General features: G+C 38.8%; 6 protein-coding genes across 12 annotated transcripts; 2 read left to right on the top strand and 4 right to left on the bottom strand.

Annotated features, from left to right (window-relative positions):
• The first annotated feature begins 22078 nt into the window (after positions 1-22078).
• Positions 22079-37533, top strand: PMPCB (peptidase, mitochondrial processing subunit beta). The gene is made up of 13 exons (XM_055300764.1): positions 22079-22503; positions 23024-23164; positions 24078-24164; positions 24753-24882; positions 30325-30523; positions 30915-30994; positions 33549-33661; positions 34670-34813; positions 35766-35926; positions 36795-36880; positions 36961-37049; positions 37211-37286; positions 37369-37533. Exons 1-13 carry the CDS (start codon positions 22099-22101, stop codon positions 37431-37433), a joined length of 1776 nt encoding a protein of 591 aa, XP_055156739.1. The 5' UTR covers positions 22079-22098; the 3' UTR covers positions 37434-37533.
• An 84-nt stretch (positions 37534-37617) lies between these two features.
• On the bottom strand, positions 37618-76125 carry DNAJC2 (DnaJ heat shock protein family (Hsp40) member C2). 3 transcript variants are annotated; one of them, XM_055300761.1, is made up of 18 exons: positions 75722-76125; positions 71456-71915; positions 69181-69371; positions 64230-64305; positions 52460-52558; positions 51236-51377; positions 49496-49576; positions 48509-48574; positions 48146-48237; positions 47945-48066; positions 47095-47244; positions 43565-43653; positions 43426-43495; positions 41600-41784; positions 40417-40517; positions 40211-40318; positions 38001-38155; positions 37618-37765 (listed from the first exon to the last, which is right to left on the bottom strand). In XM_055300761.1, the coding sequence occupies exons 2-18, from the start codon at positions 71517-71519 to the stop codon at positions 37691-37693; spliced, it is 1866 nt and encodes a 621-aa protein (XP_055156736.1). In that variant the 5' UTR covers positions 71520-71915; positions 75722-76125; the 3' UTR covers positions 37618-37690. The 3 variants fall into 3 exon arrangements, with proteins under 3 accessions (XP_055156736.1, XP_055156737.1, XP_055156738.1); XM_055300762.1 differs by having other exon boundaries at positions 75872-76125; XM_055300763.1 differs by having other exon boundaries at positions 69181-69282; positions 75722-76124.
• Positions 76126-76167: 42 nt separating this feature from the next.
• On the top strand, positions 76168-90559 carry PSMC2 (proteasome 26S subunit, ATPase 2). The gene is made up of 12 exons (XM_055300765.1): positions 76168-76324; positions 77894-77931; positions 78502-78583; positions 79344-79443; positions 84816-84947; positions 85396-85468; positions 85862-85957; positions 86592-86756; positions 87788-87875; positions 89804-90006; positions 90111-90207; positions 90296-90559. The coding sequence occupies exons 1-12, from the start codon at positions 76255-76257 to the stop codon at positions 90451-90453; spliced, it is 1302 nt and encodes a 433-aa protein (XP_055156740.1). The 5' UTR covers positions 76168-76254; the 3' UTR covers positions 90454-90559.
• A 2125-nt stretch (positions 90560-92684) lies between these two features.
• On the bottom strand, positions 92685-147706 carry SLC26A5 (solute carrier family 26 member 5). The gene is made up of 19 exons (XM_055301285.1): positions 147626-147706; positions 126255-126459; positions 124251-124390; positions 118589-118699; positions 117291-117457; positions 116614-116778; positions 113053-113205; positions 111818-111900; positions 107094-107241; positions 105137-105250; positions 103874-103951; positions 103102-103197; positions 102568-102674; positions 101468-101537; positions 100445-100537; positions 99255-99362; positions 98409-98609; positions 97769-97823; positions 92685-96330 (listed from the first exon to the last, which is right to left on the bottom strand). The coding sequence occupies exons 2-19, from the start codon at positions 126404-126406 to the stop codon at positions 96137-96139; spliced, it is 2235 nt and encodes a 744-aa protein (XP_055157260.1). The 5' UTR covers positions 126407-126459; positions 147626-147706; the 3' UTR covers positions 92685-96136.
• A 15143-nt stretch (positions 147707-162849) lies between these two features.
• RELN (reelin) lies at positions 162850-642106 on the bottom strand. 2 transcript variants are annotated; one of them, XM_055301120.1, is made up of 64 exons: positions 641818-642106; positions 576440-576550; positions 506652-506787; positions 445355-445425; positions 426366-426398; positions 423398-423476; positions 406552-406648; positions 401441-401492; positions 377500-377596; positions 374556-374796; positions 357944-358089; positions 340638-340789; positions 330846-330958; positions 329107-329315; positions 328110-328238; positions 326893-327002; positions 322462-322528; positions 318277-318510; positions 317451-317612; positions 312603-312839; positions 296723-296915; positions 295710-295822; positions 289244-289381; positions 288182-288368; positions 281844-282049; positions 276957-277128; positions 276250-276450; positions 271225-271457; positions 263242-263399; positions 261779-261986; positions 260055-260131; positions 252554-252712; positions 252179-252367; positions 251394-251667; positions 248596-248736; positions 248314-248491; positions 244619-244703; positions 243596-243778; positions 241179-241350; positions 240976-241078; positions 238773-239002; positions 233506-233726; positions 231415-231562; positions 228852-229110; positions 227744-227993; positions 223957-224125; positions 210518-210658; positions 209113-209290; positions 206916-207109; positions 200610-200866; positions 197699-197853; positions 196452-196666; positions 193713-193890; positions 190632-190807; positions 190376-190482; positions 188767-189009; positions 187628-187803; positions 180912-180985; positions 179946-180107; positions 179051-179208; positions 176369-176588; positions 174125-174322; positions 173376-173474; positions 162850-163960 (listed from the first exon to the last, which is right to left on the bottom strand). In XM_055301120.1, the coding sequence occupies exons 1-64, from the start codon at positions 642104-642106 to the stop codon at positions 163864-163866; spliced, it is 10440 nt and encodes a 3479-aa protein (XP_055157095.1). In that variant the 3' UTR covers positions 162850-163863. The 2 variants fall into 2 exon arrangements, with proteins under 2 accessions (XP_055157095.1, XP_055157096.1); XM_055301121.1 differs by lacking the exons at positions 340638-340789; positions 357944-358089; positions 374556-374796; ... (7 more) ...; positions 576440-576550; positions 641818-642106 and adding an exon at positions 340300-340372.
• A 105056-nt stretch (positions 642107-747162) lies between these two features.
• On the bottom strand, positions 747163-827695 carry ORC5 (origin recognition complex subunit 5). 4 transcript variants are annotated; one of them, XM_055300953.1, is made up of 14 exons: positions 827557-827695; positions 823031-823123; positions 821656-821856; positions 813634-813708; positions 809948-810059; positions 804301-804431; positions 796361-796409; positions 796181-796271; positions 791590-791642; positions 789720-789832; positions 788694-788741; positions 784329-784439; positions 757650-757762; positions 747163-747931 (listed from the first exon to the last, which is right to left on the bottom strand). In XM_055300953.1, exons 1-14 carry the CDS (start codon positions 827626-827628, stop codon positions 747886-747888), a joined length of 1308 nt encoding a protein of 435 aa, XP_055156928.1. In that variant the 5' UTR covers positions 827629-827695; the 3' UTR covers positions 747163-747885. The 4 variants fall into 4 exon arrangements, with proteins under 4 accessions (XP_055156928.1, XP_055156930.1, XP_055156929.1 ...); XM_055300955.1 differs by lacking the exon at positions 757650-757762; XM_055300954.1 differs by lacking the exon at positions 784329-784439.
• Between the last annotated feature and the right edge of the window lie 85357 nt (positions 827696-913052).

The following is a 913052-nucleotide window of genomic DNA, read 5'->3' as shown; positions in this document are numbered from 1 at the left end:
TCCTCATCATCTCAGCACGAAGAGGTAAGCACTGCTGACATTTTAAGCTACAGGAATGAAAGCAAACAAGATAACTTCACATGTGTTTATTAGGAAACAGTATTTGGAGGGGAAAAAAGCAATAGACGCGACTGCCTCTCTACTAAGTGCTTTAATACTTATCATCTTATTTAATTATCCCAAGAGCCCTGTGGGGTAAACAAAAGCAGTTTCAAGCCAGGCAGCCTGCCTGGAGCAGGTGTTCTAACCCAACAGAACGCGCGAAGACAAAAACAGGGGCTACTCCTATTCCTAGGACTCCGAGGACCAATTTCGAATGTTACATTTTAAGAAACTGATTTTGAAATTCATCAGAAGAGACACCTCTGGTGGTTTAGGGAACCGCAGCGATGTCAAGTACAAAGCATCAGCGTGGGTAACGGGACACGGTCTCTCGCAGGCAGGATGCTGGCCTAACTCACCTGGTCGGCTCCCTCGCTTCTTCCTGCAGCACCTGTGGGCCCGAGCAGCGACCGACCGACCGGAGGAAGGACAGGAACGTAGAGGAGCGCGCCTGACCTGGGGCGCAGGTGAGCTCCCCGCCCTAAGGCCACCTCCTCGCCCAGCGCAGCCTTCCCTGCAGGGCCGTAGGGGCCGCAGGGGGTGCAGGGGCCGCAGAGGGTGCAGGGCCATAGGGGGTGCAGGGGCCGCAGGGGGCCGCAGGGGGTGCAGGGGCGCGGGGGGCAGCTTGTGGCTCTAGCAGCGCCCACTCCGGCTTCTCTGCAGAACAGACACAGCGGCCTCGTTACACATCCAGCTGGGCCTGCTACCTCTTGGGGTGCCAAACCCCTTATCTGCCCCCCTGACCCTGTGGGCCTCCTCCCGACTGCACACGCTGGCTCCCCGTGACCCCGCCACCCCGTCCCTCCGGCAGCGGCTCTCGAGCCCTCCGCCTGGTCACGGCCACAAGCTGCTTCTCCTGCCTGCACTCGGAGGCCCCCCCGGAGGAGGCGGCTTTCCAGACCCGCCGCAGAGGCCAGCTCCCTCCGGTGGGTTGGGCACCATCCCCCCTCCTTCCCAGCGCAGCCCACAGTTCCAGTTTGACACTGGATATCGGTCTCCTTATCTGGAGCATCAACCTCGAGAGAACAGGCTCCATGTCAGCAAGAGCTCCCAGGGCTGGAGGAGGCCCCTGTAGGCTCCCCCCAGCAGTAGACTCCCCCATAATGAGTGAAGGGGGCCCGCCTGGCTCAATCAGGAGGGCTTAGGACTCCTGATTCCCCAGGTTGTGACCTTGACCTCCACACTGGGTATAGAGATTATTTGGGAAGAAATTTTTTTTTTACTGGAAAGTTTACTAGCTGTTAGTTTTAAAGTAAGTTGCTTATGTGAATTACTGCATCATTAACGTGGTAGGAAACTGAGCATTAAGCTGATTTTTAATGTCCAGCAAAGGCTAGAAAGCCAATTCCACAGAGAGGGCTTCAGCTCTATGGGATGGAGCCTTAAGGAACCAGGTGTTCCAGGCTTTAAAACCACTTCCAGGGGATCCCTGGGTGGCGCAGCGGTTTGGCGCCTGCCTTTGGCCCAGGGCGCAATCCTGGAGACCCTGGATCGAATCCCATGTCGGGCTCCCAGTGCATGGAGCCTGCTTCTCCCTCTGCCTATGTCTCTGCCTCTCTCTGTGTGACTATCATAAATAAAAAAAAAAATTAAAAAAAAAGAAAAAATAAATAAAACCACTTCCACAAACAGTCCACAGGCTGAGGGGTCCTAACCGGTGGGACGCAGCGGCAGAGCTAAGTCACAGACTGCTGCTAACTGACATTTCACCGTCAGGGTGCTTCGCTTACTGGCCCTCGCAAGTATTCCAAGAAAAAAGTATTCTATTTCTTTCTTCTGGAGTCCTGACTGCTACCTTGACTTTTCTCGTGCCTTCCACAGCTCAGACTTCTGCAGATCCTTTTTTTTTGGCTTCTGCAGATCCTTGCAGGGAGAAGTCCTCAAGGAAGATGGGGAATTCTTTTACCTGGTAGGACATTGGGCTGCGTTCACCTGTAAAACGAGGCCAAGGTTCTCTTCCTCAAAAGTTTCTTCTGCAAGATGAAGAGGACTCAAGGGAGATAGTGGATCATATTCTTAGTAGAGACCACTTAGATTTTATTGAGAATGCTGTCCGTGATTTAAATGATAAACTTGGGGGGATTCCTGGGTGGCTCAGTGGTTTGGCACCTGCCTTCAGCAGGTGAATAAATAAATAAAATCTTTTAAAAATAATTTTAAAAAATGATAAAATTGGTTTTACTTGAAGACTAGCATACCAAGCCCCACTAAGTGGTGCTATGCTCCTAAAGACTATTCCCTTTTCTTTATTGATTTTCTAAATTAGAACAGGAAAGGTCTTTTATGGAAAAGCTCCATAAACAAGTTTTTCTTTATTATTTTTAAATGAAATGATGCCTTCAGTACCATAAAATTCAAAGCTAAGGTCGTTTGGAGAGATTCCTTAGACATTTCATGAAAGTGAAGAGTTAGGATGGCAGGGGCGTCCATAGAACATCGAATTTGGTCAGAGATCTGGGTTTTTTCAGCATCACACCATGATTTCTTTTAAGATTTTTTTTTATTTATTTATTTATGATAGTCACACAGAGAGAGAGAGGCAGAGACACAGGCAGAGGGAGAAGCAGGCTCCACGCACCGGGAGCCCGACATGGGATTCGATCCCGGGTCTCCAGGATCACGCCCCGGGCCAAAGGCAGGCGCCAAACCGCTGCGCCACCCAGGGATCCCCACACCATGATTTCTTAGAAGCTATGTGATCTCAGAGCCTCTTCTGTAAACTGGCTGTGATAGTATCAGCTGCTCACCACCTTATTGCAAAGACCAGCATTTTATGGGAAATGGTCAATTCCCATACATACTGAGTAACTCTTACTTGTATCTATAAAAATAGCACTTTTATAAAAATAGCTAGGCCTAGTTCTCCACAGAAACCCACATTGCCTCCACCATTGTCAGCAAGTAGATCCTGTGGGCCTGATAAAGCTCAATGTACTTAACTGTTAGGGGACCCGAAACACCAATGTAAAAGATGACCACATGACCATAGGAGGTTGAAAACCATAATACTGGCATATTTTTCCAAGAAGATATCCAATCTCTAGTCACCCAGGAAGAAGTACATCAGTATTATACATGAATACAGTGTCCCCATCTATTAAAATTGAAGGCATCATATTGTTGCTAGCCTAAATGAAAACAGTGAGAATATATATGTAAGATTTGGTGGGAAATAAGCACAAGTTAAGAGTCTAAAAACAGACTTATTAAATTTAATCCCATATGAATACTGGCTTTAAAAGAAAGTCAACATAGACTTGATAAAGCATCTGCATTCTCTGTCTCTGTAGGTACATATGAACATATATGTGCATACAGTATATATACACAGACATACAGATGGACTGTTCTCCCCAAAGCATTTTTCATTTATTTGCACAAATAAATGAATCGTTTTGTCATTCCCCTCATCCATTTTTAGAGTGGGGAAAGGACTTCATGAATCATTCAAAGTATTTTTTTTATGCCTGAGAAAGTTCTAGCTCTCTTAGAGGCAGGCTGATTTGAGACAAAATGACAGGCCTACTTTTTGTGGGTCTCTTAAAATGCTGGGTAGCTGACATCTACCAGTAAAATCTGTGTGTGAAGACTGTGCAGCCTGATCCTCCCTGAAGGAAAATCCTAATCACCAATTTCAAAAGCCTGAGCTTCGCTAACGAGCAACAATGCAATCTGCAGCCATTATGTTTTACTTGAAACCAGATATCCATCCAACTCCAAGTACAAAGAATCAATCTTAATGCCCAGAAGACTCTTCAGGCTATTGCTCAGTGATTAATCATGGGAAAAAACCCTATTTTCAGTTTAATTGGTTGGAGGGCAATCCATAGATATAAAAAATGCAATTCACAGCCCACTAATGAACAGCTATTCAAGAAATGCACATGTTGAAAACACTATTTATATACGTTATAGGGAACACATAAAGCCGAATACTGCTTCATTCACTCAATCTTGTTGGTCTTATTTGCTTGTTCTATTTTTTTTTAGTTCCTATCTGCTGCTTCAGTAAGTGAAAAGAACCTCTAGGCAGGAGCCATTGAAACACTCTTTATGTGCATATTTTTATTAAACACTCCAGGCTGAATCACAAGTGCTGATGCTGGCCAAGTAGTTACAGGAGAACAAGGGCGACTTTGTGTCTGTGTGTACGTGTGTGCGCGCGCATGCGCTTGGTCTTTTCAACACTTCTTTATTATTATGAAGCTTTGGGGGATCAGTGAGGGTTTGACCACCTGTGTAGCCAGCTCATTTTGTTGGATTTCAAAAACAGCCAGAAAATCCTCCATCAAGACTTACGGTGGTTGAGTCTCAGGGTCGGAAGGGACCCTTTATCAGTGAGGGTTTTGGCAGAAAGGCAGCATTGCAGGCAGAGGGTGTACCTGAAGGTCACTTCACGGCCAGGTGAGATGTAGGGATGTGGGCAGCATTGAGGGATCCAAAAAGTGTTGAGGAAGCACCCAGGGCTCACCGTGGAGCTGTTACCACCTGGGCCTTGAAGGGAGAATGCAGAAGATGGTTCTGAGAACCAGGAGAGCTGGAGCCATGGAGGGATCTGTAGTCCCACCCAGAGGAAGACACCATCGCTGTTGGAACTTTAGCTGCTGAGGCTGGGAAGTAGCAGGAAAGGCCTCCCACCTTCCCTCTCTCCCAGTCTCCATCCCTTGGCAGTGTCTCGCAGTGGATGAGCCGAGGGAAAGCAGACGCAGGCATGCTGAGAAGGCCCAGCTCCTGCCTGGGGGAACAGACCAGGGTGGAGAAGGCCAGAGGATGGAGTAACCCAAGAGACCCCTAAAGATCTGTGAGCCTAGTGGTTCTCAGACGTGTGCAGGTGGCCAAGCACACGGGGTCAGCTTATTTCCTGTACAATACATTTAGTGCCATCAACTTTAACTGCCTGCCCACCGTGTGCTCGACCCCGCTAAAAGCAGGTAAATTCAGAGCTGCATAAAGCATCATTCCCAGCCCCAGAAGGACCTCCAGCCTAGGCCAGGACAGACTAGTGAGGAGATCATTCAGGTTTCACAGACATGTGCAAACCGATGCCTCTTTGCATTCATCTACTACAGTGGGGTTTGTAACAGCAAGAATTAGAAATAAATTTCTGCCAGTTGGGGATTGGTTAAATAAATGGGACCTCAATTCGGTGGAATCCTCTGTAGTTGTGTATTTATTTATTTAAAGATTTTATTTATTTATTCATGAGAGACACAGAGAGAGAAAGAGAGGCAGAGACACAGGCAGAGGGAGAAGCCGGCTCCACGCTGGGAGCCCGACTGGGGACTCGATCCCAGGTCCCTAGCATATGTGCTGCCGAAGTGAGCACAGATCCCAGGTCCCTACGATCATGCCCTGGGCCAAAGGTGGTTATAAACCGCTGAGCTACCTGGGCTGCCCTGTAGTTGTGTATTTAAAACAAAGATCTTAAAAAAATAAAAAATAAAAATAAATAAAACAAAGATCTTTATATAGTGCTATAGAGAGATCATGGAGTTCTATGGTTTAAAAATCAGGAGCTGAAGGGGCACCGGGCTGTCTTAGTTGGTAAAAGCAGAAGACTCTTGATCTCAGGGTTGTAAGGTCAAGCCTTCCATTGGGTGTAGGGATTACTTAAAAAAATAAAAGCTCAGGGACGCCTGGGTGGCTCAGTGTTTGAACGTCTGCCTTCGGCCCGGGGCGTGATCCCGAGAGGTCCTCGGATCGAGTCCTGCATCAGGCTCCCCAGAGAGCCAGCCTCTCCCTCTGCCTATGCCTCTGCTTCTCGGTCTCTCATGAATAAATAAAATCTTTGAAAAAAAATGAAAGTTCATATGAAAAAATAAACATAGGAGCTGAAAGTTGTAAATGATATGCTGCCGTTTGTCTAAAAGGAAGGGAGGGGGGAAAAAGAACAGTTGTATGTTGCTTTTGTACACTGGTCAAGGTCTCAAAGGAGTAATGAGAAAGGGGGACACAGGTGGTCTCTGTGGAAGGGAGACGTGGCCAGGACACAGGGTAAAGTGGAGGCACAGTATTTACTTCCTTTTGAATTTTGATCCATGTGCAAGTATTAAAACAATAAATGAATGAAAATTAAAAACTTTAAGTCCGGGCAGCCCAGGTGGCTCAGCGGATTAGCGCTGCCTTCAGCCTGGGGCTGATCCTGGAGATGCAGGATCGAGTCCCACATTGGGCTCTCCGCATGGAGCCTGCTTCTCCCTCTGCCTGTCTCTCTCTCTCTCTCTCTCTCTCTCTCTCTCTCTCTCTCTCTCTCTGTCTCTCATGAATAAATAAATCTTTAAAAAAAAACAAACCTGTCATCTTTGCTTGCTGTTGGTTCACGCATTTTGACAGGTTTTTTTTTTTTTAATTTTTATTTATTTATGATAGGCACACAGTGAGAGAGAGAGAGGCAGAGACATAGGCAGAGGGAGAAGCAGGCTCCATGCACCGGGAGCCCGACGTGGGACTCGATCCCGGGTCTCCAGGATCGCGCCCTGGGCCAAAGGCAGGCGCCAAACCACTGCGCCACCCAGGGATCCCCCAACATTTTGACAGGTTTAAGAAGAGAGTTCCTAGAAATAACTGAAGTAGAGAACATTCTACCAAATAGCTTACCAGGATGGGAGAAGACACTCACGTCGATGCAGGGGCAGAGCACCTGGTCAACACAGCACTACTTTTCTGAGGGGCACAGGGTGAGAAGCACAGCTCTCCTCCAACCCACAGCCCAGTGCCACCAAACCTGACCAACTCAGAGGAGCTGCTGGGGGAGGGACCATCGGACCCCAGAACATACCTCCAACCCTCCACCCAGTCCACAGAGGAGTAAAGGATCCCAGCATTTAAAGTTAACAGCTTGAGGGATCCCTGGGTGGCGCAGCGGTTTGGCGCCTGCCTTTGGCCCAGGGCGCGATCCTGGAGACCCGGGATCGAATCCCACATCGGGCTCCCGGTGCATGGAGCCTGCTTCTCCCTCTGCCTGTGTCTCTGCCTCTCTGTCTCTCTCTGTGTGACTATCATGAATAAATAAATAAAATCTTTTTTTAAAAAAAATAAAATAAAGTAAAGTTAACAGCTTGGGATGCCTGGGTGGCCCAGCAGTTGAGCACCTCCCTTAGGCCCAGGGTGTGATCCTGGGGTGCCAGGATCGAGTCCCACATCGGGCTCCCTGCATGGGGCCTGCTTCTCCCTCTGCCTGTGTCTCTGCCTCTCTCTCTCTCTCTCTCTCTCTTTCTCATGAATAAATAAATAAAATCTAAAAAAAAAGTTACAGCTTTAGTTTCTGGTCACAGATTACTTCCTCATTTATTATAGGAGTTAGGCAAGCACTTAGAGCTCTGGTTTCCACATCTATAAAATGGGGATATTTATACCTGCCTTGCCGATTTCACTGATATTGCCAGAAGAAACTGAAAAACGGTTTGTGAATGTGCTCCAAGAAAAATAAATGATGAGTTAATAAAAATCCACTGATGACCATCCCAGACACAAAGCAGACTTGTCAAGCTCATCAGCCTGGACTTATTGAGCATTCAATTACAACCAGAAATAAGGAAACAAAATCTCCAATTAATTTCCCCATTAGTCATGGGGAGACCCATGCTCCACATATTATAGACGTTCAGTAAAATAACAGATCGACCAACGGTAGTTCACAGGACTAACCAGATCCCAGGACTTCTATCTAGTTTTGACATTAACTCAAACAAAGGTGTCTCCTTAAGCCTTTTACTTAGATGTACTTCAAGGTCATTTAATCAGTAGCTTGAAAGGAAATGAGGTAGGAAAGAAAGACAGGTGTGTTAGAGGCCGAAAGCCCTGGAATCCGTTCACAAAGCAGACTGTCCCTTGTTCTGTGTCCTGAGTGAGTGGCCTCGTGGCCCCAAACATCAGTTTTCTCAACACTCCCAGGGGAAGAAACAAACACTACCACTTGACTATCCTATTTTCTCCTTTTCTTCCTCCTCCTCCTCCTCCCTCTTCACATGAGGCAAGAATCCAAGTTAATGAAGACTGGTCTTCTAAGTGCTTCCACTTATAAACACGTAACTTGCCAGTCATGGTCCAAGACACAACGTGAGCCTTACATCCACCGCCGGTCATGCTCATCTTGAGAGAAAAACCCCAGAGTCACCCCCTCATTCATCCATTCGACTTATTAGCTCCCCCAGGATACAGGGGTCAGGTGCCACTGCTGGGGATACAGAGGTGAACGAAACAGGCAGGTCCCCCCACCGGCCACTCATGGGGCTCACGGCTAAAAGGGACACAAAATGAATAAACCCACAAACAAATATAAAGTTACTATTCTTATATAGGGCGATGAAGGCAAAGAGGGTCTATGTAGGTGGTCATGGAGAAGGCCATTTCCATTGGGGGCTTCTTAGAGCAGGTTCTCTAGAAGCAGAGTCAGGGGGTGGGGATGCTTGTGCAAGTCATTCATTGAGGGAGTGCTCTCGGGAGAAGCCTGAGAGTGCAAGGGGAGAATCTGGTTAATTGGGGGTTTCAGGAGAACTCCAGCCTCAGTCTGGTGTCACTGAGAGCTCTGGGCGATTAACGGCAGGACCAACCCTGTTCTACTCACAGGCAAGGGGGCTGAAGGATTTTACCCCCTATCAATTGATAGTTGGCCCAGGTTGCCCTCTGGGGCCAGAATAGCCTCCCAGGCATCTCCCAGGAGGCGGTGCCCTCAGGCCAAGGCTCTGCTCTGGGGCAGGGGCAGGTGTGCAGCGGCTGAGGCCTGGGAGCACGGACAGGTGCAGGTGAGCTGGGCAGGCCCGGGAGCATCTGCAACAGAGCGTCTGGGGAGGCTCCTCCAAAGTCATTTCTGAGCCAAGACTCGGAAGAGGGGTCGGAGTTAGCCAGCAAGAGACTCCAGGCTGCAGAGACCGCAGGAGCATGAAGGGAAACAGAAGATCTCCAGGGCGGGAGAGTTGTGAGGGGAGAGAAAGTGGATCGTGGTTACTTGAGGGAGAGCCTAGATTATTTTGGATTTTATCCTATTTTATCCTAAGGACCACAGGAAACTACCAAAGGGTTTTAAGAAGTGAAGGGATGGGGCACCTGGGTGGCTCAGTCGGTTGAGCGTCCAACTCAGGATTTCGTCTCAGGTCATGATCTCAGGATTGTGAGAAGGAGCCCTGCCTTGAGCTCTGGGCTGGGTGTGGAACCTGTTTAAGATTCTCTCTCTCCCTCTGTCCCGCCCCCACCCTTGCATGTTCTCTCAAAAAACAAGAGACACAATCCTCCCCATATATTTTTTTTTAATTTTATGTATTCATGAGAAACACACAGAGAGAGAGGCAGAGACACAGGCAGAGGGAGAAGCAGGTTCCATGCAGGGAGCCCGACGTGGGACTCGATCCCAGGACCCCAGGATCATGACCTGAGCCGAAGGCAGCGCTAAACCATGAGCCGGGGAAGATGCTAGGGGCCGTGCAAGAGGCTGGTTTGTGGTTGTCTGGGCTGTGATGGTGGCTTGGGGGGGACGGAAAGGAAAAGAGGGCTCAGGATGATTTCAGAGGTAGAATCAACAGGACTTGGTAGTGAATGGCCTGTGGTGAGGGAAGTTCTATATCTTGATGGGAGATAGAGGTAGAAATTTTTGTTTATAAAATTTTCCCTCTTTTTATCTCTTATATGCAAAACACAGGCCTCTGTTTTGTTTCTGTTAGCCGGTAAGGCATCCTGAAAAAAACGGACAATGGAAGTAAGGCCACAAAGCAGCAAGCTCTGGAGATTAAAAGCCACATTTGCTTAATACTGCTGCAGCGCACACGCACACGCGCGCACACACACACATACACTCAGCGGCTTACTTCACGCATGTGGCCTCCCAGCTTCCTGGGCGTGGAGCTGAGCCAGGCTTAGCTGGGTTTTCCTCTCCAGGGTCTCACAAGGCTGTCACCACAGCGTCAGGCAGGGCTGGGGTCTCACGGCAGACTTGGGGGGTTTCTTCCAAGTTCACACGGTTGTCGAAAGACTTCACGTCTTTGGGTGGCTTGCTACTCCAGGCCCAGCAGGAGAATCTCTTCTAGACCCTTGAAAGGGCTCACCTGACTACGTAACCCCCGCCCCCCCCCAGGACTGTTTGATTAACTTAAACTCAGCTGATTAGGTATTTTTACTCCACATGAAAGATCCCTTTACCGTGGCCCTATGATGAGACCTAATCACAGGAATGAGATTCCATGGGAAGGCATTATATGGGGGTACGGGTCACTGGGGGTCATCTTAGAATTCCAGCTACCACATGTGGAAAATCAAAAGAGATCAATTATAGAAGAACGTTTCATGCCAGCTTAGGGATTTGTAGGAATTTTTTTTTAAAGATTTTATTTATTTATTCATGAGAGAGAGAGAGACAGAGGCAGAGACACAGACACAGGCAGAGGGAAAAGCAGGCCCCATGCAGGGAGCCCAATGCGGGACTCCATCCCAGGACTCCAGGATCACACCCGGGCTGAAGGCAGGTGCTAAACCGCTGAGCCACCCAGGGATCCCAATTTGTAGGAATTAAAAAAAAAAAAATACCTTTATCATTAAATTTCTACTTCAAGATCTCTACCCATATTTGGTGAAATCAGCCAAGGGTAAGAAGCAGGGGTGCACACAGGAGATTCGGGTAGGTAGGTAATCAAGCTGACTTGACTATCTTGTGTCCCTGGAAATCTAAGGGTTTTTGTTTTGTTTTAAAGATTTTTATTTATTTATCCATGAGAGACACAGAGACATAGGAAGAGGGAGAAGCAGGGTCCCTGCAGGGAGCCTGGTGTGGGACTCGATCCCAGGGCCCCGAGATCACGACCGGAGTCAAAGGCAGATGCTCAACCGCTGAGCCACCTGGCTGCCCCTGGAGATCTAGGTCAACTGGCAAGTCATCATCCCTACAGCTTCTGACTCTCGTCTTTTCTCAGATACCAGGAAACCGAGAAGATATAAATAGGTTTGACCTACTTTTGCATGAATCGTATACCCAGACCTGAAGCAGCACATCTTGGGGCCCAGGTGCTTTAGATATTTGATATTCTTGCAAATTTGTTTTGAGATCGTCATTGAAGCTCTTCCCACATTAAATTAGAACCTAGACTGTGTCTTCCTCTTTCCCTCTTTGTCAACCCCCTTGGACTCTTGAAGATTTAGTGAGTTTAAGTCTATCCTATGGGTGCCACGGGAGACATCTGGAGCAAAACCTGTGTCCAGAAGGCACTGTCGGTCTCCACTACAGGAAGCACAGAGCCCCTAGAAGGTTGTGGAATGCTTAGAAACCAGGGGCAGGGGATCCCTGGGTGGTGCAGCGGTTTGGCGCCTGCCTTTGGCCCAGGGCGTGATCCTAGAGACCCGGGATCGAATCCCACGTCGGGCTCCCAGTGCATGGAGCCTGCTTCTCCCTCTGCCTATGTCTCTGCCTCTCTCTCTCTGTGTGACTATCATAAATAAATAAAAATTAAAAAAAAAGAAACCAGGGGCAGAAACATTCAATATACATCAATCTGCTGTGAATCAAGGAGCACAAAATGAATGAACAAAGAAAAGAACAAAACATGCGGGCAATTCCTGATTAGAAGTGATCCCAGGAAGACCCCTGGGTGTGGAAAACCCCTCATAATTTGAGGTCATCTAGGCCAAGAGGAAATGCAAGTGAGAAAGATAGAAAATCAGAGTTTGCTGGCCACCTAACTGCTGGACTCCGTTCATGGGAAGAGAGAAGGTGGCCTGGGTGGGCGTAGGTGGGAGTTCAGATTTTGCAGAAATAACTTTTCTTTTCCTCCACTCCAGTAGAATTGATTCCTAGCTAAGAAGCAGTAACCGGTCATTTGAAGGATGTGAAGCTGCTTGCCTAAGGCGCCCTGCGTTACCTCCTGCCTCGTCCTCAAGGACCCACCAGCTGCCCTTGCGCCTTGGTACACAGGCCCACAAACCCACACTCCATTCAGGAACATTCGGTTCGCAGGGAAGTGCAGGAGCCAAGCCCCACACTGACAATAGACACCAATAGACACGCGGGGGCTGCACTGCGGCCTCAGTTCCCACGGTGATGATGCCTCTCGGGCCTACTGCCCCTCGGCACAGCCTCCTTAGAGACTAGGAACAAGAAGAAACAAAGCCCAGACACCTCCCTGCATCCAGATGCAGGGGGCTCCCCCAAACTGTGCCCCCCGCAGCTCGCTAATTGCTCACTCCGCACCAGGGGGCCCCTGCAGGACAGGCCGCAGTGGGAACCAGCAAAGATGTTTTTGCTCCAATTCATTTGCGGTTCCTTTTATTACTTTGTTAGTTATGGCCGGATGAACAATGCGGAATCTCCCTGCCTATTTCAGTCTGTACAGGAAACCGTGTGACCGTGCGTGTGTGCGTGTGTGCACCTGTGCAAGCCATGACCCTGGCTGCTGCTCAGTCAAAGGCCACACTCTTCCCACGCCGGTCCTCTCTCCTAACAAAAGCATTTTTTTAGAATTGTAACTTCACGTTTTCTTTTGACCCGACTTTTTTTTTTTTAAGATTTTATTTATTTATTCATGACAGACACACAGAGAGAGAGGCAGAGACACGGGCAGAGGGAGAAGCAGGCTCTCTAAAGAGAGCCGGAGGTGGGACTTGATCCTAGGACCCCGGGGTCACGACCTGAGCCGAAGCAGATGTTCAACCGCTGAGCCACCCAGGTGCCCCTGATTCAACTTATTTTGAGATCATTGTAGGTTCACATGTGGTTGTTAGAAATAATCCAGACATCTCATGAACCCTCCATCTATTTTGACCCAATGGTACCACCTTGCCTGACTACACCCCAACCAGGAGACTGACATGGACATAACTCCTGTAACTCGCCCTCTCATTTTGCCAGTTTACATGCATTCATTAGTGTGTATCCTGTGAAATTGTATCACGTGTGGAGATTCGTGCCACCCTCACCATATTCAAGACAGAGAATAGTTTCAGCACCTCCAAGGTGGCTCACGCTACCCTTTAATGGCCATGCTTACCTCACTCTTGTCTCCACCCTCCTTCCCTCCCTACCTCACACCATGGCAATCACTAATCTCTTCTCCATCTCTATAATTTTGTCTGTTCAAGAAGGTTACATAAATGGAATCAAATAGTATATAACTTTTAAAATTGGCATAATCCTTTTGAGGTCCCTGCATGTTGTTGTGTTTATCAAGAATTTATTTCTTGGGGCACCTGGGTGGCTCAGTCGGTTAAGCCTCTGCCTTCAGCTCAGGGAGCCCCACATTGGGCTCCTTGCTCAGGCGGCGGGGGGGGGGGGAGTCTGCTTCTCCATCTCCCTTTGCTGCTACCCTCATTCATGTTCTCTCTCAAATAAATAAAATCTTTTTTTTTAAAGTTCATTTCTTTTTAGTGCTGAGTAATATTTCATAGTATGGGTGCACTTTTGTTTAACCATTTAATGATTTAACCATTTACCTGTTGAAGGACATCTGGGTTCTTTCCAGTTTTTGGTTATCGCGATTCAAGCTGCTATTAATAACTACATAGATGTTTTCATCTCTCTGGGATAAATGCCCAAGAGTGCAATTGCTGGGTTGTTGGGTAAACATATATTTAATTTTATTTAAAAAAAAACCTGCTGAGCTATTTTTCATAATGACTGTACCACTCTGGAATTTTACATTTCCACCAGGACTGTAGGAGAAATCTCGTTTCTCTGCATCTCACCAACAAGATGGTGTTAAGGCTATTTTTTAATTGAGCCTTTCAACTATATGTGTAGTGATCTATTATGATTTTAATTCAGATTTCTCTAATGGCTAATGATGTTGATCATTTCATGTGCTTATTTGCCATCTGTATTTCTTTGTCAGTGAAATATCTGTTCATGTCTCCTGCCCATTCTTAATTGGATTGGTTTTTTTGTTTAAAAAAAAATTTTTTTTTTTTACTATTTTGAGGGTAATTTATATATCATAGACATGAGTCATTTGTTGCATGTATGGCTTGCAATTATTTTCTCTGTCTATAGCTTGTCTTTTCATCCTCTAGCAGTGTCTTTTGCAGAGCAAAAGTTCTTAATTTTTTTTTTTAAGATTTTATTTATTTATTCGTGAGAGACACAGAGAGAGAGACAGGGTCAGAGACCCAGGCAGAGGGAGAAGCAGGCTCCATGCAGGGACCTGACGTGGGACCCGATCCCAGGTCTCCAGGATCATGCCCTGGGCTGAAGGCAGTGCTAAACCGCTGAGCCACCCGGGCTGCCCCAAGTTCTTACTTCTGATGAAATTCCGTTTATCAGTTTTTCCTTTTATGGATTATGCTTTTGGTGCCAAGCCTAAAATCTCTTTCTTTAGCCTTCCATCCCAAAGATTTTATCCTATGCATTTTTCTAAAAATTTTATAGTTTTATATTTAAGTCTCTGACTCATTTTGAATTAATTTTTATAGAGAGTGTGAAGCTTAGGTTGAGGTTTGTTTTGGAAAGAAGGGGGCCGAGGAGTATTCAATTGCTTCAGCACTATTTGTGGATAGGCTATCCTATAGCCATTGCATTACTTGTGTGTCTTTGCAAAAAATTAGTTGGGCAGATAAATTATTTTTCAGGTATAAAAAAGTTGCATGCTCCACTGACTGGGTGAGCTAGGTGCCCTCATATTTCAATTTAAACAATAGCTTCTGGGATGCCTGGGTGGCTCAATGGTTGAGCATCTGCCTTTGGCTCAGGTCGTGATCCCATGGTCCGGGATCGAGTCCCACACCTGGCTCCCCACAGGGAGTCTGCTTCTTCCTCTGCCTATGTCTCTGCCTCTCCTCTGTGTCTCTCATGAATAAATAAGTAAAATATTTAAAAAAATAAACTATAGCTCCTGACCTCTAAAGAGGTAGCTTTTGGGGAATAATGTCTCTTGTGGTGAATAAATCTTTGATGTTCAATGATTCCTTCAATTTCATTTTAGCTTTTGTTTTCTTCTATTAAATTAAAATTAGGGATCCCTGGGTGGCGCAGGGGTTTGGCGCCTGCCTTTGGCCCAGGGCGTGATCCTGGAGACCCGGGATCGAATCCCACATCGGGCTTCCGGTGCATGGAGCCTGCTTCTTCCTCTGCCTATGTCTCTGCCTCTCTCTCTCTCTATCATAAATAAATTTTTTTTTAAAAATAAAATAAATTAAAATTAAATACTGACAAATTATAGTGCTATGAAATCAATTGGCATCCTATTACTACTCATTCACACTAATACTGATTAACACAAATTTAAAACTTTCAACCAGTCTCATTTCCAGCTTATCCAAGTGGGTTTAATTTGAAGAAAGTTTAACAAGGAGGCTTTTTACAAGGTAGGGATGGTGTTTAGAGAAACCAACAAGGGGAAGTGCAGTATTCCAGAACTAGCCTTAGTAGAGACCTGTCCCCATTTAGCCTCCAAGGTACAAGAAGAAGAAAAGACTACTAGAGTGCAGAGGATGGCTGGAGAAGAGGCTGTTCCCTTGGCAGACAGATGCGTGGAGTCCCAGGGAGGAACCTGAGGGATGAACCTCACTTCTCCAGGCTTTTGTATCCTGCTGTGACTTTCATTGGCTAACCCCACCTGAAAAAACCACCTGAAAACCCGATGATTCAAGCAGTCTGTAGGCTGGCTCCCTAAAGAATAGAGTGGGAAAGGATGGGGAGTGGGGATGAAAGGAAGATACCCAGATACTAGTAATAAACATAGCATTAACAAATATATTTTATCCCATTCTTTTAAACACTATTGATTGAGAATTCCATCACCACAGCTATGTACTCATCCATCCACCCATCCATGCATCCATCCATCTGTCTAACCCTCCTACCTTTCTAGTTACACATACACATAAAAAGTTATCTAGAATGTTATACCCTAATGTTATTGGTGATATTTTTTGAATGGCAGGATTTGGGGCATTTTTTTAAAATTGAGATATAATTTATGTACTATAGTATTTACCCTTTGAAAATGAAATATTCAATGGATTTTAGTATATTCATAAAGTCTCTACAACCATCACCATTAACTATTTCCAGAAAATTTTCATCATCCCTCATGAAACCCATAACCATTAGCAGTCATTCCTCATTCCTCCTTGCCCCTGACCCCTAGTGAACACTAATCTACTTTCTGTTTCTTTGGATTTCCTATTCTGGACATTTCATACAAATGAAACATATAATATGTGGCCTTTTATGGCTAGCTTCCCTCATAGCATACATGATATTGTAACATGTGTCAGTACTTCACTCTCTCTCTTTTTTTCTTAAAGTAAGCTCTACGCCCAATGTGGGGATTGAACTCATGTCCCTTCTACTGATTGAGCCAGCCAGATGTCCCAATACTTCATTCCTTTTTGTCACTGCATAATATTCCATTTGTACAGATATACCACATTGTGTTTATCCGTTCATCAGTTAATGGACATTTGAATTGCTTTCACTTTTAGGCTATTATGAATAATGCCATACGGACATTTCTGTATGATTTTTTGTGTGGACTCATGTTTTCATTTCTGGGGTATATACCTAGGAGTGGAATTAACTCTATGTTTAACTTTTTGAAGAATGGCGCAACTGTTTTCCATAGTGGTTGTACCATTTCACATTCCATTTCACATTCCTCAACCAGCAATGTTGAGGGCTGCAGTTTCTCCATATCCTCATCAACACTTGTTACTGTCTTTTTCATTATAACCATCTTGGTGTGTATGAAACAGAAGCTTATTAGAGCTTTGATATACATTTTTTTGATGGCATCTTCATGCGCTTATTGTCTGTTTGTATATCTTTTTTTGGAAAAATATCTGTTCAAATCCGTTGTCCAATATTTGGTAATAGTTTTACTGAGATATAATTTCACACATCATATAATTCACCCACTTAAAGTTTATAGTTCAATGGCTCTCAGTATACTCATAGAGTTGTGCCACTAATTGTAAAGATGTATTTATTTTGAGAGAGAGAGAGAGAGCATGAGCATGAGGGGCAGGGGTGGGTAGGAAGACCCAGGCAGACTCTGTGCTGAACCCAGAGCCAGCATGGGGCTTGATCTCAGGACCCTGAGATCATGACCTGAGTTCAAGCCAAGAATCTGACACTTAACTGACTGTGCCACGCAGGTGCCCCTAATTCCATGATATTTTAATCACCTCAAAAAAGAAACCCTATACCCATTAGCTGCCAACCTCCAGTCTTCCCATTAATCCCAACCCTCAACAAACACTAATGTACTTTATTTCTCTATAGATTTGCCTATTCTAGGCATTTCATAGACAATGTGGCCTTTCATATAATCATTGAATATACTGATTCTTTCACTTAACGTAGTGTTCTTGAGGTTCATCCATGTGATAGTGTGTATGAGTCCTTGGAGTAGAATTTCTGGGTTAGATGGTAACTCTGTTTAATTTTTTGAGCAACCACCAGATTGTTTTCCAAAGTGGCTGTACCATTTTTCATCCCCAATAGCAGTGCCTAGGGATTCCAGTTTCTCTACATCCTCACCAGCACTTTTTATTGTCTTTTTAATTTTAGCCATCCTGGTAGAGGTAAAAGGGGATCTCCTTGGTGTTTTGATGTTGACTTTGACTTTCAAGGGAGAGCAGGGGTAGTGAAGAAAAGAGGTACAGCAAAAGTAACCCTAAGACCCTAAGAATATTGGAAGCACCATGCTCCCAGTGATGGCAGTGCCTTTGACATCCTGGCCTTTTTTGGTTCCTGCTCATTTTCCAAGCTTGCTTCTCCAGTCCCTCCATTGATTCTTTGAAGCACAAAAGTTTTTAATTTGTTGAAGTCCAATTTATGATTTTTTCTTGGCTGCTTGGGTGTTAGATGTCATGTCTAAAAAAACTTTCTCTGTCCTTTCCTTCTGGGACTCCTGGTATGTGTATGTTGGTAGGCTTGAGGGTCCGACAGCATTCTGAGACTTTGTTCATTTTGCTCAATTCTTTTTTAATTCTTCAGACTGATAATCTCAGTTGACCTATCTTCAATTCTCTGATTCTTTCTTCCATCAGTTCACACCTCCTGTTGAATCCTTCTGGTAAATTTTTCATTTCAGTTACTGTATTTTTTAATTCCAGAACTGTGATGTTTTTTGAAGATTTTATTTATTCATGAGAGACAGAGAGAGAGAGAGAGAGAGAGAGAGAGAGAGAAGCATAGACACAGGCAGAGGGAGAAGCAGGCCCCGTGCAGGGAGCCCGATGCAGGACTTGATTGCGGGACTCCAGGATCACGCTCTGGGTGGAAGGCAGGTGCTAAACCTCTGAGTCATCCAGGGATCCCAAGAACTGTGATTAAAAAAAAAAAACTATTTCTTTATTAATATTTTATATTTGGTAAGCCGTCATCCTCCTACTTTCCTTTAGTTGTTTTTTTTTTTTTTCATTATTTCCTTTAGTTCTGTGAACATTTTTTTGGTGAACATTTTTATTTTTATTTATTTATTTTTAAAGATTTTATTATTTATTTATTTATTTATTCATGAGAGACACACAGAGACAGAGGCAGAGACAAAGGCAGAGGGAGAAGCAGGCTCCCTGCAGGGAGCTGAACATGGGACTTGATCCCGGGACTCCAGGATCACGCCCTGGGCCTAAGGCAGGCACTAAACCACTGAGCCACCCAGGGATCCCCTGAAAGTTTTTAAATAGCCTTTCTTTTTTCTTTCTTTCTTTCTTTCTTTCTTTCTTTCTTTCTTTCTTTCTTTCATTTATTTATTCATCAGAGACACACAGAGAGAGGTAGAAACATAGGCAGCTAGAGAAGTAGGCTCCCTGCAGGGAGCCTGATGCACAACTTTATCCCAGGACCCTGGGATCATGACCTGAGTTGCAGGCAAACACTCAACCACTGAGCCACCCAGATGTCCTTAAATAGCTTATTTTAAAAGTCTTTGTTAAGTCCAATGTCTAGCCTTCCTTGGGGACACTTTTTTTTTGTATATATATTTTTAAAGATTTATTTATTTATTTATCATAGACAGAGAGAGAGAGAGAGAGGCAGAGACACAGGAGGAGGGAGAAGCAGGCTCCATGCCGGGAGCCTGACGTGGGACCCGATTCCGGGACTCCAGGATCGCTCACCACGCCCTGGGCCAAAGGCAGGCGCCAAACCGCTGAGCCACCCAGGGTTCCCTTTTTGTATATTTTTTATTGGAGTTTGATTTGCCAACATATAGTATAATATCCAGTGCTCATCCTGTCAAGTGTCGCCCTCAGTGCCCGTCACCCAGTCACCCCATCCCCCCGCCCACCTCCCCTTCCCCTACCCCTTGTTCATTTCTTGGGGACACTTTATTTATTTATTTATTTTAAAGATTTATTTATTTATTCATGAGAGACAGAGAGAGAGAGAGAGAGAGAGAGAGAGAGAGAGGGAGGCAGAGGCAGAGACACAGGCAGAGGGAGAAGCAGGCTCCATGCAGGGAGCCCAACTTCAGCCAGGGAGGAGAGTGTAGGGCCTTCTCAGGTCTTACCCAGGCAGGCGCACAGCCCTGGGGCTGCATATAGTTATACACATGTGTATGGTCGTGAAGAGTTTCCAGTATGTGTCTGAGTTTTTCAAAGCCTCTATAGGCCCCTCAGGCCTTACCTTTCCGTTTTAGGCTTTTTCTTTTAGCTATTGTTCGCCTCTGCGGTTTTTTTTTTTTTTTTTTTTTTTTTTTTTTTTTACCACCTCCAGGTAGCCACAAAGTGAAATAACAAATAACTACCTCTACATATTTTCACCCACACCTCCAGAAAAAGACTTTTTGCTTTGAGTCAGGTCAAACAAAGTCAAACTTGGAGTGAGGTCTTCAAAAGAACCACAGGATAGGTCAAATAATTTCAGTTCTCTGGGCTTGGGGCTTTGAAGGAGCTTCAACCCAATTCTGCTTTCTCTGGTGGCTGCTGGGTGTAGGACGTGGTTTTTTTCTTTCCTTTTTTTTTTTTTTTTTTTTGAGACAGAGAATGTGAGCACACAATTGTGCGCATGCACACAAGGGAAGGGGACTGAGGTGAAGAGAAGGGGGGAGGGACAGAGGAAGGGCAAGAATCTTAAGCAGGCTCCCGCCCAAGGGTTGGGGGCTTGATCTCTCTGCCTGAGGTCAAGACCTGAGCCAAAATCTGGAGAGTGGCAGGGATGCTAAACTGGCTGAGCCCCTGAGGAGCTCTGAGATGTGGATTTTTTTTTTTTTGAGATGTGGATTTTTAATAATACCGTGAAATTAGGGGAAGGGGATTCCAGATAAAATAAATTAAAGCACTATGAAGCTACTCTTCTTGAGGTTTAGCTGTTTTTAGTAAATGAAAGCTCCCTAGATTACCAAAAGCTTTTAGTTTCCAGAGTTCTGAAAATGTTGCTTCTGGCCATTTTTTTCTTTCTGGCCATTTTTTAATTAAAATTTTTACTTAAATTCAATTCAAGTAATCTATACTGCATTATTAGTTTCAGAGGTAGAATTTAGTGATTCATCAGTTGTATATAACACCCAGTGCTCATCACATCGAGTTCCCTCCTAAATGCCCATCACCCAGTTACCGCATCCCCCACTCCCTTCTCCTCCAGCAATCCTCAGTTTGTTTCCAGAGTAAAATTTCTGGCCATTCTAGAAACTGGTTTTCTCATTTCCTCTATGACAAAAAGAGGTCATTCTGTCATTTTCCTTGGCATTCCAAATTAATTTTGAGTGAAAATGGGCTTAAATTTCCCAGGTGCTTCCTGTGATTATACCTAAATATTTTTGTATATATATTTGTATGTTTGCATTTCTTTATTAACAGTTAACAGACATTTGTTTTGGAAACATGAAGGAATAACCTTGGCTGTCCTTATTATGTAACAGAGCCTGTGGGCTGAATCTGTGAATCACAGCATGGAGGGGAGGTGGAGAGAGAGGAGTCCAGAAACATAAGTGGGAGTCAGATCATGAAGGGCCCTATCTGCCATACGAAGGAGCCTCCACTTTGTCCTGACCACGGAGTTACTGGAGGAGTTCTCATAACAGGACTGTCGTGCTAAAAGTTGCATTCTAAAAAGATCCCTTGGACAACAATCTGAAAAACTGTGACCACTGGGCTGGAACAGATTCAAGAGGCAGGAGAGGGTTGAGTCAGTTGGATGCAGAGAGGAGAAAAGAGGCGGTAAAGCTCGGATCCAGGTTTTTGGTGTGGATGTCTGCGTGATCGGAAGTCTCCTTGGCTGTTTTGCATTGGACATAGAGGAACTGCAGTTTGGACAAATTGATCTTGAGCTGCCAGTAGGGAAGTCAGGTGCAGTTTTCTAATCATTGAATGCTGAGGTGGGCCTGGCGCTCAGGGGAAAGGCCTCCGGATAGACCGGGAAGTCCTGTGGGAGTAGAAACTGTTGGGGAGAGTGTGCGGAAGAGGCCCAGGTCCGTCAGGCTGCAGAACACCAACTTTCAGGGCAAAGTGTTCAGGATTTAATAGCACAGGCTTTGCAGCCGGACCGCCTCTTGTTGGCATGGTGACCTCAGGCCATTTACTTTACCTTAATTTCCACATCTGTAAAATGAGCATAAGAATAGCAGCTAGGAGAGTGCTTACTTTATTTTTTTTTAAACTTTCATTCATTCATTCATTCATCATTCATAAGAGACACAGAGAGAGGCAGAGACACAGGCAGAGGGAGAAGGAGGCCCCATGCAGGGAGCCCGATGCGGGACTCGATCCCAAGATCTGGGATCATGACCTGGGCCAAAGGCATAAGCCACCCAGGTGCCCCAGCGCTTATTACTTTAGTTTCATTAAGTGATCTGTGAGTAAAGAACTGCCTGAGAAAGTAAAGAAGAAGGAACTATGAAAAGGAGGAGGAAAATTTCAGATCTACGACCATTAGGGCCGTGAGACAAGGTCCGTGAAGCCTCCACGGCGAAGCAAGCAGTGGCCTCAGCAAGAGCAATCTCTGTGGCACGAAGTGAACCAGACTAAAAGGCTGAAGAGGGAGTAGGTCGACGACCCACCGTCCCGCCGCGACCACCGTGTCTCTTCCTTAGGGACAGAGTCTGGGGTCGGTTGCCCTGGGCTTAACCAAGTCCACGGCCGATGGGACAACGGGTCGCAGCGGCGACCTTGAGCTGCTCCGCCCCGGAGCCTCCCGCGCCACAGGGGCTCCGCACGCCCGCTAACCCGCACGGCTCGGACCGGGAGCCCAGCCGCAGGCCCCGCTCCGCGGCTTCCCGGGCGCTCCAGGGCGCGTCATTTCCGCCGCGGCCGGAAGGCGGGGCGCGGCCTCGGCCGCGAGCCTCGGGTCACGACCCCGGAAGTACATCCCCCTGGCGGTCCCGAGCGGAGATGGCGGCGGCGGTGGCGGCGGCGGCCCGGGGGCGGCTGTTCTCCGCCGCGCGGCGGCGGCCCTGGACCTTCGCGGAGAGGCGCGCGGTCGGAGGCGCCGCCGGGAGGGCGAGCCGCCCTCCGCGTGTGTGGGTGCCGCCCGCGCGCGGCCTGCCGGTGAGGGGCCCGGTCGGGCGGGAGCCGGCCCTGAAGGCTGGGTGGTGGCACGGGGCCGCCTTTCAGAGCCGGAGCGGGGTTCTGAGCCCGAGGCTGAGCTCCCGCCGCCGCGGGGCCTCCGCTCGCTCCCCCAGGGCCGCGGGCGGCCGCCTCGCTTCCCCTCGTGCGTGTACAGGGCGCCCCGCTTGCCCGGAACCGCGCCCGCGCCGCGCGTAGCGACCCCCCCCCTCCCGGCCCCGCCGCGGCCCCGCAGCGCCTCCTTGGCTTCCTCTCCGAATAGTAAGGTTTCTGGGGGAGGCGCTGAAATAAAAGGCGATTTCCTCCGCGTGAGGGTCCTTTCTGGTTTCCCCCTACGGGGAGGGCAGGAGGGGCGCCAGGTGCGGGCTGCAGGAGTGCGGAGCGAGGCCCCGAGGCGGCGGGGGTGGAGGAGAGACGAGGGCCCCCGGGGCGGACTTGGCGCTGGGAGCGGCGCGCGGGGTCGGGCCAGTGACGGCCTCGCCTCCTCCCCCCCCCCGACCAGTCGCTGTGTTTAGGAGGGAGTCGCTGGAGAAGTACACAGGCTGCTCCCCAGGTGGTTCTGAATGTTCCCGAGACTCGAGTAACGCGTCTGGACAATGGACTCCGAGTGGCCTCCGAGGACTCTGGGCTCTCGACGTGCACGGTACGTGATGACGGCGACCCCTCCTCTGGGGACAGCAGGTAGATTCCTTTTGTAAGATTTTATTTATTGATTCATGAGAGACGCAGAGAGAGAGAGGTAGAGACACAGGCTGAGGGAGAAGGAGGCTCCTGCAGGGAGCCCGACGCGGGACTCGATCCCGGGTCTCCAGGATCAGGCCCCGGGCTGAAGGCAGGTGCTCAAGCACTGAGCCAGCCAGGCGTCCCAAGAAACACATTATTTTATTACTGTTATTTTTTAAGATTTTATTTATTCATGAGAGAGACAAAGAGGCAGAGACACAGGCAGAGGGAGGAGGCTCCTGCAGGGAGCCCGTCGCGGGACTCGATCCCAGGACCCCGGGATCACGCCCTGGGCTGAAAGCGGCATGGTCCACCCGGGCTGCCCAAGAAGCAGGTCCTTTAGGCTGCTCTGTGCCAGCTGTTCTTACATAGATTGTCCTGTTTGATCTTCAGTCCTTTGTAGTAGGCACCATCACACCCAATTGAGGGGCAAGTTCAGCAAAGTTAAATGGTTTTTTCCAAGGTCACAGAGCTAAGACATGACCGAGCCAGGATTTGAACCTAGATTTCCTGACAGTCTCTGATGTTCTTTATAACTGTAGTTGTCCGTTGGCTGTATAACAAGTTGGGCTACAAATCTGGGTCCTCAGTAAAACTGGCAAGTGGATAACTTTAGCTTCCAGCAAAAGCCCAAAGACCAACATTTTTAAATCTCATCGTCCACTGGAATGTGTTGTCAATCCACTGAAGTAAAAAAATCTTTAGTGTTAGGACTGGAAAGCATTTGCCAATAAAAGGAAGGAGCCTGCCCTCTCTCTCCACTTCCATCCCGCCCCCCCCCCCCCCAGTAAAGAAAATGATGTTTTATTTAATTTTTCCTTGACTGCGTTAAGGTTGGGCTCTGGATTGACGCCGGAAGTCGATATGAAAATGAGAAGAATAATGGCACTGCTCACTTTTTGGAGCATATGGCTTTCAAGGCAAGTTGTAAGATTTTATGAATTTTCTTTAAGAGGCATCAAGCACAAAATCTCATTCTGAGGCAAAGAGAACTACTTCAGTAGCCTGGTATGTATACATATGTATTTTTTTTTAGATTTATTTGAGAGGGAGAATGCACGTGTGCACCTGGGGTCAGGAGGGGCAAAGGGAGAGAATCTCCAGCAGACTCCCTGCTGAGCGCAGAGCCCTACACAGGGCTTGATCTCATGACCCTGAAATAGTGACCTGAACTGAAATGAAGTCGGATGCTCAATGGACTGAGCCACCCAAGCACCCCTAATAGTATAGTATATTTTTTGTATTTAATCTTTTTTTTTTCCAGGATTATTACCTGAAATAATTACTGAAATTTGCTCTGTAGAGTTGAAACAAGGATTTTCTCTTGGCATGTAAGGGTTATCTGAAAATATACCATTGTTTTTGAGACCCGATGCGTTTTAGGAATCAAATTCAGTCCTTGCATGAAACTGACGATGCTTATGTCCTCAAATTAGTTGTCTGAAGTGCTTAGAATAGGTGAGAAAGAAAGGAAGGTATCATAATTTTCGTTGTCTTCTTTGTTTCAGGGCACTAAAAAGAGATCCCAGTTAGATCTGGAACTTGAGATTGAAAACATGGGTGCTCATCTCAATGCCTATACTTCCAGAGAGCAGACTGTGTATTATGCCAAAGCATTCTCTAAGGATTTGCCAAGAGGTATGGTCACTATGTATACTGCAGATAGGTAATTTCCACAGGTTCAAAAATAATCTAGTACTGTTTTTACTATGTCTGTTGTGAAAGAGTAACCCTTAGAAATGTGAAAAGAAATTAATCAAATTCTGGGTGAGGGGGCACCTATTTTTTATTTTTATTCTCTATGACAAATGATATCAAATAGTTGTAAGTTGCAAGACTCGTACAAACCAGGCTCTAGCACTTGATTCAAAAATATTTTTTCCAGATCCTTATGTGTGTAGTGAAACAGTTTTAATGCTTTTGCAGTTTGTTGATGATTTCCTTTGCTGTGGAGAAGTTTTTTAGTGTGATGTAGTCCCACTTGTTTATTTTGTTGTCAGTTTCAAAAAAAAAAAAAAAAGGATCGCTAAGACTGTCAAGGTACTTTACAGCCTATGTTTTCTTCTAGCAGTTATAGGGTTTCAGATCTTAATGTTCAAGCCTTTAACCCATTTTTAGTTAGTTTTTGTATAGTGTGTTAGATAATGATAGTTTCATTCTTTTGGATGTGGCTCTCCAGTTTCCCAACAGCATTTATTGAAGAAACTGTCCTTTTCCTGTGCATATTCTTGATTCCATTGTTGTAAATTAATTGACCATACATGTGTGGGTTTATTTCTGGGTTCTCTGTTCTGTTATATTCTTCTGTGTATCTATTTCTATGCCAATATATACTGTTTTGATTACTGTAGCTTTGTAATAGAGTTTGAAGGGAAGGGAGTATGATGTCTCCAGCTTTGTTCTTTCTCAAATTAGCTTTGGCTCTTTGGGACGTTTTGTGGTTTGATACAAATTTTAGGATTCTTTGTTTAAATCCTGTGAAAAGTGCCACTGGAATTTTGGTAGGGATTGCGTTGAATCTGTAGATTGCTTGGGTTAGTGATGGGCATTTGAATATTCTCCCAATCCCAATGGAAGAGCTTTCCATTTACTTGTGTCATCTTCAGTTTCTTTCCTTAATGTCTTGTAATATTCAGAGTTTAGGTCTCTTACCTCCTTTATAAGTTTAATCCTAGGTATTGCTTTTGGATGCAGTTGTAAATGAGATAGTTTTCTTATTAGTTTTTCTTTCTGCTAATTCGTTATTAATTGTATAGAAATGCAACAGGTGGGGCAGCCCTGGTGGCGCAGCGGTTTAGCGCCGCCTGCAGCCCGGGGTGTGATCTTGGAGACCCGGGATCAAGTCCCACATCGGGCTTCCTGCGTGGAGCCTGCTTTTCCCTTTGCCTGTGTCTCTGCCTCTCTCTTGCTCTCTCTGACTGAATAAATAAATAAATCTTAAAAAAAAAAAAAAAGAAATGGCAATAGGTTTTTATACTTTGATTTTGCATCCTGCAACTTTACTGGATTTATTAATTCTAAAGTTTTTTTTTTTTTTGATGGAATCTTTAGGATTTTCTTATTTTTTTTAATTTTTTATTTTATTATTATTATTTTAAAATTTTTTTTAATAAATTTATTTTTTATTGGTGTTCAATTTACCAACATACAGAATAACACCCAGTGCTCATCCCGTCAAGTGTCCCCCTCAGTGCCCGTCACCCATTCACCCCCACCCCCCGCCCTCCTCCCCTTCCACCACCCCTAGTTCGTTTCCCAAAGTTAGGAGTCTTTATGTTCTGTCTCCCTTTCTGATATTTCCCACACATTTCTTCTCCCTTCCCTTCTATTCCCATTCACTATTATTTATATTCCCCAAATGAATGAGAACATATGTTTGTCCTTCTCCGATTGACTTACTTCACTCAGCATAATACCCTCCAGCTCCATCCACGTCGAAGCAAATGGTGGGTATTTGTCGTTTCTAATGGCTGAGGAATATTCCATTGTATACATAAACCACATCTTCTCTATCCATTCATCTTTCGATGGACACCGAGGCTCCTTCCACAGTTTGGCTATTGTGGACATTGGTGCTATAAACATCGGGGTGCAGGTGTCCCGGCGTTTCATTGCATCTGTATCTTTGGGGTAAATCCCCAACAGTGCAATTGCTGGGTCATAGGGCAGGTCTATTTTTAACTCTTTGAGGAACCTCCACACAGTTTTCCAGAGTGGCTGCACCAGTTCACATTCCCACCAACAATGTAAGAGGGTTCCCTTTTCTCCGCATCCTCTCCAACATTTGTGGTTTCCTGCCTTGTTAATTTTTCCCATTCTCACTGGTGTGAGGTGGTATCTCATTGTGGTTTTGATTTGTATTTCCCTGATGGCAAGTGATGCAGAGCATTTTCTCATGTGCGTGTTGGCCATGTCTGTGTCTTCCTCTGTGAGATTTCTCTTCATGTCTTTTGCCCATTTCATGATTGGATTGTTTGTTTCTTTGGTGTTGAGTTGAAGAAGTTCTTTATAGATCTTGGAAACTAGCCCTTTATCTGATACGTCATTTGCAAATATCTTCTCCCATTCTGTAGGTTGTCTTTTAGTTTTGTTGACTGTATCCTTTGCTGTGCAAAAGCTTCTTATCTTGATGAAGTCCCAATAGTTCATTTTTGCTTTTGTTTCTTTTGCCTTAGTGGATGTATCTTGCAAGAAGTTACTGTGGCTGAGTTCAAAAAGGGTGTTGCCTGTGTTCTCCTCTAGGATTTTGATGGAATCTTGTCTCACATTTAGATCTTTCCTCCATTTTGAGTTTATCTTGTGTATGGTGAAAGACTGTCTAGTTTCATTCTTCTGCATGTGGATGTCCAATTTTCCCAGCACCATTTATTGAAGAGACTGTCTTTCTTCCAGTGGATAGTCTTTCCTCCTTTATCGAATATTAGTTGACCATAAAGTTGAGGTTCCACTTCTGGATTCTCTATTCTCTATTCTTGTTCTATTCTCTGTTCTCTATTTTGATCTATTTGTCTGTTTTTGTGCCAGTACCACACTGTCTTCATGACCACAGCTTTGTAGTACAACCTGAAATCTGGCATTGTGATGCCCCCAGCTATGGTTTTCTTTTTTAAAATTCCCCTGGCTATTTGGGGTCTTTTCTGATTCCACACAAATCTTAAAATAATTTGTTCTAACTCTCTGAAGAAAGTCCATGGTATTTTGATAGGGATTGCATTAAACGTGTAAATTGCCCTGGGTAACATTGATATTTTCACAATATTAATTCTGCCAATCCATGAACATGGAATATTTTTCCATCTCTTTGTGTCTTCCTCAATTTCTTTCAGAAGTGTTCTATAGTTTTTAGGGTATAGATCCTTTACCTCCTTGGTTAGGTTTATTCCTAGGTATCTTAGGCTTTTGGGTGCAATTGTAAATGGGATTGACTCCTGAATTTCTCTTTCTTCAGTCTCATTGTTAGTGTATAGATATGCCACTGATTTCTGGGCATTGATTTTGTATCCTGCCACGCTACCAAATTGCTGTATGAGTTCTAGCAATCTTGGGGTGGAGGCTTTTGGGTTTTCTATGTAGAGTATCATGTCATCGGTGAAGAGGGAGAGTTTGACTTCTTCTTTGCCAATTTGAATGCCTTTAATGTCTTTTTGTTGCCTGATTGCTGAGGCTAGGACTTCTAGTACTATGTTGAATAGCAGTGGTGAGAGTGGACATCCCTGTCTTGTTCCTGATCTTAGGGGAAAGGCTCCCAGTGCTTCCCCATTGAGGATGATATTTGCTGTGGGCTTTTCATAGATGGCTTTTAAGATGTTGAGGAATGTTCCCTCTATCTCTTTAGGGTTTTCTATGTATGTTATGACAGCTTTGCTTGTTTCTAATTTGGATACCTTTTATTTCATTTTCTTGCCTAATTGCTCTGGTTATTAGGAGCATTTTTAAAAAAAATATTTATTTATTTACTTATGATAGACAGAGAGAGAGAGAGAGAGAGAGAGAGAGAGAGAGAGAGAGAGAGAGAGGCAGGCAGAGGCAGAGACACAGGAGGAGGGAGAAGCGGGTCCATGCCAGGAGCCTGACGTGGGACTCGATCCTGGGGCTCCAGGATCGCGCCCTGGGCCAAAGGCAGGCGCCAAACCGCTGAGCCACCCAGGGATCCCCTGGAGCATTTTTTTTTTTAAATTTCCCTGTTCTATACAAAAATAAACTACCACCTGCAAGTAAATAAAATAAAAATTTTATAACATGGTAGTCTAACTTGCATTATAATCAATTAAAATGACAATAGTGGGGAGCATGTGTTGGTTTGACTTGTAAAAAATTGGTAAGGTTCTTAATGATTTCCTCAGAAATGTTTTACTCCAGGACTAGTTAGGGATTAACAACAGAGGGTAGACCAGGCTGCTCTAAAGGGTTGTTTATTCTAGCTCATCCCTCTCTTTTTACACAGGAAACAGCAGGGAAAGCAAAAAAAAAAGGGCTAGAGAGAGGACAAGACAAGGGAGAAACCACTTTTTTCCTCCTGGCTTTCGGTTGGGAAGGACAGAGCCCCTGCCAGTGCAGTGGAAAAGCGAGGAACCTTCTTGATCGGAAGTGGTCTCTGAAGTAGCTCTTTCAGGGGGTTTGCTTACGGTTTTTATCCCCTCTGTTGGGTGAAGCCTGGTGTATGAGGTCATAACAAGATATTCAGACTAAGGCTCTCCCAAATGTCCATGATCACCCATCCTTGTCGGTAAGAGATTTGGTTGTATGTCAGGATAGGTATATTTACAAGTTAAATACATGTACTAAACACATAGAATATTAAACATATGTTAAAAAGATTCTGATTAAAACAAATTCCAGGGAATTTGAACTCCCACTTGAACAAATACCAGTCCAGACTACCAATCCTACATAAAATAGAGTCTTCACACAGGATTCCTTGTCCTCCCATGTCTTTGGGCTCTTGGGCACCCATCATGGCCTCTGGTTCTCGTCTGGACAGATGGTTTTTATTTGATTTTTGCAGATAATTTTTTCCCTTTGGTCATGATTTCTGCCCCAACATACTTTGGTATGGCAGTCTTTTTTCCTCATGGGCAAAATGAGGGCAGTCTAGAGGTAACTAATGATAGTTGGAATGTAACCTAATTGCTTCTGAGACAAGGCCCCTTAAAGTGAACTTAAAAGGAACAAAAGTTTGCAGTAAAGAAATTTAAAAAAATTTTTTAAAGATTTTATTTAATTATTAATGAGAGACACAGAGAGGGAGAGAGTGAGAGAGTCAGAGACACAGGCAGAGGGAGAAGCAGGCTCCATGCAGGGAGCCCGACGTGGAACTTGATCCCGGGTCTCCAGGATCACGCCCTGGGCTGAAGGCGGCGCTAAACTGCTGAGCCACCCGGGCTGCCCTATGTTTTATATTTTTAATTTTAATAGTGTCTTTTTAGGTATATTGAATGTATAGAAAAATTTGTTTCTTTGTGGTTTAATTATTTAGTCAGAATCGAAGGATGATCAGTGTTGTGGTTTCTGATGCTAGTTTAATAGATCTTAATATTGAAAATTAAGATTCTTAGTGTTTCTTGTTTTATTTTCAATTAGCTGTAGAAATTCTTGCTGATATAATACAAAACAGCACATTGGGAGAAGCAGAGATTGAACGTGAACGTGGAGTAATCCTTAGAGAGATGCAGGAGGTTGAAACCAATTTACAGGAAGTTGTTTTTGATTATCTTCATGCTACAGCTTATCAAAATACTGCACTTGGACGGACAATTTTGGGACCAACTGAAAATATCAAGTAGGTATAATTCTCAGGATTTTTTTTTTTTTTGGAGAAAAATTTGAGTTTTGAAAATGGACATTCAGAAACATTCAAAAAGTGTGTTTCAAAATGTACTTTTTTCTTCCCTGATACTCCAGATGAAACTGTAGTTAGCTATATTTTAGCCCCACCTAACTCTCAGGTATCAGGGGCTCATGGTTACTACTGATATAACAAGTGATGGTATTGGATTTTTTTTTTTTTTGATATAAAAAAGTTGAACTTGTACTGATACTTGTTACCTTTATCTCATTTATGACTGCATTTCACTTAGAGGCTTTAAGGGCCAATTTAATGTGAGGTGTATTATGTGAAGATCTGTGCCTTTTAGTTTCCTTTTATATTGCTATTCTTACTCCATTTACAGATCTATAAATCGTAAGGACTTGGTGGATTATATAACCACACATTATAAGGGGCCAAGAATAGTACTTGCTGCTGCTGGAGGTTAGTTGATTTAAATTTCTGTATGTTTTATTTTATTTCTTATTGTTTTAAAGATTTATTCATGAGAGACAGAGAGAGAGAGAGGGGCAGAGACACAAGCAGAGGGAGAAGCAGGCTCCTTACAGGGAGCCCAACGCGGCACTCGATCCCGCAGCCTGGGATCATGACCTGAGCCAAAGGCAGGCACCCAACCGCTGAGCCACCCAGGCGTCCCTCTTTCTGTTTGAAACACAATCATAGAGTGATGTGCTTATTACTTGGATCCTGTTGGGATATGTCTTGGGATTTTTTATTTACCGAGCAAATTATTTGATATGCTGTTGAAATGTGGAGCACTGGAAATCAACTTTTCCTGTCTTCTCTTCAGTAGAAGTTTTTTAATAGAAAAATTTACGTAGGTGTACACACAGAATGGAATTTACTTGCAAGGAAAGGGGCAAATGAACAAACTGGGAGTTAATGGCATTTGCAAGAAGGTGTGTTACAGTTTGGGAATCTCTTGAGATTTTAAATTATTGAGAACCAACTTCATCCTTGGTCAGGCATGAAATGGGTATGTTGTTCATCCTTTGATTTGTTCATTCACTCAGTAGATGTAATTACTGAGAAAGGGAAGTTTATAGGGAACCATGAGAGTGTTTAATGGGAACCCAAACATGCAAACGGCATTAGGACAAGGCTTCCTTGGGGATGTGTTTTGAAGCCAGTGGATGGAAGAAAATTCCTGTTAGATTCTGCTGGATTTCCTGGCAGTCTGAATTTAGGCAAACAGTATATTTTATTGGTTTCCAGTTTATTTACTCTTGGTCTTTTTAGGGTAAGACAAAGATAGATGGTGTTCTTTTGTGTACATTTAATTTCTCTTTTAGAAATGATAGTAAATTAAAATTCTAGTTGCCTTGGATAGATTTCTGTGCTAATTACTTGAGAATAATAGAGAAAATGAAAATGATGGTTAAGTATATCTCTAACATGTTATTTATTGGCCTCTGAAACTAAATCATGTGACCTTTGTAATAGTAGGGAGTTCCCTCTATCTCAAGAGAATTTAAGAGAATCTCAAGAGAATTCTAAAATGGCTGGTGCTGAGTGGGGGCGTGGGGGTGGAGCCCACAGTTGAAACTGCCTGAGAAACAGGAAGACAGAGGAAGCCTCAACCACTGTGCTGTTTGGAATGCCTCTGCCATTGTTGGTGGCATATGGACATAGCGGGTTTTATCATAGTTCATGGGTTCATTTTGACATTGCTAGAGTTGGGATATCTTATAGTTAATGGCCTGTCCTATGTGAATTATCAGCATTCTATCTTCTTGGTACATAAATGATGAACCTTATAAACAACTGCGTCTTAAATTCAATGAAAAAGACCAGAACTAGCTTTGTTAAAAAAAAAAATTACTGGCTCCCTGCGTTATGGATAAGGAAACGCAGAGGTTTTGGAGCAGGAACTGAGTACCTGAAATGTCCAATCAGGAGGACTGTAGGTGAACTTAGTAAAACAGTGGAAGTTTGTGTCGTCAGGTGCTGAGAACTGTGCGCACGTCCATGGTTTTTCACTCTCTGCTTGTCATTCTTGGGACACCGGGGTCTTCCTGTTGTTTCATCACCCTCTGGATTGATAGCCAGGGTGGCTCCCCTACACAGTGCTTCTGAAAACATGGAATCAATCATACATGGTCTTGTTTTGTACCAGATTTGTTTGGGAAATATGGGTGTAAGTTGTGCTTTTACATTCTAAAGGAATGTTTCCTATGAAGAACCCTTGGAGGAATATTTTTTAAAGCACTTGCTGCATACCTAAATTCGTTTTCTAAATCTGTCTTTGTGTTTAAGAATCCTTCACTGACTGTGTTTGGGTCATGAGTTTGAATAGTCATGTATATAGAACCTATTCTTCTCAAGTTTTGGATGGCCAACAGTGAATATTTGGAGAGCTATGGATTTATTCAGAAATTTAGATGCAATTATTTTATTCCTGAATTCTGATAGAGCTCAGAGAACACTCATATTTATATTCTTTTCCACTTAAAAAAAAATGTACTGAGGGATCCCTGGGTGGCTCAGCGGTTTAGTGCCTGCCTTTGGCCCAGGGCGCGATCCTGGAGCCCCGGGATCGAGTCCCGCGTCAGGCTCGTAGCACGGAGCCTGCTTCTCCCTCTGCCTGTGTCTGTCTTTCTCTCTCTTCTCTCTGTGTGTCTATCATGAATGAATGAATGAATGAATGAATAAATAAATCTTAAAAAAATACTGAAAAGTGTTTTTGTTATTTTGCATTCTGGGACTTTCAGTAACTTAACATGATTTTGTATGGAATGTCGTATTTACCATCTTTAGCTGTGAATTTATGTTGATGAAAACCGTTAATTATTCTACAGACTGAGAAAGCTGTGCAACCCCTAACTGTATAATAGCAAGGAAAGTGTGCTGTGAGCTTACTCTTTAATGGCTTTAACCACATTATACCACCTTGAGCTTACTAACAAAGCTTGGCAGTTAGTTGTCTGCTTTAGGTTGTGTTGCTACTAGATATATGAAATATTTTCCTTCAATTTAGGAGTTTCCCATGATGAACTGCTTGAGTTAGCAAACTTTCATTTTGGTGATTCTTTGTCCACACACAAAGGAGAAATACCAGCTCTGCCTCCCTGCAAATTCACAGGAAGTGAGGTAGGGTGAGCCTCCTTAGCTAGTATTTATATTTAGCCCTTTGGGTTTCTTGTGTTGTATTTATGAATGAGTATACAAAATGTGCTTGTTTCTAACAGGAGTAAAATGGAGGAAACCAGAGGCTTAAAAAGGGAAGAAAGGTTGTATTCACGTGCTTATATTCCGTATTATTAACCACCTCTCTTTCCTAAGGAAGCACGGTTTTGAGAGAAATGTTATAATTTGCTCTTTTTGTGCTTTGACACTATGCCCATTTATATATTGTGAGGTATAAAAATGTTTTTAAAATGCCCCAGATTTTGACTTAATCTCGGGTTTACTTCTGGTTAAGTTCTGCCCACAGTATATTTCTGTGAGTAGTTGGGAGACACAGAACTCGCAGAGAATTGGCTACTTGTCAGCTGTAGCCTGAAGCTCATCAGAGGCCTCCTTTGCCACATTAGGGATGATACTGAAAGTACATGGAGAGGTCTGATGTTGGCAGAGGCACAGGGCTGTGTAGCATCAGTGGCACAAAAATAAGCCTGTTATGTCAGTATTAGAATACTGCTGATTTCTACCAGTGAAATAACCTAATACTTTTTGACCATCAATGTCTGTGTTTGGGTCATGAGTTTGAATAGTCATGTATATAGAACCTATTCTTCTCAAGTTTTGGATGGCCAACAGTCAATATTTGGAGAGCTATGGATTTATTCAGAAATTTAGATGCAATTATTTTATTCCTGAATTCTGATAGCAGAGCTCAGAGAACACTCATATTCTTTTCCACTTAAAAAAAAATGTACTGAGGTATCCCTGGGTACAGAGGGCATCAGTCCTCTGGTGGCTGGCTGTAGTATTTCATTTGGAGACCTTTTGGTGAGGTGTTCTTTCCAGAACCCAATAAATTTTTCCAGATTAGATTGTTCAATGTAACATGGTGGTGGCATGATTAAATCCTCTTTCTCATTAAGCCTATTACACAGTGGCAGGCTTAACTAGAGTTTTGTTTCGTTTGCTAACTAGATTCGAGTGAGGGACGACAAGATGCCTTTGGCACATCTTGCAGTAGCTGTTGAGGCCGTTGGTTGGGCACATCCAGATACAATCTGTCTCATGGTTGCAAACACACTCATTGGCAACTGGGACCGTTCTTTTGGGGGAGGAATGGTAAGTTATTTTAAAAATGATTTTCCATAATAAATGACAAGGTGGAACTTTACTGTGACTAGACTTGTAAAATATAAACTGATCCTGAGTATCAGAAAGGGAGACAGAACATAAAGACTCCTAACTCTGGGAAATGAACTAGTGGTGGGGGTGATTGGGTGGCAGACACTGAAGGGGGGGCATTTGACGGGATGAGCACTGGGTGTTATTCTGTATGTTGGCAAATTGAACACCAATACAAAATATATTATTAAAAAAAATAAAATAAACTGATCCTGGATTGTATTCTGGGCCAGAAAAATTTTTTTGTGTGTATATAATAAAGTTTGTAAGTTGGATTAGTAAAATTTGAATAAGGATAGAATTCACTAATAGTATCATATCAATGTTAATATTCTGTATGGAGGCTAATTTCCTTGTTTTTCAGATGTGTATACAAAACATTTAAGGGTAAAAAATCAGATCTCTGTATTCTCAAACAGCTGAGAAAATTTGTTCATGATAAACATGGTGAAGTAACAGTTCTTAGGGAATTTGGATAAAGGGAATTTCTTGTACTATTTTTGTAACTCTTCTAAAATTCAAAATACAAAGTATGTTTGTACTGAAGATTTCAGCAGAAAATATTTCATATAAATATCTTAGGCTTCACATGTAATAGATTTTCAAATCTTTAAGCATACACAGCCAAGAGCCCTGCAAATTGGGTTGATAACAGCAGTGAATTACGTTAGAAGTGGTGGGGCTACTATGTTAATTACAAGATTTCACTGCTTTTACATCGTGAATTTCTGAGGACTTAGTCTCCTTGAATTTTAAGTTCTTGTTGAGATATTGCTAGATAAACTCAGTCTCTGGGGGGCATTCACTATTTGCCATAGGACTCATTTTTCTTTCTGGTAATTTGGGCACATATACCTATAGATGTCTTGGACAATTTTTTTCCTTACAGAATCTGTCTAGCAAGCTGGCCCAACTCACCTGTCATGGCAACCTCTGTCATAGCTTCCAATCCTTCAACACTTCCTACACAGATACAGGATTATGGGGAATCTATATGGTTTGTGAACCAGCCACCATTGCGGACATGCTACATGTTGTTCAAAAAGAATGGTGAGAAAATGAATCTTGCTTAGAATTCACACTTTTAAACTAGTTTCTGCCTCACACGGTTGGTGATTGGTTTTGATGATGTCAGCATTTAATCAAGAGAATAAGACTGAAGAATAGCAGTGTTTGCCATGTTTTTAAAGATCTAAGTCTCATGTGTAGCAGACTTCTTAACTAGAGGAAATTCTTAATCCTTAACAGATTACTTAAGAAAGGAGATCCTAAAAGTTTGTTTGGAAAGTATGTCTAAAAAAAAAAAAAAAGGAAAGTATGTCTATTAAGTTATCTGTCTATTAAGTTATCTGTCTTGGAAAGGTGGTGTTATGCAAATGAATCCAAAGTTGTCATTGCTAAAAGAAAAATGTATTGTTTTACTTTGAACTAGTGCCTTGAGACAGAGACAGAAAGTCTGATGTTGCTTGGAAAATTTTTTCTTGGCTCTGGTTCCTCTCCTCCACCGTTCTGAAATGGCTTACAGGTCTCTAAATCTCATCAACTGGGTAATTGTTAGATTCAGCTGGATTCTTTTGAGAAACTAATGGCCTCCAGACCCATCCTCTAGCATGTCAGATCCTAGCATGGGGATTGGGGAAGTCTCAAAATGATCGTAACATTTCTCAAAATGTGGTCAGCCTATTTTCATGTTATATTGAAATGCTATCTGTAATTATACTACTTTTGAGAGATTAATGATCCTGGGAAAAGAATCCATGATATTTTAGCTTGTGTGTAGCTACTGAGTTGAAGTCCTAATCACTTCTATGTCTTGGTATAGGATGTGGACTACAGCATCATATCTTAAGTCATTAATTCAAAAAGCACGTAACATTTTCAAACTACTTGACATTCTGATTTTTCCGAATGGTTTTAGGATGCGACTCTGTACAAGTATAACTGAAAGTGAAGTTGCACGAGCCAAAAACCTTCTGAAAACAAACATGTTGTTGCAGCTTGATGGTAAGAATAAAGACCTAATTCTGTTCTCATATGGTTGATCTGTATTCCAATATTTAGTTTTTCCTTCTGTTTTTAAACAGGTTCCACTCCAATCTGTGAAGATATTGGTAGGCAAATGTTATGCTATAACAGAAGAATTCCCATCCCTGAGCTTGAAGCAAGAATTGATGTGAGTAGTCTCTAGATACTATAGGGGCTTGTAGAAAAGTTCCTTGTTACAAAAGCTGAAAAGTATGTATCTTAAATCCCTGCTTTAGTTCTAAAAAGTTCCAGGTATAGACTTTGTCTTACCATAAAAAACTCTGAATGCCGGTATCTTCTCTATTTCAGGCTGTAAATGCTGAGACAATTCAAGAAGTGTGCACCAAATATATTTATGATAAGAGTCCAGCTCTTGCTGCTGTCGGTAAGCCCGGCTCCTGTTCTCTCCGCACAGAGTGCCTAAGTACTGGTCTTTTATTCACTTTCTGTCTTCTTTTAATCCTTAGGTCCCATTGAACAACTGCCAGACTTTAACCAGATTCGCAGGAACATGTGCTGGCTTCGTGATTAAAATGCTCCTACTCAAAATATTTTGGACATGTATATTTATAAAGCTAACTGATCTGCAAGTTTTTAAAGAAAAAAATAAAAACATGTACTTGGAAATTTGAGTGAACAACTACTGCATCATACTTTGGAAGGATAAGACCACCACAGTGAGTGGTACATCACGCTTTCAAATCATCACTATAATCTTAAGAATGAAAATTTGTACAATATTTTCAGTTTTTATTATAAAAATGCACACACAACAAAGATTGTCATAAGTCATTTCTTGGCTCTACTTGCATTCAGCACTTGCTCTTGAGCAGCTTTCTTTGCTTTTACCATCTCGACAAGTTCCTAAGAGGGGAGAAAGGTGTTAGTTTAAGACGTTGTCAGAATTTGCATACTTTCCTAATATTTGCTTTGGTACAATTATGTAAAACATTCTCATTGGGTAAATCTGTAATTAAGACACCAATGAAAAGGCTTATTTTTAACTGCCAGAGCTAGAAAGCTTCAAGGTTGTCATTTCTTTGGAATATAATTTAAATGGTAATGGAATTGAATCCATAAGCTCTGAAAAGTCGATCACCTTATATCGCTTCATGCAGTCCTTCTTTGTCCTGCCAGGCACTGCTTCTGCTATTTTTTCCCATCTTTCAGGTGTATTTACTGGGTACGTTTTTAAAGCCTGTTCCAAAAGCTTCTGTTCTTCCGTTGTCCAGGGGGTGAAATCTGTGCACGGGCCTGTTCAAGAAAAATTTGTTTATTTATTTATTAATTAATTATTTTTTTTAAAGAAAGTGGTACAGAGAAGCCAGTCCAATTACTTAAAAAAAATTTTTTTTTTAAAGATTTATTTATGATAGACATAGAAAGGGAGAGAGAGGCAGAGACACCGGAGGAGGGAGAAGCAGGCTCCATGCCAGGAGCTAGACGCGGGACTGGATCCCGGGACTCCAGGATCGCGCCCTGTGCCAAAGGCAGGCGCTAAACCGCTGAGCCACTCAGGGATCTCCTGAAACCTCTTATTTTGATAGAAAATTCTGTTGTAGCACCTTCCCAGGGGAGTCTTCTGGTGCCAGGTATCTATTCAAATCTGTGGTAATTCTGAAGAAACTTTTAGGATAGCTCACATTCCCTAAAATATCTCAAATATCTGCCTTATGTTCCTGGTCTCTTACAACCTAATATCCTACCAGACTGGTTCAAAAACAGTTCAAAAACAAAAGCACAAGTCATACAAGAGCTTCCCCAAACTTTAGGTGGGTGAGACCCTGAAAAACATTCTCTTTTTATACTGGAGGAAAGAGCCTAGCAAAATTAATCTAAACGCCCAAGGCTTCAGTGCTCCAGGGCATTAGATTCTGTGTTCAGTGTGGCATTTTCAACACATCCATCCACCAAGTTCTTTCGGAGCTAATGCTAATAAACACCTCTACTAAACTAACCTCTTTGTGCTTGACAAGACCTACAGGTATCAGAAAATGTAGGTCTTCCTAAGGATGTATTACATACCACATTTCTGTAGGAAAATGAAAATGCTAAATTGTTAAAAAGCTGAAGTCAGCTTTTAAATTCCAGGAAGCCCTTTGTGGAATTTCTTTTCATTGGTCTCAGGCCCACATTTAACACCACAGATTGAACTCATTTCCTCTCTCGGAACAAAGACTAGAGGACACAAGGAGCAGGAAAACCCCCTTTAGAGTGCCCTCCACGTGTTCTGGAACTTCCCTTTGTGACTTCCCTTAAAACCGCCTAAATAATGCCCAGCCTACACCAAAAAAAAAAAAACCCGAAAAACACTGATTTTTGCAATCACTGTGATTTTTTTTCTTTAATACAAAATATGCCTCTTTAATACTGAAATTTTGGGATAGTACCAGATTAAGAATACAGGAAAAGTGGAACTTAGGGGACAAGGATAGGTTATCACATAGAGTTAGTTAATGCTGAAACATATTTGGAACTGACCTGGAAAGCATATCCCAAGATTAGTTTAGGGGGGAGAAGAGATTAGTGACTCACAAATGTAGCAAGTGAAATAGAACTTTCTACAACATTTTTGTTACTACTCACAGAAAAGAGTCCCACACCCTAAATGCACATGTAAAACATGGACAAAAGTTTTACAAATAATGCCCACTTTTTAAAATAAGGTCTAATGAATGCACTCTGGTATTTGCTATTTGTGACCCACCTATGGGCCATAATTTACAGTTTGAAGCACACTAGTCCAAGGTAATCAAATTAGCTATAAGAACCGAGACGTCAGCACCCTAACAGGTTTTAACTAAGTTTAATTTTGAAATAATCCCTGTACATGTTCAGATTCCCCAAATCTGAACATATCTTTACCATGCTTGTTTTTCTATATTAACAGATGTAATTTATTCTGAACCATGTTAAGTTGTAGACATGATGCCCTTTACTCCCTCATTTTTCCTTAAAAACAAGAACATTTCCTTAATTATAGGGTATTTTTCAAAGTCTGGAAATTAACCTTGATAAAATACTATTATCTAGTCTGTAGACCTTATTCAAATTTCAGCTGGCCCCCTAAATATCCTTTAATACTGATTAGCAAAATTTGTTAGACGAACCCAGCCCCTCCGCTAACGCATCTGAAATGGAAGAACTGCAGTTCACAGTGGTGTTGGGTGAAGTCAATCTGTGAATGTCCTAGATATGCTTGCTTTCCATGTTCTAGTCTTCAAAACACTTTATTTTCTAGGTATTCCTAGGTCTTGTCCTAGCACAGTGTGAGCACATGGCTAGCATTTTCTAAAGAAAAACCATTACCTTCAAATCGTTCTGAAGGTGTTGCATTGTCGGCTTGAGGCACCACTCCATGCTCTTTTTTAAATTTATCAAAAGCCTTTTTGTTTATGTCATCTTTTTGATGAGGGTCTGAAACATGACAATTACAGTTCTCATTTAGTCTTTCATTAAATTGCATAGATTTTAAAAATATGTATTATAGGTAGCAAAGAAATTGATTCGCTCACCAAGTTTTTGAAGACTCTTTGCTTTGCCAATAACATCTTTGGCAGTTCTCTTGACTCCAGAAGAAGAGTGTATGTTCATATAATTAGCGATAACTTCCCATCTAGAGACATCAATACAGTAAGTTAAAGGGTAAAAATGCCCAAATAAAATTTAGAATGACCCAGATATCTAATACAGAATTAGCTTTAAACTGGTGGTCTCATTATTACCATCTGGACTATAATACCTTTTGCTTTTCATATGTTTAAACCAATTGCATATAATCTTGGGTTCAAGTCTATAAAAAAACCTTATTGATACCTGTGTACAAACCAAGAGAAACGAAATCCTACATTTGTGTGTACTGCCATTTGGACACAAATTCTGTGAACAGTCTGTTTCCTCATCTACAGAAAGAGGGAGGCTGGATCTCAAAGGCTTCTTTTGAGTTTTTTTTTTTTTTAATGAATATTTTATTTATTCATGAGAGAGAGGCAGAGACACAGGCAGAGGGAGAAGCAGGCTCCATGCAGGGAGCTGGATGCAGGACTCGATCCCAGGACCCCAGGATCACACCCTGGGCTGAAGGCAGATGCTCAACTGCTGAGCCACCCAGGCATCCCTTCTTTTGAGTTCTAAACTCAGACTTTGCAGTAAGTTCCAGTTTGAGGTGGGAAGCAAGAAAGAAGGATTAAGACTAACTTTGGAACACAACCTAGTCCCCAGTTTAGCCATGGTGGAGTAAGCCAATGTGAGAGTCAAGGTTTATGTCTCATAATCTTTAATTTCCTGAGAAATTGGTGATGTAAACTGCAAAAACTTGCAGGTTCAAAATGTACTCTGCTTTTCACACTTTTTACTATGGCACTGAATTCAGTGGACCATGGTCTGTCTAGACTCAAGCATAGCCCTGGAAGTTTCTGCTGTAACCAATGTTATTTGGGTGTTTGTCTGCATTTCCCCCAGGCTCCAGTTTGTGCTCAAGAGAAGTGTCAACAGGGGCACCTGGGTGGCTCAGCCGGTTAAACATCTGCTTTCAGCTCAGGTCATGTTCCCAGGGTTCCAGGATTGAGCCCTGTGTGGGCTCCCTGCTGATGGAGGCCTGTGGGAGTCTGCTTCTCCCTCTGCCCCTCCTGCTTGTGCGTTCTCTCTCATGAATAAATAAAATCACTTAAGAAAAAGAAGTTTCATTAAGACCAGTACCTTGAATTTGTTCCAGCAGGGAAGAGGTTCACAGCTTTAATTAGTAATTGCAAATCATCTTCTGACCAGTTTTTACTGCCATTTCCACTTCCACCAGTTGATTTCTCTGCATTCTTGGATGCTTGTCGCATTCGAGCCTCAGCTTCCTCTTTCTCTTTTCTAATCTGCTCATTTATTTCTTCTATCTACACAAATACCACAGGTAAGTCAGGGACTTAAAACATCTTGCTAGGCTCTGGTTCTCACTTCTCAGTACCCTCCTAACAACGTCCTACATGCCTCCCAAGCCAACCCCGGGACGGGCCATCAGCTTCTCACTCGAGCTTGCCCACGGGCTGCATAGCTCTGCTTGAGGAACCAAGGACCACCCTCAACTTGACCTGTCTTGTGTTTGTGTTGTGTGACTTCTACTTGCGTTGGACACTACTTGTCAAGTATACAGTCACTGGGTTATTCACCCATAAGGGTTATTTCAAAGCTCTCTTTAAGCTCATATCCATTGTTTCAGAAGATAACCTCATTTATTCTCTACGAAAAGGTAATGACATAGAAAGTGGCCTGTTTTATCTTGACGTTTCACCCGCTACATTGTTACGTCCAGGCAACCTTTAAACATGTGCACAAGTAATAAAACCTTTAATGGGCCTTGTTGCCTCTGTCCACAGGTCTCTTGGGGTCATCTGTGACTCATTTCCCCCGTCCATTCCTCAGAACCAGTCACCCAGTGCCAGTGGCTCCAGACTCTCCTCACCTCTCACAGCCCAAGTCCTAGTGAGAGTCTTTTAACTAGTCACACTTGTCTGGCACATCTTGCCAGCAAATACCAGATTCATATCACATTAACCCTTTGCTACTCAAGTATCTCCAGTAATGGAAAACAGTTACCATGGTATTAAAAACCTTAACTGGGCTCTACTTTTCCTCACCATCTTTATCTCTCACTTCTCCTTCCTGCTCCGCCCTATATGGTACGGTTCATGCTTCCCTCTGACCTTCATCTTAGCACTGTCTTTCCTTCAAGACGGGATCAATGGGACGCCTGGGTAGCTCAGAGGTTGAGTGTCTGCCTTCAGCTCATGGCGTGGTCCCAACGTCCTGGGATCGAGTCCCACATCGGGCTCCATGTGGGGAGCCTGCTTCTCCCTCTGCCTGTGTGTCTACCTCTCTCTGTGTCTCTCATGACTGAATAAATAAAATCTTAAAAAAAAAAAAAAAAAGGCCAGGCTCCAGCCCTTCACCGAGCCTTGCCTGACCACTCTGCCCTGCACTGGGCACTTCCTGTCTAGCCTACAGCATTTACTGCAGACCCTCCATCTTCTGGTCCTCAGGCCTTTTCTCTTCAGTGTAACTTCCTAAACTCCTCTGGAGCAGCAACAGCACTAGAGGCTTTCCTCCAAACAACCTACACATAGTGCTGTATATTGTAGGTACTAATACTTGTTACACTGAATTGAATTTCTGAGCCTTTTTCCCCATCTGTAAAATAAAATGTGAACACGAGGCAGAACAAAGATTTCTTTTGGTCCTAAATGTTACTGTCCTACAAAGATGTTCAAGGAGAAATCAAAACATTATTTTTTCTAACAATGACTGAAAAAACTATAATGTGCTAGATACCACAAATCCAACACCATCCATGGTAACAACTCCTAGCTAAATCCAGTTAAAGTAACAAGAGCACTTACTGGAAGCAAAACATACTGGGGGACGCAAAAGATTCTTTGCTGTTATTCGTAATTTATATGTTAGGTGGGGAAATAAGGCGAAAGCAACACTATGAACAGAATTAAACGCTAAATAAAGATAGAAGTGATGTGTTCTATTACCTGTTTTTCCAGAGCAGCCTTTCCTACTTCCTTTGTAGATGATGTGAGTGTTTCATTCAAGCACTGTAAGCTAAAGGAAAAAAGGGGATGAAACTGTGTCCTAAGCCCACGGCAAGACTTCAGCAGCACTTAGTTATACCTTGCTAGTTCAAGCCGATCACAAAGTTTTTCCACTTCTTCCATCATTTTAACCCGCTCTGCCTCATTGTCAGAGAAGTGATTCCAGGCCTAGAGGCACAAACACAAACATTTTCATCTTTTATCTACTGGCACTGAAGCACATATCCATAAACACAAATGCAGAGCATGACGTTCTCAAGAGATTCCTAGGTGGATGAAATGCATGGCCTTCTGACCATTACCAACCACACTCCTGGGGCTCTCCCGGTCTGCCCGCAACACAGAGCTGTTACCAAGACGGGGGAGGGCAAAACAAAAAAGGTGATGGCGTGGAAGATCTCTGGATGGTATAAGTCAGGATGATTCCTCAGAGAACCACTTACGAAATTTTGTATGACGACTCAAAATTCTGTTAGGCTGCCTCCTCTTCTTTTTTTTTTTATTATATTTATTTATGATAGGCACACAGTGAGAGAGAGAGAGAGAGAGAGAGAGAGGCAGAGACATAGGCAGAGGGAGAAGCAGGCTCCATGCACCGGGAGCCCGATGTGGGATTTGATCCCGGGTCTCCAGGATCGCGCCCTGGGCCAAAGGCAGGCGCTAAACCGCTGTGCTACCCAGGGATCCCTAGGCTGCCTCTTTTATCTTTGTGCTGAACTGTAAAATTTTAAATGTGAAATTAAAAAAAATTCTAATCCCTCCTATTCCTTAACACATTACATTATCTTTTTATCATTGATAGACATGAGAGAGAGAGAGAGAGAGAGAGGCAGAGACACAGGCAGAGGGAGAGGCAGGCTCCACGCAGGGAGCCTGACGGGGGACTCGATCCTAGATCTCCAAGATCATGCCCTGGGCCAAAGGCGGCGCTAAACCACTGAGCCACCCAGGGATCCCATATTAGAAAAAGTTTAAGATTGTGCTCAATGTCTCCCATTCCTCACTTTTCCATGTTTCCTTAATCCACACAGTCTGGCTTTCACGAAGATCCCAATGCTGCTTTTACTGCTGACCCGTCTCTAGTGTCCAGAAGCACTACTGATTTTCTTCCTACCTGCCTGGTCACTGCTTCCCTGGCTCCTCTTCCTTTATCAGTATTTTATTTTATTATTTTTTAAATATTTTATTTATTTATTCATGAGAGAAAGAGAGAGGCAGAGATGCTGGCAGTGGGAGAAGCAGGCTCCCTGCAGGGAGCCTGATGTGGGACTTGATCCCGCGACCCCGGAATCACACCCCAGGCCGAAGGTGGTGCCAAACCACTGGGACACCAGGGCTGCCTGTTTATCAGTATTTTGAGTAGTGTGTTTGCATCCTCCATCCTCCTCCCTCTTAATCCTTTTTCTCGGTGATCTCACATGGTTCCTAGTGGCATGGAGATAAAGACTGTTCGAGATCCCACTCAAACTCCAGGCTTGTACGCCCAACCACCTACTCATAATTACTACCCGAGCATCTCAATGCGCTCAACGTGTTCTAAAGTCAACTGGTACAGGTGGAAATGGCAGGAGACTGAACTCATTTCCTTTCAGCTTTTTCCTTTGTTTCCTATTTCATTCAATTACATCATCATCCACCTAGTGCTCCACGCAGGAAACCAGGACTATGTAAATCCTCCTTTACTAACCACCTCCAAAATATGATCAATGGCACACAGGCAGCAGCCACGTCTATCTCCTAAATACTCATTCATTTCCTCCTTTTCTATTCCGACCCTCTCAGCTGAAGGCACCATACTCGGGATACCTGGATTACCTGTTAAATCCTTCAAGACCTGGCTCCTTACCTCTTCGGCTGCCTCTTGTCTGGGTGCTTCCTGAATCTCTGCATTCTTTCTGTGTTCCCTGACATCTCTTATCTCTGATCTCATACATATACTGCTTCAATTGGTTAAATCCTACCAGATCCAAAAGCCTGCCTTGACTACCATTCTTGTGGTACTTTCTCATCCTAGTGCTCATCATAATGTGTTTGGTTTTAATTCTCCATCATTAACCAGATTTCTAGAAGGCAAAGACCATATCATCATTATATGTACATCAATTTTAAGTGCTTGGCACATAATAAGTGCTCACCAGCTATCTGATGAATCCATGAACTCCTGCTAGAAAGGAGCAATAGAAGAGTTACCTAATGCCAGAACACTTACCCTCATTTATGCATCATCTCTAGGTACTATTCACACTTTCTATTTTCTAATTAGCCTTTTTAAGTTTTTACAGATTTCTCATATGCCAAATGTGCTAAATACTGCATGTGAATAATCTCATCTAAACTTCACAACTCTACTACTAGGTACTGTTTCAGCTACTGTATAGATGAGGAAATTGAGGCACAAAGGCTGAAGGGCCCGCAGACAGTAAGTGTCTGGTGGAGAATGACTTCAAACCCAGGTAGTTTGCTCTCACACATACTCTATCACTATGATCCAATGCATCCTTCTCAAAACAATTTCCTGGGTGAAATCCAAGGAAAATACTTCTTTTTTTTTTTTTTTTTCTATTTTATTTCCTCTTGCTGACCAAAAGCCTGAAGAGGCCACTTGTGCTTTTATTTTGACTAAACTGTTTTCAAAGCTTACTGATGGGGCAGGTTAATTTCAATTACATTATTAAGTGAAGATTCAGGATGGTATAAATTAAAATATATATCCAATATCTAGGGCCTCTGGACGGTGACATGGAAGAGAATGTTTCCACACACAGTAAGCACTTACACACTCGCTGAAGTTAACTCCGTGGAATAGTACACAATACAGTATGGCAATCTCTCCCTATAGCTTGGCAGTTCATTAATTTATTCATTCAGTGCTATTCGATAAAAAATAATACCAGTCTCTAACTTTACCAGTTTAAAATGTAAGAACAGCTCTTGGGCAAAACTACATTTGAAAACTTCTGGGATTTTTTGGTCAGTTTTTAGTGAAAACTATCTGAATGCAAAATACTAGTATTCTCCCAAACAAGATCTATTTTGATAAAAATGAAATCTTTCAGCTCCTTAAAAAGAACTCAAGATTAACTTCTAAAAACTTTTTCTAAGATAAAAATAGACTTAACTCCAATAAGGAAGCAACCAGCCAAAACCAAAGTCCGGGACATTAGCAGAACAAATGATCTGGTTTTTCGACAAATGAACGGAAATGAGAAACAGGAAGAGAGGTGGTGATGGTGGGGGGACCTGTCACAGACACAACTGAAGCCTCTGTAATGATCCTCTTTAGATCCTAATTTGAATAAATCAACCACACAAAGACATTACTGGAATAATCAAAGACATAAATACAGACTATTAGAATAATCGAACAAGATTATTTTAGGTTTGAAAATAAACACGATGTTATGTAAAAAAAACCCCAATTACCACAGTTGCCTACTGAAATATGCACATGTGAAGTTTTTAAAAAGTGAATTTAAAGTTATTTAAGAAGTTTAAATAAGATAAAATGTGTCAGTTTATGTTTGCACAGTGGAAGAAAAGAAAAATTCTTAAGTCTACTCAGCAATTGGATTTGTTACCTAGTGTTGGTTCAGTCACAATCTGACGTACCTTGCAGGAGTTTCGAAGTTTTTGCCTTTCCTTCTTAATGGCTTTTTTCTGGATATCTTTTTCCTTCTTCGCCAATAATGCCTGTTGTCTAACTTCCTCCTCTTCTTTCTCTTTAGCTAACCGAGCAGCTTCTAACTCAGCTTGTCTTTGCTTTAATAATGGAAAATAAAATCATTTTAATAAGAAACTTAGAATTTCTAAATATCTATAATCGTATTAAAAAATCAACCTTAAAATAAATTAGGAAAAAAGGTGACATGTCAAGTTATGGAAGACTGAAGGTTGAACTGAGAAAAGTAGCTGGTACAGTTCTACATTTATTAGAAATGTAAAATAGGCCCATTAGAAATAAGCATAGTATTTTTAAAAAAATTTTATTTATTTATTCATGAGAGATCCATATAGGAGCCTGATGCAGGACTCAATCCCGGAACTCCAGGATCATGTCCTGAGCCAAAGGCAGACGCCCAACCGCTGAGCCACCCAGGTGTCCCTAGAAATAAGCATAGTATCAGAGGATATATACGACATGCTTCTGCTTAGTAAGAATTTGCTGGTAAGGAATATCCCTGTAATTATCAATGGTAACAACTTATTAAGATTTATTCACACAACACCTAATTCTCTACTTCAAGATTATAGTTGTTTTTAAAATAGGCTCCACACCCAGCATGGAGCCCAACACAGGGCTTAACTCATGACCCTGAGATCAAGATTTGGACACTTAACCGACTGAGCGACCCAGGCACCCCTCAAAATTATAGCTTTTTACATAGATCTGAAGATTGAAGATTTTATGAATGCTTAAAGCCCAACTTCATCATCTTAGTTTCATAAGATGTCCTCTTACTTTTTCTTTAGCTTCTTGCTCCTTCCGTTTTGCTTCTGCTTTTGCTTTCTTTTCTGCTTCTTTCTTGGCTTTTTCTTCTTCCTTAAATTTTTTAATTCTTGGATCACAGCTATATGCATTGTCTACCAGAGAAAAAGGTTAACTTTTTCAATTTCTAGTATCTGATTAAAGAACCTTTTAAAAAATATCAATTATACTTACCAACTAATGTTCTTATTCTGTTCATCTCTTCTTTTTTTCTTTGTGCCCTTGTTGCTCTGTTCTGCTTTTCAATCCATCTCCTCTCATCACGACTAAAAAACAAAATGTTGCAAACAAATTACTGAGGTTAAAATGCCATGTCACTATTAACATTAGTTAAAGGGTGTCCTACTTAATTTTGGTTGATTTTTGGGGGAATATTCATGTCAAAAGTATTTAACTTGTGAGATGGGGTCTCAAAATACTACTAAAAAACTAAAAAATGGATACACAGAGAAAATTATTTAAGAAAATATATGTAGTATATTTATTCATCATCACAAGAACCAAATATCTTCCTTTATTAGCACCTTACATACATACCATTCTGCTTTTTCTTTTTCTTCTTCATCTAAATAAGAAAATTCTCTCCAAGAATCAAAATTATACCTAATATAAAAACAAAATAAAATTAAGCCAAAACAAACGAAAAAAATTTTCCTTTTAAAATTAAATTAGATGCATGTAATTCTAAGAAACTTTAATAGCAAATGGATGAGTTCGTCTTAGTAGATCCCACCCATCCTTGGCGGAACTAACACTATGCTCAAGTCATCTTCTGTTTCATCTTTCTGAAATGACTGTTATTTGGTATCAAAATCTAAAAGTACACTCATCACCCATAAATTAAAATTACAACTCCCTGCCATCTCCATTAGCTTTCTCTCTTGCCTGGGACTTGTTACAGTTCTCCCTATCTCACCTGTCCTAATCTGTCAAGTCTTAGGATAACCCTCAAAGTGGTTACTGTATCTCTGATTTGTAATCCTCTGAAGGGAAAAGAGACTATAACTGTTAGAGCTAAATTTGGTCACTTTTGTTTCACAATAATTTTATGTTTTCATTTTCTGTATGCTTAATGAGAAAATATAGCACATGTATTCTAAATTGGCCATGAATACTATCAAACATTAGTGAATCAGTTACAAAGAAGCACTGCCTTCCACATGTATTAAAGTATTTTTTAAAATAAGACAAATGAAATGTATTTATTTTTTTATTTTTTTGAAATGTATTTATTTTTATTGAAATCCAGTGGCTCCTTATTTTTCATTACCACTATAGTATGCTTGATATTTAGGGATCTGATTATTAGAAAACAGATTTAAAAAATCATAAAAGCTTAAACGTCACATAGGAGATAATATAGCATTTTGTGAAAACCTTTTATGATTATTTCTGCATAAAGTGCTTTTGTTCAGGAAAGGTTCTGTGATCCTCTTATCCTTCAATTAGGTTATGAACCAAGTATTTACTGAATTCTTAGCCTTTTAAATATGACAGCATCATAGAAATAGTGTATTCATTTACCAGAAAGAATAAAACGCATCTACATCTTCAAATGATGAATTCATATCACCAAGTTTAGGGACATTTTTTTTATTTGACCACCTGAAACATTAAAAGAGAAAAATTCAGTTTAAAATTTTGTAAAGGTCAAGAAACTAATTTATTAAAAAAGCACTTTTGGGACGTCTAGGTGGTTCAGTGGTTGGGCATGTGCCTTCAGCCCAGGGTGTGATCCTGGCGTCCCAGGCTCGAGTCCCACATCGGGCTCCTTGCATGGAGCCTGCTTCTCCTGTCTCTGCCTCTCATGAATAAGTAAATAAAAATATTAAAAAATAAAAGTTTTTTTACTAATCCCCTATAATCTCCCTCCCCTGTGACTAAGAGATGGAGCTGGAAGATGAGCAGTGGGGTGTTGAACAATGCAGGTGTAATGAGAGAGGACAAAGGTACACAGGGTTGGAGAGGAAACAATGAAACCATGTTCTCATCATCAAGTTGTCTTCAGCTCTACAAATTAGCAGCTGTCACACTGCCTATGTAAAACAGGTTTGGAAAAACCCCTTTCCTGAGCATACTTACTCCTGCCTCTAAACAGGCAGTACAAAAGCAAGGTGAAGGCCCAAATTAAAAAAATAATGTTAATAGAGAGATGATTCCCACCTCATCATCACCATAACCATTCCCCTAAGAGTCAGACTTCTCAGTTCAGCACCTCACTCATCATCTCTGAAAGGATCCCGAAGCTGTCACTGACCTATGTTTTCTACTCTATGAAACCATTCCACAACAAAATATATTACACTACTTTGTTTTTACCACCTTCAACATGATTACAAAACAAAAATGAGGAGAGTGGAGAAAATATTAAGCTGCACTAAACCAATAAGGTGGGTCTCAAACCTGACTGCACATTAGAATCACCTGGGAGTATTCAGATACCCAACAGGCATCCCAAACTCATTAAGTCGAAATCACAATTAAATCACAAGCTCTCCAGGCGGAACACAGCCATCAGTTTTTCAAGCTCTTCAGGTGATTCCAATGTGCAGCCAAGCTGTGATCTAAGGAAATCTTCCAGTGCAGATGGAATTAAAAAAAAAAAAAAAAAAAGTAGAATAGTGATATACATCACTTAAAAACGGACTTTAGGGGCACCTGGGTGAATCAGTCAGTCAAGGGTCTGCCTTCGGCTCAGGTCATGATCCCAGGGTCCTGGAATCGAGTCCTGCATCAGCAGGGAACCTGCTCCTCCCACCCCTGCTTATGTGCACTCTCTCTAATAAGTAAATAAAGTCTTGAACAAACAAACCTGACTTTAATGAAATAAATTATATATACACTAACATTAAAGATCTATCATCCTTTGTTAGAGACCCTTATGATAATGAAATGCTCCAAGAAATAGCTCAGAAAGAACAAAAACTTTATCAAATGATAAGGGGCTAAACTGAGTACATGCACATCAGTAAAGGGCGAGCAAAAGAATGGGAAGTTACTGTCACCTGAGTAATAATATTGCATTACATAAAGTCAGCTATTGCTCTTTCCCACAAAGGAAATCAGAAAGAAAAACATCCCCTGAGGTGTAAAGGAATTTCGCCATGGAGACGCAGAACTTCTGTTCAGAGAGCAAAATAAGAGCAGTATGTTCACCAGCGGGGCTCAATTCTGTAAGAGGAGGAGGAGGGAAGAGAGCAAAACTCTTACCAGAGGAAACAAGCCAATACAGCATTATGGTCACAAGGAGATCCCTTAACTCACCTAGAATTCCTTTCAAACACTGGGGAGAACACTTCGAAGAAATTGTCCTTGGCTTCACTTTTAGAAGGAACTGAGTTATCAAAAGTAGGATCTACACTGTTGAATGCCCGTCTTTTCACTGGATCAGATAACATTTCATAAGCTGAGGAGAAAATGGTAAGGTCACATCACCATGACTCTACATTTTTTTTCCTATGAAACCACTCATAGGTGAGAAAAAAAATTCCCTTCCTTAAAAAAAAGTTATTTTTCATATTTAAAAATTTTGTGTGCTTGTGGGAAGGAAAAGATGGGACTCTAACTACTGACACCTCCAGCACTTATGGGATCTAATCTCACTTCACAACTTCTTTCAGTACCTCTTCTGGAAGGCACGTAACAAAAACAATGGTTAAATACTCATCCCTTAAGAACGCATGACTCTGAGGAAAAACAAATAGAAAATTAGCTGCTAGATTCCAAGGATGTAAAAAAATCAAAGAATCTTTAGCATCTTGAGCACTGTGTAAAAATGGGCCAAAAAGTTAAGTTTGAAACATATGTACACAATTTAAAAAATTTAGCATCTAAATGTAAAATCAGGGGCTCCTGGGTGGCTCAGTCAGTTAAGCACCCAATTCTTGATCTCAGCTCAGATCTTGACCTCGGGGTTGTGCGTTCAAGCCCCATATTGGGAGTAAAATCACATTTAAGGACACATTTAGAAATGGCAACAACCTATATTAATTTGCTGAATGAAGATATGGTTACATAAACAGCAATAAACAGTCGTAGGGTCCAAAGGAGAATATAATCAATTTTTGGATTTAAATTAGCAAAACATCCGAGGAATAATTTAGTCCTACTAAGTAGCTGAAATGGAGAAACTAGTATTCTTGTTAGACCTAACACTTAGGATGAATTAACTCTAAGATGAGCTTCTTTAACAATCACCAGATGATCTTGTTAAAATGCAGTTTGTGTCAGTAGATCTGGGGTGGGGCCCAAGCTTCTGCATTCCTGATAAGCAGTCAGGTACTGCTGATGCTGCTGGTTGGGAGAACCTCACTTTGTTGTAGTGAGGCTCTGGGGCAGATTATCAGAAACAACCAGATATAACTGAAAATGTTTTGAAATGTCATGGTGTAGTTAAATTAACTACAGAATATATACTAGGAATCCAATCCCAGCACTTAATAAACATCACTACTATTAGAAATTCCGGACTCTAAAGTATTTTCTTACCTTTAGTTATGCAAGTGAAGTAGTCATTATCTCCTTCTTTTATTGGTTCACCAGCTGCTTTCCGTTTGTCTGGGTGATGTTTTAAAACCATTGCTTTATCTGTAAAACAAGCCAGATTTAGACAATTTGTCACTTCATGCATCAAAGCTAAAAATAAAGATGAAGAGCTTGGGAAGATGGCGGCGTAGGAGGATCCTGAGCTCATCTCCTCCCACGAACCCATCAAGACTGCAACTCACTCTGAAAAGGACCTGAAGACCCAACAGAACAGCTTTTTCATAGCTAAAGATGTAAAGAAAAAGCCACATTGACAGGGGAAGAGGGGAAGAGATGCTATCCAGAACCAAACCCCCATGTGGCAGGAAGGATATTTCAGGTACAGAGGTCCTCCCTGAGGAATGAGGGGATCAAGTGCCCACTGGGCTCCCTTGCCCTGGAGTTTCATACAGAGAAGAGGAGGCCCCATAACATCTAGCTTTAAAATCGGTGGGGCTTAATTCCAGGAGCTAGAAGGCTATACTAAGACTCTGCTTTTACAGGGCCAGTTCACTACATCACTCACCCTGAAACTCAGCAGAGGCAGCAATCTTTTTTTTTTTTTTTTTTAACAGAGGCAGCAATCTTAATAGTACATGGGTTGTATGTGACAGAGGTTTACTAACTACAGGGCAAATGCCAGACAGACAGGGACCTGGAGGCACTTTTTGCAGAAGGAAAAGTGCTAGCAGTTGCCATTTTCCTTGCCCTTCTCCAGCCTTGCTGTTCTGATGTTGGTGGGAGCTGGTTGTGACATTCTCCATTTACCTTGCTAACACTAGTTGCCCCACTCCATGCTCCCCTCAGAACCACTCCTCCCAAAGGCACTCACCCTAAATGACTCCTGACCCACCACACCTGGTAGGTAGGTAGGTAGCCTGGGTCATCCCCATTCACCTTAAACAATTGTAATCTGACCTCCAAACCAGCTGTGCTAGGAGCAAGCCTGGCCTCCACTGCATCCACAGTAGTCTTGGACCAGTCACAGGAGGGGGCATGCAGTCCCCACACTAAACATTTCTGGAGGGCCTAGTTCTGGTGATGAGGGTGGGGAATGCACTACTGGGCACCACAGGACACTTCTAACATAAGGCCACTACTTTCAAGAACAAGAGAGGGAGAGGACTGACCTAACACACAGACACACAGAGTAATAAACCAAGGAGATAGGAATATGATCCAAATGGAAGAGCAAAACAAGAGCCAAGAAAAAAGAGCTATTAAGCAAAATGGAAATAAGCAATCAACCTGATTAAAGGCTCAAAGTAATGGTCATAAAGATATTCATTGGGTTGGAGGGAAGAGTGGATGATTCAGTGAGTACTTTAACAAAGAGACACAAATACAAAAAACAAACTAGAGAGAATCAATGCCAGATTAGAGAATGCAGAAGAATGATCAGCGATTAGGAGGACAGGGTAATGGAAAACAATGAACAGCAAAAAAGAATTTAAAAAATGAGGTTATGTTTAAGGGACCTCTGCAACAACATCAAGTATGATAACATCTGGATAAAGAGGTCAGAAGGACAGAGATAGGGACAGAAGATTTATTTGAAGAAATAATGGTTGAAAATGTCCCTAACCTGTAAAAGGAAACAGATATCCAGTTTCAGAACACAAAGGAAGCCCATAAAGGAGATGGAAACCCAGAAGGTCTACCCCAACACATAATAATTAATTGGCAAAAATTAAAGAAAAACACAGAATCTTAAAGCAGTAAGAGAAAAGGAAACAGGAACCCGATAAGGTTGATTTTTCAGCAGAAACTTTGCAGGCCAGAAGAGAGTGGCATGATATATTCAAAGTGCTAGGGGAAAAGAATCTAAAACCAAGAATATTATACCCAGCAAGGTTACCATTCAGAATGAAAGGAAAAAGAGTTTGCAAGATAAAAGTTGAAGGAGTCCATTACTCTAAACCAGCCTTACAAGAAATGTTAAAGGGAATTCTTTAAGTGAAAAGAATAGGCCATAAACAGAAGAAAATAGTGAAAGGAAAACTTCATTGGTAAAAGCAAAGATACAGTGAAGATAGATCACCTATAAAGCTAGGATAAAGGTAAAAATACAAAAGTCGTAAAATCAATTGTATCAAAAAAATCAGTCAAAAAATACACAAAATAAAAAGATGTAAAATATGACAACATATACATAAAGCATGTGGGGGAGTAAAAAAGTAGTGTTTTTATTTTTAAAATTTATTTATTCATGAGAGAGAGAGAGAGAGAGAGAGAGAGAGAGGCAGAGACACAGGCAGAGGGAAAAGCAGGGAGCCTGACATGGGACTTGATCCCGAGTCCCCAGGATCACACCCTGGGCTGAAGGTGGCGCTAAACCACTGCGTCACCGGGGCTGCCCCAAATAAGAATTTTTTTTAATTTAAAATTTTTTTAATTTATGATAGTCACAGAGAGAGAGAGAGAGAGAGAGAGAGAGAGAGAGAGAGAGAGAGAGGCAGAGACACAGGCAGAGGGAGAAGCAGGCTCCATGCACTGGGAGCCCGACGTGGGATTCGATCCCGGGTCGCCAGGATCGCGCACTGGGCCAAAGGCAGGCGCCAAACCGCTGCGCCACCCAGGGATCCCCCCAAATAAGAATTTTAGTACAAATGGAACACACTGTCCAGTGTCCTAGAACCACTTGCGATATTACTTGCTACAATACTAAGTGAAAGAAAAACCAGCACTAAACTGCTGAGCCACCCAGGGATCCCTCCTTCAAAAAATTTTAATCATTATTTAGTAAAGTACTTCAAGTAGATTTATCATAATTTGACTATTCACTTTTGGATAGATTGCTTCCAATTTTCCACTGCTATAAATAAATGCCAATTTTAATAATTTTGTAGAGACGTATTTGCACATATTCTGGATTCTTTGTCCTTAGGATATATTTACAGAGGTGAAATTAGTGAGTGAAAATATAGAACAAGTTCCTTTCTAAACAATGGACCACTTCATACTTCTATGTGAACATGTATTTTACTGCAGCCTCACAAGCACAGGGTATTAATCATTTAAACCTCTATTATTGAGGAGCAACAATTTTTCTTGTTTCTAACTTTCATCCTTCATCTATGGAGGAAGGAAAAGTTCTTTTAGTTTCTCAGTCTATATGACTGGCTAGCTACAATAACATATAGCTAGCTGTCAATATCTATTGAGCATTTAATATGTACTAGGCACCATTTATTAATCTTCTCAATAACCCTATGAAGAAAGTGTTATTATTTTCTTCATTTTACAGAACAGGAAATTGAGGCAAAATAGTTAAGTAACCATGACCACTGCAACCCATCATCCACAGTCCCTGGCAAATCAAGCTTCAACCCAGGCAGCCTGATTCTTCAGGTTGTGCTTGTATACTGCGTCTCTCAATCCATAATGCTTGACACTAATGCTTTTTCCATCTGCTTTGATTACCTTCTGTATTTTTTCAACATTTAAAATTTTTGCTTATTTATTTATTAGAAGATCACAAGAGGGCTGGAGAGTGGTGGGGGGGGGGAGAGAGAGAATCTTATGCAGGCTCCACCCCCAGTATGATGCTCAACCTGGAGCTTGATCTCACAGATGCTGAGATCACGACTTGAGTTGAAATCAAGAGTTGGGGCGCCTGGGTGGCTCAGTCGGTTAAGCATCTGTGTTCTCTCAGGTTATGGTCCCAGGGTCCTGGGATGGAGCCCCATGTGGTGCTCCTTGCTCAGTGGTGAGCCTGATTCTCCTCCCTCTGCCTGCGGCTCTGCCTATTTGCTCCGTCAAATAAACAAACAGAAATCTTAAAAAAAAAAAAAAATCAAGAATCAGACACTTAACTGGCTGAGGCACCCAGGTGCCCCTGATGACACTTATGTTTTAAAAAAGCATTTTTTCCCCTTTGGTTAAGTTTCCTCTCTATATATCCCCCATGAGAATCACAAGCTATTTATGTATTTTTTAAAGATTTTATTTATTTATTCATGAGAGAGAGAGAGAGAGAGAGAGAGAGAGAGAGAGACAGAGACATAGGCAGAGGGAGAAGCAGGCTCCATGCAGGGAGCCCGATGCAGGGTTCAATCCCGGGACTCCAGGATCTCGCCCTGGGCCAAAGGCAGGTGCTAAACCATTGAGCTACCCAGGGATCCCTTACAAGCTATTTATTACTTACTGTTGTATCAGATAAAGGTTTTAAGTAATACGTGATTTAACACGTATTTTATTATTTTTTAAGATTTACTTATTATTATGATAGACATAGAGAGAGAGGCAGAGACACAGGAAGAAGCAGCTCCATGCCGGGAGCCTGAAGTGGGACTCGATCCCAGGACTCCAGGATGGCACCCTGGGCCAAAGGCAGGCGCTAAATTGCTGAGCCACCCAGGGATCCCCTAAAACAAAAGTTATTTTAAAACAAGTGATCACTTCCTTTAAACTCTTAAGTTCTATTAATAAACTTTTTGGCAAATGTAAAGTGCTCAGTTACTAATTCAGAGAAAGATGCTTTAAGAGTGATCAACAGATTCTTTAAAAATATTCCTTGCCTGAACTGTTCACTGTACAAGGACCTTAGCTCAATTATTTTGTCACTGTGCCCTGTTAACTCTTACTCATTTGCTTGGAATTACCTCCTGTCTTCATTCACCTAGACTAAATTCATCCATCTTTCAAAGTCATTTTTTACTTATGTCTTCCATGAACATTTTCCTGAATATGGAAATGACTTCTAGATTTTCTACAGTAATTTGGGCTGTAAAATGGCTTATGAGGAATTAATGTAGAATTTTAGAACTAGAAGGGATGCTTTATCTAGTCACACTTTATTTTTATTTTTTATTTTTTTAAATTTTTATTTATTTATGATAGTCACAGAGAGAGAGGAGAGAGAGAGCAGAGACACAGGCAGAGGGAGAAGCAGGCTCCATGCACCGGGAGCCCGATGTGGGATTCGATCCCGGGTCTCCAGAATCGCGCCCTGGGCCAAAGGCAGGCGCCAAACCACTGCGCCACCCAGGGATCCCTCTAGTCACACTTTAAATTTTACAGTGAAAAGGGCAGCCCTGGTAGCCCAGTGGTTTAGAGCCACCTTCAGCCCAGGGTGTGATCCTGGGGACCTGGGATCAAGTCCCACGCAGGGAACCCGCTTCTCCCTCTGCCTGTGTCTTGCCTCTCCGCCCCCCTCTCTGTGTCTGTCATGAATAATAAATCTTTAAAAAAATAATTTTTACAGTGAAAAAACTGAGACCCGCAAACTCCTTACTGTTCTATTCCTGCTCAGTAAAGCTCAATTTTCTTACTACCTCAGCCTTAATTTAAAAATTATGTACTATATGTTTTTTTTTTTTAATTTATTTTTATTTTTTTTATTTATGATAGTCCCACACAGAGAGAGAGAGAGAGAGAGAGAGAGAGAGAGAGAGAGAGGCAGAGACACAGGCAGAGGGAGAAGCAGGCTCCATGCACTGGGAGCCCGACGTGGGATTCGATCCCGGGTCTCCAGGATCGCGCCCTGGGCCAAAGGCAGGCGCGAAACCGCTGCGCCACCCAGGGATCCCCTACTGTATGTTTCTAAAATGCCTTTTTTTTTTTTTTTAAAGATTTTTAAAATTTGTTTATTCATGATAGAGAGAGAAAGAAAGGCAGAGACACAGGCAGAGGAAGAAGCAGGCTCCACTCTGGGAGCCCGACGTGGGACTCGATCCCGGGACCCCAGGATCACGCCCTGGGCCAAAGGCAGACGCTGAATCGCTGAGCCACTCAGGGATCCCTAAAATGCTTTTTCTATGAATATTGTCATTTTGTGATATACATCATACATTCTACATATATCATAACATATATACATTATTTATACGTATGCAAAACTTTTACTTTTTGAGATGGGGGACTTTCACAGCTAAGTACCTAATGGGAACTCTATATGATGGCACAAAATCCTCAAAATAGAAGTTTTACATGTATAATAATAACATATATGCATATGTCATATGTATGTAAAGTCACACACATTTGTATACCATATATATCATTTTCATTTATGATTACTGATCATTTCCTTTATAATTTTTTTCAGTACTGATAAACTTATAAAGTACTTTATTCTCAACAATTTTAATATTTTGTAGTTTCATTATTTTCTATGGTTAGAACTGAAAAAATTTTTAAATTTTAGAATTTTAACATATTCAAGTAAATATCTAAAGCTTTTTTTTTTTAAGTTCTAATAACATCTAATAATCCTTCCCTTCTCCAATGACGTATGCCTCCTTTATCATAGTAAATTTAATCATGGTTTGTTTCTAGTTACCTATTCTTGCCCTGGGATCATCTTTAAAATGATTATGCCCTCCTAACAAATTTTTTTTTAATTTTTATTTATGATAGTCACAGAGAGAGAGAGAGAGAGAGAGAGAGAGAGAGAGGCAGAGACACAGGCAGAGCGAGAAGCAGGCTCCATGCACTGGGAGCCCGACGGGGGGATTCGATCCCGGTGCTCCAGGATCGCGCCCTGGGCCAAAGGCAGGCGCTAAACCGCTGCGCCACCAGGGATCCCCCTCCTAACAAATTTGATGGAAACTTCCAAAAACTATTATTTCTGCATATTTCTCCTGCATTTAGCCATTTGACTCAACCCCTTTTGGTTTTCTAGATAGATCCCGTATTACCTACAAATAATGTTTCTTTTCTGCTTTCTGATTGTTCTTATGTAGTATCTTAATTCACTAAATCACACTCCTAAAATAGCATAAACAATAATAGGCAGGTTAGCTTCTCCCATGCATTTATTTTTAAAGATTTATTTATTTGAAAGAGAGCATATGCGCAGAGGGAAGAGGTGGGGTGGGGTAGGGGGAGAAGCAGGCTCCTTGCTCAGCAGGGAACCTAATGTGGGGGCTCAATTACAAGGGCAGATGCCTAATGGACTGAGCCACCCAGGCACCCCCCTCCCATGGATTTTAATGGTAATTATCATTAACACCACATGATTAAGTTTGTTGGTTGTGGGGCAGCCCAGGTGGCTCAGCGGTTTAGCGCCACCTTCCTCCCAGGGCCTGATCTTGGAGATCTGGGATGGAGTCCCACGTTGGGCTCCCTGCATGGAGCCTGCTTCTCCCTCTGCCTCTGTTTCTGCCTCTCTCTCTCTCTCATGAATAAATAAAATCTTAAAAAAAAAAAAAAAGTTTGTTGGTTGGGTGTGACTTACCAAAGTAGGAAATTAACTGTGTTTGCAAAGTTCTATTTATCAAAAAGGAATGTCTATTAAATTGCATTCTATATTTTCACTAATTAGGAAATCACGTATTACTAACCTATAAACAAACTTAGGTTATATTAATATATTTCCTAAGTTAGATTCCTGAGAGAAATCCTACCTGTTCGTGGGTATCATTCCTTTAATGTGCTGTTGAATTGTATTTGCTATTATTATTTTTAAAAGTTTATTTTAGTAATCTCTACACTTACTGTGAGGCTTGAACTCACAACCTCAAGATCAAGGATTGCATGCTCTGCTGAGCCAGCCAGGCTCCCCTAAAAACTCTTTTTTTCAGGAGGTTAACACTTTTATGACTTTTCAGATTTCTTCCTACTTACTGATGCCTGAGTGGCTCAGTTGGTTAAACATCTGACTCTTGGTTTGGGCTCAGGTCATGATCTTGGGGTTGTGAGATCAAGCTCCATGTCAGGCTCCAAGCTCAGTGCAGAGTCTGCTGGAGATTCTTCTCTCCCTATGCACTCCCCATTCATGTATATGCTCTAAAATAAATAAAATCTTTAAAACATCTGCCTTTAAAATTTCTTCCCGATTGTTTTTTTTAAAGATTTATTCATGAGAGACACACAGAGAGAGAGGCAGAGACATAGGCAGAGGGAGAAGCAGGCTCCCTGCAGGGAGGCCGACGTGGGACTCAATCCCTGGACTCCAGGATCAAGCCCCAAACCGAAGGCAGATGCTCAAACACTGAGCCACCCAGGTGTCCCCCTTCCCCAATTTCAAGAAAGTTAATAAAAAATTTTGAATCTATATTACATTTAATAGTGGTCTCAATCAAAAATATCTTCTGTAATGGTTTTCTTTTTGTATTTCACTATTTTTTTTTCTTCTTATAAAATCCATTTTGGGATATTGTTTTATCTCTTCCATTTTTCTCTCCATGTTCCATAGTGCTATTCTTTTAAACATATGAATTGGATACCCATTTTATTTTTCCCTCTTTTTAAAAAGTAACCGTAGTTTATTATTTTTTTTTTACTTTTTATTTTTTTTTAGTAACAGTAGTTTAAATCAATGAACTTATGGTACAGCTTTAATCACCATTCCTTAAGTTTTGATAGGCAATGACTTTACTCCTACACAAAAGGAATCCCTTAACACAATTTTTGTATATTTCTAGGCTGCAAAGTGTAAACGATTTCCCGAGTAATTGTTATTTTGCTTTGTTTAATTACATCTGCTAAATTAAAATTTACATTGAGTTTTGACAATTGTATACACCCCTGTAACTACCACCAAAGAAAATACAGACCATTTCTTTTTTTATTTTAAAAAATATTTATTATTTATTCATGAGATACACACAGAGAGAGAGGCAGAGACACAGGCAGAGAGAGAAGCAGGCTCCATGCAGAGAGCCAGAAGTGGGACTCGATCCCAGGACTCCAGGATCACACCCTGAGCCAAAGGCGGACGCTTAACCACTGAGCCACCCACGTATCCCAATACAGACCATTCTATTACCGAGTTTCCCTTTACCCTTTCTAGTCAACTCGCATACGCTACCCACCTGATTTCCTTCACCACAGACAACTTTTTGCATGCTCTTGAACTTCATGTAAACGGAATTAAGAGTTTTTTGTATTTGATTTCCTCTCAAGCTAATGTTTTGTTATTCATCACCATTCTTGCATGTCTTAGTTATCTGTTTTTTTCAAGATTTTATTCATTCATTCATTCATTCATTCATTCATTCATTCATTCATTCATCAAAGAGACTCAGAGAAGCAGAGACACAGGCAGAGGGAGAAGCAGGCTCCATGCAGGGAGCCTGACGTGGAACTCGATCCCAGGTCTCCAGGATCACGCCCCGGGCAGAAGGCAGAGCTAAACCACTGAGCCACCTGGCGGGGCTGCCCCTGTTTTTCTAACTGTAGGTTCTGCTCTTCTGTTTTCAGTGTCCATGCAATTCTTCTTAGTTTCCCCTAGTCTTTTTCTGCAATGCCTACACCACCTCCCAAAGCAGTGTCTTCATATTTTATTGACATGGGAAGATAGTTAAATCTTCTTTTGAACCTTATGATAGAAGTCTGAGCCGTGATGTCTCAATTTTTTGTTGGATAGTCTCCTCTTAGGCTGCACAGGTTTTTTCTTCATTGAATTCTCTGCCTAATCTTTACTCATGCATGTACGCTAGAGTCCTGAGACTGTCCTATACCGTTTCTTGTGGAGGGGGCAAAAGATATTTCTCAATATTGAAAATAAAGGAGCCAAAGAACAACTGAAAAAGAAACAAGGGTACTTTGGGAACAGCAGTTGATTACTGAAATCTCAAAGATACCCCCTGCTCCTCCCACTGAATACAGTTTCTAGGATGTTCTGAGAGAACCGTAGCAAAAAGGCTTATTGTACATTCATATTGCTACTATTATAAGATGTCTCTGAATAGGACTTTTAATTTTTAAGAAGCATAATGAAAAGCTTCAGTTTAAAATGCCAGAAGTATTTTAAACTAAATTATTAAATTTAGAAAATCCAAGTCACCAAAGACTTTATTTCCATGCAAAGAATATCAGACCTACATGCATCATTTGCCAGTGTAGCTATTTTACTTCAAAACAAAATTATGTAAGCAACTGAAATACCACTTTTAGTATTCAAGTACTTTCTCTTAACCTGTCCTTCAACTTTTCTAATGACTTATTCTTTTTAGAGAAGGAAAAAAAAAGACCACTTACTTTATTCACCCTTAACTGGCTAATTTTCATTACAGCAATTCAAATTACATTAAAAAGAAAACTCTTTTATGTGTACAACAGGATGTAAGAATTTGAAAGATTGCAAACGCAGTTAAGACTTTTTATTAGGCTTCTCTGTGCTAACAGTAACGATTTATAAACACTAACTTTGCATTTTTACTTTTGGACTAAATGTCAGAAAGCAGTAAAGCAGCAGACCAGCATATTTTATAATGGATAGCAGGTAAGAGGAATGACTGTTGCCTTTTGAATAAATACTGAAAATACCTACATAGTGGCAGAGAGTGAATTATAATTTTACTTAATGTCAGTAATCTGTGTACCAAGGTTGCAAAGCTTCTGGCTATAGAGTATTCAAAATTTAATTTCTATTATGCCAATTTAAGTGATTGGAATTAGAAACAAATGAATGTTTCTTTTAGAGCTTATTGTACGTTTTTTATCTTTAGAGAAAAATACAATTCCTTCACCTTAAAACATCAACTATTTTCACAGTTCTAAATCACTTCTAATTCTTTCACAAATTTATATGTACCAAGACTCATTTGGTATTTGTATGCTGTTCTTTCACATAGCAAGACTTTGCAAGTATTTTCCCATGGCAAATGAATTTCCCTGGCATTCACGTATTTTGCAATGACTCTTCATATACATTAACATATGCTTAGTCTAAAACTATGCCAGCTTTTTAAGAAACCAAATAATAGATCTAAAATAATCTCATAAATTCCATTTCCTTGATAAAAGTATTTCCTGTGTTTTTCCTAAATATAGGCATTAATGAAGAAAACTTTGAGTTTATCTACTACACTGAATATCAACTAGTATTTTTCAACATGAGACGGGTGTCATTCAGCCATCTTCACCCAAGTACTATACTTTCTCCTCTTGACTGGCCTTAACTCCCTAACTCCTTTTTCATATGGTCACAATCTTACCTCCTCTGACCTCAATATCCATTCTCTAGAGTGGAGGGTAGAACATTCTCTTAAAACACAGAAAACTAATCACCTTCATCTTGTTCATCAAACTTTACTAACCAGATGAACCGAATGGTGTGAAGGGCACTAAGGGGCTGGTGTTTTATAAGGCATGTGAAGACGAGGTTTCCAACAACTCCCTCCCAATTTTTAATCTTGTTAGTGAAGAGGATAGTAAAACATAATTCTTCCTTGGGCAGAACAGACAGGGTGGTATCAATAAAAATGTAACCTAAACTACAAAATAACATCAAAAAACCTAAGTAACAAGTCAGCTCCCACTAAATACAGCTGGCCATACTTCTAGAGAGAAATGAAACATTTTTTAAAAGCTTGGGTTGGAAAAATGTTTTTTATCTTGGTCACAAACACACCCACCCATGCACCCTCTGATTTCTTATCCCAGTGAGAAAGTCCATGCATGAGATTTTTTTTTTTCTGTTCTGAAGGTAAAAAGAGTATGGTTATGCATCATTATGACAACATAACAAATGCTGCTGAATCTAGATTTATCACTATAGACTATGATTGCGCATACCTTCTCAAAAGGGTAACAGTTCCTATACCAGATACTGCATTATTTCAAAACAACTAAGTGGGATCCCTGGGTGGCGCAGCGGTTTGGCGCCTGCCTTTGGCCCAGGGCGCGATCCTGGAGACCCCGGATCGAATCCCACGTCGGGCTCCCAGTGCATGGAGCCTGCTTCTCCCTCTGCCTGTGTCTCTGTCTCTCTCTCTCTGTGTGACTATCATAAATAAATAAAAATTTTAAAAAAATAAAGAAATCAAAACAACTAAGTACTTACGAGCTGCTTTGATCTGTCTCTGTGTAGCCTTGTATCTTACATGTCCAAGTCCAAGTACTGCATAATGATCTTGGTTCTGATAAAGACACGAAAGATAGTCAAATGTGAAATGGAGCAACATATCTTATCCCTTGTGCTCGTATCCTAAAATAGTGCTTCCCATACTAGGAGTCCAATGAGACGGTGCATATAAATGGATTCTGTTCTAAGTCTAGGAAATGTGGACAGTGATACAGCCTTCATGATTTTAATGTACATAAACCTAATAAAGGCTCTGAGAAGTCCTACAATTAAAAAAAAAAAAAAAACACCAAGCAAACAGAAACCTATAAAACCCAGCATTTTCTAAACTTACTTGAGGAAATCCTTGGGTGGCTCAGCGGTTTAGCACCTGCCTTCGGCCCAGGGCATGATCCTGGAGTCCCGGGGTTGAGTCCCAGTCAGGCTCCCTGCATGGAGCCTGCTTCTCCCTCTGCCTGTGTCTCTGGCCCTCTCTCTGTGTCTTTCATGAATAAATAAATAAAATCTCAAATAAATAAATAAATAAATAAATAAACAAACAAACAAACAAACTTACTTAACCACTGAGCCTTTTTTTCTCTTAACACCTACTAATATCTTCTGGTCACCCTAAATCAAAGTATAGCCAGAAAGATTTTAGAACAAAGGGAAGCATTATTACAGCCCCACAGGTTTGGGCCACGGCAATGACAGGACTAGGAGTCCTGTAGAGCAAAGAAGGTAGGTTGGATGGAAATTTTGAGAAAGTGAGGGATGAGGATTCTCTGGAAAGGAAATACCTACTTTCGTTTCTGCTTTGGTTAACGACCTCGTGAACTTTCAAATTGAAGGAGTAACTGCAATCTCCCTACAAAACTCAAAGGGTGTATCTAGTATTGGAGAAGTGAATGGGGAGGAAAGGAAGTCAAGGGCATGAAACATGGGACAAAAAAGTCAGTTGGGCTGACTGGTTTCCCCTAAATTCAGGACTGCAAAATTCATATGGATGGCCTTCTTCATTATGCCTGGCAATCGTACTTGGTTCTAGTTGGTTTACCTTTCCACTCCCTAAGGTTCCTATTTCTCTGGTCTCCTCAAACCTCACAGATCCTTCTCTACCTTATCAACAGCCCTGCCTCCTGCTTAACTAAAAATGTAAATCATCCCACTCAAATTCCTACTCAATCTTTCTACCACCTGACTTGCATCCATGTATCTTTTCCCTCCCCCCCCACTAAAAATTGAAAAAACCTGTTCTACCAAAATAAGCTACTCCATCCTTCCCGTTGGTTCTGAATACTGTCTTCTCTAAGTCTCCTCAAAACACTAGCATCTTCTATTTTCTAAATTTCAATTGGATTATCTTCATCTGTATAAAAGATGATCTGTTAGCTTTTTTTTTTTAAAGAAAGATTTGATCGATTTGAGAGAGAGAGAGAGACAGAACCCCTGAGCAGGGGGAGGGATAGAGGAAGAAGGAGAAGCAGGCTCTCTGCTGAGCAGGGAGCCCAATGGTTCTATCCCAGGACCCCGGGATCATTACCTGAGCCAAAGACATCAACCACTGAGTCACCCAGGTGCCCCCGTTAGCCCTCATCCTTAAAAACACTTCCATGATTTCCCTTTCCAGCTGCTGCTCTGCTCTCTCCCTATTTCTCTGCTGTCAATGAAAAACTTCTTGAAAAACCCATTCCCATGTTTTACCCCCCAAACCACTGCACTTTGGTTCTGCTCCATCCGCTCCCACCGCAGGTGTGGTGAGGCTGCTCTCTTCAGTATGAATTTCCAGAGACTAAATCCAAGTTCACTCATCTGCCCTCACTTGACTTCAGCTCTAAGTGGCAGCACAGCAGACTCCTTCCTTGAAATATTACCCTCCTCTAGTGTTTCTGTGATTCACTGTTTTCCTCCCACCTTCCAGTACCTTCTTTCAGCCGCTCTGGCTTCTCCAAGACCTACAAAGCTCAGTTCTGGGGTTTCTCTTGTCTATAATTTAGTTCTTGGTGACATGAGCCAGTGCCAGGCCTAGAATACAGGCCTGTGTATGCTTATGACTCCTCAGTTGACTTGAGCACAGACCTTTCCTCTGAGCCCCAAATGCACAGAGCACCTCTAACTCTCGTTATTGCGGGCCTCTTACTCTCTAGTGTTGCAGTTCACCACAGATGTCAAGCTCTTTCTCCTCACGTGCCGTTCTCCCCACCTGGCACATCTCCCTCTCTCCATGTGGCTGCCATCTTCTCATCCTTCAGCTTGAATGTTATCACCACCTTATTTAAAATAAACAACCTTCTCTCCCCATCTCTGTTCCTTCGTGTTCCCTCTAGGGTACTTAAAAATTGTCATTGCTTCAAACTCTCCAATGGCTTTCCAGTGACTATTGTTCCTTACCTCCTCACCATGCCCTTATACACTGTTCCACCCATTTGCCTTCTTTAGTTCCTGGCACACTTCAAACTTCTTTCTGCCCCTGCACAAGCTCTCTGCCTGGAATCCACTCACCCTGAGTTTTGTGTGTCATTCAGGTTTGATCTTAAATGTACTCCACCAGCCTTCTCCACCCACTCAGTCTAAGCAGTCACCTGGACACTCTACCCAGCACCCTATTCTACTTCTTTGCCTAGCATCTGGTGACCATGTCCTTGATGGTTTGCTTATCATCCATCTCCTATATAAGCTACGTGGAAGCAGTGACACTGTCTTGTTCATCAGACTCCTCAGCTCCCAGAACAGTGTCTGACACGAACCAGATGCTTGATCCCTGTTTGTTGAAAGAAACAATTAACTGAACCAATGTATGGACCTTGCTACCTTGTTTTGACATCATCTACTCTTTTCTGTATCAAAGATTTTCTCCATCATTCTTTTTCCCTTGTAGACCTCAATGGTCCCAATTCTATCTTCTCCTGACCCTGCTTTTCTCTCAAGTTAGTATTTTCTCTACAACCCATCTTTAAAAGCATATTTCGGACTGTCTCCACTTCATCACCTTCTAATCACTCAACCCAATGTAACCGCTTGCCATCTCAACCGTTTTTACTGGAACTGCTTTCAATGTGGCCACCTGATGTTCATTTGCCAAACCCGTTGGCTTTTATTATTATTCATGTTACGTGATGACTGACCTCTCCAAAGCAGTGACACTGGTGACTGTTTTGTCCTTCTTGAGACTTACCCCTCTCTTAGTTTCTGCAAGAGTCTAGTGCCTGATGTTTAATACACCTTTGTTGAACTAACAAATGTCTTTTTGTTTTCTTTCTACCTCTTTCACCCTTCTTAGTATCTTTTACTGCTTTTCCTCCTCTGCCCACCCCTTAAAATATGCAGGCTCCTCAATGTTCAGTCCTTTTCTTTTAAAATTGATACGGACAGTATGTGAATCAGCTAATGTTTTGAGTACTTATCTACTTTTCTAAGCGCTTTACACATACACCTCATTTAATCCTCACAAGCTAGGAGATAAGAACTCACTATCCACTATCTGTTCAGTATGTATCATGTGTCAAGTACTACATTAAGTGCTTTATATGCATCACTGCATTAATCTTTGCTATATTCCTTTGAGCTGTTAGCAATCTCTCTTTTTTAAAAGATTTTATTTATTCATGAGAGACAGAGAAAGAGAGGCAGAGACACTGGCAGAGGGCGAAGCAGACTCCATGCAGGGAGCCCGATGCGGAACTCGATCCCAGAACTCTGGGATCACACCTTGAGCCAAAGGCAGATGCTCAACTGCTGAACCACCCAGGCGTCCCAAGCTGTTAGCAATCTCATTGCACAAAACAGATTTGTCAACTCTCCCAAGGTCCCAGTGCACTAATGGGCAGAACAAGATTTGAATTTTGACACTCTTAGTTCTACAGTATATATACTGCATACTGTATACTTAAAACTGTATGCTACCTACCTGTCTATATTCTTCTCCTCAGCTGATGTCACTCAATTCCCCCAGTTTCAACTACCACCTACGACTTGCCAAAGCCTTGCAAATGTTTTTGGCTTTATCCTCCTTTCGGAATCACAGACCAATTTTTAACCATCTACTAGAAGATTTCACCAGTATTTTTACTAGAACATCAATTTTGACAGAGCCAAACTTGAACACAAACACCACATTCCCCACAAACTCCCTTTTTCCTACATCCCAATTTGGTGGCTGGCATCACATTCCAGCAGGTCATTCAAACTGGAATGCTCAGAGGTCTTCTGAGTACATCTTCTCTAGTGCCACACAGCCAAGGTCAACAAGCTCTATCAAGTCTACCTCCAAAAAAAGCACATGTTCCCTCTTCCTCAAAACCCGGGCATAAATTTAGCTCAAGTATGCATTCGCAGGCTTGGATTATCGCACTAGCCCTGGAACAGCAAACAATTCACTTCCCCTCCAGCCCTGCTCTCCCTTTTCAAGCAATTTTCTGTACTGCTAGGAGAATTACTTTGCTAAAATTAGCTTAGAAACTTTTGATGACTTCCTACTGCCCTGAAAAATCAAATCTGAGTTTCTTCCTTAGCATGGCATAAAAAGGCCACTACAACTACAATCTGGTCTAGAGTCTTGTTTTAGGACTAATTTCTCACAACCACCATTCAAGCACCCTACCCACTCTACTCTTCACTAGTCCCCAAAGAGGCGGTATACATTCTTTACTCCTGTGTTTGCAGATCTATTCCTTCTACCCAGAACATCCTTTCTCCCTTCTCTGCTTAACAAACTGCCTCTCATCCTTTTAAGGCCAGCTCAAACATTATGTTTCTGTGAAAACTTCCAGGATTTTTCCAGCAGAGACAGTATCCCATGATGAGTGCTATCCTACTCTGAGCTTAACAGTAAATGGGTGCTCAATTATGGTGCTCTTGTTGAGCATCTTAACTTAGTGTCAGAAAACTTATGGGAAAACCTCCTACACTTAACAAAGCATCTGACTAAACAAAAGATTCAAATATTAAATACCTTCCAGTCTTTGGGATCAAGTGTTTTCAACATGGGAAACTCTTCTAATTGCAATTCTTCATCTTCTGATTCCTCTGATAACTCTTTCTTATCCTCCAGTTCCTGAAAAGAGGCAGAAGCATTTCTGTTTCTCCTCTTAACAAAAGCTTCAAACCATCTTCCCACAGGTTCAACTTGACAGAGTGTTGAGGCTGTGATTGAAAGCGTTAAGAGAGGCTTCAATGTATTGCATGGAATAAATCTATTTCAAGGCAATATAAGATTAAAACAGAGACAGCATGAGAATATAATTTAAAGACCATCAACTAAGCAAATAATTACACTACAGGGATACCTGGGATAGTGCAGGTTTGGTTCCAGACCACCACAAAAATGCAAATACTGCAAAAAAGAAAGGTGAATCTAATATATTTTTTGGTTTCCCAGTGCATACAAAAAATTATGTTTTACACTAGACTGAGGTCTATTAAGAGTCCAATAGTATTACGTGTAAAGAAAACAACGTATATACCTTAATTTTAAAATACTTCATTGCTAAATAACGGTAACCACCATCTGAGCTGTCAGGGAGTCATAATCACTGATCTCAGATCACCACAACAGTGTTGAAAAAATTTAAAAACCTCTATTACCAAAATGTGACAGAGACACAGAGTAAGCAAACACTGCTGGAAAAGTTGTGCGGATAGACTTGCTCCACACAGGACCGCCACAAACCTTCAATTTGTTTAAAAAAAAAAAAAAAAAAAAAAAAAAAGGCAGTATCACCCAAGCACAATAAAGTGCCATAAAACAAGGAATGCCTGCAATCCAGTTAACATGAGGGCTAGCAATAATCATTTCTTAGTATTTACAGAATCAACCTCTTCCAGTTATCCGACAAATATCCAGCAATATCAACAATGAATCAAAACTTTCCTGAGAATAGAAGAGGAAGGTGAGGAACAGGGAAGAAACGCTGCCAACTGCTTTACATTCAAACCAATAATTGTAAAAAAAAAAAAAAAAAACCAAATGATAAACTGTCCTAAAAACACTATAAAAAAAAAACAAGTTTTCTGAAAACAAGTCAAAATATCTTAATTAAAACCTCGAATTCAGGTAGCTTTTGAAAATGTTAAGAATTTGCTAGCGATGGTTTGTCCTGGAAGACAGCTCTCCAGGCAGCTCATGAGGATCTACTGAGACAGCGACGCTACAGGGAAACTCGCTCTAGATGTGGAGCGAGCAGCTCTGGATTTCGTCTAGGTCTGACACTCGGGGGCTGTGGAGAACGAGCCAGAGATGTACTGCAAAACCAGAACGATATCTATCTTGCACGGTTCCGTGTTAGACTGAGGGGCAAACCGCACTTTGAAAACCACAGCGTCCAATCAGAGTAAGGCGTCATCGTCATTCCTGAGAAGCAGGGATAAATCACTGCACGTGCGTGTATCAGCAGTTCAAAAAAAAAAAGGGTAATCTGAGTCAGGAAAGGAAAACCACCCCTCAACAACGCTTTGATTTCATGGGTCCGTATGACTGCAAAAAGCTTCCCTGTGTCCAGCAGTCAGCAACTCCGGTCCAAGTCTCCCCTTGTACCCGATGCCCACACCTTTCTAAAAATAAAAATTACTGATTCTTTCTTGCTTTAGTTGCTTGGAAAATTAAGCGTTCCTGTACCCTACGGAGGAGGATTCAACAGAGTTCCAGGAGCGCTGGCTGCGCAGCACGCGCGCGGGGCTCTGAGAGCCTCCTCTCCGGGGCTTTCCCTTCGGGCGGACGCCGCGCACACCCCGCCCCGGGGCCGGCTGTCTGCGCCGCGCGGGTCACTACGGGGCCGCGGGAGGCCGCCACGCACGGACCCAGCGGCTCCCGCAGCAGCGCGGCCGCGACCTGTCCACGCCGAGGGGCTGCGGGGGGCGGCGCCCGAGTCCTGACACTTGGGGGAACAAAGCGGCCGCGAGCGCGGGGCCGGAGCACGGTGCGCAGCGGCCGAGCAGCGGGGGCCGCGGGCAGCCTGCCGCCCCGGCGCCGACACGCTCTGGGCCTCCTTGGGGGCCGCGGGCTCCGCTGCCGACCCGGGAGTCGGCAGCCGCCACGCGGGGACGACGTCCCCTCCCTCCCTCCCTCCCTCCCTCCGTTCAGCCGGGGCAGGATTTCTCCACGGCCCGCAGCGAAGAGGCCCCGGCGTCCCGGCCCCACGCGCCGGCCGCTCGTCGCCGGGGCCGCGCAGGCGGAGGACGGCGGCAAGGGCGGCCGCGGCGGGACGGAGCGGGGCTGGGCGGGCACGTACCCGAGGTCAGAGCGTGGCTGATGGCGGTGCCCTGGCCGTCCGCAGCGCTCGGCAGGAGCAGCATGATGGCGCCGCGGCCCGGGCGCAGGGCGCTTGGCGTCCTCTCCGGCTCTACCTCTCCGTCCGAGCCTCGCGCCCTGGCTCCGCGACGCCCGGGAGCCGGCGCATGGAGACGACCGACAACTACTTCCGGGATGGACCTTTCGCGGTGCGGCGGCCGAAGCCACCCCCGCACGCCGCGCCAACGTGGGCGGCAGCCCGGTTCGGCCGCTGCCTCGGTCCGGCTGGGGACCAACGCTCACAAAACAAAGGTTCCTAGACGCCTCCGTTCCGCGGCGAAAAGGAGTCTTCTCCTCCACCAGGGTATATTGAAGCAGGACTTTCCCAAGCAGCTCTTAAAATATTATTTTTAAATCACTCAGCCCGAACCTAACCGCTGATTTTTCCAGTAGCTCTACTCCTAGGAATAGAAAACGAAAGGATATGTACAAATTAGTGTTGAGAATTATCGTACTCTATATACATCTGTGGAGAATTCTGTACCTACATCTGTATTTGCATCTACCCAAATAATGTCACCTAAGGACGCCTGGGTGGCCCAGTGGTTGAGCATATGCCTTCGTGATGCCCAGGGCGTGACCCCAGGGTCCTGGGATCGAGTCCCAGGTCGGGTTCCCCACAGGGAGCCTGCTTCTCTGCCTGTGTCTCTGCCTCTCTCTGTCTCGTGAGTAAATAAATAAAATCTTAAAAAAAAGTCAACTAATGTTTGTTGCGACATTACTAAGTTATTTGCCTGTGTTGTCTCATCTAAACCTCATAACATTCAGTGAAAATCACCTCCTCACTGTTAAGATTCTATTCTAAAGCCGGCAATCTTTTTTACTCAGCTTTATTTTTATTATCATTTTTTTTTACTCTGCTTTAAAAGCAGGAAGTTTTTTGTTTTTCCCAAGATATTACCAATTACAGGGCCCTGGGACTTAGTTGTTTAATGTAAAAATAATTTGTACTCCTACTATAATTCCTTCTGGGATTGAGGTCAAACACGGGAACTAGCAAAAGGGAACCAGAAGATGAAGAGTCACCCCTCTCTCCACCGCCACCAGCCACGCAGCAATATCTGGAATAGGTTGAGCAAAATGAGAGAATCCATGTGTTACAGAATACCAAATGTTAGAGCTTTATTCTCTAGGAATGATATTTTCACTGTTAAATAAGTCAAATTGGACTGCTATCTACCACATGACGAAAATGTCACTTCAAATTCGACATTTTAAAAAAAGATTTTATTTATTCATGAGAGACACACACACACACACACAGAGAGAGAGAGAGAGAGAGAGAGAGAGAGAGAGAGAGAGGCAGAGACACAGAGGGAGAAGCAGGCTCCATGCAGGGGGCCCAACGTGGGGCTCGATCCCGGGTCTCCAAGATCACACCCTGCGCGGAAGGCAGACACCAAAATTGCTGAGCAACCCAGGCTGCCCCAAAATCAACATTTTGAAAAGTAAGTTAATTATCTCCCCCTAAACCACCTCCTGACCCTTTATTTTATTTTTATTTATTTATTTTATTTATGGTAGTCACAGAGAGAGAGAGAGAGAGAGAGGCAGAGACACAGGCAGAGGGAGAAGCAGGCTCCATGCACCGGGAGCCCGACGTGGGATTCGATTCTGGGTCTCCAGGATCATGCCCTGGGCCAAAGGCAGGCACCAAACCGCTGCGCCACCCAGGGATCCCCCCTTTTCTTTATTAATATAACCGCTTATGAAAAAAATCTTTAAGGGGCACCTGGGTGGCTCAGTTGGTTAAGCATCTGCCTATCGCTCAGGTCATTATCTTAGGGTCCTGGGACCCGGCCCCGGGTTGGGCTCAATGCTCAGTGGGGAGTGTACTTCTCCCTCCTGCCTCTCCTTCCCTTGCTCATGCTCTGTCAAATAAAATCTTAAAAAAAAAAAAAAAAAAGTAAAACAGGAAATAGCCTGACTCCACTTTTTTTCTCACTCCTACCCCATCCATTCTTTTTTTTTTTTTTTCTTCACACCTACACATCCGTTCTTACAGTTTCTCTAAGGTCATACTACGGGATTTTTCAAAATTGTGGTAAAATACATATAGCATGAAATTCACATCCTAACCATTTTTTAGTGTACAGTTTAGCATCAAATACATTCATTTTGTTGTGCAACCAATTGTCAGAATTCTTTTCATCTTGCAAAACAAACTCTAGACCCATTAAATAACAACTCTCCATTTTGGCCTCCCTGCAGACTCTGGCAACTACCATTTTAACTTGTCTCTAAGAATTGTTTTAAGTATTGTATTTATTGAGAGAGCACAGGCGCACACAAGCAGACACAAGCGGGGCGAGGGGCAGAGGAGGCAGCAGCAGACTCCCCGCTGAGCTGGGAGCAGGGCGCAGGGCGAGGGCTCAATCCTGGGACCTTGAGATCATGACCTGAGCCAAAGGCAGCCACCCAGGTGCCCTTCTCTAAGAATCTGATTACTCTAGGTACCTCATAGAAGTGGAATCACTTGCAAGACGCTCTGTCTTTTCGTGACTGGCTAATTATCTGGCATAATATCTTTACAATTGTACTATGTGTCCGAATTTCTTTCATTTTTAAGGCCAAATACTATCTCACGGTATGTACACTTTCCTTACCCGTTCATCTGCCTATTGGGTTGCTTTCACATTTTGGCTATTGTAATGCTGCTACGAACATGGAGATATAAATTATTTTTTTTTGAGACCTGGCTTTTGGTTCTTTGGAGTATATCCAGAGCTGAAATTGCTAGATCATAGGGTAATTTATATTTTTAATTTTTTTTTTTTTGAGGAACTGCCATACTATTTTCCAGTTAGATCTCCTTTTATTCTCACCAACAGTAGGGAGGGGTTTCTTTTCTTCACATCCTCCCCAACACTTATTTCCTTTCTCCTCACCCCCCCCCCCTTTTTTCGTAGTAGCCATTCTATTGGGTGTAAGGCGGTATCTCCCGGTTTGGATTTGCATTTCCCGGTGGCTAGTGCTGTTGAGTATCTTTTTCACGTGCTTGCTGGCTATTGTATTTTTTTTTTAAGATTTTATTTATTCATAACAGAGGGAGACAGAGGTAAGAGACACAGGCCGAGGGAGAAGCTGGCTCCCTGCAGGGGGCCCTACACAGGACTTGATCCTAGGTCTCCAGGATCACACCCCGGGCTGAAAGCGGCGCTAAACCGCTGGGCCACCCAGGCTGCCCTGTATTTTTTTTTTTTTTAAGATTTATTTATTCATGAGAGAGACACAGAGAGGGAGAGACACAGGCAGAGGGAGAAGCAGGCTCCCTACGGGGAGCTGGACGTGGGGCCGGATCCGGGGACCCCAGGGTCACGCCCTGGGCCGAAGGCAGGCGCCAAACCGCTGAGCCACTCAGGGATCCCCTATTGTATATCTTCTTTGGAGAGAGGTTTATTGGAGTCCATTGCCCATTTCTAGTTTACGTATTTGAGAGCGAGCAGGGGAGGAGCAGCGGGAGACAAGGCGATTTCATGCTGAGTGCATAGCTCAAGCGAGACCCCACCCCGGGGCCCTGAGAACATAACCTAAGCCAAAATCCAGAGTCCAAGACTCAACCCGCGGGGCCACCCAGGCGCCCCCAACGCCCATTTTTAAAAATGGGGCTGTCTCGGGATCCCTGGGTAGCTCAGCGGTTTAGCGCCGCCTTCTGCCCAGGGCGTGATCCAGGAGACCTGGAATCGAGTCCCGCGTCGGGCTCCCTGCATGGAGCCTGCTCCTCCCTCTGCCTCTCTCTCTCTATCATGAATAAATAAATAAAATCCTTTTAAAAAATGGGGCTGTCTGTTGTTGAGTTGGTTTTTCATATATCCAAGATATTAATCCCTTATGGGATTTATGACGTGCGGATACTTCCTCTCACCTGCAGGTCACAGTTTCACTCTATTCGCTGTCAGGCTTTTCATTTCCAAACTTACAGTTGTTTCCTGACTACTCACTTCTGTTCATCACCTGATTTTTTTTTAAAGAAAATTGTATCACTTATTACTTGTCATTCATTCATTCATTCACTCATTCCTGAGAGACACGGAGAGGCAGAGACCCAGGCAGGGGGAGGAGCAGACCCCCGCGGGGAGCCCGACGTGGGGCCCGATCCCGGGACCCCGGGGCCCCAACCCGAGCCGCGGGCAGGCGCTCGACCGCTGAGGCCCCCGGCGCCCCTAACTTCCTTCCAACGCTGCGCTCTGCCGCAGCTGCCCTGTACCTGAGGACGGTCCTCCCCGCTCCTGACAGGACGTCCAAAATTCCAGACTGTTCACCGCCCGCCCCCGCGGACAGCGAACTAACGAAAGCTTCCGCTCTCCTCGCGGCTCTGCCACTCGCTGCGCAGCCCGCGCGCCACAGGCTGAGTTACGGTAACGTCCCCGCGACGGAGTGAGGTAAGGGCGGCCCGGGGCGCGGAGCGGTCACCCCAGGCGCCCCGCAAAGCAACGGCTAGACGCGGCGTTGAACGCGGGGACGCGGCCGGGCGGGTCTCGGAAGCTGGAGCCCGGGCCCGCGCCGCTCGAGGCCAGGGCCCACCCGCGTGCCCCACACCGAGCAGTCTCCCCACGGCGCCCACACGCGCAGGACGCGGGCGCCTGGCGTCCGGCCACCCGCTTCCGGTTGTCGTGCGCAGACCAAAACGGTCCCCCGAGCCCGGCTTACTTCCGGTCCGGAAGGGAAGGAGCGGCGCCACCGGAAGCGGCCGAGGTGCTGTGTAATCCCCGCGGAGCCCAGGCCCTCGGAGCTCCGAAAATGCCGGATTACCTCGGTGCGGATCAGCGCAAAACCAAAGAGGACGAGAAGGACGACAAGCCCATCCGAGGTCAGTGGACACAGGCCGGCGCCCGCGGGCCCGGGAGGGGGGCGCGTGCCGGGCGGGCGCTGCGTCCCTGCGGCCGCCGCCCCAGCCCGCCTGCCTCCCGCGCGCCCCCCGTGCGGCCCCGCGTTGCGCTCCGCCCCGCCGCCGGGGCCTTGAGGGCCTTGGGGGCCTCGCGGGCCTCGCTTCCCCGCTGGCGGCGCTGGGTCCCCGCGTCCCCGCCCCCCCGCCCCAGGGCACCGCGCGCCGCCCCGGCGCAGCCCGGACCCTGACACGTTGTTTTCTTAAAACCAAAACAGAACCGTCCTTTGACCGGCTCGTATTCAAACAGGTCAAAACACTTAAGGCGTGAAACGCAGAACACTGAGAAGTGCCTCGTCCTCGGCCAACCATTACTCACGGAGGCAACCGGTGCTGCCATTTTGCGTAGATCTCCCTAGACCTTGTCTGTGCGTCTACAAGCGCTTCTTTTATTTATTTTTACATACATGTAGCGTACTGTACGTCTTGCTCCCCCCCCCATCTTAGGGCGTCTTAGGGATAAGCTCCTACCGTTATAAAGTCCGTGATGTCTGCCTGCCTGCATCTGCATACTTTCCCACTTAATTGGGTGAGCAGTAGAATAGATCTGATTAGTCCTCTCGGGGCGCCAGGGTGGCTCGGCTCAGTCTGTTAAGCATCTGCCTTCGCCCCGGGTCCTGATCTCAGGCTCCCCGGATCCAGGCCCCTGTCACACTCCCTGCTCCGTGGGGAGCCGGCCTCTCCCTCGGCTTGCGAGCGCGCTCTCCTTCTGTCTAAATAAAATCCTTAAAAAAAAAAACACAACCGCTTGTTGATGCACATGTAGATTTCTTCCACTATGATGGCCATTCCAGAGCAATGAGTAACTTTGTTCCTATAACTTTTTTAAAAAAGATTTTATTTATTTATTCATGAGAGAGAGGCAGAGACACAGGCAGAGGGAGGAGCAGGCTCCATGCAGGGAGCTCGACGTGGGACTCCATCTGGGTCTCCAGGGTCACGCCCTGGGCTGAAGGCAGGCGGTAAACCGCTGAGCCACGGGGGCTGCCCTGTTCCTATAACTTTTACCGCAGGCACAAACAGAAGCTGTGGAGTAGATTTTAGAGGTGGAGTTGTCATTTTGATATTGGGAAATTACTCTCTGGCACTTCTGCCCACAGTGCAGGAGATCATGCACACCAAGCCCCCCCCCCCCCCCCCCCCCGATTTCTTCCCCTTTTAGTCTCTGATTGATTTTATTCATTCATGAGAGACACAGGGAGAGGCAGAGTCACAGGTAGAGGGAGAAGCAGGCTCCATGCAGGGAGCCCGATGCAGGATTCCATCCCACTGAGCCACCCCGGCATCCCTATGTTACACACTTTGTAAAAATCTGCCTTGACTAAATTAGGTAAAGGTTCCTTGAGTCCACAAACTTTTTGTTGGTTTTATTTAAATTGTTACAACTTTGCATACTTTTTGTCACTCAATAAATGCAATTTAAATTGAACAGAAAATAACTGTCAGCTTTAATTTCCTCTTTTTGAAACTAATATATTCATTCTCTTATTTTAGCTCTGGATGAGGGGGATATTGCCTTGCTGAAAACTTACGTAAGTCCTTTCAATGTCTACCAAATATAGATGTTTTATGTTGAAATAAGAACTGTTGTTGATATTATCCTTCCAAGATAATTCAAGGACAGTGTTTAGCAGATTATAATAATCCTTCCTGAAAGAAGTTAGGTATCACACTTTCTCTCTAGATTAGATCAGAGAGTAAATATTCCTGCATGTTAAAGCTTGTACATGTGGTAATATATTGAAGAATATTTGAAATAGTTTTCACAAGTGTTTGCTACATTTAAAATGTATATAACTGAACTAGATCTGAAATGGAAAGTTTTAATGCATAGAAGTGGGCTTGTAGTTGTGGTTAATTTCAGGCATGATTTTCATTTGTTATTTTGCATAATAATGGAGTGTTGTGTGGGGGGAAAATACTGGTTTAGAAATACCTATGAAAGATAAGCTCAAAAAAATAGAAAGATAAGCTTTCTCTACTTCCAGCTTCACAAGGGTTAGGTCAATAATAGCTATTAAAATTGTAACTTAAAAGTTTTTGTCTGCAGAGTAGTAAATTGTTGTCTTAATGTTCTAATTAAAGTGATCTTTATTTCCTAGGGTCAAAGTACTTACTCTAGGCAGATAAAGCAAGTTGAAGATGACATTCAACAGCTTCTCAAGAAAATTAATGAGCTCACTGGTATGTATTTCTTTATTCTCATCTCCTCTCTTTAAATGTCATGTGTTAATTATATCAAAATAGTTTAAATACAAATGTTACTCTTTCATGAATTACAAATTTAAAAAATTATTATCCTTCCTCTCTGTTAAGAAAGTAGATCTCCTTTAATAATTTTTCACTACCTCTTAAAACCAAATTCAGTGTTTAAGTAGTTAAGCAACATCATCCTTTATCTATCTATCTATTTATTTATTTTCCAACATCACCCTTTAAACAAGTAATGTTTCTGTTGGTCAGAACCAGGTTTGGTAAACTAATAAACAAGTAAAAATTTCTTAGTGAATAAAAATGTGGTCTTACATGGTATTGCTTGAAGTAAGTGGGCTGTTGCTTAGCCGTTGGAAATTTTTCTACTTAGTAATTTGAGTGGTGAAGTTATATAGTTGACCTGCACGAATTTTTCAGATACGGTGTTGAATTTTGGCTTGTTGCTACTTTAGGGTGGTGGTTTTCAAATGGGGTGATTTTGTCGAGTGCCAAGCTTCCTTCAGGACATTTGGCAATGCTAGAGATACTCTTGATTCTCATGACTTGAAGGGGAGGTGGTGCTGGTGGTATCTGGTGGCTAGCGGCCAGGGATGTTCCTATATGAAAATGCACAGGACAATTCCCACAACAAATTATTCAGTTCAAAATGTCAGTAGTGCTGAGGTTAAGAAAGCTTGCTTGCAGGTGATGCATTATGTTCTGGTGAATTTTGTTACCCTTTTTTATGTAGGTATTAAAGAATCTGATACTGGCCTGGCCCCACCGGCACTCTGGGATTTGGCTGCAGATAAGCAAACACTGCAGAGTGAACAGCCTTTGCAGGTTGCGAGGTATGGATAGCATGCTGGACATTTATTTTTATCTATACTTCCAAGCACTTTTTAGATCTAGAATATAAAGCAATAGTTCGTAAAAACGTTTTATTCCAAATTCTAACTACATAAAGATTTTTACAGAATTATCAGGGATTAAATTTTATGTCTTCAGCAATTATTCAAGAAGTAGGTGAAGGCATAATCATATGAAAGATTCAGATGGTACAAAAAGATGAGATGAAAATAGCTAAACCTCCCTTCGCATTTCCACTGTCCTATTGCCCTTTCCTCAGCTGTAACTGGAAATAGTTTGGTCCTCTTAGTCCTTCTGTGTATCTTCATATGTATATTTACGTGCAAAGGAGCATATCTTGATATTTTTTTTAAGGACTTCTTTTTCTTGTTTCTCTTGTTTTTAAAAAATTACTCATCTGTAGATTTTGATTTTCAGTTTGTTACTTTACATGGTGCTACCTGAATGTTTATGTTAAATATTTCTCTGTGTGTGCATATACTTCTGTAGTGTAGCTTATTAGCAGTGGAATTGTGAGATCAAAGGCATTTACGGTTTTGAAAATCTGGAAAGAGGTGGTTTGACCAGTTTACACTCCTTAATATGAGGTTTTGAGGCAAATGCCTGTTTGCCTGATTAGTATAAGATACGTGATTTTCTGGGGATCCCTGGGTGGCTCAGCGGGTTAGCGCCTGCCTTTGGCCCAGGGCATGATCATGGAATCCCGGGATCGAGTCCCACATCGGGCTCCTGGCATGGAGCCTGCTTCTCCCTCAGCCTGTGTCTCTGCCTCTCTCTCTCTCTCTCTCTCTATGTCTATCATGAATGAATAAATAAAATCTTAAACAAAAAAAAAAAAAAAGATACGTGATTTTCTGTTTTTATGCTTTTACCATTTGGGGGTAAAGAAATCTCATTTTAATTTGCATCTTCTGATTGCTAGTGTGACAGCTTCTTATACTTACTAAACATTTGTATTTCTGTGTCCGTTCATGTTTTGTTCTATTGGGTTGTTTCTTGTGAATTTTTAGGAGCACTTTTATATATTGTACATATTAATCTTTTTTCAATATGTTACAAATATCTTTTCCCATTCTATCACTTGACTTTTCACTTCTCAGTACCTTTTGTTGTATTAATGTTTAAAATAGGGATCCCTGGGTGGCGCAGTGGTTTGGCGCCTGCCGTTGGCCCAGGGCACGATCCTGGAGACCCAGGATCGAATCCCACGTCAGGCTCCCGGTGCATGGAGCCTGCTTCTCCCTCTGCCTATGTCTCTGCCTCTCTCTCTCTCTCCCTGTGTGACTATCATAAATAAATAAAAATTTTAAAAAAATGTTTAAAATATTTAGGAGGTTAATAAAATACATGAATATTTTCATTATTAATTTTGGGTTTGATTGTTGTTCAAGAAGGCTTAATTAGCCCGATCCAAGATTATATTCTCCTGTGTTTTATTCTAATCATTGAAAATTTTGTCTCAGTTTTACGTCTTTACTATAGCTAAAAATTAGTTTTCCTTTCCTCTTTTCCTTCTATCCTCACTCCCTTTTTTCTGTCTCTCCTTTCCACTTACTGGTTTATTTTTAAGTTTCATCGTGGTTTTAAAAAATTAAATAATTCTAGGACAGTAGCTGTCTTTCCCAATTCCTTTTCCCGGAAGACACCTATTTTCAAAATTTTTAACTGGTTATTTGGTTTCTAACTTCATGGTTCTTACAGACACAATTCTTGTATATTGTAGCTTACATCTTTTTTTCTTTTTAATTTTAGGTATTTTCTGTTGGCTTGAGGATTTTGTTTTGTTTCCTCTGCCTTCCTCCCAAAGACATACCTTTCCCATCCCTACATCCTCCTAATATAATTACATTAAAATTTTGTTTAGAGCAGTAGTCATTGTTTTTGTTGTAACTGTGGCTAAGTAATGCTGTTCACAAAGAGGCAAGTAGTAAGCTGTGATTACTTTTTCTTTCTTGTACCACTTTCTGTTTTCCTTGTCATAATTGTCTTATTTTCTCGTATGTAAAAACTATTGGGTTGTTTTCTATGTATGTAAAAACTCAATCCTCCAGTTTTTCCTGATTGTCTAAATTGCTCTTCAGATGCGTTAGGTCCATCAGATTTTTTCTCATGTATGCTTCAGGTGCATCAGCTGTGCCACAGGTTCTTTCAGGTCCATCTTCCTGAAGAAGTCTTTCCCAGCACCTGCCGACCCACTTCGGTTTGCATTGTGGCCTATTGCACCTGCTACATCACAACCATCCTGGAGCTTTCTTTGCCTCTCTCCTGTTGCTTGCATAGGAGTTTCTCTTTTTGGTTTACTTACACTCGCATTAGGTGAGCTCTATTCTTTGGAGCTCCCTGAAAGAGGTGAGTTGGGAGGCAGTATTTTGAGACCACATAGGTCTGAAAATATCTCAGCTGGTATAAAGTTCCTTCTTCTTCAGAACTTTGAAGACATCATTGAATTGTCTTCCACCTCCCGGTGTTTTTGGTCTGAAGCTGTTCTGATTCCCATTTCTCTATATGTGACTTGTGCTTCATCTGAAAGTTGTAACGTCTCCTTGCTCTCATTCTGAAACTTCATGATGACATGCCTCAGTATTGGTCTATTTTCATCCAGGGTACTGGGCTTCAGTGTCCTTCACTGTGGCAGGTTTTTGGGAAATTATTTAATTATTTCTTTCCATTTTCTTGTTTCTCTATCCCAGACTTACAAGCTTTTGGGCCCTTTTGATATCTCTGCTAGTATGCTAATCTTTTCCTCTGTGTGTGTGTGTGTGTGTGTGTGTGTGTGTGTGTGTTTTCTCTTTTTGTCTTACTGTTTGTGAGATTTTCTTAACTTTAAGTCCTCTTTTTTTTCCTTCCTGTATTTCTTCCCAAGTTTTTAATTTCTAAGAGCTCTTTATTCTTTCAATACATGTGTTTTGTTGTTTTTCTGAATGTCCTCTATTTTTGAATCATGGTTATAATATGTTCTCATCTCTAAGGAAATTTATTTATTTATTTATTTATTTATTTATTTATTTATTTATTTATAGTCACACAGAGAGAGAGAGAGGCAGAGACACAGGCAGAGGGAGAAGCAGGCTCCATGCACCGGGAGCCTGACGTGGGATTCGATCCTGGGTCTCCAGGATCACGCCCTGGGCCAAAGGCAGGCGCTAAACCGCTGCGCCACACAGGGATCCCCATCTTTAAGGAAATTAATGATAACTGCAAAGTTTCTGCTTCATCCAAGATGCTTTTTTCCCCTTTGCTTGTTTGATGTCCATCTTTTGTGCTAGATCTGGTAATCGTACATTGGGATTTGATTTTAGTGGGAGACTTAAAAGCTGAGAGAAACTAGATTCCTTAGTGAGGCATGTCAGTCGTAAGCTTTCACTATAGCTTATGTGATTGGATATTTACTTGGGGAGCCTTCAGTGTCAGTATCTTTAGATCTTTTCATTTGGATGGTCATTTTTCCCAGAGAAGGTTTCAGTCTCCTATAGTATCTAATCTTTAATGTTTGGGAAGAACAGTGAACTAGAGGGCTAGTGAATTTTGGCAACGGGTTCACTTATACTCACCCTTGCCCTCTCCTCTCCCCACTCTCCTTATTTTCAGTAGTTACACCACCACCATCCCACCCGACACCAGCATTGTTTGATACTTTTGTTTTACTCTCTTCAGATCATTTTCATCACCCACAAAAGAAACCCCATACCCATTAGCCATCCCTATTCCCCTCTCCCTTCACCCCTGGTAACTATGAATATCCTGTCTGTCTATGGGTTTGCCTATCTTGAACATTTCATGTAAATGGAGTCATACAGTATATGACCTTTTGTTTCTGGATTCTTCCACATAGCATAATGTTTTAGGATTCATGCTATAGCATGTATCAGGACGTAATTTCTTTTTAAAGCCATAAATATATGAGCCAAACTTTCCTATTTCAATGTCTCATAATTTTTTGATGGAAACTAGACATTTTAAATAATATAATATGTCAGCTCTGGAAATTAGATTTCTGTTTTCCCCAGGGTGTGTTATTGTTGTTGTTTTTCCTTTGAATTTTTTTGGTCAGCCTCTTAATAGCCACAACTGGTAATGCCACCTCACAGTTTGGATATTAAACAATTGTCACTGATAGTCACTAACAAATGCCCTGTTGGTAGGGGTGTTCACACAGGGTGAGCTCTGAGTCAGGCAATAAACAGAAGTCCTGAGAATGGAGCTCTTTGGTTAGCTGCCAGACAGGTCAAATAGTGACATGTCCCTTGTGCTTGGGCTTTTGGGGAACCCCAAACCCATTCAGGTATCCCCATCCCCACCCTATCAGTAGCTGCTAGGTTACTGTTTTTCACGATTACCATGGTTGCAAGGCTGTTGGCTTTCAAGTCTATTGCAGAGCTGGGGAAAGAAGACGAGATACAGGCAAGCTGGAACACAGCTAGGCTCACTGTTCTTAAAGGGATGCAGCCATTTTTCTTGAATGCACACTCTTTGGATTGTTACCAGACTCTCATTAATTTCCAGAGTTCTGAAAATGATGACCTTGACTGTTTTCACATTATTCTCTTTGCTTTTACAGATGAACAGATTTTCGAAGGTCTAAATTACTTCATTCTGGAAATTGAGCTCCTTATAAATGTATATACTTTCTCAGCTTTGGATTAAAAAAATCCTTATTTGTGGACAGTTTTGACAAGGGTTTGTCAGAGAAAATAGTGATAGGTACTTCCAGAGTCCTGTCACACAGTTACACTGCAGGGACAAAGCATTCTTGAGTTTCCTTTGGGTTCCACCTGTCTGTACGCTCCAGATTATTTTGTATTTCCCCATATTCTTGTACAGCTTAGGACTTCTTCCTAAAGTCAGTTCTGTTTCTTGTTTTTCTTCTGTAAACAGAAGGGAAAGACAGTAGATTACCTTTTATTGTGATGTAGATGGTATTACAAATTTGCCTACATATCACACAGAAAAAGAATACATTTAAGTTAAAAAAAAGCAACCATGATGTAAAACATGGATTTGGAGAATAAACTCAGGAAAGAATGAAAACGTGTTACTTAACTTGATGTAATAAGACAAGATGACTATCTTCTTGGAAAATAAAATGCAGAGTAACTTAAGATACAGAGGAGTACTATCCTAGGAGAGGAATACAGTTATGAAAATCAAGAAATTAGAGAACTGTCTTAATGATGAAATATGTGGTTTAACTTAATTTTTTATAGAAAAGGATTTTTAGCAGTGACCTAATTTCTGCAGTTCTGGTTTGTACCTGCTCGTTAGTATCCTGCTTGCCCAGGAGAGAATCTAGTTATTTGAATTCATTATTAGTGTTTTAGTTTCCTGACTCTAATCAAGCCTTCTGTTGTGTTAGGTGTACAAAGATAATCAATGCTGATTCCGAGGACCCAAAGTACATTATCAACGTGAAGCAGTTTGCCAAGTTTGTGGTGGACCTCAGTGATCAAGTAGCACCGACGGACATTGAAGAAGGGATGAGAGTGGGGTGAGATTCTATTAGCAGTAAATACTTTCCTTTCATTGAAGATATGAAGTCACAACACATCCTTGGCTTTCTTTTGAATGAATGAACTGGGTGCTGCAGAGTACCAAGAAGTACTCTTGTAGAGCATTACTACTGAACATCCTTTCTTCTGCATCTGCTGCTTTACCCTAACCCCACTAGGGCTTTTTGTTAATGGTTTTAATTTTTTTTAAGATTTTATTTTTTTAATTTTCAATTTGTGAATGGCTTTAAATGTCATATTCAAGTGTAGGACTTTAGAGTTCAGTTTGGCAGTCTATTTAAGGTAACGTGGTATAAGCAGATGAAACATTTGCTCTGGGATAGTTAGGATTAAATTAAATAAGTTAATGTATATACAATACATGATAATTAGCCTAGTAAAGTTTTTGAGTACTTTGAGTGAGGATCTTTTTTATTACCTCCTTAGTGTGGACAGAAATAAGTATCAGATTCATATTCCGCTGCCTCCTAAGATTGACCCAACAGTTACCATGATGCAGGTAAGAAAAGAAAATATGGGAGGGAAAAGGATTGACATGACTATCAATACAGTTGCATCCATCTCAAAGAGTTTTAAAACTTTGACTAGTAAACTGTCAATATGTGGGCCTATACTGAAGAGTTACAAAAATGTTTTGAACAATATTTCAATGAGAAAGTTTTTAATCAATCCTTTTTTTTTAACTGGTTTTTCTTTCACTTAGTGTTGTAACAGGTAATATTGCAAGTGGTTCTAGGACACTGGTCAGTGTGTTCCATTTTTACTAAAATTCTTATTTGCCATGAGTCTGATTTTTCATTTAGCGTATTGGGTCTGCTTTACTGCATAGAACATTTGAACTAGTATTCAAAAGCCTGTGGCTGTGTATTACACATTTTCATCTTTATCTTAGGTGGAGGAAAAACCTGATGTCACATATAGTGATGTGGGTGGCTGTAAGGAACAGATTGAGAAACTTCGAGAAGTAGTTGAAACCCCATTACTTCATGTAAGTAGCTAAGTCCATGCATTAAATTGCCTGTTATTTGATAGCTTTAAAAATTTTATGTTTAGTGAAAATTTTTCAGGGGGTACAGGATAGAGACGTGGTGAGCTGGTACATTCCAGAAGAGAGAAAGCAGAAGGATTGAGTGATCTGACCTATTCAGCAACAGAAAGATCTGCTATTTTGAGGGACAGAGGAGGTTGAGGTGGAACCTTTAGCAATATGCTAACTCTGTTATAAGTTATTATAGAAGAAACCATGTGTTTTAATGATACCAAGAGCAAATAGGCTTAAATTGAGTCAAATTCAGCTTGGGAGGATAATGGAAAACTAGGATATTAAACACCAGATAATACTTTTGTTTATTAAAACACTGTAATTTGTTTAAATTGGGGGGAAAATGTTTTGTTAAGCCTGGATTGGAGAAATACCTTTAAAAGCTGTTCAGCATTGTGTATTGATAGGAGTCTAGTTTAGATCTCATGTCTTAGAATAAGTAAAATTCTTACTTAGAACAAGTATATAGGTTGTGGACTTAATTTTTATTTAAATATAATATTTATAGATATGATACAGAAGTAATTCTGTGTTTATTATACAGAAGTGATGACTGTAAAAATAATGTTTCCCATCACAGCCAGAGAGGTTTGTTAACCTTGGCATTGAGCCTCCCAAGGGTGTGCTGCTTTTTGGTCCGCCGGGTACAGGCAAGACACTCTGTGCTCGAGCAGTTGCTAACAGGACTGACGCTTGCTTCATTCGAGTTATTGGATCTGAACTTGTACAGAAGTACGTCGGTGAGGTAAAGTAAATTGACCAGAATCGAAGAATATGTAACCCTGTGAAAGATTTATCATGTGGAATAGCAGTTCCTCATTGAAGGATGGAGACAGGATTGGTGGATTGTGAGGAGTAGTTCAGAAGCCACCAGCCTTCCCTTGGTCATTGGAAACAACTGCCTGAAACTTTTAACCAGTATGCTCCTTCTTCAGAAAGATGACCTTTTCTACAGATTTGGTTTCTAAGACCCCAGAAATGTGGTGAATACATTCAAAAGTATACTTCCATTTCAGGGGCAGCATTTCATATTCTACTGAGAGAGAACATAATCGTCTTTATATGTGCGAGGGTACATACACATCCATACACGTATACATACATATTTTTTTGTTAGGTTAAGTCTAGGACTATATCGCATCTGAAACATTAACGATTAATATACTTAGAATAAGAATTAGTAAAAGAGCTGCATACTTCTATTCCTTGATCAAAACATACAAAGCAAATAGGTGATTAGAAATGCCAAGTGAGGGATCCCTGGGTGGCGCAGCGGTTTGGCGCCTGCCTTTGGCCCAGGGCGCGATCCTGGAGACCCTGGATCGAATCCCACATCGGGCTCCCGGTGCGTGGAGCCTGCTTCTCCCTCTGCCTGTGTCTCTGCCTCTCTCTCTCACTGTGTGCCTATCGTAAATAAATAAAAAAATTCAAAAAAAAATATTAAAAAAAAACATTTTAGAAAAGAAATGCCAAGTGGTAAAATCAGATGCTTTCATTCATTTCAGGTTTAACTGAAGTGACTTTATTCGACAGTATTCATTTGACCTCTTCAGGTCTTGAGGTATTGGCTATTTAATAGGTACAGAATCATGAAATTAATCCTGTTTTTGAAGGTAGCGAGATTCTTTTGATGGAATAGGTAACAAACTTGTTTCTTTTGAAAAAGTTTAGGTAATAATTGAGAATATTGTTAGGAACATTGAAAAGTTTGAAGCATAGCTTCTTACCATATTTAAAAAATGTTTTAAACCAACTCTGAATTATTTTTCTCATTAGGGGGCTCGAATGGTTCGTGAGCTCTTTGAAATGGCCAGGACCAAAAAAGCCTGTCTTATCTTCTTTGATGAAATCGATGCTATTGGAGGTATGAGTGGTATTTTAGAGAACTGCTTTAGGATTGGTTTTTGTGAGCATTCTAAAGTAACACATGTAGAGTTCTCTTGATAATCTTGTATAAAATTTTAATTCCAACTCTTCTATGGGCTTTGGCATGTCTGAGCTACAGATCTAATAAACGAGATACACTGTAAAGGAAAAAAATATAGAGCATTGCTATTTCTCAAAGTCTTTATACTTTCCTAATTTCATTCACATGACAACATTTTTAACAACTCCTAACTTGGGATATAGCTCACATTTTAACAACTCCTAACTTGGAATATAGCTTCATTTACTATGTCATAAGAAAGCACTGGGGCGGGCATAACTTAGTTGATGGATTTTCATAAAGTATACATAAATGTCATTGTTGGCTTCATAGATTTGATGAAATACAGTATTAGCAGTGAGATCTAGACAGGTTATTCTAACTAACTATGAGCCACTGTTCACTTGTCTTATAAAGAGAACAGTCCCTGCCTTGTTTATTTCATGGGTTTTTGAGGGGTTTAAAGTAATAGGGGCACCTGGGTGGCTCAGTTGGTTAAGCATCCAACTCTTGATCTCAGCTCAGGTCTTGATCTCAGGGTTATGAGTTCAAGCCTTGCATTGGGTTCCATGCTGGGTATGGAGCTTACTTAAAAAAAAAAAAATTGAGAGACTTTGAAAATTAAAGTGTTCTGTTCTGTAAAGGCCTAGTAATAGTTTGAGAGTGATCTTTTTTTTTTTTTTTTTAGGAGGGGAGGGGCAGAGGGAGAAGGAAGAGAATCTCAAGCAGGCTCCATGCCCAGCACTGAGTGTAATGCAGGGCTCAATCTCATGACCCTCGTGATTTAAGCCAAAATCAAGAGTTGGACACTTAACTGTGACTGAGCTACCCAGGTCCTGAGAGTAATAATTCTTAATAACTCGAGAGCTATCATATGTTCAGTTATTTAACGAACAAAAATGACTTGAAAACATGGTGTACCCTGTAAGGCTCTTTGAGGACTGCAGTTAGGTTACCTAGGGTCTTGTCTTTACAATGAATGGGTATTGTTGGGTTTGGAAATCTGTGATTAATGTCTCAGAGGGGCATAACGTGACCACAGTGTATCAGTTGTATGTTGTGACTCTGAAGTTATTTATATAGTATTTTTGGAATAAGCCTTCTGATGTCAGGATGCTCTGAAGCTGTGGTTTCCAAAGTAAATTGTGTATAAAGTAGTATTAGGGGCAACCCGGGTGGCTCAGCGGTTTAGCGCCACCTTCAGCCCAGGGAGTGATCCTGGAGACCGGGGATCGAGTCCCACATCAGGCTCCCTGCATGGAGCCTGCTTCTCCCTCTGCCTGTGTCTCTGCCTCTCTCTCTCTCTCTCTGTGTGTGTCTCTCACGAATAAATAAAATCTTTTAAAAAAAAAAAAGTAGTATTAGGGTACAGGAGGGAAACCTAGAATTTTTCTTTATATTTTTAATCTCATTTAAAAATTGTTTTTGTTTTATAATGTATGCAATACATTAATTACAATCATATGTAGTTATGCAACCTAAAAATGAAATATATATTTGGAGGCCTTTTGTTTTTTGCTGTTTTGGTTGAAATGAGAGATTGACATTAATGCTAATGTATTTATTCTGTTGCCTTGTCCAGGTGTATATATCATGCTGAAAGTAGAAGTGTTCTTGAGTGATTTAAAAAAATTCCTAAAAGAGGTTTAAAAAAAAAAACTTTAAAGGAGCCTCTGTTAAATAAATCTATGATGAGTCCTTTTGGAAGATGGACTTTCTAATTAGTTTTGTGTATAGTAGGCTGTTCTTACAGGATGTGCTTCAGAGTGAGCTGTTCCTGATGTGAGCTGAGGTGTACAGTACTTTGGAGTCCCACATAGCGCTCCTCCTGAGTGGACATGAAGAGCTTCTTTCCGTCTTCTCAGGGGCTCGTTTTGATGATGGTGCTGGAGGAGACAATGAAGTACAGAGGACGATGCTGGAACTGATCAATCAGCTGGATGGTTTTGATCCTCGAGGTAACATTAAAGTGCTGATGGCCACTAACAGACCTGATACTTTAGATCCTGCACTGATGAGGCCAGGGAGATTGGACAGGAAGATTGAATTTAGCTTACCTGATCTAGAGGTAAGAAAAGCATTTCATTTTAGAGAATTCAAGAATCCCTTCTCTTGACATTTTTTCTTCCAATGATATTTTTCCACTTTAATATTTATCAATTCCACTTTTAGGGTCGGACTCACATTTTTAAGATTCATGCTCGTTCAATGAGTGTTGAAAGAGATATCAGATTTGAATTGTTAGCACGGCTGTGTCCAAATAGCACTGGTAGGTGAAAAGGTCTTGCTTGTTATATTTGCTGGTATGTCTATTCAGGCTGCTTTAATAAGCCTGTTGTTTTCTTTTTGTTTGAAAGGTGCTGAGATTAGAAGTGTCTGCACAGAAGCTGGTATGTTTGCCATCAGAGCACGGCGAAAAATTGCTACCGAGAAGGATTTCTTGGAGGCTGTAAATAAGGTCATTAAGTCTTATGCCAAATTCAGTGCTACTCCCCGCTATATGACATACAACTGAGCCCTGAAGGCTTTCATGAAAACACTTTTCATTAGAATCCTAACTTAATTAAATAGACTTGTTAATAACCATTACACACACAAAAATAAAGTGTTTCAAAACTGGATGCTTTCTTCAGATGTCTTTTCTTTGTAGTACAATAGAAGGTGTTATCTGGTGTCGCTAGGGAGAAAAGCTTATTACGATGTATGCGGTGTTTTGATCCACTACCATTTAAGAGTCCCATATCATGAAGTGCTTGTTCAGACCACGTACATTCTAGGCATCTGCTGGCTGAGTGCCGATTGTATCTTCCCATCTGCCTGGTGAGGTGGACCTAATGCATCTTGGTAGAAGGCACACAAAAACTTTCCTACTTCTCACACTTGTAGCAGAGCTGGGATTCAAGTCCCAGTCTGTCAGCTCCACTCCTGTGTTCCTCACCTTCATGTTCTTCCGCCCCTCCCCCCCCATCAAAACAGCCCATCTAGGCACAGGACCACGTGTGTCGATGCTTTTTAAAATTTTTTTCTTACCACATTTAAAGTGGAAGAAGCATCTGATATATTAGGTTTTACTATGTCATTTGAGTTGATTTCAAATTAATCAAGAAGAATTAGTGACTTTAATGACCAGCAAAGTAGTAAAGCATAAAGAAAAATATATACACATAATCTAATTTAGAAAATACAGAATTGGTTTCATATAGGAAAGTACTTATTTTCATTTTATAAATTAATGGTTTAAAATTTTGGTAAAGCTGTTAGACTTCTGGTGAAGCAAAGTATTTGTAAAACTAAAGTTGTATTGGATCCTCAGCAGATCTAAAATTATTTCTTGTGCAGCCATCACCAAATCCCCTCCCATCTTTCATCACAGTTAGCCTCCCTGCCCAAATACTGAGACCCAAGCACAATAAGGAATGTTTTTATTGCAGTTCAGTATTCATAAATAAGTAGCAAGAGCTGGATACATTTTAATTTACAGGAAAAAGTTGACAACAGAAAATGCTTTAAATGTTGTATTGAAATATTTAAAACATGAACGTTTTCAAAGAGAAAAACAAAAGCTTTTCATTCATAAAATCCAATCAGCATTCTTTTCTCTTTTTTCTTTTTTGTGAAATGGATCAGAAAATTTTTTCTAAGCCTGCCCTGGTGTTCCATGAGGTACGAAACAGAGCAAGCCACTTCTAGGTGTTATAGAAGGCTTATAATAAAATATACTCCAGTAAATGACTGATGTATGTTTTTGTAATGTTTTAATAAACATAAGCATTTACATCACACTCAGAAGTCTTACCAATTTTTCAGGTATCAGATGCACCAATGTGGGATAACTCAAACTGGCTATGTTGAGCTCACTCAGGCCTAACATGTTACAGGCTCTGAAAAATCTTCATCTGTTACATGATGAAAATCTAACTGGCCACACATTAAACTGACAATTATTTGAAAAATTTGGGTGTTTCTGCCCAATACCATTAACCCTATCTAGATTAGCATCTTTGTACTCCAGTTTACAAGATAAAATGAACACACATTTCACCAGTAACCCCCTCCACCTAATCTATATGTGTGTACATATATACATGTGTATACGGAGGTGTATGGACACATGTTTTACATTCATCAGGGAGCTGATAAAATACAAAGAGTTGACTAGAAAAATACTGATGACTACAAATTACTTTCTAATAAGCATTTTAAAAATGTGATTGGATTTATAAAACTTTAATTTCCACAAAGCTCAGGTTTATGTTACATAAGGTGAAATGAAAAGGCTCGTAATGCTTTTTTTTCAAAGGCAAGATAGGTTTTTGAGATGCTCAAACTTGATTAAATTCAAGTCAGTCGGGAGGTTACCTGCTACAATGCTGAGCTTTTGAACATTCTATTGTTGGGATCTGAGGGGTTTCAAAGCCATTGCATGCACTTTGGTTGGCTATATGGAGAATTAAGGTAGTACTTTGATCAGTTTTCAAACAACTTTTATCAGCACTCAAACCACAATATCAAGAATCTAAACATACTGAATCCTAAAAGCATTCCTGAAAGCTACACTAAAAAGAACCAACAGCATTTTTGCACTCAAACCACACAGGCTCACACCAAGGACATTTTTGAATTTAAAATTTGATTTACTATCTTTAAAGGGGCAGATATAATAGATAAAACCTTCCCTTCCACGTGCCCTATATTCCCTCTCCCTGACCTCACTCAAGGGCATACACGACCCCCCCCCCCCCGCCCCAAAACAGAAAAACACACCTACCCATTCCATGGCAGATTCTTTGGGTTTGTTACCTTTGCCTTTATCCACACATGAGGGCAAACTCATTTCCTCAAAATGTACCTTTGGAGGCAGGCACCTCCTTTATCTGTTGAACAGGTAAGAATACAGGATCAAACCACATGGAATTGATATTTTAGATGTCACCTGAAAACTATAAAATGAGCTACTCACAGGGCTTGCAGAGGATTCATATCTTTCTTTTTTCTCTGAGTCCCACTGCAGATGAGACTGACCATTTCAATCCTACTCTAAGCTGTCCTATAATTATACAAAGTCAATGTCTGTGACAAGAATTGTTTCCTCGGTCCTGGTTCGCAATTATTTTCAAACGTATTCCGTCTATCCATGAGGCAGAAATCAACCACTATCATATTGTGTAGTATTTGAGAAAAACAAAGGACTTCTCTATGTGGGACCCTCCCTGAACACAGGGCTTTCCCCTATTGCCATAGAAGACTTGCCAAGTCCCAATATCTATCATTGTGGATTATGCCCATTTTGGCAGTGCAGTAAGACTGAGTTTGAACCAGGGCTGAGAAACAGGAAGCATACGCTAGCAGCTAGCTAGTAAGGTCCAGAAAGAAGAACATAAAGGCATACTTAAAAAAAAGGTCAGGAAAATTTCCCCTATATTAAATAATTTTACGTAAAGCATTCCAACATATTTACATACAGATAAAACATTTTGAAATGCACTCTTAAATTCTTAGAGGCATGTTGAAAATAAAACAGATTTCCCTTCAGTAAAACTAAGGTGCTTTTTATGTACATGGTAAAATTCCACTCACAACAGGTTGAACATTAAAGAACAAAAGTTAAATACAAATCTGTTAGATACTGGTAAATACGGTTTTTGTACACTACGTTCAATCTACCAACTACTAGGACGTGAATATCTACTGTGTGTGAAGCATTTGCTGAAAACAGGTGTTAAAGTATATGGGGTGAAGTATTGTAGACTTGTTTAAAATCCGAAGTTCTGCTTTAATGGCTGAAATGGTGCTGGTCCTTTGACAAAAGCTTCCGCTAAAGCAGAGGTTCTACAAATAAGTGCTCTTTCAGAAGGCAGTCTGTATCAGAATGCAGATGTATCTGCTCTTGCGTGTGGTGATTGCAAGGGAGTAACTGGTTGGGAACCTAGTTTCACTCAAGATCTACATGAAGTACTGATTAGAAAGGAGGGGGTCTACTTTAAGTTAAATTAGTAAAGTCACTGAGCAACCCCATAGTTAAAGCAAACCAACCACAGGGTTTGGTTGGAGTAGACCCATGCTAACCGTTCTTTCTTGGGATCTGACCACACCACTTTTCCCCTGGCAGTGTTTTCTTCAGGAAAACTAAAACAAGAATCAATAAGAAAACATTTTAATAACTGTTAGGGGCATCTGGGTGGCTCGGTTAAGTGTCTGCCTTTGGCTCAGGTCATGATCCTGGGGTCCTGGGATCAGGTTCCCTACTCAGCAGGGGAGCGCCTGCTTCTCCCTCTCCCTCTGCTTCTTCCCCTCCTGCTCTCACTTTCTCTCTCAAATAAATAAATAAATAAAATATTAAAAAAGAACCACAAACTATTAGCAGGAAATCTCAGCAGAGGAGGCTTTAGGCAGGTTGGCTAAAACTTGTCCTTTGATCTGGAAGAAGGAGGTAGTTGGAACTACAAGAAGACCTTTTGATGACAAATTGGCTTGAAGTTCTCCCCAACTCCTTTTGGACAACTATAAAGAGTGCCTCAAATAGGCATTTAACTTAATCATAGGCTTAACTCTGGGTTTGATGAAGAATTAACTGATAACTCTTACGGACTTCCAAGATATTAAATTATACGTAAGAGTCAGCTTTCTTAATACACGGCCTTTAAGGTTACCTTACTATCAGCAACAACAAAACTTGTGGTCACAGTTGTGACAATTTGAACAGCAAAAAAGAACAATTATAATGGACTGAAGAACACTCAAACTATAAAAATTCATGAGCCTATAATATGCCAAAAAAAAGAGAGATGTAAAAGAACCTAATTTGTCATGTTAAACTAACTCCTTACTTTGAAGTTGATAATTAAACGGAAAAAACATCTAACCTGCCTTTTCCAGTAAGAGATGTATTTAAGGATGACCAGACAGCTGAAGTGGAGGAGGAATAGTTGTAGTTTACAAAGAAACACCAACTGATAAATGCTGAAAATCATTTCTTCAATTATTAGAATTAGAAAAAAAATCACAAACAATAAAATTATTGATTTGGGCAAGGATTATCACCAGATGTTAAAACCCCTGGGTGAATGGCTAATGGGAAACCGGGTATTCGTTCAATGCCAAAGGAATACCATAAAGTAACTCACTAGTCACAAAGGGAAAACCTAAATGGGGTATCAGGCTGTCCTGTCAATCCAGGGATCTACTTCCGCATTGTTAATTGTAGGTCAACTAGATGTTATGTGTTTTCTGATGTGATGAGATTTGAAGCATATGTCTCATCTATGATATATTCTAGCAAAAAAAGGTTTTATTTAAATCCATGAAACTTTTAGATAGAACTTTTAGATTACAGGTAGTTCAGGAAATAAAGGGACAAGAGAAATAACACTTTGAAAAAACCAGATGGGATTCTAAGGACAACTGCCCCAATCTAACTCACGGTCATAAAAGGGATGATGCTGGATTAAGATAGACTTAAGGGACTTGAAAAGACATGACCAGCTGTAGTGTTAGGTCACAGAATGAATACTAGTTTGGACAGACCAACTACAAATTTGAGGATGACGGGAAATTTGAATATAGTCTGAGGTGAATCAACACTATGTTGAATATGACCTTACTTTGGTTAAAAGATAAAAATATATATGCACGGAAAAAGATGTGGAAAGAGACGCGTTCAAGTGTTACTGATAATCTTTGGGTGGTAGCAATATAATGTTTTTCTTCTATTTTTTTCTAATCTTTTGATTGTTCTTTGATAATAAAAGGTAATTTTAAAAGAACTTCTAAAAAATTGTGGGTTCGCTCCTTCTGTTAGATAACTCTGATTACAAAAATCCTGTAAATCAACAATTTCAAGAGCAAGGAGCCACTAACCATCTGAGGACAGCATATCTGATCTGTAGGTGAAGTTACTTAAAGGAAATAACTTCTTAAATGCTCAGTTTATGAAGTTAATACTAAAGAGTAACAGAAATGTCACTGCACAATAGATGCAGCTGAGAGGACAATTTATCTTGGAAATAGTCCATTAAAAATAAAAACACAAGTAAGATACATCTTGCTACGCATCATTCACCCTCCAAATCAAGCCTTGACTGCTAGGAAAGAAATCTAATGTTACCCTTAGAAAACCAATCTAATGTCTAGTACTTAAAATATGTAACAATGAGCAATTTCATGAGAGGCCCGTAGCCCATCCCAGCTGAGTTCCTCATCTACGCTTCGGGAGTGGTGGGAGTGGCGTTGGGCTCGGAGTCCTCCTGGGGAGGAAGAGCCGAGGCTTCTTGTTCAGCCAGCGCTTCCCGAAGTTGGCTGCCTAAGACTGCATCGTGGATGCTGTGGAACAGCAGCTCCTTTATCGCAGGGTTTTCAAAAAATCGATTTTGAGTGAGGTCGTTTACAACTTGTGCTATAAAAGAAGGAAGGAAAATCAGTCCACATTCTGGGTACCAGTCTTGAACATTAAAAAAATTCACACTCATATAGTTTCAATACCACAGTGATATACTAAAAAAGTGTCACTCCAATCCTATCCCCATGATATCACACACCAGTAGCAGGAAACTTTCTTTTTTTTAATTTCAATTTTTTATTCAAGTTTTTGTTTAAATTTATGGTTAAAATTTATGGCAAAATTGGTTTCTAGAGTAGAATTTAGTGATTCATCATTTACATATAACACCCATGCTCATCCCAACAAGTGCCCTCCGTAATGTTCATCACCCACTTACCCTATCCCCCTACTCCCCTCCCCTCCAGCAACAGTTTGTTGTCTATAGTTCAGGATGTCTTATGGTCCGCCTCCCTCTCCGTTTTATCTTATTTTATTTTTCCCTTCCTTTCCCCTATGTTCATCTATATTGTTCTTCAAGTCCACGACTGAAATCCTATGGTATTTGTCTTTCTCTGACTTATTTCACTGAGCATAATACCCTCTAGTGTCATCCACATCATTGCAAATGGCAAGATTTCATTCTTTTGATGGCTGAGTAATATTCCATTGTGTGTGTATACACATATCTGTATACATATCACATTTTTTTAATTTTAGAAACTATTATTCTTTTTGTATTTATACAAATAATACAAATCTATATTATTTTTCCTTTTTTCTTACCCAAAAGTATTTCTTTGACATTATATAAAATATTATACATACATAAGACATGATAATACATAGTATACGTATAATAGAAATTATATATTATATATATATTTTCTGGATTTTTTTCACTTAATTTTTTTTTTAAACACTGCATGATATTCTATTATGTAGATGTACCCTAGTTGAAGGCTGTTCCATTTTGCATTCCTGCCAGCAGTGTCTGGGAGTACCTGTTGCCCCGCGGTGTGCCTACAGAGCGTGTTGTCAGACACTTTTCTTTTCAGCCATTCTGGCAGGTGAAAAGGATGCCTTTAGGTAGGTTTCATTTTCAGGCACTGTTTCAACCCAAAGTTTATTATAAAGCAAAAATAGCAGGTGTTGTATGGAAAAACCTAAATAATTTTACAGAACTATGTTTAAAGCAGCCCTTAATTACTAAAAAATGGACCAGCCCAGAACAACGGTTTATAAGCTCCTTCTATCCAGTACAGGGCAGGAAGACCTGCCATAATCGCCTGGCGCGGGGGGTTGCCCATGAGTGACTAATTTCAAAGCTAGCTTTAGAGTGATTTTCAGAAGAACATTTCTCATCTTTTTCCTTCCCCACCTCTGAATAATTTTCATTTTGGCCAAAAACTGAAATTAAGGGAAAAGTATTTCCAAACTTTTAAAAAGTTATTTAAAAAAAAGAGAAATGAAACTAAAGTGTTAAAACTTCTCCCCATTCTGGAAGTGTACTCACCGCTGCATCCTGCTAAATACACATAAATACCGACATCTCCATATTCTTTTACAATCTGTAATAATGTTGAAATAAAGTTTAGTTTCTCTCGACTCCGTGCCAGATGCAAGTCTCTTTCTACCAGTATGTAGTCAGTGATACAAGACACTAGTTCATTCACCTGAGCTACTTATGCATTTTTGAGCTAACCATTTAAAACTATTTTTGTATTTAATTTTTATATGGACAGTGATAATGAGGGCTAGCAAAGAATTCTTGTTAAATTTTATGTAGGTGTAATAAAGGTATAATGGTACTGATTGGTAAAAGAATCTTCTCCTTGTAGAGCTATATCCTGAAATAGTCACGAAAAGGCGGTGACTGGGATGTGCTTTAGAGTCAGAGAAGTGCAAAGTGGGTTGGGGGGGGGTGAACCAAACAAGACTGCCCACAAACTGATGAGCTGTAGCAGCAGAGTGGGAGTCCTGCGGGGCTTCATGACACTGTGCTCTTTATTCTCATACAGTTTGGAAATTTTCCACAACCAAGAGTTGAAAACAACAACAAAGAATTTTAAGAGTTGAAAAAGGACCCTAGATCAACTCTCTGATCTTACTGATGGCACAGAGATATGAAACGACTCATTTAAGAGGATGCTTACCCCAGCCAGGGTTTTGACACCAACGGAATCGATAAAATTGACTTGGGTAAAATCCAGAATGACGGTGTGGATGGTATCCCCAGGGGGCATAAATCTTTGCAGTTCTTCAGGGAAAGTGCTCTTGATGACTATTGGGGGATATTTTACTTCATCATCCTCTTGTTCGGGTTTCGTGGCATCTTCTCCATCCACTTCTGCATCCTGTCAACACATAAACCAAACCAGAAGTCTATGAACACCTCGCATGTTGGTTCAGAGAAAGATTCATAAGGGAAAACTAGTTGCCATACTGTCAGGCTCCTGACTCCACCAGACCTCTTCTAAGATATTTGTTGTATCCCATACTTACAATGTGACGGAAAAAGGATGTGTACATAATATGCAGTTTTAGCTCAGTTTCTTTTCTTCTCTTCTCCTTTTGTTGTTGTCCAATGAAATCCACTCTCCTTAGTCATCATATCCAATCTCTCCTCATCTCTAAAATGGTTCCATTAACTTCAGCACAACCACAAGTTACCATAAGCTTGAACAACAAAATCTAGCCTTTGAGGTTTTTTTGTTTTTGTTACTATCAGGTGAATGAATCTATGACAAAGTAGCTATGGTAAAATTTATTAAGATACTACTGTGTGATTTTTTTTTAAACAATATTTTCCGGGTTCATATCCCTACTTTTTTCATAATTGGCCTTATCATGTGTCTTTAATAGATAAAGGATACTGAAATGGTTTTGAAGCTTTCCTATCTTAGGGGCTTCCTGCTGTGTTAAGACCTCAATCATGAATGAAGGTGGGGCGTGGTGCAGATTAAGAGAGAAGGGAAAGTTACAGGGAAGAGACCACTCACCACTTTGACAACAGCTGCATTGGCCACATTTGCATTTCCAACTTCCTTGGCATACTTCTTCATAGCCTTTCTTCTTGCTCCCATTATGACTGCTGGGTTCACTCCAGTCTTTGCAGAAGAGCGATACATGCAAAATCATTTGTTGGCACCCAGGAACCCACGCAAATGCAATACATCTTCAAGTCCCCCCCCCCATCTATTTTCTATGCCAAGTTATCACTCCACCTCTTGCTCTACCATTCCCTCAGGCAACCTGAACTGAGTTATTCCCTTAATAAAGGAACATGAGTAACTCTCCTTATTCTTATGTGCATTTAGCAGGATGCGGCAGTGAGTACACTAAAGTATCAAGGGGAATTTTTAAAGTAGTGTTTTTCAAATTCACTCTCAGATTCTCATATTTAAGAGACTCTGGGGTTGACTGAGAGATTTTCTTATATACTGGGCAATGTGGGGTCAAGTTCTAAATACCACCAAAGGAACCCACATGATCTAAAGAGTGAAAAACCTAAATTTATTTTTTCACTTTTTTTTAAGATTTTATTTATTTATTCAGGAGAGACACACAGAGGAGAGGCAGAGACACAGGCAGAGGGAGAAGCAGGCTCCCTGCAGGGGAGCCTGATGCAGAACTCGATCCCAGGACCCTGGGATCATGCCCTGGGCCAAAGGCAGACAGATGCTCAACTACTGAACCACCTAGGCATCCCTCACTTTTTTTCTTAAAAATTTTTTGAAAAGGTAATATGTGCACAAGAGAAGAGAATGACTAGTGGTGTTGGCTGCATAACAGTGTGAATATAAATTCCATCTGCTGAATGATAAATTTACTGAAGATGGTAAAGTTTATGTATATTTTACTGAGAGCGAGTGAGAGAGAGGGAGGAAGGGAGAGAATGGAACAGTATAAAAGGTATATCAAGACATTTAAAGGTCCCTTACATTCCTGTCAATCCACAGGTCCACTCAAAAATAATCAATTTCTTGGGGCACCTGGGTGGCTCAGTAGGGTAAGCGTCTGTCTTCAGCTCAGGTCATGATCTCAGGGTCCCAGGATCAAGCGAGCCCCTATTGGGCTCCCTCTCAGCCTCTCCCTCACCCTCTTTCTCTCTGTGCCTTTCCTCTCTTTCACACTCTCTCAAGCAAATAAATAAAAAATCTTTAAAAAAAATCAATTTCTTGTGACTCACCTTTCTTTTCAAAGCATTGCTATACAAGTCGCTATTTGCATAATAAATTGGAGCATTTATTTGGAATATTTTTATTCCAGGAATTTCTTTCACCTGAAATAAAATGTTAGTGAATTTAACACAGGGAAATATTTCAGAGTCAAAACTGCACCTGCTTCCCTCCTCCAACCTGAAAATCTACACAGAAGTCGCTCAAGGCCCTCTCTTATAGGGTTTAGATAAAATGGTCACTGTGTCCTACTTACTCGTGTCCTGGACAAAGGAGTTCTGAGAAGAGAGCCTTTAATACACACATCTTCACATTTCTCCTAAGTCTTTGTTTCATATTCACCATAAAACACAAAGAAGGAACCAAAAACTATTAAAAACAGAGAAAAGGAAACAGATAAGAGAAGGGAGGCTGGCACTGAGACCCTGAGGAATAAGCAGAAGGAGAGGTTATGTTGGTGACTCCGGGAATGCAGACAGGGGCTGAAACAGACCCAAGAGCAACAGAGAACCCAGAAGCCTCTAGAATGCAGTTTAGAAATGAGAAATCCAGCACATAATTCTTTAGAAGGAGGGAAAATGAGCAATCCTCAAAGCAGTCTCTTCTCCCAGTATCTTATAGTGGGTCTGAGAATGTCTTCCCAAACATAAAACAAATCAAAGAGAACTAATTTTAAGAGGTTCTGTAAAAGTCTTTGAGACACTCTGTCAGGATACTAAAAATCAAGGGAATTTTAAGGCATAATTTTAACATACAAAGCATCCTCTCAGTATTTTGTAAATATATACTTTAATTCCAAGAATATATACTTATCATTACAGAAAAGGGAAAAATAAATATTAGGAGGTTGAGTAATTATAGTACAAACTCTAAAACTGAATCCAGATAATAAATCCCAGTTCATGCTTTTCATTCTGACCACTATACCTCCCTACTTTTCAGCCCCACTTTTTGTCCTGTGTAAAAATAATATTTAGTCTGCCCATCACATGACATGCTTACAACCATCTAAAATGACAGGAAAAAGGTCCTACCTCCTCATAGGCATCTATATCAATGTACACATCCGTGTCGGGAAGCTGTCCAAGGACTTTGTAGCTGGGACTAAAGATACAGGGACAGTGTGTTACAATACTATTGTGTTGAGGCCCAGTATGTGATTTAAACATGAGGCTTCCCATGTTCACATGTCATGTATGGACTTGCTAATGAACTCAGGAATACATGATCCTTATATGGTTACCTTTGCAAAGGGCTTCACATGGATCACATTCTCAGGGCCATTCCCAGCATGCCCCCACACCCTGCCCCCAAGGTACAGGACACACTCACCCTACACACACACTCACACACACATCCCTCACACATCACACAATCGGGCATTTAAAGACGGAGGCTAAAGTCATTAAAGTGAACTGTGCAGAGTTCAAGTCATGCCAGGGAATGTGTAACTCAAGTTCTCATCCACTCAATAGAATTGTCTTTCTACTCTCAGTCTAAAGCAGGAGAGGAGTTTTTCTTTTTGTTTCTAATAAAAGGCTCTGACTCATGGGAGTGCTTGTCAACTGAGGGTATGGGAAGAAAACAAAAAACAACCCTCAAAGTAGCATGGAAGTTTTTTTAAGTTTGGCTTGAATAGATTTTAAACATTGTTTCTGGAGAGCCCTCCTCTTTTTATAGGACAATCTGGCTCAAACTGGATACTGTAATGATGACAGATACTACTGCTTGAGCACCTCATATTACCTTATCATATCCTGCATACTAGACTTATTTGGTCTTATTTGGTGTTGGTCATTGTCAGAGGGACTGGCAAAGATAAAGCATGGCTCAAGGTCTTGATTTGACATTCCATGGACTTGCTACAATGCCCTGGTGCTTCTTAGCAGGTATGCACAAGTGCTTTGTGTATTACAATATATAATATGAATGTGAGCTGTTTTTTCTGGGTGGAGTCTCTCAGTAAGCTTTCAGAAAATATACACTATATGCCCGGGACTGGACTCTGGGAATATCGCCTCCACAATCAAGATGCTCACACTCTAGTGGGGTCTGTTGATAATTATAATAGAATTAAAGTCAATACTGCAATTTCAGGCAGGACAATCACGTCCATCTCAATCTGTACACTTACCTCTGTGTTCTGTAAATCACAGTTAGCAGAGCAATGATCACAGCTGTAATCAGACCATAGTCCAGCCCCAGGAACAAGGAGGAAACAAAAGTGGTAAGCCAGATGGTCTGCACAAAAGACAGAAAACTTTATGTGAGATCACGCTAAAAATTTTCTAAGAGTCTGTCATGCAAACACACACACACACACACACACAGTACCTAAAGTTGCCTAACTAGATGCTACACATAACAAATGACTGCATTAGCTTATTTTTCTCACATTTTAAAAAGATTTTATTTATTCATGAGAGAGAGAGTGAGGAAGAGAGACGTGAGAGCACACAAGCAGGGGGAGGGCCAGAGGGAGAAGCAGACTCCTCCTCACAGGGAGCCTGACGTGGGGCTCCATCCTAAGACCCCAGGATCATTACCTGAGCCAAAGGCAGATGCCTAACTGACTGAGCCACCCAGGCCCCCCTCTTTCTTACATTTTTAGCAGCACATCCATGTGTTGCAATGACATATTAACCTAACACTCATCTTTGTTACTTACCAGTTCTATTTTGCTTGTTCTCCAGAAAAAGGGGAGATCAGAGAATTGCATAAACATTCCTTTCAGGTTGACAATCACAATGGCCGACAGCACAGCCTGAAACAGAGCACATCCCGCATGCCTCTCCTTTTGTGTCCACAGAGTCTCCTTTGCTGGCTCCTCACTGTCCTCCTGCTGCCCTCCCCATGTCTTCTCCCCACTCACTTCCCATGTAGCAGCGATGGTACGTTTGGAGCCATGGACACCTGGATTTTCAGGACTTGGTTAGCTAAAATGGGTCTTGGAAAACCCATTGGACAGGCTTATATCCTAGTAGCAAACCTGCATGGCGGTCAAGAGGTTCAGAGTTTAACTTGGTACTCCAGGAATGATTTGACCCATGGTCTTCCTACATTGTGATTTTCTCCACTCTATATTGTCCCTCATCTCTACTAGATTAAACAGATCAGCAAACAAACATTTTAGGAGTGGAGGCCATCTCAGAGTTTTAATGGAAGTGCAAGGTCACAGAAGATCAAAGAGAGAAGGGACCTTGGAGATTAATCAGTCCAAACTCTCACTTGCAGATAAGGAAACGGAGGCCCAAAGATGTTGAGATGGCTTTCCCAGGGGCAGGACTATAGAGCGGGATCTTGATCCCAGCCTTGCTCATTCTTATACCACTCTGCTAGAGTTATAGTAAAAAGGCACGAGATGGCCACAAAAATATAAACAAATAAATAGCAAAATCTCTACACATGGTAACACCTCACACCAAGTTCAAGCTACGCACCTGGGGTAACGATTCGAAGAGGAATCCGGTGGCTAATATGACCAGCAGAATCATTAGTGAGGCCAAACAACCTGCAAGCTGAATGAGAAAGGATCCACGGAAGGGGCTTTTAGGAGATATGAGTAAGAGGCAAGGCAGAGGGTGATCTCAGTCTTTTTAAAAAAATTTTATTTATTTATGAGAGACAGAGAAAGAGAGAGAGTGAGGCAGAGACACAGGCAGAGGGAGAAGCAGACTCCTCCTAACAGGGAGCCCGACGTGGGACTCGATCCCGGGTCTCCAGGATCACACCCTGGGCTGACGGTGGCGCTAAACCGCTGACCCACCCAGGCTGCCCTGATCTTAGTCTTTTGATAATCACTGAAGGAAGATCAAGAAAATATGGATTCAAACAAGTCATCAAAACCAGTGCATAAACCTGTAACTCCTTCACACTCCCTTTCTGAAGTTTTAGTTTCTCTTATAGCTTTTAAATAGAGGCTGAGGGGCGCCTGGGTGGCTCAGTCAGTGAAGCACCTGCCTTCGGCTCAGTTCAGGATCCTGGGGTCCTGGGATCGAGCCCCAGGTCAGGCTTCCTGTTCAGCAGGGAGTCTGCTTCTCCCCCTCCTTCTGTGCTCTCTTTCTCAAATAAACAAACAAAATCTTTAAAAATAAATAGAGGTTGAAATGATTAAAAACCCTGACTGAAATGCCCTCGCCAGGGGTGAGGGAAAGGAGATAATGACCTAAGCAAGATCCACAAGGGCCAGGAGAATCAAATGGGATCCTTCTGTCCAATGACCACTAGCCACATGCAGTTATTATATTTTTAAAATTAAAATTAAATACAACTAAAAATTCTGGTCTCGGTTGCATTTCCCACATTTCAACTGCTCAAGGGCCCCATGTGGCTAAGAGCTGTCATACTGGACAGTGAAAATAGTGAACTTTTCCATCATTGCAGGAAGTTCTACTGGACGTGCTGCCATCTTGACCATACTAGGTCTCAGACTTTCATAGCAACATCCTATGTCTGGACTGTAAGGTTTACTGGCAGCAGAGACTGTTGTATAATTTTCAATTTAACTGGAAAATATACCTCTTTCCTATATATTCAGTTCCTGTGTTTTGCTCCGACCATTCATGCCCTTCTCTGATTCACTGCATAGCTCAATGGAGCGTCAATCTTCAGATGGAGCAGCTTTGTTTGGGTTCAGAATAGAATCAAGGGATTAAAGTTTACCACCCCAAATCACCGTCCTGAGAGGCCGGTTGTATACACACCTGTGTCTTGCCTCCGGTTCCCTCCTGAACAAGGCTTCGAGACAAGGAGCACGAAATGGAGAAAGTCTGGAAGAGTGAGCCAATGGAATTGCACAGTCCCAGGGCGATGAGCTCCTTTTCCATGTGGAAACAAAGCACACCAGAGGTCAGTCATTCTTCAGAAAAAAAGGCAAGATGGCCCATTTTAGACACATTTTCCGCAGTGTAGGGTGTCTCTTTATTCTCTTTCCAAGTATAAAAGTTTCCTTAGCACGAGTTTAAAATAGACATTCTTAAGATGAGAGAAAAGCGACAATGTTCGCAAGAGATAAAAGCTGCACTCACTACTTAGTCCCCTCTTTCCCAGACACACTTTCTTATACAAATAATTTTTTTTAAAGAAAACTGCAGCAAAAAGGGAGAATATTTTTGTTGTAAGTTATTGGTATAGAATTGTTGGCATCTTCTAAATGCCTCGACTCTTGCCCTTCAATGAGTACATGACATTGTCCTCTTGGGACCAGTGAGTGAGACCTGCTTTCAGGGCTACTTCTGGTCTTTCTAGTTGAATCATCGTGTCCTTGGGATTGTGGAGCATTTAACATTCTCCTAGAAACACACAGTGTGTTAAAGTAGACACTGTCATGCCAAAATTATGCCTAATGGTATTCAGCTTATCTATTGATAGGTTATAAAAGGAGGTGGCGGGGCATCTGGGAGGCCCAGCCATTTAGCGACTCTTGATTTTGGCTCAGGTCATCTTGATCTTATGGTCATGAGTTCGAGCCCCACATTGGGCTCCATGCTGGGTGTGGAGTCTGCTTGAAGATTCTCTCTCTTCCTCTCCCTTTGTCCCTCCCCTCATCCTCTCTAAAAAACAAAAAAATTTAAAAAGGAGGTGGCAGTTCTCCAGAGTGGCTGTACCAGTTCACATTCCCATCAACTGTGTGGAGGTTCCTCAAAGAGTTAAAAATAGATCTGCCCTATGACCCAGCAATTGCACTGTTGGGGATTTACCCCAAAGATACAGATGCAGTGAAACGCTGGAACACCTGCACCCCGATGTTTATAGCAGCAATGTCCACAATAGCCAAACTGTGGGAGGAGCCTCGGTGTCCATCGAAAGATGAATGGATAAAGAAGATGTGGTTTATGTATACAAGGGAATATTCCTCAGCCATTAGAAATGACAAATACCCACCATTTGCTTTGACGTGGATGGAACCGGAGGGTATTATGCTGGGTGAAGTAAGTCAATCGGAGAAGGACAAACATTATATGTTCTCATTCATTTGGGGAATATAAAAAATAGTGAAAGGGAATAAAGGGGAAAGGAGAAAGAATGAGTGGGAAATATCAGAAGGGGAGACAGAACATGAGAGACTCATAACTCTGGGAAATGAACTAGGGGTGGTGGAAGGGGAGGTGGGCGCGGGGTGGGGGTGACTGGGTGATGGGCACTGAGGTTGGCACTTGACGGATGAGCACTGGGTATTATTCTATATATTGGCAAATTGAACACCAATAAAAAATAAATTTATAAAAAAAAGGAGGTGGCAAAGAATATAATGTGGAGTTTGAGTGATGAATCATATATTCCAAGTTCAATGAACAAGGAAATGTCTTCCCAGAAATGGTTCTAGATAAACATTTACTTCTCAGGCTGTGAGCTTTGAAAAATAGGGATAACATCTGTTGGAGTATGGCAAACTGAAAGCCTCACATCCAAAGGTTACATCTTCCTAGCAGGACCCCTACCTGTGACACGAGGTAGGACTGTATCTCAGTGCTCTGATGATCTAATGCACATAATGAAAAAAAAACTGTAGTGTTGAATAAGTACATGTTTCCAATACCTCCATCATCAAACTAGAAGTTTTTCTACTGAGACAGAGAAATTCCAATCATTTGCCTTCCATAGCACAGCAGGATGATTATACCATAATGAAACATCTGGAGGGAATTAATGATTTCCTACCTGATTGCCATCAACCTGGTAGCCATGTTTATTTGCCAGGGTCTTGGCCATTGATATGGTCACTGAAAATCCAACAATGGCTATGGCGATGGCATCCACGTACACAAGGTGGAAGAGGCTGGTGTCCGGGTTGGCTGGAGGTAGTAGCCTGAAAGGTCAAGCTGACTTTAACCCAAGCATTGTGGCCATGGGGGAAAAACCATGCAACTAGAGGGGAGCATTTCAGGACAGCATCATCTGCAAATGAGGTGATCAATGCTTGGATACCTGTGTGCTCTGGTTTGTCAAAAAGAAACACCCTCTTTGACACACAAAGGTTCTTTTTAGGCTCCAACCCTATTATTACTAGCTTTCTACCTGAATGGGTTATCAGCAGACATCAGATGCGGTTTTATTTAGAAAAGGAGTAACCTCATACCTCATGACACCCTGTATGGCAGGTGTAAGTAAGACACCGAACAGGAAGAAGAGAGGGTCAGCAAAGTGCTCAGATGGCACAAGACATTTGAACCAAAGTCTGAGGGCAGGAAGTCTATCTTAGAGGAGAACTACTATCAAGACTGTTTCCTTTTGTTATTTCGAGTAAAGACTGTTTTCCAGGATCCCTTTAAGTGAATTTCCAACACGGGAAAGGAGCCACAGGTTATCCACTTTGGGTCTCACCTGGTAGTACTGGGAATCTAGAGGGACCAATGGGGAATCCAGTTTTTGTGGTCCATGCTTATAGTTTGGAACCGAACCCTTGTCCTAAAGGAACAGAATAGGGATTTCCTGGAATGGTATGGGATAAGGGGCAATAGAGGTTTTTCAAAGGCATCTGATTCAATACAAGGCATTGGGCTAGATAATAATACTAACCAGTTTAGGTACCATATAATTCTTTTTTACATTAACAACCATTTATTAGGTGCTTCCCCTGTGCCAGGTTCTGTGCTTATTTATCTCAGACAGCCCAGTGAGCTAGGAACCACTATATTCCTCAGTTTACAGATGATGAGGCATAGTGAGACTAAGCAAATTGTCTAAGGTCAAATGGCTCATGTACACATCACCACCAGTACAACAAAAACCATGAAGAACTGGCCTCCCTGTGCCTATTTCTCTTACTGTGTCGTATCACGGTGATAAAGGGGGTGTCTCAGGTTCTGGGGTAAGGGAAAGGGAAGGGGAGAAGGAAAAAAAAATTGAACATATAGTGAGCCTACATTTTGTGCTGTATGCCTGACATACGTCATCTCATCTGTCCTCATAGCAATCCTATTAGATGGGTGCCATTAATATCCTAATTTATAGGTAAAACAAATGGATACCTGCAGATGTTATTTGTCCAAGATGGAGCAAGGAGTTAAACCCAGGAGGTCCCACTGCAAAACTTATTGTCTTTCCCTTGCATTTTGCTATAGAAGCATTTGCCATGAGGGAAGCCCTAGCAGCAGACTTGGGACTGCAGAATAAAAGAATGTATTTTTGAATGAGTTAAGGAAAGTAGACTAAGAAACAGGGTATATTGCCATGATTGGGATCTTTAAGAGTCAGCTGTCACTTTCTGGACACTGTGCTATGTGTGTATTTGTGGGTGTGTATAGATGCATAGTTTGCTTTCAAATATGGTTGCCAACAGTTCCTCCCATACTTGTATGTGCTGCTTGTCCCCTGAGGCTGGGAGGATCTGTTTCTCCTCTGGTGAGTCTGGGCTGGTCTTGTGATTTGATTGAGCCAACTGAATGTGGTGCAAGTGATGCTGTATGAGTGCTTTTAGAAGCCTGGCACCTCCTATTTTTTCTATCTTGTTTCCTTGAGTCACCATATAACAGTCTGGCTATCCAGCCAGAGTCACCAGGTGGGGAGAAGATGCCAGCCAGTCATCACCCATTCCAGCCCTCCACTTGAGGTATCAGACACATGAGTGAAGTCCTCCTGGATCCTCCAGCACCAGGCACACCTTCAGACATGAAAGACCCCAAGTGACACCAGGAGATCACCCAGCTCCCTACCTAGGTTGTGAATTGTGAGCAAATAAATGGCTGTTGTTTTGAGATGTTTTGGAGCTGTTACTCAGCAGTAAGACTCATAGATAACTGAAACAGTATGATTATATGTAGATATGTAAATAGGTAAGCATTACTTATTTCCTGCTTAGTTTTGGGCAAAGTTCCAGAAAGTGTAGCCAGGTTATAGAAGGGTAAAAAAATTTTTTTTAAAGTATGGCTCTCACATACGGAGGAAAAGCAACATATTTCGGTACAAAGCAACAGGAAAAGGAAGGTATTGGGTAGAAACGGTGGTGAACTGCATGTAAATTTTTAAAAGGAGAAATCTAACCGTAAGAATTCACATTTAACCAAATTATTTGTGATCAGTTATTGAATAGAATTGTCTACTGGATCTAGTCAAAGACTAATGTGTAGCACACGATTAATTATGTTAGGGACCCAGGTGTGAGGTAATGGAAACCGCGAACAACTGAGCATCGGAAGACTGTATTCTGGGTCCAGGCTGGGACTCACCTGTGAGCCACTAAACCTCATCCACATCTCTCAAATGTCACCTTCTCTAATAGCCTACTTAACACAGCAGCCCAGCCCCTTCTATCCCTTAGCAGGCCTCCCTTTTCTGCATAGCACTTCTCACTACTTTTTCTCCACCCACCCCTCCCTCCACCACTGGAGAATATAAACTTCAAGGCAGCAGACACTTTTTTGCTTGCATGGCTGCTTTTGTTTTTAACTGCTGTGTCTCTGGTACACAGTAGGCACTTAATAAACATATGCCAAATAAATGAACTTCTTTACCTTGTAAAATGTATGTACGTCAATAGTGTTATTGTGAGCACCCACTGAGATGGCAGTTATAAAAGTATTTTATAAATCTTAAGTCCAAACAGAAAAATAGGTGTTATTACTGTGTTTTAGGCCTACACTGAATCATAAGTAACATGTTCATGACAGCAACCCATTATTTTGAAGGGGAGTGCATGCTTCCTCCTTCAACACTTGCTCTGGGGTAGGGGTGGGCGTTGGGGGTGATCTCTGGCTTCCTGAGCAACTCCTGCCCTTGCGCTTCCCAGGAAATTCTCAGATGGAACCAGAGGCAAGGCTTGATGCAGTATGCCAGGTTCATCAGTGGCCAACATCTGGGCAAACATCTGATTCTGCTCATCTGGGAAGAGAGAAGAAGGCAAGAGAAAGAGACAGTACAAGAGACAGAGACACAGAGAGCAATATAGAGACAGCCAGAGCGTGTCAGAGAGGAACAGAATGAGATGAGAAGAGAGGCTCAAAGTTATGCTAGCTCCTTCAAATATATATATATATATTTTTATGATAGTCACACAGAGAGAGAGAGAGGCAGAGACACAGGCAGAGGGAGAAGCAGGCTCCATGCACCGGGAGCCCGACGTGGGATTCGATCCCGGGTCTCCAGGATCACGCCCTGGGCCAAAGGCAGGCGCTAAACCGCTGCACCACCCAGGGATCCCTAGCTCCTTCAAATATAAAAAGAAGAGTAAAAACATTTGAAAGGTAGAGTTAAAGAAGATCGACAAAGCATATATGACTTGAAACTAGAAAATCTGTTGAAAAAAATGAGCCACAGAACTTCCAATTAGCATGTCTTCAAGGCTTCGAGGTACACGCTAGGTGGTGCTTTATGTGCACTATCTCCAGTGGCCTCACCATTACCCTTGACACAGGACTTGATTACCATGCTACCCTAGCAGGGGAGGAGGCTGGGGCTTTAAGAGGGTCAGTGACCTGCCCAAAGTCACACAGTTAGTAAGCGTCAGGCTAGATTTAGGTATTTTTGCTCTTAATTCTGATGCCCTCTCTTGAAGAGAGATTTTAAAAACCAGTAAGTGCTAAACAATATGAAACAAAATACTACGTACCACTGTTGGTGGGACTTTAAAATGGTGTGATCACTACAGAAGATAGTATGCAAGTTCCTCAAAAAGTTTAAAATTGAACTATCACATGATCCAGCAATCCCACTTCTGGGACTATATCCAGAAGACCCACAAGTAGGAGCCTGAGGACATATTTGCACATCCATGTTCACAGCAGTAACATTCACAATCGCTAAGAGGTGGAAGCAACCCAAATGTCCATTGTTGGGTGAACAGATAAATGTGATTGACATATATATATATATATATTGTATACATATATATACACACACACAGTGAAATTTTATTCAGCTTTAAAAAGGAAGGACACTGTCACTTGCTACAACATAGATGAATTCTGGGGATTTTATGCTGAATGAAATAAGCTAGTCGCAAAAAGGCAAATAGAATTCCACTTATATAAGTTATCAAGAGTAGTTAATTTGTACAGAGAAAAAGAATGGTGGTTTCCAGGGGCTGGGAGGAAGGGAGAATAGGGAATTATTGTTTAATTATTGTTTAATTATTGTTGGGTATAGTTTCAGATTTGCAAGATGAGAAAGTTCTGCAGATCTGTTTCACGACAATGTGAATATACTTAACATACTGAAGTGTATGCATCCAAAGGATTAAGATGGTAAATTTTCTGTTATATGTTTTTTTAACCACAATTTAAAAAAAAAGGGGGCTAAAACTCAAAAAACCCAAAGCCTCAGCTATTTGATACATAGGAAAAAAAAAAAAGATGTTGGATTGTAAGCATACTAAAGCAGGAGTTAGAAACAATAATAGATCTATTGATTATTCAAGTTGCACTGTCACTTAAAATAAAACTTCCTACCCCAGCGGAAGTGTCCCGACGACATCCACGTTGTATGACTCTTTCAAGTTAAACCCAGCTGAAATGCCAGTTCCCATCACCACCTAAAACAGACACAAATCCAAATGCGCCTTCATAGATGAAAATTCAACTGCCACAAAAGTAAGGTTCAAACAGTTTGTCAGTCAGGCCAAAACCTACTTTCACTTTTAACTCAAAACCTTTTAGGAGTTGCCTTTGCCTTTGGCAGTCGAAAGAGTCTCTGGCTAAGATGGCATCAACAAAGGATGTTGAGAAGTGTATTGTGAGGGTGGTACACTGACAGGGAGTCCGTACAGAACCTATGTTTGGACCTATGTTTGTGTCCATGGCACAGCACCAACTGTGGTTACAGGCCTCTGCTGTTACAGGCACACCCACCTCAGCTACAGTCAGGGTCACAGAGTTCCATTGTGTGTAAGCCCTCCTGGACAGTCAGGGCAACGTAGAACGAGCTGGTGTGTCAAGGGCAACCCTTACTGAAGTGCAATGGAAAAATAACAGAAGGAGACGAAATACTTTTCATCTTGAAGAACTATTGCTCTAGAACTTTCTGAGTGGGTCATCCAGGAGAGAGTTAGGGCTGGTCAGGGTAGGGAGCCAGGGCCTCACAGTAGTGGCCGCTGCGGGAAACCAGTAATAAGGTAATGTTATAATGAAACAGTTGTGGTCATTTAAGAACATAATAGAGTATATAGCAGGTTCATTGCATGTGCACTGTTTCTACAATGGTTCCTAAATTGTTAGATGTAAGTATGTATTACGATGTAAATATGTATTAACTACTAATACATGGAACTGTTGGGTATTTCTTTTGGCCTGGGAGTGCCGGGAACCAAGAAAAATCTGGGAACCTTTGGTCTCTTGCTCTTTTCAAAAATGGAAACAGCTTAATTTTTTCAGGTTATTAAAGTTGTAGGTGTTCATTATAACACAATCAGATGATAAAAATTTGAGGAAGAAAAATATTCCATAGTCTCATCACTCAGAGATGATTCATATTAAAATTTTTATGGATGGCCTCCACCTATATTTTAAAAATCATCCCTGTCTCTAATAGATTTCCTTTTCTTTCAGCATATTTGTGGAAGTTCCCCTTGACAAATTCTAACCTTCCCTTTGGCAGACCTGGGAGAAAAATGGTAGAACTTCCTATTCCTCTTCTGTCCAGATCCCTCTCCAGAATAGCTACGTGTGTGTGGCCAAAGTTGACTTACCGCAAAGAATTCTAAAGGAATGGGTGCCGGCAATTTCTCTTTAAATCTCTCATTAAACTCCTTGCCACCCAACAGCAAACCAAAAACCATCAGCCCGACGCCTAGAGAACACACGTTGAGGTTTTTAACATTCTGCAACACAGCAACTGTACTCTGTAACACAGTGAACGCTGGATGTTTACATCAAGCAACAGCCCCTGAACAGAGACACTAGTGCACTAATTCACACCAGCCATCCCATCACCATGCAATTCTAGTTAAAAGAAAGCTCTCAGACTGAGAGTTCTCTCTCCTACCAGTAGGAGGCATTTTTACCCAGTCATATAACTTTATAGTTTCTTTTTCTTTTTCTTTTTGAGAGACAGCACAGGTGAGCAGGGGAGAGGGAGGGAGAGAATCCCAAGCAGTCTCCACACTGGGCTCAATCTCACATAGGGCTCTATCTCATGACCCTGAGACCATGATAGGGCCAAAATCAAGTTGGATGCTTAATTTACTGAGCCACGCAGATGCCCCCATAGTTACAGTTCTTAACCAATTTTATACAATAGCGTTCTTTGATTTGGTAATGGCTCAATGTAGTATCAAATTCAGAAAAGTACCCCTTAAATTAAGTCCTGAGCATTAGAAAAAAATAGAGGTGTTATCAGCAAAATAATGCAAAGATAAATGCACAGAAAAGTTTTTAAGAAGATTTTATTTATTTTTTTGAGAGAGCGCCAGAGCCCAAGCTGGGTGAGGGGCAGAGGGAGACTCCCTGCTGAACAGGGAGCCCAATGTGGGGCTCTGGGGCTCAATCTCAGGATGCTGGGATCATGACCTGAGCTAAAGACAGAGACCCAAGCAACTGAGCCACCCACGTGCCCCCACAGAAAAGTTTTTGGGAGGTCAAAGGGGGAGAAAGAAGTCATGGGTAGCAGATGAGAGGGATCAGGTGCATTTCAAAGGCGAGAGAGTGCTGAAGTTTGGAAGAAGCCCAGGAGAGTTAGAAAGGAAAGTCTCCTATTTGTATCCTAGGGTTGCAGCCTCAGCACCCCAAATATGGTCAGTACTCATCCTGGACCCCGGAAGAGTGGGTCATGCTGAGCCCAGGCTACACACCATGCCTGCCAATGTCTAGAGTGCACTCAGGTGCTGATCTGCTTCCTCTGTGGCAAGGCACTGAGAGAACTCTCAGAGTAGGAAGCATGGCCTCAGCAACTATGAGAAATGAAGGATTTATTTATTTAAGGGATGTTCCCACAGTTTGATACCATTCTAATCAATCGAGGACTCAATTTAAAATGTCACTTCCAGGGGAATCCCTGGATGGCTCAGTGGTTTAGCGCCTGCCTTTGGCCCAGGACGCGAACCTGGAGTCCCGGGATCAAGTCCCAAGTCAGGCTCTTGGCATGGAGCCTGCTTCTTCCTCCTCCTGTGTCTCTGCCTCTCTCTCTATCATTAAAATAAAATAAAATAAAATAAAATAAAATAAAATAAAATATAAAATAAAATAAAATAAAATAAAATAAAATAAAATAAAATAAAATAAAATAAAAAAAATAAAAAAAATAAAAAAAAAAAAAAAAAAAAAAATAAAATAAAAAAATAAAATAAAATAAAATAAAATAAAATAAAATAAAATAAAATAAAATAAAATAAAATAAAATAAAATAAAAAATAAAATAAAATAAAATAAAATAAAATAAAATAAAATAAAATATCACTTCCTGGGGATCCCTGGGTGGCTCAGTGGTTGAGTGCCTGCCTTTGGCCCAAGGTGTGATCCTGGAGACCCGGGGTTGAGTCCCACGTCGGGCTCCCTGCATGGAGCCTGCTTCTCCTGCTACCTGTGTCTCTGCCTCTCTCTCTCTCTCATGAATAAATAAAATCTTTAAAAATAAAATAAAATAAAATGTCACTTCCTTAGAGTGATTTTCTTAGACCTCGAATCAAAAGGTGTTCCCATTCAACTTTTGGAGCAGTGTGTACCTTTCCTCCATAGCATGTAACACGGTTTGTAATTCATTACCTATTTTTGCAATTCGTAGTTTACCATCTGTCTTCCCATTGGACTGTGGGCTCCAAGAGGCAAGGGCCGTATCTGCCCACTCACTGCTGTGTCTGGCATTGTGAATGGCACCTAAACACCTGCAAAGGCCATTGGTCCTTCTGTCCAAGATTAGCTTTAGCAGCATTTGACCGTCATTTGGTTTTAATTATTTCATAATTTCCTCTTTATCCAGGGACTAACCAGAAGAAGGTTTATTGTTTTCCAAATGTATGGGGGTTTTAAAGGTATATTTAGTTATCAGTTGCTGCACTGTGTGAGAAAATACTGAATTTTTAGAACTTGTGATCAGTTTCAACATGACCAGTTCTTCCCATTGTTCCCTCTGTGCCTGCAAATAATTTATATTTTCTTGGAGCTAGAGTCAAAGGTCTACATATATTTTATTATATTCAGTGGGTAATTGTGTGAGTTAAATCTTTTATAGATTTACTTAAATTTTTTTTTGCCTGTTTGAGTAAGCAGTTTCTGAGAGAGATGTGTTCTTCCACGATGCCTTTAAATTATGTTAGTTCCCAAAGTGAACACAATTTGGTTTTACTTTTATTTTATTATTTTTTTTAACTATTTATCTATTTATTTATTCATTTATTTATTTATTTATGAATGATAGAGAGAGAGAGAGAGGCAGAGACACAGGAGGAGGGAGAAGCAGGCTCCATGCCGAGAGCCCGATGCGGGACTCGATCCTGGGACTCCAGGATCGCGCCCTGGCCGAAGGCAGGTGCTAAACCGCTGAGCCACCCAGGGATCCCCCACAATTTTTTTAAAGTATTTTTTTTTTTATTTTTATTTATTTATGATAGTTACACACACACACACACACACAGAGAGAGAGAGAGAGAGAGAGACAGAGAGAGGCAGAGACACAGGCAGAGGGAGAAGCAGGCTCCATGCACCGGGAGCCCGATGTGGGATTCGATCCTGGGTCTCCAGGATTGCGCCCTGGGCCAAAGGCAGGCGCCAAACCACTGCGCCACCCAGGGATCCCCCCCACAATTTGATTTTAAGAAAAAGTGGTCTCTTCTGCTGATTAGGGTGAAGGTGCAGTCACCAAAATAAAGGCCTAATAAAAAAATTCCTTGTGAGGCATCACATGTTAATAAAATGGGACTGTAAAGTTTAATTCCCCTTGTAGGGTTCTCAGAAAAGTCTTAGAATAATGAGATCTTCTCCATTTTATTTTATTTTTTAAAAAGATTTTTATATATTTGAGAGAGAACAGACTAGAAAGAAAGAGTGAGAGCACAAGCTGGGGGGAGGGTGCACAGGGAGAGGGAGAAGCAGTCTCCTCACTGGGCAGGGAGCCTGACATGGGGCTTGATCCCAGGACCCCAAGATCATGACCTGAGCCGAAGGCATATTTCATTGACTGAGCCACTCAGGTGCCCCTTTTTCCATTTATTTTAATTCTTGGAAAAGTGAGCCTTGGTGAGAGAGATATAGAAGAGAAGAGGAGAAAATAAAGGAGGAAAAACAAGTACCCATAAGTCAGCAAATAGCTTACTTACATACACCACTGAAAAGATCCCACTGTACCGCTTTGTTTTCACTCCAAACAAGTATTTTAACATGGAGGTAAAGACATGCACAGCTGCTGCAGTGGTAAACCCACGGACCAGGGGCTCTGTGAGATATATGGCCACAAATCCAAACCTACAGACACCTAGGCAAAACTATTTTTTTTAATGACAAAGAAACAAATAAGTCACTTGATAGATCAGGAAGTAAAAACCAACAGAAAACAAAACAAAAGTTCCTTCTGGACTACTTTCTAACACTACACTCCTGCATCTGCAGTGGTCAGAACAGTGGAAGGTTTGGAGAGGCTTGGAGCCCCATGGAGCACTGGGCACACTCACCCTTTCCCTGTCCTTCAGAACTGGGGGCACATTTAGTCAATGTCACTTCCTGCTCCTTCCAAGCAGACAAGAGATGTCTTCTTTCCATTACTAATTGTTCCTGCTTTAAACTTTCCTTGCTTTTGGAATCTCTGAAGTACCCAACTGAAGCTTGCTCGTTCCTAATAAATACCAACTTAGGTAAGGCATGCAGTGGGACTGGTGATCCTGAGTGCTCTGAATTTTGCTAGCTGGACCCTACCCACCACGCAGACCAGCCACGAAGACTCAATAGATATTTATGAAGTGAACAAATAAGAGCCAATTTTTCCATCTATGAATATTACCTGGATGATTCCTGAAAGTAAGGTCACAGACATGGCGACTTTCACTCTCAAGGCATCTCTTGCTTCTGTGCCATTGGTCGCATTTACTCCTCCTGGAATGACTATATCATCAGGGACTAATCGAACAGCCACACCGCCAATCATCAGGCTAATCACAGCAAATGGACCTGAAATAGTGAGGCATTATATTAAGGAAACCATTTTCAGCGCATCTCATGTGGTTGCTGGGTCTCAAGGAGACATGGGTGAGGTCAATTAAAAAGCATCACTGATGTGAAATTGCACTGCCCTCCTCTTCAGACTTCCTCCCCTGGGTTATGAGTAAGCTGTGTATGTATAGATCATATTTTCAAAAAATAAACACGATGATATCTTCCCTCCGATGGACTCTTCTGGAACCTGGACATCTGCCCATTAGGAGGTAGTCAAATTCCTCTCTCCTTGAATCTGGGTGCACTTGCGACATGTTAATCACCACAAGAATGCAGGAAAAGTGATACTGTGTGGCTTTGAAGGCTAGGTAACAGAAGGTGATGCTGCTTCCAACTGACAGCTATACTACTTGTTTATGCTGGGGCCCTGAGTGTGAGCAAGCTCAGTTAGGATCATGGGGAGAGAAGGATAGAGGGTGGGGAGGGTGGGAAGAGTGAGTAGCTGCTCCAGCTCCTCCTCTGATTCTCAGCTGCTGACAGACTCTTGAGCCAGACCTGCTCAAGAGGAGTGCTTCCTAAATCCTGACCCATAGCAACTGTGCAAGATAATCGAGTAAGTATTTTAATCTGCTATATTTGGGGTATTTGTTACCCAGCACCAGATATCGGAAACATCATGTGTGGACTTGCTGGTGGCAGTCTCATGCAGCACCAACACTGTTATGAAGTCCATGTAAATCTTATGCTATAAACTGGGAAAAATCATGTATAATTCAGAGCCTAAAAGAGGATGAAAAGCAATACATGCATAAGTAATCAGGAACATGCAATAACGCCAATAAAATAAAATAAGAAAAACCAGGTATAAGCAAATTGTATTATGAACGAAGGTACTTACTTCCCAGATTTCAACAATTGCTCTTTTTACACAAGAAAATGGTCTTTTTTTTTCTTGTCATGCCAAGATTATAAGAAAGTTATCAGTTCTAGAAATCTGGGGGGGGGGTGTATTTATATAAAGCACCTACTGGGTATGCGGTAACAAACATTACCATTTAACGGATGTTCTGATAACAAACATGCTCTTTCTTTGGCACACTGCAAATCTTGGAAATCCAAACTAAAATATCAACTCTAAGCTTTTACCTATGGATATGTGTCTGGAAGTTCCAAGAAAACAATACATGATAACAGGGTAAAATGAAGAGTACAGGCCAAACACGGGAGGCACAGCAGCCAGCATTGCAAAGGCTAACCCTGTGGGATTGAAACCAAACAGAAACGGAGAGATCATTAGAAAGCAGAGGGTCATGTGTATTTGTCGCCTGGCTCTCTATGATGAAGAGGCGAAAGCCACATTAATTTCAGCAGCTGTGTCTTCACCTGCCCACCCCCATACATCCCAATCCTACACCTAGCCTGAGACCATTTTCCTGGTGATCTCCTCTTTGCCAAGGGGCCGGTTTTTCTGTTTTATTCTTTCCCAACCTAAGTAAGGGTGGAAAGTCTTACTTGATTGGTGGAGCTATGATCTGCATTGATGGCCAAATGCTGGCTGTTTCTCTAATGGGGTGTTTTTGTGGATTTTTTGCAGATCCCTTTTCAATAAGGAACTCCCAGGTGCCAGTTCTTACACCTCTTCCAGGTCCTCTCTGCTGGCATATGCTCCTCTGTAGGCAGTCTTCTTGGGCAGGTACCTTTCAAATGAGCCAAGCCTTGTTACCTTCCAGAGCACCTACTTATCCAGTGGGAAAGCTTGGCAACTTTATGCCAAGACACTTCAGAAGTGCAAGCCATGACCACTGGAGGGCTCTCCATTCCGCTTACATGGGTGGTTTACACCTTTTTTTTAACCTGTAGATTTTTTTCTTGCAAGAATTAGGCAACAATCCCCCAAAACTACAGGGGACACATGTCCAGCGCTCTGAGTGGTTCTCTTGCAGTCCCTCGTACCTAGATTTTACATGGGGGAGAAATATATAGTACTTTTACCTAGAAAGCACTAGAAAATTCTAGAAATTCTAGAAAATTCTCATTCCAAATCTATTATCATATACCTGGTCCCCAAATATATCCTGTTGAAGTGATGCACTAAAGAGTCTGGTGTCATTCACTCATAGTTTTTGCATCAGTGGTCTGGTATCTTTTTCAGGATATGGAGACAATAAACACCCTTGTTCTCAGCTTAGGGGGCTTAGGCAAATATCTGGGACAACCAGAAAATTCACTTAGTACACTGTCTTGTTGTGAAGAGAAAAAAAATTTTTAGCAAAGAGGAATAGGGGAAGCATCCCTAACCCACATATAATATTATTATCATTTTAATGTCGTCCTTTTTAAAAACAAATTCTACTTTTAATTAAAAAAATAAAATTTGAAAATTTTATTTCAAAGATATGCATGCTCATAGTTTAAAAAGCCAGTACTAAAAGGCTCTAAAGAAAAGCCTCATCTCCAGGTTCTGCTCTCCAGAGGCACTCATTTCCAATTTGTTTAGCTTTTTTTCTACCATTTATCTCATTTCTCTGAATCAGTCGTTCTCAACTGAGAGGATTTTGCGCCCCAGGGGACATCTGACAAGGTCAGGAGACATATTTTATTATTGTCACTGAGAGGGTGGGGCTGCTCCTGGCATGGTGTGGGTGGAGAAACTTTGTTCTAAATAATGTTACTACTGTTATCCTTAGTTTTTTAGTTTCAGATGTTAACTACTATTTTTTTCAGCTTCCACTTAGTTATATCCTAATTACATGACTTTTTTCCCCCCTAAGAAGCTTTGAAATCTTCTATTTATCCCTGATATTCTGAGTTTATTATGCTCTGCCTCGTTTGTTTGTTGTTTATTTATTCCCTCCCTCATTCTGCTGGGTACTTGGTGGTTTCTTGCAGTCTGAAAACTCATGTATTTCAATTCTGAAAATGTTCCTTGATAGTCTCTTCCCCTCTGTTTATCCTCTTCTTTCTGGAATTGCCAGTGGATGACAGAACACCAGGATTGATCCTCTGGTATTTTTATCTTGTATTTCTTATTGTGCTTGTATTCATCTTTTTCTTTGACTTCCAGATTTCCTCTATCTTCAAACCCTTTGAATATTTTATTCCACTTATCATATCTTTTTAAAAAGATATTATTTATTTATTCATGAGAGACACACAGAGAGAGGCAGAAACACAGGCAGAGGGAGAAGCAGGTTCCCTCTGGGGAGCCTGACACGGGACTCGATCCCAGGACCCCAGGATCACGACCTGAGCCGAAGGCAGACACTCAACCACTGAGCCACTCAAGTGCCCCTTCCAGCTATCATATTTTTAATTTCTATGAGCACTCTCTTGTTCTCTGAAGGTTCTTTTTAAAAGTCACATCCTAGGGTGCCTGGGCGGCTCAGCTGGTTAAGTATCCAACTCTTCAGCTCAGGTCATGGTCTCAGGGTCCTGAGATGAAGCCATGTGCAGGCTCTGTGCTTAGCATGGAATCTGCTTGATATTCTCTCTCTCCTCTGCATCTGCCCCTTCCCCTGATCATGCTCTCTCTCAAAATAAATAAAATTAAAAAAATCACATTGTGTTATGTCATGGATTCAATATGTTTTCAGATCTTGCTGAGGATATTACAGAGCAAATGTTTTATTTTGCCCTCTCCACTAGTTATGTGCCCAATGAGCTTTCTGTTTGTTTTCTTCTTTGAAGCTTTGTGCGCATTGGCTCCCTTTGTCTACTGATCAGCTTTACTGTATGGCAACTGGGGGCACCAGCCAGCATCTTGGCCAGAGAACCTCCAGTTGGCACTATAGCTTTTTCTTTCTGGGGGTGGTTCATTGTTTGCCTTGGGCTGTAGGTTCTGACAGGCTCTTTGGAGCTGCAAAGGACAAGGAAGAGCCTTTGTCAGCCCATAGGTCAATGTGTAGACTTCATTCTTTCAACATCTTTCAGTGTTTTCACCCTCCTATTCACTGCACAGTACCGGGGTGGGGACCTGGGTGTCCATGTGCTCACAACTTAGGATAAAGACTTCAAACAATCCTCTTGCTTCTAGCCATCTGCCTGACTCTCACCTTTGACAATCATTGGAGCTGCCAATTTCCCAATGTTCTCCAAGGCAGACCCCAGGATCTTTCTCAGCTCTGATTAATTCAGCTTCCTCAGCTCTGATAATTCAGTTCTCACTTGTCTATAACTTGCCATTTTTTTTTTTTCTGCTCCATGGTGTCAGCTTTCCCTTTGTGGGAAAAGTGGTGGCCCATTCCCTTTGTCCTTGCTAGTTTACACCATTTCCCTGTCCTTTACCATCATTTTACATGAATTAGAAGGATCTTAAATGAATTAGAGAAGCACGTATTGTTTCAATTTGATTCAATTAATGAATCAATTCAACACTTAACAAAGTCTTTTTACTGACAATTAACCAACCACGAGAAATTAACTTACTATATCTTGTATCTCTGTGTTTGCTACATTTTGTTCTTCCTATTTACCTATCTTCACTGACTAGTGATGGGCAGAAAAACACCTTTTCCATACAAATTTGATTGTGGGATGATTTACAACTCTTAGTGTTCAACCTACTGGGTCATTCCTTCTTCCTTTCTGTAATACCAAAGGCTCATGGTTCTCCTTCCCCTTTCCAGATGCTTTGTTCTTTTTCAGTTTCTTCTGCTGATTCTTCCTTTTTTGTTTGGCCTTTAATGTTGGATAAAGTTTGATCCTGCCTCTCTTGTCTTTCACTCCACTTTCTCTTCTTGGGTGACCTTGTCTATTGCTATGGTTTAAATGTCCTGTGTATGTCAAAGATCCCCAAACTGACATCTATAATCCACAGCTCTCTTTTTAGCTCATCTTTTTTTCATATTTTAAATATAAGCATATAAACGTTTGTCTATCTCACAAGCGTTTCAAATTTAACGTGTTCAAACTTACCCTTCAAATCCATTCCTCCTGCAGTCTTTACTATAACTGCAATTGGCACCTCCAACCCTCAGATGTTAGATCCAGAAACCTGAGAGTCACTCTTGACCATCCTTCTTCTTCTATGTACCCACATGCAACTCATCAACCCAGACACCTTAAAGTAATTCTTGACATGCTTTGCTTCCCCATTCTCCTACCAATCAATCCAACAGCTAGTCTGGCTGGCTTTACCATAAAATATAGCATGTATCTTGAAAATTCTTTTCATTTTATAGCCACCACCCTAGTTCAAGATGGAAGACAGCTAACAGGTCAAAAACAAATTTGTGGAATGCCATTTTAGTGAAAACTCAAATAGGCACAATCCTGAAGATTTCTCTTAAGTATTAATTGACATGGGTTCACTGCAGTCACTTCCTGTAGCTTTATCTGTCCCACGTTACTGAATGTTAGTTTCACTTGTTTCCCATTTCAGATACTGAGCCTTTGTGCGCTCTGCTCCCGCCCCTATCTCTGCCTTTGATCTTGTCCCCTTCTCTGCCCTTGGGGTGTTGGTACCAAATGCATGGAAAAACCATCCTAAACCTGCTGTAAGGATTTCGTTAAAAAGATTTGGTAAATCAGTCACTTGGAAAATTAAAAATGCAGCTAACTGGGGGAAGGGGAAGGGTTTTTGTATGTTTGTGTTTTTTTGTGTGTGTGTGTGTTTTTTTTAATAAGTTGATCATTTGGTAATTAATTTTGGGGAAACTGGAGAAGGGAATAGATTCTTGGCCAACTGACCTAGAGGCTATTCAAGCCATTTTCACCTTTTGCCTACACTAAGTCACTGTAACCCCTAATTGGTCTCCTCATTTTCATTCTGGTGCCTCTCCCACCGACCAAAGCCATTCCTTCCCTGCGAACAGCAGACCTCTTAGAAAGAGACCCCAAGTGAAAGCATGGTGATAGCTTTCAGTGCACTCACTCAGAGTGGAATCCAAGAAGGGCTAACAAGGCTCTGCAGACCTGCCACTGCCTCCACATCTCTCTTCTTCACACCCTACACTCCTAGCAAACTGCTTTTCTGTTAGTTCTTCAAACTGAGTCTTCACTCAGTTCTTTTCCTGTTATGTGTCTTCACACATGCTTCCTTACGCCACAAATGCACTTCCTCTCATTCTTTACCTGCCTCCTGCTCACCCTTCAGGGCTCAGCTCAAATCTCTCTTAAAGGGTGCCTGGGTGGCTCAGTGGTTGAGCGTCTGCGTTTGGCTTGGGTCATGGTCCTGGGGTCCCGGGATCGAGTCCCACACTGGGCTCCCTACAAGGAGCCTTCTTCACCCTCTGCCTATGTCTCTGCCTCTGTCTCTCATGAATAAATACGTTTTTAAAAATCTAAAAAAAAATCTCTCTTAAAGAAGTTTCTGTGACTTACCTAGTTAAGTTCCCCTGTTATTATCTTCTGGTACCCTGTATATTCCTTCATTGTGTTAACATCATTTGTAATCAAACATTGTAATTAAACATTTATATGTGCTTTTATTTACTTCCTGCCTTTCTGCCTAATTGGACATTAGAATGTGGACTTACAAGCCAAGAACCTTAACAATGACAACTCCATCAGCACATTCATTGGGTGACTGATGAACTTAGCAAGAAGTAAGGCCATGTCCAGCCAGTTCCTATAAATATACTGATCTGCAAAACTAGTATCACCATATGCTATTACCACTGTCTTTGGCCATTTATGGGTTAAATGTTTATGAAGAATTCCTTTAGACAGGTAAAGGTTACTAGAATGATACAGTTAAAAACCATGAATTCCCAATCATGATGAAATTAAACAGAAGACAAGGTCAACAATTGTTGGAAGAGATGGTGGCAAGGGAAGCAACAAAAAAGAAATAAACATAGCTACTAACCTTGAGGAAGCTGAAGTACCCCTGTGCTTATGCCTGAGACCAAGTCACCCAACACATACTCTTTGAACTTGTATGCTGGCAACCACTTAGTTATGGGCAGGAACATATAAATGATATTTCGTATCTTCTTAGGAGTACACCTGGGAGGGCAAAAACAAAAAACCAAAAAACGAGATAAAATGAGGAACATTTCTGTGAAATTCACACCAAGGTATTGTCCCTTTCTTATATTCTGGAGGAATAAGGAAAAATTTACATTTAATGTAAAGAATGACCTTTCCACTCTGCAGAGATCAGAAACCAAATGAGCTTCATGCAACTTTTTTATTTTTTAAATAGGAACATCTGAATTGGCTCTATAATAATGCTCTACAACTTACCATGAAAAATAAGAAAAATTTAGTTTCAAAACAATTGAGATACTCTGGAAACTATGATTTTAATAGATGAAATCCTAAATGTACCTTCTGTGTTGGTGTAAAAACAAAGTAAGGGGAAAAAAAGTAGGGGAATTATTTACTGATTGAGTAAATTTTTGAATGTGGAACCACTGATCAGCAGGCCCATTTAGTTTCCCTCCCCTGTCCTTACACAATGAAGGAAATTTACTCAAGTACTATGAACTTCATGAATATATTTTCAATGCTTTAGGGTCTTTGATCAGATAAACTCAAAGAAACACCATTTGTCACTGGAGTGTGTATTAACAGATTCTATGTCTGGCTGTCTTGATTAAGTGGAACATCATGCTGATAAAATCAAGGCCTTGTATTTAATCCCTATATAGTTCAATTGATTTTGAAACATAGACTATGTTCTGGGGCATGGCCAGTCCTTTTGCCAGTCTATGCCAATAACCAAAGACATCACCAAATAAAAGCATGGACAAACAAATTCCATCACCACTATGACAGTCCCAAGTCCTCCTGGTGACAAGGAAGCAATTTATTCCATTCAAAAGACAGTGCATTCTTGCAGCATGCATGGTACTTTATATAATGTCTTCAGTGGCCAAAAGTATCTGATCATCAGGTGAAGGAAGATATTAGAAGCAAATTTGGGGCATCTGTGGCAAGAGCCATGAATGTGAGTGAAACTAGATTAGATGCCAGTCATCTTGTTTAATAGCTACATTTATGTTTAATAATAATAGCTACATTTATGTAGTGCTTGCCATGTGCCTTGTACTTTGCAAATATGCACATGGAAGCACTATATAAGTGCTAGTAACTCTATGAGTATTATTATTATTATTATAGTAACCTCTAATAACTATGAGCTTAAGTATTATTATTATCCCCATTTTACAGAGCTGGAAACTCAAGCACACAGCGGGTACATGGTTGGGTCTAGAATTAAAACTCAGACAGTCTGACTCCAGTGATTACATTTTAAAACTCTCCTGATGATCATACCTAGAGCTGAGGGTCCCTGTGAAGTTTACATGAACATAGAGCACAGATCTGTGGTCCCAAGGGCCCAGAACGCAGCAATCAAACCTAAACCTGGGAGCGATCAGGAGACACATGTCTCAAGCACACATGTACTAGCATTCCCAGGTCTGCAACACAGCTGTGTAAGCGTCTCCAAAGTGAAGAGTCCTAGGACACTGAGTGTCCTTGACAGCCGGGGTTGGCACTTAGATTCAGGATGTTGCCAAGTAGAAGTCAGGGTGGACAAAATGACAGAGTGGTTGGAACATTCCTGAGAGACAAGGGGAAGAGGTGGAATCTTGAAGGTGGTGAAGTACGGGAAAGCAGGGTGTTTCGAGGAGCTGTTAAACAGATGCAAGTGTAATCAGAATTTAATATATAACATAATTATATGTTGAAGCTGGGGTTCAATCAAATACTTATCTCTGAGCGAACCATGTGGACAGTTCTGCAAATCCTAAGTGCTCACCATTTTTTTTTCTCGCCACACCAGATTTTCTTGATACATTTGACCTTGCTTCTGTCATAACTGGATGCCAGGATAAAGGAAATAGGTTAAAACACAACCTACATGAATGCCTGTTTCAGCTTATCCCCGATGGAATCCGAAATCTTGTCTTTCTTGTGCAGTCTTTCCTGGAGGACCGGGTGACTAAAGATAGGTCTTTCCACATAGTACCTCTGGCTTGCTGTGAGGATTTCATTTTCTTCAGCATGATCCATAGTCCTCTGAGATTATGCATCAACAGCAGGAGACAAGCATTGCCTGAGCGTCACTAAGGGAGAAAATAAAGAGCCTATTTCAGATGCCAAAATCCGACCAATGACTGTCCTAAGCATTTCTTCCTTGTGGGATTGTGAGTTCTTCAGAGGACTTCTTCATCTTTGGACCTCAGAGCACCTACCACAGGGCTCAGTACCTAGCAGCCACTAATAAACCAAATGAAGTAAAAAATCAATTAAGAAAAAATCCCACACGTGACGTATTTCCTCCCAGGGCAATACATGGTAATGTGCATACTTTCAATAAGAGCTTGTATTAAATTCAGTGACTAAATACTGCAGTCAGCTGGTTCTAGGTTCCTATGGGAGAAATAGTGACTCAGGCTGACTCTGACCACTTACATGTCAAGGAAACAGGATAAGGGGCAAGATCAGTCCTTAAATTGATCCCAAGTTTCTTTCTTTTTTTTTTTTAGACATTTTATTTATTTATTCATGAGAAACCCAGAGAGAGAGTCAGAGACATAGGCATAGGGAGAAGCAGGCTCCATGCAGGGAGCCCAATGTGGGACTTGATCCCAGGACGCCAGGATCACACCCTGGGCCTAAGGCAGATGCTCAACCACTGAGCCACCCAGGCATTCCTGATCCCAAGTGTCTTGAAGGTATATCACCCTCCTCTTCAATTCTGTACTCACATTTGATTACTCCTTAAATTTTCCCATGGTTCAGAATTGAGGTTTATACATCTCCATGAGGGAAATTCCTGGTGACTAGTGAGAAGTTACAAGTTGAAAATATCAGTGCAATATTATGATATTGTTTTAAAGGTGATGATATTGTCATGTTTGAGACAATTAGGATGATTTATACATAAATATACATGTGTTATATATATTTAGCATACAGTGCATATATATATATGCTATAAAATGAATGCTATTAATATGAGTAAAATAAATGATTAAGGAATAAAACCCCAATATATTTGTGCAAATGAAAATGTGTGCAAGGATGTTAACTACAGCTTTATTATATTGAAAAATTGGGGGGAAAAACCCTCAAATGTCCTACCTGTACAAAATAAAAAATAAATCTTGGTATAGTGATATGTTGCATGCTATAAAGTAGTTCTAAAAACTGAACTAAATCTATTTGTGTCATCAATAAATCTCAAAAACTTAATTTTCAATAAAAATGCAAGGCACAGATAGATACTTCAAGGATGCAGTAATCTAAACAAAGTTTAAAAATGTATAAAGCAATATTATATGTTGTTTATGGACACATATATGTAATAAATGTATAAAACCATGAATGATAATGAGAAACACTAGGATCAGGGTGGTGGTTCCTTCAGAGAGAAGGGGAATCAGACTCAGGGGAGACAGAGTTTTAACTTACTGTATCTACAATGCTTTAGTTTATAAAAACAATTGGTGCAAACAGAGCAAAATGTTCAGATTTGATTAAGCCTTGCAGTCAGTAAATGGGTGTCACATGATTCTTAGTATTTGTCTGTATATTTGAACTATAAACCTTATAATAAAAATTGAATGCACAACAACTAAAGCCAGTGTTCCCAAATGAAGGAAGTTGACAGCAGAGGTGATAGGGTTAGCATGAGTTAATGGTTAGTGTCTATGCGGTGACCATAGGAGTGTGGGGGATTACTGATGTGGCTTAACACCATTCCTGCCTGATGAAAAGTCAACTTTTCACCAACCTGAAATTACATTCACACTGAACTCAGGTTTGTGTGATCAACCACAAAACATCACACACAGAAAAATGCCTATGTCCAAGGAGGTTAAAAATTCCAGAGTCTAGAATAAAAAGGAAGTCTAACAGCGAATGCAGGCAAGTACCGAATAAGGATGGAGAACGAGGATTTTGCAGCAGATCTGACAAATATCATGTGTCTTTTGTTTTAGGCTAGCAAGGCTGGTTGGCCATCTCTCAGCTAACTTTTTATGGCCACTCTAGGAATGCATCATAATAGCCAAAGAACAACAGTGCTGATGTATGTGAGTGGAGTCTGACACGGGGCAACGCAACCACTCTGCTTTCCACCTGCCCCAACTCCTCCAGAACCTTAGATGAAAAAGCATTGTAGAGCCATCTGTAATTCAGGCAACATATACCATGCTGGTTTACGCCACTGTGCCCACACATACAGTTCCATCCACTCTGAAAAGAAATGCGATTTCCCCCCTCACTCTCCTTCCATTGTCCCTACACCCTAATCATTGTATCTTTCAAAAGCCTGGTTTTGTCTTGTTTCTCTTTAGTCTTCCCTTACCACTAATCCCCTGTGGACTGGGTCTATACTTATTAATATAATTTTCCAGTTTTCTTCCACTGATTATAATTAACGGTCTCTCTAGATTGTAATGCCTGAGGCCATATCATTCCCTGAGTTCCAAGGGCCTAGCTCAGTCCCAGTCTCTTAGCAGGTGCTGAGTATTTGACGAATGCACGGTATCTTTGGATTGGTGCTCATGACTGTTGATTATGTAGGTCATGCTTCCTCTCTGTTATAGAAGATTAAACCTGCTTTAAAATGTATTATTATTAATTTTTCTATACACCTCCATGGTCATCTTCTGTTCCATTTGAGATATAGCTTCCTTCATAAAGCCACTCCAAGAGAAAAAGACAAGGTCGATCTGAGGGAGGTCTAAAAATTAGAGTCAGACTTTTTTTCCCCCTGTTGCAAAGACCCTGTTTTACCATTGATTTTACTGTTCCTCAACATAAATTCACCCAGATGTCAATGGGATGGGTTGTGAGAAACATTGTCTAAGGATGTTGTAAAATCTATACTCAGTGGAACCAAACCTGGCCCCTTGCCACAGTGGTCTGGGGAAGATTTAAAGTACTGATGCCAGGGCTTCACTTTGAACCTCCTGAAATAGGATTTCCAGGGTTAGAACCTGGACAGTGGATATTCACTCTGCGTGGGAACAGGCATGCATTGCTGTATATACCCATGTGTGACAGACTTCTCCAAAGATTTCAGAGCAGCAGAATAGGTTTGCACTGAAACATAGTAGAGGAAATAAAATATTTATTTATTTATTTTATTTTTTAAGATTTATTTATTTATGAGAGAGAGAGAGAGAGAGAGAGAGAGAGAGAGAGAGAGAGAGAGAGGCAGAGACACAGGAGGAGGGAGAAGCAGGCTCCATGCTCGGGAGCCTGACTTGGGACTCGATCCCAGGACTCCAGGATCACGCCCTGGGCCAAAGGCAGGCGCCAAACTGCTGAGCCACCCAGGGATCCCCAATATTTCTTATTTTATTTATTTGAGAGAGAGAGCAGGATCAGGGGAGGAGCAGAGGAGAGAGAGAGAGAAGCAGACTCCCTACAGAGCATGAAGCTGAACATGGGGCTTGATCCCAGGACTCTGACACCATGACCTGAGCCAAAGTCAGATGCTTAACCTACTGAGCCACCAGGTGTCCTGAAAATATAATATTTCTGAAGTATTAGACATTCTTATCCTTATTCTCAAAAGTCCTTTGGCTATTCTTGACAGGATTCCTCATTTACATCCATTATTCTGAAGGTCATTTGCCAATACCTCATTTCTCCTCCTCTTTTTTTTTTTAAATTTATGATAGTCAGAGAGAGAGAGAGAGAGAGAGAGAGAGAGAGAGAGAGAGAGAGGCGCAGAGACACAGGCAGAGGGAGAAGCAGGCTCCATGCACCGGGAGCCTGACGTGGGACTCGATCCCGGGTCTCCAGGATCGTGCCCTGGGCCAAAGGCAGGCGCCAAACTGCTGCGCCACCCAGGGATCCCTCTCCTCCTCTTTGAACCTCAAAATTCCTTCTAATTTATTAAGCAGGGCAATCACATGTGTTTTATTTTTATTTTTTTAATTTTTAAAAAAGATTTTATTTATTTATTCATGAGACACACACACAGAGAGGCAGAGACACAAGCAGAGGGAGAAGCAGGCCCCACAGGGAGCCTGATGCGGGACTCGATCCCAGGACCCCAGGATCACGCCCTGAGCTGAAGGCAGACGCTCTACCGCTGAGCCACCTAGGCGTCCCTCCATGTGTGTTTTAAAAGTTACCTAGGAGATGCTGGCTCTTGTGTATAAGCAGGACCTGCCCTCGGGAGGACAAGGACAGCACATCCCCATCCACTGTGGGAAGACAGAGCATCTGGATACAAATGTGCTTAGGCTGCTAGATCTGGTGCTAGAAAGGTGCGTTGTTTCTCTTCTATGAACTGTATTGAAAGTGAGAAGGACGGCAGCTGAGTGGCTCAGTCGGTTGAGTGTCAAACACTTGATTTTAGCTCAGGTCATGGTCTCAGGGGTGCTTAGTGGAGAGTCTGCTTGAGATTGTCTCCCTCTCCCTCAGCCCTCCCCACTGCTCTCAGAAATAAATAAATCTTAAAAAAAAATAAGAAAGAAGGAAAGAGAGGCTGTTGGAGGTCTGAGGAAAGAGAAATTAGACCAGAGATGGACAAGGTATTGCTAGGTAGGAATGGGTCTACTTCTTCTAACTAGAAGAAGTTAGAAGAAACTAATAAATACACAAATGTGTTTTCTTCCACTAAAAAAATAATAAAAATAAAAAAAATATTTTTAAAAGATTTTGTTTATTTATTCATGAGAGACATAGAGAGAGAGAGAGAGAAGAGAGAGAGAGAGAGAGAGAGAGAGAGAGAGAGAGAGAGATAGGCAGAGGGAGAAACAGGCTCCATGCAGGGAGCCCGACACAGGGACTCAATCTCAGGATCCCGGGATCACAACCTGAGCCAAAGGAAATGCTCAACTGCTGAGCCACCCAGGCGCCCCCCCCCCCAAAAAAATAATTTTAAAAAAGTTCCCCAGGAGATTCAGATGATCAGCTAAATAAGTATTTGACATATTAAAAAAACACTGGCTTTTTAACTCTGCCTAAACTCAATCTCCTCAGGTGCTTTTAAAAACAAGAAATCCAGGTGACTGGGTGATGGGCACCGAGGGGAACACTTGACAGGATGAGCACTGGGTATTATACTATATGTTGGCAAATTGAACTCCAATAAAAAAATATACAAAAAAAAAACCAAAACAAGAAATCCTAGACCCTATACCAGACCAATTAGGGCACAACCTCCAGGAGGGGAGCTCAGGCATTTTCTTTAAAAAGCATCCTAAGAGGATTTTAATGAGTAAAGAACCACTGATTTAAAACCTAAGAGAGACAGAGGAATACATATTAAAAAGATATAAGAAAACCACAAGTAACTTGTAACGATTTTGAAGATGAATTTGAAATATAAGGACAGGGGATCCCTGGGTGGCGCAGCGGTTTGGCGCCTGCCTTTGGCCCAGGGAGCGATCCTGGAGACCCGGGATCGAATCCCACATCGGGCTCCCGGTGCGTGGAGTCTGTTTCTCCCTCTGCCTGTGTCTCTGCCTCTCTCTCTCTGTGACTATCATAAAAAAAAAAGAAAAGAAATATAAGGACACCATTTAGCAGTAAAAATATTTCTTTGAATTTGCCATTTTCATTTAGGGAAGAGGTTCTCAGCCCCGGCTGCTCACTGGAATCACCCGGGCAGCTACTGATGTCTGACTCTATTGCCAGGGATTCTGATTTAATTGGTCTGGGAGGCAGGCAGGGGCTGAGAATTTAAAAAGCTGTCCAGGGGATGATAACTCACAGCTAAAGTTCAAAATCACTGACTTAGTGACTTAGGGAATGGCAATATAAACACCCTCCACATCCAAACAAAAAAGGAAAAACTGGATAGGATGTAAATAAATTGTGTGCAATGCATTATATCGCCATCTTTGATTCTGTGTGTCTTTGAAATATTTAATAAAAAATTACAAAAAATATGTAGCTAAAGTTTTTCAAGCAAAGTTTTCTTTCTATTCTTATATTCTCAAAACAAGAGGGGGCTGTGTGTAGGTGGGCAGTGCAACACCCGCTAAAGTTTATGCAAATATAGTCGCAGTCGTTACAAACATTTCATCTTGGGTTGAAATTAGGAGTAAGTCTCAAAGTTAGATCTCAAAACATTAGATGGATTTAGGAAAGCATTAGGGTATGTACATTCTGTAGGGTTGCCAAATAAAACATAGGATGTCGAATTAATTTTCAATGCTAGACAAGCACCAAATAATTTTTTAGGGTAGGTATGTTCCAAATATTGCATACAGCATACTTATATTAAAATCCTTTGGGACGCCTGGGTGGCTCAGCGGTTGAGCATCTGCCTTCGGCTCAGGGCGTGATCCCAGAGTACTGGGATTGAGTTCCACATCGGGCTCCCTACTCTTCCCTCTGTCTCTCTCTGTGTCTCTCATGAATAAATAAAATCTTCAAAAAACTTTTTATCCTTTATCTCAACTTAAAAAGAAAAGGCTTTATTTGTGTGTGAGAGAGAGACAGCGATACTGACAGGAAGAGCAGGGAGGAGAGGGCAAAGTAGGCTCCCCACTGAGCAGGGAGCCGGACTCAGAGCTTGATCCTAGGACCCTGGATCAGGACCAGAGCTGAAGACAGATACTTAACTAAGTGAGCCACCCAAGGTGCCTCTCCGTATCTCAACTGTAACTGGTATCTTATATCTTTGCTAAATGCGGCAACCATAACACTTTATAGGTTAGGAAGAGACAGAGAAAAGAGGGGATTCTCAAATATTTTTGAGGTGTTAGGACCCTGGCTATAGTCTATGTCTCCTTGAGACATCTGTTTGGCAGTGTCTTCTTACCTGGGAAAGGAAAGGAATGCTGGAAAGGGTAAGAATAGGACAGAAAAGAGGGTGTTATAAAGGCAGGCTGTCCTTTGGGGGAACTCTTAATGCTCATCAATAATGGTTAAATAATTAAAGCCATGAAGGCTATCAATAACCACCTTATCAGAAGAAGAATGGCAAAGAAACCAAGGGACCAACACGAGCAGATCAAATGACCAGGCTCTTATCTGACAGATACTGAGGTTCCAGTGTGCTGATTGAAATATAAATCACCAATTGTAAAACTACACAAACTCTCACATGAGAAAAGTCACTTTCAAGTTGGTCTAAAGGGACAAATCTTCTGACAGGTCTTCCAACAAAAATACTAGTGACAGAAAAAAGAGATGACCTACAGGTTCAAATCCTGTTTTCCATAGCTATGACAGAAGGAATTTAAAAACTATTTAGAACATCTTTCATCATAGATTTCTAGATCTGAAAGTAATCTTGAAGATGATCCAATTCAACCCCCTCCCTTTACAAGTGAGAAGATCCATCTACTCTCATGTGGGGGCTAAGTGACTTCTCCAAAAATATTCACAAAAAAACAAACCTTATTTCTTATTCAAAGTAATCATCAAGTTGAACAGGCACAAATGTTTATAAAAAAAAAACTACAACAAAATGGTGGGAGTTTTTAACTTCAAACTCAAAGCAAGAATTAGTTGCTTGCCGATAATGGAGATTCACCATGGTTTTGTGGGAGATGCTCCAAAGTGGAGGTCATGGTCAAGGTCCATCCAGGCCTACTTCTGCATTTCAAGTGTCTGAGCCATTCAATACTATTATGGCAGGGCCAACTAGACCAGGGCTTTCCATACTTGAAAGCATGTCTGAATCACTTAGGGAGCTTGAAACGACAGATTTCCAGGTCCTTTAGAGATTGTGATTTAGTAATTCTGGAATCTGCATTGTTTAAAACTCATGGAGGGAGACTGATGAACAACCTGTTGGGAAACTTGACTGTGAGCAGAAACCCAATGCTGTGGATTTCTGTTCAGAGATGGTTATTTAGAACTCCAAAATGCTTGTTGAATGAATATAGGAAAACAACTTTCCTCTTTTGAGTCTTAGTGTTGTATTCATCTCTAAATGATATTTCTAGTGAGAACATTCTGAGAACTGTGTTTGGCAAGTTTGTTCAAAATGCCAATTAAATCTGTGGATTTAGCCAGAATGGATTCAGTTGTCTGAAACTAAGACACCCCACCCCATCATCATATACACATCAGTTCAATAAATCCTTTTAAGTTGGAAAGTAAACATTCTTCACTGTGGACTGGAGGTATCCGAAGAGACACACTCAGGGCATCCATCCATCTATTCAAAGTAATCAACTTACCTATCTATAGCTCTAATTATAATTATATAATTAATTAATTAGTCTTAATGCCTGTGTTGACCTTTTCATTCCAAGCATGCAAGCACTTGCCCAAACTTACTATAATCTTTCAAATAATTTCTCTATGGGCAATTTCTCTATGAACAACTAACAAAAATAAATGTTATTTAATGGGGCACCTGGATGGTTCAGTCAGGCATCTAGGTTACGATCTCAGGGTCCTGGGATCAAGCTCTGCATCGGGGTCCCTGCTTAGTGGGGAGCCTGCTTCTCCCTCTCCCCCGCCCCTCCTTTCTCTCTTTCTCCCTCTCCTCCTCCCTCTGTGGATCTCTCCCTCAAATAAATAAAGTGCAAAAAAATGTTATTTATTATGAAAATTTTCTACACTTCCCAGGGCATAAACTTTACTATAATGGACATAGCATATAGAAAAGGCTCATGACTTAGAATACAGAAAAAAAAATGTTTACTTATGACTTTATCAGCCTTTTCCTGAAAGCAATTTGAAAAAAAAAAAAACTGCTTCCTTTTCTCTATTCTTTTGGGACTCTTCATATATTATCTGCTTTTTCATATTAACATCATTGCTTAACTGCGGTGGCCAATATGTACAAAGAGCCAAAGGCCCTAAAATCTATGCGAGCTGCTCCTGAATGTGGGCAAGTAGGCTCTGTGAGGCCAGGCCCACTGTCTCTGTGACACAGCACACACTCCAGCATGCAGCAGGCTCCCAGACATTTGGTATTTGCATGGTAGGGGCTAACGGTGCCAGAGTACCTAGCTTGGGTTCTACCCAACATTTCCTTCTTCTATTTATCATCCTTTTCTTAAATTCCTCTGCTTTGGGACACCTGGGTAGCTCAACAGTTGAGTGTCAGCCTTTGGCTTGTTTGTGATCCCAGAGTCTGTGGATCAAGTTCCACATCAGGCTCCCTGCTTCTTCCTCTGCCTGTGTCTCTGCCTCTCTGTGTGTCTCATGAATAAATAAATAAAATCTAAAAAAAGAAAAAAAAAGATTTCTATCCAGAGATGCAGCATCATAATGTAGGCGTTGGGTTCAGAAGGACTATGTTTAGATGATGGAACTGGAGCTTAATAGCTATATGTTTTTTGCGAAGTACGTAAGTTTTCTGTCCCTTCATTTGCTCACCTGTAAATGGCAGTTGGGCACATAGGCTGTGGAGTCACACAGACCACGGTTCTGATTCTGCCATTAGGAAAGGACATCTGGCACATTATTTGACTTCTCTAAGTAGAGTGACTGTAAGCCCTGGCCTATGCTTGCTGTCGCAAAGTAATTATTACTTTCCAAAGTGTCCTAGATGGGAAAATAAATTCTGTTTCCTTTAGATTCTTCAGCTGTAACACTAAAAAAAAAAAAAATTTCAATATAGATCCATGAGGAATTAGAGAATGTTTCTAAAGTACTTATCAAGGGGCCTGTCACATAGTAGATGCTCAATAAGTGACTATTATTATTACTACTGTAGGCAGGGTACCTAATTTCCTTCAATCTCAGGTTGCTTATACATAAATGGGAATAATGATTTTCTTCTGTTTTTATTTAATTATCTTTCTGAATTACTACTTTATTCACATAGCTCAAAAATTCACATATAAAAAGAATTAAAGTGCAATCTCACTTCCATATCACAATAAGAGTACTCATTTTTTACAGATTTATTTATTCACTTGAGAGAGGGGGGAGAGTGCAAGAGTGCATGTGGTGGAGGGGAAAAGGGAGAGAGAATCTCAAGCAGATTCCTCGCTAAGCATGGAGCTGGATCTCATGACCCTGAAATCATGACCCAAACTGAAACCAAGAGTCAATACCCAACCGACTGAACTACCCAGGCACCTCCCTCATTGTTCTGTTTTTTAAACAGCTGCAAAGCATGCCATTATGTGGATGCTCATAATTTGTCTAGCTAGTCCCAACAGTGCTGCACTGGGGATTAACATAAGAATTATAAAGCACTTAGAATAAAGGGACTCAAGAGACACCTATGATTACCTTTTAAATCAATCTCACCTTTATTTCCTTTCACCTGCTCCATTTCTCAATGCCTTGGGTCTCTATTCATTCATTCAATATGATTCTCCACCTCCAGTTTGGCTGTCACATCCAAGTTTGTGTAGAGATCAATAAGCCATAGTTTACATGCCCTCAGGAACCTTGTCATCTAATGTTTTTGCAGCATTCTACATCCTTTTAAGGATTCTTTTTGAAGATTTTATTTATTCATGTGTGATAGAGAATGAGAGAGAGAGAGAGAGAGAGAGAGAGAGAGAGAGAGAGGCAGAGGGAGAAGCAGGCTCCATGCAGGGAGCCTGATGTGAGACTCGATCCCAGGACCCCGGGATCAGACCCTGAGCTGAAGGCAGACGCTCAACCGCTGAGCCACCCAGGCGTCCCCTTTTAAGGATATTTTTTTCTCTTAAGGATTTTTTTTTCTTTTAAGGATTTCTTACAGGTGGGTAGAAGCATATGAAATGATAGAGCATATAGGGGAATAAAGAAAGTTCTGGGGATGGGAGTAAGAGATTGTCAGCAAGGAAATATCATTTAGGAAATGAGACTGAGGGCATTTGATATATAAATTATGGGTTTTTTTCCTCATTATAAAATAAATGAGCACTGCAGAAATTTGGAAATTTTCCATTTTTTCTCATGCATAAAAAATACATATTGAATCCGAATACATATATTTGTACATATATATTTACATGGCTGGATATTATCTTAATAGTTTTGCAGTAAAAAAATTTTTTTAAAGATTTTCTTTATTTACTTGAGGAAGAGGGAGAGGGGGTCAATCTGAAATAGATTCCATGCTAAGCATGGAGCCAGACACAGGGCTCTATATCATGATCCTGATACCATGACCTGAGTTGAAATCAAGAGTCAACGTCCAACTGACTGAACCACCCAGGTGCCCCTGCATTAAAATTTTTTCACTTAATGTGATATCATAAACATTTTTCCATGTTAATAAGCAGCTTCAGAAGCATAATTTTTAATGGTTGTGTAATATTTTCTAAAATACACATCTATGCCTTAGTTAACCACCGTCCTTATTATTGGACACTTTGGCTACTTTAAGTAAGCTCTACACCCAACGTGGGGCTTGAAACCACAACCCTGAGATCAAGAATCACATGATCTACACACTGAGACAGTCAGGCAACCCCCAATTTTTCGTATTACAAGTAGAATTCTGGCTATGGTCTGTGTGAGTTCACATGCGATAGTAAAAAAAAAAAAAAAAAAAAAACAACAACAAAAAAAGTTCACCTGTAAACAATGTTAATACTCATTTCAAGTATTGGGTAATTACAAAGTGAGTACATAAAAACTTACAAGTGGACTTAATATGAATGGTAGACATTTATGTGAGCTGCTTCTTTATGCACAATAGTTAAACATAATTATAGCAGCTAACATTTACCGAGACTGTGATTACAGAATCACAGCATCCATGAGAGGAAAGAATTATCCACATTTTTCAGATGATATATTTGTGGCTCTGGTGGAACAGGGATGGGATTCAGGTGTTTTGATTTCAGAAACCCTATATGTATGTAAGGCTGCCTCATTAACCGTGTGTCAGACTGGTCATGCCAGAATGTTTAACTAATTTTATCTAAATTATGCTAATTAGAGGCATGTATTCTCACTTGTGATTTGAGGTAATGAGGTATGGTGGTTTTAAGCACATTACAAGTGAGAGCAGAGGTCAAGGAAGGCTTCAGAGAGGATACTGGATTTGAATTTTGGGTAGAAGGCAGAAGACAGGGCACGTGATTCTGCATAGAGAAGTGAGAGGTAAAAATTAATACAAAATGTTCATAGAATACCAAAAGCACTGTAGAGAAATTGTGTTTTAAGTGGTTACAGAAAATGAAACTGGAGAGGTTGATCAGAGCCAGGTGTTATAGGACGGTAAGGGGCCGGCTCTAGGCTTCAAATGAGTCCATATGCTCTAGTTATTTGACTCTATTCACATTCTGCTTTGTTCTAAGTAGAACTACTTACTGATCAGGATGCCCGGGTGGCTCAGCAATTGAGCGTCTGCCTTTGGCTCAGGGCATGATCCCGGTTCTGAGATCGAGTCCCACATCGGGCTCCTTATAAGGAGCTGCTTATTAGGAGCTGCTTCTCCCTCTGCCTGTGTCTCTGCCTCTGTGTATCTCTCATGAATAAATAAAGTCTTAAAAAAAAAAAGGAACTACTATCAAAACCACTCTGCCATGGAAAAATTATTTAATTTCATTACAAAAATGAAGCCCCCTCCTCCAGCACTAATTTGCTATGACTCCGTAAGTTGATAAATTCTAAGATTTACTTTTCAACTGGAACACCTGAAAGATCATTAATACTCACAAGATATGCTTCCAGATCATCTTTGGGGTAAAAAGCTCAGCAATTGAAATTGATGCTTAGGTTTGAGTGACAGATACTGTAATAAGAAAAAGTTCTGAACTTTATGTAAAAATGGAAGAAGAATCTACTGGTTTACCAGTCATTGCTTTTTCTGAAATGGTAACTTTAGTCAAAACACTACAGACATGATAAAGCTGCAAGTATTATGGGAGGGCTAGTCATGAAAAGCAACAGTTTTCCACCCCTCTTCTCCCCAAGTCTAGCCCAACTTCTTGGAACTATTTTCTTAAAATTATTGTTTTTGGTTCCTCTGGTGGGTTTATTTTGAACTCTACGTCAGTATTTCTCAAAAAGAGTGCTGTTAGTATTCCAGGGGGACTTGTGTGGAACTCCCCTGCGTATTTAGCGCTTTTTTTTTTTTTTTACGATAGTCATACAGAGAGAGAGAGAGAGAGAGAGGCAGAGACACAGGCAGAGAGAGAAGCAGGCTCCATGCAGGGAGCCTGATGTGGGACTCCATCCTGGGACTCCAGGACCACGCCCTGGGCCGAAGGCAGGCACTAAACCGCTGAGCCACCCAGGGATCCCCTTTGCTAGGTTTTATTACTATTTTATTTTGTTTACTTATGGAACAAATACAGGCGAATTCAGTCTCTTACCCCCTTCTAGAATTTCTATTAGACATTGATTGGAACTTCTTGTATCATTGCGTTTTTTTAACCTCTGACATTTCTCATCTTTTTACCTCAACGAGCTGATTCCAGATAACTTTTCTCAGATTTGGCTTCCAATTCACTAATCTACCTTTGGCTCCAATATGTTATTTAGCTAGAATATTAATTTAAAAAATCAATGTTTGTATTTTTATTTCTATATCTTCTTTTTGAAATATGCTGGTCTTTTTCAGTCACTTTTTTTCATAGTGTACTATTTTCCCTTTAGTCTTATATTCATCTCTTTAACAGTTTTTTTTTTAATTTTTTTAAATTTTTATTTATTTATGATAGTCACAGAGAGAGAGAGGCGCAGAGACATAGGCAGAGGGAGAAACAGGCTCCATGCACCGGGAGCCCGACGTGGGATTCAATCCCGGGTCTCCAGGATCACGCCCTGGGCCAAAGGCAGGCGCCAAACCGCTGCGCCACCCAGGGATCCCTCTTTAACAGTTTTTAACACACTTTTTTGTCCATATATTTCCATTATCTTCTATTCTTGAGAATCTAACTCTTCTATTTGTTTTCTTTGTTGATACTCCCTTATGGTTGTTGGCAGGTTTTTAAAATAATGAGCTCATATTAAATGGGAGGAGGGGTGGTTCCTTATCTCTTTAGGCCTGAGGCCATGTCTTCCTTCCAGGTCTGAATGTGTGACCCCATCCCTACACCCTAGGATCCAGATCCCACAGAGAGATGCCTATGGGTTGTGCTGAGCATGAGATTGCACTTACTGCTCTTTAAAAACATTTTTCTGCATTCTTCTGGTAGTCTTTAAAATTCACTATATATTTAAACATTTAATTGTGTTTTAGCCTTTGTTTTTGTGAGTCTGTACCGAGGGGAGGTCCATAAAACTCAGCTTAATACTTCATGTTGCCAGAAGTTCCATTATTATAATTGTGTGCAAACTCCCCATCACTGGTTCTATCTATTGAATGGAAGTCAAGTCATTCTTCTTGGAGCTCACTGATTATTTGACCTAATTTGTATTAATTTCTTTCTAAGTCTGGTTCGTATATTTCAGTCCAGGATTTATTTTAATTGCACTTGGGGAGTTACAGTTTTAACTCTCATTTTGCTGGAGCACATCCTTATGTAATTGATTCAGGAAGTATACATCTAAGTAAAGGGTGAGAACCTTTGAATGTCTGAAATGTCTTCATTTCATGGATAATTTCACTGGCAATAGAATTTTAAGTTCAAAATAATTTTTCCTCATATTTTTATTTTTGAGAGAGAGAGTGTGTGTGACCAAGGGTAGGAGCAGAGTGAGAGAGAATCTTAAGCTGGCTTCATGCTCAGCACAGAGCCCAATGTGGGGCTTGATCTCACGACCCTGAGATCATGACCTGAGCTGAAATCAAGAGTCTGACGCTTAATGCAATGAGCCACCCAGGTGCCCTTTCCATCATAATTTCAAAGGCATGGCTTTATTACATTTTAGTATCCAGTTCATTAATGAGAAATTTTATGTCAATCTTAAGTGACTTTATATTCCCTTTTAGATACTAATTTTAGGAGCCTCTCTATATTCTTGGACTCTGAAATTTTATAACAATTGTATGTTTGTATGGATGTTTTGTTCCCAATCACTTGATAGATCCTTTTTGTCATACTTCTCAAGTACACGGATTTTTTTTCCCTAGTATTTCTTTGTCAATCTCTCTCTCCATCTTTAAAAATTTTTTTCTTTCTAGAGCTCCAATAGGTTGATATTGGACTTACTGGTCTGTTCCTCATATGTTTTTTTTTTTTTTTTAATCTTTTCTAGCATATATATTCTCTGTCTCTTTAGTCCTGACATTTAGTCCTACCTTTCAGGAGATTTCTTAAACTTTTTTTTTTTTTTAAACTCTGGTATAGTTAATATTACTATGTTATATACTAGATTCCTTAAACTTTATCTTTTAGTCCTTCTAATTATTTTTATCATAGCAATCTTTTTTTTTAAAAAAAAAGATTTTTTTTGGTCTGTTTATTTTCCTTCTAAAAGAATTCTGTCTTTGTGCATGGAAGTATCTTCTTAATCACTCTGAGGTTACTCAGATTTTTAAAAAACTATTTTGAATGACTTCCCTGAATGATCTCCCCTCTGGCATTAGTAACTGTCTTTTTAAATACTCCATCATATGTCAGGTTATTCGTAGTTACATATTTATATTTACAAATCAAAGACTTCGTTGACTTTTGTGGTTTTCCTCCATTATCATGTATTAAGTGTTTCCAGCATAGGACCCTTCCCTGAATGAAATGGTGATCAGGAGGCTATTGCACCAGAGTTGGCTCTGCTGAGTGCTTGTTTGACTTGAGGGTTTTTTAGGCAAGAACTGGCCTGTAGGCTAGGGCCCACCCTCTTTCCAAGAGCTAGGAAGAAAAAGGATTTATCTATAATACCAAACTCATATTAGAAGCACTGTTTCATTTTATTTAATGCACAAGAATTTCCATTAATCTCTCTGCTTTAATGCCTCTGCTCATCCCTGCTCTGTCCTTGCTGACTCCATGCCCAGAGCTTCTTTCTAGAAGATCATGCTCATTCCCACCGCGGTCCTTCTTGCACTAATCTTTAGTTTTGTTTCACAGTTACTTTCCTCCAACCGTTTGTCTATCTCATTCTCTTCAGAGTTCTATTTTTTGCATAATTTATAGCCTTTTAAAAAGAGTTACAGGATAAAGAGGAGGCAATTGCTTGTGCTTAATCCTTCACTTACTTTTTTTCATTTTGAAAATTGAGGTGTGTGCTAAGTTTATCAATCAAATGTATTTTTAATATAAAACGCATAGAAGTATGAGAAGGATTTGAGAGCATTTACTACCAAATTGTAAACAGAGGTTACGTCTGGGTGGTGGAATAGTGGGTAACTTTATTTTTATTTTACTTTCTAGGATTCCCATAGTACACACTATTATTTTTGTGACAAATGTAACAAAAGCAAGTTGTAAGTGCTGATAGGAGTAAAAGGGACTTTTCTGTATCCTCTCAGGGGAGGTGTTTGCAAACACAGGAGACCCTTGGTGGAAGGGTGAAAGTCATGTCCAGAGGCCTCTCAGAACCCTAAGTTTGAGAATAGCACTGAGAGATGGATGTGGATATATATGCTGATTGACCAATCTAAGCTATCAGGTCTGTTTTCATACTTCACTTATAACCCTGGAGGCAGGTACTATTTTTTCTGCTGCCAATTACACATACCAGGCCCTCTACAGATTCGCTCACCCCTGATAGCTGAAACCAAAACCACTGAGAGTCTGCTGTGGGAATCACACAGGGGGGGCCAGTAACGACAATGACTGAGGTGAATCAAGTGAGTCTGTGCCAATCTAGAGAGTGCATGCCAACCCAGCCCCTGCTGCATACTGGCTTCCATTTAAACATTTTCTTTATATTTAGGTTCAGTTTACATAGAGCAAACTGCACAAGTCAGTGTATTGTTTAATGAGTGCCACCATACATTTCAGACTATTATGAATAGAACCTTTCTGTCACCCAGAAATTTTCCTCATGCTCTTACCTAGTCAATCCCTAGTACATCCCTAAAATCATCAAAGATTAGTTTTGCCTAGTCTACAACTTTATATAAAGATTTATTTGAGAGCAAGTGAGCATGCATGCATGCAAACTGGGTGAGGGGGAGTGGGAGAGAGAGAAACTTAAGCAGGCTCTGTGCTGACTGTGAAGTCCAAAGTGGGGCTCGATCTCAGGACCCTGAGATCATGACCTGAGTGGAAACCAGGAATCAGATGCTTACCTAGCTGTGCCACCCAAGTGCCCCATTCTAACACTTTATTTAATAGAACACCTAATTTTTAAAGAGAACTTGAAACTATGCTTTAATAAAACTTTATCAACTTTTAAATGTCAGAAGCCAACACAGGAATTTATAAAACAATGTGCAGACCCAACAAAACACACAGGCTAAATTCAGCCTACCAGCAATGCGGCCCCTTTCTGCCTGGCCTACCGTATAAAGCAAGATATATTTTGCACAAACTTCTTAATTTTGCTCATGATTGTTGGCTTTGATACTCTACCCTACACTTTTTATTCTTTAGCAACTAATAGTGCGTTCTTTACGAAGGAAGGGAGACAGGGCGTCTGGGTGGCTCAGTCGGGCATCTGCCTTTGGCTTAGGTTATGATCCCAGGATCTAGGGATCAAGCCTGGTCTGGGGCTGTGTGCTCAGCAGGAGCTCCTGTTTTTTTCCTCTCCCTCTGCTCCTCCTCCTGCTTGTGCTCCCACCCCTATCCAATCAATAAATCAATAAATCAATCTTAAAAAAAAAAGGGAGAGCCTCATCTGCAGGGTAGCAAGGAAGCAAGGGGAAGGAATGGGAGACTCAATCCTACTCCATAGCCACCTTGGGAAGAAAGGAATCCCAAGGGAAGGAATGGGTAGAGGCTGATTGGTGAGGAAAAGAAAGCTGGAGACCACCCTGAGGGCGGGCGTAAGAAAGAAGAAACAGATTGCAAAGCTGCCAGGATGTTGACAAAACAGTAAGAAGCCTCATCTTCCCATCACTTCGTAAGCATCCCACCTGAAAAGGCCTCAAAAGACCCCTAAAGATGACTTTAGCCTCTCCCAAGCTCCTGCCCCACACCCCCCACTCTCACAGATGGCCTGTCCTTCCCCTTCCCACCTTGTCACTCTGCTCTAGCCACCTACCTCCCTGCTGTGCTGTGTGTGCCAGGCACGCGCCTGCCTCAGGCTCCTGTCCCAGAGCTGCTCAGAACCTTCTCCTTCACCACCTTCAGGGCTGGGCGCACCATCATTTTCACCGATGGAGCTTTCCCTAACTAACTACCTGATTTTAAAAACTGCCCAGCCAGCTCCTCCACTGCCTTCTCCCGGCTTTATTTTCATCCAGAGCACACATCACCCTCTCACCCACGCTGTATGTCATTTCATTGTCTGTCTTTGAGAATGAAAGCTATGTAAGGACAGGTACATAATAGGAATTCACGGGACATTTATTGAATGAATGGGTGAAATCAAGGAGGGAGGGAAGAAAGAAATGAAAACCCCTGCTAGCTTTGGAGACTTGTTAAGTGTTCAATCAGACAGGGACCAGTTAAGAAAATTTTATCTTTTCTAATTGTCTTGCAACATTTCCACTGGATATTCTTTTCTAATTATCTTTCAACATTTAATTGTTTTGAGGGAGTAAAGATTTAAAAAGCAAACCAGTAAGAATCCTAGGGACCAGACCAACCCTAAAAATACTTATTAACTTCAAAAATTAAGTTTGTGGGAGGAAAAAATGCTTAAGCACACAACTGAGCATTTGAGTTTAGTAATAATTTTTTTACTTAAAGTTTTAAGTTAAAGTTTTAAGTTAAAGTTATAAGGACAAACCCATCTTTTCATAGTACATTTACTCCTGTCTCTTTTAAAAAAGATTTTTAGGGCAGCCCAGGTGGCTCAGGGGTTTGGTGCCGCCTTCAGCCCAGGGCCTAATCCTGGAGACCTAGGATCAAGTCCCACGTTGGGCTCCCTGCTGGAGCCTGCTTCTCCCTCTGCCTGTGTGTCTGCTGCTCTGTGTCTCTCATTAATAAATAGATAAAATATTTTAAAAAAATAAAAAATAAAAAAGATTTTTAAGTAATCTCTACACCTAACATGGGGCTCAAACTCATAACCTTCAGATCAAGAGTCACATGCTCCACTGTCTGAGCCAACCAGGTGCCCCACATTTACTCTACCTTAATTTAAGAAGAAGGTAAAGAATAAATTATGAAATAACAAAATAGCATGTGCCTAATATTACTAAATATTTGAGAATAATGACAGCAATAAGCATATGAAAATTAATACAAGACTTTTTTTTTAATGGCAGGGATCCGGCTCAAGATAGATGGAGAGGTGGGAGCTAGCTGGTTCTGTTGGTCTGCATTAGGTCTTGGATACCAGGTAAGGGCAGTTCCTCTAAAACACAAAGGTAGGGATCCCTGGGTGGCGCAGCAGTTTAGCACCTGCCTTTGGCCCAGGGCGCAATCCTGGAGCACCGGGATCGAATCCCACGTCAGGCTCCCTATATGGAGCCTGCTTCTCCCTCTGCCTATGTGTCTGCCTCTCTCTCTCTCTCTGTGTGACTATCATGAATAAATAAATAAAATCTTAAAAAAAAATAAAACATGAAGGTAAAGAACTCTGGTGTCAGTAGCTTTCCTAGGTTAAGAAAAAAAAATATTCCTCAACCCAAGACATCATTTAGAATTAACTCAGGCCCTGGGATCGGTCAGTGCTGGATTAGACCAAGTGTGTTCAGGCTGCCAATTCACCTGTAGAGACACCCCTCCATCCACCATGATTGGAAGATGGCAGGGAACATGCTGGAATCATGGGCACAAGTCCATATTTTCCAACACATAGCAGGTGAAATACAATGATTTGCCTACGTTTTAGAAAGCCTGAGAATGAATCTGGAGCAGCTATAAGGCCAGCAGCAGAGAGAAGAGAAAGAAATTAAGGGCAGCTCCCTTGCAATCCATGGGCCCTCTTACCCTTGTTCTACGTCTCCTCCTTAATGCCTTTCCACCTTTTGTCAACTCATGTCCGTTTCTCTTTTACTAATCTGACAGTCACACATACATAGTTTTTTTTTCGTCTTCTAGGTGTTTTGGGATGTGAAGGGCAATAGGAGAAAAAAAGAGTAGGATAAACAGAAATGAATTTCATGGATTACAATTTAATAAGTTACATCTTTAAATCTGAGAATAATTTTCAAAGTGTTAACATCTACAGAATTAACAACATAATGGCAACAAGACCGGGTCCCAACGAATGACTAAGGTAAACAATATGCTCTTTTTTTTCCTATCCCAGTTCTTGTAACTGGATAGTCTACAACTACCTGAGAAGGTGCGAGGATCACCTTTTTTATCTTAGTTTGGACACAGAAGCTCACATTTCAGCAACGATCAAGGTCATCATCTTTATCCCTTGCTGACACTTTTCTCCCATACCCCTACCAGTCACAGATCACCTCTAGGAAAAAATTTCAACAGGCTATTGAACACTGGCATGGATACCCAGAGGAGAGAGACAATCGTCTCTGGGGACACTGAGGAACAGCTAGTCATCCTGGATGGGCAAAGTTACACCGAGTTCAGTCCATCAAACGCACTGGGAACTAAGGACTCGCAAAGCACTGTGGGAATACTGAAGCAGTGAGAAGGCACAGCACCTTCCCTGAATGAACTGAAACGGCCCGGTGCAGACTGCTTCTTAGGAAGGCATATTTAGGCTTGGTTACCACTGAGTGTATGGAATCCTGGGCCAGGCTATGGAGACCAGGGATTTTGTGGGCCTGCTTTCTATCTTCAGGTGACATGATCTTAGAATCAGTTCTTGGTGAGTATTTAACCCAGTGATTCTCAATCTTGGCAAGACATTAGTGTTTCCTGGTTGCGGGGGGGGGGGGGGGGGGGGGTTGCGGGGCGGCTGCTTTTAAAAAACAGAGATGTCTGGGCCTGCCCTAGTCCAATTTAAATCAGAATCTCTGATCCAGTTGCCTTTTTTTTTTTTTAATAAACTTTTCCTGTGATTCAAATGCATAGAATTATACTTGGTAGACAACTACTGATCCCATATGACACAGAAAAACAAATTAATAAAAAAATTAATCTCTAAAGAACTTAACTGACTTGTTACTTGTCCAAGATCAGACACCTAGTTACAGATACACCTTGGATTAAAACCATGGTCTCCACCAATTTACTCATCCAATTAACATCTATCAATGGCATTGTAAGGTTGAGACCAACCACCTAGCTGTCACTCAAGAATAAGGTAAGTCAAAGCTGCTTCATATCTAAGGATCAGTTAGGCTGGTCCTGATCTAAGTTAAAAGGAGAGGGTAAGCTGTGCTGCTTCTGGCAATCTCTCTCTTACCCTTTCCTTCCAAATAGTGGTGTACGATTCAGGACTCTGGAAATGTTAAGAAATCCTGTGCTCTGCATAAAATCTATCACTACCCATGACCTGCTTTCCCATTTTATTAGTTCTAGGGGGCCCTCTACCTACCCAAATCCAATGTGCAGCACAAAGGGCAGGGGACAGGTCCCCAGATGAGAGATCTGGTATAGTTCAGTGAAACCTTGATTAGTAGGGCTGAGAGCTGGAAAACGGAGAGCTCGCTCCTCGGCCCTAGGACAGAAGAAAGAGAAGGTAAGCCAGTGGTTGCTGGTTTGTTCTTTGAAGGAAATGATGCCCAAAATGTTTCTTAATGTGGTCCATTCATTCCTAACGCCAACCAACTCACTCCCAAGACACTACGCTATTGAAGTGGTTTATACGGAATATGGTAGTTATGTAATACAAAATATACACACACAAACACACATATACATGTGCTTCCCAAAGGTGAACACTGGTGTGTGTGTGTGTGTGTGTGTGTGTGTGAGAAGGCAAGTTCAAATTCTGAATTCAACCATTCCCATCCTGAGTAATTCATGGTTACAAAAGTATGTGAGAAACTGCTCTGAGTAGGGCATTGGTACCAGGAGAAGAATCTCAGAAGCACTTTTCTTGAGAAGAACAAGAAAAAAAAATGAGATTCATGATGTTCAAGATAGAGGCTGATATTGATCATAAAAAATTAACAGGGCAACTCTTTCATCTTTTACAAATAATACAATTATTACTTTCTTTATTTATTATTATTTATTTATTTATTTATGATAGTCAGAGAGAGAGAGAGAAGAGAGGCAGAGACACAGGCAGAGGGAGAAGCAGGCTCCATGCACTGGGAGCCCGACGTGGGATTCGATCCGGGTCTCCAGGATCGCGCCCTGGGCCAAAGGCAGGCGCCAAACCGCTGCGCCACCCAGGGATCCCCAATTATTACTTTCTATTTACAGAGCACTTACTCAAAAGGCCAAGTATTTATTCCATTCCAAAGTAAATGAAGTTGTATCCACTCTGTGGATTTACCCATATCTTTGCTTCATTTCCATTTCCCTCTGACTGAATCACTGCCCCCGTCAAGGGAGGTCTTATTCCCTTGAAAGATATACAGCATTTTGTGTGTGTTTTTAAAGATTTTATTTATTTATTTGAGAGACAGAGTGAGCAAGGGAGAGAGCACATGAGCAGGGGCAGAGGGAGAAGCAGACCCCTGCTGAACAGGAAGCCCAACACTGGGCTCAATCCCAGGACCCCAGGGATCAGGACCTGAGACGAAGGCAGATGCTTCACTGAGTCACCCAAGCACCCCAGATATGCAACATTTTGAATAGTGTATGTATTTTCTAGGGATAAAGTCCTTAGCTTTGACAATATTAAAAAAAAATCTGTCTCCTCCCCCAACCCCATTCCCTAATACAATTGTTTATGAGGGTGAAGCTAAAGAGAAGATGATGTAGTTGATGATTGCTGGTATCTACACTGAGTTTCTGAAATTGGAGATTTTCTGGAAGTGTCTTCCAAAAGAACTGAAGGATGTCATGAAATTGGATCTATCCTCCAAAAGGATGAACTTAGATAAAATATAATTTGGGAAGCACCAGAGGATTACATTTATCCATGCTGACTTTGTCTTCTTTTGTGCACAGTTGTACTAGTTTGAAACCAAAGGAAAATCATCTCCTAACTTTGTTGATTTTGACTTTATTAACTCGATGATAATGCAAACACTAGGGAAGATGGACATATCTTCTTATTTAGTTATATCTCCTAGAAAATCTTTTATTTGGAATAAAATGCTAGAAAAACTACAAAATGATTAGGATATTAGGGGGACACAAATGGCATTTAGGAGGAGATAAAAACTCAACTTGTTTTTCCCAAATTTCAAGCTACACTACAAAGCTGCAGACATCAGAACAATATGGTATTGGCTGAAAAACAGATATACATATCAACAGAACAGAGAGAGCCTGGAAACAAACCCGCACATACGTGATCAGTTAATCTACAACAAAGGAGGCAAGAATATATAATGGGGGAAAAGACAGTCTCTTCAATAAATGATGCTGGGAAAACTGAGCAGCTACATGCAGAAGAATGAAACCGGACCACTGTCTCACACCACACACAACAATAAAACTCAAAATTAAGGACCTAGATGTGTGGCCTGAAACCACAAGATTCCCAGGAGAAAACACATTAGGCCTGGAAAACTCAATTTTTAAAAAAGATTTTATTTATTTATTCATGAGAGACACACAGAGAGAGGCAGATACATAGCAGAGAGAGAAGCTGGTTCCCTGCAGGGAGTCCGATGTGGGACAGGGACTCTAGGGTCACGCCCTGGGCGGAAGGCTGAGGCTCAAGCGCTGAGCCACCCAGGTGTCCCTCAACTGGTTTTGATTTAAATTGAAGACGCAGCACAAACCTGCGTCTACACCTGACAGGTGAGTCCACTGTTGTTGCTGTGGTTTTAATTGGAAAATTATTCTATCTTCCATTCTTCTGCAGCGTTTAGCAAAGCGTCCCATACAGGGAAGGTGCTCGAATACTTGCTGGATTGAGGCAATTCTTTGGTATCGCTCATAAATTAATGAGCAACTTGTAACTCTGTATAGTTTCAGAGTAGTTAAAGAGAAAAAAAAAGAAATGCTACGTCACAGGATTGGGCCTTGAGGTGTTCCCTAACAGGCCAGAAGGCTTTCCAGCAGTGCACTTAAGATAGCAGGCAGAGCAACCTTACCTAGGCGGTCTACACTCGGAGCTTTTTTCTAATGCAAATTAGTCTGACTTTCTCTCCCGGGCCTCTGGCCTCCCACCTGAGTCTTCTGAACAAGAAATGCTACAGTCATTAGACGGTCTGCCCGGCAAAAAAAACGATTCCAAGTTTCATTTCAAATAGGCCTCTGCTTCCTGGGGCATACATACTTCAGCTTGCCCTCTATTTCCAAGCTTAACTTAAATTCTGGATATTATGTGCATTTTTAAAAATTTTATTTACTTATTCGAGAGAGAGAGAGAAAGGCCGAGACATAGGCAGAGGGAGGAGCAGGATTCCTGCAGGGAGCCCGACGTGGGGCTCGAGCCCAGGTCTCCAGGATCACGCCCTGGGTCGAAGGCAGGCGCTTAACCGCTGGGCCACCAGGGCTGCCCTATTATGTGCGTTTTTAAAAAAAGATTTTATTTATTTATTCATGAGAGACACAGAGAGAGAGAGAGGCAGAGGGCGGAGCAGGCTCTCTGCAGGGAGCCCGACGCGGGGCTCGATCCCGGGGCTGGATCCCAGCCCCCCCCCCCCATCCCGCCCTGGGCCGACGGCGGCGCTGAGCCGGGGAGCCCCCGGGGTCCCTACACACTCGGCGCGCTTCTGGCTAAGGCACAGGCCTCCGGGGTCTCGGAGGGGAAACAGCTGAACCTCGGTGCTCTGCAGCCCCAACTACCATTTTTGCTACGAGCGCTCCCATCCACGGGGGACCAGCGCCAGACCCCGAAGCCACAACCCGACGGCTCCCATCCACGGGGGACCAGCGCCAGACCCCGGCGGCCCTCCCTCCGCCCGCTCCCCCCGCTGCGCGCCCGCGACTCCCAGCGCGGCTCCTTCCCGGCGTGTAAGGGGGCGCGGGGGGGGGCAGGGGGGCGGTCGGGGGCGTCAACGAGGAAAGCCGCGGACTGTATCCGCTCGGGCGCAGACACCGCCGGGGCGGCGGCCACTCGGTCGCCTCTTCAGCTTTAGGGAGACTGAGGCCCGCGGACAGACGGCGCGCCCCGCGGCCGGGCCCCCGCCGCCCCTCCTCCCGGCCCGCGCCCCCGCGCTCGGACGCCGCGCCCCTCGCGCGCACTCACCGGCCGGCGCTGCCCGGGGGAGCCCAGGGCCCAGCCGCCTCGACCCGCGCCTCAGCCTCCGCGCGCGGCTCTCGGAGGAGGCGCCGACCTGCTGTGCGGCCAGAACGCCCCGCGCGCCGCCCGCAGCCCGAGCCCGCCCCCTCCGCCCGGGGGACCCCGCCCCCTCCCGGGGACCCCGCCCCCTCCGCCCGGGCCCCGCCCCCTCCGCCCGGGGACCCCGCCCCCTCCCGGGGCCCCGCCCCCTCCCCTCAGATCGGGACCCCGCGAGCCCGACGGCTCCCGGCCGACGGCTGGAACTTCGGGGCGGGGCGTGCCTGGCGCTAGAAGCCGGGCTGTGGGCTCCCGCTGTTCCGGAGCCGCCGCCCCGCCTCCGCCTCCGCCTCCGCCCCCGCCTCCCGCTGGCCGCGCCCCCGCGGGGCCTCGTGCAGCCCAGGGCGGCCCGGGGTCGGGCGAGACGCCGCTTAGTCGTACCGACGGGGCAGCGAGGTCCCCGCGCGGCCACCCCGGCGGCCCTGCGGACTCACGGCCGGGGGCCGCGGAGACGCAGCGGGACCGGCTCCCTCCCTAAGGCTCCGTGGCCGCAGGAGGGCACAGGTCCGTTCTTGAGCCATTCGAGTTAGAATGTACAAAACATCTTTAAAAAAAAAATAAGTAAAAAAGAAGCAAAGCAGGCGCGCCTTCCACTCGGGAGAAAGGCAGACACCGGGGGGCGGCGGCGGCGAACCGGTCTCGTGTCCCGGGCCGGAGCCGGCGGCCGAGCGCTGCGTGCTAGACGGCGCGGCCCGGGCGCCCCGCCCCGCCCCGCCCCCCGGGAGCGTGCTCCTGCCTCTCCGTGGGGACCAGGCCCCGCTGCTCCCGCGGCGTCCCCCCGCCGCAGCCTCGGGCGCCTCTGCTTAGGCCGTCGGCTCGCTGCCCGGGGCGCAGGGGCGCCGCAGCCCCCGCCCCAGCGGAGCACCCCCCCCCCCGCAGGGGCCGACCCTCCTCTGCGCCCCGCTCCGCGCGGGGGCCCCGTCTTCACCGAGACCCGAATCCCGGGCCGAGGACCGACCGCGGGCCCCTGTCCTCACAGAAGGGCGTCCGCAGGGGGCACTGGGTTCCTGCGACAGGGCTGCTGGTGTTCCTTACACATTTGACACTTGGCCTTGCCCATCGTAGCAGGTCCTCCTGTCACCCGCGTGTCTGGGAGCCCAGGACTTAAGTTATGAGGCCGATTCCAGTCACCTGGGGATCTTGTTAAAAAAGCAGATTCTGGGATCCCTGGGTGGCTCAGCGGTTGAGCGCCTGCCTTGGGTCCAGGGCGTGATCCTGGATCCTGGAGCACCGGGCTCCCTGCGTGGAGCCTGCTTCTCCCTCTGCCTGGGTCTCTGCCTCTCTCTCTCTCTCTCTGTGTGTCTCTCATGAATAAATAAATAAAATATTAAAAAAAAAACCCGGATTCTAATTCAGTGGGCCTGGAACGGGGGCTGACATAAGCCCTAGGTCGTGCTGATTATTTATTTATTTATTTATTTATTTATTTATTTATTTGCTGATGTATTTAAAATTTTTTGAATTTAAAAAGAGCACAAGCGTGGGGAGGGGCAGGGGCAGAGAGAGACGGAGAGACAGAAGCTCAAGCAGACTCCCAGGTGAGCACCCAGCCCTGGCGGGGGGCTCCATCTCACCATCCTGAGACCATGACCTGAGCCAGAATGAAGGGTAGGACATTCGCCCCCTGAGCCCCCCAGCGCCCCCACTGTGCTTTGGGAAATAGCACCGGGTTACCTGCTGTCACAACGCTTGTCTTAGATACTATGTGGCCGACCCTGGGAGCAAGGAGCACTTTGCTCTCTCCTAGAGTTTACAGCCTAGCAGGAGAGGAGACACTTTGCTCAATCACGTTAAGAAAAGTGTAACTGCAAACTTGGAAACTCTCAAGACGAGCAGAGCAAAGCCAGACGCGTGACCACAGGTCAATACAGAATCCAATCCAGATCCGGATGGTGCGGATTGTCCCCGAAACAGGCAGAGGTGACACGGGGAGGAGCTGGCAGGTGCCGGGGACCTGTAGGTGTGAGCAGCGCAGCTCCAGGGGGGAGGAGCAGGGGTGGGGGTGCAGAGGGCCGTGGAGCTGGCCACTGTGGGTGGAGCTCCCAGAGCAGGGGAGCACGAGGTAAAGCTGGAGAGGAAGGCGCAGCCAGACTTGTGAGCCCTGGTGGGTCAGATGCTGAGTTTAGGTTTGGGGAACCCTTTGAAGAGTTGGAGCAGGAGGGGTCATGATCATAGGTGCACGCTGAAAAAGGATCAATCCAGTCACTGCTTGAAGAATGGGTTGCAAGGGACCAAAACGGACGCAGAGGACGGTCGGGTGCTGGTTACTGTAATAATCCAAGTGGAAGGGGATCCCTGGGTGGTGCAGCGGTTTGGCTCCTGCCTTTGGCCCAGGGCACGATCCTGGAGACCCGGGATCGAATCCCAGTCGGGCTCCCAGTGCATGGAGCCTGCTTCTCCCTCTGCCTGTTTCTCTGCCTCTCTCTCTCTCTCTCTGTGTGACTATCATAAATAAATAAAAAAATTAAAAAAATAATCCAAGTGGAAGAGGCCTAGTCTGTCAAGGAGACCAGGATAACACAGAACAGTAAGAGGAAACCTAGAAGGAGAGGCCAAGACCACGGCCAGATCCTAGAAGAACTGGAGAGATTACGGCCTCCCTGGGGGGTCTTGTGTCTTCTTTCAGCATCTGTGCAACAGTGGGAAGCTGACCCGGGCGGGGGCTTGCAAACAGGGTAAAGTCTCAGACTCTTCCCAGTTCCTGCCAGTAAGTTTTCTGAGAAGGCAGGATGGGATTGAACTCAGAGCAGTAGGGGAGAATTTGTCTTAGATTGGGAACAGAAGAGGGGCACCTGGGGGGCTTGGCGGTTGAGCATCTGCCTTTGGCTCAGTATGTGATCCTGGGGTCCTGGGATCGAAGTCCTGCATCGGGCTCCCCGCAGGGAGCCTGCTTCTCCCTCTGCCTGTGTCTTTGCCTCTCTCTGTGTGTCTCTCATGAAGGAAAAAAAAAAATTGGGACTGGGACAATGATTAAGGTTTTTCTCTTTATCAGCAGTTTTTTTTAAAAATAAAGATTTTATTTATTCATGAGAGACACAGAGAGAAGGGGAGGCAGAGACACAAGCAGAGGGAGAAGCAGGCTTCATGCAGGGAGCCTGATGTGGGACTCGATCCCAGGTCTCCAGGGTCATGCCCTGGGCTGAAGGCGGCACTAAACTGCTGTCCTTTATCAGCAGTTTAAAAAAAACTTTTTTTTAGAGATTTTATTTATTTGGTAGAGAGAGCACAAGCAAGGAGAGTGCAGAGGGAGATGGGGAAGCAGGACTCCATCCCAGGACCACAGGATCATGACGTGAGCCCAAGGCAGATGCTTGAGCAGCTGAGCCTCAGAGGTGCCCCGTACTAGCAGTTTTTATCCATTTAATTATGTATGATATGCAGCAGAGCTCTTTTCTTTGTACTTACCCTGTTTAAAGTTTGCTGTGCCTTTTGGATCTAGAGATTGATAGATTTTGTCAAATTTAGAAGCATTTTAGTTATTAGCTCTTCATATGGATAGTTCATTTCTGTGTGAAGGTGCCTGGTTTCTGTATCTTACTGTATTGGATGACAGATTGGTGTTTCTGACCCGTCTTACTGAAGTCTGGCAGTTCCAGATAATGTCTATGATGTTTCTCAGCTTTCAAAACTGTGTACATTTGGAATGTGTTGTGATTCATTTTCCTTTTCTAAATAAATATATAAATATAATGGTGCCTAATTTTGCATTTATAACTTTGAGTTCATTCTTTAGGATTATTTATTTATTTGAGATCAAGAGAGAGAGCTCAGAGGGAGAGGCTGAGGGAGAAGCAGACCCCTTGCTGAGTGGGGAGCCCGATATGGGGCTCAATCCCAGGACCCTGAGATCATAACCTGAGCCGAAGGCAGATGCTGACCCGACTGAGCCACCCAGGTGCCCCTTGAGTTCCTTCTCTTAAACAGAGGTACATCAAATTGTATAAGCTTCAGGCCCATAAAACCTAGCCCTGCCCGGGTCACTAGCAGCATGGAGGTAATAAGGACTTGAGAAGAAAGTGACCTCCAAGGATTAGAGATAATGTATTGATATAATTGTCTATTTCTTTCTTTTTTTATTTTAATTTTAATTTCAAAAAAATTTTTTTGTCTATTTCTGGCTTACACGGTGCTTGAACATCTCTTTACTTGAGGATCAGGTTCATTTTCTTGATCATAAAAGCTCTTGATTATAAGAGGCAAGGGAGGGAAGCTACTCCACTGGAGGTAGTTAAAGTATCAAAAAGCAAGTGTTTGTATGAACTAAGGGTTTGGAATGGGTCCAGCGGACTGGCCTGTAGGTCCGGGCTTACAGGCTGCCCACTCCATCAGAGTGGAAGACTTTAAGGGCATTTTTGCCAAAACATCGACCTCGGTCACCTGAACAAATAACCTGAAATTTCACCACTGAAGCACTCCTTCTTTTGGCTCTTGAAGCTTTTCTTTTCTTTCTGAACAGAATTTGTTGTGTGACTTACCACGAAATGTCTGCTTTCCCTGATGGTAACGTCCATCCGGTGCTAACTTCCACTTAAGTTAGTTTACTGGCCCTATTACGAGGCAGTATTTCCTGCACACAGTTCTGTGCCTTTTTATTATTCACACATATATCCATATATTATTCTTCTAGTACTCTTTCCATAAAAAAGTTATGTTTTCAAACGCAGCTTCCTCTTTCTCTGCTGCACCGACATGATTTCTAGACAGTGGGTGCAGACCCCGAGATCGCATAATGAGGCCCCCAGGCAGTGGCCGACTTCCCCACCACTGCGTACTCTCCGTGTCTATAGAGAGAGCATCAATCTCCATCAGGTTGCATTAAAAAAACTGTAAAAATTCATTCCTAATAAGTACCCAAAGGACTAAATGGGAGATGCAGTAAGATGACAAAGCCCTCGCACCTCTGAACTGGAAGTCTTTTCTGAATTTTCCGAATTTTAATAATTCTTTCCCTGCACGATAAATAAACTCATGGTTGCTTTTGCATTCACTACTGTATTTTGTAGGTGAGGTAGTTACTCTGGAGAACCATGAATCCTTAGTACAGTTCTTTTCAGATGATTTAAAATTAGACCTCAGCTGTTGTCCCAGATCTACCCAGGAATTCTAGTGTCCCAGCTTCCTTTGTCAACTGACTCCGACCGCTCTCCATCCCCTGGTCAGGATGGATTTATCCAAAGGTCATGTGCCCAGAGCCCCCAGCAGCTTCCTGGTGCCTTCAAATTATTATTATTATTTTTAATAAATTAATTTTTTATTGGTGTTCAATTTACCAACATACAGAATAACACCCAGTGCTCATCCCGTCAAGTGCCCCCCTCAGTGCCCGTCACCCATTCACCCCCACCCCCCGCCCTCCTCCCCCTCCACCACCCCTAGTTCGTTTCCCAGAGTTAGGAGTCTTTATGTTCTGTCTCCCTTTCTGATATTTCCCACATATTTCTTCTCCCTTCCCTTATATTCCCTTTCACTATTATTTATATTCCCCAAATGAATGAGAACATACACTGTCCTTCTCCGATTGACTTACTTCACTCAGCATAATACCCTCCAGTTCCATCCACGTGGAAGCAAATGGTGGGTATTTGTCGTTTCTAATGGCTGAGTAATATTCCATTGTATACATAGACCACATCTTCTTGATCCATTCATCTTTCGATGGACACTGAGGCTCCTTCCACAGTTTGGCTATTGTGGTGCCTTCGAATTAAAGCTGAAGTTCGTTGGTGTGAGAAATTGCTTCCCCTCCCTGGCTCCTGGCTCTCCCCCCACCCCTCACCAAGCACTAGCCTCCCTCACTCTCTCTGGGTTGCTCCCCAGATGCCCCCTCCACAAATTCAAGAGAGCTGAGACCCCCCCCCCCCCGAAGGATCCAGGCTCGTTTCTACCTTTGTATTTCCTGCACACATTGCTCATTCCTAGAATAGGCCTCCCCAGTGAATCTGCCTGACAAACCCTATTGATTCTTTATTGTTCTTGCTGTAACACTCGGGTCTTCCCATGAAAATGGAGAATAAGACAAAAAATACTTTTGTATGCACACAACTCTTTCACAGCTGAATATTTTGCTCTATCTTATTCTGACTTTTAAAAAAAGAAAGAAAACATTTTAGAGTTGATGTCTTCCACATGCCCCTCTCTGATCTTATTCCCCTGCCTGGGGAAACCACTGTCATGAATTTGTATTTAACCAGTTCCTGGGAGGAACCTTCACAGACCAGCATCACATCGAGAAGCTGAACGATGGAAGCAGCAGGAGAACCACAGACCAAGTCCACTCGTGTCACCACCGCACCCCCCTGATGCAGGCAGGCCGCCTGGGACTCCAAAGCAGACAGCCTGCCCAGCACTCCATCTCCTCCGGGCCAGCAGGTCAGCAGAACTGATGCCCATCAGAGTCCCAAATCCAGACCTGGTTCCCTCTGAGGCCATCTCTTAAAGTGACCCACTCCCTGCCTGATGTGGTGCAGGCCAATGACAAGTTTTGATCATGGGCTGTACTGGAGGCCAGGGGTCTGGCTGGAGCAGGGTCTGAGGGCCTTGGAAGGGATCTGGGGATGGGTACTCGGAAGATCGGGATCAGGGACACCAAAGGGGTATTGTATTTACTATTCCCACACATGCTCTTGCATTTTTGCTGCATATGCATGTATTTCGTAAGCAGCAAGTAGTACAGTTGACCCTTGAACAACATGGGGATGGGGGGTATCAACCCCAGTGGAGCTGAAAATCTGAGTATAACTTTTGGCTCCCCCCCCAAACTTAACTACTACTAGCCTACTGTTACTGCCTTACCCATAACTTAACCAATCGATTAACACGTTTTGTATGTTTTAGATCTTATATATTGTATTTTTATAATAAAGTAAGCCAGAGAAAAGAACATGTAATTAAGATCATCATAAGGAGGAGAAAATACAGTAACGTACTGTATTTACCCAAAAAAATCTACACGTAAGTGGACCCATGCAGTTGAAACCCATGTTGTTCAAGGGTCAACTATATTTGTTTGCAAAGTTGAAAAATCGGATAAATGGCATCGTGCTATATAATTCTGCAGCTTGTTTTGTTGTTATTGTTAATGGGCATGTTCATTTTAACACCATAAAGTATTATATAAATAAACCACAATTTATCCATTTTCTTGTTGATGGACACTTGGCTTTTGATTATTTGCAAATACAAGCAATGCTGCTGCGAACATTCTTGCACACATCTCTCTGTGTATACATGTGAGAGTTTCCCTGTGATAAATATCTAGAAGTAGCTGCATTTGCTGCATATACGTTCAACCTCACTGATATCGTAACATATTCAGTGTTACTGATATCACACTGCTCTCCACAGAGATTTGTATTAGCTATATTTTCTTCTTCTCTTTTTTAATATTTTATTTTTTTAAGTAATCTCTACACCCAATATAGGGCTCGAACTTACAACCGGAGATCAAGAGTCACATGCTCTACTGACTGAGCCCGCCTAGTGCCTCCTTATTTTCTATATATATATTTTTTATTATTATTTTTTAAATTTACTTATGATAGTCACGGAGAGAGAGAGAGAGAGGCAAAGACACAGGCAGAGGGAGAAGAAGCAGGCTCCATGCACTGGGAGCCCGACGTGGGATTCGATCCCAGGTCTCCAGGATCGCGCCCTGGGCCAAAGGCAGGCGCTAAACCGCTGCGCCACCCAGGGATCCCTATTTTCTATATTCTTGATGCCCTCACATCTGCAGCCTTACTGAGACTGCCCCTCCCAGGGCTAGCAAACAACTCTCCAAGGATTACCCCTTTCACATGCCAATGAACCAATGGACTGCCCTTCCTTGAAATGCTTCCTTCTGCTAGATCTTAAATTTCAGGAGGCAATATTCCTCTGCCCTAATTATCCCAGGGCCTTAGAAACAGTCCCTAACCCCCAGAGCCTGCAGAAGTGATTCTAAATAGCCAATTGTGAGTGTGCTTACCTTGCCTTGCCTTCCTCTCCCAGGGAGACACAATAGAGGCTCAAGCCCATGCTTTCCCCTCATCCTTTCTGCCTCTTTGCCGACCCTAGTGATGCCCCGTGACCACTGTGTGGTCCCGCATGCCCACTCCTCTTGGGAACTGTGTGAAACAAACTATCTTTTCAATGGCAATTGTATCCTGACCTGCTTGTCTCACCAGACGTGGAAAATAATAAAACCTACATTTTATTTTATTTATTTATTTTTTAATTTTTATTTATTTATGATAGTCACACAGAGAGAGAGAGAGAGAGAGGCAGAGACATAGGCAGAGGGAAAAGCAGGCTCCATGCACCGGGAACCTGACGTGGGATTCGATCCCGGGTCTCCAGGATCGCGCCCTGGGCCAAAGGCAGGCGCTAAACAGCTGCACCACCCAGGGATCCCTAAAACCTACATTTTAAAAACAAGGTTGTACCAATGTAAACCAGCAAGGTATGAGAGTTCCTTCCAGCACCACTATGTTTGGGTTGATTTTGCCTCCTTTGTTAGGTATGGCACCATTGTTGTTTTAAATGATGTTTCCACGGTTGTTAGTGAGATTGAACACCTTAATCTTTTGCCATTTCAGTTTTTTCCTTCAGTGAATTTTCATCCCTATTCTTTGTGATTTAAAGAAAATTACATTATTACCTTTTAAAAAAAAAGATTTTATCATTTTTTTAAAGTAATCTCTATGCCCAGCGTGGGGCTTGAACTCACAACCTTGAGATCGGGGGTGCATGCTCCACCAACTGAGCCAGATGGATGCTCCCCAAATTATATCATTACCTTCCATTATCTATTTGTGTGGGTTCTTTATATTTTCTAGAGTCCAGTCCTTTATTGATTGCATATTGTGGCTTTATCTTCTCCTATTCAGTGGCTGGTTTTTAAACTTTGTGGTCTCTTCTGTTATGCAGAAGCTCGACAAATGAATCCAGTCAAACTACAGACCAATTACCCTATAATCTTTTCTTATGGTTTGTCTGTTTTATGCCATGTTTAAGAAAATCCATTCTTCTCATGATCCCACATGATATTCTCTTCTAAAAGTTGTAAAGTTTCAAGGCAGATGCTCAACCACTGCGCTACCCAGGTGCCTTAAGGGGGTTTATTTTTGTGTAATGATATGTCTAGGGATCTAGTTTTGTTTTTTCACTTGAAAAACAAATTGTCTTAGTACCACTTGTTGACGAGGCCATCCTTTCTCCGCTTCTGACAATCAAAGCTACTATGAGTAAGAAAGGCTGATGGGAGCTAATTGCGTGAGCAAGCTGATCTTGGCTGGTTCATTACAGAATTCCTCAAAATTCAGTCCATATGTCTTTTTTCAAGAGAAGAATCCTTCAGTGTTCTGTCTGGATGATAGAGGCCCGATTCCAGGATTTGGGGAGTTGAAAGATGAAAGAGTGGTGTGGTGAGGGAGAGAAGGTCTTGCCCTTCAACTGCTAGGCTTTTGCTTAATACCTTAAAAAATACTAGACTTATCCTACTTCCCGAAATCTCTACATCTTTTCAACCTCTCTGATTCAAGATATCCAAAAAATAAACCTGTCCCTTGCCAGGATGGGAAAGATAGTTTCCTGTTGATGTTGGGATGAAAGAAATCGTTCCTTATTCAGAATTTTAACCACGACCCTTATTTTTATCCTCTTGCCTATTCCTTGCTTCCAGAGGCAGTTTTCTCTCCAGTTTCTATATCGTCTGTGTTCTGTGATGTAACTCCCTTCTCTGTAGACAGTTGAGTGTTAGCTTCTTACAGTATGATTAGTTACTGCTGGTCCATTCACACTTTTCATTTTCTAAAAGTTTGTTGGCATCATTTATGTTTGTCTCCATCCTATAGTTTCTTTGTCCTTTTATGGTTTTATATCATTTAAAATTTTCTAATCATTAATTTGGATATTGGGACTTAGTCTATTTCCTTTTGTTTTTTTTTTACTCCATTGGTGGTTTATTATTTTTTTTCTATTTGGTTATACATTATGTTTAGAAATGCTGTTCATTTTTATATATTGATCTTGTTTCTAGCAACTTCAACTTATTAATTTCCATGCTTTTATCTTCAGAGTTCCTTGGGCTTCTGATGAAGATAAGTTTATCAACTGCATCTAAGGAGAGTTTTATCTCCTCTTTTTAAAGTCTTGTATTTCTTATTTCTTCTTCTTGTTTTATTGCCATTGCTATAGCTTCCAATATTAGTTAAGCACGCTTCAAGTCCTACTCTAACTGCCTACATTTTCAAATTAAATAAGCCAATTACATGTTAAGTCCCCACTTACACTATTAAAACTTTGAGAGGGGATCCCTGGGTGGCGCAGCGGTTTGGCGCCCCCCTTTGGCCCAGGGCGCGATCCTGGAGACCCGGGATCGAATTCCACGTCGGGCTCCCGGTGCATGGAGCCTGCTTCTCCCTCTGCCTATGTCTCTGCCTCTCTCTCTGTGTGACTATCATAAATAAAAAAAAAAAAATTAAAAAATTAAAACTTCGAGGAGATGGACTGGTAGGGAGTTCAACCCTGTTCTGATGGTAGGAAGACAGGTGGAGGGGAGCACTATAAAATATCTTAGCCCTAGTCGCCTGGTAGCTCTATGGCACACACCCAAGACTTGGAAAGACAGGCTTTGAGAAAAATTCAACCCTTTCTACCAACTAGAAAATGAACCAAATATGCCATCAAATGGTAAACCAGCAGCAGACAATTTGTGAACCAAGAAAAGAGAATCAACAATTAAGATACAATGGTTACAAACATTCGTGGGCCAAGTACTGCAATTAATTACAAAATATATAATATGTTAAATTAGGCAGACAAAAGAAGGCCTTGTATCTCCAAAGCAATCATTCACAATGGATTTGATACTAACTCAAAATACATTTTAGCTCAACTTCTCAGAGGGATCATCCTTAATCCTTTTCCTGTTCAATGAGAATTACTACTGCCTTCTATTATTCTATTATGCAGATATTTTATCCTCTGGGAAATCACACATTCAACAGTATTGATATACTTTTTATTTTGTAGACATTAGAAGCAGGGAAAAATGCCTCAATTGCCATTTTTATTGTCAACACGTAACACAGTGCTTGTCACATAGCAAGCAATCAACAAATACTTGCTGAATGAATGCATGCGTTCTTACTATGAGGCAGGCATTATGTTAGCAGCTAACGAAATTCTCAGGAATTCAATAATTTTCAGAATTCTTTATTGACTTTTCTTGGTGTAATTACAGAGTGATTAATAGAAAAAGCTGAACGAAAGAAACATAGCTACATTGAGAGTGTGGCTTCATAATTGTTATTAACAATGACGAAACAACACAGTGAATATATTTGACACCTTCCTTTCCCAAACTGATTAGGCTTACAAATCCTACACAAGATTTAATTAAAAATGAATAAAGACAAATGAGTCTCAAATGGCTTATGGACATAATTTTTATTTAAGCATGGGCTTTTAGCTTGGTTCACCCTAGAGTACAACCTTTCGGTTAGGTTAAAGAAGAGTTCAGGGCTACAGGGCCATTATACTGTTGCTGGTGTTGGCACAACTTCTTCAGAAGGAATGAGTATGACCCACAGGAAAAACAGTCCACGAAGAGAACACAATGAGAACATCCACTGTTTTACAAATCACTCTGTTACCACAGACACGAAATGGCAGTTACTGTTAGTAAATCAGCCACAGAACACTTTAAAAAACCCTTAGACAAGGAGATGGGAACTTTGTGGGAGATAGGGTTTTTATCCACAATTTTTAAGTAGAAAATATTTCAAGGTCAAGCATTTTTCTTATCCACAAAACAACGCTAAACCAACATACATTTTAAGGAGTATATTAAAGGAGATACAATATCTTTACAACTATCTTCTTGAGTAGGTATCTCGATGAATTTTCTGCAGAATAGAAGTAGCCCGAAATTCAGCAGCAAAATATTGCAACAAAACAAGTAAATACAGTGTCAATGTTTTATACTGTAGAAGAGAATACATAAAAGAACAAACAATGATAATTTAATCATATAAAACATGATACAGAGCTGAAATACAGTCCACTTAAATAGCTTTGTGACCAAGAAAGTGAAATTCTGTACTAAATGCCATTTTAAACATAAAATCTCTTAAATTTTTGTGCTTAAACTTTTTTTTCTGTTAAACTATTTCTTATTTTCCATATTGCCACTGTAACTGATATTACAACAGATCACAATTTTCACGGACACAGCAACATAAAGACATTTACTTATGAGAAAATAAGTCACTTGTCATTAGTTCACAGTGTGGGAAAGTGGTATACACTCGGTCTTGAGAAGGGCTTCCAGTTAGTCACCAAGTCCTTCATAGAATTTTCCTGATACCAGATGCAGTGCGCGATTTAAAAGAACGGGAAGCAACACATCACATGTTGGAAGGAAAAATAAAATTTTTGATTCTTCAGGGGTATCGTCTAAGTGACCTTCGTCTTCTGTTGTAGAAGTGCCTGAGCCCATGTTGTCGTGAAAAATTCATCATGTAATTTTGTTTGCGAGTGCTGTTGGGATCAGAAAGGATAGAGGTGGGGAGGCAAAGGAGAAAGAGCATGTAAGTCCCATCATTGAAAGTGCAATCTCGTCTACATTCTAAGTTACCCTGATAGTTACTGGAAAATTTTCATGGTTAATAGGTCATGCTAACATTGCTACCCCAGGACAGAATAACTCAAGGTTGACACCTGTCTTCACTGCCTTTGGCCTTGAGGAAATCCCCTTCTTTTCAGTAGTGATCTCCAACCAGAAAAAAAAAAAAAAAAGGTAAGTTCTCTTGATCCACAGTGGAAGTAGATGGGAATTATTTTGGCTCTTTGAATTATATTCTTGAACTTTTACATTTACTTGGGTGGATTTCATTTGAGAGGAAGTGTGTGCTATACCCGTTACCTTATTTAGACAAGTCTCTAACAAGTAGGAAACATCATTTGATTCCTTTAGCAAACATTCTCATTTAAAGCTTAAAAGGCAAAAACAAAGTTGTTAGCTGAACCAGGCTGCCCTTCCTGTTTCATTAGACTTGGGCAAAATAAAGTAAGTTTTTCTCATGGCCTTCTACAAACAGTAAGCATCTGGGGCCTATAAACACGGTCTCATGGAAAAGACACTCCACTGGAGAAATTATCACAAAATACTAAGAAGATGTAATTAATTGTATAATTGTGTGCATGTCGTATATATTTCCTCCACATATGTACATACATATGCATACACACATACTATATGTGAAGCTGATAAAAGTACTGAAAATAGATTTTCAGAGTCTGTAGGAAGTTGCATAATATTGATAGAGATAGCTGTTAAAGGTTTTGGTATGGAAAACATACTTTAAAAAGGATCATTAGCTATAACATCACTGAAAAGAATCATACTGCTTTCACACACTGACGCCCGAGTGACAACATATCTATATAAGGCATCAAAATGTGGTTTATAAGTATGAGCCTATCAATATTTTTCAAATTCACTGAGTCTCATAAATGCTGTCTAGACACAAAATATTTTCCTCCTTAATTTCATGGAAACATAAAATGTATCTGGAGTGAGATGATGTCATGTGATGTGATTTCATCATGGAAGGTCAATAGGACATGAACTTGAGTCAGGGTAAAGAGGAGGGAATGGGTAATTTTGCACTGAGCAGCATATTCTGAGTTATGATCAATATACTAGGCAAGGTGTAAAATGGTACTGTTTTACCTAGTATATTAGGTATTATATTTAAGCACATTATGCTAACATTTATAAAAACACACAAAAACCTTTAAAATGAGGGTCTTATAGTTGTCTGATCATTAGAAAAGAAAATTTATAATAAAATGTCTCAAAGGCAAATACATAAAGTGAATGTCATCAGATATGCTTTGTCAAAAAGCAACAGCATCTATACTGAAACCTGATAAAAAGACTCACATTGAAATATATTTTATAAAATAAAATGAAGTGCTAATAACTTTCTACTCTAGGTGGTTTCTATTTTATGAAAAGACTAGAAACTATAGAATGGAAGGTAGAGTACACTCTGAAGACACTGTAGAGAAAAACACCAAACAATTAGGTTTATCTTCAGTAGCTTCACTAGCCCTCCTTCTTCCCCTGATGTGACAGTGTTACATACAGCATCGAAGTTCTCAGTTCCAATTTCATAGTTGAAGGATGAAATGAATTTATCCATGACATATTATTTGATGTAAATACTAATTGCTGCCTATGTAAAGTCCAATTACAAAAAAAGGGCAATGACCTTTTAGTCTGGATCTAATTACTCATGAACTAATCAAGTGTCAGGAGAAAGAATCTACCTCTTTGGTCACAAAATACAGGGCCTGGCACTAGCCATCTTCCTCGCAGCATGGCAGATCACCTTGTAGCCTTTTCCTTGGGTTATTACAGTGGCCCTCTAAACTAGCCTCCTCATTCTCTCTCCTTATGAAAAAAACACCCCTAAAGAGAAACCATGAGATCCCATACATGGCATGTACGTGTGTGCCTATCTTCCCACATACATACAGTGTATCTGGCACTCCAGTCCCAGTAAACTTTCCCTCAAATGCTGGCTTTACCTTTTAATAAGCCACTTACAATCAATCCTCTTGTCCATGAAGCCACATCTTAAGCCAATTTAGCCATATACTTTGAGTCCTCTCTGCATTTAATCTTATTCTGTCAAGGACTTTCTTCCACTACATTCCCATGTAGACCACTCTATTCAAACTCACCCTGAACCTCTTCCACCTATCTCACTTGACCAATATCATTTCTTCAATGTCTACCTTTTTTTCCCAAGTATCATATTTTATTTATTGCTCACTGAAGGGATTTCCTGGGGACTTTGAATCCTCATTGTGCTCATTTTCTGCTTTGAATGGAGATGAATTGTGTTCTATTGGTGGAGTGGCCTTTCCCCATCCCCCCACCCCCATACCACAGCACTGAGCCTCCTGCCTCACCCGTGGGTGGTCAAGGCAAGTTTGTTGACCTTTTGGTGACTTACTGATTGGATTCCTGTTGTAAATCATTACTCTTTAACTATAAAGAATAATTGCAAGGTTAAAGCAATGAAAATTATTCTGTTGAAAACATCTTTAAAGATATAAGGTACTCAAAGAGAATTGAAAATAGTTAAAATATTTGACATAGGAAAAAAAAACACCTCAGAACACCCAAGATATTTAGTTATCCCAGTGCAACCTAGATTGACACAAAAGTGATCTCAAAATATGGGAACAAAGGAACATTCAATTTTTAACAAAAATTGATGTGCATGTTTAATGGCTTTAAAGCAACTTCTCTATAGAACTATTTACTCATTATTCTCCATCTTTATATATAAGAAAATAAATATTAACAGATTGCAGATCTGTAATACCATGACAGTCAGTCCAGCATGGAAGCTTACATGTCATTTAGAAGGCATTTTGATTCATTGGATACCCTTTAATTTTGAATACATTTATAAATCAGCGGCATATCTTTGGATCCCTGAGAATGTTGATCCAAAAATCATGTTTGCTATAGATGCCTCATGTTTATCTAGTCACATTAAAAATGGCCACCTTTTCAAAGCATCCTTGAAACTAACTAGTAATTTCATATGTAAAATATAAATATTTCTGGAGCCTGTTAGGTCAGAATCTAACAAAGCAGGTTTTTCCAGTTCATAAGCTTTTTAAAATCAAGCACTATGGGAAGCTATACTAAAATGGTGTCTGCCTCTTGGACAATTTAATAAACTGATGTGGTCATTGAACAGTTATTTGTGGCTTCTAAAATGTCTAACTTACAGGATTGGGCAATCTTAAGTTGAAAGATCTCATGTTTACTTATTTTTTGGAGTCTGTTCTTGTTTCTGATACATGTAGATATATAGCTATAGATGAACTTATAACCAAAGTAATAATAGATGGAATTAAGATGTGTTTCTCCACTGTAATTACAGGGAAAGTAATTTTTTAAAATTATAAGTCCAATGAAGGCAGGTAATGCTCATCCCAGGACATATCAACTACACTATCTGACCTATCGATTTGCTTTGGCTGTGCACAGAACTTGGTCCATTTTAAAATTCTCCTCTTGTAAGTCATTAAAAGAAGGCAGAATGAACATCAGTGGCTCTTGGAAATGCTGACTTAAATGTTCACTAACGCTGAGTGAGTTTAGGGACTTAGATGGTATGGAGATATAAGATATTTCTCTGTATCTGCATAGGAAATGCGGATATTGCAAGAATTTTCAAGACTGACTATGCTTTTTTGAATTGTCACTCCTCACGGGAGCCACTGTCTTAGCTCATTAATTATTACAGAAAAAATTCAATTGATTTTTTAATGGATTCTAATGGAAATTCTTCTAACGGAAGATAGAGACTTGGTAGAAGGAATTTGAGCTCATAGAAATGTAGGTATTTTTACTGATCCATAATTTATATATTACCAAAACATATGATACAATAAATAACACCTCATATGAAGAAATAAGAATTCAGCGGACTGACGCATCTTCCAGAGAAATATTGGTGAGTGTACGATGAGAAGCTGCTGTTCAAACTAATCAATGAAACTCCCCCTGCATAGAGGAGGCTAGATATTTTACTTTTAAGACCATGCATTTTCAGGAAGGCTACACAGAAATAAGTGTAGGCTCATATATTTCACAAATATTGAAGATTTGATATTTATTTTCTCTGCTAAGTAGGAAGGAGAATAATATTTGGTAACGTGTACCTCAGGGGGTTTTGTGGATTAAATGAAAACTCCCAGCATAATATGCAAGTGATTAATAAATGATAATAATTTTAACTTCTTTCCTAAGTCTTAAAGTATCTCCATTAGAGGACAAATGCAACTATATATTAAAGAAGGCAAATCTTACCTAAAGATACGATCTAGAACTCACAAATATTATGAATAAGTCCACCAAGCTCTGCCAATTCACTTATTAACTTAGAATAGAATTAAAAAGGCAAGTTACCCTCATGCATCTCCAGCACAAGAGATCTTTTGAAAGAATTTACATTTAGTCAGAGCCCCTAGGTCTTTTGCACACATTTCTAGTTTTAACTTCCCCTTACAACAAGCTTTTGAACTACGAACACTTCAAAAGCACCTAATACAGTCCCAGGCACAGAGCCAAATTTGCTACCTAATGAAGCAATGCTGATTAGTATTCTCTCTATGTTGTTGTACCCAATATTGCATATACATTAGAGAATCACCACAGTGTTGCTGAACTCTTGAGTTTACATGACATAGGTTTCAAATGTCCTGGTATATCTCATTATCATACATAACTTTGTTTTTACAGATTTCTTTTTTAATTGCAAATGTCTTTGACAACATTTCTGTTAACGTAGGTAACACTGATGAGACTATTAGTCAACAGTTACCCAGAATTAGTAAGAGGACTTACCTTACTCTAGTGGAAAACCAATGACAGCAAATAATGAAATATAACACAAGTTAAAAAATGCCTTTCAATGCATGCAGCACTGTGATTAGTCATAAAAGTCTGATCAGGTTTAGATGCAATATAGGATTTTTCATCTCTTTTGAAAATAAAAATTAAAGAAGTTATTTCTTATTCTTCTATACCTAATATATACATATATTTAACTTTTTAATGTAATGCAACATGCAATATTTGCTCATAACCATATGTCAAGGTACATGTAGCTTAGTACTACATTTGGCATAAATGTTGCATGTAAAGTATAAATATGAAAGTAGTCATTAATAATTAACATTAATTTTACTATCTGTTTTTTAAATTGTTTATGTTTTAGAAAATACTTATTTCTGAGTATATTAAAGAATGGGCTTTAAAAAATACAGAAGTCCTCTACATCAGGTAATACAGTCAAATTAATAAAGGATAAATATGCTTTGCAACAAATGTACTATGCTTATTTCCATAAATCATTTGTGCCAAAAATGACAGTATTTTGATAATGAATAGCATGAGGGGATGGTCATGATGGTACTCATATTATTAAAATCTGATAAATGCATTTAAGACCATAGTTGGCAACATATTGGTTTTCATTCTCTCATTAAATGTGGTAATAATTCACTTTTAAGTAAATCAATTCACAAAGGCTCTTTACTGAGCAATTTGCTTTCAAGGTACACATGCAAAAATTGGCCCACTTCATTATACACATGACAGGTTGTGACTTAGACACGTACACAAAAAAATGTGATGTGTGAATGAAATGCATAGTTGGGTGAGGGAGATTCTTAGGATAGAAGGGTGAGTGCCCACCAGAAAAGATTAAGACCAATAATTTTCTTTTATCCTAAGAAGAACCCCACCAGCATGGATCTTGTGAGGGGTCTGCCCAAGTGTGTTCATAAACATTTACTGAAAAATGTTCTATACTAGTAAGTGAATTCAGAAAGTTAGGTTTCTGACATGACTGTCAGTGACCGTGTTATGCTACATCACTCAGACTTTATAGAATAAGGCCTTTTGGTAAGCTAGTGAGGCTGGATGAAAGTCATCTGTCAATTCAGTCCATCTATTTTATGCCAGAATAGCAGGAGCCAATCATCATGAAGTGCTTTTCATGGGCAGGTTTTATTGAAAAACATCACCAGAATGAAAAGATTTCACTCTCAAACAAGCATAAAGCATAAGCAACTTTGCTTGTTCAATGCTAAATGGTGCTTTTTATCTTTATGGTGTGGGGTCTGTCATTCTGTACATCCATATTTATGAAACGCAAATCATTCCACATGGGGATTATTTGAGAATTAAACCACTAAATTACACATTTATTATGTATGTTGTCAATTTAGTATGCAGTCCTAAACCCTGAAATATTTTCAAAAGTGCTGAATTTGTTCTCATCAAACTCATTTCTCTTCTTAGTTAATATGGGCAGTAGTGAGGTTAAACTCAAGATACCATGCGTGACCACACTTTTTCTTTCTAGGGATTTTTAGCATGTGTCCTTAGTGCACATGCACAGAAGCAAAACTATGGTAATAAAGCTAGATTAAGGCCAGTCTGCACTAGAAAAGAAAATACATTTTAAAAAATGTAATGGTTTTCCAACCATTAGTTGCAAAAACATATTAGCAGCCCTCTTTGCAGTAATCAGTTAGGTAGGGCTTGAATCTCTTTAGATTTGCAACCCAGTCTTCTCTCCCATCCACACTTGAGAAGTTAGTCAGACTAGTTTACGTAGCTAAATGTTATCATATAAAAGTATAGTGAATTCGAGCATAGTTTAAATTATTAGGGATATATGGGAGTATTCTATTTCTAAATATATATCGGCTCTAGCAAAATTATAATTAGTAATATTTGTGAATCATGAAATTAACTGGTTAGTTTCTTTGTGCCTCATTTGGTTGAAAGGCCCTCTGGAAAATTGTTTTATTTTTCTGAATTCTCTGGAACTTTTTCATTTTAAGTTTATCAAATGAATAACCTAAAGTAATTATTCTGCAGAGCTATCAAGGGCATATTAATCAGTGAGTGCCTTAAAACTTTTGACTCTTCTGAAAAGAAGTACTTTAAAAGGGTACAGCGGTATAGAAATGTTAAATCCTAAGACAAGAGTAAAATATCAAAAAGATAGTTCTGAAAATATAATTTCTCTGTGTTGGTATTTTTCTCAAAAAAAAAAAAAAGAAAAAAGAAAGAGAGAAAAGGAAAGAAAACCAAATAACTCCTTTAATTTGAACAAAATTTTAATGTCATTAAAGAGATAGCATTTGCTTTATTTATTTTTTTAGCATCTGCTTTAAAAATTATCTGTGTAATATATAAAACTAAAATTATATGGTGATAAGTGTGAAGCTAAAATTTTTAAATTATTCACTGAAATTATTCACGTGTGGCGATGCTCTTTTCTCACTCAAAACGTTTTAGTGCCCTGAAAGTCTGAGAGTATAATGCATACTAAGAGCAGACAGGTGCCTGGTAAGTGATAAATTCTTCAAAGTACTAAAATTCTGGAGATGGAATAAAAGTGGAGTCTTTAAAAATACACATTGTTTCTCCAGAAAAACACCAGAAACAATAGGTATGATTGATATGATAGACTTCAGATAATCTGAACTTAATTCTTATAGTAAAATCATGATGCTAGTGACTGCTTATAAAAATTAATACCAACATCAGGTATTCTAGAAAGTCCCTTGGGAGCTACATGGTAAGGCTTCCTGCTGATGCTCTGAGAGTCTCTGAGGCAGCAAGTCAACAGGGAACAAAGAGCAGAGTATTATGGTGATGATGTGTCTCTGAAATCCAAAATTGTTAACTGAAATTGCTTGGCTGGGTGGCAGGAGAAGAAATATCTACTCGCACACATGATACATAAGAATTATCATGTCTACCCCAGGGCAGTATTAGCTGCCTTCTTTTGAGGACTGTCAAGCTTTGAAGTTTCCATAGGAGTTGGTAATGCTTTGTCAGGCACAGGAAGCCCCATTAATGTAAACTGACTCGGCAAGACACTTGAAAGATAAAAAGTGTTTATCGACTCTAAATCTGAGTCTCAACCAGTTTATTAGAAATCACCTGAGGTGCCTTTAAAAAAGACTGACACTCAGGTCCCACTGCAGATCAATTTAAATCAAATCATCTGTAGGGATGCTCCTTCCAAAATCTTCTAAGTGATTCTGATGTTCAATCAGACTGGGAAGCGCTGCTTTGAAGGGTAAGTATTTAGGGCAGAAAGGCTCTAGGGGTGGTTTTTGGTCTATTTCGACATCTCTCTCTGGCCTTACTATGTATATACGTATATGTATTCGTTTTAGAGCCCAGGTGATTCTATTCACCTGGAATAGTGTATTCTAAGGAAATGAATATCTAAGTAAACCATCAGCCTCATATATAGATCCAAATAGTTTGGACTGTTATTTTAAACTTCGACTTCGTCTTGTGGGGGCAGAGCCCAGCAAGTTGTCCAAAGCAGCAGAGCGCACAGTGGGGGCTTGTGTAGGGACCAGGTTGCTCTTGGATTTGGAGGTTGATATGGATGCCATGCAAGCAGGTGCCTCAGTGAAAACTAAGACGAGGGCTAACTCAAGACTGAAAAATTCAGCTCATGGCTATGATTGAAAGAAAACAAATCTGGTAGTTTTCCTACCAATTAATCATTTAAGTTTGCTTTCAAAATGCCTGAAATCAGCCAAAGGGCTGATTTCATTTTTGATTTGGTAAACAGAATGAACGTTTGAACCTATCTACCGAGAAGATTCGCCTCTCCTTGCCAACCACTTGGAGCCATCAGTCCGAACCCGTCGAGACATAAGCATTCCAGTTCTACAGGGACTAGATCGTTAGAGAAAAAGCAAGTCATCTCTCTGCGGAACAGTCAACCCGGCGAGGTGAGAGTGGTGCCAACTTTATTACATGGGAGAAACCATGGGGGAACACCCTCAACCTGCTAGGTGCTGGGACTGGTTGGGGGGAATCTGAAACCACAAACTCCATGCTCTAGTTGCAATCGAGTCATTAAACCAAAGAATGCCTCAGGCACCTGGGGCTCAGACAGGTGTTTGTAACGGGGCGTACTAAAGCTAGAAATACTCTGTACCCCGGCCAGTAGGGATCCGTTCTCTTTTAAGGACGTCATGCCATTTTATAAGGCAACCTGGATGTGGCAAAGACAGAGTTTCCCATTTACCTTGAGACTTCCGTTTCATCCAATTTAACTAACATGGTCAAATCCACAGGTAAATCTTTTGCTTATTGAAGTTTTCTAAGGCATATTAAATGGCTTTTGGGACTTTGCTATCTCAGGTTGGCTTGAGCTACAGATTGCAGTTGCCAAAGAGCGTAGGGCAAAGTCTCATGGGAGCTTCTCATCAAGAACAGTTGTTACTGAATTAAGGAGCATGCCATATCAAAAGAATTTCAAACCTTCCTGAAATGGACAGGGGATGCTACTATGTATCAGATACTCACAGGACGACCTCCACATGGTCCAAAGCCCATTGATCATGACCTGTTCCATTGTGGCGTGGTTGCCACCAGCGCAATAAAACTCCTTTCATCCGTGCCTCCCTGGGTCACAGAAGGACAAAGAGGTTATGTGCTAGAAAACAAAACTTTCTGGCATGCGATTTCCAGACTTCAAAGAGCATAGGACAATTCCAATCAACAAAACTTAAGGTATGGAATTCAGATTTGCCTAGGTGACAGTGCTCTCTAAGGAGCATTACATTTTATTGGCTACTCAAGGACTTGTCATACCTTTCCATCTCCCTCCCTGCTTTCCCTCGCTCCAGCAGGACCTGGAGAGCACAGCATTTGGTCAACATACACACCATGCCCTCCATGTGACAGGCGCTGTGCTAGAAGCTGGGAGTAGGATGCTAAACACAAGTGACATAGTTGCCTATCCTCGGAAAACTTTCAAATGAGTGCATCTAGAAAATTAGACATGTTCTTTTCTTAAGGACTAGACGTATCGGTTAGAGAAAGGGAGAGATGCCCAAAGTGCTCCTGCATGGAGTTGTTCCGTTCTGTTCCCTCCTGCACCCACTCCTGGCCCAACAGAACACTGCCACACAACTTGGGAGAGCTGGCTTAGTCGTGCTCCTGCCCGCCCCTACTTTTGCATTGTTGCTCCAGTAACCTCACACTTCCAGCTCCACCTCTGTGATTCTAAGGGAGCACGGGCGACACCCTGCCTTTCCGTTCAGGCCACTTACAGGGGGACGTTGTAAGACACCCTCTGAGCCTGCGTGAAGTCCTTGGGCTGGTGCTGCGCGATGACGTGCCAGGTGATCCCGTTGTTGACGCTGTACTGCAGCAGCACCGCCTTGTCTACGGCGTGCGGGCCACTCACGTCACTGTTGCAACTGTCCGTCTGCGATGTGCTTCCAATTTGCAAAACAAACATGATTTTGCTGAAAATACAGGGAAATGAGCATTAGATAGTTATTAAAAGAATTGTACCTTCTAAGTTTTTTCCTTACCTTTCCTGATCCTAAGGTCCATAATTTTTGATGTCAGAGAGTAGAAACAGAAGTCTTATAACCAAATCATGTTAACAAAAAAATGTATTTGGGATGCCTGGGTGGCTCACTGGTTGAGCCTCTGCCCAAATTTAGCTCAGGTCGTGATCCTGGGGTTCTGAGATTGAGTCCTGCATCAGGCTCCCTGCAGGGGGCCGTGGCTCTGCCTCTCTCATTTATAAATAAATAAAATCCTTAAAAAATATGTTTATATTAACCTTCACCTCATACATATGAGAAATAATCTCAGAAGACTGAGTTTCTACACAAAGAAAACAATTTGGACTTTCAAGGACCCGTGTTCTTGTCTTGTTAGAGTTTCACCTGATATACCTTCTGTTCTCTGGAAGGTAATATGGGCCAAACAGGCATGAGGACATAGGACAAACTATAAAACCACAGTATTTATATTACATACTTTTTTGTTTTAACAAATAGCTCCAAGCTGAACAGCATGTGCACAAGGATAAATCATCATGGCTATTTTAGGAGAGGATGTCTGGAGATCAGAGAAGAGGGAAAACCGAGTTGGATATGCAGGCTCTGGACCATGTCTGCTATTCTGTTTGAAGTGTCTTCTTGCTCTTCACAGGCATTCTTGCCCTTAGAAGATACAGTTTTTAAACATATGAAATCTATCCTAATGGGAGTCCTAGTGCTTAACAGAGCAGTCCCATTTATGGAAGCTGGTGAAATAAAGCAGTAGACTTAGAACTTGTAAATGCCTAAATTAACTTAAAACAAACTTGCTTGCACAACATGGTGAGCAATTGTTAATTGACAGCTGGTTGTAGCTGTCTATGGGGTCAAGGAAAACATCATGCTGTTCACAGATTAAGTCCATCCTTTTGGTAGGAAAAAAACAGGACGGGTGAGCACAGCTTTTGGCACCTCCATAGTTACCATATAGCACTTAATTGTATTTTCATTGTTTATTATACTAAAAGGCTGTAAACTTGCCTTTCTGCCTCTGAAAAATACATCACTAATAGTTTCCAAAGTCAAATGCCTTAAGTAAATGCCTTAAGTAAATGCCCATTTATGTTAACCAAGCATCTAACTGTCAAGTATACTTGAAGCTACTGAACATTGGCACTCATCAGTGAATACTTTAGTCCTGGACTTTGCAATCTTCATAAAGTCTTGGAATATATATATATATATATATATATATATATATATATATATATATTTTAGTTACACAGGCGAAAAAGTCATGTTTGCACTGGATGAGATGGGAGAGCTGCGAAGAGCAGGTGCAGAAGGAAATCCACCCTTCCTGGGGTCCCTTTTTCTCTTTTACTTCCCTGGTCTATTTGCACAGTCTCTGTCCACTCTATTCTGCATTAATAAGCAGCTCCTAGAGCATGTGAATTTTAAAAGTTCTTATCCATCCATCCATCTACTGATCTTCCATTCTGTTTACTGTAACTACATATGCTAAATATAGGTATATGTTTGCCTGACTACAAACCTAATTCACGTGTACATTTATATTCACATACTTGCAAAGAGTCAACATTAAATTATCTATATTTATCCACAGCCAATTTAAATTTTTTTGTTATTTTTTTCAACTTTATTGAGACACAATTGACACAAAACATTGTGTAGGTTTAAGGTATACATCATGTTGATTTGATCTGCTGCTGATTTTTTCTATTTGGCCATTTCTCTTGGTTTATGCCTATATCACCACCACTCAGCCAGCATACGTGAAGAAAAACAAGGTGATTCTACAATAAATTTAGGCACAGTATAATTCTGAGTCATGAAAACAAACAATGTTTCTTCATATCAAATTCAAGCAGCATTTAGGTCTCCCCTGTTTCATGACACACAGGCCATGAAGTTCATGGTTATATTTAATAGACCGCAGAAAGTGACCAGTCTCATGACCAATGCCAGGTCTGAACTACAACACATGCGTTTTGTTACCTTGCTCGAGTGAGATCCAGAGGCTTGGTGGCCGCCTGCCTTATCTGACAGCCATTAAAATAGAGGGAGTCTCCATGGGCATAGGGTGCCAGCTGCCCACAGCCACTTCCTATTACCCCGCCTTGAATGGTCTCCCAGTTTGCTTCTGTGACTCTTGCTGACTCAAAATTATCTTTAATATAACTGGGAAGATCATGACTGAAAACAGAGCAATCATCACCTAGAGGGAAGGGAATAATTGCAAAAGTTAGCTAGGAGAAGCAGAATCATTAAAGATGCAAGTATTTGATTTTAGGTTTAATCTATCCTTGTTACTATAACAATGACAACGTACTAAGCAGATGCAGACTCCCAGAAATAAATGTTTCTCTGGTATTTTAGCAATTATTGGCTTACGTTCTTGAAAAAAAAAATCCCATAATCTTTGAATCAATCTGTTCCATGTGTGTAGGTGCTAATGTGCTTAGTGCTCACATAAATCTATTGCTTAAATACCACAGCATCTGGCTGGGCCTGCATGTTTAGCAATGATGGGACTTCATGGAGAGCTCTCACCCTGGCATGGGAGGCCCACAGAATTTCTTTCTCTCTAGCATGATCTATATCAGAATATAGGGTAAATCATGTTCTTGTTCTTCTCCCAGCTGTATACTTGATTCTTGATAGCAGAGTCTGCATTTTATTCATTGTTGGATTCTACAGCACCTAACACAACACTTCGCACATATAAGATATGCAATAACAAGGGGAGATAAATAAATGAACAGTAAACAGGCTGGCAGGATGAGACCACTGAGCTGAAATACTGGCATTTTAGACGGAGCATCAGCAAATGTGTATGTGTTTGCATTTGCCCTTGAACAGCACAACTTCTCTAAACATCTATAATAGTTCTAGATCAAAGGGTTATAGTTCTGTTGTAATAGGGGAGAGGGCAGATTCCAGACACCTGGGACACCTCGGGAAACGTCTAATGTGTTCATTTGCCTAAAGTTCAAATGCTCCAGCTAACATATGGATAGATCCAGCTGGTCTCAGAGGTAATGAGATCAGAGGAAGGGATGATGGTTAAGTAATTTCTGGCATGAGAGATGTTCAGCCGTCTATATTAATTGCACTCATTTCATTTGGAGGCCAGGAAATAGCATCAACTGAGAAATCTAAATATATTCTACTCCAAAAGTCAAATATGTGGATTTTTACGTTGTAAAAACTTCTCCCTGGGGGAAGTTGTAGAATTCTCCTCTTTGGATAAATCTCTCAGTTATGAGAGACAGCAAAGTTGATTGGAAAGAACAACCGAGTAACGGTCTTCTTTCTGATATTGACTAGCTGTGTCATCTTAGGCAAGTCACTTAAGTTCCCTGAGTCTCAGTTTCTTTACCTGTAAAGTGGGAATAATTATATTAACCATAGCTAACTTATGGGGACATCATAAGTACTGAATGACTGTGCTGAATAAATTGTGGACACTGTGGAAATAGTAAGTATGAGGCAATGTAAGAATTCATTCAAAAAAGATTTACTGAGTGCTGCAACCTGCCAAGTGTTAGGCTCTGGGGATATAATGGTAATTATGTGGACTTTGTTACAACAGAAACCCCTTAGAAACATTATGTCAAAGGAAAACAGGCTGCAGGCCTTCTATCAGGCCAATGGAGCAATCTCCTATGATGTCAGGAGTTGAGAAGATACTCCGTCCCAAATCATATATACTCAGCTTCTACAAGCATAAGCAGTAATATATATATATATATATATATTTTTTTTTTTTTTGAGTCATGGGTGTGTGTGTGTGTGACAAAATGACTTGGAAAACAATATCTTTTTTTTTTTTTTTTTTTGGAAAACAATATCTTGAATCGTCAGCTATGTCTTGGGAGGTAGGTCAGTGGCACTGCTATTGGAGAGACCGAGAAAGAAGGAATATTGGCAGAGTATCCAGGGATGGACAGCTAGGCCAGGAAGGAGAGAGGCCCAGAAATGAAAATGAAGTGTGGGGGTTTGGGGCAGGGAGTTATGTGGAGGATGGGGAATGTGAAATGATATAGAATTCTGCATTTTATTTTATTTTAAAAAAGATTTTATTGATTGATAGAGAAAGTGCATGAGCAGGGGGAGGGCAGAAAGAGAGGGAGAGAGAGAATCTTAAGCTGCATGTGGAGCCTGATGTGGGGCTTGTTTTCATGATCCTGAAATCACGACCTGAGCCAAAATCAAGAGTCAGCTGTCTAACTGACTGAGCCACCCAGGTGCCCTAGAATGCTGCTTTTTAAAAAACACTTCAAGGAACATGGCAGAGGGGCAGCCTGGGTGGCTCAGTGGTTTAGCGCTGCCTTCAGCCCAGAGCCTGACCCTGGAGACCCAGGATTGAGTCCCGCATTGGGCTCCCTGCATGGAGCCTGCTTTTCTCCCTCTGCCTGTGCCTCTCTCTCTCTTTCTCTGTGTGTCTCTCATGAATAAATAAATAAAATCTAAAAAAAAAAAAAAGGAACATGGCAGAAAATTATCCTTGCTGCTTCATTCCAGAGATAAATAACTGTGTAATCAAGAGTGTGTCATCCATCTCAAATCCCTCAGGCCTGGAGTTTTTCTTTCTTTCCTAGTGGCCTTTGTATACATGTTGAAATGAGGAGAACTTTGTGATCTTCTATATTAAAAATGACAGTCTGGGCTTCAGACCTTGGAAACTCTCATCACAGATGCAGACGGCGCCAGTGGTGCAGTATCCATGCCCACTGCAGAGCTTGGGGCAAGCCTCTCCGATGTACACATGGTCAATCGCCCAGCTCTGCTTCTCAGTTTCTTCTCCCTTCTGGATCCAGCGGAACTGTGTTGCACTGAAAGTCCCAGAGAGAGCAGAAGGGATTCAATAGGCTGTTATTTCCCATGGCTGTGTCCAGCCCTCGGAATGGGGACTGTTTCTGAAAAAAGGACTTCCCCAGGCTTCTCCTTAAAGTGCCTAAGTAGAGATGAATGAACTTGTACCACTCAGACTCTGGGAATATATCCCAAAGTGCCACTCTGGAAGCTTCTATCTTCCCTGAGTTTTATTGAATTTCCTATTCTATTCCATAATAAATTTGTGTCCATGTTTCTTATAGAGGTACATCATTTTCTGAATCTTTGAGTAAAGTGAATGCTGCTCTAGGAGGATTGTACTCTACTATGTTTATTCGGTGGCTCTGTGTAACCCAACCAACCCTGCACACTCCAGATGTTATCTGTATAGGGAATGAGCATACAGCTTTTGGGAATCACAGAGCACTGGAGCAGATAGGGTGCCAACTCCAGGTCTTTGAATGTCTGGGATTTGGGGCGTGTGATTTGAGTTTAGCATGTGCTGTGGTATTTCATCAAAGGCAAATTTGAGATGTGCAGCATTTCCACAAAAGAGCCTATATCACTTATTTTTTTCCTTGGGACATGGAATTGGCATTTGGGGCATGGGTTGGTAAAAGGAGGGTGGGTATTACAGCTGTAATGAATTCTCTGGCCTTAGTTGTTTCAGCTCACTGCATGAGCTCTGAGGGACTGCCAGATAATTCCACAAAGTTTACCTTAGTACACAATTTACCTGGAGGAGACATGGTCAGGCAGCTGAATGGTGATTCTCTTCCAGCTTGAGCTGTTGACAGCATTGTAGATGGTGGCTTCATGGAACTGGAAGGGGGAGCAGCCAATGCTATTTGAAGAGGAAGGAAGGCACTGGGTCTGAACGAGCTGCCAGGAATCAGACCTGCAGAAACCACAGAGGCTGTGTTAGACAACTCTTAGGAGAAATAGATGACCTGACTAATGTCAACATAACACTTTGGGGGTGAGTTACACTGATGTATTTTTATGTAAATTTTCTATTTCCTATATATATTTATACAGACAATGAAAATAAAAATTGAAAATAATTTCACACAAGATATACTCTTACTCTTTACAAGCATAAGAATATATTTACAGATAACAGAATAAAATAGTAGCATGCATGGTGCTGCATTCAAGTGGCTTTCTCTTGCTGATATGTTACCAGAAGTATACTTGGAGTCGATTGACAAAATTCTCTGTGTACCCAAACTTAACTCCCCATAGTCCATTTTCAAATGTGGTAGTGGGAGACAGGCTATCAATATCCCAATAAAATAATGGCACCGTGTCAGACTTTTATTATGCTTTAGGACATGTGACTCTGACTGAAGCATATTTAGATCTTTTGTTGATTTAAATTCTCATTAAGGTTGGTTGAAAATGAGCAACATGAATAACAAAGAATTCTACTTTGAAGACTGACACAGTTTCTTATTTTAAAAGAAAAAAGTTTTTTGGCTTGCAGCCAGCCTAGTATGAAAAGTGATTTTTCTTGGTTTGAAGGAAACATTTGAAAATAAGATATACATGTAAATTTTATATAAATGAAGTTAATACATGTGAAATAAACATAAACTGTACTTTTAATATAAAAGGTTCCTCCTCTGTAGTTGCTTTGAAAATAGACAACCGTTTGAAGTTATATTCAAGTTTGGAAGAATGTAAAAAATTATTTACAAACCTTGCATCCTTAGTGTACTCCAACATTACAGAATGAAGGTCACCACAAGAAGTGGCTTCGCAACCCACAACAATCTAAAACAAACATAAACAACAAATATATGTAGGGAAGATTAAATACCTATCATTAATTAGAAATTCCCTCTCTCTAAATTATCACTCTTATAAGTAATCAACAAATATTCAGAGAAGCTTTTACAGAGAAGCCTGACAGAGCACCAACAATATATTTTTTTGAATTCTGTTAAAAACCTGCAACTTTGTGTGAGGACGAGAATTGAAATTTAAAAAAGTACTAAGATTTATTTATTTATTCGAGAGAGAGAGAAAGAAAGAGAGAGAGCACATGTGAGTAGGGGGAGGGGCAGAGGGAGAGAATATTCAAGAAGACTCTCTGCTAAGCGTGGAACCCAATGTGGGGCTCAATCCCACAACCCATGAGACCACAACCTGAGCCAAACCAAGATTTGGACACTTAACTGACTGAGCCGCCCAGGTGCCCCAGTCAATACTCTTTTTTTTTTTTTAAAGGCTATTTATTTATTTATTTATGATAGACACACACACAGAGAGAGAGAGAGAGAGAGGCAGAGATACAGGCAGAGGGAGAAGCAGGCTCCATGCCAGGAGCCCGACGCGGGACTAGATCCTGGGACTCCAGGATCGCACCTTGGGCCAAAGGCAGGCGTAAAACCACCGAGCCACCCAGGGATCCCCAATACTCTTTTTTTTTTTTTTTTAAAAAAAAAGGTTTTATTTTTAAGTAATTTCTACAACCACCATGGGGCTTGAACTCACAACCCTGAGATCAACCCTGAGAACTCACAACCCTGAGTTGCATGTTCCATTGACTGAGCCAACAAGGATGAACATAGCTGCAGAAATCCTCAACAAAATATTAGCAAACGGAATTCAACAATACACTAAAAAAATCATTCACCATAATCAAGTGGGATTTATTCCAGAAATGCAAGGATGGTTCAAAATTTGCAAATCAAATGATACATAACATTAACAAGAGAAATGATAAAAACTTTATGATTATCACAATAAATGCAGAAAAATATTTGACAAAATTCAACATCTGTTCATGATAAAGACTCTCAACAAAGTGGATTTAGAGGAAACATATCTCAACATATTAAAGGCCATATATTAAAAACCCACAGTTAACATCATACTCAATGGTGAAAAACTGAGAGCTTTCTGTATAAAATCAGGAACAAGACAAGCATGTCCTCTCTTACCACTTTTACTTAACACAGTATTGGAAGTTCTAGCTGCAGCAATCAGACAAGAAAAGGAAATGAAAGGTGTCCAAATTGGAAAGAAAAAGTAAAGCTGCAGCTCTTTGCAGATGACACACTATATATAAGAAAACTCTAAAGACTCCACCAAAAAACTAGTAGTTCTGATAAATGAATTCAGTGAAGATAAAGGATAAAAAATTAATACATTGCATTTCTCTATGTTAATAACAAAGTAGCAGAAACAGAAATGAAGAAAATAATCCCATTTACAATCATCTCCCCAAAATATCTAGGAGTAAATTTAATCAAGGAGGTAAAAAACCTATACTCTGAAAACTATAAGACACTGATGCATGAAACTGAAGACAGCATAAACAAATGGAAAGATACCATGTTCATGGATTAGAAGAATTAATATTGTTAAAATGTCCATACTACAATCACAGATTCAATATAATACCAATCAAAATACCAAAAGTACTTTTCACAGAACTAGAACAAATAATCCCAAAATATGTATGGAACTATGAAACACCCCAAACAGCCAAAGCATTCTTGAGAAAAAATGCACAAAGCCAGAGGTATCACAATTTCAGATTTCAAGATATACTACAAAGCTGTAGTAATCAATACAGTATGATACTGGCACAAAAATAAACATATAAATTGGTGGAACAGGTCAAAGAGCCAAGAAATAAGACCACACTTATATGGTCAACTAACCTATGACAAAGGAGGCAAGAATACACAATGGGGAAAAGATAGTGTCTTCAACAAATGATGTGAAAATTGGACAGCTATGCAAAAGAGTGAAACTGGACTACTTTCATATACCACATACAAAAATAAATTCAAAATGGATTAAAGCCCTATATGTAAGACTGAATTCTTAAAAAAAACCCCAAAAACATGGGAAGTAATCTCTTGGACATCAACCTTAAAAACATATTTACAGATATGTCTCCTCAGGCAAGGGAAAAGGCAAAAATAAATTATTGAGACTACACCAAAATAAAAAGTTTTTGCACAATGAAGGAAACCATCAGCAAAGCAAAAAGGCAACCTACTGAATGAGAGAAAATATTTGCAAATGATGTATCTTATAAGGGGTTAATACCCAAGATATATAAAGAACTTATGCAATCAAAACCAAAAAAATATAATAAAATAAAAACGAAACCAAACTCTGATTAAAAAATGGGCAGAGAACTTGAACAGACATGTTTCCAAAGAAGACATATAGATGGCCAATAGACAACATGAAAAGATGCTCAATGTTACTAATCACCAGGGAAATGCAAATCAAAACCACAGTGAGGTATTACCTCACACAAGTTAGAATGGCTGGTATCAAAAGATAAGAAATAACAAGTGTTCCAAAGGATGTGGAGAAAAGGGAACTCTTGTGCACAGTTGGGAATGTAAATTGGTGCAGCCACTGTGGAAAACAGTATGGAGGTTCCTCAAAAAATTAAAAATAGAAATACCAAATGATTTAGTAATTCCACTGCTAAGTCTTTATCAAAGAAAAGGAAAACACTAACTCAAAAAGATATATGCACCTCTATGTTTATTGCAGCATTATTTACGACAGCCAAGATATGGAAGTAGCCCAAGTGTCCATGAATAGATGAATGGATAAAGATAAGGGGTATATATACAATGGAATATCACTTAGGCATAAAAAAGAATAAGATTTTGCCATTTGTGACAACATGGATGGACCTCGGGGTATTATCCTAAGTGAAATAAGTCAGAGGAATATAAATACCATTTGATTTCACTTACTTGTGTATCTAAAAAATAAAACAAATGAACAAACAGAAATAGACTGATAAATACAGAGAATGAACTGTTGATTGCCAGAGGGGTGGAAGGTGGGGAGAATGGAGGAAATAGGTGAAAATACTGTAATAACATTGTTAAGGTGACAGATAGTGACTATTCTTATCATGGTGAGCATTGAGTGATGTATATAAATGTTGAATTGCTATGTCATACACCTGAAACTAATATAAAATTTCAATAATAAAAACAAAAAAAGTTAAAAAATCAAGCTTTTAACCTTTGAGAAGTTTTTTCTTAAAGAATAAAAGTTTTTTTTTACAGAAATGACCAGGCCCAAATTTTATGTCTCTCTACCTACCTATCTAATTTTAGTATTTCTGAATTTAGCTATTGTTCTCCAGTTTTTCTACCTGCCAAATTGACCATTTTGGTAAGACAGTCAGATGCTTCTCCAAACCAAAACACGTTTCATACCAATCAGAGCTCGCTGCAAACAGAATGATACCCATGGCTAAGTAGTAAAACAAACAAAAAAAGTACTATTTCTGTTTACTTAATTAATATAAGAACATATTAATCATGAATTTGGGGAAGATAATTTGGCCAAAAGGAAAGTAACATTTGGAAAATTAATACAAAGAAACTCAAAGTATCATTGGTTCAAAGCATTTTCATTGATATCCTAACTTCATGATGCTACTATTGAATTTCTATTTATAACTAAAAATAGCAATTTTTAATTATTTAATACTCATTCTCAGAGTTTTTCCATTTCCATATGAATAAAAGCTTTCCATGTTATATGCAGTTAAATGTTTGAGTCATTAATAATGCATAAGTACTATAAACCTTTGGTGATTTAAATTTAAGTCCTAATCATCTACTTAATTAACATGTTCTATTTTAGTGCTGATACTGGGAAAGGTTATTGCTAAAAGTTTCAGGCCATACACTCATGAATAAAACAACCCTGGCTTCAGAGAGAGAATAAGAAGCATATTCCAATAATGGAAATGGAAATTTAAAAGATATAACTAAAATGCTATGGTGCTTCATAAGAGGGAGAGATTGTATTTGATTAAATGGATTAGAAAATAATTCATCAGAAGTGGAAGATGTTATATTCCAACCCCAAGAAAGAAATGATAATTATGTGACATGATAGAGGTGCTATCACTATAATGGCAATCATATTACAAAATACATATGTACCAAATCAACACACTGTACAACTTAAATCTGCACAAAGATGTAAGATGTAAAATATACTCCAGTTAAAAAAAAGAACAGAAGAGAATTCATCAAGTAGGGTGCATGTGAGCTGCCTCTAGAGAATGGGAAGAGTCTGAGTGGTGGAGATAGGAGAAACACGCTTAGTTAGAAATAGTGTGAGCAAAGACACATACGTGCGAAGGCACTGTGGCATGTCTACAGCAGAGCATGTGGTATGTTTTGGTCCAGGTGTAGAATGTGTAGACTATTGGGAGAGGAGGTGAGAGAGATTAGTTGAGTTTGGTAGGCCATGAACTGTAGTCTGTGGCTTTTGACTCTAATTTGATAGGCAACAGGGAGCCATTAAAGGTTTATGAGCAATGGAATGATGTGCTCAGAGCTGTGCTCTATAAAGATCAGTCTGACTGCATTGTTGAAGACAAGTGGGAGCAGAAAGAAAGACTAGTAACTGGACTACTGATTTAATGAGGGCCAGATTGCAGGTGGTATTAGTGCAAACAGAGAAGATGGGATGGGTGTGAGGCACACTGGAAATTAGAATCAAAAGGCTGTAGTCACTGATTAGATGTGAAAAGTGAAAAATCGAAGACTACTTCAACCTTTAAAGCTGATGAACAGGTCAAAGGTATGCCATCGATAGAAACAGGAGCATCAGAAAGAGGAGCTGGTAAGGAGAGGGAAGATATGAAGTTCACCGTTTGATGTGGTGAGTTGAGATGCCGGTACGATGAAGGCAGACAAATGTACACAGAAAGATAAATGTATTGAATTAATTGTTGGTGAGCCAGTCAAGATTGGAAAGGCAGATCTGGGAGCTGGTCTTAAAGACAGACCAGAAGCCAAAGGATGGATGGAATTCCCAGTGGTGAGAGTATCTAAGAGAGAAGAGAGCGGAGAAGTACTGCAAAATGCTGACATTTAGGGCATTGCAGGGAGAAGAAGAGCCAAAAAGGAGGCAGAAGAAGATTCCAGGGAGGTAAGAGGAGAACTGGCAGAGAACCCAGAGCCAAGGGGCAAGAGCATGGCACCAGCTGGAGAGGCGAAGACAAGGGTTCAGTGGTACAGATCAGAAAGGAAAGGTAAGAAACGGGTGAAATTTAGAAAGTCTGTGGTGACTTGCAACATGCAGTTTTGGTGATACTTTAAGTATTACATTTTTGGGGAAAAACTTTGTTCTTCTTTTTTTTTAATGACTTCGCTAGAGAAGAAAATGTCCATCTCTTCAGTTCTGGGTTGACAGAGGCAGCTAGACAGGAGGCTCCAATCAACTCAATCAAATATGAGGACTTTGATAGTGGCCCAGTGTGGGCCTGCCAGAGGGAAAAATCTTCACTCTTAAAGGAGGTGACTTGGAATTAGGGGTGGTGTAACACCGGATATGACCTTAAGCATCCTTCATGCAACTAAGTTAAGGACAGTCCTAGGGAGTGGTAGCATTTGGGGAGATTGCCTCACCCTGTAGTCTCTGAAGGAAGGTTTAACATAAAGCTGAGCAAACAGTAAATACCCCTAACACCTCTCTTTTTTGGAAAAGATCTGAACTTTTAAATCTTGCAAAACTGAAGCTCTATACCCATTAGACAACAGCTCCCCATTTTTCTCCCCTACTAGCTGTGAATACATTTTTATCTCTCCTAGAAAGGATTCTTACTATTAACCATCATTGCAGGACATCTTTTTAAAACCTTTAAATAAATATTTAAAAATAAACAACCAACGTTTGTCTTTAAAATGATCTAATAACAAAGTATATTATTTCTGTAATGCCCTTTTTTTTTTAAAAAAGTGTTTTATCATGAGAAAGACATCAAGTGATATTGCTTTATCTTTCTCCTGATTATCTGACTATTAATGATCTCCTATGGCTTCCCTTTTACCCTCCTGTATGAATAAAATATGCATGCGAAAGATCTGAGAGTTCTTTTAAATGTGAGGATTTGGAGGAATTCCAACTGGGCTACTGTACTTGTTTGTGTTTGGAAGTCAGAGGCAAAAAAGTAAATTGGAAGACATGATGGAAAAGGATAGGTAAAGAAGCAAAGTGGCTTGATATATGAAATCAGTGTAGAGTAAGAGAAAGAGGTACAGAAACTGTGGGGAGAGAGAGAAAGAGGGAAAGAAAGAGAAATAGGCAGAGTAGACAGGGGTACCTAGATTAGCTTTTCATTTCCATGGTTTGGGAAACTGAGCTCAAGATTATATATATGAAATACAATACAGTTACATTTCTTGCTATGTCCCAAAATACGAATTGATTTTATCTGTGCCCAAATAATCCTGTCTGATACAGGCCCTTGCTAAAGATGACTTCTTTTATTCATAAGGTAAAGTGTCATTAATGAATGAAATCAATCATACCCTTACAGTTGTTCAAATAAGCATTCTCTCCACCCTCTAACCCCAAATGTAATACCATATTCTGTTTTGAAGAGCTACTTCCCCTTACTTTAAACTGCATCATATATCCTGGCTGTATAATGAGTTCTCTGGAGGAGAGAGCATTGTGGGTCTTGTCCTTCTTTTTATTCGGCCAGTAGAGGTGGAAGGATGGATTGCCACAGAATCCTGCTGTCCTCACTGCATTAGGGTAAAAACTCCAATTTTCTTCATGGGAAGTACCTTCTGTTGGGGTAAATTGGAAGCAATATGGCATGTCACTCTCTTGAACTGATTGGTTTACTGTTGAATTACTTAGATGTCTACGCTCTGCCTTTTTGCTTACCCTTTAAAATTGATTTTTATTTAACTGGTATAATAAATAAATCCAAGATGATCAATCAAATTTAGAAAATATTATTTAATGCTAGCATAATGAATACCCAACTTTAAAAAAAAAAGTGTAATTGCCAGTCTGCTTGACTTGCACCATTACAAAACTTTTGACACACTTTTATTTTATTTTATTTTTTTATAATAAATTTATTTTTTATTGGTGTTCAATTTACCAACATACAAAATAACACCCAGTGCTCATCCCGTCAAGTGCCCCCCTCAGTGCCCATCACCCATTCACCCCCACCCCCCGCCCTCCTCCCCTTCCACCACCCCTAGTTCGTTTCCCAGAGTTAGGAGTCTTTATGTTCTGTCTCCCTTTCTGATATTTCCCACACATTTCTTCTCCCTTCCCTTATATTCCCTTTCACTATTATTTATATTCCCCAAATGAATGAGAACATATGTTTGTCCTTCTCCGATTGACTTACTTCACTCAGCATAATACCCTCCAGTTCCATCCACGTTGAAGCAAATGGTGGGTATTTCTGACACACTTTTAAAACAATGCAATGTGTATCTCTGCAGTGCAGAGATTCCTAAAGACACTAAAATTATTTTGGATGTTGAAATTTCAAATTATACTTAGAGCTAGACATCTTATCTTTAACAGAATTTATTAAACTCTCAGCTGACATTTCAACAGTTAATTTTGAAGACTTATAAACCCCTGGGTAGAGTAATAGCTAACGCTCATTGAGCAGTGAATATGTGCCAGGTACTCTTCTGAATGCTTTTCACATAGTAACTCATCTAAAGACATGAGCAGACAAAAGGCTCACAAAAAAGACAGTGGAATGTCTTGTTTCTTACCATCATCAAAAGTATCGACCAGTTGACTAGGATTGATTTCTGCTCCTCCAATCAGTATGTTGTCTAGAGCCCACTGGGCACGCTCTACCCCAGAGACCACAAGTCCATTGCTGATCACAAAAGGTTGCCACCAGCGAAGTCGAGTTGTGTTGGTGAGGGCGTCCTCAGGAAGAAGTATGTAGTCATGTCTAACAGAAATGTATTTCTGGTAGTCCATCTCATGGAGCAAAGTCCAAGTAATTCCTATAGTAACAAATACACCAATGTAGTAACATATCTGGAAAAAATGCCATAAAGCAACAGTATACTGCAGCTACCTAAGCTTCCCAAAGAAATCTTCAACAAGGAAATGAGAATTGATTTCATTGACTTTAATATAAGTGTTCACCACTGTTTCAAAACCAGACTAATGGTAATGAGGGGATGGGTAGTTAAAAATATTTGGCCAAGAATAAAGACACTGAAGCAAAAATTACATATTTTCTGCTCTTAGAATTTTGTTCTAGATTGGTATGTGCATTATTTTTGTAAAGAATAAGATATCCACTCATTCATTTGGGGAATATGAATAATAGTGAAAGGGAATATAAGGGAAGGGAGAAGAAATGTGTGGGAAATATCAGAAAGGGACACAGAACATAAAGACTCCTAACTCTGGGAAACGAACTAGGGGTGGTGGAGGGGAGGAGGGTGGGGGGTGGGGGTGAATGGGTGACGGGCACTGAGGGGGACACTTGACGGGATGTGCACTGGGTGTTATTCTGTATGTTGGTAAATTGAACACCAATAAAAATTAATTTATTAAAAAAAGAATAAGATATCCATGTTTTGCATGTTTCTGGACAGGAACTCCTAGTAATTCAAAATTTTAATTTAGCTATTTTAATTCTACACAGTTTTTATTTGTTGGACTGATAAGAAGTTTCCCTCTTATCAGTTGACAAGACTGTAGGTGGGATGTTTAATTACTTAAGGAGATACTTTTGAATACTCTAAAATATTTTAAGTTCATCTATTTTTCTGCTAGTTATTAAAATGGTACCTGCTAAACTGTTTTCTAAGGACTTCATGGTATTTTTGGTCTGGTTTTAGCTACTTCAAAATAATGTAACAGAATTTTATTGAAATCTTCTCTGAAAGGGTCATGAATTCAGACTATATTCTTTCACAGTAAAGTTTTCTTAGAGAGTTATTACATACTTGCTCACATAAAAGCTTTTAAAAATACTTTAAAATGTTTTAAAAATGATCTTACTTGGAAAACCACATAAAATTTATTTCTTAATTGTATCATTTATTGTCAAGTTTCAGTTAAACACACAGATTTTTTCTTCATTCATTCATTCTTTCAAGTTTGGAGCTTTTTTTTTTTTTTTTTGAGCTTATTTTGTAATGTGATTTTTCTTTTATCCCCTTGTGGGTAGATTCTGTGTAACACACAAGTTGCCTGTATGGAAGTTTAATGTGTTTAAGATCTATAGCTTTTTCTTTGTGACTTTCCCTATTTTCACTGCAAAGTCAGCAAAGCTTTGCAAAAATTTTTCTGAGGAGCATTGGATGTAAATCGGGAAATCTGGTCTAAGGTGTGGCTTTCACCCCTGAAACGTGCCTCCATCGGTAGAGTAGTCCAACAGCACGCCTTCCTTCCGGCAGATGGGCCGATGGCAGGAGGTCATGTTGTTTTCACTCCCGATGCGCCCCCAGTATTGTAGGAATCTGAACGCAAGCACATATTATCCATCAGAATTGTTAATTAGAACAAATAGTCTACTCAAGTCCTGGATAATAACTTCTTCCATAAATGTGTTCCTTACTTTGGTGCCAATTTGCTATGATGTGATAAAAATAACAAAAAAATGACTTACTTTGCCCCTCTGAGATCCAGATCTTGAGTAATAGCTTGTCTCACAGTGGATCCCCCAAAATAGAGTGCAGTGTCCTCAGCAAGAATCCCACACTCAGTACAAGTACTTCCACCTTCTAAGGACATCCATAAATCAGGCTTGATTTCTTCACTATCAAAGCGTTCCTTCAGGAAAGTCTGGGAAAAAATAAGTGGGACGTGGTTAAAAATAACAATTTCAGATAATGATTACGGAATAGTTTAGACAACATAGGTTCATCTTGGTCTTTAAAAAAATACAACTTATTTCAAATGTATCTCTATAAAACATCTCTACAACGTTCTTTTCCATCATATATTAAGAACATCTAAAGTGATTAAAGAATGTTTAATCACTGGAATTTGAAGTTTAGAAAAAATTTTAAAATAAAACAATTGCAAAAAAAAAACAAAAAAAAAATAAAACAATTGCAAGTTGGCTATTGTAACACTCCTATTTGTGAAGCTACTTAAGCATATATTCTGCTCTAAATATGTATATTTATTTATATTGTGTATAAAAGTACAATTATGATATGAAACATGCACAAAAAATGAAAATTTAAATGAATAAGATAGAATAAAACAGATGTTCTAGCACTTTTTTCCCTAATATTTTTCAGTGGATTGTTTTGTTTTTCCCCAGGAGTGTGTGCCCCTCACTCTGGAGACTACTTTAAGCAACCAGGGCCCTTTAGCTTCTAGGACAGTGTGAACTTGGAATGTCTGTATGGTCAGGCAGGGACATTTGAAAGCAAAGCTTTTTGTATGAATTCAGAGGAAAATCAACCTTGGAAGTCAGTTTTTACAAGTTTATCAGGGTGAAGATTCCAGACACTAAGTATTCAAAATATAGAACATTTTCCCTGGGTCTCTAGTTTATCCTTCCAACTAAGACTGACCAACAAACAGGAATAGTCTATTTTCTAAAGAGGGAGATAAATAAAATTCTAGGCTTCATTATGGCTACATTTTATGCAAAATTATTTCATCCCCTCTCATTATAGTAAACATTTTGATTTTTCTATTAATTTTGTCCATAATACATTATTTTGTCCATAATAGTTTTGCACTGTTGAGGCATAATTCTTTTGTTTTTTGTTTTTTAAATGGTAGAAATCATATATCATGAAAACAATTTGTTACAGTAGCAAATTGCAGTAACCATATACAGAAAAACTGTACTTTTTCATTTTTTTAGATGAAGTGTCTAGTTGGTATCTTACTGTGTAGTTAAAATGGTTTAAATGGACCCTCTTCAAACACAGAACATAATCATCTCTATAGTCAAGCACATGTAGTCATGTGTCAATCTTACCTTACCTCACTGATTTTAGTAAATAAATGCAATATTTTTTTAGAGTAGGCTCCATGCTCAGCCTGGAGCCCAACACAGGGCTTGAACTCATGCCCCTGAGATCAAGACCTAAACTGTGATCAAGAGTCAGATGCTTAACCAACTGAGCCACCCAGGCACCTCAGCAAATAAATGTAATTTTAAAAATGGAGATTTACACCTAAGAAACATAAGAGTCAGAAGACATGCACTATTAACCATGTAAAATCTCATTGGAAAGGCGTAATCAGAGTTCATAATATACATTTATATAATTTCTTATCCAACTGAGGAATACTAATGAAATTTGAATGCTAATGAAAGAAACTAGAGGTGTGTGTGTGTTTTTTAAAGATTTTATTTATTTATTCATGATAGACATAGAGAGAGAGAGAGAGGCAGAGACACAGGCAGAGGGAGAAGCAGGCTCCATGCCAGGAGCCCAACGTGGACTCGATCCCGGGTCTCCAGGATCACGCCCTGGGCCAAAGGCAGGCACCAAACCACTGAGCCTCCCAGGAATCCCCTAGAGGTTTTTTTAAGTTAATTCATTATCTACAGCTCAATTTCTCATGTTATAATCTCATTTGATAGCAAATAGACCAACAGCTTCAGACACAAGTGTTATTGTTCCAATGTTATTTTTTTAATTTATTAACTCCAAAGTTGTCAGTGTACTATATAAAAAAATGACAGAACAGGTTTTGTTTATAGTTTGCCACTTAAATGTTTGATTTCAGCCATTTGTGCTTTTTGTAGCTTAGTCATTTTTCTGTTATTACAGTGATGAATGCACTATATTTGTTCACAGAAATAGAATACATATATGGCAAATGTGTTGGGCAAGTGTATTTACTTTGCACATTAAATAATGATGTAACAGCTAAAGTTTCCAAGAATGACCTCTATATTCTTAACATACAACCACATTGTAGCAGTCAGCACATCAGAACACTGTATTTTCTGAGCAGAAATTCTGGTAATGATAATATGGTGATAATGTTATATGGTGACATAATGGAAACTACACTTATCGTGGTGAGCACTGAGTAATGTATAGAAGTGTCCAATCACTATGTTGCATACCTGAACTAAAATAACACTGTATGCCAATTATAATTCAATAAAAAGTTGAGGAACTGTTTAGTCATTTTTGAAAGCTTGTTTCTTTGTGATAATGAATCTAGGTTATTTGCTTCATAACATCAGCATCTTCCTTCAAAAGTACATCTACTGAAAAAGTGAAGTAGAGAGGACTTAATATTGATTTCAAATTTAGAGTCTGTTTTTTAAAAAGCAGAGTACATATGTTCTTTAATCAATAGAGTCTGGTTTATTTTATTATTTATTATTATTTTAAAAAAGGTTTTCTTTATTTATTTGACACAGAGAAAGAGAGTATGAGCACAGGGGAGGGGCAGAGGGAGAGGGAGAAGGAGAAACAGACTCCTCACTGAGTAATGAGCCAGACGCAGGGCTTAATCCCAGGACCCTGAGATCATGACCTAAGCCAAAGTCAGATGCTTAACTTACTGAGCCATACAGGTGCCCCTGGTTTATTTTTAAACTGAGTAAATTATACCAGACTTGATCCAAATATTCCTGTATCTATGGAACCTAAGACATATTATTTTGCCAATCCAAAGGATTTATTTACTGGGGCCCCCAAAGAGTGCTGTGATACAGTAGTAGTGTGAGTAAATGCTTCCTTTGGGGCTTTAACATTACCTTCAGAGTGTGAGTCAAGTAGCAGTTAGGCCCAGAGTATCCCGGATCACAGATGCACTGTTCCTTTAAGCAATCTCCGTGGCCCCTACAGTTGTCCACGCATCCAGGGCCCAGGTAGAAATTATCGATTGCCCACTGCATATCTGAGTACTTCTGATAGAACCTTAATCTTACTGGACTGTTGACAACAAAAAAAGCAAAGGAGTGAGAACAAAAGTTAACTTTATTCAGGTCCATTTTCCTATGTGTACATTCAGTACTCAAGGGAAAAAAAAACATTTAAGACACTCTGGCAGGATGCAATGGATAAATAAAAAATATCTTCTGACCATAATTATCTATTCCTAATAATGGAACTTTAAAGCCAGTTTCATTTAAATTTTATGATATGTGAACAAATTTGTAAAACAAAATGAAAATTCAGTGGAATCTCTATTTCAAGCAAAAGGAACATTTTCTTTTCTTTTTTAGATTTTATTTATTTATTCATGAGAGACAAAGAGAGAGAGAGGCAGAGACACAGGCAGAGGGAGAATGAGGCTCCCTATGGGAAGCCGGATGCGGGGACTTGATTACAGGACCCCAGGATTACAACCTGAGCCGAAGGCAGATGCTCAACCACTGAGCCACCCAGGTGTCCCAAAAGGAACATTTCAAAACACAAATCTGTAACTATCATAAATGGAGCTGCTTATGAACTGGAGTCCAATGGCTGTGTCACATTTAGACCCATTAACTGCATTTCTGAAATTGCACAGAAGGTGAGCAAATCCTTTGACAGAGACTTGTCAGCACAGCACTCAGGTGACAGGAAACAGCAACTTCTGAATCCCCAAAGATAATCAATATTCTCAGAACAACTCTGCTAATTAGAAAACAATTTTGAAAGAGTTTTTTAAAGGGCAATTTCACCGAGATTTTGATTTCATCATTGCTCTTCTCTGTCTTCAGGGGAAAATACAAACCTCATAATTAACCTTATATAAAAATATCCTGCGCTGTTTTGGTATAAAGAGTTCAAAGTTCATGAGGAAACTTTCTGGGGTGATGTAAATGTTCTGTATCTTCTTTCACGTGGTGGTTACATGGGTTACACAATGATAAGAACTCACAATTAAGATGTGTGCATCTTCCTGAATGTAAGTTATATCTCATTATTAAAAAAAAAAAGAGAGAGCATGGAAAGGGTAAAATGAAGCAATGACATTGTGGTGGCTACCCAGCATCCATTTCACCCCAGGTGAGTCATACGAATAATATAACTCGCCTAGCTATTGGTTGAGTCAGGGATGGGCATTCTTTTGAAAATTTTTTTAAAAAAAGATTTTATATATCCATTTGAGACAGGGAGAGAGAGAGAGAGAGAGAGAGAGAGAGAGAGAGAGAGAGCATGAGCAGGGGAAGAGGAAGAGGAAGGAGAAGTAGACTCTCCAGTGAGCTAGGAACCTGACATGGGGCTTGATTCCCAGGTCCCCTAGATCATGACCTGAACCAAAGGCAGACACTTAACAATCTGAGCCACCCAGGTGTCCCAGGGATGGGCATTCTTGAGCTAATTTATACCGATGGGATGCAAGGAGGTAGTTGCTCTGACTCTGAAAGAAAAGCAGCTCTCTTTCTCTTCCAAGAGAAAGATGCATTCTCCTCCAGTCTTCTGGAAGCCATCTATGTTCACGAGGGCTGAATGTGACACTGATGTGTGGACAGTGCAGTAAGAATCAGACTAAAAGAGAAAGAAGTAACAATGTCTTGGAAGACATTTTTGAGCTTGTGAAATCAACCAATCCTAGAGTCCACTAATCTTTGGATTTTTTTTCTTATAGATATAATACATTTCATTTTTAATTGAGTCCATTTGAATTGGGTTTTCTGTTACCTACAGCGTATCCTGATCTTATTTCCTAGCACGTTAATTGACTAAGCCCTTTAGATTCATTCCAGGAAATAGTGAGTGATCACGTAGTAAATGCTATTCACGGCACACTGGAAAAGCCGAGTGCAAGCACCTTATTTAAAGCCTCTATATGTCCTAGTCATGTACCATAATTCTGTTTCATAAGAAGGTTTGCATTTAGGCAGTCTCTATGGTGGAGGTATGCCTGTCATTTTCTTCAGTGGGTCTTTTCTCCTAATTTTACAGTTAAAGGGAAATCTTTTGAAATTGCTTTAAATTAACTTATCTACAGACTTCTCAGGGAGCAGTTTAATCATCTTGGCTCACCACTGCTCCAGGCTAATTACTTTTCACTGCAGGTGCGGAATGTAATGCTTTGGTAAGAGAAAAATGAAATCTACAAACCACACTTACACAGAAAACATGAAGAATTAGGATTTGTACAAAGAGCATGACCAGTTAGTATTTGCTCCTGGCACCATCTACGGATTGACAAGGCAGTAATATGGAAAGCATGTGATGCATGGTGGACCACAGTCTACAAGGTCCATATGGTAACATAACTTTTCATGTGGCTCTAAGACCATCTCTATTGCTCTGTCCCCATGTTCAGAGACTAAAGCTTGGGAAATGGAAGGGTCTGCTAAGGCCCAAGTCTAAGGATTAAAACTTGAGGGCTCCTCAAGTTAGCTCATCTTGGAAGTCATCAGAGAACCTTTAGAGATGGGGGGGGGGTTGGGAAGAGAGCATTTTACCCATAATCACACATAACTTCAGGCTTGACAAATGTCCCTGGTGAACTTCTGGATGCTTGAAACCAGGCTTTATTTTAACTTTTTACTTACTTCCCCACTAAGCTTTCAGGGAGTGGGTAGGTGATCCTTTTCCACCCTTTGGTTGGAAAGAATACAGATGGCTGAGAAACACTTCCAGAACATTTTGGGTCTGCAGGTAAGCACTGGGGGACCAGATAATTCCAGCTCACACCAAAGTCAGTAGAATACTGCACATGAATTTGATTCTGGGCAACTTTTTCAGATACTTTACATCCAACAGAGATCTAAATAAACAGAAAAGAAAGATTGTTAAAGCATTAAAACCATATTACACGTTTCTGCTGCAAGGACTTGGCAACAAGAAAGTTGCTGATCAGCTGATAGATGCTGTACCACATCCATCCCGTATTTTCAGGTTCATTATTTGTCCTGCTGATGGACGGGGGAGTTGACGTGGTTGCCCAAGGTGACAAATTACAGAAAGTGCCAAATATATTGTGCAGGGAGTTTGGAGAGAAGAAGAAACCTGTACTGCTGCCATGGCTGGCCGACTGCCTTGGAAGGCCTGGGCCCACTCTTACAAATTGTTGTTTGTTGTGCTAATGGCCTGGCACTCTATTTGGCAGAATGCTCGACCAAGAAGGATTGCTAATAGCTTTTCCAAGTTTACTATTTTGTTGTACAATTTATGACTCTCCATAAATCACTTTCAAATACAAGTAAGATGCAATGAAGTGATAAAAGAAGGTATTTTTAATAAGGCAAAGCATCCTTTGTTGACGTAGATAGGCATAGTGCAACATTTGTTGTTAATATGGTGGGAGTGAGGCAGACAATAAAATAGTTGACATAAAATAAATTGGTTGACATAAAATCTTGGTCAAAATTGATGTTGGCATTAAGGCTAATAATGCCTTCGTTTTCTAGAATTTTCTTTCTCTAGAAACATTAAAATGCTCTTATAAAAAAAAAGTAGTTATAACCATAATAGCTTTAATTTTCTCTAAAACGAAGAAATTGGCTAAATCATATAACGATTTAGATTTATATGATGATTAGTATCCTATATTTTGCTATTTAATCCTGAGCTGAAACAAATTTACTCTTATGAAAGTTTTACCTTGGCATCGTTCAGAAGTAAAATCATTTTAATCACTTCTAATCATTAAGATGTCTGTTACCTAAACATTTCATTTTATTTTTCAAAGTATATATTAAGTCAATGGAATGTTGTATGATCTTTGTCTTTACAATTTTTAAAATTTTTATATTCCTAATGTATAGTTATTTATGTAATCAAGATCATAACATTTCACCTTGAATTGCATGATCCAGCCTTCAGTGGGAGTCAGGTCATGGGTCACTGCATACACTTCTCTTCCATCATGGCTACCACAAATCATGACACCATCAGGGGAGTCACAGAATCTTTCTACTGTGCAATCATCATGGAATAGCCAATGCTCATTCACTTAAGCAAACAAAAATTATGGCAAAGTTACTTGAAGCAAATTTTCACTTTAAGCAAGATCTCTATTATTTTCAGTTAAAATCTCTCTTACATTACACATAATCCACAGGCAAAAAACATTATTTTAGGAATATGGATACTAGGACATTGAGATATACCTACTATTCAATATTGGGAAGTTTACATTTAGAAAAAAGTGTATTGTATGTGTTATAAATGAAAAACAAAGAAACATGTAGATCAATTTTTTAAAAAATTATTTGTTTAGTTTTAGTAATCTCTGTACCTAACATGGGACTCAAACTTATGACTCCAAGATCAAGATTCACATACTTTTCCAACTGAGCCAGCGAAGTGCCCCTATACCAATTCTTTTCTGATAGATATTTAAGGTTTTAGGCAGGATTTAAAGAGGATAGGGATTTTTAGTAATACAATAGGGAAGTGACTTAGCTACTTTTACTCAAAATTCTGGTGGTGTTATCTGGGTAATTAAAAAAATTGTAATAGTGAAACTCATAGAACCAGAGAGTAGAATAGCAGTTACTAGGGGCTGGAGAAAGGGAGACATGAAGGGATGTCAGTCAAAGGGCATGAAGTTTCAGGAATACAAGGCAAATAATTACAGAGGTCTGCTGTGTGACAGAGGGCCTATAGTTACCAATACTGTACTGTATTAAAAATTTGCTAAGAAGGTTAAAAAAAAGGTGGTGGTGGTGGTGGTGGCTGTGCAAGGAGGAGAATGATAAATTAATGACCTTGATTGTGGTGATGGTTTCACGGGTGTATACTCCTCTCCAAACTTATCAAGTTGTATACATTAGAGTCAATAGCTTTTTGTATGTCAATTTTACCTCAATGAAGTGACTAAAAACAAGCTTGTGAGAGTCTAAGGAAAACTTAGGCAGCAAGACTGTGACTTGATCAGCAAAGAGTAGTTCCTATTGTCTCTCCTATTTCTTAATCACGCACATTTGAGTGCATGCATGTACATACGCACATGTTGCCCACGATGTCCTTTCTTTTCTGAAAGAGGTGTTTTTAACATTATGATTTTATTCCAGAAAGTTTAGGAATGGAACATATCTGTAAGTTGCATCTAATTCATGATATACTTTGATTTTATAGGCCCAGCTTTTCTATGGAAGTTTCCTGGTTAGCTCCAGCATTTAATTGGCAATGAATGGGTAAAGAGAGGCTTGGGGCCACTGTGAGAATCACAGGGGTGGATGGCCTCAGGGGAGTCAGAGGAGACACCAAACAATGCAATTGAAACTCAGCCTTCACCTGTGTTGTGTCCTTTGGCACATCATCATCATTAACATATATAACAGAACAAGCAGTTTATGTCTGGATTCAGATGGCAACCACAATACCATTACATGTTAATTTTAATTCCAATCCCTTCCTGATTCATGGGTTTTGGAGCTACATTTAATCCTGCATCTAGTACCCAAGAGTCAAAGTATATAGAAATTTGAATTCCATTAAGAATACCCCATGCCAGTTTATTCCGGGGCACATATTTTATGCTAGAACTCTGCAATCAACTACCTCATCATTCTCTTCTGAAATATCAGAATATCAGAAATATCTATTTCTGTAAGTAGTTATTATGGTTTCTAGAAAACCAGTTTTATAATTCTTCAACTGTACATCACCAATCAAGCCTAAAGTAAAAATTGGTATTTTAGGTACTTGAAAAAAATAATCTTATTTGCTTTTATTCATCCAGAAGCAGTGCTTCAATTATTCTCTGACCATAAACTAACTTACGTAAATTGTTACACACAGGGAAAAATAAATTAATAATTTAACAAAGTCGTGAACCAGATCTGTGTAAGTAAATCTTCTTAATAACCTTCAGAAGATGATTTTCAGATAATTATCTCAGATAACACTGAAACAGTTGGTACGAGGTATGTAATTAAACATCACTACTTTGCCTGGGGATACCATGTTTTACGTAGTATAACCAGGGATGTGGCATGACAAAGCCACAAACTTGACATAAGACACTGCTTTTAAAAAAGGTGATCAGAATAGTTGCATGAAAAATTAAAATAAAAATTAAAAATGAGGATAGCATGGAGAGATCTTTTCTGGTTCACCAGGGTCACTGCTCTACTTTTAGAAAGAATGAAGAGTAACAAGCAGGACCTTTGGATACTCTCTAAAACATGAAATGCCATCACAAAGGCATGTGACATGTAGCAAAACAAGACACTTGTATTTGGATATTAAAACAAATGACCACTAAATGCTGGCTTTCTACCCAAAGGAGAAAATAGGAAACATAGAAATGAATAGTTTCTTTTTCTTTTCTTTTTTTTTTTTTTAGAAATGAATAGTTTCTAACAACAACAAAAGGTATTATTATAGAATGCTATTTATTAAAACATTCTTGCTGCTTGAATGAAAGAAAAGATTTAGTTACAATGTTAACCAGAAGTTTGAGAGAAACGAAAGGGTGAAAGCCATTTTCAAAGTCTCTATGCCATTTAAGAATCTGTAAGAGGCTCCAGCTCCACATTCTCCTCTTTAGAAAAGACTTTTTTCTTAAACAGTTTGTTTATTCGTGAAAGACACACAGAGAGAGGAGGAGCCCGATGGGGGACTTGATCCCAGGACCCCAGGATCATGACCTGAGCCAAAAGCAGATGCTCAACCAATGAGCCACCCAGGGGCCCCTGATAAGACTGAAATCTAAACTACATTTCTGTTGGGTTTTTATTTCACATTAGTGAAAAATGTACCTGACGTCTTATCCTCCATAAACATGTCAAAGGCAATTCTCCCGACAGGCCCAGCGTCTGCGGGGGAGCGCTCATGCTGGGGCACAGGGGCGCTGCTGAAGGTGTCCAGCATGACAGTCCTCTGGTCGGCAGAGCCCGAGATGAGGACATTGTCGATGGCCCAATCGTTCTGATCCAGGCCGTCATGCCTTGGCTGCCACCAGCGGAAGCGAGTAGCAATCTCTTTTGCATCAGGAGGGAGAAGGATATTTACGAATCTACAAGAAAATGATGGGAGAGGAGGAAATCATGTCAAATGTCTCATGTGAGTAAAAGATTTACAACAAGAAGTAAGATGTTACAAGTCACATGATGGGTGGGGGAGGACAGGAGAGACAGCTAAACATTTTTAAAATTTAATTAAAAATTGGTTTAAAAATTTAATTTTTAAAAACCATAATAAACTGGCTAGAGTTTATGAAGGCCCAGGAGCCCCTAAATTGGGGAAATGGAATATGAACAAATTCAAGAATTCTGGAACTACTTACTTATACTAACTGGCCCTGGGCAGGCCTTAAAGGAACTTTACAATTTTCTGTTTGCCCAGCTGCATCTCTGGATCTGTAGGCCTAGGGATATGCACTGTGGTAGACATAAAAGCCAAGACTGACTTTTCTTTCTGTCTCCTACAGAGACAAGGTTGTTTTCATCTCTTCCCTTACCCTGGTACCTCAATTTCATTCTATTCCCATGAGTATCAGCAAATCGCTTAGAATTTGGACACTGGATTGTAGAAGGACATTTGGGCTCTTAGCTACCCGGTTTTTTGTAATTACTTTATCAGTTGTCTGTGGTTTGACATTGACTTTGTCTTTATCGACCAATCAAGATCGATTCAAATGGATGGATGATAGGGTGCTTTTGGTTGGATTTTCAGTACTTGAATTTTAGATACTTTTTTGGTCTATGTCCATCATTTTGTGTACCCTAAGACCAAGATGCAATCTGTGTACCAAAGGGTATACAAGGAAAGTTATACTGTGAATCCTAGAACCTTACCTCGATAGGTACTAGCACTTTGGAGACCATCAATGCTTTGGCAAATCATCTTTTCCAAGGTTTATTTCCTCATGCATTTCAATTTCAAAGCTCATCTACATCTCTCCTTGCCCCCTTTTTGTAAGATCTTTATAGAACTTATCTGTATTGATTTGGCATGTTTAACATTTTAAAGTGTATTGAGTAATATCAGAAATCTATCTGCTCCTAGAGGGACATCCAATCATACTTCTTTACCCAGAGCAAGGATCTTTATTATTTTTTCTTTCCTAAGTTAGTTTCCTTTCTCTGATAAATCCTTGACCACATTTTACAAACCTTTGGAGTGGAAATTTATCTAAGGCTATTGGAAGTTTAAATAAATTATGACTGCTGTTCCTACTTTGGTCAATTTGTTTCTCCTTCAGAGAACTGAAGTCGATCAGACTTATATCCTAGCTTCCTTCTCTCTGTATAGTATGCTTAAGTGTTCAGGAACTCATACCGGAGAGTCTTTATAACTTCCCCCATAAAGACTGAGGAAATGGTTTACTTGGTATATCTTTGATCTCCTATTAAGAGATGAGCACTTTTTTGCACTATTGTACCACTGTGTTCTTCTTAGCTTCTCTGTGGATTCCTTTATTGATGTCCAACTTTAATACAAGCATAGGATTTAAAATGTTTGCTTGTGGCTAGCATTTCCCCAACTGCTATTTTCCTTTTCTTCCTTCATAATAGGAGCCCATCTTTTTGGCGAGGGGAACAGTCACCCAGAGTAAAGACGGGATGTCCAGACTCCCTTGCATTTGGGTGTGTGTGTTTCTGTGATGAAGTTCTGGTTACTGGAATGTGAATGGAAGTATGGGCAACGTTAGGAGAGAGAGAAGAGAGAGAGCTCACACCTTCTTTGCCCACCCTCTCTCCTGCTGGCAGGAATGTGGGAGACCTAGAGTCGCCCGTTTAGTCAGGTGCTGAACGTGACAAAAGTATTAGGTAGGTAGAAGGAACCTGGGTCTCTAATGCTTGTGGAGCCACTGTAGCAGCCCTGGGCTATTTTCTTCTGGATCTAATTTATAATAAGAGAGAGAGAGAGAGAGAGAGAGAGAGCGAGCGAACCTTTTGTTTAAATTGCTTGGGGTTTTCTATCATTCACAACTGAACATCTTCTTAACCGATACACTTAATTTAAATGACCATTTACAAGATTTTTAAATCGTTTTTATTTTTAAAGGTTTTATTTATTTATTTGAGAAAGAGAGAGCGAGAGAGAGAGAGAGAGAGAGAGAGAGAGAGAGAGAGAGAGAGCAATTAGGTGGAGAGGCAGAGGGAGAAGCAGATTCCTCACTGAATACGGAGCCTGATGCGGGCAAACTTAGGACCCTGAGACCACGATCTGAGCCAAAGATGCTTAACTGACTGAGCCACCCAGGCATCCCAGTTGTTTTAATTTTACCTAATTTTTAGCCTGTGCCTGGTTTGCCATGCACCAAGGGATTATCTATGCTTCGTCTTCCTCTTTGGGTGCTTTTAATTATTCTATGTTTCTTGGTTGGGCTGTTTTCATTCCTCCTTTCCCCTCTCCTCCCATCCCCTCCGCTCTGCTCTCTCCTCTCCTCCAACTTTTTCTTTCTCTCTCTCTCTCACTCTCCTCTTCTCTCTTCTCCTCCTTCCACTATAACAAATATGCTCTTTTACTTTTAGAAACATTTTAAACTTTTCTCATTGGTCACATTGATTGCTTTCTGCCCTTTGAGAATATATAAATTTTAAATGACTCATACATTATGTTTATTAAATCCACTGTGAGGGTTTTCAGAGAAGCAATTAAAAAATAGACTCTAGGCTTCTTAAGGATATTTACATTTTCTTGTGTTTATTTCTAAGTCCTCAATTCCCTAAAACGGCATGAACACTATATAAATGAATGAATGAATAAATAAATACATTGCCTTCCTGTTTCTATTTTCCCAAAATGTTGTTTAAATTAATTACCATTTATTCATTAATTCACGTGGGGTTTTGCACTGGGTTTATTCATGCCTGGCATTGTGATAGCATATTTTTATCTTATTCTGGCATTCAAAAACTAGTTGTTCTTAAATTAAAAACTCAAACCAGCTGTTTACCCAGCTCACAAACCTTATCTTTACGTCAGTCTCAGAAGCATCTCTACCAGCGGGTACGTCCAGGTGCCCCGCAGTCCCTGTGACTGAAGCTGTCAGACCTCACCAAGCATCTTTGCTCAACATACTCATTATTAAAGATATTATTAAAGATAAGATAGGATACAAACCGGCAAGATGGCGGAAGAGCAGGGTCCCCAAATCACCTGTCCCCACCAAATTACCTAGATAACCTTCAAACCATCCTGAAAATCTACGAATTCGGCCTGAGATGTAAAGAGAGACCAGCTGGAACGCTACAGTGAGAAGAGTCCGCGCTTCTATCAAGGTAGGAAGACGGGGAAAAGAGAAATAAAGGAACAAAAGGCCTCCGAGGGGGAGGGGCCCCGCGAGGAGCCGGGCTGAGGCCGGGGCGAGTGTCCCCAGGACAGGAGAGCCCCGTCCCGGAGGAGCAGGAGCTGCACCAACCTTCCCGGGCGGCAAGGGGCTCGCAGGGAGTTGGAGCAGGACCCAGGAGGGCGGGGATGCCCTCGGGCTCCCGGGGACACTAACAGACACCTGCGAGCGCAGGAGAGTGCTCCGAGCTCCCTAAGGGCTGCAGCGCGCACGGCGGGACCGACCGGAGCAGCTCGGAGGGGCTCGGGCGGCGGCTCCAGGGAGGGAGCTGCAGGGCGGGAGCGCGAATCCCACAGCGCAGGCCCCGGAGCACAGGGCGCCGGGACACAGCCCAGGATCCGGCCTCCCCCGGGACAGGCAGAGGCCGGGAGGGCCCAGGACAGCAAGGACGCTCCTGCCCCGAGCTGAGCAGATCAGCGGCCCCGCCCCGGAGCCTCCAGGCCCTGCAGACGGAGAACCGAGAGCTCCGAGCCCCAAGCCCCGTAGTTCCTGCGGAGGCTGAATCCAGGCTTCCAGAGTTGCCATAGCAACTGCTGCTGTTCCTCCTGGGGCCCCACGGGGTAAACAACCCCCGCTGAGCCCTGCAGCAGGCAGGGGCAGAGCAGCTCCCCCAAGTGCTAACACCTGAAAATCAGCACAGCAGGCCCCTCCCCCAGAAAACCAGCTGGATGGACCAGTGATACTCCCCCGTGTTCCAATACAACTTGTTTTTGGCCACTCTGCACTGAGCAAAATGACTAGAAGGAAAACCTCACCTCAAAAGAAAGAATCAGAAACAGCCCTCTCTCCCACAGAGTTACAAAATCTGGATTACACTTCAATGTCAGAAAGCCAATTCAGAAGCACTATTCTACAGCTACTGGTGGCTCTAGAAAAAAGCATTAAGGCCTCACGAGACTTCATGACTGCAGAATTTAGATCCAATCAGGCAGAAATTAAAAATCAATTGAATGAGATGCAATCCAAACTAGAAGTCCTAACGACGAGGGTTAACGAGGTGGAAGAACGAGTGAGTGACATAGAAGACAAGTTAATGGCAAAGAGGGAAACTGAGGAAAAAAGAGACAATCAATTAAGGGACCATGAAGACAGATTAAGGCAAATAAATGACAGTCTGAGGAAGAAAAACCTACGTTTAATTGGGGTTCCCGAGGGCGCCGAAAGGGACAGAGGGCCAGAATATGTATTTGAACAAATCCTAGCTGAAAACTTTCCCAATCTGGGAAGGGAAACAGGCATTCAGATCCAGGAAATAGAGAGATCCCCCCCTAAAATCAATAAAAACCGTTCAACACCTCGACATCTAATAGTGAAGCTTGCAAATTCCAAAGATAAAGAGAAGATCCTTAAAGCAGCAAGAGACAAGAAGTCCCTGACTTTCATGGGGAGGAATATTAGGGTAACAGCAGACCTCTCCACAGAGACCTGGCAGGCCAGAAAGGGCTGGCAGGATATATTCAGGGTCCTAAATGAGAAGAACATGCAACCAAGAATACTTTATCCAGCAAGGCTCTCATTCAAAATGGAAGGAGAGATAAAGAGCTTCCAAGACAGGCAGGAACTGAAAGAATATGTGACCTCCAAACCAGCTCTGCAAGAAATTTTAAGGGGGACTCTTAAAACTCCCCTTTAAGAAGAAGTTCAAGTAACTCTGAACGTGAATGGACTTAATGACCCCATCAAAAGGCGCAGAGTTTCAGACTGGATAAAAAAACAGGACCCATCTATTTGCTGTCTACAAGAGACTCATTTTAGACAGAAGGACACCTACAACCTGAAAATAAAAGGTTGGAGAACCATTTACCATTCAAATGGTTCTCAAAATATACCCTAAAAACTACAGAACACTTCTGAAAGAAATTGAGGAAGACACAAAGAGATGGAAAAATATTCCATGCTCATGGATTGGCAGAATTAATATTGTGAAAATGTCAATGTTACCCAGGGCAATTTACACGTATAATGCAATCCCTATCAAAATACCATGGACTTTCTTCAGAGACTTAGAACAAATTATTTTAAGATTTGTGTGGAATCAGAAAAGACCCCAAACAGCCAGGGGAATTTTAAAAAAAGAAAACCATATCTGGGGGCATCACAATGCCAGATTTCAGGTTGTACTACAAAGCTGTGTTCATCAAGACAGTGTGGTACTGGCACAAAAACAGACATATAGATCAATGGAACAGAACAGAGAACCCAGAAGTGGACCCTGAACTTTATGCTCAACTAATATACGATAAAGGAGGAAAGACGATCCACTGGAAGAAAGACAGTCTCTTCAATAAATGGTGCTGGGAAAATTGGACATCCACATGCAGAAGAATGAAACTGGACCACTCTTGCACCATACACAAAGATAAACTCAAAATAGATGAAAGATCTAAATGTGAGACAAGATTCCATCAAAATCCCAGAGGAGAACTCAGGCAACACCCTTTTTGAACTTGGCCACAGTAACCGGAGAAGGACAAACAGTGTATGTTCTCATTCATTTGGGGAATATGAATAATAGCGAAAGGGAATATAAGGGAAGGGAGAAGAAATGTGTGAGAAATATCAGAAAGGGAGACAGAACATAAAGACTTCTAACTCTGGGAAATGAACTAGGGGTGGTGGAGGGGGAGGAGGGTGGGGGTGGGGGTGAATGGGTGATGGGCACTGAGGGGTACACTTGACGGGATGAGCACTGGGTGTTATTCTGTATGTTGGTAAATTGAACACCAATAAAAATTAATTTATAAAAAAAAAAAGATAGGATACAAACCCAGGTTTACTGTACTGATCATAGAAAATTTCCATTAGCAGGTTCCAGGTAATGCCTCCGTTGACAGAATATTCCAGGAGAACACCTTGGTTGCGGTTGTTGGGTGTAATCAGGCATCCGTACATGAAGTAAAATTGGATAAACTCAGCATTAGTGAGGTTCAGATCCACCGTGACCAACAGTCGGCTGCAGCCCTAAGGGAGCAAAGCAGAATCCAACACAACAGTGATAAGCATAATTGCTGGTTCAAGGTTTTCTCTGCCTTCCATCCTTTTCACGTTTCTTTTATAATACAAGTCACACGGTCTTGCAATGCTGGTGTCCTTATCATCTCTCCTGTCATCCTCACTCCCAGCACGGCCTCTGGCACATAGTAGGTACTCAGCAAATATTTGCTAAACCTTGAAATTTCATCATTAGAAACAACTTATGAAGGATGGTGTATTCTAAGGAGATTCCCTTCTGTTTTGGCAACATAAGAGCCAAAATTAAAGTAGCTGTTCTTTGTCCTTATTATAATATTTCCAGTTATTCACAGGCATTTTTAGATTTTTTAAAAGATAGTAGCTATTAAAAAAGTAGCATGTTGAGATGACTATTTTAATATGCAATTTAAAAATGACTACATCTAAGGATTTCATACACTTTAATTATTTAGAGGCAATAGTTGTTATGATTTTTATTTAAACTTTTATAGCTGATTTTAGTGTCATCTATATGAATTTATTAGTGTAGATACGCAGATATTTCTTAGTTGAATACATGCAGAAAACCAGGCCTCTTGGAGTTCTAGCTAAGCTAGGAAGAGTATTGTAAACACTTCATTCTTAGCGTTGAGGGTTATAGAAATCCTATATTGTTACTGTCGGCTAAAATATGGATTATAAATAATATACTTTATTGGCACAAATGCAAATTCTAAGGTAGGGAATGGTAGAGAAATAAAGACCTGACAGTGAATTTGTAATTTTTTAAGAATTAAATTACTTATGAAGGGTATTTAATTATGGTATTGACGAAATTCTATTTTTATTTTTTATTTTTTATTTTTTTTAAATTTTTTTTAAATTTTTTATGATAGTCACAGAGAGAGAGAGAGAGAGAGAGAGAGAGAGGCAGAGACACAGGCAGAGGGAGAAGCAGGCTCCATGCACCAGGAGCCTGACGTGGGACTCGATTCCGGGTCTCCAGGATCGCGCCCTGGGCCAAAGGCAAGCGCCAAACCGCAGCGCCACCCAGGGATCCCTATTTTTATTTTTTAAAGATTTTATTTATTTATTCACAAGAGACACACACACAGAGAGAGAGGCAGAGGGAGAAGCAGGCTCCATGCAAGGAGCCCAACGTGGGACTTGACCCCGGGTCTCCAGGATCACACCCTGGGCTGAAGGCGGTGCTAAACTGCTGAGTCACCCGGACTGCCTGAAATTCTATTTCTACACACTTATCTTTGGCAGCAATTAGAATGACCATAACATTTCTCAAAGAAATTAAAAAAAATATTTTATTTATTTACTTGAGACACACAGAGAGAGAGAGCATGCACAGAGGGAGAGGAAAAGCAGACTTCCCGCTGAGCAGAGAGCGCTATGTGTGACTCCATCCCAGGATCCTGAGATTATGACCTGAGCTGAAGCCAGACACTTAACTGACTGAGCCACCAGGTGCTCCCATCAAAGACATTTTCTAACAGTGCTGTTGTCATATACAAAATAATTTGCTATAAATAAAAATGTCTAGTCATTATTGACAATTATTCTTTCTTTGAAAATTTACAGAAGGAATTAAGTTCAGGAAACACCAAAGCTCACTTTCCTGATTTTTGGTTTCTTAAATCCCAAATCTGTTGCAAGCTCACGAGTTTTCCATTAGAGTATCATCCATACGGAAGACCCTCACACCCTGGCAAGTCTTCTCTCTCAGGATGAAAATTCATTTAAGTCTCTTTCAAATCTATATGACGTGTGCTGACACTACTTTGCACAATGAAATGGTCTCAACTGATTTGTGATGGGAAAATGTTGGAAATAATTAGTATTTTCTGATTTGTATAAAGTTGCAAGCTCACATCAGAATTGTGCATTTAGAGCGTCTAATTCTGCATTTGAATTTGCCAATTAAACTCTGAAAGAGACTCCACTCTTTTGGGGGAAACTCAGAGGAGACAGAAAAGAATAACCAGCTGCCACAGACTCACCCCGCTGAAATGCAGAGCCATTCCTGAAGCCACAGCGCCGCACACGGTACTGAGTTTCCCTCCGTTCACGGTCAACCAGTTCTGGTTGGATGGCGCTCTATTAAAGTTGTCTTTGAGTTGGGTTGGAAGGGAGATCTCAGGCTCATCACAGTAGAGGCCACCCCACTGCTCATCACAGCTAGGAAAAAGAAAGGAAAAGCCAACATTAAACAAAACCTCCACAATTGTGTTCTCAAATTAGTGAAGCCAGCTACTCTTCCTTGTCCAGGATGAGGAAAGCTTCCTTATCTTCACAGAGCTCTGCAGCATTCGCCTGCTTTCCTTAACAGTGCTTTAGGTTAGAAGCAATCTGTGAAGTAACTGCCTCTAGGCATCCCTAATGTATGACTTGGGCTTATAGGGAAAGAAGTAACTTCAAAGACTTTACTAGAACCTTGTCTCCACATGACGCAGCTCTAAAAAGCTGAGAAGTAAAAGCTGCCCAACTGAACTGGTAGGTCCTAAAAACTTATGAAACTAAGTCTTTTTAAAGGGGCTTTGGGCCAATTAGGAGTCCAAGATGCCATGTTCCAGACAGCAGTGGGTACTTTGGATAACATCTCCCACCCTGACTGAACGACTGACCTCTCTGTTCAACACAGGAGGAGATATGAATATAGGACTGGAGGCTTTGAGGTCTCAGAGGTCATTCTGGATATGGGCTAGAATCAATAACCAAAGGAGAGACCTCCTGGGCATGCGGAGATTAGTGGAGAAGGGGGTAGGAATTCTCTATCGGCATCTTCATTCATACTACCTCATCAAACAGCAAAATCTTTGAAACTAAAGCACATAGTCCTGTAGTACATAAGATACACACACACACACATTTTATTTAAATCCTTCCAAAGATGCTAAGGTTCTCTAAGTAAAATACTAGGCCTTTCCATGGATGGTAAATTAAGCAGGGATTTAAAAACTTTCTTATGCAAACCACACGGGATACCAATCCAACCACAAGTAATACGCATCTATTACATATACTCAGACCTAAATGAGAGAAATGCTTGTGACATATTATTTTTGGTGAGAATATATTGAACTCCCGAACCTCTTCTACTGTCCTTTTCTGGGCTCAGGTGTATCACCAGAACACAGAAGGAAATAAACACAGTTGATGACAGTTCACCTTTCTTTTGACAAGGCAGCTATTGTTTAGTTCCCAATCTCTGTGCAAGAAGGAAGATATGCTATCCATAAATGCTATGGATATAGCTATCCACAGTTAGCTTAATGTCAGATTTCAAGAAAAACGTGTAACTGAAGGCAGCTTTGGAGTGATTACAAATCCGGTTTCTGAAAAATCTCCTGGCTGGAATGGGAGTCAGAAACTTCCTGTGGAAGGAAGAAAAAACAATGTACTTACACACAGCTTCCTTGGATGCACCGTCCATGGCCACTGCACATATCTATACAGCCGTCCCCGATGTAGACGTTATCTATTGCCCACGTCTGTTGCTTGTCAAAAGGAGCTGGTTGATGCCAACGGAAACGAGTTGCTTGGGACCTTTGGAGAAAAAGAGAATTATAATGAAGGATGTGGTGGAAAAGAAAATGTGTTCCGGTATATTTGAACAAGTGCACGGAAGGCTGTAACAAAAATGCAGGCACATCCCCAACTCGTGTTCTGCGAAAGCATTCATTTTTGCGATTGCCTATATAAAACTTTGAGTAACATCACCAGACCAAACTACACTGCAATAGCTTGAGAATATATTTTTGGGCTGATGATCGTTCTGAGCCTTGTAAAAACAGACTAACACAGAAACTCAAAATAATCTTAGCCAGTAGCCTAGCCTCAGGGGAAAAGCAAGCCCTGAATTTTGTGTGGAAATGTTGTGGAGTGACACCACATAGAGCTGCTAAGCTCTATTTGCAAATTAGGGAAAGATGCCTATCTTTGAGCTGCCCCAACCCATCTGCATTTGACTTGGAAAGCAGGATATGGGCTCAATTTCAACTCCTATGCGCTCCTGAAGACTAGACACTTTTGTGCAGTGGGCATACTGGTCCACCTCATATGGCGTTCATAAGGAATTCTCACAATGAAAGTCTTAAGAAGACAGTAAGAGTGTAAATCAGAAGGATCAATGAAACCACAGATAGTTGGATGGAGAGAAGAGAGAGGGTAATGGGACCAGACTTATTTTATATTAACTCAAATGCAATACAGATAAAATCAAAACAGAGATTCTCCCTTCCAGAAGCAGAAATATATTTGCTAATTTGTACAGTTTTGGGAAGTGTCTTGTTCAGAAACACAAACAAACTTACATTTTCAGAGACACTAGATGGCAGTAAATCCAAACAGTGCCCAAGGCTCAAGTGATTGTGAACATTCAGACACCGGTAGACAAAATAATTAGCCAAAGCAACTTTTGTTTTATGGATTCATATACTTCAGTCATTAAGAGACTATTAGTCACGTGACTGAGAGATACTTGTTTTGAGCAGGACGAAAGTCCAAACAACAGCAAGGGTTGTATGCTTTCTAATTGAACACATGTGTTACGTTTAGAAAACAGAAAAGAAATAGACAGAACTAAAATCTCTGTTCTGAAAATGCATAGTTCAGTTTGCTATTTGCTTACTGAGCATCTATGCATTGGTTTTTCCATAACACTTCTTCCTCCTCAACTCCCAGCAGACTACCTAACATCCACCTATCACTTCCTGAGGCATTTGACTTCAACCCCAAACTCCTCCTGGATTCCATCCCCCAGCCCAGCGTCCTGGCTATCCAGTCTGGAGCACTGCTCCTCCTCCCAGTTCCCAAAGCTCATAACACTCTTTGGCATTTTCTGCCTGCATATCCTTCCTCTCTCAGCCTGGTTACCCCTTAGGTGTCCTTCAGGTCTCAGAGGCAGCGTCAGGTCCTCATAGAGAAATCTTCTTTGGGTCCCTCTAAAAACCGCGTTTATTCTGAGCAAACTGTTCTTTTCCTTTTATAGTATTTATCACAATTGTAGTCATATTTATTTGCATATGTATTTCTTAAATGTCTGCCTCATCCTCTGAAGAAGTTATGAGGGAACAGCATTAATCTCTTTTTCTCAACATTATACCCTCATTGTCCAGTGCCTAGCACTTAGTAGGTGCTCTATAGATGCAGGCAGTTAGGGATGCCTAGGTGGCTCAGTCAGTTGGGTGTCTGACTCTAGCTTTTGGCTCAGGTCATGATCTTGGGGTCATGAGATCGAGCTCTGTGTCCAGCTCTGCACTTAGTGCAGAGACTGCTTGAGATTCTTTCCTCCTCCCTCCTTCTCTGCTCCTACCCCTGCTTGCCTGCTCTCTCTAACAAATAAAATCTTTAAAAAAAAAAAAAAGGTGCAGGGAATTGGTATCCAGAGGCCACCATTCTCACAGTCAGCAGTGGGAAAATGCTCCCCTGGGGTTGTGCAAGTCAGTGGCTGTGCTGTTAATGTTAAGGTTGATTTATTTATTTTAGAGAGAGAGTGCACAAGTGTGAGCAGGGGAGGGAAGGGGAAGGGTATAGGGGAAGGGAGAAGGACAAGCAGACTCTGCTCCCTGAGCTCAGAGCCAACCTGGGGCTCCATCTCATGCCCTTGAGATCATGACCTGAGCTGATATCAAGAGTCAGATGCTTAACTGACTGAGCCACCCAGGTGCCCCTGTTCAGTTAATTCTTAACGATGAAATTTTATTGTTACGCCTGTTTACATGCAGCTACATCTTATAAATAATATATTGGAATACCCTATTTCCATAGCACATGATTACTTGGATTCTAATAACAAGTCAACACTTATATTATTCTTTCTTTGAGTCTATGAACTTCTGAAGGGCAGGAAATATTTTTATTCCTTCAGGGAATATTGTTTTGTATCTCCAGTGCTTAAAGAGGGTAGGCCAGTGATCTTTGTCCCTCTAACGTTTTATAATGCTCCATCAAAATATCATTTTTTATTCAGAGGGCTTATTTATGTACAATTTCCTCTGTTGGATTAGTCTCCTTACTTATTTGATTGTGGTGACACCTATACATTGGACTTCATACACATTTACTGAAAGAACAGTAAGTTGACAGCAATAAAGATGGCCAGGAAGCATCAAACAAGAGATGTCTTGTAGGGTGGGTGGGCAGGGACTGGAGGTCAGCGCTGGAGGGGGCAGTGATGTGATGGTTGTCAAAGGAGAAGAACAACTGCCAGCAATTGAGAGGTGGCATGAGCTGCCCAGCAGGTGGTGGCTTTCTGAATGTTGGTTGTGTTTAATCACAGTCTGGGCAGCCACTTAACAGAGTTTGTAGAGAAGATTTAAGAGCCAGACGCATTGTTGGGGTTGATAGCTTTTATGGGGACTTCCAACCATGACACGTTCAGTTTGTACAACTGTGGCATTCCACAGAAAAGGAAACAGTGGGAGACCATGTGTAGAATGTACTCAAATATCAAACCAGAGTTGGCCACTAAGAGTAAAGATATCTAAGGGCGCTAATCTGTCCTCTGGCACTAGTAAGTGCTATGTCCGTGGTGAATAACTTAACATAAATAATGAGGGGGTTAATTTAGGGGACTTCTAGGGCCTTGTCTCAAATGTGAGGATTTTATAGTCCTGGGAATAACTACATTTATTATAATTACGTACCCATAAAACAGGGGTAAATACATTATCCAATATTATTTTAGAGAAAAAAGAGATGCTTCCACTAAGGGGATGAATTGGAACAGAAGTTAAAAATGAAGGTCTGGAAGTTGAATTTCCAGGACTTCTTATTCCCAGCCTGTCACAACTTCACTATGTATAAGGGCCAAATCATTTATGTTTATGTGCTGACACTTCCCCATCTGTAAAACTAGGAGTGTGCTACTTCCCACCTCACAAGGGTGTTGTGAAAATTAATTAGCTCATGTTTACCAAGACCTATGAGTGTCTTGGTGAAGTCCCTTGGCAGGTATCATCATTTATCCTGAAGCTTCCTTATAATGACGGCCACTACCAGCTGCTGATTCTTGGAGTTGGGGGAAAGATGGCCCCAGAGCATATTTCTCCTCTTCCACATCCTTGAAGTGTCTCCCCTTGCTTCTTTTCTGAATTTATATCATTTCCTGTCCATCAAGTGCACATAGTAAGTGCTCCATAAGTGTTGTTTAATAATTGAAGATCCACTGCTATGAAGTTAAAAAATGTTACTGTCACTAGTATGGTTTCCATCACTGCTCTCTCCAGGAACCTTTCCCCACACTGTCTCCAAACCTTTTAATGGGTTTATATACACATTTCAGAGTCTTTGTATGTACACTTTTTTTCAGGACTACTTTGTCTACCTACGAACTCATCATTGTCATTACCATCATCAGGAGAAAAAGATCTTTGATAAGAACCAGGCAGAATTTTTAAAGAACCCCTACACTCTTCCTTGATGTTTTCTTTACTCTCAGAAACACATAAAATATTCAGGACTAGTAAATATAGCCAACTCTCTTACTCCCTATGAAGACGTTGAAGCCCAGTGTCCTAAGTCACCTTGATTCACTCACACAACTGAGAGAAGGCAAAAATCTCTTGGTTTGTTACTACAATATATTCTCAATGAGTAAACCCTTCAAAAAAACTATCTCAACCTTTACAAAATCATCCTATCCCTACTGTAACTCCTAAGTATGAGCAGTTGTTTAGCTATGGGAGACTGTATGCATCACTGCTGTGTGTACACACGAGTCTATCTATCTTGACTTCCACAAGTGAATGTCACAGCTGAAGCCCTTGGCCCTCTGTATTTAGTTAGAGGCTCTGCAATGCACCTAGCTTCAAAGTGTGTCCTATATTTCCCCTGGTAGCAAAGGCCCTGCCTTTATATTAGAAAAAAATTTCCTCCATGAGCCTATTTTTCTGTTAGACAAAAATAGAGAATATTCCAATGGAGAGGCATAAATGGCTGATAAGTGGATGAAAAGATGTTCATTATCATTAGTTATTAGAAAAATGGAAATCAAAACCAAAATGAGATGCAACTTCATACCTACTAGTGGCTATAATAGTAACAAAAAGAGATAGCAATAACAGTGTTGGCAAGGATGTGGAGAAATCTGAACCTTCATATACTGCTGGTGGGAATGTAAACTGGTATGGCTGCTGTTAACAGGTTGTTTGTTTTTCAAAATGTTGAACACAGAGTCACCATAGAACCCAGCAATCCCACTCATATGTGTGTACCTGGGAGGAAGCATAGATCAGCTCACCTGAACAGAGTGGACCCATGGGTCACAGCCCATGACCTACAGATAAGAGCTAGAGAAAAAGTGGGCTCTAGAGAGGAGGCCTGAGCATTGGTACCAGGTGCGTGAATGATTTACGTAAGGCGAGGGGCTCTACAGGGATGAGCCATCTGCCAGCGGACACAAAGACCCTCTCCCAGGGGAGATCCTCATGAAGAAGACACTGAACTATGAACAAAAGAAGGAAGTTGAATTTTGGGGTGAAATGAGAGGATGACTCTTAGAAACTGCTTTGTACAACTGACTCATTTCATAGGAGTAAGGATTGCCATTCAAGGAGAGGGGCCTCTATAGATTCTTAGTTTAGAACTGGTTTTCAAACAATTATCTCCTGCTGGAGCTGATGTGTTACTGAGAACTTTGGTCATCTTGAATGGCAGGTAAAGGCTGAAAGACTATTGATCTGGCAGCTAGTTGGGGGTACTTAATTTAGGCATCCCAAATCTTTTGGTAGAAAATTCCCTTAGTGATTATAATTAACACTAGGGATTTGTAGGACACTAAACGACTGTAACATTTTGGGATTTTTAGGTAACATTAATCTGTCCACTAAAGAATATATATATATAATATCATTCAATTATCCTTTCTTCTAAATTTCTTACAAAACATTGGGGTTTGAATACTGGAATGAGAGAAGAAAGCATTTGGACCATAGGTTATGACCCCCAAACAAATGTGATAAAGGTAAGGTATCCTTAGAAGGTGACCTAGATCCTTCATGATACCTCTCTGGAACTAGAGTGGAAAGCACAGTACAGAGTTAGCAATAGAAGAGTTTAAACAAGCCACCCACATGACCTTTATTCCTTCCTTGATAGAGAACAAATGGAGAACTTTTGTACAATCCTGCTTCAGCCACCAACAGTGTGCCTGTGGGGAAAATCATAAAACTTCTCTGTGTCTAAGTCCTCATCTGAAAAGGTAAACAGGGAGACCTCATGGTTACAGAAGACTTAAGAAAGATGTCAACCAATTATATTGATTTGTATCCTAATATGAAAAGAATGGTAAAATGTTTTATGAAACAAACAGGGATATTTGAATACTGAATGCTAAGTAAATATTGAATAAGAAAATATTAAATAAGAAATTTCCATTACTTTTTAGATGGGATCACAATTATGTTTTATAAAGTCCTCTTTTAGAGACGCCTGGGTGGCTCAGGGGTTGAGCATTTGCCTTTGGCTCAGAGCGTGATCCTGGAGACCTGGGATCGAGTCCCATGTCGGGCTCCCTGCATGGAGCCTGCTTCTCCCTCTGCCTGTGTCTCTGCCTCTCTCTCTCTCTGTGTCTCTCATGAATGAATAAATAAAATCTTAAAAAAAATAAAGTCCTCTTTTAGAGATACATACTAAGTATTTATAGTTGAAATGCCTGGGAATTGCTTCAGAATAGGGGGTCCAGAGTGAGTGGTGCTATTGAAGAAATAGAGTTGGTCATGAATCAACAATAGTTGAAGCTGGGTGATGATCATGTTGAAATACAGTTTGCTATTTTCTTAAATTTTGTACATTTGGATTTTAAATAGATAAATGTGAGCCAAAAATAATCTGTGGTCCCTTCAAACTTGTAGTAAAATTTTAATTTGAGGATTACAAAGAAAAGAAAATGGTTATCCTTGTTTTGGTAAAATAAGGATTTACTATTTTTGCTGATAATTACAATTAGTAATGATAATAAAAAAAAACTACAGTGCTCCAAGTAGGCCTACTGAGAGCATCAAATACATTGGGCCATCCTTCAAATAAAAGGAATTTCCTATAATTTTAAAAATGTCTTCTCAATGGAGAATGACCTATATTTAATTGTTAAAGCAATCTTAAGAATCCATACATAGCAATGTGTACAAAGGACAGCCAAATCTCAAGTTCTCTAATAAAACTTTGGCAACAAGGTTGACAACTGAGAAAGCTTAGTTGGAATGCAGAATTGTGAGTAGTTTTATTTTCCAGTGTAGTGAAAATGGAAATAGATTTTATGTGTCTTAATATAATGCGAAAGTATTAATATATTTAGTACGTGAAAATCCATAGTACCATGGTTTACACCAGACAAAATTATTTTATGTTCTGTTGTCCTGAAAGACCAACATGAATTTAGTAAAGTAATAGCAATGATGTTCAAAGTATCAAAATGACGCATGAGGAAATGGTAATGTAAGAGAAGTCCAAGGCTTCCTTGACCTGATTGAAAATTTTTAATAAGATATTCAGTAATATAAATGCTTGCAAAAAGTCTTTTAAAAGATACTGGAAAACTGGAAGTAACAGTGGAGATAAATAGTACCAAAGCAAGTTTTCATCAGGATTTCTCCTTTAAAAAATGAACTAGCAATTCCTTGAATATCCCTCCATGACAAACCCAATAAATACTGCATCTATTCAGTTTCCTTAGCATCGGATCTTTCGTTTGCAGTTATAGTGGGGATCATTATGGAAGCATATCCTGTCTCCCTAAATCTGTTTACCTGCAAAAAGGTAAACCCAATCCCATTCCAATATCCCAATCCTTCCACAATCTTTTTGCGCTTTCTTGTGCTTATCACTTTTCCTGTAAACTTCCTGTAAACGTGAAGTAGCGTCCATGCTGTGGCTAAAACCACCTGGCTTCCAGAATGTAGTTAATTTTTAAAGATGTGGTATCAGCCAAGTCATTAGGGCTGGTAGGAGGGAATGGATCATCTTCAAACTGTGACTTAAAATAGCCAAGTCACACCTGAGCCTTCCAGGGGCAGCACCGGTCTCCCCCTTTCTCAGTGGATTTGAGTTACCTGCCCTTCCGTTGACTCACCCTGGTTCTCAGGTGACATTTCAAGAACCCAGGCTACTTGAGCCACCTGTTATTTTTAGATCTGGGGTTAGTGAGTAGGAGGAGGCAGATTCAGATTAGGGGCAATGAAATTGATTTTGGCATCTTTGTATTTTTTTCAGCCTTTCTTAAGATCTCTTGCATTCCCCCTTCCTCTTTCTTCCAGGACCATATCTCTTCGGCAAGCGATAAAAATGTAGGACTAATATAGTGGTTAAGCCCATGGGTTCTGGGGCTGGACAAGCTGTATTTATTTCCAGTATCTTACTGAAACTGTTCTTTTGAAGGTCACTATCTCCTTACTGAAAAATCTAGTGAATTTGTTGCAAAACTTTTTTCTTCGTCCGTCTCAGCCTATGTCACTGATGGCCACCTCTTCCTGCCTGACACTCTAGTCTTACTTGGTTTTGGATACCATGTTCTTCTGATTCTCCTTCTTCCTCCCTGATTGCATCCTCACTGTTTCTTCAATAATTATTTCCACTCATTCTTTTATTAGATTTAAGGATCCAGTCTTTTCTTTGTAAGTGCCCTCCACAGGAGAGTTTTACAGTGCTGACAGTTTTACAGCATTGCCTCTCACCTCTATGCTCATGCCTCCAAAGTCAATCATCTCTCCCAGGGCTCTGACCTTCACATCTCTGTCATATGGATGCCCTCATTTGTATTTCCAGTCATCACACTGAATTCAGCATCATCTGGTTGAGTTTGCCACATTGTCCCTCCTGGAGTCAACGGTTACTTTCCTTCCCACTCTCTTGGGCTTCAAACTTTAGAGTCATCTCTTCATGTGTGCAGTGGAGAAGAAACTAGTGAGTTTAACCAATTCTCTCATGGAAATGTCCTGTAATATATGTCTTATCCCCTCCTTGTTAGCTGTAGTCCAGACCCTTGTCACTTCACCTAAGGTCATTAGCACAACGCCTTTGCCAGTTTCTCTTACTTGAGCCTCTCTGTTCTCTCAATTGTTTTTCCTGGAAGAATATTCTCAGTTCAAAATCCACCACAGTTCATCTTTCCAACAAGTCTAAACTCTCTGCCTTGCTCCAGTGCTACGAAAAGCTGAGCCAACTCCACCAACAAGCAACTTCCCCTAGCTTCCAGCTAGGAGCCCTCTGTCTTCATCAGCAACTCCTGGGCTCTTCCCAGGTTCTTGGGTCCTGTTCACACCATCTCCCTAATTTATTTATTTATATTTTTATAAAAATGATTTTGTTTATTTATTTATGAGAGAAAGAGAAAGAGAGAGAGAGAGAGAGAGAGGCAGAGACATAGGCAGAAGGAGACACAGGCTCCCCATGGGGAGCCTGATGCCATTCTCAATCCCAGGGCCCCAGAATCATGACCTGAGCCAAAGGCAGATGCTGAACTGCTAAACCACCCAGATGCCCCCTGTCTCCCTACTTTAGAATGTTTATCTCCTTATCTAACTAATTCCTAGCTATCCTATGAGTCAACCAGGGCCCATCTTTTCCATGAAATTCTAACTCTGGCATTCAACACTGTCTCCCAGTACCTGTGGCAATTTCTAACCTATTCCTCATTGAAGATCTCAATTACATACAGGATATTTTATTTTTATGTTGCTTATTCTTCCCCAACCAGATGGTAACCTCCTCCAGGGCAGGAGCTTAAGACAGTGTCCTACCATTACCATGGGCTTGCTCTTGTTAAGCAAGCTTAGGAAGACTTCTTAGCTTGCCTCAAGATGAAGTGTGATAATCACAAGTGGGATGATGCTGTTAACTCATAAATGTAAAAATGATTTACATGTTATAAAAGTTCACAGGGTCCCAAGCTCTTCCATGCACACTTACTAGATTTTTTTATATGGCAAAAAGTCTTGTTTTTCACATGTGGACTCTGCAGCTTTGAGACACAGAATGACTTGCTTCAGAGTTCACAGGATTTAAAAGCTAGAACTCTCCACGAAACCACAATGATTTCCATTCATTAAAAAAAATTTCCAGTAAGATTGAACTGAATCAGCTAATTAGGTTCTAATGTAGAAATGTCTGGAGCACAGTGTGATGTCTTTTGTGTTCAGCTTCAGTGTGTCCCTGCCCAGTGAAATGCACGAGCATCCATTCAGTTCTTCAATTCCTCAGAAACCAGAATCATCTTCAGCATTGCCCCTTCCTCACCTTCCTTTGTCCATTTCGCCATTAAACCCAATTTTATTGCTGCCATTTCTCTTGAATTTCTCTACTTCTCTTCATGTCTCCTGCAGCTTAGTCCAAGCTACCAGCTCTCACTGCCTCTTTGAGTCTCCTTCCAGCTACTCTTATCCTCCCCAATTTGTTTTCCAGTTAGAATAAGCTTTTCTGATGCAAATCTGAGCATGTCCCCCAATTCCTGAGCACTTTAGCAGGTGCCAAAGTACTTATATGATGTATCCCCAAATATTAAAATTTTTTTTAAAGATTTTATTTATTTGAGAGAGAGAGAGAGAGAGAGAGAGAGATTGAATACACACAGAGGGAGAGGAACAGAGTACAAAGGGAGAGGGAGAAGAGGACTCCCAAGGATGCAGGGCTCTCAAGGGGCTGGGGGGCTCACATGGGGCTCAATCCCAGGACCTCAGGATCATAACTTGAGCCAAAGCAGAAGCTTAACTGACTGAGCCACCCAGACACCTCAACATATACCCAAATTTTCAGTACAACCTACAATATTCTTCATGGTCTGACTCCAACTCACTCTACTTTCTAAGTCAGATCTATTCTTTCAGTATCTCAGATTTACCTGCTACCTCATACAATAGGCTGTTTTCCTTGCCTGGAACACAATTCCCCCTACTTTTACCCTACTTAACTCCTAACCATCCTTTATTTCTTACTTCAATTGTGCTTTCCTCCAGAAAGTGCTCCTTGATTTCCTTGATCGAGACAGATTTTCCCAGGACATGTAATGTGTTGACATCATGCAACTGTCCTTCCATCACTTACCACAGTCAACTTTTTTATTTACTTATGCGATTACTGGTGATTTCTGGTTAATAGCTCTCTCCCCCACTGCACTGAAAGTCTGTTGAGGCAAGGATAAGTTCAGCCCTTCACACAGACCTAGCATATAATTAAAGATTTTAAAAATGTTTGTTTAATGGATGACCAAATGAAGGAATAATCTCTACTGATAATTACTGGCCATTTTAGTTTGGGTAATGGTTTGATATGAGTTTGAAGATAATCGACCTCAGCTGACTCTTACTAGCACTGTGCCAACAATACTGAGATCCTAGCCTTGTGGTCCTATGATAAGTGAATGAGTGGACAAATCTACCATTGGCACATCATCACAGTCACTACTCACCTCTACTTAGCACATGGTTTTAAGTCATCAACTTCATGTTTGTTTATAGTGAAGAACTACAAACAAATTCTCAATCTTAGTGGACAGAATATCTCAATACTTTGCAGATGTTGAGGCTGAGAGTTCAACTCAAAGAAGGAAATGCCATATTTAAAAAGTAATTGGACATAAGAGCAGATACTGTATAGATATGTTAACTTGTGTTTTAGACAGAATGCTCTGAGTCTGGCACATTGTTCTCATGATCTCTGACGTATGGCAGAGCACAATAAGAGGTAGGTCTGGCTTGCACTCCATCGTGTGCATTTCTTTTCTGAATTATCCAGAGGGCCTTATTATAGGGCAGCGTCACCTTTAAGACCATTGTGTAACATGGGCTTTGGGGGTAGTACAATGAACAAACTGCATATTTTCAATATAACGAGAAGAAATGGATGCTCATCAGATTTTTCAAATGTCATTTGAAAGGGTCAAAATTCTTATGGGTATGCACCAAAGACAATTAAAAGATAGATTAAAAGATGAAGAATAATTACCTTTCTTGAATAGAAGACTCAAGGGTATAATGACTAGCTGGAATAAATCTTAGGTGTCATTTATTTGCAAAATGCTACCAAGTAGCTGGATAATAATTCACAGAATTCATAAAGCCTTAAAAGACTACTGCCTTAATGGAGTTTTTTTCTATTTTACTTATTAAGATAGCCTTAATAATTCATGCATGGCAATACCTTTAACGAGCAACAAAATCTCACGTATCTCATTTAAACTTGGCAACTCTACTGACAGTTAATATAGTCTTGTACCTCTGAGACAGCAATTGTAGAGGAGCCCTAGGCTGTTAGTAACTGAAACCATCCCATTTATGATAATCCCAAGAAAAGTTATATCCTAGATGAATAGTTGAATTTTATGATTATTTGCTAGGAAGATTTATTCATTCTTCATTTGTGGGGAGGCAAGTGAACAATAATGAGCCCAAACTATAACTTCTGTTCCACATGGTTGCACTGGTTGCTTTGCTTCTCTCTTAACGGCAACAACTGATTACCATTTCTTTCTTTCTTTCTTTTTTTTTTTTTTTTGAGGGAACGGGAATTCCCATCAAGATTTTAAAGCTTTCCTATGATTACCATCTACTTAGTGAAAAGAGAGAGGGTCATTAACCCCACCCATCAGGCAAGGTGAATTCTCTGTTTTACTCAAATAAAGCATTTACCAGATAATTTTATTAAGCCACCATGATTTCCTATAGGCACAATGAATGATTCATTCATAATTGTTTTTCATATAAAAGAATGCTCCAGGTGATAATTCTCAAGATACTATTTGAAATAAAATTTCAAAAGCAGACAATAATTTTAATACACATTTATCTGCTATATCTATTGATATGACACCACTCAGTGCTATAACTACAGTAGTCTGACTGAATATAAAGTAGATTCTGCTTAAATCTATTCTTCATCCAATGTGCCTGTTTTATTTTTTTAATTAATTAATTAATTTATTTATTTACAGTAGTCATACAGAGAGAGAGAGAGGCAGAGACACAGGCAGAGGGAGAAGCAGGCTCCACGCACCGGGAGCCCGACGTGGGATTCGATCCCGGGTCTCCAGGATCGCGCCCTGGGCCAAAGGCAGGCGCCAAACCACTGCGCCACCCAGGGATCCCCAATGTGCCTGTTTTAAATTTAAGTGAATCAAGTTGGAGAATCTCACTGATTCAGCCATTGTTTTCTTGCATACACCATTCTTTCAAAATATTAGCTCTAAATCAAAGTCAGGATAGGCCTGGCTTTTGGGAAAACACAGAAAAATGTCACCACAAAAACTGGTTTCTACTTTGCCTTTTTCTAAAAATAATTTTTAAAATTATTTATTTATTTAAGTAATCTCTACATCCAACATGGGACTCAAAACTCCTGACCCCAAGATCAAGAGTTGCATGCTCTCCAACCAAGCCAGCCAGAGGCCTTGTATTTTGTTTTGTTTTTTGTTTGTTTGTTTGTTTGTTTTTTTAAAGAAAGCTCTATGCCCAGTGTGGGGCTAGGACTCATGACCCTGAGATTAAAAGGTGCATACTCCACTGACTGAGCCAGCCAGGTACCTCCTATCTTGCTTATTTTTTTAAAAAGTAAACTCTATGCCTAAAGTAGGGCTCAAACTCACAACCCTGAGATCAAGATCACATGCTTTACTGACTAAGCCAGCCAGGTGCCCTGTTCTGCTTATTAAGAGCACCTTAGTAACTCATGCCTGGCAATATCATCAACAGGTAACAAAATAGCATGGATCTCATTTAAACTTGTCCTAAAATCCAAATTATAATGCCAAATTATATCAATATAAGATATTGATATATATTGAATTGAATTGGTGTTGAATATAAAATGCCAAAGTATATCAAATTCGGGTTCACTACATGCAGAAGCATCCATACCTGGTATAATGAGGGAGAGGCAGGGTGATTCTGGTCCATTTGTTGAAGGTGTCTGACACCAGGATCCGCTGCAGGTGATATCGACTGCATTCAACATTGGTAGGTAGACAGTCCCTTACCAATGGGTGCCATGATAATCCAAGATCTACTGAGTATTCCAATTCAATAGCTGAAACAGGAAACATTCTGATTAGCAATACATGTTTGTAGACCCAGGAACCATAATTACTTATGTTTTTTTATGTTTCAATTCAAACATCAATTTGATTTTTCCTTCCTATTTATGTTTCCTATTTTGAAATGTTTCTTGGTTTGATTTTTCCTTCTGCACAATACTAGTTATTATTTTTCACTTATTACTTACTTTCCATATTAAAATAATTTTTCTTTTGAGGGGCTATGATCAAGTGAAACATAAAGTAAATTCTCCTGAGTCACTCTGTATACTGAGAAACAATATATGATTTTGGAACAATCGTAACAAAACCATTGTTCATATGGGGTTAAAGCAATAGTAATAATAGTTATAATATATATTTATTGTTTAATAGTTACACTATATTATAAAATTATGCAAATTATATATATTCCTATATATGTACTATAATAAATATACTATTTATTTATTTTAAATATACTATTTATTTCATGGTTAACATGCAAACACAAACATCATGACCATATATTTTAATGATTACTTTTTAGTTTTAAAAAATTGAGTAACTTTCTAAAAATTTGACCATTCTACAGGGATCCTGACCAACAATGCCAATTTTACTCCTGCTATAGGCAAATATTCTTAAAAATGGCAAAATCTCTTTTCTCACATATCCTGCTCTACTGTGTTGTGGAATATACTGGGGAGTCAGAGAGGTATGAGGAGGTAGCTGAAGTCCATGCAATTTGTGCCAAAGCGTGCATCAGGCTATGGGTCTGCAAAAAGATATTTTTTTCTTTTGCTTCTTCTGAAAAATCCAACTTACAACCTAGGTTTCATATTCCTCTTTATTTCCTGCTTAAGTCTTTATAAACTGCTTGGGGCCCAAGAAATTGAAATTGCTTTCTCTAAAGTCGTGATTCTCAATCTTGGCTATACACTGACATCACCTGGGTACCTTTAGAAACCACTCATGCCAGGGTCCCACCTCCAGGGATTGTGATTTCACTCTTCTGGGGCACAGCCAAGGCATTTTGAGCTTTACTGCTCCCCAGGTGATTCTCATGCACAGCCAGCGTGGGACCACTCACTGCAGTATGGTTCCCAGCAACCCTTTCTAGTTAAATACTGCGGTCCATCTCTGTCTTCATTGTTCTTGTCCTTCCTACAGCACTGGACATTATTGATTATTCCCTGATTCTTGAAACTTTCTTTTCTTTTGGAGGACATTATTCTGAATCTTCTGTCTTACTTTTCCTCTGACTCCTGTGCTAACTAACCCAGCTATGGGCATTTGTCCAAACTCCCTTTCTGGCCTTCTATTCTATGTGTATACTCCTTGGGCTTCAACTATTATCTCTGTGCCCAGATCTGCCAATTTTATGTCTCCAATTAATTTCCTTAATTCAATAAATGTTTACTCAGCCTGGCATGGCACCGGATGTTGGCATATTGTGATGCATAGTTTAGACAAAGTTCCTGCTTTTTATATTGTAAATCCTCCTCCCTCAAGAGTATCTCCACTTAAAGCTGCTTCCACCCAAACTAAAGAACAACTCGCCATTTTCCCTCATAAATAAACATCTCTTCTTAACTACCAAACTCTATCAATGGCAAGACTTTTGCACTGGTTTTCTGGGTTCAAAATTCAGAAAATATTTTAGAAATTTTACTCTTCTCTCTTCTTTACTCTCAATGTTCAAACTGTCACCTGGTTTTGAGATTTGCTGCTTCTTTTTGCTTGCACTGTCTCATATCAGTTTTATTGTTCCTGTTTCTCTTCACACCACATAGGTGACTTTATTACCTTCTACAGAGATTACCACCGAGGCTTCTTTATTTGGATTCTTCCCTACCCATCTTCATCTGCTCCTGGCCAAATCTCCCTAAAACATACCATGTCACTCCCCTGCACTTGTACCCTTTTATTCATGTCCTTGTCAAGCACAGATTCTTGTGTGTGCCTTGTAAGGCTCTCCTTCCTTAGTTGCCAACTCTGCTTATCCACTTTCTTCTCTGATCCTTCAGTTCAATCTTTCTCAAGAGGTTGCACCAGGCTGCAGTAGAAAGTACACAGGACTGGGCTTATGAGGGCAGAGTGGCAGTACTGGTGCTACTGTAGGCCTACCGTGTCATAACTTATCTCCTTGGGTTCTCATCACTTTCCTATGCTACTGAGGAAATAGGTACCTAGGACCCAAACTATTTTCAAAATCAGCACTCTTCTCTACCAGATGCAAATATTCCCTGTTGAGGCTGGTTTGCTCATGGTTTTCCTTATGGACTAGGAGGTCCCCACCTCTGCTTCTTTGCTTATGCTGTGAGCCTAGCTTGGGATGTCCTTTCTTTTCCATTCACTCTTCAAATGCATTTCAATCATCATTTAAGACTAAGCTTCTTTGTGAAATCTTCCCCAAATCCTTGGATTGGCCATCCATTGGTCATCTCACTCTCTCTGGAGCTTTCATTACATTTCACATCAGTACCAATCCATAGAGCACTTGATTTAGTCATTTATTGGACTCTAACTTTTTGAAGTATCCCCTTAACTAGACCCATTGAGGACAGATATGTACTTTATATTTTTCCAAGTTTCACCCCTACTGACTAGTTTAGTGTTGACTGATTGAATCTGAGGTAGATTCCCCCAAAGATATGTCCATTAAATTCAAACTAATGGAAATATGAAAAATCTGGATTTTTCCAAGACCTTTGAAGTAACCACATTCATCAAACGTTGGCCCCCTGTGGCACTTGACGGAATGAGCACTGGGTGTTATACTATATGTTGGCAAATTGAACTCCAATAAAAAATATACAAAAAAAATGTTGGCCCCCTACAGTCTAAGACAGAACAAGGTCCTTGTGAACATTCTAGTTTGGATCTCTTGGATGAGAATGATATGGGGTGGTAAAGGACCAGAAGATCCTCAGAATCCTGACAGGCTTGCAAGTTAGAGTGAAGGATCCAAGTATGCAGTGATGTCAGTTTTTTTTTTTTAATCTCCCCAGATAGGTGTGTCTATGTTCGTGTGTGTATGTGTGTGTGTACATGTGTGCCTGCAAGGTATATGTGAGTATGTGTGTCCAAAACCTAGAGGATGCAAATTGGTCACAATAAGAGTAGCCTAGAATATGCTATCACCAGAATGGCAAAAAGTATAAGGCAACATGGGAACAACAAAATTTCATGATTCCTAGGGGACTGGAAAGAAGACAGTAACTGGACTAATATAAAGCCCTATGAATTAAAACCCATGTCTATGAAAATTTAAGTGTAAACTTGCCTATTGCCTATGCCTAATGCTTACTCTGGCATTCTCTATGTGATGAGAGCCCCTAATTCTGCAAATCTGATAGTAAACAAAAATCTGGACTTTTCAAAAAGAGATAAATTAGGGGTTATTATTCATATGTAAAAAAGTCTTCATTGTACATATACTTAAAAATAAGCTCACATTCTGATGCTTTAAAAAAACGACTTCTAAAATTTAATGTATCCAACAACATTTTCAAGAATGTGATTATGGTTTGACTCATGCGCACTTTTGTTTCACTTACAGACTTGTCAGAGGTGCCATAGATGCCCATTTACACATCTGTCCCTCTACCTGAACATAGAATATTTACCATAACAGGAGTCGGTGACCGAGCAGGAGGCAGCAAAATCTATCTGTAGAAATGAATCCTCATTCACAGCAATGTCTGTGGTGACCACATAGCGGGTACTGGCCTTTTCAATGAAGACCAGGGCATCACCAGTAGAGCCACACACAGGCATCTTAGTGCCTCCTGGGTGAAGTAGCCATTTCCTACTGTCCAGGGTTGTGAAATCATCCTCCAAGACTGTATTGCCAGAAATGTTTCCTCCAATAAGAATCTGAAATGTATTTTTAAGAAAACAAATTTTCGATATGGTTTCAAAATCTGAGAGAGTTCAGTCTTTCTGTTTGTTTTTGGCTGTCAGATTGCTCAAAACTGGCGTCACATGGCAAGCATACTGTTTGGGGCCTTTCAGAATGTTTTTGTTTATGTGGTCTGCTTGCCCATCTGGCAAGAAGCTACAGAAAACAAATCGAAGTATTGACAAAACCATTCACAGCCTTCATGGGCCAAATTGTGCCTTTGGGAACTACATGCGCCCAAGCTGGGAAAGCAAAATTTGGCTTACATGTGATTATTTTCCATGTGAAATTTCTATTTAAGGACAGTTGTATCCTAAGGCATTTCAGTTCCAGTTCTTTTGCATGGATTCTACCGTTTGTTAACAGGTTCTTTGAGTTCTATTTGATACGCATTTTATTATGTATGAAGATCCTTTAGAACTGTCCATAAGGATATTAGGAAGATTTATTTATTTCTTCTTCAAAGGCTAGGAAAGAGGATTTGGAAGCTACTGCATGTGGTACCAATGCTAATTTGCACATTTCCTTTTCAGAGAATTATAACCTCGCATCACGCTTGAAAAAGTCCCTCTACCCATATGGCCGATTTCTCTATGAGCAGGACCTGGGCCTTCTGTTGTGTCGTTTGTTTTTATAGGCTCAGGCAATTGAAGGAAAAGAGAAGGAAAGGAAGCTAAATGCCATATCTAATCTAGCTGTGTGCCTTTGGGCAAGTCATTCAATCGTGGGTGCTGGGCTTCCTCTCCTGAGAGAGAGGGCCGGACTGAACGCTAGCTAGGCCGCACGCAGCGCCAGTGCCAAAACTTGTAATAGTTAATCCCGAATGGACTGACCTGGTCGATTACCCAGGGACTGTAGAAGTGCCCATTTTCAGATGGTTGCCACCAGCGGAGGCGAGTAGAAGCCGAACGCGCTTTCAAGGGTATCTCCAGGGCAATGTACCTGCCCACGTTGCTCGAGTTGCTGAAAAGGAACTCTTGAAGGAGACTCCATGAGAGGCCACCATTGAGCGAATACTGTAGAAGCACAGGCTGGCTCCTGGGGTCGGGAACACCCTTACCACATCCTAGTCTCATGAAGAACTGCACAAATCTGCCATGAGTAAGATTTATTGTAGACTTTTTTTTTTTTAACTTCAGTGAGAAATTCATGCTATTCTCAAAAGGGTCAGGGGAGGAATGCATGGCTTTCAGGAATATGATGACTTAATGAATATCCAAAGCAATCATTTCAAAGCCCAATTTTCCTTTTTTAATGTAAGGGAGTTAATAAAATGTGAAGTCTGAAAAAAGGCAATTCTGTACCCATTTTCACATTTTGTACCCCTCCACACGGGAGAGTCTGAGGGAATTGAGTGTCCACTGTACTCCTTGGCTATTCTAGAAGAAGAGAAGGGTCCAAAGACTCTCCAAGTTTGGGAGTGTGTATTGTCATCTATCTATTTAAGATGAATTTGCCCTTTAGTATCTGCAACTGGGAAAATGTTATGAATACAGCTTATGCCATTAATTGGCAAAATCGTCCATTCCCAGGTTTTACCAGTAGTTTTTCAGATCTCGTATTACTGGTTTTGGGAGACACATTGAGATTCTGCAGTAGTAGCACCTCTTTGTGAAAGGCCAGGAATCTTTTGGAAGAGGTGTGTCAAGCCTGGGCCTCTTTTCTGGTTTTCGTGCCAGGGGCAGGGAAGCATGAGTGTGGAGTGGTGGTGGTGGTGGGCTGTGCCAGCCTCTGACTATTGCTGGGTCTGGGATGGATGATACGGGCCATCGAGAACTGTGGCGGTCAGCCAGTGGCAGCCTTCCCAGCTGGCAGCGATGTGGACAGAGTGGCAGCAACCAGCTGGGGTGCCAATGAAAACTAGCTCACATGTTATCTTTGGCAGGCAAGCTGCTGGTGCCTGGTCTGGCCGTTGTGCTTGCTGGTAATGTGGAATAAATTTCATGTGTAACCCAGCACATACACCCAATTATGTATGTGTGTCAAACATAGGGAGCATATTGGGACTTATAATAAAAGTTATCACTTCCGTATATAAAACCATGCATTCTTCATGGGTTCCTCCCCTCCCCCATCTCCATTAACTAGGCATTCATTTATCTTATAACCCCGAGAAAATTGGGATTTTACATGGAGCATTTTGAGGTCAATATATGCAAATCCTACACAGCATGGTACTGAGATGAGATAAATAATGGAGCTTTTAACATTGGATTAATGAAAAAAATACATAGTGCCTAGTGATGTTGATATGTATACAAACAATAACCATTTACGGAAAAAATCTTTTAGCCTATTGTCTACTTGTATTGGGAAATGTTTATATAACTTAGTTATGGATAAATCCACATCAGAAATCCACATCTATTTATAAATCCACATCTATTTATATTTAGAAAAACCCAATAATTTCTAAATTAGAGAACTCAGCTGCCAATGATAAATCTGAAATAAAGAGCACCAAATTAAACCATGTGCATTAAAATAGGATGAGGAAAAATAAAATTTTGCTTTCTATAACTATAAAATTATTATCTCACATAATTGTATTTTTACAAAGCATGGTCAAATTTATAATTCAATAAATGAAAGATTTAGGTGAAAGAGGAGGATAAATATGTTAAGATATATCTTGAGATACTCTGAAATGTTTCAAAAAAACAGAGACACCCCTTCTTTGTTCACTTGCAAAAATAGGTCAAGGTTCCATTTTACACATGTTAAGTTGTCTTCTTTATTTTCCTGGATAAGTTTTTGGCTCGTCAAATGATCAAGAGATACACATCCTGACAGGACATAATCCTCTGAGCCAGTTTAAAATGTTTGTTTCTCAGAGGCTGTGCTCAAATCAGAAAATGAGTACCTAGAAAGCATGAGCAAATCATTGGAACGAAATGTTTATGAAGAATAAGGCTACATTTCAAATATTTTTAACTTAAATTGCTAATGGATATAAAATTAATGGTGGGTAGTTTGAGGACGTATTGTATTTCAATTAAACTTTTACTAAGCATGGTAATTTTCTACATAGTCCAAGTGCTCATGAAAAATATACTCTAGAAGGTGTATAAAAAAGATGTAACATTAGTTTCTTGAAGTGAAAGGAAGTTAAATGTTGTCATTTTCTAGTCACCATCTTGTAAGTATCACTGATCTTGATACTAATTTTTGTCTCTTTAGCTGTTTCATTTCTGATCTAGTTTATTTCACAAAGCTCTTTTGGTTTTAGAATGAAATTAGAATGGAAATTGTGTCTTAAGGGAGTCTTAGATAAGGGAAGCTCAGCCCTTCCAACAGAAGGCCTTGTCCTTGAGATGTCTGCTTCCTTCTGATTTGATTATGTTCTGTTACTGCACATCACGACGTGGTTTCTCAACAGCATCTAAAAATGTTTACCTAGCATGTGATAAATCTAGATCGCGTGTCATCAACATGCGTAAGCCATCTTCATTGAAAAAGAGGTTGTTTCCACTGGAAAGGATTCCACACTTCCGAGATGGCTTTCCACCACTCATTAATAAGAATCTATCGGATTCTAGTTGACCTGAAAAAAAAGTGGTAAATGTCATTTATCTAGGACCCCAAATAGAGTCATGTTCTTTTAAAAAGGAATATGGTAAGTGCTTCATGCAGTTTTAAAATACAAAGTTACGAATACTGGAGTCATGGGTTTTGGAATAAGAGGTCTCTTCAACAGTTTAGCTTGTTTGAATGGTTTAACCTTGGCTGTAGAAATTTTTTTAAAAAAGATTTTATTTATTTATTCATGACAGACAGAGAGAGAGAGAGAGAGAGAGGTAGAGACACAGGCAGAGGGAGAGAAGCAGGCTCCATGCAGGGAGCCCGACGTGGGACTCGATCCTGGGTCTCCAGGATCATACCCCGGGTTGAAGATGGTGCCAAACCGCTGGGCCACCGGGGCTGCCCTTGGCTGTAGAATTTAATGGTTCATACGACAGAAGGGAGGTGGGGCTTTTCCCAAGTAGCTATGGTCCAGCTAGATGGATCCTTTCTTTGTGCTCCTACACTGCAGAAAATGACACCTGCTAGCCAGAGAGTGATTCCAGCCAAAAGTGAGAGAGCGTAATGTAGCTCTTCTACTGGCCTCTGAATTGTGTCTTTGCTACTCTCAGGACCATGTCAGGCAAGTATTTATAAAGTATTTTTTAAAACACAGTTTTAATGGAAGAAGTTACAGCATAATTTAATATTTTCTATTAAATATGTCTTTCAAGGGCAGCCAGGGTGGCTCAGTGGTTTAGTGCCGCCTTCAGCCCAGGGTGTGATCCTGGAGACCCAGGGTCGAGTCCCACATCGGGCTCCCTGCATGGAGCCTGCTTCTCCCTCTGCCTGTGTCTCTGCCTCTCTCTGTCTCTGTTTCTCATGAATAGATAAATAAAATAAAAAAAATGTCTTTCAAAACCAGCTCACAAATCTCTCCAGATACTTATCTTAGATCTAGGATTTTTTTGGATTGTGGTAAAATGCACACAACATAAAATTGATCACTTTCAACATTTTAAAGTGAACAACTCAGTGGTATTTAGTACATTCACATTCTTGTTGTGCAACCATCACCACTACCTACTTCCAGAACTTTCTTGTCACCCTTGAGGGAAACCTTATACCCATTAAGCAGTCACTCTCCCTCCCCCAGCCCCTGGCAGCCACAAATCTGCCTTCTATCTCTGTGGTTTTGCCTATTTTGGATGTTTCATAGAATCATATGATACATATAGCCTTCTGTGTCTGACTCCTTTAGCTTGGCATTAAGTTTTCTAGGTTCATCACATGTTGTAGTATGAATCAGCATTTCATTCCTTTTTATGGCCGCATCATACTCCGTTGTATTGATATACCTAAATTTAATATTAAATTGTACCTTAAAATCATAGATACATTATTATTACAATTTTATGGACAACTTGGGAAAAAGAAAGCAATTTTTTGATCTCACTATCTTAACATATATAGCTATTACATTTAAGACTTTCTCTTAGAATATTTTTCCATTGTTTTATCAGACTACATATCCAAGTACATTTTTCTATAACATTATTGTCATACACGATGATGTTAGATTCTAGGTACACAACTGAGGTACAGAAAGTGATGAGAGGCTGCTTAATGAGTTGATGATAAACAATGACAGGAATTTATATTTTTGGAAACTTGTTCTCTCTACCTAACATTAACCCTCTAGAGACAGTTTCTAAAATTTTTATTAATCAGAAATTACATGTGTTAGAAAAGCAGTGAAAATAGCTTTAGTTTTCTCAACAATGGCCTTGCTCATTATCATTGACCCTTGGTTCAAAAATGGAATCCTATACAATTCAGAACTACACGAAGGAATGGGTGGTCCTAACAGTAAGGATAAATAATGAAATGTTAGAATAGAACTTCACGATTACTTTTATATTACAAATTACAGTAAGTATGTAAGTTCCTTCACAAAGCTACATAGGATTTATTTTAAAAGATTACCTTCAAAATCATCCTTGAGAAAGTCAGGATTTTTGGTGCTTATTTTACAGGTTGGACCTGAGTAGCCAGGGTCACATATACACTTGGTTCCATTGATACAACTCCCATGTCCGTTACACATCTCTTCACATTGGGGACCGATATAGACATTATCAATGGCCCATGTCACTGGCTGAGAGCCAGCAGGGTAAAATCCTTGGTACCATCTGAAACGCACAGATCTGGAAAAGTGGTACATCACTTTAAAAATCCAATCAACAGAACAACACAGCTTCAATGTAAGCATATCTGATCAATGAGCAGTGGGCAGTTACTACCTCTGCACCATGCTCAAGAAGTAGAAAATACGATTTGACATTCCAAGAACACACTCCATTCCTCAGTCTCCAGGATTTTGCCAATTATGATCTGCTTCCTGTAAGCCTTTCCCAATCCCATCACCAGGTCAAATTCTACCTGACCCTCCACTTTTTTCAAGATCAACTCCTTTGGGGACACTTTCTCTATTCTGACTATCTACACTCTGTATAGCTACTCCTTTTCTTCATAAATTGAGGTAAAATTCATATAACATAAAAGTAATCAGTAGCCATTTAAAGAGTACAACTGGGTGGCAGCGCATTCACAGTGTTTGCTAACCACTGCCTCTATCAAGTTCTAAGACATTTTCATCATCCCAAAAGAAAACCTTGTGTCTATTAAGCAGTTACTCCCCATAGCATCCTACTTCCAGCCCCTGACAACCATTCATCAGCTGTTTGCCACAAGGGTTTTTCTATATTAGATATCTCACATAAATGAAATACAATATATGACATCTGGTGTCTGGCTTTGTTCTTGTAACATAATGCTACCAAGGTTCACCCTGGGGGTTGCAAGTATCAGGATTTCATTCCTTTTTATGACTGAATAATAGTTCATTATATGGGTATACCAACTTTATTTGTCCAGTCATCAGTTGATGGACACTTTTTGTTTCTACCTTTTGGCTTTTGTGAACTATGCTTCTCTAAACATGCATGTACAAGTATTTGCTTGAATACATGTTTTCAATTCTTTGGGGGTAGAATGGTAGTGGAATTGCTGGGTCATATGGGAAATAACTAGTTCCTTCCTTTCTTTCTCTCTCTCTTCCATATTTTTGATAGGATTTCTATTATTATAATTATCACAGGTGGAGATATTTAAAAGTGTACCTATTTCCCCTACTGGTTATGAGCTCCTAGAGGCCAGTGTCTATGCCTCTTTCTTCTTTGACCCTTTCATGGTGCCTGGCACAGTGTAACATATACAGTAGATGCTCAATAAATGTTGTATGTCATTTGTTGTGAAGAGCTTTAAGACCAGATTAAGGTTTTGTTTTGTTTTGATATTGTCCTATTGGCAACAGAGAGCCCCACAAGAGTATTTTAAAGAGAGGAGGGACAAAATCACATTTGTTTCAGTTAGATGTCTCTTATTTATTAATCTCTTTTTAATCAAAGACAGTTTTCCCTTTTATTTATAATTAAATTGTCCTATCATATTGTTGATGATAGCTTCTTGGAAATAATCTACTTAATTAGGTAGTAGTCCAAAATAGTTTTGTATTATTTTATTATATTCCAAACTCAATTCAAATTTATTTGAATTTGAATTGGATTTATTTTTGAGGGGATGAATATAGAGATGGCATGTGCACTCGTTTTTGTACCCTATGAATTTGTCCCATTTTCAGTTATCATAGGAACCAAATTCAGAATAATTTATTAATTTGAGAAACAGAAATTAGAAGTCAATTTTAGAAGTATTTATTAGGCTCCTAAAGTTTAGTAGATAGTAAAAGCAGATGGAGTCAAGTTCCCACATATAATTTTAACCCTAACTTCATTGTTTATATCAAGACTCCAACTATACTGAGCTGCTCCCAAAATGCCAGTTCATAATTACATTTTATTTTCAAATACTTGTCAAAGTTTAGTCTTGGCAAGAAGCACTTTCTACCCTTTGAACTTTCAGACTGCTGAGCTGAGGGAAATGGCTAGAGTTTTCCTTTGAACAAAAGCCTACATGGATTTTTTTGAACTTCTTATTTATTCAAATGTTCTGCATACAAATGAACCACCTTGGTTGGATATTTATTATTGTTCACCTGCCTTGACTCAGAAACTGCAAGAACTATGATAAATGGGCTGAAGGGTCTGGTTTCACTGTGGTTCCCTTCTGCTGAAATCTTATTTTGAAAATTTCTCACTGCCACCCTCCCTGGTGAATGTCTGTTCTCCCAAGCCAGTGGTATTCAAAAGGATCTGTTTTTTAAACAAAAACTTAAAATTTCAGGCACATAACAGTGCTTTCATTAAACAGGGGTTTTGGTTGACTCATTATGAAACTGTATAAAGCAAAAGCAATTAGGAAGTTTTAAAGACAAAAAGACTACAGATGAAAAGGACACAAAGGTAATGTGAGTAAAACTCTATGGAAACTCAATAGTTCATGCTTCAAATGTGAATGGACTATAGGTTGGGGCAAAAATGGTCATTTCTGCAGCTGAAGACATTTCATATGCTTTTTTGGTACCTGGTGTCCAGTAAGTACACAAAAAAGGGTAATTTAAATTTGGGTTATATATATTTTTTAGCATCTAGCTTGTAGTGTCACTGTGGACCATGTTGAATACAAACCAAGCAATGGTTCACTGAGTTGGAGAAAATTTAACTTTTGCCTTCCAGCAATTCATGCCTGTGTGGGTTTTAAGAAGGGTGCTAATTCTTTTCCTGAAACAAGGACCAGACAACACTATTAAGGCAAATTCTTCTTTTCACAGAAATGGTTGAAGGCAATCTGAAAGGTAGGTTTACACTGTTCCGAGAGTGGGCAGGTCTCTTCAACAGATTTCTTTTCTTTTTATAGAAATAAAAAGGATACGGAATACAAATAACATGATGTTCTAGGTTCTGTACTTTCATCATTGGAGGAGGTATATTTTAAACTGACACCCAATAGCAGTAGGTGAAAATATATAAATTCCTAATGTTCAAATTATATTGCTTTATAATTTCTCTTGTTCAGATTTCCAAATTGTATTTCTTTATGTGTAAGCACAGCCCTGTGGACATCACCAACTCTTTCTAAGTGAGGTGGTTTCCATGACACCAGAGCAACTGTCCTGCAACCTTATTTCCTATTTCTTTAAATAGGATTGTTTCCATGTGGGAACTTGCTGAAGCAAGTCTCAGTTGTTAAAGTGATGTAAACTTGTGGCCTACAACCTATCTTTGGGGTTGCTTCCTAGTGAATCCAATTCTTAGTTGAGCAAGAGGAGGATGAGAAGTCCATTAAAAACAAAACCTGGATGCTTTTCAACAATACCATTAATGGTCACGATCTTGGTCATAAACGCCTATGTGATTGGCCAGTAGGCCTTCTCCCTGTCTACACTGCCCATAAGCATGGATTTTTGGCAGCTAGGCTTTTGTTGCGTAGCTCAGCTTTCTGGCTATAGCTGACTGATTCAGATCTTTTCTAGAAATGTGGAATTAAGAGTTCCTGGTACATGAGAGCTGTAGTTTGCTGAGTGATGTGAAAGTCATGATAAAAATGAGGGTCACACTTCTGTTGCTGGGGTCCTCACACTTTCTGAGTGGGGTCCATGAAATTCCCCAGTATGCTTCCAGTATGTTCTTCCACTTTTTGGTAAGCCCCTTTTATTTCCTGCAAGATATGATTTTAAATACTACAATTGATCTTGGATAAAAAGTTTTTCCTGAGCTCTTTCTCCCTGCCCTATTCTTCTATAGATAATCCTCCTCACCTCCAGGAATAACAGCTTTCTAGTTATGCCGACTGAATTTTCAGCTCTATCTCCTAGAGAATCGGGAGGACATCCTGCTTAGTAATGCTTTTTGTTTTTAATAGTTGGATTTTCCATTGGGATAATATCATGGTGTAATAGCAAGAATTAATAAATGACATACTTGACAGATCAAAATATTCAAGTCCTTAGCAATCAAATTATAAAAATTATGCTGATGATATGATGAGAAGCAAATGGATTTATGTTCAAAGAGAATGCAGACTTGTGAAAATTCACGTTCACCCTTTTGGAAAAATACTAGGTATTCATAGTTTTGCTTGAAGACCCAAGACTTCTAATTATGCTGTTTCACGTTGGGAATGTAAATCTATTTCCATCTTGAAAGTATATTAGTACTTTCTTCTTTTCTTGACATACCCTGAAAGAATAAGTTCTTTCTTCTCAGAGAAAAGACAAATTTTGAGGCAAGCTGCTTTGTTGATTTCCTCTTTTTGTTCACTTATATTATTAGTTTTAGTTTTTGAACTATTCATTTCATTTCTATTAGAATTGAAGTTACTTTATCTCCAGATAGCTTTTCAATAGAAGAGTCAAATATATGTAGCAAGAATGCTGAGAGAGGTTGAAAAAAAACGCCTGGGTGGCAGGGAATGTGGAACAATTTTTTTATGAGGCACCTAGAATATTCTTCCTACCTCCGGCTGTGCCCTCTCCATACACAAGAGACTCAGTAGGTGTCTACAAGTTGTAAAATTCTTTTTTGCTTTTTTAGATTTTTATTTATTTATGAGAGACACAGATTGAGAAGCAGAGACACAGGCAGAGGGAGAAGCACTCCCTGCGGGGAGCCCGATGCAGAACTCGATCCCGGATCCTGAGATCACGACCTGAGCCACAGGCAGACGCTCAACCGTTGAGCCACCCAGGCATCCCCAAGTGTAAAATTCTAACTGCATTTATATTGGGAGGTGGGAGCAGGCGAGAGGGGAGTGGATTACAACATTAGGAGAAAACCATATTTCTGTTGCTTCCTAATTGATCTAATAAAGACCCCTGGGGCATATGAGCCCACTACAGGGTACAGCCCATGGTGTACTCTCTTAAATCTATTTTCAAACTAGGGATGCCTGGGTGGCTCAGTGGTTGGGCATTTGCCTTTGGCTCAGGTTCTGATCCTGGGGTCCTGGGATCAAGTCCCTCATCAAGCTCCCTGTGGGGAGCCTGCTTCTCCCTCTGCCTATGTCTCTGTTTCATGAATAAAATAAATTTATTAAGAAAAGAAATCTATCTTCAAACTAAAAGTGAGTCATGTGTCATCTATGTCCTATGCCTTGGAATATTCACTGATCTGCTGAAGCCAAGAACTGAGAAAGAAACAGAGCGTAGAAGTTGGCCCCAGGAAAGTGTCACATCCATGATGACATCATGGAAAAAATGGTCAAATGAGAAAAATGCTGGCAGTTCCTCTCACCCGCAAAGGTGCAACTTCCCAAAGTGCACGACTTCCCTTCTCCAGCCCTGGGTGGTCCCTGGGTAGTAGGCGCTGCTTGGGTGGTGCTCAGTGGAGCACAGGGAGCTGATGTGGCTGCTGCTGTGGTAGCAGAGGGGGAGCAGCAGGTGCCAAGTGGCCCCGAAGTCCCTTGAAAACTCAAGTTTGACCGGATCAGTAGATGAGCTATCAGTGGAGCATCCAACATTGATCTTGGGGAAGAAGAAAAAAAAAAAACCGATACAAATTACTGCAGAGCAACAAGCCTTGAAATGATTCACCACTTCATTATTTTCTCAAGAGTCCATTTTCCTGGGAACTGTCTTGCTGAAATATTTAACAAGATAAAATTCTGTTTTGCCTAACTGAGTAATATCATATATTACCTTCAAAGAATAATTTTTTCATAAAGAACCTCAAAGGGCCTCATAAAAAATTTATTTCCCCTCATTTTACAAAAAGCTAGGAAGTGGATAAGGCAGGGGCTGGCATGGATTCCAAATTTTACCTCTGGCCTACTTTCATAGCCAAACCAAGCAAATCGTAACAAAGACTATTTCCTTACTTCTAACCATTAGTTTCGTTTTGTTTTGTTTTCCCAGTCCTTCTGTTAGGAATAAAGACTTCTGTTTTCCTTCTTGTGAGACCTTCCAAATAATCCCCAAAGTTTTGCACGTGAAAAAACTTCAGTATGTATTCAATATGAAGACAAAAACAAATACACTTATTGTCAAAAACAAAAACAATTATTGTTACTATTTCCATGGCACAGGGAGAGCATTCTCAGACTTTCTTAACCAGGTCATCAGGGAAATAACTACTTCATTCCTTTTCCCATACTTTCAGGTAAATAAACTAAAACTTAAATACATGCAAGTAATTCTTTCCAAGTAATTTTCCCCTCTTGCAGTTGAGATTAACATTTTCTTGCTGTTGCAGTAACCAGACATATTTATATTTATAATTTTTGTGGTTGAACTTACACCTTGTACCTTTTGATGAGTAATCTATCAGCATTAGATAAACTTTTCAACTACAGGCATTTGTTTCTACCTAGATCTTTCTGATAACAGAATAAACCACAGGTATTATTTTTTAAAATTAACATTTAAAGCATACATTTAGAAAATATAATAGAAAGTTATTTAAGTAACTTAAAATAAAATTAGAAAATATAACAGAAATATTAGAAAATAGATACAGAATAATTTCTCTATGAAAGCATTGTTTGGTCTCTGACTTTTTTTTAAAGATTTTATTTATTTATTTGAGAGAGAGAGAGGGAGTGAGCAAGAGAGCTCGAGCGAGGGGTAGGGGCAGAGGGAGTGGGAGGAGCAGATTCCCTACTGAACAGGGAGCCCAATGTAGGGCTCAACCCAGGACCCTGAGATCATGACCTGAGCAGAAGGCAGACAATTCATCAACGCACCCCTGGTCTCTGACTTTTGAGATGGAAGAGACAACTCTAATTTAGAGGCTACAGGAGAGTTAATCTAAAACAAATATTCTGAATTTTGTTGATGCAGTTAGGCACTATTGTAAGCTTTCTCAAAAGTAGATACAGACCACAGCTATGAAACAAGTGTTTTTGAAAATTAATACTACTGAATGCTGGCTCAATGCACCCTTGGTTCTGATTGATTTTATCTAAGTTTTCAAAATACATAAAAAGGTTTTCTTTTATACATTATTAATTAGCTCTCTTCAAAATTATAAGAAGTCATGAATATTAATGAAATAAACAAAAATAATAGAAAGTAGTGTCGTGTTATTTTATCTGTAAACTTCATAGCACCATAATAAATATCATATAAATGTGCTGGCGTGGTATAACAGTAGTTACATTGACTGGGTCTTAAGTAACACATAAAAATTGTGACAACAATAATACTAGAATAGTATGGTCCTTTTTGTTTTTATAATGTTTAAAATAATTTATGTCAACAACTTCCCATTATTGTAGGTAGGGAGATTATGTCATAAATAAAGGACAAAGATTCAGAAATAAACCTTAGTAGGACAATTGGTTCTGCTAATAAAAATGAATTATGATGTAAAACCTCTTTTGTCCTTGGACAAAAATGGAAAGTCATAATGCATGAAATTATCTGATATTTTCCTTCTCTTTCCTGGCTTTTGTTCAAGATAAAATTTAAAGCATTTCTGATAGAATAAAGTCAAGTACCTCAAATTGTATGATGGTGTTCTCATTCACATCCAGGTCACGAGTGGTAATGGAATGCTCACCAACTTCATTTGAAACAAATACCATAGCAGAATCTTCCTCGCTGTTATGTAAGAAAACAACAAGAAATTCATTGGGCAAAAAGTTCATTGTGATTTGTATAGAGCAATGGTTTTGCTTTAGTGCCTCAATTAAATACTTACGGTGCTCCTTTTGAAGAATATGGGCAATAAAGACCAATGTTACCACCAGGATAGAAAAACCAATTGTCTTCTCTGGGTCCAAAGTCAAATGTATCCAGTAGCATCAGAGGGTTGTTTAGATTATTCCCATCAATAATGAAGTCATCAATAATCCAGATTTCTTCTTTCTTACCTAAGGCATTTGGGGATTAAAAAAAGTTTTTCCACTGGTGAAAATTGGAGAGACATTTCTGCTTGTTACAAGAAGGTATTTTGTAGACAAAGAAACACAGACTATACAATAGGGTATTTGTAGCAATTAAAGTATGAAAAAATTAAGCTGTCAATTGTATTAAATTGACAGAGCAGGGAGCAGCCTCACTGATTTCAGAAAGCTGAAATGGTTTATAAAAGTGACTGCCCTTCCAGGAACAGTGGTGCAGTGCTAGAGACTTCCACTGCCAAGAATGGGATTTGAGTTATGTTGTCATGGTTTAGGGGAATCTGTAAGATATTTGAATCTGGAGCATAGGCGGACAAGCCTGTGGATTTAAAACTCAGGTACGCTAGTTGATTTGAGGAGCAACTAATGACATTTTTAAAATTTTATTTATTTATCTTATTTTATTTTTTCATGAGAGACATACACAGAGAGGTAGAGATATAGGCAGAGAGAGAAGCAGGCTCCCTGTGGGGAACATGATACAGGACTCCATTCCAGAACCCTGGGATTAGTATCTGAGCCAAAGGCTCAACCACTGAGCCACCCAGGTGCCCCAACTCATGACCTTTTAGAGTCAACTCATCATTTGGCCTCATGCTATGGTCAGGCCAAAGGACTGTGGTAATTCAAACACTGGCTTGATGCATAATTTTATTTATTTATTTATTTATTTATTTATTTATTTATTTTTTATTTATTATTTTATTTATTTATTCATGAAAGAGAGGGGGGGGGCAGAGACAGAAGCAGGCTCCATGCAGGGAGCCCGATGCAGAACTTGATCCCAGTACCCCAGGATCATGCCCTGGGTCGAAGGCAGGAGCTAAACTACTGACCCACCCAGGGATGCCCGCATAATTTTATTTAATTGTTAAAACTACAGAGAAGAAAATACTGTTATATACTTTTTAAAATGCTTTTCAAATTTTTTATGTTTATTTGGAGATACAAAGGAGTTTCTAGAAAACTAGTAAAATCACTCCTTAGGCTGTCATAGAATTTGATTCAGCAACACAGGCTGGGTGTTTAAGGAAGATATCTACTGAGTAGGTAAGAAGAGCAAATGCAGGCTGCCTTTGCAAAGCACTGTTTGGACTCAAGGAAACAAGGAGATAAGACCATCCCAGGCAGAAACATAAAAATTCTCCAAGGTTGCTTCTTCACTGACTATAATTCTTACCAAAAAAAAAAAAAAAAAGAATCTGTAAACAGGAACCTGTAGAAATAACCTGATGATTTAAATGAAGTCATATATGTATGTGTGTCTTTCTCTAATCCTATCACTATTCTAATTCTAATAGCTGTATTCTCTTTTCTTGTTTTGGAAGCAGTTGGTGAAAACAGTAAAGAAAAATCAGGTAAGCATTCCAATCATAACATGAAGACAATGATCCTCTGGATTGTGAAACTTGGTCGCATTTATTTATTTACTTTTATTTGGTGGTTATAAGAGGTTATTTCTGTCTGTTAATAATAAGTTTTGGTTTATTAGTTATAAAATAAATATTCAGGTTAAATTTTTGAGAGAGCAGTACATTTTTCTTATTCATTTCCGTGCTACCTCTGCAAAGAATCTGCTTAATGGAATATCTCCATGCTTACTCAGGCCATTAAATGCATGATTTGGTAGAGTCTGGTCCTTTATAATCAGCAGTTAATAGAAATATTGGAAGCAATAAAACATTACAAATTTGTAAAATCATTTTCTGTAACCATCTGAAAATGCTATTAAATTATACATTCACTTTAACTTATGACTGAAGCGAGTGTATGTGATAAGAATATTTTATCTAAGGCACTACCTGGTTGGTGTAGGTTGCTGTCACTTTGTCATGGTATTTTGCTGCAATGTTGTTCTGTCTCACTAATGAAACGCCATACTCAGGAGAACTATTTATTCCTAAATGAATTCAGCAAGAATGTAGCTACAATTGATGAATGACTGATGATAATGCTGAATATTTTTTACAAACCTTAGCTCTGTAAGAGACTTTAGCTATATTTACATCATCAAGAGAACTTAGGAGTCAAGTACAAAGAGACAATAAAGATACATAAAGTTAAATATTCACTGAGACTCCTCGAAAGTGAAGCATGTAAAATACGTTATGGATAGCTAAACCACTCCGCTGACAAACATTTCCACCACATCTTAGAAAAACATGGTACAATGGCACAGTCAGTTTTGAACACAGGAGAATGTGTGCACTCTTACCGTTATTATAAGGTTGCCAGAGTCTGAACCTTGTAGCGTTGGTCTGGGCAGTATATGGCAAGGGAACATTAATGAAAAGTATGTTGGTTGTTTGAGGGAAGTAAAATTCGTCCATCAGGTGCCAAGTGATTCCCCCATTGATGGAGAATTGTAATAGAATAGAGTGAGACCTCTCTGGGGTACCTAGAAGGAAGACACCACAGGCATAAAACACATTGTGAAAAGAGTGGGGAAGTGGTAATATTCTAAGACTATTCTTTTGGCATCGATGCATAAGCTGACTTAGCTTCACAGAGAGGCTTTGGAGGCAGCTTAAAGCAATGTCAGGTGGGGCTTACTGTATGATTGTATCTCTAAATGCACACCAGATCTCAGATTTCACAAAGTAGTATCTCCCCTTCTTCATCAGATATGAACACATATCTTTCTGTATTTCGTTTAGGAAATACTACATCAGAAAAATTTGCTTCTATGAGCATCACAATTTTATAAATGGTCAAACATTTAAATTTCAGGAATACAAGCAAAAATCTGTTTGAAAGTTTATTATATCCAAAGGGCATTATTTGTCAAGGAAATTATTTAGTTAACCTTAAAGGTCATAATGGCAAAGAGCTGTCATTCGGGGGTTCACATCTGTAAAAGGAAATCCAAAATGTCCATAAGTTAAATTTTTAAAATGCAAAATTCTTATACCTAGGAAGTAGCAGTGGAAAAAAGACTCAGGGGCATGAGGATAAATTTAACTAACACAGAACAAGTATGATTATTACAGGTATATGAAATTATTGCAAAGTCAGTAGTTATCTTACTCTTATATTAAGATAAATATTAGTATTATAGATTGTAGTATTACAGAAACACATATGTGAACATTTACTCAAATTTATGTTAGCTCTTCCATGTAGCAGAATTTATGGGCCTCAAATCCATTATTTCTTTGTGGGGGAGGAACTGTGTAAGGCAAGGGGGAGTTCTCTTGAAGGGATATAATGAATTCTACTCATAGAAGAAAAGACTTACCTTTTGCTATAAATCTAAGTGAAAACTGGACATACATAGTATTGGTACAGTCTAGATCTCTTGAAATAAGCATCCTTAGTCCTTCCTGAAAACAAAAAAATGTAAGTTAAGCAACCTTATTTCAGTTGTAAAATTATTTTATACACCTAACTTGCATTAGCTAGGTAACAGATACATACAAGTAATGATCCAGAAGCAATGTTTGGTCCAGTTTAAAAGGAAAAATTAATCACTTCCCCTTTCTTAAGGCTTTCATTTCTCATGACTACACAATTTCATTGTCTCAAGTCTAAATCACACTTTGCTGTGACTTTTATAAAAAGCAGAGCATAAAGGACGTTACATATCTGCAGGCCTTTTTAAAAAGTAGCCTCCTTTGACCACAGCACGCCACGAGAGGGGTAATGAGGAAACAGATGGAAATTCTCTGCCAAGCGCTCCTGCTGGAATCTGGGATCTAATAGGTAACTTTTTCAGTGCTCCAAGGAGTTGCAGGGACTTACTACTCCTTTGTGCACTCCGACAGCCCTGGGAGGCTCTCATTCAGGCTGACACAACACCCTCCAGTTGGTCAAGTTAAATAAGGCATAACTAAGCAAGTCCCCATGCCTCGGCTGTAACTGTTCACGCAGAGAAGCCAAAGAAGGAAGAAAGCGATCACATTAGCTTTGGTAATTTTTTCTGCTAATTAAGTATTTCTGGTTGCCTGGGATTGACAGCTCCATAGCTTGTTTTCTCCGTGTGTACACAGGACGGCAGTGACAGCCAGTAAAATAGAATTTCACTATGCAAATGTCCTAAGGTACAAATAGGCCTTTTAAGCTTCTTAGCTATGATTTCTGAATAAAATGACTCTTTGGTGGTATAGGACTGTGTGATACTGGGTGAACACTGGATTTCTCTTTCTTTCTTTCTTTCTTTCTTTCTTTCTTTCTTTCTTTCTTTCTTTCTTCTCTCCTTTCTTTCCTTCCTTCCTTTCATTTTTTAAAGATTTATTTATTTATTTGAGAGAGAAAGAGAGAGAGAGAGAGGGAGAGAATGAGCAGAAGGGGCAGATGGAGAGAGAATCTGAAGCAGATACCCTGCTGAATGTGGAACCAGACATGAGCGAAAGTTCGACTAAGCTATACTAAAGGGGCTCGATCCCAGGACCCTGAGATCATGACCTAGCTGAAACTAAGAGCTGCATGCTTAACCAACTGGGCCACTCAGGTGCCCCTAGATTTCTTAATTGTCAACTAATGAACACTGGACATAATTTTAACTAGAAAGCAAATTCTTCCTGTTTTTCTTATTACATGGCACAAAATCCTCAATAGCTAAAAAATTGAAAATAGAACTAATTTTGTAATAGCAACCATGTTATTGAGTGTATTATATGCTAGGTTCTAAAATAGATGCTTTTCCCCTTTAAAGGACATAGCACTTGTAAGGGCAAGATATTATTATCTTTATGATGCAGAGGGGGAAACTCGAGACAGAGCAATACAGTAACTTGCTCAAGATCGCACAGCTAAAAAGTGTTGATGGTAGAATTCGAACCCAGATATGTCAGAATGTGAAACTTATCTTCCATCCTTCATAGGATGCTAGTGTTTTGTTTATTAAATCATCTTTTGGTTTTGGGAGAAGAAATCCAGATAATATGAAATTTAGAGTTTGGGAATTATTTAATACTGTCATGAAAAAGTAACGACATGTATAACTGACCCTGAACTTCACAAAGCATCGACTCAAACTTCCAGGATTGCAGGTTGCCCTGTAAAAGCCTTATATTTCCAGTCTTTGCTTTTCTTTTACTGTCATAACTCACTGCCCTGCTCAGTCTGTGACACCTAGTCAATGCCTGTTCTTCATGTCTCGCTGTTGAGAGACACTCTCTGCCCCATACCCTGACAGGCACAAAGCCCTGATGGCTTTACGGCTTGGTGCCACGTGGAGGTTGAGGTGTTGAGGAAAAGTGGCTTCTTTAACTTGGTAATGGAAAAGCTTTGAGGTGGGTAGTTGATAGATCTGGCTAATAAATAGCCCTTGCTAACATCAAGTTAAAGGAATACCATGATTTCTTCCCCTTTGATTATGGAACTTAAGTATAAATTTGTTCCCACAGGAAAATATAAATCAGCCCTAATGGTTCTTTTCCATTTCACATTGCATCTTGTAGGAACAATTATGTTGAAAGTGGGCACGATGTGTATGAAAGTATCTTTCATGTTGTAGTATTTGCTTGTAGTTCAGCGCTTGATATTAATTACATGAGGGAACTGTCAAGTCCTGCTTCTGTGTACATTCTAGCTCACACGTATAGGTTTCTTTTCTCATCCTTTTTGCAGATTCATTAATCCATTTGTGCTAAATGCGGGAGTTCTTTGGCATCCAACAAGCCATTCTAATAACTGATAGTACTCCGAAATCTATAAAGAGGCACTATCATTTCCTTTTTTCTGAAAGAATGCCTTTCTAGGTCAACCTGCACCCTACTGAATGGCCACGCTGAGCCCTCTCTACAGCTTGCAGAGCTGATGGATAATATGTCTAATACATATAATGCTTGGCTGCTCTTGCATTTGGATGGCTAAAGGGAAAATAGAAAACACTGTGTATCTTCCTCCTTTATAGGATCTAGGGACCAAGTTAATCCTACTGCTTAAAAATTTATCAGGTAAAGACATTTAAATCATGAAAAGTCACAGGGCCCCTGCTTTTTGGTCTTGTCAATGCTGCAAGCAGATGGGAAGTGAGCGAGCGGTAATCAGAGCTAATGCCTCCAACGACTGAGAAAATACATGCAAAAACCAGTAGTTCCCATCCTCAAACATCCTACCTCAATTTCTTTGGCCTCTCAAAGCTCTTAGGGACTTATAAATCTCTCAGACCCTTAAGTGTTTTTTTCTCTCTCAGCCAAACTTGAGAAGAATTCGGGATTCGAACAAGGATCGAATCTATAACTATAACTATATATCGGCTATAACTGAAAAAGTTCCAGGCTGTCTAATTTTCTAAGTGTTAGGTGTTTTAGTCATTAAGGTTGTTTGTACAGAAACCCATGGAGATTTTTGTTAAAGATTTCATCTGCACACGTATATAGCCGATTTCCCCATGCTGGGAGAGATGGGACATAACAAGTATTCACGTAGGAAAATGTGCCAACTAGCCTAGTGTTTTACACAACAACTTAACATCTCTTTCACCAGATATCTAGGTTGAAATACAAAATATACTGACAGTGTCTGAGAATGCTATTTCACTTGACTCAAATGTTTGGTTTTCTTAAAGTCACCAAAGGGTTCTATTGGCAGGAGGAAAAGGAAAAAAAAAAAAAAAGAAAGGAAAAAACAAAGACCATTGTTTATAATTCCACAAGTCATATATTTCAATAACACATAAAATGCTACATTCTAGAAGATTCTAGAAATTGCATATGCACAATCTGTGTGTGTGTGCATATATATTTCTGCTGCAATTTTTAAAAGTAACACAGATCTGATCACCAAAGCAGAGGAAAGATTTTATGTCTAAGTGATCTCAAAGAATGATTATGCTGAATGGAGAAGGAAACATGGTTCGGGTAGGAAGACAACTGCTATGTAAAAAATAATGCACCATCTGAGCAGGTTCAGAAACACAATTGTGTGGAGCAGTGAGGGAAGGTGGGAATCCCAGTAGCAGTGTAGAGAAGCAGAATCTCATCTGACCCCTTTAAAAATAAGCGATGTTCCAGATTTGATGGTTTCACCATTCAGATTCCCCCTCTCAGCACCATACACTTCAGGCCAAAGATCGGGATGTAGGTTCCCATTGAAATCATCCTTAAGAATGGAGGGCAGAGGAACAACTGGCACACAGTAGGCTCCACCAAAGCCCCGGTCACACCTAAGGAAAAAAGGAGTGGAAGAAAGGCATTATTTGTCGTGAGTCTGAAAGCCGCTTACGTTTTTGTATTGTCAAGAAAGCAGCTGCTGGTTTTGTTGACTTACACACAGCGTCCGTCATCGCAAATCCCTCGTCCTGAGCACAGCCAGGGGCACCCCGAGGCCAGCAGAACATTATCAATAGCCCAGGAGTCGGCCCCCATGGTGTAGTTGGACTGAATCCATCGGAAGCGGGTCCTGGGAGATCTAGCCAAAAACAAACAAACAAACAAAAACCCCACACTTGGTTAGACAAGCACCCTCGAAAGTAGAACATTCATTTTAATTCCTCTTTCACTCTCAAGAGCCCACCTCTATTCCAGTTCCCACTTACTTGAGACAGTTCTCACACCGAGCATTGGATGCTCTTTCCCGCTGAACCCCAAAACAAGAGAGTAGAAAACATGCTTTTTAAATATTTCATCTTTTATTCTTTCTTTTCTTTTCTTTTTTAAAGATTTTATTTTATTCATGAGAGACACAGAGAGAGGTAGAGACATAGGCAGAGGGAGAAGCAGGCTCACTGCGGGGAGCCTGATGCAGGACTCGATCCCAGGACCCTGGGATCACGACCTGAGCCAAAGGCAGATGCTCAACTACTGAACCACCCAGGTGCTCCTCACCCTTTCTTTCATGCAAGTGTCTTCTAGCACATGTGGGATGGGAAAGTTATCTCCAAGGATCAACTTATTCTGTGGTTGAACCACGTGCAAATTTCTGTGTTTTGCTTTCAGGCTTTTCCTGCCGTTGAGGACAAGGAAAGAGAGGGAAGGCATGATAAACATGAGGAAAAGCTGGAATCTCAGGACGTTCTCATCATGAGGTTCCTGTTCTGCTGTCCCTAAATGGTTTCTGAGGCAGTAAATGGAAGCCCCATGGAAGTTCTGTCTCCCTGCTGGGCCTGAGGTTCTGGATCCCTAAAGGTGAGGGCCAGAACGATGCGATGCACTCCTGCATTTTCTATTCGTTTTGCAATCTGCTTTTGGAACGTGCTGTCGGAAGATGACCTTGTCAAGGAATATACCAGCCTTAGCCCAACAGCGGAAGCGGTCCCTCACTTGGGAGCAGACTGCACCGCAGAAGTCTGTGACTCACTTATTTGGAATGTGGAACACAGCCTACTTGAAGTAGAATTTTAATAGTGACATTTCGAGTGCTATTGTTTCCCTATACAAGTTCTCCCTCAGTCCACACAGCTGCCAGTGTGGGGACTTAAAAATGGAGATCTGATCACATCACCACTCCACTTAACACCCTTCTGATGGCTCCCCAAGGAATGGAATGTCAAGGCCAAGCTGCATGACACCCTCCCTACCCCCCAACAAGGCCTCTCCACCTAGACAAGCTCTACCTCCTTACTCAGTTTAGAGATTGGCGCCTCCAGGAAGCTCGCTCAGATGCCCCTACCCTCAGGTAGTACGCCTGTGTTTCAATAACATCCCCCAGTATTAGCAGTATCATCATTTTATATCATAAATAACTGCTGAGATGTCCACTATAATACATATGAGTCCTGGTATCCGCTATTCCTTTTGCATTAGAGCTCTACAATTAGAGTTCTACAGCAGATATTCAATGAATGTTTGTTGAATAAAAGTACAGTGAATAACTGAGCTACTGGGGTCCACAGGAAACCATTTTTGGCTAAATGCTGAAATGCTTTGGTTTCCTGCATTTGTTTTCTTCCTGCCACTTTGTTGTCCATCTCTGAATCAGAATCAAATCAGCAAAATGGAAACCACTGTATTTAATATAGAGAGCATTTAATACAGGGAACTGGAGATACAGTTGGTGCCAGACAGAGCTGAGAAGCCAACAGGGGCAAGTGAGGAAACCAGAGTTGAGCAAAGTGGGGAAGCCACCACAAGTCCAAAGCCGTAGGGCTACCAGTAGGAGACACTGTTGCTGGTGCCCAGGGGCCAGGGTCACATGGAGGGCCTTCTCCCGGGAGCTGAGTCACTGAGGTTGGCCAAGATGCACTTGAGACACAAAGGGAAGGAGGGATACACTGTATTATCTCTGTTTCCACTCTGATTATCTTGCCAGGCTCTGCCCCTAAATCTCTAAGGAAGCCAGCAGATGCAGGAGGCTGGTATGCAGGCTGCAGAGTCTGCCTTGCGCGTAAATCAGCACAGAGCAGTGTCAGGAAGGGGCAGGGATTTGAGGGGGTGACATCCCAGGACGGCACAACCTCTAACCAGCCACCACAGGACACAGCAGTTCCTCAACAGATCCCCAGATTATCCCAATGCCTAAACCACAAACCTGGGAGCTTGCTGTAATTATGCCCAATGCAACTCTTGAATGTGATCTGAAATCCCAGGGAGGGGAGGAACGATGTAAAAACAATATGAACATTCTGAAGGAACCAAATTTTTACTCTCAGTGTGGTACTGAGAATAAAAAGAAGGAAAGGAGGAAAGGAAGGAAGGAAGGAAGGAAGGAAGGAAGGAAGGAAGAAAGAAGAAGAAAGAAAGAAAGAAAGGAAAATGAAGGCTACTATTCTTCCGTGTGTGATGATTCCACATACTGCTCAGTGTGAACAAATAGCACTCTGGTTATTGGGTAGATACTAATTTTTACAACAGAACAGAACTTATTTTTAAAACTGGATCCGGTGGGCAGGCTTCATGTTGCCAAAGAACAGGGAGTTCAGGCCTGTAAAACTTCTAGAACTCACTAAGCCCGTTAAAAAATCGCAACCCAAAGCACCTGGTACTTTCCGCAACCGCCCACCCCGCCAGCACGCTCCATGCATAATGATCATGAGGGAGTAATAGCATTGGCAAGTGGAGTCACAATTATTTTCCAATTAGGTGACAGAAACCCAAAGCTCTGACATGAAGCCAAACGACAATTCTCACATGGTGGAGAGTGGAAGGTAGACGGTGATCCGCTTCCAATTCTGGAATCGTTCGGAGGTGTAAGTTGAACTTTCCGTGTAGTGCAGGCAGCCAATGGTTGGAGGCACACACTCTTCAGTGACCAGGTGCCAGTCCCTGCCATTGTTTAGAGAATACTGGAGCTGTACACTGTGGGAGTCGCTGAAGGGCTTGCTGCAGCCCATGCTCATTTCAAACTGCAAGAAGGTTGATGCTGACACATGAAAATCCCAGGTCTCTGCATAACGAGGTTTTCCTACAAAAAAGGAAAAGTTTAACAGTAGCCTATAACTGTTCTCTCCTTGCTTATTTTGCATTTGTGCTTTGTAACGAACACTTTCGGTGGCAAACAAAAAATCATGTCTTATCTGAAGTGACTTTTCGTCTCGCAATAATAGCTTTTATTTGGTTAGCATAGACTTGGACACATGGAAGGCTGCTAGTTTGAAAAGCATTACCATCTTGAGGCATCTTATATCTGCAATTCTGCAAATTATGAAACACGGGGAGGTGTTCAAAGAGAGATTTTACGGCTCTGCTTTGAAGACACCTGAGTTAGACCACACGAAGGACAGTTCTAATGTAAGCTGCCACTGGACCTAACAAGTTATCTTGGAGGTCAACCCAACTCTTTTTTTTTTTCCAGAGTCTCCCTCAGCACAGGCAGTTATGTATACATTTTTGTATTAGAGTCTCCTCTTGGGTTTTAGTTCATTTAGTCCTCTAGTTAATTAAATATTCTCCCTTTATCTGGTGAAAATATATACCTATGTTTTCAGTGAATATGAGAGCGGTGTCCATAGAGAGACAGTCAATACCAACTTGACCTCCCTGGATTCGGTACCAGCTGGCTTGCAAATCAATGGAGCCATCAAATTTGTCTTGAAACCCAGTTTGAGAGCTGTCATTCATTCCTATAAGGACATCATCCAAGGCCCACTGGGCTGAATGTTTCCCTGAAATCAGATGAATAAAGGTGATTAGAGAGTGTTCGTTATAGAGCCTATCAGCATCTTTATGACTGTGATTTTAAATCAAATTATCCAGGAAACTGAAAGCAAATTAAGATGCATATGGTACAATGTGGCTTTAACTGCATGCTCTCAAGGCCACCAGGAAGGATGGCATGAGCAGTAACTTGCCATGTTGGGGCTGCCACCATCGAAAAGCTGTAGCGGGGGTTTTCGCCTCCCGTGGTAGGTCAATGGAAATGATCTGTGGCTCCAGAAATGACATGAAGTCCAACTCTCGAAGCAAATGCCAGAGTATCCCGTTGTCATTTGAATACTGAACAATAAGCCCTGAGTTAAAAGACATAAATCCAGTTACTTGGACAGCTTTCCTAGAGGCAAGAAAGGCAAGGAACAGTATTTTTAAAATGGCAAGACTGCAGCAGAAACTTCAAATTGCATCTCATAGAACGAGGGCACATTCATCTAACGTCCAAGGAATGAATTAGCAGACCTGAAGTCTCATCAATTCCTTGACAGTTTCTAGGGCACCAACTCCCAGGAAAGGGAAGAAGTTGAAAAAAAAAAAAAAAAAAAAACAAACCCGTAAGTTCTTTTAAAGACTACTCAGCTTTGTATGAATGATGAGTAGTTTGGTAAAGGGGACATAAAAAATCCACTCCAGATCATGTATTTGAATTTTAGATTGTGTCCTGAACATTCCCAAGTCTCATATATCATTATTAGACACTCAGAAGAAACGTCTCAATCTCCTCAGCACAAAATCAAGTGGTGCTCTTTTTTTGCTGAAGCGCCAGACAGGAAGCATGGCCCAATCTGAAATTCTATTACACAGAAGAAAATCCTTTCACTGGCACTTCATACTGTATCAGACTTTGGTTACTGAAGACAGAATGAAGTCAAATTACTAAATAGCAAAGCAGAAAATTCACTCCCCTTCAATATTAGTTCTACTTTCCTTTCCGTGTCGCCCTTTCCCTCTTTACCCACTCCCCTTACCCAATGTCCCTCCACCTATTACCAGAGTGACATGATTTAGGGACCTGCCCATTAAAGTTATAGGACCATATATGCTGCCCTTGCTACGTCTCCTGGAAACTTTTTTTATTTATTTATTAATTTTTTTAAGAAGGCTCCATGCCCAGGGTGGTCCCAGTGCCGGGCTTGAACTCACAACTCCCAAGATCACAACTTGAGCTGAGATTAAGAGTCAGATGCTTAGCTGACTGAATGACCCAGGTGCCCAGACACTTTTTTATGCTAAAAGAGGACAGGGAAAGGGTAAGCATGAATGCAAAAAAAAAAAACAAAAAAAAAATTTTGAGAATCAACAGGATATCTATGTATGTATCTATGTGTCTGTCTATATATCTATTTATGCATCATCTATTCATGTATGTATGTATGTATGTATCTATCTATCTATCTGTTGCTATTGATGGGAGGGGCAGAAGGCTTTCTTGGCATCTAATTACCTATTCCATAACTGTTCCCAAGACTGGTACTGCATACTCATAATTATGACTGGTGATACTGATGTACTTTCTGAGTATTCACAGAAATTATGTTCAGTAAAGGTGTATTTGCTATACTAATTTTGTTATATCTTAACCTTTTTGGAGAATTTTAAATCATTCATGGTACATACAATAACTTTTTGATTTTCCCCATCTTTGGCTGATGGGAATATCTCAATCCTTTTATCATGCTGGGTAACTAAGAGTTTACTAAAATTAAGTTTCAGGAACTATTAGGATAAAATATAGAAGCAAAAGAATGCCTTTTAAGGCTAGTTGTTAGCACATGGAATTATTGTTACCACATCTGACAAGGGAGGATGCCAGGAACAACAATGACTAATACACAAAAAATCAGAACTCTCAGGAAAATTAATCTTACCAGATTTAAAATAGAAGAAATCATCATTTATAATGAGAAGATAAAGATAGCTCAAAGAATAGGAACTCTTTAGGGAGAGAGCATGATGCATAGAGGTGTAGAGATTGGCAGTTAAAGCTTCAGTGGGTGGCTACAGATCCATGTGTTGGAGGAAGAGAGTTACAGTAAAGTTCATGAAGAAAATGGAAGGTAGTCTGTTTCTCGTCTTTATTCTAGTTAAGTTGAGGAACTTCTGGCAAAAATCCAGTCCCCAACCTTTAATGTTTGTTCAAAATATGTCCTATTTGCTTTTAATGTGATTTTGGGTGGCTGAGAGAGCAGACACTTCAAAATTTAGTTTTTCTTGTGACTATTTGTGTTGATATGGTTTACATTTAATAAGATGAGAGAGAGAATAGTTTAGGTAGTTATCTATCTGGGGTGTGTGTGTGTGTGTGTTCGTGTATGTGTGACCTATTCAGAAGGTAGATTACAGAACCAGAAAGGAACCATCATGAGAAAAAAAAAAGTCTCACTGGCTAGTCCTTTCTAGTACCTTCTACTCAAAGTATGGTCCAAGAACCAGCACCACATCACCTGGGAACAGGACCTACCTGTGGTGGTTTTAAAACCTGTCCACAAATTCTTTGACACTCTTCCTTTCAAAAAGTGGAGCTTGGGGCACCTAGGTGGCTCAGTGGTTGAATGTTTGCCTTTAGCTCGGGTTGTGATCCTGGGGTCCTGGGATTGAGTCCTGCACTGGGCTCCCAGCAGGGAGCCTGCTTCTCTCTCTGCCTATGTCTCTGCCTTTATCTGTCATGAGTAAATAAATAAAATCTTTTTTTTTTTTAAGTGGAGCTTAATCCCCCCATCTTTCTTTTTTTGAGTGTCACTGGACTTAGTAGCTTGCATGCAATATATAGAATAGGATAAGAATGACAGTGTGTGATTTTTGAGACCAGGCCATGAAAGGCTTTGCACTTTCTTCCTGTTTTCTCTCATGGTCCTCTTGCTTGAGCAAAGCTGGGTGACAGGTGGTAAGGATGCTCAAGCAGCCTACAGATAGATTCACTAGGAAGAAACAGAGGCCTCTTGCCAACAGCCATGAAAGAGAGCATATTAGAAATAGATCCTCCAGCCCTGCTTGGGTCTTTAGATGCCTGCCCACCTCCTGGCTTTTATCTTGCACGCAACCTTATGAAAGATTCTGAGCCAGAACCACCCAGCTAAGTTGCTTCTGAATCCCAACTCACAGAAACAAGAAGATAACTAACATTTGTTGTGTTAAGCCACCCAGTTTTGGAGTAATTTGTTCTACAGCAAAGCACCCCAGTCTGGCTGAATCAGAATCTGCCTTTTATTTTTATTTTTTATTTATGATAGTCAGAGAGAGAGAGAGGCAGAGACACAGGCAGAGGGAGAAGCAGGCTCCATGCACCGGGAGCCCGATGTGGGATTCGATCCCGGGTCTTCAGGATCGCGCCCTGGGCCAAAGGCAGGCGCCAAACCACTGCGCCACCCAGGGATCCCAGAATCTGCCTTTTAAAGCTTCCTACGAGTTTCTGCCTGCAGGCCTCATTAGCCTTTTTAAGAGTATCACAACAAGGTCTGCTGAGATTAGGGCCCAATCCCAAACAACAATAAAGGAGGGCCTCCCAACAATGAAACAAGGGAAGAATGCAAGAAAGGGAAACAGCAGTCTCCATATTTTATATAAATTGCTGAGCCCCATTAGCTGTGTCATCTGACACACTGCACATCTGAGAAAAAAAACCAAGCCATTTTAGCTCATCTACTGAGAGTTTTGGGCATGTACATTTCTCTCTCTAAATTACAACTCCATCTGCATGCTGCCCCGTCTTATTGAAAATAGCCTAATTTTGATTTTAATTCCAAATATGTAAATTAATGCTTCAGCTTGAGCAAGTAAAAAATCTTTACTTTCATCAACTGGAAGAGATTGGTTTAAGGATTTAGGCAGATTTACATTTTAACAACCAGTTTTCAATAAAAGGCTGAGAAATGCCTGTGAGATGTGAATTACGTGGCTAGCAAGGAGTTCAATAGCTCAAGAGTAGTTGAGAAAAAGTTACTTGTTCCTAAGGGAATTTGCCCGGTAGGGCCAACTTCATTTTTCTTTTCTTTTCTTTTCTTTTCTTTTTCTTTTCTTTTCTTTTCTTTTTTTCTTTTCTTTTCTTTTCTTTCTTTTCTTTCCTTTCCTTTTTTTTCCTTTTTTCTCTCTTTATCTCCTTTCCTTTTCTTTTCTCTCTTTCTCTTTCTTCTCTCTTTCTCTCTTTTTTAAGATTTTATTTATTCATGAGAGAGAGAGAGAAAGACAGAGAGACAGAGGGAGAAGCAGGCCCACTTCATTTCTTTCTTTCTTTCTTTCTTTCTTTCTTTCTTTCTTTCTTTCTTTCTTTCTCTTTCTTTCTTTCAGATTTTATTTATTCATGAGAGAGAGAGAGAGAGAGAGAAAGACAGAGAGACAGAGACACAGGCAGAGGGAGAAGCAGGCCCCATGCAGGAAGCCTGACATGGGACTTGATCCTGGGACTCCAGGATGATGTCCTGGGCCGAAGGCAGGCGCTAAACCACTGAGCCATCCAGGGATTTCCCCCAACTTCACTTCTATATCAAGTAGATGCTTCCCAGTATACTCTGGTCAGTTTTTTTTTTTAAAGGTTATATCCACAGAACTGTAATTTTCAGAAGAGTCATGTACACAATTGCTATATTGTTCCAACCACCAAGTATTTTATAGTAATTTTATGACAAAGGTTAAAGAAATGTTAAAATGTTCTACGTCTCCAATCAGAAAATAAGGTCTTGATGCCAAGGACCCTGTCTTCTGTATATACCTCAACGCTCCTGCCTCTGCATGGGCAGAGTACATGTTCTATAAATATTTATGTGTTTTGAACTACTTATTATTTCTGTAGGGTGAACTTGTAAAAATTTAAATCAGATTATGTCATCGCCTGGGCTAAAAAGCCTTCTGTTGGCGTCCATGACACACAGACTGAGACCCCATCTCCCTACCATGGCTAGCAACGCCCTGAATGCCTGGGCTCCTGCCCGCATTTCAACGATTCCCTAGCCACACTAGCCTTATTTCTGTTCTCCAACATCACAATTCTTTTCTACTTCATGGCCTCTGATGTTTCTTCTGACTGGAAAACTTTCCCTGAGCTCATCATGTTGCTGGCTCCTTTTCATCCTTTAGATTCCAATTTAAATGTTTCTTCCTCAGTGAGCCCCCTCCCAGACCACTTTATCTAAATCAAATCACCCAATCAGCAGCTGTCATCTCATCAGCTTATGTATTTCCATCTAGCCCGTCAATCTAACCTCTCAGTTATCTGTTTTCTGACTCCCTTCCCCAGAATGGAGGTGCCCTTCCGGGAAAGGGGTTTTGTCTGCTATGGTCATGAGTGTCACTCTGGTTCCCCCCCTTCTGGCACATGGTGGTTTGGACTTCTTGTCCCCTTCACCATCCTCTCTCTTTCCCCCTGCCACATGGCTAGCAACATCCAGAATCTACCCAGCAGCTGCTTCACTATTCTGGGTGCTGGAATAAGGACCTCAGATGAGCCTCGATTAAAGTGTAGCACAAAGGACAAATCTTTTCTGTTTTACCCATTGAGATTTATTTATTTTTTTAAATTTAAATTTAATTAATTAACATATAATACGTTATTGGTTTCAGACGTAGAGATCAGAGATTCATCAGTCTTATATAACACCCAGTGCTCATTATATCACGTGCTCTCCTTAATGTCCATCACCCAGTTACCTCATCCCCTCACCTGCCTCCCCTCCAGCAACCCTCAGTTTGTTTCGTATGATTAAGAGTCTCTTATGCCTTGTCTCCTCTTGTTGTCTTATTTTATTTTTGCCTCCCTTTGCTTATGATCCCGTTTTGTTTCTTAAATTCCACATATGAATGAGATCATATGATAATGGTCTTTCTCTGATTGACTTATTTCGCTTAACACAATACCCTCTAGTTCCAACCATGTCACTGCAAATGGCAAGATCTCATTTTTTAAAAATTTAATCCACTGAGATTTAGAGATTGTTCATTGTAGCAGCATAACCTAGCTCATCATGACTGATGTGTCAGACATTTGGTGACATTATCTGTAGCCTAGAACATGTTTGGCTTAGAGCAGATTCTTTATTTTTTTTTTAAGATTTTCTTTATTTATTCATGAGAGAAGCAGAGACAGAGGCAGAGACACAGGCAGAGGGAGAAGCAGGCTCTATGTAGGGAGCCCAGCGTGGGATTCAATCCCGGGTCTCCAGGGTCACGCCCTGGGCTGAAGGCGGCACTAAACTGCTGAGGCACCCAGGCTGCCTTAGAGTAGATTCTTAAATAAACATTTGTTGAAGAGATTTAGGGAATGCAAAATGGTCTGTAAAAGTCTTTAGACCACTGCTTCAGTAAATTGATGATCTGGGTAATTACTAGACTAGACTAGACTAGACTGAGATACTCAGAAAAAGTCATGAAAGCTTTAGTTAGTGACGATATGGCCGAGCATATTTAGGATGGATCATTAGAACTATTAGTAGCTCCACTAACAGATATGGTTTAAGCCAACATGTTATACACAGTTATGCCTGAAATAATAACAAACTCAGAAGCTACAAGACTTGTCACACACCATCCATGAGATCAAGGTTTGGAGGAAGATCCATCTGAGAGGTCCATGGATTCTGTGCTGGGAAAAGTTGCATTCAGGGTTCCTTAGGGCATCCCATCCTATCTGCAGAGCTCCTGGAGACCATTTATATATGCCACAAGTATTTTGTATTTCTTTCAGAACTGAATCCCTGGGACGCCTGGATGGCTCAGTGGTTGAGGGTTTGCCTTTGGCTTGGGTCATGATCCCGGGGTCCTAGGATTGAGCCTCGCATCAGGCTCCCTAAAAGGAGCCTGCTTCTCCCTCTGCCTATGTCTCAGCTCCTCTCTCTGTGCCTCTCTCTCTCTCTGTCTCTCATGAATAAATAAATAAATCTTAAAAAAAAGAACTGAATTTCTGAGACACAAAATGGTCAGGATACCTAGACAAAGCAGAGTTCTGGGCAAGGAGGGAAGCAGTATGCAGGTGGTCATGACATCCATTCTGGAACAAGCATCAGTGGTTTCAGTCTCTGCTCATCCACTTACTGACTGCATGATCTTGGGTAAGTTACTTGACCTACTGTGCCTCAGTTTCGATAGCTGTGAAATAGGACTAATAATGCCTATGGCAAAGAGGTATGAATGAAGATGAAATGAATGAACAGATAAAACACTTGGAATAGTGCCTTGAATATAATATGTGCTTAGTAAAAGTTAAGGTTTATCACCACCAAGAACTGTTTCTTCTACCAAAGGATGCTAATATCACCAGAACATTTATGGGCAGGAAGCAGAGTCTATTTGCCCAATGCAAACAGGCTTCTAGCCCCACACTAAATGTAAAACGCTCTGCTCTTTTTTCTATTGAAACTTATAAAGAAACAGCATTCCTTAAAAACACACACTTTGATCATAAACAAATATACCTTGATCAAAACAAATACACTGTGACATGATCCATAAGCTTTTCATTTCAGGCTTAAGGATCTAGATGAGGAACCTAAAAGATCATGGCTCTACACAGCTAGCCATTTAATGATGAAGAAGAGAGAGAAGAAATGATGCAATGTAGTGTCTCAGTTTGCAAAATCCTGGCCAAATTTTGGGAAGAAAGAGGACTAATTTGCCCAAAGTAACTATAATTTCTATGGAAATACAGCAGCTTACCTTCATTTCTAGCTCTTGGTTTGATGCAGGTAATTCCTGAAGTTTTACTTCCAATTTGTATATAAAACTGAACAAGTCTGGGGAAACAAACAAACAAACCAAACTTCAGTTTACTTACAAGTGGGTAAGTTCAGAAGAGATTTAACCTTTTGCATTTTGACACATTAAAAAAAAAGGTTCTGTAATTCTGAAATATGACTTTTAAACACAAAGGGCATATGAGCAGAAAATGCATAGATTATATAGCCAGCTAATTCTGCAACCATTTTAAAAGGTTAGTTAATAATTATTAATTTTATTCTGTAATAATGGTTTAAGCAAAAGGGAACAGTTGAACTCTGCCTCAATGCCACAGTCTGATGTAATTTAATGAAATCACTGAAATGCTCATTCCTTAAATTGGGATAATACTAATCTTGGAAATTCAGGATGAGGAAAAATCCAACATCAAGAAGCTAAATGCTACATCAGTGTTGGGCCACATAATGACCTATATTACTGATTTAGACTTGGATGGTTTAATTTTTCACAGCTGACACTCAGTGTGATGTAAATTAGGCCTCAGTCCACAGTAAACCAACAGAGAGGGCTATGTGACAGGTGCACCTCTGTGAGAACTCAGAAGGGGAAAGAAAGCTAAGGCAGAAAAACCATGACACAGAACCCGAGTTTACTGAGGACAAGGTCTAGAAATTCCAAATATTTCTTCAGTTTCCTTTCTTCCAATTCTTAAATAATTTAATTGAGAGCAATACAAAAAGCACAATTTTATTTTAGGCGTGCTACTACTTCATTTGACCCTAAAACCAAGCAGTTATTTATTTTACCAGTAGGTGTCAGTGTAGGTATTTAAAATTTCTGGAGCAGTTTTTAGTAAGTGAATACAAATAAACTTTGATAAACGGAATGCATCATTTTTGGACACAGAATTTAGAGTTGAAGAAAAGTCTTTGTTTCATCTGGTATATATAAAAGTAATACCAAATAGTCCTCATAGTAACACAGAACTTTAGAAAACCAAGCTGACATACATTAGGCACACAGACAGTGATGTCTGTAGGCTGATTAATGAATTGGGGTAGAAGTTTTGCAGAAACTATATTATTGTGGAGTTCAAGTTATGCTTCATTTTTACATAACAAAATCTATATAGAAAAATCTTACTATGTAAGTCCTCAATAAAAGAACAGTTTTAAAATTTTTTTTTTACTTTTTTTTTTTTAAGAAGCCAGTGGGCACCAATGTGGTCTGTAGGTTCTTTTTTTTTTTTTTTTTTTTTTTTTTTTTTTTTAATTTATGATAGTCACAGAGAGAGAGAGAGAGGCAGAGACACAGGCAGAGGGAGAAGCAGGCTCCATGTACCGGGAGCCCGACGTGGGATTCGATCCCGGGTCTCCAGGATCGCGCCCTGGGCCAAAGGCAGGCACCAAACCGCTGCGCCACTCAGGGATCCCTTTTTTTTACTTTTTAAAAAAGATTTTATTTATTTATCCACGAGAGACACACAGAGGGAGAGGCAGAGACACAGGCAGAGGGAGAAGCAGGCTCCATGCAGCCTGACGTGGGACTCGATCCAGGATCGAGTCTCCAGGATCACGCCCTGGGCTGAAGGCGGCACTAAACCACTGAGCCACTCGGGCTGCCCAGAACAGAGAGTTTTAGATCAGATCACAAAGCATGGTAAATATAATGCTCACAGAGAAGTGTACCAATAAACTATTTACCGGATATTCCTGGTGTCCAGGGGGACAGTCCTTGCTTCCCTTTTGCCAGGGCCATTGAAGTAGAGAGATTTGCCATCATTAAGTGTTCCACAGCCGGTTCCAACCTGGCCTCCAGTTATCTTGTACCATAGAGGGCTGAGCTTCCCCTCAAACCTATCGAACATCTCACTGTGATTAGGGACATTAGACACACAGGTCCCTTGTGCAGCTTCCGAGAAAGGAAACACATAGGAGAGAGGCTTTGTTGAAATTGTTACACATTAGAAGGTACATTCAGAGCATGGGCTAAGGAAGCCTTTCCACAAGTGTTAGGGGAAGGAAACCATGTGGAAATCTGTATCCCACAACTGTCTGCCCAAAATACGGTCATCGCTACCCATCATCAAAAACATTATTCCACCTCTATAATTTTTTATTAATAGAGAGACATTGGGAACCACAGATTTCTGTGGTTCTTGTTCCTAAGAGTACGTGTGCAAACTGAGAAATAGATTTTGTCCACCACAAAATTTGCTCCTTTGTTGTCCTTTTATCAGAGGATCAATAAGGAGAGTTAATCCCAGATTTTCAAAAAACACCCCTGAAACCATGAGTGGCAGTGCTCTCCACAGAAGGCCTGCAACAACATATGTTTGTCTTTGGTCATGTGCCAGATAAAGGGCAGAGCACGGAAACTCTGGGAAGCATCAATTTGAAGTTGCCTCTAGGAAAAACTCTGAAAGAAGATTTTGAAGCTTATAACATTTTCTTTAATTTTACTCTTTAATCTCAACTCCCTTTTTTATTTTTGCTTGTAACAATAGCCAAGGATGACTTGATCAGAAAATATTTTTCTTAAAAATTTCTCTTTTTGGCAGTCTTGGATTTATCATTTCTTACACTGATTTTTACTTTGCACATATAAAATTACATTTCTTATAAAAAGCAATGTAAAGTACAGAGAGCCCCTTGTATAGCCAAGTGGTCAAGTAAGAGCTTAGGTTTGAGTTTTAGAGAATGCCTCACCAGACTTTGAAGCCTAGCTTCAGCAACTCCTCTCTATGTGCCCTTGGAAGAGTTACTAAGCTTCTCTATGTCTCAGTTTCCTTAAATATAAACAAGACAATAACAGTATGTACTGTGGCACAGGGTTTTGTTAGAATTTGGGATGACGTAAAAAGCACTTACTATAGTGCCTGGCATAAAGTAGACAGAAGGCAATGTTAACTACTATCACTATTGCTAATAAATAAATCTCCCTTAGGGTGTGAAATTGGTGTTACCATATTTTCTTTTCTGTTGGGAAGCTCAAAACTACAAAATATCTTTTAGCACCTCAAATGCCTGGGTGGCAAATTCCTACAAGTAGGACTTAAAGAAGAATCATCTAAGAATCTATTTCCCTAGAAGAAGTAACATGAAAGACAGTAACTACAGAAGGATATTTTGCAAAGAAATCATCAGACACATGCCTGCGGCCTTACCAGTATATCCCAGGTCACAGAAACACACCCCCGAGACACAGTCCCCGTGGCCACTGCAGTAACTGGGACAAGGCTCAGATATGTACACTCCATCCAGACCGAAGGGAGGCACATTCTTCTGTGAGCTGCTCTCCTGAATCCATCGGAATCTGGTTTTACTATTGGGAAAAACAACACACGTGTCTCTTACATCAATACTGTGGCCAAAAGCACTGAAATATAGAATGGCTCAGAAAAATTAAAGAAAGGTTTCATGCTTATTTGAAAGTCATGTCTGCTTCATTGAACACTTAATAATGTTCATGATAAGGTGTCTCTACCAGGGCTTTCTCAAAACCTGTTGTTTTCTTCTTCAGCCTAAATGTTTAAACACCAAGAGGATATCAGGTACAGAAGACTTTTGATACCCAGAAACATATTATGGGTAATTACTTGTATATTTTCCATCTCATAGGCTTTTAGTAATAAAAACCAGAAAGGTATTCCTTTCACATAATTAACATTTCATCCTTCCATTGCACTAATTTTATGGGCATTTTCAGAAGAGGTTGTTTAGGAATTTTTGAGACCATCAAATAGAATATTCTTTGTTAGGATACATAAGGGGACTCTGGCTATTTGCCACTGACATGATTCTGGCAGGAAAGAGTTAAGTTTGTACTGACAGAGCTCCTCCCACCTGTTGCCTTCCTCTTCACCTCTCAACTTCAAATCCCTAAGACACTCATTCTATGAGCTCTTAGCAACCATTTGGACTGCCAACGAATACTGGCTACTGCCAATGAACAAAAGACGGACCTGGTCCCAGTACTTTAAAACCCTGGAACATCAGTTGTCTGGGCTGCTGCCCGGTACTTCTTCCCCCACAACAACAGTCTCAAGGCTGCCAAACTAACACTGGTTCCAGTCGCTTTCCAGTCTTTGCAATCCTCTCAGCACATCTCTTTCTTTTCAAATATATGGAAACCTGTACACATCTATAATATCCCACCAGAAAAATACCTCTTCCTTCTCAGTTCTACTGACATCAAGGAAGGAAGATGGATTAGGTTATCTGGAGTCCAATTAATTCCGCTGCCAATATTTATAGACTTTTGAATGCGTTCAGTTTCTTCATAAAAAAGGGCAAAGAATCTTAAAGATTAATGAAGACTGTCAAGGATAACTAGAGACAATGTTGGTTCCTTCTCCTCTCTATTATTGTGGAAATAATACAGCAGTGTCAGAATGCATTTCTTTATAGCTTTTCAAATAGCTTTGATTATTTGGCAACACAGAACCATAAACCTGGATTTCTTTCTTCATTATTTTAAGTTACCTACTCTTGGCAAATTTGTGAAATGTAACCAACAATGTTGTTTATGAGATTGAAGTGTTCAGAGACTAATCACTCATTCATGCAAGTCTTAGCACACATTCTTCAATGTGTTAAGAGGAAAGTGAACACATTCTTTATTTCCTGTAAAGTGAATTTGAAATATATTGGTCTTATTTTTTAAGGCAAAAGACAACTGAAATCAGATTAGAAACACAGAACAAAAGCAAAAAGAAAGAAAAAAAAGAATACACAGTGGTTGTGCTATGAACCTTGGGAAAATTCCCCCCATTAGGGTTGTTTGGTTATTTACGTTGTGCAGATGCTTTTCCTCTCAAAGGAAGGAAATGGAATTGATGATCAGTAGCTTTTGCCAACTGCTGCTTTTAAGGAAAAAGGTAAGGCCTCCGGGCCCCTCTCAAAAGATGGCGTATATTTGATAAAAAAGGAAAACAAGCCAATTCTCTGATATGAGTCTTCTTGGATTGGAAGTCATTCTTGCCTCTCCTTTTCATGTTTCTATAATATAGAGGAACATGGGTTTGCACCTCTTGCCCCATGGAAAGTAAAGAAAGAGGTAGGAACAACTACCCTTTACCCTAGGTTCTCCCATATGGGCCAGATGAGGGCATCTATCAACTGCTCTATTTCATGGAAGAGAGACTCAGGTGGAGGCCCAGCAGCATTCAGAAGGTTGAAGAATCCCACCTTTAGGTAGAATTCTAGATGCTTTGGTAATGTGATTGTGGAAGAAAGGAAAGTAAAACCCTTTCACCCCTCTGTTTCTTGGGGTGCCTATAATTTTCAATAACAATAAAAGAATCCAGGTCTGGTCGGGCCAGAGAGAAGAAGTACTCCCATGTCTAAGTCTCCTATAGACCCAAGAAGCAGAGGGTACTGTTAGACATTTGAGAATGTGAAAGACCTTGGGGGCTTAGCATTAAGGAATCCATATTTAAATAAAGAAAAACAAAATAGAAAATAAAATGATGAATTATTTGGTTAATAGGGTGAGTCCAGGACATGATGAATCCTAGTTAAGAGTCCTAGCTGAGAGTCCATATTTCAAAGCAAAAGGGCAAGAGATTGTATTTCTTTTCCTTTTTTAAATCTCTGCTACATGGTTTTTAATTTAGTAGGTGCAAATTGAAGCAAGAAAGTTTTCACTGATCACAACATAAACAAGTCTTGGCTTCATTTTAATTTTCCCAGTTGTGTCTGGTTCCTGATGACTACTGCTTGCTATCCGGTCTTACTCTCCCATCCCAGTCTTAGAATTGAGCACAAATAAATCAGAAACTTCAGGGTTGCTGGAATAAGAGGAAGAACTAGTAAGAAATTCACTAAAAAACTGTAGTCATGGAGAGACCACCAGAAGACGTATGGCCAAAGTGAGGTGAACGCTTCATTTCTTTCTTGAAGAAGTAGCTGGTTTCTGATGGTTTAAAGTTTTTCTGCCTGTTTCTTGAAATGTCTTCTAATTCCTTGCCTAAGAGCTATTTTTTTTATAATAGGATACCTGTTCATCAAACTGTTCATCACTTCTGATCTTTGCTTGAAAGCCTCTTTTTATGCCAGCAAAAATCCACTGTGCCTGGGATCCCACATGCTCCTAATTTAAACACCAGGTTACAAGAGACCTGGCATGCAGAGAATTTCTTGATTCAGCACCGTGAATTCATCATTCTCTCTACATTAGGATATTCGCTACTCACTACAGGAATAGCTTTGTCAACTGAAGACTGGATAACTCTTATCCTTGGACTAGCTCTTCTCTGGGTACTGATACTCAACATGTGAATATGATGGTAGAGCAATAGAGAAGGTTAGTTGAAGACAAGCAAAGTATTATGCTGTCCACCTAGACAACCCTGATTACTACTGCTATTGAGAAGGACATAATCCTAGAAGAGCATCTTTGACCTGAGAGTCAGGAAGATCTGGGAAGGATTGGAGGAGATAATGACTGGGGGAAAGGCAGAGTTTAATTTTACATAATTTTACTAGAAATAAGCCATAATGTGGCTTGACCATTCAAATCATTGAACAATACTTCCCCTTTGTCTTGCTTTCCCAAATGAGGAAAAAGTAGAAGGTAAGACTCTATCTCTGACTCCTTTCCCAATTACTTTTGTTCACAGGATGTCTGAGCAACTAGGAGAATAGGCTTCTATAACTTCCTCTTCCACCAGCACATTTGAGAGTGGTGTTACATTGGCCTTTCCAACCAAGAAGATTCCTGTGCACCTACTTGTTCTGTGCAGAGGTGGCACAGGTGACGGTGGCAGTGGAAGAGATATTCTGCAGTTACTAAGCAACTATATTTCTAGCATATTCATTCCCTAAGTACCCCCTACCCCTGCCCCCAGAGATATCAACATTTTGCATTCTGCATAGGGAACCTAGAGTAGGCTACATGACATGATACATTGTATGGTCAGGGATGCTGTTGAGTGTCAGGGGTATACCAACATCTATCTACCGCCACCAATGTCTCTCCTTTGCAGGCAAGAGCCAAGAGAATGACTATGAGGACAAAATGCTCCTTTGAGAAAATCAGCTTAGAATTATTTGTGAAAGAGTAATGTTCTAGTAACTATTATAAGCATGTTGCCTCGTGGCAAAATAGCTCCCAATTTTAACAATTTTCACACTTAGAATTCTCAGCTTTCCAACACTGCATTTGGAGATAGTGGAGTTGAACATATTGCAGAAGAAACAACAACAGTTCTTAAAGGGGAAACATATTTACTATTCTTTAGTAGAGAGCTCTTTGTCCTGAATGCCATCAGCCAGAAAGCTGGATGGTATTCAAATTAGCCAGAAGCTGGACTCTAATGCAGACACTTTCTTCTTCCAAGAGCTGAGGTCCAAGACAATATTGATACACTGGGAGCTTCAAAATACTGCTCACTTTGTGATATTAAAGAAAACCTTTATTTCTCACATGTGGCTTTACCATGACTTTCATAGTGATGTTTTGTAGAGCCTCGATATTCTAGTCATTGCAGGAAATACACACCACCTGCTGCTCCTCAGCTTCATGGCAAGCCGTACTATCTATTTGGGAGAGCTGTGGTTGGGTCAAAGTTTCGGAAAAGCATCAGGGTGGAAGGCAGTGGTGGTGGTGAGGACTACAGGGCTGTACTGCTATGTGGCCAGCTTGTGATGGGCGGAAAGTAGGATGAGATTGCTATTAGGATAGAAACACAGATAAATTCTCATGGCAAACGAGAGATGCCTCAGAAGGTGAACCCTACAGAGCAGAACTAACAGCTGAGAAGAACAACAGATTAGAGAACCTCTCCTAAAGAGCAGAATTTAATCAAGGCAACTTTCTTGTCCTGGACATTGCTCACGGAGGAGGGAGTCCTAATAAGAAGTTATCTTGTTTACTTTTAGAATTCCTATTGGCCATTGGCTGCTATGTGCTTACCACTTCTCTCCCCACAACCCACCCGTTTTTTTTGAGTGGAAGTAGCTATTGTTATTATCCTGTTAGTGTCTCACCACTGTATGTTAGATATGGATAATTGTCTTTTTAGTTCATAGGCCTCTAGATCAAGAGAAGCCATATCTGGGGAGCCATGGCCATACCCTGCCCTGACAAAGATCATGAGATCAGTGACTTAGTGCTTGATGCTGTGATGGGATGACACTTGGGAGGTCTTGGGGGAAGAGTGAATGCATCTGGCTATGGGAGAAATGTGAATCACTAGGGCTAGGACAAACTATCATAGATTGTTACAATAATGCTCCCCCAATGAATCACACCTCCTTGTGTACATGTTCCTCTGCAATCTGACTTTTCTGCATTTCCTATCAAAAAAGGGAGTCTGTTTTCCCACATTTTGAATCTAGACTGGCCTTGTGCCTTGCCTTGACCTATAGGATGTCACAAATAAAATAGTCTTGCATCTTTTACTGCTATTCTCTTGGAACTCTAGAACCATCAACTGTGAAAAATATTGGGCTGAAGATGATAAAGAGAGAAATGTCCTGCGGAGCCCACACACTAACCAACCCACTGATTATATGCAGTTACATGATGGATCCTAGATAGAGCAGCAGCAGAACTACCCAGATAATCCACAAACCATGAGAAAGTCAATCGTTGTTGCTTTTGTTTGGAGACACAAGTTTTGGAGAGACAGGTTGCATAGCAATAGAAAACTGTACAAATATTATCCTAGGCTGTACTCAGTAATAGAAACAAAGGGTAAGGATGATTTTTTTAAAAAAAGTAATGTATCTGGGCGCCTGGGTTGGCCAGTTGGTTAAGCATCTGACTCTTGGTTTCAGCTCAGGGGCTCAGGTTCTGATCTCAGGGTCTTGAGATCTAGTTCTGAGATCTAGGCTCAGCACTCAGCAGGGAGTCGTGTAGGATTCTCTCTCTCCCTCTGTTCCTCCCTGATTTGAGCTCTCTCTCTCTCTCAAATAAATAAATAAAATCTTAAATAAAATCAAATAGAAAGTAATGCATCTATGCATCCCTGACTCCTTTTTACTTCTACTGCTTAAGAGATGACAAGATCTAGAACAGCTGCCTTAGATCAAGAGATGAAAGTGTTATGCTCAGAATGGCTGAACCATAATGTCAGCTCTGAACTGCTCACCTCTGGACTGTGATATGAGAAAGAATTTCTATCTTGTTTAAGCTTCTTTAAGCATTTATATTTGTTTCCCTGTTATAGTAGCTGGGCCTGTGTCCTACCTAAGACACGGTGCAAGTCAAATTCTTAAATTTCATCAAAGAAGGCCAACACATCAACATTGCCACCTACATATCAAGTCATCTGAGTCTCTCTTTAATATACTACAAAGAACACTGACTGGCTGATAAAGACAAAGAATTACTTACAAGTAGACTTAGATCCACTGACTGACAAACTCTTTCCTGGAATAATTGGTATTTATAGATTATGCTTCAAAAGTTAACAGAGAACCCAGAAACGTGAACATCCTTGACTAAACAAGTTCTCTCCCTACCTGGGAAGTTTGTCTACCAAAGTCTGTGGTGTAATTTTTGAGAGATGCACACCTAAGTAATGAGGGAAGCAGAGAATATAACCAGCTTATCTAGCTAGATGGTGCACAGTAAGTTTGGTGATCAATTAGGGGACAAAATGGTCTCCAAGGGGATGCCTGGGTGGCTCAGTGTTTTGGCAGCTGCCTTTGGCCCTGGACATGATCCTGGGGTCCGGGGATCGAGTCCCACGTCGGGCTCCCTGCATGGAGCCTGCTTCTCCCTCTGCCTGTGTCTCTGCCTCTCTCTCTCTCTCTCTCTGTGTGTGTGTCCCTCATGAATAAATAAATAAAATCTTAAAAAAAAAAGAATAGTCTCCAAGGACTTCATGAATAAACCACTCCTGTAGATTGCTAAGCTTTTACCACTGTATCAGTCAGGATGATATCAGTTATTCCGTGGTGACAAACTATCCCTGATCTCAGTGGCTTAACTCAACAAAAGTTTATTTCTTGTTTATGCAAGGATGTCCAGTATAGATTGGTGAGGAAGACTGCTTGTTGTAGACAGAGACCCCGACTGATGTAAACTATATCTCAAAACATGCTTTCATAAAGCAGAGAACATGGCAAAATGCACACAGACTCTTAAAAATCAAACATTTCATTTCCATACGCATTTTATTAGGCCATGTCAAACTTTAAAAGGTATGAGGAAAATATAATCCTACTATATTCTAGTAAGGAAGGAAGTTGGAAATATTGCTGAGTGGCACTAATGAATATTCCAAGTGTATATTAAGTCACAACCAGAAAGCTGTACAAGTAGATTTATATCATCTAGGCTCTGCAGAAATGCCTTGAGTTGGTCACAATTTGATGTTACATTCTGGGATTCAATTAAGAAGTGTTCGCTTGAAGAATGTTTCTTTATCTTCCATGAAACCATAGAGTTAAAGATACTGATCTCTGTGTTAGCTACTTTATCTGGCATAAGGAGACCTATATATGCTATAAATTTATTCTAGAATACTGAGCATGGGAAAAAACTGTATCTTTTTCTTAAAAATCAGAATGCATTTTTTTCCCTTTTTACCCAAACATGAGAATTAAATGACCTGGCATCTTCTCCCTTTATCCTAGCTGTTAGAAAACCAAGGGTTAAATTTATTGCCCTATGAATGAACGAGTTCACTTTCAGATTTTTGTTTTCCATTTATCTATTTCTCTGCCAGCTGATTTGTAATCTTTCTATTATTTTAATAGTCGCTTAAAGGGATCTTTCATATTACAGGAGATCTCAAATTGTCCACACAGGGGGGCATTAAATTATCCCAAATCTCTATAAAGCGAAAATCAGACACAATAACGTCTTATGACTCTCTTAGCCTTTAACCTCTTTTGTTCACTGCTGTACTCCCACTGCTCAGAAAGGTGCTCAATAAATATTCACTGTATGAATGAATAAATGAGCGAATCTGTTTCCCAAGCATGCATGGCCATATGTGCATGTGCGCCCATGCATGCCCCCCACCCCCACTTTAGGAATTTTGCCCCAGGGCTCTTTCCCTCAGGAGTTATTTTGTGAATAGATGTAGCCAGACTATATGCATTCTTGTAGGTTACTGAAATGATGACACTGAGATAAATATATGCTCCCAAGAAATAACGCCCATGGTGCGTAGTAAGAATGGTCACTTTACCTGGATGCAAGAGACCTTGGGATAATGATGGTGATTCTTGTCCATTCTTCAAAGTCTCCCGTGTGATACATGGTGGGCTCACTTAGTTCCCTGGAGTTTCCTTCACATCCTTTGCCTGCAGAAGCTGGGTAACAGCCTTCTTTCACCAGAAACCAGGACATACCAGCATCGTGAGAGTACTGAAGAAGAACCGGGGCAGCACTGCTGAACTGATTGGCACACCCTATGTTTAGCTGTCAAAAGGAAGACAGAGTTATACAAGGTCTTGGTTTCAAGTTATCACTTTAACACATTAGGTGCTACAGCAGCCAGGGCTCTTTCTACTGATTGCCTTATATTCACAATGATAAGACTCGTAGCTCACTTCCAACCAAGACTCTTCCATGGGTTATAGAAATCTTTAGGTGAGCCACAGGTGCTTTTAAAGAAAATCTAAACCAGTTGCCATTTAGTGGATCTCTTGGAATTACAGAAGGGAAAAGAGAAGCATGGGATCTGTGGTGTTGGAGCAAGGGACAAAATCCAAGAAGTCAAGAGATGATTTTCTTCTCTTATGCCAGGCATACAAACAGAGGGAAGTAGAAGATGAAGAGCTATCCTCTTCTGAATACAAAGGTTACCTGAAGAGAGGGCTATCCTCCCTGCTTTTTTTTTTCCCTCCCTGCTTTTAGCGGAACAAACATCTTTATTTTCTTGCCAAAGCTCAGTTAGAAATTGTTGCCAACTTAGATGAAAAAGCTAAATTTTTGCCACTGTATCAAATAAGCAAAATAATCTGGAAATAAAACTATTGTTCTGTGTACTCATGTAGGGGAATGTCATCATAGGATTAATAACATAAAAAAACTTGAAAAAAAAGCAACTTAAATCCCAATGCCCTAGCACAAGTGTTTTTATTTTTTCTATTTTCTCTTCTAAAATTTATAAAGAAGTATTTTTTGGGTCATACAGTTGAACCTATCACACTCCTAGAACTTTCTATTTTGTATTTAATCTATTATTTTATTATTATACGCAGCCTTGCAAAGAATGTTAATTTTTTTCTTTAGTTGAACTATTATCACCAGATAAATTTCTACCAGTAGTATTACGGAGTCAAAATGTAGAAACATTTAACATTTTTTATTTATATGTGTTCATTTTTAATCAATTGGGTTCAATTAATCACTTTTACCACAGCTTTGAATATTATTCAAGTTTAAAACAGCTTCTTTGGGATCCCTGGGTGGCGCAGCGGTTTAGCGCCTGCCTTTGGCCCAGGGCCGATCCTGGAGACCCAGGATCGAATCCCACGTCGGGCTTCTGGTGTATGGAGCCTGCTTCTCCCTCTGCCTGTGTCTCTGCCTCTCTCTCTCACTGTGTGCCTATCATAAATAAAAACAACAACAACAAAAAAAAAAAAACAGCTTCTTTCTAAATTGGTAAATGTATAAATGATTTTATTACTGTTACAGTTTATATTTTTTGGTATTATAAATGTCATACTTTTTTCCTGATATTTATTTAATTATGTCATCTTAAATGATCTATTCATATCTTATTTCATTTGTTGATGGGAGCCACCATAGAATTTTATTGTATAAGACGATAGATAAGATTTGTCCAATTTTGTAGAAAAACAAATTGAAGTAAGCACACAAAGGAGCATGATCATGACCAAAGAATAAAGGATGAAGGAAAGGTAGGGCTGGAGGCAAATAATATTGGCCCAGAGCTCAGGTGGTCAACCAGTTCATTCTTGTGACTATACCTTGATCTGGTCTTTCAGAAGAAGATTCTATATTTTCCTTATTCCCATACTCACAGCTAGAAAACATCTCTCAGAAGGATTTATAATTGAACTTGTAGAAATTTTATTGTGATACATTTATTCAAGTTTATATAGTTCAATGTCAACAATATAAGCAAAGACTTGACAATCTTGGATTCATGATTAAACTCTTCTAACAGAAATTCCTCTTATTACACATAAGCAAGCATAATTTTCAGTTGGTATGTGGTGACAGGAGTTACAAGAGGCACACACAGCTTTTTCATCATAGACCTATTATGACCGTCGTCGTTTCTAAAGTAGGCAAGTTGATGGAACCTTCAGTTCTCTGACAAGTCTGTGCCTTTTTAAATTTACCATTTAGTCTGCCTCTTAACTGTCAGTGTTTTCTAGTATTCAATTCTTGGCTTTCTTATCTTTTTAGTCTATACCTGCTCCTAAATCTCATTCACAATCATCATTTCAAATCTCTTCTGAATACCTGTAACTCCTAGATTGAACTCCTCTCTAGCTCTCTGGAAATGTCTATAACTGATTCCTACACATTTCCCCTTCAGGGATCCACATGCATCCCTGGTTCCACAGTCCAAGTCTGTTCTCATCATGCACCACTCTTACACAAATCCTCCTCTGATTGTATCTCCAATTTCAATGACTGGAGCCAGAAATGTGGGAGTCATTTTAAACTCCATTCTATCATCCAACAGGTCACCAGAACCTGTTGACTATGCCCCTTTAATATCTCTCAGATCCATCTCCCTATTTTTATAATCCCATGCAACGCCTTAATCTGGCTTCCTCATTTCTTACTGTGATGACTGCTCTAGCATGCTTTCTTTGCTCAGAATATATTCCACTATCTGAGCACTCTTCTCTGCCTTCTCTACCTGCACACAATCCTCATTATCTTTTACAATGGATCATTGCAAAAGCTCTGCCCTTGCCTTTGCCACTGTATTCCCAACAGAGTCACCAGATTCTTTAAAAGCCTGAGTCAGAGTCTGTGACTCTTCTGCTAGTCATTTTATTCAGAGTAGAAGTCCAAGTCTGATTTTCTTTCTTCTACCTGTCTCCCCATTTTTCTCTTTCTCTGTGCTCTAGACACAATGGCATCCTTGTGATTTTCTGAATTTTTCCAAGCACACTCCTGATTCAAGGCCTCTGTGCTTTCTGTTCCCTATGCCTGGAATGTTTTTCCCAGATAGCTGCATGACTCACACTTTTAGCTTTCATAGGTCTCAGCTTAAAAGTCATTTTATTGGTGAGGGAACTTGACAACCCTTTATAAAATAATAACTACCCTGCACCACCCTAGTCTACACTCTCTGTTCTTATTTATTTCCATAGCCTACAACAAATCCTGGTATATAGTAAAGGCTTTATAAATATTTGTTGAATAAATGAATACATGTACTTACTGATTACAGTTTCTTCTCCTGTTAAGTCAACAGCCATACTGCTGCCAGAATGATCTTTCTAAAACAGGTCTGATTCTTGCACTTAATGTATTAAAAATCTCCCATGACTCTTTGCTCTTGGGTTAATGTCCAAATGGTTTAGTGTTTCATATAAAACCAGTTAGGATCAACTTTCTTTCTTATCTCTGTGGCACATACTCCAAGCTCCAAAAAATTTCTATTTTTTTCCAAAAAATTTCTAAATTGTCTACTCTCATTTGCCTTTTCATGTATTTTCATATATTTGTACATTAGGTTCCCTCTAACTGGAATTCTTCTCCCTCCATTGTTCATTGGGCAAAATTTGTATTTCCAGAGACTTTTCATTTCAACTTATCTATCCATCCACCCATCCATCCATCCATCCAACCATCCCATCCATTCAACTAACAGATGTTTTTGGAGTACCTGCTACATGCCAGGCACTATGCCAGGTACTCTCATAGCATCCAGAGCCCATTTCTACTACAATACTCCTGTGATCAGGACTGTTCTCTTTTCTGGCTCACTTGCTAGTTTCTGTACTCCTTGAGGGTTATGGCCATATTTTTCATGTCTATATTCCTAGCAACTAGTGTTTAACAAATGGCATGCAATTACAAAAACTGTACCAGCACTGTGTACAAATGACACCAAGTTCTTGTCACAGATTCCAAATACACATTAATCATCAATCCCCAAATGACCCATAATACATATCAACTATCAACTAACGGCCACAATCAGAAGTTTTCTGCTGGTGTGATTTGAGAATTGAGATTTTTATTAGGCATTGTGCATTCCTGCTGGTTGTTTAAGTACTTAGAACATTTAATACTATTTTCTTAATTTAGACTTTTTAAACACCAGAATACCACCTTGCAGATTTTAATACCTACACTGCCATGACTTTGCGACTCATTAAATCAAGAAGTTGTCAGGTGAGAAACAGCATATTATTCCAGCCAACACGTTTGCTATTGCTGTTATTTTGTTCCCATTTAAAGGCAGTACCAACAAATTATACCAAGTCATATACTGCTATTAATGTTCTTAATTGTAGTTTAGCACCAAACTCTAAACAGAGAAGGATAACATTTCACTAATCATTTTATTTATGACTAACTTCCTTGTTTACAGACCTGTGGAAATTATATTTGAAGAGCTGCCTATAAACATCTGATCTCTTTAATAATTCCATTTGTAAATTATTTAGCATCTGCATCCTGCCGTTATGTAAGGACCATGTAGTTGTGCTAGCTCATTAAAACTGCATTACTTTCGACCCCAGAATTCACCAATGGGATTTTATTATAAACAAAATGAAATTTTGATTAGGCTTCTAAAAGAAGAGCTTGTCAAAGTAAATACTTGCTACACACATTGACATGTTATCACAGTGCTGAAAAACAGCAAGCTTTTAAGAGAACAATGATAATTAAGGTACAAATTTACTGAATCAAAGGAAGGGAAATTGTTTGAAAATCATACAGTAAAAACACAAAACAACTCCTAAGTCTAAAAAAATACCTGTAAACTGAAAAAGAGAACTTCTTACTTGCCATTCAGAAGCACAGAATTCATGAAGTCAGAATGAGATTGAAAATCTAAAAGTCAATTTTCAAACTGACCAGCTTTTCTCCTTGTGGGCACAGCTAAATAAAGAGCTTTGCCAGTCCAAGACTGTCAAAGATTTGTTCAAGTGAGTCCCTTCCTTAAAAGAGAGTGTGAAAAATTGTGTCCTTTCAATTTCACATAGGAGTCTGGAGGGTGCTCTGCTCTTTGACCTGCCCTGGGAAGAGATCTGTGCAGAAGTACCTTGAACTGTAGTACGTATCCAGGTTTCAAAGTCAAATCTCGAGTTACTGCAAATCGATCCCCGTCTGATTTTCCAAATACCATGGCCGATGGCGTGGCAGAGCAGAAAGTCTCATTTTTAACCATTCCTTCATTAGCCAACATCAACCAAACACTCATTTGATTCATTGGGTAATCAAAAGCTGGCTTCTCATAAAAGTTCTAATAGAAACAATACAGACAACACAGGAAGGCAATTTGATAAGCTTTGAAAACAAGAAAGGAATTTTCAGTTCATAATATGCAGGGCCATGTACCATTTTATTTCTAGGATAATACAGCTGAATCTCTAAATTATTATTATTATTATTTTTACGTCACAAACCTTTCTTTCCTGATGATTTGACAACCGAAAATATTTTGCCACTGTGTATGTAATTTTATAAACACAGTAATGATGTGTTTGATGTCTTGGCTAGCCTTCCTAGTCTTTTAAAAAAATACATATATCTAAATATTCTTGGGAACTAGTAGCATAGAGAGATAACAGAACAATGAAGTGCAAACCAGAAAAGTAAGTACAAACACTGAAACTTGTGTCACTTATAAAACTTAATGTTCCCATTTAAAGGCAGTCAAGCACTAAATCTTTGGGGGAAGTGAGAAGTTCTTGAATCCCATCTACTTTACAATCCTGTCTTCTCAGAGTTCAGACATAAGAAAGATACCTGGGGTAAAGTTGGGTTCACAATTGGGATGACCTGCTTTTGCTTCTCTGACAGGATGATGATGTCATCCAACGCCCACTGGTCGTAGCCCTCCCCTGAGAACACAGGCTGCCACCAGCGGAACCTGGTACAAGGGGTCTTAGCAGCAGCTGGGAGCTCCAGGTAGACGAATCTGCATAAAAGCAAATCATTTATGATGGTAAGGGAAAAGCTGTGTTCCTCTCAGCAGCTGTTAAAATAACAAGAGTAGTAACAAGAGAAAGTTTAGTTTCGTTTGAGCTCTTGATTTTTTGAAAAGTTTCTAAGTTTGTTTTGTTGAAAGATTTATTTGAGAGAGAGAGAGAGAGAGAGAGAGAGAGAGAGGGAAAGAGAGTGAGCGAGCATGCACACAAGCAGGGGGAAGGGGCAGAGGGAGAAGGAGAAGCAGATTCCCTACTGAGCAGGAAGCCTGATGTGGGGCTCGATCCCAGGACCCTGAGATCATGACCTGAGCTGAAGGCAGACTCTTAACCAACTGAGCTACCCAGGTGTTCCCCAAAATTTCCAAGTTCAGACCAATCGACAGGTTTAAAGTTGTTAAGTGCATTTAGTCCTGGTCATGTTTATTCCATTTGTTTTATTTTATTTTTAAAAAGTTTTATTTATTTATTCATGAGAGACACACAGAGAGAGGCAGAGACACAGGCAGAGGGAGAAGCAGGCTGCTCGCACGGAGCCCATGGAGGACTCGATCCCAGGACCCAGGATCATGCCCTGAGCTGAAAGCAGATGCTCAACCACTAAGCCACCCAGGCGTCCCATGTTTATTCCATTTCGAATTGTATCTTTTTGCAGCAAATATTTCTACTAAATTTGATTTACTGAACAGTCTTTTGATGACCATGACAATGGCATCACATTTTTAAGAAATACCTCAAAAAAACTGTTCCTTTGTACGTTATTACATTAAAATAGCATTAAAAATTTTCCCAAAGCAATTCTAACTGTGCATTAATATGCATTAATAATGAAATAGGAAAATCACCCATAATCTTCTCCACAGGGTTGACCTCTGTCAACATTTTGATGTATATCACGGAAGTATGTAATCTTTTACAGAGGTGAGATATACGTATAATTCGGTATCTGACAGTTTAAAATTTCATATTATATCATAAGCACATTCTCATGTCAGTATAATTATTTCTTAAGATAATTTTATTGTCTATGTATTTTCATGATACAGACATATTGTTTATTTGACTTTTCTGTCATAAATGATTCTATAACGAAAATCTCTATGCTTAAAGCATTACCTATACCTCAGTTTATTTCTTTAGGGAAGATTCCTAGAAATGGAATTATTAGGTTGAAAAAGCTACTCATGTTTAAGGCTCTTGCATTTTCCAAAATTTCCTCCTGGAAGAGTCATACAGTTTGCAGAAAGACATGAGAGCACCTGTCTTGCTGCTCCCATATGGAGAGAACACTGGTGTTATCATTAAAAAATGACCGCCAGACTGTTGAAAAATGATCTCTCTTTTATTGCAACAGAGGTTGGCTATTACTCATATTTTATTAAACCTCTAGATTTCCTCTTTTGTAACATCAAACTCATTTCTTTTACCCATTTTTAAAATTGGGATCTTAGTGGTGCTCTTGATAATCTGTATAAGCTCTTCAGAGGAACATCAATCCTCAGTTTCTCATATTGGCTGCAAATATTTTATTTTTTTCTCTTTCACTGTTTTCTTTGATAGAGATGTGTTACACGTGTACGTAGTTTTATGTTGGCATGTAGTATATTTCTAGGTAAGTAGCCCTCTTCTCTGTTAATTCTTCCATTGAATTTGTGTTTAGGAAATTTAAATCTCACTTAATGTTTAAATCTTTAACCAGTCTTTAACAGTTTTTGATGGGGTAAGGTAATGACCTAAATGGATAATTTTCCCCCAGAGCCTGCCCATTTTTTTCTAACACTGCTTGATTCAATAACCATTTCTTTCTCATTGATAGTTCATGCATTTTTTTAAAAAAAAGATTTCATTTATTTATTTGAAAGAGTGTGCACATGGGCATGAGAGAAAGTGAGAGAGAGAGAGAGAGAGAGGGGAGAGAGAGCACGAGCAGGGGGAGGAGCAGAGAAAGCAGCAGACTCCCTGCTGAGCCGGGCTCTATCCCAGGACCTTGGGATCATGACTTGAGCCAAAGGCAGATGCTTAACTGACCCAGCCATACAGGCGCCCCAGCATTCGTCTTTTCTTAATATACAAGTATTTACATGTATTTGAGTCAATTTCTATGTCATCCACTTGGCCTCATTGTTTGTTCTGTTTATCCATGCACCATTTAAATTATTTAGGTTACAAAATGTGTTTTAATATCATATAGGGGGCAGCCCCTGTGGCGCAGCGGTTTGGCACCTCCTGCAGCCTGGGGTGTGATCCTGGAGACCGGGGATCGAGTCCTACATCCGGCTTCCTGCATGGAGCCTGCTTCTCCCTCTGCCTGTGTCTCTGCCTCTCTCTCTCTCTCTCTCTCTCTCTGAATAAATAAATAAATCTTTTTTAAAAATTTTTATTTATTTATGATAGTCACACATAGAGAGAGAGAGAGAGAGAGAGAGAGGCAGAGACACAGGCAGAGGCAGAAGCAGTCTCCATGCACCGGGAGCCCAATGTGGGATTCGATCCCGGGTCTCCAGGATCGCGCCCTGGGCCAAAGGCAGGCGCCAAACCGCTGCACCACCCAGGGATCCTAAATAAATAAATCTTAAAAAAAATATCATATAGGACATTCATCTATTTTTTCCCCCAGAAGGTTAAGCGATTTTTGCCAATTTATATTTCCAGATATAAAGTTCTCCCAAGAATACCACTAAGATTTTGACTGGAATTGCATGAAACAAATGAAGAGAGATCTTCATATCACAATATTTACTTTTCCTATCCAGAGACACTGTATTATTTTCCATTTATTTGTTTTATTTTATATCTCTGAGGGAAGTTTTGAAGTTTCGTAGTTCTTTACAGAGATGCTCAGTATTTATTGTTTGTTAAAGTCATGCCTTTTATTTACGTATTTGCCACTCTGAATGGGATTTTTTTCCTGATATCTCCCCACTCAAAATTTTCCAACCATTTTAGTGTCATAGAACTCTTTGAGAATGTGGTGAAATATTCTGGCCCTAAAGAAAAATTCCTATAAATAAAAATGGAATATTTCTGAAATTTGAAGAAGTTATTGAATTTTTGTTTGTCTACATAGTAATCTAGTCACTTTACTGGTTGTTGAATAATTTCCAGATTGACCATGATCATGTTTGGAAAAAATGATCTGAATTATTTTAAATTGTTGTTTAAACTAGTTTGGCATCATTATCAATTCCCTTTCTCCTGTCCCGGGGGAAATCTCACCACTTTCTGTCTCCTACACACCGTTTCTGACATTCTCCCTGGATGGTATGTCTCTTGTTTTACCCAGCTGCCTCTCCTCTGGTTTTTGCCTCTCTCTGTGTCCCTTAGAGGAAATATTTTTAGTTCTGTCTGCATGACTCCTTGTGTTCTATTGTGGAAAGTTATGTCACCTTTAAGTGACTCAATGTTTTAAACCAACAAACTTAGCAACCTTGAAGTTAGCAAACAACTATATGTTAGACAGTATGTTCAAATATATTTAATATGTAAGAATTGGATCTATATAGTCTTCAATAATATTTTCCTTCAATAAAAAAGGTCCAGCTGTAAAATGCAAAATAAGATGTTAAAACTTGAAATGGGTGATGGTCAACATATTAAGAAAAACTCTGTTGGGATGTCTGGGTGGCTCAGTGGTTGAGCATCTGCATTCAGCTCAGGGCATGATCCAGGGTTCCTGGGATCGAGTCCTGCATCAGGCTCCCTGAGGGGAGCTGGCTTCTCCCTCTGCCTGTGTCTCTGCCACTCTCTTTGTGTCTCTCATGAATAAATAAATAAAATCTTAAAAAAAAGAAAAACTCTGTCTTTATGTGAAGGTGCAAATACTGAGATTATAAAATGGAATACTCTAAAAGTGAAATCCCTGAATAGATTGTAATGGCACATATAAAACATAAAGTATAAATACAGAATTTCAAAATACTGCATAATTGTAAAATAACTAAATTTAAATATAGAAAAGTATGTGCATTGCCTGGTATAGGCATTAGTATTAAACATGAATCATTTCTCCAAATTCCTGAACCATCATTGTCTACGACTTTTATTACATATACTCCTCATCCATGAAAATAAAGATAGGGATGGGCCAGGAAAAAATTTAGAAAAATCTGAGCTCTACAGATATTTTACCTAGAATTAGCTCTGGTGCTATCTGAAAACTTTTAATAAAATCTATTTTGCTGTTAAATCTAACCAATGAACATATATATTTATATGTTAATATATAAATGCGTATTTCTCTCTATTCATAGAGTATGTGTGTGCATTCAAAAAACCTGCAAATGGGAAAAGTGAGCATGGGCTGTCCCTATATCATGGAGTTTCTGTGGGAGCTCACAATTTTTCTTAAGTTCTTTAAGAATTCAGATATGAGGGATCCCTGGGTGGTACAGCGGTTTGGCGCCTGCCTTTGGCCCAGGGCCTGATCCTGGAGACCCGGGATCGAATCCCACGTCGGGCTCCCGGTGCATAGAGCCTGCTTCTCCCTCTGCCTGTGTCTCTGCCTCTCTCTCTCTCTCTCTCTCTCTGTGTCTATCATAAATAAATAAAAATAAAAAAAAGAATTCAGATATGAAACCAAATGCTTTTTGTTCAGAAACAAATGAAATTTTTATATGTGCAAGCGTTAATGACATTTTGGAAACAGTGCAATGAAAACATACTCTTTATCATTCCTGAAAACCACTGGAAGGCCATCAGGGGCGCTTACCTGGGTTTGCTGAAGTCTGAGAAATACATTTCTGCCAGCAGGTGCCACTGGATGCCTCCATTGTTGCTGTACTGAAGGAGGACACCCTCCTCTCTGCTGTCTGGCTTGTTACACGCAGCACTCTCTCCACCAATCTGAATGTAGAACTGGACAAAGTCCACCCAAGAAGTGTCCAGATCCCAGCTCACCAGCTGTCTTTTCCCAGCCTTTCCAAAAGATGGAAGAATTACAGACTCAGTCATCTGGGAGCTCGTTGGCATTTTTTTGTTTCAGTTTCCAGATCATACAAACATCCTAGCACCACATGGAAATGATTTTGTTCTCATTTAACGTTCAGAGGTGTGAGTTATACCATTGAATACTTTGCTCTGGAGGTGGCAACTGTTCCTGAACACATTTGATGAGTCTCTGCATCATTGATTCCCAGGTCTAGTTATGAGACCCTTGGGAACTGCTAATTATAGAAAGAGTATTCAAGTCTTTAAAAATAAAGCAAAAATTAATTTTAATTAAAACACTCCCTATATTTGCTTTGTAAATCTCCTCCAGGCAGAGTAATAGAGAAGAAAGACCATATATGTTGAAATCAGTTGGAGCTGGGTTGGAATTTCAGCCCATTTTTCATGCTGTTCACTAGCTTCATGACCTTTCTGAGCTTTTATTTTCCTCAAAGGTATAATATGGGTAATAAAACCTCCCTTATAGGGTGCTGTGACAATTAGATGATAGGGTGCTGTGACAATTAGATGAAATACAAGTTGCATGTAATTTGTCTAGCACGTGGCAAGCCTCTCCCGAGATACCCCTCACCCCCTCCTCCCTGGGAATTAAAGTGAAACTGGCAAAATAGAAACTTCTAGTCAAAAAGAAAGAGTACTCATGTCTCTGAGGCTCCTCGTCTCTCTGTCTCTGTCTCCTTCTTGGAAACAGGTTTGGAGGGATCATTTCAATATGTTCTTGTGACTAGGAAATAGTCTCTTTGTGTTTTTAAAAAATATTTTGTTATTTGAGAGAGAGAGAGAGAGAGAGAGAGAGTTAGAGAAAGTGAAAGAGCACAGAGGGAGAGGGACAGGGAGAAGCAGACTCCCCACTGAGCAGAGAGCCCACAGCGGGGCTCAATCCCAGGACCCTGAGATCATGACCCGAGCTCAAGGCAGATGCTTAACCCACTGAGCCACCCAGGTGCCCCTCTTTGAAAACGTGAAGAATTTCTTCAGGGATCCCTGGGTGGCGCAGCGGTTTGGCGCCTGCATTTGGCCCAGGGCGCGATTCTGGAGATCCGGGATCGAGTCCCACGTCGGGCTCCCGGTGCATGGAGCCTGCTTCTCCCTCTGCCTGTGTCTCTGCCTCTCTCTCTCTCTCTATCATAAATAAATAAAAATTAAAAAAAAAAGAATTTCTTCAAATCCAGCAACTTGCTTCCTTTGCTCAGTGCATCCCCTACATGTCACAGTCCTGTTGTGAAGTACTAGATTCAAATTGACAAGGTTTATCATCAGTCCTGTTGTGAGTAAATGGGTTCATGCTAATGGGATGAAAAAAAGGTTTGCTCGTATGATTTTCCCACCCAAACAGATACTGCCAAGGCTAATCCACAGACTGCACTGAATTGGTCTTGGAAAGCTCCCAAGGAGTTCAATTAAAAGTCAGGAAGAAAAATTGAGATAGGATACATAGTATAGAGAAAAACACCCCTCACACTTATAATTTAAACACTTCTCTAATCCACTAAGTTAATTAAGAAGGGGTTTCAGTTATTCGAAGACACAGGGGAAATATTTGGGGATAATTAAAACAGTACACTGTTACTGATAAATCTAAAGCCAATTGAAGAGATTCCAAAATAAATGAGGGTGCCAGAGAAATGAGAACTGAAGTTAAATCCTGAGTCAGGAACTTATTCTTTGGAACTCTCAATTTTAAGTACATATTGAGAAAATCTTAAAAGTCATACACATTTTCAATGTGTTATGTGTGCTTTTGATTTTTCTTTTTGTTGATCTGAGATACTGTAAGTGAGAAACACCTCGGAGGTTATTATAAGCTGGCCTAAAATTTTCATGCCTCAGGATCATTACAGGAAGACCACTTTTAAGAAGAAAACCTACAGAACCTAGCTAGTTAATTCCAATCCAGCAAACATCTATGAAGAATTTGGCACATGGAAATGAGCCAGAAGGATAAAAATCTAGGGTGAAGAGAATTATAAAAATCCAATTATCACAATTAGCTGGTTGGAATGATTGGTCTATTGTGAAATTTACAGAGCGGTGTTGTTTTTCCAGGAGACCACGGTGTTGGTTGACAAAGGTTCTGAAAGTGTTTTGTGGGATTTTTGTAAGTGGTGGAAAATATCATACGAATGCTTAGTTTGGCACTGAAGATGTTTTTTCCCCAGAGAATAGCACAAATCATTTTCTTTTGTTCAATGACCTGAAATGCTGAACATTGCTTGAAAAGGAGATAAAAAAGAAAAAGGAAATGGCTCACAGCGAACTTTTTGTCAGAATTTAGAATTTGATGTAACACATGCTTTGCGCTTTTTCTATTCTACCATGATGAATGTATTTATGTGTGTATGTGTAGACATATATACATGTGTAATGTGCACACGCATGTGTGTTGGCAGTAAAAGGTTACAGATCTCCTCAGTCTTGGAATGTGAAAAATACTCTCCTATTTTCCCCCAACATTCTAGGTCAAAATGGCTCAGTGCTTTAAGGGTTTAGATAAAATAAAACACGTTTAAGGGTAACGCCTTCAGAATCTGGAGACTTTTTATAATACTATCTCTAAAACTATTAAAATCTTTAATCAAAATGCCACTAGAAAAATAATTCTACTCTATTTGAAAATAACCATTTCTTTAGAACTTCTTGTTTTTCAATTTTCTTTCATTTGTTTATTCATTCCTTTCTTCAGTAATAATTTTTGGGTGCCAATTACACCAGGTACGATACCACAAACTCAAAAGGAGAATTCACCAGTATGTGTAGTCATCATAATGACAATTAGGGCTGCAGACCAAATTTTATTCTTTGTTGAGTCCCATTTGGTCATATAACCATCTATCAATTCTCTAATCTATTCCATCTCAAAGGAACTAACCGACTTGTAAATGCCTACCGCATGGCATGCATTTCTAAGTTCAACATCTTATCTAGAGTTCAGCTCGGTTAGTAGGACTCAGCATCTTGCTGGGTACTATGAGAATAAAAATCAAAATTGGACTTATTTATGTACAGAACACAAAAGAGGGAGGAATTCAAAGAAAGGGGAGATTTGTGTAGTTTGCCATTATCCCACAAAGCTCCATGGAGCAGCAGGATTTGAGCAAGGCTTTACAAGGTAGAAGGCATCATGGTCGGCAGTGGAGAGTAAGCAAAGATAGGGAAATTGGCAAAACTTGGGACCTGGAGGAGATATTTCTGTTTGGAGCAGGGGCGTGGTATTTCAAAAAAGAAAATAAGTTGTATAGTTAGGGCAGCAGTACTCGAGAGCATCCTGAATGTCTGTGATAGAAGAGGGACAGGATAGAGCACATTTTGGGTTCATAAAGTAGTTTGCAAAAGGTGGTGGATGTGCAGAGCTGTTCCTTTGGGTTACTGCCTCCGCAGGCAGGGGCTGCCAACCTGTGTGCGCCATCTTTCTGCTCAAGGAGTGAGTATATGACTCTGGCTAGGCCAGTCCGAGTACACCATTCCTCAGGACCCTGGGATAGGCCAATCAGAAACCTTTTTCTACAGAGTTGCTCAGAAAGCTCTGTGGCCCTGGCACCACTCTCATAATGACAGCTGGCCTGAAAACAGAGGAGAGAGGTCTGTGGGCATTTGAGTTTCTGGTTCCAGATAATCTCTGAGGCCAGTTTCATCTAAGCCCTCTTGTGTTTTGATGATACTAACCGAATTACCTCCTTTTTTGCTTAAGCTAGTTTTTTCTCACTTGGAATTCAAAACAGATCTCCTTGATATAAGAGAAAAAAGGGGAAAAATGCCCCTCAGATATTCTGACAAAAACTTAGGGAGAAAGCTGGATTGAGAGGGGAAGAGAATGGTTCTACTTTTGAAAGACTGATTTTAAGTTAGTGGCAGGGCATACACATGGAAATATCTAATGATACCAATTTTAAATATGTTCTCATAAAATGTAATAGTGATAGTTAACTTACTGAGCGATTTCTATGTGCCCAACACTATTCTTTATCCTTTACCTTCATTAACCCACCGATCCTCCCCAAATTCCACTTAACAATACAGAAAACTGAGATACAGAAAGATGTTTTATGTCTGCAAGATGAACCAGCTTTGCGCTTTGAGTTTTGGAGCTTAGGCACAGATTCAGGTAGCTTTATGACTGAGATCATCTTGAATTAAAGTTATATACATATTAACATGTAACCTTCCTATGTGTAAAGTATTTGTGTGTACACATGCATGTTTACTGGGGTGTTTGGTACATATTGGTCAAGGATTCATAATCTTGTTTTAAAACTGATGCTTCTGGGAGACATAATTTCCCCATTTCTGAACAATTATACAGTGTATCCTGATCTATGCAATGTACACTGGTCACTTGTGGACAATTATCTCTAACAATAATGACCAGTGGATGTTCAATGTCAATGGATAGGAAATATCATCAGATGGAATTCATCCCTGATTTTCTATCATTCTCTATCTTGTTTGCTTGCTGATTCTTTGTTCTGCACCTGCATCAAAACAAAACCTGTACCTATTTTTGCATTTGCATAAATTAACTTATTTTGGATTTCTGCCCAGATTCCACAACATATGAACCCTACAGTATATCACCCACATCTGCGTGTTTGTTATGTGATGTAGACTGGGACATTTCCAGTTGTCCTAGAATTGGTGGCTATCGTCCTTGCTGGAAAGAAGTGGTTTTAAGGATCTCACACTCTAAAGAGAGCTGTTAATAAGCAGGGTTAGACATATAGCTCATGGGGGAGAACTGGACCTGCTCCCACTCTAGTCCTTTTGAGGACTAAATAAAGAGATGAATTGAGGGGTTGGGGAGAGAAAATAATGTCCTGCCTACATGGTAGCAAGGGAGGAGGGGAAGGTAGTTCGCCCTTCCCTATTGCTAACCAAGCAGCAGGGGCTGGGCATGTTCAGTAGTAGACGAGAATCAGTCTTAGAGATTCCCAGTGGCACTCTAGGCCCTCGATGGAGTCTACGGACCTTTCTGCCCAACCTAGTGCTGCCTCTAGTGAAGGTGAAGTGCAAGAAAAACTTCTCCACTGTCTCTGTATGGACTTCATGTTTGTGTGCTCCCAAATCCATATGTGGAAAGCCTAAGCCTTAAAGGGATGGTATGATGAGGTGGGGTCTTTATCACGTTATGAAGGTGGAGCCCTCATGCTGGTATTTGGTGCCTGCTTCTTCTCCTTGTGCTCTCGACCATGCGAGGATACAATGAGAAGACGGCCATCTATAAACCAGCAAGCAGACCCTCATCAAACACTGAATCTGCTGGTGCCATAATCTTGGCCACCAGACTGAGTCGACATAAGACATGAGATGTCTGCCCAACATGGACAGTTAGTTCCAGGGAACAGCTCTGCACATCCCAAAACCCCACCATCACCCCTCCTTCCTCCAGTCATATTCTTGAGATTAACGGATTGATAAATTCAACAAACACTTACAGAAGTGCTTTCTAGGTGTTTGGCATTGTTCTACGTGATTTAGAAGTACTAACTCATTTACTCTGCATCACGACCCTAATGAAGTAGAATATTCTGGTCTCCACTGTACGGATGAAGAAGCCAATTCATACAGAGGTGAAGGGATTTGCTCAAAGTCACGCAGCTAGGGAGTGGCGGGGACTGCAGCAGGCAGTTGTTGCTCTTAACTTCTAGGCTTCCCCTTTGCCACCACTGCTCACTCTTCACCCACAGGTCACACGCTCATGCAACTCCATGCTGGGGTCAGAAGACACCAAGTCCCTGTCCCACTCAAAGACCCTCAAGACATAAGCTCAGCACGAAAGGAAGATGATGAGATTTAAATCAGGTACAAGAAGGGCAGGAATTTTCAACTGCCCTAACATGGGTTTGTAGTAACCAAAAACAATCATCAAGCTATAAAAGTTTCCCAAATAGAGTTCAGCGACAGGAATCTGACAAAGGAATTTAACAGCCAGCAGTGTGTGTGTGTGTGTGTGTGTGTGTGTGTGTGTGTGTGAAACTCTCATGTTTGTACCTTCTGAGCGCAGACTGCTCCATAAATCCGTCACATATTGAAATAGCCATTGCCCTGATCACGTATTCCCCTACGTGAGTCACACCTTCGTCGTCACTTATCCTCAGCCCTTACCTTGCTGAAATACAGAGATGATCCAGATGAGATGACCCCACATCCTTGTTCTGGCTTTACAATTTCTCCCCCGATGACTTCTTGCCAGTCAGACTCCCAACCATTCTGGTTCTCAAAGTCTGACATAATCGTGGAAGGAAGAGCAGCTTCCGGGTGGCACTCGGTGCCTTGGTATCCCTGGTCGCACCTATGAGAGTGGAAGGGCCAAGTAGACAAGTCACAGTCCCTTCTGTGAAAGCCATGGCTGTGTCCCTGGAACATTTCCCATGTCTCCCTTCTGCTCAGACCTTAGCATTCACACTAGATTTGTCTCTACAGTGCCAATCTGTGTGTGTGCTGGGAATGATCTTCAGTGTTTGACACCGAAAAGAAGAAAGGACAGAATCCTTTTCTTAAAAGAAATCTGGCCATAACAGCAGACCTGAGGCACCAAATAGTAATGAAGGAGGACATGGGTGTGTGTGTGTGCGCGTGTGTCGGGGGCTGGGGGGAGAAGAGTGGGATCCTCCTGTAGTCTTGAAAGTCACATAGAAATGCTTGTCTGCTCATCCATCATGTAGCTCAGGCCCTGTTTTATAGCTCCTCCTTCTGATTAAATTATGTCTCTTTTAGAGTCTTTAAGCATTTGAGTGCATTCCTACCTCATCCTCATTAGCGATAATCGCTGTCTCCCCCTGCCCACAACCTTGAGCTTCTGGCGGGGTGCGGGAAGCAGCTGCCTGACATGCGCTTTAGGACCATCAGGGGCAGAAGGGAAACAACAGCAAGGCTCTCTTTAACCACCGAAGAGGACTTTGGCATTAATTAATAAACCCTGAAGTTTATACCTAGGAGGCCTCATCTTGAGGTTAGATTTTGAAGCTTAGGATATACATCTTTACGACTTTACTGAAATGTAACAGCATCTTTTACATCTAAAATAAGAACAGAAAGGGGAATGGCTTCCTTTTGGCTCTTTCTTCATCAGTGTGTCCATGCCACTCTGATGACAGCTGTGGTGCCATCCCTCTGAGCACAAGTCCTGAGAAGCAGACAATCAGCCACAGGTGGTGGGGTACGTACCTGCACACGCCGTGGTCACAGGAGCCGTGCCCGCTGCACATGTTTGGACACTGCTGCCCAATGTAAATGTTGTCCAAAGCCCACTCATCCTGGGCTGTGTAGTAGCTCTGACTCCAGCGGAAGCGGGTGGCACTGGACCTACGGACAAGGAATGGTAGCAAAAACAATATTTTAAGTCACATGTGACAGCACAAAGAATGTCAGAGTTCAGACTCTTTCAGATAACTAACTTTCTGGAATTTGCATTTAGCTGCCATTTTCTTTGGTAGTTGAAAGCCTGTCTACTCAATTATAAGCTGATTCAACAATTTTACCATGATGAAAAGTCTAGAGAGAAATCTGTGCTTTGGATATATACCTCAATCTTAATTCAATTTGCGACACTTTAAAGAGAAACAAAAATATAAGATTTCTTTTGTTGTTACACAGAGGTTTCATGCCAGGAAGAATAAAAAGAAATGAAAAAAGAAATAATGTTAAAAAAATAAAGATATATACAAAAGAGCCTCTCTTCCACAGAGGAAAATGTGAGGTGTTTCAGTTATGGTAATGTAATTTCTTCCAAAAAATAAACAGTAGTTATTAGAAAACTTCCAGTGAGCTATAAGTATAAAACAAAAGTTTTGTTTGGGGGTATTGTTTTGGGATTGAGGGGCATGTTACAATGTACTATAAGAAGAACATGTTCTATAAGTGAGAACATCTGAGTGCTAAATTATGCTTATCATTTCTGAAACATTAACTTGGGTAGATTTCATGGACAAGCTGATGCTAAGTGGAAACAAAAAGTTAGACAGTACATTACACACAGAGAAATATGTAGGACCTGGATTCATCTAAACCAGATAAAAAGTCTAAAGAAGAAGATATTTTGAGAGCAATGTTAAGAAAGTTTCCATCTTCTGACAGTCACAAAAAATTCTTTTCAAATCACATCATATTTTTTGCTTCTAGAAATGTTCAGGGCTTGTGATCAGTTCTTTTTGGTCAAAGTGCAAAACAAAAGAAATCAAAAAGGATTTGCAGAATTAATGTGCATGCTCAGTTCCATTGATTAAACCCTCCTCAAGCACACTGTCTACACATACACTTGACCTTAACTGCTCTGAAAAAATCTCTTAATGTCTACTGTATCAATTATCCATATAGTAAATACTCCCCAAATATGTACCAGATTGTTAAAATCCAGACTAAGCTTTTATTGTTTATTTTACCAATGATCTGTGGCTAATATGTTGCATTTTAATTCCTGCCTCATTAATAAGAAATGGTTTTAGAAGATCCTACAAAGTAGGTACAGAGTTTTAGAGCATAGAGCCCTACAAAGAAGCAGCAAATTAAAGTTTCATATCTCAGTGTCATGCAAAGGAAAGATGACTATATTCTTTTAGGACTGATGATAATCTGAGTCAAGTCTGAGGTCACAGGCATCTAGATTGTGAGCTCTTTTGGCGACAAGGCCATCTTTTATTTCAATAGTTGGCACAGGAACAGAAAAAAGTAGGTGTACCAAAAGAGACTGCTAAAAAATGAGTCAATGAGCAGATGAACAAGCCAGGAAAGGGCAGCGTTTTTCTGACTTCTGCAGGTAATGGGAGTAACAAAATGTGCTGGGACTCTGGGGACTTGACCCCTTGGACCCTAGCTTTGCAATTTATCAGCTGTGTGACCTTTAGTGGGAAATTTAAGCCTTCAGGCTTTCTAGTTACTCACCTCTCAAATAAAAGGATTGGGCAAACCAATTTCTAAGATCCCTTCTAGCTCATAAATTTAGTGATTGTTCTGGGGTTGTTGACTGAGGGGGATAGTTTATTTTCTATATAGTCACATGCCTACATGAAACCCATGGCATACATTATTTTGAAGTTTTGATATTTCAAACATTAAAATGGGGTTGGAGGGTTTCAGAAATCTGTCCCAGATTTCCCAGTTTATTTATGTTTCTGAATAGTCACACATAAACACGTTCTGAATTCTTTTACTAAGCAAATTAGTCCTTACGTACATCTTGCAAACTCTTGAGAAAGATATTTCCTTAAGACAAAAAGCTTAAAGTGTATTTTTCCTTTTTTTAATTTTTCCAAGTAAAATTACAATCCATGGTTTAATGTGCTGATCTTAATTAACAGAAAAGGAAGCAAAAAGAGGTTGAATATTGGCTTCGTTTTTAGTGAGAAAAAAAATTAGTTGTGTGAGCAATCTCCAGGTGGTCACACATGAGAACACAAGGTGTGATCTCACTGATTTGCAGCTGCATCACTGCTAAATATTGCCCTCAATACAAATATTTAATTTGCCAGCCCTCCCAGCCCCCAAGATCTAAGCATTCTTAGAAGGAAAATCTTGTGCACTCTGGGTTGGGTCTGAAAATGGGACCACTGGTGGGTGGATCATGAAATGAAGTTGACTTGCATTTAAAACCCAAACTCGATGGATTCCCCAAAGCAACAAAACTTGTCAGTCTTGTCTTGATTTGATTTTTTTCCCATATAAACTTCTAGACTGAATTAAAATAGCACTGAGTTATCTCTTGATAGTTCGGTATCAAGGTATCAAGGCTGAGGAATCAAGGTAAATGAAGGCTGACTAAATTGTATTTTCCACCTTCAAAGTTGCTGTAATTACATTTACCCAATTATTTTGAAACTCATTCAGTCATTAGGTGTAGATTTGTTTATGAAGTCAGCAACTGACAGCTGTTTGGGTCTCATTAGGCCCTGTTCTCATGTAAATGTCTCTCATAAAAACAAAATTAATTTTCATTGGGTAACAAATGTTCAGTTCATATACGATATAATTTCTCCAAGCAGGTGTATATATAGTCAATATTTCCACTCTAAGTTGTCCTATCTGGCATATTTTCCAAAGCTAACAGATCTTTCATAACGTGGGAACCACATTTGCTTGTGTGTATTCAATTTAGAGTTGTATATGTGTGAATCAAAGCAGCAGAACAAAGATTTGCCAAAAGGAAAACTGCTTCAAACTAAACTGCACTCCCGTTTCCCTAGTGCTTGAGAATAACATGGTATTTGCAAAAGTTTGAAATTATTATAATAAATAAAGTTATCATGAATGCCAGGGACAAATAATGTACTTTATCCTTATAGCAGACAGAGCTTTAAAAAAGCATTATAAATCCCAAAACAATGATAATAACCAGATGAACACTATTTTTTTTTTGACATGTAGCAATAATGTTTAGTTTAAGGATTGGCAGGAATGTGAAAAGAAAATATCTGATTGGGTTGTTTTGTTTTTAAAAAAATATTTTTACTTTCTTTACCCAGGGCTTTGAAGATAATTTGGAAAAGCAGAGTTCAATTATTCACTTACATGGGCTTAAAGGCAAATGGCTGCAGGAATAATCTAGTAGATATGGAGGCACATTGAATTAAAATTCTACTTAATTCCCCAACATTTAATGAGTATCCAACTTGCGGCAGGCAGTGATGGAACTGAGGTGGTTAAGGGTCAAATAGATGTCCTCTTAACCGTCTAATAAACACTGATGAGAATTGATCTTTTCTATACTAAAATGAAAGTGTACTCTACTAAACTAAACTATAACTAAACTAAACTAAACTAAACTAAACTATATTAAAACTTTACTAAACTTTCAACCCAGTAGTACTATCTTTAAAGCTAGGAAAAAATAATGCAACATACAATTTGAATGTCAAAGTTTTTTTTTTTTTTTTAATGAAGGACAGTATTTTTTGGAAACTGCCTAAACTATATTAATTAAGGGTAATAGTTTAGAGGCGACTGGATGGCTCAGTTGGTTGTATCTGACTTCGGCTTAAGTCATGATCCCAAGGTCCTGGGATTGAGCGACACGTTGAGCTCCCTGCTCAGTGGGGAGTCTGCTTCTCCCTCTGCCCCTGCTTGTGTGTTCTCTCTCTCTCAAATAAAAATAAATAAAATCTTAAAAAAAAAAGAATAATAGTTTATAACATTTCTGAGGATGAAAAGATTTCTCTAAGATATACTATCTCTAAGATACATTTACCATCACAGTTTTGAAATAGTACCCCACATGTCAATAAATAAAAACCTGGGGCAACCTGGGTGGCTCAGTGGTTTAGTGCCTCCTTCAGCCCAGAGCATGATCCTGGAGACCCAGGATCAAGTCCCGCATCAGGTTCCCTGCATGGAGCCTGCTTCTCCCTTTGCCTGTGTCTCTGCCTCTCTCTATCTCTCTCTCTGTGTATCTCATGAATAAATAAATAAAATCTTAAAAAAAACCAAACCTACATTTTTAAATAATGAGGGTGATACACTTAATGGTGAAATAATCAAAAGGAAAAACCTCAACAGCTTTACAGTAAGTATGATGACTATTTCAATTGTTTGATCTGTTGCTTTTTTATAATTGTGATAGATATGCTTGGAATATCATTGATATTAAATACAAATCTTGATTATATTCTCAGCAGTAGACAGAAAAAAAGTAGGATGTTGGAGAAAGTAGCAACAAAGCATTAACAGTATCCAGGAAATGGCTCACAGTTGGATATAAAAAAATCTGTGGAAATCAAATTTCAAGCATTTTATTCCAACTGACATAATGATGAATCCTTAAAAATAATCAAGGAGGCATTCTTCTATAATTCAGTAATTCAATCTTTCACTAAAGGACATAGAATAATAATTCTGGGTTGTTATCTAACCAATTGTTTTTGTGTAGAGCCTAACTTTCATGTAAAATAATCTAAGAAAGGTTTATTTAGTAATTTTCTCTTTACAACAGGGCTCTTAGAAGGCTGATGCCACAGAAAAATAGAATTCTTGTCTCTTTCATGCTTTTTCTACTATACACATCACAGAATCTTAGAATTCCTGAACTGAGAGGGACTTTTAAGATCATCTAATTAAACTTCTTCATTCTACTCATAAGAAATCAGGCTTGAAGAGGTTGTGAATGATTAAAATAGTGTGATTAATTAATCACTGGTAAGGATATACTGAGAACTCAGGCCTCAGTATATTTCTAGCTCAAGGTTCTTTCTTGGGCAAGTTTATCCTATCCCAGGGCTTCAAACAGTATTTATGGTATTCAACTCAAACTTCTTTTCTGAGCTCCAGATGTTTAGTCCAGTTGGCTTCTTGACATTTCTGCTTGGATAGTTTATCTCAAACTCCAACTCACAAAAACAGAATGCTTCATTGCCTGCTCCAAATCCTTCCATCTCTGGGCTTTCCCACCTCGGTCAGTGGCACAACCATCCAAAAATTTCCATAGGCCTGGGATTTACAAACTGTTTTTGATTCTTCCTTTCCTACTACAGTTTCCATCTACTGCACCAGCAAACCCCATTTGATTAAGATATATTTCACAAATGATGGCTCTTGTCATGTCTGTTACAATCATACTCCAAACCAACTAAACATCGAGTGCCTGGAAACCCCTAACTTGACTCCCTGTCTCCACTTTTTCTCCTACAATCTATTCCTCACAAGGTGCCCAGAGCGATCAATCTAATGCAAAATTATGTAATATTTAGGGAAAATGTGTTTTCCTTTTAAACATTATCAAATATTTAATTTTCTCCCTAATTGCTGAGGCTTTAGCTTCTGGAGGATGATTTTTACTGCTACTGAAAGAATGTGAATAGAAAAAAGAAGTGTGTATTAAGCTTTTGAAATAAGAAGTAGGGCTTTGGAGCTAGAAAAGAGCCTTGAAATCCAAATTGTCTTGGCACAGGAGATTTTGGATTTCTGTATCCTTCCCTTCTACATATGTCAAACCTAAAGGAACTGGCTCATTGAGTTGGGCAAAAACAGATCAGAAAAAGCTAGGATACAGATGGTATTACACTAAGTGAAATAAGTCAGGTTGAGAAAGGCAAATACCACACGATTTCACGATTCACTCATGGAATCTGTAATATAAAACAAATGAAAAAAGCAGAATCAGACTTGACGGTTGCCCCAGAGAGGGCAACAGACTGATGGTTGCCCCAGAGAGGGAGTTGACGGTGGAGGATGGTCAAAATGGGCGAAGGGGAATGGGAGATACAGTTTTTCATTTAGGGAATGAGTAAGTCACGGGAATAAAAGGCACAGCATAGGAAATATGGTTAATGGTACTGTAATAGTGCTGGTGACATACAATAGCTACACTTGTGGTGAGCATAGCACAAGGTATAGAGTTGTCAAATCACTAAGTCATGTACCTGAAACTCATGTAATATTATGTGTCAACCATACTAAAATGAAAAAAAGTAGGACACTTTGGAAATCAAAATTTCAAATCGAACTTCAATAAAAAATATATTAAAGAAAGGAAAAATTTTTCATTAGCTCTATTTTTCAAATATCCTCAGTAAAAAAGAAAGATCTGGGTCTTTTGATGACAAAGAAAATTCATCTTTCCATTATGCTTAACTCTTCTTTGCATTCAAGGCATGCTAACAGAGTAAAAGTTAAAGTCACAATTGTATCTACAGATATCATCTCTCACCAAGTTTTCTGGGGAAGAAGCACTATGACTCTTCGCCACTGCATGAACTCACTGGCGTGGTAAATACTTGCCGATGTGAATTCTTGACAACTTGGCATACTTGGAAGACATTCCTGAAAGAGAGGAAGGCAAAAATTAAACTCGGCTTCTGTTCCTCCCGGGACAACATATTGACTCACTCACCATACGTGAAAAAGACCTTAGAGAAATCTAATGTCATAATCTTAACTATTTGCAACATGGATGTAATCCATGAGATTTCTTTCTGTGAAGCTAAAACACTTAGGAAATAATGGAAACAAGTGCCATCATAAAATTAAATGTTTTTTAATTCTCACATAAAAACGGAAATGGGTTAGGATCCATTTTTTTGACCTGTTATCACAACACTGGCATTTGGTAAAATTATTCTATTCACTGTGCTATTTATGCATTTATTGTAATGTCAGATCACTGTGTATACAGAATTACATTTTATCCTAAGAAGTACATTTTACCCATTGTCATGCAATGATGATCTATGTCTTTCTTTCTTTCTTTCTTTCTTTCTTTCTTTCTTTCTTTCTTTCTTTCTTTCTTTCTTTCTTTCTTTCTTAAGACAAGAGATGCCAGATTCTATGGTCTATTTGACAGGTAAAAAGAAAGGAAAAGATGAATATATGCTATAGGGAGAGAAGAAAGAGAGGAAGGAGGAAGGGGTTTAGAAAGGTAGGGAGAGTCAGAGAAAATTTATGGGGGAAGAGGGTTAGAGGAAATAATATTCAAAACACCATCCCAGAGTATCCTATCCTGAAGTTATTTCCATTTCTTTTTTAAATTTTCAATTACCCTTTAGCATCTGAAAGTGCAGAATGTGGAATCCTTGTTGCTGACTTTACATCAACGCTGTTACAAATAACATGGTTCCTTTTCAACCAAACCTAAACTTTTGGAATTGTAATTCTCTGCCTCCTATGTAAAAAGAAGGAGCCTACTTATCACAAGGTAAATTCGAGAAAAGAAAATGGACTTACCTCTTGGACCAGGTGCCAGGTGAGGCCGTGGTTGGTGGAGTACTCCAGTTTCACCTGGTTGTCCATGTGTGGAGTATATTTCTGGCCACAGCCCATCACCAAACTGAACTGAATCATATAGGATGCTCCTATCTGCATTGATTGTGTTTCCACATAGCGCATACTTGAGGCAAGTTTAGAATCTCCTGTGAAACTGAAAGACAGAGGTGGGAATCAGATTAAAAACAGTGATGTATTAAGGAAAAATTAAGCTCTTCATTTCATATCATACACCAAAATAATTTCATTTTACTTACTTATATCTTGCCAAGCTCAAGAATGGATTGTAGTCAATCTAACAAATGTAATTTAAAACAATCTGCCTATTAAAGAAGCATTTTTAAGTTAATACCTAGAGTTGTCAAATATATTTGAAAATGTGTACTCACTCATATTTTGTTCATGAGTGTAAATCCTTTGGCTCATTAATCTCACTTCTTAGAATCTATCCAAAGGAAATAATCCTAAATTCAAGTAAAGTTTTATAAAGTATGATATTGCAAGTCTACTTATAATAGTAATTGGTAACCATTTCAATGTCAAACTACAGGGAAAACGGAATACTTAAGTAAACTGGTATTGCCACAAGACAGATCATCTATATTTCAAATATTTATGAAGGTAATGTGATCAAGTTAACATGCTTATGAGACAATAAATTTTTAAAAATCCACAAAATGATGCATAAAAGAAATTCACCAGAATGCTCGCAGTGGCTATGTTTGGTGGTAGGAAACTAGATAGTGTACAACTTTTCTTTTGTTTTTCTGATTTTTCAAATAGTGTTCAATGCTTAGGCATTAACTACTGAAAACATCATAATGCAGTTTTAATGACTGTGCCTCAAGTCAGTAAAATTTTACTGGGTCCCAGTTGACTACTATGTAATTATAAACTGTTTGAAGACAGGCACAAATACTTTTTTTTAGAGCAACCTGCTCAAGGAATTTATAATCCATCAGAGGAGATTAAAATATGGGCACATTTTCACTGTGGTTAATATGGATCAATGTAAACATTCCCAGAGTTAACTACACTGGGGCTTGTCTGCCACAATACTTGGTACTACTCTTGTGAAGCAGGGCCAGTACCAGGAACAGCAATATTTCCTATTAGTCAGGAGGCTGAGCTGACATAGATCAAGGGGATGATGCAAAAATTTGTGAAATCTTTGAGGCATTTAATACTTTTTCTTATTTGTCGCTTGCTGAATCAGCAAAATAAGGAGTAGTCTGCCTTGCTTCTTGAAGTCATTAAAATGTCATTTAAAGATGGAACACTGTCCATATAGAGAGGATCATCTTGGGCTTGGGGTCAAGGTTATAAAATGCAAGAAGCTTTTTCCTATGACTAATTACTCTTTAACAATTTTGAATTAAGTTTTTACACTTGAACAACAAATAAAGGAATAAAATGTTTGAGAGCCTCAAATTGTGCTTTAGCTGAATGATCAATAAAAGGAAGTGTCATATTTATAATTGTTGGTGTTACACATCCAATGCTTACAACTCGTTTATCGTTAATAATAAAGATGCCCAACCGTTGTTGAGTCTAGGCCATATCCTCAGACTGTGCGAAGCACAATACCCACATCATCATCCCTAGGTTCCATCCTTACAATAACTGAAATAGGAATAATACCACTAGTCAACAAGTTGGGAAATGGGCATAGTAAATGGTAGAGACTCAGTGCGTGAACTCAGCTCTCCATGACTCTAAAACCCCTCAACAATACACAATCTCTCCTTCTCTTGCTATAAGATAGAGAGGAAAACACTGCAGTTTTGAATAACTTTTATATACAGTCATTCAAAAATAATTACTTTCAGTTACCATGTGAGGATACTTTGGTATTAGAGATATAAACCCATGATTGCTGCTGTGTGACATAGTGCACAGGATGCATTCTAGCAAACACAAAGCTGCAGAATGCAATTTTTAGCAATATTGCAAAATAAAAGAATCAACATAGAAGAAAAACTCTAGTAAACTCTACAGGCACAAACTTGTCCATATAAATTCCAGAGTCTTTTAAGTAAGCAAAAAAAGTCCTGACTGCTCTCTCCATGAGAAATAAATGTTGCTTTTAACTTTAAGGGTTACATGCTTTTTCTAGTGCCCTTTATGAGAAATATAATTAGGGGGAGCCAACTAATTAGTTATTTAAATTGTTTACTTTAAAGGGATACTATCCATCCTGGGTGTCTGGGAAAAAAATCACCCAACAGTGCCAAGCAGCACAGTTTGTAATTCACGGAGAGACACTACAACTTTCTCACTCATGTCTGCACAGTATTTCCCCACCCTAGCATTTCTGAAATAATTTAAGATTATTTTCACAATCAGCTCCTTGTAAATTCCTCACTTCAGAGATGGTTTTAATTCAAAGAGAAAACATTTAATTCAAAGAGAAAGAGAAAGAAATGCTGTGTTTTGTAAATACTGCCCAAGCCTAACTTTTGCATGGTTACAATCAACCATGAATCTAGTTGAAGACAGTGAGTATTCAAACCTGAGAAGGATGTGCTCTGTGAGCTACCCTTACCATAACAGCTTTGGTGCCAAGACACCAAGAAGAAAACAACATAAAAATGATATAAAAGGACAAGAGTCTCAGACACCTGACTGGCTCAGTCAGGGTGTGATCTTGATCTTGGGGTTGTGATTTTGAGTCCCATACAGAGTGTAGAGATTACTTAAACAATAAAATGTAAAATGTAAAAAAAAAAGAAAAAGGACGAGTCTATATGAAGTCTGTTAAACAGTGATAATAAATTTCTTACTTAGCACAAATATCTATTCCATCAGTAGTTTTGTCTTTTCTTGTTTTTGTTGTAAGGTAGAGCTGAATGTACTTCTAACCAAAACATCTGCCATACTTCATGGTACCATATATCTTGATACCTTTTTTAAATTTAAATTCAGTTAGCCAACGTATAGTACATCATTAGTTTCAGATGTAGAGTTCAGTATAACACCCAGTGCTCATCACATCATGTGCCCTCTTTAATGCTCATTACCCAATTACCCCATCCTCCCACCCACCTCCTCTCCAGCAACCCTCAATTTGTTTCCTAGAGTTAAAAGTTTCTCATTGTTTGTTTCTCTCTCTGATGACTTCCCATTCAGTTTTCCCTCCCTTCCCCTGTGATCCTCTGTGCTGTTTCTTCTATTCCTCATATAAATGAAACTATATGATAATTGTCTTTCTCCGATTGACTTATTTTTCTCAGCAAAATACTCTCCAGTTCCAACCACGTCGATGTAAATAATAAGTTTTCATTATTTCTGATGGCTGAATAATATTCCATGTGGTATAGAGAGGAATCTTCTTTATTCATTCATCTGTCAATGGACATCTCAGCTCTTTCTATAATTTGGCTATTGTGGATATTGCTGCTATAAACATCAGGGTGCAGGTGCTCCTTTGGATCATTATACGTGTATTTTTGGGGTAAATACCTAGTAGCACAATTGCTGGGTAGAGTAGGGTAGCTCTATTTTTAACTTCTTGAGGAACCTCTATATTGTTTTCCAGAGTGGCTGTCTACTAGCTTGCATTCCCACCAACCGTGTAAGAACATTCTTCTTTCTCTGCATCCTTGCCAACATCTGTTTCCTGGCTTGTTAATTTTAGCCATTCTGACTGGTATGAGGTGCTATCTCATTGTGGTTTTGATTTGTATTTCCCTGATAGCAAATGGTGTTCAGCATTTTTTCATGTGTCTGTTGGCCATTTGTATGTCTTCTTCGGGTATCCTATCATCTGCCTCATTTCCATAGTGTAGTAGTGGTTATGTTCACCTCACCTATTCTGATAACTTAATCAGAAGAAAAATAACACAAGAAAAACACAGACATCTATACCTTAAAATCTTGACCATTCACAGTACAAGTTCACTCAGTTGTTTATGAGTTATCCAAGGCTGGCTGCAAGCCACTGATATTAGGTCACCTTTTTCCCTCCTAAGTACACTGATGTTCTTACTCAGCTGGGGTTTTAGAGGTGAGAATTTCACATCCTTTAATTGATAAAACTACTCCTCTTTGCTGCTTGTTTAAGTCAAGATAGGTTCATAAAGGCAAAACTGAAGCTGAACTTCTCTGTTAGAATCAGAGAAATGAAAAAGAATAGTCCACATCAGCCTTCTGGGGAGAAATTCTGGAGACAGAATACATTGGGAATCAGGATGCTTAATTTCATTCATGTTGATTTACAAGAATGCCTCACAAAGAAAGCAACAGTAAAAAAGCTCCTGCGTGTAATTACAAGATTTAGTGAGAGAATGGTGATAATTCTTTCTACTAGGACAATCATCCCTGCATCTCCTTAAAGCACTCAGAACCTATGCACCTCACAGAAGCACATAGTATTGTTGCAGGACATTGTGGCTTTCCAACAGCTAGATTATCCTACTTGATCTTTGAGTCAAGGTTTTTTGGGAGGACATAAGAGATCCTTAACACGGGGTTATGGAGTTGAAAAACCTAAAGGCTGAGCTGCTGCTCGCCCCAGGATCACACAGTCACTAAAAAGCTAGAGACCAGGGACGCCTGGGTAGTTCAGTGATTGACTTTGGCTCAGGGGATGATCCCAGGATCCGGGATCGGGTTCCACCTCAGACTCCCTGCATGGAGCCTGCTTCTCCCTCTGCCTATGTCTCCACTTCTCTCTCTCTCTCTCTCTCTCTGTCTCTCTTGAATAAAAAACAAACAAAAAACCCCAAAAACTAGAGACCAGGCCTTCTGATTTCTACTCTGATTGTCCTTTCCAATACGTCATGCTCATTAAAGGCACTTAAAGAATGTTGAATAAAATGAGTGGGTGAGTGAGGCTTCTCAATTGGGAAGAAGGCAAGGTTTACAAAACTATTGTTACTTCCATGCTGTAATGAACACAGATAAGGTTTTGGGTTATTTTCACTTAAAGAAATCACTCTTCCTGCATTTCCCCAGTGGCTCTTTCCCATCTTCATAAAAAAAGGCTCTTTTATATGAAGGGTAGATGCACATAACCAATATAAAAGGGAGATTACTCAGACCACAGAGTTCCTTCAAGGCAAATTCACCCAGTGATTGAGCCATTTTCAACAACCGATCTTATCTCTTTAAGAAAGGTTTGATAATGGTGTATCTGGGTGGCTCAGTCGGTGGAGCACCTGACCCTTGATTTCAGGGTCCTGAGATTGAGCCCTGTGTCTGAGTGTGGAACCTGCTTGGGATTCTCTCTCTCCCTCTCTCTCACCCTGTCCACACTTGCATACATGGGTGCGTGCTCTCTTCTCTCTCTCTCTCTCAAAAAAAAAAAAGTTTAGTAAGTTAAACGATGTGTCTGAAGTTTCACAACCCATATGCCACCAGAAAAGAATGCACCAATATTTACCATTTCTTAGAAACCTAAGCAATATTCCACTATTTTCAAGGACCCCACAGAAAAGAACAGTTCTGCAGAGCTCATTTCCACAACAATAGAAGAGCAACACAAAGCTGGTTTTGGTTTGATACCATTCAGAAGTTATATTCATCCGCAAAAGGACTTGTAAATAAGCCTCTCTAATATCATCTTTTTGTTTTGTTTTCGCAATCATCAAAGAAAATTTGCTGGAGTTGACAATCTTGTTGATATTGTGGAATTGAAGGTGTCATTTTAACTCACTTGTTATTTCTATCATATTGTATCAAAACAGAAATAACCATACTATCTTAGTGGATTATATAAATTTTACATTTATTAGAAAAAAAAATCTGACAATATGGAAGTTTTTTTTTTTTTTAGAGTAAAAATTCATAGTTCTATTACCTAAAGATGATCACAGCAACATTTTGGTATACTTTCAGACTTCATTATGTTTGCCCACACATGAGCACTCACTTTTCTTTTCTTTTTTAAAAGATTTATTTATTTTTTCATTAGAGACACACAGAGAGAGGAGGAGACATAGGCAGAGGGAGAAGCAGGATCCTTGTGAGGAACCTGATACGGGACTCAATCCTGGGACCTCAGGATCATACTCTGAGCCAAAGGCAGATGCTCAACCACTGAACTACCTAGATGTCCCTCACTTTTCTTTCTTTTAAAAAAACTATTACACAATCATAATAAACCTTTTTTTTGTTTTGTTTTGATGGGAGCAGGAGTAGGGGAGGGGCATAGGGAGAAGGAGAGAGAATCTTAGGCAGCTCCACGTTCAGCCGGCTGTGGGAAGTGGGCCTTAATGGACAGAAGATCATTACCTGGGCCAAAATCAAGAGTCCACTGTTTGACTGAGTATCCCTCTTTTTTTCTTTTTGCAACTCTTTCATTGACCTCTCTCCATATTGAAAAAATATTGAGAATAAAGCCAATCTCCAATTATGGAACTCTTGGGAGACTGCCCCATTTTTCACTGTTATAAGCAATGCTTGTATAATATGCATTCTTATCTATCTTTGTGTACTTGTCCAATTATTTCCTTAGGATAAATTTCTAGAAGCAGAACTGCTTGCTCAAAGTGAATTTTTAAAATGAGCTTTTACTGCCAAGTTGCCCTCAAGAAAGGTTGTACTGAGATAGGGCAGTGGGAAGTACAGACTTCAGTTATGGAATGAATAGGTCACAGGAATAAAAGGCACATCATAGTGAATATAGCAAATGATATTGTAATAGTATTGTAGGGTGACAGTAAGGAAGACAATAGCCGAGCAAGACTATTTTAAGACTTTTAAAGGACCTTGATAATTTTAATTTTGGAAACTCCATTATACATCAGGGCAAACAAATTAAAATATACTCATGTCCACTAAATATATATATATTTAACATATATATATATCATATATATATGTTATTTTTTTCATTGCAAAATCCTTCAAGCAGATTTTATAATTTTGCCTTTAAATTTTATTTGGCTACTAGTTATGCATGTAATTTACATTTGGTTGTAATTTTTAGCAAACTCAGGAATCGTACCCAAAAATTATTTCCAATATCATGAAATTTTATGAATATTCCAATTTAGCAATGAATGGAGTTAACATATATTTTATAGATATTTAATTTGAATGTATTAATTCTATTTTTGCAATTCTCTTATCATATTTTTGAGACAGTATTCATTTTCCCAGCCCTTGGACTTTATCCAGGCCGCTGGAAAGCTTGCGGGCCCTGGCATGTGCCCAAAATGACTAATGAAAGAACTTCCCAGGAAAAGGCAGAGCTAATGCAAAGGTGCTGGAAGAGGAAAGAGCTTGACTTGTTGGAGTAGAGAGAAGGAAGAACAATGTGGTTGGGGTGGACTGAGTGAAAGACAGGGAGGCAGGAGAGGCCAGCTGAGTCAGTACACTCTATATACCCTGGATATTTCGTGAACCACTGCCCATAAAAAGTAATTGTCTCAGTCCTAATGAATTTCTCTTTCAACAAGCCATACGTACCATGAATCTAAATCACCAAATGTAGAATTCTCTTGTTAATTTGTGTAGTTGTATATTCTCCTACTTCCAAAACTTCACTTAGCTAGTGAGTCTAAATGGAGATTTTTAGGGAAATTCTAACTTTGGAGAAATAAATGACTTAAAAGTCAACTGTTTGGACACCAATAGGACATGAGTAATGGAACATAGCCATTTTATCCATTTCTTTGGCAGGTCCTAAGGTTTTGTTCTTCAATATGTACTTTTAATTGGTCCATTTGTCCACTGCATCATTCTGTTCCTAACATCATTATAAGCACATGCAAATAACACTGTTAGTCTCTGAGCTGAGCTCCTTCTACTGCTTCTCCTATTACCCTCTATCATCTGTTCTCCAAAAAGCAGCCATAATTATTTAAAAAATAGAAGTATGATCACATTACTCCTCTGCTACAAATTATCTACTGGATTCCCATAAAACTTAGAATAAATTCCAAAATCTTTATGTTGCTTTATAAGGTTCTAGGGGCACCCGGGTAGGTAGCTCAGTTGGTTAAGCATTTGATTTTGGTTCAGGGCATGATCTCAGGGTCATGAGATTGAGCCCTGGGTATGGAGCCTGCTTAAGATTCTCTCTCTCGTCCTCCTCCTTCTGCTTTTCCCTCCTCTCTATAAATAAATAAACACATAAGTAAATCGTCCTAATATAATTTAATTCCTTGCCTCAGGGCATTTGCTCTTGCTATTCCCTCTACCTGTGATGCTTTCCTTGCACATTTTTACATTACTGTCTCTCATTATTCAAGTCTCTGTAGTAATACTTCCAGGAGGGCCTTCCTATTTTACCAAAAATCATTTCACTCTCCACTTAGACTACCTAACACTCCATTCATTTATCCTCACAGTACTAACCGCTTCCTGAAATATTGCTATGAATTTATTTGGTAAGTGGTGTTATTCCCCTCTAGAATGTAAGCTCTGCAAACAAAAGACTTTTTCTCTCTTAATCTCCAATACTAACTATGACACCTCCAGCTCAAATGGTGCCAATAGTGCAATCAATAAATAGTCGAATGTACGTCTATCAACGAATGAAAAACTTCATGTAATTAAATCCTTATATTGAAAAAGCATAATAAGTAGGCTGTATTTTAGAAAGTCACTTATAAAAAAATATATATATATATATATAAAAAGAAAGTCACTTATAAAATCTATTTGGGGGAATATTTAATTATATTACCAATTTTATAGAGGCACTATACTCCTGGGTACTGAAGTACTTTTGTTTTTAAAGATTTTATATATTTATTTGAGAAAAAGAGAGGGAGAGAGAGAGATAGATATCACAAGTAGGGGGAGGGGCAGAGAGAGAGAGGGAGCCGACTCCCCACTGAGCAGGGAGCCCCATGTGGGGCTCCATCTCAGGACCCTGAGATCATAACCTGAGCTGAAGGCAGACACTTAACTGACTAAGCCACCCAGACGCCCCTGAAAGTACTTTAAATGGTTGTTGAAAACATCAGAAAGTGACTTTTCAGTTTGTCACTCAATATATTTACCTCATCTCTCTGCTAAGCTTCCTAGAACAATCACTTACTGTGAAATGGTGTTTGAAATGGTTCTTGGGAGCCACATCACCCCAACTGATTTCTTTCGGCAGCATAACTTGAATTAATTTACTGCTTTTTAATAGTCTCTGTAAAAAATAATCCTAAGAAAACTCTGGGCTTACTAATAAACTATTTAAACTGACAAGATTTCTGCATAAGATATGGGTTGATGAAAGAAAAATCCTAAAGACATTTACTTGGCTGTGTCTTCTAATAGAAGCACCTGGCAGTATTGATAAAATTGAGGGTTTGCAACTTCCTGACAATACTCACATTGCTCTGACTGCTTTGAACATTATTGAGCACCATTTCTTTTTTTTTTTAAGATTTTATTTATTTATTCATGAGACACACACACACACACACACACACACACACACACAGGCAGAGATAGAGGGAGAAGCAGGCTCCATGCAGGGAGCCTGACGTGGGACTCGATCCCGGGACTCCAGGATCACGCCCTGGGCTGAAAGCGCTAAACCACTGAGCCACCTGGGCTGCCCATTGAGCACCATTTCTGTGAGGGAGAAGAAAGTGACACAGTATTACCAGCCCTAGAGCAAGATCATGAATTCTTAAACCACTTAACAACAAGAAACACCAAGGCCCCCACAACTTCTGAACCAAGGCCCAAACTCTAAAGGCTTTTTAAAGATATCTCTTAACATATCACAGGTGTTAAGCTTTTTAAACTGAACATTAATAAAATTTTCAACACGTCAAAAAAAAAATTAGGCTCATGAGGATTGCATTACATGGGTCACTCACTCTGTAACTGTTCTCCCTCTTTACGACCTCTATCTTTCTGCAACTCTAGGGCTGACCAGGCTACCTGGAGCTGGTATGAAAAACTAGCCTTCCTGAATCTTCCCATCACAACACTAACATTATCCTTTTTTTTCCCTCATGACTGTTGTCATTCACAGCTTACTTTACTTCTTGCGTGTTGCTCTTTTATTTTCTCTCCACTTCATGACAAACTTTAGGACATTTCTCTTTCTAAATACTGACCCTAACATGATGTATGCTGTTGATTTATTTGTATAAAGAAAAGAGAGCTTTCATTAAAAAAACATTACACATAACAAGGAATGAGTACCTTTGATTTTAACACCCATGAAAGTCTAGGAAAACTTTCAACATTTCTACATCTCATTGATTTTGAAACCTTTTAATTAAATCTGCTTTTTCTCAAGCATCATTAAAGAGAAAGACTATAGCTTTCTTTTTTCCATCTTTTTTAACTTTAATTTTTGCCAGTTTTACTGAGATATAATTGGCATATACAACTGTATTAGTTTTAGGTATACAACATAATGATTTGATATATGTATATATAGTAAAATGATCACCATGATAATTGTTCACAGTTCTCTTACAATCCTTTGTATTTCTATAGTATCAGTTGTAATGTCTCCTCTTTCATTTCTGATTTTGTTTGAGGGTTTTTTTTTTGTGTGTGTGTGAGTCTATCTAAAGGTTTGCCCATTTTGTTTATCTGTTCAAAAAAAAAATCACTCTTACAGGGCACCTGGGTGGCTCAGCTGGTTGAGGTTGATTCCAAGACTGTGGGATTAAGACCTAAATTGGACTCCCTGCTCAGTGGGGAGACTGCTTGTCCCTCCCCCTCTGCCTCACCCCTTGTTCACGCTCTCTCTAATAAATAAATAAAATCTTTAAAACCCCACTCTTTCTTTCACTGATTGACTTTCTTACTTTTTAAAAAAAGATTTTATTTATTTTTTCGTAAGAGACCAGAGAGAGAGAGAGAGAAAGAGAGAGAGGCAGAGACACAGGCAGAGGGAGAAGCAGGCTCCATGCAGGGAGCCTGACCTGAGACTCGATCCCGGGTCTCCAGGATCAGGCCCTGGGCTGAAGGCAGCGCTAAACCGCTGAGCCAGCCGGGCTGCCCAACTTTCATACTTTTTAATCTCTATTTTATTTATTTCTGCTCTGATCTTTTTCTTTCCTTCATTCTGCCAACTTTGCACTTAGCTTTTCTTTTTTTTCTTCTTCATTTTTTTTTAGTTTTTAAAGATTTTATTTTTATTCATGAGAAACACACAGAAAGAGAAAGCAAGAGGTCAGAGAAGCAAGCTCCATGCAGAGAGCCCAAAGTTGGGACTCGATCCCAGGTCCCCAGGATCAGGCCCTGGGCCGAAGGCGGCGCAAACCGATTGAGCCACCTGGGCTGCCCCTTTTTTACTTCTTTAAAGTGTAAGTTAAGTTGTTTACTTGAGATCCTTCTTGTTTCTTAATGTAGGCATTTATTGTTATGAACTTCTTTTTCTGCATTGCTTTTTGCAACATTCCATACATTTTGGCATGCTCTAATTCGATTTTCATTTGTCCCAAGATTTTTTTGAATTTTTAAAAATTTTCTTGACCCACTGATTGTTTAATCTCTGCATTTATGAATTTTCTAATTTTCTCTGCATTTATGAATTTATGCATTTATGCATTTTCTAATTTTCTATGAGAAAAATTTATGAATTTTGTTTAATCTCTGCATTTATGAATTTTCTAATTTTCTCTGCATTTATGAATTTATGCATTTATGAATTTTCTAATTTTCTCCTAATTGATTTCTAATGTCATATGATTGTAGTAGGAAAAGTTGCTTGATATGACTTCAGTCTTCTTAAAATTTTTAAGACCTGTTTTGTGGCCTAGCATATGATCTATCTTGGAGAATATTTTGTATGTGCTTGGGAATATTTTGTATGTGCTTGTATGTGCATTCTCTGCATGGGACGGAATGTCCTGTAAATATCTGTTAAGTCCATCTAGGCTAGTGTGACTTTTAAGTAATATTTTCGTATTGATATTCTGTTTGGATGCTCTATCCAGTGTTGAAAAAGTATTACTGAAGTCCTCTATTATTATTGCATTGTCTATTTCTTCCTTCAAGTCTGTTAATATTTATTTTATACATTTAGGCCCGCCTATGTTGGGTGCATACGTATTTGCCAATGTTATATCCACTTGTTGGATTAACCCCTTAATCATTACATAGTGACCTTCTTGATTTCTTGTTACCGTTTTTTCCCTAAGGTGTATTTTGTCTGATATAAGCAATAGCTAACTCTACTTTCTTTTGGCTTTCATCTGTCTGGAATATCTTTTCCATCCTTTAACTTTCAGGTTGTGTGTGGTCTTAAGTAGCTAAAATGAGTCTCTTGTAGGCAGCATGTAGTTGGGTTTTATTTCTTTTATTCATCCAGCCCCTAATGTCATTTGGTTGGAGAACTTGGTCTATTTACATTTAAGGTAATTATTGATAGGTATGAACTAACTATGGCCATTTGTTAATTGTTTTCTAGGTGTTTTTAATTCATTGGTTCATTTTTTCCCTTCTTTTCTTTTGTGATTTGGTAATTTTCTGTAGTGGTATGCTTAGATTCCTTTCTCTTTATCTTTTGTGTATTTACTATAGATTTTTGTTTGTTAGTACCATAGGCTTACATAAAACATCATATATTTGTAAGAGTGTATTTGTACTTGAAGCTGATAACTTTGGTTTGAATGCATACTATAAAGCTCCACATTTTTTACTCTCTCTACTCACATTTAATGTTCTTGATGTTACAATTTACATCTTTTTTTTATCTTGTGTATCCATTAACAAATTACATTAACAAATTATTGTAGTTATAGTTATTTTTACTACTTTTGTCTTTTAATCTTCACACTAGGTTTTTTTTTTAAATATTTATTTATTTGAGAGAGAGGGAGAGAAGTGACTCCTTCAGCTTTTTTTTTTCGAGTCCAGTGCCTTAACCACTCAGCCATCACAGCCTGGCCAGCTTTTCTTTTTTAAGTAGTCTCCCAAGATCACCCAACATGGGGCTTGAAATCACGACCGTGAGATCAAGAGTCACATGCCATACCAACTGAGCCAGCTAGGCGCTCTGAACTCCCTCAGCTTTTGCTTGTCTGGAAAACTCCTTACCTCTGCTACTAAAACCAAATGCCAATTCTAATATGCTGCAACAACCATCCCTCACAGTTGTATACATTTTGAAACTAAAACCTCATCTGTATGACAGCAATGTCGTTACTACCTGTATACCTTGCTAGTCTATTTGATAATACAGAGGAATGTCATTGTCCCTCGGTATTATCACTAATAGTATTAATTGGATAGTCTTTAACAAATCTTAATTAAATTATTCCCTTAGTGATCTTAAAATATATGTATGATGTTTTAAAGACTATTTCTAGAATATAAACCAGATAGAGGTTCTGATATCAGATACTGAGCATGGAAGAAAGGAAAGTACTACAAATAATTAACAGCAATTCATTTCTCTATGGAAAAAAGTGCTCTATGGTGACACACTATAAAATGATTTACAGCATATTGACTGTAATTCTTCTAATGAAAAAGCAATTGTTCAGGTTCTCCCTGGAGAACACTCAGCAACAACAATCCATGCACATGGAAAGTCATGACTTAGAAAATGAGAACCAAATGAACCAAATGAACTCACAGCTGGGAAAACCCAATAATAATTAATTTAACACCAGCCATTTGTACGGAACATGTATACATATCAAAATTTCCCTTGAGAGAAGCAAGGTCACTGAAGGGCAGAGGCTACATACTTGAACATGCTCAAATAATGTTTACTTAATAAGATAATACACTCCAAAGATTTTACATAGAAAACAAATAACTCATTTTGGACTAGGTGGTTAGGATAAATAGCTGATCAATACCATCACTTGAATTTCAATATTGTAACAAGTATTTCTGAAAAACATTGCCAAAGTGAGTTCACATTGAACTTGAACAATATATTCTTTAACAGCAGCAGAGAGAAAACAATGTCATGAAAAGGGGTTTTATTCTGACTCATTGGCTAAGAAAATGAGAACAGTTTGAGATCTTCCATGTTGCTTCATTTTAATGAGCACTGGGAATTTTTCATGTCCTTATTAAAGTAGTTAATGTATTTCTCTAGTCTCATTATCACCGCCAGAGTATACACTGTTGTTTCATAACCAAGACGACTCCTTTCCATTACAGAGAAGATCAGAAAGTCAAAACTGATTGCTCACATGTGGTTGTTAATAAAACTCCCATGGTGCTGCCGAAGGTACCCATGGGGATTGTACAATTATTTATATTTTCTTATGGTTTTCTATAATTACTGTCATTGTATTTTCACAAAGTAAATGTATCTCCACCAATTAAAGTAGTGGTGGGTTAAGAATATTCATCAGACTTGTGTGAAAGGATATTGTTCTTAGGGTTTTGATCAAAGCACAGAAATTAAACTGCTGTTATCATGTATTCAATCCAAGTGTTAAATGAAAATGCTCAGCAACTTTGGAGTTTATTTGAGCAGATGTTAACTATTTATGAAAATAAACATGATAACAGGACTTGCATTCGTGATATGACTCTTTTTTGTATTAAAAGGGCTGGGGGAAAAAAACCTACTACATGAATCTTGAGGGATATAGTTTATGATATACAGACAACTTGAATTACTATTAGTTCAGGTCAATTTAAAATTTTAGAAGCATATAATTCTAAGAAATCTCATTTTGGTTTACATCTTTGCATCTTCTTATTTTGCCTCACTCCTTTGTCTTCTTTGAAGGCTCTAGGACTAAGAAAGAATTTCCATAAAAACAAGCATCTGAGGGAGGCTATCAAATAGAAAACACAGTATAACCTTTCATACTTTGCTATATAGAAATTTCATTCTATCTAGTTCAACAGTGCTTGCAGCAAAAGTGACCAGCTGTACTTCCATTCCATTAGCTGTCATTTTGATGCTAGAATTTTAGCCTGCTGTGTGTGAGATGTGATGTCCATGCACAATTCCCATCAAAGGTAATTTTCTGTGCAATGGTGTGTAAAATTTACCTCTAATTATGATAAGGTCACTGATGGGTCATTTATGATATGCTCTCTGGAGACAACTGCAGTGAATAGCTTTTGGTGAGATTCATCTGGAGAAATTAAATTGGTCTGACCATGACTCCATAGAAAGTAAAACTCTCTTAGAATATTATTCCTCAATTATGTTTAAAGCCCTAAAGGAACCCAGAGAGGGGCAATATGCACACTGGTGAGGGCTGTGAGTTTTGAATGATGCAGACCTGAGTTTTAATCTAGAGTTACTGGGCCTAGAAGCTCTACAGGATCTGGTCTCTGCACAACTCATGGCTTCTCTTCCTGACATTCACTCCCTCTCTCCCTGGACTTAATCACAGTCTTAAACTATTTATTTACTGTTTATTGTATAATGAAGTTTGCACTTGACCACAAATCTAAGATCTTGGCTTGGATAGTCCACAATCTTGAAACCCCAACAACATTAACTATATGAGTCAGTGGTCCAATATTGCTTAATAAGATGGGTTTAAAAGTAGATCTTAGTTAATAATAAATTAGTGATGAAGAAACTTCCTGGGCTTTATGTAAGACAGCATTAAAACAGAACTACTTACGACAAGTTTTATTAAAATAGTCATTAGAGTGATTTCACATTTTACCATAATCATGATGGGTCTCCATGAAAGGACAATGTATTAGTTACTCTAGTTATTAACACTTTTTGAAGAGGGTTTTTATATGTAACAGTGGGAAATAAAAATTTGAGATTAGTAACAATGGTGAAATTTTATATTTATTTAAATCTATCGGTATTTTGTCTTCAGTCCTTCTTCCCAAGATATCTTACTTGACTTTTGAGGTGGTTCATATTCAGTAAGTATTTGTCAGCAAATGACTAAGTGCTGGATGGACTAGAAGATCATTCTTGTGTTCCAAACCTTAATGCAAATCATAACAACAACAACAGAAATTAAATTCTTACCAAAGTGTCCAGTCATGGCTACAGTATGGCTGAACATTTCCAAGGTAGAATCCTAGAGATTGAGTGACCTCCACAAGATTGGTAAAGTCAAGGCTAATGCTGTTGAAAAGGACAGATGTCATGATAATCTCATCAATGGCCCATACATCTTCTCCCTGGGAAGAATGATATGGTTGCCACCATCTGAATTGAATTCCAAACTGTCTTGCATCATCTGGTAACTCTACAGAGATGATTCTAAAGAAAAAAAAAGTAAAACTTCAGATTAATATTTAAAATACAAACATTCACCACAGAATATTTTTTTCCCTATGGTACAGCACTCAAAAAAAAAATAGTTCTCCACTATTATAAACATTGTTCTGAGATTTCCACTTTCTTGTCTGACCCAAAGTCTTCTAAACACATCCCAAAATGTGACTGCTTTCATTCATCTGCATTCAGAAAAGCTGACTCAATAAAACACAGTTGTCAAAGGGGCAGGATTTGTCTTAGTCTGAAAAAGGATCTTGGGCATTTGTTACACATATTACAGTTTGAGGCTGATTGGAACTGTGGCACTTCCTAATTCCCATGAGCTTAGCACAGTGTATGAGGTGACTTGCTGTGTCATAGTGGCTATGACAACAAACTTGTATGTGACAAATGGGGAAGAAAATTAAGAATAATATCTAATTTCCAGGAGCAATTACTGTACACAGCAGCAGGAACCATACATTAATTGCCACTGCAACGACATCTCCTTGAAAGCTCCATAAATCACAGTACCATGCTGCTCACATCCATACACAAGGTGAGATATGAAGCAAATGGCAAATGGAACATTTATCTCCATCAATGTACAATTAAACGCCAGGAGAGGTGTTCGCAGTAAACACATACTAAAGGGACTGACTCTTTTTCCCAGTGAGCAAAGGAAAGCTCCCTAAGACAGGGGACTAGTTGGATAGCTTAGAAACAAATTATTTAAAAATTTAAATGTCTAAGGCTGGGTTTAATTAGAAATTAGATTGATTTTCATATTTGTACTATGCTTATTGTTAGTTATTGTGTAAAAAATGTCAAATCACATCTTGGAAATATATATTTTTATATATGTAGAGTTACTAAAAAATAATATCTCTTTTCTCTTTAAATAACTTGTATGTGGAGATATGGGGTAGGATAACATGATTTTCATCACTAATAATTATACAAACTACCAGTAAAAAAACTGGCAGAATTTTTTGCAATGTAAGAAAACATACTTTTTAAATAATGGAAAATCAATATTCAATTACAGAAATATAAATTTTAAAACACTCCTTAAATTAAAAAGACACAGCAATAACATTTATGGTGTTTAAATACTTTGAAATACTTACGGTTTTAAACACTTTAAACCTCTGAATTTTTTCACCAATGTGAATTTATTAGAAGAGTAAAATTTGGTTAAATTGAGTTAGTAATTTTCACTTTAATTTTAAGTATTTACTAAAAAATCAAATAAATATATTTATGTTAACATATCAAATATGTAAAGAAATAAAACAAACTGTACTTAAAGTGGCTCAATGATGAAAACATTATGCATTAATTTTAAAAATTTAATTTGCTCATTGTGTTACTAGAATATTATAATTTTCCTTTATTTTAATAATCTTATTTTATTTTATTTTTAATTTTTATTTATTTATGATAGTCACACACACAGAGAGAGAGAGAGGCAGAGACACAGGCAGAGGGAGAAGCAGGCTCCATGCACCAGGAGCCCGACGTGGGATTTGATCCCGGGTCTCCAGGATCGCACCCTGGGCCAAAGGCAGGTGCCAAACCGCTGCGCCACCCAGGGATCCCTTATTTTAATAATCTTAAAAGCAGTTACTATTCTCTCTGATGAAAATAAATATAATTTAAGAATAACATCTGAAAAGCAGAATTTCTTAGGCAACTTCAAAGGTCATTTTCCTTTATTTTAGTGCATGTATATGTATGCGTGAAAACAGTAATTGAAATGACGAATATTTTCCTTCGCAGAGGCGTTAAGACTATGGGTCTGTAATCAGACTCTTGGGTTAAAGTCTCCACTCTGACACCTAATAGTTAATAACCTCACAGCTGCAGGGAAGGTACTCAATTTCTATGCTCCTTAGCATCTTCATCTGTGAAGTTGGGATAATACCCTTATGGCAAAGTCAGAAACACTATTGTGTCTTAGTACCTAGAACAGTCTCTGGCACCTGCAAAAACACAACTTCTTACTGCATAAATTAGGTACATATTGTCAGTGTACCCCAACAGAAATCTGAATACTGAGGCACAAAAAGGGGAAATATTCTCCCTAATGTTAAGTGGCTTCTAGGTGACAATGCCCGGAGCTGGATCTAGGCAGCATAGCTGTAGAGTCTGTGCTCTTCACATTTACTTCGTATGTGCAGTGGGGTGGGAATCTCTGCTTCCATTACTCTGTGCACGCTGCAGTGGTTGGTTACAATAGCTATGGAACCATTTGATCCCAATATTCCTGGATGAGACCCCAGGGACTTGGGTCAACTTTCTGTTATCAATCTTCCTTTTGGGGTAGATACTAAGCTCAGACATTTCTCATCATCAAAACAAAAATAAAATAAAAATAGGCCTTATGATAATTTTAAAATAGGAAACAAGCACTATAATTAAGACAAATCTAGAATAATTTTAGTTTCAGCAGTGATATAAGGTTTTACATTAAAAATACCAATTAGCACTCGACATTCTAGTTAGTTTGAATTAAAAGATTAGCTTAGATAAATGTACAGGCTTTACATTTTATAAATAGCGAACAGAGAGAGTTCTTTTATTTACTGAGTGACTCACAGGCAAACAAATTATTAGGAATCAGCCAGGAGTAATAGCGGTTAGCTAACTTGCATATCTAATTTATGGATCATACTTCATTTTTGAACAGTGAAGGCCGAAAGGGACAATATGGAATTGACAGCAATTACAGGCAGCAATTTATACTCAAGAAAATACAGCAAATGTCTAAAGGCATCAAGATATAAACTCTCCTATGAAGAACTTATATGGTTTGTATTATTTATCATATAAAACATAATTTATCAAATTCTACTTCTGCTGTGTCACCTTTTATTAATATTTGTAAGAAAGAGGAGGATGGAGGAAGGGTCTCATGGAAAGAGGTGCATGCATGGAAAATAAAAGTGTTCTTGATGCCTCCACCATGTTCTCTTAAAAAAAAAATCTCCACTTGATCTTAATCTTTCAAGCTATGTACATACCTAGAGCTGAATAGCCATGTGGATTCTGCTTAGAAGAAAAATGTTGCTGTCAAATGGCAGGCAAGATTAAATGCACCTTTGCAATAGCACATTAAATGTGTAATTATTTTTCATATCAACAAAGATTAATTAAATTTCATGATAAAGATTGATTATTGAATTTTGGAGCTGTCCATCCTGGTTAGAAAAAAATGTGTTTTAGGCCAAGTTAACTTAGGACAGTGATAGTTTCTTCCTGCTTTCACCATTATTATGATCAGCTTGATTTTCATTTAATTTTCTTCCAATATTTACTATGGACATTTTATGAAATGTTTCTTTGGTATTCATAGGTGTCTACTGAGTCAGAAAGTTGAGCTTAGTCTTTCATTTACCTTTACAGGGAAAATATTTGACACATCTGATGTGTTCTTAAAATTTTATAGGGTAGGTAATTTTAACTCATAACCATTGTTAACTATTATTTCTGTTACATGCTACTTTATTTTCTATGAAAATAGAAGTTCTCATTTCCTTATAAACACTTAAATGTAGGGACTGCTGTAGGCAACATTTTTAAATATATGAAGTCTATCATCAGTGCAAATGGTGCCTGTCTTTTTTCCTTGGTGCCAGTGCAAACCGAGAGCCTAAAGTTCTCACTTTTTATCATATTTCCCCGTGATCAAATGTCTTTTTTCCTTGGTGCCAGTGCAAACCGAGAGCCTAAAGTTCTCACTTTTTTTCATATTTCCCCGTGATCAAATGTTCTTCCAGAAAGGCAAATGATATTAGTTCTTTACTGACTGTGAATGTGGCCACAGTGTTACCTTTTTTAAAGGTATTTTAATTTTCCTATTCTGCAATTTTTAAATGAATTTCAGTGAGCAGGTCAAGAGTGTTCTAGAAGAGGAGAGGACCCTCTGGACATTTCTGAAATTGTACCACTAAGGGTGATTACTATTCCATGAACATTGAAGGATGGCTCTGCTTCAAGAAAAACTTGAAACTCACAATTACAACTATAGATTGTGAATGTATAAGGTAAAGAAAAACAGAAGTGGCCTGAAGAAAGGACTTTAAGTGAATCTTCACACTCCATCTTTGCCAGGGATGCTATACATGCTAGAAAAATTTATCTGTACTCATTACTTAATCACATTACATGCAAATTTTAAATACATACCAGTTATCAGAGTTTATGAATTATTATCTCATATAATTTGTTATAACATCATAATATATTGATAACAAATACTTGTTAACAGCACTTATAATTTAGTGCCATATAAAAATCGCATCTAACAGGCTGCAGTTGAGTTACATAAGGATAATAGTATTAACTATTCTTCTATTTCCTGGGCATCAAGATATTTCTCTTAGATGTACATCTCAAAATATGAGAATGAATTTCTTCAAATATCAGAAATCAGTATGACAAATGAAATAGAAGAATGTGATTTGCTAGTTTTTTTTTATTGCAACTCGCATCAATCTCTGTCATCATCTCTCAATAGAAAAATATCCTGAATCTTATACCAGTTGAATGATTATTTCCCCAGGAAGGAGATATCACTCTAATCATTTTTCCAAATGTTTTCCAACATACCTGGGCTCATGATAGTTGAGATATGAATAGTGCTCCAAGAGCTTCCAAGTTATCCCATTATCATAAGAATAATGCAATAAAACTCCTTCACCAGGCTGGTCAGGGGCTCTGCATGTGCTCAGAACAGACTTGCTCCCCAGCCTCAATGTAAACTGCAGAAACCTAGACATGAATTATCTGTAATTAGCGTGTGCATAAAAAAATTTAATCATAATGTTCATTCTGGCTTTAAAGATTTCTAAACAAATTTAAATCAACTACTCAAAAGCTGGATGTTTCCATTCATCTCTCTTTTATAAAATGTAAGTAATTTCACTATGAGATGTATGAATATGTGTAGAAGATGAGGTCAATGCATGTTTATATGAAGATATGTCCATAAAAATATAAGTGTATATTTATATATACTTGTATACTATGTAGTTGTGTACATACACTTAAAATGCCAATCATTCCCTTCCTGCATTATTTATTAGGCACTGAGGGAAGGGAATATGTAGACTAAATCTAATCAGCCTCTGCAAGCTGTCAAATAAATAAAACTACATAAATAATTAACTAGCCCTTGGCCTAAGAACACAGTTTTGATGCTAACATTTCATGTGTTTAAAAACCTAGTCAGTCATTAGTATCTTAAAGTCATCAGTATGTCTTTTAATTTATTAAAAACTAGGGCAAATTAACCCTGTATAAACTAACTGTAAGCTCCCTCTCATCTTGAAAGGTGCATATATCAACAAAAAAGGGAAGAAATGGAAAATAAAGAGATCTCAATTCAATCATTAGCATCTGGTTTCTATATGTATTCCACCCTGCCTTAACTCACCTGGACTGTGAGCTGTCAAGGAAAGATGTAATTAGCTGACGCCTCCCATCCTTGTTGAAAACCAGGGCCTTACCACTGGCCAAGACACCACAACCAAAGCTGACTTCAGCACCACGGATAGAGTAAAAGTTATGGTAGGAGGAGAGCCTGGAACTGCCAAAGCTTTCAGAAATAAACATTGGGAATGTCTGGGATGCCATCTCACAGGCGGGGCCAGAAAATCCAGGGTCGCACCTGAAAGAGATACCATAAAATAAAATTTTAAGCTGTTGGTCCTTTCAGAGAGTCTTGAATCAATTCAGGGAGGAGGAAGTCTAGAGGCCAGGATTTGACTGAATGGTAAACAAGGCTCATTAGTCTTTGGAAAACAATGAATCTGAAGACTTGATAAGGGCGTTGACTGCAATATTCCAGAAAAATGCAGTCTGCACAGACCTGCTATAAAAAGCTTGTGGTTAAAACAATAATTCAGCACTCATCTTTAACCAATGCCAGCAATGTATCTGCATCTATATTTCCCACATTTCCAATTTATTTATTTTTATTTTTTTCCAATTTAAAATCTTTGTAAAAGGCATATTATGTATCCAATTTTATTCATAATTATGTTCATTAAATTTGTAAGAAAAACATAAGTAAAATACTTCCAAAGATATCTAGAATAAATTTCCTCTAAGAACAAATGTAAAAATACACATTATGTTGGTGATAGAAATTATTTGAAATATCTGGAAAAGACTGGAAAAGAAATCTATCTTTATATCAAACTTAGATTAAAGGGAATGTGAACACCTTGACCTGGATAGATGTTCTTAGCAGAACTGTGCTGCTCACCTTGGAATCCCAAATAATAGTGCTTCAAGAAAAAGAAAAACAAAACAGAACACACCCCACACAACTTGCCTCCTACTGTATTTATATTAGAAAATTCACCACAGATAATTCAATAGTTGAACATCAGAAACTTCCTATATTTTAAGGCACTTACTCATTAGGAATCAGTTTTAAATTCTTTATTTTTACTGCACTATTTCTTAGTATATTATATATACTATGTCACCCATTATAAAGTTAAATTGGTGTCTTTTTTGAAGTAGGGTGAGGGGTTCTCATCTAAGTATTCAAAACCTCCTAAAATCTGAAACAAGCATTTTATAAAGCAATGAAATACCAATGAGGTGATATTATGGTGATATTATGGCATAACTCTGAAAACTACTTCTCTAGCCCTAGTGCTGAAATGAGCACCTATGCTGGCCTCACAGAGGGTCATTGGAGTGTATGAACCAATGCAAAATTGTTTGTGTACTGGATATTATGGGGGAGAAGGTTTATAGTCATCATCATACTGCCAAGAAGGTGGACCCTAAAATGCCAAGAACTACTGCAGTGTGAACTTTGAAAGCTGTTTGGCATTAGGGATGGGAGTGGCAAAGAAAACCAATATTTATGGAGCATGTAAATAAGCCTCAAACAGTTAACTTCTTTCACATATTATCTCACCAACTTATACTGTGAGTAGCCAAGTAGTTTCCAAAAATGATAAAAACTTAGCTAAAGAGGACACATTTTGATATTAGAAAACGGAATGTGGTTTACCATGGCCACAGACTGGAATTAGTCCCCCAACAAGACTACTGCCAGAACTCATTTCAGGGCAAATGCATTTCTGTGTATCTTAAATGTGTCTTCTTAGGACCAGTGATTGGGAGAAACTGGTGATCATTTAGAGATGACTCACACTGGAGTCAGTTTCCATTTAATGCTTTTGGCAGTATACTTTTAATCAAAAGTTACGTAATTGGGATAAAATGCTAATAAATATTCCATTCACATATTTAAAAATACATTTGCGGGATGCCTGGGTGGCTCAGTGATTGAGCGCCTGCCTTTGGCTCAGGGTGTGATCCCTGAGTCCTGGGATCGAGTCCCACATCGGGCTCCCTGCATGGAGCCTGCTTCTCCCTCTGCCTGTCTCCACCTCTTTCTCTCTCTGCTCTGTCTTTCATGAATAAATAAATCTTTAAAGAATAAAAAAGTAAAAAAAAAAAAACATTTTCAGCCTTTGTTTTGCAGAACAGTAGGGTAGCACAGTTGGGAGATTTCAGGAATGGCATGAGGCTCTGCTGACTCCAGATGTATCCCCTATTGTACCATCCTCCCATCCTTAAACGTAGCATTGTGGTCACCTTGTATGTCAGTAAAAAGAGCCTCAGTGTTAAGCTACGGGGATGACATCCATGGAGGAAGGTTTGTAATGCTCTCTGCCCTTCTCGCCAGTACCTCTAACAGAGGTGGGCTTATCAGGACAAAGGGTTGTCAGTTTACAAACCCTGGGTGGAAATTATATACAGGCAAGAAAGTGCCAGGCAGCTGGAGAGGTAGTATCCTGGTAGCAAATAACAGTAGTGAGGAGGGAGCAGAGTGGGAAGAGAAACAAAGCCCCAAACACAAGGATCCATTTAAAAGAAACCAATGGTATTGAATATAAACTTCTTTTCTATGCAATTTTGCTCCTACTTGACAAGTCACATATTGCTGGAAAAGGATGTAGTAGCCAAACGTTTAGTGCAGCCACAAATGAACAAAACCAATGAATATTACATAAAACATTGTCAGAAATAAGGGAAAAACTCAAGGCCCAACTGGTGAAAATATTCTGAAAAACCTCAGAAGGAGGAAGAGGATAGGATTATTCAAGATAATGTACAGTGTCAAAAAAGAACAATGCCCGAAGGCATAAAACTGTCATTCAGATTTCTGTTTGCTTTCATGAGTGACACAGATGGTTCCTTTAATAAACCCACCGAGTGCTAACAGGGATACTGTACACAAAAAACGAAGTATAAAGTATAACTATTATAATTATAGATGAGTCTTTTAGAAATAGCACTTCTATTTTCATTAATAAAAGCAGCTGTCATTTTAGATAATTTGTTTTCAAAACTTTCCAGGACAACTTCAGGAATTACACAGATGTCTGGTGTTCTTGTGTTAATTTTATTTGAAATGCACTAAATGAGAGGATGGCCTGGTTACGGATGACAGATGAAGAGAACAACTCGAGGAAAACACCAGATAATGCTTCCCAGATCTAATGAGTCAGTGTTTCGGAGTGGGAGTTGGTAGTTTTATTAAAAAGCACAGATTTGCATATTGATTTTTTTAAATATGAATAGGAACTTTTCAATTCTTTCATACTTTCTAAAACATTTCTATTGTGCAGTGCGATTTCTTTGTTAAATTCATTGCAATATAGTTAAAAAGTTAACATGACACTCTAATGTCAGTGCTGACAAGTGCCTTGCCTCATGCATATAATTTCAGATAGCACTCTCTTTTAAGAGTTCTCCATTAATTAATTATTACTCTTTTTGCTTGGAGGACAAGAAGGGGCAGACTAGATGATCAGTTGTCGAAAACTTATCTGTATAACAAAGATTGTGGTTTCAGGAATTTTCAGGATATTTTATAATTAAATATTAATATGGGAATGACAATACATATGAATATCCATTCTTGTTATAAACATAACATAATGCTTCAAGTGGTGACTAGACATTAACTATTTATATATAATTTCAGACTTCATATTCAACATCATTATGTAAAATACATTATATATCATTTTGAAGACCCAAATGATTTTCACAAGTAAGATGGCAAAATCATATTTAAAGATGAATTTTCTTATCAAATCAGCTAAATTTGGCTCATTCTAGTTTCCTTTAGTCTTGGGTCAGTATTGATTTGCATAATTCATTTACAAAGTCTGATAGGAATTAAAACATGGCTCAAGAACACTAGAACAAGTAAGTTTATGGAGAAACAGCATACTGAAGAATGTAACCAAAGACAGAAAAGGCAGTCATCAAGCTATGAAGAATTCAAATTTGTTCACAAATTTACTCGAGGTATGCTAAATTTGCTCACAATTTAGCTTAATAGAACTGCTATTTATTCATCAACTTCCACTTACAACATACATTTAATATTCTATTATGCTTAAATTCCATTTGGAGAATACTACTTTGGTCTTTTTTTTTTTTTTTTTTTACTACTTTGGTCTTGAAAAGACCTCAAAAACTTAAAAAGGAAATGAAAACAAGTTAAAATGACTCATGGCTTCAATATATAAAGTACATTTCAAAAAAAGAAGTATAATTATTATTTTAAAATGCTTACTTGCAACCATGTCGAGTGCACTGTCCTCTGCCGGAACAGAACTTGAGACACGACGGACCAATATAAACTGCAGGCAGGGCAAAAGACAGCATTTAAGAAAATGGCAAAACAACTGGAAAAACCAAGAACAACATTAGCATGTGAATCAATTTTGTGAAGCGACACCCATGAAATCTAGCCCATTACATGCATATTGTATGCAGCAATTCAGGGCGACATATAGAATGCTGTGTGATAACGTAAGTGCTTAGCAACAAATCTGCTGGAATTGTTTTAGCTGACTTCTTTTAAGATTTTAATGTTTCATAGCAAAAAAAGGTAGGAACATATGATTTGGGTTCCTTAATGGAGCCTCATTAGCTAAAATGATTTCAGGCGGAATAGTGTGCTGCTGATTTGAACTTTCTATAAAGTTTAGTTTTTTTTAGGTTGGAACAAAGAATTTACAAGGGATCAATTTGATATACCATGAAATGGAGATGTAATCATTTAATTTAAAAACTATAACATCCATTCTTACCTAGGAAAAATCAATAATGCATTGCAGGTGATTGTACGTATCTTTATAAATATTTATCTATCCTTCTTAAAATGGGGAGTTAAAACTTGTTGAGAATTAAGTCTTCTCTGAAATGCAGATCTTTTCCTAAATGGTGGGCCTGACTGATAATGATATTAAAAACCTCAATTTTAATCTTTGGAATGAGAAGAAGAGGGTTCCTGATGGTTTGAATGGTAGATACTCAGACTCAAATACATTAAAGAGTAAGCCTCTTGATAACCAACCAGTACAATGAAAAAATAATAAACCAAAAAATGTGAAAATGGAACAAAACCAATGAAGAATTAGAGATGCAATGGTTGTTAAGACCTCACATATTCAGTTTTAGGCACAAATTTGGCTTCCATTATCACTTTTTTCTGTCTTGTAATCATGTCAAAACAGTTAAATGATTTCATTTTAAAACAAACTTCCCTGTGGCCTATGCTCCTACAAACACTTCTCTGGAGTCAATTGATTTAAGTGTGATGCAGAGAAGCCAGAAACAACGCCTGTGGAGGGAAACTGATGGTTCAGGATGAGATCAGATAGCAGGCGGAGAGGTTTTAGGTGACAAATAACACTGGATTCAAATTCCCATTTCACCTAGGAAACTCTGCATAAGTGATTTATCCAGTCCTCAGCATTCCTATTCTTTAAAGTGGGATAATGATCTTTGGAGGAAAGAGTAAATGAAATGTTCATGCTTAGGATGCTGCCTGGCACCGTCTGGTTATGATCATTATGATACTAGGGTCAAGAATCCTGCCTGCCCCATCTGCCTTGTGGAGCTCTACTGAATAGCACAAGTGCTGAGAAATCGGGAAATGGCTTCATTCTTTAGCTTGGTAAAGTTCATGGATTGTTTTTCTAGCACCCTTGATTTTATGGCTGCAGTAGGATTTATTCTAAGTCCTGTAAGTGGTTCATTGCATCTTGCGGGATCACTCTGGAGGGCTGTCCTATAATGTACCCATGTCATAGTTCAAAAAGCTTCCATTGTAAAAAATTTCAACAAAAAACCAAGATTTTCCAAATCAATGAAAATATGTAATTAGGAATCTTGCATCCCTTCCTGCTAAGGATGGGGTCATTGGGATTCAGAGCATGAGTAAGTTTACAGGCTTTTTTCCATAAGGGTGTGGAAAGGATGGATTTGTCTTTATCGCTATTATTAATTTAATCAAGTTGAAACATTTTAAAAGTGGTAACAAACATACTTTGCTCTAGGATTTTCCATTTTTCTAAGAATTTCAGGATAATTTCAAAAATACTTTCTGCACACACTATCAGGAAAAACATACCTAACAGAAGTAAGATATTAACATGTTTTGTTCCTCTATGTTTGTCTCCCTTGACATGATTTGGAATTCCATATGGAAGTGGGTGAGATTTCATAAGTCAATCGGAGAAAGACAAACAGTGTATGTTCTCATTCATTTGGGGAATATGAATAATAGTGAAAGGGAATATAAGGGAAGGGAGAAGAAATGTGTGGGAAATATCAGAAAGGGACACAGAACATAAAGACTCCTAACTCTGGGAAACGAACTAGGGGTGGTGGAGGGGGAGGAGGGCGGGGGGTGGGGGTGAATGGGTGACAGGCACTGAGGGGGACACTTGACAGGATGAGCACTGGGTGTTATTCTGTATGTTGGTAAATTGAACACCAATAAAAATTAATTTATTAAAAAAAAAAAAGGAAGTGGGTGAGATTTCAGAAGTGTTCTTCGGCAAGTTGGCACACATTTCTCTTGGGAAGGACTGAGTATGTGTCCTTTTTTTTTTTTTTTTTTTTTGCCTTATGAAGAAGCCAGAGAGCGGGTCTTGTTGTGAAAACCTCACATATAGAATGGTAACAGAACTGAGGAGATTGTGCCCCAAGTTTTGCATTTGTCCTGCACTGCTAAGCATGCTCATTCCATATATTCTTACCTTTTCTCATTCTACTCACAACACAATGGTGGGACACTTTCTGTATCCCTCTGTTTTCCCTCTCGGCATCATGTAATAGCCTTCCTTAGGAAATTTAGATACGGTTTTCAAAGGCTTATATGTGCCTCATAGCATTCTTAATTTCCTCATTTGCTTTATTATTGGTTTTTTGACTTCTTTTATTATTATCAAAGTAATATAAGTTCATTATAGGACCCCTAAAAAGTATGATGGCAGGGGAAGAGTCACCCATATCCTACTGTTCAGAGGCACATACTTATTCCTGAGAGCTAATTAACAGGTGTTGTGATTCAAATGCTATGCAACATGTTCTACCAATGGAGGAAGTCCATTTTACCAAATTAATCTTTAGATGGTTTTGCAAATGTACTATGTTTATGTCCATATGACTCATGTGGTCTTTGAAGTCTGGGCCTCTTATTGGTCTTTCTCTGAATATAGACTGCTTAAAGAATTTACATTGTCTCATTAGTAAATTATCTTGCCTGGAGTTATTCCTGAGTTTCAAGAATGGATCCTATTAAATGTGTATCAATTTTTTTGATTATTCAAAAATAGCAAAAAGATTGGGACACCTGGGTGGCTGGCTCAGTTGGCTGGGTGTCTGACTCTTGGTTTTGGCTGGGGTCATGATCTGGGGGGTTGTGGGATTGAGCCCCGTGTCAGGCTCTGCACTCAGCTTGGCATCTGCTTATCCCTATCTCCCCTTCTCTGCCCCTCCCCACCCCCCACTCGTGCTCTGTCTCCAATAAATAAATAAAATCTTTTTTAAAAATAGCAAAAAAATTTTTTAAAAAGATTTTTTTATTTGAGAGACAGGAAAAGATGAGCAGTGGGGAGGGACAGAGGGAGAAAGAAGCAGACTCCCTGCCAAGCAGGGAGCCTGATGCGGGGCTCAATCTTAGGACTTGGAGATCAGGACCTGAGTCGAAGGGAGACACTTAACCAACTGAGCCACCCACGGTGCCTCCAAAAACATGATTAAAACATGGAAAATCAGCATGAAACAATGATGTAGGCTTTTCCTACTTTATAAAATTGACCAAAGTTTGCTTAAGGATTGACATTTTGTCCCTCCTTTTCACTCCCTTTCCACTTCCTCACAGTGCACCTTCAGTCAAATTGATATACTCTGAAAATAGGAAACCTACGAATCTGCCTGTAATTAGAATTATTAAAAACCAGAGTGGGCTATTAATAACAAACATAAGAAATTTATTGTCATGCACCCCAGTAACTTAAAATATCTTCTCTTCTGTATACTTGTTATAAGTGAAATTGGCTTTAAAGTTATGCAAAAACGATCAACAACGCACTTAAAAATTAAAGATAACATAGGATATATTATGTAGATCTAAATTTTCCTCTTATACTGTTTTCTGAGAGGGAGGTAGAAGTTTTGCTTCAGAAGTTTCATTTTATTTTATTTTATTATTTATTTTATTTTATTTTATTTTATTTTATTTTATTTTTTTCAGAAGTTTCATTTTAGAGATGATGTTCCCTTATGTGTGGTGTCTGCATCTAAAAGATAAGCATTCCAGATGTTGCAGTAGTTACTAAGAGAAGAATGGGTCTTATTTTAATACATGCAGTATGGTAAGTATTTATGTTAATTTTGTGTAAAACATTCAAAGAAAATGTTAGGATATCCCCTGTCATCAGCTGTGAATTTGAGTTTCAGGGCTTTACGCATTTTTACATTATGTATGTTGAAACGTTCTGGCATCTAATATTGCTGACTCTGCTGCCTTTTTTTTTCTGATTGTGCATATCCCTGGGCTTCTAACGGAATGCAAAGGAGAAAGGGAAGAAAGGGCGTTTAATGAATCGCAAGACCATGACTTAGAAATGTGATTAAGTCTGTGCCAATGAACAAAAGCACAGGAAGATTCTACATCAATGGCATGTGATTATGACAGGCATAAACTAACCATTATCAATTGCCCACATGTTTCCAAGGATTGGTCCCGTTTGTCTCCAGCGAATTCTGGTGTCCCTGGTTAGTGCTGCGTTAGGAAGGGGAATCGTTATTCGGTTCCACCTGCAAGAAATTTAGCACAAAACAGCTTCACAAAACTACACTCACATCGTTTGAACCTATTTTACATGTCTTTGATGTTCTAGTTTCTTTTTTTTTTTTTTTGATGTTCTAGTTTCTGTATGCTTGGGACAGCACTAAAGTTTGGTAACAAATTCTTTAAATTCACCTGTGGAGTTTGTTTAGAGTTTTCAGACAGACACATAACTGCTAAAAACATTCATATCACACTAGAGTAATGGGTTTACTCTTAAGAGCAAGTGATAGTTTGTTTTTAGACATTCTTTTTAGACATTTTTACATCAATACTCAGACCTTAGATATTATTCTATGATGTGCATCTGTGCAGACACAGGAGCTGTATTAGCCTTGATAACTTTTTCTTTTTTTTTCTTCCTTCCTTCCTTCCTTCCTTCCTTCCTTCCTTCCTTCCTTCCTTTCCTACCTTCCTTTCTTCTCTCTCTCTCTCTCTCTCTCTTTTTCTATCCCCAGTCTTGTGCACATTTAAAAAGAGGCTAAGAAAGAAAATAATTCTCAACTTAAGTTTGCCAAGCTTGGAGATATTTTTACTGGTTTATCCAGTACTTATTTTGTAAGGTGGAAAGTATCTGGCACAGTCATCTTTAATTCTCCAAATAGCCCTCAAAGGGGTGTATCACTGTCCTTAATTTATGTGGAAAGAAGGGGAAAGTTGGAGAATAGATATACTACTCAAGTAGGTGGTAGAAGCAGAATTTGAACCCTCGTTCAACTCCATGGCTTAACTTTCTTCCACCTCTCGATGCTGCAACTTTCCATAAGTATTTGGGCAAGAAGCCTTTGGGCAATAACTGTGTAATCACTATACAGAATTTAAATTTATGTATCCAAAATAGAAAAGCCAAGTACACAAAGAATAAGTGACCCTACAAATTGTGGTCTTGCATCAGATTTACAGAAGTTATTGTCTTTTTTTTTTTTTTTTTAAATGAGGTCCTTCCTAAATGTCCCTGAAAATGAGCAGGAAACTTCCTGACCAATTATGAAAAAATAGAATCTCAGCCTTCCTCATTGATTTTGAGTCACAACACAGATTCAAATCTCCTGATCTCTCGGAGAGAATTTACTCACCCGCTATAGTTTTCGGAGGAGTAGATAGTGCTGTGGGGGAGGTGGGGTCCAGCACAGATCTCAGGTAAACACTCAGTGTGCAGGAGCGACCAGGAACGCCCATGGTTGGTGGAAAACTCTAAGCTGATGCTGGTAACGCCAGAACAAGCACAACAAAAAAACACAAAGAAAAGAAAATGAAAAGACTCACCCCTCGTTAAGTACTTTAAACATTTGCAGAGCAAGGGCAACGAATTTTAAGATGCTGTTTCCAAAATATTGTTTTCCCCTCCACTGAAGTCTGACCAGCCTTCAAAGGGCAACCAGTTAAATCACTGCTAGAGAAACAAACTATCTTTTAAAGCCAACAAATGGGAACTTGTGTTTGTGCTCTTCAATTTGAGAGATGGCAAGGCAATTACCACGTCTCACACCGCCACCTCATTCCGTGAATGTGAGACTCACAAAATTCGTAGAAAGGGCGAGCAACACTTCCTCGAGTGAAACTGAGAAGTCAGAGCTCTTGAAGTGCTAATTGATTTCCGTGCCTATTATTAGGGGGTCACTAACCAACATGAGGTCAGGCTTTTTTTTTTTCTTCCCCCAGTTATTTGTTTTTCTTCTCTCTCAGCAATCTGTCAGCATGGATGGCTGCCATGGAGTGTGCAAACACTTCTGATGCCTAAGACCAAGCTCTTAGAATGAAGTCAGTTCTACTTAAACTCATCCAATCATACTCTTTATATTAATTGAAGATCTCCCCTTTGGGGGAAAGTGTGCCTTTTTTTTTTAAAGGATGTTGCATTAAAAATTCAGCTGAGAACCTACTGAAGTAGAAGAGAAGTCGCTCTGATTCATTTTTTTTTTAAGATTTTATTTTTTAAGGAATCTCTATGCTGGCATGGGGCTTGATCTCACAACCCTGAGATCAAGAGTTGCACGCTCCACCAACTGAGCCAGCCAAGCTCCTCAACGTGTTCATTTTTAATTAGTTCACACACAAAATAGGGCTTCCTACCTGTTACCAGGTTGATGTGTTCCACATCCCAGATTAATGGAAAACTGTATCATGTGAGACATCGTAGAAGGGAGTACAGGTAAGACGTGGAAAAAATCGACAGCCCAGACGTTCGTGTTATGCCCTTGGTGGTTTTTTTGCCTGAGACAAAATCTGGTAGCAGGAGTCTGAAGTTCAGGATTGATGACGACGGAAACTAAAGATGGAACCTTGAAAACAAACAAAACCAGAATCACTCATAATCGCTCTGTGTGAGTCTGTGAATTCTCCTAGATTCAATCTTACAATTACTATGTATATAACTGCCATTTATTGAGCACCAGGCAAGGTCCTTCATGTCCCACTTGTTATTTCATGTAGTAGATGTGGTCTTCAGGGGTATTTTTTAAAAAAGACTTTTATTTATTTATTTGACAGAGAGAGAGAGAGAGCACAGACAGGTGGGGGCAGGAGAGGGAGAAGCAGGCTCCCCACTGAGTGGGGACCCCCAAAACAGGGCTCCATCCCAGGACCCTGGGATCATGACCTGAGCTGAAGTCAGATTCTTAACCTTGTGATCCACTCAGGGACCCCTTCAGTGGGTATTTGTTTGAATCACTCAGGATTCCTTGCATATAATGTGGAACTCTCTGTGTGTGACTAATCAGGCGCTTTCTACCTGAAGATAAATTAGTCTAAGGTCTTTAAAAGTTGTCAGAGCATATATATCCATTTTATATACCTTGGCACAAGACAAAGGCAACTTCATATTTATACTTTATCATCAGTCCTCTTTTAAAGTGAATTTGTGTGGTATTAATAATGACTGCCAAACTAGGTATTCTGAAAATAGGATGCTAAGTGGTAACAGCCAGCGTCAATGTGTTGATCCAGGATAACTTACATAATTGATTTGGTCTGAGGCATGTAGATGACCAGAGTAGGTATAACCCTAGCTAGTCACAGGTAGAAAACTAGTCCATTATGAAATCCCAAATGGTATAACTTGGGTAGCCCTAGACCATCTGGTGTGCTGGATACTTTGGTTGTTCCCTATTCTAGCCTCAGTGTTTATCTCCTGTCATCCTAACTGAAACCATGAAATGCTGGGTGCTGGCTGTGTTTGAGCTCTTTACAGTACTGAGACGGACATCAATGTGGAGAAAAGCCAAACTAATAACGAATGTGCGAGTGTAGTCTCGGCACAAAGAAATCTACTACTAGAAAAAATAATTCTACACCTAATGACAAGCATCACACATAATTTTTACAATGTTTGTGAATAATCAGAGCCAGTACATGTCCTAAATTCAAGGGGCAAAGGAAAATGGCTATAATTAGAAAAAAAAAAGAGGCAAAAGTAGCAATAATCTATACTTCTACAACCTTTTCTGCCTACTGAATCCTAAAATGCTGGATAAATACTCATTATGCTTGATAACAAGTCTATGAGGCTCCATAATTAGAGCCACGTTTAGGGCTTTCTTGGGAACAAGAATAATTGTCAGAGTACTAGGCTCCATCTTATCATCTCTAATGGGCTGTAATTCATTTTTCCTCACAAAATCTTTTTCATTTGTATCAGGAAAAAATCTGAATATTAAAATGTCCATGTCATTTTTAGAGAAATCTGGCAACCTCCTGGGATTCTAAAAGAGAGTGTTCTCCTCTGCACCTAGCATGGTCTTCATGGTTTTGACCTTGGCTTGTCGAGGGAGATCTGGGGTAGGGCCGTTTAGCACATGGATTGGCATAAATACCTTATATGAGGAATAGGAAAGTGTATCCAGTGTAATGTGCTCTTTTCTTCCTTCAATCTTAGCATACAGGGAGATATCATTTTCATGAGAATCTCCAGGGTCACACATTCCTCCTGTGCAAAACAAAAATTTTCAGTTGTTGCTACCAAACTGCATCTATAAACATGTATGGTATTAACTTGCAGAATTGAAAAATAATTACAGAACCCAGATGTTGTTTAAGGATGACCCTAAATAGAAGTAATCAGACCCAAGGAAATAAATTTTATAATTTATTTAATCTATCTTTATAGACAGTTCAGATAGAACTATCTCATGCTAAAGATCAAAGACTGGATATCTGAAAAGGCCAAAGTAACTATATGCGTAGTGAGGTTGCTCAGGTGATAGTCTGCAATGAGCAATGGCTGCATGTCTGTACTTTAACCCACATCAAAAAAGAAGATGTGCTCAAAAAAAAGATGTGCTCTGCTTTTTAAGAAACTGTCACTGTCTTGTATTTGAAATATTAATGGCCAAAATTCAGAACCATTTGATTATGGTTTTTAAAAACTGTGGTGACTCACTGCATCGACTATTTCTGAAGTGGTATTATTTAAAGTGTTGCACATAGAATCCTTACTAATTTTAGCACATATTAGCTATTTGTATCTTAAATGCAGTTCATTTTACATTTTTACTTTTTTTTTTTTACCTCATTTGGTTGTTGGAAAGTACACAGAGTAGTTTATTCCCTATCACTCTACAGTCAAATGATATGATGGAACATTACACAGGTAATTAAGATCATCCTGATGATGAAACTGAGCAACAGGGCAGGGACCTGAAACTGACGACCATTCAACAAACTGGTGGAAAAGCCTTGAGTCAATAGTATGTCTTTTAGCCCTTGACCCTTCTATTCTTTTTACTACTGCATTTAGCCAATAATCCTTACTATTGCTGGTTTCTATGAACTATCTGCAAAAACTGGATTTTAAAGGATTGCATGTCTAACTAGAAGCCTCTCCCCACCCACTGCTATCATTCACAACAGCACAAGTCATAATAGCAGGAATGTAGGTATGTACATGGATTTCCTGGCAAGTACTCTACCTAAAATTTATAATGCTAATTCTCAATTTTATTACTATCTTTCAAAAAAAAAAACCCTCTCCATTTCTTTTTTTTCCCCCTCTCCATTTCTTCAAGTAACCACCATTAATGTTAATTTTTATCTACAGGCAGTTTCTGTTGCTAATACTCTATGGTGATAGCAGGATAACCTCAAAAATCTAGAACAAGTTTACCTTATGAGAATTAATCTAGTAAAATCAACAGATAATAGTTGAGATTCGCCATCTGTAGGAAGAAAGAAATAAAGAAAGAAAGGAGGGAAGAAAGAAAGGGAGCAAGAGAAGGAATGTCTAGCACAATCTTAGCCTGGGTAGTTGAAAAAGTATCAGAAGAAATTACTGATACGTGATGTTTTCAGTAAGAAAGCTAGAACTTAATCCGCATAAGAAAGATCATAATAATAGAAGTAACTTGGATGCTGGTATCCATGAGGCATGGAAATACAGCATGTTACATCTGCTAGACATCTATAAGTTGGCATATTATAAATATTTATTGAGTTAACTAATCTGAACTGAGAATAGAGAAGCCAGATGTGGTGATAATATCACCCTCATCCTAACAGATGTTTATTGTTTAAGGGTAGCAACCAGTAGAGAGAATCTTTATAATTTTGATATCTGATATATATATTTTAAAGATTTTATTTAGGGACACCTGCGGGGCTCAGCAGTTGAGCTTCTGCCTTTGGTGCAGAGTGTGATCTCGGGGTCCCAGGGTCAAGTCCAACACTGGGCTTCCTGCATGGAGCCTGCTTCTCCCTCTGCCTGTGTCTCTGCCTCTCTCTGTGTGTGTGTCTCATGAATAAATCAATAAGATCTTAAAAAAATAAAGATTTTATTTATTTGAGGGAGACAGAGAGAGGAAACGAGAGAGAGAGAGAGAGAGAGAGAGAGAGAGAGAGAGAGAGAGAAAGAGAGAATGAGGGGGAGACAGGCAGAGGGAGAAGCAGACTCTCTGCTGAGCAGGGAGCCCGATACCAGGGCTCGACTCCAGGACCCCATGATCATGACCTGAGCCTAAGGCAGATGCTTAACCGACTGAGCTATCCAGGAACACTTGTATTTTTTTTTTTCTAGCACTTCGTTACACACTTCTATGTTATGGGAAATATAGCTCGTAAAGTCATTCTAAACGCCTGTCTCTGGGGGGAGAAGATCTGCATGAACACTAAACCCCTATCTAAAAACTGTAACTTCCCACAAAACAAAAAACAAAAAACAAGAAACTGTAACTTCCCAAAAATAAAAAAATAAAAACTGTAACTTCCTTATTGAGGACCCATTAAAGACTTACAAAAAAAGAACAAAAGAAAGGTGAAAGGTCATAGGCACTATGGATTTAAGACATAGGAACTGAACCGTCAGTACTCTCTAATTTCATTGATCTCTTCCCTGTAACTCTCTGCTCTCTTATGAACAGCTCGTGAACTCCACCTACCTTTCCAAGGAAATGGAAACACACGTGAGAGCTCAACCAGCCCAGAATGACAGAAGAAGAAAGTCCAAAAGGAGCCAAGACTTTAAAATGATGACAGACTCTATCTAAAAGATCCCTCTGGGGGCAATTTATTAGCTCTGTGAAGTTTCAGTGACAGCAGCTCGTATAGAAAGAGATGGATTCTTCTTCAGTTTCATTCCTTTTGATGTATTGGGGGAAGGTATGGCTCCAGGGGCATTTTGTACAGCAATTAAAGTATAGAAGATTTCAATAAAAACTGGATGGACAGTTTTCAAATATTTTAAATCCTGCTTTTAATAGCTCTTAAGATACTTATTTATATTAATACACTGTTTGTCCTTCTCCGGTTACTGTGGCCAAGTTCAAAAAGGGTGTTGCCTGAGTTCTCCTCTGGGATTTTGATGGAATCTTGTCTCACATTTAGATCTTTCATCTATTTTGAGTTTATCTTTGTGTATGGTGCAAGAGAGTGGTCCAGTTTCATTCTTCTGCATGTGGATGTCCAATTTTCCCAGCACCATTTATTGAAGAGAGTGTCTTTCTTCCAGTGGATCGTCTTTCCTCCTTTATCGTATATTAGTTGAGCATAAAGTTCAGGGTCCACTTCTGGGTTCTCTGTTCTGTTCCATTGATCTATATGTCTGTTTTTGTGCCAGTACCACACTGTCTTGATGAACACAGCTTTGTAGTACAACCTGAAATCTGGCATTGTGATGCCCCCAGATATGGTTTTCTTTTTTTAAAATTCCCCTGGCTGTTTGGGGTCTTTTCTGATTCCACACAAATCTTAAAATAATTTGTTCTAAGTCTCTGAAGAAAGTCCATGGTATTTTGATAGGGATTGCATTATACGTGTAAATTGCCCTGGGTAACATTGACATTTTCACAATATTAATTCTGCCAATCCATGAGCATGGAATATTTTTCCATCTCTTTGTGTCTTCCTCAATTTCTTTCAGAAGTGTTCTGTAGTTTTTAGGGTATATTTTGAGAACCATTTGAATGGTAAATGGTTCTCCAACCTTTTATTTTCAGGTTGTAGGTGTCCTTCTGTCTAAAATGAGTCTCTTGTAGACAGCAAATAGATGGGTCCTGTTTTTTTATCCAGTCTGAAACTCTGCGCCTTTTGATGGGGTCATTAAGCCCATTCACGTTCAGAGTTACTGACTGATGAACTTCTTCTTAAAGGGGAGTTTTAAGAGTCCCCCTTAAAATTTCTTGCAGAGCTGGTTTGGAGGTCACATATTCTTTCAGTTCCTGCCTGTCTTGGAAGCTCTTTATCTCTCCTTCCATTTTGAATGAGAGCCTTGCTGGATAAAGTATTCTTGGTTGCATGTTCTTCTCATTTAGGACCCTGAATATATCCTGCCAGCCCTTTCTGGCCTGCCACGTCTCTGTGGAGAGGTCTGCTGTTACCCTAATATTCCTCCCCATGAAAGTCAGGGACTTCTTGTCTCTTGCTGCTTTAAGGATCTTCTCTTTATCTTTGGAATTTGCAAGCTTCACTATTAAATGTCGAGGTGTTGAACGGTTTTTATTGATTTTAGGGGGGGATCTCTCTATTTCCTGGATCTGAATGCCTGTTTCCCTTCCCAGATTGGGAAAGTTTTCAGCTAGGATTTGTTCAAATACATATTCTGGCCCTCTGTCCCTTTCGGCGCCCTCGGGAACCCCAATTAAACGTAGGTTTTTCTTCCTCAGACTGTCATTTATTTGCCTTAATCTGTCTTCATGGTCCCTTAATTGACTGTCTCTTTTTTCCTCAGTTTCCCTCTTTGCCATTAACTTGTCTTCTATGTCACTCACTCGTTCTTCCACCTCGTTAACCCTCGTCGTTAGGACTTCTAGTTTGGATTGCATCTCATTCAATTGATTTTTAATTTCTGCCTGATTGGATCTAAATTCTGCAGTCATGAAGTCTCGTGAGTCCTTAATGCTTTTTTCTAGAGCCACCAGTAGCTGTAGAATGGTGCTTCTGAATTGGCTTTCTGACATTGAAGTGTAATCCAGATTTTGTAACTCTGTGGGAGAGAGGGCTGTTTCTGATTCTTTCTTTTGAGGTGAGGTTTTCCTTCTAGTCATTTTGCTCAGTGCAGAGTGGCCAAAAACAAGTTGTATTGGAACACGGGGGAGTATCACTGGTCCGTCTAGCTGGTCTTCTGGGGGAGGGGCCTGCTGTGCTGATTTTCAGGTGTTAGCACTTGGGGGAGCTGCTCTGCCCCTGCCTGCTGCAGGGCTCAGCGGGGGTTGTTTACCCCGTGGGGCCCCAGGAGGAACAGCAGCAGTTGCTATGGCAACTCTGGAAGCCTGGATTCAGCCTCCGCAGGAACTACGGGGCTCGGGCTCTCGGTTCTCCGTCCGCAGGGCCTGGAGGCTCCGGGGCGGGGCCGCTGATCTGCTCAGCTCGGGGCAGGAGCGTCCTCGCTGTCCTGGGCCCTCCCGGCCTCTGCCTGTCCCGGGGGAGGCCGGATCCTGGGCTGTGTCCCGGCGCCCTGTGCTCCGGGGCCGGAAAGTGATTTTGTTATTTACAGGGCATCAGGCTTGAAGGGAAAATAAGCCATGACCTCAAAAAGTTCGTGATTTAGCAAGGAAAACAAGATTAATTTACACGAAAGAATGATAATAGCAGGAAGCTGTGTTGCACTGCCATAACTGCAGTCAAAATTCAGAGATGAGAGATACGAGTGTGGCTGAAAGAGCTGGGAAAATGGGAGACGTTCAATGAATACATTGAAGGAAGAATAAATGAATGAGTGATGTACGTTAGGTTATTTTTGTCTTGTTTACTGCATTCTGGCTCTAAGAACAATGTTGGATACTGGTCCTCAATAAATTTGTGTTGAATGAATATATGAATGAAGGAAACAGACCGGAAACAACTTTGAAAGTTGAGCAAATTTTCCATAAATAGTCCCAGGTGATGGATCTTAACCGAGCAACGAAACAAGGAAGAAACATACAGGCAGGGCCAGAGAGGAAGGGAGTGCGGTCTTGTGTAGATGAACAACCAGACACCGATTTTCCAAAGATGTCAGCATGAGCTGTCTACCGTATCATGGATCTCTTCCCAAATCGCTTTCCCTTCCATCAGCTACCAAAGTTTTAAAGTCTTTCTATAGGTCCAGTCTTACCCTACCCTATCTTTCCCTACTGTCCTGTCCTATTTCATCCTCTCCTATCCTAAAAACCACCTTTGCTCTGCTTTCTCCTCAGGATCCAGATCCCATTTCTTTTCTTCTGTTACTGATGAACTTTTTTGAAGGCGAGGTCTCTTTTCAGCGATGCATCTCTTTACTTTCTGCTTTGGCTTCCCATGCACTACAGCATGGGGAACACTTGCTCAGAAGTCCCTGGGGGGCTCTCGGCCCCTGTCCTAGTTGGCCTCTCTGTGGGTTTCTCTGCACTCCTGATCCTCACCCTTTCCCTTCCTTCTCCCTTCTTCCTTTATGTCCTTTCTCAGGATCCTCTGTCTACCTCTATGCCTTCCACCTTTACTGAGATGAGGGTTCCCTCTAAGAATTTTTCCTGTCCTTTGTTTACCTGGCCTTCTGCTTGGGAGAACATAACTCCAGTGGCTCCAATTGCCACCTGTGTGCTGATGACTTTCAGATCTGGTTCAGATCCTGAGAAAAAGGTCAACCTTCGTAGGGCTTTCCAGAAGCCTCAACCTCAATATACATAATGCCAAAATCTTCTACTCCATATCTGCTCTTTATTTGCTTATTTTTGGACATTTCCTATTTTAGGAAATAGGAAGAAATCAAAGAAATCTCTGTCCTTTCCAATTGGCCTCACAATCCCCATCGTCTACTGAGTGTGAACCTCAGCTGGTTCCTTCTCTTCAGCTGTTTATTCCCTGTCCTTTCCTTCATATTATTACCATCGTCACTGCCTTATTCCTTTGTTGCTTAGACTGGTGCAATAGCTTCCTAACTTACAGTTTCCAGATGAAATACACTGCACAAACAATATTTATGTGAAAAAATTATTTATGTGAAATTCAGATTTAAATAGGTAAAGGAGATTAAGAGGCACAAATTTTCAGTTCTAAAATAAGTAAGTTACAAGGATGAAAGGTACAGCATAGGGAATGTAGTCAATCACTGGAATAACTGTATGGTGACAGATGGTAACTAGATTCATCACAGAAGTTATATTATAATGTTTGAAACTATTGAATCACTATGAGGTACACCTGGAACTAACAGGATATTGTATGTCAATCATGCTTCATTTAAAAAGACTTCTTTAAAGATGATTTTTTTTAGAGAAAGAGTGTGTATGTGCACGAGGGAGGGGGCAGCAGGAGAGGGAGAGAGAATCTCAAGCAGATTCCATGCCAAGTGGGGAGCTTGATGGGGGGCCTCGACCTCACTACTCTGCGGTCACAACCTGAGCCAAAACCAAGAATTGGATGGTTAACTGACTGTGCCACTCGGGCACCCAACTTTTTAAAAAAAATTTTAAAAGCTGTTTTGTTTTTTTTTTTTTTCCTTGAACTCTGGCAACCCTACCCTAACTAGTCTTCTGTCCTCTAATCTCTGAATGTTTCAATCTTTCCTTCAGATTCAAGCCATAGTTATCTTTCTAAAACATAGATGAGAATATGTCTCAGAACTGACAGGAATCATCTGGAGGCTCCATGCTGCCTAGAGAAAGAACCTGAACTCCTTAGTTGGTATTAAAGAGGATCACCATTCTGGTTCCAGTTCTCTTTTCTTGCTCCACCTTCTATCTTTCCATTCAGTTGTGTTGGGAAAATCACCCACAAATATCATGCGAATTTATGCTTGTGCTTTTTCTCAAAATGCTGGCTTAGCTTCACATTGTCTTCTCCCTTCAAACCCTTACAAATTTGTTTTTAATATTCATAATTCTTCATGTTTTGAGATGGCACTCAAAATTAACTATCCCATTTGTATATTGGCAGAAATATAGGGATAGGTTTTTACATTACAGTCTCTGTTCTGACTTTTGTATAAAATAAGATGTCCCTTATTTCCCCATTCCTTGAGAGAACTACCATCTTCCTCCTGTTATTAGAGGTTATTTTTTTTTTAATTTTTTATTCAAGTATAATGAACACAGTGTTATATCAGTTTCAGTTTATAAATCCCTTTAGATTTAAATTATGGCCATCCTTCAAGGACCAATTCAAATGCTGTCTCCCTCATGGAGTGTTGCCCTGATCCCAACACTGCAGTGACCCAGAGTCCTTGGCGCTTCCATAGGATCTTCATTTCATTATAGCCCATTACATTCTCTCTTTAAAAATTTTTATTTCAGTTTCAGTACAGTTAACATACAGTGTTATATTAGTTTCAGGTGTACACTATAGTGAGTGATTCAACAACTCTGAGCATTACTCGGTGCTCATTAAGTGTACTCTTAATCCCCTTCACCTATTTTCACCTATCCCCCCCACCCTCTTCCCCTCTGGTAACCATCACTTTGTTCTCTATTGTTAAGAGTCTGTCTCTTGGTTTGTCTTTCTCTTTTCCCTTTGCTTGTTTGTGTTCTAAATTCCATTTATAAGTAAAATCATATGGTATTTGTCTTTCTGTGACTGACTTTTTTTAGATGTCACTTGTGGGCAAGAATTCTAAGTAGTTTTTATATATATATAAAAAGATACATTGAGTCTTACCTATTTGTATTAGGCACTGTTTTAAAGGGTTTGTATGTATTCAATCACTGATCAGCAATTCTGAGATTTAGGTACCATTACTATCCCTGACTGTATTCTCCATGTAACCTAACTCAGTGCTCTACATTCAATCAGAATTAATTAATTTTTAAAATTAAATGGAGATGCTTTTATTTGGGATAATGTACTTTCAGCTCATTCAAATGAGCTTTTTTCTCATAGTCAATTATTATTTTAACTGATTAAGAATCTGCTTTGTTTCAGAAAGAATTAAAGATGACTAAATTTCTTCTACAAAGGTGCTTATATAAACATGACAATGTCTTACAAAGGCACTGAAAGGGTTGGTTTAGTATGATTCACTATGAAAAAAATCAAGAACTCAAATATATTATGTGAAAAATGGTAAAAAGGGAAAACGCTTAAAATTAGAAATACTGACAAGCTTAATGTCTATTACAACTTTTTTGAGGGGAGGGTGAAGGTTTCCCAGGAATCTTTCTTAATAAAATTAGGACCAGTTTGAATTCTAATTATGTAAAGGAAATGAACTCTGGGTCTCTAAGTGTACAAATCATTTCAGAGTCAAGGTGGGGATATCCTTAATGTCGGAGGACCACATAATTATGTTTTATATACACAGCTTCCCTGTTATCAAACAGATCATCATTTAAAATAAGGTAGCATCAAGCAGACAATGTTTTGGAGTTTGATAGAATACTAAGTCTATGGTGCCACTCTGACCTTAGGAAGTAAGGAATGTGAGGGAAATAAACAGCCAGTGCTAAAGCCCAGACTCAGGGGGCCTGTGCGTCCTGATGAGCTGACATCTTTGCAAGGAGGTTCAAAGGTGGTTAATGTTTATTTCCCGTTTCGCTTCCAGGTGTTGCCTGTGCTTTTCCAGTCACTCAACAAAAAAGGCATGTGACACCTACTCATATTTCTGAAAGGACATCCGCTGAAATAATACACAACTAAAATGATAAATTTGAGAGGTCACTAATTTCAACCTCCTAATTCTTCCTTGGGTACTTTTCTAAATGTTTACCTACTTATTTGCTCTCCAATAATCTGGAGAAAAATTCAGTCTATGAACACTTTCTTTGTGTGTTTGCTACATATTAAAAAGTAGAAAGTATTATTAAAGTTATTTATAAACCGTTTTTTTTAATCTTTGCACAAAGAAACAGTTATGCAATGATGATATACCCATGAAAACAAATGACTTACCTTGATGATTGTTTTTGAGGGAAGCCAGGGAGTTTGGACAAAAGAGTTACTTTGTTCTCAGCTTGTCTCCCACTGTCTTTTCAGCTATGACCACTGAGGGAAAGGTGGGATGAAGGTATATGGCATTTATCAAGGCATGTCAGGACTAGCTCTCTTATAGGACGGTTCCAGTAGGGCTGGTCTGAAGCAGGTGAGAGCTCTCTGACTCATCCAATAGAACTCATATTTGATGAATTTCATTTTATGTGGTTAGACAACAAAGAATCTTACTTCTACAGGGGTGGAGGCTGGCCTAGGTTCTGCCTTAGGTCAACAAAATTCATTCAAAATGTACCTACCCATGACAAAGTAAAATCTCAAGTTCCCATAACCAGTGGTATCCATATACGGGGTGCATAATTTCCTCTCTCCATCTTTGAGGAAGACTGCTGATAAACCTGATTCTACTGTTCCACATTCTGTACCAATGACAGCTCCCAAGATGTCCCACCTTAAAAAAATGAGAATCATGAACAGTTGGAATATTAAGTCAAAGCTTTATAGAGTATAACTTTTATTTTTTTAACTTTTATTTTTAATAAGGAACATTTACTTAGTAATCAGTAATTTTGAAATAAAGATGTGGCACAACAGATTCTAGTAATGAAGAAACTTTTAAACACATTCTATTTGCAATTATGATTTTTCTGTAGAAGGATAAATTTAATCAATACTATTATAGTATGCCTATTACATGATAACCTTTATTCTCAAAGCACTTACAGTCAGGATGGGGGGGTCAAATTTGAACTAAGGAAACAGGGAACTATAAAAGACAGTATCATAAGATCATAAAGACTTGTATGGTATATTGCACATTAAAAAATAGTTATAGGATGTAAAGTCATAAGAGTGGCAAGAGCCTAGCAAGTTTTCAAAAAAAGATGAGATTTAAACTGGATCATGTCAAAATATATACATTTAGATATACAGAGGAGAACAAAAATATCTAATATTTTAAAACTCTTATTTCTCCTTAGTATTTACTTCTGGTTGTGTCTAATCTGGCCATTGCTATTCACACAACTCGCTTGCCCACAAATGGAGAAACTGGGACACACAGAGGTTAAGTGTCTTGCCTAAAGTCAACTGCCTGTTTAGTTCTAAAATTGAGATCTTCTGCTTCTCAGTTTGCTGTTATTTAAGTAGTTTCAGTTCTAAAGAGTGTATCACGTTAGGGAGATTATGTTGAACCATTTCAGTTTATAATAGATTTGGGACCAAGATATTTAGAAAATGCCTATTTTTTTTGTATTTTAACAGATTTAACAGATATTAATCACTCAAGAAACTCAAAAATAATTTTTTGAAGCAGCTCTTAATAGTGTTGGACCACTATAAATTAACAAGGAACCTCTCTTGACTCATACAAGAAAATTTTGCACTGGTTCATTGGTCTTTTACTTGCTCCATTTATCCCAATTAAACCACTAAGCCTACTGATCCACAAAGCAAGTTAAGGTTATAAATGATGCATATGATGACTCCTTTTAGGCTTTAGAGTATTTTTAAAGTGAAAAATTGAATTGAAAAAAGATGGAGTTGTCAGGGACTAAAAGAACCTTCTATTCAAGTGAAAAATGAAATTAGTCGTCTTTTTCTCATAATTAGTTGTGAATGAATAACTCTTCTAGATGAATCTAAATGAATTATTTTCAAGACATCTACCACAGACAGAACTGTGTAAGATATGGTCAGACTGTGGTTCTTTTTTTTTTTTTTTTAAGATTTATTTATTTATTTATTTTTGAGAGAGAGTGAGCACAAGTGGGAGGGGGAGAAGAAAACGGTGAGAGAATCTTAAGGAGACTCTGTGCTGAGTGTGGAGCCCGATGTGGGGCTTGATCGAATGACCCTGAGATCACAACCTGAGCTGAAACCAAGAGTCAGATGCTTAACTGACTGCGCCACCCAGGTGCCTCTGTATGTTCCAATGTTTAAAGTCCAACATGTTCAATTTTACTCTACTTTAGCCTTTATTTCTTCCACTTTTAACTGTTAACTGTTGTAAGATAACAAAAGTGAAGTTATTTTCTTTAGAAACTCAAATATTTATAATGAAATTGATAGTGAAATGGAAAGTTTAGTCTGCTTTGAAGAGAAAGAAGCAGAAAGAAATCTAAAAAATCATTTTGCAAAAGTGTCAGTGATTCAAATAAATTATCTTGCATTTATTAAAAATTCGGGAGAAGTCTGTTGTAGCACAAGCTCATTCTTTCATGAATTTGTATAGAAACTGGCTCAGGCCTAGCTGGAGACAAAGTTTCCTTGAGGGATAGCAGAGAGAGCCTTTCACTCCTTGGACTTCAGCATCCAGATCTGTAAGGGCATAACATTGTGGGTCTTTTCTAGTTATAAAAATGACATGGTCCCTGATTCTCTCCTAATAATCAATTATATGAAGTGAAATTATAACATAAACAAATATTTGAGGCCAGGAGTGGTATCTGAAGAAATCTATAGTTTTAGTAGTATCTTCGATGGCGTGGCAATTTTCCTGAAAAGGACTGTGGCTTCTCTATGGTCTAAATTATGTTTTCCTCAGGTAAATGTGGTTGTATGTGAACTGCATTTGAAGGAATGTCTGCCTACAGAGGAAACACCTCTACAGCACAGCAATTTATATTTATGCTTTGATGACTAGCTCTAAAAAAAGAGTCCCTTTATTATTTATTATAAATATAGTGGTATCTATTATTTATAATAGAGTGGGTTGAATTTGGAACACAGAAAAACAAGTTTAATAATCAATAAAATGCCTTAAGGCAACTTTATTCCTTAGACGTAGCAAGGTCACAATTTTTAAAATTTAGATCTTTAAAAGAGAACTTTCTATTTTTATATCAAAAAAGAGGAATATTTTTGTAAGTAAAGATAATTTAAAGCAGTTTCTTAGCTGGAAAGCTGATGGTCCTCTCTATCAACTATTTTGGAATGCTTTGAGGATAAAATTAATTATGTTGTAATCAGCTCATACTTTGACACTTTTAAGAAAGATACAAGAGAGTAGAAATTAAATCTTTTCACACAAAAAGGCGATGGATGTGTTAATTAACTAGATGGAGTTCTTTCACAATGTATATATATATCGTACCACCAGGATACACTTTAACTTTCTCAGAATTTTATGTGTCAATGATACCTCAGGAAAGCTGAAATTAAAAAGAGTTCCTTCATAAGCTTAAAAATAGAATGAGATCTATTCTTTGAAGGGTAATTTGGTGGTAGCTATCAAAGTGAAAATTACATACCTACACGTATGTATATGCATGCATATATGTCTGATTCTCTAATTTTCCTTTTCTCTTTCAGAAATTTACTTTTCAAAAACACTTTAACAAGTACACAAATATTTTTATTACAATATTCTTTGTCTATCAATAGGGGTTCAATTAGATAAACTGGTACATCACTTTTTTGAAATAATGATCTATATTTACTGACTAGGAGATACATTCATTATATGTTGTTAGCTTAAAAAATTAAGTTGTGATACAGTATACAAAATGTGACTGGTGTGTGTGTGTGTGTGTGTCTGTAGAAAAATTTCTGAATGAATATATGTTTTCAATTTAACTCTGAGAAATGGGATTAGCATGGGACGACTTGATTTTTTCCTTTACATATCTGCTTTGCAGTAAGAATGTAATTTTCAGCAAAAAAGAAGGGCATTCAATTTATAGGTATTATAATTCAGAATGAAAACTTAACTGATCTCATTATAGGCTGATGAAAATACTAAGAATATGAACACAGGCAATAGAAGTCATATTTTAATCAGATATTCTTTGCCTACAAATATTGGCATAAAATGCTCTAAAGGTAATGAAGCATTTCACATTATCCATGAAAATTTGTTTTATTATATTTTCCAGAATATATTAAATCACCTAAAGTTGGCTACTTGAGGTTTGAGCTAAGATATAGAATAAAGCCTGGGTATGAGCTCCCACATTTACCAAATTCATAAGGTTTTTTAATCTCTATGAATTCTCTGAGGTTAAATAAGTTCATTCTATCCATAAGGTCTCTATTTGGGATAAATTCTCTGTTATTTAATAAGGGATGTGCTATAGGTAAAGACTCTTCCACATTCATTTATATTCATGAGGTTTATCTTGAGTATGAGCCCTGTGAGGTCTAGCAAGGTGTGCATTTCAACTGAAGGCTTCTCTACCTTCATTTAGAGGTTTTTCCCTCTAGCATGACAGCTTAGGTGAAGGTAAAAGATGAGCTCTATTTGAAAGCTTCCCTGCATGCACTGCATTTCAAAATTCTTTTTTTTTTCAATTGGTTCCCCTGTATTTCACTCAAATTCAATTTTTGTTTTAGGTTTTTATTACATGCATTATGTTGATTTACACTCTTGTCAGAATAACATTAATAAAGAATATTGTCTTCAGAATGGGAGAAAGCGCTCAGCTTTCTCACCAATAAGACAGAAATATGACCTAGGCTGGAGGATGGTTAGAGAAAATAATGTATTGCCTGGGACATGACAGAACCTCCTAAGTGTTAGTTCCCCCTTTACCCCCTGTCAAACGTAGTGCTATCTTTGCTTTAAAGCAAGTTAAAGAGGTGATTCAAATGAGCTTCTAAATTATAATGAGGATTTTTATTATTTTCATGCCAGAATTAGCAAAGCAACAATACTGGACAAAGTTGCAGTACCATATGCAAGTGCTACTACTTAATCTTTAGGCAAGGGGATAGTGAGCTGAAAGAAAAATTGCACTTTACCTACTGTGGGTTTTTAATACTATTTATGATTTTTGCTTATGATCTTCTAGGCCCCTCATTTATTATTTATGTTACCTAAATGATCCAAGTGGGTTTTGCTTTAATAAAAATGAACATGTTTATAAAAGAAAAAAGATGCACTTAATACAATATTAACTCAGTTAGACTGCCAACCTGTCTTCAGACCCCTTATCTTGCAATATAAGCTTAAATAAAATCCTTCTTTAGCTTTATAAGCATTTTTGTGGAATGTATTCTAAGGCAGAAGAACATAATTTTTGGTAGGACAGAGGGAAAAATTTGTAGAAAATACAAGAAGATGCTCAAACTGTTTTGCAGAATTCTAAATATTTTTAAAGTCCATTTTTAATAAAAGTACCAACTTGTTTTGAAGGGGCTATCATGAAGATTATTCTTGTTGGTTTATAAGCAGTTCTGATTTTCAATGGTTATGTGTAAGATTCTTTGCTACTATTTCCCTGGAACAAGGAAGCCAATATAAAATTGTTTTATTGAGTTTATATAGCCTTTTACTTGTTCCTCTCCCCTCCTCTGGATAACATTCAATTTTAAGAAAGACACGTGGAGTCAGTTGTAGGTGTGTGATCCAGTTAGCAAGCAATGCCATTAAAACATATAACTAATGCTTATGAATTTTGGCTTCTCTACAGTAAACCATCTACCAGAGATGAAGCCATGGCTGAGCTTGAAAAACCATTGTCTCAATTTTTTTTCTATAATCTTAGATGAGCTGTTTTTTTTTAAAAATATATATTTATTGAAAGAGCTTCTTCAGAGCAAATTCATAAAGCAGTTATCTTAGTAGGATATGAGTGGTAGCAGAAGAGGATTGTTAGCAATGGAAGTTGGAGGGAATCAGAAATAGATTAGTAGTTCAGAGACTAGGCTCTCTCTATGATCATTGAAAAAGTCAGCAAAGGCAATTAATTATAGGAAAGCAAATTTGACCTCAGGATGAGTCCTGTTTGCCCTCTAAGCATTTTTATATCTTGCTGGTGTACTGAAATTCTGGGTATCCATCATATGCAGTATTTGCCACTAGTTGCTTTTAATTTTTAATTAGAGGAAGACTCTTCACAAAAATGACATCTATGGCCTGGAAGAGGACATCCACATAGAGATGTACAGTCGGAAATATTTTTTGAAACTTAAAAACATTTTTTATTTGTTTTCTGTTATGATACCAGTGTTCTCATAATTGAAAAAAGTAGAAAATAAAAAGGTTGGAAAAAAGTACTCATAACCACACTATCCCAGAGACAAGCACAATTAGTATTTTAGAATACTTATTTCTAATATTTTTGTATGTGTATTTCCAAATAGTTGTGGTAATATTGTAGGTGGTTTATACTCTGCCTTTTTTCATTAGTAATGTACATATTTTCCATTAGTAATGTACATATTTTCCAGGCTATTATTACCTCTTTATAAATCAGCTACACAATATTTGGTTATGTATATACCAAACTGTATTTAGTCATTTTCTTATTTTTGAGTTTCAAAATACAATAATAAATAGTTACACTATTTAGCATATTTTATGGGCCTGAGGAATTAAATTGTCAATTCCCTAATGCCCCTGGATGTGTTCTAGAGTACAGGTAACTCCAAGCTACGCTTTTCGAAGTGTCAGAGTTCTGCTATTACTTCACAGAAATTCCTAGATAATCAGGACAGACTTGTGGCCAATGTTAATTAAGTGAACCACTGAGGAAGAGTTACTGCAGAACAAAGACAGGCCCAAGACATGGGCATCTAAACATTTCAGTGCCAGCAACCTCCTCTGATACCTTCCACAGAGAAATCCTATCACCAGTTAATGTGCCAAGCTGTCAGAAATTAAATTACTTTGGAAGGATTCAGATTTCATTCTCTTTTTTCTCTGTGACCTCAGTGAAGATCGTATCTTGGAAGGGAAGCCAGTTGCTGTTTTCTGGATGCTCACATGGACAGCTGGTTTAGAGGGGCACTAGTAACCAACTCAAGAATGGCAGAACCAAAGCAAAGATGGTGTGTAAATGTGCTGCACATCAAGTGTTTAAAATTTAATTTCTATGAAGGAGTCCAGAACAACATAGCACTTATTTTTTTGTTACTTAAAATTTTACTGTTTATATTTTTAAAGTAGAAAAACAACTTGCTTAAAGAGAAAACCCAGGCCCAAAACAAACCGGAATGAGTAAGATGTAAAATACATTTTTTAACAGCTTGCAACAAGATTACTCAGATCCATTTTAGCACTCCCATGGTTTTAAAATATATCCAATTATCACTTTAACTAATATGGTCTTTTTTCTTAATGACACTTCATTGGTTTATTTTGAGAATCCAATTTAGGTTTCATTGGCCGATTCAACTTTGTGTTTTCTTCTATACCTCATTAATTAATTTGAGTAGAATTTTCCTTTGAGCACCACTTTCTTCATATCTCATTACCAATAGTAATTATAGTTGGAATAACAACTAATTCTTACTTTTTTTGATTGCTTATTATGTGTGATGCATTGTGGCCAGTACTCCACATATACTGTTGCATAAAATATCTCCCTTTTAGCCCTTTTAGTGCTTAAATTTGAATTTTATTTGATTTGATTCAAACTATATGATATTAATAGGCCTCCTTCTTTTGTTGTGCTTGCCTGGTATATTTGTTTCTCTTCTTTGATTTTTTTTTTAATTTCTTGTGTTATTGTAAATATATAGCTTACTTTAAAAAACTTACTTTGAAAATCTCATTTAATAAATGAATATGACTCAGTAAAATTTATTGGGTTACTGATACGTTTAGATTGATACCTGACAAATTGCTTTCTGTTTTCTATCTATCCTGTTTTTTACTGCTTACTTTTGTTACTTTTCTGGCATATATGAGACTGAGTCGTCTGGGTCCATGTTACCCTGATGCCTCAGAAGTTACATAGCCTAATCTGGCTAATCTGATTTTTCAACACACATATTTACACTTACAGTTTTCTATTAACATTATTATTATTATTAAACATTAAGAGTTATCACAAATCTATGTCCTCACCCCAAGCAAGCTAGGAATTTTGGCAGTATTTTACTTCCTTACTCTTCTTTTCTTCTTGTCACTTTCCCTCTGTACCTCTCATGTTGAGGTAATTTGGACTTTAATTTCAAATCTTTATTAAAATTTTTTAATAATCAACACCTATTTGGACTGAACTACAGGCTTTACTTTTTTTCTTTGATCACTACTCTTTCTTGAATCTATCATATTTCTCCTGGAATATGTTCTCCAGGAATATACCTTCTAGTAATTCTTTCAGAGAGGGTTTGGGATGTAATAAACTTTTTGAGTTTGAATCCTGTGTGTCTAAAGGGTATTTTTCCTCCCAATTGAAGTATAGTTGATATACAATATCCTATTAGTTTCAGGTGTAGATCATGTATACAATGGAATATTACTCAGCCATTAGAAACGACAAATACCCACCATTTGCTTCACAGTGATTTAATATTTTTATATATTATGAAAAGATCCTCATGATAAACATGTCTCCATACAAAGTTATTATATTATTGACTATATTCTCTATGCTGTACATTACATCCAAAGGTAGAGAGAAAAGTATCAATGAAATACCATGTATGTAATATCCAATTTCAATAATTATCGAGTTGTTTGGGTTCTTTTGATATTGCATTGTGTAAGTTCTTTACATATTTTGGATATTAACCTCTTATTGGATAATGTAATTTGCAAATATCTTCAACCATTCAATAGGTGGTCTTTTTGCTTTGTGGATGGCTTCTTTTGTAGCACAAGAACTTTTAGTTAGATGTAACTTTGTTTATTTTAGCTTTTATTGCCCTTGCTGGAGACAGGTCCAAAAAAAAAAAAAAAACCCACTGCTAAGACCACTGTCAGAGAGCTTAGTGCCTATGTTTTCTTTTAGGAATTTTATGATTGCAAACTTACGTTCAAGCATTTAATCCATTTTGACTTTATTTTTATATATGGTATTAATAAGTGGCCCAGGTTCATTCTTTAGCATGTAGCTATCCAGTTTTCTCAACATCATCTATTGAAGAGATAGTCCTTTCTGCATTGTATATAGATTCTTGCCTCCTTTGTCATAGATTAATTGACCATATAATTGTGGGTTTATTTCTAGGGTCTTTATTTTATTCCATTGATCTTTGAGTCTGTTTTTGTGCCAGGGCTATATTGTTCTTATCACTATCACTTATAGCATAGTTTGAAATTAGAGAATGAAAAACCTCCAGCTTTGTTCTACTTTCTCAAGATTGCTTTAGCTATTTGGGGTCTTTTTTTAAATAACAATTTTAGGATTCTTTGTTCTAGTTCTGTGAAAAATGCCATAGATATTCTGATGGGCATTGCACTGAATGCATAAATTACTTTGGGTAGCATGGGCATTTCAGGAAGATTTTTCTTTCAATCAATGGTATATCTTTTCATTTATTTGTGTCTTCTTCAATTTCTTTCATAAATGCCAGAGCAAGTCTTATACCTCCTTGGTTATATTTATTCCCAGGTATTTTATCCTTTTGGATGCATTTGTACATGGGCTTGTTTTCTTAATTTCTTTTTATGATAGCTTGTTATTAGTGTATAGAAATGCAACAGATTTCTGTATGTTGATTTCATATCCTGCAACTAATTAATTAGTTCCAACAGCTTTTTTTGTGGAGGCTTTAGGTTCTCTCTTTATAAATTATCATGTCCTCTACAAACAATGACAATTTTACATCTTCTTTTCTAATCTGGATTATTTTATTTCTTCTTCTTGCCTAATTACTGTAGCTAGGAGTTCTAATACTATGTTTCATGAAAGAGGTGAGAGCTGACATACTTGTCTTGTTTCTGATCTTAGAGGAAGCTTCCAGCCTTTCAACCTTCAGTATGATTGTTAGCTGTGGATTTGCCATATGCAGCCTTTATAACATTGAAGTATGTTTCCTCAATATCCACTTTGTTAAAAGTTTTTACTATAAATAGATTTTGAATTTTGTCAAATGCTTTTCTGCATCTATTAAGATGAATATATGATTTTTATTCTTGGTTTTGTTAATATAATATATCATGTTGATTAATTTGTGGATGTTGAACTATCTTTGCACCCCTGTTATTAATTTTACTTGATCATGGTGTACGATCCTGTTGTCAAATTCAGTTTGCTGACTTTTTGAGGATTTTTGCATCTATGCTCCTTAGGGATACTGGCTTGTTTGTTTGTTTTTTGGTGGTGGCTTTATCTGGTTTTGGTATCAGGACAATGCTGGCCTCAAAAAATGAGCTTGGATTAATATTTTGGAATAATCTGAGAATGATAGGTACTATTCTTCAAATGTTTGGTAGAAGTCACACTGTGAAGCTGTCTGGTTCTGGCCTTTTATTTGTTGAAAGTTTTATTTAAATTCCATTTCATTACTTGTAATTGGTCTATTTAGATTTTCTATTTGTGATTCAGTTTTGGAAGACTGTGTTTCTAGGAATTTATCCATTTCTTCTAGATTTTCCAAATTCCTGGCATGTGACTATTCATAGTAGTTACTTATTATCCTTTGTATTTCTGTAATGTCAGTTGTAATTTTCCCTCTTTCATTTCTGATTTTATTTATTTGGATCCTCTCTCTTTTTTTACAGATTTTATTTATTTATTCATGAGAATACAGAGAGGGGAGAGAGAGAAGAGAGAGAGAGAGAGAGAGAGAGAGAGAGGCAGGCAGAGGGAGAAGGAGACTCTGTGCAGGGAGCCTGATGTGGGACTCGATCCCTGGTCTCCAGGATCACACCCTGGGCTGTAGGCAGCGCTAAACCACTGAGCAACCCGGGCTGCCCATGGATCCTCTCTTTTTATCTTGATAAAAGATGTTGAGTCTGGCTAGAGTTTTACTGATTATGTTTATCTTTTAAAAGAACCAGCTTTTAGTTTCATTCATCTTTTCTATGTTTTTTTTTAATCTCTATTTCATTTATTTCTACTCTGATCTTTATTATTTTCTTCCTTCTATTAACTTGGGCTTTGTTTTTTTTCTAGTTAAGTATAAAGTTAGATTACTAATTTGGAATTCTTCTTGTTTCTTGAGGTAAGCTGCATCACCATGAACTTCCTTCTTAGTGCAGCTTTTGCTGTGTCACAAAGATTTTGAAAAGTTGTATTTTAATTTTCATTTGTTCCAAAGTATTTTTTAAATTTTTTCTTTGATTCCTTCATTGAACTATTGGTTGTTTAGTAAATGTTTAGTCTCCATGTGTTTGTGTGTGTTTTTTTTTTTTTAGTTTTGTTCTTGTAGTTGATTTCAAGTTTTATGCTGTTATGGTTAGAATAGATGCTTGATATGATTTCAGTCTTCCTGAATTTACTGAGACTTGTTTTGTGACCTAACATATGAGCCGTCCTGGTAAATGTCCCATGTACATCTGAAAAGAGTGTCTGTTCTGCAGTTTTTGGATAAAATGTTCTCCCCATATATATTCAGTCCACCTGGCCTAATGTGTTGTTTCAGGTAAATGTTTCCTTATTGATTTTCTGTCTAAATGACCTATCTACCGAGGTAAGTGGGGTATTAAAGTCTCATACTATTATTCTATTGCTGTCAATCACTCCTTTTATGTCTGTTAATATTTGCTTTATATATTTAGGTGCTGCCATGTTGGGTGCAAAAATATTTATGAATGTTATATCCTCTTCTGGATCGACCCTTTTGTCATATAAAGTCCTTGTTTGACTTTTGTTACAGTCTGTTTTAAAGTCTATTCTATCTGAAATGAGTACTCCTACTTCCACTTTATTTTCATTTCCATTTGCATGGAATATCTTTTTCCATCCCTTCACATTCAGTCTGGGTGTGTCTCTATATCTGAAGTGATGACTCTCTTATAGACAGAGCATAAAAAAGGATTTAAAAAAAAAATCCACTTAGCTAGGGGATCCCTGGGTGGCTCTGCAGTTTAATGGCTGCTTTTGGCCCAGGATGTGGTCCTGGAGTCCCGGGATCGAGTCCCACATCAGGCTCCCTGCATGGAGCCTACCTCTCTCTCTGCCTATGTCTCTGCCTCTCTCTCTCTCTCTCTCATGAATAAATAAATAAAATCTTTAAAAAAAAATCCACTTAGTCAATGTATGTCTTTTGATCGGAGTATTTAGTCCATTTACATTTAAAGTAATTATTGATAAGTATGTACTTATTGTCATTTTGTTGTTATTTTTCTGGTTGTTGTTGTTTTTCTTTGCTCCTTTCTTTTCCTGTTAGTCTCTTCCTTTGTGGTTTCATGGTTTTCTTTAGAGTTATGTTGGGGTTCCACTCTCTTTATTTTTTGTGTTTCTATTGTAGGTTTTTGGTTATGTACAAAAAAACATGGTTACCATGAGGTTCATATATATGTAAAGGAGTAAAAAAGTTCGTTTTTCCCTAATATTTGTATGATAATTGACTGGAGAAGAATTTTATGTTCCAAATAATTTTTTTCAGAACTAGATAACTTCTTTTTCTTTTTTAAAAACAAACTTATGCTTAGTGCTACCAAGAAAAGTACTATGAATCTTACCTAGAAGTTTTTAGGATTTCTTCTTTTATCGATGTTCTGAAGTTTCTTTCTGATGCTCTAGGACTGGATATGTTCCCATTCACCTTGCTAAACATTTCATTCACAGGAGCTATGTCTTTTCTTTCTTCTTTTTTTCAATCTTGGGAACTTTTCTTCAGTAATAACTTTGAATATTTCAATCAAAATATATTGTTTCCTCATAAAATCTGTTTTAAATTCTCAAATGCAGTATGCACTCTTATCCCTCTGAGGATATTAATTATGCTTCTTATAAAATCTCTATTTATTTATATTGTTACTTCTGTATTCTCAGACCTTCATTCTTTGGTTTGATGATGTTTAAATGGAGTTGACTTTTCCTCAGATTTGTTGATTCTAGATCATTTGCTTAAATTTGTATCTATTATTTTTTGTTGTTGTTGTTTTGGTATAAAAATGGCTACTGATGGAGACAGATGGGCCTTTAGGTGGGACTACCATGAGGGGCATCTCTATTCCTTTTGAGATTTCCAGTCACCTACATTACCCTACTGCTCTGTTCCAAGTGTCCACATTCCTTGCTTGTTCCTGGGAAGAGAAGCCTCTACTTGGAAGGAGGTGTATTAAGGGACACACCCTGGCAATCCCGATAGCAGTACTTCAGAGCCCCATCATGATTCCCATGTCCAGCATCTGTGTCCTGGAGCAGTGCTGAGACATCTTTTTTAGTGTCTTATTCAACATGTGTTTGGGGCTATAATTCCCTCCTTCCATCGGATCTCTTTCTCTCTCTCTCTTTTTGTGTACCATCCTTTTAATTCCTAACCCAACTAGGGCACCTTTTTTTTTTTTTTTTGGTTTTATGGTGTCATTATAGATATGTTTGCTCATTTTCTGTAATTTCCAAGGATTTGGAGCAACTGGAGAAGACTGAAGCACAGTGACTTGATTCAATATTCTAATATTCATTAAATTTGTGGAATTCTTCTTGAACATGAATATTCTAGTGACAGCAGTAGAGGTATTTGAGTAGTAAAAACATACAATGCTTGCATTTGGAATGAAAGAACAGTAAATGAAATCTATATTATAGCGGGGTGTTTTTCTACAAAGCTCTCTCCCACCTAAAGGCAGTTTCAGCTAGGTGAGATATGGTGGTTGCCAATTAAATGATGTGTTTGTAAGGTTAAGCCAAAGCTTAGAAAGACTCATAAATTATCAGTGTATCCATTAAAATTTCTCTCTTGCTGAAGTAACAGATGTGTCTTCTTTAGGAAAAAGAGGAAAAAAACCTTTACGATCCCACTTAAAAAATAAACCTATCAACATTGGATTTAGGACAGCTTTGTGATATGAGAGGCAAACAGCTCTCATCATCCTAGTGATGTGAGATCAAATAGTTTGACTCAAATGCGAGAAAACAGGAATATTTGGGAAACTGGATTCCAAAAATTGTGGCTTTCTTCTCTTAACATTCATATGAAGTGTTTTGAAATTATTAGAGAGGACTGTATATTCATGTTTTCTCTTTCATAATTCTTATGGAAGAAAAATGTAGTTAACAGAAGTGAAAATATATATAGGTTAACAATTTATTTACATTTTTTTATTTTTAAAAATGTGACCTCAAAACTAAGAGCTCAATCAATTAAATTGGTTGCTCTTGAGTACAGTGGGGATTTACTATCTACATTTTTTGTCTATTTCAGCAGGTGAGCCAATAATGATAAATTATCAGTGTGGGTGGTGAAGACTGAGTTGAAGAATGAGACAAATATTTGGTAAATCTGGTTGGTTAAACAAAACACAAAGAATTTCACTACCAAATTCCTAATATGTTTTTCTTTGTTAGATCTTACTGTAGTTTTGTAATAATATTTCATATTAATTTAATTTTGTGACAGTCTTTTTTCCCTGAAGCTATGATTTAAAGTTATCATGACAACATTCTTCCTAGACCAGTAAAGCAACATTTGGGAGTGAGCAGATGGGATGTGGAGAGGGGAGACAGACACACAGACAGACACACACACACACATTCATGGACTAAACTAGCATTTTTATCATCACTGCAAACACAGAAAACACTAGATCCTCTCATTATCCTTTTATACCTTTATAATATAATGCCAAGTAGGATCACTGGGCAACCAGATGAGGGCAACAATGAGGTAAATCTGGGGGTGTGTGGTCTGATATCCTTTTCCTAGGGGAAAAGCTACAAATAAACCTAAGATGTAGTTGCTGGAGTAATTTACTGCTTTTAGAACTTAGATGAATTAATTGTATATCAATTAGAGTGGCACAGGTGCTTTTGTCAAGCACATTATTCTGCGTTATTGGAACAGAGACCTGCTGACAATAGTGTGGCCTGAAAGTATTAGCCTCTTAACTGTGACCAAAACCCTGATACATCCTCAGTACTGAGAAGTGGCCAAAGAGCATAATTGAAACCACCTGAGGCACTGGGTGAATGGCATTTGTTCTGATGTTCCTCTGTGTCTGTACTGACTTTAGTTCTTTTTTCAAGCATAACTGCTTTTAGTTCCCTCTTTGTTTTGGGAGACAAATGATTTGGTTTAGCCACAAATTCTCTTATATCATTAGTGCTCTGTGAAAAGGAATGTCTGCTCTGTTAATTGGAATAATTTTTTGCAAGCTATGTCTCTGAACTAATTTTCTAAGATATGTTGGATTTCTTCTAATATAAAATCAATTCCTTTTAAAGCTTAATTCATGGTTTTCTATTTGCTTGTACTAAATCTTCACTAATGTTCTTAGCAGATTGCTGGATGGACCATTAATCCATCTAAAAAAGGCTTTTCTTTTGTTCTTTTATAGACAAGCTTTGATGATACAACAAGCTGGAAAAAAAAAAGGAAAAGAAAGCATTATGGGACAGGGACCTAGGTGGATATGAAGGCTATAATTAAAAATAAATTTTATCTCTCCCCAGAAGAATAAAGAGTAGTAACATTAAAGACTTCAGGAGAGAGGTAGATAGGGTTTTATGTGAGTATGATAGTTGTCCTTCTGGAGATTAGACTTGTGTTTCTATCTCTGCTTTAGAGGGATAGGGGCTGGATATCACTGGGAAGCATCTGTGCCCCCAGGGGATATGGGTCTCACTGAAGAGGATGACTTCACTTCCACATGGATGGTATTAGCTTGGCAAGATGAAGAAGTGGAGGTCAATGAATCTCTTGTGCTTCAAGATTTGGGACTCTCTCATAGGCAGTCAAGCTCTATAACCAGGAAAGGGATTTGAATATATACATATATATATATATATATATGTGTGTGTGCGTGTGTGTGTGTGTGTGTGTGTATATATATATATATATATATATATATATTTGAATTGATATTTTGTATCAGGAATCAGAAAGGGAAAAAAAAGGAATCAGAAAGGGAGAACTGATATACTGGTAATGGTTCCTTATCTCCAAAATGTAGGTAAAGAAGCCTTGCTTGCATTGTCAAAATTTTGGACACTATCAAAGCGCATTGATTTGTAAGGGGAATGGAACGCTCCCTGTATGGTGTAAGAAGGAAAGAAGCCCGACTCTTGGGGAAATCCTGGAGATGGAAAAGAGGAACAGGAGTTGCTGGTTCCTCAAGGAGACACTCGAGCCACACTGGGCATGGAACTTCAAGTATGTCAGGACCTTCCAAGGAGAAGAGGTTTAGGGACTGAAGAGTTTTGAGCAGCACTGCTAGGCTCTGAAGGAATGAGGTCCCTCAGAGTGTCAGCCTCTTTCAGAGGTATACTTGGCCTGCCCACAGGCTGGACATCCTTAAGGCAGGGCTGGGTCAGCCACAGCAGAAATCTAGCTTTCAACAGTGAAAGACTCCATTGTAGTAGCTGAAGGTCACAGCAGCAGTGGTAGATCAGGCTGCTGGCCAGATTCTGTCCCATTGGGTCTGAATACAGTTCCTGGACAATGCGAAAGAAGCAGGGAGCCCGAGAGCCATGGCCTTCTTGTCTCTTGGGCACTGACAAGTCCCATCCAATTTTGATTTAATTTGTTGAGATCAGAGAGACATGACTCCCTCAAATGCTGTTTTTGGAAAGTTTCTCACCATTAATACTTAAATTATTGCTATCTTATATTTATTATAAAATTACATTTTATGTTAATTTCATTCATCTTCAACAGAGTCTTAGAAAACACATACTAAACAATAAAGACCTGGTATTCTGATCACATGTGTTTACTGAAAAAATTTCTAGAGTTTGCTTTCCACTAACACTACCTTATGAATTTAGATTCTCTGAACCTACAAATTTTTTTCAACTCTAACTTCCAGGAAAATGCTGCTCATTGGTAGGAAATATCTTAAGGGCCACAGGACCTAGAAGAAGGCACCTCACTCAGAATGGCCAGAAAATACCACCACCAAACTATGCTCATTGCTTTAGCTCTCTTCTTTGTCAACATCAGCTCATATTTCTCCTTCAGAAATTTCTCAAAGAGGGGCACCTGGGTGCCTCAGTTGGTTAAGCACCTGCTTTCAGCTCAGGTCATGATCCTAGCATCCTGGGATCAAGCCCTGCATCAGGCTCTACACTCAGTGGGGAGTCTGCTTCTCCCTCTCCCTCTGCCACTCCCTCTCCCTCTGCCACTCCCCCTGTTTGTGCTCTCACTCTCAAATAAATAAAATCTTAAAAAAAACTCTCAAAAATAAATTTTACTCCCTAAACAATTTTTATAGATCAAAACCACATTCCACTAAAAATCAAGTAGCAGCATCTATAAATCTCCAGGAAGATGACTGAAAGTCTCAATATAATAGTAGTGGAAAGATTTTGTCTTCTATACACATTGAAGAAAACGTTTTCCCAGTAAAAGCTGAATAAACGAAGATGAACTATAAGTGCTTCAACTGCAGTTAAAAGGTATTTGTAATTACAAATTTTTACTACATAGAAAAATAGTTGATTCTTTAATGAAGAATGTTTAGGGCAAGTGTAACTATTTGTCCTGTCTGTAAGAACAATCAGCTTTGGGGCACCTGAGTGGCTCAGTTGGTTAAATACCTGACTCTTGATTTTGGCTCAGATCACAATCTCTAGGTCATGAGATTGAGCCCCACATTGGGCTGGGTGCTCAGCACAGTGGTGGCTTAAGATTCTCTCTCTCCCTCTCCTTCTGCCCTTCCTCTCTCTCTCTCTCTCTCTCTCTCTCTAATAAATAAATCCTTTAAAAAAGAATAATCAATATTGATTTAACTATGCTTTTGCTATTTAATAATAGGCACTTAAAATATGTCCAGTGGAATAAATATAAGTGTTATACACAGCATGGAATAGCAATTACTCACCCTGTAGGCTGGCTTTCAAATTCTTCTGACCACTGCTCTTGAATATCCTCTGTAGAAAGATCTACATCCCGGGTGGTGGCAAAATTGAACTCACTGCCTTCATTTCCATGGAAATAAATAGAGTTGCCTTCTGACTGACAGCTATGCTGTAGGTGAAAAGAGAGCAGGGGGTGGCTGTTGAATTGGTTTTGTAGCTGGATCTGTCTTACCCATGCATAATTAGAGTTTTTAGAAAAGTCACTATATTATTACCTCTATGATGGACTCTCAAATCAGAAGAGCTTGTTACTTTTTTTTTGTCCTGTTTAATTCAATTACAATTTCTTTCTACCTTATGAAGTTATCACAAAAAAAGGAGTCCAGGGGCCATTTGAGCTTTGCCATGTCAGCCTTCAGTATGAAACAAGAATATTTTAATTGGAATAATTTCCCATCTTTACCTAGTCCTTGTCATGGGAATTAAGAGTGATAATGACTTGTCATATATTTTCAATACTGTGCTTATGGGCTAAATCACACTGACCTTTTCAATATTCTCTATATTTCTGGCTTGCCATTCAAGCCTTTCACGATTTGTCTGTAAATGGGATAGGAATAGAATAGCCAGCTAATCAAAACATGGAATATAGAAAAGGTCAAAGTAATCCCTGATATGATCGTATATTCTCAGCTACCTCTTGAATAAAAGTTTCTGGTGAGACCTAAGTAGCACATGATGGCTCCCATGAAGAGCTGGGAAATCACAATCTGTTATTCTCCCCCAAAGCACAAGATCTGCAATGAATAAAGAAAAAGAGTTTCTTGTGATACATTTTTTAACCTATATTTTTTCAGCTTAAAGTGAATAGTCAAAGGTCAGATCAAACTCTGGAGCTGAGTAAACTGAATATTTACTTTTTTTAATGTATAAATCTAAGTTTTTATTAACTAATTTTTGGTAGTAAGTCATATACATAGAAATACTAATAAAAGAAAGATCAAACAACTTTTTAAGTTTTATATACCCTTAAAGTGAAATACAAATGAAGAAAAATAATTGGACAGAATATATCTGGTCCAGTGACTGTGAGTTCTGTAGAGCTGGGATCATGTCCATTTTGTTCAGTGCTGTATATACAATGTTTGGCTTATATAGTAGAAATTTAAAAAAATTGTTGAATAATTCAATGATGAATGAATGATACGGCTATGCCTTTTCAAGTAATCAGTTATTCTTTTACAGAGAATTTACTATGTAGAAGGCATTAAGGAAGGTGAGGGGGGAGGGGTTTATAATGAAGTATAATAATACATATCTTTGCTCTCAAAAAAATCCCAGTCTCACTGAGAGATATCAAAGATTGGTCTCAATGTTAGGCAGCAGATGCCAAGTGCTAATGAGTGAGAAAAGGTAAGAATTGCTGTCCAGGGCTGGTCTAGATGCATAAGTTCCATGGATGAACAGGTTTTTAACCTGCTTTAAAGGATGGATAAAAATCCAAATTGAATGACAAGTATGAATGAGTGACAAAGGTGATCAGAAGGCATGATTTTGAGAATTTGACCGGAGCCTGACAGTAAAACAATCTTAGAGAGCTCTACAATATTCTGTTGGCATGGTGTCCTAAAATAAGGGAGTGATGTATGCAAAGAAACATTTTATGACAAGGTGGTTACAGCTGGTAAAATCAATTGAGGAAGAGTCAGAGTACTATTTTGAAAGAGTAAGTAAAGCTTCCAGAAGTTCAAGAGAGTTGGGGCATATGATCTTGGGGGGGGGTGGTCATTTCACAGTGGTAACACATAAGATACACCCACAGAACCTGTCAATATTAGGTAATACTGTAGCGTGTAGCAAGCATCACCTGCTTGAGAATCTTCTTCATACCACAGTGAATACAGTGGATTCACAGATGCTAAACTGAGCTCATTATATGTGATCCTAACTCACACAAACTGATGAAAACTAGGGTTCAGTTTATTTAATAGTAGGTAGAAATTGTTAAAAGGTGACAAAACCAAGAGTCCACTACTTTTATCCTGTAAAGACTACAAATGCTAACTAAAATAACAAAGATTACTTTCCTAATAAATCCACCAAACTCTAAGTAACATTTTTTACAATTATCTTCACATTTAGTCATTGTCTAAGGAAAAGCCATACATAAAACATCCATATGTATGAAATTTAATTACAATTTAAAAGGACATATTTAGGTAATAAAAAGAGTGACCTACTTAACATGAAACCTTAGTCATTTCCAGCTAAATATTAATTTAATTATTTCAGTTTTGGTTTCATTTGCCTCAGAGTTGTTTGTTAACATTTTAATTCCATGTTATAAATTAAATGTTTTGCTACTCTTCCAAAATTTGTATTATTAAGATTTTGATATATATTTTAATTCATCTGAGATGGAAAATTTATGCAAAAAAAGTCATTATAAAACAAGATATTGTTTAACTGCATCTTGTTAAACTGATTTCAGAAAATTAAAATCAGTTGGCGTTTTAGAAAACTAGAAATAATTTTAAAGCACCTTTAGTTAGTTATTTTGTGGTTACCAAATAGATTTGGTAGTTGAATAGATCGTTTGTAATTGTATACTCATTGAAAATTATCTACCAAATATGCATTTTGACACTATGACTACAGAGTGCCAGCATATTTACCGTATCAAGGATCAATAATGCAATCTGAAAAAAATATTAATACTCACCTTAATTAAATGTTACCCAGTTTTCATGCTAATCTAATAGGATCCAAAAACTAGTAGGGTCTCTTGTCTTTGGTGAGTTTCCATGAAAGAGACAATGGGATGGTTTTTGGCATAGTTTTATTATTTCTATAGGAAAGGAGTTGTTCTTTAACAGATTGTAGTGAAAGAATAATGATGCCAAATCTAAATTCAAACAGATAGGGCAGTGGTTTAAAACAATCAGTGCTGGTCTTTCCACTGCAAATATCCCAATCCTGTCTGTCAGGTTTATGGGAAGATTTGCAGTTAGTTCTCGTCTCCCTTCCTAAATAGGCCCAAAGTCCTCTGGGTGTGGAGGGAAAAGTACTGCTCTGTGAATATTCTCTTCTTCATAGCCTCAATGCTGCAACACATTACCCCAAAAAAGCAACATGCAAAGTAAACAGCCACAGCTCAGTGGGTGGTGGCTCAACCTCTCTGTTCTCCTAGCAAGATGGGGTTGTCATTTTCTGGGCAGCAGGGCCTGGGAATACACACACACACAGCAACACATGGCTGCTTGACTCCCCACCACGCTAAGGAGATCAAGATACAGCTTCTGCCTCTGCCATTCTGAGTTGAACCCAGTGTTTTCAAGGTTTAGAGTCAGGGTAATACGAACCAACAGGGTCATATTGGGACTATAAAATAGGGGCTAGTTGGTGTGAGATCGGTGTATTCCTGAGTCATGTGAGCAGGAATGAGAGCAGGAACAAGCCTACTTAGTGGTTGACTGTAATATAGGCCCTATATTTAAGAATCCTTAAATTCTTAAAAGGGTACCATTTAGGGTTCTCATTCTGAGGATTCCTACATCAATTACAAGTCAGAGCTCCATGTGAATTCTGTTTTAGAATTTGTCATGGAGGCTCAAAAATCTTAGAATGGGCCTGGTTTTCCAGTTACTCTCCAAACTAAGAATTTATGCACGAATGCATTTGGACTGGGATAGAATTCCCTGGACCTCAGCTTGTTTGATACTGCATCTCTGCCTCTGGATGGGAATGCATGGCCTGCTGGGTTACAGGGTTGCCTGAACTCTCCCCTAAAATCTACCTCAATTAATTCAGCACTTACATGAATTGAGGAGATGAAGGTTGGAAAAGAACAAAATCCTAGAAACCAAAACCAATCAAGATGACAAGAAGTGAAGACTCATTTGCTATCCATCCTCAAGAAGTCTGAGGATTGGAACCGGAAGACCTGTTCCAGTATGTTTGCTCTACTTAACAGCTACATGGTTTTGCATAAGTCAGTTAACCTCTGCAGGCCTGAATTTCTCAGGGTACAGAACGATGTCTGTAATATCTATTCCCTAGAGGTGTTGTTAGAAGCACAAGTGATATTACTTGTGGAAATGTGTTTCTGAAACTTCTGAGTGCTATGCAATAATCTTATTTTATTTCTGCATATATATTTTTTCCAAAAATAAGCTGTTGTATTCCATACTCTTAGCAGTAGGTGATACAGAAATAGAAATATATTTAAATCCATTTTTAAGTATGTTTCTCATTAGAACAGTCTTAAAATTTTTCAAATCAACTTAAAACCTTTAGTAAAATGTAAAAGAATATGTCCCAAAATACCATATGGTAAAAATACCACTAGCACTCATTCACTTTTAGGACAAACAGAAGCATCAATGAGAAGTTTAAAAGTCCTCCAAATTTTGGCAGATTACCAAAAATTCTCTGAAGACCGGGCAACTTAATAATGCAAGATGTCCATTACCACTTTTTTCTACAGATGAACTTGCACTGGGTAATATCAGTATACTATGTTAATAATCCAAGCAAAATGTGCACTGAAAATATGAAAAGAATTTCAGGAAACTGCTCTCAGTGATTTTAATACCTAGCCGCTTTTGTTCAACATCTATTCAAACTCGTCATTTTTATGTAATAACAATTAAAATCTAAACAATTTCAAAAGATTGTTAAAGGTCTAACTTTGTGAGATACACGAACTCTTGATATGATACAAACAAGAGTATTTTGGAATTCAGGAGTATTTTGAGTATACTAAAAATCTGTCAGGTTTTTTTTTTTGAGCAAATGATCATAAAATTTGATTTCCTGAGTTCTAGCTTTTGACTGACTTATGGTGAATATATATCAAGTAACTAAGCATATATTTGGGACAAAATAAAGGTATAAATTCTGAAGATGGCTTTAAATATTTCTATTTCTAGCCCTCCTAATATGCATTAATTATTATATAATTATTTTTCCTTTGTGTCACTACTTTAGAACTGATCAATGACATATACTTTATAGTTCTAAGTTCTGGAGATCTCCAAATTTTAAAAATCCCTTAAATATAGTCCATATTTGTTTCTACTTGTCAATCGAAAATATTTTCCTACTTTGCAGTTAAATGAGTTTCCTTTACTTGAAAAGCAGAACACAGTGTAGCCAAGTGACAAGAATTTGCCATTCAGAAAAGCATCAACAGGAAACATCAGTGCAAATTCCTCAATATAACAAGTCCTTGGCCACAATTCAGATAGCATTTTTCTAAGGTTGCTCCCTATCCTCTGCTGCAAATGTTAATGACTTCACCTCTGTACTTGTAAAAGTACTTGCAATCGCCCCCACCATAGTTTAATTAGGTTTTCATCAAAGATGAACACTGAGGCACCTCTTAATATTATCTCCCTGGGGTCTAATGGCCCCGATGCTTCTTTCAGGCATCTGTAGCTTTACAATTTATTTTTTTGACGATATCCTTTTTGTTGGAATGAGTATATTGGGCATTTGGGCAATGCCAGCTTGCAGAGAGCTGGTGGCAGATGGAATGAAATCTGCCTGGTATGCCTTCCCCTCCACATGAGCAGAGAGCCATCCATTTCCTCCATTAAGGAGTTGTCACTCAGCCCACCCAGCTGGAAGACCATTTTTGATAGCCAAGCTGGCTGGTGGCAGACAATTCAGATACAAAGTGCACTTTAAAAGGAAGCTAAAACATCATTTGTAGGAAAATTGAAAATGCATGGCTTCCACCACAGCCAATTTTTTAATGACTGTAATATTTTAAGTGATTATTTTTGCCACTTCAGATTGCTCCTTAGAGAGGAGAGGTTTTTTAATTAAAATCTAGGCAATGCAAATAGATGAGATATGAGGAGCAGAGGAAAGAGAAATAAGATGAATAAAATTAATTAAAATGGCATTGTTGGCAGAGTCATAAATTAGCCAATGTCTGGCTGGAAATAAAATATATTGGTATAGGAGTTTCTGGACTACACTGAGATGTGTGATTGAGTGACTGGAAATCGACTGACTTATAGCCTACACATCATTGTGTTTCCTAAGCCTTTCTCTATGCTATAGCTATTATCATATAGAAATACATATTTCCTACATCCTGGGTCAATGGTCTTTAAAGGTACAGGTTTTTGTACTATATTGAAAAAAAAACAAAATAGGAATAGAATGATTTCTTTCATGAGGCAAAATGAATTTCTGTCATTTTCCACACATTCAATTTCTAGGTAATTTAATGCCAGTTAAAAAACTGAAAACTTGGCTATGAACATAGTCCAGGTGCAGGAGGGCTGAAGTGCATTTTCTCTAGTCAACACAATAGATTCGACCATGGTGAGTGGATTTAAGGGAGCTTAAAGAGTATTTTTTCTCATCGTTTTCTGGATTCCCTAAGCATTCACATTTGAACCACTTTTCACCAAGATTCATAAAGATTCGATTTATGGTATATTTTGTGACAAGTGTATAATTACTTGGCAATAGTTATGACAACTCTAAAATGGCAACAATGACAGATTTGAATTGGAGTAATGAGAGTAAGAATAACAATGTAAAATTCCATAGGGCGGTCGTTAACCTTGTCTACGGAGATCAACTTGACTTTCACAGGGTCTGAGGTTTTCGGATTTGCCTTCTCAAATTAAGGTCAAGGATGCCAGGCACAATGTGGGAGGCTGTGAGAGACTGAGGAATGAAAGGGCTGGCTTTATAGTCAAACATACCGGGATACAAAAAATCAAAACTGTTTGATCCTGGGAAAGCCATTTGGCCTCTGTGAGCCTCTGTGTTTTCATCTGTGAAATGGGAGTAATTGTGAGGATTAGATGAGAAACTGTAGACAACAGACCTACTAAAGATTGGGGAATTTCAGGAAATCAGTAAATGTTCATTGCCCCATCTTCATTCATTTGCTTAACAAACCTTACTTCAGGGAGTGCCACCATGCAGGTTACTGTGCCATGTCCTGTACTGGGCACAAAAATGATGACAAATGTTATGTTCTCGACATTCATATAGAGTAAAATAAATCTCACAGAACATTGTGTTAATTACTGAGTAAATGTGGCAGGTTCAGATCCAAAACAAACAAACAAAAAGATGCATCCATCAGGGAGGTTCTGGGGTTTGTTTGAATAGTTACTTCCAGTAGAATTTATAAAAATTATTTATGCCGTGTTATCGCCACCCTTGTCATGGTGATTTGGCTCAATGCCATGTTTCACTAATGCTATTCCACATTAATTACTGTACAAATAGGCAGCATTGGAGGGAAATTGTGAAAAGCACACTACTTATGTTTAACCCTTCATCCCCAAAGTACTCTTATTAGCTTGACAAATTATATTCTGGCTCATTTTACAATATCATGTACCCACCTCTTGGGGGAAACATGACAATAAGAGTAATGCAATCCAAAGTGAAGAACATCCCAAGCAAAGGGAATTTACGTAGACAGCATGCAATTAACCAAGCTGGAATCTGGCCAGAAATCATAGTTAACATTCCGATTCTTAATGGAAAAAGACATGGGAACACGGACTAGCCACAAGTCTTACTGAGCTCAGGTTTATTCTCATTAGAAAGCTGGGACTCAAATCCCTGAAGTTCTACACCAGATAGTTTCCAGTACAGCGATTTGCAAAGCACTTTTCTGGAAAGCTTATCTGATTTCCTCCTGTTTGTCTTTATACTCTAAAGAACCAAACTGAAATAATTGAGTGGATCACTGAAACCTTTTTCTGGAATGCTTAATTTCTGGAAGACAAGTTAGGCATGATAGCAGGCAGCTATTGATCTACCAGGGGATTATATCCCCCAAAATACATGTTTAAAAGTGAACTCTGCTTTGAGTGTGATCATCCCTTTCACCATTTGTCTTAGGGTTTTTTTCATTAGCCTTCAACTTGCATTAAGACTTTAAATTTTCAGACAAATTAATTTACATTTTTTCATAATTTGGACATAATGACCTTTATTCTGCATTAACAATTCCACAATTTACGACAAAAGTATTAGACAAGTGACAGCAGAATCCCAGAGTGAAAGCTCCAATTCTTATTCAGAACTGGAGACTTGCCTAGCGTCCACTGGGACAATGAATTTGGCAAATGCTTAATGTACAAGAGCTATAAGAAAATTAATAGACTCTCCTGTTCTGACTTAATGCTTCTCTTTAATGGGTTGTTGATTTACCTAATGGCTGTTGTCTTCATTAGGGCCTTTGGTGTTTGTTAAACAGGAAAATTGTCATTATTACTGCATATTTATCAACAGTAAATGTAGTAAAGAGGAGGCAGTGTGTCTAAATGGAAGTAGTAATAGATAAAAGATTAACATATGACCCTTCTAAATTCTGTATGCCTAGTAAATCCAAATCCCTGGCCTAAATTAAAAAAATTTAATAAATTACTTTTTAAGGAAACTTCTTTTAAATATATGTGACCAAATCACAGCCTATTCTAAAGGACAAACCTTCCTAACAGAATCTGTGACCTTTAGTGTGGATTTACTTCTCAACACGAGTTGACATAAATGTGTAGAAGGAGTAATCTGGAATTCTTTGCTAGGCACCCAATGAACTCGGGTAATAAATAGAGAAAGATTAGCAGGTGCAGGCACAGCCATCAGAGTGGGAAGAGTTCTTAAAAAAGAAGCGTAACAGCACCTATCTCGCAGTGATCTGCATTTAATCTGTGGGTCAATTCCAGAGCTGGCAAAAGCCAGTGATTTATGCCTTTGCAAGCCCAGAGTAACCAGGCGAGCTGAGCAGATATAAACATTTATTAATGGGGAGTGAGCAAAACACACTCCCTCTCTCTCTCTTTCACACACACACACACACACACACACACACACACACACACACACACACACCAAAGAATCACAAATGATTCATGCTTTCCAAATACAAATTTTGGCTGCCACTGAAGATGAGAATCACCTCCATAGCATATTATCCATTTAGAAACTCTGCTTCATGGGGTACTATTAAAGGATGAGAAAAACAGAAAAACAAACACCAAAACCAAAAAACTTGCTCGTCATTCATCCCTGGGCTTGCCTCTGAGTGCTTCACTGATCTTTTTGGCTCTTCTCTATGATGGAGAGTTACGGAAAGCAGGCTGCTAGCTGAAGGAGCTCCAGGTTGGCCCTCCAAAAACTTACATTTATTGTTTTTCTTTGAACTGGAAATTAAGGATGTTCTCAGATTACAGGATGTATGTGTGAGGAGCTCAAAAGAGATGACTTTGTTGGATGTGTCCAGATGTTTCAAGAGTAAGGAAAATGGAGCATTAAACCTCCATTTACTGATACCCATGGTCTATCTACTATATATACAAAACTTGGACAATAAGGCCTTCCTCATAGTGCTGGCACCTATAAAACATTCATGAAATGCCATCATGACTACTATTCCTACTATTGTTGCTACTATTATTTATCATCATAGAGTGCCTATTATTATTATTGTTATTATTATTTAGCATCCATGCTAGTCCAAGGATTCCCAGATATGAGATTCCTATCCAAGGTGAAATGCTGATCCTTGATACTGTGTCTTATCTGGAAAGGGCTAAAAAAACCTTAAACCATGATGGCAAAACCAAGACCATTGTCACAGAGCTGGAGCACCAGAAGTTACCCTAAGATGAACTGTTCTCCTGCTTCAGACAGGAAGAATGAGCCTCCCACTTTTGAAAGTGGTACAAACACCCACAGCCACCTGACAGGGAGAGGCACCACCGTGGGATGGGCGCTGGCAGCCGGGGTAGCACTTAACTCCTCTAGCAACTGCAGAGGAACTGGCAGCTATACTCTGTGCCTTTTGGATAGGAACAAATGACACAAATAATTCTTGATTATTCTAGAAATCATACACAGAAGTTACAAAGGGATGCGCTATTCTGTAAACGAAGGGATATTGCTAATGAGAGTGGTGCTCTGGGGAGCTTTGTAACTTGCAGCACTGTATTTATTGGCATTTAGAGCCCCACCTACTTGGTCATGAACAAAGGGCTGCTTAGGGATTTGTGGGAAATAAAGCATCATGATGGTAATTAGAAGCATAAGAATGTGGTGTGCGTCTTCTTCCAATAGGCAAGTTTTCTGGAAAAACATTGGAAGATGAGTCACGCAAGGCCATGAACTTGCAGAGGATGGAGGAGAAACACAGAGGCTGTAGAGGAAGAACATAGTAGCTCCATAACCTCTTGCAGCTTACGAACCCCAAATCAAAAAGCACAACCAATATAAATCCAGACTCTATATTAAAAGCCAATACTGTTATACATCTATTTCAAGGTAATTACCAAAGAGCCAACAGATGGTTATGGCCTTCTACCAACCCAGGGCAGATTTAAATTGGTGACCTATAATTGCAATTCTCCAGATCACATAAACTCCTTAAGTTAATTACTCTATTTGGTCTTATATCATTCTGCCCTACTTGAGAAAAACAAGAACAGGCTCAGATGAAATGAATTAAATATTCCCAAAGAAACTGAAAAAAATAAGGAAGACAAGGAGAAAAATGCACTGTGAATGTGCATTTTCATCTTTCTTATTTGACCTGACACCCTCAAGCATTATTTTCGAGGACATCAGCTAGATAGTTTACATACTCACTACTTTCTACTCCTTTGTTTTATGAACAGCAGCACTTAAAAAATCATTTGATGTTGATAATAAAAACTATTAATAATGCTGATTACATGAGTGGCACTGAAACTTAATTCCAGTCAGGTCCAACCTAATCACTTTGATGCATTTGATTCTGATACTACTTCAATGATATATACGAATGACATAATTTGTGGAGTCTATATTTTTTGCTATCCTATTTTCCCACACATCATAATCAGAGATTTTGGCTCAATCCTTTGCCTTCTACACATTTTCCTCTATGTTCACTTCCTTGTGGAGCTTATTCTCAAAGTTTCAGTAAAGAGGACACATATCTACTGAACCCTTTCTATGTGCCAGGGACTGTTCCAAGGGTTTTATATGTATTTTCTTATTTGATTATCACAGCTTGAGGTGGATACTATTATTATCCTGTTACAGATGAGGACACTGAGCAGCTAAGACGTTAAAAGAAGTTGCCCCAAACCAGAGGCTAATGAAGATTTGAACCCACAGAGTTAAGCCCATTTTTTAAATTTATTTTTATTTTTTAATTTTTTAAAGCCCATTTTCTTAACAGTTGGACTGTCTCTGGTTCCATTCACAATATTTTCAACTTCCTTCAAGTCATCAGTGAAAATGAAATTCATTCTTTCCTCATAAACTAGATCTTGTTTTTTCCAGCTTTTCATTCATTCAGCTAACACCTAACAACAATCCATCATGTGTCAAACACAGGAGATTAAAAATGGTTGAAATAGTCCCCAAGCTTAAAAAACTGACATTCTAACCAGGGAGACAGAAACATAAAAGGAAAGCGATGTTGTAAATGCTCTCATAGATATAGGTCCTGTGTAAGAGAATACTGAAATGGAACTAGTTTTGTATCAGTTTTGGTTGATGGTCTAATAAAATAGGCGGCAACTACTCCATGTTCTAGGGTAAGGGTTGGATGGGATGGACCAGCTGTAAGGACCTAGTGAAAGAGGTGATAATAGGGTTTAGTTACTCAAATTGCAGGGAGACAAACTTAAAGTTGATGTGTGTAGGAAGCTGGATAGCAGAGAAATGATTTCCTTAGAGAGGACTGGTGGTGAACTGTGAGTCCCACCCATGATTGTATCAGAGGAGCAAGGTACCTTCTTCTCTCCTCAAGCCTGGTGCATTGGATGATATGCTGGATGGCCTTGGACTAGTGCCTGGAGTTGCCTGGAAGATGGCTAGGTAAGAAGAGGGCTGTGCTTAGAAGTAACGATTCTCCTCTCAATCATGAATCCAAGGTGAGTGTTTACCGGAGAGTAGGCTTGGGCCCATGGACACAAGAAACAGCCTACTTTGTCTGAAATCCTGCCCCAGATGGCTCCCTGACAAGAAGCCCACAATGGAAAGAAGTTGTAGTCATTAACTAGAGGCCCAGGGACTGAAAGTGAAAGCCGACATGAGAGATACATAAAAGAATGGCAGGTGAGAGATTCCCAGCAGTAATGTGAATGGGGAGATTTCCAAAGGGCCCAAAGGTAGATTGAAGAGAGAACCAGCTCTCCAAGGGATCAATAATTCCAGCTTGTAACAATATCTGCCTTCTGCCTCTTCTGCTTCCTCCACACCCAGCCCTGGAGGGTTCAGAGGCTGAAATCTGGGGTGTGGGGTGGTGAGGAAGAAGGAGCAGGAACTGACCACCACCTTCTCCATTCCCACTGCAGGAGACCTAAGCTGGAAGAGGGTGGAGAAGCTACAGATGAAGCTTGGAGCTTAGGTTATTATGCTGAACTGATCATATGTGTTATTGAACTGAGACTGTTTGAGAGACTAAAGTGATTAGATGATTTATTTGGTCTCTTGGTAGTCTTGGGACCTAGAAAGAGGACAGAGACAGAGAAGATTTCAGATCGAATCTGAATGGTCACTGGGGGAAACAAAGAGATGTTTCCCACAGCCAGTCTCCAACCCCAATTCCTGCTAGATCAACCTAATACTTATAGCAGCCCAGAGAGGAGAGAGACATTAACGATGTAAAAGTTCACATGGACAATGACACTGGAACAAGGGTTTTCAGGATGCTGGGGAATTACCAGAGAAAAAAGAAGGTGAAAAGCATGTCTTAAGTGTAGGAGTGTGAAGTTCTGTACTGTGTTTGTGAGGCTGGAACACAGCGGAGCAGGGGATGTGGATGAAGGTTAGGTCTAGGCCCCCATGGGAAACCGTCAGAAGTCCTGAGATTGGCGGGAGCATGATGTGATTTCTGTGAAGGAATGATGCTGGAGTTTATGTCAGTGGCATCCTTATACATGGTCTTTGCCTCCTAACTCCCTTGTCACAGGCAGTCCACTGCCATGAGACTGTCGGTTTCTCTTTCTTTAGCATCACATGATTCTTACACTATACCACCTCCCACACTGGTTACCTATTGCAAATGCCTCCAGCTTCCATAAAGAAAACATGTCAACACTCTCATCCCCTTAAATTCACTTGAGGTCAGCAGTCAATACCTGTGTTGGTCTAGTAACGAGGACCTTGAAAACAAAATCAGCTGGAAGAGCATGGAAGAGAAGAAAGAGACCAGTGCTTGGGCTGATCTTAGTAAATTCTAATGTATAAAAATCAGCCATCTGGAGGAAGGAATGTGCAGTACAAATGGAATACAGCTGGAGCAAGATCAAGAAACAGGAGAAAAACAAGAATCTTTTAACCTATACTCAGAGAGTGATGGGGAAGAAAATGGGCAGATAATTTAAACGGATGTTGGGAAGAAACACAGGACAAACAGAATCACACTGGCTTCTGTTTATGACATGTAAGAGCAAAGCCACATGGTGTATGAAGTCAAGATCAAGTCAGATTCCTCTATGAGTCCTGGCTCTCCCATGGGTGAGAGGGATATATTGGACAAGTTACTCAACATTTCTATATCCACTTTCCACATCTGTAAAATGGGGCTAATATAGCACCTGCTTTATATAGGTTTATAAAGAGAAAATTACATGAGAATAATATATATGTATATCCCCGTGTATATGTGTGTATATGTCTGTGAGGGTATAGTGCGTGTGTGTGTATGCGTGCATGCATCTGGAATATTAAGTGCTCAATAAAAAGTAGCCCTTATTACTTAGACGAAGAGTAGTATGTCTGTGCCTGGACATTTTTTCCTCAACTGAGCTCTGTTTTGTAATTAAGCACACTTTCTCAATTGCTGTTAAACTCACTCTTTGATTTAGTTAAGATGTAAACATCTTGGAAACTTTTACTGAACATGAAAGGTAATAGGTAGAACAAGTAAACAGACATAATCCTCAAAACCAAAAGTCCAAAACAAAGCAATGTTTAAAACATGCCTTGTGACCAACAGGAACATGGAGATATGCTCTTGTTTTTTAACTGGTTGTATTTAGTTTTTGTTTCAGATGCCACCAAGTGAAGGAGAAATATTTAATGAAGAAGTTGCATACAGTTTAAATAAACAATTTTATTTCTAGAACTCCAAATCACTGGGCAAAAGCCACTTTATCATGCTCTGATGTTTGAGCCAGAAAGCAAGAGGGTGGTCATGCAAATGAGGTAAAATGACAGTTCTTAGATTACATTATTGCAAAGATTTAAAAGGAATTTTCAAAAAGAAACATCAGAGAAAAATTTCTACCTGACAGCCACAGTGGTTTTTTTTTGTAGGTCACCAGGCAAGTCTCAAATGTGTGACTGGTAAGTTTGGGAGTAAGATGATGGACCACAGAGCAAAACTATAACCCACACAAGTTGTAATTTAATAGAACATCACTGCTGAAGCAAAACCACATTTCATGCATTTTTATCATGGGTGGTACTAAAGTACAATCCATTAAGGAACTGAATGGCTAATTAGATTAGTATAACAGCTTGTAAAACAAGGCATAAAAATTGCATTTATATAGTTAAGGGACTCTGAGTCCAAATGATAAATGATCATCATGGGGAAAAGGATGTAAATCCCACACAGGTCCCCGTGTGTTTCCTGGGCTTTTGCGTCTTCTCACCAAAGTTGAACAATGTCAACAGAAATCCTTCTAAACAAGTGGCGGTGGATATGACATGAGATATCCTTACAAAGGTTCTTTTCTACACCCATCTGAAAGGAATCCATGGACTCTCTTGAAAGGGACCAGAGTTTTAGAGTTTTTGTCAGAATGAATTTCCATAAGGTTTTCTGGGTGTTTTCTCACATTGAGCTAGCATGAGGCCCATTCCTAACACCAGTCCATTAGTGTGATTTCATCAACTTAAAGTAAGATATCTAGTGTTTGAGTTGTTAAGTAAGAAGTTATGGTGTCAGGGGAGTTCCTGTGTTGAAGGATTATAAATAATTTGGAATTATTTTTCTAAAATTTGAAAAAATTATTAAAAGGAGGTGAACATCTAAGATGTTTACCTCCTCTGTGCAGCCCATTGTATCAGTAAATCATATTTTAAAAAATTCTCTAAGCTGTATTTGCACTTTACTATCATATATTAGAAACTTGAGAGGGCCCAGTCGAGGGTCTAATGGCAGTCTTTAAATTGCCTAGGCACAATTTCTTGTTCCACACACTCTCTGGGCAGGCAAGCCCATGATTTTAATTTCCATGCAAAAGGCTATAATTGCCACACTTCCTCTGAGTTCCTCATGGCTTTCTAACCTCCCATCAAATATTTCTTCTTGCCCATCCCCAGGATTATCAGGATCAAGATGCCCGCACTGTACAGCATGATGACTATAGTTAATAATACTGTACTGCATATTTGAAAGCCGTTCTCATCACAAGAAGAAAATTTTGTAAACATGAGGTGATGGATATCAACAAAACTTATTGGAAAAAAAATAAAAAAAAAAGAAAAAAATAAAAAGAAAAAAAAACTTATTGGGATGATCATTTTGCAAGACATGCAAATATTAAATCATTACATGGCACACCTGAAGTTATTATAATATTATACATCAAATATACCTCAATTTAAAAAAGATCTATATGAAAAAAAAGATCTATATGTCCAGAGTGAATTCATCAACTTCTATGAACTTGCTCCTCCTTGCTTCCATGAATGGCACTGCTATCTACCCAGCTGCCCAAATCTTGTCCTCCCAACTGCTATTCCCTCATCATCTCAATTGGTCCTGAATCTTCTCCATTCCCTCTCATAAAAATCTCTATAATCCAACCACATTGTGCCCTAAGTCTGGACTTCCATTACCAGCCCCCTCTATGGTCCCCCTACTTGCACTTTCTCCCTTGTATCCCATCCTCAACCTCAAAGGTGTATTTAAAAAATCTAATCTGATTGTTGGACTTATTTGGAGCAATTCAGTGACTTGCTACACCTTCAGGATAAAGTTCACACTCTACAGCGGCTTGAAAGATCTTCAAGGTTTTGTTACTGGCCACATCTCCAGACTTCATTATCACAAGTCTCAACTCAAAATCTGTTGAGAACTAATTTGAACATTGTCTAAGACATTTGTGCTCTCACTGTCTATTCTTTACGTATGTGATTTCTGATCCTAGAAACACTATTCCTCCCACCCGGTCAACTCTAAATTATCTTTTGGTCTCTTCTTAGATCTCTATCTGAAGAATCTTCCTAATTCCTTGAGACTGGATTCAGTATTGTATATTGTACTTCTGGAGCTCCAAACTTCCCCAGAAAATCATAGAAATTGTATTGCTTTGTATTTGCATGTTGACCCGTCTAACTACCCCCACTAAGCTGACAGCCATGTGAAGGGAAGAAACATATTTGCCTTTCTGTGGTTATATTCTCTACTGTTCAGCCCAGGACATGGCACAGTGATTCCTTAAAGATACTGATTAAATGGATGAATAAATGAATGTTTTTTGTATCAATGACTCCCCATCCTTACAAGAGAAGGTAACATAAATAAGCATATTACTTATTCCTTTACTAATGGATTTGGTAAGAATAGTTATCTTTGTCTAATTTGGTTTATTAAGCTTTAGGTGTTGGAGGGAAGGAGAAGAAACAAAAAAGAACTCAAACCTTAACTGTAGCTCCTGGGAAAAAAAGCCAGTTGCCTGTGTCTACTGGATCAAGAGTGTCTTCTAAAATGACTTGTTTGTGAGCTGAGTTGATGATCAGGATGTTATCTAAGGCCCAGCAGGCTTCATACACTTCGCCTACATGGAGACTTTCTTGCTTCCACTGAAACTGGACGTTCTCCCCTTTGGCATCTTCAGGAAGGTAGAGGATATGGATGGTTGTGCTGATATTGGAAGGGGCTCTGCAACATACAGTGAGATGGGAATTGGTGCCATATCTTAAAGTGCTATATAATAAATGAACAAAAAAGTTCAACAGTATCCATTTCTTCTTTTTTGTAGATCAATTTTGTTTTCTAATTAAAATTGTAGTTTCATTATCTTAATAGTATATGTATTGCAGATTAAATACTCATAATCCCTTAGCCCTCAAATCTTTTAGTATATGCTGATGATTAAGATGTTCACATTAAGTGATGATAGTTTAAACATTAAATGTCTTCAAGAGCTCTTCTTTTAATGCAAGGCAGACACTGAGTATATTCAAGCCAGTAAAGGAATAATTGAAGAGACAATGGCATACACTTTATGGGTCCTGCAAAAAATCAAAGTGTCTCCAGCATAGTTTTTTGCATGTGGCAGAAAATTGCAAAAACTCAAATAATCTCACAGTTAATTTTATTTGATACTAAAAAGAAAAAAAGTAGAAAGACTATAAAATTATCTTCTTAATTTTGATTCTTTCCTTGAAATTTTGTATCTAGAGAGACTACTATATGCTATTACATAATCTGTGTTTAATAACTTATTTCTAGTAACCAGATTCATTTTTATTTGCTTTGTTTACATCAATGCACGTTTTGCCATGAAAATTAAACACTCTATGTAATTCTTCACAACTTCATGCAAATCAACCTTTAAGAGCTTGATATGATTTAACATGATTTTTATAGTTAGAATCTAGGCCCTTCTGCTACTATATGATAAAGTATTTTTATTAAATATTTTATTCTACCTAAGTAGAAACCTGCTATAGCAAAAATGATTGCTTTAGCCAAGATTAAAAGTGGTTCTAAAATGCAAACTAGTAGCACTCTGGGCTTACTATTAATCCGTTTTGAAAGGACCATAGAAGGGACATATTTTTCACTCTCCAATGAAGCACACAGATTTCCAAAGAATTGTCAGTGTAGGTTATAGGTGCTGTACCTCACCTTTGGGGGTAACCAATTGCCTTTTAAAACAGTATTTCATAATGACTATGTTTTTAGCTTCAGAAAGAATTTAAATAAATGAAAATGGTATATTTTAGTTTTAGGAAGTGATTGAAGATATGTTCACTCTGATCACTTCTGGTAAGGAAAATTTGCATTCATGAGCATGATAGCTTGGAGCATGGTCTAAAATTGAAAGTTGCATTTAGTGAAAAACCAAATGGAGTCAGCTGAATATGATGTTTGTATGTTGTAATTAAATGTATACAAAAAAAAAAGGCTTATGGTAAGAAGTTACCATTCTAGAGAAGAAGGTTTAATGAAGGACCAGAGTTTTGAGTTATAATGATGGATCAGATTTCAAGTTTGATATAAAGAAAAAGGCTAACAAGGAAAAAATATGTATACATTCATATTCATCATATCAAAAATATGTAGCTGTTTTCCAGCAAGAAATGTCTACTACAATTTACCTAAACTATGATATATTACTACTGGATAGAGAAAAAATGCAGGTATGGATAAAATTTTCAATATGCTGCCTTGTTAAAAGCCATTTATATAAGTATTTAATATGAATCTATCTTCATAATAACTGCTAGAAATTAGAAAGAATAGAAAGGTGCTGTTATAAAATTGATACAGCATGTCAGAGCTTGGCTGTACCAGGTCCTTATGAATTATATGGATATCCTGCCTCAGAGAGACACGGTCTATTAAAACCCATGAGTTGGAGTCACTTTTCTCAGTTTCTGGGTGGGGTAGACCTTGAACATGTGGCAATTTTTAAAATTTGAAATATTGCTGGAAACTTTAGGCAGATTGGTTTAGTTTTAAAGACTAAGAACCTAATATATACTCTTCTTCCCTAAATAAACTGCAATTCTTTCAATATGGAAATATGGTAGGAAAACTAGTATGTGAAGAAAGAAAACTGATGGAAAACGTTCTATGTGAATTATGCTAATATTAAGAACTAAACCAATCAGATTAACTACTTTATAAAAGTTCAAATCAGTCTTTTTTCCCTTTAAATATCTTACCAGACCCGAAATTAAGCATCTATTTGAATTGTTTTATGTTTAAACTTTCCAGAAGTTATAATTTGAATTTTGCTAATTTAACCATATTTTTTCAACTTGAGTGAGCTTCTTCTTTAAGCATCCTACTTCATTTTCTTACTGAGGGATTTTTTTTTAAATAAAGAAAATGTAATAAAATGGCTATAAATTGCATCACAATTATGATAATAGAATTTTAGAACCTGCCTATGAGAAGTTGGAGGGGGAATTGACAGAACTAAAGATTAGATGCAAAAGCCCCAGTGGCTATGAACTCATTACCATTCCAGACTGGGAGGAATTTATGTGGTAATCTCATATATTCCTAGGCCTCCAAGCCAGCCCATAGCCAGGCCACCTAGAGAGCAGAATGATGATATTTTGTGGAGGATTCCATCATAAAGGTTATTCTCCCAAATGTGCTTTTACCAAAAATGGTTTGTTACAGCTACTATGAACCGTGGGAGGCTCTGAATGGAAAATGACTCTTTTAACAATACTTCTTCAAATAAGGCAGAGAGTCATATGTGCAGGCAGGTGATTCAGGGTAATTAACAACAAGAATACTTTTAACCATGAAGAGTAAAATCGGTGGTGGAATGAAGGCAAACAGGGAAGTAGAAACCCACCTATGTCAGGATTTATGAAACTACTTTAAATGATAACAAACCTAATTCTCTCAAGCTGAATCCAGTCTGCGGTATTATTCTTGGCATAGGACATGGTGATGCTGGGGTCCGAATAACTAAAGCGACATGAACCCGAGCCTGTAAAGAGCAATAACATTAAGTTTCAAAATTAAAAAACACTGTAATTGCATATTATTCTTCTTCATAAATGTGAGATAATTTTATAACCATTTAAATATTTATTTATTTGTTTCGCCATTCCTCCAACTATGCTGAAATTTCTTGTGATTAGTTCTAAATACTATTTGATAAATCACTTTAGAAATCGGGATAAAGGCAAAAAAACCTCTGCAGATTTCTTGGGAGATACACAACTAAACCAAACTAAATTATAAAATAAACAATTCTATGCCAAGAAATATCTAAATATTCTAGAATAATTAATAATTCCATTATAGTTCTTGCAAGTTAATATTAGTTAATAGTGATTGCATTAAATGGTATATAAGTCATTAAATTGAACGAGGATGAAAAGTACCATTCTTCTTCTGTGTGTTATTTAAATGATTAGACAGCATGTGAGAAACTAAAATACTGTGAAGAAAATTCAAGTACTAAATGAATGAGAACTATTAGATATGATTGATACTATTGTACGAGAGCCCACCATGAGAGATTTAAGAGACATTATTATGTCCCATTGTGAACATTTGGTGATTATTTCTCACTATGATTTTCCACACTGGAAATATGACCAAGGAAAGTTTTAAAACTCTGACAAGGATGTGTTTCTACACATTCAATGAATTCATATAATAAAACATAGCATGACTATCATTTCAAAGATCTTCTCAGAATACCCAAAACAGCCATGAAACATATGCCAGAAGTTTATTGTAACCGAATAGCAGGATTTTTTTTAATACTATATTAAAAACAAATGAACTAACAGAAAAAGAAATAGTGCAATTTATGTTTAACTTTCACCCATCTGCTAGAGGAGCCTCGGTTTCAGCAAATGGCATCTGTTGACAGTTTTTACATTTGTAGTTCTCAGGAGTTCCAAGCTTTAATAGACTCATTTATTTTATTTCAGTGGTGTTTAGTACAACACCAGTTAGTTTGCAATCGCCAAAGCTGGCAATGTGCTAAAAGGCCAAAAGGCAGTTTTCCCAGATTTATTCTCACAGCCAAAACGTGGGTAGAAAAAGTATGAAAGAAAGGATATTCAAAGGACAGCTCCCCAGCAACCTTAAGCTCAAACACAAACCCACCTTATGCCATTTTGATCATTGCTAAATTTTACTTTTTATACGCAGCTGCTTAAAATAAATATCAAGCTGCAAGGCTGCAATTGGAAGGGGCCAGGATTATATGGGACAAACTTTAAAACAAACAAGAATGAGGACTGGCTGACAATCTGTTTATTTCAAAACAAAGTTCAAATCAGCCTAAAGAATTGCAATGGCACTTCTGTGCCTCCCTCGTGTTGTGTTTACCATAAGCTCCTAAAAGCAAATGGAGAAGGTGAATCCCTGAAAAAGGAACAGGTAAAGCGAATGATAGCCAAACATGTGCCTTACAGAAGGCAATTCCTTCAAACTGTTTACCAATTAAGACAAAAGGACAGCTGATAAGCATCAGAATACAAATGTGTTCTAGTGTGATGACAAATATGACTTCTCTCCTATTTCCTTAAGCCGGCATCTCAAGGTTGGGGAATTTAGTTCATTATGTACCTATAAAACACAGGCACCGGGCAGGTGACTCATTTTTCCTCGGCCATTTAGTCATTACATTCTTGCATATCTAAAATCTTTATAAATCCATCTTCTCCTCAGCACTGTCAGTAAGACCCTCATTTGCTCCTGCCAGGACTCCGCAGTGGTCATTAGTTGGCCTCCCTGTCTCCAGCCTCTCACCTCCTTCTCTAGCCACACGGCTGCCAGTGCTCTTCCTACAAGTAAACTCATAATCATATTGCCTTCCTGCCTGTAATCAAACCTTCAACAGTTCCTCAGTACTTTCAGGATAAAGCTGTGCTTCTCCCTGCCGTGAGACAAAGATGCAGAGCTCCTAGAGATCAGATGTGCACCCCGGAAAAGAGAACTGAAGAAGGAGGCCTGAGCTGGAAGTAGCGCCCCCAACAGAACCAGTGGCTTTGGCTCTCTGCATCCCCCTGACCCCCTGCCCAAAATCCCATTCCAAATGGTACCAGTTCAATGGGTAAGTGATCCCCCACTCCCACTCTGGATGTAGTTGTTCCACATACACTGGGTACCATTTTTCTTCACATATTCCCTTCTGAATTGCAACCCCACTGTCACACAGACTTCAGCCAGAAGATTGAGACTTTCCTTGCCCAGCTTGACAATGGTTACTGGAGTCTATTTGGGATGAGGGGAAGAGTCAATCAATGTCCATGTGCACAGGTGGCTAATGGCACCCCCCATTCCCTGCCGCCATTTGCTGGGATGCAGAGTTGTCACATGCCTCAAAGCACCTTTCACACAGTGAGGAGGGCAATAATGACCAGGGGCCATCTGCAACAGGTACCTCTTTCTTTCTCCTCTCCTTTCTTTCTCCTCTTAAGTCAAAGATCTTTAACTGCCAACACTGAAATTTATTTATTTATTTTTTTTGGTTTGGTTATGACCTTTTTTTTTTATTTTTTATAAATTAATTTTTATTGGTGTTCAATTTACCAACATACAGAATAACACCCAGTGCTCATCCCGTCAAGTGTCCAACACTGAAATTTAAAACTGGAAAGGAGACAAACCCAAATGTCAAATTCAAAATACCCTCTTGTTGCAGATCCATTTTATTCCCCTCAGATCTCTTCCAATGTAATCCTTCCCTCTAAAGTAGCAAATGTGTAAGTGTGCAAAGAAGTGCTAAAGGAGGGAAGATAATTCAGGATCATGGTTATGATACATCTGATAGCCACTGATGGACTTTTACTGCTCTAAAAATCCAAACACTTTCTTTGGTTCCTGACAGGCAAATGAGGAAAGTCCATATGTTTTCATTTCTGCCCATGGCAAGGGTACAAGTAACCTATGCAGTGATTAAGGGTTCCCAAAGTTTTGTATTCATAAATAAAATTAGCAAAATTTTAGGATTTATTGAGGATCCCAATTCAACACTCTAAGAAAACTGACTCTCACATAGAGCTACACATACAAAGATTACTGAAATTACCCACAGTGCAGGGGAGGACAGGATATTTTGTGTTAAAGGCACTTCATTAATGTTGTTTCCAGTTGTTCTTGGCTGTCAATTCTTGATTTTAAATTGACAAATAAATTGATAAATGATAAAGATAAACCTACAGTTATTTATAGTACCTGTCATTTACATTATTATTGGTTATTTAGTGAACCTCATGGTATACAATGGTGGATACTTTTACTAAAAATATTTCTAGCCTATTATTGTCTTACAGGTAGTCCTATGGATTAAGAAACATATGCACTGCAACATAAACACAAGCCATCTTTACTCTTCTGCTAAAGCAGATATCTACATAATGCCCCGCAACTACCTTGCAATAAAGCAGCCCTTCACTAATGATATCTTGAATTTGTACTATTGAATGCGTGCCCATGAGCTATTTTTATAACTTGCTTTGTGTTATCAAGTTAATAAAACTACTGGATTATTTTTTTTTAATTTTCAGAATTTTAACATAAAATGGTAAGTCTGAGTTCATTCTTATTAGGTTAAGAATGCAATGCATACAGTTAAGAGAAACAGAAACACAGATAGTAATGTCCTCATCTTTTTGCCCACAGATCTACCTGTTATTCTCTACTTGATCTACCTATATTCTCTCTCCATTGTATCAGTGTTTTCTGCTTCCCTCCTGTTGTAGCAGATGAAGTGTTTCTGTTCTAATCAGTGTGAACTTCCTTGTATGGTCTAGATCCCACCTCCTCTTTGCTCCTTAAAATTTCCCCTTTCTTTGTCCTGCATCATCCATCTCTCCCCATGAGTTTCTTGGATCATTCCTATCATCATATAAACATCATAGAAACATACAGAACATCTCCCACCTTAAAAAAACAAAACATTTTCTTGATGTCACCTTTCCTTCTGCTCCTTTTCATTCTATTTTTGCTCCACTGTACAGCAAAACCCCTCAAAAGGGTGTCGAGTGATTGTCGGCACATCTTCACATCCTATTCTCCTCTCCCCACAACTGCCACCCTCTCTCCAGGCTCCTGCTCTCAAGCACTAACCTGAAGCTCACTGCAGGGGTCCATGTTGCCAAATCAACAGATCCCAAATTCAAGTTACTTGACTTCTTCGCAGGATTTGTCAGTTGACCTCTGCCTTTTTCTTGGGTAGTTTCTTCCCTTGGCTTCCACTTCCTTCATTTCCCGTTTCCTTCTTGACCTCAAACTGTTTTAGCGCCTTTCTCTTCTCTTACCTACACTGCCTCCTTTGATGATCTTTCTCACTTTCAAGGCTTTAAATAACATCTACCACAGACAATACCCTGGATTATACCTCCCATGAGGTTCACACTTGCAGATCCAAACTGCTATTTATCATCCCTAATGAACATCTCAAACTTACTATATCAAAATTGGAAGTACTGGTTTTCCACTTGCTGAATAGCCACTAGTCTTTTCATTTCAAATGAAACCACCCCACAGTCTCAAACAAATGGATGAAAAAAAAAAAACAAACCCTGGTAGTCATCCTTGATTGCCTCACGCCCCACTTCAGCTCATCAGACTGTGCTGAGAGTTCTGCTTCCAAAATGTAGTTTCGCTTATGTCCCTCTCGACTGCTCCACCTCAAATTATGAACATGTCTTGGTTGTTTGCTTGCTCTCCTTTATCCTCCTGTGATCCATCATCCTTCCAGCAGTGTGTGGGGGGGTGTCTTTTAAAAACAAAGGAGTCTTTTAAAATGTTTTAACAATTATACTGTTCCCTGCCTAAAACCATCTCAAGGTTTCTCACGTGCTAGGAACAAAAAGATGAGCTCCTTATCCTGATATACGAAATCCTTCACGATCTGCTGACTCGTACACGTTCAAACATCCCTGTACCACTCTGCCTCTCATTTACTATGTTCCAGCCATAAAGTACTCTGGACTTCTTTTCTCTTTCCTGACACTCCTTCATCCCAGGGCTTCTGCGTTCCTTCTCACTGCCTGAAACTACATTTATTATGTCAATTTCCTCATACCCTATTGTCTCCTCACTCCATTCATATCCCCCCGCCCCCGATTTTCCCCTGCCTGGATCCCTCTTCTCCCTCAGGTTATCTGTGCAAATAATCCCTCCTCAAAGAAGCCTTCTCTGAGCACTCAATCTAAAGAAGTCTTTCCCAATCACTAATCATTCTCCATCTTATCACTCAGCTTTGTATTATTCATAGTAGGGATCAGTATTTAAATTTATTGTGTTTATTTAATCATTTACTTGCTCAACATCCATATCCTGTTAGGATGCAAACTCTGTCAGAGTAGGAACTGTATCTGTCTTGCCCATTACTTATGTCCCTAGTATTCACAATGATGCTTGGTACACAGTAGGAGCTCAATAAACTCTGGCTGGATCATGAATAAATTTGCTATAATTTATTTACTTTAAATTCTCCATTTCTTCATTTTTATTGAGGTATGTTTCTACTAAAAAAGGGAACTGCAAGGGTGTCTCGGTTGCAGTCAGTCAAGTGTCTGCCTTCGGCTCAGGTTATGATCCTGGGGTCCTGAGATTGAGTCCTATGTCAGGCTCTCTGCTCAGCAGGAAGCCTGTTTCTCCCTCTCCCTCTGCCTGCCGCTCCCCCTACTTGGGTTCTCTTACTACCTGTCAAATAAATAAATAAATAAATAAATAAACAAACAAACAAACAAATAATCTTTTTTTTTTTAAGGGAATTACAAGAGGAGATGAGACTTAAGAACTTTTTTTTGTTTTTTTTTTTTTAGACTTAAGAACTTTTGACTTGACTTCAAGAGTCAAAGTGAAAAGACATTTGGGTGGCATGAGAATCATGCTTTAGGATACCTGAACTGCTTATTTCCTCAACCACAGGTTAACTATGGTACTGTTATACAGTCACCCAGGTAATAATTCCCCCAAATTAATTAGAATATGCCTTAAGAAGATTTAACTGGTTCTATAATCCAGTCCGCTTTTGGAATAAAAATATCAGAGACAAATTACACCAGTAATTATACTCCATTTTTGTCAGCCAGATAAAGTAATGTGAAGAATAATGATAGCCAGATGAGTTATTTTGCTTATTACTAAAGCCTTATTATAATGGCCCAGCATAATTGAAAATAAGCAATTTGCAAAGTCATACAAGGTAGTCATAAGCCATGTAGAGTATTACCCCCAAGGCACGAGTTCTGACCTCCCCACCAGAATGTTTCTACTGCATGAAAAAGTTTCTTAAGTGCAATATCTTCTTGATTGTGACATTATCTTGTCTCTTTAAGTTGATTTGTTTTGTTTCTGTTGGAATATTTGAAAAGATTAACACAATGTTCTTTCTTTTTGTTTAAGAGAGAGAGAGAGCATGGTAGGAGATGAGACAGAGGGAGACAGAGAATCTTAAGCAGGCTCCATGCCCAGCGTGCAGCTCAATGTGGGGCTCGATTCTACAACCCTGAGATGACGACCTGAGTTGAAATCAAGAGTCAGACATTTAACTGACTGAGCTACCCAGGCACCCCAAACACACTGTTCTAAGGGAGAAAAAACATTTTACATTTAGGAACAAACTTAATACAATTGTAACCTTATAGAAAAATGTTACTTTAAAAAAAAAGCTTATTTATTTGTTCAAGTGATCTCTACCCCCAATGTGGGGCTTGAACTCACAACCTCAAGATCAAGAGTCACATGCTCTTCTGACTGAACCAGCTAAACACACTGAAAAATGTTATTTTTAATTGTAATGTTATGGATTAATGAGAAAATCTTTGATGGTAGGTGCATGTTAATGTGTCACATAGGGTTTTTGAAAAACATTTATTTGAGAGAGAGAGAGAGAGAGAGAGAGAGATAGTGAATGGGAGGAAGGGCAGAGGGAGAGAAAATTCTAAAGTAGACTCCCTGCTGAGTGAGGAGCTAGATGTGGGGCACCATCTCACCACCCTAAGATCATGACCTGAGCTGAAACCAAGACTTGGCCACTCAGCTGACTGAGGCACCCAGGTATCCCTGTGTTATATAGGTTTAAACATACCTTATTTAATTAGTCTCATGAGGGAAGTCTACAAGATAATAAATTCAGTGTTTGTTAGCATTACTGATAATTCTATATAATTTTTTGACTTTACTTTTTAGAGTAAAATCTCCTCTGACACAACATATCTTTCAGAGAGGAAAGTATGCACATGGGCTAGGAGAGGATGGGGGAGTCAGACTACCAGGGTTGCAATCTGGGCTTAGATACTTCTTAGCTTTGTGACCTTGGGCACGTCACAGATTCCATGTTTGTAGAATGTAAATAATAATAATAGCAATCTCTCCACAGAATTGACGCAAAGATTAAGGAGTTAACACATGAAACATGCCTAGAAGACAGTTCTTGGCCCATACTATTTAACAGATTCCAGCTATGATTCAATATTTTTTGTTTCACTTCAAAAATTCATTTATCTTAGAAAAAGGAGCACATTTCTGACCATACTTGTTCACAGGCTAAATATTAAGTTGAATTACTGCTTATCAAATAACTTACAGTGCATTTTTCCTATGGCTTCTTTTTTGGGGGGGCTATTTCCAGATTCTTCAGTGGAAATGCTATACATTCGACACAGAAATAAAAACTGAGACCAAAATGAGTAAACTACTTGTGTGTTAGTATCACTGGTAAATGTATTAGTGAGGAAGAGAAGAATCCACCTGATAAGAAAAAGAAGGTGCTCTGGGAGAAGCATAGTAAGGCAAATTAGTATAAGGTCCATATAATTGCTGGAGTGGAGTTGAAATTTTGATTTTACAGTTCCTAGCATCCAAACAAAACAGAAAATCTGATCAGCGTTTCAGTAGCACTCATGAAGAAAAAAATTCTAATAACTCAAAAGAACAATAGTGGTTGCTATGAACAGGTTAGGTGCCACTATGTGCATGCCTCCTTTACAAGTAAGGAGTGTCCTGGGGAGGTTAATGGGGTTCAGAATTAGATAAACCAGAATCACACTTTCACCACTTCACTGTACTGCTTCTGGTGAACAAAAACACACTTTAAAAAATAGTGCTTCATTTTCACATGGTCACAACAGGTTGGGAGAAGCTTCTGTACTGTTTATTCTACTCAGGCTTCTGATCTGAGGTCATAATGGCCTTTTTTTGGTACAGAGAATAAAACTTAAAGGAATGAACCACCTTTAGCCTAAATATCATGCCTGTTACTAACTAGGCTCTCAGGTTCTATAATAAGAGATGATTAGTGAAACTGCACTAAATAAAAAGAAACAATCTGTTGGGGTGCCTGGGTGGCTCAGTCAGTTAAGTGTCCAATGCTTGATTTCTGCTCAGGTCACAATCTCAGGGTCTTGAGATTAAGCCCTGGCTTTGGGCTCTGTATTCAGCGGGGAGTCTGCTTGAGATTCTCTCTCTCCCTCCTCCCCTGTCCCTACCCCCTCCTCACAAATAAATAAATAAATATTTTTAAAAAAGGAAGAAAGAAAGATCATGTTTGCTTGGGCATCACTTTCTCTACAGGTGCCCTGAACATCCCTCTCCTTCCCTTGCAGCCACATAAACCTCTGGACCCTTCTCCCGTGTATTTTTTAAATCGATACCTTTCCTTTACCTTCACCACTACCTCCTTAGGTCATCTTTCTCCCCCAGATCAATGTGATAACCTTGTGACTAGGTTTTCAGACCACACACAAAAGGTTAACCTTCTTCCAAAGAGTTTCTTTGCTGTTTGCTTTCAAATCTATAGGAAGGCATTTCAAAGAGATTTAAAAAAAATAGATGTATTTCAAAAAAGCAATATCCTAACATTTCTCAATTTAAAACATTTTAATTCTGTGAAAAGCATTAACTTGATATAATAGTGCAATTGGGATTAAATTTAAGATACCAGGTAATTCACATCTATATTCTAAATAACAAATTCCAAAATAACTTGTAAATCTGTTTCTGAAATAAACATTTACCATAAAGAAATCATAAATACTTACAAGTGTCAAGTAGTATCTATTACTTTTTAAAATTAAAAGAATTAAAATAATGGCAAAGCTTCGTTCTCTATGGTTGCCTCCTTTTACTGTTAGAGATCCTCATCACTGTAATTCAAACAAATACTTCATTGTAATCTTAGTCTGACCTATGAATCATTTACCTCAATTTAAAGTTACAACTGAAATTGGTATCAATTTCTACCCCTGGTTATATTTAAATAGTACTATCCCTAGTATAATTTAGAAAAAAAGAGACAAGTAACTTTCTACTTTGTTATACGGAGCCAGGCCAAGATTATTAATCTATCAATCAACCAATCAATGAGTCAACCAATTATCAGAAGTATTTGTCATGTCAGAGATACATGTGAACTTAAAAACCTAGCTAACTTTCTTGTGATAAAGTCCCATTTCTCTTGACTTCGGCTGTCATTCAGGAAAAAAAGCAGAAAATGCATACCCTTTAAGCAACCTTTACCATTTAGGAAGTAAAATATAATTTAGTCCTCACATTTACATAAGGCTCTTGTGGTGACACAACAGCAGTCCACATGGCTCTTATGTTGGCTGTTCCTTTTGCCAGGCTAACTCTTTTACACAATTCAAGCCTCTGCTCAGTGGTTACACTCTTAGAGACTTTTTCCCAGCCACCTCCAATAAAATGCTACTCCTCTCTTGCTGAAACCCTGATGTACTTTCTTCATCACATTTATTACTTGCTGACATATTCATTCGTTCAGTGGTTGCCTCCCCTCATCAGAATGCCAGCTCCATCTGGGCAAAGGTTTTGTCTCACAAATCTCATCGCCCCAATGTCTTGATTACTACTTCACATAGAAGAGGGCCTCAGTGAATAGTTGTTGAAAAAGTGAATGAAAGGGTGCCTGAGTGGCTCAGTCGATTAAGCGTCTGACTCTTGATTTCAGCTCAGATCATGATCTCAGGGTTTTAAGAGCAAGTTCCACATTGTGCTCTCCACTGAGTATGGAGTCTACTTAAGATTCTTTTTCTTGGGGATCCCTCGGTGGTGCAGCGGTTTAGTGCCTGCCTTTGGCTCAGGGCACGATCCTGAAGACCCATGATCAAATCCCACATCAGGCTCCCGGTGCATGGAGCCTGCTTCTCCCTCTGCCTATGTCTCTGCCTCTCTCTCTCTCTCTCTCTCTCTGTGTGTGACTATCATAAATAAATAAAAATTAAAAAAAAAAGATTCTTTTTCTATCTCTGCCCCCCCTCCCTCTAAAATAAATAAAATCTCTTAGAAAAAGAAAAAAGTGAATGAAATAAATCTAGGAGTCAGTTAAACTCAAGGAAGAAAGTCTTTTGGAAATACAATGATACCATTATAAACTTAAAAAAATTTATTTAAAAAATTTAATATTTTTCTCCATCTCTCTTCCATTATTATTTATTAAATATTTGTATTAAAGTATAATTTTTAAAAAAGATTCTATTTATTCATGAGAGACACACAGAGAGAGGCAGAGACCCTGTATTAAAGTATGATTAACATACAGGTTATACTACTTTTAGGTGTAAAATATAATAACAATTCTATATATTACTGTGTTCATCACAGTATATGTAGTTTTATTATCTTTTTTGGTACACTTCTTAGCATATTAAAGAAATAGGGTTGACTTACAGTCTCGATCCACCAACACAGAGACTGACATTCTTTTTTAAAAAAATTATTTTAGAGGGGCACCTGGGTGGCTCAGTGGTTGAGTGTCTGCTTTTGGCTCAGGTTGTATTTCCAGGGTCCTGGGATTGAGTTCTGTATTGGGGTCCCCACTGGAAGCCTGCTTCTCCCTCTATGTCTCTGCCTCTCTCTGTGTGTCTCTCATGAATAAATAAATAGAATCTTTAAAAAATAAATTTATTTTAGAGAGAGAGAAATAGAGAGATAGCATAAGTGGAGGGAGGGGCAGAGGGAGAGAGAGAATCTCAAGCAGACTCCCTGCTGACCATGGAGTCCAACAACTCTGGGCTCCATTCCATGGCCTTCAGGTCATGAGCTGAGTTGAAATCAAGCATTGGACACTTAACCAACTGAGCCACACAGGTGCCCCGAGACTGACACTCTTACAGGAAGAGCCTGAAAGGCAGCTCATTTGATCTCTCATGCTGAGTTTTGTTTGGGTGACATTACATAGTTCACTTGATGTCCCTCTATTTAATATCTTTTCCCGTGACAGAACAAACTACAAGTTTAAGTTAACCACAATTGGTTGGATAAAGATACGGTAAATTGATATTTCTTTGGGGGCTGCCTTAACTAAGACATCATAACCATATGTTCAGACAAAATGTATTCCTAGTTAACTCATAGTCTGTTTGGTTACCTAGTCCTAGGATTTAGGACCACTGTGGGAAGGTACTCAGAGTCATGAAGATAAACCACTCTCACTTTACAAACTAGTTGCCAGAAGCCCAGACAGCCTTCAGCGCTTGCCCAAGGTTATGTGGCAAGAAGGTTATATGATAAACTGGCAGAGAAGGACTGTATGGCCTGACTCCCAATCCAGTGCTCTTTTCCTTTCTCTGTTTATGCCAACAGCAAAAATCGTTTGTCAATAATGAGCCGTAAAGACATGGAAACATGCTGTACAGTATTATAAGGAATACAAGGGCTTAAAATATCTACATTATAAAATCCCTGAGATCTTACAGTTCATGCCTGAAAGAAATAAGATAAAGATTTTCAATTTGATAATGATCCTACACATTTAAGTGACATTAGCAATAAGGAGTTAGGAAGGTCAAATGTTAATAATCACCCAAAAAACCCCTCTGATCCAGAACCAGAATTCTCTATTTCCTCTATAGAAAATATTATAAAATTGTATTTGAAGAGAATATGCAGCCAAAAATTTCAGGGTAAAAAATATTACAGGGCATTTCAGTTAGTCAACAAAGATGCTCTATTTCTGGATTTGTGGTTTGGGGGTACTGTTGGCTTCTAAAAATTTGTAATTTGTTGTGACTCCTTTTCTCATTCTAAATAAATGCATTCGCACCTAATTTTGAATGTGTGATTTTGTATGTTTTTCCTTAAAGAGATCCTAGCCCTTACCCAAAATTATATAAGCTTCGGATGTGGACTCACAGAACCTGGACCCACCCTGTGCAAGAGCACATACTTCTTGTTCCTTTCTGCATTTCATCAGTGTCCTAAAGCACAGAAGTCTAGGTAACATAGTTCATTTCCCACTTTGCTTTGCATGGCACATTCAAGCATTAACTGTATTTTAATGTAGGACAACGTTTAAAAAGAGAATGAAAAGTTAAAATTTCTTCTCTTTCTACTTAAGGCAGATTTGGCTCAATTAAAACATTCTTAAAAGGAAATGATCACATTATAATGCATTAGGATTGATAAATGGACTTTTTTTATTTTTTAAAAGATTTTATTTATTTATTCCTGAGACACACACACACACACACAGAGAGAGAGAGAGAGAGAGAGAGAGTGGCAGAGCCACAGGCAGAAGGAGAAACAGGTTCCATGCAGGGAGTCTGATGTAGGACTCAAACCCTGGTCTCCAGGATCATGCCCTGGGCTAAAGGCAGTCTCTAAACTGCTGAGCCACCCAGGGATCATGATAAATGGACTTTTAAAGGATTGTTTTTTATGCTAGATGGAAGCTACTCACTTTCAGCCTGTGTTGAAGATGAACCTGAATGAAGCCTACATTGATCTTCATGAACCTCAGAGGCTCAACAAACGTCCCAGAGAACCTGTAACTTCTGGGCCCTGCTTAACTTGAGTGCTTCTGTGCAATGCTGGCTGAGAAAATCTTCAAGTGCTGTTAGAGTTTATAATGCCAAGAATACAGGAGCACACAAGCAGGTAGCTATTGTATGCTACTGCATGAAGCCCCTAGGAAGCACATAGAAAACCCATTCATTGTGCAAGAGCCCAGTCAGCATAGCATACGTGTATGGAGGTCACAAATACCTCCTAGAGGCAGGAAGTCTCCCCAATTCACAAATGAACTTTCCCCCTTTCTTCCCATCTCTCTTGGGTGGTGCTATAAAAACAAAGAACTTTAAAAATAGGTTAATTTGGTATAAAATCAAGGCCAACGAAAACAAAAATATTAGTAATTTCTTCTATTAGGAATTGAAGATTTATTTCCTTTCTCAGAATAATACCCACACAGGTCCATAATCCCTTGAGGTAAGACAAATTTCATGATCTAAATTATTTACTTACATAATTAACATATGGATTTCACAAAGGTGATGTGGTTCATATACCACATATTATACAACATCCCCACCAAGGTCTGGGGCAACACTCTGCCATCAAACACATTAGTATTTCTGTAGTGAAATGCACGAAGATCCCATAAATAGTATAAATAAAGATTATAAATAGCTTTAAATTATTTCAAGTCAGGATTTGCTGACAGATGAATCCAGGTCATGTTAGGCTTTGCCATCAAGTAAATTTTTTTTAATAGGCTTGTGGTTTTTCTGAGTTTTTTGTAATATGGAATTACAGATTAGAGATTGTGAGCCTATATTTCCAGTAACTCTATTTCCTTTTATTCTTATGGTGGAAGGATAAATCATACGGTTTTAGGCTCCCAACGTCTGGGTCATTTTATTTTTATTTGGTTATGCCCTTCTCCACAAAAGCCCAGGACTTTTCAAAGTAAATCAGAGCAGAAACAATAGAAAGAGCTACTGTCCTCTCGGGAGGCTGCCTCTTTCCTCAAAGCCTCTGCCTGCAAAACAAGCTGCCTTTTAAAATGTCGCACAGAGCCAGGAAGGAGGAGAGAAAGCGATCTCAAAGAATTTATGGATGGGGACAAGCACTGCCAGAAATCATGCCTCCAGAGAGCAGAGTGAGAGCCCATAAATACTGAGCGCTTGAGGACTGCTTGGACGGGGCTCTGCTGAGGATCCCTGCCACTGCCATTACTCACCACTCAGACCTCAGAGAGGAGCAGGGCTCTGGGAGCTACATGTAAACCACAGCATTTGATAGAGAAAGATCATAAAGTCAGGAAATGGATGCAATCTGGCTACTTAGAACTCCCTGCTATGGCTGGTACAAATCAGGATCAACACACCTTTTCATCTTTTCAGGGTAGACAAATGGAAGACAGGACCATTAACTCCAGGTTGTGGTGATGGAGAGAGAGAAGAGATGAATGGGGGAACTTTTAGAGAAGGCTTTAAAAAGCCAGACGCTGTCACTCCCAGGGGATGTTACATGTTACTATGGGTGAGGGCATTCAAAAAAGGGCCTTGCCCGCCTCATTCTATAATGGAAAATGTGATGGAATACATGAAAATATTGGTAAAATAAGCAGTTCTGGAAGTTACCTACCCCTTTCTTGCTAAGAGTGATTTTTGAGGACAGGACTATTCACTGAAGAGAAAATAATCCCCCTATATCCAAAAGCATCAAGAAACACAGTAAAGGCTTATTTGCTCCTTTGCAATCTTCTCCAAAATAATTCAGCCCTAAGCAGAATCATAGATCGTTATTATGCAGGTGATCAATATTTTCTATGGTTCTACAAACTTTTTTTCAAATATTTTACTGGGGGCAGTTGTGCATGTTAATTTCTAGTAACAACAATATTGTAGAACAATCATTACATTACACTGAGATCTTTATTTCCTTTGTTACTGAGCCTGCCAGAAAAATCCTAAGGGTACTAGCCCTGGCATCAAAATAATCTACTATAAATAGAGCAACATTGTGATAATAAGTATAAAAGTACTACCTGATGAACAGTATTTAAATGAAGACTCCCAATTTTAAGCATAAAATCCTACCATTTCCAGGATAACTGGTTTAATGTTTCTCAGTGTTCGTGCTTGTTTTATTCGTCTCCTACTGCAAAAACCTCAGCTTTATTAGCATTTATGTATTATGCATAATGTTTTGTTCTGTGGCATATCTATGTACATTTGTTCCATCCGTTTGTAAATTTCGTAAAAAATGTAATCATGTTTATACTCTAGTGGTGAGCCAGCTTCTTGCCTTACACTCTTTATTGTTTTTGCTACTTATTAGCTTCCTGTACATCACTTATCCACGTTGGAATATAGAAGTCAAAGAAAAGGGAAAAAAATCTACCTGTGAAGGCAAAAATTTGGCCCCACGTGGACTATTTCACGAATTCTCAGACCATGGGTAGAACAAATGCAGGCAGAATGGCTCACAGAGAGTGCTGCTTTTGGCCAAGCCAATGGTCTCTGCCACTTCTCAGAGGCATCCTGTTAGCCGCTGTCTCAGGTCTCACTGTGCCTACAGATCCTGCCATGCAGGGTTGCTTCAACCTCACTACCATATAGGCTTGATGTGCCTGGCCTGGGTCTGTAGAGACAGCAGCTCATGTCTTGCTGGGGTTCGGGGGCTGTGGCCAAAGGGGCAGCAGTCTGATTTCTGGGTAAGAGGCAGGGAAGGAAAAAAAAAATGGTTACTGTATCGGATAATGCTTTGTGGCAGCGCTGGGAAGCATCCTGGGGCTTCTCAGTCCCAACTGACAGGGATTGGAATTGTGACTGAAAGGAAGGGGCCCACAGATATGACTTTAATTAAGAACAGGTCCATTCCACACGAGAGGAAATCCTCAAATAACTCTTGGATCTGTCAAGAGCAAATGAATTCAATTTTGGTAAAATATGATGACCGGAGTTGAGACAAATCATTATTTTATTAGTGAAAATTGTCAGCTTAGAGAAATCAACATGTCCAAAATCTTTGATTGTCTCAAAAGGTCAAATAATCAATTTCAAATAAGTCTGGAGTTTATGTCTATACCTCTGTTTTGCCCACAAAAAATGCCCTTGGGGGGTATGTAGCATATTTTTAACTGAAGAAGCATTTTTCAAGGACAGTACTGAGAGATGGACCACTATATGGAAGTGACATTTCCATTTAAAGGATTTACTAAAGACTGAAATTAAGGATTAAGAGAGGTAAAGTAGAATAGTAAAAATTCTCAAAACACTAAAATCCTCAAACACTGAAAACAGGGTTCCTTTAAACTTGAAAAACCTCTTTTATGATGTAGAAAAAGAGCTGGGTTTTCAAAGTGACTTGTCCTCACCTTCTGTTTTGTATTTATTTTTAGAATGAGGCAACTGGCAAGAAATTCTGTTTTGACGGACTTTATTAGTAAACAGGCTACTGGATCTACAAACCTTTCTTGCTGAATAAATGTGACAGTACGTGATTTATTGTACTTTATATTTTGCCCCTTAGTCACTTCTTTGGCTGAAATCCCCGAACCTCATTAGGTGACTTCTTTCAGTTGATGGCAGATGGACAATGACCACAGGATATAAAATGAACAGCTGTCCTCCTCCCCTTTTGTACCTTTCTCCCTTTCAGCCCTATCCCCATGCCCTCACTTCCAAAATATTTATTGTTTCCTCTTTACTGCCACTCCTATCATAAGGAAGAAAGGAAGCAACTCTCTCACAATTTAGGGAATACCATGCTATTTCCAGCTACTTCTGGATGTCTACCCCTTTTGCACATTTTCTCCCAAGCCCACAGCATAGAGCTTCCATCAGATCCTATGCTGGGAGAAATAGAAGGAAGAGAAATGCAAAATGTGCCAGGCTTTGCCAGGTTCCCTGCCAAGTAGCCCTTCTTTTCCTAGGGCCAAGGCCATACAACCTAGCCCTAGTGGTTGGGTCCGACTCATTTTCTGGGAGGACTGGTCCCCATCTTAGGCATCAGGTGTTAAGTACTGCCCCTCCCCACCCCCAGCAATCTGGAAACTCAGCATTACCATCCCTGCTGCAGTTCTGGTTTTGACCTTGATCTTCAGGTCATAGAACAGTCTCTGTCTTGTCCCCCTACAGGCTTCCATCTCCCTAAACTTCGCTGTGGCACTCTGCCTTGGGAGCAGTACTACACCTGCTCTTACCAGTCTCCCTCCCAAATGATAGAATCCTGCCTCTCGACCTCCCTGTGTCTGGATTTTCCAACAGGCTGTGCTCTCACTCTGCTCTGTAGTCTGCACCCTTTCCTTGGCTTCTTCTCACATGTGGACTCCCCTCCCAATCATCTCTTTGATAAATAAAATCCTTGCCAGTTGGGCAGTGTCTTGGGTTTGGCTTTCTCCACAGTGGATGCAGACATATCACATAAATATGGTTATACATCCTAAAGATCTCCCTGAAAGAATTCCTGATCAAGAGTCCTTGATTGATAAGAAGATGAAAATTGCTGGCTCAAGTTCTAATATTGCCCATGGATCTCATTCAGCTTGTTTCCTTGCCTCAGCAGTCAAGAGTGGGTATAGTACTGAGCACCGGTGTGGAGTATCACTGAGTCTCTTTCCAACCATGAATTTAATCCAATACAGTCCACAGTTATTTAGTTCTAGTTGTGAGCAAAATTCTGCCCTATAAACAAAGAGGGATACTTGTTCACTGCTTAGTCCTCAAGGGCTTTAAACAGTTAAGCTTTAAAGGGTGAAAGTGGATGTACAGAAATGACTGGTGTATAAATCAAAGCAGAGTGAAGTAGGCATGATAATATACAGAGGAAGTGGGGGTCAGAGATACCAGGCTAGGAGCATGAGCTGAGTTTTCATAGAAGAGACCAGTTAGTCTATACCAACAATCAATTTCCTCTTGTCTTATAGTTTACTGCTTCTACTCCTCCTACTAGAACAGCCTTCAATAAATTTTAGTAGAACATATTTATGAATGAATTGCTGATATTTATTTTTTAAGCCTCATCAAGCTGAGTGACAAAGAATTAAATATTTCAAAGGGAAAAGGGTATAGTGCCTTTCAGATTGTATTTTATTTCACATAATGATAATTATTTAGTTATCAATTGTAATTATTCAAGAACACATTTAATTCATCTCAATAATCTTTGCGAGAACCTTATGCTTAGTAGAATTTTACAATATTTGAGGCTATTGCTCTTTTATAACTTAAAAGAGGACTTCAGAATTTGGGGTGAGGTGGATTTGAGATATACATAAAGTTTATTTAAACTGGTCTTTTAAAATATACAGTCCCCAAAAAGGAAAAGAAACTCCATGATGAAGAAGCAAAATAATCTGAATTATAATCACTTCCAAATCTTTATTTATTGAATCTGGATAACACAGAGGTGTTCTATATATAAAGATTTTGGTTTTTGTGTTAATATAGATCTTTGAAGATCTAAAACTCAAGTCATAAACAAGTCTTATCTTAATATCTTTTATATCCAAGAATCTTACAATCAAATAAACATGTTATTTAACTTTAAATTCATATGTATTAAACTAATTTCACCATAAAATTCTTCTAGACTTCTGTACTTTATTAATATTTGTTTTGAGCTCAAGTCATCAGAGATTTTGTTTGTCTCATTCTTAGAGATTATGTTTTTAGAAGAGGTTTTCACTATTTCATAACAAATTCCCCAAGGTTTTACTCACTTACCAAGGAGAGTGACTCCTGAAAAAAATGAGAGTCTAATTTAGAAACATATCTCAGGAAGCTCACAGAGGAAATGAATAATTCCTACCAAGACATGGAGGGCTCAATTTTTCCTCCCTCTGAATTAGCTGTTCTGAGAGTAGAGAGAGACTTTCTCTATTGGATCAAGTTCTAAGTAATTAAGATGTTTATGAACTAGGCTTGAGGGAAAAGCTGCTTCCCTTATGATAAATGCAATATAATACCTCATACAAGTAGCATTTCATTCATTATATCTATTAAGAAAAAATAAAATGCAAGATCTCTTTTCTTTTACAAAGCAATATTCCAATTCACCAATAATAGTACCTCAAACTTCTCTTATTTTCTAGTATTTATTTTTCAAACTACACTCACACAAAGTGAGAAGTTCTCATTTATCTCAGAGACTCTGTAGCACACATAGTGCATAAGAGAACAAATCAGGCCTAAGGACACTGTCATATTTTAATCTGTAAATATAAAACATTTATGATTTAATGACTGCCTCCTGTCTTGAGATGGTTAAAAACAAATGAGAAAAAGACAGTAAAAAAAGTGCCCACAGAAAACCCTAAATCTCAGGATATTCATAAGTAAAGCCAAAGGAAAAAGGTACTAATTCTATAAATTATGAACAAGTAATAGATTCTAGCTGGTTCACTAATAACAAACTGATCAATACATGGATATATATTATTGTCCTCTGGCTTCACTAAAAGCATAACTTATTGGTGATTTTATGTTTCCTTCTGGGTCAACTTTTCCACTGACTGAGGTCCTCAGATCACCATGCCCAAATCCCCTCTTGACATGAAATGTCAGCATCTAACCAATTCAGCACTTGGTTATGTACTATTACAGATGTCTCTGTAATAGTTACTTGCCACTCAGGCAAGAAACATTTACAAGCATCTACTTAGTTTGAGTCCCTGGGCTACGGGCTGAGAATAACATGACGGACAAGACAGATTTACCTCCCAAGCCAAACTCTGTTCTTTATGGCATATGTTTTTAAATGCTTTACCTTTAATCCCCATTTGGCCTACAAATTCTATTAATCTGAAGAAAGAGCGAGGCTAAACTGCACAAGCACAGTACTTGGCAAGATCTTATTGAGTGAATCCATGCAGATTTATATCAAGGAAGAGACAAGTCTGATTCTTAACACAACTGTCCAAATGGTCTTTCTTAAGAATTAATTTCATTATATTTTTATTGCTCAAGAGAGAAAGAGGCCATTTCAGGCTTCTTCCTTTTTCTTTTCTTTCTTTCTTCTTTCTTTTTCTTTCTTTCTTTCTTTCTTTCTTTCTTTCTTTCTTTCTTTCTTTCTTTCTTTCTTTTTTAAAGATATTATTTATTTGAGAGAGACAGAAATGAATGGAAATGAGGAGAAGCAGACTCCCCACTGAGCAGGGAGCCTGATGCAGGACTCAATCCCAGGACCCTGGGATTATGACCTGAGCTGAACGCAGGTGCTTAACTGACTGAGCCACCCACATGCCCCCATTTATGACTTCTATTGACTTTTAAGTAAGTTTAAAATCCCCAGCCAATGAAGATTAATTCTTCAAATGGACCTGATTTTATCTGACATTGACCACAGCCACCCCTGGCCAGACCTTCTGCTCTGGGAAGGTGCTCATGTTCCCACCCTAGGTATTGCTTGAGTCAGTCTGGCTCCTCACCTAGAAAATCTTTGTCCTTCCAGTGACTCATGTCGTCGGCTTTCAGGGATTCTCCTCTTTAAGAAGCCTTCCTGACCTGCTCTGCTCTGAGGACCTGCCCCCATAGGACCTGTACACATGTCCATCTCTGTTTATAGCATTCCTGCAGCTCTCTAGAGGTTTCTTGCTCTGTGTGCATCCAGAGCCTTCTACCAAACTACTAAGCACCATAAAACCCTCTGATTTCTCTCTCTCTCTTGTCTTTCTACAGTTAGTTAATTCAGGAAAAGGCTGGGAACATAGCAAATACTCAGTGAAATCTAGTGAAGTGAACGAAGGATACAAAGCACTCAGTGCTTCCCTTGACCCCAGGATCCTGTCTGAGAAAGCGGAGTTGGGAGGCATCTGTAAGATAATGGTGTGCAAGGACATCATCTCAAATTTTTCTTCCCTATCCCAGAGGAAATCTAAAGGAAACGGGTAAATATCTCTAAGGCCAGAACCATAAATTCCACTAGGTGACTTGAATGAATCGAGTGAGGAGTGTAGCAGATCAATGCTTCAGCACAGACATGGATATGAGATCTTTCATTGGAATGGAAAAATGAAAAGTTCTTCTGTAAACATCTTAGGACACTTTTCAAGATGGTTTAGCTATTGATAACGTGATAAATTTCAGGTTGTGGAGCTGTGCTTTCAGGATGCTTTAACTTCAAAACTCATTGGTGAAGATAGCCTGTATACTTATGCATATATTTACACATGCGTGTGCGCACATGTCTGTATGTGTATATGTTTATGTACTTAGAAAGGGTCGGAGGGCACTGCTGTTACACTGTAGCATAGAAGAGTTTATTTGACATGTTTGGTAATTTAAGATATTTCAGAACACGTAGCTCTGAGGTACTTGGGACTCTGTTGGATAGCGCTTGTGATAGAATGAAAATGTTTACAAGAGCAGTATAAAAGTACCAAGGCAATAAACTTACTTAATTGCGGCTATATGCCCATAATCATGAATGCAATTCATCACTAAAGCCATAGATAATGACAGAGTTCACTAGAAAATTGACCATATTACATCCAAATCACCACCCTACAGAATGAACATTTAACATCCTTAAGGACTTCCAAGGAGCGACAGGAAATCTGATCATATTAACCATTAGTATAGATTTGGATAATTCTCTCAACACACAAAGAAATATAAATGTTGGGTTGTCTACTTACAGTGTTTTTTAAAATAACACGTGCAATATAATTTTTGAACTGAGTGTAAATGCAATGGCTGCTACTTGACCACATTTGCTACTTTGGTATTTGGTCATCTTGGGACTTGTAAAGCTCAGGATGTGTGCCCCTATCTAGCCCCACACCATCCATTAAAGAGAATAATGCGACCACCAAGCACTCATTATGATGTACAGGAAACCATTTCTGAAAAGTTGCGCCCACTCTACTGTACTGACCATTCACCAGCATATGCCATCCAGCTAACAGTGTGCCACTACGCTGTTTCTCAGCCATCCTATCCTTCTTACTTCCCAAGATTTGTATTCTCAAAATGCAGTAAGCAAATGCCCCAGGGAAGTCCTAAGCAATCAGTTATAATTTTTCACAAATATTTTGTTTCATTCCCAACCAATGTGTTAAAAATTTTACTTTTGATTCTAAAACTGCCACTCAAAAAAGGTTTCTAAGTATACTTTTTGGTTATAAACGTGAGATATTTTTAATCTGCCTGTCATCTCTCCATCTATTTATCTCTTCTAGCTTCCTGGTTCTGTTACTCTTCCAGTTTTCTAACGTAGGCTTCAAATCCATGCCTTACATAATACAAGCTGCTTTCTGGCCTGGTCAACTACAGTTCCTAGTTTGCAGTGAAGTCAAGGGCTCTTGCTAAGGCATGTGTCTGGTTCTAGTCCCAAGCCCTTGGTCACGGTGCTTGCTCTGGCTTTGGGATTTCAGGGACTGGACCCTGCACCCTCTGATTAGCTCCCCTTCCTAGCCCTGTGTCATCAGCTCTGTTGCTCACAGTAGGGTGATAGTAATAGAAGAGGGAATTAATCTCCGCCAGCTCCATGTATACTCTTTACAATTTATAAAAATAGAATTTTTTGTCCCCCTTTAAGGCAGGATAATTTCATTGGAATTTCATAAAATTCCTACCTACCTTGAATAAAATTCAAATACTAGTAGAACTCTGAAGCATATAAAGAATATTCTCTTGTATTCTTTAATTGGTTGGAAATAATATCTGAATTTAATGTTCATTTCCCTAACAAAAAGTTTAGAATAAATACTTGGAATACAGTAAACAGGAAAACATTTTCAGCATATTTTTTATATTAATAGCATAATAAATTTAAACACATTGATTCTGGTTAAGAACCTCTAAGTCATTTGCATGTCATGCTAGAGTTTTTTTAGAAAGTTGTTTTTGTAGCACCACAACTTTCAAAAAAATGAACTTCATTTGTTTCTTATTATAAAAGTCTTACATGCTCGTCCCACAAAATTTAGGATACACTTGCTAATAGATCAAAGAAAACTCTCATAAAAAACATTATTTTGTTTTTGCTAATGCTTTCCTTATGACCACATACGAACTTCTGAACAGTCTGTAAATTGCTGTAGTCATGCTATTGACGTGAGAAGAAAACAACCCAAACTGTAATTTGGGTAGTTTCACATAATACCTACAGAAGCTTCAATGAGGCACGCAGATGAGACGGTGACAAGTGCAAGGCTTAAAGAAAACTGCTCTCAGGCACAATCACCCACAGTGAGCTCCTGGCTGTGAGAACTTTGAGATCAGGAGGAGAAGCTACTGAGGGAACAGTTCTTTTGCTAATGGTGGTTTTCCAAAGACAAGAGGGTGAAGACTGTGGGGTGAGGGGTGGGAGGAGGGATGGGACACAGCGAATGAAGGAAGCTATTCCCCCCCGCTGGGGGCGCAGCTGCCAGCATCTTCATGTCACAGGCAGAGGCCAGTGTTACAGGACCAAGATCAATAAAACTAGCCCCCTTCTAGAAGGCAGTATCTTTCTTTACCTAGAACATTCCTATTGGAAACTTGTCTGTGTTATTAATTAATCTATGCCTTTAGAGATTAGAATGGAAGATAATATAGACAGCAAAGCTGAACACACTTGATTGGGAGGTTCTTTATTTTGGGGTAGCAATTTTTAGCTCTAATATAAAAGCACTTAAAGAAATATTGCCAGATACAGTCATTTAAAAATTATCCATGTCTGAATTAAACAGACTATTTATGTCAGACACAAAGCCCTAATTGGTTTCTCTCAGGCAACAATAATGATCTCTTTCACTACCAGTCAATAAAATTGCAGGAAATTTAACATATTTCAATCCTAATCTGAGCAAAACACAACCAGTAAGGTAATTCTGCCCTAAGAGTCTCATCCCAAGCATTCAAAATCCATACATAAGTCACTTTAAAACATTTTGGATTATCTATATCATTCTTAAATACCGCTCCCTGCTGGAAAGAAGTGAGAACAGAATGCAGCATTTACAATTTTTAATTTCATTGAAAAAATGTTTTACATGTTATTTACAGCAACACTAAGACAGACTCTACTCCAAATCTAAAAGCATTTGGCACTAGAATCTGGATGGGACACTATGATTAAACAAACAGTTCCAAGCTAAATTGCTATAATTGCTAAAAATACTTACCAATGGAAAATTGGAGGACAGAGGCAGTTGTTGTATTAAGGCCTGTGGTAATCTAGAAAAAGGAATATACCAAAATAAGACAAGACAGAAAGACAGGAGGAGGAAGGAAAGAAAGGAGCCATAAAGAGAGGTTGTATTTATCTGGTGGTTAGCTTATTTTCATCAGTATGTCTGAACCTAGATGCATTTCATGGTGCCTGCGGGAAATAAGGCTGAAAGATCCTGATGTAGGCACTCCAAGGCACATGTCTCAGGGTCCTGTCGAAAACCATTTTTAGTGTGATCTGCCCGGTAGTCTTGTGAGGGCACTTAACACAGGCCCCTCCACTTCCCTTCAACCTCCCCTCCATCCTACACCAACGGGTCTAGAGCCCAAAGCGAACACCATCAAAAGGCTCCCAAACAAAAACTGGGAGGTAAATTAAAAGCAAATGATGAGAACAAGATTATCCTGAAAACTAAACAGAAATAAACAGCTAAAGGGTATAGCACTTTGATAGGGGACAATGAGATGTTCTAAACTTGACTGTGGTAAATGAGTGCCCCATTCTGTGAATAAACTCAAAGCCTTGAATTCTATATTTTACATTAATGAATTGTGGAATATGTGGATTATTTCTCAATAAAACTGTTACTTCTCCAAAAGAAGTAATCATGATTAAGGGTCTAGAAATATCCTTCCAACACATTTCTACCACTTTCCTTTAAATCTCATGAAGAAGCACCCTTCAACAATTTTCCCCCTTCTGAAAGAGGAATGGTAACTTATTTAATTTGAAAAAAATTTAACTTTAATAAAGTATTTCTTTATTTTGTGGAGCAGTGACTTTGACCTATGCCTGCTCAAATGGGATGAGAATTAGGGTTCTCATTTTCAATGACTCTCTTGTTGGGTTCCTGGCCCTGTAAGCTAATGTATGGGATGCCTCCCATGCAGTGTCTGTAAATTATAAAGGGTAAAACTGGGTTTTTACCATGGCAAAACCAGTAGGCAGTCTTACTTCTGCTTCTTATATGTCATAATATTATCCTTAGATTTATCCCTGCAAGTTATTGGCTCCCATGTGCTGGAGTCCACAACTGTGGAAGGGTCAGGAAATAGCCAGTTGATGAACTGCTGTGGAAACTACTGGGAAAACGAGTGAGCAAGCATCTTGTTTTGCCAGAATTCAGCCGAGCTGTGAGTATCCAAAGATCAGAGGTATGCTTCCCATTTCTACAATGCAATTTGGAAAGATGACTGAATGTATGCTTTAAAAATGTGACTTTAAAATTCATGAGGAAGCAGGTAAAAGAGAGGAGGTCAAGAGAAATAGTTTACAAATTGTTAAATACCAGCTCCTAATTGATTTTAAATATAGCAAAAATCACTGATGTCAGGGTGTCAGAGGAAATTCTGTTTAATTTCAATCCCTCATTATCACAGATTATCTGCTAAAAGAAAACTGGCCCACCATGCCCAAAGCCCTGTTTCCTGCTCTCTTCCCCTCAACCAGAGTCATTAGAGAAAAATGCACTGAGATAATTTTCTTTAAATAACTAGGATACTAGCTCCTTTTCAAGATTCTTTTAAAAGGCATCTGGGTTTTTTTTCCCATAATTTTTACAGTAACTTCAATTATTTATCCTCATGAATTTTCCACTTGGATAAGTTGATCTTACAGTCCAAAGAGGTACATGAAAATTTCTAAAGTTTTCACATAAATTGAATGAATGTTCTTTCCACCTCTGATTTTATATAATTGAGTAGATTCCCAGGTGAATCATGAAACTCTCCTGAATATAAGTTCTTTGAAACAATGGTTTCCTATAAACTAAAAGCAGCATGCTTATGGCTAAGGTAGTGCATGAAACAGACTAGAGAGTCTGAGATACTTATCCTGCTGGTGGAATAAATGATGCTATGTCACCTGCATGATGAAATTCCACAGACATGACCACCACTAGCAAACAGTAAGTTGTTTGGAATTTGGTCAAATTTCAAATTACATCTGCTTACTGAGAGTGAGTGACCCTGGACCTAGATTAGTCATTGATTCTACAATTTTTTTTTTCTCCACCAGGGACGCTAAGGACTGATAGAATGGTTAACTGTCATTTCTTTGCCTTTACTCATGTAGCTCATTAGTAAAAGTGTTGGCTACAAGAAGGAATAGGAAAGACGAAGAGAAAAAAGTAATAGGAAGCATTGCCTATAAAGTCTGTTGACCTATGTTTACATTTGGGTCCTATAAATTAGTTGTTAGCCTTGAGTTCACATATGTAATTTTAGTTTGCAAAGTTATTAAGTCTTTACATCTAACATTCTGAAAACGAAAGACCTCTTACATGGCTTTTGATAAATAATACAGCGATTATGAATGTCTGACAGAACTTTTCTCCTATCAAATTTCAGTGGTCTTAAATTATCAAATAGACTCCAAATCATAGAAAATTAGTACAATCACAAAATGAATATGAACTCACCATAGGTGAGGCTATTGATTCTGCACGTTTTCCCTGCAAATTTTTTGGGGACTTGATCCTGTTTTAGCCCAAACTTTTCCTTGCAACTAAAATACATTTCCAAATATATGAGAATAACTCAACAAGTAATTTCTTAAAAACAACAACAACAACAGGGGGTCATATAACCAACTTGTTTCATGCTCTGAGGGAGCACATTTTCTCTTAAAGGAGTAGATAAATGGATTCCTCATCACCTTCACTTTAGATCAGCAAAATGAATAAAGTTAGGGTATCATCCCTCAAAATATGGAGATCTTACTGAGTTAAATAAAACGTGTGAGGGCTGCAGCACAGCAGCAGCTGAAACATAAATGCATGGTATGCCCAAGTGACAGCAGATGCTGCCTCTCACGGACTCTGGCTTTTATTGAAATAAAATGCCATGTGATTGAATTCACAAAATGGAAATGCTCTTGCTGGCATTATGGAAGATATTGCATTAGGTTTATGGAAATTCTTTGCCTGTGATCCTCTGTTTCACAACTTCAGCAAATATTGAATTTATGAAATATAAGAAGGCAGATTTGTTAAAAAGTGATGTTTGGGGGGCTGCTACTTTTCATCAGTCTCAGGCACAACAGTTTTGACTGTATCCAGTCTTGAGCGCCAAGCAAATATTTGAATTTTTGTAAGAATTGTGAACTGACAACTAAATACCTTCCTTTTCATTTAGTTGATCTGTCTTCTGTAAACACAACTTGGGTACAATATATATTTTTGCTCCTGAAACACCAACGCAGCATAAAAATGATTGAAAATTAGAAGTTGGTAGTGTGCAAAATGTGGATGTTATTCCTATATCTTCATTTTATTTCCTTGGAGTCCACAACACAATCCTTCATACTTATGATGGGAATGGAAATCTACATATGTCTTTTTTTTTCTTTCTTGGATGAAGAAAATTACTTTGAGTATTTTGGTTTTAGTTGAAAGGCTAATTTCACATTAATTATAGAAAAAAATCAAAACTAGTCCATTTGGGTACAAAAACTCTAATGCTAAATAAACCGAGGAACAATGAAAATAGGATTAAAATATACATGGGTCCAATAAACTAGATACTTAAGTTTTTATGCTACAGAAATATGAACTTTGGCATTATATTTTTAGATATGTTTATTTCTTATTTACCATTATAAACAAAAAAAAAACTTGCCAAGCATTTCCAGAAATATTACTGAATGGGAGAACATTCTAAAAAAGGCATTTATTCTAAGCTTAATTAACTAAAGTTTTATTTTAAGGTTTATAGATCATTAATTCGCTCATGGTACATTATGTAAAATGCACTAGCAAATTTATTTTTTCAAGAAGAACTTCACTACCAGAGCCACATTTGTCTGCAGGAATATTATAACACCTTGTGAGACTTGAATTATGAGCACCTATTATTTTAATTTGCATCCAATTAATTCTGTTTGTGTTCTAATTTCAGCTAAAAACTCTTCAATTTATCAATGTTCTGCAGCTCGTATCTTTAATAAATTAAATGTATCCATTGCCATGAAAGGGGTATTCAAGCAGCATAAAATAAGAACCATGTTATAAAAATTAATTGACTTTCACTTTGATAACTAAATCTTCTTTTAATTGCCTAGCTAGTCTTTCTCCCTTTTGTAATGTGGAAGCCAGTCTTTTGGCCACTTTTAAAGTTAATGAATTTGAAACACAATGTGTGATATAGGGCTGAAAAATACAACCTGTTACCTAAAAGCCCCATGATAAGGAAGATGTGGGAGAAAAAAAGCAGCACTGAAGCTCAAACTGAAAATCAGAAAAGCAGAGCATAAAAGATGCTGTGATGCTGTAAGTAGAACATCTCTCACAAAGAAATTGAGCCAAGAGTAGAACAATTGCTTTTATATCCTTTTTCAAGAATGTGAAATGTAGTGTTTCTGCCAGAACCAAATAACAACAAAAGGCTCACTAGCTGCAATGCTGATGGCTGGTGGTTTCATCACTTTTAATTTAGAATGTTCATGTTTCATTTTCCGTGCAATCCAAGAACTTATCTTGGGAAGCAAAGTCTAATCAGTCTAAATTAAGGGAAAGTAACCTGCTCCTAAACAATTTGGCATAACCCAAAATTTGTTCAAAACTATTTTGTTCAGTGCACTTTAGCTTTTTTAAAAAAACTCAGTGAAGTTCCTTTGTGTTTAGAACACACAGTTTTGAAATAATGTGATAGAGTTACCCATCTAACATTTTTGGCTTGCAAAGAGAATACAAGATGGTTAAAAGTGGAGTTTTATACAAGAACTTATAAAGCCATAAATTATTTAAATATGATATATATATCTGTGTGTCATATATGTCACATGTATGTCATACCCTTATTTTTTAAAAGCCATCTGATCACAATGATGCACCATGTGTATCCATTGATGCTGCCCATTTTATTACTGAATTCTTTATTCTTCCATTTGAAAATAAAGTATAAAACCACTGCTCCCAATTTTGAGATACTTGTAATAGGATTCATAATAAAAATAATACTGAAAAATTCCATATGGCTTTTAAGAGCATAAAAGAACCTTTTGTTGGCAAAAAGCTCCATAAAGACAGTGTATTTGGAATAATGTACATAAATAGCATGTACTTACCAATTCTCTCGGACCATATGGCTCACAGAAGGTGACAGCATTGCCATGCATAATTGCACCACACTGTTCTCCGGTCTCACAGTTCTTACATTCAACCCTGTGGGAACAGAGAACACACCCCCAGTCTGAAAATTATGTAGCACAAAGTGGTCTATTGCTCAGGTAAGGAAAGATGTAAATCACTGTTTTTCGGTTTAAATCAACATTTTTAGGAAGGTTATGGTTTTTTGTATTGTGACATGTTTATGAAACACGAAACCAGAAAGACTTGAACTTCAATCCCAATTCTTTCAGTCACTCGCCATGGTGGGTAAGTTATTTAATCGCTCAAAGTTTTGGTTTTCTCCCCTGTAAATTGAGGGTAATAATATTGACCTAAATCTCTCATAGTTGTCATGAAGATTAAATGAGAGAGTGCATGAAACACAATAGTACATAACCAATCTCCTAGTAGGCACTTAATGGCAGATGGTATTATTACTAGTAATTACATATAATACATACATACCATATCCAATATAAGGATGTTTGCAAATATTAATGATAAGCAAAGTAATATACACTTAATTAACACTTGTACCTCTGAAAACAAAAGATGCTTTACAAATTTTAATTTTCTCTTGAGTTGTTTAAGTATAAATGTTTAAAATTACTGTCCTCAAATAAATCTGAATGTCTATAAAATATACCATGCTAAAAATAATGGAATCAGCTTATATTTAGTATAAATATTAATATGAAATATATACAAATTCTAAATCAAGCAAATTTTGGATATTGAATTGATACATTAACCTTGAAAATAATTTAATTAGCTGCTTTTTTTATTACTGCAAAATGAAGTGGTCAATACAATCTTAGGACAGAATGTCAAAAATAAATTTATTCATGCTCTTAGTAGAAACAGAAGGTATAGAAATTCTGGATTTGACTCTGCATATTTACAGCAACACAATGCTCTGCATCATGACATCTCAACCTACAATCGTTACATACCTAACACGTAGAAAGGATAATCTATGTTTCCTCTATCTGAACCGCAAACCACTTGAGAGCTATACTTCATGCAGAAAGGACATTTTCAGACTTTCACATTCTAGGTGCCAAACATTGAGGAAAGGGCAGTATGCCCTTTGTTTTTGTGATCACTGTATTTCACCCTTTCAGCTGTTTGCTAATTTCAGAGAAAGAGGGAGTCAGAATTCTCATTCAGGGAGGAAGAAGACGAAAGTGGGAAAAGATAACAGATATCAAAACAAAGCCAAGAAGCAGAAGCACAGTAAATAAGTAAAAACTTGGCAAATAAAGATTAAGTATTTCCTACATGCATGGATTAAGTGATTGGTATTATTATTTTGAGCTGTGTTCCCATATAAGCCAATCAATAATGTCAAGATAAAGATAAATATACCACTATGTTTATTGCAGCATTGTTTATGATAGCAAAGATGAGGAGGCAACCTAAATGTTCATCAATAAATAAATGGATAAGGAGGATGTGATACACACACACACACACACACACACACACACACACACATAGACAGACAGGAATATTATGGAGCCATAAAAAAGAATGCAAGCTCACCATTTGTGACTACACAGATGGACCATAGGGTATTATGGTAAGGGAAATAAGTCAGACAGAAAATGATAAATACCATATAATTTCACTTACATGTGGATTCTTAAAAAAATAGAAACAAACATCTGAGATTAATAAAGAGAGAACTGGCAGCTGCCATGGGGTGGGGGAGGAATGATATAAGCAAAGGGAATTGAAAGGTACAAACCCCTAGTTTATAAAATAAATAAGTCACAGGGATATAAGATACAGCATAGGAAATACAGTCGATACTACTGCAATAACTTTGTGTGATGACAGATAGTAACTATACTTATCATAGTGATACATTTTGTAATGTCTATAAATGTCGAGTAACTATGTTGTATACCTGAAACTAATATAATATTATATGTCAACTCTACTTCAATTTTAAAAATACAAGGCAAACAACCAGATTAAATAATTAATAATAAATGCATCATTGTTGATATGAAGTCTGAGGCTTGATGTTGGATTCCCATAGCAATCATTCTATCTATAAATTCTATCTATAAATATTGATCAGCAATTTCCAAATCAACTGTGTATCAGAAAAACAATACATTCTCTTCCCCACAGCTTTTATTTTAAAATTTATTTTATTTTTAAAAAGATTTTATTTATTTGACAGAAAGAGAGAGAACACAAATAGGCAGAGTGACAGGCAGAGGGAGAGGAAGAGGGATAAACAGGCTCAATGTGAGGGTCAATCCCAGGACCCTAGGATCATGACCTGGTAAAAGGAGTTAAAAAGCCAGTAAGTTCAAAAAAAAAAAAAAAAAAAAAAAAAGCAAATAGGTAAGAGCCCTTCTCCCCATTTGGCTCAACAACCCTTTCAGACCTTGTTTTTCTTCGTTGTGCTATAGATCCAGAAACAAAATAAAATTCATAAAAGCATTTGTATCCTGTTGAATGTAAAGATGTAGAATGACCATGTATTTAGAATTACTCACTGGGTTGCTGCTATTTGGAAGAACAATGGCTTCAACAACGATTGATGGAGCAAATCCATCAACTTTCAGCCAATGTCTTTTAAATGTCCTTTGCTTGAATGTCTCACAGTCTGAGAAATTATTAGAATTTATCCTGAATGCCCATCGCTCTGGGTGGTAGAATGCAACATACATGTAGCTGCCGATGTGTTATTTATTCATTCATCATTCGTTAATTCATTCATGTAAATAACAAACTTGTGTTAAGGACCTACAGGCACTGAGGTCAAAGACCAATAAAACAGTGACATTTTCTTCAGGAGTGTACGCTACAGAAGAAGCAGCAGAGAAATAAGTACACAATTGCAACATAGGGTGCCAATGCCATGAGAGCTATTCACTGCCTTCTTTTATGAGTCAGATATTCTAAAGCCCATTTAAATCTCTCAGACTTCTCTATAAGATAGTTGTCAGCATCCTCATTTTACTAACCAGAACACTGAACTTCAGAGAAGTTTAACATTTATTTGCTCAAGCCACATAGTTGTGAGGGTGACAGGGCTGCAGTCTGGCCCTGGGCTTGCTAATTCCAAAACCCATCACATTTTCCATAGCTGCTCACTCTTTATAACAGGAGTCTGCACTGGTTATTATGGTACCTAATTCAGACTGAGGATGAAGGTAAAGTTCCCAAAGGAGGTGGTCCTAGAACTGGTCCTGAAGGAGGACTGGGAGTTATTCAAGCAAGGAAGAAAAGTAAGGGTGTAATAGGGCACAAAAGACACAGATTATGACACATGAGAAGAGCTGCCATTTCAGTGAGTTAGTGTGACTAGAACCATACTGGTACCTAGAGAAGGATGGTGTAGGATGGGCTCAAAAGTGGGAACCAGTTCATGGAAGGCCTCATGCACCATTTACAAAGTGATAGGTGCTATGCTACTAGCTCTACAAACAATGCCTCAATAAATTCATGTAAACCTTCCTCCCTCCATTTTTAATCCCCATTTAGAGGATGTTTAAACTGAGATTTAGAAATATTAAGTAACTGTCCAAGGTTATACACTTTAGAAATGATAGAACTGGGATTCAAACTCTCATTATTCTATTTCCAAAGTCATGATACAAATCCAACTCTTAGTAAAATTACTCTAGCAAATGATGGACTGGAGGTAGAAAAATCAGGACTACTGATGTAACACAAGTAAGACATGATAGTGCCCCCAAATAGGGTAGAGATGGAGAAGAGTGGGCATATTCTAGAATATTCCTATTCTATAGAAATGTAATGTAAGCCATATGTGTAATTTTCAACTTTCTAACGGCAACATTTAAAAGTAAAAAGGGAGGTACCTGGGTGGCACACTTGGTTAAGCATCTGACTCTTGATTTCAACTCAGGTCATGATCTCAGGATTGTGAGATCAAGCCCTGCACCTAGCCCCCTGCTCAGCTTTCCCTTTCCCTTTGCCCCTTCTCCCTGCTCACACAAGTGTGCTCTTTCTCTCTCAAATAAATAAAATCTTTAAACAAATAAAAGTTAAAAAAAACCAAGTAAGTTAGTTTTAATTATGTTTTATATAATCCATTAGATGCATTATATTTTAACATATAATTAATTAATGGAAAATTATTAGTCACATAGCTTACATTCTTTTTTCATACTAAGTCTTCAAATTGTAGGGTGTAGTTTATACTTACAGCACATCATCTCAATTCAGTCTAGTCACATTTTAAGTGCTCAACAGCTGTATGTGACTAGTGGCTGCCATATTAGACAGCATATCCCCAGAGAATTACAGACTGCTCTCTGGTTCTGCCCATAACTGGAGGTGACCAGCTGACAATGCTTATATGTACCTGAACGTCAGAGAAAGAAGATCATCACTGACAGGATAGTTTAAGATATGGTTGAAATCATAGGAGTGCATGGGAATCAGGAGAGAGAGAAGTGAGAAGTGAGAAGAGGTCCAAGAATGGATCCTGAGGGAGCAATCTATCATATTGCCTTTAGTCTGGTTTCTGGAGAGCTCTAACCATCATCATGACCTTTCAATGTGCAGCAATCTGGAGGTAGAAAAATCTCTCTCCTATCTCCTTTTCTCCATGATGATAGGCAGTGGGTTCACTTCTGTTCCTAAAAATCTGTGTTGCTCATTAAGGTGACTCTCCTAATAGTGACTCTATAATATGACCTTCCTTGCAATTTTTTCTATAAAGTTGAGCTTTGTAACACTGTGCACATAAAAAAAGAAAGGGAAAGACAAATTATAATTTCATCACGAAACAATTATCAGAAAGGAAAAGCAAATCATAATTTCATCATGAAACAATGATCCTGATGGAGACGAGACAGTACAAAGGCAACCAGTGCTCATGGCTTCCCAGAAGAAAAAATGATCTACGTCAGATTCTGAGAAGGTGAGTTTGGAAAATCTACAGATGTAAACAAATATCCAAATGCCAAGAAAAGTAATTGCTCGATCACCGCAGGATATAAAACAATACCTAATTGCTCTTAAAGTCCTATCTTCCTCTCTTCCTCAGAATGCCTCTGCATCTAACAACTTGATTTGGTTGAGTAGAACTAGGTGCTTAACCCCAATGGATGCACTCTCTGAAGAATATTAATTGTCTACAATCTTATTCTTCCCTTGTGGAAAAGTTCTACAAGTTCTTAATAACTCAGTAAGGTTTCAATTTGCAGGATGATAAGCAGTGCAATTTTTTTAAGGCTTTCAGAGGAAAAAAAGGCAGTTATAAAATAGGTCATGGGATGAAAAGTAAGCATAGGAAAAATAGTCAATATTATTGTTATAATGTTGTATGGTGACAGGTGGTAACAACACTTATCGCAGTGAACCTCAGTAATATATAGAATTGTCGAGTCCCTGTGTTGTACACATGAAACTAATATAATATTGTATGTCAATTATACTTCAATAAATTTTTTAAAAAGGTGCTGTTTGTTCCTAACATTTAAACTGTGGCCTAACGATTGAATTTTCTCAGGAAAATGATGGGCTTTGTCAAGTTAGGTAGCATATTCTCCAGAGACTGGTTGGAAGAAGAAAGTTTTAACTAATCCAGTTAAACAGATTTTTGTTTTTCAATTCAAAAAGGAATGTTACCTTCCAGGCTAAGGATTAGAAATGAATTACTTCTCTGCCTAATAGTTAAAGTAATACTGAAGATTTCTCTAATCTAAGAAAACTTCCTCCTTCTTTTCCTTTTTTTCTTTTTAAAGATGTATTTATTTATGATAGAGATAGAGATAGAGATGAGAGAGAGAGAGAGAGAGAGAGAGAGAGAGAGAGAGAGAGAGGCAGAGACACAGGAGGAGGGAGAAGCAAGCTACATGCCGGGAGCCCGACGCGGGACTCGATCCCGGGACCCCAAGATCACGCCCTGGGCCAAAGGCAGGCACTAAACCACTGAGCCACCCAGGGATCCCCCTCTTCTTTTCCTTTTCCCCCCACTATGAAAAACAACATAAGAATCTGACAAATACCATGGCATATCATATGAACTGCATATCTCTAAATATATTCCATTATGAACAGTATGATTAAAAGACATTTTAAGGAAAAGGCTTGCTATCCCCAAAGATCATGCAAAGCCTGAATCTATTAAGCCCTCTCTGAACCCATTTATCACATGCTTAGGTTCCACATGAAGTTTATCTATTACTAGAGTTACAGATCATTGCACGTTCAAGTTAGAGTGCATCTGAAATATCACCGAGTCTCGTCACCCCTCATTTTACAAATGATAGAACAGAACTAGAATTCAGATTCCCTGACTCCTTGTCCAACACTCTTCCCATGCCACTTGAATGTAGTCAGTAAGATAAGAAGAAAGAACTCCAATTCTATAAAAACAATTTGCATTTAAAAAAATGTCATTCTTTTTGGTTCACAGTCTATTTTTAAAAGCTACGATGACTTCTCTTAAAAGTTCTTTTTTTTAAATTTGATAATAGGATTTTGTTTTGTTAATGAAAATGTACAAAATTAAGAAAGATGCCAAGGACTTCATAGGACATTTTAAGAATGAACTCGACTCCAAGGAATATATACATATGGTCAACAAGCACATGAGAAAATGCCCCGCATCACTGGCCATAGGGAAATACAAATCAAAACCACAATGAGATATCACCTCCCACCAGTGAGAATGGTGAGAATTAACAAGACAGGAAATAACAAATGTTGGAGAGGATGTGGAGAAAGGGGAACCCTCTTGCACCGTTGGTGGGGATGTGAACTGGTGCAGCCACTCTGGAAAACTGTGTCGAGGTTCCTCAAAGAGTTAAAGAGAGAGCTACCTCTATGACCCAGCAATTGCACTGCTGGGGATTTACCTCAAAGATACAGATGCAGTGAAATGTTGGGACACCTGCACCCCAATGTTTATAGCAGCAATGTCCACAAGAGCCAAACTGTGGAGGGAGCCTCAGTGTCCAACAAAAGATGAATGGATAAAGAATATGTGGTCTATATATATACAATATTCCTCAGCCATTAGAAATGGCAAATACCTACCATTTGCTATGACATGGATGGAACTGGAGGGTATTATGCTGAGTCAACCGGAGGACAATCATTATATAGTTTCACTTATACAGGGAATACAAAAAACAGTGAAAGGGATTATAGGAGAAAAGAGAGAAAATGAGTAGGAAAAATCCGAGAGGGTGACAACACATGAGAGACTCCTAACTCTGGGAAACAAACTAAAGGTAGTGGGAGGGGAGTGGGTGGGGGGATGGGGTGACTGGGTGATGGGCACCGAAGGGGGCACCTGACAGGATAAGCACTAGGTGTTATACTGTATGTTGGCAAATTGAATGCCAATAAAAACAATACACATATATAAAAAAGAAAATATTAAAATAAAAAAATGAATAAAGAAAACCTTTAAGAAAAAAGAATGAATTCGACTAAAGTACATCATCAAATTCAATATTCTTTTGCTTATGTACAACCTTAGAATTCATCACTATTTTATACATAGAAACTATCACTTGTTTTTTTCACTAAAAGACATAAAAGAATCAGTAAACATAAAGTCAGGTACTTGTTGACCACTATATGTAGGGTCAAACCACAAACAAAAGAAAAAGGGAAAATAATTAAAAAGGGAAAAGAAAAAAAAATGCTTTGAACCAAGGTTTTGTTCTTCACCATAACAAGCTCCTTGGCAATTTGACACTTGTTATTTGATGTCAGTTCTCTACCTTTGTTTTTTATTATTTAGGTGGCTGTGTTTGGGATAAAGAATTCTATGTGATGTGCATTTATGCTGTAGAAAGTATATTTCAGAAGGTGTAATTATGCTTTCAATCCTGATTGAAAAATTATTAGTCTGGAAAACATGCCAACCACCCATTTGGTAGGCACAGGGGAAGCTGAAGTGAAACGTCTCTGGAGTATGTGGTCCCCATGTAATGCAGTGACACACATTGGGCTTTCAGGATACAGAAAAGAGGAGGAGGATTAATGAGAAAATTGGCTCCTTCACACAACAGGAGATTTATGAATGGTTGGTGGTGATATCATCCTCATAACGATAAATAAATAATTGAAATATTATTTTCTCAAGAGCAATCTAATTACATGGCTCATTCTTCTTTTTAGATCAGAGTGAAATCACTCTGCCTTTAGTCAGGCATTCTGCTGAGACAAGTTAATCACCTGGAAACTACTGACAATCAGTTATCATCAAATTCTCATTTGAGATACATGCCGTTTGTCCCCAAGATTGAGGACATCGGACTATCTCTCCAGAATTTATTGCCTCTGAAAAAGTCAGTGTCTGGGACTCAGCTGCAAAGCAGCAATCTAGCATTCTATGAATCAGAATTGTGTATTTACCAGCATTTCTGAATGGAGATATTAAAATAATTTTAATATCCATATCGACTAGAAAAAGAATTTTAAATTAGAAAAAGAAAAAGAAAAGAAAAATCTCTTGACCCCAAGGATAACAAGGCTCTTCTCTCAGGAACTGCTCATACCGCATGTCTGACAAAATCTGATGTGTGAGTTTGTAAGGCAAGGCCAAATATGAGACTCATGAATCCACCAAATAGAACCCTGAGGGGCATTTGGTAGCGGGGCAGTCAGTTGACTGCTTCTGGAGACACCGGAGCTCCTTGTGCTTTCCATTCAAACTCAACAGCCAGAACATTCAACCTTTGACTGTATTTTATAATAGACAATGTTTCATAATGAAGAGGGCATAACTATTTTCTCGTGAAAGATTAAGCTTAAGAAAAACTCTATTCTCTTTGTAAATGTGGAATAGTTTTAGAAAAACAGTAAGGAAAGTTCACTCTATAAGACTAAGAATAATATCACCTTCAACGATGTCATACTTTTTTTTTCTAAGAAGCTAACACATGGCCTAAATGTGAAAATGACAAACCCCATTTATGGCTCATCCTCATTACTTCTCACTGAGGTAGGTAAGAGAACTCTTTTTATTTCACTAGGGAGTTTTAAATTTTGATCTCTCCTTTGTTAACAGGTACAATGACAAATATTATTTGGGTTGAAAATAACCCTTCTAATACCCTACTATTGCATGCAATATTCTGACCTCCTACTATGGTGAATTCTACTACATGCTGCTTGAATAAGTATTTTCTTCCTTGTTTCAAATGTACTTGACATTTAATTCCATTGAATGAGCTCTTACTTCTGTCATCTAAAACAGAGATTAAAGAAGGAAATAATAAGCCTCAAGATTCACACCTTACTTTATTGGTAGGACACCTCCTGGTTAACCTTTCTATTGTAGACGAAGCTTTTCCCCAGAGCAATGACATCATGGTAAGAAAAGAAGAGGAAGGAGGGGGAAAGAAGCAGGAGAGGAAGGCGAGAGGAGAGTTTTGTCATAAGAGAAAAAAGTTATTAACAAAAGAGAAGAAAGAGTGAAAAAGAGTGGGAAGAGGTGAAGAAGTCAAGAGGGAGCAAATGAGAAAAAAAGTAGAGAAAGATGCACCTAAGATCAGAATATCGGACCTATTACATAACTCACAAATACATGGTTTTATTAGAGGTTCTGGCAAAGGCACGTCATCAGAAAAAAAGATTTATTTAGCCTGACTATTCTTATCTATTCCATGATCTCTCTTGGTCACCTGCTCTTGAAAAAAAAATGTAAGGTTTACGCTCTGTGTTACACTGGGTAAGTCTATGAAGTCATCTGTCTTCTAAATGATCACCATTACGAACCCCACCCCCAGAAATCCTCCAGCAGTACCACACGGTGCTGGGGGTCCCTGGTTGGTCCTCCCCTACTCCCAGAGCTGTCTTCCAGGCTTACTGCCCATGGGCCTGCCGGACAGTGAGCAAAGGAGATGGACTTTTATTCAGTTTCCTTCCCAGTGACACTGTTCATCAGTCTAATTTTTTTTTGATTCTTGGAAATCACTTACATTGCTGTTCTCACACTTGGCTACTAAATGGAGTCCTCTCTGTTTTTGTTTTTTCTTGGGGGAGGATGCTGGCTCCAACGTACCAATGAACTATGAAGCAATTTTACTGCTTGCTTGACTTTTTTTCTCTTATGGACTAAGCTTTTAATCACTGAAAATCCCTAGCTAGAATAACTTACCTCCCTCATCCTAAAACCTCAAGCTCTTTATAGTCTTTGTTCAGATAATTGTTTTTTCTCAAAGAAAATAAACTGTGATTAGCCAAATCACCCATGTTTTTGCTCTATTTCAGAATAATTGCTACAATAAATTAGTATTTTCAAGAGAATACCAGATGCAGCAGAGTCTGTGATCTCCATTTCGCTAGTTCTGTACTATGATCTTTTACAGATAAAAATGGAACTGTTCTAGGCTCTTCGTGAATTAAGCAATCTTACACAATGCCACCCATGGCTTTAGCTTCCTTAGCTATAAACTGAGGGGCTTTCTGTATGATAAACCAATTGACAGAGGTCTTCATGTACCAGAGGATCCAAGATAACTTCATTTGCATCTTTCTTCCTGATGTCTCATATCCCTGTTAGCATCACAACTTACTAAAATGCTTCTTCTGAGGACTGACTCCTGTTCTTCCCTGGTCTCTGCTGAAAAGGACATCTCTGCTATTATTATTGTGCTGGAGGGGAAACATCTGTTGTCGTTGAGTTGCCATTTATCATCATGTTTTCTAACAGTCCCACGTTTCCCACTAGAACATCAGAGCCTAGTGATATTACAGCTCCAAATGCCTTCTGTGATCTTCAGAAAACAAGAATTAAAGGGATAATCTGTTAAGCAAAACAAGGATTCTTGCTTGACTTTGTAATTGCTTGGAGGATAAAGACACTTAAGAAAACTTAAGTCATTTTTCACAAATCATTCACTTTCTAGTTCCTTTAACTCTCTTTCTGAACTCTTCATAACTGTGAGTAGTAAAACAATAATGTCTCCTTTTTCTTATTTTCTCATTGTTTTTATTATTGCTGAATTTTTAATTGAGGTATATTTGCAGTGAAATATACAGAAATATACAAGCTTTGACAAGTGCACACATCTATGTGACCCACACCCCTCAAGATATATATATAAAACATTTGTCACTACCATAAATCTCCTCCTGCCTTTCCCAGTCAATCCCCTATCCTGGAAAATGATCACTGATCTAATTTCTAGCACTTTACATAATTTTTACCTATCCTAGATTTCATTAAAGTGGAACCATATAGTAAGAACTATTTTGGGTCTAGCTTCTTTCATTCAACATAATGTTTTTGAGATTAAACCATGCTGTTTCAACTAACAAAAATCCACTCTTTTTATTGCTGAGTAGTATTCTATTGTATGGATATATCACTGTTTATCCATTCACCTGCTGATGGGTACCTGGGATGCCCCCAGTTTGGGGACTGGCTATGTTTCCCTTTAATAAAACAAAAACAAAATTGTGCTCCATTCATATGAAATACTGGCAGTGTTTAGGTCATACTAAAATAGTTTAATTTATAAAAAGGAACTATGAAAGTATAGTTGACGTACAAGTAGTAAATGCTTAAGTGAAATGTTAATGAGATAAAACATATTTGTAGGTCCTCAACTTCTTCTAACTTTAGTTATATGAGCATTTTCTTCTCATCTCCCTTTTTTTGGAGTTTGGAAGATTGTCTCTATATGAATAGACACTCCTGGTCCCTTCTGCCATGGTAATGCAATCGTATTGAACACACTTGATAGGATAATGGAGAGTTGTCCGTAGTGCTGATAAGTTGGTACTGCTCTCATTCCCTTGCATTCAGTGGCACATTCGAATTGATGAAGGTACCACAGTGCTGTAGAGGGAGACTTTTGCGTGGTCCATTATCAGGGCAAAGTTGAAGAGGAGAACCTCACTCTCAACAAGCCTGAGCCTTCACTATATTCCCATGAGGGGACTCTATTCTCTTCATTTGTAACTTTACTTGTCATCTCTCATTCAAACAAAGCAATCAGAAGTGGCTGGGGCTGGGGGTGGGGGTGGAATACAGGGCCGATTCACTAGCAGAGCCCCAGAGCTATTTGGGGAACAAAGAGCAGAAGGACTCTATGCTCTGCATTTCAGAGCAGAAGAACCCTAGCTGCGTGATAGTAAACCAGAGCACAGCGTCGCAAAGATGCTCGTGGCCCAGGTCCAGGAGCCACAGAACAGTTTCCTTGCCCTCAAGCCAGGATCAAAACAGATCCATGCCCTGAAGGGATGGTTAGGACAAGGACAAAGGCTGTCTGTGTGGACCAGTCACCAAAGACTAGATGAGACAGGGAGACGCCATGGGTATCTGCAGCAACAGATGATTAAGAGACCAGAGGTACATCCTCATACCACCCCTGCCTTTGCACCAATGAGTCCTCTGAAACTTCGTTACAACATCAGAAAAAATGGGAGAGGGTTAGCCAAGGGTGACTGAAATGAAGTTTTCACCACTGGTAGAAAGGGGACAATAAAAAGAAATGAAAAATGAAAATGAAAAATGAAATTAAAAATGAAAATGAAATTAAATTAAAAATGAAAATGAAAAATGAAATGAAAAAATAAAGAAAGCTTGATTTCTCTGATACCCAAGTTTGTGGAGAGAATTTATAACTGCCACCCTTGTGTAAGCATAAACCATTTCTGAAAGGATTGGCAGAAATGTTAACAGTTGTTGCCCCTGGAGGAAGGGAATATAGGTGTAGTGTGGGAGGAAGGCTTGTTTTTATTCTTTAGTTTTTAATATTATTGGACTTTTTGCCAAGTACATTTACTGATTTTTCAACGAAATCTAATATTTAAACTAAATAGATAGACTGGACATTCAATATCGAATTGACAGGAAAAAAAAGTTTCTTGGTTCTATTCCAACTGCAGCCAAACACTTGGAATAGAAACTGGGCTGTTATGTTCACTCATAATAATAGTCATATTGTTTTCTGTTCCTTGTTTTTTATGTACAGTAATTTGGTCATGAGATAACAAACTTGGATATCAAAAATTACATGTAATGGAATGAAAAATTTATTAGATGAAGTTAATGGAAGCAAATAAGTTATGAGTGATTAATTTTTAAACTGCTGCACCACTCCCTCACTGCATGGACATGACTTTAGTTTCTTTCTCCTTCAGCTTGTCCTTAAAAATTACAAATTAAATAATGCATATGATGATTTTCAAACCAATGGCAGAAACAGGCTTATAAAAGCAGGACATTTTTCTCTTGTGGCAAATTATATGGTGGTGTATTTAGTGATGGGAATTGGCCCAAAGCAGCACACCAGACACTCTGCTGTATGTGATGGTTTCTAATTCTGTGGGGCTGAAGAGAATCAAAGACAAGATCATAAAGAACAAAACTCATATGCCAATACGTGTTCCGAGAAAACGGATTTCAGGAGAGTGAAATCTAGAGTTCCAGAAAAAAGCAGGGCTTCGTTACTTTACTGGAAATATTTCACTGGGATGTCTGATTTTATTGGGTGCTGGTTTCTGACTTTAGGGAGCTTATGCCTATTTTTAAGGATTTTGAGACAGTGCATATCCTCTCTTTTCCCCTTCTCTATAGTTCTACTTTATTTTCACTAACATATGTTTCATATATTATATAATACAGATATATTTACTCTGATGTCTGTTTTTCATCCAAATGCCAAGAGGGAAGACTTGAGGACTCATTTAAATAAACTGGTTGAAGATTTTTTCAAGATTTATTTATTTATTTTTGGAGAAAGAGAGACAGAGAGAGAGAGAGAGCATGAGCAGGGTTGGGGCATAGAGGGAGAGGGAGAAGCAGTCTCCCTGTTGATCAGGGTGCATGACATGGGGCTCAATCCCAGGGCCCCAAAATCATGACCTGAGCCAAAGTCAGATGCTTAACTGACTGAGCCCCCCCAGGCGCCCCTTGGTTGAAGATTTTTAAACTAATAATGATTTGGGGTCATAACTAGGCTTAGAGGAAGCAAAGAGAACAATGTGCAAATCAGCACAGGAGGAAGAAAGGAAGGCACAAAGGGAAGGAGAGAGAAGAGGGAGAGAGAGAGGAAGGAAAACAGGGGAACACTGCAGGGGAACCGCAGGGGAGGTGAGGAGGAGACAGAAAGAAGAGGATGGAAAGAGAGAAAAGTATGGAAAGAGAAAGAAGAAGGGAAGGGGGAGAGCATTATCTCGTGCTGAGCACCTACACCTTCACGCATGGTGCCAGACCTTTGCAGGCTCATCAGACTAAAACGGGGTTGTAAAAACAACATTCATCTCACTTTTACTGACAAGGAAATGGGCTCAGAGTGGTAAAGGAAGTTTCTTGCTTTTCTCCAGGAACTCAGCTGGCCTGTGGTGAGCTCAAGAGTCAATCAGAACCTCTGACACCTTTTTGCTCAACAAAGTCACCTGTGAAATGATGAGAGGTTCATAACTGGGGCTTTTTTAAAAAAAAAAAATCTTAAAGGGGCTCTGTGAAGGAGATGGCAGGCAGTAAGAGTTAAAGTAAAATTACTCTGAAGTATATTTGATAGAAAACAGAAGTATGTGGCTTTTTAAAGTTAACAAAAGTTTTTTTTTAAGTGGGAAAAAGTGTGGCTTAAGTGAAAGGGACACAAAATCCATAACTTTGGTCAAGAAAGCATATATCAGATCAGTCATGAAAATGGGTGAAGCAAAATCAATCATGTTTTATTGATTTCAAAAACAACAGAATTTGAACCACATAAAAGTCACATTTTGTATCTGTCAAGAAAACTCACTGAAGACCATGAATTAGCTCGGCAGAAATGAACTTGCCTTGAAAGAAACAAATTATCTGCTAACATCTATATTAATGGAATATAAAAAACCCAAATGTCAGGAGGAGTACAGAACTTTTCCTGGGTACAAGCAGTGCTTAGAAAGTTTCTTTGGCCTTTTTTTAATAAAGATTTTCGATTTAAGAAATTTATACTTAGGATATGTTCACATGGAAGTGAAATTTTATTGATAAATTATTTCTGAAATGGCATATAAATTTTGAGACTTTATGACTCTGACCAATCTGTTTTCCCTGTATACTATATAGATCAATGTTTCTAGAAAAGACAGGATTTTCCCCATCTAGTATTGAAGCACCAGCACTCTCTATATGTCATCTTCAACATTCAGATCAAAGGCCACTTTCTCCATGAAAATCCCACCAACATCATCTTTCTTTTCTGGAACTATGGTACCCATGTTATTTGTACCCCTCTATTACACAAGAATAATACAAGAATTTCTATCCTGGATTATAAGGCTTTTAAAATATGTTCTTAGTATATCCTCTACTAAACTATAAGCTACTGGAGAGAAGGAACTATATCCCTTTTTAATTTACTGTATAAATATAATGATTATTGCTTAACATTGGTTGAACAGTGAAAATAAAAACAGAAATGAGTATCATATGCTGATATTTGAGGATAGAATTCTAGTCTTTTTTTAATTTTTAAATTTGAGTATAGAAAACACATAATGTTACATTAATTTCAAGCATACAACATAGTGATTCAACGTCTGTGTATGTACTATTCTGCTCACCACACTATCATCTGTTACCATACGATGCTATTACAACATCATTGACTATATTCCCTATGCTGAGTTTATTTCCATTCAATAACTGGAAGCTTGTATCTCCCACTCCCCTCCACCCATTTTGCCCATCCTGCCCCTCCCTCTGGCAACCATCAGTTTGTTCTCTGTATCTATAGGACTGATTCTGATTTTTATTTGTTTATTAATTTGTTTTGTTTTTTAGATTCCACATATGTGTGAAATCTCATGGTATTTATTGTTCTCAAACTGACTTATTTCCTGTAGCATAATACCCTCTAGGTCTATCCAGGTAGTTGCAAATGGTCAGATCTCATCCTTTGTTATGGTTGTGCAATATTGCATCATACACACACACACACACACACACACACACACACACACACCCCTTCCTTAACCATTCACCTATTGATAGACATTTAGGTTACTTGCATATGTTGTCTATTTGCAAAGAATGCTGCAATAGACAGAGCAGTGCATATATCATTTGAATCAGTATTTTTCATTTTCTTTCTAGTCTTGAGCATTGTTTGGATTTTGGTTACAACTTGAAAGTTTAAATTAGAGAGTCAAATTTATCTTGAACTCTTGATTGTATATACAAAAACATTTAGTATCATACGAAATCCACATTCAGATATTCCCTGAAATTACACAGATTGATTATATCTCTAGGTTGACAGACCTATTTTTCCAGTCAGCAAAAATATGACAAATTGCCAACAAATTCATGCATCCTTTTATGTATTCAAAAAATTTTTAGTAAATGAGTTTGATTCATTGTTTCTTTGCCCTCAAATATCCCATGGAGTTGCACCTAAGCTGCCTTCAAAGGAGAGACTGCCATATAAATAATGAGATGGCCCAATAACTTAGAAGTTAGTTGGAAGTAAGACTCAAATCATCTGTCATTTCAGATAAACCATTTCTCTTCTTTTGCTCAGCATAAATACAATTATAAGACACATTAAAGCATAGTTTTTTCCTACATAAAGAACTTGTACAACTGAAAAAAAAATCTAACCATACACATGGCTTTGAGCTGGCATCTAGATTCAGCTCTTAAAGAAGTCATGAAACAGACATTATGCAGTCTACATTAAGCCCAGTTTCCTAGTTGAACAACTCACAACTCTCACCAATCTTTTAGTGCTAATGAGCAATTTAATGTTATGTAACTGCTCCAAGGGAGCAGTCAGCATCATTTTTTTTTGTTTTGCATTAAACAAACACACCGAAATGAGGCATATTCCTGTAACTTACCATATATTTGGATTCAACTCTAGTTGGTGGTAGGAGTCAAAGTCATCTCGTAGGATAATGCTTTCGCTATGTACTTCAGCTAAAAGAAAAATAAAGTACTTAGAAAAAAAATAAACTAAACAGATTTAGTTACACAGAAGGGTCAACATGTTGCCTTTATGAGGATAACTATAAATTAAAAATGAATTTTAAATGACTGGTTGATTATATTTGCTTTGCCCCTAAACTACTAAGGGACAGAGGTAAAGGTGCTGCTGTTTAGACATACAGAAGTCTGGAAACCAGAATCCCCAAAGAGAAATTCTACAAAGTTGTCGCCAGGCAAGAGAGGCATGTAGGCCAAGGTCAATACAGACCTACAAAGAGAGGTCATGCAAGAGTTGCCTCTCATAGCTCAATAGGCCCAGAAAAGATTCGGTGTTAACTCACTATCTATTTATCTATCTATCTACTTACTTACTTATTTAAGATTTTTATTTATTTATTTGACAGAGACAGAGCTCACCTAAGCAGGGGAGGACCAGGCAGAGGGAGAGGGAGAAGCAGGCTCCCACTGAGCAGAGAGCTCAATGCAGGGCTTGATCCCAGAACTCCAGGACCCCAGGATCAAGACCTGAGCCCATGGCAGAGGCTTAACCAAGTGAGCCGCCCAGGTGCCCCAGTGTAAACTCACTTTACAGCATAGAAGGAGATAGAACATTCTGGATGTTTACTATCGGATAATATGGCTGGTATTTAACCTGTTTCCTCTTCTCTTTCCTACTATCTCCCTCTCGCCCTGGCCTGTTTTCTCTCATTTCCTAACCTCACTCATTTTTTAATTTAATGTATTGCAAATCATTAACATTTTCCCCCCTCAAAGCTGCATTGGAGAAATGATCTACATGAGTAAGTAAAAATGAAATTATGTTGAAAGTCAAGAAGAAATCCAAGGAGCCATCATAGTTTAATATTCCTTATCATTATAGTTGAGATTGTATTACATAAGCTATTTTTAAACTTTAGAACAACTTTAGGCATTACAAGAGCAAAGACTGTTTTCATAAACTGCAGAACACATAGTATTTACACTGCATAGAAGGTGGACAAGTTAAAAAACTTCATGGCCCATTCTTAAGTTGGTGTGAGAAATTATAATTATTTCTACTCAAGTTGTAAAAAAATGAATTTTTTAGTGCTTAAAAACCCTCTCATCCAATTCCTGTGGTTTGCTTGGGGAAGTTTGTTTTGGCTAATGTAAATTCTCTGGGCCTATATAATTTTGTTCACATGTAAAATAGTTTATATATGCTTTTTTGGAAAAATTAGAATCGTAGGACCTGATTAACAAAAAATAACCAACATTTTTAATTTTTTTCAAAGGTGATTTTTTTTTGGCTCACTTGAAAATAATTCATCACCTCACTGGGTAACTAAAATCACCTCCAAATATCGGGAAGCATACTTCCATATTCTCTTTGGTGACATTGCCACCCACAGCCACCTTGGCTCTCTTTATGCCAGGTATGCCAGCAGGTAAGCACATAACGAAGTCTGGGAAACCAGTGAATCAGCATGTATTAAGAGCAATGGCCACTCAAGCTCAGAAGCCTTAGGCAGGACAACAGGAGAATATGGATTTCCACTGGAGAGAACGCTGTGATGTAGTCTGTGCGTGGGAGTGATTTAATGATTCCTCTGAGCGACTGGATGTGGTGCCTGAAATGCCTACAGGGTACAGCTCTCTCAAATACCTAACCTGGCCGAGACTGGGCTGGGCCACTGCGGGTCACCGGCCTGCCTGGGCTGCCAGAAGGCATGCTTCTAAGCACTTGCGCTCGTCTGCCAAAGAAGAAGAGCCCCAAGCTGTAGCATTACATAAAAGTAGAGCTTCTTAAGCAGATTTTCCAAAGAGAAAAATAAATTAATTGGGTTTGTAGGTTGAAAGGAAAAGCCCAAGAGACAAATCACTGACCCATCTGCAAGTCCCACCGCAAGAGACATCTGAAAAGGCTGCAGCCAGCCAGGATGATTTATTTTTCATTCTTATTAAATAGTGTAATGTAGGAAATTGCTGTTAAACTAAATCTTCACTAACACAAATGAGAAATTGAACTCTTAAAGATCATTTGTTTTCTAGAGAATGTTTTACAAAAGCGTGGGTAAGTCTCAGTGGTCATTGCCCATATATTTACTTCTTTCCAAATACTGTTATGTCATTGACTACACAATTTACAAAAAGGAATTCATTTCATCCTCATAACAACCCTAGGAGGTAGGTACTATTATTACTTCCATTTTACGGATAAGGAAACTGAAGCACAGAGAGGCTAAGTAACTTACTCAATGTACATGGCTAGTGAGTGGAAAAGGTGAGAAAAGCCTAGATAGTGGCTCCAGAAGCTGTACTCTTAGCCACTACACAACCCTGCCTTTCACGGCACTATGGAAAGAGCACAAGAAAAATGAGAGGTGGTAACTTTACATAGTGCCATTAAACAAAGCTTATGATTATTTCAACAGCCTCATTTCAATTTTTAACGAAATGACCAAATTCCTCCTCTTTTTGCAACCAGTACTAGTCTGAACAGGTAATCTGAAATGACTTCCATTCTTCTATACATCTAGCTCCCTACCACTATCCCTGTGATCTACTATTTATGGTGAGTAGGAGCTCTGGGGAAAATTTAGCATTACAATACAGGATGCAAAGATCACACTCACTAGGATCCCAAAGCTGAATGTATTAATAGGTTCAAAAGTCCCTTAATTAGCTCCAGCTGGGCAGCATGATCACCTCCTTGGTGAGGTCCCATGTTCAAGCATAATCTGAACCTGAGACCAATTTCAGTAAATGATCAGTGAGAATGAGAATGAGAAAGGGTAGGAAGTTTCCTCACCTCTATCTATATCATCTGCCTGCATAGCCAAAGGAGTGACAAGAACATCTAGTACTAAGATTAGTGACATCAGGGTCTTCAGCACTTACCTAGATGTGGGTGCATCGTGGCTTCTGTTGGAGCTGGACCAAGAGAGAAAAAGAGAAAAATGACTGAATAGCAATGAAAGCAAACTCCAGTAATAATCAAATACAATGACAAAATTTTGGTCATAGTAAAATGGTTAGAACCTTTTAAGAGGGGGATCCCTGGGTGGCGCAGCGGTTTGGCGCCTGCCTTTGGCCCAGGGCGCAATCCTGGAGACCCAGGATCGAATCCCACATCGGGCTCCCGGTGCGGAGCCTGCTTCTCCCTCTGCCTATGTCTCTGCGCCTCTCTCTCTCTCTCTCTCTCTCTGTGACTATCATAAATAAATAAAAATTAAAAAAAAGAACCTTTTAAGAGGAGTAAGGAAATGTTAATAAACGCCTTAAAGTAAGACATTCACCTCTCTTTTTAGTTATTACACTTAAAAGTAATGCATTACTCTTGAAGTGAAGAGTAGAACCCCTTACACTCAGAATAGTTGTTTATGATATACAAGCTTAGTCAGGTGTCCCTTGAAACACATAATATCAATATGATGTGATAGTTAATGGATATGCCAAAACCCAGTACCTGTCAGGGGCTGTTCTGGGTGCTAGGGAAATAGATAAAAGCATCACCTTTGCTCTCAAAAGAGCTTACCATCTAGTAACTAGAGTTCAGTGTAATAAGTGCTATGGCAGAGTGTTGGGAAGAGGCTGGGGGGAGACACAGGACAGGTAATGGATACCAATTCCAGACTGAACAGTAAGAGAGTTGCCAGGAGAGGTTTTCCAGAGAAGATGATTTCTCTGCTGAGTTGTTTTTTTTTTAAGGTTTTATTTATTTATTTGAGAGAGAGAGAGAGAGAGAGAGAGAGAGAGAGAGAGAGAAGCAGACTTCCTGCTGAGTGGGGAGCCAGATGTGGGGCTTGATCCCAGGACCCTGGGATCACTACCTGGGTTGAAGGCAGATGTTTCACCCACTGAGCCACCCAGGCACCCCAGTTGTAATTTATTTTATGATATTTTGGAAAATGAATAATTAAAGATCCAAACTTCTGAAAAGAAAGCCAATATATTCATAACCTTGTGAAAAAACCCTTTAGTCTGGGTGGTTTAAACACCTTGAAAAATATTCACACATGTATGGTATAAATACAGTCCAAAAGCTAGTAAAGTATTAGACCTGGGAAGCTTATTTTAATCATCTCTCAGTAAGTGATCATATCAATCTAGTTTTATGTAGTATGACAAAATTTCTTTCTTAAAATTTTTTTATTTAAATTCAATTAGCCAATATATAGTGTATCATTAGTATAACAAAATTTCTGAGCCTGTAGGAAGTTTAACCTTATTTCCACATTTATTGGGGTAAATGTACCACAGAAAAATTAGAATAAGTAGCCTGAAGAAGTATAATGTAGTTTAACATTATTTATTACGCTCCCACTTGGATAGTACCTGCTTTGCTTCACACTACTAACATGGATGACTTATGTGAATCTGGCATTAAGGGCTTTACTCTTTCCTTTATTAAATATAACATGCATACTTTATAGTCTGTCCACCTTCCAAGTGTTTGTCCAGTACCACATTTATATATTATATATACTTTCCTACTCCTTTGCCACTGAACTTTTTTTTAAAGATTTTATTTATTCATGAGACACACACACACACACACATACACAGAGAGAGAGAGAGAGAGAGAGAGAGAGAGAGAGAGAGGCAGAGACACAGGCAGAGGGAAAAGCAGGCTCCATGCAGGGAGCCCAATGTGGGACTCGATCCTGGGTCTTCAGGATCACGCCCTGGGCTGAAGGCTGTGCTAAACCGCGGAGCTGAGCCACCCGGGCTGCCCCACGGAACTAGTTTTGACTCATCTTTCTTGATTGCTTGAATGTTTTTATCTCAGCATTTTGTTGGTCTATTACTGATTCTCTGCCTCTCCAAGGACCTAAGACTGCCCTCACCCAACCACCCCCACCTTGGTCCAATTTCCCGGCTCCTTTGACTCGAAATTGCAGGACCAACCCTAGCTACCACATAAAGTTGCCAAATGGCTTAGACTAGAAGTTTTGTTCTGAGAGAGAATAAAGATGTTCCTAAAGAAGTAGGCTTTGGCTTTGGAGAAAGCAGGATAGAAAATATCTTTAACAGAAGTGTGAAAGACATTCCAGTTCTTTCCAGGTATCTCTCCATCAGGAAAAGAATACCAGGTCAGACAGCTGACCAAGTACATAGAGGGGAGGATGCACTGAGGATGGGGGTTTTCAGAGGAGGTTCTAGCAGAGGTTCTCTGCTAGTTTTCAAAGGGGAATGAATTAGACACAGAGGAAGATGGCTGGAATGGTTTTGTACCCAAAGAGATCACTGAGGGGGACATTTCACGATATGGTCCTGACTTAGCTTCAGTGGTGAACCGCATGAGACTATATACATCAAGGCTGGACAGAACTTTAAGCTCTGAGAACTCACTATTGTAACCCAAAATTGTTAACAAATTTGGATATTCCTAGAATCACAAAAATGATTAGTTGTACATCCTATACTACAGAAAAAAATCACTTCTGAGAAAAATACCAAAAGTTCACTTTAGTTTATACAAACATGTGATTACTTATTAAATCATTTATCTTCCAATAAATATTGGGGCAATTCAGCTTAATATGAAGTTTCTACCAATAATCTGCAAACTGTTATAAACAGTGCAATGGTTAGAGGCCAAATTTTCAATTGTGTTTTAGAATCAAAGTACAATGATCATGGGATACCATATCCTGCAGTTGAAGGTCATGGATCACTCCAAGGAGATCCATGAGCATTGGCAATGGATAAATAAACCCAACTTATAATTCTGAATATCAACTAATTTGTTACTAATCCTAGGCAAAATGACAACACTATCTGGTTTTAACCAGACGGTAAATGTGTAAAGGAATATGTTTCAGTGAACTCGATGTCATTCAAAATAATCACACATCTCTTAGACTGGAAGTTTTGCACATAGGGGTGCACATATCTTTTTAAATTGGTGGTTTCATATTCTTTGGGCAAATACCCAGTAGTGGAATTACTGGATCATATGGTAGTTCTATTTTTAATTTTTTGAGGAACCTCCATACTGGATTTTTTTTCACTGATAAGCTAATATAGTTGAAAATATAAGAAACTTGAATCACTGTTTTTAGAAGGTACTTTAAAATTTGCTTGAAAAAAATATTCCTTATAGAGTTTTCTTTCTACTCAGCTGTGCTATTCTTGAAATGGTTTACTAATTTCCATGAGCTATTGTAAGAACAAGACTGGAACTGCCTTGAATGAATACAAGAACTCGGTAGTAATGCAGACTTCATAAAAACAATTATGCCAGGGATAGTGAAGGTGAATGATTATTAAGTGATACATTGTAAAGGGACCCAATTCACAACAAAACGAGCAATTCATAACTCAAAGACTGAACAGGCATAACATGAAAACAAGTAAATTCTATAGCAAAATATTCAAAGAAAAACATGCTTCTTGGTCTCTTTAAACAATTTATTCTTGATTTGGTTAAAACAAAGTAGAAGAAAATATATACTGATATTTTGTTGAGTAAATTAAAAAAAGCACTTGTCTATATATGTTCACACATCTGTGTGTTAGTGTTGGTTCTAGAGTGACAGGTTCTCTCCTAAGGAGTATCTTCATTGGGAAGGGGGAAAAGATTTTTAATAGCTAATTATTTTCTACTCACAGTGAATTAGTCCGACCTTCACCGTATTATGAAAATAACTACTTATCAATCCCTTTCCAAACATTTAAACACAACTGATGTTACATATCTGTCCATTGCTTGGCATAGGTAATGTGAATATTATCTTCCATTTGCTAAATACATTTTCTCTGTTATCTCCAATTAATTAGAGCAGCCCACAGACTGTAATAATTTGTCTTATGACACTGGTAAAAGAGACACAGCTGAGTTTTGCTGATGGAAATGGAAGATCAGAATGCTTCGATAAACTTAAAAGGCAGCAAACACCTCTATTTTCATATTAGCATCTATGATTTCATTTGGATCTTGGACCACACAGTCATGTTTTTCTTAATCACATTCCCTTTATTTAAATCTTGTTTTTTTTTAAGATTATTTATTTATTCATGAGAGACACAGGCAGAGGGAGAAGCAGGCTCCCTCTGGGGAGCCTGATGTGGGACTCGATCCCAGGACTCCGGATCACAACCTGAGCCAAAGGCAGATGCTCAACCACCGAGCCACCCAGGTGTCCCAAATCCTTGGGTGTTTTCAAGTAAATATCATAAACAATGGATCAAGATATGGTTTCTCAATATCAAAAGGGGGCAGAAATTCTTCCCATTATCAATTCAATTTGTCCAAGAGACAAATTACATGCTGAAGGTAAAGAAGCTTCGTTTCTTAAGAAAGTATTTCTGTGTTTACGCTTTTTCAAAAGCTGAACCCACCAGCAGCTCATGAGATCACATCAGCCCAGAAGAGGCACATTAGAAAGAATGAGGTCATGTTTAACTTCCCCAAAGGTTGTTCTTTGGACAAAAGTCTTTATCTTTCAACTCATCTATTTTGGAAGGAAACTTTTAAGTAATCATGTTACTCCAAAATGTATTTCTGCCCATTTTTTTCAACAAATAATACAAAGGATGGAGATTTCAATATGCTGAGTAGAAAAAGGAAGGGTTGTCTAAAAACAAATTGAGGGAGTGGTTGATGAGCTTTGTGTGAATATTATTGATTACTTAAGAAAAGCCTTTGAGTCTGGCAAGCAATATATATATGATGACAGGCACTTCTTGCAAATAAAGGTATTATGTTATGGGAACTATATCTCCTGGATCATTTTAGAATTCAAAGGCCCTAGGTAGTTTTGCCTCAGGTATCTCTTCACCTAATTTGAAATTCAAATGTATGAAATTTCCAAAGCTAAATATGACAAATTAGACACGGTCTGTGAAGTTACCATTTAATGAGCTATGAACCTAGACTTTCATCTCCCCAGGAATAATTTCTTTATTACTTTTGTATTTTATTGCAATAAAGAACCATTTGACCTTCAAGTATGATAATTAAGCTTCCAAAAATGTTATAAATTCAGAGTGAAAATAGTTCTCTCTGTGTTCAGGAATATACTTATGATCAGTATAAAAGATTCCTTAATATTTAAAGACAGCTAAATTATACACAGAACCAGCAATATTAGGAGGTGTTTTTCTCCTCCCTTCCCCCCATTCCCATCTCAATTTGATTTGTGTCTCATAACAACTTATCATCTGTCATATTCTAAAATAAATGGAATAGGAGCAAAACTAAAATATATATTTATAATCTGCAGATGGGGGAACAGAGAAATCTGCCGGTTAAGATTAATTCTACTAGGAACTGTCAATAATGGGATCTTAAGTAGTAACACTTGTGACTCCTTGTCTTGCTCTGCTCATGCCCTGAACTTTTCTGGTATTTTCTGGGGGAGATAACCATACATTTTTCAAGACCTTGCTGAAGATATGAATAAAAGTTTTAAGTGAAAAAAATCAGAAAACAAAACAATCTACTATCTGAATTGTTGGTTTTTTTTGTTTGTTTTCCCAAATCATTGTGTAATGATCTTTTAAAACATCTTAGACCTCTGAGAACTTGAGGAGATGAGGTTCATAGTTGGGGCAGAGGAGAAGAAGTATAGCTAAAAATTGACCTGTGGCCTGAGCGCATATGATTTTTAGATAACAATCAGAGGTAGGAAGAAAAATCATTAGGATCATCACCATCATTATATAATTGATAACAACTACTACAATACCAATACCACACTACTACTCAGAGTAGCCTTGTTGCTAATGTGAACAAAACTTGGCTAGACGTCTGCCAATATCCGTTCTCCTTTCCTTTATTTTAACTGAACAGTGGCCACCCAGTTAGAGGCATATTTCACACTGTACCCTGCAGCTTCTTGTGAAGAAGAAATTAAGCTCTGCTTAGAGGGAGTGAGCAGAAGTGACCTGGGACACATTTAGGGCTGGATCATGCCCTTTAAAGGAATGGCCATGCTTCTCTGGCCCTTTACCCTTCCTGCTGCTAGAACCTGGAGGAGACAGCTTGGCCCCCCTATATGGAAACTATGTGCTGGACACCACAGCACAAAGCCACCTCCAGACTGATTTATGATGGAGAGATGTACTTCTAACCATTTAAGTCACAGTTTGATGAACCTTGCCATAGAAGCTTCATACTCTAATTCGAGTTAACTTCCTATGGGCTGGGGAAGGGGGCCATTTGGGGAAAAGATAATCAATCCCTCTCTATCTCAGCCACAATCCTAAAAGCTGGAGTGGAAATGAGGGCTGCTCAGACTGTGAGTTCCCATGGCTAGAGACTCTATCTCGTGCATCTCTGCATCCCCTGCCTAGTAACAACAATTCGCACATAGTTGCTTCAAAAATGTTAGTTTATTGGGCAACGATAACACAAGACATTAATTATTGGACATTAATAATACCAGCAAGACATTGCTGTTAGGAAATTCTAATGTTCTCTGTTTCCTCCCGTGTTGGTCACTGGAGCCTCTGTTATAATCTTCATGTTATCTTACTTCTGACTCACCTTTATAAGCCTAAGGATACACTATATAATTCACCTTGTTCTAAAATACTTAAAGGCAGCTTATCAAAAAGGAAAGGAAAAAAAAAAAACCCACCCCAAAACGGAAACTACAAAAAAGCCAAACCAAAAAGGGCAATCAAACAAGTTAATAAAGCGGAAAACACAGAGATGATGATAAATGAGGGTCAGAATAAAACTACGTCCAGTTGACATGAGTAAGATGCATGCTCTGACATCTTGAGTTGGGTCCTACTATAAAGTGACAGAAGCCATAAAGTTACGGAAATTGAAGAGTTTGTAACATGAAAAGAAAACACATTGCTCAGGACAAGGGAGGCATTTTGGGTACAGAGACTTGAGAGCTGTCTCTCTTGTGTTTTCTTAGAATGAAGACACTGAGTAACATGAAGAACATCATTTGAAAAAACATCCATCCAACTGTGAGTTTTATAGAGCTGCTCCTAACAAAGTCCATCAATGTGGAAGGAGTGTCCAATGCCTAAGTATGATTATAAAAATGATTCTAGGGCGCAGGAAGTGCAGGCTGACTGGCCAGTGAAGAAATAATAGTGGTTAGACAATTTTGGAAAAGTATATCAGCTCTGTGTGGTTCATTCATTCCCTCAGCCAATAACTGAGTGCCCGGATGCTGTGCCAGCTTCTGAGAATATAAAAATGATCCAGTCTCTCCTGGATCAAGGGGTTTACAGTACAGTAGAAAATACGTGTAGAAGTTAACACCTAACAATGCAATACAGTGAACTAAATTCGGTTAGTAAGTAGCAGGTGGAATAATGATAAAAATAAAGATGATGGAGGAGAAGAGGCTTGAGCTGGATCTTTCGGATGAGGGCAATTTCATCAGTGAGGTGAAGGAGGTGATGAGAAGGGTGAAGAGTCGGCAGGAAAAGGAAGCAGCATGTTGAAGCCACAGAGACAGGTGATAGGACGGCATGTCTGATGAAGTAATCAGTGCTCACTGCAGTTGAGCCAGAGAGTGACGTGTTAGGCGAGGGGGGGCAGTGGGAGAGAGCCAGAATGCAGAGACGAGGCTGGAGGGATGGGTAGAGTCAGGGGGCCTTTGAAAGCTGGGGTAAGTGGCGTAAATGGAGGCATTTTCAGAGTTTGAGGCTGGGAGTAAAAAACAAAAAAAACAAACAAAAAAAAATGATGTTTGTGTTGAAGAACATTTTGATACATGTGTGGAAGACCTGAACTAAAGAAATGGATATGTAAAAAAAGAAAAGGATTAGGAGATACTAAGAATATACAATAAATTAGTCTTAGACACATTGGATACAGACCTGGATGAAAGAAAGGAATGAGGAAAGGAATGTTACCCGGGTCTCTGATTGGATTGATTAAATCACTACCCAGAACTGCAAGAAAGGGATCCCCATGTGGGGAAAAGTCAAGTTCAGTCTAGAATATGTGGAGTTCAAGGTACCTAAATGACATCAAACTGTAAATGCCTAGTAATGATAATGATAGTTAACATTCAGAGAGTATTTATGCGCTAGCTACCATCCTATGCACATCGTTGTTGCATTTAATCCTCACAACTTGACCATGTTTCTTCAGGCACAGAGTATTGTGCCAGGCTCTTGGGAATGGCACGGGATGCAGCATAATATGTGTTAATTAATAATAATGAATTCCAACTCTTGAAAACATGATTATGAAAATTTGTATTATTTATTACATTAAACTGAATCTCTGAATTTAAAAATACAGTTGGATTAATAGGTTGCATGAAATAATATTTTACAATCCAAAATAAAATTATAATTTAAGGTGTGTTCCATACACTTTGCTCCCCTCCCCTGAGTAATTCATTATAAAGATCCCAAACCTAGGCTTTTTGTCCTTCAAAATATAGGAGAATCTAGCAGATTATATAGCAACTTGAGTAGAAAGTGTACTTCTCTGGATCCAAAAGAACTCAATCTCAAATTCTTCTCAGGCATAAATCTTAGTGTTTTGACTTTGGACTAGATAAAGCTGTCAAGTGGGAATGTATATAACCCTGAGAATGGAAAAGAAGGCTGTTTAAATCTAGGTTCAATCATCTTGGGATAAATAGCCCCAGTTCAAAACACCATTCTTTAGGAAATTAAAAAAGTAGTGAGACCCACCTTGAGCCAGTAGCAAGAAATTTTACTATGGCCCCATGAGTCAGCTCTTCGTCCTTGTTTCTTTAAATCTCATCTGTCCTCAGGATCACTTAGGAATATTTTTTGCCTGCCACAGCTGTAGGAAGGCTATAGCAGGTGGTGAGACCTTGAAGCAAGATTAAGGGTTCCTAGATGGTTTTACCAAAGTCTCCTAATTCAACTCTCTTCGTTTGTAAATTACAAGGATAGGAATGTCAGGAACACAGAGCTGGACCCACTAAACTGAAATGTAAGCTCCAGAATAGCCATGGGGAAAATAGATGTCTTTGAAAAGCAAAAATTTTAACACTGGGCAAATTCAAATGGAACGCATCATTATTTTTCACTTTAACCATTAAAGTAAATATGGTAAAACCCAATTCTGTTAGTTGATTCTGACTTGTGCCGTGTGAATTAATCTAAAAAATTTGAATTTCAGGGCACTGGAAAAACATTTAGCCATCTAAGTTACTGAGTAAAAAAAAAAAAAAAGAATAGGCAAGGGAAGATTTTGGAAGGTCTTTTTTTTTAGTATTTTATTTATTTATACATGAGAGACACAAAAAGAGAGAGGCAGAGACACAGGCAGAGGGAGAAGCAGGCTCCTCGCAGGAAGCCCCATGGGGGACTCTATCCTGGGACCCTGGGATCACACCCTGAGCTGAAGGTAGGTGCTAAACTACTGAGCCACCCACAGATCCCCAGTTTTGGAAGTTCTGATGTAAAATTATACAGTGTTTGGGTATAGAAGATATTCTTTTTCAGCTTTATTGAGGTATAATTGACAAATAAAAATTGTATGTATTTAAGGGATATAACTCGATGTTTTGATATATGTATACATTGTGAAATAATCACCACTATCAAGCTAATTACCATATCCATCACTTTAAAAAGTATTTTTAACGTGCCGAAAAATATTTAGGTAGGTTAAAGCCCTTCTTCCCTTGCTTACTGAACTTTTTATCTCCCTCCATTTCACAGTTTAAACAAACGTTCACCAGTCCTTATTACAAAGAATTTAAAAATTCCAGAGTTTGGGATCCGAATGCAGTAAATACACTGCCTAGCCCGTGGTCCAGCAGCCCCTAGAGGGTACAGCCACACTGTCTACCGCTCTCCGCTCTCAGAGTGATGAACAGCAGAACAACTGCTGAGCATGGCAGAAAGCAGCCAAGGTTTTTGGCTCCCAACTATGAGCCTGATCCCTCTCCCCTGACATAAAACATTTGCCTTTGGTTATATCCACTTCCATCAACCCAACAACAGAGAATTCCAGCATGGTTTATAAATGGCATGCACCCTTTGGGGCCACTACAGGGCATGACTGCTATTGGCCGTTCAGCCTGCCATCTGGCCTTGCTAAATAATCAATGTATGTGTGTGAAGGGGGCATGCCAAGAAGCTCACAGGCCACTGAATAAACACACGCGCCATTATTCCCCCTGCCCTGCCCCCACCAGGACGTGGGCGCACTGCTGGACCAGCAGCAGCCATGCTGGTAACACTCACATCAGCTTCACATTTGCCACTTCTGTCTTACAGGGGCTTCAGAAGTGTGTATTCTCTCCTAAGTGTTCAGGGCATTGCAGTGGCGATGATTCTTTTTTAGTGAAGTTGGGGTTCCTTTTTAATGTCTACTTTTTAAAATTTAAGAATCTACTTTGTATAATGGAACCAACATTGGGCAGTGAGCCCTGAGATTTGGATTCTAGTCCCGCCATTTATGAGTAGTGTATATTTTGTCAAGTTAACTCTCTTGGCTTTGTTGCTAATCTACAGATGAGGAACTTACAGTCCCAGGATCAGGCATAAATTCAAATATGTCCTCATTCCCAGTCTATACATTCACTAACCACACTTACCTCAACATTTTCAACAGGCTTCTTATAGGTGATTCTGAGGGATCTGACTTTGGTCTGCAGACCTTTCTATATTGTTCAATAGTAACTCCTGTAAAAGCCTGACTTATCCTAGTTCCTTTCAGGTTTTCAGTCTCTTCTGAAACTGCCTGCTACTCTGATCACCTGTAACAGTAGTTCACAAAACATTACCACATTTGTCTTTAAAATCACTTAGTGGCAGGGTACATGGATGGCTCAGTTAGTTAAATGGCCAACTCTTGGTTTCAGCTCAGGTCATGATCCCAGGTTGTGGGATCGAGCTCTGCATCAGGCTCTACACTCAGTGGGGAGTGGGCTTGAGGATTCTTTCTCTGCTCTTCCCACCACCCCCACATATAAATAAATAAATCTTGAAAAAATAAGATAAAATCACTTAGTGACATTTTGGACAATCCCCCAGATGGTCGCATGGCTAACCATGGTAAGGCATTACCTCCTTCTTGGTCTTTGCTCTGATGTCACCTCCTCAGTGAGAATCACCTGACTTAGTTGCCATCTATTTAAAATTGCCATCTGCCTCTTCTCCTTCCACCCAACTGTGTAATCTTACCCTGCCCAATTTTTAGTTTTTGGTTTTTCCAATAGCATTTGCCACCTCTTAACATGTATCACATTTAATCACTTACTATGTCTCATATCTGTCATTTCTTTCCTCTCCACTGTAATATAGGCTCCAGAACAGAAGGGATCTTTGTTCTGTTCACTGATATACCCTCAGATCTAGCCTGGAACAGTGCAGGGCCCATGGTAGGCACTCAACAATCTTTGCTGAGTACTGAATATGAATATTGAATGAATTCACTTCTTTATCGTCTACTGCTGGGGAATCAATCTAAACAGCTTCCACTTCCAAAACAACTGGGAGTATACAACCTAGCACTTCCCCACCCCTAACCCAGACTGGAAATGAGAAACCTCTGGTTCCTCAAAAGTACTATGACATGTCAGCAAGAGATGTGTTTACAATTACTTAGGACCTCAGGATTCAAGTTCAAAACCTGAAATCCCTGAACTTGGTGTGTGTTCCAACAGCACTGACAGGACCCATCAGTGTGTAGATGAAAATCTGTGAATAATTTTCTGATTTCTTAAAATGGTGATTCATATATTTTTTATTTTATTTTTATTTTTTTTTATTTTTTAAATTTTTATTTTTTTATTTTATTTATTTACGATAGTCATACAGAGAGAGAGAGAGAGGAAGAGACACAGGCAGAGGGAGAAGCAGGCTCCATGCACCGGGAGCCTGACGTGGGATTCGATCCTGGGTCTCCAGGATCACGCCCTGGGCCAAAGGCAGGCGCCAAACCGCTGTGCCACCCAGGGATCCCCATTCATATATTTTTTAAACTGAGGTCAGTGTAAAGGACATTCCTTTGTGATACAGCATTCTGTTACAGCCACGCTGACCTATGGTGTTCCATAGCATGAGGTCAGGGTTAAAGAAGATCTCCCAGGAGGCACCTGGGTAGTTCAGTGGTTAAGCATGTGCCTTCAGCTCAGGGCATGATGCTGGGGTCCTAGGATTGAGTCCTGCATCAGGGCCCCCACAGAGCCTGCTTCTCCCTCTGCCTATGTCCCTGCCTCTCTCTTTGTGCCTCTCATGAATAAGTAAATAGAATCTTGAAAATTTAAAGAAAAAAAGGTCTTTCAGGAAGGACAGTGATTTTTCAATTGCAAAGTGTTTAAGGTGATCAATCAGCAAACATTTATAGAGCATCTGCTTTTATGCCAAGTAGTGTTAGGTATTCAGAGAAACAAAAAATTAAGTCATGGTTCCTGCCTTCATGAAGCTTTCAGTTGGAGGACATGAGCAGTTAAAGAATTACAACGCAGACTAATCATGTTAAGTAAGTCAGGCAAGGGGTTCCCTGGGTGGCTTGGAGGTTTCGCACCTGCCTTTGGCCTAGGGTGCGATCCTGGAGTCCCGGGATCGAGTCCTGCGTCGGGCTCCTGGCATGGAGCCTGCTTCTCCCTCTGCCTGTGTCTCTGCCTCTCTCTCTCTCTCTCTCTCTCTCATAAATAAATAAAAATAAATCTTTTTTTTTTAAAAAAGAAAGTCAGGCAAGTCATCCCAAAGAAAGAGGCATGGGAGTTATCATTTAGAATCTTACTGCAATTCTTTGAAGTCCATTTGCCTCAACAGAGTTGTCCCTTCTGCTTCGTAAGTATAACCCTATATTTGTTATTGTGTGTGTGTGGGGGGGAACTTTTGTTATTCCTTTACAACCCAAATGACAGAAATTTACTTTAAAAAAATTTTAAAAATACAGATGTTTTTAAAAAATTAAACACCCACAATCTCACCACATTGATCTACTTACTCAGGCCTTTTATTTTGCACTAGCCGACTATGAATAAAACTCTGATCCAACAAGATCCTTCCCCTTTATCATTAACTGAGTCTGTACTTTGTATCCAGACTCTGAAAGTAAGGTTACACAGAGCTTAGATCCAGAGACCTACTTCTCTATGATTCCAAAGCCTTCGTAAAACCTAAATCCAAAAGTAAATGACTATCTACCACCACTCTCTCCTCAGCTTCAAGAAAGGAAAAGTAGCCCCTGGCATCTGGAAGCTGGCCTGGCACTCATAGCTGGGCTTTGCTGTTCTTCCAATGAACAGAAATTATTTCACAGAACATCATCTGCAGACAAAGGTGCTCTGGGATTGTGATGGGTCAAGACTGACACAGGACCATTTCATAATCATGCCTGAACACAGAAACAACCAGAACACCGTCCCACTCACAGTACACCAAGCATTCCCTTCTCCTGGCTAATAGTCGTGGCTATGTTGTCTTTTTACCAGTTATAGCTTAACCTTCACTCCAGTCTGCCTCCCCTATAGATAGGATTTATTGAGATCTCTAACCAGAATTACTGGTTACAGCATCCAATACAGAGCAAAGCCCTACTTCTACAAACCTTAGCCAAAATCAGGAAATACAGGCCCAAATATCATAATCCTTCTGTAACATCCTCTCATTGAGATGTCCCATGGTTCCATGGCGTGCCTTCTCCATACTGAAACAAACATTACACCCAAACCATCAACTACGAGGGTGCTCCCAGTGGTCTTTGGCTGCAAGGCACTGGATGCTTATAAATATGCTCTGTGTCTATCAGGGGGTGTAGAAGTGAAAGAGAGAGTCCCCACCCTTCCCTTGAGTCTTTTCCCCTCTGGTCATCCTCTCTCTCTCTCTCTCTCTCCCCCTCCCTTAAATCTTTGATTTTTTTCAAACCCTCAACTTTAAACATTGCCTCACATTTACTTCTCAACTCACAGTAATCTTCCTTCCCTTGACTGTCTCCAAAGTCTGGGCAAGAGCTTTCCAAACTATAAGGCAGCTTCAGGTGGTCTGGCCTCTCCTGAAACCAACCTCATTTACATTCAAATCACCAATGAGCTTCTAACTGCAAAATCTTAAAGCTTTTTCTCATACTTCATCTTTTCTCTCAGAAGCCTTTGTCCCTGCTGAACACCGCCCTCATGATGAAATGTCTTCCTTGAGTCTCCCAGTCTCCCAAGCTGGCCCCTTCTCCAGAATCCCTTTTTCTGCCTGCTTCTGAGCCATCACTAGCCTTCCACACTGGGGCCCTTCCTCCCCTCTCCGGAGGATCTCCTGGATGAGCACATTCTCTCCTCAGCACCAATATCCTGAGGATTCTCAGATCTGCCCTCCTTCCGAGCAGGCTGGTGGAGCGCCCTGCAGGGATGAAAGCAACTTCCTCAGGGACAATGTGTTGAAGTCCAATTTGTTCCATTCTCTTCCAAACCCCTCTAATGTTTCTTCATTTCTTCTCTCGGTCCCAGGCATCACTGGCCACCAAGTCCCCCAGGCCAGAAACCACAGAATCACCCTGGACCCTCTTCCTGCCCTCACTTCCTATATGATCACATCTTCTCTGAAGTGTCTCTACCATGTCCCCTTCTTCTTCTAGTCGCCAAGACCCAATTTTCATTCAGCTTAAAATTTAGCTCTGACCTTGGTGATACAGCATCCTACTGTGTTTAGCTTCCTCCAACTCCTAGCCCCTGCAACCCACTCCACCCCCAATCCCAGAACAATGTTGGAACTCCTGAGCAAATGGAGGGCCCTTACAACCTGCTCCACTTATCTTTCCAGCTTAGCTATAAGGACCTGCTGGGTAGCTTCCTCTTTCCCACATCTATCAGGCTAGTTTCATTCATTCAATACACATTTACTGGCTGCATACAGACATTGTGTGAGGCCTTAGTGATTCAGTAATAAAAAGCACAGTCCCTGTCCTCAAGGAGCCTATATCTAATGGCAGACACCTATGATAATTTTCTTATTAAAATATGCAATATATGGTTGTCAAGTAAAATGAACACATGCGGGATCCCTGGGTGGCGCAGTGGTTTAGCACCTGCCTTTGGCCCAAGGCATGATCCTGGACACCTGGGATCGAATCCCACATCGGGCTCCCAGTGCATGGAGCCTGCTTCTCCCTCTGCCTATGTCTCTGCCTCTCTCTCTCTCTGTGTGTGACTATCATAAATAAATAAAATTCAAAAAAAATGAACACATGCTGAAGGAAGTGCTTCATTTGAAAGGCAGTGTAATGTGATGGTTAATACCATGGGCTACTGGCCAAAGTGCCTGAGCTCCCGGCCCAGCTCTGCCAATTTCTAGCTGTGTGACCTTAAGCAAGTTGTTCTCACTGTGTCTTCGTTTCATCATCTTTAAAGTGGAGGTAATAATCGTTCCTTCTTCAGAGAGTTGCTGTAAAGATGAAATGAAGTCACATTTTCAGAATGAATGGGTAGAGTGGAGTCTGGCATGTAACAGCACTGACAGTGTTTCCATTTGTATTATTATTGTGCCTTGAGAGGTATGCCTAGGGAGTATGTTACCACGTAGGAGAGTTGCCAAGACCAGCTTGATGAGGAGCTTGAGGAAGATCAGAGAGTTTTTTCCTCAGGAGGAGGCAATACTTAAGGAGGGTCTGAAAGCCTGAGTGAGCCACACAAGACATATAAAGGTAGTCCAGCCCAAGAAAATGGGGGAGTGTGTAAATAATACAAGGTGATGGAGTAAGGTGCTTTCTGGGAATTTTAAGGTAGAAATGAGAGGATGACAAGAAATGAGGTGGGGAGGGGTTCCTGGGTGGCTCAGTCAGTTAAGTGTCCAATTCTTGGTTTGGGCTCAGGTCATGAGCTCACAGTGGTTGGATCAAGCCCCAACTTGGGCTCTGTGCTCAGCATGGAGTCTGCTTCAGATTCTCTCTCCCTTTCCCTTTCTCTCTCTCTCTCTCTCTCTCTCTCAAATGTATACATAAAATCTTTTTTTTTAAGATTTTATTTTATTTATTTATTCATGAGAGACACACAGTGAGAGGCAGAGGCATAAGCAGAAGGAGAAGCAGGCTCCTCTGGGATCTCAGAATCACGCCCTGAGCGAAACGCAGACACTCAATCACTGAGCCACCTAGCTGTCCCAATGCATAAAATCTAAATAAATAAATAAATAAATAAAACAAAACAAAAAAAGCAAAGAAAAGAAGTAAGATGGGGGAAGCAAATTGAAGCCACGTTGTACGGGATTTTCTTTGTATGCTGTGAAAAGCAGTAGAGATTTTTACCTTGAAGATGAACTATTACCTCCAAGTGAGATATTGAAGGGTTTTAAGTAGGGACATGATAGATCAAGTTTCCATAGAATCGAGTTTCCATTTTAGAAAGCTCATTATAGCAGTCCTGCTTAGGGTGCTGGTAAAGTGGGAGCAAGGAATCCCAAGAGGAGGCTATTAAGCAAAGCCCAAGGGAGATGATACGGTCTGATCGAAGGTGGGTCAGTAGAAATGGGAAGGAGACAGATGGAAATTCCTCTCCTTTTTTCTTAAGCTGCTGCTAACCCCTTCAGGACTTGCTCCCTGGGGAGCCTTTCCTAAAGACCCCAGGCAAAGGTAGCTGATCTGCCTTTTACGCCCCAGCCCTCGAGAACAGGACAAGGGTCTTTCTTTACATTTATAGCCATATTTAGCACTTGAGCTAAGAGAGGATTTTGTAGGTGTTAGATACATGTTTGCAAAATAAAATCCTTCAATGGATGTCTTTTAAGGAAAAGGATTGAGATGACAGACTAGGACTAGTATGTTTTCTAACCCTTTTACTTTTTCAATATGCTTAGCCACCAATACAGTCTTATAAAAATAGCTGTCCTCAAGCCCACAAAGCAAAATTTGCTTTGTTTAAATTGTTTAATTTAATAAAAATCAACAAACCTACTGACTATGTTGTAATTGAGAGGCACTATGCTTTGGTATATAGTGACTGTCCTTTTCTTCTCTTATAAATAATACATTAAATATTCACTATCCAATGTATAAGAAATTATAACATATTAAATTTATGTTATTTTATTTAAGGGGATAATTAATGTTTTAATTAAAAGTGGATAGGTCCAAAATAGATATATGGTTTATAGCACCAATTATTTATTTCCCTTATTATTCCTGACAGCAGGAAGCCATCACTCTTTAGTATTCTTTCCATCCTATCTTGGATGGATTGATATGATTTCAATTGATTAGGTGCTGTTGAAAAGCTCAATGTTTTCCTTTGGTCCTGGGCTGAATAGCATTTTTAATAACATCCACATCTACCATTGTGTAAATCATATTTGTGTGCAATCTGACTATATAAGGCTTCTTTTTTTTAACCCATTGGTTGGGAATTTTTTTTCCCACTGGTTTTCTTGGCTTTTTCTTTTCATTTTAAATGAAGCCAATCCCAACAATTCATTTACAATAGAAAAGACTAAAAAATCCAATGCTTAAAAGAGATCAGCTTTTAGAACAATGTTAAATGTTAATAAAATTGGACATATCTTTTTCTGACACTATGTATTTTTCAGGATATTAATGTTCACTATGTTCCATAGTGTTCTATATTTTCAGTATTGTGGAACACTCTCAGTCTGAAAAAAGACTTACATTGTGATAGATTTCTTGAGCTTACTACAAAGGCTATCACATTTTTGCATCTACAAAAGTCACAGTGAAATTCTGCTCAACCCAAGAACACTGATAAATATTTGAAGCTATAATTAGAATGGAGTTTTCTGATTTAAGAGTTATATATATATAAGCAATTAGAAGTTTGCCAGTAATAATCATCAAGTATCACATTAGTTAGATAAAGCCATATTTGAGGATGTATATATTACTACAAATAATAAATAGTATTTTCTTAGGCCTTTCAAAAACTCATATAACTTCTCCTCATTTCTTTCCTAAGCCCATTAGATTCTCTTTAGCAAAAATATAACTAGTGGAAATTTCCTTTAAGTTCAAAAATGTAATTCTTAAGTTAACAAATTTCCCCAAAATCTCGTTGTGTAAACAAAAATTGATATGCCTATGTTGATGGTGAAAATGGCATGACATTAACAAAGACTATCTTCAAATGTATTCACTGTCAAATGCTTAAATCAGTGAATAGATGTATGGCTGAGAAAACCTTGTATTCAATCTATCGCCTTTTTTTTTATTGTCATGTTTTTTAATGGTAATATGCCAAGTTCTAGGGAACCAAAGAGTTCTAACAGTATAGTTCTATGCTTGAGAAGCTCAGTCTCTGATAGGTAGTATTCATTTCTTTTCATAGGAAAATTCTACAGTAAGTGGTAGGTGCTACAATGAAGTCAGGTGGAAGCTCAAGAAGTAGAGTGAAGAAATTTGTGTGGGGGCATGGATCCTGTTTTCTACCCTTTCATCGTGTGTGCATATGTGTGTACATGTGCATATATGCATCTGGTACAAGTAAAAGTCAGGAGGTTAATAAGGCACTCACAGAATGTAAGTCATTTAATGGGACTCCTTAATGTCCAGTTAATGTATCTAAAATGATACAGTATCTACATATAAATCTGAAATTAATGGCCCACACAGTTGCAACAAGAATATAAATACTGTACAGAAGATCATGTTTAAAAAATAGAAACATTTTCAATGAAGTTGGTAAGAAATTTAAGTGGTAAATTAAGCAGATATGTTTTTTGTAGAAGTCTAAAATTACTGAGATTTATATTTCTAGGCCAACTAAATGTAATTAGAGAAAAAATGGGAAAAGTAGATAAATTTTTTCTTGGTTTCTTTTACTCACACTTAGTATTTTCAGAAGTCTACAGATCTTTAGCAATAATTATTAAGTATGTAATTTTTAGGGATATAAAGGGATCAATAATTCCATTTTTAAAGCATCATGATAAAGTAACAGTGATGAAATAGTTACTCAGTACATGGAACATCAGGCCACCATGAATAATTTTGATACAACTAACATAGAGGAGTCAGAGATGTTTCTTACCTCCTTGTTCACACAACTGCTGGGCTAACGCATCTTTGAAAATAATCTGGCCCCTGTGTGTCGCCGTAGCCCTGAAAATGAATAGGAAAGGTTAACCTAAATCTTGTAATAAGTATGGTGATAATTTCAAGTATTTTAAAAAAATTTTGAAAAAAACTCATTTTAAAATGTTATTTGTATAGATACAATCTTTCAAAAAAAATGAGGGCATTTGAACAGTGATACAAATGAACAAGAGTCAAGGCTTAAACCAAGGGCTCTGAGTTGAGAATTATCTTCTGGTTTTCCTTTGTAAAGATATTGTAACATTTGTGGGCTTATTCCAAAAACAGCAGATGTGAGCAAATCCTGGATAGAAGAACAAGTATAGAAAGGGTGCCTATTAAAATTTCTTCCTCAACTGATATAAAATGTTTTGTGAAGCAATAACGATATTAGCACCGGAGAAAGATGCTCCAAATGTACTTTTTTCTAAAATCAACATTTCACCATAACACATAGAGCGTTTAGACAGAGAATTACATTTTTCCTAAAGTATTTTTTTTAAATAGGGCTATTCAGAGCTTTCATAATTACAAAATCTGTCATAATAAAATACACCTTTTCTCCCTACAGGGTCTAACTCACATTTGAAGAAGATGTGCATCTTTTACTTCTTCTAATCAGAGCTGTGCACATTTATTGGTAAAAAAAATATCACCCTTGCAGCAGATGTGTTATTCAATGGCTATAATAAGAATTGTCTTATTAAAGGGAGACTTATTTATGACTTATATTTGAAATATTTTTCCTTAAAAAGAGCTTTTCTGGCACAAAATGTATTGTTTGAGCAAATTTAAAACAGAAAATCATGCCTCCTTAAGAAAATTGATTTTAGAAAAGAAGCCATACAAAAATCTTTGAAAATAACTAAAAAACATTAACATTAAATCTCAACTTTAGGTCTACAAAAACCACCTCAGGACAAAAAATAATTTGATTCAGCCATCATTTACTGAAGATGGGTTACATATAAGACACTGTGCTAGGTCACCAGAAGGCAAAGTTGGCCTCTGCATTTCCCCTCCATTTGTGCACCTCCCTGACAATATCTTGTCCTTTGTGGGGCCCGCAGGACCTCATGGCTCCCAACATTCTCCATCCCAGTCTCTACATGGCTGTGCCTTCCTCCTCCATGCTGTAGACCTTTCCGATTTCTATTCCCCACTGAGGTGTTGCTATCATAAGTATCAGCCCCCAGGACCCAACTCTTCAAAAGTAATGTGACAAACTAAGCCATACTGAAATGTTAATGGGTGATATCGCTCCAAGCTAACATATTTCAGCAGTGAAACAGAAAATATTACACACACACACACACACACACACACACACACACACACAGAATGGCACAACGGTTAGAGCTCTGAATGGTAGAAGGGATACAGAATTGGAGAGAAAAGTCACTGGACAGCCTTCGTCTCATCCTACATGTGAGGTTTATAAAGTAATCTGCCCTTGTTGCATATTAATCATTATCAAAATTACTAATAAACAGACGTCACGACATTATATATTCACATATATTTATGGGTTTTTCTTTGCTTTTAGCAAGCTGAAAATGAGGAGAACTAAACATAGGGCCAATCCAAGCCATAACCGTGGTGTACAGATTCACTAAGCAGTTACAGGTGTTATGCCTAGAGGGGACATGGAAACTTGATTTACCTAAATACGTTTCATTGTCAAATCTCAATCAAGTCCAGAACTTCTGAGTTTGCACACACCTCTAATGGCAACCCAACAATCATAAATGAAAAATTTTAACTGGACATTTGCTTTGGAAGGAATATATTTCCTGAACTCACGAACCACCAAGAAAAAGTCCCACAACGTACGGTGTTTAATTGTTCACTTTAGTTGTCTTCTGATTGTGAGTATATAATGTCCCTATTGTAATATTCCTCATTAGTTATCATTGTGCCAGTCTACATTCCCATGAAAACAATGGGGCCAATATACCTAGATAAAACTCAGGTAACAGAGGTTTTGTCTTTTCCCTGCATGTCAAAGATATAGAAATAGCCTGGTCGCTGCCTAGCACCTTGTGAATAGTCTACACCACTTTCCCCATTACTCCATTTCCTCAGATTTAGTATTTGTTGCTTTTATTCATATTCTTATTTATGCTACTCTGGTGCCTATGAATAAATTTCTGAGGGACTAGGGAACAACTGAAACTGAAGGCACTTTCATCATCTAGCCAAAATTTCTTTAGCAGTGGTACTCATTCTTCAAACAAATATATGAAATTTCAATATATTTCTCTATTCCTAGCTTTTGATGTCATCGGGTTCCTTCTCCTCATACAACTTGCTCCTCTCGATCTATTCCCCAAAACTTCCCAGGAACTTTCAGGGTCTTAAAGGGGCAGAGTTTGAAAACTCTTGCACTAAGAGCATTTTTTTTTTTTTTAAGATTTTATCAGCAGAGGGAGAGGCACTCTCCACTGAGCAGGGAGCCCACTGCAGAGCTCAATCCCAGGACACTGGTATCATGGCCTGAACTGAAGGCAGACACTTATCTGAGCCACCCAGGTTCCCCTAATCTAACTCTTTATAGGGCATGGATCAGGGAACTGAGGCCATTGAAAACGTGCTGAGGGGTACACAGCCTGTTAATGGCAGATAGGACCTGGTTCAAGGTCTTGATTCCAGGCCGTGGATTCTTTCCAAGTTTTCAAAAAGTGTTCCACAATGGTACCTAGGGGTCTCCCTGGGGAGTCCAGGAGGAGCAGCAGGGGGTGCTCCAGGCACCACCACTTCAATCAGAGCACTTGGACTTTATGTGTTCTAAAGTATTTAATGTCATTTGAAGGATGGGCTCTGCAATTAGAAACTGTCTTGAGAAGCACACCATGTGCCCAATGTTATTATCTGAAGTCCTCTGCTTGGGAAAAGTCAAAGTAGTAATAATAATATGAGTGGTTATATGTATATATACATATAAACCACTTGTATATATTTATTATGTGTATATACAAACATACATACATGTTTATATATACATTTAAATATACATACATATATCTATAAATGCACATAGAATATGTATATATAAACATATATAGTTACTACTATTATTATTATTATTATAACACCTATTAAGAAATGAAATCTACCCTTTGCTAGGTACTATTGTAAGGGCTCTAAATAAATGAACTCAACTAATCTTGACAACAGCTCTACAAGGTAGATACAATTACTCCCATTTTTTCTGGGACACAGAATTATTTTATGATTTGCCTAATATTACACGGCAGATGGTAAAGCCACGATTTTAATTCAAGCAGTCTGACCGTAGGGTCCTTGCTTTTAATCATTACCTTAAATTTTCATTGATCTGGTTCAAAGGTTTAAAGGTAGCTTTCACTCTCTCAGGTAGCTTTCAGGGCCTGATCTTTAAATTCATGTGGCCTATGGCTGGCACTCTCCACTCCAACCATTTAGTTTATAGCTGAGCCCTTTTATTTAATCTCCTTTTGGACAAAGGAGATTTTCTGTTTCCAACTAGAAATTTAGCCACTTGGCCAGCAACTCCATGGGATTTGCCTTTAAAGATAGCATTTTTTTTCTCTCCTTTAATTTTAATTCCAGTATAGTTAATATACAATGCTATATTGGTTTCAGGTGTAAAAATCAACCTTTCTCGATTGCCTCTCCCACAGTATTCTGTGACTCCCTTAGCTTCTAATCAACTCATCAGAGTCCCCTTTCAACTCTGAGTCACATTTCCTCCAACAGCCCCACCACCCCTCATGTCTGTCCTGTTCTCTAATCAAAGACAAGAGCACCAGATGCCAACCTCATCCACACCACTGCCCGAACCCTGGAGGGATACACAAGACACAAACACATAATTATCATGTGCATCTCTTTCTTTACAAACCCTTAAACCACTTAGATAACATTTTAATATAAAGATGCCCAACTCTCTGGTAGGTGTATAGTTAATCATTTTAAGGGCTTCCATATTCACATATTATTTTTGGGAAAAGAAAGAACAGAACTCGGGTGACCAGCTAATGAGATGTTAGCTCCACATTCTCAGGGTGTGGCTAATGTCAATAATGGCAAGCCTACTGTGAACTATAAAATACTTCATGATGGTCTACCTACAGAATTATGGCACTTATTCCAAAAATCTTCTATGAATATATATATATTTATATGACAGATTAATATAAATATATCTAAATATCATAAACATAAATTTATATATTTAAACATTAAACATAAAAATATATTTGTGTTATATATAGTCAAAAATTGCTAAAAGCACAGTAACTCAGATTCTAAGGACTCAAAAAGTGTCCTCTAATTTTTAATCTAACCTATATTTTTCTTTTCTCATAAACAGCTATGGTAGATGTGACAGGCCTCCTTCATTCTTAGAATTATTTTAGTGTAATTTACAGTTTTCCTTTGGGGGAATGTCTATCGAATTTGTGGTGCTAATAACTTTGTTGGCACTACTTCCACTTAATTTTCCCTAAGGAGCAGTAATTTTTCAGAAGAGGTCAGAAAAATCCTTATTGTTCCCCATTCTGAGCAAATTTCTTAAACAAGTTTCTAGGAAGTACTTATCTTCTTGGGAGATACAGATACTTCTAGAGCAAGTTTGCCAACAAGAATCCCTATTAAATAAGTAATTTTAAAATTCCTTTGGGCTATTATGATCTATAATTTAAAAACTCTATAGGTTCTGCCAAATGAAGAAAGTTCATTATAATTACCATATTCAGAGCTTGAAATAGTCATTGTTATGAATTTAAAAGAACATGCCAGATTCTAATTTTAAGTTAAATCCTAGAGCAGCTGTCTGCCCCAGCCACTTAAGAATTAGTATATATCCAGGGGAGGTTCTATGTTGAAGCTCAGTGTCTGGAATCAGAAAGACCACCATTTAAATGAAGTGAGCTGTCACCTACAAGCTGAGTTTGCCCAACTTCCTTGATCACTCTAGTATTCAGATTCTATATATAAAGATAGGGCTGATAATAACAATTATTACTTAAAGATATTAATATTCACTATTCAGATATTTGTAGTCTAAATAGATTTCTTTTTTTAAGATTTTATTTATGAGAGACACACAGAGAGAGGTAGAGACATAGGCAGAGGGAGAAGCAGGCTCCCCACAGAGAACCTGATGCGGGACACAATCCCAAGACCCCAGGATCATGAGCCAGAGGCAGACGTTCAACCACTGTGCTACCCAGGCATCCCTCTATATAGATTTCAAGCTTCTGGAATAGTAGGAATAGTTATTTAAAAATAAAATATCGGGATCCCCGGGTGGCTCAGTGGTTTAGCGCCTGCATTCAGCCCAGGGCGTGATCCTGGAGATGTGGGATCAAGTCCCACATCAGGCTCTCTGCATGGGGCCTGCTTCTCCCTCTGCCTGTATCTCTGCCTCTCTCTCTCTCTGTCATGAATAAAATCTTTAATAAAATAAAATAAAATAAAAATAAAATATCCCCTATAAGGCACATATCATAATGACTTCAACATTTGAGAGAATCAAAACTCTAACTTTCCAGTTTACAACTCACTTCAAATGTGCAATATTGCAACCCAGTTTCCAAAAATGGAATAAAATAGGGTTTTAATATAGGTGTTACAATGCCTACCCAAGCGTATTGTTTCTTTATTTCATGACTCGTTTTGCTCACAAATTACTTACAGAATCATTCTTAAACCCAGGGCAATGTGCTTGACTTCCAGTAGTAGGTTACTTTCCTACCATTCTCTCCTGCTTTACCAATGAGGTCTGGTATGTTACTGTGTCTCGTCCATTCATAGTTGGAAGTTCATTCATTAATTAGCAATCTGACATGAACTACCTAACAGGAAATGTTATTAATATGTGGAACATGGGATAGGAGAGTAGTGGTCTGAATATGGCAAATTTGATATTCAAAGGAATCAGTTCACTTGCAAAGATTCTTGCTCCCTTTTCATCAGCAAACTACTGTACTTGCTAATTAGGTTGTGAACACAGCTTGACCCTTATTAAAACAAGAAAATTCTTTAAAATACATAAAAAGGGGTAATGAATAACTTCAGGGAGAAATTTTATATTAAACTCTCAAACTATGCCAAAGCCATGATAAAAGTTTGTGTGTGTTTTCATTATGCTTTTGCTTTTCAAGGTTCTACTGCTCTCTTTTAAAATTTATTTTAAGTTTTTATTATTTTTTACAGATTTATTTATTTTAGAGAGAGAGAGAGCATGCATGTGTGCATGAGTTGGGGGAGAGCCAGAGGGAGAGAATCTTCAAGCAGACTCTCTACTGAGTGCAGAGCCGGAATCAGGGCTCAATCCCACAATCCATGAGATCACGACTTGAGCTGAAGCCAAGAGTCAGATGCTCAATTGATTGAACACCAGGCACCCCTGCTCTCTTTTTATAGTTACACCTTTTATTCCTAAGCCATACCACTGTTTTCTTCTGTCAAATGTATAAATATTTCCTTTCCCTTAAAACAAGTTTCAGCATTAATGTTCACTATCCAGTAATCACAAAGTCTATGTGTTCTTAAAGACCACACCAAACTCTTAACTATCAAATTTATTAACTACTAACGCTCAAGTTTACCCTTCTTCTCCATATCCACAGCCACTGTTTTTTTATTTTTTTAAAGATTTTATTTATTTATGAGAGACAGAGAGAGAGAGAGAGAGAGAGAGAGAGAGAGAGAGAGAGAGAGGCAGAGACACAGGCAGAAGGAGAAACAGGCTCCATGCAGGAAGCCGGACACAGGACTCGATCCCAAGTCTCCAGGATCACAGCCCAGGCCAAAGGTAGTGCTAAACCACTGAGCACAGCCACTGCCCCACAACCACTGTTTTAGTTCAATATTTAATCATTTTTCATCTGATAAACTGCAATACTCTTGATTAGAACTCCAGATTAACTCCCATGCCAAACCAACTTCCACATTGTCCCAATTTTCTTGCTAAAATTGCTTGAAATCCTTCTGTGTCTATCACTTAAAGGATTCTGTCAAATTTCTGAGAATAGTGTAAAAGGTTTGTCAGGATCTGGTCCCTCGCCATGTGTCTAGCCTCATCTCTCATCTCACCCTGCAATTGAGTGGTAAAGTAGTTCTTGAAGGTTCCAGAATGCATGACTTATCTTATGTCTCCAGGATTCTTCACCTTCAGTCCACTTCTGCACAGAAGTCTCTTGCCAAAACTTTTATTCTTCCTCTAAAATTTATTCAAAATCAGTCAGCCTGCTATCTTTCCCCAGATGAAATTGACTCCAGAGGAAAAGGAGCTAATGCCAGCACAACCTATAACTTGCAGAACCCTATGGGGCCCTGCATGAGCTGTCCTTCCAAACTCTCTCTAGCTTGGAGCTTATGCTGGTCCTTTCAGAGCCTAGGGAACCCTCTTGTAACTTCATGGCCTTCAGAATGCCTCCTCAGCTACCTGGTATTTGAGACAATGCAGCATGGGAAATAAGAACAACTGCCTAACACAAGGATGGAATGTGCTCCTTGTCCCTGTCTGAACCTGTGGCATCCAGCCTCTTCACCTAGTGTCCTCATTCCAGATATGTCTAGAAGGTGTTGCCATGGCAGACATCTTTAATCAAGCACAGCATTCTTTGCAATGGATCCCAGACACAGCCTATCTCACTACCTGCAACCCTAGTCTTTAAGCAGCCCCTATGTTTATTCGGAGTGAACATAACGTGTAGCCTGCTTAGCATTTCTGGCCTAAGGACACTTCAGGGTGACAGGACCTAGGCAGAGCCCCAGCGCAGACAGTATAGTCAAAGGAGGACTTAGGTTCTGATGCGGAAGAGCCACGATCTCTTTGAGGACCTAGATGTACCTACCTGATGAAGATCAAACTGTATATATTATTGGGAAGAAGTTTCTATTGACTTAGTGAAATAGTAATAAAGTCAAAAGAGGAAAACCCAGTGTTGCATTTGGGGATGTCACATGTGAACATAATTAAGCAAAAAATATTTATTAAATAGAAATCTGAGTGTCTTTAAAAAAAGGGGGGGGTGCTTTTATCTCTTTAAGGAGAGAAGACATTGGCCTATAGTTAGATTTCTGGGATGAATTACAAGCACTGATATAGAAGCATGAAATACTCTTTCAAAAAATTTAGCAGAAAGCATTGAAAAGAAAGTTTATTGTTTATAACAGGAGTTTAATCTCCATTAAAAAGTGAGCAAGGTGATCTTCCTTCCCAATTCAAAAACTTTCAGAGGCCTCTGGCATAGTGAATCAGTAACAGGAATTTTCCAAAGGATAACTTCAACTTGGAATATAATTTGAAGATCTGGGGGGGGGGGGAGAAGAAAAGAAAAAAAAAGCAAGAAAAGGAAAAAGGACATTGAAAAAAAGTCTGTGCTTACAAAAAAAGCTACTGTCTGTACAACTATCACTAGATCCAGAAAAATTTCTCCCAAAAGGGTATTCATAATATAGACCTTACACTCTGTGTTCATACATAGTAGTTTTAAAAGTATGCATTTGTGTTCTATTGCTAAAATTAATTTTGATATTTTCATGTGTGAAAGAGATTTCAGGAATGGAAATCCAACTAATAACTTATGAATTTGAATGGAGACAGTTTAACTTGAGATCAGGGCCAAACCATAACTCCATTTTCCTCTATTCTGAAGTGGATCATTTTTCCACAACAATTTTATGTTTGTGATTTCTGGGAGTGTCTTACTATATACGTCAAAAGAAATTCACCAGCTTCCCAGAAGAGATGTGGGTCATGATGTGTGACCACTAGTGCCTGCATGTGGAAATCTGGCAACACAGAGATAATCTACATTCATCTGGCCATCAAGCTGAAGGTGAAGCAGGGGTCAGAAAACATGATCCAGACATACAGTAATGGTAGCACCAAGGATCAGAAGCTGCTGCCAAAGGCCCAGCAGATACTGCAGGATAGTGAGACCAAAACTGGCATCATCTGCATGCAGCTCCACCAAGCAGTGTAGGTGGGCCAGCTGGAAGCCAGACAGCCCCAGATGAGGCCAAGGGAATCCAGACCTGGGGGCCGTGGAGTCGTGAATTCATGAGCTGCAGCTCCACTTCCAAGTGGAGCATATAGTGACCAACGGTGCCAAGAATCACCAGTGATACTGCATATAGTCAATCAAGTGTAGCTGGGACTCTGATTCTCACATAGTTTTTTCAATAATTGCTATGTGATACTACATTGCAATAAATAATAATCATTTTGGTGAAAAAGCACTGACAGTTTTAGGGTGTATAACACAAAAGAGAGGCAAACATTAATCATTGGCAGAGTTTTAACCTTTCTTTGCTTTATAAATCAAGAGCAAAGTGGATCTAGGGAGGAAAGACACCTCCAAGCAGATAAAACCATGTTGTGCTTTGTCAGTGTGCAAAAGGATTGCTCATTAACTATTAAAAGAAGCAGAAATGCCAAATTTCTCAGGAGTGATCAGAGAATTTTAGAATAAGGGAAGGACGGATTCATGTATCAAGAAGGATTATACCCAGGTGCCAAACATCTGTCAAAAGCTCCCAAATGACATTCTAGGTTTCTAAAACTGAAAGGAGGAGTGCTAAATACCAAGATAAGGGACTTTTTATTGTCTAATTTCTAAATAGCTTCATATGAGCTTTATCAGCAATTTGCCTGGTTCAGAAAACCACAAGTAATAGATCTTTGATTATAAACAACAAAACACACATACAATTTTTGTTATTAAAAAGATCATGTTATCTCTCCATCTCCACTAAATAATTCAATAAGCCCTTAAGGATTATGAATGTGATGAGGTGCTAAGATATTAGGTGCTCTAGGTGTTCACATTTCTTAGTCTGGAATATTGCTATTGACAGAGGATAGGTTGACAGAGGATAGGTGCTCAGCACATAGTTTTTTAGTTAATTTGAACTATGTCTTCTAAACTAGGCTATATGTACCCTAGACACAGGGATTTTTATCTTTTTTTTTCCTATGTTGGCACACAGTGCTGACATATGGTAGTCTTCCTAAATGTTTGTGGAATACATGAATGGTTGGTCGTGTTATGCTTTAATGTTGTTAAATGTTAAATACTTTAATAGCTAATCAGTAAATTATCACATAAGAAACACTTTGAAAAAGATGACTAGGTGATAATAATAAGTGGGCAAGATAAACATTATTATAGATAAGATTTATCTCAGAAATAAAATCAATTAACAGTAGAAACAATAAATAAGCTAATGCATTTGTTTGACCACTGCAAAATATTTTCACCATTTAACTAACATCTTCCAGACTTTTCTTAAACCACCTGTATCTCAGAAATGCCTTCCAAAACTTCACAATAAAAATAGTTTCATTATCACCTTTTAAAATCACTAAAATTCATCAAAGAAATTACTTGAGTGGCTCTGTTGTTTAAAACACCTTTTAACTAAGTAAGCCTTGTGTTAATTTGCTTCAAGGGCATCCCTAGGCAAGACAAGGACAAAACTGGTAAAACAGCTTATCAATTCCAAAGAACACCTTAGTAAAAATTATGTTATCCTACTGGATAGAGAATTAAAGAGTCTGCATATTTGTGAAAAGTAATACTAATGCAAAGTATTTAGGGGCCACTTCTGAATGAACTAATAGAGTACAAGTTTCAGATACAAAAGAATAAAGGAAGAAGAAGAAGAAAAGAAGAAGAAAAGAAGAAGAAGAAGAAGAAGAAGAAGAAGAAGAAGAAGAAGAAGAAGAAGAAGAAGAAGAAGAAGAAGAAGAAGAAGAAGAAAGGAGGTTGCATTCTAGGTCTGGCACTTATTCTCTCCGTGACTTAGGCCATATCACTTAACTCCTGTATGTCTCATTTTCTTAATCAATAAAATAACTTGATTGCATTGGGTAACTTCTAACAGTAAATCTGGAATCAGAACAAACATTTTGGGTTTGTACCACAGCTCAATGGTTTAGATTGATAAGTACTTATTTTTCAAAAGAGGACTTTAAAAATTTTACTACCTATTTTTCAGGGCTATGGCAAAAATCAAGAGTTCAATTCCATAAAAAGATTGGATAAAATGTGAAGAATTATTATGGTTGTGTTCTAACTAGTCATTTCAGAAAATACTGGCACAGATGTAAAAATCTCTCCACTCTCACCACTTTGATTCAATACAGTACTAGAAGTCCTAGCCACAGCACTCAGACAAGAAAAAGAAATAAGAGAATTGGTATTGAAGAAATGCAATACTAAGTCATTGGTATTGAAGAATTGGTAAAGAAGAAGTTAAACTGTCACTGTTTGTGGACAACATGATGCTATTCATAGAAAATCCTAAAGACACTATCAAAAAACTACTAGAAGCAATAACAGATTTAGTAAAATGGCCAAGTACAAAATTAATACCCAGATATTGGTAGTGTTTCTATATACTAACAATGAAATCCTAGAAAAAGAAATCAAACACACACACGCACACACACACACACACACACACAAACACACCATTTACAACTGCACCAAAAGTAATAAAATACCTAGGAATATACTTAATCAAAGAGGTGAAAGAGCTATACTTTGAAAACTATAAAACACTCATGAAAGTAACCGATGATGACACAAATAAATGGAAAGATATTCCATACTCCGGGATTGGAAAAATCAATATTGTCAAATGTCCATATTTGATATGGATAGATATCCAAAGCAATCCACAGATTCAATGTAATCTCTATGAAAATACCAATAGCATTTTTCACAAAAGTAGATCAAATAATAATACAATTTGTGTCGAACCACAAAGGACCCCAAATAGCCAAAGCAATCTTGAAAAAGAAGAACAAAACTGAAGGTATTAAAACCCCAGATTTCAAGATATACTAGAAAGCTATAGCAGTCAAAACAGTATGGTAGTAGCACAAAAACAGACACACAGATCAATGGAACAGAATAGAGACCCCAAAATAAACCTACATTTACATGGTCAATTAACCTATGGCAAAGGAGTGCTCACTTTGGCAGTACATATACTAATCTATGGCAAAGAAGGCAAGAATATACAATGAAAAAAAGACAGTCTTTTAATAAATGCTTCTGGTAAAACTGGCCAGCTCCATACAAAAGAATGAAACTGGACTACTTTCTAACACCATATACAAAAAAACCCTCAAAATGGAATAAAAATCTGAATATGAGTCTTGAAACCATAAAAATCCTAGAAGAGAATACAGACAGTAGTCTCTGACTTCAGCCATAGAAATATTTTTCTAGATATGTCTCCTTTTAAAAAAATATTTTATTTATTTATTCATGAGAGACACAGAGAGAGAGGCAAAGACACAGGCAGAGGGAGTAGCAGGGGAACCTGATGCGAGACTTGATCCCCAGACCCTAAGATCATGCCCTGAGCTGAAGGCAGACACTCAACTACTGAGCCACCCAGCATCCCGCTAGATATGTCTCCTAAGGCAAGGGAAACAATAACAAAAATAAACTATTGGGACATTGCAAAATAAAAAGCTTTTGCACAAAGGAAACCATCAAGAAAACAAAAAGACAACCTACTGAATGGGAGAATATTTATAAATGATATATTCCATAAGGGGTTACTATTCAAAATATATAAAGTACTGATACAACTGAATACCAAACAAAAAAATAAACAATCTGATTAAAAAATGGGCAGAGGATCTAAATAGATACTTTTCCAGGGACAGACAGATGGTCAATGGATGCATGAAAAGATGCTCAACATCAATCAACATCAGGGAAATGCAAATCAAAACCACAATGACATTTCACTTCACACCTGTTAGAATGGCTAAAATCAAGACAAGAAACAAGTACTCGTGAGGATGTGGAGATAAAGGAACTTTTGTGAACTGCTGGTAGGAATGTAAATTGGTATTGCCACTGTGGCAAACAGTTTGGAGGTTCCTCAAAAAATTAAAAATAGAAACACCATATTATCCAGTAATTCCCCTATTGGTTATTATCCAGGGAAAATAGAAACACTAACTCAAAAAGATATATGCACCATTGTGTTTATGGCAGCATTACTTATAATAGCTCAAATATGGAAGCAACCTAAGTGTATATCTATAGATAAATGGAAAAGGAAAATGTGGGGTATGTATACAATGGAATATTACACAGCTATAAAGAATGAGATTGTGCCATTTGCAACAGCATGGATGGACCTAAAGGGTATTATGTTAAGTAAAATAATAAGTCAGACTGAGAAAGACAAATACCATATGATTCCATTTGTAGACAGAATCTAAAAAATGAATAAACAAACAAAAAGCCAAATCAGAACTATAAATACAGAGAACAAAGTGATGGTGAGGGGAAAAAGGGATATACAGACCTCCAGTTACGTAATGAGTAAGTCACATGAATAAAAGCAGAGCATAAGGAATAGAGCTAATGATATTATAATAGCAATGTAATGGGACAGATGGTTGCTATACTTACGGTGAAGACAGCATAATGTATAAACTTGTCAAATGACTAAGTTTTACACCTGAAACAAATATAACACTGTATGCCAACTATACTAAAAAAAAAAATCTCCAAGTATTTAGGATGAAAAGTCACCGCCTTACCCTCAAAAACCAAGACTATAAACTCTAAAATTTTTTAGTGACAAAGCTGATGAAAGCTCTAATAAAGGATAGGATGTCTAACCTAGTTAATCAATCATAACAAATTAGGACAATATTTGGTATATTCTTTTATTAAATAATAAATTTATTTTTTATTGGTGTTTAATTTGCCAACAAACAGAATAACACCCAGTGCTCATCCCGTCAAGTACCCCCCTCAGTGCCCGTCACCCAGTCACCCCCACCCCCTGCCCTCCTCCCCTTCCACCACCCCTAGTTCGTTTCCCAGAGTTAGGAGTCTTCCATGTTCTGTCTCCCTTTCTGATATTTCCTACCCATTTCTTCTCCATTCTCCTCTATTCCCTTTCACTATTATTTATATTCCCCAAATGAATGAGACCATATAATGTCTGTCTTTCTCCAACTGACTTATTTCACTCAGCATAATACCCTCCAGTGTCATCCATGTCGAAGCAAATGGTGCGTATTTGTCATTTCTAATGGCTGAGTAATATTCCATTTGGTATATTCTTGTAAAAACAATTCTGCAGAAGTATATACAAGGGTTACTTTGGGAAAAAAACTTTTTATTTTTTCTATTACAGAAATAATATGTATATTTGAGAATTTAAAAATATACAGAAGTATTAATCTGAAAATAAAATTACTCATATTCATACTTAGGAGAGATAATCACTATTAACATTTTAGTAAACTATATTCCAGCTTTTTAAATTAATTCATGAATACAAAGTTTTGTAGAAAATTGTTTGCCTAGGGGTGCTCAGGTGGCTTAGTTGGTTAAGTGTTAGGTCATGATCTCAGGGTTCTGGGATTGAACCCCATGTTAGGTGCCCCTCTCATTGGGGCATGTGCTTGTCCCTCTCCCCTTGTTCTTTTCCCTCACTCATACTCTCTCAAATAAATGAATAAAATATTTAAAAAAAGAACAGAAAATTGCTTACCTAAAAAGCAGGTTTCTATTCCCTTGTATTTAATATTTATTATAAATAGTTCCTATATCATTAAATATTTTTCGAACAAAATTGTTAAAAGCTAAATAATGTTTCATTGTAAGGCTATAGCATGGTTTCTTTAACTGCTGTACTCTTATTGGAATTGTATTTGTTTCTATTTTTTAATATTTTAAATAATAAAGTATAAAAATATCTGACATCTTTAATTTTTCCCCAGCTTTACTGAGATATAACTGACACATAACACTGCATAAATTTAAGGTGTACAACATGTTGATCTGAAACATTTATACATTGCAAAATGATTACCATGCTAGCATGAGCTAACACCTCCATTCTGTCATGTAATTACCACTTCTTTTTTATGATGAGAACATTTAAGATCTACTCCTTTGCAACATCAAGTATATGATAAGTATTGTTAGCTGTAATTATTATGCTGTACATTAGATCCTCAGAACTTGTTAACTTTACAACTGGAAGTTTGTTCCCTTTGACCAGTATTTCCTCATTTCTTCTTCCCATCAACCCCTGGTAATTACCATGCTGCTGTTTCTCTGAGGTAGACATTCATGCATATCTTGTATTTTAAGATGGATTTCCAGGACTGGGATAATGAAATTCAGGCCATAAACATGAAGGCCATAATTCCAAATGGCATAGAAGTTATTTCCCAAATTATCTATACATTTCTATTGATTTGAAAGGCTTCAATAAACTTCTACACTAAAAACTTCCCACACTAAACTCAATTATATAAATAGGGTAGTCAGGGAATTAGGAATAATGTTTTTGTGTGTGTGATTTCTGACTTTAGCAGAAATAAAGTGCTTATATTAGCCATAATTAAATTATACTCAAGTGGAAATGCACAGTGAAACTTTAAAAATCTGTAGATTATGCTTATTTCTAGTTGTTAAACATCCATTGATTTGGATAATTTTAGGCAATAATTCCCATGGCGTTTGAGAATACGTATTTGTCAGCCAAGCATTTATGTGGGTAAAATGTAATGTGGGTAAAATTCACCATTTTTAGAGAATCAGGGCCTAGGTAGCACAGTCGGTTAAACATCAGACTCTTGGTTTCCATTCAGGTTGTGAGCTTGGAATCATGGGACTGAGCCCCACGATGGGCTCTCTGCTCAGTGTGGAGTCTGCTTAGGATTCTCTCTCTTCTTCTGCCCCCCACTCCCATGCTCCAGCTCTCTCTCTCTTTCTCTTAAATAAATAAATCTTTAAAAAAATAATAAATAAGTACAAAATTGAATCAGAGAGGGTCTAGAATTAAGATATGAGGTACAATATGGGAAACTAAAGACTGGAAGATGGAGAGAACACCTCTGGTATGAAGGTCTGGAGTCCCACCTTTTTGTGCATTATTCCCATCATCAAGAAATTGAAAACTAACAAGTATGAAGAGAAGATCCTAAAAGCTTCCAGGCAAGGAAAATACAATGACTATCAAAATAAGAAAAATATTGTGCCACGTTCACGTTCTCAATTACAGCACTGAAAGTCTCCAAAATTTTCAGAGTATTTCTTTTTAATCTGGAATCCTATTTCTAGCCAATCTGTCATCAAATGTAAGGAATCAAACATTATACTTCCCCGGTATAATCTCTCAGGAAACTGAGAAAGTACTCTAGGAAAAGTCACAGAGTAAATTAAGAAAGAGAAGAAATAAAACTGAAAAGTTGTTCAAGAAGGAAAAAATCACAGTATGCCATTTGGTTTTACAGTGAATAATATTTATATAATCATTGATTAAAACACTGATGACTTATTTTATTTAAAAATGTGATATATTTATATTGGGAAGATATGGGGATGAAGTTGTGTATTGGGGGAGGGTAATGGTATTAAAGAAGTATATCTTCTACCACAATATCAAGTGGTCACTTGGTTTAAGGATATTATTTAAAAATATGGGCATCAATACCAGAAGCAGCAGCTAAAATGATGACAATAGCTTACTCTGGGGGAGTTTCTGGAAGGAGTAGGGAAATAAAGTCTTCCTTTTTATTATAAGCCTTTTCTTATTATATGATATTTAAAACATTTTTGTCAAAAATAAAATAATTTTAAAAATACAAGCCATCCATATTGAAAAGAAAGAAGTAAAAAATATCTCTATTTGACATAATCACGACACAATCTTGTGTATAGAAAATATTAAAGAACCTAACAGAAAATTATTGCAACTAATAAATACATCCAGAAAGGTTACAGAATAAAATATTAATATATAAAAGTCGATTGTTTTTCTATAAACTATCAATGAATAAACTGGAAATAAAATTAAGAAAATAATTTCATTCACAATAGCATCAAAAAGAATAAGATATTTACTCATAAAGTTAGCAAAAAAAAGTGCAAGAACTGCACATGACAAAATATAAAACATTGTTAAAGAAACTAAAAGAGGTCCAATATATGGAAAGAAATCTCATGTTCATAAATCAAAACACTTAATATTGTTAAGATGGCAGTAATATCATAATGGATCTACAGATTCAACACAATACTTTATCAAAGTCCTGAGTATTTCCCAGAAATGCACAATCTGATCATAAAATTCAAACAGAAATGGAAGGAGTTAAGAGAGTCAAAATCATCTTGATAATAACAAAGTTGGAGGACTTGCATTTCTTGATACAAACTTATAGTAACTATAAACTTACAGTAATTAAAACTGTGATATTGACAGAAGAACAAACAGATCAGTGGAACAGAACTCAGAGTCCAAAAATAGACTTTAACATGATAGTCAATTACTTTTTGGCAAAGGACAGGACAAATTCAATGAGGAAAGAGGTCTATTCAACAGATGGTGTTCAGTCAACGGGAAATCCACATGTAAGGGAATGAAGATGGGAGAACTTTCCACAACACTCAGTGCAAAGAGGAGCAGCACCTGCCTGGCGCTCCTTCCTGCTCCCCTACACTGGCCTCGGATGCTCACCCACTCTAGAAAATGGTGAAAGAAACCACTTACTACTATGTTGTGGGGGTCAAACCAGGTGGCACCCAGGGAAAAGTGAAAAAGTCTTATAGGAGACAAGCCTTGAAGGACCATCCCGCTAAGAATCCAAAAGAAGGAGAGAAGTTTAAACAGATTTCTCAACCTTATGAAGTACTCCGATGCAAAGAAAAGGGAATCATATGACAAAGGAGAACAGGCAATTAAAGAAGGTGGAGCTGGGGGTGGTTTGGGCTCCCTGATGGACATCTCTGGTGTGTGTTTTGGAGGAGGAGGAAGGATGTAGAGAGAAAGGAGAGGTTAAAATGTTGTCAGGAACCTTAGGTTTATATGATGGTACAGTAAGAAAACTAGCTCTGCAAAAGAATGTGATTCATGATAAATGTGAAGGACGAGGGAGTAAGAAGGAGAGAGGGTATAGTCCCAATTGCCAAGGTACTGGAATGCAGATGAGAATTCATCAGAGAGGACCTGGAATGATTCAGCAAGTTCAGTCTGTGTGCATGGAGTACCAGGGCCACGAATGGATCAGTCCTAAAGACAGATGTAAAAGCTGCAAAGGAAGGAAGGTAGTTGGAGAGAAGAAGATTCTAGAAGTTTATATTGACAAAAGTTGAAAGATGGCCAGAAGATAACATTCCATGGTGAAAGAGACCAAGAACCAGGATTGGCACCTGGAGATATTATCATTCTTTTAGATCAGAAGGACCATGCTGTTTTTAATCAACAAGGAGGCCTTTTCACATGTATGGACATACAGCTGGTTGAAGCACTGTGTGGTGCCTGACAAAGCTACTCTTGACAACCGAACCATCCTCATCACCCCTTATTCAGGTCAGACTGTCAAGCATGGGGATATCAAGTGTGTGTTAATGAAGGCATGCCGATGTATCATACACGATGTGAAAAGAGTTGCCTAATCATCATATTTAAGGCAAACTTTCTTGAGAATAGTTTTGTCTCTCCTGATAAACTTTCTTTCTTTGCCAGAAAACTCCTACCTGAGAGGGAGGAAGTAGAAAAGACTGATGAAATGGACTACATAGAACCGATGGACTTTGATCCAAATCAGGAAAAATGGCACCATCTCAATGAAGAAACACCTGAAGATGATGAGCATCATCCTAGGGGGGGGTCTTTGGTGTCAGGCCTCTTACTGGGGCCAGTGGACAACACTGCTGGCATTTTATATATGAATGAGGGAAGGAAGATAATCATGGCTTACTATTTGCTATTGCTATTGTTTTTGTTTTAATATTTAACTATAGTAGTATTTTAAAAGTTAAATGAAAAATAAACTCAAATATAAAAGCTCTGACTTTGCCCTGTATGTATGATGACTTCAGCATGCAAGATAAATTTAACACTTTTAAAAACTACTTTAAAAAAATCTCCTCTAGTATTTGTTAGGCCATACCTTGTCATTGATTTCAGCTCTATGCAAATGAAACAGCTTAGACTGAAATTCTAGGTGTATGTATTGACTTCAATGTAGGACCTTTAATTGTCTTGTTTGTTTTTTAAGTAAGTTCTACACCCAGCAGGGGGCTTGAAATGACCCTGAGATCAAGAGTTGCTTATTCTACTGACTGAGCCAGCCAGGTGCCCCTAAGATCCTTAATTGTTAAGCTATGAAATTAAAACTTGTACTTAATTGACAAATCAGATGAGAGCTTAATTTGTAGAGAAGTGTTGGTCTGCAGTTACATTAAGTGGGATTCATTGTGATGCTTCTGCACTCATTCTCTTGCCTCACCTGTTACTTGAAGATGGCATGCTATGTAATCTGGCCTGTGCTAACGGTGATAGAAAATCATTTCTAAAATCACCTTTCTAAAGAAGGGATTTATTATGATATGCTGCTGCTTGAGGGCTTGCACTTGTAGAATTGCACTCCTTTCCGCTGTGCTATCTTTTCCTCTTTAATATTTATGTATCAGTCCTGGTTACACATTTTTTCCTTCTCTTAGAATAATAAGCTTCAGAGTAGTAACTTCAGGAGCAGTGTAACTTAGAGTGAAGAGACATGGAGAAGTAATTTGCATGTATGAGATAGGAAGGTGGTTTTTTTTTTTTTTTTAGGTATGTTACAGGCTTACTTTAAACCATTTATGCTCTGAACTAACTACAATTTAATGTTGGTAGGATAGCAAATTATGATGAATAGCTTTAACTGTATGTTTATTTTTTAAAATATTTTATTTATTCATGAGAGACAGAGAGAGAGAGAGAGAGAGAGAGAGAGGCAGAGACACAGGCAGAGGGAGAAGCAGGCTCCACTCAGGGAACCTGATGTGGGACTCAATCCCGGGACTCCAGGATCACGTCCTGGGCTGAAGGCAGGTGCCAAACCACTGAGCCACCCAGGGATCCCCTTTAATTGTGTTTAAAAGTCATGTTCATAGGATTAAATCTGGATATCATAATTAAGAAATTCTTGAAATGTATGCATGTCTCCTTAATATACTGATTACAAAGCAAAAAAAAAAAAAAAAAAAAACCAAAACAAAAAAAAAAAAAGAATGAATTTGGACCCCTACTTCACACCAAATACAAAAATTCAACATGGAACACAGACCAAATTGTAGTAACTAAAATTATAAAACTCTTAAAGGATAAGATAGAGGTAAATTTTCATGACCTTGTATTTGGCAATGCTTTCTTAAATACAATATGAAAAGCACAAGCAAAAAAATAAATAAACTGGACTTTAAAAATATTAAAAGTTTTGTGAAACAAAGGACACGATTAAGAAAGTGGAAAACAACCCATAGAATGGGAGAAAATATTTGCAAATCCTATATCTGATAAGAAACTTGTATCCAGTATGTATAATGTTTGCATGTGTATCTGTATAAATATATATATATTTCTCACATATATAACTCAAAACAATAGAAGATAAACAACTCAATTTAAAAACAGACAAAGGATTTGAATAAACATTTATCCAAGGAAGACGTACGTATAGCCAATAAACACTTGGAAAGATATTCAACCTCCTCCTTTGCTGGGGAAATACAAACAAAAGCCACAATGAGATATCACTAGGCTTATATCAGGATGGCTAAAATAAAAAAGGTAGACAACAATGAGTGTTGGTGAAGATGTAGAGAAATTGAAATCTCATATTTTCCTGGTCAGAATGTAAAATGCCTCTTTGGATAAGTGTGGCAATTCCTCAAAATATTAAACATCTAGTTACTGAATGACCTAACAATCCCATTTCTAAATGTATACCCAAGAGATTTTAAAACAAAAGTTCACACACACAAAAATACATGTATACAAATGGTCCTAGGAACGTTATTCATAATAGGCCAAAGTGGAAACAACCCAAATGTCTATCAACAGAGGGATGCCTAAGTAAAATGTAGTACACCCATATAATGGAGTATCATTCGGCATAAATAGGGATAAAGTACTGTTCATGCTATTAACATGGACCTTTCAAGAATAAACCTTAAAACATGCTAACTTTAAAAATTTATCCATAAAAGACTACATGTTGTATGATTCCATCTATATGACACATCCAGAATAGGTAAATTCATAGAAACAGGAAGTAGATCGCTATTGCCAGAGGATGGGGAAATGGAGAGTAACTGCTCAGGTGTGCAAGGTGTCTTTGGGGGTGATGAAAATGTTCTGAAATTTTTGAGGATGATTGTACAACCCTGAATTATACTACAAAACACCTAGATTCTATACTTTAAAGGGGTGGATTCTATGACATATGAATTATATCTCAATGAAGCTGTTATTAAAAAATAAAAGTGAAACACATTCTAGAATGCTGTAGATAAGTTAATAGTAGATAGATACACAATCATTATTAAGGATGGTCAGGAATGTTTGGGGTTATCTCTGTTTTCTTTCAAATGATGTTATAATGGACAGGAAGAAGTACTTTGTTGCTTGAAACATAAGAGAAATAGCTAATTTAGTATTTCTTTACTGCTGCCATCCTTCAACGCTTCATTAAAAAGAATGTAGTAGGTGGCCCAAGGAAACTATAAAGCCTCAAACTGCAACCAAATTTCAATTAAACCAAAGTTTAATTTCTGCATATTATATGCAACTCTGATCCCAGGGAATGAATAATCTTTCTTTTCCAATGTATAAGTAGTGCTTCTCTTACCTGCCTCAGGACACATTTAGATGAAAGAAAACACATTAAATTATTGATGTAATGATTAATTGAAAGTTCCCTTAAATTACCTAGCATATTTATAGCAAAGTCCTTTGGCCCTGTGCAGGCAAAACTACAACTCTTACAAGTATGTTCAAAATCAGTCATGTGTACTTTTCTTCCTTTCTCTCTCTCTCTCTCTCTCTCTCTCTCTCTCTCTCTCTCTCTCGATGAATTACAGTATTGAAGGAAGCAGAATGAATGCTTAGGATGTCATTTGGATAATGGCTGACTTCTTCTGTACCTTCTCACATGCAAAAACATTCCTTTAGCTCAGTACAGAACCAAATTTGGACTGAATCTCCTTAGTATTTCAAGTAAATTCCAGTGCTGCCCATGGTGCTAGATAGAGTGTCCAGGTGGGATGCCTGGTGATATCACCAGTTCTATCACTAGTGAGTCTGATCTTGGGGTAGTAATACATGTAATAAGAACCATTCACTAGCCTATGAAAAATAGACAGTGGCTCCTGTGAAGCATATACAATTCACTGCCAAGTGTAACACTCAGGCAGGTGTATTTTCAGGGAAATAAAAAGGGATGGGAGGCAAGAATGGAGTGATCATCACAGGTAGGTAGGACAAGCAAACATTTTGATAGACATATAATATTTTTATTTTAAGGGTATTTAAAAGGTATTTAAACCATCTTGGCTAGAAATTGGAAACTTAAAAATATACAGAATGCCAGGCCCCAACCCCAATCAATTTCTTCAGAATCTTGGTACAGGGCTTGGGCAGACATGATTCTACTTGTAGCCAGACTTAAAAAAAAAAAAAAAAAAGCTACTGGTCTGAACAGATACGCAGCCATACATTCTTCCCTGAGTCAGAAATGTTCCACCATCCTTCTTAGTAACATCTTCCACTCAAGTAACAACCACCGTCAGCAGCAAGTTATTTTACTCCTCCTTTGTCCAGCCAAAGACTCTTTAGAAAGGATTAAAATTTATCCCACACACTCTGGCAAGGGATTGCCCCTCATTTCCCCTTGATTTTTCATTGTCTTTGGTAGATGAGAAACACATGTATATTTAACTCACAACAACAACAGTCAGTAATTTTTCAGTGAGGTAGGACTTCCCTATTAATATTAACCTAAAGGGATAATGCATGAAATGATGCATTTTCAGATTTATCTCTGGTACAGCCACTCACAAGCTGGTGTGGAGATAGGATTTCTCAACATCAGCACTACTGACATTTGAACTGGATAATTCTTTGCTATAGCGGGCTGTCCTGTGCACTGCAGAATATTTAGCAGCATCACTGGTCTCTAACCTCTAGACGCAAGGTATGACAACAAAAAATGTCTCCAGACATTGTCAAATGTCCCCTGGGAGCAGAGGTAAAATTGCCCCTGGTTGAGATCTTTGGTGTAGAGTTTTGTAAGAACTTAGCCCATATCAAAATTACAATTATTTACACTAAGCTTTCTGTTTACCACATTGAATACCATTCGTCTTGACATTTATACTATGAAAAATATTTCAAATTTGGCTCATGTCTAGGAGTCTAATTATATATAATATCTCCTAATGCCAAGTAGCATTTTCTATTGAAGTCAATTTCTACAGCACAGTCATAACCAGCTTCCTGCATTGCTCCAGGCAAAAGAGGAAAATAAGATCTGACACACACACATTCTGCAATAGATGTCTGTGTAAATGGCCCTTGCTGGCCAGCTCAAGCTAAGACTCCGTTTTAGGAAAGTTGTTTAGTCTAATTCACATTTTCTGACTAGCATAGCCCTTAGGGATGGGGAAGGTGAGGTGTCTAGTATTTTTGTTTAAAAGGCCTTTTCTGGAATTGAACACAATATTGTTAGAGAAAACGCAGTATTGGATAAATGGGAGTGAATGAAAATATAACGTATAAACATCAAAGCTCAAAGTCAAGAGCATTCCATAAAGACCAGGGATTCCCTAACAGAACAAAGAAGTTTGAGCCAATTAACCAGAAAATTAGGTATTTTAGAGCTGAATTACTTGCTTCATGATTTTTTTTCCTTCTCTTTGCTGGGAAGACATGAACAAATCATCCAATTTCAGGAACTTAGCTAAAAGAAAGCCTTTATTTCAAACAAAGGCACAGACAGTGTAGCTAAAAGTAAAAGTCATGGAAAATGAATATTTTAAAATTCCTTTGGAATTACAAGGCACAGCCCCCTGACTAACAGCACAGAAATGATGGCCCATCATTACAATTTTTGCCCTAGTAAATATACACTATTTGCATGACATTTGGGATAAAGTAGCAACAAGGAAGACCATTCTGACACAGCTTGGTGCTTATAATGTCATTCTTTGCCTTCTTGTGAATATTCCATTTTTGTACAATGCTAAAGAAATCACATTTTCATTTTTCTGTAGTTCATTATGGCTCATTGCTGTAGCAACTGCCAAACCAGTCAATTTGTATAAATAATAGAACAAGCTTCTATTGTCTCTCATCTGACACAGTGCCAACTAGTTGGTCTACCTTTTCCAAGAGGGAAATCATGTTTTTAAACTCTTTATCTAATTTTAATGTCCCTGGAGTTATACACAGTACATTCTTTTTGGAACCCTGAACTAAGAGTATGTATTCAAGCACTTACTCCTTTAAATTAGGTCATATAAAGACTACTGATGCCCATGTTGCCGTGAGATAAAGAACAAAACCATTTGGGGGTATTTGAAGCCCGAGTGAATTTGTTTTCCTTTTCATTTTTTAAAACAGTGGCAAATGTTAGTGACCTTGGCTTTTCTAAATTACTCATCTCCCAGCACATCAATTAATGTTTGCCTAATTCAGATTTCTGGCATCAATCACACTTCCCCAAAGAAATAAAAATGGCTGTGTGCTTCTTATTTTACAACTTTAAGTCTCAGCTTGGTTTTTGTCTTTCAGCAAAACAGCAGTGAGTAGAATAGATACAATCTTCTTACCCTGCATATAATTCACAGTGTCCTGAATTTACAAGACAGAAATATTCAATGGTTAAAGAAGCTGAAGGTCTGTAAAAGTGGATGGGAACATAGCTATAGGGTCATCCTTACACACCTATAAGGTATGACCTACGTGCCTAAAATTCATAATTAGAGATTTATGCCTTTGAATAGCAATTCATCTCTCAATAGGATCCCCTTTCCTACTTTAAAAGTGTTATTTGCAGACGACTTTAGATATACAGAAAAGTTGCCAAGACAGTACAAGAGAGTTTCCATATACCCTTCACTCAACTTCCTTTAATGGTAACTCCTCACATAACCACGGAACGTTTGCCAATACTAAGGAATTAACATTCAGATTCTACCGGTTTTTCTGATGATGTCCTCCCTCCACCCTACAACTATCCAATCCAGGGCACTACATTACATTTAGTAAGATTCCTTTTATAAATACAAAAATTTCCAGGCAGTGTAATTTATTAAATTACCAACCAACCCTATTATGAACTCATTTATTACATCAATCTTCTTCTGGAAGGAAAAGATAAGGGCAGCATAAAAATCCTGGGCATGTGAGGGAATATAAAGGAATTGTGAAAGGAAGGAAATGCTGCCAAGGTAGGAGGTAACAAATCAAAGCCAAAAGACATTCAATTTTGCCTGGGGCAGGCCATGCGCAGCTATGTGTAATTAGCTTCCTCAATTACTACATCTGACAAACTAATTTTCATTTGAGAGAAAACAACAAATCATTAATTATGGTAATAAGTCATGGATTAAAATCTTTGTGTGTAGATTCTTTGTGCCCTGTGATTTGCGCCCTTGGTTGGCCGCCATTTTATTTCCTCAGCCTCTCCAGCACCTCACTCCTGGGAATCCTGTGTGCAGACATCTCTGATGTCCAGCCCTGGACAGCACTACTCACTGACTGAACCACCTCTGCTACTGGATATACCTCCTTGGGATGCCCTTAGTAGCCACAGTCTTGTTCTGATAGCTACTTGAAAGCAAAGATGTATTTTTAGAAGCAGCAAAGTATTATGATTAAGAGCATGAACTTTGTGGTCAAATTTATATTCAGTTCTTAACCACCACTTAACAGTCTTGATCTTGGTCAAATCAAATAACCTCCCCAAGCCTCAGTTTACTCATCTGTAAAATAGGGACAATAAAGGGACCTAGCTATTTTTGATATGGGGACTGAATGAGATGATTTCCATGACTATGTGCTTGACATGTTAGTCATCCCTGACACCCATAAGGTCAATCTTTTTATTTTATTTTATTTATTTTTTTATTCATGAAAGTCACATACAGAGAGAGGCAGAGACATAGGCAGAGGGAGAAGCACGCTTCCTGTGAGGAGCCTGATGTGGGACTTGATCCCAGACCCTGAGATCACAACCTGAGCCAAAGGCAGACGCTCAACCATTGAGCCACCCATGTGTCCCCATAAGTTCAATATTATCTTTGTTCTTAAACCAGTCCTAGAGTCAGGAAGGACAAAGGACATTGTTTCAGTCCTGTCATCCAGGGAGGTTTAGGATTTACCTGCTTCATCAGATGTAGGATCTCAGAGATCAGCCATGATTCTTGAGAACCTGTGTTGCTTTCTATATCTCCTTTATTGCCAGGAAGACCTGGGATCCCTTTCTCACATGAACATCCCTAAGGCACTCCTTTTATCCCTTCCATATGGTCTCAGTGGACTTCAGACCTGTACCTAGGTACTTGCTAACAAGGCCTCCTGTTTATAATGCTAGGCACTATTCTAGGCACTCAGGATAAGGATAAAGCAGTGAACAAAAAATGTTTTGTGCCCTCAAAAAGTTTACACTGTAGTCAGCTACAGCTGGAGTTCCAGATACAAACCACCCTTTCTCTAGGTTGACTGCGTTGGCTGCCCAGATTTGTCACTGGGCTCCAATTAATGGAAATTCCAACATCAGTCTTCCTTGGCCTCTACTGTCTCCTGCCTGGGCCAGAGTCTCTAGCAATTCTTTGGTGTCGGGTCAAGTTTGTGAGCTTTGGTGTCAGACCTATCCCCTCCTTTGTACTTGCTTTTCCTATGTTGGGGTTGCCATGACCACCACACCTAGTGACAGAGCTGCACTTTACAAGAGCAATAAGAACATCCGTGAGTTTATAACCTTACTAGTAATAATAAACTGGAATAATGTCACAGTTACCTACCTTAAATAACTGGTTTAGAAATTCAACTACTTTGTACTTCCAGGTCTTTTGAATCTTGAATGGGAAACTCATGGGGAATCACGCAGCTAGTGATATTCCTAGTTTCAAATCCTGCATTGTCTGTCAATAATATGCATTTTTATATGAATAGATCTGGTTATGTTGAAAGCAATTATATTTAGAACAATGACAAAGTTATACTTTCCACAAGCTGTGCCTCTGTGGGGAGAGATCAGTGTTTCTGAAGTATATGCTGCTCTATTAATATTCCTCCATCACCTATCACATTTAAGGTCTGAGGCCTGCTTTCAGTCCCTCTGACCATCTAACTTTTTCCTACCACAGAACATTTGCATGTGCTGTGCAATTACCTTTAAGGGAATTTTTTTTTTCCACAGTCCCAGACCAACTTACAGTCAACACTGAGGTCTCATCTTAAATGTCTTCTCAGGGAGGCTCTCATTACCTTCCAGACTAAATCAAATTCCTTGTTATAGCTATTCATTATAGCTTTTACTCTTTCTTCATGGCATTTGTTACAATTATAATTATTTTACTTGTAGGCAGCATAGTGAAGCAATCAAGAGCACAGGCTCTAGGGTCCGAATGTCTGAGTTAAAATCTGGTTTAGTACTTATTGGGGGATAAATCACATGAATAAATGACCTAATTTCTTTGTGCCTCACCCATAATAGTACCTACCTTGTAGAGTTGTGATGAAGATTTAAAGAAATTATCCACATAAAACACAAAATCTGGTATAGAGTAAGCTCTCAGTAAATGTCAGCCATAGTAATTATGATATAATACAATAATAATAACAATAATAAAACAAGTTCTATTGGAAAGACTGCTTCTATTTGTTTATTGATGCATATTTCTAAGGCTTGGGATAATCTATGGCACACAGTGAATAACCAATAAATATCTGAATTACTGAATAAATGAGAAACAAAATAAATACACATCAGGTTCCTCTTGATCAGAGTTTACTGTTTAGATAGAAGGAAAAGTTGTTTGTTCATGAAATTAAGAAAACAAAGGTAAGAGCAACAGGAGAGATCAATAACTTTCACAAATTCAGAAGGAAAAATGTAAAAGAAACAATTTACTGTATTAAAAATTTAGCCACAGTTTCTGGAAAGACTTTTTAGAGGAGAAAAAGAAACAAAAATGATCAAGTGCCAAAAATTACCATTTTTAGTAACAAAATCTAAGTAAGATATGATCCAATAAATAGATATTGATATTTACTTTGCATGATGCTATGCATATGTTTCTGAAAGGTGTATGAAAGCTCTCAAATATGAAGTGTACAAAGGGAAATTGCTAGTTAAAAGATTACTAGTATGGGTGCCTGGCTGGCTCAGTCAGTAGAGCATGTGACTCTTGATCTCAGGGTTGTAAGTTTTGAGCCCCAAACTGGGTGTAGAGATTACTTACACAAAACAAACCCTTAAAAAAAAAGTTTTACTATTGTAAAACAAATCCCAATCCTTTAATTGGTCTTTCTAGAACCTGGACTATTCATACACTGAATTTAGTATTAGACCAAGGTTCACCAGAATTTAACTTAATTTAAATACAGGCATGCTACAAAAGTCACATAAATTCAAGATACCTAAATGTGAAATTTTGAAAAGCATCTTGTTTAGTAGCAAAGGATAATATTAGCACTGTACATTAAATCCCTAGGAAAATAAACTAGGCTTCTAAGTACCAATATAATTATAAGACTCCTTATGAAATCAGAGTACCGGTTCCATTTAAAGACTTGGATTGGCTTTAGGGATAGTTAAAAAAACTACAACTGAAATATCCAAACAGGGATTTTAAAAGTGTACCTTTCGTATAAAGTATCGATACAAGAACTCCTCCAATGCTTGTTTTATTAAAACAAAAACAAAGCCTCTGAGGTAGCCATAGTCACAGTACAAAACTATTTTTAAAACCCTAGAATTTTTTTTAAATGAAGTTAAAAACACTATTTTTAACTAGGTAATATATAATAGTCCTATAATGCACTGTTTTCATATTTCCAATCAACATGTAGGATGAACATTCCCAGAACCTGTTTCCAAGTGCATTTAAATTTGGCCAAAATGGAATCATTCACACAGATATATAAAAACCAATTTCTCTCATGGGTCAAAAATAAGCTCCCTCTTCCTAAAACCTTTTCTAGTTTTATAATTGCAATGCTAAAACACTTCATATCTTTGTTCCTTCTCAAGCTCACACTTTATAAACACATCACCATTTGCTGCTTTTCACCTGCCATCTCACTAAAGGCATTTATCTTTTATTCATATTAATGTACTCACAATGATAATGATTAAAAAACCCTAATACATCTAGAGCTTGCAAACACATCGTCACTTTTTGCTTATTTAATTAATTGCCTTTACTTAATGTTTCTTCATGGGCTAGGTGTCTTTAATTTATATAGTATTCTTTCCTTATATACTAAGTTCTTAGGAGATTGGGAATCAGATGATTAACACAGTATTATCTAATAAAACACACCTGACTGGAGCAAGAATAATGGAAAAATTTGGAGACTAACACCATGACTGCCTAGTGCTCCAATGGCTGATTCAACAAATACTCTTTGGCACCTTCTAAGTATGAGGCTTTATGTTCTATGGGGACTAGATGCCCAAACCTTGTTATCAAATTGCTTAGAGATTGCAGTTCTATATCTAGCTTTTAAGGCTGGAAGGAACTCAGAGAAATATAGGATTTTCCAAGAACTTCTGCAAATTATAATGGGTGAAGATCATTATGAGACTTGGTGACAACCTTGGCTCTTACATTTCCAGAACAACAGGAACTGGCAAGGTTATAGATCTTAGGATGCTGTCATTTTTTTTTATTCTGCTCTTCTCCTAGCAACAGATGCAGTTACAGGAAATGCTTTAGAAATTGGGGTTCATTAGCTGTTTTAAAAGGTGGAAATTTTTATAAAGGGTAGAAATTGCACCCAAAAATATCTCAAGGCTATGAAAACCACTGAGGATCTTTGAGTTCTATGTTTAAGATCTTCAAATGATGTGTAATCAGAAAGGAGACCTCCATCATATAATTAGCTTCACCTTCACTCCCGCTGAGGGAGACAGAGCCTATCACACCCATTTATTTCCCCTACTTGTAGAGGAAAAAAATTCCTACTGTTGGAATATTTTTGAAGTGTTCATATCTTTAGGTTTGAGACTTATATTTCCTTATTGACAATTTCACAAAAGTTGATTCTGTTTGAAGAGAAAGGTTATTTCAAGGACATATAAGAATTCTAGGTTATATCTAACATAACCATCATGATTGATAACAAAGCCAAAATATTAATGAAGAGAAATAGCAAATTTCATCTGAAGTTGCTGGACATCTTTTCTATTTCAAATAGGATGACACTAAGTAGTAATCTGAAAAGAAACCTGTAATTTATGCTCTGAATCTCTGACAAATTAGGAGTAATGTCTGTTACACTATGCAGGTCACAGCCTGTCAGGTAAGCATTTCTTACTGTGTGGCAGCGACAATGCATATATTAGCTATGTAAATGTGAGATCTATGCACAATTTCCAGGTTAGAATATGTTTGAAGAATATGGTCATAAATAATGCGTAGTAATACCAAGCCTGATTCTGCAATGTCTGGGCATCCACAAATTATTTATAAGGAATAAGAAGCAAATCTTTCAGACAGATCTAATGAACTAATACATGATATCACTAAGAAATGATGTAGAATATAGTAATAGCTTATTTCTTGCTAGCAAATGAAACTCCTAAATCTTAAATATTAAGTTACAAAAATTAGTTAGGAAACAGTCTGCCCAACTTACTCAGTGCAGGATATATTTCATGATGTATGTTTTCCTCATTCCTTTATTAAACATCACATCCAGCCAAGATATTTTTAATTTGGGGGGAGTGAACAAATGATCATGGCTAATCATGATGAGCAACCCCTGCTCCCTGCTGGTCAAGAGATCTGGTAGGGACTTATCTTCTGTGAAAGAATTTAAAAGTGCTACCCAGGTATCTCACACCTATATTCCTTCAGGTTGAGTAAAATAATATCTCAGTATCAAGAAACAATTCAAAATCCAAGAAAAAGAAAACTAGATCCTACTTTCAGTTTTGCCACTAACAGTTTAGGTGAATGAACCCATGCAGGTAGCATAACCTGTCTAAGCACAAGATTTTTTATCTGTAAAATGGGAACAACAGCTGGCCTGCCTATGTCATAGGCTGGGTGAGTAACAATTAAGACAACAGATGTCAAAGTATTTCAAAGCACAGAGGCAGAAGGCTCAAAGCACAGAGAAAATTAAAAACGTAATTTCAAAAGTCCATGCGTTTTAAACCAACTCTAGATATCTGAATTTCATGGCATATGAGTACATACGTGTGGCACATACACAGATGAAAGCACACAAAAATCTTGTGCTGCCAGCTCTTGGATTCATAAAACTGTAAAAGTCCGAAATCCTTTTGAATACTCCATCCAACTTCCAGCTATTCAGATTTTAGTCCAAGAGAAGATTTTAGTCTTCCCTTAGTCAATGGTCTGCTGATGGTTTGATCTTGGGTGGTGTAAAGATTGTTTACACTTTCCTGAGTCACAGGGTCTTTGAACTCATCAAGAGTTCATTTAATTGGTCATATAACCACTTTTAAAAAGAAGAATAGGCCAAAATTATTGGTTTATATTTACAGGACATGTAGCATATGGTCACAAAGAGAGCAAGGAGGCTGTAAAAGGGACAATGGAATGCTTTCTCAACAGCCTTTCTTATCAGATATTCCATGAGAGTGAACATTGACCTACTAGGGTTTTTAAAAAAAATTCTTTTAGCTAAGAAGAGAAAATACATGGAAGAGAAAAATGAAGATTTTGAGTTGCTAAGTAAAGAGGAACCAGGGTTTTATATCTGCAGGGAGTTTTTACCAATCTTGAAAAAAAAAGTCCTACTTATTAATAAGGAACACATAGTTAAGAGAAATTTAAGTAAAGTTAAGCTTAATTTTTCAGATGAGGTCACACTACTACAATACGTATTCAGAAATAGAGAAAAAACCCAAACATTTCCTTGAAATCTGAGGTAAGTGCCAGCTAACTGCTCTAAGTATTGGAGGGACGGAAGAGGCAACTTAGTTTAGTCACTGGTTAAAGCAATGACTAAATGACTGGTTAGCCTTGGCATTGAGGGGAAATGGAGCTCCCTGTAAGCATTTTCTTACAGACAATCATAAAATATAAGTTGCCTCTTTCACATTCTAAAAGAAGAGGAAAAACAAACAGTGAACTGAGTAGCTGTCAGGAGAATCTGAAAAATGGATTCTCTATTAAAAAAAATCAATCCATCTTTCTCTTGGCCTTAAAAAATTAAGTAGCACTGTAACGAAATCCTATAATCTCTTTAGAATAGATGGAGTCAGCAAGAGTATCTTCACCTTAGTATCCTAACATCCAAGCGCATTCATTCATTTAACAAGTATTTCTCAACACCTGCCATGTTAGAGGCTCCATGAAAGTGCTGGAGACAAGAAGACAAATAATACACAGCTTTCAAGTGAATGACCGCACAGACTCCTGGCACATGAGACATGAAGTGGTCATTATAATGGAAGGACATACATTTAATGGCAGCACATACACACACATACAATAAAGGACTCCTCATTCAAATGGGGAGCCTGAGAGGTCATATCTGAGCTGAGTATTAATTGGTAACTGAGAAGTTATCAGGTTTTTTAAAAAAAGATTTTATTTATTTATTTATGAGAGATACACAGAGAGAGGCAGAGACACAGGCAGAGGGAGAAGCAGGCTCCCTGCGGGGTGCCCGATGCAGGACTCAACCCCGGGACCCCAGGATCATGACCTGAGCCAAAGGCAGATGTTCAAACCACTGAGCCACCCAAGTGCCCCAAAGTCATCAGGTTTTAAAGATGGCAGATTAAATGCAAATATCAACTTCCACTCCTTCCCAAAACCTCACTAAAATACAGTAAAGGCTCTTTTTATAAAGGTATAAACCTGAAGAACCAAGGGACAGGAGAAATGACAATGGCATCAAAATTTGGGAAACTGGAAAGCAGATGGGTGAGTTGCAACTAACCCAACATACACTGAAACACTGAGTCCCGAGCCAGCAGCAGGGTAGGCTGAGGTAGATTCAGATACTTGGAGCACTGGATGCCTTTTGAAGTGAGGATGGAGATGAGACAGAAAACAGAGACTCTTTGCTGAAGTCTATTTAAGAAGCTTTCCTTAAGAGCTCTTCTCCCTAATTCTGTGCAGCTCAATAAGGCCTTCAACAGAACAACAAAAATTAGAGTTTTATTCTCCAGAGACATCAGGCACATTAGAGGGCAGCACACAAGGGACAAGTGAAAGTTTACATACTAGATGAGAGTCCCTCCCCCCAACTTTCTTTCTCCTCTTGGCTCCTATGTAGCTGGAAACTAGGTTTAAAGTTTGGGAAGAGATTGGGAAATCCTTTTTGGAGACTGTACCCTGCCTAAGGGAAAAACCTAAAGTTCCTAAAATTTTTTACCTTAAGGGGAATCAGTCAAGTCAGATCAACCTACAGTGAAGATAATCATCAGCCTCCCTCATTACCATTCACTTCCCTTACAGAACTTCCAGGTGGTTTTGTAGAGTACTACATCCAAAGATCACTGGGAAATGATCTTTGAGGAAATTCTCTGTTAAGAGAGACCAAAACACACACACACAAAAAAAAAAAAAAAAAAAAAAAAGAGAGAGACCAAAACAAATAGGCAAGAAAAAGAAATTAGAGATTATACAGAGACTCAAAGAAAAAAAATGGTGCTGTTAAAATATTTCTATTAAAAAAGGAATATCCAAAAGGAAAACAATGTATTAGAAATTTGAAATATTATCACAGAGCTGAAAGATGGCATACAATTTGAAAGACAAAAACTGAGGAAATCGTTTAGAAAGTAGAGCAAAAAAAAAAAAAAAACCAGTGAATATAGGAGGAAAAAGAAAAGAAAACTAGAGGACCTGGTTCGGAATATCTAATGTCATTATAGAGGCATTTCAGAAAGACAGTAGAGAAAATGAAGATGGGAATGGGATAAATCCTCAGTGAAATAACTCAATACTATTTTCTCATCCTGAAGAACATGAGCCCAGTGAGTTTCTAGGACAATAGATAAAACAGAACCTAACAATATGTATCACTACAAAATTCCACAAATCCTACAAATTTATACAGAACAAAAGTTTTTCTAGGAAGTGTCAAGAATCAGAATGACTTTGGTCCTACCAAGCTACTATGGAGACTAGAAGGCACTGAGCATGGCCTTCCAGTTCCAACTTAGAATTCTATACACAATCAACCTATTAATCAAGACATTTTCAGGCCAAGAAAGTCTAAAAACTCTCTTTTCTTCCTACTCAGAAAGGCACCAGAAGATGTTCACTTTTAAACAACAGCATCAACAATGCCAAAAGCAGGGGTTTGATTATAAAGAATACATCAAGCAAAAGGAATATGTAAAAAAAGGAAACTAGAGATCCAGAGCAGGATCAAGGGAGAGGGAAATCCCAGGGTACCAGCTGTGCAGCAGGCCTAGGAACAGCCAGTCCAGATTCCAACAGGCCAGAGGGCTCTAGGAACACTTCCTTCAAGAGGTTTAAACAAATGGAAAACTTAATGGGTTTGAATGTGTTGAGAGAAAGTTTATACAAGTAGGGGAGAAACAAATACTTAGAAATAAAGCAAATGAAAAAACAAGGAAATTATTAATTCCTGGGAAAACAAAAAGCCTAGAAAAGAAAAGAAGTAACAGTGCTGTCTATGACTCAGCTGTGAATGGAATTTATGCAGTCAACATTATAGAATGTTAAAATTGGTCCAACCAAAATCACAAAAACAACAGTCTAGCCTTCCATTCAGGAAACTCATAATAAGCATGTTATAGGGAGAGACTGTGGAACATTTTGAAAGACTCAGCTAAAAGAGGAGCCCCGTTGTGACCACGAGCAGCAGGAACACACACAGCAGGTGATGTGTGACGTTAATGTCTCCTTGGGTGAGCAGAAACAGGCATATATATTTTTTTAAGGCACTAAAAGTCAGGTTTTCTCTTTGTGTAGGTGGAACCTATTCCTAAATGATACAAATTCCAGGAAGCAGATCTTCCAGTTGATATTGTTTACAGAAATTCTCTATTTTTAGTAAATTCTTAATCTCACAATTTATATGAAAAGGAGCTACTTGGATTATCCTGCTGTAGTAATTTCCCCCTCCAAGGCAACCTATTCCTCAACATATTTGTGTGCTTTCTTTCCCCTCTGCTGACATGCCCCGGGCATCTTCTGCTCTCACGTGTGCATTTACTCTGCCCTTTGTCCCGAGCATTATGAAATCAATTACTTATTACACTACTAAGTAATGTCATTTCTTCTCATCCCTTTGTCACTCAGGACTTGAAAGCAATAGCTCATCTATCTTCTTTTCAAACAAGGCCCAACTAAGTAGGTCTTAAAATCATCAGGACCTCAAGCTAGGTCTAATCAGCTGGAACCAGAGGAAGGAGGAGAAGACATTTGTGTCAGTTTCTTGCATATGTTGGAATTATTTTCTTTGGCAGAAACATGTCACATTCTCTCTTTGTGACAGTCAGCAGAGCCGATCACAGGGCTACACAGCAGGCCAGTGACGAGGCTCGACAACCTGGCAATCTTGCCATTATCTCAGCGCCCTGGTCGCAGCTCTGCTGGAGCCAGATTACCCTTCTCACCAGGGGAAAAACTCACATCTTCTGCATGGATTGCAGTGCACTCACACTGGTTCAAAGAATAAATATCAGTCACTGTAGCAAGAGTAACAACAATACCAGTAAAATTCTCTAGGACAGTTAGTTTCCTTTTTAGGAAACCGATATATGACTTTCTTTGTTGTATGGTTGCAATATTTCCCCTTTCTTGGACTATACTAAAAAGCAAAGATAACCAGGCCCATTCTCCCAAAGTTAATTAAGCATTTTTTAAGTTTTACTGAAAGGAAATGTTAAGGTTTAAAATAAAAGCTCTTTTGACTCGGCATCAATGTACACTTTTTCTATTCTTAAAAACCTTATGCATAAAAAAGATCTAAAAAATAAATAAATAATTGTAGATATTAACTCGTATTTAATTACTTAAAGAAGATACAAGAATTTCAAACTCAGAGTAACTGTTCTTTCATTATACCTCTCTCAGTGTTCCTTTCTAAAATATATCCTGCTTGGGGGGACAACAACAGAAACCAAACATACCTAAATAAAAATAAATTGCATTTATCTGAAAAATGGCATAGTGTAGAGCAACCTATTATTTTTACTTGGTATATAAAGTCATACGGAAGGGCCTGGGTTTAATCACAAGAGGTACTGTAAAACACATTTGTGACATCCTCTAACCTAACTCACGCCTACATGAGAGATTGGTACATCTTATGAATTAAACATAAGTTCTGATTTATGTTCAGTTATCCCTCATATCAAAAACTACAGTAGCAGAGCTGTGTCACTGTGAATTCATTTAATGATATTGATGAGACAGCCAGCACAGAGATTGCAAAGTAACCGCCAGTGCATAGCACGGCCCTATAAATCACTTCTGCAGAGTGTTTGAGCAATAAATAACAAGTCATTAATTCACTGTAAGTTATGCTAAGAAGCTCAAACTACATATGTACCAGATTGTAAATAAACGCCTCTGGTACAATATTTGAAACAGGCAATGTCTAGCATTAAAACAATTTTATAAGAGCAAAAATTCATTGAGCAGATTTAATTCATTGTGGATTTCCCTTGGCAGACATAAACCAACACAGAATTAAAAAAAAATCAACCCCCCCAACTTCTTTAATCCAGAGGGAAACACACTTCAGTTATTAAATCCAATGGAACTTTTTTTTTAGTGCCTGAAATTATGAATCTATCCAGTGAGTGATATAACGGTTCTCCCATAAAGCCCTTGAATAAGGTTACAGCATTTCTGTAAAGAATAAGCTAGTGAGAATGAGGCTATTTATTCAAATGGTTTGCCTTGTTGCAGCCACAGGACCAGCAGAAAGTAGGAAACTGTGGCCACACAGCCACTTGCTCTCCGATGTGAATCAAAAATATTTAAGTTCAAGTGACTTTCGCTAACCTACAGTTACCACCATCCCTTACCTCCTAGTGAGCACTTCCTAATCACACTTTCTCCCCAGGCCTTTAGAAACAGTCCCTCGAGCTGTCCAGGGTGACACCTTCTGACCCTACCTCTCTTCTTAGCCTCCTGTAGATCCCATGCCACACATCTGTCCTCCCCTCTACTCGGAATCCTGCCTCTGTCACATGGCTGCCAAAGAGTCCTACAAACAAATTCATTTCCAGATTAATTCTCCCAGGAAATTGGGGCACCCGAGTGGCTCAGTGGTTGAGCATCTGCCTTCGGCTCAGGTCGTGATCCCAGAGTCCTGGGATCGAGTCCTGCATCAGGCTTCCCTGCAAGACTATGCCTCTGCCTTTGTCACTGCCTCTCTTCCTGTATCTCTCATGAATAAATAAAGTCTTTAAAAAAAAATTCTTCCTAGGAAATCAATGGACAATTTAATGGGAACTTTTGGAACAGTAACCCAACTGAAAGTGGTTAACCCGAAGATGAGAACCTCCTGTACTGCTTCCGATAGGTAAGGGACATATTTTAAGGGAAAGGGGGCTTTTTATTGTAGCTTGTTGCTGGCTAGTACTGGATTTTCCTGGGCTGTAGGGTATTTGCATACATATGGCAAAATCTAATTTTTTCTTTTTCTTACAGCTTTGTAATCTGTAATCAAGGAACTCTAAATGAGGTCTCATCAGCCAACAGTGTTTATCTGATCCTTTATGCAGAATCTGAATACAAGGGTACTAAACACAGTAGCATTTTAACTATATTACATTTCGGGCTTCTGTCTAATTTTCTGCTTACTATCACCTGAAGGCCTCTTTAATCATTACTGCATTCTAATTGTAGCTTATCTAATATCAGTGTTTAAAATTGCTTCCTCTCTAGATACATTTGCTTGCATTTTTAAGCTTCAATTTTGTTGTTGTTGTGGTTGTTGTTATTTCCCGACTATCTCTAACATTCTTTAGGGACCTTTTGAATTCTGTCTTGTTCCTCACTGGTATTTAGCAACAAACACTTCTTCATTTAGCATCATCTGAGAATTTAATTAACTTGTTTTCTGTTGTTTCAGGTCAATAATGAGGATGTTAATGTAGATGTGATATTAGACTCCCTGGAAGGTCATTGGAAGCCTGTACTCTTGCTATATACGTGGCAAATTATCCCCTATGATCCTCTGATCAGTTTTTTTTTGTTTCCAATTACAAGATAATGTTCACATCCTTGTCAATTTTAGGTTTCTCAGTAACACTACTTGGAAATTGAGAAAAGATAACAGCCAACAGACAGTGCTTTGTGTTTTTACAGTTACTGACACCCAGGAGTATCCAGGAGGCATGCACTGAAACAGTTCTTTATGGTTTTCTCCTAATAAATTAGGAAAATGCTAAGTAAAAGTAACTTTGTCTTTTGAAGGGGAAACAGGCAGAGAAGCCAATGACCTCAGAACTTTAACAACTCAATCTGATTACTTTTGTCTTTACTTATTTTAAGGGAAGGTGACATATTATTCATTAAAGCCAACATAAATATGTACATAATAATGCTCCATTATTTGGACATAGCTGGAAAATTGGATTTTCCACATAAGCAAATTTTCCCAATGAGTCCAGAAAATGGAAGCTTATGCCATGAGCCAAGCAAGAAAATCTTAAACTTGGAGTACAAGAAATGTATCAAGAAGAAGGGTTTTGAGAAAAAGAGGAATGCTTGAAGATCTCCTTTCTCTATATTTTTCTCATCTTCTTTCTCTCTTTCTATTGTAACATGCCAGCTCTGACTCCTTAAAAGACCATGCCCTTTTTCCTTTTATTTTAAATCTCCTTTCTTTTTCCCCCTAAAATAGTGGTTTTCCTAAACCTTCAAAACAATACTTATTTAAGTCAATTTTTAATCATATAAGTAGTCTCCACACAATAGTATTTTTAAATGTCTATTTTTTTGATTTCTTGTTCTGCCTTTTTCATAGAACCAACAGTCAACTTTGTGTGACCATTGGAAATGCATTGATTAAGGGCTCGAATTGGCCCAAGCTAAACCTGAGCTGAAGTTCTGCCTCTTACCAGCTATAAAAACTATCTGCACAATGAGAGAGCTATTTAAATACCAAGAGTTCTGACTGCTATCACGGGGATAATAATACCGCTGATTTCATAAGATTGTTGTGAGGATAAAACAAGGAGAAAGACTTTCAAGCATAGTGGATGACACACAGAGAAAATATTTGCAAATGACATATCTGATAAAGGGTTAGTGTCCAAAATCTATCAAGAACTTACCAAACTCAATACCCAAGAAACAAATACTCCAGTTAAGAAATGAGCAGAAGACATGTATAAACATTTTTCCAAAGAAGACATCCAGATGGCTAACAGGCACATGAAAAGATGCTCAACATCACTCATCATCAGGGAAACACAAATCAAAACCTCAATGAGATACTACCTCATGCCTGTCAGAATGGCTAAAATTAACACAGGAAATAAGAGATGTTGGTGAGGATGCAGAGAAAAGAGAACTCTTTCTTTCACTCTTGGTGGGAATGTAAACTGGTGTAGCCACTCCGGAGAACAACGTGGAGGTTCCTCAAAAAGTTAAAAATAAAGCCACCCTACGATCCAGCAATTGTACTACTAGGCATTAACCCAAAGGATACAAAAATACAGATTTGAAGGGGTACATGCACCCTGATGTTTAAAGGAGCCTTATCAACAATAGCCAAACTATGGAAAGAGCCCAAATGTCCGCTGATGAATGAATGGATAAAGAAGATGTGTGTGTGTGTGTGTGTGTGTGTGTGTGTGTGTGTGTGTAGGAATACTACTCAGCCATCAGAAAGGATGAATACCTACCATTTACATCGACATGGACGGAACTGCAGGATACTATGCTAAGAAAAATAAGTTAGAGAAAGAAAAATACCTTATGGTTTCACTCATACATGGAATTTAAGAAACAAAACAGATGAACATATAGGAGGGTGGAAAAAAAGAAAGAGGGAAACACACCATAAGAAACTCTTAATGATAGAGAATAAACTGAGGGTTGATAAAGGGAGGTGGGTTGGGGGATGGGCTAAATGGGTGATGGGCATTAAGGAGGGCACTTATGATGAGCAATGGGTGTTGTATGTAAGTGACGAATCACTATATTCTACTCCTGAAACTGATATTACACTATATGTTAACTAACTAGAATTTAAGTAAAACTTGAAAATAAAAAAAAGTTAAAAAAAAGACTGATTTAATTTGTGAAAATACAGACAATTATAGAGCTATTATGGAATTATTTCTCAGTTGATTTTCCTATGGAATTTTTTTTTCCATTTTCAGGTTTTGAGATTTGAGGAATTCAAATCTCTAGCCATATAATCATATTTTGATTAATATTTGACATTGTGAAATTTTACACATTTCACAATGACATATAGAAGTTTTACTCTTTCCCAGCAAACAAAATAACTGCTTACCCATGTGTTGAAGTGTCTAAAATGAGCAACTAAGGGGATGTCTGTGGGCTATAATTTTCCTCAGATTTATTTTTTTAAAGATATATTTCTTTATTTCAGAGAAAGAGTGAATGGGGGGAGGGGCAGAGGGGCAGAGAGAGAGAGAATCTCAAGCAGATTCCCAGTTGAGCACAGATTCTGGTGCAGGGCTCCATCTCATGACCCTGAGATCATGACCTGAGCCAAAATCAAGAGTCTGATGCTTAACTGAGCACCCAGGCACTGCAAATTTAAAGTCATGAGTTCAACTGATGTATCAAGTGAAAAGTAAGTTATCTCTGAAATATTAAATATAAGCATATCATTACTATATTTACTACAATTTTATTGAACATCTGCTTTGCCAATGATTCACACTTCTTGTTCAAACACTGTTACTGCAACATTTTTACACTCAAAAGTTCTACTCATGAGTTAGCATTTTGGGTTGTGGGAAGTCATTCTTGTGAACTGGCAAATGTACAACTAAAGTGTGACAATAATAACATTTTTTTAGTCCCTTTGTAAGTCAAATGTTTAAACTCAAAGACTTTTTTATTGGCACTCTCCAGTGTGTTACTTTGAAGATCTCCATGAGAAAACAACATGTTTTTTTTTTTAGAAATGCTAATTATCTAAGGCCATGCTCATCTCCAGAACTGCTGTACTGAAAAGCTCTGTGTAAATGGATTTGAAAAAAAATGTATTTCAAAGATGTTTGATTTTTAAATCCCCTAGTCAAAGCTTCCATTTAAAACACTTATTTTTTTAAGTTTAATCATTATAATATCCTGTAAGTTGAACTGTTACATATCAAGTTCTCTAAAATAGAAAAAAAAGGCACTTCTGTGTGCTCTAGATTTTCATCTTCATTTACTCAATGTAAAATTAGCAAAAAGGGGATATAGTTTTCAAGACAGGTGCCATTACATTAAAATTTTTGAAATGTAAATCACATTTTAATTTACATAAAAATACAAAAAGATTATATGCAGGAACATATCTTCCAAAAGACAAACTGATGTAGGGACCCCTAGGCGGCTTCGGCTAAGGTTGTGATCTGGGGATCCAGGATCGAGTCCCACATTGGACTCCTGTGAAGAGCCTGCTTCTCCCTCTGCCTATGTCCATGCCTCTCTCTCTCTCTCTCTTTTTAAAGAATAAAAAAAGAATAAATCTTTAAAAAAAAAAAAGAAAAACTGATTTATAGCAGTACTCCAGATCCTTCTTTCCCTGGCATTACACTCTTTCTCTCCCTCCCTCCCTCTCTCTCTCTTCTTCTCTCACTCTCTCTCCCCAAGGTTTCTCCTTCAGGATAGATATAATATAGACTCTACACAAAAATAATTTTATATAGGGGTACCTGGGAGGCACAGTTAGTTAAGTGTCTGACTCTTGGTTTTGTCTTAGGTCATCATCTCAGGGTCATGGGATTGAGCCCCGCATAAGACTCCACACAGAGTCTGCTGGAATTCTCTCCCTCTCCCTCTGTTCCTCCCTTCTCTGCTCCTTCCCCCACTTACACTCACTCTCTTTCAAATAAATAAATAAAATCTTTAAAAAATAATAAAATAATTTTATCTAACATTACAACCACTATTCCAGAGACTGCTGCCTGTAAGACCACCTTTTTTCTCTTTCTAGTGGCCCTTGAGAGGCCTTCCAGAATTTGTAGGATCATGAAATCCATAATAACACTGTCTGAAGTTAAAGACACAGTCCATAATTGGTCCTTGAATCTCTCTCTTGGAAGAGAACTGACAACTCATAGACTATGATTTTATTATAACAGCTCAAATTATTGTTCCTTGCTCATATTTCTTTGATACATATTGATATACATTTTGCCACTCTTCTTCTCACTCATGTTTACAATGTCATCCTACAATTTATTCATATCAAGTTAGCATTTCACTCCCTGGAAGAGTGTAGTGCAACCCATAAACACATTGAATATTTCAATGTGGGTTCTCACTTTGAGGTGATTTATATAAATCAATGAGTTGAGACAAAGAGCAAACAGATATCCAAATAAGCAGGCCAAGGTTCTAAATATATGGGCAGGTTCTCTCTATTTGAGGTAACCCCCTGCTTTTAATAGCAGAAATGAAGGTGAAAAATACTTTCACCCGGCTGAAAAGGACTTTAAAGAGTCTTCCACATAGTTAAAATGGTCAATATTAAACATGCTCATATTTGTTTGTATAATAAACCATAATTTGTAAGGCATTGGTCTGTAGGATTTCCTGTAGGAAAAGCTTAAGGATTACTTTTGTTAAGAATTTACTCTTTCATGAAAAGACTAAATTGAGTGTGGAAGAAAGGACAATGACAATGCTATAAATAAAACAGCATTAATAAACAGTAAAATGTAGGAGTTATCACTTATGACAATTTTAAAGGCTCTACTATGGGCCTACAATCATTAACAATCATTAAATAATTAGGACTTTAGAGAGCAAATATTTATATAATAAAGCCAACTCTTTTTTACTAGTGGAATTTACATTCTCTATGACAATGCTACATTCAGATTATAGAGCTAAAACAACAAAGATTTTCTAAAAATATAAATATCAAAAAAATTAAAATAAATAAAAAATAAAAAAATATAAATATAAATATCAGACTAAGAGGTTCCCTCACTGCTGACGAGTTAGTTGCAAGGCCATGTGTTCCGGGGAACTTTGGAAAGCAGACACAATGTGCTGCTTTTCAACTGAATTAGTTTGCCTTATAAAACAGGCCCTCTAAAAGGCACTTATTGAAATTTAACAGTGGAACAGAAAATGTTGCAAAGTGAGAGACAGTTTTTTCTTTTTTTTTTTTTTTTGTTCAAGTTTCTATTTAAATTCCAGTTAGTTAACATACAGTATAATATTAGTTTCAGGTGTAGAATTTAGTGATTCATCACTTACATACAACATCCCGTGCTCATCACTAGTGCCCTCCTTAATCCCCATCACCCAGTTACCCCATCCCCCTGTGCACCTCCTCTCCAGCAAACCTCAGTTTGCTCTCTGTGGTTAAGAGTCTGTTTTCTGGTCTGCTTCTCTCTCTTTTTTTATCCCCTATGTTCATCTGTTTTGTTTCTTAAATTCCACATATGAGTGAAATCACATGGTTATTTGTCTTTCTCTGACTTATTTTGCTTAGCATAACATGAGAGACAGTTCTTTTAATTAAAGTGATGACTAGGTATTAGAACAGTGATAAGGAAATGGGCATTTATCTTAACCTATGAATGATTATCAACCATTATTATAAAGAACTATTACTGTTAAAAGTTGAAAAGTTAACCTTCATTAGTCTTTGTGATGCTGGCCTTAGCACAAAAATCACAATATGGTTTTATTTTAATCAGGCTGACTTCATAGCTTAGCTTTTCATTTTAATCAGGTTGACTTTGTAGTTTACTATGAAAATAATATGGTTTCATAATTAGCAGTGTGCAAAGAGTATTAGCTGCAAGATTGTTCATTATAAAGCTGCTAAAATAATGAGCACTGGAAACAAGCAAAATGTCCATAAATAAGGAGTTGATTAAATACATTATAGTACAGCCATATAATAGAATACTATCCACATGATGATGTGGATGGATGTTTATTAGAAAAACATTTAAAATGTAATGTTAAGTTTTAAAACAAAGCTAGATTATAAAACAGAATATATGGTAGAACCCCAAGTAGTAAAAATAAAATTGAACACATACATATGTCTAAAGAAATATACCCCAAGATACTTACTATTCTTATTTCTGGGAGAAGGAACATGTGCCTGTGCACATGTGTGTGCACACAGAAGCAAGTGTCAGTGTGAATGGACATAGATGGGTATATGCTTAGTTGTACTTTTAAATATTTTCTTCAATGAATATTACTTTCACAACCAGAAAAAAAATGAATTTAAACATTTAAAAGGAAATAGTTTTGACTGTCAAGTTTAAATGCGAAGAACAAAGTCTGTTTGCAGCATACATTTGACTACTGTCAATCTTTTAAATTCTAAGTCCAAATAAAGGCATTCTGCATTCTGACCCAAACATGAAATACAGAAAGCCAAAAGAATTTAACTTGACATTTTTACTAAAAAACTAACTCAGAAGACAGAATGTCTTAAAGAAACAGTTGGCAGGAAAAAAAAAATATATATATATATTCCAAAGAACCTTGGGATTATAAAGTAAGATTTTAAAAGTCTGATTTGGAGTTGTCAAAGTGCACTACATAGAACTGAAATTACAGAATAAATACTCCTTGAGAGAAAATTCTGATTCCCTTTGATCTTTAAAGAAGTCGTCATCTCGTCATGCTCCAAATGAACCATTTAGAAATCTCTCCTTGCTGTTGATTTGTATGGGAATTCTGATTTCACAACATATCTGAGAGCCACTACATTAAATAAAGAAACTTATGTTTTAATGGTAAAATATAAGTTAAAAAATTAGGAATTATTTTCCTTGAACTGATGACAGTACAATTATTTATAGTCTTGGTTTCTAATAGACTTTTATTTTTCCTAATGTCCATAAATATTGCTTTAATTTATTATGCTGAAGATCTTTAAATGGAGACAAAAACTAAATACCTTTCTACTTATAAGTTCTGATGATATATATATATGTATATATATATATATATATATATATAGAGAGAGAGAGAGAGAGAGAATTATATTCAGTTCTTTATCTACCAGATATACAAAACAGAAAAACCTCTGTAAAACTATCCAGTTGAACATACATTTAAAACTTTCTCCAATGTGCTATTTATTATAAATTAGAAGGTCTTAAAAATATCAAATATTTCCAAAAAATCAAACATTTCATCATAATATTTTAGATTTAAATGTTACCATTTAAAATGCCCAAAGATATATTACTTAGATTTATCAAAGTATAAAAATATTAAGAACATTTCATTTCAATACCAGAAAAAAATGAAAGTCATAGTTGATATAATACTTAAAAGACTTGATGTTTTCACCTAATATGATTGTAGGTACATTTTCCTGTTCCATCTTTCCCTCCCTCACAGGAAATGATTTCATGCCAAATCCTTTAAATTCCTCTTTTGAAGTTTAAAATTAATTCCCACGGTTGCTCTTCTATAATCCCCTATCTTTTAAAAAATGCAAAATATGCTTATACTTTTTGAGAAATCAGATGAAATCCCAAATATCTTATGTGTATGCTATGCTTTTAAAAAGAAAGCCCACATGCTCATTCTCAAAAAAGCTATTCATCAAGGAGTCTAATTCTGTAATTAATACGAGCAAGGTAACAATTTGTGTTAAGTGTCCACTCATAATGTTAAATCAATGTTAAATTATAAAGAGCTTCCATGGAAATACATAAGACACACACACCGGTTCTAAATGAAATTCATTATGAGCAGCTCTATCATACTGAATAGCAAATGAATTCTTAATAATGAGGCACTTGATGTGTTACCCAGAACCGGGGTTGACAAGAAAGCCACTTAGCTTCACTTTCTAATAATATTATAGCAAGTAACTGATACAGTGCACATATTTTTCAATTTGGAAGGAAATCCTGAAAAAAATTATGTTTTACCAAACCTTTTTAATATAATCTGTTTCCTTCACAGACTTGTCGAAGGTTCTGCTCTCTTTTATAAGCTCATCTTGCCCTCACCATCAGAAGTCCATAACAACAGATGCTAGAATAATTAAAAACCTATCATTGTAGACTCTTCCATCACATCACAGACTAGGAAAATGAAGGCGGTTTATGGGTGTCCTTGTCTCACTTTATCCACCCCTTCGTGGTTGATGTGTAGGCTTTAATGTGCATCCTTGCACCTCTCCTCCGGCAGGAAGCCTGTCTCTGGGGATCACTTGCAGAAAATAGGACATTGAGTCCATAATTAAAGTAATCTCTTTCCAGGCAGATGCTGCAGTTGGCTCTGTTATCACATATTACAAAAGGCATCTTGAGGGTTATAAAATGTACAGCAAATAGCTTTGGAGATGAGAAATGGCAATTTTTCATCTAATTTTGATCCGTAGACATGTAAGCACTGTATTGCTACTTTTTGGTTTCGAGCCAAATAACTATTATGGTGCTAAGATGAGCCGGGCAGTAACCAAAATTAAAGAATACTTTAGCTTTTATCCTCAAAGTGAGAAAAGCTCTTTTGTAACCATCTTTGCACTTAGCAAATAAGGATGCCATCTCAAATCTGAGCATTAATGCCTGCAGGCGGATTTAGAAGAAAGGCTTATGTAGCTTAGCTTTACAGCCTTACTTTCAATATATTTGCTTAAGTTAAAACCAGAGGTTGATTAAGGGACCTACCATCTTGGCTCCTTTGCATCTACAGCAAACATTTTTAATTAGAAGCATTTCTACTGTTTATCATTGGTGTAATATTTTTGGACATTGCTCTTTGAAATATATGTCAGCCCAGATAACTAATATGCTCATATTATTCCTAATCCCTTCTCTAAATACTCATAGTGGGAACAAATGGAGGACATTTGACTAACGCATTTTTGTTTCCAGCTTAGGACTTGTCAATGTGGGTAACCAAATCTGACCTTGATATTGTGAAGCACTAAAATGGAGATGGAAATAATTTTAATATTTATTTCTTAGTGCGAAACAAGACAAGTTTTAAATATCCAATGATGTAATGTTAAAAAGTTCATCTTAAAATTCCAGAAAATATGTGGTTTAAATTTATTTCCTCAAAGTGTGTTTTTTTAAAAAAAGTTTAACAGCAAAGTTTTACATGAACTTGGGCCTTTCAATTAAAAAAATACTATGAATAATATTAACCCTTATACTTTATGTTAGTCTAAATAATATTCAAAAACAGGAGATGATGTTATTTAGCCTAATTAACAATAGAAATATTGTATTCCAGCAATATTTGAGATATCAGAATTATTATTTAGAAGAACTTATGTATCACTTGAATTATTAGAGAAAAATTAATTGCAAATCAGAATTTTAAGTTATTGAGAAAGTTTTGTTAAGTGACCAAATTGCTATTTCCAAAATGCTGAAAATGTAATAGAAAGCCAGCTGTCATCAGTGTAGTATCTGGAGGTTTAAATAGCATAATATAAATCCTAATTCTATAACAGAGTCATTTGTGCATTCTTAAAATTTTTCATTTATGTATGCTTGCATTCATTCATCCATTCAACAAATAATTTTTAAAGAATTTTTGTTCAAATAATTTTATAATACTATTGCATTTGAAACATTTGAAATATACTCAGTATCTTGTCACCTCAAAGGCAGTTTTCAATTTTGCATTTTTCTTTTCAGCTGTATCTATATTAATGTTATTTTGTCCTTGGGAAGTTATCCCTAATGTTTATCTCTAACGTTATTATGGTTTATTTATTTTGTCTGGAATTAATATAGTGATGCCAACTTCTTTTTTGTTAGAATTTGCCTGGTATATCTTTTCCTATCTCTTTACTTTCAACATTTTTGTGCCATTATGTTTAGGTTTGTCTCTTGGAAGCTGTACATTGCTAGATTTTTAAAATTGCATTTTGGAAGTAAAAGTATATTAACTGGTGAATTTAATCTGTTTATATTTATTGTAAATATATATGTGCAGTTGATCCTTGAACAGCACGTGTTTGAACTGTTGCAGGTCCACTTAAAGGGGGATTTTTGGGGGTAAATGCAATAAAGTACTGTAAATGTATTTTCCTTATGATTTTCTTAATGATATTTTATTTTCTCTGGCTTATTTTATTGTAAGAATACAGTATTTAATACATATAACATACAAAATGTGTGTTAATCAACTGTTTATGTTATCAGTAGGGCTTCTGATCAATAAATAGTAGGCTATCAGTAGTTAAGTTCTGGGGTAGTCAAAAGTTATATGCAGATTTTTTACCAAGAAGGGGATTGGTCCCCCTAATTCCTGTGTTGTTTGAGGGTCAACTATATACTTACTTATCTTACATTTTATACTTCTATGCTTTGAGGTTAATCTTTTTCCTTTCTTTGGAGGGGTTAAGTTTTCTTTAATCTTTTCCCCAATACCTCCCAGTTTTAGAAATTACACTTATATTTCAGTTCAATACTCTTATGTTTTTAATTGAGTCTACAACTTTCTTACAGAATAATTTGAAGATCTTAGGAAACTTTAATATGGACTTATCTCCTTCCTCCAACTCACACCTTCTCGTTGCTTGGTATTTGAGTTATCCTTTGCCTTTAAATTCTCTTTGAAAATAGTTATTGGTGAATATTTCATATATAAATTTATATACATATCCAAAGCTTATTCGGAATTTCTAACATGCTTGCTAATTATTATTAACTTTTGCATCACAACATAGTTTTTTACATCTTACACCTTTCTTCTGAGTTTGTTTTCTTCTCTCTAAAGCATTTCCTTTAAAAACTTGCTTTAAAATGGTCTGTTTCTGTGTGTGGTAAAAATATCAAACCTCTTTTTTTTAATGCCCTTATTTTGTTTCTCATGCTTGACTCATAATTTATCTAGGTACAGAATTCTAGGATGACAATTCATTTCCTTCCTACTTTGAAGATACTGTTCCATTGTCTCCTGGCATCTCTTGTTGCTGATAAGAAAGTCACTACCATACTAAGATGGCAGGAAATCTACCTTTTCTCTTTGGCTGCCTTAGAGATTTTCTCTTTGATACTCTGAAGGTTTACCCTGATTTGTATCAATGCTAACTTTATATGTTGCTTAGATAGAAAATACTCACATCTTCTTTAGTTCTAGAAAATTCTCCTCTATTATCTCTTCAAATAGATCTGTCCTCATTCTTTTTATTCTCTCTTTCTAAAACTTCCATTAGATGTTACTTTTCTTAACTTGATGTTCCATGCCAGGTTAACAGGGAAAGTCAAGTCAGACTCCTGACACACTGAAAATTTTTGTTTCTCCTAAGTGACTTACTTTACCAAAAGTCTCAGATGACAAGCTGTGCAGTTTTCCCAGGCAGAGTTGGATGATACTTTGAGGCTCCAGGCTTCATGCAATGGGCCCAGAGCCAGCTCCTTCTCCTTCTCTTTCTGCTGCAGTCTTTGAAGCGGCTCTCAGCAATAACTCCAGATCCCACTGAGGTTAAAACTCCAGGCCTAGGACCTAAATCTGGATTTAAAAAAAACGGTAGACCACCACAATGTCTGCTCCCACTTCCTCATTCAGTTTTGATACCTCTCCTTTCTTTCGGCACCTCGTGTATTCATTTTCTTTCAAACTGGTTTTAGATTTAAATGTTTACTCATTTATTTAAAGTTTCTATGTGATTTTAATAGAAAGACTGTCATGCCTGCTCAATCTTCCACAATGCCAGAAGTCCTCTACAAACAGAATTTTAATGTGTTTCAAATAGTAGAAATGCATTTTTAAAATGTTTTTGTCACTTAATATTCCAAACATCTCTCAAGTTGCTAAACTATCTTCATAATTACTATTTTAACAGCGACACAGAGTGGTAATAAAGGATAGCAGCTAAAAGGACATATTTTGAATGAAAACAGACCTATTTCTATGAGCTCTTCAAGCTCTTTCTCCAGTAACGGTGGTTCTAGCAAAGTACAGGAACTGTATAGGTTGTCTGGTATACAGGTGCTCAGTAAACAGAAATTGCTATACTACTACTATCATCATCATTGTCATCACCATCAAATGGTATTCAAAATTTCATTATCACTTATTTTCATATTAATGATTAGCACTCTAGACAAGCTAATTTTAAATATTAGGTACATGGTGGTAAACTGTCACAGGGTAAAGGACATATTTGAGAAGGCCCAGAACTTAAAATACTATGGCAGGGGATGACAGGGACTAGCAGGGTGGGAGCAGGGATGGAGACCCAGGGGTGAGGGCAGAGAGAAGAACAGCACCCAGGGTACCCAAAGAATAGTACTAAGCCCTGAGCACTAAATGAGAAAGTAACCAGAGGGGATCCCTACCTGTTACACTTGGCCTACCCTTCCCCCTGAATTAAGGTCCATAGAAATTTCTGCCCTAGCAAACAAAATGAACAATTAGGTAACCAGCTTTCTACCAAAAATTGCTCTGCTTGGCCAGGTTAGCAGTTATGATGTTTTAATTTCATAGGACCATTGCAAAATCTTAGCTTTATCTACTTCTTCTATATGTCCTTTCAAGTACATGTACATGTTTACATTCTGCAAGTGTTAAGGCAACATTAGGGGAAAAGATAATTCATTAGAATTTCTCAGGGTTCTCAGGGTTCTCACATTAGAACTTTCTGTAATGATGGAAATGTTCTAGATCTGTGCTGTCCAATATAGTAGTCACTAGACATATGTGGCTCCACTTAAAATGTGGCCAGCGCAACAGAGGAACTGAATGTTTTATTTTATTTGACTTTAACTTAAATTTAAATAGCCATATGCGCCTTGTAGCTACCATATTAGAAAGTATGGTTCTAAACAAAATTTAGAATATATGTGTGCGTTTGTGCATTTAAGCATTCATATATATACATATATATGTCTGTACATAAATATATACACAAATATAAACATATACAGACATACGGCAGAGGTATTATGGGTTTGGTTCCAGACCACAGCAATAAAACAAATATTAAAATAAAATGAGTCAATGAATTTTTTGGTTTTCTAGTGTATATAAAAGATATGTTTATACCACAATGCAGTTAAGTGTGCAATAGCATTATGCCTTTAAAAAATTCATACCTTTTTTTAAAATAAATTAATTTTTATTGGTGTTCAATTTACCAACATACAGAATAACACCCAGTGCTCATCCCGTCAAGTGTCCCCCTCAGTGCCCGTCACCCATTCACCCCCAACCCCCGCCCTCCTCCCCTTCCATCACCCCTAGTTCGTTTCCCAGAGTTAGGAGTCTTTATGTTCTGTCTCCCTTTCTGATATTTCCCACACATTTCTTCTCCCTTCCCGTATATTCCCTTTCACTATTATTCATATTCCCCAAATGAATGAGAACATACACTGTTTGTCTTTCTCCGATTGACTTACTTCACTCAGCATAATACCCTCCAGTTCCATCCACGTTGAAGCAAATGGTGGGTATTTGTCGTTTCTAATGGTTGAGTAATATTCCATTGTATACATGAACCACATCTTCTTTATCCATTCATCTTTCGATGGACACCGAGGCTCCTTCCACAGTTTGGCTATTGTGGACATGGCTGCTAGAAACATCGGGGTGCAGGTGTCACGGCGTTTCATTGCATCTGCATCTTTGGGGTAAATCCCTAACAGTGCAATTGCTGGGTCATAGGGCAGGTCTATTTTTAACTCTTTGAGGAACCTCCACACAGTTTTCCAGAGTGGCTGCACCAGTTCACATTCCCACCAACAGTGTAAGAGGCTTCCCTTTTCTCCGCATCCTCTCCAACATTTGTGGTTTCCTGCCTTGTTAATTTTCCCCATTCTCACTGGTGTGAGGTGGGATCTCATTGTGGTTTTGATTTGTATTTCCCTGATGGCAAGTGATGCAGAGCATTTTCTCATGTGCATGTTGGCCATGTCTATGTCTTCCTCTGAGATTTCTCTTCATGTCCTTTGCCCATTTCATGGTTGGGTTGTTTGTTTCTTTGCTGTTGAGTTTAATAAGTTCTTTATAGATCTTGGAAACTAGCCCTTTATCTCATATGTTATTTGCAAATATCTTCTCCCATTCTATAGGTTGTCTTTTAGTTCTGTTGACTGTATCCTTTGCTGTGCAAAAGCTTCTTATCTTGATGAAGTCCCAATAGTTCATTTTTGCTTTTGTTTCTTTTTTAAAAATACCTTATTGCTAAAAAAAAAATGCTTACCATCCTCTGAGCTCTCAGTGAATCAGAATCACTGATCATAGATCACCATAACAAATATAACAAAAAAAGTTAGAAATATTACAAGAATTACCAAAACATGAGACAGAGACATGAAGTGAGCAAATGCTGTTGGAAAAATGGCACCAACAGACTTACTTGATGCAGGGTTGCCACAAACCTCCAACTTGTAAAAATCACAGTATCCACTAAGGGCACTGATGTGAAGCACAATATCATGAGGTATGTCTGTAGGTATATCCACGTAAGTCACAGCAGACAAGATCTGGTCTTTAAAAAATTCTTACCCAGAAGAAGCAATCAAATTCTATCTCCTATTTGTAAGAATGCCTTAATATTCAGAGATTTTACTTTAAAAGGCAGAGCTAAATAAAATCTTGCTACTGGTAGATAGTATCCACATCCCTGTATTGGCAAACCACAGAGTTGTTGCTGCCATGAGAAAAATTTATCACCTGGTTCCCAGACATCTTTGTCATCACTATTTTTGACTGAGTAGGGAATTTGGAAAAAAAAATAATGTCACACAGAAGGCCTCTAAAACAGGTTTTATCAATTCTACTAATGAAGAAATAACCCAAATCTCTGTCCATATCTCATTTAGGAAATTTCTATTAGATAAAAAGAACTGCTAATAATTGTAATACATAAAGCTTTCAGATTTACAGACTTTTCTTTGCTTTCAAAAATGTTCCATGTGATTTCAAGTAATAAGTGCCAAATGGAGTAGTAATCCCATCTAAACCACAAGGCCTTGTAATAAAGAGCATCCTGTGGATTCCAAACCTCAGTCCATTTACTTAAGTTATGATTCCATTACATGAAGGGAAGGGAAAAATGAAAGGATGGGTTTGCCATCAGCCTGGTTTTTTTTTTCCTGTTTGTTTTTGCTTCTAGACTTAACATTAGGAAAAACTGGTATTTCTACCGAAAATTCACAAACACAACTATATGCTGTGGGATAGAATTCCACATATGCAGGTCCATCTTTGGCCCCTCATTTAACATATTTCATTAGTGAAATAGAAATAGTTTCTCACTATAAAGCATGTCTAGTTCTCTGATGGTCTTAACAGTTCTGATGCAAAGAAAAGTGTCATACAAAACTCCAGTAAATTGCCCTACTACAACCAGGGCTGTTTACACTGTGGCTTGTTGGAAGAAGGAGGTGACAGGAAGGGATAAGGAGATAGGTAAAAACAGATTAATTTTTTCCTTTTGAATATCTGTTAAAATTTTTTAATGTGTTGTATAATTAATATAAAAAACAATCTCTTCAGACCTTCCTGGAGATTAATGGACATATTTTATCTCAACACTTTATCACACTCCCTAAAATTAAAAATTAAATTCCCAGGAAGCATCTTGACCTCATTTGCCAACAAGCTGATAAGTAAGAGTACACATTCATCCCTGAACTTAGACTGTCTCCTTGTCCAAGCCTAATTGGCTATTTAACTTTGATGAAAAACAGGGGCCTACAGGGAGTAAGAACCATCAGGGTCCTAGCCATTCACTTTTAAGAGTAGACAATATTTTTTTGTATCCTGTCATTCAAAGGTACATTTTTGAGCAGCACTGAAATAATTGTCTTGGGTTGGGAAATGTCTGTTTAAAAAAGAAAACTAGACCATCAGGAAAAAATAAGAGATTTGTGACTTAAGAGACAGATAAAATTCCTCCTATGGAAAATAGCATATCTGGTTTTACCAAACAGTGTGGATACAATCATTTTAGCCTTACGTGAGAAGTGATTTATTTTTGCAGTCAGCTATGTAAACCTAGAAAGTAAAATAACATTTGTATGTATCAACTGTTGGCATCCTTATCTGTAGGTATGAATGCAGTCCCAATAAATGCACCCATGGGACAGTCCTTGATCTTATTTCAAATGTTTAAATAACAAGGCAAATACATCTGTGAGGCTTCCTTCTGATGGATGGAAATAAATGGGCAACCATACTATCTTTCCTGAGGAATCCTCCAGACACAGTGGAATGGCTCTCATCAAAAATTAAAGGCTTCTGAGATACACTCAAGGCAGCACTTCAAATCTGTGCATCTGTATTATTTCCAGCCTGTCTGGTATTCAGAAACTGCTGTTGTCTTCAATTTTTTAAATGATTTTTTTGTCTTCTTGTTTAGAACACTTTTAAAAAATTAGTCTTCTAGGAGAATCTTCCTTTAAAATGTCAAATGTTCAAATACTGTCCACTTGTGTATCCCTTTGCTGACCTGAGTTCATTCTTTGTTGTTGCTTTGGTATCTTAAATAGAACATCACTTGTTTCATTCGCTTCTTAGTTTTGAGGGATTTGAAACTTATGGTTAAATTGTCACTAATTCAGGCACAAATCTGATCTTCTTTTATGCTCCATTTTAATTCTAATATTATGTTAGCATCTCTGTCCAAGCAATTAAACCTAAATCTAATACTGGTAAGTTTTGTCTTTAATGCACACATTCCCCCTCAAATGGAATCCCTTTCTGATAATGGAGGGTATATAATCAGCATCCAAAAATGAACCTGCATCATACTATAACCAGATCAAACCCATGTCTGACATATAAGTGTAAAATTTTCTCCATATTCTCTTATATTTGTAAAAGAGCCTAATATCGTGCTTTCTTTATTATTATTATTTTTAAGTTTTATTTATTTACGTAATCTCTACACCCATCATGGAACTCAAACTCATGACCCCGGGATCAAGAGTCACATACTCTTCCAACTGAGCCAGCCAGGTGCCCCTAAAGTGTTTTGATCATAGTAAATGCTCATAGATATTCTTTTTTTCCCCTTCATGCCATCACAGACCTACCCAGATACTAGTTTTCAACATCTGATTTGTCATTAGTTTTCCTGTGTTTGCTCATTTTATATAACGTTTTTGAAAGATCTGAAAACTTTCAATAAATATTTTGGCACTGAAAAATTTTAAATAAATAAATAGGTGCCTCTTGATATTGGAATGAGTTAGATAATATTACTACATCTCATCCAGAGATAGATCTCAAAATGAGGATAGGAAACCCATAGTGGTCACTTAAAAAATCTGAGAGATGCTGATACCAACTACCAACTCCAAATAATTTTCATGATATCAATACCATGGCTGTTTAGATTATTTATCTAATTTAATAATCTAATTAGATTATTTATCTAATAAATAGATAAAAGATCATTTTAGAGGTGTTTGCAAGCGCCTGGGTGCCTGTCGGTTAAGTGCCTGCCTTTGGCTCAGGTCATGATCCCAGGGTCCTGGGATGGAGGCCCACATTCATCTCCCTCTCCCTCTGCTGCTCCTCCTGCCTGTGTTCTCTCTCCGTCTCTCATGTAAATAAATAAAAATCTTTAAAAGAAACAAACAAAACAAAACACCTGCTTTAAACTGGACTGCCTTCTGAATCCAGGCTGTGTTGACCATTAGGTGAGTGATATTAGGCAACTAATTAATATCTCTATACTTCAATTTCCTCATCTACAAGCTGAGATAAGAACAGCACCCTCTTCATGGAATTATTGTGAGAACATGGATTAATGGGTATAAACTACTCAGAACAGTGTCTGGCATATTTTCAAAAATATTAATGGTATAGTTGCTATTCTACAACCTCTTTTCCCTGGTAGTTTCTCACTAACTTTTCTTGTTCAATGACTGAAAGATCTCTTTCCTTCCTTTATTCCTTTTTCCCTTATCCTATCCCTACCTTTTTGTCTCTTCCCTCTTCTCCTTTCTTTCCTCTCTTCTCTCTGTACCCCTCCTAGCCCTTGGGATTTTTTTTGGGGGGGGGCAGCAGATTTACATCCAAGAAGTTTGGATAATTAAATGTCTCTTTAAACTTGAGGCTTACTAGTCACTCAAAGACTAATCAAATATAAAGACAAACCATACTGATGTAAGATCTGACTACTAAGCAGTTATCTGAGCAAAATGAACACTTAAAATGTAAATGATATCTGGGGTCTCTGGGTAGCTCAGTTGGTTAAGTGTCTGACTCTTGATTTTGGCTGAGATCTCTTGGGATCAAGCCCCATGTCAGGCTCCATGCTGATTGTGGAGTCTGCTTGTCTCCCTATCCCTCTATTCATTCTCTCTGTCTCTCTCTCTCAAAAAAGTAAATTCTTTTAAAAAATGTAAATGATATCAACAGGTGTCATAATAAAATTGATAAATAATTTTAGTTACTGATCTATTTAATAGATCTGTACCACTGCAGCCAGCAACTTTATCCTCAGGCCACCTCTCCTCAATGTCTCTCAATTGATTATTTTTTAAAGAGAAAGGCTGTAAACAGATGGCCCAAATGACTATGTGGCTAAGTGGTTTATCAATAAAACCTGATTTAGTCCAATAGTGTGCCACTTACTCTTCTCTTAGAAAAGCATGCACGGCACATTATATAATTGTCTTGGATTTTAGTTCAAATGATCCATATGGGTTTTTTTAAAAAAAATTTTAAATAGAAAAATGGGTTTTAAAATCACAGAGGTGTGCATCATACATTTGATATACTAATATCAGATTATAAAATTAAATGCAGTGTCAATTTAATTGCCAGCTTTAGAGAAACCAGGTATATGGTAAATGATAAATATTAATTGCTTGGTTTCCTTCAAATCCAAGATGCCATCAATTGTAAGACAGAAAAAATAAAATTAGGACTGGCAATTATAGTTGTAAGATGCCATCATCAAAGGTAAGATGCAACTCTACTTCAGAATTTCCAAAATGTAAAATAATCTGTATCTTAGGGTTAATGAACTGATCAATGAAATATGATATTATTAGTTATTAAGAAATATATTGAAGGCCTTTTATTGTCCACAGTTTCAGCATTGAGAGCTATTAAATATATAAAAATAGTATACAAAAAAAATAGTATACATAGTCCTTGACCTTGGGAGACTTAAAGTCCAGTTGAGGGATGCCAGGGTGGCTCAGTCAGTTAAGTATCTGACTCTTGATTTTGGCATAAATCATGATCTTGGGGTAATGAGATGGAGCCCACTGTTGGGCTCCACACTGGAGTCTGCTTAGGATTCTCTCCCTCCCTCTGCCTCTCTCCTGCCATTCTAAATAAATAAATAATTTAAAATTATTGATTTATCCAGTTAAAAAAGAAAACATGTGGAAAATTGATAGGAATTAACTCACAACATGAAAAAGTTACATAAAATATATTATGAAAGTACATAAACATGGTTAAAGTTTAATTTCTAAAATGTAATTCTTGCTCCCTTAAAAAATGACAGTTTTGGCGTGCATATGGGTGGCCCAGCTGGTTGGGTGACCAACGCTTGATTTCAGCTCAGGTCATGATCTCAGGGTTATGAAATCAGACCCCACGTTGGGCTCTGTGCTGGGTGTGGACCTGCTTAGGATTCTTTGTCTTCCTCCTCCTCTGCCCCTCCCCGCCTGCCGCCCCTCTCCCTCTCTGAAAAAACAAAAAGAAAAAAAATGACAGTTTTAATTTTGGGGGTTAAAAAAATTGGGGAGATTAGTCAAAAAAGAGAGAAACATGGTATATTTATATTCAAATGCCACAGGTTTTGCATTATTTTATTTTTGTTTAATATTCAAAGTTAATGTTGAACATTAACAATCTCCTTCAAGTATTGCTGAGCACATACTAATTACAGATACTAACTTATGTAGAGTTCTACCAAGCACATCATAAATACTGGAGAAAGAAACAAAGGCAAGCAAGTGCAAGACTTAGTTTAGAAAATTCAAATAAATTGCTTCAGTGACCCAAGTCCAATCTTCAGTGTTTCTGGACTCTCTCACAAACTAATTAGGAAAAGAGACCAACAAAAGCATGGTTCCCACACAGGAAGCAGCTACTCTATGTAACATTCAATACAATCATGGCTTATAATAAACAGAGTTAACCATTTATTGAGAATGCTAAGGGGCACCTGGGTGGCTTAGTGAGTTAAGCGTCTGCCTTCAGCTCAGGTCAGGAACCTGGGGTCCTGGGATGGAGCTCTGGATCCAGCTCCCTGCTCAGCAGGCAGTCAGCTTCTCCTTTTCCCTCTGCCCTTCCCCCCAACGGTCTGCTCTTGCTCTCTCTCTCTCTCTCTCTCTCTCTAATAGATCAATAAAATCTTTAAAAAAGAAAGAATGCTGAAATATGCAAGCTGCATCATCAAAACTTTATTGGGAAATATGGGTGAGAGTATACAAATTTCTTTGTAGTAGGTAAATGTTACTTCTGACCAAACTGTATTTTTCTAAGAAAACATTGTTTGGGTTAAGACTTACAATACCTAAGTTATGGGGTGCCTAGGTGGATCAGTTGGCTAAGCGTCTGACTCTTGATTTTGGCTCAGGTCATGATTTCCGTGTCCTGAGATTGAGAATCATGTTGTTGGGCTCCTTGCTTTGTGGGGGGCCTGCTTCTTTCCCTATCCCTCTGCCTCTGCCCCTATCCCTGCTCAGGCAGCACAGGCATTCTCTCTCTAAAATAAATAAATTAGGGGTGGCTGCTGGGTGGCGCAGCGGTTTGGCGCCTGCCTTTGGCCCAGGGCGCGATCCTGGAGACCCGGGATCGAATCCCATGTCGGGCTCCCAGTGCATGGAGCCTGCTTCTCCCTCTGCCTGTGTCTCTGCCTCTCTCTCTCTCTCTCTCTGTGTGTGTGTGTGTGACTATCATAAATAATAAATTAAAAAAATTAAAAATAAATAAATAAACAAATAAATAAATAATTTTTTTTAAAAAATACCTAAGTTATTTCTCAGAAGAAAATAGTTTCAGAGTCTGGGAACAGTGAGGCCAGAAGCCATCAAATATCACCTTTAAACAGACTCAATTCAAAACTATATCTACTTGGAAATAGGCAGTTGTATACTGCTGACAATAGATTTCCTTTATGTTCTAGCTTTCAAAAAAGTAATTCTTGTTCTAAATGAAGAAGTTATGCGTGGCAAGAATTTAAATTACCCTTCCCAGTGCCAACACGAATAAGATAGAGCATATCAAAAGAGAGAGTCTGAGATCATTATTATAGTAAAGGAGAACACAACACTGAACATCATTTAATTCAAGGGTCATCTTCTGTGATTTCTACATATGAGATGTTGTACCAACTGTGGGGAGAATCACAAAGAAATAAAAATGTATCCCTGTTTCATCTAATCTAATAGGAAAGACAAAAAATGAACTCAAAGGAGTATACAGGAAAATATAATCAGCATTATAATAGAGCTACAAACAAAATGCAATAGTACACATCACTTCTGTTACTGATATCTTGGAAAGCTTCATAGAAGAGCATTTTAAACAGGTCTTAAAGAACGGGTAGGACTTTAATAATTGGAATTGAGAGGAAATCACATTTGGGGCTAAGGAAAAAAAGTATGGAGAAAGAGAAAGTCATGTAGTGTTTAGGGAGTTGTGGGGAGTCTTGTAATTTGTGGCCACAGTGAGAAATCAAAGAAAAGATGATACACAGCCAGACAGAGAAGACTCTTCAAACCCAAGCCAAAGGGCTGATCTTCAGGAATGAGGTTTAAGTCCATCCAAGTTCTGAGTGATCAAGGGTTGTGTCTTAGGAAGATGAACTAGACAACAATGTGCGGGATGGACTGGAGGAGGAATAGGCTGGAGGAGAACAGATTACTTAGGAAGCTACTATTATCATCTTAGCAAAAGGTACTGGATGGAAAAGGTTCAGGTATGAAAAACTTTTTAAAGATAAATGATAGTATTATATATCAATCATTTGGGTAGGATTAATCTGATATGTGCAGCTTGGGTCACCCAGAGGATAGGCAGAAAGTATATAATCAGCGATGTGGAAGCCACAGGAACACTTGACACTGAACTGAATGTTATCAAAGGGGAAGGTAGGGAAGTGGCAAATTTTACAGTATGCAGGTTTTATCAATTTTGTTGTCTGAGCAGAAGGTTCAGAATAGAAAACCATTCAAGAAAGCTTCCAGCTCTCTTTTGCCTGATTGCCCAAAGAACAGCTGTTCTGAACTGCTGTTGGCCTTATTCCATTGGCCTACTCATCCATTAAACAAATATTTAGTGAGTGTTTACTGAGTGCCAGGGACTGTTCTAGACAGTTGGGGCAAGTCAGCGAACAAAACAGGAAAAAAAATGCTTGCCTTCAAGGAACTTGCATTTTAGCAGGAAGAGACAGACAATAAATAATATACATAATTAAATAAATTAAGTATATTATGTGCTAGAAGTAAAAAATGGTATTAAAAAAAGAGAGGACTAAGAGGTATGAGGCATGGTGATTCTGGAGCAGGGGTAAGGGCATAGTTTACATCGAGAGATGTAGCAAGCCTTTCAACCATAGTGCACTCTTAATATCTAAGGACGCTGTTGGGGAAACATTCCCCAGTTTCCTCTTAATGAGAGGAAGAGAGAGACTTCCTGAGAAGTCTGAGAGACTTCTGAGACTCATGAGAGACTCATTAGGTGTCTGTATAGACTCCTTGACTTCTCACCAGCATAAATCACCTAAATGATCACATTTCTCTCTTGGCACTAATGGCCAGAAAGCTGAACACTAAATTTGTGATCTTCCTACAAAACACATATGGAGCCTCATGGCATTTTTTGGTATGTTCTGAGCTTTCATTTCCCTACTGCCTTGATTTCTTCACATCCCTTTATCTCATTGTGTATTTTGTTTTTCTTTTTTCATTGTGTATTTTGTCAGTGAAAATCCAACTTAGAACTCTTAAAATATAAAAAAATATGCAAAAATAAACTGCTAGAGTTATCTTTATGATTTTGACTTTTTGACACCAAAATTAGTGGCTTTAAGATCAAACTGGTTCAAATCATACATTTAAATAGTTACCCTCTATGTGATCCCACAAGATGTATATTTGCCTTCCCTACTGGTCACAAGACACTTTGGGTACTTACATGAAATTCACGCAGCCGGTGCCTGCAGGTGGAGCAATCCAGACGAAGCTGAGGTTGGTTGTGGGTAGATGACTCACATGAGAGGCCACCACACTGCACATAAACTGGTTACCAAACTGGTGGTCAGACATGATCCCTGAGAGACAGGAAAGAAGAGAGAAGTTGTTATAACAACAACAAAGTGTTTCTTATCATGGCATTCACAATATATTCTGGACATTTTTCTCACATGTTAAGATTCATCATGTTGTTTGGCTGCCCTTGTAAGTTATGCAATTTTCCATGTTCTGTTGTCAGAAGGATATCAATCATTTAAAACATTTTTGTTAAGGGGTAATCTACTAATTTCATATTGCTATAATCTTTGCTTTGCTTTGATTCTGTTGATTCATCTTTATCCATCACCTCAAAGACCACCAGGACCACACCTACAATACAACAAGGCTGGATTTATTGGAAATGTTTACAGCAAATGAGACCAAATATTATTGGGGACTGGGAAGTATCTCAGTATGAGGATTTTAGCAGAGGCTTGTTAAACTATTTGGGTTTGTGTTAGGTTATTTTAGAGAGTAGGATGATTGAGCTGTCCTGGGAATTTCCTGATTTTAGTACTGAAAGTCCTGCATCCTGGGAGGTTAATTCTGCTGGGGGAGGTTACAGGGATAGTTGGTTTTGCTTCCAGATTTGGTGCTATCAGAAAGTGGGGGCAATTTTATCACTGAGTACCTTAATAATTTTTACCTGGGAGACATGAGGAATGGCATAGGCTGAAGTTGTGATCGATAAAAGTTGTTAGCATGGAGAGGGGGGTGGCCATTTTTGTGATTTGTACCATGTTCTCACTTCTGCTGTGTTCCGGTATGATTACAAAATGGTCATGGTTTGGGCTTAAGCCATCAGTTTCAAGGTGGCTTTGTCTAACGTTGATGTTCTGTAAAACTGCTTATATTCCACATGAGAATACCACGGCCTAGCTATGAGCGCCAGGTCATCTCCCAGCTGAGCTATCAGGAAATGCTTTTTTTTTTAATATGATTTTCTTAGGTTTACCTCAGATATAAAATATTAATAAATAACTCAACAAGAAGAGACAACTCAGTTTTTAAAAAACAAATAGGCAAAAGACCTGAAGAGACACCGCACCAAAAAAATACACAAATAGCAAGTAAGTACATGAAAAAATGTTCAACATCATATGTTATTAGAGTACTGCAAATTAAAACAACACTGAAATGCCACTTCACAACTATTATGGGCACAGTGACAACACCAAATGCTGATGTGGAAACAAGAACTCTTATTCACTGCTGGTGGAAATACAAAATGGTATAGCCACTTTGGAAGACGGTTTAGCATTTTCTTACAAAAGTAAACATACTCTTACAGTATGATCTAGCAATCACGCTCCATAGGATTTACTCAAATAAGCTAAAGATTTCTGTCCGCACAAAATCCTGCACATGGATGTATATAGAAGTCTTATTCACAACAGTCAGAGCTTAGAACCAACCAATATATCCTTCAATAAGTGAATGGAAAAATAAACTGTGGTACATCAAAACAATGGAGTATCTGTCTATTTAGGGCCCAAAGGACATGAGCTACCACACCATGACAAGACATGAATAAATAAATGCATTTTATTAAATGAAAAAAAGCCAATCTGGAAAGGCTACATATTGTATGATTCCAACTATACCAGATTCTGAAATAGTCAAAACTATAGTCAAAACTATACAGATAGTGAAAACATCACCAGTTGCCAGGGGTTTGGAGGGAGGCAAGGATCAATAGACAGAACAAAGGTTTTTTTTAGGGCAGTGGAACTATTCCGTTTAATACTACAATAGTAGATACATATCATTTTATATTTGTTAAAACACATAGAATGTACAACATTAAGAGTGAATCCTAATGTAAACTAGGGACTTTGAGTGGAAATGAGTCAGTAGTAACAAATGGAAATACCATGTCTCCTCCATCCCAAAGTTACTGTGAGAATTAAATGATCCAATACATATGGATTATGTATCCAATACATATCCCCCATGTTTGGATAGATGCCCTTCCTATATGTCATTATAATAGTCCATACATGCTTCATCATAGCACTTGACCTGTGAGGGACTAGGTCTTTAATTTTTATATTCCAAGCAACTATCACAATGCCTGACACATCACAGATACTCAAGAAATATTTTTCTGAATCAATACAAGAATGATTTAACTAAAGAAATTAAAAGCATGAGAAAAGATATCACACAGGTTACATTACCTAGTGAAACAGAATCTTCTGGAATAAAAGAATAGGTCATACTGGACAAAGAAATAGAAAAATAGGTGTCTATTTTGACATATCCTAACGATGCCCTTTTCCTCTTTGAAGTTTTTATTTTTTTAAGCTATGCCTTGAGACAAAATTCATCAAGCCAGAGAAACCACAAGGTTAGTAGGGAGGATAAGAAACTCCCAGGGAAATCACAGAGTGCTGCAGGAGACTCAAAAGCAATGACTCAGGAATTACCACTCCATTCCGGTTGGGCATAAAGCAGAAATCCTGTGTGTGTGGAAAATGACACATCTGTAGGAGTCAGCCTGACCAAAAAGGAAAGCAAAAGTTCCAGCCACAATCAAGTGGGAAAAGAAATGAATCAAACAAAATAAGGTTTCAACGGGCACGGAGGGGAACACTTGACGGGATGAGCACTGGGTGTTATTCTGTATGTTGGTAAATTGAACACCAATAAAAATTAATTTATAAAAAAAAAAAACAAAATAAGGTTTCAGGGTTTCACAGCCTTGGTAACAGGATTCACATTCAAATATCTCCCTATTCTTCAAAACCCCTCCTAGAAAGTGAGTCAATGTCTAGGCTGCATATTACTTCACAACAGTTTATAAAATAGCTATATTGTTGTTAATTACATCATGCCCTACTCTGGGTAAATATACCACAGGACAACATTCTTACAATCCAACAGTCTGGCACAGTAGTTCCCCAACAAATAAAGGCTGGTTCCTAGAGATTCTGAGTTCACTGGTTTGGGATAAAGCCTGGGTACTGAGAGTTTTAGAAGCTCACCAAGCAAATCCCATGTGTGTAGCCAAGAACATGCATGAAAAATGTGCCTTAGTAAAATGTTATCCAGGCTTCAGGGCTTAGAATAAAATGGATATGGAACCAATATAGCAGCTTGAAAGTATCTAGCAGTGTCTTACACAATGACACTGATAGTAATACAAAATTTTTTTTAAAAATATTATTTATTTATTTATTCATGGGAGACACAGAGAGAGAGAGAGACAGAGACAGAGGCACAGAGAGAGGGAGAAGCAGGCTCCACGCAGGGAACCCGATGTGGGACTCAATCCCGGGACTCCAGGACCACGCCCTGGGCCAAAGGCAGACACTAAACCGCTGAGCCATCCAGGGATCCCCGTAATACAAAATTTTCAATCCTTTACCCACTACTCCTAGATCCACTCCAACATGGATTCTGAGGGCCTTATTATGTACCTTCAAATAATATGAGTGTGCAGTGGTCTTTGCTTTTTTAACAAAGGGCCCTAGCATATTATTATACTGCTATCACATTTTTTAATTTTTAATTCAAGTATTATTAACATACAGTGTTATATTAGTTTCAGGGGTACAATATAATGATTCTATACATTGCTCCATGCTCATTACAATGTTTTTATTTCCCTTTATCTATTTAATTCATTTCCCTACCCACCTCCTCTCTGGCAATCACTAGTTTGTTCTCTGTATTTAAGAATCTGTTTTTTCATTTTTTTTGTTCATTTGTTTTGTTTCTTAAATTCCGTATATGAGTGGAATCATATGGTAACTACCTTTGTCTGACTTATTTCACTTGGTTTTATAACCTCTAAGTCCATCAATGTTGTTGCAAATTGCAAGATATCATTCCTTTTTTATGCTCAACATTCCATAAACACAAACACACACACACACACACACACACGATATATCTTCTTTACCCACTCATCTATGGATTAACACTTGGGTTGCTTCCATATCTTAGTTACCACATTTTAATTGGCATTTTCTTTGAAAATATCTAAAAGTTGGCCAGAGTTGCAGCGATTAGAAATCTATTCATCTTAATATCAACCAGCAGGAAAACAAAAAACAACAGTATTTACAGAATACTTGTTTTGGATCAATCTTTTAGGCCCTGGGGAAATACACAGAAGAAATGTACGACACGGTCCCTATCTCAAAATGACTTGAGCTGGAAAGAGAAAACTAGAGCAAACTGACATTCTAAATAAAACATCTGGAAACATCTGCTGCATGTTGGATAATAGGGTACTTATTGAGTTTTTAATATTACTTGAAAAAGGGAAAACTGGATCTATAATAAAATTTAATTTCATGTATCTCAGAGAGATATATGCTTATTATATGTGTATGTGTGTACCATAGTAATAACAAAGATTTTATTTTCATTGTTGTGGTTATAGTAAACTCTCATACAAAAAATTTTCATGTGGAACTTCTTAGAGAAAAAAGCTGTACTTTCCCAAGTATATTATGGACTATGAGAGAAAATAAGCACTTCCAGAAGTATAGCTCTCCTGATCTAACTTTGGGCAAAGAAAGTAAAGTATAATTTCAAACTCTGAAGTTCCACAAGATTGATAACTTTTCTAGCAAGATTTCAAAGTATCCATGTTACAAACACATTTTCCTTTTGAATATTGTGTATATATATTTTAAAAATAGAATATTCACAATCTAGCTATCATTTCTATATTAGAAAAAGTCAATATAACTTTTTGACATAGTATGGGTGTTTTAAATTCAATAAGTCATTCAAACCACCGGATATCTAGTTTAAAAATACCTGCCTTCTTAATGATCATTGCAGTTAAATGATAGAAATCTGTACCAGAGTTTCCCTTATCCACATTATACTTCTGCAAGATTAGGCTCATGGTGTCTGTAATTGTTCTAAAGTTGCTTCCATGATTCCTTTTAAGACAGTGATACACATTTCTTTGCCTTCTGGGATGTCATTTTCCTTGACAAGTCTTCAGTTATTTTAAGTTTGTGACTAAACCTTGTCTGAACTCTATTTTCCCACAGGAATACTATTCTATGCTTTTAATGTGCACACCTTGGATCTTCAGAACTGTAACTAAAACTTCTATAATTTCCTCCATCTCTAAAACAAAATGTACATATTCTCATAAAAATGCAGGCCATTCACTTCCAAGAAACACACTGAATACTTTATTACCCAAAATAACCAATATGGTGAAGAAATTACACATTTATGTTGGTTTTATTCAATATTTTATAGACTAAAGATGTGGTTTACTTAAATCTGTTTAGTTTGTAATTTGCCATGGTTAGTGTTAAAGTGGGTAAAACATGTCCTGGTTTATTTTTCATGATTTTCAAGTGCTAACATATCTGTGGATGAGATATTGCCAAAGAAAGGGCAAGTACATTAATGTTACAGATTTTTGTTTGTGGAAAAATGTAACCTTCATATATAAAAATGATAAAAACTTAAAAAGAAATATTATTTTATCATTTTAAACACTTTCAGAAAGTACAGTAGAATGTACTGTTGGGAAGTTTTAGTAATTAGATAACTTATGTCTACATAAAAAGCAGGAGATAAGACAAATGTTTAACGTGAGTTCTATTTCCTTTTATTATCATTTTATCTTTCCTTAAAAGGGATATCTAAAGGCTTCCACTGATTAATAAAAAATAGACCCTTCTGCCAATCTAGTTTGGAAAGTTAGTGTTCTATTGTAAGTGAATAAGGGAAAATAAATTACAGAGTCCCTCTTAGTCATTTGTAAAATCTTTTCACTTGATTTAAATATGAATAACTGTTTACTTACAGTATTTGACTTGTCTATTATTTGCCTTCTTTGCTAGGTCAATGTACTCAAACATTTCAACAAAGCTAAACATGATTTTATACTCTGAAAAGTAATCACAGAACTTTCTGAAAACACCCTTATTGCAGCTTATCTGTGAAGCACCAGGCTGATCAAAATGGATATGAAAAGAACAGCTCTCAAGTAGTGCTACTAGATAATGAATAGCTCGAGCACACATGCTCACATGTATACACTGGGTATGTGTAATTTTTAGAAGATTGATTTAAAGGCATTTGGTTTCAGGTATAAGTCAAGAAGCAAAAAAGCACTAAAACCTTTTAAAATCATCCTGAAATCGTATGTCTATGGGCATAAGTTAGAAAATGTATGAGGATTCCATGCTATTTCCACACCTCTTGTCAGTTACACAAAAAGATCTTTTAAGTCAATCTGATTCCTTCCTCACTTGCTGCAGTTACCCTCTCTGGCCCTCTCTCACCACTGCCATTTACCAAATGCCTTCTTCATGCCTGGTGGTTTCACCCTATCACTGCCTTACTACTGAGGGGACAGTAGTCAGGAAAGATTAAGGGCAGAGATCCCAGAGGCAGTCTGCCTGGGTTCAGATCCTTGCTCCACTACCAAGGAGCTATGGAATCTTGGGCAGGTTTACTCAAAAACTCTGTTCCTCAGTTTCCTCTCAAGGAAAGTGGAGATGATAGTAATGGGGTGGTTGCGAAGATCAATGAATATACAGCACATAGCACTATATGTGTTAAACATTACCATTTCCATTCTGGAGATCAAGAATTATCAAGAACCAGTGATTTTAAGTGACTTGCAAGGATAACAGAGCTAGTGAATGACACTTGAACACCTCTATCTTACACTATGCACTGACTTCTTCCCTACCTGTATCCTTATGTGGAAGTACTTCAATTCTAGGAGAGACCCCTGTCCTGATCCAAAGGAATTCCTGTCCAAACCCAATGATGGAGGGAAAACCATCTGAGAGTAAGCAGGAGGAAGACCTCTTCTCTGGGCAAAAGCTTAGGTGCTCCTCTTTCACTACCCCCCATCCAAACACCTTAATTTCTCATCAGGTAATTATTAGATATTCTTTGTCCTCTTGGTAGGCCCATATCTGAATGAAATATGGATGTGGGGGGGGATCCGTGGATGGCTCAGCAGTTTAGTGCCTGCCTTTGGCCCAGGGCGTGGTCCTGGAGTCCCCGGATAGAGTCCCACATCGGGCTCCCTGCATGGAGCCTGCTTCTCCCTCTGCCTGTGTTTCTGCCTCTCTCTCTCTCTCTCTCTCTCTCTCTCTCTGTGTGTGTGTGTGTGTGTGTGTGTGTCTCTACCTCTCTCTGTGTGTGTCTCATTAATAAATAAATAAATAAAATCTTTAAAAAAAAAGAAATATGGATGTGAGTGAGATATCTTTAGGCCAAAAGTGTGCCCCTAAAGGGCAAAGCCATTCAGTTTCACTTAGATACATGTGGCCACTGAGTTTGACAGAACAGCAACTTTTCCAAAGAGCAGCAACTTTTCCAAAGTGAAAGTTTGTACTAACTGAAGCTCTCTGATCCTCTGGTTCAAAGTATACCTCTGCTGCCTTTCCTCCTAATGCTACATACCACCTCCCCTCCCCCATGAACAGCTGTTTGGTGGCAGGTAATCACTACATCATACTGTCTGCCACCAGTCTTTCCAAACTAACTGCACCACACTGGCTACCTGTCCAGAACTATATATTGCCTCACCACCTTGCTTGCTGGTGCTGGTGCTTGCTCCCTTGACTTGGCCTATGTATGTTGGATTCACAGTACAATTTCCAGGCAAGAAGTGAGATTTTTCACATCTGCAGTCAAGAAAACTATAAAGAGGAAGAGGCTTTGGAAACCCAAGCCAATATAGAAGGGTGAAAAGAGCCTCGGCAAGGCTTTCTTTACAAAAAAAAAACATCCTGCATAGCTGAAACTTTATACCCATTGAATAGCCATTTCCCCTCTGCCCCAGCCCCTGGCAACCACTACTCTATTCCCTGCTTCTAAGAGTTTGACTATTTTCGATACCACATATAAATAGAATTATGTGGGATTTGTCCTTCTGTAACTGGTTTATTTCACTTGGCATAATGTGGTCTAGGTTCATTCATGTTGTCACATATGGCAAGATTTCTTTCTTTTTAAAGATTTCTTTTTATTCATTATTTATTTGAGAGAGAGAGAGAGAGAGAGAGAGAGAGAGAGAATGAATAAGCAAGAGGAGCAGCAGAAGGAGAAAGAGAAGCAAACTCCCCACTGAGCAGGGAGCCTGATGTGGGACTCCATCCCAGGACCTTAAGATCATGACCTGAGCCTAAGGCAGACACTAACCAACTGAGCCACCCAGGCACCCCAGATTTCCTCCTTTTATAAGACTAATATTCCATCGTTAAGTATATACCATATTCTCTTTATCCATTCATCCATTGATGGACACTTAGGTGTTTTCTGTACCTTGGCTAATGTGAACAGTGCTGCAGTGAACATGAAAGTACAGATACCTCTTCAAGATTCTGATTTTAATTCTTCTGGGTATCTACTCTTAAGTGGAATTACTAGACCATATGTTATTTCTATTTTAAATTTTTTGAGGAACCCTCATTTTCCACAGTGCCTGTGCATTTTTGCATTCCTACCAATAGTGCATAAGAATTGCCATTTCTCCAAATCCTTGTCAACAACTTACCTTTTATTTTATAATAGCCCAACAAATGTGAGATATTTCTCTGATGATTAGTGATGTTGACCATCTTTTCATCTACCGACCAGGTATTTATATGTCTTTGAAGAAATGTCAATTTAAGTTCTTTGACCACTTTTTAATCAGGTATTTGTTTTTATACTATTGAGTTGGAGGAGCTGCTGTTTGACAGATATAAAGTTTCAGTTACGCAAGACGAGTAAGTTCTAGAGGTCTGCGGTACAACAGTGTTCTAGTTAGCAATATTGTGCACTTACAAATTCGTTGAGAGTAGATCTTTATTTTTAAGATTTATTTATTTATTCATTATAGACAGAGAGAGAGAGAGAGAGAGAGAGAGAGAGAGAGAGAGAGAGAGAGAGGCAGAGACACAGGAGGAGGGAGAAGCAGGCTCCATGCCGGAAGCCCGATGCGGGACTCGATCACGGGACTCCAGGATTGCGCCATGGGCCAAAGGCAGATGCTAAACCGCTGAGCCACCCAGGGATCCCCAAGAGTAGATCTTAATGCTGAGTGTCCTTACCACAATAAATAAATGAGCAAATAAACAAGAAAATTTTAAGAAAAAAACAAAACTACATACTGTTGCCTTGCTGGAATAACTCTATAACCTATAAGCCACCCCTAGCATATGCAAACCTACCTCTCCTCTTCTTTCCTTCTTGGCAAAGAATTGGTCAGCTGATCTATTTAGGGAGTTTAATGTAATTACAGAATTACACTCTAGAATACTGGTTCAGAACTCTCCTTATCCTCGTTTTTAAGAGGAGGGAGAGGACAAGGTGGAGGAGATGACCCTGGAAAAAAAATAACACCTAACATTTTCTGAGTATTTAATGATACGTATCAGTTCTGAGTATTTACCAATATCAACCCATTTATTCATTAAAATCCTAAGAAGTATTATTATCCCCATTTTATTGATGAAGAAACTGAAGATTGAAGACATTAAATAAGGGGTCCAAGTCACTAGTCCCTAGATGGACCAGTAGTTACTTGAGATCCAGCCCTGTCACTTTTTGGTGGTGTGATCTTGAGCCAGGTTACTTACATTCTCTAAGTCTTATGATCATTATTATTTATTATGTAGATAATAATAAGACCTACTTAATAGAACTATGGAAATGATTAGGTAATAATTCATTTTATGAGAATTAAATGCTCAAATGTGTGTAAACTGACTACAAGAGTGCCCATTAAATGTTGACATTTTATTTGCAGATTTAAGAATATACTCTAGCCCTCTGTTTCTACCACATTCAGATAAAGTTCCCCTTTAAAGAGGTAAGTGAGCTGCAGATCCCCCAGACTGAGCATGAAGCTCAGAACAAAGCTATAGACAAGAGGCATGGTAACCCCTGGCTAATCCCTGAAAGTTTCTGTATGAAAAAACAGGATCTGATTATCTTAACTGTACCTCCACAATGGCTGATCTAAAAGAATTATCTCTAGAGTAAGCCAAATTTCTAAATAACCAGAGACTGCTGACATGTAGATATAGCTCCAGGTCAGAATGCCGTATCAATATTTTATCAATGTTTCAATGAACAATCCCAGTCTTCTGTCTTTAAGTGCTCAACATCTTAAAGGAATAGAGAATCTTCCTTCCTTCTCTCCTATCTTGACCATCATAGCCCATACTGTCACTGTACTATCTGTGAATTGACCCTGTTGCCAATTTAGTCTATGACAGTGTTTCTCAAACTTTTTGTTTTGTTTTGTTTTTATTATCATTCATCTCACAAGTCTTTTTAGGCATTTCCCCTAATTTTCCTATCCCCTGAAATTTTATATAAAATACAGTATCACTGAAGCCCTGGGTATACTACTGATACTCTCAGTTACAAACCACAGAATAAAATCTAAAGGAATTTTGAGTGATATGAGGCAGCTTCTCTGGGAGATACACAGAAATAAAGCTGGTGTTGCACAGCAAGGAGTGAAGTCCACCCACAGGAATGGTCCAACAAAATCAATGCCACCACCCACTCCTTGATATCAACCATATTTGGACCAAAATAACAGAGCACCCACCACAGATATTCAAAAAAAAATAAGAGCTTTCCATGACTGCACTTGATTGAATGGATTTCCCCAATTTCTCAGCTCGAACTACACTCTTCTGTATCCAAGTCTCATGAGGTCTAGGTAGTAGAAAGAAACTAACTTAGAAGCCCTCACCCCTAGAAAGGAAATATGGGAATTCTATTTTGGAATGGTGGTACTCACAATGTGGGAAACTTTATAAAAATGTTGGAAAATCACAGATGACACATGTCTACTACAGAAAGCAAGTTCAAGCTCTATGAAGTTCTGATTTTTTCAATCCAAAAATGGCTAAAATAACTGATAGCTTTAAACAACCATGAATTTTATGTTCATGAACCTACACATTGAGTTCCTTATCCCTTACCTTGAGCGTTCTGGCACAGGAAAGATACTTCTTATAGTATGTGATCTATTTGATAGAAAGGAGCAAAGGCTCCCCATACATTTCCTGGAAGCCTAACAGATTTCCTGAGGAGTTATACAAGAATAGACAATACACCTCTGCCTGCTGACTCCAGATGGTAAATATCTGCAATAAATGGCAGAGATCCTTTTACCAACTAGAGCTCTTGCTAAAGTAGCAACATCAGTGAGCTAGTATAGTATTTATTATCTCAGTTAGGGAACACTCTTTATCCAGTCATGGATATATTACTGACCTCTCCCCCCCAGCCCCAGTCAATCAATCAGGAAGTCCTGATATTACCCCAAATATTTTTTCAACTCAGCCTCCTCTTGCCTATCCTTTCTACCATGGCTTTATTTCAGGCTTTCATTGTCTCTTTTTTTGACCAATACCAACATCTCCCTAACTGGCTTTTTGAGTTCAGTTTTGCTTCCTCAGGCTAACTCTTAATACATATCTTTCTGAAACGCAAATTTGATTTTATCATTCCACTGATTTAAATCCTTCAATGGCAATCCATACTTATAGAAGTAGGCCTAACTTCCTCAACATGACATTCTGTTCCCCTATTTCTCTGGGCTCATTAATCATGCCTTGGATTCAAACTTCACACTCCATCAAGATCAAATTGCACATGGCTATATGCACATACCTCTAGTTTTGCTCTTGTTCCCTCTGCTAGCCCAGAGGTTAGCAAACCATGGCCCAGGGATCAAATCTGGGCCATGTGTTGTGTTAGTATTACCACTGAGCTAAGAAGGAGCTTTTACATTTTGAAAAATTGTAAAACAAAAAGAAAAATATGCCTTCCTCTGTGAGATTTCTGTTCATGTCTTTTGCCCATTTCATGATTAGATTGTTTGTTTCTTTGCTGTTGAGTTTAATAAGTTATTTACAGATCTTGGGTACTAGCCCTTTATGATACATCATTTGCAATTGAGACCTACCATTATGACCTAAAATGCCTAAAATGTTTACTATCTAGCCACTTACAGAAAAGGTTCACTGACCCCTGGCCTAAGTACCCTTTCTTCCTCAAATCTGGCTAAACCCTTACTCATAAATTAACACCTACATGAGATCAAAAATCATCTCCTTCATGAGGTTTTCCTATACAACTTCCTCTTCTATCCAGGTTAACATTAGGAACATCTCCAGGCTCTCATAATACCCAGGGAATAGTTCTGTTATTGAACCTACTCATTGCATTACAGAGAATTATCTGTCTTCCTCATGAAACTGTTAATTATGTGTTAGGAATTTTTTATTCACAAAGTCTATGACAGACAGATAATAGATGTTTATGGAATGAAATGTTGCTGAATAAAGGCGTTGCTATTGACATCATGGGGTAGCACAGTAATTTAAATGACAGGAGCTCTCCGTGGTGCTGAAGAGATCTTCCCTCAGCTCCTTCCCAGAACCTTGTTTTGTGTTCGTCAATTACTTTCACCAGCCTCTATAATGACTTCATGACTTTTTCTGCCATTTGCCAATCAACTTCCTGTAAAATACAAACTCTTGTCCATCTCTCTTCGTCTCCAAATAACTCTACATACCTTTTGGTCAAGGTATTTATTGTTTACCAAATAGTCATATGCTCCCCCACACTCTCTAGCCTCTGCAGTTCAAACAGGCCGTGCGAATAATTTTGACCAATGGATATATGCAGAAATGAGGTATTCTATTCTCTGGTTGAAGTACAGAATAGAGTGAGTCCTCTACGTTCCTTCATTCCCTTGCCATGATGGCAAAAGAAGCCACACACTGATATAGCATAGTCATAGTCACAATATGGAAATATCTTAGATTGCTGAGTCCCTGCACGGGGGACAATTATCCTAAAGAGTCTTTCTGACTTAAATAGAACTGTTCAATTAAGCTATGATTTGGGGTAATTTCTTACCACCACAACAAAACTGAATTTCTCTGGTTAATACATCCTTTTAATATAACCCTTAAGACAGTTCATTGATTTCTATTTCCTTTACTGCATTATACATTTCTTAAGAGAAGTGATTTGATTCTATTGATTTTCACAGCATCATTCAAAAATTGCTAAATAGATGGATGGACTTCTGCCTTTCTCTTCATGATATTTTCTACTTTCAAGAAGAACAACAAACTGTTTAATTTACAGCAGTTAAAGGAAAACTGTGATGAGTGCAATTTCCTCATATGTGAAATATGGAAGACAGCAGTACCCAACCGACTGGGTTACATATTTAACACATGTAAAGCACATAATAAATGTATTATATAAATGTTGACTATTAGTACACCATTAAAACTTCTTTTTAGGATTCCTAAATTTCTATCCATGTCCCCAGTGACTCACAAAATCAATGACTTTTTTCTGGTAAAGGCACTGCATTCAATAACTCTAGTCTTTGTTTTCTTATAAAATTAATGAATTTAAAAATATTAAACCCCATATATAACAAAAAATACAGATTAAACATGTATAATATTATAATTATTGCAAGCACTTTACTTAGATCATGGTAGCAGCTTATGTACCATAAGAAAACACTGACAATGAATGAATTCTGACAATGAAACATATTTTGTTTTTCAGCTCAAGTGATTCTAAATCAGATACAAGAAATACCAATACATATTAAAAGACAAAACACAGGAAAATATGATGTATACTACTTTTATTTATTTGTTTATTTATTTAGAGTGTGAGCACATGAAGGGGGAAGGAGCTGAGGAAGAAGGAGAGTAAATCTTTAAGCACTCCCTCCCAGCAGAATGTCATGCACAGAGCCCCATGAAGGGCTCCATCTCAAGACCCTGAGATCATGACCTAAGCTGAAATCAAGAGTCTGATGCTCAACCGAATCACCCAGGCACCCTGAAACAAATTTATTTAGATTTGAAATTATTTTACCTACAGCTTCTAATTGAAAAGACAACCCAAACATTTTTTAAAAGAATTCATTTACACATTTCTATAGTTGGGAAGAAAAATATTATAATTTTTATATTGTACTGTCAAATTTATATGTCTTATGATATAAAAAGTATGTGGGTGTCTGGGTGGCTCAGTGAGTTAAGTATCTACCTTGCACTCAGGTCATGATCCCGGGGGTCCTGGTATTGCGTCCTGCTTGGGCTTCCTGCTCAGGAGGGAGTCTGCTCCTCCCTTTCCCCCTGCCCCTCACCCGGCTTGCGCTCTCTCTCTCACTCACTCTTTCTCAAATAAACAAATACAATATTTCAAAAATATATATACAAAGTATGTAAGCACAGGAGTATATGTACTGAACTTATAAATTAAAAGTAAATAAATAGACAATTATTTAATTATACATATATGTTCAAAAATTTTACTAATAGAGGAATTCTACATTGGGTTTAGAGACTTTACCAGGTCAGGGAGGGAACTAAGAGATTAAGAGATTTGGTGTGAAAAAAAATCATCTCCCTTGTGACTTTCTGAGACAAGAGAACTGTCAACTTTTTTTTTTCTTATCCTCCTGTGGTCAGTCAGGAGATAACAATAGTGATGAGAATAAGAACAGAAAAGGCTTTGATTTGAGTCCTTTGTTGTATTCTTCAAGGGAATGAAGGGGAACATGACAGTAGGAACACAGCAGAAGCCCACAATCAGCAGTGTGTTTCTGGGTGTGCATGGAATTATGATCTAGCATGAGGATGCCAGATTTATGCCAATAAGTGTTAAAGATGCTATGAGGGCCTAATACAATGGAAGACTGCAAAGATATTGATAATCCAAAGCAAATTACTCTATCATAAAAGAAGCCTACATTATTTTGTGAGCTCAAAGAGATAGCAAATGCATCTACTTAGGACAGAGAATCAATAAACTACTATAGCAATATTTGAGACTGGTTTTGGAAGGGAAATAAAATTTCCTTTTTTTGTTTTGTTTTGTTTGTTTTGTTTTGTTGCAAAAGGAACAGCATGCTCAAAGTGGAAGAGTGCTGGTCATACTGAGACAACTAAGGAGAGGTGAGAGCAGCTGGGATATAGTGGTATGTACAGCAGACCCAGGGAGGAAAGTGCAGGAAAGGCAATTGAGAGAAGCCAAAATAGAAAAATTTTTGATGCCTCAGTCAAGAATTGGTACTGCTACAGGCACAATGGAGAGTGACCCTCAGAACTGTGTATACATAGAAAGAAATAATAATATGGTAGTGGTGTGTAAAATGTACAATCAAATCAAAGAACATCAAGGACAGTACCTAGAAAATTAACACAAGAGACTAGGCAAGGCATGAAAAGGGTTGAAATTCCAGTGTTAGGAGAAAAGTTTTTTATTTCAATCTCTTGTCTTATGCCTTGTATTATGGTGCTAGGGCTGCTATAACAAAATATCACAAACTGATACAATGGAATATTACTCAGCCATTAGAAAAGATGAATACCCACCATTTGGGTCAACATGGATAGAACTGGAGGGTATTGTCCTGAGTGAAGTAAGTCAATCGGAGAAGGACAATCATCATATGGTTTCACTTAGATGGGGAATATAAAAAAAGTGAAAGGGATTATAGGGGAAAGGAGAGAAGATGAGTGGGAAAAATCAGAGAGGGTGATGACACATGAGAGACTCCTAACTCTGGGAAATGAGCCAAGGGTAGTGGAAGGGGAGGGGAGAGGGAGGGTGGGGTAACTGGGTGATGGGCACTGAGGGTGTACTTGATGGGATGAGCAGTGGATGTTATACTATATGCTGGCAAATCAAACTTCAATAAAAAAAAAGGAGAAAAAATTATCACAAACTAGATAGCTGAAAACAACAGGAATTTATTATCTCACACTTCTGGAGGTTAGAAGTCCAAAATCAAGGTGTCAGCATGCTAGTACTTTCTGAAGACTGTGAGGGAGAATCTATCTCATGTTTTTTCTCAGGCATAGGAATAATAACATCATTCCAATCTTCCTTCCTCACATGGCATTCTCCTTGTGTCTCTGTGCCCTCCCATGGTTGTCTTATAAGAACACCAGTCATAATAGATTAGGAGCCACCCTAATCCAGCATGGTGGATCCTAATCCAGTACAACTTTATCTTCACTTAATTCATTGTATGCACAGTAACCCTATTTTCATATAAAGTCATCTTCTGTGGTACTGAAGGTTTAGGACTTCAACATATCTTTTAAGTTACATTAGACTCAATGTAACCAATAATGTGCCTCAGGGAAATGAAAAGAATCATGAGGAGCTGCGGCATTCTCACTCAGAAAAATATGTCTGTGATGATGAAAATATGGCTGGTGTTCTGTGATCAGTGTTAGGTAGAAAGGTTATGATTTATTAAGATGCTATCAAAAAAGAGGAACTCATTTTCTAAATATTGATTTATAATTCAAACTTGCCTAACATACAAAGTATATAGTAAATAATACCACATAAAATCATGGTGGAGGGCTCATTAGAGGAATGGGCAGCAGGAAGGGGAGAATTTACAAGAGAGAGAATTTACAGAAAAAAAAAAACAAATAAGTTGACAAAAGTCCTAGAAAAAATTCTAGCTTTGAATTTAGAAACTGCATGAAAGGGTCCACAAGACTTCTGAGAGTAGGGATCCCTGGGTGGCGCAGCGGTTTGGCACCTGTCTTTGGCCCGGGGCGCGATCCTGGAAACCCGGGATTGGATCCCACGTCGGGCTCCCGGTGCATGGAGCCTGCTTCTCCCTCTGCCTGTGTCTCTGCCTCTCTCTCTCTCTCTCTGTGACTATCATAAGTAAATAAAAAAAATTTAAAAAAAAGACTTCTGAGAGTAATATGTACCTTTAAAGAGAGGTAATCCATTGTCAGCAATATATATATATATTTTTTAATAATGAAAGTCATTAGCTAACATAAACTCAAAAAGAACAAATAGTTAAGTAAAATGATAATTAAATTTATCATCAAAGACCTTCAACAGGATAAAGTCATTGTACCTAGCAAAGTTATCAGTAAAAACTATCCTAGTTTATTTGCCAACTCAATTAACTACACTACCACGCCCCAACATATGTTATTGATAAGAGCCAGGCAAAGGGTAGGCTTACATTATAATAATACAGCTCCTTATAAAGATGTCACAAGAAGTGACATCAAGATCTCTTTCTAAAGACTGTGCAGCTGGGAAATGCCACTATCATTGAGTAGATTTTACAAAAAAAAATTTGGGGGGGAAATAAGGGGTACCCCATGATGAATAACTGTGATTGCATTTCATAAAAGAGTGACTGCACAAAGCCCACCCATATTGTCCAGTTTTTAGAGGAAGTTAATTTGGCCTCTTTTAAGCAGATTGTCTTTTCCTTTCCATTCAATGTAGAAGGGTGTAATACAGTCTCACCTGGGTGTATAGGGATTTCCAAACACAATTCCAATTACAAGGAACAGGATTTGCACATGTAAGGGCCTGCCCAGAGTGCTATGAGTTCACCTTCTAATTTGCAGCTTGGCCTCCAGAGGCTGAGTGTGATTCTGCCCACATATGGCAAGTATGTGGATGCCTGTGCCCAGTGCACCAGGTGGGAGGTACGGAGTTCTCAGTCAGGGAGGCTGAGCAGATGATTTACAGCTGACGTTTAAGAGCTCCGTAGAGAACCTCAGAGCACTGTACTAAACGCCACCAATCAGGCAAATCGAGTCGTGGAAACAAGCTTGGCATTAACAACAGAAATAAAATATGCTAATCAGTTGTTCTACTCCAGGAAAACAAGTCACCAGGGAAGGAGCCTGGGAGGAAAAGCCACATCTTCAAGGCTTTGCAGAGATTTCTGGTTAAATTTCCACATTTATGTCTAGTTAGGACTTCACTGATATTTCTACCTCACTTACAACATAGTAAATGTTTTACACAACCACCATGCTTAGCAGCCTCTTTGGAAATCTCTAAATCCACCTCCATGTGACCAGGAGTTAACTATGGCATTTAAAATACCTATATCATGTCTACTTTACACTTAAATACTCTCTGTAGGATGCAGTATAGTGTCATAGTTAAGTACAACAGGACTGGCACGAGGCCAACTAAGTTCAAATCCTGCCTCTGCCATTAAATAGCTGTGTGACCTTGGCCGACTTAAACTCTCTCAGCCTCCACTTCCTCATCTATAAGTGGAATTAAATAATATGTGATATTTAGAATTGCTGGAAGGATTAAATGAGGTTATATAAGCAATATTCTTAGAACAGTACCTGGCACATGGTATGCAATAAATGTTAGCGACTATCATTCAATAGCTGTTCACCTTTAACATAATTGCATTCCTAATAAATATAATATACGACATGAGTAACCAAATCAAATACTTTGATGGCTTATAATGGCTGGAAGTACAGATATTCAGAAATAAGATCTTTTTTAGGAGAGGCAATGGAGGGGCTTATTTTTAAATATAATACTAAGCATCATGAGAAAATACATATTTTATTATACTTAACTTATCCACAAGAGCCTTTCCTTTCCGCCCTGTGCCAGCACTGGTTTTAGCATATGCCTTCCTACACATTCGTATTGGATCACCTTGACTACCCATTGCTTTAACTAATAAAATGCAAAGACACTCCAACAATGTAGCAATGATGCTCCAAAAGCTTTTCTTCTTTATTATAGCAAATGTTGATGATGTGATACAAATTTTATTTATTAATTAACTGATCCTATTATGTCCAACTTCCCTTAGAAATGAATACTAGCCCTACAGAAAGAACCTTGGTACCCTTCATTACATATAATGAAAATCAAGCCTAGGCTTGCCTACACAACTCAAATGGAAGACCAAACCTCAATTCTGTATTTCAAGTCTTCATGACTGTGGGCCAGTAACAATATTTGATCTTTTAGCTTTAAAACTGGAAGTGGGGCAGCCTGGGTGGCTTAGTAGTTTAGCGCTGCCTTCAGCCCAGGGCCTGATCCTGAAGACCCGGGATCGAGTCCCACATCGGGCTCCCTGCACAGAGCCTGCTTCTCTCTCTCTCTCTCTCTCTCTCTCTCTCTCTCTCTCTGTCTCTCATGAATAAATAAATAAAATCTTGAAAATAAATAAATAAAATAAAACTGGAAGTGTAAAAAACAAACAACAACAAAAATGGTTAACTGAATGGGTAGACAGAAAAAGGGAAGATTACAGAAATTATCAGATTATCTTTAGTGGGAAGACAATGTATGTTTGGTGACCTGCCTTCAGTTCACTGGGAAAAGATTACACATGGAAGAGAGATATCCCAGGGAAGACACTGAGACCACTTCAATGCTGGTTTTTTTTTTTAATGTGCACAATGACAGCAATTAACATTCCTCAAATCCTCATGAACAAAATGTCAAAGTAATGTAAGTAAACCATTAAGCCACATCTATAAAGGCATTAGTAAATTACTTGTTTTATTAGCTTTAAACATGCAAGCCAAGCCACAATAAATGGAGTTGGGCATATGTTGTTCATTACATCATAACTATAAATGGAAATTTTTAATATTCCCGAGCTGTTTCTATCAATAGCAGAAGGTAATTAATGATGACAAGACCAAAAAAAAAAAAAAGAAACCTCAAATAACTTTATACTCAACCCTCAAAACACTTAATATTCATCAAATTATGAAATCTATGAGGCAAATACATTAACACTTCTTTACTATATTCCCTAAGGGATCAAGGTATTTAAGTTTTTATTTTAATTATAATGAGCAGCAAGCCAATTATTATATGGAGTAAGTCAGTGAATGGGATCACACTGCTTTATGGGTCCTTTGATAGTACTGAGAACTGAATGTTTAGATGCAGGAAAAGATGTAATGAGGAAGAACTTGTTGAAGGACTCTCTCAAGTGAGAAGGGGGTCTCATTAGACTAGAAATAATAATAACTGGGAAACCTATCATTTACTGATGCTTACTATTTGACCTGCACTTTTCCCCCCAATAAATCCTACTACCCTATGAAATAGCACTGGTATAGTGGAGCTAGCTTACACTAGCTACAGAACACTGGTCATACACTTCTCTTCCTACCTCTTCCCAACTCAGTGATATCACACTGGTAGCTTGAAATCAGCCACAGTGTGAGCATTTACATCATACAAATTGGCCAATGCTACAAATCAGGGCTTATATTCCCAGAGAGCTGGTTACATCATGTATCAGCACGCCACTGAAAATAGGTATGATTATTCCCACATTACAGAAGAGGCAATGGACATTTAGTAAGATTAAGTGATTTGATCAAGGTCACAAAACTTAAGCCTGAGATCCACCTCAAAACAATTTAGTAGAGGGGCACCTGGGTGGATCAGTTGGTTAAGCAAATTTGCCTTTGGCTCGGGTTGTGATCCTAAGGTTCTGGGATCAAGGTCCTTCCTCTTCACTGTCAGATTACCTGCTCAGTGGGGAGTCTGCTTCTTCCTTTCCCTCTGCCCCTCCCTAACACTCATGTGCTCTCTCTCAAATGAATAAATAAAATCTTTAAAAAATTAAACAATCTAGTATAGAAAGAGAAAATGGGTGAAGGTATAGACAAAACAAAATTGCCTCTGAGTTGATGATCATTAAAAATGAGTAACAGATGTATGGGGGTTCAATGAGCTATCACATCTAGTTTTACATGCTATTAAAACTTTTCATAACAAATAGTTTAAACACACACACATATACACACACACAAATTATTGACACTTGGATAAACAAATCAATCCAATATGATAAAAATCCACTGAATCAAAAACTGAAGAAGCAGGGCTCAGCAATGTCTTTTGATGTTAAGAGTTGACAACCGGGCAGCCGGGTGGCTCAGTGGTTTAGCGCTGCCTTCAGCCCAGAGCCTGATCCTGGAGACCCAGGATCAAGTCCCACATCGGGCTCCCTGCATGGAGTCTGCTTCTCCCTCTGCCTGTGTCTCTGCCTCTCTCTCTCTCTCTCTCTCTCATGAATAAATAAAATATTTTAAAAAAGAGTTGACAACCACTGCCTTATACTACTAATTTTCTTTTTTTTACTACTACTTTTCTAGAGCAAAATATGTAACACAACCCGAATGACCACTAATTGATGATGAATAAACAAATTATACACAAGAAAGTATTATACAGCTGTAAAAAAGGAATAAAGAAATGCTCATATACTACTGTTGATTGATTTCCTAGAAATACTGCTAAATTATTTTAAAACACCATAGATATAGGAACTGCATAAGTTTCTATTTATCTAAGAAAGGGAAGAAGATATACAGATATAGATATATAAAAAAGAGACATTTGTAAATATTATAAAACAATGAAAAGATAAACCATAACTTATAAAATAGCTATGTAGACAGGGGAAAATGAAATAGAGTAGAGAGAAACTAGACTTCTTTGAATAAATCCTGTTTTGTGGATTTTATGCATACTTTGCAACCATGTAAATTATTTACCTAATTCTTAAAATTAAATAAACAGCAATCCCTGATAACTGAAAGTAAAATTAAGCAAGTTAACTTAATTATACATGTACTTGGTGGCACAATTACAGAAAACAACTCTCCTAAATTATCTAAAATACAGTAATTTGATTCTATGCCCCTACTGATTTAAACTTTTAAACTTAAATCAGCAATGATGGGGTTATTTACACCACAAAAACTGGCAAAAACTACAAATCAGGCTACATATCCATCCCCACTTCAGAGAACAGGTTGTTCAGTATTTACTACTAAAGTTGAATAAAGCTCAGCACTAACAGTAAGTAAAATTCTTGCAAGCCTAAATTTGAAATAGAAGCATAATGAAAACTCATGATATATTTTATCCTGGACATGCAAAGACATAAAGGATGCATTCTCTCTCTCTCTCTCTCTCTCTCTCTCTCTCTCTCTCTCTCTGCCTCTCTTATAAGTTTTGTTTACTGGAAGGTCCTAAAAACAATAACCAACCCCAGAACAACACCCCAGTAGTATCATTAAAATAGCATTTCCAATGAAAAGTAAACAGTAAACCTTTTTTTTTTTAACAGTAAATCTTTTGAAGAAAAGTTCTAGCAAATGAAACATCCACAAGTTCTAGTAAATGAAACATCCGCGATGAGCCTAAAACATCTTGTCATATCAGAAAGCAAGCAAACTACCAAGGATTCAGGGCTCAACTTAGGTAAGTTTCTTTTTTTTTTTTTTTTTTCAACTTAGAGAAGTTTCTAATGGCCAACAATGAGATAATTTGAGCACCAGTTAGGATTATAACCTCAATGGATAGAAACACATCAAGTATATTTAAATCTTAAATTTAAAATGATACTTTAAAAATTCACAAAAACAAATTGCGCATTATTGGAAACTAATTCATTATTATTGGAAACAGGAAATAATACTGCTTTTTGTATATAAATTCTACCTCAGAGTAACCAAATTGTTGATGAGGGGTCATTATTTTGAGGAAATTATACTAATGAATAAATTAAGAAGAAAAAAAGAAGTATTACCATTTCGTAACCCATAATGAACTAATGGATCTAAGCAATGATCATGATTATAACATGATGGCTTGTAACATCACAAAAAAGATAACCAAACACTATATATTTCCTGATGGAAACTCCCAATACCACGAACGAAGAGTTTTGTCAAACAATGTCAATGTCATTCAAGCTTCCAGATCTAACCAAAAAGGGTTGGAGGAACACAACACTTGAAACAATATCACAAGGATACAATTTAGCAAAGACAAAAATTAGGATACAATTAGTCTAGGACAAAAAAATATTATTTCTTCAACAATAACAACAACAAAGCAAGAGGAAAAAAGAATGGAGAATCTATAGTTTTTTAAAAGAGATTTAAGAGACAATGATGCATACCAATGTATATATTTTAATTGGATCCTGGTTCAGAAATGTCATACACATGAAAACACACAAAGCTGTTTAAAAATGTAAGTACTACCTGGATGTATGATGATATTAAGGTAATATTGTTTTATATAGGCATAATATTAGTCTGGTTATTTTTTAAGATTCTCTAACTTTTAGATACATATTGAAATATTTAAAAATGAGTTTCTATGTCTGGAATTTGATTCAAAATAATCAAGGGCAAGGGGGAGAGAAAGGTATGTGGATACAAGAGTAGCCAAGAACTGATCATTAATTACAGCTGAGAGATGGGCACACTGGTAGTTTATTAGAGCATTCTCGATATGTATATTTTGGATATTTTTTATATTAAAATATTTTTTAAAGAGAAGAATCTGTATTTCAGCAAGGTACTAATGAAGATGTATCCAAAAAGACCAAAACCACTATGACTTACTAAAGAACAAGTACTGAATTAATTTAACAGCTCTTGAGGTAGCAGGTACAGCGACTGGAAGAGAAAACTAAGAGGCAGTATATTGGAGGTGTAGATACAAACTCAAAATTTCCTTCATATTTCTTTTTTTTTCTCTTTTTTAATAGCTTTAAAATATAATTTACATGCCATCAAGTTCACTCATTTTAAGCACACGATTCAATCATTCTTAATAATTTTAGAATGGTGTAACCATCACCAAAATCCAATTTTAGCATATATTCATCACTCCTGCCGAGCTTTCCTTTGATTTATAACCAGTTCCACTCAAAGGTGAAAATGTAGAAAGTATCAACACTGGGTATGGGCTCTTACATTGGTATCTATATTTTTCTAGTCAAAGCAGCCCCTAGACACATATCTAGGTCACAGTTATGGTCCATTTGGGATAATTCTGGGATGTAACTCCCAACATTTCACATGGTAATTAAAATTCCTAACAAAGATTTTTAATTTATATAGAAGACCGTATGTGGGGATTTGAGATAGCTAGATATTTCCTGGAAAATACACCAATTGTAATTCTAAAACAAACAAAAACTTAAGGAATGCTATTATAAAAATGCATTGGTTATTTTAATTATTATTGAGGATCATAATGATAAATGGTTTACTGACTCCTTACCAACTCACTTTAAGCAATCAACAGCATGATATGAATGTGAAAATTTCCTAACATCCTAAGGATAACTCTGCCATGTGTTTAGCATTGCAAAAAGTGAGATCAAAGAGGCATTTGGCTGGCTCAATCCATAGAGCACGTGACTCTTGATCTCGAGGTCATAAGTTCAAGACCCATGCTGGGTGTAGAGCTTACTTAAAAAAAAGTAGCAACAAGAATACAGACCATGCAAAGCTCCTGCTAACAAAAGAGTTTATAACCCCAAGGAGACTAATAAACATTAAAGCACAAGACAGAAGATAAGTTCTAAATTATAAATGCAGAAGTGATGTCAGAGTAGGAGGTATTCTCTTTTGCATGGGGGGGGGACTACTTAAAATAATAGTTGTTGTTGTTTCTGATGTACACAGTTTCGATGGAAGGTTCTACAAGGTTCTAGGACCTGGTATTAGAACATACTTTCAGTTCTCTGAGGAATCCACCTCAAGCAACTACAAATACTATCCAAGTTAAAAAAAAAAAAAAAAAAAAGGTCCCAAATCTCCAGTATGCCAACAGGCTCCTACAAGGTTCACTTTTAGGAAAGAATGTAGCATATTACAGATTACTGTGTTGTGGTCGGCCCAGGAAGAGAGAGAGAGAAGAGGCTGGAGGTTGGCAGAAGCCAGGCCATGAATCACACTATTTGCAATGGAATAGTGAAAATATTTTTTAATGAGTGGCACTCTGCCTCACTACATTTTGGGTAACATAACATAGAGCTGCTATAGGAAGACTGGTCATAAACGGTTACAAAGACTTGCGTTCACCAGTAGGAAAACCTGATTTTTGTTTCACAGCAAAAAAGGAAGTTCCAGACATAGAACAGGGTGGCCACCAGTGTCCAATTCTACCAAGAGACCAGGGAAGGTGTGATTAAAAATAGGCCACTTGACTTGGCTAAGAGAATGTCATCGTTGACTTTTATGGAAGTAAGATCAACAGTACCTTGGGCAAAAAGAAAGCTTTACGATATTGTATTGTGAGTAGGAGGTGAGAAATGATATTAGTAGATACAGTGTTTTTACAGGATATTTGACAATGAAGAAAAGCTGGGTGTGATGATAGTCTAAGAAGGAAGACCAAGGGGATCCCTGGGTGGCGCGGCAGTTTGGCGCCTGCCTTTGGCCCGGGGCGCAATCCTGGAGACCCGGGATCGAATCCCATGTAGGGCTCCCAGTGCATGGAGCCTGCTTCTCCCTCTGCCTGTGTCTCTGCCTCTCTCTCTCTCTGTGACTATCATAAATAAATAAAAATTTTTTTAAAAAAAAGAAGGAAGACCAAGTACAGAGGTTATTTTGAGGTTTTAGTCTTTTGAGCATGTTTGTAAGCTGAAACAAAAAGAGAAGAGGGAGATTGGAAATAAAAAAAAAATGGAAGTATGCTAAATAGGTTCTGGTACCAATTCCATCATTGTCAGTGGGGAAGTTCCTCACACCTCCACATATTTCTCCGGATAGCAGCTAGGGGTCCTACAGTTGACTCAGTTCTGACCCTAGGTACCATCACATCCCACATAATAAATGTTCAGTCCTACACTGCTCTACCTCACTCCACGTGGTTAAGTGTACTTCTGACCAACCAGCTATAATTCAGAGGTTCCTCTGATCCTCCTCCTTGGGTTTGATTAATTTGGTAGAGAGGCTCACAGAACTCAGAGAAACACATTACTTACTAGATTCCAGACTTATGGTAAAAGGATATAGCTCAGGAACAGCCAGATGGAAGAGATGCATTGAGCAAGGTAATGGAAGGGGTGTGGATCTCCCATGCCCCTCCAGGCCACTCTTCCAGCATCTTCACATATTCACTGACCCAGAAGCTCTAACAAACACTGTTCTTTTGGACTTTTATGGAACCTTCATTACATTGCCAAAATTGATTGAATCATTGGCTATTGGTAACTGAGTTAATCTCCAGAGATTGGGAGGTAGAGGTCATTGAAAATTCCAACCCTTTAATCACAGGGTTGGTTCCCCTGGCAACCAGACTCCATTTTTAGGTTACCTGAGGCTTTTCCAAAATTGATCTCATTAACGTAACAAAAGATACCTTTATGGCTCTTATCTAGGAAATCTCAAGGGTTTTAGTAGCTCCAGAACAGAAACTGGGTCCAAGACAAATATATATTTCATATGATAAAACATATGCAAAATAAAGTTAGACTAAAAAAACTAACTAACTAAATAAATAAAGTTAGACTTTGCCAGTAAGAAACTCATAAATTAATTCAGTGGCTGCCCATCAGGTCATAACACTAAGTTCTCTTGGATAAGGCCAAGATGTAGGTAAATCCATGAAGTAGAGTGGAATACAAGTACAAATTTTACTGAAGAAGGAAAGCTAAGACTTTTCGGGTAGTACAGAATGGCGGATGTTTTACGGATCTGTCATCAGTGTATTTGAAGTATTGCAGTTTTGTCTGTGTATCTGTACAGGATTGCAGTTGATACATGTTCACAATGTGAGGAGGATAAAAAGCAAATGTTAACTGGAAATTAATCTGTAATTACAGTATTGACCATCAGTTGTGGTCCTGGTGTCTGCTTTTGCCTTTATTTATTTGTCCATCCATTCATCCATCTATCCATCCATCTATCTCTGCCTCATCTCTCAACTTCTTTCTCTTCATGGCCATACCTACACGTGCCCCTCACTCTGTCTCTTTCACTCCTATGCCTCTTTCTCTTATTTTTTCCTATTCCTCTTTCAGTGTTTCCACCTTTTGGATTCTCTGATTTATGGCTCCCCTTTTCAGAGCATGGTTCATGATAGATCCTTACCATCTTCTACGGAAATAAAGAATTAAATTTTACTCTAGGGGCACCTGGGTGGCTCAGTCAGTTAACCATCTGACTCTTGGTTTCATCTCAGGTCATGATTTCACTGTTGTGAGATCAAACCCTGCACTGGCCTCCATGCTGGGTGTGGAACCTGCTAAAGATTTTCTCTCTCTCCCTCTGACCTCCTCCTAGTGACCCTCTAAAAAAAAAATAAAAAATTTTTAAAAGAATTAAAATTAAAATTTTACTCTATGAACTCCTCATCTAAAGGCAAACGTGATGATTCCTAGCTAAGGGTCCAAGGAGAATGGATACAACTGAATGGCAGAAAGGTCAGGAGTACCAAAACATAAACTTGAGAAGAAACAGAAATCTAAGCCTCAGGCAGCCATAGACATCCAAAATGCTGCCTTCCAACAGAAAGGAGGTAAGGTCTATAAAGGATGGTCAAAACAAACAAAACAAACAAAAACCCACCTTAATTTTATTCAAAACAGTTAGGAAACCAGAGACCAGACATTGTTATTTCTCCCAATCAAGAAATGCAAGGATTGGGATCCCTGGGTGGTGCAGCAGTTTAGCGCCTGCCTTTGGCCCAGGGCGCGATCCTGGAGACACAGGATCAAGTCCCACATCGGGCTCCCGGTGCATGGAGCCTGCTTCTCCCTCTGCCTGTGTCTCTGCCTCTTTCTCTCTCTCTCTCTCTATCTATCTCTCTCTCTCTCTCTATCATAAAAAAAAAAGAAATGCAAGGATTGACTTTGGGAGAGCCACATACTCAATGGTGAATGTCTATTCAAGTTCATATCCACACTCACAGGGGATGAGAATGTTCAACAGGCTAGGCAGTGAGAGAACTGAAACAGGCCAGAGTGAGCAAAAGGAAGAAAAGCTTTAAAAACTCAGTCATCCACCACTCAAATTATAAAGCCCAACAAAAGAAACTAGAAAGAATAAGCAATGGGGGCTCACCAATAAGGAGCAACTTGACAACTATGGAAAAAGCAGTGGGAGGGCAGCCCAGGTGGCTCAGCGGTTTAGCGCTGCCTTCAGCCCAGGGCCTAATCCTGGAGACCTGGGATCGAGTCCCACTCAGGCTCCCTGCATGGAGCCTGCTTCTCCCTCTGCCTGTGTCTCTGCCTCTCTCTCAATCTCTCTCTCTCTCTCTCTCTCTCTCTCTCTATCTCTCTATCTCTCTCTTTTTCTCTGTGTCTCATGAATAAATAAATAAAATCTTTTAAAAATGAAAAAGCAGTGGGTCATTTTGAACGAAGGTGTTAAAAGATATAATGCTTAAAAGGAATAATTATCATCCTTAAAGCCTCCACCCGAAAGACAATTGTGACATCATGTACCACGTGATGAATTAATATTTGAGGTAGAAGGGGCCCAGCTCAGATGAAAAACATCTGAGTTAATCTCCTTTTGCAAATGAGGAAGTGGACCTCAAGAAGATACAAGGATTTGTCCAAGGACATAAAGCTCATCAATGAGCTTTAATCTGGGATCTCAGAAGCCCAGGCTGTTGTGCTAAATATCGCCCTTCCTGGGATGGGAGCAGTCCTTGTAATGGCCTCCCATTAGTGTTCTCCTCAACCACATCTGCATGGGACACTAACTCTTGGAGTTTTGAAGAAGATTTTTATGAAAAAGCCAGGGAATGGGCTTAAAGTGGGGCATCTAGAGGACTTCACTTGTGGAATGCAGACTGTGCCCAGTGGGATTAGACTACACAAAACACTCAATACTTATATATCCTCTATCTGTATAGTGATATATTTCCAAGGTGCTTTTCTGTACATTTTTTAAACTTGAATCTCCCTCTGAGATTGGTAAAGTGGATATTATTAGCCCCATTCTACAGACGAGGAAGTTTTACTCCAAGACAGTATGGTGGAGTCACATCTTCTATTTTCCACAAGAAAAAAATCACTTGTAATGAATATTTTCCTGTCCAAAATCCCCTAAGTTGTTCAGCATTGGAAGAAATCACTGTTTTGTTAGCTCAGCGCCAAATGAGGTAGTTGGCTTACACAAACGTCACATATGTTACATAAAGCATATGCATCCTTAAACAATAGTTACACTGAGCTCAGGGGATGTTCCCACTATTGGAGGCATGAAAGAATTCAGACAAACACAAGCAACAACAGATTCACATCCCCCATTTCACCTTCACTCAGAGGTTAAGTGCTCTTTGGATGTGAAAATAGCTAGAATCACTCACACCCACTTATTTTTATTCCTCTGTCTCTTTCACCTATACAGTTGACCCTTGAATAGCACAGTTTTGAACAGCACTCTACTTACATGCAGATTTTTTTGATACTGTACAATACTGTAAATGTATTTTCTCTTCCTTAGAATTTTCTTGATAACATTTCCTTTTCTCTAGCTTACTATAGTGTAAAAATACAGTATAGAATACATATACAAAATACGTGTCATTCATCTTTGATATTTTTGGTAAGGGTTCTTGTCAACCAGAAGGCTATCAGTAATTAAGTTTTGGGGGAGTCAAAAGCTGGATGCGGATTTTCAACTCTACAGAGCTTGGGGGGGTACCCCAATCCTCATCTTGTTCAAAAGTCAACTATAGGGGATCCCTGGGTAGCGCAGCGGTTTAGCGCCTGCCTTTGGCCCAGGTCGCGATCCTGGAGACCCGGGATCGGATCCCACGTCGGGCTCCCGGTGCATGGAGCCTGCTTCTCCCTCTGCCTGTGTCTCTGCCTCTCTCTCTCTCTCTGTGTGTGTGTGACTATCATAAATAAATAAAAATTTTAAAAAAATTAAAAAAAAGTCAACTATAGTTGAATTCCCATAACCTGAACACATATATGATACAACTCCACCCCAAGTGACTAGCCCAGGGTCATGAGATTAGTTAGTGTCATTTCAGGCCCTTAGGTATATAGTATCATGAAAAAGTTGATGGAAAGTGTTTATTTGGAAAGACAGAGAGTGAAAAATCCCTTAACTTAGAGTCCAGACACACAATTAATTTAGAGCACCCACGTTGAAAACCATGGAATCTTGGTCAATTTACTTAACCTTTCAATTTCAGTTTCTTTACCTGAAAAATGAGATTAATATTACCAATCTTTCATTTATAGTATGTTATGTAGATCAATGGAATAATTCCAGTTAGAATATTTTAGAAACTGGAAAGCCATAACAAATGCAAGAATTATTCTTATTTAAAAACATCAGTTGCTACCTTGGAATTGGTCCTGGAAATGCAGTCAATGCTTCAGTCTATTACTAGAAGCAAGCAATAAGTACTATTTTACCATATACCAAAGAGCACTAGCTTTTTCAAAAACAACAATCCTGATTAAAATTGGGAAAAACATATCAGAACAGATTTGTTTTGCCACAATGGCTCTCCCAAATCGAGTCAAGGTGCATTTTAAAGACCCCTCTAGGGTATGACAGTAGATATGGGTTTGCTTCTTTTTAGGGATGGATGTAGCTTTGGTAACCTAGTTTATTAAATGCACAATTGATTATATTTTTTAAAATATAGATATTTGTGATTGTACCTCTGAAATCATTTAGACTCCAGTAAATCATTTAAGTAACCAAAACAGACAATTTACAAAGTAGTTATCTTTCTCTCTTTTTGATATTTTAAGACAAAAAGAAAGGTGTTATAACTGGATCAAAAATGAAGCATCTCTACCAGCAAAGTATTTTTGGAACACTTACCACAGTATATGTGCCTTTATTTTATAAAATACACACACTTATTTCTATAATATTATATTATGTATAATATAAAACAGGCCTGAAATTAGAAATTGTAAAAGGACAGGACAATAATTAAATAAAACAACATAGAGTTTCTGATATTTTCTTTACATCCAAAAGATCATCCTTTCTGCCCTCTATGACATATGAATAGCCTCCCACCATCCTTTGACATACAAACACTTGAGACAAAACTAGATGGTTCTTCACTCATTAATTAGAGAAGAAATTAACTATCTCTAATCACTGCCTTAATAAGTCAAGATATTTCACCTATTAAAGAAAACCAGCTGATATGTAAAATACAGAGGTATAGCTTAAATTAAGCAATCTAACCCAAAATGAGAACTGGTAACACTGAAATTAGACTGCTTGAAACACAACCATATTTATGTATACAATGGAATATTACTCAGCCATTAGAAACAACAAATACCCACCATTTGCTTCAACGTGGATGGAACTGGAGGGTATTATGCTGAGTGAAGTAAGTCAATCGGAGAAGGACAAACAGTGTATGTTCTCACTTATTTGGGGAATATGAATAATAGTGAAGGGGAATATAAGGGAAGGGAGAATAAATGTGTGGGAGATATCAGAAAGGGACACAGAACATAAAGACTTCTAACTCTGGGAAATGAACTAGGGGTGGTGGAAGGGGAGGAGGGCGGGGGGTGGGGGTGAATGGGTGACGGGCACGGAGGGGGACACTTGACGGGATGAGCACTGGGTGTTATTCTGTATGTTGGTAAATTGAACACCAATAAAAATTAATTTATAAAAAAAAAAAATAATAAAAAATAAAAAAAATAAAAAAAAAAAAAAAAAAGAAACACAACCATAACTGAAAAGATGTTACCTAAGTTCTGCAACAGCTGAAGAAGTGACAGTTAATATTTACTTAAAGCAATTTAACTAAACATTTCTGTAAGGATTCTTGTTACAAGATAAATATTATTTATGTACTCTTACTGTTGCACACAGTGCATTCAGACCATGAGGCAGTACCTTCATTTAAAAGAGAAACTCAATAAACCAGACTATTTATATTTCCCAGTTTGATAATAGTACCCCCAAATGTCAACCATTCAGAGAAAGATTAGTTCATTATATAGTCTTATTGAAAAAAATTATTCACACACAGGTTTGTTATGTATCCTTTGGGCATGAAAATATGAAGTCTGGAAGATTCTTGCTACTTTTTATTTGGGAATATGTATCACAAACCATTTAAAATATGCTGGATCAAAGCTGCTGAGCTTTCTTTTTTTTTAAGAATAGTTTTTTTTAATAAATTAATTTTTATTGGTGTTCAATTTACCAACATACAGAATAACACCCAGTGCTCATCCCATCAAGTGTCCCCCTCAGTGACGGGCACTGAGGGGCTGCTGAGCTTTCTATGCAACTATTATACTTAAGTAAGAAAAGAATAAAAATTTAACTGGGAATATGAAAGCATATTTCCTAGAAGAAAAATTAGTATTTCTTCAACTGAAATAGCTAAGTTAATCTTTGGCTCAGAATTCTTACCTTTGAATATGCTATCTAAAAAACAAAATCTTTGTTGTTGCTTCTGATTTGGCATATTTTTCTCTGTGTCATCCTGAAATTTAATCTCCTCTTGACCACAGGAAGCTATAACGTTTAGTAACTATACAAGTAGATATACTCTTGATTTCATTTTACAGAAGAGCAATGGGGAAAATATCTACCAATTTTCTTTGGGTGATAAAACAATGTGTACCAATCACAAACTGCCTAATTCATATTCTAAACCAGAGTAGACCCCAGGCAACACTGTGAAGTCAGCCAAATTCGTCCACTGTGTCCTCCCACCTCCCTTTTCAATGCCTTTTTTCCTCCTGGCGCCAAGTGCCCTCCTGCTCTGTCCAAGTGCTCCACAAAATTCAAAGCACTGTTTAAAAAAAAAAATTGGCCCTACCCAAAGGCACCCCTAAGGCCACCTCCATGCATAAGTGGAATGGTGCTCCATATGGACACAAATACAAAAACAGCGCCTGAATTTTCATAATGAAATGCCACCTGCCTCTCTGTGAACTAAAACACATAGATCTCATTTTTATCCATAATACAGGCTATCAGTAATCAATTTGAAAATTCACCCTCAGAATGACCAAGTCAAATGCTTGGTTGAACCATCTGATATCCTAAGAAAGCTTCTCAAGAGTATGTTAATATTTTTAGCCTTTGTAAATTCTATCTCTGTACTGAAGTAAACAAATTTAAATGGCAAAAAAAAAATGTTTACCTATCTCCACACAGAAATCAATTAAATGTATTTTATTAAATCTTATTTTATAGAAAATGTAAAACAAGAACATCAATTTAAAGACTGTTTCTACATCATTTGAGAACATTAATCCACTATGAAAATGTCCTTAGCTAAGTATCAATGTCATAAATACCTCCCAGAATTTACTGCTAGTCTGTTCATCTAGATCACCCTCCACTAACTAGACAGGACAAGCTAAAAATTATGTTTCCCTTTTTGCCTGGTATGCTTTGGAACTCAGACTTAAATTTAAAATCTCCCACTATGATTTTGAATTTGTCTATTTCTCCCTTAGTTCTTTCAATTTTGCTTCATAAATTTTGAGATTATATTAAATGGTACACATATAGTACATCTATTTAAGATTAGACTTCTTACCAAATTGCATTTTCTGTTCTCATTAAATGTTCCTCTTTATCTTTTGCAACAATCTTTGTCTTGATATTTTGTCTCACATTACTATAGCCACACTTGCTTTTTATATATACTGTTTATGTGGCATATCTTTTTCTATCCTTTAACTTGCAATCTTTTTATATTTTTCTATTTAAACTACACTTCTCATGACAGAATATATGTGGATCTTGATTTTCATGTCAAGTCTGATGATCTCTGCCTTTTAATAGGAACATTTAATCTACTTATATTTAATGTAATTATTGATATGGTTAGGTTTAAGACTATCACTTTTTCATTTGCCCCTCTGTGCCCAAAAGTTCAGGGGCAAGTAATAACCTTACAAATTTTGTGAAAGTGTGGAATGTAAAGTATAAAGGTGTGAAGAAGTTGGAAATGTGACAAAAGATGTATAAAAGGTCAGGTGTGACATGGTACAATAAATAGGCATTTTTAAATCTCATATCTTAATATTATTGGGGTTTTTTTCTCTCTTTTATTTCAGGAAATTACAAGGAGAAAAAAATCTACTATATTCTATGTTCACCCACTTTCATACCATTTCCAGTTTATTTTATATAGACCCAGGTTTCCACTGTTATTTCCCTCTCACTGGAACAATGTCTTTTAGAATCTTCTACAGTGCAAATCTGATGACAATGAATTATTTCAGCTGACATTTATGCAAAAACACCTTTTTAAATTTTATTCTGAGGATATTTATGCTGGATATAGAATTCTGGGCTGACAGTTTTGTTATTTCTTTCTTTCCTCATCTTAATGATGGCATTCAACCTTCCTGACTTCCACTGTTTTTGACAAGAAGCAAGCAGTCACTCTTACTTACATTTATGGTATCTTTTTTCACTGACTGCTTTTAATCTTTGGTTTTTAGGTGTTCAACCAGTGGCTCTAGGTATGAATTTCCTTGTATTTAACATTGCTCAGGATTTTTTGAGCATTTTAAATCTTTCAATCAATGTTTTTCAATGAATTTGGAGAATTTTTGCCCATGATTTCTTTAAATATTTTTATGCTCACCTGTCACTCTCTTCTGGAAATCCTGTTATTCATATTTTAGAACACTGGCCCACAGTTGTCTTAAGTTTTTCTTTAAACTTTGTCCTATTTGAACTGCAGATTGAATGATTTCTATTAATTTGTTTTCAAGTTCACTGAGTCCGCTGCCTAAATAATATGGTGTTAAGCTCAACCAATGAACTTTTAAGTTGTACTTTTCAGTTCTAGAATTTCCATTAGCCCTTTTATTATTGTTTCTATTGCCCTATTAAGATTCTCTCCATATTAAACTAAGACCATATTTTCATTGAATGCCTTGAACATATTTTCCTTTAATTCTTTGTACATTTTTACAGCAGCTGCTTTAAAGTTTTTGTTAAAGCCAATATCTGGGCAATCTCAGGACTAGTTTCTATTGACTGCATTTTTTTAAACCATGAGTCCTATTTTCCTATTTATTTCCATATATAAATTGTTGGTGATACCATGTAAAGACTCTGAATTCTGTATTTCTCTCTGAAGAATTTTGATTTTTATCTAGCAGGCAGTTCAATTACTGACTATCTTAAGTTGTGTAAGCTTTGTTTTATAAAATCATTGTTAGGACAGATCTATATCATGCCCAATGGATTTCCTAAGTCCATCTAACTTGGCAGGATTCAGCATCTAAACTCTATCATCCTTGAAGATCCTCGTCAAGGATTCATGATTCTAGAGAAAGTCTTGTTCTAGATTATGTCCTTGACCCTAAGGAATGGCCTTTCTGGTCTTCCTGGTATTTCAGCTGTATGCCCACAGTGTATCAACAGGATCCCCTCACTCTGGCTAGGCCAGAACTTCAATGTCCTCCAGCACTACACACCCTCTACTATCCATATTCTGTTTCCATTCCTGTATGAGCCTCAGTTTGGTCTCATTCTGCACTCATGCAGCCCATCTGCCAACCAAGAAATCATCAGCAATTTCCACAAAACTGGTGGGGTTCTCCCTCTGAAAAATTCCCTCCCTATGCCCTATTCCACAGATACCTCCCAATTCACCTGCCCCAAACTCTGATCTTTGCCTCCTCATTTCAGCAGGACTAGTGCTTGTACTCTAGCTACTGCTCCGTACATAGAGGCAGAAAGCTGAGGTAATCATGAGGCTCGCCTTCTGTCTTACATTTTCTGGTGTCCGTAAGCAAAAACAGTTTCCACATATATTTTGTCTGGTTTTAGGATTGATTATAGTGGGCTACTGAGTCCAATACCAGTATTCCACTATGGCTGAAATGGAAATGCTTCAGAGTTAAACTGAGTACTCAACTAAATAACTCAAAGTGGCTTCTTGTTCTTCTTTACTTTTGAACTCCTTTTATAACTCCTTTTATGTTGTAAGTAATCCTCATCTATGGTTTTGCTTTCTGAGGTTTCAATTACCCACAGTCAACTGTGATCTGGAAGCAGATGATCATCAGAAGGTCAATAGTGGCCTAATGCTATATCACAATGTCCGTGTCATTCACCTCACTTCGTCTCACCACATAGGCATTTTATCATCTCACATCATCACAAGAAGAAAGGGTGAGTATAGTATATATGATAAGGTATTTTGAGAGAGAAAGAGACCACATTCACATATATTTTTATAGTATATTGTTATAATAATTCTGTTATTTTTAGTTATTCTTAATCTCTTACTGTGCCTAATTTATAAATTAAACTTTATTATAGGTAATTGTGTATAGAAAAAACATAGTACTATAGGGTTTAGTACTCTCCACAGTTTCAGGTATCCACTGGGGGTCTCAAAATGTATCTTCTATGGATAAGGGAGGAGTACTACAGTCTCAATAGATTTTTAACTGGGGAAATTTAAATTACAAATAAACAACCAGGGATTCCTGGGTGGCGCAGCGGTTTAGCGCCTGCCTTTGGCCCAGGGCGCGATCCTGGAGACCCGGGATCGAATCCCACGTCGGGCTCCTGGTGCATGGAGCCTGCTTCTCCCTCTGCCTATGTCTCTGCCTCTCTCTCTCTCTCTCTCTCGTGTGTGTGTGTGTGTGTGTGACTATCATAAATAAGTAAAAATTAAAAAAAAAACAAATAAACAACCAAATATATTTTTATTTCTTATCATACCAACTGTTTTCAACAATATACAGAACACATGCACCATACAATGCCTAACCACCAGAAACTTATTTCCAAATTAGGCTATAATTACCATATTAGTATAAGACACTCACAGATTTTTAGGTCTATGGCTTCAAAACAAGAATAACGACCTTGTCTCAGTGACTTCCTCAATTTATTGACATACTACCATCTGCGGAGTGAAAGAGTAGAGTGGCAGCAGTGAGTGAGCCGACCTATCAAGCTGACAACAGCCAAGGATCACAGAGAAATCCTATGGGAAATACTTTTATTTTAGGTATCAGTCATAAAGTACGGCTAGATTAAAACTGAGAGGAGGAGGATAAATGAGCAAAACAACATTTTAGCAACCACTCTTATCATTCTAATAATATCAACTCATCTTGGAAGGGTGCATAATTCTGGTGTTATAGTCTGGCTTACTCATTTGTATATTACAACATTTCTGTGTTGAAAACTAGGGGATTGATAAGAGGCTTTAAATACTAGAGTCCATCTTAGAAATGATGCATCCATTTTTACTATTAAAAATCAATGAGATATAATGCTAATTCAATCATTTATTATTTATATTCTAATACTTTATGAATAACATATAAACATAACTTTGAAGAGAAATTTCAAATGTTTTAAGAGACCACATTTTGAAATACTATCTAAATATTAAATACAGGTTAGTTACTATATTTAATACAAACTTAACGTGTTAAATGTTACATTGTTAATGTTACATATTAATTGCAATCTAAGCAAACTTAGAATGCCTTGTTAAAATTACCAGGTGGATATAAACCTGTGATTTCTCAAATGACCACAGCAAAAGAAAATATATACTAGACTTAGGAATTTTTTCCAAGCATAGTCTGGAAATGTCAAAGATTGCAACAATTAAAACTCAAAACCCTGAATCTCTCCTTCATAATTGATGAATGCAAATCATCTTGGGAGCTTCTAAATGAAATTTCCTTGGAGTAAGGTGATTCTGAAGAGATTCAAGAGACCTAGGGCATAATTCATATTTTAAGTACAATGTGAGAGGCAACCCCCAAAAGTCAATGCAACATCACATAAAAGCCACTTTCTAGCAAGTATTTCTGCAGAAGCATTCTAAAGACAACATAACTACACAAATTCCCACAGTAACCAAGATGTTCTTGTTGCAGGAGAGCTATTTGTTTGTTTGATTATGTACTCCTCAGGGACTACTGGTTCTAGTTTCTGTCTCATATTCTTTAACAATTGGCCATTACTGATACTTTTTTAGGATTAACTTGTATAGAATGACTGAAAGAAGGCATTTCATTAGGGATTTAATTAAGATGAAATGTCAGAATATATCTTTTTTATCCCCCCAAATATATGTTTGTTTCATCCTCTAAATACATATATCTGTGGAAGGTTATATGAAAGGGCAACCTCTCGAAGGACAAAGATGTGGAGGACTAATGTTTGGATTTACTCTATTCTGAACACAAAGAATGTAAATGACTATTTTCCTTAATCACAGTGACTTTCTGTTCCTCCAAAAGTATTTATTTGATTATAAGCTTTTATTCATGCTTAAGTAGATATTGAAGTGCAAAATATTATCAAATATAAGTTATTACTATTACTTTTTATTGCTTTTGTACCGTCTACTGACGTTAGTAATGTTTTATATTATAATTATACCGAGCATTAACAGGATAAACCCTGATGCATGGTTGATTTTATTTTCACTGTGGGAACTAATCTCTATCTAAGAAGTTTAACAATGTTTGAAGAAACATACCATGTGATCACTACTGTTACCAGAAAATTTTTTTATTCAAAAGATGAAAAAATAATCAAATCATTTTAAAACTGAAAATTTTAATTACTAAAAAATGTCCTTGGTTAAAAAAAATATTTCAGGCTTTAAAATAGAAAGAAAAAATTAGTTACTTTTACTTATTGTTAAATACTTGAAAAATTCCTAGGCATAGAAAGCCTAACTCAAGATCACCAGCACCTCTATACTGCTATAATATACAGACATTCTTCAGGCTTTTTTGTACTTGATTTCACCCCTTTGACCTGCTGACTTCCTCATCCCTTCTGGAAATGCTCTCCTCCTTGGCCTCTGGGATACCCACTCACTTGGGTGTCTCCCACTCCTTAACTATCTTTTCTCAGGGTCTTTTCAAATTCCTGCCCCTCCCCTAAATATTAGTATACTTCAGAGTTTAATCCATTCCTCTCTTCTCTTTCCCTTCCTAGGGTGATCTTATCCAATCTATCTATGGCTTCATTTGCCATCTATGGAAAATAGCTCATTCCCAATTTATATCTCAAACCAAAGACCTTCCCCTGAGTTTCTTATTGTTTCTTATTGAGCAGTTCCATTTGAATTCTCAACATGTCTGACTCAACTCATCATCCTTGATGTATTCCCTGTCAGAACAAAGATTACCACCTTTCTCTCAGGTCAGAAACCTGAGGGTTAACTCTGACCTGTAACCCTCCCTCAACTCCAACTTCCAAACCTCTAGATTCTATTTCCTTAATATCTCTTAAATAAATGTACTTATCTCCATGTCTTCCATCATCGTATTTGCTTACACTCACTTCTTCTCTGGATTTCTATTAAAAGTATCCCTCTTCCATTCCTGCCCTTAAATAACTGATTCTCCATATTCTGTGATCATTCTGAAATGCAAATTGGTCATATGACTTCCCTGCTGAAATATCCTTAAGTCTAGACTCCCTAGTATGGTCCATAAGCTCTCTCTGGCTCCAGCATCTTCTCGGGATCCCATTTTCCATCTCCTCTCAAGCTATGCTAAATTTCTTCTAGTTATTCAAAAGTGCCACATTCTCTTCTGCCTTAAGCCTTGTCCATGCTGGTCCTGCTTTCTGGAATGTCCCTCTCCTTCCTGATGCTTCAATTTCACACACACAAGTAAGCATCTTTTATGTTTTAGCTAAGAAGAAACTTTGTCCCTCTTATGTTCCCTTAGCATTTGTCCTTACACTGAGCTTTCAACAATGGCACTTGTTTGACTTCTTCAGCATTGTATCTCTGGTGTCTACTTTGATAAATACTAATCAAATTATTGAATACTTATCAACTATAGGTGTTTTTTCTCTTCTTGTTCCAACTTTCAAGTACACATATCTCAGAGATCCTGAGAAATGACCCACCCAGTAATGTAACAGGAGTTTCTGCTTACGCTGAAAACAAGAGAAGGTGGAGATCACTAGAAACTCCCACTTAGAGTCTGCTAGAGGCTACTAGAGGTAGGTGAATAGGGCTCCTCCAACTGCAAAGTCTGACACATTAATGGAGATGCATGATGGAATTTCTTACTTTAAACATTTTAGCTCTAGTGTATGCGTCTAAATTGCACAATCATTTGTGCCTAGGATGGAGACAGAATATTACAACACTAGAGTTCAGTAAAGAAACAATACTGAATTTATTTCCCTGTCTTCAGGTAAGGTGCAATCACAAAGCCCTTCTAAAAATATCCAAATGCTTGTCTCCAACAGACTATATGCTTCCAACAGATCAACACCAGGTTGATTTCTATTCTTAACTATTTCCCTACAGATGGGCAGATGATGAGGGTTTGACTCTCCTCTTGCTCAATTTCAAACACTAAACTTGAGGCCAAGTTCTAACTCTGGCTTTTATTACAACGTGAACCTCAGGCTGAGACCCAAATGTTCAGTAAAGCAAAGGATAATGAACATGTCTAAACTATCTTGAATTTCAAGCCATCTAGAAAATATCATCAACCACATTCTCTTCAGACATGGAAAAGAGTATAACCTTAAGGCTGAGCTCTGGAGTTAGACCCAGATTCTATTCTCAGCTCATTTCCTATACAATTTTGGGCAAATTAGTCAAACTCTCTTAGCTTTCATTTCCACACAGATTATATCTTTTCTAAAGTATTTGAAATACAGTAACTGAGCTAATACATGCAAAAGACTTAACAATGTCTGATACAAATAGGTATTAGCTACCTTTAATAATATCCTTATCATTTCTTCCTCTTCTGTTTTACAAATCAGGCAGGGATAACTGCAGTTAGCAAGGAGGAGGGAGGGGAACTATGTCTTGGTTTTTCATGTTCTGATGTTTGTATTAAGTGCCATAGGATTGCACACCATAGTGAGGGACTGAAACCATACTTCCATATTCCATCAGAAGGATTATGTACCACATGCAAGACTCTTGCCAAAATATTTGTATCATTTTGACTCAAAGGACAAAGAATGACCTGCCAAAACACCAAATCAACGCTTCCTGTAACATGCGAATTTCTCTGACAGGTGTCTGCATTCCAAACACTGACCAGGCCAACAGTAGCTAGAACAGATGGCCCAGTTGGCAACATACGCATTTTTATTATTTTGCAGTTTCCCACAGGTGCTAGGAGTAGGTAGGATAATGCAGTGTTTTCTAATGTTTTGATGACCTTGACTTCTGTCTTTCCCACGGGCCAATTTTGTTTTGGACATATATCTAATTTCTAACATTTGACAAGTGAAGAAACTGATAGACACTTTTCTAAAAACTGATCTTCCACACATATAATCATACAGCTGGCTCCTTCTCAGATATCAAAATCTCCTTTCCCTTGAGCCATTTTTCCTATCTATATATCATGGCAATGTTTATCAAAATATCACAAAAAACTGCTTAGAACCATTTTCCAAAAGCTGGGGTTTGATACTATAGTGTATTTAAACAACACATTCATCCTTTAACTGAAATGAAAAACTACACTCCTTCCCAATAGCAGCCAAGGCTGAGCCTACTTGTTCTTCATCTATGTTACTTCTACTGTTCATCCAACAGATGGCTGATTTAAGAAGCAGGAAATTTTAACATCCACCATCACAAGCAGAGAGGTGGTATAGCACATCTAAGTAGAAAAGCTTACACATCCTAGGTGTAATTCATAAGTAATTTTATTTAGAACCTGAAAAAAATATTTAAAACACAGGTTAGAACTTTATATATGCAAATACTTCACATCTTTTTAAAGCTCTTTTTAGCTTTTAGCTATTCTTTTATTTTTAGCTCACTTGTGATGTAGATCATGAATCATTATCATTATAAAGCTACTCTTTCAAATGGAAGAAAATTAAGGCACCAATAATTATAGGCTGCATACATACAATGTCCACTTCATTAGTCAAAATTCAGTGGAATTCGTCTCTTACCATCATCATCATTATCATCATCTTTGTTAGCAGTATTGCCTATAGTAGCTAGGAGCACAATGGTTAAGAGCATGAGCTCTAGAAAGTGAGATGTAGGTTCAAGTTCTTGCTCTTTCTCTTCTTAGGTGTAGGACTTGGAACTATTGGCTTAATTTTCTGAGCTTCCATGTCTTCATGCAGGGACATAATAAACACTCAGTAAATATATTTCTCCTGTTATTTACCAGTTAGTTCTAACTCACCAAGGCCTCTCTCATCTTAAACAAATGAATCAATTCTCTCCACCCCCATCTTCCTCTAGCTACTATTCTCCTCCTACTCTCTTTCATTTTTTAACTTCCTGCTAAGTGTTCAATCCATTGTAATTTGGCTTCTGTTCCTACAAAAACTGGTCTTAGTAAGGCTACCAACCAGCATTTCTCATTGCTAAATCTGATACTTCTCATCCCTCATCTTCCTTGACTTCTGATCCTGTTGATCACATTGGCCTTAATACCCTCTCCTCCTTCGATTTCTGTGGTAACCCAGTCTCTTAGCTTTGTTTCCTACCTCCACCTGCTCCTTCTGATTTCCTATAAACTCCTCCTCCTCAACAGAGCCTTAACTGTTGGCATCATCAACACCTGCTTTAGACTCTTTCTGGTTCAACAAACATGACCCTTTTTCATCTATCCCTGCTTAATTCTTCAGCCTGAGCCTTATCCACATACTCCCTTTTCTGCCTTTCTCTGGACCCTTCACACACTGACTGACCTGAAGTATCCTGAATACATGATATTGTATACTGTTTCTCAGTCTTAAATACATCATTTCTTCTTTTTCTTTCATTTTTCTTCTTTGTAATGTTCCTTTGCCTTCCCTTTGTTCTTCAATTTTGTCCTCAAAACTCAGTTCAAGCAATACCTCCTTCTCCAGCCATCCTAACTAAGGCACCCTATTTCTGAGTGAAAAAGTCATCTTTGATATTCCATCCTCAAAAGATAACTTCATAGAATAGAGACAAATTTCCCCACGAAGCTCTAGCCAAATCGCAGAATCATGAACAAATAAACGATTGTTGTTTCAAGCAACTAAGTTTTGGGTGGCTTGTTAGACAGCAATAGATATACAAAACACCCCCATCTTACTAGATTATAAGCTTCTCAGAGGCAAAATCATGTTGAATATTGTATTCAAACCAAAGCTCCCATGAATGAATAAATGACTGAATGAATCAATCAATTAACTAACCAACCAATCAACTAATCAATCAGCATTCCCTGGTTCATGAAGCTCCCAAGAATGAATGAATCAATCAATCTACCAGTCAATCAATCATCACCCAACCAACTAACCAATCAGCCTCAATCCATCAAAATTCCCCAAATTTAGTATTTTCCCACTTGTTTTAATTGTTTCTTTGAACCAAAGAACAAGGCAGGCAACAAACTGAGGGAAAAGGAGAGATAAATGAAAACACTAATGCTACTCAAATTCATGTCCATGGAGAGACCTTCCAATCTAAAGTGCTAGCTCATCTGCTTCTATGGCCACAGTCTCACTTCCTCTAGTCACTGCTATATATTTTCACTCAGATGTGTCTACTTCCAAGACCTCAAACTGACCTTTTACAAATCCTCCAAACTAAGGCCCCATTTGATCATTCTAGTTATATTAGAACCATTGTTCATTTTCTAAGTCCCATAGTTATCTTTGACTTCTCTCTTCATTTCTTCATCAATATATCCAGTCTCTAGTTACTACCAATTTAGTTTGGCTACTTTTTTTTTTTAATTCATCACTTCCTTTATTATTTTTTAAAGGTTTTATTTATTTATTCATGAGAGACACACACACAGAGGCAGAGACAGAGGCAGAAGCAGGCTCCCTATCGAGAGCCCAATGCAGAACTCGATCCCAGGACCCCAGGATCATGACCTGAGCTGAAGGCAGACACTCAACTACTGAGCCACCCAGGGTCCTTTCATCACTTCCTTTAAAATCCTTCTATCTCTACTTTATTTCAAATTCTCATCATCCTCACTCCTGGATTACCCTAATAAATTTCTAAATATTTTATGTAAATTTTAAATGTCCTACCTTTAAATGTATGGAGAGCCTTATAGCTGCATTTCCAAGTCACAGGTGTGTCCAAGCTGAAGCTCTTTTTATAAACTAAATATTTAATGTTCAGGTAATTAGGTCATTGTTTTAAAAATGGTGATTATTTTAATAGCCATTATGCTCTTCCAAAAAGAAGTTATATTTGTAAGGGTGAAAGTAAATAAATCTTAAAAATAATTTCTGTTAAGTGAATACATATTAGAGCCTATTATTTAATGAGTTTTTGCCATGGCAGTGCCATGAGAATAGGTGATAAATGATGACTGCAGTGAAGAAGCAATTTAAACTTGTTTTTGTTCGTCTTAAAACCAAAATGAAATAAATAGGCAAAAGGAAATGAAAAAAAAAAACCAAGTTGGAATGCCATCTCTTTGGTATTCATGAGTCCAACCTCTGTTAATAGGATAGGGAATTCATTATCCATATCAAGAGGAAATGGACAAACATTTTATGCCTGATAAGATTTTTTTTCTTTATGCATCAAAGTCTTTAAAAGATATCCAACTGAAAGATATTTTTCATCATGGGAAGTTTGGAGAAGGGATTTATCCATATGCTAAAATCTACCAAAGCTATTTCCTGAGTCTGTACTAACAGAAGCTAACCCCAATTAGCCTTTTTCAATCAAGGGATTATCTTTCATGTACGAAGCAATGCACATCTTGATTTTAAGCTATGGTGAGTTGTTTTGCAGGAATATAGAAGTCATTTTGATATTCACAACAAAACCTAATTCTAATTAAGTAAATCCTATAATGTTATAATCTTATCTAGGAAACAGCTATGAGATAAGGATAGCTGTTTATGAACTAACAATTGTGATAACAATTAAGGTCACCTGAACTTATCACTCCCTAATGTAATGTCATTATTTTTACATCATTGTAAGGACATATCACCAATGACAAGGCTATACCCACAATGTAGCTATCTTCAAAATAGATGCTACAGAGTTCATACTACTCAGCTGCCACCTTGAACTCATTTGCTAGCAATCTAGTGGAGATACAAAATGGACAAGGAGAAATTAAGAGCAGAAAGAAATAAATATATTAGCAAGATAATACAAATAAAAATAATACAAAGACCAGTACAAGATGATTTTTCTGCTTCATGCAAGTGTTTCTATCCAGATTACTATCAAGGGTCTTTACTAACTAAGCAGAAGAATAGTTATTCTAAAACCTCTGCTTGTTCTCATCTCTGGGTCCTGGCAAATGATTTAATTACCAAAGACAAAGCATGTCAGTCGTGACACAAGGTAGTTAAAGAGCTGAAACAGAGGTTTGGGGAATTCAGAACTCACTTCCAACTTCACTGGATTTGGAACTTCAATATTTGGCACCCCAGACAACTTCACCATATTGGCACTGGGGGGATTAACTCCTGTGAAGAAGAATGGGTTAGTTGAATCCCCTATGATGGGTGGGTCTAGGTGAACAAAAGAAAGCTGCCTCACCCTTGTAGCTGAAACAATGCAGAAGGGAAGAGTCTGCTCCTGATATAGTTATAAAAAAAAAAAAAACCCAAAGGTGAGTTGCAGAAGAAAAGTTATAAGAAAAAAACAAAGATATGTTGCATTAATGGGAGGACACTAACTCAAATACTGGCAACGAAAGTGAAATTATGTAGAGCAGAGCCAAAGTGCTAATTGACTGAGGCAGTTGGGATGGGAGGCAGGGAAGTAGGACTAAGCATTGGATATTGTATGAGTAAGAAGTTCCTGTGGTCAGACATGAGATCAACATAGTCTAGACAAGAAGGACATTCACAGGTCACACAGAGGAGGTACTTTGCCTTTGCTGTAATTAAAGTGTTTCAGTGTGTACCTGGGAATCACTGGTGGAAAAAGAGATGGATGCTTGGATTTAATCAAACAGCACCAGGGCTGGGAAAGATCTTTTGTTTCCTTACCTTTGCCTTTGACATTCTCAGAAGAATTCTGAGAAGAACATGTTCAGTTTTCATCTTACACACAGACACAGAATAGCAAAATTCCTAGGGTTGAACTAGTCAGAGGGTTCTGGAGAAAACTCTCAGTGGCATGGATTAACTTAGTGTCTTTTGTTCCAGAAGCTAGTGGAAAAACAATGACTAGCTTCAGACCTCCAGTGTGTTCATTGCCTTATCCTGCCCTGTAAAGGTTCTCTGCAGCTTCCAATATCCTGAACATAACGAGAGTTCTAACGTCACCTTCTGGACTGTCCCAAAATCTCATACAAATCTTCTTTCCCCTAATAAAATCCCCAGGCCTCCCAAACCAACATATGGATCTGAGCTCTCCTGTACCAGCTCATCTAAGAAAAAGATATAACCTGGGAACCTGGAATCAAATGTGTTTATGGAGTGAAGATACAGTGATACCTAGGGAAGAATCACAGGGAACTCCTGCAGGTCTCTCAACTCACCTTGGAACTCCAATGCCTCCTCCCACAGGTGTGGCTTGGGCCAGGACCTCTGATATTTGGCTGTTGAAAGCCACAGAGGATCCCAAAAGCTGAAGCAGAAACTCCTTTCCTATTTATATTTCCCTGATGTTAGTATATTGGTAATATTTGTCAGGGCCTAATCTCAACTAATAATTTAGCAACTTTTCTAACAACCGCTTATTTAACATCATGCCAAAGAGATGCCCTCTAAATCCATTCATCCATTGATGGAAATTTAGGTTGTTTCCATAACTCTTATTGTGAATAATGCTATAAAGAACATGGGTGTGCAGATAACCCCTTGAGATTCAAATTTTGATTCCATTGGATATCTACCCAAAAATGGAATTGTTAGATAAAATAGTAAATCTATTTTTAATTTTTTGAAGGCCTTCCACACTGTTTTCCATGGTGGTTGCTCCAATTTACCCTCCTACCAACAGTGCATGACTCCATATCCTCACCAACATTTGTCCTTTATTTTATTTTATTATTTATTTTTTATAATAGCCACCCTAACAGGTGCGAGATGATATCTCATCATGGTTCTGATTTGCCTTTCTCTGACTATGAGTAATGATGAGCACTTTTTCATGCCATTAACATTATTCATTCTTAAAAAAAAAAGAAAATCCTGTCATTTGTGACAACATGGATGGACTTGGAGGGTGTTACATGAAATGAAATAAGCCAGACACAGAAAGACAAATACTACATGATCTCATCTAACTATGGATTCTAAAACAGTCAAACACAAAGCAGAGAGAAGGATGGTAGTTACCATGTCTGGAGGAGGGGGAAATGGTGAGGTGCTTGTCATAGGCCATGAAGTTTCAGTTATGCTAAGTAAGTTCTAGAGATCTAATGTAGTAAGAAGATACTCTGGCAGAGCCATTGCTAGCCTATTTTTGGCCTCTGTAGAAAACAGAAAGACACTCCCTCTGGATGGATGAAGCCCCATGGTCCCACAGCTTGGTAATCCATGGGTGTTTTCTCTTGGGAAACAGCTCCACACCAAAGCATGAGACTTAGCAAGCACATCAGATTTCAGCCCCAGTTGTCAGGAGGCTTTGTGTAAAGCACAAATGTACAGTCATTCACAGCAGCTCTGTTCCCCAGTTTCCAGCCACTTGTCCTGTCTCTGGATGACTGTTACTGACCTACCCTTATCACCCTAGCTTTCTGGTTCCCAGATCCTGGAGTGCCTTGACATTCTCACTTGGCCTGCTGGCCATGACCTGCAAGCCATGACCTCAACATACCAAAAACTCATGAGTTGCAGCTTCTTGTTCTGATCTCCTGTTACCCCGCCATGATTTATCATAAGAGAGAAAATGCAGAGGCCAAAACATAATTATACAGGCTTATATTTATCCAGAGTGATAATGTCAGGAGTGAAGAGGCAGTTTAAACCATCTTTTAACCAATCTATGTACTAAGATCCCAGACTTCTTTCAAAGGTGAAAAGTCTATACTTCACGTCATATAAGTAAAATGCTCTTGCTTTTCTGATTATCACACCTTCAGGAGGCTATTAGCTTTGCTGGCAGCCCTGGAGCTACATGGAAATGTTGGTAGCAGGAAGGCAGATGATTTCACCCATTAACAGTGGAGGATTGAGGGGCATCACCTTTATTTCTCTTCTGAGAATGCTTCTAAGAATTTAATGCCTAACTTAAGAGCTAAAGTGTACCACTCATGGGATGTGTGAAAAGCCACATAAAATTGTATTCTCCTGAGAGTCAAGAGGGTTTAGAGAGGAAAGGCCTGGTGTAAGGCTATGGAAGGAGACTTCTTGCTTTTCCCACTCTGTAGGCACTACCGACAGGGCCAGGTTTATAGGGAGTCAGACACTCCTCCAGAAGATAATACATCCTTCTAGGGGTTATATTAATGTTTCCACATGACAGGGACAGACTAAGAAACAAAGAAAAAGAGCCAGACAGACAGAGGGAAGCAGGCAGGCAGAGACATGGAAACTATAAATGGGAATAGCACTGTGAATACTGGTAAAGACTCAGTGAAATGGTAAGATTTCTGTTATCTACAAAGACTCAAATACTTCCCTGTTAAAGAAGACACTCTTAAGACACACACTCTGAAGTCTCTAATGATCTGAAACAAGACACATTTTCCCAGCTTCCTCCAAGTAGGTGGCACAACACAATAATTTGTGTCAGCTAACGTAACGTAACCTCTCCAACACTGATTTACCTGGCACACTTCGTGTAGAACTTCTCTGTAGACTTCTCTGAGATATGGCCAACTAGTTATCACCAATTCAATTTCTTTTTCAATTTCATGACCTTTTTACTAATGCACTCCTCAATTCACTCATATTCCTTTGACTTCACTCCAGTCCCTCCCATGGCACATTTGGCAATAGTTTTCCCACACTGCTTGTCACCATGCCTTTGGTTTGCTCTCTCCATGTCTTTGATGTCCTGCAGTTGTACCTCTGTCTTAGGCCTTCTTAAGAACACAACATAGATATTTTTAAAAGGTTTTTCTTACTAATTAAGCAAGAGTCTCATCTCATTTCACCTCATTGCAGCTCTAGGACAATGTATCTACAAAACTGTAGAAGATTTTCTTTTGATTCACCCTATGAGACCCTATGATAAGGGAGACCAACGCCCGTTTGGTATCTGAACCACCAAGCACCCTGGATATTTAAATGCTACAGAAAATGGTGTGATCCTTGAGTTCCATTCTCTCTTTGAATCAAAAGGTAGGGAGTAGTAATTGAAAGTGGAATTCCATCAAAGTCTTTATTTGCCTGAGGAGAATTAACTATTTCTTTATTTGCCTGAGGAGAATTAACTACTGATCTAACTGGGTCATCCTCCATTTGTATTTAAAAGGTCTTCCTTGGCCTCCCTGCCTAAGCAAGAATAAAAAATGCTCTTACATCTTGAAAACAACAGTGTTCAGTTTATATGGTTAGTGGGATTACATACCTGACACTGGTTTATAAATTGTAGCATATCATACAAATGTGCTGGGTGGATGATGGGTCTCACCTCATTGTGCTACAGGTTGGTAATAAACATCACTGTGAAGCACACAGCTTATCTCAATGGCCACTGACTTTGCATCAGATTGGTGGTCTTCTCTTCAACCCTTGCCATAATTGTGAATGTGGTCAGTGCCAACATGGATGGCCATTCTTAATAGTCTTTCCTCCTAGCTCTCTGAGAAACTCAACACCAATGACCTTCTTCTCCACTTCACTTCAGCAATACTTCAAATGGCACACTAGATCTTTTCCTGGAATTGTTGCACTTTTAAAGTACCAGCTCCCATATCCCATCTCTGACCAAATACCCCTATTCTTCTGGTCCTTACTACTTTACCCCCACCTCACTGTTTATTCACTATTCATTTATTCAACAAATATCTACTGCCTTTACAACATCACAGAGCCCTCCGATTCCTTTACTTCTCTCATCAATCCCTGTTTCTAGGGCCCTATAGGCCTTCATTCCTTTTTCAATCAGTACAGACCCATTGTGCAGGGCATCATCTGCACCCAGGACGCTCTCTTGCTAACAACACCTAAGAGTCCCTTTGCTTCAGCCCAGAGGAACAGACTAACAAGAGAAGGGAAGAATCTAGTGTGCTGGGGCAAGGTGGGAGAAAGAATGTATCAGAGGTAAGTCTCTGTCCACAGAAAGTCATGCTCCCCTTGGCACAGAACACAATTATTGCTGGTAGGCAGCTGCCTCATCTAGAACTATATTTTCCAGTATGCCCTTGCCTCACCGCAATGTATCCAGACTAAGCCGTATGACTAGTTTTCATTCACCAAATGTGAGTGGAAATGATATATCATTTCTAGGCCAAGATAGTTAAAAAGTAGTTGTGCCTTTTACTCTGTTTTCTCTCTTCAATCAGTAGGAAACTGATGCTCAGGTTCACCTAAGAAGCTTTGTGAAGACAGCAGAGTCTCTGTGCCAACCAGAAATACCCACAGTAAGCTGATACACAAGTGAGGAAACAAATTCCATAGTTTCAAGTCACTGAAATTTTGCAGGTATATATGACAGCACCTAGCAATTCACCAGCAAATTTAAAGAGTGAAAGCAGAGACAAAAAAACAATCATTGAGAGTCTATGTTTTATACTAGGTGGTTTTTCCTCTATGGTTACCATCATTTCCCACCACAGCCACATGAAGATATATCCTTTGTAGACGTGTATTAGGGAATGTGGATAACTTTTGGTAAGGTCACAACCAATTCTGATCAGGTTTGTTTTGGAATCCTTAAGAATGATGGAGGACTAATAAATTTATGATGCTTTGTACCTTGGAATTCATTTCATATTTCAAATACTTTAAAGAAAAATTATGAGCAGGGAGCACAAAAGCTTATTCAGTAATTTTAAATATATTTTAAAATGTGCTCTTATAGCAAGCAGACTTGTTACTTCAAAATTTAATTTTAAAATGTGTTTTTTTTCCACATAATAATCAATCACCTGACAACAGCTCACAGTTTCAGGCGTTCACCCAGGACTGCCATATCTCTGCATACCTCATGATGCATCTTGATAAGCCTGCTCTGCTCCTGACACATTGTGAACATGGGCCACACTCTCTCTGACTATGTAAACTATGCCAGGAACCTAAATACTATCACTGTGGATAATCCAAGGAGCAAATGCTGCTTACATGATGCATAAAGGAATGAGGGGACAAGAGTAGAGAGTACACTGAGGCCAACAGAAAAGGCACAGGGCAGAGAGCTGAGAAAACGTGGGGGGAAGGGACAATGGGAAAGAAGAAATATAGGATTAAAAGAAGGATGGAAAGGAATTATGGAATTGAAAGAAATGAGCAACCACCTAGATGTAGGAGAGAAAATAAGTAAAAGCACTAATGGGGAACTAAAAGGAAACCATCAACAAAATGGAAAGGCAATCTCCTGAATGGAAGAAAATATTGGCAAATCATATATCTGATAAGGGATAAACATCCAAAATATATAAACAGTTCATACAACTCAATAACAACAACAAACTCTGATTTAAAAATGTGCAGGGGATTTGAGTAGACATTTTTCCAAGAAAGACACTTAGATGGTCAACAAGTACATGACAAGATGCTCAACATCAATAATCATCTGGGAAATGTAAATCAAAAGTGCAAAGAGGTATCACCTCAAACCTGTCAGAATGGCTGGTATCAAAAAGACAAGAAATAATAAGTGTTGGCAAGGATTCAGAGAAAAAGGGAATCTTATACACTGTTCGTAGGTATGTAAATTGGTGCAGCTACCATGGAAAACAGTATAAAGGTTTTTCAAGGAATTAAAAATAGAATGACCATATGATCCAGCAATTCCACTTCTACGTATTTATCTGAAGAAAACAAAAATACTAATTTGAAAATATATATGCACCCCCATTTCATTGCAGCATTATTTACAATAACCAACACCTATAAATAGCCTACGTGTCCATCAATTAATGAAGGGATAAAAAAAATGTCACACACACACAGAGGAATATTATTCAGCCATAAAAAAGAAAAATTTGTTATTTGCAACAATATAGATGTACCCTGAGGACATTATGCTAAGTGAAATAAGTTATACAGAGAAAGAAAAATACTGTATGAGGCATCTGGGTGGTTCAGTGATTGAGCGTCTGCCTTTGGTTCAGGGCATGATCCCAGGGTCCTGTGATTAAGTCCCACATCAAGCTCCCAATAGGGAGCCTGATTCTCCCTCTGCCTGTGTCTCTGCTTCTCTCTCTGTGCCTCTCATGAATAAATAAATAAAATATTTTTTAAAAAGAAAATATTATATGATATACATGGAACCTAAGAAGCAAGCAAAGTAATAAAAATAAAAATAAAGCTTATAAATACATAGAACAGATTGGTGGTTGTCAGAGAAGAGGAGGTTGGGGAAGTGGGCAAAATGAGTGAAGGGAGTCCTAGTTATAACTTCTATAACAAACTTCTAGTTATAAAATAGTCATGGGGATGTAAGGTACCTGCAATAATACCATGTTGCACATTTCAAAGTTGCTAAGAGACTAAATCTTAAAAGTCCTCATCACAAGAAAAAAATGTTGTAGCTATTTATGATGATGAATACTGACTAGACTTTTCATGGGGATTATTTTACAGTATATACAAATATTAAACCATGATATGCTGTACACTTGAAACTAATATGTTATGTCAACTATACTTCAATTTAAAATATTTAAAAAGAAAAGAGTGAGCAATCACTAGAGACAGAGAAGAAAGAAGTAAAAGCACCATAGAAGGACTAAAAAGAGGAATTTAAGAAAGAAGAGATAAAAGTAAAAAGAAGTAAGACAGGGCAGAAATGAGAGAAAAGAGAAGAAAATACAAAGAAAAGTAAGGAGCACCCATAAAAGTCATAATGCCTCTCACAAGCCTCGTGTGATCCATCTACCAGCTGCTGAACATCCTCTTCTCCCTCTCCTGTCTTCCCTCCATAGGCCCAGCATCCTGTCTCTTTCCCCAGGGATGGGTCTCCTGCGGCTACTCCGGGGAATAACAACATATCCACTCATGAAATAGTCCTTCCTAAATAAAAAAGTATTAGTAAGTACTTCCATTATACATAAGGTAACTTAAGATTTGAAATTTTTTTTTAATTTCTGGAACCAAATCATTTAAAAAATGTTTAGGTTCAAGCATGTATTGTTTTTTAAAAATGATTTTGGCTCAACAAATCTGTGCAACCCTTTGATATTATAATTCACTTTTTTTACCCTAGTATATAAATTAGTGTCTCATTTAAAACTAAAGGCAAAATAAATAAAATAAAATAAAAAATAAATAAAATAAAATAAAACTAAAGGCATTAGGTCTTGCCAGCATAAGACTGCCTTTTCTAATCCACTCTGAAACTACGATTGTTTTAGGAATTTCCTATTATGTCCATAGGAAATCCTATAGTTCAGAAAGTACCTGCAATCAATTTGTATATTAGCAGTATAACAAAAAACTGATGGCAGAGCTAAAGGGATCTTTAATTCTGAGCCCAAAATAGGAGTTTCCAGAGACAAGAGAAAGACTCTGGGACAGGTTTCTGTGACTGCTATGTCAAAAGGGCTTTGAAGGGAGGCCAGAAGGATCTCTCTGTATCCTTCCAAAGGGCATCCTCCCCAAGTGCATGGGCAGAGGATAGAAAGAGACTGCACAGGGAGAAAAGAAAGAAATTAAAGTTCCCCCTTTCTGGTCCCAAAAGCTGTATTCACAGCTGACTCTCTATGAGGATGGAGTCCAAGGATGCCAATACCCAGCTAGAGATGAGCCAGGCCCCCAGACACTCCTATAGGATGCAGAGCCCTCAGGTGGGGCTCATAACGTTGGACAACCCTAGGGATGTGAGCACCCAGGCTAAGACTCTTCACTTTCCCTCATGTTCACCTGTAGCTCTCATGGATAACCTCTTTGAGGGCTATCTTCACAAAGAAATAAAAGTTCTTACCACTTTCACACTCCATGAGAACATTTAGAGAAAAACAAAATGCGCTGAAATATGGGTAGTGAGTGGTTACTCACCAAATCTTGAAATGTGTCCTATTCAAATCTGTGCTGTAGCTGAATAACAAGTTATTACATGGTCTTGCTCTCTGCAGGGCTTACTGATCACTCGAAACTACAATAGTTAAACCTACACACCAAAGAATGTAATATCTAATGAATGTAAATATCTGCACATAAGTGCCCACACACTTAAGCAACCACAACATTGGAGGGACGGTCTCTTAAAGCAGTTTGCTTTTCAAACTTCTGTAATAAGCACAACCTAGCAGAGAATATACTTTTTATTATGCGACCAAGAACACATAAAAATACACTGAACCAAAGCAAAAATCATGAAACAGTATGTATCTGTGTCATGATGTGCTGAAACATTAAAGAATAAATATTGTATATCCCAAGGCTGAGGGTCATTAAGATTAGAAATGTGTATAACTGATAAGTGAATTGGTTAAGTGATTCCTCATCATCAAACTAATTAGCAGTCTAGTAAAATGGAGTAAAACAATTAACACCACACTGATTCTCCTTCTTTCATTCTTTGAAGACAGTCTTTGAAGACTAAAATAGGGCTGAGGTCTGAATATAAGGGAATAGATGACAAAAATAAAATTTCTATTACAATAGCCATTTCCAGATCTTTCAGTGTATTAAGTGTAAGTGTGTGTACAAGGATTAAAATGTTCCTGCTACAAAGCTATCTTTACTCTTTCATTCATTTCAAAAGAAAGTAGCAAACATATTCTTCATTTCCATCACTATCTAAGAAACCATTGATTCCTACCAAGTGTTCTATTATCTTCCTATCTTTTGAACAATTCAACGTTTTATTATTCACAGAACTTCTAAGTTCTACAAGATTTTTTCACCTACAGTATACTCTTCACTGCAATGAAGATTTTGCAAAAAATAAGTTTTTTTAAAAGTGTGCATTCATCAAGAAATAACTGAATTTTAATTTTTGCTCAATGATTAAAAGACTCCCCAAACAAATGGAATTTTAAAACACTTAAATTATCAGGCAGTGTGTATTAAATGCTTGGCACTACCCACTCACTCATTAGTATAAATGAAAAAATCAAAAATAGGTTTAAAAGCATGCTACTCTTTAACAAAAAACTGTTAACTTTAAAAAAATGATTTAATGGATGTGTTTTCAAATACTCGTGAAGAATAGCATAATGGTAACTCCTGCTTAACAAAAACAAAGAAAACTGGCAGTCAAGCTTTTATTTTCTTTTTGTGAATCTCCAGCTATCCATTTCACACACTCAAGTCTTAACTCTCATAAGCTGAAAAAACAGAGGAGGCTGTGGTCCAATTTCATAAGGACATTTTAAGCTTGAGAAAGCCCATGCAATTATTAAGATCAAGAGAAAAGCAAATTAATGAAGCCTCAAATCCTAGGTGTTAACAGCAGAGTAGAACCCAGCAGTGGGTGTTTTTAATATTTAGCACCAAAGAGACACTAATTATTGAATGTAAGGACTGCCCACCTGAAGCACTATAACACTAGGTCAGGGTCACACAGTCTTTACTCCCCCCATGCCCGGTTCTGGCTCAAGGATGTCATCTTTCCATGGTGTATTTATTTATTTAACAAGAGAACTTTATCTGTAAACTTTCTTGACCAACACTGACTTGGCATCAACTCATCAGTTAATTAACTGTTAACAGATTCTTCTAGATATGACTGCTACACAGATATTTTATCTTCCTGTTAATTAGTAATTATGCACTGGCAAGAAAAACAGTGTTTCTTTCCAATTATCCCAGAACTCAGTGATTATTTAAACTTGGTTAATTAGCATTAGAGGGTTGTACATCTTCTGGGCAAATTGTGTTTGATAATCCCTATTAAAATATACATGGTGGTTGTTGACTTGTAACAAGAAAAAAAAAAGGCAGTTCAAAGGGTATTAGATACAGCACGAGGCAAACGGGGGCCCATTAAAATTTCCCCGACTGCTCTAATGAGAATGCCGAGGGTCATTTCTGCCTAGTTTACCATCTGTTTGGTTTCTGGCATGTGTCTCTGGTGTGAAGGGAGTGTCCTGAAGCCCATTTGGCTTATCACAGTGTAATCCGGGAGTCTGAAGCAATTTCAGTCGCTTGTAACGTGGTGCATTAACATCAGGAGCTTACACATGTGGGATGACAAAGTTTTACGTGTAAAAATAATGCCACATTAAATGAAAAAGTTCCTGACTTTTTTAAAACAAGCAGACAATGGTTAATGAGAAACTTTTAGAAATATTGTATATGAACTCTGTATCTACTTTGTACTCACCTGAAGATTACAAAGATTGAAAATAGCTACTTTAAAAAAAAATCAAGCAAAATAGTTACTTTTTTAGTCTCCATCATCTGGAGCACATTAAAAAGTAAGATTTGCATTAGCAATGGCTTCCTTAGCCTGGACACAGAAAGCAAAGACCATAAAAGAAAAAATTGATAAATTAGAGTTCATCAAAATCTAAAACTTCTACACATCATAAGAATCCATTGAGGAAAAGAATAGGCAAGTCATAGGTGGGACAATATATTCACGAAACATATACCTACTAACAGACTAGTACCCAGGGTATGTTAAAACTCCTATAACTCAATAATAAGACAATTCAACTTTTTAAAATGAAAAGATACTTGACAAAAGTTGCCAATAGCACATGAAAAAGTGCTCAGCAGGGGGTGGATCAGTCGGTTGAGCATCCAGCTCCTGGTTTCAGCTCAGGTTGTGATCTCATGGGTCATGGGATGCAGATGTGCTTCGGACTCTGCACTCAGCAGGGAGTCTGCTTAAAGATTCTCTCCTGCCTCTCCCCCACTTGCACATACACACTCTCTCTCTCAAACACATCTTTAAAAAAAAAAGTGCTTAACATCATTAGTCCAGCTGGGAATGCAAATTAAAACCACAGTGAGATACCACCATATACCCACCAAAATGGCTAAAATTAAAAACACTGACAACACCAAGTGTAGATGAAGATGCAGAACAACTGCAACTCTTTTATAATTTTCTAATGTTCTGCAACATTATATTCCTGTACTTTTATTAATTTATATTTAAATTTTTATATTCTAAAAGTATCCATGCACTTTTTATATTCAGAGTATGAAAAGTACAACCTTTTGGGAAAAGGTCTGGCAGCTGCTTATAAAACAATACACAGCAGTTTCACTGCCAAGTATTTACCCAATACAAATTAAAACAAGGGGGCACCTGGGTGGCTCAGTCAGTTAAGCATCCAACTTAGATCTCAGCTCAGGTCTTGATTTCAGGGTCATGAGTTCAAGCCCCACAAAAGAAAAAAAAAAAAAGCAAAAACATATATTCACAAAGAGACTTACATGACTATGTACATATAGCAGCTATATACATAATAACCAAACCAAGAAACAATCCAAGTGTCCAAAAGAATATTATTCAGCAATAAAAGGGCACAAAGTATTGATACAACATGGAAAAATCTAAAAAAATATTCTGCTAAGTGAAAGAAGCTTATACAAAAGGGTATGTATTCCATGACTGCATTTATACAAAGTCCCAGAACAGGCAAAACTAATCTATGGTGGAACAAAATCAAAATTGGTTGCTTTTGGGAAGTGAGAGTTGATGGAGGAGAGGCATGAGAGAACTTTCTGGGGAATGGTAATATTCTATATTTTGATAAGGGTCTGAATTACACAGGTTTACACACTGATCAAATCTAACCTTATGTATCCCTAAGAATGTGCATTTCAATGCATACAAATTTTACCTAGCTAGTGGGTGCTCACTGTAAAATTCTTTGTGATGTACACTTGAAATTCTTCATAATGAAATGTTTTTAAAAAAAGACTGAGATACTTCAATCAAATCCCTATTACATCATCTTTAAAAATAACAACAGTTCATTAGATGAGTACCTAAACATAATATAAAACCATATAAGTATAACTGTGATGGCATTTCTTTCACCGGCTCGTTTGGTCACATCAGCCTTGCACATGCCGGAGTAGATACCATTGCTTTTCTGTCTGATTTTTGGGTTTCCACACGTGGGCTTATCTGGTATGTTCTTATGTGTCCGTTTATCTAGGGTATGCCCCAAAATCATCTGTTTATTTCATTTGAGCCTATTGTTATTCTAATATAATTTCATTCATTAACTGGTATTTAAATTGATAAAAAACGAGCACTTCTAAGAGATTATATATATATATATATATATATATATATATATATATACACACACACACTAATTTGAATGCTTCGAACAGACTTGATAAAAAGAACCAAAAGAGGGGCTTAGTTGGTTAAGCATCTGCCTTTGGCTCAGGTCAGGATCCCTGTGTCAGGTTCCCTACTCAGCAGGAGAGTCTGCTTCTCCCTCTCCCTCTGCCCCTCCCTTCACATGTGCTCCCTCTCTTTCTCTCTCTGTCAAATAAATAAAATCTTTAAAAAAATGAAGAAATATATTCTTCAATATGTTTAGAAATGGATGAGCTTTTAAAACATGTCAAGTACAAGAAGCCAGTCATAAAGGCCACGTTGTTACATGATTTTATTTATATCAAATGTCCGGAACAGGTAAATACATAGAGGCAGAACGTAGATTAGTGGTCAACAGGGGCTGGGAGGAGAGGGATGTAGGACTGACCATATTTAATTGGCACAGGGTTCTTCCTGGGGTGATGGAAATGTTTTCAGATTAGTTAGTGGCAATGGTTGCAGAACACTAAACATACTAAGAATCACTGGGTTGTCCACTCTAAAATGGTTTTATGTTATGTGTGTTATGTTATCTCAAAATAAAGGTATATTAAAGATTCTAAGAAGTGTTATTTAATTTTGTTTAACCAGCATATTGCAAGCTTTTTTATATCGCCATACCATGTGTCTTGCTATTAACGCATCATAAGACAATAATGACTGCAAGAGGGAATGTGGGAAAAAAGGTGCTGTTAGCACAATATTTTAAAATTCATTCCAAGACATGTCTGGTATCTCTTTGTTAAAAATGGGACAAGAAATAGGGAAAAGGGAGAGGAAAGGCTATGGACTTGAAGGATAAACTTCGTCAACCTTGTAATTGTTCTAGAGCCACTCATTTGTCCCATTCTCTAGAAACAGAAAGCCAAACGTCAACTAAATTCTTCCTTTATTAGGAACAGATTTCACTCCATTTCTGTTCTTAGTGTTAGAAATGGTGTTGGATCGCACAGACAAAAAGCTGGTTGAAAAGAATCTTCTCAATGCAAATAGCTAATTATTTTAAGAAGAAAACCATTAGGGATAAACAAATGTCTTCCCAGGGCATGATCTCTGATAGCGCCATTTATTTCACTTTTAACTTGCTGTTTACTCAAGTTCATGTGGAGAGGTACTGTTCTGAAGAAGAACCAGAAATAACATCATTAACTAGATAATGGCAACAACATGGTTCCAATGTCTGAAAACATGTGGAAGGAAAAAGCAGGAGGGAAGCTCTGTCTGAACTTTTACCAAAATACTAACAATTTCGCTATTCTCTTTTCCAAAATGGCAACTCCCACATGAGCAAGCATCTTTCCATTCAGACATTCAGAGTCCCCCAAAACAGTAATTTAGTTGTGTGCTTGCCTCAGAGAGCAGCCTACACATCTATTAGGCAGCATGCACAGCTCAGCATCAGAGGGCTGAATGCAGACTACACAATGGAAGGCAAGAGTGGAAACAGAACCAGCACTTGGTGAAGTGCCATTACTGGACTCCTACATCTGCTGTCAAATTCGTATGCTGCATCCAGAACTATTTTTTAGGTGATGCCAAGGATTTGCTTTCACAACTTTTTTTTTCCTAATACTCCAAAGATTATTATCAGAATTGTTTCTAGAAAGTAATAACATGATACAATTATTTTAAGTTGTTCTGAGATTCAACGGCCAAGAAAGAGGCAGCCAACGTTAACCAAGAGTATTTATAAATCAATTCCTGTGAACATGGAACATAAACTCATTTATCATTACCTAGATAACCAAAAGAAGGACTGGCAAACTTCAAGAGTAAATCACATTACAAGCAAAATGACTGCTAGATCAGAGTAAGAATTCAAAGTCTATTCCCTTAAGTGTATACTTTGATCTTTTTTTCCTGTTAAAATGGACAGTCTGGCATACTACAAAAAGTGTCACTCTTCTAGAAAATATTATCTCTCATCAGCAAAGAGCCATGATTCCTAAGTGGTTTTTAAAAGTATTATTTAAGGAAGAAAGTAAAATATTCCTGACTTGGTCTTTATCTAGTAAGGTATAAGACCTCATTTATAGAAACTTATTTTCCAGAATTACTCTTAAAAGCTTTGACATCAGAAAGTACCCCACATAAAAACCTATTGCTCTGTCCTAGTTTGTTCAAAGCCTCTTCACAATATGTTAGCACTGACAGACAAAATCATAACAAAATAATCTCAAAAAATCATAACTTATATAGCATAGTGGCAACTTCCATTAGAATTCGCTCTAAACATGTGACCTTCCTGACATTTATTTATGAACAACCAGCTTTCTGTGATTCTGAGCACATGGATTTGACCAGAAATAAGCAGGAGAAAGGAATCGGAGGTTCTCTCCTTCCTTAGGGATACATTTTTAAAGTATCTACAAGGGTTTCAGGGCATATATTAAGGCTAAATTCCAGAATCTGCTAAGTGTCCAGAAAAAAACTGACAAGGTAAAGTATGAAGGAGCTATAAAATAGATGAGTGTGGTATTTTTTTTCCTAAAGGAAAGAAACAAGTTACTTACTGATTTTTTAACAAACATTTACCTTTTTCAATTGCATAAGAAATTATATGAGAAAAGCACTGAAGTTGAAACAGGCAGTTACATGTATATACCAAGAAACCTTCCTTAATCATCCCACTTGATGTAATCTTAAAATATGTTCCAAAGAAATTACAGAGGCATCATTTTTGAAAGGTCTAAGAGATAAAATAGTAACTTAATGATATGTATCATTAGGACACTGACATACCCTAAGATAGGAGGCTGGAGTGGAAAATCTTGAATTTCTTTCTGTCCCTTGATTCTAAAGAAGTCACTTTATCAATCTCTCTCCTATCTAAGGGCATTGGTGTCTGCCACCACTGGGAACAAAAGAGACAAAGTGGTAGACAGGGTACTAAATTTTCCAAGAATCTCTGATGATAAAACTTGCATATTTTTGTATGGTGTTAAATATATGGACAGATGTATAGACTTATATGTACATATATAGATTCAGAAATATCCTCAAAGTTAAAGACATTAAATATTCACTCTCTTGTCCATACCAGGACACCTGTGCACGTGTTTACTGATGTCAGCTCTAGTAGTAAAATACCCCACAAATCCTGAGAGATATGTATTAGTTTATTTATTCAATAAATATTTATTGAGCACTTGTTATATGCCATAAGAGTGAAGAAGACTAGATCATCTCTTGTCCTCAAAGAGGGATAAAGGTTTTAAACAAGCAAATTCAATAGATTGTTAGAGATAGCTGGTGGAGTTCAGGGAAGAGATTGAAATACGGAGGAGGGAATAGAGAATTCTAGGTGGGCGGGTGCCAGGGAAGAGCAGGGAATGGGGTCATAAAGGGTCAATAGAGGAGGTGAGTCAGGACAGAGGTCCTAAAAGATGGCAGGATGTCTGCCCAGCAGAGATAACCAGAAGGAACTCCAAACACTATAAACAAAGGCATGTAGTTTAAAGTAGCTGTGATTTTGGAACTGTATGCAGGTTAAGATTGGTGCACAGGTGTCTGTGTGTGTGTGTGTGTGTGTGTGTGTGTATAATGAGAATGGATTGGAAACGTGGGTTACTGTGATTGGTGTATGTGTGTGTGTGATGAGAATGTACTGGAGATGTGAGTTATTGAGAGTGGGATGTGTGTGTGTGTGTGTGTGTATGTGTGTAGTGGGAATGTATGTGACTGTAAAGGATAGAAGGAAGAGTCGGGAGCCCTAAGACAGGGCTAGAGCAGAAAGGGCCTTATTTGAATCAAGACTCTTTGGGTTGTAATATAAACCAACTCAAGTGGGTTTGGAGGCTTGGGCTGTGAGGAGAGCTTAAGGAGAAACTATAGAGTCCAGTTTTAATTATGACTTCGCAACTCCCTTTACGTGCCCTTCAGCAAGTTACTTACCCTCTCTGTGCCTCAGGTTCTTATCCTCTAAAAAATGAGGATAATTAGTAGGATTTTTGTTAGGATCAAAAGAGGTAATACCTGCAACACATCTGCCATATAGCAAGTGCTTGATAAATGTGAGCTATTTTTATTATTGTTTCTTAAAACCCAAGAAAATCAGAACCTGATGGGAAGAAAGCCAAAAATAAGAGCCTGGAAAGCTCTGGCACATCAAGCAGCATTCTGTCTCCACTTCTCTTCTCCCTGCACAATATTCCTCTGAGCCCTTGTTGATGATGGCTTCCCAGACCTCCCAAAGGTTTACACATGCCTTGATCTAGCTCATGAAGAGTTGGACTGGGAATGAGACTTGATTCCAAATTCCCATACTAGTAAATTTAATTGACTCGGCTTGGCTTGTAGATCTCATTCATAGTTTACATGGGGCCAAAGGGTTGGGGTAAAATCATGCCACAATGGCCTCTCTTGAATGGCAGGAAGGGGGGCAGAGAAAAAATTCATCTTGATTTTTAGATTTAATCATTTTCGGGTTTTAAGCCACAGAAGGGACTAAACAATTTGATCTTCAAATGTTTTAGAGCTGCTGATAAGTATCAAAGAATGTTGTTTTTTCCAATTGCTTTACATCTTCCTTAAACTTTTTCTTTCCCAATTTGTACAACCCTAGCTCCTTTTAAGAATCTGGGAACTGTCAAACTTCCATCTACTAAATAAAATGTGGTCTAGCCATACAAGGAAATACTATGTTTAACTATAAAAAGGAACAAACTACCGATGTCTGCTACAACATGGATGCACCTTGAAAACATGATGCTAAGTAAAAGAAGCCAGACACAAAAGGCCACATATTATAGGATTCTATTTACACGAAATGTCCAAAATAGGCAAATGCATAGAGATATAAAGTAGATCAGTTGTTGTCAGGGACAGTGTGGGGAAAGGAATGGGGAATGAGTGCTAGATGGGGATGGAGTTTCTCTAGGAGGTGATGAAATATTCTGAAACTAGATAGTGATGTTGGCTGTAGACCCTTGTGAATATATTGGAAATCACTGAAATGTCTATTTCAAATGGTAAATTTTATGGTATGTGAATTACATTTCAAAAAAAAAGTGAGAACTGGATATGATGTCGGAACACCTGGTTTTACTCATCACACTTACACCATTTCTTGTAATAGCCATGACTTGCCCTTCCTAAGCCTGGCTTCCTTACCTATACATTGGGACAGGGACTGAGCCAGGGTCTACCAAAGGTCTATTTCAGCTCTAAATTCAACAGGAAAGAAACTGGGTGCATTACTTGCATCCAAATTAAAGTCAACCTTCCTCTTCCAAACATTCTGCCACTGGAACTATTTACTCATTCTGTTAGCTCTTTCAAAGAAAGAATTCTCACTTCTTTCTGAGTTTTTAAATAATAACTATTTTAGGGGCTCAGTCGGTTAAGTGTCCCGCTCTTGGTTTCAGCTCAGGTCATGGTCTCAAGAGTCGTGATACTGAGCCCCAGCCGGGCTCCACACTTGGGAGGAAGTCTGCTTGAGATTCTCTACCCCTCCCCCTGCTTTCTCCTGTGCATATGTGCACGCATGCTCTCTCTCAAATAAGCAAAATAAATAAAACCTTTAAAAATAAATAATACCTATCTTAAGTACATATACTAGGTACTTGAATAGATAACTCATTTAATCTACCCAATAATTTTGTGAATAAGGCACCTTTGTTATCATCCTCATTTTACAAATGCAGACATGGAGGCTTAGGAAAAGAATGAATGTGGCCTAAGTTAGGAAGAAGCAGTGGCAGGTGGGCGTGGAACCTGAACTGTCTAGCTCTGGAGGTCATGTGATGCCTGAGGTGCCTTTCTCCTCTAATTCCTCCCCATGGCCCAAATCTCATGCCCCTCAACTTTTGCTTTAGCAATTTGTTAACTGACTAATTCAACAGCTTTACATTCATCATGTCCACTATTCTAGTAAATGATTCTTTATAGTTATTTAAGAATTGGGAAATAATCCCCGAATTCTTTGTCATATGTCAAATACAAACTACATTATACTATTTCTTAATGAAAGTAATGCTGGCATAAGCAAATGGAATTGAGACCAAATTAATGAGTTAAGACCAAACTTAGGTTAATACCCAGTAAATAGGAAAAATTAATGGCAATTTCAACTCTTGTCAGCTATGCTCCTGGTACCATTGACAACAGCAATTTGTTTAATTAACTTAAAGTCTTCTTGTTAATTATAGATCATTTACCATATCCAATAAAAGGTCATGCCTTCAAAATCCCTGAATATGTTTAAAATTCCTCAAGCGTGTTACAAAGCATTTCTTTTTTTTTTAAGATTTTATTTATTTATTAGAGACAGAGAGAGAGAGAGAGAGAGGAGAGAGAGAGAGGCAGAGACACAGGCAGAGGGAGAAGCAGGCTCCACGCAGGGAGCCCGATGTGGAACTTGATCCCCGGTCTCCAGGATCACACCCTGGGCTGAAGGCGGCGCTAAACTGCTAAGCCACCAGGGCTGCCCCAAAGCATTTCTTTGTAAAGAGACAGACAAAATAAATTTAACAAGATCATTCTGAGTAATTTAGCTTAATTTAGGCTAGCCAATAAATAGCATTATTATAGAGGATTCATTCAATGAAGTTGCTAGTGGCTATCCCCTCTTGGTAAATATTAAAACCTAAACATACGTATATAACATTCATAACATATGTGTGGGTCTCAAAGGCACAAGGATAGGACACCTAAGACTGAACTGTAGCTAATGCCCAGTGATGTAGAAGTCCTAGTGACAATTAGTAAAGTCATAAGGTTTTACTTAGTTTCAAAGTGAAGGAATACCAAAACTTAGCTTAAATGAAGCCTATATTTCTATTTTTAATGACAACAAAACAAAGTAGTGACAAAAATTTGCATCATGGCAATGAAACATTAATATACAATCTAAATCTACTGGTAAAGTATACATTTTTAAACTAGTAACCAACATAAGATTTACTACAATTTTAAATCTTAAAACATGTAAATAATTTGTTTTATAAGTATATCCTTATTCATCTAAAGTTAGAGTGTCAAATTATAGTAAAAAAATCAGATCATTAATTTAAAAAGTTCTACCACCATGTTTTTAAAATGGTACTGAAGATATTAAATTTGTATGTTAGTTGCCTAATCTCTATTAAAAACATAATGTGGAGGGCGCCTGGATGGCTCAGTCGGTTAAGCATCTGCCTTCAGCTCAGGTCATGATGTCAGGGTCCTGGGATCCAGCTGGATGGGCATCAGATTCCCTGCTCAACAGCGAACCTGTTTCTCCCTCTCCCTCTGCTACTGCCCTTGCCTGTGCTGTCTCAAATAAATAAAATATTTTTTTAAAAAATGACATGATTGAATGTTTAAGAGAAAAAGATTAAAAAGAAAAAATCTTGGATCTATTCACCCTATTTTCTCCCCAAACTTGGATTTTATCAAATCTTGCCATTTTAAGAATTTTGTAATTTATCAAATGACTGGCTCTAGAATGCCTCATTATTATAGAAAAAGGAAATACATAGAAAATTACAAAAGTTTACATGAAAAACTGTTAAAATGGCTCATGTACTAGCTGAGCACAATGATTTAGCAATGGCAAAGCACAAACGTTTAATTTATGCAAGGTCTAACAATTTGAAGTGTGGCTGCTACTCATCAGACCTGCAAACCCAGTTCTCCGGTTTTAGAGCCAGAATATCAAAAATGAGTAAAATGCTTTTAGAGCCAGAACACTAAATATTGAGTAAAATGCATTTCAGCCTCTGGAAAAAGAATAATTTTGTATGAAAGGATATTCAAATAGCCCTTCATTGAGCGACCACAAAGAGCCTTGAAGATTTACATGATTGAGCTGGAATTCAATGCCAAAGACAAGAGGAAGCATTTTTTTTTCTTCTGGGATGCACAAAGAGATATCCATAATTAAACATCACTCTTCCCTAGAGCAGCATGTTTTCTTATATTGACAAGCAAAATGAGGTATTTCAAATCATGCATTGCTGGCATACAGTCATCTTTTGCAAAGCTATTGTTTTAATGTATTTCTGGCTATTAGGCATTTGTCTATTTTTGGTCAGTGAGGCATGCATTTTAAAGAATTCTGGTTTTGCATAAAAGGCTGTAGTTATGTTAGTGGAATTACATTTATACAACAGTATCTTAAGAATAATTACAGCCTTATTTTGGCTAGTCACACACACATTTTATATTTAAAGGAGAGCGGCTGTAACTTTCATGTAATTAGTACAATTAAAATTAACTATAAAAGGAAAAAACTTACAGAAGTACTTTTTTAGACTCAACTTTATGTTTTACTTTGTCTTATTTAACACAGCTAGTTAAATATATCACACACTAATCCTATGGTGTGTTGGGAAAATGCCAAACAAACCAAGTTTGCTTAACATTCCATCAATCAAGTCAGAGCCTAATGACAGATTACATATTCAATAACTCTTTTGTTCTAGATCAAAGAATGCTACATTTTTTTCAGCCTGATCCTAATAATATAACTACTAAACTACCAAAAAGCAGCGATTTTTTTTCCAATTTACCTTCTGTAAGAGTTTCTTCTCCTTTCTTAAATGCACCCCACTCAAATCTTCATTTTCTTAAGTTGGAAAGAATATGTCAAACTTAAATCAAACACCGAAAAATTATTGTGCTTTAGTTTTCTAAAGTGACCATTTATTTAAAGACATTTTATCTGCTCTCTATTCAAAAACATCACTTAAAAATTAAGTCCGTTTAATAATATTGAGGTGTATAACAATTTTCTTTTTAAGGTAATTTACCGCTATCATCTAAGTCCACATAAAATTATTTGGATATCACTGGAACTTACAAAAGATCTCACTTATCTACCCACCCATATAAAAATTATGTCCTATACTGGTAGGAGACCTGAGCTGTGGTTACAGAAATCAAACCACCACGAATGGACTTCATGTTTTGGAAGCCTCTTCAGACCAACAACCTAATGATACAGGGTTAATGGTGATGGGAAGACTAGGTACAATTTAAGCTAATCAAAAAACATTCTCATTCAAGTGAAACTGCCTTTTTTCCAGCTTTCAAAGTCACCACAGAAAATGTCTCAAAGCTCGGATGTCTCAAATAACTCCTAACAATCGGGGCACCCTGGTGGCTCAGTGGCTTGAGCCCCCCAAGTCAGGGCTCTGCATTCAGTGCGGAGTCTGCTGGAGAGTCTCTTTCCTCTCCCTCTACCCCTCCCCTTGCCCCCTCGCTCTCAAAAAAAAATCTTTCAAAAAACAATAACTTCCAAAAATTGCATTTCCATTTTTTTTTTACAGATTTTATTTATTTATTCATGAGAGACGAGGGGGCGGGGGCTAGGGCAGAGACACGGGCAGAGGGAGAAGCAGGATCCCTGCAGGGAGCCTGACATGGGAGTCGATCCCAGGACTCCAGGACCATGCACTGGGCCAAAGGCAGGCGCTAAACCACTAAGCCACCCAGGGATCCCCAACAATTCCATTTTTAGTTTTTGTTTGGCTTACTAGCTAAAACCGGAAGCAATATGACACTTGCATTTTATGTGTCCTTTCAAAATGTGTTTACAATGTACTTAGTTTTTTTCATGATTTTTTTTTTCATTTAAAGCCTCTATATTGGCAAGTGATAGTTATTTCATTCAGCCGAGTCCTCTCGAATCATCTGGATCTACTAATCCCAGATTAATTCTCCCAAGAACTGTTTTTTGCCCCTCAAAGGGAGTACATACAAGTCCTGGACCAGGGTGAGCAACTGTGTTAGTTATCAGGATAATTCTGGAATACCAAGTTTTACCAAGTGTTTCTTCTGTGCTTATTAGGGCTTCACATAAATAACCTCCTTTAATTCTCATGAATCTTATGAAGGAGGTGCCTTACCAATGCCCTTCACAGATGAGGAAATTAAGTTGACATCTCAGCTCAACCCTACTTTCTGAGGAAAGCCTCTCTTAACTCGATCCCATTCACTCCAGACTAGATGGAGTTTCCCTGGCATACCGTTTCCCTGTACTCAGTACTTCTGCAAGCTTGCTTCTAGCAAGGTTTGCAATTATGTATTTATATGGTCATTTAAATAACGTTGGTCTCTCCTATTTAATTAACGAAGAGTGGTTCTCTAACTTGAGTGTGTATCAAAATCACCTGGAGTGCTTCTTAGAAAGTGGTCACTGGGTCTCACCCCCAGAGTATCTCACTCGCTGAGTCTAGGGACAAGCCTGGGATGCTGTAATCAGATTCCAGATGCTGCTGCTGCTGCCACTGCCAAGCCTGGACTGACCCAGTACAGCAGTTCTCAGCACTGCATGACCAGTTCTTTCAACCCAACAACCCAAATGACATTAAGAACAATGGATGCCCACACCCCACTCCCAGAGGTTTTGATTTAACTGGGCTGAGGTAAAACCCAGAATGCCTTATCCCAAATATTGTATTCTTTGACTCAAAGATGGTTTATCTAAAAGTCGAATTTAACCAGATGTCCTGTAAATTTTTACTTGTGAAATCCAGCAACCCTGCTTATGAGTCCTGTTGTAACATAACAGGCAGCATATCATATATATTGTGTAAAGATACAGGACTGTAAATTGACCTTTCACCTCTGCAGCGCACAAAAAGGATGGAGCTAAATAAGCAAATTTGGGAACCTAAGATTTTTTTTCTTGAGGATTAGAACTTAGAAGTAGTTATCAACACATTGTACAAGCTTATCTGAGATCTTTTAAAAATAGGGCAAATTCTCAGGGTCAAATAAGTTAACATGATGATTAAATGACTTCCAGGTTCTGTTAAGCCCTGAGGCGGTGAGTGTCCTATTGGGCCAGCAGAGTGACAATGGAACATCACCAGTACTGCTCTGACATCAATCAGTGAGTCACCTGGGCAGAGCTACTGCTAGGACTTGGCGCAGAGGAGATGCCTTTCATATATCAAAAGTAGATACAAATTATCTATTTAATAAATACCCCAGAAAAGATAAAATGCTGAACACATGGCTGCCTCTGATAACGCAATTCTATCTTTTTCATATCAGTGTAGGGAGTCTTGTGCAGTTTTCCAATTTCAGAGTAAGATCAGTGATTTCATGTCTTACATAAACGGATATATTAAATTTGCATTTTTGATGCTGAAAAGGGACTATTTAATTCCAGCTTGGCATGTTTACCGCATAATGGGCAAACTAGGGATTTCCAAATTGAGAATTCTCTGAGCTCGGTGATGATCCTACAGCCTTCTGTCTCCCCATATAAGTAACCTGCCAGGTCTCTGATTCAAGGACAAGGACTCCACAGAAGTGTTCTAAATATTAAAACACATTCTTTTCATGAATACTTATGGATTTCAATCATTTCAACAATCATTACTATCTTCCATTTTGTACAATGCTTACTTGCCAAACTTAACATGATACTTTGCACTTAACCCAGGATCCTAAGAACTGTTTATAAAAAAACAGCTTATTGAGGGGCACCTGCTGGCTCAGTCAGCAGAACGTACAACTCTATCTCAGGGTCATGAGCTCAAGCCCCATGTTGGGGGTACATTTATTTAAAAAAATAATAATAAAACTTAAAAAAAAGGTTATGAACTAATTGCATGGGCATCAAACAGAATGCCAATTCCAGCAACCTAAATGTCAGAACACAGAGATTTACTTGAACCCACAAGACCAAGTATAATAGTAGCAGTAGATGGGGAGGGATGGAAAGATTGTCACACCAGGCTTGTGGTTGGCTGTACATTCACAAGACATTTCAATTCACCTAACTTCAAACAAACAACACAAAAATCACTTCAGGTTAGTTTCTCTGAAGTCATCAATGTCTGATACTTTTAAAATGGATGTTTCAAAAAAAAATAAGGCCTATAACTGTTTAAACACTGACAATTATTGATTTTTTATGTCAGGAAAGCTTACCAAATCCAAACGCATTGGAACCTCCAATGCTCTGTGAAGCCTGAACGCTTGTAGATGTGTATAGTCCTGTCACCAGCAAGCCATCAAAGAAGGTACTCGTTGAAATTGTCACTGAAATACAGGGAGGGAAAAAGAAAAGAAACCCCAATTAATACAGAGTACAGAGATACATTCCTAAAGAGTTCAACATTGTCAAAACAATTTTTACTCATTATTAAAAAATTATTCTTATACTATTAGTAGTTACTGTTTTTTTTTTATATTTGGAATTACTGAGGAGCAAAAAGAAGCTCAGAACTCCAAAATCTGTAATTGTTAGTCCTAAATTTAGTACATGAGATTTTTCTGCATTCATTTACACGTTCCCCAGCTATATGCAAAATCATCGGAAAATAATATAGTATTGAATAGTTAGCTTCCCCACCTCCACCACCACCCCTGAAGGCAGTCAAAGGCATTGCTGGAGTTTTGGCATTGTGATTAAACACTTCTTCTTCTTCTTTTTTTTGTTAAGTATCCCATACTGTGGGAAACAATCTTACATCGGCTGGAAGAAGAACAATAAGATGCACTGTATTTCTTATTGTATCTACATTTCATAGATGAATCCCCTGAAGTTTTTCAACAAAAGCAGACTAATTTGCATGAAGACGGTTAGCCTTTTTCCTTTTGAGAACAAAAAAGGAAGACCACTGCAGGCTTTAAGTTTCAGAACAAAGTCTGCAAGAGGAGTCCAAATAGTTTCATAACCAGAAAACCAGGATGTTCCTGGGGAAAAAAAAGGGTCAAATACAATGTATCTGTATGCCACTCAGGTTTGGCTTCTTAAAATTTTATCTTGCTCACCACCCTAAAATAATGATTATAATTTCCTCCTTGACATAACATTTTCTCCTGCATCGGTTTTACAATATTAAGATGATGCCATTTGTAGGAAGCAGCCAGGAAAAGGTAATATTACTCTGGTAGTGCACAGTGCAAGACTATTATCATGCTTGGTGGCAGTAAGGGGAATGGCCAGAGTCACATTAACTTTGATGGGAATGTTTAAATTAAACTCCAGGAAATCCAGTGAATAGAGCTGAATGGTTTGAAATACTCATATTATAAAGCGTAAAACAAGATTCATAGATCAATAGAATGGCCTGACATCTTGCTACCCTCACAATGGCATTGGATATTGGAGTAAATCACCTTCACATCTTTTAATGATAGCTAATATTTTGACTGCCAGCATGTAAAACACTCAGCTGGGCACTGAGCTAAGTAGTTACTATGTATTATTTCATTATCAAAACATTTCTATAAAAGGGGTACTGTTACTGTTCCTGAGATACAAATGAGGAATTTGTGGCACAGAGCAATTCAGAACCTTGCTCGGGACCATATGACATCATCTAAACATGTTTGATGCTGATTACCTGGCCATCTCTCATGTTCTCTCTGCCTGCACACTGCCCCCCCCCCATGCCCCAGATCTTACAGAAGCCAAGTGACATGGGCAAACCCTTGTTTAATTACCTATTTCCCAGATTATTCACATGCACGAGGAGTATTTGAAGAAAAGGAAAGTAAAAGCTGCAGGACTCAGTGTCACTGGTATTAGAGAGGAAGGGGACTAAGGGTGGCCAGGACATGGTGGATGGAGCACAAGGCTGGGGAAGGGACAAGATCTGGGAATCAGGTACTCATCTGCTACTATCCGTTCTTGAGCAAAACCATTTCATCTCTTAGAGTCTCAGTTTCCCCATTTATGGAATCACACCCTAATCATCAGCCCCCTGTCTTGTCTACCCCAGATTCCCCCAGTTGATTTTACCACTGCCTCCACCCATCGGTTCAATGAGTCATCTTGGCCGAGGTAAAAAGTGGCTAAACAGTTTCTACGTCCCCATCTAGTGGGGTTTAGAATTAAGTTGCTTTCTGTTAAATTAGCTAAACTAGCCACTGGACTGTAATGCAGTGTCTCAGGCTGCCCTTCCCAGCAAACCAGACCCAGTCTGCAGTGTTTCACTGTGAAGCTCTGCCTTGCTTTCCTTCTGAAGAACTGAAGTCCTGTACAGAACTCCTGACGTTGGCTGAAGACATAGCTGATCACTGGGCTGCCCACATCTGAGTCCTGCTGCCTGCCTGATTGTCCATCTAGCTTCCTCATCCACTACACTTCACTTCCAACCACAGTCTACATCAGGTCTCCGCTGTGACCTCAGCAGGCTAAGGATAAGTGGCATCTGAGCTTGTTATTAATTTGCCCTCTCTTCCAAAAGATATTCTGCTGAGTGTTAATTTAAAACAGAGGCTAAACACTCTTGGAGAAAGGGCTAAAAAAGAGGAGGACCATATATGACAGCTCTTGGCCATTCCTCCACTGCTGTCAGCTAGTCAGCTCTGGTCTCAAACAGCTCTGCATCTCCCAGCAAAACAAAAGCCCTGCTGGGTCTACCATGACAACTGATAAATTCCACTTGATAGCTTATACATATCTAGTGATATCTCAATATCTGGGACATGCACACTTAGAAAGCTGCCTGCATGGCCTGGGAATCACTGGGTATTGAGCACAACTAACATCTGCTGTGCCTTTCAGATGTCCACTGAGGCTATTAATCCCTTGCTAGGCCTGCCCTCATCTGCCACCAAGTGCCTCTCCAGACCCAGAGGATGACGCAAATTCTGATCTTAATGCCTCCACATACCACAATGCCTGCTTCAGAGCAATTCTTTTCTTTACATAGATTCTTGGGTGCTGAAACAGCAAAGTCTAGTGGAAACATCCCAAGAATAAGAGGATTGGAACTTATTACCAACAATAATGTGCAGTGTCAGATTGAGCAAGCATTTCTCCCTGCTTGATTCTATTCCTAGTAGTAATGAGATGAATACTGATTATTTGGTAACCTCATGGCTAGGTGAACAAATCACTTCTAAATACTGAGTATCTTAGAAAACAAAATTGAATTACTGAGAAAAAAATTTACTCTTAGAGTCTCTTGGCTTTAAAATGCTATACATAAACTGACTACTCCCAAATTTCAGTTTCCTGTCCAGATCTCTATACATCTTTATATATTCCCCAGATATATATCAAGATGCTGCTCAACATCCCCACTTGGATGTTCAAGAGACATCTCAGCCTTAATATAACCAAAACTGAATGCCCACCTCATCCCTCAAACCTGATTCTCCTACAGCCTTCACCAAATCAGTTGTTGGCAGCTCCATCTTTCCTGCTGAGTCAACTTTGGAGTCACCTTCTCCCATACTTGGCATCTAGCCCATCAGTAAATCCTATCAGCTCTGCCTTCAGAACATATCCAGAATCTGACCACTTACTACCCTATTCTAAGCTGCCATCATCTCTTACATGGTTTACTGCATTAGACCTCAGTCTGGTCTTCCTGGTTGTACCTCCTCTCTCTAGAGTCTATTCTCAGTGTAAGAGTCAGAGGAATTCTTTAGAACATGCATTGGATCATGTCACTCCTCTGCTTACAACTTCCCTGCTAGGTCAATGTCAAAGTCTTCCCAGTGGCCTACAAAGTCCTATGTGACCTGCCTCCATTTCCTCTCTGTCCTCATCTCCTTCGGCTCTCCCCCTGGCTCACCCCACTCCAGGCACACTAGCCTCCTTGTTGCCCAGTCTTTGCACCAACACATTCTTCTGCCTTGGACTCTCCTCCTTCAGATTATCAGGTAATTATGACCTTCCAGCATATTATACTCATACATTCACTCACAAAGGTTTTTTATTATGTTTATTGTCAATTCTTATTCTGTAGAATGTGAACTCCATCAAGGCAAATATCTTAAGTGTTTTGTTCAGTAGTACATCTCAAGCATTTGGAATAACTCCTGACATTTATTGGGTGTTTAATAAATATTTATTGGAATATTTATTAATAGCTCCTTCATACAAAAAATGGCACAAGGATGTCTTCTCTTCAACTTGTTTCCAGAGGAAAAGTATGTCGTGAATCCTTGACTTTATATGTCAAATGAATCCCACTTGGAAAAGCCACATGGAAAACAAAGACAGAAAAGTCGGCCATTCATATATTTAAAATGTTTTCAGAATGTAAAATGGTAAGTGCAGAGACCAAGAGATCAATCGAAGACATTTGTAAAAACAAAAAAAGGCAGATCACCTTACATTCATCATACATCCTTACAGGCTATATGTTTACATAAATTACCTAAAGGAAGAGTTCCCTATTAGAAACTAATTGAATATATTTGCTAGAGTTGGGAGTTTAAAGTTATTTTCCAGGGGGAAAAGAAATGATATTTAGCATTTGAAAAACTGCTGTCTTGACAAGCATTCCTTCTCCTTCTTTAAACAGATGTAATGCATAATCCATATGTGAACTGGTAATCAGTTCTTTTTTCTTAAGAAAGAGGAAATGTTGCCCAGACTCTTATGGGCTATGAGACATAGCTTTCCAATCACCATGTTCCCTTTTACTCCAGAAGACAACAGGTCCAATTTCTGCATTTGAAAAAACATCTGACACAGTTTGGATGCCCTGATAGCTTTCAGGAAACTTCAGAATGAGTGCATCCTGCATGCTTCTACTGACGAGAGCACCAGCAGTGAACACATGAACAATCTGAGCAAGAGGCCGATTGCTCTACACCAAGGCATTCCAACTTTGAAACTACATCAGGAATACACATCTTTTTGTCCTTCATTTTCCCTTTCATCAACTGCTTCCACTTGTCTCTACCTGCAGCCTCTGAGGAGTCTCTTTAGGGTTTCCTAGACCAACAAACAAAAACCCTACAGAAACAATTGTAATTGAGGCACGGAGGCTGCTCTGGCTAGCTGTGCCTTACTGGGTGATTCTGCATCATCAGTCACTGTCAGTTTGATTTTTCACACCTAATAATTACCTTATCCTCTGATATTTTTCCTGGTTGCTTTCTATCAAGTTTCATCTGACCCCCAGTGTGCACTAGCCTGTATCCTTCCTATGTGCCCTGACTTGACTTTCATTCCTCTAATTCCCCTGGGACTCACCCTTCAAGCACTATCTGACCTTCTCCAATCCTAGCTCATCAGTTACATCCACAAACTGCTGCCATCCAGGCAACTGAAATAATCTTCTTGAAAGCAGAAGAGTGATCTATGATGAATTTTTTTTAAGTTTACCATATACACAGTACAAACGAGGCTCATGAGAGAAAAAAATTAAAGCTCGTATTGCTGAATGTAAAATTATGCTAATATATACATGAACTAGAAGGAAAATTTACAACTACATGAACTAGAAGGAAAATTTACAACTTTCATATTTTTTAAGTTGCTGGTTCAAAATGTTATAGCCCCACAACATAATTTAAAGTTTTTAAAACTAATGTCATTTGCAAATGTTTTCCTCTAAAAATATTTTCTGAAACTACCTTTGCGTTAAGTAGAAGTTTCAGTTAAAAGATATAAATTTGGACAGGGGAAAATTTTTTAGATCTGAACTACCTTTAAGATGAACAACTATTAGGTCTACCTGTATCTAATTGATACCAAACTAGCCCAGTTAATAGGCAAACCCTTCTTTCTCTTTCCAAGATTATGAGCCATGTGCTGTAATTAATAGTAACAAGATGGAAAACAAATAATATTTAGCAAGTATCAACTCACTTTAAAAGAAATTTATTATATAATATGAATAATTGCTGAATCTAGGTGCTAGTCTTTAAAATTTTGTTGTGCTCGTCTTTCAAATTTTGTTTCAGGGTGAACTAGGAGTGGCGGAAGGGGAGGTGGGCGGGGGAGTGGGTGTGACTGGGTGACAGGCACTGAGGGGGGCACTTGATGGGATGAGCACTGGGTGTTATTCTATATGTTGGCAAATTGAACACCAATAAAAAATAAATTCATATAAAAAATTTTGTTTCAGGGATGCCTGGGTGGCTCAGTCAGTTAAGCATCTGCCTTCAGCTCAAGTCATGACTGCAGGGTCCTGGGACTGAGCTCCACATTGGACTCCCTGTCCAGTGGGGAGTCTGCTTCTCCCTCTCTCTGCTCATGCTTTCTCTGTTTCTCTCAAAATAAATAAATATCTTAAAAAAATTTTGTTTCAGAAAAAATCCTATTTTAAAAGGAAAAGGAAGTTTATTATATTTACACATACTACAAATGCACTTAAGATGGGCAAATTAACCCAAACAGTAAAATGCAGGAGAAAGTACATAATATATTCAGACTTTAAGAACTAAGCAATATATATGGAAATATATGTATACTGCTATATATATATATGTATAGATATAGATATACATTAAACCTTTTATGAGCCAGGAACTATATTAGAACTATAATTTGGATTTTATTAGCTAGAAAAGCAAAAAAAAAAGATATTTAGAACTAGTTCCCCTATTAGCAAATGCTCATAAATTCTACTTGATATCCTATCAATTCCAGTTATTTTATAAAAATTGGAATATATCACCATCATAAGATAGTACCCACCAGTGATCCATTTTGGATACCAAAGGTTTATATCAAATCATCAAATGTTTTAATGATTTTAAATAGGTAAGCACCTACTTAAACACAGCAATCTGCCCTATTACCTACTTCTTTTATGGTTTCACAAATGTTTATCATAAATTTATAAAACCCTTCCCCAAAACATTATTTCCTTAGAGTCAATTTTTATATCTTTTATATTTTTGCGTTAAAATGCTGTACAAAGAACTAGCTACTTTAATCATAAAGGAATAAAAGCAATATCAACATTATGGATTGCAAGTAGAATTTTGAACTTACCAGTAGATTTTAGAGGAAAAATAAAGCCTATATATGATTACCAATAAACAGAAAGCAAATGTGTCTTTTTCAGATCACATCATTTCTTTGCTCAACAAATATCTTTAGCTTCCTATCGTCTATAGATTAGAATCCTGTCTTCAGTGTGGTTTCAAAGACCTACAGGTTTGATCATAACAGTTCTCTCCAGTCAAATTTCCCACTTTCAGCAAAAAATACCCTTTGACCCAGTTAAACTAGAACCTATTCATTACTTCCCTGTCTCCTTGTCTTTCTATACAGGGAGTCCTCACCTAGAATGACTTTCCCTGTTTCCTCTGGTTAAAATCCTCCCCATTCTTCAGGCACAGACCCAAATGCCATCTCTCTCACAAGGTCTCTTCTGATCTCCTGGAAAGGCCACCTCTCCCCGCTCAGTGACCCCACTGCTCTCATAAACTGTGGAACACTTGATGGTTCTCCACCTTCCACAGAGCTTGGCTTGGAGGAGGAGCTTAATCAACATTTATTGAATTCAACTCTACAGAAACACTGGTTACAACATAAAATAACATTAAAATAAAATGAAATATAACTGAGAATGTAGTATAGCTGATGAAACTAAAATTGTGATATCTAGCACCCCTCTTACAGAGAAAAAAGAACCGGCGTTACTCATAGAGGTCTATGAAAATGAAGGTTTCTCCTGAAAGGACACAAAACCTGAAAATCTGTACAGTATTTTAACATGGTACTCAAAAACCAGAAATGTCTGAGAACATTTTGATGGAATTTTACATTTAACCATAATAGTGTTTCTTTTGCACATGTGTACTTTATGTGTGAATATATACACACACACATATTTTATGTACAGACCAAATTAATCTTCCAATGATTTTGTCACTAAGACACCTTATGCCTTATCCTCACTCTGGAGTTAGTCAGCCATTTCCTCAAATAAGAAATAAGAAGGGATCAAAAGGCTGAGGAGGTTGTGCGTATCGCTCCCACATCTGTGTTAAATTGGCAATGAGCTCAGCTCCAGGAGTCAATGAATATGGATTGCTGGGCTGTGACAGCAGAATGAAAACATGATGTAGCGACACAATTCAATTCTTATCAGTGGCTCAGAGAGTACCTCTGTCTTGAAATGACTAATTACAGAGTCAGTTATTATCTATTAGAGCTTCTATTAACTGTTCCCAACAAGACCCTAATACCATCCTTGCAGAAAATCACTGTAAGATGAAAGTCTGGAAGAAAATAAATTTCAACATTTAATGCTGTTGCATTTCATCCTAAAGCCTCTGGCCTACAAACGCTCTATGGGCCATTAAATTTTGATCATTTCAAGCATATTCCATTACTATTTTATATAAAAGGCCTTTAATATGTGCAGAAAAGAAACATATTATATAATATACGAAATGATGTTACCATCTTTTTCAAGAGGACAAACATCAAAAGACAGCAAATAGCAAAAATGTTGAGATTAAGTATTAGTGATAGTGCAATGATTGCAGAGTTTCTTATTTTTATATATTTTGAAAAATACCAGCAGAACTAATATTGTCAATATTTTAAAAATGTTGCCACATTTTTGCCTTATGAACAGAAACTTGTTTGCCTTTTGAATGCAGAACAGATTAAATAGCCTGAGGAACAAACATATTACTCTAAAAATGAAATAAACTGAGTTTATTTGCTGCAGAATTTCATCAACATAGAGTGTTCAACTACTAGTTTTTCTTTAAAGTGCCCCTAGCTCTGGGTACCAAATAGAGACCATCTAAAAATACATTATAATTTAATTCAAAACCTCTATAAGCATGATCCCTGAACTACTTCTCATTACATACATTAAGTCCATTACAACATGATTTTACATAGCTTTCAAATATTAAGCCAGGCATTTCAATAATAACATCACCAAACCAACAATAGCTGAGAAAAAAAAAATTATCCCAGTAAATATTTAAAAGAAATGACTGGAGGCCAAGATCTCCAAGGGAGGACATGAATGCATAGCAGTAAACTGAATATGAAGATCTTAAAAAATCAGACCAGAAACAAATGGACTCTAGTCAGCCTTTTGTGAAGGGTAAGAAGAAGTCACACGTGTCCTACCTATTTATTCTAACAACTACCCAAAGCACAGTGCCTTGTGGCATGTGAAAGGTGGCTCTAAGAAATGGAAGCTGTGCTCCTCAAGCTAGATGGACTGGATTAAATACACCACCCTCCATCTCCTGGAGATCTTGAGAGAATGGCAGGGGCTTGACCTCCTCTTGGAAGGCAGTGGCATTACTGTACCCTCAAGCCCCAGGTACATGGGCCAGTTTCCCAGGAGCATGCCCAGCAGCCTGCTCTGTAGAATGCATTTAACCTGACATTTGCTGCACTAGTCATTATTACTGCCCTTTACTATTGGTATTATTACTCCTCTTTTTCATTTTATATGGATTTGTACTGTTCCTTGGGAGACAAAGGAAGCAGAAAGAATGGCCTCCAGGGAGGACTAAATGTGGTGTAATGGAGGACAAGGCTGATGATCAAAATAATAAGGTCAAAGAGCCCTGGATCAGCCCACCTCGGAAAGCAGGGAGAGAATGCCCTAGCACTCTCTCCCACCTCCCATCTACAACTGAAGGGAGATGAAAATTGTGACCAGTACAGGAGACTGATTGTATGCAAAATTTAATGATGGACTAAAGCATTCTCTAGAGTTTGTAAAAATGCTCTTTGCTGGCTGGAAGAGGGATCCAGCAGCTCCGTGGAAGCCTATTCCAACACGTTTATTATGGATTTAGAGATTCAGATGAACCATGCATAGTCTCCAAGTCTTCTCTTCTAGCAGCACCAGTAATAAAAGGAGAGCCACTGGGATTTTTTCCCTCTTTTTAAAATCATCTTGGGAGATGAAATGGGTGCAGTCAAATGTGTTTGTGAATTTATCATTTTAAAATTAAGCCCTCTGGAAGTAAGTTTAAATGACAGCCTTTGGTGAATGTAAAGTAAATCTGTTTCTCCAACCCTCCATATTGCCCTTCTGTTCTTTCCTCTCAGGGCTATCTGTCTGTCTCTCTCTTGCACATGCACACATGCACTCACACACTCACACATGCACACACTCAGCATTTCTGAATGCACTAACCTTTGGGATAAAATCTCACATATCTTATTCAGGTGAAATTCTGACCTGAGAGTTGGAGATGTATGCATCTCAGATGAGAATAAGCAACTCAGATGAGACCTGGAACGTTTTTGAAACCTGAAGATTGTCCAATCTATGCCTAAACACAGATTCCTTAACTAGTCATCTTAAATATAAAGAAGAAAAACATAACTCTACAATGCTCCACTCTACTACTAATACCAATTGCAGTTACAGTAATGATGTTTCTATCATCCACTTTTGACTTTCATAAGGTAATTCTGAATTTTAAAAAAATTCCTACAAATAATGATAAAATTATTTAGTTCCTAGAACCAAAAATATTTATTCTCCTCTTTACACTTTATTGTAATTTAGAGAACTGCAGTCAAGAATTACTGGTATTTGTGACTTATCTCTGGCCTTATTTTTCATATGTTACTTTCATATGAGGCTGGATGATACTCAAACATGAAAATTTCATATTGTTGGCCTTGCACTTGATAAATTATTAAAGTGATGTGAATGAATGTGGTGTTCAGGTTTTCAGCAATTTTTTTCCTTTTGTTCTTTTTTTTAAAGAAAAGACTACCTTGTCAATAACTTCACAACTTTTTACAATATAAGCCAAGACTAGCCTTAAAATAAAGAATTTTAGGAATTTAATACCCCTAGCCTTCTCAAAGGAGTCCTAAGAATTTTTTTCTTTGACACAAGGATTTTTTTTTTGACACAAGGATGTTAATTAAGCTTTTCTAGAATGAGAAAAATACACCTAGTTCTCATAACCATGTATGTAAATACGTTACATATAAATATATAAATACATTACAATAAAATGCACAGCTACCTAAAGAAAAAAACACTTGTGTAATTTTTTTCAATATAATTGGATGTTCAAAGATTTTACACAATCAAAAGGGCCTGTAATAGTTTTGTTTTCATTATACTTTCTTGGATTTTTTTTCTTTTTAATATGAATTGCCTCCCAATTCCTACAAAATGTGGTTTTACTGGGGGTAACTAAAGAAAATGTGAACTCATGTTAGCAAACCTCAAGATGACTCCTAGCAGTGACCCAAGCTGTTCAAGACATAAATATATGCTTTGTTTGTAGTTCTGTTTGTTTTGAAAATATATCATTACTATTTTCAAAATACTTTCATATTTGCAACAACTGTATACTTGTTCAAGAACATGCCCAAGGATGACACTCATGTGCATGTCATAAATTTCTACATGTTATGTGACAGAGACATATAGTATACATATTACATATATATCTGTTATGTTTGTAAACTAAGTCAACATTATTAGTAATTGTTAGAAATCCTGATAGACACAGTTATACTGAATATAACTGTAGAAATAATATTTTTTCAAAAAAGGGTTTTTCTATAGTATTCTCATTTGGCATCTCTGTATGTTCATTTAAATATACTTAACTAATTATAAGCAACTGTGCTAAAATCAAAGAATTCATTTAAATACATACTGAGTAAATTATACATATGGCATACATATGATTAAACTATAAAATTCTATAATTAACTTATATAGGACAAATAGAAAATTCTCATTTACTTTATGGTCAGATCTAATGTGTGTGTGGGTGTGTATCTTGCTCGACTCATTCACTGAGCAAATAGTAAGTGCTACTACTACTTGATACTGGTGACATAATGTGAACCATCTACATGTTTATAAAAATAACATTTGAATAATTGTTCTGTCCATTTTCAGAAGAATCTGTGTTCCATATTTCAAAATTCAATTCATAAAATCCAAAATTGCTAACACTAAAATTCACAAAATAATGTTTAATGAATGATGTGATGGAAATTTTCAGGGACAGACACAGCTAATTGCTCCTTTAATAAGCTACAACTAAATGCTCTTCCAAAATCTTTAGATAAGAATAATCGCTAAATAAGAATAGAACTTAAATGACATTTACATTGATAGATGGCATCTGTAGTTGATAAATTACTAAAAAGGAATAAATGCACTGCTAATTTTTATAACATCAAATTGTAATTACACATTTCTCCTATTTGTAAAATGGAAAATTTGCACTTTATATTTTACAACATGGCATTTAGTATGATGAATCTTAAAATCCTTCTTAAAATATCTTGCAGTTTAATATAAATTCACATTTTCAATATAACTATAAGACAATTTTTCCAAGGACACAGATAAAGAAAAACTTCAGGTAAGAATATTTATCAGGAAATGTCTTAAGACTTGGAATTATAGGAAAAAAACTGATTAGGTAAAAAAAAATTAAATGAAAGTAGTTTGCAAAGGACTAAACATGTTTTGTACCTGTGCTATTCCTTATTTTCTTGTACAGGATCTCTAAGTAAATTTTAATTTAGCCTTAGCATATTGTTGGTTTTGATTTGTTCATTTTTTAGAAAATTAATCTAAATTCTTAAGTTGAAGACTTTCCATAGACAACGAGAGTTGGATGAAAGGTAAACTTGCATACAGATACATTTTTATAAACGTACATTTTGTTTGCAAGTATTTGTATATGCCTATTTAAGTATTTCAAATAGAATTTAAAAATATCAGTTATGATATTTATTCAACACAGATGGACTCATAATCTACAAGTGCTAGCCCTGATAAATAAAATTATTACTTAAAATCAAATAATGAGTATTTGGTAGGACTATTAGCCAAACTAATTTCTCCCACAGATTATTTTACTTTTTCAACTAGAACTTTCAATCACCTAAAAAGATTATTAAAATTCAGATCCCTGGGTCTCCCCCTCTCCCTTTCACTCCCTTGGGGATTCTGATCCTGTAGATCAGATTGGGATAAAGATAAGGAACAGCATGTTTAACAGCATTCATCTTGGATAAATTTTGTGTAGGTGGTCCTGGGATAGACCAATTACAGTCACATGAAATGCTCCGATACCTCATGGAAAATAGAATTTCCAATGAAGGCTATCCATGGGACTAAAAATTATAATTGAATTGAGTTGAAACTACATTAGGAATTCCACTACACTAAAAAGCTACTTTGCCTTTTATTATACTGCAGTTTCCTCCTAGTGCAAATGATGTTTAACAAGATGAGGAAATAATGGGACACCTGTTCTTAGGAGACCTCATGCGTGCCAGCAAATTTTCTGTCACTGATGAGGACAGAAACAAATCCAGAATGAGGATGAGCAGCCAAGGTTGCAGTGGATTTGGGGAGCACACTGAAAGACCAATGTCAGAGCCTATGTTGACGTTTTTGGCAAACAAAGACCACTATAGGTCCTGACTGTGAATTAATGATAAAGAAAAGAAGCTAACTAATTCCTTAACTTGCAGATATGTCTTTACACAAGATGTACCCAAAGTTACACAGGTTATGAACTCAATACCAAAAAACAAAACAAAACAAAAGAAGTGGAGGTAAGGAGCTAAGATAAATTAGCATAGAATGCCTTGTAGAGAACCCTTTCTGGATGCTCTAGAACACCTCTTTTCTGATTGCTAGTAGAGGTCATTAGAATTTCTAGAATTTACTAATAAAGCAATGTAAAGCTAAATGGGCTGTGGTTGCTGGAATTTTTATCATCAGAAGTACTTGTATCACTTCTGCTATCTCTGAAACAGAAAAGGTGGCTCAGTAACAATGTGGTACATTTTTTCATCTCAGGGCTGGAGTGTCTAGGATCTCACTACTTTTCATCTACTTAGAGCTTCACCTCTCCTCTCATGTACTTGTGTTCTACATTTTTCATTTGGAATAAGCTTCTTGGTTGAGAAGGTGAAAACGAGATTTGGATGGTGAGACTTTTCCACCTCCTTCCGACAACATACACCTGTTTCCCATTATACATGATATTTATGTTCTATAAAGCCACCAGGGGGACGCCTGGGTGGTTCAGTGATTAAGCATCTGCCTTCGGCTCAGGGAATGATCCTGGAATCCCAGGATCAAGTCCCACATGAGGCTCCCTGCATGGGGCCTGCTTCTCCCTCTGCCTGCATCTCTGCCTCTCTTTCTCTCTGTATCTCTCATGAATAAATAAACAAAATCTCAAAAAAAAAAAAAAAGCCACCAGGAACACTAAGTCAGTGAATACTGAACCACTGCTCCTGGGGGACATACAGGACTAGGTTCCTTTCAGCCTCTGGTCACATTTTCATTTCATCATTACCTCACTTTGTTTCTGTTTAAAGACAACCTTATTTGATGTATATTATTGATTTGTTAACATTTAGATTAAGGCCAGCAGCATGCCTTAATACCTCATGCCTGAACAAAGCTTATATAACACATGTATTTTCTCTAAAATGCACATCACAGCTTTCAACACCCCAGTACTACCACTTGGGGACCACTGTAAACAGCAAAATCATCAAACACAGCATAATGTATAAACTTGTCTAATCACTGTGTTGTATACCTGAAACTAATATAGCATTGTGTGTCAATTATACTAAAAAAATAAAGTGAAAAATTAGCAATAATTAATTGCAAAATTAGCAATTTTGCTTTGAAATAAAAGCAAAATTATCAATAAAAAGCTCAAAAATGGAATGCAAAAGGTGTGCCACTAAATAGATGGTGACAAGGACACTTGTTTACAGCCTGAGTGCTGAAACAAGATGACAGAGCATTCAATCTTAGCCAGGAAAACGCACACACGACCACTCAAATGTTTCGCCTCTCTCTGAATGTCTGCAAGTGATTGCAAAAGCACCAGTTATTGATTTGAGGGGTTACAAATAAATTTCAGTAAGTGGTGGGGCACAAATACGGAACCTGTGAAAAATGAGGATAGCATCATCTGTGCCAAGCCAAAGGCCCCGCTCATTGCTTACTTCATGCCAAAGGTATGCATTTTCTAGGGCTGCCATAATAAGTACCACTGGGTGGGTTAAGCAACAGAAATTTATGTCCTCATAGTTCTGGAGGCTGGAAGTCCAAGATCAAGTTGTTGGCAGGTTTGGTTTCTTCTGAACTCTGCTAGTTGGCTGGTAGATGGGCTCCTTCTCACTATGTCCCCTTCTGTATACAGACATGTATGTCTGTGTCCAAATTTCCTCTTTGTATAATGACATCGGGCATGCTGTATTAGGGCCCACACAAAAGATCTCATTTTAAGTTACTTAACTCTTTAAAGGCCTCATGTCCAAATTCAGTCTCATTCTGATGTCCTGGGAGTCAGGTCTTCCACATATTGACTGCGAGGGGTACACAATTCAGCCCCATAGCACCACTGATGCCTTCTAGCACACATAACTTCTCTCCGACTTCAGTGCATTGCTGGCTTGGACTTTCCAAAAACATTCCTCCTGTTATGCTTCTTCATTGTGTGTGTCTCTCCTTTTTGCCTTTTTTCAATGGTCTTTGAAATCCAAGACGATAATGGCTGTCTTTGCTTTATTCCTCATTATAATGAGTTACAATTTATAATTAGAATTGACGGCTCTGAGGCCGCTGTCCCTCTTAGGTCTTATAAAATTCCCTTTGGAGCCTCTGCCCAAAGGATCAGACATGTTATACAGTTTCTCTGTGTCTTGAGTACTTATTATATTAGGAGGCATACTAAGAATTTCCTACAATTCTCTCCAGGCCTTCACAACCCACGTGTCTGGGCTTACATAGGGTTCCATGCTCCCGTAACTCCAAGAATGTGAATACACAGAAACAGCTTCAGGCCTTTGTTCTCATTATTCTCTCCACCAGAATTCCTTTTCTCTCTGTTTTTCCCTGTTGAAATCCCTCCAATTCTTCTAAGTCTCCCCTAAATGTTACCTCCTTCAGGCTGCTCTCTATAATTCTGATCACCAATTCCACAGTGTGGGGGTATTTTCCCATGCCACCAAGCAATTCTCTGACACCACACCAACCAGGTGTCCTGCAATTCAACTCAACTGTGACATTATCCATCCAGATAGGATCAGATCCCACATGTTAAAGGCTCAGTCCCACAAGACTGCTCCCCACTTCAGATGCCTATCCTAAATCCAAGTTGTTGCCTGTGCTTCTGGCCAAAGTACATATCCAAGCCCTATATATCCAACGTTCCCACAAATCTCTTCTTTGACTTCAGTTTATTTGCTGAAAGTGGCTCACAGAGCTCATTTTACTTACTAGGTTATAGGTTTATTACAAAGGATACTAAAGGATACAAATCAAGAGTCAGATGGAAGAAATGCACAGGGTGGGTTATTTGGGAAGGCGTGTGGAACGCCCATGCTTTCTAGGCATACCACTCTCCCTGAATCTCCATGTGTTAACCAAATGGACACTCTTAGAACCCCACCCTTCTGAGTTTTTAAAGAGGCTTCGTTATATAGGCACGATAGATGAAATCACAGGCCATGGGTAAATGAACTCTATCTCCAGCCCCATAGTTCTCCCCAGAAGTTAGGGGGATGGAACTGAAAGTTCCAACCTTCTAATCTTATGGTTGCCCTACTGGCAACTAGCCTCCATCCTTACGTGTCTTCCAAAAGTCACCTCATTAAATTAACAAAACACATCTTCATCACTCTCATAACCTAGGAAGTTCCAAAGGTCTCAGGAGCTCTGTGCCAGAGAGAGGGATGAAGACCAAGTATCTATTTCTGATTATAACGCACACCATATCATACTCCCTTCCCATTCGAGCCTTCATTCTTCCTCCCAAGAGCTACAATCACTCAACTATATGAAACTTAACATCTCCTAACCTTAAAGTATTGTGTGTGTACATGTGACATTCCTTGGTAGGTTATAATCTTCTTGGAACTACTAGCAATGCCTTATTCATCATATCCCCACACCACTGAGCATAGCATCTAATAAATTAATACCAAGTATTCTTTGGTGGGTTTTTTTTTATTACCAAGTGTTTTTTAAATGAATGTGCTCTGCTTTCAGTAGAATTTGAATTTGAATTAGGTGAACACAGTTACAGTCCCTCATGACTACTCTATCTTGTTTTTCTGCCTGCTATGAGAAAATCCTCTTCCATGTGCACCATCTGGCTAGCTGGTTTGTTGTTGATTCTCACAGGATATCATACTTCTGCCTCTTTCCTGATCCAAAAGTTCACCTCTTAGTCAGCACTACTCTCCTCCTTTTCACACACTCTCTCAGAAGTGGACCTTGAGGAAGGTAGAGGGAACATCAGCACAGAAGTGAAAGAAGTCATAGAGCCAAGAGAAAGTACAATACAAAGCAGGCTACCATCAATCCTGTGGGAAAACTTTAGGAAATAGTGTAAAATACTTGCCTCAAAATTACCTCCCTTCAGGATGAAGGGAGCTGGGGTATTAATACGCTGATTCCCATCTTGCCGTGGTGGGAGATGCTAGTGTGAGAGTTTATTCCTGCCTGGAGGGAACACGGAAAGGAGCAGAGTAACCCAACAGAAAAGGTCCTCTGGCTCAGGGATGCAGATATTGTGTTAGAAGGGTGCCGGAACACAATGAAATGGCAGGCTCAAGGTTATGGGCACTGGTGTGCAGTTAAATGTGTAACAACTGCCTCTCTGGAGCAATGTGTAACACTACAAATTCCCACTATGACTGATTCAAGGCACCAGCTGCTAGCTCACTGAACACTGAGTTATGAAGAGAACCACAGCATACATTATTATTTCACCATAGGATATTTCCCCCATAAAGATATAAGAAACATAAATAATAGTAAGATGTAGCATAACAATTAGGAAGTGATGAGTTCATCACTTTTGTCTTAATATAATTTACTTATTGGTAACTTTACATAATTTAATTCTTAATAATCACTGTGTTTAACAACTGGCTCATGGAATTCCTGAAAATTTAACAAATGGCATTTGTGAGCTGATTGGATATGGGGGCAGGAGGCACTAAGGTATCAGTTGCACAATCTGTTCTTTTTGAACAAAACATATCCATCCTTTCTATGCTATATTCTAACCATGTATTTTATTCTACCTGTGGGGCAATGAGCAGAATTGTTTAAAACCCCAAGTGCCTGTGGTCTGGAAACTAGCTGGAAGTGGGTCCTCCAGCTAGGAGGAGGATGTACCCAAACTTAGCTTCCCATAGAATTGGGGGGAGCTTTCTTCCCCACTGGGGGCCACAATACTCCATGGGCCCCAAGGTTTCCAGAGGCTGGGCAGGCGACTTTCCAGACAACTCTTGATTTCAGACTGCCTGGCCGGAAGCAGACTGATTATTCCTCCACTTACAAGACTTTTTTTTTCACTTGCTCTATAAAAAGGGAGAACCACTAGGGGAAAGGAGGGACCCTCCGCTGAAACACAAACCTACACCAAGGGTTCCACACCCCCCTAGTCCCTGCCCACCTCTCCTTGGCATGATGAGACACAGCATAAAGCTCCTATTTGTAGATGCTTGTTTTTTACGTTTTCCCAACAATCCTTACTTATTAATCCACACCACAACATGGTGGAATTTGTCCCAAACTCTTTCAAAACTAATGGCGACCCACCTTGCAAGATACCTCCAAATCCCCACAACAGCTAGGAAATAAGTTATTATCTTGTATTAAAATTTCATATTCACTCTGTGTATTTTTTCCTCTGTGATTCTTTCTACTTCACACCTGGTATCCTATAGAATATCTTATGGGGAGTTTTTTGTTTGTTTGTTTTTCAGATTTATGTAGGCATTTGTTTCCCACTTTCTCATATTCAGTGAGAATCACATGCCTGTTAGGCACATTATTTCTTGTCTTCATGAGATATAGTTTATCCTTTGCCAGGAGTCCATTATTCTCGCAGCTTAAGCCATAGGCAGAAACCCAAATCCTGTTTTTCAATACTTATCTATGTAGCCAGATGATTATATGCTATATTATCCTTTCACTTCTAAATACAGCTTCAAAAGACAGTCCAGCTTCCCAGCCTTAGAACCACAACTTCTGGAGGTGACATGGAAGGCCCATGTAATCACTGTGTCCGTCAAGACCCTGGAACTAGAATATATTGCACTGACGGACATCAGCACCTCCTCTGTTGCTAGGCAACTACGCTGACCAGCAGCACATGTGTGCTCCTGTTATTCCACCTGGTGGTGGTGGTAGCACTTATATCCTGGCTCTGAGATCAGAACGGCTGGCAACAGCAGGAGAGGATATGTCAGTAACTTGGGACTCCCATTAATAGATAGACATAAAGGGATCTCAGGATGGCAGTGATTAAGAATGTTCGCCTCCTCTGCTCCTGCACAGAATCACCACCTTTGAGGAAGCAACTATACTGGGAGAGGACCCAAACAGACCAGCATTTTAACCTATAGACTTACCTAACCCTTTAAACATATAACAACCATTGGCTGAAATCCAGAGCTACGTACGTCTCTAATCACACAAGAAGGAAAAAGCCATCACCATGACTTGCTTATTTCTCCAGCACAAAAGAGTGATTGGTAAATGTTTGTTTATAAGTAAATGAAATTTCTCTGCATCCTAAGTATTTATGCTAAACGTCATTCCAGTTTTCCTAATTCCTGGGTTTTTAGTTATTGTTCTTTGCCTCAAATCTGTTTTTGGAAGCAGATGGCAGGTATATAACAAATTAAATAAATATATGAAAATGTCTAAAGAAGTGGGCACCTAATTAACCAATTAACTAGAAATCAGAAAACCTGGCTTCTAAACCCTGTTCATACTAACTTTACTAGGAAGATGAATATTTGTTCTTAAAATGTGATTAGAGAGTTTGCAAATTGGGGCACCTGCAAGCCAACTATTGCTATGGATGTTTCATTAGGATAGCACGGGGTTTGAATAAACTTGAACTCAATGCTTTTAGGTGGGGCCAAACTCTCTAGTTTCCATAGTCACCATCACTTCCTACTGTCTTGTCTGGGATAATTTCACAGAACATAGGTTCTGTTGGCCCTGGAAGGTATTTGGGTTTGAGAATTTAAAAGACTATATATAATCTCTAAGGTCCCTTCCAACTGTAAAAGTCATCTGTGCCTGTACTGTTATGTGTATGAAGTAGATACTTATGAAATAATAGAGGGGAACTAGATTTGGTTGATATCAAAATGTAGAGCAAAGAATAAACAACGGGGAGGGGGTACCTGGGTGGCTCAGTTGACTGAGTGTTCATCTCTTGATTTAGGCTCAAGTCATGATTTCAGGGTTCTGGGATCAAGCCCCCAGTCAGGCTCCATGCTTGGCATGAAGTCTGATTGGGATTCTCTCTCTCCCTTTGCCCATCCCCCTGCTTGTGCTCTCTTTCTCTCTCTCAAAATGAATAAACAAAGTATTTTTTGGAAAAAAAGAAAAAACAACAGGTTAAGTTCAAAGTTAACATCCAGATATTCAGAGCTGCAGAGAATATTCTGGCAAATTTATTCCCAAAAAAGACAAAAATAGCTTAATGCTTATAACATCTGGAGATCAGAATTTTAACACAGGGATTAAAACATACTTGTTAAAATGGCCCCATCCTAATAGGCTCAGACCTGCAGGTTATTTGTCCATATTACATAAAACACTGCAATCTGCCAGTTCTGGTAGACTCAGCTCAGGAACCAGGCTCAGGATAGAACCAGAAGCAAATGAAGATGCATTTGGCAATGAAAAACAGACCTCTCACATTACTGATATTGATCCTCACTTTTCTGAATGAATTGTTTGTTCTTTTCTTAAAATTCCACCACCTCCATGCAAAAGCTACTTCAAAAAATACCAGTTCCTGAAATTTTTAAAGATCCCTATATTTTATGTCTCCCCAATATAACAAAAAATCCAATATATCTTTAAAGCCTGAAAAACAACCTATCATAACTCCTCCATATACCGAGCAGCTAACTATAGTCTTTGATATGTATCATGTATCATTTTAATTCCAATTTTATTTACAATCCTTCTTAAATTTCAGGGGAAAAAAAACACAAATTTTTCTCTAAAACAGTTGTTTTCCCTAAAACAGATTTTTCTCTAAAGCAGCATGCTTTGAAAAAGTGATTGTAAAAGGAAAACTTATTTTGTCACTTTCCCAAACTTTTAAGGAGCTTAAAAAAATTCTCTTTAAGTTTTACTGGCTGTTATATCCCAAAGAAAATGTTTGAAATTGAATAAGGTATAACTTTATATTTTAATTTCTACATACAATTTCTACATACAAGAAAAAGAAAAATAAACTAACTTGCCCAATAACATACAAAAGCATAATAATAATATCACTAATAATCAAGAAAAATTCAAACAGTTGTCAGATATTAATTTGTAACTATCAAAAAGGCAAAGTTACACACACATATGCTTGCGCGCACACACACATACACACACACAGAAAACCCAGTACTGGAATATGGCCACTCATAAAGTCTGGTGAATTTTGGTATAGTCATTTTTTAGAGTAATTTGTTAATATGTATCAAGAGCTATAAGATATTCACATACTTTGATCTGGTAATTACACTTCGAAAAATGTATCCTTAAAAAATAATCAAAAATGCAGCCAGAGATTTATGTTCAATACTACAGTCTACAACAATACTATAATAATGAAAAACTGAAACAGCCTAAATGTCTGATTCAAAGAACAGTTACATAAATTGTTGCATACCCACTTAAAGATTTATCACACACAGCCATTAAAAAGCTTGCTTCTTGAGGAATCTGTAGTAACATGGGAAATCCTGGCTACAACACGTTAAGTGGAAAAAAGTAGGATGGGCAATTCTAGGTAACAGCAGGATCCAGTTCTGTGTAAAAGTATTTATAATGGTGCTGCTTGTTGATCTGGGTAAAGGTTTACAAATGTGTTCAGTTTGTGAAAAGCCAATAAGCTATACACCTGCACTATTCATACTTTTCTGTATGTATGATATACATCAATAAAACATTTGTTAAAGGTTGATTTCTCAGGTTTTATACAAATACCTGGTCAAAAAATGGAAGGAAATACCAAAAAAAAAATTAATATCTAGTATTTGCTTTGGTAATTTGTTAGAGTTGGAGGAAGGCCCACCTAAAAAGCAAAAACGATATCTAGAAAGCAAAGGGGAGCTATAGGAGTTAAATGACGTAATTTACATAAAGTTTTCAGAATACTGCCTTGTATACGTGTTGTATGTTCAAAACTGTTACATTCATTATAAATCCCTTAAAACTACCATTGAATAGGACTTAAATTCCTACTGTGAATGAGGTTATAAATTGAAAGCAATTACTAAAAACACAGATTTGGAGAGGATATTATGTTAGTGATTCAACCTCCGGCCCCACGATTATCACGGCTTACCAGCAGTGGCTCTCCCATTCCCACACTCACGCCCTGTTAGGGAACCTCTCATTCCTCAGTGCAGCTCACCACGTTCTAGAGCTAGCCGGGGAACACCCTGAGACATCATCTCTCATCCGATCCCTGAAAGGTCAGTCAAAAATCTTAAACCTGAAGTATAATCAAATTGTTCTAATTTGTCTCCACATGCAATGAAATCACTTACTTTGGTGGTGACTGGATGATAATTTAGAGAAGAGATCTCTAAAACCAAAAATTTCCACAGCTGACTTTGTTAATGAAGTAATCTTACAGGATATCAGCTGTGGGTAACATTTCCTTCCTTTGTTGAGGTTTTTTTTTTTTGTTTTTTTTTTTTTTGTTTTTTTTTACATTATGTAACCTTTGATGGACACTTTGGATTCATTCCTCGCCTAGAAACTACATTGCTAAATTAGTAATAACCTCTTTTTCCAAGGGTCAAGTATGGTGGAGGTTGGTTTTACTCAATAGACATTTGAAGCCCAAATCTTCCTCTCTGGATGATATCACTCCCTTGGTCACCTCTCCCTTCCTTTCTACCCATACCATCGGGTCAAACTATCTCCTCGGAAGAGATCAGACTTCCATAACTGTCACCATGGGAGAATTTTCATACAGCTGTGAAAGAGAAAGACATGCTGAAATTTCTACTACATTTACTCGAACCATAAATCTCAGACCTCCTGTGTTTCCCCTAAATGGTGGCTCAAACATTTGGAACTTATTAAGACAAATACACTTGTCAAGATTGTCCAAAGGGCATAGAAGAATTCAAGCTGTTTCTTCCCTTTTAAAGGAGACTGGCTTTTTCCTCCTTTAGTCAAACTCATAAGTAAAATCTAGAGCTGATTTCTTCTCTCGTCAGGATTGCCTTTCTATTCTATTTCTATTTTATCCTATTGGTTATTTTTAGTTTCTATCTCCAGCCATACCTAACCACAAGAAAATTATTTTTCACTTACTAAAAGTAAATTTTTCTAATTATGAATGGAATGCCTACGCATTCCAAAATTTTGAAAAAAAATTTTAATGTTTAAAAAAATAATAAAATCACTTGAAATACCATCATCCAGAAATCACTACTATCAATATTTTGTTCCGGGCAAATGTTTAGAATTATAACATTTAACAAAGGACATTTGTCCATTACTTCTCTGGTAATCAAAGAGCTCATAACTTTTAAAGCTAAAAAGATTCAAGTGAAGCTATGAGTCCACTGGTAATGCTACCAGGTCATGTCAAAAATCCACAGGACACTAGGTCACTGGGACACAGAGAGCGAGCTTGTCAGACAGGAATATCTAAGTAAAGCTGACATGTACACTTCACAGTTTAAATAATATATAAATATAAGTATATATATCAAATATATAAACATAAACATATACAGTATTTGACTTAGATATAGCTAAGGCTTAAAATATAATCTGAATTACTATATTTAATTTACACATTCTAAGTATACATTTATTCTAAAAAAACTAAATATATTTTTATCCATAATACCTGTAAAGGGACATACTTCTTAACCCGGTGATTTTATTTTCAAAATGCGGCCTACAGAATACAACTTATAAAGGAGTCACCTAGGGGACTTGGTGGTAATGCAAAAGTCCAACTCCTACCAAAGATCTAAGAAAACAGAATTTCTAAGGGCTAAGTGGGAGTGGCAGGGAGGAACACCTGAGGGAATCTGCATGTTGATAGGTATTCCAGGTAATTCTTAAGGGCCTAAAATTAGAGAACCACTTCTTTGTTTCTTAATTAATAGAAATGACAACTGCAATTGTTTTTAGAATCAAAACTCCAGGGGCACCTGGGTGGCTCAGTGGCTGAGCATCTGCCTTGGCTCAGGGTGCGATCCCAGGGTCCGGGGATCGAGTCCTGCATTGTGCTCCCCTGGGGAGCCTGCTTCTCCCTTGGCCTATGTCTCTGCCCCTCTCTGTGTGTTTCTCATGAGTAAATAAATAAAATTGAGAGAGAAAAAAAAAGAAAGAATAAAAACTCCAAAAATCAGACTGACACTTTTTGGTGTCACTGTACGGATTTGGCCAGTAATAACTGCACACTTAATACAATTTATTTATGAGAGTGACTTTCTCCCAAATTGAATAAAATCAACAATATGTAAAAAAGATAAAAAGAATCATACCATTGCAATCCTAACTTCCACTTTTCAATAGAGAAAGGTTTTCTTTTTTGCAAGAGAGAAGGAAGGAAGGCTTTAACCTTGGTCATGATGCAAGTTAAGGGGGGGAGGGGTAAGTACCAACTTGCAGATAAATGGGGCATGCAGCACAATTTGGGTTAAAATTGTGATAAGAACCTTAATCCAGAGACACATTTTAATCCTGACCACCAGCCTGTTAGAATAACCATGCAAAGCTTTGTGCATGAGATTTAATGAAGTTGGAAAGCCATGATGTTAATAGCGTACCAATAGAAATTTAATGAGACCTTCCTGAGGTTACACTCAAGATGTGCAAATTTGGGGAGAATACACTCCTGAAGATTAACTATGCCAGCCAGAAAACTAAATGCTACGTGAGTTCACAAAATGTAAAGTCTTTAAAAATTCCTTTCAGAAGTGATAAATTAGTAATCACTAGTTTTCCTGCCATTTCTATAGACAACAGTTTCCTTCAAATTTAGAATCCTTCCTGGCACAATAATGTTAGACCTGGTCAGACTGGCATAAAGTCTCAGTCCCACACCCTAGCTGAGACCAGACCCCTGGGGATTTGATGACTGCCGTGCAGCTTATGATCAAGCAGGTACTGGAACTCTTGGAATGGGCCAACTGCCTCCAGAAACATGAGAAATGCTTACTGAAGGAGACTGGAGACAAAACCATGAGAAGTTAAACCACAGACCATGTAGTTTTGGTACTGATAATAGAAAGTCTTATTAGTAAATTAACAATCCTTAATAATAACTCTAATCTTTCTGCTGAGAGTTATAGGAGCATGGTGGACAGTAGGTAGACGGTGACTAGGATTCTTGGGCCAGATTTATCACTTCATGGAGAGCAGAAGTACTGGAAGAGAGAGCTCTGACACCATGTTCTCTCCCAGGGATAAATACTGGATGGGGCACTGGGGTGGCTCAGTCAGTTAAGCAACCAACTCTGTATTTCAGCTCAGGTCATGATCTCAGGGTTGTAAGATCGAGCCCCCACAGTGTCAGAGGAGACATGGAGTCTGCTTAAGATTCCCTATAGCTATGGGGCGCCTGGATGACTCAGTCAGTTAAGCAGGTTAAACATCTGCCTTAGGCTCAGGTCATGATCCCAAGGTCCTGGGATTGAACCCTGCATCAAGCTCCCTGCTCAGTGGGGAGTCTGCTTCTCCCTCACCCTCTACCCTTTCTTGTACTTGCTTTCTCTCTCAAATAAATAAAAAATTTTTTAAAGATTCTCTCTGCCCATTCCACCTCCTGCCCCTTTGCCCGTGGATGTGCACACTCCCTCTCCCTCTAAAAAAAAAAAAAAAAAAAAAAGAATACTACAGTTGGTCATCTGCCAAGGGGTTACAGAATAAGACTGGGAAGTCTAGAAATATTCAAGTCCAGTTCAAGTAAGGATGATTTAAGTAAGGAACTGATACAGTATTTGAACCCAAATTCAATGAATCCATTGTAACCATCAAGGAGCCCTCTGAATCCTCACTGGTGGTGGCACTAATCAGGGCTGAGAAGAAAAAGGAGGGCACTTTAGGGCTATCTTGCAAGGGAGGACTTTAGGAAGCAGATGTGATACAGCTATTCCCCTATCTCTTGAAGATGAATCCCTGGCAAAACTCTCTCAGGTGCAAATTTGCAGGTTCTCAAGTAATGGTCTGACTTGGCTCCCAATGTGGCAAGATGAGCCATGAGTAGCCTCACTCCTAAGGTTTGCAGGCTCCAATATGAATGACTAAACACTGAAGAATGAATAAACACTGTCTGAGCTTTGGGTGTGGGAAACCACCCTGTGTCTGTGTCAGTTTGGGATAATAGGACCCTATAACTTCACTAAAGCCACTGAATGGAGAGTCCTCCATGGCTGTTCCCTGAGAAGTAAAAATTCCCAGCCCCCAGGTATTTTTTTTTAAACTTACAGATTCCCTTGTGTGTCTACCTAGCAGTGCCCCAGTTCACCCCCAAAACAGAATTACAAGAACTATGATAACTCTTAAGCCCAGTCGCATGAAGGGAAGACAAGCTGCAAACAGCAAAAATCTCTGAACTACACTGTCAAATACTAAGAATTCCCACGGTGGTGGGGAAGCTTGCAAAAAACCGACAAGGGGAAAGTACTGCAAATTGACTGATGTGAGAAAGTTCTTCCCCACCTCCAACCCTGCCAAAGAAATCCTGTAATGTTACCCTTTTACCCAGGGTCGGTCTTGATCATGAGTACTCCCCCTCCATTATTACAAACTGAGATTACACGATGATCCTGCAGCCTTCTCAGACAGTTTGCAACAACTAATCCTAACCTACAGAGGAAAAGTCATTCTCAGCTATGATATTATTTTGGACTTCAAATTTGATTCAATTTACTCCTCTCCCAGAGTCTTGGCCCTCAAGCCTTTATGTGTGGTCTTCCCTTCCAGTTCTTTGCCTGACCAAGGGTTATAATGCCTGAAAGTCATATCATAATTGTTTTTCCTCAAAGAAGCTTCCCTAATCCACCCTGACCAGGCCAGGAGCTCCATTACATATTCCCACAAAATCGCACACTCCTCCTACTTGACGCTTACCATCCTGTAATTCAATAATTATTTGAGTAATTATTTGTTCGATCTCTAAATTCCTCATAGACCATAAGCTTCATGAAGCCATGACACTGTCTTAGGCATTCCTGACTGTAACCCCAGGGCTGAGTGTGTAATAGATGCTGAGCAATACCTACAGAAAGAATTTTTTTTAAATGCCTTAAAAACTAAAATCTATGTAAAGGTATCACTAATGTACTTTTACTTTTTAAGACTATGCAAACTTAACCTCCACTATTACTTTTAAAGATAAATAGGTATAAAATATGTAACAGATATCATTAACCTTTAATTTTTCAATCAGCTTTAGCTTATAAACTTAACAAAAAAATCATGGCAAGTTCAAAATAATATGTACCTAAAACAGAATGAGACATTTTATAAACTGGGCCTGCAAATAAAAATGGTAACTGAATAGTCTTGCAATGACATGGTTCCAGTTAAATAATATCCAATCGAGGCAAGATATGCATATTAAACATTCATGAGCTGCTCAGAATATTATGAATTAATCAGTGTTTCCTCATTTAAATGTTTAATATTTAATGCAAGTGCTTCTACAGTCTCTTGAAATTATTACACTTTACTACATACCTTACAACCAAATAACAATAAAGTTGATATATAATATCTGAGAACTCTGGTTCCATAGTGATCTGTACATTAGAGGAAAACATGATTGTAGTATATTAAGCTTTTGATGAAATTCTCAAAGCATTTATCTCAGATGCAAAGAGATAATACAATAACAACAAAAACAACTCATGATAAGGAAAAGTAAGGGCTTGTGGGACGTGACTGCCTTTCATTCATGATGAATTATTTGTAGAAGCTTACTAAAAATCTGGCTTTCATGAACTCCCCATGAAATGTAAGTGGTATGCTAAAGGCATTTTAGATAATACAAAGTATTCCAGCTTGCATGTCAGTCTAGTAAATCTTCTAAACACTAGCTGTGGAAATAGAATAACTCCCCAAATGAATTAATTTATTCCAAGTCCTCTCAGGCACCTGGCATTTAAAAATTCAATAAGACACAAATGGTTCATTCTTACATATACTCTATCACTCAGAAATCTCAAGGAAATTAACTGCGACTCATTATATCTTACAACATACTCAATTCCTTTAACCCTATTAGGGAAGCACTTTCTTGCATCGAATACAAAACAATGGCAGCTGTTATGGGTTGAATTGTGTACCACTCCTAAAATTCATATGTTGAAGTCCTAACCCCTAGTACCTCAGAATGGGACCTTATTAGGTCATAGGGTCTACCTAGAGGTAGTCAAGTTAATGTGACGTCATTAGTGCGGGCTCTAAACCAATAGGGCTGGTGTCCTTTTAAAAAGGGGAAATTTGCACACAAAGACAGACACACATGCAGGGAAGACAATGTGAAGAAACAACACAGAGGAGACAGCCATCCATAAGCCAAAGAAAGAGGCCTGGAACAGATCCTCATGGCTCTCAGAAGGAATCAACCCTGCCCTGGGGATTTCAGACTTCTAGCCTCCAGAACTTTGAGACAATACATTTCTGTTGCTTTAAGCTATGCAGGCTGTGGTACTTTGTTATAGTTGCCTTAAAAAACAAATGCAGTGACATAAGTAAAATCCTGAGCTTTATAATGGAAATATTCTATTCATAAAATATGTAAAAATTAAATTTCCCAGTGAAGCTGTAATTTGCCTCTAGCAGATATATATTACCATGAGAAATTATTATATATTATATATTATTCAATAATAATTTAGTGTGACTTCTTACAATGTCAATGTTACTTAGGAAGAGTTATAATTGCTATGGCATTTGTCCCTCTGAAATTTCTTTTTCCACACTGATGTAGATTTTTTAGCATAACATTTCCTTTTTCTGTTTTCCAATTACATTATTTCTGTCTATATCTATTTATAGCAAAACTAACTACAACAAAAAATGAAATATAAAATATGGTCATTTTCATCAGATGAATATCCTGAGTTTTCATTAAGTAAAGCAAATTTAGAACAGATACACAAACGCATAAACAAGTATGCCTACATGCATATTAATTGTTTTTGCAGTGTTGATGCCATGACCATAATCATTTATGCATTAAGAATATTCGATAGGACCTGTGAAACATTTTTAAACAGTTAATACCTACATGCATTGTGTTTGGATGCTTTATGCTAGAACTAAATCTTTGTGAATGGAATTACATTCTAGGTGTTCTTGAGTCTTCTAAATAAAGAAATATTTGGTGAATACACACACACACACACACACACACACTCCCTTCTTTGTATAATCAGTGTGTATATATAGGTGTGTGTGGGTGTGTGAATGTATGTATTTTTCAACTTCCTTCATCTTGCCTCAATTGATTTTTTTTATAACTTAGGCTTTCATCTCAAGTTTGCATAAACTAGAGCAATATTCCTCTAGCAATGTTCCTCTAGCAATATTCCTCTAACTAAAAAGGGGAATATATTCCCCTTTTTAGTTAGTTCAATAAATTCTAATTCTCAAAATGCCTATGTGAGAAAAATCCAGAATGGAGAACATTATTTATAATCTGAAATTTCCACTAAGTTAAATGTCATTTCCCCAACATCATAATTCAAAGGCCTAATGTGGGACTAGACTGGTCCCATGTGATGGGAGAGAGGCAACGAGATTCTAGATTACAACCATTCCTTTCATTTTTTTAGTGGACATTTTAACTAGTATGATATTTTAAGAATATACATTTGAAAATAACATCATCTTTCCTACTTTGCACCTCTCACATAATCTATATACAACATTTAGCTACAAGATGCATGGTTAATACCCAGAAGTTCAGTCTACATTTAAACTGCTATTGCTAAACAATGCAACTTGGCAAGATTTTAGCACACGTTTTAAAGGAAACCAAGTTCTCAAGACATAGCCAAATGCTAAATAATTAAGAGTATAGTTTACTAAGATTCTACAAAATAAACCATATTCTAAAATAAAATTTCAGGGAATGCCTGGGTGGCTCAGTGGTTTAGCTCCTGCCTTTGGCCCAGGGTGTGATCCTGGATTCCCGGGATCAAGTCCCACATCTGGCTCCCTGCATGGAGCCTGCTTCTCTCTCTCTCTCTCTCTTTGTGTTTATCATGAATAAATAAAATCTTTAAAAAATAAAATAAAATAAAATTTAAAGAAATATGTGGAAAAGTAAAACTACTATTAATTCATGATAAACTAAGACATGAAAAAATTTAGTAGTATAAGTTTAGTTATCTGTAACAAGGTATATAAAATGTTAAATCTAGGGGCACATGGGTGGCTTAGTTATGTCTGCCTTTGTTTAGGTCATGATCTCAGAGCTCCTGTTCAGTAGGCTGCTTTTTCATTTTGTTGATAGTTTCCTTTCCTATGCAAAAGCTTTTTAGTTTGATGTAGTCCCAATAATTTATTTTTGCCTTTGCTTCCCTTGCCGGAGGCAATAGATCCAGAGAAAGACTGCTAAAGCCAACACTTAGGTTTTCTTCAAGGATTTTTATGGTTTCAGGTCTCACATTTAGCTCTCTAATCCATTTTTGAGGTTTTTTTAAATATAGGGGCAAGTAAATGGTCCAGTTTCATTCTTTTGCATGTAGCTGTCCAGTTTTCCCAGCACCATTTGTTAAAGAGATTGTATATTCTTGCCTCCTTTGTCATACATTAATTGGCTGTATAAGTTGGGTTTATTTCTGGGTTCTCCATTCTGCTCCAGTGATCTATGTGTCTATTTTAGTGCCAGTACCATACTGTTTTATTTATATATATCTTCATAGTATAGTTTGAAACCAGGGAGCATAATTTCTCCAGTTTTGTTCTTCTTTCTCAGAATTGTTTTCACTATCCAGAGTCTTCTGTGGATCCACACAAATTTTACAACTATTTTTTCTAGTTCTGTGAAAAAAACTATTGGTACTTTGATAGGGATTACATTGACTCTGTAGATTGCTTGGGTAATATGGACTTGTTTTTTTAACCAGCAGGTTCCCCAGTCCTCTCCTAAGTCTACCAGCAATCAGATCTAAGAGAAATCTGATACCACTTGTACCAACTAGTTTATCAATTTACCTGCTGTTAATAGTCAAGTATCTTTATAAACAAATAACATTATTTCAATACACTGTCTTTGGGTTACAGCTAAATGAAATAGGGAAGGATCATACTTTGGAGGGTAAACATCTATTTTTGAGGAAAAATAAAATACCATGTTCTTTTATTTAAATCTTGTAATTGCCTAATTATGATATAATTACTACTTTAAATACTTCACATATCACCAAATCATAGTCCTAATAAGTCACACTGGGGAGGGTAGATGTTATGTTCATCTCAATTTTTTCAACAGCAGTCTGCTCTAAGGAGATAGTCCTTTCACTCCAACATTTAGCTTTAACTTTGCTTATCAAATCTTCCAACAATCCTTATCATGTAACCGTTTCCATTATGTCCTTTTATGTGCTTATGTGATTTAGCTCCCACAAGCATCTGTGTTCTAGGCCTCTTTGACTTTAGAGCCCCTATATTTAAAAGTCTAATGGACTTATATTCACACGCTTGGACACTAGTTTGTATTTGGATAGTCAAACATCTCTTTGTAATAACAACTGTTAAGTTAATCCTAAAGAAAAAAATTTATAATTGGCACTATTGCTATTTATTGATTTCTGCGGTTCATTTAAAATCAGTGGTTGTGTTTTTGTTCCAATTTATCTCAATTTGTTTATTAATTATCTGATGAAGTCTAAAGCAGCAAAGGGTTGAGTAGAAGAATCCATGAGGACCTTAAGTCTGATTTTTCATATCATCTCGTCTATTTGGTAAGTCAGGAAATATAAGAAACTGATTTTCTTTATTTCTTTTTTTTAAGATTTTATTTATTTATTCATGAGAGGCACAGAGAGAGAGGCAGAGACACAGGCAGAGGGAGAAGAAGGCTCCCTGCAGGGAGCTCAATAGGGACTCAATCCCAGAACCCCAGGATCATGACCCGAGCCAAAGGCAGACACTGAGCCACTGAGACACCCAGCCATCCCAAGAAACTGATTTTCTAAAGTATGTTAGTTATGTACAACTCCCTATGATTCTTGACTTTGCTAACATACTGTAAAAGAGTCATTTTAAAATAAATTTATTTCAAAGTTTACCCTTTGGTACTTAAGCAATTGTGAGTTAACAACTTGCTCTCAGCCTCTTCCAATTTCCAACTAAAATGAATACTTCTCCTGATAATATTTCTATAAACCTTTCTTTAAACAAACACCGTGTCTCTTTCTCTTTCGATATAAAGTGGACAATATAAGAAAGTCTCTGAGATATTGAACTATGTCATCAGGAATGACCCAAAATGCATAAATCCATATGAAGCAGAGATATGAAAACCCAGTATCTCTCAATATAAAGCATTAGGGAGATGTACACAATAAAGCATACACAGCAGCTGTGTACATTCAAAAGCTCAGGGGAAAAATTTTTATATCATTATATTGTTTAAAAAGTAAGGATGCTGAGCAATGACATAGTGTCTCAGACACTTCCACAGAAGAATAAAAGAAATATTCTGATTTTTAAAAAAAACCTTTTTGTGGGGCACCTGGATGGCTCAGTGTTTGAGTGTCTGCCTTTGGCTCAGGTCATGATCTCAGGGTCCTGAGATTCAGTCCCGCATCAGGCTCCTTGCAGGGAGCCTGCTTCTCCCTCTGTCTGTGTCTCTGCCTCTGTGTTTCTCATGGATAAATGAATAAATAATCTTAAAAAAAAGAAACCTCTTTGCTTTAAAAAAAAATCATTCTTCAAATTCCATCTTCCTGAAGAAAACGTTATTTTAATCTAGAAATGGACTCTGGCTTCATTAAAAGGTGTTTCCCTGCTAGTCCCTCAATAAGTGAACTCACACTCTGCAATGATGTCACAGCCATCACTAGGTCCAGCTCCCAGTGAGTCTTCTGGTGGGGATCAATCACCAAGGCCTCATTGCTCCCTTTCTCTTTCTCATCCTGTGTGTGGATCCAAGTCCCAAGATTCCTGCTGACTTCAAAGGGAGACATGCTCTAAGATCAGTACCGGGGATGGGGGGGCGGGGTGTCAGGAAAGAAAAAGCTTCCAAAGGAAGACAAACTCTTGAAAGTACCCTAAATTCATATTTACTACAAATATAGTTCATTGAAAAAGTTAACATATTGTCCTATCTAAAGCTTACAATAATGATTTGAAGGGTTATTGGTGTTTGTTTGGTTTTGAATCCACATGCATAGCTTATTGCATTCTTTGCCATAAAACATCAAGAGGATTCAGGGCAACTTAGTGTGATTCAATCACTAATAACATTCAATTTTCTCCACAGCTTCACTAAAAGCAGTCTGAATGTGCTCTTGATAAATTATGTTTTGGCAGTGCTCATATTTTTAAGGCACTGGTTGAGGAAACACACACACACACAATTTATATAAACAGTATTAAATATGCCAATCTAAATATCAAATGAGAATGTAATCTTAACTAGCAGCTAGACTGGATTTGTTTTGGTAAAAATAAATAATCAAAACCTACAAGTCTTATTTAATTCATATCCTACTTTTATCTCTTGCAGTTGTTAAGTGCAGTTGCTAAATATGCTATGGGGATAGGCACCTAACCAAACACTTTGGAAGACAACAAGCACGTGTGGGGTGTGTGTGTGTGTGTGTGTGTGTGTGTGTGTGTGTGTGTGCATGTAAGAGAGAGAGAGAAAGATTTACTCCTATTTTCCTTTATTAGGAAAAAAGAGTATTCTTCATATATCCTTTCTGGCAATCCATTGAAAATCCTTTCCCAACTGTAGACAATCTGAATTAAGGTTTGAACTAGTACCAAACAAAATACACATGAAATACTAGAATTCTCAAACACCCTTGAAAACAAGGTCTGACACGGAATATAAAAATGAATAATTCAACATAAAATTAATATACCACAAACAGACTTTATAACTAGATTATCAAAGCACTTAAATCTAGTTAGGCAAGAGTCAATTTTTGTGTTCTGGTAAACTAATACAGATATGATGAGGAGTTATAAATCTGGATACAAGCTAAATCTTCAATATTAATCTTCAGTACTTCAAAAGCACACAGACAGGAGGAGGTGTTTCTATGTATATTTTATACTAATTCTTTAAGATCAGTAATTTCAAGAACCTCAGAAAACAATCAGCAAGACTGAGAATAATTTTTTTAAAGCTTTTTTAGCTGAAGAAAAAGCCAACAGCTATCCTTTATAAAAGAGGTTTTGGCTACTGGCAGGCCATTCTGCTCATCATACACAGGAAGGGTATAGCAGCCAGCAGCCGTGGTCTGGTGTTCAACCCTTAAATGTATCCAGTACTTATATTTTTCAAATAGTATACTATTTAATATTCAATTTTAACCAGGTTCTGGTCTCATCTTTCCAAAGCCATGAGTAGTCCAAACAAGTTTTCTAGACCTCACTTGAATAAACTGTATAAGTAGATTCAAAGACATACAAAATGTTTGCCAGCCCCAAATCTCTTATGACTCCATGCTGTTCTTATGAGATGTTTTAATATATTACCATGGACAGTTATTGAATTCCTTTCTCTGGAAATTCAAAATGAGTAAAAATAATAAAATATCTGCTAGGACTTGAGGCCATTTTCTCCATCAACAGAGGAATGGATACACCTTAGTAATTCCTTGTGCCCCTACAGCATCCAAACTATTATGACTCAGATTCAGTGTCTATTTTCAAACTAAGGACTCAAAACTTTCTCCAGTTCTAGGAAACTCTCTGCCGTTGTCCCTTTGAATGTTTTACCTGCCCTGTGGGCTCACTGCTCGTCTCTTGGAAGTCCTATCAGATGTAGGATCATTTGTTGCTATGTTCTTGCTTAGGCTACTAACTAAACTCAGTGTAGAGTCAGGCCTCTACCTATGGGTCCAGCAGTCGTTAGCTTCTGTTTCTTTCAAGCAACCCTTTTCTTCACCCCAGAACCAAAACAAGAAGTCTACTCCCATGTCACATGTCAACTCTGATGGGCAGAGATCTGCAGGTACTCACACGGAAACAAGAATCTCCAACTTGGCTTTGGGGTTTTTGCTGCAAGCTCAGGTCCGTCTTTCCATATGTTCACAGCCCTGGTTCCTTTATCCAGACTTAAAAATGTCATTTCCTAGGGCACAGATTAGGTCCAGATAGCCCGGTGGGTCTCTGTAGCTTCTATTCTTTCTAACAACTATGTCTTTGGGTCCTGTTTGGCTGCTGGCACCTGAAGATTTCTCCAATTTGCTTTTGAGTTCAGCTATGTACTTAAAAATATTTTCTTTCATATCTTAGCCAGCATTTAATATGTCTGGAATGGCATTAGGGTTTTCCCATGTTAATTCACCCTCTACCTATTGCTCTATCTACATTTCTACACAGACAGTAAAGTGCTACATCCCTCAGGCACATTTAATGGTTCCTTGGGCACATTAAAAAAAATCAGATGTGGCAGCCTGGGTGCCTCAGTGGTTTAGCGCTGCCTTCAGGCCAGGGTGTGACCCTGGAGACCCGGGATCGAATCCCGCATCAGGCTCCCTGCATGGAGCCTGCTTCTCCCTCTGCCTGTGTCTCTGCCTCTCTCTCTCTCTCTCTCTGTGTGTGTGTGTGTGTCTCATTAATAAATAAATAAATAAATCCTTAAAAAAATCAGAAAATCAGATGCAATGTCACTTCTACTTGTGCGGCTGTTATCCATCAAAGTCACCCATTTATCTGGAAGAGCAACTACCTGAAATGAACAGATTCCCTGAAAGACAAACGACCACAGTCAAACTAATTTTAATATCAGAACTAAGTGTTCAATAAGGAAAATAAGTAAGAATACCGCTGAACCAATCTACTACCAAGGAAAGAAAAGGCCAGGATACAGCCAAGCAGAATTTGAGAAACATGACCAAAAAATGTGAGTTTTGATCAGCACAACATAAAAGTATCTCCTTACAGAATGATTTCTGGGTATAACAAAAAATAATCTTGTGAGAAAATCTCTCCTTTGGGCTAGTTTTGAAATTTTTTTAATTAGGAATCCTACTGATGTACTATAATCTTTGGATAGAAGTTTGGTTAACAAGGAAAAAATATGAAAGTGTGTTATATTAAGATCATGTTTATATCTTCTCCCAAAAGGGGTTATTAGCAAGGACTTAAGAAGGCTTAGAAGTGCTAAAATTTCAATGTAGACTTGAAAGGGAGGTAGACGCTAAGAATGAAGCTGTAGATGGCATGGACCGTTATCCTGGACCAAAGTAAAGAATGAAATCACTGGAGTGTTAAAAGAGAACTGTCCTGGCAACTTTACAACTTGTTCTTAGAAATGAGTCAAGAAGGAACATGAAAAGAAAAACAGGGAGGAGGAGGATGAATGGGATGTTTTTGGTGTCTTGGGATTCTCTTAGACAGAAGGTTAATACTTCACACTGGAACAGGAAGCACCAACACAGGTAACAGGACACTCTAAGATAACCGTCATAAATCAGGAAAGAAAACTGACCGTGTACAGAAAAGGATAAATGACTCATGTTGCAGAGGTATAATTGGAGGGGCACTGGTTGTTTGCCTTGGCTTCATCAAGCCATTCTCATTGGAAATATCTCTGGAATTCAGTTCCCTTGAGTCAAAGAAAAAAAAAAAAGTACTCAAATCTGTCTCAAGTGAAAAAATATTTGTTCAATTTTTTCTCAGCACTCCAGAAGAAAATTAACATATGAAGGAAAACAAATTATTATTTTTATATTTAGTTTGCTGAACAAAAATAAGTGGAGTTACAATAATTATCTCAGGGATTAAAACTAGGATAATTGAGTCTGCTGATTTTTAACTATAATAAAAAGTTACCTAATTCTAAAAGGGTTGATGCAACCACCATAGTAGACCTTTACATGTGTGTAACATGTCATAAAACACTGCCCCATCTCTAATTTAAATCTCGGATTAATCTTGTAATATAGAGAAATTGGAGATTGCCTGAGCTCTTTTGCCTTCTTGTGAATCAAGGCCCAGAAAAGGTAAGTCTCTTACCTTGGTTGCAGGTGTGTGCACACGTGCACGCATGAACTAATCCATTTTCCCCCAAACTGTAGGATTTTAGTATACTTCAGATTTTAAGAAATTCAAAACAATCATCTTTAAAATTTATGGTTGGCAATAGCCATCTGAGAAATATCTTGATCTATTTTTGCTTTACTCATGGAGTAACTAAACTGAGGCCCAGAAATCACAAACTAATGAATTTAGGTCCCTGCCCACTGTGTCTGCAATCATTTATATTCTTGTGGCAGCGCAGAAACAATAAAATTGGCAAGATAAGCTTTAAAAAAACACACAAAGAGAAGCTCGCTGATTGAGTAATGTACTCACCAGGTGCCAGGTAATTCCCTCATGCATAATGGAAAATGGTGTCATCGTATAAGCTCAAGAGCAAAGCAAATATAAGCATCATGTGCTGCTGAACTAGCTTCTGACTTGTTTTTTGTGGATGGGGGCGGGGTGTTTTTGGTTTTTTGTTGTTTTTGCTTGGAGACAAATGCATCAAAAGTAATTCAGGATTGGGAGTCCAAGCTCTACGAATCGTTCCCCTGGACCTGAATTCTGCTCAGCCACTTATTAACTCTATGACCTTAGAAAGTCACTTAAGTCTCTTCATACCTCAGTCTCTCCATGTAAATGTAAAATGTACATAAATATCACTTCAAAGAGTTGTGGTGAAAATTAAATGAGAAAAGTAATATAAAGTATTTAACAAAGTATCTCTAGGAAGCATGAAGTAATCATTAGCTATTTTTTAGTAATAGTAGTATCTAAATTCTGAGTGCCCCAACCACCACTGGGATGGGTCTTTCTGTCCTTGTCCTCACCACCACAGAATAAAGGTTGGTTCTTACTTTACAACGTTTAGGTGGAGAGACTTGTCCAAAGCTCTCTTTCTTCTCTCTGAAAAATGATCTTCCTTCCTTCTTGTCTTTCTTTTTCTTTCCTTTTTCATCTCTGGATTATTTTCTTTAATTCCTAATATATTCAACTACCCACAGTCGGGTAGAGAAAGCAATATCCTCTAGCAAACAAACAAAACATCTACAATCAAGCATCCTTCTCCACTTCCTTGGCCATATCCTCAGCCTCCTCCCTGCCCTCTGCCATCCTTCCCCTGAACTCAACTACACACTGGCTCCTCCTACTCCTCAGGGTTCACCTCATCCTCTGAGCCCCTCCCACACAGTCCTCATAACACAAACACACACACACACACACACACACACACACACGCCTTTACAACTTGCCAGACTCTTCCCTTTCTCTTGCCACATGGCCATCCCCACTTTCCTTGCAGCCTACCTTTTGTTCCTCATGGTTCTTGCTTGCTCTGCCAACCACTGGCAAGCATGATGTGCCTCCACGGAGCGCTCTCTGCCACAAACAGGTGGTCTGCCACAAAGTCACTGTGCTGAGGCACCTCACCAGAGATTTCAGCTCTGGATAGTACAGAATGTTCACAAGCACAAAGGAGGGAAGAGGACACTTCCCAAAAGGCATTTTAAAGCAGGTTTCTCCATTCAGAAGTATGTGTGTGTGTGCATGCAGGTGTTTGTGAATATAACATATATAATATATATGATATATTAGATAAGTGGACTAATGAATTCATGGCTCTGTCCTTACCAAAACACAGCAGGACAACTAAGAATTTGTCGGAAAGCCAGAGAATTCCTTTTGAAATGATTACTTCAGCTGATATAAAAAAAAACTTTTGAATGTGCAAGTTAGGCAAACCTGGCAATAATAAAAAATTTCAGGGGCGCCTGGGTGGCTCAGTGGTTGAGCATCTGCCTTCAGCTCAGGTCATGATCCCGGGGTCCTGGGATCGAGTCCCGCATCGGGCTCCCTGCGGGGAGCCTGCTTCTCCCTCTGCCTGTGTCTCTGCCTCTCTCTCTGTGTCTCCCATGAATGAATAAATAAAATCTTTTAAAAAAAAAAATTTCATTTAGACCTTTGAAAGATATGGCACCCTAAACCAGTGAAGATGATGAAGGAAGCCTAAAAAAAAAAAAAAAAGTCCAGCTCTGTTAGGTGGGTTAGAGACAGAGACACTGACAGTGAGAGGGAAATAAGCCAGTAATGTTCAGAACAGTAAGACAATTTTTCTCCCCCTGCGAGTTTCCTCTCTTTTTCCTTCCCATTCTCTTTTCTCTTATTGTCTCTCTCTGCTCCATCCATCCTCTGTCTTTGCTTTATGTTCTCTTCCCACCCCAGCTTTTTCTCCATAACCAATTACAATCAGAAGACCTTAAAAGTACAGAACAATAACACTGCCTACATTCTGAGTCACTTTATAGATTACAAAACATTTTCACCTAATGATCTGTCACCCTTTGAGATAAGCAAAGCCAATATTTTAAATTCTAGTGTATAAACAGCTTAATGAAGTTCATGGGTTCTCTATGTTAGGAGTTTTCATATATATTACCCCTTTTAAAAATTTTTTTAAATCAGAGTAACCTTATGGACACGAGCCCACTTCAGCACATTGCTATCCCCAGGGAGGACACATGAGTTGTGGTGGGAGTAACATTGGGTTGGGGATAAAAGGAGTTTTTATATCTCTATTGTTTCATTTCCCTTAAAAATCTGAGCAAATGTGGTAAATACTTGTATCTGTCACATACATGTGGTGTTAAATCATTCTGCTTTCTCTCTGTTTGATATATTTCACAATGAATACAAAGGAAAGAAAAAATAACACAAGTATGTGTTAATCTCTTCTTTCAGATGAGGAAACTAAAGTACAGATCTGTTAAATGATTTGCCATTTAAAGTTATACTAATATCTTAAGTTGTAGATAGGTACAGGATTCACATTCTTCAACTATTAATAACTAAGAAAGATCTAAGTACTAAGTCCTTAGCCCTGGATATTGTGGTAGAAGCAAATAAGATTGAAGTACATCTTTATTTCTGTGATTACTATCAATCTAAAAAGTGATTAATCTCCCAAACAGTGGAGTGAAGATGACTTGACAACATGAATCACACCCAATTTGAGGATCAAGCTAGGTCTCTCCTAGATCAGAGCTTGAAGAGGCTCTTGTGTGTGTGTGTGTGGGGGGGGGTCCTCCCAGCTAGCACCAACCACCACCACATGATGTCACCCAAAGCAATAATACCTCATCTACCCATAGGACCAACTCTATGATTATCATAATAGTCACTCCTACATCTACTAAATCAAGTCATTGGCACCTCAACTGGGGGCTGTGTAGAAGTTTAGAAACTTTCCATTTTCCCTCCTCTTTTATAATTCAAAACGTAACAGTAAAAGATAAAACCACAGACACAAATATTTACCTTCTGCCATTTCGTCCATCTTAATGTAAAGTTACTACTTTACAGTCCCCAAGGCATTCTCAAATACTTTAGTTCATTTAGTTCTCTGTAGAATGGGACTAGAAGAGTAATGCTGAGCAAGGCCACTCTGATGGGGGACGTAGCCAGGGACTTGTGGCCAGAGACCTGGGCATCCACACCAGCTCCACCAGCTATGGGTCATGAGACTTTGGACAAGTTATCCACTCTTTCTGCACTTCAGTTTTGTAATCCTTAAAATAAGGATAATAATGCTACCTCACAGATTTATTGTGATGAACAAATAATTTATTTGAAGCCATACCAAAAACTGCAAAGCACTATAAAAAAGTGAAATGTTATTAAAAACATGTTTTGTGTAATCACACCATACTTTTGAAAATCATGGCCAGAGAACCCTTATTTCTTTTATGGACTTTGGGGCCAAAATTTTCAAACTGTCTTATGACATCTATTTCTCCATCAAAATTATAGGGATTTTTAAAAATGATAGAGATATATTCATGGGCTACTGAACACAAAATGCATTAATGTAAAAACTTAATATATCACAAGAAATGCTGAAGAGAACCTAGAATTTAAAATCAATGAATTGCCTTGGTCCACATGAATAAAAATGGTTGCCCTGAGCACTTTCATCTATAGTTGGTAGAAAATACATTATAGCTTTTTCAAATGACAAATAAATAAAACTGAGTATTATATTGTTATGCTCATAAAATCATATCTTTGAATAGAAACAGTATAATGAAACCATCATTTTTATGTAATTTAAGGACTCTGTCCCATGCTTAATTCTTGGTCTCTTGGTATCTTTGGGGGCCAGAGCTCCATTCTAAATAATCCATTTGGGCATAGAAATTTAATCTTGACATTAATGGCAATGATGACACATTTTATTCACATATTTCCCCACTCACCTGGCTGGATCAATCCAATTCCCAGACCTTTTCTCTTTCCTGCCAGCACAGCAGAGAGTCCTTTGTTTCATAAAAAGCTACAGAATCTAGAGCACTTTTGTGAATAGTATTCAATATTTGGGGAAGAATTTATTTTACATCAAAAATATAAAAATTTAAATTATTAAAATATTTAATTTCATAAACTTAAGAACTTATTTGATCTAAGTCAATATTCTTTGCTCTTTCCCTATTCCCAATATTTGAATTATTCCTACCCCTATCTATGTTTACCACATCAAAATAACAGGCTTAGAATTTATTAAGAAAAATTATTTATTTTGCACATAGCATATGACAATATGGATTTAAAATTTTTTTAAATCCATGGTGATTCTTTTTACAATGTATAGATGATTGCCTCAGATTAGAGATAAATATACCAGAACCCAGGCTATAGAACTCCTTTATTTTCCTAATATAGATACTCACTGAACAATATGCTGCCCATTTTGGAAAATTTGGTTGTTCTAGAATAACTCACACATCTTTCTCCTGAAGGAAAATCTAGGCAAAATGAATCCACAACCTAAGAATCTGCACATCTTTCTGAAACTTCTCCTTTCAAATGCCACTGTTTCCACCATTTCTTCCTCAACTCCGATGTTGGGGGAGTTGCAGATTCTATCTCCCATTTTGTCCCTCTAGCCAACAAATCAAGAATCTTTATCTTTCCTTTAAAATTTCCTGTAACCTTTCCCAACCACCTCATTGCCAACAGTCAAGGAACAACTGATAAATATTTAGTGCTTACTGTATGCCAGATAATGGGGTTAGGCCCTTTACATGCAGTTACTGAGAGATGAGCGCTGTTATTTGCAGATGAAGCTACTGAACTTAGTAGTGGCAGCTGCAGGACAGTAACACCCCCAGACCAACAACTAAGTCATAGTCTCATCCACTCTGCCTCATGCCTCCCCCTTTTGTTATTACTGGTAGCCTAGCATGTGGCCTCCCTTCCTTAGGCTTCCATCACCCCAGTCCACTTTACACAGCCCCACAAGAGACTAAAACCTTCCTGTGGATGTGAACAGCCTCTGTCATCTTCTTCCTTGCCAGTCACCAGATTATGGAGGCAGTTGTTTGCACTTCCCCAGGCAACCCCAAAGCTGCACACCCACCAGCTGTTCTCAGATGAAACAGGCCTTTTCTTGACTCAAGGTCCAGGAGACTCCCAGAAAACCAAACAGGCTTTCAAGGTGCAACTACCCAGCTCATAAACGTTCTGTGGCTCCCTGCTGCCCAGAGACAAAAGGAGTGCCTCGAGTTTCACGTGCAAGGCTCATCAAGCCAAATTTGCCAAGATCAGCCCCACATCTTGCCTTTCATTGAAATAACACCTCACCTTCAGCAGGACTTTCCCACAAGTCTCAATAGTACTACTTTGCTTGTACCCCTCCTCAAAGGGGGCTCAGCACCATTTAGCCTTCTTTCCCTTCTATCAGAACCCTACGCTTCAAGATCCCTTCTGAACTATCTCTGATTGCTCTGGATCAGAAGGGCTTTTCTCATGTCTAAAGTTTGATAGCTCATATGGCTTGTGCCACTTTCCTGTCATATCATTTATTGCTTGGTATTTATGCTTGCCATCTGATTTTATTTTCAAATATATTTATATATATATATGAAAAATATATATAAAAATATATTTTATGCATATACATACATACATATATATATATGAAGTAGTTTACAAACTACAAACTCCTTACAGTTTTATTTCATTGGCCATATAGAATACTTTTTTATAAAGCAGGCCCTCAATAAACATTTATTGATTTTAAAGTAAAATAATCTCACTTCTCAAATAAGAAAAAAAATCAGGATGTTAACTATCACTTTGGAATGCATTGAGTATAATCTTCAACCAAATAACTTGTTAGACATAGCTGAAGGCAAAGGGGAACATCCTAAAATTCTACTTACTGTAAATTCAGAAATGAAAGAACTAAAAAGAGTATATTGCATTACCTCAGGTATGGTGCCTGGAACACTGAGTGCCCTTTTACCATTTGGTTTGATAACTGGGTCCACAGGCACCAGCAGTCACTACTGAAGACTAGTTAGTGCCCCATGAGAAATAACTAGGAGGAACAAAGGAATCCACTGTGTGCTGGCACCACTCTCATATGTCCTAGCAGAAAGCTGATGTGGACAAAGCCACCAAAACCCCTTTCCCTTGCCAGAACACCTGCACCCCAATGTTTATAGGAGCAATGTCCACAATAGCCAAACTGTGGAAGGAGCCTTGGTGTCCAGCGACAGATGAATGGATAAAGAAGCTGTGGTCTATGTATACAGTGAAATATTACTCAGCCACTAGAAATGACAAATACCCACCATTTGCATTGACGTGGATGGACCTGGAGGGTATTATGCTGAGTGAAATAAGTCAATCGGCAAAGGGCAAACATTATATGGCCTCATTCATTTGGGGAATATAAAAAATAGTGAAAGGGAATAAAGGGGAAAGGAGAGAAAATGAGTGAAAATATCAGTGAGGGTGACAGCACATGAGAGACACCTAACTCTGGGAAACGAACAAGGGGTGATGAAAAAGGAGGTGGGCAGGGGGTTGTGGTGAGATCAAGAGGTAGGAGAAAGGGAGGTGGGCAGGGGGTTGGGGTGACTGGGTGACCGGCACTGAGGGGGGCACTTGACGGGATGAGTACTGGGTGTTATGCTATGTGTTGGCAAACTGAACTCCAATAAAAATAAATAAATTAAAAGAAAAAAGCCCTTTCCCTGCACACTCATCCAACTCCTCCAAGATCAGACAGGGATCATCACCCTAAGACTACTTGGGTGAAATCTTTGCAGCTATCGTGTTTTTATTCCCAATGTGGTCAATTCCAAACTGCAGGTTACTATAAGACAAAAAACAAAACAAAAAAAAAAAAAAGGAAAAATTGAAGAATTGTTTTAAAAATTAAATACTGGGGTGCCTGCGTGGCTCAACCAGTTAAATATCTGCCTTTGGCTCTGGTCATGATCTCAGGGTCCTGGGACTGAGCCCTACGTTGAGCTCCCTGCCCAGGGGAAAGTCTGCTTCTCCCTCTCCCTATGCCCCTCCCCCTTGCTCTCTCTCTCTCTCTCTCTCTCTCTCTCTCTCTGTCTCTCAAATAAATATTTTTTTAAACATTTAAAAATTAAATATATAATGAAAAGAAGAGAATAAACAGAAACAAAGGGAAATTAAGATGTGCAATAAATTTACAAAGGTAAGTAAATATAAAGAAGATGAAATTAAATCTCTTCGGAGATCCAACAAAGCAAAGGACATTACTGCTGCCTCATTCAAATCTAACCATCTAGTAATTCTTTTCACTAGACTGTTTCTGTAATTCATTTGCAAGTAGAGATAAGAGGCACTTGACTACTAAGAGCCAGTTAGAAAAGATGGGGAAAAAAAAAGATGAAAATGATCAACCAAAAATGCTAAATGATGTCAAAGTTTTACATTGTGCCTAAAACCAAAACTAAACACCCACATTCTGCTGCAGTCAAGTAGCTGGGGCTGGAGCTGGGGCTGGAGCTGGGGATGCCACAGTGTGGACAACAGGACCCGCTTGCTCCTAAGGAGTTAAGGGAAGAATGAAGTGTAAAATCTCACAACATTTAAAAGAATTTTATATGAATTGTCATGCTTTTATTGAAATATAAAAAGTCAGTCATACCAAATTCAATGAAAATTTCAGGATAATGGGAAAGACGATAACTGATTTTGACATTTTGTAGGTTTCAATACCCCTCTGTACCTCCATTATCCCAACTGTAAAGTGGGAATAATACTAGTATCTACCCCATGAAGTTCTCATAAGAATAAATAAGCTAATTCCACAAAGGGTTTAGAGAAGGGCCCTGCACACAGTAATGAGAGCTCATTTAATGCTGGCATTTTTGCTATCTCATCTGTTGTGAGTATTCCTAACATCCTGGTTTTTCCATCCACAAAATGAAGGCATTTGCATGCACAAAAGAAAGGCCTGTAAGAATAGTAAGCTAAGGTTTTGAAACTTCTTCCATTCAAGTGTTCTAAAATATCAATGTACTATTTTTGCCCTACTGACCTGTTGTAAATAAATGTTAACCAGCAAGATGTAAAATTAACTTGTTTTGACTCCTTTCTGGTTTGTATACAATCTACCTTCTACCTTCTTCCTCCATCCTGCTCTATTCATTTTCAAATGCCTTAAAAATGCTTCCTAAAAATAGGGGAAAATCAATCCCCCAAAATATTTGTAAAAATATTTGGAGTTCAAGAAGATGCCTACATATAAAATATACAAAAATCAGTATCATTTTCCTATGTGTTAAAAATGGCCAACACTTATACTAAAGAATAGTTAAGAATTAGCAGGAGAAAAACGTTCTATTCAATAAATAATACTGGCAGACATACAGGAAAAAATTAGATCAGATCAAAATTCATTCTTCTTAGAATGAATTCCAAATGAATTTGAGAGTTTAACGCAAAAACTAAACATTTTTAAAGTACTAGGAGAAAAGATATAAAATGTTTTTGTAATCTGAGGGTTTGTGACATTTTTTTCTATACATAATACTAACGGCAGAAACCATACAGCAATAGCGGCTAACATCGACCAGCTTACTATACACCAAACATACATTATCCTATTTATTGTCATATCATCTTAATATTTTTAAGAGATTTTATTTATTTGGCAGAGAGAGTGAGAGAGCACAAGCAGGGGGAGCAGCAGAGGCAGAGGGAGAAGCAGGCTTCCCACTGAGCAGGGAGCCTGATGTGGGACTAGATCCCAGGACCCTGGGATCACAACCCAAGCCTAAGGCAGACTGTTAACTAACTACCCACGTGCTCCTCTCATATCATTTTAATGTCAGTTTTTCTTTTACACAGAAAAAAAAAAAATGGGCCTTAGCAGTGAATACAGCCAATCCTCATTTTTCACGATCCCTTAATTCCCCTACTTGTTAAAATGTATGTGTAACCCCCAAATCCAAATCAAGACTCAAGATGCTTTCATAGTCATTCATGGACATGTACAGGATGGCCAAAACTTAGTCATCTGACACACACATACCCAGCTGAGCTCAGACAAGGCAACACTCTGCCTTCCTATTTCTGTTCTTACATCGTAAACAAGTGTTCTTTTCAAGATCTATTTAGTGCTCCTTTTTTTCACGTGTTTCTGCTTTTTGTTGGTGATTTCACTATTTAAGGGACTCCTGGGTGGCTCAGTGGTTGAGTGTCTGGGCTTGATGCTGGTCCGAGGATGGAGTCCCTGCGTGGAGCCTGCTTCTCCCTCTGCCTATGTCTCTACCTCTCTCTGTGTCTCCCATGAATAAATAATTAAAATCTTTTAAAAATTAAAAATAGTCACCCAACAATGGTACTAAAGTGCTGCCTACAGTCCTTAAGTATAAAAAAGCTATGAGGTGCCTTATGAAGAAAGTACATTCATGCATGAATTCTAGTGTTGTGAGCCATGAGTTCAATGTTAATGAATCAACAATATATGTTAAATAAGGTACCTTTAAATAGAAACACACATAAAACAAGGTTGTGTATTAATCAATTGATGAAAATGTGACCAGAGGCTCATGGAAATCTAACTCTATATTTCCTCTAGGAACAATGGTTTAGTGTTTGTTCAGTGTTTGCAGAGACTTTATAGAGCATAACTACCACAAATAACTAGAATAAACTATATTAAAAAAATTTCAGAGCCAGGATTAGAATCCAGGCATGTCTGATTCTGGACACCCTACTACCACTGTTACCATCCTTGCTCTGTATAAAGGAAACAACTAATGGGTTTGACTACATAGAAATCAAAAGATAAAGGACCAATTGGGGAAAATATTTGTAAAATACATTACAAAGGATTTACTAATATTAACAGTGATTTTTTCAGTTCAATATGAAAAAGAGGAACTCTAAAACAGAAAAACGAGCAAAGGATTTGGCAGGTATAGTTTGAGTCCATTCTTTTATGCATGTATATATGTGGATAAAAATGTAGATTGCTTACAAGAGATCAGATTTAGAGATTAGCTGAAGGGTTCAGTCCAGAGGATTTCACTGGACCTCACAGCTGAAGTTCAAAAAATTTTCCCACTGAGTATTTTTTAGAATTACAGGGCAAAGAAGTACAGCACCGTCCCATTGAGAAACAGCGACCAGACTGAGGTGAAATATGGGCAGATTCCACGTCACAGCGACTGACATTGGTCAGCTGACTTCTATTTGTAACAGACACTGCAGTCATCCATTTAGGATTCCTTAAGTTTGATATCACTAGATTTAGGAGAAGAGAAGGCCATGATGAGATACACCATCACCATCAGACAGAGGCTTACAAAACACAGTAGGGGTTGAGAGCAACAGGCGGAGTTTGAGAGCTAAACTGGAAAGAATGAGAAACCTGTACAGTTTGTGTTTCTATTATGTTCACTTTCTGGCTTATTAATCTTTTCTCTGATAAAGCCTTATATACTGTTAATGTATGTGGGTATAAAACAATATACATGTGCTATAAGATTAGATAGAAATGTTTTAAGATTGGCAACCCAAAACAGGTACCATCAGCAAAAGCATACATTCATGATGTCAGCAGTTTCTCTGATCCCTTGGTGTTTCACAATTGAGAATATTAGAATCCCCCAAAAAAATTATGTGCAGGAAAGTGAAACAGACTCTGCTAAAAGCAGTAAAGATCCCCTGAAGGCTTTAGTAAAGGCATCAGGCATTTGCACTCAGCCACTGTAATCAGTAGCAGTAATTCAGCCCATGTGATGCATAGGACAGCTTTTCCAAGAGCATTTCTGACAGCAGCTAAGACAAAACAGGTAATGGCAGAAAGTTACTGTAATAACAAAGAGTGTCTCTGTGGATCTAGGGGAGCCACTTGCCCCACATGAAAAGAAGCATAAACAAATGAGATCAACACACTTAGCAATGCATGCAAGTTACTATAATCCACTGCTTAAAATATAATTAAATTGGGAAAATATTTATATGATTGTTTGCTTAGTCTCTAAGTAGGAAAAGACCCTCCAAGCACAAAAGATAGATATATCTGTTTTTATAAATTTACTTATATAATCTACATATAAAATTTCATGAAATAATAAAAATAAGACCACAACCTGGGGGAAAGCATTTTGCCAAAATTTGAAAGAACTGCAAGGTATTCATCATAGTGTCTATATCATTGAAAACAAAATGATTCTGCCAAAAATGTCAAACATACAAATTTATAAATTATGCTACAAGCAAACAACAGAATATTATGCAGTCATTCAAGTTATGTTTTTGAATAATGTCAATATAATGATCACATAAATATTAAGAGAATAAGAGAAAAAAATTATAAATCCTATTATTGTAAGGATAGATCTATTTACTCACAGGGATAAAAATTAGAAAGTATACCACAATAACAATAATAATACTTAACATTATTTTCTGTGCCAGGCATTGTGTTGTTCTTTATATGTACCATCTCATTGACATTTCGTAACAAACCTATGAGACAGGTACTATCATCACTGCTATTTTTTAAAATATAAAACTGACACATAGAGAAGTGAGGTCACATGCTCAAGGCCACACAGTTTGAAAATGCAAAGTCCAAGAATGAAGCCAGCCAGTCTCCAGAGCTTATGTGCTCCATCACAGAACTCCCAAAGATTTAAGTCTCCTCTGGTTTGAAAGGCTCATAAAGTATCCAAACATGTTAGAAATGGAGTGGGAAATTTCTTTTTTAACCTTATCTATAAGGACTTGAGCAATTCTCACTATCAACACCTGAAAACATTCATGTTGACTTCTACAAGCTTGGAACCTCTGATCCTTTCAACATATAGGGTATCGGTAACTGAAATTTAATAAAGATCCAGAATCCTCAGCTGCTATTCCCTTCATATACTCATCACTATTACCCAAATAGATTTCTCTTAAAAGATTAAATCTTTTGAGAAATTTGAGGGTTTTTTGTGTGTGTTTTTATATAAGGTTATTACATATCTGTTGAGTATGGGGCCAAGTTATTTTCGTCTCTGTTCTTCCCATTATTTATTCCCATTCAGATGAAAATTTAAATACAAACTAGCTACCCATTCATCAAAATTGCTTCAAATTTATTTATGGTGCAGCACAAAGGAGCTTCTGGGAATAAGAGCTTAAAGTCTATTATAGTTTCTATTAATAATTGCAGTCACTAATTGCTATGAGAACTTTTTTTGGATATGCTAACATATAGTTAAAGCAAAGCCAATCCAACATACTACTATAAATAGCATTGCATGGTCTCACAAAAGTCATGAGAATTTTGTAAGTTTGGAGGGTGGGAAAGTACAGACATGGTTTTCAGATTTCTTAAACATTGTTATCATGGATTCAAAAGGCCAAAATGTAGAATTATACTCACAAATTCTTTATAAATAATCTTCTTGATTGCCTTATTTACTTTTGAATTACCACTTTCCTAAGACAGTTTTAACTATAACAGATTAGACAGGGTTCCCAAGTGCTATTTTCACTCATTGATTCATTAAATCAAAATGTTTAAAGTGTCTGCTGTATGCCAGGCACAATTCTAGGCACTAGCAATAGAGCAGCAAACAAAACAGACAAAAATCCTTATCTTGGTGGAGCTTAAAGGCATTATACTGATGGTATACAGAAAGCAAAGTAAAGAATAAAATGTTAGAGGATGATAGCAGCTATGAAGGATAACAAAGCAGTTCGAGGGAGAAGGGAGGCCACAGTGGTAAAAGCATGGTCAGGAAGGCCTCACTGAGAAGGTGACATTTAAATCTGGACCTGAGTCAGGAAGGGAGGAAGCATGGACCTATCCAGGGAACAGCATGCCAGACAGGGGAACAGCAAATTCAAAAGTCTTGAGATGAGCTCGAGCCCATATGTGTTTGAAGAACAAAAGAGAGTCTTTAATGGTTTCAGGGGGAAGGTAAGACAGGAAGTCAGAAAAGTAACAGGGGAGCCACATGCTCTAGGGCCTTACAGGCCATACAGGCCAAGACTTTCTCTCTTTCTCAGAGAGGCATAGGGAGCAACGAAAGGGATGGACAGAATTATGATAGAATTTCTTATTCAAATTTAGGCACCTTTGTTGGTAAAAATGAGAAGCTGATGGGTCACTGGGAAAACAGAAGCAGACCATAGCTGTTCAGGCAACTTGGCGGAATGGACCAGCTGTCATAGGTATGGAGCAGAGGAACGACATGATCTTGGCTTAAACTGGATCATTCTGGCTGCCGTTTTAAGATTAGAATGAAGGTGAGCAAGCCCTGAAGCACGCAAGTGATTAAGAGCCTGCCATAATCCAGGTGAGAGGTGGTGGCCATGGCAGCTTCTGAGTGAGTCTTAATAGAAAACCAGTAGGGCTCTGGGATGGATCAGAGGTAAGATGTAGAGAAAGAAGGTTTGGGGACTGAATAACTCTAAGGCCCCATGTGGCAATAATGAAACTGAGGAGACTCAAGGAGGAGCTACCTTTGGGGTGGCAGGATGAGGAGGAGCACATTAAGTGTGAGATGCCAACCGACATCCAAGTGGAGATGCTGAATGGGGAGTAAGACATAGGAGTTCAGAGTCGTGTGGGAGTCACTAGCATGTAGATGGCCCTTAAAGCATCAGGATGGGTGGTATCCTTAGGGAGACGGGGCAGATGAAAAAGAGAAAAGGAAGAAAGAACAGAGCTGAGTGCCCCAGTACTACGGAGTCAGGGAGGAAAGGAAGGCACAGCAAAGGATGAGAAGGGGCAGCCAGGGAGGGAAGGAGAAACTAGGAAAGGGCGAAATCCCAAATGATAAAAGTGTATCAAGGAGAAGCGGGTGATGAACCATGACAATGCTGCTTTGGTCCTGGCTGCTGAGGACTGAGAGAAGCTCTCTGACATCTTCCTAATGAATCCAGAGGTGGTTTGTCTATATTGATGCATGAAAGGAGAGGCATGTACTCATTCATTTACCTCTGATGTTGCCTTGCAGGTCATGGGGGTGATCCTGGGGGTGTGACATGAAGAGAAGCATACACACCCCAGAGAAGCTGGGTTTTTTCCTTGTTTCTTTTTTTTTTTTTCTTTCTTTCTTTCTTTCTTTTTTTTTTTTTTTTTTAGATTTTTTATTTTTATGAGAGACACAGAGAGAGAGAGGCAGAGACATAGGCAGAGGGAGAAGAAGGTTCCCTGGGGGGAGCCCGATGTGGGACTCAATCCCAGGACACTGGTATCACACCTGAGCCAAAGGCAGATGCTCAACCACTGAGCCACCCAGGTGCCCAGCTGCTGGGTTTCTTGTACAAGTATAGGTAGTCTGTACCACACTGTGCAGCTTTCAGAAAAGAATTAGACATGTTCACAGAGCTACAGAAACATGATAAATCACTATTAGGCTAAATCTACCCCCTCCACCCCTCCTCAAAATCACTAAACTCTTCACATTTGATGAAGGATGCCACAGCACCCACGGAGAACATTGCTTCTCTGCATGGCCTGTGCTCCTAACAGCACATTTACTATCCCAGAGGTCATTCCACACCTTTTTTTCTTAAACAAATATACTGAGTACTGTGGCAGTTATCTCGTGTTTTGCCTGTCCCACACCCACTCCCTTTTCTTTGGAAAGATACCCCTCCCCCTCAACAGCCATCCAAGTGCAATGGCCACACCTCAGGTAAGCCAATGAGACATGTGGTCCCAGGCATCAGAATTCAGTGACACAGAAAGGAGAGGAGTTGAAGAGGATCCATCCTAACTGTAGAGACAAAAAAGCCCCCAATTTAAAAAAAAAAATCCAGAAATATCAGAAAAGTCGGAAAATCATGGTCCTTACTATCTCAATTCCTTTAGCAATTGACCACTCCCTCCTCCTGGATGTACTATCATCATTTCTGACATTTGGATTTTCCTTCCATTCTGCAAGTTAACCCACCTTCTATAAACAAATACCTTTAGCCCAAGCTAGCCAGAGCAGGTGTCTGTGGCTGGCAACTAGATTACTCTGGTATACCCACCACTCTCCAAACTCTCTGGTAGGTAATAAAACTTATCAATTTTCAAGTCAGGCCCATTTTCCAACATAAGTAAAAATGAAGGTTTAGAGGCTGCGATTATATTGCCAAAATAAAAGCTTACCAAATTATTTTATTTGGTAATATTCTAATAACCATTCTTAAATTCTGATTGTAAACATTTGTATCACTGGCAAACATTTCTAATGAGAAAAATTCTTTTTATTCATTGGAAATATTTATTTGTCTTGAATCAAAGTAGTGGATTTTGTTTTTCTAATGGTTGTTTCATTAGGATGGCAACCAAGTATGTGCCTCACTCAAAGATTTCCTGTTCTTTCCCTATTCTGCAAGGCTCCCATGGTTTTCATGCTTGGGAACAACTGGTATAGTGTGGATAGGACCAACTTGTTTGAACAAGCAAAAATCATCCAGCAATTCAGGTCAAACCAGTGAGTATTATTTTAATTGTGAAGAGCTTGATCTCCAGAACATTTACACTTTACTTCAGTGAATATAGATAGGTATCCCTTGGGTACTCATTAGTGATACCAATTTTGAATTTTCATTGATTGTAGTTTTCTATATGTTTAAAATATTTCACAATGTATTTGGAATTGAAGTGTCTGCCTCACAATTTCTGTTAAAAGGCTGACATCAACCATTTGTGTTTGGGAGAAATATTCTAAAAGGTTTAATGCCCGCATCAGGGCAGATCACCAGGAAAAGCAGTCTTATGCCTTCTTACCCACACTTGAGGTTCCCAGATTTGCCCAGTAGGGCTACAACTCCACACAACTCCCCAGGGAAAGCTAAAAGGAGAAACGATCTGGTTTGTCCCACCTGAGAAAAGGAAACATCTACATGTGGACCTTCTCTACATTCTTTGGTAATATCTTTATAAAAGCCACTGTCCTTTCATTAAAACCCAGTGAGGCAAATCTTTCCCTCTTAATAAAAGCATGGGCCTCCCTTCATGTCCTCTGAGAACCTCGGTGGGTCCCAAGCAGGAAACTCTTCTGCGAATCTGTCCTCCTCTCTCTGATTTAGTTTCCACCATGAGTCAATGGATCTCAGTTTAGATCTGAAGGCAAACTTTGACATAAACTATGATGGTGACAAATCAGAAAATATTTGCATTACTAACATAAGTACAAGGCAAGTGCAGCCCCTGCTTCTCAGCACTACACACTGATGGCTTTGCAATCCCTCATGTGTCACACTCACCTGGTTGCCACATAGCCTAAGGCTGACCTCTGCACTCTGTGGCAGGAGGTGAATTATTTGTGAGTAAGGGCAGAAGAGGATCTTTGGCAGTTGCTCTTTTTTACTTATTCAAATGACCTCAACAGAAAGTAGGCTTTTTAAAGATTGGATCTATGTACAAAGAATAACCCTACATAGCCAAGTGCAAAGTAAACATGATGTCACTGGTGTCAATATCTCCGTGTGAGCAGATCTTTGGGTACTGAGCAGCTCAGACTCTGCAGAGAGCTCGGGGCTGTCACCGGGACTCAGGGTGTGCTGCATCACTCAGTCCACAGGCTGTACCTGCAGACTGGTAACACATCAGAAATTTCCTGAAGGAAGAGTTACCAGTACATGAACTTTAGAGAAAAAAATGTTAAATGTCTCCCTGCCTAAGTTTAAAATTCTCCTCTTGTATTCCTCTTACCTTCTGGTTCTACTTAATTCTATTAGTGAACAAACTTCTATTAGAGAACAAACTTCCTACCTACTTTAAAATCTTAATAGAAATCACGTTCATCAAAATGCTAAAAATAAATGTGAACAAAATCTGCAAATCACTTTTCTATATTTTTGTCATCATACTTTGAAGGCATGTTAACTCTTTCAGATCAACAGTATATACTAAAAATTTTTTTTTAATTTTTATTTATTTATGATAGTCACAGAGAGAGAGAGAGAGGGAGAGAGGCAGAGACATAGGCAGAGGGAGAAGCTGGCTCCATGCACCGGGAGCCCGACGTGGGATTCGATCCTGGGTCTCCAGGATCACGCCCTGGGCCAAAGGCAGGCGCTAAACCACTGCGCCACCCAGGGATCCCTCAACAGTATATACTAAGCGATATCTCTGCTACCTGCTTTCTCTGGAAGGTAATAATAATGTCTTAGTCAATGACTATTTAGGACTGAAATTCTGACTTTGCTTGGCATGGATATCACCCTTCTGGTTTAAGTTTGCAATATTCATATTAAATAACAAAATTGGCTTTTACTGTTGTTTTCTCTTTCTTGGCATGTCTTTTATTATTTATTATCCCTTTCCTGAAATAAGTGTCATTTCAACGAATAAATACATTCCAGCTAGAGCAAGACCAACGGAGTACTCCTGCCTAATAGCTCTGAAATCTTGGGCAAAAGACATACCTCTCTGGGACTCAGCTTCTATATCCATAAAAGGAGGTTAATAGTCCCTACCTCATAAAGTTGATGTGAAAATTACATGAATTAATATATGTAAAGATTTTAGATCAGTGTCTAGCACACACTAAGTACTACTTTAGGATTTGCTGCTAATATGTTGCTCTTAACTTATTTCTAAGTCCTTCAGCAGCCTTTTTAAATTTTTGATAGTATCAGTGCTTGGAATGGGAATGTGAACCCACTTTTTCTAAAAGAGACTAACACCAACTAACTTCTGTATATTCCTCCATCACAAACACTAGACATAAGACTTTTTTTTTTCAGCATAAGAATGCAGGAAGTATTTCTGTGAGAAAAGGAAGTAAGAAAAGAACTGGAGCTACGATCATAGGATATTTCAACATTCATAACAAAGGTGGTCTACATTGAAAAGATGACATGTTCCTAAAGGTGAGACTGAAATGCCTGTTTCCTCTGTCAACACGCAGCAAGCAAGAGAAATAACAATGTTGGATTTGGTCCTAGAAGCTGAGCCAGACATAACAAACAAGGTTAAGGTTGGGGCAGAGCTCACATTTACAACCATGTCATACATCTAGGTATTTTAAATGTCAACAGGATTTATATATGGTGATAGTACATTTTAGAGAGAAAGGATTGTCAGGAAACAAAGTTTGGGGAAGGAAACTAAATAGCATAAGTTGTCAGTTATAAGAAACTTTAGAAATTGGAGGTCAGGGACAGGTTAACTTCTCAAAGCATTACTAAAAAGTTAACATAAAATGTACTATTTTTGCTACCTGCAGAAGTAGCATACCTTGAGGAATATTTTTTAAATGTATTATCAAAAGTGTCTTAGTTAACATCCTAGCTCCATCAAAGGGGCCAAAAGTAATTCTATGCAAGGACCAGAGAAATTTAGAACTTGATACAAGAATTGTGACTGGGGTGCCTGGGTGGCTCAGTCGGTTAAGCACTGCCTTCAGCTCAAGTCATGATCCCAGGGTCCTGGGATGGGGCCCAGCATTAGCTCGCTGCTCAGTGGGGAGCCTGCTTCTCCCTGTCCCTCTGCTGCTCCCTCTCTTTGTTCTCTCTCTAATAAATAAATAAAATCTTAAAAAAAAAAAAGAATTGTGACCAGCCAAAAAAAGAATGTAAATTGGGTCATCTGGGAATTTAGAATAAATAATTATTTACCTGCACATAATAGGAACCTGACTAATTTTACTTAAGATACAAGAAATCCAGAAGAGGGCTGGGATAGTTGGTCAAAGGTACAAATAAAGACAAAGGCTCCTTCTTGAGGCAGCTGCATGGCTTGGTCAGTTAAGCATCCAATTCTTGATTTTGGCTCAAATCTGATCTCAGGGTTGTGAGATAGAGCCCCATGTTGGTCTCTGCACCGGGCATGGAGTCTGCTTAAGATTCTCTCCCTCTCCCTCTGCCCCTTCCCTACCATGTGTACATGCTCTTGCTCTATCTCTCTCTCTCAACATAAAAAATAAAGATCAAGGCTCCCCTAAATTCCTCGTACACTCTTACCATGTGACCATCACCCTCAAGGTCACAAGATGGTTGTACCACACCATGGCTAGAAGAACGTGGTAAGAGTAAAGCAAAAACCAACTATTTGCTAAGTCTTTCTAAATATCACCTTTATCGATTTTATCAATCATCTTTCTAAAGACCCTATTTGGTAGACTTCCAGTTCATCTTACTAAATTATATGGCAAGGGAGCCTTGGAGGTATTTTTAACTGGATGCATAGTTGTTCTCAACAAAATCAGTAAAGAAAGAGAGTTTCAGTAATGGCTATATAGACAACGATCAATGTATGTGACATCATGGGCACTATGGAGTCTAGGAACAGCAATCTTCCTCTGCTACTATCTGTGGAAGAAGAGGACAACCAGCTCAGTTGACATGAGTTGGCCAGAGAAGTTTTCCTAGATGCTGAAATCTGCCATTGTGATCATCTAACTTCATGCTCCCAAACAACCTGCTAATAGTCACTTGCCTAAAAACTTGGCTTAAAAAAAAAAAAAAAAAAAACTTTGCTTCAGTGGACAGCCAAAGCCTTTATCCTGACAATATTTTTTTTTTAATTGTAAGTGAAGTGACTTTCTACTTCACCACTTAACCACTTGTGGATCTAAGTTTCCTCTACCAGTCCCTGAGGACCTATTGAGCTCTGGGTTCACTATCAAAACCAATTTCTCTCAGTTTTAGATTGGCTTAAAATAGTTTTGTATTTTAAAAATATTTTACATTGGTTGTAGACATATATATTATAGGATTTGACAAAATACATTAAACTGATGTCAATATTTACTTATCTTGGCATATCTCCCAGACTACACTTAAATACACAAAGTTTGGTCAATATTATGACCACCAAATAAAGAAAAATACTCAATTTAGGAACAGGAAGGTTTAAGTTAGAAATGGGCCAAATTAATAAAAGTTTGGATTGTACTAGAACCATTCTCTTAATTCTAGGCAAGTCATATATTATTTTGGCTGGGAAGCACTTTCTGATCATACATATTGATGAGTTGATTTTTTTTTTTACTTTTATGACTCTCCTCAATAACCGAATTTCAAATTTCTCTTGAAATCTGCCACATATTGACAAGGCACAAAATCCAAGGGTAAATGGCTCCTAGTTGATATACAGCACTTTAAATACCCTTATCTAATGTTGGGTGATTGTACCAGATGTTAATCTACCATCTAAAATGCACCTATTGTGTGCCAGGTGCCTTATATGCATAATCTCACTTGATGATTGCAATCTTGAAATATGAATATAATTATTTCTGTATTACGATCAGAAAACTAAGACTTGATAGGTAACCTGCTGAAGGCATACAACTAATAAGCGGCAGAGAAAGGACACAAATGCAGGTCTCTCTGCTGCCAAAGCTTGAACTCTTGCCACTGTATACAAACATGCCTATACCTCCCTGGATTATTCTTTTTTAGTGTAATAATTCTGAACTCTCAGCCAACGTATCGTTGAATGGCACAAAACAATAAAATAGATCTTGCTCAAGAAAGACCATGGTACTTACCCCAGAGCAACACATCTCCAATCTAGTGTTTGTTTTATACCAAGGCCCCCACCCCACTTTTTAACCTATGTGCCAGCAACCAGATAAGATGGCATCTTTATTTCATACCTACACAACTGCAGTTATGAGCCTTGGCAGTGAGACCAGCAAGTAAAAGAGACGACTTGAGGTGGTTGAGGTGATGATAGAGAAAGTCCTTCATCAGTTTACTACAAGAGATTCTTTGCATTCAAGCATTCAGATGTATCCAGATAGAGCTGTCTTTTAGATTCAAGCCAATTGTGCATGCAGTTTTCTAAATAATGTAAATTCCCCTCCCAATGTGTACAAATGCTTCTGTGCATAAACTTCAGAATCTGCAGTCTGACCAAATAAGGGGCAGTGGAGAAAGTGGCCAACTCAGGATCAAACTGCTACAGACCAGAAAGTTTTTCTGAAACACTTTACAGTGGAGGAGGAAGGGCCTGCTTTTCTTTTAGGAGTAATTAACCCAGATTTTTTTTTTTGAAGGGCAAATGCATGTCACAGAAACATAATATTAAGTTTTTTAAGAGAATAATATAAAAGTCTACCCATCCGCTTCTATGATTTCAGATACCCAATGAGTACAATAATTGATATAAATCTACTGATATTTTTCATGTTACAGACAATGGAGTGAAAAATTGAGATGGTGACAGAAAATCTGAAAGGAAGAAGGAAAAGAGAAAAAAGAGAAAGAACAGAACACACAAGAGAAGAGAGTTGTAAAGCAGGGAAAGCAAAGACCTGCAACACGGTAGGAGGAGGAGGAAAGAGGATGAGAAAATTTAGCGGGAAGAAGAAAGGGACCAAGGGGGACAGAGCAGGTGAGATACAGATGGAAGGAGAGCAGGCTTAGCAGGAAAGGCAGAAAAAGTCAATTTCTGTGGTGAATGTAGCAGTGACTGGTCAACTATGCTCATGGCCCCATGTTACTTGGTGTGTGGGGACCAGCATACATCAATGGCAAACACTAATGGGTTCTTCTCTAGTTGCAAAGAATCTTTTAATAAATAAAATTTAATTTATTCTGCTTTCCAAATAAAGTTTTTTCCTCCTAAGGATAGTTTTATTATTCGAAGATAATTTAGTGTCAAAAGATAAGCTGGGTTTCAGTGTTTACTCTGGAACATCAGAGTTCCTATAACTACTTCTTTGCAGCATTCAAAAGCTACCTAATTACCTTCACTTTGCTTTTTGAGTGATTAGAGCTGCCTTAAGCCACAAATCGACATCTGTACATTTGTACTGATCCTTCCACACATCCCCCCATCTCCTGCTATATTGGTTCCTACATGGGATTGAATAAAGAAGGAAAAAATATGTATAGTTTTAGCAAAGCACATCTTAGAAATAATTGCTAAACCCATAGGCACAGCATTCAATCCTTCAGAAGCTCTCTTCCCTTCATCGAGATGGGCATGAGTATCATTGAGATACCGTGGTGAAAATCACTCTCTGAGCTATACATCTGAAACCAAAGTAAAATCACCTCATGGGGAATTACTGGACAGCCAAGAATCATTTTTTTAAAAAATACACCATTCCTGAATTTGGACAGTCATTAAGAAATCTTCACATTTGAAAACTCAATTTCTGAAAATATGTTTTTAATACCTTTTGCTTAAGACTGAAATTATGCAGTTTGGTTATTTAATAAATGACTCTAAATAATCAGTGGGATGGATTAATCAAACGTTTCTTGAAACCAAAATATTTAGATAAATGAGTTTCTCTTTTTATATGTGTTTATGTCATTCCTCAGACGAAGCCCAAACCATTTCTCTTTGTTGATAATGAACCTGCCATTCTAACAGAGTGCATTCCACCTTCCTTCTCTTCCTGACAGAGTATAGGGCCATCCATTTTTGCTATTTTTATATTACACAAAGAACTTAAATTTTTTTGAACTTTATATTTTGTGTGAGTATACAATTTTTAAAATGCCAACGTTCAAAAAGTACTGATTTCTCTATTTATGCTTTTCAAATGTAAAGGTTATTTGAAATACTAAGGAACCATCTGTTAACATTAAAGACATAGTGAGTGCCATTTGAAATAATCAAAAGAACAATTATGGCTTAATATGCAACACATTCTAAATAATTGATAATGTAAGGTTCCCAGGTCATTCTATAAAGTTGATCAATTCCAGGGAGGAAAAAATAAATCAAAAAGGCTTTCAGATCTATTCTTTTGAATGAACTAATTTATTAAAAATTTTCTTTTTTTTTTTTTAAGACCTGAGATCATGAGCCATATACTCTACTGACTGAGCCACCCAGGCACCCCTAATTTGGAAAAAAAATCTCAAAGTCAATTGTATGGGCTTTAAAATCTTGTTACAATACCTATCACCTACTTTTTAAAGGTGAAAAGAAAAATCTATGGGAGTAAGTTCTGTCAAAAATGTATGATTACAATTATGCAACTTTATTTCATTAACATTTTTAATGAAAACAAAAATAACAGTTTAAAATAAAGATTCATAAAAATTGGAGGGTAATACTCTAATCAAATAATTTCTAGTAATGTACTGTGAGTAAAGTAAGAATATGTGCCTAAATGAGGTGTTTTCAATTATGAGTCTAAGACCCGATTTAAGTTTACAGTTGTAATCGAATCTCACAAGGGAAATATATATTAAGGCAAGATTTATATGATTTAAGAAACAATTTGAACCACATCAGTAAAACATGTGTGAAATAAATTGTAGAGAGTGAGATGAAATATATAACAAGTAGAGCAAAATGCTTTAAAATGGTCAATTTTCACAGTCACATACAAGTAGGACACAGCTGCAGTTCACTTATAAATTGCATCTGACAAATTATCCTAAGAGTTTAAATGTGCTGATTCTGGAATCAGGAGACAGGTAAAGGGCAAATACCTACACACCTGATCAAACAATAGTTACCTTAGCAACATCAGATTACTTTAAATCAGATGATAAAATCATTTCTTTGAAAGGAATTTTATCTGGAGTATATCACCAAAAATTATGCCTGACATATATATCATTCCTATATTTGAAAGGTCACTACATTGCACTGCCTTCAAACAGTGATTTTTAAGTAGCAACCGATGATTCCAGAACACATGTATTAATAATAGTAATATCGGTGACTGTTATAACAAAGTGCTCTTTGTCCAATTGTCTTTTTTTTTGTAAATGCTGTTTTAGCAGTAGAAATTGATTTTCCCAATCACCCCACAACACAATTAAATAAATAATGGAATGGAAACATAGCATGCAAGACGTACAACAGTGCTACTGCGTTTACAAAATACAATACAATCCCCCTATTAGGCATTACACCATATCACTAATTCAGTTCTGCTTAAGACAATTTTTCCCTCAATATTTTAGAATATTTTTTCACTATAAGGGAACACTTCCTTTCACCTCACGCCCCCTTAATAAGAGGGACTCTAGCCTATTTCGGGACTCAGATAAATTGTGTTACCCAAGCTCAGACACTTTCCAGGCTTGGCTTTCATAGATGCTTTTTCTAATGTCTGACCTCTCCTCTCTGATGGTGACTGAGTAAAGCCAATCTTGTGAGCAGGTAGGTTCTTAATACATGATTTCAGGGATTTCTAAAAGTATTTCTATCCCAAAATATATTACCTGCCTGCTTGGTGATATTTAAAATTCTTACAAAGAAAAAGGAAAAATATTTTTCTACCAGTGTAATTAAGACTGTGGGAAAATTTAGTATTGATGAGTCATAGTCTCCACAAATCAGCTGGGGGAGGAAGTTGTAAACAAAAAAAAAAAAAAAAAAAGGATAGGTAGAAACCTGAGGTTGAGGGGGAGGAAAAGGGATTATCAAGGGAAGGGAAAGGTGCAGACATCAACTCGACCTTTGCATGTTTCACAATATTGCCCTGGTCCCTAGGAGAAGGAGCAGAGAATTGCCAGGCTTGGTTAGCAAGGAGAAATGGCCACCCGGCTAGACCAACTAGGTTTCTATTTCCTATCTGCCCATTATTCACAAACTTCTAAAAAAAAAATAAAATTAGGTTTGGTCCTGGAAATCATATTGTGGAAACTGACCATATTTTGGGATTTGTGCAAAAACAGTAAATCCTGGAAGGAAGGAAGGAAGGAAGGAAGGAAGGAAGGAAGGAAGGAAGGAAGGAAGGAAGGAAAGTAGGTTCATTTTGATCCTGAGACCTTTCCAATTCAACATGATATAGGCAAGATCTCTTTCTGCTGAGCTTCTACAATGTGGTATACGCATGCAAGGACACCACAGTTCACTGTGACTAATGATGCCATCTGAAGAAAGTCAGACAACAGAATTTAAAAGATGTAAGAAGATGAGGGTGCTCAGTCAGGTAAACATCTAACTCTTGATTTCAGCTCAAGTCATGAATTCAGGGTTGTGAGATTGAGCCCTGTGCCAGTCTCTGTGCTGGGCATGTAGCCTGCTTAAGATTCTCCCCCACCCCACTCTCACATGAATGAATGAATGAATGAATGAATGAATGAATGAATGAATGATATAAGCAGATGAAAACAGAGATAACAAGTGACATACTTTAAGAGATGAAAACTAGTAGAAGTAATCATGCACTGTTTATAGAGTTGCCCAAACTGCAAATACATAGGTAGACTACTTAATGTTGGAAATATGACAACTCTGTTAGACATGCAAGCTTCAAATTCTTTAGTATTATATTTTTGTTTTTCGAAAGATTTTTTTCTTTAAATTTTTATTTATTTATTTGAAAGAAAGAGAGAACATGGGGGGAGGGGCAGAAAGAAAGGGAGAAGCAGACTCTTCACCAAGCAGAGAGCCCAATGCTGCAGGGCTCCAAACCCAAGACCCCAGGATCATGACCTGAGCTGAAGGGAGACACTTAACCGACTGAAACACCAAGGCATCCCAAAAAATGTTCAATAAGATCTTTGCATAAAGATTGCACATACAGAGACCTGTAATTTTGAACCACTAGAGTGATTTCTATACTATCACTCTATACTAGAGTGATTTCTGCCTCTGCATTTCACATCCTGAGCTCAGTCACACAGCACCAGTCTCCGAGGGCAGCTGACATAGTAACTGTGGCAGCTGACCCACAGTAACGTCTGTGTTAGGGGCCCTTGTACACACCTCTTCCATCTCGATGCATTCTCTTAGGTAAAAAAGTGACAACCATCACCTCTACCCAAACACCATTCCTCCAAATGATGAGTTCGATGTAAATCATCAATAAGACTGATTTTTCCTGACATAATAGCTACCTTTAAAGATTGAGAAGGTTAGGAACAAAACCTGAAACTAATATTTTACAGATTTCTGAGCTTTAAAAAATTTTGAATGATCTGCTATTTTGGTCTCATATATGTTGAGCCAACCAGAAATGTATATTACGTTTTCCCCTCATCAGTTCAATTCCTAAAGATACTATATAATTTTAACCTTAATTTTTAAAAGTCTAAAAAAAAAGAGACACAAGGAAGCATCATTTCATCTTTAAACAATTATTCTACCTGTAGAACATTTTACAGGGAAAAACTCTTACTGAAGGCCTGAAGCTACAGGCAGTTTCAAATCTAAGTGTTTGGGACACCTGGGTGGCTCAGTGGTCGAGCATCTGCCTTGGCTCCGTCATGATCCCGAGTCCAGGGATCCAGTCTTGCATTGAGCTCCCCACAGGGAGCCTGCTTCTCCTTCTGCCTGTGTCTCTGCCTCTCTCTCTGGGTCTCTCATGAATAAATAAATAAAATCTTTTTAAAAATCTAAGTGTTTGATGTAACGGTTTAGCGCCTCCTTCAGCCTCAGGACGTGATCCTGGAGCCCCGCTATCAAGTCCCAGGTCAGGCTCCCTGTGTGGAGCCTGCTTCTCCCTCTTGTCTCTGCCTCTGTGTGTGTGTCTCATGAATAAATAAAATCTTTTTTAAAAAATATGACATTAATGATTCTCAAAGTTTATAATAATCTGAACTTCTTGAAGCTGCATAATAAAATTCCTCTACCTTTTCCGATGGCAGAAACGAGGTAGAAATTGAAGCTTCCCCCACAATGTGCAACTTGAAGTATTACACTTTTTTCTTACTCTCTAGCACTCATTCTTTTTCAGACTTAGGGATGTGATTATGGTCAGTCTCTGGCTGACTTCTATTTGCTAGCTTTAGAGCAAAAGCAAAGGCTATGTCATATTTTAGTATTTTTAAGTTTTCTATGCCAGCACCTTACAAAGGATGCGGAAAGCAGGGGGGGGGGAACCCCCAATAACAAAGCTTTGTATTATCACCATGGTCTTCCATCACTACCTGACAATCATACCTTTTAGCCCAGCTTTGGCTCACTTACCTACCACTCTCACTTAGAACTAATGACAGGCGAGCACCTCTGCTAAGGGTCACACCAAGCGACAGGCTCAATCAATCAGTCTTTGGGTTAGGTCTGGGTTGCCATCATATTGGCTGGTCTTTCCACTTAAAGATTCTCAAGGTATCAGAGAAAAATGCCAGAACATTCTTGGGAAGGGAGTGAGAGAAACGCTTTATTAAGGAAGGGACTCGTTACAGAAAATTAATTTTTCAAAGTCTAAAATTCCCCCTGAATCCGACTCCTACTTTACAGACAAGTCTGCCATCACGCACAAGAAAGTTGTAAGAGCACGATTTTAGACCTCTAGAAAGCATTTATTGACGTAAAACATTTTAAAGCAGACATGAAGGTCGTTTTTTTTTTTTCAGGAAAACAGAAAATTTAAGGACTCTTATCATTCGTACATGCATGTTTATGTGAAATGCCAGCTGCTCGGTGGATTATCTCCCGCTATGTCAATAATCGTTAGGAGCCTACAAGGCATCGAAACTACAACATGAGATCACTAGGCAATGGTCTCTATTTGGTTGGGTGCAGGTATTTTTGCCTTGAAATTCTAATCAAATAGTGCCTGTCACACCGTTAGAAGCACCACGGAGGCGCGATCTCCAGGAGTGCCAGGGGAAAATACAGAAAATGGACAATCTCTCATTTCCCCCGCATCCTCGATGTACTGGCTTAAAACAGTCAAAATACAGGCATCACATAAAATCGTATTTCTTGGAGCTATAGTAGACTTCCTCAGCGTCTGATTTTGATGAAGGACTCCGCAATGATCCTTTTTAAAAAAAGAAAGAAAGAAAGAAAGAAAGAAAAAGGCACGTTTACACCAACCATAAGGGGCTCGCAGCCCTCACCTGGAAATCAAAGCTGTGCAGATAAAAGACAAAGTCATCAATAAACAACACAGAGATCACTTTTGACAACAAGCAGCACGTTCAAAGTAAGAGGAATCTCTCTCTCTCTCTCTCTCCCCTTAAACCCGTGTGTTCGGGACGCGGCGGGGACGCGTCCGCTGTGGGGTCGGGCGGCGGGAACTTCGCGGCGGGGACGGGCGCGCCCCTCGGTCACCGGCCGGGGCCCGGCGCCAGGACAAAGGTCCGGCCGCCGAGCGCGGGGCCGCGGACCGGGGGGCGGAGGGCGCTGCCCCGGGTCGCCGCTGGGTCCGGCAACTTTGCGGCGCGGCGGCCGCGGAGCGCGGGGCGCGGGGCGCGGGGCCCGGGGCGCGGCGGGGAGGCGGCGCGGGCGCTACCTACCGTGGTACTCCTGCCCCGGCACGTAGTAGGTGGGGTTGCCCGCGAGGTGCAGGGAGATGAGCACCTCGCCCTGCTCCCCGTCCCCGGCCAGCTCCCCGTGGTGCGTGCACAGGAAGAAGAAGGGCGAGAAGCGCGGCGACGAGCGCGGCCAGGGGCCCGGCGCGGAGCCGCGGGAGCCCGGCGAGGAGCCCGGCGAGGAGCCCGGCGAGGAGCCCGCCGCGCGCGCCCTCAGCGTCGCCCCGAGCAGCAGCGCCACGAGCCACGTCCGCGCGGCCCAGCTGCGCTCCATGCCGCCGGCGGCCCCGCGGGGAGGGGCGGGCTCGGGGCGGCCCCGCCGGGAAGTTCCGCGCGAGGCCGCGGCCCGCAAACTTTCTGGCGGCCGCGGGGGAGCGGGCCCGGGCTGCGGGCGCCGGGAGCGCGTCGTCCGCCTCCGCCGTGCGCCTCCCTCCGCCTCCCTCCGCCGCCGCCGCCGCCGCCGCCGCCGCGCGACGCCCCTCGGCCGGGCCTGGGAAAGCGCCCGCCCCGCTCCGCACCTTCTTAAAGCCCCGGGCGCCCCGGCCCCCGCCCCGCCCCGCCCGCCGCCGCCGCCGCCACACGTGTCCCGGCCGCGCCCCCGCCCCGCGCGCCGCCCCTCGCGCGCCCGCCCGGCCCCCGCCGGCCCCCGCCCGCTCCGCCTCGCTCGCCGCGCGCACCTCGGGGCCCCGCCGCCCCCCGCCGCCCCCCGCCGCCGGCACCGGGAGGGGCGCTGTCGGGGCCCCCGCGGCGAGGGGCGAGGGGCGAGGGGCGGGGGGCGGGGGCCGAGCGGCGGCGGCCGGGCCCAGCCCGCCTCTTTGTCTGCGCCGCCCGCGCCCCGCGCCCCGCGCCCCTCGGGGCCCCGCGGCCTCGCTGCTGCCGGGGATGCTCCCCCGCCCGGCTGCCCCCGCCCGGTCCTCGGCAGCCGCCGCCGCCGCCGCCGCCGCCGCCGCCGCCGCCGCCGCAGCCCCGACCGCAGCCGCAGCCCGGCGGCCGGCGAGACCGAGCGGCAGCGGCCCAGGCAGCCCCGACAGGCGCTCGTCGCCGCGCACGGCCGCCGGCTTCCCCGCGCGCGGAGGACCTGCTGGTTCTTAAAGTCAGTGTTTATTTCCTTTAAATGTCAGCCGCGGCCCACGTCCCCGAAGTGGGGGAAGGGGAGCGCGTTCCGGGGACGCCGGGACCGCGGGGAAGCGATGGGAAGCCCTGGGGCCACCGGCGCGGCGGCAGGTGTCAGGCCAGGTGTCAGGGCTTGTCCCCGCCCACCCCTGCTAACCGCCCAGCCCAGAGACACCCGCACGGACGGAAATGACTAGATCGTAAAATTGGAAAGGATGGTGTCTTTGCCTATGGGGGGGGGGGGTGAAAGGCAGGGTCCAAGGGGGGACCTCCGCAGTCATTCCGTTGCACAAATAAGACCTTGCTTCTTCTTGGTCTTAGCCAGACCGAGCTCAGACAGGCAGGAAGGGCCCACCGCTAGCTGCCTTCTGTTCTCCCCCACTACGAGCCCGAGGGCCCAGCTGCTCTACATATATTTGATGTGATCATGGTCACCCCTCAGCTCCGTGCTGGGTGCAGGCTACATGGGCTGTAGGTAAATTACCACATGTTACAGGCACACCACCCCAGAGGCAAAAAAATGAAAAATAAAAATGACCCATTTCACAAGGGAAGAAACAGTCAGAAATGTTCGTTTGCCCAATATCAGTCACAAAGGCTGGATGCGAGACCGGCTGGCTGCGGGCCCTGCAAGGCTCTCACCCAGAAAGCCCTGCAACCATCGACAACCTTAGCTGGAAGGCCAACTACCACCACCCCCTGTTCACAGCAGGCAGCGTTGCCCCAAACAGAATTACAAGAAACTTACCCCACAGCTGGCATAACTGTTACCATATCTTCCCACCCCGTTATGTGCACATAACCTAAGACAAAACGAATCACTGCTAGAAAGAATCCAAACCGTTGCACGTTTTGAGCTGACACTTTCACATGTTTACTGTGTGCCAAAGTGCTATCCTAAACACTTCATACGTTAAACTCTTCTAATCCTCATAACAACTTTATGGGGAAAGTACTCTCAAGATCATCATTTTACGCGTTATGAACGTGAAGCACAGAGAGGTCAAGTAACTTGTCCAAGGTCACACAGCTGGTAAGTGAGAGAGCCATGACTTAACAAATCTGATTCCAGAGTCCCGGCACTTAACCAGCGCAAACCACTTCTAAGGAACGCATATTGGTATTGTTAGAGGGATGGGAAAAGAACAAGTCTTTACTTATATCAGATTACCTCATTTAATCCTTACATCACCCTGTGAAGTAGATATAATTATCCTCACTTTTCAGAAAAGAAAGCTAAGACTCATGGAAGTTAAGTGATTTGACAAGGGCCCTCACTAAGAAGAGGAGTCTGGGATCAAATCTGGCCATGCTTGTTGCCAAGGCTGCTGCTTTAAATAGTCTTTAGGGGCACCTGGGTGGCTCGTCCATTGAGCTTCTGACTCTTGGTTTTGGTTCATGTCATCATCTCATGGGTTGTGAGATCAAGCCCTGCATCAGGCTCTGGGTTCAGCAAGGAGTCTGCTTGAGATTCTCGCCCTCTGCCCCTCACCCCACTCGCACGGTCTCTCTCCTTCTCTCTAAAATAAATAAATACAATTTTCTAAAAAAGAAAAAATTGTCTTGAGGAAAAGCACCGATAATTGGTCCAGGACATAACTGGCACTTAATTCCCAGAAGGTTGCCAATTCCCAGAGGTCCCCCTCTTTCTATTCTGTAAGAGGTATTCTCTTGTACATCTCTCCAAGGCTTTCTTGGCATTCAATTGATGTAACCAAGTTCATTTTCCAACCTTCCCCTTTTATTTTTTTTAAGATTTTATTTATTTATTCATGAGAGACACACACAGAGAGAGAGAGAGAGAGAGAAAGGCAGAGACACAGGCAGAGGGAGAAGCAGGCTCCATGCAGGGAGCCCGACATGGGACTCGATCCCGGGGCTCCAGGATCAGGCCCTGGGCAGAAGGCAACGCTAAACTGCTGAGCCACCCGGGCTGCCTTCCAACCTTCCCCTTTTACTGTGCTTTCTTCACTTTTTACAACATAACCTCGCTATTGTATTTTGGTGACTTTTATACTCTTAACTACTCAGGCTCAAACCTCTGACTTCAGCCCCATGGTTGTTCATTAACAGACACAGAGACTGTTTAAATAATGCCCTGAGTGATGTGGAGTTGCTTAAGAAAGGGGTAGATGCTGGTACACCCCCCCTTAGTCCTTTGGACAAACATGAATACTTGTGTTCTTACAGTAATAGAGGTCCAAGTTCACACATCTCTGATACTTTCACAGTCAGACCCAGTTCAACTCGCTATTATTAATACTTTGTAATAATCTTAAAAATAATACACAAGATCTATATAGAATCACCTTGAACATCAGGAATTAGCATCTTCCTCATAGAGCAGTGTACTTGAAGTCCCACAAGAGAAGGCAAAGTAGGTTACAGGTCAAAACTTCCAGTTTCCCAGCTCCTGTGCTAAGCCTTAGATCTTATTTCTATTTCATAAGTCATAATAAACATCTTCAAGAATATCTGTCTGGTCCAGAAAATCTACAAGCCTTCAAACTAAGTAGGAAAGGAGAGAAATGCTTTTCAAGAAAAATTGGCCGTCATCAAAAAAAAATCTGCAAAAAAATAAAAAGTGGTGTCAGGGGTGAAAAATGAGTAAATCTGTGGGAAAGGGAGCTTAAATGGGGTAAGATTCTTTTTTAATTAAAACTGCTCTGAAGTGGTAATTAGTCTACCAAAAAAATTACACATAGGCATTTTTAGACTATAAATCCTTTCTTTCTGGGAAGTAGAAATCATTGCCCAGTATTGAATTCGAATAATTATAACACAATGGGAAACACATATATTGTGTATGTATATACATATAAAATCAGATCCACAACTTTCAAATCATTGGGAGATGATCAATCCAGATAAAAATACAAAACAGAAAAAAAATTTAAAAAATACAAAACAGACATTGAATCACTTTTAAAAGTTGTAAGAGTGCACTCACTGTCTGCCTTTTATTTATTTTTTGACCCCCAAGAAGCAAATGTTTGGATATGTGTGAGAAAGTAAACCTCTACTCTTATTTACTCTGGAAAAGTCAAGCAGAAAGTATATAAAATTATATATATATATATATATATATCACATAATATAATAATATCAATATGTATAATATAAATATGTATAATATTATGTAAATATATAATAATATAAATATATATGTGTGTATATATACATATATATGGAGAGAGTGAACAAACTGGAATCAATCAACTCTTTAACTTTAAAATAGTAATAAAGGGCCAAATAACAGGAAACCCTTCCTTACACAGAAGTAAACTTCCCAAACCTATTACTTGTAAAATATGGTACAATCTGAAAAGGTTGAGAGTCTTAACCAAAAGAAGGGTTAGTGAAGTCTCCAGGGACTGAAACTTCACTGGGAAAGGACTGGCTCTGATATGCATGTCCTGCCAGCACATGTCACTTGATGCACCCCAAATTTAAATACAAAAATGAGATAAACCACAGGTCAATAAAACCTCATTGTGTCATAAAATTTCTGAAAAAGATCCCAATTCCTCAACACTAAAAATCTGTCTCTCTCTCTCTCTCTCTCTCTCTCTCTCTCTCTTTTTAAGCCTCTCTACTTCCAAGGATTCTGTCTTTTCTCTCTGGCATGTCTTTCCCAATCCTTATACCCTAAGTACACACTCTCAGCCTTCCTTCCTCCACTTCACCCCCACTTGGATGCTGTCAACTCAGCCTCCACATCTCCATTTGCATGCTTTTTTCCTCTCAGACCTTTCCTGACCTTGCCTACCCCCCATCCTAAATCAGGTTCTCTAGAGCTGCAGTGTCCATTATGTTAGGCCCTAACCTACAGGTTCTATTCAAATTGAAATCAAACAAAATTTAAAATTGAGTTTTTCAGGCACATGAGGCACATATCGAGCATTCAATAACTACATGTGTTTAATATTTACTATATTGGACAGAGCAGACATAGACTATGATAGTTCATTTTGTATGTCAGCTTGACGGGACCAAGGGATGCCTGGTAAAACATTATTTCTGAGTGTTTCTATTAGAGTGTTATGGGAAGAGATTAGCATTTCAGTTGGCAAACTGACCAAAGCAGATGGCCCTCCCCAATGTTGGTGGGCATCACCCAATTCATTGAGGGCCCTAATAGAACAAAAAAGTTCTATTAGGAATGGAGAACCCTCTCTTCCTGCTTGAGCTGACAAATCTATCTTCTCCTGCCCCTAGACATCTGTGCCCCTAGTTTTCAAGTTCTGGGACTCAAATCAGGACTTAACACTATTAGGCCTTCAGACTTAGACTAGATTATGCCATGGACTTTCTTAGCTCTCCAGTTTACAGATGGCGGACTGTGGGACTTTTCTGCTTTTATAACCACATGAGCCAATTACTATAGGAAACACCCTCTTATATATATCTAGATAGGGAGAGAGAGATCCTAATCATTCTGTTTCTCTGGAGAACATTGACTAATCCATAGTCTATCCATATTACCATAATCATAGAATGGCCTATTGTATAGCACTGCCCTACATTCAAAGGATGAATGAATGCTCTTACACTTTCACATTCATTAAGTCATTTGATCAATATATATCAAGCATCTCATATGTGCCAAACTGCTAGATACAGTAGACACAGCACTGAATAAAGCTAATACAGTGCCTGCCCTCATGGAGTTTACAGTCTAGTGTTGGGAACTGAACAGTAAATAAGCACAAAAAAACAACATAATTCCTGACACTGGTAAATACTACGAAGAAATAAAACAGGATGATGTGGTGGAGAGCATCGAGGGCAAACTGGTCCCTTTAGATTGAAGAGGCAGGGGAAACTTCTCTGGAGAGTGAAATTGGAAACTTCATGAATATGGATGAGTCCACCATGTGAACATGTAGGCAGAAAACAGTCCAACAAGACCATAGAACTAGTATGAAAGCCCTAAAGCAGGACAATGCTTGGGATGTTCAAGGCTCAGGAAGGGCAGCATGACAAGGGAAGAGTAGTAAGGGATGAGGCCAGAGAAGCAGGAAGGGGCCAGATCACATCAATACGATGGGGAAGATTTAGGTCAAGAAGTGACATGATCTGAAGGAATTAATTAATTTTTAAATGCCAAAAACTTTCTGAGGAAAAAATATTCTACTAAATTTCTCCAAGGGTTTAAATAAATGCCCGGTGAATATTTTAGCATAATTGTCTCTAGCGCACTTTCTGTTACAGTATAGCAAAGTACATTATTAATTCATTCATTTACTCGGCAAATATTAATTGAACGACTATCACAAGCAGAGCACTGTGTTAGGTTCTGGGAAAAGTGGTGAACAAGACCGATGCAATTCCTGCTCCATAAAGCTTACATTTCAGTGGGAGAGACAGATATCAGCATCAATTACTACAATCAATGAGGGACTTATAAAAGTGATGCATGCTTTAAAGGGGAATACAGCATGAGAAGGGAAAAAGAACAGTGGAGATTTACCTGAACAAGAGGGTGAGGTTAGGATTTATGAGCAATTAGTTTGGTAAAAAGGGCTGAGGAAGAAGGAGAAAAAACATATTTCGGCCCAGAGCACCTCTGTGTGAAGAAGATGACGATGGGGAAAGCAAAGTGGTGGATTCCAGACCTGAAAGCATGTCAGAGCTGGTGGAGTAAAGAGCATCAAGGGAGACTGGCCCTGATGAGCTGTGAGCACAGCAGTAGATAGGCTGGGCAGGGCCTTTTCAACCACAGCAAGGTCTTCTTGCTGAAAGCAGTGGGGTGGCACTGAAGGGATTGTAAACAGGGACATACCCCGAGGTCATATACATTTGAGGGACACCTTGGGTCATCTTGGTTACATTGGATTGGGGACCATGAAGGTAAATATGGAGAGAAGACTCAGAAGTGGTACAAGTAGCTCAGCTGAGATGATGGTCTGGGAGGAGAAGAAGGGAGGAGGGCGGAATGGGGAATATTTAAAAGACCCACAGCCCCGTGTGATAGACTGAATCACTAGACACAGGGCTAAGGGGAGGGAAAAGATGGTGCCCAGTTTTCAGGCTTTTGCAGCTTAGTGACTGTTGTCGGATAAACTATTTTTTATTTTTTTATTTTTTATTTTTATTTTTTCTGGTTCTTCAGATTTTATTTATTTTTTAATAATAAATTTATTTTTTATTGGTGTTCAATTTGCCAACATACAGAATAACACCCAGTGCTCATCCCATCAAGTGCCCCCCTCAGTGCCCGTCACCCATTCACCCCCAGCCCCCGCCCTCCTCCCCTTCCCCCACCCCTCGTTCGTTTCCCAGAGTTAGGAGTCTTCATGTTCTGTCTCCCTTTCTGATATTTCCTACCCATTTCTTCTCCCTTCCCTTCTATTCCCTTTCATTATTATTTATATTCCCCAAATGAATGAGAACATATAATGTTTGTCCTTCTCCGATTGACTTATTTCACTCAGCATGATACCCTCCAGTTCCATCCATGTCAAAGCAAATGGTGGGTATTTGTCGTTTCTAATGGCTGAGGAATATTCCATTGTGTACATAGACCATAGCTTCTTTATCCATTCATCTTTTGATGGACACTGAGGCTCCTTTCACAGCTTGGCTATTGTGGACATTGCTGCTATAAACATTGGGGTGCAGGTGTCCCGGCGTTTGGATAAACTATTTTTTAAACACATTAAATAAACCTTTTAATAAAGCATAAATATGCACCAAGAGGTGAGCAAATCAGAAGTACAGAGCTCAATGGATTTTCACAAATGGAAGACCCCATCATGAGGCAGCATCAGGAGAACATTAGGCAGAAGTGCCTATGACCTGTTGGAGCCACCACTCTTCCCCAAGACATGGAAGGGATTTTAAGCAGAGACATAACATGTCTTCAAGATGGTTCATTTCACCTGTTTTTAAACTTTATGTAAACACTTATGCAATATATGTGATTTTATGCCTGGCATCTTTAACTCAACATCATGTTTTTAAGAATCATCCAGGTTGCTGCGTGTAGCAATAGTTTGTTCATTCTTATTACCATACAGTATATGGTGGGAATCACAATTTATTTGTCGACCGTTAATGGAAATTTTGGCTATTTTCAGTTTGGGCCAACTATAAAAATGTGGTTAAAAATTACTCTTGTGCATGTATTTTGGTGAACTTATGCATACATTTCAGTGAGGAGAGGGAACATTGGATCATGGTGAAACCTCTTTTAATGCACTGCCAAACTAGTGACATATAAAGATAAGTCTATAGATGTAAAAAATGAAGCAAAAGCAAGAATCAAGAGATAAGCCAGTAGGTGCCCAATCCATCCAGGACTCTGACATCTCCCATTTCAAAAGACTTTGAACTTCCATTTTGAAGGCTATGGGGGGTGTGGGAATAGGAGATAAAGCTTAGGGTCGGCCCAAGTTGAGAAGAATGATAGGATTGTACTACCCAAAGTGGGGCTTGCAGAGGGGTCTGTAAATTATCTATTGCCAGTCCATGTTGAAATATGTACAGAAATTAAGAGTATTTAGAAACTTTTAGAGTAATTTTACAGTGTAGTAACATCTGAGCAGCAATCCATTTTTCTAGTAACTAATTTTAATTGTATTTTATAAAAATTTCTTTTGGTGACATACCACAGATAGTTCCTAAAACACTGTGATAGAAAACCCATGCCTAAAGGTACGATTGATCTTCAAACAGCTAGACTTTCAACAGAAAGGTGAACTAGAAAAAATTTCTCATTTGTCTCAATCTTGGCATAAAGTAATGATGGCAGGGGAATGCTCTCACCAAAATTTGAAACCAAAGTCTGGCTCTCAAGAACATGTGGCTCAGGAGGTGCCTGGGTGGCTTAGTTGGTTAAGTATCTGCCTTTGGCTCAGGTCATGATCCCAAAGTCCCAGGATTGAGCTCAGGGATCAAGCCCCAAGTCAGGCTCCCTGCTCAGCAGGAAGTCTGCTTCTCCCTCTCCCTCTATTCACCCCGCCCCCCAATTGTGCTCTCTCTCACTCTCTCTCTCTCTCTAAAAAAAAAAAAAAAAGAATATGTGGCCCAAATTCATACTTCTGTTTTATTTGAAAACCCTCAAGCCAAGAATTAATTTTAAAGTGGTCCTAGGGGGATCCCTGGGTGGCGCAGCGGTTTGGCACCTGCCTTTGGCCCAGGGTGTGATCCTGGAGACCCGGGATCGAGTCCCACGTCAGGCTCTCTGCGTGGAGCCTGCTTCTCCCTCTGCCTGTGTCTCTGCCTCTCTACATATATATCTATCATGAATAAATAAATAAAATCTTTAAAATAAAAATTAAAGAAAAATAAAGTCCTGGGTTAAAAGTGCTCCCAGGCATCTAGAAGGAACAAATTCAAATGGTCTCTATGAAGGAAAAATAAACCTCCTTTAAGCCAGCCTTCAAAGAACTACAGCAGATAAAGATGCATTGAACGTATGTTTGCAATCACGAGTCACTAATACTGTGAGAAGGGAGAAAGCAGTGAGTCCACGGGAACAGTAGATAATCAGAATCGGACCCACAAAGACTTCAGACGCTGTAATTATCAGCTATAGAACACCAGATGTGTTTATTGAATAAATGCAGAAAAACAAAATGTTTCAAAAATATAAGAATAATGGACTATCAAGAATGACCAGGCAATCTCAAGACCTGATACCTAAAATTTAGAACCCTCATGGCAGACATAGCTGCTTCTGGCAGCCTGGATTATTAGATATTCTGGGAGGCCTTGTTCCTGTAAAACAGCTAGATCCAGCATAAAACATAATTTTCTTGTGTTATTGGGCTCATAGGAAATAAAGGAAATCACTAAGAGACCAGAAAAAAAATTTTTTTTAAGATTTTATTTATTTACTCATGAGAGACACACGCAGAGAGAGAAAGAGACACAGGCAGAGGCAGAAGCAGGCTCCCTGCAAGGAGCCAGATGCGGGACTTGATCCTGGATTCCAGAATCATGCCCTGGGCCAAAGGCAGACGCCCAATCACTGAGCCACCCAGGCTTCCCGAGACCAGAAAATTTTTAAAAAGGAACTAATCATGAGGGGAAACAGGAACCATGTGCAGTGAGCATATATGAATGGGTTCCCAACTATATAGAAGCTCAATGTATAGCAGTTGGCACTGCAGATTAAAAGTGGAGGGAAAAGTGGACTTTTCAATAAACATCCAGAGGCAATTCTTTATCTGTATGGAAAATAATAAAATTGAAACTCCACTTCCCTCCTAGGGCCACAGCCTAGACTAGACTAGAAATGGGTTCACATAGTCATATGTTTTTGTAAAATTTGAAAATATATGTTGAACCCATAGTTAAGATCTCCCTTCCTTTCTATTCTAACTACTCCAAATTTCTCCTTGTGTAAGATTGTCATGGCAGTGGCTGTGAGCATTTTTTTTTTTTTTGGAGTGGTTAAAGGGAAGTCGACTTAGAGATTTGAGTTTTGTTGGTTATTTTTATGTAGTTTGCAGTCACTGTGCATACACTTAAGTTACTGCTAGCTGCTGTCCCAGTAAAGAATGACTTTCAAAACGGTGTCTCCTACCAGATGAGAATGTTGCAACGAAAATTAAAACAAGATACCATTTCATACTTAGTAGATTGCAAAAGTTAAAAGTCTGACAATAGCAAGTATTGGTGAGGCTATAAATTACAAGAATTCTTATACATTGTTGCTAGAATACAAATTGTGGCAACCATCTGGAAAGCAATATTTCAATATCTGGCAAAGTTGAAGCAATATAGTAATTTTGCCTCTAGCTATACAGCACAGAGACATGCCCAGGGGGTGCAGAAGGAGATATGTACAAGAATGCTCAAAGCAATATTGCTATTAATAGCAAATACAAAAATGAAAACCACCTTTAATAGAAAAATAAATAAATGATCTGGTCGTACAGTGGAGCAAAGTTTCTTGCCATTTAAACAGCTTCACTGAGGTTTAATTTAAATACCATAAATTTCATCCATTTTATTTATCATTTTATCATATATTAATGATTTTTAGTAAATCGTTTAGAGTTGTGCAACATCATCACAATCCAATTTTAGAACATTTCCATTACCCTAAGAAAGATCCCTCGAGCCCATTTGCAGTTAATCTCATCTGCCTTAGTTCCCCCAGACAACAACTAATTTACTATGTATCTATATGTATCTATTTTTATACTTGTCTTTTCTGGACATTTAATACAAATGAAATTTTAAAATTTAGTCTTTTGTATCTGGCTTCTTTCACCAGATACATGGTTTTGAAATTCATCTATGTTGTATTTTATTTTTACTTTTTAAAAAGATGTTATTTATTTATTCATGAGAGATACAGGGAGAGAGAGAGAGAGAGAGAGAGAGAGAGAGAGAGAGAGAGAGAGAGAAGCAGGCTCCATGCAGGGAGCCCAGTTAGTTCTTTTTAATTGCTAAAGTATTGTTGTCATGTATAGATAGACCCATTCACTTTTTTTGGCTATTATTAATAGTGCTTTTTGAACATTCCCATGTAAGTCTTTGTCTGGGTGTGCATTTTCATTTCTTTTAGGCAGATATCTAGGTGTGGAATTGCTTGAGAGCAAAGTTTCTAACTGTGTGCCTAGGACCTCTTTACCAGTCTGATGAGACCTATGAGCCTCTTCTCAAATGTTTAAAATGTTTTAAATGCCTTGAAATATATAGGATTACAAAGAAACAAATTGTATTGAAATATGGTTATTATCAGCATACTAAAAAGTTATGATATGGTAATTTATGTTTTATTAAATCATTAAATAGAGTAGCAAGATAACAACTAACAATGTCAAAGTAAATATCTGTATTTCAAACTCTCTCTCTGTATTAACCATAGTGTGATATGGAAATACCCATGATTCCTCTTGGTAATAAAGTCACACATAACTATGGTTGGCTTCCCACTTTATAATTAAAGGAAATGCTTAAATTTCAGCTAAAGTTCAGTAAAAATTCTGTTTCATAGATTTCCCCCACCCCCTGGTTGGGTTCTCAATTGATTAAGAGCTTGAAATATAATATTATATTGTAGTGAGAATGAATGAAGGAAAGCTACTCATTTCAGCATCAATGAATTTCATAAACATAAGGTTTAACTTAAAAAGTAAGTTGCAGGAGAAAACATACACTATTATACCACTTATGTAAAGCTTATTTATCTCCTAAATAATACTATTTATTGTTCAGGCATTCATACATGTATGATAAAGTATGGAGCAATGCATGGTAATGCTAAACAACAAATTCAGAATGGTAATTATCTCTAGGAGGGAGGGAGAGGGGTTTGTCCAAGAAGAGGGTAAGAGAGCTTCAACTTTATTTGTAATGGTACATTTCTTAGGCTAATAGGTATGTATGCAGATGTTGGTTATATTATATGTTATTTCTTATGTTTCTTTTTTTTTTTTTCCTTAAATAGGCTCCATGATCAGCATGGAGCCCAATGCCGAGTTTGAACCCAGGACCCTGAGAGCAAGACCTGAGGTGAGATCAAAAGTCAGATGCTTAACTGACCAAGGCACTCCTCATATGTTTTTATATTTTATGTTTCTAGTGTATTTCCATATGTATGAGATATTTCATAAAATATTTTTAAAAGAATGAATTAACCCTTTGAAAACATGTAATTAAAGAAACATTATAGCCTCTACTTAAAAATCAATGATAATATTAAAATATTCATGCCTAAAATATGACTAAAATACTTAAAATGCTTATACCCAAGTTTGTGAAAGTAAACAATGGGAAGTGAAGACATAATAATATCTTTTCTCACCTATCATCACCAGCCGAGAATCTAATTTTTGAAAATAGCTGGAAAATTTTAGAGATGCTTAATATTCATTCTCTTCATATTTTCTTTTACTTTTCAATTATTTGAGCTCTCTGGACTTTCCCCAGACATCTTGTCCAGATAACTTTTAAATTTCATTACACTATTATTTGTAGATTGGAGTTGATAGACTCTTTTGGTTATAAGCAAAGGAGACCCTAGTCAAATCAGTTTAATCCAAAAAACCTACCTGTTGGTTAAGATAACAGAAATGTTCGAGGGAAGTTATAGCTTCTGTCTAAATAATGCTGCTGGACCTCCATTCACTCTCCATCTCTCAGGTCTGTTTTCTCCTGCAGTGGTTTCACTCTCAGGAAAACCTTCTCAACACGGTAGCCCTTGGCAAGTCTAGGCATCCTTCGTCATTACAGGACCAAGCCTCCTTGCATCGGCTTAGAGTTGTGTGCCAATCCCTAAACAGTCACTGTGATGGAAGTGCTGACTGGCCTGGTCCTAGGCATATTTCCTAGAGCCTAGGGTAACTGGGTGTAGGCCCACCAAAACCACAGGGATTATGAGGGAGGAGGGAGTGGGTCCCCAAAAGAAAATGTACTAAGAGACAGGAAAGGACGTGCTAAACAGAACAAACAACAAATGTCCAGTACATCATCTGAGGATTGAAATGTCCTCCCATTGTCTAGCAGTGGAGGCTCACTCTGGTGTCGTGTCGCTCTCTAGTAACTGCAGGATGTCTGACACATCTGCATGGATTCTTCTGTTTAATGATGAGTGCTGATCAGGGCTGGCTTTCAGAATTAGCATTCATGGCAAGAGAAATTTTGACCTGAGCAAGAAAATTCTGGACCTTTGTAAAATAGAGGCCAGGACTCCCATGTTCTGTAAAATTTAATAATATTAATGTCGTTTCCTATTCGGATCCTCAGTTTGCTACTTCCATGATAAAAGCGTACATGAATATTATATGATTCTGTAAATCTTTCCAATAAAGTTATATAAAAAAGAAGGATTTGTTTAATACTATTCGATTCGAGGCTGTGTACTGACATAATGGGAAAATTATTCAGGAACATTTCATTCTTGAGAAAATACTGCCTACATTATCAATGCCTCAACATACCTGGGCTTAAAAAAACTATAATCCATACTTTCTGAGCATATGAACTTGTTGGCAACTTTTCACCACAAAAAATAATTTATCTTGGAATTCAACAGCTATTAGCAGTGCTCAAAAAGTGAAGTTTTCTGTAACAGAAAAGGATACAGTTGCAGATGATATTTACCGACTTCGTTCACTCAACAGTCAAGGAAATTTCCTGAGGAGGCTCTCTATTAATGAATATTCTTCTGACTGAAATAGGTAGCCCAATTTTTTTAAAAGATAATTTTTTTTAGATAAAGAGTGGGGGCGGTGAGGGAGAGAATCTTTCAAGCAGACTCCCCATTGATCACGGAGCCCAACATAGGGCTCGATCTCATGACCCATGAGATCATGACTTGAGCCAAAACCAAGAGTCAGATGCTTAACCAACTGAGCCACTCAGCTGCCCCAGTAGTGAAAATTTTGCTTATAAGGGGCCAAACTGAGGGAGATTAATAAGTAGTGATTCATAAAGTATTATTTACCTATTGTATGCCAAACACTCATGCCAAGCCCTGGGGATATAAGAGTAAAGAGAAGAGCTTATAGTTTAATAGAGGAAACCTACAGACAAGTAATTATAATAATGATGACCAAGACTTTGATGAAATTAATAATATGCATTGTGATATTTAGAATAAGGGTCAGCAAGAAAAAGAATGAAATGGGATGGTAGAGGTACAGAGAAGCCTTCCGTGGGTAATAGATGCCTTAGGGGAGACTTGGGCTAAGTCTTTTTTTTTTTTTATTCATGAGAGACAGAGAGACAGAGACATAGGCAGAGGGAGAAGCAGGCTCCCTGTGGGAGCCCGATGTGGGACTTGATCTGAGCCAAAGGCAGATCACAACCTGAGCCAAAGGCAGATGCTCAACAACTGAGCCACCCAGGCATCCCTTGGGCTAGGTCTTAAGGACAAGTGGGAACTATCTCTGTACAAAAGGGTGGGGGTGGGAATGGAAGAGCAGCTCAAGCAGAGTCAACAGAAAAATAGCAAATATAGTGGGTTTGGCAAACTAAAAGTAGGTTTCAGTAAAGGAAGTATGTAACTGAAGACAGAGGCACTTTGTGGTAAGCCTTGAGAAGGATACTTACTAAAATACATCTATCAAGTACCCATTGAGATTTTATTCACATAATTGCAATTAATTTTCTCTTAAATGCATCTTATTTTATTTTTTTGAAAAGAATTTATTTATTTATTCATGAGAGACACACAAAGAGGCAGAGGGAGAAGCAGGCTCCCCATGGAGAGCCCGATGTGGGAGCTCCATCCCAGGACCTCGGGATCATGACCTGAGCCAAAGGCAGATGCACAACCACTGAGCCACTCAGGCATCCCTGCACTTTAATAGGTTAACATGCTAGGGGGTGGTTTGGGGAGAAGTAGTCATCCACAATGTAGTGTTGATTAATTTAATCAGTTTGTTGCTCTAACATTTGGCCTAGATCAGGGGTCGGCAAACTTTTCTTATAAAGCACCACATGGTAACTAGTTTTGGCTTTTTGAACCAGACCATTTCTGTTGCAACTACTCGTCCGTACAGTTTTTTTTTTCTTTCTTTAGAGAGAGGGAGAGTGAGAGAGCACACATGTCGGGGGTGGGGGTGGGGGAGGAGGGTGGTGGGAGAGGGAGAGAGAGAATCCCAAGCAGCGTCCACATTCAGCATGGAGCCCAACACAGGGGGCTGGATCTCACAACGCTAAGACATGACCTGAGCTGAAACCAACAGTCGCCCACTTAGCCGACTGAGTGGTCCACCCAGGTGTCCCTACTCATGCCTCCTGTCGTATCATGAGAGCAGCCATAGGCAATACATGAGCACAGGGATGTGACTGTGTCCCAGAAGAACCGGATTCACACACAGTGGCAACTTCTCCAAGGTTTCTACTAAGTGAAAGATCTGTGAGTTAAACCAAGGACTTTCGATCCCTCCAAACATTGATTCTTCCTAGCCTCACTGACCCCAATTAAAAAGCCCTTTAACTTTTAATATCTGCCTGGACAGACAGCCCTTGCCTCGCATTGTCCTCTTACATGGCCACCTGCCAGAGGCCATATAAGATCTTGGTCTGTTTGGAAAATGATGCTCAAGAGAGAGGAGAAACCCTGCCCCTCTCATCTCAATTCATCTCCTGCCCTGGAGAGGCAGGAGGCACAAATTCTATACAGATAAGTGGCTCCTCTTGTCCTGGGTTAAGCCTCCCTTGCAAGTGTTCAGACAGCTTCCCGCCCTCATCGGCCTGGTCTGTGCATGGCACTTCAGTGCACATGGAAGTGATGCTGGCTATGTGCAGGTTCCAGGGAACACTGCATTCTGACTCTGAATTTATTTTCCTCCCCTGTAAACCTCCCCCAAAGATAGTAAATCATAGTTAGGGTTTAAGCCTAAACATGAAAGCCTATTAAACAATTACATAGCTGAAATATAGCAGTATTCTACTGCTAGAAGCTCTGTCATGTTTAGTAAAAGTGTGGGTCTTGGACCATGAAACTCACTCTGAAAGGCATAAAAATATTTAAGAACTAAGAATCCCAAGCCTTTTGGGAAGGGAGAAAAAGAATGAAACTGGCTACCTTTCATAATTTATTTCTCTCATTCTTTATCCTCTTTTGAATTTGAGAAAATCCTGAAGGCTTAGAGGGGACTTGTTCATACCAAACAATTTATCTCTATGAATTCCTTTTTTGTGCCCTTCACATGTCACAGACACACAATAATGCCACCATTACTTGCCAGTTGCATGAACTTTGATCTCAAATGGGTCATGGGGCAGTTTCAAACAAAGCACTAAATGTGAAATGATAAGCAACTTCCATGCCTATGATATTACGAGATTTGATTTTTCACATGGTGGGCACAATGGCATATTTCTGTCTTTATTTTTCAGTTAATGACTATAATGTGGATATTGCTAGAAGCCAGGGACAGGTCTAACAATTTCACTGAAAACAGAAACTTCTCAGCATTACACAATCCAGCATAATATATCTGATTTCCTAATAGCTTAATGGACATTTCATTGCTCATTAATATTAGAGGATTTAATGAAAGAAAGGCCATTGACAGAATTGGCCTTATAATTGAAAATCTCACATCTTAAGAGTTATGAAGCTGGTGACTGGGTGCTTTAAAGTTTTTATTTAAGTTCCAGTTAGTTAACATACAGTGTGATATTAGTCTCAGGTGTACCATATAGTGATTCAACAGTTCCATACATCATCCAGGGCTCATCACGACAAGTGCACTCCTTAATCGCCATGACCTATTTCACACACATGCCCCCCATGTTCCTCCTCTCTGGTGACCATTAGTTTGTTCTCTATAGTTAAGAATCTGTGTTTTGGAGGGCACCTGGATGACTCAGTCAGTTAAGCGGCTGCTTTCGGCTCCGGTCATGAATTCAGGGTCCTGGGATCAAGCCCCCCATCAGGCTCCATGCTCAGAGGTGAGTCTGCTTCTCCCTACCCTTTCACCCCTTCCCCTGCTTGTGCTCTCTGTCTCTCTCAAACAAATAAATAAAATCTTAAAAACAAAACAACAAAAAAGAGTCTGTTTGTTGGTTTGCCTCTCTCTATCTCTTTAAAACTGGTCACTGGTAAGAGCTGGTTTTCGAAGTTGTTACTGAAGCTGCGAGTATTCATGCACAGAGTCGTAATAGTTTTAAAACCTTAACTTAGCCAAATACTCTATCATTTATATAATTCATACAGGAAGTGTTAAATATCACGCATTTTATATTAAAATGTGAGGCAGAGTATTTATAATAAGACCAGTGCTGCAGCTTCAATATTAAGATACGTAAATGAATTTGGGACCTACGTCCAAAAGTGCTCAAGGCCAGGTGGTCATGCTAAGTAACCAAGTGTTACAAATGGTGACTATAGTGTTAAAGTTTCAGATTATAACCAACTATCTGTAACCAAACCCCTAGTCCTTTTGCTAGCCCTCTATGGTCCTGATTATTCTAGAAGGTTCATGAGTTTTGTCTAATGAGAACCCACAAACCTAAGAATCCAAAAATACAGTTCTGACTCAATTTAACTCTAAGTTATATGCTCATTTTTTAGAAATGGTAGCTATGATTATTTCTAAAATATTATTGTACTTATGAATATAGTGCTTTTTGAATGATACAGATGATAGTTTGGTCAAACGGAAGCCTTTAAAATTATCACCATTATTATTATTTTGCACTAGTAGGTAAAACGTGAGTAGCCAATGTGTGCAAGTGATGAGTTTCATAAGTCTTAAAGTTAGATTTCTCAGTTACTAGATTTTGTTAATTGTCTTTCTCTTATTAAATTCTTTTTAATAAGACTCACAAAATGATGTATGACATTGTTCTGCCTTTATGGTAAAACTCCTACTTCAGCTCACCAAAATACTGCCTGCAAAATAGGTTTACAACTTTTAAAATTCTTGTAATCACTCTAGACAGATTTTATCTGGAGTGTTTCTGAAATATTGGTGATCACAAAAACCTTCCATTTTATAACAGTTCCTAGCTTATTTTAAGGAACACACAATGTGAACCACTAGCAGCTTGCCTTTTCAGTAAAGGTAGAAGTCACGTCAAAGGAATTAAACAATTTGTAACATTCCCTCAGTTCGGTAGGATTAATTTTAAATCTAAGGGCATTATAGGCTGAGAAAGCTGGCAAAAAGGACTAGATGTTATGCTTTTCTAATGCATGGTCCTCAGGTATTTCACTGAAATACCTTCAGAGTTAAAATATCCATATGCTTGAGGTTGGCCATCAGCTGTGTTACATGCAGTATAAGGATTGAGAATAAGGATTTTCTAACTGATGAAAATGAAGTCTAGCCACCCTGCTTTATTTTGCAGCAGCCTCTCTAGTGGATAAACCGTGGTTCTTCCAAGAGAGTCATCTAAAGTGCTTAAGAGAAGATTTTCTCCAAAGATGGGCAGTTCAGGTTCCACATGAGGAGAGCTCAGAAATGCTTCCCCATCAGAAGGCCCAGGGGCCAGGCACCCCCCCTGGGAAGATGACACAGACTCTGTGTACAGAATCCAGGCTCTCTGACCTCAGTGGAAAAGTGGATCCCTATCCAGGGGGACAGAGGCAGAGGAGTTATTGAGAGCAAGCAGCTTTGCTTGCTGATTCGAAAGCCTAACTTTGTATGTCAACAAGCACTTTCTGGGCCCTCAGGAATGGGTGTCGACCACAGCCCTTCTGGCTGCCTCTGTTAATCATTGAACCCTCTTTTTTCTCAATTTGAGAATGAGTCATGGCTTTAACTCTAGGGCAGCCTGATAAAGGTCCTGCATCAATGGCCTGCCCTAGGATTTCCAGGTCAAAGGAAAAGGAAAAAAGAGGAAAATGATAACTGCCAACTTAAGAGAGGCCCATGACAAGTGTTTGTATTGAAAAATAATGTCGACCTCAACATGACCTTCAGTACAACAGTGCTCCCTGCTCAAAGATAACTAAGCCTAGACTAAGATACCACATCTGAAAGTAGCACACAGCTTCTTTTGCCCACCACATTTTGAATTTGGGTAATACTTGGTATAAATGGCTAATCTTGATTGGGACGTCTATTGTCCTGATCTACATATAAAGCAACTGGTTCACTGAGGTTCGAAGTGAACATGTATGACTGATTCTCCAAGAGAGAAGATCATACCTAAACATGTAAATAGTATATGGTATAGTGACTGCATCACTCAACACTTACTATTGATATAATTGGATACGATTTTGTTGTCTTGCCGATTTTTATTTTACGACTGTCATTTTAGGTGTCCAATTGCCTGTGTTCTTTAGAGAGCCTGAAGCCAAAATGAGGGAGTGGGTTTTTTTCCCCTTTGGCCAAATTAAATATAAACAAGGAAATCTGAACTTAGAGAAGAAGAAAATCACATTTCAAAAATTCAATAACCAGAGTAATTTTCCTAATTATCCTGCCAGATGAAATTTTAAGACTTCCAATGACAGCAGAATATGTAAATTAGGTCAGTGTGTGGTTTAATGGTCAAATAATATTGTTTGACCTAATTACGGAATTAAAAAATATATATAAGATATCTGAAATTAATGATGTACTGCATGTTCGCTAACTGAATTTAAATGTGCGTGTATATATATTATATATATTATATATATAAATATGCAAATATTTACATATATATATAAAATGAAGTTCAGGAATCGAGGAGGTCCTGAGATCACATCTTACTATATACCAGGCACACCCTATCTGCTGCCTCAAATTCCAGTGAGCAGTCCATTGCTGCTGAAATTTATTTTCTAAATTGCTTATTATCGAATGATAAACTATTAAATAGGGTCAGAGAAATAAACACAGTAATAGTTTAGTAGATGACTCAGCAGTCTAGCTGCCCAATTTTAGTAGGTTCCAAGCCACAGATTTCACATTATCCTAACATTCTATAATTGAGAAAACGCTTGCCTGCTCAAGTAATCATTCTATTTTATCCTCAGAATAAACCCAGAAGGTTGGTATCACCACTCCATTCTACAGACGCAAATGGCGAAGCTCGGTGAGTTTAAGAGCATTCAGTGGAGAGCCCTTCATTCCAACAGTTATTGGTAGAATGCCTACAACTTGCCGGGCACAGCTAGTTAACACAGACCAGAATCCAATAAGTACATCTATTGTCAGAAACATGTTTGCAGTATTTTCCTCAACACAGAGAAGCAGGGCAGCTTCCAGTCTATTCAAGCTGCCACATGAGTTGACATCTCTTTGGCATCCCAGCACTGTGGCAAGCAACCTCTGACAATCTGAGAGCTAGAAAGGAATGGCTTTATCTAGCCTCTGAAGTACTAATTATAGGCTAAACTATGAGGTGGATCTGTGTCCCCTTTATACCACAAGGCCCTTCTCTGGACTTGGTCTCCTCTCTGCCTATGTCCCACCCTTTCTATTTCAATGAACTCTTATTTGAAAAGCAATCTTTTAAAAGGTAGGTTCTGGGGCAACTGTGTGCCTCAGTCGGTTAAGTGTCTACCTTTGGCTCAGGTCATGGATCCCAGGGTTCTGGGATTGAGCTCCATTTGAGCTCGGTGCTCAGCAGGGAGCCTGCTTCTCCCTCTGCCTCTGCCCCTCCTTGCTGATCCTTCTGCTTGGACTCTCTCACTCTGTCAAATAAATAAATAAAATTGAAAAAAAAAAGTAGGTTCTTTAAGGGGGGGGAGGCTGATCAAGAAAAAAAAAGCAAAATACATTTTTTTTAAAGAAAAGTTTAACCACAGATATGGAAGACACTATAGAAATTGTGGGGGAAATCTCTGCAACTCAAGGCAATAAAATTGAACATTAATTTCACTGAGAGTAATTTTTCACCAATATATAAATTATCAAAATTAACCTAAGAAAAGAATGAAAATCTTTACAGGCCAGTAATCATAAAAGATAACTAAAGATGTACTTTTAACAAAATCTACAGACTGAGATGGTTACAGACATAGTCTTAAAAAGTGATGATTCATGTCATTTAACACACTTGAGCTCATAGAAAAATGCAGTAATCTCCATTTTATCCAGCTAGCCAACACCTTATTAACAAAACCCAAAAGATAGTACAAACAAGAAACTTATAAATCAGTTTTGTTTATGAACATAGATACGAAATTCTAAGTCAAATATTATCAATCCAATCTAGCAATAAATATAAAGAGAAACAATTTGAGTTTATTCTAGAAAGGCAAGGATAATTCACTATAAATAATCTTTGCAGATCATTCATTATACCAACAAATTGAGTGTGAAAATGAATAGTTATAATTATAACGATAGTATACTAAGACAAGATTTATCAGAATTCACCATCCATTCCTAATTTTAAAATCCTCCAAATAAAATAGAAGGGAAAGGAAAATGTGATAGAGACTGTTTGTCACAATCCAAGAGCCAACATCAAGCTAAGCAGTGAAATTAAAGCCATTTTCCTATTAAAATCAGAAAATCAAAAACAATGCAGCATATCCACATTGGCATTATTATTCATTTCAGAGCTAATATATTAGATAAGAAAAAATTCATATAATAATGGAAACTAAAAGACAAAATTATTCTTTTTGTAGGATATGATTATAGACATAGAAACTCAAAAAACCCTATTTTAATAAATTAATAGCATAAAAATTAGCATTAATACACTGGGTGCTCTTCTACATGTTTATGTGTACTAACTCATTTACTCCTCATCTCATCCTATGAATTAGGTATAATCTCTTCTCCATATTTAAGATGATGAATCTATAGACCCAAATCAAACAATCAATAAATAAGAAATTCAGAACTTGAGCTCAGAGTGTCTAGTTCCAGAAACTGAGCACAACTTAAACTGCTTCTTGCATCATTGACTAGGAAACACATTTGCAACGTGTACTATCAACAATTATACCAGCAATATACAATAAATTCTAAAAATTAATAATTACAACTCAATGGAAACACTGCCAAAGGATATGAATGGTTAATTCACAAAACAGTAAATTCAACTGGCCAATAATCATAAAAAAAATGTTCAACCTACCAGACAATACCAGACAAATAAGTAAAAGCAGTTGGCAAATTACAAAGAATGATAAAAACCAAGTGCCGTCTCTCCCTCTGCCTGTGTCTCTGCCTCTCTCTCTCTCTCTGTCTCTGTGTCTCTCATGAATAAATAAATAAAATCTTAAAAAAAAACAAAAACTAAGTGCTGTCAAGGATGTTGGAGAACAGTTATACTCATATGTTCCTGTTGGGAGTTTGAGGACAAATTGCCATACTTTTAAAATCTAGTCAAAATGCTGAAAATGTAATATATACATATTCTCTTATCCACAAATTTCACTTTTAGGAATCTCTCTTATCAAAATAAACACATGAGAATGTAGAACTACTACATAGGATAGTTATTACAACATTGCTGTAGTTTGCAATTCGTTATGATATATCCATTGTAAGCAATATCGTGTAGGTTTTAGAAAGAAAAAATAAGATTTAAAATCTTGAAAAGACTGTTACCTTTCAAATATGTGAATTGTCCCACTTGAAAAAAAAATGAATCTAAAACTGAATACCCAACGGGGTGCCTGGCTGGCTTAGTCAGTGGAGCATGCAACTGTTGATCTCCGGGTGGTGAGTTCAAGCCCCGTGTTGGGGGTAGAAATTACTTTAAAACAAAACAAAAAAATAGCTACCTGAAAATGCAGAGAAAATTTCTAGGAGATCCAAAAGTGGAGAATTTGAACATGGTAAAGGCAGAAACGTTTTCTCTTTACACTCTTTTGAACAGTTTGAATTTGTTTTTTGAGCAATGAACATGAAATTATTTTTAAAAATCTGATAAACTAGGGGCACCTGGGCGACTCAGTCAGTTGAGCATCCAATTCTTGACTTCGGCTCAGGTTGTGATCTCAATGTCTTGAGATCAAGCCCAAAACCAAATCCCTACTCAGCAGGCAGTCTGATTCTCTCCCTCTCGATCTGCCCCTACCCCTGATCACACATGCTCCCTCTCGTGCTCTCAAATAAATAAATAATTTTAAAAAAATTGTTTTCCATTTTTGAAAAATCTGATAAACTAATTCCAATGCATGACAATAGCTTAATGTTACTCTTCAAGGGATATTTAAGTTTTAATGGGTAACCCTGGACTTTTTATCTGGGAAGAATAAGTCCATTTCAAATATACCATCAGTGCCAATAAGAGAGACTCCCTACATCATACCATATGGTATGATTGACTTGGTGAACCTACTCAGACCTTTTTAAAAATATTTCCTGTCTCACATGTAGAACTTCAGTTCTTGAATTTAAAAGCTTCGAACTTGTCAGGGTTTCAAGGAAGCTCGGGGGGGTACATTTAGCATTGGGGTAATAATCCATGAAATGTGGAGGGGAGAGGTTGGCCAACACAGCATACACACCTATTAACGCTCTTCATACCACCCACCCACCGCAAGCCATTTTGCTATCAGGCTGATTCACACATCAGAAAGAACCAGAAACCTCTGCGTGTCAAAATTATTTTTTGTTTACATGTCTCAAGGAAACCTGAAGTTGGTGTTGCATTTCACAAGGACACTGGGAAAAGCCATTTGTAGCTATCTAACTTTATGCTATCAGCAGAAGGTAGACATTGATCACACAAAGAACAGATGGCAGTACTGAGAAAATAAGCATTCTGCTATTATTCCTGGGTAAATCCAGTGGGCAGAGATTACAATAATCAATAAAAAAAGAAATTAACTACTTACATAAGTCATGTTGTAATAACTGAACTGGTTGGATATGGGAAAGCACAAAGAAACACTTAAAAGTTATTATTTGAAAGTCTTCAACTTCAATTTTTCTCTGTATTGTCTTAATAAATCACACATCAAATAAATACTGTTGAAGGGGAAAAAATTAAATGAAATGGGTGTTGAATGTCAGGCTGAGTAGGAAATTTTAATTGCAGAATAATGGAGATAGATGGATATAGATGACACTTTTAAATAAAGTTATCACTTCCTTTCTCCTGTCTCAGCTCCTAACACAAAGTGATAATTGCTTTAAAAGCAAAATAGTTCTGGATACACACTGATAGGTATTTTTTTTCCCAAGGACTATAAGTAGCAAATTTCAACACCCAATGAATCATGTTATTTCTCATCTCACTTAACAAATTCTAATAGGCAGCTAAAAGTCTCTTACAGGGTATTCATTTATCTCCGTACAAAATGTTTGAGGTTGAGATCTGGCCCAGAAAATGGAGCAGAAAGATTAGGAAAGGGAAATTATATAACTGTCATCACAAGTAAGATTCTGTTCTGCTGGATCTGAATCATACCATTTTCACCACCAATGCCTATATTTCCTTCTCAAGAAAAAAATAAAGAAATAATAAAAAAATTTAGAAATCTCAATAAAATATAGATAAACCCTGAGTCTCCTAAATGAACTCATTGTGAGAGAGTTAAAAGAAAATGGGGAAAATATACTACATAAGGGTTTCTTTTTTGTTTTTTTTACAGAAATGGAACAAACACTTGCAACATTCACAGAAGAGACAGAAGATAATTGTGGTCAATTATATTATACTCCTACTCCTGAGAAAATATCTCACGGTCCAGGAAATGAGTTCTGAGATCCTTCCTGGATGTGGTAATATGTCCCAGTGAGCCTTATTGTCTATTAAATGCCCTGCTCTCTCATGGTCTAAGAGTAGATATGCATTTTTATTGATTTTTATGTACCACACCTTTTGTTCCAAAACAGATTTTAAGATAGCTTAAAAGGACACATAATGGGCAACAAGACCTCATAAATTAAAAGTACGAGCAAAGGAGAAAGGAAAATGTGGATAGGAGCATAAATGGATCAAAAAATATGGCCAAAGAAGATCTATTATGATAACCTCACTCCTGCTGTTCATGGGCCACAGATTTGGTGCTAACCTCTCTAGTAGTGGCTGCGAAGAAGGAGACCTCAAATTCGAGCATATCCTTGCAAATGGAAAATGATCCTGGGACGCCTGGATGGCTCAGCGGTTGAGCATCTGCCTTTGGCTCAGGTCGTGATCCCGGGGTCCTGGGATCGAGTCCTGCATCAGGTTCCCCGCAGGGAGCCTGCTTCCCCCTCTGCCTGTGTCTCTGCCTCTCTCTCTCTGTGTCTCATCAATAATAAATAAAATCTTTAAAAACAAACAACAAAAACACAAAGGGAAAACAACCTGATGAAGCTTCAGCATTGGCTTCAATTATTCTATTTGTAGTAAGAATAAAAATATAGCAATAGAATAGATCTAACTCATAGAGTGTTTACTATAATTTCGGGTAATCCTCTGAACACATTAACATTTAAATCATTTAATTCTCACAAAAATGAATGAAGTTATGGTACTATTATTCCTTTTTTTATAGATCAGGAAACCAAGGAACAAAGAGGTTAGGCATACTGCCCAGGATGGTGCACCTAGTAAGGGAAAAAGTAAGATACTACTAATTGTGTACTTTGATTTAAGTACAAGTATAATCTTCCTGTGCCGATGGCTTTTATATATTCACCTATAAGAAACAAAATTGCCTAAATATAAACAAAGCTATAAAAACAAACCAGCTAATAAATGATCCTGTTTGAAACTAAATGCTGCTTGCAACATGAACGTGGAAGCATGTGTAATGATGAAAGTTCATTTAAGTTTGGAGTGCTATACTTTGATGACTCAATTTTCTTTCTATTTTTCTCTAATTAGACTACTGAGAAACCTAGTTTGTATGGCCTGTTGTGATACCGTTTGGCCTTCCTTTGGTGAGAAGACATTCTCAATATATCAAGCACACCAGTGGTTTTTTTTCTCATCAGCTGGCAGCAGTTCAAGAAATAACACTTGACATCAACTCTATTGGAAGCACAAACAGAGACTTAGGCAGTGAAACCATGGAGCGGTTTTCAATTATAAGATAAAAAATGATCCAAACTATGCTTATACTAATTTGTTTGCTAGAATGTCATTTGAATAAAAACACAAAATGTAAGCATTCTTGTGAATAACTCTCAAGTCCCCAAGAGGGGAAATACTTTTTTGAAGAAACATACTTGATAATGTTCTTAATTTAAAAAATTAATTGCTCCGAGTATTATTAATCTTCATGCTAAAAGACAGTTATTTCTCATGGGGGACAATATAGAGTATAGTGTGGAATTAAATTAATAATGGTTTGGGCATCTCCATCAGAAAAGACAACATCTCGAAAATATAGTGATGACATCGCATAAATGGCTAACTCAGTAAATGATGATCTGGTTGGATTTGGGGGCATAATTTAAGAGGAGGGAAGTCAAGCTTTGGGGAAAGAAGTCTGTAGCAATGAACTTAGAGGTGTCGAATACTTCGTCGACCATGTGTTGCTGATTGAATATGGATCTGTGGACTTCAACATCAAGAAGCTCTGGTATAGAAAGCAAAAAAAAAAAAAAAAAAAAACAATAAGAAACAACCTGAATGGACACATTCCATTTCTATTCACAGACAGACCAAGAGAATATTCCTTAGAAGTATGCCATCCAAGAATACATATTTATATGATGTCCTTAAACTCAGAAATCAGCAAGATCTTAAAGATGCATTATTATTTCATTTGTTTCCACTTTTCATACTCTTAGTAGGATGCTTTCAAAGCATGGTTGTCAGTAGTAATAAGGGTAAAGGATTCCTCATTTACATCATCAGAGAGCAAATACATTTCTCCCGCAATTATGGAATCAGATTCCTTCCTTTCAGTCAGACCCAAGAGAATGCCATGAGCTGATTGTTTATGTAAGCTGACACAACCAATCACCACGATTGCTTTCAACTAGTTAAAGCTTATCCAGAAGTCGGTGTTGGGATCATCTTTCCTTAAGTCACATGGGCTGCATTTTGTGGATGCCTCTATAAAACCAGGGTTCCACTGTGAAGGGGTAAATAGAGACAGGTTGCTGGGTAGACAATGAACAGACACCCTAAACACAAAATTTTTTCCTGAGAAGGCCAAGGGAAAATATTTTGTATTATCCCTGGTATATCTCGGATGGGCTATAGGGGGCAGTAGTGGTTCAGTACTTAGTGAATTTCCACCATGTAGTGAGGGACACTTCTCTGGAGAGGTATTTTCCTTTAAAGGTCAAATATCATTTGCTATCACTAAATCATACCAGAAATAACTGGTATTTTCATCAATTAAAATCACAGCTGCTTAGAGTGGAAAGCACCGACATATTGACTGGTTCTTTTTTTATCGGTATCTCATTATAGGGCCTTTCTGTACCTTTGACTTAACATGCAGAATGATCTGAGTTAGCAAGAACAGTTTATGCATTCAACTGACATATTTTCCCCATCAACCATTTGCCTGCTCTATGCTACAGAGTGAGTGAACAAGCAAAAGATACTTCTCTGTATTTATTCAATACAAAGGAGCACGGTTAACATTAAACTCAAATACTCCAGATGTTCAAAAAATAAGCTAATAAACATGCCAAGTTCTGATTTCATCAGAAAGACCTCTTTCACTTAGACCCCGAGCTGGAGATAAAAAGGAAGACAGAGAGGAAAGGTATTCCAGGTAAACAGGCTCCAGGGACAAAGAAAAGTCTAAGCAGGGTGGTAATAATCTGGAAAGACAGTTGTGGATAGGAGGACAGAAGAGAGGACCATGGGACTAGTTCACTGTTAACTCAGGGTGGATTCTGAGCTACTGGGTAGTGAGAAACCTTGCAAAGGAGATAGGAAGGAAGCTAACATTTGCTGGTTGTCGCAAATGTGTCAGGTGCTGAATGTATTTCACTTATTCAATCATCACAAGAACCTAGCACAGTGAGTTTTATCATTATCACCCATTTTTATGGATGAGAAATCTGAGAATCAAAGAAATTAATTGTCCAAATCACAGGTAGTAATTGGCAGAAGAATTTGAAGCCAAATCCTGAGCTTTCCTCCACTGTCTGATGTCTCCCGTTGGAGGAGAGAATGATATAACAAGAATCATAGCATTCACAATTGACCACAAGCTGTCGGAGGAAGATCTGAGCGAGGGCACTCCAGCAATCTAAAGAAGGTGATGACTGCATAACTCTGTGAACATAATAAAAACCATTTAATTGTAAAAAAAAAAAAAAAAAAAAAAAAAAAAAAAAAAAAAAAAAAGGAGGTGGTGGCTGGCGGACAGAGCTTGTGAGAAATGCTTAATTATGGAGATCGAGATGAGATAAGGTCCCGGTTACTCCTACCAGTTAACTATGTGAGGCAAAGGATACTAAGGTAACCCCAGGTTCTGTGCTTGGCTCATTGGTCAAATCATTCTGCTCCAACCAAAATATAGAGGACAAAATGTCAGGAGTTGATTGTCATTGCCGTCAAGGATAGTGACTGGGCCAAGTGACATTTGGGAGATATTTTTGTATGTAGCCGCATGGGTAATATTTCAGCGATTTCTCTCACTTGGAACAGAGCTAAATTTCAAATCTTCTTAAAATGTACTTAGTACTCAACCCAGTTGGAATTTGTTCTAATTTGGAAAAGGAATGAGTTAAATTTCTCTTTTTTCTTTTACAGATTAGTGACATAAAAAAAGTATTTTAAGATCTAAATACTCTTCCCCTAAACTTTAGAGTCAAAACAGAGTATTACTTAAGGTCAATTGACAAAGAAAACAAAGTAATGTGAATATTCACATAATAGAATTCATGGTAGTACTCCATGAAATAGAAGCTCCCCTCTGTCAATTTTTAATACATATTCCACTCACCTTCTAAAAGTCCTATCTGCTTGAGAGCGCCTATGTTACAAGTGAGGGGGGTTCACAGGTTTGTTTTCCTCAACACGAAATTTCAGGGCAGAGAAGAAGAAAACTTCTTTAGTGATTTAGGTTCATGGTAAATGCTTGTTGACTGATAGGATGTTCATTAATGCAAATTGAACATTTTATATTAGTATTGTTGGAAAGGAAAGCGCTCCTGGTTCCTTGGCTTTCTGGCTGCACGACTTCAAGTTCTTCAACATTCTGAACATTATTTTTTTTCATTCTGAACATTATAAACGATGCCTACTGCATAGCATTCTGTGCAAACATAGCAATGTATGCAAAAGAACCATATAATTTATTTTACTGAATAAATGAAGTTACAACTGGGCAAATATTTTAGACAACATGTTGTGCATCACCTTAGCCATGCCAACAAGGCAAGCCTTGATAATTCACTCGGAGGATTTGATAGTAAGAGACCTTCTCTCTTAACATATTCTATACTCCAACTGTCTTATAAATTCAGACTGAAAACTCTCAAAAGATTCCTTCTTTCTACTGAAATGAAGTTTAATAATAATAAAAAATCGGGAAAAAAAGACCTGAGAAACTAATACATGCTTCCAGAATATCAGAGTTGTTTTTTTTTTCCCACTTCCCCTTATCTGTTGACATTCCCTGGAGCACAGAAGTGGACTATTTCTTTAGATTTTTGCAGTACATCTACTCTGTACATTTCAAGTCAATGATCATATAACTCCCAAATGACTGAAGTAAGTTTTGGGCTAAAAACAAATGTCAGTGTTAAGAGTATGAGAAATAAAAAAGGACTCCACCGGGGAAAGACTGGAGGACACAAAGTAAGAGAATGATGGGGGAGGCTAAAAACTTTGGTTTCAGTCTCCACTTGGAGGTTGGGAGAGAACAGGAAAAATCAGAAAGGCCATAACTCTGGAGAATCCAGCAACAGTCCCTGTAATGAATTCTAAGAACTTGATTCCCCTCAGACACATGCACTTTGTCCAACCACCATTCCTTTCTGGTGCCATGCAAAAAAATAAAGCATTTTTTTAATTTTTATTTTTTAAAAGATTTTATTTATTTATTTATTCATGAGAGACAAAGAGAGAGAGAGAGAGAGAGAGAGAGAGAGAGAGAGAGAGGCAGAGACACAGGCAGAGAGAGAAGCAGGCTCCATCCAGGGAGCCCGACGTGGGACTCCATCCCAGGACCCCAGGATCAGGACCTGAACCAAAGGTAGACGCTCAACCACTGAGCCACCCAGGTGTCCCCCCAAAAAGCATTTTTAGACATTATCTGTGAGAGCTACTAGGGTGCTGGGGAACAGAGAATAAATATAGAATTAACTTAAAGGCCAATGCTGTTTGTGTGTAAGTCTAGGCCATGGCACAAAATCCCTACCTGCAACCTTACCCTGAATCCTTAAAAAAAGAATGGACCTGCCAAAAAAAAAAGAATATAAAAGGGAGGAAGCAGAGTTGGAAACCTCTGGCTGTCACGGTTCTGCCTGAAACTGGTCGCTTTTCTACCGTTTTCAAAGGAAACGGGCGACAAACCAGTCATTAAAACAATCAAGCTTAATGCAGGGGAGATTTTTAATAAATATTTTTAATAAAAAATGTCTTCGGGATTTTTATTAAAAACCTAGAGATTTATTAAATATTAGAATGGTTCTCTGCAGACTTATTATTGGACATGAAAGCCTTTTACCTAAAGGCTCCCTCCGCTCTCCATCCCTACCTGGAGGGTGGTTGTTCCGCTCTCAGTTCTCTAGGTAAGGAAAAATCACAGCGCAGCTGTTTACAGCTTGAGGCCTGTGGTCACACAGTTGTAGGACTGAATCTGATGCAACTCCCTCCTGGCTGGGAGGTGTTCAGGAAGTGACTCCATCACTCCGTGCCTCAGTTTCCTCAAGCGAAAGTAGATATAATGACAGTCTTGCCCTTATAGAATTGTCAAGAGTGTGATTAAGCTCTGTACCTGACATGTAGATCCAAAAAATGGGACCTATTAATATTAAACATGCTCCCTGTTGGGGCACCTGGGTGGCTCAGTGGTTGAGCATCTGCCTTTGGCTCAGGTTGTGATCCTGGGGTCCTGGGATCGAGTCCCACATCAGGCTCACCATAAGGAACCTGCTTCTCCCTCTGCCTATGTCTCTGCCTCACTCTGTGTAAATAAATACAATATTTAAAAACAATGCTCCCTGTTAACAGAGTAGGATATCAAGGGGCTGCTAGCTCAGGAAAAGACGGTTCTCCCTGAGAGGTGTACCAGGGTGTAGGTCACAAAGACGTCTTATGAGCGCCCCCTTCCCCAGGAGTTACTGGATGGCTTGGGTCTGTTATTGGAAGGAAACCTGGGAAGGGACAGCCCCACCGGCTCCCAAGATGGGCAGAAGGACGCAGTCTGCCCATAGCTGCACCTCCTTGCATGGATACTTGTGTGAGCAATAGATTGTTTCAAATTTTTACTTCCCACTTCTAAAGTTCCTAAAGGACTGCTTGCAAGTGAGCTTACGACCTCAGGGCCAGCCCTTGCCTTCAGGGGTTTGAGAGAATGGAGTGTTGGACTTTGGGGTTTAGAACATTAAAGGGATTGTACATCTCTTTCCTTGTGCAGCCTCCAGGCTGAGGATCATCTTTCATTTTATAAAGTTTTCAATTTTCAGGGTCCCTTGGTACTTCAGATTCATTTTACATCTGAGTTTTATAGCTGTTATTTACATTTATATGTTTTTTGTCTACATTTATCTCTTCTCTGTTTTCCTTCTGTGCTCTCTTTTGGGGTATTGTTTTTAGGGGACATGCTTTGGGTTAGAACCCAGCTCATACACACCAATGACAAGAATGTCCATCATGAGTTTTTGAAATTGATGGATAATATATCAGTAGACTACTTTTTAAAAGTCTTTTAAAAGACTACTTTGACAATTATTTTTAAAAGTCAAGGATACGGGTTAGCAGCATGTTCTTTAGGGATCTATTTCAACACATATGATTTAAGAAATGACAACATGTGGGATGTTTTCAAAACCTTTTATCAGAGGCTTTCTGAATAAGATTTTATTGCAGTGAGCCCACAGATCCAACTCATGTTGAAAACAGAGGTTCCAAGAAGCTAACAGAATTACCCAAGATCACTTAATAACCTGTAGCCAATCCAAACATGGAGTCCAGGACCCTTCACCAGTGCAGGTTTCCTTACCCACATCAGAATGAGTGAAAAGCTTTTCAGACATGGAGGTTTTCTCATCCCTATGCTGCAAGAATGCACTTCAGGAATATGGGAAATGGCTTAGGAATATTCATTTTTATACATACTTATATGTGCTATTTGTAATAACCCTGACGCTGGTGGTCCATGGGCCATACTTCAAAAGCTGTATCTTTAAATTCAGTTCAAAGCTCTAAGACACTGAGTCTCAAATTTTTGGTTTCTAGAACCACATAAACCTTTAAAAAATATTGAAAATCCCCCAAAGCTTTAGTTTTTGTAGTCATATCTATTATATGCAGTGTATTAGAAGTATGAATGTAGGTATTTAGATATTCACTTACAGATTCATTTAAAAATAATAAATCGTGTTGACATGTTAACATAAAGCTACTGATTGTGAAAAATGACTATATTTTCTAAAATAAAAAAGTTGGTGCGAAGGGTAGCATAGTTTCATATTTTTGCAAATATCTTTAATGACTGGCTTGATAGAAGACAGTTGGATTCTCACATCTGCTTCTGCATTCATTCTGTCGCAAAATGTTGCTTTGGGTTGAAGTACATAAGGAAAATTGGGCCAGATGCAGATACTTAAGTTGGAAAAAGAGGGACTATTTTAATAATCTTCTTATGTACTTGTGAACATTTTTTGATACTACAGCAAAACTCAACAGGTAGACATTTCAGAAAGGTTATCTGCAATGTGGAATCTGAAACCATATTAACAAAGTTTTCATGTTCTATGGCATTGAGACCCACTGGTCTCACTTATATATTAACTATCCTTTTTATCTGTTCCTGATTTAACATCATATGTTAGTCATTTGGAAAATATCATTTCACTGAATTATGCAGACCTTCCAAATTCTGGCATATTTCACTATGCAATACTTTTAAAAAATCACACTTGTTAATATCACCACCCATGTTGTCAGAAAAAATCATTACATTTTGAGACACTGTTAAGCTCCTGGTGGCAGATACAATCTTTCCAAAGTCTTAATTTTCACCTGAAAGCTCATATTTATCACTGGCAACAAATATCTAAAGTTAGAACCAAAGCTTGCTTGGTTCATTTTTGCAAAGTCTAAAAAGCCATATTGTATATGTCTGTTGTTCTTCAAATTAAAATAGTGTTTCATAAAATAAGTGGCTAGATCAGCTCACAAGTCAATTGCACTATTGCTCTCCCTTACACTTTGGTCCCTATGAGCACTTACCATTTTGTCACACAGATTAAAAAAACATGTTCTCAAGAGATTGAGATTTCACAAAATTAATAATTTTCCCTGCTTTATCAGGGACATTCTTAACTGAAACTAGAACTTGTTTTTTTTTTTTTTTTAACTGCAAGAGCATAATGGTGAAGAACAACTAGTACAATGTGGTACCATTCCTTGATTTGGGGTAAGTCACCAACCCCCTGCTTTTGTACTCTCAAGGCAACATCAATGCTGCAAAAAAAGTCAAATAATGTCTTAGTGTTTTTACAAACTAGTTTTGACCTCGCAGACCTTCTGTTAAGGTCTCTAGCACTCCCAGGGTCTACGGACCACACTTTGAGAACCACTGCTCTAAAAAAATAAAACACAGTTTGTCATTGTTCTAATATATTCCAGCCCGGAAAATAACACAAACTATTTCGCAGGTTGTCCTCATTTTTATTTCATCTCCACCAGAGGTAACACACGAGTACAATTAATTAACCCGTCGTTCCCATTAAACCAACTAAAACTATCATGTGTTCTCGTAAAGCTGGCAAGCTGAGAATTATGCAATTTGGGATAAAATCTCATTACCGTTTAGAGAATGGGGGATAACTAATCCAGGCATCAAATGATGGTTACACTGAATGGAGAATCCACTCACTCTAAGTTTCACTCTTGGCTCCACACACAGTAAAGGATTAAAAAGAATTTAGGTGAAGTTTAGGTCACTGTGGCTCTTGAGGCTGTTTCATCACAAAGGAAAATATATTCCCTTGCTAGGCACCACTGTGTACCATAAGCAACACAGAGAAAAGTCTTCATCCATGGGCAGAAGTGTTCTGAATGGTAGAGGTTGAGGGAGTTGCTATTGAAAAGATAATAATGTGATGGGGGAGATAAAAATAAATTTCTTTTTGCCCCTTAGGCGTTCTTCTGCCAATGACTGGATGTTACCCTTGCATGGCTTCCTCCCTTCAGGCACAAAGATGGAAAGGTACTTCAAATTCAGAGTAAAATTTGAATAGGCTAGACATTTGCCTTCCAGCTACGGCTTTCTACACCGCCCAAACTGCTAAGAGCCTTAAAGCCCCTTCCAACTTATTGTAACCAGTCAACTTTATTATTTTTTTTTCATTTTTTAAAATAAATTTATTTTTTATTGGTGTTCAATTTGCCAACATGTATAATAACAACCAGTGCTCATCCCCTCAAGTGCCCCCCTCAATGCCCATCACCCAGTCACCCCCTCTCCCCACGCTCCTCCCCTTCCACCACCCCTAGTTCATTTCCCAGAGTTAGGAGTCTCTCATGTTCTGTCTCCCTTTCTGATATTTCCCACTCATTTTTTCTCCTTTCCCCTTTATTCCCTTTCACTATTTTTTATATTCCCCAAATGAATGAGACCATATAATGTTTGTCCTTCTCCGATTGACTTATTTCACTCAGCATGATACCCTCCAGTTCCATCCACATCGAAGCAAATGGTGGGTATTTGTCATTTCTAATGGCTGAGGAATATTCCATTGTATACATAAACCACATCTTCTTTATCCATTCATCTGTCACTGGACACTGAGGATCCTTCCACAGTTTGGCTATTGTGGACGTTGCTGCTATAAACATCGGGGTGCAGGTGTCCCGGTGTTTCACTGCATCTGTATCTTTGGGGTAAATCCCCAGCAGTGCAATTGCTGGGTAGTAGGGCAGGTCTATTTTTAACTCTTTGAGGAACCTCCACACAGTTTTCCAGAGTGGCTGCACCAAGATACAGTCAGTCAACAAAACTAAAAGACAACCTACAGAATCGGAGAAGATATTTTTTTTCATTTTTTAAGGATTTTATTTTTAAGTAATCTCTGCACTCAACATGAGGCTCAAACTCACAAGATCAAGAGTCGCATTCTCTACTGACTGAGCCAGCTGGGTGCCCTGGAACTGGGACACTTTAATATGTAGTTTATTTTATTTTATTAACGTGTATTTTAGAAATTGAGAGATTGTTTAATGACTTTGCAATTAGTTTTTGGTTATTGCCTTCAGTCCATGGGCCACTGGTTTGTAGAGAAGGTAAGAGCCCTGAATGCGAGTGCTTTCTCATTTCCTCATTAACCAGCTGTATGGCCTTGAGCAGGCCTCGAATGTTCCATCTCATCGGTATAATTAGGGTCTAGACTCTAGAACCCACAAAAGACTGGAGTTGTTAAGTCTCTGGAGAGTATTATATACTTCAATCCACTTTTTGTTCATGCAAAAATAGCCACTGCTAATTTACCATTACTACAGCCAGGTGTCTCCTAAGGGTTTTGCGCGTGTGAGCTGATCATTCTCCTTATGACAGAGACCGTCCCTTAGGCCACCACACGGGGTCCGCGGGCCTAAAATTCACCACTCGAGGCAAAATCGTGCAATAGCGCATGGAAAAGTGGGATTGGGGTACAACAGGCAAAGACTTTGCAGTCTCACATTTTCAAAAAGATAGCAACCCTATACGAGTGCTGGCACGGTGTGGCAGGCGGGAGAGCGTCAGGGCAAGAGAGGATGGGCACCGCCTGGGGGCAGGCTGCGGCCAGGGCACTGCCACCTGCCCGGCTCCCGCCCTGCGGCCACTGCCCGAGGTACCAGAGCGCAAGAGAAAAGAGAAGAAAATGAGACAAAAAGAGAAATGGAGAGGGAAAGTAGGAAATAGGTGGAGGGGGAAGAAGGAAAATGAACAACAGGGGAGCAGTGTCTGCAGAGGAGTGGGGAGGCCAGGGTCCTGGTCCCCCCCCACCCAGGGCAGGGCCTTGCCCCCCACCCCCGTGTGCGTGTGAGTGTGAGTGTGAGTGTGAGTGTGTTCCACTGGGCCTCTGTTCAGCTGGTGCCCTTTCCTGCATTCTTCCAGCGTCTCTTGCTCCCAAACAGGGCCTTGTGCTCCACTTCTTTGAATAAATTCACTTTTTTTTTTAACAGGCAAGGAGAGTAGAGCCAACTCTTATCTCTAGTCCAGATGCGGGGAATCAAAGGAGCAGAAAGGTGGGACTTCTTGAAGATTAGTTCAAAAGAGGCACAACCAGTACTTGCACGCGGGCTATTGGCACCAAGGGCCACGCGCTCAGTCCCCGCGCCAGGGCCCTCCCAGCCTCGGGCGAGGTGACTGCACCTGCAGCCTACGCATTTCAGTCCCCATGTCTAGAGATCTCAAAGCAGGAAAGGAAGCAAAAACGGAAAGGGAAAGAAGATGGCAGCTGACACAGGGGTGGGGGGTGGGGTGGGGGGTTTAGAGCAAGCAAGTGATCACATAACTTTGGCCACGACTAATCCACCCTACAGCGAGTGTATTCATTCCCAATACTCGGAGCTTAAGGCTGCAACGTGAGTTCTCCATGTGTCACAGTCCCGAAAGCATTTTCTAACATAGTCTTGTTCTCCTTTAGCCCACGGCTAAAAGAAATGTGTGTGTTGTGCCCCTGAAAATTCTGGAAGAACATAAGAAGGACAAGCATTTTCTTTATCAGTACAGAATATTAGCATGGCAGGGAAAGGGGAGGCATTACTCAATGCACCAGGGCAGTGATGTACTGAGAAGGGGTGAGGAGAGCCCAGATTTGTAACATCTGCCAATTTTGTGGAGTAAACACTCCCAGCATGGCCAATTTCAAGCTGCTAAGATTTACAACCAACTTCCCGGAGTCCTGATATTTAGCATTCAGTTCTTCCAAGCCAGTAGGAGCAGTCTCTGGCACAAGCCTGGAGGCTCCCAGACTCCCAGGGTTAATGGGAACCGGGAGGAGGCTGGACTCCCAAACAATAAGCAAACAGCTACAGTTACAGCCAAGCCATAAAAACAAAAGGATGAATCCCAACTCCACAATTTACAGATTGGTACGCTGAGGCCCAGAGAGGTTATTGAATTCCCCATGACCACCCAGTATCATTAAACCTCCTGTTTGCACTCCTGTTTCATTTAATAGTCTAAAGCAGTTCTCAAGTGTTCACTTGCATTAGAATCACCTGGAGGACTTGTTAAACCACAAGTTTGCTGATTCCTACTTCCAGACTTCCAGATTCAATAGATCTGGGGTGGGGTTCCCGAAGATTCCTCACTCCCTACGTGCACACCCTGAATAATCTCCTTTTCAGTTATGTTCAGTGAGACTAAGTATATGATAGGATTGTGCCCCTGTGATTAAGCTGTGTTACAGAGCAAAGTGAAGGGATTTTTGTGGATGTAATTAAAGTCCCTAATCACTGGCTTTGAAGTAATGAAAAAGGATATTATTTTGGGTGGGCCCGATCTGATCAGTGAACCCATGAAAAGAGGGAGGAATGCAAAAGAGAGAAGTACCTTCCTTCAGGGAGAACTGAGAAAGGGTCCTGGAGGAGAGAGCTTTGGTTTGAGTCTCCAAAGTGAGGAAAGCCCCTCACAAGGGGCTCTAAGGACAGAGAGAGTTGCCTGAACGAAGGCAGAAAGTATGAAGGTCCAGAGGTCCAGAGGAATTTGGAATAGCAGGGAAGAGCAATAGGTATAGAGGGAATTGTATTTTGACATCCTAAGTTTGAGGCTTCCTGCAGTGCTTGTTTCCTGAGAGAGGTGGCATGAAAGTGAGGAGGGAAGTCAGAGACAGCTATGCAGAAGCCCTGGTGCAGTGAACATTGGTGAGATTACCAGGTGAGAGACAAGGGGTGTTGGAGAAGAACCACAGTAAAAGCCCAAGCACTGGGGGCACCTGGGTGGCTCAGTGGTTTAGCGTCTGCCTTCGGCTCAGGTCATGACCCCGGGGTCCTGGGATCAAGTCCCGCATCAGGCTCCCTGCAGGGAGCCTGTTTCTCCCTCTGCCTGTGTCTCTTTCTCTCTGTGTGTTTCTCATGAATAAATAAATAAATATTAAAAAAAAAACCCAAGCAGTGTTTTCTTAGACGTAAGTTAAAAACAATCAATGAATCACTACACAATTAAATTCTATACTGAGTGTAAATTCTACACTGAGACCTCAAATCAGAAAATATCTCTGACCTATGGTGGGCTTTACTCGCTTCTAAATATTCAATGTATTAAAAATTAAACTAGAGTGTTTTGAAGGTTGTGTCCAGGACCAGTGGTCCCTGGACAAAGAACCTGAGTACCCGCCTGGAAAACTCTTAGAAGTGCAGGTTCTTGGATCCCGTTCTAGACTTCAAGTTCGCCAGCAATCTGCTTTTTTTTTTTAAGATTTTATTTATTTATTTGAGATAGAAAGAGAGCATGAGCAGGGAGGAGGGGTCAGTCTCCCCCCCTGATTAGGGAGCCTGATGAGGGGCTCAATCCCAGGACCTCGGGATCATGACCTGAGCTGAAGGCAGATGCTTAACTAACTGAGCCACCCAGGTGCCCCTGCCGGCAGTCTGTTTTAATAAGCCCTCCAGGGGATTTTTGTACCACCCTGACGTTTGAGAAGCAACAATGAAGTTAGGAAAAGAATGGTCATAATAGTTAGGCAGAGACTCTCAGTACTGGTTGAAAAGAGTAAGAGATGGATCGTCTGATTTAAGGGATGTTTGCTATCGGGTTATCAGAAAAAAATCAATCTAAATGTAAAATCAAATTTTTTAAAAAATTATTTATTTATGATAGTCACACAGAGAGAGAGGCAGAAACAGAGGCAGAGGGAGAAGCAGGCTCCATGCACCGGGAGCCCGATATGGGATTCGATCCCGGGTCTCCAGGATCGTGCCCTGGGCCAAAGGCAGGCGCCAAACCGCTGCGCCACCCAGGGATCCCTCTAAATGTAAAATCAAATACAGAATCATGTTGATCAAATATCCTCAGAACAGGCATTACTTTCCCGAAAATATATTGGTTATTTGATAATCTATCATCAAAGCCAATGTTTATATTAGGAAGCAGTCATAATAAAAAAGACCAAGGAGGTGATTGGAAACCGTTAGTTGATCATTACCCTGTAGAGTTCTATAACTAACCAACCCCCTATTTTTCATAATAAGATGGGAGAGGAGACAAAATCACACCCCACGGAGCATGATATTTTCTCACCTCATCCTCCAGCACATCCAGCCGAAAAATAAAGCCCAAGAAATTCTGAAAGCCAATTTGCCACACATAAACTGAGAACATGGCACCTTTTAATGGGTTATAATAACTGGATTGTTCCTTTGTGAATACTTGAATTAAATAATCTACTTGGAGAAACTCTTGGAAAGTTTGTTATACAGAACTTTCTATCTCTATCTCAAATAAATAAATAAAATCTAAAAAAAAAAAAAACCAAAAAACAAAAAAACAACCAAACAGATTGCTGGCAAACTTGAAGTCTGGAGGAGGACCCAAGAACTTGCGTTTCTAAGATTTTTCAGGTTTTTTATCAGGGGACCACTGTTATAACACAACTTGTAGAACCTCTTGGAAAGTTTGTTATAGAGAATTATCCTCAGTCTTTCTCAAATGTTGCTGCTGCTGCTGATTATTATTATTACCAACATTTTGTATCAGAGAGTGCTTTTGGCTGCAAGTGAGAGAAAAGAAATCCCTAGCCCAGAACAACCCAGGCAGTAAAAAATGTAACTAGGAACACAGAGGTAGGGCAGCTCCAAGCCCAGCACCTCAGGGTTCCAGGTCCCCCGCCCTCCTTTGCATATTGGCTTCGTTCACAGACTGGCAGCAGGATGGCTCCAGCTGTTCCCATTATCACCCCAGGCATGACAATATCCAAAGGAAGAAGAGGGACCGGTTCTTTCTTGTAGCTCTTTTTTGGCAGCAAGAAAATCTTTCCCAGAAACCTGCCAGCAGACTTCTGCTCTTATTGTCTAGAATTGGGTGACATGCCAGTCTTATTGACACAATTCCTGCTACATGGCCACAGCAAATCTCTGGGGATTTACATGTCAGACTCATGGACCCCCTAGCTTTCTAGGTTCCCCAAGGATATTTATCAAGTGGAGTTGGCATTGAGGCATTTTTATAAAATTATTGAATATTTTTTCCTTTTGCTGTCAGTAAAGATACAGCCAGGCACAGCAAGGGTAAGTGTGCAACCATGACTGGCTAAGATGAACCCTTGGGGTGGAATAGATATTGGAGAGATAATCACTATTATCACTACAAATAACAACCTCCACTAACAGTTACTATGCGTATTTCCATTGTGCTGGGAACTATGTAAATCCTCTATAAGTGTTATATCTTTTGAAAATAAATCCAGAAGATATGTAATTTTAAGAATGTCATGTTACACGTGAGGAAACGTGGGTTGAGGTCGGTGAATCACTTCAAACTACACACCCAGTAAACGCTGAGCCAGGACCCAAGCCTAGAAACCACTCTGCTGTATGGAGAGAGCACACTCAAAATTACTTGGTAAATCTGAATGTACAGTTCAAATATCAGGACTAAGCATGGCATAGACCTCAGCAAAAGGAGAATAGAAAGATAGGAGGAAAGAGGAGATACCAAGAAAGCATGCCCTTTGTTGCTTTAAATGTGTCCAACCTTTCAAGCTCTACAAACCGTATCCCAAAACATGGAAAGAGGTCGTGTCTATGACTTTGGGGATGTCACAAAGGTAAAAAAAAAAAAAAAAAAAAAAAAAAAAAAAAAACACAAGAAAACTGGAGAGAAGCAAGTGCCTGAATTTTCAAGGAGCAAAAAAGAGAAGATTGTGAACCGAATAATAACAACTAGCATTTATTGAGTGCTTCCTCGATGCCTGGAATTGGTCCAACGATTTTGTGATGTAGAATTATTATTCTCTGCATGTTATAGATGAAATACTGAACTCATGGGGCTTCTGAAAGGATTAAATAAGTGGTTAGATAAGTAAAATGTTTGGAATAATTCCTGGCACATAGCAAAACTCTCCATAAATGTAAGCTGTTATTGTTATGGAGAAACCAAAGAAGTTCTCTTCTTTGTGCCTGCAGTGTGCTGTCTTTATTTAATTTATTTAATTCGTGTTTATTCCATCTAGAGCCGTCATCTGCTTTCCTAACTATTTTTCATCAGCAATCGTTTGTAGCCAGAGTGTGTATCAGAGGAAAGTGCAATGTTAGTAGATTTATTTTGCAGATAAAGAAAGGGGCAAACGGATTGGCTTGAGATTCTGTGATTTGCTTAGTTGAAGCAGCGGTAGCCCCACTAACAGTAGGACATGAGAGCTCTTAAAGTCCCCCCTCTCCCTCGCTGGTATTAAGGACACCTGAACCCAGCCGCTTGGGCAGTCTCAGGCCGGGCAGCTCAACGCCTCAGCCGAGCTGAAACTGCTGACCTGTTATTTACTAAACTATTCTCTTTTTCTTCCCTTTGTGTCTTCGGCCTTTGTCTGCAAGCAGTCATAAAAGTTTCATATAATGACAGGTAAGGGACTAGGAAAAGATGCAGGCATCTGAAATCTGACACTTGAAAGATGTACTTGTCCTGCAATATGTGTCAAACAAAGCATTTTTCTGGGCATTAAAACAATACCAGTGAAAGAACCCCAGCCCCTGCCAAGGCTAAGTTATTTGGGCACAAGAGTCATTTTGCCTCACCTCATAAAAATAGGTGTGTTTGGTTCCTGGACATATTTGAATCTTTGGGATGTCAGAATAGTTCAAGAATGAAAAATGTTGCAAGTTCTGAGGTGTGAGGATGGTGGTTTTGTTTGATTGCTCAAAAAGGAACTTAAACCTTTTCTGTTGCAGGTTTTATTAGCACACATTTCCCACTAGATGGCTACAACAGCTATCTGGAGATTCATCTTATGAGGACGAGTGGACCACGCCAAATTCATGGGCCCCTAGCTTTGTCAGGTTTTCCTGGGATGTTTACCCTATAGCATTGGCATTTAGACATTTTTGTAAAATTGTTGACTGTTTTTCCTTTTTCTATCAGTTAAGATAATAATTCTGAGTTCAATTCCTTTCTTGTCTCCTAAGTTGAAATCACTCTCATTGTCATCCCAAATGTGTTTGTCTACTAATGTAATCAAGGGTCACCTCATAAAGCAACCTGTACAGCTGATCCTCCAACATATGGAAACTGTATGTAACCATGGTCTGGATAATACAAAACCAAAGAGAAAAATTCAGCTTTCAAAATCTTTTAAAAAGGGGGGGGGCAGCCCAGGTGGCTCAGCGGTTTAGCGCCGCCTTCAGCCCAGGTTGTGACCCTGGAGACTCGAGATCGAGTCCCACGTTGGGCTCCCTGCGTGGAGCCTGCTTCTCCCTCTGCCTGTGTCTCTGCCTCTCTCTCCATGTCTCTCATGAATAAATAAATAAAGTCTTTAAAAAAGAAAATAGAAAATTTCAGCTTTCATGCCTAACGTGAATTTATATTATTGAAACTAAGAAACTAGGCCCTGTATCAGGGAAGAGAATGTTCATTGGTCCTACTCATGGCTCTTTTCACCTCCCCACCCTCAGACTGGAAGAACCAAAGAGTTTTGCTGCTGGTAATCTGGGAGTGATGGTAAGGGTGACCTATCCATGTCTATAGCTAATCAAAAACAGGTACAAAATCCCATCAAATGTTATCTACTGTTTTTTTAAGAGATTTTATTATTTTTTTTAATTGACAGAGGGAGACAGAAGGAGCACAAGCAGGAGGAGTAGCTGGCAGAGGGAGAGGGAGAAGCAGGCTTCTTGGGAAGCCGGGAGTGAAGTAGTAAGAGAAACTAAGAACAAATATTTTTTGCAAAATTCAAGAAAAAGGTGGCAGAGCAGATGTAAAGAGATAGGGCAATGGATAGAGAACTACATATTTGGATTCCCTTCAGTTTTTTAATTTTTTGGTTGTTTGTTTTGTAAGAGGGAATCATAAGGAATGGAATTCCCTATTGACTATTTTTGGCTATTAACTGTGTGTCTTTATTCACATTTTTAAAAATAGCTTTTTTTGAAATATCAGTCACAGATCATGCATTTTGCCACTTTAAAGCATTCAAATTCATTGAGTTTTAGCATATTCACAGAGTTCCACAACATCACCATTATTTAATTTCAGAATATTTTCATCGTCCAAAAAGAAATGGCATAGCCACTATCAGTAACTCCCCATCACCTCTTCCCCACCCTTGCAACCACAATATACTTTCCGTTTCTGTGTATTTGTCTATTCTGGACACTTTCTGTAATGGAATATTATAATATTTGACCCTTTGTAACATAATAATCTCCCTTAGCATAAGGACTTCAAGGTTCTGTGCACCTGATGCGCACTGTTAAGTGTCCAACTCTTGATTTACTGCGGCTGCTTTGAACATTCATGTACAGGACAGGTGGTATCAATTCTCTAGAAGTAGAAATGCTGGGTCCTGTATTAGCTCTATATTTAACATTTAGAGAAACTGCCAAACTGCTGCACTATTTTACATCATCATCAGCAACATGTGAGAGCTCCAGTTTTACCACACCTTCCCCAAAACTTCTTATATCACTATTCTATATGCATCCTAATCATTTTGAAGTGGTATCTTGTAGTTTTGATGTGCATTTCCCTAAAATCTAATGCTGTTGAGCATTATTTCATGTGTCTGTTGTCCATTCATATATTTTTTAGGAAAAATGTTCTTTAATATCTTTTGCCCATATTTATTTATTTATTAAAATATTTTATTTATTTATTCATGAGAGACACAGAGAGATTGGCAGAGACACAGGCAGAGGGAGAAGCAGGCTCCACACAGAAGCAGGAAGTGGGACTCGATCCCAGGACTCCGGGATCACGCCCTGAGCCAAAGGCAGACACTCAACTGCTGAGCCACCCAGGTGTCCCCTTTGCCCATATTTAAATGGATTATTTGTATCCTTTGTCAGGCATATGGTTTGCAAACATTTTTTCCCATTCTGTGAATTGGGGAAATCTCTTTCATGAGAAAATTCCCTTCTGTTCTGTGTGTGTGTGTATGTGTGTGTGTGTATCATGAAAGAGTATTGAAATCTGCCAAATGTTTTTTCTGGATTTGTTAAGATGATCATGTTTTTGTCCTCTATTTTATAATATGGCATATTATATTAATTGATTTTTTTGTATATTGAACCAGTTTGCATTTCTGGGATAAATACCACTTGGTCATGTTATAGAATTTTTTGGGGGTTCAGTTTGATAGTATTTTGTTAAGGATTTTTACATATATATTCATAAGAGATACAGTCTGTAGTTTTCTGGTGACTCTTGTCTGGTTTAGCCATCAGAATAATCATGGCCTCTTAGAATAAGTTATGAAGTGTGCCCCTCCTTAATTATTGGAAGTTTGTGAAAGATTGGTGTTAACTCTTCTTTAAACAATTAGTAGAACTGAACTGAAGTCACCTGCTCCTGAGATTTTCCTGGTAGGAAGTTTTAAACGTACAAATTCAATCTTTTACTTGTTCTGTGTCTTTTCAGATTCTCTTTTCCTTTGTGAGTAAATTTCAAGTTTCTGTCTTTCTAGGAATTTGTCCATTTCATTTAAGTTACCTAATTTGTTAGCATGTCTTCTATATTCCATGCACAGTTTCAGACTCTAGGGATAAGGGGTGTGTGAGAGACAATACCTTGCCCTTATGGAGTATACACTCTCTCATAAGAGAGGTGGACAAGAAATATAAAAAAATAAATCATATAATACATAATAAGATGTCAAAAAGAGTTTTGATTATTAAGTACAATTTAATAGATGATAGTTATCAACTGTTTGGATGTTATATTCCAATCATAATAAATTAATAAATGAGTATAACATGCTGATAGGATGCCTAGCAGGTTAAACACATTCTCATAATGAATTTCCTTTCATACATCAAACTCATATAATGAATGAATTTGCATATGTATTTTATTTTAAAAATTAAAGTGTGTCCACAAAGATATTCATTGGTCAGTTTAGACAATTCATTGAGAAGAGGGACAAATCAAGTCAAAACAGCTGTCCTAAATTGACTAGGTGTTTTGGTGGCACCTAATCCCATTATACAGCTTCTGTGAAGCATTTTATCAGTAGTCCCATTTCAATTTAGTCAAAATGAAAGATATCTAGCCTGACTGAATGGAAGGGCATCAACTTGATTGACTCCACATACTGTACCACTCTGGGCAAGCCATTTGTGTTGTGTCATGGTCTATGATTCAGAGCTCACCTCAGCACCTTGGACAGCAGCACCTGGTTAAGTTCTCGTGTTAGCACATGAATTGCTAAATTCTTTATTAAAAGAATCTCATTATCCATAATAACACTATAAGGTAGGTAATATCATTTTTTCTGTATTTACAGATGAAACTGAGGCTTTGAGACATAGGTACAGAGTTAATAGGTGGCAGAGATGGAATTGAAACCCAAGAAATTTGATTCTAAGCTGAAGATTTTTACCCCGTATTTTTCTGCCTCCCTTATTAAGTAACATATTATATATGTAAAAAGTCCTTACTTTGTCAGAGGACATCACAGAAGACATGTTTTGCCCCAAATATTAGAAAACAACACTTAGTACAAATCTGCTTCACACATTACTAGTAAGTAAATGAATACAACCTCAAGCATGAGGACAACCTGTTGTCAGGCAACTTCTTGGCTCACTTCTATCTTAAAGCAAATCAAACACTATGTTTTGGTCAAGTGCATTGTGCTTCCATTGCCTGTGTAATTCACAATTACCATAATAAGGGCACTCGGTTCTCTCCGCACTATGACGAGGACATCGGAGGAGCTAGTTAGAGAAGTTCAGAAGCACGATCAGTCATTGTCTGGAGATTTATGATCCACATATAAGATAAACAGTCTGGTGCACTCTGATTCTTTTACTGCTGAGCTGCACCATCTGTCTCCACCCAGGAATCTTAAAGATTTCTTAGATAACGTTGCAGGATCATCTTTTAAGAGGCATTGTCGGTGGCCCTCCAACCCATTGTGACTAAAGCAAAATTGATAGGAGGGTGCTAATCAATGAGTCTCGGAAATTAAAGCACTTAGTACAAATAAATATGCTATCCGTGAAAATAAGCTTTTATTAACAGGTGTAGCAAAGGGGAAAAGAAAGTGTACCTCACAATTTCTGAAGATTTAATTAGACATGCCAATACCTACTCTGGCTATAGATTTAAGATATAAAATGTAGGTTTTTATACAGTAAGACTGCCTTGCTAAAATAAACCATCACTGATTTAAATGATGGCATGAGAGCTGTGCTTAGCTACAGTGACAGAGATCGTGCTTACCAAATACTCAGTGGTCTTTCTATAGTAGTGCCTTTGAAAATTATTTGGCATAGCATTCTTAGGGTATGTTTTTCTAAAGATCAACCTATACCTTCATTATGTATTTTCCCATCCCCCTTGCAGTTAGGTTAGGACCATATGACTAAGTTGACCAATGGGCTCTGACTATATCCCTTCCAGGCTGAGGCATGTAGGAGTCTTCTCCATGTCTCCCTTCCCCAGCAGAGACAACCTTGGAGAGCATACACAGATGTCCTAGAATATGGAGGCCAGCCTGGGCAATGCTGGGTTTGATGAAAGTGAGAAAGAAACTTTTAATGTGTTAAGCCCCTGAGATTCAAAGTTATCTGCTGCAACTAATTACTCTGAATAATACAGCCATAAATATCAGATGGCATTGAGATTTCTCACCACTAGGGAAAGTCTTATTTTCACTACCAACGTGGGAATAAATCAGGAAAGAAGAGTTTCTCTTATTGGAGGAGTTAAAGTTTTGTAGCTAATCCACGTATTGTCTTTAAAAAGTTTGCTGATTGCAAGGGTCTTTGAGTGCTTTTTTTTCAAAAGATCAGCTTATACCTTAATTATGTTGAGAGATATGCAAAATAAAGATCTCTGCCCCTGGATCTTGTTGTTTTTAGTATTATTCTAGTCTTATTAGCAGGTTGAAAGAACAATATCTAATTCCAGTATCCTGAGCTACCAATACCAGCGGTCTCCAGACCAGAGTGAGCTACCTCCCTGGGAAGAGCTTTAATGTCAAATACTTCCTTGATCCATCTTTTGGGACTAGGTATATCATATTAATTGCGTGGATTCGAATGCAGTATGGACAGGGTAGCCAGGAGAGAAGGGCAGAAGAACCAAGCTTTTAACAAGCTGCCATCATTAGCTATCTGTCTATGAAGAATTAATTTTATGGGGAAAATCTCATTGTTATTTCAGGAGGCATCTGTCATATTATCTTAGCCACACTAGATGAAACATAATGAAGCAATTGTTTGCAAGAAGGCCTTGGCCATAAGCTAAGAACTGATTACAGTATTCTAAGGGTTGTAAAAGACTATGGTGTATGTAGGAATACTGACTGTAACTCATCAAAGGAAATCATCTTTCATGAGATGTGACTAAGAAGTCTTGATCAAGAATATATGTCAACTTCCCATACCCACTCTAGATGGAGAAATCTCTATTTTTAAAGATGTCTCAAAATGGCTTCCCATTATTTACTGAAATTTTGTGTGTCTCCTTTTTTCCACAATGGCAGCCTTACTGCGCATTAGGGTATACAAAAAAAGGGACCCTGCCCCAGTATGGAGGATACAACAATGAACAGGGAATCAGCAATTTTCCCAGGCTCAAGGGGAACTATGTGGAACTAAGTATTTCCCCATCCACAGGTTTCTGTCCTTGTAGAGGAACATCCATTGCATTACATTCTTAGACTCTCTCACCCCTTCTTCATCCCCAGGAAAGAACAAATTTCTTACGTGCTATGAGACATTAGGAGCAGGAACTATGACTCTGTACGTTAGTCCCTCCTTTCTCTCTTTTCTTTCTAGGATTTTTCTGATTGCAGAGAAGATATGCCACAACGTAAACTTAGGGGTAAAGACTCTGCCCCTGCAGGGGTTGGTCATAGTTTTTCTGTGCTACCAGTTAGGGGTGGAGAAATTGGTCAAGTTCTGAGATTTAGCATCAGGGAATCTTCTCTTGCCACATACCTAGGTTATATCCTTCAATTCAATGTTAGTCAGCAATAAACCTCATACTTTTATCTTCATTTGCCTGACTCCTTTATCTTCTGGTTCAGAACTTGGTATGAGGGGAAGAGGTATGCCAACTCAGGCCAGAAATCTACCTCCAAACTAGAGGAATATGTGCGGAAGACAGTTTGTAAAGTCCCCAAAAATGGCCTAAATGATTCTGATTAGCCAACTGAACCCAACTCAGTTGAGGCAAAGGAGGAAATGTAATTTCACATGAAGATAAAGTCCTATTATATTGAACTCAGGGCGAAAAATCTTTTGGTCCTCAGGAAGGAACTGGAACCAGGAAATGCAAGCCCAAATGGAATCTTTTCCACCCCTTGTCTTGGCGTCTCTGTATACTTGCTTCATTCTTCTTTCTCTGCTTCTCCAGACCACACAGTGGTGTGAATGTGTGTGTGTGTGTGTGTGTGTGTGTGTGTGTGTGTGATGGGGGTGTCCGCAATGATCCAATCAATTGTTACCACAAAGAGAAAAATCATATAGAACAATGTGTATATTGTATCAAGAAAGCAATAATGTAGGTTATCAAGTGTTAGGAATGGGAATCAGCTGTATGAGGTTTGAGGACAATAGTGTAAAACAGGTGGATGGGAGAGTGAGACTGGAAATTCAGTATTATAGCCTTGATAGTCTGTTCTGGGGGTACCTGTGGGATTTGTGGTCCTGTATTAGAGACCAGTCACCCCAGTCACAGTTGTCTCCCTAGTCATGGACAGCCCCCGACGTGCAGACATACAGCAGAGGCAGAGAGCTGAGCTTAACCTGCAATGCTTTGTCCGGTGAGTAAATCAGAGGAAGACAAGATATTGATGGGATTTGGCAGAAATAGGTAAAACTACCTTTGCTCTCTTTTGGTTTTCACTTAAACCCACTCTTATAGGAGACCGTGATTTGCTCTTCCAATTTGGACCAATAGCATGGCTTTCCAGGCTTGCTGTAGAATTATCCTCCTGGAATTTCTTTTTTTTAGTGGGCACTGAGTTAGTGGCATCATTTCTTACATCTGACAACCTCTCTCACATTACTTTTTATCTTATTTTCTCAGGACATTCTTTAGGTGGAAAATTTTACGTGTGAATTTCCCGAGACTCTGTATATCTAACATTGTCTTTATGTTACCACCATTGTTGATTGATAATTTGGATGTAGGATCCTAGCTTGAAAACTATTGCCCTCAGAATTTTGAAAACTTTGCTTTCATGCCAGTCTGACTCTTACTCCTCTATATGGTGACTTCTTTTTATTCCATGCAAGTATTTAGGATCTTTCCTCTACCCCTGAAGTCCTGAAATTTCACAATGGAATGTCTATTTGTGGGTCTTTATTCATGCATCCTTCTTGAAATTTGGTGAGTAAATTCACCCTTAATTTAAAATAATCCAACTCAGGGATGCCTGGGTGGCTCAGCAGTTTAGCGTCTGCCTTCGGCCCAGGCGATTATTTTTTTTTTAAATTCAACTCAGATGAATACTAATTTAATTTTAACATTATATAGAAAATTTACCCCAATACAATATCCCTTTCTTCCTTCCTGCTTGGGCTATTATTGTCACACAAAGTACACCTTTACATATTATAAGTCCAACAGTATAGTTTAATTAGTTATAAATGATTATTATTAATTATAGTTTTATGTGGTTACCCTTTAAAGCAGAAAGAGAAGAATTATGAGAAAGGCAATTTCAAATCTAAAGATTCATGTCTCTTTGGCTCTGACAAACTTTCTTCTATTATTTCTTTAATAGTATCTCCTTTTTTTCCTTGTTTTCTTTTCATAAAGTTCATATTCGTGAGATTTGTTGTCTCTTTGTAGCTTTGCTCTATCTGAACTCTTCTGTTATCCCACCAACGTTTACTTCCTTTTTTTTGTTATTTCATATTTTATTGGACTGATGTACATTTCACCATTTCTGAAACATAAAGCTAACATAGAATGTAGGATAGTAAAGGTGGTGAAGCCATCCACAAATGTATTGAGTAAACTAGAAAGATAGCTGGAATCGAGGGAAAAACGTTTTTAAGTCTGAGGGGAGGTCCTTAGTTCCTAACAAAACCCTCCAAACTCTAATAATACAAAGGTCAGTTTATGGAAAAACTCCAAATTGCACAAAAGCCGATTAGAGAGGAGAAATGGGCAGGATAGAAGGACGTGGGTTGTGGGGTCCACAGCAGGGATGTCTGGGCTGGAGGCTGCGGCTCCAGGCCTGGACTTGTAGGGAGGATCAGGCTGGAAGAAGTCTAGAGGGCAGGTTACTGCATTCATCCACAGCCCTGGCTTCCCTGTCAGTCTCTAGGATGTGGCTGCTTTCCTCAGATAAGGCAAAGTGTACTTTCTAAAACCTTCTTTTGTTGTCTGTTCCCTTTCTTTCTTTTCTTTCTTTCTTTCTTTCTTTCTTTCTTTCTTTCTTTCTTTTTCTTTCTTTCTTTCTCTTTCTTTCTTTCTCTTTCTTTCTTTCTTTCTTTCTTTCTTTTTTAAAAAATATTTTATTTATTTATTCATGAGAGACACACAGAGAGAGGCAGAGACATAGGCAGAAAGAAGCAGGCTCTGGCGGGGATCCTGAAACAGCACTCCATCCCAGGACCCCAGGATCACGACCTGAGCCGAAGGTAGACGCTCAACCACTGAGCCGCCCAGGAGCCCCATGTCTGTTCCTTTTCTATAGTACTTTGTTCTTAATTTATGGATATATTTTATAAATTTAGTAAGTTAACTAGTAATACACGCTCCTGGGGCAAAACTCAATAGTTAAAAAAGAAAAAAATGGATAGTGACAACTAAGCTCTCTCTCTCATTCAGTTCCCGGCCCTAGAGATGACTTTGTGAATAATTTGTTGTGAATCCCTCAGAGATATTTCAAGAGTTTTTAAAACATACCTACCCTTCAAGATACAGTCTTGAATCTCTCTGAAAATTTAATTTCAGTTTTGCTTTCCTTTTTTATTCTCTTTCCTAAATTATCTCGTATATATTTTTTAAGATTTCATTTATTTATTTGAGAGACAGAGAGAGGGCACACAACCTAGGGGAGGGGCAGAGGGAGAAGTAGACCCCTCGCTGAGCAGGGAGTCCCAGGCGGGGCTCCATCCCAGGACCCAGAGATCATGACCTGAGCTGAAGGCAGATGTTTAACTGACTGAGCTACCCAGGCGCCCAATGATCTCGTATTTAGTGGGTTTTCTCCTGTTGCAAGTGTCAGTATATTTTCTTGATATTCTAGTAGTAGAAAAGCTGCCCAGGAGCTGTGTTCACGTGTGGTAACAGTGGTAGAGTCAACACGAAGGACTTGTTTGAGAATGAGCGGTTGAAGAGTTGGTCTCTGTGCTCATCAAATGACTAAATGGAGGGGCTACAAGCTGCCGGCAGCCCTTGTCAGGCGGTCTCTGTTCTATGTGTTTACACAGACTTCAAATTAATGCCTGTTGCCCATCTCACTCCTCACTCCCACCTTCCACTCCTGCCAACTCCTTGACCCAGAGTTTCTCGGGGTTTCGCTCTGCAGTTCAGAGCCCTCCATGCTACCGTCCTTCTTTGCATTCACCCCTGGCCTCCACCAGTTTGTAGTCATGAGGCCTCTCCACCAGATGGAATCTCCCACCGGCTGGTGGTGCCCTCCAATACCCGGGGCTTGGAAAAAGTTCTGGCCATTGGAAAATACTGCAGTGTAAGTGCCCCAGAGTAGTCCGTCAGGACATTTGTGTAGTAACGTAAAAGGATAGCCTATAGCGGGGGTGGGGGCTTCTCTATAGAAGGATATTTTTTTCATGTGAAGAGATGAAAGTCTGTTCTTGTGGACTTGGAGACATATTTTGGGGGGAGCCCCAGAACACAGGCGGGAGAGGAATGCTATTTTTATTCATCTGTTCCTACATCTTCCCCTACTCCCCATCTGGAAGTTTGGTATTTTCCTGAGAGACATCTGGCAGCCCTGTCTGTTCCAGGGCTCCTCATTAGTTTAAACAACACAACAATTCACAGTACTTATTATTTCTTCCTTATAAATACAGCACCATGCGATGCTTGCTGCACTCTGGAGATGACCACGGCTCCATCTCCCTGGAACTAGCTCCCATTTCCTAGTTTTAAGCACGTTGTTCTCTTCTTCTGACAGGAGGGCCCGCACTCATCTAGGCTTCTAGCAACACTATAAAATTAGAAGGAAAAAAAACCTTCAGAAGTTGCAAAACAGATGATTAACAGTAATGCTGTGGCCTTCCTAAGTTAAGGATATCACGCTGTTTGCCCATTCACACATGCTTATTGATTTAATGTTTTGTAAATTTAGCTCTCTTGAGTCTGGGCTGATGTGTGGGTGCGTACACCAACCAGATTGATATTTGTGCCACAAGTGAGAAATAACTTGATAATTTATGAGCGGTGAAACCCAAAGTCGGACAGGTTTTCCCTCGGGAAAGGAAAAAACACATGCAGCTCATCGTAGACAACTCTCTTCTTAGGTTCTTTGGTTTTAAGGAAGTAGGAACTTTCTGGTGGGGTGGTCGAAGGGGAGTTATGGAGTCAGTCGGCCCACATTTTCTTTTTTGAAGTGCATCTGAGAGGAATGTGCCTGAGTGGCGGGGTTTCCTTCTTGCTTTCTCTCTGCATCGATGTGGAGGCTGGTGTTTGCTAACTAGGACATCCTGGGAGTTCAGTGGCCACATTGGGGATGTCTGGGCATGGCTACTGAGTGACTGGCCAACGGAGATGCCACAGTGGGGGAGTAATTAGTAGGTTGGGTTCTATGCAATGTCTGATATGAGCCCCTGTCTTTCTTATATGCCTTGTGTTCAACAAAAGAGCTCTCTGGGTTCTTCTTTTAAAATAAGGGAAATGGATTTGGTTATAAAGGGGCAAAGGAGGTTGTTTCATTGGAGAGAAGGGTATATATCAGTTGGGGGAGGAGACATTGCTTGGAGATCCTCTTGGAAAATGCACTCCCCCCTTCCCCCAAATACGTATATTTGCATACACACTGCTTGCACAAGTATTCATGCTCACTTGATGGGAGGGATGGGGAATACTGAAGGCAAAAAAGGAGGAGCCAGCTAGTCCATCCCCTTCCCCAACAACCTTGCTCTCTTTTCACTTGGAGAGGTCCTTGGCAGCTCAAGGGCACCCGAGCCAGAACACTGATTTAAAATACAAAAGTTCGTGTCAAAAGTTCTTGACCTTCAGAGTAACATAGATCCCCCAGGGGCCATGCGCTTCGGTGCAAGACACAAGTGATTTTGGCCATCATGGAGGAGAGAGAGGGTTGGAAGTCAGGAAGGTGATTCAAAGGTCGAAGCTGAAAGGGGAAGGAGGCACAAGGGTAGGCACGCAGTGGTCTGCGGTAGGTCTGGGAAATGGTCAGGCGCATACTGTTGATTTGTTCATGAAAGCCCAATGCTGCTGCTTGGTTCTTACTCTTAGTTCAAGCTGACAGTGCTCACACCAACCAAATTCTCTTGTGTTCTGGGGCTTCTCCGCGCATCATGTTGTAAGTGTCATGCGCTCACCCACGTGTACTTGCTGATGGGAAGTATGGGCCAAGACAGCCACAACCTCAGATCTCCTTAAGATGAGCTCTCTTCTACCTGCAGTCCTTACGAAGTTGCTGCGTGACAATCCCTCCAGAGTCTAAGAAGCCCCCCTGTTCAACAGAGAGTCTGGGAAGCACATCCCAGACTCTGTGTCAGGATCTAAGGACCCTAACATCTTTAGAAGTTTTGTCTATTTAAAAGAGGCTAGGAGGTGGCATCTTAAATTATTCTGAGGTTTTAAAAAGGATGACTCTTACAGGTCCATCCTAGATTTGATCTTTGCCTGGAAGCCATTTCTTAATGTGAGAATAGTTTGCTATCTTAAGAGACTGAGAAAACACATACTTTTATCTTCAACTCTAAAGAGTCCTGGCTCCCTTACATTTCTTCAAATTTTGCTTGAAATAAAAGTTGCTGTATTCATTTTTTATTTCTGCGTAACAAATTATTACAAACTTCGTAGCTCAAAGCAACATAGATTTATTATCTCGCAGTCTCTGTGGATCAGGGAACCAGCATATTTCAACCACGTGCTCTGCTCATGGTCTTATAAGGCTGAAGTCAAGACGCCACCAGCCATTCTCCTCTGGAGGCTCCACTGGAGAAAGACCTGCTTCCACACTCCCTTGGTTGATAGCAGAATTGATATCGTTGGGTTGTGTAATGGAAGTCCCACTTCTGGCTGCTTTCAGCTCTCAGGTCCTTGCCATGTGGCTCTTCCATGACCTCTCACACTTCAAGTCTCTTCTCGGAAAGGGACTCGCCTGATTAAGGGATCATCTGTTTAGGTCAAGCCCATCTACGATAATCTCTTGATTAACTGAAAGTTAACTGATTGGGGATTTTAACTACATCTGTGAAATGCCTTCTGCTATATCTCTTTCTGCTATCCTAACCTAACCATGCGTGCAACTGCGGGAGGTAGAGATCATGGGGACCATCTTAGGGTTCTGGGGTCACAGCTCCTATCTTGGGTTATTTTCCTTTTCTTGTTCTATTATAGGTAGCTAAAAAATCCCAAACAGAACCATCAGTGCTCTTCATGAAAACTTCCTTAGCTAGATCATCAAGTTTATTACTAGATTATATTTTCTATTTTTCATATTCTGATCCTACATAACAAGTGTCCTGTTTTTCTAGCTTCTAATAATAGTTCCTCTCTTTCCTTTAGGCTCTTAATGACAGCTTCCTTGAGACTTTTTAGACTTTTCCTAACACTCTCCTTGAGGCCCTTTAGTTTTCACTAACATTCTTGTGATCCTTGAGACCCTTCCAGCTTCCATGTGGTACCAAAGCCAAAGACATGTTTGGGGTTTCGCTAATAGCAGTTCCCAAATCAGACACAAGTACCAAAATCTGCATCAGCTGGCCACAGTGATATAGCAAGTCACTCTAAAACCTAATGACTTAACACAGCAACAATTGCGGGGGGAGGGGTTTGTTTTTTGTTTTTAGCTCTTGAATCTGCCAGGATAATTCCAGACATAAGTCTGTGTTTACTGAACCAATTAACACATAAAATGAGATGAGATTACTCTGTTAGCAGAAAGTTCTCTGGTCTAGGAGTTCTACTTTTTTTGCCATTGAAAATCAGTTGTTTGGGCCAAACTCCCCACAGAGAACTAAAAAGCTGGAACACAAACATGCACACACACATACACAGACACCAAGACAGTTAAGATGTATAGGGAAAATGTCTTAGGTAGAGGAAGGAAGCCCAAAGAGGTGATTCTAGCATTTGGTGCCACTATCCTTTCAAGAGAAAGAGCACTGTTATTACAAGCAGTAAATCAGAGGCTAAGCAGAACTTTTAGCAGACACAGGCCTATGGGGCAAAAGCTGAAGCTCAAGGGATATCAGAGAAAAGGAATCTATTTCTAAAAGGATTCCATAGGACTATATATAAGAACTAAGAGTAGACCGGAAATAGATTGGTCATCCCAGATACTGACGTCCAACTTCATTCAAATCACTGTAATTTCTGGTCATAAGGTGATCTGAAGGCACTAGTTCAAGGTCCACTTCCAGAAGTAAAAGATCATATTCTTTGAAGGAAGATAACATTATGCAGAGTTTCGATTTCCTCTCCATTTTTATATATAGTGCCTGGTACCAAATCAAAAACATTTTGGGGGCAGCCCCAGTGGCTGTGTGGTTTAGCGCTGCCTTTAGTCCAGGATGTGATCCTGGAGACCTAGGATCGAGTCCCACGTTGGGCTCCCTGCAGGGAGCCTGCTTCTCCCTCTGCCCCCCCCCCTCTCTCTCTGTGTGTGTGTGTGTGTGTCTCATGAATAAATAAATAAAATCTTAAAAAAAAAACTGGACACATGCTAGTTCATCAGCTTCTCCAATAAATTTCATAAGATTAAAATCAGAGGGTATATTCCTTGACCACTGTGGAAATAAGTCAGATATCAATAACAGCACCATGAAAAAAAAACCTACAAAATTTCTGTACGTTTGGAACTTAATTCACTTCTAAATAACACACGTGATCCAGAAGAAGTTATAATGGAAATTAGAAAATACTTAACTGAATAATAATGAAAATCAGACATAGAAAGTTTGAATAATGAAACCAAAGCAGTGCTTGGAGGGAAGTAAATGGATGTCAATATATATATTAGAAAAGCAAAGGAGCTTCAGATCAGTGATTTAAGTATCTATCTGAAGTTATAAATATAAAATCAAAGGAAACCCAAAGTAAATAGAAGCAGGGAAATTATAACTCTGAGAGCAGAAATTGTTTAAGAAGAAAAATAAAGATTAACAAAGCCACAAAAAGCATTCCTTGGAAAGCCTAGGAAAACTAGTAATACTTTGCCATGACTGATCAATGAAAAACAGAAGGCACAAAAAATCAATAATAAAAATGAGAAAGAAATATTACCACTGGACCTTCTGACAATAAAAGAGATAGTATAAAGATATTAGGATTATGATGAGAGATTAGAAAGTTTAGGTAAAATAAAGAAATTCCCAGAACACAGTTGCTACCACTGACAGCAAAAGGTAGAAACTGATCAACATTCTAAAATGTATATGGAAAGAATAATAACTGAGATAATCTCGATGAAAAAAGAACAGGGTTGGAGGAGCCAGATTACTGAACATCAAGATTTTTTTTAAAGATTTTATTTATTTATTCATGAGAGATACAGAGAGAGAGACAGAGATGGAGGTTCCCTGCGGGGAGGGAGAAGTGGGTTCCCTGTGGGGAGCTCGATGCAGGCCTCGATTCCAGGACTCCAGGATCACAACCTGAGCCAAAGGCAGATGCTCAACCACTGAGCTACCCAGGTGCCCCTGAACATCAAGATTTGTTATAAAGCTACTACAGCGGAGACTGTGAGGTTGGCAGAGGGATAGATTAGCAGACATGGAATGGAATAGAATCCAGCAAAAGGCCCATCAACAAGTGACACCTGATTTATGTGAAAGATGGCACAGCAGAGAAGGGAGAAGAGAGTTTTGCTGAGTCAGTTGGATATCTACACGAGAGAACACTGAAAATAAGATTCAGCTACTTTTAGACTGTAGGAAAATTTTCTAGGGACGCCTGGGTGGCTCAGTGGTTGAGCATCTGCCTTGGGCTCAGGGTGTGATCCTGGGGTCCTGGGATCGTGTTCCACATCAGGTTCTCCCTCTGCCTGTGTCTGCCTCTCTCTGTGTGTCTCTCATCAATCAATAAATAAAATCTTTAAGGGAAAAGAATTCTAGAAAAAAAAAAGGAGAAAATCTTCATGGAGTCAAGTTGATAAAATTTCTTAAATGGAACACATAAATCACTAACCATTAAGGGAACGATGAATAAATTAGAATAAATTAGATGTAGGAACTCCCATTCCAAAAGGAAAAGACACCAAAAAGAGTGAAAGGCAAACCACAGTTTTTATATTTAGAATCTGAAAAACATATACAAAAGGCTTGTATCCAGAATATGTAAAAATGTCTATAAATCCATAAGAAAAATACAGAAATCCTATAGAAAGATATCCAAATGGCCAATAAATATCTGAAAAGATGCTCAATATTATGATGAATCAGGGAAATATGCAAACTAAAATCACAATGATACTACTAGCCCACCACCAGAATGGCTAAAATTAAAAGACTGGAAATATCATTTGTTGGTGGGAATATGGGACAGCGAGTGGTGGTGGGAGTGAAACTGGTGCAACCACTCTGGGAAAGTGTGTGTTACATGTACATCTATCTTATGACCCAACGAGTACTCTCCTAGATTTATATTGAAGAGAAATATGTATGTATATGAGCCAAAAGACACAGCACCATTATCTGTAATAGCTATAAATAAATAAATAAATAAATAAATAAATAAATAAATAAATAAATAAATAAATACCAAAGTTCTACTAACTGCCAAATGATAAATACCATGTGGTTGAATCATAGAATAAACGAGCACACAGCAATGACCATGCAAATGCTACTGCCACACAACACGGATCCACCTCACAAACATAATGTCAAGCAGAACCCGTCAACTACCCCCACCTCGGCAACATACAGTATGTGATCCCATTTACAGAAAGTTTGAAAGCAGGCAAAAGTCACCTTGAATGGTTATCTCTGGGGAGGACCGAGCCTCTACTAGCTCAGTGGGTCTATCGGAGGGTGGGTCTGTCCCCAGGCTCATGGAGCTTCCACAAGGACAGGTCAGCATTCAGCCAGACTCAGCAAAGACTTTGCTAATCTCCAGAGTTTTCTCTGTGCAAATTCCTCCTCTTTGATACGCTGCTTCCCAAATTCTAGCCCCCACTAGCCTCCCAGAACTCCTCAGCAAGACCCTCAGACTCTGGGTTCTCTCTTGCTGAGCTAAGGACTGGAAACAGCCTCCAGGCAGGATGCTGAAGCAAGTGAAGGGCTCACTTCATTTGTTTGCCTTCGTGGATCACAGTCTTGCAAGGCCTGTTACCCAATGTCTAAAAACCATACTTTCATCTTTGCTCCCTTGTTTTCTAATTGTTTATGGCAGTACTGTCATTAAAGGTGCAAGTGTTTGGATCCCATTCCTGGAAATTCTGATTCAGTAAGTCCAGAGTAAGGCCCAGGGATCTGCCTTTTGAAAAAAATATCCATCAGTGATTCTACAATTCTACATCAGTTCCCCAGTTGTCTATGATTAAGAAAAATAATAAGGCCATTGTCATTCATGACAGGCCTATGGTTCCCTATTTGAAATACTGCCAGTCACATTTATGTTGAAACATATGCACACGGTGTGCATATTCAGTTAGCATATAATCATTTCAATGATTTTGTATTTATGTGCATGTTAGTTTTTATATACATGTTATTTTAACTACACTGGACATTGTGAATCTACGAATTTGAACTATAAAGTGAAAATATGTTCACCACTTTAAAGTACAAAGTCAACCTGGCTTGATGTGCATGCCTAATTTTACAAATCATGTTGGATAGCCCTATATAGATGACATCTCTGTTCAAGGGTATTTGAGACTTATTGATCTTTAAAGAAAATTGCTGAGCCCACTTACATTCAGATTCTGTAATCTATAGTAGTTCTTAGATTATGCAAAACAAACACACTCTAATTTGCATACATATAAATTTTGAAATAATAGAATAACATCGATAGCTAATATTTAGCACATAAGTGCCAGGCACTGAACTAAATTCTTTATAACGATTTTATCTTTTGAAGCTCAAAACCACCATAAAATGTAGGTCTTATCATTATGTCCTTTTACAGAGCCTGTTATGTGGCCCAATGAGAAGGTGTAGAACCACAAACCAAACCAGAAAAATTCCCTCCAGTGTTTTGAAATAAGTAGATGAAACAGTGAAAGAATTTTAACCAAACTCTTTTTTTCAGATTAATGGGATTTTAAAATAAACCTCTTTTATGGAAAGAAGTAGGGTAAAAAATAAAATTTGCAAATGGTAAGTTCCTTTCCCCCGAGTAAACAATGACCCCTCAAGTCAATATTTACTATTATTGATTGAAATCTAAACATATGGGGAGTTCAACTGAAAAAGGAAGTTTTGCCATATCAAAGAACTTTGAAGCAGATAAAGAAGAAAATGATTAATCCTGGAGGAATCAGAACTTTGATCCCATGTTTACCCTCAGGTGAATGGCAGCAGACGCTTTACCAAAGAAGAGTGATTAAAATGAAATCAGGGACTTCAGGAATCCCTGGGATCAATACATAGCTTTCTCCATGTTTGGAAAAGCCTGTCATCTGTCCCTGTGCAGTGTGGATGGGGTCTGTTCAGACATCTCTCCATACCTTACATTTTCTGCTCATTAAAGCCACAAAACTCAAGGTGGTTACCTGAACTAAATCCACTGAACTCAAGATAGTTCAGCCATTAGGTCAGGAATTGTCTTATCTCCAAAATAAATATTATTAATTTTCACTAAAAACCTCAAGGCAGTCTATGTAGATGTGCTTCAGAGACTACCATAAAAGGGAAAAGAAAGGGATATTTTTCCATTGCTTCTGGGTTTTTTCTTTGTCTAAGATATACAAACTTCCTCTCCTTGGTCCTTCCACACCCAGAAACATTTGCCTGTTTTCTAAAACTCAGTTTAAAGAAACTGAGGTTAATGAACTCCACATAAATGGAAATGATGTCCAGGTTTCCAGAGTGAACATTTAGGGTTGTTCATCTCCTCCACCTCTTACAGCAATTGCCAAGTGAGAGCTACACCAGCCCAGAGGCCTAATGAGCACCTGTTTCATTTACTAGGGATATAACTTGAGCTGCTGCAAAAATTGCTTTTGCAGAAAAGATGAGAAATGATAAACAAGCTTCTCTTCCCAGAGGCATAGTAGCTTATCCATAACTACCACTTCATAAACAGATTCAATCCAATTCTTATCTTTTGGTGTCTCCAAGGAAAGCAGTTACCTGCCTTGGAAATAGTGTAGGAAAACATTCGATCTGGCTCAAACTGCTTGGATTTGAAATCCAAACAACCACCTGCTAGCTGTGTAATCTGGGAAGTCACTTAGCCATCATGTGCCTCACTTCCTTATCTGGAAGGTGGAATAGTAATAGTGCCTATCTCACAGGGTTTTGTGAGGATGAGTAGGCATTTTTTTAAAAAATAAAATTCAGCTTTATTTGATTGCTCCCATGGATATTGCAGGAATAAACTCTTCCAAGTATGTATCCATCTTATTTGAAATAAGATAGGTGATATCTGATAGGGTTAAGAAATATCTAAATCAATCACATTTGCAATATATCCTAGCTAATTTCACTGAGCTTCAAGACCCCTTATAAATCCCTCCTATACACAGAATCTACCATGACTAGCCTTGACCAAAAGGACATCATGCCTTTTCCTTCAAATTCCCAAATTACTGTAACTGCTGCCTGGCTCAACCCTGTGGTTTATCACATACTGTCTTGTATTCTCAATTATACTTCTTTTCATTTCTGCATCATCTTCTTAACAAGACTGTGAGCCATCAAAGGTGAGGGCTATGTTTAATAGTTCTTTGATTCCTCCCTTACACTTAGCATTATCCCCATTGTCATCATCATCGTATCTCTTATTTCTTCAGCTAAGACAATCTCCCAAAAGGGCTGGCGCTGAAGACTGCTGGCAGCACTCCCAATGGCTGGGGTAATAAGTTCTTCATTCCTGAAGGGGACCTGGATGATATATCAGAACATCCACTTTACTATCCAAGATAGTGGTTGGTATAATATCCACAGAAGGTAGAGCCAGACCTTCCCTCACTTGGGCAGATATTTCCTATCTGTCTCTCTGTGATATAGTTTGGTACAGATTTTCCAAGGGGGATAGACTCGATGACTTCTGAAGGTTGGCCTTGTCTATTATCAGCATGTGAGTCAATGGCAGTTGAGAGGTTTCCTTGGGCAAACAGTTATTGCCCTTGTGAATCAGATTGTCAATGCTAAGAAAACATAGGTATCTGTTTGAGCAACCGCATTCAATTTACAGATCCAGGGAATTCCACTGATGATTCCTGTCCTCAAACTGAATCCAAGAGAAGCCGAAGAGCTCAGAGCTGGCTCTGCAACTTTAAAAAATGAAACAAAACAAAAATAATGGGAAACTGAGAAATAGGAGGTGGTTGTGTCTGGGGTGGGTAGATGATAATGCGTGCTCTAAAGCTCCAAATTGGGATAGGCTGGTGAGAATTTTTTAGTTTAACTCTTTTTTCTCCCCAGCATTGCCCTGAACAGGTCATTGACTTTTCTGCCACAACCATGGGGCCAATAAGAGAATATTCTGGAAGTTCTGAAGCTCAGGAGGTAAAGAACAGACAGCATAAGTGCAGATGAGTTGGCAAATCCCTGAGAAACCTGCTCCTCCTCAGTTTGAGCAATTGTAACATCTTTGGATAAAAGCAGTTCCTGGGAAGAGTGAACTTCCAAGATGGAAAGAATGATGGAGGAGTGGCTTAATCCTGAACGTCAAAACAAGGCCCTCTCCACTATGGGGCACTCCTCCTAAGTCACTTGGTATAATGCTCCCTATCTAATGCACTTGGAGAAACCCTAGGCAGGGCCTAATCGGCTTTTGTCTCTCTCTCTCCAGGTAAATAATCCTAGTTGAATATACTAGTCAGGGCCCCAGCAGGAAATGGTGGCATACTCAAACCGATAATTTGAGAAGGCTTCAGTAATAAGACTATTTATAGTTATGTGGCCAGCATACAGCAGTACTCAAGTGCTAGAAAAAGGCCAGGGAGTGGGAGAGGAGGTAGGAGGTCTCAGATTCATAGGGAGAAAGCCTTTTGAAGGCGTCTGTCTTGATAGGAGTTCTGACCTTCAGTCAAGGACACAGTCAACATCATAGAGAGAGAAGTGAGAGAATAAGTATCCTTGACTGCACACTCTTCCCTTCCACCATTCTCCTGCTGGGTCTCCCCAGTGGCTGAACCCAACAGGAAGCCAGAGGACAAGGGATCCTGTAGATGTCATCTGCACAGGTCAGGCTCAGGAACACTGAGCAGGGTGGGGATGGTGGAAAGTGGATCTAGAAGGGCAAACAGAAAACCTCCGAAACACCAAGGTAGCTGATAATCTCAAGGGACAAATAATGAGATATTTTGTAAGCATTTTAAACACTATAAAATGGGAGCAAATAATAAAAATCTTGCCCTCAAAAAAAAAAGAGAGAATTAATGTAACCAAAAGATTTTTAAATAAATAAGTAAATAATATTTAGAGATATAAAGAGGAATTTGGGAATATGATGCAGAAGAAAATGATTATGAAAAATAGGCAATAGAATATATTGTGATGGAGAATAATACAACAGATGGACTTAATAGTAGAATGATTATAGTCAAAGAGAAAATTAGTGAGCTGGAAGATCAGGTCAAGGGACTCGTCTTGAAGTTATTTGGATGGGGTAAAAAGTTTAGGAGAATGAAAGAGAAGTTAAAAGACAGGAAAAAGATGTTAGTTTCCATCTGCTGGCAGTCCCAGATGAAGATAAGGGTTAAGTGAAAACAAGAACATTTTTAGGAAATAATGCCCAGAATTAAAGAAACCCCTAAAGGGGGCATGGGTGGTGCAGTGGGTGTGACTGCATCTGACTCTTGATTTCTACTCTGGTTGTGATCTCAAGATTGTGAGATCAAGCCCTGTGTCAAGCTCACATGGGGGCAAGAAGCCTGCTCAAGATTCTCTGTCTTCCTCTGCCCCCTATCCATCCCCTTGAAAAAAAAAAAATCTAAGACTCCAGAATGACAACATTGTTAATGCTGAATTAGAGCCTAGAAGAAAAAAGCCTATTCTAAACACATTATAGTGAAATTTTAGAACATCGAAGAACAAGAAAACCAGATTTCTCAACAGCAAAATTGTATAGAAGATAGATATATAATCTCATTAAAGTACTAAAAGAAAGCAATTTTTAATCTTGAACTTTAAATTAATTAATCTATCATTTAAATGTAATTGGAATAAACATATTCTCAAGTATGTCTCAGAAAGTTTACCATGCCAGCATTCTGAAAGACCTCTTGGAATCTGCACTCCACAAGAAGAGAAATTAATATAGGAGGAAGCAAGAAGATATGAAATGAAAGGATGAATAAAGAATATATTAGGATTTACTCTTGTTTAGTTAAGCCTTGCCCAAGACAAATTACAAAACGTATATCCATAATAATCTGGAACTAAAATCTTAGCTGATACCCATAGGGTAGGGAAGGGGAAGGGGACAGGGAGGAGGAAATGATAGTATGCCAAAGTTCCTATCTTCTTCGCAGGAACACATATTTTCTGATGACCTTTAGATACTGTTGGAGAAAAATAAGCATAAGCAAGATCTAATAATTGAGATCCTACCAACAGATAGATTCATAAATATAAGAACTTAATACGTGATCTAGATAATATCACAACCAGTAGGAAAAGAATGAGTCCTTTAGCAAATGGGAGTGGATAAACAGGCTCACTATATGGAGAAAAATAAGATTGGCTCTCTATACTATGTTAGTTCACATTAGGGCTGTAGGTTTAGCTGTCTATATATTACTCTCCACCACACACAAAAAAAGTGACAGTGTTAAATAAGGCATAAACTATTTCTCTCTCCTATAAGAGAAATCCAGAGGTAGGATGCAGGGCTGATACTGGAACTCTGTAATTTCACCAAAGCCTTTCTAATTTTCTGATCTGCCATCCTCAGCATGTGGCATCCAACCTCAAGATCCTTCTAAGTCAATACGGCTACTGATACTCCAGCGTCATTTTAGCAGTCCAAAGTGGAGACAGAAAGATTCAAAGGGAGAAAAGAAGGGACATGTCTCCTCCATTTTAAAGAGTCTTCCCCGGAGTCTTTCACATACTTTTAATTATATCTAATTGCTGAGGACTAGGTCATGTGGCCTCACTTAACAGTAAAGAAGTCTGGAAAATGTTGTCTTTATTGTGGGTAGCAATATGCCCAACTAAAATTGAGGTTCCTAAAGAACAGAGGAGAATGAGTATTGAGAAATAACTACTCAATACTGACTACAAAATAATAAGCTCCAATGTGATTAAAGATACAGAGTCAATTAAATAATAGAATAAGATGAGGGCACCTGAGTGGCTCAGTTGGTTAAGTGTCTGCCTTCGGCTCAGGTCATGGTCCCAGTGTTCTGGGATCAAGTCCAGAGTCACTCCCTGCTCAGCAGGGAGTACGCTTCTCCCTCTCCCTCTGCCCCCTGCCCCCCTTGTGCATTCTTTCTCACATATATAAATAAAACCTTTAAAAATAATAATAATAAAATAATAAGATAAAATGTAGAAGAATATCTTTGCGATATTAGAGCAGTGGGAAGAAGGTGAGTATCAGAAACTAAACATAAAAAACCCAAATCATAAGAGGAAAATGGATGGATTAAAGTAGAGTAAAAATAAAGATTCTTCTTAAATGAAAGGCACTGTTGGTCAAATTTTCCATGGAGGGGAAATAAGATATTTGCAAGAAACCAACAAGTATTAATGTCTAGAAAATACAACAACTTTTCAAATTATCATGAAAAAAAAGGACAATTTCACCAATGGGGAAACCAGATGGTTATTAAATACGTGGAAAGATCCTCAACTTTAGTCGTGGGCAGCAATATGCTAAACATAACAACAACGAGATAATTTTTTGCACATTAGAATGGAAAATATTAAAAAGTGTCATTAAGTGCTGCTGCTGATGTTGGGAAAGAGGAATCCTTGCCCACAACTGGTCCAATGATTCTGGAAAGCAACCTGGAGGTACTTATTGATACTTAACATTTATGGTCTGGGTCAGGGATGAGGTATTCACCAGAAAGACACTCTGGGAGCACTGATTTCTTCATTCACAAACATGGTGGGACATTGGAAAATGTCAGTGAGCCAGGGATCAGATCCTAAGACTGGTAATAAACTGTAATGTTAGGTTAGGACACTGGCCGATGACAGACAAAGAAGGGTGAAAAAAAAAGCAGCTGGACTGGAACAATTCTACTTTGACACCAAGGACTAAGGTTGTGACCATGTTCCCTGTGCTTCCTTCTGTCCCCTTACCCCAAAACACCACACGACCCACTCTCTCAGCCCTCACCAACTCTATCGTAAGTACAGAAGGCCAAATTCATTCCCAAAACCCTACAAAGGGAGGTCCTTGAATGACAGTACAGCCTAACAGAACTAGAACTCAGAGATAACACATAGAGGCTAAAAAAAACCCTGTTGTGTGGAACGATGAACTTATTAGCCACAGTAACCAGATGAACCAGATGAACTTATTAGCCACAGTAAATTTGAAGTCAGAAACTTAGCTTTAATCACTGAAAAGGGTAGACTGTCAGAGCTCAAAGAACCTTACATATTACCTGATTTATAAATCCACTCAGTCATCCATTCACTCAATTTTCTGAACACATACAATGTTCCAGGTACAGTGTTAGGCTCTGGCGATTCACTGATGAATCAAAGCTCATTGCTCCGTGGCCTTCACCAAGTTTCAGTCTAGTGGAAGATACAGTAAAACTCCCTCCTGTCTTTGAGCCTTCATAAATACTGTTTATCCTGCCTGCAAGAAACTTCAAATGAAAGTATCCTCTGAAACGTTCTTTAGGTTGTAGCTGAAATGTTAGAAGCCGGTCCTAACAACCCTTTCTAAATTGGACCCTGCCCCCAATACATACACCGGTATCCTCCCATCATAGCACCCCGTTCATATCCTTCATAGTAATACACTTATCACTTGTATTTAAATTATATATTCATTGACTTGCTTTGCTCAATATGTACAGTTTATAGATGGTAAACAGGTCCAGGACATACAGGAAGCTATTATCAGAATCAGGATTAAAACCCAAGCCACCTAAGTATACAGAAAAATTAAGAAGCTAGTAACTTCCCTGAATCTCAGTTTTCCAATCTACAGAATATGGTTGATGATCTAACTTACCATGGAAATCGGGCAAGAAAAAGATCTAAGTAAAGAGAAAGTCATCCTATACTCATGGATTGTGACACTTAATAGTGTCAAGATGGCAATTCTCCTCCAGATTCAACGGAATTCTTATTAAAATCTTATCTGACTTCTAAAACAATTTTGAAAAAAAAAGAGTAAGGTTAGAATATGCACACTTCCCATTTTAAACAGTATTGCAAAACTACAGTAGTCAAGTATAGACATAAGACATAGACATAGAGACATAGACATAGAGACCAATGGAATAGAACTGAGAATAGAGAAATAAACCCATACATTTACAGTCAATTGATTTTGACAAGGATGCCAAAATAGTTCAACACAGGAAAGAATAGTTTTTTCAACACACAGCACTGAGACATTAGGTATTCACATACAAAGAATGAAGTTCGATTCCCATCTCATACCATATACAAAAATTGACTCAAATTTTTACCTAGTAAAAGTTCAACGTTGAAACTATGAAACTCTTAAAAAAACACATAAGGGTAAATCTTTGTGACCTTGGACTGACCACTGCTTCTTAGATATGACACCAAAAGAAAGAAAATGATTGGATGTCCTCAAAATTAAAAACTTATACTTCAAAGGGCACTATCATGAAAGTGAAAAACAGCCCACAGAATGGGAGAAAATATTTGTAAATCGTATATCTAATAAAAGCCTCGTATCCAGAGCATATTAAAAAAAAACTCTTACAAGTCAGCAATAAAAAGATTGGCTTGGATCCAATAAAAAATTGGATTTTTTAAATCCAATTTTTAAAATGAGCACAGGATTTAAATAGATAGTCCTCCAAAAAATAATATACAAACGGACAATAAGCATGTGAAAAGATGGTCAACATTATTACCGCAGGTTAGAATGGCTATAATAAAAAAGATGGACAGTCACAAGTGTTGAAGATGTGGAGAAACTAGAACCCCATATATTGCTTGTGAGAATGTAAAAACTGGCTCAGTTGCTTTGGAAAAACAGTTTGGCAGTTCTTCAAGATATTAAACATAGAATTCCCATATGTCCCAGTAATTAAACTCCTAGGTATAGAATTAAGAGGATGAAAACACATATCCACACAAAAACTTGTACTTGAATGCTCATAGCAACAGTATTTATAATAGTCTGAAAGTGGAATGAACCCAAATGCTCATCAACTGACAGATGGACAAACAAAATGTTGTATACTCTTGCAGTGGACTAGTATTAGGCTACTACAAAGAATAAAATTTTATTTAATTTTTATTTATTTATGATAGTCACAGAGAGAGAAAGAGAGAGAGGCAGAGACATAGGCAGAGGGAGAAGCAGGCTCCATGCACCGGGAGCCCGACGTGGGATTCGATCCCGGGTCTCCAGGATCGCGCCCTGGGCCAAAGGCGGGCGCCAAACCGCTGTGCCACCCAGGGATCCTACAAAGAATAAAGTATTGATCCATGCTGCAACATGGATGAGTCTTAAAAACATTAAGAACATTATTGTTCTTAATTAATGTTCTTAACATTAAGAACATTATTAAACATTATTGTAGGATACCATTTATATGAAATGTCCAGACCAGGTAAATCCATAGAGATAGAAAGTGGCTTCGTGATTGCTGGGGCCAGGAGAGGGGGGAATGAGGAGAAACCACTTGTGGGTGAGGGGGTTCTTTGGGAGGTGAGAAAAATGTTCTGGAATTAGACAGCAGTGATGGTTACACAACTCTGTGAATATACTAAGCCCCACCAAATTGTACACCTTAAAAGGGTGAATTTATAATACATGGATTGTAACAACGATAACATTTTAAGAATTTTTCTGAGTAGGGGTGCCTGGGTGGCTCAGTCAGTTCAACGTCAGGCTCTTGATTTCGGCTCAGGTCGTGATCTGAGGGGTCCTCAGGGTACTGGGATTGAACCTGGTGTCAGGCTCCATGCCCACTTTGAGTCTGCTTGAGGAATTCTCTACCCCTCCTTCTGCCCTCCCTCCTCAAATAAATAAATAAATCTTTAAAAAAAAATTCTTTCTGGGTATAGTGCATATCAACTTCTCTCTTTCCCCAACTCTAATGTTCTTGAACATGCCTCACTCACCACCTCCCATCCCCCCCAACCCATCATCATGGGAATATCTAATAGGATACTCATGTTTGTATAAAACCCTACTTCCTGGCCTCCATCTGTTGGTCCCCATAAATCTCTAGGAATCAGGATACTTCTCCACGATTTTGAACCTGGGAACAGATAAAGAAACAGTCATTTCTTCATCAGTGTTAGAGGCTGTTAGAGCTAAGCCTGACTGGAAATTGGAAGCTGTTACATTGCATGGAAGGAAAGTCAGTCTGCAGTGAGAGGCAAATTAAGCTTATCTCAGAGAAGGGGCAGGAATGAAAAACAAAACATGTCCGGAGGGGCCTTCAGGTCCTGATTCCAGAGGTCCTAAGCGTGAGATACACCTGGAATCTTCCCACAGTTCAGGGTGTCCAGTCTCCTTGGGTTCCATAAATCAGTAAGCTGTCTCTCTTCCTAAACTAGTTGTCTCACTGGCCACACCATTATACTTTAATGCGGCTTATTGTGAATGACAAATGGATGTAGGGTATGAAAAAGAAAACAGTATTAAGAGCTAAGAGTTACGAAGGCCTTACTGTACGTCAGACCCCACTGCAAGTGTTAGCACCGTCCAAAGAGCTCAGCCCAACACAACAACCTTAGGAGGTAGGCTCTACTCCTATTCCCATTTTAGCTATGAAGAAAGCAAGGCACAGAAAGGCTAAGAAGCTCAGCCAAGGCCACACAGGGAGTAATTAGCGACGTCAGTATCCTTAATCGTTGCACTCTGCGGCCTTATTTGGAGTAGAACATCGACTATGGGTAAGGCGTTATCATTACTTGGAAGAAATTAGCATGGAAAGTGTCCCAGTTGTGATTTAACAACTATTCTAAGATGTGGGCTTCTTTTAAAAAGCAGTATCTTCAGACACCGAAGCTTGCAGGAACTCCTCATGACCGTTGGTACCTCTAACCAATGATTTCAATTTTCTGACTTTAAATACTTCTATGACCTGGATCCAAATGAACTTTTATCGTGGTCCCAGTTATTCTGGATGATTGATGACAGTATTTTGGCGTTTACAGCAGCATATAGGGTCTGTCTCTGTTAGCGCCTGAAAAAAGAAATGTTCATATTCTGATGTCCTTAGTATCAGGAGAGTCAGTCAATGATCCACACGGAGACCACACTGGAGCCGCGGGGTTTGCTAGGATATGGTCACGTCTGCAGTACGTTCAGGGTCTGCTCTTCCAGCTGTAAATCAGCAAGACTAACACTCGTGCTACCTGGTTCTCCTTGCAAGAGCCTTTCTAAGTTCATGTTAAATTTATAAGGTGCTTTCTCGAGATGATTAAAAAACCAGATTCTGGTGAATCCCAATGCTTACCCAATCTATCCCCTGCGCCGGCAGGAAAGTTGCACATTAAGTTTTTCCTCTCCCCTTCCTCTCCGCCTTCCCTGCCTAAGAATGTGTCAACTTTTTGTTAAAAGAAGAGCTCAAGGGAGAGAGGCTTTTTCCTCCAGACTATTCGGTCCCCTGTGTCTGATTTCCCACGGAGTGCTAATTATTGGTGGAAACCTGTTAGATGAAGTTTGTGCATTGGGCATCTTTGAACAAGGAATGGGAAATGAAATTACCACTTCATTTCAGAGAAATATCAAGTTGTCACCAAGAAGGCAACACCTAATGCCAACTGCAGATAGGGACCAGTGGCCCCCAGGGCCCACGCTGGCTTTAGATGTAAGTAAGAAGTGTGCTGAGATGGGCAAGGAAACTAAGCTGGCCAGAAAAGACTTCCTCCTCTTGCAGGATTGTATCACCAGAGATTCCATGGTTTGAGTTTCACTCCTTAGTCTAAGCCTTTGCTCGGTTGAGTTGCTACTGATCTAAGGAAAGGAGACATTTAAAGTCTTATCAATTCTTTGTATCTTACTTGAATGAATTTCAGTTCTCGTCTCAGGACAGTATTTTTAGGAATGGAAAGAAAGAATAAGAACACACCCCAGGAAGGAGACATGAGAGACAGGGGCTTACAAGGAACCCAATGTTGCCCAAGCGCTGCCTTGCAGTGCCATCTCTGACCCGTCACTGTCTCACTGGGTTGCTCAGCCACTGAACCAAGGGAAATCTGAGAGGCCCGACCACCCAGCAGGAGGAATTGGAGAGGCTTCTTTCAGAAAGAGGAAATCGGGCACCTGCTCAGGTCGTGATCCCGGGGTCCTGGGATCGAGTCCCACATGGGGCTCCTCACGGGAAGCCTGCTTCTCCCTCTGCCTATGTCTCTGCCTCTCTCTGTGTGTGTCTCTCATGAATAAATATAATATTTTAAAAAAATTAAAAAAAGAAAAGAAAAGAAAGAGGAAATCACAGCTGGCCTCTAGTCAAGAGAAGGAAATATTTCAGGAGTCCCAGGATGTGAGTGTCCAGCTGAGTCGAACATTTCTGTTTCTACTCTCGGAAGACTGCCCTGATGATTTTTTTTTCCACCAGCCGCTTGGAAAATAAAGTTAGCCATCAAAATAATTAGGGCTAACTATTCATCATCTGACCCTAAGCGGCCCTGAGATTTTCTAGAATTTGAATAGAAAAGTAAAGTATGTCATAAGCTTATGAAAGAAAAGAATGGGGGTAGAAAATTGACTTAGCATAAAATGATGTCACAATTCATTCGTGATGGCCACTCCAATCTCTCAAAATGCAGAGTTTTTAAATAAAACCATTGAAATCTTTATAGCCTTTTGCAAATTACCTCTTGATTCTCATTATCAACCCACCAAGGACTATTTATGATGTGACAAATGATGAAACTTTGGGGGACTTAATTTTTGTTCTCTTTTTCCTCAGTTTTACTTTATGAAACTTTTCAAATAAAGTCAAGAGTACGGGGACACTCAGATGCCCACCACGAAGATTGTACCATTGTTAATATTTTGTTGACTTTGGTTTATTTATATCTGTATAAAGATATTTCTCTTTTGCCAAGCCATTTGAAAATAAGTTGCAAACATCATAAACTTTATCCCTAAATATTACAGAATTCATCGATGAAAAATAATGACATTTTCTTTTATAGACGTATCATTCTTACCCTACAAAAATTAGAAATTATTCCCTAATACTGTCTCATATTTAGACCACGTCTAAATTTCCTCAATTGTCCCCTTAAAGGTCTTTTTTTTGTTTTTTTATTGAGATATAGTTCACATTCCATAAAGTTAATCTTTTTGTAGTGCACAATTTAGTGGTATCTGTATATCCCATCATGATGATCTAATTCTGGAATACTTTCACCCCTTCAGGAAATCCCTGACTCATTAGCAGTCACTCCTCATTCCCTCCTCCCCCCAGCCCCTGCCAACTACTAATCTACTCTCTGTGGACTTGCCTATTCTGGGCATTTCATATAAATAGAATCACATAGAAGGCGGCCTTTATATTTGGCTTGTCTCAGTACAATGGTTTCAAGGTTGATCCATGTAGTAGGATGTATGAGCGAGTGCTCCTTTTCTTTTCATAGCTGAATACGACTCCGTCATATGGATATACATTGTGTTTATCCAGGGACACTGAGGTTGGTTCTAGTTTCTGGCTTTTATGAATAATGTCTCTATTGAATATTAATGTACAAAAAAAAGAATATTAATGTACGAATTTTTCTGTGGATGTATGTTTTCAACTTCCCTGAGTCTGGACTTAGGAGTGTAATTACCGGGACATAGGATAACTCTGTGTGTATATTTGGGGGAACTTCCAAACTGTTTTCCAAAGCAGCCAAACTATTTTAATACCCACCAGCGTTATGTGGGCATTCCAGTTCCTCCACGTCTTCACCAACACTTATGATTGTCCATCCTTCGGATCATAGTTATCTTAACATATGTAAAGTGGTTTTGATATGTATTTACCTAATAATGATGATGCTGAAAATCTTTTCCTGTACTTATTGACCATTTATGTATCTTCTCTGGAGAACGCTCTATTCAAAGCCTTTGTTCATTGTACGATTAGGTTATTTTCTCTTATTGTTGAGTTGTGAGTGTTCTTTACATATTCTGGATATCAGACCCTTATCAGCTATATGATCCGCAAATATTTTCTCCCATTTTGTGAGGTGTGGTTACACTTTCTTGACTCTATCCTCTGAAGCTCAAAATTTTCTATTTTGATGACACTCAATAAACTTAGTTTTTCTTTTGTCATTTGTCCTTTTGCTGTGACACTTACGAAATGACTGCCTAATTCAAAGTCACAAAGATTTGCCTCTATGTTCTCTTTTAAAGATTTCATGGTTTTTGTTCTTCTGTTTAGGTCTAGGATTAATTTTGGACCAATTTTTGTATACAGTGTGAAGTAGGGGTCAGACTTCATTCTTCTGCACGTGGATATCCAGTTGTCCCAGCATTATTTGCTGAAAAGACTATTCTTTCCCCACTGAATTCTCTTGGCACCCTTGTCAAAAGCAGTTGACCATAAATGTGTGGGTTTGTTTCTGGACTCTAAGTACTATTCATTGATCTGTATGTCTAAACAGATGCTAATTTTATGCTAGTCTTGATTATTGTAGCTTTGCAGTAAGTTTTGAAATTGTTAAGTGTGTGTCCTGTGTTTTCCAACCATGCTCTTCTTTTTCAAGATTGTTTTGGCTATTCTGGGCTCCCTGTATTTCCAAATGAATTTTAATATCAGATTGTCAATTTCTCAAAAAAGGACAGCGAGGGTTTTGATAGAGACTATGTTTAATATTTTTAAAACTTCCGAAGAGTGACTTTTAGATGACAGCCAATAAGCTTTTCCTAAGCAAAGAGGTTTTTCAAGGACAATCACTTTTAACTATCTTAATTGTTTCAAAGGACTAAATGTGGGGTATTTATTCTCATTTTTAAATAACTTCATTCATTTTGAAGAAAAAATACATTAAATACATGCAAAACCGAATTTCAAAGGGTGTTCATGAATAAAGATGTGTGCTGCCAAGTAATCTACAGCACTCTTACGGAGAACTAGTGCTCTTTAATCAGCAACTTTTTTATTTAAAAAAAAAAAAAAGATAATTTTGCCAGGGATTTTTTTTTCCTTTTGAAGAAATCTGATTGCTAATTATTAAAGAGAGTACTACATAGCTCCGGCAACTAAGTGAGAAACAGACTAAAGATGAGTTTTCAGCGAATGAAAATTCAAAATGCACCAACCTCACTTCCATCTGTTGGTGGAAGCTCTTAAAATGCTACTTTACAGAAGCCTGATTGCCTGGGACTTCAGTTAGCAATAGTGTCAAAGAAAAAGATTTAAAAATGCTTCCTTATGAGTTTGGTGCCAAACCCTTGCAACTGATTTTGTTTTCGCTGCTCTTTCTCCTCCTCTGTGCCTCCTCATCACTCACTTCTATCTCATCCTCACTGACTACTGCCTCTTTTTTTTTCACCCCCCAGGGAATTTCAAGTATAGATTTATTATTTTTTTATTTTTTAATCTTTCTTAAGTATAGATTTTTTAAAGTGTCTTAAAATAAAGTTAAAATACATCGTTACTGAAATAATTGATTTTTTTTTACATCTAGATCTGTGTTGACTCATTCTACACCAAGCTCTTGGGTCATGTCCTGGGAAAGTGGCAGGGGTCCAGGGCAGGGAGGAGGGGGAGTCGGGCGCAGGGGTGGGAGGCGGGGGGGTGGGAGGGAGCATACAGATCAACTTGGGTGAGCGTGTGTGTGAATACTGAGATACGATGCTGTCTACCCTCCAGTCACTCCACAGCAAGACAGTCTCAGGCGTAAAATTTCCTAATAATAAAAATCTTTTGGAACTTCCAAGACAAATCCCTCTTCAACAGGACTCACCCTTGCTTAGACAAATTCAATTTTTCCCTACGGCAAATGCTATGCAACAGAAGACATAATATCCAAATGTCTATGTCCTAAATGTGAATTGTGTCGGCTGCAAAATCTCTCAGGACACAGCTACTCCCTGGACCACAGGAGGTGAAATGTAACGTGAGTGGCAACTTGCAGCACTCGGTTTGAGTCACCTACTTCTGTCCACTGTCGGAGTCTGGGTGCAGAGGAGAAAACTCACTTTATCACAACTCTGTAGGAGAGGGAGGAAGGGAAGTAAGTCTTGTAAGAAAAGTCAAGTAGCATATTCCAAAACAAATGCGAGTGATATTTTTCTTATCTAATATTTTGTGTTCTCTGGTCTGCCGGCCTCCCCAGTATTATCCTAAATCACTACAAGTTGAACGTATGTAGATCTAATGGGGTTGGGCTTCCAAGGGGAACAGGTGTTAAGTCAAATAACCACTCACACAGATACGTTCACCCTCACCTTTTGTACTGAAAGGCTGGTCTTGTGCAGTTTCTCTCTCTCTCTCTCTCTCTCTCTCTCTCTCTCTCTCTCTCTCTCTATTTTGGTGCAAAATGGTAGGTTTGTTAAAGCACAGGGACAGGACCCGTGGGCAGAAAGAGCTGCTGTCTACTGCTGCCTGCTGCTTACGTGCAGTTTCTGAGAACATTCTTGGGGCCCCTGGGCGGCTCAGTTGGTTAAGCATCTGCCTTCGGCTCCGGTCATGATCCCAGGGTCCTGGGATCGAGTCCTGTATCCAGCTTCCTGCTTAGTGGGGGATCCTGCTTCTCCCTCTCCTTCCTGCTCGTTATCTCTCTCTCTCTCAAATAAATAAATATAATCTTTTAAAAAAGAGAAAAAAAATTTGTTTAGCCTACTTTGAAACAATTCATGCCTTAACTCTCCTTGCTACAGAATCCTTATGGAAAATTATTATAATAAAATACACTTGCCCAAAGACTTGGGATGTTAATGCTCCCAAACTTTTATTTATTTATTTAGTTACTTATTTATTTATTTATTTATTTATTCATTTTTAATTATATATTTATTTTGCTTCCAAACCTTTAAACCTGTGATTGGGTATTATTAAAAACTGTACTCTATGACAGTAGCTTTGAAACTTTTTTTTTCACTCTGACCCACAGAAAATATACATTTTATATTGTGTGCACGCGTGTGCGTGAAATGACAATTTTTTAATGAAACCGTTACTACATGCAATGCATTCGGGTACTTTCTATTCTATTTCTTTGATTTTGTAAAAATGCTGAGCAATCCACCCAGCTGATTTCACAAGTCAGTCGTAGCTCCTAGCCTGCAACACTGTCCAGAGAAAGACAGTCCTATCACCACAGAGTAATCCAAGGCTCGCACTTCAGTTTGTCACCTGATAACCTCCGCTGTGACCCAGAGGCCACCCCACTCTGAGTGACAGAGAAGCTTACATTCTTCCCCATTTTCTTTCTTCTGTAGGAGTCTCCCATCTACACACTGCGGGGAAATACAAACACGCAAGGAGATAAAACTGAGCAATCCTGTAGCATCAGTCACAGGCTAAAAAAAAAAAAAATCCCTCATCTCCCACATAACAATCTATAAAATTGATGATTGTGTAATCAGCAATCAGGAGAAGGGCAAATATTGAAGCCAAAATAGAGCCACAAAAGCAAAATATGCATAGTGTTAAAATTCTACAATCTGCCTAGATTCATTTCTTACCCTCTCTCCTCTGTAATGTCTAATTTTTTGCTCCGTGGGTAGAATACAGTTGCCTTCTTTGCCCTAATGTCTGCTTTTTTCCCAGAAAGTTGCTTTTCTCTTGGACTCATGGCAGCCTTCCATGTAGTCCCTCCCCGTCCTTCCCCGGCGCTCACTGAATAATGGAAACTCTTTTATTCAATCCAGGGCACTAGCTCTCACTTGACTCCTCACCCACTAATCAATCACTCATTGCCCAAGGATTCCCAGTAAACTCTGGCTCCCCTTCCTCCCCTGCCACCACATCTCTCCAGCTCTCATCACACAAAGGCACACGACCGCATAGGCAACCTAGATAAGAATAACGTGAAACAAAAGACGGATTAAAAAAATTTTTAATTGCATTACAGACCACATCATAGTCTACTGGGTCCATATTAGTCACTGTATCTACCCAGCATAAGATAAAGGTTTTATTTTATTTGCCCAAGGATTAGGTGAAACTAATTGAGCCACAGGGAATTCCCTGCCCTGGCTCTGGCTGGAGGAAAATTGCCTTCAGTGAATCTCTCTTTCTGTTTAATCGCACACATCACCTTGCTAGCGAGGCTATGTCACTGCTAATCTTCCATCTCATCACTTGGTCGTTTTTTGTTAATTACTTTTACCCTTCCTACAGTGAGTCTTCCTTTTCTTGTTACCTGGGTGGCTAAACTCAATACAAAGTAGATTTGTATCCCCAAATGGAGTAGAACTAGGCCGTCACCTTTTGCTCAAAAATGTTGTTTTGGCATCTGCTATGTCACCTTTCTGGAAGTCATATTTGTTCACGTCATAACATCTGAAAAAGATGGACTGCATGGCATTTCCTACCAGGTGACAAATCCCAACAGAGAAATAACTGGCTTCACCTGTTTTACTTTATTATTTTTTCCTTGATCTTAATGAAAAGATGGCCACATGTAATTTTTCCCAATATTATATAAAGGTAGAGAGATAAAAGTGAAAATCAACAATTGTTCCACCACCTAGAAATAACCACTGACAATTTACATATCCACGGAGACATATTCTCCGTGTAACATCACACACACACACACACAACACACACACTTGAATACAATATTTCAGAAAATCTCAAAAGCAGTTGCCTTTGGGTGGTTGCACTAGGGATAATTTTTAATTACTTCTTTAGATCTTTCTCTGCTTTCCACAGTTTTTTTTTTTTAATTCATGAGAGACACACACAGAGAGAGAGAGAGAGAGAGGGAGAGACACAGGCAGAGGGAGAAGCAGGCTCCATGCAGGGAGCCCAACGTGGGACTTGATCCCCAGTCTCCAGGATCATGCCCTGGGCCGAAGGCAGGTGCTAAACCGCTGAGACCCCCCAGGGATCCCCTTTCCACAACTTTTTAACTGTCCTTGCATGGTTACAAGTCATAGTAAAAGAAAGCCAGAAACTAACAAGTCTAGCCAACCGAGGAGCTGTGGTGTCAGTGCCAGGAGAGGTCATGTGGCAGGGTCGGCAGGGGCAGCTGCGTGGTGGGCTGCAGGCAGGGGAGGGGATGTGCGTGGGGGTAGGGAAGGGGCTGCCCAGGAAGGAAGTTCCCAAAAATTATTCCTAATTCTCTGCTCCTGCTGTTGTTCTCTCAGAACTTTGACACTTACACACCTTCACAGTGACTTCCGCATGCATTTATATTTTCCAGGACTTAGTTTGGGACCTTTCGATAAAGAGAACATTATCTAGATCTTTCGCCGATGTCAAGAAGTGAGGAGTAATTTATACATATTTCCTTAACTTCTGCTATTTGGATCATTATGAAAAATCCCACTCCCAGGTAGGATGTAGCGGGCAGGAAAGATGTGATGATTATCTGCATTGCCTCCACCAGGCTCAGGGAGGAGGAAGCGCACACATCTCTGCAGGGCTAGGGCTGACTCCCCACAGGCCACTGTTTCCATCCAGCTCTGCTAAATTACACTCCTGCGCCAAACCCAGGAAACTCCCCTTCTTCCCTAATGAAGCATTTATCACCCCTTCCACACCGAATCTACAGCTTGTTCCCTCTCCTGCAACTTCATATCTCAGTATCATCCATCTCTTCCCTTTGTTTTCCTTTAGGAGGGAGGCTTGTTATATATTGCCTGTAGAATGCTTTAATCATGGATTATGGGTTGCTTTACAGCTCCCCAAATACCTTGGCAAGGTCTCTATATAAATAAAATTATTATTATTAAAATCAATTAATCAGAGGCACAATTCACTTTTCAGTGTCTGACATCCTGAAAGCTTAGCGATGCAGAGAAGTCTTTTTTGTTCACCTCCAGTTGGAACAACATTTTGGGGAATCAACAATATAAAACATGGGACTACAGAGGTCCTTAGATTATAATTTGTACGTACATATGGATGCATTTCTTTTTGTTGACCCATTAAGGATCAATGATTGATCGGCGCTGCAATAAGATAGGCTACTGAGTAATTATGTTTGGGAAGCGCTAGTGAGGCTGGTCATATAATTTGCAAGCCATTTTAATTCATACTCAGCAAAAGAAAGGAGAAACAGCTCATTGTAGAATTTGAATCTCTCATCCACATCAATTGCTTTTGATAGGGTCTCTCTGGAGCAGCTAATTATTTGATTTTTCCTTTTTTTTCTTTTAGTGAACTTTTGATTGAAGCATGCATAACAGATAAATGGAAAACTGCACAGATCACAAGTGTATAGCTCAATAATTTTCACAAAGGAAGCACAAAACAACTACCACCCAGGTCAAGGCATAGAACATTCCCCCTCTCCAGAGGCCCTTTCTACCCCTTCCCATTTATCACCCTTACTCAAAGGCAATCCTGACTCCCATCCTCAGATTAGTTTGGAACTCAGATTAGTTTGTCTGTTTTGGAACTCTTCTTTCTTTTTTTTTAAAGACTTATTTATTTATGGGGAGGGGACCGGGGAGGGCAGGAGTGAGAGAAACTCAAGCAGACTCTGAGCTGAGTGAGCAGAGCTGCAGACAGGGCTTGATCTCAGGACAGGGGCTTCACCTGAGCGGAAACAGAGAGTCGGGTGCTCAACCAACTACACCACCAAGGTGCCCCTGGAACTTTCTTTATTTGGTATAACACAGGATGTATTCTGTGTCTGCCCAATAATTTGGCTTTTATGGGACTTCGGTTTTTCATTTATTATTTATTAAGTACCTGCCATGAGGCGGGAATCACATTAAGGGCAGGGACTATAAAGACCTATTAGAGACCACCCTGGGCTTGACAGCCTTTCAGTCCTTGCGGGGGGAGGGGGTGGGGAGACATACACCTGCACACAGATGGTGGCGGTTCTCTGAAGGAAGGCAGTGGGGCTCCAAGTAAACAGGGTTCAGTCCCACCGGGGTTCAGTGTGTAGATTAAAGAGGCTCTCCAGACATGTCTGGACATGTCTTCATATGTCTTATGAAATTCTCTCTTGACGAAAGAGTAGGAGGGCATAACAGCATTGTTCGGACAAATGCTGGAGGGCCTTCCCTTCCCTTTCAGCTAATTCCATCCTCATCTCCCTTCTAGTTTTTCCACCGCCCACCCCCGACCCTGTTCTCCTCTACTTTCCCTTTCTCTCAACTCTCCCATCTTCCTTGGTCTCCTCCCATGAGGATCTGCAGGTTCTCCAACTCCCCCTACCCCACATGTTCTGGATCCTTCCCTTCTGACTGACCCCAGGTTCCGGGGTGAGAAGAGACAAAGGCCTGAAGCCTCTGTGTTCTCTGCTCACATGTTGTGTGCACCCACACCCGGGTGGGCTTCCTTGGGGGTCGTGGGTTGCAGCACCACTGGTGGCTGAGGGCTGAGCAGGTGAAAAGGATAGATAAAAGGAAGGATAGACGTGAGTGGAGGCTAAACACAAGAGATAAAATGGCTAAACCATTTAAACCATTTCAACTGATTCTTTAACGGCTTCCCTCGAGTCCTGTGGCCAATCCAACTGAGTGTGGCTGATTTAATATCTACTGTGCTCCTTTACCACCGCCAAGTGCCATTCAATTTCGGGGGCCGAGGTGCAGTGGATAGAGTTCTTTGTTTTGTTTTGGCTCCAGCCAATACAGCCTTCTCTCCAAAAACCCGAAAGGTGGTTTGTGGTGATGGCTCGTCCACCGAGGGGATGCTGCTCTTGTGTCTCCTGCCGGAGGGATCCTCCCTGTTCAGTGTCAATAGGAGATCATTTGAAACACCAGCAAGGGACCTGGGCCTCCTGCTTCATCATTATGCCAAGAATTCCCAGCCTGTATTTCTTTTTCATCTGATTCCAACGGGGTGGTTTTTGTATTTTACCCACTGGCTGCTTAAATTGGAGACTTGGCTGAAAATGAACTGGCTGAAGTTCAATCCAGACGAGATGAATGCCCAGCATTGGTAAACTATAGAAATTGGAAGAGATAGTCCCCATCCCTCCTATGTGGGATTTTCCACGGGGGGATATCGGTGTTCCAGAGGACAGAATGGGACCGCCATTTGGCAAGTGTTAGGTTGTGTTAAGAGGCAGAGGAGTGAGATGGTGAACATCAAAGGGCTCTGGATGAAACCATCTGAGTTTAAACCCTGGCTGCATCAACTAGCTGGGTGACAGTAGGCAAGTTGCTTAAACCAAAGCCTCTTCACCAGTCTGTCACTTGGGTAGTAATGCAGGCCTCTTAGGCTGCACTCCGCAGAATTGCAGGTGGGAAGGGCTTGGTGCAAGATCTAGCACAGCAACTCGGGTGATGTGTGTCTTTACCTCTTCTGGATGGGATTCTGTTTTTAATTTTTCACACTAAAATTTTTTCTAATTGATGTATTAGTGACTTACATTAGTTTCAAGCATACAACATAATGACTTGATATTTATACGTGTGGTGAAATGATTACCACAATAAGTCTAGTTGACATCCATCACCATACATAGTTACAGAACCTTTTTTCTTGGGAAGAGAGATTTTAAGATCTTACTAAGATCTTTTAAGAGCTTTTAAGATCTTACTAAGATCTACTCTTAGTAATTTTCAAATATTCAATACAATATTATTAACTATAGTTGCCATGCTGTACATACCACTAGCCTGTTCTCTGTATCTATGAGATTTTATTTTTTAGATTCTACATATAAGTGAGATGATATGGTATTCGTCTTTCTCAGCCTGACTATGTCACTTAGCATAATGTCCTCAAGGTCCACTGATGTTGTTCATAGCAAGATTTCATTCTCTTTTTCATAGCCAATAATACTCCATTATGTATATGTATTATAATATACAAAGGATATTATATATATGTATATTATACATATACATATTTATACATATATTGGAAAAAGTAATAAAAATATATAAAAAAATAAAAATATATATAAAGGATAAAGCATATGTATTGGATATGTAGCACATTTGTTTATCTATTCATCATTAATGGACACTTAGGTTGTTTCCATATCTTGGCTATTGTGAATAATGCTGCAGTGAATGTGGAAGTGAATACATCTTTTTGAGTTAGTGGTTTTTTTTTTTTTTTCGGATAAATACCTGGAAGTGGAATTGCTGGATCATATGGCAGCTTTAGAGGAAACTCCATACTGTTTAATTTTTAGAGGAAACTCCATACTGTTTTTCATAATGGCTGTACCAATTAACATTCCCACCGACAGTACACAAGGGTTCTCTTTTCTCTATATCCCCTCACCAGTATCCTTTTATCTCTTGTCTTTTTGATAATAGCCATTCTAATAGGTGTGAGGTGATATCTAATTTAATTTGCATTTCTCTGATAAATGATGATATTGAGCATCTTTTCATGTACCTGTTGGCCATCTCTCTCTTCTTCAGAAAAACATCTATTCAGGTCCTCTCCTATTTTAATCAGACTGTTTGGTTTTTTGTTATTTAGCTATATAGGTTCTCTATATATTTTGGATGTTAATCCCTTATCAGATATATAATTTGCAAATATTTTCTTTCATTCAGTAGGTTGACTTTTTTTTTAAGATTTTATTTACTTATTCATGACAGACACCAAGAGAGAGGCAGAGACACAGGCAGAGGAAGAAGCACGCTCTCTGTCAGGAGCCTGATGTGGGACTTGATCCCAGGACCCTGGGACCATGACCAGCAGGTTGCCTTTTCATCTTGTTGATGGTTTCCTTTGCTCCGCAGAAGCTTTTTAGTTTGATGTAGTCCCACTTGTGTATTTTTGCCTTTGGCGTCAAATCCAAAAAATCATTCCCAAGACCAATGTCAGAGAGCTTACCACCTATGTCTTCTTCTAGGATCTTCATGGTTTCAGGTCCTACATTTAAGACTTAATCCATTTTGAGTTGATTTTTGTGTGTGGTGTAAGACAGTGATCCAGTTTCTTTCTTTTGCATGTGGCTGTCCAGTTTCCCCAGCACCATTTATTGAAGAGACTGTCCTTTTCTCGTTGTATGAGATTGTTTTAAAACCACATGCTGCTCTGGTGCTAAATGCAGAAGCTTGCTGATTTCAGGGCCCTATGATCAAAGGCAGATTTTTGAAGGGGTCAGATTTTAAGTCCAATTGAAGTTTAAATTTCAGAAGGAGTATGGTTGAAACTCAAAAAATGTAGCTCTCTGATTGCATGTCTGATGAACAAACCTTTTGGAATGCTAAAGGCCCCAACCCTCTCCAATAGACAGTACGTGTGTAAGGGTCTTCTGGGCTCATCCTGAGCCATCACCAGGATCTAGGCACTGATGACAGAAGATTGATCCTACAAAAGAATCTCCTTTTGCTTCTTCCAGCTGAGACTTCCAATAAAAATCAGAAATCATAGCTTAACTAATATGGCTCTGAGGTTATAATGGCAGAAAAAAAAGGACTTGAGGCCAAAAATAGTTGATTTCTCTCTATCTCTTACATGCTATGTCCTCATAAGTCAGGAAATCCTGTCAGTTCTACCCTAAAAATAGAACTAGAATCTACCTACTTCTCGTCACCTCTCTCACTACCACCATAGACCAAACCATCATCCTCTCTCACATGGAATAGCCTCCAAACTGGTTTCCCATCATACTCTACCTAAACACAGCAGCCTGGGTGGTCATTTAAAGTACTCAAGGCCCTCTACGATGGGCTTTCTGTTTCACTCAGAGTAAAAGCCAAAGGTCCTCACAGTGGCCCTAGGAGGTCTGGGTTCCCATTCCCTCTCTGACGTCATCTCCTACCCGCTCCCCTTGACCACCCAGGCTCCCTGCTCCTCCCTGACCTGTCCTCCCAGCTATCGCAATCCAGCTCTTTGCATTAGCTCTTCCCTCAGCCTGCACCATTCTTCCCCCTAAAGCCACATGACATACAAACTTCTATTCAAATATCACTTCTCATTGAGGCTTACCCTTAACCACAGTATTTTAAATTATCCTCATTATACACACACACACACACACACACGCACGCACACACATGCACACACACACCACCTTGGGCACTCTGGTACTCCTACCTAGTGCCTTTCTATCACTGATTTACTGCTCTACATTTGTGTACTTTACTTGCTCATTCTGCTTATTGTTTACTATTCATCTCCTTCCACTAGAATGTCACCTCCATTTTTTTTGCTGTTTTATTCACTCTATGTATTCATTCATGTATTCTAAGCATCTAGAATATTTAACAATACATATTTGTTAAATGAATGAATTAATCACATAACCAAGGTAGTTAGCTAACTTAGAAATAATCTGACCTCCCAACTGATAACTCAGACTTTCCAGGATGCATTTAATACACAACCCGAGAACAACCTGTACTTCCAAGTGCTCTAAATTCAGTTCCACTAAGAGTGCGCTCCTTGGCAACAGAGTTGTTTACATTCAAGATTGATTTTGACCAGTGCTTCTAAAATTATCTACAGTGAGGATTTTGTTTTACAGATTCAGTCATTCATTTGAGAGAGAGAGAGAGAGAGAGAGAGAACCAGTGGGAGGGGCAGAGGGAGAGAATCTCAAGCAGACTCCACGCTGAGCAAAGAACCCCACATGGGGCTCCATCTCACAATGCTGAGTTCACAACCTGAGCTGAAACCAAGAGTCAGATGCTCCACTGACTGTGCCACCCAGGTGCCCGTGCAGTGAAGGATTTTTAATTACAACCTGCAGTGGACTAATATTTTTAAACGTTACAATAAAAATTAATTACTAGAAAAATAAAATTTAAAAACACACACATAATAGTTGAGTTAATAAATAAAATATATTATTGGGTTCAATGTTAATATGGTTACTTTGTCCAACTGTGATAAAAATTCCGAACACTTAATTCCTACCCTATGTCATAGTGGACTGTGGCGACAGTGCAAGGAGCACTAGCCTTGTCTATACTTCAGCGTCCCACTCCTCTCCTGCCTTCCAGGCTCTCACGCTGCCCTTGCGCCCTCAGGTTAACGAGGGGCGGCCTATGTGTTTTGCTAACCCTGTCCACAGTTTCTTTCTGGAGGAAGCTTCCAGAGAGCTTCTGTGGAATTTTTGCCAATGGTAGTTTAACAGAAGCCCAGTGAGTTGACCTTTGGAATGTGGAGATAAAGCCTTATCTTTCCAAAGTCTTTTATTATTCTGCTGGGGAACAGCAAGGCCATGGTTTTTGCACTTTATTTTATATTTCATTATGCTGCTGTTACTAAAAGCCATATTTCTTAAAATGCAGCACGCCTGACAAGGTGTGTATGTATATCTGGGAACCTCCAAAATATATCTCAAGTTTTTTCCCTATGCATGAAAGTCACGGACAGTATATTTTTCTGATGTCACAGCAGTTAATAGTCTATCACTGGGGTACAGGAATCTGGAGGATCATATCCATGAAGTGGTATGACCATCTTTAAATTGCCACAGATGTTTTTGGGGGAAGGAAGTGCAAATACGTTTTAGAAAATAAAGACTGTGATCCACTCATATTTCTCTAGACATTTACAAAATATATCCAGGCGGCAGAGTTCACATTCAGTAGGCTGCAATTTCTCCTCTTAACAATACCCCAATTGAGCTTTTGTGAAGTTACCAGGCGTTTGTTTTCACTTTATGTACGGGATTTCTCCATGGAGATATGGCCATAACATGAAGGCATCCAATACAGAAAATGACATGCAATGCCTTTATTCTTGCAGTTTAATTAATGCCGTGACAACCGGTTGGCACAGTGCGCGGAGGAGCAGAGGCCTCTGTAGTGAACCGCCCGATCCGAGCGGTGAGGAGATTGTCAAACTCTTCCTGGGGCCGACGGGGCAAAACCCGAAGCTCCCTGTGCAGCATCCCTATCATCCGTGAGCTAAATCCCAAAGAGAACAAGCAACTTGCAAAATGGGGTTGTCTAATCTAACAAAGAAGAAAGCTGACAGCAGCCGAAGTCCTAAGTCTTTATGCATTTCACATTTCTAGAAAATGGTTTTCCCACCTTCAAAAAAATAATCCTTACCTATCAGTGCCTCGAGTTCTCCAAGGGACTTAGGTTTCTTTCCTTCCTTCGGGGGTGACTGCCTGAGCAGTCGGGTTTAGGGGTGTTGGCTGTAGGGGTGAAGGAGACAAAGTCCCTGCTGCCAGGTGAGGCGGTGGGGACGGACAGGTGGCATCAGACCTGGGCAGGCGGTGACGGTGATGTGGGAGGCCACCGCAGACGGGGGCGCAGGGGACGGCCGCTGGGATGTCTGAGCTGACACCTAAGGGAAGAGAGCGAAGAAGCACCGGGAAGGAGTGTTCCGGTCCTGGCTGGGAGAGAGGGCTAAGCAGGAGCCTGTCTGCTGGGCTGGAGGGGGGCCGGAGGTGGTGTGTGTGTGTGGGGGGGTGCACAGGGAGCAAGGGAACAGGTGCAAGGCGGGTGGGGGGAGTGTTAGGGACCCAACCCTGATGCTTCTTCTCCCTTCTATCAAACCAAAGCCCCTTCTACATAAATGTTTTCAAATGGCCCTTTGACTCGCTTGAAATAAAATCTGCTGCTAATACAACCTTTACTCATAACTTTTAAAAATGAATACAATGCCCTGACTCCAGGAAGAAGTAGAAGGCCTTCAGTCAAGTATTCCCCAGCCATACCAGAAATCATAATAATTTAGTAAGATCATTGCACCTGCACGTAAAATCCCTGTGAATCTGAAGCGAACTGATGCCAGCAATAGCATAATGTTGCCGTCAGTATAGAGATTTTCTGAAATAGCGACTAGATTTCCAAGACTAGCTTTTTGTGTTCCTGGATAAGTAGGTGCACGGTAAGAAGCAGTTTGTGCTTACCCGTTAAATGGACTCAGGATCTAAGCTTAGGTCGTAATCAATAGATTTCAGGACTTTCAAAAGTCTGCCTGCAAAAGGACAATTTTGGGTTGCATCACGTCTGGCGTCCCGGTCCCCACCAAGTGCCAGCAGCGCCTCCACTGCTTCCCATAGACCTCCCAGCAGAAGCACTCTCGCCTCGGAACCCACTGGGTGGACCAGGACAGGGGCTTTGGGTTCTAGGGGAGGGCGTTAGGGCTCTGCGGCATTGCGAGAGACCCGTGCTGCCCGCAGAACGCCACGCGGTGATACAAACGCCCCACACGGGCCGCGTCCAGGAACAGCCGCTGGGCGGGAGCCACTGCGCGCCCGAGCCGGGCAAGGGCAGCCGAGGATGGAAGGCGCAGGTTTATGGAATTCTAATTTACTTGAATTTAAACAGGCACAGGTGACTCGTGGCCGCCGTGTTGGACGGAACAGCTGCAAACACTGATTCCCCACGAACCGTTTTTTCCTTTTGTACTGGTCTCTCCCTTGCCTCATTTTCACGCTCCTGTGGAGTCTCCTGATGCACCTGCCCTCAAACACCGGGCCCCGGACGGCGGGATGGGCCGTTGCCCGCCCCTTCCTGCAGGGCTCCCCGCCCCCGCCCCGCGGCCCCCCCCATAGAAGCGCCCCTCCCGGCGCAGGCCCCGAGGGACCGCGGGGGGTGGGGGTGGGGGTGGCATCCCCGTCACCAAAATCCCCAGGGACACCGGCCCGGGCGCCAAAGCGTCTTTGCAGGCGGCTCGAGGCTGGGGGGGGGGGGCATCCTGGGGTGTCCGGGTGGGCCCAGCGTGGGGACCCACGAGGGCTCACGAGGGCTCCGAGGCGGGGGAGGGGCGGCAGGCGGCAGCCCAGGAAGCCGGGCCTGGACCTTTCACCTGCGGGACTGGGAGGCAAGGGTCGCGTGGTCCTGCGTCCCAGCGGCGGGAGGAGACTCGAACCTCCCACGGGGTCTCGGCGGTCAGGGCCTCGCATGCGGGGCGGGCGAGCCCCTCGGCCTGACCCCGCCGAGACCTCGCTCGCTGTCCTTCAGGGCCCGGCCGGTCCCCACGGGGTCACCTCCCCTGAGCGCAGGGTGCGCCCTGTTTAAGGAGCATCTATGCTTGAGAGTGGAGGGTTTTATCCAAGACATTGATACACCCGGACCCGCCCCCCCCGGACCCCGCGCGCCCGAGTCTGGCCAGAGGTCATGGGGGCCTCAGCGCTGCCTGCAGGCCACGGAGCATCTCGCAGACGGGCGGCGGCCCAGGGTGCCTGACCGCCCTTCCTCAGTTTACCGTGTTGCCGGTGCAGTGCCCCCCCCCGCCCGGCCTGCCGAGTGTGGGCTTTGTCCCAACTGGGTCCGGCTTACCTGCCGCTGGCTCCCGGGCCCCGCACATGCTCCCCCGTGACCCACATGCTCTGCCCCCTGTGGACGCGAAGCCCACTGGCGCTGCCCAGAAGGGAAGAGCTCTGCGAAGCAGCATTCCCGGGTGTCTGACGAGGCACCTCCGAGGGCCCCTTAGCTGGGGAGCCCCCTCCCAGTCACTGCAGCTTCTCGACCCTTGTGATCTGACAGCCGTTCTGCTTCCTCCAGGTGACTTCTCACTGGCATCCGGGACCCAAATTTCTCTGGCGCCTACCTGGGCCTTCCCTTCTTTCCACCTTGGCTCTCTGCGGATTTCGTTCCTGGTCAGAGCTTCAGCTCCCGTCCACAAACGGATGAGAAATCTACCCCCAAATCGACTCCAGCTCCGAATTTCTACAGAGATACTCGGCATCTCAAAGGCGGCTAACCACTGTAGGGGCAAGCCTGACACAGGAAGAATAATCTCGAACAACACAAAGTAATACATGATGAGCCCTGAATCATCTGTTAAAATCAAATGGTTTCCTGACCTTGCCACCTGACAAAGATGGACATATCACCTTGATCTGTCAAACCAGTCCTCAGTGAAGTTGGTTGCTTTACCCCAGCGTCTCATCCAGGCTTCTGTGGACACCAACACCAACTCTAAGTCAGCGTCCTCGTTTCAAAAATCCTTCAGCAAACAATGAGCCAGAAACGTAGTCTCCTCTTCACCTGACATGAGAATAGGTGGAGGAAAAATCTGAAGGAATAGAATCAACTGGACTAATTAGATGTCCTCCATACACAGCCCCACCTCTGCCCCAAGCATGATCTTTCCGGACAGCCACCGTGCCAGCCCGTGGGAAGCTGGGAAGGTCAACCACCCGGTCCCCATCATCCAGCACGTACTGTGGCATTACAGTTTCCTGGGACTTCTTGCACCCAGCAGTAAATATTCAGTAGACGTGGTTATAAATAGACCGTCTATAAGCGACATCCTGAATTTATTGAGGACATGGCGGGTTGATCCTTCAAGTAAGTGATTCTGTGTCAGATGAGGAAACCCTCTGTGATGGGGGCACCTGTCTTTGTTTTTTTTCTAAATGCTCATGTTTGCTGTTATTTGTCTAGATGGGTTATTTTCCACTGTATCTACTCTTCTTTCCTGCCCACTGATAATTTAATTTTACTGCTCGTGACACTGATTTGCAACCAAGATAATTGTAAAGCATCCTGAATCCTCCATTCGTCCCACTCAGCACATTTATAGACCCAGTTCTCACATGAGTCCTAACCTAAGCCCCAGTCTCCCCTGAGCACCCCTCACCCTTGAGGATGCTGCTACTGAATTGTCCTTTTATGGGCTTAATATTTTATTTTATTTTATTTATTTTATTTTATTTTATTTTATTATTTTATTTTATATTTGAAAGAGAGAGCATGAGTGGAGAGGAGGGCAGAGGGTGAGGGACAAGCAGACTCCTTATGGAGCAGGGAGCCAGATTCGGGGCTTGATCCCAGGATCCTGAGATCATGACCTGAGCCAAAGGCAGATGCTTAACCAACCAAGCCACCCAGGGGCCTCTGGGCTTATATTTTCATCAGAGCACTTTTAGATGTATTGGTTTATAAAAACTAGTTTGGGAAAGGCTTTTTTTCCCTAGAAGACTTAATTTTGATATAGACATGCCTTGACTCTTCTCATTCAGTTAGTTTGTGAATTTACAGATACAAGGCCGGGATGTTCAGGACATAATTTTCAAACCCTTGCTGTGTTCTTAATAATGTCACAAGTCATAGATTTTAAAAGTAGCGTGTTATGCGTGGTGCCTTTTCTTCCTCTGTCAGCATTTAAAACAGATTCCCGTGACAACTGAACCCCACTCGCTGCTCATGACTTACAAGATCGAAAACCCAGCTAAGCTTGATTTGCAGGGGCACCAGCTCCACGGCAGCCCCACCCCATGACCCAAGAGCATTTCCGGCGGGAAGGAGACATGCCTTCCCCACACAGAAGCTTCTTGATTGAACTCCCTCCCGAGCTACTCAAGGGCAAGCCCTCAAATGAGGAACAGTCTGAAGCCATGAACACGCTGGGCTCTCTGGAGTTCAACACCATGCAGATATGCGGACTCTGCACTTGGCAAAGGTAAACTAAGAGCCCCCCACCGCCCAACTGACATCTGACACGTCTACATTCCCTTTAACTAGGGTTCCCAGGTTTATCTAAAGGACTCAACCTGTGACATATGCAGTTTCTAGAGAACACGGTATTGAAAATATGTTGATCAACCCAGATTCATCAAAACGATAGCCAGAATAATAATAATAATGTAGGGCTTGGGTTTGAAACCTGGCTCTGCATCTTACCAGCTATGTTTGGAATAACATTTTTTTTTCAGAGGTGGGGGGGTGCCCCTGTTGCAGGTCTGTCCCTACCATTTTTTAATTGAAGTATAATTAAAATACAATTTTATACTAGTTTCAGATGTGCCATATGTTGACTCCGCAATTTTGTACATTACTCAATGCTCATCATGGTAAGTTCAGTCACCATCTTGTCACCGTCCCACGTTATTATGATATTAACTGACTATATTCCCTACGCTGTACTTTTCATCTCGATGACTTATTTATCCTACAACTGAGGTTTGTACCTCTTGATCTCAGTTTAGAGGAAATAACCTCGTAACCCCTCCAAAGCCTTGGTTTCTTCCTTGATTAGAAGGAAGAAGAGTATCTTCCTTTCAAGGTTGTTGAAATTGTAGCAGAATTTTTTTTTTAAATGGGAAATAAAAACCTAGCATTTTCTTTGCCCCTCTTGATTTTTGCCTTTTATTTTGATATTATGACTAAAACCATTATAAACTTTCGGTTTCTTTTGTTTCATTTTTGTTGGGTGAAGATTTTCATCTCTCTTGAATAGAATCTTAGGAGAACTGTTGGATTGTATGGTGAGTGTATGTTTAACTTTTTACAAAACTGGCGAAGTGTTTTCCTAAGTAGCTGTACCATATGGCATTCCCACCAACATCAACAACACGAGAATCCCTTCTGGTCGCTCTGAAGCCTTGCTAGCACTTGTTATTTTCAGTTTGTTGTTGTCTGTTTGCTATCTTTAGCTAATCTCATCTATGTGTAGAGGTATCTCACTGTGGTTTTAACATGCAATTTTCCACAAATTTATGATGTTGAGTATCTTTCCTGTGTTTTCTACCCTCTTAATATACTTTTTGATAAAGCATTTGTTGAAATCTTTCATTAAATTGTTAATAGATTGTTTGTTTTATTTTTATTATTGAGTTGCATGAGTTCTTTATATATTCTGGTTACCAGCCTGGTTCCTTTTGCCAGTATGATCTCCCAGTCTGCTAGTTTTCTTTTCATTTTCTTAACAGTATCCTTGAAGAAACATTTTAATTTTGATGAAGAATGACTTATCATTTATTCCTTATGTGTTCTGTGATTTTTGTATCCCAATAAATCTCTGTCTAACTCAAGATTGACAAGATTTTCTCACATGTTTCCTTTGAGAGTTTTATAGTTTAGGTTTTAAATTTAGATGTACAATGCATTTTGAATTAATTTTTATATATGATTCAAGTTATGTGTCAAGGTTCTTTTTGCGTCTTTGTGTGTATGGATGTCCAATTGTTCCAGCATCATTGAAAAGACTATCCTTTCTCCATCGGATTATCCTGGCACCTCTGTCAAACATCAACTGGTATTATCTATAATCAATTTATAATGTATTTATAATATATACAATGTATTTCTGGAGTCTCTATTATGTTCCAGTCACTAAGTATATATACTTTAAATCTGTTCATGTAAATTCTCCAATTTTTTCTTTTTAAAAAATTGTTTTGTTTATTTAACTTCCTTCACATTTCCATGTAAGTTTTATAATCCACTTTGTCAATTTTTACAACAGCAAAAAAAATCCCTCTGAACGTTATTGCGTTGATTTTACATATAAATTTGGGGAGAAGTGACATCTTAACAATGTTGAGTCTTTCAATTTATGAGCACAGTATACAGTTAGCCCTTGAACAGCACAAGTCTGAACTCCATGGGTCCACTTATATGTGGATTTGTTTTCAATAAATACAGTACAGTTCTGTATATGTATTTTCTCTTTTTTATGATTTTCTTAACAACATTTTCTTTTTCCCTAGCTTATTTAATGTAAGAGTATAGCACATAATATATATATAACATACAAATTAGGTGTTATTCAACTGTGTACGTGATTGGTAAATCTTCAAGTCAACAGTAGGCTATTTAGTAAAGTTTTTAGGGAGTCAAAAGTTCATGTATAACTTTTGCATAAGTGCACTTATGAGTCCTAGAAGATTTTTTGTAGATGCTTTTGAATTTCTTACATAAAAGGTCTCTGCAAATACTAACAATTTTATTTTCTTCTTTTTCTATCTGCATGATTTTTATTTCCATTTCCTCTGCTATTATATGGGCTGGAACCTCTCGTATGTTTATTTATCAGGATTATATTTAATAGGAATGGTAAGAGTATATTTTATAGGAGTACTGAAAGTACACATCTTTGCCTTATTTGTGATGCTGAGGGAAAGCATTAGATCCTTTAATATTAAGTATGATGCTAGCTGTAGGTTCTTCACAAGTACCCTTTATCAAGTACAAAAAGTCTCTCTCATTTACATGGAGTTGTGTTTTTTTAAGTCATCAATGGATGTTGAATTTTGTCAAATGATTTTCTGCAACTATTAAAATAATCATGTGGTTTTCTTTAATCCATTGACATGATGAATTATATTGATTGATTTTTGAGTGTTAAATCAGCCTTGCATTTCTCGAAAAACTCCACTTGGTCATGATGTATAATTATTTTTATATATTTACTGGCTGTGATCCATTAATATTTTGCTAAGAATTTTTTGTCTTTTAAGGCATAGTGGTCTGCAGATTTCTTGTTATGCCTTTGGTTTTAGTGTCAGTTATGCTGGCCTTCTAAAATGAGTAGAAAAGTATTCTCATGTCTCCTCTTTTCTTTTTTTTTTTTGTCTTCTTTTTTCTGAAAGAGTTTGTATAGGCTAGAAATTGTGTATTAATTCTTCATTAAATAATCATTAGAATCATTAGTGAAGAATTATTATGGCTATTCTATTTCTTCTCGTTTCGGTAGTCTATGTTTTAGGAATTGGTCCATTTCATTTAAATAATCAAACTTATGGGCAAAGAATTGTTTATAGTATTGTTTTTATCCTTTTAAAGGCTGTACAATCAGTGGTTATGTCCTTTCTCACAGTAATTTGTGTCTTCTCTTTTTCTTGGTTAGCTTGACAACAGATTTGGCTAATTTCCCCCACTGGTAGACAGATTTTTTTCTGTTTCTTTCCCCTAGCTGCAGTGTGTCCCTAAAGATTATTGGACTTGGTGCCTTCCTCCAGTGGCCAGCGGTGTATGCCTTTTTTTCATGAAGAGATAGGAGAGCAACACATGAGAGAGGCTTCATGCCTTTCCACAGCACCTGCTTTTCCTGCCCCAGGTCTGCACAGTAAAGGAGGATTTCTTCAGTCTCTTGTCCTCCAATCTTTCTTGTGTGAAGAGCCTGTGAATGCATGCAAATTGTCTTTGTGTCTGCCATCTCCCAGGAATTCTATATTCTCATACCAGCCCACATTCAGTCTTTAGTAATTTGTTAAAAATCTTAGCTGAATTCTTATCAGCTTATATGACACCCAGCATCTGACCCAGGTAAACAAATGTTCATGTCCCATTTTTCTTTGATTTCAAGTCCATCTGTCTTTCTTTAGATTTCAAGCTAGTTGATTGCTCTGCTACCTCAGCTATTTGACGGGCTCAGGAGAAGTCATGACTTATCAGACTTTTTCCAGATATAAGGTTAGGAATGTTCTGATTTTCTACATTCTAAACAGAAGCTAAAAGGGCAGCTTTTGGTATAGCAAATAGATTTTTTTCAATATTTATCAGGAAGAAGCATCACATGCACTTTGCATTCACATATGAGGGACAACCATATATATTAATAGTCTTACTCTAGAATTATGCTAATTCTCCTGCTCTCTGTTGCAATATAGCCAAAGGGCCCTGAACCATCTGGATATCATGTAAAACATAATGTTGGTTTACTGTGTGGATGATATGGTATTAATTGGGCCAACTGAGAAAGAACTTGCAAGGAAGCTGGATGCCTTGGTATGACCACACATGTCCTCCATGTGCTGGATGGGAAATCCTCACGAAGATTCAGAATCCTTCCACATCAGTGAAGTTTCCGGCAGCTGGTGGTCTGGGATAAAATGTGACATCCCTTCCAAAGTAAATGTAAGTGAGGCACCTGGGTGGCTCAGTCGGTTAAGTGTCTGACTCTTGATTTCAGCTGTCATGATCTTGGGGTCATGAGATAAAGCCCCATGTCAGGGTCTGTGCTGGGCGTGAAGTCTGCTTAATAGTCTCTTTCCCTCTGCCCTTCCTCCCCCATTCTCCCTTAAAAAAAAAAAAAGTAAATTTGAATCTATCACCCTTGTATCTCCAATTGCTAACAAAGAAACACAATACTTCTTCAGGTTCTGGGGGCAACATACACTATCTCTACCCATTTACCAGTGATATGGAGGGCTGCTATTTTTGAATGGGGAGCAGAGCAAGAAAGAGAATTGGAGAAGACCAAGGCTGTGTAAAAGCAACCCTGTCTCTTGGGCCATACAACCCAGCATCCTAATAGAGATTTGTGTGGATGCAGCATGGAGCCTCTGGATTAGAGAGTAGGATGCTGTGTGGAGCCTCTGGCAAGCTCCAATAGCAGAGCCCCTTTCAGGGCTCAAGCAAACAACTCTTGGGATGCTATAGTGCTTTGGTAGAAGGTGAGCTTCTCACCAAGAAACATCAAGTGTCACAGGGCCAAGATTACCCACTGCAATGAGCTTCGGACTCACAGACCCACCAATTCACCCGCAGCTATCCATTTTAAAATGGAAGGGATACAATGGGGATCAATCTCAAACAGGTCCAGAGAACATAAGAAAGCTGCAGGAACACATGGCCCAGAACCACTGTGGCACCAACGCCTCTCCTGCAGCACATACCTATGGCTTCATGGGGGGTTCCCCCCAGGATCAACTGATGAGGGAAAAAGGCTGGTTTTGCTGCATGGATGGGTAATCTCTGTATGTTGGTGCCAAGTTGAAAATCGACTGTTGTTGAACTAGAGCCCTACTCAGTGGAAGTGAAAGACACTAGTGAGTTGACATCCTCCCAGTGGATAGTTTTGAGTGATAACCCACTCCATGAGGAGTGAGTAAAGGAGCCCCAGATAAAGTTACAGACAGACTCAGGGGCACTGGTGTACGGTTTGGCGGGTTGATCAGAAACTCACAAGGAACAAGGCTGAAAAATCAGGGACAAGGAGGTCTGTGGAAAAGGCAGGTAGAGGGACAGAGGACAGTGGGCACAGACCGTGAGGATCTTCTACATCCAAATGCAGAGGATGCGCTGAATCACCAAGTGGAAAAAAGCCAGTTTTTGTCCTCAGCTATTCCGGTACTTGCACAATAGGTTCAGGAATAGCACAGATTCAGGCTATGCGTGGGCCTAACAAATACGGGTAGAGGGGGTGGAAAAGAATCCAAGGAGCTGAGTTTAAACTAGAAGAGGCTGAGTTAGTTTTGAATTGGCCAGTTAGTTTCTACTATCAACAGAAGTGAGGGCTCAAAAGCTAAGTGAATTTCAAAATAGACTGGGGCGCCAGGGTGGCTCAGTCAGCTAAGCGTCTGCCTTCAGCTCAGGTCATGATCTCAGGGTCCTGAGATCCGGTCCTGTATGAGGCTCCCTGCTCAGGGGGGAGTCGGCATCTCCCTCTGCCCCTCTCCCCATTCATGCTCTCTCTCTCTCTCTCTCTCTCTCTCAAATAAAATCTTTAAAAGATAGACACACAGATAAAGTGAGCAAACAAGCATGTGATGCTTTTTGCTTGGGTTTGTCATGACCAAGATGTGTTTGAATTCCTTGTCGGGAAGGAAGGGGTTTGAACCTTAAATTCTCATGCTCATTTCTCTAACCAATTTCTAACGTCAGCTAATGTTTTTGTTGTTGTTGTTCAAATCATAAAACCTTCATTGTTTCATTAGGTAAATAGTCTGCATTCAAACAACATGAAAAATCAGGATAGCATACAGCCAAAACAGTAAAACCTGTTAAGTTACTACTGAAAGAAACCACCCTACTAAGAAGCATTTAGCTTCCTGACCTTCTCTACAGGATTAACAACAGCTTTAAAGTAGTTATAGATACATACCCATATTTCATTCTCATTCTGTCATTCTCTGGGTTACAGTAAAATCTTTCCAAGTGCACCTGGGAATCAGTGGATACAGTCTGCCACTTTTGAGTAGTTGTCCTCTTGATCGGCCAATGATATGGCAAGAAAGACCGTGTGATGTTTCAAACAATCCCTGCCATAAATACAAGTGCCTTGCAAAAAGTCCATGCAAATTTCAATTCCTTTAAAAGGAATTTACTCTAGTGTCACTCCATTAGTAGGAAACCGCCTCTTTTTGACAATCTCCCCCAAAACATGGCTGTGGCATACAGCTGTCACAGGAAACAAGGGTTCCAACAAAATAGTCACTTCTTGAATTGTAAAGCAATAACTTAAAACTTCTCTTTGACTGTATCACCCATACAGTGGCCCAGCTTAAAGACTCCTTTTGTGTTTTTGCCCTGATCCTCGGGAGCAAAACTAAATTCTTACGGCTTAATGCAGAAGGGTCTAGCCATGTTTCTGCTGCCTTACTTCCTCCCAGGATCTCATCCTCTGCCCTTTCTGTTGCTGCTTTTCCATTGGGGGTACTAGTTGCTCATATGTATTTTCTTCCCTAAAAGGCATTCTAGGCTTAGTTCTTTATTGATTTCATTTCTTTTTTCATCCAAACCAATGATGTATGTGAATTATCTATTCCAGTGCCAGGCACATAAACATCCAGTTGGTCGTTATTCTTACACTCACACAGTTTTAACAGTGAAAATCAAAAGAGGAAAAGAAAAATCAATTTCCATCTCAAAGGACAGTACGGGGATCCCTGGGTGGCGCAGCGGTTTGGCGCCTGCCTTTGGCCCAGGGCGCGATCCTGGAGACCCGGGATCGAATCCCACGTCGGGCTTCCGGTGCATGGAGCCTGCTTCTCCCTCTGCCTGTGTCTCTGCCTCTCTCTCTCTCTCTCTGTGACTGTCATAAATAAATAAAAAAATTAAAAAAAAATATTTCAAAGGACAGTACGTGTCCAGTAGTCCCCATAACTTTCATCTTCCTCACTCAGGTGGCCCTGAGTTCTGGTGTGACAATGATGGAACCATACTTACAGTTGTAACGACTGTACAGGTCCAACAGTTTCACTTATTCTGCTTCACATGACTGTCTTCTTAATGAGCACCATCAGTCACGATTGCAATAAAGAGAAAACCAAGGCAAACCAACCCAATATCTTTTTTTTTTTAAGATTTTATTTATTTGAGAGAGAGAGCACCTATGAGAGAGCACGAGCAAGGAGATGCTGCAGAGGGAGAAGGAGAAGCAGGATCCCTGCTGAACAGGGGGCCCGATACAGGGCTTGATCCCTGGACTCTGGGATCATGACCTGAGCCACAGGCAGATGCTTAATGGACTGAGCCACTCAAGTGCCCTAAACCAGCCCAACATCTTGAGCCACAACTCCAAGCATGTCCCCGTTCGAGTGGGATTCAGAAGTGGATTTATCATGATATGAATAAAAAAATATATAACCAAAGGTGGAAGGATGGATATTTCCAGGAAAAAAAATAGCTACTAATAACCAAATATTCCACACTCAGATCCATTTAGAAGAAATTTTTATATATATGGGAGAAATTCTTTATACAATCCTATTTCTGAAATGGAAAGAAAGTAAATGTGTAGTAACAGGAAAGGCCTTAAAACAATGAGCATTTGGGCAGCCCAGGTGGCTCAGGGGTTTGGCGCCTGCCTTCAGCCCAGGCTGTGATCCTGGAGACCCGGGATCGAGTCCCACGTCTAGCTCCCTGCATGGAGCCTGCTTCTCCCTCTGCCTGTGTCTCTGCCTCTCTCTCTCTCTGTGTGTCTCTCATGAATAAATAAATAAAATCTTTAAAAACAAAAACAATGGGTATTTGACATTTAATTACATATTTATTAATCTGTGAACTCAGTATTTAGAGGCCACTTCTTCCAGACTGGGCATGATATACATTGTTATATTGAAATCTATGACCCACTCATGCCTTTCCTGTCATTTTTCTTTTTAATATTGCAATGACCATTTGAAATTCTAGATTAAAATTTAGTATGCGAGATTTCAGTATTTAAGAAATTCTAACTATAATATGCATCCTAGCTTCCCATACCAAAGACTGACCAAAGGCTCCTTACAGTTTAGTAGCAACTCCCAGGGAATGGGGTTACTTTCCTGAGGGGTTTGAACGCTCCTGCGAAGGAGCTCAGCCAGTGAACAGGAAGTTTTCTAACCCAGAAGAGGTGACCATATTGCCTTCTATACACATTTCCCCTATATGCTTTCATCTGGACACTAACAACACTCATGTTTATGTCTCCACCTGGGCTTCTCTCCTGAACTCCAGACTTATCTACCTAACTGCCTCCATGACATCTCCTCTTAGATACTTAACAGAAATTACCAATTTACCATGTGCACACCTGAACCCCTGATCTTTTCTCCCCTCCACACATCCAGACGTTCAGGCCAAAAACCCTGGCATTATCCTTGACTCTGTTTCACAACTGATACCCAATTAATTAGCAAGTCCTGTATACATTTCTTTTAAATTATATTCTGAATCTGACAACTTCTTACCACCTCTACTGTTAACACTCTTAACTGAGCCACCGTTATGTCTCACCTGGATTACTTTGATAGCCTTCTACCTGCTCCTTCTGCCTCCAGTCTCATCTCTTCTATGGCCTAGAGTAACGTAGCATCCAGTGATCCTTTTCAAAATCTAAACCAGATCATGTTGCCTTTGCTCCCTATGCTCCAACTGCACTGGCCTCCTTGCAGCCAGGGCTCCTGTGCTTTGGAAGAACCTGCTGCACTGATTCAGATTCTAAGATGATATAAAATATACTTCATCTGCATTCCAAAAAAATATTATTTTCAGTTTGTTTTGTGTAGTGACTTAAAGCATATTTTGCAAATCCTTTGCTACCCTATCAAGAAAGGTGGGTCTATTGGGCACTCAGGTGGCTCAGTTAAGCGTCTGTGTTCTGCTCAGGTCTTGATCTCAGGGTCCTGGGATCGAGCTCCACATCGGGCTCTGCTCAGTGGGGAATCTGCTTCTCCCACTCCCTCTGCTCCTCCCTCTACTCATGCGCACTCTCTCTAATGAATAAATAAAATCTTAAAAAAAGAAAAACATGTTCTAAAGCATTTTCTCTTCGGGAGGTCTCTTCACATTCTTTCCTTCTTAATTTCTTTCCAGTTTAACCCAGACCTTTGATCATAAAAGAAATTCAGGCAACCAGCCCATGCTTCAGGGAGCTGTGGACAAGTGTCCTCCTCCTTTCAACAGTTCCAAAGCTTCATTCCTACCTCAGTTGGGGGCTTCTGTTATGGCTTTCCTACCCTAGTAGTCTAAGAAAATGTCTTTTTCATTGCTTCATGTTTCATTTCTCCCTTACAACTTTTAGTTATATCACAATCTAAAAAATAATGCAATTACTTAGATCCACTTAATTCCTTTCTCTGTAGGTCACTTTAGCTTAATTATACATTCAGAGGCATTCATAGCAGCTGCCTGTTTTATCCCTCGGGACATGTGGCTCTTCTCACGTCTTTCCATCCACTCGGCAAGACTTCAGTTAGTCGACGTTGTTCAATTTAAAAAAGACTGATGTAGTAAGGTAGTAGGGGTTTCTATTTTAGCTCCCTTCTTCCTGGATGTTTATGGGGTTGGTATATTGAGGTTCCTCTGAGGCTCCCCTCATTTCTGGCTGGATGAGTCCCAGAACAAGGATGGCTAAACGTTTACTTCCATCCCAGAGGAAGTGAACGTAAAGAGGCTTCAGAAACTCCAGGGCACACCTGAGCAACAGCAACACCTCTATTATTTTAACAGTTGGCCAAAAGTAATGAAATCATGTGTTTGGAACTAATGGTTCTCTACGGAAGACTCTAAGTGGGTCTGATTTTTCATTTTGGGATCATATACTAAATGGGACTTAGCCCATGTCTGTTCTGCTGCCGCTTCATATACTGGAGAGAACAGGGTGTATATGAACAGTGGAGATCTGTTATTTGAAAAAAAATAAACTTGCAGTTCTGTGGTGAGCTGAACAGCAATAGCTGTGGCCACCTTCTATGTATTTTCTTTAACTCATTTCCAGGTGGTTTCTTCCTCACCAGGTCAAGGATCCGACTTTAAGAGACCTCGGCCTCACTAAATAGCCCCCTCTATTCTGATGACCTCTACATTTATACTTGGCTGTCACTCGGATCTCTTAGATGCAACTATTTCACACTTCGACTTGACTAAGCATCTCAACGGCAACATGTTCACAACTGAACTCATGATCTTCCTCGTCCCACAGATCTAGTCCTTCCTCCGACATTTCCCATCTCATAGAATGGCTCTACCGATGCTGAGAGCGCTTGTTGTCCAGGCCAGATATCTGACTCCTTTGACTACTGCTCTATCTCCTCCCTCCCCAACACAATGCCTGGCACACAGCTGGGACTTAGTATTTTTTGGATGAATATTCAATATTTGTAAGGAAAATGCCGTTAGACTCTCAAGTCCCTCAAAGACCAATGAAATGGATTGTGGTTCATCTAAAACCCAAGCAAATCTTCACTGTGTCTAAAATCCAGACTCTTTCCCCTATGCCAAAGCTACCACTATTTACTCAAACAGCTGAATGCCTTCTAAAATTCCCATCATTACTGTGCAGCAACATGCAGTTAAATGAATGAATTGATTATAATTTTCTCTGCTCTACCAAATTTCTGCTTCTCATACTGTGCTTCATGAATGTGTCACTGCTGGAAAATGAACACTAACTGTGTATTCAGGGCATTTAATAGCAAATTTGAGTGGAATGTTGGTATCTTGATAGGAAAGATTTTTTTGAGCTCTACTAAGCGTTTTTGAAAGCAAAATGTGTCAGCAGACTGAAATTACATGCAAAATTATCTAAAATATCTACATATGATAGACAGTCCCACTTTGTAGCAGATGAAGCTTTCAAAATGTAGGGGATGAAGCTGAATAATATCAACCTCTGGTCTAATTACTTCCAAGTCTTTGCTCATGGCTAAAGGCATAACATGCAATCATGATACACAATAGTGTGAGTCTTCAGGTAGCAGAGGACGCTATGACAACAGCCCTAATTGCACATGTGGGGGCAGCTGCTGCATTCCACGTACTATTTTAGAGATAGTACTTAGTGCGATAAGGGATGCACTATCCCTGGACTTGGTGCATTACTTTTCTCTGCATAGTACAAGCAGTAGTACACACCTTGAAGGGACGACAGAAGCTGCTTCTTAAGCCCAAGCTTTCCATGCTCCAGACCATCTTAATTAAACAGCTGTCAGTTAACTAAATCCATTGGAGGTACACCACTAATTGCTCAACCATCACACCTTGAAGGAAAACAGTGTGTCACTTTTTCTCTGATTTGATCACTCTCAGCACATGCTTTTCACTATTGGACAAAATTCTGAAAAATAAGTAATGAAATCTGCGTGTGAACTAGAACCCAGTAGATAATCCTTCAGTTTTAAAAATAAAATTCCAAGGTACTGTGTCCATTTGAATAATCCCAAAATCTCAAACAAGAGATGTTTTCCTTAGGTATGGTTAGGTAAGAGGACCTCTTTCCTTTTTAGTTGGAACGTTGCTACATTCCCTCACTTACCTGCTTTCTGGGCCACAAATATTTCATATCCTCAATAGTTAACATTTACTGAGCACTTACTATGCTGGGTACCTTGCTTAGATCAGGGTTTCTCAGCCTCAGCACCACTGACATTTTGAACCAGATAATTCTGATGTGGGGAGGCATGTAAGATGGTAGCAGCACAGTACCCATCCCTTCACACACCCCACAGTTGTGACAACCAAAGATATTTCCAGAAATTGCTAAATATCCCCTGGTGGGAAAAACTGCCCCCAGTTGAGAATTACACTGCCTCAGATGTATCAACTTATTTAATCTTCTGAACTATTCCAGGAGGTAAGTTCTACTCTCCTCTGTACAGGTGCAAAAACAGATGCACAGATTCAACCTGCCCAAGGTCACACAGCTTGTAGAGATACAGCTGGTCTTCCATCAAGGGCAGTCTGACTCCAGAGCCCCAACTCTTGACTGCCGCCCTAGAGCCCTGACCCCCTTCTGACTTCAGGGCTTCATGAGCAGAGGCTTGTTAGGTCAGAATCCCTTCCAGAGTTCTTGAAAAGGAATTGCTTCAGCAGTGAAGACCAATTCAGGAACTGAAACTAACTTGAAAGTAAGAGGGAAGAGGGCACAGGATGTTCACCTAACTAGGTATATACCTGGGTCATGGTAACTAAAAGAAAATATTTTTTGAATGGCTAATCAACCATATATATATTTATATATATATATAAAAATCTAAAACCCCACAGCGTGGTTAACTTTCTTCTCCTACCGCCTAAATCATTTTTAGATCTAGGCAGAACACTTGTGGAGCATAATTTAAGTGCTCCTCTCTTTTTACAAATGATGCACCATAACATTGTTCTAATTATATAGAAAACAAAATGATTTCCTGATATATTCCAACATAGTATATTTCATATATTTTGCCATGTTTGGTGTTAGAAATTAAAATGTTTAGAAATTTTATTTATTTTGAGAGAGATAAAGAGCACAAGCATATGAGCTGGGGAGGGTTGGAGGAGGAGGCAGAAGGAGAGGGAGACAGAAATGGGAAGAATCTCAAGCAGACTCCCTTGCTGAGTGGGACGGTCAAGGCAGGGCTCGATCCCAGGACCCTAAGATCATGACACGACTAAAATCATGATCTGAGCCACCCAGGCCACCCCTAAGATGTTTATAAACTGTATATTAAAACTAGGGTTGAAGAAAGTTAAATTCTTTTGTGATGAGAACTTATAAGATTTACTCTCTTTGCAACTTTTAAATACTCAACACAATATTTACCATGCTACATAATACATTTCCATGACTTATTTACAACTGGAAGTTTGTACCTCTTGACTCTCTCTTCATCCATTTCACCTCCTACCCCACGCCCCCACCACCTCAATGCCCTTCCTTCCCTTGTGGCAGGCATCAGTCTGCTCTCTATATCTAGGCATTTGGTTTCTTTCTTTCTTTTTTAATTTCACATGTAAGTGAAATCAGAGTATTTGTCTTGCTCTGACTTATTTCACTTAGTGTAAAACCCTCAAAGTCCATCCACACAGCTGCAAATAACAAGATTTCATCCCTTTTTATGACTAAGTAGTATTTCATTGCATCTATGTACCACATCTTCTTTATATATTGATCTATTGATGGACCCTTAGGTTACTTCCATATCCTGACTTCTGTAAATAATGCTGCACTGAACATAGTGACACATATATATCTTTTAAAATTAGTTTTTCATTTTCTTCAGATAAATACCCAGAAATAGAATTGCTGGATCATATGGTGGTTCCATTTTTAACTTGAGGAAACTCCGCACTGTTTTCCATAGTGGCTGCACCAATTTCCATTCCCAAGGCACCTCCTCTCTTAATGCAAATATCTGGCCCATCAGCCAGCATAATTCTCATCATTAGATTCCTTCTTGTAATTGGAGATTCGTATCTTCCCATTACAGAATTTATTTGCAGATGACCCTTCTTAAAATGCTAATATCCAGATTTAGCTCTGTTAGCCTTCATTTAAATAAATTAATCAAATTAGTGAGTCATTTAGCAATCCATTAGAAAGTAATTAACAAACAGAAGTTCCTATGGTCCAGTCAGGAGCAAGGAAATTCTGGTTACAAGGTCTTTGTAGGGAAGCCACATATAGGGCTGGACAGGACAGGCAAGGTGCTGGACAGGGGACAGGTAGCCAGCAGTGAGGAGTCACTCACATTCCTGGAAGTGTACTTTGCCTCCTTTTTATCCTTCACCTCAGTGCCCTATTTGACAATCCCTTTCCCCTGTGACATCCCACAGTTCTCTCAAAATGCAGATTGGTCCCAGCCTATCCAAGAAGGCTGCACAGCAGACCTGCCACTCTACAGCTAACTATGAGGTGCTGAAGACTCCCCCAGGTGGCACTGCTCCTCCTTGAATCAGCTACCCATGTTGCTTTCTACTTTAATGATACCTGGATTTTTTTGTTGTTGTTGTTAAAGATTTTATTCATTTATTCATGAGAGACACAGAGAGAGAGGCAGAGACACAGGCAGAGGGAGAAGCAGGCTCCATGCAGGGAGCCTGATGTGGGACTCGATCCCGGGACTCCAGGATCATGCCCTGGGCCAAAGGCAGACGCTCAACCACTGAGCCACCCAGGCGTCCCGATACCTGGATTTCTATGCGCATGAAACCAAAGCCTGAATTGGCAATGTACATGCCTTTCCCCTGGTCCTGGTTTCTCCAAACATCTCCTGGAACACAAAATTTCACCATCTTCTGTGGGGCAAGAGATGTAGGGCAGGGTGGATGTCATCCTTTGGGAGGCCAACAGGAAGCCCATTCCTTCTGCCCCTCATTACCTCTAAACAAATTCAGGAACACAACTGCTTATTTATCTAGAATGTGGCAGACAATAAGTACGTGAAAGTTTTTTATCTGGTCGTGCCTATTATGAGAATTTTTCTTCAAAAAACAAATGAAAGAATAAAATGTCCCTGAAATGTAAACTAGGCTCTATAATTAAGCACTTTAAATCTGTTCAGAACAATTTTCAAGTATTCAACTGCTAATGGAAAGCTTCTTCAAAAATATGAACAAACAAGAAAACCAGACCCAAGGTCCATAACTGATATAAGAAAACATTTTATTGTGGAACTCTTAAAGACCAATGATTTAAAAAAGAAAAGAAAACCATCATGTAGATTAAAAAGCTAGGTTGGGTGGTTAATTGCAAGAGTGACCAGAAAAACCACACACAGGCATACTGCAGATACTAAGCAGGCTTTGATCAAACTACCTTGTGCTTTTTGAGAAAATCAGGGTGAAGGATAAGCATATACAAGCGTGGATTTAAAAAAAACTTCTATTTATTATATTTTGCAACTATGATCTTTTAAAACGGTGGCCTTAGGAAAATCTGCTTTGGCAAGCAACTGCAGAGGCTCCTGTGGAGAGGAAGTGAAAAGACTGGGCTTATATACAAGGGCTGCTGGCACGTTCAAAGCGCAGGGGATAGTTCACAGAGCAAAATGTAGTCCTAAGTAAATGGGTTTCAGGCAATTTCAGTGTTAAGATAACATCATTAAGAGTAGAACAGATTGTGCTCAAACCCTGCTGTTTATAATTAACACGTTGCTTCCAAATACTCCAGGGTCCCTGGTAAATAGTCTTCTGCTCACATCCACCCAGACCAATCAGAGTGTTTTCATCAGATTCCATGCTGGGCCAGCACCTGTCTGGACAAATCCAATAGAGCCAAAGAACTCCTCTCCCTGGCCAGCTAAGTAGTTGGATGAACACAGCTTGGCTTAGTCATTGTCACAGTGTCCATATGGCTTTGAAGCTTGTTTTCACAAGAAATCATACAAGTATTTTATTATGTCAAAGTTCACCGTCCTATAAACAAAAATAGATAATATGTTAGCATCCTCACCCCCTAGACTGCTCAGCTTTGTATGTGTGATTCTGAGAAGCACATGCAAAACAGCTGACAACTAATGCTAACCAATCCTATAGTGCTATCAAAAGCACCATGATAGGAACAGAATTAATTTTATAAAATGTCACTAGGCATAAAGTTTCTTTAAGTTTCCTTCTTTCTCCCATGCATAAAGTTTGCTTCTCTGAAAGAAAAAAGGAAACAAAGTTAGAATTAGAACTATTCAATATTCTGTATTTCAATTGCACTACAGAAAGTTTAGATTTCATTTCAAAGCTATTTGCTTTTTGTCTAATAACCAGAATAAAGTAATTAGAGATGCAAAAGTATTTAAATCTTCTCTGCTTCTGAACACTGTTTATCTTCCCAAACACCTGTTTTATCATTACATAATGCATAGCTCATCTGTCCTCATTTGTAGTTCTCATTCTTTTCAGTCTTTTAACAGTGGTGACCTGTATGTGTATTGTAACTAAATCTGTATGATCCAAGAATATGATACAACAAACAGACTATGTGAATGTATATTTTTGTACTCTGATGGCAGGCAGAATAAAATAGCAGAGAGACAGAGCCATATAATTATTTTCCTTCCCCCAAACTCATTCTTCACTATAAATATTCAGACTTGGAGGTTTTTTATTTGAATAAGTGGTCAAAATAATTAGTTATAATGATCTAGCGATAAGGATAAAATTAAAGCCTTAACATATTCAATTCTGCAAAAATAATCATCCATGGGAGAACAGTCTTTTAAAGATTCACTAATTGCACACTCTTATTTATTAAACCATCATCAATTAATGTTTTTGTCTATCATTTTGTAATACATCTTCTAAAAAAGTTTCTAAGCAAATGACTGACATATTAAATATTGTTTAAAACTTGGAACAGGGAACTATGGATACTGCTTATGAAAACACATTTAAAAATAGCTCAAATGAGATGCTCCAGCTATTGTGGTACCTAATGTAGGACCAAAGAATACCTTACTTGTTTCATTACAATAGTGCTTCTGAAGAATACTAAGCCTTTCCAAATGGTATAAAAACACTGCCAAGACAATCCTGTTATCATTAACAGTAATAAAACAACTAAAAACAATTACTCAAAAAAAAAATCTCAGGCATAACAACATAAAATGTATGGTTATCATCTCAATCTATTTTAATGTTTTTCTTTTGTTCAATTCTAGGACCTTCCAAATATACTGGCAACAAAGTACCACTAAACATTTTTTTAAAGTCATAATTAGTACAAACTTCCAGTTGGACTAAATTGCCAAAAAACCATAAATCACACTGGTTGAAACGATGTCTTTTTAGAGGATCTTTGAAGGAAACAGACATAAAGGCTATTTCTAACCACAGGCAAAAAGGGAAGGGGTATCTGTATATTTCTCCAGGTACATATACCCACCACCATAACTTTGGGTCTTAAGGTTATAAACCTAAAGTAATGAGTTAAGGTGGACTTAATGTTAACTTTTATTGTTTTGCGGGTTTTGTTTTTTTGTTTGTTTGTTTTTGTTTTGTTTTGCGGTTTCTTGACATAGTTTGGAAAAAATTTAGATGCAGGTAAGATTAAAACATATACATTTCAAAACTACATGATTAGAAACTATTTTAAGAGACAATCACACAAAATGACTAATACAAAGACACACCTACAATACTAAGAGGGAAAAGGAGAACAGAATTACAAGTCGGTAGTGACAGCACAGGAGAAGATCTGTATGACCTGGACTAGAAGAGAACATGAACAAATGAAATGCTGTGATTTGTTAGTGGCAGGACTCCTTTACTTTACTCAATCTAGCTGTGTAACTTTGAGTTTCTTCAATAAAGTGTTTTTTGATAGAACGAATGGACTGACTTAAAAACACTACACTATTTAGGTATATTCATTTATAAAAGTTCACTACATTTCATTTCTCTGCTTTGCCACTAAAAGGTACTCAAGCAAACTGAATGATACCATTAAGATTTTTGGATTTTTTTCAAGACAGTAAATTATTCAGGAATTGAGTATGTAAGATCATTCCTTTAAGAAACATTTACTGCCCAAGATGTACGAATGTCTTTATCATCCTTCCATCCCCCCGCCCAGTGTAAACAAACAAGTGACTTGCTATCTGGTCCCCACATTTATTATTCTAAGATATGGCAGATTTCGAAAGAGTAACTACAACATCAAAAATTATGTCACATATTCCAAAGATAACTTTGAGCTTTACAGGACTCAGAGACAAACAATTCACTGTAAAGAACACTTTAAATTTCTACAAAGACAATTATGTACTTTCTATGTGCTTTCTCTTCAGATGCATTTTAAATTTATATAAATATGATTTTAAGATTCTGGATAGTTTTCATTTAATACAGAAGATTCACAGCACTGAAATGAATTATTTTCTAAAGTAAGCATATAAAAAAAATAGGATAAGCCCAAATAATATTAGTGACAATTTGCCTAGGGATAATTAATTCTTAAATTAGAATCTGGAATATTTTAATACAAGTTAGTTAAATGGCATATCTAAGGATTTAATTTTGCCTCTATTTCACTTTATTGATTCTTTTACTACACTGAAATACTGTTTTTCAGAAAAACCATGAGAGACCCCTAACTCTGGGAAACAAAGGGCTGCAGAAGGGGAGGTAGGTAGGCACAGGGTAACTGGGTGATGGGCACTCAGGGGGCACGTGATGTGATGAGCACTGGATGTTGTATGTTGGCAAATTGAATTTAAATAAAATATATTTTAAAAAAAAAGAAATGCTGTTTTTCTCATGGGATACTATTTTATTCCATTCTACTTTTGTGGGCAGTTTGGGTTCTTTTTTTGGTTTGGGTCCACTTACAACTTGCAATGGGACAACTTCAAGCAACCTTGTTATTTTATGTTGTCTTCCCCAATGACTGTGTAAGAAAGAAACTTAAAACTACCATTCACATTAAGAACAACCCAAGGACAGTATTTAATAAGCTTCTCATCATCTGTCTTCTCCCATATTCTACCTCCTTATTTTGTGCTTCCTTTAAGGACTCCTACTGCTTCTCTGTCCAAACTTTTCCACCATTCCTTGGTCAATAAAGTTCTCTATGTCCTCCACCTCTTCTATGAATGTTTTTTTTCTCTTCTGGGCTTAACAGAAATCTGGCTCCCTAAAGGACCTTGCCTCTCTTCAACTCTTTCCAATAAGGTTAGAATCCAGGCAGTCCTGTTGGGTGAGGGTCGGTATCCTGATGCAAAAAGCTCTGCTCTCCTCCGAGACTCAGATTATTCCATTCACCACCCTGTGTCCCCTTGCCACTCTGTCTTAGTCACTGAATCATGCAGCATTCAGTTCAGTGTTCCTCTCCATCCCAAGATCAGCATCAGCCTTTAGTGACCTCACTGCACATCTGTCTTTCCTACCTCCAAATGACCTTCTTTTCTACTCTCATGATCATATTCAGAAATATTCTACCTCTAAAAACATAAATTCAGGCATTCTATTCTCTGATCACCAAGCTCTTTCTCTAAGCTTTCTGGAACACTTGACACAACCAGCTCACAAACCCCCTCACTTTCTCCTGATCTACAAACACGTACTGAGTATTCCGTGCTAGGCTCTGAACTACTGAACATTATCCCTTTGCTGTCCCAGTATTTAGCCCATGGAATGCTATTAGAGAAGATTCTAAGTTTCACAGATTGGTGTCACTGTAAATTCAAGGTCAGGAACCTTAAATGGGCCTTTAGTACTCCCAGCTAGTTCCTTCCCCTGATAGCACCTTCCTCCATTCCCCACAGCAGCTATTTCAAATATCCACGTTCCTCTCAAACTGCTACTACCTTATCCTTGGTCTCAGTTTTGGCTACTCCTTTAAAGGCAAAATAGAATACATCAGAATTCCCTCAACTTCTTGCCACCAAACTTCTAAACTTGGCTCCATCTGAATCCACTTCTTCCTCATGTTATAATGCACAGAGTCCCCTCTTTCATCCAGGGCTATTTCTTTCAACTCTGTTGAAAGATCCCATTTTAATATACCATTTCAGGCCATTTCAGGCCTCTCTGTCCTCTGTACCATTAACTCTCCTCTATCATCCCTTTCCCATTCAGCACTTAAATATGTTCAAACCTTTAAATAACAACCCTCTCACAACTCCACAACCCCTTCAGTAGGTAACAATCCTCTCTTCTGTTCACAGCAACAACAAAATCCTAGGTTCATGAGGATAGGATACAGATCTGTTCTATCTGTCACTATATCCTCAAAGCCCAGCACAGTGATTATAATGGGCAACACAACAAATGTTAAGTAAACAAATGAATTAAAAGTATTCTATTTGCTGCATCAATTTTCTTATAAATACTATATAAGTATGCTAATAATCTGACTTCTAACTCACTGTATTCCTTAAGTGTTCCTGATAAAGTTACAAATGACCATTTTTACATTAAATCAGATGGACTCTGCTTGATTTCTCGGCATTAGTTGCCTGTTTTGATCATTACTCCCTTCCCTTAGATATTCCTACTTTTTTTTGGATATATCTAACTCCCTATATATAACTGCTTTACCAACTTAAGCTTGTATTTTTCACTAGTATTTTTCTGTGTTTTTATGCTTCAAAAGTATGATTTTTAGTAACTGCATAGTGGTTTTTTAAAAAATAAGAATGTACAATAAACTACTGATTCATTCCCTTGTTTTGGACATTTAGGCTGTGTCCTCTGATCTAATCATTCATTCTCTACCACAGGAGTCTGGAACTTGACATATCTACCTCTTCTATGGTAACTATCCTTGAGATCTCTCATCTCTACCACACCTTGATTTGGAATGAAACTCTGTCTCCTTAGCGTCCTTCTTGTTGCTGCCCAAAAAACAAGCCTACAAAGCTTCCTTTCATCTGAAGCTTTAATGTTAATCACTATAGGAAAACATGAACTATTTATGTATTTAGCACATACTAAGTTTAAAGCATTGTTTAAGTTTGAGGTAAGGCAGTGTTTGGCAATCTCTGTTTTGAGCTTCAGGGACTTATACTGCAGAAAGAAAGATAAACTCTAATTATCAAGTAATTAATTATAATTAACGGTAAGTATCAAAAGAAAACAATGAGACCTGTATACCTACATAGTGTGACTGGAGTGGGGGGATGATGGCGGTCATGGTATGTTTAAGAATGCTTCTTTTCATTTAAATTGAAATCTAAAGGTTATGCAGCAGTTAGCTAAATAAAGGAGAGGAGGAGATGGAAAGTGCTGTGCTTGCAAAGATAGGAAGCAGAATGGTGAATATGAAGAACTAAAAAACAGCCAGCCAAGTTAAAGAACAGACACCTGGGGGAGCAGTTTCGTACCAGAAGTGGCTGGGCAACACAATGATGCAGCAGGGGCCAAATCATAGGGGCTTTCATAGGCTACATTAAAGATTCTTGTTTTTTTATCCCAAAAGTCATAGGAAACTATTGAGGACTCTGTTTTTTTTTTTTTAAAGTAAAATTGATGTATAATGTTATATTAGTTTCAGGAGTACAACATATTGATTCCACAATGCTATACATTATTCAAGGTTCACACACTAAGTGTAGTCACCATACAACATTATCACAATCTTATTAACTATTTCTTAAGCTGTATTTTTCATCTCCATGAATTATCTATTTTGTAACTGGAAGTTTGTACCTCTTAATCCTTTTAATCTATTTCATCTGTCTCCCCCACCCATTTCTCTGGAAATAACCAATTTGTTGTTTGTTTTTAAAGAGTTTGTTTTTTAGATTCCAGATATAAATGAAATCATATAATTTCATTTTCATCATTTCATTCAAATAATGAGAAATCATTATTTCTCAGCCTGATTTATTTCACTTAGCATAATACCTTCTAGATCCATCGATGTTGGAAATGGCAAGATTTTTTATATGAATGAGTAATAGTCCATTGCATATATGTACATCTTTAACCATTCATCTATCAAAGGACTCTTGGGTTGCTTCCATATCTTAGCTATTGAAAATAATGCTGCAATAAACATAGGGGTGCATATATCTTTTCAGATTAGTGGGCTATTTTTTGTAAGGAGTTAATGTCCAAAATATATAAAGAACTTACACCACTCAACACAAAAAAATCCAATCCAACTAAAAAATAGAGGATTAAAAGATGATTTTTAAAAAAGAAGATTAAAAGAGATTAAAATATAAACAGAGGACCTAAACAGATACTTTTGCAAAGAAGATATATAGATAGCCAACAGCCACATGAAAAGATGCTCAATGAATCCATTAGGAAAATGCAAATCAAAACCACAATGAGATAATACCTCACACCAGTCAGAATGGCTAGTATCAAGAAATAACAAGTACTTGTGAGGATATGGAGAAAAGGGAATGCTCATGCACTATTGCTAGGAATAGAAGCTGGTGCAGCCCCTATAAAAAACAGTAGAGGTTCCTCAAAAAATTAAAAATAGAAATACCATATGAGATAAAATAATGCCACTATTCAATATTTATCAAAAAAAAATAAAAACACCAATTCAAAAAGATACACTGAAGACTTTTAAGTAGGAGGGTGCCATTAAATTTGTATAAGATCATTCTGGCTATAGTGTGGACAACAAATTATAAAGGATAAGAGTAGACAAAAGACCAATTAGGAGACTATTAGAGAAGAGATGGTGGAGGCTGGTTTAGAGGAGTAACATTACAAATGGTGAAAGTGAACGAATTTGAGATCTATAGGAGGGACTTAGTAGTCAAAAGGACTAATGCTTGGACTGTTTGAGTGTGGGAGAGAAATGTCAAGAATGACTCTAGGTTTCAGGCCTGTATGATGTTGCCGACTGTAATGTTAACTACTGAAACAGGCAACACTGGAGGAAAGCTGGGTCATTCTTTTTTTTTTTTTTTTTTTTTTTTTTTTGGTGGCAGGCAGAAGTAAAGGTTAGAATTCCTGAGTTCAGTTTTGGAAATGTATTGATGTAGCTGAGAAACATCCAATAAAGGTCAAAAATATTAGAATAGAGGTCTGGCCTTTAAAAACTGAGGAGTTATTAATACAGAGATGGTAGTTTAAGTCACGGGTATAGCTAAAATTGCCTAAGGAAGAAGTATGGTATGAAGAAAGGAATGAGCCAAGTCTAAAGGACCCGCTACATTTAAAGGTCGGGTAAAAGGGATAAGCTGGCAAAAGAGTCTTAGAAAAAAAACCAAAAATTAAAGAGGAAAACCAGAAGACTGGAATCATGGGCTCTTAGAAAAGAGAGTTTTAAGAAGGGGAGTGGTCACCAGTGTTAGATGCCACTGAGAAGATAAACAGCCTGAGAACATTTCAAAAAAGGTTCTGGAGAAAACGAAGGAGATAAAATTCAGATCACAAGGGGAAGAGAGACCCCACTCTACTGAAAAAGGAAAGAGAAAAGATGAGCACCAGGTAGGTAGCTAAAGCAGTTCTCAACTGATGGTTTCAATTTTGTTCTGTAAAAGAATGAATGCTGAACAGAGTTCATTTGAATAGAGTCAAGAATCTTCAAAAAGAAGCCTGTGAATCATGTGTTCTATTCTTCAACAGAATAGGATGGAATGGGTGGGAGGCTGCTAGAAGTTAATCAAACAAAAGGAAAATGGGGAAACAGCCAGATTGTACAAGTCTCAAAGAAGTCCACGTTTCCACAAGCGGGGGGCTGACGCAATCTGGAAGTGGCAACAAGAAGGAAGGCTGGCACTTCAGGAGCATCCAACCTTGAGGGATTAGCGTTTGAGATAGTAAGTAGCTACCATTACAGGTAACTTCAGGGGAAGGAGTGTCCCCAGTTAAGAGTCAGGTTTTCATTAAGGCAATGAGGAAGGATATTAGAAGACAGCAGGATATGGGAGGGAGAGAAAGAAAAAATAGATTAAATGAGCAGAAAAGGAACACAAAACATGGGCATAAGGGAGTGGAAGAGGGAAGATGTAGGAAGAAGGAAGTGGTTATTCTTTGGACACTGCCCATGGAAAGCAAGGAAGAGAAAACGAGTAACAAAGCAAGTTGTAGAGTTCCCAAGTTCTAGGACAGAACCCGAGGTCTACAAGTCCTGTTCCCTTCTCAGGTGGTAAATGGAAGTGCACTTCTCTGGATGTGTTTAATATCACTGATGCTATGAATTAAGTTTCTGTTTGGTTTACTATATATTATCATATTGGGCATTCATAAGCCTCTGTCCTGTATATGTTTATGTTGGGGCACAACCCAACACATTCAGAGTAATGATGAAATCCCTGGAAGAAATAGGTTTCATTAAAAAATTATGTCTTTGATGGAGGCTCTTAGATACAGAAGTTTTTAAAATCATTGTTTAGAAAAAGAAAGGTACTGCTTTACAGCCACACTGAATACACTCAAGGTTTCTGTTCAATTTCTTTTGGGTAAGAGTTTGCCCAGTTTTGCCAAAACAACACATTTCAAAACCCCCATTTTATGTTTCAGAGTCCACATGCCATCAAAATATCTCAAATACATGCATCATAAGATCACAGAACTTTTTCTCTACACAGAAGAGACTTCAGGGCAGAGGATGCCAACCTACAGACTTTACAACTTTAGGAAGCTCTTAACTTCATTTGAGGAGACCTGCAAATCCATACCCATGTCAAGCACTATTTTAAGCCTGAATAAATAATGTTTCATGCCTATATATAATTTTGAAATATATATAAATATTTTCAAGATTAATTTTGAAGGATATTAAAATTAAATCTTCATATTCAGATGAGTTGGAAAAGCACTGTCTTACAGACTGTCTTGTTCCACCTACCAGTCTCCACACATGTTACTGCTACTACAAGGCCTGATAGACTGCTAGCCAGCTGCAACCATGAGATGAGGTGATTTAGTATAAATGGCTGGAACATTTTTCATGACAGTAAGTAGACTTCTTTGTGAGGAAACTTGTTACATTTTTAGACAGCTCTTATTTTGACAGACATACTTTCTTCCTTAGAACTTCTAATGGTCTACAACTACTCAGTAGTCTCATCCATACTGTACAAGAAAGTCCCTGATATACTCGATAGACAGTGACTATATCCTTCCTAGGGTTTTTCTCTCCTACCCTGTCTGTCAGTCAGGGAAGTGACTTGACTCCTCATTCTACCATTCCACCACTCTCCTCCTGTCACCCCTTGGCATGTGCCCATTTATCAATGCCCCTGTTAAAGTGCCAAGCACAGGACAGCACACCAGATTTGTTATGCCTATAGGAAAACAGAGCACAACTATTACATCCCCGGAATGAAACACCAGGATTGTTGAAACCTTGCAGCCAGTTAAAATACTCAGGTCTTAAGCCAGGCCTCTCCCACTTTGTTTTAGGACATCTGTGTTTTTTGTAGTCAACTGTCTATTAAATCCTACCTTGCTTCTATGGGACTATTTTCCAGTCTTTTAAGGTCTTTCAGAATCTTCCTTTTTGTTATCTAACAGATTAGCTACTTCTCCCAATTTTATGTCATTTGTAAAGTGATGAGAGGATTCATTCTACAGTGAAACTGATTCATTCTTGGCACTTAAATGATCTTCTCTTACTTAAATGACTAATGACATTACATTAGGAAGAACATTTAATTTTTATATTTAGTATATCATTTACATAACTCAAGACATTTTACATTAACGATTATTCTATGCTTACCTAGCAATAGCTCTGATGAACTCTAGAGATACTGTGCATTTGTATTTTGGTCCATCAAGCTGATCATCATGGCCAACCAGGGTTAAGAGCTGGAGGGTCACTAAAGAGGTAATCTAAAAATAAAAAAATAAAATAAAAACATTTTTATGAGCTGTTTTGATGAGATTACGTGAAGCTCTAAAATCTAAAATGTTCTGTAGTCCCTTTAGTAAAGACATATAACTGAATTCATATGAATAACTACAGAAAATATAACTTTGAAATTGGTATACAGAAATCTGTATACATGCTTGAAGTACTAGTTAAATTATCAGTCTTTAAGGATTCCACCAAAGACAGGTTTGTTTCATTAATGATTCACATGACTGCTAATCTTTAAAGCATATTCCTTCTGTACTCAGAATCTTAGGGAATTTCTATTGTAACACTTCAGAATATCAAATCTGAGCTCCCTTGAGAACTGAGCAGTTAAAACGTAGATGTGGGCCTTTTCCAGAGTTGGGTAGCTGGTTAGATGAGAGAGAAATACATCCTTCAGACCTGGGCTTAGTCTTGCTTTAAAACTGATCACCAACTAGGTAATCAGGAAAACACCAAAGGATTGATACTGTCAAAACCTGGGACACCTGGTGGCTTAGCAGTTGAACACCTGCCTTTGGCTCGGGGAGTGATCCTAGGGTCCCAGGATCCAGTCCCACATCAGGCTCCCTGCACAGGCCTATCTCCCTCTGCCTATGTCTGCTTCTCTCTGTGTATCTCTCATGAATAAATGAATAAAATCTTAAAAAAAAAATACTGGCAAAACCAAAAGTGCATTTTGATAGGTCAAACCAAAATATAAGATAACTTTACATTCATAAGCCCAACAAAAGCATTATGTATGCTAATATCCAAAAAGCAAGCTGATCCAAGAGCTGGAATTCCTTGAGCAGCGCAATCTCTTCTCCCTACCCCCCAATTTCTTATTCTCATCTCTTGGACAACAGAAGAAGAGGTCAACAATGGCAACAAGAAAAGATATGGAGACTTTGCTTTGTGTCAACATAAGGGATAAGAGTTTTTAAATCTGTAATACCTAATCACAAGTCTTAGCAATTAAAAATACTCAATTTGAGACTAATATTTTACAGATGCTTGGTAAACATTCTATGAGTGATTAAAAATAATAGCAGTAATGATTTGCTTGGTACCAAGGATCTGATACACAGTATCTCATTTATTCCTCAAAATCTTAGAAGGTGGACATTATTACATTCACTTTATAGATGAGCCTTAAAGGTGTTTTTTTTTTTTTTGAGCCTTAAAGGTGTTAAGTAATTTTCTCCAGATCCTAGAGTTGGCAGGTGGCTTAGCAAGATTTCAAACCTAGAGTCCCTGCTCATCCTACTATACTACACAGACACCATTCTGTCTCCTGTTAAAATTCTAAAGAGAAAAGTGTTATGCAGTGTTCAGTCAGCTGTCATTACTTTATTAACAAATTAAAAAATGAACAGATGGTAGATACCACAGTATTTTATATACAGAAAATTCTATACTTAGCAAATATGAAGCATTTTTGCTAATTAGAAAAAACATTTTGTGTTAATACATCAAAATATGAAGCTCTCACTCAAAACCCTAAGACTTTAATTTTTAATTCAATATCACAAATTAGGTTATGCCTTGAAATGTTTTTTTATAGATGTGTGAAAAGAGTTATGCATTCTGCAGCTGTTGTACGCTGTTTTACATTTCTATTAGATCAAGCTTATTTGCAGAGTTGAAATCTTACATACTCCATTTTTTATCTATCAAAATTGGCAAAGGCATTAACATTTTCCCATTATGAGAAGTTTGTCCTTTTCTTTTTGTAACTTAATTTTTGCTTTATATTTTTGATCCTGTTATTAAGTGCATTCACTTAAAATCACTGTTTTGCTAGCAAATTAAACCTTTTCATTATTATCTCATGGTTGCTTTCATAGTAATGCCTTTGCCTTACAATGTATTTTTTCTAATATTAATATACTTGTATCAATATTGTCTTAGGTGATAATTTTTCTTCCTTTTTTAACATTTTACTTTTGAAATATTACATTTTCTTAACTTTAGACAGTTATGTAAACAATATGTAGTGGGATTATCTTTTTATAGGCAGTCTGAGAGTCTTTATCTTTTAGTTAGACTATATGCTCCATTTGCTTGTATTGTAATGACATTCTAAAATTTTATCCCTACCATTGTTAACCTTTCTACTTGTTTTTCTTCTATTAGTCCTTCTTGCCTTTTAAAAAAAGATAGATTTATTTGTTTATTTATTTATTTAAGACAGCATGAGTGTGCACATGAGTGGAGGGAGGGGCAGGGAGAGAGAGAGAGAATCTTCAAGCAGACTCCCTGCTGAATGTGGGACCTGAAGCTGGGCTCAATCCAAGGACCCTGAAATCATGACCTGAGCTAAAATCAAGAGCCAGATTGCTCAAACAAATGAGCCACCTAGGCACCCTTTTTTCTTGCCTTTTACTGAACTGAATTATAATACTTCTCCATTTTATCATTTGCTCTTCTATCTTGGAAGTAGTTATACACTCCAGTACTAATTTCTTTTTTGATTTCTTCTTTGGCCCCCAAGGCATTTTAGAATTCTTTAACTTCCAACTCATGAAGTTTTTCTAGTATTTTTAAATTTGAAGATTGTAGGGAGTGGGGATGGGAGGGAGTTGCTGCAAATCACAGGATGTGGTCTGTATACTAGCAATCCATTGAAATTTGTTGAGACACCTGGGTTGTCCAGGAGCAAAGAATGCACAGGGACCCGAATGTCACTGCAACAGAGTGAAAATGACCACAGTAGTCACCCTGTCTGTCCTGCCTGCCAGCCCCCTTCCCTCTTTGTCTCTAGCATGTGTCCAGCTGATAGTAACTGAGCACAAAACATGCCCACAAAATATGATGACCTCACACCAGGCAAACAGACTGGAATGAGATAACAGTCTTCTCTCTTACTTACAGAAGTACCTATATAACATATCCTCCATTTTGTCTCTGCCTGCAAAACCTAAAATACTTAGTGTGGCTCTTTACTAAAAAGTTTGCAAACCCTCATTAGAAAATTGCTAGATTCAGGTAATTAATTTAACCAATGTGGAAATCCAGATGCTCACTGACTTGCCCGAAGTGATAATGACTGGACAGTGCCAGAAACTCAATTGGCTAGGATTTAGGTTTCCTAACTGTAATTCCAAAACTTTTGAAAATCATAACTAAACTGTGATCACAGCTTAGAGAGCTAACATCTAATGAGTTGTATTAGACTTTTATCTGAAAAAAAGAATGTGTTGATTGAATGGGGATGATCTATAAAAAAGGAAGCATTCCCGAGAACAGAACTGGTGGTGTGCGCCTCCAGCAACAGGACAAAAAGACTCTTTGCCCTTTCTGAGTAAGTCTCATTGTGGAGATGGAGTTGTTTAGCTGTCAAGCAAGGTATTAAGATCATCCAATAATCTTCCCACTCCCACTCCTGAACCTATCTGATTCCAAGCTTAATCTTCTAATTTCAGATGAGAAAGAAAGAACAAAGTTAGGAAGACCTATCTTCTTCGACTTAGTACAATTCAGATTAGTCACTTCAACAATTTGAGCCTCAATTTTCAAAACTAAAAATCAGAATAACAACAAACCAACAATGTAGTATGTTCTAAGTATTTATGAGATGACAAAAAATGAGCAGAAAGTCAAGGTACTATTTCAATGCCAAGCACAGAGGAACTGCCTAATAAATCATACCTATTAAATAATCAGTATTTTAATTCTGAGTTTATTGAACTGATTATTATTATGATTATTTATTTAGTTTATTGAGTTTATTGAACTGATCAGTAAACTTAAATGTCCCATCTGCTTAATTTTTTCAATATCTAGTCTGCTTAACAATATTTATCGCTAAACTGGCATTCTGGCTTATATATCTGTCTCCTTATAATTAATTCTAATCATATTCCTGAGATACTGATCACCTATAGGAAAATCTACAAAACCCTACAAAAAACTTAAAAGCTAACAGCCAGTTCCTGAAGGGCTGCCCAAAAACTGCTCTGGAGTCCTGACTCTATAGGCTACACGAACCAGATCTTACCACTGCTGCCCCTAGTCTCATTGAGCTTTCAACTTCCATTTAATTTTCCAAACTGTGACATGAAAATTTTAAACTTGTTTTTAGTACTTATAAACATCAAGTGTTCTAGATCAGACACTGGTGTGTTTGAAGCCCATAAACTGTATCTGAAGGGAAATCAATTCCTTTATTCAAATAATTATATAAATAAGTGATAGGAAAAGTTTAAAAAATAGCCAAAATTAATGAACTGGTAACACTTGCTACCTATCTAGAAACTTAGTCATCAGACATAGATTTTCTAAGGGGATAAAAATCATTAGAAGGCAATCCTATTGTTTGTCAACAAATTTACATTTATATCTTAGAGAGCCTTTGTTAAAGGGTGGACAGAGGAAAAGAGCCAAACCTTAATGTATCTCCTATGATCACCATAAGAATGGAGCATCAGACAATGAATGACATGAAATGAATAAATGAAAGTTCCTTTCAATATGAAGCACAAAAGTGCTTCTTTATACTACTATCATTTTAAAAACTTTTCCTAGATTCACTGACCTCACCTCTAGAACCACTTCTGTTTATTACCTGCCCAGCTTCTAAGCCACACTTCAGAAGAGATTTGCCACAGGGAATACAAGACTCCACTATTATTCATATGAAGAAAGTAACATCTAGACTTTTACTAGAAACTAATCATATTTCTCTTCTCAACTTAAGCCAAAAATGAGTAATATTTGTTTTATAATGATCTATTACATACATTTTAAAATTCATTAGACAAATATTTATTGCATACTTACTATGCATTAACCATTTTGGCATATGTGCTATCTTCCAGTTCATAAAATTACAAATGGTATATCCCTTCTATCCTAGTGTTTGCCCCCAAATAATATAATGGTGTTCACAAATATCAAAATTGGTACATATTACAATAGAAATATAAAAAGAGTATTTTTAAATCATTACCTTTAACTTTTATTTTTGAGAGTTTAGTACGTATTAGGTGAAAAGTCAAAGACCTTGTTGTCTTGACAAATTTTGAATAAGACAGGGATTCAAATGAAAAGAGTCAAATAGGTAATCATTTCAATCCCATTAGATTCCTTCACATTTTCACTGGAAATGCAAAGAGGAAAATGAAATGATAGGAATGGGAATCCAGGTGATACAAAAATCAAAGAGAATCTGAAGTAAACTACAGGTGGCAGATTACTATTCTTTTTCTAAGTGAAGTTATTTCTATTGTTAGCATCCTTACCTTATCCCATGAAGATATAAGGAAAAGTAAAAATGATTCAAGGCAAAAATGATTTCATAAGCCAGTAAATGCTTTTCTTAGTAACATTTTATATGCACATATGAGTAAAGTTAATGAATGGTTAAAAAATTAAGCTATTCAGCATTTCTATGAAAGATAAAAGCTTTCATTTACCTAGTGTAGGAGTTAAAGTTCAATGAAACAAAAATGGTTAAAATTAAATTGGTTGTTAAGAAAGTGTGGCCTTTTTTTTTTTTTTTAGATGCCATGCTTTTATGCACACAGCACGGAAAATACTAAAAATGCATATATGCACTTAGTGAAAACAGCATACAAGAGTAACTGTAGGATTCCCTTTATAGAAAATTCTAGAAAATGCAAACTGGAGTGTCCACTTGGGGATGGCAAGTTGGGTAGGGCTGGGAGAGAGAATATGAAAAAGGGCACATGGAAACTACAGGGGCTATGAATTATTCATTATCACGACTCTGGTGATGCTCCCATTGCGGACACATATATGAAAAAATATATTTTATACTTTTAATAAATGCAGTTTTAATATATGTCAATACATCAATAAAGCTGTTAAGAAATAAAGATTCCATATAAAATCTGGACCTCCTCTTCCTCTAGAAATAATTTAACATCTGGCAAAGCTGTATTGACTCCACCATCACCCTTCCCTGTATCTTAGGTGATGTACCTATCAAATGAGGTTATCTGTAAAGTACTCAGCACAGTGCCTGGGACACAGTATTCAGTATTATGAGGTATTATTTACACTATTACTACCTATTAGCATTTATTTTTTTATTTCAAATTTAATGAGTTTTTCTAACAGCCCATTAATTTATTTAAAACTATATTATTTTATTTGAAAACACTGAATTTCCTATAGTGCTCTGAATAATATACCATGCTTGACTTGTTTAGAAACAAAGTAAAACTTAAAACTATCTGCAGGCTAAAAATATTAGTATTAAAAATGTAAAATTAAAAATTATATGGCAGCTTGGACCCACATGTAGAGAAAATTAAGGAATGTGAGAATAGTTCTGAGGAAACAACCCAAAATGCAGAAACATGGAAAATGTGAAAGAGATGATTGAACATATTTCTAATCAAAGATCTAGAAGGAAAACAGAGATGGAAAAAAGGGGGCACAAGCAATATCTGAAGAGATAACAGATGGGAATTCATTTGAGGAGACGAAAAACAATAAACCACAGAATTAAAGAGGTAAATAAATCCAGAGAAGAGGAAATAAAAAGAAATCCATACCTAGATATGTCATAGTGAAAGTGTAGCCCACAAAAGATAAAAACAATTCTTGAAAGTAGCTAGAGAAGAAAACACATTACCTTCCAACAAGTGGCAGTTGGACCTACAGATTTCTTAAGAATAAGGAAAGCCATAAAATAGTGAAAAGATAGCTTCAATGTACTGAAGAAAATCACTGTTAACTCAGAACTATACACAAAGAAAAACAATCTTTTAATACTGAGGATGAATTAAATGCATTTCTAAACTAAGAACAACCAAACGTTTGCTACCAATAGATCCTAAAATCATGGAAATTCCTAAAATGTGCCTCCAGGTGAAGGCAAGGCAACCAATTAAAAGGTGAAATGCAAGATGGAATGAAGAATGAAGAGTGGAAAATATGATGGTAAATGTAAATGAATGTGCCCAGAGAGTTAACAATATTGTATTATGGGTTTAAAAAGGTTAAAAGTGCACAATAACAAAAATATATAAATTGGAAGTACAGAAAATGAAGTTGAAATGTTCCAAGATCCCATGGTATCTGAGAAAATAACAATATTATTAAATTTTACTTTGATAAGTATGAATGTTATAATTTTTAGAATAACAACCAAGAGAACAGAAAGAGGATGTACTCCTAGAGAGGAAAAAACTGAATTATAAAAATAATCAAAAAGAAAGTAAGAAACAAAAATAGAAAATAATAAAATTCTATTAGTCATTATTTTAAAAGTAAACTACTGAAAATTAAAAACAAAGATTATTAAAAAAAAAAAGAAAGAACAATTATACACTGTTTAGAAGAGATACCTCAAGGGCAGTCTGGGTGGCTCAGTCAGTCAGTTAAGCATCTGCCTTTGGCTCAGGTCATGATCCCAGAGTACTGTGATCAAGGGGAGCTGAGCCAAGGAGTCTGCTTCTTGGGTTCTCTGCTCAGCAGGGAGTCTGTTTAGTCCTCTCTCTCTGCCCCTCCTCCCACTCATGCTCACTCTCAAATAAATAAATAAAATCTTTAAAAAATAAAATAAAATGGCTTTAAAAAATAGAAGAGATATTTCTAAAACAGAAGAATACAGGAAAGTTAAAAGTCAAAGGACAGAATGAGATACATCAAATACTAACTAAAAAAGAAAAATCAAGTATATCAACACAGATAAATCTAATTTTACAAGAGATTTAAAGAAAGGTTCACTTAATAATGACAACATGCAGGCCCCATGTTTGTCTCTCTTACAAGATGAGTTGCTTGAGATCTTTAATCTTTACTACAAAGGGATGAGACACAGAACAAGATCAGCAGCCAAGGAATAATGGGGGTCTTTGGGGAAAGAGTACAGATCACTAAGAATCAAGACAAACTCATTATCCTTCCTATTTTGGAAAAAGGTAGGAATCACAGTAAGAAAGTAGGCCTGAAATTTCAAGAAGGATATACAGAAAAGAGTAAACACAGTTTCCTATAGCAAAATAAATTCATTAACTTCAATCTTCTCTATTTTTCTGTAAAGGATTCATTTGCTAAAGTAGGTTAGTAATAGTCATTTGAAACTCACATTAATCTTATTGTTAAATGTAGGTTTCTTAAGTAGTTGTCTTTTAAAATATAAGAAAACATTAATTACCATTACTCTGCCAGTGGCATTTCCTTATAATATTTCTTGTAACTTCTACTTTCCTGTGATTCAAATACTCTTCATATATTTAATCTTTTAACTAAAATTGTATGCTAAATTACTTTTATGTATTTTTTCATAAAGAAATGCAAAAATCTGTGTTTAGTTAAATTAGAATTTCAAGAATATTTTTGGATAGCTTACACTTTTATTACTTTTATCATATTAGTTACAATAAAATTCCAAAGACAGTAAGTAGAACCAGATAGTTCCTTAAAGTCACTACCAGAATTCCATGAATAATCATGTAAATTGTGCAAAGGATACAATATTGCTTTAAGATGTAGCAGTCAAAAGTCATTTCCAAACTATTAGTAAGATTACTGTAAGATTACTGCTCAACTGGGGGTTGGGGGGATGATTTAGGAAAGGTTAATACACAAAAATATCTAAAACCAAAATGAAGGGATCCCTGGGTGGCGCAGTGGTTTGGCGCCTGCCTTTGGCCCAGGGCGTGATCCTGGAGACCTGGGATCGAGTCCCACATCGGGCTCCCAGTGCATGGAGCCTGCTTCTCCCTCTGCCTGTGTCTCTGCCTCTCTCTCTCTCTCTCTCTCTCTCTCTGTGACTATCATAAATGAATAAATTGAAAAAAAATTTTAAAAAAAAATAAAACCAAAATGAAGCAATTAAATTTGGATGTGATTTTTCAAATTACAAATTATTAACTTCTAAGATTTTTTTATTCCTTGACTTTACCACATGAAAACATAGAAACAGAGTTTAAGAGAGTATCACATAAAGCAGTGTACAAATGTACCAACAATTTACAAGTACTCTCCAGTTTATTATATCACTAGAGTAAAACTGAAAAAAAAACCCATGTACAAAGATTAACCTGTGGTAACAACATTTTGAATCTCAAACATATTACACGTAAATGAAAACTTGCAGAGGTTTTCATATATGAAGCTTTCGTAAAATTATTTCTATATATGTGTAAGCTCAAGGATAGCTACCTTCTTCTCTTCATTAGCCAATTCTTAAAAATTATCTAATTTTTATTTCCAATTGCATATGCAGGAAACTTTTAAGTACTGTGCACCTATTGATTTACTTCTTTGCCCAACTTTAAATGTTCATGACAGAATAATGAAATCCTATCTCCAGGTTGGCATTAATACCTAAATAGTTTGATATGGTCAGTGGGAATATGGCAGAGGGGTGAAGGTACTCAGGACCAGACTCATTATAGTGTCTCAGTTCTGTGTGTGTACCTATGCATACAGAAGGTACAGGTGAGACCACAGTCTCTCCCATCTGTCACAGCAACCAATCTTGTCGCTAGTTATCACCATTATTAAAACCCCAAATTCAAGAAATGATTCTGAGTAAGGCTCTGTTTCTAGCAAAGGATAAACTGGAATATACTGCAGTCAATAAAATTAATGTCTTAAAAGGATTTAATCTTGATTGGGTATAAATTCCCTAAATAACAATGGTAAAATATACTTGAATATTCTGAAAATAATTTTAGCACTAATCTTCAGAAGGTTTCTCATGCAATTGAACTTTGAATTACCCTTGAATATATTTTATAAACAAATACTAACAAAGAGCCTAGAAAGTAGAGTTAGAAAGAAAATATTAAAAAAAAAATTAAAATACAGGAGAACAAGTCAATCGGAGAAGGACAAACAGTGTATGTTCTCACTCATTTGGGGAATATGAATAATAGTGAAGGGGAATATAAGGGAAGGGAGAAGAAATGTGTGGGAGATATCAGAAAGGGACACAGAACATAAAGACTTCTAACTCTGGGAAATGAACTAGGGGGTGGTGGAAGGGGAGGAGGGCGGGGGGTGGGGGTGAATGGGTGACGGGCACGGAGGGGGACACTTGACGGGATGAGCACTGGGTGTTATTCTGTATGTTGGTAAATTGAACACCAATAAAAATTAATTTATAAAAAAAAAAGGAAAGAATGTTTCTATTATATATTGTTAAGGCTACAGATAAAAAAAAAAACCATATATAAAAATTGTACTCTAGTTATTAAATTGATTTCCCACAAGAAAAAAAAATAAAATAAAATACAGGAGAACTTTTGGTCCAGACAAAATGGCATAGATTCATATTTACTGTTCTTCCCTGGACAACCACACACTCTGGAAATAACCTAGGAAGCAATCAAAGGAGGACTGTGAAAGGTAGAAAGAGGAGGATGAACCACTTACAGACCCACAACTAGAGGAACAATATAAAAGCAAGGAGTCCTGGGATTCCCCACCCAACAGCACAAAATGACCCCTAATTCTCAATTCAGAACAGAAAGCTACCCAGGTAGGCCTAATTTCTCCCTGAACTGAACACAAACCCTTCCTCCACAGAACTGGCAATTATGAGTTCTATGTCTCAAAACACTGTCTTTCATGAATAAAGTGGACATAAAGATATTCTCAAAATGAGGGAAAACTAAAGAATCTGTCCCTAGCAGATCTACCTTTAGAGCATGGTTAATGGAATTTCTTCAAACAAAAAGGAAATGATCAAAGGAGGAAACCTGAGTGCTGAGAAACAAGACAAAACAGTGGAAAGAGCATGAATATATAGATAAATCAAAAAGACTATCTCTTTGTGAGTTTTTAAAATTGTATGATTGGGGCACGTATGATTGGTGGCTCAGTGGCTGAGTGTCTACCTTTGGCTCAGGTTGTGATCCCGGGGTCCTGCATTGGGCTCCCAGTAGGGAGCCTGCTTCTCTCTCTGCCTATGTGTCTCTGCTTTCTCATGAATAAATAAAATCTTTAAAAAAATAAAAAAATCATATCTGATTAAAAATTATACCATTTGATATTCAAGACAATATTAAAACCACAATGAGATACCACCTCACACCAGTGAGACTGGCTAAAATTAACAACTCAGTAAATAACAGATGTTAGGGATCCCTGAGTGGCGCAGCGGTTTGGCGCCTGCCTTTGGCCCAGGGCGCAATCCTGGAGACCCGGGATCGAGTCCCACATCGGGCAACCGGAGCACGGAGCCTGCTTCTCCCTCTGCCTGTGTCTCTGCCTCTCTCTCTCTCTGACTATCATAAATAAATAAATTTTAAAAAAAAGTCAAATTCTACTTAAAAAAAAAAAAACAAATGTTAGCAAGGATGCAGAGAAAGGGGAACTTTCGTACACTGTTGATGGGAATGCAAAATAGTACAGCCACTCTATGACCCAGCAATTACACTACTAGGTATTTATGAAAAGGATACAAATATAGTGATTCAAAGGGGCACATGCACCCCAATGTTTATAGCAGCAATGTCCACAATAGCCAGGAAAAAGCCCATACGTCCATCGACAGGGATAAAGAAGGTATGGTATACATGGGCACACACATGTGCACAAAGGAATAGTACTCAGCCATCAAAAAGAACAAAATCTTGCCATTTCCAAGGACATGGATGGAACTAGAGGGTATTATGCTAAGTGAATTAATTCAAAGAAAGACAAATACCATATGATTTCACTCATATGTGGATTTAAGAAACAAATGAACATAAGGAAAGGAAAAATAAGATGAAAATTGAAAGAGAAGCAAACCATAAGAGACACAGAACTCTAGGCAACAAACTGAGGTTGCTGAAGGAGAGGTGTATGGGGGAAGAGATAATTGGGTGATGGCCCTAAAGGAAGGCACTTGATGTGATGAACACTGGGTGTTATATGCAACTGATGAATCACTAAATCCTACCTCTGAAACTAAAAAAAGAAAAAGGCAATGCCAAAAAAAGGTGGATGAATCTTTTAAAAAAAAAGTGGGTAAGCAAAGAGATTTAAATGGAAATAAGATTACCATACTTCACAGAAAGTAGTAAAACACAGACACCACTTATAAAACAAATATACAGTTATTACCTAGCAACTGTACTGGGCATTTATCCCAGAGAGCTGCATGTTCACAAAAAAAAACCTACACACGAATGCTAATAGCAGGTTTAATTTGTAATAGCCAAAAACGAAACTACACAAAACAAAACAAAGAGTAGGAAAGCTGAGATGTCCTTCAAGGAGTGAACAGTTGAACCAACTGTGGTACATCCATATCATGAAATACTATCTAGCAATAAGAAAAATAATGAACTATGACACATGCAACAATTTGGATGAATCTCAAAGGAGTTAATTATGCTCAGTGGAAAAAAAGCCAATCTTAAAATATTACATACTATATAATTCTGTTTATAAAAATTCTTGAACTGATAAAACTTCAGAGATGGAGACTGGTGGTTGCCAGATACTGGCAGAGGTGAGTGCGGTTATAAAAACAGAGGTCCTTGTGGTGATGTCAACGTCTATGTCTTAACTATAGTGGTGGATATACAAACCTACACATGGGATAAGATTTCACATAACCCAAATATACATGGATAGATATACACAAAAATAAATATATAGGAAAGTGTGAAATTTGAATAAAATCAGTGGATTGCATGAATGCCAATCTCCTGGTTGTGACACTATAGTTTTGTAAGATCTAACCTTTTGGAGAAACTGAATACAGGGCATACAGAAAGAGCCAATGTTATTTCTTACAATTGCATGTGAATCTACAATTGCCTCCCCCCCCCAAAAAAAAAAGTTTAATTAAATAATTAAATGTTTATTAATTAAAATAAACATACAAGATCCAATAAAATAAATACACAAGAAAAAATCTGTAAGGAAGTACAGTGAAAAATGTTATCTAGACCTTACTGTGGTGATCATTTCACAGTGTATGCAAATCTCAATTCATTGTGTTTGTTATATATCTGAGACTAAGATAACATTGTATGTCAATTATACCCCAATAAAAATGTACATACATACATAAATATACTGATAAAATACACAAAATACAGAGGGCTTTAAGAAAAACCTTAAAACCTGCCAGAATAAATTTCTTCTCAAAATGTTTGAGTACCTATGAAGTTAGAAATATCTACTTGTAGAAATAAAAACATTTTTTGACTCATATTTACAGAAATTTAAAGAAATTACTTGATCTTAAAATGGGCAAATTAGAGAAGTTATTGTGGTGAGGCTACGTGGATTTTAAAAAGCATATAGATTACAGGTTTTCTTACTGAAAGCCAGATAATTAGTTACAACTTGTGGCTCAGCAGCAAAGGATTTGTAGCTGCCGGTTTCATGCTCCGAGCCCATAAAGGTCGCACAAAGTTTCTCGAAACCCATGACTTGTACAACTTATTTCCTCTAGACCATACGATTATAGCAAAATTATTACTATGTAAATCCCAACCTGAATGTTCCACATTTTCCCAAAATTTACTTTTTATTTCTATTTCTTAAAACTGTGAAAGTTTTTATGTTGGGTCTATAAAAACCAAACGCTTCAAATTTATTAAAAAAACAAAATGTTTCAATATAAAAATGACTACAAAATAAAAACCTAAGCTAGTTCATCAGGACAGAGAACCTTGGAGATCAATGCCTTGTTTTACGGATGAGAAAACAGACATCATAAAAGGATGAATAGCATTATCAGTCCCTGGTCAGTCACCCCAAACAAATATGTTGAGGCACTTTAGCAGATGTTTCAAAATTATTTAATCCAAAAGTCCCAGTGAAAAATACATATAACATGTATATCATACTAGAGATTTACAAGTAACAAAAACATCTTAGAGTTGTAATAATAAATTAAATTAAGCAATTAATCTTAAGAATCTTCAACATATTAAAAATGTTTAATCAAAATAATGCCTCTCTTTGGGTGTTGGTGAATATTAGAAGATGGTCTGCCAAGGCTACTAGCTACTGTACTAAAGACCCCAGTCAGTGCTTTTTAAATCTATTTTCTAGTGTCCTTCAAAATTCCTAAGAATGACATATATGTAACCTAGCATTCCTTCTTTTCTTCAGGACCTAGTAGAGGATATGGACAAACCTGAGAGGAGGGAAAAAGAGCTACAGGACTGGTTAATATCAGAGACCATGGGTAACACTAGTATGGGGACTGCAACTTATTATTGAATCCAAGCTCTATAGATCAAATACAGACATTGACAGATCTAGATCTCTAGATTATAGATACAGACACTGTGGTAGGCACTTTAATTTCTTCAGACCTCACAAGAACCCCACGAGTCAGGTATGAACCTCTTTTTCTAGATAAGGAAACAACTTCAAAGAGGTTAGTAAATGTTTAAGGTCACTGAGATAATAGTTGTAAGAGCAGCACTAAATGTGAACACCATCTGAATCCAAAGCCCACAGTCCTTATACTACCCCAAAAGGGAGCTACAGAATACAGGAAAAAGATAACTTTGTTGGGACAGACTAAGGAAAGCTTTATGGAAGGAGTAAAATACAACTCTGGAAACATTACACACTGAAAGGAGGTTCTGTAAGTATGCTTGCTGGAGATTAGAAACCCAGCAGCAAAGATACTGCAGACAAAACAAAGACCTTGATGAAACTAGCAAAAAGGATAAAGAAATATTTCAACACAGGCAAATGTCCAGCCCCATGGATACATGTAAAAGCCTTGAGAATTAATAATCAACAATCTCATGAACAAAACTGTCAGCTGTGAGGGTGTGATGTCACCAAAGTAAAATATTGAGTGGAATTTATTAGCCTAATGAATTTCATTATGTTAACTTTTCATAAATCAGACTAGACATTAGACATAAAATTACTGCTTTTAAGACTTAATTTTTAAAAGATAATTAAGGGTGGGGGAAAAAACATGATTTCTTAAAATCTGAAATTACATAACACTCAAAATGGTATTCCAATGCAAAATTTCCCATTTGTGGATTAAAGATCATTTATTAAAAAAATTATAATATGTAAGTAACAGTTTATAACATTAAGTTAGGATAAACATTAAAATTTAAAAAAGCAAAGTTAATGAAACATTTTAATTATTTAAGTAGGTTTAAATATTTGTGTGGAAATTATTACGCCCCTTTTTGGTTTCTTTTATCTATATAAGGCACATACTTTTGCCAATAATTTTCAGATTTTAGGAGGGTATATACTGTTTTCTACAGCTGTTTCTCTTGTCTAGTGAGTCAAGCTGAAATTCAAATGAGTGAAATTCAAATCAACATGAAAGTAGCCTACGGAGTGGATTTTCTTTTTCCAAGTCAGGATTTAGATTTTGTGCCAAGAAATACAGAATAAAGTTTTTAAAAAAATAAAAGCTGTACTGGAAGAAGTCAGGATCCAGCAGAGGATATGGACTAAATTTGAGAAAAGGGGGAAAAAGAGCTATGGGAACAGTTAATGTTAGTGTTAAGTTTTAGTCGTATGTTGCCACTGATGCTTTTCCTCAAAATTTCTGGGTTTTAGTACTTGATTTAAAAATAAACAAAACTCCTAAAAATCTGAAGCATCTTGCTATCAAAGAGAACGGTATTGCCCTAGCTTTTATGTACTAGCAGCATATTGGTCATAATTAATTACTTTCATTTTACTTTAGCTTTAAATAATCAATCTGCCTAACTCAAATGCCAAAGTATATTTTTCCCCTCTGCCTAGCTCCTAGGTCATGAGGGAGGCATTCAAAGAAAAATTATAAGTGAAAACCTTACACTTGGAAATTTTTAAATTTACATGTTAAATGGGGTCGTGCAATATTTACTTAGTTATTAATCTTTGCTCTGTGTACTATTATGTTCTTTGTTCTCATCCATGTAGGGGATGAGCTGATTATTTATGTCTTAACAAGAGGGGTTCATGTAACCACAGTGAGGATTTTTTTCTTAATCTGAGAGGCAGTCACTAACAAGCTTCAGCTGGAAGTGCTTGATGTTAAAACAGTGTGAACCTGCTCCTGGGCTAATAAACTATGTTCTTTCTGCCAACAAAAGGAAATCAATTTACAACTGTAATTAATTTTTAACATGCTCATTATTTTTATACTTTCATAGGTTGGGATCTATGTCAATTGATTTGTGAAATATCCTGTCCTGTTTGTCCTGGAGTTTTACAACCTGAAACATATTAAATTATTTAAATAAAAGCACTTAACACGTGACATGTTAATACATGAGATTCATACAAACCACAGCACCACATTTGATCTGATTTCAGGTGACATGATAGTTCATGAGCATGTGGTGGACATCAAGAGTTCAACTGACAGTTTTACACACACAAGGTAGGGCTGATGAGTGCGGCAGTGGAAGGGATAGGCAAATACTGTCAAAGTTGCTCAACTTAAAACCATCACCTTTGGAATTTTATTTCCCAGAGAAAAGGTGAGGAGTAGCTAGTCTTCCCTTATGCTCAGATAAACAAAAACTGGCATGTATGTTTTTACACAGAGGAACCAAAGAGAGTGCCTATAATCCCTGGAACTTATTAGCACATAAATGACTGCAAATTGTCCATATCTAGAAGGCCATAACTGCAAGGTTAGGAGAATGGGAAATCACTCATTCAATGAGTGAATCTCATGTTGAAGGCACTGTGCAAGACACAAAAATGAAAAGACAAGAATCTTTGTGACCTCAAAGAATTCAATATATCACATAAATCAAATGGTAATGACACAATATGAGAGATGCTACTGATGTGTGTAAACTCGGCTATCTGATTACAGAGGAGAGAGTGAGTAATGGAGGGGGGGAGGCAAAATGTGGACTCACTAAGAAAAGACATTTGGAGTCTGGACCACAAAGCATAAAAGAGAGCGCAACAGTGGTAAGGTGACAGCACATGTAACAATACAAAAGAAAAACTGGTGTGTTTTCAGACAGGAAACAGCTTATTGTGAATGGTGTAGAGGGTGAATAAAGGAAGTGGCAGAAAATGGGGCCAGTCTGTGAAGAACCTTAGAGGAAATGCTATGGAATGGTGAATTGATTTTACAGATAAAGTAACTCGTTTTTTGTGTTTTGGGGTTTTTATTTTTAAGATTTATTTATTCATGAGAGAGAGAGAGAGAGAGAGAGAGAAGCACAGACTCAGGCACAGGAAGAAGTAGGCTCCATGCAGGGAGCCCGATGTGGGACTCGATCCCAGGACCCCAGGATCACAACCTGAGCCACAGGCAGACGCTCAACCACTGAGCCACCTAGGTGCCCCGTGTAACTGGTTTTAAAAAGTGTAAGTAGAACAAGATCAAGTTTCTTTTTAAGATAAATTCAAAAGTACATGGTGACAGGGAGACCAGTCAGGACACTGGTGCACTAGTCTAAGAGCTAATGAAGCTATGTATTCGAGGCAAAGGTCATGTGAGTGGGAAGGAAGAAGTCCAAGAGACATCCGTATTTAGGAAGAAAAAAGATTGAACTTGGTAACCAACTACAGGGAAACAGAAGTGTTCAGAGATGATTTCTCCGGTGAACTAAAAAAACCCTGGTATTATCTTTGCTTTTCTAGCACCTAACATCCTGTACGCCACACAGTTTGAGCTTGGTAAAAGGCTGAATAAATAATTTTGAAATCTAGGTGAGGCTGAAAAACAGAAAAAGGTTTAGGGAATAATTTCTTGTTTGGATATACACGTGTGTGATGGACCCAGTACCCCTAAGAATGATTATTCAGTTGACAATCTGAGTCCAGACCTAGAGAGGATAATGGCTAGAAATACAGGATTCAAAAGATATCAGTAGACACACAGCATTTGAAGGGAATAGATAAGATAGTTTTGGGTACACTTATTTCACTTTCTGATTCCTAACAAGAGCATGGTTATTTTTGATCCTAAGAATTCAACTCTATCACATTTAGGGTATCCACGTTGAGGGAGCTATTAGGTTCTACAGATGACTTGGCACTGAGAACTCCAATTTCTTACTGAAAAACTGAAATATGTCTTTGTATGGGCAGGTGAGGCCAATGTCCTTCAAAGGACTTCAATTAGTTGTGAGCCAACAAGGAATCAAGACAATTTTTCATTGGAAATCCCCTTAAGGGGCAGCCTGGGTGGTTTGGCGATTTAGTGCCGCCTTCAGCCCAGGGCGTGATCCTAGAGACCCGGGATTGAGTCCCACGTCGGGCTCCCTGCATGGAGCCTGCTTCTCCCTCTCCCTGTGTGTCTGCCTCTCTCTCTCTGTCTCTCATGAATAAATGAATAAAATCTTTAAAAAAAAAAAAAGGAAATCCCCTTAAGCATGAACATTTGTCATAATCATTTTTTGAAGAAGTATTTTAAATACAGTACACATTCCTGTAACAGATTTTTTCCAAATCACTTATCTCCTAATCTGTTATTAAAACTTCTTTCTTCTTTAAAACAAACTAGTCCTCAAGCTCTAAGTACGCATTTGCCCATATAGTCACTTAATAGTACAGGTTTTCTTAAATAGGCATGTACAAGCACATACTCCCATACATTATTTCGTGCTTTCAGCAAAACAAAATCTGCCAAGTCAAATAAAATTTATTAGTGTTGAATATATCTCCCCCTAAAATGTGAACAAAAGGTATACATTTGGGATATTTATTAGAAGTCTTATGAAGCTTTGAGAAAGGTGACTATAAAATACTGCCTATGAAAATAAGGTACCAATGTATTATTTTACTTAGAAGTTGAAAGCATAATTTATGCAATTTTTTTTATCCCTTAGGCAGTATTTTACATGTTGCCCTTAAGCAATGGTCCCATTTTGCAAGAGTCAGGTAAAAACACCTATTGCTGGGCTGATATATTCACAAAGGTAAAATGGCTACACCAAAGAAATTTAGTATTAGATTTAGGGAAGACAAGAGAGGAGCAGAGTAGGGGTAAACACTGTTCTTTTACAAATGACAACAAGAAATTTAACCTTTACCCCTGGGCAATAGAGTAAAATATACTGTGCTTTTTTTTCATACTTAGTAATAATTAATATTAGTATTCCTTACCACCAAAGTAACTTTGCTCTTTTCAAATATGAAATATCCCAGAATAGTTTTTTAAAAATCTCCGGAAAACAGAGTGGTCTCATAGTAGAAGAGTAATACACCCACATCAGGGGTAGGAGTAGATTTGAGAATCTAATTTACTGCACCAGTGGAGACAGAGCACCATGGCAGGCAAGCCCTTCACTGCGAGGTAAGGGTCTGCCTCTGTCAAACAGCACCCCTGCCGACCTATTCATCAGTGAAGTAGGCATTAAATAAGCGTCCTTTACCATGTTTGCAACGAAATGTTCCACAGTCTCAGCTGCAGTTAAAAACAATAGTAAGTTATTAGAAAATGTTAGCATTCAAGGTATTTTCTGTGATTTATATAATTTACCTTCATAGCATCAAGTATTTAAGTTGGATATTACAGAGAGACTGGAATGCTTGTACAAGCCACATGAAGCACAGAGAAATCACAAAAGAATACCTTTTCACATTTTCTAATACTCTAGTATGCACGGAATTTGTTCTCAAGAAAACGGTTTTGTTTGCCAACCTAAATATAAAGAAAATTATCATACTTAATGTCACTTTATATGAATATATTACAGCTAGATTTTAGGATGTTTCCCTTTATGTTTACAAAGTTCAAATTCTTACCTAATATATGCATGGGACAATATTTCATTAACTATAATTTCTGGTGTTATATATCATTTGACAAATGTAATTACTTTTTCTCTAAAAATATTAATCAAACAACTGTAATACTATACAATAAACTGATTTTTTTAAGGTAAAGAGGTTTATAAGCAAAGTCTATAAAATCATCTTATTTGGTTAAAGTAGTTTTGGTTAAAAATTTACATAAAGTTTGAAATACTGTATATAAAAGAGTGACATAATAGCATAATTTTTAATCATATAGTATTTGAAATATGCCCATGTAACTTTTTAAGACCCACTTAGTTTATAACAAGCCAAATATAATACACTACTTATCTGTCCATAACTTAACAAGTTTCAAGTCTTAACTGAGATTGTTTCAATACCAAAAGACACAACTAACCAAATCTAATTTAGTTACAGCTAAATTTAATCGGGTATTAGCAAAATTTGGTTATGACACAGGCATGTCAGAAAGATTCAACAAACAGGTTTGTTAATTTTACTTGAAAGAAGACACTCAAATACATATATTATCAAATAAAAGGAACTACTGAAGGGAAAAATCCTATTTTCAACTATTCACCTTTAATATTTAAGCATTAATTTTCACTTTAAGTATTTTAAGTTATTAGTTCCTTCATTCAGCATGTTTGTCCTCCCAATAAATACACACATGGGCCATTAACCCTAGTACAAGCTAGAAGCTGGCAGCTGCGCCAAGACCAAATGAAGGGCAGTGGAAGCCACAGACTGTCTAGAAAGTCCTGAGGGCAGGAACAGCATTCTCTTCACATTTGTATTCTCTTGATCTAACACAGAGCCTGCAACATAGCACGCCTCAATAAGGATCTGTTAAATGAAATTTTAAGCAAAGAAAGAGAAATTTAATTCCAAACAGGGAAAAAAGATTAATACTAACTTTGAATCTGAAGTATGAATTTAAGTATATTAAATAGATTAAAATTTTAATTTTTAAATGTTTTCAAGTTAAATATTAACAAGATCCCTTCTGTACTTTAAAAAAACAGGAAATTATAAACATTTACTGTGCATCTACCTATATTTGAAGAAAAATGCCAAAAGTCTGTTATTGGTTGAATGAAAGGTTAGTGGCCCTGACAAGTATAGCAAAAACATCTTCCAGCTATGGTAAATTAGAGATGAAGCATCTGCTTCAAAAAGTTCTCAACAGATAAAATAACCAAATTATCATTCTGTGTTCTGACTGATGATGATTTGGAAAATATCACAATTATTAGCTCAAACATATCTTGTATAATATGCTTATAAACCAACAATGAAATGAGCAGAAAGCTTAAGGTTATCTAAATGCTACTACAATTAATGCAACCTGTATGGGGAAAGATCAAGTTGATTCATGACCAAAAAATTAAACTGATGTAACAGATACAGTACAAATATATCTCATGATGTATATGATATCATATGTGAATTCAAGAGCAAAGAGAAATTGAAATGTATATATTTTTTAAAATGTATCTGTATATTATACTTTGCTCAAAAAAATTTTTATACTCTTAAGAATGAAAATAAATTAATAAGGAGATTTTGATTTAATTTTTCCTTATTAGATTATATACACCTAATTAGGAAGCCATTCAGAAATTAGATATAAATTACTGAAAAAATTCAACTTATCAATATGGTACATAGAACTATCTTTTAAAGGAATAATGCACACTCCTTTTCTTTCAGCTATTTCTTGATACTAATTTAGAGTGCATTGCTATAATACAGCAATATAACAATTATAAACTTCTAATCTGGGGCACCAGGGTGGCTCAGTGGTTAAGCACTTCAGCTCAAGTCGCGATCCCGGGGGTCCTATAATGGAGTCCCACATCAGGTTCCCCACAAAGAGCCTGCTTCTCTCTCTGTGTCTCTCATGAATAAATAAAATCTTTTAAAAAATAAAATAATAAAAACAACAAACTTCTAAACTGTACAATTACAATGAACTATCTTCAAAAATAATTCTCCAAAATGGTAACTAATAAGATCAATGATAATATGTAATATTCTGTAATTGAATGTCCTTAATTTTTTAAAGACAATTTTCCTCTTAAAAGTCACCTTTAGAAACCTATGCCAATAATTTTAGAAATAAACTCTTCAGCAAGTTTATCCACTGGGAAAAGATAAGGCAATATAGCTTAACATTTTAAAATAAGTAATATACACTGACTAAGATCTTAAAGAACTGTATTCCTACTATCTTCACCTAACTACAAGACTATAGAGGAGATAGGCAAGGGTAAGACACAGAATATCAAAAGGATGAAACAGATCATGTAAAGATTTCCAAGCAAATTATCATTTTTTCTAGGAAAAAAGTTAAAATAAAAAAGCATAACCTGGCTTTGACATACTTCTGAAAAAAAGACAATTCAGTAGTATTTCTTTTAAAGATGGTAAATGGTCTTCAGTAACATCTAGTCAAATTAAAATTTGAAAGTAATATCTCTAAACTTTACTACTTCCTGTATCTAAATGGCATATAGTTCATCCATTCTAACCACAGTGACAGGAGAAAAGAACGAAAACACCAGAATTAATGCATTGCCATTCACAAAGTTCAGATACATATATAAGAGCTACGTTGTTTTATGTGAGTGACAATTTTAAAATGATCCATGATCCATGATCTTGACTACAAGATTATACTAAACTGGATAAGGCTATGACTATCTTAAAAGTCTCAGAAAAACTGTAAAAACCATATTTCAATTCAATAACTCTGACCATTAATCTGTATAATCTTTACAATCTATATAAAATGTTAAATATGCTAATATTCTTTTACTGATTTATGAGACTAAAAAATTAATGAATAAAATTTTATTTAAAATTAAATAAAAACAAATTAAGAATACCAACTACAATACAATACTACTGCTACTAATACTATTATGAATTTGATTATTATTCTCAATTGGAATTTTAACTTTAAAAACTCCTTAAGCTACTATTTTTGTAACTTTTTTACAGAGTAGATTCAAATAGATTTGAATGTAATGCACTGGAAATAAAATTTCACTTCAAGAAAATTGTGAACATATATACATTTGAACAATTTATTATATGTAAAAATAATTATAAACTGATAATTCAAACTATAAGAACAGCACACTATTATGAAATAAATCTTAAAACAGGTGCATATAGAATGATTAGAAAAATAATATATTATCATCTCACATAGACACATTATAGCCAATAGAAAGCAATTTACTTCTAGGTGGAAAATACTCATGCAACATAATTCTTTACCAACCTTATTTACATTTTCATGAATGTGTAAATATGTGTGCACATTACACATACACACATATATCATCAAACGTCTTCAGGCAATTGTATTTTTGTTCAAATAAATCAATGTGTTCAATTAACAGCTTTCTCTAAACATGAAAGACTATGAAGTTGAGTACAGCTGCTTTCCTAGTTCATCTTAAAGCTAGAGTGCAGCCATATCGCCATCTAGTGTTCGTATCAAATAAGCACTGCCAATACAGACGAGGGCATACTTGACTTAAAAAATTAAGTGAACACCAGTAAATTGTCATTCCTGCGGGCAAGAGTAGAGTTTGATGGTTGAATGATATGATAAAAATAGAAAAGATCACTGGGACTCAATGGGAGGGGAAAAAAATAAAACTGTGGGAGAAATACCCTTTTTCTGAATGTGACTTTAGTCACATTTTGTTCTCAAACACTGTATGTATATTTCTTGATTTTCTTGGATACTTTATTGACCAAGCAAAAGTACAGGTTAACTTCTTAGGGTTAGTTGCATCTAATCCCTCTGTACTCCCTCACCCTTTGTATCCCAAAAGGGAATCACTGAAATCAAATCCTTTTAAATTCATTTAAAGTCATGTTTTAAACACACAAAATTATTATTTTGATTACTACTAAAGAAATAAAGAACAAAAAGGTTCTCTATAGGTTAACTTAACTTCATTTAAAGAGAATTTAACTTCATTTAAAAAATAAAGATATATTTAGGCCAAGCTGTTGCTTAATTACATTACAGACACTGTTGAAAGCCTAAAGACTGGTGATACTGTTCTTCTCTAATAAAAGCCTCAGAGTAACTAGTAAATCTCCAAGTCAGTAACCTCTTATTGGTTTTGATTGTCTATCCCTATAAGCCCAGGCCTGCTGCTGGGAAAATCAGCATCCAGGTCCAGATCCTGCCGATGATTTGCTGTGTGGCCTTGGGTAGATCTTGTAGGCAATCTGAGCTTCAGTTCCTTCTCCTTTTTGAAGATTAACTTAATACATGGCAAGACTATAAAATGCAAAGTGTTCTACACATGTAAGGAACGATATGTAAGGCATCAACAGCAAGGCATGATGTGCGGTGGTAGCAGTACTTCTACTACTGGACCACAGTGACAAGGACTGCTACCACTAGTTAACAATACATCCCATCCACTCTCAACAAAATCAGTGCAATAGTTCACAAATATACCTTGCTTTTTCCTACTCCCAACCCATTGCTCATATCATCTCTTCTTTTTTAAAAAAATATTTTATTTATTCATGAGAGACAGAGAGAGAGAAAGAGAGAGAGAGAGAGAGAGAGAGGCAGAGACACAGGCAGAGGGAGAAGCAGGCTCCATGTAGGGAGCCAGACGCAGTACTCGATCTCAGGACTCGAGGACCACGCCCCAGGCCAAAGGCAGGTGCTAAACCACTGAGCCACCCAGGGATCCCCTCATCTCCCCTTCTTAAATCTCTAGGCTAACTGAACTCTATCCATGGGAAGGAAGGTGTCAACTTTATTACTTTTTCATTTACCCTTTTGTGGTTTTTTTGGTACAAAAATGTACCAAATAAATAAAATAAATAAAAATAAAAATGACGGGTATCACGTCAACTAGAAATACTTAAAAAAACAAAAATCCTGCTCATCCTCCACAGCCCAGCTCCATTTTTCACCTTTTCTGTGAATCTGTTTCACCCTGCCCAGTCCAGAAGCGATCTGTCTACTCTAAAATTCTCAGCAGCACTATCCAACATCCATTTTACAGCCCTACACCATTATTTTAATGTACATGTTTTATCCCTTCAGAATAAACCACTATCTTATCCTTCTGTCTCCCACAAAGGTAATTTTTGGGCACTTGAGAAGTACAATCATATGTGATGTAAACGCCTCCCTTTCCTGTTTTTTTTTTTTTTTTTTAGGATTTTATTTATTTATTCATGAGAGCCACACAGAAACAGAGGGGGGGGGCAGAGACACAAGCAGAGGGAGAAGCAGCTCCATGCCCTCAATCCCGGTACCCCCAGGATCACGATTTGAGCCAAAGGCAGATGCTCAACCACTGAGCCACCCAGGTGTCCCTCCTTTCCTGTTAAGAATAACTGCCTACTTCATTTCTCTAGACTTTGGTTCTCAAAGATATACTCATTGCATCATATTGGGAATATGATTTAATCTCTAAAGCTCAATTCCTTTAATAAAGATTAATAATACCTGCTTTCTGTTTCATAGTTACTGCAACAGCAAAAACAAGACAAAAAAAATCATCTAACAATACGCAGAAAGTTATAAACAGTGTAAGTTTTTATTAAAACCTAATTTCAGACAAAGCTTTTTAAAAAATGGGGGAAAAAAATCACTATAATACAGATTAAAACTCAATTACATTTTTTTAAAAAAATTTTTTTTTATTTATTTATGATAGTCACAGAGAGAGAGAGAGAGAGGCAGAGACACAGGCAGAGGGAGAAGCAGGCTCCATGCACTGGGAGCCCGATGTGGGATTCGATCCCGGGTCTCCAGGATCGCGCCCTGGGCCAAAGGCAGGCGCCAAACCGCTGCGCCACCCAGGGATCCCTCAATTACATTTTTAAAGTTACCCCCATTAGGGGCTGCCAATCTACCTACCTAAGCTAGTTATGTACATAACCTAATCAACCAACCAGACTACCTTTCTTCAAGAATACAATACGTGAAGACACAATTTTCTAGAAATTTTGACTTACATAAAAAAATTATCTAACTTCAATGTTGAGAACACATCTATGTTTGGTTCTCAAAGTCTTCTTTACGTGAAAAATTAAGTCACCACCATACATTGGATTACAAGTCAAACATCCATTCAGGTACTAAATTTATTTGCAGTGAATTAAAATGCAAATGTTATTATTTAATATTTCTCAACCTAGAAACATATATAGAACAAAATACTCATTGCAAAATCTAAGATGCTTTTCATTAATATTATATCATTTGTTTTATCTTCCAGTCATTCATATCATATGCTAAGAACTGTTTTTCTGGACCATTTAAGATCTCTATTGTGACTATATTTTTAATAAATAGTTTTTTCTTAAAATGTCAACTGAAAAAAAGACACTGAACAACTTTATTTTTTTAAAGTCATATTTCATATTTATATGCTACTGCTGCCATCTAGTGAAAATTTTGAGAACTTAATCATTCTGGAAAATCTTTTGTATCACACTGTCAAGGAATAAGGATATTACAGATTACTTTCTTACAAATAAATTTTTTAAAATTTTGTGTTCATTATATATTTCCACATTATAATTCATCAATTTAATCACAAAGCCATTTATTTAATCAGCAAGAAAATTCTAACAATTTAAAAATTCCTTTACTGAAAAAAGAAAACACCCAGAAACATCAAGTTGGTTTTGTCATCAAGTTATACCTGTAAATAGAAGCAAATTCAGGGATAGCCTCAAAGATTCTATATATTTAGAACTTTCAAGTACTTACCAAGAACACTATTCATTACTTAGTTCAAGCAGTAACATTTGCTGACTGAATATCTAAATGCCTGGAACTATACCAACTATGCTACCTTAAGAATTCCATAAAGACAGAGGGGACAAGTGATAACCTATCATTAAGCTTACCTGGGAAAAGATATTTGCTGTTGGAGCAACTCTGCTGTCCACGATACTATATAATATTGCTAATAATCTGTCTAGTGGAAATGGTTTTGGTCCAAGAAGATGATTGCTTGTCTGTAACAAAAAGAACATGGTTTTCTTCTTATATCAGGGCACTCGCTTTCTGTACCAAATTCCCAGTAACAATATATGTAGTGTTCCTCAAAGATCCTACCAATTCTAACTTCCATTCCCTACGTTAAAACCTTCGCTGGTATGATCATGACTTATCTTTCAACATTTTCTTCAAGATTTTCTGACTTAGCATAAACAGATATTAAAGAGAACAACTCACAGTGATCCATTCCTAATCCTGAATATCACACCTATTTTGTTTTTGCAACCAGATGGTGAGTTAATAAGGCAAGTCATTTGTCAAAATGGTGCATAACCAAAACCAGGGTCCAGGTACTAACTCAACGAGAACTTACTGCTTACATCTATTCATTCTTTTTTGTACCATCACCAGGAAAATACATTTGTTCAACATTAATAGTTCTAAAAAGATCAGTTATAGTAAATACCAGCTCAGAAAACTAATAAAAGATTTGATAGTTTGTGAATATCAGCCTGAAACAATGTAAAATTTAAACACTTGTGTACAAAACCATATGGTACAATTCCTTGTCATCAGAAAACTGAAGTGCTCAAGATCCACTCTATAATTTTAGTAGTACTGTTAGAATGTAAGTACTCTATTAGCGATGGCAAATAAATGGGAATCTATATTACATGCATGAGAAAAATTATTTAAGAATGACTGTAAAGAAAAATACACATAATTACAAAATGAAATATGTATTTACTTTAGCTATTTATATCTAAAAAATAGTTTAGAAATCATTTTCCAGGTCTTAAATTTTAGATCCTTTCTCATTAAATACTTCAAACATTTAGAGAAGTACAGAGGCTGATATAATAAATAACAGTGGGCCCAGCACCCACTTTTATCAATTCCTAACATTATGCAATATGTGCAAAGAAAACATTAGATCACATTACAGATTTGAAGCTTCGTTACACTCCTCTCACATCCCATTTTCTCCCTAGAGGGAACCACTATCTGGAATTTGATGTTTTTACCACTTTCATGACAGTTTTTATATTGCTACTACATATGTATTCATAGACAATATAATAGCACTGTTTGCAAGATCTAACCTCATATAAATGATATTATTTTGGACATACCACTCAATCATGTTGCTTTTTATCCTTCAATAGGTTTTTGAGATTTATCCATATTGATACATGCACTTCTAAGTCCCACTTTTAAACCCTATGGAATTCCATTTTATGACAAATCACTATCTACTCCTAAAAATTCATCACTATAACTCATCAAAAATAAACCTGTGACGGACAATCCTGTACACTTTCCCTTCAGCACATGGGTGAGTTTCTCTAAGCGGGACTGAGAAATTAAAGCAGAAGGCAGAGATAATGCTGTGTGTTAAGCAACACTTTCGTCTAGGGCGCAGGAAAGACTAGTATCTCCTGCCCATAGAGGACTGTGGGTGAATGTGATGTCACCCTACTTCTAAGCTTGGCCTTTCAAACCTTTAATCTCCTTTTAATCCATTAATCTTCTTGCCCTTTGGAGGCCACTTTGGAAATCACCATGTTTCACTTGGCATCACTATAAAAGGCCACCGAACCCACACTCCATTGTGTCATGAGCAACATATAAATCTTTGTTATGTTAAGCCACTGAGGGTTTGGGGGTTTGTTTGCTACAGCATAGTCTGGCCTATCGTGACCAATACAAAATACATTCACATATTAACTTCATTACTACCAACCTACAGAATATGCAGGCTCTTACTCTTCTACATTATCACTAATATTTTAAATCATCAGATGTTTTTTTTTTTTTTTTACTTTTGCAATCCAAGAACATAAAATAACAGCTGTTGTGTAAAGTTTCATTTCTCAAAAAAATAAAAATAAAGATTAATTTCTCTCACTAGTGAATGAGGCTGATAATCATGTCAGGTTTTTTAGACATTCAGGTTCCTTTCTGTATCATTTACCCACTTATTGATTGTATTTTTACCTTCTTACTGGTTTAAAGAAGTCTTTAAAAAAATTCTAGATACTCATCATTTGTTACCAAACATTTGTCAGTTGCATGAGTTTAAGAACAGTGGTTAACATCACAGTACCTGGCAGGCATAGTCAGCTGAGCATCTGACTTTTGGTTTCAGCTCAAGTCAGGATCATGAGACCAAGTCCCTCGCTGGGCTCCGCACTCAGCACAGAGTGTGCTTGAGATTCTCTCTCCCCCCTCTCTCTACACTATGAATTCTGCCCCCCCACATCAGTGTTAAGCCCTAGCTTCTAGTTGAAATTCTCAGTGAAGATTTTTTTCCTCCCTTCATACAGGGTCTGAGTTTAGCGGGGAAATTTCCTCACCAAATCCATTTGCTTGAAATGGAAAATTTTTCACTTTTTACATTTTTCCGATTAGAAAATACATATCCAATTTAAAATTAAAGTGTTCTAGTGGCATATAAGGTATATGATATTTATTTTCCTATTTACCATAGGTTTTGTATGCTATACATGCAAATTGGATTCCCTCCTAGAGGAGATGAAAAAGTCTGAGAAATACCTACTAAATCCACTATAGAGCTTATTAAAGAGAATGAAGGCTTGTCAAAAGAGAATAATCAGGGGATCCCTGGGTGGCTCAGCAGTTCGGCGCCTGCCTTCGGCGCAGGGTATGATCCTCGAGTCCCAGGATCAAGTCCCACGTCGGGCAACTTGCATGGAGCCTGCTTCTCCCTCTTTCTGTGTCTCTGCCTCTCTCTCTCCCTCTCTCTCATGAATAAATGAATAAAATCTTAAAAAAAAATCAAAAATGGAAATCAAATTCTTGAGTTAAATGACATCAAATTTGGTGTCAAGTTACACCAAGAAAAATAGAGACAGAAACTTTAGAGTTATAGATATTTACACTAGAAAAACTAAAACTAGAAACAATTCAAAGAAGAGGGGAATGAGACTATGGTGAGGAGAGGGGAAAAACTGTTGCTTTTCTACATAACTGACTGGTAAGTAATCTGGTATCATGCATACATTAGCCAAATTAAAAAGCAAACTCTTAAAAAATCAGTGTCAGCTGAGGATACTCAAAGAAAAAGAATTATACAATTGAAGATATATAGGGGTGCCTGGGTGGCTCAGTTGGTTAAGTATCTGCCTTTGGCTCAGGTCATGATCCCAAGGTCCTGGGATGGAGCCCCACATCAGGCTCCCTATTCAGCAGGGAGTCTGCTTCTCCCTCTACTTCTGTTGCTCCCCCTTCTTGTGTTCTCTCTCTGTCAAATAAATAAATAAAATCTTAAAAACAAATTGAAGATACACAGTATTTTTAAAACAACTGTTACTATAATTATTCATGTGGTTTCCTTTTAATATTTAAAGTCTTGATTAGATTGAGAGCCTCATGAAGGCAGAGACAATGGCTATTCTGTTCTCCACTCTATCCATAGCATCCAGCAGAGTCCCTGGCATAAAATAAGCATTCAATCAAGATTTCAGGAAGATAGGAACAAAAATACAAACTAGTAGGTATACACAGGGAGCTTTCAGTTAAGCTCAGATTTTAAAACGACATGAACCAAAGACAAAAGAGGCAAAAGTCAAATCTGTAAGTCAAATCAGTAAGAATCACATCAAAAGAACTACAGTCCCTTTACAACTAAAGACATTTTCATGAAGTCTTTGTTCACATGGTTCCCTCTGTCAAGACTGTCCTTCTTGGGGACTTGTACAAATCCACTCTTTCCAAAGGGATGGTCCAAATTCCCCTTCAGCCAATTTTGGTGTGGCCCCATACCTGGCCTACAAACACTCTAAGGGCCCCTAATTTCTAAGCTGTTCCAGATTCCTCAGGTCAAATCTGCTTGCTTTTGGGCTTAGGTGCTGCTTGGTCATCTGTGCATCTACCTACAATGCAGTTCCAAGTTGTGTAGATTTCTTAGTCCCTCCATGTTCATCTTTCTTATTTCTTCAGTGTCATTTTTGTGGGGGTTTCAAAGGGTAAAAGAGGAAAACCAGCTGTGTTTAGTTAAAAATTCTAGGGTAGTCTTTTTCATCTATGAATTCACTAAAAGAACTTGTCAACTCACTTTCATATCTACTACCAGCTCGTTTGAATGTGCTTTCATCACTGTACCAAATACTAATAGAACATTATAATGGCACCTTACCAATAAAGAACTTCTTACATCCAAATGACTAATAAAAGCATGCATTCATTCACTTCCTACAGTATCCTGAATTCATGACTTTTTCTCATCAGAAAAATTAAAATGTAAATACCTTTTCATGTTTCTTTAGAAAGTTCGTTTTCTTAATTTTCCCATGATGCTGCAATTAAGGAAAATAACTGTTAAGATGGGGGAAAAAAGGTAAGAGTCCACAAAAACAGAAAATATAATTTAAAACAGTTAAAAAAAAACTGTTAATTTAAAACATAATCTAAAACAATTAAAAAATATAATACTAATTTATGTATCTTAGGCTTATTTTATTTACTAATACCTAAAATATCAACATATTTTAGGCTGCTTTGACTTAAGATTTTGATTGTATACAAGATTACTTCTTTACATACGTAAAGAAGGTGTTAAAATAAAATATTGGTATTTCCTAAAAGATTAACTTATATTGACAACATATTTGTTTCTATAAAAACAAAACTTCCAAAGATAAATGGGTTTTTATTTGTCTTTAAGGTAGACTGTCAATTCACATCGAAACACAGATTGAGAATATTCAGTTAAGCACGTGGTACTTATTTGTAGAGAAACAAACAGATGTGGTCCTTCATTATACTAAAGACTAGTGCAAGACATAAGCAAAACAACAAATAAAAAATTTATTACAAATACATTTAATAATAAATCAAATTGCATATTTTTTTTTTCAAAAAGAAAACAATTCCAAAGTGGGATTTCTCCAACTAATGTACATGCAGAAGAAGCTTCTGAATGCTCTGGATAATGCTGTATGCAGTGCATGGCACTATTACTATAGAAGCTCTAGAACAATAAAGGAGTTACCATCCTTAAAATTATTCCCATCTCTCATACTTTACACAAAACCTTATTTATTTTTTTAAATCTAGAATTATTACCTAACGTATATCTGAACTCTTCTGTGGAACTACCTACTTTCCCCCATTTAGGCTGTGACCATAATTTAAAGTCTTTAAAGAATAAGTGCTAAATATAATAAGTATATATTAGCAATCTAATCTCTGCCCCTGAAAAACTTAGAGGTGTTTAGAAACTTCAAAACACTCCTGGACTCTTTGAAAACAAAGTAAAAAGAATTAATAACTACCTTAAGGAAGAACCTCTTGTCAGTTCTTGCTGGATTGTATGAAGCGAGGTATGCAGCAATTAGAATAAACTTAGAGTAATATGGAAGTTCCACATGAGTATATGCCGAGAGACCTATGTAACAAAAATCTTTTATGAAGCCATTTTTTTTTAAAGATTTTATTTATTTACTCATGAAGAGACACAGAGAGAGAGGCAGAGACAAAGGCAGAAGGAGAAGCAGGCTCCCTGCAGGGAGCCCAATGCAGCACTCAATCCCAGAATTCTGGGATCATACTCTGAGCTGAAGGTAGGTGCTCAACCACTGATCCACCCAGGTGTCCCTTATGAAGGCATTTAATAAACTACTATTAGATTTTAAGTATCTCTTATCTTTTCTCACTGATCTTTTGACTTCTGTATGGTGTTCTCTGGTAAAAATCACTTCCTCTCCGAGTTTAAAGTGCCATTAAAATGCACCAGCAGTGGTGATAAACATTACTATCAATCATATGCTTGTTCATTCTATTATTTTTGCTTAGCTTCTCCTATTCAGAAGCCTAAATCCTACCCATTCTTCCCTTCAAAGCCACACTTTCCATTAAACTTTCCCTGCTGCTTTTCTATCATACCAAAATAGAAAAATCTATCCCTATGAATTTCTACTTTGTGAATTTCTCTTATGACTCATGTAACTTTATACCTTGTATTAACAGTTAATTGTACGTAAATTTTATTTCTTACCAAGCTATACTATTTACTGAAGGAATCACATCTAATATGGTTTTGTATGTGTGTGTGTCCCTACAGTACTCCATACAAAGGAAATAACTGAATGGATAAGAAAAACAAAGAAAGTCAAATAGCACTGATGTTTACAGAAAAGTTAGGAATCTGATGTTTACTGAATATCTAGTATGTGTCAGACACTGTGAGGTGCCACCTTATTACCGAGGCATCTCTAAATCTTCACAGTAACTTAGATATTCTTCTCATTTTATTTTTTAAAAGATCTATTTATTTTAGAGAGGGAGAGAAATAGCACAAGTGTGAGAGGTAGAGGGAAAGGGAGAGAGAGAATCTCAAGCATGGAGTCTGATGTGGGAGGCTCAATTCTAGGACCCTGAGATCATAACCTGAGCTGAAACTAAGAGTCAAACACTTAAGTGACTGTGCCACCTAGGCACCTTTCTGTTCATTTTAGATGCAGACACTGAGTTGGGCTCAAGGTCATACAGTTAGGGACCAATTATTGAGATTTTCTAATGCCCAGCATCTATTTCTTTCTACTAGAACACACAATTGAAAATTACTTATATAGCATCTAGGGCACTTAGAAACCAAAATAGGTAAAAAGAACTGCAACACCACTTAATTTCACACTATTTCTTTCAATCACTAGCCAGTGATCTACTTTTTAAAATAAGAGTATTTTAGATACTCGCTCATTTTTTTTTAAGTAAAGTTGTTCTATTGGGATAAATCCAAAGTAATAGCTTCTTTAAAGAAAACAAAAGCACAAAGCAGTTTTAAATATAACCAATAGAAATGCATCCCCTAAACTGAGTTAACATAAAACTCAAGAAATACATATATGATAAAATTGTGTCACCCAACTGAACAAAAGCACTTAAAGAAATTAAACTGCTTAATTTCTACATGATATAATCCAACATTTAGAAAATGTAAAATTGGTATTCAAATTATTTCCTCTCATAAACTGGAGCTTCATTTAAGACAAAATCATTAATTAAAGTATCATCGTAGTTTGTAAATTCTTTTCTGTAACATTATTTATTGACTGATGCTATCTTTAGTATTAACTTCAGTATCTTGATTATTAGTAATTAAAGAAATGTCTCTGTTCACTGTCTCAATACTTCCTTTGATACCTTTCAGTTGTGCTGGATCTGTGTCATCTTTCTGTAGCTTTTCCCACTGTGAACTGAAAGAAAATAGAAGAGCAGTAATGGTTTGAAAATATATATAAAAATCAATATACTGTACTTAAAAGAGTTCTAGAAAAACTAAATTTTTTGATTGAAGGAAATAGTCTATCTCCTTATAAATAAGACAATATATACATGTAATGTACATGTTGATACCTCAATGAAATCATTTAGTGAGTATTAGAACAATATAAACTTACATAGCAATATCCACATGCTGATTTTTATGATTTTATTTATTTATTCATGAGAGACACACAGAGAGAGGCAGAGACACAGGCAGAGGGAGAAGCAGGCTCCCTGCAGGGAGCTTGATGTGGGACTCAATTCCAGGACCCCAGGATCACAACCTGAGGCAAAGGCAGACAGACGCTCAACCACTGAGCCACCCAGGTCCCCCAAATGATAATTTTTTAATCTCTTTTCCTGATCATAATTTTGAAGCTACCTAAAAGTACCAATAAATAAATATCACCTATCCTTCAGTAAAACTCCCAATGCTCCAGTGAGCATATCAGATGCAGCCATCTTCTGTGGGTACAGTTTGTGATTCCCAAAACAATTAAAATGGTAAGATCACAGGTCACAGATCACCATAAGAGACAATAAAAATGAAAAAGTTTGAAATGGGGGCACTAGGGTGGCTCAGTCAGTTAAACTTCTTGCCCTCGGCCCAGGTCATATCTCAGGGTGCTGGGATCAAGTCCCACATTGCGCTTCCTGTGGAACAGGGAGCCTGCTCCTCCCTCTGCTCCTTCTCTCTCTCTGAAATAAATAAGTAAAATCTTATAAACTATTAAAAAAAAATAGAAAGTTGAAGACCATAGGTTAAGTTGCCCCAGGCCCCAGAACACCCAGCCAGTCAGTAATGGAGCTAAGAACTGAATCCTTATAAAGTTCATGCCATTTCCACTGTCTCCCTCTGATCTTACAATTAAAACTATTAAACAGCCTCAAATACTATTAAGAATATGAAGTGATGATATGACAAATCAAATTCATTAGGAAATATACTACAGTGCAAGGAAAAAACCTGCCCTGAAAGACAAGTTTTAGCTGTATGACCTTGAATAAATCAGTAACCTTCTCACCAAAAAATAAGGCAGTTAGACGCAATGATCTCTAAGGACCCTCTCAACTCTGTAACTCAGCCCTTAAAATACTAATTTAAAAATAAATGTCAGACCAGGACTAAATATCCCAAATCAAACTGAATATATTTTTTAAACCTGCAAGCATAGCTGAAAATTATAGAAATACAGGGATACTTCATTTTACCATGCTTCACTTCACTGTGCTTTGCAGATAGTGCATTTTTTACAAATGGAAGGTCTGTGGCAAGCCTGCATCAAGCAAGTCTATCAGTGCCATTTTTCCCAAAATTGCTCACTTCATGTCTCTTTGTCATATTTTGGTAATTCTCATACTATTTCAATTTTTTTTAAAGATTTATTTGAGAGAGATTGAGAGCATGAGTGAGGGAAATGGCAGAAGGAGAAGGAGAAGCAGGCTCCTTGCTCAGCAGGCTTTATTATGACTTGAGCCAAAGGCAGACACTTAACCAACTAAGCCACCCAAGCACCCCCTATTTCAAATGTTTTCATTTTTATTATTTCTTTATTTAAAAAAAAATTTTATTGGAGTTTGATTTACCAACATACAGCATATCACCTAGTGCTCATCCTGTCAAGTGCCCCCCTCAGTGGCCGTCACTCAGTCACCCCAACCCCCCACCCGCCTGCGTCCGCTTCCACCACCCCTTGATCATTTTCCAGAGTTAGGAGTCTCTCATGTTCCATCACCCTCACTGATATTTCCTTCTCATTTTCTCTCTTTTCCCCTTTATTCCCTTTCACTATTTTTTATATTCCCCAAATGAATGAGACCATATAATGTTTGTCCTTCTCCGATTGATTTATTTCACTCAGCATAATACCCTCCAGTTCTATCCACATCGAAGCAAATGGTGGGTATTTGTCATTTCTAATGTCCACAATAGCCAAACTGTGAAGGAGCCTCAGTGTCCATCGAAAGATGAATGGATAAAAAAAACATTTTTATTATTTCTTATGGTGATCTGTGATCAGTGATCTTTGATATTACTATTCTAATTGTTTTGGGGGTCACCAACCACACCCATAGAAGGTGGCAAACTTTAATGCTCATGGACTGGCCATTCCCCCATCTCCTCCTCTCCTTGTGCCTTCCTATTCCCGGAGACACAACAATATTGAAATTAGGCCAATTAATAACCCTACAATGGTCTCTGAGTGTTCAAGTGAAAGAAAAAGTCCCGGTCTCTCATTTTAAATCACCAGTTAGAAATGATTAAGCTTAGTGAGGAAGTCCTGTCAAAAGCTGAGATAAACCAAAAGCTAGGCCACTTGCACCAACAGTTAGCCAAAGTGTAAATGCAAAGAAAAAGTTCTTAAAGGAAACTGAAAAGTGCTACTCCAGTGCACACACAAATGATAAGAAACCAAAACAGCTTTACTGCTGATACGGAGAACATTTTAATGGTTTGGACAGAAGATCAAACCAGCCACAACACTCCCTGAAGCCATAGCATAATCCAGAGCAAGGCCCTAACTCTCTATGAAGGCTGAGAGAGGAGAGGAAGCCAAAGAAGAAAAAGTTTAAGGCTAGTAGAGGTTGGTTCACGAGATTTAAGGAAAGAAGCCGTCTCCGTAAGAGTGCAAGGTGAAGCAGAAGGTGCTGACATAAAAGCTGCAGCGTTATTCCAGATCTAGCTAAGATCGTGAATGAAAGTGGCTGCACTAAACAACAGATTTTCATTTTAGGTGGAACAGCCTTCTATCAGAAGATGCCATCTAGGACTTTTGGAGTTAGAGAGCTGACTCTCTTATAAGGGGCCAATGAGGCTGGTGACTTTACATTGAAGCCAAAACTCACTGACCGGTCCAAAAATCCTAAAGTGATTTCATCTGTCTTTCACCACTACTAGTGACCCCATCTCCTACTCCCTCTGTCCTCTCCTTGCAGTCACTGCCTAATGTTTTACATCAGCATGAGCTCCAGAGCTGGCTCCCCTGCCTTCCTTTCACTAATTACATATAAATTGAAGTTTGTAGTTAAATCCATAGTCTCCTAGTTATAATGCAGGCAAGAGTTATGAGTGATTTTATCTGCTCTCCTTATTGATCTTTTTTTTCTTAAAGATTTTATTTATTTATTCATGAGAAACACACACAGAGAGAGGCAGAGACATAGGCAGACGCAGGGAGCCTGATGCAGGACTCGATCCCAGGATCCCGGGATCCCAACCTGAGCCAAAGGCAGACACACAACCACTGAGACACCCAGGAGTACCTCTGCTCTCCTCATTGACCTTGTGAAGAAAACTGGATATGTGGCCATCACTACCCTACAGGAAACTCTAAGTACTTTCATTATCATGTAAAATCATTTTAACAAGCATCCAAAGTTTCCTACCTTTAAAAAAGCAGATCACAAACTTTTCTACTCTGTGACTTCCGAAAATCATCAAATAACTTATTACTGAAGAGAACAACAGTACCTTTGTAATGTTTCTATTTATTTAAAAACGTAAATTTCTCCCTGAATTATAGTCTAATCAGCTAATTGTTTTTTAAGATTTTATTTGAGAGAGAGTGAGAAAGCACAGCAGGGCTTGAGGCACAGAGGGAGAGTGAGAAGCAGGCCCCCTGCTGAGCAGGGCCCCAGATCCAGGGCTCAGTTCCAGGGGCAGAGGGACCCAAGAATCATGACCTGAACTAAAGGCAGACACCTAGCCAACTGAGCCACCCAGTCAGCCACCCAGCAACCCTAATCAATTAAATGAAAAGCAAAGTTAGTATGAAAAGTAATTACAGATTAAGGTATTTATGAAAGAAAAATTGTAACACTACTGACCAGAAAGAAAAGTAGATTGTGTTGTTGATGTTTTTAAATTTCCTATATTGTTTTGTAACTGAGGCTTACTCACCTGTAAGACACTTGTATCATTCACAAAACATTTTCACACACATTCTTTAAATTTTGGAAGAACTGTGAGAGGAGGAAGCTGAGGCCTAGAGGTTTCTAGGTGACTTGCTAAGATCACACAAGGCAGAAAATGGCTAAAATAGAAATCAAAACCCCGTTCTTCCCATTGCACTAAATGCTACCATATCTCCTGAGTAGTTTCACTACCTATGAAGTTCTAATAAGACAAGTGTAGACCTACGACTTGATTTACACATTGCTCTAATAATCAAGTTTTCATTAAACCTATTCAAATATCTAACACAAATATAAAAAACAAAGCTAGAGCTGATTTTTCTGTAGCTTTCCAGACTTAAAAAAAAAAAAAAAAACAGCAATTGTGAGATATATGCCTTGCTTCAAACTGTGTGATATACTGGTTAAAAACTGTCCTTCTAAAAGTAAGAAGAAATGATTCAAAACTCATGTTTTCCTAATGTTAAGAAGGTGAAGGAAAACATATACACTTTAGTAGAAAAAACCTCCAAACTAAAGATAAAAATATTATACACACTAAACAGAAAATTACCTTGATATTTCCCTGAGATAAACAGTCTGCATAGCTCTCTTCAAATGAGGTTCAATATTCCTCCAGAGTTTGCGAGTATCACGTTCATTTGCTACCCCAAAAGACAGAAAAATTTCAAAAATTCAGATCTTACAGAAATTGCTTCAAAACAAATATTAAGAAGTAAAATTACATAGTTACCTTCTCCTTTAACCACGGGTTCACAATATTTAGGAAAATTAAGCACTGCCTGTAAATAAAAGGAAAAAAAGAGAAAAAGCACTTATCCACCACAACTGGGAATTATTTTCAAGTAAAATGTTTATTAGAATGTAGGCAATTTTATTTCAATATAATTAAAGTAAAATATTATAGCTTATTACAACAATAAAACAAATATCGAAAATGACAGTAAAACATGTAAAATACTCCTGAATTGACTAAATCCTAATGTATTTGCTTCTAGATATAAAGTAATATAGTAAAGCGTAATTTGTCATTTTAGTTTATAATTCTGTTGCAAAGGACCATAAAACACACAATACCACTAGCCCAAAGAATTAACCTGTTACTTTCCAAGGTCTGAACATTCTCACAAATCAAACATCATCTCATTCAGTACAATTCAAAATTATGAGATTGGCAATACCACCGGAAATGACGATAAATTCAAGTTTTTGGCACCATGCCAGGCATACTAGATCAGAACCTCTAAGAATGAGATCCAGGATCCATGCTTTAACAATCTCTCCAAAAATTCTATGTATTCCAAAGTCTGAGAAGTACTAACTCTTATTTCCAAATAGAGGGAGAGCATACACAAACATGAGCAGGGGGGAGGGGCAGGAGAAGCAGACTCCCCACTGAGCAGGAAGCCCAACACTGGGCTCCATCCCAGGACCCTGGGATCATGAGCTGAAGGCTGAGCTGAAGACAGATGCTTAACCTACTGAGCCACCCAGGCACCCCCAAGAAGCACTAACTAATCATAATTACTTCATAGTTTTCCATGAATCAACACTGGAATTCTACTGAGAGGCAGTTTGAGGAAACTGATAAAAACACACTGCTATCACTTATTACTATGAACTTGATTGCAAGTATTTCTTACTTAAATGATTCCATAATAAAGCCTGGTGAAAGAGAGATGTAAATGTGTAACTATCCAACCTCAAATCTAGAAGGTAAGAGGGAGCTGAGAACTAATAATCCTTTAAACAGTTTTTCCTATTTTACTCCATAAAAAGCAACTGTTTAGGGTAGAAAAATCTTCCAAACTCTGTTAATATTAAGTGTAGAGAGGCCAACTTTCTTAGTTTCAGGTTTTCAGATCAGAACACTGCTTCATAATTCAGTAACATGTCACAATATCAGGAGTAACTGGTAAACAAATTGAGTAACTGCTTTTTTTTTTCTTGGCCCAAACATTAAAATATATGCTTAATCATTTACAAATAGCAGTAAAGAGGTAATGAAGATAATTTTAGGAGACTATTTTCCTGTTTTACTTTAGTAAGTTAGTATTTTCCCCATGTCATTCCATAAGAACTTGCTGAGTATATTAAAACTATAATTGTGAGTACCCTTAACTATCCAAATACAAGCTCTGTGTCTAAGGAAATCTATAAATCCTAGACCTCATTAAAAAAGGCAATTGACAAAATAATCTGTCCAAATACAAAATAATTTTCATGGGGCGCCTAGGTGGCTCAGTTAGTTAAGTGTCATGGCTCAGGTCATGATCCTGGGGTCCTGGGATGGAGTCCCACATCGGGCTCCCTGCTCAGCAGGGAGTCTGCTTCTCCCTCTGCCTTGCTTGTGCTCTCTATCCCAAATAAATAAATAAAATCTTTAAAAAAAATAATTTTCACACCTTTGACTATTAACATTCAAACGTGCTCTCCAATATTATGCCCAATATAAATCCTCAAATATAAGCGAATCTTACTTCCTTGTATTAGGATTACTTACAGCAAATCTAACTTCAGGTCCACTGGTATTTTAAACTGTCCTCCCAACTACTCAGAGAATGGAAATAAAAAGGCTGCTAATAAAATTAAAAAAATAATTCCAAAACCCAAGCAGATATAATTTTTAGATAATTTTTTTATATAATAAATTTTCACTCCCACGGAACATTCCTCCCATTTATCTCTCCATTAAACCTTAAGTATATATTATACTCTTACCTGGTCACATTCATGAAAAGTGGTTGCAGGGTAGGCAAGACAGAGGCATAACTTTAAGAAATGACCATGTGCTCAGCAAATGATCATGCTCATAATATTAACAGAAGTATAATATGATAATTATTAGTTATGGCCACCTACTATCTCACTTATTCCTGACATTTGCACCCTTCTGATACTCATTTATCAGCCGAGTAATCTGCCTACAGACAGATTCCAGTCCCTGAATTCATGATCATGGATTTATGAGATGTTCTGGGAATTTATTTCTAAATCAATAAGGGTGCAATTTTTTTAAAGGTTGTATTTATTTATTTGTGAGAGACACTCAGAGAGAGGCAGAGACATGGCAGAGGAAGATGCAGGCTCCATGCAGGGAGCCTGATGTGGGACTTGATTCCAGGACCCCAGGATCACTCCCTGAGCCAAAGTTGCACACTTAACCACTGAGCCACCCAGGCATCCCAATTGAGGGTGCAATATTATTGAACTCTGATCTAGGTGAAAAAACCATTTCCCATATTGCCAAGGAAAACTTACATTGCTTTAAGATCCATTGTGAATAGTGACTAAGCTGCCACAAGACAGAGATAGGCAATTTAGGAAACTTCCAACTCTTCCCTCAGGGAGATTTTCACTAAAACGTCATTATTCTATTTGAAATTATTTATCAGAAAATCATCTGATGGGGCACCTGGTTGGCTCAGTCGGAAGAGTGTGTCACTCCTGATCTCAGAATCGTGAGTTCGAGCCCCATGTTGGATGCAGAGATTACTTAAATAAAAACTTAAAAAAAGAAAAAAACCCTCATCTGATACATGTATATTGTAGTAAACAGAACTCTAAGATAGCTCCCCAAGACTGTCAGCCCCTGATAGATAGGCACACCTTCTCCCAGTTATTCAAACACTAATTTAGGTACTGCTATAGAAGAATTTTGTAGATGTAATCAAAGTCTCAAAGACTGTACTATTTATGGGAGAAAGACAATCAGATGAGTCTGACCTAATCATACAAGCCCTTCAAAAGCAGACAGTGTTCTCTGGCCAGTCACAGAAATCAGAGATTAGGAGTGCAAGATTCAATAAACCCTTGCTGGCTGGTAAATGGGTAGGTCCATGCCAAGAATACAGGTGCTCTCTAAGAGGCCTGAGACTTGGGTTGACAACCAGCAGGACAGCTTCAGACCTCATTCTTACAGCCAAAAAACCCCCAAATTCCGTCAAGTCTGAATGAGCCTGGAAGCTATTTTTCCCAGAACCTCAATATGAGAATACAGTTTAGCCAAAACTTTAATTTCATCAGTGACATCCAGAGCAGAAACCAGCAACAGTGCCTGCATTTCTGACCTACAGAACTGTCAGCTAATAAACGTGTGTTGCTTCAAGCCACTAAATTCATGGCATTTCGTTATGCAGCCACAGAAAGCTAATAATACACATGTTCAAGTACAAATGTAAAGACATATTCCAATATTCCAAGGTCACAGAGATATAATCTCTGAACTCTTCTGCCTTTTTAAGACTACATTTCATCTCTGAAACATTAGAGAAATAAAAATCAGAACTGAGAACATTTGTACTAACATTAATTTAATCAAGCAATGGATGCCTTACTACATGCATTAATTCATTTAATCCTCTAAAATGAGGGGCACCTGAGTGGATCAATGGTTGAGTGTCTGCCTTTGGCTCAGGGTGTGAACCTGGGGTCCTGGGATCACCAAAGGGAGCCTGCTTCTCCCTCTACCTGTGTCTCTCATGGATAAATAAATAAAATCTTTAAAAAATAAAATCCTCTAAATGAGTCAATGAGGTAGACATTATTATTATCATCCCCACCTTATAGAGAAGTTAAAGTATGTTTCCAATCTCTGACTTCCTCTTCTTTGGTCAGCCACAGAAAATTCTGCTTTTAAAATGCTCATGTGATTAGGTGTCACCCACCTGGTAACTACCCTAATCTTAAATAAGGATATCTTGAAGCCAGATAGATATGATGAAGAGTAAGGTATTTATAAGGTTTAAAGGTACTTCCCCACAAAAAGGAGAAAAAAATACCATCTTCACCAAATGATCAAAGTGAACATTATCAGTTACAAAACAAAATGAAATCCTGTAACATCTGATAAACTGCAATGAGAACAAAGCATCATTTCTGTGATATTCCTATCAGATGCATAACCTGAATCTGACCACAAGCACACATTAGACAAATCCAAATTGAAGTTGATTCCACAAAACAACTGGACTGTAATCTTCAAAGGTCTCACTCAAGACAATGAAAGTCGAAGACTGAACAACTGTTCCAGATGAAAGTTCAAGAAACACAGCAACTAAATGCAGTTTGTGATCCTGAACTGGACTCTTGCTCCCAGGTACATTACTGTGACAACTGGCAAATACTGAATAGGGTTTGAATTAGGTTGAAGCAATAAGGCCACTTTCTCATTTTGATGGTTGTACTGTAGTTATGTGGAAGAATGCCTTCCACATATATGCACTAAAGTATTTGGGGTCAAGGGGGGGCATCACATCACAAACTTATCTCAGGTTATCTGAGGAAAAAAAAAGAAGGAAAAGTTCTTTTTAATGTACCTGCAGTTTTTTTTTGTAAATTAGAAATTGCTTCTGAAATCTTTAAATTTAAAACTATCCAATAGTTTCATTATCTTATAAATACTGTATCTAATAGACTAATGAGAGCAAACTATTAACATGCCAATACCACTGAACATGTTTTTTTTTTTTAATATTTTATTTATTCATGAGATACAGAGAGAGGGAGAGAGAGGCAGAGACACAGGCAGAGGGAGAAGCAGGCTCCATGCACCGGGAGCCCGACGTGGGATTCGATCCCGGGTCTCCAGGATCGCGCCCTGGGCCAAAGGCAGGCGCCAAACCGCTGCGTCACCCAGGGATCCCTGAACATGGTTGTAATACAAAAAGAATTCTTAATTATTCAAGGCCAAAAATAAAGGTATCCAGTAAAAGCCCAACTGGAAAAGCTAGCTAAATACGGCTTCTTGCTCACCCCAAGTCTAAAGATGGCTACGAGACCACTTAAAATATGCCACAGCTTCATTTAACATGGATGAATATCTCAAAATGTTGAGCAAAAGTAGATAGATAAAAAAGAATGCATATTATATGTTTCCATTTAGATAAAGTCCAAAACAGGCAAAACCAACCTTTTATGTTCAAAGCAAAGATACTGATTACTTCTGGGGAGGGAAGAAGAAGTAGAGATTGGGAGGAAGCATGAAGTGGGTTCCTTGGATTTTCTACTTTTTGATCTGGATTATGTTTACATATGTTTCCATTTTGTATAATTCACTGTGATATATATGTATTGTTTCTGTGCTGTGCTTTACTTTTTTTTTCCCTTAAACTCTGCTCCAAAGCCAGTATGAAGCCCGAAGTGGCACTTAACTATGACCTGAGATCAAGACCTGAGCTGAGATCGAAAGTTGGACACTTAACCCACTGAGCCATGCAGGCACCCCTTGTGCTCTTCTCTATGTACCCTATACTTTAATCAAAAAAACAAGAAAAAATAAAAGGAAAACAAACCAAACTAAGTTATTTCTCCTAATTGAAGACTCTGTGCTTCCCCCTTAAGTACCTTTCACCAAAAAATAGCTCTTCTCTATGTGGAAAAGTCAACCTCATTCATAAATCAATCAGTATGAAGATATAAAAGAATGATGAAGGACACCCACTCACCCAGCCATCTCTCAAACCAAACCTGGCAATCAACAGAATGATAGCTGTTCTGACAGGTCATCCTTCAAACTTCATATTTCTTTAATAACATGACTTTAATATGATGCAAAATCCTACAGCAGTTTTGGTGAGCAGTCTCCATAGCCACGCCATGGTTGATGTCATTGAAGACAGTAAGATTACAATAGATTTTAGGTCTATGAACCTCTGCTCAACAGAGGGAGGAAAAGAACTAAAATTAGCTGATCTCCTTCAGCTATCAGGCATTTTACATGTGTTTGCTTTTGTGTGTGTGTGATTTTTTTAACCTCACAAAATTCTGAGGCAGGTATTAAACCTACTTAATAGAAAACTCAAGTTCAAAAAGGTTAACTTGCCAAGAACATACGGCTGGTAAATGACTCATCTTGTGTTTCTTCATCTATAAAATGAAAATTCGTGATAATGCCTTCCTTCAGAGGGTTGTTACAAGAATTGAGTCAATATTGGTAAAAGGCTTAAAACAGTGGCCAGTGCACAATAAGTACTCAATAAAACTGGCTATTATTAAGAGGTAGTTGTATTATAATACTTATGAAACTATGTTGTGAAGCCAGACCCCATGATTCTTTATTCGCAAAATTTTATAATCTAATCTATTTTAGTTCTCAGGGACCATTTTTCCCTAGCATACAATCATATCATAAATAAGTAAAAATAACTAGTATGTATAGAAACACATTGGTGTATACTGTCCTCTTGAGTCAACGGAGACCAAGGGGACAGATCTGCAACCATTTCAGAATTGTGACAATTCTTGCTCATAAAAAAATAATAATAATAGTTTGAAAAATACATGAAAGAATTTCAGATTTGAGAGTCATGACCGTTAGAAGTAGAATTATGCTGGGTCGGTCAGCGGCATGTGAGACAGGTGAGTTATGTGCAAGGCAGAAAACTCGGTGCCAGCTGCCTTCACCATCCTGCAGCCCGGAACCCACCTCTTCCCACACTCCAAACGTCCATGGGACAATCTTCCAGGACAGATTCCCACAGGATTCAAGGACATCAGTGCTAAGTTGTGTTAACTGCGAGTTACATCCCAGGTGGTGGAGGAGTATTTTCCTGTGACTCCACCTTATACAAGGACTGTGTACTGACCCTCCCTCCTCTCTGTAAGCCCTTTTGGGCACCAGGGATCCAAGACGTTCAACTGCTGGACAGATGTTAGTGATGGGCTTGATCTAGAACAGCTTGTCTCTTGTTTCTTCCCTACTGAGAAGACACTTAATAGCTATATCTAAATCAGAAGAAGCCTAAAATCTAAAACTTAGAAAACACACTAAATGTGAACACAATTTTAAATGGTCACCTTCTTCTACATTCTGTCTCCAACACACATTCAAACACATACTGAATCCCTCTAAGTGACTCTTCAGTGCAAAGAGTAAAAGAAAATGTGCTAAGATCTATAGAATCCGTTTATTTTAAAATAACAGTTTTCCAGCCTAAGATATATTACTACTTTCTCTTACATGTAGATAAAATCTTAGTATTAATGGAACATTTCTAAAAAGGAAACAAGATATTCTTGCCTCCTCCCCTTCACATCCAATTAAAAAGTAGAAAGATCAAAGAAAAATGATTACTTTCCAAATTACCTATGCATATTATATGTTTCCATTTAGATAAAGTCCAAAACAGGCAAAATATAAATAGCTTTCTGCTCTTTTAAATAATTTTTTAAGTAAATTTATATAAATATTAAAAGTAACCCCTTATTTAAAGTAATAATTCAAGGTCAGTGGCTCATGAGAGACCTGTAATTAGGCTTCTGACTATCCTCAAGTTCATCTAGATGCCAGACCATGACTGTTATATACACAAAACCTGAAAGAAATGTTACAAAAAAATTAAAAGACAATTACTTATTAAGCTTTTATATCTTCTATTTCTCTTCATTTTGATTTTAATGAAGTCTTACATTTTATGCAATTAGAAAAAGAGAAAAAAGGAAACAAGAACACTCCTCAGGAAGAGTGAGAAGATAGAACTAAAAATGAATGAAGGCTTTCTGATCAGACTGAAGTTTGAATTAAGGCACAGACACCCACCTACTTAATGTTAGCTTCAAAAAGCCTATCCATATTTCCAGAATAAATTTTCAGTGGCTAGCCTACCTCACACCATTTTTATGTGGGAAAATATTAAAAGATGTGCTTTTTTTAAAAGTAAAATGCTCACTCACCAGGTATCTGAGCTCTTTCAAATCTCGGCAGACAGTGTAGAAAACTCCAAGAAGAATATTAATGTAGGCAGCATAGAAATCAGCTGAATACTCTGGAGGATGATCGTGTGACAGAATCTTTTGAAGGTTCCCTGTTCAGAGGACAAAAATGAACTTAAGGATTAACCCAGAACCCCAGTTATCTTCTAGCATTTTACAACAGAGGTATAATAATAAATATACAAGCCCAGCAAATATTAAAGAATAAGAAAACTGCTACAAGATTAGAAATATAACACAACTTTTGAAACTAAGGTTAAAGAATTATGAATCTAATGTACCAAAAAGAGTTACTAAAAACTGCTAAAACAAATATTAAACAATTATATCTAAAGAAAATCTCAAGAATCCCTGTAGGCAAATCAATATCAAGAGTGAAAAATAATATATATTCTACTTATTTTCCTGCCTACAAGTAAATCAACTAGAAAAAACAAGAGTACTACATAAACTACCACCAAACTGGAAAAGTGCTCTTCATTTTTTGAAAAATAAAAAGAATTCATAAGTTTTTATGAAAATCATCATCTTTATCATTCCCCCTTTTATAAATCACGTTTTCGGGGCAGCCCAGGTGGCGCAGCGGTTTAGCACTGCCTGCAGCCCAGGGTGTGATCCTGGAGACCCGGGATCGAGTCCTACGTTGGGCTCCCTGCATGGAGCCTGCTTCTCTCTCTGCTTGTGTCTCTGCCTCTCTCTCTCTCTCTCTCTCTCTCTATGATTGAATGAATAAATAAATTTTAAAAAAGTTTTTAAATCAATCAATCATGTTTTCTGCCTAAAGCTTTGGTATCTTTATTTCTCTTCTATCTTAAACTCTTTGTATCACTGGTTTAGAACCCTAAACTTTCTTTTATCCTGCTGGAAATATATTGTAGAAGCACAGTTAAAATTAAAAGAGAAACAACCATCCATTATTCAAAATTTCCCAGGTATAGTATATGAAATCAGTCATTCATTCCTTATTATAATTCCCTCTGAGTCCTTGGTGCAATGAATGGTCTCTTTAGACTCCTTGGTTAGAAGTTCTTTGACTATGACTAATATTTTAAACCTCTTTCCACAGGTTCAGGATTTTTGCAATACTTAACAAGTAAAAAGTCTTAGAGGATTTCTGATCAAGTCAATTTCCTTTTAACTAGGGTTCCCTTTAGGTGAGTATTTTTACCATAGACACTATGCTATTTACCATCAGCCCTTGACTCTATCACTCTCTTGTTCCTCACATCAATTAGATATAGGTGCAAGATCAAACAGTATATATGGCCTATCACTGGATACATATAAACCTATAGCTATATTAAGGGGCTCTTTTATTTTTTTTTTTTTTTTTTTTAATTTTTTTTTTTAAATTTATTTATTTATGATAGTCACACAGAGAGAGAAAGAGAGAGGCAGAGACACAGGCAGAGGGAGAAGCAGGCTCCATGCACTGGGAGCCCGATGTGGGATTCGATCCCGGGTCTCCAGGATCGCGCCCTGGGCCAAAGGCAGGCGCCAAACCGCTGCGCCACCCAGGGATCCCTTAAGGGGCTCTTTTAGATAGGGCTGCTGCTGAAGGGAAAACAACAACAAAAAAAAAAAAAAAAAAAAAACATAGAACAACATTTCAAAGCCTAGCCACATCCTTGGAATATTACCCTGCAGGGATTCTGGATGGGAGACTCTTATCAGATCTGCATTTTTAAAATCATGACCACTGAAAAAAAAAATACACAAAGTCCGAAACTTAACTTTGAAGTCTATGTATTTCTTACATTCTAATAAGACATTTTAAATTTATTGTTACTAAGCTTTTTAAAACTATGCATGGGAAAATACTGGATACCTGAAAGTTTCTAAAAGGTGCCTTAAAACTTGGAGATAGAAGGGATGGATGGTTGGTCAGATGAACATACGTAGGAGAAAAAAGTGCTCTACAAATGCATGGGTGCAGAAATCTGGAAAACAGTCTCCAGCTGAGACTGCACTCCTAACATCCTCCTGTACATCTCTATCTAGATAACCCTTATTGGTGACTCTAAGTGCTTCACATGAAAGTTGATTAGGTGCTACAACTGGCCCAATCCTGATGAAAGTGTTATAAGAGTTAGCTCATTGTGTGGCTATAAAAATAAACCAGCTGCTTAGTTAGACTACAGGCAAAATTGCAGAGTACAACCGTACATTATAGAAACTCTAATTATCTGGGACTGTTCAAACTTACGGAAAAATGCTATCTCTAATAGGAAGCCAAAAATAGTGCACTAGCAGGTAGTAAATAAAGGGAAGGAGAAACCATCTGATTGGTCTCCTGTTGTCTTAAAATTACACTATCAAAGAATAGCTTTACACACAAAGAAACAATCATTTCTAACTTGAAGAGGAACTTCAGCTTCTAGTCATGAAAAAGTAAGAGGCTCCAGAAATACTCTCCTGTAATAAACTAAAAACTGGACAAAATACAAAAAAACACTATTTTCAGACTTCAAACAACAGGCAATAAAGGACTGTGATACCTGAGAAAAAGGAAACAAATGAGCCATCAGCCAGGCTTTCTAATAAGAGGTAACTGTAATTTTAGAACTATGGTATAGGAAAGTTCCAAGGAATCATTAATCCCAATAAGTTGAGAAGATACAGATCAGAGTAGAGGGAGCTATTTAAGGCAGTTAGAATGTGCAGGGTAGAGTATAAGAGAGAAAGAGCTATGGAAAGAAAGAGCTCCAGAAATCTACATAGGGATCCCCCGAGTCTTGTCTGAATACCAATCTATATATGCACAGAGTAAAACCCCACAGGCCAAGTAAGAACAATTTCTGGGGTTAAACAATTAGTGGAAAGGTGTCAATCAAACAATTATCAGAGCTCATGCAGAACTATAAATCATTCATACTGCCACCAGTCAGAATGAATGCACAAAATATTGTAGAAACAAGTAGAGATCTCAAAAGGGCTATGTCTTAGAAGGAAGGCTTAAATTACCCCTGGAATAAAGATTACTCCAGCACATCCCTTCAAAAAAGCTTAAGAAATGCCCTAAAAGAATCAGATATATCTTTAAGAAATTTAAGTGCTACCTAGAAAAATGTCCTGCATATAACAACAAAAACCACAGTATCTATTATTCAATAAAAAATTATAAAAGAGTTGCGGAAGGAGAGGTGGGGTTGGGGGATAGGGTAACTGAGTGATAGGCATTAAGGAGGGCATGTCATGAGATGAGCACTGCGTGTTACACTTTATGTTGACCAATTGAATTTAAATTAAAAAAAAAGAAAAAAGAAAAAGAAATTACTAAATACACAAAGTAGCATAATGAATACCAATAACAGATAAAAATTACTCAACAGAAACAAACCCAAAATGAAAGAGGTCGTGGAATCAATAGGAAAGGATATTAAAACAACTTATTATTAAAACATGCTCAAAATCTCAAAAATACAAAGGAAAACAAAAGTACAAGATCTGTAATGAAAAATTCCACTGGATAGGATTAAGTGCAGAATAGACACTTGTAGAAAAAAAAGTAACTTAAAGACAGAAAAAAACTATCCTTGATAAAACATAAAGAAGAAAGATTTAATAAAATTTAAGTAAGTCAACAGATTCAGTGAAACAATATCAAGTGGTCTAACATATATGTAATGCAGTCCCAGGAATAGGAAAGGAAAGGGGGCACAGGTAACAAAGATAAGGTATTTGAAGAAATAAGGGCTGAAATTTTCCAAAGTCGATGAAACTATACAATTCATATATCCAAGAAGTTCAAGCAAGATAAACAATACAAGATTTTTTATTTCTTTCAAGTCCAAATAATTTAATATGGCGTTTATAATAGGGCACCTGGGTGGCTCAGACAGTTAAGTGTTCAACTCTTGATTTTGGCTCAGGTCATGATCTCAGGGTGGTGAGATCAAGTCAAGCTCTATGCTCAGTGCATAGTCTGCTTGAGATTCTCTCCCTCCCTCTCCCTTTGCTCTCCTCCTGCTCATGCTCTCCTTCTCTCTCTCTCAAATAAATAAAAAAAATAAAATCTTTTTAAAAAATACAGGGTTTATAATAAATGTAGAAGTAAAACACAGGACAATAGACAAAGGTTGTGAGATAGGAAGCTACGTCACTGATATTTTCAGAGTGCTTATTGGAGTATAATATATCCTGAATGATACAATAACTAAACCAAACCAAAAAGCTGATGAAGTGCATTATAATTCACCAGAAGGGAAAAAAAAAAAAAAGCCTTACCAAAAGATGAGTTTATCAATTAATGTTTCCTTTTTGAATGCCTTTCTGTGTGATTACAGTGTTTTGCTTTTTAAAAAAAAATCTTGGCATACAGAAGGACCTAAATTAAATCATCAGATTATCAGATTAAACGTGACTTCATTATTATACTTCAAAAACCTAGTAAGCTATACTCTCTGAAATTGGCAAGATTGCTTTATTTAACTATGTCCCCAAATTCTCTCCATCTATGATGCTTTGTATCTTTCCTTTCTAAAATTTTCAATCATATTCTACAATTATGCCATGCTTTAATACAACTTCACTAAGATGTAGAAAATCAGCTTTTAAAAAATAATTTTCTTAAATTTGAAATAGTTTTCCAGTACTTACACCCTGAAAGGGTCATGAAAAAAGTTAACTTTGAACAGTAATGACACAGATACAAAGGAATTTTTTAAACGAATTCCTTTGATTTATTCCTTTTCTTCTTACCCCTTTCTTTTACAATTTTTATGGAAGAGAAGCTATTGAAAATAAGGGCTCCCTTCATCTATTTTGGGTTCCTTTCTTCTATTTCAGTTAATTAGCTAAAGGAAGGTGTCATTTGATTGCTGTTTGGGTGTAAATAGGCAAAAATGTGTTTATCTTAACAATGAATGTTCACAGCTGATTAGTTCAGAGGGCTAGTGTTAATGAGGCCAAGGTCAAGGAATGCTATTTTTTAATAGCCTTGTAACCACTTTAAGCTTCGCATTTATAAACTCTGAATCAGAAGTGTCCTATTTGTATAGGGACAACACAATACTAATCTACAAAACTATTCAGCAACACAAAAAGCTACAGTGTTCTTCCAAAGACAAAAATAATCAAGATCTATGAAATTTAAGATTAAATACTAACCAAAAAGAAATAAGAAACACAACTAGCAGCTGGTATTATAAGAGGAACACTAACGAAAAATAAAATGAGATTTACAAAGTTAAAAGACACATTTCACATAGTACTTAACCCAAATACATGGTAAATAAAGATTTCTATACAATTTAAATGTGTTCTGCCAACCTAGTCTAACTTTTACTTACACAGATGTTACCATCATAATATATGCATCTTACCAGTATGGTAATCAGTATGATTTAAAAATGTGATAATACACCATTATTAGCACAAATATGTGAGGAATACACTCAAAAAATTTTAGTAACTGTATGAGAATAACCCCTCACAGTTCCAAAATAAAACCTCTGTAAGTGCAGATCTATAACATTTTGAGTTTGGCATCACACCTGAACAGATTAAGGTATCAAAGAATTTCATTTGAATATGCTAGCTTAATCTTTCAAACAACAAAAACTCTTCTGGTGAATATCATTTGTCAAAATGAAGTTTTAAAATTTACCTATGCTATAATCAGGGAAATACAAGACAAATGGCTCAAAGCACCCAGTATTTGGACGAAACTTCTCCCAAACAATTTCACTGAGAAACAGAACAGTCACATTTCTGTCAGTCTGTAAAAGAAAGAGAAATAAAAGTAACTTTGCATTTGAAAATCTTAATCAGAATAGCAATTCCATTTGAATTTTTCTTTCAAATAAATCCAGCAAAGTTACAACATATAACAAATTATTTGCATATTAATAAGCCTTATTTATAAAACCTAATCAAGGAGCTCATCCACTTGCAAATTTTCATACCTAATTACTTAGAATTTCCATAAAACTTTTAGGTTAATTGACATTTCAGTTACCCATGAAAGCTAGGACAGTCACACAAGGGTTTGCTTTATAGAAATGACAAGGTCTTTTTATGGGAATTTTCAAAGAAATCATTAGCTTTCAATCAATAAAAAGGTGTGGAATATAATATATCTCATCATTAAGATAGCTACAGAAACCCAAAGAGGAAATAAGAGTTAAAGGAAAATAGATATGCCATACTTAAAACCATATAATATTGAGAAATTTTAAGGGTTTTTTTAAAAGGCTATTTTCATACAAACTACTGAGCAAAACATGTTGAATATACATTAAAAACATTAAACACACACACAAAACACCACTGTTAAGTGAACAGTCATCTTCTGAAGTATATTTAGAAAGTATTATCAGTACACCAAAAGGAAGGGTAAGAAAACAAGCTCAATATGTATACTATCCTACAGAGTGGCCACAAATGGCCTATGCATGCCAGTTAAGAATTTATCTGTGGACATGCCTCTGTATTTTCAACACAAGTTTTTATTTTTCTCCATATTCTTTTTGACATCTCCTAAGGTGACAGAGCAGACATGATAACTGTTTTGTTCTATAACTATCCTTAGGATCCAAACACTCAAATTATACCATACTTTGACGGTGATTTACTGTTTACTGATTCCTAACTTATATGTAATCTTATGCTCCAATTTTCATTACTTAGAAAACCAGTTTTTTGGCTAACAAAGATAGCTGAGTTCAATAAGTTAATAATTCCACAAAAATCTAGCTTCTTTCTGAAAAAAAGGAAAAGATTTTTACTTTAAAGTGCTTTTTGTCTTCTTGAATTTATTTCTATAGGGATAAAAAGTATGCTCCGAATACAATCTTGATTACAAAGCATGGGGTTATTTTGCTTTAAAAAATGATTATCTAAAAAAAAAAAAAAAAAAAAAAAAAAGATTATCTAAAAGCATTTGAGGGATGCCTGGGTGGCTCAGTGGTTGAGCATCTGCCTTCAGTTGGGGCATGATTCCAGGGTCACAGGACTGAGTCCCCCATCAGGCTCCCCAAGGGAGCCTGCTTCTCCCTCTGCCTGTGTCTCCCGTAAATAAATAAAATCTTAAAAAAAGAAAAAAGCATTTGATAAAATCAGTTCAAAAATAGGTCTAAAAAATAGAAGATATCTATCTAAGGATTTTAAGTTGGTAACATTCTCATCTGTTAAAGTACCTTCAATATACAATGATATCTATCATAACTTAAACTTAATTTTATTCAGATAAATATTTAATATAAAAAACATAAAATGCTGGGGCACCTGGGTGGCTCAGCCAGTTAAGCATCTGACTTTGGTTCAGGTCATGATCTCAGGGTCCTGGGATTGAGTCCCACCTTGGGAGCCTCTCATTGGGCTCCACACTCAGTGGGGAGTCTGCTTCTCTCTTCTCCTCTGCCCTTCCCTCCGCTCGTGTGCACACATGTGCTTTCTCTAACTAAATAAATAAAATCTTAAAAGAAAAAAAAAATCATGAAATGTCTTTACTTGACTTCTCCTAAATGAAATACACTTTTTAAAATCAAGCATGTTTCTAGAAATGTCAAAACAACAATTCTTTTTTCTGGTAGAGTTTAGGTTACTATAAATCTTCATTTTCTTCAGTTTCCATAATTGCAACTAAAAAAATATGAAAGGCCTAACTACTATGAAGGGACACATGAGGACCACCACTAGGCATGAGGGGGGAGAAACAAGGAAAGCTATAGTGGAAGAGCAAGAGGACAGCAAGAATGTGTTCTGGACACCAGACAAGGAATCCTAGAGCAATGGGGGACAATGGATGAAGGTATGCAAAAACAAAAACACAAACACAGAACAACAAAACAATAAAAAAAGGAATGCCTGGGTGGCTCAGTAGGTTAAGTGTCTGACTCTAGGTTCTGGCTCAGGTCATGATCTTATGGCTCCATGCTCAGCAGGGAGTCTGTTTCAAAAGGTTCCCCTCCCTTTACCCCTACCTTCACTCAAGTGCACACCTGCTGGCACACTCTCTCTCTCTCTCTCTTTTTTCCCCTAAAATAAATGAATAAATCTAGAAAAAAAGGAAATGAAGGAGGAGGCATCTACTCAAAGACAACGAGTTCCTGGTCTCAGTAGTAAAATGCCAAGAGTTAATCTAACTAGCAAAGGCTAGACTGTGTGAGGAAATTTCCAGGATGGCTATGGATGGCTACCAAGAGCTACACCTGTCCCTCCTCCTTTCTTCCCATTGGGCACCCCCACCCAATACTATTACTAAAAGTGGATTTCAGGAATCAACCTTAGGCACACAATGATTTCAACAGCACTTGCAAAGCCTCTCTCAACTTCTAACGGTTTTTCAAATTTCAGTAATTATATTCATATTCAGTAACTGTTTAACTTTTCAAAAGTGGAAATGTCATAAGCTCTGTCTCTCCAAATATTAATTTTCCATTAATATTTCTCTCCATTATATTAATTTATCTCTCCATTATATTAATTTATAATGTTACTTAATTTATAATGTTACTTAATACTTAAACGCAGACATAAAACTAGGTAGGTATAAACTATTTATGCTCCAAGCACTTAAAGGATTATAAAACAAAAATAAACCTGTAAGTTACATACAAAACTATAAAATCAATAAAACTTAAATTAACAGTAACTAAATATGATTAACAATACTGTTTTGATCAAACTAAGTATTTGCTCACTTGTGATTATGGTACAAATAGAAAACTCAAAACTTTTGAGTTTAGCATTGCCATACCATGCAACAGGTATTAGTAGACCATGAAATCTCTCCCCAGTTGTCTTTACTCAAACTTCTGCAAAACCCTTTTCTGCCATAATATTATTATTTGGTTTTGACCTGGCACATATGCACACTAAGTCCATCCCTATTCTTTTCTCATTACTCCATGACAATTAACAGTGGTATTAATACTATTTAGTGCCAGCACAATTATAAATTGTAATTCAAAGCTGGTTCTGACACTGACTGGCCATGAGATAGAACTTGAGATTCTTTTCCTAGATTACTGAAAATTTAAAAATTCTTACAGAAAGTCTAAAGTCTAGGCCCCTACCATTTACTCTAGCAAACACCTACAACTTTTAAAAGAAAGCAGTCAGTCACTTCACATAGAAATAGAAAGCTAAAATAATTAAAGAATAAATGTTATCAAATTGTAAGGTGTTTTTATTTTGGAAAAAATGCTCAATAAAATTCATAATAGAGAAATGAAAATATAAATTACATAAGCTTCATTTCTCACCTGTCATATTGGCAAAACGAAAAGCTCTGACAAGACCATCTGTTGATTAGGTCACAGGGCAAAAAGACTCTTATACATTACTTACCAATTCTTGTAACCTAAGAAACCCAGGCAAAAGGTTTGCTTCCATATCTCTTAGATATTCTGCTTTATCTAGAACCTTATAAAAAAAAATGCAGTATCAAAATCAATTTACAAAACTCTCTATAAAACATTTACATTATATACTACATAATTCAGGACTTGAATTTTCCATGTTAAAAAAACTGTAACCTATGAATTAATGTTTAACTGGTATTTACATTTGTAGAAGATATTTCAAACAAGTCAAATTAGTAAATTAAAAAACAGACTACTTACAATGTATTGGAACCCAAACTTCTGAACAGAAAATGAATCATAGCTACATTAAAAAGGCTTCTTTTATAGCTATATTATCAAACTCCAAGGCTACCTTATAAGGCATACAAGAAAAATAACTGGATGTATTTTTTTTTGGTGGATGTATTTTTGACTCCATCTAATAAAAGTTAAATTTTTGTTCAATTATAAAACCACTTGTATTATGTTATTTTAAAAGATACTTCTCTTCCACAGATATATATAGTACGTATAGATATAGCACATATATTCATGGATAACACATATATAATGCATACAGATATATAGAGAGAACGCATATATGTTTTTATGGATAATATAATACGTTGCAAGGAACAACGTACGGGGTAAAGATGACACAAGTCTGACCACATGTTAATAATAACTGAAGCTGAATGATGGGTTCATTGAAGTAATTTACACTATTTATATATTTGAAATCTTGATGATAAAAAAATGTTATAAAAAAAAAACTTGCTTCAAGAGGTCATCCATTAGTCCATAAAACTGAAATCAAGGTCTTCATAGCACTAAAATAATCTAATCCTGTTTTTACTTTTTGTTATGGAAATGTTCAAGTATATACAAAAACAGGGAGATCAGTAACTCCCACATATATTTCATCCAACCCCAACTAACATCAACATATGGTCAGTCTTGTTTCTTCTATACATCTCCACCCTTCCCCTCCACCATCTCTCTGGATTATATTAAAACAAATCCCAGACATACCACTCCATCTGTAAGTTTGTCAGTATGTAGCTCTAAGAGATGAAAACCTATTTTTTTAAGCATAACCAAGTATCATTATCATTCCTAAAAAATGTATTGTTTCTTAATGTCATGTAATAACCAATAATCAAATTTCCCCACTTGTCCCACTAAAGTCTCCTTAGAGTTCACTTGCTTGATTCAGATCCAAAAAGATTGGTATTTTACATCTTACCATATTTGATTTGTCATCTAGTCAATTTTAAATTATAACATTTCCTCTGACCCTTCCTGTTTTACTGGTTATGTACTTGTTGAAGAAAATAGGTCATGTGGCATGTAGAATTTTCCATATCGTAAATTGGCTGACTACATCTCTTTAGTATCACTTAACATGTTATTATGCCTTACTTTATGTATTACATCTTCTATCTTTCCTGTAAAATAGTCAATAAATCTAGAGGTTTGATCAGGTTCAGGTTCAAGTTTTGGGCAAAAATACTTCCAAAGAGCAAATTTCTTACTGAATCACATCAGCAGGAATAGAATACCTGGCTGTCTCTGAGATGTTAAGACTGATGCAGAGGTTCAAGTATCAGTCTCATCCATTCATTATAAGGTTCCCCAGCAGCCTTTCATCAAATGATTTCTGCATCAATTGATGATCATTGTCTTACCCAGAATTTTGTTAGGTATTGCAAAACTGTAATTTTCTATGATTCTTTCTGCATTATTGAAGGACATTCTTCTACAAAGACCTTGCCCTCATCTGCTATTTAGTTACTCAGAAATAAAGCTCACACAGGACAGAAGGGATAAATGCTTGGTTCTTTTATCTATCAATTTTCAGAGTAAGTTTATGCCTCTATTAGTTTTCTGTGGTTGTTGTAACACATTACCACACAAACTCGGTAGCTTAAAATAGACTAAAAGTTTATTCCCTCACAGTTCTGCAAGTCTTAAGTCTGAAATCAGCTTCACAGAGCCAAAACCAAAGTGTCTGCAGGGCCACACTTCCTCCAGCAGCTCTAAGGTAGAATCCATTCTTTGTCTCTTTTAGATCTGGTGGCTGCCAATATGCTTTGGCTTGTGGCTGCACCACTGCATAACCAAGGCAAACATTTCACGTTTCTCTTACTCTGCTTCCATTATCTGGCCTCTCACTGGGTGTGTGTGGTTTAGTGAAGGCCTCCCTTGGCCTCTCTCCTACACATTTGTGATTGCATTTTGGGATCACCCTGATAAACCTGGTAAATCTCCCCATCTCTAGAACCTTAACTTAATCATATTTACAAAGACCCTCTTTCCAAATGAATTATTTCCAGGTTCCAGGGATTAGGACCTGATATTCTCAGAGGCCATTATTCAGCCTATTGCGCTGCTCTAGTAAATCAAACTCCTGTGTTAACCAATGAGTAGCTTTTTATATATCTGTTAAGTATCGTTATAAATTCATGGATTTTAATACATCTAATGTGCTTCTATCTACTAAGTTGATTTTTCTTTTTGATGGCCAAATTGTAGTATGTTTGGCCAGTAGAAGCCCCTTCAAACTGCTTTTAGGTCCTTTTTGTACTCTCAGCTTTGAGATGTAACTAATACATAATACTGCATAAGTTTAAGGCACACAACTGTTGATTTGATACACTTAGATACTATAAAATGACTTCCATGATAGCTTTGGCTAACACCTCCATCACCTCACACAATCATTTCTTTTTTGTGGTGAGACCATTCAAGGTCTATCCTACTCTCTAAGCAACATATATGTATATACAATATAGCATAGTATATGTAACACGGTATAGCATAACTATAACCACTACATGGATAGACTTATTCATCTTATAACTAGAAGCTTGTACTCTTTGACCAACATCTTGCCATTTCCTTATCCCATAACCCCTAGTAACCAATCATTTTACTTTGTTTCTATGAGTTTGGCTTTTTATATTCCATATATAATTGTCTCTGCTTGATTTATTCCACTTAGCATAAAGCCCTCAAGATACACCCATGTTGTCACAAATGGCAGGATTTCCTTCTCATGGCTGAATAAAATTCCATTGTATATATACACATATCTTCTTTATTCTGTTCTATTGGTCTATGTATCTATTTTTATGCCAGTACCATACTATTTTACCATAGCTTTGTGGTATAGTTTCAAAACAGGAAGTACAATGCTTCAAGCTTTTTTCTTCTTTCTCAGCAATGCCTTGGCTATTCTGTCTTTTGTGATTCCATATATATTTTAGTATTGTTTTCTCTATTTCTGTGAAAAATGTCATTGGACTTTGATAGAGATTGCACTTAATCTATAGATGGCTTTGGGTACTACGGATATTTTAACAATATTAATTCTTCTAAAACATGAGCTTCTGTGTCTTTTTGAAATGACCCTCATTGGAGTTGATAGTTTCCTAGCTTTCTATTACAGCAAAATTCTCTAGGTTCATCTTGTACATTTTCTTCTCAGAACTGAAATAAAGAAAGCTGGGTTGTTGCTTTGTTAAACATTTACACTTTTTTTTAAATTTTTATTTATTTATGATAGTCACAGAGAGAGAGAGAGAGAGAGAGAGAGACAGAGACAGAGGCATAGGCAGAGGGAGAAGCAGGCACCATACACCGAGAGCCTGACGTGGGATTCGATCCCGGGTCTCCAGGATCGCACCCTGGGCCAAAGGCAGGCGCTAAACCGCTGCGCCACCCAGGGATCCCTCACATTCACACTTTGTTAATAAATCTTCCTGGAAATTATAATCATTTAAATTAGGAATAAAATTAAAATGCAAAGAATATATTGTTTCCCTAAGTATTCCAAATTGTGTTATATGTTATATTAATTGACAGCTTGAAACAATCTATGAGAGTAATCAACTTAAGACATCTCATTCCTAATTAGACAAAATAAAGCTAAAATTATTTACTGCTAAAAAGATATAAATTATTTTCTCCAGTATGCAATTATACAATTTCCCCATCAATCTCCATTTAAATAACTCTCTAATCCAGGACACAGATTAATTCAAATAATTGGTCCATTTTTATGCCCATTTTAATGCAAATCACAAAGCTGAAGCAATAAATTAATAGTTCATTCTTCTAATTTAGTTAACCCACTATAATTAATGATTTCATGATAGTCTAATAAATGATCCTTCTTCAAAAGCAATTATCAGATAATATTCAGAGAAGTAAAAATTTTAATTCAGATCCAAACATTTATCTTAATAATTTACACAAAGGCATTCAAACAGACTTGATTTGCAAGCTGGTTTACTGACTAGAAAACATTCTCAGCCACCTTTCTTTTTCTGTATTTCCTAAATATTGAAGCTTACCAATTCATATATTAGATTGCTGAACCATCTACAGATCTACTCTAAAATATGTTCCAAACACCTGCATACTTTCTCACACTTAATGTTTAGTAATCTAACAAATACTTACTGAATACCCACTTTTACCCAATAGATCTGAAAAACAGGGAGGGCCCTACTTACTCGTCAAGGCTGTTTTCGGAATATTGATTTTCCCTCCTACCTAAAGACATTTAGCTTTCTTACTAACCCTTCCCTATGATAGCTCCTATATTTTTTTTGGATATTTCAAAACCCACATTAATGCCCCCCTTCTGATAGGGACTCTTCATTCCTTAAATTCCTCTCCACTAGTGATCTTGTCTCCTACCTTACTTCACTGGAAGACCAACTGTATTTCTTAGATCACTGATTTTTGAGCTTTGGTCTGCGGCCCCCTGGGGTAGGAAGGGTGGTCCCTGATATCCTTTCAAAAGGATAGCAAGGTCAAAACTATTTTCATAATAATACTGAAACATTATTTGCCTTTTTTCACCATGTTGATATTTGCACTGATGGTGCAAGTAATGGTGGGTTAAACTGGAGTTGCCTTAGCATAAATCAAGGTAATAATGGTACGGTGCTGTACTAATAGTAGCTGTATTCATCACCATGCACTGCATTTTAAAAGAAATTAGACTTCTCTCTTGAAGAAGATGAGGGTAGATATATTTTTTCCCATTCCTTCTGCTAAGTAAAACTAAGAATCTTGAATATTACATACAAAACTGGGGCACCTGGGTGGCTCAGTGGTTGAGTGTCTGCCTTTGGCTCAGGTCATGATCCCAGGGTCCTGGGATCAAGTCCTGCATTAGGCGCCCTGGAGGGAGCCTGCTTCTCCCTCTGCCTATGTCTCTGCCTCTCTCTGTGCATCTCTCATAAATAAATAAAATAAAATCTTTAAAAACAAACCAAACAAAACAGAGCTCTGAAAGGTAGAAAGGAGACAAACCATCTAGGGACCTCAAAAGCAGAGGAATGACAACTCACTTCAGAGGGTATATTGTCTGAGTTGTCTTTTTGTCTCACACAACCCGTATGTGGAGCTGTCAAAGACAGCAACACAGAAAGGCTGATGAGCATAAACCAAAAATGCCCCAACAAAAACCCTTTCATAGTCAAGAGTAGGAAAGGGGCAGCGTAGTGAGACTTCTTTTTTTTTTTTCTAAGACACTGTACTTACCCAAATTTTCTTTATACATCATTGATTTCTTCTCCATCCTCATTTGTTTTCTCATCTCCTTATCCTATAACCAATAGATGGCCACAAGACTCAGGCACTTGGACTCACCTATTTTCACTCACTCTCCCAGTAACCTAATAGTCTCACAGTTTTAAGAACTACTACTCTATACTCACAACTCCCAAATCCTATCTCCACGATGGGCCTCTCTTGACCTAGGACTCTAGTCTCCAAGTGCCAACTGAACATCTGTACTTTGATTTAACATGCCAAACCAAACTCCTGATCACTCTTTTCCTGCCCAACAAGACCCTAACCGCTATAGTTTTCTCCACTATGATGACAACTATATCCTTTAAGTGCACAGAAACTTCTGAGCCACCCTTAACTTTGTTCTTTCCTCCTCTGTAGCCCTTCTATCAGAAAACTCTGTCAAAATATATTGAGACCACTTCTTAGCACATCTACTGCTACCACCCTGGCCTAAGCCAATGTGATGTTTTGCCTAGATTGTTATAAATTCCTCAGAACTAGTTGTATTAGTTTCCTACAGCTGCCGTAACAAAGTACCACAAACAGGGTGACTTAAACAACAGAAATTTATTATCTCACAGTTCCAGAAGCTAGAAGTCCAAGATCAAGGTGTTGGTAGGGCCATGTTTCCTCCAAACATGGTAGAGAAGGGTCTGTTCCAAGTCTCCCTCCTGGTTTCTAGTAGTCCCTTGGCTTGCAGCAGCTTAACTCCAACCTTTACATGGCATCCTCCCTGTGTGCATGTGAATCTCCAAATTTCCTCTTTTTAGAAGGACATCAGTCATATTAAATTAGGGGTCCAAACTACTCTAAGATGAAGTACAACTTCATCTTAATAATTAGAACTGCAATGATTCCATTTCCAAATAAGGTCATTCTGAGGTTTTAGGGGTTAGAGCTTCAACATATGCATTCTTGGACGAAACAATTCAACCTGTAACACTAGTCTGCATACTTCTATTCTTGTACCCTTCATTTCATTCTCAACATTACTTCTCCCCCACACTTAACTATTCCTGCCACAATGGCTTCCTTGGTATTCTTTGAATTCACAAAGCAGAGTCCAGTCTCCTTTGCAGTCTTATGTAAGTCTCTTTACCTGGAATACTCTTTTCCACATATTTTCATGGCTTGCTCCTAACTTCCTTGTTCCTCAGGTTTTAGTGCAGTTATCATCTCGGTGAGTTCTCTGTCTTCTCTTTTTAGAAAAATAACTATTCTCCCCTACGCAATTAATTTACTGTTAACATATTGTGTCTGACATGCTACATATTAACTTGCTATTTATCTACCTTCCTTAACTACACTATAAACTGCAGGAGGGCAGAGACTAATTTTGTTCCCTGTTCTATCTCCAGTATCTAAAATAGTGCCCGGCATCTATAAGGTGCTCAATAGTTATTTGCTGGATAAATAAATGAATGAAACTGAAATGTGGAAGGAACGGTTTTATACATTTCAGGAGATGCAAGAATGTGTAAGATTTGGTCCTTTTAGTGTTACAACTTAGCTGCCATAATAAGGCATTATATTAAAATTTAATTCCAATTCCAAAGATAATCACTTTTTTACAAGGACTACAGTATTATTTAAAAATCCACTAAAATAAAACACCTTACACATTCTCAGTTGTCTGTTAATCATTTTCATATTGATGTAACAACTACGATTCAGACTGTAGCCACCCCAAAATCAAATGATTCATCTTTCCCCATAAACCTATTCCACACACAATTAAATATTTTGACATTCAAGGTCTCTTCCATTTACTCTTTTCTGCATCTTCCACCCAGGTCTAGTCCAGGTCCACCATTCTTTCAGACTTCAGTCTGTCACAGCCACCCCTCAATCCATCTACCTAACATGCCTTACAAAGTAATCTTCCCAAAACACATGTTGCTCTAAAATGTTCACTACCTCCTCACTGCCTAGTAAATAAAATATAGCACTTTAGTAGAGTTTTCAAGATACCCCATGACCTGCCTCACCTACGTTCCTAGCTTTATTCTCGCTTCATACACTGTTACCAACTAAAACTGGACTATCTGCATTTCCTGCCCTCCACTGATCTGCATACCTTTCCCTACATAATCAGTACCATACAAAATTCCCCTTCTTCAGTTTCTTTCTATAATCCTTCAATCATCCTCTTAAGTCTTCAAAAGTTATCACTTCATGAAGCTGTGCCACATATGCCTGAGTCCGTACTTTGCATCTCATGGTTATCACTTATCACACTCCACAGTCACATGTAGAGTGTGACACAACTCTTCCATTAAACTGAAGTTCCCTTTGGATAAGAAATATATCTAAAACATTTTTGTATCCCAAAAGCACCTTGCACAGTGTAATATAATGAGACTTGAAACAAATATACAGAAATTGACCTAATAGGCAGTTTTCGAATAGGTGGTGATGAAATTATATTACTCACAATATATACAGTCTGATCCTTAAGACTTTCAGCTTTGGTTACTTGTTTAAACAAGCGAACAAAATCGTTAAATGTTTCACAGGTTACTTGAGTAGAACATCCATCCTCTGAAGAACAAAGATGATTCAATTTGTTTAAAATTTGTTCCAAAAGTAGCCTCGAGGTAAAGCATTCAACACAATTCACAAAGACATGTGGGAGCTGAAAACAAAAATTTAAAAAACATGTAAACAGGAAAGAAAATCCACATATACAGTAATGGCTCTGCTGGATATTGCCCACTGGTCCTTCTACTTTATACCCCACCCCGACCCCCCAACTGACTCTGTGCACCCCAGGAGGCTGACCACTACAGACTGCATCACCTAGACTCTTATTTTCTAGCTCTGCTTGGATTCAGCCAAAGAGAAGAACCTGAAGCCTGAAGGAAAGCAATAAGAAGAAACAAGATGGATATTCCCTTAACTAACCCTTTGGCCCTCAGTTCTATCATGGCTACATGATTGTACCAAAGGCCACAGTTTCAGCTAGGCAGCCCCTCATCTAAGGCTCTAGCTCTCACACTGATCTGGGAACAGCTACTTCCCATGGTCTGTTCAGGTCTGGGGGAGGTAAAAGCTCTCAGTGCTTTACCATCCCTCACTGGTTCCCTTAACATTTCTTCAACCTTTGTACAACAGTATCTTCATTAAACTCACTTCAATTATTTGAGTTTGCCATTTGTTTCCCACAGAGATTCAGAGCAAACTTATACTTTAAAGAATTCTTAGAAAGAAATCTTAGTTCATGTTAAAATTCTTAGCAGGAATTTCCTACTAATTATTTTAAGATAATATTCTAATAATTAACCTAGATCAAAAAGAATTTGAAACCATAGTAATCCTCCTATGAGGAGTAAGCTAGCTCTTCACTTAGAGATCAAAATGTAGTTCCAGAAGTAACAAGGAAACAAAGACTTCCTTATAAATATAGTCTGTTCTCGAAATGAAATCACAAAATCACAATCTGAGGAAGATAAGTTTTGGCATGGAACACAAGTAATGGAACCTGTAATTATTTTTAGTGACATTCCATAAATCTCACCCAAGAAGGAAGCTTTTCCTTCTCTTTTCAGAGCAACAATGTAACTAAGGCTACCTTATATTCTCAGTCACAGTTTCACTAACACTTGCTGGGCTTTTTTATCCCTATTCCCTGATGAACTAGAGTCACAAGATCTCAAACGAAAACAAAAGTTAGTCAGAAATGTTTCATGTAGAAGATATTCCTTCAAAGAAAGCTAAACTGTTCTAAATAATCTCCCAGATTCCTTCCATTTCTAGGAGTCTATGAGTAAAACAAAACAAAACAAAACACAATTAATGGTTACTCTTACCTCTAAAGTTTTCAACAAAGTTTGTGTTACATAGGTCTTTCCACTGGCAGTATGTCCATAAATAAAAATTGATGGAAAGCTGAAATGATGCCTCTGAGAGAGAAAGATAAGTATTAGTCTGCACATGCAAAACAGAAAATAAATCATCAATTCTTGAGAAAGTTTTACGTGGCAAAGTAAAATATTCAATCCGAATTATTTCAACAGTGACCATACTGGATCCATGATTACACTTTGAACTTACCTGAATTGAACTCTAAGCACTTTCTCTGTTAGGAAATTAAAATTTCTGAAAAACTATTCTTTGGCATATTTAGTATACACTACATGTATGATACGATATATGCAACATACATATTTATACTTGTTACTATTGTGTAGGTCTATATGTACGAATTCCTGTATTTTCAAATTTATAGATTTCAGAGATTTTTCAAGGATAACTTTGATCATACTCCATTTTTAAGAATCTAATCTCACTTTAAAGAATCTAACCTCACAGGCTGCAACTTCACTATACATTTTTATACATTTTAAAGCACCGAAACGGTGGCTTAGTCGGTTAAGCATCTGCCTTTAGGTCAAGTCATGATCCCAAGGTCCCGGGATCGAGCCTCGCATCGGCTTCCCTGCTCAGCTAGGAGTCTGCTTCTCCCTCTCCTATCACCCTCTTCCACTTGTGCTTATTGTCTTGTGCTCTCTCCACGCTCTCAATAAAAATCTTTAAAATAAATAAATCTCTGAAACCAAGAATATGTAATCACAAAGTTGGAAAGAATTTTAAGAGTCCTTTATACTTAACAGAGTATTTTTAAATTATGCATACTATATTTACCCTGGCCTGAATGTACACATTCCATCAAATAAAACAATGATAAAATCTATGTATATTTCAAAACACTGATTCCCAAGAAACTCTTGCTATGTGTTAAGAGTCAGTTGTCTACTGAAAAGTAAAGATTGTCAAATGCCCTTCTATTGAATTCATTAATACTACAAATATGTTTCATTCATTTATTACACATTCATCAATGCTGAAAACCAGGATGCATTGAAGAGTACAAATATCTGTTAAAGACAAAATCTACTCTGAAAGAGTTCATAGCGTAGTGGGATACACTCACTTTAAAAAATAATTAAAAGAAAACTGGATGATCCAATTCCCACAAGAAAGCAGAGTATCAGCATGATCTACCACTGCAACAATAATCATTTACTTATTTTTATTATTTACATATTTACTCTATATTTACTATTATTTTTTATTAAACATTTATTATATTCTAGCCACTAAGTTACACATTTCCTCTTGCAAGACAAATTAGGGCCTAAGATTTATACAGGAGAAAATTTTCTTTTTTTTTTTTTTTAAAGATTTATTTATTTTTTTTTAAATAAATTAATTTTTATTGGTGTTCAATTTACCAACATACAGAATAACACCCAGTGCTCATCCCGTCAAGTGTCCCCCTCCGTGCCCGTCACCCATTCACCCCCACCCCCCGCCCTCCTCCCCTTCCACCACCCCTAGTTCATTTCCCAGAGTTAGAAGTCTTTATGTTCTGTCTCCCTTTCTGATATCTCCCACACATTTCTTCTCCCTTCCCTTATATTCCCCTTCACTATTATTCATATTCCCCAAATGAATGAGAACATACACTGTTTGTCCTTCTCCGATTGACTTACTTCACTCAGCATAATACCCTCCAGTTCCATCCACGTTGAAGCAAATGGTGGCTATTTGTCGCTTCTAATGGCTGAGTAATATTCCATTGTATACATAAACCACATCTTCTTTATCCATTCATCTTTCGATGGGCACCGAGGCTCCTTCCACAGTTTGGCTATTGTGGACATGGCTGCTAGAAACATCGGGGTGCAGGTGTCCCGGCGTTTCATTGCATCTGAATCTTTGGGGTAAATCCCTAACAGTGCAATTGCTGGGTCGTAGGGCAGGTCTATTTTTAATTCTTTGAGGAACCTCCACTATTTATTTATTTATGATAGACATAGAGAGAGAGAGAGAGAGAGGCAGAGACACAGGAGAAGGGAGAAGCAGGCTCCATGCCGGGAGCCTGACGCAGAACTCGATCCCGGGACTCCAGCATCATGCCCCGGCCAAAGGCAGGCGCCAAACCGCTGAGCCACCCAGGGATCCCCTACAGGAGAAAATTTTCTAATAGCATGTACCAAAGCAGTCCCAAAAGAGACTTAAGATGGATCTTTAAGTATATGAATCCTTTATGTTAATACCTAACAATGCTGTAAATCAACTGGCTCAAAAATGCTATCCCAAGAATTAAATGTATGCTTGTTGAGCATCTGTTATCCAAATACTATAGTTCACCTTTAAAGAGAAGGTCAAGACATACTGTAGGAAGTTTTTCCAAGCTACACTAAACACTCCTTTTCTGAAATCCTGCCACATTAGTCTGCATCCACTGTTTGTTGCTTAGTGATATTCCATCTTACAACATTACCTAGAATTGTATTGAACTCTTGCCTGTTACTCAATCTTTCACCCTCCTAAATCTCAACAAACTAATTAGCCAGTATCTGGAAGGTGCCTAACACAGAGAAGATGCTCAGTAAATATCTGTCGAGCAAATAAATGAATCTGCTTAGAAATAAGAACCGGGTTTTTTTGCTTGTTTTTTTTTAAAGTTTTTGCATCCAACATGCTCCAAACCTTGATGAAAAGCGATGATAATGATTGTTAAACGTGATCTGCTGTAAAAGCAAAGGTCGGGACCCTTTATGTTATCAACACTAAACCAATACTAGTCATCTCTATTTGACAATATGCTTTTCCTGGAGGACGGCTCTCAGAGTTACCTAGTTTTATCATCTTCAAGGAAGGAATGCACAGACTGTAACCAAGAAAATATTTCTGCGATGGTATGGATGGCTTTATCTGGAAGCATTAAAACTACAACACTAGAGATGCAGTCCTTATCCTTTTACTTCCCTAAGCATTGTGAGCTTTTGGAAGAAGGGTGGTACTTTTTCTTTCACTACTTCACAGACTCAGACTCCCATCCAACATTTTTTGCTGGATTCAAGTGCCATAAGTAGTTGAGAAAGCAAACCAAAAGATGGGTGGAGAGGAGGGGGGAGTATGAGCCTAAACCATCAATTATTCCCCTCACACATAAAACCCAAGTCTGACGAACTTAATAACTCCATGTCTAAGGAATGAGGCTGAAGCAAGACTCCTCAAAGGCCACCAGAATATAATCAAAAGGAGATGGAAGTTGGTTTTGTTTTTTTTTTTAGAAAGGCAAGCCACTCCACATTGGTAGGTGGCAGGTTTATTTTTAATTTTTTTTTAAAGATTTTATTTGGGATCCCTGGGTGGCGCAGCGGTTTAGCGCCTGCCTTTGGCTCAGGTCGCGATCCTGGAGACCCGGGATCGAATCCCACATCGGGCTCCCGGTGCATGGAGCCTGCTTCTCTCTCTGCCTTTGTCTCTGCCTCTCTCTCTCTGTGTGACTATCATAAATAAATAAATTAATTAATTAATTAAAAAAAAGATTTTATTTATTTATTCATGAGAATACACAGAGAGGAGAGAGAGAGGCAGAGACACAGGCAGAGGGAGAAGCAGGCTCCATGCAGGGAGCCCGATGTGCGACTCGATCCCGGGTCTCCAGGATCACACCCCGAGCTGTAGGTGGCGCTAAACCGCTGAGCCACCGGGGCTGCCCCGAGATGGAAGTTTTGAATTGGTGAATGCTACCTCCTAAGGAAAGGACTCCCTAAGCTGTGCTCATTCAAACACACTTCATCTCTTCTCCCGGGCTCCACCTGAACTGCTGGTCAAGGATTCTAGTCGAGGGGGCGCCCGGGGGGGGGGGGCTCACTGGCTCAGCGTCCGCCCTCAGCCCTCAGCTCGGGTCGTGATCCGGGGTCCTGGGATGGAGCCCGCTTCTCCCTCTGCCCGTGTCTCTGCCTCTCTCTGTGTCTCCTATGAAGAGATAAATAAAATCTTTTAAAAGAGAGAGAGAGAGAGAGAGAGTTCTAGACAAGATCTCTGCAAAGCTTCTGCCATTCTGGAAAAGCCGTTTTAGTCGTTAACCTGAAACCTGCTCTGCCCCCGCCCCCCGAGGCCTCAAAACCACCACCTCATCACCTAGTCCCTCAACGAAACGTGCGAGCGGACGCGTGAAGAGAACGACGACCCTGCGAACGCACCTGTTCGGAGCACCTGGCAGCGGCGACGCTGCGCTAACATCACCTCAGCAGCGTAGCGTGTGGGAACGCAGCCCGCCCGGGCCACCGTCCTGAGGGGCCGGCCGCCCCTGCTGCACCGGGTCGTTTTTTTTTTTTTTTTTTTCAAAAGGGCTTCATCAGAAGTTACTCTGGGTGCGGGAGTGTGGCCGACCTACAACAACCCCTTTCTCGAGGCAAAACCACCAACCGACCGACCGACCGAGTACCGCCCCCTCATGACACCGACACGGAGACGGAAAATTCAGAGGAGCGCGTCGCAGGATTTGGAAGAGAAAACCAGCCCGGCCACGTACCTCTCCAAACAGGGCCTGCAGGGTGGCCACCTGAGGCTCGCGACAAAGCACCATGTTTTCCAAGTGAGGCATCCCGGCGGGTACGGGACGGCGCCACCGCAGGACCGCGTCGCCCCTCGATCCGCGCTCCCGCCGGAAACCAGACTTACGAGGCTGTGGGCGGGGCCGGCGTGCCCGTGCGTCGGCGTGACGGCAGCGCGCACGCGCGGCGTCGCCCCGCCCTCTCCCCCCGGGGGCCGAGGAGGCGGGCTGTCGGTGACCGGGTGCCTCGGGTGCCGCTTTTCGCCGCCCGAAGGCCGGGAGACCAGGCGGGGGTGCTGTCGCCGACCGAAGAACGGCTGGCCGGAGCCCCTGGGTTTGATTTTCTTGCCTGCGGAAACTTGGGGTCCCAGGAGCTTTCATCGTGGAGCACCGCCGAGGAAGAGGAGGCCGGCGAGCGGCCGAGGCCCTCCCCTACGGGGCCTGCAAGGCCGGCTGAGAAAACCCGTGGTCTGGATGGCCGCGACCAGGGTGTGGCAGTCAGGGCTCCCCGGTGCCGAGGAAGAGCTGAATCCCTGGTCTCCGCGCAAGCCTGAACCACGTCCCGAAATGCCCCTCCCTCCAAAGGGATGAAGTTCCAAGGGGAAGGTGTTGGCCAGGCGCCGGGGATGACAGTAATGCTGCCCTTAGCGCAAGGCCTTCCGTGGATTTATTCGAGGAACACCTGCTAGAAAGAAACCAGGCCCTGGAAGATTCTGTGAAACAGATACAGAAGTAGGGGATGTCTGGGTGGCTCAGCGGTTGAGCGCCGCCTGCAGCCCGGACGTGATCCTGGAGACGGGATCGAGTCCCGCGTCGGGCTCCCTGCGTGGAGCCTGCTTCTCCCTCTGCCTGTGTCTCTGCCTCTCTCTCTCTCTCTCTCTCTCTCTCTCTCATGAATAAATAAATAAAATCTTAAAAAAAAACCAGACCCTGGAAGATTCTGTAAAAAAGATACAGTAGTAAAGAGAAATGTGTGTGAAAAGAGAAAGAACTTGGGGTCCTAAAGAGCAGAGAGACCTCCGTGAAGACGTTGAACCATTCATTTTGAACCTCAACTTCCTTATCGTAAAGTAAGGATAATCCTGGGGTATTGCTAGGAGTAAAAGGTCATATACTTAGTGTCTGGTACATAGAATTAATTGTGCATATGATGGTCCGAATCGTGGTCTAAAGGATCTTCAGTTACTTATCCTTTGGTTTTTGACTAAATGTTTTGTTTATCAAACAAAGATGTTTTAGTCCTGAAATACGGAGTTTCAATACCATTGTGAAAGTCTAATGTACATGGTGATGTACTGGCATCCCAGGATTAGTTTAGGGACGCCTGGGTGGCTCAGTGGTTGAGCGTGTGCCTTCAGCCCAGGGCGAGACCCCGGGTCCCGGGATCGAGTCCCACGTCGGGCCACCCTGCAGGGAGCCTGCTTCTCCCTCTGCCTGTGTCTCTGCCTCTCTCTGCGTGTCTCTCGTGAATAAATAAATAAAATCTTTTTTAAAAATAAAAATAAATTGTTGAAAAAGTAATCTGGAAGGAAGAAAATCTCAAGTAATGATTGTGGAACTTAGCCATGCCATCAAATAAACTAGAGATAAACCCAAATGTAGATGGAAAACAATATTTTGGTATAGCAATAATTAGTTTTATGTAAATTGTCATCCCGCTACTCTGATCCTTCTTATTTCCCATTCCACCAGATTCCCCAACGAGTACACGACCCTGTAGAACATGCTCCGCTCCCCACCTCACCTCTTTGCTCACCTCATCTGCTCATTCTCCTTCACCCATATTGGTATCTGCTTTCTCTGGAACAGGCTAGGCATGTTCCAGCTTCTTGTGATTCTGAGCTTGCTGTTCCTCCGAGACCATTTGCTCAACCTTATTCATATGGCTCACTTCTCAACTCACATCTATGCTCAACTGTTACCTTACTAAAGGGGCCTGCTTTGACCCCTTAAGTCTCTGCTGTCCCACACTCCCCCCTTTTTTTCTTTATTTTTATTCACTGTACTTATTAAATATGTTTTACTTTTTAATTGTCTCTTACACTAAAATTAAAATGTAAGGTCTCTGAGGAGCTTAAATAACCTAAAAAAGTTCCTAGTGCAGAGTAGATACTCAATTGTTGAGGGGCTCTTGGGTGGCTCCATTGGTTAAACATCTGCCTTCGGCTCAGGTCATGATCTTGGGGTCTTGGGATGGAGCCCTTTGCTGGCTGGGCTCCCCACTCAACCAGGAGTCTGCTTGTCCCTCTCCCTCTGCTCCTCCCCAGGCTCATACTCTGACTCTAAAATAAAATAATAAAATAATATAAAATAAAATTCTCCCCCTTCACCTCATATGTGCTGTCTCTCAAAAAAATACATAATTATTGAATTAGTGACTTATTCCAAATAACCAGCAATTAGTTCTAGTACACAGTAATGTTTAATCACATTTGCTTTATGAAATGAACTATTAAGGAAAAAATCTAAAGTAAAACACCAAAAAAAGCCCCAAATGTCCTAGTTTTAGTTGCAAAAATGTTTTCTGTGCCTCGAAATTTAGCATCCCATTTTTACTCAATAGTCTGATTATAGTAGTTGTAGCCACTTTGGAGACTACCCTGAGCTCAAAAGAAAATAGAACTGGTTGTCCATAAAATAAACAAGCATATAAATAAATAAAATTGGGTTAATATCCAGGCAGTTTATTCTGAAATGAAACTACCCTTAGGTCCTTGGGCCATTTACTGTTGAAGTTTGAATGTAAGGGACCAACATGGTCATTAGAAATTGGATAATAAAAGGGGCACCTGGGTGGCTCAGTGGTTGAGCATCTGCCTTTGGCTCAGGTCATGATCCCGGAGTCCTGAGATCAAGTCCTGCACAAGCTCCCCACAGTGAGCCCGGTTGTGTCTGCCTCTCTCTCTGTGTCTCTCATGAATAAATAAATAATAAAATTAAACTATTTTTTTAAAAAAGGGCTGCCTGGGATCCCTGAGTGGCGCAGCGGTTTGGCGCCTGCCTTTGGCCCAGGGCACGATCCTGGAGACCCGGGATCGAATCCCACATCGGGCTCCCGGTGCATGGAGCCTGCTTCTCCCTCTGCCTGTGTCTCTGCCTCTCTCTCTCTCTGTGACTATCATAAATAAATAAAAAATTAAAAAAAAAAAAGGGCTGCCTGGCTGGCTCAGTTGAAAGAGCACGCAACTCTTGATCTCAGGGGGTCGTTAGTTTGAGCACCTGGTTGATTATACAGATTACTAAAGAGAAAGAAATAAAATATATTACCTGTTGGGTAATATATCCTCAGTACCACATAATGCTCTTGTGAAAGTCCCTCCAGGTACATGAGGACATTGCTTACGGTATTATTTGAAAATACACCAAATATTGACTTTTTTTCCAAAATAAATATATTTTAATAACATGTAAATAAATACTAATTAAATAATAGGTAACTATTATTGAAAACAGTGCCATACTTAGGCAGATTGCTGTATTTTATGTACCTTCTCTAACCTTAACTTATTCTATGTCTCATTAGTTCAATCTAAGTATGATGTCCATTTTTTCAGCTCCTTCCAGTTACCGCTCATGATAGGTAGAATAATGGCCTCCCAAAGATAGCCATAACCTAATTCCAGGATCTATGAATATGTTAGATTACACGGCAAAGGGAAATTAAGGTTGCAGGTGGAGGGAAGGTTATCAGCTAGCCTTGACATGGGGCGATTAAACTGTATTATCCACATGGGCCAATGACAAGAGTCATTATTAGTGGAAGAGGTGAGCAGAAGGAGAGCCAGAGAGGTGGCAGTGTGAGAGAGACTGGGGTTGATGTTGCTGGCTTGGAAATGGAGGCTGGAGGGTTGGGTCATGACCCCAAGAATGCAGCCAGCCTCTAGAAGCTGCAAAGGGGGAAGAAAATGGATTCTCGCCCAGAGCTTCCAGAAAGAAACGCAGCCCTGCTGAAGCCTTGATGATAGCCCAGTGAGACTCATTTCAGATCCCTCATCTCCAGAATTATAAAAAAAAAAAATTGTGTTGTTTTAAGCCACTAAGTGTGTGGTAATTAGTTATAATGACAAAAGAAAACTAATGGACCACTCATTACTTTAGAGTTCATCCTGACCTTTCTGCTGGCTTAAAATATATAGACACGCCACTCTTAGTACTCATATTGGTTAGTCTTCCTAGTGATCATGTTTGAAAGCAATTTAGGGATATTAAAATGGTTAAAAAGGACACTTGTCTCTACTCATGGATTTCAAGGGTGAGGATCATAACACAAGGGACCTTGAAGTATTATAACTTTTTCATTGCATCAAATTATAAAACAACCCTATTAAAATTACATCAAAACTTGGAATTCCAAAACTGGTGGAAATTCAAGAAAAAGATGTCAAACCCACTACTATTGCAGGAGATTTCAACCGAACGTCTCTAAACACTCTAAATCAACCAGACAAAAATAGTAAGGATATAGGAGGTTTTAAAAACATAATTAACAACCTGGATTTACCAGACATACATAAAACCATTGCTTTTTACGATATTCTTTTTTTTTTTTTTAAGATTTTATTCATTCACGAGAGACAGAGAGGCAGAGACATAGGCAGAGGGAGAAGCAGGTTCCCTACTGGAAGCCCGATGTGGGACTCGATCCCAGGACCCCGGGATGATGACCTAAGTCAGAGGCAGACACTCAGCCACTGAGCCAGCCACTCAGGTATCCCTTTTTTCAAAATTCTTATTCCACCCTCAACCCTTGAGCCTTCCTGTGGACTTGGCAGTTCAGAGGTGGTCTCTCTCCACATTCTAGACTCTTCCCCCAGAGGCAGAATGCTACTTTTTTTACTCACTACTTGCCTGTCTGATCAGAGGGTTAGGGAGTTTTCTCTTCTGTCCTGTCCTGCTGCGGTCTTGGGCTGGCCCTGGAATTTAGGAGTGGATTTTTTTCTCAGTAAACCTGTCCTTCTCTCCATAGCAGCTAAACTCTGCAGTGTTGGGGGGAATCTTATTTGTGAGAGTATTCCCTGCTCTGACCCTAGGAACAGAGGGTGTTTTCCATTAACCCTTCTCCCCGCTGTGGTTTTAGCTTTTCATGTGTACTCTGTAGGTAAGAGGGTTAGTTGCTTTTCTTCTGAAGGCTTAAGACTTTTATTTTATACAGAACAAGAGTCAGGGCAGGGGGATCCCTGGGTGGCGCAGCGGTTTGGCGCCTGCCTTTGGCCCAGGGCGCGATCCTGGAGACCCAGGATCGAGTCCCACATCGGGCTCCTGGTGCATGAAGCCTGCTTCTCCCTCTGCCTATGTCTCTGCCTCTCTCTCTCTCTCTCTGTGTGTGTGTGTGTGTAACTATCATAAATAAATAAAAATTTAAAAAAAAATTTAAAAAAAAAAAAAAAAAAAAGAGTCAGGGCAGGATTTTGTTCATTTCCCAATTTCCACATTTCTAATTCTCTCATTTCTCATGTCCTCTATCTTGTACATCTGAGGGATGTTCTCTCCTGCTGTCTCCTCCTTGATCTTTCTTGTGAGCATCCAGTGGAGGTCCATGGAGATGAGCCTGTGAGTGTAAGCTCCCTCTGTGTCTGTGGCTTTATTTTAGCCACCAAATCATTAAAAATTTTAGCTGAATATTTTTACCTGCTTGTATGGCACCTACCTTCTTTCCTACCTCCTATTTTGCTACAGGTGAGCCCATCTTTCCTTAGATTTCATGCTACTTGGTTTCCCTGTGACCTTAGCTCTTCTTTAACTCCTATGGGTTAAAGAAAAATTGTTAGTTTGTCCACCTTTTCTTGTTAGAGTGGGAGTAATGCTCTTTCCAGATTTTTACAATCTGGATTATAGTGGAACTCAACTAGTTATTTCTTATTTTTCTTTATTTATTTTAAAGATTTTATTTATTTGACAGCACAAGTAAGGGGAGCAGCAGGCAGAGGGAGAGGGAGAAGCAGGCTCCCCACTGAGCAAGGAGCCCAATGCAGGGCTTGATCCCAGGAGATTGTGACCTGAGCTGAAGGCAGACGTTTAACCGACTGAGCCACCTAGGGACACCTCAACCAGTTATTTTTTAAATCCGAGCTCACACATGTTCTCATTTCCTTTTTTCCTTGTTGTGCCTTTGGTTCGAACCTTTCATCTGATAGCATTTTCATCATTGACTTAAGCTGTATCTTATAGGAAACCAAACCTAAGACATCTGCATCTTTTAAGTCCAAGCTCCAGTGCCATGAAACTCCCCAATTTTCTCAGCAAAAACTTTCCAATCTCTCAAGTCTCATAGGATTTATTACTTTACACTCTACAGCACCTGAAATTCTCAGCCTTGTATTATGGATATTTGTGCTTGACGGTTTCTGGGGCACCAGTGGGATTAAAATACTCCAATTCATTTATTTATTCCTTCATTCATTAATCTAGCATTTAAGTGGACTGCTATGCTGGAGTGCCAGGGATGCAGTATGACCAAGAGAGACATTGTACTCTGTCCTTGTGAAACTTACAATCCAGAGGGGAAGACAAAGAAGACATAATTAGAAGCTTATTAGAAGCCCTACAAATCCCAAATCTCAGTAAAAAAATAATAAACTACTACAATGCCTATAGAATAAATGAGTGAATATAGAATATATATATGAATAATAACCTTCTTCACAATTTTCTCTTTTCTTTGTATTACATTTAGCCTAAAATGTAATGTTTCCTATGGCCCCTCGCACATTATTTGAGAATTTCACTGAATATAGCCTCAGGAAATATTTTTCACAGAGTTTCTTCTTTGATAAGTGATCAAAAAGTAGCTCTTCCCAATGTTGGGTTCTCATAACAGGACCACAGTTTTCAGTGCACCTTACCCTCTGAGAGCAACTAATATGTATTAGAAATCTTTTTAAATATTCCATTGAGGGATCCCTGGGTGGCGCAGCGGTTTGGCGCCTGCCTTTGGCCCAGGGCGCGATCCTGGAGACCCGGGATCGAATCCCACATCGGGCTCCCGGTGCATGGAGCCTGCTTCTCCCTCTGCCTGTGTCTCTGCCTCTCTCTCTCTCTGTATGACTATCGTAAATAAATAAAATAAAAAATTAAAAATTAAAAATTAAAAAAAAAAATAGGGGATCCCTGGGTGGCGCAGCGGTTTGGCGCCTGCCTTTGGCCCAGGGCGCGATCCTGGAGACCCGGGATCGAATCCCACATCGGGCTCCCGGTGCATGGAGCCTGCTTCTCCCTCTGCCTATGTCTCTGCCTCTCTCTCTCACTGTGTGCCTATCATAAATAAATAAAAAAAAAATAAAAAAAAAAAACATTTAAAATTAAAAAAAAAAAATAAAATAAAAATAAAAAAATAAAAAAAAAATAAATATTCCATTGAATGGGACAAGTATTTTGAAATTCAGCTCAATTCAAATTTATTTCAATGAGATAATTTTTAAAATTATATCACAAAAGAAAAAGTAATAAAAATATGTAATGAAACTATATTTAAAGTAATTTATGTAGTGAAATATGAGAAAATCCAATATCAGAGTGCGAGTAAATCAATATTAAGTAGAAAAAGCAAGTCAGTTAACTTTTCCACTGCAATAGCCAGATCCATTATTTTTACATTACATCTTTTTAAATTTTCAGTACTGCATTTCTAAGGACAGTTTATTGGACGGCTAATTGAGCACTTCTTAAATGACATTATCTTCCCTTTAGTGAATTTTCATGACTACATTCTTACTCAAAAGATAAATAATAAAGCATAGGCTTCAGTGTTACACAGATGAGTTAGTGTCTTGGCTCCTACACTTCTTTTTTTTTTAAGATTTTATTTATTTATTCATGATTGACATAGAGAGAGAGGCAGAGGGAGAAGTAGGCTCCATGCCGGGAGCCCGACACGGGACTCCAGGATCGCACCCCCAGCCAAAGGCAGGCGCTAAACTGCTGAGCCACCCAGGGATCCCCGGCTCCTACACTTCTTAAATGTGACCTTAGGCATATTACTTTTCTAAGCCTTGATTCCTCATCTATAATGTGGGGGGAAATAAAAAATACTACTTCAGGAGGCTGACATCTCTATCTCCAGGAAGAGATAATGCCCACTCACATTGAACCTCCCCAGCAGGCTGACTGTCCTTTGTGAGAATGCAAGCACTATAATAGAAGGCAGGGATTTTGCTGGTTTTATCCAATACTGTAACTCCAGATCCTGGGATAGTGACCAGCCTGTATAAGGTGATCAGTTAATGTCAAGTAAATGATATGATATCATATATGATATGTTTATCAGAGTACCCAGCACATGACAAATACCCAATAAATATCATTATGGTTGTAATTATTTTGTTGAATAATTAACCTGACCAAAGCCAAACTTTTAATTCTTACCATGTTGCTCCAATAGTCATTCCATCTCTGTAAATTGGCACTACATTTTTCCACTGGCTTAGGCCAAAAAGTTGGAAGCAATATTTATTTCCTTTTTTAAAAAAATAAAATCCATCATAAACCCTGGCTCTGTCTTCAAATTACTGTTGTGAAATACTTTTTCATGGGTCTCTCACATTTCTGCATGTCTTGTGAACAAGTCACTGACTGCCCTTTCCTCAAGACTATCTCTTCTAAGAAGTTTGTCTAGCTTTGAAAAACAGAGATAGCATCTTTCTCTGGAGCAAGAGGAGAGGCAAACTTTCTGCCCAGTATAGTAAAGATAACACATCTCTCAGGGGCCAAAAAAATAAAAAATAAAAAATAAAAAATAGGCATGTTACTGCCTGTTATAAAAGATTCAGGTTCCCCAAACTCAGGGTTCCCTCTCATGTAACAAAACCCACCATGTGTGCGGATGTTGTCTGGTCTTTGTTGTGTTGTTTTTCAGGAACTAATGTTTGGGCAATTCACACAGAAATGCTAATATGGGGCATAGAATTAAAAGTGTGTGTCATAGAAGTCTTTCTAGAGAAAATAGTATCTGATATGAATACTGAAATAAAAGTAGAAGTTAGGTAAATAAGAAGAATGTATAAAGGTTCAATGTGCAAAAGAGCATGAAAACAAAGTTTCAGATGTCTGGGCAGAACCAGAGAAGAGGGAAAGAAATGGAAGAAGAAGACTAAGAGACAAAGTCAAAAAATTTGGAGAGATAAGAGTATCCTGGGCACTAAGGGTCTTAAATGCCTAACATGGAGCTTAGACATGATCTTGAAGATTTTGGGGAGCCACTGAAGGATTTTAAGCATGGATATTTGCACCTTGGGAAGATCACAGTGGCAGCAGTATTGAGAACATTGAAATAAGCAGGAATGAAAACACAGAGATCTTTTAAAAATCTGATTTAGTAAACTGGTTTAGAATGTTTAAGGAATTTAAGCAAGAAAGAGCAGAAGCAGAGCCAGATAGATTAAGGACTCAAATCTTGCAAACATTATGACATTTTCAAGTCTCCCCATGCATATTTCAAATAAAAACTATGTTAATCCATAAAAATATTTGTAAAGAAATTCAATTATGTCCTGAATTATGTTGAATATAATATTTTTTTCATATAGCAAATGTTAAAATTCCTTCCAAATTTTGTCTTGATTTTTTGTTTGTTTTTGATTCCTGAGGTTTTAGAGAAGTTATTTAATAAATATCAGGTAAGGGCAGCCCCGGTGGCCCGGCGGTTTAGCACTGCCTTCAGCCTGGGGTGTGATCCTAGAGACCCAGGATCGAGTCCCACATTGGGCTCCCTGCACGGAACCTCTCTCTCTCTTTCTCTCTCTCTCTCTGTCATGAATAAATAAATAAAATCTTTTAAATAAATAAATAAATAAATATCAGGTAAGACTTCCTCCTGCTTGTCATGGTGTCAATTAAGACTCAGAACATTAAATGATAAAAATCAGTCAAAGGGTTTTTTTAAAGTAATTTTCATTTCTTTAATATTTTTATTAATAATATCAGCTCTTATCTATGTGCTGGTTTCTCAGTTCTCTATTGGTGAGGGGTCTTTTTTGGAACTGTCCCATAATTCTAATGAATGCCTCTCCTATCACTGGGGTGGCTGATAAAATGATATCTATTTACAGGTAAACACTGCAGACATGATCTTATCACTGCTTCCCAGGGGAGTGGGGGGTGGGATGCAAATTGAGTGTCTCTCTTTTTTATATCTGAGATGTTTGACAGTTACGATGTCTAAATACAACTTTTCCTTTCTTATTTGGGACACTCAGAAGTGGGCTTCCTCTATTGTCTGTTAAAAATATTACTAAGGAACAAATATATAAAAATTCTCGTGACTGAGCAAGATAAGAAGATTCTGAAGAACATCTAATGTTTTAGTGTCTTTCTCTTGTATAACACATCAATTATTTCTTGGGAACAAGATAGGGAAGGTACTGGTCTTCCAGTGCCCATTTATCAAGTTCATTTTTTTCTTAGGTGAGTGTTGAATTCTTACATGACAAATAACCAAGAGTTTTGGCCCACGAGGTAGGGGTTTGAGGATTTCCTGGGACCCCATATTCTGCTAGTGCCCTAGTCATGCAGTGAAGCCATCTGTTAGATTATCTGTTAGATAATCTGACAGCAGGAAGGGAAATGAAGATAAACAGGTTTGAGAGCTATTCAGACGGTAGAATTGACAGACTTATTTGATTAAGGAGAGAAAGTAGAGAAGAATGGCTGCTAGGATCCTGAATAGAGGTGGTGACCATCCCTAAAATGAGAAATACTGGGCAGAGCAGTTTTGGAAGGACAGGGAAGATGAGTTCTGTTTGGGGCAAGCAGAGTTTGAGGATCCTGGAAGATATCCAAATAGTGATGCCCAATTGGCTGAATGGTTCTGGAACTTAGGAAAGCCACTGGAGCTAAACAGATTTGAGATTCCCTAACACTTAAATGGCTGTTAAATTCATGTAAAAATTTATGTCCCTCAGGGTCCCTGGGTGAGCACAGGCTTTTAGGCATCTGACTTAGTTTCAGCTGGGGTCAAGATCTCAGGACATGAGGTCGAGCCCACCTCTGGCTCTGTGCTCAGTGCAGAGTCTGATGAAGACTCTCTCCCTCTCCCTCTGCCCCTTGCCCCTGAGTATGGGTGCGAGCACACACTCTCTTGCACTCAAATGTATAAATAAATCTTTAAAAAACAAAAAGTGGGGCACCTGGGTGGCTCAGTGGTTCAGCATCTGCCTTTGGCTCAGGTCATGATCCCAGGCTCCTGGGATCCAGTCCTGCATCAGGCTTCCTGCAGAGAGCCTGCTTCTCCCTCTGCCTATGTCTCTGCCTCTCTCTGTGTGTCTCTCATGAATAAATAAATTTTTTAAAAATGAAGACACTCAAGGAGAGTGGATAGAATGAGAAAGATAAAAGAAAGTGAATATGGAAATCTGAAAAATATCAACATTCAGAAGTGACAAAAGAATAGATTAACAGATTGAGAAGACAGCCAGAGAGAGAACAGGAAAATTAGGAGTGAGGAAAGATGTGTCATAAAACTAAGAAAGTTCCAAGAAAAGGGATGATCAGCAATGTCAAATGCTGCAGAGGACAAATGAAATGTATATCGGGATCATTTAAAAAAAGTGGTGTTCTATAAATGGTCTTTTTCTTTAAACGATATCGCAAACATTTTTTTTCATTTCAGTGACTATAGATCTGCATTATAATTTTAAATAGCTACAACGTAGCTGCTACATAGAATTCAATTGTATGGGTGCATCATAATTTATTTAACCAATCATCAACTGAACCTCAAAATTATTTATTTTTGCTTTTATAAAAATTTCTGTGAATATCTTTGTATGTAGACCGTGACATGTGTTCAAATATGTCCTTTGGTTAAAATCCTAGAATTGGAATTATTAGGTTAAAATGTCTGTAGATTTTGAAGATTTTTGATATATACTTACCAAATTGCCTTCTGGTAATTTGCTCCATTTAGCTAAACCTGAGACTTCTGAATTAAGCCAGGGAGTGACTGGGAGAGAGAAGGGGTGGTCACAAGCCAGTAATGCCACCTGGTTCTGGGCAAAAGGAAATGGACATGCTTTCTAGAGAAAAGCATCTATTATCAGGGTCTCCATGGATTGAAACCTGCCATCCCCAGCCCCTACTATAAAATTGCTGGACTGACCAAAGAGGAGGAGGCAGGCATGCTCTCCACGTTCTCGAATAGTATGGGCAGAAGCAGAGGAACATTCTCCCAGCCTGAGGCTGTACCATCTGGAGAGATCATGCCAAATGAGGAAAATCCCTCAATTGAGCAGGATTGTCAAGTAGAGTGATGTGCTTCTGGCTCTGGGCCGAAGTCTTTGGGTTTTGCAGGCAGCTGCAGCTGTAGGGTAGAGAAAGAGAAGCCAGAGGACTGGTGGAAAAACCCTGGTCAGATCCACAACACTTACTTCCCAGACTGGGCAAATGGGAAAGAGAAAAGTTAATGCAGTTTTTAGAGAAAGAAAACCTCTTGGAGGGTCAATGAGGAGGGAAGAAAGATAATGCATGAGGAGGCCCTGGGGATGGGGAAATTAGATTCCTTTTGGAGATCCAAGCCCTTGTCCTTGCTTTCCAAACCCGCACCCTTGCAGTCTCTGAAGACGAGGGGGACTCACCAGGCTGTTCCCCATTCCTCCAGGTCTGGAGCAGGTTCTACTAACCTGGTCCTTCCAGAACCAGACAGTCACTACTCTGGTTGGTTCTGTTGGGACTAGACTTGGAGCTTGGTCATCCACGCCCTCCCACCCCCACCCTGGGTTGCTGATGCTCACAGAAGGGAGGACCCCACGTACCAGGTTTAGTCGTGGGGCTTTTGGCTAAACCAGGAGAGCTCATCATGTCTCCTTGTTAGGGTTAGGGTTAGGGTTAGGGTTAGGGTTAGGGTTAGGGTTAGCTTTCAGAATGGAGGCCCAGCCCAACCGGAATGAGTCCGAAATGGGCGGGAGGGGGTCAGATATTAAGGGAGCAGTCTCTACCCTTGGCAGGAGCCCTTGGTGGCGGAAAGAGGACCTCAGCACACCGCAGGAGGGATGATTCAGACACAGGTGGCTCCCCGCAGCTCTGCAGCTACTCTTCTCTGCCTCTAGATGTCGCCCTTAGAGTCGGAATAACAAATCGTGGCTCCCTGAGAGCGCAACCCTCCAAGATTTCTAAATCTACCTTTACTACCCCTCAGGCAGGATGACAAACCCTAATTAGAATTTACACACATCCCACCCCAAAACTGTGGGCTGTGGAGGTGGAAGTGGGGGCACATAAATGCCATCTCTTTCCCTATGTCAGAGATGTGAGGAGAAGGGAGTTTAGGGGCTGGAATTATGGTACAACAATTGAATTACCTGAAAAAGAATCCATCTCTCTGTGGCCTGGACAAGGAACTAGCTTGGGCTGGTAGCTACCTCATACCCCCCATGAAGAGGGGCTGTATTGTCTTATTGGCCCCAAGATCTTCAAGGTGCTGGGCAGCGAGGTTCTCAGAAAGCCCCTTGTGAACAGCTAATATCTGATTCAGGATTACATAGAAACCAAGTAGTTTGCAGTTGCCCCATTGAGAAATGTATTCTCCTGCTGCCCACTAAAAAGGGAGCAGAGAGGAGGCGGGTGTCTCTTTGCTGCAACTTGGTTGTGTGGCCCACAGTAGCACAGATTTCAATGGGGTGCAGGAGGAATTAGGGCATTGAGGTCTTTGCTTGATGCCTTTGACTTTTGAGTTTTCCCCAATAAAGCATATTCCCTACCATGTCATGTGATACTGCAGAATTTACCTTTATCCACCTCACCACACTGCAGTAAAGTGAAAACAAACAGAAGACCATAAAGATAGCCCAAGAGAAAAGTCAGATACCTAGCAGGAAACCACGAATAGACTGATCGTAGATTCCTAGTTAACAACAAAGACCAGGGAAGGAAGACCATAGACGAAGAGCTGAGAGAAAATACCTGTCTCAAGTTGTGTCCTCAGAAAACCTCCTGTCAAGAATTGGAAGCAAAGGGGCACCTAGGTGGCTCAGGTTGTGATCCCGGGATCCTGGGATCAAATTCTGTACCAGGCTCCTGGTAGGAAGCCTGCTTCTCCCTCTACTATGTCTCTGCCCCTCTCTCTGTGTCTCACGTGAATGAATAAATAAATAAAATCTTAAAAAAAAGAATAGGAGCCAAATAAATGAATGAATCTGTTTTGGTAAATAGAGAATTTGTCATCAACAGATACATACTTAAGTTCATGTAATTCAGTATATGTGTGTGTGTGTGTGTGTGTATACATGCACTATATCCCATTCTGTTTAATTCTGCATAATATTTTACTGTCTGAAGGTACCATAATTTTTTTAAATTCCATTCGTTTATAATTTGGTGGTTTTGTTGTTACCACTGTTATTTTAGTGTCCCAATAGATAGTCCCATATATATCTCTGACAATTTGTGTGATCATTTCTATAGGGTAGATTCTGAGAAACAGATCAAAGACTACATGTAACTTTAATTTTGATAAAGTCAAATTAATCTCCAATCCACAGCCCAATAAATGAGAATGTCTGTTTCCCTGCAACTTCCTCAACACCAGGAATTAAAATATTTTGGATTTTTCCAGTTTGACTTAAAAAATGAGTTTGAAATGTATCGTTTTAAATTTCATTACCTTGACTTAATAAAAGTATCTTCTTATTTTATTGGCTGTTTACTTTTGCAAATTGGCTATATATCTCCTCTTCTTGTTTTTATTAGCTTTTAGTCTGGTTTAAGTTGATTTTTTTAAGTTTTAATGGGGGGATATGATCAATATACAATAAATTGTACATATTTAAAGTGATTTAAATGTGCAACTTGAGAAATGTTGGCATAGCATGTACTTGTGAAAATATCACCACAATGATTAATATCCCTGTCACCGCAAAAAGTTTCCTCATATTTCTTTATAATTCCATCCTCCCGCCCTTCCACCCCACTTCAGCCCCAGGCAAACATAATCCACTTTCTGTCCCTATACATTAGTTTACAATTTCTAGAATTTTATATAAAGGAGATAATGCAGTATGTAGTCTCTTTTTTGTTTGGCTTTTTTCATTCAGCATAATTACTTTGAGACTCAACCATGTTGGTGCCCAAAGCTCATTCTGTATTTTAAATATGAATCCTTTGTTATATATAATGAAGATGTTTTAATTCTCTAAGATGTTCTTAAAGTTCTGCTTATATTTAATTGTGGATTATTGTACTTTATAATCTGACTCTTATGTTTGGATTCACAATTAAAAGGTCTCCCCCATCCCACAATTATAAAAACACTGAAGAATCTTCTAGCACCTGTTTTCCGGAATTGAATTAAATTTATAGATTAACTCGAGAAAGAATTGAAACCTTTATAATATTGACTCTTATTATCCAGGAACATGTGTTTCTCCATTTCTCCATATCATCCTTTATGTCTCTCAGTAGGGTTTTATAGGGGTTTTTTTTTTGAAGTTTTATTTATTTAAGTAATCTTCACATCCAACAGAGGGCTTAAACTCACAACCCCGAGATCAATACTCACATGCTCTTCCGACTAAGCCAGCCAAGTGTCCCTATAGTTTTTAAATATAAACTTGTCCTTTTCTTTTGACCTTACTCATAACAATTACTATTTGGGGTTATTGTGAATATTTTCCCTTATATTTCTCTTACCAGTTTTCTAACCAGATTAAAATGTACATTCTTATTGTTGCTCTGAATCTTATAGGTTTATATAATTTCATGTCATCAATATAGTCCCCACTTTGCACAGTTCCAATGCAATATCCAATTTCAGGTACCATGATTTAGTTATATAACACCAGTTCCCCAACAACGTGATTCAAATCTCAGTTACTAGGGTTTATTGGCTCTGAGTAATGGCATATAGAACTCAGTCTGCAAATCAGTGCAGACACAACAGATGAGCATCATGATCAGTGACCAATCACATCACTTCCTTCAAAATCTGTCCCTGATTGGTCACCTTGCACTTGTTCTTAAGTTCAAACACGGAATGGTAAACATGTAGTTTTGCTGCCTCCTTTTGCTGTCTCCTGGTGATAGATTCATATGACATTTTACAAAAATGAATATTAAAAAGAGGGAAATTGTCACCAAAGGTAAAAGTGCAGCAAAGAAAAAAAAAGTGATAGTGTTGGAAGAGAAACTTGAGTCATTGCGCAAATGGATTTATAGAAGTTACAGGTGACTGTGGGTAAGTTGCAAGTGTCGCCATTCAAGAAATTCTAGGCACATAGCCAGAGGAACTTTGTAAAGGTGAACTTATTGACATAAATAAGGTTAGTAGTTGTAATGAAAAGAATGAAAAAGAAATGACACCAACAAAAATCTTCACCTTAAAGGAATGCTCAGAAATATTTCACAACATTGAAAGCACAAAGGACAAAAGTCAAAAATGTTTAAGCCAGTAATAAACAGTATAAGAATGTAATTTAGAAATTATTTGCCAAACAACAGTAGCAATAAAATAAGGTTTTAACAGTAAATCTAAGAAAATAATCAAGACTTTTAAGAAACCATGAGCTTATAGCCATCAGAAAGGACAAATCCCCACCATGTACTTCAGTGTGTCTGGAACTGGAGGATGTTATGCTGAGTGAAATAAGTCAATCGGAGAAGGACCATCATCATATGGTTTCACTCATATGTGGAATATAAGAAGTAGTGAAAGGGACTATAAGGGAAAGGAGGGAAACTGAATGGGGGAAATTAGAGAGGGAGGCAAACCATGAGAGACTCCTAACTCTGGGAAACAAACAAAGGAATGCATAAGGGGAGGAGGATGGGGGGAGGTGGTGACTGCGTGACAGGCACTAAGGAGGGCACTTGATGGGATGAGCACTGGGTGTTGTACGATATGTTGGCAAATTGAATTTAAGTAAGAAGTTTTTAAAAAAAGAAACCATGAGCTTAGCCCTCTAAAAATATATACCTGTATGGAAACTTTGAGCTACTTGGTCCCGCCTGCACTCACTCAGGAGAGACATGGGAAAATCCTCAGGGTCACTTGCAGGAAGACCCTGTGGGGAGGCAGGATGCTGAGAAGACCTTAAATGAAGCTGGATGTTTGTCCAGTCAGGAAGCCCTCCATATGTATTGCTCCTCCTTTTCAGTACCTCCCAGCCAGACACCTATGGCCCATTCAAGATGTGCAATGATATCCAAAGCATCTACTGGTGGCTTGTTCCTGAGGGACATCCCATGGTCTCTTGGGAAAACCTTTCTAGTGCCTAGGATGCCCTTCCTAGACCTTGATACACAATTACTGAGGTTCATACTTCAATTTTTTTTGTTCTCAAAGATATAACACTACTTGAGTGGTGTCAGTTGTAAAGTATTGATGTACTTATGGAAGACGTGTTTAGGACACTTGACACCTTCTTATACTGCTATTTGCTGTCAGCACAGAAGCAAGGAGCACAGATCTAAGTTCTTAGAGCTTTTCCATTCTCACACTCACACTTAGTCTCTGCTCCCACATCCTAGCCCAAGCCAGAGCCTTACCTAGGAGACATCACAGATGGATCCTTATCAAGAAAAGAGAATAAAATAGAGGGCTAAGAAAGAAATGCAAAGACATGAAAAAGCATAAAATATAAAAAATAAAAAATACAAATCAAACTGTAGGTATCAGGAGTGAGATGGGAATACATCCAGAGAAGCAGCCCAGGGACACCTGGCTGGCTCAGTCAGTGGAGTTGTGTGACTCTTGATCTTGGGGTTGTGGGTTTGAGCCCTATAGTGGGTGTAGATATTATTTTTAAAAAGCAACCAAGAGATAAGAAATGTGTGTGTGTGTGTGTGTGTATGAGAGAGAGAGAGAGAGAGATGTTGGAAAATCAATGATGGTACATATGAATCTATATACTCAGGTGCGCAAAATCATTACCTCATGTTATTTCTTTAAAATTTGATTTAATATGACTTTGGTCTCAATTTCCATGACCAGGTTGGCAGAAAGTTTAACCTCAGTCATGTTGGAAACTTCTGCTCTCACCCAATCCTATGAATTATGCCAAGGGATTTGCAAAATATTGGGGGTGGCACCTCCCATCTTCCAAACCCCCTGATTACCAGTAATATCCCCATTGTCCTTGCTAGACCTTGGCAGGGCTCTTCTACTTCTTTGGGCATGTGAAATTTTGTCAATGCTAGGCTACTGCCTAAGCTCAGGCTGCTATATAACAAAATATCATAGACTGGGTAGCTTAAAGGACAAAAAATTGTTTTCTCACAGTTCTTGAGGTTGGAAAGTCCAAGATCAAGCTTGGAAGATTCGGATCTGATGAGGAACCTCCTCCTCGCTTGCAGAGGGCTACCTTCTTGCTGTGTCCTCACACTGCAGAGAAAGAGAGAGCAAGTGCTCTGGTTTCTTTTAAGGACACTAATCACATAGTGGTGCTTCACCCTTATGACCTCATCTGAACCAAAGTTTCTTCCAAAGTCTCTACCTCCAGATAACATCAAAATGGGGGGTTAGGGTTTCAACATATGAGTTTGGAGGTGGGGACACAAGTGTTCTGTCCGTGACAGTGCCTGTGCCACCAACCTCCCACTGAAGTCATGCCACCTTTCCCAGTGCAGCCTCAGATCCTCACTCCCTCTGGAACCTGCTGACCGCCAGACTCATCCAAGTACTAGAAAAATCCACTTTTTCTTCTTCTGTCACTCCTCAAAATCATTTACTTCTAGTTCTTCCTAATATAATTCCCTCGAGAATTTCAGTCTTTTGAGAAACAAATACCAAAAACAAATGCTTCTTGTCTACCCAGAAGCAAAGGAACACAGAGGAGCTGCCTACCTTCTTGAAACTAGAGGATTGGAGAAAAATCTGAGAAAAAAAAGCAAAAATCAATATCTCCACAAATTATCCTTTCACATTAAAGTTGAAGAAATCTTCAGGCCCAGCACCCTTGATTAGTCAGTAAATGGATCACACAGGAATGGCAGCTTGCACTTCTCAGACTCAAACTGGACAGTGTCTGATCAAAGCCCCTGATTGACATGTAGCAATGCAACCAACCCAGCAGGTGATTGGCCAGTGCTGGATAAATAACCAAGCAGTGGCACCCAATCCATTATTAGCTATTGTCTATAATACATGTCTGAAATCCAGAAAGCTCTGAAAAATAAAAGCTTTTTGGTACTCATTTGGAAGCAAACTCTGGCCTGGTCCATCTTGAAACAGTTAATAGTCTTTATTTGCCCTGTTTTTGTAAGTAGTCATATATTTTGCTGGGGAGGTATTAAAGTGTTTGATGAAAGGATGTAGTCTCAGATTTGCTGGGGATGTTAAATAATAGATGGCCCATGCACTGTATTTTCTTCATAAAATTGAAAAAAATCTGAATTTGGAAAGATTAAACCATAAGGATTTCAGAAAAATGACTGTGGAACTCGTGTACTTGGAACTTACTGGCTCACGCACAAAATTGTTCCAAGGTGGACTCCTCAAGTCACTCATTTCCAACCACAAGGAAATACAACATCAGAACAGATTTTCTGAGTAATCACTCTCAAGATTGATGAACCTGAGAGCCTGGTCTCTCCTCAGGGCAGACAGAGGATAATGAATAAAGAGAGGTAGCTTGTGGCCAGGTCTGATTCTCTGTGCGGTAAGTAAGTCTACTGGCCAAAGAAGCAATAGGCTCAGGACTCAGTAATTCCCTCCTGCTGGTTGGGCTTTATTCAACCATTAGGAATGACAGAGGAAGGGTGGGGGGTTCTATGGCCTTGAGATGGAGGTGAAGGGTAGAAGGAGGAGGGAGTGGGCAGTCACTGTTGCCCAGCAGGAAGCTTTCTAGCACATAGAGATCTTTTGGAGAATACAAATCAAGGTCTTACAACTTACTAAGGGGCTTTGCCCAGTAGAGACCACAAGCTTATTAGATCTCAGCTTTATATGAAAAAGATGTAATTGGGCAAAAGAAAGCAGTAAAGGAAATGAAATGGCAGGCATTTCAATAGGAAATGGGTTGTTTCTTTACATGAGCAGATGAGAGTTAATACACAAAGAGGAAATTCTCCAAGAGGTGAAAATGCAGTCAAGAATCCAAGAAAATCAAAAGGAAAGGCACCAGCACGTGGATTGCCTCACAGCTTTGTCACGGTGTGAAAAGACATCTGGGGGTTATTTTCACAGTAGGAGGAAGCATCCATAATGTGAAGACTTTATTGCATCAGAAAGTATAAACATAAGCTGGTTCAAATGATTTGATAAACAAAAGAGGTGTAAATAAGTAAATAAATATGTATCATTTAAAGTCATAGACCACAACATATATGGAACATACTTATCTTGGAGATATTTCGTGTGTTTCTCATACCATACCATTGCTGTGAGCTTTAGGAAACTCACCAGGGGATTTGATGGGCTTAGGATCTTTCATCAGCATTGGAGACTTATCAATCTATCTTTCCTGTAGGGTCCTTATTAACCATACACACTAGAGGAATGATGCACATGATGCACATTCTCATCAAGAGGTGGAGATGGGGTGCAATATTCGCAGGCTGATTTCCTCAACAGCTCAGGAACAATTGAAGTAAGGGTCGCATTCTCTTGTCTAGGTTGTGATGTGGCAGGGGGTCTTCCACCATCTGTGTCACAAGGGGCCCCCCTAACACAAGCCATATAAAGGGCTACTGACCTACTTTTGGGAGCTGCTGGTTCTCATCTGAGATTACCTCCAGCATTCTTGCTAATTGTCTTTACTCTCAGCTTCTGTTTTCTCACTTTTGGGGGGCTACCTCCTGAGATTACCTTCTGTTCACCCTTAGTTTTGTTACTTCCTGGCTTTGCAATGTCATCCATCTTGCTTGCTTGCCTGGCTCCCATCCATCATCATCTCTAGCTAGATCCAGTTTACCCCCATTCACTCAGCCCTCTTCCTAAAAGAGGCTGTATTTCTCTCTGATTAGCCTCCTCCTTCTATGTCACACTCTTAAACAGTCTCTCCTTGATTATTTACAGATTCAGAGACTGGAGACTGCCTTATATGTCTTTTTTTTTTAAATATTTATTTATTTATTCATGATCGACATTGAGAGAGGGGTGGGGGGGGCGGTGCAGAGACATAGGCAGAGGGAGAAGCAGGCTCCATCCCGGGAGCCTGATGCAGGACTTGATCCTAGGACTCCAGGAGAACGCCCTGGACCAAAGGCAGGCGCTAAACCGCTGAGCCACCCTGGGATCCCCTATATGTCTTTTAAATTCTGCATAATACCTATCTACATCGCTGGACACTATTAGCTGCTCATTGAATATTTGTTGAATATCAATCAAACTCGTTTTCAAACCACTCACAATCAGTTGTGGTCATGAAAACACTTTGGTGAGTTAGGTTTAGGGTTTGGCTTGTTTTGTTTTAATGAAGTAGAATATGCTAGAATGAAAAATATCCGGTACCTTGCAAAACAGAGTATTATTTTCTAAAATTTGTGTTTCACAAAGGGTAGGAATCTTAGGATCGGTTCTTTTTCATCCCTGTAGGTCAAGGTTAAAAAATGCAGAGTGGGTTCGATGAACTAGACATTTGTTGTTTTTGTTTGTTTAACATCTCCAGCCATATTTCTGGCAACAGAACCACTTCCATTCCCTGCTTTCATTCCCGGTTAGTGTTTTATTTACTTATTTGCCAAAGAGAGAGAACCAGAGAGCACAAGTGGAGGGAGCAGCAGAAGGAGCGGGAGAAGCAGGCTCTCCACTGAACAGGGAGCCCAAAGAGGCTGGGCTTGCTTGATCCCAGGACCCCTGGGATCATGACCTGAGCTGAAGGCAGACACTTAACGACTGAGCCACCCAGGTACCTCCCCTCCCCACCCTCTGCCAATGACTGAGCCACTCAGGCACCCTACCCCCACCCAGTCAGTGTTTTCCCCACCCATCCAGCCATGTTGCTAGAGAAACCCATCCCCTTGTCACCGTAACTGGCTGAGGAAGAAGCAAGTGGCACAAACCAGTCCAATCAGAGTGCTCCTTGAGATTTTCTAGCTCCCCGAGAGCTATCAGAAAAACTCTTTCTTTCCAGTGGAGTTGCCAAACTGGTATACTGTGATTTTAAGACTAGTTGTGGGTATATTGGAGAGACTTGGAGAGAGAGAGAGAGAGAGAGAGAGACACTGCCACTGGTCTAGTGTTATCCTGGACTTTCCCATTACATAAGTCAGTGTACTTCCTTAGTCTAAATTGGAGTTTTGCTTTTTGCAACCAGAAGAATCCCAACTAATATGAAAGAGCAGGGGACAAGGAGTGGGGAAAGCTGGATTTAGGCCTAATAGTGTCACGTACTGGTTATAGGACTCTTGGAGAGGATCAAAAGCTGTAAAGATCTCAGTTTTCTCTTCCTCTGAAAAAAGATAAGTGGCTTCAAACAGTAACTCACAATCCTTACTGGTCATCCGAGTTCCCTGTGGAGCTTTAGAAAATGTAGATGCCTGAGCTCCATGCCAGGCTTAGGTTTCCTGAATCAAAACTTATAGGAGTGTGGCTGAGGCAGGCATTTGTCACTGTAAAATGACCGCACCTGATTCTGATGCACAGCTGACGTGGGTAAGTTACATTGTCTCTAAGTTTCTACCCTAATACTCAGTACTCTGTGACTCTCCTGACATAACAGAACCTGATCAGATTTTCAGCGGTTGACATAGTGACGAACACAGACCCTGGATTCACGCTATTTTTATTGACTAGCCTGAAATCAGTGATGTCATATGAATGCTAATAACGACGAATAAAGATATGCTATCACTCTTCCTAATTAGCCTTATAGAGAAGTAACACCCACCAACGCATCAGTCATATTTTCTCAGCACAGACACCCACGGTATGGCCTGCTATCATAATTCTCTCTCTCTCTCTCTCTCTCTCTCTCTCTCTCTCTCTCTCTCTCTCAATCTCCCCCTGAGAGGCTTAAGGGGAGGAGTATGGAAATAAAAAAAAATAATAAGTACAAGAAAAGTCAGATGATTAAATTTGTCTTGTATCATTACAAATATTTCTGGTGCCAGAAAGCGACACATTTCACTTCCTCCCTGTGTCAGAGCACACATATAAATCAGAGTTGTTAGCCAAATGATAATACATTGACCTCAGTGATATTTCTTGAGTAATTGTTTCGTGTCTGAAGAGTTCATTCTGTATAGAAAAGGCATATTTCTCTCATTAATAATAATAAAAAAAAAACCCACAGAGATAAGTCTCATTACCTCAGCAGATTTGTGTCTATTTTCCTCTTTGGTATGCTTCGAGATAATTCATTAGTCTGTTCATTGTTTTTCATAGGGACACTAACAAGACTAGCAGATGTGAGATTCTTTGTCTGGAAGACTGATGTCTTGGTAAATTTTCATTACGTTCTTCTCACTCCCACTCTTTGGTGGAAAATGCAGTGGGTTGTAGGCTGGCTGCAGAGATGTGCACAGGCCCTCAAATGCACGTGTTCAACTCAGTATTCTGGGGGCTCTGGGGTAGTGGCCATGAAGAGGAGAAATAGTGTAGCCACTCTTTGCATGGAGACCTTCTGGGGCAGAGGAGATAAGGACGACCAAGCAGGCAGGATGGGGAAGGTGAGATAGGAGATAATTTTGCACCTAAGGAAATAACTATTTTTGAAATGTTAGAGTAGCCTGTCAGCCTTGACAATTTTTTTTTCAAATTCAGAGGAAACCGGGGTGAGTAATTATAGGCAGTGACTGTCATTGTCAAGATAGTTCTGTAATTAGAGAAACACAAAATATGTCTCATTTAGAGGCACCTCAAATAGAGCTGTGGGGACAGCCATCAGTTAGAAAAGGTTAATAAAGTCAGAACAGTCAGACGATGGGGCGAAAGCTGAGGACTAGGACAATGTCTGTGACAGGAGAGGACGTGCTGCCACCCTTAAAGCAGGGAGTTTGCCTTTTTTTTTTTTAACTTTTCAAATTTTTTTGTTTCTTTAAAGATTTTATTATTTATTTATTTATTTATTTATTTATTTATTTATTTATTTGACAGAGAGAGAGAGTGGAAGAACACAAGCAGGGGGAGCAGCAGAGGGAGAGGAGGATGCAGGCTCCCCACTGAGCAGGGAGCCAGATACTGGATACCGATACCAGGGCTCGATCCCAGGAATCGAACCCAGGACTCTGGGATCAGGATCTGAGCTGACAGCTTTAACTGACTGAAATACCCAGGCGCCCCAGAAGTTTGCTTTAAAGCAATCTGGATGGAACAGTCTGGAAGAAGAAATGGCTCCTGGAATTTGCAGTAAAAATGAAAGAAGGGCACAGAGGCAAAGCCTACTAAATGTCTATTAACTACACAGATTTTTAGGATTCTCTTTCCTTTTTTAAGTTAATGGAATAAAAAACACTTTGGGAGGAGGAGCAAAATTCTTTCCTTAGACTCATGATACTGTTGCAATCCATTTCTGCTCATGTGTAAATCTAACAAAATGGTTTAAGGGAGGTAGCTCACTAAGCAGTCGGTGTTTTAACAAATATTAAGTCAAAATCTTAACTATCTCACAATTTCGAAAAACAAGGGACTTTCACCATGAAAGCATGTAAGAAGAAATATGTATGAATTGAAGAGAATTGTATAAAGGAGTTGAAGAGAAATCATTTTCATCATTTATTTCATAAACAGGAGAAGCAGTTGAGTGCAGCTACCTTTGGGCATCTGCTCCAGGTTTACGAGTGCCCAGATAGACAACCTCACTTCTAATAGAGGCACATGGTTGGAATATCTGATTTACACATAGTTTTCTTACATGCGATTTTTGCTTGGTTTTTTAATTTGGAATGTCTTATTTTTACCACACCAGTATAAGGAACTTAAGAAAAAAGCTTTCAACTTTCCATGTAATATCTTTAACTTTTTATGTAACCATATGCTTAAAATGATTTCAAAATGTAAGTCAAGTTCAAGGAAGTTTGTTTCCTATAAAGCCAGGTGATATAGTATCCTTTCCCCCTTCACCTCTTCCTTTTCTCCTCTATCTCTCCTTTGAAATTTATATTTAGGATCTGACATTTCTCTAAGAAAAATGTGAGAACTATGTGAAAATTAGGCTAAAATGAAAAGCGTTATTTATTTTGTTCAGGAACACCTTATTCATTAGTCACAAATAGATGTGATCTTTAAATACTAACACTGTGTCTCAGTCTGGATGTAAGAATAATTTTACAAATTGAGTTTATTTTTTAAAGATTTATTTTAGAGAGAGAGAGAGAGAGCGTGAGCAGGGGAAGGGGCAGAGGGAGAGAGAGAATCTCAAGCAAACTCCATGATGAATGCAGGGGCCCAGTGAAGGACTTGATCTCAAGATCCTGAAATCCTGACCTGAGCTGAAACCAAGAGTGGGACGCTTAACCAACTGTGCCACCCAGGTGCCCCTAAAAGTTGTGTTTTAAAAGGAAATCTAAAGTATTAAGATTTGAAATGATTCTACTAGAGTGAAGATATCTGCCCACATATGGAACTTTTTTCCTTCTCATTTAATATTCAGTATAACAAAGTCCAGTTTTCATTCTGCACTTGAACCAATCACATCATAACCAGTAATCAGTTCTACATGGGAATAGTGTTACCTGTCAGTGGGTTTGGAGGAAACAGTTAAACATCATTGATGGCCAAACAATAGTTATGGCTGTGGTTTCTAAATAGAAGCTCCTAGAGTTTAAATTGTTATGGTCTAATGAGTTGATTAAAAATTTAACATTTCTGGCTAAAATTCAAATGTTAATTACTTGTAAAACACATAAATGAAAAATGGTGTTTTTGTAATTCCAAGTTTATATTTGAGAGGCTCATGGCAAAAAGTACCATTGAGTAGTTCCATTTTTGTTGAAATGGCATCCAGAAGCTGGGTGTTATCTTTTTTTAAGTTTATTTATTTATTTATTTTAGTAATCTCTATACCCAACGTGTAGATCCTGAGATCAAGAGTGGCATGCTCTTCAGACTGAGCCAGCCAGGAGCCCCTGGGCATTATCTTTATAGATAATGCAATATAACTGCAAGACTCCTCCACCTCCAAACATGTTGGACCTACTCTTTCATTCTTCAAATATTCATTAAGTTACCAAGGTAGAGATACTAAGGACATGAAGATGAAAGAGATGTGATTTTGACCATCAAGAAGCCAAAAATTGGGGCAGTTGAGTGACTCAGCTGGTTAAGTATCTGCCTTCAGCTCAGGTCATGATCCCAGGATCCTGGGATCAATCCCTGCATCAGGCTCCCTGCTCACCATGGAGCCTGCTTCTGCCACTGTCCCTGCCTGTATTCTCTTGCTCTCTCTCAATTTTGCTCTCTCTCTCTCAAATACAGTCTTTTTTTAAAAAAAATAGTCCTAGTCTTAAAAACAAGAAGAAGTTCAAAGTTGGGGTGCTTGGATAGCTCAGTCAGTTGAGCATCTGACTCTTGATTTTGGTTTAGGTCATGATCTCAGGGTCATGAGATCGATCCTTGCATCAGGCTCTGTGCTGAGCGTGGAGCCTGTTTGGGATTCTCTCTCACCCACTGTCCCTCTCCCCCAAAATATGTTGCCCAAAGTTTAGCCAAGAAGAAAGACATTTGTATACATACAAGGTTCAGACATGGAAACATGTCTAAATGCTTAGGAGAGTCTAACTCTGCCAGGGAGGGTCAAGAGAAAGTTTCAGAGGGTATTTGATGTTTTAGTTGAGTCGTGAGGAATAATTAGAAGTCTCACAGACAAACAAGAAAGTTCCAGAAAGGTGAAGCACCTATGCAAAAGCATGGAGTGATGCATGAATGTTGGAGAGGAGCAATTAGTTTAATTTGGCTAGAACAGAGATCGAAAACTTGGAGGTTAACTAAAGTTAAGGAGACAAGAAAGATAAATGGAGGTCAGATGGAGTTTGCCTTTTATCCAAGTGGTCAGTGATTCTTAGCTTGAGGAAGTGCACATATAGCTCACTGCAAAAAAAAAAAAACTCCAGCATGATTCATAGATTTCCTTTCCCCATTTCCCACCCCCTTCATAAAAGTCTTCAGGTTAAGAACCCTGCTGAAGGCAGTAGGGACCACTGCAATGACATAATAAAATTTGTGGTTTAGAAGAACTACTCTTACAGCAGAGTGGAGAATGTCACTTGATCACCTCTCATGTGCCAGGTTTGAAGGACAGGCTGGAGGCAAAGAGATCCATTAACATCTCACTCCACTCAGTTTCTTTAAAATCTGGCTCTTGCTCCCATAGGTAATTAAAACACACTTGAGAAGAATGCCAGGATGCAAGTGATATGTGTGTATCTCTAGTTTCCAGCCTAGCTCCTCTCGACTGCCACACAAATTGACTTTCCTCCTGGCTCATGCCCTTTCGAACCACTGCCTAAATTCTGATTAAGATCTCTCACTTTGTAGGAAATCTCACAGAGTAATAATTGGCTACAAACCCCTTTGGCATAGACTTAAGACCTCTCACATCAACGTATGTTTCTTAGAGGCTGCTCAAACCAGATTTTCTCTAGTTCCATGAGCTGGCCCCAGACAGTAAGAAGGCCAATGTCATTTCTAGGTGAGAGGTGATAAAAGACTAAACAAATAGGGGGCTGAGGGGTGAGAATACAGATAGGTCATAGGAAGAATTAAAGGGCCTTAGCCACCTGGGGGCACCTGAGTTCAAGCCCCATGATCCATGTGGAGCCTACTTAAAAGGGGTGGAGGGATAGGGCCTTTGCTCCCAATTGGATGTAGAAGATGAGGATGAGGGTGTGACATGAATGACTTCCAGGTTTCCAACTCAGAGAATGGGATGCTTAACAAAAGGATAAAAGAGAAAGAGGAAGTGTGCCTAGTTGGCTCAGTTGGTGGAGTATGCAACTCTTGATCTCCGGGTTGTGAGTTCGGGTCCTACGGTGGGTGTAGAGGTTACTTAAAAATAAAATCTTAAAAGAAAAAAGGAAGAGGAAAAAAACATACAGGGGGAAATTTGGATCTGCTGATTTTAACCCTTCTTCAATTCATCCAGGTTCTATAGGGCATGTTCGGTCTGTCTGTTAAATGTTAATGAATCCTAAGGTTTGATTCTTACTTGCCTTGTCTTACCCTTGCACACAGACTACGCGATCTCATTCATTCTCATGGCTTCAACCACCACCTGCCCAAAGCTGTTCTCTCTGCTTCCAATCTCTCCCTTTGTAACTGGATAATAGGAACTCAATGAATATTCATCAAATAAATGAATGTATGGTTGACTGAACTCTTCTTCCATAATTCCCCAACAGTTCTCTTTCTAAAATGTAAATATGAGTCTGGAGTTAAGAATCATGGTCACCCTGAAGCTGAGACCCATTAGCGTGGAATTGATTAGTGAAGCCTTGGCAATGGATAAGTTCACCCAAGGGTAATATGTGATTAGTCAAAAAAAGATGATAGAGGACAGAACTTTAGGTGTCAACAATATATGAGAGTTAAGCAGAGGAAAATGAATCAGAAAGCTACTGAGAAGAAGAAACTTGGCGATGGAAGAAAAACCAGAGGATTCTTATATCTTCACAGTTAAGCAAGAAAATGGTTTGGAGAGGAAGGCCCATGAGTGAAATTGCCATGGCGGCAGGAATGGAGGATAAGAATGGGTCCAGCAGCATGGACTACCACTTACCAAGACTGTTCTAGTTACTGGTATCAGTAGAAACCAATGCTAATATCCAACCTATCAGCACAATATTCAAATTGTTATCAGTAGAAACCAATGCTAAGCTCCTGTTATGTTATGATCTCTTGAAGAATCCACCTACCAGTTGGTGGCAAGTTGACTATGCTGGACTTCTTCCACTCAGGAAGAGCCAGCAATTCATGTTGACAGAAAGGGAGACATATTCAGGTATAAATTTGCCTTTTCTTGCTGCAAGGTCTCAGCCAGCACCACTATTCAAGGGCTTAAAGAATGTTTGACCCACAAATGTAGGATCCCACATAATATCCTTTCAGACCAGGGGACTCACTTTATAGAAGAGGAGGAGGAGAATGGCTTTTAACCAGTGGGATCTACTGTTCCTGTCACCCTGCACTACCCGGAAGTTAATAGCCTGAGAGAGCATTAGAACATCCTATTAAAGGCATAGCTAACATGTAGTTAACATGGAAGCTTAGAGATAATACTTTACAAGAATGGAAGTGTGCAATATATATACTCCAAGTCAAAGAACTTAATGAAGTGTGTCTTCAGTGGGAAAAATAGATGGGTCCAAGAACAAAGAGGTGAAAGCAAGTGTGGCTCTGCTTGCCATCACTCCCAAGTAACTCCCATGGCTTTCCATGTGAGGCATTGATGTTTCCTATCCATGCAACTCTGACTTCGGCAGGTTTGGAAGTTCTAATTCCAAAATGGGAAATAGTTCTACCAGGGGACAAAGTAAAAGTCCCATTGAGTTATAAACTATGACTGCCATGGATCCTTGAGCCAAGGGACCATCAGGTAAGAAGGGGAGTCACCATCCAGGCAATGGTAATTGACCGTAAGCATTGATAGCAGAGCTACACGATGGGAGCAGGGAGGAATATGTGCAACACTTGGGTGACCCACTGGGCCATCACTTGGTACTTCCATGCCCAATTTTTATGGTGGATGGGGAAGTACAGCAATCTCATCCTGAGAAAATCATGGTGATCGAGGTGTGACCTTGTGATGTGATGCTGAAACCAGCAGAGGTACTAGGTGAGGGTGAAGAGAATCTAGAATTGACAGTTCAGAGGGAGGGGATGAGTATCAGTTGTAGCCTTGAGCCCAGTTGGAGGGGCAGGGGTATAACTTACCCCACTAACCTTCTCTGCAAAGTTCCTCCAGGAAGATCCACTTCCAGAATAAATATAAAGAAGTGGATCTGAGCGACACTGTGGTAGATGCTGCGATGCACTGCCCAGATCCCTCTTCAATGAAGGGTTGGTTGCACTAGTTGCTGGAAGTGCTAGCTGCAGATGGTCTTCAGCTGTCAGCCCTTCCAGGGCTTGCCTCAGCTGCAGATAGTGGCTTTCCTCAAAGTCATGCACCTGCCCAAGGAAGCCCACATGTGATAATCAGTGAGCGTGGAAGTAAAAAAGCCTGGCTATCCTGGGGCAACTTGAACTAACCTTGAAGGTCCATTCAAGCCTGAGTCCTCCTTGTAGTCAGCCAAGACTGTCATTGGGCTACATCGAAGCTCCACTTCTCCCCCTTCCAGTCCACCTTCCTTCCTCTACCTTCCACAGGTATTGATCTTAAAGACTCTCTCTCTCTCTTTTTTAAGATTTTATTTAATTACTTGAGAGAGAGAGAGAGAGAGAGAGAGAGAGAGAGAGAGAGAGATAGATCACAAGCAGGGGGAATGGGTAGAGGGAGAAGCAGACTCTCCCCTGTGCAGGGAGCTTGATGTAAGACTCAATCCCAGGACCCTGGGATCGTGACCTGAGCCAAAGGCAGATGCTTAACTGACTGTGCCACCCAGGTGCCCTCAAGGACTCTTTTCAGCAGACATCTGCATGCCTCTGCTCTGATTCGGAACTTAAGGTTCTACTCCCTAGGGAACGGAAGCTGTGACTCTTCCCTAATGACGAATCACATCATTAGTCCTGGATGAGGGTTTTCTTCACACACTGTTCATCATTTCCTTAGACCTGGCATCAATTCTCTTGAAGGTCAAAGTCCTTGCTTTCAGCTCATAGGGTCCTCTTACAGGTGAAGTCGATCTGGCCTGCCATCTTTCAGCCCATTTCAAGCCTTCACATTTTTCCCAGCATGAGTGCTGTATTCAGATGTGAAGCCTTAGAATACCCTACAAGTCTGGTTAGGGGTTGAATCCCATTCAGAAGATTACACAGAAAAGGAAATCCAATTCAACTAATGTTTATTGAACAGCTACTCCAGCACAGATACCCAGCTACCATCTGGGAGTTTACAGAGATGAATTAAGTCTTTTGCCAAAGAGCTTACAAAAATGTGCTGGACTAGTAATTTTCTCTTTTGAAGACTAACCCAGGAGCAGCAGAACGTTTTAGGTTTTTACACATTACATGCTTCCTTTCCTTTGGAGTGCAACTATTGCTGTGAGCTTCAAAAGCAACATTCAGAAAGAGTGACTGAACTCATCCCAGCCTGTCTGCCCTTCTGTCTTCCCAACCACAGGATCAAATATCCAGCTGTTCCCTTCACAGAGGTGCTTCAAGCCCGAGTCCAGTAATGGACTAAATACCACAGTTGGGGGTCTCCTGCCTTATCTTCACTGGGTGGTAGATGAGGATGATTATTTCATCCAGGGTGCTCACCAAGTACCAATCATTGAACCCTATTCCGTAGGCCAAGTAATTCCTAAGGCTGGGTGGCCCTAAGAGTCTATTTCCATCGGCCTACATTTAAGCTCAGCAACTGAAGAGGTCAGGGCTCAGAATCCTGGTTACAGACAAGCAAAGTCATGTTCAGCATTGCACACTCTTACACACATGCTGTTCTCCCTCAGAGACCAGTTGCTCTCCTGATAAACACTTTGTATTATTTTATCAGAATAATAGGTCTAGCTTCACCCAAGCAGATGGAAGGGGGCTTAACATCAGTTTCCTTGTTTGTAAAAGAAGCACAACAATGCCTATCCAGGCTGCCTCACAGTTTATTATGCTGCTCAAATGAAAACATAGGAGTTCATTTCATAAAAACTAAAGCACTGAGCCAATGATCTCAATCACATAGCTCAGAGACATGTTGGGTTGTGACAGAACAGTATCGTAATGTTTTAAAATTTGGGCACTTTCAGATGAGTGACAGTCCCCAATGGATTTAACACCTGGTAGGCTTCATTAATTTCTATAAACTGCCTGGCCCTGAAGGCTTTTGCTTGTAATTCTGCCTATGCAAATGTAAGATATTATTATCAGTGCTTTAAAAGAAACTCCCACTATTATAATGGTGCATGCGTCCCTAACAATGTCTAATAAGTTACAGATAAATCTTTCTCTTTTTTAGGATTTTATTTATTTATTTGAGAGAGCATGAGAGGGGGCAGGAGAGGAGGGGAAGGAGGAGGGGGAAAAGGAGAGGTGGAAAGAGGTAGAGGGGTGGAGGTAAAGCGATGGGGAGAAGCAGGCTCCCTGCTGAGCAGGGAACCCAAGGTGGGGCTTGATTCCAGGACCCCGGAATTATGACCTGAGTTGAAGGCAGATGCTTAATGGACTGAGCCACTCAGGCATCCCCCAACAAATCTCTCTGTATATCAATTGTAAATGCATCTCATTTGACTATGAACTCACTGAGGAGAAATAGAGTATCTTCCAAAAGCTAAGACGGTGTCTGGGCATCGGGAACGCTCAATAAATACCTCTTGGGCCTAATTGAACCAGATGGTGGGGAAAGTGGGTCATTATAACAGGGTAGATGTTAAGGAGAAGCAAGACATGGAAATGGAAAAAAAAAAAAAAGAAGTCATGAAGTATGAAAAATGTGGAAATACCTGTAGAGAAGAGAAAATACAAGACAACAAATTCTGAGCACCAAGTGGACATGGAGACGCATGGAGGACAGTTTCGACCCCAGCGGTAAGGTTCAGGGAAAGGGAGTTGGAGTAGGTCTCTGAAAGACAAAATACTGAGAAGCGTGTCTGTCCTATATGAAGCAAGCACAGCTTCTGAGTGCTGCTGATTGGAAGGCGGTATCTGGGTGCACTGGACGCCCCGTGTTGGGCAGCGGGAGGTGGGGTGCTGCATATGTGCAGGCGCCCGATTCAGGATTATGACATCAGCTGCCTCTGCTGCTTACATAAGATGCCAGTGTAAAGATTAGGGTGTTCGGCTCACTTCTGCAGGGTGCCCACATGGAGATCACGTCACCCAGTCCCCTAAGTACAGATGGTCAGCTCATGGATTATTAGCCTTAGATCTTTCTCTTTGCTTCAACTTCACACCCACAACTCCCCAAGGTCCTGGCAATCCCTCAGCAGTAAGCCACGGCCTGGACTGGAGAGTAAGCTTCAAGCATCCCATGCCACAGCCTGGACTTTGGGTCTAGACACCTCTTGGCTTCCAGACTCCGACATCTTCTTCCTGCCTCCGCTCTTATTACATTGGGTTTCTCTCTCCACCTGAGGGCCCTCACTTGTTTTTCAAATCAAAGTAAAATTCCATCCTTATCCTCCCATGGAAACCTCCTGCTGCATTCATTCATGCCCAGGCAAGCCCTTTGCCCCATCAAGTCGCTACCCTTGTCCTCATAGTCTCCCTCTCCTGAGGCTGGGCCTCGTCTACTTCCCATTTGCAATGGGCTCCCCACTTTTCTTCACTAACCATTTGTAATTGTAATTTTAATGTAATATTTCTTTTTTTTAAAAGCAGAATTATTCCTTTTATTACAAAATGTAGTAATTTAATGACTTCTGTACTTTTCCTTATAAGAATAAGATATAAAAAAAATCACTAATGATGTTCAAAATCAGAAACTAGATAATCAGACCAAAAAAAATCACATTTATTTCAATAGTTCAAAGTGCAAATACAGCAAGTCACTTCACAATGTTTCAAGATACAGTTTTAAGTATAATGAAAACTTGATAAACAAAAAAGAAAGGGTAAATAGCAGAAATAAAGCTCAATGTAAAAAAAAAATTCAAGTAGCCCGAAAATCTTTAGATTAAAATATTCCATTTACAACAATTTGGAAATGCCTTTTATAGATAGCAGTAGCACATTGCCATCCAAAAGGGCTTCTCCAAGAAGGAGGATCACCCCAAACCAGTCAGCTCAGGACCAGAGTAGAAGCTCTTGGGGCGGGCTATTCCTGATTTGGCAGCCTCACTCTCTCTGTTGATCGATATGGTTTGACCCATGATACTTGGATGTTTAGGCAAATTCTAGAAAATGTTTAAAGTTCAATATGAGGCCAACACCCTGATAAGAGATACTGAAATGGCCACTATATATTTACAAGATTTTAAAGACCAATCTTAGCTTCAGGCCTCTGGTGTAACCGGGGGAAAGACACCAACAGATGCTTCTTCCATTACTTAAAACCTTTCTGTAAGGTTAGCAACGTGGCCTTTACAACCTCCTCCCGAAAATCATACTTTGTTATATATTTACTTCTTTTTTTATATTTATTTATTTCTACACATACGGAACTTTTATGTAAAGTAGAAAAAGTTCCCACTAGGAAGATAATTAAAGGTTGTTAATCTTGAAACATGGCCCTATAGGTGCTTTTCAGATATTTTGGCATAGGAATGCATGGACTCAGAAAGTAGCGGTCCTAGGCATGGCTCGCCTATCTAGGTGGATGGCCTTGTCCCTTTGGAAAGGGCACACATCCTATGGTAAGAAAGGAAGGGAGTCCCTGCACCACCCACAGGAGGGTGGATAGAGCAAAATTGCCTTCACCTGGAGCGGGCGGTCAGCAGACTGGGGCCTGCTGGTCTAATTCAGCCTGCCACCTGTTCTTGTAAATGTGACTTTATTTGAGCACAGCCACAAGCACTCATTTACATACTGTTTATGCTTGCTTTCATGCTACAATGGCTGAGCTGAGCAGTTGCAATAGAGACCATATGGCCTGCAAAACCGAAAATTGAAATTCAGCCTCTACCCTTTGCAGAATGTTTGCCAACACCTGACCTAAAGTTTCCTTATTTTAGCCTCTCTGGTGTCCCCCATCGCACTGCAGCCTGCTTAAGAACAGGCCAGTATCTCCTGCTTTGTGACTTTGAATACGCCCCATACAATGGAAAAGTGGAATTTCTGATTGAATGACAGGCATCCATCCAAGGAACATTTTCAAGTGCATCAGATGAGTGGGAAAATCTAGAAGTGATTTCTATTTTATGTGATGGAAAGGCTATATCCATGCCTTTTTTTTCTCAATACGTTGAATTTTTAGTTTTACTTCACAGGGGCACCATTTCAAAAAACCACATCTCAAACTTTGTTGAAGAGGTTTCCAGAAGACAAGGTCTCTTTGAGGAAAGAGACTCTCTGGTTTACTGCTGTGGTGGGCACAGAGGAAATGCTCTACAGATATTAGTTACATGAATGAAGAATAAATGAGCTTCCTCTTCTGGCTGCAAATAATTTTATTTAAAATATGGTGTTTGAAAACATATGTAAACTTGAATTTCACAACGTTCATAACTCCACGGTTAATTAAATAACACCCAGGCATATGTTTGTTTGGAAAATACCAGCATATTTGCAGGGAGATCATCGGAAAAGCAAGTGCTGATATAAGAAGCCCATTGGGCCAATTCTGTATATTACGAAGAATCCCCTTTCCACCCCAGGGCAGATAACAGCATTATGCTCAGGACGAACGTAGACAGCCTCCATTTAAAACACAGGTTGCATTTCAGAATTTATTTACAAGCCAAGACTTTGACAGGCATTTCTGCATAGAAATGCTCTCACGGGGAATAGCTAGGTTCTAGTCCAAAAACTCCACTGGGGCAAGGAGGACTTTATTTAGAGGAAAACAAATCTGGGTTCAATCAGTCCTGGCTATGTCACTAATCAGCTGACTTGGGCAAGTTATTCTCTCTTGCCAAGCTTCTGGGACTCGTTTTTGTTTGGGGATTTTGTTTTGTTTTTAATCTGTAAAGTGGAGGAAAATGATACAAATTTTGTTGGGAGAATTAAATGTGATCATATACATGAATTGACTTTCACAATTCCTGGCACACGTTAGAGATTTAAAAAATCGAGTTTCCCCTTGCCTGGACAGTGGTGGAATTGACATTTGAAGCTGCCGCCTCTTTCTGCACGCCTTATTCACTTCTAGCACCTTCACTCCGTAGAGATCAGTGATATAGAACCTTGTCGAGGTCGATCTTATTGCCCAGAGTACTCCAAGCTCCAGACCAACTAAAAATCTTGTTCCCTCATTCAGTTGATCTTGCTTGTCCAGGTGTTTTCTAACACCCAAGCAATGTGATTGAATTAATTTACACTACAGTGTTAATGGCTCACCAAATACTGTTGGTATTTTCAAAAAGAACTATGAGATCACCCAAATGAATCTCTAACAGTCCAGCTAAAATGCAGGCAGAGAAAGTGCCATTCCATTTCCTCTCTTAAAATGACCTTCCCTTGGGTCACTGAGCCTGGGTGGCTCAGTCACTTAAGTGTCCAACTCTTGATTTCAGCTTAGGTCATGATCTCAGGATCCTGAGATGGAGCCCTGCCTTGGGCTTTGAGCTCAGTGTGGAGTCTGCTTGAGATTCTCTCTCCCTCCCTCTGCTCATAATCAATCAATCAATAAAATCTTGGGAAAAAAAATAATCTTTCCTCTTTTCACCCTGGGGTGAGGTGGTCCTTGCTGGGAGGTTCTTGCTGGGAGGTTCTTGCTGGGGTTAATATTTCTAAGCCTGGGTTTCTGTGGATAAACTCTGCAAACACCTGAAGATGCATGAGTTAACATATACATTTTTCTGGAGAGAGGATCTTCAGCTTTCATTAGATTCTAAAAGTGATACCCCATGATTCCAGAATGGTTAAGAACTTCTGCTCTAAGCTTTACCTGATTTCACAGCTTCTTCCCCCTCCGTCCTTCTAAAAACTAAAGCTACCTAAACTGAATCAAGTTCTGATCGTTTTCCTACAGGCATCTGAGGGACAGTCTAGTCGCTGAGATAAAGGGGAAGGTGGACAGGGTATGAACATCCCTGGTTATTTTCCCCATAGAAATTTTTTAAAGATTTTATTTATTTATTCATGAGAGAGACACAGAGAGAGAGGCAGAGACACAGGCAGAGGGAGAAGCAGGCTCCCTGTTGGGAGCCTGATGTGGGACTTGATCCAAGATCCCAAGATCACGACCTGAGCCAAAGGCAGATGCTCAACCCCTGAGCTACCCAGGTGCCCCCCATATAAATTTTGAAACATAATTTTTCCTTACTGAAGTGAATTCTCAGGGTGTCTGGGTGGCTCAATAGGCTAAGCATCCAACTCCTGGTTTTGGTACAGGTCATGGTCTCAGGGTTGTGGGATTGAGCCCTGCGTTGGGCTCTACACTGGGCAAAGAGCCTGTTTAAGATTCGTTCTCTCCCTCTGCTCCCCTGTCTCTCAACAAAACAAAACAACAACAACAACAAAAAACAGAAAACAAAACAAAATGAAAAAAAAGAGTTTTGAAAATAAAGTTTTACTTGCAGAGATCCCAAAAACCTCTATTGTTAGGCAGGTAACCCAAAATGTAAAGTTCTAGATGACTGTAGGGGGTCTACAGCAAAGCATACTGCCGGCCCTTCCAACAGGTGGTCACATTCAAAATTCTGGATTGGTTGCTTTCTCTTTCAGGTAAAAAATGAGAGAATAGAACCTCCCTATCTTACTTGCAACATTTAAGGATATTTTGCACTGGAAGGTGAAAGAACCTACACATTTAGAGAATGACAAACTGAAATTAGGGGTTTTCTTAGACTCTCAGTCTTAAACATGTCCAGAATCCTGCCTCTTGCAAAGGTCTCAAAAATATTCTGAGAACCTAAGCTGACTGGAGAGTCTTGAGACCTCTGGGACCTACCATTTCTCCCCACAGCCCCCCAATCCAATGAACTTTGGAAAGTCTGGGCTCAGAAAGCCAGGAAGAGGGGCACCTGGGTGGCTCAGTTGATGAAGCATCTGCCTTTGACTCAGGCCGTGATCCCCGGGTCCTGGGATCGAGTCCTGCATTGGGCTCCCAAGGGGAGCCCATTTGGGGAGCCTGCTTCTCCCTCTGCCTATGTCTCTGCCTCTGTGTGTGTGTGTCTCATGAATAAATAAATAAAATATTTTTAAAAATAAAAGAAAAAAAAAAGCCAAGAAGACTAGGAGCATGAAGTAATCCATCTTCCAACCCCAAGGCACATTTCTCATGAGCCTGTGTCACCTGTGAAGCTGTGCCCAAGAGCAAAGGGCCCTGATGGATTTCTACCCTGTCAAAATACCCTTCAGTTTCGCCCTTCTAAAGTACTGGCCTGTGCATCAGACCTGAGATAAAAGAGAGGGGCTTGCCATGGCTTTACAAGGGACAAAGAAGTAGTCACTCTCCATTGGGGGAAAAAGCAGAGTGTGAAAAGGTGTGAAAAGGGAAATGTCCGTAGGAAAAACCACTTCAGGTGGAAGAACCAAAAGCTAGAAGGAAGACCACATGGAACAACAACCCTGTTGTCTCACCGATACAGGAGATTCAGTGAAAAGAACGTATTTGCTAATTGGAATGCTCAAGCAAGTTTCTTTATTCATTTGTTTGCTCATTCATTCATTCATTCATTCATCCAACAGGTGTGTCTTGAACTTCAATGATTTTCCTGGCCTGTGGCATGGGAGATCAGAGGAAAGGATCTAAAATTCTCTCTTTACGTAGTAAATTCTAACTGGAAGATTGACGTTTACCACAGTGTATGGTTGTTTTATAAGGCGTATCTCCAGGTGTCATAGGAATTAGAATAGCAGCATCTTAATCTTGCTGGGAAATGATGGAGATTTTGACAGAGGGTGATATTCTGTGCTAATCCTTGAAGAAAGAAGAGGTTGCCATCACTGACCTCCCAAGGGCTTTGCTTATTGAAACTGTGTGCCAGTTATTAGCAAAGAAAGACTATCTCCTCTCCTAAAAGCCAAATAATCGACATTTTAATAAATTTCTCTTTGCTTATGTATTATTTTCTTCTGATGGCTTTATTTTAAATCAGAATGTGTCTCAGGACACCTGGGTGGCTCAGTAGTTAAACATCTGTCTTCAGTTCAGGTCATGATACCAGTATCCTGATATCGAACCCCCACGTCGGGCTCCCTGCTCCGTGGAAAGCTTGCTTCTCTGCCTCCCTCTGACACTCCCCTGCTTGTTCTCTCTCTCTCTCTCTCTCACACACACAAATAAATAAATAAATAAATAAATAAATAAATAAATAAATAAAATCGTTTAAAAAATAATAAATCAGAATGTGTCTCATTTAGAGTTCCCTTTAGGGAACTCTAAATCATATCTCATATCAACCAAGTCAGCAATGTATCACATTTTTAAATTTTTAAAAATCTACAAAAGTGGCTTAAACAAGATAGGAGTATATCTCTTTGTACTTTCTTCTCCTGTAAAGGAACTCTGGAGGTCAGAACTCTAGAGCTGGGAGGGTAGCTTCATGATTGTCGAGGATCTTTTCCTGTTCGGCTGCTGCACTGCGCTTGGCCTAGTATGCTGCTTCACAGTTAGGATAGCTGTCAAAGTTCCGGCTATCACACATGCACTGTACCCAGCAAGAAGAAACAAGGGAGACAGAAAGATCTCCCGATCTTTTAAGGGTACTTGGTAAAGTTCCATAGATGATTCAGCTTATGTGTCATTGGCCAGAACTTAGTCTCAAGGTTAGAACTCATGGCGAGGGAGGCTGGGAAAAGCAGTCTTTTAGCCAGCCAATAATGTGTCAAACTAAAAAAACTGAGCTTATTACCAAGGAAGAAAGAGTGAGTGGATATTTGGAGGCAAGTCTGTATCTGTCACAGACTGTCAACTCACCAGGACTTGAACACACAGTGCCTGAAGACCACCACATCACGGTATCCTAGAGCCCCAGAGTGCAGCCTAGTGGAGCAAGGCCAATGGCGTGAAAGTTATATGAAAAGTGGATACTGTATAAAACAAGTTTGGGGAAGATCGTGGTACAAAGTTAGACAGGTTTCCTTGTTGTAAGATTTCTCAGAATCCTTTATTTGTTAATGTCTATTAGGAATCTCTCAAAGGTCCCAGGGAGCTCTGTGACAAATTTCCCATTATTATTTAACAAGGAAGTCATTTATTTGAAAGTCGTTTTTTCTCCAAGAGATTTTAATAGGCTTAGTGTTCCAGTGCACATATATTGAGAAATGCTGATCTAGTGAAAAGACGGTGGGCTTTGCCACCAAACTAAGACATATTAAATCCCTGCTTTTACTTAGTAGTACTGTATCTCTTGCCATTAATTTTGAGAATAAGATGAAGTAATATTAGAATTTTGTTTGTAATATTAGAATTAATTCAGGTACAGTCTCTAATGAATAACAGGCATCTATTTTCTTTTTAATGAATAGAAATTTACTTTTTAAAACTGTCTTGGATTTAGAGAAAAATTGAGCAGCTAGTACAAAGAGCCCCTATGTATCCCCTCTACTATTAACTACAGTTTCCTCTACTATTAACTATATCAGTGTGGTGCATTTGTTAACAGTTAGTGAACCAATATCGATATATTATTATCGACGAAAGTCCACTGTTTATCCAGACTTCCTTGGTTTCTTCTTAATGTCCTTTTTCTATTCCAGGGTTTTCCAACCAGAATACTAAATTACATTTAGTCATAATGTCTCCTTAGGCTTTTCCTAGCTATGACAGTTTCTAAGATGTTCTTCGTTAAAACAAGGAATTTGGGGGCACCTGGGTGGCTCAGTCAGTCCAGTTTCCGGCTCTTGATTTTGGCTCAGGTTGTGATATCAGGGTTGTGAGATCGAGTCCCACGTTGAGCTCCACGCTGAGCATAGGGCCTGCTTGGTTTTGTCTCCCCCCTCTCCCTCCCTGCCCCTCCCCACCCACCCACTCACTCTCTCTCTAAGAAAAATTTTAAAAAAAGTTTTGAGGAGTTCAGGTCGGGTATATTATAGGATGTTCTGCTATTGAAATTGATGTTTTTCTCATGGTTAAACCGGAGTTTGGGGTTTTCAGAGGACGATCACAGAGGTAAAGTTCCACTTTGATCATATCATATGAAGGCTACATTCTATCACCATGATTTATAACTATTGATGCTGACCCTGATCATCTGACTGAAGTGGTGTTTGTCAGGTTTCTCCATTGTGAAGTTGCCCCTTCCTTCCACTTTCCATACTGTACCTTTGGGTGGGAATGTCACTGTGTGATCCCACACTTAGAGGAATTACATACCCCCTCCCTTAAGGTGAAGTATCTACATAACTTACTTGGACTTCTTCCCCGTGGGAGATCTGTCTCTTCTCACCACTTTGTTGATTTGTTCAATCCTTTGTCTATATCAGTATGGACTCATGGAGACTTATTTAAACTTTGAGTTATAATCCAATACTATTTTATTTTATGGCTTAGATTGGTGCTGCCTTGGTCAGGGGAAGCTCTCTTAGTCGACCCTGTGCCCCTTTGACATGTCTATTGATGTAGGTTGCTTTGTTTTGAGAGTTTCCTTCCTTTCTGGTGCTACAAGATGCTCCGGGCACCTCTTACATATTTCCTTTCCCAGTCCCAGAATCTATCATTTCTTCTAAGATCTCTCTTCCTTTTATTGGAAAATGGTTTTAGAAACTCATACTAGGTGTTAGTTGTGTTCATTGCTATTGGAGTATCATTTTTAAAGGCTCTATCAGCTGACAGAGAAAAGAAATACATAAGTGTATACTAACCTATGCATATGCACATAACCTATAAATATTTCTACATGGAACCATCTTACCTATATGAATTTAAACATGAGCTCTTACGGATATCTCCAAATCTCATGCATTACCACAAAGATCATTCTAGATTTCTCCCCTTGCTGCTCCGTCAATTTCCCCTCTAGCAGGAAGGTATCTGGCTCCCACCAGCAGCCATCCATTTACTTAATCGTCCAATTCCAGTAAACACGTATAGAAATCTCTGAATTGTTAACCCATACTCCTGGGGGAAACAACTCTATAGACCAGAGTGCATTATTTATGTACAGTTCCTTTTACCTTTCATGTTACATTCATTTCATTCATTTCCAAAGTTACTTAGCCCAGTACCTTCTCCCAACCACATTCAGCAAGGCCATTTCATGCATTTATAATACAATTAGATTCTCTTTCCACAGACTACTTTTTTTCTGGGATCTTCAAACCTCCTAAATGATTTATTTTTAAAATATGCCTACACCAAGTCAGTCTTTGTGTTGTAGAACTCAATGGGTTTTGACTCATGCATAATGTCATGTATCTGCCATTCTCTATCGCACAGAAGAGTTCCACCACCGTAAAAATTGCCCATGCTTCACCTATTCTTAGATTTTTAAATTTATTTTATTATTATTTTTTATTTATTCATGAGAGGCAGAGAGAGAGAGAGAGGGAGAGAGAGAGAGAGAGAGAGAGAGAGAGAGACAGGCTCCATGCAGGGAGCCCAATGTGGGACTCGATCCTGGGACTCCAGGAGCACGCCCTGGGCTGAAGACAGGCACCTAACTGCTGAGCCACCCAGGGATCCCCCTGCTTCACCTATTCTATTCCTTCTGCTCTATCCTGAACCATTGATCTTTTTTCTTGTCTCTATACTTTTACTTTTTCCAGAATATCATAAAACTGGATCCTACAGTCTTTCCAGACTGACTGCTTTCACTTGGCAAAATGCATTTAAGGCTCCTCCACACCTTTCTGAGACTTGACAGCTCTTTCATTTTTATTGCTAAATAATATTATGTTGTATGGATGTACCACAGTTTGTTTATTGATTACCTACTGAAAGACATCTTAATTGCTTCCAGGCTTTGGCAATTATGAATAAAGCTGCAATAAACATTTCTGTGCAGGTTTCTGCATTGACATATTTTCAACTTAATTGGGTAAATACCTATGAGCACAATTGCTGAGTCATATGCTAAGTCTGTTTAGCTTTGTAAGAAGCTGCCAAACTGTCTTCCAGAGCTGTTATACCATTTTGCCATCCTACCAACAATGAAAGAATAATCCTGTTGCTTCACATGCTTGCCAGGTTAGTGTCATGATTCTCAGCTGTTTGGTTTTTTGGTTTTTGTTTTTTTGGCTATTCTAATAGAGATGTAGTGGTATCTCATTGTTTTAATTTGCAATTCCCTAATAACATGATGTTGAGCATTTTTTCATATGCTTATATGCCGTCTGTATATATCCTTAGGTGAAGTGTCTGTTCACATCTTTTGCCCAATTTTTTTCTTGGGTTGTTGGCTTTCTTATTGTTGAGTTTTAAGAGTCCATTTAAAAATGTTCTTAATATTTTATTTATTTGTTTGAGAGAAAGAGCATGAGCAGGGCCCTGGGGGAAGGTGGTAGAAGGAAAGGGAGAAGCAGATTCCCTGCTGAGCAGGGAGACCAATTTGGGGCTCGATCCCAGGACTCTGGGATCATGACGTGAGCTGAAAGCAGAAGCTTAACCAACTGAGCTACCCAGGGCCCCCAATTATTTTTAACAAAAATTTATTTTAAGTTTTTATTTAAATTTCAGTTAATATACAATGTAATAATTAGTTTCAGGTGTACAATTATCAGTAATATCAGTTTCAGATGTACCATTTAGTATTCAACACTTAACATACAACACCTGGGACTTATCAGAACAAGCGCACTCCTTAATCCCCATCACCTATTTCACCTATCTCCCCACCCCCCTCTTCTGGTAACCATCAGAGTGTTCTATATAGTTAAGAGTCTGTTTCTTGGTTTGGCTCTCTCTTTTTTGCCTATGCTCATTTGTTTTGTATCTTAAATTCCACATATGAGTGCAATCATATAGTATTTTGACAAAATTTTGTGACAAAAAGATTATAGTTATAGTTGGGATGTATTGTGTTTATGTATAGTAATACTGTAAAGAACTTAAATATTATCGACTTATTGATTTTAAACATAATTATTTTATTCTGAAACTTACGTGGTTTTCCGGAATTTTATACTTCATTTCTTTTATGTGTTAACTCTTCTTTCCATTCAAGTTTTTTCTTAAAAATTTTCTTTCTTTAGAACAACTAAAAACTAATCTATTTTATGTGTATAGATAAAGACTGGCTGATATTGTAGAAGGGTAAAATCAGGCTTCCAACTCCAAAATAATCTACTCCTACAATATTCATTCATTAAAAATTGGAAGATGGAATTAGAGTAATCCAAAAGATTTTTTTAAAAGGCATTTTTAAAAATTGCTTTGCACAGATAATAATAAGTAGATTTCATTATAGAGCCTTCATTGTAAAGCCAAAGGAATGGAAAATAAATGGTGGCAGTCCAGGAACAGTTGATAGTGGCAATTAATATTCATAACAGCCATCATATAGCTATAAAATATTACTGATTGTTATAGCTAGTATATAAAATCCAATTGACTTCCTCAGGATTAGCACAGTAATGTCATTATAGTCTGAAATCATGTTATAAAACTGTAATCATGCTGGCCTAAATAAAATGAGAGTTTGTACCTGAAAAAAAAATTAATCCATTTACTTACATTTTGCATTTGACTTAACTCAAATGCCTCATATCTAAATTGTACATCACATAGCCCTATTAGAATTGTACAAACTTGGTAGAAAATGAAGGTACTAACCAAGGTGCCATCTACAGGGTATCACAGAAAATGCAAAGGTTATCTATTGCCGGAATATCTAGTTAACAGGAGGCAAACCTATAGGGTACTGTCTAGGATGGAGAACATGTAGAAGCAAAGTCTCAAAAGGCAAAGCAAAATACAGAATCAAAGGAGCTAGGTAATTACAACTTTTGAGTTCCATGAATGGAGTAAACTGCATAGTTCAAGAAGTGAGTTCCCACCCTCATTTGTATGTACATGGTTTTATGATTTTTCTATGCACCAAATCAATGAAAAGAAGCTTGTAAGAAGTTCTTTTTGTATCTCTGAGTCATCTAGGGGGCATTTTAATGAAATTGAGACTCTCACAAAAAGAGTTAAGAGATCTGGGTTCAAGTCCTCTTGTCACTTATTTGTTGTGTAATCTTGGATTGTAATGTTGAAAGTATGGCTACCGGAGGTTAGTTCCTGGATGTGGATTTTCACCTCCTCTTCCAGTTCTTCTCCCTTCCTCAAGGTCTCCTAGCTTCTTTCCCCAACATGTCTTAAATCCGTTCCTCTCCCTTCTGCTTCTGTCTCTTCCATCTCTGCCCTCTGTGCTTTCTCCTTTTCTATCCCCTAGTCACTGTTCCCCTATGGCTTTCTCCTTCTATTTCTGAAAGATATTAACAAAACTTGTCTTTGTTAACCATTAACCAAATGTTCATAATACAGATATACACAGTTTGTCTTTTGTTTTCATTATTGCGATGGGCATGTGTCATGTGCTCTGACTTTTCAACATATTTTTCCCCAACATACTTTTTAACACCCTTGCTATATTTGAGGAAGTCACAGCTTATGAATTCAGTGTATCCCCCCACTCCCACCCCATCCCAGGCTTCTTTGCAGTTAAATCATAGGCAAAGGACTTAGTTAGCTTCCATCTATGGACTTACCCACAGGAGACTTGCAATTTGGAAGAAGATAACATGGAGCTAGAGACTCTGCATGCAGGCAAAGCAAGGGGACAGAAGTGTGGCAACCATGAGAATGCACACCAGACCTCCAGCTACGGGGAGCATAACTGATCATGGACCCCAGCTACTGCCCCCTGAGAACCATTGCTTCATTATACTGCTGCCATACTTTCTACATGTCCGTGAATGACACAGAAACACTCAGGAAGGCCCATTCCTGTCCTCTGATGACCGACTTCAGTTGCAGGACTCCCTGAAGGACCCTCCAGAAACTTCTTTAGACTGTAGCAGTCTAGCACACTTTACTCACCTTTCCTCTCTTCTCCCTTCACTCAGGGTCAGACTTGATTAGAGATCTGATAGCTCTCTCCTCCTATTCCAGCACCTTCCCATTTTCTCTCACAGAGGTATTCCCCCTAATAAAATGTGTCTGTTTCTAGTAGGACCCAGAGTAAAACAAGAGGCATTTAGCTTTGAGGGAAGGCAGTGGCTACAAGGTCAAGTCCCTGGTGCTGAAGTAGCAATGTTTGCAAAGCAGTCAAAGTCTTGATGTCAGTGCTTGGTGAGGGCTATGTGTCCTTATCAGAGTAGTTCTAAAGTATGCTTTGAGGCAATTTTCCCCTAGAAAATTAGCCTCAAACCTCATTCTCTAGCTATCTCTACAATTCCATGAGCTTCTTAATTCCTAAATTTATGCTTAGTCAGCCAAAGTAACTTTCTCTTCTTTACAATTAAGAGCTCATGATACAGAAATCAATTAAGAAGTCGCTACTGGCAACAGAACCTCAGAGAAAGGGAGAAAATCTGAAATGGGTTATTTGGCCTAGTTGGGGCTAGTAGCTCCTAAAATCCAGCCAATGTTAAGGGACTGTGGCATTACATGACAAGCACCATGACAAAAGAGCTAATTAAGTTAGGTAGTACAACGAACACCCATAGATGTGTGGAATAAAGTGCCCATTGAAGGCAAGACTCTGAGTGACCGAGTGGCTGCTACCACAGCACAGAAAAAAACAGGAATGTTGTGAGGAATTTAAGGGCCATGGGATAAATGGTTGCTACCACTTGAACTAAATAGCTTAAAGTAGGAGAAGAAAAGTCTCAAACTATTCTCAACCTCTCAGAACACCATGCCCGGTCCATGATTAAGATATAAGAACCTCTCACCAAACGTAGTTGCAGGAAAACATAACAGAAAATCAAACTCAATCAAATCAAACATCTGATTCTCTGGATTGTTTCATCATATGAGTGGAATTCACAGCCAAGTCTGTTTTCTTATAATAAAGTTAAGGGTAAAAAACTAGACCCCAAGAACTGGAATGGGAACTTCTGGGAAGATGTGAGTGACTCAGAATACTCAAACTCATAAACTCAGCTGAGCTTCTCTTTAGGAGAAGCACCATCTGCTCCTCTGTCTGAGACTTCTGCCTTGTGAAAAGACCTGTGATTATCACAGTTTCCTTACAAAGAGAAGGCTATTCTCCTGCCACTTATACCATCTCCCTCCATCTCCAGACCTGGAGAATCAGTTACCTGGAATCAGTTCCCAACAAACCCAAATTAGGCAAGTGTAATGTCAAACCCAACAATCAAAGACACACACCAAAAGTCTTGCAAGATTTTGCTAATTGTGTTGGTGAATGAAAGAAAAGAAGAGAATACGCATTGAAATATATTCTAAAAGAGAGAGAATAAAGAGAAGAGAGGGGCACCTGGGTGGCTTAGGTCATGATCCCAGGGTCTTGGGATTGATCCCCAGGCTCCCTGCTCAGTAGGGACCCTGCTTCTCCCTCTCCCTCTCCCTGCTGCTCTGCCTGCTTGTGCTCTCTCTCTCTCTCTCTGTCAAATAAATAATAGATATATAAAAAATAAAGAGAGGAGAGTAAATAATTTTATTGGACAAAATTTATCTATGTGAGTACACTTAGCAGAGTTTCTGGATTAATATTTGAATTACATAAGTATCATTGTTTAGTTGGTTGACTGAAACCAGACTCAGCAGCGCCTACCAAATGCCCCTCTGATGATCCCCTGGATCCACATGTAGAGGCTGTCAGGTAACCTCTTTCCTCTGCCAGTCCAAGGCTTTCTCAAGGGGCTCGTGGAAAATGTAACTAACTCAGCCAGGATCAGATTTGGCTACTTGAAACCGAAGATTCTAAGACAATATGTATTTTTAATTTTAAAAATTAAATAAGTTGTATTATTCGAGTTTCCCCAGAAAAAAGAGAACCATTAGGATAGGCATATACATAGAAAGATATTTATTTTAAGGAACTGGCTCATGCTATTATGGAGAATGCAAGTCCCAAATCTGCATGGTGGGCTGAGAGGCTGGAGACCCAGAAAGAGCCAGTGTTACAGTCCAAATCCACAAGCTATCTGCTGCAGAATTGCCTCTTGCTTTGGGAAAGTCAGTCTTTTGTTCTACTCTAGTTTTCAAGTGATGGGATGAGTCCCATCCAATGGAGGCCACTGGGCTCTCCTCAAAGTCCACCTATTTATATGTTTGTCTTATCCAAAACCTTCTCACAGAAACATCCAGAATAAGGTTTAACCATATATCTGGGCACCTTGGCCCAGCCAACTGACAGATCAAATTAACTCTCACACCAGATTTTAAAAAGCTTTTTATCAGAAGAATACTGAACATCTGCATTATAAATCAGAATTATTTCTAGAGATGACTGTATTCAGTCTTTTTGTAAGTCACTCAAAAAGTGAATGACTAAGACAATGTAATTTTCAGTCTAGTTTAAAATGTTGAATTTAAAAACTACAAAATTCTGTACTATCCATTTTTAAAAATTGCTTTTTCTGATGATTAATGGCTAGAATAGGAGGGCACCAGTCTACCATACTTAGTCTCAATTCTTTTCTCTCAGTCGATATGGTCTATTCAGAGATTCCAAGCAGGTAAACTTGCTATTCATGGCACATCTCTAAATAGAAATCTGTGAAAGATAATGAGTAAACATTAAAACTCCAAAGTTCTGATCCACGGGGTCATCAAGCTATTGATCTTTTTTGTTTATATTTGTCTTGCCAATGGAAATCCTAAGATATGTCTCCTTGATGTGTATTATAGACAATAACTACAAAATCACGGGATAGATCATACACTCTAGTGAGGGAGAGGCAAACAGATAAAAATGAGATTTAGAGAACATTTTTGTCCCTAGACAAATGCAGACTTAACAATGAAAGTACACTCTTTTTATTTAATTCAGCCACGGTTACTTTTTCGTGATATTAGGGTGATAGAGGCCCTACAGATAATATTCTCATAAAAATTTCTCTACCAAATACATATACTCAAATGAGATATAAAAAGAATTGGTGAATTATTCTGTTGAAAGCAACTTTTTTTATAATAAAATCCACAGCAAAAGATGAATTAACTTTACACATTAGGATATAATTATTTGACCTCCCTTGAACCGAGACTCTTAAGGACTTCAGAGAGCCAGACAAAAAGCTATTTAGTCTCACCGAAGGCTGTATGAATGTCTCCTTTAAACCAAGCTTGGGGGGCAGCCCTGGTGGCTCAGCGGTTTAGCACCGCCTTCAGCCCAGGGCCTGACCCTGGAGACCCAGGATCAAGCCCCACATCAGGCTCCCTGCATGGAGCCTGCTTCTCCCTCTGCCTGTCTCTGCTCTCTCTCTCTCTCTCTCTCTCTCTCTCTCTCTCTCTGTCTCTCATAAATAAATAAAATATTTAAAAATAAATAAATAAAAATAAACCAAGCTTGGATTTAACATTCAAAGTAATTATTACTTAGTGACTCGCAGCAGGAGGTTCTTGCCCACTAACAGAAGTGGTATCCTAAACACCACCAGTTTCACATCAGGCTTCCCTTTGTCAGAACCTACAGGTGCTCCTCAACACTGCCTTTGAAGAAGCCTGACCACCCTCGAAAGTGTCATGGCAGTGCATAAATAAATTTACCTTTCATGGTAGAACACTTAAGAAGAACAATAACAATTATTATTTCAAATCATCTTCAATAGTTTAATGATAAAACTGGGTATGGCATGGTAAAATATTTTCTCTTGTACTCAGTTCATAAAATCCCTGTGCAATTTGTGGCTACCGCAGTAGATGGCAGTATTTTAAAACTTCCTCTTCGCAATCAGGACAATTGGATGATTATCTTTAATCAGACTATTTATATTTTATATAGATGAGTCCATACAGAACAGTCATGGTTTAATTCTCACATTTCTTACTTCCTGGACAAATGCTAAACTGCAATACAACTTGAATTAACAAACATTATTGGTGTACTTGAGAGGTGCCTGGTGTTAACTTGGGGACTACACGGATTTCTCTGAGCCATGAGAACAGGAAAAGTCAGGGTTAAATTGTGCTGAAGATGGTCATCAGCGGATACTAAAAGAGCCCAGACAACATTAAATGTGTTTTTACAAAAACCATTACTGAAATAGGGGTTTATGTTTTATATAATGGGGAGTTAGTAACCCGGGATAGGTGAAATCATTCTCCCCATTGAAAAAATATTCTGACACGTGGATTTGCATCGGAAATCTTTAGAAAATGCTTTTGGCGGAGTATTGTGCAGCATCAGTAATATGTTATTCATTTTCACTGACTATTATAGACCTATGTGTCTGGCTTTTACCAACCTCACTGAGAAGCAGTTATTTAATCTTTGCTTTGGGAGGGGTGGGGGGCATCACTGTGGTTTTTCACCATATAGCTACAATTAAAATATTTATTGTCATTATCCCTAGAAATAGGTGGATGTTCCTATAATTGGAGGAAAATAATTTCTGGAAACTTAGTAGTCAACCACCATAGCTCCTGATTAATTAAGCGTTTTGTGGTATCCACTCTTCTCCACCCTGACACTTTATTTTCTTCTAACACTTCGTGAATGCAGAATATTAAACACTTCAACAACCAATTATGAGTAACAATTTTGAAAACTCTGCTTCATATACACATAATATGTATTCTTTCTATTTTTTAGATTAATCCCGAAGTCATGTTTTTTGTCCTACTCCCTACTACTTCCTTTGTAGTTTTGCTCACTAATTATCCATCCTGTCTACTGTCTCCTCAATTTTTCCTTTCCATTGACTTCTTCTTTTTAGCCTAGAAGTGTGCTTAATCTTGTCCATCCTAAAAAATTAAGTTAAAAACCTTTCCCCGGATGCCTGGGTGGCTCAGTGGTTGCCTTCAGCTCAGGGAGTGATCCCCGCATCAGGCATCCCGGAGGGAGCCTGCTTCTCCCTCTGCCTGTGTCTCCATCTCTCTCTGTGTGTCTCATGAATAAATAAATAAAATCTTTTTAAAAAATAAAGTTAATTAATTAATTAAAAGCCATTCCCTTGATCTAGACCTTATTTTGATTATTGTCTGGGTTTTGTGTTTTTGTTTTGTTTTGTTTTTACATTTTATTTATTTATTTGAGAAAGATGGAGAGCGGGAGCTAGAGAAGGAGCACCAGCAGCGTGCAGGGCGGAGGGAGAGGCAGACTCCTTCCTGAGCAGAGAGCCTGATGTGGGACTCAATCCCAGAGCTCCAGGATCATGACCTCAGCCAAAGGCAGATGCTTATTCTACTGGCCATCCAGGCGCCCTGATTATTATCTGTTTTAGTTCCCTCAGGCCTTCATAACAAAATACCATAGCCTGAGAGGCTTAAACAACAGAAATTGATCTCACAGTTATGGAGGCTGGAAATCTAAGATCAGGGTGCCAGGATGATCATGTTCTGGTGACAGCTCTTTTCCTGGTTTGTAGATACGTTCTCAAATGGCAGAGGGATTGCTCTCTCTTCCTTTCCTTATGAGGTCACTAATCCCGTCATGAGAGCCCCCCTCTATTGATCTTATGTAACCCCAATTACCTCCATCTGCCCATCTCCAAATATCCTCACATTACTGGTTAGGGCTTCAACATATGGATCTGGTGGAAAGGAACGTCAACCTACAATCCCTAATTTTTGCCTCATTTTCCTTCCTCTGGAGCTGTTCAGATGACATCTGGGAAAGGATAGTTCTCCTTCCTGCTCCTCTACCTCACTTCTCATTTTCCTTCAACTCTCCAGACATTGGCTTCTATCCTTATAATGTAAGTGACATCACTAAGATATGTTTGTGAAGTTCAAAGATTCCTTTTCAGTTCCTGACTTACTTGGCCAATGCTATTGACCATTTTGTTTATTTGTTGCTTCTCCCTCAGGCTTCCAAGAAATGATACTGTTTTCTGCCTTCACCTAGCTCTGGAGTTTCTCCTTAATATCCTTTGCATTGTCTTCCTTGGGGACAGTGTCAGGGTTCCATCCTTAGTGCCCTTCTCCGTTCAATCTATATTCTCCTCTTCTACTTACCCCCATGTCTTCATTATTGCCTCTATACTGTGGTAGATTTCCCATGGACCTCTCTGTCCATGATGTGAAGGGAGCCCTTGTCTACCAGGCAATCGGTACCACTGTCCATGTTATTTAAATAAACATTTTTTCAGATGGAATTGGAATCTGCCACCTTGGTGATTATGGTTTCTTCCTTTTGTGGCAATATAAAACGAATGCTTCTCATGTCTGTAGCAAAACTCTTGAAGTTTGTATTTTAAAATATTTAATATTGACTTTCTTGATTTTCTATTATCAATACTAGTAGCATATTATCTTCTATTGCTCCTCAGTAGCTATGGACTCTAGGCTGCTCCAATCACCTCTGGATACTTCAGTATTTGTCAATGTCTTTCTTAGAATGTGCTACTAAGAAAATCAACTACAATATTCTAAGACTGAATGAATTATTAGTTTCATGCCTGAACTCTATTCTTTGAAAGATAGAATGATGTTCTATTTCCAAACCACACTTCCAAAGCACATGTTTGGGGTATTTTTAAAACTGAAAAACAGGGATGCCTGGGTGGCTCAGTGGTTTAGCACCTGGCTTCTGCCCAGGACATTATCCTGGAGTCTTGGGATCGAGTCCCACGTTGGGCTGCCTGCATGGAGCCTGCTTCTCCCTCTGCCTGTGTCTCTGCCTCTCTTTCTCTCTCTCTCTCTCTCTCTGTGTCTCTAATGAATAAATAAATAAATAAATAAATAAATAAATAAATAAAATCTTTAAAAAAATAAAAATAAAACTGAAAAACACATGAAGTATTATTTATTGCTATTAAAGTTCATTCTGCAGACTTTTAATCCAGTATTCTGGCTCATAGAAATAATAAATTGTACTTAGGTAATCTCTTGTGTAGTTTCTTTCTACTGAATAAATCATTATTCTTAATTTTACCTTCTGAAATTTGGATAATCTTGCTTTCTGGGACTTTATCCAAGTCACTGATATTATTGAATAGGGTGAAATCAAGGAAGAGCCTCTAATACTCTTTTGAGATGCTGCTTCACTGGCTGTGTTGTGTGCTTTACTCAGGATTTGCTCTGGAAGCGGCTGACCCACACAGTATCATTCATTAGCATCAACCGTGGATGTGTAAGCTGCTATAACTCACCAATGCTGCTGTCATGCCAACAACCTATCCATAAGACTGTCATGGAAATCTTCATCAAATAGTTATTAAACATCAAAATATGTCTAGGACACTTTGCTGACACAGTTCTGCAGCATGGTTTGTTACAGTGATGAGAACCTCTCTATAACCTGAATAATAGAGATTCCTCCTCTCCTGTAAGTCTTACGTGGCACACAAGAGTTCCCCAAATATAAACCATGTTTTCATTGTCCCTTACAGATCAGAGCCTCCTCAGTATGTTAGGAGATTCAAAGTGTGATTTTTCTTTGGTATTTTAAACCCAGGCACATGAACATAAGTATAATTCAGGAAACTGATTGTTCATATCATGGGTTCATTTCACACTCCGTTGCAAACATTCCAAACACTTTGATTGGAGTACAAATTCTTAGCCTCAAGATTCTTGCACATTCCAAAATATTGCCTCAAAAATGATCGTTTAGGATCCTTCCCAATTTTCACAGCTTTCCAGAAACATCTTAGCCAAGCACATACACAAGTATAAATGCCACTACCTTTCTGTTTTTGCTTCTTCTAGACTTCCCCTGATCTATTTGTCATTAGAGAGTTGCCCAAGAGGACAGAACAGCTGTAGGGGTTCTCTTAGTCTTCCAGCCACCTGCTATCAAGCTATATTTCTGCTGGAACTCCTCCTTTCCTGTCTCTTGCCCATCACCGACAGCATCCCAACCTCACAATTATTGGTCTATCTTTTATGTTTTCAAGCCTAACAGTCAACCCTCATAAGCAACATTTGCAGTTAGATCCAATCTCATCCACACCGAAGCTTAATTCTTCCAGGTGTTTGCCCCTGATTTCTAGCTGTGAAATGAGACACTTTGATTCCTGTGAAAAGAATTTCAGGCCACAGTCAGCAGGTAGAAGGTTCTGTTTTTGGTAGGGGAGTTATTTTCTTCTTGCTCTTGAGCCAGATATACATAAAGTTGGGCTCTGAAGCGGGGAGGTTGGCCAGAAAGGGCAGTGGAAAGTCTGAACCAGTCCCTTAAGACAACTATTTCAAGAAAACTATAGATGAGGGGATCCCTGGGTGGTGCAGTGGTTTAGCGCCTGCCTTTGGCCCAGGGCACGATCCTGGAGACCCGGGATCGAATCCCACATCGGGCTCCCGGTGCATGGAGCCTGCTTCTCCCTCTGCCTATGTCTCTGCCTCTCTCTCTCTCTCTCTCTCTCTCTCTCTCTCTGTGACTATCATAAATAAATAAAATTTTAAAAAAAGAAAACTATAGATCAAAAATTGGGGGAACAAAAAGAAACATCCCTACCCCCCAAATCTGGTCATATGTGGCCATTTTTTGACTAATTATGTAATTCTTAGATTGATAGTTACCCTAAGGTACAGAGACATCCAACACAGGGAATCATAAAAAATCTCTAGGGTACAGTGAAAATTGAAATTGCCATTCAACTCTAGAATAGCCAAAAGGGAATCAAACAATTGATACCTCCTTTGTAATTTTCAGGCCTGTAATTAAGTCTTTTATGAACTTAAGAACTGTATTGAATTGTATTTTTGTTTCCCAAACCTCATTGGTTATAATGAACTATTGAATAGCATAGTGAGAAGCATTTGACTTAAGTTGATTCTGTGTGCCCCTCGGAAGAAGTCTCACATGAGTTCAACTGTAATTTCTGATAAAAATGATGAAGTCGTGGCTCTTAGTGAGAGCCTCTGACAAGTAGCTATGTTGGAGATCAGAAGATGACTCTTCCAACCAAAAATTTTGTTAGCAGTCTACATAATGATAAATTATTGGTGATTCCCTATAAATGACCAGTCTTTTTTTAAATATTTATTTATTAGAGAGAGAGAGAGAACATGAGTCAGAGGGGAGGGACAGAGGGAGAGGAGAAGCAGACTCCCTGCTGAGCAGGGAGGCTGTGGGGCTAGATCCCAGGACCTTGAGATCATGACCTGAGCCAAAAGCAGACACTTAACGTACTGAACCACCCAGGTGCCCCCATAAAGAACCATCTTCAGGAAAGAGAAAGCCCAGGAGATATGAAAGTAATCTTTCTTTTATAAAAAAAAATTAGTCTACCCCTCAAGTTGACCCAAGTCATGAAAAATGCAATATTTCATATGGAAAAACCAAATATGAACTTTCAATATCCAACATTTTGAAGTGGTGGTATATCAGTAAGGCTGACATTAGTGCTAGCAGAATTAGTTGGTTGCTTAGATATAAATACTTTATGTTAAATCTATACTAACAAAATATAAAGTATTAGTATAGATTTTCCCAGGCACAGTGAGGATCCATGGTTATTACATATAATGTATGAGGAAGGCTAGTAACTTGAAATACACTACACTCTTATGATACAGAAATAACTTGGAACTTTATATTTGTTTGGTTGATTCATTTTTGGAAAATGAAATAAAACCTAGATTGCTGAAATTTCTGTGAATCTCACAAAATTTTTCTGCTTAGACATTCCGAGCAAATATTTTTAGAAAAAGCCTTCCCTAGAATGGTACAGAGGAACTGCATATACAGATATATTTATCTTCATTCATTTATATTGGCATATTTTCAAGGAAACTGCAACCAGAAAAAGGTATGAAATCCATTAAGTAAATACGTAAGTTCAGTTTCAGTGAAATTGGTATTCTATCGGAAGGTAGGACATCGTCCTCGGACCAAATGTGAATGCATGAATGACTTGATGACATATCTAATTCCACTTACACAAAGCAGATGGCCTTCTCAGATCCCTCATTATCCCTCGGTTGTCTTCCTCCACCCCGACTATGATTAACATCCATAGGTTTAAAGAGATGGTGGCCTTACACTGTTTCTGTTGCTCTACTGCAAGCTTTTGCATTTCTCTCTCTCTCTCTCTTTTTTTTAATATGCCTCATAGAAGCCAGTCAGAAATCAGTCTTCAGAAATGGATTATCTATTCTTATAAGGGGAAATAGTCTTAGCCAAATGGGTAGTCCCAAGCGTCCTATGCAACATTAAAGAACTCTCTAACAGTGAAAGCAAGTGGTCCAGAAGTTGGAATCTGGAGGTTCTTTAGTCCTAAACTTCATGAGAATATCTGGGTAAGTAGCTCCATGTTTGACATCCCCAGTGTAGCACTAAGATCAGATACCATTGACCTTAACATAAGAATTGGCATTGTCTTCACACCAAAGGTATGGTTTTACTGGGGAACAGCAGCAGCAGAGACCACAAATTGAGTGGCAATTAGAGGATTACTGAAAGTGTTTAATAAGGACAGATCATGAGGCCAGGAGCTCATATTTTATATAACTCAAGATCTGCAAATAGCACTCTTTCCTAATATACCTCTGTCTTCTGGGGAAAGAAGAGCTGATCACAGGGGTGCCTGTGGCTGTCTCAGTTGGTAGAGCATGTGACTCTTGATCTCGGGGTTGTAAGCTGAAGTCCCATATTGGGTATAGAGATTACTTAACATGAAATCTTAAAAGAAAGAAAAGAGAAAGTCTGATCACAAATGGACATTTCAGCCTCCGATGGGCTCATGGACTCTGGAAGTAGCAACAGCAGAAGCAGAAGGAGCAGCAGTAGTAGGAACAGTGTGGATTTGTATGCTGGTAGTATGTTACTTACATTTACTGAAGAGACGCATCTCCATTTGTGTGTGAAGTTTGTTCATTTAAGAAAGTGGCATTACCAGTTCTCCTCTGACTTAAAAATAATCTAGTATTCTCAGTAAAGACCTGTATTTGCACGAGAAAAAGCCAAATTTACATTGGGAGAGTGTTAAAAGGTGGGATGGCATGGAAGGTGATGAACAGAAGAATAGACTGAGTTGATCCATAATTCCCAAAGGCATGGGAATCAACATTTTCACCTCTTGAAAGGATAAAAGGAAAAGGAAAAAAAATATATTCAGCAATGTCCTGGCATTTGCCATTAATTGTAACATAACCCAGTTGCATAATGAAGAGCAGTTACAGTCCTTCAAGATTTATGTAACACTTATAACAGTATGATTTATTTACAAAGAGCTCCTTTGATGTGTTCTTTGAAACAGCCCAGCAAAGTCATATCTCTTCCATCCAAATAATGTTTGATTTGAATTCCAAATTCAGTCCTGGAAAGGAATGCAGGCAGTCAAGTGCATTTGCTTTGGACATGAGCCATGTGAGGATCCCAGGCCTCTCGGAATCCACTCTTGCTGCTCTGTCCCCTCTGGGCCCAGTAAGGTCTCCTGGGATTGCCTTTTTTTATCAGCATGTTATGCTGAATACAGGGGGTGCTGGGCACAGTGATTTGTCTCCTAATCAGTATCCGATCCTACTATGTCAGTGTGCCTGCCCCAGGTTTGCATGGGAGAATTAGCCCTCCTACGTTCACCAGATACAGACTTGATATAGATATATATATATATCTCCATCAAGGTGGTATAACTATCAAAATGTCTTGCCATCCCACATTAGGTCCTTGGAGGATTACTTCTGGCAATCTGACTCTTGAACTGAGACTGATACAAGGGACCTGGCCTATTCCAGTGATGGCACTTTGAAGAGACTGTCCATTGGTTTTTGTTATTGGTGTCCCAGACCCCTCTGAACCCTGTCCTTACAGCATTAACAGCTGGTTTGAATTTGTAAGTCACCTCAATGACATTCTTTCTTTCTGCCTTCCTTTTTTTTTTTTTTTTTTTTTGGCTTAAATTAGCTATTCTTTTTCCTCTCTTGCTTGCAAAGAAGCTTAACCACTGAGTTACGCCTCTCAGCCTGTAAAATCTCTCTGTCTGGAAGACCTGTCCCCAAGGCCAATCTTCTGCATTCACTCCACTCTCCTTGAAATCTCTAATTGACTCTTGGTGAGTAGCTTGAAGACTGATGGGTCGAGATTCTTCGAGGGAATTTAGTTAAGGATAGGAAAGGAGATGAATAAGGAATTTAGTAACAGATATTTAGTGTGTTGGATATCCGATCCCCTTTTTCCCTAAGATTGGAGGTACTTCCTTACACATCTGAACCTTGATATACCAAAATTGCCTCCTGCTTCATCAGCAATTCAAATAAAAATGCTCATCATCAACCATCAGCAATTCAAATAAGTTCCTGGCATGCTGCCCGAGAACTCTGCACACCCTACTATTGTCAGGAATGGTTCTTGCTTACTCCTCTCTAGTAAATTGTATACTGGGCAGGCTTAGGTGGGAGATTTCCCTTCAGGGGTTTCCTGGAAACCACCTTGGTGAGAACCAACTGTGCCCCCTCAAAGCTTTCTCTTTTCCTACTTTTTCTCCCATAATTTCTTGTCTTTCAAAGCCTTCCAGCTGCAATTCCATATTTACTTTTCTTAACATCAAGACTTCTGGTATGAAGTACAGAAGGCTGGTATGAAGTTCTTTATATAGAAATATTGTTTTTCTTATTAATTAATTTCTAAGTATGCAAGCTAATCAAACTCTATTATATAAATAAGATTGATAATCTTTCTTTCCCGAACATTTTTGCTTCCCTGAAATGATTAGTAGCAGCACCATTTACATATACCCATTAATTAAAAATCTCAAGTCACCTTTACCTTATAGAAGTCAAAAATTTCAATGGCATTTCATTTACTGAGTAATTTTCCTATCTCTATTTTCTATTTTTCTATTTTCTATATTTATATCTCACCTATATAGGTGTCCTCACTGACCTCTTTGTCACCCTTATATCCAACTTCCCCACTGACACCAGTTATGTTGAGACAGAAATCTGATCATGGTGTTCTTCTGCTTGCAAATGGCTAATGGCTCCCAACTTCCTACAGGATAAAATACTAACTCCTTGCAGAACACCCAACCCCTTTCAGAACCTGGGCAAACTTTGTCTCCAACCAAGATATCCCACTCTTGGAGCCAAACCAAATTTCTGTCTCTCACATTAACCAACTTTTGTACATGTTACTCTCTCTGCCTGAGAAAGGAAAAGGTGATGGGTCATCACTGACTGTCTGCCATGGATGAGGCCATTGTTCTACCCATTTGTCCTCCAACACTCCTAGAAATTAGTTTTTTTTTCACCTTTTGAAAATAAGGGGAAAAAATCACGCTTCAAAAAATTTAAAAACCTTCCTCAAATTCATAGAATGATTAAGGGCCGGAACTAGGATTCAAACTTCAATCTTCTTGATTCTAAAGTGCAAGCACTTTTCACAAGATCAGACTGTGCTCTCAGTCTCATACTCTCTTTGTCCTTTAAGACCCAGTTTGAAATGCCACCTCCTTCAGAAAAATTTTTCTGACCCCCAAGGCAGACTTAGTCATTTCCTCCTTCCAGTTCTGGTATCACAGTACGTACTTCTCTGTGGCAGTTCTTGTCACACTGTTGTGTAGTTAGGTAGGCATCTACATTCCCCTCAGCCTGTGGGACAAAGCTGCGTCTAACTGATCAGCAGGAAGACTGGCTGGGGAAGTGGAAACAGCTTGCCAAGAGTTGAATCCACCTTCCAATATCTGTTAACAATGCAACCTTGCCAATTCATAGAAAATGTCCTTACCTGCCCAATACTGATGATGCCGTAGGCAAGCTTTTTAGTATGTAGAAGGCTCTCAGCGAATGTAGAAAGAAAAACTTGCAAGACTATTCAATAGTTTTGTGGTCCTTTCAAGACATAAATTTTCATTGCTATGGATCTTCCACAGAACTTTAATAGTGGGATTTTTGATGTTTGTGCGAGAATGGAAGGAGAGGTGGTTTGGGGCAGGCAGAGGATCCAATACTCTTCCTACCCACCATATTTTGGTATCCACCAATGTTTGCCTTAGCAAGATAGGCTGGACCTCTAGAAGAAAAAACTTATTCTTCTATCTCTTCAGCACCTTTTTACAAGAGTCAGAGCCTAGGCCTGTGCTAGGCAGGTGTAGAGAACATAGTCACTGATTCACTGATTTGCTACCCCAAAACTCTTAGCTTCATAAAGAAAAATAATATGCATTTTATTGTACATTTATGGAAAACACACAATAATAGACTTTGTTTCACAAAATATCTTTTAGGAAAAATGTATCCCCAAAATATCTTTTATAAAGCTAATTATTGTGTTTTCATATTTATGTGAATCTTTCTATTTAAAGAGACTCAAAAGCCTTTTGCAAACAGATTTATTACCTATGTAGTGTGTTCAAGTCAATTAAAGTCAAATTCAATTAAAATGCAACCACCTCCGAAGTGGGGCACAGCAGATGTTCAACAGCCCACAGTGACACCTCACAACAGCGACACTTAAGCAGCAGTTGACGAACAAAAATGAAGAATTCCATTTTCTATTTAAGCCACAGGAGCAACAGAGAGAAGCAGAATGTAATTATCCAAATTAGAAATTTTCTGTGACACTGAGGTCACCATCTTTGCTATTCACAGAGGGGCCAAGGGATATTTATTGATCACATGCAGCCAAGAGCACTGCTTTATGTCTAGGCGGATGGCTGGCCCCTCGGGCACGTGGCTTCCAAGTACTCCCAGCAATGAAGATTTATGACAGAGTCAGGAATGCTGTTCAGGACTTTAGAGAGGCGGTCCCTTCTCCTTATTCTTCTATCCCTGGGCTCCAAACAGGGTTGACCACCAGACTGTCTACCCAGGGACACAAGGAGAATACAATGTGAGACAGCCAGAGTGTGTCTTTTTGTCCAGTGCAGTAGGGTTGTTACTGGGATTCAACCGGTCCTGGGTCTGGTTAGAGTGGAAAACACTCTGACAGCTTCCTTCTGGGATTTCCACATTCATTGTGGCTGAAGAGTAAGGGCTACCGAGGTGGGAGGTGGGTCAGGGTTTCTTCTACAGGTGGATACACGATCTGGAGAGAGTCACTACCCACTATCAAAGCAACCTGACAAAGAGTTGAAAAAATCAACCAGTATATGAAAAATGCCTGGATGGAGAGCTGGATACGTCTCCCCTTCTAGATGTGAGCTGCTCTAAATTCGCTTGATCATCCTGCATGTACCAACCATATGCCTATTATATTACATTTAACTTAAATATTGGCTAGAATAAGTTTCCACATAGAAGAAGAGCAACCTCTTATCTTCAGTTTATGTCAAACTGAATGATAATTTGACTGACTCAGTTTTGCCTTAATCTGATAGAATTCTAAAATTGGAAGCAAGCAGCAACACGTTAATGGATTTGCCTCTGGGTCAAATTTCTACCTCAACTCACTCTCGTCATGCTATTATTTAATTAACTCATTTTGGTAATGGCCACTTGCAAACAACTTACTGATACATATAGAATTAGCAATTATTCTGTCCCTGCACGCTGAGGAAAGGACATCTCCAGAGTCTGAAAGGAGAGAGGAGCTAGCAGTTTCTGGGAGAGGCTCTGTTTACTACTAAATCACAGTCTATTTAGATGCTGTTACAATTTTACCTAATAAGAAATACAACAAAGGCTGCTTAGATAATATGGTATGACCTCACATCTAGCTTACGAATTGCAGGGATTAAATTCTGGGGTATATATTTTCCTCCCAAGTAAGAAACATGGAAGTCTTCCTTAAGAGGGTAGCAGGGACTTGATCAAAGCACATGCAAAACGACACGATTAAACCCCCACTGTGTGCAAAAAATTGTGCTGAGCATGAGGCAGACATATAAAGATGCACCCAATGATCTTCCAAATCCTTACAATATTTCAGGGATCTAAGGAGATAAGGAGCAAAGACTAAGAAACAGAGATCACACAGAACGTTTGTGATAGAGCCAGAAATCATATTAGAACTTCTTTTTTTTTGTAATCTGGGGCTGCCCTGCAGAAGTAGAATTTTGAATTAGGCTTCAGAGATTTCAGTTCTCAAGGGCACACATAGTCATGGAACCAAGTAGGTCACCTTCAAGACAGCAGAGGAACAATCACTCCTGGCCACAAAGGGAGGAGACTCCGTTTGAACACCAAGGTGGAGTCTGATATTTCTGTCCAGATTGAGATTTCTCCTGTCACCTGAAAAGTGTTATTCCCTCTGTAGTCCCCCTCTCCCAGATCTGCCACACATCTCTCTGACCTCCCTGACCACTGGGTCCTTCTCGGCACAGAAGGTGATAAACACCCTTATGTCCAGACTAATCCTATAAACAAGCAAAGTCTTAGCTAAACCCTGAGCACCTGGGACAGAGCTCTTAATCCTCCTTCCATCCACAGCCAGGCTCAAGGAAGGAGGAGTTGTCTGCACATATGGCCCTTGCTCATTTATCGAAGTTTCACCTCAGGCACCAGCAACTGGGCAGCACACTATCGAGATTGTTCTCCTAAGATCACTAGCAACCACTTTTCTATCGTTCATCTCAGAGCAATGATCATGCTGGCCATCCTTCCATCTTGAATCTCTCTCCCTTCCCACTGCCTTTATGACAGCACTCCTTCTAACTGCCCCCCTCTCTCAGACCACCCTCATTAGGACCCCTCTTGCTCCATTCGCCTCTTCAATTCTTGATCCTCTCACTTCCCAGAAACATTGGTTGGAATGTTGATTCTTGCACTTATTGACCATATGATTTTGAGCAAGGTACTGACCTCTCAGAACCTGTCTCCTTGTCCTCAGTAAGATGGGACTAATCATGCATAAGTCATCAAGTCCCTGTAAGAAATAGATGTGAAACTATGAATTTCACAAAGACATGAAAGACATGGGTCTGCCACAAGGTATGTGCCCATGAAATGTTCATTCTCCACCTACCACCGCTGTGTTAATAATGCCTCCATTGATTTCTCTAGCTTAGACCTTACCCGCTCTCAGTGAAAGTATAACATCAAGCTACCAAGTCACCTACAAGTCACCTTAGATTTTTTTCTTCTGCCTCATTTATGTAGAATTCCTTTAAAACTCTAGAATCAGTTATCCTCTCATTTTCTACCTTGACTCCTCTCACTTTGGGGTACCTTCATCCTTTACCTGAACCTTTACCTGCAAGCCTTCTAGTTGGTCTCCTTCCAGTCATTCCCACGACCACCCTTCTCCCTTCATAGCTCCCATCTAATGCATCTGTCTTCTCTACTGGAAAGTCTTCACTGGCTCCCCATTCCCTAGCGAACAAAGCTACATCATTTGCATGACATGCAAAGCCTCTCAGAGTGTTCCTCTTATTATAACTTTCCACCTTTATCTGCAGCTCAGATATCTTTTTCCTTTGCACAGACCTCCTGTCCTCCATTCTTATCAACCTACTAGTAAGTTTCCTAACTCCCATGTCCTTACTTTCTCTCTGCCTTTTACATTCTGATTCCTCCGTTAAAAGGGAAATATGAAGTGTCCTAACACGATATGGTGTGATGTGTGTGTTTTTGTAAGTGTAAACTCCTAACACTTTGTTCCCTATGGTGGGATAAAATAACCCGAGATGGAGAGTGAGAGAGAGAACACCAAAAGCCAAGAAGGAAAGGGAAAAAATAGATTGTTGAGATCTTGAATAATGTTTTACCAAAGTAATTAATAAAATAAGAAGCATTTCCAATGTAGACCACTTAGATAAATTTCCCCAAGCTGAACCCACATGTTAGGAATTTAAACTATTGAGTATTTAGGAGCATTGCTGCTAGGTTAAGAAACTGGTGGCTTTTTAAATTGATAACTTAGTACATTAATGGCTCCCAATTTTCAGGGACCATTTCTCTTCTGAAAAATCGTAAAGATGCGAAGTTTATTCACTTTAACCACCAGGCTGCCTAGAAACTACAGGTTTTCTGAAACGGTCATTAACAGTAATTTTAGAGAAGAACTGTGACACTTTTGCCCACCAAAACTGGTATATCAAAGTGCCTTCCTCTTTATCGTGCATTTAATTTACTTAAGGCAAGCCACTTTCAATTCAGTTGAAAATTAGGAATAATTACTCCTAGTTAAAAAAAAAAAAAGATTACTTCTATTTATAAAGGACACGACCAAAGGCTCAGATTGCTTCTTATACTTTCTTTCTCTAATTTTATTACTCAAAAAGAGGAAGGATTTGGGAAACAGATTTAAGAAAAGCTAGAAACCTTTGTTATTTATGACAAAACAAAGTTGATCTCTGAGCACAGACGTTGAAGGAAATCAGCTTGGTTATTTTCCTGCTTTCCTATTGGGTTCATTCCAACTTCGGGTACAGATTACAGGTTGTCACTACTAGTCATGAAGGAAAATCTCTTCTCCTTTCACCTGGGAAACACTTCCTGTAGGACACGAAATTTCTGAATAATAGGAAGGAAAGTAGTTGGTGTATTTCCCTCCGAAGGTGTAAAGCCTGGGCACTGCAACCTGACTACCTGGCAGCAAATCCACATTTACCACTTACTGTTTACCTTCACTATGTCTCAGTTTCCTTCTCTGTAAAGTGGGAGCAATAACAGAACATGGGTCATAGGGTCCTGATGAGTTTTAAAACTCATTGATTAATACAAAGTACCCAGAATAAGTCCTGATCTGCAGTAGGCTTGTAATAAATGTTAGCCCTTATGAAATCTGTGGCTGTTCTGAATGACCTAGTAATGACTTACAGAATAGAATGTCTGTGTGATTTATTTCATCAAATCATGGAATGTTTGTGGTGGAAAGGAAAAACTTAAATATCACCTGATTATAAATTAAGCAAAGACTGCCTCTCTCCTTTGAGCACCAACTGCCCCCACCCCCACCCAGCAGGGTCTATTTTTTTCCTTAAGTAGTCAGAGCGATCCTTCTAAAATGCAGATGCAATCAATGACTCACCATCCTCAAGAGAAAGACCAAACCATTTCCCCCAGTGATAATACTCTAGCTGGTCCTCCCCACCCACCCACCCATCACATATCAAATATTTGAATCTGTTTTGCTAAGATCCCCTCTACATTTTCAGGAGCTGTTGCTTCTGCCTCACACACCCTACTACTCATCTTACTATCCCATTCCTACTTATCTTAATGTAGGGCCCTTCCTGTGTGCTTGGGAATGCCCGTGCTTTCTCCCTTAGCTCCCATCATGCTGAACCATAGTGGCCTCTTTGTCTGTGTCCAGTTACTTACCCCCAGTTCTATGACCAGAAAGAGCATCTCCGTCTCCTCCATAGGTTTAATCTTCAAGAGTAAGTTGATCTTTAAAAAAAGAAAGAAAAGAAAAGAAAAAAAGAAAGGGCTCCTGGGTGACTCAGTTGGTTAAACATCTGCCTTGGGCCCAGGTCATGACTCCAGGATCCTGGGTCTGAGCCCCATATCAGGCTCCCTGCTCAGCGGAGAGTCTGCTTCTCCCTCTTCTGTTACCCTCCCCCCTGCTCATTCTCTCTCTCTCTCTCTCCCAAATAAATAAATAAATAAAATCTTAAAAAAAATTAAAAAACTAAGTTCAGTGCCTGGTACATAGTAGGTACAAGACAAATAATTTGCTTTATGAATGAATCAACACATGATTTTCTCCCAAGTTAGTCAGGGCAAAGATGAGCTTAGAACTAAGACCTTTCCTCCATAGGTATTTGATCAGATCTTTGAACAAAAAGGAAAGGCTTTGTTCTGACCGAAGTTGTCAGAAGAAATGTTTTTCCAAATAACAAATGTAAACATTATTATAGAAAAAAGCACCAGGATTATATTTTGAAATTTACTTCTTATTTTTGCCCGTGTCTATTCCTCATCTCAGCTTCTTATAAATATGAACATATTTTCATTTCTTGTTGGTTTTATTCTTTCCACTTGGCAGATAACCGTTTTTTCCTTTGTGTGTTTTTTCCTTTCCTATGTTTAATGGAGCTGAGATTAACATGGATATTTTTGCTTGACAACTTCAATTTCTGAAGCTTCTTATTATAACCAAACATCTTTAATTTGATGCTATATCGGCAATTAGAAAGGGAAAGTTTTTGTGATGAGGAGTAAATGTCTCAGTTACTGATTGTTGTGTTTGTGAGAAAGAATAAAATCATTCACCTGATCTCATAAATGTGCGGCGAGCTTTAAATTAGGCAAACACTTCTTCTCCCCTGTGCAGAATCGAAGAAAGGGCTGCAGAGTGTCTGATGCTCAATATAAGTCACTCTCTCCAAGCCTTCACATCAACTCTGCAACCCTGCCAAGGCCCTCACCTGTCCTCCTCCCCCTCCTCCCCTGCTCCCCACAGACACAGCCTCTCTGGGCTTCCCTGCTCTGACGATCTCAGGGCTGATTTCATCCCATTCTTTATCCCTGCTTACTTTAGTTACAGGAGTCCAGGATGCCAAGTGGTCTTTTCTCCCACCTACTCTCCAAGCAATTTGGCATATCCTCCTTTTAGATTTTCTCTCACTCCCTCTCTTCCTGCCAGCTCTCTGAAACTCATGCTCCACCATCAGGAACTCTCCTCGATCTTCTCTGAACATTTCCTTTCCCAATAGGTGGCATTCCCCTCAGGACTCTGCTTCTGCTCTGGAGGTTTCTAATGAAGGCTGCTCTCTTGCCCACACTCCGAGCAACTGGGCTTGCAGATGGTTGTTGCCTCTCCTTGCCACTTGTAGACCATTCTTCGTTTTTCCTCCAGCCCACAAATACCAGCTCAGAAATTTGAGTCATTGGAATCTGCCATCATCCTCTACCTCTCTGCTTGTTATTACCTGCTGACTCTCATTATTTGAAGATTTTACCTTAGTCATTATCTTACATTCGGGTTCCCCATGAAACAGACTCTGGAATATTTGCATGCAGGAGAGTGCGCTGTGGCACAACACTTGTGAAGCAGGGAAGGAAGTAGGGTTAGACTGAGGAGAAATTGTTCAGTGAAGAAGCCCTGGGAGAGGCCTCAGCTCACTCCACAGGTAGCAGTGGAGTTGGGATGTTCCTTCAGAGTCATCCCTAGTTGAAGGAAGGAGGTCAAGACTTTACGCTTTATCATCGAACTCTTACTGTCTGCAGTGTGTGTCTTACCAAAGTCTCCAACATACTTATCATTTCTTGCTCAACTCAGTCTGATTAACATGATCCCACTGCTATAATGGGCCAGTGGGATGTTCTGCAGAATGTCTCGATGTTCTACACCCTTCAGACTGTGGCAGAGAATAAGAGAGTTAATACAGGCCTGGATCAAGACATAAATGTATACTGTTGTCTATGCCACATTAGTGTAAATGACTCCCGATTCTTCTTCCTGAGAGTGATTTAAAAAGTGCACGTACCGGATCAATGACTGTATATTGTATCACTAGGCTGCATTCATCTGCTGTAGGAGAGACACCACATCTGGCTTGCTGCTCTTCCTCGGTTGAGTTTGCAGAACTGCTGAAAGACATGAGCACATGGTGGGAAGCACCAGGCTGGTAGCATTTCCATGGGTTTAGAGAGGTATAGACATGAAAGAGCCAACTTGTGGGGGACTTGAAGGCAGCATAGGGGAGTTTGGAATTGATCCAACTCACAGTAGGGAATTTCTTTAGCAGAACAATGAGTTGGTGAAAGTAGGGCTAAATGACTTAAATATCCTGGCCAAAGAATAGATGGAGCATGGCAGTCAACTGGGCCAAGTATGATAGAAGACACTGCAGTATCGTGGGCCTGTGGTGACAGGGTCATGAGCTCAAGTGGTAGCTGTAGAAATTGGAAAAATGGGGGTAGGAATAAGGAACATCTTTAAAAACAATGGATTTTTTTTAAAACAATGGATCTTTAGATAATGTAATAGAATCAGCAGATGAAGGACTGATAGTTGTCAAAAGTGATTCCACCTTTTCACCCCTGAGTGGTGGAGGAATGCTGTCCTCTTTAGGATAATTTGGAAATGAAGGAAGAGGTGGAGAAGAAAAGGGGAGTATTTAAATGGAGGATGATGAATTTGCTTTGGATTTGGAAATGTTGAGCATGAGGTTATTGGCAGAATGTGCTGTTGGAATGGTCCCTTAACAATTGTAAAAGTGAAATTATAGACTTGGGTAAGCATTTGGTAAAACTATAAAAACTTAAAACTATAAAAAATGCTTTTATATATAATTTTTTTAGATTTTATTTTCAGCAATCTCTACACCCAACATAGGGCTCAAACCCACAACACTGAGATCAAGAGTCACACACACCACTGGCTGAGCCAGCCAGGCACCCTAAAGGAACCCTTTTAGAGAGATCAAGTAGAACTCATTCAGGTGCTTCAGTGGAGGATAACAGTGATGGTTTTTAGGGAATTATAGAATGGGGGCACCTGGGGGGCTCAGTTGGTTAAGAGTCTGCCTTCAACTCGGATCATGATCTCAGGGTCCTGGGATTGAGCCCCACATTAGGCTCCTGCTCAGCAGGGAGTCTGCTCCTTCTCCCCTTGCTCATGCTCCCTCTTTCTCAAATAAATAAAATATTTTTTAAAAGAGAGAGAAACTGTACAATGTTTATGAAGTATATGCTTGGGTAATATTTGGAGACATTAATTCATATTCTGCACACCTCCCCAGCGTTTTCCTATTCATTTTCTTCCATTAATTCAGTAGTAGACTCTATGCTTGGTTGACTATGGGAGAGTAAGGGGCAGGCAAAAATTCTAAAAATAGTCTATAAGACCTAGTATCTCTAAAAGCAGAAGTCCATTAGAAGAGGTTTAAGCATGAAACAGTGGACTGAGAGAAGTAGAAGGGAGAGAAAGGCTCCCTCAGATTAAAAGAAGACCCTCTTGGGATAAAGAAGAGCCAAGTGGTCTAGAGGGTCCTGAGACAGTTCAACCATAACTGCACATCAGGTAATCCAGAGGGAATTTTTGGTTATTTATTTTTTTTAATTTATTTTTGTTTTGGTTTGTTTTGCACTTTTTTTTTTTTTTAAATAGCAATATCCAACTTTACCCCCAAAGATTCAGATATATACATTCTGGTTTGGGCCCAGGAATAGAGTAGTTTTTTTTTTCTTTCAAGAATAGGTATTTTTAAAAAAATTCTCCAGGTTATTTAATGAGTAGTCAGATTCACTGGCCTAGGGTGGAATTTCTCAGGCTCATTACTATTAACATTTTGGATGGATAATTCTTTGGTGGCAGGGGAGGTTGTACTATCCTTGCATTGTAGGATGTTTGGCAGCATTCCTGGCCTTTAGTCACTAAATTCCAGTAACACCCAACCACTCCAAGTTGTGACAACCAAAAATACTTCCAGATATTGCCAAATGCTCCTGGGGACAAAATTGCCCCTATTGAAAACCACTGGTCTAGAAAAACCATAAGATTTGAGGTTATTGGCCTCACCCATGAGTGACATGACACTACTGGGAGCTTGTGGATCTGGAGGAAACATCGGACAACTCAGAGGAGCTACCTGAAGACTATGACCAATGTAAACCAATGGCTGATGATCAGAGTATCCTCCTCCCCATTGCTCACATCTAGTGTGGTTCACTAGTGAAAGTGAGGTCTTGGCATAACTCAAGGATGAGCATGAAAGATGGGGAACTGAGAGAACTCCAAAGTAACTATAGTGGAATTTCCTGCTACCCTGGTGGAATGAAGGCTTAGAGCTAAAAATGAAATATTAAAGAGAGAGAAATGGAAAAGTGATATTTCTTGAAAACCTGGGTTTTTGACCCAATTTTCATGCATTATACAAGTTCACGTCCTATGCCCTGTTAACTATCAGAAATACATCACACCAAGCTGTACTATGCATACATATCCATGACAATCCTGCAATAGACTGGAAGGCAAAGAAAGTTGACTAAAAGGGATCACTAGGTGGCTCAGTGGTGTGATCCTGGAGTCCCAGGATTGAGTCCCACATCGGGCTCCCTGCATGGAGCCTGCTTCTTCCTCTGCCTGTGTCTCTGTCTCTCTCTTTCTCTCTCTCTCAATGTCTCTCATGAATTGAAAAAAAAAAGTTGTTTAAAATGGAAGCAGAGCTCCTACAGTGCCTGGCTAAAAAGTCTATAAGTGATGTCTAAGCTTATCCAGGTGATAAATGAAATGGCATTGCAAAATAAGTGCTATAAACCAAAGACATATGGGAGTCTCTTCAGCACTAATGTAACCTATCATATCTTATCCTCCAAACTTTCCTGATACCTGGGAGCTCAATAATCTCTGGTGGACAGCTGGGAAGTCAGGTAGACAGTAGGGATGACATCTGTGCTCTAGGGGGCTCATAGCTCCAAACTAAAATGCCCACCTCTAAATGGCAACTGTCTATCCACTCACCTCTTGAATTTATAAGAAAGTTTGTCATCCCAATTGCCTTCAGAATCAAGACATTCTTAATATCATCTAGTTGAATCTCATCATCTAAGAAATAAGAATCCTGAAGTCCAGAGATATTAAATGCCACTCACTTAATGTTGTACACCTAGTGAGTAACAGCACTAGAGCTTACTTGGGTCTGATGACAACCAGACTGGCAACTTTTTTACTCATAGAATGTCTCAAAATATAGATTTTCAAAAACATTTGTCTATTTACACTAGAGATGAACAGAAAAGGAAAGGCAATATGATGTCAGTGTATAGAGATTCTTAATTGTGGGGTTATTTCAGGCAGTGGCCCAGATTCCATTAAGTCCTGAGCAACAGGGACAAGGAAATAGTTCGTATATTTCAGCAAGATGGCAAATCCCAGAAGGTCTGGGATGGGCAGCTTTGGCTTATGATAGATTGTGAAGAAGGAAATTTTGTCTTTGCTCCCAGGATAGCTGTGGTCCATGTGCAAAAGAGTTGGTTCTCAGATTTATGTATATTCCCCACAAAAAAAAAAAAATGTTACTTTTATCATCGTATATTCCTCTTTGCCTCTGTATTACCACTTTCTTTTAAGGCTCATGGGAAGGGCCTCCAGAAAGGGTTTGAGACTAATGGTCAGATTCCTCACTTTCAGAGTAAAATACATTCAAAAAAAGTGGTGACAGGGCTATAAGGAAATGTCTAAGGGAGGTGGAAGCCTCAATAATGCAGGAAATTAATCTGACCCAGATAGCCTGGGCCCTCTTTCAAAATACAGAGTGGTTGCCAGGGTTGTCTACTCTACCCATGGAACCAGGTGATGACTCTTTAAGTTGGGTCACCTGAATCCCTTCACTTTTGAAGTGAATTCTCTTAGGTTCAAAGGCTGGGTGCCCTCATGGTTTCCAGAGACTAATGAGCTGTGATGCACTGGAGACTGAAGGTGTGCTAGAGATGGAAACAGAGCCAGTTGGCAGTGCTGGGACCAGAGAAAGTGTGGGACCAGAAGTGGGGTCAGCATGTGGCATCAGAGACTAAAGTTACCTTGTAGTCAAAACTGAAATGATGGGGTGCCTGGGCAGCTCAGTCACTTAAGGTTAAGCATCTGCCTTCTGCTCAGGTCATGATCCCAGGGTCCTGGGATTGAGCCCTGCATTAGGCTCCCTGCTCAGCGGGTTGACTGCTTCTCCCTCTCCCTCTGTAGCTCCCTCTGCTTGTTCTCTCACTCTCTCTGTCTCAAATAAATAAATAAAATATTAAAAAAACCAAATAAACAAACTTAAACAATGATGCAAATAGGCCGTGGGAGAGCAACAACACCTACTGCTTCTTCCAGTAAAAGTTGGAGCTGGTGTAGCATAGAACTAAGGGTCACTTTCATGGTCAGTCTTATTTACTAGGGCTACCGCCTTGCATCCTTCTTTACCTTGGTTAGTTCTGGAATGTAGCAGGAGCACAATGAACTCAAGTGACTTGATCAGGTATTCAAAGAGTTTACCTTCTCAGTCTATTTGCATTTAAGGAGGACTCTTTCTGGAATTAAACATGTATTCCAATACACTTTCCTAAGACTTGAAAACAAAAATGCAGACTTGAAAACAAATAAAACACAAATTAAGAATATTAAAAATTCAACTTTAAACACTGAAGAACTGACACAATAGTGGAGAAGTGCCAGACAAATTTCTGCAAGAAAACCTAATCCCAAAGAGGCGAGGAGAGTCACTAGGCACTAATGCTGACTGAGGGGCATTTGCCAGCAATAGAAAACATACCAGAAACCCAGACTTGGATCCTTCAGCCTCAGGGGTTGAGGGGACAGAAATCAAGTCTGTTACCAGCAAATTCTACCTAATATTCAACAACGAAATCTTTCAGTGATGAAATCAATCTGATAACAAACTCTTACAGAGAATAGGAGGAGAGAACATTTCCCAACTCCTTTTGGTGAGGTTAGCATATCCTTGATTCCAAAGCTCCATGAGGATGGTATGCAAAAGAAAAAGTAAGGCTAATTTTAATAAATGAAAACAGAAACCCCAGGAATGTGAGATGGGGTTAACATTAGAATCAATTAATTTAGCACAACAAAAGACCGAACTAGAAAGATCATAGGATCAATTCAAAAGATGAAGAATACATAGCCCATGTTTGTCACCAATAGGGTACAATGGAATACCGTATGTACCCTCCACTATAGAGCCATGATGACACAGAGCAGGGACCTAATTCAGATCCTCTCAACCCTGACCACCAAATCCAGCATTCCTCAATAGCTAAAACTCTGCCCTTGGATAACACATCTTGCAGGAATGAAGGCAGGAGGCTTGCTGAAAGGAGGAACTGGACTACAAAGACTGGCCAGCACCGGATCAAACCAGTCTGCACCAAGATGGATCCCAGAGCCAAATTTTCACCCAACTTTCCCTCTCATTCTAATGATAACAATCATTTCTAGAAATACAAATTGTGCATGTTCATTAGACACACAGTGCATGAAGAAGCATGACTTTTAAATGCACGGGTGCTAAAAATCCCTGCCTCTCCATGCTTGACATCATCCTTTTCCCACCTCAGTTTCTTTAAGAAAATCTCCCTGACCTCTCCTTGGAAACTTAGCCTGAGGATAATTTCTTTTGTGCTGTCTCTCTAGTTCTCAAGCATAAGCGCCCCCCCCCCCCCAAAGGTCTGCCTGAAACTCCTGTTTGGCCTCTGGCAATTTCTGTTGCTTAGAGAGCCCAAAGGCTCAGGGAACATGGGTAGTGAGTTAACTGTAGCTAAATGCCACAACTCAAATAAGTCTTACATATAATCTTAGCAAAAGAAGCAAGACGATCAAGAGTACCTATAGCAGAATTCCACTTATATGGCTTTTAAAAATGGACAAAATGTAATTGTGTTCTTTAGGAATGCATACAAAGCAGGTAAAAGTATGAAGAAAAGAAATTTATTACTGTAAATAGAAGAACACTATTACCTCTGGAAAAGAGGGAAGGGGCTGTGAATTGATGATGATGTAGGAAAAGACGTTGGCCAGAAAGTCAATTGCCAGAAAGAATTCTTGAGGCATCTTTGGTGCAAAAAGGTGGTTTTATTAAAGCACAGGAACAGGACCCGTAGAAAGAGCTGCACTGGGGTCATGAGGAGTGGCCCATGATGTACTTTCAAGTTGGGAGGGGGTTAGGGAGAGCATAAGTAAGGAATTCTGGAAGCAGGGTTTCCAGGACCTGGAGGGGGCTAGCTGCTCCTGGGAAAGGGTCATTTATTTCTGTCTAATAAAACCTAAGTCATGAGAGCCTTCAGATATGTATGGTGGGTGTGGGCCATATGCTTGGGGGATGATTGCCAACACTATTTTGGAAGGGTTAGAGACAAAGGAAATTTCCAAAGGAATTTTTACATGCTAAAGTAGACTTACAGGATCCTGGGGGGGAGGGGGTGGGGTCAGGCTATGATTGCCTTTTGCCCTTAGCAGGGTATTTATATTCAGACAGTTGAGTCCCTAGAGGAATGTCTCTGCCTGTTTCAAGGACTTGTCAATGGGCTGTAGGTAGTAAGAAAATTTAATATTTTTTTCCCTTTGTTTCCCACATCAATGGGATACAGGGAGGCTTTTGGAAAGTGCTGTCAGTGTTTTATATCTTGGTTTAAGTGGTCATTACTTAGATGTTCACTTAATAATTACTGAAATCACTAAACTTCATTTATGGTTTATGCACTTCTAAACATGTATCTTATATATATCACACCAAAAAAAATCTTTTTAAAGGAAATCTTTTGAGATTTACAGAAAGCTCCAATGGTGGCATTTCAGCCACCATATCTGACATGTAACAGGAAAGATGTTTTGGGGTAGGGTGGGCAGATCCATACTCCCTTCAGGAACATTACATATCCAACTGTTTACTCTGCTTCTCACATAGGCAACCTCCCTCTCTGCAGTCCAGCTCACTAGACTGAAAAGCCTGGTCCTGGTCATTTATACAGTGGTCTACTGATTTTGCCATAATCTTTCAGAACCAGCCAAACCAACATTATGACTACTTCAACCATAACATATCTTAAATTTAAATTGAAAGCACAATAATTATTTTATGGGGTTTTTTTTTTAGAATTTTTGAATTATGCAAACTGATAAGCATGATCCCAAAGCAACTAAGAGGATTATTTATGCATTGTAGTTTGTCTGGTCAGGGGTCATAAGAAATACGAAATAAAACATACTGAAAGTCAATGATAGAAAATAAAAATGCAAAACTTAGTTTTTTTTTTTTTGAGTGATAACAGCAGCTCATCAGAGAAGAGCCTAGGAGTTGTCATGGCAACGGTAATATGGGGAAAGTAAGCCTCCAGTCTCTGAGTCTCCTTTTTCTCTTTCCTAGTACTGGCACTAAATAGTAAAGAATGGTCCCAGATGATGTGTAAAACCCATAATGTTTATAAATTAGTCTCAGTTAACTCATACAACAACCTTGAGTTTCTAAACAAATAACATGCTGATGAATGTTAAGAGAGTAGAGACATCTTTGATGAATGTACAATGCATCTAGGTCTCATAAAATAAAATAATACAGCATATGGCTGGGTTTAATGATGGTCTGTGCATATCAAACCTGACTAGCATCATGTGTAGTTTCAAGCGTTGGATTTTGCTCCATCTTTATGACACTTTACTGTAATACACTCATTTCAACCCTCACGTATAGGCTCTCACCCTGTTCTCCAAAGAGCATACACCTTATCTATTACACAATAAGTATGTAATAGGATATACTGGTTAAGATAGTGAGGTTTTGGGCCAGAGATCCAAGCTCAAATTCAAACACTACTACTTGTTTGCTGGGCAATCTGGGGTGACTTACTTAATATTTCCAAATTTCAAATTCTGAATCTGTAAAATGGAGAGGACTATAATTATGATAGCTCTTTCAGGATGGTTGTGAAGGCTAAATGTGATCATGTGTATAAAAACATTTAGCAGGGCACCTTGGTGGCTCAGTTGGTTAAACCATCTGCCTTAGGCTCAGGTCATGATCCCAGGGTCTCGGTTTGGATCCAGCCCCATATCAGGCTCCCTGTTCAGTGGGGTGTCTATCTCTCCCTCTCCCTGTACCCCTCCCCACTGCTGGTGCACGCACAGGCTCTCTGTCTCTAATAAATTTTTTTTTGAAAAGGACTTAGCTCCTGACACATACTAAATACTCCAAATATTAATTTATTATTATTATACAGAAAATACTGTTATAACCTGTAGTTATGGCTATTTCAAGCAACAGATGAAAGTCACAGAAAAATTGGAGTTCTTAGAATTGTAATTCTCAGTTACTTTATTCAACTGTTTCTATTTCTGATTTGGTGTTTCATTTCTCAGTTAATGCTTGGAAGCACTATTCAAAAACCACTCTGCCAGCCTTCCTCTATAGCTCTCACTGCTTATTATGCTTGTTTGGGTCCCAATCTCAATCACAATTAAGAGTGGCAAACTCTGGGGGCACCTGGCTGGCTCTGTTGACAGAACACCCGACTCTTCATCTCCAGGTCATGAGTTCAAGCCCCACATTGGGTGTGAAGCTTACTTAAAAATAAATAAATAAGTTTGATGTGGGGATAGTGAAAAAAAAAATAAAAGAGTAGCAAGTTTTCTAAGAGACAAAGCTCAGTTTAATTCCTATTCTGACCACAGTCTGGTGAGTGAGATAGAATGTAAGTATGTCGTGTCTATGAATATTAAAAAATGGGATATTGGACAACTTGCAAATCTATATGATGTACCATCAGCTGACAGCTATGAATTAGGAGTATAAACTTGAGTCGGGCTGCTTGCTCTCACTCTTTTTTTAACTGAGGTATAACATATATACAGAAGCACAAATATTTTGTGAACTGCTTGATGAATGTTTACAAAGTGAACATACTCACGTGCCCATTGCCCAGATAAAGAAATAGAATATTATCACCACAACAGAAGCCTTCTTTAGACCCCTTCCCAATTATTAACACCTTCTGTGCTACCCTTTTTCTGTCATTGTCAATTAGTTCTGCCTTTTTAAATTCTGCAAATAGAATCATATGATTTACTTCTGTGTTTGGTTTCCATTTATCAACAATATCCTTGTGAGAATGCAATACTGTGATTTATAATAAGAAATATATGTTGGAAAAAAAAAGAAATATATGTTGGGGGCACCTGGGTGGCTCATTCCATTAAGCATCTGCCTTTGGCTCAGGTCATGATCCCGGGGTCCTGGGATGGAGCCCCACATTGGACTCCCTGCTCAGCGGGGAGCTTGCTTCTCCCCCTGCCCTTCCTCTGCTCATGCTTTCTCTCTGTCTCTCTCTCAAATACGTAAAATCTTTTTTAAAATTTAGAAAAAATATATATATACTTGATTTCCTACTCCATTCTTGGCATAGTGCTCCTAAAAACCTTTGGATTTCCTATGGTCAGAGCGGTAAATGTGTCTTTTGTTAAGTTAATGAGGTGACTTACAGAAAGCCTTTAGGTTAGCTGAGGATGGAGGTTGGTTGTTGGGGAACCAACCACGGGAGTACAGGGGAACTAACCTGGGCAGGAGGGTCCTGGAGGTTAAATCAGTCACCAGTGGCCAATGGTTTAATCAATCATGACTGTAATGAAGCTTCCAAAAAAAAAAAAACCCCAAAGGACAGGATTTTGAGATCTTCCTGTTGGTTGATGTATAAAGATGGGCAGAAAGTGGTACACCTGGAAGAGAGCGGGGAACTTCTTGCCCTATACATTTCCTCCATCTGGCTTTTCCTGAGCTCTATCTGATGAGAACAAAGACAAAAGAAATGTAGACAAAATTAATTTTCTTACAATTTGCAGCCCATCAATAAATACCCAAGACAGGCAGAGTGTGACTTTCCTTAAGATGTGCACCAAGGCCTTAATGTTAATGCTTTGCTAGAGGGGAAAAAGCAACCTTAGCTTGACAATAGCCAGACCCGTTTGCACATTTTTCTTTTTTATTTATTTATTTATTTATTTAGTCATTTTTGTTTCAATTTTTTATTTAAATTACACTTAGTTGGGTGCCTGGGTGGCTCAGTCAGTTAAGCACCCAACTCTTGGTTTCTGCTCAGGTCTTGATTTCATCTCAGGTCATGATCTCAGGGTCATAGGATTGAGCCCCATGTCAGGCTCCAAGCTCGTTGAGGAGTCTGCTTGAGGATTCTCTCGCTTTATCTCCTTCTGCCCCTCCCATTCGCACATGCTCTCTCTCTAAAACAAATAAATGAATCTTAAAAAAAAGAAAAGAAAAAGAAAGGCTCTGAAGTTGGAGAGATGTATGTTAAAATCCTACTTCTGTTAGTTGTTTTACTTCTCTAAACTTGAGTTTTCTCATCTATAAAATGGCATCAGTAATCTCATCTCCCACATGGTAGTGCTATTGATGCAGGAGGGCTCCGTTCTTGTCTCGCAGAGTCGAAGAATGAATCTCTCAGAGGAGAAACGAAAGAAGGTTACTAAGCAAAGATAGAGAGAAAGCTCTCAGAAGTGAGAGGGTCCTGAGAGGGTTGCCACTGAAGATTTTTTTGGCTGGCCTTTTATAGAGAACCTGACCAGGGAGTTTACAGCCTTGACATTTCTTATGCTTCTTGAGTGAATGACATATGGCTTTTTTGGGGGATCTGGTGAGTCTCTGTGATTACTTTGTAGCCGTCAAAGGAAGATACTCCCTAACATTTGGGGCCAGGTGGCCAGATCTACTTCCTTATCTCCTTTTTCTGGCATTATCTCTGTTTTTGTTGCATCTTGGTGTCCTTGGGATTTATGGGAGCCTGACTCTGGGGCCTTCCCTTTATCTTTTCCTGCCTAGCCCTATCTGTCCCTAACTCCCTATGAAGATTTAAGAGGACCATTTGTGTGAAGCATCTAGAATAATACTAGGTATGCAAACTGTTTATTATACTCCACTCATTTTCAATGTAATTATCATTATTTTATTCCCATGTTAAAATATATATGTAGTAAAACCACAATTTTAATAGTTTCGCATCATGAGTAAACAATTAATTTGTGCATATAAATTTAATATATAAACAAATTTTCTGAGACCGATATTGTATTGCAGGCCTGGGTCATGCAGTGGAGTTGAAGAGAATTTCCTCCTTGTCTAGAATCTATTTGATTTTCCAGCATAGTTGATTTTGAGTCTTCAGTTGTCTTTTTTTTTTTTTTTTTTTTTTTAAGATTTACTTATTTAGAGAGAGTGAGAGATGGGGTGGGGGCAGGGGCAGAAAGATGGGGAGGTAGGGAACCTCAAGCAGATTCTCTGTTCAGCTCGGAGTCTGACATGGGGCTCAATCCTATGACCCTGAGATCATGACCTGAGCTGAAATCAAGACCTGAGCAGAAACCAAGAGTTGGGCGCTTAACTGACTGAGCCACCCAGACCCATGACCTGAGTGAAATCAAGAGCAGGACACAACCAATAGATCAACCCAGGTGTCCCAAGTCTTCAGTTGTCTTAATCCATTTTTATATTTTATTGTATCAGTTATGCATTAATGGAAGTGAAATTCCACTGCATTACGTAGATAAAACCTTAGAAAAAGGAAACGTACTGCGTTATTCTTCCTTTAATCTCACTGGGAAAACATTCTTATGATCCCATTTAAACAGTTGTTCATCTAGATTTACTTAAACTTTATTAAATGGTTCCCTGAAAGTAAGGTAGGCATTTCTGAGAACTGGGATCACAACCTGAACCAAAGGGAGACACCTCACTGACTGAGCCACCCAGGTGCCCCAAAGATCTGACATTCTTTATTCACAATTGCTCTATACTCTATTTGCACCCTGTAAGTCGACACTTAACCTTTTGGGGGAGACTGGAGCAATTTTTCTCAAGGTATATTCTGGAGAGAGATTAGTTATATATCTCCAACCACTACCATAACCTTACCAGCTTAATCAGCAGCAATCTTGCAATGGATTCACAAGGTCCAATTTATACATATCCTGCAAGACACATGTCACAAAACTTTCAAAAGTAAAATCAAGAACCTAAAGCATTCCAGACACTTTCATCCAGAAGAGATGTCACTGAAAATTCCTTTGATAAGCTATTTCCATTATTCTTGCAATAACTCTTTTAAGCTCCTTCTTTATCGGTCCCAAAATTATCATTGGCTTGAACCCTGTATCACAAAGATGAGAATACAGCAATTTAGATTTAAATAGTACGAGAATGGGAGATGAAGACAGGAAGTGATAGACTAAAGAAAAATAATGGAGTAGACAGAAACAAAGCATACAGTAGGGGTCTGGACTGAGTGAAAAGCATAAATCCTCTACATTAATATGATTTCTTTTATGACTCTTTGCTATGCTGTTTCGATGGTTGCTTCTGTTCTATTCAATTTTTAACATGGTTGATTGAAAAGCATTGTGTGAATGATCAGATACTAAAGATTCAGCGATCCTGACAACCTAATCTGGCTATTTTGTCGGTTAGATATGGATCTCTTTTACTATGTATTCCGGTTATCTCTTGCTGTGTAACAAACCATCCCAACTTCACGGCTTCAAATAGCAGCAATCATATATTGGTGGACAGGGCTTTGCAGAGGTGGTTTATCACTGCTCCACACTGTGCTAGTGGGGTGGCTCAACGGGGGGCTGGAGGACCCATTTACAAGATGGGTCACAAACATCACTACGAGATGACACTGGCCGTCAGCTGGGAGTTCAGCCAGGACTGTGGGTTGAAGGGCTCAGTTCTTCATCTTCCGGGCTTCTCAATAGGGTGTTTGGACTTCCTCATGGCTTGGTGGCTGAGTTCCAAGAACAAAAATCTCAAAAGAACCAGGCACAAGCTGTTGCCTTTTATGGCCTAGCATTGCTTCTGCTTCTGCATCACGCGACATCACTTCTGCTATAATCATAGCCTGCCCAGATTCAAGAGGAGGGAACATGGTTCCCACCTCTCAACAGGAGGCGCCTTGAAGCCACACTTTAAGAAAGCTTGTGGGATGGGAGATTCTGTGGCCATTTTTGGAAAGTGCAACCTGCCACACCATATGTGTTCATTCATTCATTCATACAATAAATATTTATTGAGCACTGAATTAGGAGTTGTTTTCAGTAGTGAGGAAAAATATACACTTACTGTGCGGTGGGGGAAATAGGCTTTATTCGAACAGTCCCAGAAATAGATCTGAGATTATAACAGTGATAAATGGTGCAAATGAGAGACCAGGAGAGAATGTGAGGAGATCTAAGACGTCAGTCAAGGCTTCTTTCCAGAAAAAGAAATGTGAGTTATGCTGAGATCTTAAGGCTGAGGAAGGGTAAATTTCTCAAATGGCATTCCAGGCACAGGGAACAGCATGTGAAAGGCCATTCGGAGAAGGGAGGGACATGGTGAGACCAAGGACACGAAGAAGGCCTGTGTGGCTGGAGAAACGAATGAGAGAGAAAGTAGGAGTTGAGGCTGGAGAGGCCGGTAGAAGAGCTGTAGAAGACCAGGCAGGGATGCACAAGGGCGTTTTGCCTTTAGTCTCAAAACAGCAAGAAGCCATTGAAATGTTTTGAGCAGAGGACAGGGTCAGACTTGCATTTCAGAAAGTACCCTGTCCTCGGCAAGGAGGGTAAACAGCAGAGGGGGAAGGCGAGAGAACAAGGATGTGGCTGTTGTCGTCACAGTTTGGGCAAGAGGTGACGGACAACACACACTAGCCTGGTTGGTAGAGATGGAGAGATCCGAACAGATTCGAGAAATGGGTCAGAGGTTCTGCATTTACTTAGGACTCCCCTCAGACACTGGATTCTGGTTCTCTAGAGCAATTGGGGTCAAATCTTAATAGCGTTTGAATCTAACTATTTAGCCCAGCCTCTGGAGTGTGAGAGGTACTTAAGGAGGGTTTACTGGAGGGTGGTTGGATGGATGGATGGATAGATGGATGGATGGATGGAGAATGAGTATGAAGACAGACACACCTCCCTTTCAGTTCCTAACTCCCTAGTTCCCTCCTGCCTTACTGCCTTTTCTTACACTGCTCTCTTCTTGCAACATCTGCCTTCATGGTTTCACATCTCTCCACCCCACCCCCTGGTCAACCCATCCTTTACCAAGGAAGCATCCTTGGATCTCGAGCTGGTTGGATGTTTCGCCTTTCAGAAGGCTTCTCTGTCAGCTGTCACAACTTGCCACGCCACGTTACAACACTGCATTTGTCTCTTTTACCTGATTGCGTGAGCTCCTTCCTACAGAGATCGTGTCTTGTTCACATGTGTTGCCCCAGCAGCAAGTGCAGTAAACAACCTATAGGAGGTCCTCGTTAGTATTTGTTTACATCAATGAACAGAGGGAATGACGTCTCTGTGTGTAAGACCCCCACATAAGAAGGTGTCACGGCTGACATTCTGTGAGGGGAAGTTCAGAGGACAACTTTCATAAATACTTGCTGCTGCATCTGCGCAGAGTAGGCCAGAAGGTTGCTGGTGAACTGTTTCCCTCCCCAGTGTGCAACCACACCTCACCCCCAGCCAAGAATCTGCTTCAGCACTTGAAGGAATACTTCAAATCTCAGCTGAGATTTCAGAATTTGCCATCATAAAATACAGTAGCAAGGAGTTGGGCCTGAAAAATATTTAAAAGCAGGTGTTTTCAATAAAAACCTTAATATGTAGACTACCCTTCCCAACAGAATACTTCGCTGAAGCACTATTTCATGCTTTTGGTGGGGACCCTAAAGAAATAGCCTCATAAAACTTAGAAATACCACCAGGTGAAATGCATAATGATCTAGGCCAGTGCCTCTTAAACTGAGATCCGCATGACATGTTCTTAGCATTTATGAGTTCTCTAGAAGGATTTTTAATTTTAGTTTTTAATTAGGTGCTAATTTAAAAATTAATATAAGCATAACTCAAGTTATCGGATACATTTACTGTCTGGTGGGGAAACAGGCTGAAAAGCAGTACTGACAGTTTTAGAACAAAGGAAGACTTCGTCTATATGATGTCTTTGATGCTCAGTGATGCACCCAAGAGTTTAGTTTTAAATGTACTGGTAAGCATGTCCAGCTCCACGACACATCCTAACGTCAAGATGATAACACTCATCCCACAACTACCATTATATACCTCTTACTAAATATAAACATAGAACAAAACAAAACACACCTCTTCATTTTTCTGTGATAACTTGCAATTGAAAATCATTTTCATAGAATAAGATGTTAATTTCTTATTTCCTAACTATGATACTATCATTTGAAAGTGATAGTTTCAGAGTCATGTGGTGAAGTAATAACCCATAATAGAAGTCTTTTTTTTTTTTTTTAAGTTTTATTCATTTAAGTAATCTCTACACCTCACATTGGGGCTCAAACTCATGTCCCTGAGATTAAGAGTCAGGCACCTGGGGATCCCTGGGTGGCGCAGCGGTTTGGCGCCTGCCTTTGGCCCGGGGCGCGATCCTGGAGACCCGGGATCGATCCCACGTCGGGCTCCCGGTGCATGGAGCCTGCTTCTCCCTCTGCCTGTGTCTCTGCCTCTCTCTCTCTCTCTCTTGTGACTATCATAAATAAATAAAAATTAAAAAAAAAAAAAAGAGTCAGGCACCTTTCCAACTGAGCCAGCCAGGCTCTCCAGAACTGGTCTTTATGTGTAAATTTTCTTTCTTTCTTTCTTTCTTTCTTTCTTTCTTTCTTTCTTTCTTTCTTTCTTTCTCTTCTTTCTCTCTCTCTTTCTCTCTTTCTCTCTCTCTCTCTCTTCTCTTCTCTTCTTCTTTCTTTTTCCTTCCTTCCTTCCTTCCTTCCGATATCTTCCATATGCCATGCATTGTTCTCTGCTTTGGGGACACAGAGTGAATCAGAAAAAGTCTCTGTCCTTATGGAGCTTATATTCAAGTGAGTGACGTCTAGGCACCAAATAAAGCCAAATCATATTATGATCCAACTGTGTCAAGAAAAGTTTTGCAGTAGTTTGGAAGGAAAAAAGTGGTCAAAGAATTGAGTGCCACAGGGCACATTTTACTACAGACGTTGTAAACCTCTGTTTGAGGTTTTTGTCACCTCAAAAAACCTGTGCCAAATCAATCATGGCCACATTTACAGTGAGAGAGGATTTTTAAAAAAAAATTTTATTTTATGTTATTTAAATTCAGTTTGCCAACATATAGTATAACACCCAGTGCTCATCATATCACGTGCCCTCCTTAGTGCATGTCACCCAGATATCCCTATCCCCCCACATGCCTCCCCTTCTGCAGCCCTTTATTTCCCAGAATTAAGAGTGTCTCATGGGAGAGAGAACGTTTTTGAGTTGATTTTATCTTTATGCATATCAACTTGTGGCATTAGTATAAATGACTAATATTAAAAAATATTTTTATTAGATAATATCTTTAAATTTCTCAGTTATATTCTGGAAATGTTAATTTGAATTTTATTAGTTTGGTAGTTTGACCTATGCTTAATTTGTAAATAACTTTTGTGTTGATAATTTCATTGAGTAGGTTTTCAAAATGTAAAGATTGGGAGTTTAAATTTAATTTTGTAAACAGTTTTATTGAAGTGTAATTTATATGCCATAAAAGTCAACCAATGTAACTGTGCAGTTCAATGACTTTTTACTAAATTTCTACAGTTGTGCGACCATCACCATAACCCAGTTTTAGAACATTTTAATTTCCCCAAAAAGTTCTTTTCTGCCCATGTGAAGTCAATCCCAGCTCCCAGCTCCAGCTCCAGGCAATTACTTATCTACTGTTTCTAGATAGCTTCCTTTTCTGGAAACTTCTTGCACATGGAATCTTTTGCACCTGGTTTCTTTCATTTAGCACAATGCTTTCAAGGTTCATACATCTCATAGTATGTCTCAGTTTTTTCATGTCTATGGTGGAATAAGTTCTGTTGTTTAGGTAAAATACATTTTGTTTATGAATTATCAGATATTTGTATTGTTTACTAGCCATTCTGACAGTTTCTGTCTTTTTTTTAAAAATTTTTTTATTTATTTATGATAGGCACACAGTGAGAGAGAGAGAGGCTGAGACACAGGCAGAGGGAGAAGCAGGCTCCATGCACTGGGAGCCCGACATGGGATTTGATCCCGGGTCTCCAGGATCGCGCCCTGGACCAAAGGCAGGCGCCAAACCACTGCGCCACCCAGGGATCCCAGTTTCTGTCTTTTGATTGGAGTGTTTGATCCATTACTTTTTTTAAAGATTTATTTATTTATTTATTTATTTATTTATTTATTTATTTATTTATTTGAGAGAGAGAGCATGGGAGTGGAGGGAGGGGCAGAAGGAGAGGGTGAGAATCTCAAGCAGACTCCCTACTGAACATACAGCCAACTTGGGGCTTGATCTCACAACCCCGAGATCATGACCTGAACTGAAATCAAGAGTCCAGCACTCAAAAAAAAAAAAAAAAAAAAAAAAGAGTCCAGCACTCATCCACCAGCCATGCTGGTGCCCCATTAAGTTTAAAATATGTATATATTTAGGGGTGCCTGTATATGTATATATTTAAGGGTGCTCTATGCTCAGTCCATAGAGCATGTGACTCTTGATCTCAGAGTCGTGAGTTCAAGCCCCACCTTGGGTATAGGGATTACTTAAAAATAAAATCTTTTTTTTTAAATCTTTTTTTTAATTTTTATTTATTTATGATAGAGAGAGAGAGAGAGAGAGAGAGAGAGAGAGAGGCAGAGACATAGGCAGAGGGAAAAGCAGGCTCCATGCACCGGGAGCCCGATGTGGGATTCGATCCCGGGTCTCCAGGATCATGCCCTGGGCCAAAGGCAGGCGCTAAACCGCTGCACCACCCAGGGATCCCTAAAATCTTTTTTTAAAAAAGATTTTATTGATTTATTTGAGATAGAGGAGGGCACAAGTTGGGGGTGGGGGAGGGGGCAGGCAGAGAGAGAAGGAGAAACAGACTCCTCACTGAGCAGGGAACCCAACACGGGGCTGGATCCCAGGACCTCAAGATTATGAACTGAGCTCAAGGCAGACACTTAACTGACTGAGTGACCCAGGCGCCCTCAAAAATAAAATTTTTTTAAAAGATATATATGTTTATTTTTACACATAATTTTTAAAATTAAACTTTTATTTTGACATAATTGTAGATTCACATGCAGTTATAAGCAATAATACAGAGAGATTCTTACCCTTTATCTACTTTCTCCCAATTGGTTACATTTGCAAAACTCTAGTACTATAGTTCAACTAGGATCTTGACATCGATATGGTTGAGACACAAAACATTTCCTTAAATGCAAGGATTCCCCCAACCAGTTGCCTTTTTACAGTCATACCCATTTACCTCCCATAACTATTCCCTTCTTGATGCTTAGCAGCTGTTAATCTGGTCCCTCTTTTCTTTCTTTCTTTCTTTCTTTCTTTCTTTCTTTCTTTCTTTCTTTCTTTCTTTCCTTTCTTTCTCTCTCTTTCTTTCTTTCTTTCTTTCTTTCTTTCTTTCTTTCTTTCTTTCTTTCTTTCTTTCTTTCTTTCTTCTTCCCTCCCTTCTCTCTCTCTCTCTTTCCTTCTAATATTTTAAAGTAACGTCTACACTCCACATGGGGCTTGAATTCACAACCCCAAGAGTAAGCGTCGTTCGCTCCACCGACTAAGCCAGCCAGACAGCCCTGGTCTCCATTTTTATTATTTTGTTATTTTAACAATGTCATATGAATAAAATCATGCAGTATATAATGTTCTGGGATTTTTTTTTCTCCACTCAGTTTAATTA

This window comes from Nyctereutes procyonoides, unplaced genomic scaffold, assembly GCF_905146905.1.
Source record: "Nyctereutes procyonoides isolate TBG_1078 unplaced genomic scaffold, NYPRO_anot_genome, whole genome shotgun sequence".
NCBI lineage: Eukaryota > Metazoa > Chordata > Mammalia > Carnivora > Canidae > Nyctereutes > Nyctereutes procyonoides.
This window is presented reverse-complemented; position numbering and strand designations above follow the sequence as displayed.

Bases quoted from the DNA above. Each gene is read 5' to 3' on its own strand.
- PMPCB (XM_055300764.1), top strand. From the start codon at position 22,099: ATGGGACAACGGGTCGCAGCGGCGACCTTGAGCTGCTCCGCCCCGGAG. The intron at 23,165-24,077 runs GTACGTGATGAC...GACTGCGTTAAG, and splicing joins CTGGGCTCTCGACGTGCACG to GTTGGGCTCTGGATTGACGC. The intron at 30,995-33,548 runs GTTAGTTGATTT...CCTTCAATTTAG, and splicing joins AGTACTTGCTGCTGCTGGAG to GAGTTTCCCATGATGAACTG.
- DNAJC2 (XM_055300761.1), bottom strand. From the start codon at position 71,519: ATGCTGCTCCTGCCGAGCGCTGCGGACGGCCAGGGCACCGCCATCAGC. The intron at 69,372-71,455 runs GTACGTGCCCGC...TTTCAATCACAG, and splicing joins CAGCCACGCTCTGACCTCGG to CCTCAACACTCTGTCAAGTT. The intron at 48,575-49,495 runs GTAAATGAATAC...TTTTTATATTAG, and splicing joins GATGCGTTTTATTCTTTCTG to GTATAATTTTGATTCTTGGA.
- PSMC2 (XM_055300765.1), top strand. From the start codon at position 76,255: ATGCCGGATTACCTCGGTGCGGATCAGCGCAAAACCAAAGAGGACGAG. The intron at 86,757-87,787 runs GTAAAGTAAATT...TTTTCTCATTAG, and splicing joins TACAGAAGTACGTCGGTGAG to GGGGCTCGAATGGTTCGTGA. The intron at 90,208-90,295 runs GTAGGTGAAAAG...TTTGTTTGAAAG, and splicing joins GCTGTGTCCAAATAGCACTG to GTGCTGAGATTAGAAGTGTC.
- SLC26A5 (XM_055301285.1), bottom strand. From the start codon at position 126,406: ATGGATCATGCTGAAGAAAATGAAATCCTCACAGCAAGCCAGAGGTAC. The intron at 124,391-126,254 runs GTAGGTTGTGTT...TTGCCCTCCCAG, and splicing joins AAGCTGAAACAGGCATTCAT to GTGTACTCCTAAGAAGATAC. The intron at 103,952-105,136 runs GTGTGTATACAA...TTTCTCATTCAG, and splicing joins GAACCGGAGGCAAGACACAG to CTTGCAGGTTGTTTGGCCTC.
- RELN (XM_055301120.1), bottom strand. From the start codon at position 642,106: ATGGAGCGCAGCTGGGCCGCGCGGACGTGGCTCGTGGCGCTGCTGCTC. The intron at 288,369-289,243 runs GTACGTACCCCA...CCACTCTCATAG, and splicing joins TGTGACCACGGCGTGTGCAG to GTGCGACCAGGGATACCAAG. The intron at 209,291-210,517 runs GTAAGTACATTG...TCTTTTTCCTAG, and splicing joins TGCATCCAAGGAAGCTGTGT to CTGTGATGAGCAGTGGGGTG.
- ORC5 (XM_055300953.1), bottom strand. From the start codon at position 827,628: ATGCCTCACTTGGAAAACATGGTGCTTTGTCGCGAGCCTCAGGTGGCC. The intron at 821,857-823,030 runs GTAAGAGTAACC...TTTTGTTTTCAG, and splicing joins CTTTGTTGAAAACTTTAGAG to CTCCCACATGTCTTTGTGAA. The intron at 810,060-813,633 runs GTAAGTAATGTA...TTTCTTTTACAG, and splicing joins TTCTTAGGTTACAAGAATTG to ACTGACAGAAATGTGACTGT.